Source organism: Venturia canescens, chromosome 10 (assembly GCF_019457755.1).
Source record: "Venturia canescens isolate UGA chromosome 10, ASM1945775v1, whole genome shotgun sequence".
In the NCBI taxonomy this organism is placed as follows: Eukaryota; Metazoa; Arthropoda; class Insecta; order Hymenoptera; family Ichneumonidae; genus Venturia; species Venturia canescens.
The window spans coordinates 1,741,878-2,861,764 of NC_057430.1; the positions used below are offsets into that span (position 1 = coordinate 1,741,878).

The 1,119,887-nt window shown below is 37.6% G+C and overlaps 16 protein-coding genes and 1 long non-coding RNA gene across 27 annotated transcripts; 12 read left to right on the top strand and 5 right to left on the bottom strand.

The window, feature by feature from the left end:
- The first annotated feature begins 25,630 nt into the window (after window positions 1-25,630).
- On the top strand, window positions 25,631-26,748 carry LOC122416935 (uncharacterized). The gene is made up of 2 exons (XM_043430090.1): window positions 25,631-26,030; window positions 26,104-26,748. Exons 1-2 carry the CDS (start codon window positions 25,784-25,786, stop codon window positions 26,724-26,726), a joined length of 870 nt encoding a protein of 289 aa, XP_043286025.1. The 5' UTR covers window positions 25,631-25,783; the 3' UTR covers window positions 26,727-26,748.
- A 26,306-nt stretch (window positions 26,749-53,054) lies between these two features.
- On the top strand, window positions 53,055-55,337 carry LOC122417451 (uncharacterized). The gene has a single exon (XM_043430967.1). It carries the CDS (start codon window positions 53,055-53,057, stop codon window positions 55,335-55,337), a length of 2,283 nt encoding a protein of 760 aa, XP_043286902.1.
- A 113,512-nt stretch (window positions 55,338-168,849) lies between these two features.
- LOC122416707 (dynein axonemal intermediate chain 7 homolog) lies at window positions 168,850-714,859 on the bottom strand. The gene is made up of 16 exons (XM_043429738.1): window positions 714,568-714,859; window positions 660,840-660,864; window positions 514,831-515,174; window positions 514,650-514,753; window positions 513,969-514,155; window positions 509,974-510,114; window positions 509,222-509,296; window positions 508,922-509,121; window positions 497,535-497,707; window positions 497,171-497,449; window positions 496,933-497,094; window positions 496,693-496,846; window positions 313,689-313,980; window positions 313,490-313,585; window positions 313,159-313,380; window positions 168,850-169,164 (listed from the first exon to the last, which is right to left on the bottom strand). The coding sequence occupies exons 4-16, from the start codon at window positions 514,721-514,723 to the stop codon at window positions 168,916-168,918; spliced, it is 2,304 nt and encodes a 767-aa protein (XP_043285673.1). The 5' UTR covers window positions 514,724-514,753; window positions 514,831-515,174; window positions 660,840-660,864; window positions 714,568-714,859; the 3' UTR covers window positions 168,850-168,915.
- On the top strand, window positions 562,546-563,829 carry LOC122417457 (uncharacterized). Its single transcript, XM_043430972.1, has 5 exons — window positions 562,546-562,580; window positions 562,821-562,960; window positions 563,048-563,230; window positions 563,445-563,605; window positions 563,698-563,829. Exons 1-4 carry the CDS (start codon window positions 562,546-562,548, stop codon window positions 563,537-563,539), a joined length of 453 nt encoding a protein of 150 aa, XP_043286907.1. The 3' UTR covers window positions 563,540-563,605; window positions 563,698-563,829.
- LOC122416708 (putative fatty acyl-CoA reductase CG5065) lies at window positions 621,048-768,428 on the top strand. Of its 3 annotated transcripts, none has more exons than XM_043429739.1 (10): window positions 621,048-621,150; window positions 699,659-699,871; window positions 700,128-700,376; window positions 706,030-706,175; window positions 706,287-706,396; window positions 712,385-712,577; window positions 712,743-712,991; window positions 713,072-713,248; window positions 713,331-713,411; window positions 768,151-768,428. In XM_043429739.1, the coding sequence occupies exons 2-10, from the start codon at window positions 699,659-699,661 to the stop codon at window positions 768,236-768,238; spliced, it is 1,506 nt and encodes a 501-aa protein (XP_043285674.1). In that variant the 5' UTR covers window positions 621,048-621,150; the 3' UTR covers window positions 768,239-768,428. The 3 variants fall into 3 exon arrangements, with proteins under 3 accessions (XP_043285674.1, XP_043285677.1, XP_043285676.1); XM_043429742.1 differs by having other exon boundaries at window positions 621,093-621,118; XM_043429741.1 differs by lacking the exon at window positions 621,048-621,150 and adding an exon at window positions 621,171-621,304.
- LOC122416706 (uncharacterized) lies at window positions 676,717-682,973 on the top strand. 2 transcript variants are annotated; one of them, XM_043429737.1, is made up of 7 exons: window positions 676,717-676,754; window positions 677,268-677,513; window positions 678,740-679,088; window positions 679,174-679,282; window positions 679,456-679,681; window positions 679,820-680,819; window positions 681,222-682,973. In XM_043429737.1, exons 2-7 carry the CDS (start codon window positions 677,510-677,512, stop codon window positions 682,603-682,605), a joined length of 3,072 nt encoding a protein of 1,023 aa, XP_043285672.1. In that variant the 5' UTR covers window positions 676,717-676,754; window positions 677,268-677,509; the 3' UTR covers window positions 682,606-682,973. The 2 variants fall into 2 exon arrangements, with proteins under 2 accessions (XP_043285672.1, XP_043285671.1); XM_043429736.1 differs by lacking the exon at window positions 676,717-676,754 and having other exon boundaries at window positions 676,968-677,513.
- Window positions 696,143-697,467, bottom strand: LOC122416709 (uncharacterized). 2 transcript variants are annotated; one of them, XM_043429744.1, is made up of 3 exons: window positions 697,438-697,467; window positions 696,583-696,733; window positions 696,143-696,483 (listed from the first exon to the last, which is right to left on the bottom strand). In XM_043429744.1, exons 2-3 carry the CDS (start codon window positions 696,728-696,730, stop codon window positions 696,272-696,274), a joined length of 360 nt encoding a protein of 119 aa, XP_043285679.1. In that variant the 5' UTR covers window positions 696,731-696,733; window positions 697,438-697,467; the 3' UTR covers window positions 696,143-696,271. The 2 variants fall into 2 exon arrangements, with proteins under 2 accessions (XP_043285679.1, XP_043285678.1); XM_043429743.1 differs by lacking the exon at window positions 697,438-697,467 and having other exon boundaries at window positions 696,583-696,888.
- Window positions 768,429-779,326: 10,898 nt separating the features above from the next.
- LOC122417458 (uncharacterized) lies at window positions 779,327-808,970 on the top strand. Its single transcript, XM_043430973.1, has 7 exons — window positions 779,327-779,721; window positions 779,807-780,001; window positions 780,088-780,243; window positions 780,322-780,458; window positions 780,528-780,615; window positions 780,871-783,319; window positions 808,967-808,970. The coding sequence occupies exons 3-7, from the start codon at window positions 780,216-780,218 to the stop codon at window positions 808,968-808,970; spliced, it is 2,706 nt and encodes a 901-aa protein (XP_043286908.1). The 5' UTR covers window positions 779,327-779,721; window positions 779,807-780,001; window positions 780,088-780,215.
- A 58,804-nt stretch (window positions 808,971-867,774) lies between these two features.
- Window positions 867,775-925,163, top strand: LOC122417036 (uncharacterized). 3 transcript variants are annotated; one of them, XM_043430267.1, is made up of 9 exons: window positions 867,775-868,802; window positions 868,896-868,967; window positions 914,327-915,281; window positions 915,487-916,733; window positions 916,829-916,996; window positions 917,100-917,334; window positions 917,450-917,576; window positions 923,565-923,746; window positions 924,315-925,163. In XM_043430267.1, the coding sequence occupies exons 3-9, from the start codon at window positions 914,334-914,336 to the stop codon at window positions 924,585-924,587; spliced, it is 3,180 nt and encodes a 1,059-aa protein (XP_043286202.1). In that variant the 5' UTR covers window positions 867,775-868,802; window positions 868,896-868,967; window positions 914,327-914,333; the 3' UTR covers window positions 924,588-925,163. The 3 variants fall into 3 exon arrangements, with proteins under 3 accessions (XP_043286202.1, XP_043286203.1, XP_043286204.1); XM_043430268.1 differs by having other exon boundaries at window positions 867,775-868,343; XM_043430269.1 differs by lacking the exon at window positions 868,896-868,967 and having other exon boundaries at window positions 867,775-868,343.
- Window positions 918,937-919,643, bottom strand: LOC122417038 (uncharacterized). The gene is made up of 2 exons (XR_006262217.1): window positions 919,571-919,643; window positions 918,937-919,248 (listed from the first exon to the last, which is right to left on the bottom strand). It is a non-coding gene; the product is annotated as an uncharacterized lncRNA (long non-coding RNA).
- An 18,512-nt stretch (window positions 925,164-943,675) lies between the features above and the next one.
- LOC122417459 (uncharacterized) lies at window positions 943,676-946,122 on the top strand. Its single transcript, XM_043430974.1, has 2 exons — window positions 943,676-943,685; window positions 944,947-946,122. The coding sequence occupies exons 1-2, from the start codon at window positions 943,676-943,678 to the stop codon at window positions 945,837-945,839; spliced, it is 903 nt and encodes a 300-aa protein (XP_043286909.1). The 3' UTR covers window positions 945,840-946,122.
- A 6,194-nt stretch (window positions 946,123-952,316) lies between these two features.
- Window positions 952,317-954,997, bottom strand: LOC122417292 (afadin- and alpha-actinin-binding protein-like). 4 transcript variants are annotated; one of them, XM_043430688.1, is made up of 6 exons: window positions 954,625-954,997; window positions 954,391-954,533; window positions 953,518-953,715; window positions 953,192-953,323; window positions 952,998-953,109; window positions 952,317-952,704 (listed from the first exon to the last, which is right to left on the bottom strand). In XM_043430688.1, the coding sequence occupies exons 2-6, from the start codon at window positions 954,526-954,528 to the stop codon at window positions 952,490-952,492; spliced, it is 795 nt and encodes a 264-aa protein (XP_043286623.1). In that variant the 5' UTR covers window positions 954,529-954,533; window positions 954,625-954,997; the 3' UTR covers window positions 952,317-952,489. The 4 variants fall into 4 exon arrangements, with proteins under 4 accessions (XP_043286623.1, XP_043286622.1, XP_043286624.1 ...); XM_043430687.1 differs by having other exon boundaries at window positions 954,391-954,529; window positions 954,625-954,996; XM_043430689.1 differs by lacking the exon at window positions 953,518-953,715 and having other exon boundaries at window positions 954,391-954,529.
- Window positions 954,998-973,485: 18,488 nt separating this feature from the next.
- Window positions 973,486-976,234, bottom strand: LOC122417460 (jerky protein homolog-like). Its single transcript, XM_043430976.1, has 3 exons — window positions 975,715-976,234; window positions 973,914-974,864; window positions 973,486-973,758 (listed from the first exon to the last, which is right to left on the bottom strand). Exons 1-3 carry the CDS (start codon window positions 976,232-976,234, stop codon window positions 973,577-973,579), a joined length of 1,653 nt encoding a protein of 550 aa, XP_043286911.1. The 3' UTR covers window positions 973,486-973,576.
- Window positions 976,235-984,387: 8,153 nt separating this feature from the next.
- LOC122417461 (uncharacterized) lies at window positions 984,388-987,737 on the top strand. Its single transcript, XM_043430977.1, has 4 exons — window positions 984,388-984,493; window positions 984,833-985,038; window positions 985,815-986,034; window positions 986,243-987,737. The coding sequence occupies exons 1-4, from the start codon at window positions 984,442-984,444 to the stop codon at window positions 987,394-987,396; spliced, it is 1,632 nt and encodes a 543-aa protein (XP_043286912.1). The 5' UTR covers window positions 984,388-984,441; the 3' UTR covers window positions 987,397-987,737.
- Window positions 987,738-992,181: 4,444 nt separating this feature from the next.
- On the top strand, window positions 992,182-996,070 carry LOC122417462 (uncharacterized). The gene is made up of 2 exons (XM_043430978.1): window positions 992,182-993,281; window positions 993,359-996,070. The coding sequence occupies exons 1-2, from the start codon at window positions 992,182-992,184 to the stop codon at window positions 995,949-995,951; spliced, it is 3,693 nt and encodes a 1,230-aa protein (XP_043286913.1). The 3' UTR covers window positions 995,952-996,070.
- A 49,696-nt stretch (window positions 996,071-1,045,766) lies between these two features.
- On the top strand, window positions 1,045,767-1,049,839 carry LOC122417463 (uncharacterized). Its single transcript, XM_043430979.1, has 7 exons — window positions 1,045,767-1,045,962; window positions 1,047,868-1,048,065; window positions 1,048,245-1,048,385; window positions 1,048,463-1,048,540; window positions 1,048,640-1,048,878; window positions 1,049,419-1,049,587; window positions 1,049,670-1,049,839. Exons 1-7 carry the CDS (start codon window positions 1,045,767-1,045,769, stop codon window positions 1,049,837-1,049,839), a joined length of 1,191 nt encoding a protein of 396 aa, XP_043286914.1.
- A 20,860-nt stretch (window positions 1,049,840-1,070,699) lies between these two features.
- LOC122416995 (uncharacterized) lies at window positions 1,070,700-1,072,870 on the top strand. Of its 2 annotated transcripts, XR_006262204.1 has the most exons (3): window positions 1,070,700-1,070,971; window positions 1,071,221-1,071,371; window positions 1,072,517-1,072,870. XR_006262204.1 is itself a non-coding variant. In XM_043430184.1 (2 exons), exons 1-2 carry the CDS (start codon window positions 1,071,173-1,071,175, stop codon window positions 1,072,801-1,072,803), a joined length of 486 nt encoding a protein of 161 aa, XP_043286119.1. In that variant the 5' UTR covers window positions 1,070,982-1,071,172; the 3' UTR covers window positions 1,072,804-1,072,870. The 2 variants fall into 2 exon arrangements, 1 of the variants encoding a protein (XP_043286119.1); XM_043430184.1 differs by lacking the exon at window positions 1,070,700-1,070,971 and having other exon boundaries at window positions 1,070,982-1,071,371.
- The last annotated feature ends 47,017 nt before the right edge of the window (window positions 1,072,871-1,119,887 follow it).

The window sequence follows — 1,119,887 nt, forward strand, 5'->3', positions numbered from 1 at the left end:
AGGTATCTGCTGCGGTTCAATGTATCTGCGCAATGAGCTTCGAAGACAGCAATTTCAAATCTATCCATAAATGAGCAACTGAAGACTTTTATAATCAATTTTTTACTTCATATAGATGTTACAGTTCCAGTCAAAATGTAAAATGAATGGCACAGTATTTAAATTGTATAGTTTGCAGATTTTTGCAGTATTTTAATGATCCGAATCTACAGCATTATAATGAAAAGTTGTCAAAAGTCATGATGTTACATTAAAATGACATAGCGCACATTGCATTCAGCAATTCTGTAAGTTTCTGGGGATGTTGGTAGGCATCATATTTGATCGCATCCAAAACTGAGCAACAGTAGACTTATCGGAATGAATTTTTTTTATAATAATTCCATATTTGTAGTTTGCAAAGTGGAAATACTCAACATACATGTCATTCTATAAGTTTTGTTATCAAAATTTGTGTTTGCATACCGCATTCCTAAGATACGACTTTTCATATCATCAGCAAAAAAAGCATCCATAGGCTTTCTGGAAAAGTTTCCAAATTTATCACTCGTCAGGCCTAATGGGAAAAGAATAACTACACACTATACCAAGACCAGATGTTTTTTTGAAAATCTGTTTTACAAAATGTGTAAGTAGAGAAGCTAGGAGAGAGCTGGACCAGGGATCTCAGGGGGGTGCGGGGACGGGGGAGCGCGGGGTCTGTTGCGGGGCAGGGTGAGCTGTGTGGAGGGGGAATTCGGAGGTGCGTGAAGGAGATGGGAATCTCAGGGGGGTGCGGGGACGGAGGAGCGCGGGGTCTGTTGCAGGGTATGGAGGGGGAACTCGGAGGTATGTGGAGGGAATGGTCAGAGAGAGGATGAGGGTAGTGGCGACGCGGAGTGAGAGGATGGGTAATGGTCAAGTGGAGGGTGCGAGAGACGGAGTGAGACAATAAAATTTATAACTTTTAGCAAGAGTTTTTGAACAATGGTTTTTTTTCACATGAACTTTCACACAGGGTTTTTTTTTCAAAGGAGAAGTCAATCATGGCTTCATCCCTAAGAAACAGCAGCAACCTGTGCGGTAGTAATAAAGTATAGGATTTATGACCTCCGAAACGAGAGATTTGTCTCGAGCATTGCAAGATGGCCATGACGTTTCCTAATTAAATTTAAGTCATGAAAAAAAGGGGGAACCGACTTGTACGTTTCCAAGATTCAGAATTACTAGCACCTGCATTCCCACGACTGGTCCATTGTTCCCGAAAAATATGTCCTCTGGGTTTTTCGTGAAACTCTGGAAAGAAATTCGATCGTCATCCATGACGTCTTTAATTAAGTCTTTCGGCAGAAAGGCTTTTTCACGGTATGGTAAAGTCAGGAGCACCTGCATTTACACGACATTGTTTCCGAAAAAGATGTCTCCTAGGTTTTTTCTCCGAATAGCCGCCCACCCACAATTTTTCCCGAGCTTGGTTACTGATATTATCATTTCGAAGAAATACCTACTAATAGATTGTCATCTTCGTATATTCGATTCTTACATCATACTTGGTAAAAGGATAGTTTAAAAGAAAGATGTCGATCCGAGGGGGTGTAACGAAACGTTAAAGTAATAAAGATGTCTTTGAGTTAGGGACCGACTTTTCACGCTATAATCGACAGGAGTGCATGCACCTGCTTGTTCATGATTGACCCATTGTTTCCGCAAAAGATGTCCTTAAGTTTTTCCTCTTAAAAAATCTTCGCCCACCCGCATTTTTTTCCTAACATCGATCTAGAGTAATCATGGGAATATGTAAAAGAAATGCCGACAGGTTTCAACCCTCACATATACACTTCTCATATACACCCCCTCTCCTAGAAAAAAGTTAACTATCGGGAAAAAGTTTGGAGGGATGATGTTAATTTTGTCGAGATGATTTCAAAAATCGAGACATTCGGGATCGAGTTTTCTTCGAGTCCACATCGAAGTTTAGTTTCATATTCTCCTCATCACCATGGCAGACGTCAATGATGTTGATGATATGGAAAAGTTTTTAAGTGATCGTGCGGCTTCGTTACAATCGGTGGAAGAATATATTGCGTGGGAAGAACAGTGTGATGCGTTTATCGCATCGTTGAGTGGCGACAATTCTTCCAAACGTGCTCGATTGAATATAGCATCACAACGGTCATTAATTGCGCGAATTATACGTTTAGAAACTTTGAAAACAACAACCCGTTCCCAATTCATTCACACGGGTGATGGGCTAAATGATCGAAACTTGGTGTGGTGTGAAGTCGACACAGCGTTTGGAAATCGTGTGCTAACCGGTGCTATAATTAATAAAAATTACATCGATCCACGAAAATTCCTTCAAGACTCATACGACTTGGTGGCATTGCAAGTGGTGGACAATATTTCCAAACATAGCAGCATAAAAGTTAATACCGAATTTAATGGCGAGTTCACGGTGAATGGCAGGTATGCAAATAAAAGTATAATTACAAAGACAGTTGCACTGCTCGAAACATGTGATATAAGCGAATGGTATCGAAATCATGTTGTTGAGCCAACGCTAAAATCCCTCGATGAATTTCAAGAAAGTGATAGTGGTTGGACATTAAGTTCAATTTTGAATTTAACTGTGAACATTAATAAATATAATTCTATGCGTGCGGGTTGTCATATAACATTATCAAAACACATTAGATTGAAAAAAGCAGTGATCAATGTGAAATCTAATGATAACGCGTGTTTCGGCTGGGCGATCGTTGCGGCCCTCCACCCCGCCGCCAATCATAGTGATCGCTCATCATCATATCCACACTACTCAACGATCTTAAATCTTGCGGGTATCAACTTCCCCATGACTTTAGATCAAATAAATAAATTTGAGAGCCTCAACAATCTCTCGATAAATATATATAGTGCACCGAATGATGTTGTTCAACCTATTCGATTGAGTAAACAAAAAAGGGAGCGACACATCAATTTGCTGTACATAGAAGATGTGATGGATACAAATGTGGGACACTTCGCATGGATTAAAAATCTTTCCCATTTAGTGAGCAAGCAACTGAATACTCATAATGGTCGAAAATACATCTGTGATCGGTAAGTGATATCAGTATACTACTATATATAAAGATTTTAAAAATATAATAAAGATTTGTGGGTAATCAAAAAAAAATGTTTCTTTTTTCTGCTCATTCATAGATGCCTGCATTATTTTTCATCTCATGAGAAGCTCCAATCACATGAGGTGGATTGTGGCGAGATGAATAATTGCGCGATTCTGCTGCCGAACGCACATGACAAATGGTTGGAATTCAAGAACGTGAATCGAAAGGAGCTTCTACCGTTTATCGTGTATGCCGACCTCGAGTGCATTTTGAAAAAAACCACGGCTGAAGATATGGACCGCAATAAATATCAACATCACCAAGTCTTCAGCGTGGGATACTACGTCAACTGCTCGTATGACGAATCATTGTCAGGGTATCACACACATCGGGGCGAGGACTGCGTTCAATGGTTCGTACGTAGATTAGAACAATTGGCGAAACAAGTAGCAACCATTTTATATACCATCATTCCGATGAAAGAATTGACTCCACAAGAGTGGCGAAAATTCCGAGAAAATACGGAATGTCATATCTGTGAGAAACCATTCGTACTGGGTGATATTCGAGTACGCGATCATTGCCATTTAACAGGCAAATTCAGAGGTCCAGCGCACCAGGACTGTAATTTAAAATATCAAGAATCATTCTTCATCCCCATAGTTTTCCATAATTTGTCGGGCTATGATGCTCATTTTATTATAAAAGAAGTAGCTACAGCGTTTGAGGGAAAAACCGATTTACTACCCATAACGAAAGAAAAGTATATTTCTTTTTCGAAAACCGTTATAACTTCGAAGGATTATAGGAAAAATATTAAGTTGCGCTTCATTGATTCATATAGATTTCTGAACACAAGTCTTGATAAATTGGCATCTTTCTTGACTCATGATCAACTCACGGTTTTAAAATCTGAATTCCGAGATACCGATAACTTCAATCTGCTAACGCGAAAAGGTGTATTCCCATACGAGTACATCGATAGTTTTGACAGACTGGAGGAAACGGCACTTCCACCGCGAGAATCATTCTATAGTTCTTTAACCGATTCAACGGTATCGGAAAGTGAGTATGCTCATGCTTTAACCGTTTGGGAGCGGTTTTCCACTCAAACGCTTGGCGAATACAGTGATTTGTATTTGAAAACCGATGTTTTATTACTAGCTGACATTTTTGAAAACTTTCGTAACACCTGTTTGAAAAGTTACGGTCTTGATCCCGCATATTATTATACACTTCCTGGATACACCTGGGATGCAATGATGCGATACACAAAGATCAGATTCGAATTGCTCACAGATATTGACATGGTCTTATTTGTAGAAAGGGGCATTCGGGGGGTCTAAGCCAATGCAGTGGTAGATATGCCCGCGCCAATAATAAATACATGCCATCGTATGATCCATCAGAACCGTCCACGTTTTTAATGTATTATGATGTTAATAATTTATATGGATGGGCAATGAGCCAAGCATTGCCCTACGATCAGTTTGAGTTTATTGAAAATGTTGAGAATTTCGATGTAGAATCGATTCCATTGAATGGTACACATGGTTATCTGCTTGAGGTCGATTTAGAATATCCAGAAGACCTACATGATATCCATAGTGATTTACCATTCTGTCCGAGCCACGAAAAACCTCCGGGTAAACAGCACGAGAAGCTCATTGCTTCACTGCAGGCGAAAAAGCGGTACATCATTCACTATCGCGCATTACAGCAATGCTTAAAACACGGTGTAAAACTCACGAAAATACATCGGATTTTGAAATTTAGGCAATCATCATGGCTTCAGAAATATATCGACCTGAATACCCAGTTTCGAACAAATGCCAAGAATGAGTTTGAAAAAAATCTGTTTAAACTAATGAACAATGCGGTTTTTGGGAAAACGATGGAAGATGTTCGAAGTCATGTTCAAGTGAAACTTTTGACGGAATGGGCAGGAAGATTTGGTGCCGAAGCCATGATTGCGAAACCCAACTTTCATAGCCGTAGTATTTTCGCTGAAAATTTAATTGCTGTGGAGCTACGGAACTTGCAGGTCAAGTTTAATAAGCCGATATACGTTGGAATGTCAATTCTAGATATATCGAAAACATGTTTGTATGAGTTTCATCACGAATTCATGTCTCCGATATATCAGAATAAATGTAAAATATTGTACACTGACACCGATAGTTTAATATATCACATTGAATGTGATGATGTATATAATGATATGAAGAACAATCTTAATAAGTATGATACAAGCGATTATCCCATCGATAATAAATATAATATACCGCTAGTTAATAAAAAAGTACCCGGTCTCATGAAAGATGAGAATAACGGGGCTATTATGACCGAATTCGTGGGACTTAGATCAAAAATGTACGCAACACGAGTTTTAGGTAAGAATGATGTAAAAAAAGCCAAGGGTGTTAATAGTAATGTTGTAGCGCGAACTATAACTTTTGATGATTATACTAAATGTTTAAATGAGGAAATTGAGATGAAGCGCACTCAATCATCGATTAGATCTACTTTACACAATGTATATACTATTAAGGAAACAAAAATAGGGCTAAGTCCGCACGACGACAAGCGGTACATTATTCCTGGCACAGTAAATACTTTGCCATGGGGTCACCGTGACATACCGTAATGTCTTTGAAAGGGATGTAAATAAGTATGAGTGGGTGAGAGCAAGAGAGAGTTTGTACATTGGAAGTGAAATAAAGAAAAAAAAAATCTCCGACCAAGCTCAATGTGTCCTTTTTTTTCTTATACCTGCTATGTTTCGAGCTCCGCTATATGTATAAGGAGTGGTCATAAAAAAAAAAACAGAGTTGAAATTTTTTCCATCTTCTTTATTCATAGGTCATCCTTGCTTATCCAACTATTGTGTGTATTGTCGAAACCTAGCCATTTTACAAGCAACTGACTGCCGCGCTTCTTCAACACTTTTTCAATGAGATATATGTCGGGGTATTTAACATGTAGTAGCTCTTGCTCGTAGAAACCACCTGCGATGGGCTCATCTTGATGATCTTTTATATTATAAGTAACTGGATTAGTTTTTCTCACTCGATATATTGTAAATATTTCTGTTGTCCAGTTTGGGGTATAACCTTTTTCGAAAACATTCTTAAATTTACTTATGCGCACTTTATCGCCGATTTTAAATTTTGCTGGTTTTTCCCGATTCACAGTTCTATTAAATACGTTACGCCATAGTTGTTTCTCATTCGCAGCACTAACATCTTTCGGTTTCATTTTTATCGTACGATGTAATGTATCATTATATTTTATAATTAATGTATCGAGAATATCGATCCATTTCCAGCTTCCGCGAAAACTGAATTGAATCCACATTTTATTCTTAAGTGTACGATTGAAGCGTTCACAAATTGAAGCTTTCAAATTACTAAATGTAGAATACAAGTGTATATTATACTTTTTCATCAAAGCCTTAAAGTCCGTATTATAAAATTCTTTCCCTCGATCCACATGGAGATTTTTCGGTATGCGTCCTTTGCTGAGAATCGACTCCATTGCAGCACTCACATCTTTTCCACTTTTACTCTTCAACGGTGCGGCCCAGGCGAATTTGGAGAATATATCGATGACGGTGAGGAGAAATTTATGGTTGGAGTTGTGTTGTGCATATGCAGACATATCTACAAGATCAGCTTGCCAAGTCTCATCCAGGCCGCGTATATCCACATGTCGACGTGGATAATTCCGCCGAGCTGACTTATGCAGTTCTTCAACCACCGCAAGCTTCTTTTCACTCATTTTTTCTTCTCACCCCCCACGGTCCTCATCAATTGCAGAAGATAAGAGTCTGGAGGATTTTTCACTGACTTATCATTAGATGATCTCGTAAAAACTTCATATCATCATGAAGTTCTGAGATTTCTCTCTTTATATTATCAATTTCTTCACGGAGATGGGCGAGCTCAGTTCTCACACGCTTTTCTGCAGCCGCCACATTCGATTCACACTTTTGATTCGTTGTATGAGTCACACTATGAGTTATAGAATGAATGTGTTTGCTGAATGCACCGAGTGTTACAACATCTCGAGCATTTACTGGCTCGCCAACGTTGCTCAGTCGTTTTCGTTCCAAGTCGTAATGACCGTCCGATGTAATTTTGAATCCAGCACCTGGTTTACCCGGAGGACCTGCACCACGTCTACTCAACTTTCGTCCAAACACATCGACGCTCATGTTGGGAATGTGGATGAAAGCAAGCCATCACATGTTAATAAATGATTTCAGCTTCACGCAACTCCTCGATAATCGATATAATTTCATTCGAATGTGATGAATTTCCAGCAGCTTGCGATGCGAGCAACAAACGAAGACGATCTACCAGCTCATTTGGATCATCCCAATGAACATAGTCGACAGAGGTATGCTTTCGTGCTACCTTATACTGAGGCAGAGTACCACCTTTCTTATCGTTGCTACCGAGCATTTGGGATATATAATTTTTAAATTTACTATTTTTATCCTGACGTACCGCACCCGTGCGTTTATAAAATTTTTTATGAGCATTCGTTGTGATGATAATTTTCTGATATTTCTCCAAGTCATTTGGTGTTAGATATTTGAGTTCGGGCTCTTTTTTAAACAACAGTTCCACCAAGCCAATACTTTTGGGATACTTTTCATCTCCAACCACTATATGATCGAGTTCGAAATGAATTGGTGAATCACCAATCATTAATCTGTTTTGAGCGAGATTTCGTACTCCATACACGCCATCTAATCTTGTTTTGTTATTACTACGCAGTAAACCCAAATATTCACGTATCAAATTATCAACATCTCCAGATGATTCCAAATTATCATCGTCCTCATCATCATTATTATCTTCATGAATATCATTATCACTATTTTTAGTTAAGGGTACACCGACATTCTCATCAGTAATTGCATCATGCCAAATATCATCTTTGAAAGAAATATCTTGCTTCATGCTATTTTCTCCAAAATTTGGAGACTCTTCCTCCTTCTCCTCCTCCTCCTCTTCCTCCTTTTTAACATTTACACGTTCATTCTTAATTTTAGGTTTTTTCGTATATGAAACTAGTTCTTCTAATGGTTCAACAATCGGTTTAAACACATCTTGCATTTTCTGCTGAGCACTATCACGTCCACTTTTCAACATTCGATGTTTTCGTCTGATTGCATCACTCGCCTTGGCAAGTTCACTCAATACAGCCGTCTCCTTTAAAAGTTCTTTGCGCTTCATGTTGACACGAGTAAGTCAGACTTTAGACTGTCTTGTAAAATCCAGGGGAACAATTATTTATCATCATCATCATCATCATCGACAGTGAGGAAAGAATCAAATCCCCTTCTATATCTTCCAGCATTCAACTCACTGTCCTTGTCAATCGTGATGAATCCATACTTGTCCGATTTCCAACACTTGACACACATTTTTTGAAACTTGCATAAGTCATATCCGTATTGACATGATCATTATATACATGCTTGAGGTTCATATCATCTTGTTTGAATAGCACTATAAAATTTGCATTGTCTCTCACGAGATGTTTCGGAATACGAGTATACGTCTGACAGAGATAAAAACTATCCACAATCTCGTGTCTTCCCATGGAAAAAAATGCTCTCACGTTGTCCTGTTTCTCACACGCTATATCGTCAAAGATGAATATGGAGTTTGGGCGAGCTTCACTAGGTGCCACAACTTGTTCATGCTCGTTAAATTGAAAAAATTCCACTCCTTCCACAGGTTTAAGCATTTGCTCGAGCAATCGGTATTTAGGCTGCTTCAAAGATTTCGAGTATAGATATATATTCTCAAATCTCAAACCATTTGGATGTATTAGGAGCGTGAGTAAGGCATTCGTTTTTCCACAATTCGAGGGGCCACAAAATACGGCTCGAATGCTGTTAGGTAGTAAGTTTCCATGACGCTTCTTCACACTACCCGCTCCAACAATAAATTCATCGAAATTTATTATGGGGAGTTGACCGCTCGAAACTTGTTTCTTCGACTTCATCTCGCATGCGACTGATTGAAAAAATCATATAAATGCAACTTTATAATGTTGGAATAGTCAGTCGAGTTGTAACCACTGCAGAGTGATGATTGTACATGATAATCCTGGTAAAGGTTTGGTAAACAGTATAATCAACAATCTCCCCGTGGAACTACATCTACCGGGCTATCAATATTGTGGACCTGGTACGAAATTGATCAAACGTCTTACTCGTGGTGATCCTGGTATAAACGCGCTGGACGCTGCTTGTAAAGAACACGATATCGCATATTCGAAAAATCGTGAAAACTTGGAAGCACGACATCTGGCGGATAAAATTTTGGCTGAACAAGCCTGGCAACGTGTAACCTCGAAAGACGCAAGTCTTGGTGAAAGAGCAAGTGCTTGGGCCGTGACAAACATTATGAAGGCGAAAAAGAAATTTGGTCTAGGTATGAAAGGAGTGACGAAAAAGACCAAAAAAAGTGTTTGCCTGAAAAAGATCATCAGTGCTGCAAAGAAAGCCATGGTTCGTAGTGGTGACCCCCGTGAAATCGTCATGTCAGCATTGAAAGGTGCGCGTGCCAGTGTTAAAGGTGTTAAAGTACGCACGCCTCGGGTTCTACCTGTACCTCGCAAAATCGGGGGTTTATTGCCCTTCCTCGTACCCATCTTTGCCGGCCTTAGCGCCGTTGGTGCACTGTCTGGTGGAAGTGCTGCAATAGTCAAAGCTGTAAATGCTGCTCAAGCGGCTAAAAAGGAATTGGAGGAAAGTAAACGTCACAACCGAACACTCGAGGCTATCGCTTTGGGTAAAGGTTTACATCTGAAACCATACAAACAGGGTTTGGGTCTTTACCTCGGGACAAAAAACGTATAATCACGCTACCACATCAACCACTCACCGACATCGATCTGCTAAAGTATGCGAGAGCCATGAACATTCGTAACTTTCGTGGGGTTTTCATGCGTGACACTTTGCCTGAAAATGGACCACTCAAACAAGAATCGGCAATCGTGAATTTGGATGAAAATGTGGGCCCTGGGACACACTGGGTTGCATATAAAAAGAATGGTCAACGAGTCACATACTTTGACAGCTTCGGTAATCTCCCACCTCCACCCGAACTCATGAGATACTTCAATGTTGGTAGCGTGAAATACAATTATAAAAAGTATCAGGAATACGATACAATAATATGCGGGCATTTATGCTTGAAATTTTTGTGTGGACAACTAAATCGACGAGACAATTATGCACTATATAAATGAGGACTATGGAGCTGCGTGTTTAGTTCTAAATCTGCGAGCATCATGGATGATAGTTTGACGATCACCATTACTGGATCATCCTCCATACTCGAGGCACAATTTTTTCCACCCATCGAACTATCGCCCGACAAAAATTATACTCTTGGACTCGTCGAGCTGCTCACATTCAATTCGATTCCAAATATCGACATTGGTTGCAATGAATTTCACGTTGGAAATCATGTGGTGACCATTCCAACGGGCAGCTATGAAATTGAAGATATTGAAAAATATTTGAAAACTGAGTTGGCATCTAAAAACATACAAATTCAGCTTAAGCCGAATAATTATACGCTACGCAGTGAAATTGAGTGCAATCAATCGATTGATTTTACATCCAAAAATTCGATTGGACCTTTGCTGGGTTTTACGTCGCGTCGATTGGAGCCCAATAAAAGACATGTGTCCGATCTACCCGTATCCATTCTCAAAGTGAACGCCATTCGAGTCGAGTGTAACATAACCACTGGTGCATACATCAACGGGCGAAAAGTTCATACAATTCACGAATTTTTCCCATCTGTACCGGCCGGCTATAAAATCATCGAAGTACCGTCGAGCGTCATTTATCTACCAATCACAACTCGTCGCATTGACAATATACAGCTTCGTATTGTCGATCAAGACGGAGATTTGATCAATTTCCGCGGTGAAGTCATCACCATAAGACTTCATATAAAATCTCAATGGGCATAATTTACAATCATCATATTGGCAATATTAATAAGCCAACATGGGATCGCGAAAGCAGTCGTCGATCAACGCTCAAAGAGCTAACACCTCAAAACCTTCTGCTATTGAAGAGTTTGGGTCTCAAAATTCGTGGAGTTCGCGTGTGAGAAATTATCTGCTTTGCTCGTTGTGCATCTGTTGCCTGCAATGGAGGAAGAAATCGTAAACATCCAGACACCCGTCATGTTTGACGAATCCATCATACATTATGAGGTTCATGCTCATCAACCATACGCATCGTCAACATACAACAATAGTGATGAAATACGTATTTCAATCCAGCATCAAGATTTATCAATTCTACCGAGTAAAAGTTCAATTCACATTTGCGGCAAACTGACAAAGGCAGATGGTGCAGCGTTAGCTGCAACGAGCCTCGTCAACAATGCCATTTGTCATTTATTCGAGGAGGTGCGTTATGAACTTAACGCAGTTGAAATCGATCGTAATAAAAATGTGGGAATCACATCTCTCATCAAAGGATATACATCTCATTCGTCGGCGAGAAGTGCAATGCTTGAGAACACCGGTTGGCTCGATGTTGAGGAGACTAAACAAATTGTAGACGTAGCAGGCAACTTTGACGTATGCATACCACTGAGCATGCTGCTGGGATTTGCTGAAGATTATCGAAAAATGGTGGTGAATGCAAAGCACGAATTGATTTTGACTAGATCACGTTCCGATGATAATGCCATAGTTCAACCAGCCGCTGAAGATTATAAAATTACACTACGGAAAATTGAATGGCTCGTTCCATACGTCACCGTGGCGGATAAACGGAAAATTCAATTGCTGAAATTCATCGCCAAAGATACCCCAATTCCAATGAGTTTTCGTACGTGGGAATTGTATGAATATCCAATGTTACCGGCGACATCGAAACACGTGTGGTCAGTCAAGACATCAACGCAGCTGGAAAAACCTCGATATGTGATCCTGGCATTCCAAACAGGACGAAAGAATAATAAGAGGCAAAATGCGAGTAATTTTGATCATTGCAACGTTACTGATGTAAAATTATACTTGAATTCACAATGCTATCCTTATGGTAATATGAATTTGAATATAGAACAAAATCAGTATGCAGTACTCTACGATATGTATACAAACTTTCAACCGATGTACTACAATAAGGAGGCCGAACCATGGCTTACAAAAGCTGATCTTCTCAAATTTGCACCTCTCATTGTGATTGACTGCTCGAAGCAGAACGATTCTCTCAAGTCTGGACCTGTTGATGTGCGCCTCGAATTTGAAACAAGCACAAATATTCCAGCACAAACATGCGCATACTGCCTCATTCTACACGATCGCATCGTTGAATACAATCCTGTGAGTGGTGGGGTGAGAAAATTGGTATAAAACCGTACCATCAACTTCTTCAGCCAACAGTCATCATGGATTTTGTCATCGATCTACAAGGCTTCAAAGGACCCATCAATGAGTTTATACTCAAAGAAATTTCAATCATTCGTGCGGACGTGAAGAATGCTGAACCTCTCACACTTTTCTTCGCACCACCGTATGCATGGGATTCTCTACCGGCAAAGTATAAAACGACAAACAAATGGCTGGAACGTAATTTTCATGGATTATCATGGGATTTTGGTGTAATACCATACGATGCGGCAAGAGGAATAATTCAAACTATCTTACGCGGCGCTCATACCATCTTCGTAAAAGGCTGCGAAAAATCTTCATGGCTGACGAACTTTTTGGATCTGTCAACGGAGATTGTCGATTTGGAGACTTTGGACTGCCCATCGTTGAAAAAACTGCCGAAAAGTCCATCGAAATGCGACCACCACCACACCAACGAATCGAAATTTAATTGTGCAACGATGAATGTAAAATCTTTGAAAAGCTGGTTATATGTATATCATGCATTGTGCAAACGAGGGATTTTTGAATAAACAAAACATTTTTTCCATATATGAGTGTGTGTGTTTTTTTTTTTTATTTTATATAATACTCTTCCTCCTCCTCCTCCTCTTTCAACATTACTCACACTTCATCGAAGATTTACATATACTATTTACATTTTTTCTATTTGTTGAGAAACATTAAACTTCTCTTTGACAAAATTTGATGGCCTTCAAATCGCCACCAAGATACTTCATATAAAGTTCCCCGTTATGAGCTGTTTCCAGGAGTTTCTTGAATGTAGCAGGATGCTGATCGAATGCCGTTACGACTCGTGGCGGCAGGAATATGTTGAATTCATTCTTGATTTCGGCAACGTATCTTTTGCCCCACTTGGTGTTTGCGATCCTGACATCCGAGACGAGATATTCCCCATCGACTTCGAGCTCGTTCAACTTCTTAGTAGGAAGATATTCGGACTTTGCGATGATGTCGTTTATTGCAACAAACTCCATTTTACGATGAATATAGTTTTTGAGATTTTTCCACAAAGAGCAAGTCTTGACTCAACTTTATGAAAATGTGAAGTGATGCTTTTTTCTTCTGGACTCTGCTATTTGTAGTTTTTCCATCTATCCCTACCCCAAAACTGAATCATCCCCTTCCACACGTTTTCAAACAGGTTCAAACGTGATCTATAGGGACCGTGCGCAGCGTTTACAGTGTCACTATGCGGCCAATTTCATAACTTTTTAGATGCAATTTGAAGCAGGCGCATATAGGAATTATTACTTTTCGCATTATTTAACAAAATAAAATTATTATTTTTTATCATGTCTCGATCGAGAAAATATTGTTGCATTCGAGAGTGCTCTAATGCACAATTTCGACGCCGAGACGTTGAAGTATCAGTAAAATTTTATTATTTCCCAGAGGGCACAGTCCATTCTCCATGGAAAAGTGAGAAACGGACCAAGTGGATCAAAAGGTTAAACACTGTCAACTCATCCACTAAACTTTCTGTTTCGACGACATTTAAAACGTCATTCGATTCAAACAGTTTTTTTTCCTTTTACGTCATTTTGATTTTGAATGCGATCATTGTTGATCGGACAAAAACCGTATTTGATTACTTTAATCATTATTTTTTTCCGAAAAATTAATTATTTTCAATGATATACAGTCAAAATATCATCAGAAAAATTGCCCATTAAAACACAAGAGAGCGCGCTCATCGACTGTAGTGCTGCTCTCTATAGCTCACGCACGGTCCCTATATTGTGATCGATACAGTCTCCTCCGGTGGTTCTTTTTTCTGTACAGGCTCAGACGGGTCATCTCTTTGATTCCGCCGACGTTATGAACACGTGCATTCTAAACTTGATCGAACACGTTTTGAACACCTGCATTCTAAACTTGTTCAAACACGTTCGGGCCTTCGCAACATTTCCAACAATGTCGTCGTTGAGGAGCAGGACCGTCAATATGATTATCCATCGACGATACGTTCCAATGTTCAACGCAACGACGTAAAAATGCAATCTCTCTATCACATTTGTAATATTCTGGTAAACGATCCCACAGGATATCTGTATATTCACTAAAACATTGTTTAAAGACGGTAGGAGATATAATTTGGAGCTCCTCCGATGTCATTTCACAGGGATTTTTTATGTGTAGAGTCGTATAGATATTCACAAGTCGTTCCATTATGTGACACTTTTCACAATCTCGACGTTTAGGTCTACAAGAATCAATATGCGTATGTAGCCAGGGTTGATTAAAATGATCGTAGCACAATTGATATGATTGCACTTCACTATCACACTGCAAATACTTGGGTAAACGATTCCATAAAGCAGGAATGAATGCACTATAATACTTCAAAAGCAAAGCCTTCGGTAATGATTCAAGTTCATTTGCTGTTAATGCCAATGGATGTTTCGCCGGGTGGATAGCATACATACTTGCACACCTCTCCATCTCGACCTCGACTTCAGAAATGATCCCATTTTTTTTATTCCAATGTCTTTTAAATATTTCCCTCCCCACTTTCATCACTAGAATTTCCGTTCTACTACCCCAAATCATTTCATGATATATTTTTTTTTAATACTCCGTCCCCCTAAAAAACTCATTAAGTGATCAAGATAAATCTGGTTTGAGAAAAGTTGCGTGGGTGGGCATTTCCGTAGAAAGTTTTCGAAACACTTTTTTTTTCAGTGTCAGTAAATCTTAGTTAGTTACACCATGGTGGATATTCGACATACTTCGAATGTCATAAATTTGATTATGAATTTCATGGGTACTTTGAAATGGTTGAAAAAAACTTCCGCTCCTTTTCGTTCCTCACTCGCAGGTCATTGCGGGTCCTTAGATTTTTGTCCCCGCAGTAGAAGTTTTTTTTTGCTGGAAAAGTTCAGTTGTACATTTTCTAATTTTTGGTGGAAAGTCGTTGGAGGGGATTCAATGCTCGCCATTAGTTGAAGTGTTAGAGTATGCGGAATCCTCCCTCTTGTTCTGTTTTTCTACGAAGAGTTAAAAGGGTATTTTTCTCATGAGGAAGATCATTCTGCTCTCTACGTCTCTTCTGACTCATTGAAGTTTTGTTTCGAAGTTCGCGAAACCTTATCACGAAAAATAATACATCATGTCTCATATTGAAATTATCGACCTCACAATTGAGGATGTTGTTGAAAATGAGTGTGGTGGTAGTGGTGAAGTTGATTCAAATATTGAAATCATTGAAATTGCAAGTGTTCAAAGTGCAAGTGAAGAATCTTTGAGTATCGAAAACTACGATACCGAGGATGATTTAGGCCTCTATGAAGAGTTCCAATTATATCGGAATAGATCTGAATTACCCGATTATGGAACTGACATAGACTGCTCAGAATATGAAAATGATTCGCGTGCGTCGCCCAATTATGAGCTGGATGCCGATCACTCTGGAGTGCGTGAAATCGTCGACCTCACTCATGGAGACGAAAATGATGATGATGATGATGATGTAGAAGAACTTTCATGTGATCGTGCTGTGTCGCCGTATGAATACTCGAGTGATTCCTGGCTGGACATGATGCGGCGTCCGGAATCGGCGGTAAACTTGACCCCGATGACGGAGATTTGCCGCATCCAATCGTTCTACGCGGATGATCGCGAATTCTGGGTCTGCACAGGCTGCTTTGTAAAGGACCCGGAAGTCTATGGGCGAGTCACCGCCCACTTCACCCACCTGAGGGGAAGGTATGACATCTTGGACGATCGGTGATGTAGCAACTGCGGCAGATCGCTATCGGTGTTCATCGCCCACGCAATGTGCAGAATATGCATGAAGTGATGGTGAGTTATCTTTCATTTACACACGATTTTAGCTATACTAAATGAAAAAATTAAGAATTTTTGGGGGGTTTTTTTCTGTTGCAGGGGGACGTTTGAAAATAGTTTTGAAATTAATAATAAAAAAATTGTATAAGTATATAGATTTAGAATAAAATTGGTTTTGTATAGATTCATGAAGAAAAAAAAAAAATGTACTTAGATATAGGAATAAAATAAGAAATGTTCACTTAATCGTGAATAATAATAATCCCCCCAACCCCTTGCCAGCAGCCTCTTTCTCTGACCATCCCCTCCACTCACCTCCACAACGGTTCCCCCTCCACACCCTGCCCCGCAACAGACCCCGCGCTCCCCCCTGAGATTCCCATCTCCTTCACGCACCTCCGAATTCCCCCTCCACACAGCTCACCCTGCCCCGCAACAGACCCCGCGCTCCCCCGTCCCCGCACCCCCCTGAGATCCCTGGTCCAGCTCTCTCCTAGCTTCTCTACTTGTGTAATTCAAGATCATGGTTAGAAACCTCTCGAATCATGTTACCACAATCATCATGAAGGAGTAGAAAATCATAGGACACATATTAGGGAACGAATTAATAATATGAATCGATCCGCTGCAAACTGATGGGGTGGAAACAAGGATCGGAAAGGGCAGAGCCAAACTGAATATCAAGCAAAATATGGGGATGTTTAAAAATAATGACGACACAAGAAATAAATTAGAAAACATTTATTCAATTAAAGTTTCTAATATCATTCTAACAGTTGCGTGTATTTTTGTTCTATTTATTCGTATATATAACCTATGTACACATGATATATAATCACGCCACTGACAATATATTCGCACTGGACAATATTTCTCGTATTCTGGTTTAATTGAAGGATTATTTCAGTTAACACTTATTTCCAATCGAACGAAATGATGAAATCTTGAAAAGTTTCGTTGACATATGCATCGCACATTTTTTATATTCTTTTTCACACACACATCACAGATTACATTTACGCGGCCGCTTTGATACCGGTTTAATATATCACAAATAACAAAATAAATAGTAATATGCACTTCTTTAGATGACGAAAATTATTTTTTTATTGATCCCGCACGCACTTCGTAATGTCGAAACTCTGTTCATACGATCAAAAACTGACACATGGTTTGTACATTATTATATGTATATCGATCGAATTTATGACTGCTGTTACCATCTGTGCTGCGCCGTGTGCTACGTTCTGAAGTTGACGTCAGATTTCCAACCATCAACAACTAATTTCAAAAACCAATCACAACGTTTAAAAATGGATGTCGTCAGATCCAACCAATCAGAAACTCGAGAGCATCAAAGTGTCTTTGATTGTGTTGTAAATACAGACGCATAAATTCTAGACTGTGTTGGTAACTTTTGCATAATCTTGAGCCTGTGCAAAGTTTTTTCTCAGCAATTACGCCACCGATCATGCTGATTGTGGGTGGAATCGAAAGAGAATTTATTAATTAATCTCCAGTTCAATTTTCAAAGCCTCAGATGACTCAGGAGTTTCGTAATTGAACAAAATGACATGCCAATTTTACCCCCACCACCGCGAATCGTTTTATTCAGAGAAAAGATAGTCTCGGCGAGCTCGGGCCAGCAGACGACAGGGCTGTCAATGTACTTGTCCCGAGACTCTACCGAGTCTCTTGATGAAAAAAAGTTATGACGGAAGTTACGTGCAGTACTAAAATGTATTATATCAATTCGAGGTCAAGTATTTATCAGTTATTCGAAATATAATCTCCGGCGACAAATGAGCGTTGAGAATCCTTGTCGGGCTCACAACGTTTTATCAAAATTACTAAAAAATTAATGGAAATAAAATCATTAAAAATTCACATGAAAGTCATTCGTTACTTCAACAAGGTACACACTTTAAAGAATCGAATCCCCTCCGATTTTCAGCATCCCCTGGTATTATTCACAACATTCAACTTCGATTGGATCGGTACAAATTATGTTCAAATACGTCTTAAACGTACTTGTCCGGCCCATCACTTTTTATTCAAATTGCTCATTCGAAAACAAATAAAAAACGAAGTTAATGCATGTGTTAATATTAAGGAACAGTAATTCCCGAGAAAATAATTTTCCTTCGAATCGCTCTGGTCAAAATGAAACTCATTCTCATTTTCTTTGGTTCTTACCGAATGGTATGTGTTCACTGAAGAAAATGAGAAGTGGATTTTGCTATACGAACTTGCGAACAATCAAGTTCAAATTACTTGGACGTATTATTTTTATTTCTATCCATTTTATTATATTTGTCATTATAGCCCTGATTTATTTTCGAATGAGCAATTTGAATAAAAAGTGATGGGCCGGACAAGTACGTTTAAGACGTATTTGAACATAATTTGTACCGATCCAATCGAAGTTGAATGTTGTGAATAATACCAGAGGATCCTGAAAGTCGGAGGGGAATCGATTCTTTAAAGTCTGTACCTTGTTGAAGTAACGAATGACTTTCATGTGAATTTTTAACGATTTTTATAAGGTCTGATTAAAAAGAAATGGTTTGACATCGTTCTTATTATTAGAAAGAAAGATTTTGCGATTTTTTATTTCCATTAATTTTTTAGTAATTTTGATAAAATGTTCTGAGCCCGACGAAGATTCTCAACGCTCATTTGTCGCCGGAGATAATATTTCGAATAACTGATAAATACTTGGCCTCGAATTGATATAATACATTTTAGTACTGCACTTAACTTCCGTTATGCCTTTTTTTTCAAGAACTTTTTTCTTGAAAATAATTATCATGAATGATTAGTGGTTCCTATGCATAAAACGTCAATTTTTCAATTAAAGTTTCCGATTTGTTCGATAAATATTCCAAATTATCCATAAAAACTTGTCCTCCAATTGATATCATACATTTTTATACTGCATGTAACTTGGATAGTACATTTTTCAATTTGTTCAATATTTATGAATTTTTTTGAAAATTTTTATTTTTCTTTACAGAATTTTTTTCGATTGTTTTTTATTGTTGAATTTTTTTGAACTTTTCAATTTTTCGTTTATTATTTCCATTGAATTTTTTTCCTGGTTCTGAATCTTTTTTCTATATCATCAAACAAGGGATCATCAATGGACTTGTCCCAACCTTTTTTTCCCTAGGGTCTAAGTGTTTTGTGTTTGTTTTATTGCGTGTCGTGCCAGTGATTGTTTTGTTTCGGGAGGTGATGTATGTGGTTTTGTTTATCGTTCGTTTTTCAATCTCTCCGTTTCGTTTTGTCGTTTCTTATTTTCCCTTCACCTTTTTAAAGTCCCGTTTCTGTACAATTGTTCCTTTTTATTCGCTTCCTTTTGTTTAGTCGCTTATCACTACTTCCTCGTTCTCAAGATTGATCCGTGTTTCCTTTCTTCCTCCCCTTGATTCTGAATTTGCTTTTAAGTGGTTTCTGGGTTTGACGTCCAGCCTTAAATTTTTTTATCCCCTTAACCCCACGTTACTCTCAATAGCAATCTCTTTCCCCTTTGGTACTCCCGATTATTATTTCTTTCCCGATGGGTTATTCCGTTGCCCCACTTTCTTGTATTAATTGTTCTGAAATCCCCTGGCAGGTTTGTCCCGAAGGAGCTGCGGTTCGGAGGCTGGAGGCGAGGATCAGTCTTTTTGAATGACAAATTTCTACACCTGTTCTGATCTCTCTGCAGCGGAGCGCTTGGTAAGTTTGTCTGAATATTTATCGTCTCTTACATATCCCTATTGCTTCTGCTGCTCTCGGGCCTCTCCTGTTCCGTCATTGATCTTGTAAGAAGTTATCTTACCAATTGGTCTTCCCGAATCGCGGTTAGCGTAGGGATCCTTTTGGTAGTCAATTTCACAAGGCTGTGACAGAAAAGGGTACGGCCTGTCGGAGACAGGAGAAGGAAGAGTTTCTTTTCCTTCTTCTACTTATTTGTTTCCTGCCTTCTATTGGTTTCCGAGAACAAATTCCCTCTGTTACCCAAATAATGAACCCGGTACTCGAAATTTCTTTTAGTTTTTCTTTATTTTCTAAATTTTCTTTTCTCATTACAGGTTTCTCTGGGAGATGGCGACACTGTTGCGGGAGGGGTGGTGGCGGGGGGTGTTTGAAACGGGTCTCCCGTTACATTTGTCCCCCAAGATTTTCCGATCGGAGCCCCTTCGATGAGGAAAATCTTCACACCGATGCGTTCGAAAGGTACCCATCAGATTCCTCTTCTTCTTCTTGGATCCAATCTTCTGCTTCGTTCATCTCCTCTTGTTCCTCCTCACTTTGACCGAAACTCAGTTCGTCATATTCTCTCTCAAATTCATCTAGTGCTATCTCAAATTCTGTATCTTCTTGTTTTTTTGTATTTTTGTTTGTGAAGGTCCTGAATTTGGCTTCGTAATTTACTGGACTACTGAGGATTGGGCCTTGTCTTTGAAATTCGAAAGGCTTATCTGTGCGTGACTTACTTGCCGCTCCTAATGTGACGATCATATCCTTGTAGCTTGTGTGTTCTTCGGAATTTTCTCCTTCCCAATATAGATTACCCCAGATGGCTTCTGTTCCCGTCGACGCATCGTCTATCTCCAGAATCCACGTCTTATTTGCGACTGATTCTGCCACCGTCTCCATATTTTTTGATCCGTACCTTTTCCTTCTGGGTTCGATTCCTTTTATACCACAAATTACTCCTTGGTATGGGATTGTGAAGGTCCAGCTCGGTGGTGTGAAGAGGGCCTCTTGACGGGTTATGACCTGCATCCCGTAATCTCCTAGCCAGACTGTGATGTCCTCTTGTTCGCTTTTGGTGATCGTACCTCTAAAAAGAGTTGGTTTCTTTTCTTTGCTCTGTTCTCGGAACAAAATCGCCTTTCCTGGATACACTTCCTCCTCCAGCATTGGGTGTACTTCCTTATCGTTTATTTTAATGTTCATGATCAGTTCTAATGCCCGTTCTAATACACCCGTTCCTTGCTGTACATGGAGGCACAATTGTTCTGGGTTAATTATTCCACACACTTCCGCTGAGAAGTATTTTCCGTTTAATTTTGTAATGTCGAATTTTTTGTAATATGTGTCCATCTTGTCTCTTTGACCAGGGAATTTCAACTATCTCCAAACTTTTCTCAGACCACGTTTCTTGCGATTAATTTGATTATTATTTTTGTCACGATTACAAACCCAACGACTTTCCCGGATACCAATCCTTGATCTCCTCGTCTCTTAGACTGCGAATTTCGTATTCTTCTTCTCTTTCAGATTTCTTGTTTAATTTTGCTTTCTCTTCTCTTTTCAATCTTCTTTTAATTTTTCGATTTTCTCGAATTTTTTCTCTTTTTGTTAACTTTTGGACTCCTGCTTCCTTTGGTTTTTCGAAATTCTTGAATTCTGTTGGGTTGGTACTCGCCATTCCGTCGACGTTTCGAGAACACTAAGGACCGTTAATCCACGATTATCCTTTATATAGATCGTACTGATTACATAAGCTTATCAGGATAATCGATCGATATTACAGGACATTACTATTTATCTCCCGGGCCGGCGTGAGGCGTGTTTGTCACTCTCTTTGCTTCCGCCCCTTTTTCTCCCCCTCCCGAAATTTCTGTTGTTTTTATTCTGTCGATATACCTTTTCAGCAGGCAACCGTGAAATTTACCCCGATCCTTTTTTGTTTTTGGATCGTACAGCAGGTATGTGGCGATTCCCACACATTTTTTTATTGTGTATGGTCCTTCGTATAATAGCATAAATTTGGCCGTAACGTCTTTACTCGGGTCCGAGACGTTTAGTGCCCGCACAAGCACGCGCTCTCCTTCCTCAAAGCATGTAGTCTTGTGTGTCGTATTAAATCGTTCCGCGCGCTGCAATCCTTTTCGCGTGATCCGTTCCTTTACCGCTGCTACTTTTTCCTCATACGTTAATTTTTCTACCCTTTCTTCGTCTAATGCGGTTATCCACTCTCTCCATATTCTATAAGGCCTTTTTTTTGTCAGTAGTTCCGTGGGAGTTACTTCCGTGGTTTCATGGTGTGTGTCGTTTATGCATGTTTCGATAATTGGTATCCATTTTGCCCATGCAGTATGTTTCTCATCCAGGAAGGTTCTAAAAAATCGGGCCAGTTCTCTATTTACCCGTTCTACTATATTTCCTTGCGGGTGTCGGATTGAGGAGAAAATGCCTTTCACTCCCTCTTTCTCCAAATGATTCAACCATAATTTTGAGGTAAATTGTGTCCCGTGGTCAAATTGGATTCTTTTTGGCTTCCCATAATTGGGAATGTACTGTTCGAAAATTTTCTTTATTGTTGTCGCTGCGTTTACCTTTCGAATCGCATATAGTTTCACGAATTTCGTGAACGCATCGATCGTGACGAGGATGTGTTTTACTTCTCTTGCTGCGGTCGGCAGTGGTCCGAAGAAATCTATGGACAATAAGTCCCCCGGGCCCTCAGGAATAATTGTTTGCATTTTTGCGTAACTCGTTTGCGTTGGGACTTTATTTCTTTGGCATTTTTCGCATTGTGCCACTATTTGTCGTATTCTTTTGGCGAGATGGGGAAAAGTAAAGTCCTCATCGAATATCCGAAATAGTTTTCTTGCGCCTACATGACCGTACATTTTATGAAAATCCTCGACCATGCAATCCACCGATTTACTTGGGAGCATGATTTTTAGACCTCCATTCTTTGTTTTCTTTACTAGGCAGTTTTCTTGTATGCGGTATTTTGGGTATTCTTCCGGCTTTTCCTCTACTGCTCTCCATAGTGCCTGTAGGATTTCCTCTTCTTTCTGTACTTCCCCAATATTTTTCAATCCGAATTCAACTTCGGGATCGATCTCTTTAGCCAAGATTAAGGCAATAATGATCTGTTTCTGTTTTTCGTTTCTTTCCAGGTTATATGGCCGGCTCAACGTATCGGCTACGGCATTCTTCTTGCCTTCACAGTGCTCGATTTCCAGATCGTAGTCTTGGAGGAGTAGTGCCCATCGGAGGAGTCGATCGCCGACAAATCGACACGTCTTCATGAACGTCAGTGCCTTATGACCTGTGATGATCTTTATTCTCGCTCCCAGGAGATAGGTGCGGAATTTTTGGAGAGCCCACACAATTGCTAGAAGTTCTTTCTCCGTCGTTGTATATCCGATTTCTGCGCCTTTCAAGGTTCGGCTGGCAAAAGCGACAACTCCCGTTTCTTGGTTGTCACCTTTTTGGCCTAAAACCGCTCCGATGGCGTAGTCGCTTGCATCCGTCGTGAGAATGAACGGTTTGCTAACTTCTACGTGTCGTAGCATCACACTCTTAGTGAACAGCTGTTTCACGTTTTGAAAAGCTTTTTCTCGTCGTTCATCCCAACTCCATAGTTCGTTTTTCTTTAGGAGTTCTAGGAGAGGAACGGTTGCTTCCGCATGTTTGTTTGTGAACTTGCAAGGAAAGTCTTTCCGCTGTCCCCCTCCGATTTTAATGAAACTTGAATACGTTATTCTACATCAAAATCTAAGAGACATGTATTTTTTTTTATCGGCGGAAAAACGTTTCTAGGGGGTGAAATCATCGCTTGAAGTTGAGACCTCCGAGGGGTACTTTTCAGGTTTCACCCATTTCCACTTGAGATAATCGAATGCACCCAAATGGATAATTACCTTAATGATAAACGATGAAAAATGCAACAGGTTTCACACCGGGGGGTTGCATAAGAAAAAAGTTATAGGGGTTGAAATTCACAAAATCGTTATAACAAAAAAACTATTGCACCTATCTCGATGAATTCAATTGCATTTTGAAGAGGGTAAAAAAATAGTAGATACGGGTTTTTGCGTTTTCCTCACAAATCAAGTTAAGGGGGTGAACTACCCCTATGTATGTTTACGCTTAATCTCAATCAAACGGCAGTAATTCTTTTTTTTCTTGTTTCCTCTCCTCGTAATACGTTTTTTCTTCAAATTTACAACATCTACATATCAACAGATGGATGGATTTTTCCTGCAATTACATTTTCCTAACTGGTGACAGTGATAGAACCCAAAGTATGCGTCCAATCTTAATGGTTTGTTTTTTATTTGAAGGCATTTTGAGACTCTTCTAGTTATACTTAAAAGATTCTATTCAAAATTTATTTAAACAATGGATTTGATCTACTTGAGCAAGGAAAATTGGAAAAAATCGAATTTTTCCGTTGAAAATTCTACCATTTTATGAATTCTTTATTTTTTGTAACTTTTTACGGTATTTATACGAATTACATCCATAGTTTAAAAGAACTCACTTATTTATTTTTTCCGCGAAAAACTATAGATTGGATAACTTTTACGAATAATAATTTTTTTTATTAGTTAATAATGAATAAACCACAAGATAAATTAAAAAATATGCATTTCTTATACTTTTCACAAAAATTTCGTAAATACTGACGTATTTTCATAGTTATCATATCTCCCCCTCTACTTGACGGTGTTATTTCGGAGTCACCTCTGTCCGGTCTGTGACTCGCTCCCAAAATTAGATTTGAAATACGACGCAGAAGCAGTGATAAAACTGCGATCGCGGAATGTATTCACCAAAGTCGGTTATTTTTATTTTACACAATAGAAGTGCCTTACAATTCGAGACTATTTAAAACAAAGTTGCAAGTATTAATCAAAATGAAGATAAATCCTTTGAACGTTATTAGAATGCTCCTCGCAACTTTTGAAGTTATGCGTTTACCGGATTCGCCAGTGAATAACGATGAAATACAGTTGAAAGAAAACATTGAAAATATTTTGTTGACTGCAATGAACGAATATAGTGGTTTCGACATGGTAGAAGAAAATTCTTTGCATTTTGAAGAACCATTTAAGGATCGGGAAATGGAAATTGTTGAAGATCAAGAATGGGCAGACGCCCTGCATGAACCAGAACTTCCGCCTGATACATGCACTCGTGATGACGAAGACTTATCTTACGAGTACAAATTAAGGGCCGTTGAGTATTGGCGCAGCGGGAAGACAGGAAATTTAGGTTTGGGAAGTGTTAAACAAAAGTTCAAGAAAGTGCAATCTATACGACAGTTGCGGCGGTGGGCCCACAATTTGAACAAGGGGGGGACATACAAAGAAAAATTAGCACGAATTTGTGGATACACTTTGGAAAATTTCAAAGCTGCTGTGGATGCTGGTTTAATAGTGCACGATTCTGATTTTAAAAAATGGGCCTTGCATGCTCAAAAAGAAGTAGGGCATACTGATTTTCGTTTCAAAGCATCTCGTACGTGGATAAACTTATTCAAAGCAGCTCATCGTATCGTATCGAGAAAAATTAATAAATTCATTACATCCAAAATAATTGAAGATGGAAAAGTCTTGGAACAACAAAGTCAAAAATTTGTCTATGACGTAAAGCAAAATATTAGAACGTACGAATTGTCAAATACATTTAACGCAGATCAGAGTGGCTTCCAACTAGAAATGCATTCAGGAAGAACTTTAGCGATCGAAGGAGAAAAGCAAGTACAATGTCTTGTACAATCAGTCTCTTCTACGACTCACAGTTACACTATTCAGCCGACTATATCAGCTGACGGAAAGCTGCTATCTCCTCTATTTTTAGTTTTAAAAGAACCAACTGGCAAGATTGGTCCATTAGTGGAGAAAACGCTTTTCAGACCCGATAATGTGTACATAGAAGTATCCAAGTCTGGGAAGCTTACTTCAGGTATAAATTACATCCACTGTTTTTGTGTAAACATTTTTTCGATTGAAAAAATAATACGTTTTTCTATTTTCAGATCATTTTAAAATTTGGTTGGAGCATGTATTTTTCCCGAAAGTTGGCCCAAAATCATTATTACTGATTGATTCTTGGACTGGACACTGTCCCCAAGCTGTACTTGATGTGAAACATTCAAATAGAGATGTGAAAGTAATGATTATACCTAAAGGAACTACCGGAAAAATCCAACCCCTCGATGTTTTTAGATTCCGAATATGGAAAAATTTTGTTAGACATTTTTCTGATAATTGTCTTTTGATAAATTATGATATTAATTTGCATTTGAGAAACAATATCATAAAGCTGCAATCACTCGTTCATAACCAACTGTCGTCACCACGTTATATCGATCTTTTCAAATATTCTTGGTACAAAAGTGGTTACATAGAAGAAAAACCTGCGAATTTTGAGAATCCTGTAGATTTTGCGTTTGGAGATTCCTGCAACTCACATTGTGAAGTTCCAGGATGCGAAAATGTTGCTATTGTTCCTGGTGCAAAAAGTCGCTATGTTTTAAACACTTTTTCGATGATTATCATTACTGCAGTACTTACAACGGTTAATAGAGCACACCATTATATGTTCGCTTCTATTTATCGCTATGGTGATTATTTTGTTAGACTGTTGACATATTATTAATAAAAGATATAAGCATATTGTACACTTTTTTTTACTCGACTATGTAGTTTTTCTATACGTCATCTCAAAACTTGGTCTTATCAACCGGAACGAATATGAGTATATGTGTAAGCGCTTATCGTATGCCTATGTTATTATCTCATTGCCAAATATAAATCTGTCAGAATTATCGATAAGTCAGATATAAATACTTTTCCATCTGAAGATTCACCTATAAATAAGTTGGCATTTAGATAAAATCGTTCATTGAATGTTATATCCGCAACATTGTTGTTGTAAATTTGAAGAAAAAACGTATTACGAGGAGAGGAAACAAGAAAAAAAAGAATTACTGCCGTTTGATTGAGATTAAACGTAAACATACATAGGGGTAGTTCACCCCCTTAACTTGATTTGCGAGGAAAATGCAAAAACCCGTATCTACTATTTTTTCACCCCCTTCAAAATGCAATTGAATTCATCGAGATAGGTGCAATAGTTTTTTTGTTATAACGATTTTGTGAATTTCAACCCCTATAACTTTTTTCTTATGCAACCCCCCAATGTGAAACCAGTTGCATTTTTCATCGTTTATCATTAAGGTAATTATCCATTTGGGTGCATTCGATTATCTCAAGTGGAAATGGGTGAAACCTGAAAAGTACCCCTCGGAGGTCTCAACTTCAAGCGATGATTTCACCCCCTAGAAACATTTTTCCGCCGATAAAAAAAAATATGTGTCTCTTAGATTTTGATGTAGAATAACATATTCAAGTTTCATTAAAATCGGAGGGGGACAGCGGAAAGACTTTCCGGTATAGAAATTTACAAGTCCCAAAAATCCTCTTAATTGTTTCAGATTTTTCGGTGTTGGAAAATCATAAATAGCGCTGATTTTTTCCGGTTGTGGTTTTATTCCGTTCGTAGTGAGGATGTGTCCCAGAAAGACTACCGCTTTTTTAAAAAATTGTGATTTTTTGAAATTTAGTGTCATCCCATGTTCATGAATTCGTTGGAATAGTTCTTCCAAGTGGCCCAAATGCTCGTCCACGCTTTTGGAGACACAGAGTAAGTCATCCACGAAGTTGATGACCGAGTCTCCTAGGTTTTGTAATACAATATCTAGTCCTTTGATGAGACTTGCCGTGCTTGTTTTTAGTCTCAAAGGTGTTACTGTAAATTGGTAGCATGTCCAAACTTCACATGACTTTTATTCCTCCGCACCTTTGGAAGATTTAATCGGTGGGTGGTGCTGAGTCGTGATCTTCAATAAGATGTTTGTTTAACTGTCTTGCATCCAGACACAGCCGAACTGTTCCATCCTTTTTTTATTACGGTGACCATGGGATTTATGAAACGGCTGGTCGCTCTTTCGATAACACCATGCCCCAGCATTCGTTGTATCTCCTGATTCACCTGCTCCCGGATTGTATTGGAATCGGGTACGAGCGGTGCATATATGGCTCCGGATTTTTCATTATAAGCTTGTGTACATATGCTGACATTTTCCCCGGTCTCTTTGTGAAGATATATCGATATCGGGCGATTAAATTTTTAAATTCTCGTTTAATCTGTGTCGGCATATCCTCAGATTCCTTTATTTTTAAATCGACTTGTTCTTCTGTCAATTCTTGATCCTCCACTCTTTGTTTCGGTACTTCTATTTCCATTATGTGGCTTTCTTCTTTAGCGCTTTGTTTTGTTGGCTTCTCCCATAATCCCTATTTCAGGATTAATACTACTTGACCATGGACATAGATTTTACCGAATTCAGTGTCGATGTGCAGCTTCAAAAATTTCATCCCGTCAATTCCCAGTAAGGCCTCCCTTCGAAGTTTTGGGATAATCATGAGTTGTAAGTACTCCTTCACGCCCACCATTTCCACTTCTATCAAGATCTGTCGCTTGATTCGACTCAGGTTTCCGCTGAATGCTCCTCTTACTTCTCCCCCCACCACTGGTAGTTCAGGACACTTCTTAAAGGTTTCGGAGAATGTTTGAAAAAATTCTTCAGAGATGCCCGAAATTTCGCTTCCACTGTCCACTAGCATTCCGACCTCGATTCCTTCCATTTTCATGTGAATCACGAGGCATTTTGCATATGCTCCGTTGTTGTTGATCTTTGTTAATCCATCTTCCGTCAAATAATCTCTAGGACTTTCAAAAGTATCAATATTGTTTGTTTCCTTGAAATTATTTTTCCTTTTTCCCGATTCGTCGTCTCCGTCTTGCTTTTCCAGGCAGATGATATTGAGGTTTTCCACCGAATCGCGCTTGGATGGTTTTTCATCAGCCCTTAATTTCTTACCTCTTTTTCTTATTCTTTTTGCCTCATTCCTCTTTTGTCTTCTCCAGTTCTTCCAGTTCTTCGTGCTTCTTCCAGTTCTTCTTGTATTAAATTTTCTTCTTCCGTTGCGCCTCGAGAAGGTCCTTTATTTTGAATTTCCATTAGTTCGGGCGCAACGTTTACTCGTTTCCCTGGTTCTGTGTTTGGTTCGTAAACGGGTTCGGTTGTCCCACAAAAGGGCCCTCCCTCGCTTTTGTTTCGCTCTGGTACGTGGTTGGTGGTATGTTAGCTGGCTGCTATGGGTGCTGATTGCTTTGTTTTGGGAGTTCCTGGTGGTTTTGCGTCCCCCAGTGCTGGTTGGGCATATTTCCCCATCTTGCGTGCATTTGGGGCCCTGTTTTTCTTTCCCAGTTGGGGTTTTGTTGTCCTCGCCACTGTTGAGACTGAAAATTCTGTCCTTGGTTGAATTTTCCTTGAGTTTGAACTGGATTTCCGAAGTTTCCCTTTCCTCTTTGAATGTTTAGTGGTCCAGCGCTCTCCAAACTTTCTAGGAGTTCGAGAAACCCTTCAATCGTTTTTACCGTTCCAATTTGAATGGCCGACCGGACGGTCTCGTTGAAATGATTTCCAAGATATCGAATGATCTCTTCGTTGGTTAGATTTTTGTTTAAATCCTTTGCGTTGCCGAATATCCGTGTTGCATATTCTGCTCTTGTGGATTTGTGTCCGTCTATCTCGTATGCTCCAAATTCAAGATTCCGACTTATTTTATCTTGAATTTCACGGCTCCAGTATCTCGATTTAAATTTGTTCGAGAAATCTTCGATGGTGTTTACCTCATCCTCCACGACTCTCCACCAGTCCTTTGCGGCGTCTTTGAGTGATTGGCTGATTAAATAGTGTGGATCAGCATTCCCCGTGATATGCCAGAATTGTCGGAATTCCTTGAGGTATCGCATCGGTCGTTCTTTTCCATCCCCGTTGAATATTGGCGGTCGTTGTTTGGCCACGAATATTTGGCTCATATTCATGCCTCCTTGTGTGATATTCATCGTTTGTGACAGTCGGCTTCTCAGCTCCTCTTCACAGGCAGCGATTCTTTCCTGATTTTTCTTTGTCAGGTTATAAGTCGTCTTTGATACGTCCCCAAATTGACTGATGCTGTTCATTGCACGTTGTAGTTTCTTTTCCAGATCTTCAAAATCGGCTCTTCTCTCTCGATCCACCGCGTCGACTGTTTCTCGCATTAAATCTTGGGCTATGGTAATTTTTCGATCAGTTTGTGCCACCACCCTGTCGATTTCCTCTATAAATTCTTTGTGGGTGTCTTCCCGTATTTTTAGACAGCGTAATGCGCATTTTTCATCCAATTCCTTCACGTTCTCTAATGTTCTTAATCTTTCGATATTTTGTTCATTTTTCAAGTCTTTCATTTCTCTTATCATGACTTTAAGAGTCTCTTCTATTTCTGATTGTAACTTATTCGTTATATCCCCCGCTTCTACTTCGAATGTATCATTAATTTCTCTTTCGCTTTCAGTTTCTCTTGGCCCCGGGATATTAGAAATTCTATCGGGTATAGGTCTGTCTCGAGCTGCATCTAACAAATGGTCAGCCGTAGTTGACTCCCATTTTATAGTTTCTCGGTCGTTTTCCGCCATTTTTAATGTGTCCCACTATAGTGTTTGTAATATCCCGAAGGTTGTATGCGACTTTTCTAAACTTGAATTTTCTTTGTCACCTTTGTGTTATTACTTTATCGCACCGCCGTCTCCCTTCACTCACTTCGAGACCCTGTTCGGGCGCCAAATGAAGCGTATTTACTTCTTTTCAATAATTAATAGGATCGAGGACACGAGAGTGGTGTGAAGAAATGTAGACGTTGAGTGCTGATAAAATAATGACAGTACTTTTATTCCTAAATCTAGTTGTATACAATCAGTTGGTCTAAAGTTCCCTCTGTAATCTTAATCGAGCGGGATATGAGTGATTTGCGTGTGGTTTCGTGTAATGTGCGCCCGATGGCGTTGGTGTTAATTCTATCGATAAATCTCGGTCGGGTCGATACCCGTAGTGTCGCTTCTCGGGCGCTCTGATCGCGAGACGACACCCTGTCCACAATGTCAGTTTTTCACAATGGCCGCGCCCGTGCTGTTCGACACCCGGCTCGACGATCGAAATGTTTATTGAGTTCCCCTTTGTCCGCGCAGTTTCACAATGTTTTTAGTGTCTCAATTATTTCGTGCCGGCTTTAGTGCAGCGATATATCTAAGTGTTTTGTGTTTGTTTTATTGTGTGTCGTGCCAGTGATTGTTTTGTTTCGGGAGGTGATGTATGTGGTTTTGTTTATCGTTCGTTTTTCAATCTCTCTGTTTCGTTTTGTCGTTTCTTATTTTCCCTTCACCTTTTTAAAGTCCCGTTTCTGTACAATTGTTCCTTTTTATTCGCTTCCTTTTGTTTAGTCGCTTATCACTACTTCCTCGTTCTCAAGATTGATCCTTGTTTCCTTTCTTCCTCCCCTTGATTCTGAATTTGCTTTTAAGTGGTTTCTGGGTTTGACGTCCAGCCTTAAATTTTTTTATCCCCTTAACCCCACGTTACTCTCAATAGCAATCTCTTTCCCCTTTGGTACTCCCGATTATTATTTCTTTCCCGATGGGTTATTCCGTTGCCCCACTTTCTTGTATTAATTGTTCTGAAATCCCCTGGCAGGTTTGTCCCGAAGGAGCTGCGGTTCGGAGTCTGGAGGCGAGGATCAGTCTTTTTGAATGACAAATTTCTACACCTGTTCTGATCTCTCTGCAGCGGAGCGCTTGGTAAGTTTGTCTGAATATTTATCGTCTCTTACATATCCCTATTGCTTCTGCTGCTCTCGGGCCTCTCCTGTTCCGTCATTGATCTTGTAAGAAGTTATCTTACCAATTGGTCTTCCCGAATCGCGGTTAGCGTAGGGATCCTTTTGGTAGTCAATTTCACAAGGCTGTGACAGAAAAGGGTACGGCCTGTCGGAGACAGGAGAAGGAAGAGTTTCTTTTCCTTCTTCTACTTATTTGTTTCCTGCCTTCTATTGGTTTCCGAGAACAAATTCCCTCTGTTACCCAAATAATGAACCCGGTACTCGAAATTTCTTTTAGTTTTTCTTTATTTTCTAAATTTTCTTTTCTCATTACAGGTTTCTCTGGGAGATGGCGACACTGTTGCGGGAGGGGTGGTGGCGGGGGGTGTTTGAAACGGGTCTATCGTTACAATATATTTAATAACTAGTGGCCTTTTTGATAACTTGCATCACATATTTTGATCATTTATCGAAACGACCAAAATGTGATGCGAGTTATCAAAATTTGGTCATTTATCGAAATGAACAAAATGTGCTACGAGTTATCAAAAATATATGATGCGAGTATTTTTACGTATATTTTTTCTAGTATATAGTGGTCATTATGATGATTCTTATCACGAGCATTGATCATTTAGATGACACTGTTTATACAATTCAATTGAATCTTTAATAGACAAATTGTAATTTTTTGAGAAGAATTCCTGGTTTGTGAGAAGGAATCGTGGATGAAATTGTATGGCCGGGTGAAGGAGAAATAAATCACTTGAAGCCGAAAGAATTTGGTGTAAAAAATGGGAAAAAATATCACAGTTTTATTAGTCGAAGAGTTCACAATGGTTTCGAAGAGTCTACAGGTGGCCAAGATGGCGGCGAAATGATCGAAGAGAGCCGTTAGAGAATTAATTCCGATGTTATAGAACCGAAAACCACGTTAGGAAAACCGACAATTGCTCAAAGTGAACGCTTCAATTACGCGGGCGTAAATCGCGAAATCAAACCGGGCACTTCAAGAAATTTAAGAAAGAACACTAGTAGAACGGTTGAAAAATTAGAAGATTTGGAAGAGAATCCGTTAAAAGCCCGAAGCACGAGGATCACAATCGATCCGTCGCGTACCGAAATCCGTGGAAGAAGGGCGTAGAAGGCGCCGGTGAGCTACCGGCAAGTATAGCACGAGGGAGGGGAGCGCGCGCAGAGAGCACGGCACCGCCGAGCTCAAGCGAGAGACCAACCGTGCACTGAGGGCCCCACGCGAGAGAACGGCGAACCATGCCCTTTTCTGAACATACTCCCCGCCTTCGGCAACCGATGTTGACGAAGAAGTAACCGGAAGGATGCATAGTTTCGAAATGGGCCGCTTGAATGTTGAGGCCGTGCGAAGTGTGACGACTCGGGTGAGTTCGTCTTTTCCAGGGTGAAATACGACCGGCTGGCCGGAAGTTGACCCATGAACTGTTGAGCTTGAAGTGCTCGAAACCGTAAACCTTTCTTGCAACGAAGAATGAAGGATCGAATTGGTGCTCTACCTCCAACGATCCAGTAGTTGGGACGAAGGAGTGTCAGAGTCGATTAAGTTCCGCCGTGAAGAGTCTTGAAGTGCGCGTCAGTGATGACGAGCGTCGTAAACGTCGAATGACGAGGAAGAATCACCGGATGTTTTACTTCCGAATTTAGACTGGAATGCTGCAGGCGTCCCCCGACGCGAAGAGTTCCATGCGAATCGATAAAGGGAGTCAAGGCCGACAGGAAATGACCCCGTGTCAAAAAATTTCCGTTTGAGATTGACCGAAGTTCCGCAGCGAAATGAGCCGATTGTATATGTAGTACCCAGAAGAGTCTTGCTTGTTCAAGATCGTCTGGAGTAAGCTGTATGTCCGTCCGAACCGGTGAGGAGCGCTTGAAGCGATGAAGCGCCCGTTGACACATTGCCGTGATTCGAAGAAGTCGTGTCAATGAAGAATACCGATGAACAAGATCCCAAATCTTGCCTATTGGCTCGAGATTTGAAGTGAAGCTGAAGCCGGGCCGATGCTCAAGTGGAGCGTCCGTGGGAAGATTTAGTGGCTGTGCCGGCCAGTTTTTCGAAGTGTTCATTTGCCAAGTGGGGCCGGACCACCAGAGAGAATGCTTGGACAACTGAAGAGGAGTCAGTCCTCGCGAAGTACAGTCCGCTGGATTCTCCTTTCCTGAAATGAAGCGCCATTTTGCCGTTGAAGTCAATTCTTGAATGAGTGAAACTCGATTCCGGACGAAGTCTTTCCAGCGAGCTGGTTGTGAAGAGACCCAGGTGAGAGTAACCGACGAGTCCGTCCAGAGATAGACAGGCGCGCCGTTTAGCGGAAGCATTTTCTGGACGTATGAAATGAGCCGAGACAGAAGAAGAGCAGCCGAAATCTCGAGGCGAGGAATACTCAGCCGTTTCAGAGGGGCTACTCTTGTTTTCGAAGAGATGAGCTTGACAAACGTCGAGCCGTCCGGAGAAGATGATCGAAGATAAACCACAGCAGCCATGGCGAGCTGCGAAGCGTCAGAAAATCCGTGAAGGTCGACCGAGTCCGTTGGAGAAGAATGTAGCCACCGAGGACGCGAAATAAGGGTTCAATCGCTTAGACTTTCGCGAAATTGCCACCACCGAGGTTGAAGTCGTTCCGGAAGAAGATCATCCCACTGCAGTTTTGCGAGCCAGAGCTCCTGCATGAAGATTTTGGCCGTAATAATTACTGGAGAAATGAAATCAAGCGGATCGAATAAGAAAGCAGTTTCCGAGAGTGCGATCCGCTTAGTTATTGTTGAAGAGAAGTTTGCCTCAAGATTGAACCGGAACACATCCTTGATTGGATCCCAGACTAGGCCCAAAAGCTTCGTCGTCGAATCCTCCGATTTAATCGAAACTGCTTCAGGTTGTAAGGCTGAAGAGTCAAGATGTTGAAGAGACTCTGGATCGGCTAGCTGTAAGCCGTTGAAGTGATGCCAGGATTTTCGTCCCGTTGAAGTGAAAGAAGGAAGCGAAGCGGGTAGAATCCGGAGAGTGAAGGCCGTGACCGAGAAAGAAGCCGAAGAGACGTGAAGAGACGAGAGATAAACGGTGATTGCTCCCCGCGTGCGTCGTCAGCGGAACCGCTGATGCACTGGAAGGTGCTGTAGAGACCAGGAATGCGACGTTCGAGTTTGCTTGGACCGTAGTCATGATTGGTTAACCCGCGCGAAAATGTCCAGAACCCATGATACATGACTAGCGCGTGGCAAAAGAAGACAAACGAAGGACACCGCGAAAAATCGTAGAAAACGAACGAAGGCTGGATCATTCCGTAGAGCACCGTCGAAGCGATGAGGGATCACTGTACGTGATGAAGCGCACGTAGAGACCGGAAGATAACCAATAAACTTGTTTGAATTGTTCGAAAGAGAACCGCGAATATTTCAATTGCGAAGCAGCAGCGGGCTGCTCTCACATAGCCGAGAATTTCTTTAACCGAAAGGCGAAAGTCGAAGTATTGCCGAACTTATTCGAAGGAATACACTGTATTAATCCTACAATTTGCCCGGAAGTGCCACGGTTGTAAGTCGTGAACACTCCCGATTGCAAACCAGAATGAAGACGAATCGTTCGAAGGAAACCCAAATAGTTAGCGGTACAATAATCATAATTGTTCCGTCGCAACACTAATGGAATAGCCCGAACAAATATAATGAAGTATCCCCCATGTATTTCCGCAGTGCTGCGATTGTAAGTCGCAATGCTCCCGATACACTTGAAAAGTCGTAGAAACGAAAAAAAAGGATGTCTGGAAAAACCCGTAGGGTACCGTAGAAGCGCAGCAAAATCACTTTCCGCGATGATGTGCACGGGGAGACCGGAAGAGAGCCAGTGAATACTTTTGCAATGTCCGAAAAAGCAACGAAGTCGGTAGAAAAATATCGCGACGAATCACTCGCGAGAATGTTTGAAGAGGCGACGCAGTCGACCGAAGAATATCGCAGCGTATCACTCGCGAAAACGTTCAAAAATGTTGCGGCGAAATCACTTGAAAAAGCGTCCAAATTGGCGCGGCGAAGCACTCGCGAACAAATTCGAAGAAGGGCCGACAAAAGTTTTGAAAAACGCGGTGAAAACACTCGAGAAAATGTCCGAGGAAGAGTCAAAAAAAAGTTTCAAAAATCGCGGCGAATCACTCGCGGAATAGTCTAAAAAAATCGCGGCGAGACACTCGCGAAAATGCCTGAAGAAGATCACGAAGAATGTTGAAGATCGACGAAGTCGAACGTAGGTACCGCGGATAAGCACTCACGAAAATGTCTGAAAATCGACAACGTCGACTGAAAATATCGCGGTGAAAACTCGCGAAAGAATGTTTGAAAATCGACGAAGTCGACCGAAGGTACCGCGGAGAAGCACTCCCGAAAAATGACTGAAGAAAGGCGAAGACAATGTCTGAATTATCGCGGCGAAGACACTCGCGAAAATGTTCTAAAGAATACGAAGAAACTGCCTGAGATATTCGCGGCGAGTCACTCGCGAGAATGTTCGAAAGAATACGAAGAAAATGCTGGGTTATTCGCGGCGAAAGCACACGCGAAAATCTCCAAGGAAGAGTCACAGAATGTTTTGAAAAATCGCGGCGAATCACTCGCGAAAGAGTCCGAAAGATCACGGCAAAACACTCGCGAAAATGTCTGAAAGAATACGAAGAAAACACTCGCGAAAATCTCCAAGGAGGAGTCAAAGAATGTTTTGAAAAATCGCGGCGAATCACTCGCGGAAGAGTCTGAAATATCGCGGCGAAAACACTCGCGAAAATCTCCGAAGATGAATCACAAAAAGTTTTGTAAATTCGCGGCGAATCACTCGCGGAAGAGTCTGAAATCGCGGCGAAAACACACGCGAAAATGTTCGAAGGAATGCGTTGAATATCGCGGCGAATCACTCGCGAAAGAGTCCGAGAGATCGCGGCGAAACACTCGCGAAAATGTCTGAAAAGCGCGAAGAAAATTGTTCAAGAATATCGCGGTGAACCACTCGCAAAAGATTGTTCGAAGAAGTACGAAAGAAGCAAAAATCGCGGAATGCAGCGGCGGTTCAGTCGCGAATATTCTCAAAAATGATCTGCAGGAGGAATTTAATGAGAACTCCTGAGAACATTGAACTTGAGCGAAGGAGGCCGTTGAAGTTAGCACGCTTCTTTGTTAAGAATTGTGCGGTACTTACTCCTTGAAGCGATCTCGCGAAGTGAGAAACCGGAGCGATGACGTCACTGAGCCTCGTCGCCTTACCCGGTGAAGGATTGAAGTGATCCGGCGAGAGACTCGTTGCCAAGTGACTAGAGAGAGCGAAGCACGTTCTGGAGGCTTTGTGTGAGAGACGGAGACAGCACTACGAAGATCCGCACAAAGAGGAGATCGATACCGAGCTCGCGCGCGCGCGACCACGTGTCCCGCAGCCACGAGATTTTTCACTGCACTGAATCCCTTGAAGGCACCGAATTTTTTATGCACTGAAGTCCGACTCACCGTGAAAATTATGCCGGAAAAAATACAAAAACCTCCACGAAATCCAACTCACTATCCGGCTCGAAGGACCATGTAATTTTTTGAGAAGAATTCCTGGTTTGTGAGAAGGAATCGTGGATGAAATTGTATGGCCGGGTGAAGGAGAAATAAATCACTTGAAGCCGAAAGAATTTGGTGTAAAAAATGGGAAAAAATATCACAGTTTTATTAGTCGAAGAGTTCACAATGGTTTCGAAGAGTCTACAGGTGGCCAAGATGGCGGCGAAATGATCGAAGAGAGCCGTTAGAGAATTAATTCCGATGTTATAGAACCGAAAACCACGTTAGGAAAACCGACAATTGCTCAAAGTGAACGCTTCAATTACGCGGGCGTAAATCGCGAAATCAAACCGGGCACTTCAAGAAATTTAAGAAAGAACACTAGTAGAACGGTTGAAAAATTAGAAGATTTGGAAGAGAATCCGTTAAAAGCCCGAAGCACGAGGATCACAATCGATCCGTCGCGTACCGAAATCCGTGGAAGAAGGGCGTAGAAGGCGCCGGTGAGCTACCGGCAAGTATAGCACGAGGGAGGGGAGCGCGCGCAGAGAGCACGGCACCGCCGAGCTCAAGCGAGAGACCAACCGTGCACTGAGGGCCCCACGCGAGAGAACGGCGAACCATGCCCTTTTCTGAACACAAATAAATTTCCAAAGAATTTGATGGCATGAAGTTTCTTCATTATGTTTTACTCACTAATAATTTTATTATTATTTTCTCATTTCCTCCAGATAAATACAAAAATAATAACAAAAAAATGCCTAGACAGAAGGTAAAAAATGCAACAGCCAAGAAATCATCCGAGAAAAAAACAGCTGGTGAGAATTTGACGCATATTTTTTCATCATTTTTGGTAACAAGTTCATAAAAAAAAAAATTATAGTGTAATTTCGACTGTTGCGAATTAATATGTAGGTAACTACTCTGATGCACCAGATCGAAGAGTCACTCGAGCTTCAGCCAATTCCACATCAAGAGTAACTCGATCCCATAAATTCTTCCCTGAAGAAACATCCAAAAAATTGAAACGCGAACAAAATGTAAAACCGGCTACTAAATCAAACACACGAAACAAACACACGCCACAATCGTTGGACGTCGAAACTTCTGTAAAATCGAGCGATGGTCAACAGAATAACTGTGTTGTAAAAATTAACATATTGAAAAAGCACGAAAAAAATCCTGTGAAAGAACTCGTGATAGCTTCAGGAGAGGAAATGAATAAAAAATGCAACAGCCAAGAAATCATCCGAGAAAAAAACAGCTGGTGAGAATTTGACGCATATTTTTTCATCATTTTTGGTAACAAGTTCATAAAAAAAAAAATTATAGTGTAATTTCGACTGTTGCGAATTAATATGTAGGTAACTACTCTGATGCACCAGATCGAAGAGTCACTCGAGCTTCAGCCAATTCCACATCAAGAGTAACTCGATCCCATAAATTCTTCCCTGAAGAAACATCCAAAAAATTGAAACGCGAACAAAATGTAAAACCGGCTACTAAATCAAACACACGAAACAAACACACGCCACAATCGTTGGACGTCGAAACTTCTGTAAAATCGAGCGATGGTCAACAGAATAACTGTGTTGTAAAAATTAACATATTGAAAAAGCACGAAAAAAATCCTGTGAAAGAACTCGTGATAGCTTCAGGAGAGGAAATGAATAACAATGAAAACGTTCACATATCGGAAGAAGGTAAGTTACAAAAATACATTCAGATTGAATCAAACAATGACTACTAAATCAAACACACGAAATTTTATTTATAATATCTTATATTCTATGGAAAAAAAGAAACCCCGCCACAATCGTTGGATGTCGGAACTCCTGTAAAATCGAGCAATAGTCAACAGAACGATTACGTTGGAGGAATTGACGTATTGAAGAAGCACGAAGAAATCCTGCCACAATCGTTGGACGTGGAAACTCTTGTGAAATCGACCGATAGTCAACAGAATGACCATATTAAACAAATTGAGGTATTGGAGAAGCACGAAGAAAACCCTGTGAAAGAGCTCATGGTAGCTTTAGGAGAGGAAATGAACAACAATGAAAATGCTCACATATCGGAAGAAAGTAAGTTACAAAAATACATTCAGATTGAATTAACAATCATGATGTCACTAGAAATTATCTCTTGCAACTTTAGTTCGGTACATATTGAAAAAAAAATGTTTTTTTTTCTGCTCTAGAAAATCTCGATAGTAATAGTCTCGTGATTCAAAGAGAACCCGAAAACAACACATCCAAACGGCTCTCTGAATGAAATCGCGATCAGTTTCGATGATTCAGAATTTGAGACTGGAAACATCATTCCAATTGAGTTGCAAAAAATAAGTGACGTCATGAATAATCTTGATGACCCAGAATTGAACATGAGTAATGAGGTAGACGAGATGGTACAGAAAAAATGGGATGATTGTGAGAACTCGGAAAATTTTGAAGGCATTGATCCCTTTCGTATTCATCAGATGGATCCCTCATGTTTTTATGAGTCGAACATTGATGTAATTGGAAATTACGAAACGGTGGATTCTTCACACCTTGCTAATGAAAACGACGAAGAAAATCATCCTGGTATAAATTTCATCCAAATGAAACATATGTTTTAAAACACCAACAGGATTTTCCATCTCCTAGCGAGCTCGAAGCATCTGCACCTGCCACAGCTGAAAATATTCAAAAGGAAGATAATTCACAACTTGATGAGGACGATGATGAAAGTCACAATAAGACTGCTAACTTTACCAACGAGGACCCAAATGATGATCCAGTGAAGGAGAAAGGAGAAACACGCAAGCGGAGCAACTCATTGGGATTTTTACGGCGGGCTGCTTTCCTCTGGCCAAATGGCAGCGCAATCATCCGGAGCTTCTCACTGCGGTCGGGGCGACCTCATCAGCGGAAAACGCTCGGGTATTTGAGGAATGTGAGACAAAAGTCCTCGGTATCGCATGGCTTCCTCACACGGACGTATTCAAATTCACCGTTCACAAGTACACAGCCGGGGACGGGATCACGAAACGCATCATTCTCTCGGAAATCGCACAATTATACGATCCTCTGGGTTTTCTCTCACCGGTAACGATTCGAGCCAAAGTTCTCTTACAAAGGCTTTGGTTAGAAAAGTTAAATGGGGACGACCTCGTGTCAACGGAAGTTCGCAACTCCTGGGTCGCGTTTCGGCAGAAACTATCGCATCTCGGGACGGTTTCGGTACCGCGGTGGCTCAACATCGCGCCGGGTACATCGGTCGAACTACACGGGTTTTCGGACGCATCTCAACTAGCAATGGGCGCAGCTGTGTACGTTCGGGTTTCGGGCACGGGTAATCAAACAACGGTCTCACTAGTCTGCGCTAAGACTAAGGTCGCACCGATCAAACGGCTCACGATTCCTCGGTTGGAGCTCGCAGCAGCGGTGCTGCTTGCTAAACTCACACACCACGTACAAAACGTACTGGGCCTTGATGACTCACGGGTATACCTATGGACGGACTCAATGGTAACGCTCACTTGGGTCACTTCTCATCCTTCACGGTGAAAAGATTTTGTTCGGAATCGGGTATCACGGGCACAGGAGCTCGTGCCACGGACCCAATGGAGATTCACACCGGGTCGGGACAATCCAGCGGATTGCGCATCACGGGGGCTAACCATCTTACAACTCGCGCGACATTCATCATGGTAGGACGGGCCTCACTGGTGAGCAAGAGACTCATTCCATTGGCCAACTCAACGCATCGGGACGGGGGACGCAGCGGCGCTCGAAGAGCGGCCAGGTCTTACACTCTCACTCGCCACAGCACCCTCACCGGTTTACGATCTGATCTGGAAATACTCATCTCTCACACGGTTGTTGCGAATCACCTCATGGCTCTTCAAGGTGATTACAAACCTGAAAAGAGCGGGCGACGGTACAGTACTATGCATTAAGGCCTGGTCAGATGAAATATGTTGTGATTTTACCGACTGCGAATCGTAATTTGTCGAAGTTTTTTGAAGTACGGTGGAGTTTCAGACACATGTGTCACGCGTAATTTCTAGTCTCGAATTAAGAGTAGCCACACATGTACCAATGACCAAAATCTAACCCTAACCAAAGATCGTTGTTGAATGATCTTCATTATAGCACTGTAACAAATAGTGAATGAATAAATATGCTAAGTTTACAGTTTTCGAGTTATTTATTTAAATATTAAGAATTTTCAGGGAGCTCAAAATAATTTGATGAGAATTTCAAAACGTCGAACACAGTGGCGACTGAAAGTCAATCTAACGGTCAATGATTTGTCTGCTTCCTCACGAGCGAAGCGCTCGGAGGGAACAGTAATTTCCCCGGTGGGTCTATGCTGGTGAATCCGACGTAAAGATTCGTTTTTTTGGAAACTAGATAAAGGAAATACTCGCCTGGGTGCATTTTTGCCACAGGTTTCACCTGTCTAGAATTTTTTTCCTGTAGCGGTGTCCTTCCTCACGAGCGAAGCGCACGGAGGGAACAGTTATTTCCCCGGTGGGGCTATGCTGGTGAATCCGACGTAGAGATTCGTTTTTTTGGAAACTAGAAATAGGAAAAAAATTCTAGACAGGTGAAACCTTCGCTCGTGAGGAAGGACACCGCTACAGGAAAAAAGTTCTAGACAAGTGAAACCTGTGGCAAAAATGCACCCACGCGAGTATTTCCTGTATCTAGTTTCCAAAAAAACGAATCTCTCCGTCGGATTCACCAGCATAGACCCACCGGGGAAATAACTGTTCCCTCCGAGCGCTTCGCTCGTGAGGAAGGACACCGCTACAGGAAAAAAATTCTAGACAGGTGAGGAAGGACACCGCGACAGGAAAAAATTCTAGACAGGTGAAACCTGTGGCAAATATTCACCCACGCGAGTATTTCCTGTATCTAGTTTCCAAAAAAACGAATCTCTACGTCCGATTCACCAGCATAAACCCACCGGGGAAATAACTGTTCCCTCCGAGCGCTTCGCTCGTGAGGAAGGACACCGCTACAGGAAAAAAATTCTAGACAGGTGAAACCTGTGGCAAAAATGCACCCACGCGAGTATTTCCTTTATCTAGTTTCTAAAAAAATGAATCTTCACGTCGGATTCACCAGCATAGACCCACCGGGGAAATTACTGTTCCCTCCGAGGGCTTCGCTTGTGAGGAAGGACACCGCTACAGGAAAAAAATTCTAGACAGGTGAAACCTGTGGCAAAAATGCACCCACGCGAGTATTTCCTTTATCTAGTTTCTAAAAAAACGAATCTTCACGTCGGATTCACCAGCCTAGACCCACCGGGGAAATTACTGTTCCCTCCGAGGGCTTCGCTTGTGAGAAAGCAGACAAATCATTGACCGTTAGATTGACTTCCAGTCGCCACTGTGTTCGAAGTTTTGAAATTCTCATCAAATTATTTTGATTTCTCTGAAAATTCTTAATATTAAAATAAATAACTCGAAAACTGTAAACTTAGCATATTTATTCATTTTTCACTATTTGTTACAGTGTTATAATGAAGATCATTCAACAACGATCTTTGGTTAGGGTTAGGTTTTGGTTATTGGTGCATGTGTGGCTACTCTTAATTCGAGGCTAGAAATTACGCATGACACATGTGTGTGAAACTCCGCCGTACTTCAAAAAACTTCGACAAATGATGATTCGCAGTCTGTAAAATCACAACATATTTCATCTGACCAGGCATTAATGCATAGTACTGTACTTGTCCCGAGACTCTACCGAGTCTCTTGATACAAAAAGGTTTACATCACACGAATGGGAACAATTCTCCCATTCCGCTTCGCACACAATAACTGCGCCTTCGTTTGACGCGCGGTTCGCACACACGCACAGAATTAACTTGGTTTTATGAAGAATAGTAAATTGAGAAATAAACTTAACAAAAGGGTGCACGCAAAAGTCTGCAAGACTCGGCAAAAGAACGTCCGTGAGGCAAGGGGCAGTGTGTTGCTCACTTCGCGTTTGTTATCGAAGGTTAGGCTTACGGTCTCTATGCAGTTTCACCGATCTTTCAGGATTTACTAAACCGCCGCGAGTTGCTAACCTACGGAGTTATCCCGAGGGACGACCGAGTGTCGGTTAAGAATCAAACGGAACTAATGTACAAAAATCCTCGCCACGGCGACGAGAGCTCGAAAGCGATCGTCGTGACGGGGTTTTCAGCATCTCAGCACTTTAGTCGTTCCCATGGATAGGTCCCTCGAACTCGCGATCAGGCGATGCTGATCGGGCGGATTCCGAGGGCTTCCGGCCAGCGGCGACACGAGGCAACGCACATAGGTCGCACTCAAGGACGCTCCGTTGTCAAGTCGCGCAGTTGTCGGAGGAGGCCATCGTCACGAACCGCGTATATTGAAATCACACGCGGGACGTGACACGGTAACGGCATATTGCTTGTTGAGTTGCAAAGGTAATGCAAATATTCTGTAAAGATGAATGAAATGTTATAAAATTAGTAATGATAATATTGGTAACTGGGATCGCGGGGACACAAATCGTAAATAGTTGAATACCAGAAAAATGAAATGAAAATAAAAGATATGTTGAGGCGTAAAATTGAAAAAAAAGAGGCCGACAAAAATGTTACACGAAAGGCAAAGTTTCAAGAAAAGCAGGTCATTAGTGATAGTAGTAGGTGGTGCACTATGGCGACCCCGCTCTGCAAAATCCAACCCTACGTCCGAGATTTCTCACGTGCAGGGCGGGCAACGTGTGCTTTTGCACACGGCTAACAGGGCTCTGGTCACACACACACACACCCACACTCACACACTACACAAACATTCACACGTACACGCCTTTCGACAAACCGGGGACGTGAATGCTCGGGGACCCTATAAACGGGTCCTACCGAAAAGCGAATGTCCGGGGACTCCTATAAACGGAGTCGCCCGAAAGCGAATGAAGGGGATCCCTATAAACGGGCTCTCCCCGTGAATGGAGCCCGGTTTGTCATCACGGGCACTCACACCCACGCACACTCGACAGGGGGGAACACAGAACCCACAGGGAGAGGGGGGGGGACCTCAGGGGCCGTGCCTTGTCCCAGCGCGGTTCGTGGAGTCGCGACCACGAGGGACCCGTAGCACGATGGGACAAACAAATATGGAAATGCACAACAAAAACATTGACTTACCTCAGGTGGTAACCCCTTCTCAGGGGGAATCCACCCCTGGTTCCGATCGGGTGAAAGCCCCGGTGGCCATGGGCAGCGGCACGGATTCTGAGGGCCGCACCTTGTGCACGGTGAAGAGGAGGACGACCCGGACCAACAACACGGACAGGACATTACTGAATCTACCGAGACGAAACAGGACGGACAGTGTCTCCAGCGGAAGCAGCGCAGCAAGCTATGCTTCCGCCGTGGACAACCAGACAGCAACGACGAGACAAACAGCGACAAAGACAAACGACGAACAAGACTTGACCCAGCTGCTCCGGCTCATCCACGAGACCGCGACGAAAATGGCCGAAGCAGCGGGCGTACAGAAAAACATGAACATGACGGTGAAGACAGGAATCAAGACGATTCTAGAGACTGTGGACATCGCGCTGCACAAGCAGATGGACGCGGCCTTGGGAAGAAGCCTTGCAGACGGTGACAAGACGTCGACTGGTACCACCACGAACGACAAAGAAACGCCTCGGACGAAACGAAAACGGTCGGCGACCGGAACCACGCCGGAGTCCTCTCAAAAGAGACCACCGACGATGGTGCCGGCCGCGGACTGGCAAACGGTCACACGGAACGAGACGAAGAAAAAGAAAAAGAAAACGGACGCGACAACCCGAGCTGGCCAGAGCGGTCCGGCCCCCCGGCAAAGGGGAACGGTCGTTCTCGTCAAACCGGGAACGGACATGACGTACTCGGACATAGTACGCAAGATACGGACGACGGTCGATCCGAAGAAGAGTCACGTGCAGGTGACGACTCTAAGGAAGACCAAAAACGGTTTGTGTTTGCTGAAGCTTCAGGCGGACGCAAGCAAACCGGACGGACGCGACGAATTCGAGCGATGCGTGCAGGACGCCATAGGGGAAGCGGGCAGCGTCAGGGCTCTGAACTCCAACGTGCAATTGGAGATCATGGACCTGGACTGCGTTGCGACCCCGGCAGACGTAACGGACGCTCTTCGACGGGAGACGGGACGAGACGTGGACTTTCGAGTTCACATTTTCGGTCCGAACCGTGCCGAGCAGTACATGGCGGTCTGCGAACTTGATTCGCGGGAAGCCGATGCGCTGCTTCGGCGCGGACGGATCGGGATTGGGTGGGTGCATTGCCGCGTTCGAAAAAGACTGACGGTGACGAAATGCTACAGGTGCCTTGGCTTCGGCCACGTAAAGGCCGACTGTAAAGACGTGGACAGGACGAAATGCTGCCGCAAATGCGGCGCGTCCGGACACCACGCGACGGACTGCAAAAACAAACCGGTCTGTCCACTGTGCTCCGCAGCTGGGCACAAGGACGTGGCGCACCTCGCCGGCACCGGAAGGTGCGCCATGTTTCGGGCCGCGCTGGAGGAGTGCAGGAAGCAGGCCGGAAGACGGACAGAATAGTCCAGGGTAACCTGAACCGAAGTAGGACCGCGGACATGCTCCTACCACAGATAGCCGACGAACACGACGCGGACATCCTGATCCTGTGTGAGCCATACAGGAGAAGGACGACCCAGACGTACATTACGAACGAAACTGAGACCACAGCTATCTGGGTAAGGGGTGCCGCCCAATCGCGAGTCTCCGACCGCGGGGCAGGGGACGATTTCGTCTGGGCCAGGGTGGGCGCTGTCACTTATGTCAGTGTCTACCTGACGCCCAACTGCACCGCGGCGGAGTTCGAGAGGAAGGTGGCACTCCTAGAAGACGGAATCAGGGACCTGCCCGGGGACGTCATCGTTGCGGGGGACCTCAACGCGAGGGCGACCGAGTGGGGAATGACGGAAACGAACAGACGCGGACGACTGCTACTGGAGATGGCCGCAAGGCTGGACCTGGTAGTGGTAAACACGGGAAACACGCCGACGTACAGACGACCAGGGTTCGGAGACTCCATCCCTGACGTGACGATGACGTCGGACAGAATCCTGCCGCAACTGAGGCGGTGGCGGGTGGTTGAGGACTATACAGCCAGCGACCACCAGTACATCGTCTTCGAAGTGGCGGGATCGACAGAGATAAGACGAGCGAGACCACACCGACCCCCGCGGTGGAATCTCGACAAACTCGACGGACGAAAATTTTCTGAGGAGTTGATGGCAGCATCAGCTCCGATGACGAAAATTCCCCCGGAGCTGACTGGCCGGCAAAGGGCGGAGAGACTGACAGACGAGACGGCCAAACTGGTAGACGGCTTGTGCAATAGCACAATGCCGAGACGACGACAGAACGGACACAGACGACCACAATACTGGTGGACGGACGAGATAGCCGAGCTGCGCAGGACATGCCTAGCAAATCGGCGTCGAGTCACAAGGGCTGGGGGCAGACCCGAAAGGGAAAACCTCCAGGCCATTTACAAGACGTCACGGAAGACGCTGACGAAAGCGATCCGAGACAGCAAGACGCGATGCTGGAGGAAGCTCTGCGAGGAGGTGGACGAGGATCCCTGGGGAACCGGTTACAAGATTGTGACCGGCAAACTAGGGGCCCGAATTCCACCGGAACTCAAAGATGCTGAAACAGCAGGACGGATTGTTGACGGATTGTTTCCGACGCACCCGACTAGGACAAACGCGACGAACGCAACGGACGTGCCGGCGCCCCCGGTCTTTACCGCGGAGGAGCTCACCAGAGCGACCAACGCGATGAAGGCTGGCAAGGCGCCGGGACCAGACGGTGTACCGGCCGAGATCCTCCGGCTCGTGGCTCGCCTGCGGCCGGAGATACTTCTCGACCTGTACAACACGTGCTTGACGACGGGGACGTTCAGCGACCGGTGGAAGGAGGCGAGGTTAGTCCTTATCCCAAAAGGTAGGGGCGACCCTAATACGCCTTCGGCCTACCGACCGCTGAGTTTACTGGACACGACAGGTAAACTCTATGAACAACTACTGAGACCGAGACTGACGGACGCGATGCAGGCCGGAGGGGGTCTCTCCGACCTGCAGTTCGGTTTCAGGAGGGGTCGATCGACTATTGGAGCAATCCAAAAGGTGGTCGACTCTTTCCTGGAGCTGGGCAGACATTGCCATGCAGCTCGACCTATCGTGCTGCTGGCGACACTGGACATCAGGAATGCTTTCAACTCGGCTAGGTGGGTGGATATCTTGGAGGCGCTTAACGGCAATTTCGGGATTCCACCATATCTGGTCCGGGTTGTGGAGGATTACCTGAACAACAGACGGATAACGTACGAGACGATCGAAGGACAGGTAACGAGACAGATCACCGCTGGGGTTGCCCAGGGGTCGATACTGGGACCTGACTTCTGGAACGGTTTATACGACAGCTTGCTTAGGCTGGAGATGCCGCTCGGAGTGATCCTCGTCGCTTACGCTGATGACGTAGCGGCGGTGATTACAGAGCGATCTCCGGAACTGGCACAGTTGAAGTTGAACCAGACCATGAGACGAGTTGGACGTTGGATGACAGACCACGGACTGCAACTCGCAACGGAAAAGACGGAACTGACGCTCCTTACGAGAAGACGCATACAGACGATACTGCCCATGAGAGTGGGGGCACACGAGACGGAGACCAAGGGGGAAGTCAAGTACCTTGGGGTAACCCTTGATACGAAGATGACCTTCTGGCCTCACATACAGAAGACGGCCCAGAGGGCGGCAGAGAGGATAGCATCCTTGAGCCGCCTGATGGCCAACACGACGGGACCGAGACCGGGGAAACGGCGACTGTTAATGGCGACAGCTCACTCGATCCTCCTGTACGGTGCGGAGATCTGGGCAGACTCCCTGCAGACAAAGAAGTACTGCAAGACGATGACGATGGTACAGCGACAAGGAGCGCTGCGAATCGCTTGCTCCTACCGGACAGTCTCTGCACAAGCTGTTCTGGTGGTGGCGGGCGTAATTCCCGTGGATCTCCTTGCGTTTGAACGTAAGAGGGTCTACGGGAGCAGCGCGGACATAGGACGGAAGAACGCGGCAATTGCCGAGCGCGAAAGGACGATAGACACTTGGCAAGGACGGTGGACAAACGGAAACGATGGCAACTGGACGAGACGACTTATACGGGACCTGAGGCCGTGGCTCGGAAGGAAGTTCGGGGACGTGAATTTTTACGTTACCCAGCTCTTGACGGGGCACGGTTACTTCCGACGGTACCTCCACAGAATGAACAGAGTACGGACACCAGACTGTAAGTACTGTGGACATGAACGAGACGACGCGGAACACACGTTTTTCGTGTGTGACCGCTGGACGAGACAGAAACAAGAACTGGAAATAACAGTTGGCAGTATTACCCCGGAGAACATCGTCGGGGTGATGCTGCAGAGACCGGAATGGTGGCGCTTAGTCGCCACCTACACGGAAACGATATTGCGACGTAAGAACGCGGACGGCTGCTTGACGGATGACTGAGTAGACGGAGTGACGCGACGTTACGATAACGGTGGGACAGAACGGACGAACGAACACAGACAGAACCCCCAGTCAGAAGTAATATCAACATAGTCCCTGGCTGGGGGGAAGGACAACAAGGAGGTGGCGGTTTTAGTGGGTAGGCCTATTTTTTTTGGGAGTCCCACATACCCATGTAGTCCGTAAGACTACATGGAATCCGTAAAAAGGATTTCCGCAACTCCTTGGTAAAAAAAAAAAAAAAAAAAAAAAAAAAAAAAAAAAAAAAAACTATGGCGACCCCCACTCCTATCCCCACTCCTATCCCCACTCCTTTCCCCCACTAGGCCGAGCGGCCGGCGTTGGGGGTGAGAGGTTTGCGGGTGTGCGGAGCGGGGATGAGCGTGTCGTCATAGTGCACCATCGCTTTTTTTTATTTTATATTTGTAAAAATATAAAATAAAAAATCTCTCTCTTTCTCTATACATATTAATTTTTAAAATGGATAAAAAAAATAAAAAGAAAAAATAAAAAATAAAAATAAAATAAAAAATATATATTGAAAAAACTCACCAGGACGACGCGTGTGGTTCTCTCTCTCTCTCTCTCCCTCGATCCAGTCTCTGCTCCACGACGTTGTCTCGCGTCCGATAGTTTTTCACACGCACACACGCACACGCACACACACACACGCACACACACGCGCACACACACACACGCACGCAGCCTACTCCTCAGGACCGTCCGGGGTGTCGACAACGTCGACGAAGCCGTCGTCTTCGACTCCTTCGTCGTAACCACGATAGCCGTCGGGCACCAACAACTCGTTCACGAGTATACCCCCGAGATCCCGGCCATCCTCAACAAACAGCCGGACGCTCAGGGGGTGTTGCGTGGGAGGGCTCATGACGATGGCCGCAAGAGTTCCCTCGCACAGCGCTTCCATCTCATTGATGGGATAGCAAAAATCCTTCAAGTAGGCGAGGCTGTGGAGGGAACACTCTATTACGAGTGCCGGTATTGCCTCTATTACCGATGAGGGGTGGTGGAGGCAGTCTAGGTTGTAAAACGCCGTGTCACAGTGATCCACCAGGTACACCTCAACATAATCATCGCTATCGCAGTATACGATTTCGCCGCGGTACACAATGCGTGAGCCCCGCAACACCACCACACAACTCACGCCCGGCGCTGCCTCCTCACTTTGGATAGGCCTGTCCAGCCTCCTGTCTATAAATTCACTATACAATAATTCTAACACATGTAAATGTAGCTGCTCTATAGCGGCGGTGCGTACGTAGAGACACGCAACACTCAACAACCGTATGACGCGGCACATAAACGATTGATGCAAAAGTTCATAGCGGTAACGCGGATACATTTTGAGGGAAAACTTGTAGAGAGAAAAAAATATAAATTTGACAGGGACGAGATACTCGCGCACGGTTCGGTTGAAGACTGACGGCTAAGACGTTCATGCAAATACGTGCTTATGGTGAGCACATCATTGCAGGGGTAAAAGAAGGACAGGAGGGGTGTAAAACAGCTGACGTCTCGGCCCGATGCAGTCATCCTCGTATACGGGGCAAAGGAATCACACATGCCCTCTCGCTCGCTCTCGCGCTTAGATAAGACCGTTCGCGAGGCGCGATGCCTCGCGAGAGCTTGAGGTATTCAGTGCTTCATCAAAACTGCACGTGGCTGCAATCTCGACGGCGTACACCCTCTTACTTGCTCTCGTGCTAGCATACGCGTCAGCGTATACGCTCTCTCTCTCGAGATACGGTACCTCGCGCTCACCGTGCACAGCCTCTAAGCAGGCGGGGGAGTACGTCATCGTAGCATTGACCTTAAGTCATAGCATCGCACTGGTTCTTTAAGCAACAGCCAGCAGCGATGGTGTATACCGTCTCCCTCGCTCCAACGTCATGCTACATCCTCTTTCTCTCTCGCGAGGCACAATACTCGAACATTTGAGAGTCGTGGCAATGATAGCGCATGCTATCTCGCTCGCACCCGTGTTGTGGTAAAGCCTCTCGCTCGCTCTCACATGAGATGCGAGCCCCTGCGCTCTCGCGACGCCGTCGTGCTGTGTCATCAGAATTGCACGTGCATCGGCCGAGCGCTCCAGAGCTGTAACGTGGATAGAGCACAGCCTCTCGCCCACGCCCGGAGACATGATACATTTTCTCGCTCACTCTCTCTCTTGTGAAGCGCGCGAGAACAGCAGCAACCGCATATACCCTCTCGCTCACACTCGCGACACCGCTCATTCTCTCACCCGCTCTTTCGCTAGCCGTAGAGGCACAACGCTTCAAAGCTGTAGCAGTGATGACGTATGCCGTCTCGCTCACTCTCATCATACCGATCCTTTAGTGAGCAGTCCTCTCTCTCGCTCTACCGTAAGACGCGATGCTTTATACAGAACTGTCGGAATTACACATACGGATGCAGCCTCTTGATACCTCTAAACAAATCCCCATCAATATATATTCTTTATTATATGCTATTTTGCGACTTCAGCCGATTCACTTATGAAGAGCGTATCTCCGAGGGCTAAAGACACAGCTCGGTCTTCGGGAGAAGATGCTATACAGAAGATGGAGCAATATGCTCGGAAATATGCTTGCATAGGCATAAACAAAGCTGTCTCACTCGTGCGCGTGCTTTTTCACGCAAACACCGGGGACCATGCAGAGTACTGTTAAACTTCAGCGACTGCTCCTTTGCTGTCTTGAAAAAAAGTATCGCTAGCATTTTAATTATGATTCACACCTATCTTCTCGCTCGAGATATGACAGTAGCGATTCAACCGTCATATAGAACGGTATTTAACGATCACCCCTTACAATGTCGGATGAATCAGTGCGTTCTTGTATTTTGGGTCTTTTACGTCTAACAAAACAGCATAGCGCTCAGCTGAGACGCCGGTGTAACGACCTATGGTGTTACGAGTTGCTGCGTTTATCGGGTGCTCGACTCGTGAACAGACTTAAATACGTGATCTGGTGGGCCCCTTTACGTGCTCTAGTGGTGGCCTATAACAGAGGCATATTAAGTGGTCAACGAGTGCTGGATGCTGTGTATGACGAGTTACAGCGCCGCGGTGTTTTAGAAGCCCCCCGCGTAAGAGGCCTTGTCGGTGAAATCAGATGTAAGTACCATTATCACGATAAATCACTGTTGTTGGCGATTAGCAATACAACAGCTATTTTTTTTTTACCATAGGCTATCGGCAGTTTTACGATGCGGGGAGTGACGAAGAAGAGGCTCTCGCTGAGGCAACGAGAGCTGTGGAGGAAACGGATCTAGAGCGTCAAACAGCCCTCTACCGTACGTATTCAACTCTGCTTTGGCATTATCATCCGCGATTTTCGTTTTTAGACGTAAAAACCACGGGGGCGGTATTTTTCCAGAACCGTTGCACGAGGAGGGGGTAGGGGAAGAACCTAGAGCGAGCACCTCGGCAGCCCCGGCCGAGACGATACCGCAGCATTTTACCATATATCGGTCGTTTTACGACGCTGTGAGTGACGAAGAAGAAGAGGCTCTCGCTGAGACGACGAGAGCTGCGGAGGAAGCGGATCTAGAGCATCAAACCGCCCTCTACCGTGTGTATTCAACTCTGTTTTGGCATTATTATCAGCGATTCTCGTTTTTAGATATAAAAGCTACTGGCGCGGTTTTTTTTCAGAACCGCAGCATCAGGAGAGGGCCGAGGAAGAGCCTAGAGCGAGCACCTCGGCAACCTCGGCCGAGCCGGAGAACATATTCATATTCTATGATTTTGAAACGCAGCAGTGTACCCCTGTAAAAGGTGATCCTACAACGCGCGTTCACGAACCGAATCTTTGCGTAGCTCAACGTGTCTGCACCAAGTGCTGCGATAATGTTTCTATAGACGAGCCGTGCGAGCATTGCGGGGATCACGAGTTTATATTTAGGACGAACCCTGTGTGTCAACTTGTGGAGTTAGCCATACAGAGTATGCCGAACTTCTCTCACGTATTTTTAATAGCCCATAACGCCGGTGGTTTCGACGCCCAGTTTATCCTGCGCTACCTCATCGAGAAGAAAAAAACGCAGCTCCCATCTTTAATAATGAACGGTACTAAAATCATCACAATGCGCGTTAGCAAACTCGTGTTTCTCGACAGCTTGAACTACTTTCACATGCCTCTGAGTGCACTGCCTAAATCTTTCGGTCTAAAAACTGCTCTCGCCAAAGGATCTTTTCCCCATCTGTTCAATAGGCCCGAGAATCAAAATTATATTGGGCCGATGCCGCCTGCAGCCGATTACTCTCCCGACACTATGCGCCTGGAGGAATGCGAGCGTTTTTTTGCATGGTATAACGAGTTAAAGAATGCCTCTTATGTATTTAACTTTTCAAACGAGCTCATAACCTATTGTAAAAACGACGTTACGATATTGAGACAGGCCTGTGTGGTTTTCCGGAAAATGTTCAAGGACAGCGGACGCGTTTGCCCGTTTAGCGAAAACACAACAATCGCGTCCGCCTGCTTTCAAATCTTTCGAAAAAATTTTTTAAAACCTAACACGATCGGTATTATACCTACGGGCGGTTACAGATGGGCTCACAATCAGTCAAAAAAAGCGGTCTCTTGGCTCGTGTGGATGGAGCATTCTTTAAATCGTCGTATCATTCACGCAGGACGCTCGCGCGAGTTTAAATTGCCTCAAAATTTATTAGTAGACGGTTACTACGAAACACCTGATTCAGCCCACGTGTTACAGTTTCACGGTTGCTATTGGCACGGGTGTTTGAGCTGTTTCACTGTAAACAGAGACCGTGTACAAGGCGACGGTGATACACTGAACGAGCGTCTCGAGAGAACAAACGCTATATCGCAGAGAATCCGCTCAAGCGGCTACACGTTAACCGAGATTTGGGAGTGCGCGTATGACCGGATGATAAAAACAGATTTAGAGATGAGCGCTTTTGTGAGTGATCACCCTCTGGTTCGAGCGGAGCCTCTCAATCCGCGCGATGCTTTTTTCGGTGGTCGCACGGAAAACATGGTCACTCTGTACGACGTGAAAGACGGGGAGCAGATACGATATGTTGACGTTTGTTCTTTGTACCCATACATCTGCAAGTACGGCAAATATCCGGTGGGCCATCCAACGGTATACGTCGGCGACGAGTGCAGGGCGCTGACAGGTCCCGAAAATAATATCAGTCTTTCCCGCGTCGAGGGCCTTGTTAAATGTACAGTGCTTCCACCGCAAAATCTTTATCATCCGGTGCTGCCGGTGCGAATGCATCAGCGCCTGTTATTCGGGTTATGTCGTAGCTGTTGCGAAACAATGAACCAGGACGCGTGTCCTCATGAAGACCCCGCGGAGCGTGTGTTTAGCGGTACTTGGGTAGTGGATGAATTGCGAAAAGCTATTGCGTGCGGGTATAAAATATTAACCGTGAGCGAGATTTGGCAGTATAATATAACGCAGTACAACCGCGATACACAAAAGGGGGGCCTTTTCACCGGGTACATAAACACTTTTCTTAAAATCAAACAAGAGGCTAGCGGTTGGCCCGAGGGTTATGCAGATGACGAGGCTGCCCAAGAGCGTTATATAACTGCTTTTAAGACAGCCGAAGGGGTTCAGCTGGAGCGGGGTGCGGTAGCGAAAAACCCGGGGCTGCGCTCGGTAGCCAAACTTTGTCTTAACTCCTTTTGGGGTAAATTTGGACAACGCGAAAATTTACCGCAAACAGAAATAGTATCGACACGCGAAAAACTTATGGAGCTGCTAAATAGCCCCGAGCACGAGATCACTGGTATGCTACCTGTTAACAACCAGGTGCTGTATGTTAATTATACGAAAACCAGTGATGCTGTAATACCGTCTAATATAGCAAATACTGTCATAGCTGCATACACCACAGCCCAAGCCCGTTTAAAACTTTACACCTATCTCGAACCGCTGGGTAAGCGTGCTCTGTACTGCGACACCGATTCCGTTATTTATGTCACGAGAAAAGAGCCTGGAGAGTATGAACCGCCAACGGGTCAATTGCTAGGGGATTTAACCGACGAGCTAAGCTCCTACGGCGAGGGCAGTTACATTAAGTCTTTCATCTCAGGCGGCCCTAAATTTTATTCTTTCATAGTTAATACGCCGAGCGGCGCGGAAAGCGAGGTTTGCAAGGTTAAAGGCATAACGCTGAATTACGCAAACAGCTCGCTGATAAATTACGAATCAATACGGTCATTTATAATAGGTGAGAGAGAAAATCCTGTTGTACTACAGTTTGATTCAATACGTCGTACGCCGTTCCACCAGGTTGTCACACGACCCGAAAAGAAATCGTGCATGCCTCTGAGCGTCAAGCGAAGACGTGATGGCGAATACGGCTCGCTCCCTTACGGCTACAAATAACCGTTTATAAAAACTCTCGCTTTAAACATTGTTAAGCAGCGTTGTAAAATATCTATGTTATTACTGTAAAATATTTATACTGTTACCGGAAAATAAAAGCTCTATACATGTTTCAACTGCTCGAATTCTTTATATTATACTGCCCCGCAGGAAACGTGGTCATTCGCGCAGATGGATGTACGGTGGAAGCATCCCTGGACCTCAATGATCTGTGGTCCCACAGGCTGCGGTAAAACGTACTTTGTAAAAAAGTTTTTAAAGTTTATTTCACGGATGAACAGTGAGCCGTTTGAGAGAGTCATTTTCTATTACTCCGAGTGGCAGTCAGCGTACACGGAGTATGGTGAATCAATAGAGTTCCACGAGGGTCTACCTCAGAGTGCCGATTATGCTAACGACCCTCGCGCAAAACTTCTCATAATCGATGATTTGATGCGCGAGGCGTCTAACAACAATGTTGTGGATCTTTTCACCAAAGGCAGCCATCATAAAAATCTGAGCGTTATTTTTATTACCCAGAACTTATTCCATCAAGGACACGGCCAGCGAGATATCTCGCTGAATGCCAACTATATAGTGATTTTCAAAAATCCCCGTGATCGTGCTCAAATTCAGCATCTCGCGCGACAGGTGTATCCTGAAAACCCGCGTTTCCTACAGGAGGCGTACCACGACGCAACAGCCAAGCCGCACGGTTATTTGCTACTCGACCTGAAACAATCGACACCTGACAACTGTAGATTCCGTACCTGTATTTTTCCCGACGACCCCCATCATTTTGTCTACGTACCGCGGAAAAAGTTTAAAAGCGGATGCAATGCTGGTGAATTACCAGTTCAGCGCATGTAATGGCGCCCAAAGGACTATCGCACTGTGATAAATGCATGATCGTTTTGAGCGCACTTCAGCGAGCTAACAAGATAACGCAAGGACCCAACACCTGTGGAAACACCTCCCACCCTTATTATTGTATTGGTCTATGCGTGTGGTATATTCTTAAAGGCACCGCTACCCCCCATCCCTATAGGTCGAAAAAATCGGCTAAAAGGGGCGATACGTCGAGAGGTTAGACAGTTTGACACACGTAATGGAGCGAAACGGTGCACCGCTCTGTAAAAAGCACGTGACGATACTACGGGCTCTTCAGTATCTCAATAAAGAGCAGCGCGAGGCTGTCCTGCGTAAAGCGGACCCAAGCATCATCCGCTGTATCTGCGAGTGTGCCTTGAACGTTCTTTGCGGTAACGTTCCTTTGAAGGCTGATCAGTGAAAAAAGCTACGACGACACGCTCCCGCTCTCCGTCGTTTAGCCGCGAAAAAAGGCTGCTGGAAAAGTAAAAAACGTTTTGTTATCCAGAGCGGCGGGTTTCTACCGCTCCTACTAGCACCGATACTAGGCACTGTTCTATCGAGCCTGATTGGCGGACGGGGATGATGGAGCACGCGAGAAAAATGGTTCTTATCCCTGAGGAGCATGTGGCACAGCTGGGCATGCAAAACCAGAGACAGCCAACGGCCGGCTGGAACGCCTCGGCACAACCGCCACAACCTACTGATACCGTATTATCCAGACTGGACGCGGAGATGAATGAAATTTTGAACTCTAATACCTACAAGAATGAGAGGGAAAAATGGACAGCGTACCTGGTTGTGCTACAGCGTTATCTCCATTTTTCTGATGACGAGAGAGCTCGACAACACAGCGATCTTATGAAGAACGACCATGCAACGACGCCTAATTATGATAAAAGTGAAAAAGGAGAAACTCGTAACGGGATGAACGACTCCGTCATAATTGAAAGCATACCAGCCAAATATCGCACTAAAGCGAAGTTGCTGCTCCGCCGTTTACATGACGCGCCACGCAGCAATTTTTCTTGGGATTCCGGAGGAGTCGTATCGATTGAGGGTAGCCCGATTCAGGGCTCGAATATTGTTGATCTTGTGAACGACGCCATGAGAGCTAGAAAAATATCTAAACCGGCGGGGCGTGGTGCTTTCGCTAAATTTCTGAGAGCAATACAGACACCGCGGGAGTTCATCGGCAATGACGCGCTGTGGCAGGAAACAAGGGCCAATTCAACGCTACGACCGTCGCAGCTCGAGGAGAGCAGCAACAGCAGTACAAACAGCGACAGTATAGGTGCGACGAGTCAGTCGCCGTTCTTCAGCGGCCGCGATAGCAAATCAGATAACGCAGGGCAGAGCGGCAACGGTTATCCTAATAAATATCATAAGAAAAGACATGTAACCTGGGCTAACCTCAAATTATAAATATGAAAACGCTGGAAAAAGTGTATTTTAATCCATCCCATGAAGCATCGTTTTCAGGCGCTGCTAAACTGCTATGTCTGGCACGTCAGAAAAAAGTATCCAGAACGAAGACGCTGCAGTGGCTTGAGGGACAGGATGCTTACACGAAGCACAAACCCGTGCGACAGCACTTTCCGCGACGTTTTTATAACGTACGGAACATTGATGATTTTTGGGAAGCTGATCTGGTAGATCTTCGCTCAATTAAAGATTATAACGACGGCTATGTTTATCTACTCGTTGTGATAGACACTCTCAGTAAATTCGCATGGGTTCAACCTCTACGCGACAAATCTGCCGCATCTGTGGCTAAAGCGTTTAATCTCATCTTGTCTAAGAAAAATAGCAACGGTCGATCACCCGTTTATCTGCAGACGGATAGAGGTAAAGAATTCGTAGGTGCTGCATTTCAGGATCTCCTAAAGAAAAAAGACATACGGTTTCGCATTGCGAGAAACCCCGATATCAAAGCGGCTATTGTCGAGAGATTCAATAGAACGCTGAAGGAGAGAATGTGGCGCTATTTCACGTATTCCCGGCAAAAACGCTACCTCGACGTTCTACAGAGCATTGTTTCAGCATACAACAACTCTACGCATAGCGCTATAAAAATGAAGCCCGTCTCAGTGACGTTTGCTACAGCCGCTAAGGCTCGGAATAACCTGATACAGCGATACAGAAGACCAGGGCATTGTCTCCCTAAATATAAGGTGGGTGACATTGTGCGTATCAGTAGCGCGAAGGCGGCCTTTGCAAAAGGTTACGAAGGTGGCTGGAGTAGCGAGCTGTTCAAGATTCACCGTGTGTCGTCCGGCGTTTGACCTGCGGTATACTTCCTGCGCGATCTCCACGACGAGGATATTGATGGTATATTTTATGAGCCCGAGCTATCGAGAGTGCAAACAAAGCAGGTTAAACAGCGGGCATTAAAATGAAAGACGAGTTTTACATGGTTTTGCCTAGTAATAGTAGTATGGATTATTATCCCGATAATGTAACAACACGGTATACCACACATCTACCGCAGCGTATGTCTCTTCACGGTAGTTGGGCTGTTTCATTAGCTGAGATCCATATACCCGCAACCATTTTACACGTGCCTACCGATGGCAAGCGAAACTTTCTGAATATGACAATGGAGCAGGCGGCTGGTATCTCAACGAAGTACGTACCTGTCGAGGGCGCGCGAAACCTCCTGAGTGTGACAACGAGGCAGCCGGCTGGTACCCCGGTGAAGTACGTGCCTATCGAGCGCGAGTTGGTGACCGGTGTTTCAACGGCTTTTGCTTTTAAGGAAGATAACGCCTGTGTGCCACCCGGTGTATACCACAGCATAGGGACATTGCTCGAGGCTATTAACGAAATACCTTATGTCACGGGCCATTTGAAATTCAAGTACGCCCGCAACGGGTATGTGACGGTGAAGCACGTCTGCGAATACTGTAAGAACCTGGAGCATACCTTTTTTTTCTCCGACGTACTCAGCAAGGTTTTAGGGTTCACCGAAACAGGAGGCGTAGTAGTACCCCGTGGAGGATACACTGCTCAGAGGCCTGCCAATTTAGCCAACGGGACCCCCAGCATGATGTACGTTTATACCGATATCTGCGAGCCCTATATTACCGGCGATGTTCGCAAACCATTGCTACGTGTTGTGCCTGTTGCTATCGCCGATGCCCATAATTACGGCTCTGTGAGGATAAAAAGCTTCTCGCCACCGCGTTATATTCCCTTACTACATACTAGTTTTCAAACAATAACCATTGATATAAGGGATGAGTTTGGCGAGCCAATACCATTCGAGCACGGGACGCTGACGGTGACGCTACAGTTCAAACGTATAGACTGACCTGGGTGTATCTACAATGGATTACTATGACGAGTACTTCGAGATGCAAACGGGGAGCGGGGCTCGAACAGGCTATGGCGGTATCAGCCATGTGTATATCGGCTCACCAAACCAGCGAGGTCATGGTATTGGAAGTTTTTTAGGGGGTCTCTTTCGACGTATCATACCTCTCTTGAAGCAGGGGGCTCGGACTGTTGGTAGAGAGGCGTTTCGCTCGGGGATTAACATGGCCTCTGATGTCGTTAACTCCGGTGTACAACCGAGAGAAGCGTTTCAAACGCGCCTGCGCGAATCAGGGCAAAACCTGAGGCGTAAAGCTGAGGAAAAAATTACATCGCTCATGAAGGGCTCCGGCTATAAAGACAGCAAAATTAATAAACTGGTGCATTCTGCTGCGGGGAGCGTATCACGGCGCAACTCTGTGAAAAGAAAGGCGGTGAAATCGCGAAAACGTTCAAGCGGCGGTGGTGCAAGAACGAAGTGTGTTAAGAAGAGGAAGAAGGGTGTGAGAGGTAGAAGATCATCGGCTAAACCACGCGTCACGAGACGTAACAAGAAACCAAGAACAGTGACGGATATTTTTGCTTAAACTGCACTCTGAAAAATGGCGTTCCTACACGCGCACTCGTGCGAGTGTCTTAAGTCGGAGCTTGAATTATTTTCATTACCGCCAACCCAGACAACGATCGAGGGGACACACTCTGTATACTACAAACCAATCTCATCGCTGACGGATGATTCACCGATAGAATTTGTCGTCCCAGGCCAGGGGGATGAGTACATTGATCTCGCGCATACAATGCTAAGTATACGCGTTAAGATAGATGCCCCAGATTATAAAAAGACAGGGGGGTTAGAGGGCGTATCACCCGATGTAGGACCTGTCAATAATCTCCTACACTCAATGTTCAGCCAGATCGATGTATTTTTGAATCAAAAACTTGTGTCTCCTCCTAACAATGCTTATGCTTATAGAGCTTATATTGAAACTCTGTTGAACTACGCGTACGCCGCGAAGACCTCGCATCTTACGAGCGCTTTATGGTATAGCGATACAGAGGGAGCAATGGATGATAAGGGCGATGGTAACAAAGGCCTTGTAGAGAGACGGGATGCGTTAGGCAAGGATAGAACGATCGATCTTCTTGGACATCTGTATTGCGATATCTTCAATCAGGAAAGGTTTTTGCTGAACGGTGTTGAGATGCGTTTGCGCCTCGTGCAGAACAATAGCGCTTTCTGTCTCATGACTGATTTGAAAAACTGTAAAATCCGCATTACAGAAGCATCGCTAATCGTGCGACGCGTTAAGATAGCGCCCGGTATACTCCTGTCTCATGCGAGAGCTCTGTCTAAATCCACAGCAAAATATCCGCTGACGCGTGTCGAGGTTAAAGCTATATCAATGCACGCCGGAATACACGGCGATACTCTTGATAACGTCATACTGGGCCAACTACCAAAACGTATAATAATTGGTTTTGTCGATAATAAGGCTTTCAACGGTGATTATGGCAAAAATCCGTTCAATTTTCACCACTACTCGATCAATTATCTTTCTTTATATGTAGACGGCCAACAGATACCGTCAAAACCCCTGCAGACAGACTTCACAGATAGTAATATGTATGTGGATGCATATCACACGTTATTTTCTGGCTCGGGTATTCATTTTCTCAACGACGGTAATTGTATCTCGCGTTTGAACTACCCATACGGCCATTGCCTTTTCGCGTTTGATCTGACACCCGATCTCTCTGCTAATAGCAGCACCCACTGGAATCTGGTGAGGCATGGCAGCGTGAGGATAGAAGTACGCTTCGCGGGGTCTTTACCTACAACGATTAACTGTATTGTGTACGCTGAATATGATAATGTGCTTGAGATTGACTCGTCCAGACAGGTCATCGTAGATTTCAGCGGTTGATGAGCGAGAGAGGGAAGCACCCTCAGTTTTCACTGAGCATTCAAAGAGTGACGGTCAAATAAAAAAGACGGCATCATGTATATTGTTATTGATGTGCAGGGCGTGAGAGGTAGAGATAACCAGTTTATACCTAAAGAAGTAGCCGTCGTGTCGGTAAAAACTGAAGACTACGGTCACTGGATTGTAAAGCCACCCTATACGGACGATAACTTGCCAGTCTTTGTGAGACGTCAAAATATGTGGCTACGCGATAATGTCCATGGTATAGAATGGTCTAAAGGCGATACATCGCTACAAGCGTTGGAGACAAATCTGAAAAGGATTGCGGGTCAGGCGACACGAATTTTCACGCGCGGCTCTGACAAATCATCGTATCTGGCGCAACTCACGGGCTATTTTATTATCAATTTGGAAGATGATGAAGAGGCTCCTTCATTACGTCAGCTACCTCGAAGCGACGCATGCTGTATGCACCACCGCGTCGCAAACCACAGACAGGCCTACAGATGCGCCCTGAACAACGCTATGAGAATCAAAGCCTGGCTCTGTCAAAGCGAACGGATTACCTCCTTATCGGAGTATAGGACTACCACGTCGTGGAGCATTGGTATGTCCGAGGCCAGGACCGTGGAGGAAGAAGAACCCCCGAATCATGAACAGTCTTCAGATTTTACAATCTCTCAAAAACATAAAGGAGCAGGCTATAGGCGTCTACCCGGCCGATCGTATCCCGAAGGCGTGGACGAAACCGACGGCATTCGTGGTTAACACCGATGGATACAAACGCCCAGGGGCCCACTGGGTCGCCATGTACGTCGATCGAAATGGACACGGATGGTTCTTCGACAGTTACGGCCTACCTCCAATCATCCCACAGCATCTCGCGCGTCTCCGAAGAAACTGTCGACTCTTCCGTTGCAACACGGTTCAACTCCAAGATCCTAATTCGCAGTGTTGTGGACAGTATTGTGTTATGTTTCTTCATTATATGGCTACTGGTCTCGGTATTCAGCGATTTAGAGATGTTTTTTCGCATGATTTGCAGCGAAACGATAAAATAGTTCATGAGTATTATAATGCGTATAGCGGCAAGGGTGGTAAATCTAAGGGCGTGGTTTCCGATACAGATGACTGTATCGGCAGGGGTTATAGGATTAAGCATTTACATTGTATACAGCACTGTTGCTCTCGTTCTCGGTAATCACATGCTAATAAAGTTTTAAATGCTACTTCTAACGACTGTCTCACTGCTTTCAACAAGAATCACACGTGCCGTTTTAAAATCCTGTGTCTGTCTCCTATCCCGTTTCTTTCGGTGAAAATTGTACGAGTGGTGACGGGGGGCCCCCGGATATCAGATTTCGCTGACGATCAGCGCTGTTGTCTCTATGCAGCTGCAGAGCGTTCAACGTTCATCGTCAGTCGGCGCTCAAGGCTTGAGACTTTACGTCGGTCGGGGGGCATCATGAACATCGTCGTTGATATACAAGGCCTGAAGGATAAATCAAGAGACTCGGTAGAGTCTCGGGACAAGTACATTGACAGCCCTGTCGTCTGCTGGCCCGAGGCTCTCGCCGAGACTATATTATCTCTGAATAAAGTAAATTTCGGTGGTGGGGGTAAAATTGACATGTCATTTTCTTGAATTCCGAAGCTCAGGAGTTATGTCGCAATTTGAAAATTGAACTATCAGCTAATTAAGAAATTCTCTTTCGATTGCGCCCAAAATCAATACGATCGGTGGTGTAATTGCTGAGAAAAAACTTTACACGGGCTCAAGATTATGCAAAAGTTACTAACACATCTATGGATTTACTGTGTCTGTACAGAACACCATCAAAGGCCTCTTGATGCCAGCTATAACCCATTTCTATGGAAGCTCGGGTCCCGGGATCCCGGCTACAGAAATAATGAGTTGTGATTGGTCAGGACACTTGCTGTACCGTTCCAGCGGAATACAGTTTATGAATATATATACAAGGCCATCAGTCAGCCGTCAGTTATTGATGTTATAACAAACGGATTTTCGACATTACGAAGTGCGGGGTGACAAAAAAATATTTTTCATCTAATAAAGTGTTAAATATGTATTTATTTTATTAAAAATAGTGGTATGTGGTGTCATACAGTATTACGAAAACCAGACATATAGTGACTTTGACGTGATATATAATACATCCATCTGTCATTTTTTGATGGCATGAGCAAATTAATAGCAACAGCGATCTGAATGATAAAATTTCGGAGAAATAGTGCGAGCTGTATGAATTCGATTCAAAATTCTTATATGACTATAAAAAAAAAATGTTATGTAAGTTTTGTGAAAACCATGTGGGTTAGTTTACGCTCATCGCAATCGGTTCGCGAGTGTTTGTTATATAGAACATATATTAGTATTGGGAAATTTCTCCTTGTACAAATTCTTTGATTTTACGTTTATTTATGACATAATTTTGTTGCAATCCTGGTTCTGGGTTCTTCAAAAATTTTCAACGGGAGTTATGTGAGAAAAAAAAACTTTCGCTCATTATAACCTCTCAAACGTTCTTTCCAAACAGAAATTTTATGTTGTGTAATTACATTATAGAAAAAATATGCGTGATTGTATGTAAATGAATGCAAATAAATGTTGAAAAACTTCGGTCAAGTAAAAGTGTCTAATTCAATGTATTGTTGTCATATTTTCTTTCATTACATTTGGCTGTGTTCACCGGGCCCTTTTTCCTACCTCCTTAGCTCACAGTGTATCCATACCAATTTCTATTCATTCTCTAGACAATTCGAGTGACATTCGTATTTCTATTTCCTCATATTGATGTCAATAAATTGGAAAATTCATATCAAAAAGTTTTCATGATTGCTTGTTCACAAACACGAGTTTTAAAAAATCTTTGGGCCATGTAAATACATAGATATTCACTTGAATTGTTGCATGATGAATTTGGAAATTCATTTCAATAAGTCATTGGTTGCTTATTTTTCGTGATATCAAAATTTGTATCTTCCAAATGCAATGAACACATCTTAAGTTTGACAACATGATGAAGCGACACGTATATTGAGTATTTCCAGACCAAGTTTACGATTGGCATTATGGATTAAAAAATTCATGTGTGTGAGTCTACGCCTGATCATTTCTGAATGTGATCAAATATTTTGTCTGTATATAACCATGGAGACATTCTAAATTACACTATTTGATTTACTTCAACATGCAGCGTATCTGTCACTTTATTTATTGAATATGCCATAATGAGTTTCAAAAATGTGGTTCGGGTAATTTTAAAGTTTTTTGCCCCATAGCACCAAAGTCTGTATTACTGGTACGCAGCGAGTACCTATGAACTATATTCCTGCGAAGCAGTAGGTGTGCCAATCTTTTCACTTTTTGGTTCCAACTGTAATATATGAATGAGATACATGAAACAATTATGCATTCTGTTCACTTTCAAGTGCGCTGTCTTTTTTCCTTTTAGTTTTGGCATAATAAATTTTATGAATCGGTGGTAATTTTTTCTGTCTGTACCAAAATTTAGATGAATAAATCGCAGCGAATACTTGCAAATTTGGAAAATTCTGTGTATTGACATGCATGCCAGGTATTAGTACTTCCTTTTTTTGATTATGGAATATGGATATCTACAAATAATAAAAATTATACATGAATTATAGGATTTGGAAATGGATTATAAATAATAATCAATAATAAAAAATAATGATGAATGATACAAAAAGTCAGCGATGGCTTGTTTATGAATGGCATAAGAAGTTATGTTTTCAAAATGCATTGCTCATATTAAAAAGTAAGCAATTCTGTTGGTCTCGACGCACTTCATATTTTTTCTTTTGTCCGGTTGAACCTTGGTGGCTACATGCAGAGTTTGAAAATTTTATGCATCGACGTGGGTGCGTCAACTTTCTATCTCTGGGAATGATAATACGAATGGAAAAGATTGCTTCAAAAAGTCCTTGGAAGCACGTTTTTTAATGAAATAAAAATAACTAGCATTAGAATTCAATAAACATATGTGAAAATTGCGAATTCTGGTGGACTTGGTGAACATTATATATATATTTTTCTTTCTCCTTCTGTCAAATTTTAAGGAAAATCAATCCAAAAATTCGTTTCATTGAAAAATCTTCATGTTTTCTTTATTCACAATGATTTCATCAAAACAGATGAAAACAAAATTTATAAATGAAGAGGCAAAATTCCACAATGATACAAAATATTGAAAAACCTTACGGAATATGATTTTAATCCCACAAAATTATAGACATGTTCGAAATGGTTGAAAAATTGAGGATATCACTTCAAACATTCGAAGAATATCAAACTGTTATCAAGAGACTCGGTAGAGTCTCGGGACAAGTACATTGACAGCCCTGTCGTCTGCTGGCCTGAGGCTCTCGCCGAGACTATATTTCCTCTGAATAAAACGATTCGCGGTGGTGGGGGTAAAATTGGCATGTGATTTTCGTTAATTGCAAAGCTCATGAGTTATGTACGGCTTTGAAAATTGAACTTTTAGCTAATTAAGAAGTTCTCTGTCGAATGAGTCCAAAATCAGCATGCTCGGTGTCGTAATTTCTGAGAAAAAACTTTGCACGGGCTTAAGATTATGCAAAAGTTACTAACACATTCAGGATTTTACGTATCTGTATACGCGTACTCCAACCGCTACAAACATAGGCCTCTTGGCCCCCATGATCACCAATCCCTGGTGAGAGAAATTTTGTTGCAACCAATGAAGAGTGAGAGAATTTTTGGGCCAATGATATTCAAGAAAAAGAGCAAGGAAGTTTGGCGGAAAGCTAAGGAGCTCGAGAGCTCGAAAGTACTCGAAAGTCACCAGGAGTTGCGCACTAGACACGCTTGAGGTTGCACGCTTTCTGAGAATCGAAGTTGAATCCTCTTTTTCTAAAGTGTTTATCTCATTCAGTTGGTGTTTCTTTAACAGTTCACAGTTCACGGGCATCGTCACATGAACAAATTTTTAAATTTAAGATCTTTTTTCTCACTACTTATCATCATTTTTCACTTTTCCCGCTTTGTTTCATTCCTAACCTAACTTTTCCTGTCTTCTCTTAAGGCAGGCCTGCCTCTCCTGAGGGCGAGGTATGGCGGACTCTTTACAAGCTCGGGGCCAGACCCGAACTGGTAATCTCGACGACAACGACATCAATCTCGATTCAGATTCCAATGACACTCTCAACAATAACATGGAAGAGGATCTTCAGACTCTGGTGGATGATCTTCGCGGAGAGTCTTACCCTGAGGACTCTCGAAAACGCTCGCACGAGCAGGTCGATGATACAACATCTACAAGAATGTCAAAACCAAAGCATAACAACCACGACGACTATGTCAATGAGTCCACAACGACAAACATTTTACCACAAGGTTCATCCCAAGGAACGATCTCTGAAACGGCTGGCTCTAACTCCATTCCCACGCGTCTCCTATCCAACAGTTATAACCTAAAAAGTCCGGGCCCCTTTGTAGTCCTGATTCAACCCAAATCCATCGACTCCAAATCTCCTCGTTTAAACGCAACTAGAGTAGGGAAAACTCTCTTCAAAATCTTCCCCAATAACAAAATCTCAGACATTTTTAGCTCTGGAAAATATCAATGTTCAGTATCCTTTGCTAGCGCCCGAGCCGCAAACAGTGTTATCTCACATCCCTCGCTCTTGTCCGCAAATCTTATTGCGTTTATACCGGATTCCTTCACGACCTGCGAAGGTCTTATCAGAGGCGTTCCCCTTGACATCTCGAAAGAAGAATTAGTCGCCAACATCTCTTCAAATGTCGCGATTTTAGACGCTCGTCGCCAAAATCGGAAAATCACCATGGACGGTGAATCTAAACTTCTGCCAACTCAATCGTTTTACCTCAAATTCGAGGGTCGCCTTCGCCCTGATCATGTGTCACTTTACCACGTCCGCCATCCAGTGAGTCCTTGGCTCTCTCCCGTAAAAATTTGCTTTTCTTGCTACATCTTTAACCACGTTTCCAAGCAATGCAAGAGCCGCCCCAAATGCATCCGTTGCGGCGGTAGGAAACACGGGGAGGGAGAGGATTGCCCGAACAAAAACGGACCTCCTGTTACATCATGATCAGTAACCCCTGACCTAACGAAAAACCTATTAGATACAAAGTAAGAAAAATGTAGTACGCAGAAAAATAAGTCTCCCATTTAAAAAAAAAAAAAAAACAAATATCATATCAGCGCATAAAAATTATCAAGGCAAGGCAAAAGTGGCCGCCTAACTTGACTCACCCAGCGCAACACGGATAGGCTCACACAGCTTCACTGAGAAACGCGCAACACGCATAGACTCACACAGCTTCACTGAGAAACGCGCAACACGCATAGACTCACACAGCTTCACTGAGAAACGCGCAACACGCATAGACTCACACAGCTTCACTGAGAAACGCGCAACACGCATAGACTCACACAGCTTCACTGAAAAACGCGCAACACGCATAGACTCACACAGCTTCACTGAGAAACGCGCAACACGCATAGACTCACACAGCTTCACTGAAAAACGCGCAACACGGATAGGCTCACACAACTTCACTGAGAAACGCGCAACACTCATAGACTCACACAGCTTCACTGAAAAACGCGCAACACGGATAGACTCACACAACTTCACTGAGAAACACGCGCCAGAAAAGACATAAAACTGTTGTTCAGTTCATGTGCAAGAAAGCCACGAGTACCCCTTCCTTTCATTATCTGCAAATCATTGGCTATGGGAAAATAGGTCACATGCGCGACCCAGGACTTCCAAAGCTCATCCCTCAAGACGCAAAACTCACGTCATATTTTTGCGCTACCAATCAGAAGAAAAGAAGTAGATGGGGGAAACCCTATAAAAACGGGGGGCAAGTGCCCAGAAGGCAGTGAAGCAGCGCAGCAAGGAAGCGCAGATAAAAAGAAAGATCCAATTAGTTGTCTCAAGAAGTCTTTGTTACCACGCCCGCGAATAAATTAAAGAAAAGGACTTAGTCAGAATTTCTCATCGGCTCTTATCCAAAGTTGAACTTAGAAAATTTTCGAAAAGTAAGCTCACTCAATATCTCAGACTCAACCAAAGCGGAAATTCCAATCATAATTACAACAAATATAATTATAAATATTGTAACCTATCTCGGAGCGAGCATTTGTAACTGCTCGAAACCTACGACGACGCTTCGACCCGGACCTTTGTAAAGCAAATATAAGAGGGAACAACCAGTACCTTCCAATAAAGAGTAACATCAATTAACCCACCAAGGAAAAACCCTGTGAGTACACTTTTATTCAAACAAACCACATCGTCACCCCTCAGAGGGTTCATCATCTGCATGCCATCGGGGTCTAAATCAACCTAACTCGCAAAAAGGGAAATATCATTCTTGCTCTCCCATATTCAATCGACGTGGCTCTCGTCCCTGGGTAAAGGACTTGAGTGTCTTGACCCGAAAGAAGAGTCAATACCGTGTTGCATGTACCCCCTGCCAATTCAAAATCTTCTACGGGGACGTAACACAATATAAAAATTTGGTGTCAGAAGTGGGATTTTAACGCAGTTGATATGGGAAAAATAGAATGACTCAAAGAACTCCTCTAAAAAAATCACTGGAAACTAATGTAATAGAGTCCGACATAGGAGCTGGAAGTGATAACGAAGAGAATAGTAACAAAAAAGAGATTGAACAAACAGGAAACACTCCTGATAAGGCATCAGAATCTTTCGGTGCAGCAAATTTACCAAGCTCAAGTGCTAGTAATCTCCTAAATTATTTTGACAACGACCAAAATCCTCTTGATGACGAACAAAATCTTCTAGACGCACTAAAAATCGCTCGCAGCACTATCCGTTCCTTCGAAGAACGAGTGGAACAATTAAATTTACAACTGACAAGGAACATCACTTTGGTGTCCCCCTCCGATTTTCTTGAAACTGCTGTATGTGAAAGAGCATTCGAAAGTAAGAGACACGTATTTTTTTTTATCGGCGGAAAAACGGTTTTAAGGGGTGAAACCACCCTTGAAAGTAAGGCATGTCAGGGGGTGATTTTGCAGTTTCACCAGCAAGCACTCAACAGATTTTGATAAAACCAAAACCAAAATGTTTCTTATCTGAAGTGATGAAAAGTTCACCCTGTGCACGAAAAAAAAAAAAAAAAACAGGGGGTTAACCACCCTTACATTCTTATATTTCTCACGCCACAATGAAAAGGAACGAATATGATGGAATGAAACGGGTTCTATTTCCATGAAAACATGAAAATAAAGTTCACATGTTTTTGCATTTTTGCAAAATAGCAGTCTTAAGGGGGTAAACTACCCCTTTTTTGAATTTTCGTACTGTATGTGGCTTATTTCTGTTTTACATGTTTTTGCTGATTCGAAATATTATAATAATTTCGAATCAAGATTTTCTGAGGTATCAAAGTCAATACAAGACTCTGAAAGTGTGAATCTCCCCCACTCGATTTTCCTCTTTATTCGCTATTTCAAAATTTCTCCCTGCATTTCGTTCAATTTGGTTGCTCTGCATCGAAATTACGAATTCAATAATTTTAGGAACGTATAATGATCGTATTGACCTCAATCTTGGCGGGCAAGGGAAGGAGGAGGGGAGCCATTTGATATTTACTACGATTCAACTTTGAAGTCTGAATAAGTCTATGCTGTTGATCTTGTTTACTAACGAACATTTTTTAAATGAAACTTCAATACACATTAACAATTCATTAACCGTCTCATAGTATAGAATCGGATTTTATTAGATAAGTACATATATCGAAATAAAATATAATAAAACCTATCATTTCCAGCAATTATGGCTCATACGTTGTACAATAATGATATTCATCAAAAAAATGTTTCAAACACAAAGATTTTTTGCACCATGCACATTTTATAATCGCTATATTATTGCAACCAGGTATTTCACAGTGTGTTTTTGATTGACCGAACCCAAAATCAACAGGATTTTCGAAATATTCCGGTTTTTCCGTAATATAATTACTTTTAAACCATGAATATTTGAAAAGATTGATATAGCGTGGAGATGACAATTGATTGTGGGCCAAAGATTGCAGTTTGATTATATTATTCCTCAAATGTAAATTTATATCAGCATCCACTAATAGAACACTATCTGAAAAATGTCGTACAAAATTTTTCCATATCCTGAATCCAAATACATCAAGCGGTTGAATTTTTCCAGTTGTACCTTTTGGGATAATCATTGTGATGATTTTTTTATCATGAGGGGTGGCTTCACGTACAACTTTGGGGCAGTGTCCACTCCAGGAATCAATCAGTAATACATTGTCACTTCCAACATTCGGAAAAAAAACTTTTTCCATCCAAATTTTAAAATGATCTGTAAACATATAACAAATTATATATTTATAACTATATTTTGGAAAAAGTTGATGCACCCTTAACGATAATACGCACCGGAAGTAAGTTTCCCAGATTTCGATGCTGTTACTATGACGTTATCTGGCTTAAACAATTCGTTCGTTACTCTCGGTCCAAATTCACCTTTTGCCTCCTTTAATACTATGAAAAGTGGAGAAAGTAGTTTCCCGTTGGCATTTATTGTTGGCTGAATCGTGTAGCTATGGGTCGTTGAAGACACTGATTGTACAACGCATTCAACTTTTTTCGATCCTTCCATCGCTAAAGTTCGTGCTGAATGGATTTCCAGTTGAAAACCGCTTTGGTCCGAATTATATACATTACTTGACCCATACTTTTCTATTAGTAATTTAACATCTTGAACAAATTTGTCCGCATTTGTTTGCAGAAGCGCTTCTTCCTCCACAGTTTTTCTCGTTATAAATTTATTAATTTTTCTGGAAACAATGCGATGCGATTTCTTAAATTTCCATAGCCAGTTATGAGAAGCTTTGAATCGTATATCTTCATGGCCTATTTCTTTCTGTGCCTGTAGAGCCCACTTTCGAAGGTCAATATCATGAACAATGACACCCGCGTCTACAGCAGTTTTCATATTCCGTAATGTGTATTCAGAAATTCGAGCAAGTTTTTCTTTATATGTACCACCCTTGTTCAGTTGTTGTGCCCAGCGTCGTAACTGCCGTATGGATTTTACAGATTTGTATTTTTGTTTGACGGTTTCAACACTGTAATTCTTTTTTTTACCAGATCTCCAATATTCAACAGCTTTTTTTTTATAATCATAGCTCAGCTCATCGTCACCAGAACAAGCGTCGGAATCGACATCATCATCCTTTTGCCATATCATATCTTCAACAGCAATTGCTTCGAACTCTTTAAATGGTTCTTGAAAATCAAGAGTTTCTTCCTGTATCATCTCAATCCCGTTGTAATCTTGCATAGAATCGATTAAAATTTTTTCGAAATTCTCCTTCATCTCTATTTCTGCATTATTAACAGGAGTTTGTGCAATGTTCATAGCTTCAAATGTAGCCAGTAACAATTTGATAACGTTGATTGGGTTGACTTTCATGCTGGTAAAAGTAGTAGGCACAATACACCAAAAGCACAGAAAAAGCACGCACGATTTGGAGCTCACTCAAAAATGCACTAGTACAATGCTAATGGTTACCGCCTTCGAAAATAAGTATCGAAAGAAAAAAATATTTATTAATCTCACGATGCCTGATAACGTTTTTATCTGATGCATGACTCAAGAATATTCGGAATGACTAATGTTATTCGGTGTGTGAGAATGCCAAAAATATCAGGTGATCATAACTACTTGATAACATTTTTATCTAGCACAAACACCGGGATCATATGTCTACGCCTCTATTTTTCCGCCAAAGTTATGAAAGTGTTTTATAGAGGCATTTTTATCTGTAGCATGGTACCTATTCATTTACGTGCAGTTTACAAGCTTTCTATGATCACCGAAAAAGTAGTTGTGAGAACTTCCCCCCCCCCCCCCCCCCCCCCCCGCCAAACCGACACCATCCAGGTCAATACGAGTTTTATATGTTCCTAAAATTATTAAATTTGTAATTTCGATGCAGAGCAACCAAATTGAACGAAATGCAGGGAGAAATTTTGAAATAGCGAATAAAGAGGAAAATCGAGTGGGGGAGATTCACCCATTCAGAGTCTTGTATTGACTTCGATACGTCAGAAAATCTTGATTCGAAACTATTATAATATTTCGAATCAGCAAAAACATGTAAAACAGAAATAAACCACCTACGGTACGAAAATTCAAAAAAGGGGTAGTTCACCCCCTTAAGACTGCTATTTTGCAAAAATGCAAAAACACGTGAACTTTATTTTCATGTTTTCATGGAAATAGAACCCGTTTCATTCCTTCATATTCGTTCCTTTTTATTGTGGCGTGAGATATATAAGAATGTAAGGGTGGTTAACCCCCTGTTTTTTTTTTTTTTTTTCGTGCACAGGGTGAACTTTTCATCACTTCAGATAAGAAACATTTTGGTTTTGGTTTTATCAAAATCAGTTGAGTGCTTGCTGGTGAAACTGCAAAATCACCCCCTGACATGCCTTACTTTCAAGGGTGGTTTCACCCCTTAAAACCGTTTTTTCCGCCGATAAAAAAAAATACGTGTCTCTTACTTTCGAATGCTCTTTCACATACAGCAGTTTCAAGAAAATCGGAGGGGGACACCAAAGTGATGTTCCTTGTGAGACAAGCAATTCAAGATTTAAACTCTAACATGGCTAATATTCCTGTTTCAATCAAATATGCTCTCGAAGCCGTTCCAATTTTTGACGGGCACAATATTCCATTGGCTCATTTTATCGAAGGATGTGAAGAGGCACAGCAAATGATAACCGAAGATGCACGACCCAATCTTGCACGCGTTCTTCGTAATAAATTAAGAGGTGAAGCTAGACGCGCAGTTCACGGAGTAGAACTCGATACAATGGCTAAATTCACCACCTTTTTGAAAACCCTATATGCTCCAGCAAAAACGGTTAATCAACTCCTTGGAGAACTCGGTCGAATTTTTCAAAACGAAAACGAAACCGCCTTGTCGTACGCAAATCGCACTAAAGAACTAGGAAATAAAATTCATGAAGCATATAAAACAAAATTGGGATTAGAATTAAATGCAGAGATGATAGCGAATCTAAACGAAGATTTAACGGAATGTTTCATTCGTGGTTTAAAAAGTGAACTGGAAACGAGAATTAAAAAGGGACAAAATTTTGAAAATACCATGAAAGAAGCAGTTGAACTCGAACGACAGTTACAAGCAAAAGATGCATTACGGAATTTTAGGATGACAAGATCCTCTAACTATTCGAAACCACAGTACCAATCAAGAGAGCGTATTCATCATATTCAGTCAAATATACCCATATGCCAATTGTGCTCACAAAAGGGACACGTCGCTAATCAATGTGCGGTATTCAAAAATCGAGAGCAATCCAACTTTACCAACGACTATCAAAAACGTTTTTCATCACAAAACAGAAATTTTAATAATGACCAGAGCCGTAATCCTTATCAAAGAAATTTCATGCAACCTAATACAAATTACAAGTCGAACGATAAACCACCAGATAATTCTAAAATTGAACCAATTAATCCACTCAGGACATTTGATAATAAACAAATAAATAATTCGGGATACAGTCCGTCAATTTTCTGCCGATATTGTAAAACTCCGGGACATCTAATTGAACAATGTCGAAAAAGAGAATACGTGAACGCCCATAAAAATCAAACACCGTTCCTTCAAAATACAAATGAAAGAAGCTTTTATCCGACGCAAAATGCTCAAAAACCCAATCTACGCAGTGAAAACGAACCGTTAAGAACTTCATTTGTTCGAAGCATAAAACACGTAGAAACAAGTGAAGACCCAGCATGACTACAACGAGTAGCCGTCGTACTCCTAAATCGCACAAGTAACGTGCCAGTGATATCCGTTGAATCTCAAGATCTTGTGGGACCAACTTTATTAATGATAGACACGGGATCCGCATTAAATTTGATCAAAAAACGTCAAATAGCACCAGAAGTTGAAATCGACAAAAGTGATATCATTAAAATCAGTGGAATTACGAAAAATTACGTTAATACGTTGGGAAGAGTAGAAATCCGAATTTTAAATTCAATAATCACTTTTCACTTGGTAGCGGATGATTTCCCTATCGAGGACAATGGTTTAATCGGGACTGAATTTTTTAACACTCAACACGCTGATGTTTCTTACTCCGAGAAATGTCTGAAATGGAAAAAACATAAAATCCCATTTGTTAAACTCGAAACCATAATTATTCCCGCACGAAGTAGAAAAATGTTCTACGTACGCGTGGCTAATTCAGAAGTAAAGGAGGGATACTTGCCTAAACTAAATATATCAGACGGTATATATTTAGGAAATGCGTTGGTAACTAATAACGAGGGGAAAGCACATTTATACCTAATCAACACCACGGAAGAAGAAATCGAAGTCGCAATACCCGTCTTAAAACTACAGCCGTATGAGCTCTTATTTCCCCCTTTGGAACGACAAATGAGGGGAAAAATTGATTCGTATCCGTCGGGAGATGAATCAATGCGCAACGCTAATAAACTTCAACAGCTACTACATCATGATAAGCACAAATCTGAACCTCAAGAAGGGTTATCAAATTCAACACGAATTCTTTCAATCAACACACGAATTCTCGACGAGAATCGTTCTACTATTTCAAATAAATCTACTACCTCATGTGAAGGTCGAGCACAGCAAATACTAAACCTATTACGTCTAAATGATCTGAATACGGAAGAACGGGAAAGTATTATCAGTCATATAGAAGAATATCAAGATCGCTATTACCTGCCAGGGGAAAAACTAATGGCTACAAATGCCATTCAACATCGCATTCCGACGGTAAATGATGTACCAATAACGACTCGACAATATCGTTATCCACCCGTCTTAAAAGAAGAAATTAATCGCCAAGTCAAGGAATTATTAGATGGAGGAATAATAGAACCATCTCAATCCCCGTACAATTCACCTGTATGGATTGTACCCAAGAAAGCAGATTCAAAAGGAAATAAACGATGGCGCATGGTTTTGGATTATCGCGCCCTGAACGAAAAAACAATCACAGATGCATATCCATTACCACTCATTAACGAAATACTAGATCAATTGGGAGGAGCAATGTATTTCTCAACCTTTGATCTCGCTTCTGGATTCCATCAAATTCAGATGCATTCAGAAGATCAACATAAAACCGCTTTTTCAACACCCTATGGTCACTATGAATTCGCCAGAATGCCATTTGGACTCAAAAATGCACCCGCAACATTTCAACGTCTCATGAATCAAGTTTTGACGGGAATACAGGGGTCTGATGCATTCGTATATCTAGATGATATAGTAATATACGCTTCAACACTAGAAGAACACGAGTTAAAAATTGAACGATTAATGAAACGATTGCGAGCTGCGCAACTAAAACTCCAACCGGATAAGTGTGAATTTCTACGACCCGAAGTAGTGTACTTGGGACATATAATCAGTAAAGATGGAGTACGACCTGACCCATCAAAATTAATTGCGGTCAAAGCATTTCCACAACCTAAAAATGTGAAAAACGTACGACAATTTCTTGGACTTGCTGGATATTACAGAAGGTTTATAAAAAACTTTGCTCAAATTGCGAAACCACTTACCACATTATTGAAAAAGGATGGCTCCTTCGGATGGGATGAGCCCCATCAAACAGCTTTTGAGACTTTGCGAGAATTACTCATTAAAGAACCAGTTTTGCAATATCCTGACTTTACTCAACAATTCATCGTAACTACAGATGCTTCAGGATATGCAGTAGGAGGAATACTTAGTCAAGGAAAATTGGGAAAGGATCGACCTATAGCATACACCTCACGCATGCTCAATGATGCTGAGCAAAAATACAGCACTTATGAGAAAGAAGCTGTCGCTATCCTACATGCGGTCACCCAATTTCGACCCTATCTATACGGTAGACTCTTTAAACTCGTAACGGATCATAAACCATTGGTTTGGTTACACACTTCAAAAGACCCTACATCGCGTTTGACCCGTTGGCGCTTACGATTAGAAGAGTATGATTATGAAGTCGTATATAAGGCCGGAAAAACAAATATCAATGCTGACGCTTTATCACGAAACCCATACGTCGCTAAAGATCAAGTGCAACGAATTCATCCCATACATCGAGAGAAAGGTCAAGTTTCCGATACGGAAAAATCTCAGGGAGACACTGACGATTCTCCAATAGCTACAAGATTAAGAAGTAGAAGAGCTGAAAAGGGAAACAAAGTAGAAGAAACTATTGCTCAACCAGGAAAAAGCGATGAACAACCAATAGCCAGAAGACTAAGAAGTGCAAAAGACAGCATCGGATCAAAAATCGCGGAACCAGTTAAGAGAGCTGCAAAACGAGTATTTAAACAATTAAAAAGTAAACCGACCAAAGGACAAGAAAACGAGCAAGAAGAAATAGTAAATGACGAGCAAGCTGAAACAGAAGAACCATCGAAAAATGTAATATACGAAGAAGACATGATTTTGTCAGGTGACGAATCCAATGAATACTATTTTGATCAAATCAACGAACCTATGGAATCAAGCTCCGACAACGATACAGAAGATGAAGATATTCAAGAAGAGGTATTACCTGTTCCCGCGGAAGGAAAAGGATTACCGGTAGAAATAGGAGAACAATTATTCATGAGAAAGGACAATTACTTATATTTTATCTCGGAATCAGGGGAGCCTCGCGACGATGGATCGACAGGACTCTTCGAGCGACGAGCATTACCAAAATTTCCAAAAGCGAAATTAGGTAAAATCAAAATACAAAAAAGTAATTCAAAATTTCATGTAGCAATCATAATTGAAGGTAAAAATGGAGAAACATTAGATCAACGTTCAATGTTAGAAGTCTGTGGAAAAATTGGGAAAGATTTGAAGAAATTACGACTTTCTACAATCAGTATGGCTAAAACAAAAGAAATTAATGGCACTAGCTGGGAAAAAGTGATTAAATTTATCCATAAAGGTATGGAACATCTTTCAACTAAACTGACAATTTGTCGAGGAGACGTAAAATATCCGAACAAAGATATTCGTGAAGAAATAATGGAAGAAGCTCATAATTCTGCAATAGGAGGACACAAAGGAGTAACTAAAACATATAACCGAATTCGCCAACGATATTATTGGGAAAATATGAAAGAAGACGTGCAACAATTTATAAATCGATGTTTAAAATGTCATTTAAAGAAATTAGTGCGCATAAAAACCAAACAACCAATGATAATTACAGATACACCTGACTCCGCATTCGACAAAATAGCTATGGATATAGTGGGACCTTTACCTACAACAAGAAAAGGACGTGAATACATATTAACTATCCAAGATTTACTCACGAAATTTTGTCTTGCAATACCTTTGAGAAAAGCTACAGCTATCAATATCGCTGATGCATTAATCAAAAATTTCATTTGCATTTTCGGATCACCCAAGGTAATACTAACAGATCAAGGAGCAAACTTTTTGAGTAACCTAATGAAAGAAGTGGCAAAGAAATTTAAAATAAAACAATGTCGAACAACCGCATATCATCCTCAATCTAATGGGTCCTTGGAAAGATCGCATCACTCATTGGTGGAATATTTAAAACAATTCATTAATAAAGACAATGAATGGGACGAATGGCTTGAATTAGCAACATTTTCATATAACACTAGCGTTCATGAAGGAACAAAACACACTCCATACGAGTTAGTATTCGGAAAATTTGCCCGACAACCATCATTTAACCAAGAACCTGGAGAAGAACAACGAACTTACGGAGATTATTTAACTGAACTTGCTACCAGACTACATAACGTTCAAAGAATCGCAAAAGAAAATTTAATTATAGCTAAGGAACGATCAAAAAAATATTACGACCAAAAATCAAAACCGCAAGAATTTAATCTAGGAGATGCGGTATTTCTACAAAAAGGGCAGAAACAAGGAAAATTTGGAGATCATTACACTGGACCACACGAGGTTATCGAAGTTAAAAGAGATGGAAATATAAAAATTAAAGTGGGAAAAGAAACTCGAATTATACACCCGAACAGACTACGCTTATCTCCTATAGACTTAAGTGATAGCAGCAGTGATGAATAGAATCACTTCCTACTAAAGCACAACGTTTACTTCTCTGTTTTGTGCAGAAAAGGCTATGGGACCGTTATATGCAGTTGACGTAGGATTCTACATAATCAAGACGAGACATGTTATTTTGAAGGAAATAGCGATAATATCACTAACAGGAAATTATATGGAATGTTGGACGTTACAACCACCTGAAGAGTATTCGCGAGTACCAGACGATTTAAGGGAAACTAACCAACCCCATGGGCTGGGATGGCAAGAAGGAAGAATCCCCTACCGACAAGGAATCAGTCAATTTAAGGCTCTAAGCAAGAATGCTGCTCGGATCTACATCTTTGGAAGAGAGCAATGCATACTCTTACAAGCACTAGTGGAGTGCCCATTGGTGGATCTCAGTACGAGATTCCCCATGATCACTCCCAGCGTTACACCTAAGTGTTTCTGCATCCCCCACGGGGTTCACTTGGGTGAAAGATTCTCTTGCGCCTTGAATAACGCCATGAAAATAAAGAGATTCCTATGTGAACAATGGCAATCAATCATGGAGCAAAAACAGATAGAAGAGCGAATAATATTCGACATACTGAATTCTCCGTCTACGACCAATCAATTAAGCTTGACGGAAGCAGACTATCTGGACTTGTCAGGCCTATTCGGAAATCAGATAAAAGAAATTGAGACGACAACATCCACGTTAGCTCCGGTATCCGAGCGACCACCTCCATTACTCCCAGTACGCGCTACACCTCCGCTACCACTAGAGATGGGGGTAGATACTGTAGATCTTACTCAAGCCTGTAAGAGCGAACCTCGCTGTTATGCGAATGAGTCTCCGCGATCCTCGAATCTCAAGGTTAGAGAGTTTTCTACATTTTGTATAACCACAATTGTAATAGCATTGATATTGGACATTCTCCTCGGTTCGGTAACCGCGTTAGTCGGATACGATTGTAGATCTACCCGATTAAATATCACTACGATGTCTTTGTTAGATGTAGAGGAGTGCGATATCCCACCAACCAAGCTCAAGATCCAAGATACCCAGATACAACTACTTCAACTGAAAGAATTCACGCGAACGCAAGTTTTCCAATGTAAAATCGCGATAGAACGAACCGTACAGCGGTGTGGGATGTTCTCACACATCTCAGCAGTAGCCCATGGAGAAATGGAATTCCTGGACGACATAGGGCCCGAAGCCTGCAGGAACATGCACAAAACCAATATTTACAAATATTCAATGAACCTCGTAATAGTAGGCGTCAAATCAAACACGACTACCTATCGGAGCGTGATCTTAGCCGGGGAAGTAACAATGGATGGCAGTTGCCAAGGTACCCAATACTCTGACCCATACGGAACATGGAACGAAGTCATAGTTCAGGGAATAATACGGATCACCCTCGTCGACTATTCAGCAATAGTAAATATAGATGAAAATAAAATAACTTTGAACTCAGGAATTTCATGCGATTTAGCCGCGGGAAGTTGCCTTGATATAAATGGCGAAAATACTTATTGGAGCCCCCTACCACCGATGGACGATTGTAGTTTCAACCATTACGACGTGTTATATAACGGACCATCTAAAAAACTAAGAGACGAAACACAGAAATATGAGGTAATCTACACCGTCAGTACGGCCGAAGCAACGTTCGCTTTAACTCAAAAAGGAATACAAACGAGATGTGGCCACCCACTCCGTCAAACCGAACACCCCAAGCTGTTCATATTAGAAGCCGCAGAAGACTTAAAATTAACAAGACATACCACCATAGAAAACATGGATATTTTTACCTATATAAACACAAAATTTGTGTTTGTAGAAAAGCACATTCGCGACCAAATGAACGTACTCTATCGAAAAGTTTTACAACAAAGCTGCGACTTAGAAAGACAAGTATTAATGAATGCACTCTCAATGGCCACACAGGCACCCGACGAATTTGCTTTTCAATTCATGAAAGGACCAGGATACATGGCAGTAATAGCTGGAGAAGTAATTCATATCATCAAATGCGTTCCTGTTAACGTGGTAGTCAAACGAACCGACGAATGCTACCAAGAATTACCGGTTACCCGAGGCAACCAGACCTTTTTCTTGTCTCCACGAATACATTTATTACGCCAGTCAGGTACACAAATAGATTGTAACGTTCTGATACCCACAATGTACCGATTGGAAGATGCATGGTACAAATTTTTACCAGGTCCGGTAGAAGGAATACCCCCACCCAAGATAAAACCTCAAACCAAACCAACATGGCGTTACATTAGCCCTGAATATCTGGCAACAAGCGGAATATACTCTTAGTCTGAGATCAATAGACTCAAAAACTACATTATGTTCCCTGTTGAAAAACCTGCGATACTCAATGTCATTGCACGTAGCCTTTCTGGAGAACCTACCGAACGACAAGGTCTGTCACTCATCCGACTAATGGACGATCATTAAAAAATCATTAAAAAAATTGACAAACGACACATGGGACAGGATCTGGAAATCATTCATGACATTTAGCAATGCTAGTGCAGGAATACTCGGAATACTGATAATCTTCAAGTTAATTAAACTTATCGCAGATACCATAATCCACGGATATGCATTACATGATGTATACGGATGGTCTATACATTTACTAGGAGCTTTATGGAGCTCTGTCGCACACCTATTGTTACACCTGAGAACTAAAAATGATGTTCAAAACGAAAAAGCATCAATACCATCAAATGAGCCCGTACCACAACAAAAAAATGTGCCCCTTTATCCCAACTGTCAACTTGAACAAATGCATCTTGATGAAAAGGAACCTAAACCATTATCCGTCGCGTATACTTTAGCCGGACCAAAATAAGTCAATTTAGGCGTACCTCACTCTCTCGTTGCAGACCACAGAAGAATCAACAATAATGGAACAAAGCAGTTGCCGAGTACCATCTGGAGGTGTTACCTCCCAATATTTAAAAGAAAATGAAAAAGAAATCTTGGCATTCCTCAGGGGATTATGGGCAACTCAAAGAATTATAAATGAAAAACCAGAAGGATTTTTTATCGTGCTCCCGTGGTCTCTACCATTACCTAACCCTAACTCAGCCACCAGCTCAGAGGCGATATATGACGTACCTCAAACCCATCCTCCAAACATGGATATGACCATCGCAGCAGTCATGAGAACATGGCCTGATACAGTGATACCCGGAGTAATAAGTTGGTCAAGTTCAGAGGAAGAGATCGTACAATTCAACATAACGCAGGGAAGAGCGTCGAACACCAGATTCAATAGAGTGGTTAGAATGTTGGGTAGATATTTATGCTTGTCCACGTGCAAGGAAAGTTCAGAGGAAAACATAGTTTCGATACAAATGCCACCAAGGGAGACGGCAACGCTTAGCCCATCATGGGTACACGAAGCATCAACCCTACCCAGAGCAGTACGAGAAGGATTAGCACCCATAGATACAGAAGCCTAAAACCTCACGATATCACATTAATAACTATGCAAGCACTCGCATTCAAATAAAAGACCCACTACCCATACGATTACGGAAAGTATATCAATTCAAAAGGCATGACCTAAATCGTATGTACATTACAGACTAACGGTTACACATGAGCGAACACATTCCAACCTCATCGAGGCCTAACCGTTGGCCAGAGCGAGGATTATCGATACCTAGCCCACTGGACATAATATATAAATGTTGGTGCGTAAGCGGGAAGGTGTGGTTTGATCCAGTCGAGCACACATTTGTTTGTCAACTATGTCACAGCGCACGATACCAGGGTTGCAACCACGTCGAGTTACTCGGGGGACACACGCTGCTATATCCCGAAATCAATTGCACTATGGCCTGCAAGGATTGTTCCGAAATGGTAGTTGCTATAACGGCCGCGGATCGATGTAAAAACTGCATCAAACAATACCTAGAATCATGGTATATACTGGATCGACTCCGTTATGTCTCCGTCCAAGGAGAACCCGAACCCTACGGGTTGTTAGTGGCCTTCGAACCACTTCCACCACCCATGGTGGAAGAAATGTCAACCCCAGAAGTAGAGCTTTGAAGTCTAATCGCGGAATTACACGACAACCCAAAAATCATAGCAGGGGACCAAAACCTGAACAACTAATTTTTCTTAAAAGCGAACACGAGGTAATTAACGCACCAAAACATCCTTATACGGAACAATGGGTATATCAAAATATCAAGATTGTTACCAAATTCTTAAACGAAGCACTGGGAGGAAAACTTCAGTTGTGCGGAGAAGATTGGTGGAAGGACCTTAGAAAAGTTACCGAGAATGAAACAGCTTCACCAAAGCCCAACCTAACCATTGGTACCACCATCACCACGATCACTACTACCACCACTAATATACTATAAAAAAAAGAAAAAAAAATATATAAAAAAAAAATATATATATATATATAATAATAATAATAATAATAATAATAAATAATAATAACCACATATAAGGCTTTAATTGCACGGTTATGATACACAGAAAAAGAATAAAATAATACACATGACACTAACTGATATATATTTCCTATTATATCTATTACAGAAAAAAATGGAAGCCATGTGTACCGGGAAAAATCATGTAAGCAAGAATAAGAAACTTGTAATAATGATTATATCGAACTTTTTGGCTCGACTTGAACGTGGAAGAACCGAAATACCAAGAATCGAAGTAGAAGAGTTTATCGATACTTTAGCCCTTGCCTTGGATTGCCTAGGAATCCTCGTATATAATCCATTTACTTGCAAAAACAGAGGCACCTCGGCAATGTGTATCATTAACGCATCGCCTGTCATATGTCACACTGAAACTATACACAAAAATCTGAACGCAGATGAAACACGGTTAAACGTATTAGTCAGAGCAGCATACGATTTATTGATTAGATACGAAAGGGAGGAAAGCACTGTATACCGAAAGTTCAAGGGAGTCTACAAGAAAGAGCCATAATAACAATGGAAATTCTATCTATACACATATACAAAATATCCCAATATACAATATATGCCAGGTCTACAATAAGTACAGCCAATGAGCAAGCATAAGGAATATGATCATAAAATACCATATATATATAATTTTCACAGCCACATGTGGAAGGCGGAAACGAATGTTTGACGTCACAAACTACGACTTGTGAAGATATTTATCCATGCCCGTTAATGGCTTCGGAACCAGATGCAATTGATGAAGACCTCAATAGGGCTTTAGAATGGTTAGATGCCGAAGAATTAAATCTTAAAGAAACTAACCCTACAAAACCACATAATCAACCACCAACAGAAAGTTCAGTTCAACCTAGTGCAACGGACGTTCCTCCAGAGAAAAAAAATGATGAAGACATGGCACAAAAAGGAAAAGAAGATCTCACCCTCCGAGCCTTGATGACCAGAGAAATTCGTAGACAATGGTACGATGAAATGAAGTACTGGAATCAAGGGGGGGCTCAAACCCGACCATACAAATGCGCAAACTGTTGGAAAAGATATACCTGCAGACGTGATGTTAAGAGACATATCGCTTGTCAAATCACAAAGGAACGACTTGAGGGTAAACAGGTGCATGTAAAAGGATCCAGAAAGAAAAGATTGAACCTTATACGAAATTACAAGAATTTAGAAGCTGCAATAGACGCTTTATCTGAAGATGCGACGACCAAATAAGACACCGCGCTACGCTGAAATGAAAAAAAGAACCACGAAAATTATTGCGCTCAATCTACTCATTCCACACCGACGAGTAACAATGCAAATCATCAATGGCGCAACATGTTTACGATTCCACATTTACCATACAGGGACCAACTGAGCGCACAACCAATCCCGCGAGAGATTCTTAACGAATACAGGAAGAAAAAAAATTGAATCTTGCACAAAAATACAAAGGAAAAACTGCGATATGCGCTTTAATACGACGCCTTAATAACTCGCAACAATATACATAATTAGAAAGAATATATTATCTTCTTTCTCTTCCAAGTTTTGTTTTTTTTCTTATCTTACATTTGCCACGTCGTCATACCACTGAGGCCCAAGTTGAGCCCATAGGTGATCCCAGGACACATCTTCAACCAACCCTGGAAATGGACTCATAGAACATAACCGCCGCAGCCCTAGAAGGTCACCAGCTTCAACACTGCCCGAGGACAGATGACTCATCGTCTCCATACTTCGTGTAGCCGCTTCATAAAAGGAACGGCCCATACATTTTCAACCGGACCAGCATAATCATCACGATTTATTCTCTGGAACAATAGAATAGTGGATAAGTTACGCAAAAATAACTAAAAGAATAACATATATATACATAATATTTAAGGTTAAAGAAACTATAATACCATATAGATGAAATCCGCATCTTCACAATACGTAATATTGGCATCAGGATTCGCCATAGTCCAGATACGTTTATTTGGCATATTTGTTAGTAATCTAAAAAGGGGAAAATACGTTTAGAAAGGAAAAGAGTACAGAGACAAGGTAGAAATGAGGAGAGACACGAAGTAAGCCTTCGAAGAAAAGGAATCACGAAAATTCAAACGATACTAACATTCGAATAATTATTCATGATACACACCTACATAAATATACTTATTATAAAATATTCATAAGGAAAGTATAAGAGAGAAATCACAAACACTTACCGAAAGGAAGAATTCACCAAATCACACTAAAACACAGTCTGAGAGATCATATGTTTAACCAAGTGCTTATATACTAAACGAAACGAGCCAGATAAATCAAGAAACGGAGAAATTTATACAAAAACAAAAACAGAGTCAAAAACACATGCGGACATGTGTGGGCATTGCTACGCATATGCCCTATCTTAAGGGGGGAGGTGTTACATCATGATCAGTAACCCCTGACCTAACGAAAAACCTATTAGATACAAAGTAAGAAAAATGTAGTACGCAGAAAAATAAGTCTCCCATTTAAAAAAAAAAAAAAAACAAATATCATATCAGCGCATAAAAATTATCAAGGCAAGGCAAAAGTGGCCGCCTAACTTGACTCACCCAGCACAACACGGATAGGCTCACACAGCTTCACTGAGAAACGCGCAACACGCATAGACTCACACAGCTTCACTGAGAAACGCGCAACACGCATAGACTCACACAGCTTCACTGAGAAACGCGCAACACGCATAGACTCACACAGCTTCACTGAAAAACGCGCAACACGCATAGACTCACACAGCTTCACTGAGAAACGCGCAACACGCATAGACTCACACAGCTTCACTGAAAAACGCGCAACACGGATAGGCTCACACAACTTCACTGAGAAACGCGCAACACTCATAGACTCACACAGCTTCACTGAAAAACGCGCAACACGGATAGACTCACACAACTTCACTGAGAAACACGCGCCAGAAAAGACATAAAACTGTTGTTCAGTTCATGTGCAAGAAAGCCACGAGTACCCCTTCCTTTCATTATCTGCAAATCATTGGCTATGGGAAAATAGGTCACATGCGCGACCCAGGACTTCCAAAGCTCATCCCTCAAGACGCAAAACTCACGTCATATTTTTGCGCTACCAATCAGAAGAAAAGAAGTAGATGGGGGAAACCCTATAAAAACGGGGGGCAAGTGCCCAGAAGGCAGTGAAGCAGCGCAGCAAGGAAGCGCAGATAAAAAGAAAGATCCAATTAGTTGTCTCAAGAAGTCTTTGTTACCACGCCCGCGAATAAATTAAAGAAAAGGACTTAGTCAGAATTTCTCATCGGCTCTTATCCAAAGTTGAACTTAGAAAATTTTCGAAAAGTAAGCTCACTCAATATCTCAGACTCAACCAAAGCGGAAATTCCAATCATAATTACAACAAATATAATTATAAATATTGTAACCTATCTCGGAGCGAGCATTTGTAACTGCTCGAAACCTACGACGACGCTTCGACCCGGACCTTTGTAAAGCAAATATAAGAGGGAACAACCAGTACCTTCCAATAAAGAGTAACATCAATTAACCCACCAAGGAAAAACCCTGTGAGTACACTTTTATTCAAACAAACCACATCGTCACCCCTCAGAGGGTTCATCATCTGCATGCCATCGGGGTCTAAATCAACCTAACTCGCAAAAAGGGAAATATCATTCTTGCTCTCCCATATTCAATCGACGTGGCTCTCGTCCCTGGGTAAAGGACTTGAGTGTCTTGACCCGAAAGAAGAGTCAATACCGTGTTGCATGTACCCCCTGCCAATTCAAAATCTTCTACGGGGACGTAACACTCCGTGTTGCGCTAACTGTAAGGGGGATCATCTTCCTATTAGTAGAACCTGCCCCGCTTTTCTCCACGAAAAGAACATCAAAAGAATCTCCGCGGAAAGAAACATATCCTTACTCGAGGCTAGACATATTCTTGGCGACCAACCAACAACTCCCCGTGAACCAATTTACCACACAAATTCTCACTTCCCGCTCCTCACAACAACCCAATCTTTCCCAGATTCGTCTACAAAATCGCTTCACCAACCTCCTAAATCTTACAGCCACGCTGTTTCCTCGGCTACAGGCCCGTCACACTCACAACTTTGCTCCCCCTCATTCTCCGCAACCCAACCGCCTCTGCATTCAAACGGCGCCATTCCTCGAACACAAACTGAGCGACCAACACGAAAAAACCTAAACACCAATTCCTTCAAAAATCCGCCGCTTGCGACCCAAAATGCTCACACAAACCTGCTCATTGCCCCGAATGGACGAACAGCTTCCAACTTACAAAACGGCTTCGCCCTCACGCGACACACCAGCCCCCCCTACCAAACCTTCTCCACGGAGCCTTCCCACCCCCCTTCCATTGCAAAATCGTCCTCAAAACCAGTCGATGAAAACTTAATTTTAACTCTCATCAATATAATTACGCAGCAACTTATCCCGGCCTTATCCTCTCTCGGTTTATCTGAATCAGCATCTCCTCTCTTTGCAACCTTATTAAACTCCCTGTCCTCGCTTTCATCAGGTCCCTCTTATGGCTCACAATAGGAAACTAAAAATTCTCCAGTGGAACTGCCATAGTCTCCGCAATAAAACGGGTCTCTTACTTGACTTCGCTCACTCATACGACTTAATTATCCTATGTGAAACCTGGCTCACCAATTCTCTCACTCCCAAGCTGAATGGCTTTCATCTCCTTACTCATAACAGAGTCAACCAAAGGGGTGGTGGTCTAGCCATCTGCATTAAGAAAGATATCCTTTTCCAGCAAATTCATAATATTTACAATATCCCGAACCACTTAGAAACGCTCGCTATATCTATATCAACCTCCTTGGGTCCCCTAACGGTGGTTGCCCTATATCGCTCACCGTCTACTCCAACGCGCGCTTCCGATTGGCAACAATTTTTTGACTCTCTTCCAATAAACGCAAATATTTTCGTCGGGGGCGACTTCAACTGCCACCACACCTCTTGGGGTTGCACTGCGGACAGCCCCTCAGGCACATCTCTGTCTGACTCCCTTATCGATTATAATATCTCCCTTCTCAACGACGGATCGTTTACCACTAATCCTTCCAATCTCAACCAGAATCCATCCGCTATCGACCTCTCTCTCGTCTCGCCGAACCTTCTTCCATTCTGTGAATGGCATGTCGAAGAGGACTCCCATCTCAGTGACCATTTCCCTATTTCCATATCTATCGGCATTTCATATTCAACGTTATCTTTTTCCTCAAATCGATACCCTTTGAAAAAAATTGATTGGCAACGCTTTAGAGAATCCCTTAATTCGATGGCCTCAGATATAACAGACCCTTCTCCCTTAGCTCAATACGAAAAAATTAAGAATGCTATAAAAGACTCTATCCTCAATTCTTCCCCCACCTTACCAACAGCTAACAATACCCGCACCTTCAAATCACGCCCAGCCGTATGGTGGAATTCAGACTGCAATGCTGCCAACACAGCACGCAAACAAGCCTGGGCATCCTTCCGACGCACAGCCAGCATGGAGAATTTTATTAACGCAAAAAAACTAGATGCTCTCGCTAAAAAAACCTTTAAAACAATTAAGAAGGCCTCTTGGACTGAATTCACCAAAACTATCGACTTTCGATGTCCCGTGAACAAAGTCTGGGCTAAAGTCAAGAGCCTCCGGAACAGAAACCTCTTCAACCCTGAATCTGCCACATCTAACGCGACTAACCAAGAAAAAATGCTCTCCCTCATCCCTTCCATTTGCCCACCTTCTTGTCTCCAACCTAGCTTCCCGCCAGATGAATCCCCCTTTGCAACAAACCTATCTTTAGACCGTCCTTTCACACTTAACGAACTCAAATCGGCCATTGCAAGATGCAACACGAAATCTGCGCCCGGCATGGACAAAATTGACTTCCTTATTATTTCCAATCTACCCGTCTCTATCCTCGAATTGCTCTTAGATACTTTCAATAAAATTTTTCACTCTCACGTGTTCCCAGAATCATGGCATGACTTCCTTGTCTTCTTCATCCCCAAGTCAACCACCGGCAAGTTCCGCCCCATCTCGCTGGCCTCTTGCTTTCTCAAACTTATTGAAAGGCTCATCCATTCTCGCCTCATCCAATGGCTCGAAAGCAATCTTTTACTCTCTTCCTCTCAATTCGGATTTCGCAAATCCAAATCTTGCCTCGACAATCTTTCCATTCTCACCACGGAAATCTATAAAAGTTTCTCGTCCCGTCAATACACAGCTGCTATTTTCCTGGATGTGTCCAGTGCTTTCGACAACGTAGTTCCGGGTATTCTTATCGAATACCTCAGAAACATCGGTCTCCCCCGTTCCTATTGCAAATTCATTTATAACCTTACCTCCTCCCGTTCCCTTCACTTCAAAATTGCCGGTATTACCCACGGTCCCTTCAAAGCCTATAAGGGCGTTCCTCAAGGCTGCATTCTTAGTCCCCTCCTATATATTCTCTACACTAATCACCTAGACCAAAATCTCCACCCCCAAAGCTCGTGCCTTCAATTTGCTGACGACGTCGTCCTTTTTTCTTCATCTCACCAACTCACTAATTGCATTTCCTCAATCCAATCCTCTCTCGACCAATTCTCAGTCTATCTTAATCGCAAAGGCCTTTCCATAGAACCATCAAAATCAAAATTAGTCGTCTTCTCGCGTAATAAATTTGACCCCTTACAACCATCCGTTCGCATTGACTCATCGAGAGTATTCGGGTGCCTCCAAGCCAAATTTCTAGGGCTCACGCTCGACCACCGCCTATCGTGGAAACCCCACTTAATGCATCTTATCTCGAAAAGTAAAAACCTCTTAAACATTATAAAATGCCTCCGCTCCACTTGGTGGGGCGCCGACCCTTCATCGCTTATCGCAATTTATAGAGCGTTAATTCGCAGCTCCATTGAATATGGTTCTCCGGTCATTCCAATCAAACACCAGTCCTCATTCGCGAAACTAGAAATTATCCAGCGAAAAGCTCTAAGACTCGCTCTGGGCCTCCGCAATTCCACACCAAACAACATCGTTCTGGCTGAATCAAACGAACCTCCATTACCGCTCCGTATCCAATTTCTCTGTGACAAATACATTCTTAAAACCTTTTCGGCTTCAGACCATCCCCTGCTTAATTCCATACCCTCCTTGATTCACTCTTTAAGATCTAACAACATCTATCACTCTATTTTTGAAGTCCCTCTGCTTAAAGCGTACAACAAACTATCTCATCTTAAACCAATGATTGTAACCCACCCCTTCCCTCTGTTTTACGATACCGTCCTTTCCATAGATCCTGCAGATTTTTCCATAGACCTCAACACAGGCAGGGCTCTACAGTCCTCTGTGAACCCCAAGCTCGACTTTCTTTCACGCTTCAACAAATTCAATGACGCGCACTTTTTTTTCACCGATGGCTCTAAATCTGACCCTGGCTCTTACGTTGGCTTAGCCATCCACTGTCCTTCTCTCTCATTATCTCTCAAATACCGCATTTCATCCTATGCCTCAATTTTCACAGCTGAAGCCTTAGCTATCCTCCATACCATTAAACTAATAAATGATAATAATATTCCCTACTCCTTCATATTTACTGACTCACTCAGCTGCCTCCAATCCCTTCGCTCTCTGTCAACCTCGGGGTCTTGCTGCCCCTTTATCATCGCAATATTCAAAGCCATCGTGAAGTCTATCGATCAAGGCTTAAACATTAATTTAGTGTGGATCCCAGGCCATTGTGGCATTTCCGGCAACGAAATCGCCGATTCACTTGCAAAAGCAGCAATCTCGGATGGCGAGCATTATACCACCTCTTTGCCACCGTCCGATTTATTCCCTCTAACTCGCAAAATGTGCTTCGACTCCTCAGATCGTCAACTACGTCACGAGGGCACCTTTAAAGGCACCTCGTATTTCCGAAATTTCTACAATTTCTCTAAGCCATGGTACTCCAAAAAGGGGTCTTTAGACCGCAAATCCATAGTCTCCTTCTCTAGAATGCGCTCGAACCACCACAGCCTCCAAGCCAGTCTTTTCAGAAAGCAACTTTCTCGATCGTCGGCCTGCTCCTGCGGATTCGGATCGCAGGATCTCAACCACATTTTTTGGGCCTGCCCCGAGCACTATCCTCATCGTCTAACTCTTACCCGCTCCCTTTACACTAACAAAATCTTTCCCCCTTACAACATTGAATCCTTACTTGCCTCACCTAGCTTACGTATCATCAACTCTATCATGCAATTCATTAACGCCTCTAAACTCTCGATTTAACCCGTTCTATCCAACAATCACACTAAACCTAACACTAAACCTCTCCTATTGCATCCTTCTAATTTGCACTTTACGAATAGCACCATTCGCGTTACTTTAGACGAGTTTAACGCCGTGAAATAAGGCGTGTGCTTCGGGCTTAAAGCCCTATTTCAAACAAAATAACGAGCCTTACCAACTCAACAGAGTTTACATGGCCGTATGGTCAGTACGCTATAGAGCGTAGACCGGAGCCAGCTCCAATCAAAAAGAAGAAGAAGAAGAAAGTCACCAGCTGAAGTTTCACGTCATGTTGACATTTGGGGTTATGATGTTATGAAGTGCGTGCGGGAAAATAAAATTTCACGTCATCTAACGAAGTGCATATTGATATTTATTTTGTTAAAACTTGTGGAATACTAAACCCGTATAAATGCGGCCGCGTAAATGTAGACTGTGATCTGTGTGTGAAAATAAAAAATATAAAAAAATGCGCGATGCATATGTCAACGAAACTTTTCAAGATTTCATTATTTCGTTCGATTGGAAATAAGTGTCAACTGAGATAATCTTTCAATTAAACCAAAGCGCGCGGAATATTGTGCAGCGTAAATATATCATCAGTTGCGTGATTATATATCATGTGTAATAATGTAGGTTATATATACGAGTGCCCTTTGATAGCTGTGTGGTAATAACGAACCGGCCGGGGTTTGATGTTACGAAGTGCGGGACAAATGTAACAAACGTTCGCATAGTTAGTGAATAATATAAATAAGGCAAATCAGATTATCAAAAATAGGTCTGGAAGTTGTAAGGAAAAATGTTCGTTAACCTAAAACGTCAAATTTTCTTTTTGCGATATGAAATATTATGGTTGATAATTAATAAATCAAGAACACACGGAACTGTTAGTGTATAATGTGAGAAACTCCAATCGAATAAATGTTTTCTAATTTATTTCTTGTGTCAACATTATTTTTGAATATTCCCATATTTTGTTTCCTATTGAGTTTGGCTCTGCTCTTTCCGATCCTTGTTTTGACTCCATCGGTTTGCAGCGGATCGATACATATTATTAATGGGTTGCCTAATATGTGTCCTATGATTTTCTACTATTTCTTCATGCTGATTGTGGTAACGTGATTCAAGAGGTTTCCAATTATGATCATCAATCGCACATTTTGTACAACAGATTCTCAAAACAGTTTCTGGTCTTGATATAAGTGTAGTTATTCTTTTTCCACCTGGTCTGTCGAGTAATAAATTTTGAAACTTGTTCCAAAAAGTCTTTGGATGCTTTTTTGCTGATAATATGGATAGTTGAATCTTCGGAATACGGTAGGCAAACACAAATTTTGACAATTCTTATGAAATGACGTGTATGTTGGGTATTCCTATTCTGCAAACTGCAAATGTGGAATTATTGGTGAAAACATTCATTACGATAAGTCTACAGTTGCTCAGTTTTTGATGCGATTAAGTATAATACCTGCCAACATCATGGAAACCTACAGAATTTCTGAATGTTATGTGCGCTATGTCATTTTAACGTAACATCATGACTTCTAACAACTTTTCACTCTAATACTATAGATTTGGATCATTGAAATACAGCAAAAATCTGCAAACCATAAAATTTATATACTGTGCCATTCATTTTATTTTTTGACTCGCACCGTAACATATATATGAAGTGAAAAATTCATTACAAAAGTCTTCAGTTGCTCATTTATGGATAGATTTGAAATTGCTGTCTTCGAAGCTCATTGCGCAGATACATTGAACCACAGCAGATGCCTGCGAACTCTGAAATTTCTGTGGATAAATATATATGCAACGGATCACCCCTTATCTTTGATTATGGTAATATGTAATGGAACTTGGTTCGGCAAGTTTATAAGTGTTCCTTTTCAAATAGTATTGAAGTTTGTATGACTGATATACAGCGAATACTTCCAAACTTTGATATTTCTGTGTTGCAGCATGTGTGCCAATTATTTAAATTTTTTACTCCAACCGTAACATGTAATTTCAAAAATTCATCACAAAAGTTTTCAGCTTTACTAATTATCTTAATTTTCCTTTTTCTAAATTCTATGCTAAATTTCTGAATTTCCTAATTTATTTCTAAATTATCCTGAAATGAAATTGTTTTTCTCCAAAACCAATGCAGATACCTCAAACGTCTTTGAATTCCGTTGCTCTGTTGAATTAAGTACGCTCAGTTTTTTTTTGCTTCTTTGAGTTCTGACATAATAAATGTTTCCGGGTGCCTTTTTTCAGCAACTATCAAACTGTAGATAATTGGATCTCCGCGGCCACTTGCAAACTTTGGAAATATATTTCATCGGGGGCATGTTTTGGATGACACGAAAATGTCTAGATTCAGAATGAAAAAACGACATTTAAAAATGGCCAATTCAGTTGGATTCGTTGTGTCTTGAATTTGATCTATCTTTTTTCTTTTCCTGTCTTTTCACTAACGTTATAAGCCGGAAATCATATCTCAGCTCGCAACACGCATTGCTACATGCTCTTGAGTTACCAATGGATAAAACATATTAGAAGACAAGGAGAAAAATCACCAAAGTCCAAGAACAAACCTCTATCGAAATATTTCCAGTACAATTTTGACGAAATTTAGGTCTTTTTTCGTGGAAACCAACGTTATAAGCCGAAAATCATATCACGACCTACAACCTGCTTTTCACCGTGCTCTTTGGTTCCTAATTGACAAAACATATTAGGGTACAAGGAAAAAAAACGCCAAAGTCCAAGAACAGACCTGTGACGAAATATTTCCAGTAAAATTTTGACGCAAAATAGGTCCTTTTTCGTGGAAACCAGCGTTATAAGCCGAAAATCATATCCCGGTCTCCAACCCGCTTGCGACCGTGCGCTTGGGTTTCTAATTGACAAAACATATCAGAGTACAAAGAAAAAAATTGACAAAGTCCAAGGACAGACCCTTGACGAAATATTTTCAGTACTATTTTGACGAAAAATAGGTCTTTTTTTCGTGAAAACCAACGTTATAAGACGAAAATAAATAATCCATAGAAATTCAAACTAAAATCCTATAGGGACCGTGCGTGAGCTATAGAGAGCAGCACTACAGTCGATGAGCGCGCTCTCTCGTGTCTGAATATGCAATTTTTCTGATGATATTTTGACTGTATATCATTGAAAATAATTAATTTTTCGGAAAAAAATAATGATTAAAGTAATCAAATACGGTTTTTGTCCGATCAACAATGATCGCATTCAAAATCAAAATGACGTAAAAGGAAAAAAACTGTTTGAATCGAATGACGTTTTAAATGTCGTCGAAACAGAAAGTTTAGTGGATGAGTTGACAGTGTTTAACCTTTTGATCCACTTGGTTCGTTTCTCACTTTTCCATGGAGAATGGACTGTGCCCTCTGGGAAATAATAAAATTTTACTGATAATTCAACGTCTCGGCGTCGAAATTGTGCATTAGAGCACTCTCTCGAATGCAACAATATTTTCTCGATCGAGACGTGATAAAAAATAATAATTTTATTTTGTTAAATAATGCGAAAAGTAATAATTCCCATATGCGCCTGTTTCAAATTTCATCTAAAAAGTTATGAAATTGGCCGCATAGTGACACTGTAGACGCTGCGCACGGTCCCTATAGTCAACTGAACATAAATAAGGAACTTTTGAGAAAAAAGACGTGATATCAAACCATAAACTTCCCCTAGGAAAAAAAAGGTTGGGACAAGTACATTGATGGTCCCTCGTTTGCTGATAATTCCATCCATGAAAAAAACTTTAAAAATATTTTCTTTTTAAATTGTCAAAAAAAGGATTTTATAAAAAAAAATACAGAACAATTCGAAAAAATTTTCACAAATCTTGAAAAAACATTATCTGTTAAAAAAACTAATCTGTATCTATTTTTTAAAGTGTCAAAAGAATCAAATAACAAGTAAAAAATAAAAAACCGAAAAATCGCGCTTGAAATCATTTTGGAAACCGATGCCTCATTCTTCTTATTTGATTCGAACAGCTAAATCAATTGAAAAAAATTCCATCTAATTTACGTGCAGCATTAAAATTTATTATATCAATTCGAGGCCAAGTATTTTCTAATGAATTGAAAAAAGTTACCACTTGAGTTACGTGCAGCACTAAAATTTATGATATCAATCGAAGGACAAGTAATTTATGAGTAACTCCAAATTTCAACATTATGGAATTGTTCTAAGAAGCTTTTAAATCCAAAAAAATCACATGCAAGCTAGTCATTTCTTACTCTATGGTGGCAAAGACTTATAAGATAATCGATTCTTTTCAGACTTTCAGGAGCTTCTGATATTATTCACAATATTCGACGTCGATTGGATCGATACAAATTATGTTTAAATATGAGTTAAAAGTACTTGTCCGGCCCATCACTTTCCATTAAAATTGTTTATTCAAATAAAAATCAGGGCTTCTCTAGAACTGATCGAGCACAAATATTCATGCAGAGCGAATTTAGAGAGTTATCTTCAAGTAATATTCCCTTAATTGCACTAAATGAATAAGAATGGAAACGAATTGTCCTGTACTATACAAGGGATGTTATTGTGCATCGATAAATAAAAACCATTTTGCACATTAAATATGTTCAAGCTTCCAAAAATAACTCCCCAGTTGGTATTGGAATGACGGCAATTTTTACTTCTCACTTTTTCCAGCGAACGAATTTCATTCGGTATAACTAACCTATACTATTATTAAGAATATTAAACTAATAATAAATCGCATGTCAATAAATTTTTAACTGGATTCTGCCGTACAATTTCGTTTTTTTATGATTGATTTTTATTTGAATGAATAGTGATGGGCCGGACAAGTACTTTTAACTCATATTTAAACATAATTTGTATCGATCCAATCGACGTCGAATATTGTGAATAATATCAGAAGCTCCTGAAAGTCTGAAAAGAATCGATTATCTTATAAGTCTTTGCCACCATAGAGTAAGAAATGACTAGCTTGCATGTGATTTTTTTGGATTTAAAAGCTTCTTAGAACAATTCCATAATGTTGAAATTTGGAGTTACTCATAAATTACTTGTCCTTCGATTGATATCATAAATTTTAGTGCTGCACGTAACTCAAGTGGTAACTTTTTTCAATTCATTAGAAAATACTTGGCCTCGAATTGATATAATAAATTTTAATGCTGCACGTAAATTAGATGGAATTTTTTTCAATTGATTTAGCTGTTCGAATCAAATAAGAAGAATGAGGCATCGGTTTCCAAAATGATTTCAAGCGCGATTTTTCGGTTTTTTATTTTTTACTTGTTATTTGATTCTTTTGACACTTTAAAAAATAGATACAGATTAGTTTTTTTAACAGATAATGTTTTTTCAAGATTTGTGAAAATTTTTTCGAATTGTTCTGTATTTTTTTTTATAAAATCCTTTTTTTGACAATTTAAAAAGAAAATATTTTTAAAGTTTTTTTCATGGTATAATAACTTCGTACCTAAAGAAATTGCCGTGGTCTCTGTGAAAACATCTTACTTAGCACACTGGGTCGTATCACCGCCTCACGCTTATAGCGTACTGCCTCCTAGTGTGAAACGACAAAACACGTGGCTAAAGTGCAATCATCACGGTATAGACTGGTCCGAGGGTGAAACACCTTTACGTGCGGTCGAAGCTGCTTTAAAGCAAATCGCAGTACAATCCGATCGTCTGTTTACAAGAGGATCTGATGCAGCCGCATATTTGACACAGCTAACAGACTGCTTCGTTATAAATCTAGAGGAGGACAAAGAACCACCGTCTCGTAACCTCCCCGAGAGCAGTACTTTTTGCATATTTCACGGCTTACTACATAAAAACACCTCGTTCAAGTGTGCTCTCAACGGCGCTGTGAGGTTAAAAAAAGGGCTTTCTCATAACGATCGCTCCATCGCCTTGTGGGAGTACAGAACCACCACGTCCTGGACAGCTGGCTTATTAACGGTGGCACAGCGGGAGGAGGGAGAAGCAACCGGTATCAAAAAATCATCCTCGTGAAGAAGCGCATTGCCGCTGATCTCATCCTCACATTTCATTATCTTATAAATGCTGACTTATACTAGCGACGGTCGGGACCCTGGTAAACCAATACCTCCGCCAAGGTATTGTCGGAATTCTCCCACCACCGCCATCCTGTGGCGGGAGATGCTGCATCAAAAGTTTGTTGTCAGCTCTTTTCTGCATTCGAGGTAGGGATATGAATCTCTCAAACAGGAGGTTTAAATCATTTGAGCTCTCTGATGGTCAGACAGTGCTCCCAAGTCGCCGCATGAGTAAACGACGCGAATTGAAAGTACGCTTAGATCTCTTTTTGCACGATATCGCAACGTTTAAAGCCAGAATACGCAACATATCAGAACTCCGCGCTTTAACAGTGGCCATAAAAAAACTCGATCTGAACAATGGATTTCACGCTCGTCAATCAAACAGGCCTTTTGGAGTCCTTCCTCCCCGTCAAAAAACTGACCGAGCTTGAACTCGCCACGGAATACCGCCTCACCTGTATCCGTGTCGTCGAATCGAAATGGGGCAAGCGAATTGCCATGGACGTGGACAGCACATTTACATGCTTCCTGCCGGCAAGATTCGTCAAAGTTTTCGAAGATAAGAGCAGTTTATTCCAGCAGATGTGCGAAGCGGCCTCAAACAAAAACTTAATCATGCTGTACCACGGCACGAAGCTCAACAGACTGGAGTTCAAACCTGCTGAAGAATGATCATAAACAGGTATGAGGCAAAGCTTATTTACCAGCCATCTGAACACTCCCAAACGCACACGAACCTCTCTCACATTATGGTGTCTCTATCGGCCCTGTTACAGCATCGTCTGACCATCTAAGCACCGCACCCCGTAAACCACCGCTCCATGGTCATCGACGCCGTCGTGAAAACGATCGAAAACCCAAAAATATCCACAAAAAAAAATACCCCCCCCCCCCCCCCCCCCTACTACTATATGTATTGTGAATTATATGCCATATTATAACCAAATTTGTAAAATTAATAAGAGCTGAAATATATATATACGGAGAAAAATAAAAAAAAAAGTGGTGCGCTATGGTGACACGCTCATCCCCCTCCGCACACCCGCAAACCTCTCGCCCACAACGCCGGCCGCTCGGCCTAGCGGGGGAAAGGAGTGGGGATAGGAGTGGGAATAGGGGTGGGGGTCGCCATAGTGCACCACCTACTACTAGTGATACTTGAACAATGAGTATTCGACTGATTTGTAACGAGGCATTGAGATATTAATAAAGTAATGTTTTCAGAAATGTTTAATGTAATTTATTTTGATATTTGGGTTGGGATGTTTGTCAGTGCACGATAATATTTGCTGGGCACCTTTGGAATATGAAAAAACATCGGAATTTCGGATATTTCAGATTTTTTAACTCGCTATAAAGTACGTCAAAACAAATACGAGTTCCAACTTGAAATTTACACAGTGACTTCTCAGATATGCATAAAAAAATAAAAAAATTGTTCGGCTGAATTAAATTGATATCTTTTTTTGTAATCGTCATTTTTCGCGTTTTTTGGCCAAAACTAATAAAAATTTTACTTTTAGAAATTTTGAATATTTTTTTTCGTGAAGACCGGAAAATTTCCCATCGAAATACCTTTAGCGTATATTTTTAAAAAATTATTTCGTAACGTGACTAAGCTCTAAAGAACTGAAAACGCAAAAATTGCAAAATATTACTTTTGGGGTATTTCAGTAAATATTATACTTAGCGATCTAAAAATTGGTGTACAATTCACTTTCAGGTATCACTAAAACATACTCAAATATCAAGAAAATCGAAGGGGGGTCGTCCGAAAAGTGCTGACCATTCATCACTTGGAATACCTCATATATATCTGTGTACACGTTTTTGTTTCGCTACGTTCATATATACTGTGACGAAACACTCGCGCGACGGCCCGAGCCCGTCGAAACTAACGAAACTTCGCGATCTCTAAGTCGCGGACAAAAACATCGCGACGACCACTCTCGTCGTTGTTGACAGGTGGCGGCCATCTTGGGCCGGTAGGCATGAGCCCGAGCGGGGCTACCGGCGCCGCTCTGAACTTCGCCGCGCTATATTTTCGGAAATTAATTCTTTTTGATTTTTATTATTTTAAGTCGCCCGAGCACGTAATTACGATCAAAATTCTCAGAAAAATAACACGAGTTTAAGAAAAAGGATCTGAAGTCAAATCAATGTAACAAAATTAAGGTAATCATGAAAAATATAAAAAGCGACTACGACGTATGCGCGGGCAGAGCGTTGATGGGCTATAGGACGCGTACGTGACTTTTAGCGATTATAATTTTACGAATCATATTAAAACAACTAACAATGTTAAAAAATGAAGAAAATTAAATAATAACGGATCAAATTGAGGGTTTTGTTGTTGAACACGTAATAAGCTGTAAATCAAGAAAAGCGGTAGTCCGCGCATCGTATGTTAGCCCGCTCGACCAACGGGCGAGCGTGAATCATGGCAACGGGCCAATCAGAGTAGGCGTTACAGAAAGGTGCGCAGAACCGAGCGGAAATGGAGATTCTCGGCGCTCGAGAATTTTGTAGTGGGGACACGGGTATAAGAAGAGCTGCGCGACTCATTCGAGAGATAGTTCTCCCTGGCTAAAGAATCAACTCGGACCTCTCTTAATACACTTCGACATCAGCCTCAGCAATACTAAACCTATCCTCAAAATTTTTGGGGTTCCCGTAGCGCGGACTCTCGGATCGACTCGGTGACGTCTTCTATCCCATAGCCCGTGGGCGGTGAATTGCCTATTTCCTTGGATGCCTGGATTCTCAGAGCGACTCGGCGACGTCTCGATCCCATAATCCAGGGTCCGCACCTAACCTCTAAAAAATTTCCGGTTTTCCGTTGCACGGAGTTCTCGGATCGATTCGGTGACGTCTCGATCCCATAACACGTGGACGGGAGGTTACCTCTACCCTGTAAATGCACAGACTCTCGGAGGGATTCGGTGACGTTTCTATCCCATAGCCCGTGGTTTACATCCTACCTTTTCATTTTTTTATACCTTTCTTATTGTTGAGAAGGATTAAAAATTTATTCTGTTATCAAAAATTTAATTCTCGTTTGAAAAACATTGTCCGAGGTGGTCCAGGTAGGGAGATCTAGACCCATTTTAGAAAATAATAATTCAAGAGACAATAGTTTAAAATTGATTTTATATCGAGTAAAAAGAAAATTATAAAAGTGAGAAATACTCTTAGTTGATTTAAAAAGAAAGCGTAACAGGACATCGGAAAAAAAGTGTCAAACGAATTATAGCTCAAAGCATTGAATCGAGAGATTTTTAAGCTCGAGGCGTGTCGAAGAATTAGAACGAACGCGACCATTTAATATAAAATTGTTTTATTTCTAATTATTATTTTTGTACAATTAAATTCCGAAAATTGAGAAATTAAAAATTATCTCAGACAGAGAATTTGCAACGTTTTCGGGTCTTTCGAGTCTTTTTCTCGCCAGATCCGATTAAACAAAGCAAGACCGTTTAAAAACAAAAAACACAAAATTGTTTTAGAATTAGCGAGCCAAGGCGCAAAATTTCTTTTATTTTTGTCAAAATTCGGCCTAATAATTGAATACAATTGATTATTTTTATATTTTACCAAAATTAACAGTGTCCGCGTTTCCTTCATACCTGCTCCTTATTATTAAGGTTGCTCGAACCGACGCGTGGCGGCGTTCAGGCCAGGTCGGCTAGAGCGTTTCGTTACAATACATATCTATATATCTCTGCATACTGGCATTCATAGACCACATCGATAATAAAAATCAAGACAGATCACAAAGAATCTGTCTGATCTTCGCTGTTGGTGTTTTAAAAACCAAATTGCGTACATGAAGAGTGACCGCATCGAAAAAGAATATTACGATCGCACCACTCCTGGAATTCGTCCTCGATCGTATTATCGCTACAAGGGGTATCATATCGCAACTTCGTTAACGTTACATACCATATCGGCCAGTAAAGTTATTTTCATCACCTTTGGTCGAGAAACGAAGATCAACGGGTTTGGACACAATAAGAAACGTCGCCTCGAGGATTGGAGATGACGAACTCACCCGCCGCACACATCTTTAGAGCGTAATTAGATAAGTGAAATCGTTCCGTAATTTTTTCTTTGTTGTTTGTTTCTTATGTATCGGTCTGATTCAACTCTGAGAGTCACAAAATATTTTTTCACAAGTAATTTCTGTACTAAAATTGTGCAAGCGATGGAATGATTTTCGAGCAAATAGGAAGCTGATCGTGGAAGTTCAGCGAGAATGTCAGAGTTTTTTTTGAATAGATGATTTGCCTCGCGTAACATCGAACCATTATACGCCTATATGTTCATCTTTGGTTTTTATTTTCATTATGATATTTTCCGTGTACAAAAAAAAATATATATGCACTTATTGACTTGTTGTTTGCCTATATCAAAAATGTATACGGAGGTTTGGAAATTCGCCTTCGAATTATCGCGCACTGCCGCCCTTGTATGAAATTGAGAGTTTCGCCTGTGAATCAGAGCTTTGTCATTTATATCGACATTAAATCAATATGTGTGAATCCTTCTTATACGCTTTTGTTCTCAATCGAATCCGAAACTAAATATATCTCTACAACGACTATTCTGAACCTCACACTAAGAGAATAAATGTTGTTACAGGTGTTTGTGCTAGATAAGAATGCTATCAAGTAGTTATGATCACCTGATATTTTTGGCATTCTCACACACCGAATAACATTAGTCATTCCGAATATTCTTGAGTCATGCATCAGATAAAAACGTTATAAAGCATCGTGAGATTAATAAATATATTTTTCTTTCGATACTTATTTTCGAAGGCGCTAACCATTAGCATTGTACTAGTGCATATTTGAGTGAGCTTCAAATCGTGCATGCTTTTTCTGTGCTTTTGGTGTATTGTGCCTACTACTTTTACCAGCATGAAAGTCAACCCAATCAACGTTATCAAATTGTTAATGGCTACATTTGAGGCTATGAACATTGCACAAACTCCTGTTAATAATGCAGAAATAGAGATGAAGGAGAATTTCGAAAAAATTTTAATCGATTCTATGCAAGATTACAACGGGATTGAGATGATACAGGAAGAAACTCTTGATTTTCAAGAACCATTTAAAGAGTTCGAAGCAATTGCTGTTGAAGATATCATATGGCAAAAGGATGATGATGTCGATTCCGACGCTTGTTCTGGTGACGATGAGCTGAGCTATGATTATAAAAAAAAAGCTGTTGAATATTGGAGATCTGGTAAAAAAAAGAATTACAGTGTTGAAACCGTCAAACAAAAATACAAATCTGTAAAATCCATACGGCAGTTACGACGCTGGGCACAACAACGGAACAAGGGTGGTACATATAAAGAAAAACTAGCTCGAATTTTTGAATACACATTACGGAATATGAAAACTGCTGTAGACGCTGGTGTCATTGTTCATGATATTGACCTTCGAAAGTGGGCTCTACAGGCACAGAAAAAAATAGGCCATGAAGATATACGATTCAAAGCCTCTCATAACTGGCTATGGAAATTTAAGAAATCGCATTGCATTGTTTCCAGAAAAATTAATAAATTTATAACGAGAAAAATTGTGGAGGAAGAAGCGCTTCTGCAAACAAATGCGGACAAATTTGTTCAAGATGTTAAATTACTAATAGAAAAGTATGGGTCAAGCAATGTATATAATTCGGACCAAAGCGGTTTTCAACTGGAAATCCATTCAGCACGAACTTTAGCGATGGAAGGATCGAAAAAAGTTGAATGTGTTGTACAATCAGTGTCTTCAACGACCCATAGCTACACGATTCAGCCAACAATAAATGCCAACGGGAAACTACTTTCTCCACTTTTCATAGTATTAAAGGAGGCAAAAGGTGAATTTGGACCAAGAGTAACGAACGAATTGTTTAAGCCAGATAACGTCATAGTAACAGCATCAAAATCTGGGAAACTTCCTTCCGGTGCGTATTATCGTTAAGGGTGCATCAATTTTTTCCAAAATATAGTTATAAATATATAATTTGTTATATGTTTACCGATCATTTTAAAATTTGGATGGAAAAAGTTTTTTTTTTCGAATGTTGTAAGTGACAATGTATTACTGATTGATTCCTGGAGTGAACACTGCCCCAAAGTTGTACGTGAAGCCACCCCTCATGATAAAAAAATCATCACAATGATTATCCCAAAAGGTACAATTGGAAAAATTCAACCGCTTGATGTATTTGGATTCAGGATATGGAAAAATTTTGTACGACATTTTTCAGATAGTGTTCTATTAGTGGATGCTGATATAAATTTACATTTGAGGAATAATATAATCAAACTGCAATCTTTGGCCCACAATCAATTATCATCTCCACGCTATATCAATCTTTTCAAATATTCATGATTTAAAAGTAATTATATTACGGAAAAACCGGAATATTTCGAAAATCCTGTTGATTTTGGGTTCGGTCAATCAAAAACACACTGTGAAATACCTGGTTGCAATAATATAGCGATTATAAAATGTGCATGGTGCAAAAAAAAATTTTTTGATGAATATCATTATTGTACAAGGTATGAGCCATAATTGCTGGAAATGATAAGTTTTATTATATTTTATTTCGATATATATATTTATCTAATAAAATCCAATTGTATACTATGCGACGGTTAATGAATTGTTAATCGTAGTAAATATCAAATGGCTCCCCTCCTCCTTCCCTTACCCCGCCAAGATTGAGGTCAATACGATTATTATACGTTCCTAAAATTATTAAATTCGTAATTTCGATGCAGAGCAACCAAATTGCACGAAATACAGGGAGAAATTTTGAAATAGCGAATAAAGAGGAAAATCGAGTGGGGGAGATTCACCCTTTCACAGTCTTGTATTGACTTCGATACCTCAGAAAATCTTGATTCGAAATTATTATAATATTTCGAATCAGCAAAAACATGTAAAACAGAAATAAGCCACATACAGTACGAAAATTCAAAAAAGGGGTAGTTTACCCCCTTATGACTGCTATTCTGCAAAAATGCAAAAACACGTGAACTTTATTTTCATGTTTTCATGGAAATAGAACCCGTTTCATTCCATCATATTCGTTCCTTTTCATTGTGGCGTGAGAAATATAAGAATGTAAGGGTGGTTAACCCCCTGTTTTTTTTTTTTCGTGCACAGGGTGAACTTTTCATCACTTCAGATAAGAAACATTTTGGTTTTGGTTTTATCAAAATCAGTTGAGTGCTTGTTGGTGAAACTGCAAAATCACCCCCTGACATGCCTTACTTTCAAGGGTGGTTTCACCCCTTAAAACCGTTTTTCCGCCGATAAAAAAAAATACGTGTCTCTTACTTTCGAATGCTCTTTCACATACAGCAGTTTCAAGAAAATCGGAGGGGGACACCAAAGTGATGTTCCTTGTTAGTCAGAATTTCGATTAATTCTTTACTGAAATCGGGACATAGAAAGTTTTAAGAAATAAATTCAAATCAATCACACTGTACTAGACCTAAACCAAAGCGGATTTCCAAATATATCAAGCAATTAACCGAATAAAATAATAATTATTTTAATCTAACTCGGCGCGAGAATTTGTAATTGCTCTAATCCTACGACGACGCTTCGAACTCGGACCATTGTATCGGAACTCAAGAGGGAACAACCAGTACCTTCTAATAAATAATCACAGCACGTAGCCTAGAAAGAGGAATCTAGTGAGTACTCCTTTATTCAAACCAAACCTCATCACATTACCTCAAAAGGGTCTATCTGCATGCCTTCGGGGTATAAATCAACCTAACTCACAAAAAGAAAGATCATTCTTGCGCTCCCATACTCAACAGACGTGGCTCTCGTCCCTGGGTAAAGGACTTGAGTGTCTTGACCCGAAAGAAGAGTCAACTAGGGAAAAAGAGGTTGGGACAAGTACATTGATGGTACCTCGTTTGCTGATAATTCCACCCATAAAAAAAAACTTCAAACAAAATTTTTTTTAATTATAAAAAAAATTATTTCATAAAAAAAATACAGAACAATTCGAAAAAATTTCACAAATCTTAAAAAAACATTATATTAAAACAAAAAACTAATGTGTATCTATTTTTTAAAGTGTCAAAAGAATCAAATAACAAGTAAAAAAAAAAACCGAAAAATCGCGCTTGAAATCATTTTGGAAACCGATGCCTCATTCTTCTTATTTGATTCGAACAGCTAAATCAATTGAAAAAAATTCCATCTAATTTACGTGCAACATTAAAATTTATTATATCAATTCTTCTCAGACTTTCAGGATCCTCTGGTATTATTCACAAAATTCGACGTCGATTGGATCGATACAAATTATGTTTAAATATGTGTTAAAAGTACTTGTCCGGCCCATGACTTTCCGTTTAAATTGTTTATCCAAATAAAAATCAGGGCTTGTCTAGAACTGGTGGATCACAAGTATTCATGCAGAGGGAATTGAGAGAATTATCTTCAAGTAATTTTTACTTAATTGCACTAATTTAATAAAAAACGGAAACAAATTATTCCGCAATATAGAAGGGATATTATTGTGCATCGATGAATGAAAAAAATTGTACATAATGTATATGTTCAAGCTTCCAAAATATCTCTGCAGTTTATATTCGATGACGGCAATTTTTACTTCCCACTTATTCTTCCAGCGAACGAGTTCCATTCGGAATAAGAACTAACCTATACTATTATTAAGAACATTAAATTAATAATGAATCGCATTTCAACAAACTTTTAACGAGATTCTGCCGTACCATTTCGTTTTTTTATGATTGATTCTTTATTGAATGAATAGTGATGGGCCGGACGAGTACTTTTAACACATATTTAAACATAATTTGTATCGATCCAATCGACGTCGAATTTTGTGAATAATACAGAAAGCATCGGTGGAGGACAACGACAGATATGAGACAAGGAGGAAGAAGTGATTGGAGAGAAAAGTGAGACGATTGAAAGAGAGAAGGATGAGAAGAAAGGAGAAGTGAGGAGATAGGACACAGAAGCGGACTCTGAAGAGGAAGAAAGAAAGGTGAGAGAGGGGAAAAGTGGAAGCAGAATTAGAACATGATTCAGGAAAAAAAAATCTACAAAAGGAAAAGAACAAAAGGAAAAGGAAGATATGACTGGATGGGGAGGATGAAATAAGGGCGAGGGGAGAGAGAGAGTGAGAGAGAAAAGAGGTATTGATTGATGTTTATTAGCTTTTTCGTGTATTTGTAGTACATTCTTTTACAGATTTCTTACCATCTAGACGTTATTTTACTGTATATGTGGGTCATTCCACCAATTATGGAATTAATTTGTGCCAAAAGGTATGAGTTATGAGTAATAATTCATACATAATAATTCATCAATTATTATTAGTAATAATTCAATTCGGAAAATCGACGTCGAATTTTGTGAATAATACCAGCGGATCCTGAAAGTCTGAGAAGAATCGATTTTCTTATAAATCTCTGCCACCATAGAGGAACATATGACTAACTTTTATGTGATTTTTTTGGATTTGAAAGCTTCTTAAAAGAATTTAATAATGTCAAAATTTGGAGTTACTAATAAAATATTTGTCCACTGATTGATATCATAAATTTTAGTGCTGCACGTAATTCAAATGGTAACTTTTTTCAATTCATTAGAAAATACTTGGCCTCGAATTGATATAATAAATTTTAATGCCACACGTAAATTAGATGAAATTTTTTTCAGTTGATTTAGCTGTCCGAATCTAATAAGAAGAATGAGGCATCGGTTTCCAAAATGATTTCAAGACCGATTTTTCGGTTTTTTATTTTTTACTTGTTATTTGATTCTTTTGACACTTTAAAAAATAGATACAGATTAGTTTTTTGTTTTAATATAACGTTTTTTTAAGATTTGTGAAATTTTTTTCGAATTGTTCTGTATTTTTTTATGTAATAATTTTTCATAATTAAAAAAAATTTTGTTTGAAGTTTTTTTTTATGGGTGGAATTATCAGCAAACGAGGGACCATCAATGTACTTGTCCCAACCTTTTTTTCCCTAGGGAAAGTTCATGGTTTGATATCACGTCTTTTTTCTCAAAAGATCCTTATTTATGTTCAGATGACTATAAGATTTTAGTTTAAATTTCTATGAATTGTTTATAATTTTCGGTGTATAACGTTGGTTTTCACGAAAAAAGACCTATTTTTCGGCGAAATTGTACTGAAACTATTTCGATAGAGGTTTGTTCTTGGACTTTGGTGATTTTTCCCCTTGCCTTCTAATGTGTTTTGTCCATTGGGAACTCAAGAGCATGGAGCAATGCGTGTTGCGGGCCGAGATATGATTTTCGGCTGATAACGTTAGAAAAAAGAAAGGAAAAGAGGAAAGATAGATCAAATTCAAGACACAACAAATCCAACAGAATTGGCCCTTTTTAAATGTTGCTTTTGCATTCTGAATCTAGACGTTTTCGTGTCATCCAAAACTTGCCCCTGATGAAATATATTTCCAAAGTTTGCAAGTGGCCGCTGAGATCCAATTATTTACAGTTTGATAGTTGCTGAAAAAAGGCACCCGGAAACATTTATTGTGTCAGAACTCAAAGAAGCAAAAAAAACTGAGCGTACTTAATTCAACAGAGCAACGGAATTCAAAGACGTTTAAGGTATCTGCATTGGTTTTGGAGAAAAACAATTTCAGGAGAATTCAGGAATGAATTTAAAAGTTTAAAAACTCAGAATAAAATAGAAAACGGAAAATTTAGGAATTTAGAAAAGCTGAAGACGTTTGTGATGAGTTTTTGAGATTACATGTTACGGTTAAAGTAAAAAATTTAAATGATTGGCACACATGCTGCGACACAAAAATATCAAAGTTTGAAGGTATTCGCTTCATACCGCAGTAATACAAACTTCAATAGTATATGAAAAGGAATACTTTAAAACTTGCTGAACGAAGTTCCACTACATATTACCATAATCAAAGATAAGGTGTGATACTTAGCACATATACTTATCCACAGAAATTTAAAAGTTCGCAGGTATCTGCTGCGATACAATGTATCTGCGCAATGAGTTTGGAAGACAGCAATTTCAAATTCATCCATAAATGAGCAATTGAAGACTTTTGCAATGAATTTTTCACTTCATATTTATACTATAGTGAGAGTCAAAAAGTAAAATGAATGGCAAAGTATATAAATTTTATAGTTTGCGGATTTTTGCTGTATTTCAATGTTCCAAATCTATAGTATTATAGTGAAAAGTTGTTGAAAGTCATGATGTTACATTAAAATGACATTCAGAAATTCTGTAGGTTTCCATGATGTTAGCAGGCATTATACTTAATCGCATCCAAAACTGAGCAACTGTAGACTTATCGTAATGAATCTTTTCACTAATAATTCCACATTTGCAATTTGCAGAATAGAAATACTCAACATACGCATCATTTCATAAGTATTGTTGTCAAAATTTGTGTTTGCCTACCGCATTCCAAAGATTCGACTTTTCATGTGATCAGCAAACAAAGAATCCAAAGACTTTTTGGAATAAGTTTTAAAATTTGTTACCCGACAGACCAGGTGGAAAATGAATAACTACACTTATATCAAGACCAGAAACTGTTTTTTGAATCTGATGTACAAAATGTACGAATAATGATCATAGTCGGAAACCTCTTGAATCACGTTACCACAATCAGCATGAAGAAATAGTAGAAAATCATAGGACACATATTAGGCAATTAATTAATGATATGTATCGATCCGCTGCAAACTGATGGAGTGAAAACAAGGATCGGAGAGGGCAGAGCCAAACTGAATATGAAGCAAAATATGGGAAACATGAGAAATAAATTAGAAAACATTTATTCAATTAAAGTTTACAACATCATTCTAACAGTTCTGTGTGTTTTTGTTGTATTTATTCATATATACAGGATGATTCAGGATAACCTATAAACCCGTTACTGGCGTGTTCGGGACGCATTTTTAAGCAAAACTGCAAAGGCATTTTTCTGTGAGTGCAATAGTTTTTAAATGAGAAGCAATAGAATTTTGCATTTCTCAACGAATCAGAAGGTCTCTTGGCACCATGACAGGCGACGCTTCAGTGGCGTAGAAGTCGGGTGCGAAAGTGGCTGGGGCCAGCAACGATCAGCCGACAGCGATATCGTTTGTTTGAGAGTCAACTTCGCGCGAAGGCTATGTTCACGCGAAAGACTGTTTGATTCCAAGTGACACTTGACATTCGGCTGTCAGCTGTGTTACCGATAGGATGAGGCACCTGACGTCATACCACTCGGACGAAAATGCTCCGTACTTTCAGGTGACGGTTTGCGAAAGTGACGTCATACGAAATTCTGATTGAATTTAATAACAACAACAACAACAACAACAACGATAATGATGATGATGATGATGATGATGATGATGATGATGATGATGATGATGATGATGATAATAATAATAATAATAATAATAATAATAATCACAGCTGAAGTTGAACCAGACCATGAGACGAGTTGGACGTTGGATGACAGACCACGGACTGCAACTCGCAACGGAGAAGACGGAACTGACGCTCCTTACGAGAAAACGCATACAGACGATACTGCCCATGAGAGTGGGGGCACACGAGACGGAGACCAAGGGGGAAGTCAAGTACCTTGGGGTAACCCTTGATACGAAGATGACCTTCTGGCCTCACATACGGAAGACGGCCCAGAGGGCGGCAGAGAGGATAGCATCCTTGAGCCGCCTGATGGCCAACACGACGGGACCGAGACCGGGGAAACGGCGACTGTTAATGGCGACAGCTCACTCGATCCTCCTGTACGGTGCGGAGATCTGGGCAGACTCCCTGCAGACAAAGAAGTACTGCAAGACGATGACGATGGTACAGCGACAAGGAGCGCTGCGAATCGCTTGCTCCTACCGAACAGTCTCTGCACAAGCTGTTCTGGTGGTGGCGGGCGTAATTCCCGTGGATCTCCTTGCGTTTGAGCGTAAGAGGATCTACGGGAGCAGCGCAGACATAGGACGGAAGAACGCGGCAATTGCCGAGCGCGAAAGGACGATAGACACATGGCAAGGACGGTGGACAAACGGAAACGATGGTAACTGGACGAGACGACTTATACGGGACCTGAGGCCGTGGCTCGGAAGGAAGTTCGGGGACGTGAATTTTTACGTTACCCAGCTCTTGACGGGGCACGGTTACTTCCGACGGTACCTCCACAGAATGAACAGAGTACGGACACCAGACTGTAAGTACTGTGGACATGAACGAGACGACGCGGAACACACGTTTTTCGTGTGTGACCGCTGGACGAGACAGAGACAAGAACTGGAAATAACAGTTGGCAGTATTACCCCGGAGAATATCGTCGGGGTAATGCTGCACGAACCCGACTGGTGGTGCTTAGTCGCCACCTACGCGGAAACGATACTGCGACGCAAGAACGCGGACGGCTGCTTGACGGATGACTGAGCAGACGGAGTGACGCGACGTGACGATAACGGTGGGACAGAACGGACGAACGAACACAGACAGAACCCCCAGTCAGAAGTAATATCAACATAGTCCCTGGCTGGGGGGAAGGACAACAAGGAGGTGGCGGTTTTAGTGGGTAGGCCTATTTTTTTGGGAGTCCCACATACCCATGTAGTCCGTAAGACTACATGGAATCCGTAAAAAGGATTTCCGCAACTCCTTGGTAAAAAAAAATAATAATAATAATAATAATAATAATAATAATAATAATGCTCTGCAAAATCCAACCCTACGTCCGAGATTTCTCACGTGCAGGGCGGGCAACGTGTGCTTTTGCACACGGCTAACAGGGCTCTGGTCACACACACACACCCACACTCACACACTACACAAACATTCACACGTACACGCCTTTCGACAAACCGGGGACGTGAATGCTCGGGGACCCTATAAACGGGTCCTACCGAAAAGCGAATGTCCGGGGACTCCTATAAACGGAGTCGCCCGAAAGCGAATGAAGGGGATCCCTATAAACGGGCTCTCCCCGTGAATGGAGCCCGGTTTGTCATCACGGGCACTCACACCCACGCACACTCGACAGGGGGGAACACAGAACCCACAGGGAGAGGGGGGGGACCTCAGGGGCCGTGCCTTGTCCCAGCGCGGTTCGTGGAGTCGCGACCACGAGGGACCCGTAGCACGATGGGACAAACAAATATGGACATGCACAACAAAAACATTGATTTACCTCAGGTGGTAACCCCTTCTCAGGGGGAATCCACCCCTGGTTCCGATCGGGTGAAAGCCCCGGTGGCCATGGGCAGCGGCACGGATTCTGAGGGCCGCACCTTGTGCACGGTGAAGAGGAGGACGACCCGGACCAACAACACGGACAGAACGTTACTGAATCTACCGAGACGAAACAGGACGGACAGTGTCTCCAGCGGAAGCAGCGCAGCAAGCTATGCTTCCGCCGTGGACAACCAGACAGCAACGACGAGACAAACGGCGACAAAGACAAACGACGAACAAGACTTGACCCAGCTGCTCCGGCTCATCCACGAGACCGCGACGAAAATGGCCGAAGCAGCGGGCGTACAGAAAAACATGAACATGACGGTGAAGACAGGAATCAAGACGATTCTAGAGACTGTGGACATCGCGCTGCACAAGCAGATGGACGCGGCCTTGGGAAGAAACCTTGCAGACGGTGACAAGACGTCGACTGGTACCACCACGAACGACAAAGAAACGCCTCGGACGAAACGAAAACGGTCGGCGACCGGAACCACGCCGGAGTCCTCTCAAAAGAGACCACCGACGATGGTGCCGGCCGCGGACTGGCAAACGGTCACACGGAACCAGACGAAGAAAAAGAAAAAGAAAACGGACGCGACAACCCGAGCTGGCCAGAGCGGTCCGGCCCCCCGGCAAAGGGGAACGGTCGTTCTCGTCAAACCGGGAACGGACATGACGTACTCGGACATAGTACGCAAGATACGGACGACGGTCGATCCGAAGAAGAGTCACGTGCAGGTGACGACTCTAAGGAAGACCAAAAACGGTTTGTGTTTGCTGAAGCTTCAGGCGGACTCAAGCAAACCGGACGGACGCGACGAATTCGAACGATGCGTTCAGGACGCCATAGGGGAAGCGGGCAGCGTCAGGGCTCTGAACTCCAACGTGCAATTGGAGATCATGGACCTGGACTGCGTTGCGACCCCGGCAGACGTAACGGACGCTCTTCGACGGGAGACGGGACGAGACGTGGACTTTCGAGTTCACATTTTCGGTCCGAACCGTGCCGAGCAGTACATGGCGGTCTGCGAACTTGATTCGCGGGAAGCCGATGCGCTGCTTCGGCGCGGACGGATCGGGATTGGGTGGGTGCATTGCCGCGTTCGAAAAAGACTGACGGTGACGAAATGCTACAGGTGCCTTGGCTTCGGCCACGTAAAGGCCGACTGTAAAGACGTGGACAGGACGAAATGCTGCCGCAAATGCGGCGCGTCCGGACACCATGCGACGGACTGCAAAAACAAACCGGTCTGTCCACTGTGCTCCGCAGCTGGGCACAAGGACGTGGCGCACCTCGCCGGCACCGGAAGGTGCGCCATGTTTCGGGCCGCGCTGGAGGAGTGCAGGAAGCAGGCCGGAAGACGGACAGAATAGTCCAGGGTAACCTGAACCGAAGTAGGACCGCGGACATGCTCCTACCACAGATAGCCGACGAACACGACGCGGACATCCTGATCCTGTGTGAGCCATACAGGAGAAGGACGATCCAGACGTACATTACGAACGAAACTGAGACCACAGCTATCTGGGTAAGGGGTGCCGCCCAATCGCGAGTCTCCGACCGCGGGGCAGGGGACGATTTCGTCTGGGCCAGGGTGGGCGCTGTCACTTATGTCAGTGTCTACCTGACGCCCAACTGCACCGCGGCGGAGTTCGAGAGGAAGGTGGCACTCCTAGAAGACGGAATCAGGGACCTGCCCGGGGACGTCATCGTTGCGGGGGACCTCAACGCGAGGGCGACCGAGTGGGGAATGACGGAAACGAACAGACGCGGACGACTGCTACTGGAGATGGCCGCAAGGCTGGACCTGGTAGTGGTAAACACGGGAAACACGCCGACGTACAGACGACCAGGGTTCGGAGACTCTATCCCTGACGTGACGATGACGTCGGACAGAATCCTGCCGCAACTGAGGCGGTGGCGGGTGGTTGAGGACTATACAGCCAGCGACCACCAGTACATCGTCTTCGAAGTGGCGGGATCGACAGAGATAAGACGAGCGAGACCACACCGACCCCCGCGGTGGAATCTCGACAAACTCGACGGACGAAAATTTTCTGAGGAGTTGATGGCAACATCAGCTCCGATGACGAAAATTCCCCCGGAGCTGACTGGCCGGCAAAGGGCGGAGAGACTGACAGACGAGACGGCCAAACTGGTAGACGGCTTGTGCAATAGCACAATGCCAAGACGACGACAGAACGGACACAGACGACCACAATACTGGTGGACGGACGAGATAGCCGAGCTGCGCAGGACATGCCTAGCAAATCGGCGTCGAGTCACAAGGGCTGGGGGGCGACCCGAAAGGGAAAACCTCCAGGCCATTTACAAGACGTCACGGAAGACGCTGACGAAAGCGATCCGAGACAGCAAGACGCGATGCTGGAGGAAGCTCTGCGAGGAGGTGGAAGAGGATCCCTGGGGAACCGGTTACAAGATTGTGACCGGCAAACTAGGGGCCCGAATTCCACCGGAACTCAAAGATGCTGAAACAGCAGGACGGATTGTTGACGGATTGTTTCCGACGCACCCGACTAGGACAAACGCGACGAACGCAACGGACGTGCCGGCGCCCCCGGTCTTTACCGCGGAGGAGCTCACCAGAGCGACCAACGCGATGAAGGCTGGCAAGGCGCCGGGGCCAGACGGTGTACCGGCCGAGATCCTCCGGCTCGTGGCTCGCCTGCGGCCGGAGATACTTCTCGACCTGTACAACACGTGCTTGACGACGGGGACGTTCAGCGACCGGTGGAAGGAGGCGAGGTTAGTCCTTATCCCAAAAGGTAGGGGCGACCCTAATACGCCTTCGGCCTACCGACCGCTGAGTTTACTGGACACGACAGGTAAACTCTATGAACAACTACTGAGACCGAGACTGATGGACGCGATGCAGGCCGGAGGGGGTCTCTCCGACCTGCAGTTCGGTTTCAGGAGGGGTCGATCGACTATTGGAGCAATCCAAAAGGTGGTCGACTCTTTCCTGGAGCTGGGCAGACACTGCCATGCAGCTCGACCTATCGTGCTGCTGGCGACACTGGACATCAGGAATGCTTTCAACTCGGCTAGGTGGGTGGATATCTTGGAGGCGCTTAACGGCAATTTCGGGATTCCACCATATCTGGTCCGGGTTGTGGAGGATTACCTGAACAACAGACGGATAACGTACGAGACGATCGAAGGACAGGTAACGAGACAGATCACCGCTGGGGTCGCCCAGGGGTCGATACTGGGACCTGACTTCTGGAACGGTTTATACGACAGCTTGCTTAGGCTGGAGATGCCGCTCGGAGTGATCCTCGTCGCTTACGCTGATGACGTAGCGGCGGTGATTACAGAGCGATCTCCGGAACTGGCACAGTTGAAATTGAACCAGACCATGAGACGAGTAGGACGGTGGATGACGGAACACGGACTCCAACTGGCAACGGAAAAGACGGAACTGACGTTTCTTACGAGAAAACGCATACAGACGATACAGCCCATGACAGTGGGGACACACGTGACTGAGACCAAGGGGGAAGTCAAGTACCTAGGGGTGACCCTCGATACGAAGATGACCTTCTGGCCTCACATACAGAAGACAGCCCGGAGGGCGGCAGAGAGGATAGCATCCTTGAGCCGCCTGATGGCAAACACGACGGGACCGAGACCGGGGAAACGACGACTGTTAATGGCGACAGCTCACTCGATCCTCCTGTACGGTGCAGAGATCTGGGCAGACTCCCTGAAGACAAAAAAGTATTGTAAGACGATGACGATGGTACAGAGACAGGGCGCGCTGAGAATCGCCTGCTCCTACCGGACAGTCTCTGCACAAGCAGTTCTGGTGGTGGCGGGCGTGATACCCGTGGATCTACTTGCCTTTGAGCGCAAGAGGATCTACGGGAGCAGCGCGGACATAGGACGGAAGAACGCGGCAATCGCCGAGCGCGAAAGGACGATCGACGACTGGCAAGGACGGTGGACAAACGAAGACGCCGGTAACTGGACGAAACGACTTATACGGGACCTGAGGCCGTGGCTCGGGAGGAAGTTCGGGGACGTAAATTTTTACGTAACCCAGCTCTTGACGGGACACGGTTACTTCCGACGGTACCTGCACAGGATGAACAGAGTACGGACACCCGACTGTAAGTACTGTGGACACGAACGAGACGACGCGGAACACACGTTTTTCGTGTGCGACCGCTGGACGAGACAGAGACGGGAACTGGAAATGACAGTTGGCAGTATTACCCCGGAGAACATCGTCGGGGTGATGCTGCAGAGACCGGAATGGTGGCGCTTAGTCGCCACCTACACAGAAAACGTACTGAGACGCAAGAACGCGGACGGCTGCTTGACGGACAACTGAGCAGACGGAGTGACGCGACGTAACGACAACGGTGGGACAGAACGAACGAACGAACACAGACAGAACCCCCAGTCAGAAGTAATATCAACATAGTCCCTGGCTGGGGGGAAGGACAACAAGGAGGTGGCGGTTTTAGTGGGTAGGCCTATTTTTTTTGGGAGTCCCACATACCCATGTAGTCCGTAAGACTACATGGAATCCGTAAAAAGGATTTCCGCAACTCCTTGGTAAAAAAAAATAATAATAATAATAATAATAATAATAATAATAATAATAATAATAATAATAATAATAATAATAATAATAATAATAATAATAATAATAATAATATTTTTTTTTTTTTTTTTTTTTATTTATATACCGGGGCTGGGGAAAATGCATTTACGCACTGGGGGGGCCTCTAAGGCCCCCTGTGTGCCGGACTCTCCATTAGCGGAACTACCGGCTAAAAACCCCATCCCCGGTCTCCTAGCAAACCACCCCGGAACCGCTTTCGCATTACTTCGGGGTGGCGCTCTATCTCCCTGGACGCCCCTCAGGGCGTCCCATCCTCCACGAAGGCCCGCTTGCGGCGGAGGACGACCTCAACAAAGAGGTCGACCTCCGCCCAAGGCTCTTCGCCCAGGAGCATAACCCGGACAATATTATCCGGAGTTATGCTCCCGTACCTTTCCTCCAGTGGGGCCCTCCACACTCTCCATTCCTCGCATTCGAAGAACGTGTGGAGGGCATCGTCCCGCGGAGATCCGCAGCATCGGCAGGACGGATCCGGAACCTTCCCCATTTTGTGGAGATAGGCCCGAAACCGTCCGTGCCCCGTCAGCATCTGGGTGAGGTAATAATTTACTTCCCCGTGCCGACGGTTGACCCAGGCGTCCAGCTGAGGTATGAGCCTCGCTGTCCACCTGGCCCGCGGATCCCCCTCCCATCTTTCTTGCCAGGTCCGCATACTCACGGCCCTGGCAAGCTCTCTCCCCCGAGCCCGGTCCTCCGGGTTGCCCTGGTGGACGGACTTCCGCTCTTGGGCGAGGAGGTCAATTGGGATGACCCCGGCTATGACGAGCACGGCTGGCTCCGAGACCGTACGGTAGGAGCACGCGATGCGGAGGGCCCCTCTCCGCTGTACTCCGGCCATGCGCTTGCGGTATATGTCGTACCGAAGCGCATCGGCCCAGACTTCGGCGCCGTAGAGCATTATTGACTCGGCGGTGCGTAAGAGGAGACGCCTCTTGCAAGGTCGGGGACCGCCAATATTGGCCATGACCCTGCTAAGAGACGTCGTTATCGCAGCCGCCTTGTCTGCTCTCCTCCTTATTTCTTCCCCGAAGGTGAGTCTCGAATCGAGACTCACCCCCAGGTACTTAACCGACGCCGTCGTCTGTACCGTCGCCTCTCCCACCTGCATATCCCGCTGTAGCGGAATATGCTTCTTGGTGAGGAGGACGATCTCGGTTTTAGCCAGCGCTAGCTCCAAGCCGTGGTCATCCATCCAAGAGCGGACCCGACGCATTACCTGGTTGAGCAGCATCTGTGCCGCCTCAACGCTTCTCGCGATGATGACGGCGGCAATGTCGTCCGCATACCCAACCAGAAAAGTGCCCTCAGGCATCTCCATACGGAGGATCCCGTCATACGTTACGTTCCATATGTCGGGACCCAGTATGGAGCCCTGGGCTGCCCCAGCCGTTACCTCCCGGCTCACCGGACCATCCGCGGTGGTGTACTCCAAGGAGCGGTCCTTCAGGTAATCCTCGAGCATCCTGAGAAGGTACCCGGGGACCCTGAAATCCCGCTCCAGCGCGCTCAAGGCGTCGCTCCACCGCACCGAGTTGAACGCGTTCTTCACATCCAGCGTAACCAGTAAACAGACGGGGCGGGAGAAGTGATTCCCCCGCTCCGTGCCCCTGGCTGCCTCGACAACCTCCTGGATAGCGTTGATCGTCGACCTCCCTTTCCGAAAGCCGTATTGCCTTGCGGAAAGGTCTCCAGCGGCTTGGAGGGCCGCGTGGAGGCGAGGTCGAAGAAGCTTTTCCAGGAGCTTGCCGGCTGTGTCTAGCATGCACAGGGGTCTGTAGGACGATGGACTGTCCACTGGTCCGCCTTTGCCCTTCCCGATTAGTACCAATCTTGCCCGTTTCCAGCGGCGAGGGAAAACCCCCGCAGCCAGGCAAGCGTTGTACATCGTCAGGAAGAGCCTCGGATGTCCTTCAACTGCGGCTTTCAGCACCTCTGCTGGCAGGCCATCTGGGCCTGGTGCCTTCTTGTTTTTGAAGGTCCGCGCCGCGCACTTTAACTCCTCTTCTGTAAAGAAGGGGAGTGGTGCGTCCTCCGGTGTTCGAGGGCGGCGCGGCAGCTTGGGATGATCGGGGAAAAGGATGTCGACGATATTGCCGATGATCCTCGCGTCCATGGGAGCGCTTTCGGAAAAGGCTCCCAGTTTTCGGAGGACCAATTTGTACCCTAATCCCCAAGGATCGTTGTTGAGATCCTCTCCAAGCTGTTTCCAGCAGCGGTGCTTACTCTGCGCGATGGTCCGGCGGAGCACTTTTCTCGCCGCCTTGTAGGCGGCAGTGCTCGAGGCTGCGTCGGGATCGCGGCGCCGTGCTCGCTGGGCGAGTCTCCTCGTTCGGAGACACTCCCGCCTCAGCTCCGCGATTTCGTCCGTCCACCAATATACGGGACGTCGTCCACCCCGGGCTTTCACCCGCGGCACGGCGTCCCTACAGGCCCGGTGAAGGTGGCTCATAACCACCTCCACCGTCTCCTCGGCCTGCATGGGCGGGATTCCTCCTTGTCGGGTCCCGGATAGAGCTCGCTGGCCACGTATGAGGGCCGGAGACAACTTTCCGGGGTTCATCTTTGCGACGTTCCACCTGACAGGGCCCTGATGTTGTCGGGCCCGGACTGGAGCTACATCACGTATACGAAACGTGATGTACTGGTGATCGCTGGCTGTATAGTCCTCGATCACCCTCCAGTCCTCGACTCGTGATGTCAGGTTTTCCGTCGCTAGGGAGACGTCAGGGATCGTCTCCCTGAACCCTGGCCTTCGGAAGGTGGACGTCGAGCCGGTGTTAAGGACCACCAGCCCGAGCCTGGACGTCGTGTCCAGGATTCGACCACCCCGAGAGTCTTGCCAGGGTTCCCCCCACTCCAACGCCTTGGCGTTGAAGTCTCCGGCCACTACCAGCTCGCCCTCCATGGTCCGGGCTGCGTCCTCCAGGCCATCGAGTTTGGCCTGGAAATCCGCGATCGGCTCGTTCGGAGTGAAGTAGCAGCTGACGTAAGTAACATCGCCGCCTCTCACCCAAACGAAGCCGGAGCCCGAACCATGGTCGACGACTTGGAGACGTCGTCGATCCGGGACCCATATAGCCGCCGTGCCGAGGGTGTCCGAGTACCATCCTGGGCCTTCCCTGTCCCGATACTGCTCGCTGATGAGTATAATATCAGCAGCTTTCTCGAGACAGATCTGCACCAGGAGGTCATCGGCCACCCTGCTCCGGTGGAGGTTCCCCTGGAGGACTACCGCCATCACTGCTTGGCCTTTGCAAGGGCCTTACGGAATACTCCGCATCGGCCCGACCCCGCAATGTGACGACAGATCTCAGGGTCGTTCTCAACCTCAGCGCAGAGGAAGCACTTCGGGCTTTCCTTACAGCCCGATGCTGTGTGATCCCCTGCGCCGCACCGGTAGCAGGCCTTGCTGCGGTCCACACCGGTACACCGATGGCCGTGGTGGCCATAGCCGAGACACTTAAAGCACCTCGGTACGTCCACCCGCCGCCGAATCCTGCAGCTGACCCACCCGATCTTTACGCGGGCGGACTGCAAAAGTACCTTGGCGCTTTCTTCGTCAACGGTCACAATTGCAGCCACTTGCTCGCGCGAATTGGGCCGGGTCAGTTTAATCTGCAGGACCCCAGCGTATTCCGGCAGGACCCTTCGCACCGCCTCTTCGACCTCCTCCCTCGTGGTGCAGCAGTCCAGGTCGTCGATCTCCAGTTTTGTCCTGGGGACCAGTTCCCTGGCATAGCTTGCACCTACCACCGTTTTTCTGACGGTTTCGAAGAAGGAGGCCCTAGCCTCCGCCGTGGTTTTCTGCAGCTCAACCAGGACGTCACCTGCAACCGTTCGCCGAATCTCCCTTATGTCGACCCCGCATGTCTCGGGCTCAATCGATTTACGAATTGAGCCCAAGACGTCTTTATAAGACTTCCCCGGGGCTGGCCTAAGCAGGATAGCGTCCGGTTTTGGTCGAGCCGCTTTCTTTCGCCGCGTTGTGCCTTCTGGGGGTACTGTAGTGTGCAGTTCTTTTGCTACTACTGCAGTCCCTTCCTTTGGGCTTCCTTCTTTCTTCTTCTTCTTCTTCTTTTTCTTTTTCTTTTTCCCCGCGACCTCGGTCCAGCCTTCCCCCTCGTTGTTTTTTGGGGAGCCACCCTCCCGCTTTTTCTTCACGGCCAGTGGTGTTGGGGCCACGGGAGAGCTCGTTGCCGAGCGTTTTTGCCCTCCCCGTGATGTTGATGGGGTGGGCTCTGTCGTGGTTAAACCGGGGCTTGCTTCGGGGCTTGTTTCATCCCGCTCTGGAGGGTCCGGGCTGTCCAGCAAGCTTTTCAGCCGCTGTAATGGACGCCTGGATTCTTCCAACTGCTCTAGTTGCTCCACCAGAGCAGGGATGCCGTCCTTCACGGTCCGGTTGACGTTAGGCTGTTTTTTAATCGCATCCAACATCTTCCGGACCAGGTTCCTCATTTCAGCGAGACCGGCTTGCGTTCGCTCTTCGCTAACGATAAGAAGCTCTCTTAACTCGACGAGCTCCTCTTTCGTGCGCTGCAAACGCTGCCGCTTCTTCCTCGCGCCATTCGGCTTCTGAGCCGCTGCCTTCGTGTCTAGGAGGTTCCCTCGGCGTTGTTCTGCCGAGCGGCCTTCGTTATTGGCTACCATGCTGTAGCTGGAGCCCTCTTTCCCCTTACGCCTTTCTGTGTCTCGCCCGTTCTCGGGGGACGTCAAATCGAGTGCGCCCGAGTCCGTATTCGACTTCGCAGCCGACGCGTAGCTCCGCAACGCCTCTTTGCCTCCCATCCTCCCCTCGCCTGCAATGGATAATTGGTCCCCCCCAAAATCCGTGGGACCATTTACGCCGACCACCGGGGCTTGCACCCGATCGGAATCGACGGCGAGATTCACCTCTTTGAGGCTGCTCGCTTGAGGTAAAGAATTTAAGTTCTTACTCATTGCATCGTTCTTCAAAATGTTTTTGTTTAAGGGTTGTCTCCCCGAGTGCTACTTTTAAGTCTCTGGCTCCTCGCCTCCGACCTGTCCGGCATGGTAGGACCTATGGGTACCCGAAGGCCCCGCCGGCATAGCTCAGGGGTTCATCGGAGCTCGGCCCCTCCCACCTGTAGCAGGCAGCTGGAAGGTATCGGTTTGCTTTGGTCCACGAGAGTTATTTCACTCCTACCCTCTATATCTAGAGGGCGTTCCCGTTTCGGGGACATACCCACCGGAGAGCCAAAACTCGGTCGTCCGATGCGTAAGGGAGCTATTTCCTCTTACCCTTAAACTCTACTGAGTAAAAGGGCATCCCCTGTTGACCAGCCAGGGGACGTGCCGCAGTGAAGTCCGATTCTTCACCCGGGTCCTGCCATTTAGTTGTGCCCCTCTCTGGGCTGAGCTCAGAATAGTGAGGGACACGTAAGCCCCCCCACCACGTCAAGGCGGCAGAAATTAGGGGAGAATAATAATAATAATAATAATAATAATAATAATAATAATAATAATAATAATAATAATAATAATAATAATAATAATAATAATAATAATAATAATAATAATAATAATAATAATAATAATAATAATAATAATAATAATAATAATAATAATAATAATAATAATAATAATAATAATAATAATAATGCTCTGCAAAATCCAACCCTACGTCCGAGATTTCTCACGTGCAGGGCGGGCAACGAGTGCTTTGCACACGGCTAACAGGGCTCTGGTCACACACACACACACACACACCCACACACTACGCAAACACTCATACGCACATGTCCTTTGACAAACCGGGGAGGTGAATGCTCGGTGACCCTATAAACGGGTCTTACCGAAAAGCGAATGTCCGGGGACTTCTATAAACGGAGTCGCCCGTAAGCGAGTGAAGGGGATCCCTATAAACGGGCTCTCCCCATGAATGAAGCCCGGTTTGTCACTACGGGAACCCACACGCACGCACACTTTACAGGGGGGAAAACAGAACCCACAGGGAGAGGGGGGGGACCTCAGGGGCCGCGCGTTGTCCCAGCGCGGTTCGTGGAGTCGCGACCACGAGGGACCTGTAGCACAATGGGACAGACATGAAATGGACATGCACAATAAAAACAATGACTTACCTCAGGTGGTAACCCCTTCTCAGGGGGAATCCACCCCGGGTTCCTATCGGGTGAAAGCCCCGGTGGCCACGGGCAGCGGCATGGATTCTGAGGGCCGCAACTTGTGCACGGAGACGAGGAGGACGAGACGAAACAACGACACGAACAAGACGTTACTTAACTTACCGAGACGAAACAGGACGGACAGCGTATCTAGCGGGAGCAGCGCGGCAAGCTATGCTTCCGCCGTAGAGAACGCGCTACTGACGACGAAACAAGCAGCCATAACGACAAGCAACAAACGAGACTTGACAGAACTGCTTCGGCTCATCCACGAGACGGCGACGAAAATGGCCGAAGCAGCAAACGTTCAGAAAAACATGAACATGACTGTCAAGACGGGAATCAAGACGATCCTCGAGACCGCGGACATTGCACTGCACATGCAGTCCGAAACGGCCTCCAAGGGACGTCTTGTGGACACTAACAAGACAGTGACGGGTACAAACAACAGCGAAGAGACGCCACGCACGAAACGGAAACGTTCGTCGAACGGATCCACGCCGGAGTCCTCCCAAAAGAGGCCTCCGACGATGGGACCGCCCACAGACTGGCAGACCGTTACGAAGAAAAACAAGGACAAAACAAAAAAGAAAACGGACGCAAAGACCCGAGCTGACCGGAGCGGACCGGCCCCCCGGAAAAGGGGACTGGCTGTTCTGGTCAAACCGGGCACGAACACGACGTACTCCGACATAGTACGCAAGATACGGACGACGATCGACCCGAAGGAGAGTCACGTGCAGGTGACGACCCTGAGGAAGACGAAGAATGGACTGTGCCTGCTGAAACTCCAAGTTGACGCAGACAAACCAGACGGACGCGAACAGTTTGGACGACAGATCCAAGACGTGATCGGGGAAGCGGGCAGTGTCAGGGCTATGACCTCCAAGGTTCAACTGGAGATCATGGACCTGGACTGTGTGGCGACCCCGGACGACGTGACGGACGCGCTCAGGCGAGAGACCGGACGAGACGCGGACTTTCGGGTCCACATTTTCGGTCCGAACCGCGCTGAGCAGTACATGGCGGTCTGCGAACTCGATTCGCGGGAAGCCGATGCGCTGCTTCGGCGCGGCCGGATCGGAATTGGCTGGGTACATTGCCGCGTTCGGAAACGACTGACGGTGACGAAATGTTACAGGTGCCTGGGCTTCGGCCACGTTAAGGCCGAATGCAAAGGCAAAGACAGGACGAAATGCTGCCGCAAGTGTGGTGCATCCGGACACCTCGCGACGGACTGCAAGAACAAACCGGTCTGTCCACTGTGCTCCGAGGCCGGGCACAAGGACGTGGCGCACCTCGCCGGAACCGGCAGGTGTGCCGTGTTTCGGGCCGCGCTGGAGGAGTGCAGGAAGCAGGCCGGAAGACGGACAGAGTGATTCAGGGAAACCTGAACCGAAGTAGGACCGCAGACATGCTCCTACCACAGATAGCAGACGAACACGACGCGGACATCCTGATCCTGTGTGAACCATACAGGAGAAGGACGACTCAGACGTACATTACAAACGAGACAGAGACCACAGCTATCTGGGTAAGGGGTGCCACCCAATCCCGAGTCTCTAACCGCGGTGTCGGGGACGATTACGTCTGGGCTAAAGTCGGCGCTGTCACTTACGTCAGCGTCTACTTGACACCCAACTGCACCGCGGCCGAGTTTGAGAGGAAGGTGGCACTACTAGAAGACGGTATCAGGGACCTGCCCGGGGACGTCGTCGTTGCGGGAGACCTCAACGCGAGGGCGATCGAGTGGGGAATGACGGGAACGAACAGACGCGGACGACTGCTGCTGGAGATGGCCGCAAGGCTGGACCTAGCAGTGGTCAATACGGGACATACGCCGACGTACAGACGACCAGGATTCGGAGACTCCATCCCGGACGTGACGCTGACGTCGGACGGTATCCTGTCACGGCTGAGGGGGTGGCGGGTGATCGAGGACTATACAGCCAGCGATCACCAGTACATCACCTTCGAAGTGGCAGGACGGACAGAAACGAGACGAACGAGAGCCCACCAACCCCCGCGGTGGAACCTTGACAGACTGGACGGACGAAAATTTTCTGAGGAGTTGATGGCAGCACCAGCTCCGATGACGAAAATTCCCCCCGAGCTAACTGGCCGGCAAAGGGCGGAGAGACTGACAGACGAGACGGCCAAACTAATAGGCGGCTTGTGCAACAGCACAATGCCGAAACGACGACAGACACAGAAAAGACGACCACAATACTGGTGGACGGACGAGATCGCCGAATTGCGCAGGATTTGCCTGGCAAATCGGCGACGAGTGACGAGGGCTGGGGGCGGACCCGAAAGGGAAAACCTCCAGGCCATATACAAAACAGCACGGAAGACGCTGACGAAGGCAATACGGGACAGCAAGACGCGATGCTGGAGGAAGCTTTGCGAGGAGGTGAACGAGGATCCCTGGGGAACCGGTTACAAGATTGTGACCGGCAAACTAGGGGCCCGAGTTCCACCAGAACTCAAAGACGCCGAAACAGCAGGACGGATTGTTGACGGATTGTTTCCGACGCACCCGATACGGACGAACGCGACGGACGACGCTGACGTGCCGGCGCCCCCCGTCTTTGTCGCTGAGGAGCTCACCAGAGCAACGAAGGCGATGAAGAGTGGTAAGGCGCCGGGACCAGACGGAGTACCGGCTGAGATCCTCCGGCTCGTGGCTCGCCTACGGCCGGAGATACTTCTCGACCTGTACAACACGTGCTTGACGACAGGAACGTTCAGCGGTCGGTGGAAAGAGGCGAGGCTCGTCCTTATCCCGAAAGGTAGGGGCGACCCTAACACGCCCTCGGCCTACCGACCGTTGAGTTTACTTGACACGACAGGTAAACTCTACGAACAACTACTGAGACCGAGACTGACGGACGCGATGCAGGCCGGAGGGGGTCTCTCCGACCTGCAGTTCGGTTTCAGGAGGGGTCGATCGACGATTGGAGCAATCCAAAAGGTGGTTGACTCTTTCCTGGAACTGGACAGACACTGCCACGCAGCCCGACCTATCGTGCTGCTAGCGACACTGGACATCAGGAATGCTTTCAACTCGGCCAGGTGGGTGGATGTCTTGGAGGCGCTGAAAAGCAACTTCGGGATCCCACCTTACTTGGCTCGGGTTGTGGAGGATTACCTGAAAAACAGACGTATAACGTACGAGACGATAGAAGGACAGGTAACGAGACAGGTCACCGCTGGGGTTGCCCAGGGGTCGATACTGGGACCTGACTTCTGGAATGGCTTATACGACAGCTTGCTTCGGCTGGAGATGCCGCTCGGAGTGATCCTCGTCGCCTACGCTGATGACGTAGCGGCGGTGATTACAGAGCGATCTCCGGAACTAGCACAGTTGAAGTTGAACCAGACCATGAGACGAGTTGGACGTTGGATGACAGACCACGGACTGCAACTCGCAACGGAAAAGACGGAACTGACGCTCCTTACGAGAAGACGCATACAGACGATACTGCCCATGAGAGTGGGAGCACACGAGACGGAGACCAAGGGGGAAGTCAAGTACCTTGGGGTAACCCTTGATACGAAGATGACCTTCTGGCCTCACATACAGAAGACGGCCCAAAGGGCGGCAGAGAGGATAGCATCCTTGAGCCGCCTGATGGCCAACACGACGGGACCGAGACCGGGGAAACGGCGACTGTTAATGGCGACAGCTCACTCGATCCTCCTGTACGGTGCGGAGATCTGGGCAGACTCCCTGCAGACAAAGAAGTACTGCAAGACGATGACGATGGTACAGCGACAAGGAGCGCTGCGAATCGCTTGCTCCTACCGGACAGTCTCTGCACAAGCTGTTCTGGTGGTGGCGGGCGTAATTCCCGTGGATCTCCTTGCGTTTGAACGTAAGAGGGTCTACGGGAGCAGCGCGGACATAGGACGGAAGAACGCGGCAATTGCCGAGCGCGAAAGGACGATAGACACTTGGCAAGGACGGTGGACAAACGGGAACGATGGCAACTGGACGAGACGACTTATACGGGACCTGAGGCCGTGGCTCGGAAGGAAGTTCGGGGACGTGAATTTTTACGTTACCCAGCTCTTGACGGGGCACGGTTACTTCCGACGGTACCTCCACAGAATGAACAGAGTACGGACACCTGACTGTAAGTACTGTGGACATGAACGAGACGACGCGGAACACACGTTTTTCGTGTGTGACCGCTGGACGAGACAGAGACAAGAACTGGAAATAACAGTTGGCAGTATTACCCCGGAGAATATCGTCGGGGTAATGCTGCACAAACCTGAGTGGTGGTGCTTAGTCGCCACCTACACGGAAACGATACTGCGACGTAAGAACGCGGACGGCTGCTTGACGGATGACTGAGCAGACGGAGTGACGCGACGTGACGATAACGGTGGGACAGAACGGACGAACGAACACAGACAGAACCCCCAGTCAGAAGTAATATCAACATAGTCCCTGGCTGGGGGGAAGGACAACAAGGAGGTGGCGGTTTTAGTGGGTAGGCCTATTTTTTTGGGAGTCCCACATACCCATGTAGTCCGTAAGACTACATGGAATCCGTAAAAAGGATTTCCGCAACTCCTTGGTAAAAAAAAAAAAAAATAATAATAATAATAATAATAATAATAATAATAATAATAATAATAATAATAATAATAATCAGCGTCTACTTGACACCCAACTGCACCGCGGCCGAGTTCGAGAGGAAGGTGGCACTACTAGAAGACGGTATCAGGGACCTGCCCGGGGACGTCGTCGTTGCGGGGGACCTCAACGCGAGGGCGATCGAGTGGGGAATGACGGAAACGAACAGACGTGGACGACTGCTGCTGGAGATGGCCGCAAGGCTGGACCTAGCAGTGGTCAATACGGGACATACGCCGACGTACAGACGACCAGGATTTGGAGACTCCATCCCGGACGTGACGCTGACGTCGGACGGTATCCTGTCACGGCTGAGGGGGTGGCGGGTGATCGAGGACTATACAGCCGGCGATCACCAGTACATCACCTTCGAAGTGGCAGGACGGACAGAAACGAGACGAACGAGAGCCCACCAGCCCCCGCGGTGGAACCTTGACAGACTGGACGGACGAAAATTTTCTGAGGAGTTGATGGCAGCACCAGCTCCGATGACGAAAATTCCCCCCGAGCTAACTGGCCGGCAAAGGGCGGAGAGACTGACAGACGAGACGGCCAAACTAATAGGCGGCTTGTGCAACAGCACAATGCCGAAACGACGACAGACACAGAAAAGACGACCACAATACTGGTGGACGGACGAGATCGCCGAATTGCGCAGGATTTGCCTGGCAAATCGGCGACGAGTGACGAGGGCTGGGGGCGGACCCGAAAGGGAAAACCTCCAGGCCATATACAAAACAGCACGGAAGACGCTGACGAAGGCAATACGGGACAGCAAGACGCGATGCTGGAGGAAGCTCTGCGAGGAGGTGAACGAGGACCCCTGGGGAACCGGTTACAAGATTGTGACCGGCAAACTAGGGGCCCGAGTTCCACCAGAACTCAAAGACGCCGAAACAGCAGGACGGATTGTTGACGGATTGTTTCCGACGCACCCGATACGGACGAACGTGACGGACGACGCTGACGTGCCGGCGGCCCCCGTCTTTGTCGCTGAGGAGCTCACCAGAGCAACGAAGGCGATGAAGAGTGGTAAGGCGCCGGGACCAGACGGAGTACCGGCTGAGATCCTCCGGCTCGCAGCTCGCCTACGGCCGGAGATACTTCTCGACCTGTACAATACGTGCTTGACGACAGGAACGTTCAGCGGTCGGTGGAAAGAGGCGAGGCTCGTTCTTATCCCGAAAGGTAAGGGCGACCCTAACACGCCCTCGGCCTACCGACCGTTGAGTTTACTTGACACGACAGGTAAACTCTACGAACAATTACTGAGACCGAGACTGACGGACGCGATGCAGGCCGGAGGGGGTCTCTCCGAACTGCAGTTCGGTTTCAGGAGGGGTCGATCGACGATTGGAGCAATCCAAAAGGTGGTTGACTCTTTCCTGGAACTGGACAGACACTGCCACGCAGCCCGACCTATCGTGCTGCTGGCGACACTGGACATCAGGAATGCTTTCAACTCGGCCAGGTGGGTGGATATCTTGGAGGCGCTGAAAAGCAACTTCGGGATCCCACCTTACTTGGCTCGGGTTGTGGAGGATTACCTGAAAAACAGACGTATAACGTACGAGACGATAGAAGGACAGGTAACGAGACAGGTCACCGCTGGGGTTGCCCAGGGGTCGATACTGGGACCTGACTTCTGGAATGGCTTATACGACAGCTTGCTTCGGCTTGAGATGCCGCTCGGAGTGATCCTCGTCGCTTACGCTGATGACGTAGCGGCGGTGATTACAGAGCGATCTCCGGAACTAGCACAGTTGAAGTTGAACCAGACCATGAGACGAGTTGGACGTTGGATGACAGACCACGGACTGCAACTCGCAACGGAAAAGACGGAACTGACGCTCCTTACGAGAAGACGCATACAGACGATACTGCCCATGAGAGTGGGGGCACACGAGACGGAGACCAAGGGGGAAGTCAAGTACCTTGGGGTAACCCTTGATACGAAGATGACCTTCTGGCCTCACATACAGAAGACGGCCCAGAGGGCGGCAGAGAGGATAGCATCCTTGAGCCGCCTGATGGCCAACACGACGGGACCGAGACCGGGGAAACCGCGACTGTTAATGGCGACAGCTCACTCGATCCTCCTGCACGGTGCGGAGATCTGGGCAGACTCCCTGCAGACAAAAAAGTATTGTAAGACGATGACGATGGTACAGAGACAGGGCGCGCTGAGAATCGCCTGCTCCTACCGGACAGTCTCTGCACAAGCAGTTCTGGTGGTGGCGGGCGTGATACCCGTGGATCTACTTGCCTTTGAGCGCAAGAGGATCTACGGGAGCAGCGCGGACATAGGACGGAAGAACGCGGCAATTGCCGAGCGCGAAAGGACGATAGACACTTGGCAAGGACGGTGGACAAACGGAAACGATGGCAACTGGACGAGACGACTTATACGGGACCTGAGGCCGTGGCTCGGAAGGAAGTTCGGGGACGTGAATTTTTACGTTACCCAGCTCTTGACGGGGCATGGTTAATTCCGACGGTACCTCCACAGAATGAACAGAGTACGAACACCTGACTGTAAGTACTGTGGACATGAACGAGACGACGCGGAACACACATTTTTCGTGTGTAACCGCTGGACGAGACAGAGACAAGAACTGGAAATAACGGTTGGCAGTATTACTCCGGAGAATATCGTCGGGGTAATGCTGCACGAACCTGAGTGGTGGTGCTTAGTCGCCACCTACACGGAAACGATACTGCGACGTAAGAACGCGGACGGCTGCTTGACGGATGACTGAGCAGACGGAGTGACGCGACGTGACGATAACGGTGGGACAGAACGGACGAACGAACACAGACAGAACCCCCAGTCAGAAGTAATATCAACATAGTCCCTGGCTGGGGGGAAGGACAACAAGGAGGTGGCGGTTTTAGTGGGTAGGCCTATTTTTTTGGGAGTCCCACATACCCATGTAGTCCGTAAGACTACATGGAATCCGTAAAAAGGATTTCCGCAACTCCTTGGTAAAAAAATAATAATAATAATAATAATAATAATAATAATAATAATAATAATAATAATAATAATAATAATAATAATAATAATAATAATAATAATAATAATAATAATGCTCTGCAAAATCCAACCCTACGTCCGAGATTTCTCACGTGCAGGGCGGGCAACGTGTGCTTTTGCACACGGCTAACAGGGCTCTGGTCACACACACACACACCCACACTCACACACTACACAAACATTCACACGTACACGCCTTTCGACAAACCGGGGACGTGAATGCTCGGGGACCCTATAAACGGGTCCTACCGAAAAGCGAATGTCCGGGGACTCCTATAAACGGAGTCGCCCGAAAGCGAATGAAGGGGATCCCTATAAACGGGCTCTCCCCGTGAATGGAGCCCGGTTTGTCATCACGGGCACTCACAACCACGCACACTCGACAGGGGGGAACACAGAACCCACAGGGAGAGGGGGGGGGACCTCAGGGGCCGTGCCTTGTCCCAGCGCGGTTCGTGGAGTCGCGACCACGAGGGACCCGTAGCACGATGGGACAAACAAATATGGAAATGCACAACAAAAACATTGACTTACCTCAGGTGGTAACCCCTTCTCAGGGGGAATCCACCCCTGGTTCCGATCGGGTGAAAGCTCCGGTGGCCATGGGCAGCGGCACGGATTCTGAGGGCCGCACCTTGTGCACGGTGAAGAGGAGGACGACCCGGACCAACAACACGGACAGGACGTTACTGAATCTACCGAGACGAAACAGGACGGACAGTGTCTCCAGCGGAAGCAGCGCGGCAAGCTATGCTTCCGCCGTGGACAACCAGACAGCAACGACGAGACAAACAGCGACAAAGACAAACGACGAACAAGACTTGACCCAGCTGCTCCGGCTCATCCACGAGACCGCGACGAAAATGGCCGAAGCAGCGGGCGTACAGAAAAACATGAACATGACGGTGAAGACAGGAATCAAGACGATTCTAGAGACTGTGGACATCGCGCTGCACAAGCAGATGGACGCGGCCTTGGGAAGAAGCCTTGCAGACGGTGACAAGACGTCGACTGGTACCACCACGAACGACAAAGAAACGCCTCGGACGAAACGAAAACGGTCGGCGACCGGAACCACGCCGGAGTCCTCTCGAAAGAGACCACCGACGATGGTGCCGGCCGCGGACTGGCAAACGGTCACACGGAACGAGACGAAGAAAAAGAAAAAGAAAACGGACGCGACAACCCGAGCTGGCCAGAGCGGTCCGGCCCCCCGGCAAAGGGGAACGGTCGTTCTCGTCAAACCGGGAACGGACATGACGTACTCGGACATAGTACGCAAGATACGGACGACGGTCGATCCGAAGAAGAGTCACGTGCAGGTGACGACTCTAAGGAAGACCAAAAACGGTTTGTGTTTGCTGAAGCTTCAGGCGGACGCAAGCAAACCGGACGGACGCGACGAATTCGAGCGATGCGTGCAGGACGCCATAGGGGAAGCGGGCAGCGTCAGGGCTCTGAACTCCAACGTGCAATTGGAGATCATGGACCTGGACTGCGTTGCGACCCCGGCAGACGTAACGGACGCTCTTCGACGGGAGACGGGACGAGACGTGGACTTTCGAGTTCACATTTTCGGTCCGAACCGTGCCGAGCAGTACATGGCGGTCTGCGAACTTGATTCGCGGGAAGCCGATGCGCTGCTTCGGCGCGGACGGATCGGGATTGGGTGGGTGCATTGCCGCGTTCGAAAAAGACTGACGGTGACGAAATGCTACAGGTGCCTTGGCTTCGGCCACGTAAAGGCCGACTGTAAAGACGTGGACAGGACGAAATGCTGCCGCAAATGCGGCGCGTCCGGACACCACGCGACGGACTGCAAAAACAAACCGGTCTGTCCACTGTGCTCCGCAGCTGGGCACAAGGACGTGGCGCACCTCGCCGGCACCGGAAGGTGCGCCATGTTTCGGGCCGCGCTGGAGGAGTGCAGGAAGCAGGCCGGAAGACGGACAGAATAGTCCAGGGTAACCTGAACCGAAGTAGGACCGCGGACATGCTCCTACCACAGATAGCCGACGAACACGACGCGGACATCCTGATCCTGTGTGAGCCATACAGGAGAAGGACGACCCAGACGTACATTACGAACGAAACTGAGACCACAGCTATCTGGGTAAGGGGTGCCGCCCAATCGCGAGTCTCCGACCGCGGGGCAGGGGACGATTTCGTCTGGGCCAGGGTGGGCGCTGTCACTTATGTCAGTGTCTACCTGACGCCCAACTGCACCGCGGCGGAGTTCGAGAGGAAGGTGGCACTCCTAGAAGACGGAATCAGGGACCTGCCCGGGGACGTCATCGTTGCGGGGGACCTCAACGCGAGGGCGACCGAGTGGGGAATGACGGAAACGAACAGACGCGGACGACTGCTACTGGAGATGGCCGCAAGGCTGGACCTGGTAGTGGTAAACACGGGAAACACGCCGACGTACAGACGACCAGGGTTCGGAGACTCCATCCCTGACGTGACGATGACGTCGGACAGAATCCTCCCGCAACTGAGGCGGTGGCGGGTGGTTGAGGACTATACAGCCAGCGACCACCAGTACATCGTCTTCGAAGTGGCGGGATCGACAGAGATAAGACGAGCGAGACCACACCGACCCCCGCGGTGGAATCTCGACAAACTCGACGGACGAAAATTTTCTGAGGAGTTGATGGCAGCACCAGCTCCGATGACGAAAATTCCCCCGGAGCTGACTGGCCGGCAAAGGGCGGAGAGACTGACAGACGAGACGGCCAAACTGGTAGACGGCTTGTGCAATAGCACAATGCCGAGACGACGACAGAACGGACACAGACGACCACAATACTGGTGGACGGACGAGATAGCCGAGCTGCGCAGGACATGCCTAGCAAATCGGCGTCGAGTCACAAGGGCTGGGGGCAGACCCGAAAGGGAAAACCTCCAGGCCATTTACAAGACGTCACGGAAGACGCTGACGAAAGCGATCCGAGACAGCAAGACGCGATGCTGGAGGAAGCTCTGCGAGGAGGTGGACGAGGATCCCTGGGGAACCGGTTACAAGATTGTGACCGGCAAACTAGGGGCCCGAATTCCACCGGAACTCAAAGATGCTGAAACAGCAGGACGGATTGTTGACGGATTGTTTCCGACGCACCCGACTAGGACAAACGCGACGAACGCAACGGACGTGCCGGCGCCCCCGGTCTTTACCGCGGAGGAGCTCACCAGAGCGACCAACGCGATGAAGGCTGGCAAGGCGCCGGGACCAGACGGTGTACCGGCCGAGATCCACCGGCTCGTGGCTCGCCTGCGGCCGGAGATACTTCTCGACCTGTACAACACGTGCTTGACGACGGGGACGTTCAGCGACCGGTGGAAGGAGGCGAGGTTAGTCCTTATCCCAAAAGGTAGGGGCGACCCTAATACGCCTTCGGCCTACCGACCGCTGAGTTTACTGGACACGACAGGTAAACTCTATGAACAACTACTGAGACCGAGACTGACGGACGCGATGCAGGCCGGAGGGGGTCTCTCCGACCTGCAGTTCGGTTTCAGGAGGGGTCGATCGACTATTGGAGCAATCCAAAAGGTGGTCGACTCTTTCCTGGAGCTGGGCAGACACTGCCATGCAGCTCGACCTATCGTGCTGCTGGCGACACTGGACATCAGGAATGCTTTCAACTCGGCTAGGTGGGTGGATATCTTGGAGGCGCTTAACGGCAATTTCGGGATTCCACCATATCTGGTCCGGGTTGTGGAGGATTACCTGAACAACAGACGGATAACGTACGAGACGATCGAAGGACAGGTAACGAGACAGATCACCGCTGGGGTTGCCCAGGGGTCGATACTGGGACCTGACTTCTGGAACGGTTTATACGACAGCTTGCTTAGGCTGGAGATGCCGCTCGGAGTGATCCTCGTCGCTTACGCTGATGACGTAGCGGCGGTGATTACAGAGCGATCTCCGGAACTGGCACAGTTGAAGTTGAACCAGACCATGAGACGAGTTGGACGTTGGATGACAGACCACGGACTGCAACTCGCAACGGAAAAGACGGAACTGACGCTCCTTACGAGAAGACGCATACAGACGATACTGCCCATGAGAGTGGGGGCACACGAGACGGAGACCAAGGGGGAAGTCAAGTACCTTGGGGTAACCCTTGATACGAAGATGACCTTCTGGCCTCACATACAGAAGACGGTCCAGAGGGCGGCAGAGAGGATAGCATCCTTGAGCCGCCTGATGGCCAACACGACGGGACCGAGACCGGGGAAACGGCGACTGTTAATGGCGACAGCTCACTCGATCCTCCTGTACGGTGCGGAGATCTGGGCAGACTCCCTGCAGACAAAGAAGTACTGCAAGACGATGACGATGGTACAACGACAAGGAGCGCTGCGAATCGCTTGCTCCTACCGGACAGTCTCTGCACAAGCTGTTCTGGTGGTGGCGGGCGTAATTCCCGTGGATCTCCTTGCGTTTGAGCGTAAGAGGGTCTACGGGAGCAGCGCGGACATAGGACGGAAGAACGCGGCAATTGCCGAGCGCGAAAGGACGATAGACACTTGGCAAGGACGGTGGACAAACGGAAACGATGGCAACTGGACGAGACGACTTATACGGGACCTGAGGCCGTGGCTCGGAAGGAAGTTCGGGGACGTGAATTTTTACGTTACCCAGCTCTTGACGGGGCATGGTTACTTCCGACGGTACCTCCACAGAATGAACAGAGTACGAACACCTGACTGCAAGTACTGTGGACATGAACGAGACGACGCGGAACACACATTTTTCGTGTGTGACCGCTGGACGAGACAGAGACAAGAACTGGAAATAACGGTTGGCAGTATTACTCCGGAGAATATCGTCGGGGTAATGCTGCACGAACCTGAGTGGTGGTGCTTAGTTGCCACCTACACGGAAACGATACTGCGACGTAAGAACGCGGACGGCTGCTTGACGGATGACTGAGCAGACGGAGTGACGCGACGTGACGATAACGGTGGGACAGAACGGACGAACGAACACAGACAGAACCCCCAGTCAGAAGTAATATCAACATAGTCCCTGGCTGGGGGGAAGGACAACAAGGAGGTGGCGGTTTTAGTGGGTAGGCCTGTTTTTTTGGGAGTCCCACATACCCATGTAGTCCGTAAGACTACATGGAATCCGTAAAAAGGATTTCCGCAACTCCTTGGTAAAAATAATAATAATAATAATAATAATAATAATAATAATAATAATAATAATAATAATAATAATAATAATAATAATAATAATAATAATAATAATAATAATAATAATAATAATAATGCTCTGCAAAATCCAACCCTACGTCCGAGATTTCTCACGTGCAGGGCGGGCAACGTGTGCTTTTGCACACGGCTAACAGGGCTCTGGTCACACACACACACACCCACACTCACACACTACACAAACATTCACACGTACACGCCTTTCGACAAACCGGGGACGTGAATGCTCGGGGACCCTATAAACGGGTCCTACCGAAAAGCGAATGTCCGGGGACTCCTATAAACGGAGTCGCCCGAAAGCGAATGAAGGGGATCCCTATAAACGGGCTCTCCCCGTGAATGGAGCCCGGTTTGTCATCACGGGCACTCACAACCACGCACACTCGACAGGGGGGAACACAGAACCCACAGGGAGAGGGGGGGGGACCTCAGGGGCCGTGCCTTGTCCCAGCGCGGTTCGTGGAGTCGCGACCACGAGGGACCCGTAGCACGATGGGACAAACAAATATGGAAATGCACAACAAAAACATTGACTTACCTCAGGTGGTAACCCCTTCTCAGGGGGAATCCACCCCTGGTTCCGATCGGGTGAAAGCTCCGGTGGCCATGGGCAGCGGCACGGATTCTGAGGGCCGCACCTTGTGCACGGTGAAGAGGAGGACGACCCGGACCAACAACACGGACAGGACGTTACTGAATCTACCGAGACGAAACAGGACGGACAGTGTCTCCAGCGGAAGCAGCGCGGCAAGCTATGCTTCCGCCGTGGACAACCAGACAGCAACGACGAGACAAACAGCGACAAAGACAAACGACGAACAAGACTTGACCCAGCTGCTCCGGCTCATCCACGAGACCGCGACGAAAATGGCCGAAGCAGCGGGCGTACAGAAAAACATGAACATGACGGTGAAGACAGGAATCAAGACGATTCTAGAGACTGTGGACATCGCGCTGCACAAGCAGATGGACGCGGCCTTGGGAAGAAGCCTTGCAGACGGTGACAAGACGTCGACTGGTACCACCACGAACGACAAAGAAACGCCTCGGACGAAACGAAAACGGTCGGCGACCGGAACCACGCCGGAGTCCTCTCGAAAGAGACCACCGACGATGGTGCCGGCCGCGGACTGGCAAACGGTCACACGGAACGAGACGAAGAAAAAGAAAAAGAAAACGGACGCGACAACCCGAGCTGGCCAGAGCGGTCCGGCCCCCCGGCAAAGGGGAACGGTCGTTCTCGTCAAACCGGGAACGGACATGACGTACTCGGACATAGTACGCAAGATACGGACGACGGTCGATCCGAAGAAGAGTCACGTGCAGGTGACGACTCTAAGGAAGACCAAAAACGGTTTGTGTTTGCTGAAGCTTCAGGCGGACGCAAGCAAACCGGACGGACGCGACGAATTCGAGCGATGCGTGCAGGACGCCATAGGGGAAGCGGGCAGCGTCAGGGCTCTGAACTCCAACGTGCAATTGGAGATCATGGACCTGGACTGCGTTGCGACCCCGGCAGACGTAACGGACGCTCTTCGACGGGAGACGGGACGAGACGTGGACTTTCGAGTTCACATTTTCGGTCCGAACCGTGCCGAGCAGTACATGGCGGTCTGCGAACTTGATTCGCGGGAAGCCGATGCGCTGCTTCGGCGCGGACGGATCGGGATTGGGTGGGTGCATTGCCGCGTTCGAAAAAGACTGACGGTGACGAAATGCTACAGGTGCCTTGGCTTCGGCCACGTAAAGGCCGACTGTAAAGACGTGGACAGGACGAAATGCTGCCGCAAATGCGGCGCGTCCGGACACCACGCGACGGACTGCAAAAACAAACCGGTCTGTCCACTGTGCTCCGCAGCTGGGCACAAGGACGTGGCGCACCTCGCCGGCACCGGAAGGTGCGCCATGTTTCGGGCCGCGCTGGAGGAGTGCAGGAAGCAGGCCGGAAGACGGACAGAATAGTCCAGGGTAACCTGAACCGAAGTAGGACCGCGGACATGCTCCTACCACAGATAGCCGACGAACACGACGCGGACATCCTGATCCTGTGTGAGCCATACAGGAGAAGGACGACCCAGACGTACATTACGAACGAAACTGAGACCACAGCTATCTGGGTAAGGGGTGCCGCCCAATCGCGAGTCTCCGACCGCGGGGCAGGGGACGATTTCGTCTGGGCCAGGGTGGGCGCTGTCACTTATGTCAGTGTCTACCTGACGCCCAACTGCACCGCGGCGGAGTTCGAGAGGAAGGTGGCACTCCTAGAAGACGGAATCAGGGACCTGCCCGGGGACGTCATCGTTGCGGGGGACCTCAACGCGAGGGCGACCGAGTGGGGAATGACGGAAACGAACAGACGCGGACGACTGCTACTGGAGATGGCCGCAAGGCTGGACCTGGTAGTGGTAAACACGGGAAACACGCCGACGTACAGACGACCAGGGTTCGGAGACTCCATCCCTGACGTGACGATGACGTCGGACAGAATCCTCCCGCAACTGAGGCGGTGGCGGGTGGTTGAGGACTATACAGCCAGCGACCACCAGTACATCGTCTTCGAAGTGGCGGGATCGACAGAGATAAGACGAGCGAGACCACACCGACCCCCGCGGTGGAATCTCGACAAACTCGACGGACGAAAATTTTCTGAGGAGTTGATGGCAGCACCAGCTCCGATGACGAAAATTCCCCCGGAGCTGACTGGCCGGCAAAGGGCGGAGAGACTGACAGACGAGACGGCCAAACTGGTAGACGGCTTGTGCAATAGCACAATGCCGAGACGACGACAGAACGGACACAGACGACCACAATACTGGTGGACGGACGAGATAGCCGAGCTGCGCAGGACATGCCTAGCAAATCGGCGTCGAGTCACAAGGGCTGGGGGCAGACCCGAAAGGGAAAACCTCCAGGCCATTTACAAGACGTCACGGAAGACGCTGACGAAAGCGATCCGAGACAGCAAGACGCGATGCTGGAGGAAGCTCTGCGAGGAGGTGGACGAGGATCCCTGGGGAACCGGTTACAAGATTGTGACCGGCAAACTAGGGGCCCGAATTCCACCGGAACTCAAAGATGCTGAAACAGCAGGACGGATTGTTGACGGATTGTTTCCGACGCACCCGACTAGGACAAACGCGACGAACGCAACGGACGTGCCGGCGCCCCCGGTCTTTACCGCGGAGGAGCTCACCAGAGCGACCAACGCGATGAAGGCTGGCAAGGCGCCGGGACCAGACGGTGTACCGGCCGAGATCCACCGGCTCGTGGCTCGCCTGCGGCCGGAGATACTTCTCGACCTGTACAACACGTGCTTGACGACGGGGACGTTCAGCGACCGGTGGAAGGAGGCGAGGTTAGTCCTTATCCCAAAAGGTAGGGGCGACCCTAATACGCCTTCGGCCTACCGACCGCTGAGTTTACTGGACACGACAGGTAAACTCTATGAACAACTACTGAGACCGAGACTGACGGACGCGATGCAGGCCGGAGGGGGTCTCTCCGACCTGCAGTTCGGTTTCAGGAGGGGTCGATCGACTATTGGAGCAATCCAAAAGGTGGTCGACTCTTTCCTGGAGCTGGGCAGACACTGCCATGCAGCTCGACCTATCGTGCTGCTGGCGACACTGGACATCAGGAATGCTTTCAACTCGGCTAGGTGGGTGGATATCTTGGAGGCGCTTAACGGCAATTTCGGGATTCCACCATATCTGGTCCGGGTTGTGGAGGATTACCTGAACAACAGACGGATAACGTACGAGACGATCGAAGGACAGGTAACGAGACAGATCACCGCTGGGGTTGCCCAGGGGTCGATACTGGGACCTGACTTCTGGAACGGTTTATACGACAGCTTGCTTAGGCTGGAGATGCCGCTCGGAGTGATCCTCGTCGCTTACGCTGATGACGTAGCGGCGGTGATTACAGAGCGATCTCCGGAACTGGCACAGTTGAAGTTGAACCAGACCATGAGACGAGTTGGACGTTGGATGACAGACCACGGACTGCAACTCGCAACGGAAAAGACGGAACTGACGCTCCTTACGAGAAGACGCATACAGACGATACTGCCCATGAGAGTGGGGGCACACGAGACGGAGACCAAGGGGGAAGTCAAGTACCTTGGGGTAACCCTTGATACGAAGATGACCTTCTGGCCTCACATACAGAAGACGGTCCAGAGGGCGGCAGAGAGGATAGCATCCTTGAGCCGCCTGATGGCCAACACGACGGGACCGAGACCGGGGAAACGGCGACTGTTAATGGCGACAGCTCACTCGATCCTCCTGTACGGTGCGGAGATCTGGGCAGACTCCCTGCAGACAAAGAAGTACTGCAAGACGATGACGATGGTACAACGACAAGGAGCGCTGCGAATCGCTTGCTCCTACCGGACAGTCTCTGCACAAGCTGTTCTGGTGGTGGCGGGCGTAATTCCCGTGGATCTCCTTGCGTTTGAGCGTAAGAGGGTCTACGGGAGCAGCGCGGACATAGGACGGAAGAACGCGGCAATTGCCGAGCGCGAAAGGACGATAGACACTTGGCAAGGACGGTGGACAAACGGAAACGATGGCAACTGGACGAGACGACTTATACGGGACCTGAGGCCGTGGCTCGGAAGGAAGTTCGGGGACGTGAATTTTTACGTTACCCAGCTCTTGACGGGGCATGGTTACTTCCGACGGTACCTCCACAGAATGAACAGAGTACGAACACCTGACTGCAAGTACTGTGGACATGAACGAGACGACGCGGAACACACATTTTTCGTGTGTGACCGCTGGACGAGACAGAGACAAGAACTGGAAATAACGGTTGGCAGTATTACTCCGGAGAATATCGTCGGGGTAATGCTGCACGAACCTGAGTGGTGGTGCTTAGTTGCCACCTACACGGAAACGATACTGCGACGTAAGAACGCGGACGGCTGCTTGACGGATGACTGAGCAGACGGAGTGACGCGACGTGACGATAACGGTGGGACAGAACGGACGAACGAACACAGACAGAACCCCCAGTCAGAAGTAATATCAACATAGTCCCTGGCTGGGGGGAAGGACAACAAGGAGGTGGCGGTTTTAGTGGGTAGGCCTGTTTTTTTGGGAGTCCCACATACCCATGTAGTCCGTAAGACTACATGGAATCCGTAAAAAGGATTTCCGCAACTCCTTGGTAAAAAAAAAAAAAAAAAAAAAAAATAATAATAATAATAATAATGCTCTGCAAAATCCAACCCTACGTCCGAGATTTCTCACGTGCAGGGCGGGCAACGTGTGCTTTTGCACACGGCTAACAGGGCTCTGGTCACACACACACACCCACACTCACACACTACACAAACATTCACACGTACACGCCTTTCGACAAACCGGGGACGTGAATGCTCGGGGACCCTATAAACGGGTCCTACCGAAAAGCGAATGTCCGGGGACTCCTATAAACGGAGTCGCCCGAAAGCGAATGAAGGGGATCCCTATAAACGGGCTCTCCCCGCGAATGGAGCCCGGTTTGTCATCACGGGCACTCACACCCACGCACACTCGACAGGGGTGAACACAGAACCCACAGGGAGAGGGGGGGGGGACCTCAGGGGCCGTGCCTTGTCCCAGCGCGGTTCGTGGAGTCGCGACCACGAGGGACCCGTAGCACGATGGGACAAACAAACATGGACATGCACAATAAAAACAATGACTTACCTCAGGTGGTAACCCCTTCTCAGGGGGAATCCACCCCGGGTTCCGATCGGGTGAAAGCCCCGGTGGCCACGGGCAGCGGCATGGATTCTGAGGGCCGCAACTTGTGCACGGAGACGAGGAGGACGAGACGAAACAACGACACGAACAAGACGTTACTTAACTTACCGAGACGAAACAGGACGGACAGCGTATCTAGCGGGAGCAGCGCGGCAAGCTATGCTTCCGCCGTAGAGAACGCGCTACTGACGACGAAACAAACAGCCACAACGACAAGCAACAAACGAGACTTGACAGAACTGCTTCGGCTTATCCACGAGACGGCGACGAAAATGGCCGAAGCAGCAAACGTTCAGAAAAACATGAACATGACTGTCAAGACGGGAATCAAGACGATCCTCGAGACCGCGGACATTGCACTGCACATGCAGTCCGAAACGGCCTCCAAGGGACGTCTTGTAGACACTAACAAGACAGTGACGGGTACAAACAACAGCGAAGAGACGCCACGCACGAAACGGAAACGTTCGTCGAACGGATCCACGCCGGAGTCCTCCCAAAAGAGGCCTCCGACGATGGGACCGCCCACAGACTGGCAGACCGTTACGAAGAAAAACAAGGACAAAACAAAAAAGAAAACGGACGCAAAGACCCGAGCTGACCGGAGCGGACCGGCCCCCCGGAAAAGGGGACTGGCTGTTCTGGTCAAACCGGGCACGAACACGACGTACTCCGACATAGTACGCAAGATACGGACGACGATCGACCCGAAGGAGAGTCACGTGCAGGTGACGACCCTGAGGAAGACGAAGAATGGATTGTGCCTGCTGAAACTTCAAGTTGACGGACGCGACGAATTTGGACGACAAATTCAAGACGCGATCGGGGAAGCGGGCAATGTCAGGGCTATGACCTCCAAGGTTCAACTGGAGATCATGGACCTGGACTGTGTGGCGACCCCGGACGACGTGACGGACGCGCTCAGGCGAGAGACCGGACGAGACGCGGACTTTCGGGTCCACATTTTCGGTCCGAACCGCGCTGAGCAGTACATGGCGGTCTGCGAACTCGATTCGCGGGAAGCCGATGCGCTGCTTCGGCGCGGCCGGATCGGAATTGGCTGGGTACATTGCCGCGTTCGGAAACGACTGACGGTGACGAAATGTTACAGGTGCCTGGGCTTCGGCCACGTTAAGGCCGAATGCAAAGGCAAAGACAGGACGAAATGCTGCCGCAAGTGTGGTGCATCCGGACACCTCGCGACGGACTGCAAGAACAAACCGGTCTGTCCACTGTGCTCCGAGGCCGGGCACAAGGACGTGGCGCACCTCGCCGGAACCGGCAGGTGTGCCGTGTTTCGGGCCGCGCTGGAGGAGTGCAGGAAGCAGGCCGGAAGACGGACAGAGTGATTCAGGGAAACCTGAACCGAAGTAGGACCGCAGACATGCTCCTACCACAGATAGCAGACGATCACGACGCGGACATCCTGATCCTGTGTGAACCATACAGGAGAAGGACGACTCAAACGTACATTACGAACGAGACAGAGACCACAGCTATCTGGGTAAGGGGTGCCACCCAATCCCGAGTCTCTAACCGCGGTGTCGGGGACGATTACGTCTGGGCTAAAGTCGGCGCTGTCACTTACGTCAGCGTCTACTTGACACCCAACTGCACCGCGGCCGAGTTTGAGAGGAAGGTGGCACTACTAGAAGACGGTATCAGGGACCTGCCCGGGGACGTCGTCGTTGCGGGAGACCTCAACGCGAGGGCGATCGAGTGGGGAATGACGGGAACGAACAGACGCGGACGACTGCTGCTGGAGATGGCCGCAAGGCTGGACCTAGCAGTGGTCAATACGGGACATACGCCGACGTACAGACGACCAGGATTCGGAGACTCCATCCCGGACGTGACGCTGACGTCGGACGGTATCCTGTCACGGCTGAGGGGGTGGCGGGTGATCGAGGACTATACAGCCAGCGATCACCAGTACATCACCTTCGAAGTGGCAGGACGGACAGAAACGAGACGAACGAGAGCCCACCAACCCCCGCGGTGGAACCTTGACAGACTGGACGGACGAAAATTTTCTGAGGAGTTGATGGCAGCACCAGCTCCGATGACGAAAATTCCCCCCGAGCTAACTGGCCGGCAAAGGGCGGAGAGACTGACAGACGAGACGGCCAAACTAATAGGCGGCTTGTGCAACAGCACAATGCCGAAACGACGACAGACACAGAAAAGACGACCACAATACTGGTGGACGGACGAGATCGCCGAATTGCGCAGGATTTTCCTGGCAAATCGGCGACGAGTGGCGAGGGCTGGGGGCAGACCCGAAAGGGAAAACCTCCAGGCCATATACAAAACAGCACGGAAGACGCTGACGAAGGCAATACGGGACAGCAAGACGCGATGCTGGAGGAAGCTCTGCGAGGAGGTGAACGAGGACCCCTGGGAAACCGGTTACAAGATTGTGACCGGCAAACTAGGGGCCCGAGTTCCACCAGAACTCAAAGACGCCGAAACGGCAGGACGGATTGTTGACGGATTGTTTCCGACGCACCCGATATGGACGAACGTGACGGACGACGCTGACGTGCCGGCGGCCCCCGTCTTTGTCGCTAAGGAGCTCACCAGAGCAACGAAGGCGATGAAGAGTGGTAAGGCGCCGGGACCAGACGGAGTACCGGCTGAGATCCTCCGGCTCGTGGCTCGCCTACGGCCGGAGATACTTCTCGACCTGTACAACACGTGCTTGACGACAGGAACGTTCAGCGGTCGGTGGAAAGAGGCGAGGCTCGTCCTTATCCCGAAAGGTAAGGGCGACCCTAACACGCCCTCGGCCTACCGACCGTTGAGTTTACTTGACACGACAGGTAAACTCTACGAACAATTACTGAGACCGAGACTGACGGACGCGATGCAGGCCGGAGGGGGTCTCTCCGACCTGCAGTTCGGTTTCAGGAGGGGTCGATCGACGATTGGAGCAATCCAAAAGGTGGTTGACTCTTTCCTGGAACTGGACAGACACTGCCACGCAGCCCGACCTATCGTGCTGCTGGCGACACTGGACATCAGGAATGCTTTCAACTCGTCCAGGTGGGTGGATATCTTGGAGGCGCTGAAAAGCGCCTTCGGGATCCCACCTTACTTGGCTCGGGTTGTGGAGGATTACCTGAAAAACAGACGTATAACGTACGAGACGATAGAAGGACAGGTAACGAGACAGGTCACCGCTGGGGTTGCCCAGGGGTCGATACTGGGACCTGACTTCTGGAATGGCTTATACGACAGCTTGCTTCGGCTGGACATGCCGCTCGGAGTGATCCTCGTCGCCTACGCTGATGACGTAGCGGCGGTGATTACAGAGCGCTCTCCGGAATTAGCACAGCTGAAGTTGAACCAGACCATGAGACGAGTTGGACGTTGGATGACAGACCACGGACTGCAACTCGCAACGGAAAAGACGGAACTGACGCTCCTTACGAGAAGACGCATACAGACGATACTGCCCATGAGAGTGGGGGCACACGAGACGGAGACCAAGGGGGAAGTCAAGTACCTTGGGGTAACCCTTGATACGAAGATGACCTTCTGGCCTCACATACAGAAAACGGCCCAGAGGGCGGCAGAGAGGATAGCATCCTTGAGCCGCCTGATGGCCAACACGACGGGACCGAGACCGGGGAAACGGCGACTGTTAATGGCGACAGCTCACTCGATCCTCCTGTACGGTGCGGAGATCTGGGCAGACTCCCTGCAGACAAAGAAGTACTGCAAGACGATGACGATGGTACAGAGACAGGGCGAGCTGAGAATCGCCTGCTCCTACCGGACAGTCTCTGCACAAGCAGTTCTGGTGGTGGCGGGCGTGATACCCGTGGATCTACTTGCCTTTGAGCGCAAGAGGATCTACGGGAGCAGCGCGGACATAGGACGGAAGAACGCGGCAATCGCCGAGCGCGAAAGGACGATCGACGACTGGCAAGGACGGTGGACAAACGAAGACGCCGGTAACTGGACGAAACGACTTATACGGGACCTGAGGCCGTGGCTCGGGAGGACGTTCGGGGACGTAAATTTTTACGTAACCCAGCTCTTGACGGGACACGGTTACTTCCGACGGTACCTGCACAGGATGAACAGAGTACGGACACCCGACTGTAAGTACTGTGGACACGAACGAGACGACGCGGAACACACGTTTTTCGTGTGCGACCGCTGGACGAGACAGAGACGGGAACTGGAAATGACAGTTGGCAGTATTACCCCGGAGAACATCGTCGGGGTGATGCTGCAGAGACCGGAATGGTGGCGCTTAGTCGCCATTCCGGTCGGACACGGTCGCAACGGTGGGACAGAACGAACGAACGAACACAGACAGAACCCCCAGTCAGAAGTAATATCAACATAGTCCCTGGCTGGGGGGAAGGACAACAAGGAGGTGGCGGTTTTAGTGGGTAGGCCTATTTTTTTGGGAGTCCCACATACCCATGTAGTCCGTAAGACTATATGGAATCCGTAAAAACGATTTCCGCAACTCCTTGGTAAAAAAAAAAAAACAATGCCGATGGCAGTATTAATAACTGTTGTAAGTGTTATTTTTTTTTTTTTTTTTTTTTTTTTTTACCAAGGAGTTGCGGAAATCCTTTTTACGGATTCCATGTAGTCTTACGGACTACATGGGTATGTGGGACTCCCAAAAAAATAGGCCTACCCACTAAAACCGCCACCTCCTTGTTGTCCTTCCCCCCAGCCAGGGACTATGTTGATATTACTTCTGACTGGGGGTTCTGTCTGTGTTCGTTCGTCCGTTCTGTCCCACCGTTATCGTCACGTCGCGTCACTCCGTCTGCTCAGTCATCCGTCAAGCAGCCGTCCGCGTTCTTACGTCGCAGTATCGTTTCCGTGTAGGTGGCGACTAAGCACCACCACTCAGGTTTGTGCAGCATTACCCCGACGATATTCTCCGGGGTAATACTGCCAACTGTTATTTCCAGTTCTTGTCTCTGTCTCGTCCAGCGGTCACACACGAAAAACGTGTGTTCCGCGTCGTCTCGTTCATGTCCACAGTACTTACAGTCTGGTGTCCGTACTCTGTTCATTCTGTGCAGGTACCGTCGGAAGTAACCGTGCCCCGTCAAGAGCTGGGTAACGTAAAAATTCACGTCCCCGAACTTCCTTCCGAGCCACGGCCTCAGGTCCCGTATAAGTCGTCTCGTCCAGTTACCATCGTTTCCGTTTGTCCACCGTCCTTGCCATGTGTCTATCGTCCTTTCGCGCTCGGCAATTGCCGCGTTCTTCCGTCCTATGTCTGCGCTGCTCCCGTAGATCCTCTTACGCTCAAACGCAAGGAGATCCACGGGAATTACGCCCGCCACCACCAGAACAGCTTGTGCAGAGACTGTTCGGTAGGAGCAAGCGATTCGCAGCGCTCCTTGTCGCTGTACCATCGTCATCGTCTTGCAGTACTTCTTTGTCTGCAGGGAGTCTGCCCAGATCTCCGCACCGTACAGGAGGATCGAGTGAGCTGTCGCCATTAACAGTCGCCGTTTCCCCGGTCTCGGTCCCGTCGTGTTGGCCATCAGGCGGCTCAAGGATGCTATCCTCTCTGCCGCCCTCTGGGCCGTCTTCCGTATGTGAGGCCAGAAGGTCATCTTCGTATCAAGGGTTACCCCAAGGTACTTGACTTCCCCCTTGGTCTCCGTCTCGTGTGCCCCCACTCTCATGGGCAGTATCGTCTGTATGCGTTTTCTCGTAAGGAGCGTCAGTTCCGTCTTCTCCGTTGCGAGTTGCAGTCCGTGGTCTGTCATCCAACGTCCAACTCGTCTCATGGTCTGGTTCAACTTCAGCTGTGCTAGTTCCGGAGAGCGCTCTGTAATCACCGCCACTACGTCATCAGCGTACGCGACGAGGATCACTCCGAGCGGCATCTCCAGCCGAAGCAAGCTGTCGTATAAGCCATTCCAGAAGTCAGGTCCCAGTATCGACCCCTGGGCAACCCCAGCGGTGACCTGTCTCGTTACCTGTCCTTCGATCGTTTCGTACGTTATACGTCTGTTTTTCAGGTAATCCTCCACAACCCGAGCCAAGTAAGATGGGATCCCGAAGTTGCTTTTCAGCGCCTCCAAGATATCCACCCACCTGGCCGAGTTGAAAGCATTCCTGATGTCCAGTGTCGCCAGCAGCACGATAGGTCGGGCTGCGTGGCAGTGTCTGTCCAGTTCCAGGAAAGAGTCGACCACCTTTTGGATTGCTCCAATCGTCGATCGACCCCTCCTGAAACCGAACTGCAGGTCGGAGAGACCCCCTCCGTCCTGCATCGCGTCCGTCAGTCTCGGTCTCAGTAATTGTTCGTAGAGTTTACCTGTCGTGTCAAGTAAACTCAACGGTCGGTAGGCCGAGGGCGTGTTAGGGTCGCCCTTACCTTTCGGGATAAGGACGAGCCTCGCCTCTTTCCACCGATCGCTGAACGTTCCTGTCGTCAAGCACGTATTGTACAGGTCGAGAAGTATCTCCGGCCGTAGGCGAGCCACGAGCCGGAGGATCTCAGCCGGTACTCCGTCTGGTCCCGGCGCCTTACCAGTCTTCATCGCCTTCGTTGCTCTGGTGAGCTCCTCAGCGACAAAGACGGGGGGCGCCGGCACGTCAGCGTCGTCCGTCACGTTCGTCCGTATCGGGTGCGTCGGAAACAATCCGTCAACAATCCGTCCTGCTGTTTCGGCGTCTTTGAGTTCTGGTGGAACTCGGGCCCCTAGTTTGCCGGTCACAATCTTGTAACCGGTTCCCCAGGGATCCTCGTTCACCTCCTCGCAGAGCTTCCTCCAGCATCGCGTCTTGCTGTCCCGTATTGCCTTCGTCAGCGTCTTCCGTGCTGTTTTGTATATGGCCTGGAGGTTTTCCCTTTCGGGTCCGCTCCCAGCCCTCGTCACTCGTCGCCGATTTGCCAGGCAAATCCTGCGCAATTCGGCGATCTCGTCCGTCCACCAGTATTGTGGTCGTCTTTTCTGTGTCTGTCGTCGTTTCGGCATTGTGCTGTTGCACAAGCCGCCTATTAGTTTGGCCGTCTCGTCTGTCAGTCTCTCCGCCCTTTGCCGGCCAGTTAGCTCGGGGGGAATTTTCGTCATCGGAGCTGGTGCTGCCATCAACTCCTCAGAAAATTTTCGTCCGTCCAGTCTGTCAAGGTTCCACCGCGGGGGTTGGTGGGCTCTCGTTCGTCTCGTTTCTGTCAGTCCTGCCACTTCGAAGGTGATGTACTGGTGATCGCTGGCTGTATAGTCCTCGATCACCCGCCACCCCCTCAGCCGTGACAGGATACCGTCCGACGTCAGCGTCACGTCCGGGATGGAGTCTCCGAATCCTGGTCGTCTGTACGTCGGCGTATGTCCCGTATTGACCACTGCTAGGTCCAGCCTTGCGGCCATCTCCAGCAGCAGTCGTCCGCGTCTGTTCATTCCCGTCATTCCCCACTCGATCGCCCTCGCGTTGAGGTCTCCCGCAACGACGACGTCCCCGGGCAGGTCCCTGATACCGTCTTCTAGTAGTGCCACGTTCCTCTCAAACTCGGCCGCGGTGCAGTTGGGTGTCAAGTAGACGCTGACGTAAGTGACAGCGCCGACTTTAGCCCAGACGTAATCGTCCCCGACACCGCGGTTAGAGACTCGGGATTGGGTGGCACCCCTTACCCAGATAGCTGTGGTCTCTGTCTCGTTCGTAATGTACGTCTGAGTCGTCCTTCTCCTGTATGGTTCACACAGGATCAGGATGTCCGCGTCGTGTTCGTCTGCTATCTGTGGTAGGAGCATGTCTGCGGTCCTACTTCGGTTCAGGTTTCCCTGAATCACTCTGTCCGTCTTCCGGCCTGCTTCCTGCACTCCTCCAGCGCGGTCCGAAACACGGCACACCTGCCGGTTCCGGCGAGGTGCGCCACGTCCTTGTGCCCGGCCTCGGAGCACAGTGGACAGACCGGTTTGTTCTTGCAGTCCGTCGCGAGGTGTCCGGATGCACCACACTTGCGGCAGCATTTCGTCCTGTCTTTGCCTTTGCATTCGGCCTTAACGTGGCCGAAGCCCAGGCACCTGTAACATTTCGTCACCGTCAGTCGTTTCCGAACGCGGCAATGTACCCAGCCAATTCCGATCCGGCCGCGCCGAAGCAGCGCATCGGCTTCCCGCGAATCGAGTTCGCAGACCGCCATGTACTGCTCAGCGCGGTTCGGGCCGAAAATGTGGACCCGAAAGTCCGCGTCTCGTCCGGTCTCTCGCCTGAGCGCGTTCGTCACGTCGTCCGGGGTCGCCACACAGTCCAGGTCCATGATCTCCAGTTGAACCTTGGAGGTCATAGCCCTGACATTGCCCGCTTCCCCGATCACGTCTTGGATCTGTCGTCCAAACTGTTCGCGTCCGTCTGGTTTGTCTGCTTCTACTTGTAATTTCAGCAGACACAGTCCGTTCTTCGTCTTCCTCATGGTCGTCACCTGCACGTGACTCTCCTTTGGATCGATCGTCGTCCGTATTTTTCGTACTATGTCCGAGTACGTTGTGCCTGTGCCCGGTTTGACCAGGACAGCCAGTCCCCGTTTCCGGGGGGCCGGGCCGCTCTGGTCAGCTCGAGTCTTTGCGTCCGTTTTCTTTTTTGTTTTGTCCTTGTTCGTCTTGGTGACGGTCTGCCAGTCTGTGGGCGGTCCCATCGTCGGAGGCCTCTTTTGGGAGGACTCCGGCGTGGATCCGTTCGACGAACGTTTCCGTTTCGTGCGTGGCGTCTCTTCGCTGTTGTTTGTACCCGTCACTGTCTTGTTAGTGTCTACAAGACGTCCCCTGGAGGCCGTTTCGGACTGCATGTGCAGTGCAATGTCCGCGGTCTCGAGGATCGTCTTGATTCCCGTCTTGACAGTCATGTTCATGTTTTTCTGAACGTTTGCTGCTTCGGCCATTTTCGTCGCCGTCTCGTGGATGAGCCGAAGCAGTTCTGTCAAGTCTCGTTTGTTGCTTGTCGTTGTGGTTGTTTGTTTCGTCGTCAGTAGCGTGTTCTCTACGGCGGAAGCATAGCTTGCCGCGCTACTCCCACTAGATACGCTGTCCGTCCTGTTTCGTCTCGGTAAGTTAAGTAACGTCTTGTTCGTGTCGTTGTTTCGTCTCGTCCTCCTCGTCTCCGTGCACAAGTTGCGGCCCTCAGAATCCATGCCGCTGCCCGTGGCCACCGCGGCTTTCACCCGATCGGAACCCGGGGTGGATTCCCCCTGAGAAGGGGTTACCACCTGAGGTAAGTCATTGTTTTTATTGTGCATGTCCATGTTTGTTTGTCCCATCGTGCTACGGGTCCCTCGTGGTCGCGACTCCACGAACCGCGCTGGGACAAGGCACGGCCCCTGAGGTCCCCCCCCTCTCCCTGTGGGTTCTGTGTTCCCCCCTGTCGAGTGTGCGTGGGTGTGAGTGCCCGTGATGACAAACCGGGCTCCATTCACGGGGAGAGCCCGTTTATAGGGATCCCCTTCATTCGCTTTTGGGCGACTCCGTTTATAGGAGTCCCCGGACATTCGCTTTTCGGTAGGACCCGTTTATAGGGTCCCCGAGCATTCACGTCCCCGGTTTGTCGAAAGGCGTGTACGTGTGAATGTATGTGTAGTGTGTGAGTGTGGGTGTGTGTGTGTGACCAGAGCCCTGTTAGCCGTGTGCAAAAGCACACGTTGCCCGCCCTGCACGTGAGAAATCTCGGACGTAGGGTTGGATTTTGCAGAGCATTATTATTATTATTATTATTATTATTATTATTATTATTATTATTATTATTATTATTCCCCCCTAATTCCTGCCGCCTTGAAGTGGTGGGGGGGCTTACGTGTCCCTCAATATTCTGAGCTTAGCCCAGAGAGGGGCACAACTAAATAGCAGGACCCGGGTGAAGAATCGGACTTCACCGCGGCACGTCCCCTGGCTGGTCAACAGGGGGATGCCCTTTTACTCAGTAGATTTTAAGGGTAAGAGGAAATAACTCCCTTACGCATCGGATGACCGAGTTTTGGCTCTCCGGTGGGTATGTCCCCGAAAGGGGAACGTCCTCTAGATATAGAGGGTAGGAGTGAAATAACTCTCGTGGACCAAACCAACCGATACCTTCCATGTGCTGCCTGCTATAGGTGGGAGGGGCCGAGCTCCGATGAACCTCTGAGCTATGCCGGCGGGGCCTCCGGGCACCCACAGGTACTACCATGCCGGACAGGTCAGAGGCGAGGAGCCAGACTTAAAGCAGCACTCGGGGAGACAACCCTCAAATAAAAACAACCTCCAAGAATGATGCAATGAGTAAAAACGTTAACTGTTTACCTCAAGCGAGCAGCCTCGAAGAGGTGAATCTCGCCGTCGATTCCGATCGGGTGCAAGCCCCGGTGGTCGGCGTAAATGGTCCCACGGATTTTGGGGGGGACCAATTATCCATTGCAAGCGAGGTGAGGAAGGGAGGCAAAGAGGCGTTGCGAAGCTACGCGTCGGCTGCGAAGTCGAGCACAGATTCGGACGCACTCGTTTTGACCGCCCCTGAGAACGGGCGTGACGTGGAAAGGCGGAAGAAGGAGGAGGGCTCCAGCTACAGCTTGGAAGCCAACACCGCGGGTGGCTCGGCAGAACAACGCCGAGGGGTTACTCCACACCCGAAAGTAGCGGCTCAGGAGCCGAATAGAAGGAGGAAGAAGTGGCAGCGTTTGCAGCGTACGAAAGAGGAGCTCGTCGAGCTGAGGGAGCTCCTTATCGTTAGCGAAGAGCGAACGCAAGCTGGTCTCGCTGAAATGAGGAGTCTGGTCCGGAAGATGTTGGATGCGATCAAAAAGCAGCCCAACGTCAACCGGACCGTGAAGGACGGCATCCCTGCTCTGGTGGAGCAACTCGAGCAGCTGGAAGAATCCAGGCGTCCGCTGCAGCGGCTGAAAAGCCTGCTGGACAGCCCGGATCCTCCAGAGCGGGATGAGACAAGCCCAGAGACAAGCCCCGGTTCAGCCTTGCCAGAGCCCACCCCATCAACATCACGAGGAGGGCAAAAACGCTCGGCAACAAGCCCTCCCGTGGCTCCAACACCGCCGGCCGTCAAGAAAAAGCGGGAGGGCGGTTCCCCTAAAAACGCCGAGGCGGAAGGCTGGACCGAGGTAGCGGGGAAAAAGAAGAAAAAAAAGAAGAAGAAAAATAAAAAGGAAGGAAGCCCAAAGGGGGCTGCGGTAGTGGCAAAAGAACTGCAGACTGCAGCACCCCCAGAAGGCTTAATGCGGAGGAGGAAAGCGGCTCGACCAAAACCGGACGCTATCTTGCTTAGGCCGGCCCCGGGGAAGTCCTACAAGGACGTCTTGGGCTCAATTCGTAAATCGATTGCGCCCGAGACATGTGGGGTTGGCATAAGAGAGATTCGGCGTACGGTTGCAGGCGACGTCCTGGTCGAGCTGCAAAAAACGACGGCGGAGGCGAGGGCCTCCTTCTTCGAAGCCGTCAGGAATTCGGCGGTCGGTGCAAGCAGTGCCAGGGAGCTAGTCCCCAGAACGAGACTGGAGATCTGTGACCTGGACTGCTGCACCACGAAGGAGGAGGTCGAAGAAGCCGTGCGAAAGGTTCTGCCGGAATACACTGGAGTCCTGCAAATCAACCTGACCCGGCCCAATACGCGCGAGCAAGTGATCGCAATAGTGACCGTTGACGAAGAAAGCGCCAAGGTACTGTTGCGTTCCGCTCGCGTTAAGATTGGGTGGGTCAGTTGCAGGATTCGACGCCGGGTGGACGTGCCGAGATGCTACAAGTGTCTCGGCTACGGCCACCACGGCCGCTGGTGTTCCGGCCCGGACCGCAGCAAGACCTGCTACCGTTGCGGCGCAGGGGAGCACACAGCATCGGGCTGTAAGGAGAGCCCAAAGTGCTTCCTCTGCGCTGAGGTTGAGGACGACCCTGAGGTCTGTCGCCACATCGCGGGGTCGGGCCGATGCGGAGTGTTCCGTAAGGCCCTCGCAAAGGCCAAGCGATGATGGCGGTAGTCCTCCAGGGAAACCTCCATCGGAGCAGGGTAGCCGATGACCTCCTGGCCCAGATCTGTCTCGAGAAAGCCGCTGATATCATACTCATCAGCGAGCAATATCGGGACAGGGAAGGTCCAGGATGGTACAGGGACACCCTCGGCACGGCGGCAATATGGGTCCCGGATCGACGACGTTTCCAAGTCGTCGACCATGGTTCGGGCTCCGGCTTCGTTTGGGTGAGGAGCGGCGACGTAACCTACGTCAGCTGCTACTTCACCCCGAACGAGCCGATCGCGGATTTCCAGGCCAAACTCGATGGCCTGGAGGACGCAGCCCGGACCATGGAGGGCGAGCTGGTAGTGGCCGGAGACTTCAACGCCAAGGCGCTGGAGTGGGGGGAACCCTGGCAAGACTCTCGGGGTGGAAGAATCCTGGACATGGCGTCCAGGATCGGGCTGGTGGTCCTTAACACCGGCTCGACGTCCACCTTCCGAAGGCCAGGTTTCAGGGAGACGATTCCTGACGTCTCCCTAGCGACGGAACACCTGACATCGCGAGTCAAGGACTGGAGGGTGATCGAAGACTACACAGCCAGCGATCACCAATATATCACGTTTCGTATACGTGATGTAGCTCCAGTTCGGGCCCGGAATCGCCAGGGCCCTGTCAGGTGGAACGTCGCGAAGATGAACCCCGAAAAGTTGTCTCCGGCACGCATACGGGGCCAGCGAGCTCTATCCGGGACCCGACGTAGACGAACCCCGCCCGTGCAGGCCGAAGTAACGGTGGAGGTGGTCATGAGCAACCTCCACCAGGCCTGTAGGGACGCCGTGCCGCGGGTGAAACCCCGTGGCGGGCGGCGTCCCGTGTACTGGTGGACGGACGAAATCGCGGAGCTGAGGCGGGAGTGTCTCCGAACAAGGAGACTCGCCCAGAGAGCCCGGCGCCGCGATACCGACGCAGCCCCGAGCACTGCCGCCTACAAGGCGGCGAGAAAAGTGCTCCGCCGGACCATCGCGCAGAGTAAGCGCCGCTGCTGGAAACAGCTTGGAGAGGATCTCAACAACGATCCTTGGGGATTAGGGTACAAATTGGTCCTCCGGAAACTGGGAGCCTTTTCCGAAAGCGCTCCCATGGACGGGAGGATCATCGGCAATATCGTCGATACCCTTTTCCCCGATCATCCCAAGCTGCCGCGCCGCCCTCGAACACCGGAGGACGCACCACTCCCCTTCTTCACGGAAGAGGAGTTAAAGTGCGCGGCGCGGACCTTCAAAAACAAGAAGGCACCAGGCCCAGATGGCCTGCCAGCAGAGGTGCTGAAAGCCGCAGTTGAAGGACATCCGAGGCTCTTCCTGACGATGTACAACGCTTGCCTGGCTGCGGGGGTTTTCCCTCGCCGCTGGAAACGGGCAAGATTGGTACTAATCGGGAAGGGCAAAGGCGGACCAGTGGACAGTCCATCGTCCTACAGACCCCTGTGCATGTTAGACACAGCCGGCAAGCTCCTGGAAAAGCTTCTTCGACCTCGCCTCCACGCGGCCCTCCAAGCCGCTGGAGACCTTTCCGCAAGGCAATACGGCTTTTGGAAAGGGAGGTCGACGATCAACGCTATCCAGGAGGTTGTCGAGGCAGCCAGGGGCACGGAGCGGGGGAATCACTTCTCCCGCCCCGTCTGTTTACTGGTCACGCTGGATGTGAAGAACGCTTTCAACTCGGTGCGGTGGAGCGACGCCTTGAGCGCGCTGGAGCGGGATTTCAGGGTCCCCGGGTACCTTCTCAGGATGCTCGAGGATTACCTGAAGGACCGCTCCTTGGAGTACACCACCGCGGATGGTCCGGTGAGCCGGGAGGTAACGGCTGGGGCAGCCCAGGGCTCCATACTGGGTCCCGACATATGGAACGTAACGTATGATGGGATCCTCCGTATGGAGATGCCTGAGGGCACTTTTCTGGTTGGGTATGCGGACGACATTGCCGCCGTCATCATCGCGAGAAGCGTTGAGGCGGCACAGATGCTGCTCAACCAGGTAATGCGTCGGGTCCGCTCTTGGATGGATGACCACGGCTTGGAGCTAGCGCTGGCTAAAACCGAGATCGTCCTCCTCACCAAGAAGCATATTCCGCTACAGCGGGATATGCGGGTGGGAGAGGCGACGGTACAGACGACGGCGTCGGTTAAGTACCTGGATGTGAGTCTCGATTCGAGACTCACCTTCGGGGAAGAAATAAGGAGGAGAGCAGACAAGGCGGCTGCGATAACGACGTCTCTTAGCAGGGTCATGGCCAATATTGGCGGTCCCCGACCTTGCAAGAGGCATCTCCTCTTACGCACCGCCGAGTCAATAATGCTCTACGGCGCCGAAGTCTGGGCCGATGCGCTTCGGTACGACATATACCGCAAGCGCATGGCCGGAGTACAGCGGAGAGGGGCCCTCCGCATCGCGTGCTCCTACCGTACGGTCTCGGAGCCAGCTGTGCTCGTTATAGCCGGGGTCATCCCAATTGACCTCCTCGCCCAAGAGCGGAAGTCCGTCCACCAGGGCAACCCGGAGGACCGGGCTCGGGGGAGAGAGCTTGCCAGGGCCGTGAGTATGCGGACCTGGCAAGAAAGATGGGAGGGGGATCCGCGGGCCAGGTGGACAGCGAGGCTCATACCTCAGCTGGACGCCTGGGTCAACCGTCGGCACGGGGAAGTAAATTATTACCTCACCCAGATGCTGACGGGGCACGGACGGTTTCGGGCCTATCTCCACAAAATGGGGAAGGTTCCGGATCCGTCCTGCCGATGATGCGGATCTCCGCGGGACGATGCCCTCCACACGTTCTTCGAATGCGAGGAATGGAGAGTGTGGAGGGCCCCACTGGAGGAAAGGTACGGGAGCATAACTCCGGATAATATTGTCCGGGTTATGCTCCTGGGCGAAGAGCCTTGGGCGGAGGTCGACCTCTTTGTTGAGGTCGTCCTCCGCCGCAAGCGGGCCTTCGTGGAGGATGGGACGCCCTGAGGGGCGTCCAGGGAGATAGAGCGCCACCCCGAAGTAATGCGAAAGCGGTTCCGGGGTGGTTGCTAGGAGACCGGGGATGGGGTTTTTAGCCGGTAGTTCCGCTAATGGAGAGTCCGGCACACAGGGGGCCTTAGAGGCCCCCCCAGTGCGTAAATGCATTTTCCCCAGCCCCGGTATATAAAAAAAAAAAAAAAAAAAAATATTATTATTATCATCATCATCATCATCATCATCATCCTCGTTGGTGTTGTTGTTGTTGTTGTTATTAAATTCAATCAGAATTTCGTATGACGTCACTTTCGCAAACCGTCACCTGAAAGTACGGAGCATTTTCGTCCGAGTGGTATGACGTCAGGTACCTCATCCTATCGGTAACACAGCTGACAGCCGAATGTCAAGTGTCACTTGGAATCAAACAGTCTTTCGCGTGAACATAGCCTTCGCGCGAAGTTGACTCTCAAACAAACGATATCGCTGTCGGCTGATCGTTGCTGGCCCCAGCCACTTTCGCACCCGACTTCTACGCCACTGAAGCGTCGCCTGTCATGGTGCCAAGAGACCTTCTGATTCGTTGAGAAATGCAAAATTCTATTGCTTCTCATTTAAAAACTATTGCACTCACAGAAAAATGCCTTTGCAGTTTTGCTTAAAAATGCGTCCCGAACACGCCAGTAACGGGTTTATAGGTTATCCTGAATCACCCTGTATAATCTGACGCCTTCATAGATTGTGACGTGGCAATTCTGCTCGTCACTTAAAAATGTATAATTCCTCAAACATGGCTCAGGGGAAGGCGTCTTTCGACGTTGTCAGAATTCCTCTCGAACGAATACTCCTCAAAAGTCTCAAGCGATAAAGAAACCAAAAATTATGAATTTTAGTTTATATTCTTTTTGTTTCACATTTAAACATTTTATGGACGAGCGACGAGTTTCGTAAAATCAACGAAGAAGCGAGAGCAGAAAATTGGGCAGTTCGAATATAGAAGATTGTCCGTCATTTCATCGTAGATCTCGTTGGTCATCGAGTACGAGATTCAAAACATCGAGCGGTGGGACGCTAACTCAAAGCTTATACGACAGCTTGCTTCGGCTGGAGATGCCGCTCGGAGTGATCCTCGTCGCCTACGCTGATGACGTAGCGGCGGTGATTACAGAGCGATCTCCGGAACTAGTACAGTTGAAGTTGAACCAGACCATGAGACGAGTTGGACGTTGGATGACAGACCACGGACTGCAACTCGCAACGGAAAAGACGGAACTGACGCTCCTTACGAGAAGACGCATACAGACGATACTGCCCATGAGAGTGGGAGCACACGAGACGGAGACCAAGGGGGAAGTCAAGTACCTTGGGGTAACCCTTGATACGAAGATGACCTTCTGGCCTCACATACAGAAGACGGCCCAAAGGGCGGCAGAGAGGATAGCATCCTTGAGCCGCCTGATGGCCAACACGACGGGACCGAGACCGGGGAAACGGCGACTGTTAATGGCGACAGCTCACTCGATCCTCCTGTACGGTGCGGAGATCTGGGCAGACTCCCTGCAGACAAAGAAGTACTGCAAGACGATGACGATGGTACAGCGACAAGGAGCGCTGCGAATCGCTTGCTCCTACCGGACAGTCTCTGCACAAGCTGTTCTGGTGGTGGCGGGCGTAATTCCCGTGGATCTCCTTGCGTTGGAACGTAAGAGGGTCTACGGGAGCAGCGCGGACATAGGACGGAAGAACGCGGCAAATGCCGAGCGCGAAAGGACGATAGACACTTGGCAAGGACGGTGGACAAACGGGAACGATGGCAACTGGACGAGACGACTTATACGGGACCTGAGGCCGTGGCTCGGAAGGAAGTTCGGGGACGTGAATTTTTACGTTACCCAGCTCTTGACGGGGCACGGTTACTTCCGACGGTACCTCCACAGAATGAACAGAGTACGGACACCAGACTGTAAGTACTGTGGACATGAACGAGACGACGCGGAACACACGTTTTTCGTGTGTGACCGCTGGACGAGACAGAGACAAGAACTGGAAATAACAGTTGGCAGTATTACCCCGGAGAATATCGTCGGGGTAATGCTGCACAAACCTGAGTGGTGGTGCTTAGTCGCCACCTACACGGAAACGATACTGCGACGTAAGAACGCGGACGGCTGCTTGACGGATGACTGAGCAGACGGAGTGACGCGACGTGACGATAACGGTGGGACAGAACGGACGAACGAACACAGACAGAACCCCCAGTCAGAAGTAATATCAACATAGTCCCTGGCTGGGGGGAAGGACAACAAGGAGGTGGCGGTTTTAGTGGGTAGGCCTATTTTTTTGGGAGTCCCACATACCCATGTAGTCCGTAAGACTACATGGAATCCGTAAAAAGGATTTCCGCAACTCCTTGGTAAAAAAAAAAAAAAAACTCAAAGCCCTCACCCCGAACCGTCGAACTCGCGGTGCGTCTACCAGCACCGAGATCCAAAGTCGATATTGTCAACAACGAATTCTCGAACGTCGACAATTTGAAATAATGAGGGCGAAATTATTCGCGAAGATTCTCGAAGAACCCGTTAACAGCTCGATCAAACGAGGAGGCTAAGGGTGGGGGGTTAGGTCCCATACTACCGCGTCATAGAAATTTCGAATCGATCTCGTTACTCGAAATCCGGACCACAACGAGGAAGGACGCATTCTCTTGAGCCTCATCTTTTACCTTCGAGAAGCCAACGCCCCGAAATCGAATCGTAATTCCGAAGATAATTGCCGGAGTTACAATTTCTGAAACCATTGCGGTGAGCCGTTGTCTCGTTCATAATTTTGTCTCGTTTTTGTATTATTTTGCGCGCAAATTAAAATCGGTGAAATATCGGAAAACTGAACGATATCGAATGGTTACTTTGTCGCACGAGTGAATTGAATTCTAACGTCCTTTTTGATTTATTTGGTCATCAATAGCAAATTTCTTATCGTTGCAGAATTAATAGAATTGCCGAGAGGAATTCGTTAAATTAAAGATTTACATCCGGATCAGAGTCCTAGGTTAAGAATTATCGTAATTTCGTGTTCTATCACCGAGAACCTGTGTATCGTCATTTCGTAGGCTACGCCTTAATTTCGTATTGTAAATTGTGAGATATTATCGTTTGAATTATATTCGAGAACAGATATTCACCAGAAGTGACAGTTGTTAATCAAATATTATATGACGGAATTATCAACCGAAAAATTTGGGAAATTTATAATATTATCTTTGTTTCTTATTTTGTTTTCTAATAAATTGTATTTGTAATCCCAGCTCTGCATTCCCGTAATTATTTTCCTCTAGAAGGCTCACGCCCCTCTACCGAGAATATCTAAAGCCAGTCCGGTCAATTCTCGAGCCTATTTCTTTTGTTTAAGATCTATAAAAATTTGTCGAGGAGAATACCTCGGCTGGCGCCCAATAGCAAAGGAATTGGGATAATTTGTCGCTTACCTGGGAAAAAGCGTTACAATATATAACCTAGCCTACTGACGATATATTTACACTGGACAATATTTCTCGCACTCTGATTTAATTGAAAGATTATTTTAGTTAACGCTTATTTCCAGTCGAACAAAATAATGAAATCTTGAAAAGTTTTCGTTGACATATGCATCGCGCATTTTTTATATCCTTTTTCGCACACATATCACAGACTACATTTACGCGGCCGCTTTGATACTGGTTTAGTATATCACAAAATTTAACGAAATAAATAGTAATATGCACTTCGTTAGATGACGAAAATTATCCCGCACGCACTTCATAAGATCATAACCCCAAACGTCAACATGACGTGAAACTTCGGCTGGTGACTTTCGAGCTCTCGGCATGTGACGTCAGTCCGCGACACCGCCGCGAAGTTAGACCGAGGGACATGAGGCCTTTGATGGTATTATATACAGACATGTCAAATTTCTAAATGTGTTAGTAACTTTTGCATAATCTTGAGCCTGTGCAAAGTTTTTTCTCAGCAGTTACGCTACTGATCGTGTTGGTTTCGGGCTCATTCGAAAGAGATTTTGAAATTTAGTCTCCAAACTAATTTTCGCTTAACAAAACATCTCTTGAGCTCCGCAATTGTAGAAAATGACATGCCAGTTTTACCCCCACCACCGCGAATCGTTTTATTCAGAGAAAAGATAGTCTCGGCAAGAGCCTCATGCCAGCAGACGACAGGGCTGTCAATGTACTTGTCCCGAGACTCTACCGAGTCTCTTGACATGCAACTGACGATATATTTACACTGGACAATATTCTGCGCACTCTGTTTTAATTGAAAAAGTATCTCAGTTGACATTTATTTCCAATCGAACGAAATAATGAAATCTTGAAAAGTTTCGTTGACATATGCATCGTGCATTTTTTATATTCTTTTTCACACTCAGATCACAGACTACATTTACGCGGCCGCTTTGATACCGGTTTAGTATTGTAATATGTGGAATTTGTGTATTTAAAGATACCGCGTTGCGAGCATCCCTTCCCGGACTGCGAGGGGGGATCATCGGCTTTCCGAGCGAGGGATCTCATCGATCAACGAATTTATAATTAAGCTACTGGTAGTGAACCGAGAAAGACGTGTGACGGCGATCAGCTTTCTGGATATCAGTCTCCGTCTACAGCCATCGATAGCCCAGGCCTGGCATCAGGAGAACACAGATAAGCGATCACCATTTTTCTATACGCGCACATCGATATTATTCTCGCGAAATCAAGTATACATATATATAAGAAATAAACAAATAAAAAAAAAAAGAGAAAGAAGAAAACAAAAATAAAATTTATTCTCGATATATTCGAAATCACATTCTCAATATATTATATTTGGCGCCCAACTCGCTGGCACGACACACGTAGCCGTTGATTATATCTATATAACTTCACAAATAAAGACAGTACGAATTTTTTTTTTTTTTTTTTTTTTTTTTTTTTTTTTTTAATTCGTATTGTCCCCCCGCGTAGAGGCTTTCGCCTATTGCAGGGTCGGCCCGGGTCAGTAGCCAGTCCCCCCTGGGGGTCTGGTCCGGATCAGTAACCAGTCCCCCATGCGGCCGCACCCGACTTCCCCCTCTGTAGCGCATTTGCCATGGCACTCGATTCCATGGGCACAGGGAAATTGCGGAAAACCTGTGCCACTACAGCCCGGCCCTGAGCTCGCCTCACGGTATCGGAGCTACGTCGCGCCTTTTCACGGGAATGTAAACATGAACTACAGTCATATGCATGTGTCGCACAGGTACAAGTACCTGAGTGTGACCCATACATACGCCTGGAGCTACGTCACGCTCATATTTCAATTTCCGCGAAAAGGCTACGAGACCGGGAATCGAACCCAGGACCTTCCCGGCGCTCTAGTTTAGAGGCAAGCACGCTAACCACTAGACCAGAGCGCCAGTGACAGTACGAATAATGTTCACAAATAAAAATAAAATTGAGTAAAAAAAAAAAAAAAAAAGATCATATGCCTAAGTCACATGCATTACCATCGTCGCGCATAACCCGATCAAATTCATCGATAATTAGTGAACCACACCCAAATACGATCTCAATTTTGCAAAGAAAGCGCAAAGGTATATTATCATCGCCTAAAATTGTTAACAAGAAAAGAAATATTGAAATCGTTACCAATATTAGCAAACAAAAGAAAACCAGACAAATGGCGGAAGGCGGAGAGGTACAGCGAAATATCGAAGAGGAATGGCAAAAAATAAGAGAGGAGCGGCAACGGCTTCTCGAAGACCGTATCGAGTTTGAAAGACTCCGAACCGAACATCGAACAAATCATCCGCCACAACAACAACAAATCGATCGAAACCAACCGCTAATCCAGCCTGCGAACGGAAATAACGACACAAACGGGGAATTGGTAACTGGACTCGTGTCACATCTTCAAAATCTGCACATAAATATAGGTATGCCGAAATTTAATGAAGACAATAATCCGCTAGAATATTTGGAGGAGGTCGAGCGATACTTTAGAGTAAAGAATGTTCGTAACGAGCAGAGACTGTTCCTAATCGAAAACATAATAGAAGGGAGAGTAAGAACATGGTATGAAGCCACCAAAGACTCGATAAAAACGTTCGAAGCCTTCAAGCAGTCATTTAGAGAGGAATTTCATTCGATTCCCGAGAGAGTCCGTTTCAAAAATAACTGGTCGTTTAGAAAATATAAATCCGCGGACGGAAGTATGCACACATATTTTTACAAACAAATCAAGGAATCGCGTTATTTCGAGCCCCCATTGACTCCATATGAAATAAATTTCACAATTGTTCAGCAGTTTCCACCTCGCGTACGTTCAAGTTTAGCTACAATAAATTATAATGATAGCAGTCTCATAGCTCAGGCGCTCTCACAGTTAGATCTCGCCCAAGAAGATTTTATCCGTCAGAAGGAATCTCGAACACAATTCAAATCACAGCCACACGGCATAAATAGTGTACAGTGTTTACAATCAAATCAAAGAAAACGTAATAACACAAATAATTCGTACCGTTATTCCAACGATCACGACGAACGAAATATGAGAAAAAATTATTATCAGAGATCAAGTAGCGAACAACACCCACAAAGTCATCAATACAGTTATCCACGATACGATAATCCGCAGACACTAAACACAAATAATTACAATCACCAAGATCGAAATAATGTCCCCGCGGTACCATGTTTACCTGACTTTCGTTTCCCCCCACCCAACGTTCAACCAATTCAACATCAAAACAATTAGAGCGATGAGATGAGAAATTTAAACTGAGCAAAGGCACGTTAGATAATGGTCCATCCACGTGCCGTAAGGTTTTCGATTTTGTAAAGGACCTACAAGAAGAAATTGAAGGAAATAGTTCACCAACAGCTCAAGTAAATGTAACGGTTCAACATTGTCCGCACATAAGACTGACGCTGGGGGATAGTTTAGAAAAAGTATTAGTTGATACCGGCAGTCAGATTACATGTGTATCGGAAGAATTGTATAAGAAGTTAAAACGATGGGAAAATTTTCATGAATTACCAGTAACTAATGTATCTGTATCAACAGCCGTGGGAAAGAAATCGAGTACGGTCAAACGGCAAATCTTATGTCAAATAATAATTGGTGAGCAGACGCTCCAATACATATTTTTAGTGATTCCATTTCTTACATCGCCATGTATATTAGGCAGTGATTGGCTTTATGAGAATAGAGGAATTATAAATTATAGAGACAAAACGATCAGTATACAGGGAAGAGTTTTAGATCATGACTCGGTGACGTTCGACGGAAATTTTGCACAGAGGCTACAAGTGAGTAAAATCGAAGGAAAGACTCACATTGATATAATTGAAATGGAAGATATTAAAAACGACGATAATAAAAAAAATAGACAATTGAGGGACAATGCGAAGAATATTGGGAGTGATATGGATCGTAACGTGATCGTGGTTAACCGTCAAAAGGAAGGGCGATCGTGTCAAATGTATAAAATTAACAATGATATTGAAAGTAGATTAACCAAAAGAACGATAAAAGATTACGAGATTGAAGATATTAAACGGGCAACAAATAACACAAATAATTTGAATGTTGCATATGCGCGCGGTGAGATACAAAGAGAAACATCCGCGAAATCGGAAGCGGGTACAATCTCGAGCAGTAGTGTCAAGATTAACGAAATTAAGAACACAGAATTGTATAAGAAAGACGCGAATGGGGTAGCACGCGATCATTTACACTACCAAAACGTTGCAACGGGCGAGGGGGGAACGATACTGAATGAGAACGAGCGGGAATGGGCCAAATCCGTGGAAATTCAGTCTCACTCGTTGACCTCGCTAGGAAAAACTCGCGCTGATGCAATTATGAAGTTGATTCACAAACATAAATCTGTTTTCTCCGAAAAAGCCGGATTGACGTAGGTGTATGAGCATGAGATAAAGTTGTTGGAAAATAAACCGGTATCCTATCACTCTTATCCAGTGCCCATTCACCTGCGAGAGGCGGTCAAAAAGGAAATCAGATGTATGTGTGAATCGGGAATAATTGAAAAGGCGATTAGTCCATATTGCAATCCGTTGCGTGTCGTTAAAAAGAAAGATGGGCGGGTCAGAGTCTGCCTCGACGCACGATATCTTAACGCGATAATCGAAAGGGATAGTGAATCTCCTCCAATTATTAGTGAGCTAATGCAAAAACATAACGGCAAGTACTGTCTCTCCACTCTCGATTTGACGCAGGGTTATTGGCAAATACCCCTTGCGAGCTCCTCCCGGAAGTATACAGCGTTTTTGTTCGAAGGAAATGTGTATCAGTTCAAGGTCGTTCCATTCGGATTAAAAACTGCAGGGAGCGGATTTATTCGCGCATTAGATCGGGTATTTGGGGACGAGTTTTCCTCCTTTTTAACGTATTATATAGACGATTTGTTAATTGCGTCGGAGAATTTTGCTCAGCATCTGGTCCACCTCGAGAAAGTTTTTGCAAAACTCGCACAATACAATTTCACCTTGCGTCTGAATAAAGCTTCTTTCTGTAAAGGATCGGTTCCGTTCCTAGGGTTTATCCTGTCGTCTCATGGAATTGTACCAGATCCGGCAAAAATCGATGTCATAACAAATTTTGAAGAGCCCCAAAATAAACAACAACTGCAGAAATTTCTCGGGATATGTAATTATTACCGACAATTTAGTGTAAACCATGCACAATATGTAGAGCCTTTGAGATCATTGCTGAAAAAGGATGCGCGATGGGCGTGGTCGGCTGCACATGCAGAAGCATATAAAAATTTGAAAAATCATTTCAAGCGTACTGTCGAGCTCGCGCATTATAGAGCCGATCAAACGTTTTATTTACAGACGGACGCATCAGATAAAGGAATTTGCGGGATTCTCTTTCAATTAGACGATAACGGAGATAAAAGGGTCATTTCTATTATAAGTCGAGGCCTTACGCAACCCGAATTGAATTATACAACAACAGAGAAGGAGCTTCTCGCTATTGTATATTCGATTTTGAAGTTTCGTATATACTTGCTCGAATGCCCATTTATAATTGTCACAGATCATCAAGCCCTTACATTCATTAACAAAACGCAATTTCAAACCGCGCGAATTAGTCGGTGGCTCTTGCTGATACAAGAATACACGTTTACAGTACGATATTGTAAAGGGCGAGATAATTTAGTGGCTGACTTCTTTAGTCGCAATCCGCGTGGAAGATTTGAGGTTGAGGAGCCTGAGAGACTGATCATATCGAACCTCGTGTTGTGTGCAATTGATGATTCCCCCGGGATTATAAATGATGGTTTGATTATGATTAGTCAGCTCGAACTTGATCCTTATTTTAAAGAAGAACTAAAACATCTGGGTAAATTACAGAGCGAAGATGATACTCTGATGCAATACATTCGTAATTATGAAAGACAACGTTCCGATGAAATTCAGCAGTATAATGGTATATGGTTTTGTAGAGTTGCGAAATCCCTGCATTGGAGTATTCTCATACCCTTAAGATTGAGAGACCTCGTGATTAGATCGGAGCACGAACGAATGGGACACCCAGGAGTGTGTAAAACGTTGTCTCATCTGAAAAGGTTTTTCCATTGGAGGGGTATGCAAAGCGATGTCAAACGGCTCGTATTGAGCTGCGATTTATGCCAGCGCGTGAAGTACTTACAGCGAACCATGGAAGGGGAATATTGCCACGTGAGCTCCGATCGTCCGGGCGATCTCGTGACGGTAGATTTCTATGGGCCGTTGCCAAAGTCGGTAGGCGGAGTACAGTATATTTTTGTAGTAATGGATGCGTTCTCTAAGCTCGTCAAACTCTACGCGGTAAAAAGAGCCACCGCGAATATCGTTGTTAAAAAAATTTTAGAGGACTATTGCGAGAAAGTTGGCACTCCGCGTAAAATTCTATCGGACAATGGGTCCCAGTTTACCGCAAAAATTTGGAAAGAAGCATTGAACAAGGCGAACATTAAGGTCGTGTTTTCCTCAATTAGACACCCCCAGTCGAATCCGACTGAACGCGTCATGAGAGAATTGGGAAAACTCTTCCGAATATTCTGCTCCGAACAACATACGCGATGGGCAAAGGACCTACCCGAGATGGAAACCTTGCTGAATAATACAGTTCATAGTAGTACGGGTTTTGTTCCCGTGGAGTTGCATTGGGGATCGAAACCACCGGACGAAATTTCGAAGGTTGTTAGATTTCCGGATGAGGACGAGCAAACGCATGAACGAAAAATTTTCTTGGCTAAAGAGAGACTGTGTGAAGGTTTCGAACGTCGGAAACGGATGCAGAAAACATTTTCTAAAGTAGTGTTAAATATCGGCGATAAAGTGTTGCTCAAAGTCCCCCACATCTCTAGCAATAGTGATCGAGTTGTCAGTAAATTTTTTCATATATATGAGGGCCCGTTTAAGATAATCGGTATGAAAGGGCCGAATGCTTTTGTTCTGACAGAATTGAACGATAAACAGAGGGTGAAAGGCACCTATAACCGTGCTAGCTTGCGAAAATATCACGAGTCCAGTAAACAATAAACCGTCGGTAGTAAATGACAAGAATGTACCTTTCATAAGAATGTTAGTGACAAATTTGCTTATTTGGAATGTAACTATGTAAAATTCAAATTTTGCGCTTGATGACGACCCCGTGTGGATGAATGAATGATTTAAAGGAGAATATTGTTAGGACGAGACCCTTCGAGGGGTGGAGTCAAGTATGAGTGTTCTGTAGTATGGGATATGAGTGGCGCGATCGAGGAGTGGTAATTTTGTGTTTCGGCGTTGCTGGCAACACAAAATTAGGGGGATAATGTAATATGTGGAATTTGTGTATTTAAATATACCGCGTTGCGAGCATCCCTTCCCGGACTGCGAGGGGGGATCATCGGCTTTCCGAGCGAGGGATCTCATCGATCAACGAATTTATAATTAAGCTACTGGTAGTGAACCGAGAAAGACGTGTGACGGCGATCAGCTTTCTGGATATCAGTCTCCGTCTACAGCCATCGATAGCCCAGGCCTGGCATCAGGAGAACACAGATAAGCGATCACCATTTTTCTATACGCGCACATCGATATTATTCTCGCGAAATCAAGTATACATATATATAAGAAATAAACAAATAAAAAAAAAAGAGAAAGAAGAAAACAAAAATAAAATTTATTCTCGATATATTCGAAATCACATTCTCAATATATTATAGTATATCAAAAATTTTAACAAAATAAATACTAATATGCACTCCGTTAGATGACGAAAATTATTTTTAGTTATCCCACACGCACTTCATAACATCATAACCCCAAACGTCAACATGACGTGAAACTTCGGCTGGTGACTTTCGAGCTCTCGGCATGTGACGTCAGTCCGCGACACCGCCGCGAAGTTAGACCGAGGGACATGAGGCCTTTGATGGTATCATATATAGACATGTCAAATTTCTAAATGTGTTAGTAACTTTTGCATAATCTTGAGCCTGTGCAAAGTTTTTTCTCAGCAGTTACGCTACTGATCGTGTTGGTTTCGGGCTCATTCGAAAGAGATTTTGAAAGTTAGTCTCCAAACTAATTTTCGCTCATCAAAACATCTCTTGAGCTCCGCAATTTAAGAAAATGACATGCCAGTTTTACCCCCACCACCGCGAATCGTTTTATTCAGAGAAAAGATAGTCTCGGCGAGAGCCTCAGGCCAGCAGACGACAGGGCTGTCAATGTACTTGTCCCGAGACTCTACCGAGTCTCTTGATACCGTGTCGCGTACCCCCCTTACTAATCCAAAATCTTCTACGGGGACGTAACAGCATTAGATGATGGGCGGTAACAGCACCCATTAGGCTCAGCGCTGCAGCGTTCGACGCCACAGAGCGTACACACCGTGCCGGCACGGTGCAATCTCGGCAACATCTATGCTTGCATCATGTGACGCTTGTGTGCTGTTGCCGTGCCGCTTCTGAAGTGTATGCGAATGCAGCATGTTACGGCACGGTATAAGCATGCCGTGCCGTTACGCCGTGGCGTTAGAAATCAGTCATGTTCGGACAGACATAATACGTATGTAACGGCACGCGTGCAGTGCCGCGTAGACACCGTGCCGTCACCGTGCAGATACTCTTTTTTAGACTGCACAAATTTCTTTCTAGGTTAATGGACACATATAATACACTATCAGAATGGGCCCGATTTTTCTTTATACACACTAGCTGTACAATACTAGTCAACCGATTACATATGGACGGTGAAACCGGTCCACGACTCATGTTGACACGATTCGTGCGAGTGGCGGGGTTAAATATCACGTCACATTACGTATACATCGAACCGATTGATGTGTTAGTGTTTTCCGTATAATCTAGGACCCGTGCCGAGTTTTTTTTTTCAGAAATCACACCACCGATGATGCAGGTTCTGGACCCAATGAAAAGAAATCTCAATTTTCTGACACATCAATTTTCAAAATGCAAAATGATTCCTGAATTTCGGAATTAAACATAATGACTTACCAATTTTATCCCCACTTTTGCGGATCGTTTCAATCTGAGAAAATATAGTCTCGGTGACAGCCTCGGTCCAGTGACGATAGGGCTGTTCATGTGTTTGTTCAGAGACTATCGTGAAAAAGATTATGCATTACTTACGTTGTTTGAATCAAACCATAGCAGTAAAAGTAAATTAATTCGCAAGGAAACATGCCAGTGGTTTCAAAAACTCCAAAATTACAAAATAAATAAATATTTTATTAACGTGTGAGCGTTTTCGTAAGATGCACAATTTTGAAAACCATACAATTTCATAAACTATTTCAAGCATCACCAACGATGTTTATGAGGACATAGAAATTACGTTCGTGGCTTCCAATAAACTTGATACTGTAGAAGCTAGTTTAAAAGACACAGTTTTCATGAGTAAGCGACTTTTGATCCCTGCGCTATGGAGTGCCAGATGATAAACGTCCGCAAAGAACTTGGATTCGTGTTCTTCAATCGGTTGGTCAGAAAACTCCGGGCTCACTTCCGTGCATCGAACTGCACTTGTTTGTAGAGGTGTCACCAAAAGCATCATGTTTGTTCGCTATCAAAAAGAAATGGTTTACAAATAACTTCTGCTATTCGGTAAGACACTAAGTACTGCAATATAAGATGAATCACGGATGAAGATATTAACAATAGACAATTGTCACGAGCAGATACTACTATTTCTCAAAAATTGTTTAACAATATTATTAGCGGATCCTCGAAAATTACTCATTTCAAGTGATATTTTTCAGATTTTAAATCGGAAAATTCAGTTAACCCTTTGTGCCATGGTTTTAGAACCATATTTTAAGCAATTTCAGATGGACTAAAATTTTTTTTTCGTGTTTCCGCATCAGTCATATATTCATAAATGAGAATTGATGTGAAATAATTTGGAAGCATGAATAATTTTGTTCATGCACATGAACAAACCTTAACAAATCGCAATGGTTCTAGATAAAATTCATTATCTCCGGGTGTTTTTGAAGTACAACGTTTTTCCTTATGTGGGAATAGCTCAAAATCTTGTACTCGGGGGTTTTGGGGGTCACTGATTACGATTCTGCCCTCAAAATTTCGAAATTCAAGATGGCGGATCCAATATGGTGGAATAAAAATGCAAAAATTGTTGATGAAAGCGAAATTTGGTACCGGGGTGTTTTCAGGGTCGCTGATTAGAAATCTTCAATAAAAATTCGAAAATTCAAGATGGCTGATCTAATATGGCGGACCCAAAATGCAAAAACCGTTCGATGAAAACAAAAGTTGGTACTCAGGGGTTTTTGGAGTAGCTCATTACAAATCTATACTCATAACATTGGAATTTAACATGCAAAAATCGTTTTATCTCTTTGTGACCTCTTTTTCTGTGAACTTTGTGTTTTGTAACCATTTTTTCATTTGATTCCACCATAATGTGGATTTGTTTTATTTTAGAGGCTTATTAAATACTATTTTGTAAACTATAGGTTCTACTTAAATATTATTATATTAAAACAAAAACTAATCTGTATCTATTTTTCAAAGTGTCAAAAGAATCAAATAACAAGTAAAAAATAAAAAACCGAAAAATCGGTCTTGAAATCATTTTGGAAACCGATGCCTCATTCTTCTTATTAGATTCGAACAGCTAAATCAACTGAAAAAAATTCCATCTAATTTACGTGCGGCATTAAAATTTATTATATTAAATCGAGGCCAAGTATTTTCTAATGAATTGAAAAAAGTTACCACTTGAATTACGTGCAGCATTAAAATTTATGATATCAATCGGTGGACAAGTATTTTATTAGTAACTCCAAATTTTGACATTATTAAATTCTTTTAAGAAGCTTTCAAATAAAAAAAAATCACATAAAAGTTAGTCATATGTTACTCTATGGTGGCAGAGACTTATAAGGAAATCAATTCTTCTCAGACTTTCAGGATCCTCTGGTATTATTCACAAAATTCGACGTCGATTGGATCGATACAAATTATGTTTACATATGTGTTAAAAGTACTTGTCCGGCCCATCACTATTCATTTGAATAAAAATCAAACATGAAAAAATGGAATTGTATGGCAGAATCCGGTTAAACATTTATTGAAATGCGATTCATTATTAGTTTAATGTTCTTAATAATAGTATAGGTTAGTTCTTATTCCGAATGGAATTCGTTCGCTGGAAGAATAAGTGAGAAGCAAAAATTGCCGTCATTGAATACAAACTGGAGAGTTATTTTTTAAACTTGAACATATATATTATGTACAATTATTTTCATTTATCAATGGACAATAATATCCCTTGTATATTGCGGAACAATTTCTTTGCTTTTTTTTATTAAATTAGTACAATTACGTAAAAATTACTTGAAGATAATTCTCTCAATTCCCTCTGCATGGATACTTGTGATCCATCAGTTCTAGACAAGCACTGATTATTATTGGGATGAACAATTTAAACGGAAAGTGATGGGCCGGACAAGTACTTTTAACACATATGTAAACATAATTTGTATCGATCCAATCGACGTCGAATTTTGTGAATAATACCAGAGGATCCTGAAAGTCTGAGAAGAATTGATTTTCTTATAAGTCTCTGCCACCATAGAGTAACATATGACTAGCTTTCATGTGATTTTTTTGGATTTGAAAGCTTCTTAAAAGAATTTAATAATGTCAAAATTTGGAGTTACTAATACAATACTTGTCCACCGATTGATATCATAAATTTTAATGCTGCACGTAATTCAAGTGGTAACTTTTTTCAATTCATTAGAAAATACTTGGCCTCGAATTAATATAATAAATTTTAATGCCGCACGTAAATTAGATGGAATTTTTTTTAGTTGATTTAGCTGTTCGAATCTAATAAGAAGAATGAGGCATCGGTTTCCAAAATGATTTCAAGACCGATTTTTCGGTTTTTTATTTTTTACTTGTTATTTGATTATTTTGACACTTTGAAAAATAGATACAGATTAGTTTTTATTTTAATATAATGTTTTTTCAAGATTTGTGAAATTTTTTTCGAATTGTTCTGTATTTTTTTTTATAAAATAATTTTTTTTACAATTAAAAAAAAAAATTTTTTTAAGTTTTTTTTATGGATGGAATTATCAGCAAACGAGGGACCATCAATGTACTTGTCCCAACTTTTTTTTTCCAAGGCGAAGTTTATGGTTTGATATCACGTCTTTTTTCTCAAAAATTCCTTATTTATTTTCAGTTGACTATAGGATTTTAGTTTGAATTTCTATGGATTATTTATGATTTTCGTCTTATAACGTTGGTTTCCACGGAAAAAGACCTATTTTTCGTTAAAATAGTACTGAAAATATTTCGTCACAGGTCTGTCCTTGGACTTTGTCAATTTTTTTCTTTGTACTCTGATATGTTTTGTCAATTAGAAACCCAAACGCACGGTCGCAAGCGGGTTGGAGGCCGGGATATGATTTTCGGCTTATAACGCTGGTTTCCACGAAAAAGGACCTATTTTGCGTCAAAATTTTACTGGAAATATTTCGTCACAGGTTTGTTCTTGGACTTTGGCGATTTTTCCCCTTGTCTTTTAATATGCTTTGTCCATTGGGAACTCAAGAGCATGTAGTAATGCGTGTTGCGGGCTGAGATGTGATTTCCGGCTTATAACGTTAGAAAAAAGAAAGGAAAAGAGGAAAGACAGATCAAATTCAAGACACAACAAATCCAACAGAATTGGCCATTTTTAAATATCGCTTTTGCATTCTGAATCTAGACGTTTTCGTGTCATCCAAAACATGCCCCCGATGAAATATATTTCCAAAGTTTGCAAGTGGCCGCTGAGATCCAATTATCTATAGTTTGATAGTTGCAGAAAAAAGGCACCCGAAAACATCTATTGTGTCAGAACTCAAAGAAGCAAAAAAAACTGAGCGTACTTAATTCTACAGAGCAACGGAAATCGAAGACGTTTAAGGTACCTGCATTGATTGTGGAGGAATACAATTTCATTTCAGGATAATTTAGAAAGAAATTTAGAAATTAAGAAATTTAGCATGGAATTTAGAAAAAGGAAAATTAAGTTAAATAGTAAAGCTGAAAACTTTTGTGATGAATTTTTGAAATTACATGTTACGGTTGGAGTAAAAAATTAAAATGATTGGCACACATGCTGCGGCACAAAAATATCAAAGTTTGAAGGTATTCGCTCCATACCGCAGTAATACAAACTTCAATACTATTTGAAAAGAAACACTTTAAAACTTGCTGAACAAAGTTCCATTCCATATTACTATAATCAACGATAGGGGATGATACTAGCACATATACTTATCCACAGAAATTTCAAAGTTCGCAGGTATCTGCTGCGATTCAATGTATCTGCGCAATGAGCTTCGAAGACAGCAATTTTAAATCTACCCATAAATGAGCAACTGAAGACTTTTATAATCAATTTTTTACTTCATATTTATGTTACGGTGAGAGTCAAAAAGTAAAATGAATGGCACAGTATATAAATTTTATAGTTTGCAGATTTTTGCTGTATTTCAGTGATCCAAATATATCAAGAGACTCGGTAGAGTCTCGGGACAAGTACATTGACAGCCCTGTCGTCCGCTGGCCCGAGGCTCTCGCCGAGACTATACTTTCTCTGAATAAAACAATTCGCGGTGGTGGGGGTAAAATTGTCATGTGATTTTCTTTAATTGCGAAGCCTATGAGTTATGTACGACTTTGAAAATTGAACTTTCAGCTAATTAAGAAATTCTCTTTCGATTGCGCCCAAAATCAATACGATCGGTGGCGTAATTGCTGAGAAAAAACTTTGCACGGGCTCAAGATTATGCAAAAGTTACTAACACATCTATGGATTTACTGTGTCTGTACAGAACACCATCAAAGGCCTCTTGATGCCAGCTATAACCCATTTCTATGGAAGCTCGGGTCCCGGGATCCCGGCTACAGAAATAATGAGTTGTGATTGGTCAGGACACTTGCTGTACCGTTCCAGCGGAATACAGTTTATGAATTAGACTGGGCCAAAAAAATTGAACAATTTTTTTTCTTGACGGTACTCTGAAAATATTGTTCATGACGATAAAAAAAAAGTTTCCAGAAAGTTTAAGCTTTTAATAATAATATTAAGAGGTGCATCATTGCAGTTATTGATTTTTCAATAGTTGCCGTGTTTTTTGCATAAAATTCGGACTTAGTCAATTTTAAAAAATTTTTTCATCTCTTATCCTTGTAGGAAATTAAATTCCCCACAAAAAAGCTCTCTTAGTAAACTTTCGTAAGACGAGCCCATTCCTTGTAATCGAGCCTTAAACATTGGTATATTTTTTCAATTTTTTACTTTGTATTCGGGATTTCCAAAATGACCTTAAATATCAATATTTTTTCAAGACCATGGATTTTTCTTAAGGGAAATTTAGTGCTCTACAAAAAAGGTCTCTTCACATTTTTCGATAAACTCACTCCTTTCAAAGTTATTTGATGTTAAAGTTAATTTTTAAAGTATTTAACCGTTTATTTTGCGTCAAACATAATTGTCTCCACTTGTATCATAAATTTATAACTCAAATATTACAAATATTTTTTTTCTGGCATGCCACTAAAGTTTTTTTCAAAAAATCAAAATTTATTAGGGTATTACTTCAATCAAAAAATTGTTTATCAACAAAATCAATTTTTATTATATTTAAATTATTCTAATAGTAAAAAAAAATTGATTCATTTATCTCAATTCATTTATTTGCATACGTATACACTTTTACATCCATAAAAAAACTTGGAAAAATTTTTTTTTTTTAATTGTAAAAAAAATTATTTCACAAAAAAAAATACAGAACAATTCGAAAAAAATTTTACAAATCTTGGAAAAACGTTATATTAAAAAAAAAATAATCTGCATCTATTTTTTAAAGTGTCAAAAGAATCAAATAACAAGTAAAAAATAATAAACCGAAAAATCGCCCTTGAAATCATTTTGGAAACCGATGCCTCATTCTTCTTATTTGATTCGAAGGGCTAAATCAATTTAAAAAAATTCCATCTAATTTACGTACAGCATTAAAAACTATTATATCAATTCGAGGCCAAGTATTTTCTAATAAATTGAAAAAAGTTACCATTTGAGTTACGTGCAGCACTAAAATTTATGATATCAATCGAAGGACAAGTAATTTATGAGTAACTCCAAATTTCAACATTATGGAACTTTTTTAAGAAGCTTTTAAATCCAAAAAAATCACATGCAAGCTAGTCATTTCTTACTCTATGGTGGCAGAGACAATCGATTTTTTTCAGACTTTCAGGAGCTACTGAGATTATTCACAATATTCGACGTCGATTGGATCGATAGAAATTATGTTTAAATATGAGTTAAAAGTACTTGTCCGGCCCATCACTTTTCATTTAAATCAAATAAAAATCAATCATAAAAAAACGAAACTGTACGGGAGAATCCGGTTAAGAATTTATTGAAATGCGATTTAGGTTAGTTATGCCGAATGAAATTCGTTCGCTGGAAGAAGTGACAAGTAAAAACTGCCGTCATAGCAATACAAACTGGGGAGTTATTTTGGAAGCTTCAACATATAAAATGTGCAAAATGTTTTTTATTTGTCGATGCACAATAACATCTTTTGTATATTACAGGACAATTTGTTTCCATTCTTATGAAATTAGTGCAATTAAGAGAAAATTACTTGAAGATAACTCTCTAAATTCCCTCTGCATGAATATTTGTGCTCCAACAATTCTGAAAAGCCTTGATTTTTATTTAAATATAATAAGTTTAATGGAAAGTGATGGGCCGGACAAGTACTTTTAACTCATATTTAAACATAATTTCTATCGATCCAATCGACGTCGAATATTGTGAATAATATCAGTAGCTCCTGAAAGTCAGAAAAAAATCGATTGTCTCTGCCACCATAGAGTAAGAAATGACTAGCTTGCATGTGATTTTTTTGGATTTAAAAGCTTCTTAAAAAAGTTCCATAATGTTGAAATTTGGAGTTACTCATAAATTACTTGTCCTTCGATTGATATCATAAATTTTAGTGCTGCACGTAACTCAAATGGTAACTTTTTTCAATTTATTAGAAAATACTTGGCCTCGAATTGATATAATAGTTTTTAATGCTGTACGTAAATTAGATGGAATTTTTTTAAATTGATTTAGCCCTTCGAATCAAATAAGAAGAATGAGGCATCGGTTTCCAAAATGATTTCAAGGGCGATTTTTCGGTTTATTATTTTTTACTTGTTATTTGATTCTTTTAACACTGTAAAAAATAGATACAGTTTAGTTTTTTTTAAAGATAATGCTTTTTCAAGATTTGTGAAATTTTTTTCGAATTGTTCTGTATTTTTTTTATAAAATAATTTTTTTGCCCATTTTTTATAAAAATTTTGTTTCAAAGTTTTTTTCATGGATGGAATTATCAGCAAACGAGGGACCATCAATGTACTTGTCCCAACCTTTTTTTTCCTAGGGGAAGTTTATGGTTTTGAAGTAATACCCTAATAAATTTTGATTTTTTGAAAAAAAACTTTGGTGGCATGCCAGAAAAAAAATATTTGTAATATTTGAGTTATAAATTTATGATACAATTGGAGACAATTATGTTTGACGCAAAATAAACGGTTAAATACTTTAAAAATTAACTTTAACATCAAATAACTTTGAAAGGAGTGAGTTTATCGAAAAATGTGCAGAGACCTTTTTTGTAGAGCACTAAATTTCCCTTAAGAAAAATCCATGGTCTTGAAAAAATATTGATATTTAAGGTCATTTTGGAAATCCCGAATACAAAGTAAAAAATTGAAAAAATTTACCAATGTTTAAGGCTCGATTACAAGGAATGGGCTCATCTTACGAAAGTTTACTAAGAGAGCTTTTATGTGGGGAATTCAATTTCCTACAAGGGTAAGAGATGAAAAAATTTTTTAAAATTGACTAAGTCCGAATTTTATGCAAAAAACGCGGCAACTATTGAAAAATCAATAACTGCAATGATGCACCTCTTAATATTATTATTAAAAGCTTAAACTTTCTGGAAACTTTTTTTTTATCGTCATGAACAATATTTTCAGAGTACCGTCAAGAAAAAAAATTGTTCAATTTTTTTGGCCCAGTCTATTATGAATATATATACAAGACCATCAGTCAGCCGTCAGTTATTGATGTTATAACAAACGGATTTTCGACATTACGAAGTGCGGGGTGACAAAAAAATATTTTTCATCTAATAAAGTGTTAAATATGTATTTATTTTATTAAAAATAGTGGTATGTGGTGTCATACAGTATTACGAAAACCAGACATATAGTGACTTTGACGTGATATATAATACATCCATCTGTCAGTTTTTGATGGCATGAGCAAATTAATAGCAACAGCGATCTGAATGATAAAATTTCGGAGAAATAGTGCGAGATGTATGAATTTGATTCAAAATTCTTATATGACTATAAAAAAAAAATGTTATGTAAGTTTTGTGAAAACCATGTGGGTTAGTTTACGCTCATCGCAATCGGTTCGCGAGTGTTTGTTATATAGAACATATATTAGTATTGGGAAATTTCTCCTTGTACAAATTCTTTGATATTTTACGTTTATTTATGACATAATTTTGTTGCAATCCTGGTTCTGGTTCTTCAAAAATTTTCAACGGGAGTTATGTGAAAAAAATAAACTTTCGCTCATTATATAACCTCTCAAACGTTCTTTCCAAACAGAAATTTTATGTTGTGTAATTACATTATAGAAAAAATATGCGTGATTGTATGTAAATGAAAGCAAATAAATGTTGAAAAACTTCGGTCAAGTAAAAGTGTCTAATTCAATGTATTATTGTCATATTTTCTTTCATTTCGTTTGGCCGTGTTCACCGGGCCCTTTTTCGCCTCCTTAGCTTACAGTGTATCCATACCAATTTCTATTCATTCTCTAGACAATTCGAGTGACATTCGTATTTCTATTTCCTCATATTGATGTCAATAAATTGGAAAATTCATATAAAAAAATAAGTCATTGGTTGGGTATTTTTCGTGATATCAAAATTTGTATCTTCCAAATGCAATGAACACATCTTAAGTTTGACAACATGATGAAGCGACACGTATATTGAGTATTTCCAGACCATGTTTACGATTGACATTATGGATTAAAAAATTCATGTGTGTGAGTCTACGCCTGATCATTTCTGGATGTGATCAAATATTTTGTCTGTGTATAACCATGGAGACATACTAAATTACACTATTTGATTTACTTCAACATGCAGCGTATCTGTCTGTCACTTTTTACACTATTTGATTTACTTCAACATGCAGCGTATCTGTCACTTTATTTATTGAATATACCATAATAAGTTTCAAAAATGTGGTTCGGGTAATTTTAAAGTTTTTTGCCCCATAGCACCAAAGTTTGTATTACTGGTACGCAGCGAATACCTATGAACTTTGATATTCCTGCGAAGCGGTAGGTGTGCCAATCTTTTCACTTTTTGGTTCCAACTGTAATATATGAATGAGATACATGAAACAATTATGCGTTCTGTTCACTTTCAAGTGCGCTGTCTTTTTTCCTTTTAGTTTTGGCATAATAAATTTTATGAATCGGTGGTAATTTTTTCTGTCTGTACCAAAATTTAGATGAATAAATCGCAGCGAATACTTGAAAATTTGGAAAATTCTGTGTATTGACATGCATGCCAGGTATTAGTACTTCCTTTTTTTGATTATGGAATATGGATATCTACAAATAATAAAAATTATACATGAATTATAGGATTTGGAAATGGATTATAAATAATAATCAATAATAAAAAATAATGATGAATGATACAAAAAGTCAGCGATGGCCTGTTTATGAATGGCATAAGAAGTTATGTTTTCAAAATGCAATGCTCATATTAAAAAGTAAGTAATTCTGTTGGTCTTGACGCACTTCATACTTTTTCTTTTGTCCGGTTGAACCTTGGTGGCTACATGCAGAGTTTGAAAATTTTGTGCATCGACGTGGGTGCGTCAACTTTCTATCTCTGGGAATGATAATACGAATGGAAAAGATTGCTTCAAAAAGTCCTTGGAAGCACGTTTTTTAATGAAATAAAAATAACTAGCATTAGAATTCATTAAACATATGTGAAAATTGCGAATTCTGGTGGACTTGGTGAACATTATATATATTTTTTTCTTTCTCCTTCTGTCAAATTTTAAGGAAAATCAATCGAAAAATTCGTTTCATTGAAAAATCTTCATGTTTTCTTTATTCACAATGATTTCATCAAAACAGATGAAAACAAAATTTATAAATGAAGGGGGAAAATTCCACAATGATACAAAATATTGAAAAACCTTACGGAATATGATTTTAATCCCAAAAAATTATAGACACGTTCGAAATGGTTGAAAAATTGAGGATATCACTTCAAACATTCGAAGAATATCAAACTGTTATAAATTGTACAAAACTTAAAGAAAATCATTGGAGAAAGGAGAATTATTTTTAAATATCACAATAGAAACATTGGAGAACTTGAGAAAATCTTATTTAAGAATATTTTTTGTGGTTTAGAACTACCACAGAAAAAAGATTTGATATCAAGCCGTAAAAATCCTTTCTCGGAGAAAAAAAATTTGGACAATTACATTGATGATCGCTCGTTTTCGCATTATACCAAAAAAAATGTAAACAAAACTTCTTAAATCACACAACAAAAATGATTTCGAACCGTAAGAAAATATCAAATATATTACAATCCTACAGCATTAGTGTATAATGTTCTTCACTAGTATACTGATTGTGCGGTATCAGTCTTTTTTCAACGAATCAGATGTTACAAGCCAAAATCATATCTCGGCCTCCAACCCGCTTTCCACCGTGCTTTTGGGTTCCTAATTGACAAAACATATTAGAGTACAAGGAAAAAAATCGCTGAAGTCCAACAACAGACCTGTGACGAAATATTTCCAGTACAATTTTGACGAAAAATAGGTCTTTTTTCGTGAAAACCAACGTTATAAGCCGAAAATTATATCTCGGCCTCCAACCCGCTTTCCACCATGCTCTTTGGTTCTTAATTGACAAAACATATTAGAATACAAGGAAAAAAATCGCCAAAGTCCAAGGACAGACTTGTGACGAAATATTTCTAGCACAATTTTGACGAAAAATAGGTCGTTTTTCGTGGAAACCAACGTTATAAGCAGTAAATCGTAAATAATTCATAGCAATTTAAATTAAAATTATATATTCATCAAAACATAAATAAGGAACTTTCGCGAAAAAAGACGTGATATCAAACCATAAACTTCCCCTAGGGAAAAAAAGGTTGGGACAAGTACATTGATGGTCTCTTGTTTCTGGATGGCATAGAAAAAAGATTTAAAACCAGGAAAAAAATTCTATAAAAATAATAAACGAAAAATTGAAAAGTTCAAAAAAATTCAACAATAAAAAACAATCGAAAAAAATTCTGTAAAGAAAAATGAAAATTTTCAAAAAAATTCATAAATATTGAACAAATTGAAAAATGTACTATCCAAGTTACATGCAGTATAAAAATGTATGATATCAATTGGAGGCCAAGTTTTTATTGATAATTTGGAATATTTATCCAACCAATTGGAAACTTTAATGAAATTCATAATAATTATTTTCCCGAAAAAAGTTAATGAAAAAAAAGTCATAACGGAAGTTACGTGCAGTACTAAAATGTATTATATCAATTCGAGGTCAAGTATTTATCAGTTATTCGAAATATAATCTCCGGCGACAAATGAGCGTTGAGAATCCTTGTCGGGCTCACAACGTTTTATCAAAATTACTAAAAAATTAATGGAAACAAAATCATTAAAAATTCACATGAAAGTCATTGTTTACTTGAACAAGGTACACACTTTACAGAATCGATTCCCCTCCGACTTTCAGGATCCCCTGGTATTATGCTCAACATTCAACTTCGATTGGATCGGTACAAATTATGTTCAAATACGTCTTAAACGTACTTGTCCGGCCCATCACTTTTTATTCAAATTGCTCATTCGAAAACAAATCAAAAACGAAGTTAATGCATGTGTTAATATTAAGAAACAGTAATTCCCGAGAAAATAATTTTCCTTCGAATCGCTCTTGTCAAAATGAAACGAAAATGAAAGATGAAGTTGATTAATCTATTTATATAATATGGAGTCATAATTCACAACAAAATCATTTTTCTCCAAATTCCAGGAATCCACGTGTCGTACTCGACTAGTGATATTTATCAAAATGTGTACGTGACTATAGAAAAAAAAACATTGCATGGCTGAGTAGATTCGAAAATTTCTAGTAATGGGCCTGATTATTTCTCATTTTCATTGGTTCTTACCGAATGGTATGTGTTCACTGAAGAAAATGAGAAGTGTATATTGCTATACGAACTTGCGAACAATCAAGTTCAAATTACTTGGAGATATTATTTTTATTTCTATCCATTTTATTATATTAGTCATTATAGAACAGCCCTGATTTGTTTTCGAATGAGCAATTTGAATAAAAAGTGATGGGCCGGACAAGTACGTTTAAGACGTATTTGAACATAATTTGTACCGATCCAATCGAAGTTGAATGTTGAGCATAATACCAGGGGATCCTGAAAGTCGGAGGGGAATCGATTCTGTAAAGTGTGTACCTTGTTCAAGTAAACAATGACTTTCATGTGAATTTTTAATGATTTTGTTTCCATTAATTTTTTAGTAATTTTGATAAAACGTTGTGAGCCCGACAAGGATTCTCAACGCTCATTTGTCGCCGGAGATTATATTTCGAATAACTGATAAATACTTGACCTCGAATTGATATAATACATTTTAGTACTGCACGTAACTTCCGTTATGACTTTTTTTTCATTAACTTTTTTCGGGAAAATAATTATTATGAATTTCATTAAAGTTTCCAATTGGTTGGATAAATATTCCAAATTATCAATAAAAACTTGGCCTCCAATTGATATCATACATTTTTATACTGCATGTAACTTGGATAGTACATTTTTCAATTTGTTCAATATTTATGAATTTTTTTGAAAATTTTCATTTTTCTTTACAGAATTTTTTTCGATTGTTTTTTATTGTTGAATTTTTTTGAACTTTTCAATTTTTCGTTTATTATTTTTATAGAATTTTTTTCCTGGTTTTAAATCTTTTTTCTATGCCATCCAGAAACAAGAGACCATCAATGTACTTGTCCCAACCTTTTTTTCCCTAGGGTAGTATTATAGTGAAAGGGTGTTAGAAGTCATGATGTTACAATAAAATGACATAGCGCACATAACATTCAGAAATTCTGTAGGTTTCCATGATGTTGGCAGGCATTATACTCAATCGCATCCAAAACTGAGCAACTGTAGACTTACCGTAATTAATGTTTTCACCAATAATTCCACATTTGCAGTTTGCAGAATAGGAATACTCAACATACGAGTTATTTCATAAGTATTGTTGTCAAAATTTGTATTTGCCTACCGCATTCCGAAGATTTAACTTTTCATATTATCAGCAAAAAAAGCATCCAAAGACTTTTTGGAACAAGTTTCAAAATTTATTACTCGACAGGCCAGGTGGAAAAAGTATAACTACACTTATATCAACACCAGAAACTGTTTTGAGAATCTGATATACAAAATGTGCGAATAATGATCATAGTCGGAAACCACTTGAATCAGGTTACCACAATCTGCATGAAGAAATGGTAGAAAATTAAAGGACGCATATTAGACAACCAATTAATAATATGTATCGATCCGCTGCAAACCGATGGAGTCAAAACAAGGATCGGAAAGAGCAGAACCAGACTCAATAGGAAGCAAAATATGGGAATATTCAAAAATAATGATGACACAAAAAATAAATTAGAAAACATTTATTCGATTGGAGTTTCTCACATTATATATACTAACAGTTCCGTGTGTTCTCGTTTTATTAATTATCAACCATAATATTTCAGATCGCAAAAAGAAAATTTGACGTTATAAGTTGACGAACATTTTTTCTTACAATTTCCAGACCGATTTTTGATAAAGTGATTTGCCTTATTTATATTATTCCCTATATAACTATGCGAACGTTTGTTACATATGTCCCGCACTTCGTAACGTCAAACCCCTGCCGGTTCGTTACCACACAGCTATCAAAGGGAACTCGTATATATAATCTACATAATTACACATGATATATAATCACGCGACTGACGATATATTTACACTGAACAATATTCCACGCACTCTGGTTTAATTGAAAGATTATCTCAGTTGACACTTATTTCCAATCGAATGAAATAATGAAAACTTGAAAAGTTTCGTTGACATATGCATCGCGCATTTTTTTATCAAGAGACTCGGTAGAGTCTCGGGACAAGTACATTGACAGCCCTGTCGTTTGCTGGCCTGAGGCTCTCGCCGAGACTATACTTTCTCTGAATAAAACGATTCGCGGTGGTGGGGGTAAAATTCGCTTGTGATTTTCTTAAATTACGAAACTCATGAGTTATGTACGGCTTTGAAAATTGAACTTTTAGCTAATTAAGAAGTTCTGTGTCGAATGAACCCAAAATCAGCATGATCAGTGTCGTAATTTCTGAGAAAAAACTTTGCACGGCCTTAAGATTATGCAAAAGTTACTAACACATTCAGGATTTGACGTATGTGTATACGCGTACTCCAACCGCTACAAACATAGGCCCCTTAGCCCCCATGATCACCAATCCCTGGTGAGAGAAATTTTGCTGCAACCAATGAAGGGTGAGAGAATTTTTGAGCCAATGACATTCAATAAAAAGAGCAAGGAAGTTTGGCGGAAAGCTGAGGAGCTCGAAATCACTAATCACTCGAAAGTCACCAGCCGAAGTTCCACGTCGTGTTGACGTTTGGGGTTATGATGTTAGGAAGTGCGTGCAGGAAAATAAAAATAGTTTTCGCGTCATCTAACAAAGTGTATACTAATATTTATTTTGTCAAAATTTACGGTATACTAAACCGGTATAAAAGCGGCCGCGTAAATGTAGACTGTGATCTGTGTGTGAAAATGAAAAATATAAAAAAATGCGCGATGCTTATGTCAACGAAACTTTTAAATATTTCATTATTTCGTTCGATTGGAAATAAGTGTCAACTGAGATAATCTTTCAATTAAACCAGAGTGCGCGGAATATTTTCAAGTGTAAATATATCGTCGGTTGCGTGATCATGTGTAATAATGTAGGTTATATATGCGAGTTCCCTTTGATAGCTGTGTCGTAACGAACCGGCCGGAGTCTGACGTTACGAATAGTGCGGGACAAATGTAACAAACGTTCGCACAGTTAGTGAATAATAATATAAATAAGGCAAATCAGTTTATCAAAAATAGGTCTGGAAGTTGTAAGGACAAATATTCGTTAATCTATAATGTGTCAAGATTTCTTTTTGCGATCTGAAATATTATGGTTGATAATTAATAAAACAAGAACACACGGAACTGTTAGTATATAATGTGAGAAACTCCAATTGAATAAATGTTTTCTAATTTATTTCTCGTGTCATCATTATTTTTGAATATTCCCATATTTTGCTTCCTATTGAGTTTGGCTCTGTTCTTTCCGATCCTTGTTTTTTACTCCATTGTTTGCAGCGGCTCGATACATATTATTAATTCGTTGCTTGAGATGTGTCCTCTGATTTTCTACTACTTCTTCATGCTGATTGTGGTAACGTGATTCAGGAGGTTTCCAACTATGATCATCAATCGCACATTTTTTACATCAGATTCTCAAAACAGTTTCTGGTGTTGATATAAGTGTAGTTATTCTTTTTCCACCTGGTCTGTCGAGTAATAAAGTTTGAAACTTGTTACAAAAAGTCTTTGGATGCTTTTTTTGCTGATGATATGAAAAGTCGTATCTTAGGAATGTGGTATGCAAACACAAATTTTGATAACAAAACTTATAGAATGACATGTATGTTGAGTATTTCCACTTTGCAAACTACAAATATGGAATTATTATAATAAAAATTCAATCTCATAAGTCTACTGTTGCTCAGTTTTGGATGCGATCAAATATAATGCCTACCAACATGCCCAGAAACTTACAGAATTGCTGAATGCAATGTGCGCTATGTCATTTTAATGTAACATCATGACTTTCGACAACTTTTCATTATAATGCTGTAGATTCGAATCATTGAAATACTGCAAAAATCTGCAAACTATACAATTTAAATACTGTGCCATTCATTTTACATTTTGAGTCTAACTGTAACATCTATATTATGAAGTAAAAAATTGATTATAAAAGTCTTCAGTTGCTCATTTATGGGTAGATTTAAAATTGCTGTCTTCGAAGCTAATTGCGCAGATACATTGAACCGCAGCCGATACCTGCGAACTCTGAAATTTCTGTGGATAAATATATATGCAACGGATCACCCCTTATCTTTGATTATGGTAATATGTAAATGGAACTTGGTTCGACAAGTTTTTAAGTGTTCCTTTTCAAATAGTATTGAAGTTTGTATGACTGATATACAGCGAATACTTCCAAACTTTGATATTTCTGTGTTGCAGCGTGTATGCCAATCATTCAAATCATTTACTCCAACCGTATCATGTAATCTAGAAAATTCATCACAAAAGTCTTCCGCTTTTCTAAATACTTCAATTTTCCTTTTTCTACTCCATTATGAGTTTTCGAATTTCTAAATTCATTTCTGAATTGTCCTGAAATGGTTTTCCTCCAAAACCAATGCAGGTACCTTAAACGTCTTTGAATTCTGTTGCTCTGTTGAATTAAGTTCGCTTAGTTTTTTTTGCTGCTTTGAGTTCTGGCATAATAAATGTTAGAAGTTTTCGGGTACTTTTTTTCAGCAACTATCAAGCTGTGGATAATTGGACCTCAGCGGCCACTTGCAAAATTTGGAAATATATTTCATTGGGGGCACGTTTTGGATGAAATGAAATCTTTAGATTCAGAATGCAAAATCGACATTTAAAGTAGGCAAATCTGTTCGATTTTTCGTGTCTTGATTTTGATCTATCTTTCATTTGAATTTTGAATAAAAGGGATAAATAAAATCTGTTCTATTAAGGAAATATTTACGTCAGTTCTTTCTTGGTATGAAGATTTGGAAAAAATCGCCAAAGGCCAAGGACTGACAGGTGGCGAAATATTTCCAGTACAATTTTGACGAAAAATAGATCTTTTGTCGCGGAAACCAACGTTATAAGCCGAAAATTATATTACAGCCCACGAGACGTATTTCTTCACTCTCTTGGGTTCACAGATCTTTCCTCGCACTCTTGTTTTTCTTTCATGCCTGGTCCTTTATTTTATAAGAAGCTCGAATCTATGCGTAACGGGGTGTTCTGATACACAATAGTATCGTTACAACTTTGGCGCCCAACGCGGGGCAGGCATTGCTAAAGGAAAGCAAGGGTAGTAACACTTAGATTTCGTTTTCATGAAAATTATTCGAGGTTTAAAAATGGCAGAAAATAAAACTCAAGCGGATGACGCGACTGCGGATTCCGGATTTCAAAATCCAGATCCTGAACTACAAACCAATGATTTCACGATTCCTCCTCCAGGTGCGGGAAATATTTTTAATGAAAGTAGAGCAAATTTTGGGGATGATTAAGCAATCAATCAAAAAGAGGAAAATAGATTAGAAGAGTTCGGCACTCCTAAATCAGATCGCGATAGAATCGAATTCGGAGAGGTGAACAATCAATTGTTAGTCAGCTTAGTCGAATCAATGCAAGAAATGAAAGGGCAAGTTCAATGCATGGCGAACGAAATAGCAAGGAACAACCGAGCCACTCACGAATTAAGAGCAGAATTCGCGGAACGACTCACAACCATGCAAGCAAAGATCGCATCTGACGTACACAAAATATACGACCCTATCAAAAAACAATTAAACGGTCTCTCCAGAATAGTAGAAGAAAACGAATCAAAGAGCGCGGTCGTGGAAGTCAATGTAGTCAGGATTATTCCAAGGCCCAGTGAAGAAACAGAGAATGAAGAATTTGATAATTACGACCAAGAAAGGCAAACGTGTCGAAATGAAACCTCCTCACATTTAAAAAAAATTAAAATAAAACCTCCCACTTTTGACGGATCGAGCAACAAACGTCCAATTAAATTCATGAAAGAATTTAGGCAATATTGCGAGGTGACAGACCCGACGCTCGGAGAAATGAAGTATTTGCTCGGTCAAAGTCTAGAAAAATCAGCTAAAGAATGGTGGGTTTTGGTAGAAGATCAGGTCGATAATTTCGAAGAGCTCGAAAGAAAATTCATAAATAGATTTTGGAGCCATGAGGTCCAACGTCGTGTTCGGAAAGATCTTGAATTCGGGAAATATCCCGAGAAAGACAAAAAACTAACTAGAGTCGAGTATGCGATCCGAACTTTCGGAGCGGCTCGAGATTTGATACCACCTCCGAGTGATAGAGACATCGTGGCTTCATTATCACAACATTTTACCGAGGAGATTAGGGCCACGATCATAAGTCGCGGATTCGAAACCCTCGAAAAATTAATCGAATTTTTAGAAAAGTTGGATCAAAGTGGACCGGTAAATACCGTGGTGAAAGAGGAAACGCATCAAAATCAAAAGAATCAAAGTAGCGAGCAGCGGCCTTTCCGCATGCCACCTCAAAATAATTGGAATGGGGGCTATCAAAACAGTTCGAATAGGTGAAATCCCAATTGGCAACATGGTAATAACGGAGGTTATAACAATTGGAATAACCAGCAAAACCGTTACCATCAGCAAAATTCCAATCAAAGGCCGTATAATGGTGGTTTTGGTCATCAGAATGGGGGGCAGTACGGGCAGAACCGCTCAAATGCCAACCCAAACTGGAGTCCTTCGAGTCAAAATCGGGGACCACCACAAAATAATGGCGGTCACAGACCTTTGCCGAGAAATAATTCGAGTCAACCACCCATTCAGGTGATTGAAGCTACACCAGAGCCTCAGCCTTCGACCTCAAAGACGGGAAACGTGTAGGCGTTGTACCTGCGCCCAACGATGAACAAAAAAACAATAAAAATATCAAAGCGCGAGGTACAACGGAAAAGAAAAAAATCAATGAAATAGGAAAGGATATAAAATTTAAATCCATAAATGAAATTGCGATAAACACTATCTTTAGCGACACTAGGGAGTTTCTAATGGGAGAAGAGATCAATGAGGAAGAAGTCCCAATAGTCGAATGTCCTGAGATATATGCTGAAATCAAAGGAATTCAGGTGACGGCTCTCGTTGATTCGGGTTCCAAAGTGACTACGATTTCGGAAGAATTCTATCTTGAGAATAAAGAAAATTTAAAAAACTGTCCACTTTTGCCTGTGACGGGAGTCACGGTGAAAGGAGCGATCAAAGGAAAAATGACGAAAATTAGACATCAAATAATGGCTGCCACACAAATCGGCGAAATTAAAACTTTTATAAACTATTTGATCATACCTGGCTTAATAAGAGATGTGTTCTTGGGAGTAGACTCGCTCCAACCTTTAAAGAGTTTAATAGATTTGGGAGAAATGAATCTCCAGGTGAAATACAATGAAATCACTCAAACGATACCCACGGTGGGGGCATTGAAAAAGAAAAATTTAATTAAAGATGAGAGTATGGGAGAAAGGAAAATCAAAAAAGGAATTGAAACAGTTTTGATAGGAGAAAAAGGGAGTAAATTTGTGGGTGACAATAATAAAGGGAAGATAGAAGACGAATTTGATAAAGGAGTTAATGTTGTGGAGAAAGTTAAGGGAGTCATTGAGGGAGAAATTAAAACAGAAGAAGAAAAGGGAGTAGATAACGTTAGTGAAGTGGGTGATAAAAATGTTGTAGAAAAAGGAGAAATTAAAACTGTGCAAACTGGAAACTTAAAAAAGGAGTCAAATAAAAGAATCGAGAGTAACGAGAGAATTATTAAGCCAGAGGATTTAGAGATAAAAGAAAAGAATGTTCAGTCAATTCAAAATTTAACTTTTAACCATGAAGATAATAGAATTACTATTGAAGAAATAAACGAAATCGTAGATCAAACCGGACTCTCCCAAAATGAAAAAGAAAATCATAAGCAGGTACTTTGGAACAGGCGAGACGTCTTTCGCAAAGAAACTGGTCGAATCTCTGTTTACGAGCACAAATTAAACATCACGACGGACAACCCGATTGTTGCCCATTCATACGAGGTGCCCTTAATACACCGTGAAAAAGTTGACAGGGAAATAGAAAAGCTATTGAGGTACGGTATAATAAGAAGATCCAATAGTCCTTGGATTAATCCAATAATTCCCGTGATAAAAAAGGACGAATCAGTCAGGTTGTGTCTAGACGCCAGAAAATTGAATCAAGTTATGGAGGGAGACCATGAGTCAGTCCCTAATATTGAAGAAGTCTTCCAAAAATGTCACTCGGCAAAAGTCATGACCACCTTAGATCTAACTAATAGTTTTTGGCAAATACCACTACATCCAGATTCTATGAAGTCGGTCTCGCGGTAAAGTCTATGAGTTTACGGTAACTCCCTTCGGTTTGAAAACTAGTACAGCTGCTCTATTAAGGGGTTTAGACATCGTGCTTCGTGGTTTGGGTGATCACGTGATCAACTTTGTAGACGATTTACTTTGTATTTCATCCAGTTTTGAGGAGCACATGGAACATCTTGATGAACTTTTGGAACGTCTGGAAAGTTACGGGATGACGATCAAATTAAAGAAAGCAAAATTTTTTCGAAAAGAGGTCGAATTTTTGGGGCATATTTTAACAACCGAGGGAATCAGGCCTCAGCCTGAGAAGATCCAAGCAATACACAATTTTCCGGCTCCCAGAAACGTGAAACAATTAAGGAGTTTTCTTGGGTTAATTAACTATTACACTAAATTCACGAGAAATCATGCTGACGAAACCATCCCTCTACTCAAGCTCTTAAAGAAAGAAACAAAATGGAACTGGGGAGATGAAAAAGAAATAGCTCTCCAAAGAATCAAAGACTTGTTCGTGAATGACGTGTTGCTCAGACATGCAGATCCACACAGGGAGTATATCCTACAAACAGACGCGAGTAACTATGCTTTGGGTGGCACTCTGGCCCAATACGATGACGACAAAGAATTAGGGGTAGTGATGTTTGCGAGTCGAACGTTGGAAGGACCGGAATTGGCTTATACCACAACGGAAAAAGAATTGCTAGCTATTGTTTGGTCATTAAAGAAACTGAGAACCTACCTTTTTGGTGCAAAAATTCGAGTCATTACGGACCATCAAGCTATAACTTTCTTAAAGAACAGTCAGCTACTGAACGAGAGATTGACGCGATGGATTTTGGCCATACAAGATTATGATATAAAATTTGAACCTAGGGAAAAAAAAGGTTGGGACAAGTACATTGATGGTCCCTCGTTTGCTGATAATTCCACCCATAAAAAAAACTTTAAAAAAAAAATTTTTTTAATTCTAAAAAAAATTATTTCATAAAAAAAAATACAGAACAATTCGAAAAAAATTTTACAAATCTTGAAAAAACATTATATTAAAGCAAAAACTAATCTGTATCTATTTTTCTAAGTGTCAAAAGAATCAAATAACAAGTAAAAAATAAAAAACCGAAAAATCGGTCTTGAAATCATTTTGGAAACCGATGCCTCATTCTTTTTATTAGATTCGGACAGCTAAATCAACTGAAAAAAATTTCATCTAATTTACGTGCGGCATTAAAATTTATTATATTAATTCGAGGCCAAGTATTTTCTAATGAATTGAAGAAAGTTACCACTTGAATTACGTGCAGCATTAAAATTTATGATATCAATCGGTGGACAAGTATTTTATTAGTAACTCCAAATTTTGACATTATTAAATTCTTCTAAGAAGCTTTTAAATCCAAAAAAATCACATTAAAGCTAGTCATTTCTTACTCTATGGTGGCAGAGACTTATAAGAAAATCGACTCTTCTCAGACTTTCAGGATCCTCTGGTATTATTCACAAAATTCGACGTCGATTGGATCGATACAAATTATGTTTAAATATGTGTTAAAAGTACTTGTCCGGCCCATCACTTTCCGTTTAAATTGTTTATCCAAATAAAAGTCAGGGCTTGTCTAGAACTGATGGATCACAAGTATTCATGCAGAGGGAATTGAGAGAATTATCTTCAAGTAATTTTTACTTAATTGCACTAATTTAATAAAAAACGGAAACAAATTATTCCGCAATATAGAAGGGATATTATTGTGCATCGATAAATGAAAAAAATTGTACATAATGTATATGTTGAAGCTTCCAAAATAACTCTGCAGTTTACATTCGATGACGGCAATTTTTAATTCCCACTTATTCTTCCAGCGAACGAGTTCCATTCGGAATAAGAACTAACCTATAATATTATTAAGAACATTAAATTTTTCATTTCGTTTTTTTATGATTGATTCTTTATTGAATGAATAGTGATGGGCCGGACAAGTACTTTTAACACATATTTAAACATAATTTGTATCGATCCAATCGACGTCGAATTTTGTGAATAATACCAGAGGATCCTGAAAGTCTGAGAAGAGTCGATTTTCTTATAAGTCTCTGCCACCATAGAGTAAGAAATGACTAGCTTTAATGTGATTTTTTTGGATTTAAAAGCTTCTTAGAAGAATTTAATAATGTCAAAATTTGGAGTTACTAATAAAATACTTGTCCACCGATTGATATCATAAATTTTAATGCTGCACGTAATTCAAGCGGTAACTTTCTTCAATTCATTAGAAAATACTTGGCCTCGAATTAATATAATAAATTTTAATGCCGCACGTAAATTAGATGAAATTTTTTTCAGTTGATTTAGCTGTCCGAATCTAATAAAAAGAATGAGGCATCGGTTTCCAAAATGATTTCAAGACCGATTTTTCGGTTTTTTATTTTTTACTTGTTATTTGATTCTTTTGACACTTAGAAAAATAGATACAGATTAGTTTTTGCTTTAATATAATGTTTTTTCAAGATTTGTAAAATTTTTTTCGAATTGTTCTGTATTTTTTTTTATGAAATAATTTTTTTTACAATTAAAAAAAATTTTTTTTTAAAGTTTTTTTTATGGGTGGAATTATCAGCAAACGAGGGACCATCAATGTACTTGTCCCAACCTTTTTTTTCCCTAGGGGAAGTTTATGGTTTGATATCACGTCTTTTTTCTCAAAAGATCCTTATTTATGTTCAGATGACTGTAAGATTTTAGTTTAAATTTCTATGAATTGTTTATAATTTTCGGCGTATAACGTTGGTTTTCACGAAAAAAGACCTATTTTTCGTCGAAATTGTACTGAAAATATTTCGATAGAGGTTTAGTCTTGGACTTTTGTGATTTTTCTCCTTGTCTTCTAATATGTTTCGTCCATTGGGAACTCAAGAGCATGGAGCAATGCGTGTTGCGGGCCGAGATATGATTTTCGGCTGATAACGTTAGGAAAAAGAAAGGAAAAGAGGAAAGATAGATCAAATTCAAGACACAACAAATCCAACAGAATTGGCCCTTTTTAAATGTTGCTTTTGCATTCTGAATCTAGACATTTTCGTGTCATTCAAAACGTGTCCCCGATGAAATATATTTCCAAAGTTTGCAAGTGGCCGCTGAGATCCAATTATCCAGTTTGATAGTTGCTGAAAAAAGGCACCCGGAAACATTTATTATGTCAGAACTCAAAGAAGCAAAAAAAACTGAGCGTACTTAATTCAACAGAGCAACCGAATTCAAAGACGTTTAAGGTATCTGCATTTGTTTTGGCGAAAAACAATTTCAGGAGAATTCATTAATGAATTTAAAAGTTTAAAAACTCAGAATAAAATAGAAAACGGAAAATTTAGGAATTTAGAGAAGCTGAAGACGTTTGTGATGAATTTTTGAGATTACATGTTACGGTTGGAGTAAAGAATTTAAATGATTGGCACACATGCTGCGACACAAAAATATGAAAGTTTGGAGGTATTCGCTTCATACCGCAGTAATACAAACTTCAATAGTATTTAAAAAGAAATACTTTAAAACTTACTAAACCAAGTTCTATTACTCATTCTCATAATCAAAGATAGGGGGTGATACTTAACACACATATTTCTGCACAGAAATTTCAGAGTTCGCAGGTATCTGCTGCGATTCAATGTATCTGCGCAATAAATTTTGAAGACAGCAATTTAAAATCTATCCATAAATGAGCAACTGAAGACTTCTGTGATGAGTGTTTACTTCATATATATGTTACAGTTAGTTTTAAAAAGTAAAATGCGTGACACAGTATATCAATTTTAGAATTCGCAGATTTTTGCTGTATTTCAATAATCCAAATCTATAGTATTATAGAGAAAAGTTGGTAAAAGTCATGATGTTATGTTGAAATTACATAGCGAACATTGTATTCAGAAATTCTGTATGTTCCCATGGATGTTAGCAGGCATTATATTTGATCGCATCCAAAACTGAGCAACTGTAGACTTAGCGTAATGAATCTTTTCACTAATAATTCCACATTTGTAGTTTGCAAAGTGAGAATACTCAATATTACCATAATTAAAGATAGGAGGTGATACTTAGCACATATATTTATCCACAGAAATTTTAAAGTTCGCAGCTATCTGCTGCAATTCAATGTATCTGCGCAATGAGTTTGGAAAACAGCAATTTCAAATCAAATTTCAAAGCATAAATGAGCAACTGAAGACTTTTCTAATGAATTTTTCACTTCATATTTATGTTGCAGTGAGAGTCAAAAAGTAAAATGAATGGCAAAGTATATAAATTTTATAGTTTGCAGATTTTTGCTGTATTTCAATGATCCAAATCTATATAGTATTATAGTGAAAAGTTGTTCAAAGTCATGATGTTCCATTAAAATGACATAGCGCATATAACATTTAGAAATTCTGTAGGTTTCCATGATGTTGGCAGGCATTATACTCAATCGCATCCAAAACTGAGCAACTGTAGACATATCGTAATGAATGTTTTCACCAATAATTCCACATTTGCAGTTTGCGAAGTAGGAATACTCAACATACACGTTATTTCATAAGTATTGTTGTCAAAATTTGTGTTTGCCTACCGCATTCCGAAGATTCAACTTTTCATACTATCAGCAAAAAAAACATCCAAAGACTTTTTGGAACAAGTTTCAAAATTTATTACTCGACAGACCAGGTGGAAAAAGTATAACTACACTTATATCAACACCAGAAACTGTTTTGAGAATCAGATATACAAAATGTGCGATTGATGATCATAGTCGGAAACCACTTGAATTACGTTACCACAATCAGCATGAAGAAATATTAGACAATCATAGGACACATATTAGGAAACCAATTAATAATATGTATCCATCCGCTGCAAACCGATGGAGTCAAAACAAGGATCGGATAGAGCAGAGCCAAACTCAATAGGAAGCAAAATATGGGAATATTCAAAAATAATGATGACACAAGAAATAAATTAGAAAACATTTATTCAATTGAAGTTTCTAACATCATACTAACAGTTCCGTGTGTTTTTGTTTTATTAATTATTTATCAACCATGTCATTTCAGATCAAAAAGAAAATTTGAGGTTATAGGTTGACGCACGTTTTTCCTCACAACTTTGAACTTTTAGAACTCTTTTCGATTAACTGATTTGACTTAGAAAGTTTATATTATTTACCAACTATACGGACGTTCGTTACATTTGTCGCGCCTTCGTAACGTCAAACGCCGGCTGATTCGTTAACACACAACTATCAAAGCGAACTCGTATACATAATCTAATTACACACATGACATATAACCATGCTTTAACTGACGATATATTTACACTGGACAATATCCCTCGCACACTGGTTCAATTGAAGGAATTAATACTTATTTCCAATCGAACGAAATAATAAAATCTGCATCACCCAAAAACACGCGGATCACAGACTACATTTACGCGGCCGCTTTTATACCGGTTTAATTCACTAAAAGACCGGTTTTCTTAATATTATGACACCACATCACTATTTTTACTAAAATAATAAATATTATGCACTCTACTAAACAACAAACATTTTTTAAAATTGAATTTAGACCGCACTTTATTATGTCGAAACTACGTTTGTTCATGATGCTATCAAAAACTGACAGATGGTTGTACATATATACGTTGACGAAGTCTGAGCGTGGTTACGTTCATGGAGTGTGACCGTGGATACGTTTATGGAGTTTAAACGTGGTCTGTCAGATGCAGTGAGCCAATCAGAATGCGTTGAGATACAACTCTACTACCACTAACTCACGTCAAAACGCGTATACGTATACGTCGAACTCGTAATGTGTCAGTAACTTTTGCATAATCTTGAGCCCGTGCAAAGTTTTTTCTCAACAATTACGCCACCGATCATGCTCATTTTGGGCTTAATCGAAAGAGAATTTATTAATTAATCTCCAGTTCAATTTTCAAAGTCTCAGATGACTTATGAGTTTCGTATTTGAACAATATGACATGCCAATTTTACCCCCACCACGGCGAATCGTTTTATTCAGAGAAAGTATACTCGGCGAGAGCCTCGGGCCAGCAGACGACAGGGCTGTCAATGTACTTGTCCCGAGACTCTACCGAGTCTCTTGATATTGTCCTGGAGCGAGAAACGTTGTCGCGGATGTTCTAAGCCGTTTGAATCCACCTGATACGGGTGGCAAAAAGGGAAAAGATTTCATTATCAACACTGTGCTCGCGATAAAGCCATCTAGAGAACTAGAAAACATGATAAAAAGCATCGGAGACTGGCAAACGAGGGATGACAAAATCCGTAAATTAAAAGAAAAACTCGAGAATCAATAAAATGAAGAAAACAGTAAATTTGAGATAAAAAATGATATCCTATTAAAAACAAGTAATAGAAACTCAGGTAAAGTCGTGTTACCAAAGGAAATTTTTCAACGGTTAGTCTCAAAAACGCATCTAATGTATGGCCATATTGGCGCAAGAAAGGTTTGGAAAATGTTAAATGAAGATTTCACGTATCCAAAAATGTATCATTCAGTAAGAAAGATCCTTGCTCACTGTGATTCGTGTCAGCGGAATAAAGTCCCGAATCAGCACTCGTTTGCCGTACAGCAAAATATCGTTCCCGAAGGACCAGGAGATATCGTATCAATCGATTATTTTGGTCCTTTGCCAGCCTCTAAAGGGGGAATGAAACACATTCTCGTCACTATAGATGCTTTTTCTAAATTTGTTCAACTATATCCGTTAAAAGCCGCCACTGCTCCAGCGACAATAAACAATATATTCAATTATTTCATCCCGGAATTTGGAAAACCTCGAAAATTACAGTTCGACCACGGAACTCAGTTCACCTCTCGTCTATGGCTAAACAAACTAGCAAGTGAGGGAATTCAACCCATCTTTTCTTCCATAAGGCATCCCCAGGGCAATATTGTTGAGAGGGTCAATCGAGAAATAGGCAGGTTCTTTAGAACATTTTTAATCGATAAACACACCGATTGGATAAAATGGGTCAAAGTAATCGAAAATTGCATGAACGAAACGTATCATGAAACAACCGAAATGACCCCCTTAAAAATTCAAAAGAACGAAAAACCTCAGAGAATCTGGAACAATTGGTTAAAAATACAAAAGAATGACAATCTCATAGATGAATATAACGATCCGGTGGAGAGAAGACTCATGCTAGCAAGAGACAGAATCGAAAGAAAAGGGCGGCGAAGAGCCGAAAAATTCGATCAAAGCCATAAGTTGATTCAGTTTCAAGTTGGCGATTTAGTCTTAGCGAAAGCTTGTAACGTGAGCGACCCTGTCAACAAAAAGATGGCAAAATTTTTCTCAATATACGAGGGCCCATATAAGATTAAAAAGCAAGTCGCCACAGCGACATTTATAATTGAAAACCCTGAAAATGGCGTGGAAAGGGGCATGTACTATACCGCGAATTTAAAAAAGTACAAAATTCAAATGGAAAATGAAAATGACAAATAGTGTCGCTACATTGAAACGTTGACATGAGAAAAATCCAAAATTTTCACGGGTTGGAAAGATTCTCGGGAAAGAACGGTCATGTTACCCTATATTCTCTACGGACTACTCTTGCAGTGACCGACTTCACACCTCAGAAAAAATTTTCGAGCAATTTGTCCCTTTAAACCAGAGCCGCGTGTATAGCAGACGTTCACGAGCAGAAATTGAAGAAAAGTTAAGGAAATAAGGTAAATTCTCCACTTAAATCGTAATAAAACAATGAATTAAGTAGACGGAAAGGGTTTAAACGTAAAAATATAATCATTCATAGTGAGACATGGACGTATCGACGCAAACAATCGACCCGGTCGAAAAGAAAAACTTTTCGATGCAGACAGGTGGTTGCGGAGAGTGGGAGGTGAGAGAAAAGGAAGAGGGATCGAAGGAGGTAGAGAGATTTCCGGCGGGATATAAGAAGATCGGGAAGGGATGGTCAGTAAAACAGGCCACGGCGAGTCAGACCGCAGCGCCCAAAAATAAAGGGACGCAGGTATTTCTGTGGCGGCTCGTGCCTATCGAAATCGGCGAGGGAAAAAGATCTGACCCTAACAGGCTCAATAACTTTATCACGGAGTCCCGATTCCGCCAAATTGTCGAGGAGTTTCGACTCCCCACTCTTCTCTCTCCGATTCGTGACGAACCCGGGGAGGAAAACTTCAAAGTTCCTCTCACAACCGGGGAGTGGGCTTCCACTAGGAAAAAGAAGGCCATGGAAGAAAGGGAAATAGAACTAAGAAAAAGGAGAAGGGAAGCGGAGAAGAGAGAAAGACAAAAATATAGAGAGGAAATGGCTAAGATCAACGAATGGAGGGAATGGAAGCCGGAAGAGTTCTATTGGAAAGAAAGGGAAGGGAGTGAAGAATAGGGTGTGCTCCGGCGTTATTATGAACAATTTAATTTTTTTTTAGAAATCCAGCGTGTTTCCTTACGTGACTTAGAGTGAGGTGTGCTCCGGCGTTATTATGAACAATTTAATTTTTTTTTAAGGAATCCAGCGTGTTTCCTTACGTGACTTAGAGTGAGGTGTGCTCCGGCGTTTTTATAAACAAACTGTTTTTTTTAAGGAAACCAGCGTGTTCATCAGCTCTTACCCAGCCAACAAAAATGATTCACCAAGTCGTTCCTGGCGTCCAGATGCCATCACCATGGCCAACCAGCTGGGAAGGCACCTTCGATATACAAATTCTGGAGTTTCTCAACCCCACGAATTTCACTTACACTAAACCAATCAAGCTGGAAGAGCTGGGCAAATTTGAGGAGGAAATGCTTTTCGACATCGTCGACGGATACCAATATACGGGGCAAACATCGAACAGCTACTATGCAGTCATGGAAGGGGATAGTATGTGTCGAGGTGAACTATTAAGCGTGGAAGATGACGAGGCAACTCTGAAGTTAATAGACTGGGGCATAACCTCTCTACATCCGCTCCACGATCTACACAAACTACCTTTGCAATATGCCGCAGTACCACCATTCTGTACAAAGGCTTACATCGGCAATATCCAGCCCTTTCACGGAGATCGGTGGGAGATGACCTGCAGTATGCATTACAAACAAAAATTGGTCAACAAACGGGCAAAAATCACCATCATCAGAGATCACCCGACCCGAGAGGGACACGAGGTGGAACTTTTCATCACTCCATATCAAATCAACCTAGGAGAGAGACTTATAAAAAATCAATTTGCTCAATACGGTGAATACGACTACTGCCTTCTCGATGATATCCAATGTGCATCACCTGCGGAGATCCATTATCTTCTGGATGGGGAGCTTCCAGCTTCATTCGATCCAGTGGCCACAGAAATTAGCCAACTCGAACATCTAGAGTTTCTGGACCTGGAGTTTGAACAAGAAAAAGAGGTCGAGCTTATGACCTAACAACTTCACCCATGAGCCCCTCAACATCTGCAAGGATCTCATCATCATCACCATCCAAGGTCAACGCCATCATCACCACCATCGATCATCGCCCTGTCCTCCCATTGCCCCGATTAGCATTGCGTTATTTACGATTTATTATATTATTTTGAGAACAAAAACAAAATTTTCGAGTCTCAAATTTCCTTTTTTGTTCTGGGGGGCGTTGAGACGAACGATACCGCTCGACAACAAAGCATGCGCCCGTACCGACACGGCAATTAGCGATACGCGTATCACTCAGAGAGAGGCGCCAGCGTACGGACTCGCTTATCGACCCGTGCCACGAAGATCACAAGAAGACTCTATTTTCATTAATTTCATTGAATAAATCATTTCTCTTCAACAACAAAAGATTGAATTGTATAAGAAATTTTTGTGGGAAAACGTAACAAAAAATTATCAAATCATTTCGAAGCAATTATTTCAAATTTAAATAGGTTTCGCGCGTCACTGCGACCAGGCTCGTAAAAGCCAATCAAAAAATTCAGCCAATAGGCAAATTTCTCAAATAACCAATGGGAAAATCGTGAAGTTTCCATTGGCGATTGTGAATTGTCGCACAAGCGCAGTTCAGTAAAATAAAATTTTACCATTGGTCGAAATTAAGCGACCAATAACAAAGCACACCGAGAATAAAATTAGCCAACCAGGAATTTTAGAGCAAACAAAGAAGTCGAGATTAAATTCAATAGCGAATCAGGAAAATTGGCGCATTCCGCCAAAAATTATTATCATTATTCTCCCTTCTTATTTCGCATATAAAAAGGCGTCGAGAGCTAGTCTCGATAGCCAGTCTTGCCCTCATCACGCTTGACTTGCTTACGCACGCCGATCTGAGACTGAGCAACTCAGATCCGCACACGCAATTCACCAGCCGATTCTGACTTCGCAACTCAGAATCCGCTTTGCAAAACGTAGATCACCACCGACTCAGTTTGGAAGGGCAGGCCCCATTCGGCTCCGTTTGGGTTCAAGATTTCCACTCTGGGGCACCGATCTGACCAGAAGGGCGGGGACAGTTCGATTTCGTTCTGGACCAAGATTTCTGCCAGATTACTCTTCCTTTTCCTGCTAAGAGGGCGTTGACCGTTCGGCTCCGTTCAGTCACAAGATTCTTGGGGGAATCCTTCCCTTCATGCCAGGAGGGCGGGGGCAGTTCGGGTTCGTTCTGCCTTAAGATTCCTGGGTGGATTGAATTCCGGTTGATAGGTGCCAACGTTAAAGGCAAACAATTCAGATCTACTTGACTTTTGTATGAAATCATAAAATTCTAAACGGCGTGCGAAATTCAAATTTAATTGCGAAAGTCAATTCTTTAATTTAATTGCGAAATTCAATTCTTCATTTGCGAAATTTAATTATTTGGGAAAGTTAATTCTTTATTTGGGAAAGTTAATTGCGTAGCCAAAATTCGTTAGTTGCGAAAAACTTAGTTTGCGAAATTTATTTGCGAAAGTCATGTCTTTAATTGCGAGCTGTATTTGCGAAAGATGATTCTTTAATTTGTGAAATTAATTCTTTAATTTGCGAAATTAATTTGTGAAGTTAATTCTTTAATTTGTGAAATTCTTTAATTTGTGAAATTAATTCTTTAATTTACGTAATATAATTCAGTATCTGCGAAATTTCAATTGCGAAATTTAATTCTTTAATTGAGAAATTTGCCTTATTTTGCGAAAATTGCTCTTACTATTTTTTAAATGCGAGATTAAGTCGTTTGCGTGTGATCATATTTTTTTGTGACTAAAAGAAAAATACCAAAAACAATTTTGCTTTACAAATAACATTCTCTTTTGTAAGCAGCTCACAGAGAACAACCAAATTTGTCTTTTTTGAATAAAACTTCTGATTTATCACAGATCTTTCCTCGCACTCTTGTTTTTCTTTCATGCCTGCTCCTTTATTTTATAAGAAGCTCGAATCTACGCGTAACGGGGTGTTCTGATACACAATAGTATCGTTACAATATATAACCCTAGGAAAAAAAAGGTTGGGACAAGTACATTGATGGTCCCTCGTTTGCTGATAATTCCATCCATGAAAAAAACTTTAAAAATATTTTCTTTTTAAATTGTCAAAAAAATGATTTTATAAAAAAAAATACAGAACAATTCGAAAAAATTTTCACAAATCTTGAAAAAACATTATCTGTAAAAAAAACTAATCTGTATCTATTTTTTAAAGTGTCAAAAGAATCAAATAACAAGTAAAAAATAAAAAACCGAAAAATCGCGCTTGAAATCATTTTGGAAACCGATGCCTCATTCTTCTTATTTGATTCGAACAGCTAAATCAATTGAAAAAAATTCCATCTAATTTACGTGCAGCATTAAAATTTATTATATCAATTCGAGGCCAAGTATTTTCTAATGAATTGAAAAAAGTTACCACTTGAGTTACGTGCAGCACTAAAATTTATGATATCAATCGAAGGACAAGTAATTTATGAGTAACTCCAAATTTCAACATTATGGAATTGTTCTAAGAAGCTTTTAAATCCAAAAAAATCACATGCAAGCTAGTCATTTCTTACTCTATGGTGGCAAAGACTTATAAGATAATCGATTCTTTTCAGACTTTCAGGAGCTTCTGATATTATTCACAATATTCGACGTCGATTGGATCGATACAAATTATGTTTAAATATGAGTTAAAAGTACTTGTCCGGCCCATCACTATTCATTCAAATAAAAATCAATCATAAAAAAACGAAATTGTATGGCGGAATCCAGTTAAAAATTTATTGACATGCGATTTATTATTAGTTTAATATTCTTAATAATAGTATAGGTTAGTTATACCGAATGAAATTCGTTCGCTGGAAAAAGTGAGAAGTAAAAATTGCCGTCATTCCAATACCAACTGGGGAGTTATTTTTGGAAGCTTGAACATATTTAATGTGCAAAATGGTTTTTATTTATCGATGCACAATAACATCCCTTGTATAGTACAGGACAATTCGTTTCCATTCTTATTCATTTAGTGCAATTAAGGGAATATTACTTGAAGATAACTCTCTAAATTCGCTCTGCATGAATATTTGTGCTCGATCAGTTCTAGAGAAGCCCTGATTTTTATTTGAATAAACAATTTTAATGGAAAGTGATGGGCCGGACAAGTACTTTTAACTCATATTTAAACATAATTTGTATCGATCCAATCGACGTCGAATATTGTGAATAATATCAGAAGCTCCTGAAAGTCTGAAAAGAATCGATTATCTTATAAGTCTTTGCCACCATAGAGTAAGAAATGACTAGCTTGCATGTGATTTTTTTGGATTTAAAAGCTTCTTAGAACCATTCCATAATGTTGAAATTTGGAGTTACTCATAAATTACTTGTCCTTCGATTGATATCATAAATTTTAGTGCTGCACGTAACTCAAGTGGTAACTTTTTTCAATTCATTAGAAAATACTTGGCCTCGAATTGATATAATAAATTTTAATGCTGCACGTAAATTAGATGGAATTTTTTTCAATTGATTTAGCTGTTCGAATCAAATAAGAAGAATGAGGCATCGGTTTCCAAAATGATTTCAAGCGCGATTTTTCGGTTTTTTATTTTTTACTTGTTATTTGATTCTTTTGACACTTTAAAAAATAGATACAGATTAGTTTTTTTTACAGATAATGTTTTTTCAAGATTTGTGAAAATTTTTTCGAATTGTTCTGTATTTTTTTTTATAAAATCATTTTTTTGACAATTTAAAAAGAAAATATTTTTAAAGTTTTTTTCATGGATGGAATTATCAGCAAACGAGGGACCATCAATGTACTTGTCCCAACCTTTTTTTTCCTAGGGGAAGTTTATGGTTTGATATCACGTCTTTTTTCTCAAAAGTTCCTTATTTATGATCAGTTGACTATAGGATTTTAGTTTGAATTTCTATGGATTATTTATTTTCGTCTTATAACGTTGGTTTTCACGAAAAAAAGACCTATTTTTCGTCAAAATAGTACTGAAAATATTTCGTCAAGGGTCTGTCCTTGGACTTTGTCAATTTTTTTCTTTGTACTCTGATATGTTTTGTAAATTAGAAACCCAAGCGCACGGTCGCAAGCGGGTTGGAGACCGGGATATGATTTTCGGCTTATAACGCTGGTTTCCACGAAAAAGGACCTATTTTGCGTCAAAATTTTACTGGAAATATTTCGTCACAGGTCTGTTCTTGGACTTTGGCGTTTTTTTTCCTTGTACCCTAATATGTTTTGTCAATTAGGAACCAAAGAGCACGGTGAAAAGCAGGTTGTAGGTCGTGATATGATTTTCGGCTTATAACGTTGGTTTCCACGAAAAAAGACCTAAATTTCGTCAAAATTGTACTGGAAATATTTCGATAGAGGTTTGTTCTTGGACTTTGGTGATTTTTCTCCTTGTCTTCTAATATGTTTTATCCATTGGTAACTCAAGAGCATGTAGCAATGCGTGTTGCGAGCTGAGATATGATTTCCAGCGTATAACGTTAGTGAAAAGACAGGAAAAGAAAAAAGATAGATCAAATTCAAGACACAACGAATCCAACTGAATTGGCCATTTTTAAATGTCGTTTTTTCATTCTGAATCTAGACATTTTCGTGTCATCCAAAACATGCCCCCGATGAAATATATTTCCAAAGTTTGCAAGTGGCCGCGGAGATCCAATTATCTACAGTTTGATAGTTGCTGAAAAAAGGCACCCGGAAACATTTATTATGTCAGAACTCAAAGAAGCAAAAAAAAACTGAGCGTACTTAATTCAACAGAGCAACGGAATTCAAAGACGTTTGAGGTATCTGCATTGGTTTTGGAGAAAAACAATTTCATTTCAGGATAATTTAGAAATAAATTAGGAAATTCAGAAATTTAGCATAGAATTTAGAAAAAGGAAAATTAAGATAATTAGTAAAGCTGAAAACTTTTGTGATGAATTTTTGAAATTACATGTTACGGTTGGAGTAAAAAATTTAAATAATTGGCACACATGCTGCGACACAAAAATATCAAAGTTTGAAGGTATTCGCTCCATACCGCAGTAATACAAACTTTAATACTATTTGAAAAGAAATACTTTACAACTTGCTGAACAAAGTTCCATTACATATTACCATAATCAAAGATAGGGAGTGATACTTAGCACATATACTTATCCACAGAAATTTCCAAGTTCGCAGGTATCTGCTGCGATTCAATGTATCTGCGCAATGAGTTTGGAAGACAGCAATTTCAAATCCATCCATAAATGAGCAACTGAAGACTTTTGTAATGAATTTTTCACTTCATATATATGTTACGGTGCGAGTCAAAAAATAAAATGAATGGCACAGTATATAAATTTCATGGTTTGCAGATTTTTGCTGTATTTCAATGATCCAAATCTATAGTATTAAAGTGAAAAGTTGTTAGAAGTCATGATGTTACGTTAAAATGACATAGCGCACATAACATTCAGAAATTCTGTAGGTTTCCATGATGTTGGCAGGTATTATACTTAATCGCATCAAAAACTGAGCAACCGTAGACTTATCGTAATGAATGTTTTCACCAATAATTCCACATTTGCAGTTTGCAGAATAGGAATACTCAACATACACGTCATTTCATAAGTATTGTTGTCAATGTTTGTGTTTGCCTACCGCATAACGAAGATTCAACTTTTCATATTATCAGCAAAAAAAGCATCCAAAGACTTTTTGGAACAAGTTTCAAAATTTATTACTCGACAGACCAGGTGGAAAAAGAATAACTACACTTATATCAAGACCAGAAACTGTTTTGAGAATCTGTTGTACAAAATGTGCGATTGATGATCATAATTGGAAACCTCTTGAATCACGTTACCACAATCAGCATGAAGAAATAGTAGAAAATCATAGGACACATATTAGGCAACCCATTAATAATATGTATCGATCCGCTGCAAACCGATGGAGTCAAAACAAGGATCGGAAAGAGCAGAGCCAAACTCAATAGGAAACAAAATATGGGAATATTCAAAAATAATGTTGACACAAGAAATAAATTAGAAAACATTTATTCGATTGGAGTTTCTCACATTATACACTAACAGTTCCGTGTGTTCTTGATTTATTAATTATCAACCATAATATTTCATATCGCAAAAAGAAAATTTGACGTTTTAGGTTAACGAACATTTTTCCTCACAACTTCCAGACCTATTTTTGATAATCTGATTTGCCTTATTTATATTATTCACTAACTATGCGAACGTTTGTTACATTTGTCCCGCACTTCGTAACATCAAACCCCGGCCGGTTCGTTATTACCACACAGCTATCAAAGGGCACTCGTATATATAACCTACATTATTACACATGATGTATAATCACGCAACTGATGATATATTTACGCTGCACAATATTCCGCGCGCTCTGGTTTAATTGAAAGATTATCTCAGTTGACACTTATTTAGAATCGAACGAAATAATGAAATCTTGAAAAGTTTCGTTGACATATGCATCGCGCATTTTTTTATATTTTTTATTTTCACACACAGATCACAGTCTACATTTACGCGGCCGCATTTATACGGGTTTAGTATTCCACAAGTTTTAACAAAATAAATATCAATATGCACTTCGTTAGATGACGTGAAAATTATTTTTATTTTCCCGCACGCACTTCATAACATCATAACCCCAAATGTCAACATGACGTGAAACTTCAGCTGGTGACTTTCGAGTACTTTCGAGCTCTCGAGCTCCTTAGCTTTCCGCCAAACTTCCTTGCTCTTTTTCTTGAATATCATTGGCCCAAAAATTCTCTCACTCTTCATTGGTTGCAACAAAATTTCTCTCACCAGGGATTGGTGATCATGGGGGCCAAGAGGCCTATGTTTGTAGCGGTTGGAGTACGCGTATACAGATACGTAAAATCCTGAATGTGTTAGTAACTTTTGCATAATCTTAAGCCCGTGCAAAGTTTTTTCTCAGAAATTACGACACCGAGCATGCTGATTTTGGACTCATTCGACAGAGAACTTCTTAATTAGCTGAAAGTTCAATTTTCAAAGCCGTACATAACTCATGAGCTTTGCAATTAACGAAAATCACATGCCAATTTTACCCCCACCACCGCGAATCGTTTTATTCAGAGAAAATATAGTTGTTACGTCCCAGGAGGGAGGATTAGTTGGGGGCGCACAGTCGCCGATTTAGAGAAGCAGAGTGTACGTTGAGTACCTCTGCCAGTGAGTCTTCTTTGGGACTTGTGCGAGGCCCGAGAACATATACTATATTTTCAGGTATACGTGACCTTTTTATTGAGGTTGTGCCCGCGAATTGGAAGGATTTTCCAATTGTTGAGCGGTGTCGAAGGCTTCGCGAAATAAGTGTATGCGATGATATTTTGTTCACTACAAAATATATTGATGAATTTATTGGTTGACTATTACACTTATTTACACTTTGAAATTGAAATGTTTTTCTATGTACTTTTGAGTTAGCGATTATGACAGAGTTCTCCCAAGTGATTTTGGATTAGAGAGGGAGAGTTCTCCGATCTTAATTGTTTCGAGGTTCGCTGCTAACTGACTAACAACTAAGATTCTTAGCCTAGTTAGAGTTCGAGAGGAGGATGTGTTTTTTGGAGGTAGGATGCTGTAGAGGGGGTTTGTTCTCTGTGGTTTTTTAGTTTGGATTGGGTAAAAAGTATCGTCTGATTTGATGATTGGATTTGAATATGGGGGAGACTTTTCCGGAGATATGATTGGAGGAAAAGTCGCTCGAGATTTCTTAGAATTAGGGAAAGTGTGTTGAGCGGAGTTCTGAAATGTGCACGTGTTGCACTTGAGATAAGAGCATCTGTTTTCGGGACTCGTGGGAAACGCGAGTTTCGGAACGCGTCTCTGGAATTTTGTGTGGATTTAGGAAATGCTGCATTGATAATAAATTCAAGGATAGGAAATCGGTCTTGGACTGTTTATTTCTGGTTTTCCGTGCTCGTCTTGTAGGATTATTTATGGCGCCGGAACGTCGGGGAGAGTCTAGGGCACGCGTTGTGAGTGTTTAAAGAATGGACAGTTGAGGAAAAAAATATGTGCGAGCGCCGAGTGTCTCGCAGGATGTATTTGTTATGGATGGTCTGGATACGCTCTGTGTTTATATATATTCTTAGATACGAACTATGTATCGACAAATGATGATAAAGGTTAGGAATATACTCGTGATAGCGTTTGAGTTGAAGAGAAAAAGTGAGGGGCGTTTAGCGTAATGCTAGGACGTAACACCTCCCTCCTTTAGATTGAGCGTCTCGCTCAATTAGATTAATCAAAATTTAATCGTGAGAGTTTATGAAGGATTGGTAATCATCGTTTGTCGATTTACACTGGAGTTAGATTTATTGAGCTAAATTCTTAAATCTTAAGATTACAATGTTGTTGTGACATTTATTTTATTGTCGTTTTACGTTCTTACTAATAGGCGTTTGAAGAATATTTGTTCGTTATTATTTATTTCCTATATGTAGTGATTAAGATATTCGTTGAGTTTCGACCAGTTGTTCTGGCTAATTTTCATTTGATGTGTTGTAAAATGGCGAATTAAGGTATGTATTGTGTTACAATATATGTTACAATATCTTAATCAATAATTTTGAGGTATTGTTTATTATTACATAGATTTTGTGTCTTCAAGATTATTGTTAATTATTTTTATTGTTCTTATATGAAATGTATATATATATATATATATATTCTAATTTAACATTGGTATAATTTTCCTGAGTTTCAGAGTTCGATGGGGGTATTCGAGGTGGGGTTGCTTTTCGCTTCATTTCAGCGTAGGAGTGGGATGTGGGACTAAGGGTTTGTCTTTAGTGATGGTGGGGACTAGGGGTACGACTACGTTTTTGGTGTCTTGACCAATAAGCGATGGCGATAGTTTGAGTCTAAGGGTGGGTGTTACTTATTGTGCTTATTTAAAGCGTGGTTCGAGTAATTTTCCACACAATTCTTCGAACTCTGACCGAGAGCTCTATTCTCAAAACTTCGACAAGGTTCCGAGTCTAAGGACTTCTCGAAACAAGACGAGAAAAAAAAAACGAGAGAAAAAGAAAAAAAAAACATGGCTTGCAAGAGGAAATTTTTTGAGATGGTTAAGGTACGTAAATTTAGTTTGAACCTTTTTTATTTTTGTTTATTTTTTTATTTTTTGTTTCTTTATTATTTATACTAATTCTCGTTGTTTGTTCTTTGTTATTTTTTTCCTAGGAGTCTGGCATCCTCTTCGTCGAGGACATTAAGAGGCGACGAATGGAAAAAATGGAGGTTCGGAGGATGAACCGTCTATTCGAGGAATCCGGGGGCTTCGACGTTTTCGGCATAAGGTGGTTAATGGAGGGACGTCTGGGGTCAGTCCATCCCGAGGAGGATTGGGACCACCCTGCGTGGTCATCACCTCGTGGCATTTACGCCGCTTATGACGATGATTGAGGAGGGGAATTTATATTGTTTTTATGTTTATTTTGATATTTATATTTGAGTTAATGTAATGAGGAGCTTGGTGTCTTTTCTTCTCTTAATGGGAAGGGAGGAATAAATTTTGAAAGATAACTTTGTTTTTTTTCCTTTAAAAAAAAAGAATTTCCTGTTCCCATTATTTTAAGTTCTTGTCGTTTACTCGTCGTCTGGTTTTTGTCGTTTGTCATCGTTGGGTTTTCGTTGATATTTTCGTTCGTTTTTGGTTATTTGTCGTGTATCGTCGTTGGATCTCGTCGATATAGTCTTCGTTTTTCGCTCATCGTTGGGTTTGTCCGCTGACGAGGGAGGACGAGCGAGAGAGAAAGAGAAGAAAAAGAGAGAAAAAGAGAGAAAAAGAAGAGAGAGTATGTTTCTGTTAACTGATTCATCCTACTTTGGAATAAAATTAAAAAAGGTAATTTCTCCTTGTAAAATATAGTAATAGAGGACAAAAGAAATTTGGGGATAGAGAATCAAAAGTTAGAATTTATTTGAAATGTTTAGTTTAGCTAAAGTATTTGATTATTATTATTATTATTATTATTATTTTTTAAATGTTTTAACTGGGTTATTTTCATAATAATTAAAAAAAAATGTTAAATTAGTATATTCGCGTTTCTGTTTGCTCGCGTTATACTTGTTCGTTACCCTGCTTTATGCTGGGGTGGGTGCGCGGCTGCCAGATTGGCGTTGCCGTGTTTTCCGCATGGGGTGGGGGACAGGTAGGGTATACCTGCGGCTTTTGGGCTTTCGCTGGTTCGTTTGGTGCTGCGGCGCTGATACTCTCTAAGGGTACCTCTCCATTTCCATCCTCTTCTAGCTCGCTGTTTTCTTTTTTTATGTTTTCAGGTTTCCTGGCTAGGTGGAGGAGGAGGTTAGTAACCGAGTCCCAAATCGAGCCTATGAGCCATACGCTCCAACCGTATATGGAATGGAGTGCGTAACCGTGCACTAGTGTATCGATTACAAATTTTATGATTTTCAGAGTGACCCACATTCCAAGCAGTGTTGCACTGAATGTGCCCACCGTATTAAAAAACGAATAGACTTTTCCCCAAGCTCGTTCAACTGACTCCTGGATGAATTTGTCGTTTATCCAGTGGGTTATTGTAATGCCTTGGTCGGCTGCGGCTCGACCTGTCGCACCACGAGCTAATGTGTTCAATACGGCATTGCGTTCGACTGGAAACATTATGCTGGTTCGCAGGTTGTCGAGGTCGCGGGGTGAGTAGATTCCGCTCTCTGCGAGGTGTGCGGGGGTAATGAAGGTCCATGACGGTTGCGTCATAGCCGTGATTTCTTCCGGCGCTGCGGCCGGTGCCAATTGGGGTAGGGATTGGTACCAATTATTATTAATGCGGTACATAGGTGAAAGAAAAGAATTACATTCGATTTGATGTCCCGTTTTTGTGATAATTCGAGTTCTGGGCATCATAAACAGAGATTCATTTCCTCTTTTGATAGGGAGTTCTTGATAACACTCTTCTGTTTTTCTGGTAGCTACATTGACCGGTACGCATTTCGCTATTCGGATTACCTCTCCCGCGACGTGCGCTATATAACCCGGTTCATTCATGTAGTGATATGCAAATTCGGCTGGTGCGAGAGATGCGAAGCCTAACGTATTACGCAAGACTCGTTTTTCTATTTCGCACTCCTGCCTGATGACATTATTATAAAGGCTAGTTATTTGGCTACCGAAGTGCTTTACGACGTATACGAATTTTGAGTTCATGTAAGCGAAAATGTCCATGTTCATTACCGATATATGTTTGGTTGTGAAAACGTCGCCGTTTACTTGTTCGAGTATGAAAAGTTTGGGGTGTTCGGTTCTGATGAGTTTATAGCCACAGACGGAAGTTTGCCCTTTTATTGCCAATGCGAATGTTATATCGGTAGAAGTGATCGAAAAGATTTCTTCTCCACTCGGGGAGCCTTTGGTATCTTTTATTCTTTCGGCTTTACCTTCGTATATTATTTCGTAGTTTTTAAATCCGCAATGTTCGTTTGGTAAGGGGTCCCAATGGGTATAACCGCCTTCCCAGTCGAGGCATCTTCCCGACGTGTGTTTACAGCGATTACCCGATCGTAAAATAATTTCGTTCAGATCGAGGCTCACTTCGGCTGTATATTCGTGAATACCTATATATATCTGGCCTGTGACGACTACGTTTTCCCAGGTACCGTAAGGGTCTGAGTATGACGTTCCTTGGCAAGACCCGTGTCTGTCGACGCTACCTGCCATTGTAACTGACCTAGGGTTGGTGGAGTTCATTGCCAAGTTGCCAAACACGACATTGTACGCTTGATACGTGTTCGATCTGTAAATGCTAAGGCATTCTTCCGATGAAGTTTCTTTTATGAACTCTACTATTCCGTATTCTACGTCTGAGCTATGTGAAAATGCACCACAATGCCTTACTGTTCTATGAATTTCTATTTTGCATTGTCGAACTTTAATTTGCGAGAACTGAACTCTCTGTAGAAGCTGAATTTTTGATGTAGTGATTATCGGTTTATGAATCGGAATATCGCATTCCTTGATGTCCAAGAGAGACAGTGTTGTTATGTTCATGGCCGGTGCTCCGCAATCGTATGCGATTAGGGCGTGACCCGCTTGCCATGAGGTTGTTAGAAGAGCGATGGTCAAAAACATCCTGAACGCGGTGTCCATGATCCTGAAAAGGTTCCGATTTTATGAGTCCTGAGCAGTTTCGAATGATTCTTAATGTGCTATTTTTGCTCTATCGCAATGAATGATTTTCCTCTTTTTATTTTCGAGTTCGATTTCGATATCATTCTGTTCTGGGAAGGTGCGTGTTATTAGATAAGGACCTTTATAGTTGTCATCGAATTTTCCGATCTTTGGGTTCTTTACTAAATAAATTTTTTCGCCGACATTAAATTTTACTTGATGGATATTTCTATCGTAATAGGTTTTCGATTTTTGTTTTGCGGCTTCTAAATTGTTTCGCGCTAATTTTCGTACTTCCTGTAATTGAGTCGCGAGGTTTTTCACGTGATCATCGAACGTGATGAAATCGTCCATTTGTGTGAATTGAGATGGAAGACGAGGTTCTTTGCCAAAGACTAGACGATATGGCGAGAATTTTGTGCCTTCGTGTATGGTCGCGTTGTATGAAAGTGTTGCTGGCTTAAGCCATTTATGCCAGTCTTTTTTGTTGGTATAGTGCTTCAGGTAATCTGTGAGTACCTGATGGCTTCGTTCAAGGGACCCGTTTGACTGTGGGTGAAAGGCTGTAGTTTTGATTTGTTTAATTTTGAAGATTTTTGTTAACTGTTTCATGACGCGGCCAATAAACGCTGCTCCTTGATCTGTCAAAATTATTTTTGGACAAGTGAAAACACATATGAATTCTGTTACCAGTGCGTCTGCGATTTCGTTTGCTGTCGCGCTCATGAGCGGAATTGCGAAGGAGAATTTCGAGAGATTATCTTGAATGGTGAGGATAAAACGATGACCTAGGGTTGATACCGGTGTTATCGGTCCGACTATGTCCATTGCGATCTTATCGAATACGTCGATCGGGGTATCGGTAATGACCATAGGTTGTTTCGTTTTTATTCGAACCAATTTTCTCCTTTGACAACTTTCGCATTGCCTGACGTAGTCTTCTACTTGTTTTTTTAGATTGTCCCAAAAATATCTTTGACGGATTCTATTATATGTCTTGGTGACGCCTTTGTGGCCTGCTACCGGGGAGTTGTGGCACTCTCTTATTATTTCTAATCTGTGCTCTTGAGGTGGAGTTGTAATCTCGTCTTTACATATTTTTATCTGGATTTTTGAATGTGCGAAAATTTCGCGTATGAGATTTTTTATTTTGATCCAAATTGAAGGGTCGAAATTATTTCTTTTTTGAGAAATTGCTGCTGAATTCAACTTTAATTCTTCCATCTTGATTCTGAGATTTTTTAATGATTTTGTGAAATTTTCTAGAGTGATGGGTGATGAATCGTTTTCTTGAATGACTAAGCCAAATGTCTTTTTATTTTTAGAGCCTGAAACTAGTACTTGACCTACTTCCAGTTTGTTGGAGGGGGATAAGGTGAGGAAGCCTAGTTCGATTAGTCTCTTGCCAATCTCGCTTGACACCGTACCGTCTGCTGAGATGAAACATATATAGTTGTCTTTGACCATTTCTAAATTGTCATTTGTTTCGATAATATTGACGGTGTCGATTTCTGTGCCGCTAACGTTCACGATATTTGGGGTGCCTCCCGCTGGAGGGGGAGTTTCACTCGGAGGTTGTGTGACGATATTTACGGTCGGTGTAAGGGGTTCGTGCCTCTGGGGGTTTGACGGTACTTCGTCCTCGTGCAATAATTCAAAATTGTTTTCGTTGTGGAGGCTTAGCGGCCTTTCGTTTTCGGACGACGCTTCTTTGTCGTTTTCGTTTTCCGGGGATATGCAAATTTCGTCTTCGATGACTGTGTCATTTCGTTTAAGAATTTTATGAATTTTGTCCGTACGTTTTTGTTTTTTGTTTTTAGGAGGGTTTGCTGGAATGCTCGTCGTTGATACGACTGTAGGCATTATTCTTTGGGGTGGGCTAAGTCCGGTTTTGTTTAAATCTTGGATTTGTTTGGTGTAGTTTTTATATTCATGCGTGTGTTGTCCCGCTTGTGAACAATATGTGCATTGCTTTGGTTTTCTTTCTCTTGACGATCTACGAGTCGGTAACAATGGTGGTTTTTTCATTCTTTGCTTCTTGAGGGGCTTGGGAATTTTCCACTGATCGTTGTGAACCGTATTTGCCATTACTACGGGGTCTTTACTGTCTTTTGGGGATTTAATGTGTGTTAAAATGGTATTTTCTTTATTTTCTACGGCGTTAGGCTTTTCGTTCGAGAGCGTTGTGCATATTAAATTTGTGTCAGGTACCGTTTTTTCGTTAGGGGCTTTTTCTTTCCCGTTTAGATCACTTGGTGTTTCCTGGCTGTTTTCGGGGTTCTGTGTATCGCATGTTTGAGACTGAGTTTCGCTCTTTTGGGTTTCCCCATCTGGATTACTCCCTGATTCGAGAGAGCTTGTGGTGCTGTGCGATTTCCTTTTCGTACGTTTACTAGGGGGCGGTGTGAATTCTGCCGCTTTTTGTGTACGTTTTTCTAAAGGTTTTTGTGGGATCTCAGTTATTCTTGGTGACATATGGTCACTGAGAATTGGAGGGGTTTGAGGAGTAAAGTACAGGGATTTTTCGTCGGATTCTGTGCTGGATTCGGCCGAAGGTGTGTTTGGACAATGTGGTGATGTGACCTCCATTGATTCAGCAGGGTTAGAGTTTTCGGAGTGTATATTTTCGAGGGTTGTGAAGGATTTGTCCTGTTCCTCAGAAATTTTCTGATCCGAGGATGGGCAAATCTCTTGATCTGTTGCAATTGAAGAGACCGCGTCGACTGTATTGTCTTCGCATTCTTCTGAAGAAGAGGGAGATCGATTTTTATGAGTGCTGTAGGATTTGTGTCGTTTATCGCGATCTTTCTTCTTCATTAGGATTTTCCTTTTGCATCTATCGTATTCCGAATAGAGTTCTTGGTTTTCTGAATTGCTACTTTGAGATTTTTGTTTTTTGATTGAATTAAGAGACAAATTCGCGTCGCGTTTTGAGTTGGTTGATTTGGACGAATTTGTTTTTAGATTTTTTGATAAATTCGTGTGATGCTCTGAGTTTGAAGATTTAGACGAATTTATTTTTAAATTTTTTGATGAATTCGTATGATGCTCGGAATTTGAAGATTTAGACGAATTCTTTTTTCTTTGCAAACTTGTATGAGGGTTAGGGTTAATTGATTTAGACAAGTTTGCTTTTTGATTTTGCAACGAGTTCGTATGATGCTCTGTGCTACTAGATTTAGACGAACTTGTTTTTTCTTTTTGCTCTCGTAAATTCGTATGATGCTCGGAATTAAAAGATTTAGACGAATTTATTTCTTCGAGCTCTGGATTTAGGATGCTCCCATTATTGAGGCATATATCAGACGATTGATCAGATCGCTGATGATTTAGGATTTCGTTTGTTTCTTCACCAACTTGATTAGCGTACGTTTCTCTAGGAACTTCCGTATCCGTGTAATCAGTTAGTTCTGAAACAGGGTTTGGTGTGGGGGGATCTTTTTGATCACCCTCCGAATTAGAGAAAGAAACTTTGGGTCTCTTTAAGTTTTTGTCTGAATTTGAAACAGACGAGTATGTTCTGGCGATACCTGGGTTCAAGCTTAATAGCTTTCCACCTGTAGGTGTCTGACTGATTCGCCATTTGAGTTTTATCGGGAGAGTTATTGGATTACGCGATAGTGCGTCAGCGTTTGTGTTTATTTTTCCCGGTTTGTATTCGATTTTATATTCGAACTCTTTTAATCTTTCTCTCCATCTCAGTACACGCGACGTCGGGTCACTCATTGAGTCGATCCAAGCAAGTGGTCGGTGATCCGTTAGAAGTAAGAATTCCCTGCCATAAAGGTAGGGTCTGAAGGTTTTTATTGCGAAGAGCACTGCGACCATCTCTTTTTCGGTGGTGGAGTAGTTCCGTTCGGCTTTATTTAGGACCCTTGAGGCAGCAGCCACCATAGGGTCTTGACCGACTTTGCCTTGTGAAAGAATTGCACCGACCGCATAATTAGATGCGTCGGTTGTCACGATGAAAGGTTCGGAGAAATTCGGGTATTGAAGGATTGGAGCAGAGCAGAGTTTATCACGCAGCGTTTCGAATGCTAATTGATGTTCTGAATTCCAGTGGAATTCGACATTTTTGCTCGTTAGATCTGATAATGGTTTAGCTACTGCTGCGAAATTTTTTATGAAACGCCGGTAGTAACCTGCAAGTCCTAAAAACTCTTTAACGTTTTTTGGGGTTTTTGGTACGTTAAATTTTTGAACCGCTTCGATGTTTTTAGGGTCGGGTTTTACGCCATCAGCTGATATAAGGTGACCTAGATATCGTACTTCCGTTCTTAAAAATTCGCATTTATCGGTTTGGAGAGTAAGATTAGCATTTCGTAGACGTTCGGCCAATTTTTTGAATTTACTATTGTGTTCGTCTAAGGAACGAGCGTAGATGACTATGTCATCCAGGTATACGAACAGTTCATTGCCCTGAAGACCTTTAAGTACGAGGTCCATTAGGCGCTGAAAGGTTGCTGGTGCATTCTTTAGACCGAATGGCATTCTGTTAAACTCGTAGTGACCGTGGGGGGTTGTAAAAGCTGTTTTATGTTTATCTGCTGGATCCATCTGTATTTGGTGGAATCCAGATGCTAAATCGAAAATTGAAAAGTATTTTGCTCCGCCGAGTTGATCAAGGATATCGGTTATTAAGGGTAAAGGATAAGCGTCTCCTATCGTGACTTCGTTGAGTTTTCTAAAATCGATCACAAGTCTCCATCTTTTATTTCCTTTTGAGTCTGCTTTTTTCGGAACTATCCACACCGGTGAATTGTACGGAGATTTAGATGGTTCGATTATATTGAGTTCTAATAAATCGTTAATTTGTTTTTCGATCTCTGGTCTTTGAAAGGGTGGATGTCGGTATTGTCTCGTGTTGACAGGTCTGTCGTTCACTGTTAAGATTCGATGCTTGCATTCGCTAGTTGATTTCAGAGGGTCGCCCGGTAAATGAAAGAGGTCTGCGTTTTCTGCAACGAGTGCATTTACCGCGTCTCGCTCTTCGACATTAAGGTGGTCGAGGCGCAAAAGGTTTATCACGTTTTCTACACGATTTTCTCGCGTCCGAGAAGGGATACTATGTATTTTAGCTTTGCCAATTGCGGAATCTTCGTTCTGTTCCTCGTTTTCGTCCGTACTCATATCAAAAGGATAGAGGGATATAACGGGAACGTCCACTTTAACGTCTTTGTCAAGGGTATTGATAGCGTAAAGGTAAGCTTTGCCGTCGGTGTTTTTCACCAATGCTTCGCCTGCGTAAACGCCTTCTGGAAATCTTATGCGGGGTACGTAGCCTGTCTCTAGAGTATTTCCCACTCGAACAAACATGACCAATTTCTGTCTGGCCCGCAGAAGAAATGATTCGGTGTTTGTAAATGGTACTTTTACATCATTGATTTGCACGCACCTCTCCATCCAGTCAATTTTACCGTTGCTATTACCGAGGGTCTCATGACCAAGTATTGCATCAAATTCTACAGGAAAATCGTCGCCTACAACATGAAACATTTCCGGTTTTCCATGAATAGCGATGTTAATTTGACCGAGAGTTTTAGGTCTATCGGAACTTGAGATTCCGTATAGTTCGTAAATGATCGATTCGTTTATTGTATTTTTATCTGCGATATTTTGAATTTTGATTAGATTTAATTGCGATCCCGAGTCAGCGAGGAATAGGGTTTGTTCTTTGATTAAGTCCCGTGACTCTAATACGATGGTTGGCGCGTTATAGTTATGAGAAGACGCGCTGAGATTGCAATTAGCCCGAAGGATATTTCGTTTTATTTCTTCGGGTCTTTCGGGTTTTGGTGCCTCTACTGATTTTGTCCCGTCGAGGCACCTGGCCGAGGGGTCGTTGACTCGTTTCCCGGCTGGTTACCTGCATTCGCCGCAGCCTTTTTGCCGTTATTGTACGCTCTCCTACGACAGTCGTTTATTACGTGTCCCGGTTTTTTGCAATAGTTGCAAGATACGCTACTTTTGTTTTCAGTCGTTTGTTGTTGCTGTAATTGTTGAGGTTTTTGTTGTTGTTCTTGTTGTTTGTTTTGTTTTGCAAGAGCGTAACAGTCGTCCGTAACGTGATTTGTTTTCTTGCAAAATTTACAAAGTTTACCGGTCGTGTTTGCGTTTTGCATTGATTTATTATTTGAGTTTTTGTTATCTTGCGAACTAATAGGGAGGCAGGTTGATTGATTTTTGTTATTTCTTTCTATTGGTCCTACTAGTTTTTCGATTTCGATTGTCTGTTGATAAATACTTTCGAGGGTAGCGAAGACTGTGATAGGTATGTGAGCGCTGTAAGCTGGGTTTACGCCTCTACGGAATTGATTTATTGCCATGTCTCGAGCGTAATTTTTTGCTCCTTCCGGGTCTTGCAATTTTGACAAGCCGATGGCCTGTTGAGTTTGAGTAAGATGCAAGTTGATTCGACTATAGAAAGCGAGCAATGTTTCTTTATCTTTTTGTTCGAAAGTGTTTAATTCCTCGAGCCACGCGAACAAGGGTTTCGATGTAATGAATCTACTTCTCAAAATGTTGATGAGGTCATCGATTGTTGAAATTGTAAAACTTTCTAGACTTTCGCATGCAACGCCTTTGCATTTACTTCTCAGTAATGCGACTACTGGTCTTTCGCCAATCGCTTGAGTGTATTCTCTTGCGGATTCACAATAATTAATAAAAGTATTGAGGGAACATGTTTTTGTTGTACCATCGAACTCTGGTACATACCTAGTGAAATCTTTATAATTCGCGTGTATGGGGTATGGTGTGTTTTCTGGTGCTCGATTAGCATTGACATGTTGGGGAGCTTGACGTTGAATATTATCTGCAATATATCTACTGAGTACGTCTATATCTACATTAACTTGTAGAGGGTTGGGATTTGGTCCAAATTCGTTCTGTGGATTCGGCTGACCTGCGTTATCTTGATTTGGCGGTCCGCCCTGTCCGTAGACGTTCATGGGGTTTTGGTCTTCGTTGGACATTGTGAGTTTTATGACTTACGTTACGAAGATCTTGTAGTCGGGTGACGCGTGCCGATGAACCTGTTGTTGAGTTGTGGTGATGATCCTGCTAGTGGTCTACCGCTGCTGGTGTTTTTGACCTGCTCTTCGATGATGCCGATGGTTTATGGCTCTGTCCCTCCGATGGCTTGGAGTACTCGTACGTGTTGGAGGAGATTTCTGGAGTTCGTTGATACTTGTTGATGTTTATTTTCGATGTTGTCCTTCGGTGTGAATTCCGTTGACACCAATTTTTAATATAAAATTAAAAGTGGTGGGTTTTTGTTGATGTTTTCCGATGCCACCAATTTGGAGATAAAATTGAAGAATTGGTGTTTGCTGATTTTTGTTGTTTTCCGTTGCCACCAGTTTTGAAGATAAAATTAAAAATGGTGTGTGTTGATTTCCTTGGTTTCCGCTGCCACCAGTTTTTAATATAAAATTAAAAAATGGTGTTTTTTGTTTTTTCTTTGGTTTCCGCTGCCACCAGTTTTTAATATAAAATTAAAAAATGGTGTTTTTTGTTTTTTTTCTTTTTGGTTTCCGCTGCCACCAGTTTTTAATATAAAATTAAAAAATGGTGTTTTTTGTTTTTTTTCTTTTTGGTTTCCGCTGCCACCAGTTTTTTAATATAGTAATATGTTACGTCCCAGGAGGGAGGATTAGTTGGGGGCGCACAGTCGCCGATTTAGAGAAGCAGAGTGTACGTTGAGTACCTCTGCCAGTGAGTCTTCTTTGGGACTTGTGCGAGGCCCGAGAACATATACTATATTTTCAGGTATACGTGACCTTTTTATTGAGGTTGTGCCCGCGAATTGGAAGGATTTTCCAATTGTTGAGCGGTGTCGAAGGCTTCGCGAAATAAGTGTATGCGATGATATTTTGTTCACTACAAAATATATTGATGAATTTATTGGTTGACTATTACACTTATTTACACTTTGAAATTGAAATGTTTTTCTATGTACTTTTGAGTTAGCGATTATGACAGAGTTCTCCCAAGTGATTTTGGATTAGAGAGGGAGAGTTCTCCGATCTTAATTGTTTCGAGGTTCGCTGCTAACTGACTAACAACTAAGATTCTTAGCCTAGTTAGAGTTCGAGAGGAGGATGTGTTTTTTGGGGGTAGGATGCTGTAGAGGGGGTTTGTTCTCTGTGGTTTTTTAGTTTGGATTGGGTAAAAAGTATCGTCTGATTTGATGATTGGATTTGAATATGGGGGAGACTTTTCCGGAGATATGATTGGAGGAAAAGTCGCTCGAGATTTCTTAGAATTAGGGAAAGTGTGTTGAGCGGAGTTCTGAAATGTGCACGTGTTGCACTTGAGATAAGAGCATCTGTTTTCGGGACTCGTGGGAAACGCGAGTTTCGGAACGCGTCTCTGGAATTTTGTGTGGATTTAGGAAATGCTGCATTGATAATAAATTCAAGGATAGGAAATCGGTCTTGGACTGTTTATTTCTGGTTTTCCGTGCTCGTCTTGTAGGATTATTTATGGCGCCGGAACGTCGGGGAGAGTCTAGGGCACGCGTTGTGAGTGTTTAAAGAATGGACAGTTGAGGAAAAAAATATGTGCGAGCGCCGAGTGTCTCGCAGGATGTATTTGTTATGGATGGTCTGGATACGCTCTGTGTTTATATATATTCTTAGATACGAACTATGTATCGACAAATGATGATAAAGGTTAGGAATATACTCGTGATAGCGTTTGAGTTGAAGAGAAAAAGTGAGGGGCGTTTAGCGTAATGCTAGGACGTAACATAGTCTCGGCGAGAGCCTCAGGCCAGCAGACGACAGGGCTGTCAATGTACTTGTCCCGAGACTCTACCGAGTCTCTTGATATTCACGGAGTCTGTGCGCGGTCGGGGTAAGACTCAAAAGTTAGAAGGCCTAAAATGGCGAACAAGCATTCTGTATAACGCATATATAGATATACAGAATGCCTGTTCGCTATTTTAGGCCTTCTAACTCTTGAGCCCCACCCGCGGTCGGCCTAGCAGCTGGAGGAGCCGACATCGTTGAGCCAATCAGAATGCGTAGAGGCACAACTCTACTACCACTAACTACGTCAAAACGCGTATACGTATACGTCGAACTCGTGATGTGTCAGTAACTTTTGCATAATCTTGAGCCCGTGCAAAGTTTTTTCTCAGCAAATACGCCACCGAGAATGCTGATTTTGGGCTCATTCGACAGAGAACTTCTTAATTAGGTTAAAGTTCAATTTTCAAAGCCGTACATAACTCATGAGCTTCGCTATTAAAGAAAATCACATGCCAATTTTACCCCCACCGCCGCGAATCGTTTTATTCAGAGAAAGTATGTACTCGGCGAGAGCCTCGGGCCAGTAGACGTCAGGGCTGTCAATGTACTTGTCCCGAGACTCTACCGAGTCTCTTGATCTCTACTTTTGACTACTTGAGTTCGCTTTGAAGCGTAAAAGGAGTAACACGTGCGACGTGTAGGAAGGAAAAAAGGAGTGGAAAAGAAGGAAAATGAAGAGAAATAAAAGGCGGTGGAGTGAGGTAGGGGAAGGAAAAGACTGAAAGTTTGAAAAGGAAAAAGTAGATAGAGGTGCAAAGAAGTTGAAGAAACACGAGGCAGCCTGAGTCGATGCAGAACGCAGACAGCATACAAGATGAATCAAGAGAGAGGAAAAAATAGCCGAGGAGAGAGAGAAAGACCCGAGTCCGATAGAAGATAGCCGGCGTTGAGGATAAAGAGAGGGGACAAAGAAAGAAGATGAAGAGCAAGGAGACACTAAGAGACAGCGGGAGCAAGGAATGGAGTGACAGGTGGGAGAGAGGAGAGCAGGAATATAAAGATAGAAGGCAGTAATCGCCGAATCGGTAAATCGAAGAATTTGAAAGGAAGAGGGAATCAAAGTGGACATAATAATTGAACAGAAAATGTACGTGTTTGGGGATGACATGGTGGATGTGTAAAGAGAATTGGTGAAGGAAGTGACAAAGGATTTTGGTCGCGGAAAGTGGAAGAAAGCATCGGTGGAGGACAACGACAGATATGAGACAAGGAGAAAGAAGTGATTGGAGAGAAAAGTGAGACGATTGAAAGAGAGAAGGATGAGAAGAAAGGAGAAGTGAGGAGATAGGACACAGAAGCGGACTCTGAAGAGGAAGAAAGAAAGGTGAGAGAGGGGAAAAGTGGAAGCAGCATCAGAACAAGATTCAGGAGAAAAAATCTACAAAAGGAAAGGAACAAAAGGAAAAGGAAGATATGACTGGATGGGAGGATGAAATAAGGGCGAGGGGAGAGAGAGAGTGAGAGAGAAAAGAGATATTGATTGATGTTTATTAGCTTTTTCATGTATTTGTAGTACATTCTTTTACAGATTTCTTACCATCTAGACGTTATTTTACTGTATATGTGGGTCATTCCACCAATTATGGAATTAATTTGTGCCAAAGTGTATGAGTTATGAGTAATAATTCATACATAATAATTCATCAATTATTATTAGGGGGCCGGGTAAAAATTCCGAACTTTCAATGTTTCGATGGCTCAAAATTCCGAATTTATTAGTTAGGACTCATTAATATTGGGAAATTAGAATATCAGATTTTTTTTTCATAGAACCATCATTTAACCGAAAAAAAAGTGCCTCCAAGAATCAAATGATAATAATCATAGGATCGGCTGATGAAGTGTCCACATGAAAATGCAGCACATGAAACAACTATCGACTTTGCGTGATTGGAAAGTCGACTATTCCGAAAAATTGTAAAGTTAGAAATTCGAGTTTCTGAATGTCCAAAGTATCTACCGGGAAAAGTTCCGAAAATAAATATACCGATACGAATAATCCAAAATTAAATTTCCTAGAATCATATGTCCACGATAGAACGTACAGAAAGATCAAAACTAAGAAAACACTTTCAACAAAAAATTAAAACTCCGAAAGTTTTAATCCCGAAAGATCATACGGCCGAAAAAATTTTACCCGAAAATCAAAACTCCGAAAGTGAAAACTGTCGAAAAAACCATTTTTGGGAGTTCCGGATATTTCAAGATTTTGACCGGAAAGGTAATGTAATCGTAAATTTTCATCTTCCTCCTTAATCGACGACAGATTATGTCAATAATTTTATTTTCCTAAAGCATACTACATTCACTCGAAATTTGACTTGACATCAATTCCTACAACCTGACTTTCATTTTAATTTTATTTTACGTTCAACGACTTGCTTAACCCTCCGTGGTCACACGTTCCAGCTGTAAAACGCTGGTCACACGGGGTTGGCATGTCCCCAGCCATTTTTGAACACTTGCCACGCTGCCAATATTGTTCCGAACAACTCAGAACGATTCACGACATTAGTTTGAACCTTTCTGAGTAAAAATGTGATAGAAAAAAATTATCATCTGATCTTTAAAATGGCGAAAAAAAATCAGCAACGAAGCAATGCGTGAAAAAAATTATTTTTTAATGAAAAAATCATAACTTTGTCAATTTTAAATATTTTTTCATAAAATTTTAGGGTGATACTCTCGAGATATCATACTTCCCGGAAAAAAATAGCACGATAGTAAGCGTTTCAAAAAAGGTATTTATTTTGATGTGTGAAGAGGGCCTTTTTCGGAGTAAAATAAAACACGATAATGATGAATGATTACTTTGAAAAATGATATATTATTGTTAAAAATACACTACCCTAGGGAAAAAAAGGTTGGGACAAGTACATTGATGGTCTCTTGTTTCTGGATGACATAAAAAAAAGATTCAGAACCAGGAAAAAAATTCTATAGAAATAATAAACGAAAAATTGAAAACTTCAAAAAAATTCAACAAAAATAAAAAACAATCGAAAAAATTCTGTAAAGAAAAATAAAAAATTTTCAAAAAAATTCATAAATATTGGACAAATTGAAAAATAAACTATCCAAGTTACATGCAGTATAAAAATGTATGATATCAATTGGAGGCCAAGTTTTTATTGATAATTTTAAATATTTATCGAACAAATCGCAAACTTTAATTGAAATTCTTGATAATTATTTTCAAGAAAAAAGTTAATGAAAAAAAAGTCATAACGGAAGTTACGTGCAGTACTAAAATGAATTATATCAATTCGAGGTCAAGTATTTATCAGTTATTCGAAATATAATCTCCGGCGACAAATGAGCGTTGAGAATCCTTGTCGGGCTCACAACGTTTTATCAAAATTACTAAAAAATTAATGGAAATAAAATCATTAAAAATTCACATGAAAGTCATTCGTTACTTCAACAAGATACACACTGTAAAGAATCGATTCCCCTCCGACTTTCAGGATCCCCTGGTATTATTCACAACATTCAACTTCGATTGGATCGGTACAAATTATGTTCAAATACGTCTTAAACGTACTTGTCCGGCCCATCACTTTTTATTCAAATTGCTCATTCGAAAACAAATCAAAAACGAAGTTAATGCATGTGTTAATATTAAGGAACAGTAATTCCCGAGAAAATAATTTTCCTTCGAATCGCTCTTGTCAAAATGAAACGAAAATGAAAGATGAAGTTGATTAATCTATTTATATTATATGGAATCATAATTCACAACAAAATCATTTTTCTTCAAATTCCAGGAATCCACGTGTCGTACTCGACTAGTGATATTTATCAAAATGTGTACGTGACTATAGAAAAAAAAAACATTGCATGGCTGAGTAGGTTCGAAAATTTCTAGTAATGCGCCTGATTATTTCTCATTTTCATTGGTTCTTACCGAATGGTATGTGTTCACTGAAGAAAATGAGAAGTGGATATTGCTATACGAACTTGCGAACAATCAAGTTCAAATTACTTGGAGATATTATTTTTATTTCTATCCATTTTATTATATTAGTCATTATAGAACAGCCCTAATTTGTTTTCGAATGAGCAATTTGAATAAAAAGTGATGGGCCGGACAAGTACGTTTAAGACGTATTTGAACATAATTTGTACCGATCCAATCGAAGTTGAATGTTGTGAATAATACCAGGGGATCCTGAAAGTCGGAGGGGAATCGATTCTTTACAGTGTGTATCTTGTTGAAGTAACGAATGACTTTCATGTGAATTTTTAATGATTTTATTTCCATTAATTTTTTAGTAATTTTGATAAAACGTTGTGAGCCCGACAAGGATTCTCAACGCTCATTTGTCGCCGGAGATTATATTTCGAATAACTGATAAATACTTGACCTCGAATTGATATAATTCATTTTAGTACTGCACGTAACTTCCGTTATGACTTTTTTTTCATTAACTTTTTTCTTGAAAATAATTATCAAGAATTTCAATTAAAGTTTGCGATTTGTTCGATAAATATTTAAAATTATCAATAAAAACTTGGCCTCCAATTGATATCATACATTTTTATACTGCATGTAACTTGGATAGTTTATTTTTCAATTTGTCCAATATTTATGAATTTTTTTGAAAATTTTTTATTTTTCTTTACAGAATTTTTTCGATTGTTTTTTATTTTTGTTGAATTTTTTTGAAGTTTTCAATTTTTCGTTTATTATTTCTATAGAATTTTTTTCCTGGTTCTGAATCTTTTTTCTATGTCATCCAGAAACAAGAGACCATCAATGTACTTGTCCCAACCTTTTTTTCCCTAGGGGAAGTTTATGGTTTGATATCACGCCTTTTTTCTCAAAAGTTCCTCATTTATGTTATGACGGTTATAGGATTTTAGTCAAGAGACTCGGTAGAGTCTCGGGACAAGTACATTGACATCTCTGTCGTCTGCTGGCCTGAGGCTCTCGCCGAGACTATATTTTCTCTGAATAAAACGATTCGCCGTGGTGGGGGTAAAATTGGAATGCGATTTTCTTTAATTACGAAACTCATGAATTCTGTACGGCTTTGTAAATTGAACTTTCAGCTAATTAAGAAGTTCTCTATCGAATGAGCTTAAAATCAGCACGATCGGTGTCGTAATTGCTGAGAAAAAACTTTGCACGGGCTTAAGATTATGCAAAAGTTACTAACACATTCGGGACTCGACGTATCTGTGTACGCGTACTCTGACCGCTACAAGCATAGGCTCCTTGGCCCCCATGATCACCAATCCCCGGTGAGAATATTCTTGTTCCAACCAATGAGCAATGAAAAAAATCCTTAACGATTGGTTCTGAATATTTGGGCTAAAATAAGAAGGTTTTCAAGAATAAAAAATTTGCCGTTTCGGCCTCTTTAAGGAGTTATGAGCACTTCTAGTTATAATAAGTAATACACTTTCAACTTAACGATAAATTTTTTTCCTCACGTGGATTTTTTTTTTATCACGAAAAATGAAAACTGAGTGATGAGCGTTCCAAGTGGGGAACGTGACATTCCGGGGATACGAGATGATTTTTGTAAATTTCTGCTTGATAGGTTGGGGTTAAGAAATTCTTTCGCGGAATACACCGGACGCGATTTGGGCAGTATCACGATATCTGTGGCCCTAAGTTTTGACCCTGTAGTCTTTATATTTCCCCCAAAATAAGACTTCTTTCAAGAGTGATATAAGTAAAAATTCGGCTTTTAAGTGGGTGAAACGGGGGTTTAGAAGAAATAAAGCATTTTATAATATTCGCGATCTCCTATTCTAACTATGCAGTCATGATATTTGACTAAAAATATAATAATTATGCAAAAGTGGGGCTCCTCCCATAAACGAGCTAATTTTTTTTTAATATTTCTTATGAATTGGAAACATGTTAACAAGCAATGTTAAGGTAACGGCGGTTGAAATTTAATAATGAAAAATTATTTATCAATCAAAACTGAATATTTCAAAATTCGATATTTCAACATATTTTTTTTGTGATTTTTTCCTATATAATAATGTGAGCCATGACAAATTTGTGCCATGTGCTAAACGAGAGGCGCTAAAGCATTACTTTCAACATATACAACTCGAAAAAAAAAGACATAGCACAAACGAGGACAAAAGAACGTTGAATTTTCGCGTGTTTTTTTACAGCACTAAAAGTAGCCATACTTTCTCGGAAAAACATAAACAGCAACATATGTATTCATGCTATTTTCAAATTATTCAAATTTAACGGTTAAATTTAAGTTTTCTGCAAACCGTAGGATCTTTCTAAAAACCCTTGCATTAAAAATTAACCGCCTAAACACTATTTCCAATTTTTTTATCCATCATATTGGAACGACTGTTTTCGATATCTGAAATTTGATACCGAATTTTTTATCAGTGACCCGAAAACTCGCTTATCTTCCAGTTGTTCGAAAACCTAAAACAATTGGTCCACGAATGGATTAAATGAGTTCAATAATAGGAGAGCAATATTAATCCGAGAGATTGATAGATAATACGAGAGCAATGGGTCTCTCGTAACTACGCTATCTTACTACATTTCATTAGTATCTTTCTCGCGGCTACGATCGAGAAAATGTAAAAAAAGTGTAATTCATTCTGTGCATATTCTCGTTCACACTTTTCATTTAGTGTATGTCGAATATTCTTGTGAGACCAGAAAAATGAACAAGCATCCTTCGTATCTTGGCGTCATAACCGCGGTGATTCTGAGCTTAGTTGGAGTACCGTTGTTGATTATTATAGTTACCGTCGAGAGATAGCTGAAGTAATAATATCACATTCTGATTTGATACTCGGCGGGGAAGGTAAAACGGTACAAATTGACGAAACTTTTCTAACTAAGCGAAAATACAATCGCGGCTGAATCACCGAACAAATGACTGTAACCGTCCTTGGTTTATATTGCAAGGAAGACAAAACGCACACGCGCACGCGCACGCGCACGCGATGTTTTGACCGAGCGCGTACAACGACCGGTGAGACGCGTCACTGTAGGCCAGGTCGGCAAGAGCGTTACGTTACAACTGGCGCCCAACACGGGGCAGGTATTGCAAAAGAGCGTGAGAATAATTATTGTTAAATTCGGTAAAATAATTAATCAGAACAAAATGGCGGAATTTCATTCATCAAAAAACGAGGATGACAAATTATCTAAAATTCTTGACACCGTCGAATCAATTCAATTATTTATGAAACGAATGGAGAAGCGTACCTCCGAAAATTTTGAAAAAATTCAAAATTTGTAAGAGAAAATTGATCAGCGATTCCAACATCAAGAAGAATCAGTCATCAATGAGTTAAGGGACGTTCGAGCTTCGATTGGGGATCAAATCAACGAGATCGCCGGTTATTTTCAAAACGAAGTCGACATCACGGGTCATCCTGTTCGGGAAATTAAGGAGGCCACCTTTCAACGGTCAAAAAAAGAAGAGAAAAACAGAGTCATCAAACAGCCTATCCAGACAACGAAGCACAACAAAATTAAATTAAAGCCACCAACATTTGACGGCTCAAACAAAACGAGACCGATCAAATTTATTAAGGAGTTCAAACATTATTGTGAGGTTACAAAACCAACTCTCACAGAAATTAAATATTTATTGGGACAATGCCTCGAGAATTCAGCAAAGGAATGGTGGGTCCTGGTTGACGATCAAATCAGTGGATTCGAGGACGTGGAGAAGAAATTTATCGAACGATTTTGGAGTTTAGATGCCCAAAGGCAAATTCGAAAAAATCTAGAGTATGGGTTTTTCAACAACAATGGAAAACTCGGGATGGTAGACTACGCTATCCGAATTTTTGGAACCGCCCGAGAACTAATTCCCCCACCAAGCGACGAGGACATTTTACAATCTTTGGCTCAACATTTTTCGGAGGAGATTCAAGCAACTGTCATCAACAGAGGATTTAAAACTTTTGAAGAATTCATCAAATTTTTGGAGAACGACCAGGGAGGCCCTCAAAATTTAAGAAGGTCCAAAAAGAATGGTAAAAATATGGTAAAAATTGGAACAACGGAGGTCCAAACAATCAAAATTCTTGGTATGCAGCAGAAGATGACATAGAAGTGAATCAACAGTTTGAAAATCTAACAATGAACGATGAATACAACAACGAAGACGGCCAATTCAATTACAACAATACTCAATTTTGAACGCAATCGAATTGAAGATGTGAATAAAAATTTGTTTAAATAAAATTTTGATAAAAACTACGAAGTGACAGTGCAAAAAGAAGAATTTAATTGACATTATTGAATAATTTGGATTAACGAGTTGTCTCCTGTAACGGAATTGACAAGATGTCTTCCGGGTGTGAAACGAAGTTATTGAAGTTGAAGAATTTGAAGGAGAATTTTTTTTTTTTTTTGAGCACTGATTAAACAAACAATTTAAAAAAAAACATTCGTCGAAATTAACAAAATTTTAAAATCGTCAAAACTTTTTAAATTGGCCATCAAAATAAACTTAATAAAAGGAGCTGTCCAAGGCATTACAAGCTGTCATCAAATAAATTGAATAACATCGAAAAAGAAGAAGCTGAAAAACAAAAATCATCGATAACATCGGAAAAAGGAGGCTGAAAAATAAAAATCATCGAGAACTTCGAGATCATCGGAAACATCGAGATCATCGAGATCATCAAGAACTCCGAGAACATCGAAATGGCTAAAAATCATCGTCAGAAGAGGGTCATCTTCAAAAGCATCATGGGCATCATTATCAACATCCCAAAATATTTTTTTTTATCTTTCGGAAATTTGAATTTTTGAGAACAAAAAAGATCTAGTTCCTAGATTTTTTTGTAACGTAACCTCCTCCTGAACGACCGAATCGACTCGAACCCGAACCTAACCTCGAAAAACATCGCGACGCGGCGCGATGTTTTGACCGAGCGCGTACAATGACCGGTGAGACGCGTCACTGTTGGCCGGCGGCGGCCGTACTGGAGGGCAATACAAAGGCCCATTACAAGCGGCGGAGCGCGACACTAGCGGCACCGCGTATTAAAAACTCGAACTATTATATTTTTTTGTTTTGTTAATTAAAATTCAACGCAATTTCGTAAAATATTGTAACTAGGCTCAAATGAAGCGGAAAATAATAACGAATCGAAGAAAAATAAGGAAAAGATTATTTCTTTTAGAAAATTGGTGTAAATTCAAATAAAACAAGACGCGTGTTTATGACGCATGCGCGGATAGAGCGTTAATGGGCTATAGGACGCGTACGTGACTTTTAGCGATTTTAATTATTCGAATTATATTAAACGAAGTAACAATGTTAAAAAATGAAGGAAATTAAATAATAACTAATCAAATCGAAGTTTTTATTATTGAAAAAAAGAATAAGCTGAAAATCATAAAAAGCGGTAGTCCGCGCATCGTATGTTAGCCCGCGCAACCAACGGGCGAGCGTGTATCATGGCAACGGGCCAATCAGAGAAGGCGTTACGAAAAAATGCGCAGAACCGATCCGAAAATCGAAAATTCGGCGTTTGATAATTTTATGGTGGGGACACGGGTATAAGAAGCGCTGCGCGACTCATTCGGCAGGCAGTCCTTCCTCAAAATTCTGACTCGGAACAAAAAAGGCTGACCTCAAACATGCTTCCTGATTTTAGCAAGCAATCTAACCTATCCTAATTTTCCTGGATGCCTGGATTCTCGGAGCGATTCGGCGACGTCTCGATCCCATAATCCAGGGTCCACACCTAACCTCTAAATTTTCCAAGCTTTCCGTTGCACGGAGTTCTCGGAGCGATTCGGTGACGTCTCGATCGCATAACACGTGGACGGCAGGTTACCTTAACCTTCCAAATGCTCAGACTCTCGGAGGGATTCGGCGACGTTTCTATCCCATAGCCTGGGGTTTGTTCCTTAACTGAACCTATTTTTTTTTATTATTCTTTTGCCTGCTATAATCAGGAATGATTTTTCTTGTAAATTGATTTGTAAATTTGTAAATTCTCTTTTTAAATTCAAAGTTGAAACTAATCGAGTCCGAGTCAAACAAAACCAAGATTTCTGTAAATTTTGTAAATTTTAAATAATTCAAAAGGCCGCGGTACGAATTTAAGGTTATATTGCGTCAAACCTATAATAATTTCTTTTATTGTATAAAATCACTATTGATTTATCGAAACTATTATTTTGAAAAGCGAGCGGAAAAACGTGTAAATTAAAAATTTGATCAATTCGAAAACGGCGAGCGCAATCGAAATTTCCCCAATTGTCGAACGCAATCAAAATAATAAATAAAAAAATCAATGATCCTGTAAAATCGATAAAAGTTGAATAAATCCGAATTTTTAAAATTGTCAAAATCGAAATTCCGCGTTCTCACGTTTCTTTCATTCCTGCTCCTTTTAAAATTAGGATAGCTCGAACCGACGCGTGGCGGCGTTCAGGCCAGGTCGGCAAGAGCGTTACGTTACAATAATCTCAGACAATCTCCTAATAAATCTGAAAAAAATTGACATTATTCAGCAAGTCTTGCTTATGTTGCCCAAAAAATTTTATATTTTTAGTATCATTTTTAACGGAGATATTACTGAATGTTTCTTAACTTCTATAAGATTACATTTTATTTGGCCCAAATTGTTATTGATTTTTCTCAGCAACGACGCTTCTAACATGTCTGAAAATTTAACTGATTTTTTTTTACACTTCCCTTTATAAGATTCAATCGGTTTGAAAGCAACGACATCATTTTCATTCTAATGCCTCAACTTCCTTAAGAGCCGAAAATCATATTCCTACCACCAACATGAATTTCCCCATGTACTTGGGTTCCTAATGGACATAAAGTGACGTAAAAAGAACGCGCCTGGAACTCTATCCCTGCGGTGGTGCGGGAAATAGTTCACAGTATCATATTATTATCGTGAGTGTTCAAAATCTTTGAAAATGCTCAAACAAAATAATAATCTTAAAAAACATACTAACAAAATAACACATGAAAATTGGAACTTAAATTCTATAGCCGTCAAAACGAAATCGAGGAAGTCGAGAAAAAAAACGTGATATCAAACCCCAAAATTCCCCTAGGGAAAAAAAAGGTTGGGACAAGTACATTGATGGTCCCTTGTTTGTGGATGACATAGAAAAAAGATTCAGAACCAGGAAAAAAATCCTATAGAAATAATAAACGAAAAATTGAAAAGTTCAAAAAATTCAACAAAAATTAAAAACAATCGAAAAAAATTCTATAAAGAAAAACTAAAAAATTTTCAAACAAAATCATAAATATTAAACAAATTGAAAAATGTACTATCCAAGTTACATGCAATATAAAAATGTATGATATCAATTGAAGGCCAAGTTTTTATTGATCATTTGGAATATTTACCCAACAAATCGGAAACTTTGATTGAAAAAATGACGTTTTATGCATAGGAGTCACTAATCACTCATAATAATTATTTTCGAGGAAAAACAAGCTCATGAAGCAAAAGTTATAAAGAAAGTTACGTGCAGTACTAAGATTGATTATATCCATTCGAGGCCAAGTATTTATCAGTAATTCGAAATATAATCTCCAGCAACAAATAAGTGTTGAGAATCCTCATCGGGCTCAGAACGTTTCATTGAAATTACTAAAAAATTAATAGAAATAAAAAATTGCAGAATCTTCCTTTTAAATAATAAGAACGATGGCAACCTTTTTTTTAAACCAGTGAAAACCAATGAAAATCGGTAAAAACTCACATGAAAGTCATTCGTTACTTCAAGAAGGTACACATTTTAAAGAATCGATTCCCCTCCGATTTCTAGGATCGCCTGGTGTTATTCACAACATTCAACTTCGATTGGATCGGTACAAATTATGTTCAAATACGTCTTAAACGTACTTGTCCAGCCCATCACTTTTTATTCGAATAGTTTATTCCAAAAAAAAATCAAAAACGAAGTTAATCCATATGTTAATATTAAGGAACAGTAATTGCCGAAAAAATAATTTTCCTTCGAATTACAGGAATCGCTCTTGTTGGAATGAAACGAAAATCAAAGACGAAATTGATTAATCTATTTATATTATATGGACTTATCATTCAGAACAGAATCATTTTTCTCCAGGAATTGCAGGAATCGCGCGTGTCATACTTGACTCGTGATATTTATCAAAATGTGTGCGTGACTATCGAAAAAAAAACATTACAATGCTGAGTAGATTCAAAAATTTCTTGTAATGAGACCTATTATTTATCTTTTTCATTGGTTCCTACCGAATGGTATGTGTTCACTGAAGGGAATGTGAAGTGGAAATTGCTATTATTGCAATACGAACTTGAGAACAGTCAAGTTCAAATTACGTGGAGATGTTCTTTTTATTTCTATAAATTTTATTATATTTGTGATCATAGAAGAGCCCTGATTTTTTTTTTGAATGAGCAATTCGAATAAAAAGTGATGGGCTGGACAAGTACGTTTAAGACGTATTTGAACATAATTTGTACCGATCCAATCGAAGTTGAATGTTGTGAATAACACCAGGCGATCCTGGAAATCGGAGGGGAATCGATTCTTTAAAATGTGTACCTTCTTGAAGTAACGAATGACTTTCATGTGAGTTTTTACCGATTTTCATTGGTTTTCACTGGTTTAAAAAAAAGGTTGCCATCGTTCTTATTATTCAAAAGGAAGATTCTGCAATTTTTTATTTCTATTAATTTTTTAGTAATTTCAATGAAACGTTCTGAGCCCGATGAGGATTCTCAACACTTATTTGTTGCTGGAGATTATATTTCGAATTACTGATAAATACTTGGCCTCGAATGGATATAATCAATCTTAGTACTGCACGTAACTTTCTTTATAACTTTTGCTTCATGAGCTTGTTTTTCCTCGAAAATAATTATTATGAATGATTAGTGACTCCTATGCATAAAACGTCATTTTTTCAATCAAAGTTTCCGATTTGTTGGGTAAATATTCCAAATGATCAATAAAAACTTGGCCTTCAATTGATATCATACATTTTTATATTGCATGTAACTTGGATAGTACATTTTTCAATTTGTTTAATATTTATGATTTTGTTTGAAAATTTTTTAGTTTTTCTTTATAGAATTTTTTTCGATTGTTTTTAATTTTTGTTGAATTTTTTGAACTTTTCAATTTTTCGTTTATTATTTCTATAGGATTTTTTTCCTGGTTCTGAATCTTTTTTCTATGTCATCCACAAACAAGGGACCATCAATGTACTTGTCCCAACCTTTTTTTTCCCTAGGTATAAATTTCTATGAATTAATTGCTTAGTACATTTTTATAGATTCCATTCTCATACGAACATTTTTTATGGGATAATCTTTTTCATGAAATTATCAGCAAATAAGGGACCATCAATGTACTTTTCCCAATCTTATTTTCCCTGTGTATGATGTTCGGCTTATAAAGTTGGTTTCCACCATAAAAAACCAATTTTTCGTAAAAATTGTAGTGAAAATATTTCGTCACAAGTCTGCCCTTGAACTTTGGCGATTTTTTTCCCCATACTCTAATATGTTATGCCTATTAGGAACTCAACAGCATGGAGGAATCCGAGATGAGGCCCGAGAAATGAATTTCGGTTTATAATGTTGGTTTCCACGTAAAAGACCAATTTTTCTTCAAAATTGTACTGAAAATATTTCGGCACTGGTTTGGTCTTGGACTTTGGTGATTTTTCTCCTTGTCTTCTAATATGTTTTGTCTATTGGGAATCCAAGAGCATGAAGAAATACGTGTTGTGGGCCATAATATGATTTTCGGCTTATAACGTTGGTTTCCACGAAATAAGATCTATTTTTCGTCAAAATTGTACTGGAAATATTTCGTCACAGGTCTGTCTTTGCACTTTGGCTTTTTTTTTCTTCTACTCTAATATGCTATGCTTATTGGGAACCCAAGAGAATGGTAGAAAGCGGGATGGGGGCCGAGATATGATTTTCAGCTTATAACGTTGGTTTCCGCGACAAAAGATCTATTTTTCGTCAAAATTGTACTGGAAATATTTCGTCTCCTGTCTGTCCTTGGCCTTTCGCGATTTTTTCCAAGTCTTCATACCAAGAAAGAACTGATGTAAAGATTTCCTTAATAGAACAGATTTTATTTATCCCTGTTCTTTAAAATTCAAATGAAAGATAGATCAAATTCATAACACGAAAAATCCAACGGATTTGCCCACTTTAAATGTCGCTTTTGCATTCTGAATCTAGAGATTTCATTTCATCCAAAACGTGCCCTCAATGAAATATATTTCCAAAGTTTGCAAGTGGCCGCTGAGGTCCAATTATCCACAATTTGATAGTTGCTGAAAAAAAGTACCCGAAAACTTCTAACATTTATTATGCCAGAACTCAAAGCAGCAAAAAAAACTAAGCGAACTTAATTCAACAGAGCAACAGAATTCAAAGACGTTTAAGGTACCTGCATTGGTTTTGGAGGAAAACCATTTCAGGACAATTCAGAAATGAATTTAGAAATTCGAAAACTCACAATGGAGTAGAAAAAGGAAAATTGAAGTATTTAGAAAAGCGGAAGACTTTTGTGATGAATTTTCTAGATTACATGATACGGTTGGAGTAAATGATTTGAATGATTGGCACACATGCTGCAACACAGAAATTTAAAATTTTGGAAGTATTCGCTGTATATCAGTCATACAAACTTCAATACTATTTGAAAAGGAACACTTAAAAACTTGCATTTACCTTACATATTACCATAATCAAAGATAAGGGGTGATCCGTCGCATATATATTTATCCACAGAAATTTCAGAGTTCGCAGGTATCTGCTGCGGTTCAATGTATCTGCGCAATGAGCTTCGAAGACAGCAATTTCAAATCTATCCATAAATGAGCAACTGAAGACTTTTATAATCAATTTTTTACTTCATATAGATGTTACAGTTAGAGTCAAAATGTAAAATGAATGGCACAGTATTTAAATTGTATAGTTTGCAGATTTTTGCAGTATTTTAATGATCCGAATCTACAGCATTATAATGAATAGTTGTCAAAAGTCATGATGTTACATTAAAATGACATAGCGCACATTGCATTCAGCAATTCTGTAAGTTTCTGGGGATGTTGGTAGGCATCATATTTGATCGCATCCAAAACTGAGCAACAGTAGACTTATCGGAATGAATTTTTTTTATAATAATTCCATATTTGTAGTTTGCAAAGTGGAAATACTCAACATACATGTCATTTTATAAGTTTTGTTATCAAAATTTGTGTTTGCATACCGCATTCCTAAGATATGACTTTTCATATCATCAGCAAAAAAAGCATCCATAGGCTTTCTGGAAAAGTTTCCAAATTTATCACTCGTCAGACCTAATGGGAAAAGAATAACTACACACTATACCAAGACCAGATGTTTTTTTGAAAATCTGATTTACAAAATGTGTAATTCAAGATCATGGTTAGAAACCTCTCGAATCATGTTACCACAATCATCATGAAGGAGTAGAAAATCATAGGACACATATTGGGGAACGAATTAATAATATGAATCGATCCGCTGCAAACTGATGGGGTGGAAACAAGGATCGGAGAGGGCAGAGCCAAACTGAATATCAAGCAAAATATGGGGATGTTTAAAAATAATGACGACACAAGAAATAAATTAGAAAACATTTATTCAATTAAAGTTTCTAATATCATTCTAACAGTTGCGTGTATTTTTGTTCTATTTATTCGTATATATAACCTATGTACACATGATATATAATCACGCCACTGACAATATATTCGCACTGGACAATATTTCTCGTATTCTGGTTTAATTGAAGGATTATTTCAGTTAACACTTATTTCCAATCGAACGAAATGATGAAATCTTGAAAAGTTTCGTTGACATATATGCATCGCGCATTTTTTATATTCTTTTTCACACACACATCACAGACTACATTTACGCGGCCGCTTTGATACCGGTTTTATATATCACAAATAACAAAATAAATAGTAATATGCACTTCTTTAGATGACGAAAATTATTTTTTTATTGATCCCGCACGCACTTCGTAATGTCGAAACTCTGTTCATACGATCAAAAACTGACACATGGTTTGTACATTATTATATGTATATCGATCGAATTTATGACTGCTGTTACCAGCTGTGCTGCGCTGTGTGCTACGTTCTGAAGTTGACGTCAGATTTCCAATCATCAACAACTAATTTTTCAACAACCAATGACAACGTTTAAAAATGGATGTCGTCAGATCCAACCAATCAGAAACTCGAGAGCATCAAAGTGCCTTTGATTGTGTTGTAAATATAGACGCATAAATTCTAGAATGTGTTGGTAACTTTTGCATAATCTTGAGCCTGTGCAAAGTTTTTTCTCAGCAATTACGCCACCGATCATGCTGATTGTGGGTGGAATCGAAAGAGAATTTATTAATTAATCTCCAGTTCAATTTTCAAAGCCTCAGATGACTCAGGAGTTTCGTAATTAAACAAAATGACATGCCAATTTTACCCCCACCACCGCGAATCGTTTTATTCAGAGAAAAGATAGTCTCGGCGAGCTCGGGCCAGCAGACGACAGGGCTGTCAATGTACTTGTCCCGAGACTCTACCGAGTCTCTTGATATTTAGTTTTCCCCACCACAGTCGACACATATAAACATTCTGTGCTTGTCGCACATGGAGCGACAGCATGAGGAGCACAGCTGTTGAGTTTTTCGGTCTTCGTGACGTGTGCACAATCTGCACCGGAGCCTTTTCATTGAATATTGCCGCTCTTGCGATTGTTGTAAAGGCTCCACAGAGCCAAGAATTCCGGCGATTCCTCGTTTGAGGTCAATTCGGAGGTCCTCTACGTTGCTTCGGTTTTTCAGGTGAGGCTCGACCAGGTGAAACACGATTTGTTTCAGGCACTGTTTCGCAGTGAGGGCGTTTTTTTCGTCGTTGGTATTGACGCATCGACAATTATACAAAATCCGACTGTTCTCGATCGCTTAGTCTAGTATACCAAAGAAAAACCTCATTGGCCATCTCTTAGTTGCCCTGGAGGTTGTGTAGGAATGGCACAGCTTATCGAAACAATCCGTTCCTCCCTTCGTTTTGTTATAAAATTCGATTGTTTCCGGCTTTCCATTGGTTATCGTCGTTGTTTGAATATACGACGAAGAAAACAACACGATTTTATTTTTTTTTGGCGTGTGTGATAGCAATGAAATGTTTCCTGAGAAGGCGAAAACTGTAGCCGGCGGTGTTTTGGCAGCAACCTTCATTTCCAACGGAATCTCACGCTTGTTTTTCCGGATCGTACCAGTGATTTTCATTTTGAACGGAGGTTCCAGCATACGTTGCAGCATAGGAATGAAAGTAAACCAATTATCACAGGTTACGGTCCGATTTGTTCTGTGAATGGGGGTCGTAACTTTACGGAAATAGTATTCCGATACTGGCTCGTTTCTCACCACGGTTCCAGTTTTCCCCAAATATGGAATACCATATATCTGAAATGAGAACAGAAAGTGAATGGGCAATTCAGTTTATAAAAAAATCATGCTTCTAAATCACTAAAAGAAAACGCACCAAGTAAGATGTGCAAGCGTGATGATTTCAGTGTGATGATTTTGAGTCTATATTTGTCCGGTTTCGATTTTATGTACATCCGGAATATACATCGTCCCCGAAAACTCAGTAACTGCTCGTCTACTGTGCAATGCTGATGAGGCGTATAATTTTTCGTACAATTGCCAATGAAGATATTCCATACTTTTCGAATAGGGGATAATCGATCTTCAGCTTTTCGGGTACGTTTTTCGTCAAATCGTAGACACGAAGCAAGAAACATAAATCTTGCTCTCGACATGACACAACGGTAAAATGTTAAACTGTTTTCTTTGCTCCATAGTTCATGTGTATTAACGTGTTTCGATTTCCATAATCCTGCATAATACAGAATTCCGACGAATGCCCTCATCTCATCGACGTTGGTGTGATGATGATACGTCTGCAACTCTTTGTTTTTAGCGATTATCTCAAGACAAGTCTCTTCGATTTTCAAGTTCGTGCATTCAACGATGATTTCGAATAGTTCGCTTGTAAACAAAACGTTCCAGAATTCGCTCAAGGTTCGGCAATTCTTTGCTTTGCCTGCCGGGCCAGGTATGTGCGTTACAACAGGCGTATTCGTTCGGCCTATATAATAGCAGACCAATACACATAAACAAAATGAAAGACGAAGGGTCATTTCTATAGAAGGAATACATTGGGAGTCGTTTGTATACTTGAGCGTCTGTTGTCATGTTGCTTGTGCCACACAAATCCATTAGCCCCCCTGATAACAGACGGCGGTCGGCCTTGAACGCGAGACTGCTTTGCACGTTTCGATTGAGATGCGTTTTCGATGTCTGAATCATCCATTTCATCTGTGAATTCAATTCCTTCGGATTCTTCAGAAACATGATCCATTTCGTTTTCCGAAACAGGACCACCAAAATCGTTTGAGCTCTCATCATGTTCGAAAAGTGCATCGCGGAACAGGCGACTCCGTAAATTATACGCCATCTAAAAATTGGAGTATTTTCCAACTTGGAGTATATAATAATGATTAAAAAAATTTTTAACGATTCATATAGTCATACTTACATTACGAGAAGTAATCCCACGCAGAAAAAGTAGAGAAAAAAATGACACTTTTTGCAAAATAATTTCGCAGTGGTCACAGGGAGGGTCACATCGACCCCAGCTCGCGTACGGTCTTTTTGGGATGACTGATACGAAGTAACTGTTATCGGGATTTAACTGGCCCTAGTACCTTCTTACAGAGGGAACCCCAAAGTACCGTTAGAGGGCAGGCCAGCCTCCTCGGGCGCTAATAACTTATACTAAATCTAGTTTGGGGTCGGCCTTGGGGTCGTCCTGACCCCTGGTAACCGCGGAGGGTTAATTTTTAGATATATGATTTATAAAATCTCGAGAACAATCCACTGACGGGATCCATATCGTTATCAGTATGTCTAATAATGAAACTTCTCTCTCACAATCAGTTAATGATGAAATACTTTTAGGTTTTCTTCAATATAATATTTTGTAACGCATATTTTGAATATTCATTAAAACAGAGATGAATAATAAAATTTAAAAAGTATGAATTTTTTTCAGTTTCACATTAAAAACCAACGACAATGAATTTCACGGGAAACAAGATTACGGGTACGATTTTTTTCGAGGACAATTCAATGTCCATCGAACGAACAGAGATTATATTCAGGATTGAAGAGGATATAGGATATCATTTACACATATATTAATACATAGCATGAAATGGAAATGCGGTACACATATAAGAATTTTGAATCAAGTGAATTATATTTCCAATGAAATTTTTATGTATACAGTTAACGAAAATCAATTCGATAGAAATTGTCCTGTACTTGTACAGACGCTCCAACAAAGTCTACATAAATATCATACAAAAGTGAGGGAAAGATTTTGAATAATCAGAACCACAGATTTCGTGAAACTTAGTTTATTATAAAAAAAAGATGATTTTTAGTTTTCATGGCGGTTCATTAAAAATAGCAATGATTTGTGTGAATATTGATCTACATTTGGGGCATTTTTTTGTCACTGCTTCTCCGAAGACGGTTGCGCATCTCAAGCAACTGCAAGCGTGACCACATGGCACAAATGCATGGGTCACGACGTTTTCTAAGCACACGACACATTTTGGAGCTGCTGAAAAATAAAAAATCATTAGCGCATGTTATAAATATTTTTTATGAATATTACGTTACTACATAACATAACTGGGATGTACTTGAATACAAGGACATTAGCAAGACTAAGATTTTACACTTTGCCCCAAAAATCGTATTTGTGTCAAATTGTCTTTCAGCTGAAAAATGGAGGTTTGGCAACGGCCAGAAAATTATACATTTTTTTTTAATTGATAATTCACAAGGTGGAAAGTGACACGTTGCTCATTTTAAACACGGACAACGCAGCATTCGCCGTTTCCTCAAAATGGAAAAAATTCTTTTTTTTTAAATCGTTGAAAATATTATTTTCCGGTAACGTGAACGAAGTTGATTTCTACGTTCTTCTTTTATTGACTCTTGAATAGACGAATATACTAGCCCTTCGGTCACCACCTTTTAGTTAGACAGTGCCTTACACTACTAGTAAACTTTTCGGGACCGTTGTCCCATTCCTAGATTGATTAAACTGACTTCTGCTTACTAAACGATCATGACATTACTATATTACCGAGTTGCAGGCACCTTGATGCTTAAACTATTTCCGCGGTTCAAATCATAGTGATAATTCATCGGATAAAAACGTCCAAGGCCCTTGAAACGAGCAGCATGACTCCCTTTTCCCGCCTATATGGAATATGACGATCCGCTGTCGCGCTATTTTTGCTAACTTCTGGCCCTACTCCTTCCGAACGATAGTTTGAAGTATAGAGCAACGAATATCGCGGAACTTTACGCTTCCCTCCCCCCACACTGCTCCAGTGGTTTAATTTGTGAATCAAGAATGCCCAATGGTTTTTTATTAAAGTCTCTTATATTATCTGAATCTCCAGTTCTATTCCTTCCGTTGATATTGAAGCGTTGCAAACGATAATGAAAACTCTTGGAGCTACACTGCTAGTCACGAATTTGGAATTGTCAAAATAGTGTTCATCGGTTGAACGATTCTTTCTCTAATTTTTTTACAACTCCCTTGTAGAATCAATCCATCGAAGCATGAAGCTCACGAGATGCCATGATCCGTAAAGCGGGAGATATAATTTTCTGTGATGGTTCAAAAAAGGTTTTCCGGTACCGTGAACGTTGTTAATTCTAGACTCTGTTTTTGTTGCCCCTCGAATATAATTTGTGATATGAAAAAGCAGCAGAGCCCCGTAAAAATTCATTTTGTGACGCAGGGTCACCCCCTCGTTTGCCCCCTCTCGTGCTATCGCTCTCCAATTTTTCGTCAGCCGCGCCTTGTACTGCTAGTAAACCTTTCGGGACCGTTGTTCGATTTCTGTATTAATTCAACTGACTTCTGCTTACTAAACGAACATGACAGTACTATATTGCCGAGTTGCAGGCACCTTGATACTTAAACTATTTTCGCGGTTCAAATCTTCGTGATAATTCTTCGGATAAATACACCCGAGGTCCTTGAAACGAGCAGCATGACTCCCTTTTTCCGCCTATATCGAAGATGGCGATCTGCTGTCGCGCTATATTAGCTACCTTCTGACCCTGTTCCTTCCGAACGATAGTTTGAAGTATAGATCAACGAATATTGCGGAACTTATACGCTCCCCTCCCCCCACACTGCCCCAGTGATTTAATTTGTGAATCAAGAATGTTCAATGGTGGTTTTAAAAGTCTCTTGTATTATCTTAATCTCAAGCTCTATTTCTTCTGTTGGTATTGACGCGTTGCAAACGATAATGGAAACTCTTGGAGCTACACTGCTAGTCGCGAATTTGGAATTGTCGAAATAGTGTTCATCGGTTGAATGATTCTCTCTCTAATTTTTTCTCAACTCCCCTGTAGATTCAATCCGTCGAGCATGAAGCTCACGAGATGCCACGATACGTACAGCGGGCGATACAATTTTCTGTGATGATTCAAAAAGGGTTTTCTGGCACCGCGAACGTTGTTAATTATAGACTTTATTTTTTGCTGCCCCTCGAATAGAATTTGTAATATGAAAAAGCAGCAGAGCCCCGTAAAAATACATTTTGTGACGCAGGGTCGCCCCCTCTTTTGCCCCCTCCCGTGCCTTCGCTTTTCGATTTTTCGTCAGCTGCGCCTTATACTGCTAGTAAACTTTTCGGGATCGTTGTCCGATTTCTGTATTGATTCAACTAACGATCATGACATTACTATATTGCCGAGTCGCAGGCACCTTGATACTTAAACTATTTCCGCGGTTCAAATCTTAGTGACAATTTATCGGATAAAAACGCCCAAGGCCCTTGAAACAAGCAGCGAGACTCCCTTTTCCCGCCTATATCGAAGATGGCCATCCGCTGTCGCGCTATTTTTGCTAACTTCTGGCCCTACTCCTTCCGAACGATAGTTTGAAGTATAGAGCAACGAATATCGCGGAACTTTACGCTTCCCTCCCCCCACACTGCTCCAGTGGTTTAATTTGTGAATCAAGAATGCCCAATGGTTTTTTATTAAAGTCTCTTATATTATCTGAATCTCCAGTTCTATTCCTTCCGTTGATATTGAAGCGTTGCAAACGATAATGAAAACTCTTGGAGCTACACTGCTAGTCACGAATTTGGAATTGTCAAAATAGTGTTCATCGGTTGAACGATTCTTTCTCTAATTTTTTTACAACTCCCTTGTAGAATCAATCCATCGAAGCATTAAGCTCACGAGATGCCATGATCCGTAAAGCGGGAGATATAATTTTCTGTGATGGTTCAAAAAGGGTTTTCCGGTACCGTGAACGTTGTTAATTCTAGACTTTGTTTTTGTTGCCCCTCGAATATAATTTGTGATATGAAAAAGCAGCAGAGCCCCGTAAAAATTCATTTTGTGACTCAGGGTCACCCCCTCGTTTGCCCCCTCTCGTGCTATCGCTCTCCAATTTTTCGTCAGCCGCGCCTTGTACTGCTAGTAAACCTTTCGGGACCGTTGTTCGATTTCTGTATTAATTCAACTGACTTCTGCTTACTAAACGAACATGACAGTACTATATTGCCGAGTTGCAGGCACCTTGATACTTAAACTATTTTCGCGGTTCAAATCTTCGTGATAATTCTTCGGATAAATACACCCGAGGTCCTTGAAACGAGCAGCATGACTCCCTTTTTCCGCCTATATCGAAGATGGCGATCCGCTGTCGCGGTATATTGGCTACCTTCTGACCCTGTTCCTTCCGAACGATAGTTTGAAGTATAGATCAACGAATATTGCGGAACTTATACGCTCCCCTCCCCCCACACTGCCCCAGTGATTTAATTTGTGAATCAAGAATGTTCAATGGTGGTTTTAAAAGTCTCTTGTATTATCTTAATCTCAAGCTCTATTTCTTCTGTTGGTATTGACGCGTTGCAAACGATAATGGAAACTCTTGGAGCTACACTGCTAGTCGCGAATTTGGAATTGTCGAAATAGTGTTCATCGGTTGAATGATTCTCTCTCTAATTTTTTCTCAACTCCCCTGTAGATTTAATTTGTTCGAAGCATGAAGCTCACGAGATGCCATGATCCGTACAGCGGGAGATACAATTTTCTGTGATGGTTCAAAAAGGGTTTCCCGGTACCGCGAACGTTGTTAATTCTAGACTTTGTTTTTATTGCCCCTCGAATATAATTTGCGATATGAAAAAGCACCAGAGCTCCGTAAAAATACGTTTTGTGATGCAGGGGCTGCTCCCTCCCGTGCCTTCGCTCTCCGATTTTTCGTCACCCGCGCCCTATACTCCTAGTAAACTTTTCGGGATCGTTGTCCGGTTTCTGCATTAATTCAACTGACTCCTGCTTACTAAGCGATCATGACATTACTATATTACCGTGTCGCAGGCACCTTGACACTTAAACTATTTCCGCGGTTCAAATCTTTGATGACTTCATTTTGGTGATACTTCTTTTTAGTCTCAGTCTTACTATTCCGTTTATATTCACCCCTTATAAATGACGAAAAAGAGGTATCAACCATTGGATACTTGATTGTACTAATTTGATCGAAGAAAAATTGCGTTGTGAGTCCTATTAGTTGGCTTATCTTTCTAAATCACGGTCACGTGATTTATTAAACAATGTTTGTTGCTTTTTTGAGCTTTTTGTTTTATAATCCTGCAGTAAAAGTAACTATTACTTCATTAACACTTAAAACGATACTGGCAGATACGAATTTAACAATTGATTGTTTGTCAACCTTAATTTAAAAAATGTTGTCCGCATCCACACCTTGAAAAGCATGGGCAAAAGCACACAATACATTACGCTGAAAGTTTCGTGGACACGTGCTCTCGGCTGCATAATGCATGCATACGAGAAATTCAAATTTAGGCTTGCTAATCAAAATTATTCTTCTCAAGTATCGTTCCTTCGCATTAACATCTATTTATGTTTGAAATCTAAGTTCATTATTGCGACATGAAAAAAAAAATTCAGACTTAGAATGGGACCCATTTATTGAACCTGTCGTCCGCATCCACACCTTGGAAGGCATGGGCAAAAGCACACAATCCACTAGGCTAAAAGCTTCGTGAACACGTGCTCTCGGCTGCATAATGCATGCATACGACAATTTCAAATTTGGGCTGTCTTATCAAAAGTCGCTGATCGGTTTTTTTATATTAAAAGCAAATATATGTCTCGTTGGTATCTCGCACACTAATGGTAAAACATTTGTCCTTCTATGTTCGATGCCGCTTTCATTTGATAGTGGAATAAGTGTTTAAATATTTTATCCATTTATGTGCCCTTTTAGTCCTGCTGTCAAGTCAAGGAATTTCGCAGCCGTTATTTCTCTAGAAATAAGCTTGTTCCAACCTAATTCAAAAATTAAATTGATATTGAAAGTATCTTCAGAATAATTACATCCTATTTTTTAGAATGCAAAAGGTAAATTGAGTACTTCAATATATTCTATACTGGATACGTACATTTTGTCAATTCTCTCCGTCTGAAAATCGTTGAATATCGCGGATATCGGCTTATTCGTTTATTTTGTCTCAAGCTCTCCACATCGTCTCTAGCCTTGGCCGTCATCTTGATCAATTGACCTGTTTTTGTATAAATAGTTATTACTAGGAGCTCATGAATCGAATGAAAAACAGAGTTTTGTCCGTTCCAACCCAAGATTTTTAGAGTTCCAAAATTTTTAGTACAGATAAAATACAAAACTCGCCTATAAACACCCAGGCCGACGGATGTTGTCCCATTTTGTCCTTGAGAATACTATTATAGGACTCGATCACATTGTTTGTTCTGCGAGATAAACGAAAGACACTAAACCCGGTCGGCTTTATTTTGCTCAGCCACTGGCTCTCGTAATACCGAAAAAACGATGTGAAGGCCCTATGTAACAGCGCTGGCAAGGCGTTTTTTAGATTTACATATTCTTCGGGGATCATTGATGCTGGCAAGTAAGCGAGGGCCATGATTTTTTTTACAAATAATTTTGCCAACTCGTCTTGCCTGATCAAAGGCGCTAAGCGTAAGGCCTTTATTTTTTTCAGTACAGCCTGAAAAATGAAAATATATATACAATAAAAACTCTGTCAAACATGGAATGGAATTATGTTTGTTTTAACGATTAATCACCTACTCGATCATAATGTACACTACAACCGGCAATAGTTGCATCTGGAAATGTTCGTCTTGCCTTCCTGGGAAATTCCTTGGAAAATTCCTCAATGCCTGTTCAAAATCAGTCATCGCCACAACTATCGACTGGGTGTTGATCACGGTGGTGGTGACTTTGTTTAGAATAGCTGTATAGCTATTTTCATTTTTCCGCGACATTAAGATGTGAGCGATCGGGATAGCCTGTAAAAATTTACAGAAATGAGAAAGTTCCAGAAAAATACGTTTTTATTATTACCATAAATTCTTACATGATCGTATATGATGCCCAGAATCGTCACTAATTGGTACACGCCTCGTACCCGGGGTGTTGTTTGAAACGTTCCGTCTATAAAAATATGAGTCACGTCCGCAAATTTGGTTGTGAACTCGGAATCGTACATCAACAAATGAAGATTCCCTTCACAATCGGTGATGGTCATAGTGGAGATTTTTCCCACGTCGTACTCCAAGAGCCGTTGGTTTTCAGGCTGCTGACACTGATTAGCCATCGATTGTAAAGTTTCCGGTGATGGCGGACAGAATTGCTTCCTCCAGCGTTTTAATGATGTCAAAATTTCGTTGAAGGGTACTTCCACTCTAACCCATCTGGGAAACCTGGCATGAAGGAGATCGAGATATACAGATTGTTTTATTATGATTCCAACAGTAGACACCATTTTTTATCATGTTCTTTGAAAGAAATAGTGTGAGTATGATGCTCAAAATGTTCATATTTTGTCCACATTTTGTTACGGTAAAAGTCTCATTTTCATTATACTCACAATGCGGCTACTGTTTCATAGACCTGTCGAAGCTTCCAAAAATTTCGCGCTAGTGCACTTTTCACCTCGTCTTTGAATTGGCTCGTAAGTTCGATGCTGTTATCGGCAAAACAATTTTCGGAGTGGTTCCGTATAATTGTTATATCGCCGTTGCGCAACTTTTTTGCTGTACCACAACAAAATTTTGTGCTACAACGCAAATAACTGTGGACAAACAAAAAAATTAATAAATCAATTTTTAGACACATAAAATACGGAAAAAAATGGTGGCTCAAACTTTGGCATTTTCTCATTATAAGTGGGAACTACGTCCGGCTCGACCGCTTAAGATTAAGGGTGATACAAGCAAAAAATTGTTCTCGGAAAACATAAAGAAATTTCTGGACCGGAATAAACGGTTATTTTGTTCAGTTTGATGCTATGAGAAAAAATCAATTTTTTCTCACGCGATTGCGAATAAATGGTATAAATTCGGAAAAATGTCAATTAATTTTAAGAATATTGGAATTACTTGATAAAAAAAAACACGATTTGTTGGAAAAATTGAAAGGACTGGTAATGAAATTTCGAAATTTTTTCAAGAATCGAAATCTACGCGAAAAAATACATCAACCACATATTGTTATAATTTATTTCACCAAATCATGCCCAAGAATATAAATTTTCTAATTCTATTAGCTTCGAAGAAAATAAGAGATTCAAAATGTGTCTCATAAAATTCGTGAAGGTTGAGAAAACGATTTGCTTCTGAAGAAAAAAATCGAAAATCAAGCCAGCATATTACAGAAGCTGATTCACAATAAAAATATTCTGTAGGACATGAAAACAAAAAGAGAATTAACCGGTGAAATCCGAAAAAACCTGAATTTTACTGACGTTAGAAGAGAATTTTCTATCGTGTTCTACGACTCATGCTATATTAGCCCTAGAACGCATGACTGAGGTGTGAGCACACCCCACGCGAACTTCAAACTACGCCTCCCGTCCTAACAATAACTAACTGATAAAATTTGAATATGTCCAATTGCGATTTTGATAACACATTGAAATCGTTTAAAAATTTTGATCACTGTAGAAAAAATGTTTTCATAATGTTTCTGCTACGCAAAAAATATAATCATGACTTCCACCGCTGCTAGAGAATTTTTTATAAATAACATACTGAAATTTTATTCAAAATTTTGATCGGTGTAGAGAAAATATTTTTGAAACTTCCTTGCTACACAAAAAATTTGAACAGAAGTTTCACCGATACACAATAGGAACCTTTATGAATACTATTGCAACAAACAAATTTGACCAAAACTTTCATCCCAACAATACCCACAATACCCTATTCCAATTCAAAATATCTTTTATCTATTTTTTTGATCATTTTTTTCTCGCCAAAAAGAGAACGCGGTCTACCGGGGCTTTTTTACTATTTGGCAATGCAATGGATATAAGAGGGTGAGATTGAAATTTTTTCTTTGCTTCGTGGAAAGATACTTACAATTCGCCGGATTTTGTTTTTTTGCTGATTTCAAAGATCCTCCCGTCTTTGATCCTCCGACTGCGTGGAACGATCACTCGTCTAGAAGCCATCACGTAGCACCACAAAATTTTAAAGTTCCCTTGTGCGAGACTTTTACCAAAAAATCCGAAAAAACCTGAATTTTACTGACGTTAGAAGAAAATTTTCTATCGTGTTCTACGACTCATGCTATATTAGCCCTAGAACGCATGACTGGGGTGTGAGCATACCCCACGCGAACTTCAAACTACGCCTCCCGTCCTAACAATAACTAACTGATAAAATTTGAATATGTCCAATTGCGATTTTGATAACACATTGAAATCGTTTAAAAATTTTGATCACCGTAGAAAAAATGTTTTCATAATGTTTCTGCTACGCAAAAAATATAATCATGACTTCCACCGCTGCTAGAGAATTTTTTATAAATAACATACTGAAATTTTATTCAAAATTTTGATCGGTGTAGAGAAAATATTTTCGAAACTTCCTTGCTACACAAAAAATTTGAACAGAAGTTTCACCGATACACAATAGGAACCTTTATGAATACTATTGCAACAAACAAATTTGACCAAAACTTTCATCCCAACAATACCCACTATACCCTATTCCAATTCAAAATATCTTTTATCTATTTATTTGATCATTTTTTTCTCGCCAAAAAGAGAACGCGGTCTACTGGGGCTTTTTTACTATTTGGCAATGCAATGGATATAAGAGGGTGAGATTGAAATTTTTTCTTTGCTTCGTGGAAAGATACTTACAATTCGCCGGATTTTGTTTTTTTGCTGATTTCAAAGATCCTCCCGTCTTTGATCCTCCGACTGCGTGGAACGATCACTCGTCTAGAAGCCATCACGTAGCACCACAAAATTTTAAAGTTCCCTTGTGCGAGACTTTTACCAAAAAAGTAGTGAAAACCCGCACAATTTTCACCAAGTTTAATATGAACTAGTTTATACCACTTATCAAGAGACTCAGTAGAGTCTCGGGACAAGTACATTGACAGCTCTGTCGTCTGCTGGCCTGAGGCTCTCGCCGAGACTATCTTTTCTCTGAATAAAACGATTCTCGGTGGTGGGGGTAAAATTGGCATGTCATTTTGTTCAAATACGAAACTCATAAGTCATCTGAGGCTTCGAAAATTGAACTGGAGATTAATTAATAAATTCTCTTTCGATTCCGCCGCAAATCAGCATGATAGGTGGCGTAATTGCTGAGAAAAAACTTTGCACGAGCTCAAGATTATGCAAAAGTTACTGACACATTACGAGTTCGACGTATGCGTATACGCGTTTTGACGTGAGTTAGTGATAGTAGAGTTGTATCTCAACGTATTCTGATTGGCTCACTCCATCTGACAGACCACGTTAAGACTCCATAAGCGTATCCACGGTCATACTCCATGAACGTAACCACGCTCAGACTTCGTCAACGTATATATGTACAACCATCTGTCAGTTTTTGATAGCATCATGAACAAACGTAGTTTCGACATAACAAAGTGCGGTCTAAATTTAATTTTAAAAAATGTTCGTTGTTTAGTAGAGTGCATAATATCAAGAGACTCGGTAGAGTCTCGGGACAAGTACATTGACAGCCCTGTCGTCTGCTGGCCCGAGACTCTCGCCGAGACTATACTTTCTCTGAATAAAACGATTCGCCGTGGTGGGGGTAAAATTGGTATGTGCTTTTATTGAATTACGAAGCTCAGGAGCCATTTAACAACTTGAAAATTGAAGTTTAAGCCAATTGAGTAATTCTCTTTCGATTCCGCCCTAAATCAGCTTGATCGGTAGCGTATTTGCTGAGAAAAAACTTTGCACGGGCTCAAGATTATGCAAAAGTTACCAACACATTCAAGAATTTATGCGTCTGTATTTATAAACACCATCAAAGGCACTTTGATGCTCTCGAGTTTCTGATTCGTTGGATCTGACGACATCCATTTTTAGACGTTGTGATTGGTTGTTGAAATTAGTTGTTGATGATTGGAAATCTGACGTCAACTTCAGAACGTAGCACACGGCGCAGCACAGCTGGTAACAGCAGTCATAAATTCGACCGATCAAGAGACTCGGTAGAGTCTCGGGACAAGTACATTGACAGCCCTGTCGTCTGCTGGCCTGAGGTTCTCGCCGAGACTATCTTTTCTCTGAATAAAACGATTCGCGGTGGTGGGGGTAAAACTGGCATGTCATTTTCTGGCATTGCGGAGCTCAAGAAATGTTTTGTTAAGCGAAAATTAGTTTGGAGACTAAATTTCAAAATCTCTTTCGAATGAGCCCGAAACCAACACGATCAGTAGCGTAATTGCTGAGAAAAAACTTTGCACAGGCTCAAGATTATGCAAAAGTTACTAACACATTTAGAAATTTGACATGTCTGTATATAATACCATCAAAGGCCTCATGTCCCTCGGTCTAACTTCGCGGCGGTGTCGCGGACTGACGTCACATGCCGAGAGCTTGAAAGTCACCAGCCGAAGTTTCACGTCATGTTGACGTTTGGGGTTATGATGTTACGAAGTGCGTGCAGGATAACTAAAAATAATTTTCGTCATCTAACGAAGTGCATATTACTATTTATTTCGTTAAATTTTGTGATATACTAAACCAGTATCAAAGCGGCCGCGTAAATGTAGTCTGTGATATGTGTGCGAAAAAGGATATAAAAAATGCGCGATGCATATGTCAACGAAAACTTCAAGATTTCATGATTTTGTTCGACTGGAAATAAGCGTTAACTAAAATAATCTTTTAATTAAAACAGAGTGCGAGAAATATTGTCCAGTGTAAATATATCGTCAGTAGGCTAGGTTATATATATGAAGGCGTCAGATTATATATATGAATAAATACAACAAAAACACACAGAACTGTTAGAATGATGTTGTAAACTTTAATTGAATAAATGTTTTCTAATTTATTTCTCATGTTTCCCATATTTTGCTTCATATTCAGTTTGGCTCTGCCCTCTCCGATCCTTGTTTTCACTCCATCGGTTTGCAGCGGATCGATACGTATAATTAATTAATTGCTTAATATGTGTCCTATGATTTTCTACTATTTCTTCATGCTGATTGTAGTAACGTGATTCAAGAGGTTTCCAGCTATGATCATCAATCTCACATTTTGTACATCAGATTCTCAAAACAGTTTCTGGTCTTGATATAAGTGTAGTTATTCTTTTTCCACCTGGTCTGTCGAGTAACAAATTTTGAAACTTATTCCAAAAAGTCTTTGGATGCTTTGTTTGCTGATCATATGAAAAGTCGAATCTTTGGAATGCAGTAGGCAAACACAAATTTTGACAACAATACTTATGAAATGACATGTATGTTGAGTATTCCCACTTTGCAAACTACAAATGTGGAATTATTAGTGAAAAGATTCATTACACTAAGTCTACAGTTGCTCCGTTTTGGATGCGATCAAATATAATGCCTGCTAACATCCATGGGAACATACAGAATTTCTGAATACAATGTTCGCTATGTCATTTCAACGTAACATGATGACTTTTGCCAACTTTTCTCTATAATACTATAGATTTGGATTATTGAAATACAGCAAAAATCTGCGAATTATAAAATTGATATACTGTGTCACTCATTTTACTTTTTAAAACTAACTGTAACATATATATGAAGTAAAAAACTCATCACAGAAGTCTTTAGTTGCTCATTTATCGATAGATTTTAAATTGCTGTCTTCAAAATTTATTGCGCAGATACATTGAATCGCAGCGGAACCTGCGAACTCTAAAATTTCTGTGCATAAATATGTGTGTTAAGTATCACCCCCTATCTTTGATTATGAGAATGAGTAATAGAACTTGGTTTAGCAAGTTTTAAAGTATTTCTTTTTGAATAGTACTGAAGTTTGTATTACTGCGGTATGAAGCGAATACCTCCAAACTTTCATATTTTTGTGTCGCAGCATGTGTGCCAATCATTTAAATTTTTTACTCCAACCATAACATGTAATCTCAAAAATTCATCACAAACGTCTTCAGCTTTTCTAAATTCCTAAATTTTCCGTTTTCTATTTTATTCTGAGTTTTTAAACTTTTAAATTCATTCCTGAATTCTCCTGAAATTGTTTTTCTCCACAACCAATGCAGATACTTTAAACGTCTTTGAATTCCGTTGCTCCTGTTGAATTAAGTACGCTCAGTTTTTTTTGCTTCTTTGAGTTCTGACATAATAAATGTTTCCGGGTGCCTTTTTTCAGCAACTATCAAACTGTAGATAATTGGATCTCAGCGGTCACTTGCAAACTTTGGAAATATATTTCATCGGGGACACGTTTTGAATGACACGAAAATGTCTAGATTCAGAATGCAAAAGCAACATTTAAAAAGGGCCAATTCCGTTGGATTTGTTGTGTCTTGAATTTGATCTATCTTTCCTCTTTTCCTTTATTTTTCCTAACGTTATCAGCCGAAAATCATATCTCGGCCCGCAACACGCATTGCTCCATGCTCTTGAGTTCCCAATGGACGAAACATATTAGAAGACAAAGAGAAAAATCACCAAAGTCCAAGAATAAACCTCTATCGAAATATTTTCAGTATAATGTCGACGAAAAATAGGTCTTTTTCGTGAAAACCAACGTTATACGCCGAAAATTATAAACAATTCATAGATATTTAAACTAAAATCTTATAGTCATCTGAACATAAATCAAGAGACTCGGTAGAGTCTCGGGACAAGTACATTGACAGCCCTGTCGTCTGCTGGCCCGAGGCTCTTGCCGAGTATACTTTCTCTGAATAAAACGATTCGCCGTGGTGGGGGTAAAATTGGCAAGTGATTTTTTTGAATTACCGAAGTTATGAGTCATCTGAGGCTTTGAAAATTGAACTTTCAGCTAATTAAGAAATTCTCTTTCGATTGCGCCCAAAATCAACACGATCGGTGGCGTAATTGCTGAGAAAAAACTTTGCACGGGCTCAAGATTATGCAAAAGTTACTGACACATCACGAGTTCGACGTATACGTATACGCGTTTTGACGTAGTTAGTGGTAGTAGAGTTGTTGCCTCTACGCATTCTGATTGGCTCAACGATGTCGGCTCCTCCAGCTGCTAGGCCGACCGCGGGTGAGGCTCAAGTGTTAGAAGGCCTAAAATAGCGAACAGGCATTCTGTATATCTATATATGCGTTATACAGAATGCCTGTTCGCCATTTTAGGCCTTCTAACTTTTGAGTCTTACCCCGACCGCGCTCAGACTCCGTAAATATTATATATATATATAAACCATGTGTCAGTTTTCGATCATCGTATAAACAAACGGAGTTTTGTCATTATGGAATGCGTGTGGAATATATAAAAAAAACTTTCGTCATCTAACCAAGTGCATAGTACTAAAACCTGTGGAATGCTAAACTAAACCGGTATAAAAGCAGTCGCGTAAATGTAGTCTGGTGTGTGAAAAAGAATAAAATAAAAAAATACGCGGTGCATGTCGACGAAACTTTTTAAGATTTCATTAATTCGTTTGACTGAAAATAAGTTTATCATTTATATCATTTGTGAATATAGGTTATAAGATATCAATACATCGATACGCACATCCGAAACCACCCGAGACTTGTTTTCATACTGAACGTCATTTTGACAGGTGAGGTTATGATCCCCAATGTGCTGTTGTGTGCGGACTCTAATTAATAAATGAAAATGGTTAGTGAAAATTGGTTAATGTATATTTTGTTAAAACTTGTGGTATACTAAACCGGTATAAAAGCGGCCGCGTAAATGTAGACTGTGATCTGTGTGTGCAAATAAAACATATAAAAAAATGCGCGATTCATATATATGTCAACGAAACTTTTCAAGATTTCATTATTTCGTTCGATTGGAAATAAGTGTCAACTGAGATAATCTTTCAATTAAACCAGAGTTCGCGGAATATTATCCAGTGTAAATATATCATCAGTTGCGTGATTACATATCATGTGTAATAATGTAGGTCATATATACGAGTTCCCTTTGATAGCTGTGTGGTAACGAACCGGCCGGGGTTTGACGTTACGAAGTGTGGGACAAATGTAGCAAACGTTCGCATAGTTAGTGAATAATATAAATAAGGCAAATCAGTTTATCAAAATAGGTCTGGAAGTTGTAAGAAAAAATGTTCGTCAACCTATAACGTCAAATTTTCTTTTTGCGATCTGAAATATTATGGTTGATAATTAATAAAACAAGAACACACAGAACTGTTAGTATATATATAATGTAAGAAACTCCAATCGAATAAATGTTTTCTAATTTATTTCTTGTGTCATCGGTATTTTTGAATATTCCCACATTTTGCTTCCTATTGAGTTTGGCTCTGCTCTTTCCGATCCTTGTTTTGACTCCATCGGTTTGCAGCGGATCGATACATAGTATTAAATGGTTGCCTAATATGTGTCCTATACTTTTCTACTATTTCTTCATGCTGATTGTGGTAACATGATTCAAGTGGTTTCCGACTATGATCATCAATCGCACATTTTATATATCAGATTCTTAAAACAGTTTCTGGTGTTGATATAAGTGTTGTTATACTTTTTCCACCTGGTCTGTCGAGTAATAAATTTTGAAACTTCTTCCAAAAAGTCTTTGGATGCTTATTTTGCTGATGATATGAAAAGTCGTATCTTGGGAATGCTGTATGCAAACACAAATTTTGATAACAAAACTTATGGAATGACATGTATGTTGAGTATTTCCACTTTGCAAACTACAAATATGGAATTATTATAAAAAAAATTCATTCGAATAAGTCTACTGTTGCTCAGTTTTGGATGCGATCAAATATAATGCCAACCAACATCCCCAGAAACTTACAGAATTGCTGAATGCAATGTGCGCTATGTCATTTTAATGTAACATCATGACTTTTGACAACTTTTCATTATAATGCTGTAAATTCGGATCATTGACATACTGCAAAAATCTGCAAACTATACAATTTAAATACTGTGCCATTCATTTTACATTTTGACTCTAACTGTAACATATATATGAAGTAAAAAATTGATTATAAAAGTCTTCAGTTGCTCATTTATGGATAGATTTGAAATTGCTGTCTTCGAAGCTCATCGCGCAGATACATTGACTCTGAAATTTCTGTGGATAAATATATATGCGACGGATCACCCCTTATCTTTGATTATGGTAATATGTAATGGAACTTGGTTCGGCAAGGTTTTAAGTGTTCCTTTTCAAATAGTATTGAAGTTTGTATGACTGATACACAGCGAATACTTCCAAACTTTGATATTTCTGTGTTGCAGCATGTGTGCCAATCATTCAAATCATTTACTCCAACCGTATCATGTAATCTAGAAAATTTATCACAAAAGTCTTCCGCTTTTCTAAATACTTCAATTTTCCTTTTTCTACTCCATTGTGAGTTTTCGAATTTCTAAATTCATTTCTGAATTGTCCTGAAATGGTTTTCCTCCAAAACCAATGCAGGTACCTTAAACGTCTTTGAATTCTGTTGCTCTGTTGAATTAAGTTCGCTTAGTTTTTTTTGCTGCTTTGAGTTCTGGCATAATAAATGTTAGAAGTTTTCAGGTACTTTTTTTCAGCAACTATCAAACTGTGGATAATTGGATCTCAGCGGCCACTTGCAAACTTTGGAAATATATTTCATTGGGGGCACGTTTTGGATGAAATGAAATCTCTAGATTCAGAATGCAAAAGCGACATTCAAAGTGGGCAAATCTGTTGGATTTTTCGTGTTTTGAATGTGATCTATCTTTCATTTGAATTTTGAAGAAAAGTTATAAATAAAGTCTGTTCTATTAAGGAAATCTTTACGTCAGTTGTTTCTTGGTATGAAGACTTGGAAAAAATCGGCAAAGGCCAAGGACAGACCGGTGACGAAATATTTCCAGTACAATTTTGACGAAAAATAGATCTTATTTCGTGGAAACCAACGTTATAAGCCGAAAATCATATTACGGCCCACAACACGCATTTCTTCATGCTCTTGGGTTCCCAATAGACAAAACATATTAGAAGACAAGGAGAAAAATCACCAAAGTCCAAGACCAAACCAGTGCCGAAATATTTTCAGTACAATTTTGAAGAAAAATTGGTCTTTTACGTGGAAACCAACATTATAAACCGAAATTCATTTCTCGGGCCTATCATCCCGGATTCCTCTATGCTGTTGAGTTCCTAATAGGCATAACATATTAGAGTATAAGGAAAAAAATCGCCAAAGTTCAAGGGCAGTCTTGTGACGAAATATCTTCACTACAATTTTTACGAAAAATTGGTCTTTTATGGTGGAAACCAACTTTATAAGCCAAACATCATACCGAGGGAAAATAAGATTGGGAAAAGTACATTTATGGTCCCTTATTTGCTGATAATTTCATGAAAAAGATTATCCCATAAAAATTGTTCGTATGAGAATGGAATCTATAAAAATATACTAAGCAAATAATTCATAGAAATTTATACTAAAATCCTATAACCGTCATAACATAAATGAGGAACTTTTGAGAAAAAAGGCGTGATATCAAACCGTAAACTTCCCCTAGGGAAAAAAAGGTTGGGACAAGTACATTGATGGTCTCTTGTTTCTGGATGACATAGAAAAAAGACTCAGAACCAGGAAAAAAATTCTATAGAAATAATAAACGAAAAATTGAAAAGTTCAAAAAAATTCAACAAAAATAAAAAATAATCGAAAAAAATTCTGTAAAGAAAAATAAAAAATTTTCAAAAAATTCATAAATATTGGACAAATGGAAAAATGTACTATCCAAGTTACATGCAGTATAAAAATGTATGATATCAATTGGAGGCCAAGTTTTTATTGATAATTTGGAATATTTATCCAACAAATCGGAAACTTTAATTGAAATTTATGATAATTATTTTCAAGAAAAAAGTTAATGAAAAAAAGTCATAACGGAAGTTACGTGCAGTACTAAAATGTATTATATCAATTCGAGGTCAAGTATTTATCAGTTATTCGAAATATAATCTCCGGCAACAAATGAGCGTTGAGAATCCTTGTCGGGCTCACAACGTTTTATCAAAATTACTAAAAAATGAATGAAAATAAAATCATTAAAAATTCACATGAAAATCATTCGTTACTTCAATAAGGTACACACTTTAAAGAATCGATTCCCCTCCGACTTTCAGGATCTCCTGGTATTATTCACAACATTCAACTTCGATTGGATCGGTACAAATTATGTTCAAATACGTCTTAAACGTACTTGTCCGGCCCATCACTTTTTATTCAAATTGCTCATTCGAAAACAAATCAAAAACGAAGTTAATGCATGTGTTAATATTAAGGAACAGTAATTCCCGAGAAAATAATTTTCCTTCGAATCACTCTTGTCAAAATGAAACGAAAATGAAAGATGAAGTTGATTAATCTATTTATATTGTATGGAGTCATAATTCACAACAAAATCATTTTTCTCCAAATTCCAGGAATCCACGTGTCGTACTCGACTAGTGATATTTATCAAAATGTGTACGTGACTATAGAAAAAAAAAACATTTCATGGCTGAGTAGGTTCGAAAATTTCTAGTAATGTGCCTGATTATTTCTCATTTTCATTGGTTCTTACCGAATGGTATGTGTTCACTGAAGAAAATGAGAAGTGGATATTGCTATACGAACTTGCGAACAATCAAGTTCAAATTACTTGGAGATATTATTTTTATTTCTATCGATTTTATTATATTTGTCATTATAGAACAGTCCTGATTTGTTTTCGAATGAGCAATTTGAATAAAAAGTGATGGGCCGGACAAGTACGTTTAAGACGTATTTGAACATAATTTGTACCGATCCAATCGAAGTTGAATGTTGTGAATAATACCAGGAGATCCTGAAAGTCGGAGGGGAATCGATTCTTTAAAGTGTGTACCTTATTGAAGTAACGAATGATTTTCATGTGAATTTTTAATGATTTTATTTTCATTCATTTTTTAGTAATTTTGATAAAACGTTGTGAGCCCGACAAGGATTCTCAACGCTCATTTGTTGCCGGAGATTATATTTCGAATAACTGATAAATACTTGACCTCGAATTGATATAATACATTTTAGTACTGCACGTAACTTCCGTTATGACTTTTTTTCATTAACTTTTTTCTTGAAAATAATTATCATAAATTTCAATTAAAGTTTCCGATTTGTTGGATAAATATTCCAAATTATCAATAAAAACTTGGCCTCCAATTGATATCATACATTTTTATACTGCATGTAACTTGGATAGTACATTTTTCCATTTGTCCAATATTTATGAATTTTTTGAAAATTTTTTATTTTTCTTTACAGAATTTTTTTCGATTATTTTTTATTTTTGTTGAATTTTTTTGAACTTTTCAATTTTTCGTTTATTATTTCTATAGAATTTTTTTCCTGGTTTAAGGATCTTTTGAGAAAAAAGACGTGATATCAAACCATAAACTTCCCCTAGGGAAAAAAAAGGTTGGGACAAGTACATTGATGGTCCATCGTTTGCTGATAATTCCACCCATAAAAAAAACTTTAAACAAAATTTTTTTTTAATTGTAAAAAAAAATTATTTCATAAAAAAAAATACAGAACAATTCGAAAAAAATTTTACAAATCTTGAAAAAACGTTATGTTAAAAAAAAACTAATCTGCATCTATTTTTTAAAGTGTCAAAAGTATCAAATAACAAGTAAAAAATAATAAACCGAAAAATCGCGCGTGAAATCATTTTGGAAAGCGATGCCTCATTCTTCTTATGAGATTCGAACAGCTAAATCAACTGAAAAAAATTCCATCTAATTTACGTGCGGCATTAAAATTTATTATATTAATTCGAGGCCAAGTATTTTCTAATGAATTGAAAAAAGTTACCATTTGAATTACGTGCAGCACTAAAATTTATGATATCAATCGGTGGACAAGTATTTTATTAGTAACTCCAAATTTTGACATTATTGAATTGTTCTAAGAAGCTTTCAAGTCCAAAAGAATCACATGCAAGCTAGTCATTTCTTACTCTATGGTGGCAGAGACTTATAAGAAAATCGATTCTTCTCAGACTTTCAGGATCCTCTGGTATTATTCACAAAATTCGACGTCGATTGGATCGATACAAATTATGTTTAAATATGTGTTAAAAGTACTTGTCCGGCCCATCACTATTCATTCAATAAAGAATCAATCATAAAAAAACGAAATGGCACGGCAGAATCTCGTTAAAAGTTTGTTGAAATGCGATTCATTATTAATTTTATGTTTTTAATAATAGTATAGGTTAGTTCTTATTCCGAATGGAACTCGTTCGCTGGAAGAATAAGTGGGAAGTAAAAATTTCCCGCATCGAATGTAAACTGCAGAGTTATTTTGGAAGCTTGAACATATACATTATGTACAATTTTTTTCATTTATCGATGCACAATAATATCCCTTCTATATTGCGGAATAATTTGTTTCCGTTTTTTATTAAATTAGTGCAATTAAGTAAAAATTACTTGAAGATAATTCTCTCAATTCCCTCTGCATGAATGCTTGTGATCCATCAATTCTAGACAAGCTCTGACTTTTCTTTGGATAAACAATTTAAACGGAAAGTGATGGGCCGGACAAGTACTTTTAACACATATTTAAACATAATTTGTATCGATCCAATCGACGTCGAATTTTGTGAATAATACCAGAGGATCCTGAAAGTCTGAGAAGAATCGATTTTCTTATAAGTCTCTGCCACCATAGAGTAAGAAATGACTAGCTTGCATGTGATTCTTTTGGACTTGAAAGCTTCTTAGAACAATTCAATAATGTCAAAATTTGGAGTTACTAATAAAATACTTGTCCACCGATTGATATCATAAATTTTAGTGCTGCACGTAATTCAAATGGTAACTTTTTTCAATTCATTAGAAAATACTTGGCCTCGAATTAATATAATAAATTTTAATGCCGCACGTAAATTAGATGGAATTTTTTTCAGTTGATTTAGCTGTTCGAATCTCATAAGAAGAGTGAGGCATCGCTTTCCAAAATGATTTCACGCGCGATTTTTCGGTTTATTATTTTTTACTTGTTATTTGATACTTTTGACACTTTAAAAAATAGATGCAGATTAGTTTTTTTTTAACATAACGTTTTTTCAAGATTTGTAAAATTTTTTTCGAATTGTTCTGTATTTTTTTTTATGAAATAATTTTTTTTTACAATTAAAAAAAAATTTTGTTTAAAGTTTTTTTTATGGGTTATACATATAATATGTACAAACCATGTGTCAGTTTTTGATCGTATGAACAAAGTTTCGACATTACGAAGTGTGTGCGGGATCAATAAAAAAATAATTTTCGTTATCCAAAGAAGTGCATATTACTATTTATTTTGTTATTTGTGATATATTAAACCGGTATTAAAGCGACCGCGTAAATGTAGTCTGTGATGTGTGTATGAAAAAGAATATAAAAAATGCGTGATGCATATATGTCAACGAAACTTTTCAAGATTTCATTATTTCGTTCAATTGGAAATAAGTGTTGACTGAAATAATCCTTCAATTAAACCAGAGTACGAGAAATATTGTCCAGTGCGAATATATTGTCAGTGGCGTGGTTATATATCATGTGTACATAGGTTATATATACGAATAAATAGAACAAAAATACACGCAACTGTTAGAATGATATTAGAAACTTTAATTGAATAAATGTTTTCTAATTTATTTCTTGTGTCGTCATTATTTTTAAACATCCCCATATTTTGCTTGATATTCAGTTTGGCTCTGCCCTCTCCGATCCTTGTTTTCACCCGCTCAGTTTGCAGCGGATCGATTCATATTATTAATTCGTTCCCTAATATGTGTTCTATGATTTTCTACTCTTTCATGATGATTGTGGTAACATGATTCGAGAGGTTTCTAACCATGATCTTGAATTGCACATTTTGTAAATCAGATTTTCAAAAAAAAATCTGGTCTTTGTATAGTGTGTAGTTATTCTTTTCCCATTAGGTCTGTCGAGTGATAAATTTGGAAACTTTGCCAGAAAGCCTTTGGATGCTTTTTTTGCTAATGATATGAAAAGTCGTATCTTAGGAATGAGGTATGCAAACACAAATTTTGATAACAAAACTTATAGAATGACATGTATGTTGAGTATTTCCACTTTGCAAACTACAAATATGGAATTATTATAAAAAAAATTCATTCCGATAAGTCTACTGTTGCTCAGTTTTGGATGCGATCAAATATGATGCCTACCAACATCCCCAGAAACTTACAGAATTGCTGAATGCAATGTGCGCTATGTCATTTTAATGTAACATCATGACTTTTGACAACTTTTCATTATAATGCTGTAGATTCGGATCATTAAAATACTGCAAAAATCTGCAAACTATACAATTTAAATACTGTGCCATTCATTTTACATTTTGACTCTAACTGTAACATCTGTATGAAGTAAAAAATTGATTATAAAAGTCTTCAGTTGCTCAATTATGGATAGATTTGAAATTGCTGTCTTCGAAGCTCATTGCGCAGATACATTGAACCGCAGCAGATACCTGCGAACTCTGAAATTTCTGTGGATAAATATATATGCGACGGATCACCCCTTATCTTTGATTATGGTAATATGTAAGGGAACTTGGTTCGGCAAGTTTTTAAGTGTTCCTTTTCAAATAGTATTGAAGTTTGTATGACTGATATACAGCGAATACTTCCAAACTTTGATATTTCTGTGTTGCAGCATGTGTGCCAATCATTCAAATCATTTACTCCAACCGTATCATGTAATCTATAAAATTCATCACAAAAGTCTTCCGCTTTTCTAGATACTTCAATTTTCCTTTTTCTACTCCATTGTGAGTTTTGGAATTTCTAAATTCATTTTTGAATTGTCCTGAAATGGTTTTCCTCCAAACCCAATGCAGGTACCTTAAACGTCTTTGAATTCTGTTGCTTTGTTGAATTAAGTTCGCTTAGTTTTTTTTGCTGCTTTGAGTTCTGGCATAATAAATGTTAGAAGTTTTCGGGTACTGTTTTTCAGCAACTATCAAACTGTGGATAATTGGACCTCAGCGGCCACTTGCAAACTTTGGAAATATATTTCATTGAGGGCGCGTTTTGGATGAAATGAAATCTCTAGATTCAGAATACAAAAGCGACATTTAAAGTGGGCAAATCTTTTGGATTTTTCGTGTCTTGAATTTGATCTATCTTTCATTTGAATTTTGAAGAAAAGGGATAAATAAAATCTGTTCTATTAAGGAAATCTTTACATCAGTTCTTTCTTGGTATGAAGACTTGGAAAAAATCGCCAAAGGCCAAGGACAGACAGGTGACGAAATATTTTCAGTACAATTTTGACGAAAAATAGATCTTTTGTCGCGGAAACCAACGTGCCGAAATATTTCCAGTACAATTTTGCCGAAAAATAGGTCCTTTTTCGTGGAAACCAACGTTATAAGCCGAAAATGATATCTCGGCCCCCAACCCGCTTTCTACCATTCTCTTGGGTTCCCAATAAGCATAGCAAATTAGAGTAGAAGAAAAAAAATAGCCCAACTCCATGGACAGACCTGTGACGGAATATTTTCTGTACAATGTTGACGAGAAATTTGTTGTTGTTCGTGGAAACCAACGTTATAGGCCGAAAATCATATCTCGGCCCGCAACACACTTTTCTCCATGCTCTTGGATTCCAAATAGACGAAACATATTAGAGTACAAGGAAAAAAATCGCCAAAGTCCAAAGACAGACCTGTGACGAAATATTTCCAGTAGAATTTTAACGAAAAATAGATCTTATTTCGTGGAAACCAACGTTATAAGCCGAAAACCATATTATGGCCCATAACACGCATTTCTTCATGCTCTTGGATTCCCAATAGACAAAACATATTAGAAGACAAGGAGAAAAATCACCAAAGTCCAAGACCAAACCAGTGCCGAAATATTTTCAGTACAATTTTGAAGAAAAATTGGTCTTTTACGTGGAAACCAACATTATAAACCGAAATTCATTTCTCGGGCCTCATCCCGGATTCCTCCATGCTGTTGAGTTTCTAATAGGCATAACATATTAGAGTATAAGGAAAAAAATCGTCAAAGTTCAAGGGCAGACTTGTGACGGAATATTATCACTACAATTTTTACGAAAAATTGGTCTTTTATGGTGGAAACCAACTTTATAAGCCGAACATCATACCTAGGGAAAATAAGATTGGGAAAAGTACATTGATGGTCCCTTATTTGCTGATAATTTCATGAAAAAGATTATCCCATAAAAAATGTTCGTATGAGAATGGAATCTATAAAAATGTACTAAGCAAATAATTCATAGAAATTTATACTAAAATCCTATAACCATCATAACATAAAGGAGGAACTTTTGAGAAAAAAGGCGTGATATCAAACCATAAACTTCCCCTAGGGAAAAAAAGGTTGGGACAAGTACATTGATGGTCTCTTGTTTCTGGATGGCATAGAAAAAAAATTTAGAACCAGGAAAAAAATTCTATAAAAATAATAAACGAAAAATTGAAAAGTTCAAAAAAATTCAACAAAAATAAAAAACAATCGAAAAAATTCTGTAAAGAAAAATAAAATAATTTCAAAAAAATTCATAAATATTGAAGACATTGAAAAATGTACTATCCAAGTTACATGTAGTATAAAAATGTATGATATCAATTGGAGGCCAAGTTTTTATTGATAATTTGGAATATTTATCCAACAAATTGAAAACTTTAATGAAATTCATGATAATTATTTTCACGAAAAGAGTTAATGAAAAAAAATTTATAACGGAAGTTACGTGCAGTACTAAAATGTATTATATCAATTCGAGGTCAAGTATTTATCAGTTATTCGAAATATAATCTCCGGCGACAAATGAGCGTTGAGAATCCTTGTCGGGCTCACAACGTTTTATCAAAATTACTAAAAAATTAATGGAAATAAAATCATTAAAAATTCACATGAATGTCATTCGTTACTTCAACAAGGTACACACTTTAAAGAATCGATTCCCCTCCGACTTTCAGGATCCCCTGGTATTATTCACAACATTCAACTTCGATTGGATCGGTACAAATTATGTTCAAATACGTCTTAAACGTACTTGTCCGGCCCATCACTTTTTATTCAAATTGCTCATTCGAAAAAAAATCAGGGCTGTTCTATAATGACAAATATAATAAAATGGATAGAAATAAAAATAATATCTCCAAGTAATTTGAACTTGATTGTTCGCAAGTTCGTATAGCAATATCCACTTCTCATTTTCTTCAGTGATCACATACCATTCGGTAAGAACCAATGAAAATGATTAAATATCCAGGCACATTACTAGAAATTTTCGAACCTACTCAGCCATGAAATGTTTTTTTTTCTATAGTCACGTACACATTTTGAAAAATATCACTAGTCGAGTACGACACGTGGATTCTTGGAATTTGGAGAAAAATGATTTTGTTGTGAATTATGACACCATATAATATAAATAGATTAATCAACTTTATCTTTCATTTTCGTTTCATTTTGACAAGAGCGATTCGAAGGAAAATTATTTTCTCGGGAATTACTATTTCTTAATATTAACACATGCATTAACTTCGTTTTTGATTTGTTTTCGAATGAGCAATTTGAATAAAAAGTGATGGGCCGGACAAGTACGTTTAAGACATATTTGAACATAATTTGTACCGATCCAATCGAAGTTGAATGTTGTGAATAATACCAGGGGATCCTGAAAGTCGGAGGGGAATCGATTCTTTAAAGTGTGTACCTTGTTGAAGTAACGAATGACATTCATGTGAATTTTTAATGATTTTATTTCCATTAATTTTTTAGTAATTTTGATAAAACGTTGTGAGCCCGACAAGGATTCTCAACGCTCATTTGTCGCCGGAGATTATATTTCGAATAACTGATAAATACTTGACCTCGAATTGATATAATACATTTTAGTACTGCACGTAACTTCCGTTATAACTTTTTTTTCATTAACTCTTTTCGTGAAAATAATTATCATGAATTTCATTAAAGTTTTCAATTTGTTGGATAAATATTCCAAATTATCAATAAAAACTTGGCCTCCAATTGATATCATACATTTTTATACTACATGTAACTTGGATAGTACATTTTTCAATGTCTTCAATATTTATGAATTTTTTTGAAATTTTTTTATTTTTCTTTACAGAATTTTTTCGATTGTTTTTTATTTTTGTTGAATTTTTTTGAACTTTTCAATTTTTCGTTTATTATTTTTATAGAATTTTTTTCCTGGTTCTAAATTTTTTTTCTATGCCATCCAGAAACAAGAGACCATCAATGTACTCGTCCCAACCTTTTTTTCCCTAGGGGAAGTTTATGGTTTTTATTATTTTAGTAAAAATAGTGATGTCGTGTCATAATATTAAGAAAACCGGTCTTTTAGTGAATTAAACCGGTATAAAAGCGGCCGCGTAAATGTGGTCTGTGATCCGTGTTTGTTTTAAAAAAGTGCGTGATGCAGATTTTATTATTTCTTTCGATTGGAAATAAGTATTAATTCCTTCAATTGAACCAGTGTGCGAGGGATATTGTCCAACGTAAATATATCGTCAGTTATAGCGTGGTTATATGTCATGTGTGTATTTAGATTATGTATACGAGTTCCCTTTGATAGTTGTGTGGTAACGAATCAGCCGGCATTTGACGTTACGATGGCGCGACAAATGTAACGAACGTTCGCATAGTTGGTAAATAATATAAACTTGATAAGTCAAATCAGTTTATCGAAAACAGTTCTAAAAGTTTAAAGTTGTGAGGAAAAACGTGCGACAACCTATAACCTCAAAGTTTCTTTTCGATCTGAAATGATATAGTTGATATATAATTATAATTAATAAAACAAAAACACACGGAACTGTTCGTATGATGTTAGAAACTTCAAATTGAATAAATGTTTTCTAATTTATTTCTTGTGTCATATCATTATTTTTGAATATTCCCATATTTTGCTTCCTATTCAGTTTGGCTCTGCTCTTTCCGATCCTTGTTTTGACTCTATTGGTTTGCAGCGGATCGATACATATTATTAATTGATTGCCTAATATGTGTCCTATGATTTTCTACTATTTCTTCATGCTGATTGTGGTAACGTGATTCAAGAGGTTTCCAGCTATGATCATCAAACACACATTTTATACATCAGATTCTCAAAACAGTTTCTGGTCTTGATATAAGTGTAGTTATTCTTTTTCCACCTGGTCTGACGAGTAATAAATTTTGAAACTTGTTCCAAAAAGTCTTTGGATGCTTTTTTTGCTGATAATATGAAAAGTTGAATCTTCAGAATGCGGTAGGCAAACACAAATGTAGACAACAATACTTATGAAATGACGTGTATGTTGAGAATTCATATTCTACAAACTGCGAATGTGGAATTATTGGTGAAGAGATTGATTATGATAAGTCCACTGTTGCTCAGTTTTGGATGCGATTAAGTATAATACCTGCCAACATCATGGAAACCTACAGAATTTCTGAATGTTATGTGCGCTATGTCATTTTAATGTAACATCATGACTTTTAACAACTTTTCACTATAATACTATAGATTTGGATCATTGAAGTACATCGAAAATCTGCAAATTATAAAATATATATACTGTGCCATTCATTTTACTTTTTGACTCTCACTGTAACATAAACATAAAGTGAAGAATTCACTACAAAAGTCTTCAGTTGCTCATATATGGATGGATTTGAAATTGCTGTCTTCCAAACTCATTGCGCAGATACATTGAATCGCAGCAGATACCTGTGAACTTTGAAATTTCTGTGGATATATGTGCTACGTATCACCTCCTATCTTTGATTATGGTAATATGTAATGGAACTTGAGTCAGCAAGTTTGAAAGTGTTTCTTTTCAAATAGTATTGAAGTTTGTATTACTGCGGTATGGGCGGTATGGAGCGAATACCTTCAAAATTTCATATTTTTGTGTCGCAGCATTTGTGTCAATCATTCAAATTATTTACTCCAATCGTAGCATGTAATCTGGAAAATTCATCACAAAAGTCTTCAGTTTTTCTAAATTCCTAAATTTTCTTTTTTCTATTCTATTCTGAATTTTTACATTTCTGAATTCATTTCTAAATTCTCCTGAAATTGTTTTTCTCCAAAACCAAGGAAGTTACCTTAAACGTTTTTGAATTCTGTTGGTCTGTTGAATTAAGTACGCTCAGTTTTTTTTGCTTCTTGAGTTCTGACATAATAAATGTTTCCGGGTGCCTTTTTTCGGTCACTTGCAAACTTTGGAAATATATTTCATCGGCGGCACGTTTTGGATGACTCGAAAACGTCTAGATTCAGAATCCAAAAGCGACATTCAAAAATGGCCAATTCTGTTGGATTTGTTGTGTCTTTAATTTGATAAATCTTTCCTCTTTTCCTTTCTTTTTTCTAACTTTCTAACGTTATAAGCTGAAAATCATATCTCGGCCCGCAACACGTATTTCGGCATGCTCTTGAGTTGCCAATAGCATAACATATTAAAGTACAACGAAAAAAATTGCCAAAGTCCAAGGACGAAATATTTCCAGTACAATTTTGACGAAAAATAGGTCTTTAGTAGTAAGGCTACGCCGGTTCTGGCTCAAATGGTGGCGAGGGGGGAGCGGTGTGCGGGGAAGCGCAATGGCCAGAGGGGGGGGGGGGGGCAGCGAAGGCGGAAGCCGCGCGCCGTAGGGCCGTGTGGGTGTGTCGCACACATTCTCGCGGCCCTTGAAAAAGAAGGAGAGATAGAGCCGATGGTGAGTGTGAGAGAGATGGAATGAGAAAAATCGTGTGTGACATTTAATTAATTTATGACCAGTGCGTTACGGATTTGTCTTCGCCTCGGATGCCGATAAGGGAGGGGAGGGGGGGTATAACGAAGGGTCTGCCGTTGGAGAGAGAGGTGTGAGAGAGATAGAATGACCGTAGAGAGCAAAAGCATGAGAGAGACGGAGTGAACGAGAAAAAAATATTCTCTAAGAGTTTTGAACTCTGGGTGTATGTCGAGATGTAAACATTCAGTTTGAAATGCCACTGATTCGTCATCGCTCATGTGCGGGCCGGATAGGGAAGGGTCTGCAGCAAAATTATTCTATAATGATTCTATAAGAGGTCTAAAGATTTTTTTTCGACATTTTGTTGTTTTTTTTTTTCAAGACTTCAGTATGAAAAGTATTCTTAAGATGGATAGATGTGCGAGTATGTATGCGATCCATCCGTTGAAAGAACATTGGATGCTGACTAAAAATGAACTCGAATCAATTCCTAAGATTCTGCTCATAAAATATTATGGTAAATTCATTCCATCGCTATGGGATCGATTACCTGAACATTTGAAGAGTGATAGTGAAGTTCAGTCTTATCAATATTGTCACGATCATTTTAATCCACCGTGGATGTCGACTCATATTGATGCTCTAGGACCAATACGTCGAGAGTGTGAAAAATGTTGGATCATGGAACAGCTAGTGAATATTTATGCAATTTATTGTATACGGAGCCCTCGTGAAATGACGGCGGAAGAACTCCTCATTACATCACCATCAACGTTCAAGAAATATTTCAGTGACTTTACGGATGTTTTGTGGGAGCGTTTTCCATATTACTACAAATCCGACGTTCAAATTCAATCGTTGCGTCGATGCCATGATCATTGGAATACGTCTTCGATGGAAGATCACATTGATGCTCCGGCCCCTCTACGGAAAAATTGTAGAAAATGTCGGGAGAGGGAGGACATGCATGAGGTAGAGGGGGAATAACCCTAAAAATTCAAGAGAAATCGAGAGCAACGTCGTCGTCAGTCAGCTGCTGCATTAGTTCGAGAGCAGACGAGAAAAAAAAAATCACTCTTCAAAAATGGAGTTTACATCTTTGAACAAAGTTGCCACGCTGGAAAACAACATACCAACGAAGAAGCTGATTGAACTTGAGGTCGGGACTGATCATCCAATTCATCATATTCGATCGGTGAAAACGAAATTTGGAAAACGATACATCGCCAACATCGGAGGTCAATTCATGGTTTTTCTACCGGGGAGACTTTCCGAGGGTTTCGACCAAGACGAGGATGAATTCAAAAAGCTGTTGGAGGCGGCTCAAGCGAGAGAACTCTACATGGAAACGTTTGCTGACAAGTGGAGTAAAATTTTGTTCAAACATATTCCAAAATCTTCGTGAAGAGAAAAAATGTATAATTGTGATCATTATTGAAAAATCATACTAATAATAGTAATAATAATATGAAATATTGTAGACTAATTGGAGGAGGAGGAGGAGGAGGAGGAGGAGGAGGAGGAGGAGGAGGAGGAGGAGGAGGAGGAGGAGGGCTTGCAATAAAAATATGGAAAAAGTCTCATCGTAGAAATGTTTTGTTTATTTGAAAATCCCTCGTTCACACAATGCTAGATATACATATAACCAACTTCTGAGCGATTTCACATTCGCATTCGCATAATTGTATTTAGGATTGTTATGGTGATGGTGAGGACAATCGAGGCGACTTTTCGACAACTTCTGCAACGATGGGCAGTCCAGAGTCTCCATATCGATAATTTCCGATGACAGACCCAAGAAATTCTTCAGCCACAAAGACTTTTCGCTCCCTTTCACGTATATAGCACGAGCTCGTTGTAAGATTGTTTGAATGATTATTTTCGCTGTTTGGTATGGTAGACCCTCATAGTCCCATGAAATCCCGTGAACATTTCGTTCCAACCATTTGTTTGTTATTTTATATCGACTGGGTAGCGCGTCCCAAGTACATGGTGATTTGAAGAACAGCGTTAGAGGTTTATAAATTTTGTCGTTGGCTCGAATAATTGATATTTCTTTCGGGATAAATTCATTGCGTGAGCCCTTAAAACCCTGGAGATCAACGATAAAGTCCATCTCGACTGACGATTAGTAAAATCATCACCATGACTTTATACCAATTTTTTCACCCCACCACTCACAGGATTGTATTCAACGATGCGATCGTGTAGAATGAGACAGTATGCGCATGTTTGAGCAGGAATATTTGTGCTTGTTTCAAATTCAAAGCCTACATCAACAGGCCCAGACTTGAGAGAATCGTTCTGCTTCGAGCAGTCAACCACAATGAGAGGAGCATATTTGAGAAAATCCGTTTTTGTAAGCCACGGTTCGGCCTCCTTATTGTAGTACATCGGTTGAAAGTTTGTATACATATCGTATAGTACTGCATACTGATTTTGCGGTATATTCAAATTCATGTTACCATAGGGATAACATTGTGAATTTAAGTATAATTTTACATCGGTAACATTGCAATGATCAAAATTGCTCGCATTTTGCCTTTTAACGCTCTTTCGTCCTGTTTGGAACGCCAGGATCACATATCGAGGTTTTTCCAGCTGTGTGGATGTCTTGACAGACCACACGTGTTTCGATGTCGCTGGTAACATTGGATATTCATACAATTCCCACGTACGAAAACTCATTGGAATTGGAGTATCTTTGGCGATGAATTTCAACAGTTGAATTTTCCGTTTATCTGCCACAGTGACGTATGGAACGAGCCATTCAATTTTTCGTAGTGTAATTTTATAATCTTCAGCGGCTGCTTGAACTATTGCATTATCATCGGAACGTGATCTAGTCAAGATCAATTCGTGTTTTGCATTCACCACCACTTTTCGATAATCTTCAGCAAATCCCAGCAGCATGCTCAGTGGTATGCATACGTCAAAGTTGCCTGCTACGTCTACAATTTGTTGAGTCTCCTCAACATCGAGCCAACCGGTGTTCTCAAGCATTGCACTTCTCGCCGACGAATGAGATGTATATCCTTTGATGAGAGATGTGATTCCCACATTTTTATTACGATCGATTTCAACTGCGTTAAGTTCATAACGCACCTCCTCGAATAAATGACAAATGGCATTGTTGACGAGGCTCGTTGCAGCTAACGCTGTACCATCCGCCTTTGTTAGTTTACCGCAAATGTGAATTGAACTTTTGCTCGGTAAAATTGATAAATCTTGATGTTGGATTGAAATACGTATTTCATCACTATTGTTGTATGTTGACGATGCGTATGGTTGATGAGCATGAACCTCATAATGTATGATGGATTCGTCAAACATGACGGGTGTCTGGATGTTTATGATTTCTTCCTCCATCGCAAGCAGCAAATGCACAACATATAATTTCTCACACGGCAACTCCACGAATTTTGAGACCCAAACTCTTTAATAGTAGAAGGTTTTGAGGTGTTAACGCTTTCAGCGTCGTTCGACGACTGGTGGTTTCGTAATCCCATGTTGGCTTATTAATATTGCCAATACGGTGATTGTAAATTATCCCTATCGAGATTTTATATGAAGTCGTATGGTAATTACTTCGCCGCGAAAATTAATTAAATCTCCGTCCTGATCAACAATACGAAGTTGTATATTGTCAATTCGCCGATTTGTGATTGGTAGATAAATGACACTCGATGGTACTTCGATGATTTTATAGCCAGCCGGTACAGATGGAAAAAATTCATGAATTGTGTGAACTTTTCGTCCGTTGATGTATGCACCAGTTGTTATGTTACACTCGACTCGGATGGCGTTCACTTTGACAATGGATACCGGCAAATCAGACACGTGTCTTTTATTGGGTTCCAATCGACGCGATGTAAAACCCAAAAGAGGTCCAATAGAATTGTTCGATGTAAAATCAATCGATTGATTACACTCAATTTCACTACGTAGCGTATAATTATTCGGCTTAAGCTGAATTTGTATGTTTGTCAACTGAGCTTTCAAATATTTTTCAATATCTTCAATTTCATAGCTGCCCGTTGGAATGGTCAACACTTGCGTTCCAACATGAAATTCATTGCAACCAATGTCAATATTTGGAATTGAATTGAACGTGAGCAGCTCGACGAGTCCAAGAGTATAAATTTTGTCGGGCGATAGTTCCATGGATGGAAAAAATTGTGCTTCGAGTATGGAGGATGTGCCAGTGATGGTAATAGTTAAACTGTCATCCATGATGCTCGCAACTTTAGAACTAAACACATAGCTCCATAATCTTTATTTATATACTTTATAATTGTCTCGCCGATTCAGTTGATTACACAAAAATTTTAAACATAAATGTCCACATATTATCGTGTCATATTCTTGATATTTTTTATAATTATATTTCACGCTACCAACATTAAAGTATTTCATGAGTTCGGGTGGAGGTGGAAGATTGCCAAAGCTGTCAAAGTATGTGATTCCTCGGCCAGATTTTTTATAAGCAACCCAGTGTGTACCAGGTCCCACATTATCATCCAAATTAACGATTGCTGATTCTTGCTCGAGTGGTCCGTCCGCAGGTAAAGTGTCACGCATGAAAACACCGCGAAAGTTACGAATTTTCATGGCTCCCGCATATTTTAGCAGATCGATGTCGGTGAGTGGTTGATGTGGTAGCGTGATTATACGTTTTTTGACCCGAGGTAAAGACCCAAACCCTGTTTGTATGGTTTCAAGTGTAAACCTTTACCCAAAGCGATGGCCTCGAGTGTTCGATTATGACGCTTACGTTCGTCCAATTCCTTTTTAGCCGCTTGAGCAGCATTTACAGCTTTGACTATTGCAGCACTGCCACCCGACAATGCTCCAACAGCGCTAAGACCGGCAAAGATGGGTACGAGGAAGGGTAATAAACCGCCGGTTTTTTGAGGAACAGGTAGAATCCTAGGCGTGCGTACTTTAACGCCCTTTACACCAGCTCGCGCACCTTTCAGTGCAGACATTACGACTTTACGACAATCATCACTACGTATCATTGCTTTCTTCGCAGCACCGATAATCTTTTTCAGGCAAACACTTTTCGGGCGTTACATACCCAATCCAAATTTCCTCTTAGTCTTCATAATGTTCGTCACAGCCCAAGCACTTGCTCTTTCACCGAGACTCGCGTCTTTCGAGGTTACACGCTTCCAAGCTTGTTCAGCCAAAACTTTATCCGCCAAATGTCTTGCTTCCAAATTGTCGCGATTTTTCGAATATGCGATATCGTGCTGTTTGCAAGCTGCGTCCAGCGGATTTATACCTGGATCACCACGAACAAGACGTTTGGCCAATTTTGTGCCAGGTCCACAATATTGATAGCCTGGTAGATGCAATTCCACCGGGAGATTGTTAATTAGACTGTTGACAAAACCTTTGCCATGCACAATCATTACCACGCGGTGGTCGCAACACGACTGATCAGTATTATATTATAAAGTCGCATTTATATGATTGTTTCAATCAGTAGCATGCGCGATGAAGATGAAGAAACAAGGTGGTCAACTTCACGTAATAAATTTCGATGAACTCGTAGGTGATGCAAAGAAAGTGAAGCGTCATGGGAACATACTACCTAGTAGCATTCGTGCCGTGTTTTGTGGACCATCGAATTGTGGAAAAACGAATGCTCTACTTACGCTCCTGATACATCCAAACGGTTTGAGATTCGAGAACATTTATCTCTACTCGAAATCGTTGAAACAGCCGAAATATCGACTTCTCGAGCAAATGCTCAAACCCGTGAAAGGAGTGGAATTCTTCCCATTTAACGAGCATGAACAAGTTGTGGCCCCCAGTGAAGCTCGACCAAACTCAATATTTATCTTTGATGATATAGCATGCGAAAAGCAGGATAATGTGAGAGCATTTTTTTCCATGGGGAGACATGAGATTGTGGACAGTTTTTATCTATGTCAAACGTATACCCGTATCCCGAAACATCTTGTGAGAGATAATGCAAATTTTGTTGTACTATTCAAGCAAGACGATATGAATCTAAAACACGTGTATAATGACCATGTGAATACTGATATGACTTATGCGTGCTTCAAAAACATGTGTATAAAGTGTTGGAAGTCGGACAAGTATGGATTCATCACGATTGACAAGGAGAGTGAATTGAATGCTGGAAGATATAGAAGAGGATTTGATTCCTTCTTCACCGTCGATGATAAATGATTGTTCTTTCAGTTTTAAAGACAGTCTAGAGTCTGACTTGCATACGTCAACATGAAGAGCAAAGAACTTTTAAGGGAGAAGGCTGTATTGAATGAACTTGCCAAGGCAAGTGATGCAATCAGACGGAAACATCGAATGTTGAAAAGTGGACGTGATAGTGCTCAGCAGAGAATGCAAGATGTGTTTAAACCGATTGTCGAACCATTAGAGAAGCTAGTTTCGTATACGAAAAAACCGAAAATTAAGAGTGAACGTATGAATGTTAAGAAGGAGGAGGAGGAGGAGAAGGAGGAGTCTCCAAATTTCGGAGAAAATAGCATGCAGCAAGATATTTCTTTCAAAGACGATATTTGGCATGATGCAATTACTGATGAGAATGTCAATGTACCCGTAACTAAAAATAATGATAATCATGATGATGATGACGATAATTTGGAATCATCTGAAGATGTTGATAATTTGATACGTGAATATTTGGGTCTACTGCGTAGTAATAACAAAACAAGATTAGATGGCTTGTATGGAGTACGAAATCTCGCTCAAAACAGATTAATGATTGGTGATTCACCGATTCATTTCGAACTTGATCATATAGTGGTTGGAGATGAAAAGTATCCCAAAAGTATTGGCTTGGTGGAACTGTTGTGTAAAAAAGAGCCTGAACTCAAATATATAACTCCAAATGACTTGGAGAAATATCAGAAAATTGTCATTACAACGAATGCTCATAAAAAATTTTATAAACGCACGGGTGCAGTACGTCAGGATAAAAATAGTAAATTCAAAAATTATATATCCCACATGCTGCGTAGCAACGATAAGAAGGGTGGTGCTCTGCCCCAGTACAAGGTAGCACAAAAGCATACTTCTATCGACTATGTTTATTGGGATGATCCGAATGAACTAGTGGATCGTCTTCGTTTATTGCTCGCATCGCAAGCTGCTGGAAACTTATCACATTCGAATGAAGTCATATCGATTATCGAGGAATTGCGTGAAGCTGAAATCATTTATTAACATGTGAGGGCTTGCTTTCATCCACATTCCCAACATGAGCGTCGATGTGATTGGACGAAAGTTGAGTAGACGTGGTGGTACAGGTCCTCCGGGTAAACCAGGTGCTGGATTCAAAATTACATCAGACGGTCATTACGATTTGGAACGAAAACGATTGGAAAACGTTGGCGACCCAATAAATGCCAGAGATGTTGTAACACTCGGTGCATTAAGTAAACACATTCATTCTATAACTCATAGTGTAACTCATATAACGAATGAAAGGTGCGAATCGAATGTGGCTGCTCTAGAGAAGCGTGTAAAAGATGATCTCGCCACTCTACGCAAGGAGATGAAAAATTTGGAAAGTACAATCGCGGAGCAAATAAAAGATGATCTTACCATCCTGTTGAAGGAGATGAAAGATTTGGAAAATGCAATCGCGGAGCTTAAAAAGTGAAAAGTTGCGAGAGAATGAGCGTGCCGCGGTGGTAGAGGAGCTACACAAGCAAGCTCGACGAAATTACCCACGTCGACGAGTGGATATACGCGGTCTGGATGAGACTTGGCAAGCTGATCTTGTCGATATGTCTGCATATGCACAACACAACTCCAAGTATAAATTTCTCCTCACCGTCATCGATATATTCTCCAAATTCGCCTGGGCCGCACCATTGAAGAGTAAGAGTGGAAAAGATGTCACCGCTGCAATGGAATCAATTCTCAGCAAAAAACGCATACCCAAAAATCTTCACGTCGATCGAGGAAACGAATTTTACAATACGGACTTTAAGGCCCTGATGAAAAAGTATAATATACATTTGTATTCAACATTTAGCAACTTGAAAGCATCAATTTGTGAGCGCTTCAATCGTACACTCAAGAATAAAATGTGGATTCAATTTAGTTTTCGCGGAAGCTGGAAATGGATTGATATTCTCGAAACCTCAATTGAGAAATATAATGCTACACAGCATCATACGATAAAGATGAAACCGAAAGATGTGAACGCTGCGAATGAGGCGCAACTATTGCATAACGTATATAATAGAACTGTGGATGGGGAGAAACCAGCAAAATTCAAAATTGGCGATAAAGTACGCATAAGTAAATTTAAGAATGTATTTGAGAAAGGTTATACGCCAAATTGGACAACGGAAATTTTTACAATATATCGAGTGAGAAAAACTAATCCAGTTACTTATAATATAAAAGATTATCAAGAGGAGCCCATCGCAGGTGGTTTCTACGAGCATGAGCTGCTTCGAACAAAAAATCCCGACACGTATCTAATTGAAAAAGTGTTGAAGAAGCGTGGCAGTCAGTTGTTTGTGAAATGGCTAGGTTTCGACAATACACACAATAGTTGGATAAGTAAGGATGATTTGTGAACAATAAAGATGAAAAATTCAAAGTCTGGTTTATTTTAACGACCTTTCCCCCACGAACAGCAGATTCGAAGGAAAAAGAATGACAGAGATTCACAAAAAATTTTATTTTACATCAATTACAAATGTACAAGTTTTTGAGGAAAATTCCTCTCTTACAGAATTTTCTTATTTCGTATAAATGTCCTCACTCTCACAATTTTTTTTTTCGCCTTCAATATACTCTTAATCTCCAACACTCGTAAGCACACATTCACAATGCCTCCATAGCTTCTGAAAATTCGGGAATACTGTAATGGCCCCATGGCAACGTGTCTACCGTTTCAGGTATAATGTATCGCTTGTCATCGTGTGGACTTAGAGCAATTTTCGTCTCCGTGATCGTATAGACATTATGTAATGTTGAGCGAATTGAAGATTGACAACGCTTCATTTCAATCTGCTCACCGAGGCATTTCACATAATCGTCGAATGTTATGGTTCTCGCAACAACATTACTCTTGACTCCTTTAGCTTTTTTAACATCGTTCTTGCCCTCAACTCGCGTCGCGTACATTTTCGATCTCAATCCAACGAATTCAGTCATTATGGCTCCATTGTTCTCATCCTTCATGAGACCCGGGACCTTTTTGTTCACAAGCGGTATGCCATAGACGTTGTCTGGGGGATAGTCACTGGTATCATATTTGTCGAGATTACATTTCATGTCCTCATATGCATCTTCACACTCAATATGGTAAATTAAACTATCAGTATCTGTATACATGACTTTACATTTATTCTGATACGTCGGCATCATGAACTCGTGATGGAATTCATATAAACAAGTTTTTGAAATATCTAAAATGGACATGCCAAGTTATATCGGTTTGTTAAACATGACTTGGAGATTTCGCAACTCTACAGCGATTAAATTTTCCGCAAAAATACTTCGACTGTGAAAGTTAGGTTTAGCAATCATAGCTTCTGCTCCGTATCGACCTGCCCATTTCGTTAAAAGTTTAACTTGAACGTGACTACGAACATCCTCCATGGTTTTTCCAAACACAGCATTATTCATTAATTTGAACAGATTTTTTTCAAAATCATTTTTCGCACGTGTACGAAACTGTGTATTCAAATCAATGTATGTTTTGAGCCAGGAAGATTGCTTAAACTTCAAGACTCTGTGTATTTTTGTGATTTTCAAACCATGTTTCAAACACTGCTGCAATGCACGATAGTGTATGACATATCGTTTTTTCGCATTGACCGTTCCAAGAAGCTTCTCTTGCTTCGTGCCCGGAGGTTTATCATGCGTTGGACAAAATGGCAAATCACTATGTGCATCGTGCAAGTGTTTTGGATATTCCAAATCAACCTCCAGTATATAACCAATTTCAGAGTCAAGTGGATGAGACTCGATGTTGAAGTTTGCAATGTCTTCAATCCATTCGAAATCTGCATAAGGCAGTGGTTGACTCATTGCCCATCCATACAAATTGTTCACATCCAAATACATCAAGTATGACGATGGAATAGATGGGTCATACGAGTTCATGTACTTGTTATTGGCACGGGCATGTCTTTTGGAGCATTGACTAAGACCACCTCGAATACCTCTCTCCATGAACAATACCATATCAATGTCTGTGAGCAATTCAAACTTTACTTTGGTATATTTCATCATGGCATCCCAGGTATATCCGGGGAGAGTGTAGTAAAACGCAGGGTCAAGACCATAACTTTTTAGACAAGTATCGCGGAAATTCTCAAAGATATCGGCTAATAGTAATACGTCAGTCTTCAGGTATAAATCGCTGTATTCACCGAGCGTTCGCGTTGAAAATCGTTCCCATACATTTTTCGCATGTGCATACTCCTTTTCGGAGACTGTTGAATCAGTTAAAGAGCTGTGAAATGCTTCCCGCGGTGGAAGCTCCGTTTCATTCAACTTTTCAAAGCTATCAATGTACTCGTATGGAAAGACACCTTTTCGTGTTAATAAATGAAAATGGTCTAAATCTTGAAATTGTGATTTTAAAGTTAAGAGTTTGTCCGCAGTTAAAAATGAAGCTAGTTTATCGAGACTTGTATTGAGAAATCTGAAAGAGTCGATGAAACGTAATTTTATATTTTTCCGCGTGTTTTTGGATGTTTGAACCGTTTTCGAGAAAGAGATGTACTTTTCTTTTGTTATTGGGAGCAAATCGATTTTCCCCGCGAACGCAGTTGCTACTTCTTTAATTATAAAATGTGCATCATAACCGGATAAATTGTGGAAAACTATTGGCATGAAAAACGAATTCTGATAGTTTAAATTACAATTTGAATGAGCCGGACCTCTGAATTGTCCTGTCAGGTGGCAATGATCGCGGACACGCTCATCACCCTCGACGAAAGGCTTCTCACAAATATGACATTCTTTTTCTTCCCGAAATTTCCTCCACTCTTGCGGAGACAATTCTTTCATTGGAACGTTCGTAAGAAGAATTTTTTCTACCCGCAAAGCTAATTGCTTAAGTTCTTCTACGAACCATTCCACACAATCCTCACCTCTTCGTTCGTGGTATCCCGACAGCGAATCATCGTAGGAGCACTTGACATAATATCCAACGCTGAAGACACGATGATGTTGGCTCTTATTTTTCTCCCTCTCATCAGCGTTGGTCTTCTCCAGGATACATTCGAGGTCGGCATATACCACGAACGGGAGACGCTCCTTCCGATTCGCGTTGGTAAACTCCAACCATTTGTCGTTTTCGCCCGGTAGTCGAACAGCACAATCGTTGAGTACGCCGCAATCAACCTCATGAGACTGTAGCTTTTCGATGGTTGAAAAGTAATGCAGGCATCTGTAACAATAAAATAAATTTCAAATTTTTAAAAACGTTTCATCATTATCGCAACGAATGAAATTTTTTACAGTTGTATATTAATTTACTTACCGATCACAGATATATTTCTTGTGCCTATCAGTATTAAGTTGAGAGTTGACTAGTCGGGATAAATTCTTGATCCACGCAAAGTGTCCAATTCCACATCCCGACACGTCTTCAATGTACAGCAAGTTGATGTGGCGCTCTTTTTTCTCCTTGCTCACGCGGACTGGTAAAACGACTTCCTTGTTCTCGCTATAGACGTTGATTGAGAGATTATTCATCTTTTCAAATCTCCCAATCTGGTCCAACGTCATAGGGAAGTTGATTCCTCGGAAGTCAAATATCGTCGAATAATGCGGGTAAGAAGATGTGCGATTGCTGTATCGGTCTACCGGATGAAGAGCAGCAGTCATTGCCCATACAAAACACACATTATCCGTCGATTTCACATTCACCACCGCTCTTTTCAACTGTATCCATTTTACCAATGAAACGTGACATCCTGCACGTAAGGCATTATACTTGTTGATGTTCACTGTTAGATTGGTTATGGATGTCAAGGTCCAGCCGCTGTCACTCTCTTGGAACTCCTCGAGCGATTTTAGAGTCGGCTCCACGACTCGCTTCTGATACCACTCACTCAGGTCCGATGTTGTGAAAAGTTCAACATTTGCCGTGTTGACACTTTTATTCGCCCGCTTATCACCCACGGTAAACTCTCCGTTAAACGAAGTGTTCACTTTGATGCTATTGTGTTTACGAATATGAGCCTGCACTTGTTCTTCAACAAGCTCATACGCATCCAATAGAAACTTTCGTGGGTCGATATGATCACGATTAATCACAGCGCCAGTTGACAAGCGATTCTCAAATGCGCTGTCAATTTTGCGCCATGTTAATCCGTGATCATTTAATCCTCCGCCCCAATGTATGAAGCGTTGGCGTGTTGCCTGCTTCAAACATTCGAGACGCAATATTTGCGAAGTGACCGAGTGGTGATATCCCAGTCGTGGTCGTTTCGATCGAACTTGCTCCTCCAACGATTCGATGAGGGTATCACATTGGTGTTCCCACACCAAAAATTGCTCCAACGTCCGCAGGAGAGTTGCTTGCATACGCAGCAATTGCTCGGTAGCAATGTCGACGGTGAGAGACATGATGCGCTGAACGGAATTCGACTCGTAACTGTTACGTCGTCTCAACAGAGTCTGGACCTTCCTCAAAATTGTTTCATTTTATATACGCGTTTTTTTCGGTTCTGAGGTGGGGATGAGTAGGAGGGAGGAAAAATCTTGACTTTTCTGGGTTTTTCTCGGAAAACATTCTTCTTGACAACTTTCAAGCTAAAAATGGGTGGGAAGGCAGGCGCATTTCCCAAAGAAATCTCATTGCCATCTCAGGAATGTAGCACAGGACACATAAATCTCGCATTAGGGGTCTCCTTCGTCACGGATACCAATAATTGAGAACACTTTTCGTCTCCACTGACTTTTCTATGCAGGAAACATAAATCTGTTATTGGGCATCAGCGAATTCTTTTTTCCTCGAATATACTTTTGTCTATCCAATACCGCAAGCAGGACCACTGCATCCCCCCTCCACTTCCTCACTACCCTGAGGACCTCCACTCAGCCCCCGCAACGCACTCCCCCTGAAATCTCTGAGTTAAAACTAGTTTTTGAAAAAAGAAATCTCGTCGAAACTTGTACCACCTCAGGAATACAAAAGATGCAACACAGGACACATAAATTTGTCGAGGGAGGGGCAGGTGCATTTTGAAAAAAGAAATCGCCATCTCAGGAATGTAACACAGGACACATAAATCTGTCATTGCGAGCAAATACTTCCAGTCTGATGCAAACTTTCATTTTTTCTCAGAAAAAAACAAAATATATTCCTCTAAGCAAAAATTGGGGGAGGGGCATTTTGAAAAAGAAATCTTGTCGGAACTTGCGCCACAATACAAAATACGTAACACCGGACACATAAATTTGTCATTAGTGTGACATGTAAACATCTTTCGTCACGGAGTCCGATAATTAAGATCATCTTCGGCAAGAGCACTTTAAAAAGAAAATTCCGTTCAATCTGATATACCAGAAACATAAATCAGTCATTGGAGGGTGTAAAAAAATCTTTTGTCTCTTCAAAGTGCCGCCGCACCCCCGCTGTGCGAGAACCTTCCCCTCAACATGCCGTGCAGCCCCGCAAGGGTCCCCGCTCCCCCCTGAGAGCCCCGTGGGTTAAAACTGGTATAGCCTTACTACTCACACGCAACAACTACGTTGCACTTTTGGCCACCGCACGACACCTCGCGATTAATAATGAGTACGTATCATGACAATACGTATCACCGATAGAAATCACGAAGAATAAAATCGATTTTATACTCATAAAATCAAGATGTTTTTAAAAAATTGGTACTATTATGACTCCCTCTCACAAAATACTACTTTTGAGCTATTTTTCAGAAATTTCACATTGATTTTACCCATGAAAAATTGGTTTTTCTACGGAGCGACTTTGAACACGTCAGCACTTCCGCGAAGAGGGAGAGATTGAGAGAATGATTGATTGATTGATTGATTGATTGTTGTTTATTATGCCTCTGGAAAACCATGGAGGCAATTTAGAACAATAGTTAGATACAATATGGATTACTAATTGCTAATACTTAAAAATAATAATCTCTCAATATAATTCGAATATGACAATATGACAATAATGCGATTACATGAATAAGATAACGCAAGATTGCATAATACAGAATACATAATACGGTGAACTACTAATATTATAACAATTATTGTTGGCTGAAAAATATCATAACATTGACAAAAGTCCAAATCAATTTGTATTTCGAATTTCAATTACATCGTGATCGTGATCGTGATCGCGATCGTGATTGAGGTTGCATTAGTCAATTCAACTATAATACATCCTCATGCTCGTAATTCAGACCTCTTTCACATGCAAGGAGATAATCTAATAATTTGTTTTTAAAACTACTAATAGACAAGATCGATGTAATCTCCCTAGGTAGAGAATCCCATAGGTAACAACCCGAGACACAAAAAGAATTCAAGAACGTAGTGGTTCGTAGTGGTTCTGTACGCAGGAATGCAAAAAGTGGCACCAGGGTGTCGATCAGATCGCCTAATGTCGGTTTGAATACTACAGAATTGCTCAGATATATAGCTCGGTGCTCGCCCATAGACAACACCATGTATCGCAATCGCTTGGAAGTACTGGCGCAGATTTTTTACGGAGATCCAGCCTAGTTCAAGCCGGGAAGAAGTTATACGTGAATCCTTCCTCAAGGCGAAAATAAATCTGACACATGTTTTTACTAAACGTTGCAATTTACGATTCAATTCTTCAGTTAGGGGGTGATAGACTACACAGCAATAATCGACAAGAGGAAAGATAAGCGACATGATAAGTTTCTTGCGCAGCGCACGTGATAGAAGATGCTTGTTAAACTTTAATTTATGAAGCGCTGCATAGACCTTCTTCGAAATTTCCGCAACATGGCTGGTGCAGTCGAGATTTTCATTGAGAATGACTCCTAAATTACGAGCTTCGCGTACATAGGGTATAGGTGCATTGTTAACTAATACTAGAGGTAATCGCTCAATAGAAATTAGCCGAGTGCGGGCGTTGCTCCCGAACACCATAATCTCGGATTTTCCAGCATTTAACTTTAACCCGTTAGTTTAAGCAGAGTCATAAAAAACATTTATATCATAACTAATCTTACTGAGAGCATTATTTAACATATTGATATCGCAGAACAAATAAATTTGTGTGTCATCTGCAAATACCATATGATCGGTGTATCGAATATTTTGAGAAATAGAATTTATAAAAATCATAAAAAGTAACGGCCCTAAGACACATTGAGGGACACATTGAGATGTTCGACACCAATTTGAGCGATTATTGAAATCATCAACTACTGCCTGACTTCTACCTGACAAATATGAGTAAGCCCAATGCAACTCGTGGCCATCAAAACCAATTTCTTTTAGTCGAACTAATAGGCCGAGGTGCGAAACTGTATCGAAGGCTTTCGAGAAGTCGAACATAACCAAAATCGTAATGAGACCATTATCTATCGCCCTCCTGACGTCATTACATATACGAATCAGAGCAGTTTGTGCACTATACCCGTGTCTATACGCAGATTGTCGATTGTCAAAGATATTATTTTGTTCACAGTGAATGTAGATCATATCTTTAACACCACGCTCGTAGATTTTCGTAAACGTAGACAGGTTTGTAATTGGTCGTATGTCGGAAGGAGACGAGGAAATTTTTACATTTAATAATGGCTTAATGAAAGCCTTCTTCCAAGAATCTGGAAAAACACCCAGCTTCAAGGATGCGTTAAAAATGGCAACTAAATATTCTACCAAAACAGGAGCAGCATTGCAGACAGAGAGGTTAGATACTCTATCAGGACCCTCAGATAAAGATCTTGTTTTTAATTTCTCAATCTTACTCTGAACTATTGAAGGTGTAAAACTCGAAAATTTAAACACATGATTACCACGCTGATGACGTTCAAGTTCATAGAAAATTTCATCCATACATTTTTCATTAGGACACAGTAAGATCGACGCATATTGCGTATTAAACGTATCGCCTGAGAAAAAATTTAAAGGAGAATTAGTTTTTCGTTTGACTAACTCAATATGACCAAGTTCTCGCCACAGCATAGCTGGATCGGTTATATTAGAGAGCTTCTCAGTGTAATAGTTTATTTTAGCCTTTTTAATATCTTCAGATAGACAATTCCGAAATTGTCGAAATTCAGCGATTCCAAGCAGACTGTTAGCCCGCTTAGCGCGTTTATAAAGACGGTTTCTCTGAGCAATTCTCTCTCTTAACATAGTTGTAAGCCATGGTGTCGGTTTGCCCTTAGCAGTAAACATACTCAGGGGCGCATGAACATTCATGGCATTGGTAAGTGCACATGAAATTACATTCACACTCGCATCCAAGGCTTCAGGTGACATTGAACATTCAGGCGTAAGGTTCTCAATAGCAGGGAGATGCTCTTGAATACTGACTAAGAAGTGCTGAGAACTTAAATTTTTGACATTCCTGCGGTACAAGCTCATAGATGTGACTATTTCGCCATTAAATCGAAATTTAAGCGAAAGGAGATCATGTTCATTTATAAATGGTATATCTGATTTATGAAATTCATCAACTTTATCACAAGAGTCAACGATCATAACATCCAAGCATGAATCACTAATCTCCGTGTGATATGTGGCGGACGATGGAATGATGTAAAGTGCATGCGAGTTGGCTAAATTGAACAAATAGTTCGATTTAACATTTTTCCGCATTAAATTGCAATTGAGATCACCAGCAATGACAAGATTTTTATAAGCATGAGAAACTCGATTCCACGCGTTCATAAAATAGTCAAACATTCGGCCTTTAGGTCGTCTGTATACTGAGGCAAATAAAAGAGCAGTACCATCAGAAGATCTAATATCTAGTAGAAGAAACTCAGGTGAATTAGTAAACTGTCCAGGGGATCGGCCAATTACTCGTAAGCGTAAGGATAGATGAACGTAACACGCAACACCTCCTCCGATCTTATCTACACGGTCGTTTCTTATGAGGTAATAGTTCTGAAGAAACACCAAATCATCAAGTATCCGAGCTGTCAGCCATGTTTCAAAAATCGAAATTATGTGGAAAAAATGGCAAAAGAAATAGTCTCTTACTACATCTATATGAACGAGCAACGAGTAAGCGTCAAAGTGAGCAATCATTAACGAATCATTAATCGACGGCGCACTATTCAATTAATTTGTGGACTTGATTAGTAGCTCACGTTCTGTGTTCCGATTGACTCCGAAATAAAGTATCAAAGTCTTCAACGGAATCTAATTTGTGTCTCGGGTCACCTTCTCTCTTCCGAGCATAAACATTCCCACCGTTCTCCCAAACAAACTTAACATTAGAATTTTTTGCTCGAGTTCTGCACTGCATGAGAAGTTGGTGGACGTGCTGAGGAAGCATTCTACTGAGATAGGTCTTACGATTTTTATCAACCTCAAAACAATTCTCAAATATTTCAGATCTGTAAATATCTCTTTTTATTTTCTTTCTTTCGATTACCTCATCGGCTATAGAGTCATTCGAGAGTACGACTACATATGATATTTGTACTTTCTTAACCAATGAGCCGGGCGTCGTGTCAATTTTCCGAGGTAAAGCTTTGACGGATACAATAAGCGATACTAAATGTTACAGATCGATTGCTTTAAAAATCTTTACCGCAATATCGTAAGGCGTCAGTGAAGAGAGAGAGATGATGATGATGATGATGATGATGATGATATTTATTATGCCTTAGTAACACTTTTAGGCAATAAACATTACAATTACAAGCCTTAAACTAAACTTAACTATGAGTATACAACTCAGAATAGGCGTAGATTCAACGAAAATTGAAAGAAAAAAAAAAGAAAGAAAAAATACTGAATAATGTAATATTACGAATACAGATAGAAATTCGAAGATACGAAAAGTGAGAGAGGTGAATAAAATAAAAATAATGATAACAACATCAGATCAAACCATTTGGCTGCTGCTTAATCAATTAATGACTTACAGACTAGTTATGAGAGATCATAATTTAATCATAATTGCATCAGAGAAAAAGAAATAGAGTAAAAAGAAACAATACTCAAGATCGCCAAAATTTACATAAGGGAATGAAATTTACCAAGTACTAGACCTCATTGGACAATGAAGAATCAAGAGATACAATACGCAAGATCAGACAATTGAAATACTAATGGAATGTAAGAGAGGTGGTAATTAAAGCTAATGTGATAAAGCAAGATTAAGAATACACCTTCAAAATACAAGTAGACGTAAGCCAAAATGCTTTACAGATATTTTTCACGCTCTGAGTCCAAAAGAAATTTATGGAGTCTCAGTTTGAACACGACAATGCTCGTGGACGCAGTGACCTCCGGAGGTAAGGAATGCCAGAGATAACACCCTGCAACTCTGAAAGAGTCTCTAAAAATCTCCGTACGAAAAGCAGGTAGTAAGAATGTCGTACCTCGAGGTCTCAGAGATCGAACGCCACCATCGTCAATATCAATACGACGAAATAATTCTTGAATATACGTGGGAGCTTCATAGTGAAACACTTGATACATCGCAATGCCCAGAAAATACGAACGGCGACTTTCAACACTCAACCATCCAAGTTGAAGACGATACGGAGTAATGTGTACATCCCTCCGCAGGCCATAAATGAATCGGATACATGCACTTATTAATCGTTGTAGTTTAAGATCAAGTTCAGCAGTGAGGTTATGATAAACTAAGCAACAATAATCAATTAAAGGAAAAACGAGAGATTGAATAAGCTTAATGCGGAGTTGAAAGGACAGAGAACCGCGAGAGAATTTGAGCTTATGGAGGGCGCCCCATACTTTCTTGCATATATTATCAACATGACTCCGCCACGAGAGATTAGAGGTGAGAAAAATGCCTAAATTTCGTACTTCATTAACATAAGTACATATCTTGACTCTCAAGGTCAAGATCGTGTACTCGCGCACTGCTCCCCATGATTAGCACTTTAGACTTTCTACCATTTAGAGCAAGTCCATTTCGCTCGGCAAAGTCGACAATGGAATCAACATCTTGTTGCAGTTGCACTAGGGAGCTGTGTAGGTCGCACGGTCTACAAGAGATGTAAATTTGAGTATCGTCGGCGAAGATCATATACTTTGAAAACAATAGATCATTCGAGATATCATTTATAAAAATCGAGAATAATAAAGGCCCTAAAACAGAGCCTTGTGGAACACCTTTAGAAACACCAAGCCAACGTGAACGATGCCCAGAGTTGCTCAGAACTGCTTGTGAGCGACCAGACAAATAGCTTTGCATCCACGACAATGCAATATCATCAAACCCTATCTTTTTTAACTTAACTAATAACAAGTCGTGAGGGACCGTTTCAAACGCCTTAGAAAAGTCAAATAAGACTAAAATGGTCAACATTCCTTTGTCAATAGCAAATTTGATATCATCACAAATTCGAATAAGTGCAGTTTGAGTACTCATGCCTCGGCGATACGCTGACTGAAATGGATTCAAGATGTGATGAGACTCAAGAAAATTCAAAATTTGCTCTTTGATAATACGCTCAAAGATTTTCGAGAGAACAGATAAGTTGGCGATGGGCCGTGTATCAGAAGGAGTAGAAGGAGTCCGGATTTTAGATAGTGGTTTAATGAAAGCTCTCTTCCATTCAGAGGGGAAATGACCACTTTCAAAAGAGGAGTTAAATATGATAACCAAATAACTATAAAGAACAGGAGCAGATTTAAGGATTGCCAAATTTGAGATACCATCGGGTCCTTCGGAAAGCGAAGAGCAGGATAGAGTATTAAATTGCTTGATAACATTTTCAAGGGTAATTCGCGCAAAAGAAAATTTGAGATGAGAGCATGGGAGGGAGTCAAATGTGAGTAGAATGTCGTTATTATTGAGATCAAGATCGGAATGGGAAATAGATGCATAGAAATCATTAAGAGAGTTGATATCAAAGTGGTTCAAGGGAGAGTTGAGTTTAGGTCGTACAAGACCTAAACGCGCAAGTTCGCGCCATAAGGTCCGAGGATCAGAGATAGATGAAAGCTTAGCTAAGTAAAAATTTTGCTTTGCTATACGTATATCATGAATAAGCGTATCTCGCATGAGCCTATATTCGACGAAAGTCGAGACACAATTAGATCTTTTGGCTTGCTTAAAAAGTACATTTTTGCGTCGGATTCTTAGTTTGAACTCATCTGTAAACCAGGGCATCGGTGGCCGTGAAACAACGAAGACACGATAAGGTGCGTGGGTGTCCATGGCAGACTTTAGGCACTGGGAGATGAGACCAACACCATTGTTGACATCTAGATTCGCGCAGTGAGTCTCAAAATCAGATAGTGATGGTAGTGCCGATAAGACGGAATCGATGAAATTCTCAGGATTGAAATTAGACAGAGTACGCCGACGAATTGTCCGCTCAGTACTCTGCTGCCGACCACACATTACTGAGAGCTCCAGCAAGTCATGACCGTTAATAAAAGGTGTATCAGATTTCGAATACGTAATGACATGATCTTGACTGTCGACAATAATAACATCGAGCAATGAGTCGACACCAATGGTATGAAAAGTAGAGTCAGTATTAACAAGATGAAAGTTAAGCGAGAAAATCAAGTTCTTTAGATAATTTGATTCAAAATTATTTGCGAGTAAATTACAATTTAGATCTCCGGAGATTATAACACACGAAAAAGAATGAGAGAACCGGCTCAGATCATATAAGAAATTTTCAAACATGCGACCCTTAGGTCTACGATAAACAAAAGCAAATAAAACCGGGATGGAGCATGGCTGATAAATGCCGAGTATCAAATATTCCGGAGAGTTAGAAAATTTATGGGGAGAACGCGCAAGCACCTGAGCCCGAAGTGAGTAATGAATGTAGCATGCTACGCCCCCACCCTCGCGACCCTCGCGGTCATTCCGAACTAAGAAATAATCATTCATATTGATCAATTCATCATCAATATGCGAATGTAACCAAGTCTCAGAAATAGATATTATATGGTGTGATGAGAGTCGAAAGTGTAACCGAACGTAGTCAATATGCGCAGGCAAGGAACAAGCATTAAACTGTGCAATGTTCAAGACTCCATTGTGCGATGACCTAACAGGGGATATATGACGATTGTGACATGTAGAATCAGAGAGACCCCGAGGTGGAGAACTGGTTCATGCTACAAAATTGAGGTCATTTAAAGTGGTGATAGTGTGACGTTCAGACCCATCAGATTTCCGGGCATAAACTACGTCGTTCATCACCCATACGTATTGAACGCCTAGATTTTTAGCTTTGGCACGAGCAGCCATCAACAATTTATGTGTGTTTTGAGAATGCATCTCATTAATGAAAATCTTGGCCTTAGCGAATTTAGGTTCGACATTATCTAAAATGTCGGAAAGAATGATATTCTTATTATTCCTACGCTTACAACCTATTACAGTCTTGCGTACGGATCCAGACGTCAGCTCTACCACAAATGAAGCGCTCGTGCGATCAGCTTGCGAATCGGTCGGTGAATTTCTTGGGCGAGCAGGCAAGGGTCGAACAGACAGTATGTGACTTGATAGATGTCCGATGCTCAAAATATCGAAGATGCGTGATACAATGTCGCGTGGAGATGCAGCAAAATCAGTAGGTAATCCAGAAATTTTGAGCTCAGTGTCGTGGCGAGGGATAGAGTGTGGCGCAGAATTGGCAGACTTAAGTTCATCCAGTTCATTTTTTAGAACACGAAGATCATCTTGAAGTTGATTAATATAGCTTGCATGATCGATGACAACTTTTTCAATTTTCGGGATCTTTCCAAGCAATTCTCGAAATTCAGAATTCGTAGCCTCCTGACGATCGCAAAAGCTGTCGATTTTGGCCACAGATGCTTGAAGATTGTCCAATTTGGTTAAGACTCTCGACCAATTCATACTAGAGCTATCAGACAAGCCGTCAGGTAGAGTGTTTTGAGTAGATAGCGAAGATTGTACACTATTGGAGGCAATAGTAGAATTGAGAAGATCGTCGATCGAAGTATTGGCCGAGGGATCAGGACCAGAAGCACGAGATCGAGAAGCCATGTTAATACTCTAACCTACTCTAATATTCGGACACAATGCCAGGTCAATCTTTCTCACTGAAGAGAGAGAGAGAAACGAAAGAAGTTTAGTTTTGAAGGTGGGCAAAGATGACGCATTAGTGATATCGTGAGGTAAAGAGTGCCAAAAATAGGCTGCAGATAGTCTAAACCCATTATGATATCTGGTGGTTCTATGTATAGGAATACTGAAAATTTCGGATCCCCTAAGACGCGAAGATCTTCTTTGCGATTGCGTAGCAACAGGGAGTAGATCTTTAATATAGTCCGGAACGTTTAAGAATAGCCTACGATATACAATGATCCCAAGAAAATAAAGCCTTCTGTTTTCAACAGATAACCAATTTAATTGCTTTCTATACGGAGTAATATGCTCGTCTCGTTTAAGATTGAATATGAACCGAATACAAGAATTAACAAGCCTTTGCAATCGAGTGTTAAGCTCATCTGTAAGACCATGGTATACCAAGCAGCAGTAATCAATATGTGGCAGAATCAGAGTCGTAATCAATTTTGTTCTAAGGAGCACCGAAAGAGAATTTTTATGATATTTAAGCTTATGTAAAATGCCATTTACCTTTTGACAAATAAACAGAACATGTTTCTTCCAGGACAAATCAGATCGAAGATGCACCCCAAGATTTTTGGCTTCGGAGGTGAAATTTAGCAGTGATCCATCCACATGTATTAGAGGGAGAGTTGATAGATCAATTTTACGAATATATGAGTTACTACCAATAATTAAAGCCGCAGATTTACGTACATTTAAAGACAGACCATTGATATGAGCAAACTCAGCTATGATATTAGAATCGTATGTGATTTTTGCTATGGCTTGATTTAAATCAGAGGGTTTGCAATGTATATAAATTTGAGTATCGTCAGCAAAAAGCATTCTTTTACAGTATCGTAAGTTTACTCCAATATCATGGATGTGTAGCGTAAAAAGGAGGGGCCCGAGAACAGAACCTTGTGGCACTCCAGCCGTAACGCTTAGCCAATTCGAACTTCTACCGTTTCTATCAACAACTGCTTGCTGTCTTTCAGAGAGATATGACCAAAACAACTTTAAAGCTCTAGAATGAAAGCCCATTCGAGCTAATTTGAGTAATAGGTTTAAATGCGGTACTGTATCGAAAGCCTTGCTAAAATCAAATAAGACCAAAACAGTTAAGTTGCCCATATCAGAAGCGGCACGCGTGTCTTCGATTACTTTCAAGAGAGCCGTTTGAGTACTGAACGAGCGCCTATAGCCGGATTGAAAAGGGTCCAATATGTTATTAAGAGTAGCATATTCATATATTCTAGAAAAAATGAGTTTCTCAAATAATTTTGACAAGTCAGGCAGATTAGCAATAGGACGAGTATCAGCTGGTGATACAGGCAACTTAACCTTTGACAATGGTTTGATGAAAGCTCGTTTCCATGACGATGGAAAAATAGAAAGTGAGATCAAATCATTGAATAACTTGGTAAGATAGCCAATAAGAGAAGAGTGTGCATTTTTGATTGCAAAGGCTGAAATACCATCTGATCCTGCTGTGAGTGAAGAGGATTTTAGAGAAAATAGTTGCTTGGAAACCTCATCAGCTGTTATCAACGAAAAATCAAAAGGAGGTAGAGTAATAGTGAGATTTTTGAGTTCTCTGTCTAGATCTGCAAAGTACACCGGTTGATGTGTGTTAGAAATAGACGCATAAAATGAATTCAGCTGATCAGGCGAGAAAAAGTGTAAAGGTGATGGGTTAGTCGGCTTTACTAATCCAAGATTACTCAATTCTCTCCATAAACGAGACGAGTCACTTATGTTGTATAATTTATTGTATAGATAATTATTTTTGGTGATTCTTATGATTTTGGTGACCTGATCTCGAAAGTTTCTAAATATCTCAAAAGCCAAGAGGTCTTGAGAGCGTCGTGCTTGTTTATATAATTTATTTCGTTCACGAATCAGATTTTTAAGTTCAGTGGTAACCCAAGGCAGTGATTTTCTAGAACCCTCAAAGGTTTTTAGAGGCGCATATAGATCGAGTGCATTGCGTAAAATGTTGGTAATGGTATTCACTTCGAGATCAATTAATTCAGTATTATTACAATTTAACGCAGTGAAGTCAAAATCATGCAGGCGAGTCGAGATATAATGCTTATAACTTTCATGATCAAAGTGTTTTACAGATCTTCTGGTGATTTGACGAGTAGCAATAGGTAGAGTGTCAAGTTTGTAATCAAGATGAAGGATATCATGCCCGGCAATAAATGGAGTAGAAGATTTGTTATAGGACAATAGTTTGCCATCAGAATCAAGAATGAATACATCGAGCCAAGAATTAGAGTATTGTGTGTGGTGAGTTGCATCAGACGGTACAAGAAAGAGCGAATGCGATTCGACAAATTCCATCAGATACTGTGATTCAAAGTTCTTAGTTAATAAATTACAGTTTAGATCACCTGCTATAATAATATTTTTATAGGCATGCGAGAATCTTGTTAAAATAGCTATATAATCATCAAAAAGTTGCCCTTTAGGTCTTCTATACATTGATGTAAAAAGTATTTTTTCGCCGTCCGATAGAAGTATATCAATTAACAAAAATTCAGGAGAATTTGAGTAGTGGCATGGAGAAGAATGTAAAATATTTGCTTTAAGTGAATCATGAATGTAACATGCTACGCCACCTCCTTCTTTACCTTCACGATCATTCCTTAGAATAAAATAATTATCGATATTGATTAATTCATCATGAATATGACTGTGGAGCCAGTTTTCCGAAATAGATATAACGTGGAAAAAATTTGTTTGAAAGTAGATACGAAGCTGATCAATATGGGCTAAAAGAGAGTTGGCATTCAGTTGTGCAATCTTTAAACAAGAGGAATTAATACTTTTCTTGCAATTCGTAGACAATATTGCGTGATTTGACACATCATTTGAAAATCCAAGTCATGTGGTTAAATCGCTAAGATCTTGGATGGATTTGATTTGTATTCGATCAGTCGTATCCGTTCTTCGAATGAAAATGTTAAGATTATCGTCGTGCCAGCAGTACTTGAAGGATGCCTCCCGAGATTTAATACGAGTTTCACGTAAGAGTTTGTAGGTTGGTTGCGGTAACATTCGCTTAATATAGATGTTGCCCATGAACTCTTTGCCAAATAGTTGGGAGGCATTAAGAAATTTGCGATTTTTATTTGCTTTTATAACTGCCTTGATAACTGACAGAGAAGTTAGCGTCGTGATAAGTGAGAACGTGACACGGGTGGGCATGTTAGTTGCCGAGCTTACAGAGTTAACGCCAGTTGCACTAGTAGTCTTCTTGTTAACAGTTCAAACAGCAATAATATGATTAATTAAATGGTCGAGACCAAGTGAAGAGAATAAATGTTTCACAATATCATACGGAGCAATGGATAAACCCTCAGGAAGACCCGCAATGATAAGTTCATTGGAATTTTCAAGCTTGCAACTTTCGATGTTTTCAATCTTATCGATTTTAGCATTGATCTCGGCTAATGCAGTGGATACAGTATTCGTTACAGATTCTAATTTGTTTTCGAGCACTGTAATATTCGCAGTATTTTGATGAACAGCTTGAAAAAATTTTGGTAATTCAGATAATGTTGTATTGATATTGCTTACAGCCTGTCGTTGCTCGTTGACAAAAGACGCAAAATTTGATTCGGAATTTTTTAATTGGGCCATAATGGCCTCGAGAGTGACCGGTTGCATCATAATTTCTGATGTAAAATTAGTACTACTCTGTATTTCAGAAATTGCAGATTCGTTCGAGAAGTTTATAACGCAACACTCGTTAGCCGATTTATTTTTAATGTGACTCAGTCCACAACCTGGGTGAAACACCCGAGAACAATCATTACAGGTTAAAATTCTTGTCGCAATATTGCTTTTGCATTTGAAGCAGCGAGGCATGAAAATATAATTTCTACTGATGATAAAATATAAGACAATTTTAGTACTATAATTACAAGAAATAGATGTAGTTGTTGTGGTTGCGAAGAGATGTCAGTAGAAGTTGAAACAGCTGTGAGCAGGACGATGAAACAGAAGAAAATGAGAGACGACAGGATAGGTGTCTTCATAAAAGCGCAAAGATATGCGTAGTGATCGACAGAGGTGGTCAGATGGATATCGTGCCACACTAAATTTGGTAGACAGAGATGGAGTGAGCTTGTAAACAGTGCCTCAGCGTTAGATGTGTTGGATAAGTACAGCGATGACAAGATGTAGAGATAACGGGTTGGTGGTAATAGTGGAAAAATCAGAAGCACACAAGTAATAACACGGCCAATATTTCTTGCTCGAGTAATAGAAAATGCTCAATGCTTGAAAGACATATGAACCACTGAGTTTCAACCTTTAAAAACTTTGTTAAATAATGATTTCAGTTTAATCACTAATCACTGATGATGAAAAATTTTCGATGAGGCTTGAATTTAGTGAATTAATATCATTAGCCAGATAATATCCGACGGAAAAACGAGGGCGAAAACACACAGTGATATCGGAAATTCACAAGTCCGTTGACACGAGTACAAGCGTATAATGGCCGCTCACTTTTAGCACGTTGGAATGAATCAGAAACAAATTCACAATATTCACCACTTAAAATGTCACGGTTTAGCTCTTTTCTCACTTAGAAACGATTCACTGCGTATTTGACTATTCTTCGTCGTGATATGATTAAAAACAGGAAAACACCTCTCTCAATAATTTGATGATTTGAGAGAGAGAGAGAGAGAGAGAGAGAGAGAGAGAGAGAGAGAGAGAGAGAGATATTTGATATTTGATATTTGATATTTGATATCAAGAGAGAGAGAGATATTTGATATTTGATATTTGATATTTGATATTTTATTATTCTTTGCCTCAGTTTTACTTTTAGGCAATGCGCAGATTACAATAGAAATTTTAAACTAATATATAGAGTAGCGATATCTAAATACAATTTTTTGAACAGAATATACAATGGTGATGTCTTATAATATACGAATTCGGATTAACTGAAGAACATTGTTTTCTCATTTCTTATGACTACAGATCTCCGAGAGAGTGAGCGCAACAATATACAGATTATCCCGTCAAAAATCTCGAACGCTCAGCTTCTAATAAAGACGCGTGCAATTTGAGTTTGAAAACTTCCAAGCTCGAGGCAGAGGTGATTTCATGTGATAGAGAATGCCAGTAATAACATCCAGATATTCTAAACGAATTTCGAAAAGTCTCTGTGCGAAAAGCAGGAATAGAGAAAACTTCCCTCCGAGGTCGCAGTGAGCGCACATCAGCGTGTTCGACCCGGCTAAACAATTCTGCGATATAGTGTGGAGCATCATCATGAAAAACACGGTACATTGCGATGCCCAGGTGATACAACCGTCGATCACTAACGTTCAGCCAACCCAGACGAAGCCGATACGGTGTGATGTGTTCGTCCCTCCGCAGACCAAAAATGAATCTTATGCAAGCATTGAGCATGCGCTGAAGCCTAGTATTAAGATCGCTAGCAAGATTATTATAGACCAGGCAACAATAGTCAATTTGCGGAAATATGAGTGTTGTCACAAGCTTAATCCGAAGCTCCTCGGTTAAGGAACCGCGGGAAAACTTGAGTCTGTAGAGGGCCGCCCACACACGTCTGCAAATTTCCTGAACCTGGCTTTGCCATGAAAGATTGATAGAGAGGATTACTCCCAGGTCTCGGGCCTCGCGGACGTAAGGCACAGGGATACCAGCAATGCATATGTGAGGTAGATTCTCAAGATCAATATCAGAGACTCGCGCATTACTCCCCAGTACTAACACCTTCGATTTACTTCCGTTCAGAGAGAGCTCATTCCGATTCGAAAACTCAAAAATCTCATCCACATCTCGTTGAATTAAGCTTATTGTATGAATTAAGTCTCGTGGTTTGCATGACAAATAGATTTGTGTGTCATCAGCGAAAATCATATGGCGACAATGACGTAGGTTATCAGCAATGTCATTAATAAAAATCGAAAATAACAGAGGCCCCAGGACTGAGCCCTGAGGCACACCCTTCGATACTTTGAGCCACGACGAAAACTCCCCTAGATTATCAACAACGGCCTGTGATCTACTAGATAAATAGCTATGCATCCACGCTAAAGCATTGTCATCAAGCCCAACTTTCTTTAATTTAATAAGCAGTTTATTATGAGGAACGGTATCAAAGGCTTTGGAAAAATCGAACAAAACAAGAACGGTCAACATCCCTCTATCAATTGCGAACTTGATATCATCGCAAATACGAATGAGTGCAGATTGGGTACTCATACCCTTCCGATACGCTGACTGAAACGGATCTAAAATATTATGAGATTCAAGAAATCCAACAATTTGTTCTTTTATAATGCGTTCGAAGATCTTGGAGAGAACAGGCAAATTCGCTATAGGCCGAGTATCGGAAGGAGAAGAGGGTATGTTTTTCTTTAACAAAGGCTTTATTAAAGCCCGTTTCCAAGCCATTGGGAAGTGACTCCACTCGAGTGAGGAGTTGAATACAATAACTAGATAATTGAAGATTTCAGGAGCCGCATTAAGAACCGCGAAACTAGAGGTGCGATCCGAATCCTCAGATAAAGAGGTACGTGGTAATACTTTGAATTGTTTAATTACTTCGTTTATTGTAATTTTGTCTAAGGAAAATACATGTACTCCCTGAGGAGTATCAGAAAGTAAATGCCATATATCGTCTAGAGTTGAAACTAACTCGGATTTAGAGATAGAAGCATAGAATGAATTTAGAGAATGTTTATCGAAAAAATGCAATGGAGAATTCGACTTAGGTTTTGTAAGCCCAAGCCTCACTAATTCGCGCCATAAGGAAGCAGGCTCGTGAAATGTAGAGAGTCTATCGAGGTTGTATTTTTGCTTTGCATTCCTGATATCGCGGATCAGTAAATCTCGAGTAAGTCTATATTCGGCGAAGCCACGTAAGCTGTTTGAGCGTTTGGCACGTTTGTATTGCAAGTTTTTGAGGCGAATTCTTCGCCTGAATTCTTCAGTGAACCATGGTGCAGGGGGTCGAGAAACTGAGAACTTTCGATAAGGCGCATGGAGATCCATCGCACGGTTCAGGGAATTTGAAATTAAGCTAACCCCATCATCAATTCCAGAGGAAGAATATGCATACTGTGACTCGAATTCGGCAGTAGGTGGAAGTAACGCAATAACAGATTCTAAATAACACTGTGAATTAAAATTTACCAGAGAACGCCTACGAATAGTACGTTTTTCAAACCGAAAAGGGTTAGTATTGAGCGAAAGTTCAAGCAGATCATGTCCATTAATGAACGGCTCGTCAGATTTGGAGATCAGAGAGAGAGAGAGAGAGAGAGAGAGAGAAAGAGAGAGAGAGAGATTGATTGATTGATTGATTGATTGATTGATTGATTGATAGAGATTTTATTTTGCCCTGGAAAATATCCATGGGGCAATCATTACAAAAATCTTAAAATTATCAGTGACAAGGAGTATGGAAGAGAAAAAAAACAGAGTAAGACAAAAATAAAATAAAATAACAATAAAATAAAATAGTAAAATAATAGATAGTAACCCAATAATAACACCAAGCAATATATAAATAAATACAATATACAATATAGTGCGGTAACATAAGATTTAAATCAGCTAAAGAGTAATGTGGTGATAAAAGCGATTTTTAACGCATATCAAGAGACTCGGTAGAGTCTCGGGACAAGTATATTGACAGCCCTGTCGTCTGCTGGCCTGAGGCTCTCGCCGAGACTATACTTTCACTGAATAAAACGATTCGTGGCGGTGGGGGTAAAATTGGCATGTGATTTTCTTTAATTGCGAAGTTCATGAGTTATGTACGGCTTTGAAAATTGAACTTTTAGCTAATTAAGAAGTTCTCTGTTGAATGAGCCCAAAATCAGCATGCTAGGTGTCGCAATTTCTGAGAAAAAACTTTGCACGGGCTTAAGATTATGCAAAAGTTACTAACACATTCAGCATTTGACGTATCTGTATACGCATACTCCAACCGCTACAAACATAGGCACCTTGGCCCCCATGATCACCAATCCATGGTGAGAGAAATTTTGTTGCAACCAATGAAGGGTGAGAGAATTTTTGGGCCAATGACATTCAAGAAAAAGAGCACGGAAGTTTGGCGGAAAGCTAAGGAGCCGAGAGCTCGAAAGTACTTGAAAGTAACCAGCTGAAGTTTCACGTCATGTTGACATTTGGGGTTATGATGTTATGAAGTGCGTGCGGGAAAATAAAAATAATTTTCGCGTCATCTAACGAAGTGTATACTAATATTTATTATGTTAAAACTTGTGGTATACTAAACCGGTATAAAAGCGGCCATGTAAATGTAGACTGTGATCTGTGTGTGAAAATAAAAAATATAAAAAAATGCGCATGCATATGTCAACGAACCTTTTCAAGATTTCATTATTTCGTTCGATTGGAAATAAGTGTCAACTGAGATAATCTTTCAATTAAACCAGAGTGCGCGGAAGATTGTCCAGCGTAAATATATCATCAGTTGCGTGATTATATATCATATGTAATAATGTAGGTTATATATACGAGTGCCCTTTGATAGCTGTGTAGTAATAACGAACCGGCCGGGGTTTGATGTTACGAAGTGCGGGACAAATGTAACAAACATTCGCATAGTTAGTGAATAATATAAATAAGGCAAATCAATTTATCAAAAATAGGTCTGGAAGTTGTAAGGAAAAATGTTCGTCAACCTAAAACGTCAAATTTTCTTTTTGCAATATGAAGAATTATGGTTGATAATTAATAAATCAAGAACACACGGAACTGTTAATGTATAATGTGAGAAACTCCAATCGAATAAATGTTTTCTAATTTATTTCTTGTGTCAACATTATTTTTGAATATTCCCATATTTTGTTTCCTATTGAGTTTGGCTCTGCTCTTTCGGATCCTTGTTTTGACTCCATCGGTTTGCAGCGGATCGATACATATTATTAATTGGTTGCCTAATATGTGTCCTATGATTTTCTACTATTTCTTCATGCTGATTGTGGTAACGTGATTCAAGAGGTTTCCAATTATGATCATCAATCGCACATTTTGTACAACAGATTCTCAAAACAGTCTTGATATAAGTGTAGTTATTCTTTTTCCACCTGGTCTGTCGAGTAATAAATTTTGAAACTTGTTCCAAAAAATCTTTGGATGTTTTCTTTGCTGATAATATGAAAAGTTGAATCTTGGCAATGCGGTAGGCAAACACAAATTTTGATAACAATACTTATGAAATGACGTGTATGTTGAGTATGATTCCTATTCTGCAAACTGCAAATGTGGAATTATTGGTGAAAACATTCATAGGGAAAAAAAAGATTGGGACAAGTACATTGATGGTCCCTCGTTTGCTGATAATTCCACCCATAAAAAAAACGTTAAAAAAAATTCTTTTTTAATTGTAAAAAAAATTATTTCATAAAAAAAATTACAGAACAATTCGAAAAAATCTTTACAAATCTTGAAAAAACGTTATATTAAAAAAAAAACTAATCTGCATCTATTTTTTAAAGTGTCAGAAGAATCAAATAACAAGTAAAAAATAATAAACCGAAAAATCGCCCTTGAAATCATTTTGGAAACCGATGCCTCATTCTTCTTATTTGATTCGAACAGCTAAATCAACTGAAAAAAATTCCATCTAATTTACGTGCGGCATTAAAATTTTTTATATCAATTCGAGGCCAAGTATTTTCTAATGAATTGAAAAAAGTTACCATTTGAATTACGTGCAGCACTAAAATTTATGATATCAATCGGTGGACAAGTTTTTCTAGAGTCGCGGCAGCGACTCTGAGACAAGTACATTTATAACAACAACATGACATGACGAGTTGCTGCCAGAGACTCTTTACCGGAGCGATAGCGTTTCCAATTGTTTTCGAAAATTTTCAAAATTTGTTTCTTTAATAATTAATTAACTATAGTATTCCAGAGAATATTATAAGTTAACGTATTTTTTATTTTTTTTTTCTTTCGATCGCGACCTCTTCGAACTCTGTAGCTTAACGCGTTGAAGAGATATTAATTATTTATTTTTTAATAGCATCAAAAAATGGGTCGGATTTTCGCACACATTTTTGATGTTTATTTGTTTTTTTTTAGTGACAAATCTGGTGCCATAATACATTTTATATACCTATATATTTTTTTTCTGGTGCCATAATACAAGTATATACTTATAAACCAGGAAAAAAATTCTATAGAAATAATAAACGAAAAATTGAAAAGTTCAAAAAAATTCAACAAAAATAAAAAATAATCGAAAAAAATTCTGTAAAGAAAAATAAAAAATTTTCAAAAAATTCATAAATATTGGACAAATGGAAAAATGTACTATCCAAGTTACATGCAGTATAAAAATGTATGATATCAATTGGAGGCCAAGTTTTTATTGATAATTTGGAATATTTATCCAACAAATCGGAAACTTTAATTGAAATTTATGATAATTATTTTCAAGAAAAAAGTTAATGAAAAAAAGTCATAACGGAAGTTACGTGCAGTACTAAAATGTATTATATCAATTCGAGGTCAAGTATTTATCAGTTATTCGAAATATAATCTCCGGCAACAAATGAGCGTTGAGAATCCTTGTCGGGCTCACAACGTTTTATCAAAATTACTAAAAAATGAATGAAAATAAAATCATTAAAAATTCACATGAAAATCATTCGTTACTTCAATAAGGTACACACTTTAAAGAATCGATTCCCCTCCGACTTTCAGGATCTCCTGGTATTATTCACAACATTCAACTTCGATTGGATCGGTACAAATTATGTTCAAATACGTCTTAAACGTACTTGTCCGGCCCATCACTTTTTATTCAAATTGCTCATTCGAAAACAAATCAGGACTGTTCTATAATGACAAATATAATAAAATCGATAGAAATAAAAATAATATCTCCAAGTAATTTGAACTTGATTGTTCGCAAGTTCGTATAGCAATATCCACTTCTCATTTTCTTCAGTGAACACATACCATTCGGTAAGAACCAATGAAAATGAGAAATAATCAGGCACATTACTAGAAATTTTCGAACCTACTCAGCCATGAAATGTTTTTTTTTTCTATAGTCACGTACACATTTTGATAAATATCACTAGTCGAGTACGACACGTGGATTCCTGGAATTTGGAGAAAAATGATTTTGTTGTGAATTATGACTCCATACAATATAAATAGATTAATCAACTTCATCTTTCATTTTCGTTTCATTTTGACAAGAGTGATTCGAAGGAAAATTATTTTCTCGGGAATTACTGTTCCTTAATATTAACACATGCATTAACTTCGTTTTTGATTTGTTTTCGAATGAGCAATTTGAATAAAAAGTGATGGGCCGGACAAGTACGTTTAAGACGTATTTGAACATAATTTGTACCGATCCAATCGAAGTTGAATGTTGTGAATAATACCAGGAGATCCTGAAAGTCGGAGGGGAATCGATTCTTTAAAGTGTGTACCTTATTGAAGTAACGAATGATTTTCATGTGAATTTTTAATGATTTTATTTTCATTCATTTTTTAGTAATTTTGATAAAACGTTGTGAGCCCGACAAGGATTCTCAACGCTCATTTGTTGCCGGAGATTATATTTCGAATAACTGATAAATACTTGACCTCGAATTGATATAATACATTTTAGTACTGCACGTAACTTCCGTTATGACTTTTTTTCATTAACTTTTTTCTTGAAAATAATTATCATAAATTTCAATTAAAGTTTCCGATTTGTTGGATAAATATTCCAAATTATCAATAAAAACTTGGCCTCCAATTGATATCATACATTTTTATACTGCATGTAACTTGGATAGTACATTTTTCCATTTGTCCAATATTTATGAATTTTTTGAAAATTTTTTATTTTTCTTTACAGAATTTTTTTCGATTATTTTTTATTTTTGTTGAATTTTTTTGAACTTTTCAATTTTTCGTTTATTATTTCTATAGAATTTTTTTCCTGGTTCTGAGTCTTTTTTCTATGTCATCCAGAAACAAGAGACCATCAATGTACTTGTCCCAACCTTTTTTTCCCTAGGGGAAGTTTACGGTTTGATATCACGCCTTTTTTCTCAAAAGTTCCTCATTTATGTTATGACGGTTATAGGATTTTAGTATAAATTTCTATGAATTATTTGCTTAGTATATTTTTATAGATTCCATTCTCATACGAACAATTTTTATGGGATAATCTTTTTCATGAAATTATCAGCAAATAAGGGACCATAAATGTACTTTTCCCAATCTTATTTTCCCTCGGTATGATGTTTGGCTTATAAAGTTGGTTTCCACCATAAAAGACCAATTTTTCGTAAAAATTGTAGTGAAGATATTTCGTCACAAGACTGCCCTTGAACTTTGGCGATTTTTTTCCTTATACTCTAATATGTTATGCCTATTAGGAACTCAACAGCATAGAGGAATCCGGGATGATAGGCCCGAGAAATGAATTTCGGTTTATAATGTTGGTTTCCACGTAAAAGACCAATTTTTCTTCAAAATTGTACTGAAAATATTTCGGCACTGGTTTGGTCTTGGACTTTGGTGATTTTTCTCCTTGTCTTCTAATATGTTTTGTCTATTGGGAACCCAAGAGCATGAAGAAATGCGTGTTGTGGGCCGTAATATGATTTTCGGCTTATAACGTTGGTTTCCACGAAATAAGATCTATTTTTCGTCAAAATTGTACTGGAAATATTTCGTCACCGGTCTGTCCTTGGCCTTTGCCGATTTTTTCCAAGTCTTCATACCAAGAAACAACTGACGTAAAGATTTCCTTAATAGAACAGACTTTATTTATAACTTTTCTTCAAAATTCAAATGAAAGATAGATCACATTCAAAACACGAAAAATCCAACAGATTTGCCCACTTTGAATGTCGCTTTTGCATTCTGAATCTAGAGATTTCATTTCATCCAAAACGTGCCCCCAATGAAATATATTTCCAAAGTTTGCAAGTGGCCGCTGAGATCCAATTATCCACAGTTTGATAGTTGCTGAAAAAAAGTACCTGAAAACTTCTAACATTTATTATGCCAGAACTCAAAGCAGCAAAAAAAACTAAGCGAACTTAATTCAACAGAGCAACAGAATTCAAAGACGTTTAAGGTACCTGCATTGGTTTTGGAGGAAAACCATTTCAGGACAATTCAGAAATGAATTTAGAAATTCGAAAACTCACAATGGAGTAGAAAAAGGAAAATTGAAGTATTTAGAAAAGCGGAAGACTTTTGTGATAAATTTTCTAGATTACATGATACGGTTGGAGTAAATGATTTGAATGATTGGCACACATGCTGCAACACAGAAATATCAAAGTTTGGAAGTATTCGCTGTGTATCAGTCATACAAACTTCAATACTATTTGAAAAGGAACACTTAAAACCTTGCCGAACCAAGTTCCATTACATATTACCATAATCAAAGATAAGGGGTGATCCGTCGCATATATATTTATCCACAGAAATTTCAGAGTCAATGTATCTGCGCGATGAGCTTCGAAGACAGCAATTTCAAATCTATCCATAAATGAGCAACTGAAGACTTTTATAATCAATTTTTTACTTCATATATATGTTACAGTTAGAGTCAAAATGTAAAATGAATGGCACAGTATTTAAATTGTATAGTTTGCAGATTTTTGCAGTATGTCAATGATCCGAATTTACAGCATTATAATGAAAAGTTGTCAAAAGTCATGATGTTACATTAAAATGACATAGCGCACATTGCATTCAGCAATTCTGTAAGTTTCTGGGGATGTTGGTTGGCATTATATTTGATCGCATCCAAAACTGAGCAACAGTAGACTTATTCGAATGAATTTTTTTTATAATAATTCCATATTTGTAGTTTGCAAAGTGGAAATACTCAACATACATGTCATTCCATAAGTTTTGTTATCAAAATTTGTGTTTGCATACAGCATTCCCAAGATACGACTTTTCATATCATCAGCAAAATAAGCATCCAAAGACTTTTTGGAAGAAGTTTCAAAATTTATTACTCGACAGACCAGGTGGAAAAAGTATAACAACACTTATATCAACACCAGAAACTGTTTTAAGAATCTGATATATAAAATGTGCGATTGATGATCATAGTCGGAAACCACTTGAATCATGTTACCACAATCAGCATGAAGAAATAGTAGAAAAGTATAGGACACATATTAGGCAACCATTTAATACTATGTATCGATCCGCTGCAAACCGATGGAGTCAAAACAAGGATCGGAAAGAGCAGAGCCAAACTCAATAGGAAGCAAAATGTGGGAATATTCAAAAATACCGATGACACAAGAAATAAATTAGAAAACATTTATTCGATTGGAGTTTCTTACATTATATATATACTAACAGTTCTGTGTGTTCTTGTTTTATTAATTATCAACCATAATATTTCAGATCGCAAAAAGAAAATTTGACGTTATAGGTTGACGAACATTTTTTCTTACAACTTCCAGACCTATTTTGATAAACTGATTTGCCTTATTTATATTATTCACTAACTATGCGAACGTTTGCTACATTTGTCCCACACTTCGTAACGTCAAACCCCGGCCGGTTCGTTACCACACAGCTATCAAAGGGAACTCGTATATATGACCTACATTATTACACATGATATGTAATCACGCAACTGATGATATATTTACACTGGATAATATTCCGCGAACTCTGGTTTAATTGAAAGATTATCTCAGTTGACACTTATTTCCAATCGAACGAAATAATGAAATCTTGAAAAGTTTCGTTGACATATATATGAATCGCGCATTTTTTTATATGTTTTATTTGCACACACAGATCACAGTCTACATTTACGCGGCCGCTTTTATACCGGTTTAGTATACCACAAGTTTTAACAAAATATACATTAACCAATTTTCACTAACCATTTTCATTTATTAATTAGAGTCCGCACACAACAGCACATTGGGGATCATAACCTCACCTGTCAAAATGACGTTCAGTATGAAAACAAGTCTCGGGTGGTTTCGGATGTGCGTATCGATGTATTGATATCTTATAACCTATATTCACAAATGATATAAATGATAAACTTATTTTCAGTCAAACGAATTAATGAAATCTTAAAAAGTTTCGTCGACATGCACCGCGTATTTTTTTATTTTATTCTTTTTCACACACCAGACTACATTTACGCGACTGCTTTTATACCGGTTTAGTTTAGCATTCCACAGGTTTTAGTACTATGCACTTGGTTAGATGACGAAAGTTTTTTTTATATATTCCACACGCATTCCATAATGACAAAACTCCGTTTGTTTATACGATGATCGAAAACTGACACATGGTTTATATATATATATAATATTTACGGAGTCTGAGCGCGGTCGGGGTAAGACTCAAAAGTTAGAAGGCCTAAAATGGCGAACAGGCATTCTGTATAACGCATATATAGATATACAGAATGCCTGTTCGCTATTTTAGGCCTTCTAACACTTGAGCCTCACCCGCGGTCGGCCTAGCAGCTGGAGGAGCCGACATCGTTGAGCCAATCAGAATGCGTAGAGGCAACAACTCTACTACCACTAACTACGTCAAAACGCGTATACGTATACGTCGAACTCGTGATGTGTCAGTAACTTTTGCATAATCTTGAGCCCGTGCAAAGTTTTTTCTCAGCAATTACGCCACCGATCGTGTTGATTTTGGGCGCAATCGAAAGAGAATTTCTTAATTAGCTGAAAGTTCAATTTTCAAAGCCTCAGATGACTCATAACTTCGGTAATTCAAAAAAATCACTTGCCAATTTTACCCCCACCACGGCGAATCGTTTTATTCAGAGAAAGTATACTCGGCAAGAGCCTCGGGCCAGCAGACGACAGGGCTGTCAATGTACTTGTCCCGAGACTCTACCGAGTCTCTTGATTACAATAAGTGTACGGTTGCTCAGTTTTCGGTGCGATTAAGTATAATACCTGCCAACATCATGGAAACCTACAGAATTTCTGAATGTTATGTGCGCTATGTCATTTTAATGTAACATCATGACTTCTAACAACTTTTCACTCTAATACTATAGATTTGGATCATTGAAATACAGCAAAAATCTGCAAACTATAAAATTTATATACTGTGCCATTCATTTTATTTTTTGACTCTCACCGTAACATAAATATGAAGTGAAAAATTCATTAGAAAAGTCTTCAGTTGCTCATTTATGGATGGATTTGAAATTGCTGTCTTCCAAACTCATTGCGCAGATACATTGAATCGCAGCAGATACCTGCGAACTTGGAAATTTCTGTGGATAAGTATATGTGCTAAGTATCACCCCCTATCTTTATGGTAATATGTAATGGAACTTTGTTCAGCAAGTTTTAAAGTATTTCTTTTCAAATAGTATTAAAGTTTGTATTACTGCGGTATGGAGCGAATACCTTCAAACTTTGATATTTTTGTGTCGCAGCATGTGTGCCAATTATTTAAATTTTTTACTCCAACCGTAACATGTAATTTCAAAAATTCATCACAAAAGTTTTCAGCTTTACTAATTATCTTAATTTTCCTTTTTCTAAATTCTATGCTAAATTTCTGAATTTCCTAATTTATTTCTAAATTATCCTGAAATGAAATTGTTTTCCTCCACAAGCAATGCAGGTACCTTAAACGTCTTTGCATTCCATTGCTCTGTTGAATCAAGTACGCTCAGTTTTTTTTACTTCTTTGAATTCTGACATAATAAATGTTTCTGGGTGCCTTTTTTCTGCAACTATCAAACTGTAGATAATTGGATCTCCGCGGCAACTTGCAAACTTTGGAAATATATTTCATCGGGGGCATATTTTGGATGACACGAAAATGTCTAGATTCAGAATGCAAAAACGACATTTAAAAATTGCCAATTCTGTTGGATTCGATGTGTCTTGAATTTGATCTATCTTTCCTCTTTTCCTTTCTTTTCTCTAACGTTATAAGCCGGAAATCATATCTCAGCCCGCAACAAGCATTGCTACATGCTCTTGAGTTTTCAATGGACAAAACATATTAGAAGACAAGGAGAAAAATCACCAAAGTCCAAGAACAAACCTCTATCGAAATATTTCCAGTACAATTTTGACGAAATTTAGGTCTTTTTTCGTGGAAACCAACGTTATAAGCCGAAAATCATATCACGACCTACAACCTGCTGTTCACCGTGCTCTTTGGTTCCTAATTGACAAAACATATTAGAGTACAAGGAAAAAAATCGCCAAAGTCCAAGAACAAACCTGTGACGAAATATTTCCAGTTCAATTTTTACGAAAAATAAGTCTTTTTTAGTGGAACCCAACGTTATAAGCCGAAAATCATATCCCGGCCTCCAACCCGCTTTCGACCGTGCTCTTGTGTTCCTGATTGACAAAACATATTAGAGTACAAGGAAAAAAATCGCCAAAGTCCGAGAACAGACCTGTGACGAAATATTTCCAGTTCAATTTTTACGAAAAATCAAGAGACTCGGTAGAGTCTCGGGACAAGTACATTGACAGCCCTGTCGTCTGCTGGCCCGAGGCTCTCGCCGAGACTATACTTTCTCTGAATAAAACGATTCGCCGTAGTGGGGGTAAAATTGGCATGTGATTTTATTGAATAACGAAGCGTAGGAGCCATTTAGCAACTTGAAAATTGAAGTTTAAGCCAATTGAGTAATTCTCTTTCGATTCCGCCCGAAATCAGCATGATCGGTGTTGTAATTGCTGAGAAAAAACTTTGCACGGGCTCAAGATTATGCAAAAGTTACCAACATTATAGTATAACACCATAAAAGGCACTTCCATGCTATCGAGTTTCTGATTGGTTGGATCTGACGACATCCATTTTTAGACGTTGTGATTGGTTGTTGAAATTAGTTGTTGATGATTGGAAATCTGACGTCAACTTCATAACGTAGCACACGACGCAGCACAGCTGGTAACAGCAGTCATAAAAATTCGATCGATATACATATATATATACAAACCGTGTGTCAGTTTTTGATCGCATGAACAGAGTTTCGACATTACGAAGTGCGTGCGGGATAAATAAAAAAATAATTTTCGTCATCTAAAGAAGTGCATATAACTATTTATTTTGTTAAAATTTATGATATATTAAACCGGTATCAAAGCGGCCGCGTAAATGTAGTCTGTGATGTGTGTGTGAAAAAGAATATAAAAAATGCGCGATGCATATGTCAACGAAACTTTTCAAGATTTCATTATTTCGTTCGATTGGAAATAAGTGTTGACTGAAATAATCCTTCAATTAAACCAGATTACAAAATATTGTCCAGTGCGAATATATCGTCACTGGCGTGGTTATATATCATGTGTAAATAGGTTATACATACGAATAAATGGAACAAAAACACACGGAACTGTTAGAATGATATTAGAAACTTTACTTGAATAAATGTTTTCTAATTTATTTCTTGTGTCAACATTATATATAAACATTCCCATATTTTGCTTGATATTCAGTTTGGCTCTGCCCTCTCCGATCCTTGTTTTCACCCCATCAGTTTGCAGAGGATCGATACATATTATTAATTCGTTCCCTAATATGTGTCCTATGATTTTCTACTCCTTCTTCATGATGATTGTGGTAACATGATTCGAGAGGTTTCTAACCATAATCTTGAATTGCACATTTTGTAAATCAGATTTTCAAAAAAATTTCTGGTCTTGGTATACTGGGTAGTTATTCTTTTCCCATTAGGTCTGTCGAGTGATAAATTTGGAAACTAACTACAAATATGGAATTATTATAAAAAAAATTCATTCCGATAAGTCTACAATTGCTCAGTTTTGGATGTGATCAAATATAATGCCTACCAACATCCCCAGAAACTTACAGAATTTCTGAATGCAATGTGCGCTATGTCATTTTAATGGGACATCATGACTTTTGATAACTTTTCATTATAATGCTGTAGATTCGGATCATTGAAATACAGCGAAAATCTACAAACTATACAATTTATATACCGTGCCATTCATTTTACATTTTGACTTTAACCGTAACATATATATGAAGTAAAAAATTGATTATAAAAGTCTTCAGTTGCTCATTTATGGATAGATTTGAAATTGCTGTCTTCGAAGCTCATTGTGCAGATACATTGAACCGCAGCAGATACCTGCGAACTTTGAAATTTCTGTGGATAGATATATATGCTACGGATCACCCCTTATCTTTGATTATGGTAATATGTAATGGAACTTGATTCAGCCAGTTTTAAGGTGTTTCTTTTCAAATAGTATGGAAAATGTATTACTGTGGTATGGAGCGAAAACCTTCAAACTTTCATATTTTTGTGGCGCAGCATGTGTGCCAATACTGCGGTATGGAGCGAATACCTGCAAACTTTCATATGTTTGTGTCGCAGCATGTATGCCCATCATTTAAATTTTTTACTCCAACCGTAACATATAATCTCAAAAATTCATCCCAAAAGTCTTCAGCTTTACTAATTAACTTAATTTTCCTTTTTCTAAATTCTATGCTGAATTTCTGAATTTCTAAATTTATTTCTAAATTATCCTGAAATTAAATTGTTTACCTCCACAACCAATGCAGGTACCTTAAACGTCTTTGAATTCCGTTGCTCTGTTGAATTAAGTACGCTCAGTTTTTTTTGCTTCTTTGAGTTCTAACATAATAAATGTTTCCAGGTGCCTTTTTTCGGCAACTATCAAATTGTAGATAATTGGATCGCAGCGGCCACTTGCAAACTTTGGAAATATATTTCGTCGGGGGCACGTTTTGGATGACACGAAAATGTCTAGATTCAGAATGCAAACGCGACGTTTAAAAATGGCCAATTCTGTTGGATTTGTTGTGTCTTGAATTTGATCTGTCTTTCCTCTTTTCCTTTCTTTTTTCTAACGTTATAAGCTGAAAATCACATCTCGGGCCGCAACACGCATTGCTCCATGCTCTTGAGTTCCCAATGGACGAAACATATTAGAGGACAAGGAGAAAAATCACCAAAGTCCAAGAATAACATCTATCGAAATAGTTCCAATACAATTTTTACGAAAAATAGGTCTATTTTCGTGGAATCCAAAGTTACAAGCCGAAAAACATATCTCGGCCTCCAACCTGCTTTCCACCGTGCTCTTGGGTTCCTAATTGACAAAATATATTAGAGTTAAAGGAAAAAAATTGCCAAAGTCCAAGAACAGACCTGTGACGAAATATTTGCAGTACATTTTTGACGAAAAATCGGTCTTTTTTTTGTGGAAACTAACGATATAAGCCGAAAATCATATCGCAGCCTCCAACCCGCTTTCGACCGTGCTCTTTCATTCCTAATTGATAAAACACATTAGAGTACATGGAAAAAAATCCTCAAAGTCCAAGGACAGACCTGTGACGAAATATTTTCAGTACTATTTTGACGAAAAATAGGTCTTTTTTCGTGAAAACCAACGTTATAAGCCGAAAATCATAAATAATTCGTAGAAATTTAAACTAAAATCCTATAGTCAACTGAACATAAATAAGGAACTTTAGAGAAAAAATACGTGATATCAAACCATAAACTTCCCCTAGGAAAAAAAAGGTTGGGACAAGTACATTGATGGTCCCTCGTTTGCTAATAAATCCATCCATAAAAAAACTTTAAAAGAAATTTTCTTTAAAAATTGTCAAAAAAATTATTTTATAAAAAAAAAATACAGTACAATTCGAAAAAAATTTCACAAATCTAGAAAAAACATTATGTTTAAAAAAAAAATATTCTGTATCTATTTTTTAAAGTTCAAAAAAATCAAATAACAAGTAAAAAATAAAAAACCGAAAAATCGCGTTTGAAATCATTATGCAAACCGATGCCTCATCCTTCTTATTTGATTCGAACAGCTAAATCAATTGAAAAAAATTCCATCTAATTTACGTGCAGCATTAAAATTTATTATATCAATTCGAGGCCAAGTATTTTCTAATGAATTGAAAAAGTTACCATTTGAGTTACGTACAGCACTAAAATTTATGATATCAATCAGTGGACAAGTATTTTATTAGTAACTCCAAATTTTGACATTATTAAAATGTTCTAAGAAGCTTTTAAATCCAAAAAAAATCACATGAAAGCTAGTCATTCGTTACTCTATGGTGGCAAAGACTTATAAGAAAATCGATTTTTCTCAGACTGTCAGGATCCTTTGGTATTATTCACAAAATTCAACGTCGATTGGATCGATACAAATTATGTTTAAATATGTCTTAAATGTACTTGTCCGGCCCATCACTATTCATTCAATAAAAAATCAATCATAAAAAAATGAAATTGTACGGCAGAATCTGGTTAAAAATTTGTTGAATTGCGATTCATTATTAGTTTAATGCTATTAATAATAGTAGAGGTTAGTTCTTAGTCCGTATGGAATTCGTTCGCTGGAAGAATAAGTAGGAAGTAAAAATTGATATCATTGAATATAAACTGGAGAGTTATTTTGGAAGCTTGAACATATATATTATGTACAATTTGTTTCATTTATCGATGGAGAATTAAATCCCTTGTATATTGCGGAATAATTTGTTTCCGTTTTTTATTAAATTAGTGCAACTAAGTAAAAATTACGTGAAGATAATTCTCTCAATTCCCTCTGCATGAATACTTGTGACTTGTGAACCATCAGTTCTAGACAAGCCCTGATTTTTATTTGGATAAACAATTTAAACGGAAAGTGATGGGCCGGACAAGTACTTTTAACACATATTTAAACATAATTTTTATCGATCCAATCGACGTTGAATTTTGTGAATAATACCAAAGGATCCTGACAGTCTGAGAAAAATCGATTTTCTTATAAGTCTTTGCCACCATAGAGTAACGAATGACTAGCTTTCATGTGATTTTTTTTGGATTTAAAAGCTTCTTAGAACATTTTAATAATGTCAAAATTTGGAGTTACTAATAAAATACTTGTCCACTGATTGATATCATAAATTTTAGTGCTGTACGTAACTCAAGTGGTAACTTTTTCCAATTCATTAGAAATTACTTGGCCTCGAAATGATATAATAAACTTTAATGCTGCACGTAAATTAGATGGAATTTTTTTCAATTGATTTAGCTGTTCGAATCAAATAAGAAGAATGAGGCATCGGTTTCCAAAATGATTTCAAGCGCGATTTTTCGGTTTTTTATTTTTTACTTGTTATTTGATTCTTTTGACACTTTAAAAAATAGGTACAGATTAGTTTTTTTTTACAGATAGTGTTTTTTCAAGTTTTGTGAAAATTTTTTCGAATTGTTCTGTATTTTTTTTTTTTTAAATACTTTTTTTGACAATTTAAAAAGAAATTTTTTTTAAAGTTTTTTTTATGGATGGAATTATCAGCAAACGAGGGACCATCAATGTACTTGTCCCAACCTTTTTTTTCCTAGGGGAAGTTTTTGGTTTAGTAATACTAAGTATCTATAATAAAATGTGATACATCTTTAATCAGGATAAAACATTTATCAGGATTATAAAGACCACTAAAATATTCGCAGATTATCAACAAAACTAGTTTTACAAATCATGCACACTCGTTATCACTTTTATACTGAATACTGTTTTTTCACTAATGGAATAGATTTGAATCGAATGAAGCTTCTCGAAAAGCCAAGAGCAGAAAGGATCCGAGTGTGTTGCAGCACGTCTGAACATTGTGTGATGTGGTTGTTAATACACAATGTTGCAATTCGCTGAGGCTTTTGACTCTTGGAAAATCTTGATTCAGCTTAATCCGATTCTGTAAGTGAAAAGTCAGTATTCAACGCGAAAATAATAACAGAAGTATGTGATTTGCTAAAAAAATTGTGTTAATTCCTTGATCTGCTCGCATTTTGATGGTGCAATAAATTTTATTCTGATCAAATGGATATTACGGTTTAAAAAGTGTTGTTAGTTGTTATGCATTTATTATTGCAAAGTGAGTGTTAGGAGAAAAAAGTTAAGCGGAGCGGCGTACGAGAAGCAAGCATAACAGATCTAGAAACAAATTGATATGGTTAAAAAATTAACAAATTAAAGGCGCTTTCTAGAAGGCTTGCGGGCCGGAAGAGGTGGTAATATTTTGGATCCCGGGAACGTGGGGGTCCCCCCCCACGACCCTCACCGTGTACGAAAACTAATACTGGTGGCACGAAAAAATCAAATAATCCAGTACTAAATTCTGTGTTATACAACAAAATGAGAGTGATATTCTTGAATTTGGAGTAAACTAGTAAGCGAAGATTTAGTTCGATGATGCAAACTTTCATAACAGTAATCTTCAAAACATTAAAGTATCCACTCGAGTTCGAACTCTCCTTACAAACACGAGGAAGGGACCGCGTGAGGCTCACGCGAAAACATGAAACTTTTCAATAGATATGAGAGCCAAATATAAGGAGAGTTGATGTAAGAAAGGGAGCGCCTAAAACCATAAGGTAAAGAGGCACAGAAATAAATACATACATGCCCCCCCCCCCCCCCCCCCCCTCCACATACACGTGGGCGCACTTTTGACTACTCAAGTTGAATAATAAAATAAATATCATTTATGGTGTTAGATTAACATGAACTTGACGAGAGAACTCATTATTTTTAATCTTTTGATTATGAAGAAATCTATAAATAGCTTAAAATTTCTAGATGATAATAATCGTGCTACGTGTGTCTCCAAAAACCTTCGAACCGTTTCGGCGAAATATATGTTATTTGCTTTTCACGTAATTTTTTTCCTGAGAGTCGTATCTCTTTCAAAGTATATAATTACTTCTTAGCTATTTCTTTTACATCAGTGAAAATAGTAAGCAGTTTGAAAGAGTAAATCTAATTTGACCCTTGTCCGAAATGTCTACATTAGATCTTATTCAATTATGGGCTTTTGCAGCTTCTCATTGAAATATAAAACCTAAGAATCAACTGATTCTAGAAGTTTTAAATTAGGAATATGGTACGCTGTGTATGGATTGTTTATACTTGCCTCTTTAGCAACGCAGCCGTGTAATTCTTTTGATTGGATGACAATATTACGTGGTGTCACAGTACAATTCCATCGTGACCATGAAAAACTGTAAGCAGCTGACAAAAGCCCCATACAAGCCTGTAAGTGTTTTTCTGTAATGGTATGTTTGACTGGGAGCCCCTTGATGTAACTGAAGGCATCTCGTTCTGGAAAGAGATCGCATCCCCCAGCTCTCATTTTCTGCATAAATGTAGAAATAATAAAAGCTGAGAAATCAAATAGAATTTGATGACGATCATGCATCGATTTAGTATCTTGAATGTGTTTAAATTGTAATTAGTACGAATACCCGTATGAGGGAATGTAATTTCATGAACTGGCCGACAAGTTCTTGAAGGGCTGTACTCGCTCCTCCAATCAATGTATGCAAACAGACTAGATCTTCCTGTCGAATGTCAATATGCAAATTAATACACATGTTGATAAATTACGGTTGGTTGGAAGAGATCAAATAAAGTCAAACAAATATGGAATATATTTAGACTTACCCTAACAATGAATTCTACTTGGATAATAGCGGCAGTGATGCTTAGAATAATACCGCGGGAAGGTTGAATATTCCTAGATGTCTCAGGTTTCATTTCCCAGCTTTGATAAGGGAAGTTAATAAAACGGTAGGCAGCTAATCCATGAATTCCGAGTCTGCCAGTACGAAAAGTTATTGATTGCTTTTCCTCATTGTATTTAATATCATGTACGTCCTCCGTAGACCAATTTTTTTTTTCCGGTATCCAATGAGCTACAAGAGGTGGCTCGAACCAGAGCACTGTATCCGGTAATCTACGAAAATCATACAAGGGTATTTAAGTATATCATTGCCTTCATTATCTGATCAAAGCACTTTGTAATGGAATAAAATCTTACAATGCATATCATAAATTTTTAAGCACACGGAATTTGAATTCATGACGGCGATGTGAAACAAGTAGATTCATCAAGAGACTCGGTGGAGTTTCGGGACAAGTACAACATAGAAAAAAGATTTAGAACCAGGAAAAAAATTCTATAAAAATAATAAACGAAAAATTGAAAAGTTCAAAAAAATTCAACAAAAATAAAAAACAATCGAAAAAATTCTGTAAAGAAAAATAAAAAAATTTCAAAAAAATTCATAAATATTGAAGACATTGAAAAATGTACTATCCAAGTTACATGTAGTATAAAAATGTATGATATCAATTGGAGGCCAAGTTTTTATTGATAATTTGGAATATTTATCCAACAAATTGAAAACTTTAATGAAAATCATGATAATTATTTTCACGAAAAAAGTTAATGAAAAAAAAGTCATAACGGAAGTTACGTGCAGTACTAAAATGTATTATATCAATTCGAGGTCAAGTATTTATCAGTTATTCGAAATATAATCTCCGGCGACAAATGAGCGTTGAGAATCCTTGTCGGGCTCACAACGTATTATCAAAATTACTAAAAAATTAATGGAAATAAAATCATTAAAAATTCACATGAAAGTCATTCGTTACTTCATCAAGGTATACACTTTAAAGAATCGATTCCCCTCCGACTTTCAGGATCCCCTGGTATTATTCACAACATTCAACTTCGATTGGATCGGTACAAATTAGGTTCAAATACGTCTTAAACGTACTTGTCCGGCCCATCACTTTTTATTCAAATTGCTCATTCGAAAACAAATCAAAAACGAAGTTAATGCATGTGTTAATATTAAGGAACAGTAATTCCCGAGAAAATAATTTTCCTTCGAATCGCTCTTGTCAAAATGAAACGAAAATGAAAGATGAAGTTGATTAATCTATTTATATTATATGGAGTCATAATTCACAACAAAATCATTTTTCTACAAATTCCAGGAATCCACGTGTCGTACTCGACTAGTGATATTTATCAAAATGTGTACGTGACTATAGAAAAAAAAACATTGCATGGCTGAGTAGGTTCGAAAATTTCTAGTAATGCGCCTGATTATTTCTCATTTTCATTGGTTCTTACCGAATGGTATGTGTTCACTGAAGAAAATGAGAAGTGGATATTGCTATACGAACTTGCGAACAATCAAGTTCAAATTACTTGGAGATATTATTTTTATTTTTATCCATTTTATTATATTTGTCATTATAGAAGAGCCCTGATTTGTTGTCGAATGAGTAATTTGAATAAAAAGTGATGGGCCGGACAAGTACGTTTAAGACGTATTTGAACATAATTTGTACCGATCCAATCGAAGTTGAATGTTGTGAATAATACCAGGGGATTCTGAAAGTCGGAGGGGAATCGATTCTTTAAAGTGTATACCTTGATGAAGTAACGAATGACTTTCATGTGAATTTTTAATGATTTTATTTCCATTAATTTTTTAGTAATTTTGATAAAACGTTGTGAGCCCGACAAGGATTCTCAACGCTCATTTGTCGCCGGAGATTATATTTCGAATAACTGATAAATACTTGACCTCGAATTGATATAATACATTTTAGTACTGCACGTAACTTCCGTTATGACTTTTTTTTCATTAACTTTTTTCGTGAAAATAATTATCATGATTTTCATTAAAGTTTTCAATTTGTTGGATAAATATTCCAAATTATCAATAAAAACTTGGCCTCCAATTGATATCATACATTTTTATACTACATGTAACTTGGATAGTACATTTTTCAATGTCTTCAATATTTATGAATTTTTTTGAAATTTTTTTATTTTTCTTTACAGAATTTTTTCGATTGTTTTTTATTTTTGTTGAATTTTTTTGAACTTTTCAATTTTTCGTTTATTATTTTTATAGAATTTTTTTCCTGGTTCTAAATCTTTTTTCTATGTCATCCAGAAACAAGAGACCATCAATGTACTTGTCCCAACCTTTTTTTCCCTAGGGGAAGTTTATGGTTTGATATCTTGCCTTTTTTCTCAAAAGTTCCTCATTTATGTTATGACGGTTATAGGATTAAAGTATAAATTTCTATGAATTATTTGCCTAGTACATTTTTATAGATTCCATTCTCATACGAACATTTTTTATGAGATAATCTTTTTCATGAAATTATCAGCAAATAAGGGACCATCAATGTACTTTTCCCAATCTTATTTTCCCTAGGTATGATGTTCGGCTTATAAAGTTGGTTTCCACCATAAAAGACCAATTTTTCGTAAAAATTGTAGTGAAAATATTTCGTCACAAGTCTGCCCTTGAACTTTAGCGATTTTTTTCCTTATACTCTAATATGTTATGCCTATTAGGAACTAAACAGCATGGAGGAATCTGGGATGAGGCGAGCGAAATGAATTTCGGTTTATAATGTTTGTTTCCACGTAAAAGATCAATTTTTCTTCAAAATTGTACTGAAAATATTTCGGCACTGGTTTGGTCTTGGACTTTGGTGATTTTTCTCCTTGTCTTCTAATATGTTTTGTCTATTGGGAATCCAAGAGCATGAAGAAATGCGTGTTGTGGGCCATAATATGATTTTCGGCTTATAACGTTGGTTTCCACGAAATAAGATCTATTTTTCGTTAAAATTGTACTGGAAATATTTCGTCACAGGTCTGTCTTTGGACTTTGGCGATTTTTTTCCTTGTACTCTAATATGTTTCGTCTATTTGGAACCCAAGAGCATGGGGAAAAGTGTGTTGCGGGCCGAGATATGATTTTCGGCCTATAACGTTGGTTTCCACGAAAAACAACAAATTTCTCGTCAACATTGTACAGAAAACATTCCGTCACAGGTCTGTCCATGGACTTGGGCTATTTTTTTTCTTCTACTCTAATTTGCTATGCTTATTGGGAACCCAAAAGAATGGTAGAAAGCGGGTTGGGGGCCGAGATATGATTTTCGGCTTATAACGTTGGTTTCCACGAAAAAGGACCTATTTTTCGTCAAAATTGTACTGAAAATATTTCGGCACTGGTTTCTTCTTCCACGTTGGTGATTTTCCTCCTTATCTTCTAATATGTTTTGTGTAATAGGAACCCAAGAGAGTGAAGAAATGCGTCTCGTGGGCTGTAATATGATTTTCGGCTTATAACGTTGGTTTCCGCGACAAAAGATCTATTTTTCGTCAAAATTGTACTGAAAATATTTCGTCACCTGTCTGTCATTGGCCTTTGGCGATTTTTTCCAAGTCTTCATACCAAGAAAGAACTGATGTAAAGATTTCCTTAATAGAACAGATTTTATTTATCCCTTTTCTTCAAAATTCAAATGAAAGATAGATCAAATTCAAGACACGAAAAATCCAACAGATTTGCCCACTTTAAATGTCGCTTTTGCATTCTGAATATAGAGATTTCATTTCATCCAAAACGTGCCCTCAATCAAATATATTTCCAAAGTTTGCAAGCGGCCGCTGAGGTTCAATTATCCACAGTTTGATAGTTGCTGAAAAAAAGTACCCGTAAACTTCTACCATTTATTATGCCAGAACTCAAAGCAGCAAAAAAAACTAAGCGAACTTAATTCAACAAAGCAACAGAATTCAAAGACGTTTAAGGTGCCTGCATTGGTTTTGGAGGAAAACCATTTCAGGACAATTCAGAAATTTATTTAGAAATTCGAAAACTCACAATAGAGTAGAAAAAGGAAAATTGAAGTATCTAGAAATGCGGAAGACTTTTGTGATGAATTTTCTAGATTACATGATACGGTTGGAGGAAATGATTTGAATGATTGGCACACATGCTGCAACACAGAAATATCAAAGTTTGGAAGTATTCGCTGTATATCAGTCATACAAACTTCAATACTATTTGAAAAGGAACACTTAAAAACTTGCCGAACCAAGTTCCATTACATATTACCATAATCAAAGATAAGGGGTGATCCGTCGCATATATATTTATCATGGTTAGAAACCTCTCGAATCATGTTACCACAATCATCATGAAGGAGTAGAAAATCATAGAACACATATTATGGAACGATCTAATAATATGAATCGATCCGCTGCAAACTGAGCGGGTGAAAACAAGGATCGGAGAGGGCAGAGCCAAACTGAATATCAAGCAAAATATGGGGATGTTTAAAAATAATGACCACACAAGAAATAAATTAGAAAATATTTATTCAATTAAAATTTCTAATATCATTCTAACAGTTGCGTGTATTTTTGTTCTATTTATTCGTATATATAACCTATGTACACATGATATATATCCACGCCGCTGACAATTTATTCGCACTGGACAATATTTCTCGTACTCTGGTTTAATTGAAGGATTATTTCAGTCAACACTTATTTCCAATCGAACGAAATAATGAAATCTTGAAAAGTTTCGTTAACATATATGCATCGCGCATTTTTTATATTCTTTTTCACACACACATCACAGACTACATTTACGCGGCCGCTTTGATACCGGTTTAATATATCACAAATAACAAAATAAATAGCAATATGTACTTCTTTAGATGACGAAATAGTATATTACACACCTAGGGAGGAAAAATAGACTACTTCAAACCGCGGGCAGAATTGTCACCCGAGCCGAAGGCGAGGGTGATAAGCACGCGGTTTGAGGTGGTCTAATTTCTACCGAGTCTCTTGAAGTTTATCAATCGTTTCACATACTAAAACTGTTTTATTTGACAATTATTTTCTTACTATATCTAATTTCTATCGTTTTTTGGTGTAAGTGGGAAATCCATTTTATTGCTACTCATTTTTATGATATTGAATATTGATTGCTATTGAATATATCCATTGATTTGTAAAAATTTTTATCACCTTCTATGAAATTTTAAATTCGCCTCACATACTAATAAAACTTTTTTTTATAAAGTTAATACATAACTGATCAGTTTTGAGTGTAATAGTGTAATAGATAGTGTAATCTGGCAATTCAATTGATTTTAGTATGGAACTGCAATTATAAATGTTTGTTTTAACAGCAATGGGGTTTTTAAGGAGGTTGAAGCGTATCTTATGTTAAAACTATTTTCTAACTTTGCACATTAAATTTTTTTAAACAGAAAGCTTGAGACAGTATTAAACTTCTGGCGGGATATGCCGATGATTCACCGTCGTGAAATTGAGATATTTATTGTTGAAGTTTGCAATTTTTTACCGAAACAACGCACGATGGGAAATGTAAAAATGACTCGATGTCTATACGTAATGGCAACGCATTGTCGTTATACGGGAGATCCACGAACCTGATGAAATTTTCCACAAACAGTCCGAAATACTATGGCCATATGTTGGGCATAAAAACCAACGAGCAATCTTAGACGAATTTTTCGCGACGTCTCGTGCTGAGCTGATACTTCAGAGGTCTTTTCGAGAGTATTCAAGAGAGAGAAAAACTTTTGTTACTTGTTGTTAAGTCTTAGCTGGGGTCTATGAAATATAGCAATGACGATAACGAGAGCGAGGCCGAGAGAATTATGAACGCATGGCAAAATGTCCAAACCAATGATTTTTAAATGTTCGTATCCATGTTTTGACACAACCGCACCGCTCTCAGGACGAAGCCTCGTTGAGTTCTCCAGATTACGATAGTTGGTTGGACGTTGATTCTACTCAGAAGCAATGGTGGAATAACACTGAAATATAGGAGACAAAAAATTCGAACCTAATCAATCTGTCACTCGCAGGGAAAAAATTCAAGTTTTTTTGAACCAATCGAACGATGTCGAGGACGTATGCTTTCTTGGGTATGGAAAAAAATTGTGCCCTCTCATTCATTCGCGAAAGGTCATAAAAAATCTCTTCCAGACACCATTTGTGGGTAGTCGCTACGTGCTGACCGTAAATACGAAGTAAAAAATCGAACTACACACGAATACTTTTCGTGTATCGTAGCGAATTAAAAAAAATATATATTTGTGGTAAAATAAAAGAGTTTCAGACCAACAAAAAAACAATTTTTGAACCAATTGTTTGATTTTCTGCCATAAAGAAATAAAACCACAATTCTTAATCAGACAAACAAAATGTAAAGCAAGTAAATCGTTTGGTTTTCGATTTTTTTTCTGGTACCACTTTTCGAAATGGTAGTTGTACGTTCAGTCTTCATGAAATCGTATTGCGGTCATGTATATACTTTTTTAAATAATTTATGGAAAATCTTCCAACTAACACGAATTGCATTCTGAATAGGTTTATAATGGCAGAACTTTTGCAAATGGAGAGAACATGTGATGGATTTGGAATCTTGTATACAATGTTTTCTGGAGGAGTGGCATTTTTTATTCATGATATTAATAAAAGACCATAAAAGTTGCGTTTTTAATTATTCAAGTCAAATTCTTTTTCAAGGAAAAAATCATGTATTTTTTATCATATATAATTCATAGTAGATATACAACACGGGTTTTGGATACTTTTTTGCTGAGTCATTGTCACGATGACGTCATCATTTCGAACGTTCTAGAACGATGACGTCGTCATTTCGAATGTTCTGGAACGATGACGTCATCATTTCGAATGTTCTGGATCTTGCGGGGTAATGCGAGTCACCTAACGAAGCGAGTCAGAACCTTCGAGAACGTTCTAGAACGATGACGTCATCATTTCGAACGCTGTGGAACGATGACTTTCGAACCTTCTAGAACGATGACGTCATTTCGAAAGTTCTAGAACGTCATTTCAAAATATTCTATGAGACACCATTTCCTGTTTTACCGACTGAAAATTTCGGAAAAATGTTGGAATCATAGATGTCACAGCTAATAGTCGCTCCTGATACATCCCAAGAATTTTTAAATCTGATTGATGACGTCATCCCGATTTTAAAATTCTGGAAAAATGTGTGTCATAGTGGGGGTGTGTCCTATAAAAGGAGATTTTACCCCTCATCGTCACTTTATGCTGAACCCTTGAGCATTACGATACTGTAAAAAATAAGCTGAGCAATGGAAGCCATTTTAGATTTGCAAGGTTTCAAGATGCCTATCAATAATTTCGTATTGAAAGAGCTAGCCGTCATTAAAATTTATCCCAGTGCGGAAGCTTACGAGGAGTTTGGATGCTTTCTAGTTAAGCCTCCATGTGAATGGGATAGTTTGCCAGCCAAATATAAGAGTCAGAATAAGTGGTGTGAACGTAACCATGAATTAAAGAACGTATTTGACATTATTTAAAAAAATGTGAATTTAGTTTATGTGAAAGGGTTGGAAAAACAGCAATGGATCACAGATATTATAGGAGATTCAAAGTTGATCATTAATATGGAGGATTTGGGTTGCCCCGCATTGCGAAAATTACCCACGCCAATATATCAGCATTACAAGTATCACAATGGGGTACGCGAATACAATTGTGCCTTTGAAAATGTTCAACGTTTGAAAGAATGGTATTTGAAGCATGGTGTTGAAAATTCATCATTTCCACGACCCTTAAGAATCTTCGCTACATTGGGAAGTCTGAGAGCAATGAAGACGGAGGATATCGCTCGTCTTCCTCAAGAATTTATTCTAACTTATGCATGGAAGGACATTGACGACGTATGGGACAGACTTCCTAAAGAATGGCGCATCGATGAGCATTTCATGAGTTATCGCCGATGTCGAAAACACTATCAAAAAACGGATACCGACGAATTCGATGGACCTATACCGTTAATCATAAATTGTCTCAAATGTCAATTTTTTTCTGAAAATCTGTATGATGAATATACATAAATGTTTTCAAGTTTTTGAAATCTAACAATAGTGCTGATAAAAAGAGAGAAATATCAATTACTGATTAAGAAAGAAAATAACTCATCTTTCAAATATGACATCAGTTATGAGCCGCACTACAGAACAACAAATCCGTGATAGTTCGAGCATGCTTGTAACATGATGCTCTGCGGAGCCAGCCACGTAATAATTATTTATTTTTTTCTGGGTCACCGAGTGACGCGAATAAGTTTGCTCTATGATCCAAGAAAAAATTTGAAATTATTACCTGCGAACGTTTATAACACATATGTTTCCGTAGTGGAGCCCTGTAACCCGATCTTTGGATAAATTCGTCTATGAATTTTACGAAGTATTTTCTCTCGTTTATTGTAGGGAATTGCGCGTTTCAGCGGACAGAAGCTTCTCTTCTGCATTCTCTGTAACAACGCTTTATTTCTCGAATAAACGGACGATCTATAATTTCTTATGTGTACTTTATTTCGCACTGACCTGCCTCACTCTCTTTCTGCATGTTCGATTGACGATACGTTTCACATTCTGACTCAGGAAATAATCATAACTAAAATATATCTAATTTCGTATCCGTGTGAGAAGAAGAAATCAAGTTGTACTCGTGTGCTCCACGCACACCAGCATGGGATATTCGGCACGTCGATCGAGAGTTCAACATTCTCTTATTCTTTTTACTCGATCTCATATTTTCAGAGCCCAGTTTTCTATTAAACAATTCAATAAATATATTTTTCTCACAGTATGCCAACCAATTAACTCAAATCGTAAATATTTTTACACATAAAGTTTAAAAAAAAGTTAATACGAAAATATGTTTTTTACATTTTTATTCGTTGATCGCTGTTATACATTTTTTAACAATTTTTGCATGGAAATAAAAATGTTCACATTGAAAATAAATGTTTTTACATATAAATAAATTCACACTGGTTATATTTTCCACCCAAAGGGCGCACATGAAGATGATTTTCCACAGATGCTTGAGTCATTTTTTGAAATTCCTCAGGATGTTCTTGGAATGCTTTGGTGATTCTGGCTGGTAGAAATACTTGAAATTCGCTCTCAAGTTCCATTGTGACTTGTCCTCCGAATGTTGTATTGATTTGCTTTAACCCGGTGATTTTGTAAATTTTTCCAGGCTCCAAATCTACGAACTTCTTCGTTGGTAGGAAATTATCCATGCGACTGACTTTGTTGATTACCGACAAATCCATTATGCTGAGATCACTGTTCTTGATATAAATATAATTGTGACAACTTTCTTGTGAGATTATTTGTATCACTTTTCAATTGAATGAGCTTTCGAAGTTCTTGAATATTTTTCAAAAATAATTCGATTCTCGTTTTTAATTCTCGACGATCCTTATTTCGATCTCGCATTTGACTGATGGACATCATGAAAAATTCAGCCTTTTATACTCATCTACCCCTTCTCCCTGAATTTTTTCTGAATGACATCATCTATCCCGAATGATCCAGAATACTCTATTGATATTATTTATCATGAGTTATATTTTCCATCGTGAATGCTGCCATCTACTCGCACATTCTGGAATATACTAATCAGATAAGGATTATTGCTTGAATTTTTTTTCGGTGAATCATTTTTCCATTGAAATCTCTGCTCATGCTCGAGTATAAATAGAGCGGTACTCGTGTGATTCTTCATTGATTTCCTAACCTGTGCACAATTACGATCTATACACAATGGAATCAAAAAAGTGTTTGCAACTAATAAGCTTGATGAAAAAAGCCTATAAATTATTAAAAAATGCATCCGGTGATCAAGAAGATAAATGGATGAAATATGGAACTCGTAATATCAAATTATTAAATAAAATATTGAAAAATTGTGATCTATCGAGTGGTGAAAAAACGAAAATTCAAACAACTATATCATTGCTCATATCATTGCGTGAAAAATTCAAGAATGATCAGAGACGTGGTGGAAATATTGGCGCGCGTGAAAAAACGACTGATCGTATTCGCTGGATAGATCTCGAAACAGCTTTTAACAGTCGTATCCGAACCGGTGCAGTGGTGAATCTCCTTCACAAGGATCTGAGATCATTCCTGTATGATGCAAAAGTATCCACAGTTAAAAGATTAGCAAATTTAATACAAAAAGTGGGAAATCTGAAAGTGAACGTTGTATTGGCGTGTGAATCTTCTACAATGAAAAATGGTGAAATAATCGAAGAGAAGAAATTTTTCAATACGAGAAATCAAGCAATCCTCGCCGCTACAGACATTAAAAGATGGTTGGATGAAAATGTAACGGATCAGCTGTTGACGAAAATTGAGGAATTTCAAGAACGTGATTCCGGTTGGTCGTTGCGTGAAATCATAAACCTCGTAGTCAATATCAATCAGTACTCACCGTTGCGTGGAGCTTTGTCAACATTTGTTACGTTGCCTCACGACATACAGAAGAAGAAGGCTGTCGTAAATATAAAAAACGATGATGAATTTTGTTTTCTGTGGGCTGTGACAGCAGCCCTTCATCCAATGCATAAGAATGTAGATAAACTTAGTTCATACTCCCAATATTTATCAGAGCTCAAGCATGACGGTATAAACTTTCCAATTACTTTAAACAGTATTCCTAAATTTGAAAAAATGAATAATTTGACAATCAACGTATATGGTATTGAAAAATGCAAAGAAAAAAGTGAAATTGTACCGTTATACTTGAGCAAAAATAAATCGGAAAAACCAACGATTCACCTTCTCATGGTGGCGAGTAATATTGGTATGGAAGTGGATGATGAGAACAATTTCCAACCAATTTATCACTTTGCTTGGATTCGTAATTTGTCGCGTCTACTGAGTTCACAGGTAACAAATTATAATCAACACACATGGTTCTGTGATAACTGTTTAAACCATTTTTATCTTCAACAGTCTTTTGAAAATCATGAACGCGATTGCTTGAGTCTAAATAAGGCGAAAATGGTGTTACCGGACGAAGAAAACAAAATATTGAAATTCAAAAATTATCGGTACAAAGAATCAGTACCATTCGTTGTGTATGCCGATCTCGAGAGTATTCTCGAACCAACTGGAAATGATATACAGTGTCAAAAGCATGTCCCACACAGTGTAGCGTATTATTTACAATGTGCCTTTGACGAGACGCTCTCAAATTTTGCAATAAAACGTGGATCTGATTGTATCGAGTGGTTCATCGATCAATTATTGTTAATAGCGCAAATGGTTGATTCTCGCGTGAATAATATCTTGCCTATGAAACCGCTCACAACCAACGAAAAAATAGCGTATAAAAATGCTGAAATGTGTCATATCTGTGAGCAGCCATTCACTCACACTGATGTGAAGCACCGTGATCATTGTCATTTTACTGGTAAGCATCGCGGTGCTGCGCATCAAGGGTGTAATTTGAACTATACCAAGTCCCACACCATTCCAATAGTTTTTCACAATCTCTCCGGCTACGACTCACATTTTCTCATTAAATCTCTGGCTACACGATTCGATGGTACGGTTAAACTTCTTCCAATTAATAAAGATAGATATATTTCTTTCACAAAATACGTCTCAGGCAAAAATGTAAATTTACGCTTCATCGATTCATTCAGGTTCATGCCAAGCAGTCTTGACAAATTGTCATCTTACCTGAATGACCATGATAAATCGATTACCCGAAAACACTGTAATAGTGTGGAGGAGTTCAAAATGTTCTCAAGAAAGGGAGTATTTCCTTATGAATACATTGATTCTTGGGAAAAACTCGATGAAAAACAGTTGCCATCAAAAGAGCATTTTTATTCAAAACTCAACAACGAGGAAATCTCCGACCAAGACTACGATCATGCAATGAAAGTTTGGAATGCGTTCAAAATCACCTCATTAGCTGAATATTCGGATTTATATTTGAAAACTGATGTACTGCTTTTGGCTGAAATATTTGAAAATTTTCGACGCAACTGCTTTTCTACTTACAAATTGGACCCTCTGCATTATTTCACGGCTCCGGGACTTGCTTTTGATGCGATGCTCAAGTGTACCGGGGTGGAGCTTGAGCTTCTCACTGATGTTGAGAAAACAATAGATACATGAATGAAAAATTCGATCCAAGCAAAGAGGAAACATATCTCATGTACTTTGACGTGAATAATCTGTACGGTGGAGCTATGAGTCTGTTTTTACCCTATGATGGTTTCGAATGGATATCACATATAGATATATTCAACGTTCCAGATGATTCGCCTATTGGTTACATACTCGAAGTAGACTTGGAATACCCTGAAGAACTTTTCGAGCTACATAAAGATCTCCCACTTTGTTCGGAACATTACACACCACCCAATAGTAAACAATCAAAATTGATAACGACACTTCATTCCAAACATAGATATATACTACATTATCGAAATTTAAAACAATATTTAAACCTGGGAATGAAACTAACCAAAATTCACAGAATTCTAAAATTTAACCAAGCTCCATGGCTGAAAAAATACATAGATTTAAATACAGAATTGCGAAAAAAATCCAATAATGAATTTGAAAAAAACTTTTATAAATTAATGAACAACGCAGTTTTTGGAAAAACAATGGAAAATGTGAGAAAACATAAAGATGTAAGAATCGTGACAAAGTGGGAGGGAAGGTATGGAGCAAAAGCTCTCATTGCAAAACCAAATTTCCATAGTTGTACAGTATTTGACAATGATATGGTTATAATTGAGATGGATCGCACCAAAGTACTTTTCAATAAACCCATTTACGTTGGATTTTCGGTTCTCGATCTATCGAAAACATACATTTACGATTTCCACTACAAGTATATCAAGAAAACATTCGGAAATCAAGCAAAGCTCATGTATACCGATACAGATAGTCTTCTATATCATTTCACTGTTCCTAACATTTATGATTATATCAAACGAGATTTGCAAAAATTTGACACTTCCGATTACCCCAGCAATAACGTTTATGGAATTCCTCTAGTGAATAAAAAAGTTCTTGGTTTGATGAAAGATGAAATGAATGGCAAAATAATCGAGGAATTTATTGGATTACGAGCGAAATTATACGCATTAAAGGTTTTCAGTGAGAATCGGGATAGAGAGAAGGCTAAAGGAATTAAAGGATCAACATTGAAAACAATAACATTTGAAGATTATAAAAAATGTTTATTTGATCACCACGATTCGATAAAACATCAATATTTAATTCAGAGTCAGAAACATGAAGTTTATACGATAAAACAGAAAAAAATAGCTTTGAGCTGGCAAGATGATAAAAGAATTCTGTTACCTCACACAACGGATACTGTGCCATATGGTTATAAGAAAAAATAAAAAAACTCATTTTTGTATGTGTGTGTGTATTTATTCAAAAAACCTTTACAAATCTGATTCATTTATCCATGTATTGTGTGAATTGTCGAATCCTGGCCATTTGACGAGCAGTTTATTTCCACGTTTTCGCACTATTTTTTCCACAAGGTAAATATCCGGATATTTGACTTTTGTGAGCTCTTCTTGATAGAAACCACCTTCAATTGGTTGATTCTGGTAGTCCACAAGTTTATATGTAACAGGATCGGTATTTTGTATCATACTTATGGTAAATATTTCGGTTGTCCAGTTGGGTGTATAACCTTTTTCGAAAACATGCTTGTACTTGCTGATTCGGACTCTATCACCAACTTTAAACTTTACTTTTTGCGTACCACTCACGCGATAAACTCCATAAATATTGCGTAGAATTTTTTTCTCATTTTGAACGTTTACATCTTTAGGTTTCATCTTTATTGTTCGATATTTGCTGTCATTGTAACTTGAAATCAGATCATCCAAAATGTCTATCCATTTGTACGTACCTCGCAAACTAAATTGTTTCCACATTTTACTTTTCACGGTGCGATTGAAACATTCGCATATTGATGCTTTCATATTGCTAAATGTAGAGTGTAATTTAATATTATAACGTTGTAGGAGGGCTTTGAATTCATTATTATAAAATTCTTTACCACGACCGACATGTAATTTTTTTGGTACGCGACCCTCGGCAAGTATAGTTGCTAGAGCATTCGATACATCTCACTCTTGATCGCTATTCTTACTCTTGATCGGCATCCCCCAAGCATACTTTGAAAATATATCAATGATCGTAAGTAAATATTTGTAACCGTTGTTGTATCGCGCATACGCAGTCATATCCACGAGATCTGCCTGCCAAGTTTCATCTAATCCTCGAATATCCACACGACGACGAGGATAGTTTCTTCTGGCAGGTCTGTGAAGCTCTTCCACCACCACTCTTTTCTTCTCACTCATTCTAGTGCGTTGGTCCAAAATTACTTGAAAATTGCGAAATGTTCGGATTCACGATTCGTTTCTCGTTTATTTTTGTCTGAAAGTTCGCTATCATCAACTCGATGTTTTTGGCTTATATTATGGATTTTTTCCAATGCTATCAGTCTGTCTTCCAATTGTGCAATGATTTCAGAATTACGCATCGTCAATTCTGCTAGTGTATCCTGATTAATACGTTGGGTGTTTAAGTTGTCATTAAAATTGTTTTCGAGAGCTCGAATCATGGTTTCATGATCATCCAGCTGGTTTCGCATGGAAGATGTAATTGTATATACGAGACGTACTTCTTGTTTAACAAAATTTTGCATTAATCGTACAGTAACAGCATCATTCTCGAGTTTAGGCTCAGCAAGATTACACAATCTCTTATTATCTATATCATATTGACCATCGAGCGTAATTTTAAATCCATTACCAGGAGGACCACGGCTCCCTGGAGAAACACTCTTATTCGACAATTGTCGTCCAAACACGTCGACACTCATGATTTAACTGAACTCGAGTAGTGTGTGTACTACCTAATAAATAATTTGAGCTTCACGCAATTCCTCGATGATGGAAATTATTTCATTGACGTGACTTGCATTGCCTGCAACTTGTGAAGCATAAAGAAGACGCAGTCTATCAACCAGCTCATTAGGGTCATCCCAATAAACGTAATCCAGGGTACTATTTCTTTTGAAAATTTTATACCGCGGTAAGCTTTTACCCAATCGTTCCGAGTGTCGCGTTGGTGAGGATTTTCTCATCGGTGAATCAATCATTTGAGCAATTATATTTTTGAATTTTCTACTATTATCATTGCGAATTGCGTGATCATGAATATAATGTTTTCTATAAGCGTTTGTCGAATTGAGAATTTTGCGATAATTTTCTCTATCGTTTGTCGTTATTCGAGATTCATCGGGGGATTTTTTAAACAGCAATTCCAATAAACCCTCACTTTGATCAAAAGTCTTATCACCGATACGAATAATATTTCGCTCAAACGTAATTGGTGAATTTCCGATCATTAAACGATTTCCCTGTAATTTTCGTACTCCATACGATGTATCCAGCTCTTTCTTTTCCACCGTGTCAAACATATTTAAGTAATTTTGAGACAAATCATCACGTTTAATACTATCATCATCCTCAAAACTAATATCCTCTTCCGAGATATCCCCGTAAGCCGTTTGAAACGAACGTTCGAATTCATCATCTTCGTTATCGATAAATTCATCTTCTTTTTTCACGGAAGACTCCTCATTCGGTTCTTTCTTGATAGCTGATTCCTGTTTTACTGACTGATCAACCAACTTCTCCAAAGGATTCATTACGGGTTTGAAAATTTCACTCATGGCTTTCTCAGCCGTCATTTTCCCCAATTTCAACATTTTGTGTTTTCGTCGAATCGCATCGCTCGCGCTGGCGATTCGGCGTAAAATGTTTTTTTCCTTATTCAGCTCGGCTCTGTGCATATTCACACTTTTAAGGTTGCATTTTAACTGTGCGATAAAGTTTGAAATTACAAATATATAAAGCAATCGAATCCTCTCCTGTAACGACCCTTGTTCTATTACTATCCTTGTCTATTACCACGAACCCATATTTATTATCATTCCAGCACTTTGAACATAAACTTTTAAATTGTTTGTAAGACATGTCGGTATTTACGTGATCATCGTATATATGTTTCAAATTCATTTCATCTTGCTTAAAAATAACCAGTAAATTGATATTATCACGAACGAGATGTTTTGGGATACGTGCATACGTTTGGCAGAGGTAAAAGCAGTCTACGTTTTTGTGTCGTCCCATGCAGAAAAATGCTCTCACATTGTCCTGTTTTTCACAAGCTATATCATCGAAAATCATGAGGGAATTTGGTTGAGCTTCTTCCGGTTTGATTACTAGCTCGTGATCGGTGAAGGGAAAATATTTCACTCCTTGCACAGATTCGAGTAAGCGTTTGAGAAATATGTACTTTGGCTGATTCAAAGACTTTGAATACACATACACATTCTCAAATCTCAAACCGTTGGGATGTGTAATGAGGGTGAGAAGCGCGTTGGTCTTGCCACAATTCGATGGACCACAAAATACTGCACGTATACTACTTGGTAACAGCTCCCCATGACGTTTATTCTTAGCATCGTGTTGCACGAACTCATCAAAATTCTTTATAGATAATTTGATTGGTTGATTATTAAACCTCATCATGATCATGACTGAGAGAAATAGGTATGAGTACGTCGCTTATAAAGACATTTCTCAGTTGTCATCGAACTTTCGATACGTACACACGAAAATGGATAATCGAGATAAAAATCCCATAACTCAGAGCATGAAGGAATACTTGAAAGATCAATTTTATCATGGAACTAAGAAATCTGACTGGGAAGCTAAAACAATAACAGGCAGTGAGCCATTTTCAGGAAGCGTTCAGCCCGGAAAATATGGTGCAGTAGGTGATGAGAAAAAAAAGTATAAATAGGATGTCTAAAAACGGTATCTCCTCAATAATGATCGAGCGTCGGAAGAAACGTGGAAAAGGACTTATCAACGATCTTATCAATAAACTTCCGGTTGAACTACATTTACCTGGCTATCAATATTGTGGTCCTGGTACTAAACTGAAACAGAGACTCGAACGAGGTGATCCGGGAATTAATGCGCTCGACGCGGCTTGCAAAGAGCACGACATTGCGTATTCGAAAAATCGAGAAAACATTGACGCTCGACACGCAGCGGACAGAGTACTCCACGACAAAGCTTGGCAGCGTGTTTTTGCAAAAGACGCAAATTTCGGTGAAAAAGCTGCAGCTTTGGGCGTTGCGAATATCATGAAGGCTAAAACCAAACTCGGTATGGGTGTGAAGGGGCGGACATTCAGTCCAGGTGCAAAGAGGATGCAAGTGAAACCTAATAAGAAAAAGATAGCGTTCAAACGGATCGTTGATGCAGCTAAAATGTCAATACGTCCTGGAACGGTTGATCCTATCAGAACGGCACTAAAAAGTGCTCGTGATGTTGTGAAAAAAGCGGGTGGAAAGAACAAATTTCAATCACCTCGGATCCTACGAATACCCGAGAAAATTGGGGGTTTGCTACCATTTCTCATACCACTGTTTGCTGGGCTAAGTGCAACAGGGGCTCTTGCGGGGGGTGCAGCGGGTATAACAAAATCCATAAATGATGCGCGAGCTGCGAAACGTCAATTGGAAGAAAGTAGACGACACAATGAGACTATGGAATCTATTGCTTTGGGTAAAGGCCTCTACCTGAAACCCTACAAAAAAGGTCTGGGATTGCATCTGAAACCCTACCCAACAAAAAACCTATAAGGCTACCACACCGAGCACTCACCGATACAGATATCACAAAATATGCCAAAGCTATGAAAATTCCACATTTCCGTGGAGTTTATATGAGAAACGCGTTACCACGGAATGGACCACGAAAGTACGAATCTGCCGTTGTCAATTTGGATGATAAGTATGGTCCTGGCACACACTGGGTTGCATACAAAAAAATCAATCATAACGTCGTTTACTTTGATAGCTTTGGAAATCTTCAACCACCGCAAGATCTCATGAAATATCTCGGTGTTGGTAGCATTGTCAAATACAATTATAAAAATTATCAAGATTATGATACAGTGGTGTGTGGTCACCTGTGTCTTAAATTTCTTAATAATGAACTATAAAAAGTATCTCACAATACGTGAAGTACCAGTTAAACGTCAACTATCATGAGTGATTCTTTCACATTGACTCTCTCGGGAACGAGCTCTATTCTAGAGGCTCACTATTTCCCACCTATTGAACTATCACCATTCAAAAACTACACTCTCGGGCTCGTAGAACTGCTCACATTTAACTCAATTCCCAATATCGATGTGGGGAATAACAAATTTTATGTAGGGCAGGAAGTCATCACAATACCCACTGGGAGCTATGAAATTGAGGACATCGAGCGTTACTTACAAAGTACACTTTCAGATAAGAATATCTCCATTAGTCTAAGACCGAACAAGAATACTCTGTGCAGCGAGATCAAGTGCAATCAACAAATCAATTTTATACCCAATGATTCGATTGGGCGTCTGCTAGGCTTCACCCCACGCAGACTAGAAGCCAATAAAATACACAAATCAGAGTTACAGGTAACGATTCTCAAAATTAATTCGCTACGAGTCGAGTGCAACATTAGCACGGGTGCATATATCAATGCACAACGAGTACATACGATCCATGAATTTTTCCCAGTCGTTCGACCGGGATATAAGATCGTTGAAGTACCGTCACACGTCATTTATCTTCCAATAGCCGTACAGTCAATAGATCATCTACAACTTAAACTTGTGGATCAAGACGGTCAATTGGTAAATTTTCGAGGAGAAATTATAACAATACGATTACATGTAAAATCAGCATAATGGGAATAGTTTTTGATACAAGAGTTGTACGAAACTATAAGAGTGAATCAAGATGTCGAGAACCAATCAGTCATCGAACATCTCTCAAGACGGTTACACATCCGAGAGAACCAATCCCAAGATCTCTCAAAAATCTAACACGTCCAAACATTCAGTTTCTGAAAAAATTGGGTCTGATAATTCGAGCAGTTGGAAGAAGAGAAAAGTAAAAATTCATATCTGCGGTGTTATTGTAGTTTGCTTTGTACCATGGAGAAAATTCTAGAAATACAGAAACCTATTATCTTTGATGAATCTATCGCGCACTATGAACTTCACTCACATCAACCATTCGCATCGGCAACTTTTAATAACAACGATGAAATTCGAATCGCCGTTCAACATCACGACTTGTGTCTCCTACCAAGTAGAAGCTTTCTACATGTATATGGTAGACTAACGAAAGTTGATGGAAATGCTGTTCAAAATACAAAATTAGTTAACAACGCCATCTGCCATATGTTCGAAGAAATACGTTATGAACTCAATGCTATTGAAATTGATCGTAACAAAAATATCGGTCTCACAACACTTATGAAGAATTACGTGTCTCAGAGTCCTGAACAAATGTCTGTGATGGAAAATGCTGGCTGGTTGAGTAACGATGAGAGTACATTAATCGATAATGATGGTTACTTTGACCTATGTATTCCATTGTCATTGATACTGGGATTTGCTGAGGATTATAATCAAATCATCATTAATGCTAAACATGAACTGATTCTCACGAGATCAAATAACGATACCAATGCCGTTGTGCAGACTCCTCCAGCTGAGCAATTCAAAATCTCATTGCTGAAAATCGAATGGGTGGTACCATACATAAAAATTTCAGACCAACGAAAAATTTCATTACTCAACTTCATTGCAAAGGATCCACCAATAGCACTGAGTTTTCGAACATGGGAATTGTATGAGTATCCACTACTACCCATGACGTCAAAAAACGTGTGGGTCGTTAAAACATCGACCCAGCTTGAAAAACCTCGATATGTCATAGTAGGATTTCAAACAGCGAGAAAAAGCACTGCTAATGCAAACGCGAGTCATTTTGATCATTGTAACCTTCGAGACGTTAAACTATTTCTAAATTCTCAATGTTATCCTTACGGAAATTTGAATCTTGACATTGCTCATAATCAATTCGTTCTATTGTACGATATGTATACGAGCTTTCAGGCCTCCTATTATGGTAAAGAGCCTGAACCGATGTTGAACAAAGCTGATTTTATTAAATACGCTCCACTCATTGTGATTAATTGTTCGAAACAAAACGAGTTTCTGAAATCAGGACCAGTGGATATACGTTTGGAATTTGAATCAGCAGGTGCTTTTCCAACTCAAACCGCAGCATATTGCTTGATTCTACATGATCGAATTATTGAATATAATCCAATAAGTGGCAATGTTAAGAAACTGGTATAATTTGTGTATTATCGAATCTAATAAAATGTAAAATTTTTTTATGAAAAAAAATCAAGGAATTCTTGGAATTGATTATTTTCCGTCCCAAACACCCGCATTTACATGATCAAATTATAAAATTTAATTAGAAACGTTCGAAAATGTTTAAGGATAAATAAAAAACAATGAGTTTTCATGTGTTTTTTTTTATTCTTGTTACATTATTACTTCATTAGCAATTATCTCTACAAATTCTTTCAAATTCTCCATATCACGGCGTAAGCTGCGAACATGTTTGTATATAATCTCAATTGATCCACGTATGTCATCACATCGTGCACAAAGTACTTTTTCTTATTTCACTTTTTCCAAATTTCGTTGAAACTCCAGTATGTCATGGATAAAATCATATATTCCGTCAGGCGAATCACTTCCGAAATGCTTTGATATAACATCATCATAGCTACAGAAGTATGGTGGAAGACGACACAGAAGCTTTATCTCGTCTGGTGTTGAAGTGTTCATCATGATGACTCTATTAACTGCGCTTAGAACTTGCAACCTCTTTATACCATTACCCCTTCTCTCAAAAACATTCTGGAACATTCGAAATGACGTCATCGGATTGGTCATTTCGGTTGGATTCAAATTGCGCCATCTACAGATCCAACCTTTTTCTGAAATTTTCAGTCGGTAAAACAGGAAATGGTGTCTCATAGAATATTTTGAAATGACGTTCTAGAACTTTCGAAATGACGTCATCGTTCTAGAAGGTTCGAAAGTCATCGTTCCACAGCATTCTAAATGATGACGTCATCGTTCTAGAACGTTCGAAATTATGACGTCATCGTTCTGGAACGTTCTCGAAGGTTCTGACTCGCTTCGTTAGGTGACTCGCATTACCCCGCAAGATCCAGAACATTCGAAATGATGACGTCAACGTTCCAGAACATTCTAAATGATGACGTCATCGTGACAATGACTCAGCAAAAAAGTATCCAGAATTTTCGAAATGATGACGTCATCGTTCCAGAACATTCGAAATGATGACGTCATCGTTCTAGAACGTTCGAAATGATGACGACATCGTTCTAGAGCGTTCGAAATGATGACGTCATCGTGACAATGACTCAGCAAAAAAGTATCCAGAACCTGTGTTGTATATCTACTATTCATTATTTTGTATGTTCTTCAAAATTAGTAAGCGATCGAACAAAAATTGAATTGTAGGGTTAAATGCTGTAAAATAATAACATTTGTATTGCTATAATTGATTTGTTGATAAATTTCATTTGTTTTTGCAGATGAAATGCAGAGCAGTTGCTCTTGTGGCAAATCATTACGATCCAAAAATTATTGGCGAGAGGCACAAACTCGTGGCGGCTAGTACAAATTTTTACAAAAACGGCAAGTGCTCTTAGTTTTCGATGATTTAAAACGCGAATACAGAAGAGACAAGGATTGGTGTTTTTCAGATAAAAAAGGAACTTGAGTATCAACACTCTTTAGCAAACATTAGGAACAGGAAGAAGCTGTTTTCAAAGCTGGTATCCTCATTCAATGCACTGCTAAAACATTTTTGAACTATACTAATCTAAGTCTACAGCTTTATAATTACCAGGTGAGCAATGCTGGATCGGAGAACAAAGTTAAAAGCAAGTTGAATTAATATCACTAGTTTTTCGTTTATTAAAATCATTTTTTCAATCGTTTCGTTATTTTTGGACCCAGGAATGTTATGGAATCGTTTTAGGCCAAGTGATAACTTTAATTTTCCATTCAATAAATCTTTTTCAATTCAACTTTCACTGTATCAAGAGACGCGGTAGCGGCTCGACGCCAAGTATTAAAAGGAAAAACTGCAGCGCAAAAGAAAAGCCAGCGCGAGCCCTGCCGCTACTCTTATATACGCGAATATGCCGGTTTTATGACGTCACAGAATTTTCAAATGGTTCTCACAAATAAACCATTTCATAAAAGAACTTGAAAATTTGTGACGATTTTTTTTCGATTTTTCTCTTTCCATTGGTCTTTGTTGCAAGTAAATCCGTCCAGTAGATCCTGAGATATGTAACGTTAGTGATTTAAAATCCATCATTTCGGGATTTTCATTTTCTTAGAGACAGAGGGGCGTAAGTTACGCTTGTTTACATTTGGACTTACGTCCTTTGCACGATTTCTTACTTTTGTCACACTCTACGTCACGCACTACGCTGAACGCGGCTACCCCCTCTCCTTCTGCGTCGCCGAGCGAGAGAGACAGAGAATGGGCGCACAGCGGGGGCAATACCAGCTCCTGGTTTGCGCATAAAATATGTATATAATTATATAATATATATTTTATTTATTAATATTAATTAATAATAAAATATTATTATAATAAATATTTTATTATAATTAATATATAATATAATATAATATATATATTATATTATACAATATATAATATAAAATGATAATAATATAAGAAAACAAAAAAATTGAATAATACGAATAACATTAAATAATAAATAATAAAAATAAAAAAATATAAAATTCTGGTCGACGCCGCTGGATTTTTCGAGGATGTCTAGGGCGATAGATCATGGGTTTTGGAGGACTAGGTTTAGGTACATTCTATCGCGAATTTCGATTTCTAGGTAGACGACCCCATAGTTTTTTATGTCCAGATATATTCCTCCATGGTTTTCGCGATCGAGGTTGACGGCTCCACAGGTTTCGATGTCCAGGTATGTTTCTCCATGGTTTTCGTGGTCTCGGATAATTCCTCCATGGTTTTCAATGTCTAGGCATGTTTCTTCATGGTTTTCGTGGTTCAGGTATATTCCTCCATGGTTTTCGATGGCTGGATTTGTTTCTCCATGGTTTTCGTGGTCTGGGTATGTTTCTTCATGATTTTCGCAGTCGAGGTCGACGGCTCCACAGTTTTCGATGTTCAGGTATGTTTCTCTCGGGTTTTCGTGGTCGAGGATAATTCCTCCATGGGTTTTGATGTCTAGGTATATTCCTCCATGGTTTTCAATGTCTAGGCATGTTTTATCATGGTTTTCGGGGTCGAGGTCGACGGCTCCACAGTTTTCGATGCCCAAGTATGCTTCTCCATGGTTTTCGTGGTCTAGGATAATTCCTCCATGGGTTTTGATGTCTAGGTATATTCCTTCATGGTTTTCGATGTCTGGATATGTTCCTACATGGTTTTCGTGGTCCAGGTAAATTTCTCCATGGTTTTCAATGTATGGATATGTTTCTCCATGGTTTTCGATGTATGGATATGTTTTTCTATGGTTTTCGTGGTCTACGTAGATTCTTCCATGGTTTTCGTGGTCCAGGTATATTCCTCCATGTTTTTCGTCGTCCAGGTATATTCCTCCATGGTTTTCAATGTCTAGGCATGTTTCATCATGGTTTTCGTGGTTCAGGTATATTCCTCCATGTTTTTCGATGTCTGGGTATGTTTCTCCATGGTTTTCGTGGTCTAAATTGATGGTTCCACAGTTTTCGATGGCTAGGTCTGAGTTTCCATAGTTTTTGTTCTCTAGGTATATTTCTTCATCATTTCCGTGATCTAGGTCGATGACTCCATACTTTTCGATGTCTAGGTATGTGTCTATATATTTTTCAATGTCTAGGTATATTTCTCCATGGTTTTGGATGTCCAGGTATATTTCTTCATAGTTTTAAATGTCTACGTATGTTCCTTCATGGTTTTCGTGGTCCAGGTATATTCCGTCATGGCTTCTGATGGTAGGTCAACAATTCCATAGTTTTCGATGTTTGGTTATGGTTCTCCATGGTTTTCATGGTCTAGGTCGACGGTTCCATTGTTTTCGATGTCTACATCGACAACTCCATGGTTTTCGATGGCTAGGTATATTTCTCCATGGCTTTCGTCGCCTTGGTATGTTTCTTCATGCTTTTCGAGGTCTAGATCAACGGCTCCGTAGTTTTCAATGTCCAGGTATGTTTTCCCATTGTTTTCGTGGACTAGGTTGACGACTTCATAGTTTTCACTATCCCGGTCGATAGCTCCATAGTTTCCGATGTTAAGGTGAATTTGTCAATGGTTCCCGATATGAAAGTCAATGGCTCCATAGTTTCCGATAGTGTGGTGAGTTTTTCTAAGCTTTTCGATATCTAGGTCGTTGGCTCTATAGTTTTCGATGTCTAGTTTGGCGACTATAGGGTTTTCGATGTCTAGGTGGATGCCTTCGTATTGTTCAATATATATTCGACAATTTTATATTTCCCGATATTTAGGTAAACGGTGCAATGGTTTACGATATATTTCGTCATAGTTATCGATAACTAGATCTGCGATTTAATAGTTTACATTGACGAGGCAGGTTCAGACGTTACAGAAGACCATGAAAAAATGTCACTGGACACCAATAACCATAAAGCTGTGGTCTTAGACATTGAATACCATGGAAACATCTCCTTGGACATTGCAAACCATTGACAGTATCCATGTCAACATGGAATCCATGAATGAGAAGAAGATAGTTTCAAAAATCATTTTTCCAAGTAAACAAGTGGAACTTTTCAAAAAAAGGAATAGGAAATGAAAATATCATCCCATTGCATAGGAATTTCCCAATCTTTCATTAGAAAATTTGATATGCTGAATGGATAATCAAAATCGTCACCATTATTGCTTGTAAAAGGTTTCAACTCACATGAACATAACCGCACAGTTTTCGTCCGTCTATATAGAAAAATTGGCTGTGTCGATTGCTTTTGGCACATAGAGAAAAGCACTCAACTTGAAACAAATCGTTTTAAAAATTTTCGTCGAAGACGATGAATGTATTTTTTTTCTTAAGTAAATATTGTCACGCCTCTAAAAAATAAGCTAAATTAGAAAAAAAAATAATTGACAAAGTAAAAAAAGAACGCCAATTATTAAAAGGTCGCGACCGTAGTTTCCAATAATTTTCTATATTTGTATTATCAATAAAAAACTTCAAAATAGAAAAAAAAATGAGATCGTTTTCTGAAGTTGACAAATATAGTGAATGAAAGACGATTCCTATATAGTTGTCACGTCTCGCAAAAAGAAGTGAAATCAGTAAATATTAAAACTTCAAAAAGTAAAAAAGGCACGCCAAGTATTAAAAGGTCGTGACCGTCGTTTTAAATGATTTTCTATATTCGCATTGTCAATAAATAAATTTTAAAAAATGTTCAACTGTGAAAAAATATGAGATCTATTGTAACATATACAGTGAATGAATTACGTTTCCTGTAGGAATTCTGAATTTTGGAAATAAAAAAAAATGAGATCATTTTCTAACGTAGCCAAGTACAGTGAATGAATTAAGGTTCTTGTGGAATTTATTCGTGTACACTTTTAGCCCTAATCCCTCACTTATTCATAAAAATTTTCCAGCAAACGTCACAGAGCAACAAAGGTTTCTCGAATGATTCTGCAATTATTAAGAGATTATCATCTGTTTTTATGCTAGCACGGGTTATAAACTTAAAACAGTTTACGCGTACAAGTGCATGCATTGTATCTATACGATGAACTGCACAAATTCATTTTCAACATTACACACAAGCTTGGCGTGCATGGTTTTCAATCGGAAGCTCGGCGAAGGAATGCCTCATCCGTCCATATATTTGAAGAAAACTTGATGATCCTCTCATGTAATTGTTTTTTAATTTGCCATCCCTTTTCCATCCAACTATTTTATTGAGTAGTTCGACGTAAGATCCCGCGCTGTGTACACAAAGAAAAATATCTATTCTTGACCAGTTTGACTGATAAATTCATTACTCCAAAAGTTTCGTATTCAACGCGTTTTCTTTTCTCAAATCAATGTTTACACAGCTTACTTCTTTGTTCATCCATTTCAATACTTGTGTAATTCATCCAATCATCTGCCCATTTGGTAAAAAAAAGAGTGTACGGACAAACGAATGAAAGTGACGCGTCGATAAATTAAAATGCGTATGGGCATGAAAGAATGGCCGTATCTATCCGTACAAGATAAAGGCATATAAAGGGATTGATTGATTTCATTTCTTTATCCGTTCGTTTAATTGTTCAATTTTATCCACAAATTTCACCCATCTGTATTGTTTACCAAATCATTATATAACAGGGCCCCTCTTATTTTATTGGGGGATCGGTTTTTTTCACACTCGTTCATACAATTCTAATTAATTATTGTTTTCATAGTAAATTTAAACAATTGTCTCTTCGCCGAGCTTCCGATTGAAAACCATGCACGCCAAGCTTGTGTGTAATGTTGAAAATGAATTTGTGCAGTTCATCGTATAGATACAATGCATGCACTTGTACGCGTAAACTGTTTTAAGTTTATAACCCGTGCTAGCATAAAAACAGATGATAATCTCTTAATAATTGCAGAATCATTCGAGAAACCTTTGTTGCTCTGTGACGTTTGCTGGAAAATTTTTATGAATAAGTGAGGGATTAGGGCTAAAAGTGTACACGAATGAATTCCACAAGAACCTTAATTCATTCACTGTACTTGGCTACGTTAGAAAATATAATGAAGCGAAACACTGACTCGAGAACTTTATTTTATTTTTATTTGACGCCATGGTACGCACGAGTGTTTACACCGGCGGCCATGTTGAAAAACTGTCACTTCGCGAAGCGGCGCTCGGGAAGCGAGGCGCTCAGCGCTGCCAACTCAATTTCGATTCCACAAAATTCCCTAGATTCGTGAAATTCTTTATCAAGAGACTCGGTAGAGTCTCGGGACAAGTACATTGACAGCCCTGTCGTCTGCTGGCCCGAGGCTCTCGCCGAGTATACTTTCTCTGAATAAAACGATTCGCCGTGGTGGGGGTAAAATTGGCAAGTGATTTTTTTGAATTACCGAAGTTATGAGTCATCTGAGGCTTTGAAAATTGAACTTTCAGCTAATTAAGAAATTCTCTTTCGATTGCGCCCAAAATCAACACGATCGGTGGCGTAATGGCTGAGAAAAAACTTTGCACGGGCTCAAGATTATGCAAAAGTTACTGACACATCACGAGTTCGACGTATACGTATACGCGTTTTGACGTAGTTAGTGGTAGTAGAGTTGTTGCCTCTACGCATTCTGATTGGCTCAACGATGTCGGCTCCTCCAGCTGCTAGGCCGACCGCGGGTGAGGCTCAAGTGTTAGAAGGCCTAAAATAGCGAACAGGCACTCTGTATATCTATATATGCGTTATACAGAATGCCTGTTCACCATTTTAGGCCTTCTAACTTTTGAGTCGTACCCCGACCGCGCTCAGATGGATATTATATTATATATATATATATAAACCACGCGTCAGTTTTCGATCATCGTATAAAAAAACGGAGTTTTGACATTATGAAATGCGTGTGGGATAAATAAAAAAAACTTTCGTCATCTAACGAAGTGCATAGTACTAAAACCTGTGGAATGCTAAACTAAACCGGTATAAAAGCAGTCGCGTAAATGTAGTCTGTGGTCTGTGTGTGAAAAAGAATAAAATAAAAAAATACGCGGTGCATGTCGACGAAACTTTTTAAGATTTCATTAATTCGTTTGACTGAAAATAAGTTTATCATATATCATTTGTAAATAGGTTATATGATATCAATACATCGATACGCACATCCGAAACCACCCGAGACTTGTTTTCGTACTGAACGTCATTTTGACAGGTGAGGTTATGATCCCCAAAGTGCTGTTGTGTGCGGACTCTAATTAATAAATGAAAATGGTTAGTGAAAATTGGTTAATGTATATTTTGTTAAAACTTGTGGTATACTAAACCGGTATAAAAGCGGCCGCGTAAATGTAGACTGTGATCTGTGTGTGCAAATAAAACATATAAAAAAATGCGCGATTCATATATGTCAACGAAACTTTTCAAGATTTCATTATTTCGTTCGATTGGAAATAAGTGTCAACTGAGATAATCTTTCAATTAAACCAGAGTTCGCGGAATATTGTCCAGTGTAAATATATCATCAGTTGCGTGATTACATATCATGTGTAATAATGTAGGTCATATATACGAGTTTCCTTTGATAGCTGTGTGGTAACGAACCGGCCGGGGTTTGACGTTACGAAGTGTGGGACAAATGTAGCAAACGTTCGCATAGTTAGTGAATAATATAAATAAGGCAAATCAGTTTATCAAAAATAGGTCTGGAAGTTGTAAGAAAAAATGTTCGTCAACCTATAACGTCAAATTTTCTTTTTGCGATCTGAAATATTATGGTTGATAATTAATAAAACAAGAACACACGGAACTGTTAGTATATATAATGTAAGAAACTCCAATCGAATAAATGTTTTCTAATTTATTTCTTGTGTCATCGGTATTTTTGAATATTCCCACATTTTGCTTCCTATTGAGTTTGGCTCTGCTCTTTCCGATCCTTGTTTTGACTCCATCGGTTTGCAGCGGATCGATACATAGTATTAATTGGTTGCCTAATATGTGTCCTATAATTTTCTACTATTTCTTCATGCTGATTCAAGTGGTTTCCGACTATGATCATCAATCGCACATTTTGTATATCAGATTCTTAAAACAGTTTCTGGTGTTGATATAAGTGTTGTTATACTTTTTCCACCTGGTCTGTCGAGTAATAAATTTTGAAACTTCTTCCAAAAAGTCTTTGGATGCTTATTTTGCTGATGATATGAAAAGTCGTATCTTGGGAATGCTGTATGCAAACACAAATTTTGATAACAAAACTTATGGAATGACATGTATGTTGAGTATTTCCACTTTTCAAACTACAAATATGGAATTATTATAAAAAAAATTCATTCGAATAAGTCTACTGTTGCTCAGTTTTGGATGCGATCAAATATAATGCCTACCAACATCCCCAGAAACTTACAGAATTGCTGAATGCAATGTGCGCTATGTCATTTTAATGTAACATCATGACTTTTGACAACTTTTCATTATAATGCTGTAAATTCGGATCATTGAAATACTGCAAAAATCTGCAAACTATACAATTTAAATACTGTGCCATTCATTTTACATTTTGACTCTAACTCTAACATATATATGAAGTAAAAAATTGATTATAAAAGTCTTCAGTTGCTCATTTATGGATAGATTTGAAATTGCTGTCTTCGAAGCTCATTGCGCTTTGCGCATTGCGAATACATTGACTCTGAAATTTCTGTGGATAAATATATATGCGACGGATCACCCCTTATCTTTGATTATGGTAATATGTAATGGAACTTGGTTCGGCAAGGTTTTAAGTGTTCCTTTTCAAATAGTATTGAAGTTTGTATGACTGATATACAGCGAATACTTCCAAACTTTGATATTTCTGTGTTGCAGCATGTGTGCCAATCATTCAAATCATTTCCTCCAACCGTATCATGTAATCTAGAAAATTTATCACAAAAGTCTTCCGCTTTTCTAAATACTTCAATTTTCCTTTTTCTACTCCATTGGGAGTTTTCGAATTTCTAAATTCATTTCTGAATTGTCCTGAAATGGTTTTCCTCCAAAACCAATGCAGGTACCTTAAACGTCTTTGAATTCTGTTGCTCTGTTGAATTAAGTTCGCTTAGTTTTTTTTGCTGCTTTGAGTTCTGGCATAATAAATGTTAGAAGTTTTCGGGTACTTTTTTTCAGCAACTATCAAACTGTGGATAATTGGATCTCAGCGGCCACTTGCAAACTTTGGAAATATATTTCATTGGGGGCACATTTTGGATGAAATGAAATCTCTAGATTCAGAATGCAAAAGCGACATTCAAAGAGGGCAAATCTGTTGGATTTTTTGTGTCTTGAATTTGATCTATCTTTCATTTGAATTTTGAAGAAAAGGCATAAATGAAATCTGTTCTATTAAGGAAATCTTTACGTCAGTTGTTTCTTGGTATGAAGACTTGGAAAAAATCGCCAAAGGCCAAGGACAGACCGGTGACGAAATATTTCCAGTACAATTTTTACGAAAAATAGATCTTATTTCGTGGAAACCAACGTTATAAGCCGAAAATCATATTACGGCCCACAACACGCATTTCTTCATGCTCTTGGGTTCCCAATAGACAAAACATATTAGAAGACAAGGAGAAAAATCACCAAAGTCCAAGACCAAACCAGTGCCGAAATATTTTCAGTCCAATTTTGAAGAAAAATTGGTCTTTTACGTGGAAACTAACATTATAAACCGAAATTCATTTCCCGGGCCTATCATCCCGGATTCCTCCATGCTGTTGAGTTCCTAATAGGCATAACATATTAGAGTATAAGGAAAAAAATCGCCAAAGTTCAAGGGCAGTCTTGTGACGAAATATTTTCACTACAATTTTTACGAAAAATTAGTCTTTTATGGTGGAAACCAACTTTATAAGCCGAACATCATACCGAGGGAAAATAAGATTGGGAAAAGTACATTTATGGTCCCTTACTTGCTGATAATTTCATGAAAAAGATTATCCCATAAAAATTGTTCGTATGAGAATGAAATCTATAAAAATATACTAAGCAAATAATTCATAGAAATTTATACTAAAATCCTATAACCGTCATAACATAAATGAGGAACTTTTGAGAAAAAAGGCGTGATATCAAACCATAAACTTCCCCTAGGGAAAAAAAGGTTGGGACAAGTACATTGATGGTCTCTTGTTTCTGGATGACATAGAAAAAAGACTCAGAACCAGGAAAAAAATTCTATAGAAATAATAAACGAAAAATTGAAAAGTTCAAAAAAATTCAACAAAAATAAAAAATAATCGAAAAAAATTCTGTAAAGAAAAATAAAAAATTTTCAAAAAAATTCATAAATATTGGACAAATTGAAAAATGTACTATCCAAGTTACATGCAGTATAAAAATGTATGATATCAATTGGAGGCCAAGTTTTTATTGATAATTTGGAATATTTATCGAACAAATCGGAAACTTTAATTGAAATTCATGATAATTATTTTCAAGAAAAAAGTTAATGAAAAAAAGTCATAACGGAAGTTACGTGCAGTTCTAAAATGTATTATATCAATTCGAGGTCAAGTATTTATCAGTTATTCGAAATATAATCTCCGGCGACCAATGAGCGTTGAGAATCCTTGTCGGACTCACAACGTTTTATCAAAATTACTAAAAAAATAATGAAAATAAAATCATTAAAAATTCACATGAAAGTCATTCGTTACTTCAACAAGGTACACACTTTAAAGAATCGATTCCCCTCCGACTTTCACGATCTCCTGGTATTATTCACAACATTCAACTTCGATTGGATCGGTACAAATTATGTTCAAATACGTCTTAAACGTACTTGTCCGGCCCATCACTTTTTATTCAAATTGCTCATTCGAAAACAAATCAAAGACGAAGTTAATGCATGTGTTAATATTAACGAACAGTAATTCCCGAGAAAATAATTTTTCTTCGAATCACTCTAGTCAAAATGAAACGAAAATGAAAGATGAAGTTGATTAATCTATTTATATTATATGGAGTCATAATTCACAACAAAATCATTTTTCTCCAAATTCCAGGAATCCACGTGTCGTACTCGACTAGTGATATTTATCAAAATGTGTACGTGACTATAGAAAAAAAAACATTTCATGGCTGAGTAGGTTCGAAAATTTCTAGTAATGTGCCTGATTATTTCTCATTTTCATTGGTTCTTACCGAATGGTATGTGTTCACTGAAGAAAATCAGAAGTGGATATTGCTATACGAACTTGCGAACAATCAAGTTCAAATTACTTGGAGATATTATTTTTATTTCTATCCATTTTATTATATTTGTCATTATAGAACAGCCCTAATTTGTTTTCGAATGAGCAATTTGAATAAAAAGTGATGGGCCGGACAAGTACGTTTAAGACGTATTTGAACATAATTTGTACCGATCCAATCGAAGTTGAATGTTGTGAATAATACCAGGAGATCGTGAAAGTCGGAGGGGAATCGATTCTTTAAAGTGTGTACCTTGTTGAAGTAACGAATGACTTTCATGTGAATTTTTAATGATTTTATTTTCATTATTTTTTTAGTAATTTTGATAAAACGTTGTGAGTCCGACAAGGATTCTCAACGCTCATTGGTCGCCGGAGATTATATTTCGAATAACTGATAAATACTTGACCTCGAATTGATATAATACATTCTAGAACTGCACGTAACTTCCGTTATGACTTTTTTTCATTAACTTTTTTCTTGAAAATAATTATCATGAATTTCAATTAAAGTTTCCGATTTGTTCGATAAATATTCCAAATTATCAATAAAAACTTGGCCTCCAATTGATATCATACATTTTTATACTGCATGTAACTTGGATAGTACATTTTTCAATTTGTCCAATATTTATGAATTTTTTTGAAAATTTTTTATTTTTCTTTACAGAATTTTTTTCGATTATTTTTTATTTTTGTTGAATTTTTTTGAACTTTTCAATTTTTCGTTTATTATTTCTATAGAATTTTTTTCCTGGTTCTGAGTCTTTTTTCTATGTCATCCAGAAACAAGAGACCATCAATGTACTTGTCCCAACCTTTTTTTCCCTAGGGTTTTATTCAATTTTAATTAAATAAACCTTTTCTTGTTTAGAAAATTAATGCTGATCATTAAAGAAACGTCTTTTGAACAAATGGGTGAAAATTTCAGGACAAAATTATTTAAATTTTTAAGTAAATTTCTCTTTGCGAGATCGAGTGCACAGTGCGCATGCGCGATGACCTACTTTCCATAAGCACGTGCAATAGGTGCAGTCACGAGCAAATAATTAATTAAAATGAAATAAAAATGTTATTGTTTAGAAATTTGTTAGAAATCATAGCAAAATAATTGAAAAAGATACGAATTGTGCATAAAAACAATAAAAATTGAGTTTATTAAATTTCATTAAATTCTCGCACATGCGCAGTGTGACTGCAGCTCGACTCGGCCAATTGGGACCCACGCGGGGGAGTTAGCGCACCAATCAGAGAATTTAGAGTGGGAGTCCCTGGTTTGAGATTAAGTCGCGCAGCGAATTGGAGTAAGGGACAAAGTCCAAAAGTATTATGATCATTATTTCCTTTGTTTCAACGGGTATAAAAACCCGAGCGCAGAAGCTCCAGTGGCTTGTCTCATATCGAATCTCGCCACGCTAGGAGCTTGTCTCATATCGAATCTCGCCACGCTAGGAGCCAGTCACGTCTCGAATCCCTGAGAGCTCGACTCGCATGCCATAACCAAAAGCCAGTCTTGCCTCCGGATCTCGCCGCGTGAACTCGCCATAAAATCGAGAATAAAGAAACATAGAATTTTCACTAATTTCAAAAATAGCTCTAAAAACAAGGAGCAAAATAACATCGCTATTATCCCACTCAGAATTCAAACAGAATAACACCTTTCCTCTCTCACGCTAAGAGGGCCGGGTTCATTCGATTTCGTTTGAACTCAAGATTCTTAGGTGAGAGTTTCCGATCTATCCAGGAGGGCCGGGACAGTTCGATTCCGTTCTGTCTCAAGATTCCTGGTAGATTTCCAATCCTTTTTCCATCCAAGAGGGCCGTGGCCGTTCGATTTCGTTCGGTCACAAGATTCTTGGGTAGGACTCCTACCTTTCCACGCCAGAGGGGCCGGGACAGTTCGGGTTCGTTCTGTCTCAAGATCTCTGGGTGGATTCTTTTCCATCAATGAGTTATTGTTTTCTGAGTGGTGATCTAATTCAGTAGAAATCATTAAAATCAAACAAATTTTCTTTATTCTCATAACGAGACAATTGCGAGTCATTTATTATTTTGAGCCAATTAAATTATTTCAAAAAGCGAAATATCTCACTAAAGAAAATCATAATTTGAATTATATCGAGTCAAAAGAGTGAGATCAACCACAAAAATCCACTCGAACAATCAATTTGTATTGTATAGAGTCAAAAAGTGAGTTTCTAAGAATTATAGCTCAATTATCAAATTATCAAACAGAATTAATTAAAAATTTATCAAAACCAGCGTTGGCGAGAATTATTGAAAAATTATTATTGCAAGCGAAACTATCATTATTCAAATAAAAGCGAGCTTAAATTCATTGCGAAATTCATCATAATTAATTCTGCGAAAATTATTTTCTTTTTGTGTGGAGAAAAATACCGGAAATAAAATTTTACATGCGATTAAAATAAAGCGGAAAAACTCGATTTCAAATAAAAAGCCTTTATTTTTGTAATTTGGTTTAAAACAATTAAAAATTGAATAAAACATTTGTCATTTCAATCTAATTTCATTTTACTTTTGTTTTTCCTTCATGCCCGCTCTTCTTTATTATAGAATTGCTCGAATCTTGGCGTGACGGTGTGCACAAGCACAAACGTACCGTTACAATAATTATCTTCATTATCGAGTATCATCGAATATTGAGTATTCATATTTCGTCAATTTATTAATCTGATGACAAGTTTGAGGAATATTCTTGAATAACAATTGTTGTAAAGTGCTTGCAAATTTAAAGAAAACGTTTGTAAACGATGTTCTAAATAAGTCCTTTAGAAACGATCAATTTTTGGTAGAATATAATTTGGTAACAGAAAATGTAATTAAAGACTAAGAAAAATGTTTTTCGGTGATCTTTGTCAATAAAAACATTTTTTGTACTTGTTTTCCAGTCTTCAATCGGAAATATTATTGTAGTTATAAAAAGATCTGAGGATTAAAAGTTCCACCGAAGTCGAAAAAAACTTGTTTATGTTTATTTTGTATGGAATATGATAAACCTGAACCCATTGAATGAACAGAATTTTTATCAATTAGATCAGTTGAACTGAATTCTAAATCTTGATTTTGACTGAATTTAAAAATTGATTATGATTCGGAAATTCTAGATTGATCAATGGTGCCGCGCATACACTACGCTTTGTTGAAGTATTTAATAACTGATATAGAAAATGTTTGAAAATTTCAAATTATTTGAATGATTCGCTTGGCTTAATCACATTTATACTTGAAATCATTATTATTATTGATTTATTAAAATAATACAATAATATTTGTATCAGTCAAAAAATTGATAAAATAATTAATATTTTCGTTATCAATAATCGTTCAATCAAATATGGCTGAATCTATCAAATTTCAAACTTTAAAAAAATTATTGACAATTCCGTTTTTTGATCTTTTTTGCAATATTTCAATTGTATTCTTGAAATCAATTCAAATTTCAAGTGCATTTTGATTGATTTTTTTTTATTTGTCGAAATTATTTGAAATAAAATATGAATTCGTTATAACATTATAATTATTATTAAAGTTAAATTTAAACTCAAAATAAAACTAAATTTTCAAAATTGATTTGGAATTTGGTAATCAATCAAAAAGAAACATCAATATAATAATTTTTCAACGACGAATGAAAATGAATGAAAAATAAATCATGCTTGAAATGAATTAAAATTGAATTTTGCTCGACATTTCGAAGTTTGTTATTTTTTATAAATAATCTATTTTTATTCTCAGGTTGGCTGGACGCAGTGCGCTTTCTTACGATTCGGGTCTTTTCGTCGCGGGTGACACGATTAAAAGAAGTGGAGCAATGTCTTTTTCAATTCCATCGATACCAAAAAGATTAGAGAGAAATGTTAAACGAAAAAAACTGAACGTAAATTTGCAACAGATTTAAATTTGCCCGGTTGAATTAGTGATAACATTTGATAAATCATTTCTAGCATTCGCATTATTTATAAGCAATGTAATATTTTCATTGTATTTCATTATAATTCGTATGCTACAAACGATCACATTGATTTACGTACAATCAAAAATGAATAAAGCTTAAATTAATAAAGATTTTCATTGTTGATTTTTTAGCAATAAACTCATTCCAGAAACTTTTATTGGTTTCTTACTATATTTTATAAACGAACCACGAATGAATATAATTACAAAAAATTTGAAAAATTTATTTCAGGGTGCCAAGTTTACACCTATCTTTCATTGAAATATGCTATTTTTATCTTTGCAAAAATAAAAATGCAGATGGTTTTTCCAATTTTTGATTTCTGTTATCTGAATGATGAAATCTCAGTAGATTAATTTGACGCTAAAGACAATTCAATCCATTTTTGCAATCACCCTGCGTAGGCTGACAGAGCCTTTTTTAAATCGGTCAACGGTGTCAAAGAATTTCGATTTCGAAATTTCCAAGTGCGGTTAGGTGACTAATCCATATGTTCTTAAAACAGAGTGTGTATGAAGCAGATTTTAGAAGAAAAAGAAATCTGAGATAGCACCAGTCTTAAACAGTTTATTAGTTTTATATTCTTTGCAAAAATAAAAACTTAGATGGTTTTTCCAATTTTTGATTTTTCTGTTATCTGAATGATGAAATCATAGTGGATCAATTTGACGCTAAAGACAATTCAACCCATTTTTGCAATCGCCCTGCATAGGCTGACAGAGCCTTTTTTAAATCAGTCAACGGTGTCAAAGAATTTCGATTTCGAAAATTCCAAGTACGATTAGGTGGCTGATCCATGCTCTTAAAACAGTGTAAGAAGGAGATTGTAGGGAAAAAAGAAATCAGAGATAGCACCGGTCTTGAACAGTTTATTAATGGAGTTGCACTTCAGCAAGAAATAAAAATATTCTATTTTTATATTTATTCTTTTTCTTTGAAAAAATAAAAAAATTAGATGGTAAAATTCAATATTGAAGTCCTCAACTATTGAAAATTTATATAATGGAAGCGCTATGAAAATTTCCTTATTGTTTCTAACCAGTGCAAGCATGTCTACGGATAAACTTTCAATGAATCAAGTTGATGCTAAAGAGAATTCAATTCTGATTGTAGCAGCGGCTTCCATGGTGAAAGCGAAAAGTGGTGAATGAACATTTTTTTCCATGCAGCGGGAAAACCATTTCTGAGTGCTGCAATATTGGACACTCAGGTGAATCAAGCCACCATTGGAATGTCAAAAAGATATTTTGGAAAAAGCCAAAGTTATTAAAACAGATAGAGTGCGTATGAAGCAGATTGTAGAAAAAAAAGAAATCAAAGATAGCACTGGTCTCGAACAGTTTATTGGTGGAGTTGTTGAAAATAAAAACAAAAATATCTTTATCAATTTTGATTATTTTATTTCTCAATTTTTTAATTATTAATTTGAGACAGTTTTATGATCATTGACCGCCTTGACCACCACGGCCACCCCGGTTAGTTCCACGACCCTGCCATGCTCTACGGGCTCTCCTGGCCCGCAGCGATTGACTGGCCAAAGCCTGTGAGGCGAGCAATTGGAGGCGTTGGAGATACTGCAGCTGTAAATTTTCTCGAACTCTCCACCCAGCTCGCGTACCTCGCCTTGGAATAAAACACGATTTTTTTAAATTTAAGTTGATAAGAAAAGGAAGTAAATTCCAATTTCATTTTACTTACAATTCATGGATCTGTCATTGTCGTCCTGCGGGCCAGGTAGCTGTCTCTCAGCAGGTCTTGGCACTGGTGCTGGTGGCCCTGGTGGCTCTTGAGGCAGGGCTTCCACTGGTCGTGCCTCCTGGCCCTCCTGCTCCATAGCATCGTTGCCGTCAACGACATTGAACTGCCGAACTTCGCCGTTATGTAAATTTTCCATTTCCTGAAATGGAAAAAAAGAAACAAATTATTTCAAATTTCAAATTGGCAGTTATTTATTATGATTATGGTATATTATGATTACGGTAATAGCATCGAACATTTTTATTTATTAAACTTTAGTATATAAAAACGATGTTAGCAATCTACAAAAGTGAAAAAATACTTACGTCTTTTCACGGCAGCAGATGTTCGTCGAATGATAATTCCCTCGTCAACGGTTGTATGTTTATTATCTGTTTAAACAGGACTAATTCTTCCACCGCGAGATGACACTTGATGATTGTCTCTGACGCCGCTAGATGGCAGCGGTAAAAAATTAGGCCATAATATTCAGTGGTGTTTTATTATTCACATTTGCATGACATATGAAACAAAGACGATTGTTTAGGAACAGTCAGTACTTTGCAAGTTGTATGGGACACATTCCCTGTTGTCATGTGTTTAAAAGAAGCAGTAGTGGCTTCGCTCATGAGTTCGACGTCAGGCACCTGGGGGCGTTTGGGGTTCACTACAATTCTGACACCAAGCACAGAGAGTGCTTTAACTTTTTCATATTAAACAAAACAAGTATGCAAACGGAAACTAACCTCTCCCTCCAGATTATTACATTATAAGTGCTTCCTAATTAGAGCGGAGATAGTTTTTATATATATTTCGTGAAATAACTCAGAAAATTACCGTCGGTCGGTAACAAGTAGTTAGTAAAGTCGGCCCACAGCGGGAATTCCCCGTTTTCACTCAGTCACGTATGTCCTCTATTATTTATGTTTATTAATTTCTTGTTTAATTATTAACGTTATTTTTTATTTATACGTACTGCCCCTTTTTTGCTCCGCCTTTACCATACTGTACGTCAGTTACTTACGTAAATTCCGTTTATATTACGTTTCATGTTTATCCTGTTTCTTTTTTTTTAATAATTCTATAAGAAAAAACCACGGTCAGCATTAGTTTGTTCGTGGTTAAGAAGCTGAATTAGGTTTTAGTAACAAACAAGTTCCCGCATATTCCTTAATATAATCATAATCATCAATTCCTTAATGAACATATTCTTGGAATTTGAATACCGATATTCTATTAATTCTGTGAAATCACAAGTCCTCATAAACTATTATTTTTTATCCATGGGAAATTTTGTTAAAAAAGTTATAATAATTCATATCTTGCCGAATATGAATCCGGAACCAGCCACAGGGGCGCTCTGTTCACAACGATTTTCTTGATTTTCGCTTATTCATATTCATAAATTAAATTGGAAAATAATTATTATTTATCCATTGGTTCAATCTTTCGATCAATTGAAAAACTTTTCAATATGGGTTGAAAATATTCAAACCAATTGGAGATCCACACTACCGATGGCGGCGCTCGTGTCCCTCGGAAAAATGGCGCTATTGGAGTGCAATTTCGACAGTTGTGCATGATTTAGCATTGGAAACATGGACCAGGCGCACTTAAAACTTCGAAAAATTTACGAATGTTTACATTTTTTCTGATAACTACTCCAAAAACCACTTAAGGAAGTTGAGGCCGTACAGTCATTTATTTTACCCAAAAGTTGTGACCTGTACCTTTCAAAAGTTAGACCAGTTTACAGTTTGGCAGTGTTGCATACACTTTAAAGAAGAGTTGGGAAAAAAAAGACGAAAAACTGGTGAAAACTCAATCGAAAACACGGACGGTGAAGACCGTCGCGAAGGGACGAGTTATCAAGGACGAGTATTTAAGGGATTTAGGCCAAAAGAGCTGAACTCCAACTCGATACTTTTACAACAAGTTAACAATAAGTTTATTTAAGAAGTTACAAATTCGAGGTTTTATTGCCTCGAGACCGATCGTTACAATTCTCGTCAAAGACTGTCGAATTTTGGTTAGTTGGTAAATTTATAGACTTGGGGGTTTTTCCCCCTCTCGCGACAATATGGCGTGATATTCTTTCTCGAAGTTTCGGTGATGACATCGAGGGTCGATGCGCTCGTTCGGGAACGTCGATATTTCGCCGTCGATGCATTTATGCTGAGAACGCTTAATTTATATACTCTTTATTTTAGGAGTGCGATGTACGGGCATAACACTAGCCCCGAAAAACTGCACAGGAAATAGATTATTATTAATATAATCTCAGTAAATCTCCTAATAAATCTGAAAAAAATTGACATTATTCGGCAAACCTTGCTCATATTGCCCAAAAAATTTCATATTTTTAGCATCATTTTTAACGGAGATATCAATGATTGTGGTTTGACTTCCATAAGGTTTCATGTTATTTGGTCCAAATTGTTATTGATTTTTCTCAGCAACGACGCTCCTAAACTGTCTGAAAATTTAACTGATTTTTTTTTACACTTTACTTTATAAGATGCAATCGGTTTAAAAGCGATGACATCATTTTCATTCTAATGCCTCTACTTCCTTAACGACATTAATATTACGTGACAGGTCACCTGCTTTGCACTCCAACAGCAGTTCAAGAAAAATCCGCGAGGCGTCGCATGCTTAGTGTCGATCGCCAATAAGCAGTTGTCGTAACCTCATCTATTATTTCGTCACGAGTCACCAGAGGGCGGTGAGGTTGATTCGATGGCTACTCACACTTGACCCTTTTATTGCGACTTTTTCAATTTTTTAACATGAGCTATAATCGAAAATACGTTTCAATAAAAGTATTCTTTATCGTTAAATATTTGGGCGACTCTATTGGACTTGAATTTGGGGCTAATTTCCATAAATATTTCCGCGACTATTGGACTTAAATTTGGAGGTATTTATTATGAATTTTCCAATTTCAATTTTAATTTTTTTATCAATCAAATTAAAAACAAATTTTTATCGGCTTAGCGTTGAAAAAAAAATAAGTCGGAATAGGGCGCTGAAGTTTAACTGCCTGGCTACCCAACTATAGCGCAGAGGGCGCTTAAACTCAATCGTAATTCGACCGGGATCACAGCATGAAAACTACAAAATATATTTTCTTTCAGATTGTTCATGAGTATCAGAAAATTGATTGGTTGACGTGCGTTAAAATGAATGGAAATTTATTTGTCACTAAATTATTTAAAAAAAATTTTGAAAAGCTGTCTTATCTCGAGTCAGTTTTTTAACACGATGTTATTGTTGTACATTTTTGATAGGTAGCGGCCTATCGGTAAAAGTCTGAACTAAAATATATGAAGAGTAACTCAGCAGAAATTTTATGCCACGGTTAATTTGTTATATACCAGTGTTAACAACTCGTGTAAGTACTTTGCTCATTTTCGTCAATAATCCCTTATTTTCATAAAAAACAATTTCCATTAAAAATAATTTCCAATTGTTTCCTATGTGGAACTCATCGATTCATACGTAGACGCCAGTCATACGTGATATGTAAGTGTTTTTATTTCTATTAGTTTCCATTCGATGTGAGGTTGTGAATATTTGACCGTGTGCACGGTTTTGGATGGATAATTCGTGAGTAGTATTCATGGGATCATCATTTTTCTTTTTCTGTCTCCGAATTCATAATTTGGTACGAAAAAATAAGTCATTTTTATCAATCAAATGATTGAAGAAATTTCATAAACAATCACGTAGAATTGAACTCAAATACACGAGGGATCCTTTTTTTATACATTACTGTCGTTAAATAGTACACTTTCTGTGGTTCCAAAAGTTTCTCTGCCTATCAATTACATTTTACATTTGGTTGCGTAAAAGCTTTCGGTGATTCGGACATTTTCTTTGATTTTCATGAGGTAGAATAAAAAAAATACATGGACACGGTTTGTTTATTTATGGAATACTATGATTAAGGACAGAGTATGTTGATTAATTAATTATAAAAAGTTAATAGCATGATAAAATATAAAAAGTGTTCCGTTATATTGAAAATGTAAATAAGATAAAGAATTTTGCATGCACTGTACAAGCTGACAGCAGAATTGATTTGTACAAATGAATTTTATAGGGTTTCTCTATCTATTCGAAGGTGTTCGTTTATCTCTTAATATGTGGAAAAGTAACAATTACTCATTCGCAGGTAATCGGACTTCATTTATACCCCGGCGGTAAGAAATCAAGGAAGGGAAATATTAGAGGTGTTCAAACATTCGTCATCTTTCAATATAATTTTTAATTTATTCCTTCATCAATCGAAGGTAATAAAAAAATTCCTTATATATACGTTTTTTTAGACCCGATTCTAAAAATGGAACATTCAATCAAAGATAATGTTTATAGTACTTATTATAGAAAACTTTTGCTGATTTAATGAACAGAATATCAAAACTTTTACTAGTTTAATGGACGGAATATCAAAACTTTTACTGGTTTAATAGACAGAATATTACAACCCCCCTGTCTTCAATCGGTTAACAGCCATGTGATTTACATTGAAATGCTTCATCGCTCCCATTTAATACATTTGTTTTTTCAGTCTTTATTAATGCACAGGGTTAATCATTCGCAGGTAATCGGATTTCATTTATATGCTGGCAGTAAGAAAGCAAGGAAGGGAAATATTCGAGGTGTTCAAATCATCCGTCAACTTTCAATATAATTTATTTCTTCATCGATCAAAGGTAATAACAAAATTCTCATATATACTTTTTTTTAGACCCGATTCTAAAAATGGATTATTCAACCAAAGATAATTTATATAGTACTTATGATAGAAAACTTTTGCTGGCTTAATAGACAGAATATTACAAACACCTCTGTCTTCAATGGGTTGACAGTCATGCGATTAACATTGAAATGCCTCATTGCTCCCATTCAAAACATTTGTTTTTCAGTCTTCATTCATGCGCAGGGTGATAATATAAATCAAATTCATTTTTCATTTCTATATGTACAATTTTCATAGCAGAAGTAGTATAGAAACCCCGTTCAGCACCGATGGGTCAATGATCAAAAAAAGATTGCAGCGAAATGTTTCATAGATGCTGTCTCATAGACTAAGTGCTCGTTCACTTTTTTTCATTTTTTTTTTAATGGCAGGTGATAAAACTTATTGATAAATGTACTATGCAGGTGACAAAAATCGATAAATGAACTAAGATTTACATTGCAAAATATTAGATTCATGGAATACGGATTTCAATCTCAATAAAACGAATTTGGAATAAATTCAAATCTCCAAAATTTTTCTTAACATATTTTATCGCCTGTGTTGAATATTTTTGTACAAAAGTCTGAATGGAATATGGTCAAAATGGAAAATCTTCATTATCGCCTCAAATTTCACTTTCAGCGCATAGGTAGATCAGAACAAATTTGTAGGTAATTTAAATTTCTACAATTCTAATCTTCATGCTGGATTGTTAGCGTTAAATATCCTTCAAGATGGATCTGGACGAAAAATGAATCTTTGAGTTAATTGAAAAATGAATTTTTTTCACTCTCCGGGCGGAAATTCAGGGGAACAAATGTTTCAGAAATTCAAGTCTTCACAATTTTGCATCGTATACTTCGATGTCTATACGATCGTTATTTTTTGGTATATATTCGAGAAAGATAGTTGGAATAAAAAAACTACATGATCTATTTAAATTCCATTTTCAGCGTATAAGTTGATGAGAACGAACGTTTAGTATTGAATTCCTCACAATTCTGCTTTTCGTGCTGAATCGTCGGAGTCAAATATTTTTCAAGATGGATCTGAACGATGACGCTGATGTTGGCAATGTTGGAGTCCAACGAAAAAAAACCCTCTAAAAAAACCCTCTAATAATTCCAGTAATTCTTCAGTTACGTTCTATGTCGAATTCAAAATTCATTTGTTTATTTCATTGGACTCCAACGTTGCAAACTTCAGCGTCGTTCTGAACGAAAATGATCGGAATTGAAAAACCGCATAATCTCCCTAAATTTTATAAGTTCAATTTTGCAGATAGAATTTATAGTACAAATTGTTACGTAACATTTAGGTCGTAAGGTTTTGAGAAAACCTCTAAAGAGTCCATGAAGCTCTTGTTTTTGATCATTACTCTTGTTCATTGCATTTTTTAAAAATTGTTTCTGTAAAACTCTGCATGGTTTATTCACGTATCTCTGGAATTAGGTAACGTGATTTCATCAAACGAAGAAATATCATTTTCAATTTCTTAAGGGAAAAAAGTTAAAAATCAACATCACTGTTACATAAATTTTATGGAAGTTAAAATAAATCGAAATGAAACAAAAAGTTGAAGCATGATAAAAAATCATAATAAATGAGACAATAAATAAATCTGAGCAGAATTCCTTCCTTTTAATGACGTGATGAAGTCGTTTATTCGTTCAAGTATGAGAGGATTCAGGTTACTTTGGCCAGTTAAAAAAAAATCCCACAAATAATTTTAAAAAATCGAGTTAGTTTATTGAAGAATATTCACCAAGTGTCAAAATTAAGAAAAAAAATTTTGACGTTTTTTCTCGTTCATTCTGTTTTCGTTAATTACACCGGCACACAAAAAAAAATGGTCAGTACTTTTGACTAGACCCATGTAATTCTATACTATAAAAAAACTACAAGCTCGTCATAGCAGCTCAAGAAAACATGATTGAACCCTCAAAAAATAAAATCATACATTGTTTCTTGAAATTGAAAAAGGAAATTGAAAATTGTCCGAGTAAAAGTCTGCTTCTAAAAAAACTATCCAAAAACCAAACTCATCATACACTTTATGAAAAACCTTCTTCGTTATCATTCAAAAGAATATCGAACCTCGTAAAAACACGCTTCCTTCCAAATAATTATTACAAAATAATTCACAAAAATGACGTCTCAAATGACCATCTCAAATGCATTAATGAATAACCTCGAACCTGTGATATGGAAATACGTAATCTCAAGACGTTCCGCTCAAAGGAACTGAATGTTGTCAAATAAGTGCAAAAGTGAAAAGTACATTGCATAGAGAACCGAAAAAATACAAATGTAGTATATTTAAAGAAGATTAAAAAATACAAATAATCAAATGATAAACAAAAGAAAAACAAAAACACAAAAAAATCGCAAACACAAAAAGTTATAATAACAAAAAATTACGAAGATTTTAACTTACTGAATAGTCAACTAAATTATTGAATTTTAGCCGTTGTGAAATCATGTTCTAATGGGCTTTGAGAATACTCGTCTGCCTCAGAACGTTTTAGCTAAATTACTAAAAGATCGACAACCATAAAAGTTACAAAATCTTGCTTTTAAGCAATTATATAGAAGAACAATGCCACCCATTTTTTTTATAACCAGCACATATAAAACTGTGGTTAATTTCGAGTTGAGAATACTCTTCCAGCCCAAGGAGTCCTGACTGAGTTACTATTCGACAGTAGAAACTTATAAAGAAACCGAAATCTTCCTGCCCATGACTTTTTGAGAAAATGGCTAATCCAAAATATCATATCAAAGGTGAAGTCATTTTTTACTTTATGATAGTAGAGATTTATAAGAAAATCGATTCTTCTCTGACTTTCAGGATGCCCTGGTATGATTCACTACATATTCGACGTCGATTGGATCGGTACAAGTTATTTTTAAATACGTGTTAAAAGTACTTGTCCGGCCCATCACTTTCTATTCAAATTGCTCATTCATAAAAAAATCAAAAACGAAGCTAATCCATATGTTAATATCATGGAACAAAAAATCATATTTCTTTGAATTCCTCGAAACGCTCGTGTTTACTTAACGGTTGATATTTATTGATTTTAACCTGATAAAATTGTATACGTGGACATAAAAAATAAACATACAATCGTATGGCTGAGTCCGATCGAAATTTTTCGAAAAATGCGACATATTATCATTTTAATATTCTCAGCATTAGTATAGGATGGTTCCTATACTGACTATGGAATTTCTTCGCTAAAAGATATGAGAGGTAAGAATTGCTTTCATTTTGCAATGTAAGCTGAGAAGTTATCTTGAATGCTTGAAAATTTGTAACATAGAAAAAAGATTGAGAACCAGGAAAAAAATTCTATAGAAATAATAAACAAAAAATTGAAAAGTTCAAAAAAATTCAACAACAATAAAAAACAATCGAAAAAATTCTGTAAAAAAAAATAAAAAAATTTCAAAAAAATTCATAAATATTGAAGACATTGAAAAATGTACTATCCAAGTTACATGTAGTATAAAAATGTATGATATCAATTGGAGGCCAAGTTTTTATTGATAATTTGGAATATTTATCCAACAAATTGGAAACTTTAGTGAAATTCATGATAATTATTTTCACGAAAAAAGTTAATGAAAAAAAAGTCATAACGGAAGTTACGTGCAGTACTAAAATGTATTATATCAATTCGAGGTCAAGTATTTATCAGTTATTCGAAATATAATCTCCGGCGACAAATGAGCGTTAAGAATCCTTGTCGGGCTCACAACGTTTTATCAAAATTACTAAAAAATTAATGGAAATGAAATCATTAAAAATTCACATGAAAGTCATTCGTTACTTCAACACTTTAAAGAATCGATTCCCCTCCGACTTTCAGGATCCCCTGGTATTATTCACAACATTCAACTTCGATTGGATCGGTACAAATTATGTTCAAATACGTCTTAAACGTACTTGTCCGGCCCATCACTTTTTGGAAGTACTGCACGTAACTTCCGTTATGACTTTTTTTTCATTAACTTTTTTCGTGAAAATAATTATCATGAATTTCACTAAAGTTTCCAATTTGTTGGATAAATATTCCAAATTATCAATAAAAACTTGGCCTCCAATTGATATCATACATTTTTATACTACATGTAACTTGGATAGTACATTTTTCAATGTCTTCAATATTTATGAATTTTTTTGAAATTTTTTTATTTTTCTTTACAGAATTTTTTCGATTGTTTTTTATTGTTGTTGAATTTTTTTGAACTTTTCAATTTTTTGTTTATTATTTCTATAGAATTTTTTTCCTGGTTCTCAATCTTTTTTCTATGTCATCCAGAAACAAGAGACCATCAACGTACTTGTCCCAACCTTTTTTTCCCTAGGGGAAGTTTATGGTTTGATATCACGCCTTTTTTCTCAAAAGTTCCTCATTTATGTTATGACGGTTATAGGATTTTAGTATAAATTTCTATGAATTATTTGCTTAGTACATTTTTATAGATTCCATTCTCATACGAACATTTTTTATGGGATAATCTTTTTCATGAAATTATCAGCAAATAAGGGACCATCAATGTACTTTTCCCAATCTTATTTTCCCTAGGTATGATGTTCGGCTTATAAAGTTGGTTTCCACCATAAAAGACCAAATTTTCCTAAAAATTATAGTGGAAATATTTCGTCACAAGTCTGCCCTTGAACTTTGGCGATTTTTTTCCTTATACTCTAATATGTTATGCCTATTAAGAACTCAACAGCATGGAGGAATCCGGGATGAGGCCCGAGAAATGAATTTCGGTTTATAATGTTGGTTTCCACGTAAAAGACCAATTTTTCTTCAAAATTGTACTGAAAATATTTTGGCACTGGTTTGGTCATGGACTTTGGTGATTTTTCTCCTTGTCTTCTAATATGTTTTGTCTATTGGGAATCCAAGAGCATGAAGAAATACGTGCTGTGGGCCATAATATGATTTTCGGCTTATAACGTTGGTTTCCACGAAATAAGATCTATTTTTCGTCAAAATTGTACTGGAAATATTTCGTCACAGGTCTGTCTTTGCACTTTGGCTTTTTTTTTTCTTCTACTCTAATATGCTATGCTTATTGGGAACCCAAGAGAATGGTAGAAAGCGGGTTGGGGGCCGAGATATGATTTTCAGCTTATAACGTTGGTTTCCGCGACAAAAGATCTATTTTTCGTCAAAATTGTACTGGAAATATTTCGTCTCCTGTCTGTCCTTGGCCTTTCGCGATTTTTTCCAAGTCTTCATACCAAGAAAGAACTGATGTAAAGATTTCCTTAATAGAACAGATTTTATTTATCCCTGTTCTTTAAAATTCAAATGAAAGATAGATCAAATTCATAACACGAAAAATCCAACGGATTTGCCCACTTTAAATGTCGCTTTTGCATTCTGAATCTAGAGATTTCATTTCATCCAAAACGTGCCCTCAATGAAATATATTTCCAAAGTTTGCAAGTGGCCGCTGAGGTCCAATTATCCACAATTTGATAGTTGCTGAAAAAAAGTACCCGAAAACTTCTAACATTTATTATGCCAGAACTCAAAGCAGCAAAAAAAACTAAGCGAACTTAATTCAACAGAGCAACAGAATTCAAAGACGTTTAAGGTACCTGCATTGGTTTTGGAGGAAAACCATTTCAGGACAATTCAGAAATGAATTTAGAAATTCGAAAACTCACAATGGAGTAGAAAAAGGAAAATTGAAGTATTTAGAAAAGCGGAAGACTTTTGTGATGAATTTTCTAGATTACATGATACGGTTGGAGTAAATGATTTGAATGATTGGCACACATGCTGCAACACAGAAATTTAAAATTTTGGAAGTATTCGCTGTATATCAGTCATACAAACTTCAATACTATTTGAAAAGGAACACTTAAAAACTTGCATTTACCTTACATATTACCATAATCAAAGATAAGGGGTGATCCGTCGCATATATATTTATCCACAGAAATTTCAGAGTTCGCAGGTATCTGCTGCGGTTCAATGTATCTGCGCAATGAGCTTCGAAGACAGCAATTTCAAATCTATCCAGAAATGAGCAACTGAAGACTTTTATAATCAATTTTTTACTTCATATAGATGTTACAGTTAGAGTCAAAATGTAAAATGAATGGCACAGTATTTAAATTGTATAGTTTGCAGATTTTTGCAGTATTTTAATGATCCGAATCTACAGCATTATAATGAAAAGTTGTCAAAAGTCATGATGTTACATTAAAATGACATAGCGCACATTGCATTCAGCAATTCTGTAAGTTTCTGGGGATGTTGGTAGGCATCATATTTGATCGCATCCAAAACTGAGCAACAGTAGACTTATCGGAATGAATTTTTTTTATAATAATTCCATATTTGTAGTTTGCAAAGTGGAAATACTCAACATACATGTCATTTTATAAGTTTTGTTATCAAAATTTGTGTTTGCATACCGCATTCCTAAGATATGACTTTTCATATCATCAGCAAAAAAAGCATCCATAGGCTTTCTGGAAAAGTTTCCAAATTTATCACTCGTCAGACCTAATGGGAAAAGAATAACTACACACTATACCAAGACCAGATGTTTTTTTGAAAATCTGATTTACAAAATGTGTAATTCAAGATCATGGTTAGAAACCTCTCGAATCATGTTACCACAATCATCATGAAGGAGTAGAAAATCATAGGACACATATTAGGGAACGAATTAATAATATGAATCGATCCGCTGCAAACTGATGGGGTGGAAACAAGGATCGGAGAGGGCAGAGCCAAACTGAATATCAAGCAAAATATGGGGATGTTTAAAAATAATGACGACACAAGAAATAAATTAGAAAACATTTATTCAATTAAAGTTTCTAATATCATTCTAAGAGTTGCGTGTATTTTTGTTCTATTTATTCGTATATATAACCTATGTACACATGATATATAACCACGCCACTGACAATATATTCGCACTGGACAATATTTCTCGTACTCTGGTTTTATTGAAGGGTTATTTCAGTTAACACTTATTTCCAATCGAACGAAATAATGAAATCTTGAAAAGTTTCGTTGACATATATGCATCGCGCATTTTTTATATTCTTTTTCAAACACACATCACAGACTACATTTACGCGGCCGCTTTGATACCGGTTTAATATATCACAAATAACAAAATAAATAGTAATATGCACTTCTTTTGATGACGAAAATTATTTTTTTATTGATCCCGCACGCACTTCGTAATGTCGAAACTCTGTTCATACGATCAAAAACTTACACATGGTTTGTACATATATCTATGTATATCGGTCGAATTTATGACTGCTGTTACCAGCTGTGCTGCGCCGTGTGCTACGTTCTGAAGTTGACGTCAGATTTCCAATCATCAACAACTAATTTCAACAACCAATCACAACGTCTAAAAATGGATGTCGTCAGATCCAACGAATCAGAAACTCGAGAGCATCAAAGTGCCTTTGATGGTGTTTATAAATACAGACGCATAAATTCTTGAATGCGTTGGAAACTTTTGCATAATCTTGAGCCTGTGCAAAGTTTTTTCTCAGCAATTACGCCACCGATCATGCTGATTGTGGGTGGAATCGAAAGAGAATTTATTAATTAATCTCCAGTTCAATTTTCAAAGCCTCAGATGACTCAGGAGTTTCGTAATTGAACAAAATGACATGCCAATTTTACCCCCACCACCGCGAATCGTTTTATTCAGAGAAAAGATAGTCTCGGTGAGCTCGGGCCAGCAGAGGACAGGGCTGTCAATGTACTTGTCCCGAGACTCTACCGAGTCTCTTGATATGAATCGATCCGCTGCAAACTGAGCGGGTGAAAATAAGGATGGGAGAGGGCAGAGCCAAACTGAATATCAAGCAAAATATGGGGATGTTTAAAAATAATGACGACACAAGAAATAAATTAGAAAACATTTATTCAATTAAAGTTTCTAATATCATTCTAAGAGTTGCGTGTATTTTTGTTCTATTTATTCGTATATATAACCTATGTACACTGTGACGTGACATTTTGAGCCACGCCACTCGTACGGTTCCGTGTCGACCAGTGGACCGGATTTACGGTCCTACTTGACCGACGCACGCCGACTCACGGGGCTGGACCGGTCGGAGACTCAACTGGCGTAAAAGCGAAGTATTTTCGTTTGTTTTATTTCACCGTTTGTGATTTAGTTTTCGCGGCGAAAAGTATCTAATATCACCGCGGAATCCGCGAAAACGTGTGAACGTGGTCGAGAAGCCGTCGAGAGAAGAGACTGAGAGAGTTAGAACCTAATAATTGAATTATACCATTGCCGTTTTATTGCATTTTGGCCCATTTCACCCCACGTAGTTGCCCTCGCGCGGGAAAGCGCGCAAGCGTCTCAGCACGGTTAATAAAAATAGCTTTTTTTGGTTAAATCGCGTGCTCGAGTGCGGATCCGTATTCCAGGTTTAGTCATCGAAATCTGAGAGTGGGTGTCAAGGACTAGCGCCGGAAAAAGGCCCAATGTCGGTGGCCGCCCGCTAGTCCTCCTACCGTAGCAATCAAGAGTTGCAACCCCACCATCGTATCCTTGGGAACCGCGGTCCGAGTCAAATCGGCGCCTCGTCTAATGGGGTTCGGGTTCGTTTCCGAGTTGGAGGTGCTGAATTTCCTGGTGGTTTAAGAGTGGGCCCACCGTGGATTCAGGGACGCTTGGATTCATGAGGGAGGCCTCCCCTCTTTCCGGAGACGAACGCCGGATGGCCCTAGAGGAAGGCGACCAAGGAACGATCATTTGGAAGGACCTGTACTCGAGCGCGGGATTTGAGAACCGTATCAGCCGCATCGATCCTCGTTCGCTGGATCGGAGTGGGGATAACATTCCAACGTAATACGCGAAAAACTCCGAAATACCACGTGAGGCGTGAGGATAGGAGAGACAGAGAATAATCCAGTGCTGGGACGCGGGCGCGTGGCCCTTCGTGGGGGGTAATGAGTGGTGGGGATAGAGCGAATTCGGGAGCTCTTGCCTACGAACGAGGCGAGGGATCATCAGTCTACGATCGATATCCTGTGCTGTGAGTCGTGCGTAAGTGCCCTTTGGATTACCTGGTTGTTCTTGGCTGATTCGGAGGAACTCTCGGTGAGCTCGTTCCTCTTTCTCTCCATTAATGCGTTCGATCCCGTGATTCTTTAATCATTTATTTGGCGTTCCCTTTGTAGTACTAGTCATTTTGTTTGGCGAACCACGATGCCGTGTTCTTTTGCGACAGTCTCGCGTTCACGCCACGTGGGTATTAATTTTTAGAGTTTGAGGAATCACGGGAGGAGGACAATTGCGACCCAAATCGGCTTTGTTTTTCTTATTGTGCGCTATTTTTCGAGTCATTAATTCCTATTAGTTGTTTTATTATGAGAATTTTAGTGGAACATTACGGCCAATATTACGTCGTAATATTTCAAAGTTTCGTAACTGCGTAACTGCGAACTATCGGGTTCGCCTCAGTCTCTCTCTCAGCGCGCGCTCAAGGCCAGCGTCGTCCTCGCGTGTTTACCTTTTTTTCCTTGCGCTCCGCGCTCGCCGCGCGGGCTCTCCAAGCCGATGTCGTTATCTTATGCTCCGGCGTATTATTTTCTATATTGTTCGTAGTCGAGAATCCCGGGCGAAACATTATTCCCTCGTCGGGATTTATTATTTTGCGTACGATTATTGCGTTATTATATCTTACTTTGTGAATGGAATTCGTCAAGCTGCCTACACGCCACGACGCACCGCTGCTTACCTATCCATTCTGGACTACCTCGCAGCGGTGATTCCATATTTTTCTTTATCGAGTTTGATTCTTTCGTGTACGATTATTGCGTTATTATATCTTACTTTGTAAATGGAATTCGTCAAGTTGCCTACAAGCCACGACGTACCGCTGCTTACCTATCCGTTTCGGACTACCTCGCAGCGGTGATTCCATATTTTTCGTTATCGGGTTTGATTATTTCGTGTGCGATTATTACGTTGTTATATTTTCTGTTGTAAATGGAATTCGTCAAGTTGCCTACACGCCACGACGCACCGCTGCTTACCTATCCATTCTGGACTACCTCGCAGCGGTGATTCCATATTTTTCTTTATCGAGTTTGATTCTTTCGTGTACGATTATTGCATTATTATATCTTACTTTGTAAATGGAATTCGTCAAGTTGCCTACAAGCCACGACGTACCGCTGCTTACCTATCCGTTTCGGACTACCTCGCAGCGGTGATTCCATATTTTTCGTTATCGGATTTGATTATTTCGTGTGCGATTATTACGTTGTTATATTTTCTGTTGTAAATGGAATTCGTCAAGTTGCCTACAAGCCACGACGTACCGCTGCTTACCTATCCGTTTCGGACTACCTCGCAGCGGTGATTCCATATTTTTCTTTATCGGGTTTAACTATTTCGTGTGCGATTATTGCGTTATTATATTTTGCTTTGTAAATGGAATTCGTCAAGTTGCCTACAAGCCACGACGTACCGCTGCTTACCTATCCGTTTCGGACTACCTCGCAGCGGTGATTCCATATTTTTCTTTATCGGGTTTGATTATTTCGGGTGCGATTATTGCGTTATTATATTTTGCCTTGTAAATGGAATTCGTCAAGCTGCCTACACGCCACGACGTACCGCTGCTTACCTATCCGTTTCGGACTACCTCGCAGCGGTGCTTCCATATTTTTCTTTATCGGGTTTGATTATTTCGGGTGCGATTATTGCGTTATTATATTTTGCCTTGTAAATGGAATTCGTCAGGCTGCCTACACGCCACGACGCACCGCCGCTTACCTATCCGTTTCGGACTACCTCGCAGCGGTGATTCCATACTTTCGCTATCGTGTTTATTTCTTTCGCGTGCGATTCCTACAGCATTACATCATAATTTTGTTTGTAAATGGGGACGTCAAGTTGCCTGCAAGCCACGACGCGCCGCTGCTTACCTATCCTATCTGGACTACCTCGCAGCGGCGACTCCGAATTTTCTTTAGTGGAACTTCTTTCCTCGCGCACAACTGATTCGGTGGTCGATTTCGTTACTTTATTCTTTTGTTTATCAGTTCGATCGGACCCAATTTTGCTATTACTTCCTGTATTATTGTGGGCGAGCCACGACTACCTCCGACTAATAAACTGCATTTTAAGTCGAAATAACTACGCGTTGAGTATCACTTTTGACCTTTTATGTTACCTCGTGTTGTTACTCTCACCTTGGGCCCGCCCCTCTACCACTTCGTACCTCAGTTGGAGCTGAGTAGCCGGACCGTCCTCGGTCACCTGTGTCGGGTGGCTCGGAAGGTCGTATTCGGCGAGGTAGGGCGAAAAATAAGTCGGTATTCCGACGGTACCTCGGTACCTGGCGCCCAGCCCGACCTCGCCGGTACGCCTCCACCCGTTAGCGGGTCAGGTGAGTCGAGAAGGGACAGGTTGGACCCTTTGCGGGGAAAAATCTCGTTACAAATGGCGCCCAACGTGGGGCCAGAGAGTAACAACTTGCGTAAACATTTTATTGCGTTCGTACCGTTTCAAATGCGATATTGACGACTTAAGCTGCCGCTGAGAGAGCGATATTTGCGCGTTTTAGTTAAGTTTAGGATATCGTAATTGGACTTGATGGCTGGTCGTAGCGGCTTGAGACCCTGTGAATTTAGTTTAGTATTAAGGATTTCGTACGATACGGTAATTTTGTGAACAGGCGTAAAGGCCTCAAATCAAACGTAGTTTTAAGTGAAAAATTCTAGTCACCCGCGAATTCATCGCGTTGGACTCGGTTGTCGAGAGAGAGATATTTTTTTTTGGCCTTCTCATTGTTTCGTACCCCATTCCCCGGAGTCTTATCTTACGCCTTACAATTTTTTTTGGTAAATGGAGATTGGGAGAGGCTGCTTGTCAACAAGCGCGGCTCTACTCATTGTACCCGTTAATCCGGTCGTAAAATTTTATAGCGGCTTGTTTTCGGCCACTTCGAAATTCGAACTATCTTTAGGCTACCTCCCCTTGTTTCAAGTGTTCGCTTAATCCTTTGTTATGGTGAGGATTATGTCCGACGACGGCGAGAAAGAAACTGTTTTCTTCGCCCCAACTGCTGGTCACCGCTATTCCCTAATCCGTTGTTGTCAACTCACGCGATAATCTGTTGTTATTCCGGGAATCTCACGAGAACACCGAAAAATAAGTTTTTCCGCCAGACGTAAGAAATTGTTGACGAGCCATTAAGAGCCCTGTCCCCGTACCTGTGGCTACCGAAATAAATCTAGTTGGAACCCATTGTTCGGCGAATACACGCGTACCGTTGGCCGACAACAAAGACGGAGATTAAGAGGTTTGGCACGAGATAATCCCTTGTTGTTGGGGATTAACGTGTTCCGCACGAGATAATCCCTTATTATGGGGAATTAACTTGTTTTGCACGAGGTAATCCCTTGTTGTTGGGGATTAACTTGTTTCTAGTGAGGGATTAACCGTTGTGCCTCGTGCCCAAAACAAGTCCTCGCGCGTTTACGACCCAGCTAACCCATTGCGGATTGGTCAGCCCCTCTCCGAAATCGGAACCTTTCCAGTGGAGGGGAGTAAACCGAGGGAGTAACTGAACGGATCCGGACCCTCATTGACTAGTGACCCTCAGCCGCGAACGCGAACCTGGTACAGCCTCTCAGTCTTAACTCATCCAAGTAACGATACCATTTCCGACGTCAACGCGTTTCCTGTGCGACTACCTCACGCATCGCACCGCTACCTCGCGTTAGCTTCTCGGGACTACAACACCGCCGTGTTATCGCGCTACAGCATTTCGTATAGTGCGTTTACTGTGCGACTACCTCACGCATCGCACCGCTACCTCGCGTTAGCTTCTCGGGACTACAACACCGCAGTGTTATCGCGCTACAGCATTTCGTATAGTGCATTTACTGTGCGACTACCTCACGCATCGCACCGCTACCTCGCGTTAGCTTCTCGGGACTACAACACCGCAGTGTTATCGCGCTACAGCATTTCGTATAGTGCATTTACTGTGCGACTACCTCACGCATCGCACCGCTACCTCGCGTTAGCTCCTCGGGACTTCAACACCTCAGCTTTATCGCGCTACGGCATTTCGTATAGCGCGTTTATTGTGCGACTATCTGACACCTCGCACCGCTATCTCGCGTGCGGGCTTCTCCCCGTTTCTCCACAAGACACTCCGGATAACGCGTCTCCCGTGCGACTACCTCACGCATCGCACGAATATCTCGCGCGACACGCGGGTATACCGAACGGGTTGCACGTTCGGCGGTCGACCATCCGCAAACCGACGGGAATATGGCCGCGATTTCTACCTCGAATGCCCGGGTAGAGCGCGACTACCGTACGCGTTGCTTTCCGACCGCGTGCCCAGCGCCGAACGACACGTTCCGTCCGTATAAATATGAACAAAACCGTCCCTGCTTGACCGCATTTATCGCATCGAAGTGAACCGACACGTGTGTGAACCTCGTGACCTGCCCGTTGGCAGAGACTTCGGCCGCCACTACACCATTGTGCTAGGCTCGGTCATTCATTGGAGCGGAGCATGGCGGAGCAGGACCCAAACCCGCTCCTAAGGTCGAGCACGGGCCCGAATGGGGAGCCATCCACACCACCGGGAGCGGGCGACCCTGTGGCCTCTGGGGTAAGCGTGGACCGCTTATTGGGACCACCCGGTAAGTCCACGCAAGATTCCGGTATGGGGGATTCCCTCTACCCCGGGAATGCACCGTACCCGGTCTACGTTGGACCGAACCACGAGGTAAGATCCACCCAAGCCACGCAAACGCCCCGGGTCTCGGCTTGGTCGAATGCGAGCGTCCCCTCGAACCGACCACGCTGGTCAGAACCCTGGAACCATACCGCGGGTTTGCCTTATTACCCGCATTCGACCCTCGACCCTAACGTGCCACCGTTCGGACCGCAATCGTGGGCAGAGCTACCAGGGCCACTCGAGCCGACACACGCGAGTACCTACGCTTGGCCCCCGCCAATGTCGGTCGCAGTGACGAATCCCAACCCCGGAGCGGTCTCCGAACCTCACTTTTGGTCGGAGCGACCGGGGCAGTCACGGAGTCAGCCGACTCGCCCGGTTCCCTCAACTGTTGATGAACCCCGGGCGACAGGCAACCATACCTCGGGACCAAGTACCGAAGCTCCGATCCCGCGGTACCCGGTCACGGCTTCCTCAGTACTCCACCTCATGCGGAAGTGGAATATCTCGTTCTCGGGTAAGCGCGGAGACGATGTAGAGACCTTCCTTACGCGAATTTCCGAGGGGCGGGCCCTAGTTCCGGTTTCCGACGTAGATTTGATCCGATGCATACCATTTTTTCTCACCGGGGTAGCTTTGCAATGGTACCGCAATGACAAAGATCGCTGGGAAAATTGGAGTCAATTCGCGTCGGCCTGTCGATTACGTTTCGGGGACCCGGATTATCAATATGCCCTCCGGGAAGAAATTATGCGTCGCACTCAGGGCCTCGAAGAACCCGTGGCCGACTACTTGACGTGCCTGCGAGGCCTATTCAGCCGACTGCAACCCCCTTGGGATGAAGCTCAGCAAATACAACACGCTCACCGCAATTTGATACCGCGACTCCACGTAGCGATACAACGCGATGACGTTTTCGACTTCGATTCCTTTGAGCACGTCGCGGTACGGGTTGAGAAAAGCTTCCAGACGTCGCGTTCGTATCGGGCCCCGCCAGCCCCGAACCAGTCCCTCTGTCCCGAGCTAGCGTACAGCCCAGTTCGGAGCCACAGTAACGCCCCAGCACGAAAGGTCTTCGCCGCCGTAGAATCCTGGCCGGATCCGTACGCGAGCGAAACCAGCGGAGCTGAAGACCTTGGCCCCGCGCAAGTACCTAATCCGCCTAGCTGCCAGGACGTGGCGAACGCGATTATGAAAAAGGAGACCCCCGGCCGACGTAAACCGCGCCCACCTAAACCGACGGCTGCAAGCCCGCCGTCGACGAGGCCTCCGACATCTACCGACCCACTACACGCCCTCAATCCGTTCAGTAATCCGACTCCCGAGGCGAACGCTCAGGACCCACCCAATCGGCCAACCGGACGGCCGACTACCTGTTGGAATTGCGGCAAGGCCGGTCACCGTTTCAATGCCTGCACGGAGCCGAGGGGTACCTTTTGTTACCGTTGCGGACGCACGGGCTTCAAGTCCACGGAGTGCATGTGCGCGGGAAACCGCTAAGGGCGGGTCCGTCGCGAGTAACTACGGGGCCCGCCGAGCACTCACCCCCTTCGCCCCCGACTAATAACACCCCACTCGAACCAGAGCCCTTGAGCTGCGGCACCCTGCAAACGAAGGAGAGTCCCACCGCGTTTTTTGTCACGTTTACGATTCAGGACCAGCCGGTCCGAGCACTAGTAGACTCCGGCTCGAGTCGTACCTTCCTAGGGCCGTCCGCGATACAGTGGGTCACCGACCTGCGAATACCGCGAGAACGTTGCAAACCCAGAGGAATAGAAATGGCGGGTGGACAAAAGGCAGTGACCAACGAGGTCGTTAACTTGATCATCCGGCTACACGGTACTACCTTCCGCCTAACGGCCTACCTCCTGCCCGTGTTAGTGTTGCCGTGCATCCTGGGCCTAGATTTCATGAGTTCCGCTTACTGGGTGATCGATTTTGCCAGTCACCGCTGGTTTAGTTGGTTCGAGCCCCAGCGCATTCATTCCTTCGAAGTGCGTAGTGGACCCGGCAGCGTACACCACCTGTGTTGCGGGTTGCGAGAACTAACGACCGACCAGGCAAGTATCCTGGATAAGTTGGTAACCGAAGAAATACCCCCTGCCCCAGAGAAACCAGGATGCACCCGCTTGACCGAACATCACATAGACGTTGGCGGCCACGCGGCAATTAAGCAGCGTTATTACGCAGTATCGCCCGCGATAGAAAAAGCGATCCACGAGGCCGTGACGCAAATGCTCAATGACGAGATCATCGAGCCTTCCAGTAGCGATTGGTCGAGCCCCATTGTAATGGTAAAGAAAGCGAACGGGAAGCTGCGTTTCTGCCTAGACTTCCGCAAAGTCAACAGCGTGACAAAGAAAGACGCGTACCCCATACCTTTAATGAACAGTATCCTAGACCGCCTGCGGCAAGCCAATTACATCACTACGCTCGACCTTAGCCAGGCGTATTTCCAGATCCCGTTGGCCGAAGACAGTCGCGAGATCACGGCCTTCACCGTGCCAGGGATGGGACTATTCCAGTTCCGCCGCATGCCTTTCGGGCTCACGAACGCCCCCGCTACCTTTCAGCGGTTGCTCGACCGACTACTCGGCCCGGAAATGCAGCCGCACGTTTACGTTTACCTAGACGACATAATCATCGTCACCCCCACCTTTGACGAGCACCTCATATGGCTGCGTCGTGTATTGGCAAAAATTAGGGCGGCTGGCCTAACAATCAACCCTGAAAAGAGCGAATTCTGCTGCGCGGAGGTCAAGTACCTCGGCTTCCTGGTGAACCGCGACGGATTGCAGATAGACGCGGAAAAGGTGGCACCTGTAGTTAACTACCCCGCGCCGCGCAACGTCAAACAGCTGAGGCGTTTTCTCGGCATGGCATCTTGGTACCGCCGATTCATCCCGGCCTTTGCCACCCACGCCAACCCGCTTACCTCCCTGCTCAAGAAGACCGCTACCTGGAAATGGGGCGAGGCCGAACAGCGGGCGTTTAACGAACTGCGCGATCGGCTAACCACGGCCCCGACCTTAAGCTGCCCAAACTTCGAGCTACCCTTCTTCCTGCAGACTGACGCCAGTGGCGTTGGCCTCGGTGCCGTGTTAACACAAAATGTAGACGATATCGAACATGTCATAGCCTACGCGAGTCGAGCCCTTAACGCCGCCGAACGTAATTATACCACAACGGAACAGGAATGTCTCGCGGTCATCTGGTCCGTGCGTAAGTTCCGTTGCTACCTCGAAGGCTACACGTTCACTGTGATAACCGACCACTCCAGTCTGCGCTGGTTGCATAACTTAAAGAACCCGACCGGCAGACTTGGTCGTTGGGCACTGGAAATGCAAGAGTATAACTACGAAGTGGTACACCGCAAGGGCGCGCTACACCACGTACCCGATGCCTTATCCCGAATCCCGGAGGAAACCTGCGCCCTCCTATTGCCGACCGCGCCTAGTAGGGACCGCTGGTACAACAATAAAAGGCGATCCGTACGCCGCAACCCCGACCACCACCCAAATTGGCGAGTCGAGGGTGGGCAACTGTACTACCACCGCCCCCCTCAATTCCCAGCCCTGGAAATGGAGGATCTGGACGCTTGGAAGTTGGTTCTGCCAGTTGAGTCCCGGCAACAGGCCCTATACGAGTGCCACGACATACCTCAGTCGGGCCACTTGGGCATGGAGAAGACCTTCCGCCGTTTAAGTCAGCGCTACCACTGGCCGAACATGTTTCGGGAAGTGGCGAAATACATCCGCAAATGCGAGGTTTGTCAACGGTGCAAGGTCGATCAGGCGTTACCTGTTGGCTTAATGGGCCAAAGGGTCCTAGAACAACCCTGGGACATCGTTGCCGCGGATATCATGGGTCCCCTACCCGCGAGTAAGAACGGGTTCTCGTACATCTTGGTGCTCCAAGACTTGTTCACCAAGTGGGTCGAATGTCTACCTCTCCGTAAGGCGACCGGCAAAAAGATCGCCGAATTAATTGAAGACTTCGTGGTTTACCGCTGGGGAAACCCACGCATTTTACTGACCGATAACGGCACGGAGTTCAACAACCGTGACATCCGCGCCCTAACCGACCATTTGGGTATCAAGCACCATACTACACCCCCGTACCACCCTCAGTCCAACCCCGTCGAACGGGTGAATCGGGTTCTCAAGACAATGATCACGGCCTACCTAGGTGACGACCACCGCGATTGGGACGTATACCTCCGCGAAATCCGCCACGCGTACAACACCGCCCATCATAGCTCGCTGCAATGTAGCCCCGCCTACCTCAATTATGGCCGCGACCCCGTGCCCTCGTATCAACTCCAGCTCGCGACAAACCCGGAAGTAATCCCTACAACGCCACAACAATGGAAGGAGCGCATGCAGCGCCTCGAGAAATTGAGGGGAATAGCCCGCATAGCGATCGAGGAAGCCCAACAACGCCAAGCCTCCCAATATAACCGGCGCCGACGCAACCGTGAGTTCCACGTGGGAGACGACGTCTTAAAAAGACAGCACGTCCTCTCGTCGGCCACCCAACATGTAGCCGCGAAATTAGCCACCAAGTTCCATGGTCCCTTCCGGATTACTAAAAAACTCTCACCTGTGGTAGTTGAGCTCGCAAACCTTGAAGGAACGTGGACAGGCAAAGCCCACGTCCAAGACCTGAAACCTTACGTAATTTAGCTTTATAACCAACCGATCCTGTAACGTGTTCTAACCATCCTTTGCACTGCTTGTTGTTTTCAGACATTTTGTATAACGTTTTTTTTTTGGCGTCTCTGTGACCTCGCACGCACGGCATCCTGCGCGAACACCTGAGCTTAGGCAACCGGTCGCTACTCCTAACGGTATCACGCTTTACTTTTAATCTTGTAAACATGCCTCAGAGCCCTACCAGCACCTAACGCCGGTAGGATCTGTAATCGCAACCTGTGTTCATGGGGAATACCTCGAGGTGTTGGGGCCACCCTATCCTTGCCACCGGCCTAGTAGCTCCGCCGGAGCACTCCTAAGGCCTTCCTTCAGATCCCGCACGCTCCCGCCACCTCTTTACCTCCATGTTTGACTCACCCAGCTTCGTCCGCTTCACCAGATCCTTACCACGGATTACGGTCTGCGAATCGCTATGAGTGCTCCGAACGAACCAACGAACCCCGGGTGGGAGTTCATCTCGCCGCCAGCCTCACCCGTACGAGGGGCCTCAGCCGAAGCCGAGGACCCCCTCGCCGACCAGCCTCCAGCACGCCTGAAAACCAGCGCCCCGTCCTCACCATCGGCGTCGGTCATTACTTTGAGCGATGACGCAGAGGAGGAGTTGCTGCGGGACGACCCCATGTCGTTAGACCAGAGCGGCACCACCGAATCACGAACCCCTACCGAGCGTGAGGTCGAGGAGTGCCTTCTCACCGTGGAGGAAGTCTCCAAGCAGCTCCAGGCCGCCGACAGGGTCGTTGAAGGGGAAGACGAAGGGTCGACAGACGTCGAAGCACCAGAGCGCGCCACGTCACCACTGGACCTTCCCCCACCGCTTGATTTCCTAGCGGAACTCAAGCAGGCCATTGAAGACCTGGAGGCACCGGTAGTGACCGACCCGAACCCCGTCTGGGATCCTATCCGCCCATATATCAAGGAGCTGTCCGTAGTGGCATACCTGCGCCCAGGATTCCAGCAAGCCTTAGGGGAATTAGCCCGAGGCCTTACCCACCAGAAATCGGGGTATTGCCCCATCTACGAAGGCGTCCGGCATCCACTCGCAACGGCCATATCCTCGGACGTACGCGACTACCCCTTCCCCACGGGAGCGGTAGCCACTCAAACAACCAGCGTAGAGACGACCGACAAGGCGACCTCCACCAAGCCGCAAACGCAGGAGATGGGCACGCAAGTCGACGCTGACCTAGCGCCTAACCCCGGACCTTCCACAGTCGCAGCGGCGACGACCCCGTCCGAGGCCCCAAAGGATCCCAGACCCGCCACACCAGCCGTCCCACCGGCTACGAACTCTGCAGCCGAGCCGTCCACCCGGCCTCCAGTCGAGCCGTCGCCGACCGCAGTACCCCTGGGGTGGCCATTCGCGCCGGAGAACGTCGGCCCAAGGATCGGGCTGTGCTTTAATTGTGGCGATTGGCGGCACAGTCGCCAGGCCTGCCCGCACCCCCCGATCGCCCGGCAGTATTGCCTCCGTTGCGGCCGCCTGGACGTAACCGTCCGTACCTGCCCGACGCATGGTCCCATGTACCTGTTCGAACGACAGAGGAAACGGCAGCGGCACGATTCCGGCACCGTGTCGTCCACGTAACCGACCACGGGCCCCCGACCCGAGCATTTTGGGTCAAGCCCGTATGGCTTGACGCCGTCCCTTCGGGGTAAAGCGGCTTTATTTCATTTTTTTGTTTTGGGTTAAGCCCGTTTGGCTTGGCGCCGTCCCTTCGGGGTAAAGTTCTTTTGTTTCGTTTTTCTTCTGTTTCGGGGTTAAGCCCCTCTTATTTCATTTTTTTTTTATCTGGGGTCACGCCCGTTTGGCTTGGCGCCGTCCCTTCGGGGTAAAGTTATTTTGTTTCGTTTTTTTTCTTCCTGGGTCAAGCCCGTATGGCTTGACGCCGTCCCTTCGGGGTAAAGTCCGTTTATTTCATTTTTTGTTTGTTTTCTTGCTGGGTCAAGCCCGTTTGGCTTGGCGCCGTCCCTTCGGGGTAAAGCTTCTTTTATTTCATTTTCTTTTGTTCTGGGTCAAGCCCGTATGGCTTGACGCCGTCCCTTCGGGGTAAAGTGTACTTGGTTTCATTTTTTTTTGGGTCAAACCCTTTTGGTTTGGCGCCGTCTCCTCGGAGTAAAAATCTTTTGTTTGGGAGCCAGTCGTTTGGTGGAATCTCACCCACGACCTCACATTGTGAGCTGGAGACTCGCGGGCGTGGTTCCCCGTCAAATTCCTCCTTTTTTTTTGCCTTGTCCCTCCTCAAAGAGTTTTGTTTGTTCCCGTCTTCTCCTTTCTCTCTTCAACCCTGGTCTTACCAGTCATTCATTTTAACGATCGACGATCGAAAAGTATTACCAGTGTTATAACCAAAAAAAAAAAATTAGTTGTATGCTACTTGTCGTTATTAAACGAGGTATATAAACCTTATTAACAGAACCATATCGTACGAATCATTTCACGAGCCCATTACCTAATAAAGCAGTCGAAGTTGGCTGCAGTTTTCTTTTTTCTTTCCTGTGTTCCATTCGGTCTCAAGTAGCTCAAAAGCCAGTCTCGAGTCACCGATAATTGCCACCTCCGATTGGAGCATCCTTTTGTAGAGTTTAAATTTGCTGATTTGGATCGTGGAGTATGGAGAAGGAGCACGCTAAAGCGTGGCAGGAGGAAGAGAACTGGGCTCCGAGGCGAGAGCCGAGGGTTTTTCTGTTTCAGCCACGATTTGTGGGCCTCCTGGGAAACTGGTCGGGACGGCCGTACGAGGGGCTCCTTCAACATCGCCCCAGCGAAGACGGTCACCACCGGAAGCGTCAGCTACCATCATCGTCGAGCGTCGGCACCACTGAGGCGAATTCCGGGGTGGAGGTTTGTGACGTGACATTTTGAGCCACGCCACTCGTACGGTTCCGTGTCGACCAGTGGACCGGATTTACGGTCCTACTTGACCGACGCACGCCGACTCACGGGGCTGGACCGGTCGGAGACTCAACTGGCGTAAAAGCGAAGTATTTTCGTTTGTTTTATTTCACCGTTTGTGATTTAGTTTTCGCGGCGAAAAGTATCTAATATCACCGCGGAATCCGCGAAAACGTGTGAACGTGGTCGAGAAGCCGTCGAGAGAAGAGACTGAGAGAGTTAGAACCTAATAATTGAATTATACCATTGCCGTTTTATTGCATTTTGGCCCATTTCACCCCACGTAGTTGCCCTCGCGCGGGAAAGCGCGCAAGCGTCTCAGCACGGTTAATAAAAATAGCTTTTTTTGGTTAAATCGCGTGCTCGAGTGCGGATCCGTATTCCAGGTTTAGTCATCGAAATCTGAGAGTGGGTGTCAAGGACTAGCGCCGGAAAAAGGCCCAATGTCGGTGGCCGCCCGCTAGTCCTCCTACCGTAGCAATCAAGAGTTGCAACCCCACCATCGTATCCTTGGGAACCGCGGTCCGAGTCAAATCGGCGCCTCGTCTAATGGGGTTCGGGTTCGTTTCCGAGTTGGAGGTGCTGAATTTCCTGGTGGTTTAAGAGTGGGCCCACCGTGGATTCAGGGACGCTTGGATTCATGAGGGAGGCCTCCCCTCTTTCCGGAGACGAACGCCGGATGGCCCTAGAGGAAGGCGACCAAGGAACGATCATTTGGAAGGACCTGTACTCGAGCGCGGGATTTGAGAACCGTATCAGCCGCATCGATCCTCGTTCGCTGGATCGGAGTGGGGATAACATTCCAACGTAATACGCGAAAAACTCCGAAATACCACGTGAGGCGTGAGGATAGGAGAGACAGAGAATAATCCAGTGCTGGGACGCGGGCGCGTGGCCCTTCGTGGGGGGTAATGAGTGGTGGGGATAGAGCGAATTCGGGAGCTCTTGCCTACGAACGAGGCGAGGGATCATCAGTCTACGATCGATATCCTGTGCTGTGAGTCGTGCGTAAGTGCCCTTTGGATTACCTGGTTGTTCTTGGCTGATTCGGAGGAACTCTCGGTGAGCTCGTTCCTCTTTCTCTCCATTAATGCGTTCGATCCCGTGATTCTTTAATCATTTATTTGGCGTTCCCTTTGTAGTACTAGTCATTTTGTTTGGCGAACCACGATGCCGTGTTCTTTTGCGACAGTCTCGCGTTCACGCCACGTGGGTATTAATTTTTAGAGTTTGAGGAATCACGGGAGGAGGACAATTGCGACCCAAATCGGCTTTGTTTTTCTTATTGTGCGCTATTTTTCGAGTCATTAATTCCTATTAGTTGTTTTATTATGAGAATTTTAGTGGAACATTACGGCCAATATTACGTCGTAATATTTCAAAGTTTCGTAACTGCGTAACTGCGAACTATCGGGTTCGCCTCAGTCTCTCTCTCAGCGCGCGCTCAAGGCCAGCGTCGTCCTCGCGTGTTTACCTTTTTTTCCTTGCGCTCCGCGCTCGCCGCGCGGGCTCTCCAAGCCGATGTCGTTATCTTATGCTCCGGCGTATTATTTTCTATATTGTTCGTAGTCGAGAATCCCGGGCGAAACATTATTCCCTCGTCGGGATTTATTATTTTGCGTACGATTATTGCGTTATTATATCTTACTTTGTGAATGGAATTCGTCAAGCTGCCTACACGCCACGACGCACCGCTGCTTACCTATCCATTCTGGACTACCTCGCAGCGGTGATTCCATATTTTTCTTTATCGAGTTTGATTCTTTCGTGTACGATTATTGCGTTATTATATCTTACTTTGTAAATGGAATTCGTCAAGTTGCCTACAAGCCACGACGTACCGCTGCTTACCTATCCGTTTCGGACTACCTCGCAGCGGTGATTCCATATTTTTCGTTATCGGGTTTGATTATTTCGTGTGCGATTATTACGTTGTTATATTTTCTGTTGTAAATGGAATTCGTCAAGTTGCCTACACGCCACGACGCACCGCTGCTTACCTATCCATTCTGGACTACCTCGCAGCGGTGATTCCATATTTTTCTTTATCGAGTTTGATTCTTTCGTGTACGATTATTGCGTTATTATATCTTACTTTGTAAATGGAATTCGTCAAGTTGCCTACAAGCCACGACGTACCGCTGCTTACCTATCCGTTTCGGACTACCTCGCAGCGGTGATTCCATATTTTTCGTTATCGGATTTGATTATTTCGTGTGCGATTATTACGTTGTTATATTTTCTGTTGTAAATGGAATTCGTCAAGTTGCCTACAAGCCACGACGTACCGCTGCTTACCTATCCGTTTCGGACTACCTCGCAGCGGTGATTCCATATTTTTCTTTATCGGGTTTAACTATTTCGTGTGCGATTATTGCGTTATTATATTTTGCTTTGTAAATGGAATTCGTCAAGTTGCCTACAAGCCACGACGTACCGCTGCTTACCTATCCGTTTCGGACTACCTCGCAGCGGTGATTCCATATTTTTCTTTATCGGGTTTGATTATTTCGGGTGCGATTATTGCGTTATTATATTTTGCCTTGTAAATGGAATTCGTCAAGCTGCCTACACGCCACGACGTACCGCTGCTTACCTATCCGTTTCGGACTACCTCGCAGCGGTGCTTCCATATTTTTCTTTATCGGGTTTGATTATTTCGGGTGCGATTATTGCGTTATTATATTTTGCCTTGTAAATGGAATTCGTCAGGCTGCCTACACGCCACGACGCACCGCTGCTTACCTATCCGTTTCGGACTACCTCGCAGCGGTGATTCCATACTTTCGCTATCGTGTTTATTTCTTTCGCGTGCGATTCCTACAGCATTACATCATAATTTTGTTTGTAAATGGAGACGTCAAGTTGCCTGCAAGCCACGACGCGCCGCTGCTTACCTATCCTATCTGGACTACCTCGCAGCGGCGACTCCGAATTTTCTTTAGTGGAACTTCTTTCCTCGCGCACAACTGATTCGGTGGTCGATTTCGTTACTTTATTCTTTTGTTTATCAGTTCGATCGGACCCAATTTTGCTATTACTTCCTGTATTATTGTGGGCGAGCCACGACTACCTCCGACTAATAAACTGCATTTTAAGTCGAAATAACTACGCGTTGAGTATCACTTTTGACCTTTTATGTTACCTCGTGTTGTTACTCTCACCTTGGGCCCGCCCCTCTACCACTTCGTACCTCAGTTGGAGCTGAGTAGCCGGACCGTCCTCGGTCACCTGTGTCGGGTGGCTCGGAAGGTCGTATTCGGCGAGGTAGGGCGAAAAATAAGTCGGTATTCCGACGGTACCTCGGTACCTGGCGCCCAGCCCGACCTCGCCGGTACGCCTCCACCCGTTAGCGGGTCAGGTGAGTCGAGAAGGGACAGGTTGGACCCTTTGCGGGGAAAAATCTCGTTACAACACATGATATATAACCACGCCACTGACAATATATTCGCACTGGACAATATTTCTCGTACTCTGGTTTTATTGAAGGATTATTTCAGTTAACACTTATTTCCAATCGAACGAAATAATGAAATCTTGAAAAGTTTCGTTGACATATATGCATCGCGCATTTTTTATATTCTTTTTCAAACACACATCACAGACTACATTTACGCGGCCGCTTTGATACCGGTTTAATATATCACAAATAACAAAATAAATAGTAATATGCACTTCTTTTGATGACGAAAATTATTTTTTTATTGATCCCGCACGCACTTCGTAATGTCGAAACTCTGTTCATACGATCAAAAACTTACACATGGTTTGTACATATATCTATGTATATCGGTCGAATTTATGACTGCTGTTACCAGCTGTGCTGCGCCGTGTGCTACGTTCTGAAGTTGACGTCAGATTTCCAATCATCAACAACTAATTTCAACAACCAATCACAACGTCTAAAAATGGATGTCGTCAGATCCAACGAATCAGAAACTCGAGAGCATCAAAGTCCCTTTGATGGTGTTTATAAATACAGACGCATAAATTCTTGAATGTGTTGGAAACTTTTGCATAGTCTTGAGGCCGTGCAAAGTTTTTTCTCAACAATTACAACACCGATCATGCTGATTTAGGGCGGAATCGAAAGAGAATTACTCAATTGGCTTAAACTTCAATTTTCAAGTTGCTAAATGGCTCCTGAGCTTCGTAATTCAATAAAATCACATGCCAATTTTACCCCCACCACGGCGAATCGTTTTATTCAGAGAAAGTATAGTCTCGGCGAGAGTCTCGGGCCAGCAGACGACAGGGCTGTCAATGTATTTGTCCCGAGACTCTACCGAGTCTCTTGATCGTGCAAAGTATATTTTTTTTATTTTATGGATGCACAATGAAATCCCTCGTAAAATACGGGGAAATTCGATTAGATTTTTTTCACAATTTATTCAATTACCTAAAGATATTTTTGTCAACTCTCTCCGAATTCGTACTTGTGGTCCATCAATTTTAGGAGAGCCCTGATTTTTTTATGAATGAGCAATTTGAATAGAAAGTGATGGGCCGGACAAGTACTTTTAACACGTATTTAAAAATAACTTGTACCGATCCAATCGACGTCGAATATGTTGTGAATCATACCAGGGGATCCTGAAAGTCGGAGAAGAATCGATTTTCTTATAAATCTCTACTATCATAAAGTAAAAAATGACTTCACCTTTGATATGATATTTTGGATTAGCCATTTTTTCAAAAAGTCATGGGCAGGAAGATTTCGGTTTCTTTATAAGTTTCTACTGTCGAATAGTAACTTGGGCTGGAAGAGTATTCTCAACTCGAAATTAACCACAGTTTTATATGTGCTGGTTATAAAAAAAAATGGGTGGCATTGTTCTTCTATATAATTGCTTAAAAGCAAGATTTTGTAACTTTTATGGTTGTTGATCTTTTAGTAATTTAGCTAAAACGTTCTGAGGCAGATGAGTATTCTCAAAGCCCATTAGAACATGATTTCACAACGGCTAAAATTCAATAATTTAGTTGACTATTCAGTAAGTTAAAATCTTCGTAATTTTTTGTTATTATAACTTTTTGTGTTTGCGATTTTTTTGTGTTTTTGTTTTTCTTTTGTTTATCATTTGATTATTTGTATTTTTTAATCTTCTTTAAATATACTACATTTGTATTTTTTCGGTTCTCAATGCAATGTACTTTTCACTTTTGCACTTATTTGACAACATTCAGTTCCTTTGAGCGGAACGTCTTGAGATTACGTATTTCCATATCACAGGTTCGAGGTTATTCATTAATGCATTTGAGATGGTCATTTGAGACGTCATTTTTGTGAATTATTTTGTAATAATTATTTGGAAGGAAGCGTGTTTTTACGAGGTTCGATATTCTTTTGAATGATAACGAAGAAGGTTTTTCATAAAGTGTATGATGAGTTTGGTTTTTGGATAGTTTTTTTAGAAGCAGACTTTTACTCGGACAATTTTCAATTTCCTTTTTCAATTTCAAGAAACAATGTATGATTTTATTTTTTGAGGGTTCAATTATGTTTTCTTGAGCTGCTATGACGAGCTCGTAGTTTTTTATAGGTGTTGAATTTTTTTTGATCATAGTTTTTCATACGTTGTAATGAATTAATATTTGACGAGGGCTGTCCAGGGGACATAAATGTACTTGTCTTCAGTTTTTCACAGCATTCATGCTGTATTTCATGTTTATTTGCCGACTTTTTGTGCACCGTGAACTTGAAATTTAACAAGATATTAAAAAATCGAAATCATAATAGTGAAGACCGGTTCATCTCTTCTTTATATTACGACAATATATAGATGTGATCTGTTATCGTTGATTTATTTCTCAATTTGTTCTAAGAAAAACACATAACTATTTTTGGCGTTTCTCGGCCAACTTCTTTTCTCGACCTTAGTATCATCCAGAGATCGTCAAAAAAAAATTTTTTCATTTTTAATTTTTACATTGATCAAAAATGCACATTGGGAAAATAATTATTATCAGTTGATTAAAAATTAAAATCAGTCATTATTTCAAATTACATTGTCAATTGAAAAACCAATTTCTAATTGATGAAGGAGATATTACCAATTGACAAAAAATTTCCAATTGATGGAGAAGATATTGTCAATTGACCAACCAATTTCCAATTGATGGAGGAGATATTACCAATTGCCAACCAATTTCTAATTAATAAAGGTGATATTGCCAATTGACGATAATTTTTCAATTGATCCAAAATATTCTGTCAATTGATCATATAAAATTCAATTCTAGAGACATTTTTAACCAATTGGTAGATCATACATTGTCTGGTTTACGCATACATAGTATGCGATACGTCCGTGAAGATCTTCGACGCTTAGGTGTACCGGCTCCATGATTTTCGATGTCTAGTTATTTTTCTCCATGGTTTCCGATGTCTAGGTCGACGGTTCCATGGTTTTCGATGTCCAGGCATATTGCTCCATGGTTTTCGGTGTCTAGGTATACTTCTCCATGGTTTTCGATGTCAAGGCATATTCCTCTATGGTTTTCGATGTCTAGGTATATTACTCCATGGTTTTGGATGTCCAGGCATATTGCAACATGGTTTTCGATATCTAGGTATACTTCTTCATGGTTTTCTATGTCGAGGAATATTTATCCATGGTTTTTGATGTCAAGGCATATTCCTCCATGGTTTTCGATGTCTAGGTCGACGGGTCCATGGTTTCCGATGTCTAGGTCGACGGATCCATGGTTTCCGATGTCTAGTTCGACGGATCCATGGTTTTCGATATTGACAGGTCGACAGCTCTATAGCTTTCGATGGCTAGGTCGACTCTTCTGATTTTCGAAATTATGAAAATCTGACATCGGAATTGTGCTCAGCAGTCACAAAAACTCTCGAGAAATAATTTCAGGTTAATGGGATTGATTTTAAGAAAGTCCTTCAAGATATTATATTTGACACTTTAAATTTTTGAAATTTTAAACATTCGACATCAGATTTCTGCTCAGCGATCCCGGAAACCTTTCAGTAACAAGTTTCGGGCCAATTGCATTGTTGTTCAAGAAATCATTCGAAATATCAGATTCATCACTTCGAATTTTTGAAATTTTGAAAAGTCGGCGGCAGATTCATGTTCAGCGACACCTCTGAATAACCAGTTTCAGGCCAGTTGGATCAATTTTTCAAAAAGTGGTTTGGAATATAAGATCCGCCATTTTGAATTTTCGAAATCTAGGAAATCTGATACTGGAATTGCGCTCAGCAGCCCCCAAAACCCCCGATCTCCATCAATCTATCGTATTCCATGTCTAAATTCTATCGCTCATTATCGATAAATATATAATCATTTAACAACATTGTGGGCGAATTGACGAAGAACGATCTGGTCTTCATCGATTGACCAAGAACTTTTTATTTAATGGACAAATTTACGGCATTTGGCAAAACATTCTCCATCAATTGGAAAATTTCCGTCAATTGGCAATACATTTTTCATTAGTTGCCAATAATTTCCATAATTGATCATTTCATTTCTACAAATTTAAACTGTTCAATCAATTGAGAATCGACTAACGGTAACTTCCAAATTCTCAAGCATTTTGCAATACCCCCTATCCAATTACTACTTTTTCAAGAAAATAACAATAGTGTTCTTCGTGATTCTAATTTTCGGAGAATGAATAATAACTATCAAAATTCGTGGCAAAAAAATTATTGGGGCTGATATCTGCTTTGACATCGAAAACAATGGAGCCACGGACCTAGACCTGGAAAACCATGAATCCGTCGACCTAGACATCGGAAACCATGGACTCGTCGACCTAGACATTGAAAACCATGGAGAAATATACCTAGACATCGAAAACCATGGAGAAATATACCTAGACATCAAAAACCATGGAGAAATATACTTAGACGTCGAAAACCATGGAGAAATATACCTAGACATCGAAAACCATGGAGAAATATACCGAGACATCAAAAACCATGGAGAAATATACCGAGACATCGAAAACCATGAAGCCGTCGACATAGACATCGGAAACCATGGACCTGTCGACCTAGACATCGGAAACCATTTAGAAATATGCCTAGATATCGAAAACCATGGAGAAATATACCTAGACATCGAAAACCATGAAGCCGTCTACCTAGACATCGGAAACCATGGACCCGTCGACCTAGACATGGAAAACCATGGAGAAATATACCGAGACATCAAAAACCATGGAGAAATATACCTAGACATCGAAAACCATGAAGCCGTCGACCTAGACATCGGAAACCATGGAGAAATATGCCTAGATATCGAAGACCATGGAGAAATATACCTAGACATCGAAAACCATGAAGCCGTCTACCTAGACATCGGAAACAATGAACCCGTCGACCTAGACATGGAGAACCATGGAGAAATATACCGAGACATCAAAAACCATGGAGAAATATACCTAGACATCGAAAACCATGAAGCCGTCGACATAGACATCGGAAACCATGGACCCGTCGACCTAGACATCGGGAACCATGGACCCGTCGACCTAGACATCGGAAACCATGGAGAAATATGCCTAGATATCGAAAACCATGGAGAAATATACCTAGACATCGAAAACTATGGAACAATATGCCTGGACTTCGAAAACCATGGAGAAGTATACCTAGACATCGAAAACCATGGAGCAATATGCTTGGACATCGAAAACTATGGAGAAATATACCTAGACATCGAAAACCATGAAGCCGTCGACCTAGACATCGAAAACCATGGATCCGTCGTCCTAGACATCGAAAACCATGGAGCCGTCGACCTAAGTACAATTTCACATCCGCATTCTCACCAGCACTTCTCAAAAAAATAGAATTCGAATTTGAGTTCAAAACACCACTAACACAATATCATGCTCATGATATCTTTAGTATATAAAAAATGTATGATTACTAAATGATTATTGAATTAAAATACCACTAACACAGTAACTGCGCACTAAAATCAGTGAGCTTTCACATCACGATCACGATCACAATATATATATAGGTGTCATCCATGGTCACGATGTTAGGTCAACTTGGACACTGACGGCGTTCCAACCTCATTATTTCATGCACATAATAGAAATGTCAGACACGGAAATATATAGGTATACAAAATATGTTTGGAACCAGATATCCCTAGTTCTTGAAACAAATAAACATCAAAAATGTGTGCGAAAAAATGCACATTTTTCTGATGAAATTAAAAAAATAATAATTAATATCTTTCGAATGCGTTAAGCTACAGAGTTGCAAGAGGTCGCAATCGATAGAAAAAAATAAATAAAAAATACGTCAAGTTGAAATATCCTATGAAATTCTTTGATTATTATCTTATTGAAGAAAGAAATTTTCGAAACAAGTAGAAAAGCGATGGCTCCTGTAAAGAGTCTCTGGCAGCGACGTCATAAATGTACTTGTCTTTGAGTCACTACCGCGACTCTAGATATTTTGACGCGCTGAATCAGAATTCAGGGCCAGTTCAGCGACTACACTCACCAATTTTGAGTAAACTGCAAAAAACTGCTAAAATTGTAAAATAATCGCATTTTTGAGATTAAGGTTGATCCTCTGCGACAGCCCCAACCAAAAGTTATGTACCGTCAGCATATTAAAAGGGTTGATAATTCGTTCGGATCGTAATCAATAACTTTGTAAAGACCCTACATACGTACTCGGTGCTAGCAGATATAGTACAAATATCATTTGCTTTCGTAAAATTTATTCTAAAAGTATTTTTGATCCGACATCGGGAGTAAATTTTTTGACGGAACTATCCGGGTTACGCTTCAACACACAGAAAAGGTTGCCTATACAGACGACATTCGCTTGTTCGCTTGCAAAATTTATCGTATGCAACCTAAACCTTCGTACTTCTCGAGACTATATCTGGCAAACTAGATGGTCAATCACCTTGATTTTTTTTCACAATATCTGTGATATCCTGTTCTAGCTCCTCCTCATTTTTTATAAACTTCCTAATTTTAGTACTAGCGGTAGAATTAATAATGTGCTCTTTGCCTATGCATGGTCCATATGTTACGTGTTAATTGAGTCAACTTCAATTACATATATCTCGGGTTGGGGATGGTGAAACTTGTTAAAATTTTGTAGAGGTGTTGTTCATATGTTAAACAATGCGTATGCCAAATTTAGATAATTTCCTAATTTAACTCTCTCGTGGAGGAACCACCTTAAAAAATTTTTTTTGACCTATATCATGCATAACTTTTATGTAATTTGATGCAGTGAATTTAAATGCAGAGTTATTTTAGCTTATACACCTTCAAAATATTGAGTAAGTAAAAAAATCACATTTTTGAGCATTAAAATTTTTTTTTGACCTTTATCATGCATGATTTTGATGTGATTTGATGTGCTCAATTCGTATATATTTTTATTATTTTTTGTCGATGCTGGAAGAGATGCAAGAGTGATGCAGAAAATATGAAAAAAGAACTTTATAGGCATTACACCGTTCTTCTTGGATAACGAACTCTTTTTTTCCTCAAATGCTCGGTACAGTGGATTTCTCTTTCTCTTCATATTTTCTTTCTTTATATTTTTCTTCAGCGTCCAGCAAAAATCTGCCATCATGTTAACGTTGCACCTCCCTTGATACCGACTCTCCATTTCGCTGATATCTTGATGGAATCGTTCTCCTTGTTCTTCACTATAATATCCGAGGTTTTGAGGGAAATAGTCGAGGTGAGAGTGTAGGAAGTGCAGTTTAAAATTCATCAAGCAACCTAAATTTTTATAACTTTCCAACAACTCGTCAACTAAGATCTGGTAATTCTCACTTTTCGTATTTCCTAAGAAGGCCTGATATACATTTTTAAAACTTAGCCAAGCAGCTCTTTCAATATGACTCATTTCATCAAGAAAATTTTCGTCTGAAAATAAATTCCGAATTTGAGGTTCATCGAAAATCCCTTCTATTAATTTAGCTTCACTTATCACGGGAAACTTTTCTCTCAAATACTGAAAACAGTTGACATCTTTATTCACAGCTTTGACATACTGCTTCATAAGACCCAGCTTAATATGTAACGGTGGTAGCAGATATTTTGGAGGATCAAGTAATGGTATCCGTATGTTGTTTTTACTAGCGGGATCGAAGTTCGTTCTCGTTAGCCACTCTTTCTGAACATAGTGTTGTTTCCTGTCCCTACTGTTCCATAAATATAAGAAGCAGGAATTTTTTGTGAAACCCGATTGTTGTCCTAAAAGTATTGTTGCAGTTTTCAGATTACCACAAACTTGCCAAAGATGTTCCGAATATTTTATTTTTTCCAATGCAATCTGTAAATTTTCATAAGTCTCTTTCAGCTTGATCGAGTGTGCTATTGGAATGGGTGCGTATGCGTTCCCGTTATGGAGTAGAACAGCTTTGAGACTTCTTCTCGACGAATCAATAAATAGTCTCCACTCATCGTCTTTGTGTGTATTAGGTTTTAATGTATCAATCGAGCCTTTTACATTCAAACAATATACTAACGAATTCTTTTCATCATATCATCACGATAAAAGTAAGCTAACGCTCCTTTAGCCAGCAGATTTTTCTTTTCCAATGCTGCTGCGAAAAATCCACTGCACCAAACATTTGAGAAAAAAAAGAGTTCGTGATCCAAGAAGAACGGTGTGATGCTTATAAAGTTATTTTCTCATATTTTCTGCATCACTCTTGCATCTCTTCCAGCATCGACAAAAAATAATAAAAATATATACGAATTGAGCACATCAAATCACATAAAAATCATGCATGGTAAAGGCAAAAATAAAAAAATTTTAATGTTCAAAAATGCGATATTTTTACTTACTTAATATTTTGAACGTGTATAAACTAACATAACTCTGTTTTTAAATTCACTGCATCAAATTACATAAAAGTTATGCATGATATAGGTCAAGAAAAAATTTAATTTCAAAAATGCGATTATTTTACAATTTTAGCAGTTTTTCGCAATTTACTCAAAATTGGTGGATGTAGGTGCTAAACTGGCCCCGAATTCTGATTCAGCGGATCAAATTACATGAAAATCATGCATTATATAGGTCAAGAAAGATGTTCGAATACCCAAAAATGCGATTATTTGACATTTTCAGCAGTTTTTTGCAGTTTACACAAAATTGGTGGGTGTAGGCGCTGAACCGGCCTCAAATTCTGATTCAGCACGTCAAAATACATAGAATTACATGGGTCTACTCAAAAGTACTGACCACTTTTTTTTGTGTGCCGGTGTTATGAATATTTCTCCATCCAAATGGCTGTATCTTTGAAAAGATTCCACGTATATACTTGTAAAAAACGAAAATATGCGTTTTATTAAAAGATTTATTTTTAGATTTATTGAGCAAATCGAACGTTTGTTTCAGGACAAAATATGCAAAAATATTTTTTTCCTCGAGGAAAGACACTTGTTATTTTATTTTTTAAAATTTCTCCAAACTGTGAATGTAAAAAACGAATTTGTGGTATTTTTGATATTATGCAATTCTTAACCCTCTCGGACCGTATGTTGCTTCTACGCAACACGCGCTTCCAGGCCCAATGAAACTGCATCGGTCAGTAAGGTCGGGGTTCTAACTGCCTATTTCAATCAAGCAAGGTTAGATTGCACCTTAGATACTCCTAAACCAAGAGATAAACTGCTTTAACTCATCGAAATATCAATATATAGTCGGCGTTTCATGTTGAGTTGGCGTTGGGTGAAAAGGTGCTTTAGTTATCGCAAAAAAAAAGTGGGTATAAATTTTTTTTTCGTACTCCAAACGTTATTTCCTTTCAAAGGGAAGCTAATATGATGTATTTAAGGTATTCGGTACTAGATTCATTCGTAAATTTTCCTGATTTTGCTCCCCGAGGACCTGGTGCTGCGCGCAGCGAACATTCAAAAATTCATATTTCCCAACAAAAAAACCGAAATGTCACAATGGATTCGGAAACTAGAAAGTATTTTGAGATAAAATTATGAAGGAAATCATTTTCCGTCAACGCGAAATAGGTCTCGGTCTGAGAGGGTTAAATACCGTGGTGTAACAGCTATTTTTTTTTGCTCGTCTCGTATATAACGCCAAGAAATCTACTCCGAGACAAGTTTGCGGATTCCCCTGGCTATTTCTCACAAGTAGTGGTAGCGTATACATGGAGATATCGGTTCAACAAAAGAAAGAATACAAAAATGTTGTATTCTACATTTTGTTATACTCATCTCTAACAGCTTTAATTTTTTTCTTTGCAGGTTTTCCCCACGCCTGGAGACATTTCTTAAAGCTATTTTTCCTTTTCCTTTCCCTTCTCTTTTTCCTCCTTTCTCTTTCCTGTTTCTTTATTTTTGTTTGATAGTGCTACGAGTGCTATAGCAAAAGCTGCTATAAGCGCTATATTGAAAGCAGCTCCAAGCGCTATATTGAAAGCTGCTATTAGTGCTATATTGAAAGCTGCTCCAAGCGCTATATTGAAAGTTGCTACGTCCACTATAACAAAAGTTTATTGGAGCATTGAAAGCATTGTATTGGAATTTTCTATTGGCTGTTAATAACGATTATTTATTCCAATTATGAATATGACCAAATTGAAAATTGAGGATCGAATGATCATATCTAGAGGCGAGTGGCTCACTGGAGATCATATCGACACCTTTAGCCGGCTTTTAGCGGAACACTCTGCATCTGAATTTGTGATGCAAGAAACATGGAAGGTGCAGTTACCTCATAATATTACGGAAGAAAGAGCTGATCGCAAATTTATTCAAATTTTGCATAGTTCAGAATGAATCAACAATAAAGGGGGTCATTGGGTGTGCGCTCATTACGATACCCACAACATTTTCATATTTGATTCTATGAACCAAAAAAAGTTACATCCACATCATAAGGTGTACCTCCAGCGTCTGTTTCCGAAATATCCATTTGATCAACGTCCCGTTAGATTTCCAGTCGTGACAAATCAACCCAATTTTGTTGACTGTGGAGTATTTGCTATTGCTTTTGCAACATCGCTCTTCTTCGGTTTGAAATCAGAAAAAATTGAGTACAATGTGAGAAATATGCGTCAACATTTATTAGACATATTTGACACAGGCTTGATTAGTCATTTTCCGCGCATAGTTAAGAAAGGCGATTCAATCAAAATATGCACATTGGAGCAGTTGAAAAAACAGAGGCAAAACAGATTGGGAAAACGAAATCGGCGACAAATGTATAAGCATTCTCAAGAAATAACGACAACCGAAGTTCATGTTTGTGTCAACAAGGATGCAATGAAACATAAACCGACTATTTTAGGCCGTATAAACCACGTTCCTCGCGAATTTAATCCTGTGCAAGTAGCGAAAAATTGCGATGTTTCCAGTTGGCATTATGAAGCAGTAGAAATAGTTCCGCCTAATTACAGTTCTCCGGATTATGCTATACCACAGTGCAATAGCTCAGCAAAGTTACCGAATCGTAAACTTCCAGTCCTGACAGAAACTGCAGAACCATACTCAACCATGGAAAATCTCGTACCTCCCCAAGTCGGGTCTACTCTTGAGACTAATAACATGGCATCTCACGATAAGACAAAGAAAAATATCATAAACGATCCGAAAGATGTTGAAAACGATGAAAACTTTGATGACATGAATTGCAAAAGAAAAAAAAATACTAATGTTCCAGTGGTGAATTATTCTGAAGAGAGGAATGAACGTAAGGACTCGATTGCAACAGATTATGTGGTTGAAAATCGTCCAAAACGTACGAAATGTTCTGACCCCAATAGCACTTTGTTCGCAATGAACCAAAATTACTCAAATGATAGTAGCGAAGGGTGTAGGAATCCAACTTCCATTGATGAAAAATTTAAAAAAAATCATCAGCAAGAATTGATAGTCTTGCCTATAGTTTCTTCTTTGCACATTATCAAAAAAAATATATTAACGGATCAACGTAAAAAGCGGAAATTATCAATGGTCGATGATGCGGCGCGTCGACACTCTCCAAAACGACCAAAACCTGTAGTTCAAAATTCCATCACATCTTGTAAAAATAAGAAAGATCACAGGGAAATGAAACATTGCATCGATATTAAAATTAAGTTACAGAAAGCCAAAGAATTATCCCGCAAATTTTACCGAATTCGTGAAACTAATGATACCATAAAAATGTCGAATAATAGAAGAGAGTACGTAAATAGATTAATGAAAAAATTACGTCCGCATTCGGTCCATGAATGTCTTTTTGAAGCCAAGCGTATTATTAAATGGAATTTAAGATTCAGATGTAAACAAATTTTCGCCCTCAGGCTAGCGCTGCAAAAACTGAAACGTAGAGCTGAAATTTGTTTAACGCTTCAATCAGCCGTATCGAACTCTGATATTAATAGTCGAATAGTTGCTTTATGCGGCTCGATTAGGAAGCATACAGCACGGTCTGAACCTTACTACAAGGAAACCGCTTACGTTTATCCCCGAAAATTCACCGACCCTATTGCTTTGAATATTGAATCTAAAGCAATAAATGTTCTCCCGTTGATCGTTACAAAAAAGACCCGCCGTAGGGATCGAGCATGGGATTGTTCCGAGCATTGCAGAGTTCCAGACGAGATTGTTTTGAATAAGTTTGAAAAGTTCCTCACTATCATGCGTGATATACCTGTGCGTAGATTGAAAACAGTTTTATCTAAAGTCCGCAAATGTACAGTGAAACACACTGATAACATGTTGGGTCATAGTCAAGCATGCTATATACAGCCTTCTCTCTGTGAATCATTGTTGTTGTCTTTAGAATTCTTAGCACCACATTTTCCACAAGTGAGGCTGATGAAGCGATTATTTTATACCGTATCGGCATTGCTCCAAAGAGTGGTGGAAATTGATATTGCTTTGAATGTGACGGATGTCGGAAAATTGCATAAATTCGCAGAAGAAGCAAAAGAAAATGCAACACATTTCCAATATACCGATGAAATACTATTAGACGAAGATGCCATACTTTACAAGTACGCAGATGCATTCAAATCTTTTCGGAAAAAAGCTTTTAAACTGCCACGTTTTCCTTGCCTTTCGTGTCAAAAGCTTTTTTGCTTGACCGATGTCAGGAAACTTGACAACTTACGCGTCGTTCCAGTTGGAAAGATTTGGGAAGAATTGAAGCACTTTATTGCCAGTCATAAAGACTGTGAATCTGATTATATTTGTCAGTATTGTTTAACCAAGTTCCGCGCTGGTGTTGTACCTCCCACATGCGTTCTCAATAATTTATACGTTCGACCTACACCTGCACCACTTAAAGATTTAAATGAATTTGAAAAAATTTTGATACAGAGGGCAAAAGTATTTCAAACAGTACTGAAGATGGGTACTGTACATAAAAAAAAATATACCACACCGAAAAATGTTAGTTAAAGCTCAGGGGCGAGCTTTCCACTTGCCTTTACCGTTAGAAAGAACATTGGAAAAGATTTGTCCTCCGACCAAAGCAATTAATTCAGATCATGAACTATACATATTAGTACGTGGCGTTCCAACTAAAAGTAAAAAAGTTTGGGAATCGATTGTGAACAAGCAAAAAGTATTTCGTTCCCTTTTGACTCTGAAAGAACGCAATATCCTATACAGTGAAATAAAGTTACCAGAGCGATATTCGGATTTGCTGGACACGGATTTACATGAAATTGAATTCCAAATATCTCAAGAATGTGATAGTGAGGAAGACGTTGATGACCCAGATATCAAGTTTGCTGGACGAGAAAAACCCAAAACGAGACCCAAACAAAACAAACAAGGGGATGGCGTTCAAAAAGTAGGTGTAAACAAGCAGATTGATGGCCGCGCAGTGGCTTTGTTGACGCAAATGACACCATCTGATTGCTATTATGAGCAGTACACTATTCAGAGAATGCACGCTCCGAAAGAGAATAAAACTGCCACAGAACTTTATCAGATGTTGAAAGTTCACGCTGAACCATTAGATAACCGATATAAGTTGTTGGATTTATTATGTTTTCCGTGTGAATATCCTGATGGTGTTAATGGGGAATATGAAGAAAGGCCTGTCGATCTTTCCTCATTTGAATATGCTAAAGTCCGAATTTTGTCACGAAACAATCAATTTCGGTTGAATCAACAATACTTGTTTTTCCTTTTGAATGCTCAAACTATTCGACAATTATCGAGTGGTATATATCATAAACTTAACGTTAGCGATGGACACGTGCGATATACTACTGCTTCTTACTTGGATCAATTAAAAAAAGGAGAGTTAGAAGGAAATTTGTCAACAATATTTTCTAAACTTCCGAATACCGAACAGTATTGGAAAAAACCGCGTAGTGATTTGTATTGCATGCTATTTCATTATGGACCTCCAACACGGTTTTTCACATTGAGCCCGAGTGAATGGCAATGGGATAGACTTTCCGAATTTTTACGCGAAAGAAACCCCTCAGTCGGAAGCGGATAATCAGTGAGCGAACTCATACCTGCCGATCCCATAACAGCTGCAATATTCATAAATAACGAATTCGAGGCAATGATAGAATTCCTGATGTCAGACGACCATCCCATCGGAGAAATGGAAAATTTTGTTATAAGAAGACAATATCAGGGAAGAGGTATTCCACATTTACATGGATTTGGGTGGATAAAGGGTGCCCCTGTTCTCGGAATAAACTCGAAAGAAGAAGTCATTGACTTCATCAGAAAGTATGTAACTAGCAAAATACCGAATCCTAAGGTTTCACCCACGTTGTATCGTAGAGTTACTACCCATCAACATCATCATCACAATTCTTACTGTATGCGTAGCAAACAAATAGGAGAGAAAGGTAAGGGTGGTACTTGTAAGGTTTGCCGTTTTACATTTCCAAAACCGGTTACTAACGAATGGATCATCAGAGATGTTCAAACCTCTATCGCCGGCAGACGAAAATTAAAATCAAATTGCCAATTATATGATAATCCTCGTAGTCTTGACGAAGTGAACATAAATAATTACAATCCTGCTGTATTGACAGCGTGGGAGGGTAATATGGACATCTCGTTCGTTGGAGAAAAGTCGTCGTCTTTGGCTGCGTACCTTACCAAGTATGTATTGTAACGGTACGTTTGTGCTTATGCACACCGTCACGCCAAGATTCGAGCAATTCTATAATAAAGAAGAGCGGGCATGAAGGAAAAACAAAAGTAAAATCAAATTAGATTGAAATGACAAATGTTTTATTCAATTTTTAATTGTTTTAAACCAAATTACAAAAATAAAGGCTTTTTATTTGAAATTCAGTTTTTCCGCTTTATTTTAATCGCATGTAAAATTTTATTTCCGGTATTTTTCTTTGTAAAAAGAATAAAACCCTAGGGGAAAAAAAGGTTGGGACAAGTACATTGATGGTCCCTCGTTTGCTGATAATTCCACCCATAAAAAAAACTTTAAACAAATTTTTTTTTTAATTGTAAAAAAAATTATTTCATAAAAAAAAATACAGAACAATTCGAAAAAAATTTTACAGATCTTGAAAAAACGTTATATTAAAGAAAAACTAATCTGCATCTATTTTTTAAAGTGTCAAAAGAATCGAATAACAAGTAAAAAATAATAAACCGAAAAATCGCCCTTGAAATCATTTTGGAAACCGATGCCTCATTCTTCTTATTTGATTCGAACAGCTAAATCAATTGAAAAAAATCCCATCTAATTTACGTGTAACATTAAAATTTATTATATCAATTCGAGGCCAAGTATTTTCTAATGAATTGAAAAAAATTACCCCTTGAATTACGTGCAGCACTAAAATTTATGATATCAATCGGTGGACAAGTATTTTATTAGTAACTCCAAATTTTTACATTATTGAATTGTTCTAAGAAGCTTTCAAATCCAAAAGCTAGTCATTTCTTACTCTATGGTGGCAGAGACTTATAAGAAAATCGATTCTTCTCAGACTTTTAGGATCCTCTGGTATTATTCACAAAATTCGACGTCGATTGGATCCATACAAATTATGTTTAAATATGTGTTAAAAGTACTTGTCCGGCCCATGACTTTCCGTTTAAATTGTTTATCCAAATAAAAATCAGGGCTTGTCTAGAACTGGTGGATCACAAGTATTCATGCAGAGGGAATTGAGAGAATTATCTTCAAGTAATTTTTACTTAATTGCACTAATTTAATAAAAAACGGAAACAAATTATTCCGCAATATAGAAGGGATATTATTGTGCATTGATAAATGAAAAAAATTGTACATAATGTATATGTTCAAGCTTCCAAAATAACTCGGCAGTTTACATTCGATGACGGCAATTTTTATTTCCTTCTTATTCTTCCAGCGAACGAGTTCCATTCGGAATAAGAACTAACCTATACTATTATTAAGAACATTAAATTAATAATGAATCGCATTTCAACAAACTTTTAACGAGATTCTGCCGTGCCATTTCGTTTTTTTATGATTGATTCTTTATTGAATGAATAGTGCTGGGCCGGACAAGTACTTTTAACACATATTTAAACATAATTTGTATGGATCCAATCGACGTCGAATTTCGTGAATAATACCAGAGGATCCTGAAAGTCTGAGAAGAATCGATTTTCTTATAAGTCTCTGCCACCATAGAGTAAGAAATGACTAGCTTTTGGATTTGAAAGCTTCTTAGAACAATTCATTAATGTAAAAATTTGGAGTTACTAATAAAATACTTGTCCACCGATTGATATCATAAATTTTAGTGCTGCACGTAATTCAAGGGGTAATTTTTTTCAATTCATTAGAAAATACTTGGCCTCGAATTGATATAATAAATTTTAATGTTACACGTAAATTAGATGGGATTTTTTTCAATTGATTTAGCTGTTCGAATCAAATAAGAAGAATGAGGCATCGGTTTCCAAAATGATTTCAAGGGCGATTTTTCGGTTTATTATTTTTTACTTGTTATTCGATTCTTTTGAAACTTTAAAAAATAGATGCAGATTAGTTTTTCTTTAATATAACGTTTTTTCAAGATCTGTAAAATTTTTTTCGAATTGTTCTGTATTTTTTTTTATGAAATAATTTTTTTTACAATTAAAAAAAAAATTTGTTTAAAGTTTTTTTTATGGGTGGAATTATCAGCAAACGAGGGACCATCAATGTACTTGTCCCAACCTTTTTTTTCCCTAGGGGAAGTTTATGGTTTGATATCACGTCTTTTTTCTCAAAAGATCCTTATTTATGTTCAGATGACTATGAGATTGTAGTTTAAATTTCTATGAATTGTTTAAAATTTCCGGCGTATAACGTTGGTTTTCACGAAAAAAGACCTATTTTTCGTCGAAATTGTACTGAAAATATTTCGATAGAGGTTTATTCTTGGACTTCGGTGATTTTTCCCCTTGTCTTCTAATATGTTTCGTCCATTGGGAACTCAAGAGCATGGAGCAATGCGTGTTGCGAGCCGAGATATGATTTTCGGCTGATAACGTTAGGAAAAAGAAAGGAAACGAGGAAAGATAGATCAAATTCAAGACACAACAAATCCAACAGAATTGGCCCTTTTTAAATGTTGCTTTTGCATTCTGAATCTAGACATTTTCGTGTCATTCAAAACGTGTCCCCGATGAAATATATTTCCAATGTTTGCAAGTGGCCGCTGAAATCCAATTATCTACAGTTTGATAGTTGCTGAAAAAAGGCACCCGGAAACATTTATTATGTCAGAACTCAAAGAAGCAAAAAAAAACTGAGCGGACTTAATTCAACAGAGCAACGGAATTCAAAGACGTTTAAGGTATCTGCATTAGTTTTGGAGAAAAACAATTTCAGGAGAATTCAGGAATGAATTTAAAAGTTTAAAAACTCAGAATAAAATAGAAAACGGAAAATTTAGGAATTTAGAAAAGCTGAAGACGTTTGTGACGAATTTTTGAGATTACATGTTACGGTTGGAGTAAAAAATTTAAATGATTGGCACACATGCTGCGACACAAAAATTTGAAAGTTTGGAGGTATTCGCTTCATACCGCAGTAATACAAACTTCAATAGTATTTAAAAAGAAATACTTTAAGACTTGCTAAATCAAGTTCTATTACTCATTCTCATAATCAAAGATAGGGGGTGATGCTTAACACACAAATTTATGCACAGAAATTTCAGAGGTCGCAGGTATCTGCTGCGATTCAATGTATCTGCGCAATAAATTTTGAAGACGGCAATTTAAAATCTATCCATAAATGAGCAACTGAAGACTTCTGTGATGAGTGTTTACTTCATATATATGTTACAGTTAGTTTTAAAAAATAAAATGCGTGGCACAGTATATCAATTTTATAATTCGCAGATTTTTGCTGTATTTCAATAATCCAAATCTATAGTATTATAGAAAAAAGTTAGCAAAAGTCATGATGTTACGTTGAAATAACATAGCGAATATTGAATTCAGAAATTCTGTATGTTCCCATGGATGTTAGCAGGCATTATATTTGATCGCATCCAAAACTGAGCAACTGTAGACCTAGCGTAATGAATTTTTTCACTAATAATTCCACATTTGTAGTTTGCAAAGTGAGAATACTCAACATACATGTCATTTCATAAGTATTGTTGTCAAAATTTGTGTTTGCCTACTGCATTCCAAAGATTCGACTTTTCATATGATCAGCAAACAAAGCATCCAAAGACTTTTTGGAATAAGTTTCAAAAGTTGTTACTCGACAGACCAGGTGGAAAAAGAATAACTACACTTATATCAAGACCAGAAACTGTTTTGAGAATCTGATGTTCAAAATGTGAGATTGATGATCATAGCCGGAAACCTCTTGAATCACGTTACCATACAATCAGCATGAAGAAATAGTAGAAAATCATAGGACACATATTAGGCAATTAATTAATGATATGTATCGATCCGCTGCAAACCGATGGAGTGAAAACAAGGATCGGAGAGGGCAGAGCCAAACTGAATATGAAGCAAAATATGGAAAACATGAGAAATAAATTAGAAAAAAATTATTCAATGAAAGTTTACAACATCATTCTAACAGTTTTGTTTGTTTTTGTTGTATTTATTCATATATATAATCTGACGCCTTCATATATATAACTTAGCCTATACTGACGATATATTTACACCGGACAATATTTCTCGCACTCTGATTTAATTGAAAGATTATTTTAGTTAACGCTTATTTCCAGTCGAACAAAATCATGAAATCTTGAAAAGTTTTCGTTGACATATGCATTGCGCATTTTTTATATCCTTTTTCGCACACATATCACAGACTACATTTACGCGGCCGCTTTGATACTGGTTTAGTATATCACAAAATTTAACGAAATAAATAGTAATATGCACTTCGTTAGATGACGAAAATTATTTTTAGTTATCCCGCACGCACTTCATAACATCATAACCCGAAACGTCAACATGACGTGAAACTTCGGCTGGTGACTTTCGAGCTCTCGGCATGTGACGTCAGTCCGCGACCGACACCGCCGCGAAGTTAGACCGAGGGACATGAGGCCTTTGATGGTATTATATACAGACATGTCAAATTTCTAAATGTGTTAGTAACTTTTGCATAATCTTGAGCCTGTGCAAAGTTTTTTCTCAGCAATTACGCTACTGATCGTGTTGGTTTCGGGCTCATTCGAAAGAGATTTTGAAATTTAGTCTCCAAACTAATTTTCGCTTAACAAAACATCTCTTGAGCTCCGCAATTCTAGAAAATGACATGCCAGTTTTACCCCCACCACCGCGAATCGTTTTATTCAGAGAAAAGATAGTCTCGGCGAGAGCCTCAGGCCAGCAGACGACAGGGCTGTCAATGTACTTGTCCCGAGACTCTACCGAGTCTCTTGATTTTCGCAGAATTAATTATCATAAACTTCGCATGAATTTACGCTCGCTTTTATTAGAATAATAACAATTAATAGTTTCGCTTGCCATAATAATTTTTCAATATAACAATCATTCTCTCGCCAACGCTGGTCTTGATAAATTTTTAATTAATTTTGTTTGATAATTCGATCATTTGATAATTTGATAATTGAGCTATAATTCTTAGAAACTCACTTTTTGACTCTATACAATCCAAATTAATTGTTCGAGTGGATTTTTCTGATCGATCTCACTCTTTTGACTCGATATAATTCAAATAAATTGTTTTCAGTGAGTTAAATTTGTTTTGAATAATTTATTTAGCTCAAAATGATAAATGACTCGAAATTGTCTCGTTTTGAGAATAAAGAAAATTTGTTTGATTTTATGATTTCTACTGAATTTGATCACCACTCAGAAAACAATAACTGATTGATGGAAAAGAATCCACCCAGAGATCTTGAGACAGAACGAACCCGAACTGTCCCGGCCCCTCTGGCGTGGAAAGGTAGGAGTCCTACCCAAGAATCTTGTGACCGAACGAAATCGAACGGCCACGGCCCTCTTGGATAGAAAAAGGATAGGAAATCTACCAGGAATCTTGAGATAGAACGGAATCGAACTGTCCCGGCCCTCCTGGATAGATCGGAAACTCTCACCTAAGAATCTTGAGTTCAAACGAAATCGAATGAACCCGGCTCTCCTAGCGTGAGAGAGGAAAGGTGTTATTCTATTTGAATTCTGAGTGGGATAATAGCGATGTTATTTTGCTCTTTGTTTTTATGAGCGATTTTGAAAATAAGCGAGAATTTTATGTTTCTTTATTCTTTAAATGTGGGCGAGTTCACGCGGCGAGATCCGGAGGCAAGACTGGCTTTTGGTTACGGCATGCGAGTCGAGCTCTCAGGGATTCGAGACGAGACTGGCTCCTAGCGTGGCGAGATTCGAGACGAGACTAGCTCCTAGCGTGGCGAGATTCGATATGAGACAAGCTACCGGAGCTTCTGCGCTCGGGTTTTTATACTCTCCCGAACAAAGGAAATAATAATAATAACGCGCTTGGACTTTGTCCCTTACTCCAATTCGCTGCGCGACTTAATCTTGAACCAGGGACTCCCACTCTAAATTCTCTGATTGGTGCGCTAACTCCCCCGCGTGGGTCCCAATTGGCCGAGTCGAGCTGCAGTCACACTGCGCATGTGCGAGAATTTAATGAAATTTAATAAACTCAATTTTTATTGTTTTTATGCACAATTCGTATCTTTTTCAATTATTTTGCTATGATTTCTAACAAATTTCTAAACAATAACATTTTTATTTCATTTTAATTAATTATTTGCTCGTGACTGCGTCTATTGCACGTGCCTGTGAAAGTAGGTCATCGCGCATGCGCACTGTGCACTCGATCTCGCACAGAGAAGTTTACTTAAAAATTTTAATAATTTTATCCTGAAATTTTCACCCATTTGTTCAAAAGACGTTTCTTTAATGATCAGCATTAATTTTCTAAACAAGAAAAGGTTTATTTAATTAAAATTGAATAAAATAAAGAATTTCACGAATCTAGGGAATTTTGTGGAATGGAAATTGAGTTGGCAGCATTGAGCGTCTCGCTTCCCGAGCGCCGCTTCGCGAAGTGACAGTTTTTCAACATGGCCGCCGGTGTAAACACTCGTGCGTGCCATGTCGTCAAATAAAAATAAAATAAAGTTCTCGAGTCAGTGTTTCGCTTCAGTATCGAAATCAGAAAAAACGCATGTCGGGGAAACCTTTGAACAAATTAATAGTACGAAATCTGTGGCCAGTAGGCTATGGAATATTGGACTACGTGCATTGAATCACCGAGAATGTGGTGCACTCGAAGCAGCTGATAGATTGTTGGGGTATCCATTGTTCATGACAGATCGAAAAACCGTAATCAGGTGGGTTGACATTAACATTGTTAGAAGTAGGCGGGTGAAACCCCGCAAAGTAATAGAAACCATGGACGCAGAATCTACGGATATTTTCTACGACGGCTTGATCGAAAGTTATCCAAAGAGACCAGCTGAATTGAATGATGTATGTCTTTACGATTATGCAAAGTGGTATGACGTTGTAAAAGCCATGCCTCAACGGAAAGACGTTGTATTTTATAAACTTAAACCAGGCTCGTATTTGCGAAAACGCGAAAACGGATATTTAATTAATCATTATCGCTATGATCCCTTAACAAAGCCTGAAAATTACTTTTACTCGTTGTTGGTATTATTCCAGCCATGGCGATGTATGACCGAGCTTAAGAATGGTGAAGAAACATATACTGCGTCGTATTGTTCGGTACATGGTTCATTGCCAATGACCGCAGAATATCATAAACGTTTAACGGAAATTGCCAAAGACACGAAAGAAATGAAAGAATTAATTGATCAAAAAATGGATGAAATGGAAAAAGACCAAGAAAATCATCCCATTTCGGATAATATTCCACGAGGGTGTGATCCCATCGAAGCGGATCAAGCGATGAAAGATTTCGTCGATTTAGGCGCAAATAAAGCTCATAAAAATCTCAATATTACAGATATGATTGCAGAATTGAATGAAGACTAGAAACGTGTGTTTGATTTGGTTACCAGCACGATGGATTCCGATGAAATATTACGTTTGAACGTGAGCGGAGAGGGCGGAAAGGGCAAAAGTTTCTTAATAAAAACCATAACCTGTTGGCTCAAGCAAATAAAAGGTAAGGATTCGGCTGTTACCGCTCCCACTGGGATTTCTGCTTTTAACATAGAAGGGATGACTTTTCATAAGCTGTTGCAATTGCCCGTTGAACATAATAAAACACCAAAATATAAAGAGCTGTCTGATGCTGCTTTAAAGGTCATTAGAGACAATTTAAAAAACGTTGATCTTATAATCATTGATGAAATATCCATGGTCTCAAATATCACATTGATGTACCTTCATCTTAGACTAACAAACATTTTTGACACCTCTGACGATGAAGATGGTTATTTTGGAAAAAAACACATTATAGATTTTGGTGATCTTTTACAATTACCACCCGTTCGAGAAGAACCAGTGTTCATGAAACTTTCGAGAGATAACATTGAAACATTGATTGGTTCATTGTGCAGCACAGATTTGTGGGGCAATTTATTTAAGTATGATGAACTAACTATCAACATGCGTCAGAAAAATGATTCATCGTATCGAGAAATGCTTTCGAAAATACGATTGGGTTGCATAGATACCGAAAGTGTTCAAATGTTGGAGTCTAGGAAAATTGAATTGATATCTTCGAATATTCCTGACAGAGTTAGGAAATTGTGCGATTATATAAATACATTATCAACGGACGTAGTTTGCTTGATGCCTACAAGTCGAATGTGTGATATATTAAATGAGGCAATGTTACATCGGATCTCGTCAACAGAAATTCACTTAGTAGCTGAAGATTTAATCGATAAACCATCAGTCAGGACTAGAGTGACAAAGATTTTACAACGGTGGGAGGATGATATAAGTCAAACTGCAGGACTTGGCTAGGGTCATTCCCGTAAAAATCGGTGCCAAAGTTATGCTTCGAAGGAATATCGATGTCACAGCAGGACAACGATCGGCGAGGTAGTTTCAGTCTCTGAATCTTTGGATAAGAGTTCAATTGAAAGAGTCACAATAAAACTCGCGAATGGTGCGCAATACGATATAGAGCGTGTGAGCGTTAAATTCGAAGTGATCGATAGTGTTTACGTAACTAGGAGACAATTTCCTTTATGTCTCAGTTACGCTATTTCGTTCCACAAAAGTGAAGGGTTGAGTTTAAAATGTGTTGCCATGGATTGCGGGAACACCATATTCAGCTGTGGCCAAATTTATGTTGGTTTGTCGCGAGTTACGTCTCTCGATGGCTTACATTTAATCAATTTCTACCCATATTCGGTTAATGCTAATCGTTTATGCATTGATGAGTACAATAGGTTAAGAAATTTGTATCGATCCGATCTTGGCGACCTAAAAATTCCAGACATTCGGGGACCTAAAACACGCGATGTCATTTGGGCCGTGCTTAAAGGAATGACCGATGTGCAAATACAAGACAACGAAACATGTCATCGGCAGGAAAATTCTTTTATTACCGGATTTTTGAACTCTGATGGCATATCTTGTTATGATAATACAGTCTGTTCAGGATTGAGCGAGGCCTCGACGGTAGCGCGAGAGAATTCGGGCCGGGCTCTCGCGCTCCGCCGCTGGCGTCGCCAGTTCGCGGGTTCGGATATTTGGGCGCGTGCAATTAGAGCAGCCGGGTGCTCGTTTCACGCGCTCACGGGGGGGCGTCGCCACCTCCTGGGCAGTAATTAGCACGGGACCGGGGAAGCACACCGCGCATGTGCGCGGGGCTTCATCATCGATCTCCGTGATTGATGCCTCAGTCTTGATCCGGTCGCTGAAGCGTGCAATACGGCTAATCACTGCATCTCACCTTCTCACAGTTTCGGTATCAAATTCGGGTTCTCTTATTCATTTTCGGTTCAAATCATTACACGGACTCTGCGCATTTAACGGAACATTCTCTCGGCCTCATTTTAACGGTATATCTCTAAAAATCATCGGGTTCTTTCTCACGAGCACGCTTCGGTCGTCCATCTTGTTCGTTTCGCACGTGCTCGACGAACACCGGGTCAACTCGCATTTTCATCATCGGGCTTAATCGCACTAATTGTCGGGCAAATACTGTACTTACGATAGAACAGCGGAACAATAAATTCCTCACTATTTTTCTCGCACCACCGGCGTACTTATTATTCGTTTACCACCTACACCAGACTCCTTGCAAAAACACTGTCATTCAATGTATTTTTAGCTGTGACCCCATTGTGAAATTGATTCAGAAAGCGAATGATTGTCGACCTCTGTCGATTGCATTGGAGATCAATAAAAGGAAGGATAGTCCCCCATTTGCTTTAAATGAAGTTCGAAGATTCATTAGCGACAAATTCGTTCAACCCATTCAACAAGATGCATCAGATTTCTTTGATGCTGTATGTCAAGTTGTGCCATCGATCAATAAACTTGTACAATGTAAACTTTTAAAAAAAATTCTTTGTAAAGCCTGCGGATATACGACAACTCTGACGGAGGAATTAATCAATTTTTTAACCATAGATGTGTTTAACTCGAAAACAACTTTAACTCTCCAGGAAGTAATTGATCGAAATTTAGCAGAATGGAAATCAGCTGATATTCCTTGCGATAATTGTTCGGCAATGACAAGGAATGTACGATACTCTTTGAGATTAGTCTCAAAGATATTGGTAATCGTATTAGCATTACCTGTAGTTAATGAAAAAACGGGTAAAATAACAAAAAAACTGTACAAAATCAAGGCTGTGCCTAGCTCTAAGAAAAAATTTTTTTTTCGGATGAGCAATTTGAATATAAAGTGATGGGCCGGACAAGTACGTTTAAGACGTATTTGAACATAATTTGTACCGATCCAATCGAAGTTGAATGTTGTGAATAATACCAGAGGATCCTGAAAGTCGGAGGGGAATCGATTCTTTAAAGTCTGTACCTTGTTGAAGTAACGAATGACTTTCATGTGAATTTTTAACGATTTTTATAAGGTCTGGTTAAAAAGAAATGGTTTGACATCGTTCTTATTATTCGAAAGAAAGATTCTGCGATTTTTTATTTCCATTAATTTTTTAGTAATTTTGATAAAATGTTCTGAGCCCGACGAGGATTCTCAACGCTCATTTGTCGCCGGAGATAATATTTCGAATAACTGATGAATACTTGGCCTCGAATTGATATAATACATTTTAGTACTGCACTTAACTTCCGTTATGACTTTTTTTCAAGAACTTTTTTCTTGAAAATAATTATCATGAATTTCATTAAAGTTTCCAATTTGTTGGATAAATATTCCAAATTATCAATAAAAACTTGGCCTCCAATTGATATCATACATTTTTATACTACATGTAACTTGGATAGTACATTTTTCAATGTCTTCAATATTTATGAATTTTTTTGAAATTTTTTTATCTATTATTTTGTCTATTAGGAACCTAAGAGCATGAAGAAATGCGTGTTGTGGGCCGTAATATGATTTTCGGCTTATAACGTTGGTTTCCACGAAATAAGATCTATTTTTCGTCAAAATTGTACTGGAAATATTTCGTCACAGGTCTGTCCTTGGACGATGGTGATTTTTTCCCTTGTACTCTAATATGTTTCGTCTATTTGGAGCACAAAAGCATGGAGAAAAGCGTGTTGCGGGTCGGGATATGATTTTCGGTTAATAACGTTGGTTACCACGAAAAACAACAAATTTCTCGTCAACATTGTACAGAAAATATTCCGTCACAGGTCTGTCCATGGATTTGGGCGATTTTTTTTCTTCTACTCTAATATGCTATGCTTATTGGGAACCCAAGAGAACGGTAGAAAGCGGGTTGAGGGCCGAGATATGATTTTCGGCTTATAACGTTGGTTTCCACGAAAAAGGACCTATTTTTCGTCAAAATTTTACTGAAAATATTTCGGCACAGATTTGTTCTTGGACTTCGGTGATTTTTTCCCTTGTCTCCTAATATGTTTTGTCTATTAGGAACCCAAGAGCACGGTGGAAAGTGGGTTGGAGGCCGAGATATGATTTTCGGCTTATAACGTTGGTTTCCCCGAAAAAAGACCGATTTTTCGTCAAAATTATACTGGAAATGTTTCGGCACTGGTTTGTTCTTGCACGTCGGTAATATTCCCCCTTATGTTCTAATATGTTTTGTGTATTAGGAACCCAAAAGTGTGAAGAAATGCGTTTCGTGGGCTGTAATATGATTTTCGGCTTATAACGTTGGTTTCCGTGAAAAAAGATCTATTATTCGTCAAAATTGTACTGGAAATATTTCGTCACCGGTCTGTTCATGGCCTTTGGCGATTTTTTCCAAGTCTTCATACCGAGAAAGAACTGACGTAAAGATTTCCTTAATAGAACAGATTTTATTTATCCCTTTTCTTCAAAATTCAAATGAAAGATAGATCAAATTCAAAACACGAAAAATCCAACAGATTTGCCTACTTTAAATGTCGCTTTTGCATTCTGAATCTAGAGATTTCGTCTCATGCAAAACGTGCCCCCAATGAAATATATTTCCAAAGTTTGTAAGCGGCCGCTGAGGTTCAATTATCCACAGTTTGATAGTTGCTGAAAAAAAGTACCCGTAAACTTCTAACATTTATTATGCCAGAACTCAAAGCAGCAAAAAAAACTAAGCGAACTTTATTCAACAGAGCAACAGAATTCAAAGACGTTTAACGTACCTGCATTGGTTTTGAAGGAAAACCATTTCAAGACAATTTAGAAATGAATTTAGAAATTCGAAAACTCAGAAAGGAATAGAAAAAGGAACATTGAAGTATTTACAAAAGCTGAAGACTTTTGTAATGAATTTTCTAGATTACATGATACGGTTCGAGTAAACGATTTGAATGATTGGCACACATGCTGCAACACAGAAATATCGAAGTTTAGAAGTATTCGCTGTATATCAGTCATACAAACTTCAATACTATTTGAAAAGAAACACTTAAAAACTTGCTGAACCAAGTTCCATTACATATTACCATAATCAAAGATAAGGCGTGATCCGTAGCATATATATTTATCCACAGAAATTTCAGAGTTCGGAGGTATCTGCTGCGGTTCAATGTATCTGCGCAATGAGCTTCGAAGACAGCAATTTCAAATCTATCCATAAATGAGCAACTGAAGACTTTTATAATCAATTTTTTACTTCATATATTGAAGCGAAACACACTCTTAAACACTTATTTCGACGACATGGCACGCACGAGTGTTTACACCGGCGGCCATGTTGAAAAACTGTCACTTCGCGAAGCGGCGCTCGGGAAGTGAGGCGCTCAGCGCTGCCAACTCAATTTCATTTTACCAAAACTCCCTAGATTCTCAAAGTTCTTGATTTTATTCAATTTCAATTAAATAAACTCTTTCTTATTGAAAATAATGATGCGGATTGTTAAAGAAACGTATTGTGGACAATTTGGTGAAAATTTCAGATTAAAATTATTTAAAAACTTAAGAAAACTTTTCTTTGAAAGATCGAGCGTGCACAATGCGCATGCGCAATGACCTACTTTCACAGGCACGTGCAATAGACGCAGTCACGAGCAAATAATTAATTAAAATGAAATAAAAATGTTATTGTTTAGAAATTTCTTAGAAATCATAGCAAAATAATTGAAAAAGATACGAATTGTGCATAAAAACAATAAAAATTGAGTTTATTAAATTTCATTAAATTCTCGCACATGCGCAGTGTGACTGCAGCTCGACTCGGCCAATTGGGACCCACGCGGGGGAGTTAGCGCACCAATCAGAGAATTTAGAGTGGGAGTCCTTGGTTCAAGATTAAGTCGCGCAGCGAATTGGAGTAACGGACAAAGTCCAAGCGTATTATTATTATTATTTCCTTTGTTCGGGAGAGTATAAAAACCCGAGCGCAGAAGCTCCGGTAGCTTGTCTCATATCGAATCTCGCCACGCTAGGAGCTAGGAGCCAGTCACGTCTCGAATCCCCGAGAGCTCGACTCGCATGCCATAACCAAAAGCCAGTCTTGCCTCCGGATCTCGCCGCGTGAACTCGCCATAAAATCGAGAATAAAGAAACATAGAATTTTCACTCATTTCAAAAATAGCTCTAAAAACAAAGAGCAAAATAACATCGCTATTATCCCACTCAGAATTCAAACAGAATAACACCTTTCCTCTCTCACGCTAAGAGGGCCGGGTTCATTCGATTTCGTTTGAACTCAAGATTCTTAGGTGAGAGTTTCCGATCTATCCAGGAGGGCCGGGACAGTTCGATTCCGTTCTGTCTCAAGATTCCTGGTAGATTTCCAATCCTTTATCTATCCAAGAGGGCCGTGGCCGTTCGATTTCGTTCGGTCACAAGATTCTTGGGTAGGACTCCTACCTTTCCACGCCAGAGGGGCCGGGACAGTTCGGGTTCGTTCTGTCTCAAGATCTCTGGGTGGATTCTTTTCCATCAATGAGTTATTGTTTTCTGAGTGGTGATCAAATTCAGTAGAAATCATAAAATCAAACAAATTTTCTTTATTCTCAAAACGAGACAATTTCGTGTCATTTATCATTTTGAGCTAAATAAATTATTCAAAACAAATTTAACTCACTGAAAACAATTTATTTGAATTATATCGAGTCAAAAGAGTGAGATCGGTCAGAAAAATCCACTCGAACAATTAATTTGGATTGTATAGAGTCAAAAAGTGAGTTTCTAAGAATTATAGCTCAATTATCAAATTATCAAATGATCAAATTATCAAACAAAATTAATTAAAAATTTATCAAGACCAGCGTTGGCGAGAATGATTGAATTATTATTATTGCAAGCGAAACTATCATTATTCAAATAAAAGCGAGCTTAAATTCATTGCGAAATTCATCATAATTAATTCTGCGAAAATTATTTTCTTTTTGTGTGGAGAAAAATACCGGAAATAAAATTTTTCATGCAATTAAAATAAAGCGGAAAAACTCGATTTCAAATAAAAAGCCTTTATTTTTGTAATTTGGTTTAAAACAATTAAAAATTGAATAAAACATTTGTCATTTCAATCTAATTTCATTTTACTTTTGTTTTTCCTTCATGCCCGCTCTTCTTTATTATAGAATTGCTCGAATCTTGGCGTGACGGTGTGCATCACAAACGTACCGTTACAATATATGTTACGGTTAGAGTCAAAATGTAAAATGAATGGCATATAAATTGTGTAGTTTGCAGATTTTCACTGTATTTCAATGATCTGAATCTACAGCATTATAATGAAAAGTTGTCAAAAGTCATGATGTTGCATTAAAATGACATAGCGCACAATGCATTCAGAAATTCTGTAAGTTTCTGGGGATGTTGGTAGGCATTATATTTGATCGCATCCAAAACTGAGGCTTTCTGGAACAAGTTTTCAAATTTATCACTCGACAGACCTTATGGGAAAAAAATAACTACCCAGTATACCAAGACCACAAATTTGTTCGAAAATCTGATTTACAAAATGTGCAATTCAAGATTATGGTTAGAAACCTCTCGAGTCATGTTACCACAATCATCATGAAGAAGGAGTAAAAAATCATAGGACACATATTAGGGAACGAATTAATAATATGTATCGATCCGCTGCAAACTGATGGGGTGAAAACAAGGATCGGAGAGGGCAGAGCCAAACTGAATATCAAGCAAAATATGGGGATGTTTAAAAATAATGATGACACAAGAAAAAAATTAGAAAACATTTATTCAAGTAAAGTTTCTAATATCGTTCTAACAGTTCCGTGTGTTTTTGTTCTATTTATTCGTATGTATAACCTATTTACACATGATATATAACCACGCCAGTGACGATATATTCGCACTGGACAATATTTTGTAATCTGGTTTAATTCAAGGATTATTTCAGTCAACACTTATTTCCAATCGAACGAAATAATGAAATCTTGAAAAGTTTCGTTGACATATGCATCGCGCATTTTTTATATCACACACACATCACAGACTACATTTACGCGGCCGCTTTGATACCGGTTTAATATATCACAAGTTTTAACAAAATAAATAGTAATATGCACTTCTGTAGATGACGAAAATTATTTTTTTATTTATCCCGCACGCACTTCTTAATGGAGAAACTCTGTTCATGGGATCAAAAACTGACACGAGGTTTGTACATATATATATATATATATATCGATCGAATTTATGACTGCTGTTACCAGCTGTGCTGCGCCGTGTGCTACGTTATGAAGTTGACGTCAGATTTCCAATCATCAACAACTAATTTCAACAACCAATCACAACGTCTAAAAATGGATGTCGTCAGATCCAACCAATCAGAAACTCGATAGCATCAAAGTGCCTTTGATGGTGTTATACTATAATATACAGACACATAAATTTTTGAATGTGTTGGTAACTTTTGCATAATCTTGAGCCCGTGCAAAGTTTTTTCTCAGCAATTACGCCACCAATGATGCTGATTTTGGGCTCATTCGATAGAGAATTTCTCAATTAGCTGAAAGTTCAATTTTCAAAGTCGTACATAACTCATAGGCTTCGCAATTAAAGAAAATCACATTCCAATTTTACCCCCACCACCGCGAATCGTTTTATTCAGAGAAAGTATAGTCTCGGCGAGAGCCTCGGGCCAGCAGACGACAGGGCTGTCAATGTACTTGTCCCGAGACTCTACCGAGTCTCTTGATTATGCGGACATACATTTAAAGTTATAAGCGCGATATTTCATCATGGTGAACATGTCACCACAGGCCATTATACCTGCATGGTCCGACATGGCCGTTCATCTTGGATGAACATTGATGATGCAATCATTGAAAAGAGAACATGGCCCGTTAATGCCAAAGATTCTTATATATTTTTATTGTTGAGAGAGTAAATTGAACATATTGTTCGGAAAATACTAGTACGTTTTATATTTTATTTTTATGCTACGTACAAATATAAGTTCTATATCTTCATTGTACATCGCATAACCACATCGAACTGTGCAGGTTCTCGTTTTTTTACATTTTCAGTTCACTATAGTAGTACATAGAAAAAAGATTCAGAACCAGGAAAAAAATTCTATACAAATAATAAACGAAAAATTGAAAACTTCAAAAAAATTCAACAAAAATAAAAAACAATCGAATAAATTCTGTAAAGAAAAATAAAAAATTTTCAAAAAAATTCATAAATATTGGACAAATTGAAAAATAAACTATCCAAGTTACATGCAGTATAAAAATGTATGATATCAATTGTTGGCCAAGTTTTTATTGATAATTTGAAATATTTATCGAACAAATCGGAAACTTTAATTGAAATTCATGATAATTATTTTCAAGAAAAAAGTTAATGAAAAAAAGTCATAACGGAAGTTACGTGCAGTACTAAAATGAATTATATCAATTCGAGGTCAAGTATTTATCAGTTATTCGAAATATAATCTCCGGCGACAAATGAGCGTTGAGAATCTTTGTCAGGCTCACAACGTTTTATCAAAATTACTAAAAAATTAATGGAAATAAAATCATTCAAAATTCACATGAAAGTCATTCGTTACTTCAACAAGGTACACACTTTAAAGAATCGATTCCCCTCCGACTTTCAGGATCCCCTGGTATTATTCACAACATTCAACTTCGATTGGATCGGTGCAAATTATGTTCAAATACGTCTTAAACGTACTTGTCCGGCCCATCACTTTTTATTCAAATTGCTCATTCGAAAAAAAATCAGGGCTGTTTTTTAATGACAAATATAATAAAATGGATAGAAATAAAAATAATATCTCCAAGTAATTTGAACTTGATTGTTCGCAAGTTCGTATAGCAATATCCACTTCTGATTTTCTTCAGTGAACACATACCATTCGCAAGAACCAATGAAAATGAGAAATAATCAGGCGCATTACTAGAAATTTTTGAACCTACTCAGCCATGCAATGTTTTTTTTTTCTATAGTCACGTACACATTTTGATAAATATCACTAGTCGAGTACGACACGTGGATTCCTGGAATTTGAAGAAAAATGATTTTGTTGTGAATTATGACTCCATATAATATAAATAGATTAATCAACTTTATCTTTCATTTTCGTTACATTTTGACAAGAGCGATTCGAAGGAAAATTATTTTCTCGGGAATTACTGTTCCTTAATATTAACACATGCATTAACTTCGTTTTTGATTTGTATTCGAATGAGCAATTTGAATAAAAAGTGATGGGCCGGACAAGTACGTTTAAGACGTATTTGAACATAATTTGTACCGATCCAATCGAAGTTGAATGTTGTGAATAATACCAGGGGATCCTGAAAGTCGGAGGGGAATCGATTCTTTAAAGTGTGTACCTTGTTGAAGTAACGAATGACTTTCATGTGAATTTTGAATGATTTTATTTCCATTAATTTTTTAGTAATTTTGATAAAACGTTGTGAGCCCGACAAAGATTCTCAACGCTCATTTGTCGCCGGAGATTATATTTCGAATAACTGATAAATACTTGACCTCGAATTGATATAATTCATTTTAGTACTGCACGTAACTTCCGTTATGACTTTTTTTCATTAACTTTTTTCTTGAAAATAATTATCATGAATTTCAATTAAAGTTTCCGATTTGTTCGATAAATATTTCAAATTATCAATAAAAACTTGGCCAACAATTGATATCATACATTTTTATACTGCATGTAACTTGGATAGTTTATTTTTCAATTTGTCCAATATTTATGAATTTTTTTGAAAATTTTTTATTTTTCTTTACAGAATTTGTTCGATTGTTTTTTATTTTTGTTGAATTTTTTTGAAGTTTTCAATTTTTCGTTTATTATTTGTATAGAATTTTTTTCCTGGTTCTGAATCTTTTTTCTATGTCATCCAGAAACAAGAGACCATCAATGTACTTGTCCCAACCTTTTTTTCCCTAGGGGAAGTTTATGGTTTCATATCACGCCTTTTTTCTCAAAAGTTCCTCATTTATGTTATGACGGTTATAGGATTTTAGTATAAATTTCTATGAATTAATTGCTTAGTACATTTTTATAGATTCCATTCTCATACGAACATTTTTTATGGGATAATCTTTTTCATGAAATTATCAGCAAATAAGGGACCATCAATGTACTTTTCCTAATCTTATTTTCCCTGTGTATGATGTTCGGCTTATAAAGTTGGTTTCCACTATAAAAAACCAATTTTTCGTAAAAATTGTAGTGAAAATATTTCGTCACAAGTCTGCCCTTGAACTTTGGCGATTTTTTTCCTCATACTCTAATATGTTATGCCTATTAGGAACTCAACAGCATGGAGGAATCCGGGATGAGGCCCGAGAAATGAATTTCGGTTTATAATGTTGGTTTCCACGTAAAAGACCAATTTTTCTTCAAAATTGTACTGAAAATATTTCGGCACTGGTTTGGTCTTGGAGTTTGGTGATTCTTCTCCTTGTCTTCTAACATGTTTTGTCTATTGGGAATCCAAGAGCATGAAGAAATGCGTGTTGTGGGCCATAATATGATTTTCGGCTTATAACGTTGGTTTCCACGAAATAAGATCTATTTTTCGTTAAAATTGTACTGGAAATATTTCGTCACAGGTCTGTCATTGGACTTTGGCGATTTTTTTCCTTGTACTCTAATATGTTTCATCTATTTGGAACCCAAGAGCATGGAGAAAAGTGTGTTGCGGGCCGAGATATGATTTTCGGCCTATAACGTTGGTTTCCACGAAAAACAACAAATTTCTCGTCAACATTGTACAGAAAATATTCCGTCACAGGTCTGTCCATGGAGTTGGGCTATTTTTTTTCTTCTACTCTAATATGCTATGCTTATTGGGAACCCAAGAGAATGGTAGAAAGCGGGTTGGGGGCCGAGATATGATTTTCAGCTTATAACGTTGGTTTCCACGAAAAAGGACCTATTTTTCGTCAAAATTGTACTGGAAATATTTCGGCACTGGTTTGTTTTTCCACGTTGGTGATTTTCCCCCTTATCTTCTAATATGTTTTGAATAATAGGAACCCAAGAGAGTGAAGAAATGCGTCTCGTGGGCTGTAATATGATTTTCGGCTTATAACGTTGGTTTCCGCGACAAAAGATCTATTTTTCGTCAAAATTGTACTGGACATATTTCGTCACCTGTCTGTCCTTGGCCTTTGGCGATTTTTTCCAAGTCTTCATACCAAGAAAGAACTGATGTAAAGATTTCCTTAATAGAACAGATTTTATTTATCCCTGTTCTTCAAAATTCAAATGAAAATCCACGATCAAATTCATAACACGAAAAATCCAACAGATTTGCCCACTTTAAATGTCGCTTTTGCATTCTGAATCTAGAGATTTCATTTCATCCAAAACGTGCCCTCAATGAAATATATTTCCAAAGTTTGCAAGTGGCCGCTGAGGTCCAATTATCCACAGTTTGATAGTTGCTGAAAAAAAGTACCCGAAAACTTCTGACATTTATTATGCCAGAACTCAAAGCAAAGCAGCAGAATTTAGAAATTCGAAAACTCACAATGGAGTAGAAAAAGGAAAATTGAAGTATTTAGAAAAGCGGAAGACTTTTGTGATGAATTTTCTAGATTACATGATAGGGTTGGAGTAAATGATTTGAATGATTGGCACACATGCTGCAACACAGAAATATCAAAGTTTGGAAGTACTCGCTGTATATCAGTCATACAAACTTCAATACTATTTGAAAAGAAACACTTAAAAACTTGCATTTACCTTACATATTACCATAATCAAAGATAAGGGGTGATCCGTCGCATATATATTTATCCACAGAAATTTCAGAGTTCGCAGGTATCTGCTGCGGTTCAATGTATCTGCGTAATGAGCTTCGAAGACAGCAATTTCAAATCTATCCATAAATGAGCAACTGAAGACTTTTATAATCAATTTTTTACTTCATATAGATGTTACAGTTAGAGTCAAAATGTAAAATGAATGGCACAGTATTTAAATTGTATAGTTTGCAGATTTTTGCAGTATTTTAATGATCCGAATCTACAGCATTGTAATGAAAAGTTGTCAAAAGTCATGATGTTACATTAAAATGACATAGCGTACATTGCATTCAGCAATTCTGTAAGTTTCTGGGGATGTTGGTAGGCATCATATTTGATCGCATCCAAAACTGAGCAACAGTAGACTTATCGGAATGAATTTTTTTTATAATAATTCCATATTTGTAGTTTGCAAAGTGGAAATATTCAACATACATGTCATTCTATAAGTTTTGTTATCAAAATTTGTGTTTGCATACCGCATTCCTATGATACGACTTTTCATATCATCAGCAAAAAAAGCATCCATAGGCTTTCTGTAAAAGTTTCCAAATTTATCACTCGTCAGACCTAATGGGAACAGAATAACTACACACTATACCAATACCAGATGTTTTTTTGAAAATCTGATTTACAAAATGTGTAATTCAAGATCATGGTTAGAAACCTCTCGAATCATGTTACCACAATCATCATGAAGGAGTAGAAAATCATAGGACACATATTAGGGAACGAATTAATAATATGAATCGATCCGCTGCAAACTGATGGGGTGAAAACAAGGATCGGAGAGGGCAGAGCCAAACTGAATATCAAGCAAAATATGGGGATGTTTAAAAATAATGACGACACAAGAAATAAATTAGAAAATATTTATTCAATTAAAGTTTCTAATATCATTCTAACAGTTGCGTGTATTTTTGTTCTATTTATTCGTATATATAACCTATGTACACATGATATATAATCACGCCACTGACAATATATTCGCACTGGACAATATTTCTCGTATTCTGGTTTAATTGAAGGATTATTTCAGTTAACACTTATTTCCAATCGAACGATATGATGAAATCTTGAAAAGTTTCGTTGACATATGCATCGCGCATTTTTTATATTCTTTTTCACACACACATCACAGACTACATTTACGCGGCCGCTTTGATACCGGTTTAATATATCACAAATAACAAAATAAATAGTATTATGCACTTCTTTTGATGACGAAAATTATTTTTTTATTGATCCCGCACGCACTTCGTAATGTCGAAACTCTGTTCATACGATCAAAAACTGACACATGGTTTGTACATATTATATGTATATCGATCGAATTTATGACTGCTGTTACCAGCTGTGCTGCGCCGTGTGCTACGTTCTGAAGTTGACGTCAGATTTCCAATCATCAACAACTAATTTCAACAACCAATCACAACGTTGAAAAATGGATGTCGTCAGATCCAACCAATCAGAAACTCGAGAGCATCAAAGTGCCTTTGATTGTGTTGTAAATACAGACGCATAAATTCTAGAATGTGTTGGTAACTTTTGCATAATCTTGAGCCTGTGCAAAGTTTTTTCTCAGCAATTACGCCACCGATCATGCTGATTGTGGGTGGAATCGAAAGAGAATTTATTAATTAATCTCCAGTTCAATTTTCAAAGCCTCAGATGACTCAGGAGTTTCGTAATTGAACAAAATGACATGCCAATTTTACCCCCACCACCGCGAATCGTTTTATTCAGAGAAAAGATAGTCTCGGCGAGCTCGGGCCAGCAGACGACAGGGCTGTCAATGTACTTGTCCCGAGACTCTACCGAGTCTCTTGATATGTATCGATCCGCTGCAAACCGATGGAGTCAAAACAAGGATCGGAAAGAGCAGAGCCGAACTCAATACGAAGCAAAATATGGGAATATTCAAAATTAATGATGACACAAGAAATAAATTAGAAAACATTTATTCGATTGGAGTTTCTCACATTATACACTAACAGTTGAGTGTGTTCTTGTTTTATTAATTATCAACCATGATATTTCAGATCGGAAAAAGTAAATTTGACGTTATAGAGGTTGATGAACATTTTTCCTTACAACTTCCAGACCTGTTTTTGATTAATGACTAATTTAATAACTAATTTGCCTTATAATTATAATAAATAATTTGCCTTAGATATATCATTCACTAACTATGCGAACGTTTGTTACATTTGTCCCGCACTTCGTAACGTCAAACCCCGGCCGGTTCGTTACCACACAGCTGTCAAAGGGAACTCGCATATATAACCTACATTATTAGGCCTGTCCTTCTCATGTCACAAAAACTACATTTTTGAATTTGTTATAATTTTCCTAGAAGCATGTATCGCAATGTTGCTTGGCTAACTTCATTCGTGTTGACGTCATTGTTTCGATTTGATATCACTGTACCGTGTTTTAATGATATCGAAGTAGAACAGATAATTCTTAATTAAATCCAAAAAAAATCACATGAAAGCTAGTCATTCGTTACTCTATGGTGGCAAAGACTTATAAGAAAATCGATTTTTCTCAGACTGTCAGGATCCTTTGGTATTATTCACAAAATTCAACGTCGATTGGATCGATACAAATTATGTTTAAATATGTGTTAAAAGTACTTGTCCGGCCCATCACTTTCCGTTTAAACTGTTTATCCAAATAAAAATCAGGGCTTGTGTAGAACTGATGGTTCACAAGTCACAAGTATTCATGCAGAGGGAATTGAGAGAATTATCTTCACGTAATTTTTACTTAGTTGCACTAATTTAATAAAAAACGGAAACAAATTATTCCGCAATATACAAGGGATTTAATTCTGCATCGATAAATGAAACAAATTGTACATAATATATATGTTCAAGCTTCCAAAATAACTCTCCAGTTTATATTCAATGATATCAATTTTTACTTCCTACTTATTCTTCCAGTGAACGAATTCCATACGGACTAAGAACTAACCTCTACTATTATTAATAGCATTAAACTAATAATGAATCGCAATTCAACAAATTTTTAACCAGATTCTGCCGTACAATTTCATTTTTTTATGATTGATTTTTTATTGAATGAATAGTGATGGGCCGGACAAGTACTTTTAACACATATTTAAACATAATTTGTATCGATCCAATCGACGTTGAATTTTGTGAATAATACCAAAGGATCCTGACAGTCTGAGAAAAATCGATTTTCTTATAAGTCTTTGCCACCATAGAGTAACGAATGACTAGCTTTCATGTGATTTTTTTTGGATTTAAAAGCTTCTTAGAACATTTTAATAATGTCAAAATTTGGAGTTACTAATAAAATACTTGTCCACTGATTGATATCATAAATTTTAGTGCTGTACGTAACTCAAGTGGTAACTTTTTCAATTCATTAGAAAATACTTGGCCTCGAATTGATATAATAAATTTTAATGCTGTACGTAAATTAGATGGAATTTTTTTCAATTGATTTCGCTGTTCGAATCAAATAAGAAGGATGAGGCATCGGTTTGCATAATGATTTCAAACGCGATTTTTCGGTTTTTTATTTTTTACTTGTTATTTGATTTTTTTGAACTTTAAAAAATAGATACAGAATATTTTTTTTTTAAACATAATGTTTTTTCTAGATTTGTGAAATTTTTTTCGAATTGTAATGTATTTTTTTTTTATAAAATAATTTTTTTGACAATTTTTAAAGAAAATTTTTTTTAAAGTTTTTTTATGGATGGATTTATTAGCAAACGAGGGACCATCAATGTACTTGTCCCAACCTTTTTTTTCCTAGGGGAAGTTTATGGTTTGATATCACGTATTTTTTCTCTAAAGTTCCTTATTTATGTTCAGTTGACTATAGGATTTTAGTTTAAATTTCTACGAATTATTTATGATTTTCGGCTTATAACGTTGGTTTTCACGAAAAAAGACCTATTTTTCGTCAAAATAGTACTGAAAATATTTCGTCACAGGTCTGTCCTTGGACTTTGAGGATTTTTTTCCATGTACTCTAATGTGTTTTATCAATTAGGAATGAAAGAGCACGGTCGAAAGCGGGTTGGAGGCTGCGATATGATTTTCGGCTTATATCGTTAGTTTCCACAAAAAAAAGACCTATTTTTCGTCAAAAATGTACTGCAAATATTTCGTCACAGGTCTGTTCTTGGACTTTGGCAATTTTTTTCCTTTAACTCTAATATGTTTTGTCAATTAGGAACCCAAGAGCACGGTGGAAAGCAGGTTGGAGACCGAGATATGTTTTTCGGCTTGTAACTTTGGTTTCCACGAAAATAGACCTATTTTTCGTAAAAATTGTATTGGAACTATTTCGATAGAGGTTTGTTCTTGGACTTTGGTGATTTTTCTCCTTGTCTTCTAATATGTTTCGTCCATTGGGAACTCAAGAGCATGGAGCAATGCGTGTTGCGGCCCGAGATGTGATTTTCAGCTTATAACGTTAGAAAAAAGAAAAGAAAAGAGGAAAGACAGATCAAATTCAAGACACAACAAATCCAACAGAATTGGCCATTTTTAAACGTCACGTTTGCATTCTGAATCTAGACATTTTCGTGTCATCCAAAACGTGCCCCCGACGAAATATATTTCCAAAGTTTGCAAGTGGCCGCTGCGATCCAATTATCTACAGTTTGATAGTTGCCGAAAAAAGGCACCTGGAAACATTTATTATGTTAGAACTCAAAGAAGCAAAAAAAACTGAGCGTACTTAATTCAACAGAGCAACGGAATTCAAAGACGTTTAAGGTACCTGCATTGGTTGTGGAGGTAAACAATTTAATTTCAGGATAATTTAGAAATAAATTTAGAAATTCAGAAATTCAGCATAGAATTTAGAAAAAGGAAAATTAAGTTAATTAGTAAAGCTGAAGACTTTTGGGATGAATTTTTGAGATTATATGTTACGGTTGGAGTAAAAAATTTAAATGATGGGCATACATGCTGCGACACAAACATATGAAAGTTTGCAGGTATTCGCTCCATACCGCAGTATTGGCACACATGCTGCGCCACAAAAATATGAAAGTTTGAAGGTTTTCGCTCCATACCACAGTAATACATTTTCAATACTATTTGAAAAGAAACACCTTAAAACTGGCTGAACCAAGTTCCATTACATATTACCATAATCAAAGATAAGGGGTGATCCGTAGCATATATATCTATCCACAGAAATTTCAGAGTTCGCAGGTATCTGCTGCGGTTCAATGTATCTGCACAATGAGCTTCGAAGACAGCAATTTCAAATCTATCCATAAATGAGCAACTGAAGACTTTTATAATCAATTTTTTACTTCATATATATGTTACGGTTAGAGTCAAAATGTAAAATGAATGGCACAGTATATAAATTGTATAGTTTGCAGATTTTCGCTGTATTTCAATGATCCGAATCTACAGCATTATAATGAAAAGTTGTCAAAAGTCATGATGTCCCATTAAAATGACATAGCGCACATTGCATTCAGAAATTCTGTAAGTTTCTGGGGATGTTGGTAGGCATTATATTTGATCACATCCAAAACTGAGCAACTGTAGACTTATCGGAATGAATTTTTTTTATAATAATTCCATATTTGTAGTTAGTTTCCAAATTTATCACTCGACAGACAGGGAAAAGAATAACTACCCAGTATACCAAGACCAGAAATTTTTTTGAAAATCTGATTTACAAAATGTGCAATTCAAGATTATGGTTAGAAACCTCTCGAGTCATGTTACCACAATCATCATGAAGAAGGAGTAGAAAATCATAGGACACATATTAGGGAACGAATTAATAATATGTATCGATCCTCTGCAAACTGATGGGGTGAAAACAAGGATCGGAGAGGGCAGAGCCAAACTGAATATCAAGCAAAATATGGGAATGTTTATATATAATGTTGACACAAGAAATAAATTAGAAAACATTTATTCAAGTAAAGTTTCTAATATCATTCTAACAGTTCCGTGTGTTTTTGTTCCATTTATTCGTATGTATAACCTATTTACACATGATATATAACCACGCCAGTGACGATATATTCGCACTGGACAATATTTTGTAATCTGGTTTAATTGAAGGATTATTTCAGTCAACACTTATTTCCAATCGAACGAAATAATGAAATCTTGAAAAGTTTCGTTGACATATGCATCGCGCATTTTTTATATTCTTTTTCACACACACATCACAGACTACATTTAAGCGGCCGCTTTGATACCGGTTTAATATATCATAAATTTTAACAAAATAAATAGTTATATGCACTTCTTTAGATGACGAAAATTATTTTTTTATTTATCCCGCACGCACTTCGTAATGTCGAAACTCTGTTCATGCGATCAAAAACTGACACACGGTTTGTATATATATATGTATATCGATCGAATTTTTATGACTGCTGTTACCAGCTGTACTGCGTCGTGTGCTACGTTATGAAGTTGACGTCAGATTTCCAATCATCAACAACTAATTTCAACAACCAATCACAACGTCTAAAAATGGATGTCGTCAGATCCAACCAATCAGAAACTCGATAGCATCAAAGTGCCTTTGATGGTGTTGTAAATACAGACGCATAAATTCTAGAATGTGTTGGTAACTTTTGCATAATCTTGAGCCTGTGCAAAGTTTTTTCTCAGCAATTACGCCACCGATCATGCTGATTGTGGGTGGAATCGAAAGAGAATTTATTAATTAATCTCCAGTTCAATTTTCAAAGCCTCAGATGACTCAGGAGTTTCGTAATTGAACAAAATGACATGCCAATTTTACCCCCACCACCGCGAATCGTTTTATTCAGAGAAAAGATAGTCTCGGCGAGCTCGGGCCAGCAGACGACAGGGCTGTCAATGTACTTGTCCCGAGACTCTACCGAGTCTCTTGATGTGGGCCACTATGGCGACCCCCACTCCCATCCCCACTCCTACCCCCACTCCTCGGCCTCCCCTGCCAACTCGATTTTTTCGAGTGGTGGGCCGAGGTGATGGAGGTGGGGGTGGGTGTGGAGGTGGGGTGTGTGGAGCCGTCATAGCAGCCCGCATGATTTTTTTATCATTTTATTGCTTTTACATACAATTTGAAGATACATGAAACGTTTATAAATTTTAAGTATGATTATGAATATGTATTAAGAATATTGGTAACAATATGATTAAAATGGTTGGTCATGAGATCGTCAATTAAAGACGCTTTAGATGTAGCAGACAGACCGCAATTAGCATCTGACCTTGCTAATTTCTGGCTGATTTTTTCCCGTATTGTTAAACGCCTTCTCTTAATTTTCCGTCGTAAACGCTGCTTAGAGATTTTTGGGATTTCCATCGCAATAGTTTTAATCAATGTGTCCCGACATGTTTTAACATCATTTCCGATGCCCATAAGCCATGATCTGTGCGTGTTAATACTATGACTTACTGCTCGTAAACTAGAGAACTCGACCTCCGTAAGCTGGACTTGAAACAGGTTGTTACGCCATACAGTTTCTACGTCATGATTTGTTTCGTTTTGAATAATAATTACGGGTTGGTTAGCATGTTCCTCAAACTTCAATAAATAACGAACACCTTTCATGACGGTGTGCTGTGACGGTGTAGATGATCTTTTTTCTAATTGAAAACCTGCATGGTCCTCTTCGTCCTCAGACCATTCTTCTTTTTTTCCGTTATGTAGCGACGATAGAACGCAGCTACTGTAGGCCGGTAATACTGTTTTTCTATTTTTTCTAAAAAACCGAGAAATAATCATAAAGTGCTCTTCAAAATCAACCCACGCAGCAGGACCCAGCACAATCCCGCCACTGTTGTCACAAGTAATATGTATTACTATTTTCGGATCACTATTGTTATGAGCGTCCAAGCCTACCCATACACATTTCGACGCCTCCGTATTTAAGGGGTATAATGCTGATAATAATGACAGCCTCGGTTTCAAACCTAATGACCGTAATCTCTTCTTCTTCTTTTCATTTATCTTCTCGTTCAGATCCATGATATTTTTCGTAATAACAACGGTCAAAGTCAATTCTGGGCCGGCTTGAACTCGATACTATGGCATGGACCACCGTGATAGCGTATAAGCAAAGCACCGTCACGCGCACATTTCACCATTTGTTTGAAAAACTCTTCGTCTTCATCAAATGCTTTTGTAAAACGAGCTGGTAAATAACATGTGAATTCGTTTTTCACATCGATCATATAATTTACACCATGCGCTGTATTAACTCGTCGAATATCCGAAAGGCGGTAGTCTTGATCGGTAGACAGTGCAGATAATTTTTTCACGTCCAAGGAGGCACGAATGAGACTGATTTTGTTGATGCGTGAAAAGTCCATCGCTGATTTTTAAGCTTGTTAGTTCACGTGATAAAAAATTTAATTCCGCTCTGTGCCGTATGATATTTTTGATATGGGCAATATCTTTTATGAGGCGATTCACACGTAATTTCAGCTCGCGTCGTTTTTTATGCATACGATCTGAATAGACTATTTTTCCGGTTTTTTGGTCCCGTGTCTTCGTATTGTACTACGGTACAAGATAGATGCGCTCCTTGCTGCGAATCATTTATATACGGACAGCCCCCCTCTTAAGAGCGAATATTCCTCCACCAACCCACCACAGATAGATCATATTTTTTGCAAAGCGTGCAAAATTATGAAATACGAGACGCCCACAAAAAGCGCGAGCGTGAACAACAGTTTTGAATGCAGTATACCTTTTTTTCTTCAAACTGATCACGGTTATTAAAACTTCTAATCTTATTAGAAACAGAATCAACCATCGCGCTTTTATCACAGCGGCCAATAAAGTCTTTGTAATAATTATCCACTATTCGGTCATTGCGCGACAAGTCGCTTGAAAATATGCTTCTGAACTTATCAATACCGAACCCAGAACACATATAATGAAGAAACATAATGCAATACTGTCCGCAACATTGTGAATCCGCACTCTGAAGTTGAGAAGTGTTGCATCTGAAGATTCTACAGTTCCTTCGGAGGCTGCTGAGATGCTGCGGGATGATCGGGGGCAATCCGTAGCTATCGAAGAACCAACCGACTCCATCTCGATTGACGTAGAAACCGACCCAGTAGGTACCTGGTTGTTTGTGTCCATCAGTATTAGCCACAAAGGCTGTTGGTTTACCCCACACCTTAGGGATACGGTCAGCCGGGTATACGCCTACTGTATGATCCTTGATGCCTTGAAGAGCGTGTAGAATTTGAAGACTGTTCATAATAATCGACCGTTAATCAAGACCGCTATTTCTCTTCACAGATCACCGCGATGGGCCGCATCGTTCTTTGGTAGTTCTATATTTCCGTAAAGAACCAATACGATCGTTGTGAGATAGCCATGCTTTAATTCTTAAAGCATTGTCGAGAGAGCATGCGTACACGGTATTTTTTTTTCACGTAGCATCCCATGATGAATACACGTTGTTATAGATTCAGAAAGATTGTGAAATGACGGCTCCTCAAAGTCATTTTCCAGATTTATAATGAAGCACCCTGTGAGCTGTTCTAGATATTTTGATTTGGTTGAGCCTCTAGTGAAGACTCGATCAGCACTCAGCACAGCCTCTTTCAAAATATTGTTTATGTCTTGTAGGCTTGTAGAGCCTTCAGACCACTTAACCCCGTGGTAATACCGTTGTAACCACGAATTTTCTCTTTTCAAATTATTCGGTAGTTCATTATAGTTATGAGGAGGTTTTATTAGCCAGTGGCCCGTGTACGAGCACTGCACAGACGCTATTGCAACTTCTTTTGGTACGAAAGAGCGCTCTTTATCTTTTAAGCCCTGTATATCTACAATGATGTTCATGGTAGCTCTCTTCAGCAGCAACTAACCATTTCACTGTTTAGAGAAGCTCTTTTTTATTCAACCGCTGAAGTCCACAATTACTTGCCGTGACGCATCAATCTCCAACACATTATCATACTCAGCATACACAACGCAGTTAACAGTTGTACTTAACGCTTCCTCAAAACGGACCTCAATTCTGACACTACCATGGCGTACCAGATTCCAGTGGGTGTTACTATTTGCCGAAAAATCGGGTGTAAGATCAAAAGCAAAGAGACAATATCCTAGAGGGTAATTACTACGCGAGACCGTGTTCCCTTGATTTAAAAAATGAATACCTGTACCTGAAAATAAAGTATGATAAGCATCTACGTATAGCCCCGAGGTACCAAAGCGCGGCTGTAGAGGTTTTGACGGTATTTGATTACCGTCCAGATACAGAGAAAGATAATTAATTTTATAATCATCGAAATTGAAGGGGTTCAGCGCTCTATTACCGTTGAAAGCCTTATTATCGACAAATCCTATAATGATTCGCTTAGGTAACTGCCCTAATATGACGTTGTCTAAGGTATCACCATGTACCCCTGCATGCATTGATATAGCTTTAACCTCTACGCGTGTCAGCGGGTACTTTGCGGTTGTTTTGGTCAGAGCCCGGGCGTGAGCTAAAAGAACACCTGGAGCTATTTTTGCCCTTCTTACAAGAAGAGACGCCTCACTAACATGAATATTATAATCAGGTGAGTTTGTCATAAGACAAAAAGCCTCATTTGTGCGTACAAGACGTAAGCGCATTTCGACGCCGTTTATCAAGTACCTTTCTTGATTGAAGATATCGCAGTGCAGATGGCCAAGAAGGTCAATCTCACCACTACCTGTTAGGATATCTCTACGAGCAGCAAAACCTGTTTTAGAAGACCCTAAAGTATCCATTTTACCAGCTGTATCACTATACCATAGAACAGTCGTAAGGTGTGACGATTTTGCACCAACACCATAATTCAATAATGTTTCAATGTATGCTCTGTACGCGTACGCGTTATTTGGAGGCGATACGAGTTTTTGGTTCAAGAAAATATCGACTTGATTAAACAACGAATGCAGTAAATTATTAACAGGGGCTACTTCCGATATTAATTCGGGCTTCGCATTTGTTGAAGTAATTTTAACCTTTAAGCTCAACATAGTATGCGCTAGATCAATGTACTCATCCCCCTGCCCTGGCACTACGAATTCAATAGGTGCATCATCAGTGAGAGATGATATAGGCTTATAGTACACCCACTGTGTTCCTTCTATAGTTGTTTGCGTTGGTGGTAACGTAAACAATTCAAGCTCTGATTTCATACACTCGCATGAATGTGTGTGTAAAAAAGCCATTTTTTCAATGAATAGATCTAAGAGAAAATATCAGATACTGTTCTTGATTTAGTTTTTACCTTCCTCTTTTTTCTTCTTATTGTTTTAAGACTGCCAGAAGATCTTGTCCTTCTAGCCGCTTTTTTTTCTTTATACAACCGCTTCGCTTTCGTTGGGTAGAACGTGTGTTTCGCTTCTTCTTCTTTTTGCGAGCGATACGTCGCTGTGTACTGTCGTTGAAGGAATGCATCAGTTTACGAATTTTCGAGTCTTTATAACCTGAGCCACGCATCAGTTTATTAATTTTTTCTTCAGCTTTATGTTTTAAATTTTCACCCGATTCACGCAGCCTCGTTTTGAAGGCCTCTCGCGGCCGTACGCCAGTCTCTATATCGTTTATGACGTTGATACCGGACCTTAAAGCTTCTTTACCTACCGTTTGTGCTCCTTGTCTTAAGAGAGGTATGATACGTCGAAAAAGACCCCCTAAGAAACTACCGATCCCATGGCCCCGTTGGTTCGGGGAGCCAATGTATACATGGCTAATCCCGCCATAACCTGTTCTGGAACCGGCACCCGTCTGTGTATCAAAATATAAATCGTAATGATTCATTTTATTAGGTGTTAACCTACACGTTTGAACTGTAGCGGCACCGTCAGCGTTCCTCCCTCGAATGGTATAGGTTCCCCAAACTCGTCTCTTATATCAATATCTATTGTTTGAAAATTCGTACGTAACAAGGGTATGTAACGAGGTGGTGAGAAACTATGGATTTTCATAGAACCGTAGCTATAATTGTTAGAGGCGTCAGATGAAACGACACGTAATAAGGGTGTGTGTACATCTCCTGTAATATATGGTTCACAAATATCTGTATACACAAAGAACATATCAGGAATTCTGTTAGTCAAACTTGCAAGCCTTGGTGCTGTGTATGGTGATTTATGTTGTACCACAAGACCTATTGAATGCGTAAAACCTAAAATTTTGTTTAATATAGGAGAGAAGCGGAAAGAATGCTCTATATTTGTACAATTACGGCAGATGCGTGTTACAGTAATATAACCATTGCGCTCATATCGAAATTGAAGATGACCGGATACACAAGCCATTTCGTTAATCGTATCTAGTAGCGCATCTATGCTACGGTACACACCTGGTGGTACGCATACGTAATCGTCTATGAAATCAACATCAGCTTTCGTACCAGGAGTCACAAGGTTTGTTACGATATTGATAAAATTTTCTTCGCCTTCTTTCGGTATATGTAAAATAGTCATGGGTATATGTATTTCTGCTAAAGACACAGCCCATTTACCGTGCAAAGACATGCTTTGTGGTAAATTTGTAGTGTAGCGTGTTGTTGTATTTTCAGGGTAGTATTTCATACTGCTATTGCTAGGTAAAACGATATGGAATTCATCCTTCATTATGCCACCTTTTATTATACTTTCGACCTGATTGATGCAGTTACGCGAACTCTTGATAATTCCGGTTCATAAAAAATACCATCAATCTCTTCACCATGAAGATCGTGTAAAATATATACGAAAGGCTGCCGCGTTGTTGATACACGGTGTACTTTGAACAGCTCTTCACTCCAATTACCCTTGTAGCCTTTTGCAAAGGCTGCCTTCGCGCTACTGATACGTACAGTATCACCTACGCTGTATTTAGGAGCCCCTTGACTGCAGTGCTTTTTATACCGATGCATGAGATTCGCACGAGCTCTAGCAGCTGTGTGAAACGTTACAGAAACTGGTGCCATTTTTATACCACTATGTAACGCATGATTATACGCGTGGATAATATTTTGTAAAACATCAATGTATCGTTTTTCCCTGCTAAAAGTAAAATAGCGCCACATTCTTTCTTTAAGTGTGCGGTTGAAGCGCTCAACGATCGAGGCTTTAATATCAGGGTTCCTCACCGTACGAAACCGAATGTTTTTACGCTTCAAAAGAGTTTGAAATGCATTACCCATAAATTCTTTACCTCTATCCGATTGTAAACAAATTGGTGATCTGCATGTATTACGCTTGTGAAGTACACGGGCAAAAGCTTTTGCTACAGATTCGGTTTTCTTATCGAATAGCGGTTCTACCCAGACGTATTTACTTAAAACATCTATAACCACAAGAAGATACACAGCCATCGTTGTAATTTTTAATTGAGCGAAGATCTACGAGATCCACCTCCCACACATCGTCTACGTTTCGCACATTATAACACCTACGCGGGAAACGATGCCTCACCACTTTATGCTTCGTGTAAGCATCCTGGGCTTCAAGCCAGTGCAACACTTTTTCACGAGGAATTTTTTTCTTCTTTCCTTCCTGTAATAATCTTCTTGCACTTGAAAAGGATGCTTCATGGCTAGTGTTATAGTAAACGCGTTTCAGCATCTTTCAGCTTATAATTTAATTTTTACCCAGTTTATGCGTTTTCTTTTACACTGATAACCAGAACCGTTTTGCGTACTTTGAACTGACCTATTGCTCTCGTTACCGCTGTAAAATTCAGAATGATCTTCTTCCTCTTCAACATCTTCTCTACTACTATCGCGACTCGGTCCTGCTTGTAATGTAGGGCTTCTGAGTGTTGAATTAGCTGTTGACGCTGCCCACAGCTCCTCATTACCAATGAACTCACGCGGCGTTTTTACAGATCTTAAAAACTGCGCAAATGTTTTACGGCCGACAGGTTTAGAGGTTTTTCGTGCTCGCATTGCGTCGTTGATCAGATCAACTATGTTTGAATCCTTCAGAGGTTTACCACGTATAGAAACAACACCCTCAGTATCCCAGGATAAAAGGGACAAAGGTGTATTGTGCAAGCGACGTAATAAAAGTTTTGTTTTGTTACGAAATTTTCGTGGGACACTTTCGATTATAAGGGAGTCGTTCAAGCTTTCCCGGTTCATTTTTTTCTCCATGTTCTCCATGTTCTTGTCATTCTTCTTATCGTTCTGACCCGTTTTTTCTTTCTCTTTTAAATCTGTGATACCCTGCAGAGCTCTCTCACTGGTTGCAAAATGCAGGTAACGTTGTAGCACAGCCAGATAAGCACGCCATTTCTCCCGTGGGTCTTCGTACGATTCGTCTTGTAAAATTTTACTCATCTCAGCATCTAATCTAGCTAATGTTGCTTCAATAGTTTTGCCGATTAGCGAACCATGATGAAACTCCTTAGAATCATTTTCATTATTATTAGGAATGAAACGATGCTTGTTATCTTTTTGTAGGGCTAAATGCGATAAGCTCTCTTCGGGAACGAGAATCATTTTTCGAGCATGTTCCATTATCAGCGGTTACCTATGATATTAGACAAAAAACTACCCAATATCGGGGCTAATAAAAGGGGTAAAAAGCCGCCACTTTGAACGACAATTTTTTTTTTACTTTTCCAACAACCTTTCCGTACAGCTAATTTACGTATTAAAGGTGCGTATCTTCTGAGTTTTTTTCTCTGACTGTTTTTGAGCGGTACATTACCTTTTAGTATATTCAAAGCACACTCACATATACAACGTGTTATACGTGTGTCGGCCTTACGCAAAAGAGCCCGGCGTTGCTCTGTGTTCAAATGCGGCAAAGCATGCAAAATAGTAAAATACTTTTTGCAAAAAGGTGATCCGCGACCCTCCATCACAATCGTATAACTGGTAGCTCGCCTGTTGTGTTACAGGTTTTAATCTTTTTCCATGGTACGTAAACGTAATGGTATTGATCATCAGGAAAAATATTTGTACGGAACCTGCAGTTTTCAGGTGTTGATTGCTTCAAGTCCAGCAACAGATAACCGTGCGGCTTAGCTGTAGCATCGTAATATACCTCTTGCAAAAAGCGAGGTTTTTCAGGACAAACCTGACGAGCCAAATGTTGTATTTGGGCACGATCACGAGGGTTTTTAAATATAACTATGTAATTAGCGTTAAAAGATATATCACGCTGCCCGCGACCCTGATGGAATAAGTTTTGTGTTAAAAAAACAACACTTAAATTTTTATGGTGGCTCCCCTTTGTGAATAGATCAACTACACTGTTATTCGACGCCTCGCGCATTAAATCGTCAATAATTATGAGCTTCGCACGCACATCATTAGCGTAATCTGAAGACTGCGGTAACCCCTCACGAAATTCAATCGTATCATATTCTGTATAAGCCATCTGCCACTCAGAATAATAGAAAATAATTCTTTCGAATGGCACGCTACTCATACGCGTTATAAATTTAAGAAATTTTTTAACGAAATCAAGAGACGCGGTAGCGGCTCGACGCCAAGTATTAAAAGAAAAAACTGCAGCGCAAAAGAAAAGCTAGCGCGAGCCCTGCCGCTACTCTTATATACGCGAATATGCCGGTTTTATGACGTCACAGAATTTTCAAATGGCTCTCACAAATAAAGCATTTCATAAAAGAACTTGAAAATTTGTGTCGATTTTTTGTCGATTTTTCTCTTTCCATTGGTCTTTGTTGCAAGTAAATCCGTCCAGTAGATCCTGAGATATGTAACGTTAGTGATTTAAAATCCATCTTTTCGGGATTTTCATTTTCTTAGAGAAAGAGGGGCGTAAGTTACGCTTGTTTACATTTGGACTTACGTCCTTTGCACGATTTCTTACTTTTGTCACACTCTACGTCACGCACTACGCTGAACGCGGCTACCCCCTCTCCTTCTGCGTCGTCGAGCGAGAGAGACAGAGAATGGGCGCACAGCGGGGGCAATACCAGCTCCTGGTTTGCGCATAAAATATGTATATAATAATATAATATATATTTTATTTATTAATATTAATTAATAATAAAATATTATTATAATAAATATTTTATTATAATTAATATATAATATAATATGTATATTATATTATACAATATATAATATAAAATGATAATAATATAATAAAATAAAAAAATTGAATAATACGAATAACATTAAATAATAAATAATAAAAATAAAAAAAATATAAAATTCTGGTCGACGCCGCTGGATTTTTCGAGGATGTCTAGGGCGATAGCTCATGGGTTTTGGAGGACTAGGTTTAAGTACATTCTATCGCGATTTTCGATTTCTAGGTGGACGACCCCATAGTTTTTTATGTCCAGATATATTCCTCCATGGCTTTCGTCGTCTAGGAATGTTTTTTCATGGTTTTCGAGGTTTGGGTCGACGGCTCCTTAGTTTTCGATGTCCAGGTATGTTTCTCCATGGTTTTCATGGTTTCGGATAATTTCTCCATGGATTTCGATGTCTAGGTATATTCCTCCATGGTTTCTGATGTGCGAGTGTATTTCTCCATAGTATTTCTCTATAGTTCTTGATGTCTAGGTATATTCCTCCATGGTTTTCGCGATCGAGGTTGACGGCTCCACAGGTTTCGATGTCCAGGTATGTTTCTCCATGGTTTTCGTGGTCTCGAATAATTCCTCTATGGGTTTCGATGTCTAGGTATATTCCTCTATGGTTTCTGATGTGCAGGTGTATTTCTCCATAGTTTTTAATGTCCAGGTGTATTTCTCCATAGTTCTTGATGTCTAAGGTATATTTCTCCATGGTTTTCGTGGTCTAAGTATGTCTCTTCATGGTTTTCGTGGTCGAGGTCGACGGTTCCACAGTTTTCGATGTCTAGGTATGTTTCTCCACGATTTTCGTGGTCTAGGATAATTTCTCCATGGGTTTTGATGTCTAGGTATATTCCTTCATGGTTTTCAATGTCTAGACGTGTTCCTTCATGGTTTTCGTGGTCCAGATATATTCCTCCATGGTTTTCGATGTATGGATATGTTTCTCCATGGTTTTCGTGGTCTAGGTACATTCCTCCATAGTTTTCATGGTCTAGGTATATTCCTTCATGTTTTTCATCGTCCAGGTATATTCCTCCATGGTTTTCAATGTCTAGGCATGTTTCATCATGCTTTTCGTGGTTCAGGTATATTCCTCCATGGTTTTCGATGGCTGGATATGTTTCTCCATGGTTTTCGTGGTCTGGGTATGTTTCTTCATGGTTTTCGCAGTCGAGGTCGACGGCTCCACAGTTTTCGATTTCCAGGAATGTTTCTCTCGGGTTTTCGTGGTCGAGGATAATTCCTCCATGGGTTTCGATGTCTAGGTATATTCCTCCATAGTTTTCAATGTCTAGGCATGTTTTTTCATGGTTTTCGCGGTCGAGGTCGACGGCTCCACAGTTTTCGATGTCCAAGTATGCTTCTCCATGGTTTTCGTGGTTTAGGATAATTCCTCTATGGGTTTTGATGTCTAGGTATATTCTTTTATGGTTTTAAATGTCTGGACATGTTCCTTCATGGTTTTCGTGGTCCAGGTATATTCCTCCATGGTTTTCGATGTATGGATATGTTTCTCCATGGTTTTCGTGGTCTAGGTACATTGCTCCATGGTTTTCGTGGTCTAGGTAGATTCCTCCATGGTTTTCGTGGTTCAGGTATATTCCTCCAAAGTTTTCGATGTCTGGATATGTTTCTCCATGGTTTTCGTGGACTAGGTAGATTACTCCATGGTTTTCGTGGTCTAGGTAGATTCCTCCATGGTTTTCGTGGTCTAGGTATGTTTTTTCATGGCTTTCGCAGTCGAGGTCGACGGCTCCACAGTTTTCGATGTCCAGGTATGTTTCTCTCGGGTTTTCGTGGTCTAGGATAATTCCTCCATGGGTTTCGATGTCTAGGTATATTCCTCCATGGTTTTCAATGTCTAGGCATGTTTCTTCATGGTTTTCGTGGTCTAGGATAATTCCTCCATGGTTTTCAATGTCTAGGCATGTTTCTTCATGGTTTTCGTGGTCTAGGATAATTCCTCCATGGTTTTCAATGTCTAGGCATGTTTCTTCATGGTTTTCGTGGTCTAGGATAATTCCTCCATGGGATTTGATGTCTAGGTATATTCCTTCATAGTTTTCGATGTCTGGATATGTTCCTACATGGTTTTCGTGGTCCAGGTATATTCCTCCATGGTTTTCGATATATAGATATGTTTCTCTATGGTTTTCGTGGTCTACGTAGATTCTTCCATGGTTTTCGTGGTCTAGGTATGTTTTTTCATGATTTTCGCAGTCGAGGTCGACGGCTCCACAGTTTTCAATAACGAAGTATGAAGGACCACGAAAACCATGCTCCTTCATGGTTTTCGTGGTCCAGGTATATTCCTCCATGTTTTTCGTCGTCCAGGTATATTCCTCCATGGTTTTCAATGTCTAGGCATGTTTCATCATGGTTTTCGTGGTTCAGGTATATTCCTCCATGGTTTTCGATGTCTGGGTATGTTTCTCCATGGTTTTCGTGGTCTAAATTGATGGTTCTACAGTTTTCGATTGCTAGGTCTGAGTTTCCATAGTTTTTGTTCTCTAGGTATATTTCTTCATCATTTCCGTGATCTAGGTCGATGACTCCATACTTTTCGATGTCTAGGTATGTGTCTACATATTTTTCAATGTCTAGGTATATTCCTCCATGGTTTTGGATGTCCAGGTATATTTCTTCATAGTTTTAAATGTCTACGTATGTTCCTTCATGGTTTTCGTGGTCCAGGTATATTCCGTCATGGCTTTTGATGCTAGGTCAACAATTCCATAGTTTTCGATGTTTGGTTATGGTTCTCCATTTTTTTCGATGTCTACGTCGACAGCTCCATGGTTTTCGATGGCTAGGTATATTTCTCCATGGCTTTCGTCGTCCTGGTATGTTTTTTCATGCTTTTCGAGGTCTAGATCAACGGCTCCGTAGTTTTTAATGTCCAGGTATGTTTTCCCATGGTTTTCGTGGACTAGGTTGACGACTTCATAGTTTTCACTATCCCGGTCGATAGCTCCATAGTTTCCGACATTAAGGTGAATTTGTCTATGGTTCCCGATATGAAAGTCAACGGCTCCATAGTTTCCGATAGTGTGGTGAGTTTTTCTAAGGTTTTCGATATCTAGGTCGTTGGCTCTATAGTTTTCGATGTCTAGTTTGGCGACTATAGGGTTTTCGATGTCTAGGTGGATGCCTTCGTATTGTTCAATATATATTCGACAATTTTATATTTCCCGATATTTAGGTAAACGGTGCAATGGTTTACGATATATTTCGTCATAGTTATCGATAACTAGATCTGCGATTTAATAGTTTACATTGACGAGGCAGGTTCAGACGTTACAGAAGACCATGAAAAAATGTCACTGGACACCAATAACCATAAAGCTGTGGTCTTAGACATTGAATACCATGGAAACATCTCCTTGGACATTGCAAACCATTGACAGTATCCATGTCAACATGGAATCCATGAATGAGAAGAAGATAGTTTCAAAAATCATTTTTCCAAGTAAACAAGTGGAGGTTTCAAAATAAGGAATAGAAAATGAAAATATCATCCCATTGCATAGGTATTTCCCAATCTTTCATTGGAAAATTCGAGTTGCTGAATGGATAATCAAAATCGTCACCATTATTGCTTGTAAAAGGTTTCAACTCACATGAACATAACCGCACAGTTTTCGTCCGTCTACATAGAAAAATTGGCTGTGTCGATCGCTTTTGGCACATAGAGAAAAGCACTCAACTTGAAACAAATCGTTTTAAAAATTTTCGTCCAAGACGAGGAATGTATTTTTTTTCTTAAGTAAATATTGTCACGCCTCTAAAAAATAAGCTAAATCAGAAAAAAAAATAATTGACAAAGTAAGAAAAGAACACCAATTATTAAAAGGTCGCGACCGTAGTTTCTAATAATTTACTATATTTGCATTTTCAATAAAAAACTTCAAAATATAAAAAAAAAATGAGATCGTTTTCTGAAGTTGACAAATATATTGAATGAAATACGATTCCTATATAGTTGTCACGTCTCGCAAAAAGAAGTGAAATCAGTAAATATTAAAACTTCAAAAAGTAAAAAAGGCACGCCAAGTATTAAAAGGTCGTGACCGTCGTTTTAAATGATTTTCTATATTCGCATTGTCAATAAATAAATTTAAAAAAATGTTTAACTGTGAAAAAATATGAGATCTATTGTAACATATACAGTGAATGAATTACGTTTCCTGTAGGAATTCTGAATTTTGGAAATAAAAAAAAATGAGATCATTTTCCAACGTAGTCAAGTACAGTGAATGAATTAAGGTTCTTGTGGAATTCATTCGTGTACACTTTTAGCCCTAATCCCTCACTTATTCAGAAAAATTTTCCAGCAAACGTCACAGAGCAACAAAGGTTTCTCGAATAATTCTGCAATTATTAAGAGATTATCATCTGTTTTTATGCTAGCTCGGGTTATAAACTTAAAACAGTTACGCGTACAAGTGCATGCATTGTATCTATACGATGAACTGCACAAATTCATTTTCAACATTACACACAAGCTTGGCGTGCATGGTTTTCAATCGGAAGCTCGGCGAAGGAATGCCTCATCCGTCCATATATTTGAAGAAAACTTGATGATCCTCTCATGTAATTGTTTTTTAATTTGCCATCCCTTTTCCATCCAACTATTTTATTGAGTAGTTCGACGTGCGATCCCGCGCTGTGTACACAAAGAAAAATATCTATTCTTGACTAGTTTGACTGATAAATTCATTACTCCAAATGTTTCGTATTCAACGCGTTTTCTTTTCTCAAATCAATGTTTACACAGCTTACTTCTTTGTTCATCCATTTCAATACTTGTGTAATTCATCCAATCATCTGCCCATTTGGTAAAAAAAAGAGTGTACGGACAAACGAGTGAAAGTGACGCGTGGATAAATTAAAATGCGTATGGGCATGAAAGAATGGCCGTATCTATCCGTACAAGATAAAGGCATATAAAGGGATTGATTGATTTCATTTCTTTATCCGTTCGTTTAATTATTCAATTTTATCCACAAATTTCACCCATCTGTATTGTTTACCAAATCATTATATAACAGGGCCCCTCTTATTTTATTGGGGGATCGTTTTTTTTCACACTCGTTCATACAATTCTAATTAATTATTGTTTTTATAGTAAATTTGAACAATTGTCTCTTCCTGAGCTTCCGATTGAAAACCATGCACGCCAAGCTTGTGTGTAATGTTGAAAATGAATTTGTGCAGTTCATCGTATAGATACAATGCATGCACTTGTACGCGTAAACTGTTTTAAGTTTATAACCCGAGCTAGCATAAAAACAGATGATAATCTCTTAATAATTGCAGAATTATTCGAGAAACCTTTGTTGCTCTGTGACGTTTGCTGGAAAATTTTTCTGAATAAGTGAGGGATTAGGGCTAAAAGTGTACACGAATGAATTCCACAAGAACCTTAATTCATTCACTGTACTTGACTACGTTGGAAAATGATCTCATTTTTTTTTATTTCCAAAATTCAGAATTCCTACAGGAAACGTAATTCATTCACTGTATATGTTACAATAGATCTCATATTTTTTCACAGTTTATGTTTTACCGCAGCCTGTAGGTCCAGAGATTACCGATGTCCAGGGGGGTGACCACCGTGTGTCCAACATTATGAATGAGTAAAATGCTGTACGCTTACTTATAAATAAGCGAGGGGGGTTTTTTTATCAGGTGGTAATGCAGACGCCTCACAAAGGAATGAATCAAAAACAGAAAAGTAATTATTTTATTTTCTCATTCAGTTTTATTATTTCATAGGCCCCTACGTATACAAACAATAGCCATAAGGAAGCGACCCGTATTCACCATCACGCCGGCGTTTCACGCTCGCTGGTTTACATTTTTTAGTTTCCGTACGCGTTATCACGTGGTGAAAAGCTGTGCGTCTTATAGCATCATATTGTAATAAAACAGGCTCTTCTCTTTCCCCCACAATAAAAGAACGTATTGATTTATAGTTAATTAGTGCGCTATTACTAAAATTAAGTGTTATAACTTTGACCTTACAAACTTCTGTTTCTGACCCGTTAGGATTGTGAACAACGAAAGCATAAAATTTAGGACCGCCAGAAACGAAACTCTTTATGTAACACCCCTTGCCATAGCAAGTCAACTCATCGGTCAAATCCCCTAACATTTGACCCGTTGGTGGTTCGAATTCGTCAGGACAGTTTTTCGTCACATATATAACCGAATCAGTATCACAGTACAGTGCTCTTTTATCAAGCAACTCAAGATAGCTGTAGAGCTTCAAGCGAGCTTGAGCGGTAGTATAAGCAGCTATCACGCTACTCGCTATACCCGATGGTTCGATCGTATCATTAGTTTTAACGTGATTAACGTATAATATATCATTATTTACAGGCAGAATACCTGTAATTATGGTTTCAGGGCTTGTCAACATTTCCATTAATTTTTTTCTCGTTGAAACAATGGTCGTTTGGGGTAGATTTTCACGCTGACCGAACTTACCCCAAAATGAATTTAAACACAGCTTAGCAACGGATCTTAAACCAGGGTTTTTTTCAATTGAATCATGATTCATTTTAATTCCTTCCGATTTTTCAAATTCTTCAATATAAGCTTTACGTGCAGCATCACTCGTTAAGCAGTTTTCAGGCCAACCGCTCGCCTCCTGTTTGATTTTCAAAAAGGTATTAATATAGTCCGTAAAATGGCCGCCTTCCTGTGTATCACGGTTCAATTGCGTTACCTCATACTGCCATATCTCGCTCACGCTCATTATGATGTAGCCTACGGAGATAGCTTTCTGTAATTCATCAACTACCCAGGTACCTTCAAACACCCTATCATCTGTATCATCATGCATACAATCGTTTTGGTTCATAATTTCACAGCAAGTGCGACACAATGCGAATAGTAGACGGTTATGCATGCGTACTGGTAAAACAGGGTGATAAAGATTCCTCGGTGGTAGTACAGTGCATTTCACGATACCCTCAACTCTAGAGAGATCTGTATTATGCGGTCCCGTCAGAACCTTACACTCATCGCCGACATATACTTTTGGATGCCCTACAGGGTACTTTCCAAATTTACAAATATACGGGTAAAGGGAGCAGACATCAACATAACGTATTTGCTCCATATCGTTTGCGTCATATAGTGTTACCATATTCTCTGTACGGCCACCAAAAAAAGCATCGCGGGGGTCTAGGGGGTCTGTTCTAACCAAAGGGTGGTTACATAGAAAAGAGCTCATTCGCGTGTTTTCTTTTATCATTTGATCATACTCGCATTCCCAAATTTCTTTCAAGTTATGATTACCCGAAAGGATTCGATTACGTATGATGACTGTTTTCTCAAAGCGTTCATGCATAGACAAACCATCGCTTTGTTTCAGATCTCTGTTTGTGGGGTAACAGCGCAAACAACCGTGCTAATAACATCCATGAAACTGTAACACATGTGATATACCGTTAGTTTCGTAGTACCCATCAACTAATAAGTTTTGAGGTAGTTTAAATTCACGACCTCTACACGCGTGTACTATAGGGTGTCCGAGAACATGCTCCATCCAAACTAGCCATGCAATTGCTTTTTTTGACTGATTATGAGCCCATCTATAACCGCCTGTTGGTATAATACCTATCGTGTTATCTTTCAAAAAGTTTTTACGATAAATACGAAAACAAGCTGATGCTATCGTTGTACTTTCATCAAAAGGGCACACACGGCCGCTCGTCATAAACATATCACGAAAAACCATACAAGCGCGTCTCAGTATCGTTACATCGTCCCGACAATAGTTAACTATTTCCTTTGCAAAGTCAAAAATATAGCCGTTTTCTTTTGATTGCCGATACCACGTCATAAGCTTTTCGCGGTCGTTCTTACTCATCGTTTCAGGCGAATAGTAATCTATAGTTGGTAATTCACCAACATAATTCTGATTTTCGGGTTTGTTAAATAAATGAGGGAATATACCTTTTGCTATTGGTCCTGTAAGGCCGAAAGCTTTCGGTAAAGCACTCAGCGGCATGTGAAAGTAGTTTAAGCTGTCGAGAAATACAAGTTTTTCAAGGCGCATAGAAATTATTTTGGTGCCATTCATTATTAAAGAGGGCAGTTGTGTTTTTTTTTCTTCAATTAGATATCGCAAAATAAACTGTGCGTCAAAACCACCGGCGTTGTGTGCTATACAAATAGTGCGCGAAAAACCTTTGACTTTTTGCATTGCTAGGTTGACTAACGAGCCTACAGGGTTATACCGAAAGATAAATTCGCGTTGCCCGCAATATACACAGGGCTCCGAAATATTGTTGTTACTACTGCAAAATGCACAGACACGCTGTGCTACACATAAATTAGGAACATGCAAACGTGTAGATTCAGCACCACGTACAGGCGTGCATTGCTGTGTTTCGAAATCGTAAAAAATGAAAAGTACTTTTCCTTGTTTTTCAAATAAGTGTACAGGTCTCATGAAACAAAGATGATTGTCTACCTGCACGCTTCTACATGTCTTGCAAAAAGCTGTTCCACATAAATGCTTCTTTTTTTCCGCCGGTCTTACAGTTTTGAAGCACACGGTACAACGCTTGACCGTAGCGCAAACACTGGTTTTAGCTTTTTTTTCCCGGGCAAGATAACTGAAACGTGATTATTAAAGCAGGCTATACCATAAAATTCTCGTTCACAATCATTGCATTCTATAATGTTATTTGAAGCAGTATCACACGGAGGCGTAGTGAAGCAACGAGGGCATTTTTTTTTTTTACATCGGTGATCAAGACGTCTGCACTGAGCGTTACAAGATGAGCAGAAATCTCTGCACCCCACAGCCCCTCTAAGATTCAGGATCGGTTGAAAATGATTCGATCTTTCATAATACAAAATATTCAATGTGTGCCGAATGGTACCCCGCAACTCTAAAACCTGATGTGTACCATCGAATAAAGGTTCTGCGCGCCGACCCAGGGTCAAAAATTCGTAAACAATGATTGCAACACTGTCTTGAGCCAGATAATTTTGATAACGAGTGATTTCATATACGCCGGCGCCACGTAACGGAATAGTAATACCTGCTGCGTTAGTCAGTTCCGTTGCCTCTAACAGCTGCATAGAGCCATTAAGCTGTCTTATTTTTTGCCATTTAGTGTGTAAAGCACCGGTGCGTATTTCACCCCGTTCAGCATACGCAAGAGCCGTTACTAATGATCGTGGTAAACACAGGTTATCATTATTTCTAATTGTCAGAATGGATTTTTTAGCAACATCCTCATGGGTTAGCCCTTTTCTACCCGACCCTTCAACACCTTTGACAATACATGTTTTAATTTCAAATTTTTCAATAATATCGAGTGATGCCGCGCTTTGAGCTATACTAGTTATCAGGTCCCATATATCAGCGAACGTACAATCCCGCACAGGTCTGAAGGATAACCACGCAGATCCCTGCGGTAAACTATCTGATGAAAACGACATCCCCACGAAATCTTCACCGTTGCAGGAGCCTGTTATGAACGTTAAAAGATCGCAAAACGCTCCTTCTAACCAGTGTAACGCGTTACACCCTGGTGGTGGCGGTACAATCCGTGCTATTATTTCCTTGCCTCGTACTTTGAATCGCTTAAAATAACGTCTTGAATCAGCCAGAAGTTCAATACGTATACCGGGTGGGCGTACATCACCAAAAGCATCGTCTTGATGCGCACCACCGCCTGTTTGTATTTCTGAAAAAAGAACATATATTAAAAACTGTAACAGGCCAATACTCTTAACGGTTTCTCTTGTCAGTCTTTGTTATTATATTACAAATACCTACGGTCAATAGCATGATTAGTAATATTAGATCCAGAAGGCATCAAATTAAAGTCTCGCTTGTGTCACAACCTGTTATGTAAAAAAGGCAACCTTATTTCTCTGTTGAATCTGTTCATAAAAATTAATATTTACCAGTATTGTTAGAAGAGGACGCATTGCTGTGCAAATTATTATCAACTGCAAGCTGTTCAAGCAACGCTTCAGCACACAAACGGGTTTCTCGTTCTTCTTCTTCGGTTTGTTGTGTGAGATCAACTTCTATAGGATACACCCAAGCCTGATTTTCACGGTGATCAAAATACACATCTCTTATATTGTTTTCGAACTGCGTTGTTTGGGCCTGTTCGTCATCAGCAGCATTAAGAGTGTGCAAACCCTCACCTCCACAGTCAGCTGTTATTTTGATCATGTATTAGTTATTATTAAAGCAGTGATTAAAATATTGGTGTTATCGGTACTTACAAGCAACATCGTCGTTGGCTGTTCTAGGAAGCGCAGCTGAAAAGTCCGATAAGTAATCAATAATACGATTCACAATTGCCGTCTTTTCCTCAATATGTCCGCTAGGCATACGTATTACAGAGTTATTGCTCTCATCAGAAATCTCCGAATAATCAAGGTCAATGATAGGCCGTCTTGTTTCTTTTTCTATGTTGCTCGATGTACTGGTGCTCGGTTCTACTACTTCCGGTTGTGCCCGTAAAACCTCTTCTTCCGCAATCAGGGCGCTTTGAATAAGAGCCTCTTCTTCGTCACGTGAGGCGTTGAAGAAACACCTATAATCTTTAACGATTCAAATTACTCATTGAGCTTCACCGTGATACACAACACAGTGTGCTTTAAGCACTTACTTCTGTACTCCTGAACGAGGTCTTTGACGGCCGGTAAACTTTCGTGATTTCGGCGCACAAGCTCATTGTACACGCACTCTAGTACACAATACCCCTTAAAAAAACCTCTGTTGTAAGCCGTTATTATACCGCGTAGAGGCATCCACCATATAACATATTTTAAGCGTGTAATTAAGCACTTTTTCCGAAGATGATATAAATCGTTACGCCATCTTTCATCAACACGGCGCCTAAGTTGACTACTACAGCATATAGCCAAACGCAAGAGCTTCAAAATGCATGTACGAATAAGGACTGCATCTGTCATCGTGGTTTAGCAGTGAAATTATTTATCGCGACACGGTTGAACGAAGACTGGCTCTCCGCCCGTTTTTACCGCTCGCTCATTTTTTACCTATCTCTCTGCTTATGTGTGTATGTGCTCTTATATGCTTATTCAAGGGTACATACTTAATAGCAAAAATGTTTTCTTTTCCGTGAGAGGATTCATTTCTGCAGACACAACGAATACATCTCTTTTTCATTAAACTAAGGTTGCGTTTACATTTTGCGCGGATCTCTTTTTCAGTAAGCTAGGCCTGCCTTATATTATCAGCAGCTAATCGCGCAAAGCGGTCCTCTATTGAATTAATTGCAGAGCAAAAACGCTGCCTCTTTTACACTTTCTTTTCTAAAATACATAGAGGTGGGCTTGCAGAATCTGCAGAATCTACTATATGAAAGAGAGGCGCTGCATGCACCGTACCGATAGTTCTTCTGTATTTCTTTCTCCCTCCCGCTTATCGGTATGTAAGGGTGCAGCCTTTGTTATAACTCTGCCTTTATCACCATCGCTGGCTCCGCTGTATTTCTTGCTCGCTCCCTCTCACAGGTATATGCGTATGCAGAATTTACTATAGGAAAGAGAGACTCTGTATGTATCGCACCGATGACTCTTCTGTATTTCTTTCTCCCTCCCACTCATCGGTATATAAGAGCACAACCTCTCTGTCTTTATCATATGCACCAACGTGTAAGAGTGGAAAAGAGATACGACGGCATCGTTGGCGTGATAGAGACAGGGTTATTTTCCTCTCAAACAACAAAACGTCATGCTGGGGGCGTATATCTCGCGAGACGCTGGCGGCTGTAACTTGAGCATTAAGAGCTGAGCGCAGGAAAGAGACGGTGGGAGAAAGAAAGAGAAAGGAGTATTGATAATCGTATAGATGTGCTTCCTTTTTATTCCTGTTTTTTCAAATATCTCGAGAACGGTGCGAGATACGCGAAAACCGAGAAAATTTTGGGGGTTTTCTAAAGGGGGAACCAAAGAGGCCCAGTGGTTCGAATGGCGTAACAGTTTTCCAAAATTCTCTTTTTTTTTTAAAATATCTCGAAAACGGTGCGGGGTATGGAAAACACAGACGGGCCTTCTGAAACGCAGCGTTTTGAAAAATCATTTGAGCCGACAATTTATTCCAGCAGAGTCTTTAAGATGTTCGACATTTTTGTTGTTTTATACATATATTGAGCCAATCTCAAAACACCCGAAAAGAGAGAATTTTGAAAAAGTTGTTAGGCTATTCGAACCACCGGGCCTCTTTGGTTCCTCTTTAGAAAGCACCACAAAATTTTCTCAATTTTCGCGTATCTTGCACTGTTCTCGAGATATTTGAAAAACAGGAATAAGAAGGAAGCACATCTATATGGTTATCAATACTCCTTTCTCTTTCTTTCTCTCACTGTCTCTTTCCACGTGAGTTCTTCTTCCAATGCCCCGTGCCGGTGCTAGGGTTACACGAGCCAGCATCTCACGAGATATACTTCTCCTGGAGCCTTATTGCCGGCGCATAACCAAAACACTGAGTTTTCGCTACCGCGTGGTATATATTACTCGAAGCTCGTGGCTTGGATCAGCTGCTTTTGTAATGAAGCTCTTTTGATCAGAGCTCCTCGACAAAAATGTCGAACGCCCTAAAGAGAGCGTTTTGAAAAATTTTTATACCATTCTCTTAAATTTTCTCAATTTTCACGTATCTTGCACCGTTCTCGAGATATTTGAAAAACAAGAATAAGAAGGAAGTACATCTATACGGTTATCAATACTCCTTTCTCTTTCTTTCTCTCACTGTCTCTTTCCGCGTGCGTTCTTCCTATGGTCCGTGCTGGTGCTAGGGTTACACTCGCGAGATATACTTCTCCTGACGCCTTATTGCCGGCGCATAACCAAAACATTGAGTTTGCTACTGCAGGGTATATATTACTCGAAGCTCGCGGCTTGGATCAGCTGTTTTTGTAATGAAGCTCTTTTGTCCAGGGCTCCTCATCGAGGAGCGAGAGCCTACTATAAAGAGTATATTACATACCGCTCGTGATAGATCTTCTACATACAATACACTCTCAATGTGAAGAAAGGTGTGAAATTATCACCCTCCACTTAACCTCTGAGCTCATCATCAAGGAAGACCTCCGTATTCCCCTCCCCCTCGCTTTGCCCGTGGCTTATTCGAGACAATCTTTTAATCACTCATCAAGTCAGTCTCAAAAGAACGCTCGTACTAATTACACCTCCCCGAGTTTTTCGCTATTATTATTATTATTTACAAATCTCTGTGCCATGTACCCGCGTTATTCAGATTTTTTGTTCATCTAGAATTTTTTCCGCTGCCGTGTCGTGTTAGTAAATAACACCCGAAGTGTATTTATCCGCACACGAGCTTTGGAGAAAACGCTGAAGCATTACACGCTCCTCACGCAGCAGTACTATGGGGACCTCAAAGCTGGGACGCATCTGAGTGCTCGCGAAATCAAAGCGGGTGTGAACTGTGTTGTGTCGACGCCCTGGAGCCCTGCAGTATACCGTGGCGAAGTCATAAATATTGACAGCTACGGATGCGTCGAGGTCTATCTCGTGGATTTCGCCGAGAGCGCCTTTTACGATATGAACAGTTTGTATGAACCCGTAACGCTTTTGACCGTCATACCGGCGCTTCTTATAGAGTGCGCTATTGAAGGTCTGTTCAATTATTCTGAGCATGAATACGTGACGCGCGCTCTTTCCGCGATGTGCGAGGGACATTTTTTTAGAACCCAGGTGGTCACGCATACAGATGGTGAACATCTTAGTGTTTTGCTCTCCGACACCGTCGAAGAACGCGATATAACAACCGAGATTATTCAGAATGTCGTGCACCCCGATGACGTTTTGTTTGGCGATGAGGGATACGACGACACCGAAGAGTGAGCGCGCGCGCGCGCGCGCGCGTGTGTGTGTGTGTGTGTGTACATGCGTGTAAAAATAAAACGGACTCTGGCTAAATCATGAACAAGGCGCAGAAAAAAGCGGTTGCATCGAAATGGTGAGTTTTTGATTTTTTCGGTTTGAAAATTAATAAAATGACAAAACATATGGGTTACTATGACGGTTCCACGCACCCCACCTCCACACCCACCCCCACCTCCATCACCTCCCCCCACCACTCGAAAAAATCGAGTTGGCAGGGGAGGCCGAGGAGTGGGGGTAGGAGTGGGGATGGGAGTGGGGGTCGCCATAGTGGCCCACATACTACTCACTATAACACTTATCAGATATAGTGTCTGGTACAGAGATAAGGAAAAAAGACACCGACCAATTTAGCCTTGAATTGCAGAGTCACGTTTCTCGTTGGATGATAAATTGTGCTTAAAGATCACCATCTCACTCATATGATGAAAAAAAATCTACAGCTGTGGTAGCTAGGTAAATACGACTTTTAAAAACCGCTAATACTCTAGCCACTATCAAGATTCATTTTTGGTTTTCATTGTTTTTTGTAGCATGTCGATTCGAATCTTTTCAATAATTCTAGTCGTTACTAGTATCAACTTGCAGAGATGTTCCAACTACGGTAGAACAAGCAATGAGTTTACACGCGATGAGATGTGGATTAGGCCTCTTGGGGAAACCACGTTAAAAAAAACGCGCCTGGAACTCTACCCCTGTGGTGGTGCGGAAAAGAGTTCGCAGAATAAAATTTTAACGCTGTTCATGTTTGTATGAGCATGGAATCTCTAAAAATGTACTAAGAAAATAATTCATAGAAATTTGAACTAAAATTCTATAGCCATCAGAACATAAATGAGGAACATTTGAGAAAAAAGACGTGATATCAAACCATAAACTTCCCCTAGGGAAAAAAGGTTGGGACAAGTACATTGATGGTTCCTTGTTTGCGAATGATTCCACCATAAAAAAAATTATCTTACAAAAAAAATATTTAAAAGATTATAAAAATACTTATTATTCCACAAATTAAATTATCAACCTTTCGGGAAATTATTTCAACACAATAATTGAGGAAAAAATTCACAAATCAGGAAAAAACATTTATTAAAATAAAAATCCAATCATTAAAAGGTAAAAATAATGCTATAATGCGAACCCGGCCAAGACACCAATGAAAAATTGAAAATGTTTTTCAAGTGTTTTCTGCTGTTACCGCGGGTGGTTCGACTCCACCTTTATAAATCCATGGCCTAACATCTCTATGTGATACGTGTGCGGTCGCGGTGTACGGCTTTGGGGGCCTCCGTGGACGGTTCTCATCGTGCGGATGGCCCTCTAGCCGTGTACTGGCTGGCGCAACGTATCACAGTAGAGGGGTGCATGATTGAGCACCTCTGATGGAGGCGCTTGAGCGTGCTCGCACTGCCACAAGAGGGGATCAACCAAGTACCGGCTGTATCGCAAGGTTTTCTGCAGTTTCCCTTCGCCCTCGGCAAATGCGATACAGTGGGGAGTAAGTCGGCTGAAGTCGCAATAGAAGGGGAAAAAATGGAATAAGGGAATCGAAAGGGATTGTAAAAAGGCAGAATGCCGTACACTGGTAACAAAATTTAAAAAAATAAATAAATAAATAAAAAGAAATTCAAACTAAAATCCTATAGTCAACTGAAGATAAATAAGGAACTTTTGAGAAAAAAGACGTGATATCAAACCATAAACTTCCCCTAGGAAAAAAAGGTTGGGACAAGTACATTGATGGTCCCTCGTTTGCTGATAATTCGATGCATAAAAAAACTTTAAAAAAAATACAGAACAATCCGAAAAAAATTTCACAAATCTTGAAAAAACATTATGTTTAAAAAAAACTATTCTGTATCTATTTTTTTAAGTATCAAAAGTATCAAATAACAAGTAAAAAAGAAAAAACCGAAAAATCGCGCTTGAAATCATTTTGGAAACCGATGCCTCATTTTTCTTATTTGATTCGAACAGCTAAATCAATTTAAACACATTCAATCTAATTTACGTGCAGCATTTAAATTTATTATATCAATTCGATGCCAAGTATTTTCTAATAAATTGAAAAAAGTTACAATTTGAGTTACGTGCAGCACTAAAATTTATGATATCAATCGAAGGACAAGTAATTTATGAGTAACTCCAAATTTTGACATTATTAAATTGGTCTAAGAAGCTTTTAAATCCAAAAAAATCACATGCAAGCTAGTCATTTCTTACTCTACGGTGGCAGAGGCTTATAAGAAAATCGATTCTTTTCAGACTTTCAGGAGCTGCTGATATTATTCACAATATTCGACGTCGATTGGATCGATACAAATTATGTTTAAATATGAGTTAAAAGTACTTGTCCGGCCCATCACTTTCTATTAAAATTATTTATTCAAATAAAAATCAGGGCTTTTTTAGAACTGATGGAGCACAAATATTCATGCAGAGGGAATTTAGAGAGTTAGCTTCAAGTAATTTTCCCTTAATTGTACTAATTTAATAAGAATGGAAACGAATTGTCCTGTAATATACAAGGAATGTTATTGTGCATCGATAAATAAAAAAAATTTTGCACATCAAATATGTTCAAACTTCCAAAATAACTTCCCAGTTTGTATTGCAATGACGGCAATTTTTACTTCTCACTTTTTCCAGCGAACGAATTTCGTTCGGCATAACGAACCTATACTATTATTAAGAACATTAAACTAATAATAAATCCCATTTCAATAAATTTTTAATCGGATGCTTCCGTCCAATTTCGTTTGTTTATGATTGATTTTTATATGAATGAATAGTGATGGGCCGGACAAGTACTTTTAACTCATATTTAAACATAATTTGTATCGATCCAATCGACGTCGAATATTGTGAATAATATCAGCAGCTCCTGAAAGTCTGAAAAGAATCGATTTTCTTATAAGCCTCTACCACCGTAGAGTAAGAAATGACTAGCTTGCATGTGATTTTTTTGGATTTAAAAGCTTCTTAGACCAATTTAATAATGTCAAAATTTGGAGTTACTCATAAATTACTCGTCCTTCGATTGATATCATAAATTTTAGTGCTGCACGTAACTCAAATGGTAACTTTTTTCAATTTATTAGAAAATACTTGGCATCGAATTGATATAATAAATTTAAATGCTGCACGTAAATTAGATTGAATGTTTTTAAATTGATTTAGCTGTTCGAATCAAATAAGAAGAATGAGGCATCGGTTTCCAAAATGATTTCAAGCGCGATTTTTCGGTTTTTTATTTTTTCCTTGTTATTTGATACTTTTGATACTTAAAAAAATAGACACAGAATAGTTTTTTTTAAACATAATGTTTTTTCAAGATTTGTGAAATTTTTTTCGGATTGTTCTGTATTTTTTTTAAAGTTTTTTTATGGATGTAAATACATATATCGAAATAAAATATAATAAAACCTATCATTTCCAGCAATGATGGCTCATACGTTGTACAATAATGATATTCATCAAAAAAATGTTTCAAACACAAAGATTTTTTGCACCATGCACATTTTATAATCGCTATATTATTGCAACCAGGTATTTCACAGTGTGTTTTTGATTGACCGAACCCAAAATCAACAGGATTTTCGAAATATTCCGGGTTTTCCGTAATATAATTACTTTTAAATCATGAATATTTGAAAAGATTGATATAGCGTGGAGATGACAATTGATTATGGGCCAAAGATTGCAGTTTGATTATATTATTCCTCAAATGTAAATTTATATCAGCATCCACTAATAGAACACTACCTGAAAAATGTCGTAAAAAATTTTTCCATATCCTGAATCCAAATACATCAAGCGGTTGAATTTTTCCAGTTCTACCTTTTGGGATAATCATTGTGATGATTTTTTTATCATGAGGGGTGGCTTCACGTACAACTTTGGGGCAGTGTCCACTCCAGGAATCAATCAGTAATACTTTGTCACTTCCAACATTCGGAAAAAAAACTTTTTCCATCCAAATTTTAAAATGATCTGTAAACATATAACAAATTATATATTTATAACTTCATTTTGGAAAAAGTTCATGCACCCTTAACGATAATACGCATCGGAAGTAAGTTTCCCAGATTTTGATGCTGTTACTATGACGTTATCTGGCTCAAACAATTCGTTCGTTACTCTTGGTCCAAATTCACCTTTTGCCTCCTTCAATACTATGAAAAGTGGAGAAAGTAGTTTCCCGTTGGCATTTATTGTTGACTGAATCGTGTAGCTATGGGTCGTTGAAGACACTGATTGTACAACACATTCAACTTTTTTCGATCCTTCCATCGCTAAAGTTCGTGCTGAATGGATTTCCAGTTGAAAACCGCTTTGGTCCGAATTATATACATTGCTTGACCCATACTTTTCTATTAGTAATTTAACATCTTGAACAAATTTGTCCGCATTTGTTTGCAGAAGCGCTTCTTCCTCCACAGTTTTTCTCGTTATAAATTTATTAATTTTTCTGGAAACAATGCGATGCGATTTCTTAAATTTCCATAGCCAGTTATGAGAGGCTTTGAATCGTATATCTTCATGGCCTATTTCTTTCTGTGCCTGTAGAGCCCACTTTCGAAGGTCAATATCATGAACAATGACACCAGCGTCTACAGCAGTTTTCATATTCCGTAATGTGTATTCAAAAATTCGAGCTAGTTTTTCTTTATATTCTTCAGATTTGTATTTTTGTTTGACGGTTTCAACACTGTAATTCTTTTTTTTACCAGATCTCCAATATTCAACAGCTTTTTTTTTATAATCATAGCTCAGCTCGTCGTCACCAGAACAAGCGTCGGAATCGACATCATCATCCTTTTGCTATATGATATCTTCAACAGCAATTGCTTCGAACTCTTTAAATGATTCTTGAAAATCAAGAGTTTCTTCCTGTATCATCTCAATCCCGTTGTAATCTTGCATAGAATCTATTAAATTTTTTTCGAAATTCTCCTTCATCTCTATTTCTGCATTATTAACAGGAGTTTGTGCAATGTTCATAGCCTCAAATGTAGCCAGTAACAATTTGATAACGTTGATTGGGTTGACTTTCATGCTGGTAAAAGTAGTAGGCACAATACACCAAAAGCACAGAAAAAGCACGCACGATTTGGAGCTCACTCAAATATGCACTAGTACAATGCTAATGGTTAGCGCCTTCGAAAATAAGTATCGAAAGAAAAATATATTTATTAATCTCGCGATGCCTGATAACGTTTTTATCTGATGCATGACTCAAGAATATTCGTAATGACTAATGTTATTCGGTGTGTGAGAATGCCAAAAATATCAGGTGATCATAACTACTTGATAACATTCTTATCTAGCACAAACACCGGGGTTATATGTCTACGCCTCTATTTTTCCGCCAAAGTTAAGAAAGTGTTTTATAGAGACATTTTTATCTGCAGCATGGTACCTATTCATTTACGTGCAGTTTACAAGCTATCTATGATCACCGAAAAAATAGTTGTGGGAATTCCCCCCCCCCCCTGCCCCCCCGCCAAACCGCCGCCATCCAGGTCAAAACGAGTTTTATATGTTCCTAAAATTATTAAATTTGTAATTTCGATGCAGAGCAACCAAATTGAACGAAATGCAGGGAGAAATTTTGAAATAGCGAATAAAGAGGAAAATCGAGTGGGGGAGATTCACCCTTTCAGAGTCTTGTATTGACTTCGATACGTCAGAATATCTTGATTCGAAACTATTATAATATTTCGAATCAGCAAAAACATGTAAAACAAAAATAATCCACCTACAGTATGAAAATTCAAAAAAGGGGTAGTTCACCCCCTTAAGACTGCTATTTTGCAAAAATGCAAAAATACGTGAACTTTATTTTCATGTTTTCATGGAAATAGAACCCGTTTCATTCCATCATATTCGTTCCTTTTTATTGTGGCGTGAGATATATAAAAATGTAAGGGTGGTTAACCCCTGTTTTTTTTTTTTCGTGCACATGGTGAACTTTTCATCACTTCAGATAAGAAACATTTTGGTTTTGGTTTTATCAAAATCAGTTGAGTGCTTGTTGGTGAAACTGCAAAATCACCCCCTGACATGCCTTTCTTTCAAGGGTGGTTTCACCCCTTAAAACCGTTTTTCCGCCGATAAAAAAAAAATACGTGTCTCTTACTTTCGAATGCTCTTTCACATACAGTAGTTTCAAGAAAATCGGAGGGGAACACCAAAGTGATGTTCCTTGTTAGTAGGAAGATATTCGGACTTTGCGATGATGTCGTTTATTGCGGCGAACTCCATTTTACGATGAATATAGTTTTTTGAGATTTTTCCACAAAGAGCAAGTCTTGACTCAACTTTATGAAAATGTGAAGTGATGCTTTTTTCTTCTGGACTCTGCTATTTGTAGTTTTTCCATCTATCCCTACCCCAAAACTGAATCATCCCCTTTCACACGTTTTCGAACAGGTTCAAACGTGATTTATATTGTGATCGATGCAGTCTCCTCCGGTGGTTCTTTTTTCTGTACAGGCTCAGACGGGTCATCTCTTTGATTCCGCCGACGTTATGAACACGTGCATTCTAAACTTGATCGAACACGTTTTGAACACCTGCATTCTAAACTTGTTCAAACACGTTCGGGCCTTCGCAACATTTCCAACAATGTCGTCGTTGAGGAGCAGGACCGTCAATATGATCATCCATCGACGATACGTTCCAATGTTCAATGCAACGACGTAACAATGCAATCTCTCTATCACATTTGTAATATTCTGGTAAACGATCCCACAGGATATCTGTATATTCACTAAAACATTGTTTAAAGACGGTAGGAGATAAAATTTAGAGCTCCTCCGATGTCATTTCACAGGGATTTTTTATGCGTAGAGTCGTATAGATATTCACAAGTCGTTCCATTATGTGACACTTTTCACAATCTCGACGTTTAGGTCTACAAGAATCAATATGCGTATGTAGCCAGGGTTGATTAAAATGATCGTAACACAATTGATATGATTGCACTTCACTATCACACTGCAAATACTTGGGTAAACGATTCCATAAAACAGGAATGAATGCACTATAATACTTCAAAAGCAAAGCCTTCGGTAATGATTCAAGTTCATTTGCTGTTAATGCCAATGGATGTTTCGCTGGGTGGATAGCATACATACTTGCACACCTCTCCATCTCGACCTCGACTTTAGAAATGATCCAATTTTTTTTATTGCAATGTCTTTTAAATATTTCCCTCCCCACTTTCACCATTAGAATTTCCGATCTACTACCCCAAATCATTTCATGATATATTTTTTAATATTCCGTCCCCCTAAAAACCCATTAAGTGATCAAGATAAATCTGGTTTGAGAAAAGTTGCGTGGGTGGGCATTTCCGTAGAAAATTTTCGAAACACTTTTTTTTTCAGTGCCAGTAAATCTTAGTTAGTTACACCATGGCGGATATTCGAGATACTTCGAATGTCACAAATTTGATTATGAATTTCATGGGTAGTTTGAAATGGTTGAAAAAAACTTCCGCTCCTTTTCGTTCCTCACTCGCAGGTCATTGCGGGTCCTTAGATTTTTTTCCCAGCAGTAGAAGTTTTTTTTTGCTGGAAAAGTTCAGTTGTACATTTTCTAATTTTGGTGGAAAGTCGTTGGAGGGGATTCAATGCTTGCCATTAGTGAAAGTGTTGAGGAGTATGCAGAATCCTCCCTCTTTTTTCTTTCTTTCTACGAAGAGTTAAAAGGACATTATTCTCACGAGGAAAATCACTCTGCTCTCTACGTCTCTACTGACTCATCAAAGTTTTGTTTCGTTACGTCAAAAATCACTCCTCGAAAAAGTATCGGTGACATTGCCAGTCGCGTTCGCGTCAAATTTATCTTTTCGCCAAAAACGTAAAAATGTCTCAAAGTTTCAACTTATGTAAAAGTGAAGTGGAGATCTTCGATCTCGTGAACGACAATGATAGTTATTGTAGTGATAAAGAAAGTGAAATAATGGTTGTCGACATATCCGATGACGATGTCGAAATTATTGATCTCAGGAACAATGGTTATCGTGATGAAAGTAACATTTCCGACGATGAGGTCGAAGTGATTGATCTCGTGAATGATTACGAATGTGATTCTAGTGTTCAAAGAAATAATCTTATAATTGTCGACATCTCGGACGATGATGACAACAATCCAAACATGGAGAATGTGAGTGATGATGAACACGATAATGACAGTGATGATGGAAATGATGATGTTGATGTTAATGATGAGGAAATGAACGACATCCGCGATGACATCGAGCGTGATTTCGCTTACTATGGGAGGGACGTCGAGTTCGATGAAATCGAGCCAGCAGAGGCCATCACATCGGACGAGGGATTTGAGTCCAACTCTTCCGTGGATGATGGGGAGTCGATACATCGCCGGCCACTCTCACGACCTACGGCACTGGCCATAACGCCTGCAACGCGGACCTGTCGAATAAGTTCATATTATTTGGATCGAATAAACAATCGGATCTGCACCGATTGTTTCACTCGGAACCCTGAGATCTATGGTCACGTGGTGCCCTTCTGCGATCATAACGTGGGGCCGTATGAGACACTGGAAGATATATGGTGCTACAACTGTAATCGAACGCTCTGTGTATTCCCAGTATACAACACTTGTATATATTGTAAAAATTAATGGTGAGTAATTCTATTCCTAATTTATCACTGAATTCCACATAAAAAAAGAAAAATCATGAATAGGGGGATTTTATCTGTTGCAGAAGACGGAATCTTCGAAATTCAAATTAAAAAATTTTTGAATTTAATTAAATGACGATTGTAATTTTTAAATTCATATTATTTTTATAATTTTTTATATCTCAATTTTGTATTGAATCAATAAATATGCGAGATAATTTTGCGTACATCAAATTTGCAAAAAAAATTTAAGATGTTAAGAAAATATTCTTTCACCCCCGTTTTTCCATCTCTCTCTTCTCATCTCCTCTCTGTCTCGCACTATTCTTTCAGACGGTTCCCCCTCCACACAGCCGACCCTGCCCCGCAACAGACCCCGCGCCGGACCCTTCCTCACGCTCCCCCGTCCCCGCACCCCCCTGAGATCCCATCTCCTTCACGCACCTCCGAATTCCCCCTCCACACAGCTCACCCTGCCCCGCAACAGACCCCCGCACCCCCCCCTGAGATTCCTGGTCCAGCTCTCTCATAGCTTCTCTACTCGATTTTCCTGGAAATAGGAAAAAACAGAAAAATCGTTTGAGGGACCGCTAAATATTTTTTTTTTAATCTCAAATTTTGGGAAAGTCACTTTTTTTACATGTACTGACATCCCTCTTCGGCCCACGAAAAAAAAAAAATCGATTTTTTTTGAAGCACCCTAAAAAGGTTCCATGACTGTAAATCACACGACAAAAAAACACCGACAAAATATTACCGACAAAAAATCACACGACAAAATATCACGCGGTCAAACTATTACACCGATAAGAAATCACACTGCAAAATATCACATCGACAAAATATCAGACGGACAGTATATCACCATTAAATTATTAAAGGTTTCAATTAAATTATTTTGGGTTTCAAACAAACCCAAACGGACAAACTCATACATCCCTACACAAACAATCCCAAACAGACAAGCACATATATCTCTACATAGACTAACTGAAACAGATAAACACATACATCCCTACATAAACAAACCCAAACAGACAAACACATACATCCCTACACAAACAAACCAAAGCAGAGAAACACATACATCTTTTCTCAAACAAACCCAAACAGACAAACACATACAACCCTATACACAACAAACCTAAACAGACAATCATATACATCACCACACAAACAAACATTAAGCTTCGACTAATTCGTGATTTGCCTCCATATATTATATTGATGGAATATTTTGTCACAGTTATTTTTGGTCTTGTGAGATTTTGTGTGCGTGATCTTTTGACACACATCCCCGCACAAACAATCCCAAACAGACAAACACATAAATCTCTACACAAACAAATCCAAACAGACAAACACATACATCTCTACACAAACAATCCCAAACAGACAAACACATGCAACCCTACACAAACAAACGCATACATCCATACACAAACAATCTCAAACAGACAAACACATATATCCCTACATAATCTAACTGAAACAGATAAACATATACATCTCTACACAAACAAACGGAAACAGAAAAATACATACATCCCTACAAAAACAAACCCGAACAGACAAATACATACATCCTTACACAAACAAACCAAAGCAGACAAACACATGCATCTCTACCCAAACAAACCCAAACAATACCTATACATAAACAAACCTAAACAGACAATCTTATACATCACCACGCAAACAAACATTAAGATTCGACTAATCCGTGATATATTCGAGATTTGCCTCTATATACTATATCGATGCGATATTTTGTCACAGTTATTTGTAGTCTTGTGACATTTTGTATGCGTGATCTTTTGACGTGTGATATTTTGTCGTGGTGATGTATTGTCCGTGATATTTTTTCGTGTAATATTTTGACTGTGATATTTAGACGTGCTACCCCCTAAAAAACATATAACATAATTTTGCAATGAAATTGTGTAGTAAACTGATGTTCAGCGCATTATTTCAATGTATTTTATGTTGACAATATTTCACTTATTCAACAAAAAAAGTGCATTTTATGTTTACATAATGTTTCATGACTTTTTAAGACTTTTTCCATGATGATTTTCTTTAAAATAGGAATAGAAAAGTCGTTTGAGGGACCGCTAAATATTTTTTTTTTTAATCTCAAATTTTGGAAAGTCACTTTTTTTACATGTACTAACATCCCTCTTCGGCCCACGAAAAAAAAAATCGATTTTTTTTGAAGCACCCTAATATGTATATCGATTGATTTATGACTGCTGTTACCAGCTGTGCTGCGCCGTGTGCTACGTTCTGAAGTTGACGTCATATATATTGTACATTCATAGTCAGAACTGAAATGCACATGCTATATGTTTGCGCATGCCATTTCAAACTTTGATGTAATTGGCCCAGGATTTTTTTCATTGCTCATTGGTTGGAACAAGAATATTCTCACCGGAGATTGGTGATCATGGGGGCCAAGGAGCCTATGCTTGTAGCGGTCAGAGTACGCGTATACAGATACGTCGAATCCCGAATGTGTTAGTAACTTTTGCATAATCTTAAGCCCGTGCAAAATTTTTTCTCAGAAATTACGACACTGATCATGCTGATTTTGGGCTCATTCGACAGAGAACTTCTTAATTAGCTAAAAGTTCAATTTTCAAAGCCGTACATAACTCATGAGTTTCGTAATTTAAGAAAATCACAAGCGAATTTTACCCCCACCACCGCGAATCGTTTTATTCAGAGAAAGTATAGTCTCGGCGAGAGCCTCAGGCCAGCAGACGACAGGGCTGTCAATGTACTTGTCCCGAGACTCTACCGAGTCCCTTGATATGGGCTGTTCGGTGAACCGGAATACGAAATCTACCCCAGATACGATTTAGTTCGTTTGCAGCAAATTTGGCACTTTGGTATATCGTATTATGTTGCGTAATGTGTTTGAACATAAATACGCTTAGAACCTCCCGATAACTTGGTAGCCTCTCTTCACTGAATTTCTTAGATTTAAACCCGATTAAGAAAAAGAACTTTCTCTTCGATTTTTTTTTTTTCCATTTTATCTTCACGCGCTTTGATATTTTTTTGAACTCCAGTACAAAATACGTACAAAATAGAAGAAATCAATACACAAAGAAGAAAAGACGCCAAGCGTGTAAGAGTTAATTGTTTTGGTACATTTGTTTTCTTCGTTGCGCCCTCATGTGACGCATCTCTGATAGAAGACGTGGTGCAACAGCGCCGTCTGGTGATAATCAGTAGATAAATCGTCCGTTGACTGCAACGCCTATTGTTGAGCGACTGCAACGCCAATTCACGAGGGTCTAACGGACAATTTCTCTACTGACAACCTCTAAACGACACATCATTCTTCACAGATGCGTCGCATGAGGGAACAACGGCGAAAACAGTTGTACCAAAACAAGTAATTTTTACATACTTGTTTGGGTTTGTTTTTTCTTCTTCATGCATTGATCCCTTTGACTGTGTATGATTCCTTTCAATGAATGTTCTGAGCGAATTTTTCGCAAAAAAAATCGTCGTGAATTGAATTTCCTCCATATTCGTTATATAAGCCTATTTTATACCAAATTTGGTTTAATAATTAATTACTCGAAAACGGTTGGTTTTAAAAGGTTCGATCGACAGACTTTTTTTGTAGAGGAATCAATTCTCTTCAAAATACTATGAAGAAAAAGCCGTAAAATGGAATCAGGCTGAAGAGGACTTAAAACAATAAAACTGAACGAATTTTCAATGTTAATCGATGCGTGTATACTTCAAAGTCGATGAGGGACCTCTAAATATTTTCTGACAACAGTCTCCTTGCGCGAGGCTTTATTTTTGATTATAATCTAAACACTTTTGAAGTGACAATTGAAAAAAAAAATGTTGCCCTAAAACGACACACCCTAATATACATCAAGAGACTCGGCAGAGTCTCGGGACAAGTACATTGACAGCCCTGTCGTCTGCTGGCCCGAGGCTCTCGCCGAGACTATATTATCTCTGAATTAAACCATTCGCGGTGGTGGGGGTAAAATCGACATGTCATTTTCTTGAATTGCGAAGCTCAGGAGTTATGTCGCAATTTGAAAATTGAACTTTCAGCTAATTAAGAAATTCTCTTTCGATTGCGCCCAAAATCAGCATGATCGGTGGCGTCATTGCTGAGAAAAAACTTTGCATGGGCTCAAGATTATGCAAAAAGTACCAACACATTTACGCAGCTGACGTATCCGTATATGGGTCCAGACCGATACATACAAGGGCTTCTTGATGCCCATCATAACCAATCACCGGTGAGAATCTATCCGTCTCGACCAATCGCCGATGAGAAAGTTTCTGATAGTCCTCAATGTTTTCTTGTATACCGTCTGTTATCGTCTGTTATGTTATTATAAAGTGATTGCGATCGTAGCCCCGTGGATCAACGGTGCAAGATTTGCAAATTTCGTTTCAATAAATAAAACATTATTGGAAATAGCAGTGGATATAATCAATTTTATTTTTTTCATAAAAGAAGTTTCAATAAGTTTCGAGCCCAATTCACGACAATAATATCTATAATAAATAAAACCTCAAAAGTGGATTAATTGATCTCATACAGTGTACTGAGAGTGAGTAAAATGTTGAGAAGTGAAAACGTGAATAATGTGTGTCGTGAAAATTAAGAATTATCTGTTCTACTTCGATATCGTAATATATACATAGATAGCAAATTTGCGAGATTTCGCGTCATGTTGACGTTTAAGGTTATGACCGCCGGAGTGCTGTTGCGTGCAGAGTGTAGAAAAATAAAAGTGGTTATTGAAAAGTGGAAGGAATCGATATTATTATTGACGTGACTAATTAGTGTTGAATAATAATAATAATAACAATGAGAAAAAAACGTTCGTTCATTATAACCTCTAAAACGTTCTTTCCAAACAGAAATTCTATGTTGTGTAATTACATTAAAGGAAGAGGTGGATGGTTGTGTGTAAACGAATTCAAATAGAAACTGTAGATAATTGGATCTCCGCGGCCGCTTGCAAACTTTGGAAATATATTTCATCGGGGGCATGTTTTGGATGACACGAAAATGTCTAAATTCAGAATGCAAAAACGACATTTAAAAAAAGCCAATTCTGTTGTATTCGTTGTGTCTTGAATTTGATCTATCTTTTCTCTTTTCCTTTCTTTTCACTAACGTTATAAGCCGGAAATCATATCTCAGCCCGCAACACGCATTGCTACATGCTCTTGAGTTTCCAATAGACAAAACATATTAAGGTACAAGGAAAAAAATCGCCAAAGTCCAAGAACAAACCTGTGACGAAATATTTCCAGTTCAATTTTTGCGAAAAATAAGTCTTTTTTAGTGGAACCCAACGTTATAAGCCGAAAATCATATCCCGGCCTCCAACCCGCTTTCGACCGTGCTCTTGTGTTCCTGATTGACAAAACATATTAGAGTACAAGGAAAAAAATCGCCAAAGTCCGAGGACAGACCTGTGACGAAATATGTCCAGTACAATTTTGACGAAAAATAGGTCTTTTTTCGTGAAAACCAACGTTATAAGACGAAAATCATAAATAATTCATAGAAATTTAAACTAAAATCCTATAGTCAATTGAACATAAATAAGGAACTTTTGAGAAAAAAGACGTGATATCAAACCATAAACTTCCCCTAGGAAAACAAAGGTTGGGACAAGTACATTGATGGTCCCTCTTTTGCTGATAATTCCATCCATGAAAAAAACTTTAAAAATATTTTCTTTTTAAATTGTCAAAAAATGATTTTATAAAAAAAAATACAGAACAATTCGAAAAAATTTTCACAAATCTTGAAAAAACATTATCTGTAAAAAAACTAATCTGTATCTATTTTTTAAAGTGTCGAAAGAATCAAGTAACAAGTAAAAAATAAAAAACCGAAAAATCGCGCTTGAAATCATTTTGGAAACCGATGCTTCATTCTTCTTATTTGATTCGAACAGCTAAATCAATTGAAAAAAATTCCATCTAATTTACGTGCAGCATTAAAATTTATTATATCAATTCGAGGCCAAGTATTTTCTAATGAATTGAAAAAGTTACCACTTGAGTTACGTGCAGCACTAAAATTTATAATATCAATCGAAGGACAAGCAATTTATGAGTAACTCCAAATTTCAACATTATGGAATTGTTCTAAGAAGCTTTTAAATCCAAAAAAATCACATGCAAGCTAGTCATTTCTTACTCTATGGTGGCAAAGACTTATAAGAAAATCGATTCTTTTCAGTCTTTCAGGAGCTTCTGATATTATTCACAATATTCGACGTCGATTGGATCCATACAAATTATGTTTAAATATGAGTTAAAAGTACTTGTCCGGCCCATCACTTTCCATTAAAATTGTTTATTCAAATAAAAATCAGGGCTTCTCTAGAACTGATCGAGCACAAATATTCATGCAGAGCGTATTTAGAGAGTTATCTTCAAGTAATATTCCCTTAATAGCACTAATTGAATAAGAATGGAAACGAATTGTCCTGTACTATACAAGGGATGTTATTGTGCATCGATAAATAAAAAACATTTTGCACATTAAATATGTTCATGCTTCCAAAAATAACTCCCCAGTTGGTATTGGAATGACGGCAATTTTTACTTCTCACTTTTTCCAGCGAACGAATTTCATTCGGTATAACTAACCTATACTATTATTAAGAACATTAAACTAATAATAAATGGCATATCAATACATTTTTAACCGGATTCTGCCGTACAATTTCGTTTTTTTATGATTGATTTTTATTTGAATGAATAGTGATGGGCCGGACAAGTACTTTTAACTCATATTTAAACATAATTTGTATCGATCCAATCGACGTCGAATATTGTGAATAATATCAGAAGCTCCTGAAAGACTGAAAAGAATCGATTTTCTTATAAGTCTTTGCCACCATAGAGTAAGAAATGACTAGCTTGCATGTGATTTTTTTGAATTTAAAAGCTTCTTAGAACAATTCCATAATGTTGAAATTTGGAGTTACTCATAAATTCCTTCGATTGATATCATAAATTTTAGTGCTGCACGTAACTCAAGTCGTAACTTTTTCAATTCATTAGAAAATACTTGGCCTCGAATTGATATAATAAATTTTAATGCTGCACGTAAATTAGATGGAATTTTTTCCAATTGATTTAGCTGTTCGAATCAAATAAGAAGAATGAGGCATCGGTTTCCAAAATTATTTCAAGCGCGATTTTTCGGTTTTTTATTTTTTACTTGTTATTTGATTCTTTTGACACTTTAAAAAATAGATACAGATTAGTTTTTTTACAGATAATGTTTTTTCAAGATTTGTGAAATTTTTTTCCAATTGTTCTGTATTTTTTTTATAAAATCATTTTTTGACAATTTAAAAAGAAAATATTTTTAAAGTTTTTTTCATGGATGGAATTATCAGCAAACGAGGGACCATCAATGTACTTGTCCCAACCTTTTTTTTCCTAGGGTATATATATACAGGGTGATTTTGAATAGCATATAAACCCGTGACCAGCGTGTTCGGGACGCGATTTTGAACGAAACTGCAAATGGATTTTTTTTTCAGAGCCATAGTTTTTAAATGGCAAGCATTAGAATTTGCGCTTTTTGAACCAATAGGAAGACCGCTTTCATCGATAATGCGCGATACCTCAGTTAGACTATACTCACACATCAAAGACGAAGAGTATTGTCTTTTGTTTGAAAGGCAACGTCTCGCGGTACACCTTCCACGCGCAAAGCTTTTGTCCTTCGTGTAGAGTCAGCATGGAAATTAATTGACGATACTGACGTAACTCATGATCAGCTGATGTTTTATTTACTGTAACGCTTTTTCCCAGGTAAGCGACAAATTATCCCAATTCCTTTGCTATTGGGCTTTAGATATTCTCGGTAGAGGGGCGTGAGCCTTCCAGAGGAAAATAGTTACGGGAATGCAGAGCTGGGATTACAAATATAATTTATTAGAAAACAGAATAAGAAACAAAGATAATATTAAAAATTTCCCAAATTTTCCAGTTAGTAATTTCGTCAATATAATATTTGATTAACAACTGTCACTTCTGTTGAACATCTGTTCTCGGATATAATGCAAACGATACAATTTACGATACGAAAGTAAGGCGTAGCCTACGAAATTACGATACACGGGTTCTCGGTGACAGAACACGAAATTACGATAATTCTTGACCTAGGACTCTGATCCGGATGTAAATCTTTAATTTAACGAATTCCTCTCGGCAATTCTATTAATTCCGCAACGATAAAAAATTTACTATTGATGACCAAATAAATCAAAAAGGACCTTAGAATTCAATTCACTCGTGCGACAAAGTAACCATTCGATATCGTTCAATTTTTCGATATTTCACCGATTTTAACTTGCGCGCAAAATAATGCAAAAACGAGACAAAATTATGAACGAGGCAACGGCTCACCGCAATGGTTTCAGAAATTGTAACTCCGGCAATTATCTTCGGAATTACGATTCGATTTCGGGGCGTTGGCTTCTCGAAGGCAAAAGATGAGGCTCAAGAGAATGCGTTCTTCCTCGTTGTGGTCCGGATTTCGAGTAACGAGATCGATTCGAAATTTCTATAACGCGGTAGTATGGGACCTAACCCCCCACCCTTAGCCTCCTCGTTTGATCGAGCTGTTAACGGGTTCTTCGAGAATCTTCGCTAATAATTTCGCCCTCATTATTTCAAATTGTCGACGTTCGAGAATTCGTTGTTGACAATATCGATGTTGGATCTCGGTGCTGATAAACGCACCGCGAGTTCGACGGTTCGGGGTGAGGGCTTTGAGTTAGCGTCCCACCGCTCGATGTTTTGAATCTCGTACTCGATAACCAACGAGATCTACGATGAAATGACGGACGATCTTCTATATTTGAACTGCCCAATTTCTCTGCTCTCGCTTCTTCCTTGATTTTACGAAACTCGTCGCTCGCCCATAAAATGTTTAAATGTGAAACAAAAAAAAAAGAATATAAAATAAAATTCATAATTTTGGTTTCTTTATCGCTTGAGACTTTTGAGGAGTATTCGTTCGAGAGGAATTCTGACAACGTCGAAAAACGCCTTCCCCTGAGCCATGTTTGAGGAATTATACATTTTTAAGTGACGAGCAGAATTGCCACGTCACATTACGTAGGACAGCTTGCTACTATCGGTTAAAAGTTTTACCGTTGGCCGATAACTACTGCATTATTATCGTTCAAGACCATAACGTAGGTGTTAGAGTATGCGTGAGAGAGAGAGAGAGAGAGAATAGATGGCGCAACCGCGCAGTCACGTGTGAGCGCGACAGAGTGGGGCCGTGACGTGGGTTCCGTTAGAGTCGTCGACGAAAAGTAGTCGATGTACGTACGCGAGTGAGAGAGCAAGTGGACGCACGAGCCCTCTCTGTAGTAATTATATCTATATTCATTCCAGCAGATGCATCGCGTCGTGCAATTGGACAAAGAACCGTGCTGTGTGGTCTGTGTGGCAAATACGTAGCCGACGGAGTCATGACCGTTGGGCATCGTCGTGAAAGTATAAGTACTGTGTGAAAGAGTAAACCTGTAGCGAGCATACGTAGGCAAAGATGGCCGCCTGAAAACGTGGCGACAAGAACGCCGGTGTACCTTCACTATAATAATAATCTATCATCGCTATCGTTATCACTCCCGTCTGGAGTGCACTATATATATATTTATAAAGAATACATTCTATTATCTGTGTGCCATCTTATCAACGTTATTCAATTATTTCCATCCTTCCTGACATCCTTATCATCGGGAGCGAGAACTCTATAGTTAAAATAAAATAAAACGAAAAAGAAAAACTAAAGCTATTATCATTCAGAAGTGGGATCCATATGGGCCATCAACGTGCGACGATTTCGTGGTGGATGGCTGTGTGGTTTCTGAGATATCGTCGGATTTCGTGTAGCTCAGGACAGTGGGACTGTGTGACCGTTAGTGAAAGACACGTGTGTCGGTGAGCCAGTGCTGTGTGATACATTGGGTGACGGAGTAGGTGAACTGTGTGGTCGAGGATCGGTAAATGATCCGAGAAAGTGATTTCGACGCATTCGTCGCAGCACATATAACGATGCCAGTAAATCGATCTTGTGCACGCGGGCGAGGATCGCCGCGAGGACGACAAGAAGATCAGATTCGACGAGTTGGGGCAATGGCAAGAGATAGAGCGGGGGAGACTGAGCACGTGGGCGCGCAGGGATCTGTGCCGGAAAATGGCGGCCCTTCAGTACCGCGAGAGAGTGCGAATATATCCGGACAAGGACATGTCAGTAATACAGCAGCCCAATCGTTAGAATGCAGTGACCGATCGGAGATACGAACGGTGCCTACCTCCGCACCAGATGGGCAGTCGTCGTTGCAAGAGGGCGCAAACCACGCGCAAGTGGTAAATGCTCTGCAGGCATTGTTATCGACGAGCGATACAGACGCATTGGCGCAGCTGTTGGCTAATGTGCTCGTCAGTCGGCAAAACCCTACACCACCAGTGGTTCCGACGGCAATTCCGTCGTACCATGTGATTCCGGATTTATCTAAGGATATCGAGAATTTTACGGGAGACGCTGAGAGTATCCGTGCACGTGAGTGGTTGGAGAATTTAGAGGCGCTTCGCGCGTTACACAAGTGGCCGGATGATTATTTGCTAGCGGCCGCTCGTATGCACCTCTCCGGTGGTGCACGCGACTGGTTCCGAGCTAGACTACGTGAGTTGCAAAGCTGGGAAGATTTTCGAGCAGCTTTTCGGGCAACGTTTGTGGTGCAAAAGGAAACCGCATCTAAGTGGGACAGAATGAGAGCTCGAAGACAAGGGAAAGAAGAATCCTTACCACAGTACTTCCACGCGAAAGTTCGACTGTGTAGAGCGTTAGGCTTGTCGTTCGATGACGAGAAAAGTGAAGTACTACAGGGATTGTGGTCGCGGGAGCTTGCTAAAACCTTGTTGGCAGCGAGACATTTTCACTACGACGATTTGTTACATGACCTAATCAAGTTCGATAGATGTTTACAGTTGAGTAGAGAATCAAATCGCGAGGTGGGAAAAGCGCGCCATAAATATTCAAAACCGGACAAAAATAATAATGCGTCAAAAGAGTCACAAACCGCGAAAACGGCAGGTACCAGTGCAGGTGCGGGTCCGGGAAGTACTCCGGAAAGAGTGTGTTATGTGTGTCGGAAACCAGGACATTTAGCGCGAGACTGTCCGAACAAACACCAAGAGATCACTTGTTACGTTTGCAATCATCGATCATAAAATATCTAAAATTCGCTGAGAGAAACGGGCGTCGAATAGCCGCGTTTATAGATACGGGTAGTGCTGAGTGTCTGATCCGTAAGTCATGTGTCGATCGAGAAAACTTTGTAACAAAGTCATCATCGCAACAATTGAAACCGTGGGGACCACCGACCAATCTAGTGCAAAGTTTGGGAACGATGAGTGCAGATGTGACGATTGACGACGTGGACGTGTTGGTGACCGGTGTCACATTTCACATATGCCCAGATGATTACCAATCGGTAGACGCGATAATAGGTCGCACGTTTACAGACGCCGATAAAGTAGGATTCATCAAGAGCGGCGATCGATTCACATTTGTAGTATCGAACGATATAGTAGACGAAATGGCGGCAACCGTACCGACGGTCAGGACGGCAGAACAAGTTACCGTGCCAGCAAAGTCTGTGTGTATGGTCAAAGTGAACAACGAAGAAGGATCAGTGTTACCGTTCGCGAATACGGGAACAACTGCGCGCGACGTACCTTGTGGGACCCCGACGATACGTGGTGAAGTAATGAATGTGACTGTAGTAGAATGACAACGACGCGATCCGAGTGATATTAAATTGCAAGACATTATAATCGGGGATGATCAACCCGACGAAGTGAGACAGGAACAGTGTGATATGCTACGTGAATTTAGAGACTGTGTGGCGACCGGTCTACATGACCTAGGGTGCGCAAAGCATATGGAAATGGACATTAGAATCAAGCCGGGAGCCGGGCCAGTGAGTAACAAACCGTACAAAGCTACCGAACGCGAACGCGAAGAATATCGGACTATACTTAGTGAATGGAAAGATGCGGGCATCGTCACCGAAACGCAGTCGCCGTATGCGAGTCCAGTATTGTTAGTGCGAAAGAAGACGGGGGAATCGCGGATGTGCGTGGATTTTCGTAAATTAAATGCAGTGACTGAGAGGGTACACTTCCCTTTACCCAATATCGACGATCATTTAGCCCAGATACGTGATAGCAGAATGTTTATCGTGCTAGATCTGGCGCACGGATATCTCCAGTTACCTCTAGCTGCAGACGCACGCGAAAAGACGGCTATAATTACGCCGGAGGAGACCGTCGAGTTCACAAGAATGATATTCGGGCTGATGAATGGCCCTGCATACTTTTCCAAGGCGATGCAAATGGCATTGGGTCCATTGAGAGACGACGTCGCGTTATTTTACTTGGACGACGTATTGATTCCCGGAAAAGACTGGCTGGATCTCGGGCCGAAGTTGCGAGCTGTGTTAGTCGCATTCCGAGATGCCGGATTAACTATAAAATTATCTAAGTGTCGCTTTCTCATGCCAAAAGTGTCGTACTTAGGCCATGAGATTTCGGAAAAAGGAATCGAACCGGGTCAAGTGAAAGTTCAGGCCATACAGGATTTTCCGCAACCGAAAAACGTACACGAGGTGCGTAGATTTCTCGGTCTCACCAGCTATTTCAGGAAGTTCGTTCCTCGATTCGCGCAATTGTCAGCACCGCTGACCGTATTGTTGAAATCGAATACTACATTTGAGTGGGGCGAGAAGCAGCAACACGCGTTCGACGAACTGAAAGAGAAACTAACGAGGCAGCCTGTGTTACAAACATTCGATCCAAAGGCCGAAACTGAACTCCACACCGACGCGAGTGCGGTCGGCTTGGCCGGAATGCTTCTGCAGAAAGATCCCGCAGGGGTTTTCAAGTTGGTGTATGTGATTAGTAGGAGAACCACCGAACCGGAGCAACGCTATCACAGTAGCAAGCTGGAGCTAATGGCGATCGTTTGGGCTGTGTGCCGACTACGATCCTTACTCGCAAACATTCCGTTTACCATCGTAACTGACTGTAAGGCGCTGTGTTACCTGAACACGCAGAAATCCCTTAATCCGCAAGTGATTCGGTGGCATGATCTGCTTAGTGAATACGAGTATAATATCGTGCATCGGGAGGGGAAGCAGATGGCTCACGTGGATGCGTTGAATCGTGCCCCAGGTGAGAGCGCAGTCACGACGGACGAAGCTCAAGCGGAACGTGAGGTGTTTACAGTGTGTAGCGAAAGGGATATAGTGCATATACATCAAATCACCGACGAAAGTATTCGTCGAAAAATAGAAATATTAGCCAAACCAGACAGTGAACGAACACCTTATGAAAAGAGTTGTGTGAATGAGTACGAACTGTGTGATAAACTTTTGATCAAACGCCGCGACGGTAGGCAATTATTCGTAGTACCCGATAGTATGCGGAAGAGTCTCGCAATTCGATTTCACGACTTCGGCAGTCATCCGAGAGCCGAACGCACGGCAGCGAGGATTCTCGAGCAGTACTATTTCCCGGGAGTGAAAGCCTACGTTAAACGACACGTGCGTGCGTGTGTGCAGTGCGCGTTGGCGAAAACAAAGCCGGGACGACAAGCGGGTGAATTGCATCCGATACCGCCGGGTGAGCGTCCCTTCGCGCTGATTCACACTGATCATCTCGGACCTTTTATTACTAGTAAGCGTGGAAATAAATTTGTGCTGGTTATTGTAGACAATTTAACGAAGTTCGCCGTGTTACGGGCGGTTAAAGATACGCGAACCGCGTCAGTGTTGCGTGTATTGTCAGAATTTGTGTTAGAGCGCGGACCACCCATTCGAATAGTGTCCGATCGTGGGACATGCTTTACCGCGAAAGCGTTCGAAAGGTTTTGTGATGAACAAGGTATTAAACATACGCTGAACTCGCCGCGACATCCTCAAGCCAATGGACAAGTAGAGAGACTTAACACGACGATTGTATCCGCAATTAGTGCAAATTTAGATGAAGGAGACGGACAATCGTGGGACAAGAGATTGGCGAAAATACAGAGTGATCTAAACGAGTTACAAAACGCAGTGACGGGAAGCAGTCCGTTTGAATTAGTGTATGGCTATGTGCCGCATCGGGGAGGTGGATTGTTACGGAAAGTCATGTCGACGTTGGAGAAGGGTTATACACACCCGCCGCTAATACAGGAGAAGGCACGACAGAATATCGTGGAGGCTCAGCAGAAAATGAAGAGGAGGTTCGATACCAACCGAGTTCGAGATGTCAATATCGCCGAAGGTAGTGTGGTACTTATGAAGACAGTGGCCCCTGTGACAGGAGAGCCGACGAAGTTACATCCGAAATACCGTGGACCGTTGGTAGTAATACAAAAACTCCCAGGCGATACGTATCGAGTCGCAGAGCTGAACTATGGTCCGGGTGCACGACGATACTCGGCTACTGCTCATGCATCGCAGTTAAAAATTTGGGAGCCACATGTGAACCACGGCGACGTACCAACGAACGCCGAAGACAACGAACGATCGAGTGACGACGAAGGGGAAGTACCCACCTACGAAAATTCTATAGATGCCAGCGAAAATACCGAGAAGAAATCGAGTGATACTGTGGTCAAAAATCTGTGTGCTAGTGCCGTAGTAGGTAGCGAGGACGAGCCTGAGTGTAGTGAAACCATAGTAACGCGTAAATCAACACGAGTGCGCCGTAGACCCAATAAGTACGAGGACTATATAGACTGAGCGAAAATGGTACGAATGTGTGTGTGTGATGATCGAGACCCGATACCCATGTTCCTAAAATTACTTGTGACACCAATGTTAATAAAGGAATGTATATTTATTCGTAATGTTAACTTAAATTTGTATCGCGAGGCCCGACGCACGAGGACGAGCGTCTTGTAGCGGGGCCGAATGTTAGAGTATGCGTGAGAGAGAGAGAGAGAGAGAGAATAGATGGCGCAACCGCGCAGTCACGTGTGAGCGCGACAGAGTGGGGCCGTGACGTGGGTTCCGTTAGAGTCGTCGACGAAAAGTAGTCGATGTACGTACGCGAGTGAGAGAGCAAGTGGACGCACGAGCCCTCTCTGTAGTAATTATATCTATATTCATTCCAGCAGATGCATCGCGTCGTGCAATTGGACAAAGAACCGTGCTGTGTGGTCTGTGTGACTGTGTGGTCTGTGTGGCAAATACGTAGCCGACGGAGTCATGACCGTTGGGCATCGTCGTGAAAGTATAAGTACTGTGTGAAAGAGTAAACCTGTAGCGAGCATACGTAGGCAAAGATGGCCGCCTGAAAACGTGGCGACAAGAACGCCGGTGTACCTTCACTATAATAATAATCTATCATCGCTATCGTTATCACTCCCGTCTGGAGTGCACTATATATATTTATAAAGAATACATTCTATTATCTGTGTGCCATCAACGTTATTCAATTATTTCCATCCTTCCTGACATCCTTATCACCGGGAGCGAGAACTCTATAGTTAAAATAAAATAAAAAGAAAAAGAAAAACTAAAGCTATTATCATAGGGTTGATTGAAATAAATCATGACAGCAAAATTAGAACGATATAAGATTTCGTTCAGTATGAGAGGGGCCCTAAAACCAGGACGAAGGACGAAGACGAGAGCGAATACGTGAACGAGTACGCGAACGAAAACGAAGACGAGAACAACGACGAGGACGAGAATATGGACGAGGATGAAAACGAACGACGAATATGATGACGAGGATGGGGACGAAAACGAGAACGAGTACGAAGACGAAAACGAGAACGAGTACTCGTCCTCGTCCTGTCTCGTTTTCGTTTTCGTCCTCATACTTCCTCTACGTACTCGTCCTCGTCTTTGTACTCGTTCTCGTTTTCGTCCTCGTCTTCGTACTCGTCCTAAGACGAAAACGAGAACGAGAACGAAAACGATTACGAGAACGAGTACGAAGACGAAAACGAGCAACGAAAATGCGGACGAAAACCAGCGACGAGTACGAGAACGAGAACGAAAACGGATACGAGGACGAGTACGAAGATGAAGACGAAAACGAGAACGAGAACGAAAACGATTACGAGGATGAGTACGAAGACGAAAACGAGCAACGAAAATGCGGATGAAAACCCACGACGAGGACGAGGACGGAATCAAAAACAGAGGCGAGAACGAAGACGAGAATGACGACGAGGACGAAAACGAGAACGAGTACGAAGACGAGTATGAGGACGAAAACGGGAACGAAAACAGAGACGAGTACGAGAACGAAAACGGGAACGAAAACGGAGATGAGGACGATGACAAGAATGACGACGAGGACGAGAATTAACAACGAGAACGAACGAGGACGAAAACGAGACCAAAGACGAGGACGAGTACGAAGACGAAGACGAGGATGAGAACGAACGACGAGGACGGGGACGAAAACGAGTTTTTTTTTCATAAAATTTCATGTCACAGGTCGAAAATCATATCTCAGCGAAAAATCGAGATTCTCCCATGAATTTTGTCTCATTACAGAGTAGTAGAACTCAAGTAACAAGAAAAAAATCCTTATTCGGTTGCACGAAAGCCAAGGCAACGTTTCCTCCCGTTAAATATCCTAGAAAAACTAGTTTTTTTGATAAAATTAAATATCACAGGTCGAAATTCATAGCTCAGCGAAAAACCGAGGTTCTCCCATGCTTTTTCTCTTTTCTCTCATAATTTTACGAGGGAGAGCGGTTGGTCTGATGGACAAGGACTCGGGCCCGCAATCTGCGGGTCCCGGGTTCGAATCCCGGCCAAACACCAATGAAAATTGAAAATATTTTCAAGTGTTTTCTACTGTGATCCCGGGTGGTTCGGACTCCACCTTGATAAATCCACGGCCAAACACCTCTCTGTGATGCATGTGCGGTCAGTGTACGGCTTCGGGGGCCTCCCGTGGACGGTTCTCATCGTGCGGTGATGGCCCTCTAGCCGTGCACTGGCTGGCGCAATGTACCACAGTACAGGAGGTGCATGTTTGAGCACCTCTGGTGGGAGCGCTTGAGCGTACTCGCACTGCCATCCGAGGGGATCAACCAAGTACCGGCTGTATCGGCAAGGTTTTCTGCAGTTTCCCTTCGCTCACGGCAAATGCGATACAGTGGAGAGTAAGTCGGCTGCAGCCGCAACGGGCGGGGGAAAAAATGTGGAATGGGGACAAAGGGGGAGAACGTAAAAACCGAGAAGGTATACGAGTGGAAAAAATTAATAAAAAAAAAAAAAAATAATAATTTTACGATATTCTTTCTACAAATAAAAAGTATTTCTAGTTTATTACGAATTCAATTGAAATGTTTTTTTTTTATACTAATATGGTTAATATATAGGTTAAATATACTCTGATTGTACTTCCAATATATTTTGAATGTAATAAAACACATTCTCATCCATCGGTCCAATGCGTTGAAATATTCTCAGTGGGCATGGCCAGTCAAGAATATGGAACTATTATTATGAATTCTTTACCCACAAAATAGGTTTTGTCAAGAGTAAATGACACTCTCATTCTACGGTAACAATCTCTTCGCTATATTTCTTCTTTATGGTGATCCCATATTCTGGACCAGCGGTGCCCACTGAAAAAATGTCAATGCACAGGACCGATGGATGAGAATCAGTTTTATTATATTGAAAATATATTTAAAATACAATCAGAGTGTATTTTACCTATATCAATTATATCTTTTTAGTATAAAATAAATACATTTCAATTGAATTTCCAATGAACTAGAAAGATATTTTAACTGTAGGAAGAATATAGTGAAGTTATGAGGGAAATACATCTGAAGACGCCGGGGCGTCGAATAATGTATTCCTCTAATAAATAATTTAACTCCCTACATATAAAAAGTATTCCTTTCGAAATACTAAAATTATACGAAAATGTAAAAAATTGAAGAACTTTCGGGCTTTAAAACTTAAAATTTCGATTTAAAAATTGAAACTTTGTATTTCTAAGCGCGAAACTTCTTCAACTTTTTTTTATATTGATTTCAAATCATTTTGATTTGTTGATTCTTAATAATAGTTTATCCGTCTAGAGCCGCATAAATATGAGTGAAGAAATGTTCGCGTTAGTGAAATGGATCGGAGGAACTAGCGCTGGGACTTATACGTCCAGTGTGCCTGTCGAATGGATTAAAGGAGTTGGAGAAATTTTTGATCGACGAAGATTCAAGATATTTGTCATACGTAATCGAATGGCGCACAAACAAGAAGGCAAAAAAACCCAAACGAGGTTGAAAACTTTACGAAGCCCAAGTGGTCGCCGTATCGAGTGAGTACCTTACATCAAACGTGAATAATGTTTGTATAGTATCATGTTTGTATTGTATTGTATAGTGTAATATTTTTTTAGAGCTCCCACGAGCTTCAGAAAATCGAGGATTGATTTGAGCTAGCCCTTGAATTGTTAAAATTTCATTATCGTTCTCATTGATTTAATTATCACAGGTCAAATCACCGAATTAGAAGAAAAAATGAATCAAATTCAATGGTCTAATGAAAATATCGTGGACAACGGTGATAGTGAGGAAAGCGACGAAACCCTTCAGAAAAACAACCGTGGAATGGATAAAATTGTAGAAGAGACGATATCTGGAAGTTCTCTTCCACAGATATTGCTCGGTAAGTAATATGATCACTCAACTTAGTTGCGAAAAACGTAAAAATAAAACACGTAATCTCTTTTCATTCTCTGAATATCAACTTCGTTGCAAAAAACTTCATGAAGTATCTAAAGTTTTTCGCAACCAAGTTGATATCCAGCGAATGCAGAGAAATGACGTGTTTTTTCATTCATTTTCAAGCGACTATTCACTTAATGTTAAATTAAAAAATTTTATGACGATTAAAATGAAATAAATGAAAATTATAATTTTCAATTCATCATGACGTTGAAGTTTGCAACGTTGGACTCCAACGGAATGGTTAAAAAAAACTGAATTCTTATTTTTTTTATTTCATGAACTGGCCAGAAATATCCAATAATTAAGATAAAAAAATGTCATGAAAAAAAAGCGGCGGAAGTTACCCTTTGGGGGGACGTAAATTTTTACAAATTTTTTTACCCAGGTTCATTGGAAATTCTCATATTTTTTTTCATAGATCGTTCAGGGAAGTCCAGGAGTAATAACAACCAAATTGCAAACAATAAAAAATCCGAGGAAATCATCCTTACCGGGTGTGAACATCTCCTTACCAGGGTTGTTTAGGGATTGTTATACTTTTTACGGCATAGATCGTTCAGGGAAATGAAGAAATTATCTTAAAAATATTGAGAACCCCAAAAAGCTGGCGGAAGTCTTCTTTACCGGGGGTGAACATTTTTTACGAATTTTTTTATCCGGGTTGCTTGACGATTCTCATCTTTTTTATTTCGCAGATCGGCCAGGGGAGTCTAGGAGTATTACCAAAAGGTATTAAACTTCGGCCGATTTTTTTTTTTCTTAATTTTATGGGTATCGCTTTTGGACTGGCCTGAACAATTTATGGAATAAAAAAGATTTGAATCTCCAAACAATTAGACTGAAATAATTCGTACAAACGTTCGCTCTCGGTATGGGTGATTTCCGGAAGTTTTTTGGGGGTCTCCAATTTTTTAGGAACGTTTTTGGACTCCCCTGGCCGATCTATGAAATAAGAAAGATGAATCCCGAAACAACTCAGGTAAAAAATTTCATAAAAAATGTCACCTCCGGTAAGGGTTACTTCCAACGTTTTTTTTGAGTTCACAATTTTTTTTGGGAACGCTTTTGAGCTCCTCCGAACGATTTATGGAATTACAAAGATGAAAATCCTACAAACAACCCAGGTGAAAAAATTCGTGAAAATTTTCACCCCGGCTAAGGGTGACTTCCGGCGATGTTTTTGAGTATTCTCAATTTTTTTATTATTACTCCTGGACTCCCCTGACCGATAAAAAAGATAAGAATTCCCAGACAACCCTGGTAAGGAAATTCATAGAAATTTTTACACTTGATAAGGGTTACTTCCGCTGATTTTTTTTTATTCGTAATTTTTTTGATATTCCTCCTGGACTTCCCTGAACGATCTATGACATGAAAAAAATGAGAATTTCCACAGAACCTGAGTAAAAAAATTTGTAGATTTTTTCGTCTCCTGTAAGGATGACTTCCGCCGGTTTTTTTTCCATGAAATTTTTTTTATCTCAGTTTTTGGACATCTCTGGCTGGTTCATAAAAGAAAAAAAATGAGAATCAAGTTCTTTTTTCAATTATTCCATTGAAGTCCAACGTTGCAAACTTCAATGTCATAATTTTTCGTCAATGTATTTTCATTGGCATCGAATCGATTCATTGGAATTCATTATCCAAACCTAACCCCAAAACCGTCAAACCTCGCGCACGCTTTTTTCTCTTTTTGCTCCTCTTCTGCTACCACGTTCGTTGATGCCCCGTCACGTTATAATCTCATATAATATCGTTGGGTCTAAGATTTATGGTTAATTCTATAATTATTTTTTACTTATAGCAATAAAAAATGGAAATGAAGAAATCAAAAAAACTGAAATAAAGATAAATGAAGAAATAGAAGGCATTTCGAAAAGACTGGAAAAATTAGAAGAAAGCTCAGGAACTGAAAGTAGAATATGCCGGGAAATAAGAAATCCGTCACCTTCTAGTTCTGGGAAACAGGAGTGTGCCTTTGCAAGACCAGTTGCCGCTAATAAAGTAATAATAGTCTATTTTTAACCGTTATCATATTATAATTCAAATTCATCCGTTGAATAGATTGAAATCGGATGGATTGGGAGCAATGTTTTCGTTACACAAGATGCGTGGTATACTGCAAAGAGTAAGAAATCTTTTACTGCAGCTGGGGTAGTATTGCTGACAGCGGTTTTCCCTGAAAGTGAACTACTGCATTGCAATTTAAAAGGTGGAAGAAGTAAACTGGAAACATCAATAGAACGACACTCTGCTCTCGATGAGCATTCCGTTCGTGCATTGAAATGTATACTTAATTCATGGTCGGATATTCAAGTACAGAATAAAGCTTGTAGTCATTTAAACTCGAAACCCTAACGTTTTTCTAATAAATTTTTCAGACACTGTTCACGAGATGTTCAAGGAGCAATATTGCAACAGCAAAATGAACATCGCGATTAATAACAAATTAAGTAGTTTGCGGAGGAATTGGCGAAATCGTAGTAGGGAGTAATTTTTCTCAGAAGATCTGCCATTTTCTACGAATGATTAATTGTTTCCTGATTGCCAAAATTGTTTTGCCTGTGGATTTGTTAAAAAATAAAAATAAATTATTGAACGAAACATTAATTGGTTCTTCTACATAAATTAGAAGAGAAAGATCTTACGATTTTTTTATTGAACAATAACAATTGTACAGATAAAGAGAAAAATTTTACGGCAAGAGGTTTCGAAAATGTCCGCCGTTTGCATTTTCAAATTCCTGTCGTGTCATTCCGGAATAAAGGCATAACCTTGGCAGGTGAGTGATAGAGAACACGGTATAACTCTGTGCAGTTAAATTTTCACTCAATTAGAAGGACCCCAAGCCAGAGAGATTGTTACCGTAGAATGAGAGTGTCCTCTTGACAAAACCTATTTTGCCGGTAAAGAATTCATAATAATGGTCTCATATTCTTGACCGGCCATGGCCACTGAAAATATTCCAATGCACAGGACCGATGGTTGAGAATCTGTTTTATTACATTGAAAATATATTTAAAATACAATCAGAGTGTATTTTATCTATATAAATTATATATTTTTAGTATAAAAAAAATACATTTTAATTGAATTTCGAATAAACTAGAAATACTCTTTATTTGTAGAAAGAATATCGTGAAATTATGAGAGAAATACATTATTCGACGCCCCGGCGTCTTCAGATGTATTTCCCTCATAACTTCACTATATTCTTCTTACAAATAAAATATCTTTCTAGTTCATTGGAAATTCAATTGAAATGTATTTCTTTTATACTAAAAATAGATAATTGATATAGGTAGAATACACTCTGATTGGATTTTAAATATATTTTCAATTTAACAAAACAGATTTTTATCCATCGGCCCTGTGCATTGGAATATTTTCAGTGGCCATGGCCGGTCAAGAATATGAGACCATTATTATGAATTCTTTACCAGCAAAATAGGTTTTGTCAAGAGGACACTCTCATTCTACGGTAACAATCTCTTCGGCATATTTCTTATTTATAGCAATATAAAAAATATTGCTAGTTTATTGGAAATTCAATTGAAATGTATTTCTTTTATACTAAAAATAGATAATTTATATAGATAAAATACACTCTCATTGAATTTTAAATATATTTTCAATGTAATAAAACAGATTCTCAACCATCGGTCCTGTGCATTGGAATATTTTCAGTCGCCATGGCCGGTCAAGAATATGAGACCATTATTATGAATTCTTTATCAGCAAAATAGATTCTGTCAAGAGGACACTCTCATTCTACGGTAACAATCTCTTCGGCATATTTCTTATTTATGGTGATCCCATATCCTTGACCAACGGTGCCCACTGAAAATATTCCAATGCACAGGACCGATGGATATATTTAAAATACATTCAGAGTGTATCAATTATATATTTCCAATTTAATAAAACAGATTCTTATCCATCATCCATAAAAATGTTGGTTCTTCATCAATTATATTTCTAAAATAATAAAATTATTGTTTTCAAGTAAGTTTCATCTTATGAAATTTTCAAAAAATATATGTAGGAAGCGAGTATATCGGTTCAATTTTCGCGCCATGCTAGTAGCTCCGCCAGAGAGAGGGGGAAAAGAAAACAAGGCGAAGCACGCGGAATAGAAGAGCAGTCTCTGTAATAAGCTCAAAGGAGAAAGATCGTTGTTACATTTCATTTTCAAATACATTATTAAATCATCGATACATTTTGAATCAGTTGTTGTCTCAGTTTACTGAACCACTCCCGTAACGTTAAGTTTCCTACATAAAGTTGCTGCAAAAATCACGTAGCCGTCACCCATCAACCTTAAAATACAATCAAAGTGTATTTTACCCATATAATTATATATTTTTAGTATAAAAGAAATACATTTCAATTGAATTTCCAATAAACTAGCAATATTTTGTATTTGTAGAAAGAATATCGTGAAATTATGTGAGAAATACATTATTCGACGCCCTGGCGTTTCCAGATGTATTTCCCTCATAACTTCACTATATTCTTTCTAGAAATAAAATATGTTTCTAGTTCATTGGAAATTCAATTGAAATGTATTTCTTTTATACTAACAATATATAATTTATATAGGTAAAATACACTCCGATTGTATTTTATTTTCAATGGAACGTTCTAGGGAAATGAACTCCAATAAAGATACAAATCGTAACAATTTACGGACAAAAAATTTACAAAAAAATCCGACATAAAATATTGTCGGATTTTTTTGTAAATTTTCGAATTCGAATTCGACTTGTTTTTCATTGTTTTTTTTTCTTACCTAGCACGAGTATTGGATCGATATAAATATTTTTCGTTTCTTTTTGTTAGACAAATTAAGAAAAAAAAGCAGCCTCTACATTTGGGAGAATAAAGATGTGCAAGACGAAAAATTGGGATGAGAAAAATGGTCGACGAAAAGCGGAGGTTTTAAAGTCCTCGGGAAATTTGGGAAATCGAGTTTTTTTCTCGGACTCATTCATCGTGCCCCTCCACTCCCCCAAGTTAAAATTGCTTGAGTACTTTAAGGAAGATCATGCGTTACTTGTGATTCAAAAAAGCTACTGAACTTTTTTGCTCTTTTGATTATCAAAGAAACGTTTAAAATTTATCATCGCAATTATTAAAATGATGTGTAACTTTTTTATTGAGATTGATACATTTTTAATATAATGATAGCGGTTAAAATACTTTCGTAATAAAATTTTCTAGCAAAATGTAATAACACCCATTTTCTATTTCTATGCGTATGCATATCTATATTTTAAACCGGCTGACTCAATAACAAGGGTTTCTCAGGTCATCATTGATATCTGAAAACATTTTATTTTCTTATTCTCGTTTTTGGCTCTTTAAAGTGGGGAGCATCCCATTCCATTAAATGCAAATCGTCGTACAGGAAGTCTGCCTGCCATAAGAGCCTTAACCTTTCAAAAAATGTGATTTTCGTAAATTGTTTTCTCGACAACTGGACGGTAGGTCTTATAATAATTCCAGGAATACATACGCGGTGTATATTTCTAGCATATTTCCAAATTTCAACTCTCAAAGTTTGAATTTTTTATTTCCATTAGATTCGCGTGAACTTCCGTAACGAAAGCAAAAAAGACATTGTTCGGACAAAGCATCGGATGTTCTGTCCTCCGAAAGCGCGCATCGATAGTTACGCGAAAACAGTTACGATAAAAGCTGACGAACGAAGGGGTAAGATGGAAAACACTCTGTAATGGAAGATATTTAGAATGAAACGACACGAGTTGGTTGCACAGAGTCTATTTATTGACTTCATGTTACAGTGAGGTCGGGAGCTAAAGAGTTCCTACTTTATGAGAGCAACAAAAAAAATCATTTTTTTGTTATTTTTATTCTCTCAGGGGAAGAGAAATAATTTAAAACACACACACACACACACACATACAAACATAGAAATTAACATATTTAACATATTAATTAATTCATGAGGTGTTCCACGTAACCGCCACCTGTTTCGATGCAGCAACGGTATCGAGCTAAAGTTTTTTTTTTTTTTTTTTTTTTTTTTTAATTCGTATTGTCCCCCCGCGTAGAGGCTTTCGCCTATTGCAGGGTCGGCCCGGGTCAGTAGCCAGTCCCCCCTGGGGGTCTGGTCCGGATCAGTAACCAGTCCCCCATGCGGCCGCACCCGACTTCCCCCTCTGTAGCGCATTTGCCATGGCACTCGATTCCATGGGCACAGGGAAATTGCGGAAAACCTGTGCCACTACAGCCCGGCCCTGAGCTCGCCTCACGGTATCGGAGCTACGTCGCGCCTTTTCACGGGAATGTAAACATGAACTACAGTCATATGCATGTGTCGCACAGGTACAAGTACCTGAGTGTGACCCATACATACGCCTGGAGCTACGTCACGCTCATATTTCAATTTCCGCGAAAAGGCTACGAGACCGGGAATCGAACCCAGGACCTTCCCGGCGCTCTAGTTTAGAGGCAAGCACGCTAACCACTAGACCAGAGCGCCAGTTGTATCGAGCTAAAGTATTAGCACGGCACCGCTGCAGCATCTCAGGGGTGACGGTACGTAACGCTTCCTCAATCCTCTCTTCGAGATGGGCGCGGTCTCGGATTTCTCGACGATATGTGTGGGTTTTAATATGACCCCACAGGAAAAAATCCAAAGGGTTGAGATCGGGCGAACGTGGGGGCCAATCTTGGTGACCGCCACGTCCAATCACCCTCTCTCCACAAAGGCGAGCCAGTTTCCCTCGCGCTGCAGCGCTTGTATGCACCGGAGCACCATCCTGCTGAAACCAGGCATTGTCGAATTCCTCCGGAGCCATTCCTGAGCGGAGACAAAGTCTCCTCAGTTTGGTCCGGAGGAATCTGGTATATGTGACCGCCGTTAGTGTCTGCGGGAGTTGGTATGGCCCAATCTAAACAAATAAGAAAAATTTTAAGTAGAAAAATTATTTTCCTCAAGAACTCTTGCAGTTTTATTAACCGGTTGACTGGTAAGCTTTTTTCAGTTTTCGTGCCAATATTGGTACGGGTCAATAAGTCACCGAAATATACGAAAATTTATTTCTGGGGGCTTACGAGGTAGCTGATTCTATTCCCAAATTTAGTTTTTACTTAGGTATCCACGACATTAGGGGTAAGAATAAGGGTTTGAAGTGTCGTATTGCATGAAAATTCAAAGCTTTTTAGTATACTAGACTTTTTTATCTAAACTAGGGTCATCGCGCGCACAAGTGAAAATTTCAAACGTTATTTTAATGTGTACACTACACGATACATTACTAGAATGGGCCCAATTTTTTTTTATAAAATACAATACCAGTCAACCGGTTAAAATTTATATTTACCAAAATATTGCCGTATATTCCAGCCCACAAATTGATTCGCTCAATTCGCCGCTGCGTATGACCGACGGAAACGACGCGGGGGTTTTCTGTGCTCCAGTGGTGGGCGTTGTGGCAATTCCACGGCCCATCGATACCAAACGATGATTCATCGGAGAAGATTATCCGGGTCAGAAATCCCGGTTCTGCTGCTTCGGTATTTACCATAAATCGGCAGAACTCGAGTCTGGCCGGATAATCATACTCCTGAAGATTTTGGACACGCGTATAATGGTACGCGTGCCACCCTTCACGCTTCATAACCGTTTGGACGGTGCTGTAGGATGTGTCGAGCATCCTCGCGGCTTGTCGTAGGCTCGTCTCCGGCTGACGTCGAAATAATTCGAGGATCCGCTGCTCCATTCTCGGTGTTCGCACCGTTGCCGGTGCCCCGCCGTTCCGATGATTGGGGAGTACGTTACTGGACTTCTGCATCCGAGAATGATGCCAAAACAAAACAAAAACGTTGCTGCATCGATTTTATTTACAAAACAGAAGAAAAACGCTTTTCGATGTATCGATAGGTACCGCAACGAAAAAAAATGAAATCGATACAGTTATATTTTTTTTCGTTTTTGCACGATTCTTAGTCGAGTGTTGGGTGATAGTTATTTTTTTGAAGAGGATTATAGTTTCGTAACAATGGTTGAATATTCAGCTCAGGAGTATACCGAAATGGTAGAATGCTACAGAAAATCGAATTATAATGCGCTTGCGGTATCCCAAACGTACCGCGAAAAATATTCTCGAAGGAAAAGACATCCGAGCGACGATGTAAAATATGACGCTTACAGAAGGCTAACGAGTCCGGATCTACTCACGAATTACGGGAACGATGGGGCACCTACAACGGTTAGAACACCACGATTAGAGTAACAGACAATCTCCGAATTTCAACATTCTTACGGATAACTTTAGATACTTTCCGGAGTTTTTTGCAACGAAGTTGAAATTCGGAAATTGGAGAGAAATGAGGTTTTTTTCTATTTATTTATTTTCAAGCCACTACACAATCAACGATAGATTGAAAAATTCAATCGTTATTAAAATGAAAAGATAAAAACCAGAGTATTCAGTTTCTCGTTTCCAAAAACTTTGAGGAGATCATTTCGAGTTGCAGCCGAATTTTCGCAGTTTTTTCTCGTCAAAATTATACCCTTAAATTTTTTAAGAAAAAAAAATGGCAATTAAATTTTTTTTGATATTTTGGAAAATCAGGGAATTTTCATGTAATCATTGAACCACTCTTTTTTACAATATGGCAGCAAGAACGTGAGTATTCTACAAAAATATAAGCTAATTTGGTTTTCGGAAACTATTAGGTTTAGCACAAATTATGTAATGTGACGGTTTTTTATTTTTGACCGTCACTAAAGCATAGAGTATCGGAAGGAGAGCGCTCCCATAGCTCCTGCTCGATACTTCGGCCACACGATTATCTCACAGGGCTTGCTTAGGGCGATAGTTTTGTTAATATTTTATTAATTTGCGTCTTGGAATACATTTTTTTCATGTGAGTGATCCCGGGAAAGATGGAGAGAGAGAGAGAAAGGACTTCACATTCTATTGTTGATACAAGGACGAGGCAACGGAAATCTCACGGAAGGCTCGAGAATATTCGAGTTGGAAAATATTCGTTTGGCATCGAGGACTTGATTGTTTTTCCATCGTTACGCCAAGGCCGTCGTACCCGCCGGATTCTCCCGTCGACAATCATCGAACGGCGATCATCGCATCATTCTCGCGAGGTCCCGTAAATTATGCGAACTCCACGGTCCGTTTTCTTGCGTAAAAATATAATGGTCGAGCCAGGGGTAAAATGCATTGACATCGTGTGTAGCATTTCCCGATTTTCAAACTCATTCTGGGGCCCTGTCTAACGCTCGGACCAATTTTGTAATTGCGCCGGACCTGTCAATAATTTTCGGGAGTATTCGAAATTAGGAGAGGGGCGGGAGACAAAATCCTCGTTACGCGTAACGTTCTGGTTCTCGGAGAGATTCTCGTGAAGTATCGAGCAGAGAGGACGTGTCGCGAAAATGGGAAGAAACACCGTGAGTTCCTTCCTTTTCACTTTCTGGTTTGGTTGGTGGGCCCTCGAACATCTTTCCCGGGTCATATTTTTCGTGATCTTGTATAATTAAAGGAATTACCGTCCTTCTCTTGTGTTGAGAGAAGTTTGGTCTCGGTGACGACTCTGTCACGCGTTCCTTTGTCGGCGCTTTCGATTTTTGTTCCCGCGATCACCCGTTTAGCGTTTCGCGTTAGTTAAAGTTAAATTTTGTGTCGAAGAGTAATCGTGGCCGTACTCGAGATCTCCAATTTTGGTTTCGTGTTTGGTAAATAATTGTTTCCGGTTGGCGTAAGTTGTTTCCCGGGCTGAAGGGTCGCGAAATTGTGTAATTGCGTGCGTGTGTGAGTGACTGGGTCGGGATGATCTGACGCGAACAACATTCGATAGCTCGACCGAGTAACCGAATATCGGGGGCTCGGTATTGCGAATAAAACATCGACAATTTCGTTTTCATCTTAAAATTTATTTTCTCGACCGTGAGTAGATCCACGGAGAGAATAAATTCGAGCTCGGTTTAGATTGTAGAGAATGTAGGATCCCGACCAATTTTGTGTGTGAGCGTGCGAGAATTTTGAGTGTGTGAGTTCGCGATTCTTCCCCCGTGGTTCAGTAGAGACGCGTGATCGTTATATTTTCGTTATCCCGCATTAATTCTTTCCATAAATTAAATTTGGGTAAATTCTTTTCTTGAGCGAAATAATGTAAATTTGTTTGCGACTGGAACTTATGCCGAGCGTGTGTATTTCCTTTATCATTTTCCTTATATTTTTCGACTTTAAGATTAAATTTGTTATTATTATTTCCAAACGTAATTTTGTGTTCTAATTATTCTCGAGGTCACCCCGCCCATCCCGCTGATCGCAAGCTGGTCAACTTTACGTCTCTCTCTCTCTTTGCCGTCGAGTCGCTTTGCGACTGGCGCCCAACCTTAAAATTTCCATCTTAGATTTTGTTTAAAATCGACGGGAAAGAGAGCCAGACTTTTGTGGCATTTTTCGGGGCTTGGAAAAATCCGTCACAGTAAGTACAAAAATATCTTAGAATTGGTAAAAGAATGGTGACGAAAACGAACGACGAGAACGGGGACGGAAATGAGCAAAGAAAATGCGGACGAAAACCAGCAACGAGGACGAGTATGAAAACGAAAACGAGCAACGAAAATGCGGACGAAAACCAGCGACGAGTACGAGAACGAGAACGAAAACGATTACGAGGACGAGTACGAAAACGAAAACGAACAACGAAAACACGGACGAAAACTAGCGACGAGTACGAGAACGAGAACGAAAACGATTACGAGGACGAGTACGAAGACGAAAACGAGCAACGAAAATGCGGAGGAAAACCAACGACGAGGACGAGGACGGAAACAAAAGCAGAGGCAAGAACGAAGACGCGAATGACGACGACGACGAATACGAGGACGAAAATGAACGACGAATATAACGACGAGAACGGGGACGAAAACGAGCAAAGAAAATGCGGACGAAAACCAGCGACGAGTACGAGAATGAGAACGAAAACGAGTACGAGGACGAGTACGAAGACGAAGACGAAGACGAGAACGAGAACGAAATCGATTATGAGAACGAGTACGAAGACGAAAACGAGCAACGAAATAGCGGACGAAAACCAACGACGAGGACGAGGACGGAAACAAAAACAGAGGCGAGAACGAAGACGAGAAAGACTACGAGGACGGGGACGAAAATGAACAACGAGGACGAAGACGAGAACGAGGACCACGACGACGATGGGAACGGGGGAGACGACGAGGACGAGAACGAACGACGAGAACGAGGATGAAAACGAACGACGAATATGACGACAAGAACGGGGACGAAAACGTGAACGAGAACGATGACGAGGACGAGGACGAGAATGACGACGAGGACGATAACGAACAACGAGAACGAGGACTAAAACGAATGACGAATATGACGACAAGGTTGGGGACGAAAATGAATAACGAGGACAAGTACGAAGATGAGAACGAGTACGAGGAGAAAAACGAGAACGAGAACGAAGACGACACCGAGAACGAGGACGAAAATGAGAACAAAGACGAGGACGAGAACGAACGACGAATATTATGACGACAACGAGTACGAAGATGAGAACGAGTACGGAGACGAGAACGAGTACGTAGACGAGTACGAGGACGAAAATGAGAACGAAAACGAGAACGAGTACGAAGACGAGTACGTATACGAGTACGAGGACGAAAACGAGAACGAGTACGAGGACGAGAACGAGTACGAAGACGAGTACTCGTTCCCGTTTTCGTCCTCGTACTCGTCCTCGTATTCGTCTTCGTACTCGTTCTCCTCTTCGTACTCGTTCGCGTTCTCGTACTCGTTCTCGTCTTCGTACTCGTTCACGTCCTCGTAATCGTCTTCGTACTCGTTCTCGTTTTCGTACTCGTTCTCGTTCTCGTTGTTTATTTTCGTTGTTCGTTCTCGTCCTCGTCGTCATTCTTGTCATCGTACTCGTTCTCGTTCTCGTTTTCGTCCTCGTACTCGTCTTCGTATTCGTTCCCGTTTTCGTCTTCGTACTCGTTCCCGTTTTCGTCTTCGTAATCGTTCTCGTTTTCGTCCCCATCCTCGTCGTCATATTCTTCGTTCGTTTTCATCCTCGTCCACATTTTCGTCCTCGTCGTTGTTCTCGTCTTCGTTTTCGTTTTCGTACTCGTTCACGTATTCGCTCTCGTCTTCGTCCTTCATCCTGGTTTTAGGGCCCCCCTCATACTGAACAAAATCTTATATCGTTCTAATTTTTCTGTCACGATTTATTTCAATCAACCCTACGTTATCATCTTGAACGATAATAAAGCAGTAGTTATCGGCCAACGGCAAAAAAAAACATCAGCCGATCATGAGATACGTCAGTATCGTCAATTAATTTCCATGCTGACTCTACACGAAGGACAAAAGCTTTGCGCGTGGAAAGTGTACCGCGAGACGTTGCCTTTCAAACAAAAGACAATACTCTTCGTCTTTGATGTGTGAGTATAGTCTAACTGAGGTATCGCGCATTATCGATGAAAGCGGTCTTCCTATTGGTTCAAAAAGCGCAAATTCTAATGCTTGCCATTTAAAAACTATGGCTCTGAAAAAAAAATCCCTTTGCAGTTTCGTTCAAAATCGCGTCCTGAACACGCTGGTCACGGGTTTATATGCTATTCAAAATCACCCTGTATATTGAAGCTAAACACACTCTATCACTTTATTTAGACAACATGGCACGCACGAGCGTTTACATCGGCGGCCATGTTGAAAACCTGTCACTTTACGAAGCGGCGCTCGGCGAGCGAGGCGCTCAGTGCCGCCAACCCAAATACGATTCATCAAAATTCCCTAGATTCTCTTAAATTTTGTTTTTATGAAATATTAATTAAACAATCTTTTTCTGATCAGAAATTTGATACGGACTGTTAGTAAAACATATTCTGAACAAACGGGTGAAAATTTCAGATTAAAATCATTTAAATTTTTTAGAAAACTTTTCTTTGCAAGATCGAGTGGACAGTGCGCATGCGCGATGACCTACTTTTCACAGCCACCTGCAAGAACGTAACTTTGAACGAATAATGAAGTAAAATTAAATAAAAAGGTTCCTGTGGATAAAATCAATTGAAAATAAAATAAGACAATAGAGAAAGTCATAAAATGAATTAAAATTGATCAAAAAACTGTTTTATTGAATTATATTGAATTCTTGCACATGCGCAGTGTGACTACAGCTCGACTCATCAGCCAATTGGGACCCACGCGGGGGAGTTCGCGCACCAATCAGAGAATTTAGAGTGGGAGTCCCTGTTTCGAGATTAAGTCCAAAAGTGTTATGATTATTATATCCTTTGTTTCAACGGGTATAAAAACCCGAGCGCAAGAGCTCTGGTAGCCAGTCTCGTCTCGAATCTCGCCACGCTAGACTCGCTAAAGAAATAACGCTCTCTGAGCTAAGAAAGAGCCAGTTTCGTCTCGAATCTTGGAGAGCTTGACTCGCACTCACAAATATCAAACGCCAGTCTTGCCTCAGGATCTCGCCACGTAAACTGGCCATAATAACGTGAATAAAGAAACATAAATTTTTTGGCTCATCTCAAAATAGCTCTAAAATCAAAGAGCAAAACAACATCGATATTATACCACTCAAAACTCAATAAAATAACACCTTCCTCTCTCACGCTAAGAGGGCCGGGTCAGTTCGATTCCGTTCTGTCTCAAGATTCCTGGTAGATTTCCAATCCTTTTTCTATCCAAGAGGGCCGTGGCTGTTCTATTTCGTTCGGTCACAAGATTCTTGGGTAGGACTCCTGCCTTTTCACGCCAGAGGACAGTTCAGCTTCGATCTGTCTCAAGTTCTCTGGGTGGATTCATTTCCATCAACGAATCATTGCTTTCTGAGTGGCGATTAAATTCATTAAAAATTATTAAAACCAAGCAAGTTTTCTTTATTCTCAAACCGAGACAATTTGGAGTTATTTATCATTTAGAGCTAATTTAATTATGCAAAATCAATTTAACTCACTTGTTGTGCCCGTACATCGCACTCCTAAAATAAAGAGTATATAAATTAAGCGTTCTCAGCATAAATGCATCGACGGCAAAATATCGACGTTCCCGAACGAGCGCATCGACCCTCGATGTCATCACCGAAACTTCGAGATAGAATATCACGCCATATTGTCGCGAGAGGGGGAAAAACCCCCAAGTCCAACTTACCAACTAACCAAAATTCGACAGTCTTTGACGAGAATTGTAACGATCGGTCTCGAGGCAATAAAACCTCGAATTTGTAACTTCTTAAATAAACTTATTGTTAACTTGTTGTAAAAGTATCGAGTTGGAGTTCAGCTCTTTTGGCCTAAATCCCTTAAATACTCGTCCTTGATAACTCGTCCCTTCGCGACGGTCTTCGCGGACACAACATTGGTGGCAGCGGTGGGATAGCCACTACTCGAGAAACCCGACACGTCTACGATAGTCAAACGGAAGGAATTCAAATTGCTGAGGAGGACCGATAATTCTAGAAAAGTCGATATATCGAACGGACGTTCGATCACCGATCATCGCATCCAAGGCAGACCGATCTACGTCAAGATTCAACCCAAAATACGACTGGAGCAGGAGCGGAAGAAATTCAACACTACAACAAATCTGGACATCATGTTAGCGATCATCTTACTGTAAGTGACGGAACATTTCTAAATAACATTGTAATCCGCTAAAGCCAGATCGTATATAAACATTTATATGTCAGACGACGAGTACGCTGAACGTCTCAAATTACCGGGCGTAAGCACTATTTCGCGTTCGCTCAATTCATTTTTCGACGATAAACTCGACTACAATCGCGAAAGAAAAAACGAAATCACCTCACAAAGTAGAAGGCGACGAAGTAGCGCCCAATCTTTAAATCGATCTCCGACATCGGAAGACGATTATTTAGACGCGGAAAATACGCCGGAAAATTCGGTAATAGAAACCACAAATCCCTTAGTATCAACAATGGTTGAAACGGTAAATTTAGACACAACGGGAGATAATCAGAATTCCGGAAATCCCGGAAACAGTCGAAATAATAATCCCGGAAATCCTGGAAATAATGGCGAAAATAATAGAGGAAATAATTCTCAAAATTCCTCTCCAAATCACTCGCGAACTAACAGACTTCGAGGCTCAATATCTCTTAAAGAAGCGCGTAGTTTAATTCCTCGATTCGACGGTTCAAAACCGGAAGAAGCGCGAGAACTTGTAGATTCTTTTGCTCACGTCAATAAACATATTTTAGAAGAGGACCAAGAGATTCTCCTGGAATCAGTGTTAACAACGAAACTAACCGGTAGAGCCCGAGCAGAAGTAAGATATAAAAATATTCCAAATTTCGAAACATTTAAATCCGTTATGTTAGAAATATTCTGCGGTACGAGAACCGTAAGAGCCCTTCAAACAGAGCTGTATTCTTGTCGATAGAAATTTAACGAATCAGTAAAGGAATACGGAAGAAGAGTAGAAGACACAATGATGGGATTAATTGATGCAAGTATAAAAAAGCACTCGACAATGATCGAACAAATGGCGGTAGAAAAGCACATACGCGAAGTAGCCCTTTCGAGTTTCGCGCAAGGTCTCAAACGCGAATACCAAACCATTATTAAAGCTAGGGCATATCCAACACTTAATGAAGCAATCACAGCCGCGATTGACGAAGAAAAGATACAACAGGGAACTCGTAGAGAACCTGGAAATACGACTATCTGCAGTAAGTGTAATAAGAAGGGTCACATTGCGCGCGACTGTAGAAGCTCAGGGAATAAAAACGGTTATAACGGTAATAATGGTAACTACAATCAGTATAACCAAAATAAAAGCATAAATTCAGTCTTATGCAATTATTGCAAAAAACCAGGTCATGTCTATGATGACTGCTGGAATAGGAAAAATAAAAATGGCGATCAAAGAGGAAATAATCGGAATAACCAAAATAGAAGTCAAGGAAACAGAGGAAATAATAATAATTAAAATAATCGCGAAAATCAAGGAAACAGAGGTAAAAACAGAGGTTATCAAAATAATAGACCGAATAACGGTCAAAATAATAATCAAAATAATCAAAATCAAAATCAGTCAGGTAACGCGGAAGAAAAGAAAACGATAGGGTCGCTGACTAGCGATTTTTATATCACGTCACCGCACGCTATAAATTCAGCTCTCCTTTTGAAAGCTGATACGGGAGCCCAATGCAGCATAATTAAAAGGGGCGCCCTAAAAGAAGATACCGAAATAATCGACGAAACCGTCGAACTGACTGGCGTCGGAGGACAAGCCTTCAACGCCCTGTGTAAAGTCATACTCGAGATCGAAACGCCCGCCGTCAACATTCTTCACGGATTTTTCGTCGTCGACAACGACGTTCCAATCAAAACAGACGGAATCCTGGGACTCGATTTCATGAAAAAACACAAGGTCGACATATTGGGTGGCCGTATAATCAAAATATATGGTCACGTCGAGCCTTTGGTGAACGGTTCGGAGAAATTAAAATTACCCCCCCGTTCTGAGAGTATTCACTACGTGAAAGCAAAAAAAAATGGCAATCGGATGCGTAGCAGCCAGAGAAATTGTAAAAGGAATAAAAATAGGACAAGGGACGGTTTACGAAAAAAGTATGATTTTCCCCATCTCTTTTCTAAACACGTTAGACCAGGAAGTCTCGATCGAAAGACCGACGGTCGAAATTGAAGAAATAGGAAACGTCCAAAAACAAAATCAAACGAAAACAGGCGAAACGGCGAACGGCTCAGCCAAGGAAGGAATCTACGTCACCAACGCTGAAGAAAAAAGTAACAGAGTAAGTCAAATAATGATGCAAATTGGTGAACATTCGCACCTCAACTAAGAAGAAGAAAAATTTCTACAAGAATTTTGCCAGGAATTCGGAGACGTATTCCACGTAGAAGGAGAAACTCTGGGAAATACAAGCCTCATGGAACATCGTATCTATACAAAAAAGGACGCCGTACCAGTCAATATCCGACCGTACAGATTGCCCGAGAATCACAAGCAAGAAGTGACGACTCAGACGCAGGAAATGCTGAAAGCTGGAATTATTAGGCCAAGTCGAAGCCCGTGGAACGCACCACTACTGGTCGTTCCTAAAAAAGCGGACGCTCAAGGTAACGTCAAGAAGAGAGTCGTCGTCGACTTCAGAAAATTGAACGAGGTCACCGAGGGAGATTCTTACCCTCTGCCCAATATCACAGAGATCTTGGATCAATTGGGAAAAGCAAAGTACTTCACCACACTTGATCTTGCCTCTGGATTTCATCAAATTCCGATGGCGGAAGAAGACAAACAAAAAACTGCCTTTTCAACTCCGTTGGGCCACTACGAATACAATCGAATGCCTTTCGGATTAAAAAACGCACCACCGACTTTCCAAAGATTGATGGATGCTGTTTTAGCAGGTCTTCAAGGTCTCAAATGTTACGTTTACCTGGACGATATCGTAATACATGGATCAAGTTTCAAGGAATACAACGAACGACTACGAGATGTCTTCAAACGGTTGAGAGAAGCTCAATTAAAAGTGCAACCGAAGAAATGCCAATTTCTGAGAAAAGAAACGCAATATTTGGGTCACATCATCACAGAAGTGGGAGTGAAACCCGATCCGGAGAAAATCAAAGCTGTAAAAAATTTTCCTTCACCAAAAAATGTTAAAGAAGTCCAATCATTCCTGGGACTCGCAGGATACTACAGGAAATTCATTCAAGATTTTTCAAAACTCGCAAAACCATTAACAGAGCTAATAAAAAAGGACAGAAAATTCGAGTGGAACGAGCATACGCAGGCAGCGTTCGAGACATTAAAAGAAACACTCAGCACCGCACCGATACTTCAATATCCCGACTTCACGCAACCGTTCGTCGTCACCACCGACGCATCGGACAAGGCAATCGGAGCTATCTTATCACAGGGAAAAGTAGGGGAAGATCTACCAATTTGTTATGCGAGCAGAATGCTAAACAAAGCGGAAAGAAACTACTCAGCAACGGAAAAGGAAATGCTGGCAATAGATTGGGCTGTACATCAGTTTCGCCCGTACATTTATGGAACGAAATTCACTATCATTACCGATCATCAACCCCTCACCTGGTTATTCAACGTAAAAGATCCAGGCTCCAGACTAATGCGGTGGAGAATAAAATTAGAAGAATACACATACAAAATTGAATATAAAGAAGGCAAAAAGAACACTAATGCTGACGCACTGAGCCGCATATACGCAATCACGCGCAGTCAAAACAAAAACACAGATCAGCTGCAAAAAGAAGGAAGAGGAAGGCCGCGAAAAATCAGAGCCGACGCGACTCCATCTTCTTCAACAACACCAGCCTCCTCGGACAATCGGTCCAGCCCTAATCATAATGGCCGACTTGATAATCAGCCGAGTGTGGCTGAAGATAAAAATGAGACGCATATAGTGGACAGCGACGAAGGAGATAGCGAGAGTGAAACCGAACACCTCGACTCCGACGCGACGGACCTGTCAGAGAAAGACAGAAAAACAATACTACGAGAGTATCACGACACGCCTCTTGGAGGACACCCCAGAGTAAAAAGAATGACTCAACGAATTCAAGAAAAGTATCGTTGGCCGGGAATGAAAAAGGAAATAAAAGAATACGTAGCGAAATGAGACAAATGCCAAAAGAATAAAGTAACGAAACTAAATCGAGCACCGATGATTATTATATACTCCAGAAAGAGCATTTGAAAAATGCGCGGTCGATATAGTAGGACCTCTACCCGAAACCGACCGGAGAAATAAATATATTCTAACAGCACAATGCTTATTAACAAAATTTTCCGAAGCAATTCCATTGGAAAGTCGAGGCACAAGAAGTAGCAAGGGCATTGACCACTCGGATCATTTGCCAACATGGACCTCCTCAAACCATTCTCTCCGATCAGGGAACGAATTTTCTGAGCGACGTTTTTAAGGAAACGTGCAAATTATTACGCAACTAGAAAATTCAAACAACCGCATATCATCCACAATCAAACGGAGCATTGGAAAGATCCCATCGCACTCTGGCAGAATATTTAAAACATTTCGTTCAAGAGGATCAAAGGGATTGGGACCTATGGCTACCATACGCCATGTATACCTACAACACAACACCCCATTCATCTACAGGATTCACCCCGTATGAATTGAGGTATGGTCAAAAACCTGTGTTACCGACTGCACTCAAAGAGCCGCCGAGAACCACATACTCGTACGACGACTATGCAGCCGAACTTCGAGAACGACTCAGGGCAACTTGGCAAGTCGCGAGAGAAAAATTAGTGGAAAAAGGAGAAAATAGCGGAAAAACAATGGGAAACTGCAAAAAACATCGAATATCGCGTTGGCGATAAAGTACTGCTGCTCGACCCAACAGTTCGTCGAGGCAGGTCAGCGAAATTAACGCCAAAATGGACAGGACCGTTTGAAATCAAAAGTAAAGATTCACCGGTAAACTACAGCATCGGCAAGGGACGCAAAACTGTTCGAGTTCACGTAGAGCGGATCAAGCCCTACGTTACCCTTTAGCCGATCACAGTGAGCCTTGCCGGTATTACAGCAAATAAACAAAAGAGAATGTACAAAAACGATAGAAGAACAAATATATAAAATTGAAATATGAAGAAAGAAATTAAATATACAAAAAAATACGAAAATAAATACAAAAATAATAAACAGAACGAAACGAATAATACGGAACGTGTATAATAACACGAAATAAATAAATAAATTATAATCCGAACGAAAAAATTAATAATAATAATTATTATTTAAAAATATTGAAAGTCAACAAAGTCTATCCACTAACAACAAAAATTAATGAAAAACAATTCCAATTTATAGTAACCACTTCCAAAATAATAATTGTGGATAATTACAAAAGAACGTATTTAATAATGACTGAAGAAGATTTAAACAATGCGAAAAAAGTTGACAACATCTATTATTACAAACCTAAGCAATCACTGCAAACAATAAGCGATAATACATCATGCAAAATAGCGATTTATTTAGGAAATAATCCCGAAAAATTGTCACGTAATCAATGAATTGTAAAAATCGAAAAAACATTAATAATCGCACTAGAAAAGAAGGTAGATGGCTATTCGTAGCCCCAAAACCCGAAAATATTAGAATTGATTGTAAAAATAAGTCTACGACACACGAAATAATCCACAATACAGGATTACTGGCTTTGGACGGAAAATGTTCCGCCACATCAATTAATTTTCAATTGTTTTCTTTAAATGAACTGCGACAAAATGAATTTATAACATATGTACCATTATATAACTTAACGAACGCAATTGGAATGGTAAACGCTAATCACCCTATTTTCAATTACAGCGTACCATCAAAAATAATTATCAATCCACTAGAAACGAACGCATTAGGAGAAAGAATCGCAATCCTTAAGAAAAAACTAGACGAAGAACCGAATATTTGGGCACATCCCTATCACATAATCGGAAATTATTCTATAAGTGCCATTAGCATGACTATGATCATTTTAATAATCATCATATTAACAATTTTCAAAGCTAAACATTGTCAACGAATTCGATTAATACAACAAACTAATGATATCGAACTAGCCCCGACTTTCGTGGCAAGACCAAAAATTGTAGAAGAACTCGCATCTGAATCTACTAACGACAAAATTGTCATCAGAAAAGCAAAATCGAAAAACGCAAACAAAAATGACTCATTGTAACCTCAAAAAAAAAAAAAACTTACATTAAACAGGGAACTAGAAAACAAACATAACTACGAAATGATTCAAATTTAATTATTTTATTCCGTGCGAAAAAGTAGCCGAAATGAATTTCGTCTCCCGAAGGGGGGAGGGATGTTGTGCCCGTACATCGCACTCCTAAAATAAAGAGTATATAAATTAAGCGTTCTCAGCATAAATGCATCGACGGCGAAATATCGACGTTCCCGAACGAGCGCATCGACCCTCGATGTCATCACCGAAACTTCGAGAAAGAATATCACGCCATATTGTCGCGAGAGGGGGAAAAACCCCCAAGTCCAACTTACCAACTAACCAAAATTCGACAGGCTTTGACGAGAATTGTAACGATCGGTCTCGAGGCAATAAAACCTCGAATTTGTAACTTCTTAAATAAACTTATTGTTAACTTGTTGTAAAAGTATCGAGTTGGAGTTCAGCTCTTTTGGCCTAAATCCCTTAAATACTCGTCCTTGATAACTCGTCCCTTCGCGACGGTCTTCGCGGACACAACACCCTGAAAACAATTTACTTGAATTATATCGAGTCAAAAGAGTGAGATCAACCAGAAAAATCCACTCGAACAATCAATTTGTATTGTATAGAGTCAAAAAGTGAGTCTCTAAGAATTATAGCTCAATTATCAAATTATCAAATAAAATTAATTGAAAATTTATCAAGACCAGCGTTGGCGAGATTAATTGAAAAATTATTATTGCAGGTGAAACTATTAATTATTATTATTCAAATAAAAGCGAGCGTAAACTCATTGCGAAATTTATTATAATTAATTCTGCGAAAACTTTTTTGTTTGTGAAGAAAAATACCGGAAACAAAAATTTTCAAGCAAAACAAAATTCATTTATTTTTGTAATTTGATCCGTGAACATTCAAGGTTCAATAAATTATGTGTTATTTTCAATCTAATTTCATTTTACTTTTGTTTTTCTTTCATGCCCGCTCTTCTTTAACATAGAATTGCTCGAATCCACGCGTGACGGTGTACACAAGCACAAACGTACCGTTACAATATATATATATATCGATCGAATTTATGACTGCTGTTACCCTGCTTCGTTTTTTTAATGTCTGCTGTGCTGCCGTATGCTACGTTCTGACGTTGACGTCAGATTTCCAATCATCAACAACCAATTTCAACAACCAATCACAACGTCTGAAAATGGATGTCGTCAGATCCAACCAATCAGAAACTCGAGAGCATCAACGTGCCTTTGATGGTGTTTATAAATACAGACGCATGAATTCTTGAATGTGTTGGTAACTTTTGCATAATCTTGAGCCCGTTCAATGTTTTTCCTCAACAATTACACCACTGATCATGCTGATTTCGGCCGAAATCGAAAGAGAATTACTCAATTGGCTTAAACTTCAATTTTCAAGTTGCTAAATGGCTCCTGAGCTTCGTAATTCAATAAAATGACATGCCAATTTTACCCCCACCACGGCGAATCGTTTTATTCAGAGAAAGTATAGTCTCGGCGAGAGCCTCGGGCCAGCAGACGACAGGGCTGTCAATGTACTTGTCCCGAGACTCTACCGAGTGTCTTGATTTGGAGTTACTCATAAATTACTTGTCGTTCAATTGATATCATAAATTTTAGTGCTGCACGTAACTCAACTGGTAACTTTTTTCAATTTATTAGAAAATACTTGGCCTCGAATTGATGTAATAAATTTTAATGCTGAACGTAAATTAGATGGATTTTTTTAAATTGATTTAGCTGTTCGAATCAAATAAGAAGAATGAGGCATCAGTTTCCAAAATGATTTCAAGCGCAATTGTTCGGTTTTTTATTTTTTACTTGTTATTTGATTCTTTTGACACTTTAAAAAATCGATACAAATTTTCTTATAGATAATGTTTTTTCAAGATTTGAGAAATTTTTCTCGAATTGTTCATTATTTTTTTTTTTAAATAATTTTTTCGACAATTAAAAAAAATATATTTAAAAAATTTTTTTTATGGATGGAATTATCGGCAAACGAGGGACCATCAATGTACTTGTCCCAACCTTTTTTTTCCTAGGGTTATATTTTTCCAAAGAAACAGAATAAATAATTAGAGGGAAAATATAATAAATATTATTATAAACAAAGTTGCACTTCTTAATACTTGGCGTAATTTTTTTACTTTTAAAAAGTTTTTTATGGGGATAAATTTTAATGCTGCACGTAAATTCGATGGAATTTTTTTAAATTGATTTAGCTGTTCGAATCAAATAAGAAGAATGAGGCATCGGTTTCTAAAATGATTTCAAGCGCGATTGTTCGGTTTTTTATTTTTTACTTGTTATTTGATTCTTTTGACACTTTAAAAAATAGATACAGATCAGTTTTTTTTAAAGATAAAGTTTTTTTAAGTTTCCTGAAATTTTTTTCGAATTGTTCTGTATTTTTTTTTATAAAATAATTTTTTTGACAATTAAAAAAAAAAATTTTAGAAAGTTTTCTTTCTTGATTTCACGCAAAAAATTGTTACTACATAAATTGGAGAAAATTATTTCTTGTTTAATTTGTTACATAACTAATTTCACCGTGAAATGAGTTGGATAGGAGATATTGCCAAAAATAAAACTGTTTGTCAGTGCCGTTTTTCCGAAATGGCGGTGTGAGCGGAAAATATACGAAGTGGCAAAAGGAAAATTTGAAAAGAGCACGTCGAAATTTATAGACACTAATTTTTAAAATTCTTGAAAAACACTGCAGGTAAGCCCCTGTTTGAGCACCAAATAACTGGACTATTAATGATTGGACGTACTTGAGAGTAATCAATGCCAGAGCTTCCATCGCTGCTTCCAGAGCCTTCATTTCAGCCTCGATGACTTCAGGTGTTCTTTCAGAGTCGGGAGCCGGTGGTGGTGCTTTGTACGGTTTCGAGAACGGTACGAACTTAAGCGCTTTCGGGAGCTGTACTGTAAATAACTCTACTGTATAATTCGCCAAATAAACAAGTTATACTCGTATCCACGCTTGTTGCATAGATCACGTGTTTCCTTACAAGTAGTGAGAAAAATATTTCTTCTCATATCCTTTGGTTGGGGTGGCTGATGAACCAAATCGATATGATAAACACCGCCGAGAATAGCGTACTTCCGTAAATTCACCTCAGTCTTTTCGCACCGTGTGAATAAAAGTTTTCGCATTTCTTTTCTCGTTTCATCTGAAAGCATATATTTACCTCTAACTGTATTAATCACTACATTTCTTCATTTACTCGATATTAGAGCTGATTATACCTTCCCTCAATAATATAACTTCTTCAGGTGTCGGTAAATACGGGAGGGGTTCTGACTCCAACTCTGATTCCGGTTTTCTTATCCGTGGGATAACTGGAGGTGGTGTTTTTTTTGAAGTTTTCATTTTTTTCTCTGGTTTTAAAGGTACAACCAGAGGTGGATTCATCAATTTTTCCAACTCGATTTTTTTCTCTTCCAACCTCAATCTGCGATCTCCAGCTTGATCCTCGCGAATTCGAAGCTTTTCTTCATACTCTTTTTGGCAGTATGATAAAAGATCTGAAGCAAATTTAAACAATGATATTTAAGATAACTTATTGAATTGTTATAATGCTGTTTGATATAGAAAACGAACTTCATTTACCAATGTTCGTTTGATATCCTTCAGGTAGGTCTGGCATTTTGAAAGACGTTCCCTGATCAGAATAATGATCATATTGAAGCCACAAAGCTCTTATAGCCATACAATAGCAGTCCACGTCAATCGGCATCTTTACTGTTAGATCAAGTTCTTGAAAAAATATTTCTATATTTTTCCTGCAACGTCGTTGTCCGTTAGAAACCATATGGAATAATATTGAGCACATAGAAATACTATTGATGACAACAATTAAAGTCTTGCTAAATTTATTAACCCCTTAGGCAGTAAGACCCATTTCGCCCATAGTGCCCAAAATGCGGCCAGAAAAAAATATTTAGATTTTCACGAAGTTCTGTACTTGAGGGATTTAGGATCGCCGATTACGATTTTGCTTTTCGAATTCCAAAATAAAAAGTGGCATATCGAATATGACGGCCAAATAATGTAAAAATTAATTCAAGTCGTATGAACGATAGTGCTCAGTTATTTTCGGAGTTGTTAATTACGATTTTGCACTCAAAATTCATAATAGTAAATCCGATAGGGCAGTCAAACAATACAAAAATTCATTCGAATCTCATAACCCCGGGTACCAACCCGGGGACCAACCCGGGGTTATGAGAGGTCGCTAATTACGATTACGCCCTCAAAATTTCAAAATTCGTAATGACAGATTCAATACGACGGCTAAAAAATGCAAAATTCATTTGAATTCTGAGTGAATCATGAATCGTTCTTCAAATTCATAAATTTGGGAGATGATCCCGTCCTTCAAACTTATGCAGGATGCTTATGAATTTATGACCGTAGAAAAAAAAAGGTTGGGACAAGTACATTGATGGTCTCTTGTTTCCTGACCATATCACGAAAAATGTAAAAAAAATTCCATAAAAAAAATTATGAAACCAACTGTGAATAATTTCAACAAAACAACTCAAAAAAAAATTCACAAATCATGAAAAAACATTATATTTAAAAAAACACATATCTGTAATTATTTTGTAAAGTGAAAATAAAATCAAATAAAACGTAAGGAATAAAAAACCGAAAAATCGAGCTTGAAATCATTTTGGAAACTGATGGCCCATTCTTTTTATCTTATTCTAAGACCTGAATCAATTGAAAAAAAAAAATCCATCCATGTTACGTGCAGCATTAAAATTTATGATATCAGTTCGAGGATAAGTATTTAATGGCAATTCGGAATATCAAGATCAAGAGACACGGTAGCGGTTCAACGCCAAGTATTAAAAGGAAAAACTGCAGTGCAAAAGAAAAGCCAGCGCGAGCCCTGCCGCTACTCTTATATATACGCGAATATGCCGGTTTTATGACGTCCCAGAATTTTTAAACGGCTCTCATAAACAAACCATTTTATGAAAGACCCTGAAAATTGGTGATGATTTTTTTTCGATTTTTCACTTTTCAATGGTCTTTGTTGCAAGTAAATCCGTCCAGTCGATCCTGAGATAAGTAACGTTAGTGATTTAAATACCATCATTTCGGGAACTTTAAATTCTTAGAGACAGACGGGCTTAAGTTAAGCATGCTTACGTTTGGACTTACGTCCTTTGCACGATTTCTTACGTTTTGTCACACGCTACGTCACGCACTACGCTGAACGCGGCTACCTCCTCTCCTTCTGCGTCGCCGAGCGAGATAGACAGAGGATGTGCGCACAGCGGGAGCAATACCAGCTTCTGGTTTGCGCATAAAATATGTATAAAAATTTTCCAACCTACTCGGCCATGCAATGTTTTTTATTTCTATAGTCACGTACACATTTTGATAAAAATCACTAATCGAGTACGACACGTGGATTCCTGGAAATTGGAGAAAAATGATTTTGTTGTGAATTATGACTCCATATAATAGAAATAGATTAAGCAACTTCATCTTTCATTTTCGTTTCATTTTGACAAGAGCGATTCGAAGGAAAATTATTTTCTCGGAAATTACTGTTCCTTAATATTAACACATGCATTAACTTCGTTTTTGATTGTTTTCGAATGAGCAATTTGAATAAAAAGTGATGGGCCGGACAAGTACGTTTAAGACGCATTTGAACATAATTTGTACCGATCCAATCGAAGTTGAATGTTGTGAATAATACCAGGGGATCCTAAAAGTCGGAGGGGAATCGATTCTTTAAAGTGTGTACCTTGTTGAAGTAACGAATGACTTTCATGTGAATTTTTAATGATTTTATTTCCATTAATTTTTTAGTAATTTTGATAAAACGTTGTGAGCCCGACAAGGATTCTCAATGCTCATTTGTCGCCGGAGATTATATTTCGAATAACTGATAAATACTTGACCTCGAATTGATATAATACATTTTAGTACTGCACGTAACTTCCGTTATGACTTTTTTTCATTAACTTTTTTCGTGAAAATAATTATCATGAATTTCATTACAGTTTCTAATTTGTTCAATAAATATTCCAAATTATCAATAAAAACTTGGCCTCCAATTGATATCATACATTTTTATACTGCATGTAACTTGGATAGTACATTTTTCAATTTGTTCAATATTTATGAATTTTTTTGAAAATTTTTTATTTTTCTTTACAGAATTTTTTTCGATTGTTTTTTATTTTTGTTGAATTTTTTTGAACTTTCCAATTTTTTGTTTATTATTTCTATAGAATTTTTTTCCTGGTTCTGAATCTTTTTTCTATGTCATCCAGAAACAAGAGACCATCAATGTACTTGTCCCAACCTTTTTTCCCTGAAGAAAGTTTATGGTTTGATATCACGCCTTTTTTCTCAAAAGTCCCTCATTTATGTTATGACGGTTATAGGATTTTAGTATAAATTTCTATGAATTATTTGCTTAGTACATTTTTATAGATTCCATTCTCATACGAACATTTTTTATGGGATAATCTTTTTCATGAAATTATCAGCAAATAAGGGACCATCAATGAACTTTTCCCAATCTTATTTTCCCTGGGTATGATGTTCGGCTTATAAAGTTGGTTTCCACCATAAAAGACCAATTTTTCGTCACAAGTCTGCCCTTGAACTTTGGTGATTTTTTTCCTTATACTCTAAAAACCATAAACTTCCCCTAGGGAAAAAAAGGTTGGGACAAGTACATTGATGGTCTCTTGTTTCTGGATGACATAGAAAAAAGATTTAGAACCAGGAAAAAAATTCTATAGAAATAATAAACGAAAAATTGAAAAGTTCAAAAAAATTCAACAAAAATAAAAAATAATCGAAAAAAATTCTGTAAAGAAAAATAAAAAATTTTCAAAAAATTCATAAATATTGGACAAATGGAAAAATGTACTATCCAAGTTACATGCAGTATAAAAATGTATGATATCAATTGGAGGCCAAGTTTTTATTGATAATTTGGAATATTTATCCAACAAATCGGAAACTTTAATTGAAATTTATGATAATTATTTTCAAGAAAAAAGTTAATGAAAAAAAAGTCATAACGGAAGTTACGTGCAGTACTAAAATGTATTATATCAATTCGAGGTCAAGTATTTATCAGTTATTCGAAATATAATCTCCGGCGACAAATGAGCGTTGAGAATCCTTGTCGGGCTCACAACGTTTTATCAAAATTACTAAAAAATTAATGAAAATAAAATCATTAAACAATCACATGAAAGTCATTCGTTACTTCAACAAGGTACACACTTTAAAGAATCGATTCCCCTCCGACTTTCAGGATCCCCTGGTATTATTCACAACATTCAACTTCGATTGGATCGGTACAAATTATGTTCAAATACGTCTTAAACGTACTTGTCCGGCCCATCACTTTTTATTCAAATTGCTCATTCGAAAACAAATCAAAAATGAAGTTAATGCATGTGTTAATATTAAGGAACAGTAATTCCCGAGAAAATAATTTTCCTTCGAAACACTCTTGTCAAAATGAAACGAAAATGAAAGATGAAGTTGATTAATCTATTTATATTATATGGAGTCATAATTCACAACAAAATCATTTTTCTACAAATTCCAGGAATCCACGTGTCGTACTCGACTAGTGATATTTATCAAAATGTGTACGTGACTATAGAAAAAAAAACATTGCATGGCTGAGTAGGTTTGAAAATTTCTAGTAATGCGCCTGTTTATTTCTCATTTTCATTGGTTCTTACCGAATGGTATGTGTTCACTGAAGAAAATGAGAAGTGGATATTGCTATACGAACTTGCGAACAATCAAGTTCAAATTACTTGGTGATATTATTTTTATTTTTATCCATTTTATTATATTTGTCATTATAGAACAGCCCTGATTTGTTTTCGAATGAGCAATTTGAATAAAAAGTGATGGGCCGGACAAGTACGTTTAAGACGTATTTGAACATAATTTGTACCGATCCAATCGAAGTTGAATGTTGTGAATAATACCAGGGGATCCTGAAAGTCGGAGGGGAATCGATTCTTTAAAGTGTGTACCTTGTTGAAGTAACGAATGACTTTCATGTGATTGTTTAATGATTTTATTTTCATTAATTTTTTAGTAATTTTGATAAAACGTTGTGAGCCCGACAAGGATTCTCAACGCTCATTTGTCGCCGGAGATTATATTTCGAATAACTGATAAATACTTGACCTCGAATTGATATAATACATTTTAGTACTGCACGTAACTTCCGTTATGACTTTTTTTTCATTAACTTTTTTCTTGAAAATAATTATCATAAATTTCAATTAAAGTTTCCGATTTGTTGGATAAATATTCCAAATTATCAATAAAAACTTGGCCTCCAATTGATATCATACATTTTTATACTGCATGTAACTTGGATAGTACATTTTTCCATTTGTCCAATATTTATGAATTTTTTGAAAATTTTTTATTTTTCTTTACAGAATTTTTTTCGATTATTTTTTATTTTTGTTGAATTTTTTTGAACTTTTCAATTTTTCGTTTATTATTTCTATAGAATTTTTTTCCTGGTTCTAAATCTTTTTTCTATGTCATCCAGAAACAAGAGACCATCAATGTACTTGTCCCAACCTTTTTTTCCCTAGGGGAAGTTTATGGTTTGATATCACGCCTTTTTTCTCAAAAGTTCCTCATTTATGTTATGACGGTTATAGGATTTTAGTATACATTTCTATGAATTATTTGCTTACAAGGAAAGGTACTTTAGTGTCCGCCTCTGATTTTGATAATTTTTTTCTATGTTATAGTCCATCCAAAAATAAGAGACACGTATTTTTTTTTATCGGCCGAAAGTTATTTTTAAGGGGTGAAATCAACCCTCAAAGTTCAGCATGTTTTGCGTCTGGTAGAGTGTTTCAAATAGAAGCACTCAACCGATTGAAACGAAACCAATTGCAAAATGTTCGGCTTGTCAAATAACCCATATGACATGTCCAACTTCTTATGCACCCTTACGGCAAAGGGGTGAACCACCCCTGAATATTCAGAATTTTTTCGTTTAACAAAAATTTACTATCCGATTTTAATAAAACAAACGCCATTTTGCAGAGCAAAAAAAAATAAAATCGACGTGTTTTCGGGTTTTCCTCAGATTAAAAAAATTAAGGGGGTAAAACACCCTTAAAATGTCAAATTTTGTTTTGAGCGCTGGCCCCTTCCAATTTGAGTATTCTTTTCATAGAATGTAGCTTATCAAAAAATAAGAAATACGTTTTTTTTTTATCGGCCGAAAGTTATTTTTAAGGGGTGAAATCAATCCCCAAAGTTGGGCATGTTTTGCATCTGGTAGAGTGTTTCATATGGAAGCACTCAACCGATCGAAACAAAACCCATTGCAAAATGTTCTACATGTCAAATAACCTATATGACATGTCCAACTTCTTATGCACCCTTACTGCAAAGGGGTGAACCACCCCCGAATATTCAGAATTTTTTCGTATAATAAAAACTTACAATCCGATTTTAATAAAAGAAATGCCATTTTGCAGAGCAAAAAAAATAAAATGGACGTGTTTTTTGGTTGTCCTCGGATCAAAAAGATTAAGGGGGTAAACCAGTCCTAAAATCTTGAATTTCACTTTGCGCATCGAAATGTTGACATTCAATTCATAGGTTCCTTTATCATTGCGTATCGACTTATATGTTGAATAATATTTATTTCACATATTCATTGGCTGACATCATAATCGTATAGAGATTCGAATACTTTGACATGCTTTACGTGAGAAGTGTTAGTTTTCGTTCTACAGGTTCTACTATGACATCTTTAAACGGTTCTTGAAAATCTAATGTCGTATCTTCCACGATTTCTAACCGATTGAACTCTGCCATAGAAGCCTTCAGAATTCTCTCGAAACTTTCTTTCAATTCCACTTAATTATTGTTAACAGGACTGTCAGGAATGTTTATTACTTCAAATGTAAGAAGCAACAGTCTTATTACGTTCATTGGGTTGATAGACATGTTCATAACAATACGTTATTCACAATAACGGACACGATAGTGACAGATAAACAATCAAACAGCAACTAAACTTCTGGAGTAATATAAAGTCAATCTTAGCTTCTTCATCTTGAGTGGGTGGCTTAATCTGACATCATCACAAAAACAGATTTTTTTATTTTTTCGGATATCTCTCAAGCATTGGGCTGAGCGAGCTGGCTTTTTTAGGAATACATGGCTACCAGCCGCTATAGCGATTCTTGATATGAATAAGAATATGGCAAGGCTTGAGTCAGCTTTGTTTGCCTTCTGAGCGGGGAATTGTCGATGCGACTCTCGATATTTGAGTTTTATTTTGTTTTCGTAAATCATACAAAATAGAAACTTATATAAATAGAACGAAAGCTAACACTTCTCACGTAAAGCATGTCAAAGTATTCAATTCTCTATACGATTATGATGTCAGCCAATAAATATGTGAAACAAATATTATTCAACATATAAGTCGATACGCAATGATAAAGGAACCATATGAATTGAATGTAAACATTTCGATGCGCAAAGTGAAATTCAAGATTTTAGGACTGGTTTACCCCCTTAAGTTTTTTGATCCGCGGAAAATCAAAAAACACGTCCATTTTATTTTTTTTTACTCTGCAAAATGACATTTCTTTTATTAAAATCGGATTGTAAGTTTTTATTATACGAAAAAATTCTGAATATTCGGGGGTGGTTCACCCCTTTGCAGTAAGGGTGCATAAGAAGTTGGACATGTCATATAGGTTATTTGACAATCAGAACATTTTGCAATGGGTTTTGTTTCGATCGGTTGAGTGCTTCCATATGAAACACTCTACCAGATGCAAAACATGCCGAACTTTGGGGGTTGATTTCACCCCTTAAAAATAACTTTCGGCCGATAAAAAAAAATACGTGTCTCTTATTTTTTGATAAGCTACATTCTATGAAAAGAATACTAAAATTGGGCAAGAGTACGATTTCCGAGGCGCCAAGTTTTGACCATGCAGTCTTCATAATTAGCCCAAAATAAGATGTTTTTCAAGAGTAAAAAAAATCGAAATTTTGCCTTTAAGGGGGTGAAACGGGGGGTTGAAAGTTGAAGTATCATTATGATGTGTATGCTCCCTAATTTGGATCATGTAGCGCCCTTTTTTTATCGGAAATGATACTATTTTGCAGTAAAATGAAAATCAAGATTAAAAAAAATAAAAAAATTTAAGGGGGTGGAACGGTGATTTGGGGAAAATTCGTCGAAAACAATTCGTCGAATCACAATTCGTCAAATCACAATTCATCGAATCACAATCATTTGAAAATTTGTCGAAAACTCGTTAGAAATACTGTTTTTGATTTTTGGGTGGGTCCGGAACATCACTCAATAGGGTTTGTAACGTTGAGGCGCGTTTTTTTTTTTAATTTATAAAAATGTTGAAATTCATTTCTCCATTCGACACATCTTACATGTGTGTGCGGAATCGTTGGGTGGGTTTAAAGCACCTTCGGTGTGTGTACGGAATAGTTGGGCGGGCTTAGAACACCTATGATGTGTGTGCGGAATCGTTGGGTAGGTTTGAAGCACCTTCGATGTGTGTGCGGAATCGTTGAGCGGGTTTGGAGCACCTGCGATGTGTGCGCGGAATCGTTGGGTGGGTTTGAAGCACTTTCGATGTGTGTGCGGAATCAATCGTTAAATCTTGACGCATCCGAAATCGTACTTTCCCCAATGAATTGAAGTTATATTTTGTAACAATGTTCGCTTATACTGCCAAATAAACAAATGAACGCAAATTGAAACAGGAGATGGTAAACAACACAACACAACACAACACAACAACACAACAAGACAACCTCCACGTGGTGTTTTCCGGGTTACGCTAATAGTCTGCAATTTAGCGCACACATTTTGAAAATCAAGGCGCAATGTTTTAATACGGCATTGAAACACTATTAAAAATACTATTTTATACTTCGAAAAATCATTTCAACGCAAGATATTAATACCCTCACGTATTCGCGTGCGTTAGAAATTTATCATCAATAGCCAAAAAAACACTTTTTTTCAACTTCAAATGGTCATAACTCCTTAAGGAAGCCGAATACGCAAAAATTTTATTCTTGTAATTCGTTTTAGAATGGTCGAAATATAAAGAATCAATCGTCAAATCTTGGCGCCTCGGAAATCGTACTCTCCCCTGAAAAATCATGCACGCCAAGTTTTTGTTCAAAAGCTTGAGTTTTTTTTCTAAATTTGTAATCCAAATAATAAAAAACAAACATCACTAGTACTCGGCTTGATTAAATTGATATGATTATTAGGGTGGTTCAAAAAAATCGACTGTTTTTATTTTTTCAAAGCCCGGGTTTCAATTATTGCAGTGAGGTGAAAAAAGATGCCTGACAAAATTTGAGCCCTTAAAAAAATTTTTTAGAGGTCGCTCATCGCGATTTTCTATTGTCCATTTAAATAACACAGGGAAGACGTTACTAGCTGCTTTTGAATTCTATTCTTCGGCAACGGATGAGGGTACGACAACGCCCAAGGTGGTTTTTTGTAGGGATTTAAACGCTCTATAAAAAAAGTCTGTTGGCGTTCTACGTTAAACTTACACTTACAAAAGTTATTGAATGTCAAAATTGGCTTTGAAGAAAATTTCGACATTTTTTCACTTTTCCGGCGAAACTATCAACCTTGTCACAAAACGCTGTGGAAACTTTTTCGGAAATCATGTGATTTAGTATAATATCGTGATCTTAGATTATTATAAAATTGAATAATTTATAATAATACTACATTACGAGGTTATTTTTAGAGAAAAACTGCAATTTCCGTCGAGTGAATCGTTATATTAACAAAAAAAATTTCTTTTGGGGCATTAATTTTTTTTTTTTGGGGGAATGCAATGTAAATACAGATTCAAAGTTATTCGAAATAAGTATAAATTGAAACGTCTAATGTAATTGAGTTGCAAAAATTGAGTAGAAATGCTGTTTGGAATAATGGATCATAGCCCTACAGTAAGGGTAACCTCCTTTTCCGTTCTGCCGGTGTCATAAGATGTTACCCTTAACGTAGATCCATTATTCCAAACATCATTGCCACTCAATTATATTAGACATTTCAATTTATACTTAATTCAAATAACATTAAATCTGAATTTATATTGCATTCCTCAGGAAAAAAAAAATTAATACCCCAAAAGAAATTATAAATGGAAGGTGGAGAAATGCGATGCATTTTGGAATTTTCACCAACAATTTCTTTCTGAGGCATTATCTAATGACACGATGAAACTTGGAACTTTTTTTGTTAATATAACGATTCACTCGACGGAAATTGCAGTTTCCTCTAAGAATAACCTCGCAATGTAGTATTATTATAAATTATTCAATTTTTTTAAGTACTTTTAACACATATTTAAACATAATTTGTATCGATCCAATCGACGTCGAATTTTGTGAATAATACCAGAGGATCCTGAAAGTCTGAGAAGAATCGATTTTCTTATAAGTCTCTGCTACCATAGAGTAACATATGACTAGCTTTCATGTGATTTTTTTGGATTTAAAAGCTTCTTAGAACAATTCCATAATGTTGAAATTTGGAGTTACTCATAAATTACTTGTCCTTCGATTGATAGCATAAATTTTAGTGCTGCACGTAATTCACATGGTAACTTTTTTCAATTCATTAGAAAATACTTGGCCTCGTATTGATGTAATAAATTTTAATGCTGAACGTAAATTAGATGGATTTTTGTTTAAATTGATTTAGCTGTTCGAATCAAATAAGAAGAATGAGACATCGGTTTCCAAAATAATTTCAAGCGCGATTGTTCGGTTTTCTATTTTTTACTTGTTATTTGATTTTTTTGACACTTTAAAAAATAGATACAGATTAGTTTTTTTTTAAAGATAATGTTTTTTCAAGATTTGTGAAATTTTTTTCGAATTTTTCTGTATTTTTTTTATAAAATAATTTTTTTAACAATTAAAAAAAAAATTTTTTTCAAGTTTTTTTTATGCTTGGAATTATCAGCAAACGAGGGACCATCAATATACTTGTCCCAACCTTTTTTTTCCTAGGGGTCAATAACTTTATAAAGACCCTATATACGTACTCGGTGCCAGCAGATAGAGTACAAATATCATTTGCTTTCGTAAAATTTATTCTAAAAGTATTTTTGATCTGACATCGTGAGTAAATTTTTTGACGGAACTATCCGGGTTACGTTTCAACACACAGAAAAGGTTGCCTATACAGACGATATTCGCTTGTACGCTCGTAAAATATGCAGCGTAAACCTTCGTACTCCTCGAGACTATATCTGTCAAACTAGATGGTCAATCACCTTGATTTCTTTTCATAATATCTGTGATATCCTTCGCTAGCTCCTCCTCGTTTTTTATAAACTTCCTAATTTTAGTACTAGCGGTAGAATTAATAATATGCTATACGCATGTACATGGCCCATATGTTACGTGTTAATTGAGTCAACTTCAATTACATATATCTCGGGTTCGGGATGGTGAAACTTGTTAAAATTTTATAGAGGTGTTGTTCATATGTTAAACAATACGTATGCCAAATTTAAATAATTTCCTAATTTAACTGTCTCATGGAGGAACCACCTTAATTTTCGAGAACAAATAGTTTTGTTCGGTATGGGAACACCCAGCGCTCACTATTGCTTTACCGTGACGCAATCGAGCATAGTCTTGCTAAAGCATACTGCGATAAGCAATCGTCTCATACGACGAGGAAAAATAGGCTCGGTTGTTTCTTTGATGCAATTTTGTTAGAAATAAATAGAAGAAGAATGAAAACGTTAAGAGCCTTATTGGGGTACGGGTGATACTCCGCCGACGCGAGAGCGCTCCATCCATAGCCCTCTGACAGATTTCTGTGAAACCAGAAATCGTGTCGGAGCTGTCCCGTTACAAAATATTATAGAAAACAAAAAAGTAATTGGAACGCCATTTTCATAATTTCACTTTACCTGTCTCTTTCGCTGATTTGTTTCATAGTTACAGGTAACCTTATTAATGCCCATATGCAACAAATCATTTCGTTAGCTTCGTTGACGTAACGAGCATTCCTCAAGTCTTCTCTATTCATTTCTTTCTCGATCTGTCGCAGTAGACGATAGCTCGCTAAATCCAACCAATTCTGCAGTTTTTCTCTGAAGAGCTGTCTTATCTACGTAACAAAATTAACACTACGCTTAAGTCCAAAGACACCATCAAAAAATAGTAAGTTGTCATATCTTGTTTCTAGTGGAGATTAAAGCTGTACAAACCGTCTTGTACTCTGGGATATATTTTGATTCATTTCCAATCGAAAAATTAATTATATCGTCCAATCTAGCCAGTAACTGAAAAAACACGTAGAAAAAAGTATAAAACTATTCCTAAAATACGAAATGATCTATGGGTAGCATTTGTTAAGGATCAGCAGCTTGGACGACGCAAATTCTAGGTCGGGTGACCACTTATTGAGAGGCATGGAAACTACGACAAATATTAAGAACATTATAGCGAATCGAATAAACAGGCAAACTTTCTGTCAAAAAAAAACAAATTCGGCCCTACATTCGTATATTTTTTGTAATGTTTCTATCTAGACTATTTCCAAAGGGTTCGAACGATATTCATCACTCAGAAAACTGACTCCGAACGACATAAAATTTTCCATATTTGCCATTTTTTACCATTATACAGTTCTCAGATTCTGGATTTTACATAAACTTGTTACACTTTTTCCAAACGCGAAAATTACAAAAACTTATGAATTTCTTTGTAATTTTCGTTTAAACGATATTAAGAGGTTTTTACAAAGAAGGGTTAAACAGAAACCCATTTTGGCAATTCTGATTACCAATTCAATTTCAATACGTTTAATTACACAGAAGTAAAAGGGTCTAGCACCAAATCCAGGTATTTTTTAGCGGCGCGGTGTAAGCGATCATGCGATTAATTATTCATAGAAATTAATAGAACTAATATTTGATAAAAATAATTAGAATCAGTAACGTTAATCAAAAGAACTCACATAAGTAACGACTTCACACTTCCTTGCAACTGTAGTCATATTAGCCTTGTCATCTTCCAAATTCCAAAGAAACATGTAAGTGTTTAAATCACGCAGATCCCTCGGATCGGGTAGACCATCACAAGTCAGGTATTGGAACCACTAAAAACAGGATTGAACTCAGATAGTGTAACGTAATGCTCTTGCCGACCTGGCCTGAGGGTCGTCACGCGTCGGTTTGAACTACCTTAAAGTTAAGACGCAGGTACGAAAGAATTGCGAAAGCGCAGAATTTTTTTCTTTGTTAATTTTGCAAACAAAATTATCCGAATTACAATGATTTTAAACACGGCAATTCGTTTTTCCTGTCATTTTTGTTAAAAGTTCGCGATGATATTCGCCGATTATCGAAGATTATGTTTCGCACGCAGTTATGAGTAAAATCGAGTTTCAATCACGCGTTTTACATTCGATTCGAAATTTTGATAACGAAAATTCAAGAATATTCGATAATTTAAAAGTGTTTTTGATTTTATACAAAAAGATTTTTTTATTGAAATTCAATTCGTGCTGCGACCCTTTGGAGTATTGAGAAATTAAAAAAAATTACAATTAAATCTAACTCGGGCTTATTTGTTACAACTGAAGATAAAAAATTATAATAAAAATTATGTACACGAAAAATCTGAAAAATTTACGAAAAAAAAATTTATCTACAAAAAAAAATTTCCCTTATTCTGGCAAACATGAAAAAGAAAAAAGAGGATACGAACCCCACCCTATTTGCGACGAGCTGGGCTAGCGCGTTGAAAGTGCTTTTTCAGGTCGCTAGCTAACGTGTTTACTAGGGTGATGCAAAAAAATCTCTATTTTTTTCTTGGAGCTCCAACGGAAATTGTTAGTACATCAAAAAAAAGGAATTTTTCCAAAATTTCAGATTTTTAGAAAAATTTTTTGATAGTGCTCAAGCCACTTTTCGATATTTTCCTGTTTTTTTCACAAAAATCGCGAAGCAACATTTTTTTTTGCTCTCATATCAGAAAATGTTGGTCCTTTATGGACTCATAAATCTAATGAAATTTTGATATTCTCAAAAAAATTTTAGGGCTACCTCGCATAATTTATTTATTTTTTTTCTGTATATTTAGCTATAAATTATGAGATTAAGAAACGCGTGCTTACAAATGGCAGTTTTTGTCATCCTTTCAAAAGAAAAGGTGAATGTACTTCTAAAAATTACATGTTATAACAATGATTTTTATCGATTTTCCTTTATTTTACATAGGGATAAATATTTTTATGCACAAAAATTTGCTAGGACATCGTACAAGAATGACAGCGTGCCAAATAAAGCTTTGTTTTGTCAAATTCAAATTTTTTATTTCAAAGTGTCATATTTCACCGCAGAAAACGATAAAATTGGGGAATTTTCAAGTTTTGTCGTGCGTTATAGAAATTAGTGAAATTCGAAATAAGTCTATTGTACAAAGTTGCCTTCCATACAAAATTCAGTCAAAATATTTTATTAATTTTTATAATAAATGGGAAAACTAGAAAATTTCAAAATTGTGACGTCTTCTGTGGTGAAATACCGGACTTTGAAGTAGAGAATTTCAATTCGACAAAATTTTGAAAAATTGTTTTTGCAGAATACTTTCACCCCTTCACTTGGAAGGACGACAAGAATAGTTATTTGTAGCTACACGTTTTTTCATCTCATAATGTATAGCTAAATATACAGAAAAAAAGAAATAAATTATACGAGGTAATCTTAAAATTTTTTCTGAGAGTGAAAAAATTTTGTTAGATTTATAATTCCATAGAGCACTAACACTTTCTACTATGAAAACTAACAGAAAATTTTTGCTCCCCGTTTTTTGAGAAAAAAAAACAGAAAAATATCGAAAAATGGCTTGAGCACCCTCTAAAAAATTTTTTTTTTAATCTGAAATTTTGGGAAAATTACTTTTTTTTATGTACTAACGATTTCTGTTGGAGCTTCGAGAAAAAAACATATCGATTTTTTTGTATTACCTTAGTGTTTACGCGCTACCACATGCTCGAGGCGCGTTAACATGCTGCGATAGCGTGTTGACACGCTGATTCAAGCAAATGCTCCAAATTTGTTAACGCACTGCAATACCGCGTTAAAGAGGGTGGCTACACTCGTCAAAATGATAAGAAATTGATCAAATTTGGTGACAATGTTCTTCAACGTCAAGTGCGAAGACACCATTTTTTTCAAAATTTTCTTCTGCTTAGTTATCGAGTAATTACGCATTAAAGCAGATTTCTTATCCCCGAAATGTATACCTATATATATGGAAACGCTGTGCTTATACACTTGAACTTTAGTGATCAATTACTCGATAACTGTACAGAAGAAAAATCTTTAAAAATTTGTATTGCCAAATTTGGCCCTAAAGAATATGTTCACCAAATTTTGTTAAATTCTTATCATTTTGAAATTTTTAATGTATTTAACATGGTTTAGCATGGCAACATTGTATCGTCGGTAGCCACCATCCTTAACACCGTGATTTTACCGATGAGTTTTCGAGCAAGTGACACGCTCGAATGGCGCATCGATGCCGTGATTGGACGATACGTTTTCTAACGCAATTCTCGCTATACGCGAGGAAGAGCCGTGGGTCCGATGGATTGGAGCTTGGGGTCGCATTCTACGAGTCCGGGGCTCAAATTCCGGTCAGGACATCAATGAAAAATGGATTTTTTCAAGTCTTGCTACCGCGATCTCGGATGGTTCGAACTCTACCTTCATAAATCCATCGCTCCGAATAAAAAAACTAGAATAAAAAACTAGGTATAGAATAGGTAGGTACTACAATTACTGCGTTGACGCGCTTCCACATCGTGTTGCACGCTACCAACAACGGTAGAATCATCGCGTTGACGTGTTACATAAACGAGTAGAAAAACTCTTTCAACGCGCTATATTATCATGTCGCTAATAATAGTCAGGGCAGATTACGGTATCGAAGCGTCGCCAAATCTCTCGAATATCCTGAGCATCCACGAGGTTAGGTAATCTGTTGCCCACGCGCTTTAGGATTGTAACGTCGTCGAATCGTTCCGATAACCCGTACACTAATAAATCGGGAAATAGGAAAAAATAATAGACTATGGACTCCGGGATGTGAACGTCGTCGAACCCCTTCAATATCCCAGACATCCAGGAAAATTTCAAGATATTTTATAATGTTTGCTAGGATCAGGGACAATGTTTGAGGTCAGTCTTATTTTGCTCCGAGTCAGGGAACTGAGGAAGAACTACCTGCTGAATCACTGAATCGGTCGCGTATTGACTTTTATTGCTCACTCGATTGTGACTTTCAGCGTCCGAATCTCGAGCACCGAATTTTAAACTCGAACATCATTCTGCGCAAATTTTACTTTTTGTCACTCTGCGCTCGCGTTCTCGCAATTTGATTCGTTCACCGCTTTTCGTAATCTCGGCCCTGTTGTGCGCGAAAGTGCGTTTTTACCATTTTTAATTTTATCTTACCACAATAAGATCAAAATTTAACGGTATCAGTTATTTAACAATCTTTAGACAAGTTTTATTTAACAACAAAAATTGAATATTAAGATTTAAAAAAAAAATGTACCCGCGTATGTTATTTTCTTCCGGAACGTTCGATTAGCGCATGCGCTGGAAATGGGATTTTGAATAAATCAATTTATTGAATTTTTTGAATAAAATTTTGCTCGCGATAATTTCCTTCGAATTTCGCGTAATTTTACCATTAATTTGAGCATTATTACGTTAATAAAAAATATCGCGATGATTTTAAATTATCAAAACATAAAGAATAAAATCTAAGCGTTTAACTAGATTTTTTGACAGTTGGTGTCACAAGTGTCGCTCGTTACAGTAGTTTCGGGCCTTTGTATCGCTGATCAAGATTGCTACCACCTGTCAACAATGACGCGTTCGTATCAAAGTGTATTGTCACAATATTCATGCAGAAATTGTGACAAGAACTCGTGCTTACTTCCTCCTCCTCTTTATCCTCCAGTACATAGTCCATGAAAGATTTTTTTTTGTCGTATATTAAATACCAAGAGTTTTCCAACTGCACTCGACGCAACGAAGCTTTCTCCGAGTCGTCTCGATATTGTCTCTCAGCATTATACATTTCCAATTTTATCTCTTCCTGCATCTTCTGTATGAGGAGATTTCTAAACAGAAATATGAAACTGGATTAAAAATTGAAGTGCAAATAGTGCATTTGGTAAGAGCGAGATGAAATTTTTTTTTATTCTAGAAAATGTTGTTCCGTTGTTTTCAAACCAACCGTTCTTCCTGCCGTTTCGATTTTCCTTTGTCACTTTCCGCATAACTACTGAAGAATTTAATAATGGCCAATGAATCATTGTACATTTTATTTATTCTTATAAAACTGTTTTTAAAATCTAAATTCCCACTGCAACTATTTTTTTTTTTTACGGGAGCAAATACTTTAATATTTTCACACCCTATTAGACATTGAACTGTTCGTTTCTCAACTGGCATCAACCCCCAAATTAACAGCCAGACGAGGTACAAATGAAATCAGTCTAGTGGGGATAAAGTAGGCAACGCCAAAAGCGGCTCGAAACATGCGAACCACAGCAGAATTCATTTCATAACGGTTCATTCTCAATTGGATTGTTATAATTAAATAGGAACTCACTTGATCTTATCAGCTTCCGCGGAAATCGCAGCTGCTTGCATTTTTTCCTGTTCCTTCATGGCTTTTTTGGTCATCCGTTTACCTTTTTTTTTCTCAGGGATCAGCTAGAAATAATCGTAATCCGATAAGCTCCAGCGAAAAACAATTAGTATTTTGCAGAAATAATTGTATCCAAACTCACCTGGTTCGCCGTCGATTCTCTCAGCTGAAACGAATTTTTTTTCGTTCGTGTAACGAATTATATTAAATACTGTTATTCAGTCTTGTGTAAGCCTGAATTTGGATAGATGTAACGAAGCAAAAATAGGATTTACAAGGTGGGAGGCTCGTGGTTGGCGTTTGATCTCCGATGGTGTCCAACGCATTGGAATGTCTTCTTCATACTCGTCATAACGGACTTCTGAGTGAATAGATTGTCGAGCCTTCTCTTCGTCATCATTTGCGACAATAGCTATTTTTCTTTTATTCTTTCGGCCTTTTGAATGTTTCGACTGGATCTGTTCCGAAGTCCAAGCTGAGACCGGACTTTGGGAAAAGATAAATTCACATTAGACAACCCGACGTATAAAACTAGCCGAGTCGACTTGCTAAAAGCTAGCTAGCCTTAGAATTGTCCGTCTCGTGCTCGGTATCGAAATGGTCGATGCTCCAGTTTCAAGAATATTTTCGGCATTATTATCAGGAGATGCAAGATTCAAAACGTTTAAGCCAGGTCTCGAAGTGCTCTCAGGATTTTCTTCTAATTGATCCATCTGATTTCACGATGTTAAAGTTCAGTACCTTTACGTGCGGGTGCAAGTGTTTAAATGTGGAAAAAAGAAAAAGATTTGAATATACTTCGCAAAAACTAGGTAGATCCCACGTCTCGGTGCGTACTATTGATCAAACAGCTTGAACCTACAGAAGTCCAAAAAGTGTTAGGAACTTTCAAGCACACCGATAATACAATGAAAAATATCTTACAGATAATTGTAATGCTGATAATTCCATCCATAAAACAAACTTCAAAGAAAATTCTTATAAAAAATTGCCAAAAAAATTATTTTATAAAAAAAAATACAGAATATTTCGAAAAAAATTCACAAATCATGAAAAAACATTATCTTTAAAAAAAAACGAACCTGTATCTATTTTTTAAAGTGTCAAAAGAATCAAATAACAAGTAAAAAATAAAAAACCGAAAAATCGCGCTTGAAATTATTTTGGAAACCGATGCCTCATTCTTCCTATTTGATTCGAAGGGCTAAATCAATTAAAAAAAAATCCATCGAATTTACGTGCAGAATTAAAATTTATTATATCAATTCGAAGGCAAGTATTTTCTAGTAAATCGAAAAAGTTACCATTTGAGTTACGTGGAGCACTAAAATTTATGCTATCCATCGAAGGACAAGTAATTTATGAGTAATTCCAAATTTCAACATTATGGGATTGTTCTTAGAAGCTTTTAAATCCAAAAAAATCACATGCAAGCTAGCCATTTCTTACTTTATAGTGGCAGAGACTTGGAAGAAAATCGATTCTCTTCAGGCTTTCAGGATCCTCTGGTATTATTCACAATTTTCGACGTCGATTGGATCGATACAAATTATGTTTAAATATGTGTTAAAAGTACTTGTGCGGCCCATCACTATTCATTCAATAAAAAATCAATCATAAAAAACGAAATTGTACGGCAGAATCTGGTCAATAATTTGTTGAAATGCGATTCATTATTAGTTTAATGTTCTTAATAATAGTATAGGTTAGTTCTTATTTCGAATGGAATTTGTTCGCTGGAAGAATAAGTGGGAAGTAAAATTTGCCATCATTGAATATAAATTGGAGAATTATTTTGGAATTTTGAACATATAATGTCCAATTTTTTTTCATTTATCGATGCACAATAATATCCCTTGTATATTGCGGAACATATTGTTTCCGGTTTTTATTAAATTAGTGCAATAAAGTAAAAATTAATTGAAGATAATTCTCTCAATTCCCTCTGTATGAATACTTGTGATCCATAAGTTCTAGACAAGCCCTGATTTTTATTTGGATAAAAAATTTAAACGGAAAGTGATGGGCCGGACAAGTACTTTAAACACATATTTAAACATATATTTGTATCGATCCAATCGACGTTGAATTTTGTGAAAAATACCAAAGGATCCTGAAAGTCTCAGAAAAATCGATTTTCTTATAAGTTTCTGCCACCATAGAGTAACAAATGATTAGCTTTGATGTGATTTTTTTTTGGATTGAAAAGCTTCTTAAAACAATTTAATAATGTCATAATTTGGAGTTACTAATAAAATACTTGTCCACCGATTGATATCGTAAATTTAAGTGCTGCACGTAATTCAAGTGGTAACTTTTTTCAATTTCTTATAAAATACTTGGCCTCGAATTGATATAATAAATTTTAATGCTGCACGTAAATGAGATGGAATTTTTTTCAATTGATTTAGCTGTTCGAATCAAATAAGAAGAATGAGGCATCGGTTTCCAAGTTCTTTTTTAAGGATGGAATTATCAGCAAACACGACACCATCTTTATCCCAACCTTTTTTTCCCTAGGGGAAGTTTATGGTTTGATATCGCGTCTTTTTTCTCGAAAGTTCCTTATTTGTGTTTCGATGACTATATAATTTTAATTTAAATTTCTATGAATTATTTACGATTTACTGCTTATAATGTTGGTTTTCACGAAAAGAGACCTATTTTTCGTCAAAATTGTGCTGGAAATATTTCGTAACAGGTCTGTCCTGGGACTTTGGCGATTTTGTTCCTTGTACTCTAATATGTTTTGTCAATTAGGAACTCAAGAGCACGGTGGAAAGCGGGTTGGAGGCCAAGATCAAGAGACTCGGTAGAGTCTCGGGACAAGTACATTGCCAGCCCTGTCGTCTGCTGGCCTGAGGCTCTCGTCGAGACTATACTTTCTCTGAATAAAACGATTCGCGGTGGTGGGAGCAAAATTGGCATGTGATTTTCTTTAATTGCAAAGCTCATGAGTTATGTACGGCTTTGAAAATTGAACTTTTAGCTAATTAAGAAGTTCTCTGTCGAATGAACCCAAAATCAGCATGATCAGCGTCGTAATTTCTGAGAAAAAACTTTGCACGGGCTTAAGATTATGCAAAAGTTACTAAATCTTGAAAAAACATTATCTGTAAAAAAAACTAATCTATATCTATTTTTTAAAGTGTCAAAAGAATCAAACAACAAGTAAAAAATAAAAAAACGAAAAATCGCGCTTGAAATCATTTTGGAAACCGATGCCTCATTCTTCCTATTTGATTCGAAGGGCTAAATCAATTAAAAAAAAATCCATCGAATTTACGTGCAGAATTAAAATTTATTATATCAATTCGAAGGCAAGTATTTTCTAGTAAATCGAAAAAGTTACCATTTGAGTTACGTGGAGCACTAAAATTTATGCTATCCATCGAAGGACAAGTAATTTATGAGTAATTCCAAATTTCAACATTATGGAATTGTTCTAAGAAGCTTTTAAATCCAAAAAAATCACATGCAAGCTAGTCATTTCTTACTCTACGGTGGCAAAGACTTATAAGAAAATCGATTCTTTTCAGACTTTCAGGCGCTTCTAATATTATTCACAATATTCGACGTCGATTGGATCGATACAAATTATGTTTAAATATGAGTTAAAAGTTCTTGTCCGGCCCATCACTATTCATTCAAATAAAAATCAATCATAAAAAAACGAAATTGTACGGCAGAGTCCGGTTGAAAATCGATTGACATGCGATTTATTATTAGTTTAATGTTCTTAATAATAGTATAGGTTAGTTATACCGAATGAAATTCGTTCGCTGGAAAAAGTGAGAAGTGAAAATTGCCGTCATTCCAATGCCAACTGGGGAGTTATTTTTGGAAGCTTGAACATATTTAATGAGCAAAATGTTTTTTATTTATCGATGCACAATAACATCCCTTGTATAGTACAGGACAGTTCGTTTCCATTCTTAATCAATTAGTGCAATTAAGGGAATATTACTTGAAGATAACTCTCTAAATACGCTCTGCATGAATATTTGTGCTCGATCAGATCTAGAGAAGCCCTGATTTTTATTTGAATAAACAATTTTGATGGAAAGTGATGGGCCGGACAAGTACTTTTAACTCATATTTAAACATAATTTGTATCGATCCAATCGACGTCGAATATTGTGAATAATATCAGAAGCTCCTGAAAGTCTGAAAAGAATCGATTTTCTTATAAGTCTTTGCCACCGTAGAGTAAGAAATGACTAGCTTGCATGTGATTTTTTTGGATTTAAAAGCTTCTTAGAACAATTCCATAATGTTGAAATTTGGAGTTACTCATAAATTACTTGTCCTTCGATTGATAGCATAAATTTTAGTGCTGCACGTAACTCAAGTGGTAACTTTTTCAATTCATTAGAAAATACTTGGCCTCGAATTGATATAATAAATTTTAATGCTGCACGTAAATTAGATGGAATTTTTTTCAATTGATTTAGCTGTTCGAATCAAATAAGAAGAATGAGGCATCGGTTTCCAAAATGATTTCAAGCGCGATTTTTCGGTTTTTTATTTTTTACTTGTTATTTGATTCTTTTGACACTTTAAAAAATAGATACAGATTAGTTTTTTTTACAGATAATGTTTTTTCAAGATTTGTGAAAATTTTTTCGAATTGTTCTGTATTTTTTTTTATAAAATCATTTTTGTGACAATTTAAAAAGAAAATATTTTTAAAGTTTTTTTCATGGATGGAATTATCAGCAAACGAGGGACCATCAATGTACTTGTCCCAACCTTTTTTTTCCTAGGGGAAGTTTATGGTTTGATATCACGTCTTTTTTCTCAAAAGTTCCTTATTTATGTTCAGTTGACTATAGGATTTTAGTTTAAATTTCTATAAATTATTTATGATTTTCGTCTTATAACGTTGGTTTTCACGAAAAAAGACCTATTTTTCGTAAAAATTGAACTGGAAATATTTCGTCACAGGTCTGTTCTTGGACTTTGGCGATTTTTTTCCTTGTACTCTAATATGTTTTGTCAATCAGGAACACAAGAGCACGGTCGAAAGCGGGTTGGAGGCCGGGATATGATTTTCGGCTTATAACGTTGGGTTTCACTAAAAAAGACTTATTTTTCGTAAAAATTGAACTGGAAATATTTCGTCACAGGTTTGTTCTTGGACTTTGGCAACTTTTTTCCTTGTACCTTAATATGTTGTGTCAATTAGGAACCAAAGAGCACGATGGAAAGCGGGTTGGAGGCTGAAATATGATTTTCGGCTTATAACGTTGGTTTCTACGAAAAAAGACCTATTTTTCATCCAAATTGTACTGAAAATATTTCGTCACAGGTCTCTCCTTGGACTTTGGCGATTTTTTTCCTTGTACTCTAATATGTTTTGTCAATTAGGAACCCAAGAGCACGGCCGCAAGCGAGTTGGAGGCCGGGATATGATTTTCGGCTTATAACGTTGGGTTCCACTAAAAAAGACTTATTTTTCGTCAAAATTGTACTGGAAATATTTCGATAGAGGTTTGTTCTTGGACTTCGGTGATTTTTCTCCTTGTCTTCTAATATGTTTTGTCCATTGGAAACTCAAGAGCTTGTAGCAATGCGTGTTGCGGGCTGAGATATGATTTCCGGCTTATAACGTTAGTGAAAAGAAAGGAAAAGAGAAAAGATAGATCAAATTCAAGACACAACGAATACAACAGAATTGGCCATTTTTAAATGTCGTTTTTGCATTCTGAATCTAGACATTTTTGTGTCATCCAAAACATGCCCCCGATGAAATATATTTCCAAAGTTTGCAAGTGGCCGCGGAGATCCACTTATCTACAGTTTGATAGTTGCAGAAAAAAGGCACCAGTAAACATTTATTATGTCAGAATTCAAAGAAGTAAAAAAAACTGAGCGTACTTGATTCAATAGAGCAACGGAATTCAAAGACGTTTAAGGTACTTGTATTGCTTGTGGAGGAAAACAATTTCATTTCAGGATAATTTAGAAATAAATTAGGAAATTCAAAAATTTAGCATAGAATTTAGAAAAAGGAAAATTAAGATAATTAGTAAAGCTGAAAACTTTTGTGATGAATTTTTGAAATTACATGTTACGGTTGGAGTAAAAAATTTAAATAATTGGCACACATGCTGCGACACAAAAATATCAAAGTTTGAAGGTATTCGCTCCATACCGCAAGTAATACAAACTTTAATACTATTTGAAAAGAAATACTTTAAAACTTGCTGAACAAAGTTCCATTACATATTACCATAAAGATAGGGGGTGATACTTAGCACATATACTTATCCACAGAAATTTCCAAGTTCGCAGGTATCTGCTGCAATTCAATGTATCTGCGCAATGAGTTTGGAAGACAGCAATTTCAAATCCATCCATAAATGAGCAACTGAAGACTTTTGTAATGAATTTTTCACTTCATATTTAAGTTACGGTGCGAGTCAAAAAATAAAATGAATGGCACAGTATATAAATTTTATAGTTTGCAGATTTTTGCTGTATTTCAATGATCCAAATCTATAGTATTAGAGTGGAAAGTTGTTAGAAGTCATGATGTTACATTAAAATGACATAGCGCACATAACATTCAGAAATTCTGTAGGTTTCCATGATGTTGGCAGGTATTATACTTAATCGCATCGAAAACTGAGCAACTGTAGACTTATCGTAATGAATGTTTTCACCAATAATTCCACATTTGCAGTTTGCAGAATAGGAATACTCAACATACACGTCATTTCATAAGTATTGTTGTCAATATTTGTGTTTGCCTACCGCATTCCGAAGATTCAACTTTTCATATTATCAGGAAAAAAAGCATGCAAAGACTTTTTGGAACAAGTTTCAAAATTTATTACGCGACAGACCAGGTGGAAAAAGAATAACTACACTTATATCAAGACCAGAAACGGTTTTAAGAATCTGTTGCACAAAATGTGCGGTTGATGATCATAATTGGAAACCTCTTGAATCACGTTACCACAATCAGCATGAAGAAATAGTAGAAAATCATAGGACACATATTAGGCAACCAATTAATAATATGCATCGATCCACTGCAAACCGATGGAGTCAAAACAAGGATCGGAAAGAGCAGAGCCATAGTTAAAAAGAAAAAAGACAGCGCAATTGAAAGAGAACAGAAATCAAAATTGTTTCATGTATCTGTGCATTAGTTTCTGAAGACAGTAATTTCAGATCTATTCAGAAATAAGTAGGTGAAGACTTGCACGAACGACTTGCAGAAATAAGTAGGTGAAGACTGCAAGAACGACTGATTTAATGTCATTGGAAAGTGGGTGACCTGAACAGATATATAGATGAATAATAATTATCTTTTATTAACAATTAATTAATTTTAATCGTAGAAACATAAAAATAACTACCATAACTTGGACCACGTTTCGATAAAATTCCATCCCTTGCAAGAAGTTTTTTTGCCGTTCGAACCATATAGTCTGTCGCATCCATAACTCTCACAATTTTATTATTGTCCCACGTGGAAGGCATAAGGGTTAAAATTTGAATTTTTTCAGCCCAAGTTGTATTTTTGTCATGGAATTTCACATATAATCTTTCAATTATATCGCAAGCGTCATCCATACTTGAGACAGTGGCAAAATCAGAATTCATAGGAACGCCAAATTTTCTTTTCAATTTAAACCCTGTATCATTAGCTTTTTTACTCAAATAAGAAATGTCTTCGGCTTTCTTAGTTGGAATCGGAGATTCATCAAGTAACATTAAGGCTTTGTTCACTACTGGTAGTTTAGTCTGAAGACTTAAAGAACTTGTTTGCTGTGATAAACATTGTTCACGATCTGATGAAAATTCTAAAAAAAAAAAAAAAATTAAAAATGTAATCAAGCGCCTTCGTCAATAAGAATTGAAAATAAATTGAATCAATAAAAAAAACTACAGTTTATACGTGTAAGATATGAAAAAATATTATACCTGTTGGAGTACAAATATTAGTGTCATCTGAAACATTACTTTGACTACCTAAATCAGCAATGTTATCAGAAACGATATCAGGAATAAAAGAATCATAAACAAGAAGTTCTCGATTATTGTTGAGAGAAACTTTGGAAACAACAGGTTGAGTATTTAACTGATTAACGATTTCATCGTTTGATGTATCCATCCTTAATTCATGATCGTCAACTTCAATTTCGGTAGAATGACGTTCACCAATAGACTCAGTATCTTCAGTAGTTTGACTAGCGATCAAATTTTTTTGTCGGTTGTTTCTATCAGTACAATCAATAGCCTCAACACTGATTTCACTGCACTTATTAACACTTGGGGCATTCATGTTTCGTACTTTTTTCAAACAGGATGAACATAATCGACTTTGGTGATGTAAATTCCACTTATATCGTAAGTGGGCAGTTACATGAAGTAAATTATTTCTTTTTACGTGATTTTTAAGCTTCAGAGGGTTACAACACCGATCGAAAAATGTCAATGAAGACATAGTGTTGGAAATAAATCAAATTTGACACAAAAGAGAATCTCCTATTGTACGAGTTCGGCAATAAGAGGTTATGCAAATAAGACGACACCTATCAAAGTCCGAAACAAACATGCTAGAAGTTGCCACCGAGCCGTAACGACAGCTAAAGCGCCACCGCTGAAGCGGTGCTGACCAGTCAAACATAGTGAAGATCGCTTCAGCGGTAGCGACCTCTAGAGACGCGTCGGAGGAAACGGCCATAAACTCTGCAAATATCAAATCAGAGAAAGTAATTTCGGCCAGCCTCGGACCAGCCGACGACAGGGCCGTCAATGTACTTGTCCCGAAACTGTACCGAGTCTATCGATAATATCGTAGGGGATCTTAAAGTACGAATTATACGTTTGATATATTTGAATTTTATTTTTAAAAAATACGATAATTTGCAAAAAATTACTTAACTTATACATTTTCGTCCAAAATATTATATTTACACTGAGAATGCTTGAAGAAGACTAATGTTGTGTATTTTGAGACTAGTTGGAGAAATTATATGATCCTAGAAAGAAAATAAATCGAAATTACAGAAAAAAAAAATGTTTTTAATTTTTTTCTACTAGAAGTTATTTGAAGCCCATGTTGCAATAAGGCTCAAAAATTTTGTATTTTAACATAGAATTTCGTGAATTTTTTTGAAAAAAATCGAAAGTGTCGCATTGAACGAAAAATCAATTTTTTGACTAAAAATAGCTCAAAATAGCCGAAAAAGCATGAAAAAAAATTATTTTTCCATTTTATAATTTTTATTTAGAAAGAGGGTTGAAAATTAAAAAAAATGACCCGCATTAAGTGCCATTATAATAATTATAGTCAGAGATATACATTTTTTTAAGCAAAAGTTGATAACTTCGGAATGGGTGGAGATAACGAGCTAAAAATTTAGCTGAAGACTTCTTTGAACATGTATAAAAACATATTAAAAAATAAAAAAAATCGAAGAGGGTCACCATCACAACGTCGTTGAATTGACATGGAATAACCCGTATATGGCCTTTATTTTTCCCTTTCGGGTTACAGCTCGACCTCCTTAACATTCCATTTTTACACCCTTTTTACATCTTAACATTTTACATTTCTTATACATACTCTATACATAATTTACACTTTTTTATACATTTCCTTATTCTACCCCCTTCTTCTCCTTAGCCTATTTACCTTCTCGCCCCTAACCTATACACACACACTCCAGTTCGAGAGAGAGAGAGAGAGATCATTCACACCCACACACATTCCTCACTCCTCTTACACCCTTGCACGCGACGCCCGACCTCCGTTTCCGCTGCACCTTTTTACTCCCTCCCTTCTACCCTCTCCACTCCTCAATCTTCTTCATCCACCCCTCCCCTTGACCCGCCTCGCCCAACACCTCGTCCCTCATAATTTGCCAACCCTCCGCCCCCCAACCCGTACATTCCTCCATCACGTGCTCCCATGTCTCCCTGCTACTCGTGCACATCCTACACTCCCTCCCTTCCCTCTGCTCCCAGTACCACCCCCCTCTCATCTCGTCCCCTAGCCTGAACCTGGCTACCCTTCCCCATCTCTCCTCCTTCCACCCCTTTTTTAAATATCCCGGGATCCCTCTTTCCTTCACAAACTTGTCCGGCTCATCACTTTTTATTCAAATTGCTCATTCGAAAACAAAATAAAAACGAAGTTAATGCATGTGTTAATATTAAGGAACAGTAATTCCCGAGAAAATAAATTTCCTTCGAATCGCTCTTGTCAAAATGAAACGAAAATGAAAGATGAAGTTGATTAATCTATTTATATTATATGGAGTCATAATTCACAACAAAATCATTTTTCTCCAAATTCAAGGAATCCACGTGTCGTACTCGACTAGTGATATTTATCAAAATGTGTACGTGACTATAGAAAAAAAAACATTGCATGGCTAAGTAGGTTCGAAAATTTCTAGTAATGTGCCTGATTATTTCTCATTTTCATTGGTTCTTACCGAATGGTATGTGTTCACTGAAGAAAATGAGAAGTGGATATTGCTATACGGACTTGCGAACAATCAAGTCCAAATTACTTGGAGATATTATTTTTATTTCTATCCATTTTATTATATTTGTCATTATAGAACTTCCCTGATTTGTTTTCGAATGAGCAATTTGAATAAAAAGTGATGGGCCGGACCAGAACGTTTAAGACGTATTTGAACATGATTTGTACCGATCCAATCGAAGTTAAATGTTGAGAATAATACCAGGGGATCCTGAAAGTCGGAGGGGAATCGATTCTTTAATGTGTGTACCTTGTTGAAGCAACGAATGACTTTGATGTGAATTTTTAATGATTTTATTTCCATTAATTTTTTAGTAATTTCGATAAAACGTTGTGAGACCGACAAGGATTCTCAACGCTCATTTGTCGCCGGAGATTATATTTCGAATAACTGATAAATACTTGACGTCGAATTGATATAATACATTTTAGTACTGCACGTAACTTCCGTTATGACTTTTTTTTCATTAACTTTTTTCGTGAAAATAATTATCATGAATTTCATCACAGTTTCCAATTTATTGGATAAATATTCCAAATTATCAATAAAAACTTGGCCTCCAATTGATATCATACATTATTATACTACATGTAACTTGGATAGTACATTTTTCAATGTCTTCAATATTTATGAATTTTTTTGAAATTTTTTTATTTTTCTTTACAGAATTTTTTCGATTGTTTTTTATTTTTGTTGAATTTTTTTGAACTTTTCAATTTTTCGTTTATTATTTTTATAGCATTTTTTTCCTGGTTTTTTTATTCTGGACTGAAAATGAAAAAAAAATGTTGGGAGATGAAGGCGTCGTCGTTGAAATTGATGAAGCTAAAATTGGAAAACGAAAATACAATCGGGGACGTGTTCTCAAAGGTAAATGGATTTTTGGCGGATTCGAACGAGGAACGAAAAATATTTTTATAGTCCCTGTCGAGAACCGATCAACGGAAACATTATTGAAGATCATAAAAGAATACATTTTGCCAAAAACAACTGTAATGTTGGATTTGTGGAAAGCATATGATTGTTTACAATCAGAAGGTTTCGTTAATCTGAGGGTGAATCATTCAATGAATTTTGTTGATCCGGATACAGGTACAAAAATGTAGAATCTTCGTATTTTCGTTGATTATGTTCAGATTATTATATTAAATACAATAATTTAAAGGAGCTCACACTCAAAACATTGAAAGAACATGGCGAGAAGTTCGAGTCAACATTCCACGTTATGGAACAACAGAACATCATACAGCTGGTTATTTGGCCGAATATTTATTTAAACGCGTCCATTCTTACAATGAACGAATCGTTCCATTTTTCGACGCCATCGGCAAGTTTTTTCCACCCGACAAGAAACAAGATGAAATGCAAATTGACGAAACAAATGATGATTGAACTTGGAATTCATTTTGAATTTCATTACTATTTACGTTAACCCTACACCTCATGTGCCTTTTTCCATACCCTCAACCTCATGACCGGGGTTTGAACGCACCCCACTCTTTTTTTGTTTATAAATCCGGTCCTACGATGCTAAACTGACTTTATCCTACACCATTTTCTTCGTTTTTTTATAACGAAAAGAATGATGTACGATGAAACTAATTTCAATTGAATTTATATATAAAAAAATCCTTCGATAATCAGTCGTTAATGTGACTTGTTAGGACGGGAGCGTAGTTTGAAGTTCGCGTGGGGTGTGCTCACACCCCAGTCATGCGTTCTAGGGTTAACGAGTAAGTGATACATGTGTATGTAAAACTCTGATATATACGATCTCCTACACAAAAACCCTTATATCTCCGAAACTATTAGAGACCGCCATATACAATTATATATCAAATTACTCGGAATGATGTCCACAACAACATATTTCAAGATGAATAAAATCGGAGGTGGAGACCTTATTCTGAATATTTACCATGAATTTTTTTGAAAATTTTTTATTTTTCTTTACAGAATTTTTTTCGATTGTTTTTTATTTTTGTTGAATTTTTTTGAACTTTTCAATTTTTCGTTTAGTTTTTTATTTTCACACACAGATCACAGTCTACATTTACGCGGCCGCTTTTATACCGGTTTAGTATTCCACAAGTTTTAACAAAATAAATATCAAAAATGAAAGAAATTATGACAACAATACATTGAATTACTTGACCAAAGTTTTTTAAAATTTATTTGAATTCGTTTACACACAATAATCCACCGCTTTCTTTAATGTAATTATACAACATGAAATTTCTGTTTGGAAAGAACGTTTTAGAGGTTATAATGAACGAACGTTTTTCTTCTCATTGTTATTATTATTATTATTCAACACTAATTAGTCACGTCATTAATAATATCGATTCCTTCCACTTTTCAATAACCACTTTTATTTTTCTACACTCTGCACGTAACAGCACTCCGGCGGTCATAACCTCAAACGTCAACATGACGCGAAATCTCGCAAATTTGCTATCTATGTATATATTACGATATCGAAGTAAAACAGATAATTCTTAATTTTCACGACACACATTATTCACGTTTTCACTTCTCAACAGTTTACTCACTCTCAGTACACTGTATGAGATCAATTAATCCACTTTTGAGGTTTTATTTATTAAAGATATTATTGTCGTGAATGGGGCTCGAAACTTATTGAAACTTCTTTTATGAAAGAAATAAAATTGATTATATCCACTGCTATTTCCAATAATGTTTTATTTATTGAAACGAAATTTGCAAATCTTGCACCGTTGATCCACGGGGCTACGATCGCAATCACTTTATAATAACATAACAGACGATAACAGACGGTATACAAGAAAACATTGAGGACTATCAGAAACTTTCTCATCGGCGATTGGTCGAGACGGATAGATTCTCACCGGTGATTGGTTATGATGAGCATCAAGAAGCCCTTGTATGTATCGGTCTGAACCCATATACGGATACGTCAGCTGCGTAAATGTGTTGGTACTTTTTGCATAATCTTGAGCCCGTGCAAAGTTTTTTCTCAGCAATTACGCCACCGATCATGCTGATTTTGGGCGCAATCGAAAGAGAATTTCTTAATTAGCTGAAAGTTCAATTTTCAAATTGCGACATAACTCCTGAGCTTCGCAATTCAAGAAAATGACATGTCGATTTTACCCCCACCACCGCGAATCGTTTTATTCAGAGATAATATAGTCTCGGCGAGAGCCTCGGGCCAGCAGACGACAGGGCTGTCAATGTACTTGTCCCGAGAGTCTGCCGAGTCTCTTGATATGCACTTCGTTAGATGACGTGAAAATTATTTTTATTTTCCCGCACGCACTTCATAACATCATAACCCCAAATGTCAACATGACGTGAAACTTCAGCTGGTGACTTTCGAGTACTTTCGAGCTCTCGAGCTCCTTAGCTTTCCGCCAAACTTCCTTGCTCTTTTTCTTGAATGTCATTGGCCCAAAAATTCTCTCACTCTTCATTGGTTGCAACAAAATTTCTCTAACCAGGGATTGGTGATCATGGGGGCCAAGAGGCCTATGTTTGTAACGGTTGGAGTACGCGTATACAGATCCAGCAAACGTCACAGAGCAACAAAGGTTTCTCGAATGATTCTGCAATTATTAAGAGATTATCATCTGTTTTTATGCTAGCACGGGTTATAAACTTAAAACAGTTTACGCGTACAAGTGCATGCATTGTATCTATACGATGAACTGCACAAATTCATTTTCAACATTACACACAAGCTTGGCGTGCATGGTTTTCAATCGGAAGCTCGGGAAGAGACAATTGTTTAAATTTACTATGAAAACAATAATTAATTAGAATTGTATGAACGAGTGTGAAAAAAACCGATCCCCCAATAAAATAAGAGGGGCCCTGTTATATAATGATTTGGTAAACAATACAGATGGGTGAAATTTGTGGATAAAATTGAACAATTAAACGAACGGATAAAGAAATGAAATCAATCAATCCCTTTATATGCCTTTATCTTGTACGGATAGATACGGCCATTCTTTCATGCCCATACGCATTTTAATTTATCCACGCGTCACTTTCACTCGTTTGTCCGTACACTCTTTTTTTTACCAAATGGGCAGATGATTGGATGAATTACACAAGTATTGAAATGGATGAACAAAGAAGTAAGCTGTGTAAACATTGATTTGAGAAAAGAAAACGCGTTGAATACGAAACTTTTGGAGTAATGAATTTATCAGTCAAACTGGTCAAGAATAGATATTTTTCTTTGTGTACACAGCGCGGGATCTTACGTCGAACTACTCAATAAAATAGTTGGATGGAAAAGGGATGGCAAATTAAAAAACAATTACATGAGAGGATCATCAAGTTTTCTTCAAATATATGGACGGATGAGGCATTCCTTCGCCGAGCTTCCGATTGAAAACCATGCACGCCAAGCTTGTGTGTAATGTTGAAAATGAATTTGTGCAGTTCATCGTATAGATACAATGCATGCACTTGTACGCGTAAACTGTTTTAAGTTTATAACCCGTGCTAGCATAAAAACAGATGATAATCTCTTAATAATTGCAGAATCATTCGAGAAACCTTTGTTGCTCTGTGACGTTTGCTGGAAAATTTTTATGAATAAGTGAGGGATTAGGGCTAAAAGTGTACACAAATGAATTCCACAAGAACCTTAATTCATTCACTGTACTTGGCTACGTTAGAAAATGATCTCATTTTTTTTTTATTTCCAAAATTCAGAATTCCTACAGGAAACGTAATTCATTCACTGTATATGTTACAATAGATCTCATATTTTTTCACAGTTAAACATTTTTTAAAATTTATTTATTGACAATGCGAATATAGAAAATCATTTAAAACGACGGTCACGACCTTTTAATACTTGGCGTGCCTTTTTTACTTTTTGAAGTTTTAATATTTACTGATTTCACTTCTTTTTGCGAGACGTGACAACTATATAGGAATCGTCTTTCATTCACTATATTTGTCAACTTCAGAAAACGATCTCATTTTTTTTTCTATTTTGAAGTTTTTTATTGATAATACAAATATAGAAAATTATTGGAAACTACGGTCGCGACCTTTTAATAATTGGCGTTCTTTTTTTACTTTGTCAATTATTTTTTTTTCTAATTTAGCTTATTTTTTAGAGGCGTGACAATATTTACTTAAGAAAAAAAATACATTCATCGTCTTCGACGAAAATTTTTAAAACGATTTGTTTCAAGTTGAGTGCTTTTCTCTATGTGCCAAAAGCAATCGACACAGCCAATTTTTCTATATAGACGGACGAAAACTGTGCGGTTATGTTCATGTGAGTTGAAACCTTTTACAAGCAATAATGGTGACGATTTTGATTATCCATTCAGCAAATCGAATTTTCCAATGAAAGATTGGGAAATTCCTATGCAATGGGATGATATTTTCATTTCCTATTCCTTTTTTTGAAAAGTTCCACTTGTTTACTTGGAAAAATGATTTTTGAAACTATCTTCTTTTCATTCATGGATTCCATGTTGACATGGATACTGTCAATGGTTTGCAATGTCCAAGGAGATGTTTCCATGGTATTCAATGTCTAAGACCACAGCTTTATGGTTATTGGTGTCCAGTGATATTTTTTTAATGGTCTTCTGTAACGTCTGAACCTGCCTCGTCAATGCAAACTATTAAATCGCAGATCTAGATATCGATAACTATGAGGAAATATATCGTAAACCATTGCACCGTTTACCTAAATATCGGGAAATATAAAATTGGCGAATATATATTGAAAAATACGAAGGCATCCACCTAGACATCGAAAACCCTATAGTCGCCAAACTAGACATCGTAAACTATAGAGCCGACGACCTAGATATCGAAAAGCTTAGAAAAACTCACCACACTATCGGAAACTATGGAGCCATTGACTTTCATATCGGGAACCATTGACAAATTCACCTTAACATCGGAAACTATGGAGCTATCGACCGGGATAGTGAAAACTATGAAGTCGTCAACCTAGTCCACGAAAACAATGGGAAAACATACCTGGACATTGAAAACTACGGAGCCGTTGATCTAGACCTCGAAAAGCATGAAGAAACATACCAAGGCGACGAAAGCCATGGAGAAATATACCTAGCCATCGAAAACCATGGAGCTGTCGATGTAGACATCGAAAACAATGGAACCGTCGACCTAGACCATGAAAACCATGGAGAACCATAACCAAACATCGAAAACTATGGAATTGTTGACCTAGCATCAAAAGCCATGACGGAATATACCTGGACCACGAAAACCATGAAGGAACATACGTAGACATTTAAAACTATGAAGAAATATACCTGGACATCCAAAACCATGGAGGAATATACCTAGACATTGAAAAATATATAGACACATACCTAGACATCGAAAAGTATGGAGTCATCGACCTAGATCACGGAAATGATGAAGAAATATACCTAGAGAACAAAAACTATGGAAACTCAGACCTAGCCATCGAAAACTGTGGAACCATCAATTTAGACCACGAAAACCATGGAGAAACATACCCAGACATCGAAAAACATGGAGGAATATACCTGAACCACGAAAACCATGATGAAACATGCCTAGACATTGAAAACCATGGAGGAATATACCTGGACGACGAAAAACATGGAGGAATATACCTGGACCACGAAAACCATGGAAGAATCTACGTAGACCACGAAAACCATAGAAAAACATATCCATACATCGAAAACCATGGAGGAATATACCTGGACCACGAAAACCACGTAGGAACATATCCAGACATCGAAAACCATAAAGGCATATACTTAGACATCAAAACCCATGGAAGAATTATCCTAGACCACGAAAATCATGAAGAAACATGCCTAGACATTGAAAACCATGGAGGAATATACCTAGACATCGAAACCCATGGAGGAATTATCCTCGACCACGAAAACCCGAGAGAAACATACCTGAACATCGAAAACTGTGGAGCCGTCGACCTCAACTGCGAAAACCATGAAGAAACATACCCAGACCACGAAAACCATGAAGAAACATATCCATACATTGAAAACCATAGAGAAATATACCTGGACCACGAAAACCATGTAGGAACATATCCAGACATCGAAAACCATGAAGGAATATACCTAGACATCAAAACCCATGGAGGAATTATCCTAGACCACGAAAACCATGGAGAAGCATACTTGGGCATCGAAAACTGTGGAGCCGTCGACCTCGACCCCGAAAACCATGATAAAACATGCCTAGACATTGAAAACCATGGAGGAATATACCTAGACATCAAAACCCATGGAGGAATTATCCTCGACCACGAAAACCCGAGAGAAACATACCTGAACATCGAAAACTGTGGAGCCGTCGACCTCGACTGCGAAAATCATGAAGAAACATACCCAGACCACGAAAACCATGGAGAAACAAATCCAGCCATCGAAAACCATGGAGGAATATACCTGAACCACGAAAACCATGATGAAACATGCCTAAACATTGAAAACCATGGAGGAATATACCTGGACGACGAAAAACATGGAGGAATATGCCTGGACCACGAAAACCATGTAGGAACATATCCAGACATCGAAAACCATGAAGGAATATACCTAGACATCAAAACCCATGGAGGAATTATCCTAGACCACGAAAACCATGAAGAAACATGCCTAGACATTGAAAACCATGGAGGAATTATCCGAGACCACGAAAACCATGAAGAAACATACCTGGACATCGAAACCTGTGGAGCCGTCAACCTCGATCGCGAAAACCATGGAGGAATATATCTGGACATAAAAAACTATGGGGTCGTCCACCTAGAAATCGAAATTCGCGATAGAATGTACCTAAACCTAGTCCTCCAAAACCCATGATCTATCGCCCTAGACATCCTCGAAAAATTCAGCGGCGTCGACCAGAATTTTATATTTTTTTATTTTTATTATTTATTATTTAATGTTATTCGTATTATTCAATTTTTTTGTTTTCTTATATTATTATCATTTTATATTATATATTGTATAATATAATATATATATTATATTATATTATATATTAATTATAATAAAATATTTATTATAATAATATTTTATTATTAATTAATATTAATAAATAAAATATATATTATATAATTATATACATATTTTATGCGCAAACCAGGAGCTGGTATTGCCCCCGCTGTGCGCCCATTCTCTGTCTCTCTCGCTCGGCGACGCAGAAGGAGAGGGGGTAGCCGCGTTCAGCGTAGTGCGTGACGTAGAGTGTGACAAAAGTAAGAAATCGTGCAAAGGACGTAAGTCCAAATGTAAACAAGCGTAACTTACGCCCCTCTGTCTCTAAGAAAATGAAAATCCCGAAATGATGGATTTTAAATCACTAACGTTACATATCTCAGGATCTACTGGACGGATTTACTTGCAACAAAGACCAATGGAAAGAGAAAAATCGAAAAAAAATCGTCACAAATTTTCAAGTTCTTTTATGAAATGGTTTATTTGTGAGAACCATTTGAAAATTCTGTGACGTCATAAAACCGGCATATTCGCGTATATAAGAGTAGCGGCAGGGCTCGCGCTGGCTTTTCTTTTGCGCTGCAGTTTTTCCTTTTAATACTTGGCGTCGAGCCGCTACCGCGTCTCTTGATACTTAAAATCCTGAATGCGTTAGTAACTTTTGCATAATCTTAAGCCCGTGCAAAGTTTTTTCTCAGAAATTACGACACCGAGCATGCTGATTTTGGACTCATTCGACAGAGAACTTCTTAATTAGCTAAAAGTTCAATTTTCAAAGCCGTACATAACTCATGAGCTTTGCAATTAAAGAAAGTCACATGCCAATTTTACCCCCACCACCGCGAATCGTTTTATTCAGAGAAAATATAGTCTCGGCGAGAGCCTCAGGCCAGCAGACGACAGGGCTGTCAATGTACTTGTCCCGAGACTCTACCGAATCAAAGATAGGGGGTGATACTTAGCACATATACTTACCCACAGAAATTTCCAAGTTTGCAGGTATCTGCTGCAATTCAATGTATCTGCGCAATGAGTTTGGAAGACAGCAATTTCAAATCCATCCATAAATGAGCTACTGAAGACTTTTCTAATGAATTTTTCACTTCATATTTATGTTACAGTGAGAGTCAAAAAGTAAAATGAATGGCACAGTATATAAATCTTATAGTTTGCAGATTTTTCCTGTTTTTCAATGATTCAAATCTATAGTATTAGAGTGAAAAGTTGTTAGAAGTCATGATGTTACATTAAAATGACATAGCGCACATAACATTCAGAAATCCTGTAGGTTTCCATGATGTTGGCAGGTATTATATTTAATCGCATCCAAAACTGAACAACTGTAGACTTATCGTAATGAATGTTTTCACCAATAATTCCACATTTATAGTTTGCAGAATAGGAATACTCAACATACACGTCATTTCATAAGTATTGTTGTCAAAATTTGTGTTTGCCTACCGCATTGCAAAGATTCAACTTTTCTTATTATCAGCAAAAAAAGCATCCAAAGACTTTTTGGAACAAGTTTCAAAATTTATTACTCGACAGACCAGGTGGAAAAAGAATAACTACACTTATATCAAGACCAGAAACTGTTTTGAGAATCTGTTGTAGAAAATGTGCGATTGATGATCATAGTTGGAAACCTCTTGAATCACGTTACCACAATCGGCATGAAGAAATAGTAGAAAATCATAGGAGACATATTAGGCAACCAATTAATAATATGTAACGATCCCCTGCAAACTGATGGAGTCAAAACAAGAATCGCAAAGAGCAGAGCCAAACTCAATAGGAAGCAAAATATGGGAATATTCAAAAATAATGATGACACAAGAAATAAATTAGAAAACATTTATTCGATTGGAGTTTCTCACATTATACACTAACAGTTCCGTGTGTTCTTGATTTATTAATTATCAACCATAATATTTCAGATCGCAAAAAGAAAATTTGACGTTATAGGTTGACGAACATTATTCCTTACAACTTCCAGACCTATTTTTGATAAACTGATTTGGCTTATTTATATTATTCACTAACTATGCGAACGTTTGTTACATTTGTCCCGCACTTCGTAACATCAAACCCCGGCCGGTTCGTTATAATTACCACACATTTTTTATCAAAGGGCACTTGTCATAGCCTCTGCACAACCTTTATGACGTACCTTTTCCCTGTCTATCCTAACCGAACGACAGTTACCCTGCGCCTAAATTATTCCTCGTCTTAAATAAGTTTACTAACGCGTAGTTCGCGTCCTCCAACGCAAACTACGCATACCTATCTTTATGACACCATAATTCCTAAAACTAACAATACCCATTTCACTATCCACATTCCGCATCTCTTTCCCGAGACTATTTATACCTTAACTCACCGCAGCCCTGCATCCCAACCTTGAAGCAACTCACTTACCCATTCTGGTCCTCTACCCTACAAACTCTCTAATGCAAGGACGCTACTCTCACCAAGACCGTGTGACGTCAGAGAACCCTTATTATTTTTAGGATATAAGCATGCTGACGGGGCGAGGATAGTTAGTATTAAGACAACTCTCGAGTTCGCAAGATGCGAAAACCTTGTCCAAAACAACTTTGAATAAAAGTTACTTTTTCTTTAACTTCGACTCATTTTATTTAACATCCAAGCATTTTACGAGTTGTGCCTACTCTCCTAGGCACTGGCGATCCTGTTCAGACCAACAAGTCCAAATAGTCGCATGACACACTCGTATATATATATATAACCTACATTATTACACATGATATATAATCACGCAACTGATGATATATTTACATATCAAGAGACTCGGCAGAGTCTCGGGACAAGTACATTGACAGCCCTGTCGTCTGCTGGCCCGAGGCTCTCGCCGAGACTATATTATCTCTGAATAAAACGATTCGCGGTGGTGGGGGTAAAATCGACATGTCATTTTCTTGAATTGCGAAGCTCAGGAGTTATGTCGCAATTTGAAAATTGAACTTTCAGCTAATTAAGAAATTCTCTTTCGATTGCGCCCAAAATCAGCATGATCGGTGGCGTAATTGCTGAGAAAAAACTTTGCACGGGCTCAAGATTATGCAAAAAGTACCAACACATTTACGCAGCTGACGTATCCGTATATGGGTTCAGACCGATACATACAAGGGCTTCTTGATGCCCATCATAACCAATCACCGGTGAGAATCTATCCGTCTCGACCAATCGCCGATGAGAAAGTTTCTGATAGTCCTCAATGTTTTCTTGTATACCGTCTGTTATCGTCTGTTATGTTATTATAAAGTGATTGCGATCGTAGCCCCGTGGATCAACGGTGCAAGATTTGCAAATTTCGTTTAAATAAATAAAACATTATTGGAAATAGCAGTGGATATAATCAATTTTATTTTTTTCATAAAAGAAGTTTCAATAAGTTTCGAGCTCAATTCACGACAATAATATCTATAATAAATAAAACCTCAAAAGTGGATTAATTGATCTCATACAGTGTACTCAGAGTGAGTAAAATATTGAGAAGTGAAAACGTGAATAATGTGTGTCGTGAAAATTAAGAATTATCTGTTCTACTTCGATATCGTAATATATACATAGATAGCAAATTTGCGAGATTTCGCGTCATGTTGACGTTTGAGGTTATGACCGCCGGAGTGCTGTTACGTGCAGAGTGTAGAAAAATAAAAGTGGTTATTGAAAAGTGGAAGGAATCGATATTATTAATGACGTGACTAATTAGTGTTGAATAATAATAATAATAACAATGAGAAGAAAAACGTTCGTTCATTATAACCTCTAAAACGTTCTTTCCAAACAGAAATTCTATGTTGTGTAATTACATTAAAGAAAGAGGTGGATGGTTGTGTGTAAACGAATTCAAATAAATTTTAAAAAACTTTGGTCAAGTAATTCAATGTATTGTTGTCATAATTTCTTTCATTTAGTTTGGCTGTGTTCACCGGTCCCTTTTTTCCACCTCCTTATTAGCTTACAGTATATTGTCATACCAATTTCTATTTGTTCTCCAGACAATATGAGAGATATTTGTATTTCTATTTTTTTATATTAATTTCAACAAGATAATTTGAAATATTTATAACAAAAAGCCTTCATGATTGCTTGTTCATACACCCAAGTTTTGAAAAATCTTTGGGCCATGTAAATGCATAGATATATTCACTTGAGTTGTTACATGATAAATCAAGAGACTCGGTAGAGTCTCGGGACAAGTACATTGACAGCCCTGTCGTCTGCTGGCCCGAGGCTCTTGCCGAGTATACTTTCTCTGAATAAAACGATTCGCCGTGGTGGGGGTAAAATTGGCAAGTGATTTTTTTGAATTACCGAAGTTATGAGTCATCTGAGGCTTTGAAAATTGAACTTTCAGCTAATTAAGAAATTCTCTTTCGATTGCGCCCAAAATCAACACGATCGGTGGCGTAATTGCTGAGAAAAAACTTTGCACGGGCTCAAGATTATGCAAAAGTTACTGACACATCACGAGTTCGACGTATACGTATACGCGTTTTGACGTAGTTAGTGGTAGTAGAGTTGTTGCCTCTACGCATTCTGATTGGCTCAACGATGTCGGCTCCTCCAGCTGCTAGGCCGACCGCGGGTGAGGCTCAAGTGTTAGAAGGCCTAAAATAGCGAACAGGCATTCTGTATATCTATATATGCGTTATACAGAATGCCTGTTCGCCATTTTAGGCCTTCTAACTTTTGAGTCTTACCCCGACCGCGCTCAGACTCCGTAAATATTATATATATATATAAACCATGTGTCAGTTTTCGATCATCGTATAAACAAACGGAGTTTTGTCATTATGGAATGCGTGTGGAATATATAAAAAAAACTTTCGTCATCTAACCAAGTGCATAGTACTAAAACCTGTGGAATGCTAAACTAAACCGGTATAAAAGCAGTCGCGTAAATGTAGTCTGGTGTGTGAAAAAGAATAAAATAAAAAAATACGCGGTGCATGTCGACGAAACTTTTTAAGATTTCATTAATTCGTTTGACTGAAAATAAGTTTATCATTTATATCATTTGTGAATATAGGTTATAAGATATCAATACATCGATACGCACATCCGAAACCACCCGAGACTTGTTTTCATACTGAACGTCATTTTGACAGGTGAGGTTATGATCCCCAATGTGCTGTTGTGTGCGGACTCTAATTAATAAATGAAAATGGTTAGTGAAAATTGGTTAATGTATATTTTGTTAAAACTTGTGGTATACTAAACCGGTATAAAAGCGGCCGCGTAAATGTAGACTGTGATCTGTGTGTGCAAATAAAACATATAAAAAAATGCGCGATTCATATATATGTCAACGAAACTTTTCAAGATTTCATTATTTCGTTCGATTGGAAATAAGTGTCAACTGAGATAATCTTTCAATTAAACCAGAGTTCGCGGAATATTGTCCAGTGTAAATATATCATCAGTTGCGTGATTACATATCATGTGTAATAATGTAGGTCATATATACGAGTTCCCTTTGATAGCTGTGTGGTAACGAACCGGCCGGGGTTTGACGTTACGAAGTGTGGGACAAATGTAGCAAACGTTCGCATAGTTAGTGAATAATATAAATAAGGCAAATCAGTTTATCAAAATAGGTCTGGAAGTTGTAAGAAAAAATGTTCGTCAACCTATAACGTCAAATTTTCTTTTTGCGATCTGAAATATTATGGTTGATAATTAATAAAACAAGAACACACAGAACTGTTAGTATATATATAATGTAAGAAACTCCAATCGAATAAATGTTTTCTAATTTATTTCTTGTGTCATCGGTATTTTTGAATATTCCCACATTTTGCTTCCTATTGAGTTTGGCTCTGCTCTTTCCGATCCTTGTTTTGACTCCATCGGTTTGCAGCGGATCGATACATAGTATTAAATGGTTGCCTAATATGTGTCCTATACTTTTCTACTATTTCTTCATGCTGATTGTGGTAACATGATTCAAGTGGTTTCCGACTATGATCATCAATCGCACATTTTATATATCAGATTCTTAAAACAGTTTCTGGTGTTGATATAAGTGTTGTTATACTTTTTCCACCTGGTCTGTCGAGTAATAAATTTTGAAACTTCTTCCAAAAAGTCTTTGGATGCTTATTTTGCTGATGATATGAAAAGTCGTATCTTGGGAATGCTGTATGCAAACACAAATTTTGATAACAAAACTTATGGAATGACATGTATGTTGAGTATTTCCACTTTGCAAACTACAAATATGGAATTATTATAAAAAAAATTCATTCGAATAAGTCTACTGTTGCTCAGTTTTGGATGCGATCAAATATAATGCCAACCAACATCCCCAGAAACTTACAGAATTGCTGAATGCAATGTGCGCTATGTCATTTTAATGTAACATCATGACTTTTGACAACTTTTCATTATAATGCTGTAAATTCGGATCATTGACATACTGCAAAAATCTGCAAACTATACAATTTAAATACTGTGCCATTCATTTTACATTTTGACTCTAACTGTAACATATATATGAAGTAAAAAATTGATTATAAAAGTCTTCAGTTGCTCATTTATGGATAGTTTTGAAATTGCTGTCTTCGAAGCTCATCGCGCAGATACATTGACTCTGAAATTTCTGTGGATAAATATATATGCGACGGATCACCCCTTATCTTTGATTATGGTAATATGTAATGGAACTTGGTTCGGCAAGGTTTTAAGTGTTCCTTTTCAAATAGTATTGAAGTTTGTATGACTGATACACAGCGAATACTTCCAAACTTTGATATTTCTGTGTTGCAGCATGTGTGCCAATCATTCAAATCATTTACTCCAACCGTATCATGTAATCTAGAAAATTTATCACAAAAGTCTTCCGCTTTTCTAAATACTTCAATTTTCCTTTTTCTACTCCATTGTGAGTTTTCGAATTTCTAAATTCATTTCTGAATTGTCCTGAAATGGTTTTCCTCCAAAACCAATGCAGGTACCTTAAACGTCTTTGAATTCTGTTGCTCTGTTGAATTAAGTTCGCTTAGTTTTTTTTGCTGCTTTGAGTTCTGGCATAATAAATGTTAGAAGTTTTCAGGTACTTTTTTTCAGCAACTATCAAACTGTGGATAATTGGATCTCAGCGGCCACTTGCAAACTTTGGAAATATATTTCATTGGGGGCACGTTTTGGATGAAATGAAATCTCTAGATTCAGAATGCAAAAGCGACATTCAAAGTGGGCAAATCTGTTGGATTTTTCGTGTCTTGAATTTGATCTATCTTTCATTTGAATTTTGAAGAAAAGGGATAAATGAAATCTGTTCTATTAAGGAAATCTTTACGTCAGTTGTTTCTTGGTATGAAGACTTGGAAAAAATCGGCAAAGGCCAAGGACAGACCGGTGACGAAATATTTCCAGTACAATTTTGACGAAAAATAGATCTTATTTCGTGGAAACCAACGTTATAAGCCGAAAATCATATTACGGCCCACAACACGCATTTCTTCATGCTCTTGGGTTCCCAATAGACAAAACATATTAGAAGACAAGGAGAAAAATCACCAAAGTCCAAGACCAAACCAGTGCCGAAATATTTTCAGTACAATTTTGAAGAAAAATTGGTCTTTTACGTGGAAACCAACATTATAAACCGAAATTCATTTCTCGGGCCTATCATCCCGGATTCCTCTATGCTGTTGAGTTCCTAATAGGCATAACATATTAGAGTATAAGGAAAAAAATCGCCAAACTTCAAGGGCAGTCTTGTGACGAAATATCTTCACTACAATTTTTACGAAAAATTGGTCTTTTATGGTGGAAACCAACTTTATAAGCCAAACATCATACCGAGGGAAAATAAGATTGGGAAAAGTACATTTATGGTCCCTTATTTGCTGATAATTTCATGAAAAAGATTATCCCATAAAAATTGTTCGTATGAGAATGGAATCTACAGGGTGTCCCATTTTAATCTTACACCTGACTTTTTTCGGAAAATATTGCTCGGATCAAATATTGTGTGGAACAAAACTTTTAGGGGTTGAAGGGGGACGTTTGATAAAAATTGGTTTGTGGATCCAAAATTCAAAATGGCGGCGTTAGAATGGCCGACATGTTTTTTTCGAATGGAAACATAACTTTTTTTCATCACCGAAAAATTTTTCAGCACAAAACCAACAACTTTTGTTGGAAAAATTTTTTGATTAAGTTCATATTTTTTAAGTGAGAACATCATTTTCAACTATTTTAGAGGTATCCAGGATGTACCGCGAAGAGACCTTTAACGTACCAAGTGCAAGTGCGTTTGCGTGTAAGGAGCATATCAACGATTTCGTCGGGACTGAAATCAGCCATTGTTGCTAATTTTCAGAATTTTCCTCTAATAGAAGAACTTTTAAACATTTCGAGAATCAAGAATTTTTCTCTGATTTCAGAACCTTTACAAATTTTCGATTTCGTCTCTTTGCTAATGGCTGCGGAGTCAGAAGATAAACGTTTCAATCAATTTTTCATCCGTGGGCGATCACAATGACTTCTAAAATGAAAAATTCTTCTTATTGACACTAAAAAATTCAAATTGTTGACGTTTCCCAAACGTCAATAATTTTGGTGGATTGCATGAAGCCCGAAACATGGCTATTTTAGCCATGATAGCAATTGATGCTCATTTGAGTGCCAAAGTGATCTCAGAACGACTGGGGTTTCCCAAATCGACAGTGCACCGTATATTGAGAGGTGCGAAACTTCACCCGCACCGACTACAATTCCACCAAGACACCCCTAATCCAAATCCGTTGCGAAGGGTGGCGTTTTGTCGGTGGGCGTTGAGACAAATCGAGCGATCCAGGGACTTTTTTCGATACGTTATGTTCAGTGATGAATCCACTTTCAACAACCGTGGTCAAGTGAACCGATGGAACTTTCGGTATTGGTCTGATCAGAATCCACATTGGTTGAGACAGATCGATCACCAGCATCGATGGAGTTTGAACGTATGGTATGGTATTGTGAACGGGCAATTACCAGGTCCCCATTTTTTCGAGGGAAATGTGAACTCTGTCCGTTACCTTGATTTTCTACAAAATGAACTGCCTCTTTTGCTAGAAGATCTGGATTTGGAAACACGTCAACAGATGTGGTTTCAGCAAGACGGTGCACCCGCTCACTGGGCTCATGTTGTTCGAAATCATCTGGATACAACATTTGGTCAACGGTGGATTGGTCGAGACGGTCCTGTAAATTGGCCTCCAAGGTCACCAGATCTTACGTCTCCTCATTTCTTTTTGTGGGGGTACTTAAAAGACGTTGTCTACCGTCAAGCTCCAACAACACGAGAGAACATGAAGGAGCGGATAAGAGCTGCCTGCCGTGCGATCCCGAGAGATGTTCTCCTACGCACAGTTGATGGTTTTGAGAGAAGAGTTCAGGCATGTTTAAACATGAATGGAGGGATCTTTGAAGATCTCTAGGGAGGGATCAGAGTACACTCACAAGGAGGGTTTGGAGTCCGAAAATACTGCGGTAGTGACGAACCGCAGAGACCTAATCCTTGTGAGCTCGTACCTATGGGCATAAAGGCATTGCATGCCCCTCTTTTTAAAAAAGTTGAAAAATAAAATGAAAATAAAAAACACACACACATGCACCTCCACGTACGCACGCATATGCAGACGAACACGCAAACGGACTTGCACTTGGTACGTTAAAGATCTCCTCGCGGTGCATCCTGGATACCTCTAAAATAGTTGAAAAAATGATGTTCTCACTTAAAAAATATGAACTTAATCAAAAAATTTTTCCAAGAAAAGTTGTTGGTTTTGCGCTGAAAAATTTTTTGGTGATGAAGAAAAGTTATGTTTCCATTCGAAAAAAACATGTCGGCCATTCTAACGCCGCCATTTTGAATTTTGGATCCATAAACCAATTTTTATCAAACGTCCCCCTTCAATCCCGAAAAGTTTTGTTGCACACAATATTTGATCCGAGCAATATTTTCCGAGAAAAGTCAGGTGTAAGATTAAAATGGGACACCCTGTATAAAAATATACTAAGCAAATAATTCATAGAAATTTATACTAAAATCCTATAACCGTCATAACATAAATGAGGAACTTTTGAGAAAAAAGGCGTGATATCAAACCGTAAACTTCCCCTAGGGAAAAAAAGGTTGGGACAAGTACATTGATGGTCTCTTGTTTCTGGATGACATAGAAAAAAGACTCAGAACCAGGAAAAAAATTCTATAGAAATAATAAACGAAAAATTGAAAAGTTCAAAAAAATTCAACAAAAATAAAAAATAATCGAAAAAAATTCTGTAAAGAAAAATAAAAAATTTTCAAAAAATTCATAAATATTGGACAAATGGAAAAATGTACTATCCAAGTTACATGCAGTATAAAAATGTATGATATCAATTGGAGGCCAAGTTTTTATTGATAATTTGGAATATTTATCCAACAAATCGGAAACTTTAATTGAAATTTATGATAATTATTTTCAAGAAAAAAGTTAATGAAAAAAAGTCATAACGGAAGTTACGTGCAGTACTAAAATGTATTATATCAATTCGAGGTCAAGTATTTATCAGTTATTCGAAATATAATCTCCGGCAACAAATGAGCGTTGAGAATCCTTGTCGGGCTCACAACGTTTTATCAAAATTACTAAAAAATGAATGAAAATAAAATCATTAAAAATTCACATGAAAATCATTCGTTACTTCAATAAGGTACACACTTTAAAGAATCGATTCCCCTCCGACTTTCAGGATCTCCTGGTATTATTCACAACATTCAACTTCGATTGGATCGGTACAAATTATGTTCAAATACGTCTTAAACGTACTTGTCCGGCCCATCACTTTTTATTCAAATTGCTCATTCGAAAACAAATCAAAAACGAAGTTAATGCATGTGTTAATATTAAGGAACAGTAATTCCCGAGAAAATAATTTTCCTTCGAATCACTCTTGTCAAAATGAAACGAAAATGAAAGATGAAGTTGATTAATCTATTTATATTGTATGGAGTCATAATTCACAACAAAATCATTTTTCTCCAAATTCCAGGAATCCACGTGTCGTACTCGACTAGTGATATTTATCAAAATGTGTACGTGACTATAGAAAAAAAAAACATTTCATGGCTGAGTAGGTTCGAAAATTTCTAGTAATGTGCCTGATTATTTCTCATTTTCATTGGTTCTTACCGAATGGTATGTGTTCACTGAAGAAAATGAGAAGTGGATATTGCTATACGAACTTGCGAACAATCAAGTTCAAATTACTTGGAGATATTATTTTTATTTCTATCGATTTTATTATATTTGTCATTATAGAACAGTCCTGATTTGTTTTCGAATGAGCAATTTGAATAAAAAGTGATGGGCCGGACAAGTACGTTTAAGACGTATTTGAACATAATTTGTACCGATCCAATCGAAGTTGAATGTTGTGAATAATACCAGGAGATCCTGAAAGTCGGAGGGGAATCGATTCTTTAAAGTGTGTACCTTATTGAAGTAACGAATGATTTTCATGTGAATTTTTAATGATTTTATTTTCATTCATTTTTTAGTAATTTTGATAAAACGTTGTGAGCCCGACAAGGATTCTCAACGCTCATTTGTTGCCGGAGATTATATTTCGAATAACTGATAAATACTTGACCTCGAATTGATATAATACATTTTAGTACTGCACGTAACTTCCGTTATGACTTTTTTTCATTAACTTTTTTCTTGAAAATAATTATCATAAATTTCAATTAAAGTTTCCGATTTGTTGGATAAATATTCCAAATTATCAATAAAAACTTGGCCTCCAATTGATATCATACATTTTTATACTGCATGTAACTTGGATAGTACATTTTTCCATTTGTCCAATATTTATGAATTTTTTGAAAATTTTTTATTTTTCTTTACAGAATTTTTTTCGATTATTTTTTATTTTTGTTGAATTTTTTTGAACTTTTCAATTTTTCGTTTATTATTTCTATAGAATTTTTTTCCTGGTTCTGAGTCTTTTTTCTATGTTTTGGAAATTTATTTCAATAAGTCATTGGGTGCTTAATTTTCATGATATCAAAATTTGTATCTTCGAAATGCAATGAACACCTCTAAAGTTCGACAAAGTGATGAAGTGACATGTATATTGAATATTTCCAGACCATGTTTGCGATTGGCATTGTGGGTTGAAAAATTCATGTCTGTAAGTCTACACCTGATCATTTTTGGGTGTGATCAAATATTTTGTTTGCGGATAACCATGGAGACATACAAAATTACAGCATTTTGCTTGCTTCAACATGCATCGTATCTGTCACTTTTTTTTTGAATGTGTCATAATAAGTTTCAAAAATGTGGTTCATGTAATTTTGAAGTGTTTTTCCCTATAGCACCAAAGTCTGTATAACTGGTACGTAGCAAGTACCTATGAACTTTGATATTTCTGTGAAATAGCAGGTATGCCAATCTTTTAACTTTTTGGTTCCAACTGGAATATATTAACGAAGATATTCATTACTAAAGTTTTCACCTACTTATTTCTGAATAGATCTGAAATTACTGTCTTCAGAAACTAATGCACAGATACATGAAACAATTTTGATTTCTGTTCTCTTTCAATTGCGCTGTCTTTTTTCTTTTTAACTATGGCTCTGCTCTTTCCGATCCTTGTTTTGACTCCATCGGTTTGCAGCGGATCGATGCATATTATTAATTGGTTGCCTAATATGTGTCCTATGATTTTCTACTATTTCTTCATGCTGATTGTGGTAACGTGATTCAAGAGGTTTCCAATTATGATCATCAATCGCACATTTTGGACAACAGATTCTCAAAACAGTTTCTGGTCTTGATATAAGTGTAGTTATTCTTTTTCCACCTGGTCTGTCGAGTAATAAATTTTGAAACTTGTTCCAAAAAGTCTTTGGATGCTTTTTTTGCTGATAATATGAAAAGTTGAATCTTCGGAATGCGGTAGGCAAACACAAATATTGACAACAATACTTATGAAATGACGTGTATGTTGAGTATTCCTATTCTGCAAACTGCAAATGTGGAATTATTGGTGAAAACATTCATTACGATAAGTGTACAGTTGCTCAGTTTTCAATGCGATTAAGTATAATACCTGCCAACATCATGGAAACCTACAGAATTACTGAATGTTATATGCGCTATGTCATTTTAAAGTAACATCAAGACTTCTAACAACTTTTCACTCTAATACTATAGATTTGGATCATTGAAATACAGCAAAAATCTGCAAACTATAAAATTTATATACTGTGCCATTCATTTTATTTTTTGACTCGCACCGTAACATAAAAATGAAGTGAAAAATTCATTACAAAAGTCTTCAGTTGCTCATTTATGGATGGATTTGAAATTGCTGTCTTCCAAACTCATTGCGCAGATACATTGAATTGCAGCAGATACCGGCGAACTTGGAAATTTCTGTGGATAAGTATATGTGCTAAGTATCACCCCCTATCTTTATGGTAATATGTAATGGAACTTTGTTCAGCAAGTTTTAAAGTATTTCTTTTCAAATAGTATTAAAGTTTGTATTACTGCGGTATGAAGCGAATACCTTCAAACTTTGATATTTTTGTGTCGCAGCATGTGTGCCAATTATTTAAATTTTTTACTCCAACCGTAACATGTAATTTCAAAAATTCATCACAAAAGTTTTCAGCTTTACTAATTATCTTAATTTTCCTTTTTCTAAATTCTATGCTAAATTTCTGAATTTCCTAATTTATTTCTAAATTATCCTGAAATGAAATTGTTTTCCTCCACAAGCAATGCAGGTACCTTAAACGTCTTTGAATTCCGTTGCTCTGTTGAATCAAGTACGCTCAGTTTTTTTTACTTCTTTGAATTCTGACATAATAAATGTTTCCGGGTGCCTTTTTTTTGCAACTATCAAACTGTAGATAATTGGATCTCCGCGGCCACTTGCAAACTTTGGAAATATATTTCATCGGGGGCATGTTTTGGATGACACGAAAATGTCTAGATTCAGAATGCAAAAACGACATTTAAAAATGGCCAATTCTGTTGTATTCGTTGTGTCTTGAATTTGATCTATCTTTTCTCTTTTCCTTTCTTTTCACTAACGTTATAAGCCTTAAATCATATCTCAGCCCGCAACACGCATTGCTACATGCTCTTGAGTTTCCAATAGACAAAACATATTAGAAGACAAGGAGAAAAATCACCAAAGTCCAAGAACAAACCTCTATCGAAATATTTCCAGTACAATTTTTACGAAATTTAGGTCTTTTTTCGTGGAAACCAACGTTATAAGCCGAAAATCATATCACGACCTACAACCTGGTTTTCACAGTGCTCTTTAGTTCCTAATTGACAAAACATATTAGAGTACAAGGAAAAAATCGCCAAAGTCCAAGGAGAGACATGTGACGAAATATTTTCAGTACAATTTGGATGAAAAATAGGTCTTTTTTCGTAGAAACCACCGTTATAAGCCGAAAATCATATCTCGGCCTCCAACCCGCTTTCCATCGTACTCTTTGGTTCCTAATTGACAAAACATATTAAGGTACAAGGAAAAAAATCGCCAAAGTCCAAGAACAAACCTGTGACGAAATATTTTCAGTTCAATTTTTGCGAAAAATAAGTGTTTTTTAGTGGAACCCAACGTTATAAGCCGAAAATCATATCCCGGCCTCCAACCCGCTTTCGACCGTGCTCTTGTGTTCCTGATTGACAAAACATATTAGAGTACAAGGAAAAAAATCGCCAAAGTCCGAGGACAGACCTGTGACGAAATATGTCCAGTACAATTTTGACGAAAAATAGGTCTTTTTTCGTGAAAACCAACGTTATAAGACATAAATCATAAATAATTCATAGAAATTTAAACTAAAATCCTATAGTCAACTGAACATAAATAAGGAACTTTTGAGAAAAAAGACGTGATATCAAACCATAAACTTCCCCTAGGAAAAAAAGGTTGGAACAAGTACATTGATGGTCCCTCGTTTGCTGATAATTCCATCCATGAAAAAAACTTTAAAAATATTTTCTTTTTAAATTGTCAAAAAAATTATTTTATACAAAAAAAAACAGAACAATTCGAAAAAATTTTCACAAATCTTGAAAAAACATTATCTGTAAAAAAAACTAATCTGTATCTATTTTTTAAAGTGTCAAAAGAATCAAATAACAAGTAAAAAATAAAAAACCGAAAAATCGCGCTTGAAATCATTTTGGAAACCGATGCCTCATTCCTCTTATTTTATTCGAACAGCTAAATCAATTGAAAAAAATTCCATCTAATTTACGTGCAGCATTAAAATTTATTATATCAATTCGAGGCCAAGTATTTTTTAATGAAATGAAAAAGTTACCACTTGAGTTACGTGCAGCACTAAAATTTATGATATCAATCGAAGGACAAGTAATTTATGAGTAACTCCAAATTTCAACATTATGGAATTGTTCTAAGAAGCTTTTAAATCCAAAAAAATCACATGCAAGCTAGTCATTTCTTACTCTATGGTGGCAAAGACTTATAAGATAATCGATTCTTTTCAGTCTTTCAGGAGCTTCTGATATTATTCACAATATTCGACATCGATTGGATCGATACAAATTATGTTTAATTATGAGTTAAAAGTACTTGTCCGGCCCATCACTTTCCATTAAAATTGTTTATTCAAATAAAAATCAGGGCTTCTCTAGAACTGATCCAGCACAAATATTCATGCAGAGCGTATTTAGAGAGTTATCTTCAAGTAATATTCCCTTAATAGCACTAATTGAATAAGAATGGAAACGAATTGTCCTGTACTATACAAAGGATGTTATTGTGCATCGATAAATAAAAAACATTTTGCACATTAAATATGTTCAAGCTTCCAAAAATAACTCCCCAGTTGGTATTGGAATGACGGCAATTTTTACTTCTCACTTTTTCCAGCGAACGAATTTCATTCGGTATAACTAACCTATACTATTATTAAGAACATTAAACTAATAATAAATCGCATATCAATACATTTTTAACCGGATTCTGCCGTACAATTTCGTTTTTTTATGATTGATTTTTATTTGAATGAATAGTAATGGGCCGGACAAGTACTTTTAACTCATAATTAAACATAATTTGTATCGATCCAATCGATGTCGAATATTGTGAATAATATCAGAAGCTCCTGAAAGACTGAAAAGAATCGATTTTCTTATAAGTCTTTGCCACCATAGAGTAAGAAATGACTAGCTTGCATGTGATTTTTTTGGATTTATCATAAATTTTAGTGCTGCACGTAACTCAAGTGGTAACTTTTTCATTTCATTAGAAAATACTTGGCCTCGAATTGATATAATAAATTTTAATGCTGCACGTAAATTAGATGGAATTTTTTTCAATTGATTTAGCTGTTCGAATAAAATAAGAGGAATGAGGCATCGGTTTCCAAAATGATTTCAAGCGCGATTTTTCGGTTTTTTATTTTTTACTTGTTATTTGATTCTTTTGACACTTTAAAAAATAGATACAGATTAGTTTTTTTTACAGATAATGTTTTTTCAAGATTTGTGAAAATTTTTTCGAATTGTTCTGTTTTTTTTTGTATAAAATAATTTTTTTGACAATTTAAAAAGAAAATATTTTTAAAGTTTTTTTCATGGATGGAATTATCAGCAAACGAGGGACCATCAATGTACTTGTTCCAACCTTTTTTTCCTAGGGGTATAATTTTGTGGGATTAAAATCATATTCCGTAAGGTTTTTCAATATTTCGTATCATTCTGAAATTTTTCCCCGTCTTTTATAAATTTTGTTTTCAATTGTTTTGATGAAATCATTGTGAATAAAGAAAATATGAAGATTTTTCAATGAAACAAATTTTTTGATTGATTCTCCTTAAAATTTGACAGAAGGAGAAAGAAAAAAATATATATATTATTTACCAACTTCACCAGAATTTGCAATTTTCACATATATTTATTGAATTCTAATGCTAGCAATTTTTATTTCATTAATAAACGTGCCTCCAAGGACTTTTTGCAGCAATCTTTTCCATTCATATTATCATACCCAGAGATACAAAGTTGACGCACCCACGTTGATGCACAAAATTTTCAAACTCTGCATGTAGCCACCAAGATTCAACCGGACAAAAGAAAAAGTATGAAGTGCATCAAGACCAACAGAATTGCTTACTTTGTAATATGAGCATTGCATTTTGAAAACATGACTTCTTGTGCCATTCATAAACAGGCCATCGCTGAATTTTTGTAACATTCATCATTATTTTTTATTATTAATTATTATTTATAATCCATATCCAAATTCCATAATTCATGTATAATTTTTATGTTTAACTGTGAAAAAATATGAGATCTATTGTAACATATACAGTGAATGAATTACGTTTCCTGTAGGAATTCTGAATTTTGGAAATAAAAAAAAATGAGATCATTTTCTAACGTAGGCAAGTACAGTGAATGAATTAAGGTTCTTGTGGAATTCATTCGTGTACACTTTTAGCCCTAATCCCTCACTTATTCATAAAAATTTTCCAGCAAACGTCACAGAGCAACAAAGGTTTCTCGAATGATTCTGCAATTATTAAGAGATTATCATCTGTTTTTATGCTAGCACGGGTTATAAACTTAAAACAGTTTACGCGTACAAGTGCATGCATTGTATCTATACGATGAACTGCACAAATTCATTTTCAACATTACACACAAGCTTGGCGTGCATGGTTTTCAATCGGAAGCTCGGGAAGAGACAATTGTTTAAATTTACTATGAAAACAATAATTAATTAGAATTGTATGAACGAGTGTGAAAAAACCGATCCCCGAATAAAATAAGAGGGGCCCTGTTATATAATGATTTGGTAAACAATACAGATGGGTGAAATTTGTGGATAAAATTGAACAATTAAACGAACGGATAAAGAAATGAAATCAATCAATCCCTTTATATGCCTTTATCTTGTACGGATAGATACGGCCATTCTTTCATGTCCATACGCATTTTAATTTATCGACGCGTCACTTTCACTCGTTTGTCCGTACACTCTTTTTTTTACCAAATGGGCAGATGATTGGATGAATTACACAAGTATTGAAATGGATGAACAAAGAAGTAAGCTGTGTAAACATTGATTTGAGAAAAGAAAACGCGTTGAATACGAAACTTTTGGAGTAATGAATTTATCAGTCAAACTGGTCAAGAATAGATATTTTTCTTTGTGTACACAGCGCGAGATCTTACGTCGAACTACTCAATAAAATAGTTGGATGGAAAAGGGATGGCAAATTAAAAAACAATTACATGAGAGGATCATCAAGTTTTCTTCAAATATATGGACGGATGAGGCATTCCTTCGCCGAGCTTCCGATTGAAAACCATGCACGCCAAGCTTGTGTGTAATGTTGAAAATGAATTTGTGCAGTTCATCGTATAGATACAATGCATGCACTTGTACGCGTAAACTGTTTTAAGTTTATAACCCGTGCTAGCATAAAAACAGATGATAATCTCTTAATAATTGCAGAATCATTCGAGAAACCTTTGTTGCTCTGTGACGTTTGCTGGAAAATTTTTATGAATAAGTGAGGGATTAGGGCTAAAAGTGTACACGAATGAATTCCACAAGAACCTTAATTCATTCACTGTACTTGCCTACGTTAGAAAATGATCTCATTTTTTTTTATTTCCAAAATTCAGAATTCCTACAGGAAACGTAATTCATTCACTGTATATGTTACAATAGATCTCATATTTTTTCACAGTTAAACATTTTTTAAAATTTATTTATTGACAATGCGAATATAGAAAATCATTTAAAACGACGGTCACGACCTTTTAATACTTGGCGTGCCTTTTTTACTTTTTGAAGTTTTAATATTTACTGATTTCACTTCTTTTTGCGAGACGTGACAACTATATAGGAATCGTCTTTCATTCACTATATTTGTCAACTTCAGAAAACGATCTCATTTTTTTTTCTATTTTGAAGTTTTTTATTGATAATACAAATATAGAAAATTATTGGAAACTACGGTCGCGACCTTTTAATAATTGGCGTTCTTTTTTTACTTTGTCAATTATTTTTTTTTCTAATTTAGCTTATTTTTTAGAGGCGTGACAATATTTACTTAAGAAAAAAAATACATTCATCGTCTTCGACGAAAATTTTTAAAACGATTTGTTTCAAGTTGAGTGCTTTTCTCTATGTGCTGTAACAAGATTTTCCCGGGAAGGTACGATCTGTCCCTTCTCGGCTCACTCACCTCGCCTCGCGCTGCTCTCCGGCTACGAGAATGAACTGGGCGCCAGGTACCAAGTACCGTCGAATTAATCGACTTGATTTTCGTCAATTCTCGTGATGGTAACGCAACGCAAAATTAAAGTCTAGAGTGCACGAGGGGAGCGAGTGACCGAGGACGGTCCGACTACTCAGCTCATCTGAGATACAAAAGGTAGAGGGGGGGATCCTTGGGGCCAAAGTAGCGGTCACGAAACACAAAAGAAATAGTCCACAACAAAATATAACATTCGAAACAGTATGCGTCATTTATTCACAATTTTTAGCGGAAAACAAATTATACAGGAGAGAAATACGAGGTCGCCAATTAATGTTCAACAAAATAATATTTTAGGAAACGATAGTTTAGGTTCGCCAGTTAGACGGAACAAGATAATAATTTGGAGAAATAGTAATTTTAATTCGCCGTCGCGTTGGCCCTGTTTACAAGTAGGTAACTAAACGTCGCCAACGACCTACCCGAGTTCGCAAGGTAACTACAGGCAATAGGTAATAGGTAATAGGTAACTGCTATGGCGGACATTGTAACGCATTGGTCACTAAGGCAGGGTAGGCAGCAAAGTGACCACGGCGAGACAATTCCAGGTAGATTACGCGGGTGTCGTAAGTAGCGCAAAGGCAAAAGGTAATCGACACCTGGTAATTTACTACCCAACAACTCATCCGCGAGCTAACCTACCATACGGCGACAGAAATCACAAAAGATAGAAGTCCGCGATTTTGGACAATGCACGGACGCAACGCGAAAGACAACAGAGAGGCGAACTTATGATCGACGACGGAAAATAACGCAATTTTACAATAGAATACTTCAAAAGAGGTAACAGAGAATACGTCGATCGTGAGACACGAAATAATACAATAGCAGGTACGAAAGAATGCGCCATATAAAAGAAACGAGAGAAAAATACTGAAAAATAATGCCTTGAATAACCGCCGTACATCCCGAACGCGACAATGAGAAAGAGAGAGACACAACGAAAACATCGCGCGGCTAGCGCGCTCGCTAGGGCTCTCGACATGTGCAGGGAGAGAGAGACAAAAGAGAACTCAAACTGTACTGCGCGTAATATTCAGCGCTTTATCAAAACTCGAACGAATAATCGTTCAGACTATCTTCGAAATCAGATAATAATGCATTGAACCAGATTAAGAGTGAATCCTCTGATAGAGTTGAGCGTCTCAATAAACTACACGAAAAATAATGGAGATTGGGAAGTAGCGGCCGCAATCTCGCTCGCCACTTCGCCACACAGATCTCCCTCAAAGAAAAGGCCACCAGGCAACAAAACTCAAAGAAAACCGGAACTAAATTCCGAAACAATACGCTCAATTCTACCAAAGAACCCGGGGAGAAAGAGTAGTGGTCTTACCGAGGAGATCACTCGTCGCACCCGAAGAAAAGACAAAAAAAGAGGCCTAGATGACTGCAGACTCGGACTTCTGACTCGCCGGTGAGGTGATCGGAACAAGACTAATTGTGCGAACGAGTGGTCCTCAATATTCGGCGCCATCCCCACCACTAGGCCCGCGAACCGCAGCGCTCACACGCTAGGCGCGAGCCAGAGCATAGGCTCGTAGTTCACGCTTTCGCGGGACTTCAAATTAAGAAGCGCCACGTCGGTAATTTGCCTCCCTGTTGCTCTTACCTCTCCCGTCCGTTTGAAACATTCCTCCCGACTTAATTGCCGTGATTCGAGTGCCTTTCCTCTTGGGGATCCGGCGGGCAGCTCTGAAGGACCGAGGGGAGGCCTCCCTCATGACTTCGGACGTCTAGAAGTCATGGTGGGCCCACGACAAAAACCACCAGGCAAAACAGCACCTTGGCTCCAGAAAACTCCCCCGAATCCCACCTGACGAGGCGCCGTATCGCACGGACCGTGGCACCCGAATTTACGGTGTAGCGGACGGTGTAACTCTCGGTTACTGCAGCGGGAGAGGCACGGGCGGCGTTCAACGAATGGCCTATGCCAGCGTGTCCTTTCAGCCGTCCACTGGTCGAGAATGATGCTCGTAACTCGAAGACGGTGTGGGAGGGTGTTTCTCGCGAACGAGATCGGGTCGAACAACAGCAAAGCATCGTCACAATAAAAGACGGTTCGCAAACCCAGTCGCGGAGGCGACACCAAATATCCCAAAACGACAATGAAATTTTACTTTAAATAAACGTCAGATTAAATCCAAAAATAGACAACGAAATTCTCTGTAAATAAACGTCAGATTAAACTCAAAAATAGACAACGAAATTCTCTCTCTTCCTGCCACGTAGGTAACAGGTAGCTAAAACTAACTAAAATCTCTCAAATCGGTGATGTAGGCGGTTTTTCGAACTTAATACAATAATTACGCAATAATGAGTCCGGCTCCGACCAACACCCGACGAGTCGAAAGGTCGTGGAAAATGGGCCGTAAACCCGGTCCACTGGTCGACACAATTCGTACGAGTGGCGGGGCAAAATGTCACGTCACAGTGCCAAAAGCAATCGACACAGCCAATTTTTCTATATAGACGGACGAAAACTGTGCGGTTATGTTCATGTGAGTTGAAACCTTTTACAAGCAATAATGGTGACGATTTTGATTATCCATTCAGCAAATCGAATTTTCCAATGAAAGATTGGGAAATTCCTATGCAATGGGATGATATTTTCATTTCCTATTCCTTTTTTTGAAAAGTTCCACTTGTTTACTTGGAAAAATGATTTTTGAAACTATCTTCTTCTCATTCATGGATTCCATGTTGACATGGATACTGTCAATGGTTTGCAATGTCCAAGGAGATGTTTCCATGGTATTCAATGTCTAAGACCACAGCTTTATGGTTATTGGTGTCCAGTGATATTTTTTTAATGGTCTTCTGTAACGTCTGAACCTGCCTCGTCAATGCAAACTATTAAATCGCAGATCTAGATATCGATAACTATGAGGAAATGTATCGTAAACCATTGCACCGTTTACCTAAATATAGGGAAATATAAAATTGGCGAATATATATTGAAAAATACGAAGGCATCCACCTAGACATCGAAAACCCTATAGTCGCCAAACTAGACATCGTAAACTATAGAGCCGACGACCTAGATATCGAAAAGCTTAGAAAAACTCACCACACTATCGGAAACTATGGAGCCATTGACTTTCATATCGGGAACCATTGACAAATTCACCTTAACATCGGAAACTATGGAGCTATCGACCGGGATAGTGAAAACTATGAAGTCGTCAACCTAGTCCACGAAAACAATGGGAAAACATACCTGGACATTGAAAACTACGGAGCCGTTGATCTAGACCTCGAAAAGCATGAAGAAACATACCAAGGCGACGAAAGCCATGGAGAAATATACCTAGCCATCGAAAACCATGGAGCTGTCGATGTAGACATCGAAAACAATGGAACCGTCGACCTAGACCATGAAAACCATGGAGAACCATAACCAAACATCGAAAACTATGGAATTGTTGACCTAGCATCAAAAGCCATGACGGAATATACCTGGACCACGAAAACCATGAAGGAACATACGTAGACATTTAAAACTATGAAGAAATATACCTGGACATCCAAAACCATGGAGGAATATACCTAGACATTGAAAAATATATAGACACATACCTAGACATCGAAAAGTATGGAGTCATCGACCTAGATCGCGGAAATGATGAAGAAATATACCTAGAGAATAAAAACTATGGAAACTCAGACCTAGCCATCGAAAACTGTGGAACCATCAACTTAGACCACGAAAACCATGGAGAAACATACCCAGACATCGAAAACCATGGAGGAATATACCTGAACCACGAAAACCATGATGAAACATGCCTAGACATTGAAAACCATGGAGGAATATACCTGGACCACGAAAACCATGGAGAAGCATACTTGGACATCGAAAACTGAGGAGCCGTCGACCTCGACCGCGAAAACCATGATTAAACATGCCTAGACATTGAAAATCATGGAGGAATATACCTAGACATCGAAACCCATGGAGGAATTATCCTCGACCACGAAAACCCGAGAGAAACATACCTGGACATCGAAAACTGTGGAGCCGTCGACCTCGACTACGAACACCATGAAGAAACATACCTAGACCACGAAAACCATAGAGGAATCTACCTATACCGAGATAACCATGGAGGAATATACCTGGATGACGAAAACCATGAAGGAACATGCCTAGACATTGAAACCATGAACAAACGTACCTAGACCACGAAAACCATGGAGGAATATCCCCGGACCACGAAAACCATGAAGGAAAACGTCTAGACATTGAAAACCATGAAGGAAAATACCTAGACATCAAAACCCATGGAGAAATTATCCTAGACCACGAAAATCATGGAGAAACATACCTAGACATCGAAAACTGTGGAACCGTCGACCTCGACCGCGAAAACCATCAAGAGACATACTTAGACCACGAAAACCATGGAGGAATATACCTTAGACATCAAGAACTATGGAGAAATACACCTGCACATCAGAAACCATAGAGGAATATACCTAGACATCGAAACCCATAGAGGAATTATCCGAGACCACGAAAACCATGGAGAAACATACCTGGACATCGAAACCTGTGGAGCCGTCAACCTCGATCGCGAAAACCATGGAGGAATATACCTAGACATCAAGAACTATAGAGAAATACACGTGGACATGAAAAACTATGGAGAAATACACTCGCACATCAGAAACCATGGAGGAATATACCTAGACATCGAAATCCATGGAGGAATTATCCGAAACCATGAAAACCATGAAGAAACATACCTGGACATCGAAAACTAAGGAGCCGTCGACCCAGACCTCGGTAACCATGAAAAAACATACCTAGACGACGAAAGCCATGGAGGAATATATCTGGACATAAAAAACTATGGAGTCGTCCACCTAGAAATCGAAAATCGCGATAGAATGTACCTAAACCTAGTCCTCCAAAACCCATGAGCTATCGCCCTAGACATCCTCGAAAAATCCAGCGGCGTCGACCAGAATTTTATATTTTTTTATTTTTATTATTTATTATTTAATGTTATTCGTATTATTCAATTTTTTTATTTTATTATAATATTATCATTTTATATTATATATTGTATAATATAATATATATATTATATTATATATTAATTATAATAAAATATTTATTATAATAATATTTTATTATTAATTAATATTAATAAATAAAATATATATTATATAATTATATACATATTTTATGCGCAAACCAGGAGCTGGTATTGCCCCCGCTGTGCGCCCATTCTCTGTCTCTCTCGCTCGGCGACGCAGAAGGAGAGGGGGTAGCCGCGTTCAGCGTAGTGCGTGACGTAGAGTGTGACAAAAGTAAGAGATCGTGCAAAGGACGTAAGTCCAAATGTAAACAAGCGTAACTTATGCCTCTCTGTCTCTAAGAAAATGAAAATCCCGAAATGATGGATTTTAAATCCCTAACGTTACATATCTCAGGATTTACTGGACGGATTTACTTGCAACAAAGACCAATGGAAAGAGAAAAATCGAAAAAAAATCGTCACAAATTTTCAAGTTCTTTTATGAAATGGTTTATTTGTGAGAGCCATTTGAAAATTCTGTGACGTCATAAAACCGGCATATTCGCGTATATAAGAGTAGCGGCAGGGCTCGCGCTGGCTTTTCTTTTGCGCTGCAGTTTTTCCTTTTAATACTTGGCGTCGAGCCGCTACCGCGTCTCTTGATATATATATTATATTATATATTAATTATAATAAAATATTTATTATAATAATATTTTATTATTAATTAATATTAATAAATAAAATATATATTATATAATTATATACATATTTTATGCGCAAACCAGGAGCTGGTATTGCCCCCGCTGTGCGCCCATTCTCTGTCTCTCTCGCTCGGCGACCCCGAAGGAGAGGGGGTAGCCGCGTTCAGCGCAGTGCGTGACGTAGAGTGTGACAAAAGTAAGAAATCGTGCAAAGGACGTAAGTCCAAATGTAAACAAGCGTAACTTACGCCCCTCTGTCTCTAAGAAAATGAAAATCCCGAAATGATGGATTTTAAATCACTAACGTTACATATCTCAGGATCTACTGGACGGATTTACTTGCAACAAAGACCAATGGAAAGAGAAAAATCGAAAAAAAATCGTCACAAATTTTCAAGTTCTTTTATGAAATGGTTTATTTGTGAGAACCATTTGAAAATTCTGTGACGTCATAAAACCGGCATATTCGCGTATATAAGAGTAGCGGCAGGGCTCGCGCTGGCTTTTCTTTTGCGCTGCAGTTTTTCCTTTTAATACTTGGCGTCGAGCCGCTACCGCGTCTCTTGATTATTTGTAGATATCCATATTCCATAATCAAAAATAGGAAGTACTAAGTACCTAGCATGCATGTCAATACACAGAATTTTCCAAGTTTGCAAATATCCGCTGCGATTTATTCATCTAAATTTTGATACAGACAGAAAAAATTACCACCGACTCATAAAATTTATTATGCCAAAACTAAAAGGATAAATGACAGCGCACTTGTGAAAGTGAACAGAACTTATCATTGTTTCATGTATCTTCATTCATATATTTCAGTTGGAACCAAAAAGTGAAAAGATTGGCACACCTACCGCTTCGCAGGAATATCAAAGTTCATAGGTACTCGCTGCGTACCAGTAATAAAAACTTTGGTGCTATGGGGCAAAAAACTTTAAAATTACCCGAACCACATTTTTGAAACTTATTATGGCATATTCAAGAAATAAAGTGACAGATACGCTGCATGTTGAAGTAAATCAAATAGTGTAATTTAGTATGTCTCCATGGTTATACATAGACAAAATATTTAATCACATCCAAAAATGACTCACACACACATGAATTTTTTAATCTATAATGCCAATCGTAAACATGGTCTGGAAATACTCAATATACATGTCGCTTCATCATGTTGTTAAACTTAAGAGGTGTTCATTGCATTTAAAAGATACAAATTTTGATATTACGAAATAAAATAAGCAACCAGTGACTTATTGAAATAAATTTCCAAATTCATCATGCAACAATTCAAGTCAATATCTATGTATGTACATTTCCCAAAGATTTTTTCAAACCTGAGTTTATAAACAAGCAATCATGAAAACTTTTTGTTATGAGATTTCCAATTTATTGAAATCAATATAAGGAAATAGAAATACGAATGTCACTCGAATTGTCTAGACAATGAATATAAATTGATATGGATACACTGTAAAAGCTAAGGAGATGGGAAAAAGGGCCCGGTGAATACAGCCAAACTAAATGAAAGAAAATATGACAACAATACATTGGATTAGATACGTTTCCGTGACCAAAGATTTCCAAAATTTATGTAAATTCATTTACATACAACCACGCATATTTTTTCTTTAATGTAATTACACAACATTAAAATTCCTGTTTGGCGAAATAACGTTTGAGAAGTTATAATGAGCGAACGTTTTTTTTCTCATTAATCCTTTCTTAAAAAAGACATTTCGATATATCGAAATCTGAAGCCTCTATTCGTTGCCATGGTTTTGTTTATTCGTTGCCATGCAGGCTTGCGACGTATCGTCGGTCGTTACCATGGTCGTTGCCATGGTCATGGTTTTGTTTATTCGTTGCCATGAACATCGTCAGTTGCCGCCAAGCACGCGAAGAAAGTGGTGGAATCAAGAAAAGACAAAATGACGACATCAACGACTAAAGAATTTACGGCGACGACAGAAGAATTCACAAGCAATGAAGAAATGGATGAATTCATCGCGGGAGACGAAACCATGTAAGTACCACTACAAATATTTTTAAAAAATAACAGACGACGAGGACGAAGACGACGATGAGGACAATGACGACGAGGACGACGAAGATGACGAAGACGACGAAGACGACGACGATGACGATAACGACGAAGACGACGATGAGGATGAAGATGACGAAGACGATGAGGACGAAGACGACGATGAGGACAATGACGACGAGGACGACGAAGATGACGACGAAGACGAAGACGACGACGATGACGATAAAGACGAAGACGACGACGATGACGATAACGACGAAGACGATGACGAGGACGAGGATGACGAAGACGACGATGAGGATGAAGATGACGAAGACGATGAGGACGAAGACGACGATGAGGACAATGACGACGAGGACGACGAAGATGACGACGAAGACGAAGACGACGACGATGACGATAAAGTCGAAGACGACGACGATGACGATAAAGACGAAGACGACGACGATGACGATAACGACGAAGACGATGACGAGGACGAGGATGACGAAGACGACGAGGACGATGACGATGACGATGACGACGATGACGAGGACGAGGATGACGAAGACGACGAGAACGATGACGATGACGATGACGACGAAGACGACGACGAGGACGAGGATGACGAAGACGACGACGAGGACGAGGATGACGAAGACGACGACGAGGACGAGGATGATGATGATGACGAAGACGACGACGAGGACGAGGATGACGAAGATGACGATGAGGACGACGAGGACGACGAAGACGACGAAGACGACGAAGACGACGATGACGATGACGACGAAGACAACGACGAGGACAAGGATGACGAAGACGACGAAGACGACGTGGACGACTAGGACGACGAAGATGACGAAGACGACGAAGACGACGACGATGACGATGACGACGAAGACGACGAAGACGACGACGATGACGATGACGACGAAGACGACGAAGATGACGACGAAGACGACGACGATGACGACGAAGACGACGAAGATGACGACGAAGACGAAGACGACGACGATGACGATAAAGACGAAGACGACGACGATGACGATAAAGACGAAGACGACGACGATGACGATAACGACGAAGACGATGACGAGGACGAGGATGACGAAGACGACGAGAACGATGACGATGACGATGACGACGAAGACGACGACGAGGACGAGGATGACGAAGACGACGACGAGGACGAGGATGATGAAGACGACGAAGACGACGAAGACGACGAGGACGACGAGGACGACGACGATGATGATGACGAAGACGACGACGAGGACGAGGATGACGAAGATGACGATGAGGACGACGAGGACGACGAAGACGACGAAGACGACGATGACGATGACGACGAAGACAACGACGAGGACAAGGATGACGAAGACGACGAAGACGACGTGGACGACTAGGACGACGAAGACGACGACGAGGACGAGGATGACGAAGACGACGAGGACGAAGACGACGATGAGGACAATGACGACGAGGACGACGAAGATGACGAAGACGACGACGATGACGAAGATGACGAAGACGACGACGATGACGATAACGACGAGGACGAAGACGACGATGAGGACAATGACGACGAGGACGACGAAGATGACGAAGACGACGACGATGACGATAACGACGATGACGATAACGACGATGACGATAACGACGATGACGATAACGACGATGACGATAACGACGAAGACGACGACGAGGACGAGGACGACGAAGATGACGAAGACGACGACGACGAAGACAACGACGAGGACAAGGATGACGAAGACGACGAAGACGACGAGGACGACTAGGACGACGAAGATGACGAAGACGACGAAGACGACGACGATGACGAAGACGACGAGGACGACCAGGACGACGAGGACGACGACGAGGACACGTGGACGTGGACGAGAGTGACGGAAATGATGACGCAGACGAGGACAACGATGACGAGGATAATGACGATGACAACGAGGACACATGGACGTGGACGAGAGTGACGGGGATAACGATGACGACGAGGACAACTAGAATGACAATGACGATGAGAACGTATAAATATTTATTATAATTCCGAATTATAATTAGAAATAATATTAATAATTAATTACTCTTCCGTTAAATTTTTTCAGCTACTTCACTGGATATATTGATAGTATTGAAGGCTCTAAACTGGTTGGCAAAGGTGTTAAGAAAGTTTTATACAAGTTCGTGGTGAACAACGGCAAAGGGAGGAAAATGCGGGTATTAATGTGGGAAGAGGTAACGAAAAAGTACGAAGCTTCATTGCGTTGCAGAGATGTAAGTGTTTAGTATACCATTATAAAATATTACTAAAAAATTAAATAAACTATATATGATAATCAAATAGTGGTATTTTGAATAATCATGAATGTGCATAGTAAAGAAAATAGATTCTCAATGGATAATAACAATTCATATAATAATTTTCAGATAATAAGAATTTGGAACGGATAAGCTTTAGCGGTGAATCCGAATTTCGCCAACGCAAGCGACGACGTTATTGCCGTAGAACTGTCGGTGCAACGTAGTACACGAGTAGATATCATGGGCCAATTCAAAACGGAAGAACAGCAATGTTACACAAGAGTTTTATTAAGGAATTCCACTGCCGACTCCAATCAACTTATTGGTAAGAATTCAAAATGATTGTTATTTTGATAATAATACAATAATAAAATTTGTTTTGTAAAATGATTGTTGAATATTTATGTTTCAGTTGTCGAGGGTTTCATTAAAGTTCCATTTTTCACGTCAACCACTGGAAATTCCATCTACGGAATGGGGGCGATTACAGATGGACAGTATAAATTGCGTGTTCATATTGCCCAATACAGCGATATCGAAAGCCTCGGCATAGGAGCGCACATAGAAGTGAGAGGCGAAATAAGAAAGGATAAATGTAAATATAAATATTTTTCATATAGTTTTGAATAACCATAACGTTCAATAGAAATATTCATACTTCATGGTTTTTTCTCATTTGGAAGTCTTTTTTTTTTATCTTTTTATCAATCAAAATGATTATGATAGACATTGTACAGTCCAAATTGCTATAAAAATATTGTTTTATTTTAGATAAAATAGTAATCACATAATTATTTTTGCTTTTTCAGTCGGTTCACCGTATCTGCAAGCGAAAGACATGGGTCAAATTATCATCGTTGATTCGGAAATAATGAGCGATGCTGAATTACGAAATGGTTTTTGATCGATACCACAAAAAAGATCCCATAATGTACCGGAAGAGGACGATGGAAACCAGAAAAACGAAAAGGTTTGCAAAAATGTTTATAAAATCATAATTTGATATCAACTACAACACTTGATAGACTTTTTTTATTATATATGAATTTTTATTTTTTTCAGAAAATCAAGAGTCATTGATGGAGCATATCCTTTTGTCGTTATCACGAACTGAAGAAGTGGAATCAAGTGGCCAGCCGTTCAGTCAATGATCATAAATATATAACGATAGATATTAATAATTTTAAATGCCATATGCACGTGACCATTTTCATGTATATATAATTTATAAATAAAAATGAATTTTCGAATCCTTAATATTATTGAAATAAATTAAGAATTGGTCTTTTAATTATTTCCGTCGGATTGTGTTTCATTAATTTTTTAAAAATGTTATTTATAGACATTTGTCTAAATAAAATATGATTTAACAAAGTGTGAATTTTTTTAATGAAAAATAAAATATATTAATTTTGACGACAATAACGAAGACGGGGACAATAAGTTTAACGAGAATGACAAGATCAATGACAAGTACGAAAACATCGACGACAACGACGACGATGACGATAAGGACGACGACGATTAGGATGATGACAACGAGAGTGACAACTACGACGAAGAAAATGATTTCGACGACGATGACTACTACAACGAGGCTCGGACGACGATTGTGAGCTATTCTCGATATTCATCTTCCAGTAACATGTCAGTTCAACTTCAGATTATTTGTCATAACCAATGCACTGAGTGAATAGTGTGATCGTTTATTCGACGTTATTTCGAAGTGAATATTCTGTGATAAGGAAGTGAGAACACAAGAAGCGGTTTATCGAATTAATATAAAAACCAAAATCATCGAAATATAAAATGTCTAATCGAAGCTGGGCCAAACCGGTTAAGCAGTAATGAAAATACGTAAGTTTTTCGTGAAACGATAGGTTACTCTTCGTCAAACTTCTTCGTCTAACAAATCAATGACCTAGATGAATGATAAATGACATAGATAAAAGACAATTACAAACGAAAAATAAAGATTTCCTACCCGATTGAAACCGAGATTCTATAGAAAGAGAAAAGTTAAGAAAGATCACAAGACCCAGACCGTAATAACATCGAAATTAAATGATATAAGTTTTAAATTATTGTAGAACATTAATCAATATTGTAGAACATAACATTTTAATTGTGATATTGCAATATTGCAAGTCATTGATATACCGAATATTTTATTTATTTGAATTCAAAAAATGCCAAAACGTCGAATCCAAAGAACAGTTGCAGAAGAAGAAGAATTCCAACAATTAAGAAAGGAAAAAAGAAATGATAACCAGCGACGTCGACGTGCAGAAGCACGTAATGTGGTACATCGAAGCAACACCACAGCTTTAGATGGAAATACGTCACATGCATCCACAAGTGCCACTACTAGAGAACCTAGATTGAGACCTCGCATAATCGAATTGCCATCCACATACACGATTAATATTGATTGTGATATAAGATGTCAACGATCTACTCACCAAAATCAAGGATCTGAACTACAATATGATCCTGCAGAAGGGAGGAATATCAGTGAGCATTATATTGGAGTAATGAACGTACTATGCTCAAATTGCAAAGCTAAACATTTCGCACAAGAAAGAGTTGCTAATAAACTCTCTTTCAATGATTGTTGTAGTCATGGAGAAGTGTCAACTGAAACTCTCCCAAATCCTCCGACATTTTTAAAAAAATTATTTAATGGTACTCATGAAGAAAGTAAACACTTTTTCCAACGTATTCGATGTTACAATAATTCGTTTTCATTCGCATCATTTAATGCTAATTTAGTAAATTTTAATAACAGACGATCAGGACCTTATTGTTTCAAGATCCATGGGCAAATTTATTATCAAATAAATACCTCATTATATCCTAATGCAAACGAGAACCCGACTTACGGTCAACTCTTCATTGTAGATCAAAACGAAGCTATTCAATTTCGTAGTGAAGAGAATTCAGAATTGAAACCAGAAATAATGAAAGCTCTCGATACATTTTTCCGTGAAAATAATGTATTTGCTCAATCGTATCAAATGATGAATGAAGAACTTCAAAATCAACAGCGATCGTTGAATAGTGACAATGAACCTGAAATAAGTCTATTATTCACGTTGAAACCAGGATTAGATCGAAATCGATATAATTTCCAACGAACAAATGAAGTAGCTGCAGTGTTCTCCACAACTGCAGATGGAGAGATTCCAGAGTCTTACGTCACAATACGTAATATCAATACGAAAACTTTGCAATTTGTTAGCACAATGGATCCCAATGTCGAACCATGGATTTATCCATTATTTTATCCATATGGTACCAGAGGTTGGCATAGCGAGATCCCTTGCATTAAAAGAAAGCGTCGAGTGACACGTGCAGCGTATATTAAATTCAGAATGGCTATCAGAGATGATTTCAATATATTTTTATTGGGACGTCGGTTATTTCAACAATGGATTGTTGACAGTTATGTTAAAATAGAAAAGGATAGAATTCAATATTGCAAAAATAACCAAACACGCTTACGTGCTGAATCATACCAAGGACTAATTGATCATTTACAGAAAAAAGCTGACACAATGGGCAATCAAGTTGGTAAAATCGTGATTCTTCCATCTACATTTACAGGATCACCCCGAAATATGTTACAGTTATATCAAGATGCTATGGCAATTGTTCGCAAATATGGTAAGCCTGATCTTTTCATAACCATGACGTGTAATCCGAAATGGCGTGAAATTCAAGAAAATCTTTTAGCTGGACAATGTCCCTCAGATAGACCAGATATTGTTGCGCGTGTTTTTAATATAAAAAAAGATTATTTGGTTGACTTGATAGTGAAAAAAAATTTTTTTGGAGTTCCTGCAGCTTATGTATACGTTATTGAATTTCAAAAACGTGGATTGCCACACATGCATTTATTAGTTACGTTAAAGCATAATTTTAAAATAACGACTGCAGAAGTTGTCAATAAGTATATATCAGCTGAAATCCCAGATCAAACAGAAAATATTAGTTTGCATAACATAGTAATGAAACATATGATTCACGGTCCATGTGGTAGTTGGTGTTTAGTTAACGATAAGTGTTCAAAAAATTACCCCAAACATTTTAAAGAAGAAACAACATTGGATGAAAATGGTTATCCTTATTACCGTCGTAGAGAAACTGGCACAAAATATTCACGTCATGATGGGTACGTCGTTGATAATTCTAATGTCGTACCTCACAATCCAGTTTTATTAGAATTACTAAATTGTCACATAAATGTTGAGATTGTGTCGAGCATAAAATCTGTGAAATATTTATATAAATACATATATAAAGGACATGATGCAGCCGCAATTATTGTTAGTGAATCTGCAGACGATCAAACTATTGAACACGATGAAATTCGTGATTACATCGAAACACGATATGTTGGCCCTGTGGAAGCTTGCTGGAGAATCTTAAGTAAACCACTGCATGATAAAAGTCATTCAATAATGCGTTTACCAATTCATTTACAAAATCAACAGAATGTTACAATCCATGATGAACTTGATAATGACGATGCGATTAGAATCGCGTTAGAAAAACAGACTATGTTGATGGACTATTTTTCATTAAATGCCCGAGATGAACAAGCAAAACAATACATGTACAGTGAAATTCCATCTCATTATGTCTTTAAAAAAGACAAAGATACTAATATTTACCATTGGGTATCACGTCAAGCTCAATTCAACGTTATTGGGCGAATATATTCAGTTAGTCCAACGCAAACGGAGTTATTTCATCTTCGATTATTGTTACTAAATATTAAAGGCGCAACAAGTTTTGATAAACTCAAAACAGTTAATGGAGTAGTTCATGACACTTATGTAGCTACATGTTTAGCACTAGGTCTCATCGATGATGATGATGAATGGAAAAGAGCAATGCATGAAGCAGAGATATGGATGATGCCAATACAGTTGCGTAGATTATTTGTACGCATTCTGATCCATTGCCAACCAGCTCATCCAGAAGATCTCTGGGAAGAATTTAAAGATGGATTGTCTCAGGATTTTGCAAGGAACTTTGGAGTACTTGAAGCCAACAAAAAAGCATACATACAGATAAATACAATGCTCATGACTGAAGGTTCAAGCCTTGATATGTTTCCGAGCATGCAACAAATTTCAGAAATAGAAACTGATGACGATGATATACTTCCGCAACAGCATCAAGAAATAGGTGAACAGCAATATGCGAGTTTAAATAATAAACAAAAAGAAATTGTAGATATTATTATTAACGCTGTAATGAATGATAATAGATCAAAAAATTGCCACAATTGTTTTTACATCGATGGTCCGGGTGGGTCAGGCAAAACATTTATTTACACAACGATTTGTCATTTGCTGAAAAGTAAAGGCAAACGCGTGTGCACTATGGCGTTTACTGGCATAGCCGCAACCTTACTGCCACAGGGGAAAACTGTACATAAAACCTTTGGAATGCCTGTACCACTTTTTGATAATTCTACATCAAACATTAAAGCTCAATCAAAGGAAAGTGAATACATTAAGAAAATTGATATTTTCATTTGGGATGAGGCACCCATGGCTCCAAAGTATGCATTAGAATTAATTGATCGAACTCTTCGCGATATAATGAATACCAATGTATTATTTGGAGGAAAAATAATTATTCTTGGTGGGGATTTCAGACAATTACTCCCGATCAAAATACAAGCGACTAGAAGTGAAATGGTAAATTTATCTATTAAATTCAGTACATTATGGAAATTTTTTTACAAATTTACATTGACACAGAATATGCGGACCTTAGCAGAAGAAACAGAATTCGCAAAATTTGTACTTGACATTGGTGATGGAAAATTGAATGATGAAAATAATAACGTGATGATTCCAGAAATATGCATGGCACCTGCAGACTCTGATATCGTTGAAGATATCTATGGAAACTTGGTTAGAGAGAAGCAATATGAACAAATAGCAAAAACTGCAATACTGTCGGCGAGAAATATTGATGTCGAAGAAATAAATAAACGTATTGTTCAGCTTTTTGATTGTACATTAGAACGAATATACACAAGTGTAGACAGTATTGAAAACTGTGATAATGGTGACATTAACGAAGCTTTATCGCCAGAGTATTTAAACACCTTAAATCCAACAAATTTACCACCACATCAACTACGCTTGAGATCGAATTGTATCGTAATGTTGATCCGAAATCTAAGTATTAATGAAGGATTATGTAATGGTACAAGGCTTCAGATTTTAGAATTAGGTAATCATTTATTGCATTGTCAAATTTTAACCGGTGATAAAGCAGGTCAAATCGTATTTCTGAATCGTGTAACACTCTACTGTGAAGATGTTTACCCATTTGCATTTAAAAGAAGACAATTTCCAATCAAATTAGCATTTGCAATGACAATAAACAAATCGCAGGGTCAAACATTTGATAGAATTGGGATTGATTTAAGAAAAAATGTTTTTAACCATGGTCAATTATACGTCGCGTTTTCACGAGTACGTTCTTGGAGTTCACTTAAAATATACTTAGGTAATCAGAGACATGATAGGAATGTAAAAAATTTTGTATACACAGAATTATACGATACTGTAAATAATTAAATAATATATTTAATGACAACCTATTCAATGTTGCAAATCATCATTTTAATAATATTTTTTTACAGTACTGGAAACGGAAATTGTTGCCATATTAAAATATTTTGTTGTTTTAATCAAAAACCTGAAACGAAACTCTGTTCAAATGACAAAACAATTTGTTACGTCCATAAAATATTTTAATATTTCAAAAATTTTTTTAATATTTATAGTTTAATATATTTTTAATAAAATAAATAATTTTCTTTCAGATATCAACAGTAATAATTAAAGCGGGCGCGTAGCGCCCGCGTTGTTGCTAGTATTATTATTATTCAACACTATATAATTAGTCACGTCATTAATAATATCGATTCCTTCCACTTAACAATAACCATTATTATTTTTTTACACTCTGCACGCAACAGCACTCTGGGGATCATAACCTTAAACGTCAACATGAAGTGAAATCTCGCAAATGTGCTATTTTTGTATATTTTACGATTCTTGCACAAAACAACTGTAATTTCTGAGAAACGTCTGTTTTTTTCTTTTATTCACTCAGTTATTAACTGTACTTTTTTTTACAATCACAGCTAGTTGTACACTGACACTCGCCTTTCGATCGAAATTATGTCTGCTGTTAGGCCCGCTACACACGGTCAATAATATTGCACAGTAATATTGCATAATAAGTTTATATGGTGTGTAGTGCGCTATAAATTTAAGATAGCTCAAACTTCTGTTCAATGATTGCGCAATGTTTTGTTGTGCCCGTACATCGCACTCCTAAAATAAAGAGTATATAAATTGCATCGACGGCGAAATATCGACGTTCCCGAACGAGCGTATCGACCCTCGATGTCATCACCGAAACTTCGAGAAAGAATATCACGCCATATTGTCGCGAGAGGGGAAAAAACCCCCAAATCTATAAATTTACCAACTAACCAAAATTCGACAGTCTTTGACGAGAATCGTAGCGATTGGTCTCGAGGCAATAAAACCTCGAATTTGTAACTTCTTAAATAAACTTATTGTTAACTTGTTGTAAAAGTATCGAGTTGGAGTTCAGCTCTTTTGGCCTAAATCCCTTAAATACTCGTCCTTGATAACTCGTCCCTTCGCGACGGTCTTCGCGGACACAACAGTTTCAATACTACATCTACACATTCAATAATATTGTACAATCACCTATATTGCGCAATATTATTGACCGTATGTAGCAGGCCTTACCGTGCTACGTCTTTTTATTTAAAAGTCTGCTGTACTGCCGTGCTACGTTCTGAAGTTGTTGTCAGATTTCCAATCATCAACAACCAATTTCAACAACCAATCATAACATCTGTAAATGGATGTCGTCAGATTCAACCAATCAGAAACTCGAGAGCATCAAAGTGCCTTTGTTGGTGTTGTAAATACAGACACATAAATTCTAGAATGTGTTGGTAACTTTTGCATAATCTTGAGCCCGTGCAAAGTTTTTTCTCAGCAATTACGCCACCGATCATGCTGATTGTGGGTGGAATCGAAAGAGAATTTATTAATTAATCTTCAGTTCAATTTTCAAAGCCTCAGATGACTCAGTAGTTTCGTAATTGAACAAAATGGCATGCCAATTTTACCCCCACCACCGCGAATATTTTTATTCACCGAAAAGATAATCTCGGCGAGCTCGGGCCAGCAGACGACAGGGCTGTCAATGTACTTGTCCCAAGACTCTACCGAGTCTCTTGATATGGCAAATTAATTCCATCGCTATGGAATCGATTACCTGAAGATTTGAAGAGTGATAGTGTAGTTCAGTCTTATAAATATTGTCACGATCATTTTAATCCACCGTGGATGTCGACTCATATTGATGCTCTAGGACCAATACGTCGAGAGTGTGAAAAATGTTGGATCATGGAACAACTAGTGAATATTTATGCAGTTTATTGTATACAAAATCCGCGTGAAATGACAGCGGAAGAACTCCTCATTATATCACCATCAACGTTCAAGAAATATTTCAGTGACTTTACGGATGTTTTGTGGGAGCGTTTTCCATATTACTACAAATCTGACGTTGAAATTCAATCGTTGCGTCGATGCCATGATCATTGGAATACGGCTTCGATGGAAGATCACATTGATGCTCCGGCCCCTCTACGAAAAAATTGTAGAAAATGTCGGGAGAGTGATACGCATGAGGTGGAGAGGGAATAATCGTCAAAGTTCTAGAGAAATCGAGAGCAACGTCGTCAGTCAGCTGCTGCATTAGTTCGAGAGCAGACGAGAAAAAAAAGCACTCTTCAAAAATGGAGTTTACATCTCTGAACAAAGTTGTCACGCTGGAAAACAACATACCAACGAAGAAGCTGATTGAACTTGACGTCGGGACTGATCATCCAATTCATCATATTCGATCGGTGAAAACGAAATTTGGAAAACGATACATCGCTAATATCGGAGACCAATTCATGGTGTTTCTACCGGGGAGACTTGCCGAGGCTTTCGACCAAGACGAGGGCGAATTCGAAAAGCTGTTGGAGGCGGCTAAGGCGAGAGAACTCTACATGGAAACGTTTGCCGACAAGTGGAGTAAAATTTTGTTCAAACATATTCCAAAATCTTTGTAAAAAAAAAAGCATCGATGTGAAATATCAGAGTGGAGGAGCAGGAGGAGAGTTTATAATCAAAATATGGGAAAAAGTATCATCGTAACAAAAATGTTTTGTTTATTTGAAAATCCCTCGTTCATACAATGCTAGATATACATACTTCTGAGCAATTTCACATTCGTATTCGCACAATTGTATTTCGAATTCTGATTGTTGTGATGATGGTGAGGACAATCGAGGCGACTTTTCGACAACTTCTGCAACGATGGACAGTCCAGAGTCTACATATCGATAATTTCCGATGACAGATCCAAGAAATTCTTCAGCCACAAAGACTTTTCGCTCCCTTTCACGTATATAGCACGAGCTCGTTGTAAGATTGTTTGAATGATTATTTTCGCTGTTGTGTATGGTAGACCCTTATAGTCCCATGAAGTCCTGTGGACATTTCGTTCCAACCATTTGTTTGTTATTTTATATCGACCGGATAGCGCGTCCCAAGTACATGGTGATTTGAAGAACAGCGTTAGAGGTTTATAAATTTTGTCGTTGGCTCGAATAATTGATATTTCTTTCGGGATAAATTCATTGCGTGAGCCCTTAAAACCCTGGAGATCAACGATAAAGTCCATCTCGACTGACGATTAGTAAAATCATCACCATGACTTTATACCAATTTTTTCACGCCACCACTCACAGGATTGTATTCAACGATGCGATCGTATAGAATGAGACAGTATGCGCATGTTTGAGCAGGAATATTTGTGCTTGTTTCAAATTCAAGACGCACATCAACAGGTCCCGACTTGAGAGAATCGTTCTGCTTCGAGCAGTCAACCACAATGAGAGGAGCATATTTGAGAAAATCCGTTTTGGTAAGCCATGGTTCGGCCTCATTATTATAGTATATCGGTTGAAAATTTGTATACATATCGTATAGTACTGAATAATGATTTTGCTGTATATTCAAATTCATGTTACCATAGGAATAACATTGTGAATTTAAGTATAATTTTACATCGGTAACATTGCAATGATCAAAATTGCTCGCATTTTGCCTTTTAACACTCTTTCGTCCTGTTTGGAATGCCAGGATCACATATCGAGGTTTTTCCAGCTGCGTGGATGTCTTGACAGACCACACGTGTTTCGATGTCGCTGGTAACATTATATATTCATACAATTCCCACGTACGAAAACTCATTAGAGTTGGAGTATCTTTGGCGATGAATTTCAACAGTTGAATTTTCCGTTTATCTGCCACGGTGACGTATGGAACGAGCCATTCAATTTTTCATAGTGTCATTTTATAATCTTCAGCGGCTGCTTGAACTATTGCATTATCATCGGAAAGTGATGTAGTCAAGATCAATTCGTGTTTTGCATTCACCACCACTTTTCGATAATCTTCAGCAAATCCCAGCAGCATGCTCAGTGGTATGCATACGTCTAAGTTGCCTGCTGCGTCCACAATCGGTTTCGTCTCATCGGCATCGACCCAACCAGTGTTCTCAAGCATTGTACTTCTCGCCGACGAATGAGATGTATATCCTTTGATGAGAGATGTGATTCCCACATTTTTATTACGATCGATTTCAACTGCGTTAAGTTCCTAACGCACCTCCTCGAATAAATGACAAATGGCATTGTTGACGAGGCTCGTTGCAGCTAACGCTGTACCATCCGCCTTTGTCAGTTTACCGCAAATGTGAATTGAACTTTTGCTCGGTAAAATTGATGAATCTTGATGTTGGATTGAAATACGTTTTTCATCACCATTGTTGTATGTTGACGATGCGTATGGTTGATGAGCATGAACCTCATAATGTATGATGGATTCGTCAAACATGACGGGTGTCTGGATGTTTATGATTTCTTCCTCCATCGCAAGCAGCAAATGCACAACATATAATTTCTCACACGGCAACTCCACGAATTTTGAGACCCAAACTCTTTATTAGTAGAAGGTTTTAAGGTGTTAACGCTTTCAGCGTCGTTCGACGACTGGTTTCGTGATCCCATGTTGGCTTATTAATATTGCTAATACGGTGATTGTAAATTATCCCCATCGAGATTTTATCAAGAGACTCGGCAGAGTCTCGGGACAAGTACATTGACAGCCCTGTCGTCTGCTGGCCTGAGGCTCTCGCCGAGATCAAGAGACTCGGTAGAGTCTCGGGACAAGTACATTGACAGCCCTGTCGTCTGCTGGCCTGAGGCTCTCGCCGAGACTATACTTTCTCTGAATAAAACGATTCGCGGTGGTGGGGGTAAAATTCGCTTGTGATTTTCTTAAATTACAAAACTCATGAGTTATGTACGGCTTTGAAAATTGAACTTATAGCTAATTAAGAAGTTCTCTGTCGAATGAACCCAAAATCAGCATGATCAGTGTCGTAATTTCTGAGAAAAAACTTTGCACGGGCTTAAGATTATGCAAAAGTTACTAACACATTCAGGATTTGACGTATCTGTATACGCGTACTCCAACCGCTACAAACATAGGCCCCTTGGCCCCCATGATCACCAATCCCTGGTGAGAGAAATTTTGCTGCAACCAATGAAGGGTGAGAGAATTTTTGGGCCAATGACATTCAATAAAAAGAGCAAGGAAGTTTGGCGGAAAGCTGAGGAGCTCGAGAGCTCGAAATCACTAATCACTCGAAAGTCACCAGCCGAAGTTTCACGTCGTGTTGACGTTTGGGGTTATGATGTTAGGAAGTGCGTGCGGGAAAATAAAAATAATTTTCGCGTCATCTAACAAAGTGTATACTAATATTTATTTTGTTAAAACTTATGGTATACTAAACCGGTATAAAAGCGGCCGCGTAAATGTAGACTGTGATCTGTGTGTGAAAATGAAAAATATAAAAAAATGCGCGATGCTTATGTCAACGAAACTTATCAATATTTCATCATCTCGTTCGACTGGAAATAAGTGTCAACTGAGATAATCTTTCAATTAAACCAGAGTGCGCGGAATATTTTCAAGTGTAAATATATCGTCGGTTGCGTGATTATATATCATGTGTAATAATGTAGGTTATATATGCGAGTTCCCTTTGATAGCTGTGTCGTAACGAACCGGCCGGGGTTTGGCGTTACGTAGTGCGGGACAAATGTAACAAACGTTCGCACAGTTAGTGAATAATAATATAAATAAGGCAAATCAGTTTATCAAAAATAGGTCTGGAAGTTGTAAGGACAAATGTTCGTCAATCTATAATGTGTCAAGATTTCTTTTTGCGATCTGAAATATTATGGTTGATAATTAATAAAACAAGAACACACGGAACTGTTAGTATATAATGTGAGAAACTCCAATCGAATAAATGTTTTCTAATTTATTTCTTGTGTCATCATTATTTTTGAATATTCCCATATTTTGCTTCCTATTGAGTTTGGCTCTGCTCTTTCCGATCCTTGTTTTGACTCCATCGGTTTGCAGCGGATGGATACATATTATAATTCGTTGCCTGAGATGTGTCCTCTGATTTTCTACTACTTCTTCATGCTGATTGTGGTAACGTGATTCAGGAGGTTTCCAACTATGATCATCAATCGCACATTTTTTACATCAGATTCTCAAAACAGTTTCTGGTCTTGATATAAGTGTAGTTATTCTTTTTCCACCTGGTCTGTCGAGTAATAAAGTTTGAAACTTGTTCCAAAAAGTCTTTGGATGCTTTTTTTTGCTGATGATATGAAAAGTCGTATCTTTTAGGAATGCGGAATTATTATAATAAAAATTCATTCCGATAAGTCTACTGTTGCTCAGTTTTGGATGCGATCAAATATAATGCCTACCAACATCCCCAGAAACTTACAGAATTGCTGAATGCAATGTGCGCTGTTGTGCCCGTACATCGCACTCATTAAAACAAATTAAGCACTCTCAGTGCAAACGCAGCAATGAGGAAATATCGATGCTCCCGAACGAGCGCATCGACCCTCGATGTCATCACCGAAACTTCGAGAAAGAATATCACGCCATATTGTCGCGAGAGGGGGAGAAACCCCCAAGTCTATAAATTTACCAACTAACCAAAATTCGATAGTCTTTGACGAGAATTGTAACGATTGGTCTCGAGGTAATAAAACCTCGAATTTGTAACTTCTTAAATCAACTTATTGTTAACTTGTTGTAAATCTATCGAGTTGGAGCTCTTTTGGCTCAAATCCCTTAAATACTCGTCCTTGTGATAACTCGTCCCTTCGCGACGGTCTTCGCGGACACAATATTGGTGGCAGCGGTGGGATAGCCACTACTCGAGAAACCCGACACGTCTACGATAGTCAAACGGAAGGAATTCAAATTGCTGAGTAGGACCGATAATTCTAGAAAAGTCGATAAATCGAACGGACGTTTGATCACCGATCATCGCATCCAAGGCAGACCGATCTACGTCAAGATTCAACCCAAAATATGACTGGAGCTGGAGCAGAAGAAATTCAACACGACAACAAATCCGAACATCATGTTAGCGATCATCTTACTGTAAGTGACGGAACATTATTAAATAACATTGTAATCCGCCAAAGCCAGTCCGTATATAAAAATTTATATGTCAGACGACGAGTAACCTGAACGTCTAAAATTACCGGGCGTAAGCACTATTTCGCGTTCGCTCAATTCATTTTTCGACGATAAACTCGACTACAATCGCGAAAGAAAAAACGAAATCACCTCGCAAAGTAGAAGGCGACGAAGTAGCGCCCAATCTTTAAATCGATCTCCGACATCGGAAGACGATTATTTAGACGCGGAAAATACGCCGGAAAATTCGGTAATAGAAACCACAAATCCCTTAGTATCAACAATGGTTGAAACGGTAAATTTAGACACAACGGGAGATAATCAGAATTCCGGAAATCCCGGAAACAGTCGAAATAATAATCCCGGAAATCCTGGAAATAATGGCGAAAATAATAGAGGAAATAATTCTCAAAATTCCTCTCCAAATCACTCGCGAACTAACAGACTTCGAGGCTCAATGTCTCTTAAAGAAGCGCGTAGTTTAATTCCTCGATTCAACGGTTCAAAACCGGAAGAAGCGCGAGAACTTGTAGATTCTTTTGCTCACGTCAATAAACATATTTTAGAAGAGGACCAAGAGATTCTCCTGGAATCAGTGTTAACTACTAAATTAACTGGTAAAGCTCGAGCAGAAGTACGATATAAAAATATTCCAGATTTTGAAACATTCAAATCCGTTATGTTAGAAATATTTTGCGGTACGAGAACCGTAGGAGCTCTTCAAACAGAGTTGTATTCTTGCCGACAAAGATTTAATGAATCAGTAAAAGATTTTGGAAGAAGAGTAGAAGACACAATGATGGAACTAATTGATGCGAGTATAAAATAGCACTCGACAATGATCGAACAAATGGCGGTAGAAAAACACGTACGCGAAGTAGCCCTTTCGAGTTTCGCGCAAGGCCTCAAACGCGAATATCAAACAATTATTAAAGCTAGGGCATATCCAACCCTCAACGAAGCTATCACAGCCGCGATAGACGAAGAAAAAATTTAGCAGGGAACTCGAAGAGAACCCGGAAGTAATACGGTTACTTGCAATAGGTGTAATAAAAAGGGTCACATTGCTCGCGACTGTAGAAGCTCAGGAAATAGGAATGAAAATCATGGTAACGGAAACAATAGTTTACCGACACCGAGTCGAAACATACATTCTGTCTTCTGCAATTCTTGCAATAAACCAGGTCATGTCTATGATGACTGCTGGAATAGGAAAAATAAAAATGGCGATCAAAGAGGAAATAATCGGAATAACCAAAATAGCAGTCAAGGAAACAGAGGAAATAATAATAATCAAAATAATCGCGAAAATCAAGGAAACAGGGGTAAAAACAGAGGTTATCAAAATAATAGACCGAATAACGGTCAAAATAATAATCAAAATAATCAAAATCAAAATCAGTCAGGTAACGCGGAAGAAAAGAAAACAATTGGGTCACTGAACCTAAGTCCCCTCGAGCGGACGGCTTCGCGAAACAATACACGCGTCAGCTGTTTGGAGGCCGAGCGAGCTACAGGCTCACCCACACCTCAGGCAAACCAAACGCGAATAAAACTCGAAATAAATTCTTTCGGTTCCTGGGGAATGGCTAGCGATTTTTACATCACGTCACTGCGCGCTATAAATTCAGCTCTCCTCTTGAAAGCTGATACGGGAGCCCAATGCAGCATAATTAAAAGGGGCGCTCTAAAAGAAGATACCGAAATAATTGACGAAACCGTCGAACTGACTGGCGTCGGAGGACAAGCCTTCAACGCCCTGTGCAAGGTAATCATCAAAATCGAAACACCTGCCGTCAACATCCTTCATGGATTTTTCGTCGTTGACAACGACGTTCCAATTAAAACGGACGGAATACTGGGACTCGATTTTATCAAAAAACACAAAGTCGACATACTGGGTGACCGAATAATAAAAATTTACGGTCACGTCGAACCTTTGATCAACGGTTCGGGAAAATTAAAATTACCTCCCCGTTCCGAAAGCGTCCACTACGTAAAAGCGAAAAATTTAGCAGTAGGATGCATATCAGCCCGCGAAATCAAAAAAGGAGTAAAAATAGGGCAAGGAATAGTCGCTGAAAGAAGAATGACTTTTCCGATCACTTTTCTAAACACTCTAGATCAGGAAGTCAGCATAGATAGACCCACTCTAGAAATAGAAGAAATTGATGGCGTTATTGACCAAGAAAATTCCCCAAAACTCAACGTGGAAAATTCTCCCATTGAGGAAATCTACGTTGCCAACGCTGAAGAAAAAGGTAACAGAGTAAGACAAATAATGATGCAAATTGGTGAACATTCGCACCTCAACAAAGAAGAAGAAAAATTTCTACAAAAATTTTGCCAGGAATTCGGAGATGTATTCCACCTGGATGGAGAATCATTAGGAAATACGAGCTTAGTAGAACATCGCATCTACACGAAAAAGGACACCGTACCAGTCAATATTCGACCGTACCGACTGCCCGAGAATCATAAACAAGAAGTGATGACTCAGACGCAGGAAATGCTTAAAGCCGGAATAATCAGGCCAAGCAGGAGTCCGTGGAACGCGCCATTACTGGTTGTTCCTAAAAAAGCAGACGCTCAAGGTAACACTAAAAAGAGAGTCGTCGTCGACTTCAGAAAATTGAACGAGGTCACCGAGGGAGATTCTTACCCTCTGCCCAATATCACAGAAATCCTGGATCAATTGGGAAAAGCAAAATACTTCACCACGATCGATCTCGCGTCTGGATTTCATCAAATCCCGATGGCAGAAGAGGATAAACAAAAGACTGTTTTTCAACACCGTTGGGCCACTACGAATATAATCGAATGCCTTTCGGATTAAAAAACGCACCACCGACCTTCCAAAGATTGATGGATGCCGTTTTAGCAGGTCTTCAAGGTCTCAAATGTTATGTATATCTGGACGACATCGTAATTCATGGATCAAGCTTCAACGAACACAACGAACGACTACGAGATGTCTTCAAACGGTTGAGAGAAGCTCGATTAAAAGTACAACCGAACAAATGCCAATTTCTGAGAAAAGAAACGCAATATTTGGGTCACATCATCACAGAAGTAGGAGTGAAACCCGATCCGGAGAAAATCAAGGCTGTAAAAAATTTTCCCTCGCCAAAAAATGTTAAAGAAGTCCAATCATTCCTGGGACTCGCAGGATACTATAGGAAATTCATTCAAGATTTTTCAAAACTCGCAAAACCATTAACATAGCTGATAAAAAAGGACAGAAAATTGGAGTGGAACGAGCATACGCAGGCAGCGTTCGAGACATTAAAAGAAACACTCAGCACCGCACCAATACTTCAATATCCCGACTTCACGAAGCCGTTCGTCGTCACCACCGACGCATCGGACAAGGCAATCGGAGCTATCTTATCACAGGGAAAAGTAGGGGAAGATTTACCAATTTGTTATGCGAGCAGAACGCTAAACAAAGCGGAAAAAAACTACTCAGCAACGGAAAAGGTAATGCTGGCAATAGTTTGGGCCGTACATCAGTTTCGCCCATATATTTCCGGTACGAAATTCACTATCGTTACCGACCATCAACCCCTCACCTGGTTATTCAACGTAAAAGATCCAGGCTCCAGATTAATGCGGTGGAGAATAAAATTGGAAGAATATACATACAAAATTGAATATAAAGAAGGAAAAAAGAATACAAATGCTGACGCACTGAGTCGCATATACGCAATCACGCGCAGTCAAAACAAAAACGCAGATCAGCTGCAAAAAGGAGGGAGCGAAAGGCCGCGAAAAATCAGAGCCGACGCGACTCCATCTTCATCAACTACTCCAGCCTCTTCCGACAATCAGTCCAGCCCTAATCATAATGGCCGACTTGATAATCAGCCGAGTGTGGCTGAAGATAAAAATGAGACGCCCATAGTGGACAGCGACGAAGAAGATAGCGAGAGTGACACAGAACACCTCGACTCCGACGCGACGAACCTGTCAGAGAGAGACAGAAAAACAATACTACGAGAGTATCACGACACGCCTTTCGGAGGACACCCCGGAATAAAAAGAATGACGCAACGAATTCAAGAAAAGTATCGTTGGCCGGGAATGAAAAAGGAAATAAAAGAATACGTAGCGAAATGCGACAAATGTCAAAAGAATAAAGTAACGAAGCTAAATCGAGCACCGATGATTATCACCGACACTCCAGAAAGAGCATTTGAAAAATGCGCGGTCGATATAGTAGGACCTCTACCTGAAACGGACCGGAGAAATAAATATATTCTAACAGCACAATGTTTATTAACAAAATTTTCCGAAGCAATTCCATTGGAAAATCAGGAGGCACAAGAAGTAGCAAGGGCATTGACCACTCGGATCATTTGCCTCCTCAAACCTCCTCAATGGACCTCCTCAAACCATTCTCTCCGATCAGGGAACGAATTTTCTGAGCAACGTTTTTAAGGAAACGTGCAAATTATTACGCATCAGGAAAATTCAAACAACTGCATATCATCCACAATCAAACGGAGCATTGGAAAGATCCCATCGCACTCTAGCAGAATATTTAAAACATTTCGTCCAAGAGGATCAAAGAGATTGGGACTTATGGCTACCATACGCCATGTATACATACAACACAACACCCCATTCATCTACAGGATTCACCCCGTATGAATTGAGGTATGGCCAAAAACCTGTGTTACCGACTGCACTCAAAGAGCCGCCGAGAACCACATACTCGTACGACGACTATGCAGCCGAACTTCGAGAACGACTCAGGGCGACTTGGCAAGTCGCGAGAGAAAAATTAGTGGAAAAAAAGGAGAAAATAGCAAAAAACATCGATTATTGCACTGGCGATAAAGTACTGCTGCTCGACCCAACAGTTCGTCGAGGCAGATCAGCGAAATTAACACCAAAATGGACAGGACCGTTTGAAATCAAAAGTAAAGATTTACCGGTAAACTACAGCATCGGCAAGGGACGCAAAACTGTTCGAGTTCACGTAGAGCGGATCAAGCCCTACGTTACCCTTTAGCCGATCGCAGTGAGCCTTGCCGGTATTACAGCAAATAAACAAAAGAGAATGTACAAAAAACGATAGAAGAACAAATATATAAAATTGAAATATGAAGAAAGAAATTAAATATACAAAAAATTACGAAAATAAATACAAAAATAATAAACAGAACGAAACGAATAATACGGAACGTGTATAATAACACGAAATAAATAAATAAATTATAATCCGAACGAAAAAATTAATAATAATAATTATTATTTAAAAATATTGAAAGTCAACAAAGTCTATCCACTAACAACAAAAATTAATGAAAAACAATTCCAATTTATAATAACCACTTCCAAAATAATAATTGTGGATAATTACAAAAGAACGTATTAATAATGACTGAAGAAGATTTAAAAAATGCGAAAAAAGTTGACAACGTCTATTATTACAAACCTAAGCAATCACTGCAAACAATAAGCGATAATACATCATGCAAAATAGCGATTTATTTAGGAAATAATCCCGAAAAATTGTCACGTAATCAATGAATTGTAAAAATCGAAAAAACATTAATAATCGCACTAGAAAAGAAGGTAGATGGCTATTCGTAGTCCCAAAACCCGAAAATATTAGAATCGATTGTAAAAATAAGTCTACGACACACGAAATAATCCACAATACAGGATTACTGGCTTTGGACGGAGAATGTTCCGCCACATCAATAAATTTTCAATTGTTATCTTTAAACGAACTACGACAACACGAATTTATAACATTTATACCACTATATAATCTAACAAATGCGATTGGAATGGTAAACGCTAATCACCCAATTTTCAATTACAGCGTACCATCAAAAATAATTACTAATCCACGGGAAACGAATAAATTAGGCGAACGAATCAAAATTCTTAAGCAAAAACTAGAGGAAGAACCGAATATTTGGGCACATTCTTATCACATAATTGGAAATTACTCTCTAAGTGCCATTAGCATGACTCTGATCATTACAATAATTATCATTTCAACAATTTTTAAGCCAAAACATTGGCAAAGAATTCAATTAATACAACAAACTAGTGATATCGAACTAGCCCCGACTTTCGTGGCAAGACCAAAAATCATAGAAGAACTTGCATCTAGATCTACTGATGATAAAATCTACATAACTAAGGCACGCCCAAAAAACAAAAATAATGCCACACAAAACGCTTCACTATACCCTAAACATAATCCTACTAAAACTGGAAAAGGAATTAAAAAAGGAAAACATTTAAGTTTCATACAAATTTGTTTATTTTAATTCCGTGCGAAAAATAGCCGAAATAAATTTCGTCTCCTAAAAGGGGGAGGGATGTTGTGCCCGTACATCGCACTCATTAAAACAAATTAAGCACTCTCGGTGCAAACGTAGCAATGACGAAATATCAATGCTCCCGAACGAGCGCATCGACCCTCGATGTCATCACCGAAACTTCGAGAAAGAATATCACGCCATATTGTCGCAAGAGGGGGAGAAACCCCCAAGTCTATAAATTTACCAACTGACCAAAATTCGACAGTCTTTGACGAGAATTGTAACGATTGGTCTCGAGGTAATAAAACCTCGAATTTGTAACTTCTTAAATAAATTGATTGTTAACTTGGTGTAAAAGTATCGAGTTGGAGTTCAGCTCTTTTGGCTTAAATCCCTTAAATACTCGTCCTTGATAACTCGTCCCTTCGCGACGGTCTTCGCGGACACAACAGCGCTATGTCATTTTAATGTAACATCATGACTTTTGACAATTTTTCATTATAATGCTGTAGATTCGGATCATTGAAATACTGCAAAAATCTGCAAACTATACAATTTAAATACTGTGCCATTCTTTTTACATTTTGACTCTAACTGTAACATCTATATTATGAAGTAAAAAATTGATTATAAAAGTCTTCAGTTGCTCATTTATGGATAGATTTGAAATTGCTGTCTTCGAAGCTCATTGCGCAGATACAGTGATCCCCAGCAGATACCTGTGAACTCTGAAATTTCTGTGGATAAATATATATGCGACGGATCACCCCTTATCTTTGATTATGGTAATATGTAAATGGAACTTGGTTCGGCAAGTTTTTAAGTGTTCCTTTTCAAATAGTATTGAAGTTTGTATGACTGATATACAGCGAATACTTCCAAACTTTGATATTTTTGTGTTGCATCGTATGTGCCAATCATTCAAATCATTAACTCCAACCGTATCATGTAATCTAGAAAATTCATGACAAAAGTCTTCCGCTTTTCTAAATACTTCAATTTTCCTTTTTCTACTCCATTGTGAGTTTTCGAAATTCTAAATTAATTTCTGAATTGTCCTGAAATTGTTTTTCCTCCAAAACCAATGCAGGTACCTTAAGTTCTTTCAATTCTGTTGCTCTGTTGAATTAAGTTCGCTTAGTTTTTTTTGCTGCTTTGAGTTCTGGCATAATAAATGTTAGAAGTTTTCGGGTACTTTTTTCAGCAACTATCAAGCTGTGGATAATTGGACCTCAGCGGCCACTTGCAAACTTTGGAAATATATTTCATTGGGGGCACGTTTTGGATGAAATGAAATCTCTAGATTCAGAATGCAAAAGCGACATTTAAAGTTGGCAAATCTGTTGGATTTTTCGTGTCTTGATTTTGATCTATCTTTCATTTGAATTTTGAATAAAAGGGATAAATAAAATCTGTTCTATTAAGGAAATCTTTACGTCAGTTCTTTCTTGGTATGAAGATTTGGAAAAAATCGCCAAAGGCCAAGGACAGACAGGTGACGAAATATGTCCAGTACAATTTTGACGAAAAATAGATCTTTTGTCGCGGAAACCAACGGTATAAGCCGAAAATCATATTGCAGCCCACGAGACGCATTTCTTCACTCTCTTGGGTTCCTATTACACAAAACATATTAGAAGACAAGGAGAAAAATCACCAAAGTCCAAGACCAAACCAGTGCCGAAATATTTTCAGTACAATTTTGAAGAAAAATTGGTCTTTTACGTGGAAACCAACATAATAAACCGAAATTCATTTCTCGGGCCTCATCCCAGATTCCTTCATGCTGTTGAGTTCCTAATAGGCATAACATATTAGAGTATAAGGAAAAAAATCGCCAAAGTTCAAAGGCAGACTTGTGACGAAATATTTTCACTACGAAAATATTTTTTTTACGAAAAATTGGTCTTTTATGGTGGAAACCAACTTTATAAGCCGAACATCATACCCAGGAAAAATAAGATTGGGAACAGTACATTGATGGTCCCTTATTTGCTGATAATTTCATGAAAAAGATTATCCCATAAAAAATGTTCGTATGAGAATGGAATCTATAAAAATGTACTAAGCAAATAATTCATAGAAATTTATACTAAAATCCTATAACCGTCATAACATAAATGAGGAACTTTTGAGAAAAAAGGCGTGATATCAAACCATAAACTTCTCCTAGGGAAAAAAAGGTTGGGACAAGTACATTGATGGTCTCTTGTTTCTGGATGACATAGAAAAAAGATTCAGAACCAGGAAAAAAATTCTATAGAAATAATAAACGAAAAATTGAAAAGTTCAAAAAAATTCAACAAAAATATAAAACAATCGAAAAAAATTCTGTAAAGAAAAATAAAAAATTTTCAAAAAAAATCATAAATATTGAACAAATTGAAAAATGTACTATCCAAGTTACATGCAGTATAAAAATGTATGATATCAATTGGAGGCCAAGTTTTTATTGATAATTTGGAATATTTATCGAACAAATTGGAAACTTTAATGAAATTCATGATAATTATTTTCACGAAAAAAGTTAATGAAAAATAAGTCATAACGGAAGTTACGTGCAGTACTAAAATGTATTATATCAATTCGAGGTCAAGTATTTATCAGTTATTCGAAATATAATCTCCGGCGACAAATGAGCGTTGAGAATCCTTGTCGGGCTCACAACGTTTTATCAAAATTACTAAAAAATTAATGGAAATGAAATCATTAAAAATTCACATGAAAGTCATTCGTTACTTCAACAAGGTACACACTTTAAAGAATCGATTGCCCTCAAACTTCCAGGATCCCCTGGTATTATTCACAACATTCAACATTGATTGGATCGGTACAAATTATGTTCAAATACGTCTTAAACGTACTTGTCCGGCCCATCACTTTTTATTCAAATTGCTCATTCGAAAACAATCAAAAACGAAGTTAATGCATGTGTTAATATTAAGGAACAGTAATTCCCGAGAAAATAATTTTTCTTCGAATCGCTCTTGTCAAAATGAAACGAAAATGAAAGATGAAGTTGATTAATCTATTTATATTATATGGAGTCATAATTCACAATAAAATCATTTTTCTCCAAATTCCAGGAATCCACGTGTCGTACTCGACTAGTGATATTTATCTAAATGTGTACGTGACTATAGAAAAAAACATTGCGAAGCTAAGTAGGTTCGAAAATTTCTAGTAATGTGCCTGATAATGTCTCAGTTTCATTGGTTCTTACCGAATGGTATGTGTTCACTGAAGAAAATGAGAAGTGGATATTGCTATATGGACTTGCGAACAATCAAGTTCAAATTACTTGGACATATTATTTTTATTTCTTTCCATTTAATTATATTTGTCCTTATAACCCTGATTTGTTTTCGAATGAGAAATTTGAATAAAAAGTGATGAGCCGGACAAGTACGTTTAAGACGTATTTGAACATAATTTGTACCGATCCAATCGAAGTTGAATGTTGTGAATAATAGCAGGGGATCCTGAAAGTCGGAGGGCAATCGATTCTTTAAAGTGTGTACTGTAACGGTACGCTTTTATGACGTCACCCGCCACGCGTGTTTTCGAGCTACTAAAAATTTAGGAGCAGGCATAAAATGAACGAGAGATTAAGAATTTGTGTTTGAAAATATAACAATCGTGTTTATTCAAAATAATTTGGTTGAACAAATGTTAATACGGTGCAAATCGTTGGTGTTTTGCGGTATGAACGAGAGTATATCCCTAATTTCAATAAATTAGTCCAATTTTACAGAATTGCTCTTTTATTTCAATTAACTTGTCCAAATTACAGTTTCTTTCCCTAATGTCAAGAAACTTGTCCACTTTAATTATTTCTGCTCTCTTTTGCTAATTCTTATAAATTCAGATTGGTGAGCTCAGAAATTAATTCCTATTTTTGTCAACTCTCAAATGTAATCAACCCGATTACTTTTCTGCTTCTATACAATTTTATATGATATTTGCGGACAAGCTCGATACAAATCAACTGAGATTGATTAATTTTTGGACAAATAAATTTTCTTTTTCTATCAAAGTTTTGTCTCTGTAAATAATTGAAATAATTTTGGAGAATTGAATCGGTTCTCGCCTCTAAGAGGATCATGAAGCTTTTATTTTCAAATTAAACTAATCTTTTGCTTCCAACAAAAAAATCAAAAATGGGTTGAGGAAAAGGGGCCTATGCCAAGAATCTTCAGACCCCACGGAATCGCAGGGTCCCCTCCCTCTTTAACATAGGACAGATGGATCAAGTTAGAGAATCTTCAGACCCCACGGAATCGCAAGGTCCCCTCCCTCTCTAACTGAATGAATGGAAAATCACCCTCGAATCTTTGGCCTGAACGGAATCGCTCAGTCCCCTCCCTCTCGGCGTGATTGGAAAGGAATTTCACCCTCGAATCTGCAGATCGTACGGAATCGCACAATCCCCTCCCTCTCGGCGTGAAATTTGGAATTTTATAGGGTGTTGGTTTGTTGGAGCTTGTCTTCCAGAGTCACTACCTCTGTATTCGAAGCGAGAGCTGATTCAAGAATGAGCTGCCGTGGTTGCTCCGCACGGCCTTTTATACTCGTTTGAACAAAGGAATAATGATAATAATTCCGTTTAAAAATAACTTGGACTTTGATTCGCTTAGAAAATAATCTCGAACCAGAGTTTCGATTGCTAAATTCTGGGATTGGTTCTCCAATTCCCGCTCGAACTGTAATTGGACAAACTAGAGGCTGTTTTCCCTCGCTTTTGTAAAATAAATGATTTTGTGTAAAATTAACTGCTTTTAGCGAACAAAAATTGTATTTTGCATTTTAAAGCTTAAATAAAGCAAGTTTTCCTTTAATCGACGTTAAATGAATAAATTATGATCACTTCCGATCATTATTTCCCCTGGAACCAAATGCTCGCTCGTGACTGGTCATTTCTGTTGGAGCCAGCACGCAATTGGAGTTTTCTGGACAAGTTTTACCTGAACTCTCTTAATTGTCTTTTCGACTGAATTTTTAATTTGTTTTAATCAATTAATTATTGCCTCTTGTAATTTTTGTATTAATTGAGGTGTTGGAACACAAAAGAAATATAATTATGAAAGAAAAGAGTCGATTTCTATGAGGCGATAGCCTTCACGCCTGGCCACGGAGAGTCGCGTCGAGCGGCTGAGTACAAGCTCGCGTGGCGCGTGATTCAAATGTCATTTTGTGTGTAGTGAAAAAGGGAGTGCCGTTTCAGTACCTTGTTGAAGTAACGAATGACTTTCATGTGAATTTTTTATGATTTTATTTCCATTAAATTTTTAGTAATTTTGATAAAACGTTGTGAGCCCGACACGGATTGTCAACGCTCATTTGTCGCCGGAGATTATATTTCAAATATCTGATAATTACTTGACCTCGAATTGATATAATACATTTTAGGACTGCACGTAACTTCCGTTATGACTTATTTTTCATTAACATGAATTTCATTAAAGTTTCCAATTTGTTCGATAAATATTCCAAATTATCAATAAAAACTTGGCCTCCAATTGATATCATACATTTTTATACTGCATGTAACTTGGATAGTACATTTTTCAATTTGTTCAATATTTACGATTTTTTTTGAAAATTTTTTACGATTGTTTTATATTTTTGTTGAATTTTTTTGAACTTTTCAATTTTTCGTTTATTATTTCTATAGAATTTTTTTCCTGGTTCTGAATCTTTTTTCTATATCATCCAGAAACAAGAAACCATCAATGTAGTTGTCCCAACCTTTTTTTCCCTAGGGGAAGTTTATGGTTTTTATCAAATCTCCGTCCTGATCAACAATACGAAGTTGTATATTGTCAATTCGACGATTTGTGATTGGTAGATAAATGACACTCGATGGTACTGCAATGATTTTATAGCCAGCCGGTACAGATGGAAAAATTCATGAATTGTGTGAACTTTTCGTCCGTTGATGTATGCACCAGTTGTTATGTTACACTCGACTCGGATGGCGTTCACTTTGATAATGGATACCGGCAAATCAGACACGTGTCTTTTATTGGGTTCCAATCGACGCGATGTAAAACCCAGAAGAGGTCCAATAGAATTGTTCGATGTAAAATCAATCGATTGATTACACTCAATTTCACTACGTAGCGTATAATTATTCGGCTTAAGCTGAATTTGTATGTTAGTCAACTCAGCTTTCAAATATTTTTGAATATCTTCATTTTCATAGCTGCCCGTTGGAATGGTCAACACTTGCGTTTCAACATGAAATTCATTGCAACCAATGTCGATATTTGCAATTGAATTGAACGTGAGCCGCTCGACGAGTCCAAGAGTATAATTTTTGTCAGACGATAGTTCGATGGGTGAAAAAAAATTATGCTTCGAGTATGGAGGATGTGCCAGTGATGGTAATGGGTAAACTATCATCCATGATGCTCGCAACTTTAGAACTAAACACATAGCTCCATAGTCTTTATTTATATAGTTTATAATTGTCTCGCCGATTCAGCTGATTACACAAAAATTTTAAACATAAATGTCCACATCAAGAGACTCGGTAGAGTCCCGGGACAAGTACATTGACAGCCCTGTCGTCTGCTGGCTCGAGGCTCTCGCCGAGACTATCTTTTCTCTGAATAAAACGATTCGCCGTAGTGGGGGTAAAATTGGCATGTCATTTTCTAGAATTGCAGAGCTCAGGAGATTTTTTATAAAGCGAAAATTGGTTTGGAGACTGATTTTCAAAATCCCTTTTGAATGAGCCCGAAACCAACACGATCAGTAGCGTAATTGCTGAGAAAAAACTTTGCACAGGCTCAAGATTATGCAAAAGTTACTAACACATTTAGAAAATTGACGTGTCTGTATATCTAGAGTCGCGGCAGCGACTCTGAGACAAGTACATTTATAAGATATGACGAGTTGCTGCCAGAGACTCTTTACCGGAGCGATAGCGTTTCCAATTGTTTTCGAAAATTTTCAAAATTTGTTTCTTCAATAATTAATTAACTATATCATTTCGGAGAATATTATACGTTGACATATTTTTTATTATTTTTTTTCTTTCGATTGCGACCTCATCGAACTCTGTAGGTTGACGCATTGAAGAGATATTAATTATTTATTTTTTAATTGCATCAAAAAATGGGTCGGATTTTCGCACACATTTTTGATGTTTATTTGTTTTATATCTAGTGACAAATCTGGTGCCATAATACATTTTATATACCGATATATTTTTTTTCTGGTGCCATAATACCAATATATACCTATATATTTTCGTGTCGTATGACGTATGGTGTGTTGTTTATGCTGATAGATGATGAGGTTATAAAGATCGCGATTTGACAGTTCACCGATATCCCGGTCGGTAGTACAAGTATATACCTATATATTTCCGTTATGATATGACGTATGGTGTGTTATTTCAATGCTAACTAAATGAGGTTATAAAGATCGCGAATGTTACAATTCACCGAAACTGTTCCAATTTTTTCCGGTTCTGTAGAAAATAAATAAAAGCAGTACAATGTTTTAGTGAAAGTGGTGAGAAAAAAGTGAAGAAGAAAGAGATAAAGACCGAGGAATCCAAGAGTGTTGTGTAACGGAAAAAAAAACCGAAAATTGTCAACAACGTTCGGATTGATGGTAAAAATATTTAGAAAGGTTAGATTTTTTCTATATATATCTTGAGATGTAGTCCGGATTCTGAAACATTAGAAATAAAAATCCATGCCTTCGCTCTTTCTCATCAGCTCTCTCTCTGATTGTATCATCAGACTTGTCGATGTTTGTTATTGCAGAATATCTAAAGACGCGGCATCGTCTTGTAATAAAATAACCCAAAACAGGAATGACGAAAAAGAGCCAGGGACTACAAAAATATAGAAAGGCAGTATAATCGCATTGTCTGTAAACGTATAACAGACTATTCGAAAGTGCTTGATTACAAAATTTCTATTGGCAAATCGAAACTGAGGCAATCAGTATTTTTTTGCATTGGTGGAAATTTTTTCATCAAAAGGACTAAATTGATAATCACGGAGAGTTTTCACTTCAATTCCAACAAAGTAAAATTTAAGTTCGAAATAAAATATGTCCGCGTGTGTGTATATGTGTGTATTAGGGTGGTAAAATAGCTAGAAAATTTTTGAAAAAAATCACACGTATTCTTTAGAAGATTCTCAATACTTTTTGTTCTGGAACATTTCTTTGTTATGTCAAGACTTTCGAGAAAAAAAATCATACAGATTTTCATCATGCTGTTTTGCATAAGCCGCCATTATGCAAAAACTGAGTTTGAAAAAAGTGTTTATAACCAGTGTTCTGGACTCGTCAGACCTTAAGAACATCATTGCTGGCGATAATATGGTTATTTGAGAGCAGCAACAGTAAGGGAAATCGCTTTGAAAAAAAAAAATGTTAGAAAATCTTGACTTTTCAATTAAAAACGAATAAATAATGAAGATTTTGATTTAATTTTACAAAATAAATGCAAGATTCTGAAAGAGCACTCTCAAAAACCCCCTATATCAGATTTTGTTCTTTAGTTAAAACTGCGTACTTGAAATTGTGTGTCCAAAATTGTCGTTTTGCGCATTAATGGGTTCTTATAGTGATGCTATATAACATTTTAAGGGTAGGAGTTTTGCAAATTTTTTTCGTGTAGCAACATGCTTGTAAAACAATTTATGGAAATTTCAAGATTTTCCAAATGTATTGAGGCCCACAGTATAATCGTGACCACAAACGCAGAAAAATTCCATGTATTATGAACAGAAAACTTCAACCCCCATGGTCGAGGGTTGAGCATTGTTCTACAAATCTGACAAAATTACAGCATTACTTTTTATGTATTTCGAACCAATTTAGGGGGCGAAAAGGGTAAAATAAATTTGATCCCAAATAACTACCACCCTAGTGGGTATTAAAATACCTAAAACAACTTGCATGCATAATAAAACGATTTTTATTTTCAAAAAAACTGATTCGGCTTGTGGAGGTCACCCCCCATGGCAGCCGCATTTTTTGGGGTTTCCTCGATTTTTTGCGACGAGAAAAAAACACAGACTTAAAATTTAAAGAGTTTATTCATTGGTATTTCAACTTTATGATAGAATTTTTTAACTCTGATGTCTCGAGTTAATTCCGTGTAAAATTAATCCACAGGATCCCATATGCTTCTCCATGGTGTCCACGATTCCCGGGGGTTCCGTTTATCTGCGATCAAAAAACCGAGGAGCGTTTTGATTTGTAAAGCAGTGGGCTATTGCCTGAACTAAAATCATACAGAAATATCGAAATTGAAGGATTATTGAGCTATGCAACATTTTGAAAAATTGAAATAAGGTTTTTCTAAACGGAAAAATCCTTCAATGTTTAATATTTCTGTATAATTTTAATTCAGGTGATAACCACTGCTTTACTAATCCAAACGCTCCTTGGTTTTTTGATCTCAGATAAACCGATCCCCTAGAATCGTGGAGACTATGAAGAAACATATGGGTTCCTGTGGAGTAGCTTTACACCGAATCTACCAGAGATATCAGAGTTAAAAAATTCTACCATCGAGTTGAAATACCATTGAATAAACCCTTTAAATTTCAAAAGTCTATGTTTTTTTTCTTTGCCGCAAGAAAATTGCGAAAAAACCCTACAAAATTCGGCCGCCATGCGGGGTGACCCCCTATGTTGGATTTAATTATTCCAATCGATCAATATCACGTTATCTTGAAAAAAGATTCGAGTGCCTTAGTCATTGAAATCCTGTCGTTATTTAACGACATGGAAATTTATTATTCATTGTAATTTTTTGAGTTTTTAAATAAATTAGCCGTAATTTGATTAAAAAATTTTTGTTTCCTTTTTTTTGATATCTCTTTCAATGAGACAGGGAATAATTTTAATTAAAAAATTTTTCAATAAATGTCTTTTCGCAAGTACACTCTGATGGGTGATAATATGATCATTACATCTGAACGGTAGTCTCAGTGAATAAACCCTACATATGTTACTCATACATGTAGTGTGCATTTCTTGGTACGAACAAAAAATGAATTAATAATAACAGAATGTCATCTATATTGTGCCCTAATATGAAGAATTTGATTTTCCAATATCCTGTAAAATTTTTTCAAGTTCACAGTGCACAAAAAGTAGTCAAATCAAACCATAAGTAACAGCACGAGTGCTGTTAAAAAATTGGAGACAAGTACATTTATGTTTGATGTCACCTGGACAGTAGTCTCAGTGAAACCCTATGAGACACTCATGTAGTTCAAAACACAAATGCACGATGATTTATAAGAAGAAGTTGTTCGATCTGTTCTCTCGAAACTTGCTTTAAATGAGCAATTCATTACTAAAGGATATAAAAAAAAAACCATTTCAAACGCAATGAATAAAAAAATGAATCTGTTAAATCATGGTAATGCGTGAAAAACGTTTGGTTCAAAGGAACAAAACGTGGTCAAATAAATGCAAAAGTGACGAGTACATCGGATGACGAGTGAAAAAAATTCAAAAGATAATAGTATGTAAAAAAAATTACGAAACCAATTGTAAATAATTTCAACAAAACAATTAAGAAAAGCTTTTACAAATCATGAAAAAATATTATATTAAAAAAAAATACAAATCTGTAATTATATTGTAAAGGGAAAAAAAAATTTAAATAGGACGTGAGAAATTCAATCTTACGGGAAGCACCCGGAACTTGAGAAAGTTCAAGTGAATCAAAAAAGTTACCATCTGAGTTATGTGCAGCACTACAATTTATGGCATCAATCGGAGGATAAGTATTTTATTAGTATATAATACATAATTTTTCACAATATGAAATTATTCTGAGAAACGTTCAAATCCAAAAAAAAATCGCATGGAAGGTAAAAGTCATTTGTTACTCTATGGTGGCAGAGACTTACTTAGAAGAAAATCGATTCTTCTCAGACTTTCAGTATCCCCTGGTATTCACAATATTCGACGTCGATTTCGTATCGGTACAAATTATGTTTAAATATGTGCTAAAAGTACTTGTCCGGCCCATCACTTTTCATTCAAATTGCTCATTCAAATAAAAATCAAACTAGACGTTAATTTCTGCGTTATTTTTATGGAACTAGCATTAACGCTGGCGTTACACGCCCACTTCAATTTGGACATCATTCCATATATGCTCGGCGGCAACTATCTCTTCACAACAATTCATGGCATCGAGTAAACAAAACCATTGCAACGGATAGAGGCTTTACATTCCGATATATCGAAAATTTTTTTTTAAGAAAGTGTATATAGTAATACACTAGGGAATCACTTTTCATCGAATTTCAAGAAATGCCCGTGTCGCACTCATTTTTTAATGTTGATTTCAACAAAGTGCAATTGTGTACGTGACCATAAAAAAATGAAATCGTACAGACGAATCTGCTCGAAAATTTATTGAATTGCGATTTATTATCAGCTGAATATCTTCAGTAATAGAATAGATTAGTTGCTATAACGAATAAAATTCGTTTGAAGAAGAAAACGTGCAGTAAAAATTGCCGTCATTTCAATATAAACTGGGGAGTTAATTTGGAGGCTGGACAATGCTTATCGTGCGAAGGATACTTTTTCATAAATACACAATAATATCTCTTGGATATTACAGAAAAATTTGTTTGCATTTTTTTATAATGAATGCAATTAAGTTAAAATCTCTTGGAGGTAATTTTTTAAATTCCCTCTGTTTCCCTCTGTACGCATAGATGTGATCCATCAGATCTAGAAGAGCCCTGATTTTTATTTGAATGAGCAATTTGAATGAAAAGTGATGGGCCGGACAAGTACTTTTAGCACATATTTAAACATAATTTGTACCGATACGAAATCGACATCGAATATTGTGAATACCAGGGGATCCTGAAAGTCTGAGAAGAATCGATTTTCTTCTAAGTAAGTCTCTGCCACCATAGAGTAACAAATGACTTTTACCTTCGATGCGATTTTTTTTTGGATTTGAACGTTTCTCAGAATAATTTCATATTGTGAAAAATTATGTATTATATACTAATAAAATACTTATCCTCCGATTGATGCCATAAATTGTAGTGCTGCACATAACTCAGATGGTAACTTTTTTGATTCACTTGAACTTTTTCAAGTTCCGGGTGCTTCCCGTAAGATTGAATTTCTCACGTCCTATTTAAATTTTTTTTTCCCTTTACAATATAATTACAGATTTGTATTTTTTTTTAATATAATATTTTTTCATGATTTGTAAAAGCTTTTCTTAATTGTTTTGTTGAAATTATTTACAATTGGTTTCGTAATTTTTTTTACATACTATTATCTTTTGAATTTTTTTCACTCGTCATCCGATGTACTCGTCACTTTTGCATTTATTATTATATCCTATATTTATATCGTATATCCTTTAGTAATGAATTGCTCATTTAAAGCAAGTTTCGAGAGAACAGATCGAACAACTTCTTCTTATAAATCATCGTGCATTTGTGTTTTGAACTACATGAGTGTCTCATAGGGTTTCACTGAGACTACTGTCCAGGTGACATCAAACATAAATGTACTTGTCTCCAATTTTTTAACAGCACTCGTGCTGTTACTTATGGTTTAATACCATCAAAGGCCTCATGTCCCTGGGGCTAACTTCGCGGCGGTTTCGTGGACTGACGTCACATGCCAGCACCTCCACCTCGTCGCTATATAGATAACCGAGATATTATGAAAAAGGGTTATGTTGTTTTGACAATGATAAGTTCGGGATGTATGTATCGTGTGCTGGATAAATTCGTGGTGATCGGTTTATTGTGTCATCCTTTCCTATCGTGAATTGTTTCTAAACATAGATTTATTTGAATGAATAATTGGTTGAATGTAAAAATTTTTTAAAACTTTTATTAAATAAAAATGTCGTCTAATATAATCCAATGTATTTTTGTCATATTCTCTTACATTTAGTTTGGCCGTGCCCTCCAGTCCCTTATTTACACCTATTTAGCTTACAGTTTATCCATACCAATTTCTGTTCATTCTCTGGACTGTATATATGTTGTGTATATTTCTATTTCCTCCCATTGAGTTCATCAACATAGTTTGAAGATTTATGACAATAACTCTTGTTCGATCTGATCGCTTGTTTATACACCCGAGTTTGAAAAAAATCTTTGTGCCAAGTAAATGCATAGATATTTACTTGAGTTGTTACATGATGAATTTTGAAGTTTATTTCAATAAGCCATTGGGTGATTTGTTCCTCGTGATATAAAAATTTGTATCTTGGAAATGCAATGGACACCTCAAGTTTAACAACATGATGAAGCCACACATATATTTTAGACACTATGTTTGCGATTGGCATTATGGGTTGAAAAATTCATGTTCGCAAGTCTACACTTTGTCATTTTTGGATGCGATCAAATATTTTATCTGCGTATAACCATGGAGACATGCAAAATTACTCCATTTTGCTTACTGCTTCAATATGCACCATGTCTTTCACTTTTTTTCTTAAATATGTAATAATAACTTTCAAAAATGTGGCTCAGGAAATTCTGAAATGTTTTTTCCTATAGTATCGAAGTTTGTATTACTGGTATGCAGCGAGTACCTGTAAACTTTGATATTTCTGTAAAGCGGCCGGTGTGCAAATCATTTCATTTTTTGGTTTCACCTGTAGTATATAAACAAAGAAATGCATTACTAAAGTCTTCAGCCGCTTACTACTTCAGCGAATAGGGCTGTAATTGTTGTTGTCGAAAGCCAATGCAGATATACATCAAGTAATTTGAAGTTCTGTTCGCTTTTCAGTACGCTGTCTTTTTACTTTCAGTTTTGGCATGATTAATTTAATGAATTTGTGGTAAGAAAATTTAGCTGAATAAACCACAGCGGATACTTGCAAACTATGAAAATTCTGTGTATTGACATGTGCAGCAAGTATAATCACTTTCTATTATTTGATTTGGAATGTGAATAGAAAAAATAAATAATAAAAATAATTCAAAATGCTACAAAAAGTCATCGATGGCTCATTTATGAATGGCATAAAAATTTATGGTTTCAGAATGCAATGCATATATAGAAAAATAAGCAACTCTGTTGGTTTTGACACGTTTTATACTTTTTCTTTCTCCGGTTGAACCTTGGTGTCTACATGGAGACTCAAAATTTTATGCATCGACATGTGTGCATCAACTTTCTATCTTTGGGTATTCTAATGTGAATAGAAAAGAATTCTTCAAAAAATTATTGAAAGCACATTTTTTAATGAAATAAAAATTTATAGCTTCGGAATGCAATATATTTTTCTTAAAATGGCCAATTCTGGTGGACCTGGTAGGTATTATATGTTTTTTTTCTCTCTCTCTCTTTCCGGCAAATTTTGGGGAAAATCAACGAATACATTTGTTTCATTAAAAATCCTTCATATCTTTTTTATTCAAAATGATTTCATCAAAAAAATTGAAAGCAATATTTATAAATGAGGCGAAAGAACTTCACGAAGATGGAAAAAATTCATAAACATTACGAAAAATGATTTAAAACTCACAAAATGGTGGAAACATTCAAAATCGTTGAAAAATTACGGAGATCACTACGAACATTTGAATAATATAAAAATTGTTATGAAATGGATAGAACTTGACTAAAATCATTGGAGAAATTAATTTTAAACATCACAATAAAAACATTTAAAAACTATAAAATACCTTATTAAAAATTTTTTAAATCGTTTAGAACTATCACAGAAAAATGATTCGATATAAAACCGAAAAAATTCTCTCTTGGGGAAAAAAATTTGGAATAGTACATCGATGATCGCCCGTTTTCGCATTATACCACAAAAAATGTAAACAAAAATTCTCAAACTTCACAATGAAAATGATTTCAAACCGTGAAAAAATATTCGAATCCACTACAATTCTACAGCATTAGTGAATAATATTATCCACTAATATACCGATTATGTGGTATTTTCAACGTTAATGAGAGTATTTTGAATCGAATTGTAAACATTGGACACATAAAACAAACGTCCATGGTTTGAATTATTGACTATAATTATTGTGGTTATACGGCGTTCAGATTTATTGGTTTAGAAAAATGAGAAAATCATTATTTACGAAAATTTTATTTATTTCAGCATATATGGCAGAGTATTCCTAGATAGATCAACCAATGTTTCAATTTCGCATTCCACACTCTATTGATTTTTGTTCTTGTGCTCATTAATTGCAAGTTACATGAGATTTCAAAGAGAATTTTTTAGTATCAAGAGACTCGGTAGAGTCTCGGGACAAGTACATTGACAGCCCTGTCGTCTGCTGGCCTGAGGCTCTCGCCGAGACTATCTTTTCTCTGAATAAAACGATTCGCGGCGGTGGGGGTAAAACTGGCATGTCATTTTCTAGATCAAGAGACTCGGTAGAGTCTCGGGACAAGTACATTGACAGCCCTGTCGTCTGCTGGCCTGAGGCTCTCGCCGAGACTATCTTTTCTCTGAATAAAACGATTCGCGGCGGTGGGGGTAAAACTGGCATGTCATTTTCTAGAATTGCGGAGCTCAAGAGATGTTTTGTTAAGCGAAAATTAGTTTGGAGACTAAATTTCAAAATCTCTTTCGAATGAGCCCGAAACCAACACGATCAGTAGCGTAATTGCTGAGAAAAAACTTTGCACAGGCTCAAGATTATGCAAAAGTTACTAACACATTTAGAAATTTGACATGTCTGTATATAATACCATCAAAGGCCTCATGTCCCTCGGTCTAACTTCGCGGCGGTGTCGCGGACTGACGTCACATGCCGAGAGCTCGAAAGTCACCAGCCGAAGTTTCACGTCATGTTGACGTTTGGGGTTATGATGTTACGAAGTGCGTGCGGGATAACTAAAAATAATTTTCGTCATCTAACGAAGTGCATATTACTATTTATTTCGTTAAATTTTGTGATATACTAAACCAGTATCCAAGCGAAAAAGGATATAAAAAATGCGCGATGCATATGTCAACGAAAACTTCAAGATTTCATGATTATGTTCGACTGGAAATAAGCGTTAACTAAAATAATCTTTCAATTAAAACAGAGTGCGAGAAATATTGTCCAGTGTAAATATATCGTCAGTAGGCTAGGTTATATATATGAAGGCGTCAGATTATATATATGAATAAATACAACAAAAACACACAGAACTGTTAGAATGATGTTGTAAACTTTAATTGAATAAATGTTTTCTAATTTATTTCTCATGTTTCCCATATTTTGGTTCATATTCAGTTTGGCTCTGCCCTCTCCGATCCTTGTTTTCACTCCATCGGTTTGCAGCGGATCGATACATATCATTAATTAATTGCCTAATACGTGTCCTATGATTTTCTACTATTTCTTCATGCTGATTGTGGTAACGTGATTCAAGAGGTTTCCAGCTATGATCATCAATCTCACATTTTGTACATCAGATTCTCAAAACAGTTTCTGGTCTTGATATAAGTGTAGTTATTCTTTTTCCACCTGGTCTGTCGAGTAACAAATTTTGAAACTTATTCCAAAAAGTCTTTGGATGCTTTGTTTGCTGATCATATGAAAAGTCGAATCTTTGGAATGCAGTAGGCAAACACAAATTTTGACAACAATACTTATGAAATGACATGTATGTTGAGTATTCCCACTTTGCAAACTACAAATGTGGAATTATTAGTGAAAAGATTCATTACGCTAAGTCTACAGTTGCTCAGTTTTGAATGCGATCAAATATAATGCCTGCTAACATCCATGGGAATCAAGAGACTCGGTAGAGTCTCGGGACAAGTACATTGACAGCCCTGTCGTCTGCTGGCCCGAGGCTCTCGCCGAGACTATATTATCTCTGAATAAAATGATTCGCGGTGGTGGGGGTAAAATCGACATGTCATTTTCTTGAATTGCGAAGCTCAGGAGTTATGTCGCAATTTGAAAATTGAACTTTCAGCTAATTAAGAAATTCTCTTTCGATTGCGCCCAAAATCAGCATGATCGGTGGCGTAATTGCTGAGAAAAAACTTTGCACGGGTTCAAGATTATGCAAAAGTACCAACACATTTACGCAGCTGACGTATCCGTATATGGGTTCAGACCCATACATACAAGGGCTTCTTGATGCCCATCATAACCAATCAGCGGTGAGAATCTATCCGTCTCGACCAATCGCAGATGAGAAAGTTTCTGATAGTCCTCAATGTTTTCTTGTATACCGTCTGTTATCGTCTGTTATGTTATTATAAAGTGACAGCGATCGTAGCCCCGTGGATCAACGGTGCAAGATTTGCAAATTTCGTTGAAATAAATAAAACATTATTGGAAATAGCAGTGGATATAATCAATTTTATTTTTTTCATAAAAGAAGTTTCAATAAGTTTCGAGCCCAATTCACGACAATAATATCTATAATAAATAAAACCTCAAAAGTGGATTAATTGATCTCATACAGTGTACTGAGAGTGAGTAAAATGTTGAGAAGTGAAAACGTGAATAATGTGTCGTGAAAATTAAGAATTATCTGTTCTACTTCGATATCGTAATATATACATAGATAGCAAATTTGCGAGATTTCGCGTCATGTTCACGTTTGAGGTTATGACCGCCGGAGTGCTGTTGCGTGCAGAGTGTAGAAAAATAAAAGTGGTTATTGAAAAGTGGAAGGAATCGATATTATTAATGACGTGACTAATTAGTGTTGAATAATAATAATAATAACAATGAGAAAAAAAACGTTCGTTCATTATAACCTCTAAAACGTTCTTTCCAAACAGAAATTCTATGTTATGTAATTACATTTAATAAAGAGGTGGATGGTTGTATGTAAACGAATTCAAATAAATTTTAAAAAACTTTGGTCAAGTAATTCAATGTATTGTTGTCATAATTTCTTTCATTTAGTTTGGCTGTGTTCACCGGTCCCTTTTTTCCACCTCCTTATAGCTTACAGTGTATATTGTCATACCAATTTCTATTTGTTCTCCAGACAATACGAGAGATATTCGTATTTCTATTTTTTTATATTAATTTCAACAAGATAATTTGAAATATTTATAACAAAAAGCCTTCATGATTGCTTGTTCATACACCCAAGTTTTGAAAAATCTTTGGGCCATGTAAGTGCATAGATATATTCACTTGAGTTGTTACATGATAAATTTGGAAATTTATTTCAATAAGTCATTGGGTGCTTAATTTTCAAGATATCAATATTTGTATCTTCGAAATGCAATGAACACCTCTAAAGTTCGACAAAGTGATGAAGTGACATGTATATTGAATATTTCCAGACCATGTTTGCGATTGGCATTGTGGGTTGAAAAATTCATGTCTGTAAGTCTACACCTGATCATTTTTGGATGTGATCAAATATTTTGTCTGCGGATAACCATGGAGACATACAAAATTACAGCATTTTGCTTGCTTCAACATGCATCGTATCTGTCACTTTTTTTTTGAATGTGTCATAATAAATTTCAAAAATGTGGTTCATGTAATTTTGAAGTGTTTTTCCCTATAGCACCAAAGTCTGTATAACTGGTACGTAGCAAGTACCTATGAACTTTGATATTTCTGTGAAATAGCAGGTATGCCAATCTTTTAACTTTTTGGTTCCGACTGGAATATATTAACGAAGATATTCATTACTAAAGTCTTCACCTACTTATTTCTGAATAGATCTGAAATTACTGTCTTCAGAAACTAATGCACAGATACATGAAACAATTTTGATTTCTGTTCTCTTTCAATTGCGCTGTCTTTTTTCTTTTTAACTATGGCTCTGCTCTTTCCGATCCTTGTTTTGACTCCATCGGTTTACAGCGGATCGATGCATATTATTAATTGGTTGCCTAATATGTGTCCTATGATTTTCTACTATTTCTTCATGCTGATTGTGGTAACGTGATTCAAGAGGTTTCCAATTATGATCATCAATCGCACATTTTGTACAACAGATTCTCAAAACAGTTTCTGGTCTTGATATAAGTGTAGTTATTCTTTTTCCACCTGGTCTGTCGAGTAATAAATTTTGAAACTTGTTCCAAAAAGTCTTTGGATGCTTTTTTTGCTGATAATATGAAAAGTTGAATCTTCGGAATGCGGTAGGCAAACACAAATATTGACAACAATACTTATGAAATGACGTGTATGTTGAGTATTCCTATTCTGCAAACTGCAAATGTGGAATTATTGGTGATAAACATTCATTACGATAAGTGTACAGTTGCTCAGTTTTCGATGCGATTAAGTATAATACCTGCCAACATCATGGAAACCTACAGAATTTCTGAATCTTATGTGCGCTATGTCATTTTAATGTAACATCATGACTTCTAACAACTTTCCACTCTAATACTATAGTTTTGGATCATTGAAATACAGCAAAAATCTGCAAACTATAAAATTTATATACTGTGCCATTCATTTTATTTTTTGACTCGCACCGTAACATAAATATGAAGTGAAAAATTCATTACAAAAGTCTTCAGTTGCTCATTTATGGATGGATTTGAAATTGCTGTCTTCCAAACTCATTGCGCAGATACATTGAATTGCAGCAGATACCTGCGAATTTGGAAATTTCTGTGGATAGGTATATGTGCTAATAAGTATCACCCCCTATCTTTATGGTAATATGTAATGGAACTTTGTTCAGCAAGTTTTAAAGTATTTCTTTTCAAATAGTATTAAAGTTTGTATTACTGCGGTATGGAGCAAATACCTTCAAACTTTGATATTTTTGTGTCGCAGCATGTGTGCCAATTATTTAAATTTTTTACTCCAACCGTAACATGTAATTTCACAAATTCATCACAAAAGTTTTCAGCTTTACTAATTATCTTAATTTTCCTTTTTCTAAATTCTATGCTAAATTTCTGAATTTCCTAATTTATTTCTAAATTATCCTGAAACGAAATTGTTTTCCTGCACAAGCAATGCAGGTACCTTAAACGTCTTTGAATTCCGTTGCTCTGTTGAATCAAGTACGCTGAGTTTTTTTTACTTCTTTGAATTCTGACATAATAAATGTTTCCGGGTGCCTTTTTTCTGCAACTATCAAACTGTAGATAATTGAATCTCCGCGGCCACTTGCAAACTTTGGAAATATATTTCATCGGGGGCATGTTTTGGATGACACGAAAATGTCTAGATTCAGAATGCAAAAACGACATTTAAAAATGGCCAATTCTGTTGTATTCGTTGTGTCTTGAATTTGATCTATCTTTTCTCTTTTCCTTTCTTTTCACTAACGTTATAAGCCGGAAATCATATCTCAGCCCGCAACACGCATTGCTACATGCTCTTGAGTTTCCAATGGACAAAACATATTAGAAGACAAGGAGAAAAATCACCAAAGTCCAAGAACAAACCTCTATCGAAATATTTCCAGTACAATTTTGACGAAATTTAGGTCTTTTTTCGTGGAAACCAACGTTATAAGCCGAAAATCATATCACGACCTACAACCTGCTTTTCACCGTGCTCTTTGGTTCCTAATTGACAAAACATATTAGAGTACAAGGAAAAAAATCGCCAAAGTCCAAGGAGAGACCTGTGACGAAATATTTTCAGTACAATTTGGATGAAAAATATGTCTTTTTTCGTAGAAACCAACGTTATAAGCCGAAAATCATATCTCGGCCTCCAACCCGCTTTCCATCGTGCTCTTTGGTTCCTATTTGACAAAACATATTAAGGTACAAGGAAAAAAATCGCCAAAGTCCAAGAACAAACCTGTGACGAAATATTTCCAGTTCAATTTTTACGAAAAATAAGTTTTTTTTAGTGGAACCCAACGTTATAAGCCGAAAATCATATCCCGGCCTCCAACCCGCTTTCGACCGTGCTCTTGTGTTCCTGATTGACAAAACATATTAGAGTACAAGGAAAAAAATCGCCAAAGTCCAAGAACAGACCTGTGACGAAATATTTCCAGTTCAATTTTTACGAAAAATAGGTCTTTTTTCGTGGAAACCTACGCTATAAGCCGAAAATCATATCCCGGCCTCCAACCCGCTTGCGGCCGTGCTCTTGGGTTCCTAATTGACAAAACATATTAGAGTACAAGGGAAAAAATCGCCGAAGTCCGAGGACAGACCTGTGACGAAATATGTCCAGTACAATTTTGACGAAAAATAGGTCTTTTTTCGTGAAAACCAACGTTATAAGACGAAAATCATAAATAATTCATAGAAATTTAAACTAAAATCCTATAGTCAACTGAACATAAATAAGGCAATTTTGAGAAAAAAGACGTGATATCAAACCATAAACTTCCCCTAGGAAAAAAAAGGTTGGGACAAGTACATTGATGATCCCTCGTTTGCTGATAATTCCATCCATGAAAAAAACTTTAAAACAAAATTTTTATAAAAAATGGGCAAAAAAATTATTTTATAAAAAAAAAACAGAACAATTCGAAAAAAATTTCACAAATCTTGAAAAAGCATTATCTTTAAAAAAAACTGAACTGTATCTATTTTTTAAAGTGTTAAAGAATCAAATAACAAGTAAAAAATAAAAACCGAAAAATCGCGCTTGAAATCATTTTGGAAACCGATGCCTCATTCTTCTTATTTGATTCGAAGGGCTAAATCAATTAAAAAAAAAACCATCTAATTTACGTGCAGCATTAAAATTTATTATATCAATTCGAGGCCAAGTATTTTCTAATAAATTGAAAAAAGTTACCATTTGAGTTACGTGCAGCACTAAAATTTATGATATCAATCGAAGGACAAGTAATTTATGAGTAACTCCAAATTTCAACATTATGGAACTGTTTTAAGAAGCTTTTAAATCCAAAAAAATCACATGCAAGCTAGTCATTTCTTACTCTATGGTGGCAGAGACAATCGATTTTTTTCAGACTTTCAGGAGCTACTGATATTATTCACAATATTCGACGTCGATTGGATCGATAGAAATTATGTTTAAATATGAGTTAAAAGTACTTGTCCGGCCCATCACTTTTCATTTAAATCAAATAAAAATCAATCATAAAAAAACGAAACTGTACGGGAGAATGCGGTTAAAAATTTATTGAAATGCGATTTAGGTTAGTTATGCCGAAGGAAATTCGTTCGCTGGAAGAAGTGAGAAGTAAAAACTGCCGTCATAGCAATACAAACTGGGGAGTTATTTTGGAAGCTTCAACATATTTAATGTGCAAAATGTTTTTTATTTATCGATGCACAATAACATCTTTTGTATATTACAGGACAATTTGTTTCCATTCTTATTAAATTAGTGCAATTTAGAGAAAATTACTTGAAGATAATTCTCTAAATTCCCTCTGCATGAATATTTGTGCTCCAACAGTTCTAAAAAAGCCCTGATTTTTATTTAAATATAATAAGTTTAATGGAAAGTGATGGGCCGGACAAGTACTTTTAACTCATATTTAAACATAATTTCTATCGATCCAATCGACGTCGAATATTGTGAATAATATCAGTAGCTCCTGAAAGTCTGAAAAAAATCGATTGTCTCTGCCACCATAGAGTAAGAAATGACTAGCTTGCATGTGATTTTTTTGGATTTAAAAGCTTCTTAAAACAGTTCCATAATGTTGAAATTTGGAGTTACTCATAAATTACTTGTCCTTCGATTGATATCATAAATTTTAGTGCTGCACGTAACTCAAATGGTAACTTTTTTCAATTTATTAGAAAATACTTGGCCTCGAATTGATATAATAAATTTTAATGCTGCACGTAAATTAGATGGTTTTTTTTTTAATTGATTTAGCCCTTCGAATCAAATAAGAAGAATGAGGCATCGGTTTCCAAAATGATTTCAAGCGCGATTTTTCGGTTTTTATTTTTTACTTGTTATTTGATTCTTTTAACACTTTAAAAAATAGATACAGTTCAGTTTTTTTTAAAGATAATGCTTTTTCAAGATTTGTGAAATTTTTTTCGAATTGTTCTGTTTTTTTTTTATAAAATAATTTTTTTGCCCATTTTTTATAAAAATTTTGTTTTAAAGTTTTACAGAATTTCTGAATATAATGTTCGCTATGTCATTTCAACGTAACATCATGACTTTTGCCAACTTTTCTCTATAATACTATAGATTTGGATTATTGAAATACAGCAAAAATCTGAGAATTATAAAATTGATATACTGTGCCACTCATTTTACTTTTTAAAACTAACTGTAACATATATATGAAGTGAACACTCATCACAGAAGTCTTCAGTTGCTCATTTATGGATAGATTTTAAATTGCTGTCTTCAAAATTTATTGTGCAGATACATTGAATCGCAGCAGATACCTGCGAACTCTGAAATTTCTGTGCATAAATATGTGTGTTAAGTATCACCCCCTATCTTTGATTATGAGAATGAGTAATAGAACTTGGTTTAGTAAGTTTTAAAGTATTTCTTTTTAAATACTATTGAAGTTTGTATTACTGCGGTATGAAGCGAATACCTCCAAACTTTCATATTTTTGTGTCGCAGCATGTGTGCCAATCATTTAAATTTTTTACTCCAACCGTAACATGTAATCTCAAAAATTCATCACAAACGTCTTCAGCTTTTCTAAATTCCTAAATTTTCCGTTTTCTATTTTATTCTGAGTTTTTAAACTTTTAAATTCATTCGTGAATTCTCCTGAAATTGTTTTTCTCCAAAACCAATGCAGATACCTTAAACGTCTTTGAATTCCGTTGCTCTGTTGAATTAAGTACGCTCAGTTTTTTTTGCTTTTTTGAGTTCTAACATAATAAATGTTTCCGGGTGCCTTTTTTCAGCAACTATCAAACTGTAGATAATTGGATCTCAGCGGCCACTTGCAAACTTTGGAAATATATTTCATCGGAGACACGTTTTGAATGATACGAAAATGTCTAGATTCAGAATGCAAAAGCAACATTTAAAAAGGGCCAATTCTGTTGGATTTGTTGTGTCTAGAATTTGATCTATCTTTCCTCTTTTCCTTTCTTTTTCCTAACGTTATCAGCCGAAAATCATATCTCGGCCCGTAACACGCATTGCTCCATGCTCTTGAGTTCCCAATGGACGAAACATATTAGAAGACAAGGAGAAAAATCACCAAAGTCCAAGAATAAACCTCTATCGAAATATTTTCAGTACAATTTCGACGAAAAATAGGTCTTTTTTCGTGAAAACCAACGTTATACGCCGAAAATTATAAACAATTCATAGAAATTTAAACTAAAATCTTATGGTCATCTGAACATAAATAAGGATCTTTTGAGAAAAAAGACGTGATATCAAACCATAAACTTCCCCTAGGGAAAAAAAAGGTTGGGACAAGTACATTGATGGTCCCTCGTTTGCTGATAATTCCACCCATAAAAAAAACTTTAAACAAAATTTTTTTTTAATTGTAAAAAAAATTAATTCATAAAAAAAAATACAGAACAATTCGAAAAAAATTTTACAAATCTTGAAAAAATGTTATATTAAAAAAAAAACTAATCTGCATCTATTTTTTAAAGTGTCAAAAGAATTAAATAACAAGTAAAAAATAATAAACCGAAAAATCGCCCTTGAAATCATTTTGGAAACCGATGCCTCATTCTTCTTATTTGAATCGAACAGCTAAATCAATTGAAAAAAATTCCATCTAATTTACGTGCAACATTAAAACAAGTATTGTATTAGTAACTCCAAATTTTGACATTATTGAATTGTTCTAAGAAGCTTTCAAATCCAAAAGAATCACATGCAAGCTAGTCATTTCTTACTCTATGGTGGCAGAGACTTATAAGAAAATCGATTCTTCTCAGACTTTCAGGATCCTCTGGTATTATTCACAAAATTCGACGTCGATTGGATCGATACAAATTATGTTTAAATATGTGTTAAAAGTACTTGTCCGGCCCATCTAATATTCATTCAATAAAGAATCAATCATAAAAAAACGAAATGGCACGGCAGAATCTCGTTAAAAGTTTGTTGAAATGCGATTCATTATTAATTTAATGTTCTTAATAATATTATAGGTTTGTTCTTATTCCGAATGGAACTCGTTCGCTGGAAGAATAAGTGGGAAGTAAAAATTGCCGTCATCGAATGTAAACTGCAGAGTTATTTTGGAAGCTTCAACATATACATTGAGTACAATTTTTTTCATTTATCGATGCACAATAATATCCCTTCTATATTGTGGAATAATTTGTTTCCGTTTTTTATTAAATTAGTGCAATTAAGTAAAAATGACTTGAAGATTATTCTCTCAATTCCCTCTGCATGAATACTTGTGATCCATCAGTTCTAGACAAGCCCTGACTTTTATTTGGAAAAACAATTTAAACGGAAAGTGATGGGCCGGACAAGTACTTTTAACACATATTTAAACATAATTTGTATCGATCCAATCGACGTCGAATTTTGTGAATAATACCAGAGGATCCTGAAAGTCTGAGAAGAATCGATTTTCTTATAAGTCTCTGCCACCATAGAGTAAGAAATGACTAGCTTGCATGTGATTCTTTTGGATTTGAAAGCTTCGTAGAACAATTCAATAAAGGATATAAAAAAAACCATTTCAAACGCAATGAATAAAAAAATGAATCTGTTAAATCATGGTAATGCGTGAAAAACGTTTGGTTCAAAGGAACAAAACGTGGTCAAATAAATGCAAAAGTGACGAGTACATCGGATGAGGAGTGAAAAAAATTCAAAACATAATAGTATGTAGAAAAAATTACGAAACCAATTGTAAATAATTTCAACAAAACAATTAAGAAAAGCTTTTACAAATCATGAAAAAATATTATATTAAAAAAAAATACAAATCTGTAATTATATTGTAAAGGGAAAAAAAAAATTTAAATAGGACGTGAGAAATCTAGAGTCGCGGCAGCGACTCTGAGACAAGTACATTTATAAGATATGACGAGTTGCTGCCAGAGACTCTTTACCGGAGCGATAGCGTTTCCAATTGTTTTCGAAAATTTTCAAAATTTGTTTCTTCAATAATTAATTAACTATATCATTTCGGAGAATATTATACGTTGACATATTTTTTATTATTTTTTTTCTTCCGATTGCGACCTCATCGAACTCTGTAGGTTGACGCGTTGAAGAGATATTAATTATTTATTTTTTAATTGCATCAAAAAATGGGTCGGATTTTCGCACACATTTTTGATATTTATTTGTTTTATATCTAGTGACAAATCTGGTGCCATAATACATTTTATATACCGATATATTTTTTTTCTGGTGCCATAATACCAATATATACCTATATATTTTCGTGTCGTATGACGTATGGTGTGTTGTTTATGCTGATAGATGATGAGGTTATAAAGATCGCGATTTGACAGTTCACCGATATCCCGGTCGGTAGTACAAGTATATACCTATATATTTCCGTTATGATATGACGTATGGTGTGTTATTTCAATGCTAACTAAATGAGGTTATAAAGATCGCGAATGTTACAATTCACCGAAACTGTTCCAATTTTTTCCGGTTCTGTAGAAAATAAATAAAAGCAGTACAATGTTTTAGTGAAAGTGGTGAGAAAAAAGTGAAGAAGAAAGAGATAAAGACCGAGGAATCCAAGAGTGTTGTGTAACGGAAAAAAAAACCGAAAATTGTCAACAACGTTCGGATTGATGGTAAAAATATTTAGAAAGGTTAGATTTTTTCTATATATATCTTGAGATGTAGTCCGGATTCTGAAACATTAGAAATAAAAATCCATGCCTTCGCTCTTTCTCATCAGCTCTCTCTCTGATTGTATCATCAGACTTGTCGATGTTTGTTATTGCAGAATATCTAAAGACGCGGCATCGTCTTGTAATAAAATAACCCAAAACAGGAATGACGAAAAAGAGCCAGGGACTACAAAAATATAGAAAGGCAGTATAATCGCATTGTCTGTAAACGTATAACAGACTATTCGAAAGTGCTTGATTACAAAATTTCTATTGGCAAATCGAAACTGAGGCAATCAGTATTTTTTTGCATTGGTGGAAATTTTTTCATCAAAAGGACTAAATTGATAATCACGGAGAGTTTTCACTTCAATTCCAACAAAGTAAAATTTAAGTTCGAAATAAAATATGTCCGCGTGTGTGTATATGTGTGTATTAGGGTGGTAAAATAGCTAGAAAATTTTTGAAAAAAATCACACGTATTCTTTAGAAGATTCTCAATACTTTTTGTTCTGGAACATTTCTTTGTTATGTCAAGACTTTCGAGAAAAAAAATCATACAGATTTTCATCATGCTGTTTTGCATAAGCCGCCATTATGCAAAAACTGAGTTTGAAAAAAGTGTTTATAACCAGTGTTCTGGACTCGTCAGACCTTAAGAACATCATTGCTGGCGATAATATGGTTATTTGAGAGCAGCAACAGTAAGGGAAATCGCTTTGAAAAAAAAAAATGTTAGAAAATCTTGACTTTTCAATTAAAAACGAATAAATAATGAAGATTTTGATTTAATTTTACAAAATAAATGCAAGATTCTGAAAGAGCACTCTCAAAAACCCCCTATATCAGATTTTGTTCTTTAGTTAAAACTGCGTACTTGAAATTGTGTGTCCAAAATTGTCGTTTTGCGCATTAATGGGTTCTTATAGTGATGCTATATAACATTTTAAGGGTAGGAGTTTTGCAAATTTTTTTCGTGTAGCAACATGCTTGTAAAACAATTTATGGAAATTTCAAGATTTTCCAAATGTATTGAGGCCCACAGTATAATCGTGACCACAAACGCAGAAAAATTCCATGTATTATGAACAGAAAACTTCAACCCCCATGGTCGAGGGTTGAGCATTGTTCTACAAATCTGACAAAATTACAGCATTACTTTTTATGTATTTCGAACCAATTTAGGGGGCGAAAAGGGTAAAATAAATTTGATCCCAAATAACTACCACCCTAGTGGGTATTAAAATACCTAAAACAACTTGCATGCATAATAAAACGATTTTTATTTTCAAAAAAACTGATTCGGCTTGAGGAGGTCACCCCCCATGGCAGCCGCATTTTTTGGGGTTTCCTCGATTTTTTGCGACGAGAAAAAAACACAGACTTAAAATTTAAAGAGTTTATTCATTGATATTTCAACTTTATGATAGAATTTTTTAACTCTGATGTCTCGAGTTAATTCCGTGTAAAATTAATCCACAGGATCCCATATGCTTCTCCATGGTGTCCACGATTCCCGGGGGTTCCGTTAATCTGCGATCAAAAAACCGAGGAGCGTTTTGATTTGTAAAGCAGTGGGCTATTGCCTGAACTAAAATCATACAGAAATATCGAAATTGAAGGATTATTGAGCTATGCAACATTTTGAAAAATTGAAATAAGGTTTTTCTAAACGGAAAAATCCTTCAATGTTAAATATTTCTGTATAATTTTAATTTAGGTGATAACCACTGCTTTACTAATCCAAACGCTCCTTGGTTTTTTGATCTCAGATAAACCGATCACCTAGAATCGTGGAGACTATGAAGAAACATATGGGTTCCTGTGGAGTAGCTTTACACCGAATCTACCAGAGATATCAGAGTTAAAAAATTCTACCATCGAGTTGAAATAACATTGAATAAACCCTTTAAATTTCAAAAGTCTATGTTTTTTTTTCTTTGCCGCAAGAAAATTGCGAAAAAACCCTACAAAATTCGGCCGCCATGCGGGGTGACCCCCTATGTTGGATTTAATTATTCCAATCGATCAATATCACGTTATCTTGAAAAAAGATTCGAGTGCCTTAGTCATTGAAATCCTGTCGTTATTTAACGACATCGAAATTTATTATTCATTGTAATTTTTTGAGTTTTTAAATAAATTAGCCGTAATTTGATTAAAAAATTTTTGTTTCCTTTTTTTTGATATCTCTTTCAATGAGACAGAAAATAATTTTAATTAAAAAATTTTTCAATAAATGTCTTTTCGCAAGTACACTCTGATGGGTGATAATATGATCATTACATCTGAACGGTAGTCTCAGTGAATAAACCCTACATATGTTACTCATACATGTAGTATGCATTTCTTGGTACGAACAAAAAATGAATTAATAATAACAGAATGTCATCTATATTGTGCCCTAATATGAAGAATTTGATTTTCCAATATCCTGTAAAATTTTTTCAAGTTCACAGTGCACAAAAAGTAGTCAAATAAAACCATAAGTAACAGCACGAGTGCTGTTAAAAAATTGGAGACAAGTACATTTATGTTTGATGTCACCTGGACAGTAGTCTCAGTGAAACCCTATGAGACACTCATGTAGTTCAAAACACAAATGCACGATGATTTATAAGAAGAAGTTGTTCGATCTGTTCTCTCGAAACTTGCTTTAAATGAGCAATTCATTACTAAAGGATATAAAAAAAAACCATTTCAAACGCAATGAATAAAAAAATGAATCTGTTAAATCATGGTAATGCGTGAAAAACGTTTGGTTCAAAGGAACAAAACGTGGTCAAATAAATGCAAAAGTGACGAGTACATCGGATGACGAGTGAAAAAAATTCAAAACATAATAGTATGTAAAAAAAATTACGAAACCAATTGTAAATAATTTCAACAAAACAATTAAGAAAAGCTTTTACAAATTATGAAAAAATATTATATTAAAAAAAAATACAAATCTGTAATTATATTGTAAAGGGAAAAAAAAATTTAAATAGGACGTGAGAAATTTAATCTTACGGGACGCACCCGGAACTTTAGAAAGTTCAAGTGAATCAAAAAAGTTACCATCTGAGTTATGTGCAGCACTACAATTTATGGCATCAATCGGAGGATAAGTATTTTATTAGTATATAATACATAATTTTTCACAATATGAAATTATTCTGAGAAACGTTCAAATCCAAAAAAAAATCGCATCGAAGGTAAAAGTCATTTGTTACTCTATGGTGGCAGAGACTTACTTAGAAGAAAATCGATTCTTCTCAGACTTTCAGGATCCCCTGGTATTCACAATATTCGACGTCGATTTCGTATCGGTACAAATTATGTTTAAATATGTGCTAAAAGTACTTGTCCGGCCCATCACTTTTCATTCAAATTGCTCATTCAAATAAAAATCAGGGCTCTTCTAGATCTGATGGATCACATCTATGCGTACAGAGGGAAACAGAGGGAATTTAAAAAATTACCTCCAAGAGATTTTAACTTAATTGCATTCATTATAAAAACATGCAAACAAATTTTTCTGTAATATCCAAGAGATATTATTGTGTATTTATGAAAAAGTATCCTTCGCACGATAAGCATTGTCCAGCCTCCAAATTAACTCCCCAGTTTATATTGAAATGACGGCAATTTTTACTACACATTTTATTCTTCAAACGAATTTTATTCGTTATAGCAACTAATCTATTCTATTACTGAAGATATTCAGCTGATAATAAATCGCAATTCAATAAATTTTCGAGCAGATTCGTCTGCACAATTTCATTTTTTTATGGTCACGTACACAATTGCACTTTGTTGAAATCAACATTAAAAAATGAGTGCGACACGGGCATTTTTTGAAATTCGATGAAAAGTGATTCCCTAGTGTATTACTATATACACTTTCTTAAAAAAAAATTTTCGATATATCAGAATGTAAAGCCTCTATCCGTTGCAATGGTTTTGTTTACTCGATGCCATGAATTGTTGCGAAGAGATAGTTGCCGCCGAGCATATGTGGAATGATGTCCAAATTCAAGTGGGCGTGTAACGCCAGCGTTAATGCTAGTTCCATAAAAATAACGCAGAAATTAACGTCTAGTTTGATTTTTATTTGAATGAGCAATTTGAATGAAAAGTGATGGGCCGGACAAGTACTTTTAGCACATATTTAAACATAATTTGTACCGATACGAAATCGACGTCGAATATTGTGAATACCAGGGGATATTGAAAGTCTGAGAAGAATCGATTTTCTTCTAAGTAAGTCTCTGCCACCATAGAGTAACAAATGACTTTTACCTTGGATGCGATTTTTTTTTGGATTTGAACGTTTCTCAGAATAATTTCATATTGTGAAAAATTATGTATTATATACTAATAAAATACTTATCCTCCGATTGATGCCATAAATTGTAGTGCTGCACATAACTCAGATGGTAACTTTTTTGATTCACTTGAACTTTCTCAAGTTCCGGGTGCTTCCCGTAAGATTGAATTTCTCACGTCCTATTAAAATTTTTTTTTCCCTTTACAATATAATTACAGATTTGTATTTTTTTTTAATATAATATTTTTTCATGATTTGTAAAAGCTTTTCTTAATTGTTTTGTTGAAATTATTTACAATTGGTTTCGTAATTTTTTTTACATACTATTATGTTTTGAATTTTTTTCACTCATCATCCGATGTACTCGTCACTTTTGCATTTATTTGACCACGTTTTGTTCCTTTGAACCAAACGTTTTTCACGCATTACCATAATTTAACAGATTCATTTTTTTATTCATTGCGTTTGAAATGGTTTTTTTTATATCCTTTAGTAATGAATTGCTCATTTAAAGCAAGTTTCGAGAGAACAGATCGAACAACTTCTTCTTATAAATCATCGTGCATTTGTGTTTTGAACTACATGAGTGTCTCATAGGGTTTCACTGAGACTACTGTCCAGGTGACATCAAACATAAATGTACTTGTCTCCAATTTTTTAACAGCACTCGTGCTGTTACTTATGGTTTGATTTGACTACTTTTTGTGCACTGTGAACTTGAAAAAATTTTACAGGATATTGGAAAATCAAATTTTTCATATTAGGGCACAATATAGATGACATTCTGTTATTATTAATTCATTTTTTGTTCGTACCAAGAAATGCACACTACATGTATGAGTAACATATGTAGGGTTTATTCACTGAGACTACCGTTCAGATGTAATGATCATATTATCACCCATCAGAGTGTACTTGCGAAAAGACATTTATTGAAAAATTTTTTAATTAAAATTATTCCCTGTCTCATTGAAAGAGATATCAAAAAAAAGGAAACAAAAATTTTTTAATCAAATTACGGCTAATTTATTCAAAAAATTACAAGGAATAATAAATTTCGGTGTCGTTAAATAACGACAGGATTTCAATGACTAAGGCACTCGAATCTTTTTTCAAGATAACGCGATATTGATCGATTGGAATAATTAAATCCAACATAGGGGGTCACCCCGCATGGCGGCCGAATTTTGTAGGGTTTCTTCGCAATTTTCTTGCGGCAAAGAAAAAAAAACATAGACTTTTGAAATTTAAAGGGTTTATTCAATGGTATTTCAACTCGATGGTAGAATTTTTTAACTCTGATATCTCTGGTAGATTCGGTGTAAAGCTACTCCACAGGAACCCATATGTTTCTTCATAGTCTCCACGATTCTAGGGGATCGGTTTATCTGAGATCAAAAAACCAAGGAGCGTTTGGATTAGTAAAGCAGTGGTTATCACCTGAATTAAAATTATACAGAAATATTAAACATTGAAGGATTTTTCCGTTTAGAAAAACCTTATTTCAAATTTTCAAAATGTTGCATAGCACAATAATCCTTCAATTTCGATATTTCTGTATGATTTTAGTTCAGGCAATAGCCCACTGCTTTACAAATCAAAACGCTCCTCGGTTTTTTGACCGCAGATAAACGGAACCCCCGGGAATCGTGGACACCATGGAGAAGCATATGGGATCCTGTGGATTAATTTTACACGGAATTAACTCGAGACATCAGAGTTAAAAAATTCTATCATAAAGTTGAAATACCAATGAATAAACTCTTTAAATTTTAATTCTGTGTTTTTTTCTCGTCGCAAAAAATCGAGGAAACCCCAAAAAATGCGGCTGCCATGGGGGGTGACCTCCTCAAGCCGAATCAGTTTTTTTGAAAATAAAAATCGTTTTATTATGCATGCAAGTTGTTTTTGGTATTTTAATACCCACTAGGGTGGTAGTTATTTGGGATCAAATTTATTTTACCCTTTTCGCCCCCTAAATTGGTTCGAAATACATAAAAAGTAATGCTGTAATTTTGTCAGATTTGTAGAACAATGCTCAACCCTCGACCATGGGGGTTGAAGTTTTCTGTTCATAATACATGGAATTTTTCTGCGTTTGTGATCACGATTATACTGTGGGCCTCAATACATTTGGAAAATCTTGAAATTTCCATAAATTGTTTTACAAGCATGTTGCTACACGAAAAAAATTTTCAAAACTCCTACCCTTAAAATGTTGTATAGCATCACTATAAGAACCCATTAATGCGGAAAAAGACAATTTTGGACACACAATTTCAAGTACGCAGTTTTAATTAAAGAACAAAATCTGATATAGGGGGTTTTTGAGAGTGCTCTTTCAGAATCTTGCATTTATTTTGTAAAATTAAATCAAAATCTTCATTATTTATTCGTTTTTAATTGAAAAGTCAAGATTTTCTAACATTTTTTTTTTCAAAGCGATTTCCCTTACTGTTGCTGCTCTCAAATAACCATATTATCGCCAGCAAAGATGTTCTTAAGGTCTGACGAGTCCAGAACACTGGTTATAAACACTTTTTTCTTACTCAGTTTTTGCATAATGGCGGCTTTTGCAAAACAGCATGATGAAAATCTGTATGATTTTTTTTCTCGAAAGTCTTGACATAACAAAGAAATGTTCCAGAACAAAAAGTATTGAGAATCTTCTAAAGAATACGTGTGATTTTTTTCAAAAATTTTCTAGCTATTTTACCACCCTAATACACACATATACACACACGCGGACATATTTTATTTCGAACTTAAATTTTACTTTGTTGGAATTGAAGTGAAAACTCTCCGTGATTATCAATTTAGTCTTTTTGATGAAAAAATTTCCACCAATGCAAAAAAATACTGATTGCCTCAGTTTCGATTTGCCAATAGAAATTTTGTAATCAAGCACTTTCGAATAGTCTGTTATACGTTTACAGACAATGCGATTATACTGCCTTTCTATATTTTTGTAGTCCCTGGCTCTTTTTCGTCATTCCTGTTTTGGGTTATTTTATTACAAGACGATGCCGCATCTTTAGATATTCTGCAATAACAAACATCGACAAGTCTGATGATACAATCAGAGAGAGAGCTGATGAGAAAGAGCGAAGGCATGGATTTTTATTTCTAATGTTTCAGAATCCGGACTACATCTCAAGATATATATAGAAAAAATCTAACCTTTTTAAATATTTTTACCATCAATCCGAACGTTGTTGACAATTTTCGGTTTTTTTTCCGTTACACAACACTCTTGGATTCCTCGGTCTTTATCTCTTTCTTCTTCACTTTTTTCTCACCACTTTCACTAAAACATTGTACTGCTTTTATTTATTTTCTACAGAACCGGAAAAAATTGGAACAGTTTCGATGAATTGTAACATTCGCGATCTTTATAACCTCATTTAGTTAGCATTGAAATAACACACCATACGTCATATCATAACGAAAATATATAGGTATATACTTGTACTACCGACCGGGATATCGGTGAACTGTCAAATCGCGATCTTTATAACCTCATCATCTATCAGCATAAACAACACACCATACGTCATACGACACGAAAATATACAGGTATATATTGGTATTATGGCACCAGAAAAAAAATATATCGGTATATAAAATGTATTATGGCACCAGATTTGTCACTAGATATAAAACAAATAAACATCAAAAATGTGTGCGAAAATCCGACCCATTTTTTGATGCAATTAAAAAATAAATAATTAATATCTCTTCAACGCGTCAACCTACAGAGTTCGATGAGGTCGCAATCGAAAGAAAAAAAATAATAAAAAATATGTCAACGTATAATATTCTCCGAAATGATATAGTTAATTAATTATTGAAGAAACAAATGTTGAAAATTTTCGAAAACAATTGGAAACGCTATCGCTCCGGTAAAGAGTCTCTGGCAGCAACTCGTCATATCTTATAAATGTACTTGTCTCAGAGTCGCTGCCGCGACTCTAGATAATGTGAAAATTTGGAGTTACTAATACAATACTTGTCCACCGATTGATATCATAAATTTTAGTGCTGCACGTAATTCAAATGGTAACTTTTTTTAATTCATTAGAAAATACTTGGCCTCGAATTGATATAATAAATTTTAATGTTGCACGTAAATTAGATGGAATTTTTTTCAGTTGATTTAGCTGTTCGAATTAAATAAGAAGAATGAGGCATCGGTTTCCAAAATGATTTCAAGGGCGATTTTTCGGTTTATTATTTTTTACTTGTTATTTAATTCTTTTGACACTTTAAAAAATAGATGCAGATTAGTTTTTTTTTAATATAACATTTTTTCAAGATTTGTAAAATTTTTTTCGAATTGTTCTGTATTTTTTTTTATGAAATAATTTTTTTTACAATTATTACGACTATACTGAAAATATTGAAATTCTTGCCTACTAATAGTCAATTAATTTTTTTGATTTTACAAAATAAATGAGCAGGGAGGAACAAGAATATATCGATGTGACGAGCACTTTTTATTGTTTATTTGTAGAATATTTAAAAAAAAATAGTTTTAATTGAATTTTCAATTTTCTGATTGCAGGATATATAGTTCTTATTTATATTTTTCGAACTTAGCGTGATTGTGGTTAGTTTAGTTTAATTTGATTCGCAAAACAAGATTGCAGAACTTTCGAGAAAAAAGACGTGATATAAAACCTCCAAAATTCCCCTAGGGAAAAAAAAGTTGGGACAAGTACATTGATGGTTCCTTGTTTCCTGACCATATCACGAAAAATGTAAAAAAAATCCTTAAAAAAATTATGAAACCAACTGTAAATAATTTCAACAGAACAATTCAAAAAAAATTTCACAAACCCTGAAAAAACATCACATTGAAAAAAAAATACGAATCTATAATTATTTTGTAAAGTGAAAAAAATTCAAATAAAATATGAAAAATAAAAAACCGAAATATCGCACTTGAAAACATTTTGAAAAACAATGCTCCATTCTTCTTATCTTATTCTAACAAGGAAATCAATCGAATAAAAAATTCGATCTAAATTACTTGCAGCCTTAGAATTTATGATATCAATTCGAGGCCAAGTATTTTCTAATAAATTGAAAAAATTTAGCACTTGAGTTACGTGCAGCACTAAAATTTATGATATCAATCGGAGGACAAGTGATTTATAAGTAACTCCAAATTTCCAGATTATGGAATTGTTTAAAGAAGCTTTTAAATCCAAAAAAATCACATGAATGCTAATCATTTCTTACTCTATGGTGGGAGAGACTTATACGAAAATCGATTCTTTTCAGACTTTCAGGAGCTGCTGATATTATTCACAATATTCGACGTCGATTGGATCGATACAAATTATGTTTAAATATGAGTTAAAAGTACTTGTCCGGCCCATCACTATTCATTCAAATAAAAATCAATCATAAAAAAACGAAATTGTACGGCAGAACCCGGTTAAAAATTTATTGAAATGCGTTTCATTTTTAGTTCAGTGTTCTTAATAATAGTATAGGTTAATACTTATACCGAATGGTTCGCTGGAAGAAATGAGAAGTAAAAATTGCCGTCATCGAATATAAAATGAAGAGTTATTTTGAAAGCTTGAACATGTTTATTGTGTCAAATTTTTTCCATTTATCGATGCACAATAATATCCCTTGTATATTACAGAACAACTCGTTTCCATTCTCATTAAATTGGTGCAATTAAGTGAAAATTATTTGAAGATAACTTCCTAAATATCCTCTGCATGAATGTAAGTGCTCCCTCAATTCTCGAAAAGCCCTGATTTTTATTTGAATGAATAGTGATGGACCGTACAAGTACTTTTAACTCATATTTAAACATAATTTGTATCGATCCAATCGACGTCGAATATTGTGAATAATATCAGCAGCTCCTGAAAGTCTGAAAAGAATCGATTTTCGTATAAGTCTCTCCCACCATAGAGTAAGAAATGATTAGCATTCATGTGATTTTTTTGGATTTAAAAACTTCTTTAAACAATTCCATAATCTGGAAATTTGGAGTTACTTATAAATCACTTGTCCTCCGATTGATATCATAAATTTTAGTGCTGCACGTAACTCAAATGGTAACTTTTTTCAATTTACTAGAATATACTTGGCCTCGAATTGATATAATAAATTTTAATGCTGCACGTAAATTAGATGGATTATTTTTAAATTGATTTAGCTGTTCGAATCAAATAAGAAGAATGAGGCATCGGTTTCCAAAATGATTTCAAACGCGATTTTTCGGTTTTTTATTTTTTACTTGTTATTTGATACTTTTGACACTTAAAAAAATAGATACAGAATAGTTTTGTTTTAAACATAATGTTTTTTCAAGATTTGTGAAATTTTTTTTGAAATGTTCTGTATTTTTTTTATAAAATAATTTATTTACAATTTTTAAAAATAATTTTTTTCAAATTTTTTTTATGGATGGAATTATCAGCAAACGAGGGACCAACAATGTACTTGTCCCGACCTTTTTTTTCTAGGTGTAATATTTCCTTACTTAAAAAAAATAGTTGGAAACTTCACTTTTTTCATAATTTTTTTGAACAAAATGTTTAAACAAATCGAACAATTTGTTTATACAAATAGTGGCAACATATTACTGCTGGTTTATTGATCATGAAAAACGATTTTGAAAAAATCCGACGTTTCGTCATTATTTGTTTAAAATTTTTTCAAACAAATTGTTTTAACAAATTATGAAGGTGTCGGTCTTAAGTATTTTTCCGCGTAAACCACGATTCTGAAAAGAAATTTGCAAATTTTCTTTTTTTGATTACGATTTGTTTGAACAAATTGATTAAACAAATTAATTTTGCAAACCTAATTGCAAATTCGTGATCAGCGACCCGAAAAACCTACGTTTATTTGCTATGGTAAGCTTAGTGAGGAAAAAACCAAGTACATACTTCGAAAGTACAAACATCGAGGATACGATTTATGCCCTTTATTATTGGAAAATATTATGCTAAGGCTTCCGAAGCGTGGATTGAAAAAAACGGACCTCAAAAATTGCGACTTTTTTGCTTTATTTTGCAAAAATATAATAAAAAAAGGGGTTTTAACCAAATTTAAATGGCACCATTGAAAAGAGCGCCCTCTAAAATAGTCGACAAGGAAGCTTACGAATTTTTTCAACGACGTTTTCATAGTGAATAATCCCGTAGAAAATGGTACATGCGAAAGGTGTCTTTTGGACGTTAAAGGATTAATGAATTTGATAAAAATACGATTTTGTAATACGTATATTTAATTATACACCTTAGTAGTTGAAGAGATAGGATGCTACGTTAAAGGCCTACGAATCAAAATGCAAATAGTTATAGCCCAAGAGCATATTTAAGAGCTTGGTACTTTGACCCGAGAACGGTGGCGAAATATGTAAATGAAGTAAAATCAAGCGTCACTTCCTGTTCTTGCCGATGAGAAGAACTGCAACTTATCTTCAAGTTCATTCTCGTTCTGTAAGTTTTCGGTGCTACATGTACATCACAAACGTGGCAGTTTTCTGTGTGTAAGAGTGTTTTTAGTGCAAAATTTCTGAATGTAAGCTTTTATCTTCCACATTTTTTTCAATTAAATATTTTTTTATTGATATTTTGAATCAATTTAAGTATTGAGATAAAACGAGGGAATTTTTCATTGCGCCGGAATTAATGAGCATAAAAATATTATACCCTTGTGTGCCGTTTGTGAGTAGGTAAATATTTGTCATGGTTTTTACACTCTAAGTTATTCATTTGGTTATTACAAATCCGAGAAAAATCGTGCGTTATCATGTAAAATCAAATCACAATTTGAAAATATTGAAGCTCGGAAAGTTTGTTGTTGATGCAGGTAATTGCAGAAATGAATGATCAATTGAAACTTCCACTCGAGAAAAAAAAAAATCCAAAAAAGTTTCCAAATTATTTCACAAAAATTGAAAGAAAAACTTTTTAACATTACTCAAACGTATTTTAAAACGTGAAAAAATAATTCAAATACACTACTCAAAAACATTACAAACCTGAATTATTCGAATATCTCGTTTGAAAATATTTTCGAAACCGGTGCCCAATTTGTCTTATTTTACTTTGAAGAAGGTACAAATTAGTCAAAAAATTTACCATCCAAGTTACGCATCATAAAATGTATGATATCAATTTCTAACCACGTATTCATTGGTAATTCAGAATATCAATTCATATGTGGTAACTCAGGGACTTGAACAAAAAAATAAACGTCGTCCGTAAAAGCGAATGCCACTTGGTGGAATTATTCTATTGTCCAAAGACTTAATAAGAACGTAACTTTAATGCAGCACTAAGATCTTTAACAACATTTAAAAGACAAGTATTTATTAGTAATCCAGAAAAACACACATTTATTGAGAATTTGAATGATATTAGAATTCACTTACTAAAACTCGTTAACTATATTATTCAATTGTAACGTAATGAAATTATATTTAAATAGGGAAATGCGAATTGAAATAGACAATCATGGAAAGACCCCAAAATTTTGATTTCCAACATTTAAACAATGTTTATCCATTCCTTCATAACCGGAAAATATCATTCACGCACTTAAAATTGTTTTCTACATTATTTCATTTTTAAAGTATGAAATTTTGTTCGAATACGTGTTAAAAATAGGGGAAAGTAGAGCAAAGTGGATCAAGCGGGTAAAGCGGAACACTTCCCCGAAAATTCAGAACATTTTTTTCTTTATTGGAACCTACTTATTCTCGTTATTCTACTGAAAACATGTTTCAAAAACTCAAAATTGAAGAAAAAAAAAATTATTTTTTGGAAATTCATTATTTTTTAAATGAATAAATTGACGTATCAGATAAAGATAAACCGTGGAATAGTTATTATGATTGGAAATATGGATATATATGTGTTTTCTCTCTCTCTCTCTCTCTCTCTCTCTCTCTCTCTCTCTCTCTCTCTCTCTCTCTCTCTCTCTCTCTCTCTCTCTCTCATAATTTGTATCGATCCAATCGACGTCGAATATTGTGAATAATATCAGCAGCTCCTGAAAGTCTGAAAAGAATCGATTTTCTTATAAGCCTCTGCCACCATAGAGTAAGAAATGATTAGCATTCATGTGATTTTTTTGGATTTAAAAGCTTCTTAGACCAATTTAATAATGTCAAAATTTGGAGTTACTCATAAATTACTTGTCCTTCGATTGATATCATAAATTTTAGTGCTGCACGCAACTCAAATGGTAACTTTTTTCAATTTATTAGAAAATACTGGGCCTCGAATTGATATAATAAATTTTAATGCTGCACGTAAATTAGATGGATTTTTTTTCAATTGATTTAGCTGTTCGAATCAAATAAGAAGAATGAGGCATCGGTTTCCAAGATGATTTCAAGGGCGATTTTTCGGTTTTTTATTTTTTACTTGTTATTTGTTTTTTTTGATACTTTAAAAAATAGATACAGAATAGTTTTTTTTAAACATAATGTTTTTTCAAGGTTTGTGAAGTTTTTTGCGAATTCAACTGTATTTTTTTTATAAAATAATTTTTTTGAGAATTTTTATAGAAAATTTTTTTTAAAGTTTTTTTATGGATGGAATTATCGGCAAACGAGGGACCATCAATGTACTCTTCCCAACCTTTTTTTTCCTAGGGGAAGTTTATGGTTTGATATCAAGTCTTTTTTCGCAAAAATTCCTTATTTATGTTCAGTTGACTATAGGATTTTAGTTAAAATTACTATGAATTATTTATGATTTTCGGCTTATAACGTTGGTTTTCACGAAAAAAGACCTATTTTTCGTCAAAATAGTACTGAAAATATTTCGATAGAGGTTCGTTCTTGGATTTTGGTGATTTTTTCCCTTGTCTTCTATTATGTTTTGTCCATTGGGAATTCAAGAGCATGGACTAATGCGTGTTGCGGGCTGCGATATGATTTTCGGCTTATAACGTTAGAAAAAAGAAAGGAAAAGAAGAAAGACAGATCAAATTCAAGACACAACAAATCCAACAGAATTGGCCATTTTTAAACGTCGCATTTGCATTCTGAATCTAGACATTTTCGTGTCATCCAAAACGTGCCCCCGACGAAATATATTTCCAAAGTTTGCAAGTGGCTGCTGAGATTCAATTATCTACAGTTTGATAGTTGCCGAAAAAAGGCACCTGGAAGCATTTATTATGTTAGAACTCAAAGAAGCAAATAAAAACTGAGCGTACTTAATTCAACAGAGCAACGGAATTCAAAGACGTTCAAGGTACCTGCATTGGTTGTGGAGGTAAACAATTTAATTTCAGGATAATTGAGAAATAAATTTAGAAATTCAGAAATTTAGCATAGAATTTAGAAAAAGGAAAATTAAGTTAATTAGTAAAGCTGAAGACTTTTGGGATGAATTTTTGAGATTATATGTTACGGTTCGAGTAAAAAATTTAAATGATTGGCACACATGCTGCGACACAAAAATATGAAAGTTTGCAGGTATTCGCTCCATACCGCAGTATTGGCACACATGCTGCGCCACAAAAATATGAAAGTTCGAAGGTTTTCGCTCCATACCACAGTAATACAAACTTCAATACTATTTGAAAAGAAACATATTAAAACTTGCTGAATCAAGTTCCATTACATATTACCATCATCAAAGATAGGGGGTGATACTTAGCACATATATTTATACAAAGAAATTTCAAAGTTCGCAGGTATCTGCTGAGATTCAATGTATTTGCGCAATGAGTTTGGAAGACAGCAATTTCAAATCCATCCATAAATGAGCAACTGAAGACTTTTGTAATGAATTTTTCACTTCATATTTATGTTACCGTGAGAGTCAAAAAGTAAAACAAATGATACGGTATATAAATTTCATAGTTTGCAGATTTTCGCTGTATTTCAATGATCCAAATCTATAGTATTACAGTGAAAAGTTGTTAGAAGGCATGATGTTACATTAAAATGACATAGCGCACATAACATATTCAGAAATTCTGTAGGTTTCTATGATGTTGGCAGGTATTATACTTAATCGCATCGAAAACTGAGCAACTGTAGACTTATCGTGATGAATGTTTTCACCAATAATTCCACATTTGCAGTTTGCAGAATAGGAATACTCAACATACACGTCATTTCATAAGTATTGTTGTCAATATTTGTGTTTGCCTACCGCATTCCGAAGATTCAACTTTTCATATTATCAGCAAAAAAAGCATTCAAAGACTTTTTGGAACAAGTTTCAAAGTTTATTACTCGACAGACCAGGTGGAAAAAGAATAACTACACTTATATCAAGACCAGAAACTGTTTTCAGAATCTGATGTACAAAATGTGCGATTGATGATCATATAGTTGGAAACCTCTTGTTGTGCCCGTACATCGCACTCCCTAAAATAAAGAGTATATAAATTAAGCGTTCTCAGCATAAATGCATCGACGGCGAAATATCGACGTTCCCGAACGAGCACATCGACCCTCGATGTCATCCCCGAAACTTCGAGAAAGAATATCACGCTATATTCGCACGAGAAGGGGAAAACCCCCAAATCTATAAAATTATCGACTAACCCAAAATTCGACAGTCTTTGACGGGAATTGTAACGATTGATCTCGAGGCAATAAAACCTCGAAATTGTAACTTCTTAAATAAACTTATTGTTAACTTGTTGTAAAAGCATCGAGTTGGAGTTCAGCTCTTTTGGACTAAATCCCTTAAATACTCGTCCTTGATAACTCGTCCCTTCGCGACGGTCTTCGCGGACACAACACTCATGAATCACGTTACCACAATCAGCATGAAGAAATAGTAGAAAATCATAGGACACATATTAGGCAACCAATTAATAATATGTATCGATCCGCTGCAAACCGATGGAGTCAAAATAAGGATCGGAAATAGCAGAGCCAGACTCAATAGGACGCAAAATATGGAAATATTCAAAAATAATGATGACACAAGAAATAAATTAGAAAACATTTATTCGATTGGAGTTTCTCACATTATATACTAACAGTTCCGTGTGTTCTTGTTTTATTAATTATCAACCATAATATTTCAGATCGCAAAAAGAAAATTTGACATTATAGGTTGACGAACATTTTTTCTTACCACTTCCAGACCTATTTTTGAAAAACTGATTTGCCTTATTTATATTATTATTCACTAACTGTGTGAACGTTTGTTACATTTGTCCCTCACTTCGGAACGTCAAACCCCGGCCGGTTCGTTTCGACACAGCTATCAAAGGGAACTCGCATATATAACCTATACATTATTACACATGATATATAATCACGCAACTGACGATATATTTACACTTGACAATATTCCGCGTATTCTGGTTTAATTGAAACATTATCTCAGATGACACTTATTTCCAATCGAACGAAATAATGATATCTTGAAAAGTTTCGTTGACATATGCATCTCGCATTTTTTAATATTTTTTATTTTCACACTCGGATCAGTCTATATTTACGCGGTCGCTTTTATACCGGTTTAGTATACCACAAGTTTTAACAAAATAAATATTAACATGGACTTCGTTAGATTACGCAAAAATTATTTTTATTTTCCGCACGCACTTCATAACATTATGTTCAGAAAAGGGCATAGTTCGCCGTTCTCTCGTGGGAGGCCCTCAGTCGACGGTCGGTCTCTCGCTTGAGCTCGGCGGTGCTGTGCACCTCTGCGCGCGCTCCCCTCCCTCGTGCTTCGCGTGCCGGTAGTTGCCGGCGCTTTCTTCTCGCTCTTCTACTCGGGACGTTGCGCAAGACACCACGTGCTTCGGTATATTTTCCTAAATTCTAAATTCTCTTCGTGGTGTTCTGTTCATCAAAATTTCTTGAAGTGTCCGACTTAATTTCGCGATTTACGCCCGCGTTGTTGAAACGTTCCCTTCAAGTTATTTTCGGTTGTTTCTGAGTGGTTTTCTTTGGTTCTAACTTCGGAATTTTTTCGCCAACCGGCTTTCTTCGAACACTTCGCCGCTATCTTGGCCACCTGCGGAATCTTCGAGAAAACATTGTGAACTCTTCAAGGAATAAAATCTGTGATATTTTTGTTAACTTTTTTACACGAAATTCCTTCGCTTTCAAGTTATTTATTTTTCTTCACCCGGCAATACAATTCCATCCACGATCCCAACTCACACACCAGGAGATATTCCTTCAAAAAATTACACATCATAACCATAAACGTCAACACGACGTAAAACTTCGGCTGGTGACTTTCGAGTGCTTTCGAGCTCTCGAGCTCCTTAGCTTTCCGCCAAACTTCCTTGCTCTTTTTATTGAATGTCATTGGCCTAAAAATTCTCTCACCCTTCATTGGTTGCAACAAAATTTCTCTCACCAGGGATTGGTGATCATGGGGGCCAAGAGGCCTATGTTTGTAGCGGTTGGAGTACGCGTATACAGATACGTCAAATCCTGAATGCTTTAGTAACTTTTGCATAATCTTAAGCCCGTGCAAAGTTTTTTCTCAGTCAGAAATTACGACACCGATCATGCTGATTTTGGGCTCATTCGACAGAGAACTTCATAATTAGCTAAAAGTTCAATTTTCAAAGCCATACATAACTCTTGACCTTCGCAATTAAAGAAAATGACATGCCAATTTTACCACCACCTCCGCGAATCGTTTTATTCAGAGAAAGTATAGTCTCGCGGCGAGAGCCTCAGGCCAGCAGACGACAGGGCTATCAATCAAGAGACTCGGTAGAGTCTCGGGACAAGTACATTGACAGCTCTGTCGTCTGCTGGCCTGAGGCTCTCGCCGAGACTTATATTTTCTCTGAATAAAACGATTCGCCGTGGTGGGGGTAAAATTGGCATGCGATTTTCTTTAATTACGAAACTCATGAGTTCTGTACGGCTTTGATTGATTGAACTTTCAGCTAATTAAGAAGTTCTCTGTCGAATGAGCCCAAAATCAACATGATCGGTGTCGTAATTGCTGAGAAAAAACTTTGCACGGGCTTAAGATTATGCAAAAGTTACTAACACATTCGGGATTCGACGTATCTGTATACGCGTACTCTGACCGCTACAAGCATAGGCTCCTTGGCCCCCATGATCACCAATCCCCGGTGAGAATATTCTTGTTCCAACCAATGAGCAATGAAAAAAATCCTGGGCCAATTACATCAAAGTTTGAAATGGCATGCGCAAGCATATAGCATGTGCATTTCAGTTCTGACTATGAATGTACAATATATATGACGTCAACTTCAGAACGTAGCACAGCTGGTAACAGCAGTCATAAATCAATCGATATACATATATATATATGGGTACAAACCACGTGTCAGTTTTTGATCGTAAGAATAGAGTTTCGACATTACGAAGTGCGTGCGCTATAAATAAAAAAATAATTTTCATCGTCTAAAGAAGTGCAGATTACTATTTATGTTGTTATTTGTGATATATTAAACCGGTATCAAAGCGGCCGCGTAAATGTAGTCTGTGATGTGTGTGTGAAAAAGAATATAAAAAATGCGCGATGCATATGTCAACGTAACTTTTCAAGATTTCATTATTTCATTCGATTGGAAATAAGTGTTAACTGATGTAATCCTTTAATTAAACCAGAGTACGAGAAATATTGTCCAGTGCGAATATATCGTCAGTGGCGTGGCTATATGTCAAGGTTATATATACGAATAAATAGAACTAAAATACACGCAACTGTTAGAATGATATTAGTAACTTTAATTGAATAAATGTTTTCTAATTTATATCTTGTGTTGTCATTATTTTTAAACATCCCCTTATTTTGCTTGATATTCAGTTTGGCTCTGCCCTCTCCGATCCTTGTTTTCACCCCATCAGTTTGCAGCGGATCGATTCATATTATTAATTCGTTCCCTAATATGTGTACTATGATTTTATGACGCTGAAGTTTCCAAGGTTGGAGTCCAACGAAATAATCGAAAAAAACTCTCCAATAATTCCAGTAATTCTCCTATTTTGTTCCCTGCCAAATTTGCGATTCGTAGTTTTTCAAGCTACGCGAACGATTCGTGAAATAAAAAATTGGTGAATTACAAACGTTTTCTTCCTTCATTTCGTTAGACTCCAACGTTGGAAACTTCAGTGTCGTATGATTTTCTACTCCTTCATGATGATTGTGGTAACATGATTCGAGAGGTTTCTAACCATGATCTTGAATTGCACATTTTATAAATCAGATTTTCAAAAAAAAATCTGGTCTTGGTATAGTGTGTAGTTATTCTAATTAAAAAATTGATTATAAAAGTCTCCAGTTGCTCATTTATGGATAGATTTGAAATTGCTGTCTTCCAAACTCATTGCGCAGATACATTGAATCGCAGCAGGTACCTGCGAACTTTGAAATTTCTTTGCATAAATATATGTGCTAAGTATCACCCCCTATCTTTGATGATGGTAATATGTAATGGAACTTGATTCAGCAAGTTTTAATGTGTTTCGTTTCAAATAGTATTAAAGTTTGTATTACTGTGGTATAGAGCGAAAACCTTCAAACTTTCATATTTTTGTGGTGCAGCATGTGTGCCAATACTGCGGTATGGAGCGAATACCTGTAAACTTTCATATTTTTGTGTCGCAGCATGTGTGCCAATCATTTACATTTTTTACTCCGACCGTAACATATAATCTCAAAAATTCATCCCAAAAGTCTTCAGCTTTACTAATTAACTTAATTTTCCTTTTTCTAAATTCTATGCTAAATTTCTAAATTTCTAAATTTATTTCTCAATTATCCTGAATCTAAATTGTTTACTTCCACAACCAATGCAGGTACCTTGAACGTCTTTGAGTTCCGTTGCTCTGTTGAATTAAGTACGCTCAGTTTTTTTTGCTTCTTTGAGTTCTAACATAATAAATGTTTCCAGGTGCCTTTTTTCGGCAACTATCATACTGTAGATAATTGGATCTCAGCGGCCACTTGCAAACTTTGGAAATATATTTCGTCGGGGGCACGTTTTAGATGACACGAAAATGTCTAGATTCAGAATGCAAAAGCGACGTTTAAAAATGGCCAATTCTGTTGAATTTGTTGTGTCTTGAATTTGATCTGTCTTTCTTCTTTTCCTTTCTTTTTTCTAACGTTATAAGCCGAAAATCATATCTCAGCCCGCAACACGCATTGCTCCATGCTCTCGAGTTCCCAATGGACAAAACATAATAGAAGACAAGGGAAAAAATCACCAAAACCCAAGAACGAACCTCTATCGAAATATTTACAGTACAATTTTTACGAAAAATAGGTCTTTTTTTCGTGGAAACCAACGTTATAAGCCGAAAATCATATCCCGGCCTCCAACCCGCTTTCGACCGTGCTCTTGGGTTCCTAATTGACAAAACATATTAGAGTTGAAGGAAAAAATTGCCAAAGTCCAAGAACAGACCTGTGACGAAATATTTGCAGTACATTTTTGACGAAAAATAGGTCTTTTTTCGTGGAAACTAACGATATAAGCCGAAAATCATATCGCAGCCTCCAACCCGCTTTCGACCGTACTCTTTGATTCCTAATTGATAAAATATATTAGAGTACATGGAAAAAAATCCCCAAAGTCCAAGGACAGACCTGTGACGAAATATTTTCAGTACTATTTTGACGAAAAATAGGTCTTTTTTCGTGAAAACCAACGTTATTATCATAAATAATTCATAGAAATTTTAACTAAAATCCTATAGTCGACTGAACATAAATAAGGAACTTTTGAGAAAAAAGACGTAATATCAAACCATAAACTTCCCCTAGGAAAAAAAAGGTTGGGACAAGTACATTGATGGTCCTTCGATTGCTGATAATTCCATCCATAAAAAAACTTTAAAAAAAATTTTCTTTAAAAATTCTCAAAAAAATTATTTTATAAAAAAAATACAGTACAATTCGAAAAAAATTTCACAAATCTTGAAAAAACATTATGTTTAAAAAAAACTATTCTGTATCTATTTTTTAAAGTATAAAAAAAATCAAATAACAAGTATAAAATAAAAAACCGAAAAATCGCGCTTGAAATCATTTTGGAAACCGATGCCTCATTCTTCTTATTTGATTCGAACAGCTAAATCAATTTTAAAAAATTCCATCTAATTTACGTGCAGCATTAAAATTTATTATATCAATTCGAGGCCAAGTATTTTCTAATAATTTGAAAAAGCTACCATTTGAGTTACGTGCAGCACTAAAATTTATGATATCAATCGAAGGACAAGTAATTTATGAGTAACTCCGAATTTTGATATTATTAAATTAGTCTAAGAAGCTTTTAAATCCAAAAATCCAGACTTTCAGGAGCTGCTGATATTATTCACAATATTCGACGTCGATTGGATCGATACAAATTGGTTAAATATGAGTTAAAAGTACTTGTCCGACTAATCACTTTCCATTAAAATTGTTTATTCAAATAAAAATCAGGGCTTTTTTAGAACTGATGGAGCCCAAATATTCATGCAGACGGAATTTAGAGAGTTATCTTCAAGTCATTTTCCCTTAATTGCACTTATTTAATAAGAATGGAAACGAATTGTCCTGCCTAATATAAGGGATGTTTATGTGTATCGATAAATAAAAAACATTTTGCCCATTAAATATGTTCAAGCTTCCAAAATAACTCCCCAGTTTGTATTCCATTGACGGCAATTTTTATTTCTCACTTCTACCAGCGAACGAATTTCATTCGGCATAACTAACCTATACTATTATTAAGAACGATAAACTAATACTAAATTGCATTTCAATAAATTTTTAATCGGATGCTGCCGTACAATTTCATTTGTTTATGATTGATTTTTATTTGAATGAATAGTGATGAGCCGGACAAGTACTTTTAACTCTTATTTAAACATAATTTGTATCGATCCAATCGACGTCGAATATTGTGAATAATATCAGCAGCTCCTGAAAGTTTGAAAAGAATCGATTTTCGTATAAGCCTCTGCCACCATAGAGTAAGAAATGACTAGCTTGCATGTGATTTTTTTGAATTTAAAAGCTTCTTAGACTAATTTAATAATGTAAAAATTTGGAATTACTCATAAATTACTTGTCCTTCGATTGATATCATAAATTTTAGTGCTGCACGTAACTCAAATGGTAACTTTTTTCAATTTATTAGAAAATACTTGGCCTCGAATTGATATAATAAATTTTAATGCTGCATGTAAATTAGATGGAATTTTTTAAAATTGATTTAGCTGTTCGAATCAAATAAGAAGAATGAGGCATCGGTTTCCAAAATGATTTCAAGCGCGATTTTTCGGTTTTTTATTTTTTACTTGTTATTTGATTTTTTTTATACTTTAAAAAATAGATACAGAATAGTTTTTTTTAAACATAATGTTTTTTCAAGATTTGTGAAATTTTTTTCGAATTGTACTGTATTTTTTTTATAAAATAATTTTTTTGAGAATTTTTAAAGAAAATTTTTTTTAAAGTTTTTTATGGATGGAATTATCAGCAAACGAGGGACCATCACTGTACTCTTCCCAACCTTTTTTTTCCTAGTGTACTTGTCCCGAGACTCTACCGAGTCTCTTGATATATTACCATTCTATAGCACCCGAAGACCTTACTTGTTAAAACGGTGAAATATATTACCATTCTATAGCACCCGAAGACCTTACTTGTAAACATTTTAAAAAATGATGCCCCATCCTCCTTATTTCATTCTGACAGAGAAATACCGAGTCTCTTGATAATGACTAAAAAATGAATTGGAACAGTTTCCATCTACGTTACATGCAGCACTAAAATTTATGATATCGCTTTGAGGCCAAGTATTTATGGGTAATTGGAAAATTACAATCAAAATCCTATAGCCAACGAAAAAAGATGGAGGAACTTAGAGAAAAAAGTCGTGATATAAAACCGCCAAAAATTCCCTCAGGGAAAAAAAGGTTTGGACAAGTACATTGATGTTTCCGTGTTTCCCGATCATATCACGAAAAATGTGATAAAAATTTCATAAAAAAAATAATGAAGCTAACTGTAAATAATTTCAACAGAACAATTGGAAAAAATTTCACAAATTTTGAAATAAAAAAAAAACATTACATTAAATAAAATACAAATGTGTAATTATTTTGTAAAGTGAAAAAAATTCACATAAAATATGAGAAATAAAAAACTTAAATATCACGCTTGACAATATTTTGAGAAACGGTGCCCCATTTTTCTTATCTTATTCTAATAATAAAATCGATTCAAAAAAAATCCATCTAAGTTACTTAAAGCAATAAAATTAATGATATCAATTCGAGGCCAAGTATTTTTTAATAAATTGAAAAAGTTACCACTTGAGTTACGTGCGGCACTAAAATTTATGATATAAATCGGTGGACAAATGATTTTTAAGTAACGCCAAATTTCCAGATTATAGAATTGTTTAAAGAAGCTTTTAAATCCAAAAAAATCACATGAATGCTAATCATTTCTTACTCTATGGTAGGAGAGACTTATACGAAAATCGATTCTTTTTAGACTTTCAGGAACTTCTGGTATTATTCACAATATTCGACGTCGATTGGATCGATACAAATTATGTTTAAATATGAGTTAAAAGTACTTGTCCGGCCCATCACTATTCATTCATAAAAATCAATCATAAAAAAACAAAATTGAACGGCAGAAACCGGTTAAAAATTTATTGAAATGATTTTTATTTTTATTTCAGTGTTCTTAATAATAGTATAGGTTAACATCATCAATTTTCAGATTTTTAACTGCAATGGTTTATCCGTGAGAACAGTTTGAAAAACGTTATGACGTCATAAATCGACATATTCGCGTATATAAGAGTGCGGCAGGGCTCGCGCTTATTTTTCTTTTACACTCTCGTTTTTTTTTTAATACTTGGCGTCGAGCCGCTACCGCGTCTCTTGATACTTCTACCGAATGGTTCGCTGGAAGAAATGAGAAGTAAAAACTGCCGTCATCGAATATAAAATGAAGAGTTATTTTGAAAGCTTGAACATGTTTATTGTGTCAAATTTTTTCCATTTATCGATGCACAATAATATCCCTTGTATCTAGAGTCGCGGCAGCGACTCTGAGACAAGTACATTTATATATATGACGAGTTGCTGCCAGAGACTCTTTACCGGAGCGATAGCGTTTCCAATTGTTTTCGAAAGTTTTCAAAATTTGTTTCTTCAATAACACAGCCACACAAAAAAAAATAAGTTGATTGTGCGGCGGATGCGGCTATGCTTTTCCTACGTATTTTGAGCTGCTGAATCGATATTCGAGGTTAGAATTCAGATCCTGTGTACCATTTTTTTGATAACTCGAAATGATGATGTAAATAGGCCATTATTCTCGTTTAGCATTAACTAGATCGCTTTGGGAGGGTCCGTAGGCTTAATATACTCACATATTCACATCAGGCCATAAATATCAATGCTGTAGGAACCAAAGAGCACGGATCCAGGACCTGCAGAAACTGATTATTGGGTTAAATCTACGGAAAAAACGCATTCTTCAACGCCAACGGGTTAAAAATACCTTTAAGACTCATATATCTATAAATTTTTCCCCCGTCCTATGATATACTTTCAAAGTCCGATATTACTCCACCAATAACATTCTAAAGTATCTGGAATTGCTTAAATGTCTATGACTTTTTGCTATAACGCACCTTTGTTTTCTTCAAACGACCTATGTAATAGATTTCTTTTACATCTTTAGAAAAAATGGATATGGATTCGCATCATCTAAATATAGATTTAGATGCACAAGATATGAAAAAGGAGAATGAAAGTGAGGACATCGAATCTGAAGAAGACGATGAAGAGTATATGTTATGCCTGGGGACAAAAAATAAAAAATCCCTGAACCTTACTCGCAGCAGGAATTGAACGATTTAATCAGAGATCTTGGCGAAAGTTGCCGAAAGATGGCGCAGAATATCTAGCTTCTTCGCTGAGAAAAAAAATCTGTTGGCCAAAGGCACTAATGTTACAGTATATCGGAATAGAGAAAAGAAGTTTCGAGAATATTACTCTTAGGAGAAAGAACCGGTATACTGCAACGATGTAGAAGGATTGATGAATGAACTGAAACCTCAATGTTATAAGGCAGACGAATGGAGATTGTTCCTTGATTCATTGAAGCGGAGTCTCAAAGGAGTATTGTTTCATATAGGCAACTTTTATGCCCCGATACCGCTAGCCCATTCAGTGGTGCTAAAAGAAAATGACTTTCATGTGAATTTTTAATGATTTGATTTCCATTAATTTTTTAGTAATTTTGATAAAACGTTGTGAGCCCGACAAGGATTCTCAACGCTCATTTGTCGCCGGAGATTATATTTCGAATAACTGATAAATACTTGACCTCGAATTGATATAATACATTTTAGAACTGCACGTAACTTCCGTTATGACTTTTTTTTCATTAACTTTTTTCGTGAAAATAATTATCATGAATTTCATTAAAGATTCCAATTTGTTGGATAAATATTCCAAATTATCAATAAAAACTTGGCCTCCAATTGATATCATATATTTTTATACTACATGTAACTTGGATAGTACATTTTTCAATGTCTTCAATATTTATGAATTTTTTTGAAATTTTTTTATTTTCCTTTACAAAATTTTTTCGATTGTTTTTTATTTTTGTTGAATTTTTTTGAACTTTTCAATTTTTCGTTTATTATTTTTATAGAATTTTTTTCCTGGTTCTAAATCTTTTTTCTATGTCATCCAGAAACAAGAGACCATCAATGTACTTGTCCCAACCTTTTTTTCCCTAGGGGAAGGTTATGGTTTGATATCACGCCTTTTTTCTCAAAAGTTCCTCATTTATGTTATGACGGTTATAGGATTTTAGTTTAAATTTCTATGAATTATTTGCTTAGTACATTTTTGAAGATTCCATTCTCATACGAACATTTTTTATGGGATAATCTTTTTCATGAAATTATCAGCAAATAAGAGACCATCAATGTACTTTTCCCAATCTTATTTTCCCTAGGTATGATGTTCGGATTATAAAGTTGGTTTCCACCATAAAAGACCAATTTTTCGTAAAAATTGTAGTGAAAATATTTCGTCACAAGTCTGCTCTTGAACTTTGGCGATTTCTTTCCTTATACTCTAATATGTTATGCCTATTAGGAACTCAACAGCATGGAGGAATCTGGGATGAGGCCCGCGAAATGAATTTCGGTTTATAATGTTTGTTTCCACGTAAAAGATCAATTTTTCTTCAAAATTGTACTGAAAATATTTCGTCACTGGTTTGGTCTTGGACTTTGGTGATTTTTCTCCTTGTCTTCTAATATGTTTTGTCTATTGGGAATCCAAGAGCATGAAGAAATGCGTGTTGTGGGCCATAATATGATTTTCGGCTTATAACGTTGGTTTCCACGTAATAAGATCTATTTTTCGTTAAAGTTGTACTGGAAATATTTCGTCACAGGTCTGTCTTTGGACTTTGGCGATTTTTTTCCTTGTACTCTAATATGTTTCGTCTATTTGGAACCCAAGAGCATGGGGAAAAGTGTGTTGCGGGCCGAGATATGATTTTCGGCCTATAATGTTGGTTTCCACGAAAAACAACAAATTTCTCGTCAACATTGTACAGAAAATATTCCGTCACAGGTCTGTCCATGGAGCTGGGCTATTTTTTTTCTTCTACTCTAATTTGCTATACTTATTGGGAACCCAAGAGAATGGTAGAAAGCGGGTTGGGGGCCGAGATATGATTTTCGGCTTATAACTTTGGTTTCCACGAAAAAGGACCTATTTTTCGTCAAAATTGTACTGGAAATATTTCGGCACTAGTTTCTTCTTCCACGTTGCTGATTTTCCCCCTTATCTTCTAATATGTTTTGTGTAATAGGAACCCAAGAGAGTGAAGAAATGAGTCTCGTGGGTTGTAATATGATTTTCGGCTTATAACGTTGGTTTCTGCGACAAAAGATCTATTTTTCGTCAAAATTGTACTGAAAATATTTCGTCACCTGTCTGTCCTTGGCCTTTGGCGATTTTTTCCAAGTCTTTATACCAAGAAAGAACTGATGTAAAGATTTCCTTAATAGAACACATTTTATTTATCCCTTTTCTTCAAAATTCAAATGAAAGAACACGAAAAATCCAACAGATTTGCCCACTTTAAATGTCGCTTTTGCATTCTGAATCTAGAGATTTCATTTCATCCAAAACGTGCCCTCAATCAAATATATTTCCAAAGTTTGTAAGAGGCCGCTGAGGTCCAATTATCCACAGCTTGATAGTTGCTGAAAAAAAGTACCCGAAAATTTCTAACATTTATTATGCCAGAACTCAAAGCAGCAAAAAAAACTAAGCGAACTTAATTCAACAAAGCCACAGAATTCAAAGACGTTTAAGGTACCTGCATTGGTTTTGGAGAAAAACCATTTCAGGACAATTCAGAAATTAATTTAGAAATTCGAAAACTCACAATGGAGTAGAAAAAGGAAAATTGAAGTATCTAGAAATGTGGAAGACTTTTGTGATGAATTTTCTAGATTACATGATACGGTTGGAGGAAATGATTTGAATGATTGGCACACATGCTGCAACACAGAAATTTAAAATTTTGGAAGTATTCGCTGTATATCAGTCATACAAACTTCAATACTATTTGAAAAGGAACACTTAAAAACTTGCATTTACCTTACATATTACCATAATCAAAGATAAGGGGTGATCCGTCGCATATATATTTATCCACAGAAATTTCAGAGTTCGCAGGTATCTGCTGCGGTTCAATGTATCTGCGCAATGAGCTTCGAAGACAGCAATTTCAAATCTATCCATAAATGAGCAACTGAAGACTTTTATAATTAATTTTTTACTTCATATAGATGTTACAGTTAGAGTCAAAATGTAAAATGAATGGCACAGTATTTAAATTGTATAGTTTGCATATTTTTGCAGTATTTTAATGATCCGAATCTACAGCATTATAATGAAAAGTTGTCAAAAGTCATGATGTTACATTAAAATGACATAGCGCACATTGCATTCAGCAATTCTGTAAGTTTCTGGGGATGTTGGTAGGCATCATATTTGATCGCATCCAAAACTGAGCAACAGTAGACTTATCGGAATGAATTTATTTTATAATAATTCCATATTTGTAGTTTGCAAAGTGGAAATACTCAACATACATGTCATTCTATAAGTTTTGTTATCAAAATTTGTGTTTGCATACCGCATTCCTAAGATACGACTTTTCATATCATTAGCAAAAAAAGCATCCAAACGCTTTCTGGAAAAGTTTCCAAATTTATCACTCGACAGACCTAATGGGAAAAGAATAACTACACATTATACCAAGACCAGATTTTTTTTTGAAAATCTGATTTACAAAATGTGCAATTCAAGATCATGGTTAGAAACCTCTCGAATCATATTACCACAATCATCATGAAGGAGTAGAAAATCATAGAACACATATTAGGGAACAGATTAATAATATGTATCGATCCGCTGCAAACTGAGCGGGTGAAAACAAGGATCAGAGAGGGCAGAGCCAAACTGAATATCAAGCAAAATATGGGGATGTTTAAAAATAATGACGACACAACAAATAAATTAGAAAACATTTATTCATTTAAAGTTTCTAATATCATTCTAACAGTTGCGTGTATTTTTGTACTATTTATTCGTATATATAACCTATGTACACATGATGTATAACCACGCCACTGACAATATATTCGCACTGGACAATATTTCTCGTACTCTGGTTTAATTGAAGGATTATTTCAGTTAACACTTATTTCCAATCGAACGAAATAATGAAATCTTGAAAAGTTTCGTTGACATATATGCATCACGTATTTTTTATATTCTTTTTCACACACACATCACAGACTACATTTACGCGGCCGCTTTGATACCGGTTTAATATATCACAAATAACAAAATAAATAGTAATATGCACTTCTTTAGATGACGAAAATTATTTTTTTATTGATCCCGCACGCACTTCGTAATGTCGAAACTCTGTTCATACGATCAAAAACTGACACATGGTTGTACATATATATATGTATATTCCCCTAGGGAAAAAAAAGGTTGGGACAAGTACATTGATGGTCCCTTGTTTGCTGATAATTCCACCCATAAAAAAACTTTAAACAAAATTTTTCTTTAATTGTAAAAAAAATTATTTCATAAAAAAAATTACAGAACAATTCGAAAAAAATTTTACAAATCTTGAAAAAACGTTATATTAAAAAAAAACTAATCTGCATCTATTTTTTAAAGTGTCAAAAGAACCAAATAACAAGTAAAAAATAATAAACCGAAAAATCGCCCTTGAAATCATTTTGGAAACCGATGCCTCATTCTTCTTATGAGATTCGAACAGCTAAATCAACTGAAAAAAATTCCATCTAATTTACGTGCGGCATTAAAATTTATTATATTAATTCGAGGCCAAGTATTTTCTAATGAATTGAAAAAAGTTACCATTTGAATTACGTGCAGCACTAAAATTTATGATATCAATCGGTGGACAAGTATTTTATTAGTAACTCCAAATTTTGACATTATTGAATTGTTCTAAGAAGCTTTCAAATCCAAAAGAATCACATGCAAGCTAGTCATTTCTTACTCTATGGTGGCAGAGACTTATAAGAAAATCGATTCTTCTCAGACTTTCAGGATCCTCTGGTATTATTCACAAAATTCGACGTCGATTGGATCGATACAAATTATGTTTAAATATGTGTTAAAAGTACTTGTCCAGCCCATCACTTTCCGTTTAAATTGTTTATTCAAATAAAAGTCAGAGCTTGTCTAGAACTGATGGATCACAAGCATTCATGCAGAGGGAATTGAGAGAATTAACTTCAAGTAATTTTTACTTAATTGCACTGATTTAATAAAAAACGGAAACAAATTATTCCGCAATATAGAAGGGATATTATTGTGCATCGATAAATGAAAAAAATTGAACATAATGTATATGTTCAAGCTTCCAAAATAACTCTGCAGTTTACATTCGATGACGGCAATTTTTACTTCCCACTTATTCTTCCAGCGAACGAGTTCCATTAGGAATAAGAACTAACCTATACTATTATTAAAAACATAAAATTAATAATGAATCGCATTAGAACAAACTTTTAACGAGATTCTGCTGTGCCATTTCGTTTTTTTATGATTGATTCTTTATTGAATGAATAGTGATGGGCCGGACAAGTACTTTTCACACATATTTAAACATAATTTGTATCGATCCAATCGACGTCGAATTTTGTGAATAATACCAGAGGATCCTGAAAGTCTGAGAAGAATCGATTTTCTTATAAGTCTCTGCCACCATAGAGTAAGAAATGACTAGCTTGCATGTGATTCTTTTGGATTTGAAAGCTTCTTAGAACAATTCAATAATGTCAAAATTTGGAGTTACGAATAAAATACTTGTCCACCGATTGATATCATAAATTTTAGTGCTGCACGTAATTCAAATGGTAACTTTTTTCAATTCATTAGAAAATACTTGGCCTCGAATTAATATAATAAATTTTAATGCCGCACGTAAATTAGATGGAATTTTTTTCAGTTGATTTAGCTGTCCGAATCTAATAAGAAGAATGAGGCATCGGTTTCCAAAATGATTTCAAGCGCGATTTTTCGGTTTATTATTTTTTACTTGTTATTTGATTCTTTTGACACTTTAAAAAATAGATGCAGATTAGTTTTTTTTTAATATAACGTTTTTTCAAGATTTGTAAAATTTTTTTCGAATTGTTCTGTATTTTTTTTATGAAATAATTTTTTTTACAATTAAAAAAAAATTTTGTTTAAAGTTTTTTTATGGGTGGAATTATCAGCAAAAAAGGGACCATCAATGTACTTGTCCCAACCTTTTTTTTCCCTAGGGGAATTTTATGGTTTGATATCACGTCTTTTTTCTCAAAAGATCCTTATTTATGTTCAGATGACTATAAGATTTTAGTTTAAATATCTATGAATTGTTTATAATTTTCGGCGTATAACGTTGGTTTTCACGAAAAAAGACCTATTTTTCGTCGACATTATACTGAAAATATTTCGATAGAGGTTTATTCTTGGACTTTGGTGATTTTTCTCCTTATCTTCTAATATGTTTCGTCCATGGGGAACTCAAGAGCATGGAGTAATGCGTGTTGCGGGCCGAGATATGATTTTCGGCTGATAACGTTAGGAAAAATAAAGGAAAAGAGGAAAGATAGATCAAATTCAAGACACAACAAATCCAACGGAATTGGCCCTTTTTAAATGTTGCTTTTGCATTCTGAATCTAGACATTTTCGTGTCATTCAAAACGTGTCCCCGATGAAATATATTTCCAAAGTTTGCAAGTGACCGCTGAGATCCAATTATCTACAGTTTGATAGTTGCTGAAAAAAGGCACCCGGAAACATTTATTATGTCAGAACTCAAAGAAGCAAAAAAAACTGAGCGTACTTAATTCAACAGAAGCAACGGAAATCAAAGACGATTAAGGTACCTGCATTGGTTGTGGAGGAAAACATTTCATTTCAGGATAATTTAGAAATAAATTTAGAAATTAAGAAATTTAGCATGGAATTTAGAAAAAGGAAAATTAAGTTAAATAGTAAAGCTGAAAACTATTGTGATGAATTTTTGAAATTACATGTTACGGTTGGAGTAAAAAATTAAAATGATTGGCACACATGTTGCGACACAAAAATATCAAAGTTTGAAGTTATTCGCTCCATACCGCAGTAATACAAACTTCAATACTATTTGAAAAGAAACACTTTAAAACTTGCTGAACAAAGTTCCATTCCATATTACTATAATCAAAGATAGGGGATGATACTAGCACATATACTTATCCACAGAAATTTCAAAGTTCGCCGGTATCTGCTGCGATTCAATGTATCTGCGCAATTAGTTTGGAATACAGCAATTTCAAATCCATCCATAAATGAGCAACTGAAGACTTTTCTAATGAATTTTTCACTTCATATTTATTTTACGGTGAGAGTCAAAAAGTAATATGAATGGCACAGTATATAAATTTTATAGTTTGCAGATTTTTGCTGTATTTCAGTGATCCAAATATATAGTATTATAGTGAAAGGGTGTTAGAAGTCATGATGTTACATTAAAATGACATAGCGCACATAATATTCAGAAATTCTGTAGGTTTCCATGATGGTGGCAGGCATTATACTCAATCGAATCCAAAACTGAGCAACTGTAGACTTATCGTAATGAATGTTTTCACCAATAATTCCACATTTGCAGTTTGCAGAATAGGAATACTCAACATACACGTTATTTCATAAGTATTGTTGTCAAAATTTGTGTTTCCCTACCGCATTCCGAAGATTTAACTTTTCATATTATCAGCAAAAAAAGCATCCAAAGACTTTTTGGAACAAGTTTCAAAATTTATTACTCGACAGGCCAGGTGGAAAATGTATAACTACACTTATATCAACACCAGAAACCGTTTTGAGAATCTGATATACAAAATGTGCGAATAATGATCATAGTCGGAAACCACTTGAATCAGGTTACCACAACCAGCATGAAGAAATGGTAGAAAATTAAAGGACACACATTGGGCAACCAATTAATAATATGTATCGATCCGCTGCAAACCGATAGAGTCAAAACAAGGATCGGAAAGGGCAGAGCCAGACTCAATAGGAAGCAAAATATGGGAATATTCAAAAAGAATGATGACACAAAAAATAAATTAGAAAACATTTATTTGATTGGAGTTTCTCACATTATATATACTAACAGTTCCGTGTGTTCTTGTTTTATTAATTATCAACCATAATATTTCAGATCGCAAAAAGAAAATTTGACGTTATAAGTTGACAAACATTTTTTCTTGCAACTTCCAGATCTATTTTTGATAAACTGATTTGCCTTATTTATATTATTCACTAACTATGCGAACGTATGTTACATATGTCCCGCACTCCGTAACTTCAAACCCCGGCCGGTTCGTTACCACACAGCATCAAAGGGAACTCGTATATATAACCTACATAATTACACATGATATATAATCACGCAACTGACGATATATTTACACTGAACAATATTCCGCGCACTCTGGTTTAATTGAAAGATTATCTCAGTTGACACTTATTTCCAATCGAATGAAATAATGAAATCTTGAAAAGTTTCGTTGACATATGCATCGCGCATTTTTTATATTTTTTATTTGCACACACAGATCACAGTCTACATTTACGCGGCCGCTTTTATACCGGTTTAGTATACCACAAGTTTTAACAAAATAAATATTAACCACTTTTCACTAACCATTTTCATTTATTAATTAGAGTCCGCACACAACAGCACTTTGGGATCATAACCTCACCTGTCAAAATGACGTTCAGTATGAAAACAAGTCTCGGGTGGTTTCGGATGTGCGTATTGATGTATTGATATCATATAACCTATTTACGAATGATATAAATGATAAACTTATTTTCAGTCAAACGAATTAATGAAATCTTAAAAAGTTTCGTCGACATGCACCGCGTATTTTTTTATTTTATTCTTTTTTACACACGTCGGATCACAGACTACATTTACGCGACTGCTTTTATACCGGTTTAGTTTAGCATTCCACAGGTTTTCGACAGGCAACCTATGGAATGCTAAACTATCTCATCTAACGAAGTGGTACTAAGCACTCCGTTAGATGACCAAAATTTTCTTTATTTATCCCACACGCATTCCATAATGTCAAAACTCCGTTTGTTTGTACGATGATCGAAAACTGACACATGGTTTATATATATATATATATAATATTCACGGCGTCTGAGCGCGGTCGGGGTAAGACTCAAAAGTTAGAAGGCCTAAAATGGCGAACAGGCATTCTGTATAACGCATATATAGATATACAGAATGCCTGTTCGCTATTTTAGGCCTTCTAACTCTTGAGCCCCACTCGCGGTCGGCCTAGCAGCTGGAGGAGCCGACATCGTTGAGCCAATCAAAATGCGTAGAGGCACAACTCTACTACCACTAACTACGTCAAAACGCGTATACGTATACGTCGAACTCGTGATGTGTCGGTAACTTTTGCATAATCTTGAGCCCGTGCAAAGTTTTTTCTCAGCAAATACGCCACCGAGAATGCTGATTTTGGGCTCATTCGACAGAGAACTTCTTAATTAGCTTAAAGTTCAATTTTCAAAGGCGTACATAACTCATGAGCTTCGCTATTAAAGAAAATCACATGCCAATTTTACCCCCACCACCGCGAATCGTTTTATTCAGAGAAAGTACAGTCTCGGCGAGAGCCTCGGGCCAGCAGACGACAGGGCTGTCAATGTACTTGTCCCGAGACTCTACCGAGTCTCTTGATAAAGTTTTGCAAAATATAACAGAAATATAACATAGTATGGTTTTACAAAGAGTACAAATATGTTTGATTTAACAATGATAAAAAAAAAAAGAAAAAAAAGATGCCTATGGGTAGGAATAACATTACAAATAGTATAGGTTCTTAGTGCCTAGAAATTAGAGAAACTAGCGATTATTTAAAGATGTTTTTGGTCATGCAGCAAGAAAACAAAAAACACACTTATACTTTAATACAACATAGTAGTGAAAAATATTGAATATAACAAAATACCAAATATATAACATAATATAAAACATGTAAGGCAAAATATAAGTGGTATAGATATGATCAGTGCAAAAAATAAATTATAAAGATCCATACACATCAATCTATTACAAATTAGGATCTTCTAATTGAAATAGATACGAAAATAGGCGTGTTTTAAAGATTTCAATAGAAGAAGACACACGCATCTCATTCGGTAACGAATGCTATAGATATATAGCCGTCAATACAAAAGAATGTCTAAAAGTTGCAGTTCTGTGAGTCGGAATGCGAAAAATATCCGGCGATCGCCTACTATTGATCCTCTGAGATGAAATTGCAGGATGAAACAATGCAGTCAGATAAGACGGAGCTTGGTTGTTTGCAATACGATAGGTCATAATACCAATAAAATATAATCTCCGGGATCTAACAGTAAGCCATCCGAGCCGCCTTCGATGTGGAGTAATATGTTCATCTCTTTTAAGGTTAAAAATATATCGAATGCCACTGTTTAGCAATATTTCAAGCTTATTATTAAGTTCCTGCGTGAGATCATTATAAACCGCACAGCAATAATCTAAAGCGGGAAACAATAGCGCAGCAACCAATAGAGATTTCGTTTGTATGGAAAGCACCCTTCTATGATAACGCAGTCGGTACAGCACCAGGTTAGCCTTGCTAGAAATACTGTTTACATGTTTGTTCCAAGATAAATTCGATGACATAAGTATTCCTAAATTTTTTACTTCAGTTACATAGGGAAAGATAACACCATTTATAGCAAAGAGTGGCAACGCCCCTATCTCGAGACGACTAATAAATTTGTTACTACCAAGTATGATCACCTTTGATTTTCCGAGATTCAGCTTAAGACCGTTCTCAGCAGCATAGCTGGAAATTGCCTGTGCATCACGAGCAATAAGTTTTAATTCCTCAGTGATGTCAGATGGAAAACAAGAGCGATAAATTTGGGTGTCATCAGCAAAAGTTAAGTGATGACAATGCATTGAAGCATCCTCAATATCATTGACATACAAAGAGAAAAGTAAGGGACCAAGTACTGAGCCCTGCGGTACTCCTGAAGTCGTTGAAGCCCAGCTTGAGCAATTTCCAGCTGAGTCGATGCATGCTTGAACTCGTCCCGTAAGATAACTATGAAAAAATCGTAAGACAGACTCAGAAAATCCAAAGCGTCGAAGTTTCTTTAACAAATTTAGATGAGGTACAGTGTCAAAAGCTTTGCTAAAGTCAAACAAGACGAGCAACGTTACCATCCTTTTATCCACTGCTTCTCTGACGTCATGATTCAGACGTAGAAGAGCAGTTTGAGTGCTGTACCGAGCGCGACATGCTGATTGACGTGGATCAAGTAGATTGTGTATATTACAAAATGAAACGATTTGATCAAAAATTAGGCGTTCCAGTAACTTCGCTAGTTCACATAAATTAGCAATCGAACGCGTATCTGAGGGTGAAGACGGTGGAATACATTTACAGAGTGGTCGTATGTACGCTCTTTTCCACAACGCAGGGAAATGAGAACATTGAAGACAGTTATTAAAGAGCGTAACCAACACTGGTAAAATCGTAGGCAAGCCTTTCTTCAGCGCAAACGGAGAGAGATTATCAGGACCCATAGTAAGAGACAAGGATGTTTTATCCATAATTATTTTAGCAAGAGTTTCAATAGAGATTTCCGAAAATTTAAAGACAGGCGCGTTTTCCTGTAGCGGATCTAGTACTTCAAGTACTGTATTAAAGACAGTTACCGGAGCAGCACAAGAGACTTGTACAAAGTACGCATTTAAAACGTCAGACGAAAAAAAAATTAAAAGGAGATGAATAATTCACTCTAACCAGACCAAGGTTAGTCAATTCTTTCCAGATTGCTGCCGGATTTGATATACTAGCGAATCTCGCAAGATAATATTGATTCTTCACAAATTTAATATGAGCAGACAATTCATCTCTGTATTTTTTGTATTCCGCCATCGCAAGTATATTACCAGATCTCTTAGCTTGCTTATAAATAGTGTTTTTAAATTTAATACGAGATCGGAGATCATCTGATAGCCAAGGCGCTAGAGGTCGACTAATATTAAAAGTGCGTAGAGGAGCATGAATATCTAGTGATGCAGATATTTGAGAGCACAAGGTATCAACGACATTATCTATTTCGTCAGGAACAGAGCAAGTGAAAGAGGAATTCAGATTATTGCATTCAAGAAGAGAGCTTAAAGTCACGTTGTAAGCTGCATCACAGAAATTTTTCAATATTCTCCTCGTGACAACACGCTGACTAGTAGCATCAACAGGAAACCTGTAAGAGATACTTACCAGGCCATGACCAGCAATAAAAGGAGTTTCAGTTTTGATAACAGAGCTAATTTTGGCGCTATCATCAACAATAAATACATCCAGCAGTGAATGGGAATTATCAGTATGATGAGTAGCATCTGTATTAATAATGTGTAAAGCTTGACAATGAGCAAGTTCTCTCAGGTACATAGATTCAAAACTACTACTCAGTAAGTTGCAATTTAAATCGCCACAAATAATAATATTTTCATAAAACGGAGAAAAGCGTGCATAATCATTAAGAAAGACATTGAACAAGAGCCCTTTCGGCCTTCTGTACATTGAGTCAAAAAGCAGTGACGTATTGGGAGTAGAGCGTATATCCAGAATTAAGTATTCAGGTGCATTAGAAAATAGCGACGGTGAGCTTGCAAGAATTTTTACTTTCAATGATTCATGAACATAACATGCGACTCCGCCACCTTGCTTTCCTTCTCGATCATTACGAACTAATACATAGTTGTTTAGTTTAATTAAATCATCAGATATATAAGAATGCAACCATGTTTCTGAGATAGAAATAATATGGGAAAATTCATTCGAAAAGTGAGCTCTTATTATGGCATGGCGTGATGAGTGAGCTATGGCATCTATGTGGCCAAATAAGGAGTTCGCATTCAGTTGAGAAACTCGTAAAGTACTGACAGTGGAGTCTATCCTATGGGTACGCTGTATGGAAGCAAGATCAGAAGACGATGTTTTAATTTCAAGAACCGGAGCAAGTCAGAAAATCTTGTCAAAATCTTCTTCAGAATTAATTGACAGAATTTCGGATCCGTCAGTCTTTCGAACAAATACTCCACGTGAAGTTGCCCATGAGTACTTCCATCCCCTCTGCTTTGCGGTGGTGCGAACATTGCCAAGTGGTTTATGAATATGCGGTGGCAGAAAATCCTTTATTGTGATGTTGTCATCGTTGTTTACAGCGAAAACATCACGAACAGATAAAAGTCTCTTATCACGTTTAGCTATAACCACATGGTCCCGTACCGCAGTCGACTTGAAAAATACTAGCAGGGAAAGTGCTCGATTTTGAACCTGAGCACTCTAACTACCCTGTTGTTTTCCGACAGGGATGAGGATTTTTTTTGTTTAGGCTGAGAACCAGTAGAATGTCCGATACCAGTTCTGGAATTCCCAAGGCAACCAGGACCTTTTCGACAAGAGTTTTGTGCGAGTCTTGTAGATTGGCCGGTAAATTGCGTATTACTATCCCAGGTGAATGTATCTGGGAGTTCAAACTGGCGACCGAAGAGTTAATTACATCAACCATTGATTTGAGCTGAGTATTTTCAGATGAGATGTTATTCGTGCGTGTATCCAAGTTAGCACCATCAGTTTGTAGAGTGGCGATATTTGATGCTATATCCACATGAGCAGCAGTCAAATTCGATACTTCAGAACGAAGTTCCGAGATGTCATTTACAACCCCATTTAAAGTATCAGAAAGTGATTCAAATCTAGTCATCATTAGGTTTTGAAATGAGGCCAAATTTGAATTTATCTGGTCAGAGTTGACTTGAATCACTTTCAGAATTTGGTCCAAAGTAACAGATGACGTGTGGGGATCTTGTACCTGAGACTCTTGATGCAGAGCTTCTGCCGCCAGCCGACATGGACCACACAAAAAATTATTAAAAGTTTCGCTGTTTTGAAGATCAAGCTCAAACTCAGTGGATGCACAATTGATGTGAAATGTGCCTTTACAGGCACCCGTGCATATGATGATCTCATTTTTAGCCACTTTACGGCAAACACCACACTTTTTAGTTATATTTGAATATGCAAGCACAGATTAAAAATTCAAATTCGGCAATGAAAAACCGCGATGATAAAGCTCAAAGATCAATTTGATCGATAAAGAGGAGGCAAAGCCAGTAATACACCAGAACAAATTTGACTACAGTCGGTAAAGCAGAGTATAAATTAGTCCACAATAGCAGCCAACTTCAGTGAGGATAGAAACCAAGCAGATACACAAAGCGACATCAATCGATGATAGCAATCAATCGTGATAAAAACATTGATCAACTGACACTGACATTTATAGGTTATGGCCAGCTATCATAGGCTTGATCATGTATATAGAAATGCCATGCATAAAGAACGAATAAACGTATTAAATAACAGTTAATGTCCAATCACAAACATGTAAAAACACTTCAGTAAAATCGAGCACTCAATAAAATAGCAGATCAATAGTATGATCATTGAGAAATTAGCAGTTATGTAATCACTATTAGGTGAACAGTCAATCACTCGAAAAAGGCGGGACCACGTTTCCTAGATCAGCTAGCTTCACAACTATTTTATTAAATAATTTACACTTCTGTATTAATTTCGATGTAATTTATTGTGTCACAATGCACAGAACACTTCGTACTAAACTGTTAAACCAAACACAATAGTAATAGACTAATGAATATTGTAACAACTTTTAATTTCTTAGTGTGAGGTTTTCAATAATCGTTGTAGAGATATTCATATTTTCTGATTCGATTGAGAACAAAAAGTGCATAAGAAGGATTCACACATTGATTTAATGTCGATATAAATGACAAAGCTCGGATTCACAAACGAAACTCTCAATTTCATATAAGGGCGGCAACGCGCGATAATTCGATTGCGAATTTCTAAACCTACACATATATTTTTGATAGAGGCAACAATAAGTCAATAAGTGCATAGATTTTTCTTGTACCCGGAAAATATCATAACACACACAAAAACCAAAGATGAACATGTAGGCGTATAATGGTTCGGTGTTACGCGAGGCAAATTATTCATTCAACAACAAACTCTGACATTCGCGCTGAATTTCCACAACCAGCGTCCGATTTGCTCGAAAATCATTCTATCGCTTGCACAATTTTAGGGCAGAAATTGCTTATAAAAAAAAACAATTTTGCGACTCTCGGAGTGGAATCAGACCGATCATAAGAAACAAATAAACGAAGAAACAATTATGGAACGATTTCACTTATATAATTACGCTCGAAGATGTATGCGGCGGGTGAGTTCGTCCTCTCCGATTCTCGATGCAACGTTCCTTATTGCATCCGACCCCGTGGATCGTCGTTTCTCGACCGAACGTGATGAAAATAACTTTACAGGCCGAGATGGTATGTAAAGTTAACGAAGTGGCGAGATGATGCCCCTTGCGGCGATAACACGATCGAAGACGAATTCCAGGAGTGGTGCGATCGGAATCTTCTTTTTTGAGGCGGTCACTCTTCATGAACGCAATTTGGTTTGTAAAACACAAACAGCGAAAAACAGACAGATTCGTCGTGATCTGTTTTGATTTTGATTATCGATGTGGTCGATGAATGCCAGTATGCAGAGATATAGATATTGTAACGGTACGTTCGTGCTTGTGCACACCGTCACGCCAGGATTCGAGCAATTCGATAAAGAAGAGCGGGCATGAAGGAAAAACAAAAGTAAAATGAAATGAGATTAAAATGACAAATGTTTTATTCAATTTTTAATTGTTTTAAACCAAATTACAAACATAAAGGCTTTTTATTTGAAATCGAGTTTTTCCGCTTTATTTTAATTGCATGTAAAATTTTATTTCCGGTATTTTTCTCCACACAAAAAGAAAATAATTTTCGCAGAATTAATTATGATGAATCTCGCAATGAATTTAAGCTCGCTTTTATTTGAATAATGATAGTTTCGCTTGCAATAATAATTTTTCAATAATTCTCGCCAACGCTGGTCTTGATAAATTTTTAATTGATTTTGTTTGATAATTCGATCATTTAATAATTTGATAATTGAGCTATAATTCTTAGAAACTCACTTTTTGACTCTATACAATACAAATTGATTGTTCGAGTGGATTTTTGTGGTTGATCTCACTCTTTTGACTCGATATAATTCAAATTATGATTTTTTTAGTGAGATATTTCGCTTTTTGAAATAATTTAATTGGCTCAAAATAATAAATGACTCGCAATTGTCTCGTTATGAGAATAAAGAAACTTGGTCGGTTTTAATAATTTTTAATGAATTTAATTAATTGAATTGCCATTCAGAAAACAATGATTCGTTGGAAAAGAATCCACCCAGAGATCTTGAGACAGAACGAAGCCGAACTGTCCCGGCCCCTCTGGCGTGGAAAGGTAGGAGTCCTACCCAAGAATCTTGTGACCGAACGAAATCGAACGGCCACGGCCCTCTTGGATAGAAAAAGGATTGGAAATCTACCAGGAATCTTGAGACAGAACGGAATCGAACTGTCCCGGCCCTCCTGGATAGATCGGAAACTCTCACCTAAGAATCTTGAGTTCAAACGAAATCGAATGAACCCGGTCCTCTTAGTGTGAGAGAGGAAAGGTGTTATTCTATTTGAATTCTGAGTGGGATAATAGCGATGTTATTTTGCTCATTGTTTTTATGAGCGATTTTGAAAATAAGCGAGAATTTTATGTTTCTTTATTCTTTAAATTTGGGCGAGTTCACGCGGCGAGATCCGGAGGCAAGACTGGCTTTTGGTTATGGCATGCGAGTCGAGCTCTCAGGGATTCGAGACGTGACTGGCTCCTAGCGTGGCGAGATTCGAGACGAGACTAGCTACCGGAGCTTCTGCGCTCGGGTTTTTATACTCTCCCGAACACAGGAAATAATAATAATAACGCGCTTGGACTTTGTCCCTTACTCCAATTCGCTGCGCGACTTAATCTCGAACCAGGGACTCCCACTCTAAATTCTCTGATTGGTGCGCTAACTCCCCCGCGTGGGTCCCAATTGGCCGAGTCGAGCTGCAGTCACACTGCGCATGTGCGAGAATTTAATGAAATTTAATAAACTCAGTTTTTATTATTTTTATGCACAATTCGTATCTTTTTTAATTATTTTGCTATGATTTCTAACAAATTTCTAAACAATAACATTTTTATTTCATTTTAATTAATTATTTGCTCGTGACTGCGCCTATTGCACGTGCTTATGGAAAGTAGGTCATCGCGCATGCGCACTGTACACTCGATCTCGCAAAGAGAAGTTTACTTAAAAATTTAAATAATTTTATCCTGAAATTTTCACCCATTTGTTCAAAAGACGTTTCTTTAATGATCCGCATTAATTTTCTGAACAAGAAAAGGTTTATTTAATTAAAATTGAATAAAATAAAGAACTTTGAGAATCTAGGGAGTTTTGGTAAAATTAAATTGAGTTGGCAGCGCTGAGCGCCTCACTTCCCGAGCGCCGCTTCGCGAAGTGACAGTTTTTCAACATGGCCGCCGGTGTAAACACGCGTGCGTGCCATGACGTCGAATAAAATAAAATAAAGTTCTAGAGTCGGTGTTTTTCGCTTTAATATATATATATATATATAAACGTGGCGAAACAAAAAACGTGTACACAGATACATATATCAAGGTATAGACTGATCTAGGCAGGTGATTATAGGTAGAACCGTTATGTTCGATTGTTCAAGATTAAGTATATTCAAAATATCCTCGATCGCTCGATCGAGCGAAAATTCGGAGACGTTTGGTCCGACCGTGGAGAGGGAATCTCCCCACTACTTCTCCAAAGCCCTCTTTTCTTATTTCACACTCACATCGCACACCTCAGCACACACGAATATAACGCACCTCTACGAAATCCTTACAATATTTTGCAATTAGAACTTTATAGGAGACGGAAAAACATCGACACTTTCTCAATCCCAGAGAGAGAGAGAGAGAGAGAGAGAGAGAGAGATTGATTGATTGATTGATTGATTGAGTATATATTTGGCCCTGGAAGTATCCATAGGGCAGTATTAACATTCATAAAATCATACATTTTCAGTGGAAAAATAATAAGTGTTTTACAACCAATAGAAGTAGAATAAATATAAAATAGTATAAAACAGAAAGTTGATGAAAGATAACATCGAAAAGCAACAAATAAGATTAAATAAAAACGATGAGAGATAATCAATACACTACTGAAAACATTAATCACTTAAATTAGGGTCTTCACGCTCAAACAGATACGTAAGAGAGAGAGAGAGAGAGAGAGAGAGAGAGAAGAGAGAGAGAAAACAGTTCAATTTATTTTCCGTGCTTACAATTGAATTGATTGAATTATTATAACTACATGTTGACGTAATACCGAACCGTTTGAGCACTGTAAGCGCACACCTTGGCGTAATGCCAAGCCGTTTCAGTCTAAAATTGCTACTTTGTTGCTTAGTTTTTAAAAAATATAAAAAAACATAGGCTTCAGCCCAATTTAAACAGCACCATTAAAAGAAGCGACCTCGAAAATAGAAAATGATACATGCGATATCTGGCTAGGTGACGTTAGAAACTTCAAACTGCTATAGCCGTTAAATGGTTGGTTCTAGGCCAATGACTCTAAGGACTTTTTTTGTAGGGAATTCGATTCTCTACAAAAATACGTAAGTAGAATATCTGTACCATTTTTTTTACAGATGATATGGAACAATGTACACCAACATTTTTTTTTCACGTGTTATTCTTATGAAAAATTGAAGTATCCCGTGGGCCGGCCGAAATAATTTTATTTCGGGCTGTCCTTTCGGCTAGCTTCATCGTTTGGCATAATAAGAAGAAAAATGCTTGTGGAGCCCGAAAAAAAAATATCGAATTTTTTCGACACACCCTAATGTGCACCAAGTATAATCATTATTTGATTTGGAATGTGAATAGAAAAAATAGATAATAAAAATAATTCAAAATGCTACAAAAAGTCATTGATGGCTCATTTATAAATGGCATAAAAATTTATGGTTTCAGAATGCAAAACATACCCTGAACAAGAGCTATTGCTCTTGACATGTTTTATACTTTTTCTGTCCTCCGGGCCGAAGTTGCCGAATTCCGCCTGCGTCGGACAGAAAAATCGTATACACACCTCGGGCAGGAAAAAGTGAAGCCTCAGACCACATGTTTGTCAGCCTCGGCCGACAATTACATGTGATCTGAGACTTTCCTTATTTTCGGGTGTGTAATATACTATTTCTTTCTCCGGTTGAACCTTGGTGTCTACATGCCGACTGAAAATTTTATGCATCGACATGTGTGTATCAACTTTCTATCTTTGGGTATGGTAATATGAATAAAAAAGAATGCTTCAAATATTTATTGAAAGCACATTTTTAAAGGAAATAAAAATTTCTAGCTTCGGAATGCAATATATTTTTTTTTTAAAAAGGCCAATTCTGGTGGACTTGGTGGGCATTATATGTTTTTTCGCTCTCTCTCTCTGTTTTCATCAAATTTTAGGGAAAATCAACGAATACATGTGTTTCATTAAAAATCCTTCGTATCTTTTTTATTCAAAATGATTTCATCAAAAAAATTGAAAGCAATATTTATAAATAAGGCGAAAAAACTTGACGAAAATGGAAAAAATATGTAAACATTACGAAAAATGATTTAAATCTCACAAAATGGTGGAAACATTCAAAATCGTTGAAAAATTACGGAGATCACTACGAACATTTGAATAATATAAAAATTATTATGAAATGGACAGAACTTGACTAAAATCATTGAAGAAATTATTTTTAAATATCACAACAAAAACATTTAAAAACTTATTGAAAATTAACACCTTATTGAAAAACTTTTTATATCATTTAGAACTATCACAGAAAAACAATTTGATATAAAACCGAAAAAATTCTCTCTCAAGGAAAAAAATTTAGACTAGTACATCGATGATCGCCCGTTTTCGCATTATACCACAAAAATGTAAACAAAAATTCTTAAACCTCACAATGAAAATGATTTCAAACCGTGAAAAAATATTCGAATCCATTACAATCCTACAGCATTAGTGAATAATATTATCCACTGATATACCGATTATGCAGTATTTTCAACGTTAATGAGAGTTTTTAATCGAATTTCAAACATTGAACACATAAAACAAACGTCCATGGTTCAAATTGATGACTATAATTATTTGTCATTACACGACGTTCGAATTTATTGGTTTAAAAAAATTAGAAAAACATTATTTACAAAAATTTTATTTATTTCAGCATATATGGCAGAGTATTCCTCGATAGATCAACCAATTTTTCAATTTCGCATTGCACACTCTATTGATTTTTGTTCTTGAGCTCATTAATTGCAAGTTAGATGAAATTTAAAAGAGAATTTTTTACTATTACGACTATACTGAAAATATTGAAATTCTTGCCTACTAATAGTCAATTAATTTTCTTGATTTTTCACAACAAATGAGTAAGGAGGTACAAGAATATATAGATGTGACGAGCACTTTTGTCTCGCATATGTGAATATTTTTTAAAAGATTGCTTTAATCAAATTTTCAATTTTTTGATCGCAGAATATACCTAGGGAAAACAAAAATTGGGACAAGCACATTGATGGTTCGTTGTTTCCTGACCATATCACGAAAATTGTAAAAAAAATTCCATAAAAAAAATTATGAAACCAAGTGGCAATCATTTTAACAGAACAATTCGAAAATAATGTCACAAATCCTGAAAAAACGTCACGTTGAAAAGAAATACGAATCTGTAATTATTTTGTAAAGTGAAAAAAATTTAAATACAACATGAGAAATAAAAAACCAAAATATCGCGCTTGAAAACCATTATGAAAAACGATGCTTCATTCTTCTTATCTTTTTCTAATAACTAAATCAAATTTAAAAAAAAATCCCATCTAAATTTCTTACAGCATTAAAATTAATGGTATCAATTCGAGGCCAAGTATTTTCTAATAAATTGAAAAATGTTACCACTTGAGTTACGTGCATTTTTTTTTTTACCAAGGAGGTGCGGAAATCCTTTTTACGGATTCCGTGTAGTCTTACGGACTATATGGGTATGTGGGACTCCCAAAAAAACAGGCCTACCCACCAAAACCGCCACCTCCTTATTGTCCTTCCCCCCAGCCAGGGACTATGTTGATATTACTTCTGACTGGGGGTTCTGTCTGTGTTCGTTCGTCCGTTCTGTCCCACCGTTCACGTAACGTCGCGTCACTCCGCCTGCTCAGTCATCTGTCAAGCAGCCGTCCGCGTTCTTCCGTCTCAGTATCGTTTCCGTGAAGGTAGCGACTAAGCGCCACCATTCCGGTTCGTGCAGCATCACCTCGACGATGTTATCGGGGGAGATGCTGCCAACCGTTGTCTCCAGTTCTCGTCTGAGTCCTGTCCAGCGGACACACGCGAAAAACGTGTGTTCCGCGTCGTCTCGTTCGTGTCCACAGTACTTACAGTCCGGTGTCCGTACTCTGTTCATTCTGTAGAGGTACCGTCGGAAGTAACCGTGACCCGTCAGGAGCTGGGTAACGTAAAAATGTACGTCACCAAACTTCCTTCTGAGCCACAGCCTCAGGTCCCGTATAAGTCGTCTCGTCCAGTTACCATCGTGTCCGTTTGTCCACCGTCCTTGCCATTCGTCAATCGTCCTTTCGCGCTCGGCAATTGCCGCATTCTTCCGTCCTATGTCTGCACTGATCCTGTAGGTCCTCTTGCGTTCAAAGGCAAGGAGATCCACGGGAATTACGCCCGCCACCCCCAGAACAGCTTGTGCAGAGACTGTTTGGTAGGAGCAAGCGATTCGCAGCGCGCCCTGTCTCTGTACCATAGTTATCGTCTTACAGTACTTCTTCGTCTTCAGGGAGTCTGCCCATATTTCCGCGCCGTATAGGAGGATCGAGTGGGCTGTTGCCATAAGCAGTCGCCGTTTCCCCGGTCTTGGTCCCGTCGTGTTTGCCATCAGGCGGCTCAAGGATGCTATCCTCTCTGCCGCCCTCTGGGCCGTCTTGAAACCAGAAGGTCATCTTCGTATCAAGGGTTACCCCAAGGTACTTAACTTCCCCCTTGGTCTCCGTCTCGTAGGTCCCTACCCTCATGGGAAGTATGGTCTGTATGCGTCTTCTCGTAAGAAACGTCAGTTCCGTCTTTTCTGTTGCGAGTTGCAGTCCGTGGTCTGTCATCCAACGTCCAACTCGTTTCATGGTCTGGTTCAACGTTAGCTGCGCCAGCTCGGGAGATCGCTTTGTGATCACCGCCGCTACCTCATCAGCGTAGGCGACGAGGATCACTCCGAGCGGCATCCCAAGCCGAAGCAGGCTGTCGTATAAACCATTCCAGAAGTCAGGTCCCAGTATCCACCCCTGAGCAACCCCAGCGGTGACCTGTCTTGTTACCTGTCCTTCGATCGTCTCGTACATTATTCGTCTGTTTTTCAGGTAATCCTTCACAACCCGAGCCAAGTATGATGGGATCCCGAAGTTGCTTTTCAGCGCCTCCAAGATATCCACCCACCTGGCCGAGTTGAAAGCATTCCTGATGTCCAGCGTCGCCAGCAGCACGACAGGTCGGGCTGCGTGGCAGTGTCTGTCCAGTTCCAGGAAAGAGTCAACCACCTTTTGGATTGCTCCAATCGTCGATCGACCCCTCCTGAAACCGAACTGCAGGTCGGAGAGACCCCCCTCCGGCCTGCATCGCGTCCGTCAGTCTCGGTTTCAGTAATTGTTCGTAGAGTTTCCCTGTCGTGTCAAGTAAACTCAACGGTCGGTAGGCCGAGGGCGTGTTAGGGTCGCCCTTACCTTTCAGGATAAGGACGAGCCTCGCCTCTTTCCACCGATCACTGAACGTTCCTGTCGTCAAGCACGTGTTGTACAGGTCGAGAAGTATCTCCAGCCGGAGATACTTCTCGACGGAGGATCTCGGCCGGTACTCCGTCTGGTACCGGCGCCTTACCAGCCTTCATCGTCTTCGTTGCTCTGGCGAGCTCCTCAGCGACAAAGACGGGGGGCGCCGGTACGTCAACGTCGTCCGTCACGTTCGTTCGTATCGGGTGCATCGGAACCAATCCGTCAACAATCCGTCCTGCTGTTTCGGCGTCTTTGAGTTCTGGTGGAACTCGGGCCCCTAGTTTGCCGGTCACAATCTTGTAACTAGTTCCTCACGGGTCCTTGTTCACCTCCTCGCAGAGCTTCCTCCAGCATCGCGTCTTGCCTTCCCGTATTGCTTTCGTCAGCGTCTTTCGTGCCGTTTTGTATATGGCCTGGAAGTTTTCCCTTTCGGGTCTGCCCCCAGCCCTCGTCACTCGTCGCCGATTTGCCAGGCAAACCCTGCGCAATTCAGCGATCTCGTCCGTCCACCAGTATTGTGGTCGTCATTTCTGTGTTTGTCGTCGCTTCAGCATTGTGCTGTTGCACAAGCCGTCTATTAGTTTGGCCGTCTCATCTGTCAGTCTCTCCGCTCTTTGCCGGCCAGTCAGCTCGGGGGGAATTTTCGTCATCGGAGTTGGTGCTGCGATCAACTCCTCAGAAAATTTTCGTCCGTCGAGTTTGTCGAGGTTCCACCGCGGGGGTCAGTGGGAGCTAGTTCGTCTCGTTTCTGTCCGTCCTGCCACTTCGAAGGTGATGTACTGGTGATTGCTGGCTGTATAGTCCTCGATCACCCGCCACCCCCTCAGCCGTGACAGGATTCCGTCCGACGTCAGCGTCACGTCCGGGATGGAGTCTCCGAACCCTGGTCGTCTGTACGTCGGCGTGTTTCCCGTGTTTACCGATACCAGGTCCAGCCTTGCGGTCATCTCCAGCAGTAGTCGTCCGCGTTTGTTCGTTTCCATCATTCCCCACTTTATCGCCCTCGCGTTGAAGTCCCCCGCAACGACGACATCCCCAGGCAGGTCCCTGATTCCGTCTTCTAGTAGTGCCATCTTCCTCTCGAATTCCGCCGCAGTGCAGTTGGGCGTCAGACGCTGACGTAAGTGACAGCGCCCACCCTGGCCCAGCCAAAATCGTCCCCTACTCCACGGTCGGAGACTCGCGATTGGGTGGCCCCCCTTACCCAGATACCCGTGGTCTCTGTCTCGTTCGTGATGTACGTCTGGGTCGTCCTTCTCCTGTATGGTTCACACAGGATCAGGATGTCCACGTCATGTTCGTCGGCTATCTGTGGTAGGAGCATGTCTGCGGTCCTACTACGGTTCAGGTTTCTCTGAACTATTCCGTACGTCTCCAGCGCGGCTCGGAACATGGCACACCTGCCCGTTCCGACGAGGTGCACTACGTCCTTGTCCCCGGCCTTGGAGCACAGTGGACAGACCGGCTTGTTTTTACATTCCGTCGCGTGGTGTCTGGGTACGCCACATTTGCGGCAGCATTTCGTCCTGTCCTTACCCGTGCATTCGACCTTCACATGGCCGAAGCCCAGGCATCTGTAGCATTTCGTCACCGTCAGTCGTTTCCGAACGCGGCAATGCACCCATCCAATTCCGATCCGGCCGCGCCGAAGCAGCGCATCGGCTTCCCGCGATTCTAGTTGGCAGACCGCCATGTACTGCTCAGCGCAGTTCGGGCCGAAAATGTGGACCTGAAAGTCCTCGTCTCGTCCCGTCTCTCGTCTGAGCGCGTCCGTCAAGTCGTCCGGGATCGCCACACAGTCTAGGTCCATGGTCCATGATCTCCAATTGAACCCTGGAGGTCATAGCCCTGACATTGCCCGCTTCCTCGACCACGTCTTGGATCTGTCGTCCAATTTGGTCGCGTACGTCTGGTTTGTCTGCGTCCACTTATAGTTTCAGCAGACACAGTCCGTTCTTCGTCTTCCTCATGGTTGTCACCTGCACGTGACTCTCCTTTGGATCGATCGTCGTCCGTATTTTTCGTACTATGTCCGAGTACGTCGTGTCTGTGCCCGGTTTGACTACGACAGCCAGTCCCCGTTTCCGGGGGGCCGGGCTGTTCCAGTCAGCTCGAGTCTTTGGGTCTGTTTTCTTTTTTGTTTTGTCCTTGTTTTTCTTTTTAACGGTTTGCCAGTCTGTGGACGGTCCCATCGTCGGAGGCCTCTTTTGGGAGGACTCCGGCGTGGATCCGTTCGACAAACGTTTCCGTTTCGTGCGTGGCGTCTCGTCGTTGTTGTTCGTTCCTGTCGTTGTCTTGTTACTGTCTACAAGACGTCCCTATGAGGCCGCTTCCATGTGCGTGTGCAGCGCAACGTCTGCAATCTCAAGGATCGTCTTGATTCCTGTCTTCACCGTCTGAGTTACGTGTATTACTACAATTTATGATAAAACCATAAAAATTCCCCCTCCGGAAAATATTCGGATAAGTAAATTGGTGATCGCCCGTTTTCGCATTAAACCTCAAAAAATGTAAACTAAAATTCTCAAACCTCGCAATAAAAATGAAAAATTTAAATTAAAAGTGATGGGCCGAACAAGTACTTTTAACACATATTTAAACATAAACTGTACCGATCCAACATGGACGTCGAATATTGCCAATAATACCAGGGGATCCTAAAAGTCTGAGGGGAATCGATTTTCTTCTACATCTCTGCCACCATTGAGTAACAAATTATAATACCTTTGATGTGATTTTTTTTGGATTCAAACGCTCCATAGAGCAATTGCATAATATTTAATCTCGGATTTACTAATAAAACGCTTGTCCTTCGATTGATATCATAAATTTTAGTGCTGCACGTAACTCAAATGGTAACTTTTTTGATTCATTAAAACTTTCTCAAGTTTCTGATGGTTCCCCCATCAGAATGAATATTCCGAATTACCGTTAAATACTTGGCCTCGAATTGATATCATAAATTTGAATGCTGCGTGTAACTTAGTTAGATGGAATATTTTCTGAATCGATTTAGCTATTAGAATAAGATAAAAAGAATGGGGCTGCGGTGTGAAATTTTTTTCGAATTTTTCTGTTGAAATTATTTACACTTGGTTTGATAATTTTTTTTATGGAATTTTTTTTTACACTTTTCGTGATATGATAAAAATGTTTCTATAAAACACTTTTTTTAACTTTGGTAGAAAAATAGAGGCGTAGGCATATGATCCTAATGTTTGTGCTAGATAAAAATCTTCTTGGACTGCAAACTCTTGGACTTTTGAGTTTCGTCGAAAAATAGTACTATTGTACAGTTTTGGCAAAGTTGTACACTCTTTACTAAAAGTATGTGTACAGTGGAAATAATCGTTAAAATAATTGGTTGGCGTACCTCGAATTCCATTAATTTAGAGTGAAAAAAAATTCTTCAAAAAAATTGCAATATGATCAAAAAAAGTATGCAGAAAAAATTGGAAACAATACCAGTGTTATCGAAACGTGCAAGTTTTCGAGGTGAAAGCCGAAATATGCTATAGTTTTCACCGTGAATATCGAAATCTGTTACTTTTTGTAGTGAAAACCGAAACGTGTCAGTTTTCTCAGTGAATCCCGAAATGTGTTAGTTTTCGCAGTTAACACCGAAATATGGTAGTTTTCGTGGTGAAAATCAAAACATGCTAGTAATATGGAGCACGCTTGTTTTCGTTAGAAATCTAAAACATGCTACCTTTCGTAAGCAGCATCGATATATTCTGAAACAGATTAATAAATCACATTTCCATAAATTTTCGAGCGGATACGGCCGTACAATTTTATTTTTCTATTTCCACGTACACAATTGCACCCGGTTAAAAGCAACGTCAAAAAATGAGTATGACACAAGCATTTCCCAAAATTCGAATAAAAGTCATTCCCAAGTGAATTGCTGTCCTTTTAAAAAAAAAAAAAAAATTCCATTTAACGAAACGTGAAGCCTCTATCCGTTGCAATGATTTTGTTTATTTGATACCATGATTCGCCAAGAGATAGTTGCCGCCGAGCATAATTGGATGTCCTATTTAAAGCAGGCGTGTAGCGCTCGCGTTAATCTTAGTTCCACAAAAGTAACACATGGAACAATGCCTTGCTTGATTTTTATTTGAATGAGCAATTTGAATGAAAAGTGATGGGCCGGACAAGTACTTTTAACACATATTTAAACATAATTTGTACCGATTCAATCGACGTCGAATGTTGTAAATAATACCACGGGATCCTGAACGTCTGAGAAGAATCGATTTTCTTATAAGTCTCTATCACCATAGAGTAACAAATGATTTTATCTTTGATGTAATTTTTTTCGATTTGAACGCTTTTTAGAACAATTTTATAATGTCGAAATTGGCAATTACTAATAAAATACTTGTCCTCCAATTGATATCATTAATTTCAGTGCTTCACGTAACTCAGATAGTAACATTTTTGATTTATCAGATCTTTCTCAAGTTCTTGATGGTTCCCATAGGAATGAATATTCCGAATTACCATTAAATATTTGTCCTCGAATTGATATCATAAATTTTAATACTGCACCTCACTTGAATGAAAATTTATTTCAATTGATATAGATGTTAAGACAAGATGAGGCTTCGGTTCACAAAATGTTTTCAAGCGCGATTTTTCCTTTCTCACGTTTTATTTGAATTTTTTTTCACTTCACAAAATAATTACACATTTCCAAGTTTTTTTAATTTAATGTTTTTTCATGATATGAAATTTTTTTCTGAATTATAGTGTTGAAATTTTTTTTGTATGAATTTTTTTTTTACATTTTTTGTGATATCATAAGGAAACAAGGGACCATCAATGTACTTGTCCCAATCTTTTTTTCCCCAGGGGAATTTTTGAGATTTTATATGACATCTTTTTTATCTAAAGTACTGCACTCTTATTTGGCGGGTTAAATTAAGCTGAGTTAACCATAATCACGCTAATTTCAATAAACAAAAATAATAACTATATACTCTGCGATCAGATAATTGAAAATTCGATTAAAGCAATTTTTGAAAAAATTTTCACATATTAGACAAAAGTACTCATCGCATCGATATATTCTTGTACCGCCTTACTTATTTGTTTTACAAAAATAAAAAAAAAATTGTTCATTAGAAGATAGGAATTTCGACATTTTCAATAAAGTCGTAATAATAAAAAATTCTCTTCTATCTCATGTAACTTGATATGGATGAGCTCAAGAACAAAAATCAACAGAGTGTGGAATGCGAAATTGAAACATTGGTTGATCTATCGAGGAATACTCTGTCATATATGCTGGAATAAAAAAAAATTTTGTAAATAATGTTTTTCTCATTTTTTAAAAATAATAAATCGGAAGCCGTATAATGATAAATAATTATAGTCAACAATTTGAAACATGAAAGTTTGTTTTGTGTGTGCAATGTTTGGAATTCGATTCAAAACTCTTATTAACGTTGAAGATACCGAATGATCAGTATAACAGTGGATAACATTATCCACTAATGCTGTAAGATTGTAATGATTTGATATCAAGAGACTCAGTAGAGTCTCGGGACAAGTACATTGACTGCTCTGTCGTCTGCTGGCCTGAGGCTCTCGCCGAGACTATCTTTTCTCTGAATAAAACTCTGAATAAAACGATTCTCGGTGGTGGGGGTAAAATTGGCATGTCATTTTGTTCAAATACGAAACTCATAAGTCATCTGAGGCTTCGAAAATTGAACTGGAGATTAATTAATAAATTCTCTTTCGATTCCGCCCAAAATCAGCATGATAGGTGGCGTAATTGCTGAGAAAAAACTTTGCACGGGCTCAAGATTATGCAAAAGTTACTGACACATTACGAGTTCGACGTATGCGTATCCGCGTTTTGAAGTGAGTTAGTGGTAGTAGAGTTGTATCCCAACGTATTCTGATTGGCTCACTCCATCTGACAGACCACGTTTAGACTCCATAAGCGTATCCACGGTCATACTCCATGAACGTAACCACGCTCAGACTTCGTCAACGTATATATGTACAACCATCTGTCAGTTTTTGATAGCATCATGAACAAACGTAGTTTCGACATAACAAAGTGCGGTCTAAATTTAATTTTAAAAAATGTTCGTTGTTTAGTAGAGTGCATAATATTTATTATTTTAGTAAAAATAGTGATGTCGTGTCATAATATTAAGAAAACCGGTCTTTTAGTGAATTAAACCGGTATAAAAGCGGCCGCGTAAATGGAGTCTGTGATCCGTGTTTGTTTTAAAAAAGTGCGTGATGCAGATTTTATTATTTCGTTCGATTGGAAATAAGTATTAATTCCTTCAATTGAACGAGTGTGCGAGGGATATTGTCCAGCGTAAATATATCGTCAGTTATAGCGTGGTTATATGTCATGTGTGTATTTAGATTATGTATACGAGTCCCCTTTGATAGTTGTGTGGTAAGGAATCAGCCGGCATTTGACGTTACGAAGGCGCGACAAATGTAACGAACGTTCGCATAGTTGGTAAATAATATAAACTTGATAAGTCAAATCAGTTTATCGAAAACAGTTCTAAAAGTTCAAAGTTGTGAGGAAAAACGTGCGACAACCTATAACCTCAAAGTTTCTTTTCGATCTGAAATGACATAGTTGATATATAATTATAATTAATAAAACAAAAACACACGGAACTGTTCGTATGATGTTAGAAACTTCAAATTGAATAAATGTTTTCTAATTTATTTCTTGAGTCATATCATTATTTTTGAATATTCCCATATTTTGCTTCCTATTCAGTTTGGCTCTGCTCTTTCCGATCCTTGTTTTGACTCCATTGGTTTGCAGCAGATCGATACATAATATTAATTGGTTGCCTAAAATGTGTCCTAGGATTTTCTACTATTTCTTCATGCTGATTGTGGTAACGTGATTCAAGAGGTTTCCAGATATGATCATCAAACACACATTTTGTACATCAGATTCTCAAAACAGTTTCTGGTCTTGATATAAGTGTAGTTATTCTTTTTCCACCTGGTCTGTCGAGTAATAATTTTGAAACTTGTTCCAAAAAGTCTTTGGATGCTTTTTTTGCTGATAATATGAAAAGTCGAATCTTCGGAATGCGGTAGGCAAACACAAATTTTGACAACAATACTTATGAAATGACGTGTATGTTGAGAATTCCTATTCTACAAACTGCAAATGTGGAATTATTGGTGAAAAGATTCATTATGATAAGTCTACTGTTGCTCAGTTTCGGATGCAATTAAGTATAACACCTGCCAACATCATGGAAACCTACAGAATTTCTGAATGTTATGTGCGCTATGTCATTTTAATGTAACATCATGACTGTTAACAACTTTTCACTATAATACTATAGATTTGGATCATTGAAGTACATCGAAAATCTGCAAATTATAAAATATATATACTGTGCCAATCATTTTACTTTTTGACTCTCACTGTAACATAAACATAAAGTGAAGAATTCACTACAAAAGTCTTCAGTTGCTCATATATGGATGGATTTGAAATTGCTGTCTTCCAAACTCATTGCGCAGATACATTGAATCGCAGCAGATACCTGTGAACTTTGAAATTTCTGTGGATATATGTGCTAAGTATCACCTCCTATCTTTGATTATGGTAATATGTAATGGAACTTGAGTCAGCAAGTTTGAAAGTGTTTCTTTTCAAATAGTATTGAAGTTTGTATTACTGCGGTATGGGCGGTATGGAGCGAATACCTTCAAAATTTCATTTTTTTGTGTCGCAGCATTTGTGTCAATCATTCAAATTATTTACTCCAATCGTAGCATGTAATCTGGAAAATTCATCACAAAAGTCTTCAGTTTTTCTAAATTCCTAAATTTTCTTTTTTCTATTATATTCTGAATTTTTACATTTCTGAATTCATTTCTAAATTCTCCGGAAATTGTTTTTCTCCAAAACCAATGAAGTTACCTTAAACATTTTTGAATTCTGTTGGTCTGTTGAATTAAGTACGCTCAGTTTTTTTTGCTTCTTGAGTTCTGACATAATATATGTTTCCGGGTGCCTTTTTTCGGTCACTTGCAAACTTTGGAAATATATTTCATCGGCGGCACGTTTTGGATGACTCGAAAACGTCTAGATTCAAAATGCAAAAGCGACATTCAAAAATGGCCAATTCTGTTGGATTTGTTGTGTCTTTAATTTGATAAATCTTTCCTCTTTTCCTTTCTTTTTTCTAACTTTCTAACGTTATAAGCTGAAAATCATATCTCGGCCCTCAACACGTATTTCGGCATACTCTTGGGTTGCCAATAGCATAACATATTAAAGTACAACGAAAAAAATTGCCAAAGTCCAAGGACGAAATATTTCCAGTACAATTTTGACGAAAAATAGGTCTTTTTTCGTGGAAACCGACGTTATAAGCCGAAAATCATATCTCGGACCGCTACCCGCTTTCCACGGTGCTCTTGGCTTCCCAATAAGCATAACATATCAAGAGACTCGGTAGAGTCTCGGGACAAGTACATTGACAGCCCTGTCGTCTGCTGGCCCGAGGCTCGCCGAGTATACTTTCTCTGAATAAAACGATTCGCGGTGGTGGGGGTAAAACTGGCATGTAATTTTCTAAAATTGCAGAGCTCAGGAGATTTTTTATAAATCAAAAATTGGTTTGGAGACTAATTTTCAAAATCCCTTTCGAATGAGCACGAAACCAACACGATCACTAGCGTGAATGCTGAGAAAAAACTTTACACAGGCTCAAGATTATGCAAAAGTTACTAACACATTTATGGATTTGCCGTGTCTGTACAGAACACCATCAAAGGCCTCTTGATGCCAGCTATAACCCATTTCTATGGAAGCTCGAGTCCAGGGATCCCGGCTACAGAAATAATGAGTTGTGACTGGTCAGGATACTCGCTGTACCGTTCCAGCGGAATAAAGTTTATGAATATATACCTATATATACAACCCTAGGAAAAAAAAGGTTGGGACAAGTACATTGATGGTCCCTCGTTTGCTAATAAATCCATCCATGAAAAAACTTTAAAAAAAATTTTCTTTAAAAATTGTCAAAAAAATTATTTAAAAAAAAAAAATACAGTACAATTCGAAAAAAAATTCACAAATCTAGAAAAAACATTATGTTTAAAAAAAAAATATTCTGTATCTATTTTTTAAAGTATCAAAAAAATCAAATAACAAGTAAAAAATAAAAAACCGAAAAATCGCGCTTGAAATCATTTTGGAAACCGATGCCTCATCCTTCTTATTTGATTCGAACAGCTAAATCAATTGAAAAAAATTCCATCTAATTTACGTGCAGCATTAAAATTTATTATATCAATTCGAGGCCAAGTACTTTCTAATGAATTGAAAAAAGTTACCACTTGAGTTACGTACAGCACTAAAATTTATGATATCAATCAGTGGACAAGTATTTTATTAGTAACTCCAAATTTTGACATTATTAAAATGTTCTAAGAAGCTTTTAAATCCAAAAAAAATCACATGAAAGCTAGTCATTCGTTACTCTATGGTGGCAAAGACTTATAAGAAAATCGATTTTTCTCAGATTTTCAGGATCCTTTGGTATTATTCACAAAATTCAACGTCGATTGGATCGATACAAATTATGTTTAAATATGTGTTAAAAGTACTTGTCCGGCCCATCACTTTCCGTTTAAATTGTTTATCCAAATAAAAATCAGGGCTTGTCTAGAACTGATGGTTCACAAGTCACAAGTATTCATGCAGAGGGAATTGAGAGAATTATCTTTACGTAATTTTTACTTAGTTGCACTAATTTAATAAAAAACGGAAACAAATTATTCCGCAATATACAAGGGATTTTATTCTGCATTGATAAATGAAACAAATTGTACATAATATATATGTTCATGCTTCCAAAATAACTCTCCAGTTTATATTGAATGATGTCAATTCTTACTTCCTACTTATTCTTCCAGCGAACGAATTCCATACGCACTAAGAACTAACCTCTACTATTATTAAAAGCATTAAACTAATAATGAATCGCATTTCAACAAATTTTTAACCAGATTCTGCCGTACAATTTCATTTTTTTATGATTGATTTTTTATTGAATGAATAGTGATGGGCCGGACAAGTACTTTTAACACATATTTAAACATAATTTGTATCGATCCAATCGACGTTGAATTTTGTGAATAATACCAAAGGATCCTGAAAATCTGAGAAAAATCGATTTTCTTATAAGTCTTTGCCACCATAGAGTAACGAATGACTAGCTTTCATGTGATTTTTTTTGGATTTAAAAGCTTCTTAGAACATTTTAATAATGTCAAAATTTGGAGTTACTAATAAAATACTTGTCCACTGATTGATATCATAAATTTTAGTGCTGTACGTAACTCAAGTGGTAACTTTTTTCAATTCATTAGAAAATACTTGGCCTCGAATTGATATAATAAATTTTAATGCTGCACGTAAATTAGATGGAATTTTTTTCAATTGATTTAGCTGTTCGAATCAAATAAGAAGGATGAGGCATCGGTTTGCATAATGATTTCAAACGCGATTTTTCGGTTTTTTATTTTTTACTTGTTATTTGATTTTTTTGAACTTTAAAAAATAGATACAGAATATTTTTTTTTTAAACATAATGTTTTTTCTAGATTTGTGAATTTTTTTTCGAATTGTACTGTATTTTTTTTTTATAAAATAATTTTTTTGACAATTTTTAAAGAAAATTTTATTTAAAGTTTTTTTATGGATGGATTTATTAGCAAACGAGGGACCATCAATGTACTTGTCCCAACCTTTTTTTTCCTAGGGGAAGTTTATGGTTTGATATCACGTATTTTTTCTCTAAAGTTCCTTATTTATGTTCAGTTGACTATAGGATTTTAGTTTAAATTTCTACGAATTATTTATGATTGGTTTGAACGTTGGTTTTCACGAAAAAAGACCTATTTTTCGTCAAAATAGTACTGAAAATATTTCGTCACAGGTCTGTCCCTGGACTTTGCGAATTTTTTTCCATGTACTCTAATGTGTTTTATCAATTAGGAATCAAAGAGCACGGTCGAAAGCGGGTTGGAGGCTGCGATATGATTTTCGGCTTATATCGTTAGTTTCCACAAAAAAAAGACCTATTTTTCGTCAAAAATGTACTGCAAATATTTCTTCACAGGTCTGTTCTTGGACTTTGGCAATCTTTTTCCTTTAACTCTAATATGTTTTGTCAATTAGGAACCCAAGAGCACGGTGGAAAGCAGGTTGGAGGCCGAGATATGTTTTTCGGCTTGTAACTTTGGTTTCCACGAAAATAGACCTATTTTTCGTCAAAATTGTATTGGAACTATTTCGATAGAGGTTTGTTCTTGGACTTTGGTGATTTTTCTCCTTGTCTTCTAATATGTTTTGTCCATTGGGAACTCAAGAGCATGGAGCAATGCGTGTTGCGGCCCGAGATGTGATTTTCAGCTTATAACGTTAGAAAAAAGAAAGGAAAAGAGGAAAGATAGATCAAATTCAAGACTCAACAAATCCAATAGAATTGGTCATTTTTAAATGTCGCTTTTGCATTCTGAATCTAGACATTTTCGTGTCTTCCAAAACGTACCCCCGACGAAATATATTTCCAAAGTTTGCAAGTGGCCGCTGCGATCCAATTATCTACAGTTTGATAGTTGCCGAAAAAAGGCACCTGGCAACATTTATTATGTTAGAACTCAAAGAAGCAAAAAAAACTGAGCGTACTTAATTCAACAGAGCAACGGAATTCAAAGACGTTTAAGGTACCTGCATTGGTTGTGGAGGTAAACAATTTAATTTCAGGATAATTTAGAAATAAATTTAGAAATTCAGAAATTCAGCATAGAATTTAGAAAAAGGAAAATTAAGTTAATTAGTAAAGCTGAAGACTTTTGGGATGAATTTTTGAGATTATATGTTACGGTTGGAGTAAAAAATTTAAATGATGGGCACACATGCTGCGACACAAACATATGAAAGTTTGCAGGTATTCGCTCCATACCACAGTAATACATTTTCAACACTATTTGAAAAGAAACACCTTAAAACTTGCTGAACTAAGTTCCATTACATATTACCATAATCAAAGATAAGGGATGATCCGTAGCATATATATCTATCCACAGAAATTTCAGAGTTTGCAGGTATCTGCTGCGGTTCAATGTATCTGCGCAATGAGCTTCGAAGACAGCAATTTCAAATCTATCCATAAATGAGCAACTGAAGACTTTTATAATCAATTTTTTACTTCATATATATGTTACGGTTAGAGTCAAAATGTAAAATGAATGGCACAGTATATAAATTGTATAGTTTGCAGATTTTCGCTGTATTTCAATGATCCGAATCTACAGCATTATAATGAAAAGTTGTCAAAAGTCATGATGTCCCATTAAAATGACATAGCGCACATTGCATTCAGAAATTCTGTAAGTTTCTGGGGATGTTGGTAGGCATTATATTTGATCACATCCAAAACTGAGCAACTGTAGACTTATCGGAATGAATTTTTTTTATAATAATTCCATATTTGTAGTTAGTTTCCAAATTTATCACTCGACAGACCTAATGGGAAAAGAATAACTACCCAGTATTCCAAGACCAGATTTTTTTTTGAAAATCTGATTTACAAAATGTGCAATTCAAGATTATGGTTAAAAACCTCTCGAATCATGTTACCACTATCATCATGAAGAAAGAGTAGAAAATCATAGGACACATATTAGGGAACGAATTAATAATATGTATCGATCCTCTGCAAACTGATGGGGTGAAAACAAGGATCGGAGAGGGCAGAGCCAAACTGAATATCAAGCAAAATATGGGAATGTTTATATATAATGTTGACACAAGAAATAAATTAGAAAACATTTATTCAAGTAAAGTTTCTAATATCATTCTAACAGTTCCGTGTGTTTTTGTTCTATTTATTCGTATGTATAACCTATTTACACATGATATATAACCACGCCAGTGACGATATATTCGCACTGGACAATATTTTGTAATCTGGTTTAATTGAAGGATTATTTCAGTCAACACTTATTTCCAATCGAACGAAATAATGAAATCTTGAAAAGTTTCATTGACATATGCATCGCGCATTTTTTATATTCTTTTTCACACACACATCACAGACTACATTTACGCGGCCGCTTTGATACCGATTTAATATATCATAAATTTTAACAAAATAAATAGTTATATGCACTTCTTTAGATGACGAAAATTATTTTTTTATTTATCCCGCACGCACTTCGTAATGTCGAAACTCTGTTCATGCGATCAAAAACTGACACACGGTTTGTATATATATATGGGGCATTCCACGCCAAATCGGACAGTTTGAAAAATTTCGATTTTTCAGTTTTTCAATTTTTTGATATGTTTTAGTACTCCTTGCAAGAGCCTTCGTGACAAATTGTAAGATTCTTCCGATGACTTGTTCAAAAAATAGCGAGATTTCAAAAAAATCACTCTTTTTTCGGTTTTTTGTTCATAACCTTCTCAAAAATGGTCCGAATTGAACCTTTTTTTTTCAAAATTTTTATTTTTTAATGGCCTGAAAGGAAAAAAATACAAAAAAAATATTCGAAGCGTTTTTCATGAAAATTTTTGAGTTTGAAATTTTAAATGATGTTTTTGAAAGTGAGTGTATCTATCGATTTTTTTGAAAATTTTATATTTCAAACTACTATTCTTTCAAAAACTTTTAAGACCAGTTCGGTCGTGGGCCCTCCATAACAACTTATTTTTTTCAATTTTTTTCAATTTGAAAAAAAAAGTTTTTCTTTATAAATCGTTCTGAGTATCCACTTTTGTTAATGTAAACGCTTTGTCACTCATTTCAAATCGACTTTCATGCTCTTTATATTTTCATAGGTCTTTCAAATTAATAAGTACTCTTTAAGTCTATTGTAACGGTACGCTTTTATGACGTCACCCGCTACGCGTGTTTTCGAGCTACTAAAAATTTAGGAGCAGGCATGAAATGAACGAAAGAGTGAAAATTTGTAGTCAAAATTATAATGATCATGTTTATTCACATCGGTTTTAGTATACAAAAGAAGTTGTGATGCAAATCGTTGGTGTTTTTGTGGTAAATTTGAATTCTTTCTCTAATTTCATTAAATTTGTCCAGTTTATCGCTCTCTTACGTAAAGAAACTTGTCCAATTTTAATTATTTCTGTTCTCATTGCTAAATTCTTATAAGTTCTGATCTGTGAGATCAGAAATTAATTCCTATTTCTCTCAATTCTCAAATTTAATCAATCCGACTAATTCTCTGCTTCTATACAATTTTAAAGGCTATTGTTGGACTGGCTCGATACAAATCAACTGAGATTGATTAAATTTTTCTTGACGATTAAATTAATTTTTATTTTAATCAGCCCTCGCTTCTAAGAGAATAGTGGAGGCTTATGCTCTCAAAATAAATGATTAATGCTTCCAACAAAATAAAAAGGGCAATTTTGAAAATGGTCCTATGCCAAGAATCTTCAGACCCCACGGAATCGCAGGGTCCCCTCCCTCTTTAGCATAGGAAAGATGGATCAAGTATGAGAATCTTCAGACCCCACGGAATCGCAAGGTCCCCTCCCTCTCAAACTGAATGGATAGAAAATCACCCTCGAATCTTTGGCCTGAACGGAATCGCTCAGTCCCCTCCCTCTTGGCGTGATCGGAAAGGAATTTCACCCTCAAATCTTTGGCCTGCACGGAATCGCACAGTCCCCTCCCTCTCGGCGTGAAATTTGGAATTCTTAAGGTCTTGGGTTTGCTGGAGCTTGTTTCCAGAGTCACTACCTCTGTACTAGAGCGAGAGCTGATTCAAGAATGAGCTGCCGTGGTTGCTCCGCACGGCCTTTTATACTCGTTTGAACAAAGGAATAATGATGATAATTCACTCTAAAAATAACTTGGACTTTGATTCGCTTAGAAAATAATCTCGAACCAGAGTTTCGATTGCTAAATTCTGGGATTGGTTCTCCAATTCCCGCTCGAACTGTAATTGGACAAACTAGAGGCTGTTTTCCCTCGCTTTTGTAAAATAAATGATTTTCGTATAAAATCAACTGCTTTTAGCGAACAAAAATGGTATTTTGCATTTTAAAGCTTAAATAAAGCAAGTTTTCCTTTAATCGACGTTAAATGAATAAATTATGATCACTTCCGATCATTATTTCCCCTGGAACCAAATGCTCGCTCGTGACTGGTCATTTCTGTTGGAGCCAGCACGCAATTGGAGTTTTCTGGACAAGTTTTACCTGAACTCTCTTTATTGTCTTTTCGACTGACTTTTTGATTTGTTTTAATTAATTAATTATTGCCTCTTGTAATTTTTGTATTAATTGAGGTGTTGGAATACAAAAGAAATATAATTATGAAAGAAAAGAGTCGATTTCTATGAGGCGATAGCCTTTACGCCGAGCCACGGAGAGTCGCGTCGAGCGGCTAAGTACGAGCTCGCGTGGCGCGAGGTTCAAATGTCATTTTGTGTGTAGTGAAAAAGGGAGTGCCGTTTCACTATTTATAAACAATCATAAAAAACGTTTTTATTTATATTCGTGTTCTTTAAAAAATCGAATAAAAATTATATTATTCATGCTATTTTCTATTGCGAAGTCCTTTTATTTTATTTTAATAACAGTATCTTTGTAAATTTCTATTCAATTCAAAAATGTAAAAAGCACATCTTAGTGAATGATTTTCTCACGTGGTGGCGCTGCCCACTGTTTCTTTTTACCGACAGGTCCGTAGTTTGTTTATCTGAATCATAACCTCTCTAACATCATTACTATTGAAAAGTCAGTTCAGTCATTCCTGAGTATTTTCATCTGAAAGTCGATAATAAATTGTTGAAAATGGAGTCCAAATCGCGGCTTCATAGATGTTGCAATCCCTTGAAATTGGAAAACCATGTTGCAAGAAAAGGATTAAGACTTGCCTCCAGAAGATTTCAAAATTCATGGGAATTGAACCGTTTTGATTATTTGTGCTCGTCATGTAGAAAAAAAATGGGATCCTTAAAATTATTACCATCTACATCAAAATGCGTTAACAGTGAAAGTGATGTGAGTGAGAATGAGCATGATCCTGAAGATAATAATGCTTATGTTCCCGAGAGTGATGATATTGTTGACGATGACAATGTTGTAGCTAGTGGTTCTGATAATAGGACCGATAACTGCTTGACATCTGCACCACCAATATCCACCAATAATTCGTTTTCTCCAGGTTTGTTTTTTTTTCTCAATTCATAGTTTCGAACTATTAACCTTAAAAAAATTTCTCATTAATTTTTTTTTTGAAGGATTAAAATCGCTGTCAGGTGAAGAAGTCACTCGTTCATTATCACAGTTGAGTCTTGGTACTCAAGTTTCTGTAATTAATGAAGCTTTGCCTTTATTAAATATAATGCCATTAGATAAATCTGCAATAGACAATCCATCTTATTTAAGAAGCAAATACGATGAAATTTGCTCTACATTCGGGACATTATTCGGTTTAGATAATGTATCTAACCTTTACGAAAATTCGCTCAATTGCCTGGAGATTCTAGAAAATCTTAAAACAAAATTTAATGATGCGGGTATTACTCGAAGTGAAAAACTACAAATTTTGACACTGTTGCCTTCTGATTGGAGTATTCGAAGAATTTGCGACTTTATGGGCACCACAAAACATATGGCAATATCATCAAAACGTTTAAAAGAAAGGAAAGGAATTTTATCAATAGCAGAAAGAAAAAAAGGTAAATTTTCTAAATATTGCATGTTGTTAATGTGATCACAAGTGAATGTTATGCTGTCATATCATATTTATGTCTATTTTTATCATAAAATTCATTGTATCTCTTTTAGGACGACCCTTGACTAACGAAATAAAATCCAAGGTCATAAAATTTTATCAAAGTGATGATGTTAGTGTAAATTTACCCGGCAAGAAAGATTTCGTTTCTGTAAGAAGTGATGGAGTTCGAAGAGAACACATCCAAAAAAAACTTATTTTATGCAATTTGAAAGAGTTGTATAAAATGTTCAAGGAACAATGTCCAAATGAACGAATAGGATTTTCTAGCTTCGCTTCATTGAGGCCTGTGCATTGTGTACTTGCCGGATCTAGTGGCACCCATACCATTTGTGTATGTGCTATCCATCAAAATATAAAACTCATGATGTTAGGTGAATATGACGAAAGTTTTATTTTTCAATTGCAAGACAGAATTTGTTTTCAATTCATTTTTTTCTTTACAGGTGCTAATTTAGCAACTCTAACTGGTCATATGACGGTTCCTTTGACTCAATATAGTGATTGCTTCAATATAATATTATGTAGCAATCCATCACCCGAATGTTACCTATTAAAATGCAAGGACTGCCCCAGAATCAATGAACTTCGAAATTTATTGGAAGCCTTGTTCGATGAAAGTGAAATGGATGATATCTCTCATAAATATTGGGTATCTAAACCTCGTTGTAGCCTTGAAACACATGTGAAAAGCTCTGTAGAATTCATCGACTTGTTTTGTGAACACATTGTAAATCTATTGCCCCATGATTTTATTGCCAAAGAACAATCGGCTTTTTTGAACTTTACAAAGGAATCGTTGCACCATAACGAGGTTCTAGCCATTTGTGATTTTGCTGAAAATTACGCATTTGTAATACAGAACGCAGCACCGGGATTTCATTGGAACAATAATCAAGCAACGATTTTTCCTGTAGTAGTTTATTTCAATCAGAACAATGAACTTACCCATCGAAGTTTAGTCATCATTTCTGACAACAATAATCATGACTCTGTCGCTGTATATGTGTATCTTAAAATCGTTACCGATTTTGTAAAAGAATTAGTGCCCAATGTAGCTAAAGTTTTTTACTTTTCCGATGGTGCGCCGCAGCAATTTAAAAACTTTAAAAATTTCGTCAATATTTATTACCATAAAGAGGACTTTAACTTGGATAGTGAGTGGCACTATTTCGCTACAGCACACGGTAAAGGGCCATGTGACGGTATTGGAGGAACAGTAAAGAGAATGGCAGCGAGAGCAAGCCTTCAACGGCCAGTTGATGAGCAGATAACAACAGCTCAAGAGTTGTATGAATGGGCATCGAAACCAGCTAGACTGCCAAATATTGCTGTAAAATTTTCAGCTGAGAAAGATTATGCCGATGCGAAGGAAAAATTAGAACTGCGATACAGTACAGCCAAATCAATCACGGGGACCCAAAAATTCCATTCAATTATTCCAACTAGCAACGGGAATATGTTAGCTAAGGAGTATTCCAGGTCCCGAAATAACCGTTTATGTAATATTTTTAAAAGCAGAACACGAATATAAATAAAACCGTTTGTTATGATTGTTTATAAATAGACTTAAAGAGTACTTATTGATTTGAAAGACCTATGAAAATATAAAGAGCATGAAAGTCGATTTGAAATGAGTGACAAAGCGTTTACATTAACAAAAGTGGATACTCAGAACGATTTATAAAGAAAAACTTTTTTTTTCAAATTGAAAAAAATTGAAAAAAATAAGTTGTTATGGAGGGCCCACGACCGAACTGGTCTTAAAAGTTTTTGAAAGAATAGTAGTTTGAAATATAAAATTTTCAAAAAAATCGATAGATACACTCACTTTCAAAAACATCATTTAAAATTTCAAACTCAAAAATTTTCACGAAAAACGCTTCGAATATTTTTTTTGTATTTTTTTCCTTTCAGGCCATTAAAAAATAAAAATTTTGAAAAAAAAAAGGTTCAATTCGGACCATTTTTGAGAAGGTTATGAACAAAAAACCGAAAAAAGAGCGATTTTTTTGAAATCTCGCTATTTTTTGAACAAGTCATCGGAAGAATCTTACAATTTGTCACGAAGGCTCTTGCAAGGAGTACTAAAACATATCAAAAAATTGAAAAACTGAAAAATCGAAATTTTTCAAACTGTCCGATTTGGCGTGGAATTCCCCATATGTATATCGATCGAATTTATGACTGCTGTTACCAGCTGTGCTGCGTCGTGTGCTACGTTATATGAAGTTGACGTTAGATTTCCAATCATCAACAACTAATTTCAACAACCAATCACAACGTCTAAAAATGGATGTCGTCAGATCCAAACCATCAGAAACTCGATAGCATCAAAGTGCCTTTGATGGTGTTATACTATAATATACAGACACATAAATTTTTGAATGTGTTCGTAACTTTTGCATAATCTTGAGCCCGTGCAAAGTTTTTTCTCAGCAATTACGCCACCAATAATGCTGATTTTGGGCTCATTCGATAGAGAATTTCTCAATTAGCTGAAAGATCAATTTACAAAGTCGTACATAACTCATAGGCTTCGCAATTAAAGAAAATCACATGCCAATTTTACCCCCACCACCGCGAATCGTTTTATTCAGAGAAAGTATAGTCTCGGCGAGAGCCTCGGGCCAGCAGACGTCAGGGCTGTCAATGTACTTGTCCCGAGACTCTACCGAGTCTCTTGATCCCATCAGTCAGCTGTCAGCTTTTGATGTTATAATAATCGGATTTCCGACATTACGAAGTGCGGGGTGAAAAAAAAATATTTTTCATCTAATCAAGTGTTTCAATATGTATTTATTTTATTCAAAATAGTGGTATGTGGTGTCATACATGCAGTGTATATTACGAAAACCAGATATATAGTGACTTTGGCGTGATATATTGTTCAACCATCTGTCAGTTTTTGATGGCATGATCAAATTAATAGCAACAGCGATCAAAATGATAAAATTTTGGAGAAACAGTGCGGGCTGTATGAATTCGATTCAAAATTCTTATATGACTATAAAAAAAAATGTTATGTAAGTTTTGTGAAAACCATGGGGTTAGTTTACCCTCATCGCAATCGGTTCGCGAGTATTTGTTATATCACAGTGTCTACCCGTCCGGGTACCGTACGTTTAAAATAAGGTTATTCGTACGGAATGTGTATTTTCCAGAATATGTTGGCGCATGCGCTATAAGTCCGAAGTGCGTTCGTGCTGCGACGTTTGCTCGCTCGCGTCTGGTGGCTTTCGGCGGCCATTGTTTTTTCATTGTTGCATCAGCCTTTGTCGTTTTAACGTGCGTCAAGAAAAAAGTGTTTCTAACGATTGTTAGTTTTACAGTTTTGTACTATTAGAGTTTATTCCATTCAACAATTTTATATTGGTTTTGTGTGGTATCGTTGTTTTTTGCGGTTTGATTTTGCAAAGAATTTTCGAGGTTACTGTGTACTGTGAACGACGCGGCACGTGTATGACACGTGCGTTTACTGTTCCTGAATAATCATTTCATTTCTTTGAAGCGAACTTTTTTTGAGCCTGTATAACGCTAAACTAAAACTCCATCGGGGTGAAATTTCGTAGAAATGGGTAAGTATTTGAAATACTTTTCTTGTTGAAATTTTTTGTTTGAAATTTGGGTTCATTTTTCATATGGGTGAAAAATTCATTACGGGTTAAGAAAATGTTTTTTGTTTCGTTTTAATTTTCCGCTGTAAAAAAGAATAGTTAGAAAACAATTTCTGTGAAGAACTAACAAAAATAACTAAAAATGAAAAGTGCAATGGTACGGGTTAGAAATTCTGAAAAAAGTTTTTCGCAAGAAAAAAGTGCTTCTTGAATCATTGGAATGAAGGAAAAATATTGTTTGATTCATAATTTATTTTCTTTTCAAATAGTACCTAATTTAAAGGACAGACATAAATTATGGGTCCGGCTTGTTGCGTTCAATTAAAATTATATAATTGTTTTCTAAATTAGCAATGATTGAAAAATAAAAAAACTCACAAGTTGGTATACAATATCTTAAATTGTTTTTCAATGAATTTTGAAATTTTTTTTGGATGCCAAATACTGTATTGAGGATTATCAATTGTGCCGCTGTTGATTTTATTTTGCTTTGACGTTACACCATTCCTCTTTTCAAATAGTACCTAATTTAAAGGACAGACATAAATTATGGGTTCGGCTTGTTGCGTTCAATTAAAATTATATAATTGTTTTCTAAATTAGCAATGATTGAAAAATAAAAAAACTCACAAGTTGGTATACAATATCTTAAATTGTTTTTCAATGAATTTTGAAATTTTTTTTGGATGCCAAATACTATATTGAGAATTATCAATATGTGCCGCTGTTGATTTTATTTTGCTTTGACGTTACACCATTCCTTTGATTTCCTTATATTTTTTGTTCACAGCGAAATGGTATTTAAATGAGCATTGTTGTTGGAATGCAATGTGATTTTTTTCAATTAGCAAAACATTCTATAAATGTAAATTTGTTTCATCATTGCTGTTTTTCCCAGTTACCTTTACAGAGCATTTTATTTTTTTGTAGCGAAATGATGTTGACGTTAACTTTGTTGGGATGTAGTATTTTTTCCCGTTCTCTTCGATATTTTCAAACCTTTCCGAGCAGTATTTGACTATTAAATATTAATCATTGTGTTTGAGACCTCTAAAAATCAAATGGGCCAATATTCAAGGAAGCAAATTTAAGAATAACGAATAGAATTTTTTTTTAGCTATATTGTATTATGTATGCGTATATGTGGATTTGCTTTGTACAGAAAATATTCATTTGTTTTATTATAGATCGTGAAGATGAATCAGATGCGAATGATCTAAATCCATCAGATGACAGTGATTTTGAGCCCATTTCTGAATCCAGTAGATTTGTGAACAATACTGCAAAAACCCAAGACAAATTTTGCGTTGGCAAAAAGTTTAATTCGTTTGAAGATTTGGAACAAAGTATCGAGCAGTATCAAAAGGAGATCAACACCTTTTTTTACGTCCGCGATTCGATAACCATTCCGCAAGCCCGGAAGAAACGCATTAAAAGATGTATCAACGAAAAGTTGAAATATTATTTCATTAAATACTGCTGCATTCACGGCGGTAAGAATTTCGTTTCGCAAGCGACAGGTGTCCGTTCATCTTCGTAAGTGTTATCTGTGTACTAAATGGCAATAGATGATCGTTTTATAATTCTTCTTTATAATTTTTCATATTGTATGTCTTTTTAGAACATTCCAGAAGAAGTGTACGTCGTATATCCGGGTTGGATTGAGTGCCTGTGGCAACAACTTGATTGTTACTGCAATGAATAATGTACACACCCACAAATGTTCGAAGGTAAAAAATTGTTTATTTATGTATGCTATGTATGAAAAATATAGTAAATATTTTGAAAAAAACTCGTCCTGCGATCTAGTAATTTTTTGATGTTATCAGAGATTTCTCGAGTAATTTAATTTACAAAATTGTGCTACATTTCTCATGAATATTTAATGTTTTCCGTTTTTAAGGAGTTGTTCGTGCATTTGCCGCGAGCCCGATCATTGTCGAAAGAAGAGAGAAAACAAGTTGCCAAATTGTTGGACGTGGATGCCAACAAGAAAAAAGTCTCCGAACTTATCCAGGTTCAAACGGGGAAGAAAGTTCTTCTCAAAGATTTGCACAACGTGAACTCGGCATCTCGAGAAGACGATAACAACCTGCAGGAAACGATTGCCATGTTACAAGAAAAGTATCGTGAGTGTTTCTGGATTCTTATTTATATAGATTAGCACTTTCTTATTGTTTCATTTTGATTGAAAATTCGCTTTTTTCATGTATTAAATTCCGATTTTTCAATTAAATGAATCTTATAGTGGATAATAACTTTTTCAGATGCTCAATGTTACGTTTACGAAGAAGCGAACACATTCAAAGGTTTATTTTTTGTGACTCCGAATATGAAAAGATCGATGGAAGCATTTCCAGAATTTGTCGGAATTGATGGAACTTTCAAATTGCTCAACATTCGAGCACCCATTTATTTAATGGTAGTTGAGGATTCGGAAGGTTCAACAGAAATTGTTGGCGTTTGCATTTTGATGTCTGAAGATGCCGATAGTATCAGATGGATGATTCAATCCTTCAAAAAAGCTCATCCCTCATGGTCGAAAATCAAGTGTGTCATGGCTGACAAAGATCTTCTCGAACGAAAAATTATCAAAGAGGAGATACCGTTCGCAAATGTGCTGATTTGTGTGTTCCACGCCTTAAGAACGTTTCATCGCGAGATAACGTGTGACAAACTCGGAATAACGTCTGGACAGAGGGACACGGCTAAAGAGATTATCCAAAAAATGGTCTACGCTCGTAGCGAAGAACAATATCAACAGCTTTATCAGGAGTTGAACAAGTTGCCGAATTCTATTGTGGACTATTTCAACTCGAACTGGCATGAAATTCGACATGAATGGTCGATGTCCAACAATTTCATGCAGAGCAATTTCCTTAATATCACGAACAACAGACTTGAATCCCTCAACGCCAAAGTGAAGAGCGTTGTAAAGCGGTACACCACGCTTGAAGATTTCGTCAGAAGCTTTTTCATACTGGTCATGTGTTTGAACGATGAGCGTGATCATAAGGCAGCTTACACGTACCAAAAAATTGCTGTTCAGGCATTCGATGCAGAAAGTCCTGAATATTTCTTTTCACATTTGCTAACGAAATATGCATTCCGATTTGTTGAAAAAGAACTCCACCCGGAAAACCGTACGGATTTTACTATGGTTGAAGGAAATGACGGTTTCTTAACTCGAATTGATGGAACAACGATCCATACCAATTCAGAGTTGTGCGACTGTTTATTCTTCGTCTCAATGAAGCTTCCATGCCGGTTATTGATTACTTTTTCCTATATTTGAAGTTTTTTCATTTGATTTATTTTCGTTAAAGATGTATCATGTTCAATTTTTTTTACAATGAAACCGACTTTCAATTAATTCCATAGATTTGTGAAGATATCAATTCGTGAGACAATAGAAAAATTTCTCACGTCAACAAACAGATTCTATTTTAATAGTCAACTATTTTGTAATTCATTTTCATCAAATTTGATCAATTAATTTTTGTTGTTCAACATATTAATTTTTCTTTGGTCATCGATTTTTCTTCAATTGATACAACTTTACTCAAGTATTGATCGAAAACAATGATTTTTTATTCTGTATTTTTTATTCATTCTTCCTCTGGTCAGCTTCCTTTTGTCTTCCGCTAATTATATTCTCTCTTCCATTAGGCACATTTTCGAAGCAAGAAAGAATTTGGGCTTGTCACTTTGTGTCGTTGAGCTTTGTGACGAGCGATGGACGCGTAAATATTTTTTCGAAAAGCAGCGTGTTTTTAACCCGAGCGATGGAAATATTGACGTTCCGTCTCCTAAAGTCACTCAAAATATACTAAGACGTCGCGTTCTTTCACAAAGTGATCGGTATCGAAAAGCTTTTCTTCTCGCGAAGGAATCTGCAAGTCTTATTTCCGAATCAACAGGTGACGAGTATATCCGTCGGATGCAACAAATGACTGACATGAATGCGGCCTGGAGTCAAAATACGAATTATGAGATTCCATCTAGTGATTCGGTGGAATACGTGGTTACAAGTACACCCCTTGTTTCCGAAAGTCAGCATTATTCGGAGCCTGATTCTGAATCTGCGATGTCGCATTCAATTAATGTTGAGTCAGAGAAACACGAGATTACCAAAAACAATTACTTCGAGGAGCTGGATTTATTTTCGCCGGTCAACAATTTCATTTCAAATCTGGACGATTCTGATAATTTATCAAGCAGTTCATTGCACTATTCTTCGGATGATGATGCTGCTCTAGATATCGTCCTCTCATCACCAGCTGATAATGTCAACGAACTCATTGGGGATTTCAACAATAATGCCGTGGCGAATTTGAGTGCGGTTGTTTGTGCTCCAAATGAGCGAGAAGCGATGAATAATGAAAACTTATGCTCCAATCAACGAACAACTGAAGGATCAAGAAATTTGGTACAGCAAAAGTCGGCTGGGGGAATAATTCCCATCACTTCAAACTCGAAAAAAACAGTATCGGAATTTAGCTCGATCATTATGCCTCCGGTAATTAAACGACGCGGTCGCCCAAAAGGTTCTGAGAAGACTGTTATCGGTCTTACGAGGAAAAGGAAGTCACAGAAAGGTAACTCGAACTTACCGTTCAAAAAAAAAAGAGAATCTGAAAAAATGAAAACCATTTTGTATTGGCTGGCTGACGCGAGTTTGGCGAAATCTGCTTTGTATGAAGGTAGGATGATCGAAAAAGAAGAAGTTGAAACACGACCGGAAAAATTGTCTCATGCTTTGATTGATGACGAAGTCAATGTTGCAATTGTTGAAAAATATTTCACAAACGAGGCTTGGCAACTGATTAAAAAAGCGATAGACTCGAAAAAAAAACAAAATGTATATCATTGTGGCAAATGTTCTGTTAATTTAGATGACACTGTTGATTCCGTCGATAGCAGCGTCGATGGTAGTATAATTGATAAAAAAACATCGATTGGGTGTGATTACTGTTTGATCTGGTATCATTTGTCGTGCGTTTCCTTAAAAAAAAAACCAAAGACGAAATTTTGGAAATGTCCAAAATGTTAACTTTTACTCCTAATTAATTAACGTTAAAGATTGATTCATGATCTCAATTTAAAATTGATATGTTATACGATCATTTTATGACAAAATTCTATCGATTTAGTAATTGTTTCGGAATTCTTCCTGATACAGTACTAAAACCATGATTTCTCAAAATGTATTATTTTGATGATACTTTGACTTATGACTTCATTTAAATGAATCTGTGATACAAGAATAAGATTTCTTCGTCAAATGAAAATGGTTTTTTATTTAAATGTTATTATTTTTTTGAAATGTATCTGAGATTCGATGTGAACTCTACTGCGTCACTCCAAATGTATCTTCAATTTTTCATGCTATGATTATAATATATCGTTGTTGAAAATTAATTATGCGTGTGCTGATTTTGATTATCTTTATATCAATGATTATCCTCAGATCAATGTTTATTCATCATTTTAGGGTGTAGTTCTGAAAAGTTCATATCTCCAATTGATCTTAAATGTGGTATATTTATTTATGATGAAGTGCTGATAACGAATGTGATAGAAAAACTGTCCGCATATTTTATTTCCAAGGTCAAATCTAGAAAGAAATGATTTTTTGAGTTTTGTAGGTCATGATAAAATAGACATATTTTGGTCAGTAGATTATCTGTGTAGAGCCAGTATTTTATGAGAAAAAATGTCAAAAATTGTAAACAATACGTTTGAGAGTGGTCATCCGGGCACGAGGATAATAATATATCTTTTGAGTGATTTTGGGTTAATACTGTAGAAGGCCATAAATTTTATATAACTATCCCGGGTGCGCTGAAGGTTAGGAATACTTTGAATACGATCCTCACTCGCTGTCACCTACATAATATTTTTCGATGCTACATACCCATGTAGTATTGAAACGCGGGCAACGGGGGTCGCAGGGGGCGAAGCCCCCCGCGGGGGTCTGAGGGGCGGAGCCCCCCGAGAATGACTAATAAAATTTTTAATTTATCTATATACGCAGCAAATCTCATTCATCCTGGGAAAATGGAAAACCGCGAAAAGTGAAGAAGAGCGTAACAATTTAGAAAGCATATCTGGACGAATTACGTATCGTTATTGACCCGGATATAGCCCGGTAACCATTTGAAATGCATGTCCGGACGAATTACGTATCGTTATTCATTCGGATAGAGTCCGGTAACCATTTGAAAAGCGTGTCAGGACGAATTATGTGTTGTTATTCATCCGGATCATCCCTATTTGTTAATGTATCATTTTTCAATGTTAAATAACCGCATAGTATTGGAATGCAGGCAGTGTGGGTCGCAAGGGGTGAAGTTCCTTGAGAGTGATGATTACAATTTTAATATTATCGTGCCAAGAACTTTACAAATTGTTTACGGAGTGGCTACTCGTCCGGAGTACGGACGAATACGCGACGGTTATTCGTCCGGAAAGCGTATAGGTTAGTATATTCTGTATCTGGTTATACCTACGTTACAGATACTTTCTTATATCCCTTATATATCCGGATTAATTAACCGTGCGTATTCATCCGGATACATGACGATGCCAGTGTGCAGTACATATCCGGACGAATAATTGTACGGTATTTGTCCGGATATGTACAAACAATTTCATTGGAAGCAGTACGTTTTGGCGCGATGATTCATTGTCGTGGGAACGATTGAGCTCGAAGATGTTTTATTGAAATCTGCCTGGAGCCATGCCCACCTCCATACTACGATTGATGCTAAATATCCATAAGCGATTTGAACGTGGGCGACGGGGGTCGCAGGGGGCGTAGCCCCCCTTAGAACGACTATTAAAATTTTAAATGAATCATCACGTCATCAAATTTTAGATTATTTCGCTATAATTTTTTAACACAATTATTTCGCTCCACGATTAAAAGACACAAAGTTTACTTCAAAGAAAACACGTTTCGAACTCGCCCAACGATTCCGCACAGAAAGACACAATACCATTATGTATCATTCAATATCCGGACGATTTACATATGATTATTCGTCCGGATATGTACGAAAACGAGCATAATCGAGATATCCGGATGAATACCGTACGATTATTCGTCCGGATATAATGTAGCATTATGTATTCCATATCCGGACGAATCACTTGTAATTATTCGTCCGGATATGTACGAAAACGAGTATAATCGAGATATCCGGATGAATACCGTACGATTATTCGTCCGGATATATTGTACCATTATGTATTCCATATTCGGACGAATCACTTGTAATTATTCGTCCGGATATGTACGAAAACGAGCATAATCGAGATATCCGGATGAATACCGTACGATTATTCGTTCGGATATAATGCACCATTATGTATTCCATATCCGGACGAATCACTTGTAATTATTCGTCCGGATATGTACGAAAACGAGCATAATCGAGATATCCGGATGAATACCGTACGATTATTCGTCCGGATATATTGTACCATTATGTATTCCATATCCGGACGAATCACTTGTAATTATTCGTCCGGATATGTACGAAAACGAGCATAATCGAGATATCCGGATGAATACCGTACGATTATTCGTTCGGATATATTGTACCGCATTATGTATTTCATATCCGGACGAATCATTTGTAATTATTCGTCCGGATATATACGAAAACGACCATAATCGAGATATCCGGAAGAATACCGTACGATTATTCGTCCGGATATATTGTACCATTATGTATTCCATATCCGGACGAATCACTTGTAATTATTCGTCCGGATATGTACGAAAACGAGCATAATCGAGATATCCGGATGAATACCGTACGATTATTCGTCCGGATATATTGTACCATTATGTATTCCATATCCGGACGAACCACTTGTAATTATTCGTCCGGATATGTACGAAAACGAGCATAATCGAGATATCCGGATGAATACCGTACGATTATTCGTCCGGATATATTGTACCATTATGTATTCCATATCCGGACGAACCACTTGTAATTATTCGTCCGGATATGTATATTTTATACCGATATATTCAAAGAAAGTATAAACAGAAAATATATGGCCTCATTTTCGATAAACATCCGGACGAATAGCGGTCGCTTATTCGTCCGGCCTCTGGACGAGTAGACAGCCAATTGTTTAACCGGACTAATTATGTGACATTATTCGTCCGGTCATTTAAGCCTCCGCGTTGTAATATTTGGAGGGAGTTCCACTATACCAGCATACTGATGAAAAGTCAGTTGGAGAAAATATAACCTCTGTTTCGATAAATTTCCGGACGAATAGCAGTTGTGTATTCGTCCGGTATCCGGACGGCTAGTCACAGCCTTGTTATATAGGACATATATTAGTATTGGGAAATTTCTCCTTGTACAAATTCTTTGATTTTACGTTTATTCATGACATAATTTTGTTGCAATCGTGGTTCTGGTTCATTACAAATTTTCAACAGCAGTTATGTGAGAAAAAAAAACTTTCGCTCATTATAACCTCTCAAATGTTCTTTCCAAACATAAATTTTATGTTGTGTTATTACATTATAGAAAAAATATGCGTGGTTGTATGTAAATGAATGCTAATAAATTTTGAAAAACTTTGGTCAAGTAAAAGTGTCTAATTCAATGTATTGTTGTCATATTTTCTTTCATTTCGTTTGGCTGTGTTCACCGGGCCCTTTTTCCCACCTCCTTAGCTTACAGTATATCCATACCAATTTCTATTCATTCTCTAGACAATTCGAGTGACTTCCGTATCTATTTCCTCATATTGATTTCGATAAATTGGAAAATTCATAACAAAAAGTTTTCATGATTCCTTGTTTATACACCCGAGTTTTAGAAAAATCTTTGGGCCATGTAAGTGCATAGATATATTCACTTGACTTATTGCATAATGAATTTGGAAATTTATTTCAATAAGTCATTGGGTGTCTGATTTTCATGATATCAAAATTCATATCTTCGAAATGCAATGAACACCTCTAAAGTGCGACAAAGTCATGAAGCGACATGTATGTTGAGTATTTCCAGACCATGTTTGCGATTGGCATCATGGGTTGAAAAATTCATGTGTGTAAGTCTACGTCTGATAATTTTTGGATGTGATCAAATATTTTGTTTGCGTATAACCATGGAGACATACAAAAATACAGCATTTCGCTTGCTTCAACATGCAGCGTATCTGTCACTTTTTTTCTTGAATGTGACATAATAAGTTTCAAGAATGTGGTTCATGGAATTTTGAAGTGATTTGCCCCATAGCACCAAAGTTTGTATTACTGGCATGCAGCGAATACCTATGAACTTTGATATTTCTGTGAAGCGTAAGTGTGCCAATCTTTTCACTTTTTGGTTCCGACTGCAATATATAAACGAAGATACATGAAACAATTTTGAGTTCTGTTCACTTTGAAGTGCGCTGTCTGTTTTTCTTTTAGTTTTGGCATAATGAATTTTATGAATCGGTGGTAATTTTTTCTTTCTGTATCAAAATGTAGATGAATAAATCGCAGCGGATACTTGCAGACTTTGAAAATTCTGTGTATTGACATGCACGCTAGGTATAAGCACTTCCTATTTTTGATTATGAAATATGGATACTTACAATTAATAAAAATTGTAGAAGAATTATAGAATTACGATATGGATTACTAGTAATAAATAACTCAAAATAATGATAAATGATACAAGAAGTCAGCGATGGCCTATTTATGAATTACATAAGAAGTTATGTTTTCAAAATGCAATGGACATATTAAAAAATAAGCAATTCTGTTGGTCTTGACGCACTTCATAGTTTATCTTTTGTCCGGTTGAACCTTGGTGGCTACATGCAGAGTTTAAAAATTTTGTGCATCGACGTGGGTGTGTCAACTTTTACCTCTGGGTATGATAATACAAATGAGAAAGATTGCTTCAAAAAGTCCTTGGAAGCACGTTTTTTAATGAAATGAAAATTGCTAGGATTAGAATTCAATAAACATATGTGAAAATTGCGAATTCTGGTGGACTTGGTGAACATTGTATATATTTTTTTCTTTCTCCTTCTGTCAAATTTTAAGGAAAATCAATCAAAAAATTCGGTTCATTGAAAAATATTCATATTTTCTTTATTCACAATGATTTCATCAAAACTATTGGAAATAAAAGTTATAAATGACGAGGGAAAATTCCACAATGATACAAAATATTGAAAAACCTTACGGAATATGATTTTAATCCGACAAAATTATGGACACGTTCGAAATGGTTGCAAAATTGAGGGTATCACTTCAAACATTCGAAGAATATCAAACTATTATAAATTGTACAAAACTTAAAGAAAATCATTGGAGAACTTATTTTTAAATATCACAATAGAAACATTGGAGAACTTTAGAAAATCTTATTTAAGAATATTTTTCGTCGTTTAGAACTGCTATAGAAAAAAGATTTGATATCGAGCCGTAAAAATCCTCACTCGGAGAAAAAAAATTTGGACAATTACATTGATGATCGCCCGTTTTCTTATTACACCACAAAAAATGTAAACAAAACTTCTTAAGTCACACAACGAAAATAATTTCGAACCGTAAGAAAATATCAAATATATTACAATTCTACAGCATGCGTGTATAATACTCTTCACTAGTATACTGATTGTGCGGTATCAGTCTTTTTTCGACGAATCAGATGTTACAAGCCAAAATCATATTTCGGCCTCCAATCTGCTTTCCACTATGCTCTTGGGTTCCTAATTGACAAAACATATTAGAGTACAAGGAAAAAAATCGCCAAAGTCCAAGGATAGACCTGTGACGAAATATTTCCAGTACAATTTTGACGAAAAATAGGTCTTTTTTCGGGGAAACCAATGTTATAAGCATTGAATCGTAAATAATTCATAGAAATTAAAATTAAAATTATATAGTCGTCAAAACATAAATAAGGAACTTTCGAGAAAAAAGACGTGATATCAAACCATAAACTTCCCCTAGGGAAAAAAAGGTTGGGACAAGTACATTGATGGTGTCGTGTTTGCTAATAATTCCATCCATAAAAAAAACTTAGAAACCGATGCCTCTTTCTTCTTATTTGATTCGAACAGCTAAATTAATTGAAAAAAATTCCATCTAATTTACGTGCAGCATTAAAATTTATCATATCAATTCGAGGGCAAGTATTTTCTAATGAATTGAATAAAGTTTCCACTTGAATTACATGCAGCACTAAAATTTGTGATATCAATCGGTGGACAAGTATTTTATTAGTAACTCCAAAGTTCAACATTATGGAATTGTTCTAAGAAGCTTTTAAATCCAAAAATATCACATGCAAGCTAATCATTTCTTGCTCTATGGTGGCAGAGACTTATAAGAAAATCGATTCTTTTCAGACTTTCAGGAGCTTCTGATATTATTCACAATATTCGACGTCGATTGGATCGTTACAAATTATGTTTAAATATGAGTTAAAAGTACTTGTCCGGCCCATCACTTTCCATTAAAATTGTTTATTCAAATAAAAATCAGGGCTTTTCTAGAACTGATGGAGCACAAATATTCATGCAGAGGGAATTTAGAGAGTTATCTTCAAGTAAATTTCCCTCAAGTGCACTAATTTAATAAGATCGGAAACGAATTGTCCTGTACTATACAAGGGATGTTTTTGTGCATCGATAAATAAAAAACATTTTGCACATTAAATATGTTCAAGTTTCCAAAAATAAGTTCCCAGTTTGTATTGGAATGACGGCAATTTTTACTTCTCACTTCTTCCAGCGAACGAATTTCATTCGGTATAACTAACATATACTATTATTAAGAACATTAAACTAATAATAAATCGCATTTCAATACATTTTTAACCGGATTCTTCCGTACAATTTCGTTTTTTTATGATTGATTTTTATTTCAATAAATAGTGTTGGGCCGGACAAGTACTTTTAACTCATATTTAAACATAATTTGTAACGATCCAATCGACGTCGAATATTGTGAATAATATCAGAAGCTCCTGAAAGTCTGAAAAGAATCGATTTTCTTATAAGTCTCTGCCACCATAGAGCAAGAAATGATTAGCTTGCATGTGATATTTTTGGATTTAAAAGCTTCTTAGAACAATTCCATAATGTTGAACTTTGGAGTTACTAATAAAATACTTGTCCACCGATTGATATCACAAATTTTAGTGCTGCATGTAATTCAAGTGGAAACTTTATTCAATTCATTAGAAAATACTTGCCCTCGAATTGATATGATAAATTTTAATGCTGCACGTAAATTAGATGGAATTTTTTTCAATTGATTTAGCTGTTCGAATCAAATAAGAAGAAAGAGGCATCGGTTTCTAAGTTTTTTTTATGGATGGAATTATTAGCAAACACGACACCATCAATGTACTTGTCCCAACCTTTTTTTCCCTAGGGGTTAAAGTACGAGGAAAGAAATCGCCAAAGTCCGAGGATAGACCTGTGACGAAATATTTCCAGTACAATTTTGACGAAAAATAGGTCTTTTTTCGTGAAAACCAACGTTATAAGCTGAAAATCATAAATAATTCATAGAAATTTAAACTAAAATCCTACAGTCATCTGAACATAAATAAGGAACTGTTGAGAAAAAAGACGTGATATCAAACCATAAACTTCCCCTAGGAAAAAAAAGGTTGGGACAAGTACATTGAAGGTCCCTCGTTTGCTGATAATTCCATCCATAAAAAAAACTTGAAAAAAAATTTTTTTTTAATTGTAAAAAAAATTATTTTACAAAGAAAATACAGAACAATTCGAAAAAAATTTCTCAAATCTTGAAAAAACATTATCTTTAAAAATAACTATCTATACCTATTTTTTAAAGTGTCAAAAGAATCAAATAACAAGTAAAAAATAAAAAACCGAAAAATCGTGCTTGAAATCATTTTGGAAACCGATGCCTTATTCTTCTTATTTGATTCGAACAGCTAAATCAATTGAAAAAAATTGCATCTAATTTACGTGCAGCACTAAAATTTATGATATCAATCGGTGGACAAGTATTTTATTAGTAACTCCTAATTTTAACATTATTAAATTGTTCTAAGAAGCTTTTAAATAAAATAAAATCACATGAAAGCTAGTCATTTGTTACTCTATGGTAGCAGAGACTTATAAGAAAATCGATTTTTCTCAGACTTTTAGGATCCTTTGGTATTATTCACAAATTTCAACGTCGATTGGTTCGATACAAATTATGTTTAAATATGTGTTAAAAGTACTTATCCGGCCCATCACTATTCATTTAATAAAAAATTAATCATAAAAAACGAAATTGTACAGCAGAAACTGGTTAAAAATTTGTTGAAATGCGATTCATTATTAATTTAATGTTCTTAATATTAATATAGGTTAGTTCTTATTTCGAATGGAATTCGTTCGCTGGAAGAATAAGTGGGAAGCAAAAATTGCCGTCATTGAATATAAACTGGAGAGTTATTTTGGAAGCTTGCACATATATATTATGTACAATTTTTTTCATTTATCGATGCAGAATAATATCCCTTGTATATTGCGGAACAATTTGCTTCCTTTTCTTATTAAATTAGTGCAGCTAAGTAAAAATTACTTGAAGATAATTCTCTCAATTCCCTCTGCATGAATACCTGTGATCCATCAGTTCTAGACAAGCCCGGATTTTTGTTTGGATAAACAATTTAAACGGAAAGTGATGGGCCGGACAAGTACTGTTAACACATATTTAAACATAATTTGTATCGATCTAATCAATGTCGAATTTTATGAATAATACCAGAGGATCCTGAAAGTCTGAGGAGAATCGATTTTTTTATAAGTCTCTGCCACCATAGAGTAACAAATGACTAGCTTTCATGTGAATTTTTTTTTTGGATTTAAAAGCTTTTCAGAACAATTTAATAATGTCAAAATTTGGAGTTACTAATAAAATACTTGTCTACCGATTGATATCATAAATTTTAGTGCTGCACGTAATTTAAGTGGTAACTTTTTAAATTCATTAGAAAATACTTGGCCTCGAATTGATATAATAAATTTTAATGCTGCACGTAAATTAGATGGAATTTTTTCCAATTGATTTAGCTGTTCGAATCAAATAAGAAAAATGAGGCATCGGTTTCCAAAATGATTTCAAGCGCGATTTTTCGGTTTTTTATTTTTTACTTGTTATTTGATTTTTTTGATACTTTAAAAAATAGATACAGAATATTTTTTTTTTAAACATAATGTTTTTTCTAGATTTGTGAAATTTTTTTCGAATTGTACTGTATTTTTTTTTATAAAATAATTTTTTTGACAATTTTTAAAGAAAATTTTTTTTAAAGGTTTTTTATGGATGGAATTATTAGCAAACGAGGGACCATCAATGTACTTGTCCCAACCTTTTTTTTCCTAGGGGAAGTTTATGGTTGATATCACGTCTTATTCCTCAAAAGTTCCTTATTTATGTTCAGTTGACTATAGGATTTTAGTTTGAATTTCTACGAATTATTTATGATTTTCGGCTTATAACGTTGGTTTTCACGAAAAAAGACCTATTTTTCGTCAAAATTGTACTGAAAATATTTCATTACAGGTTCTTGGACTTTGGCGATTTTTTCCCTTGTACTCTAATATGTTTTGTCAATGAGGAACCCAAGAGCACGGTCGCAAGCGGTTTGGAGGTCGTGATATGTTTTTCGGCTTGTAACTTTGGTTTCCACGAAAATAGACCGATTTCTCGTAAAAATTGTATTGGAACTATTCCGATAGAGGTTTGTCCTTGGACTTTGGTGATTTTTCTCCTTGTCTTCTAATATGTTTCGTCCATTGGGAACTCAAGAGCATGGAGCAATGCGTGTTGCGGCCCGAGATATGATTTTCAGCTTATAACGTTAGAAAAAAGAAAGGAAAAGAGGAAAGATAGATCAAATTCAAGACTCAACAAATCCAACAGAATTGGCCATTTTTAAATCTCGCTTTTGCATTCTGAATCTAGACATTTTCGTGTCTTCCAAAACGTGCCCCCGACGAAATATATTTCCAAAGTTTGCAAGTGGCTGCTGAGATCCAATTATCTACAATTTGATAGTTGCCGAAAAAAGGCACCTGGAAACATTTATTATGTTAGAACTCAAAGAAGCAAAAAAACTGAGCGTACTTAATTCAACAGAGCAACGGAATTCAAAGACGTTTAAGGTACCTGCATTGGTTGTGGAGGTAAACAATTTAATTTCAGGATAATTTAGAAATAAATTTAGAAATTCAGAAATTCAGCATAGAATTCAGAAAAAGGAACATTAAGTTAATTAGTAAAGTTGAAGACTTTTGGGATGAATTTTTGAGATTATATGTTACGGTTGGAGTAAAAAATTTAAATGATTGGCACACATGCTGCGACACAAAAATATGAAAGTTTGAAGGTATTCGCTCCATACCGCAGTATTGGCACACATGCTGCGCCACAAAAATATGAAAGTTTGAAGGTTTTCGCTCCATACCACAGTAATACAAACTTCAATACTATTTGAAAAGAAACACATTAAAACTTGCTGAATCAAGTTCCATTACATATTACCATCATCAAAGATAGGGGTGATACTTAGCACAAATATTTATGCACAGAAATTTCAAAGTTCGCAGGTATCTGCTGCGATTCAATGTATCTGCGCAATGACTTTGGGAGATAGCAATTTCAAATCCATCCATAAATGAGCAACTGAAGACTTTTGCAATGAATTTTTCACTTCATATTTATGTTACGGTGAGAGTCAAAAAGTAAAATAAATGGCACAGTATATAAATTTCATAGTTTGCAGATTTTTGCTGTATTTCAATGATCCAAATCTATAGTATTAGAGGGAAAAGTTGTTAGAAGTCATGATGTTACATTAAAATGACATAGCGCACATAACATTCAGAAATTCTGTAGGTTTCCAAGATGTTGGCAGGTATTATACTTAATCGCATCGAAAACTGAGCAACTGTATACTTATCGTGATGAATGTTTTCACCAATAATTCCACATTTGCAGTTTGCAGAATAGGAATACTCAACATACACGTCATTTCATAAGTATTGTTGTCTACATTTGTGTTTGCCTACCGCATTCTGAAGATTCAACTTTTCATATTATCAGCAAAAAAAGCATCCAAAGACTTTTTGGAACAAGTTTCAAAATTATTACTCGACAGACCAGGTGGAAAAAGAATAACTACACTTATATCAAGACCAGAAACTGTTTTGAGAATCTGATGTATAAAATGTGTGTTTGATGATCATAGCTGGAAACCACTTGAATCACGTTACCACAATCAGCATGAAGAAATAGTAGAAAATCATAGGACACATATTAGGCAATCAATTAATAATATGTATCGATCCGCTGCAAACCGATGGAGTCAAAACAAGGATCGGAACGAGCAGGGACAAACTCAATAGGAAGCAAAATATGGGAATATTCAAAAATAATGATGACACAAGAAATAAATTAGAAAACATTTATTCGATTGGAGTTTCTCACATTATATACTAACAGTTCCGTGTGTTCTTGTTTTATTAACTATCAACCATAATATTTCAGATCGCAAAAATTTGACATTATTGGTTAACGAAAATTTTTCGTTACAACTTCCAGACCTATTTTTGATAAACTGATTTGCCTTATTTATATTATTATTCATTAACTGTCCGAACATTTGTTACATTTGTCCCGCACTTCGTAACGTCAAACCCCGGCCGGTTCGTTACGACACAGCTATCAAAGGGAACTCGCATATATAACCTATACATTATTACACATGATATATAATCACGCAACTGACGATATATTTACACTTGACAATATTCCGCGCATTCTGGTTTAATTGAAAGATTATCATCTCAAATGACACTTATTTCCAATCGAACGAAATAATGATATCTTGAAAAGTTTCGTTGACATATGCATCGCGCATTTTTTTATATTTTTTATTTTCACACACGGATCACAGTCTATGCTTACGCGGCTGCTTTTATACCGGTTTAGTATACCACAAGTTTTAACAAAATAACTATTAGTATGCACTTCGTTAGATGACGCGAAAATTATTTTTATTTTCCCGCACGCACTTCATAACATTATAACCCCAAACGTCAACATGACGTGAAACTTCGGCCGGTGACTTTCGAGTGCTTTCGAGCGCTCGAGAGCTCCTTAGCTTCCCGCCAAACTTCCTTGCTCTTTTTATTGAATGCCATTGGCCCCCAAATTCTCTCACCCGTCATTGGTTACAACAAAATTTCTCTCACCAGGGATTGGTGATCATGGGGGCCAAGAGGCCTATGTTTGCCGTGGCTGGAGTACGCGTATACAGATGCGTCAAATCCTGAATGTGTTAGTAACTTTTGCATAATCTTAAGCCTGTGCAGTATTTTCTCAGAAATTACAACACCTATCATGCTGATTTTGGGCTCATTCGATAGAGAATTTCTCAATTAGCTGAAAGTTCAATTTTCAAAGTCGTACATAACTCATAGGCTTCGCAATGAAAAAAAATCACTTGCCAATTTTATCCCCACCACCGCGAATCGTTATCTTCAGAGAAAGTATAGTCTCGGCGAGAGCCTCGGGCCAGCAGACGACAGGGCTGACAATGTACTTGTCCCGAGACTCTACCGAGTCTCTTGATTATGCGGTTTTTGGAATGTTCATAAGACTATTGAAAAGAACTTCAAACATTCGACACACAAAACAAACATCCATGGCTTAAACTGTTGATTATTATTTGTTTCCATGCAGCTTCTCATTTAATATTTAATAAGAAATGAGAAAAACATTATTTATGAAAACTCCATTTATTCTAGAATGCATGACGGAGCATTCCTTGATAAATTAACCAAATTCTGCATTTGACACTTTGTTGATTTTGGTTATTGAGCTAACCAGATTCTGCCGTACAATTTCGTTATTTTATTATAGATTTTTATTTGAATGAAAAATTTAAATGAAAAGTGATGGGCCAGACAAGTACTTTTATCACATATTTCAACATAATTTGTACCGATCCAAAATTGATTGTCAATAATACCAGGGGATCCTGAAAGTCTGAGGGTAATCGATTTTCTTCTAAATCTCTGCCACCATAATGTAACAAATTACAATACCTTTGATGTGATTTTTTTTTTTAAATTTAAACGCTCCATAGAACAATTTCATAATATTAAAACTCGGAATTACTAATAAAACGCTTATCCTTTGATTGATATCCTAAATTTTAGTGCTGCACGTAATTCAAATGGTAACTTTTTTGATTCATCAGAACTTTCTCAAGTTCCTAATGGTTCTCCCATAAGAATGAATATTCCGAATTACCCTTAAATACTTGGCCTCGAATCAATATCATAAATTTTAATGCTGCACGTAACTTACAGTTAGATGGAATTTTTTTTCAATTGATTTAGCTTTTGGAATAAGATAAAAAGAATGGGGCATCGGTGTGAAACTGTTTTCGAATTGTTCTGTTGAAATTATTTACACTTGGTTTAATAATTTTTTTTATGGAATTTTTTTTATGGAATTTTTTTTACACTTTTCGTGATATGATCAGGAAACAAGGGACCATCAATGTACTTGTCTCAACCTTTTTTCCCTAGGGTCACTCATTCTGCGAAGAATGTCTTCTCAATATTTTTTACTGATCGTAGCCACTGCTTTTGTTACAAAGCTTTACTACGCTGAGAAAAAAATATGAAACTCACATCTCCTGACATAACTTGTCGACATTAGCTATCACTAATTGTTTTTTTTCCTCCGCAGCTTTCCGACATGAGTCCTTTGCAGCAGCTTTTATAGCTGGCCCGATTTTCCGCTCGTATCTCTTGTACAGGTTTGCTGATATCGGAGGAACATTCAAACAGGCCAATAGCTTGTTCAAAGCGGTTTCCCCAATGCCGGAGTGAACAGCACCTAAAAAAATATTTGAGATACTTAGGTTCTACCGGTTTTACTTAACTCATTTTGGATTATCAAATAGCATCCTATAATTTATAAGAATAATTTACTTACCCAACACAGCTTTCGTATTGACGTCGGCTCGATTTTTATTTTCTCGTTTTCCATGCATTTTTCCGGTGTGCACTTGTGTCATCGTTGAACACTCTTTGCAGGGAATATTTAATATACAGTGCAAACCCATTCGCGATATCTCTACCATATTCTTCAAGAAGATATATTTTTTGCATTTGATGCATTTCAAATGGTCCGAAAGATATTGCAAGTCAACAATATGTCTACCGTCAAACGTAAATTTGAGGTTAGGCGAGGAACCTGGTGCGATTTTAGACAGATGCGCTTGACGCATAGCCGCCACGGCTTTCACTTGTTTATCACGCACTTTTCTCTTAATGAAACGACCCTTTAGCCGTACTCTATCTGACATTTCTTTTAAATTTTATAAAACTGTTAAACTGTTTATAAAAGTTGGGAATTGTGCTGTTGCCACGTTCAGTCTCGCTATGCGTCTATGCGTGAGAGGCCATTTGTATATGACAGTTCTCTGTATAGGCGTACAGTCTCTGTTAAAAATTTTTGCCCTACAGCTGATTCTAGAAATAGGATGTAACTATACGGAACGGACAAAAGTTTTAGCTCATATGTATACCGATAGAACTACCTTAAATAGCGGTGAGCAAATGAGAATCCGAGAACACGAGCACAGCGCCAATCAGAAAACAGAAAATAGCAAAACATGCGCAAGGTTTGTGATTATTTTTCGGCGCTCGATTTGGACACCGAAAGTCACGACTGAGCATGGTGTAACAGTCGGTGAGCAAATGATTTGCGAGGCAATTCTTCCTCACCTGACTCGGAACAAATAAGACTGACTTCAAACTATTTCTCTAATATTAGCAAATATTATACCCTATCCTAAATTTTCCTTGAAGTCTGAAATATCACAGGGTTTCAGCGAAGTTCTCATCCGACAGTCCAGAATCCACTCATCTAACCTCACTTTCCGATCTGTCGTTGAACGGGGTATTAGAGTGATTCAACGGCATTTCAAACCTGTAACTCAAGGACAACAAATTACTTAATCTTGCAGATGCTCAGGGTATCCGAGAAATTCGACGACGCTTTGATCCCATAGCCTGGCGTTTGCATCCCTAACCTAACCTAATTTTTTAAAATTCTTTTTATGTCTTCCTAGAATCAGAAAAGATTTTTTTTGTAGGTAAATTGTATTTTTGTTATTTTTGTAGATTTCTTTTCTTGTACATAGCTTCCGCGTTTGATTATTGCGAACAAGAAAGCCCGAGTCAGGCTTCTTTTTTTTTTTTGTAAAATTTGTAAATTTTTTGATAATTCGAACGGTTACGACAATGAATCGAATAATAATTTTTTTCGTATCATATCAAGAACACTTTCGAAGTATCAATTATACCGGCACATAAAAAAAAGTGGTTAGTACCTTTGTGGCGTTCCAGTAACTCACTCAACAACCGCTACGACGCTACAGTTTCTCGTCAACGCTTCGATAGGCTCTCGTCCAATATATAAAGCGTCCATCCCAGAACTATTCATCCACAAAGCGTCTGGGACAGGGTACAGGGGGCACACCCCCACTGATGAATCTGCCACTGTACCCGAGACGAAAGGCATATTCAAACCAATTCTTTTCACACCTAAGCTGTGGTAGATCCTTCTTTACCAACATCTGTAGAATTTCTACCACGAAGATAGCAGCAAACGAGAAGCTCTATACCTTGAACCAAACCCATCAATCTCTACGTATTTTGGCCTGCTAAATCCGAATCCGGGGTTATATTGGCCAATATATCTTCAAAATTTTGAGTAAATCTCTAAAAAACCGCAAAATTGGCGAAAAATCGGTATTAAAAGCATGATAAAAGTTGTCTGTTTAAAAAATTAGGCTAGGTTAGGGATGCAAACTCTCCGAATCTCTTGAAATTGTTAGAACAATTAATTAAACGGAAGAGACCTTTTTTGTAGAGCACAGTTAATTTTCTACAGAAATATGCTATACCTATTGATTTGATAATTATTTTTCAGTAAGTTACAAAATTAAGGAAAAAATTTTTTTTTTCGTAAAATCTTCAACCTTTGAAAATGAAAACTATAATGAGGAGGATCTTCCCATTGATATTAAGAGCTCATATTTGGTGAGTACTTTCTAAAGGTGCCTAGCAGCGAATTTTTCTGTTTCGGCCACAAAAAAAATCGAATGTTTTACCCACTCTAAAACAGTAAATATCTTATCCATAATCTCAAGCGAATGCAACTATTACGCCACAAATCATGTCGATTACGGATTCATTCAAAAGATAATTTGTTAATCAGTCTCCAATGCAATTTTAAAGGCATCGAATGGCTCCTGAGTTTGGTAATTAAACGGAATGACATGTCATTTTACCCACACTACTGCGAATCGGTTTATCCAGTTGATCCAGTTGATTGGATATCCAATTGATAACATTAAGGAATTTAATACTTTAAGATAACGATAGCATGAGAAAATAAAAGAGTGAGATACTAAGAGCCAGAGAATGAGAATCAACGAATCATAGAATAAAAGAAGAGGAATGTGATATTAAGAATGGGAGAATGACAGTAAGAGACTATGAAAATGAGAGTATAATAGAATTAGAGAGTGATAGAAATACAGAATTAGGAAACTTACGAAATCATAATAAGAAAATCATGTGATGACGGTGGGAAAATATAATTAATCTTTCAAAAAATAACATGAAAAAAAAACAAAATAGTGCGAGAAATGTATTAATGTTTGGCTGTAGTAACGAAAATGAAAATAAAAAAAAAATTTTTTTCAGCTCAATTTAAATTCTTCTATCGAAATGAACGATCTCAAAAATAGCAGACAAGGCAGTTTATTTTCAGCGACGTTCACATTGTAAATAATCCTCTAATAGGGTATATGCGAAACTTAATATTGGTACGATAAAAAATTAATTAATCAAAAAAATAATTTGTTTGTGGTCATTGGTTCATGTTCTTTTGCGCTGGTTTATCTTTTGATACTTGGCGTCGAGGCGCTACCACGTCTGTTGATTAAAGTAACTAATATGTTAAAAATTTTCTTTTCTGTGCGTTTTACGATTTCCAGATGGGTTCGAAGAACGATGATTCTCCGATCGGCATTCCTGCTTTTTACGCAGGCAGGAGTGTTCTTGTGACTGGTGCAACGGGATTCATGGGCAAAGTATTGATCGAAAAATTGTTAAGATCGTGTCCGGATGTTCGAGAAATTTTTTTGCTTCTACGACCAAAAAAAAATATGCCGATTGATGACCGACTTCGAAAAATGCTTTCACTACCAGTAAGTCTGAACTGAAGAATAGTTATTTAAATTGCAATCAAATAACTGATACCAAGACCAAAATAATATCATCGCTGTTTATAAGCAGCAGTAGTATTTCCGATCATTCCTTGTCTTAATATGATAAATGACGTATTGTGATTAAACAATTCATACAAAACAAACCTTACTATTGATTTTTTAAATGGATTCGAGGATTTCAATATTATTCGGAAACAATGTGTAATGAATATTGATAACCGATGTGTTTTTGAAGCTTTTCGACAAAATCAGAGACGAGCGACCAGGATCTTTCGAAAAACTCATACCAGTAATTGGTGACGTCACCAAGGAAAGTCTTGGCCTGCCAATGGTAGAAAGAAACGTCTTAATCAACCGAGTGTCTATAGTATTCCACGTCGCTGCCAGTGTTAGATTCGACGACAGTCTCAAAGCAGCAGTCTTTCTCAACACAAGATCCACCAGAGACATTTGCAATCTTGCCACACAAATGACGCAACTAGTGGTATGGTGTTATTGAGTGCTCCTGTAAAGACTCTCTGGCAGCGACTCGTCATTACATAAATGTACTTGTCTCAAAGTCGCTGCCACGACTCTAGATCTATTGCACGCTCGATTAGCTCTACACAAGACTAATGGCCCAACTAATGACATTGAGGTAAAAATTGGGGATCCCCTTCAGTCATTGCACGAGATGCACCAAGAATAAAACATGCTTTTTTCCAACTCTCCAATAGCATCGTGGTGATTCCCCACATATCGTAATATATGAGGTATTCTATGCCGGACCGATCGTAACAGAACTATTCAGATTTCACTTTAGCTTCGATTTTTGTGTGCTGTAACATCGTAAGAAAAATATCCTTTCGATCTATCAAATATTAATTTTCCTATTTATACACCATCGGCAAAAAGTTTCAGCAACGTTTTTATGCCATTGGACGTGTGATCAATATGAACTAATTGCTCTTTACATTTTTAAATATTTTCATCATTGTTCCTACAATTAGTACTCTATTACGACGAAACGACTATTTACCTTTGAGATTAGATTTCATATTTTTTCTTTGGTCTCTTGGTTTCCCGAGCTTCACTATCAACTAAAGCCTTAATCGTGTCATGTAAACACTAGGGTGGTCCAAAAAAAAAATTTTTTCCCTATCATCGCAAAAGTTTTCAGAACATATAACAAAAATTCTCCTACAAGGGTAGCCCCATATTTTGATTCTACGAGACGCTCAACGGATTTCCGTTTTTCCATATAAATAACACGCATAAATTTTTTTTCCGTTTTCTTTAAATAAAACTATTGAAATATTTTTCTCCACAATTTCAATGGACACGTTTTTGTAGTAAATTAAATGCTCTACAAAAAAGCTCTGATACGATTTTCTCATAAACCTAATGGGTAAACCGTTATTAGATTTTGAATACGAGCAACTCATTGTAAGTTAAATACAATCTAACTGTTATAAATAGTTTTCGATTTCGCGTTAATAAATAAAAAAATTTGTAAGTAAATGTTTCCTAACTATATCCTCCAATATACGATGCTGCTAAAAAAATTGCGTTCACATGTCAAAATTTCTGGCCGTAGTAAAAGTTTGATAGCTCAATCAAAAAACAACGGAATTAAAAATTTAATAAACGTCATTTTGAAGTGGACAAACTGAGCTACTTTTTTTGCCATTTCATTATATTTTTTACGAGTTTTTTTTTCTGACAAGTGCTTTCGAACAGAGCCAGTTTTCGAAAAGATTTTAGCCTTCGTAAAACTGGATCTTGTGGGAATCTTTTCCTCCTGTTTTTCTTCTCACCAGCTTTCAAGGGGTTAGCAAAAGCTTCATCTTTAATTTTTAGAAAGTATTGTATGATTTTTTTTAGCAAAGTTATTATGAGTTTAGCAAAAATCCGAGTTTCAGAAATTGTGACTTATCTCAAAAAATGGGGGTTCATAGGAAATGCCATGAGGACCAAAAAGTTTTTCGGTTCATAATTGTTATTATTTTAGAATTTGCCTTTGAAATTTTTTGATTCAATATTTTTCGTAGGGTCTTGTCTGAGAGAAGCGAAGTAACTCCAGAACTATGGGATTTGGGATAAAATTTCAAGATGAAAAAAGTCATAATTCATAATTTTTAACTCACTGACATTGAAAACAAAAAATAATTATAACGCAACTATCTTCGCCTCGTACTGACAACATCGCGCATAGAGTTAAAAAGTTCTACCTCTAGAGAAAAAAAGATTGGAACAAGTACATTGATGACTTGGAAGAAAATCGATTCTTCTCAGACTTTCAGGATCCCCTGGTATTATTCACAATATTCGACGTCGATTTTAGATCGGTACAAATTATGTTTAAATATATGTTAAAAGTACTTTCCAGCCCATCACTTTCCGTTTAAATTGTTTATCCAAATAAAAATCAAGGCTTGTCTAGAACTGATGGAACAAGTATTCATGCAGAGGGAATTAGGAGAATTATCTTCAAGTAATTTTTACTTAATTGCACTAATTTAATAAAAAACGGAAGCAAATTGTTCCGCAATATACAAGGGACATTGTTCTGCATCGATAAATAAAAAAAATAGTACATAATATATATGTGCAAGCTGGAGAGGCAGTGGCTCAGTGGTAACGGGCCCGGCTCCCACCCAGCGAGTCCGGGTTCGATTCCCGCCGCCGACACCAATGGATTTTTCTAAGTGTCCCAAGCTGTACTCTCTGTGGTTCGGAACCCACGTAAAAAAGTAGGTCCACAGTGTGTGTAGTGGAAAAAACAAAAAACAGTGGGAAAAGAAACGAATAGTGGAAATATATAAATAGAGGAAATACAAGAGACGCCACACCATGTAAAAACCCGACAAGGGTATGCATGTTAAGGAAGCTCGGTCGCGTAGGGCCGGGTTCTGTGGGTGCATGAACGGGGCACCCCGTTTTTTTTCTAAATGCGCATATTTGCATTACCGCAATGCATTATAAAACGATTATTAATTATTTAAAACAGAAATAATCAGTCACACATCAATAAAAAAAGAACAGAAAAAAGGTACAGTTTGACGTTACGATCCTATGCTCATAAAAAAGTGGCAACGTCGAAATATAGAGAAAATAATTCAACAGCTGAAAATGACTTGATTTCATACAGCGAAATACTCAACGATCTATTACGATTTTTTTTTCGGTCTCATTACCTGTGATATATAACATTATTTATTATTGTTGGAAAATAAGTATATAAATTGCGTTAATCGTTAAAACTTGTCGTTTTTATACAATTAATTCGTTTTTTTAAGCTCTATGTACGCGTATACACACGCCCGGACGTGTGTGTGTTTTTCACAAATTCCAGGTTAGACAGTCGATGCTTCAAATATCGCGCATGCGCTTCAACGCTGTGCTGAACATCTGATTTCTGCGACGTTGCGGAATCGTCTCACCGTCACGAAACGTCCCAGAACATCGAGTTTGTAGACATTTTAATAGTCAATATCTTTTTGGATAGGTCGATGACTCTAAACTTTTTTGATATATTCTGAATCCTTACGATTTGGAGAACAATACTCTACTTTTTTGTTTATTTCTGTTGCGTAAGTGCATATATATATCCCTTAGGACACGCGTTTTGAGAGTGACTCTTCCATAAGACCCGTGTTAAAAATCCTAACTTTTACGATTTTTTTCATTCTTAAATGGTCGACGACCCCATCTGAAATTTTACACATGTCATTATTGATAATCTAACTATGAGATATTAAAAAATTATTTTTTTCTGTTGCGCAGGCATTCGCGACCGAGCCTCCTTAAAACTCCACTACTACTACTACTACTACTATATATGTGCAAGCTTCCATAATAACTTTCCAATTTATATTCAATGATGGCAATTTTTACTTCCCACTTATTTTTCCAGTGAACGAATTTCATTCGGAATAAGAACTAACCTATACTAATATTAAGAACATTAAACTAATAATGAATCGCATTTCAACAAATTTTTAACCAGATTCTGCCGTACAATTTCGTTTTTTTATGATTGATTTTTGTATTAATAAAATAAATAGTGATGGGCCGGACAAGTACTTTTAACACATATTTAAACATAATTTGTATCGATCCAATCGACGTTGAATTTTGTGAATAATACCAAAGGATTCTGAAAGTCTGAGGAAAATCGATTTTCTTATAAGTTTCTGCGACCATAGAGTAACAAATGACTAGCTTTCATATGATTTTTTTTGGATTTAAAAGCTTCTTAGAACAATTTAATAATGTCAAAATTTGGAGTTACTAATAAAATACTTGTCTACCGATTGATATCATAAATTTTAGTGCTGCACGTAATTTAAGTGGTAACTTTTTTTAATTCATTAGAAAATACTTGGCCTCGAATTGATATAATACATTTTAATGCTGCACCTAAATCAGATGGAATTTTTCTCAATTGATTTAGCTGTTCGAATCAAATAAGAAGAATGAGGCATCGGTTTCCAAAATGATTTTAAGCGCGATTTTTCGGTTTTTTATTTTTTACTTGTTATTGATTCTTTTGACACTTTAAACAATAGATACAGATTAGATTTTTTTAAACATAATGTTTTTTCAAGATTTTTGAAATTTTTTTCCAATTGTTCTGTATTTTTTTTATAAAATAATTCTTTTTATAATTAAAAAAAAAATTTTATAAAGTTTTTTTTATGGATGGAATTATCAGCAAACGAGGGACCAATAATGTACTTGTCCCGACCTTTTTTTCCTCGGTAAATTATCTTAAACTAATTATATCATTCATCTAAAGTAATCCTTTAGATCGTATTGAATTGTAAAAATGAAAAAACCTATTCGTCCATTGATTCGCGTAGTATTCCTAAGTTTACGTCTTTGCAACACCAGCTCTCTCCATATTTTTCTATTTGACCACTCGTAAGTGTTTAACTTTTATTCCGTTGATCTGTCAAATTGAGGTTAGGGCTACACTCAGCTGTTGCCTTGTTGTCAAGTGTTAAGTATATGAATTTCGCTGGTTTCCAATATTACATGGATTTCTATGCAAATATACCCTTTCATAGCAACCGGAAATTGGGCTTTTGAACGTCATTTTGAAATTCCTTCACAAATATCATCCGGTTTTAATAATTAATTTCTCTGAAATCTCTAAATAAATTCTCTGAATCAGCCCTTTATTAAAAATTTTATACAGCCCTTTATTAAAAATTAAAGTATATCATACAGAAATTTATTTTAAATCTTAAGAACTGACGTGTGGTGATAAAGTTACCTTAAAACTAATTAGGATCGCGGTCTTTCAATACTTGGCATGCTGTTTTTACTTTTTTAAAGTATAATATCATACTTTAGTATTAATATAAAGTATTTCGTGACACGTCAATATATAACATAACGTCAAAATAACTCGAAACAAAATAACATAGAAAAATAACACACAATAGAAATGACATAGTACAAAACACAACAGAAATAACTTAGAACAAAAACAAAATGCAACAAAAATAACAGAAAACAAAAATAACAACGAGCAATAAAAACACGTAATAAAATTTATAATTAAAGTGTTACGAACCCACCTAATGATTTCGCGCACACATCGAAAGTGTTACGAACTCACCCAACAATCTCGCACACACATCAAAAGATGTTCCGAACACACAGGGGTAATCGAGTGTGTGTATTGATTCTATTTTCATCGATTATTGAACACGAAAATCGACCTATAATATTGATTATGATGATATCAATAATGGTGATAAAATTAATGTTATTTTGACATCACGTTATTTTTAACATATTTTATATTATATTGGTGCTTGGTTATTTTTTCTTGTGTGGTTTTGACAATATGTTATTTTTACTAGTGTTATTTTGACTTTATGCTATATTGACATAGTATTAAAGTATTTAATATATAGTATTATATTATCGTTATAAACTATTATATTATTTATATTTTTTAAGCATTAAAACTCAATATAAAACTTATAATTTTTTATTTGATTTCATATTTCTCCAGTTTGCAATTTTTTTGCGAATCAACAATCATCTAAGCACTTATCGGATATCTGATATCAATAAGCGTTATCGATAAAATCATTTAATTCGTACAAGATTTGTTTTGTAACGAACTGTGGTATCCCCAGGCTTTGGTTCACGTGAGCACAACCTATAGTCAGGCAGACAAGTCCCACGTCGAAGAGAAGATATATACGAGTGATGTGGATTGGAAGAGGACGATCAAAATTGCTGAGAATGTGGATGAACATGTTTTGGAAACTTTAACGCCCAAGTATGCTACTTCATTTCGATAAATTTACTATTCACTCCGTTTGTGATAATCATAACATAAGTTTTGCCTTGGAAATTCCAGAATAATGATTTTTTGTGAATGACATCATAGGTTTTTAGGACCTTTTCCGAACACATACACATTCACCAAAAGATTGGCCGAACAAGTCATCAGCGATTACTCTGCAGTCATTCCGACCGTTGTGTTCAGACCATCAATAGGTAAATTAATGCTTTTGATTTATTCTCAAGAATGAAAAACCCTAGGGAAAAAAAAGGTTGGGACAAGTACATTGATGGTCCCTCGTTTGCTGATAATTCCACCCATAAAAAAAACTTTAAACAAAATTATTTTTTAATTGTAAAAGAAAATTATTTCATAAAAAAAAATACAGAACAATTCGAAAAAAATTTTACAAATCTTGAAAAAACGTTATGTTAAAAAAAACTAATCTGCATCTATTTTTTAAAGTGTCAAAAGAATCAATTAACAAGTAAAAAATAATAAACCGAAAAATCGCGCGTGAAATCATTTTGGAAAGCGATGCCTCATTCTTCTTATGAGATTCGAACAGCTAAATCAACTGAAAAAAATTCCATCTAATTTACGTGCGGCATTAAAATTTATTATATTAATTCGAGGCCAAGTATTTTCTAATGAATTGAAAAAAGTTACCATTTGAATTACGTGCAGCACTAAAATTTATGATATCAATCGGTGGACAAGTATTTTATTAGTAACTCCAAATTTTGACATTATTGAATTGTTCTAAGAAGCTTTCAAATCCAAAAGAATCACATGCAAGCTAGTCATTTCTTACTCTATGGTGGCAGAGACTTATAAGAAAATCGATTCTTCTCAGACTTTCAGGATCCTCTGGTATTATTCACAAAATTCGACGTCGATTGGATCGATACAAATTATGTTTAAATATGTGTTAAAAGTACTTGTCCGGCCCATCACTATTCATTCAATAAAGAATCAATCATAAAAAAACGAAATGGCACGGCAGAATCTCGTTAAAAGTTTGTTGAAATGCGATTCATTATTAATTTTATGTTTTTAATAATAGTATAGGTTAGTTCTTATTCCGAATGGAACTCGTTCGCTGGAAGAATAAGTGGGAAGTAAAAATTGCCCGCATCGAATGTAAACTGCAGAGTTATTTTGGAAGCTTGAACATATACATTATGTACAATTTTTTTCATTTATCGATGCACAATAATATCCCTTCTATATTGCGGAATAATTTGTTTCCGTTTTTTATTAAATTAGTGCAATTAAGTAAAAATTACTTGAAGATAATTCTCTCAATTCCCTCTGCATGAATGCTTGTGATCCATCAGTTCTAGACAAGCTCTGACTTTTATTTGGATAAACAATTTAAATGGAAAGTGATGGGCCGGACAAGTACTTTTAACACATATTTAAACATAATTTGTATCGATCCAATCGACGTCGAATTTTGTGAATAATACCAGAGGATCCTGAAAGTCTGAGAAGAATCGATTTTCTTATAAGTCTCTGCCACCATAGAGTAAGAAATGACTAGCTTGCATGTGAATCTTTTGGATTTGAAAGCTTCTTAGAACAATTCAATAATGTCAAAATTTGGAGTTACTAATAAAATACTTGTCCACCGATTGATATCATAAATTTTAGTGCTGCACGTAATTCAAATGGTAACTTTTTTCAATTCATTAGAAAATACTTGGCCTCGAATTAATATAATAAATTTTAATGCCGCACGTAAATTAGATGGAATTTTTTTCAGTTGATTTAGCTGTTCGAATCTCATAAGAAGAATGAGGCATCGCTTTCCAAAATGATTTCACGCGCGATTTTTCGGTTTATTATTTTTTACTTGTTAATTGATTCTTTTGACACTTTAAAAAATAGATGCAGATTAGTTTTTTTTAACATAACGTTTTTTCAAGATTTGTAAAATTTTTTTCGAATTGTTCTGTATTTTTTTTTATGAAATAATTTTCTTTTACAATTAAAAAATAATTTTGTTTAAAGTTTTTTTTATGGGTGGAATTATCAGCAAACGAGGGACCATCAATGTACTTGTCCCAACCTTTTTTTTCCCTAGGGGAAGTTTATGGTTTGATATCACGTCTTTTTTCTCAAAAGATCCTTATTTATGTTCAGATGACTATAAGATTTTAGTTTAAATATCTATGAATTGTTTATAATTTTCGGCGTATAACGTTGGTTTTCACGAAAAAAGACCTATTTTTCGTCGACATTATACTGAAAATATTTCGATAGAGGTTTATTCTTGGACTTTGGTGATTTTTCTCTTTGTCTTCTAATATGTTTCGTCCATTGGGAACTCAAGAGCATGGAGCAATGCGTGTTGCGGGCCGAGATATGATTTTCGGCTGATAACGTTAGGAAAAATAAAGGAAAAGAGGAAAGATAGATCAAATTCAAGACACAACAAATCCAACGGAATTGGCCCTTTTTAAATGTTGCTTTTGCATTCTAAATCTAGACATTTTCGTGTCATTCAAAACGTGTCCCCGATGAAATATATTTCCAAAGTTTGCAAGTGACCGCTGAGATCCAATTATCTACAGTTTGATAGTTGCTGAAAAAAGGCACCCGGAAACATTTATTATGTCAGAACTCAAAGAAGCAAAAAAAACTGAGCGTACTTAATTCAACAGGAGCAACGGAATTCAAAGACGTTTAAAGTATCTGCATTGGTTTTGGAGAAAAACAATTTCAGGAGAATTCAGGAATGAATTTAAAAGTTGAAAAACTCAGAATAAAATAGAAAACGGAAAATTTAGGAATTTAGAAAAGCTGAAGACGTTTGTGATGAATTTTTGAGATTACATGTTACGGTTGGAGTAAAAAATTTAAATGATTGGCACACATGCTGCGACACAAAAATATGAAAGTTTGGAGGTATTCGCTTCATACCGCAGTAATACAAACTTCAATAGTATTTAAAAAGAAATACTTTAAAACTTGCTAAACCAAGTTCTATTACTCATTCTCATAATCAAAGATAGAGGGTGATACTTAACACACATATTTATGCACAGAAATTTCAGAGTTCGCAGGTATCTGCTGCGATTCAATGTATCTGCGCAATAAATTTTGAAGACAGCAATTTAAAATCTATCGATAAATGAGCAACTGAAGACTTCTGTGATGAGTTTTTTACTTCATATATATGTTACAGTTAGTTTTGAAAAGTAAAATGAGTGGCACAGTATATCAATTTTATAATTCGCAGATTTTTGCTGTATTTCAATAATCCAAATCTATTGTATTATAGAGAAAAGTTGGCAAAAGTCATGATGTTACGTTGAAATGACATACCGAACATTGTATTCAGAAATTCTGTATGTTCCCATGGATGTTAGCAGGCATTATATTTGATCGCATCCAAAACGGAGCAACTGTAGACTTAGTGTAATGAATCTTTTCACTAATAATTCCACATTTGTAGTTCGCAAAGTGGGAATACTCAACATACATGTCATTTCATAAGTATTGTTGTCAAAATTTGTGTTTGCCTACTGCATTCCAAAGATTCGACTTTTCATATGATCAGCAAACAAAGCATCCAAAGACTTTTTGGAATAAGTTTCAAAATTTGTTACTCGACAGACCAGGTGGAAAAAGAATAACTACACTTATATCAAGACCAGAAACTGTTTTGAGAATCTGATGTACAAAATGTGAGATTGATGATCATAGCTGGAAACCTCTTGAATCACGTTACTACAATCAGCATGAAGAAATAGTAGAAAATCATAGGACACATATTAAGCAATTAATTAATGATATGTATCGATCCGCTGCAAACCGATGGAGTGAAAATAAGGATCGGAGAGGGCAGAGCCAAACTGAATATGAAGCAAAATATGGGAAACATGAGAAATAAATTAGAAAACATTTATTCAATTAAAGTTTACAACATCATTCTAACAGTTCTGTGTGTTTTTGTTGTATTTATTCATATATATAATCTGACGCCTTCATATATATAACCTAGCCTACTGACGATATATTTACACTGGACAATATTTCTCGCACTCTGTTTTAATTGAAAGATTATTTTAGTTAACGCTTATTTCTAGTCGAACAAAATCATGAAATCTTGAAGTTTTCGTTGACATATGCATCGCGCTTTTTTTATATCCTTTTTCGCACACATATCACAGACTACATTTACGCGGCCGCTTTGATACTGGTTTAGTATATCACAAAATTTAACGAAATAAATAGTAATATGCACTTCGTTAGATGACGAAAATTATTTTTAGTTATCCCGCACGCACTTCGTAACATCATAACCCCAAACGTCAATATGACGTGAAACTTCGGCTGGTGACTTTCGAGCTCTCGGCATGTGACGTCAGTCCGCGACACCGCCGCGAAGTTAGACCGAGGGACATGAGGCCTTTGATGGTATTATATACAGACATGTCAAATTTCTAAATGTGTTAGTAACTTTTGCATAATCTTGAGCCTGTGCAAAGTTTTTTCTCAGCAATTACGCTACTGATCGTGTTGGTTTCGGGCTCATTCGAAAGAGATTTTGAAATTTAGTCTCCAAACTAATTTTCGCTTAACAAAACATCTCTTGAGCTCCGCAATGCCAAAAAATGACATGCCAGTTTTACCCCCACCACCGCGAATCGTTTTATTCAGAGAAAAGATAGTCTCGGCGAGAGCCTCAGGCCAGCAGACGACAGGGCTGTCAATGTACTTGTCCCGAGACTCTACCGAGTCTCTTGATATTTGAAATAGTATTATGACGACCAAAGCTCAAACCATAGCGATCAATTTGATACAGGAGTTACTTGTAATGAATGATAACTGAATAAAGAAGGCGTTTCAAAAATTTCGATAAAATCCAGATCGCTGCAGTCGCTCAACAGATATCCTTTATATCTGAAAAAAGTGTGGAACTCTCCCACCTCATTCGACTGCCTTTCTTTACAATTATTCATGACAGCTTTGAGATCTCTTAAAATTAATTTGATTCCACGAGGATGGTCATGAGCAATCTCTGGAATTTGTAGTTGAAAAACTGGAAACACATAAACATTCAATCACATCCTAACACATTCAACGGTAGGATGTGGAAGTGCATGTTTCATTACCTAATTTTTTGAGTCACTGCGCAATTCATGAAAGCTCAACATTGTTTTGGATGATACTGAGCATTGAAAATATTTGAATCCACTTAATTTGTAAAATATATATCTAATGAAAATCAAATAATTAAATCGATAATAATGAAACGAGCAAACCGGTTCTGGTTATTTCAAATTTGGGTGTCACAATGGTGACTTGAAACAAGTACATAGCTACTTTACTCGTTGAATGATGACCATACGGTCGCCATTAGCTACTTTTTTTTGTGTGCACAACAATTCCATTTTTTTTTTCGATTCATTCAAAAGATTGTGAGTTCACTACCTTTTCAATGGTGACTCAATGTTACTCGATAGGTACGAATAAAACATTTCCAGAAAGTATACAACAGACATGATGATTTCGTCGTTTTGAAAAATTTATCATTTTATCGACCCTTTTTCGAAAATATTTTATTAGCAATTGATTGTAGGCCAAGCGTCGAGAGTTTTGACCCTGCTTTAAATCGGGGGAAAAATTACAACGGGAGTCAGTTTATTTTATGCCTCTTTTGAATATACTAATGAGTCGCTGTTGTTGTCACATTCAATGGTAGCATCGTCGTCTTTTCCATCGACCAAGTATTCCAATTTATCACTATCAACTTCTTCAGTTTAGTTTGATGAGTCATTTATGAAGGTGACAATGTTTCCACAAGACTGTCCTTAGCACTTGGAACAAATTATGGAACATTGTAATTCGGCTTTTTTACGCCTACATGCCTTCTTGCAGCTCATTGTTTTACAACTTATTGTTTTTAAGAGTTTTTATAGAGCAGATTCGTTTTTGGTGGGTATTGGGTATTGTGACAGTGGAGATAATTGACTGGTCCTATGTGAAAGTTTCCCTTTTTTAATTTTGATTTTATAGTTTTTTTTCTGTCATTTTGCTTATATGGGATTGTAATGACAAAAATCTTCGATCAATACTTTGGTTTCTTTTAATATTCAATATTCTTAACTTCAATAGAATATAAAAAGGATTCTCCACGAATGAGTCACATCAAAATTAGTGTCAGTTAATAGAGTTTTTTGTTAATTTAGTGATATCTACCCTCGCTGAACCCATGAAAGGATGGCTGGACAATTTCAATGGACCCGTAGGGATGATGGTAGGAGGTGGAAAAGGTGTACTTCGTGTGCTGTATTGCGATGCTAAAACCAAAGCAGATTTCATACCCGTCGACATAGCTATAAAAGCGATGATAACTGCTTGTTGGAAAAGAGGGATCACCACGTACGTTATTATTATAACTCGAACTCGAACTATTAATCTCGAAGTATTGAAATGATCATACATTGGCATATTGTTGAATCTTATTTCGAACTACGACACATGATCAGCACAACTCAGAGGATGTAAAATTAGTATTAATCTATTTTCATGATTATTACTTACTAGGATTACAAAAGACCCTTCCGTTCACGTTTATAACTGTTCATCCGCGGATACAAAGAATATTACTTTGCAAGAACTCATCAATATGGGTCTCAAGTACAACGAACAAATCCCCCTCGAGGGATGTCTTTGGAAACCATCCACGATCAGAACGAACGAGAAAATTGTCTATTATATTCTCATGTTATTTCTCCATTTGCTTCCGGCCATATTCATCGATGGATTATTGAAAATGAGTGGTCGAAAGCCTACGTAAAGTCACTTTTTTCCCTATTAACTCTCATCACCCGAATCTCTCTACTCTCAATAAATATGTTGTCTGTCTGCTTCAGGCTAGTGAAACTACAGCGCAAAGTCTACATAGCCAACAGTGCCTTAAAATATTTCTTGATGCACGAATGGTACTTTGAGAACAAAGGATTGCAGAACCTTCTTACAAAAGTTTTGCCAACTGATTATGAAACTTTCGGTTATGATTACGCTACTTTCGATATATATACCTACTTCAAGTGAGTCATGCGAAAAACAGAAATTACAAGGTGTTTTTAAAACAGATGGGCTATACTTATACACATTATTTTTATGTTCCAGACACTGTTTAATTGGAGCAAAAACTTATCTCCTTCAGGAAGATATGAAAAACCTCCCACAGGCCAAGCAGCATTTCAGAAGGTGAATAAATATTTTATTTTTCAACATTCTTAAGATATACTTTGGGATAGAATCTGCTAGGTTAGCTGAGTTCTCGTATCTTGTCAGCCAACTAGGATGAAACATTTAATTAATAGAAGTATACAAGGGACCACTTGTCTCCATGATCAAAGGAGAAGTATTAATGAACGAGTTGTGTAGTATACAAAGTGAGGATGCCTCGATATCTCGAACATGAAAACTCTCATTTGAAGAGTGGTATGTAAGTAAAAATTAAGGCGAAGGTCAGACTGGAGATTGAGGTAGAGTTTGAGATGAGAATGTTGATATCAACGCCAAGGATGAAAAAAAGAGAAAAAAGTAGAGAAGGGGGAGAGTTGACATTTAATGTTTGGAATTTCCTCGAAAAGATATTTTTTCTTTAGCTCTTGATCTGTAATAAGAATGGTGTTCCATCCAACTGCTTCAACCAGTTTGGATGATTGATTTGGAATTGCTGCGTTGAATTAAATAAATTTCACAGACCGATTCATGTTGATCCACCCCGAAATAGATAAGTTAAACGGCAGATGAGTTTTGATAGATGTATAACTAATTTCAGAGTTATTGAGGAGACATTTTTTTGTATTTTAGATCGATTCTGTAATAAAAGTATTCTCATGTGAATTATGAAAAGAAAATATCAATAACGAAAACACCAGACAAATTTAAAATTGAGGAAACTGAAAACGAATCATTGCACCTGTAACCTTCAAAAAATGCTCGTTTTCGGCAATATAATTAACAAACTGTCCATTTTCGCAAACTTATACTTTAAAATATCTACGCCAAAATTTTGAACTGTTTTTGCAGTAAACCTATGTACATGAATGGACACTGTATATATCAAAACTATAGATAAAGGCATAAATATCCTGGAAAAAGTAGATAAACGTGTACCAATTTGGTAAACTATATATTGAATATGATGCGTAAACCGATATATGACTGAATGGTCGAAGCTTCCCTAGAAGATTGTACGACTAGGATTTCGGTCGTACAATACGCTGGGGTTCTTCTGAAGTTTATTCATTTGGATGATCACCACACGCCGGTCGTGTATCCCTCGCTATGAGCTTCACCAACACGAAATATTGGAATTGATACAAAAATCATAACAAACACGATCGTTACTCACTTGTTCGTTTGTAATGAGTTCGAAATTATTTCTTGAGATGCTAGAATGATTATAAACGTTTTGAATGATTATCCTAATTAGGAGTTAAAGTATGAGGATCCACTGAAAAAGTTCGAAAGATACTGTGCGACTACGAAGTCTCTTGTAACTTAAGCTTCAAGAAAGCGTGGCTAATGTGACAATGGTTTTCGGTGTCTAAGGAATTATCCTGTTTCCGTGTTTGATCGATCGTCGCGTTGTGTCGTTAACATAAAACTGGGTCGCGAAATGTCTGTACACGATAATCAGAATAAGAGAGTGCTGCTCAAGTTTGTGGTTTTCGTACGTACGATCTATAATTCTTCAGGAGTGAAGTCTACATGTATTACAAGATTTACATCGGTCAACAAGGGCAAAAAGTGTTCGAAAGTTCAGTGAACGTGCTTTTCATTTACTTTATCTACATATTATCGACGGCTGAGAAGAACAAAATCGTATCCCAAAATTTGGTACAACAACATCCTATCTCAAAATTAAGTTCAACAACATCGTATATCAGAATTTCGCTCAAAAACATCGTATCTCAGGATGTGATCCAAAAACATCGTACTTCAAAATTTGCTTGAAGAACATCCTTACTCAAAATTTGATTCAACAACATCATAGCTCAGATAAAAAATCTGTTCCGAGTATTTTCTGAGTCTACGGCCCTGATGAGCGCATGGTTTTTGAATATTCTTATTAATCATCGTCAATCTGATTGGTAATATTTCTATTCGATATGACATACGATCTTCGATGTCAAGTATAATACAAATACCTCACTATTTATTTGATTGTTTTCAATCATACACCTTTTTTAGGAGCAGCTTATATCTCAAATAAATTATTCGTTAATCTAAAATAATTTTGTTTGCAGATTTTTCAATAAAAAATTGTTCGAAGTTATTGAATTGAAACACTTAATGTCTTCAATTCAAACAATTTTTTTTGTAGGAGATAAAATAAACTTTACACATTAGATATTATGGAAATACTATATATAAATTGAAGTAAAAAATGCGTAGCTTCATATTAATGTTGGCGGTAATCAAAGAAAACTTTTTGGTCACTGCTGAGTGACCCGATTTATCGAGATGATTGCTTCATAATTTGATGGTAGTTACGCAGTATTGCAGTATAGCACCGATGATAATATATAAGTCAATTGAACTACAAAAAAAGAAAGAGCAATAAAGAGTCAAAAGCTTTTTTTTCTAAATTCACCACATTATTTAACGTTAGGACAGCGGGGGAGGGGGAGGGGCAAAGTGGGACATTTCCCGCCAAAATGAGAAAATAAAACTTGTCGGCAAACGCATTAGTGATATCGATAAAGACCCATCCTGATTTTATGGGAGTCTTGTCTCCTTCCCCTACATTATATGATTGGAATTAAATTTTGAAGAGCGCGCAGTCCACGCCTTCTATAATTCAATTTATGATCAAATTTAAAAAAAAAATGAAAGTTGAGATCGCCCAGAAAATTTTTAATCCTCTGTCCCAAAAACCAAACCTCATCATCGAAGTTTATAATTATGGTTAGAGATTGTAAGTATATTTGAGAACTTTATTTTTTAAACATATTTGGTTTCACCATTCAAAAATTATCTTTGTCATACTTCGTGTCAAAACACTGCCCGCGTCTCTGAATGGCTCTCATTACTTCGTATCGACTAAAAATCTGAGCATGTCTGATTTTTTTCTCCGAAGATTTTGACTACTGGCAAGAAGACTATCGCACCTCACTAGTACAGCATGTTGGAAATGGCCTAATAAATGTCGTTGATGGAAGTTTTTTTGAATCTCCTTCAGGTATATAAGTTTCGGTGTTGTAGTTATGATACTATTTTTTGAAGGGAAACTTCTATATAGACGGGAGGTCTTAGGATTTTTCTGTCACGAAAAAGCGTTACGGCCGCGTGGAGGGGGTAGACGAGATATCGTGTGGTGAGAAGTGGCAGCGGCAGTGAGAGAGAAAGGCTGGCGGTGGGAGAGAGAGAGGGCAACGGCTGTGTTAGATGCTTATATTGCGTAGCCGCGCGAAGAACAGGGATACGAGGGACAGACTGAGCGGATGCTTTACATGGAATATGTCTCCGCTAATGTTCCGCCGGCGTATGCTTAGCTGCTGTCTTCTTACCTCTGCTCTCCACGTGGCTGGGTATAATTGCCTCCATTTGCGGTCTCTGTAGAAAACGTATTAATGAATAAATACACTACCGGCCAAAAGTTTGGGGACACTCGTTAAAATTTCTTGACACACCAAACGTTAAATTGTTTACTCGAAAAAAGAGATATCGAAATTTTGCGAGCGGCATTTTAAAGGGGATACATGTAGCTTCAATTTGCGTCTTAATAAAACCATTTTCTATTTATTTTTTTCAGTTCAGCACATACTTTTCAATTTGGCCGTTTTTCAAGCTTTTTTCAGCCCTTAAAAATCGCGCGCACATTTTTACACTGATATTCACCATGGTAAACATAAAGGGGGGAGTACTAGCTTTGATTTTGTGTTTAAAAAGTTGCTTGAGATTTTTTTTCACCGCGTTTCCCATTTTTTATGAGAAAATAACGTTTTCAAAAATTACGGCGTCATGAGAAAACTATGAGGTTTTGGAAAAATTGTCAAGAGGGTAAAAACATGTATTTGACGATCCGGTACTCGCTAGAATTTTTTTTAGAATTTTTGGATCAGATTTTTTGAAAATCAATTTTCGTCGAAATGCTGATTTTTCAAATCGCTTTAACTCGGGAATTATTGGGTGCGTGATAGAATGTTAATAAGAAAATTTTTCTTGCTTTTCTCGATAATAATCATTAGAATTTTTGAAGAAATTTTTTTCAACATTTTTTCGAAATTCTTTGCCAAATTTTTTTCCAAACCTTCGTTGTCAGAATTGTACGCATCGTCTTTTTTACATATAATACTTCCTTACTTAAAAAAAACAGTTGATATGAGATGTTATGCCTCTTGTCTTTTTTTACAAGTTTTTCATCGAAAAAACCGCCTCTGGTTTTGAGTACGGCCTTCACAATTCGCGGCATTCGATAAACGAGCTAAGAGGCTTAACATCTGATATCAACTTTTTTTTTTAAGGGAGAAAATATTATTCCCCTAGGAAAAAAAGGTTGGGACAAGTACATTGATGGTCCCTCGTTTGCTGATAATTCCATACATAAAAAAAAATGAAAAAACTGTAAAAAAAATTATTTTATACAAAAAAAATACAGAACAATTCGAAAAAAATTTCACAAATCTTAAAAAAACATTATATTTAAAAAAAATTAATCTATATCTATTTTTTAAAGTGTCAAAAGAATCAAATAACAAGTAAAAAATAAAAAACCGAAAAATCGCGCTTAAAATAATTTTGGAAACCGATGCCTCATTCTTCTTATTTGATTCGAACAGCTAAATCAATTGAAAAAAATTCCATCTAATTTATGTGCAGCATTAAAATTTATTATATCAATTCGACGCCAAGTATTTTCTAATGAATTGAAAAAAGTTACCACTTGAATTACGTGCAGCACTAAAATTTATGAAATCAATCGGTGGACAAGTCACTCCAAATTTTGACATTATTAAATTGTTCTAAGAAGCTTTTAAATCCAAAAAAATCACATGCGAGCTAGTCATTTCTTACTCTATGGTGGCAGAGGCTTCTAAGCAAATCGATTCTTCTCAGATTTTCAGGATCGTCTGGTATTATTCACAACATTCGACGTCGATTGGATCGATACAAATTATGTTTAAATATGTGTTAAAAGTACTTGTCCGGCCCAGCGATAGAGTAACAGTCTCTTGCTCTCACAAGTTGCAGACACATTTCTACACCATTCAAAAGGAAACGTTCTTGATTGAAAATATCACAATGTAAATGTCCAATTAAATCGACTGTTTTTCCAGCTGGTGGTAGTTTTGCTCTTTCTTGCAAGCCAATGTTATTTTTAAAACTCGTATCATCCATTTTCCCTAGAGTATCATCACTGCATAAAACGGAAGTCAAGTGAGATTTTTTGGCCGCAGGCCCATAATTTAACAATGTTTCTATATAAGCACGGTATGCATAAGCGTTATTCGGCGGTGAAACGAATTTTTGATTTAAATACACATCCACTTGATTAAACACGGAGTGTAGTAAATTGTCTACGGGAGCAATTTCTGGTAATTCCTTGGTCGCATCTTTCGATCCTTCAGCTTGCAATGAGGTAGATGCTCTGAATAACCAAGTTGCCATTCAGAGTAATAAAAAAGTATTCGATCGAAACGAACGTCAGTGAATATGTTTGAAAAATTTTCTTACGAAAAAAGTTTTGCCCCAACCAGTAGGTCCGCAAATCATGGAGGGCCATGAATGTTTCCACCGCGGATCCATAATGAGAAGTGATGATCAAACACGAATGCTCTATATTTATATTCGTTCACGTTCATAAAAACGAGAATAATAAATGTTAATCTGAATGACTTTCTTGAAAAGTAATTTGATTTTTTTTTTAATTAACTTTTGGAATTATAATCAGAATTATGTTAATAACCAATGATGATTACTTTTCTTTCATTATTATTTATACTCGCTACTTTTTTTTTTTGAAAAATCTCATAGTCTATATTACCTTTTTTTGGAGTGCCAGAGACCGCCTCTTACCTTTTTTGACTATGAGATTTAAAAAAAAAAAAAATAGCTAGTATAAATAATAATGAACGAAGAGTAATAATTATTGTTTATTAATATAATTCTGATTGTTATTCCAAAAGTTAATTGAAAAAAAATCAGGTTACTTTTTAAGAAAGTCATTCAGATTAACATTTTTTATTTTTGTTTATATGAACGTGAACGAATATAAATATAGAGTATTCGATTTTGACAATCATTTCTCATTATGGATCCGCGGTGGAAACATCCATGGACATCCATAATTTGCGGACCTACTGGTTGTGGCAAAACTTTTTTCGTAAAAAAATTTTTCAAATACATTGACGAAATGGCTGACGTTCGTTTCGATCGAACACTTTTTTATTACTCTGAATGGCAACCTGGTTATTCAGAGTATAGTAATAAAATCGAATTTCGCGAGGGATTACCGTAATCCGGTGACTATTCAGCAGATCAGCGTAGTAAACTTATTATGATCGATGATTTAATGCGCGAGGCCTCAAATAATAGCATTGTATATTTATTCACAAAGGGGAATCATCATAAAAATCTGAGCGTCATTTTCATAACTCAAAACATATTTCATCAAGGACGCGGACAGAGAGATATTTCTTTAAACACGAATTATATCATTATTTTTAAAAATCCTCGAGACCGTGCCCAAATACAGCATCTTGCCAGGCAGGTTTATCCAGAAAATTCTCGTTTTTTGCAAGAAGTGTATTTCGATACTACGTCTGCCCCTTACGGCTATTTATTACTCGATCTCAAACAATCAACACCCGATAATTGCTGATTTCGCGCATGCGTATTTCCTGATGATCAATATAATTACGTTTATTTACCAAAAAAAGAAATAAAAACGCGCGACATGTCTCGCGATGTTCCAGTAATGCGTTTGTAATGGCAGTGCGAGGAAGTTTCGGTAAAAAACATGTTATAATTTTTCGAGCAGTTTGCTACTTTACACAAAATCAACTACGACAGATTTTACGAATAATCGAACCAGCATTAATCCGGATAATCTGTGAATATGCGCTCAATGTATTGCTCGGTAATGTGAACCTCAAAACTAGTGAAAGACGTCGGCTGCGAAAATATGCAGTACTGATTCGCCGCTTAGCTGAAAAACGAGTAAATTGGAAAACTAAAAGACGTTTCATCATCAATCGCTGTGCTGCTTTTTTCAAGCTTCTCCTTGTTCCGGTATTGAAATATTTTGAGCATGAAACACGCGAGGAAAATGGTTCTCATTCCACATGATAATCTACATCGTCTTGGAGAAAAACAATAGAAATCCACTGACGAAACGCTTTCTTCTCCTCTAACAACATCTCTGAGCAGTGTTCAAACGAGGGGAACTCCTCTTTCTCGTTTGGACTCCGAAATGGCTGAAATTTTGAATTCTACATCGTATGCTAGTAATAGAGATACATTTATGTCTTATGTCACCTGGACAGTAGTCTCAATGAAACCCCATGTGACACTCATGTACTTCAAAACACAAATGTACGATGATTTATAAGAAGTTGTTCGATCTATTCTCTCGAAACTTGCTTCAAATGAGCAATTCATTACTAAAGGTCATAAAAAAACCATTTCAAACGTAATGAATAAAAAAAATGGAATCTGCTAAATCTTGGTAACGTATGAAAAACGTTTGGTGTTCAAATGAACAAAACCTTGTCAAATAAATGCAAAAGTGACGAGTACATCGGATCACGAATGAAAAAAATTAAAAACATAATGATATGTATTAAAAAAAATTACGAAACCAACTGTAAATAATTTTAACAACACAATTAAGGGCAAGAGTACGATTTCCGAGGCGCCAAGTTTTGACCATGCAGTCTTCATAATTAGCCCAAAACAAGAGTAAAAAAAATCGAAATTTTGCCTTTAAGGGGGTGAAACGGGGGGTTGAAAGTTGAAGTATCATTATGATGTGTATGCTCCCTAATTTGGACCATGTAGCGCCCTTTTTTTTATCGGAAATGATACTACTTTGCAGTAAAATGAATATCAAAATTGAAAAAAATAAAAAAATTTAAGGGGGTGGAACGGTGATTTGGGGAAAATTCGTCGAAAACAATTCGTCGAATCACAATTCGTCAAATCACAATTCATCGAATCACAATCCTTTGAAAATTTGTCGAAAACTCGTTAGAAATACTGTTTTTGATTTTTGGGTGGGTCCGGAACATCACTCAATAGGGTTTGTAACGTTGAGGCGCGTTTTTTTTTTAATTTATAAAAATGTTGAAATTCATTTCTCCATTCGACACATCTTTCATGTGTGTGCGGAATCGTTGGGTGGGTTTAAAGCACCTTCGGTGTGTGTACGGAATAGTTGGGCGGGCTTGGAACACCTATGATGTGTGTGCGGAATCGTTGGGTAGGTTTGAAGCACCTTCGATGTGTGTGCGGAATCGTTGAGCGGGTTTGAAGCACCTGCGATGTGTGCGCGGAATCGTTGGGTGGGTTTGAAGCACTTTCGATGTGTGTGCGGAATCAATCGTAAAATCTTGGCGCATCCGAAATCGCACTTTCCCCAATGAATTGAAGTTATTTTTTGTAACAATGTTCGCTTATACTGCCAAATAAACAAATGAACGCAAATTGAAACAGGAGATGGTAAACAACACAACACAACACAACAAGACAACCTCCACGTAGTGTTTTCCGGGTTACGCTAATAGTCCGCAATTTAGCGCACACATTTTGAAAATCAAGGCGCAATGTTTTAATACGGCATTGAAACACTATTAAAAATACTATTTTATACTTCGAAAAATCATTTCAACGCAAGATATTAATACCCTCACGTATTCGCGTGCGTTAGGAATTTATCATCAATAGCCAAAAAAACACTTTTTTTCAACTTCAAATGGTCATAACTCCTTAAGGAAGCCGAATTCGCAAAAATTTTATTCTTGTAATTCGTTTTAGAATGGTCGAAATATGAAGAATCAATCGTCAAATCTTGGCGCCTCGGAAATCGTACTCTCCCCCAATTAAGAGAAGCTTTCACAAATCGTGAAAAAAACATTATATTTAGAAGAAATACAAATCCGTAATTATATTGTAAAGGAAAAAAAAAATTCAAATAGAACGTGAGAAATTCATTCCTACGGGAAGCATCCGGAACTTGAAAAAGTTCTAGTGAATCAAAAAGTTACCAAAAAATCGCATCAAAGGTAAAAGTCATTTGTTACTCTATGGTGGCAGAGACTTAGAAGAAAACCGATTCTTCTCAGACTTTCAGGATCCCTTGGTATTCACAATATTCGATGTCGATTTCGTGTCGGTACAAATTATGTTTAAATATGTGCTAAAAGTACTTGTCCGGCCCATCACTTTTCATTCAAATTGCTCATTCAAATAAAAATCAAACTAGACCTTAATTAATGTATTATTTTTATGGAACTAGTATTAACGCTGCCGTTTCACGCCCACTTGAATTCGAACATCATCCCATATATGCTCGGCGGCAACTATCTCTTCGCAACAATTCACTCATGTTTTTATGTTGATTTTAACAAAGTGCTATTGTGTACGTGATGATAAAAAAAACGAGATTGTACAGACGAATCCTCTCGAAAATTTATTAAAATGCGATTTATTATCAGTTGAATATCTTCAGTAATAGAATAGGTTAGTTGCTATAACAAATAAAATTCGTTTGAAGAAGGAAATAAGTAGTAAAAATTGCCGTCATTTCAATATAAACTGGGGAGTTAATTTGGAAGTTTGACAATTTTTATCGTCCGAAGGGTATTTTTTCATCAATACAGAATAATATCTCTTGTATATTACAGAAAAATTTGTTTGGATTTTTTATAATGAATGCAATCAAGTTAAAATCTCTTGGAGATAATTTTCTCAATTCTCTCTGTAGGCATACATGTGATCCATCAGATCTAGAAGAGCCCTGATTTTTATTTGAATGAGCAATTTGAATGAAAAGTCATGGGCCGGACAAGTACTTTTAGCACATATTTAAACATAATTTGTACCGACACGAAATCGCCATCGAATATTGTGAATACCAAGGGATCCTGAAAGTCTGAGAAGAATCGATCTTATTCTAAGTCTCTGCCACCATAGAGTAACAAATGACTTTTACCTTTGATGCGATTTTTTGGTAACTTTTTGATTCACTAGAACTTTTTCAAGTTCCGGATGTTTCCCGTAGGAATAAATTTCTCACATTCTATTTGAATTTTTTTTTCCTTTACAATATAATTACGGATTTGTATTTCTTCTAAATATAATGTTTTTTTCACGATTTGTGAAAGCTTTTCTTAATTGTTTTGTTGAAATTATTTACAGTTGGTTTCGTAATTTTTTTTTCATATCATTATGTTTTTATTTTTTTCATTCGTCATCCGATGTACTCGTCACTTTTGCATTTATTTGACAACGTTTTGTTCATTTTTACACCAAACGTTTTTCATACATTACCAAGATTTAGCAGATTCCATTTTTTTTATTCATTACGTTTGAAATGGTTTTTTTATGACCTTTAGTAATGAATTGCTCATTTGAAGCAAGTTTCGAGAGAATAGATCTAACAACTTCTTATAAATCATCGTACATTTGTGTTTTGAAGTACATGAGTGTCACATGGGGTTTCACTGAGACTACTGTCCAGGTGACATAAAACATAAAAGGACTTGTCTCCAATTTTTCAACAGCATTCGTGCTGTGACTTATGATTTGATTTGACTACTTTTTGTGCACTATGAACTTGACAAATTTTTACAGGATATGGGAAAAATCTTCATGTTAGGTAATGATTTTCTCCCATCAGAGTGTACTTGCGAAACGACATTTATTGAAAAAATTTATAATTAAAATTATTTTCTGCCTCGTCGAAAGAGATATCGAAAAAAGGGACCAAAAAATTTTTAATCAAATTACGGCTAATATATTCAAAAATTCAAAAAATTGTAACGAATTATAAATTTCAATGTTGAGATTAAGTCGTTAAATAACGACAGGATTTCAACGACTAAGGCGCTCGAATCTTTTTTTCAGATAACGCAATATTGATCGATTGGAATAATGAAATACAACATAAGAGGGTCACCTCGTGTGGTAGCCGGTTTTGGTGGGGTTTTTTCGCGATTTTTTTGCGGTAAGGAAAAAAAATATAGACTTTTGAAATTTGAAGGGCTTATTCAATGGTATTTCAACTCTATGGTAGAAATTGTAACTCTGATATCTCTAGTAGATTCGGTGTAATGCTATTCCACAGGAACCCATATGTTTCTTCATAGTCTCCACGATTCCGGGGGATCGGTTTATCTGAGATCAAAAAAGCAGGAGTGTTTTGATTTGTAAAGCTGCGGTTATCACCTGAATCAAAATCATATAGAAATATGAAAAATTGAAGGATTTGTCCGTTTTGAAAAACCTGATTTAAATTTTCCAAAATATTGCATAGCTCAATAATCCTTTAATTTTTAATATTTCTGTATGATTCCGTATGTTCAGGCGATAGCCACTGCTTTACAAATCAAAACGCTCCTTGGTTTTTTGATCGCAGATAAACGGAACCTCCGGAATCGTGGAGACCATGCAGATGGTTTCCTTTAAAGTAGTTTTACACGGAATAAACCCGAAATATCAGAGTTAAAAAATTCTACCATAGAGTTGAATACCATTGAATGAAACCTTCAAATTTCAAAAGTCTATATTTTTTATCCTTGCCCCAAAAACATCGGGGAAAAACCCCAAAAAATGCGGCTCCCACCGGGGGTGACCCCCTTAAGCCAAATCAGTTTTTTTGAAAATAAAAATCGTTTTATTGAACAAGAAAGTTGGTTTAGGTATATTCACACACACTAGGGTGGTCGTTATTTGGGATCAAACAAATTTTACCGTTTCCGCCCTCTAAATCGGTTCGAAATACATTAAAAAATAATGCTGTAATTTTTTCATATTTTTAAAACAATGCTTAACCCTCGTCCACGGGGGTTGAAGTTTTTCGTTTATAATACATGGAATTTTTCCGCGTGTGTGGTCACGATTTTACTGTGGATCTCAATATGTTTGGAAAATCTTAAAATTTTCAGAAATTACTTCACAAGCATGTTGCTACATGGAAAAAATGTCCAATACTCCTACCCTCAGAATGTTGTATAGCATCACCATACTAACCCATTAATGCGCAAAATAACAATTTTGGACACTCAATTTCGAGTACACATCAGTTTTAACTGAGGAACAAAACATAAAATTTTTAAAATCTGGCATAGCAAGTTTCTGAGGGTGCTCTTTCAGAATATGGCATTTATTTTGTAGAATTAAATTAAATCTTCATTATTTTTTCGTTTTTAATTGAAAACTCAAGAATTTTTGACGCCTTATTTCCTTTAAATCGATTTCCGTTACTGTTGCTGTACTCAAATAATCATACTATCGCCAGCAAAAGTGTTCTCAATAACTGACCTTTCCAGAACACTGGTGATGAACACTTTTTTCTTACTTGATTTTCGCCAAATGGCGGTTTTCGCAAAACAGCATGATGAAAATTTGCATGATTTTTTTTCTCGAAAGTCTCAACATAACAAAGAAATATTCCGGAACAAAAAGTATAGAGAATCATCTAAAGGATACGTGTGATTTTTTTCAAAATTTTTCTAGCTATTTTTGTATTTTTCAATTTCGATGTTTTGTAAAATTTCAAAAGCTCTGAAAATATTCACACGCATTCTTAGGATGATTCTCAAACAATTTTTGTTATGTAACATTTTTTTTAAAACTGAAACTTTTTGAGAACAAAATTATGAACCTATTTATTATGCGATGGAAAATAATTTTTTTTTCAAAAAGTTTCAACTTTACAAAAAAATTTGATATAACAAAAGATGTTGAGAATCATCCAAAAAATACGTGTGACTGTTTTTAGAATTTTAAAAATTTTTCCAAAAATTGTCAAAATTGAAAAATACAAAAATAGCTAGAATATTTTTGATAAAAATCAGACTTATTCTTCAGATGATGCTGAATACTTTTTAATCTGTAACATTTCTTTGTTACGTTGAGACTTTCGGGGAAAAAAATTACGCAAATTTACATCATGCTGTTTTGAAAAAACCGCCATTTTGGAAAGACTGAGTGAGGAAAGAGTATTTATACATACTTTTATAATACTGGTTACAACCAGTGTTCTGGAAAGGTGAGACAATGAGAACACTTTTGCTGGCGATGATATGGTTATTTGAGTGCAGCAACAGTAACGAAAATCGATTTGAAGGAAAAAAAAACGTCAAAAATTGTTGACTTTCCAATTCAAAATGCAAGTACTGAAGATTTTGATTTAATTTTACAAAATAAATGCCAGATTCTGAAAGAGCACCCTCAAAAACCCCCTATATCAGATTTTGGAGAATTTTTCTTTTCTTCCTTGGTTAGGTTAAAACTGCTTACTTGAAATTGTGTGTCCAAAATTATCGTTTTGCGCTTTAATAGGTTAGTATGGTGATGCTATACAACATTTTGAGGGTAGGAGTATTGGAATTTTTTTCCGTGTAGCAACATGCTTGTGAGATAATTTTTAAAAATTTCAAGATTTTCCAAACGGATTGAGGCCCACAGTAAAATCGTGACCACAAACGCAGAAAAATTCCATGTATTATATAAACTAAAAACTTCAACCCCCGTGGTCGAGGGTTGTAAGCGAGCCTTTATATTTTAAACTTGGCGGGTTGGTCAAGCTACCGGGATCTGCTCGTTATCAGCCGAAATCGTCGAGAGTTCGAGATTATTCCTTATGAGAGGAGTGGGGAGGCCGGCACCTCATTTCTGGCGTTAAGGAGAGAGCCGAGTCCCGAGAGCAGATCAGTAGGACCTCAACCTGGGTCTCGAGAAATCCCGAAAGAAGATCAAATATAACAAGAACGAAAGTTACATCGCAAAAGAAAAATTATCGCCTCGCTACGCCACGGCGGTCATCGATCTCACTCTCTACTCCGATTCCAATTTGTCTCGTCTGGATGTTCGACAGGATCAACGCATTCTCTACCGGCGTATTTATATATCTATATTTATATTTTTCTGCGTATTCGATTTAATTACTTGTATGGGTGTGCGGGAGAGTTTCGAATAGAGTGTAAGCGCGAGAGAGTTAGAATGTTCGAATGCTATTTTGCGTAAATTAATAATAACGAAAAATTTTCAATATATCAAGAATAAATTTTTTTTTTCATCTTCTTTTTGTGTACTTATATTATCTTCTGTCTCTGTGACTCTTGAAATATCACAGGGTTAAGCACTGATTCAAAAATCTGAAAAAATTATAGCATTACTTTTTATGTATTTCGAACCGGTTTAGGGGGCAGAAAGGTCAAAATAAATTTTAACCCCAAATATAATGACCACCCTAATATACACACACATACACACACACGGACATATTTTATTTCGAACTTAAATTTTACTTTGTTGGAATTGAAGTGAAAATTTTCCGTTATGATCAATTTAATCTTTTTAATGGAAAAAAAATTCACCAATGCAAAACGAAAAAAAATATTGATTGCCTCAGTTTCGAATTGCCAATAGAAATTTTGTAATCAAGCACTTTCGAATAATCTGTCATGCGTTTACAGATTATGCGTTTATACTGCCTTTCTATACTTTTGTAGTCCCTTGCTCTCCTTCGACATTCCTGTTTTGGGTTATTTTATTATATTTTCCAATAATAAACATCGACAAGTCTGATGATACAATCAGAGAAAGAGAGAGAGAGAGAGAGAGAGAGAGAGAGAGAGAGCTGATGAGAAAGAACGGAGGCATGGATTTTTTTTCTAATGTTTCAGAATCCTGACTGATCTCTAGTCCTGTCTCTAAATATATATATAGAAAAAAACTCTAACCTTTTTAAATATTTTATACCATCAATCCGAATGTTGTTGACAATTTTCAATTTGTCTCCATTACATATAACACTGTTGGATTCCTCGGCCTTTATTTCTCTTTTTTTCTTCTTCACTTTTTTTTCACCACTTTTACCAAAACATTGTCCTGCATTTATCTATTTTCTACAGAACCGGAAAAATTGGAACAGTGTCGGTGAACTATCAGATTCGCGATCTTTATAACTTTATCTAGTTAGCATTTCTAACATACCATACGTCATATCATAACGAAAATATATAGGTATATACTTGTGCTACAGACCGGGATATCGGTGAACTGTCGAATCCTATATAATTGGACTCAATATTATAAAGCCTTCGCAACCCGTCGGATAAATAACAGTGTTCATAAAAATGATATGATGAGTGGTGGTGTGTGTGTGTATTTTTTTATATCCACGTATACAATTTTATCCGGTTAAAATTAATAAATATCAACAGTTAAGTAAAACACGAGCGTTTCGAGGAATTCAAAGAAATATGATTTTTTTGTTCCATGATATTAACATATGGATTAGCTTCGTTTTTGATTTTTTTATGAATGAGCAATTTGAATAGAAAGTGATGGGCCGGACAAGTACTTTTAACACGTATTTAAAAATAACTTGTACCGATCCAATCGACGTCGAATATGTAGTGAATCATACCAGGGGATCCTGAAAGTCGGAGAAGAATCGATTTTCTTATAAATCTCTACTATCATAAAGTGAAAAATGACTTCACCTTTGATGTGATATTTTGGATTAGCCATTTTCTCAAAAAGTCATGGGCAGGAAGATTTCGGTTTCTTTATAAATTTCTACTGTCGAATAGTAACTCAGTCAGGACTCCTTGGGCCGGAAGAGTATTCTCAACTCGAAATTAACCACAGTTTTATATGTGCTGGTTATTAAAAAAATGGGAGGCATTGTTCTTCTATATAATTGCTTAAAAGCAAGATTTTGTAACTTCTATGGTTGTCGATCTTTTAGAAATTTAGCTAAAACGTTCTGAGGCAGACGAGTATTCTCAAAGCCCATTATAACATGATTTCACAACGGCTAAAATTCAATAATTTAGTTGACTATTCAGTAAGTTAAAATCTTCGTAATTTTTTTCTTTGTAATTTTTTGTTATTATAACTTTTTGTGTTTGCGATTTTTTGTGTTTTTGTTTTTGTTTTGTTTATCATTTGATTATTTGTATTTTTTAATCTTCTTTAAATATACTACATTTGTATTTTTTCGATTCTCAATGCAATGTACTTCTCACTTTTGCACATATTTGACAACGTTCAGTTCCTTTGAGCGGAACGTCTTGAGATTACGTATTTCCATATCACAGGTTCGAGGTTATTCATTAATCCATTTGAGATGGTCATTTGAGACGTAATTTTTGTGAATTATTTTGTAATAATTATTTGGAAGGAAGCGTGTTTTTACGAGGTTCGATATTCTTTTGAATGATAATGAAGAATGTTTTTCATAAAATGTATGATAAGTTTGGTTTTTGGATAGTTTTTTTAGAAGCAGACTTTTACTCGGACAATACCTTTTTCAATTTCAAGAAACAATGTATGATTTTATTTTTTGAGTGTTCAATCATTTTTTCTTGAGCTCCTAGGACGAGCTTGTAGTTTTTTATAGGTCTTCCATTTTTTTTATATATATGTTACAGTTAGAGTCAAAAACGTAAATGAATGGCACAGTATATAAATTGTATAGTTTGTAGATCTTTGCTGTATTTCAATGATCCAAATCCACAGCATTATAATGAAAAGTTGTCAAAATTCATGATGTCACATTGAAATGACATAGCGCACAATGCATTCAGAACTTCTGTATATTTCCATGGATGTAGGCAGGCATTATATTTGATCGTATCCAAAACTGAGCAACTGTAGACTTATCATAATGAATCTTTTCACTAATAATTCCACATTTGCAGTTTGCAAAGTGGGAATACTCAACATATATGTCACTTCATAAGTTCTATTATCAAAATTTGTGTTTGCCCACTGCATTCCGAAGATACGACTTTTCATATCATCAGAAAAAAAAGCATCCAACGGCCTTCTGGAACAAGTTTCCAAATTTATCACTCGACAGACCAAGTAGAAAAAGAATAGCTATACCTATACCAAGACCAGAAATTTTTTTAAAAATTTGATTTACAAAATGTGCAATTTAATATCATAGCTAGAAATTTCTCGAATCATGCATCTCAATCAGCATGAAGAAATAGTAGAAAATCAGAGGACACATCTCTCGATCCTCTGTATCGATCCGCTGCAAACCGATGGGGTGAAAACAAGGATCAGAGAGGGCAGAGCCAAACTTAATATCAAGAAAAATATAGGAATGTTTAAAAATAATGATGACACAAGAAATAAATTAGAAAACATTTATTCAATTGAAGTTTCTAACATCATTCTAACAGTTCCGTGTGTTTTTCTTTTATTCATTCGTATATATAACCTATTTACACATGATATATAACCAGTGAACTGACGATATATTTACAATGGACAATATTACCCGCACTCTGGTTTGATTGAAGGATCATTTCAGTTAACACTTATTTCCAATCAAATGAAATAATGAAATCTTGAAAAGTTTCGTTGACATATGCATCGCGCATTTTTTTATATTATTTTTTACACACACAGAACAAAATAAATAGTAATATGCACTTCGTTAAATGACGAAAATTATTTTTATTTATCCCGCACGCACTTCGTAATGTCGAAACTCTGTTTATCCGATCAAAAACTGACACATGGTTTGTACATATATATATATATATCGATCGAATTTGTGACTGCTGTTACCTGCTACGCTTTTTTAATGTCTGCTGAGCTGCCGTGTTGCGTTCTGAAGTTGACGTCAGATTTCCAATTATCAACAACCAATTTCAACAACCGATCACAACATCTAAAAATGGATGTCATCAGATCCAACCAATCAGAAACTTGAGAGCATCCAAGTGCCTTTGATAGTGTTTTATATAAATACAGACGCATAAATTCTTAAATGTGTTGGTAACTTTTGCATAATCTTGAGCCCGGGCAAAGTTTTTTCTCAGCAATTACACCACCGATCATGCTGATTTAGGGCGGAATCGAAAGAGAATTATTCAATTGGCTTAAATTTCAATTTTCAAGTTGCTAAATGGCTCCTGAGCTTCGTAATTCAATAAAATAACATGCCAATTTTATCCCCGCCACGGCAAATCGTTTTATTTAGAGAAAGTATAGTCTCGGCGAGGGCCTTGGGCCAGCAGACGACAGGGCTGTCAATGTACTTGTCCCGAGACTCTACCAAGTCTCTTGATACGTAAAAAAGACGATGCGTACAATTCTGACAACGAAGGTTTGGAAAAAAATTTTGCAAAAAATTTCGAAAAAAATTTCTTAAAAAATTCTAATGATTATTATCGAAAAAAGCAAGAACGTTTTTCCTATTAACATTTTATCACGCACTCGATAATTTTTCAGTTAAAGCGATTTGAAAAATCAGCATTTTGACGAAAATTGATTTTCAAAAAATCTGATCCAAAAATTCTAAAAAAAATTCTAGCGAGTACAGAATCGTCAAATACATGCTTTTACCCTCTTGACAATTTTTCCAAAACCTCATAGTTTTCTCGTGACGCCGTACTTCTTGAAAACATTATTTTTTCTCAAAAAATGGGATAACGCGGTGAAAAAAATCGCACGCAAATTTTAAAACAACAAAATCAAAGCTAGTACTGCCCCCTTCACGTTTACCATGGTAAATATCACTGAAAAAATTTTCTACGAAATGTGCGCGCGATTTTTAAGGGCTGAAAAAAGCTTGAAAAATGGCCAAATTCAAAAGTATATACCGAACTGAAAAAAAATTGAAAAAGGTTTCATTCAAACGCAAATTAAAGCTACCTGTGCCTCCTTTAAAATGCCGTTCGCAAAATTTCGATATCTTTTTTTTCGATTAAATAATTCAACTTTTGGTGCGTCAAGAAATTTCAACGAGCGTCCCCAAACTTTTGGCTGGTAATGTATATAGAGAGTTTGTTTGGGTTTGAATTTTCTTTGTATGGTTAAATACAATATGTTTAAATAAAAAATGCATTCAATAAAATTTACCTAACCTAAGCAAAAAATAATTTGCAGCAAACCTGCGAAAAAAAATGTGTGCTGGGAGACATTATAGAAGTGAAACTTCAACGGACATGTGGAAAAACAAATTGCAGCGGACAAGTGGCAAAACGAATCGCAACAAAATTTTAACTTGAAGTTTTACGGAGTTAATGTACGAGTCCAATTTGAAAACCTGTCCGTAAACCTTCAAGTTAAAATTTTGTTGCGATTCGTTTTGCCACTTATCCGTTGCAATTCGTTTTTCCACTTATCCGTTGCCATTCGTTTTTCCACTTGTCCGTTGAAGTTTCACTTCTACTATGTGTATTTTATTTTTTTTTTAATTCAGCGAATCGTGGTGAACAAAATGAAATTCATTAACCAGAAAAAAAAATTCGGTTCATTCAAATACTCAATTCATTGGCTCGACTAAATATTTCTCGATGGGATGAAGAGATCATTAACTAACAAAGATTTTGTCCAGTAATTTCAACATGTTCACCGCGACATGTTGGTTTAACAATAAACCATTATTTATTTAACGAATTGTTTTCCCACAAAGTGCACACAAACTGTTGGTTGCATTCGTAAAATACAGTTAGTCGCAATTATCTCTCAAAATTTTTTTGTAATGCATAAGATGACTTCGATAGTTGCAAAATGGGTACATCACGGACTTTTTCAAAATTACACCATTTATACCCATTCTAAAATCTAGAAATACGTTTGATTCGATTGAATGAGACTTTCGCGTATTCTTCAGGAATCTGTTTTATTTCCTAAAATTTCATAAATTTCTAATTCAAATTACCAAAGTCAGAGTAATGATGGAAATATTTTATTGTTTCCGCATGACTCAATCATTTGCATACGAAATTATCATGTGCGTGCTGAAGTTCAGTAAGTCCAGTGCATGCCGTCAAATGCCCACAATGATTCATCTTTCGATAGTCATTGACTAGCGGGATTTCCAGGGCCAGCCGAAGTACAGTCATTAGTTGCGGCTCTCTAAACGACTGAGTCAATCATATCAGAAAAGTATGGAAAGCACGAGCGGAAAGGGCAGTGGTTTAACGGGTGGTTTTTATTGCGCTTATATCCTGTTGATTCTCTTGACGTCAGTCAAGCTTTTTTTCAATACTAGTGAATTTTATTGTTGTTCATTTGATAGCAGCGTTTGTTTAGACAAAACATTTATCATAAAATAAGAGCCCGAGATGGAGTTCTTACCCAGTGTGTCATGAGACAATGATTAAAATATTGTTATTATAAAATGTATACCCACAATTAGGTATCGAGTTTATAATATAACTATGATCATTTCTCTTTCAAGCTTCCAAGTTCAAGAGATTTTGGGAAAGACCAGTAGTTAAATGGGCCATATACATTCATTTTTGAAAAAATTCTGATATTTATATTTAATTTTTATTCTTTAATACTGTACCGATATCAAAAGAATTCTCTATTAATATCCATGCATTTTCGGATAATAATGGGTAATTTGCAATATATTTAATAATGATTAGACTCTCGATTGTCAATGTCTGTAGAGCTCAAAGGACAAGTGCTACATATAATAAGATGCCATTCGGTGGTCGCGCCATAGAGGGTACGACCACTCAATGCATAAGCATAGGAGCTCCGTCCCTTACCCCCATCCTCTCAAAAGATTTAGCAACAACCTTAACGATTGACAAGTAAGTTCATGGGAACAATACTAACTCCTCTAGCTAATATTGGCTATCTAAATTTAATGAATTCGTGTGATTTTAAACCATTGAAGGATAAGATAGAATATCGATAAAAACCGTACTAATACTATCGAAAATGGATACAACTGAAAGTATTTTATACCCTTGCATGGATCTATTTTTGCTAACAATGAATCTCGAAACAACCTACAATTATGTTTTGCGCGTCAAGTGACTTTAAATAATTAATACAGTTTCTCTGATCAATTGCTACTGATCGATCTCGAATGCTAAAGAGTACGAAAATGCAAAAGTGACGAGTACATCGGATGACGAATGAAAAAAATTAAAAACATAATGATATGTATTAAAAAAAATTACGAAACCAACTGTAAATAATTTTAACAACACAATTAAGAAAAGCTTTCACAAATCGTGAAAAAAACATTATATTTAGAAGAAATACAAATCCGTAATTATATTGTAAAGGAAAAAAAAATTCAAATAGAACGTGAGAAATTCATTCCTACGGGAAGCATCCGGAACTTGAAAAAGTTCTAGTAAATCAAAACAGTTACCATCTGAGTTATGTGCAGCACTAAAATTTATAACATCAATCGGAGAATGAGTATTTTATTAGTATATAATCCACAATTTTTCACAATATGAAATTGTTCTGAGAAGCGTTCAAATCCAAAAAAAATCAGGATCCCCTGGTATTCACAATATTTGACGTCGATTTCGTATCGGTACAAATGATGTTTAAATATGTGCTAAAAGTACTTGTCCGGCCCATCACTTTTCATTCAAATTGCTCATTCAAATAAAAATCAAACTAGACGTAAATAAATGCGTTATTTTTATGAAACTAGCATTAACGCTGGCGTTACACGCCCACTTGAATTTGGACATCATTCCACATATGCTCGGCGGCAACTATTTCTTCGCAAAAATTCGGAACAACGAATAAACAAAACCATTGCAACGGATAGAAGCTTTACATTTCGATATTTCAAAACTTTTTTCTTTAAGAAAGGGGGAATAGTAATTCATTAGGGAATCACTTTTCATCGAATTTCAAGACACTTTTTCATTAATTTACAATAATATCTCTTGTATATTACAGAAAAATTTGTTTGCATTTTTTCTATAATGAATGCAATTAAGTTAAAATCTCTAGGAGGTCATTTTCTCAATGCCCTCTGTATGCATTAGGGCGGTTCAAAAAAATCGACTATTTTTATTTCTTCAAAGCCCGGGTTTCAATTATTGTAGTGAGGTGAAAAAAGATGCCCGACAAAATTTGAGCCCTTAAAAAAATTTTTTAGAAGTTGCTCATCGCGATTTTCTATTTTTTATTTAAATAACACGGGGAAGACGTTACTAGCTGCTTTTGAATTTTATTCCTCGGCAACAGGTAAGGGTATGATAACGCCCAAGGTCGTTTTTTGTAGTGATTTGAACGCTCTCTAAAAAAAGTCTCTTGGCGTTTTACGCTAAATTTACACCTACAAAAGTTATTCAATGTCAAAATTGGCTTTGAAGAAAATTTCGACATTTTTTCACTTTTCCGACGAAACTATCGACCCTGTCACAAAACGCTGTGGAAACTTTTTCGGAAATCATGTGATTTAGTATAATATCGTGTTCCTAGAATATTAAAAAATTGAATAATTTATAATAATACTACATCACGAGGTTATTCTTAGAGGAAACTGCAATTTCCGTCGAGTAAATCGTTATATTAATAAAAAAGTTCCAATTTTCATTGAGTCATTAGGTAACGCCTCAGAAAGAAATTTTTCGTGAAAATTCCAAAATGCATCGAGATTCTCCACCTTCCATTTATAATTTCTTTTGGGGCATTAATTTTTTTTTCTGGGGAATAAATTCAGATTTAATGTTATTTGAATTCAGTATAAATTGAAACGTCTAATATAATTGAGTGGAAATGATGTTTGGAATAATGGATAGCTCTACAGTAAGGGTAACATCCTATGATACCGGCAGAACGGAAAAGGAGGTTACCCTTATTGTAGGGCTATAATTTATTGTTCCAAACATCATTGTCACTCAATTGTTCCATCTCAATTACATTAGACGTTTCAATTTATACTGGATTCAAATTCAGATGTCCTTTTCCGTTCTGCCGATATTATAGGATGTTGCCTTTACTGTAGAGCTATGAACCATTATTCCAAACATCATTTCCACTCAATTTTTCCAACTCAATTACATTAGACGTTTTAATTTATACTCAATTCGAATAACTTTGAATCTGTATTTATATTGCATTCCCCAAAAAAAAAAAAATTAATGCCCCAAAAGAAATTATAAATGGAAGGTGGAGAAACTCGATGCATTTTGGAATTTTCACGAAAAATTTCTTTCTGAGGCGTTACCTAATGACTCAATGAAAATTGGAACTTTTTTATTAATATAACGATTTACTCGACGGAAATTGCAGTTTCCTCTAAGAATAACCTCGTGATGTAGTATTATTATAAATTATTCAATTTTTTAATATTCTAGGAACACGATATTATACTAAATCACATGATTTCCGAAAAAGTTTCCACAGCGTTTTGTGACAGGGTCGATAGTTTCGTCGGAAAAGTGAAAAAATGTCGAAATTTTCTTCAAAGCCAATTTTGACATTGAATAACTTTTGTAGGTGTAAATTTAGCGTAAAACGCCAAGAGACTTTTTTTATAGAGCGTTCAAATCCCTACAAAAAACCACCTTGGGCTTTGTCGTACCCTCATCCGTTGCCCAGGAATAAAATTCAAAAGCAGCTAGTAACGTTTTCCCCGTGTTATTTAAATGGATAATAGAAAATCGCGATGAGCGACCTCTAAAAATTTTTTTTAAGGGCTCAAATTTTGTCAGGCATCTTTTTTCACCTCACGGCAACAATTGAATCGCGGGCTTTGAGGAAATAAAAATAGTCGATTTTTTTTAACCACCCTAGTATGTATACATGTGATTCATCAGATCTAGATGAATCCTGATTTTTATTTGAATGAGCAATTTGAATGAAAAGTGATGGGCCGGACAAGTACTTTTAGCACATATTTAAACATCATTTGTACCGAACGAAATCGACGTCGAATATTGTGAATACCGGAGGATCCTGATTTTTCTGGGATTTGAACGCTTCTCAGAACAATTTCATGTTGCGAAAAATTGTGAATTATATACTAATAAAATACCCATTCTCCGATTGATGTTATAAATTTTAGTGCTGCAAATAACTCAGATGGTAACTTTTTTGATTAACTAGAACTTTCTCACGTTCCGGATGCTTCCCGTAGGATGAATTTTTCACGTTCTATTTGAAAATTTTTTCCTTTACAATATATTTACGGATTTGTATTTTTTTTTAATAGTAGAGAAGCTAGGAGAGAGCTGAACCAGGGATCTCAGGGGGTTGCGGGGACGGGGGAGCGCGGGGTCTGTTGTGGGGCAGGGTGAGCTTTGTGGAGGGGGAATTCGGAGGTGCGTGAAGGAGATGGGATCTCAGGGGAGTACGGGGACGGGGGAGCGCGGGGTCTGTTGCGAGGCAGGGTATGGAGGGGAAACGGAGGTATGTGGAGGGAATGGTCAGAGAGAGGATGAGGGTAGAGGCGACGCGGAGAGATAGGATGGGTAATGTTCAAGTGGAGGGTGCGAGAGAGGGAGTGAGACAATAAAATTTATAACTTTTAGCAAGAGTTTTTGAACAATGATTTTTTTTTCACATGAACTTTCACACAGGTTTTTTTTCAAAGGAGAAGTCAATCATGGCTTCATCCCTAAGAAACAGCAGCAACCTGTGCGGTAGTAATAAAGTATAGGATTTACGACCTCCGAAACGAGAGATTTGTTTCGAGCATTGCAAGATGACCATGACGTTTCCTAATTGAATTTAAGTCATGAAAAAAAGGGGAACCGACTTGTACGTTTCCAAGATTTAGAATTACTAGCACCTGCATTCCCACGACTGGTCCATTGTTCCCGAAAAATATGTCCTCTGGGTTTTTCGTGAAACTCTGGAAAGAAATTCGATCGTCATCCATGACCTCTTTAATCAAGTCTTTCAGCAAAAAGGCTTTTTCACGGTATGGTAAAACCAGGAGCACCTGCATTTACACGACATTGTTTCCGAAAAAGATGTCTCCTAGATTTTTTCTCCGAATAGCCGCCCACGCACAATTTTTCCCGAGCTTGGTTACTGATATTATCATGTCGAAGAAATACCTACTAATAGATTGTCATCTTCGTATATTCGAAAAACTTCAAAAAGTAAAAAAGGCACGCCAAGTATTAAAAGGTCGTGACCGTCGTTTTAAATGATTTTCTATATTCGCATTGTCAATAAATAATTTTAAAAAAATGTTCAACTGTGAAAAAATATGAGATCTATTTTAACATATACAGTGAATGAATTACGTTTCCTGTAGGAATTCTGAATTTTGGAAATAAAAAAAAATGAGATCATTTTCTAACGTAGCCAAGTACAGTGAATGAATTAAGGTTATTGTGGAATTCATTCGTGTACACTTTTAGCCCTAATCCCTCACTTATTCAGAAAAATTTTCCAGCAAACGTCACAGAGCAACAAAGGTTTCTCGAATGATTCTGCAATTATTAAGAGATTATCATCTGTTTTTATGCTAGCTCGGATTATAAACTTAAAACAGTTTACGCGTACAAGTGCATGCATTGTATCTATACGATGAACTGCACAAATTCATTTTCAACATTACACACAAGCTTGGCGTGCATGGTTTTCAATCGGAAGCTCGGGAAGATACAATTGTTCAAATTTACTATGAAAACAAAAATTAATTAGAATTGTATGAACGAGTGTGAAAAAAACCGATCCCCCAATAAAATAAGAGGGGCCCTGTTATATAATGATTTGGTAAACAATACAGATGGGTGAAATTTGTGGATAAAATTGAACAATTAAACGAACGGATAAAGAAATGAAATCAATCAATCCCTTTATATGCCTTTATCTTGTACGGATAGATACGGCCATTCTTTCATGCCCATACGCATTTTAATTTATCCACGCGTCACTTTCACTCGTTTGTCCGTACACTCTTTTTTTACCAAATGGGCAGATGATTGGATGAATTACACAAGTATTGAAATGGATGAACAAAGAAGTAAGCTGTGTAAACATTGATTTGAGAAAAAAAAACGCGTTGAATACGAAACATTTGGAGTAATGAATTTATCAGTCAAACTAGTCAAGAATAGATATTTTTCTTTGTGTACACAGCGCGGGATTTCACGTCGAACTACTCAATAAAATGGTTGGATGGAAAAGGGATGGCAAATTAAAAAACAATTACATGAGAGGATCATCAAGTTTTCTTCAAATATATGGACGGATGAGGCATTCCTTCGCCGAGCTTCCGATTGAAAACCATGCACGCCAAGCTTGTGTGTAATGTTGAAAATGAATTTGTGCAGTTCATCGTATAGATACAATGCATGCACTTGTACGCGTAAACTGTTTTAAGTTTATAATCCGAGCTAGCATAAAAACAGATGATAATCTCTTAATAATTGCAGAATCATTCGAGAAACCTTTGTTGCTCTGTGACGTTTGCTGGAAAATTTTTCTGAATAAGTGAGGGATTAGGGCTAAAAGTGTACACGAATGAATTCCACAATAACCTTAATTCATTCACTGTACTTGGCTACGTTAGAAAATGATCTCATTTTTTTTTATTTCTAAAATTCAGAATTCCTACAGGAAACGTAATTCATTCACTGTATATGTTAAAATAGATCTCATATTTTTTCACAGTTGAACATTTTTTTAAATTTATTTATTGACAATGCGAATATAGAAAATCATTTAAAACGACGGTCACGACCTTTTAATACTTGGCGTGCCTTTTTTACTTTTTGAAGTTTTAATATTTACTGATTTCACTTCTTTTTGCGAGACGTGACAACTATATAGGAATCGTATTTCATTCACTATATTTGTCAACTTCAGAAAACGATCTCATTTTTTTTTTATATTTTGAAGTTTTTTATTGATAATGCAAATATAGAAAATTATTGGAAACTACGGTCGCGACCTTTTAATAATTGGCGTTCTTTTTTTACTTTGTCAATTATTTTTTTTCTAACTTAGCTGATTTTTTAGAGGCGTGACAATATTTACTTAAGAGAAAAAATACATTCCTCGTCTTCGACGAAAATTTTTAAAACGATTTGTTTCAAGTTGAGTGCTTTTCTCTATGTGCCAAAAGCAATCGACACAGCCAATTTTTCTATGTAGACGGACGAAAACTGTGCGGTTATGTTCATGTGAGTTGAAACCTTTTACAAGCAATAATGGTGACGATTTTGATAATCCATTCAGCAAATCGAATTTTCCAATGAAAGATTGGGAAATTCCTATGCAATGGGATGATATTTTCATTTTCTATTCCTTTTTTTGAAAAGCTCCACTTGTTTACTTGGAAAAATGATTTTTGAAACTATCTTCATCTCATTCATGGATTCCATGTTGACATGGATACTGTCAATGGTTTGCAATGTCCAAGGAGATGTTTCCATGGTATTCAATGTCTAAGACCACAGCTTTATGGTTATTGGTGTCCAGTGATATTTTTTCATGGTCTTCTGTAACGTCTGAACCTGCCTCGTCAATGTAAACTATTAAATCGCAGATCTAGATATCGATAACTATGAGGAAATATATCGTAAACCATTGCACCGTTTACCTAAATATCGGGAAATATAAAATTGTCGAATATATATTGAAAAATACGAAGGCATCCACCTAGACATCGAAAACTCTATAGTCGCCAAACTAGACTTCGAAAACTATAGAGCCGACGACCTAGATATCGAAAACCTTAGAAAAACTCACCACACTATCGGAAACTATGGAGCCATTGACTTTCATATCGGGAACCATGGACAAATTCACCTTAACATCGGAAACTATGGAGCTATGGACCGGAATAGTGAAAACTATGAAGTCGTCAACCTAGTCCACGAAAACAATGGGAAAACATACCTGGACATTGAAAACTACGGAGCCGTTGATCTAGACCTCGAAAAGCATGAAAAAACATACCAGCACGACGAAAGCCATGGAGAAATATACCTAGCCATCGAAAACCATGGAGCTGTCGACGTAGACATCGAAAACAATGGAACCGTCGACCTAGACCATGAAAACCATGGAGAACCATAACCAAACGTCGAAAACTATGGAAATGTTGACCTAGCATCAAAAGCCATGACGGAATATACCTGGACCACGAAAACCATGAAGGAACATACGTAGACATTTAAAACTATGAAGAAATATACCTGGACATCCAAAACCATGGAGGAATATACCTAGACATTGAAAAATATGTAGACACATACCTAGACATCGAAAGATATGGAGTCATCGACCTAGATCGCGGAAATGATGAAGAAATATACCTAGAGAACAAAAAAAACTCAGACCTAGCCATCGAAAACTGTGGAACCATCAACTTAGACCACGAAAACCATGGAGAAACATACCCAGACATCGAAAACCATGGAGGAATATACCTGAACCACGAAAACCATGATGAAACATGCCTAGACATTGAAAACCATGGAGGAATATACCTGGACCACGAAAACCATGAAGGAACATGGTTTTCGTGGTCCTTCATACTTGGTCATTGAAAACTGTAGAGCCGTCGACCTCGACTGCGAAAACCATGAATAAACATACCTAGACCACGAAAACCATGGAAGAATCTACGTAGACCACGAAAACCATAGAAAAACATATCCAGACATCGAAAACCCTGGAGGAATATACCTGAACCACGAAAACCATGGAGGAATCTACCTAGACCACGAAAACTATGGAGGAATCTACCTAAACCACGAAAACCATGGAGCAATGTACCTAGACCACGAAAACCATGGACAAACATATCCATACATCGAAAACCATGGAGGAGTATACCTGGACCACGAAAACCATGAAGGAATATGTCCAGACATTCGAAACCATGAAAGAATATACCTAGACATCAAAACCCATGGAGGAATTATCCTAGACCACGAAAACCATGGAGAAGCATACTTGGACATCGAAAACTGAGGAGCCGTCGACCTCGACCGCGAAAACCATGATTAAACATGCCTAGACATTGAAAATCATGGAGGAATATACCTAGACATCGAAACCCATGGAGGAATTATCCTCGACCACGAAAACCCGAGAGAAACATACCTGGACATCGAAAACTGTGGAGCCGTCGACCTCGACTACGAACACCATGAAGAAACATACCTAGACCACGAAAACCATGGAGGAATCTACCTATACCGAGATAACCATGGAGGAATATACCTGGATGACGAAAACCATGAAGGAACATGCCTAGACATTGAAACCATGAACAAACGTACCTAGACCACGAAAACCATGGAGGATTGTACCTAGACCACGAAAACCATGGAGGAATATACCTGGACCACGAAAACCATGAAGGAAAACGTCTAGACATTGAAAACCATGAAGGAAAATACCTAGACATCAAAACCCCTGGAGAAATTATCCTAGACCACGAAAATCATGGAGAAACATACCTAGACATCGAAAACTGTGGAACCGTCGACCTCGACCGCGAAAACCATCAAGAGACATACTTAGACCACGAAAACCATGGAGGAATATACCTTAGACATCAAGAACAATGGAGAAATACACCTGCACATCAGAAACCATAGAGGAATATACCTAGACATCGAAACCCATAGAGGAATTATCCGAGACCACGAAAACCATGGAGAAACATACCTGGACATCGAAACCTGTGGAGCCGTCAACCTCGATCGCGAAAACCATGGAGGAATATACCTAGACATCAAGAACTATAGAGAAATACACGTGGACATGAAAAACTATGGAGAAATACACTCGCACATCAGAAACCATGGAGGAATATACCTAGACATCGAAATCCATGGAGGAATTATCCGAAACCATGAAAACCATGAAGAAACATACCTGGACATCGAAAACTATGGAGTCGTCCACCTAGAAATCGAAAATCGCGATAGAATGTACCTAAACCTAGTCCTCCAAAACCCATGAGCTATCGCCCTAGACATCCTCGAAAAATCCAGCGGCGTCGATCAGAATTTTATATTTTTTTATTTTTATTATTTATTATTTAATGTTATTCGTATTATTCAATTTTTTTATTTTATTATAATATTATCATTTTATATTATATATTGTATAATATAATATATATATTATATTATATATTAATTATAATAAAATATTTATTATAATAATATTTTATTATTAATTAATATTAATAAATAAAATATATATTATATAATTATATACATATTTTATGCGCAAACCAGGAGCTGGTATTGCCCCCGCTGTGCGCCCATTCTCTGTCTCTCTCGCTCGGCGACGCAGAAGGAGAGGGGGTAGCCGCGTTCAGCGTAGTGCGTGACGTAGAGTGTGACAAAAGTAAGAAATCGTGCAAAGGACGTAAGTCCAAATGTAAACAAGCGTAACTTACGCCTCTCTGTCTCTAAGAAAATGAAAATCCCGAAATGATGGATTTTAAATCCCTAACGTTACATATCTCAGGATCTACTGGACGGATTTACTTGCAACAAAGACCAATGGAAAGAGAAAAATCGAAAAAAAATCGTCACAAATTTTCAAGTTCTTTTATGAAATGGTTTATTTGTGAGAGCCATTTGAAAATTCTGTGACGTCATAAAACCGGCATATTCGCGTATATAAGAGTAGCGGCAGGGCTCGCGCTGGCTTTTCTTTTGCGCTGCAGTTTTTCCTTTTAATACTTGGCGTCGAGCCGCTACCGCGTCTCTTGATTCTTACATCATACTTGGTAAAAGGATAGTTTAAAAGAAAGATGTCGATCCGTGGGGGTGTAACGAAACGTTAAAGTAATGAAGATGTCTTTGAGTTAGGGACCGACTTTCACGCTATAATCGACAGGAGTGCATGCACCTGCTTGTTCATGATTGACCCATTGTTTCCGCAAAAGATGTCCTTAAGTTTTTCTTCTTAAAAAATCTTCGCCCACCCACATTTTTTTCCTAACATCGATCTAGAGTAATCATGGGGAATATGTAAAAGAAATGCCGACAGGTTTCAACCCTCACATATACAGTTCTCATATACACCCCCTCTCCTAGAAAAAAGTTAACTATTGGGAAAAAGTTTAGAGGGATGATGTTAATTTTGTCGAGATGATTTCAAAAATCGAGACATTCGGGATCGAGTTTTCTTCGAATCCACATCGAAGTTTAGTTTCATATTCTCCTCATCACCATGGCAGACGTCAATGATGTTGATGATATGGAAAATTTTTGAAGTGATCGTGCGGCTTTGTTACAATCGGTGGAAGAATATATTGCGTGGGAAGAACAGTGTGATGCGTTTATCGCATCGTTGAGTGGCGAAAATTCTTCCAAACGTGCTCGATTGAATATAGCATCACAACGGTCATTAATTGCGCGAATTATACGTTTAGAAACTTTGAAAACAACAACCCGTTCCCAATTCATTCACACGGGTGATGGGTTAAATGATCGAAACTTGGTGTGGTGTGAAGTCGACACAGCGTTTGGAAATCGTGTGCTAACCGGTGCTGTGATTAATAAAAATTACATCGATCCACGAAAATTCCTTCAAGACTCATACGACTTAGTGGCATTGCAAGTGGTGGACAATATTTCCAAACATAACAGCATAAAAGTTAATACCGAATTTAATGGCGAGTTCACGGTGAATGGCAGGTATGCAAATAAAAGTATAATTACAAAGACAGTTGCACTGCTCGAAACATGTGTTATAAGCGAATGGTATCGAAATTATGTTGTTGAGCCAACGCTAAAATCCCTCGATGAATTTCAAGAAAGTGATAGTGGTTGGACATTAAGTTCAATTTTGAATTTAACTGTGAACATTAATAAGTATAATTCTATGCGTGCGGGTTGTCATATAACATTATCAAAACACATTAGATTGAAAAAAGCAGTAATTAATGTGAAATCTAATGATAACGCGTGTTTCGGCTGGGCGATCGTTGTGGCCCTCCATCCCGCCGCCAATCATAGTGATCGCTCATCATCATATCCACACTACTAAACGATCTTAATTCTTGCGGGTATCAACTTCCCCATGACTTTAGATCAAATGAAAAAATTTGAGAGCCTCAACAACCTCTCGATAAATATATATAGTGCACCGAATGATGTTGTTCAACCTATTCGATTGAGTAAACAAAAAAGGGAGCGACACATCAATTTGCTGTACATAGAAGATGTGATGGGTACAAATGTGGGACACTTCGCATGGATTAAAAATCTTTCCCATTTAGTGAGCAAGCAACTGAATACTCACAATGGTCGAAAATACATCTGTGATCGGTAAGTGATATCAGTATACTACTATATATAAAGATTTTTAAAATATAATAAAGATTTATGAGTAATCAAAAAATGTTTTTTTTTTCTGCTCATTCATAGATGCCTTCATTATTTTTCATCTCATGAGAAGCTCCAATCACATGAGGTGGATTGTGGCGAGATGAATAATTGCACGATTCTGCTGCCGAACGCACATGACAAATGGTTGGAATTCAAGAACGTGAATCGAAAGGAACTTCTACCGTTCATCGTGTATGCCGACCTCGAGTGCATTTTGAAAAAAACCACGGCTGAAGATATGGACCGCAATAAATATCAACATCACCAAGTCTTCAGCGTGGGATACTACGTCAACTGCTCGTATGACGAATCATTGTCAGGGTATCACACACATCGGGGCGAGGACTGCGTTCAATGGTTCGTACGTAGATTCGAACAATTGGCGAAACAAGTAGCAACCATTTTATATACCATTATTCCGATGAATGAATTGACTCCTCAAGAATGGCGAAAATTCCGTAAAAATAAGGGATGTCATATCTGTGAGAAATCATTCGTACAGTGTGATGTTCGAGTACGCGATCATTGCCATTTAACAGGCAAATTCAGAGGTCCAGCGCACCAGGACTGTAATTTAAAATATCAAGAATCATTCTTCATCCCCATAGTTTTCCATAATTTGTCGAACTATCTAACGTTGATAACGTTAGAAAAAAGAAAGGAAAAGAGGAAAGATAGATCAAATTCATGACACAACAAATCCAACAGAATTGGCCCTTTTTAAATGTTGCCTTTGCATTCTGAATCTAGATATTTTCGTGTCATTCAAAATGTGTCCCTGATGAAATATATTTCCAAAGTTTGCAAGTGGCCGCTGAGATCGCAGTTTGATAGTTGCTGAAAAAAGGCACCCGGAAACATTTATTATGTCAGAACTCAAAGAAGCAAAAAAAAACTGAGCGTACTTAATTCATCAGAGCAACGGAATTCAAAGACGTTTAAGGTATCTGCATTGGTTTTGGAGAAAAACAATTTCAGGAGAATTCAGGAAAGAATTTAAAAGTTTAAAAACTCAGAATAAAATAGAAAACGGAAAATTTAGGCATTTAGAAATGCTGAAGACGTTTGTGATGAATTTTTGAGATTACATTTTACGGTTGGAGTAAAAAATTTAAATGATTGGCACACATGCTGCGACACAAAAATATCAAAGTTTGAAGGTATTCGCTTTATACCGCAGTAATACAAACTTCAATAGTATTTGAAAAGGAATACTTTAAAACTTGCTGAACAAAGTTCCATTACATATTACCATAATCAAAGATAGGGTGTGATACTTAGCACATATACTTATCCACAGAAATGTCAAAGTTTGCAGGTATCTGCTGCGATTCAATGTATCTGCGCAATGAGTTTGGAAGACAGCATATTCAAATCCATCCATAAATGAGCAATTGAAGACTTTTGCAATGAATTTTTCACTTCATATTTATATTACAGTGAGAGTCAAAAAGTAAAATGAATGGCAAAGTATATAAATTTTATAGTTTGCAGATTTTTGCTGTATTTCAATGATCCAAATCTATAGTATTATTGTGAAAAGTTGTTGGAAGTCATGATGTTACATTAAAATGACATAGCGCACATAACATTCAGAAATTCTGTAGGTTTCCATGTTGTTAGCAGGCATTATACTTAATCGCATCCAAAACTGAGCAACTGTAGACTTATTGTAATGAATCTTTTCACTAATAATTCCACATTTGCAATTTGCAGAATAGGAATACTCTACATACACGTCATTTCATAAGTATTGTTGTCAAAATTTGTGTTTGCCTACCGCATTCCAAAGATTCGACTTTTCATATGATCAGTAAACAAAGCATCCAAAGACTTTTTGGAATAAGTTTCAAAATTTGTTACTCGACAGACCAGGTGGAAAATGAATAACTACACTTATATCAAGACCAGAAACTGTTTTGAGAATCTGATGTACAAAATGTGCGATTGATGATCATAGCTGGAAACCTCTTGAATCACGTTATCACAATTAGCATGAAGAAATAGCAGAAAATCATAGGATACATATTAGGCAACGAATTAATAATATGTATCGATCCGCTGCAAACTGATGGGGTGAAAACAAGGATCGGAGAGGGCAGAGCCGAACTCAATAAGAAGCAAAATATGGGAATATTCAAAAATAATGATGATATACGAAATAAATTAGAAAACATTTATTCAATTGGAATTTCTAACATTATAGTAACAGTTTCGTGTGTTCTTGTTTTATTAATTATCAACCATAATATTTCAGATCGCAAAAAGAAAATTTGATGTTACAGGTTGATGAACGTCTTTCCTCACAACTTCCAGACCTATTTTTGATAAACTGTTTTATGTATTTATTCACCTTATTTTTATTATTCACTAACTATGCGAATGTTTGTTACATTTGTCCCGCACTTCGTAACGTCAAAAACCCCGGCGGGTTTGTTACCACAGAGCTATAAAAGGGAACTCGTATATATAAACTACATTATTACACATGATATATAATCATGCAATTGACGATATATTTACACTGGACAATATTCCGCGCACTCTATTTTAATTGAAAGATTATCTCAGTTGACACTTATTTCCAATCGAACGAAATAATGAAATCTTTAAAAGTTTCGTTGACATATGCATCGTGCATTTTTTATATTTTTTTTCACACTCAGATCACAGACTACATTTACGCGGCCGCTTTGATACCGGTTTAGTATATCACAAATTTTAACAAAATAAATACTAATATGCACTCCGTTAGATGACGAAAATTATTTTTAGTTATCCCGCACGCACTTCATAACATCATAACCCCAAACATCAACATGACGTGAAACTTCGGCTGGTGACTTTCGAGCTCTCGGCATGTGACGTCAGTCCGCGACACCGCCGCGAAGTTAGACCGAGAGACATGAGGCCTTTGATGGTATTATATACAGACATGTTAAATTTCTAAAAGTGTTAGTAACTTTGCTTAATCTTGAGCCTGCGCAAAGTTTTTTCTCAGCAATTACGCTACTCATCGTGTTGGTTTCGGGCTCATTCGAAAGAGATTTTGAAAGTTAGTCTCCAAACTAATTTTCGCTTAACAAAACATCTCTTGAGCTCCGCAATGCCAAAAAATGACATGCCAGTTTTACCCCCACCACCGCGAATCGTTTTATTCAGAGAAAAGATAGTCTCGGCGAGAGCCTCAGGCCAGCAGACGACAGGGCTGTCAATGTACTTGTCCCGAGACTCTACCGAGTCTCTTGATTAAGGAAACAAATATAGCTCTAAGTCCGCATGACGACAAGCGCTACATTATTCCTGGCACAGTGAATACTTTGCCATGGGGTCATCGTGACATTCCATAATGTCTTTGAAAGCGATGTAAATAAGTATGAGTGGGCGAGAGCAAGAGAGAGAGAGAGTTTTTACATTGGAAGTGGAATAAAGAAAAAAAAACCAGAGTTGAAATTTTTTCCATCTTCTTTATTCATAGGTCATTCTTGCTTATCCAACTATTGTGTGTATTGTCGAAACCTAGCCATTTTACAAACAACTGACTGCCGCGCTTCTTCAACACTTTTTCAATGAGATATATGTCGGGGTATTTAATATGTAGTAGCTCTTGTTCGTAGAAACCACCTGCGATGGGCTCATCTTGATGATCTTTTATATTATAAGTAACTGGATTAGTTTTTTTCACTCGATATATTGTAAAAATTTCAGTTGTCCAGTTCGGTGTATAACCTTTTTCGAATACATTCTTAAATTTACTTATGCGCACTTTATCACCAATTTTGAATTTTGCTGGTTTCTCGTACTATGTAATGTATCATTATATTTTATAATTAATGTATCGAGAATATCGATCCATTTCCAGTTTCCGCGAAAACTAAATTGAATCCGCATTTTATTCTTGAGTGTACGATTGAAGCGCTCACAAATTGATGCTTTCGTATTACTAAATGTAGAATACAAGTGTATATTATACTTTTTCATCAAAGCCTTAAAGTTCATATTATAAAATTCTTTTCCTCGATCGACGTGAAGATTTTTCGGTATGCGTCCTTTGCTGAGAATCGACTCCATTGCAGCACTCACATCTTTTCCACTTTTACTCTTCAACGGTGCGGCCCAGGCGAATTTGGAGAATATATCGATGACAGTGAGGAGAAATTTATGGTTAGAGTTGTGTTGTGCATATGCAGACAAGATCAGCTTGCCAAGTCTCATCCAGGCCACGTATATCCACATGTCGACGTGGATAATTCCGCCGAGCTGGCTTATGCAGTTCTTCAACCACCGCAAGCTTCTTTTCACTCATTTTTTCTTCTCCCCCACGGTCCTCATCAATTGCAGAAGATAAGAGTCTGGAGGACTTTTCACTGACTTATCATTAGATGATCTCGTAAAAGCTTCATATCATCATGAAGTTCTGAGATTTCTCTCTTTATATTATCAATTTTTTCACGGAGATGGGCGAGCTTGGTTCTCACACGCTTTTCTGCAGCCGCCACATTCGATTCGCACTTTTGATTCGTTGTATGAGTCACACTATGAGTTATAGAATGAATGTGTTTGCTGAATGCATCGAGTGTTACAGCATCTCGAGCATTTACTGGCTCGCCAACGTTGCTCACAAGGAAAGTCTTTCCGCTGTCCCCCTCCGATTTTAATGAAACTTGAATATGTTATTCTACATCAAAATCTAAGAGACACGTATTTTTTTTATCGGCGGAAAAACGTTTCTAGGGGGTGAAATCATCCCTTGAAGTTGAGACCTCCGAGGGGTACTTTTCAGGTTTCACCTATTTCCACTTGAGATAATCGAATGCACCCAAATGGATAATTACCTTAATGATAAACGATGAAAAATGCAACTGGTTTCACATCGGGGGGTTGCATAAGAAAAAAGTTATAGGGGTTGAAATTCACAAAATCGTTATATCAAAAAAACTATTGCACCTATCTCGATAAATTCAATTGCATTTTGAAGAGGGTAAAAAAATAGTAGATACGGGTTTTTGCGTTTTCCTCGCAAATCAAGTTAAGGGGGTGAACTACCCCTATGTATGTTTACGCTTAATCTCAATCAAACGGCAGTAATTCTTTTTTTTCTTGTTTCCTCTCCTCGTAATACGTTTTTTCTTCAAATTTACAACATCCACATATCAACAGATGGATGGATTTTTCCTGCAATTACATTTTCCTAACTGGTGAAAGTGATAGAACCCAAAGTATGCGTCCAATCTTAATGGTTTGTTTTTTATTTGAAGGCATTTTGAGACTCTTCTAGTTATACTTAAAAGATTCTATTCAAAATTTATTTAAACAATGGATTTGATCTACTTGAGCAAGGAAAATTGGAAAAAATCGAATTTTTCCTTTGAAAATTCTACCATTTTATGAATTCTTTATTTTTTGTAACTTTTTACGGTATTCATACGAATTACATCCATAGTTTAAAAGAATTCACTTATTTATTTTTTCCGCGAAAAATTATAGATTGGATAACTTTTACGAATAACAATTTTTTTATTAGTTAATAATGAATAAACCACAAGATAAATTAAAAAATATGTATTTCTTATACTTTTCACAAAAATTTCGTAAATACTGACGTATTTTCATAGTTATCATATCTCCCCCCTCTACTTGACGGTGTTATTTCGGAGTCACCTCGGTCCGGTCTGTGACTCGCTCCCAAAATTAGATTTGAAATACAACGCAGAAGCAGTGATAAAACTGCGATCGCGGAATGTATTCACCACAGTCGGTTATTTTTATTTTACACAAAAGAAGTGCCTTACAATTCGAGACTATTTAAAACAAAGTTGCAAGTATTAATCAAAATGAAGATAAATCCTTTGAACGTTGTTAGAATGCTTCTCACAACTTTTGAAGTTATGCGTTTACCGGATTCGCCAGTGAATAACGATGAAATACAGTTGAAAGAAAACATTGAAAATATTTTGTTGACTGCAATGAACGAATACAGTGGTTTCGACATGGTAGAAGAAAATTCTTTGCATTTTGAAGAACCATTTAAGGATCGGGAAATGGAAATTGTTGAAGATCAAGAATGGGCAGACGCCCTGCATGAACCAGAACTTCCGCCTGATACATGCACTCGTGATGACGAAGACTTATCTTACGAGTACAAATTAAGGGCCGTTGAGTATTGGCGCAGCGGGAAGACAGGAAATTTAGGTTTAGGAAGTGTTAAATAAAAGTTCAAGATAGTGCAATCTATACGACAGTTGCGGCGGTGGGCCCACAATTTGAACAAGGGGGGGACATACAAAGAAAAATTAGCACGAATTTGTGGATACACTTTGGAAAATTTCAAAGCTGCTGTGGATGCTGATTTAATAGTGCACGATTCCGATTTAAAAAAATGGGCCTTGCATGCTCAAAAAGAAGTAGGGCATACTGATTTTCGTTTCAAAGCATCTCGTACGTGGATAAACTCATTCAAAGCAGCTCATCGTATCGTATCGAGAAAAATTAATAAATTCATTATATCCAAAACAATTGAAGATGGAAAAGTCTTGGAACAACAAAGTCAAAAATTTGTCTATGACGTAAAGCAAAATATTAGCACGTACGAATTGTCAAATACATTTAACGCAGATCAGAGTGGCTTCCAACTAGAAATGCATTCAGGAAGAACTTTAGCGATCGAAGGAGAAAAGCAAGTACAATGTCTTGTACAATCAGTCTCTTCTACGACTCACAGTTACACTATTCAGCCGACTATATCAGCTGACGGCAAGCTGCTATCTCCTCTATTTTTAGTTTTAAAAGAACGCTTTTCAGACCCGATAATGTGTACATAGAAGTATCCAAGTCTGGGAAGCTTACTTCAGGTATAAATTACATCCACTGTTTTTGTGTAAACATTTTTTCGATAGAAAAAATAATACGTTTTTCTATTTTCAGATCATTTTAAAATTTGGTTGGAGCATGTATTTTTCCCGAAAGTTGGCCCAAAATCATTATTACTGATTGATTCTTGGACTGGACACTGTCCCCAAGCTGTACTTGATGTGAAACCTTCAAATAGAGATGTGAAAGTAATGATTATACCTAAAGGAACTACCGGAAAAATCCAACCCCTCGATGTTTTTGGATTCCGAATATGGAAAAATTTTGTTAGACATTTTTCTGATAATTGTCTTTTGATGAATTATGATATTAATTTGCATTTGAGAAACAATATCATAAAGCTGCAATCACTCGTTCATAACCAACTGTCGTCACCACGTTATATCGATCTTTTCAAATATTCTTGGTGCAAAAGTGGTTACATAGAAGAAAAACCTGCGAATTTTGAGAATCTTGTAGATTTTGCGTTTGGAGATTCCTGCAACTCACATTGTGAAGTTCCAGGATGCGAAAATGTTGCTATTGTTCCTGGTGCAAAAAGTCGCTATGTTTTAAACACTTTTTCGATGATTATCATTACTGCAGTACTTACAACGGTTAATAGAGCACACCATTATATGTTCGCTTCTATTTATCGCTATGGTGATTATTTTGTTAGACTGTTGACATATTATTAATAAAAGATATAAGCATATTGTACACTTTTTTTTACTCGACTATGTAGTTTTTCTATACGTCATCCCAAAACTTGGTCTTATCAACCAGAACGAATATGAGTATATGTGTAAGCGCTTATCGTATGCCTATGTTATTATCTCATTGCCAAATATAAATCGGTCAGAATTATCGATAAGTCAGATATAAATACTTTTCCATCTGAAGATTCACCTATAAATAAGTTGGCATTTAGATAAAATCGTTCATTGAATGTTATATCCGCAACATTGTTGTTGTAAATTTGAAGAAAAAACGTATTACGAGGAAAGGAAACAAGAAAAAAAAGAATTACTGCCGTTTGATTGAGATTAAACGTAAACATACATAGGGGTAGTTCACCCCCTTAACTTGATTTGCGAGGAAAACGCAAAAACCCGTATCTACTATTTTTTTACCACCTTCAAAATGCAATTGAATTCATCGAGATAGGTGCAATAGTTTTTTTGTTATAACGATTTTGTGAATTTCAACCCCTATAACTTTTTTCTTATGCAACCCCCCGATGTGAAACCAGTTGCATTTTTCATCGTTTATCATTAAGGTAATTATCCATTTGGGTGCATTCGATTATCTCAAGTGGAAATGGGTGAAACCTGAAAAGTACTCCTCGGAGGTCTCAACTTCAAGCGATGATTTCACCCCCTAGAAACATTTTTCCGCCGATAAAAAAAATACGTGTCTCTTAGATTTCGATGTAGAATAATATATTCAAGTTTCATTAAAATCGGAGGGGGACCGCGGAAAGACTTTCCTTGTCAGTCGTTTTCGTTCCAAGTCGTAATGACCGTTCGATGTAATTTTGAATCCAGCACCTGGTTTACCCGGAGGACCTGCACCACGTCTACTCAACTTTCGTCCAAACACATCGACGCTCATGTTGGGAATGTGGATGAAAGCAAGCCATCACATGTTAATAAATGATATCAGCTTCACGCAACACCTCGATAATCGATATAATTTCATTCGAATGTGATGAATTTCCAGCAGCTTGCGATGCGAGCAATAAGCGAAGACTATCTACCAGCTCATTTGGATCATCCCAATGAACATAGTCGACAGAGGTATGCTTTCGTGCTACCTTATACTGAGGCAGAGCACCACCTTTCTTATCGTTGCTACCGAGCATTTGGGATATATAATTTTTAAATTTACTATTTTTATCCTGACGTACCGCACCCGTGCGTTTATAAAATTTTTTATGAGCATTCGTTGTGATGACAATTTTCTGATATTTCTCCAAGTCATTTGGTGTTACATATTTGAGTTCGGGCTCTTTTTTAAACAACAGTTCCACCAAGCCAATACTTTTGGGATACTTTTCATCTCCAACCACTATATGATCGAGTTCGAAATGAATTGGTGAATCACCAATCATTAATCTGTTTTGAGCGAGATTTCGTACTCCATACACGCCATCTAATCTTGTTTTGTTATTACTACGCAGTAAGCCCAAATACTCACGTATCAAATTATCAACATCTCCAGATGATTCCAAGTTATCATCGTCCTCATAATCATCATTATTATCTTCCTGAATATCATTATCACTATTTTTAGTCAAGGGTACACCGACATTCCCATCAGTAATTGCATCATGCCAAATATCATCTTTGAAAGAAATATCTTGTTGCATGCTATTTTCTCTAAAATTTGGAGACTCTTTCTCCTCCTTCTTAACATTTACACGATCATTCTCAATTTTAGGTTTTTTCGTATATGAAACTAACTCCTCTAACGGTTCAACAATAGGTTTAAACACATCTTGTATTTTCTGCTGAGCACTATCACGTCCACTTTTCAACATTCGATGTTTTCATCTGATTGCATCACTCGCCTTGGCAAGTTCACTCAATACAGCCGTCTCCTTTAAAAGTTCTTTGCGCTTCATGTTGACACGAGTAAGTCAGACTTTAGACTGTCTTATAAAATCCAGGGGAACAATTATTTATCATCATCATCATCATCATCATCATCATCATCATCATCATCATCGACAGTGAGGAAAGAATCAAATCCCCTTCTATATCTTCCAGCATTCAACTTACTGTCCTTGTCAATCGTGATGAATCCATACTTGTCCGATTTCCAACACTTGACACACATTTTTTTGACACTTGCATAAGTCATATCCGTATTGACATGATCATTATATACATGCTTGAGGTTCATATCATCTTGCTTGAATAGCACTATAAAATTTGCATTGTCTCTCACGAGATGTTTCGGAATACGAGTATACGTCTGACGGAGATAAAAACTATCCACAATCTCGTGTCTTCCGATGGAAAAAAATGCTCTCACGTTGTCCTGTTTGTCACACGCTATATCGTCAAAGATGAATATGGAGTTTGGGCGAGCTTCACTAGGTGCCACAACTTGTTCATGCTTGTTAAATTGAAAAAATTCCACTCCTTCCACAGGTTTAAGCATTTGCTCGAGCAATCGGTATTTTGGCTGCTTCAACGATTTCGAATATAGATATCTATACTCGATCTCGAGAATATAGATATCTATAATCTCAAATCTCAAACCATTTGGATGTATTAGGAGCGTGAGTAAGGCATTCGTTTTTCCACAATTCGAGGGGCCACAAAATACGGCTCGAATGCTGTTAGGTAGTAAGTTTCCATGACGCTTCTTCACACTACCCGCTCCAACAATAAATTAATCGAAATTTATTATGGGGAGTTGACCGCTCGAAACTTGTTTCTTCGACTTCATCTCGTATGCGACTGATTGAAAAAATCATATAAATGCAACTTTATAATGTTGGAAAAGTCAGTCGAGTTGTAACCACTGCAGAGTGATGATTGTACATGATAAACCTGGTAAAGGTTTGGTAAACAGTATAATCAACAATCTCCCCGTGGAACTACATCTACCGGGCTATCAATATTGTGGACCTGGTACGAAATTGATCAAACGTCTTGCTCGTGGTGATCCTGGTATAAACGCGCTGAATGCTGCGTGTAAAGAATACGATATCGCATATTCGAAAAATCGTGAAAACTTGGAAGCACGACATCTGGCGGATAAAATTTTGGCTGAACAAGCCTGGCAACGTGTAACTTCGAAAGACGCAAGTCTTGGTGAAAGAGCAAGTGCTTGGACCGTGACAAACATTATGAAGGCGAAGAAGAAATTTGGTCTAGGTATGAAAGGAGTGACGAAAAAGACCAAAAAAAGTGTTTGCCTGAAAAAGATCATTAGTGCCGCAAAGAAAGCCATGATTCGTAGTGGTGACCCCCGTGAAATTGTCATGTCAGCATTGAAAGGTGCGCGTGCCAGTGTTAAAGGTGTTAAAGTACGCACACCTCGGGTTCTACCTGTACCTCACAAAATCGGCGGTTTATTGCCCTTCCTCGTACCCATCTTTGCCGGCCTTAGCGCCGTTGGTGCACTGTCTGGTGGAAGTGCTGCAATAGTCAAAGCTATAAATGCTGCTCAAGCGGCTAAAAAGGAATTGGAGGAAAGTAAACGTCACAACCGAACACTCGAGGCTATCGCTTTGGGTAAAGGTTTACATCTGAAACCATACAAACAGGGTTTGGGTCTTTACCTCGGGGCAAAAAACGTATAATCACGCTACCACATCAACCACTCACCGACATCGATCTGCTAAAGTATGCGAGAGCCATGAAAATTCGTAACTTTCGCAGCATGTTCATGCGTGATACTTTACCTGAAAATGGACCACTCAAGCAAGAATCAGCAATCGTGAATTTGGATGAAAATGTGGGCTCTGGGACACACTGGGTTGCATATAAAAAGACTGGTCAACGAATCACATACTTTGATAGATTCGGCAATCTCCCACCTCCACCCGAACTCATGAGATTCTTCAATGTAGGTAGCGTGAAATACAATTATAAAAAGTATCAGGAATATGATACAATAATATGTGGGCATTTATGCTTGAAATTTTTGTGTGGACAACTAAATCGACGAGACAATTATGCACTATATAAATGTGGACTATGGAGCTGCGTGTTTAGTTCTAAATCTGCGAGCATCATGGATGATAGTTTGACGATCACCATTACTGGATCATCCTCCATACTCGAGGCACAATTTTTTCATTCGAGGCACAATCGCCCGACAAAAATTATACTCATGGACTTGTCGAACTGCTCACATTCAATTCGATTCCAAATATCGACATTGGTTGCAATAAATTTCACGTTGGAAATCATGTGGTGACCATTCCAACGGGCAGCTATGAAATTAAAGATATTGAAAAATATTTGAAAACTGAGTTGACATCTAAAAACATACAAATTCAGCTTAAGCCAAATAATTATACGCTACGCAGTGAAATTGAGTGCAATCAATCGATTGATTTTATATCCAAAAATTCAATTGGACCTTTGCTGGATTTTACGTCGCGTCGATTGGAGCTCAATAAAAGACATGTGTCTGATCTACCCGTGTCCATTTTCAAAGTGAACGCCATTCCAGTCGAGTGTAACATAACCACTGGTGCATACATCAACGGGCGAAAAGTTCATATAATTCACGAATTTTTCCCATCTGTACCGGCCGGCTATAAAATCATCGAAGTACCGTCGAGCGTCATTTATCTACCAATCACAACTCGTCGCATTGACAATATACAGCTTCGTATTGTCGATCAAGACGGAGATTTGATCAATTTCCGCGGTGAAGTCATCACCATAAGACTTCATATAAAATCTCAATGGGCATAATTTACAATCATCGTATTGGCAATATTAATAAGCTAACATGGGATCGCGAAAGCAGTCGTCGATCAACGCTCAAAGAGCTAACACCTCAAAACCTTCTACTATTGAAGAGTTTGGGTCTCAAAATTCGTGGAGTTCGCGTGTGAGAAATTATCTGCTTTGCTCGTTGTGCATCTGCTGCCTGCAATGGAGGAAGAAATCGTAAACATCCAGACACCCGTCATGTTTGATGAATCCATCATACATTATGAGGTTCATGTTCATCAACCATACGCGTCGTCAACATACAACAACAGTGATGAAATACGTATTTCAATCCAGCATCAAGATTTATCAATTCTACCGAATAAAAGTTCAATTCACATTTCCGGCAAACTGACAATGCCGGATGGTACAGTGTTAGCTGCAACGAATTTCGTTAACAATGCCATTTGCCATTTATTCGAGGAAGTGCATTATGAACTTAACGCCGTTGAAATCGATCGTAATAAGAATGTGGGAATCACATCTCTTATGAAAGGATATACATCTCATTCGTCGGCGAGAAGTACAATGCTTGAGAACACTGGTTGGGTCGATGTCGATGAGACGAAACCGATTGTGGACGCAGCAGGCAACTTTGACGTATGCATACCACTGAGCATGCTGCCGGGATTTGCTGAAGATTATCGAAAAATGGTGGTGAATGCAAAGCGCGAATTGATTTTGACTAGATCACGTTCCGATGATAATGCAATAGTTCAACCAGCCGCTGAAGATTATAAAATTACACTACGAAAAATTGAATGACTCGTTCCATACGTCACCGTGGCGGATAAACGGAAAATTCAACTGTTGAAATTCATCGCCAAAGATACCCCAATTCCAATGAGTTTTCGTACGTGGGAATTGTATGAATATCCAATGTTACCGGCGACATCGAAACACGTGTGATCAGTCAAGACATCAACGCAGCTGGAAAAACCTCGATATGTGGTCCTGGCATTCCAAACAGGACGAAAGAATAATAAGAGTCAAAATGCGAGTAATTTTAATCATTGCAACGTTACTGATGTAAAATTATACTTGAATTCACAATGTTATCCTTATGGTAATATGAATTTGAATATAGAACAAAATCAGTATGCAGTACTGTACGATATGCATACAAACTTTCAACCGATGTACTACAATAAGGAGGCCGAACCATGGCTTACAAAAGCGAATTTTCTCAAATTTGCACCTCTCATTGTGATTGACTGCTCGAAGCAGAACGATTCTCTCAAGTCTGGACCTGTTGATGTGCGCCTCGAATTTGAAACAAGCACAAATATTCCAGCACAAACTTGCGCATACTGCCTCATTCTACACGAGCGCATCGTTGAATACAATCCAGTGAGTGGTGGGGTGAGAAAATTGGTATAAAACCGTACCATCAACTTCTTCAGCCAACAGTCATCATGGATTTTGTCATCGATCTACAAGGCTTCAAAGGACCCATCAATGAGTTTATACTCAAAGAAATTTCAATCATTCGTGCGGACGTGAAGAATGCTGAACCTCTCACACTTTTCTTCCCATGCATACCACCGTATGCATGGGATTCTCTGCCGACAAAGTATAAAACGACAAACAAATGGCTGGAAGGTAATTTCTATAGATTATCATGGGATTTTGGTGTAATACCATACGATGCGGCAAGAGGAATAATTCAAACTATCTTACGCGGCGCTCATACCATCTTCGTAAAAGGCTGCAAAAAGTCTTTATGGCTGACGAACTTTTGGGATCTGTCAACGGAGATTGTCGATTTGGAGACTTTGGACTGCCCATCGTTGAAAAACCTACCGAGAAATCCATCGAAATGCGACCATCATACCGACCAATCGAAATTCAATTGTGCAACGATGAATGTAAAATCTTTGAAAAGCTGGTTATATGTATATCATGCATTGTGCAAACGAGGGATTTTTGAATAAACAAAACATTTTTTTTTCCATATATGAGTGTGTGTTTTTTTTAATTATTTTATATAATACTCTTCCTCATCCTCCTCCTCCTCCTCTTTTAACATTACTCACACTTCATCGAAGATTTACATATACTATTTACATTTTTATTCTATTTGTTGAGAAACATTAAACTTCTCTTTGACAAAATTTGATGGCCTTCAAATTGCCACCGAGATACTTCATATAAAGTTCCCCGTTATGAGCTGTTTCCAGGAGTTTCTTGAATGTAACAGGATGCTGATCGAATGCCGTTACGACTCGTGGCGGCAGGAATATGTTGAATTCATTCCTGATTTCGGCAACGTATCTTCTGCCCCACTTGGTGTTTGCGATCCTCACATCCGAGACGAGATATTCCCCATCGACTTCGAGCTCGTTCAGCTTCTTAGTAGAAAGATATTCGGACTTTGCGGCGAACTCCAATTTACGATGAATATAGTTTTTTTTTTGAGATTTTTCCACAAAGAGCAAGTCTTGACTCAACTTTATGAAGATGTGAAGTGATGCTTTTTTCTTCTGGACTCTGCTATTTGTTGTTTTTCCATCTATCCCTACCCCAAAACTGAATCATCCCCTTCCACACGCTTTCAAACAGGTTCAAACGTGATCTATATTGTGATCGATGCAGTCTCCTCCGGTGGTTCTTTTTTTGTACAGGCTCAGACGGGTCATCTCTTTGATTCCGCCGACGTTATGAACACATGCATTCTAAACTTGTTCAAACACGTTCAGAGCATTTCCTACAATTTCGATGTTGCGGAGCCGGACCGTCAATATGATCGTCTATCGATGATGCACTCCAATGTTTAACGCAACGACGTAATAATGCAATCTCACTATCGGATTTGTAATATTCGGGTAAACGATCCCACAGAATATCTGTATATTCACCAAAGTATTCCTTGAAGATGGTTGGAGATATAATTTGGAGCTCCTCCGACGTCATTTCACAGGGATTTTTTATCCGTAAAGTTCCATAGATGTTTGCAAGTCGTTCCATAATCGCGCACTTTTCACAATTTCTACGTCTGGGTCTAACTGAATCAATATGAGTTCGCACCCAGGGTTGATTAAAATGATCGAAACACAATTGATATGATTGCACATCCGCATCACACTGCACATACTTGGGTAAACGATCCCACAATGAAGGAATGGAATTACTATAATGCTTTAAAAGCAAAGCCTTCGGCAACGATTCAAGTTCATTTTCCGTTAATGTCGATGGATCTTTCGCCGGATGGATAGCATACATACTTGCACACCTCTCCATCTCGACCTCGACTTCAGAAATGATCCAATTTTTTTAATTCCAATGTCTTTTAAATATTTCCCTCCCCACTTTCATCATTAGAATTTCCGATCTACTACCCCAAATCATTTCATGATATATTTTTTAATACTCCGTCCCCCTAAAAACCCATTAAGTGATCAAGATAAATCTGGTTTGAGAAAAGTTGCGTGGGTGGGCATTTCCGTAGAAAGTTTTCGAAACACATTTTTTTTTTCAGTGTCAGTAAATCTTAGTTAGTTACACCATGGTGGATATTCGACATACTTCGAATGTCATAAATTTAATTATGAATTTCATGGGTAGTTTGAAATGGTTAAAAAAACTTCCGCTCCTTTTCGTTCCTCACTCGCAGGTCATTGCGGGTCCTTAGATTCTTTTCCCCGCAGTAGAAGTTTTTTTTTTGCTGGAAAAGTTCAGTTGTACATTTTCTAATTTTGGTGGAAAGTCGTTGGAGGGGATTCAATGCTTGCCATTAGTTAAAGTGTTGAGAGTATGCGAAATCCTCCCTCTTTTTTCTTTCTTTCTACGAAGAGTTAAAAGGACATTTTTCTCACGAGGAAAATCACTCTGCTCTCTACGTCTCTACTGACTCATCAAAGTTTTTTTTCGTTACGTCAAAAATCACTCCTCGAAAAAGTATCGGTGACATTGCCAGTCGCGTTCGCGTCAAATTTATCTTTTCGCCAAAAAACGTAAAAATGTCTCAAAGTTTCAACTTATGTAAAAGTGAAGTGGAGATCTTCGATCTCGTGAACGACAATGATAGTTATTGTAGTAATAAAGAAAGTGAAATAATGGTTGTCGACATATCCGATGACGATGTCGAAATTATTGATCTCAGGAACAATGGTTATCGTGATGAAAGTAACATTTCCGACGATGAGGTCGAAGTGACTGATCTCGCGAATGATTATGAATGTGATCCTAGTGTTCAAAGAAATAATCTTATAATTGTCGATATCTCGGACGATGATGACAACAATCCAGACATGGAGAATGTGAGTGATGATGAACACAATAATGACAGTGATGATAGAAATGATGATGTCGATGTTAATGATGAGGGAATGAACGACATCCTCGATGACATCGAGCGTGATTTCGCTTACTATGGGAGGGACGTCGAGTTCGATGAAACCGAGGATGATTTAGGCCTCTATGAAGAGTTTCAATTATATCGGAATAGATCTGCATTGCCCGATTATGAGACTGACATAGACTGCTCGGAATATGAAAATAATTCGCGTGCGTCGCCCGATTATGAGCTGGATGCCGATCGCTCTGGAGTGCGCGAAATCGTCGACCTCACTCATGGAGACGAAAATGATGATGATGTAGAAGAGTTTTTATGTGATCGTGCTGTATCACCGGATGAATGCTCGAGTGATTCCTGGCTGGACATGATGCGGCGTCCGGAATCGGCGGTAATCTTAACCCCGATGACGGAGATTTGTCGCATCCAATCCTTTTACGCGGATGATCGTGAATTCTGGGTCTGCATAGGCTGCTTTGTACAGGACCCAGAAGTCTATGGGCGAGTCACCGCCCACTTCACCCACCTGAGGGGAAGGTATGACCTCTTGGACGATCGGTGGTGTAGCAACTGCGGCAGATCGCTATCGTTGTTCATCGCCCACGCAATGTGTAGAATATGCATGAAGTGTTGGTGAGTTATCTTTCGTTTACATCAGATTTTAGCTATACTAAATGAAAAAATTAAGAATTTTTGGGGGTTTTTTTCTGTTGCAGGGGACGTTTGAAAATAGTTTTGAAATTAATAATAAAAAAATTTGTATAAGTATATAGATTTAGAATAAGATTTGTTTTGTATAGATTCATGAAGAAAAAAATGTACTTAGATATAGGAATAAAATAAGAAATGTTCACTTAATCGTGAATAATAATAATCCCCCCAACCCCTTGCCAGCAGTCTCTTTCTCTCTCTGACCATCCCCTCCACTCACCTCCACAACGGTTTCCCCTCCACACCCTGCCCCGCAACAGACCCCGCGCCGGTCCCTTCCCCGGGCTCCCCCGTCCCCGCACCCCCCTGAGATCCCTGGTCCAACTCTCTCCTAGCATGTCTACTTTTAATATAATCTTTTTTCATGATTTGTGAAAGCTTTTCTTAATTGTTTTGTTGAAATTATTTACAGTTGGTTTCGTAATTTTTTTTCATACCATTATGTTTTGAATGTTTTTCATTTGTCATCCGATGTACTCGTCACTTTTGCATTTATTTGACAACGTTTTGTTCCTTTGAATCAAACGTTTTTCATACATTACCAAGATTTAGAAGATTCATTTTTTTTTATTCATTACGTTTGGAATGGTTTTTTTATAACCTTCAGTAATGAATTGGCCATTTGAAGCAAGTTTCGAGAGAATAGATCGAACAACTTTTTATAAATCATCGTGCATTTGTGTTTTGAATTACACGAGTGTCACATGGGGTTTCACTGAGACTACTGTCCAGGTGGCATAAAATATAAATGTACTTGTCTCCAATTTTTCCACAGCATTCGTGCTGTTACTTATGATTTGATTTGACTACTTTTTGTGCACTGTGAACTTGAAACTTAAAAAAATTTTACAGATATTGGAAAATCAAATTCTTCATGTTAGGGCACAATATAGATAATATTTTGTTATTGTTAATTCATGTTTTGTTCGTTCCAAGGAATGCACACTACATGAGTAACATATGTAGGGTTTATTCACTGAGACTACTGTAATGATTATCACCCATCAGAATGTACCTGCGAAAAGACATTTATTGAATAAATCTTTAATTAAAATTATTCCCCGTCTCGTTGAAAGAGATATCGAAAAAAAGGAAACAAAATTTTTTTAATCAAATTACGGCTAATTTATTTAAAAACTCAAAAAACGCAACGAATTATAAATTTCAATGTCGTTAAAAAAAGACAGGATTTCAACGACTAAGGCATTCGAATCTTCTTTTCAGACAGCGCGATATTGATAGATTGGAATAATTAAATCCAACATAACATGGTCACTTCGTGTGGCAGCCGGATTTTGTGGTTTCGCGATTTTATAGCGGCAAGGAAAAATATACATAGCCTTTTGAAATTTGAAGGGTTTATTCAATGGTATTTCAACTCTATGGTAGGATTTTTTAACTCTGATATCTCTGGTAGATTCGGTGTAAAGCTACTTCACAGGAACATGTTTCTTCATAGTCTCCACGATTCTGGGGGATCGGTTTATCTGAGATCAAAAAACCAAGGAGCGTATTGATTAGGAAAGCAGTGGTTATCACCTGAATTTAAATCATACAAAAATATTAAAAATTGAAGGATTTTTCTGTTTTGAAACACCTAATTTCAATTTTTCAAAATGTTGCATAGCTCGATAATCCTTCAATTTTTAATATTTCTGTATGATTTCAGTTCAGGCGATAGCCACTGCTTTACAAATCAAAACGTTCCTTGGTTTTTTGAAAGCAGATAAACGGAATCCCCGGGAATCGTGGAGATCATGGAGAAACATATGCGATCCTGTGGACTAATTTTACACCGAATAGAGACATCAGAATTAAAAAATTCCGTCATAAACTTTAATTACCAATGAACAATTTCTTTAAATTTCAAGTCTATGTTTTTTCTCGCCGCGAAAAAATCACGAAAAAACCCCAAAAATGCGCTTGCCACACGGGGTGACTCTCAAGCCGAATCAGTTTTTTTGAAAATAAAAATCGTTTCATTATACATCCAAGTTGTTTCAGGTATTTACATACACACATATACACACACGCAGACATATTTTATTTCGAGCTCAAATTTTACTTTGTTGGAACTGAAATGAAAACTCTTCGTGATTATCAATTTAGTCTTTTTTATGAATAAAAAAAAAATCCACCAAAAAACGAAAAAAAATCGGAATTCCTCAGTTTCGATTTGCTAACAGAAATTTTGGAATCAGGCACTTTCGAATAGTCTGTCACGCGTTTACAGGCAATGCGATTATACTTCTTTTCTATATTATTGTAGTCCCTCGCTCTCCTTCGTCATTGCTGTTTTGGGTTATTTTATTATACATTCTCCAATAACAAACATCGACAAGTTTGATGATACAATCAGAGAGAGAGAGAGAGAGAGAGAGAGAGAGAGAGAGAGAGAGAGAGAGAGAGAGAGAGAGAGAGAGAGAGAGAGCTGATGAGAAAGAGCGGAGGCATGGATTTTTTTTCTAATGTTTCAGAATCCGGATTACATCTCAAGATATATATAGAAAAAATCTCTAACCTTTCTAAATATTTTATACCATCAATCCGTATGTTGTTGACAATTTTCGGTTTATTTTCCATCATATAACACTGTTGGAATCCTCTACCTTTATTTCTCTTTTATTCTTCTTCACTTTTTTCTCACCACTTTCACTAAAATGTTGTCCTATTTTTATCGATTTTCTACAGAACCGGAAAAAATTGGAACAGTGTCGATGAATTTTCACTTTCGCCATCTTTATAACCTCATCTAGTTAGCATTTAAACAACACGCCATACGTCATATCATAACGAAAATATATAGGTATATACTGAGACGATCCAGACGGGTCGATAAATTAGTTATCGGACGTACCGATAAAGTAGAGCGCAGTGCGATAATCAATCAATCGAGGCGCCAGCGCCTGGGCTCGCGTATCGACCCACCTCGCATCGATCACACACATTAACTAGCTCGTCAAAATTCACTTAAATAAATTCAATCGTCTGACATAAAAATATTTGAAACTTAAGAAAGAATTAGGGAAAATTAGGAGGGTGGAAATCTCACAGTAAAAGCACTTACAAATTGAAGAAATTTTATAATATCAAACAAATTGGGTAAATTCAAATTCAAATGTATTTCGCGCGCTTCAGACAACAAGCGCACATTCACCAATCAAGAGATCCGACCAATGCGAAACTTTCAAGAACAACGAATCAAGAAATCATTCACTGATAATTGGCATAACGAAGTGTCGCGTTTGCGCGTCGCTGAAACTTCGAAAAAAGGCATTGGTCAGAGACAACCAACCAATAGAAAAGAACATACGACACAAAATTTAACCAATCGGGAAATTTAAGAAGGTTTGAGATGAACTTGATTGGTGAATGGGCGTAATTGTCGCAATGCGACAAAATTATTATGATAGTTGGTCGTTGTTTCGCGTGAGTATAAAGAACCCATGGAAACTGGTCTCAGGAGCCAGTCTAGCCCTCATCACGCTAGGCCCGCTTTCACTAAGCCGATCCCGAGACTCGCAACTCGGATCCGCATTACGCAAATTCGCCGACTCTGGCCTAGGAAACCAGAGTCCGCATTACGCAAATTAATTCAAAAAACGAGCTCAGGAAGCATTTTTATAAACCACCGACGCATACTGACAGGGCGGGCCCCTTTCGATTTCGTTTGGGTTCAGGATTGTCAGTGTGAGGCACCGATCTAGTCAGGAGGGCGGGGAGGGTTCGATTTCATTCCCTCTGAAGATTTCTGGCTAGATTACCTGTTCCTTGTCTGCCAAGAGGGCGGTGATCGTTCGGCTTCGTTCGATCATAAGATTCTTGGTGGATTCCTCTCACTCATGCCAGGAGGGCGGGGACAGTTCGATTTCGTTCTGTCTTAAGATTCCTGGGTGGGTTCTAGTCCATCTTTCTCAAAATCTTGGCTTCCTGAGTTTAGAATCATTTTCTATCAAAAACCTCTAAAATATCGCGGAGCGTTATCAAAAATTTCTAAACATTGTGAAAGATTTATCAAAAATTTCTAAAAACATTGCGAGCGTTATTAAATTGAAACTTTCTAAATTTTGCGAAACATGATTAAATTGCGAAAATTATTGTTTACGAATTTGCGAGCTATATCATTTACGAACTTCATTTTCCGAAATTTTATTCCGTGCGCACTGAATCATTTGCGAAACACTAAATCTCATTTGCGAAACACCAAATCAATAGCGAAACTCTAAACTTAATTTCACGACACACTAAATTATTTTGCGAAACACTAAAATTCATTTGCGATACACTAAATCATTTTGCGAAAGACCACATTTTATTTGCGAACATTAAATCATTCCACGAAACACTATGAATTCATTTGCGAGAGACTGATCGATTATATTGTGAAACGTAATTTATCAAGAAGCGATTGATGACGACTAAATTAAACTTATGGCGAACTTTTTCTTGCGAATGAGTGCGATATTTGAACTAAAATTAATCGCGAACCAGAAATCAATTCTTTCATTTTGTCAAATTATTGTACGAGACAGACCCATTTGCGAACTATCACTTTCGAGAGACTCTAAAAGGAAAGGTGCTGAGATTTTGTACTTGAACCACACATCGAAACAACAAACAAACATTGAATAAAAGCTTTTTTTTTGTTTATTTTGCCATTACTTTGAATTGACTCCTGCTTTTCTTTCATACCTGCTCCTTTTATTTATAAGAAGCTCGAATTCACGCGTAACGGGGTGTTCTGTCACCATCGTATCGTTACAATACTTGTATTATGACACCAGAAAAACAATATATAGGTATATAAAATGTATTAAAGCACCAGATTTGTCACTAAATAAAAACAAATAAACATCAAAAATGTGTGCGAAAATCCGACCCATTTTTTGATGCTATTAAAAAATAAATAATTAATATCTCTTCAATGCGTTGAGCTACAGAGCTCGAAAAGATCGCAAACCAAAGACAAAAAAAATAAAAAATACGTCAACTTACAGTATTCTCTGAAGTACTGTAATTATTTAATTATTAAAGAAACAAATTTTGAAAATTTTCGAAAACAATTGGAAACGCTGTTGCTCCTGTAAAGACTCTCTGGCAGCGACTCGTCATAACATAAATGTACTTGTCTCAGAGTCGCTGCCGCAACTCTAGATAAATGCAAAGAAGCAAAAACCCTCGTTATTTCTTAGTATCAATGAGGAAGCAATTTAGTATCAGTTCAATGAAATTATAAATGTAAGACGTAAGCGTGAACTATAAATGGATAACGACAAATTTTAACGTGAACGATAACGAAGAATATTATTATAAATTATTACAGTCTTTCTATTTTTGTAGTTTAGTAACGTAACGACTTTCATTTACAGAATGTGGTGGATTGACGCTGGATTCAAAGTCTGGATTGGAAGTATTGCCGTTTGGTTTTTCATCAAAGCCTTAATGAGGACCATTTAGCCATCGAGTGATATCCATGGTTTTTATCCTATTCGAAATTAAGTAACTTTCATAGCCCCCAAATAATTTGCATTTGAAAAGTATGTTACTTAAATGAGTGTGGAACTATTGAGTTTCAAAACCAAATGTTTTTAACTAAATGAGTGTGAATTGTCATAACCAATAAAAGTACTTGATTAGCTTCAGAGTATCGTCGATTTTTCAAATTTGTAAAACAACAAAGTGTTCATCAATCATCGACTTCACCGTGATTGAAGAATTGATCAAGAGACTCGGTAGAGTCTCGGGACAAGTACATTAACAGGTCTGACGTCTGCGGGCCTGAGGCTCACACCGAGATTTATACTTTCTCTGAATAAAACGATTTGCGGTTGTGGGGATAAAATTGGCATGTGATTTTGTTGAATTACGAAGCTCATGAGTTAAGTACGGTTTTGAAAATTGAACTTTCAACTAATTAATGAGATCATGGCCATTTTTAAAAAATCTGCAGAAAAATCTGATTTTTTTACACAGCATAGAAAAATGTTCGACGGTAAAAAAAATTGAGGGGAGGTTACCGAACATTTAAGCAAGAAAATAAGTATTAAAAATTGGACATCGTAGTGGCAGTAAATGGATCGTGATTTTTCAATCAAATTTAAGGGATCGTAAATGCTGGAAAAAAACATTAAATCATATACGTATTCATTGAACATTTATCTTGTTAATGGCGTTATAAAAATGTCAGGTCACCGAAACGTTAAGAATGAAATCATAAATTAACTACGATTATCGCTCACGATGAGTCGTTGAATACTAGGTTCGGTACGACATCGGCAACACCGCTCTGTCAGCTGTTTATATATATGTATTGTAACAAGATTTTCCCGGGAAGGTACGATCTGTCCCTTCTCGGCTCACTCACCTTGCCTCGCGCTGCTCTCCGGCTACGAGAATGAACTGGGCGCCAGGTACCAAGTACCGTCGAATTAATCGACTTGATTTTCGTCAATTCTCGTGATGGTAACGCAACGCAAAATTAAAGTCTAGAGTGCACGAGGGGAGCGAGTGACCGAGGACGGTCCGACTACTCAGCTCATCTGAGATACAAAAGGTAGAGGGGGGGATCCTTGGGGCCAAAGTAGCGGTCACGAAACACAAAAGAAATAGCCCACAACAAAATATAACATTCGAAACAGTATGCGTCATTTATTCACAATTTTTAGCGGAAAACAAATTATACAGGAGAGAAATACGAGATCGCCAATTAATGTTCAACAAAATAATATTTTAGGAAACGATAGTTTAGGTTCGCCAGTTAAACGGAACAAGATAATAATTTGGAGAAATAGTAATTTTAATTCGCCGTCGCGTTGGCCCTGTTCACAAGTAGGTAACTAAACGTCGCCAACGACCTACCCGAGTTCGCAAGGTAACTACAGGCAATAGGTAATAGGTAATAGGTAACTGCTATGGCGGAAATTGTAACGCATTGGTCACTAAGGCAGGGTAGGCAACAAAGTGACCACGGCGAGACAATTCCAGGTAGATTACGCGGGTGTCGTAAGTAGCGCAAAGGCAAAAGGTAATCGACACCTGGTAATTTACTACCCAATAGTTCATCCGCGAGCTAACCTACCATACGGCGACAGAAATCACAAAAGATAGAAGTCCGCAATTTTGGACAATACACGGACGCAGCGCGAAAGACAAAAGATAGGCGAAATTATGATCGACGACGGAAAATAACGCAATTTTACAATAAAATACTTCAAAAGAGGTAACAGAAAATACGTCGATCGTGAGACACGAAATAATACAATAGCAGATACGAAAGAATGCGCAATATAAAAGAAACGAGAGAAAAATACTGAAAAATAATGCCTTGACTAACCGCCGTACATCCCGAACGCGACAATGAGAAAGAGAGAGACACAACGAAAACATCGCGCGGCTAGCGCGCTCGCTAGGGCTCTCGACATGTGCAGGGAGAGAGAGACAAAAGAGAACTCAAACTGTACTGCGCGTAATATTCAGCGCTTTATCAAAACTCGAACGAATAATCGTTCAGACTATCTTCGAAATCAGATAATAATGCATTGAACCAGATTAAGAGTGAATCCCCTGATAGAGTTGAGCGTCTCAATAAACTACACGAAAAATAATGGAGATTGGGAAGTAGCGGCCGCAATCTCGCTCGCCACTTCGCCACACAGATCTCCCTCAAAGAAAAGGCCACCAGGCAACAAAACTCAAAGAAAACCGGAACTAAATTCCGAAACAATACGCTCAATTCTACCAAAGAACCCGGGGAGAAAGAGTAGTGGGCTTACCGAGGAGATCACTCGTCGCACCCGAAGAAAAGACAAAAGAGACCTAGATGACCGCAGACTCGGACTTCTGACTCGCCGGTGAGGTGATCGGAACAAGACTAATTGTGCGAACGAGTGGTCCTCAATATTCGGCGCCATCCCCACCACTAGGCCCGCGAACCGCAGCGCTCACACGCTAGGCGCGAGCCAGAGCATAGGCTCGTAGTTCACGCTTTCGCGGGACTTCAAATTAAGAAGCGTCACGTCGGTAATTTGCCTCCCTGTTGCTCTTACCTCTCCCGTCCGTTTGAAACATTCCTCCCGACTTAATTGCCGTGATTCGAGTGCCTTTCCTCTTGGGGATCCGGCGGGCAGCTCTGAAGGACCGAGGGGAGGCCTCCCTCATGACTTCGGACGTCTAGAAGCCATGGTGGGCCCACGACAAAAACCACCAGGCAAAACAGCACCTTGGCTCCAGAAAACTCCCCCGAATCCCACCTGACGAGGCGCCGTATCGCACGGACCGTGGCACCCGAATTTACGGTGTAGCGGACGGTGTAACTCTCGGTTACTGCAGCGGGAGAGGCACGGGCGGCGTTCAACGAATGGCCTATGCCAGCGTGTCCTTTCAGCCGTCCACTGGTCGAGAATGATGCTCGTAACTCGAAGACGGTGTGGGAGGGTGTTTCTCGCGAACGAGATCGGGTCGAACAACAGCAAAGCATCGTCACAATAAAAGACGGTTCGCAAACCCAGTCGCGGAGGCGACACCAAATATCCCAAAACGACAATGAAATTTTTCTTTAAATAAACGTCAGATTAAATCCAAAAATAGACAACGAAATTCTCTGTAAATAAACGTCAGATTAAACTCAAAAATAGACAACGAAATTCTCTCTCTTCCTGCCACGTAAGTAACAGGTAGCTAAACTAACTAAAATCTCTCAAATCGGTAATGTAGGCGGTTTTTCGAACTTAATACAATAATTACGCAATAATGAGTCCGGCTCCGACCAACACCCGACGAGTCGAAAAGTCGTGGAAAATGGGCCGTAAACCCGGTCCACTGGTCGACACAATTCGTACGAGTGGCGGGGCAAAATGTCACGTCACAGTATATAGATGTATATCGTGTTTAGTTGTGACGTGCTTACATTAGTGTATCGGTACTGTACAGGCGTGTATACTTTCTCGGTATAATTAATAGAAAGATGTTTTTTATTCATATTTATACAAATATTGTGATAACAAAATATTTGTAATCACAAATAATGACGTAACCTCAAATTCAAATAAATTGTTGGTTATATGTATCAAGTCATATGTGAGTGACAAGCCATCAATTTACCGTTGGCAAGGTAGATATATCTCTCCACCAACAACAAAGTTGCCAAATCAAAAAGTTAACTAGTCAAATTTTTACTAATAATGATATTTTTTTTTATATAATTGATAATTACAACGGACTAATTGATTAGTTATGTTAATTTTTAAATCCATAAATTTTGAGAGAATATAATAGCACCAATCTCTTATCATGACAAAAAATTCAGTCATTCAACGCTCGTGTGGTGGGCATGATCTCATTAAGAAGTTCTCTGTCGAATGAGCCGAAAATCAGCATGATCGATGTCGTAATTACGGAGAAAAAACTTTCCACGGGCTTAAGAGTATGGATTAGTTGACTAACCTCACTTGGAATTTTTGAAATTGAAATTCTCTAACACGGTTTGACCGATTAAAAAAAGGCTTTGTCAGCCTATGCAGAACGATGGCAAAAATCGACTGACAGAGCCTTTTTTTAATCTATCAAACTGTGTTAAAAAATTTCGATTTCGAAATTTGCAGCTATCTCTCTCGCACTCACGGTTGCGATATACCGACTGATCCATTCTCTTAAGATTATGCAAAAGTTAATAACACATTCAGGATTTTACGTATCTGTATACGCATACTCCAACCGCTACGAACATAGGCTCCTTGGCCCCCATAATCACCAATCCCCGGTAAGAGAAATTCCGTTGCAACCAATGAAGGATGAGAAAATTTTTGGGCCAATGACATTCAATAAAAAGAGCAAGGAAGATTGGGGAAAGCTAAGGAGCTCGAGAGCTCGAAAGTCACCAGCCGAAGGTTCACGTCATGTTGAAGTTTGGGGTTATGACGTTATGAAGTGCGTGCGGGATAACTAAAAATAATTTTCGTCAACCTCGCTGACTAACCTCAGTGACAGCTGATTAACCGCAACTATCCTAACCTCAACTATCCTAACCTCAACCATTGTGACTATCCTAACTTCAACTACCCTGATAGTTGTCCATCCTGATAGCTGGTTATCTTGAGGCGCGTAATTAGGATCTCGGATAGAGAGAGACTAGTTCAGAACAGTCTGATGTCCCAGCGTCCGCCCCTAGCGTCTCCGAGATATCCCGTAGGGATTCGGGGTTTCCCCTAGAGGCAGTCGGTAATGCAGGACGCTGGCTAGAGACGCGCACGGGTTGGTGATAGCTGCGTATTCCGATATTTAATCTCGACTTGTTTGTATCCGCACATCCTCCAACAGTCTGGGGTTATAGTTACTAATAGTTCGGACCCCCGTCAAAACATTTGAAACTCCCGCCGAAACAAGACAGTAAAAAATTTTAGTGACTGATAGTTCGGGTTCCTGCCGAAACATTTGAATTGGAATTTCCCGCCAAAACTACAGAGTTTAAATATCCCGCCAAAAATACAGCGTTCGAATCTCCCGCCAAAACTACACAGTTCAAATTTCCCGCCAAAAATACAGGGTTTGAATCTCCCGCCAAAAACATATCGAACGAATCTCCCCCACCAAAATAACAGAGTTCAAAAGTCCCGCCAAAAATACAGCGTTCGGATCTCCCCCGCCAAAACTTACACAGTTCAAATTTCCCGCCAAAACTACACAGTTCAAATCTCTCGCCAAAACTATAGAGGTCAAATGCCCCGCCAAAAACGTAGCGTACGAATCTCCCCACCAAAATAACAGAGTTCAACGTCCCGCCAAAAATACAGAGTTTGAATTTCCCGCCAAAACTACAGAGTTTAAATGTCCCGCCAAAAAGATAGCGAACGAATCTCCCCCACCAAAATAACAGAGTTCAAAAGTCCCGCCAAAAATACAGCGTTCGAATCTCTCCACCAAAATAACAGAGTTCAACGTCCCGCCAAAAATACAGCGTTCGAATCTCCCGCCAAAACTACACAGTTCAAATTTCCCGCCAAAACTACACAGTTCAAATCTCCCACCGAGGAATCTGTTTTACCGACGGGTGGAACAGAGTATCCAGTCGGCCGCAAGCGAGCGGACCACCGATTCGTAGAGCGGCCATCTTTATTACTGACCTCGGCCAAGCGAGGGGCCCACTCGTGGCCACCACACAGGCACACGTTATTATACACCTGGAAAAGAACAAAAAGGTACATGAGAGCATTATTATGGGATATACTTACCATAGTCGCTCCACGAAATCCAAGCGCTACTCGCTGCCTTATATGCTCGGTCAGCCGTGACTCCGCACACGAGATCTCCACTAGCCAGATCGCCATCTATCGGCGCGCGGGACTTTGAATGTTTGAGCTCAGTTTGGGTTTGAGCTCAGTTCGATGTTTGGGTTTGAGTAGACGTCCTTTTTTACCCACGTTTGGGTTGTAAACAATGAACCAGTCAACCGCGTTGACTATTCCGATTTGTTAACTATCCTAACTTTTTCGCTAGTTAACTATTCCGATAGTCGACTCGAAGTATTTCAATAGTTTACCGAATTCCATCGGGTTGCCGGTAATGCAGAACCGCCGACAGGCGCACGTTCGAGAATCTGCAGCTCTTTGAAAATCTGCATTACTGACTGTTTAGGTTTGAGCACTCGGTTTGAATCGCCATAGCGGCTGCAAATCCCGGCAGTTGGCCATCCTGATAGTTGCCAGCGGCTATCCTGACGCCCGTCGAAGAGGTCTCACGGCAAGTAGGAACTCCCGACTGTTGGCCATCCTGATAGCTTCCAGCGGCTATCCCCAGGCACACTTCGAAGCGGTCTCTCGAGTGTGTTTGGGAAAACTGCCTTAATGACTGTTTGGGAACCTTAATGACTGTTTGGGAAAACTGCCTTAATGAATGTTTGGGTTTGGGAAACTGCCTTAACGACTGTCTGGATTTGTTTGGGGTTGTTTGGGTTTGAGCTCAATTCGATTACATGTTTGGGTTTGTTTGGGTTATAACGGCCGTTTTTATTACCGACCGTTTGGGTCCATCTATCGGCATTGACGCGAACTATACGGCGCGCGGACTTTGAATGTTTGAGCTCAGTTCGATGTTTGGGGTTGTTTGGGTTTGAGCTCAGTTCGATCACATGGTTGGGTTTGTTTGGGTTTGTTTGGGTTTGGGAGGCCATCTCTATTACCGGCCGTTTGGGTTTGTTTGGGCTAGAGAGGTCATCCTTTTTACCGTTTGAGTTTGTTTGGATTTGAGCTCAGTTCGATCACATGTTTGGGTTTGTTTGGGTGTGTTTGGGGGAGAGTGGCCATCTTCATTACCGACCGTTTGGGTTTGGGAGGCCATCTTCATTACCGGCCGTTTGTGTTTCGGCGGCCATCTCTATTACCGACTTTTGGGTTTGTTTGGGTTAGAGCGGGGAATCTGCTTTACCGACGGTCGGTAAGGTAGATTCCTACACGCGGCGGAGTCAGCATAGGTCTACTACTGTTAGTATAATGTGAGAAACTCCAATTCAATAAATGTTCTCTAATTGATTTCTTGTGTCATCATTATTTTTTAATATTCCTATATTTTGCTTCCTATTGAGTTTGGCTCTGCTCTGTCCGATCCTTGTTTTCACTCCATCGGTTTGCAGCGAATTGATACATATTATTAATTCGTTCCCTAATATGTGTCCCATGATTTTCTACTATTTCTTCATGCTGATTGTGTTAACGTGATTCAAGAGGTTTCCAACTATGATCATCAATCGCACATTTTGTACATCAGATTCTCAAAACAGTTTCTGGTCTTGATATGAGTGTAGTTATTCTTATTCCACCTGGTCTGTCGAGTAATTAATTTTGAAACTTGTTCCAAAAAGTTTTTGGATGCTTTTTTTGCTGATAATTGGAAATAGCAGTGGATATAATCAATTTTTCTTCATACCTCGGTCGAAAGTACGCACTTTCGGCCCGATTTCAGGGCCGAAAGTTCAACATTCTTGCATTGGTAAAAAAGACACGCTCGCTGTGACAGCGGGCGCAAAAATTTTTTTCTGCACACCTCAGTCGAAAGATAACATTTCTGCGCTGTCAAAACTGCACGCGCTTCATTTGTCTCGGCGGGAGCAAAAACTTTTTTCTACATTCGGAAATGTTTGACGTAATTATTTTTTTTACTTTTGACGTTTCACGTTTGAACCGATATTGCTTACGTGTTTTTTGAAAGGTTGTGTCTAGTCATCCGCAAACCGTACGAATAAGAGTAGTAGGTGGTGCACTATGGCGACCCCCACTCCTATCCCCACTCCTTTCCCCCACTAGGCCAAGCGGCCGGCGTTGTGGGCGAGAGGTTTGCGGGTGTGGGAGGGGGTTTGAGCGTGTCGTCATAGTGCACCATCGTTTTTTCCGGTGTATATTTTTTTATTTTATATTTGTAAAAAAAATATAAAATAAAAAATCTCTCTTTCTCTATACATATTAATTTTATTTTTAAAATGGATAAAAAAAAATTAAAAAAAAAATTAAAAAGAAAAAATAAAAAATAAAAATAAAATAAAAAATATATATTGAAAAAACTCACCGGGGTGACGCGTCTCTCCCTCTCCCCGATCCAGGCTCCACGACGCCGTCTCGCGCACCATTGTTTCACACACACACACACACACACACACACACACACACACACACACACACACACACACACGCGCGCGCGCGCGCGCGCGCGCGCGCGCGCACAAAATCTATTCTTCGGCACCGGCCGGGGTGTCGACAACGTCGACGAAGCCGTCGTCGTCGCCCCCCTCGTCGCACCCGTGATAGCCGTCGGGTACCAGCAGCTCGTTCACGAGTACACCCCCGAGATCCCGGCCGTCCTCAGCGAACAGAAGGACGCTCAGGGGGTGCCGTGTAGGAGGGCTCATGACGATAGCCGTAAGAGGCCCCTCGCACAACGCCTCCACCTCGTGGATCGAGTAATATTATTAATAATACTCATCCAGGTAGGCGAGACCGTGGAGGGAGCACTCTATCATGAGCGCTGGTATCACCTCTAATGCTGGTGAGGGGTGGTAAAGGTAGCCTAGATCGTAAAAGGCACTCTCGCCGCGATCTACCAGATACACCTCAACATAATCATAGCTATCACGGTAAACAACCTCCCCACGGTACGCGATATACGAGTCCCGCGGCACCACCACACAACTCGCGCCCGGCGTCGCCTCCTCTCTTTGGACGGGTCGGCCTAATCTCCTGTCTATAAAATCGTTGTGCAGCAACGACACCACGTGCAAATAAAGCTGCTCTAGTGCGTCGGTACGCACGTAGTGCGACGCAACACTCAGCAGCCGTATCACCCGACACGTGAACGCCGCGCCGAGAAACCCGTAATCCCGGTAACGAGGATACATTTTGAGGGAAAACAAAAAAAAAAGAAAAAACTTGTAGACGGACAGAATATGAGAGTGACCGGGACGAGATACTCGCGCGCGATTCGATTGAAGACTGATGGGCGAAGAAGGCTAAGACGTTTATGCAAATACGTGCTTATGATGAGCACATCATTGCAGGGGTAAAAGAAGGACAGGAGGGGCCGTAAAAACAGCCGACACCTCGGCCCGATGCAGTCATCCTCGTATACGGGGCAAAGGATAAGACGGCGTACACCCTCTTACTCGCTCTCGTGCTAGCATACGCGTCAACGTATACGCTCTCGCTCGCTCTCTCTTGAGATGCGGTACCTCGCGCTCACCGGGCACAGCCTCTAAGCAGGCGGGGGAGTACGTCATCGTAGTATTGACCTTAAGTCATAGCATCGTGCTGGTTCTTTAAGCAACAGCCAGCAACGATGGCATATACCAACGTCATGATACATCCTCTTTCTCTCTCGTGAGGCACAATACTCGAGCATTTGAGAGTCGTGGCAATGATAGCGCATGCTATCTCGCTCGCACCCGTGTCGTGATAAAGCCTCTCGCTCGCTCTCTCATGAGATGCGAGGCCCTGCGCTCTCGCGACGCCGTCGTGCAGCGTCATCAGAATTGCACGTGCATCGGCCGAGAGCTCCAGAGCTGTAACGAGGATAGAGCACAGCCTCTCGCCCACACCTGGAGACGTGATACATTTTCTCGCTCACTCTCTCTCTTGTGAAGCGCACGAGCGCGAGAGCAGCAGCAGCTACAGCATATGCCCTCTCACTCAAGCTCGTGACACCGTGCATTCTCTCACGCGCTCTTTCGCTAGATGTAGAGGTACAGTGCTTCAGAGTTGTAGCAGTGATACCATATACCGTCTCGCTCGCTCTCATCACACCGATCCTTTAGCGAGCAATCCTCTCTCTCGCTCTCCCGTGAGACGCGATGCTTTATACAGAGCTGTCAAAACGACGCATACTGCTGCAGCCTCTTGATACCTCTAAACAAACCCCACCGATATATATTCTTTATTATATGCTATTTTTGCGGATTCAACCGATTCACTTATGAAGGGCGTATCTCCGAGGGCTAAAGACACAGCTCGGTCTTCGGGAGAAGATGCTATACAGGAGATGGAGCAATATGCTCGGAAATATGCTTGCACAGACATAAACAAAACTGTCTCACTCGTGCGCGTGCTTTTTCACGCAAACACCGGGGACCATGCAGAGTACTGTAAAACTTCAGCGACTGCTCCTTTGCTGTCTTGAAAAAAATATCGCTAGCATTTTAATTATGATTCACACCTATCTTCTCGCTCGAGATATGTCAGTAGCGATTCAACCGTCATATAGAGCGGTATTTAACGATTACCCCTTACAATGTCGGATGAATCAGTGCGTTCTTGTATTTTGGGTCTTTTACGTCTAACAAAACCGCATAGCGCTCAGCTGAGACGTCGGTGTAATGATCTATGGTGTTACGAGCTGCTGCGTTTATCGGGTGATCGACTCGTGAACAGACTTAAGGTAGGAGTCGCGCGACAATCTATATTAGACGAACTCGTGATTTTTAAATTATATCATTTTTACGTGATAAACTTTCATATGGCTAAAGGATTTAATAGGTTACCGAAGATTATATAAAGAAATTTACGATCAAAAATAGAAATATAACACGGCATCGTATGAGAAACCCATCCCGCCAACACTATGATTGCAGAATTCATTTCCTTATCGATTAGATATAGTTTATGTTAAAATTGCTCCTCATAGATTATATTATAAAGATTCTAATGTGACCATAAAAATATAGGGCCATCGACTGATTCGAAGAGAATTTTTAAAATAATCTCGATGAAAACTCAGAAAATGGCAGGAGATCGACTGCCATGAAGTGGCTCGATATACTTGGCAACGTTAAGAATGTATACATATATATATACTTTTCGTGATAGCCGGCGAGTTTGGAGGCTATGATATCTTTCGACTGTCAGGTGAGAAGAGAACCGATATATATATGTATATATTGAAAAACCGGGTCAAATAAGCAATCATAAGATATTTCTAATCATAAATTATTAAACATGATCTTGTATAAATTTATACGAATACAGTTAAAATTGCCCCAAGATTTATTCAATACAGAAAACCTTTCTTATAACCTATTTTATTTCGACGATTAATAAATAGTCATTTGACCATAGAGTCGCGCGACTCTTACCTTAAATACATGATCTGGTGGGCCCCTTTACGCGCTCTAGTGGTGGCCTATAACAGAGGCATATTAAGTGGTCAACGAGTGCTGGGTGTTGTGTATGAGGAGTTACAGCGCCGCGGTGTTTTAGAAGCTCCCCGCGTAAGAGGCCTTGTCGATGAAATCACATGTAAGTACCATTAGCTCGATAAATCACTGTTGTTGGCGGTTAGCAATACAGCAGTTATTTTTACCATAGGCTATCGGCAGTTTTACGATGCGGGGAGTGACGAAGAAGAGGCTCTCGCTGAGGCGACGAGAGCTGCGGAGGAAACGGATCTAGAGCGTCAAACCGTCCTCTACCGTGCGTATTCAACTCTGTTTTGGCGTTATTATCCCCGATTTTCGTTTTTAGATATAAAAACTACTGGGGGGTGGTATTTTTTCAGAACCGCTGCATGAGGAGGGGGTAGGGGAAGAGCCTAGAGCGAGCACCTCGGCAGCCCCGGCCGAGCCGATACCGCAGGATTTCACCATAGGCCATCGGCAGTTTTACGACTCGGTGAGCGACGAAGAAGAAGAAGAGGCTCTCGCTGAGGCGACGAGAGCTGTGGAGGAAGCAAAGCATCAAACCGCCCTCTACCGTGCGTATTCAGCTCTGTTTTGGCGTTATTATCCTCGATTTTCGTTTTTAGACATAAAAACTACTGGGGCGGTATTTTTTTTTCAGAACCGCAGTATGAGGAGAGGGCTGAGGAAGAGCCTAGGGCGAGCACCTCGGCAGCATCAGCCGAACCGATACCGCTGCAACCCGAGTCTGATGACGACGAGGCGTCGACTATTCTCAACCCCTCCTTGATGTTTAGCGATCGGTCTGATATACTGGGTAAGCATAGTCGTACAATGATAATAAAATAAAAATAAACCGCGTTAATAAACAGAAATTATGAAATAACCCAAACAGCTGTGTACCGGCAAGCCAGAGCAAACGATGACGACGGAGCGATAGCGGGTCCATCGTATCACCACCATCGTCAGCAGGAAGATGACCTCGTACAGCCCGAGAATCAGCTGGGGGTGTATCCGATGGATGCTCGACAGGAGGAGGAGGAGGAGGAGGAGGAGGAGGAGGAGGAGGAGGAGGAGGAGGAGGAGGAGGAGGAGGAGGAGGAGGAGGAGGGGGAGCGTCTAAACGAGGAGCGATTAGAAGCTAGACGCTTCGGCCTATGGTTTCAAGAGCTGATGGAGTGTGATTCAGGTAAAGAAATAATAACGTCTTCTCTCTCTTTCTCCCTCACTCGCGCGCTTTCTCTCTCTTTATCTCTAGCCCTTGCGGTATATACAGGATATGTTTAAAAAGGCTTTATTATATTTACCACAGGGTACTCGTCAGCTGATTCGTCAGCTACCTCGTTATAGGCGTACCGCGATTAGTACGAGGTACACTAAAGTTACAATATGCCTTTTTATCGGCGATCTCTACTCTATAACTCACGCCTTTGTTTGATTACAGATATACAAGCGGGCGGGGGAAGAATACGCAATACACAGGGGAACGAGGCTTTCGGGGATGTGCAACCCCCGGGAGGGCGGATCATCATCACGGACGATACAGCCCGTTATTTCAAACGTTTTCAACTACGTGGTCGGGAGATAACATTGCGTATCCGCCAACCTCACGCTGGCGCAAACGTGACAACATGGCTTGAAGGAGCATTCCGCGATCTTCTGACGCATCTCACGAGTCACTGTGAGGGTGGTGACTACGCGGGGATCTCGTTCTCCGCGAGCTGCTTAGCGCACGGCCCCGTCTGGCTTTCATTCCGTCCTGTCCGCGCCTATACATTTGTAGATATCTGGCAATTAATAACAAACATAGCTCAAAGTGCAGCGTCTCTGGATATTGATGATTCTTTCCATATAAAAGTATGTATCGTTAAAGGTTTGGAGGGTAGGGGGCGAAAAGGTTTGACACACGAGGGCGTTGCTAAAAAATCAACTTTAACGATTCGAAATACCGACAATCTGTGTCTACCGCGCTCGTTAGTAACAGCACGCGCGTACGCGGAAAGGGGTGAGATACGCTCGGGGGCTCTGCATTCTAGATGGCAGCGTATACGACAGATTAACGGGTCGCTTCAAAAAGAGGCGGCGCTTGAGCTCACGAAAAGCGCAAATGTTGTTATACAGCCCGCTGGCTGTGGTATGCGCGAAATTGCTATATACCAGAATTATTTGGCTCGCGAGGGGTTAGCTATCGTGGTTTTCGAGTTTTTGACTTTGGGGCGACGCGAAAGACCGGTGTTTGACGGTACACAGACGGTTATGGATACAGTAGGCTCGGTCCGGCACACGTTATACATTCTGTATTATGAGCGGTCGCATCATTTCCAGCCTATCTTGAATCTGCGTGGTGCTGTAGGCAGCTTAAACTTCTGCGCAATCTGTAACGCCCGTTCTCGTCGGGATCATAGATGTTTAAAAAAGAAATGCCCTCGCTGCCTTCAAGCACCGCCCTGCGCTCTGGGAGCAGCTGCCGCGATCAGATGCGAGACATGTAACCGCGATTTTTCTGGGGAACAATGTTCAGAAAATCACAGGGCTATTACCATCCGTCGTAAACACAGGGTAAACACTGTTTGCGAGTCTCTTCAGCGGTGCCGTAACTGCTTTCGCGCGATAAGACCTTTAGAGAAAAAGACGCATGTGTGCGGGGAGGGTTTCTGTAAAACGTGTAAATCGCGGCACCCCTATAATCGCCTGTGCTATACGAGGCCTATTCGCGTCGATGAGAGGCCAAAAGAGAACATATTCATATTCTATGATTTTGAAACGCAGCAGTGTACCCCTGTAAAAGGTGATCCTACAGCGCGCGTTCACGAACCGAATCTTTGCGTAGCTCAACGTGTCTGCACCAAGTGCTGCGATAATGCTTCTATAGACGAGCCGTGCGAGCATTGCGGGGATCACGAGTTTATATTTAGGACGAACCCTGTGTGTCAACTTGTGGAGTTAGCCATACAGAGTATGCCGGGCTTCTCTCACATATTTTTAATAGCCCATAACGCCGGTGGTTTCGACGCCCAGTTTATCCTGCGCTACTTCATCGAGGAGAAAAAAACGCAGCTCCCGTCTTTAATAATGAACGGCACTAAAATCATCACAATGCGCGTTGGCAAACTCGTGTTTCTCGACAGTTTGAACTACTTTCACATGCCTCTGAGTGCACTGCCTAAATCTTTCGGTCTAAAAACTGCTCTCGCCAAAGGATCTTTTCCGCATCTGTTCAATAGACCCGAGAATCAAAATTATATTGGGCCGATGCCGCCCGCAGCCGATTACTCTCCCGACACTATGCGCCCGGAGGAACGCGAGTGTTTTTTTGCATGGTATAACGAGTTAAAGAATGCCTCTTATGTATTTAACTTTTCAAACGAGCTCATAACCTATTGTAAAAACGACGTTACGATATTGAGACAGGCCTGTGTGGTTTTCCGGAAAATGTTCAAGGACAGCGGACGCGTTTGCCCGTTTAGCGAAAACACAACAATCGCGTCCGCCTGCTTTCAAATCTTTCGAAAATTTTTTTTAAAACCTAACACGATCTGTATTATACCTACGGGTGGTTACAGATGGGCTCACAATCAGTCAAAAAAAGCGATCTCTTGGCTCGTGTGGATGGAGCATTCTTTAAATCGTCGTATCATTCACGCAGGACGCTCGCGCGAGTTTAAATTGCCTCAAAATTTATTAGTAGACGGTTACTACGAAACACCTGATTCAGCCCACGTGTTACAGTTACACGGTTGCTATTGGCACGGGTGTTTGAACTGTTTCACTGTAAACAGAGACCGTGTACAAAGCGACGGTGATACATTGAACGAGCATCTCGAGAGAACAAACGCTATATCGCAGAGAATCCGCTCAAGCGGCTACACGTTAACCGAGATTTGGGAGTGCGCGTATGACCGGATGATAAAAACAGATTTAGAGATGAGCGCTTTTTTTCCTTGTACTCTAATATGTTTTGGAAATTAGGAACCCAAGAGCACGGTGGAAAGCGGGTTGGAGGCCGAGATATGATTTTGGCTTGTAACATCTGATTCGTCGAAAAAAGACTGATACCGCACAATCAGTATACTAGTGAAGAACATTATACACTAATGCTGTAGGATTGTAATATATTTGATATTTTCTTACGGTTCGGAATCATTTTTGTTGTGTGATTTAAGAAGTTTTGTTTACATTTTTTGTGGTATAATGCGAAAACGGGCGATCATCAATGTAATTGTCCAAATTTTTTTTCTCCGAGAGAGGATTTTTACGGCTTGATATCAAATCTTTTTTCTGTGGTAGTTCTAAACCACAAAAAATATTCTTAAATAAGATTTTCTCAAGTTCTCCAATGTTTCTAATGTGATATTTAAAAATAATTCTCCTTTCTCCAATGATTTTCTTTAAGTTTTGTACAATTTATAACAGTTTGATATTCTTCGAATGTTTGAAGTGATATCCTCAATTTTTCAACCATTTCGAACATGTCTATAATTTTGTGGGATTAAAATCATATTCCGTAAGGTTTTTCAATATTTTGTATCATTGTGGAATTTTGCCTCTTCATTTATAAATTTTGTTTTCATCTGTTTTGATGAAATCATTGTGAATAAAGAAAACATGAAGATTTTTCAATGAAACGAATTTTTGGATTGATTTTCCTTAAAATTTGACAGAAGGAGAAAGAAAAATATATATATAATGTTCACCAAGTCCACCAGAATTCGCAATTTTCACATATGTTTATTGAATTCTAATGCTAGTTATTTTTATTTCATTAAAAAACGTGCTTCCAAGGACTTTTTGAAGCAATCTTTTCCATTCGTATTATCATTCCCAGAGATAGAAAGTTGACGCACCCACGTCGATGCATAAAATTTTCAAACTCTGCATGTAGCCACCAAGGTTCAACCGGACAAAAGAAAAAGTATGAAGTGCGTCGAGACCAACAGAATTGCTTACTTTTTAATATGAGCAATGCATTTTGAAAACATAACTTCTTATGCCATTCATAAACAAGCCATCGCTGACTTTTTGTATCATTCATCATTATTTTTTATTATTGATTATTATTTATAATCCATTTCCAAATCCTATAATTCATGTATAATTTTTATTATTTGTAGATCAAGAGACTCGGTAGAGTCTCGGGACAAGTACACCCCTAGGGAAAAAAAGGTTGGGACAAGTACATTGATGGTCTCTTGTTTCTGGATGACATAGAAAAAAAACTCAGAACCAGGAAAAAAATTCTATAGAAATAATAAACGAAAAATTGAAAAGTTCAAAAAAATTCAACAAAAATAAAAAATAATCGAAAAAAATTCTGTAAAGAAAAATAAAAAATTTTCAAAAAAATTCATAAATATTGGACAAATTGAAAAATGTACTATCCAAGTTACATGCAGTATAAAAATGTATGATATCAATTGGAGGCCAAGTTTTTATTGATAATTTGGAATATTTATCGAACAAATCGGAATCTTTAATTGAAATTCATGATAATTATTTTCAAGAAAAAAGTTAATGAAAAAAAGTCATAACGGAAGTTACGTGCAGTTCTAAAATGTATTATATCAATTCGAGGTCAAGTATTTATCAGTTATTCGAAATATAATCTCCGGCGACCAATGAGCGTTGAGAATCCTTGTCGGGCTCACAACGTTTTATCAAAATTACTAAAAAAATAATGAAAATAAAATCATTAAAAATTCACATGAAAGTCATTCGTTACTTCAACAAGGTACACACTTTAAAGAATCGATTCCCCTCCGACTTTCACGATCTCCTGGTATTATTCACAACATTCAACTTCGATTGGATCGGTACAAATTATGTTCAAATACGTCTTAAACGTACTTGTCCGGCCCATCACTTTTTATTCAAATTGCTCATTCGAAAACAAATCAGGACTGTTCTATAATGACAAATATAATAAAATGGATAGAAATAAAAATAATATCTCCAAGTAATTTGAACTTGATTGTTCGCAAGTTCGTATAGCAATATCCACTTCTCATTTTCTTCAGTGAACACATACCATTCGGTAAGAACCAATGAAAATGAGAAATAATCAGGCACATTACTAGAAATTTTCGAACCTACTCAGCCATGAAATGTTTTTTTTTCTATAGTCACGTACACATTTTGATAAATATCACTAGTCGAGTACGACACGTAGATTCCTGGAATTTGGAGAAAAATGATTTTGTTGTGAATTATGACTCCATATAATATAAATAGATTAATCAACTTCATCTTTCATTTTCGTTTCATTTTGACAAGAGTGATTCGAAGGAAAATTATTTTCTCGGGAATTACTGTTCGTTAATATTAACACATGCATTAACTTCGTTTTTGATTTGTTTTCGAATGAGCAATTTGAATAAAAAGTGATGGGCCGGACAAGTACGTTTAAGACGTATTTGAACATAATTTGTACCGATCCAATCGAAGTTGAATGTTGTGAATAATACCAGGAGATCGTGAAAGTCGGAGGGGAATCGATTCTTTAAAGTCTGTACCTTGTTGAAGTAACGAATGACTTTCATGTGAATTTTTAATGATTTTATTTTCATTATTTTTTTAGTAATTTTGATAAAACGTTGTGAGCCCGACAAGGATTCTCAACGCTCATTGGTCGCCGGAGATTATATTTCGAATAACTGATAAATACTTGACCTCGAATTGATATAATACATTTTAGAACTGCACGTAACTTCCGTTATGACTTTTTTTCATTAACTTTTTTCTTGAAAATAATTATCATGAATTTCAATTAAAGATTCCGATTTGTTCGATAAATATTCCAAATTATCAATAAAAACTTGGCCTCCAATTGATATCATACATTTTTATACTGCATGTAACTTGGATAGTACATTTTTCAATTTGTCCAATATTTATGAATTTTTTTGAAAATTTTTTATTTTTCTTTACAGAATTTTTTTCGATTATTTTTTATTTTTGTTGAATTTTTTTGAACTTTTCAATTTTTCGTTTATTATTTCTATAGAATTTTTTTCCTGGTTCTGAGTTTTTTTTCTATGTCATCCAGAAACAAGAGACCATCAATGTACTTGTCCCAACCTTTTTTTCCCTAGGGGAAGTTTATGGTTTGATATCACGCCTTTTTTCTCAAAAGTTCCTCATTTATGTTATGACGGTTATAGGATTTTAGTATAAATTTCTATGAATTATTTGCTTAGTATATTTTTATAGATTCCATTCTCATACGAACAATTTTTATGGGATAATCTTTTTCATGAAATTATCAGCAAATAAGGGACCATAAATGTACTTTTCCCAATCTTATTTTCCCTCGGTATGATGTTCGGCTTATAAAGTTGGTTTCCACCATAGAAGACCAATTTTTCGTAAAAATTGTAGTGAAAATATTTCGTCACAAGACTGCCCTTGAACTTTGGCGATTTTTTTCCTTATACTCTAATATGTTATGCCTATTAGGAACTCAACAGCATGGAGGAATCCGGGATGATAGGCCCGGGAAATGAATTTCGGTTTATAATGTTAGTTTCCACGTAAAATACCAATTTTTCTTCAAAATTGTACTGAAAATATTTCGGCACTGGTTTGGTCTTGGACTTTGGTGATTTTTCTCCTTGTCTTCTAATATGTTTTGTCTATTGGGAACCCAAGAGCATGAAGAAATGCGTGTTGTGGGCCGTAATATGATTTTCGGCTTATAACGTTGGTTTCCACGAAATAAGATCTATTTTTCGTCAAAATTGTACTGGAAATATTTCGTCACCGGTCTGTCCTTGGCCTTTGGCGATTTTTTCCAAGTCTTCATACCAAGAAACAACTGACGTAAAGATTTCCTTAATAGAACAGATTTCATTTATCCCTTTTCTTCAAAATTCAAATGAAAGATAGATCAAATTCAAGACACGAAAAATCCAACAGATTTGCCCACTTTGAATGTCGCTTTTGCATTCTGAATCTAGAGATTGCATTTCATCCAAAACGTGCCCCCAATGAAATATATTTCCAAAGTTTGCAAGTGGCCGCTGAGATCCAATTATCCACAGTTTGATAGTTGCTGAAAAAAAGTACCCGAAAACTTCTAACATTTATTATGCCAGAACTCAAAGCAGCAAAAAAAACTAAGCGAACTTAATTCAACAGAGCAACAGAATTCAAAGACGTTTAAGGTACCTGCATTGGTTTTGGAGGAAAACCATTTCAGGACAATTCAGAAATGAATTTAGAAATTCGAAAACTCCCAATGGAGTAGAAAAAGGAAAATTGAAGTATTTAGAAAAGCGGAAGACTTTTGTGATAAATTTTCTAGATTACATGATACGGTTGGAGGAAATGATTTGAATGATTGGCACACATGCTGCAACACAGAAATATCAAAGTTTGGAAATATTCGCTGTATATCAGTCATACAAACTTCAATACTATTTGAAAAGGAACACTTAAAACCTTGCCGAACCAAGTTCCATTACATATTACCATAATCAAAGATAAGGGGTGATCCGTCGCATATATATTTATCCACAGAAATTTCAGAGTCAATGTATTCGCAATGCGCAAAGCACAATGAGCTTCGAAGACAGCAATTTCTAATCTATCCATAAATGAGCAACTGAAGACTTTTATAATCAATTTTTTACTTCATATATATGTTACAGTTAGAGTCAAAATGTAAAATGAATGGCACAGTATTTAAATTGTATAGTTTGCAGATTTTTGCAGTATTTCAATGATCCGAATTTACAGCATTATAATGAAAAGTTGTCAAAAGTCATGATGTTACATTAAAATGACATAGCGCACATTGCATTCAGCAATTCTGTAAGTTTCTGGGGATGTTGGTAGGCATTATATTTGATCGCATCCAAAACTGAGCAACAGTAGACTTATTCGAATGAATTTTTTTTATAATAATTCCATATTTGTAGTTTGCAAAGTGGAAATACTCAACATACATGTCATTCCATAAGTTTTGTTATCAAAATTTGTGTTCGCATACAGCATTCCCAAGATACGACTTTTCATATCATCAGCAAAATAAGCATCCAAAGACTTTTTGGAAGAAGTTTCAAAATTTATTACTCGACAGAACAGGTGGAAAAAGTATAACAACACTTATATCAACACCAGAAACTGTTTTAAGAATCTGATATACAAAATGTGCGATTGATGATCATAGTCGGAAACCACTTGAATCATGTTACCACAATCAGCATGAAGAAATAGTAGAAAATTATAGGACACATATTAGGCAACCAATTAATACTATGTATCGATCCGCTGCAAACCGATGGAGTCAAAACAAGGATCGGAAAGACTCAATAGGAAGCAAAATGTGGGAATATTCAAAAATACCGATGACACAAGAAAGAAATTAAAAAACATTTATTCGATTGGAGTTTCTTACATTATATATACTAACAGTTCCGTGTGTTCTTGTTTTATTAATTATCAACCATAATATTTCAGATCGCAAAAAGAAAATTTGACGTTATAGGTTGACGAACATTTTTTCTTACAACTTCCAGACCTATTTTTGATAAACTGATTTGCCTTATTTATATTATTCACTAACTATGCGAACGTTTGTTACATTTGTCCCACACTTCGTAACGTCAAACCCCGGCCGGTTCGTTACCACACAGCTATCAAAGGGAACTCGTATATATGACCTACATTATTACACATGATATGTAATCACACAACTGATGATATATTTACACTGGACAATATTCCGCGAACTCTGGTTTAATTGAAAGATTATCTCAGTTGACACTTATTTCCAATCGAAGGAAATAATGAAATCTTGAAAAGTTTCGTTGACATATATGAATCGCGCATTTTTTTATATGTTTTATTTGCACACACAGATCACAGTCTACATTTACGCGGCCGCTTTTATACCGGTTTAGTATACCACAAGTTTTAACAAAATATACATTAACCAATTTTCACTAACCATTTTCATTTATTAATTAGAGTCCGCACACAACAGCACTTTGGGGATCATAACCTCACCTGTCAAAATGACGTTCAGTACGAAAACAAGTCTCGGGTGGTTTCGGATGTGCGTATCGATGTATTGATATCATATAACCTATTTACAAATGATATATGATAAACTTATTTTCAGTCAAACGAATTAATGAAATCTTAAAAAGTTTCGTCGACATGCACCGCGTATTTTTTTATTTTATTCTTTTTCACACACAGATCACAGACTACATTTACGCGACTGCTTTTATACCGGTTTAGTTTAGCATTCCACAGGTTTTAGTACTATGCACTTCGTTAGATGACGAAAGTTTTTTTTATTTATCCCACACGCATTTCATAATGTCAAAACTCCGTTTGTTTATACGATGATCGAAAACTGACGCGTGGTTTATATATATATATATATAATATAATATCCATGGAGTCTGAGCGTGGTCGGGGTACGACTCAAAAGTTAGAAGGCCTAAAATGGTGAACAGGCATTCTGTATAACGCATATATAGATATACAGAATGCCTGTTCGCTATTTTAGGCCTTCTAACACTTGAGCCTCACCCGCGGTCGGCCTAGCAGCTGGAGGAGCCGACATCGTTGAGCCAATCAGAATGCGTAGAGGCAACAACTCTACTACCACTGACTACGTCAAAACGCGTATACGTATACGTCGAACTCGTGATGTGTCAGTAACTTTTGCATAAACTTGAGCCCGTGCAAAGTTTTTTCTCAGCAATTACGCCACCGATCGTGTTGATTTTGGGCGCAATCGAAAGAGAATTTCTTAATTAGCTGAAAGTTCAATTTTCAAAGGCTCAGATGACTCATAACTTCGGTAATTCAAAAAAATCACTTGCCAATTTTACCCCCACCACGGCGAATCGTTTTATTCAGAGAAAGTATACTCGGCGAGAGCCTCGGGCCAGCAGACGACAGGGCTGTCAATGTACTTGTCCCGAGACTCTACCGAGTCTCTTGATTGACAGCTCTGTCGTCTGCTGGCCCGAGACTCTCGCCGAGACTATACTTTCTCTGAATAAAACGATTCGCCGTGGTGGGGGTAAAATTGGCATGTGATTTTATTGAATTACGAAGCTCAGGAGCCATTTAACAACTTGAAAATTGAAGTTTAAGCCAGTTGAGTAATTCTCTTTCGATTCCGCCCTAAATCAGCATGATCGGTGGCGTATTTGCTGAGAAAAAACTTTGCACGGGCTCAAGATTATGCAAAAGTTACCAACACATTCAAGAATTTATGCGTCTGTATTTATAAACACCATCAAAGGCACTTTGATGCTCTCGAGTTTCTGATTCGTTGGATCTGACGACATCCATTTTTAGACGTTGTGATTGGTTGTTGAAATTAGTTGTTGATGATTGGAAATCTGACGTCGACTTCAGAACGTAGCACACGGCGCAGCACAGCTCGTAACAGCAGTCATAAATTCGACCGATATACATATATATATGTACAAACCATGTGTCAATTTTTGATCGTGTGAACAGAGTTTCGACATTACGAAGTGCGTGCGGGATCAATAAAAAAATAATTTTCGTCATCTAAAGAAGTGCATATTATTATTTATTTTGTTATTTGTGATATATTAAACCGGTATCAAAGCGGCCGCGTAAATGTAGTCTGTGATGTGTGTGTGAAAAAGAATATAAAAAATGCGTGATGCATATATGTCAACGAAACTTTTCAAGATTTCATTATTTCGTTCGATTGGAAATAAGTGTTGACTGAAATAATCCTTCAATTAAACCAGAGTACGAGAAATATTGTCCAGTGCGAATATATTGTCAGTGGCGTGGTTATATATCATGTGTACATAGGTTATATATAAGAATAAATAGAACAAAAATACACGCAACTGTTAGAATGATATTAGAAACTTTAATTGAATAAATGTTTTCTAATTTATTTCTTGTTAATGTCGTGATTATTTTTAAACATCCCCATATTTTGCTTGATATTCAGTTTGGCTCTGCCCTCTCCGATCCTTGTTTTCACCCGCTCAGTTTGCAGCGGATCGATTCATATTATTAATTCGTTCCCTAATATGTGTTCTATGATTTTCTACTCCTTCATGATGATTGTAGTAACATGATTCGAGAGGTTTCTAACCATGATCTTGAATTGCACATGTTGTGAAGCAGATTTTCAAAAAAAAATCTGGTCTTGGTATATTGTGTAGTTATTCTTTTCCCATTAGGTCTGTCGAGTGATAAATTTGGAAACTTTTTCAGAAAGCCTTTGGATACTTTTTTTGCTAATGATATGAAAAGTCGTATATTAGGAATGCGGTATGCAAACACAAATTTTGATAACAAAACTTATAGAATGACATGTATGTTGAGTATTTCCACTTTGCAAACTACAAATATGGAATTATTATAAAAAAAATTCATTCCAATAAGTCTACTGCAGCTCAGTTTTGGATGCGATCAAATATGATGCCTACCAACATCCCCAGAAACTTACAGAATTGCTGAATGCAATGTGCGCTATGTCATTTTAATGTAACATCATGACTTTTGACAACTTTTCATTATAATGCTGTAGATTCGGATCATTAAAATACTGCAAAAATCTGCAAACTATACAATTTAAATACCTTGCCATTCATTTTACATTTTGACTCTAACTGTAACATCTATATGAAGTAAAAAATTGATTATAAAAGTCTTCAGTTGCTCATTTATGGATAGATTTGAAATTGCTGTCTTCGAAGCTCATTGCGCAGATACATTGAACCGCAGCAGATACCTGCGAACTCTGAAATTTCTGTGGATAAATATATTTGCAACGGATCACCCCTTATCTTTGATTATGGTAATATGTAATGAAACTTGGTTCGGCAAGTTTTTAAGTGTTCCTTTTCAAATAGTATTGAAGTTTGTATGACTGATATACAGCGTATACTTCCAAACTTTGATATTTCTGTGTTGCAGCGTGTGTGCCAATCATTCAAATCATTTACTCCAACCGTATCATGTAATCTAGAAAATTCATCACAAAAGTCTTCCGCTTTTCTAGATACTTCAATTTTCCTTTTTTTACTCCATTGTGAGTTTTTGAATTTCTAAATTCATTTTTGAATTGTCCTGAAATGGTTTTGCTCCAAAACCAATGCAGGTACCTTAAACGTCTTTGAATTCTGTTGCTTTGTTGAATTAAGTTCGCTTAATTTTTTTTGCTGCTTTGAGTTATGGCATAATAAATGTTAGAAGTTTTCGGGTACTTTTTTTCAGCAACTATCAAACTGTGGATAATTGGACCTCAGCGGCCACTTGCAAACTTTGGAAATATATTTCATTGAGGGCACGTTTTGGATGAAATGAAATCTCTAGATTCAGAATACAAAAGCGACATTTAAAGTGGGCAAATCTGTTGGATTTTTCGTGTCTTGAATTTGATCTATCTTTCATTTGAATTTTGAAGAAAAGGGATAAATAAAATCTGTTCTATTAAGGAAATCTTTACATCAGATCTTTCTTGGTATTAAGACTTGGAAAAAATCGCCAAAGGCCAAGGACAGACAGGAGACGAAATATTTCCAGTAAAATTTTGACGAAAAATAGATCTTTTGTCGCGGAAACCAACGTTATAAGCCGAAAATCATATTACAGCCCACGAGACGCATTTCTTCACTCTCTTGGGTTCCTATTACACAAAACATATTAGAAGATAAGGGGGAAAATCACCAACGTGGAAGAACAAACCAGTGCCGAAATATTTCCAGTACAATTTTGACGAAAAATAGGTCCTTTTTCGTGGAAACCAACGTTATAAGCCGAAAATCATATCTCGGCCCCCAACCCGCTTTCTACCATTCTCTTGGGTTCCCAATAAGCATAGCAAATTAGAGTAGAAGAAAAAAAATAGCCCAACTCCATGGACAGACCTGTGACGGAATATTTTCTGTACAATGTTAACGAGAAATTTGTTGTTTTTCGTGGAAACCAACGTTATAGGCCGAAAATCATATCTCGGCCCGCAACACACTTTTCTCCATGCTCTTGGATTCCAAATAGACGAAACATATTAGAGTACAAGGAAAAAAATCGCCAAAGTCCAAAGACAGACCTGTGACGAAATATTTCCAGTAGAATTTTAACGAAAAATAGATCTTATTTCGTGGAAACCAACGTTATACGCCGAAAACCATATTGAGGCCCACAACACGCATTTCTTCATGCTCTTGGATTCCCAATAGACAAAACATATTAGAAGACAAGGAGAAAAATCACCAAAGTCCAAGACCAAACCAGTGCCGAAATATTTTCAGTACAATTTTGAAGAAAAATTGGTATTTTACGTGGAAACCAACATTATAAACCGAAATTCATTTCTCGGGCCTCATCCCGGATTCCTCCATGCTGTTGAGTTCTTAATAGGCATAACATATTAGAGTATAAGAAAAAAAATCGCCAAAGTTCAAGGGCAGACTTGTGACGGAATATTTTCACTACAATTTTTACGAAAAATTGGTCTTTTATGGTGGAAACCAACTTTATAAGCCGAACATCATACATAGGGAAAATAAGATTGGGAAAAGTACATTGATGGTCCCTTATTTGCTAATAATTTCATGAAAAAGATTATCCCATAAAAAATGTTCGTATGAGAATGGAATCTATAAAAATGTACTAAGCAAATAATTCATAGAAATTTATACTAAAATCCTATAACCGTCATAACATAAATGAGGAACTTTTGAGAAAAAAGGCGTGATATCAAACCATAAACTTCCCCTAGGGAAAAAACGGTTGGGACAAGTACATTGATGGTCTCTTGTTTCTGAATGACATAGAAAAAAGATTCAGAACCAGGAAAAAAATTCTATAGAAATAATAAACGAAAAATTGAAAAGTTCAAAAAAATTCAACAAAAATATAAAACAATCGAAAAAAATTCTGTAAAGAAAAATAAAAAATTAAAAAAAAAAAATCATAACAATTGAACAAATTGAAAAATGTACTATCCACGTTACATGCAGTATAAAAATGTATGATATCAATTGGAGGCCAAGTTTTTATTGATAATTTGGAATATTTATCGGACAAATTGGAAACTTTAATGAAATTCATGATAATTATTTTCACGAAAAAAGTTAATGAAAAATAAGTCATAACGGAAGTACGTGCAATACTAAAATGTATTATATCAATTCGAGGTCAAGTATTTATCAGTTATTCGTAATATAATCTCCGGCGACAAATGAGCGTTGAGAATCCTTGTCGGGCTCACAACGTTTTATCAAAATTACTGAAAAATTAATGGAAATAAAATCATTAAAAATTCACATGAAAGTCATTCGTTATACTTCAACAAGGTACACACTTTACAGAATCGATTCCCCTCCGACTTTCAGGATCCCCTGGTATTATTCACAATATTCAACTTCGATTGGATCGGTACAAATTATGTTCAAATACGTCTTAAACGTACTTGTCCGGCCCATCACTTTTTATTCAAATTGCTCATTCGAAAACAAATCAGGGCTGTTCTATAATGACAAATATAATAAAATGGATAGAAATAAAAATAATATCTCCAAGTAATTTGAACTTGATTGTTCGTAAGTTCGTATAGCAATATCCACTTCTCATTTTCTTCAGTGAACACATACCATTCGGTAAGAACCAATGAAAATGAGAAATAATCAGGCACATTACAAGAAATTTTCGAACCTACTCAGCCATGCAATGTTTTTTTTTCTATAGTCACGTACACATTTTTATAAATACCACTAGTCGAGTACGACACGTGGATTCCTGGAATTTGGAGAAAAATTATTTTGTTGTGAATTCTGACTTCATATGATATAAATAGACGCTAGGGAAAAAAGGTTGGGACAAGTACATTGATGGTCCCTTGTTTCTGGATAACATAGAAAAAATATTCAAAACCAGGAAAAAAATTTTATAGATGTAAAAAAATCTCTATAAAGGAAAATAAAAAGCTTTCAAAAAAATTCATAAATATTGAGCAAATTGAAAAATGTACTATCCAAGTTTCATGCAGTATAAAAATGTATGATATCAATTGGAGGCCAAGTTTTTATTGATAATTTGGAATATTTATCGAACAAATTGGAAACTTTCATTGAAAAATTGACGTTTTATGCATAGGAGCCACTAATCATTCATAATAATTATTTTCGAGAAAAAAGAAGTTCGTGAAAAAAAAGTCATAACGGAAGTTACGTGCAGTACTAAAATTGATTATATCTATTCGAGGCCAAGTATTTATCAGTTATTCGAAATATAATCTCCGGCGACAAAAGAGCGTTGAGAATCCTCGTCGGGCTCAGAACGTTTTATCAAAATTACTAAAAAATTAATGGAAATAAAAAATCGCAGAATCTTTCTTTCGAATAATAAGAACGATGTCAACCCATTTCTTTTTAACCAGACCATATAAAAATCGTTAAAAATTCACATGAAAGTCATTCGTTACTTCAACAAGGTACAGACTTTAAAGAATCGATTCCCCTCCGACTTTCAGGATCCCCTGGTATTATTCACAACATTCAACTTCGATTGGATCGGTACAAATTATGTTCAAATACGTCTTAAACGTACTTGTCCGGCCCATCACTTTTTATTCAAATTGCTCATTCGAAAACAAATCGGGGCTGTTCTATAATCACAAATATAATAAAATGGATAGAAATAAAAATAATATCTCCAAGTAATTTGAACTTGATTGTTCTCAAGTTCGTATTGCAATAATAGCAATATCCACTTCTCATTTACTTCAGTGAACACATATGAACTATTCGGTAAGAACCAATGAAAATGAGAAATAATCAGGCGCATTACAAGAAATTTTCGAACCTACTCAGCCATGCAAAGTTTTTTTTTCGATAGTCACGTACACATTTTGATAAATATCACTAGTCGAGTACGACACGCGCGATTCCTGGAATTTGGAGAAAAGTGATTTTGTTGTGAATTATGACTCCATATAATATAAATAGATTAATCAAATTCATCTTTCATTTTCGTTTCATTTTGACAAGAGCGATTCGAAGGAAAATTATTTTCTCGGGAATTACTGTTCCTTAATATTAACACATGGATTAAATTCGTTTTTTATTTGTTTTCGAATGAGCAATTTGAATAAAAAGTGATGGGCCGGACAAGTACGTTTAAGACGTATTTGAACATAATTTGTACCGATCCAATCGAAGTTGAATGTTGTGAATAATACCAGGGGATCCTGAAAGTCGGAGGGGAATCGATTCTTTAAAGTCTGTACCTTGTTGAAGTAACGAATGACTTTCATGTGAATTTTTAACGATTTTTATATGGTCTGGTTAAAAAGAAATGGGTTGACATCGTTCTTATTATTCGAAAGAAAGATTCTGCGATTTTTTATTTCCATTAATTTTTCAGTAATTTTGATAAAACGTTCTGAGCCCGACGAGGATTCTCAACGCTCTTTTGTCGCCGGAGATTATATTTCGAATAACTGATAAATACTTGGCCTCGAATAGATATAATCAATTTTAGTACTGCACGTAACTTCCGTTATGACTTTTTTTTCACGAACTTCTTTTTTCTCGAAAATAATTATTATGAATGATTAGTGGCTCCTATGCATAAAACGTCAATTTTTCAATGAAAGTTTCCAATTTGTTCGATAAATATTCCAAATTATCAATAAAAACTTGGCCTCCAATTGATATCATACATTTTTATACTGCATGAAACTTGGATAGTACATTTTTCAATTTGCTCAATATTTATGAATTTTTTTGAAAGCTTTTTATTTTCCTTTATAGAGATTTTTTTACATCTATAAAATTTTTTTCCTGGTTTTGAATATTTTTTCTATGTTATCCAGAAACAAGGGACCATCAATGTACTTGTCCCAACCTTTTTTCCCTAGGGGAATTTTGGGGTTTGATATCACGTTTTTTTTCTCGACTTCCTCGATTTCATTTTGATGGCTATAGAATTTAAATTTCAATTTTCATGTGTTATTTTGTTAGTATGTTTTTTAAGAATATTATTTTGTTAGTGCATTTTCAAAGATTTTAAACACGCACGATGATGATGATATGATACTGTGATCTCTTTTCCGCACCACCGCAGGGGTAGAGTTCCAGGCGCGTTTTTTTTTACGTCACGTTATGTCCATCAGGAACCCAAGAACATGAGGAAGTTCATGTTGGTGTCAGGAATATGATTTTCGGCTCTTAACGTCGGATTCCGAGAAAAGAAGACCGATTTTTCGTCAAAATTATACTGAAAACATTTCGTCACAGGTCTGTCCTTGGCCTTTAGCGATTTTTTTCCCTTTACTCTAATATATTATGACCATTAGAAACCCAAGAGCATGGAGAAATCCGGGATGGGTGCCGAGGTATGATTTTCGGTTAAAAATTTTGGTTTCCACGAAAAAAGACCAAATTTTCGTCAAAATTGTACAGAACAAATATCGTCATAAGTCTGTCCTTGGACTTAGGCGATTTTTTTCCTTGTACTATAATATGTTATGCCCACTGTGAACCCAAGAGCACGGAGGAACGCGCGTTGGAGGCCGAGATATGATTTTCGTCTTGTAACTTTGGTTTCCGCGAAAAAAGACAAACTTTTCGTCACAAATAAACTAAAAATATTTTATCACGGTCTGTTCTTGGACTTTGTCGATTTTTCCCTTCTACTCTAATATGTTATGCTTATTAGGAGCCCAAGAGCACGGAGGAATGCGCGTTGGAGGCCGAGATATGATTTTCAGCTTGTAACTTTGGTTTCCACGAACAAAGACCAACTTTTTGTCAAAGATGTACTGAAAATATTTTGTTAGATATTTGTCCTTGGACTTTGGTGATTTTTTCCCTTGTACTCTAATATGTTATGCTCATTGGGAACCCAAGAGCACCGAGGAATGCACATTGGAGGCCGAGATATTATTTTCGGTTTGTCACTTTGGTTTCCACGAAAAAGGACTTATTTTTCGTAAAATTTGATGTAAAAAATTATCGGCACAGATCTATCCCTAGACTTTGGCGATTTTTCCCAAGTCTTCATACCAGGAATGAAGGAATGTGAAGACTTCTTTCATAGAACAGATTTTTTCGATCCTTTTTCTCCAAAATTCAAGTGAGAGATAGATAAAATTCAAAAAAAAATCCAACAGAATTGGCAGTTTTAAGATATTATATATATTGCATTCTGAAGATAGAAATTTTTATTGCATTTGAAATGAGCTTTCCAATGACTTTTCGATGAATTCACTTTTATTCATATCACTATATCCAGAGATGCAAAGTGAATGCACACATGTCGATGCACAAAATTTTCAAATTCTGCATGTACCCACCGAGTTTCAATAGGAGCAAGAAACAATATAGTGTGTCTAGACCAACAGAATCGCTTATTTTTTTATGTATGCATGGCATTCTGAAACCATAAAATGTTATGCCATTCTTAAATGAGCCACCGCTGACTTTTTGTAACATTTATGATTATTTTTTTATTATGTTATTTACTTATTATTTATATATATCCATATTTTATATTTCTTCTGTAATTTTTATTATTTATTTATGTCCATATTCCATAATCAAAAATGCAAAGCGATAATATCTGGCGCATATGTTAATACACAGAATTTTCAAAGTTTGCAAGTATCCGCGGCGGTTCATTCATCTTCATTTTCCTACAGACCACAGATTCATTAACTTAATTATGCCAATACTGAAAGTAATAAAGACAGTACGCTTAACAGCCAACAGAGCTCAAAATTGTTTCATGTATCTGTGCATTGGCTTTCGAGGACAGTAATTTCAGACCTATTCAGTAATAAGCGACTGCATGAAGACTTTAGTAATGACTTTCTCTGTTTATATACTACAGTCGATACCAAAAAGTGAAATGATTTCCACACCGGCTGCTTTACAGAAATATCAAAGTTTACAGGTACTCGCTGTATACTGGTAATACAAACTTTCATACTATGGGGAAAAACATTTCAGAATTTCCTGAACCACATTCTCGAATGTTATTATGTCACATTTGAGAGAAAAAGTGAAAGACATGGTGCATGTTGAGGCAAGCAAAATATGGTGTACTTTTGTATGTCTCCATGGCTATTCGCAGACTAAATATCTGATCATATCCAAACATTATCAGGTGTAGACTTACAGACATAAATTTTTCAACCCATAATGCCAATTGCAAATATGAAGTAGAAATACTCTCTATATATGTCCTTTCATAACGTTCTTCAACTTTAGAGGTGTCCATCGCATTTCAACAATACAAATTTTGATATCACGAGAAATAAAGCACCCAATAACTTTTTGATATAAATTTCCAAATTCATCATGCAACTCAAGGGAATATCTATGCATTTACTCGGCCCAAATTGTATAAACTAGACTCTTCGTTCTATATTTTTCATATTATGTTGTTGAAATCATTACGAGGAAATAGAAATACCCACAACACACATATTATCTAGAGAATAATGAATTGAAATTGGTAGGGATATTCTGTAAGCTAAGAAGGTAGAAAAAAGGGAGTGGAGAGCACAGCCAAACTCAATGAAAGAAAATATTAGAATGCACTAGATTAGACACTTTTATTTAATCAACATTTTTTTTAGTTTAAATGATTTCATTTAAATACAACCAATTTTGCGAGTTTTTTTTTCAATATAATTGCATGACATACAATTTAGGAAGGCACACAGTTTAGAAAGAGCGTTTGAGGTTATAATGAACGAACGTTTTTTTTTCTCGCAACTCTCCTGTTGAAAATTTAACCAAATAAGAACAAATGATTGCAAGAAAATTATGTCACAAAATAAACGTAAAAGTCAAAGTGTTTATACAAGGAGACCTTTCCCAACATTAATGTTTATATATTAACAAACACTTGCGAACACATAGCCATGAGATTGATCTAAACCGCACTGTTTTCACGAAATTCGCATAACACATTTTACAGTTATATAAGAACTGTGAATCGAATTTACACATCTCGCACTGTTTCCCCGAAATTTTATTATATGGACGATGAACGAATTTACGCAGACGGTGACCGAAAGAAATTATTTTGACAGTAGATATAAATTATGTGACACGAAGGGTGCGTTCGACTTGGGCGCTTACACGCTTTCAGCGTCCGAACGTAGAGTGTCGTAAAACAAACATAGGAACGATGATGTTACAAGAAGACCGACGGTGTGAAGATAGACGACAGGACCACTGAGAAGTTTTCTAATCGGCGATTGGTTGGAACCGTTATTTTCTCGGTGCGGATTGGCTATGAAGGGCATCAAAACGCTCTTATATGTGTCGGTCAGAACGCGTATACAGATACCTCCAGTTCATAAGTGTGTTAGTAACTTTTGCATAATCTTAGGCCTGTGCAAAGTTTTTTCTCAGCAATTACGGCACCGATCACATTGACTTTGAGCTCATTCGAAAGGGATTTTGAAAATTAGTCTCCAAACTGATTTTCGCTTTACAGCAAATCTCCTGGGCTCCGCAATTCTAGAAAATCACATGTCAGTTTTACCCCCACCACCGCGAATCGGTTTATTCAGAGATAATATAGTCTCGGCGAGCTCGGGCCAGCAGACGACAGGGCTGTCAATGTACTTGTCCCGAGACTCTACCGAGTCTCTTGATTAATCAACTTTATCTTTCATTTTCGTTTCATTTTGACAAGAGCGATTCGAAGGAAAATTATTTTCTCGGGAATTACTGTTTCTTAATATTAACACATGCATTAACTTCGTTTTTGATTTGTTTTCGAATGAGCAATTTGAATAAAAAGTGATGGGCCGGACAAGTACGTTTAAGACGTATTTGAACATAATTTGTACCGATCCAATCGAAGTTGAATGTTGTGAATAATACCAGGGGATCCTGAAAGTCGGAGGGGAATCGATTCTGTAAAGTGTGTACCTTGTTGAAGTATAACGAATGACTTTCATGTGAATTTTTAATGATTTTATTTCCATTAATTTTTCAGTAATTTTGATAAAACGTTGTGAGCCCGACAAGGATTCTCAACGCTCATTTGTCGCCGGAGATTATATTACGAATAACTGATAAATACTTGACCTCGAATTGATATAATACATTTTAGTATTGCACGTACTTCCGTTATGACTTATTTTTCATTAACTTTTTTCGTGAAAATAATTATCATGAATTTCATTAAAGTTTCCAATTTGTCCGATAAATATTCCAAATTATCAATAAAAACTTGGCCTCCAATTGATATCATACATTTTTATACTGCATGTAACGTGGATAGTACATTTTTCAATTTGTTCAATTGTTATGATTTTTTTTTTTTAATTTTTTATTTTTCTTTACAGAATTTTTTTCGATTGTTTTATATTTTTGTTGAATTTTTTTGAACTTTTCAATTTTTCGTTTATTATTTCTATAGAATTTTTTTCCTGGTTCTGAATCTTTTTTCTATGTCATTCAGAAACAAGAGACCATCAATGTACTTGTCCCAACCGTTTTTTCCCTAGGGTATCCATATTCCATAATCAAAAAAAGGAAGTACTAATACCTGGCATGCATGTCAATACACAGAATTTTCCAAATTTGCAAGTATTCGCTGCGATTTATTCATCTAAATTTTGGTACAGACAGAAAAAATTACTACCGATTCATAAAATTTATTATGCCAAAACTAAAAGGAAAAAAGACAGCGCACTTGAAAGTGAACAGAACGCATAATTGTTTCATGTATCTCATTCATATATTACAGTTGGAACCAAAAAGTGAAAAGATTGGCACACCTACCGCTTCGCAGGAATATAGTTCATAGGTACTCGCTGCGTACCAGTAATACAGACTTTGGTGCTATGGGGCAAAAAACTTTAAAATTACCCGAACCACATTTTTGAAACTCATTATGGCATATTCAATAAATAAAGTGACAGATACGCTGCATGTTGAAGTAAATCAAATAGTGTAATTTAGAATGTCTCCATGGTTATATACAGACAAAATATTTGATCACATCCAGAAATGATCAGGCGTAGACTCACACACATGAATTTTTTAATCCATAATGCCAATCGTAAACTTGGTCTGGAAATACTCAATATACGTGTCGCTTCATCATGTTGTCAAACTTAAGATGTGTTCATTGCATTTGGAAGATACAAATTTTGATATCACGAAAAATACCCAACCAATGACTTATTGAAATGAATTTCCAAATTCATCATGCAACAATTCAAGTGAATATCTATGTATTTACATGGCCCAAAGATTTTTTAAAACTCGTGTTTGTAAACAAGCAATCATGAAAACTTTTTGATATGAATTTTCCAATTTATTGACATCAATATGAGGAAATAGAAATACGAATGTCACTCGAATTGTCTAGAGAATGAATAGAAATTGGTATGGATACACTGTGAGCTAAGGAGGTGGGAAAAAGGGCCCGGTGAACACAGCCAAATGTAATGAAAGAAAATATGACAACAATACATTGAATTAGACACTTTTACTTGACCGAAGTTTTTCAACATTTATTTGCATTCATTTACATACAATCACGCATATTTTTTCTATAATGTAATTACACAACATAAAATTTCTGTTTGGAAAGAACGTTTGAGAGGTTATAATGAGCGAAAGTTTTTTTTTCTCACATAACTCCCGTTGAAAATTTTTGAAGAACCCAGAACCAGGATTGCAACAAAATTATGTCATAAATAAACGTAAAATCAAAGAATTTGTACAAGGAGAAATTTCCCAATACTAATATATGTTCTATATAACAAACACTCGCGAACCGATTGCGATGAGCGTAAACTAACCCACATGGTTTTCACAAAACTTACATAACATTTTTTTTTTATAGTCATATAAGAATTTTGAATCGAATTCATACAGCTCGCACTATTTCTCCGAAATTTTATCATTCAGATCGCTGTTGCTATTAATTTGCTCATGCCATCAAAAAATGACAGATGGATGTATTATATATCACGTCAAAGTCACTATATGTCTGGTTTTCGTAATACTGTATGACACCACATACCACTATTTTTAATAAAATAAATACATATTTAACACTTTATTAGATGAAAAATATTTTTTTGTCACCCCGCACTTCGTAATGTCGAAAATCCGTTTGTTATAACATCAATAACTGACGGCTGACTGATGGCCTTGTATATATATTCATAAACTGTATTCCGCTGGAACGGTACAGCAAGTGTCCTGACCAATCACAACTCATTATTTCTGTAGCCGGGATCCCGGGACCCGAGCTTCCATAGAAATGGGTTATAGCTGGCATCAAGAGGCCTTTGATGGTGTTCTGTACAGACACAGTAAATCCATAGATGTGTAACTTTTGCATAATCTTGAGCCCGAGCAAAGTTTTTTCTCAGCAATTACACCACCGATCGTATTGATTTTGGGCGCAATCGAAAGAGAATTTCTTAATTAGCTGAAAGTTCAATTTTCAAATTGCGACATAACTCCTGAGCTTCGGAATTCAAGAAAATGACATGTCAATTTTACCCCCACTACCGAAATTTACTTTATTCAGAGATAATATAGTCTCGGCGAGAGCCACGGGCCAGCAGACGACAGGGCTATCAATGTACTTGTCCCGAGACTCTACCGAGTCTCTTGATATGCAACGGATCACCCCTTATCTTTGATTAAGGTAATATGTAATGAAACTTGGTTCGGCAGGTTTTTAAGTGTTCCTTTTCAAATAGTATTGAAGTTTGTATGACTGATATACAGCGAATACTTCCAAACTTTGATATTTCTGTGTTGCAGCGTGTGTGCCAATCATTCAAATCATTTACTCCAACCGTATCATGTAATCTAGAAAATTCATCACAAAAGTCTTCCGCTTTTCTAGATACTTCAATTTTGCTTTTTCTACTCCATTGTGAGTTTTCGAATTTCTAAATTCATTTCTGAATTGTCCTGAATAGGTTTTCCTCCAAAACCAATGCAGGTACCTTAAACGTCTTTGAATTCTGTTGCTTTGTTGAATTAAGTTCGCTTAGTTTTTTTTTGCTGCTTTGAGTTCTGGCATAATAAATGTTAGAAGTTTTCGGGTACTTTTTTTCAGCAACTATCAAACTGTGGATAATTGGACCTCAGCGGCCACTTGCAAACTTTGGAAATATATTACATTGAGGGCACGTTTTGGATGAAATGAAATCTCTAGATTCAGAATGCAAAAGCGACATTTAAAGTGGGTAAATCTGTTGGATTTTTCGTGTCTTGAATTTGATCTATTTTTCATTTGAATTTTGAAGAAAAGGGATAAATAAAATCTGTTCTATTAAGGAAATCTTTACATCAGTTTTTTCTTGGTATGAAGACTTGGAAAAAATCGCCAAAGGCCAAGGACAGACAGGTGACAAAATATTTTCAGTACAATTTTGACGAAAAATAGATCTTTTGTCGCGGAAACCAACGTTATAAGCCGAAAATCATATTACATCCCACGAGACGCATTTCTTCACTCTCTTGGGTTCCTTTTACACAAAACATATTAGAAGATAAGGGGGAAAATCACCAACGTGGAAGAACAAACCAATGCCGAAATATTTCCAGTACAATGTTGACGAGAAATTTGTTGTTTTTCGTGGAAACCAACGTTATAAGCCGAAAATCATATCTCGGCCCCCAAACCGCTTTCTACCATTCTCTTGGGTTCCCAATAAGCATAGCAAATTAGAGTAGAAGAAAAAAAATAGCCCAACTCCATGGACAGACCTGTGACGGAATATTTTCTGTACAATGTTGACGAGAAATTTGTTGTTATTCGTGGAAACCAACTTTATAGGCCGAAAATCATATCTCGGCCCGCAACACACTTTTCTCCATGCTCTTGTGTTCTAAATAGATGAAACATATTAGACTACAAGGAAAAAAATCGCCAAAGTCTAAAGACAGACCTGTGACGAAATATTTCCAGTACAATTTTAACGAAAAATAGATCTTATTTCGTGGAAACCAACGTTATAAGCCGAAAATCATATTATGGCCCACAACACGCATTTCTTCATGCTCTTGGATTCCCAATAGACAAAACATATTAGAAGACAAGGAGAAGAATCACCAAAGTCCAAGACCAAACCAGTGCCGAAATATTTTCAGTACAATTTTGAAGACAAATTGGTCTTTTACGTGGAAACCAACATTATAAACCGAAATTCATTTCACGTGCCTCATCCCGGATTCCTTCATGCTGTTGAGTTCCTAATAGGCATAACATATTAGAGTATAAGGAAAAAAATCGCTAAAGTTGAAGGGCAGACTTGTGACGAAATATTTTCACTACAATTTTTACGAAAAATTGGTCTTTTATGGTGGAAACCAACTTTATAAGCCGAACATCATACCTAGGGAAAATAAGATTGGGAAAAGTACATTGATGGTCCCTTATTTGCTGATAATTTCATGAAAAAGATTATCCCATAAAAAATGTTCGTATGAGAATGGAATCTTCAAAAATGTACTAAGCAAATAATTCATAGAAATTTAAACTAAAATCCTATAACCGTCATAACATAAATGAGGAACTTTTGAGAAAAAAGGCGTGATATCAAACCATAACCTTCCCCTAGGGAAAAAAAGGTTGGGACAAGTACATTGATGGTCTCTTGTTTCTGGATGACATAGAAAAAAGATTTAGAACCAGGAAAAAAATTCTATAAAAATAATAAACGAAAAATTGAAAAGTTCAAAAAAATTCAACAAAAATAAAAAACAATCGAAAAAATTCTGTAAAGAAAAATAAAAAAATTTCAAAAAAATTCATAAATATTGAAGACATTGAAAAATGTACTATCCAAGTTACATGTAGTATAAAAATGTATGATATCAATTGGAGGCCAAGTTTTTATTGATAATTTGGAATATTTATCGAACAAATTGGAAACTTTAATGAAATTCATGATAATTATTTTCAAGAAAAAAGTTAATGAAACAAAAGTCATAACGGAAGTTACGTGCAGTACTAAAATGTATTATATCAATTCGAGGTCAAGTATTTATCAGTTATTCGAAATATAATCTCCGGCGACAAATGAGCGTTGAGAATCCTTGTCGGGCTCACAACGTTTTATCAAAATTACTAAAAAATTAATGGAAATAAAATCATTAAAAATTCACATGAAAGTTGAGACAGGTATTTATTTCCTCGACTAAATCTGTCGAAATTACCTCCACCTGACGCGGTCTGGGTCAGTGACTGCCAGGGCTCTGTTTTATATAATTATGTTAAATAGATTTATTGGGCGCCAGCTAATACTCTTAGGGATTAGCAATAATATTTCAATTTCGTGTATTGACTCTTTTCTCAAAAGGGGGGAAGTTGACGACCCGTAACGAGAAAAATGAGAGGAAAGGAAAGATCTCGTGAGAAAGAAAGAAAGAAACTTAGACAAGTACTTACTTTGAAACCTTCGTATAATGTCCAACCTCTCGATAATTTCGTTGACAAATAATATTCTTTTACTGAGCTTATTGACAAAATCTCGGGCCGGTAAATTCTCCGTTTGAACTATAAGTAGTTCCCAATATTTGACAAATAAATTCTCTTCAATATTTCAGGAATCTTGTCTATAAGAACCTGTTACAATAGTTATATTATTTCGCTACTTTCGCTATGACCGCCGATCGTACAGTGCTCTCCTAACGCTTTTCGGGATCCGGGAGTCCTCTATCCCCTCCAATTACTGCTTAGTTCGACCACTGATCGACGCGCAGGCGTCGACGAATTTGACGACACTTGTTCAGTCCTAGGGCGACATCTCTCAGACCCTAATCCAAAATCGATATAACATACCTACACGATCCAGGGCGCCTACGCATTACGCAATGGTCGAACAACTGAGGACGGAAAATGTTCGAGACTAGCTTCCTGTCACAAAGTCATTCGTTACTTCAACAAGATACACACTGTAAAGAATCGATTCCCCTCCGACTTTCAGGATCCCCTGGTATTATTCACAACATTCAACTTCGATTGGATCGGTACAAATTATGTTCAAATACGTCTTAAACGTACTTGTCCGGCCCATCACTTTTTATTCAAATTGCTCATTCGAAAACAAATCAAAAACGAAGTTAATGCATGTGTTAATATTAAGGAACAGTAATTCCCCAGAAAATAATTTTCCTTCGAATCGCTCTTGTTAAAATGAAACGAAAATGAAAGATGAAGTTGATTAATCTATTTATATTATATGGAGTCATAATTCACAACAAAATCATTTTTCTTCAAATTCCAGGAATCCACGAGAATATTCAAAAATAATGATGACACAAGAAATAAATTAGAAAACATTTATTCGATTGGAGTTTCTCACATTATATATACTAACAGTTCTGTGTGTTCTTGTTTTATTAAACCATAATAATTCAGATCGCAAAAAGAAAATTTGACGTTATAAGTTGACGAACATTTTTTCTTACAACTTCCAGATCTATTTTTGATAAACTGATTTGCCTTATCAAGAGACTCGGTAGAGTCTCGGGACAAGTACATTGACAGCCCTGTCGTCTGCTGGCCCGAGGCTCTCGCCGAGACTATATTATCTCTGAATAAAACGATTCGCGGTGGTGAGGGTAAAATCGACATGTCATTTTCTTGAATTCCGAAGCTCAGGAGTTATGTCACAATTTGAAAATTGAACTTTCAGCTAATTAAGAAATTCTCTTTCGATTGCGCCCAAAATCAGCATGATCGGTGGCGTAATTGCTGAGAAAAAACTTTGCACGGGATTATGCAAAAAGTACCAACACATTTACGCAGCTGACGTATCCGTATATGGGTTCAGACCGATACATACAAGGGCTTCTTGATGCCCATCATAACCAATCACCGGTGAGAATCTATTCCTCTCGACCAATCGCCGATGAGAAAGTTTCTGATAGTCCTCAATGTTTTCTTGTATACCGTCTGTTATCGTCCGTTATGTTATTATAAAGTGATTGCGATCGTAGCCCCGTGGATTAACGGTGCAAGATTTGCAAATTTCGTTTAAATAAATAAAATATTATTGGAAATAGCAGTGGATATAATCAATTTTATTTTTTTCATAAAAGAAGTTTCAATAAGTTTCGAGCCCAATTCACGACAATAATATCTATAATAAATAAAACCTCAAAAGTGGATGAATTGATCTCATATAGCTGCAGTGTACTGAGAGTGAGTAAAATGTTGAGAAGTGAAAACGCGAATAATGTGTGTCGTGAAAATTAAGAATTATCTGTTCTACTTCGAAATCGTAATATATACTGTAACGCTTTTTCCCAGGTAAGCGACAAATTATCCCAATTCCTTTGCTATTGGGCGCCAGCCGAGGTATTCTCCTCGACAAATTTTTATAGATCTTATACAAAAGAAATAGGCTCGAGAATTGACCGGACTAGCTTTAGATATTCTCGGTAGAGGGGTGTGAGCCTTCCAGAGGAAAATAATTACGGGAATGCAGAGCTGGGATTACAAATATAATTTATTAGAAAACAGAATAAGAAACAAAGATAATATTAAAAATTTCCCAAATTTTCCAGTTAGTAATTTCGTCAATATAATATTTGATTAACAATTTTCCCTTCTGTTGAACATCTGTTCTCGGATATAATGCAAACGATACAATTTACGATACGAAAGTAAGGCGTAGCCTACGAAATTACGATACACGGGTTCTCGGTGACAGAACACGAAATTACGATAATTCTTAACCTAGGACTCTGATCCGCATGTAAATCTTTAATTTAACGAATTCCTCTCGGCAATTCTATTAATTCCGAAACGATAAAAAATTTACTATTGATGACCAAATAAATCAAAAAGGACGTTAGAATTCAATTCACGCGTGCGATAAAGTAACCATTCGATATCGTTCAATTTTCCGATATTTCACCGATTTTAACTTGCGCGCAAAATAATGCAAAAACGAGACAAAATTATGAACGAGGCAACGGCTCACCGCAATGGTTTCAGAAATTGTAACTCCGGCAATTATCTTCGGAATTACGATTCGATTTCGGGGCGTTGGCTTCTCGAAGACAAAAGATGAGGCTCAAGAGAATGCGTCCTTCCTCATTGTGGTCCGGATTTCGAGTAACGAGATCGATTCGAAATTTCTATAACGCGGTAGTATGGGACCTAACCCCCCACCCTTAGCCTCCTCGTTTGATCGAGCTGTTAACGGGTTCTTCGAGAATCTTCGCGAATAATTTCGCCCTCATTATTTCAAATTGTCGACGTTCGAGAATTCGTTGTTGACAATATCGACGTTGGATCTCGGTGCTGGTAGATGCACCGCGAGTTCGACGGTTCGGGGTGAGGGCTTTGAGTTAGCGTCCCACCGCTCGATGTTTTGGATCTCGTACTCGATGACCAACGAGATCTACGATGAAATGACGGACGATCTTCTATATTTGAACTGCCCAATTTCTCTGCTCTCGCTTCTTCGTTGATTTTACGAAACTCGTCGCTCGCCCATAAAATGTTTAAATGTTAAACAAAAAAAAATATAAAATAAAACTCATAATTTTGGTTTCTTTATCGCTTTAGACTTTTGAGGAGTATTCGTTCGAGAGGAATTCTGACAACGTCGAAAAACGCCTTCCCCTGAGCCATGTTTGAGGAATTATACATTTTTAAGTGACGAGCAGAATTGCCACGTCACAACACCCCCCTCCTTACGAAAAGAACGACCCGGCCGAATAAGCCGAAGTCTCGTTCTTTTTCTCGTTACGGGATGTCAATTTACGAAATTTATATGGCACTTTTTCGAACGAACAAACCAATTCAAGTCTCAGCGATTTTTGTGCGATAACCAATTCAAAATTTAAATCATAAAATACAATTTTCCAGAGTTCTAGATCAGTTCCACTACCAGGACTAAGTACGCTCAACAACGTTCAACAGAAAGGATTGAAATAAATTAAGACACAAACAATTTTAGGGGTTTTCAGGCTTATAATGAACAAAGACTCAACGACTATCACTCTACCTATAGTGGTTCGAGATACGATTTTAGATCTTCTATTGATACTTTCACTATTCGTCCCCCCCTCTCATCACGCACCTCATATACAACAGGGGACAATACTTTAACTATTCGGAAAGGTCCGGAGTATTTGGTCGCTAATTTTGCAGCAATGTTTTGAGCAGCTGACGATAAAATTCTTTGCCTCCTCAAGACTAAATCTCCTACCTGAAATGTACGTTCTCGTCGATGTTTATTGTATTGTATCGCTTGACGTTGATACGCTTCCTCGAGATCGTGAGTGACTCGAGCTCGTAATTCTTTCAGACGGCGCATTCTCTCAGTCCAACTCTCATACGGTAACACTTCGATTGCATTCGTGTTTTCTAATCGACGGCGGAAAAAATTATGCGGTTTTAATTCACGTCCGAAATTCAAATATACCGGCGTACTGCGAATCGAAGTGTGGTATGCGGTATTAAACGGGAATCGAAATTCCGAAAGATGTAAATCCCAATCTCGATGATCATTTTCCAGGAAAGATACGATCATAGTTTTCGCTACACGATTAACTCGCTCGACCGGGTTTGCCTGCGGATGATAAGGCGGAGTTGTCGTATGATAGATTCCGCGATCTGAGAGTACAAGTTTCAAATGATTGTTGTTAAATTCGGTACCATTATCGGTTAAAACGATCTCGGGTGTACCCCAACGCGAAAACACAAGTTCCTCGAGAGCTTCACCTATCTTCTTTCCTGTAGCTTTCTTGAGTGGACAGATCTCGATCCATTTCGTAAATAAATCTTGTATGACTAAAACGTAAACGTTACCGACTCGACTCGGAGGAAATGGACCCATAATATCGGTAGCTACAACTGACCACGGTTCTTCAACAATACGACGACCCATCAGTCCCATTAGAGGCAGATGTTCTACTTTAGCTCTTTGGCAGACTTGACAATGTCTCACGAATCGCACTACGTCTCGATATAAACGCGGCCAAAAATATGAATGAAATACGCGTTCATACGTTTTCTGTATTCCAAGATGACCGGCTTGAAACTCATCATGACATTCGTGTAAAACCTCGCGACGTGCGTAACGTGGAACTACTAATTTCCATTCCGAATCTTCATCGTCATCGACAGTTCGGTGCGAAACTCTACGGAAAATATATAATCTCCCATCAACAATTTTATAGGTCGGATAACGATTCGGTTTCGCGAGAACTTCACGCAATCTCCGAACGTACCACGGATCATCATCTTCAGTGATTATTCGTCTAACATCTGTAGGAGGGTTATCGTTTACGGGAAGCAGAAAGTTACATTCGGGTGTATCTATCATAATTTTCACGGTCTCGCTAGACTCTTTTTCGAACATTCGCGAAAGCGCGTCAGGAACATAGTTAAGTGCTCCTTTACGATACCGAATTTCAAAATTATATTGAGCTAGCTGTAGAGCCCACCGAGCTAAACGACCCGTTGGTTCTTTGAGATTTCTTAACCAGGTTAAACTATGATGGTCAGTTATTACGACAAACGAATACCCCTCTAAACAAGCTCTGAACTTTTTAATTGCCCAAATAATCGCTAGACATTCTTGTTCGGTAGTGGTGTAATTTCGTTCGGCTGTCGAGAGCGTGCGACTCGCGTACGCGATTGGATGTTCAGAACCGTTAATTTCTTGAGTCAATACTGCTCCTACTCCGGCAATACTCGCGTCCGTTTGTAAAACAAACGTCGCAGAAAAATCGGGACATGACAACCTAGGAGGTTTCGTCAACGCATCTTTTAATTTTTCAAACGCCGTCTGTTGTTCTTTACCCCATTTCCAAGGCTGACTTTTCTTCGTTAATCGGGTGAGCGGTTCGGCAATTTCAGCGAAACGCGGTATAAATCTACGGTACCATGAACTCATCCCAAGAAAGCGACGAATCGGTTTAATGCTCGTAGGAATCGGAAATTCTCTAATCGGAAGCGTTTTCTCAGGATCGACTTGGAGTCCCTTACTGTTCACGATAAAGCCTAGATATTTTACCTCGTGGCAACAAAATTCACATTTTTCGGGATTGATTTTTAACCCTGCGCTTACTATTTTGTCAAAGACATGTTTCAGCCATTTTAAATGCTCATCAAAGGTTTCGGTAACAATGATAATATCATCTAGGTACGCGAACGCGTGAGGTTCCATTTCGGGACCGATAATTCGATCTAATAATCGCTGAAATGTAGCTGGAGCTCCCGTTAAACCGAAAGGCATACGTTTGAATTGGAATAATCCCCTATTCGGTACCGTGAACGCAGTAATTTCTTTCGAATTCTCATCCATTGGTATTTGATGGAAAGCAGCGCTAAAATCTATAGTGGAAATATATTTCGCAGCCCGTAATCGATCTAAAATTTGTGTCATGAAGGGAAGCGGATACGCATCCTTTTTCGAAACATCATTAACCTTCCTAAAATCTAAACAAAATCGATATTTATTATTCGGCTTTTTAATCATGACTATCGGACTTGACCATTCGCTATTCGACGGTTCAATAATATCTTCTTCTAATAAACGATCAATTTCCGCGTAGATTGCTTCACGAATTATAGGTGTGACTGGATAATACCGTTGTTTAATTGGCCTTGCGTTACCGACCTCAATTTTATGCGAAATCAAATTAGTTTTTCCTGGAACAGTATTTAAAATTTTTATTTCTCGTTCTAAAAATGTAGCGAGTCGAGAACTTTCACTCTTGGCTAGTTCGGATATGCCAAGTAACACGTTATTAAATTCCGGGCTTTCGGTTGATAAATAATTAAATTCACGCGACGGTTCTCCACTAAAATACCAAACATTTTTCCGATGATCGGTAACTACTCCTAGAGTATCGAGTGCGTCTAAACCAAGTAATAATGGAACAGGCAAATCAGGATGTACGCGACCTGTCAAAATGCTTTCTCGATTTTCCAACTTACACGGAAATTCTATTTCTTCGTTACAAACAATTTGTTGGTTGTTTGCGATAGTTCTCATTCGCGGTGTTGTTGCACGACGCTCTAATCCCACTCGAGCTGCCACTAACAAGGCTTCTTCACCCAGAAAAGTATTTGTGGAACCGTTATCGAAAATTGCCGGAATAATATGACCTCTAATTAAAACTTTAACTAATAAAATCGGTCGCGATTTACTACCATTTAACGGACTACAAAAATATTCTTTCGCGCGTTCCGATATTTTTACAAAATTGAGGGTCTCGATATTTTCATTATTTACCGGGGTCCCCCTTCCCTCATTGGCTTTCCCCGGTCGAGTTTTCCTTACACGGATGAGGATCTTTGGTAGTAACGTCTTTAGTGCCGCAACGATAACAATATTTCGTACGCGGGGCGAGACAACCCGAAGCTCGATGGTTCTCCCCTCCACAATTCCAGCAACGAAAGTCGGATTTCGCCGGACGATCGCTCGGTTTGTTCGAAGGTTTCGGAGGAGGTTTATTTCCCGATCTATTTTTCGTCGAAACTTTCGGTTTCCCGCGAGAGCTCGAATTCGCTGGGTTTGATGACGATGCGGCTTGATCTAATGTAGCTATCGTAGCTAACGTTGTGTCGTGATTCCCGGACGACTTAGGAGGCGAGCGGTACGCAAAATCGGGATGTAAAGCCCTTTCTGGCGGCGGAGGTGGCTGACGATATTTGTCGTCCTCCACACTCTGCTCAATTCCTCGCGCTCGAGTCTCGAGATCATTAAAATCACGCACCGTCCCGAACTGAATAAAATATTTCAAATTCGAATGCATGTTTTTCCAAACATACATCATCTGTTCTTCTAACGAAAACATCGGCCTAACACGCTCGAACATCGCACGCATGCAGGTCAAATAAACTGGGAACGGCTCATGAGCCCCTTGCGTACGTTTCGCGATTTCATCTCTTAGCGCCATCTGATAATTTGGGCTACCGAAACGATTTCTCATCGCGAATTCTAAATCTTGTAACGAACAAAAGCTTGAGCGGTTAGTACGATACCACCACAAAGCTGTATCACGTAAGAAAAACTCTAAACAATCTAACAAATCATTATCGCTCGCCGGAAGCATTCGGCGGCCTCTCTCTACCAATAACAAAAAATTTTCGACGTCTTCGCCAATTTTTCCTGAAAAACTAATTCCCCATTTTCGAAGCATTTCGTAAGTTGAACGCATCGCGGTAGCTCCGGAAGTAGAACGATAATTATTTCTCGGTGACGAATGATTTGGGACCTGTAATTCTTGCGATTCGTACACCACCGGTAACATTGCACGAGCTTGAGTCTCGATACCTGTCAAATTTTCATTTCGCGATCGTATTTCATCTCTCAAATTCTCCGTAATTCGTGATTGTCGCGTTATCGTTCCTTCTAAGTGATCGACTACGTGGTTGTAAACAGGGTTAGAAAAATCTAAAGCTTGAGTTTGATTTACGAAATTTTCTCGCGTACCATTCCTCGTATCCACTCCACTATCCGGTAGCCCACGCGACGGATTTGAGTCGCTCAGCTGACCGCGCGAAGTCGAAGCTATCGGATCAGCTGTCACCGGCACGCTTCGTCTCGGTGGCGTACGAAGAAACGGGAACATTTTGGCGGAATTTTCTTGTCTATTCGATTTACTTCACGATTTACGACGATGATTTTTACGAGGGGATTGAAAGGAACATTTTTCGAGAGTCTTTAAAACAGCCGATGGACACGTGATGGCCAAATGACAGGGCTCTTCATTTTTTTCCTGTCTCGCGGAGTACGCGGGTTTCAAGGGTTTTTCTTGGGAAAAACCCTTGGAAAAGACCGAAGGGGTGATCTCATAAAAAAAACGAGGCCCTCGAGTGGACTCGGGCCTCTGGGGTCACAGGGCACGAGCGAGGACGGGAAACGGGCAGTCTTGCTTCACCGGACGAACCCTCGGGACCTTCCAACTTATTTTACTGATCAGAGTCTACTATCGTTTTGCTTCAAGTCATATCTATTTTTGTATTTTCTCATTTACGAATAGAAGAGTGTACTGTTCGTTGACTACATACATTTTCTTTTACTACTGAATAAATATTCTTCCTACAGATCAGAAGTGGGATACACTTCAAGCGCACAAAAGTGGACAGTGAAAAGTGAAAAGAGAACAGTGAAAAGTGAGCAAAAGGAAGGAAAGAATTCAGTGCTGTTTACGGATAATAATATTGAGGAATAATTATTATCAAGCCCATTAATTGGTGTTATAACTGACGCATTGTTGCTGAATCATCAATCGATGAACAACCCATGGTCAAAGCTGTTAAACTGGGCACAGTGGACTGCAACGCTTGCATAGCGATGATGACGATCTGCGTGGTAGGGATCGCTGTTGAGGCCCTCAATTTGGTTATCGATAGAGATAACGTGCGGCGCGGACACAAGGCAAGAAACACAAGGGAAGAAAGCAAGGCGCAAGAAAAAGATCAAGCGACGGAACAGGGCACATTGAAAAGAAATTTTGACTGGAATTAAACACTGGTACGCTGAGGGTCGCAAGGATGATGACTCGCTCGAACTCGAGTAACCTCAATGTCATTTAGCTTCCGGATAATACTGGCGAGTATTGTATAGAAATAAGCTCTAATGGTCAAACATTTTGACTCTTTTTGTCTTGAAACTGGTCTGTTGACTAGAATCTAGTGCTTGGTCGGTTAGTTGAAAAGACATACATATGTTAATACCTATTTGCCTGCGTCTATTGAGAACACCAAAAATGGTCAAGAGTATGCCAACTCAGTGGTAATAACGAAAAATGGCGAAGCTAAGCGCATGAGATAGGTTTATTCCAAGAGCTAGTTTGAGCTTCAGATTCCAGGGACAGTTTAGAGCGAAGTACGCCGCCTGTTCAAATCGTTTTAAATAAATTTTGCTCAAAGAGAAAAGGAAAGAGTACCAAGTCATTAAGAAACGATGACGTGGAGAATAAAAACGAGGGAAAAAACGGGAAATTTCATGGGCTGATTTCTTGTAAGTAATATCTCTATTTGGGACGACGCTATGGATTCACTGAGTATCGAAATCAAAACTGTACCTTTCACAACGCGTTCTGTAGCCGTGTTTCGATTGTTTGAAAAAAAAAAATCCAAAGAGATAGAGGAGGACGAATTAAAATCGATCGCGGCACTCAATAACAAATATTGTGTCCAGAAAACGAGAAAACATTAAAGGGGACTTTGGAAATAAAAATGTTCTGCCGATAGAAAAGGCTATAAACGACCCATAGGTCCGTCTACGCGAAGGAATGACCTGGAAAACAGTAATTAGCAGTTTTGCGTTCGAACCAGTGTCAAACATGAACTACATCAAGGAGGAAGGAGTTGAATTATTTAGATATACAAAAGGAATTAGGCTCGAAAAGTAAAAGCTATAATCGATCATGCATTATATTCTATCGCTTGTTGTGGAGTGCCAAGATTCTCCAGACTGCGCCTCGACGGGAAAATAAAAAGGGATTCGAGCGTCGGTTGACTCGGAAAAAACGGACAAGATCGCAATTGTAAATGTAACAAGCGGAAAGCGAGTCAAGTCGTTCAAATGAATTGTGCAAGGATAGAAACGGTCGTAAGTTTTCGGCCGGTGAAGTTTACTGGGGGTGGAGAAAACGTATTCGGAGGCGATGGGAAAAAAAGCAGACTATGGCTAGGCGCTTAGGAACACGTGTGTCAGTGTCACTCTTCGAGGGTTCTTTTTTTTGGAGAGATGTAGTATGACGAAAATCAGTATTCGACTCTGGCATAGATATTTAAGGTGATGGAGCAATCGCTATCTCGCCACCGTGAGTGCGAGAGAGATAGCTGCAATTTTCGAAATTGAATATGTTCAAGACGGTTTGATCAATAGAAGAAAGCCCCTGTCAGCGTATTTTTGCCGTCTTTCCGCGTCCGCTGACAGAGCCCTTTTTGATTGGTCAGACGACAGCGGTGAATTTTCATTTCGAAAAATTCGAGGTGAGGTTAGTCGACTGATTCATGCTCCTAAGGTAGATCAGGAGCATCTTGATTTCAATGGAAAGACCAGAGCCATAAGAACGGAAGGGGGAGAAGGGAAACTTTAAGGCATTTTCAAGTCAAAAGAAAAATAGTGAGGACTACACTATACAGTTCAACTATGAGGGCTTATGCAAAAAGGAAAGGGGGTCGAAAAAGCGGTAGCTCGAAGAATTTCAAATCGTTTATAACCCCGGTAACAACACTGAAAGGAAAAAGCACTAAACACAAAAATTTTGTAACGAGTGTTCACAGAGTAACGTGTGTCGGCTAAAGCCGTCGGTGCCAGAAATGCACAAAATACCAATGATGAAGAGGGGACTTATCAAAACGCAACCCTTCAAGGCAACTATATGGGGTGTTGTTCCACATTGGCTACAAAGAGAGTTTTTTTTTCCTGTGGAAACCGTGAGAGGTTGTGGGTCAAAAGGGCCTCGCCCCGATAGATAGCTTCCAGATGCAAATTACGTCCAATGCATCTTGGCGGCACATGAGGTTTGTTTGAAACATTCGAATTTCCACAATTTGTGGGGGGTACCGTTGTCTGTTGTTTTTTCTTTTATTGTTATCCAGATTTACTCTCGAACGAGGCTGTGGTCGAGCTATTAATGAGCTCGAAAAACGATTTTTCGAATGAGATCGTGAGCAGACATGTACGTGAGAACGAGCCGTTGCCGAAATACCGGTTATGAGATAAACGATGTTCTCGAGATTGTTCCATTTGAGAACCGATCTGCATAAAGGCGGTGTGGCAGCCCCGAAACTATGATCTGTGATGTTCAAGACAGGATACCGGTGGTGCTAATTTTGTTCGATATGAAGAACAAACCTCGACCTGATGCAATAGTCTAGGACCTAAATGTGCACTCGTGTGATTTTGGACAATCGTCATGAGAGCGAAGGCAGACCGAGGAAACGAATGGCATATATGCTGTCGTGGACGTTTTAAGGATGAATCCTTAAGACTAAACAATATGGACGGTATCGTTTCCTGCATGCTGCTACTTATCCGCATGTTCTATATTGTTATGGAAATGGCCAAGGTCTTTTATCGTCTTTCTGTCTATCTCTTCGTGTCTCTGTCTAAACTTCTTACTGTCAGCACCTATGTCGCGAGAACACCTCTGAGGCATCACGCACACGTTAGAGTTGCGGCTCCGAAACCTCTGAGGCGTGATGCACACGTGGTAAACGACCTCTGGGGATATGTTCTGATTGGTCAGGACGGGCTACCTCTGTGGCATCAGCGCACACGTTGGAGTTGCGGCTCGGAAACCTCTGAGGCGCTGGTGCACATGTAGAATGCTACCTCTGAGGCATCAACGGACACGTTAGAGTTGCGGCTCGGGAACCTCTGAGTCGTTGGTGCACACGTAGTGGGGAACTTCTGGGACGTGTCCCGTTGTTCGGATTTGAGCTACCTCTGAGGTATCAATGCACACGTTAGAGCTGCGGCTCCGAAACCTCTGAGGCATTGATACACACGTAGAGTACTACCTCTGAGGCATCAACGGACACGTTAGAGTTGCGGCTCGGGAACCTCTGAGTCGTTGGTGCACACGTAGTGGGGAACTTCTGGGACGTGTCCCGTTGTTCAGATTTGAGCTACCTCTGAGGTATCAATGCACACGTTAGAGCTGCGGCTCCGAAACCTCTGAGGCATTGATACACACGTAGAAACCTACCTCTGAGGCATCGCGCACACGTTAGAGCTGCGGCTCAAGAACCTCTGAGGCGCGATGCACACGGGGATAAAGGACCTCCGGGATGATTGCGTCCCGGTGATCCAAAATAAACTCCAGTTACCTAGAGAAGCTCGAGCGCCTATCTGGTGGTCCAGATGGACTCGAGGTGTCCTTACCGAAGTACCCATCCTAAAGGCTAACTATTGTGATGCAGCGAGCCGTCACGAGCGAACTTGATCACTTGGTTCGGGATGGCCGAAGCGGCAGTTCAGTAGTTGTCTCTCTCTCTCCGAAATGGAATCTTTTGAATCTATCTAATTTGAGGAAACGTGGTGTCCGACGGGTCTTTTTTTTTAGAGTTCACCTCCAGCCTTTTTGGGATGAATCGAAGGAGAGTCGAGGACGACTCATGGTCAGGGAGGCCGAATGAAAGGAACATTTTTCGAGAGTCTTTAAAACAGCCGATGGACACGTGATGGCCAAATGACAGGGCTCTTCATTTTTTTCCTGTCTCGCGGAGTACGCGGGTTTCAAGGGTTTTTCTTGGGAAAAACCCTTGGAAAAGACCGAAGGGGTGATCTCATAAAAAAAACGAGGCCCTCGAGTGGACTCGGGCCTCTGGGGTCACAGGGCACGAGCGAGGACGGGAAACGGGCAGTCTTGCTTCACCGGACGAACCCTCGGGACCTTCCAACTTATTTTACTGATCAGAGTCTACTATCGTTTTGCTTCAAGTCATATCTATTTTTGTATTTTCTCATTTACGAATAGAAGAGTGTACTGTTCGTTGACTACATACATTTTCTTTTACTACTGAATAAATATTCTTCCTACAGGATTTAACGAAATTTATTCTTTCTGATTATGACACGCGGAATAAACTCGAACCGAGGCTACGCGTCGGGTTTACATACACCGGTTCACGTACTTTTCAAAATTTCGCGACACACAGACACTTGCACTTCACTTTCACGATCTCGTCGAGAACACACAAATATAAGCAAGGCCCGTTGGTGAGGGCGAGACGAGAGAGAGCACGATATAGTGACGGGTTGGCCCGTTGGTGAGGGCAAGTATCAAAACAAAGTCGGCCCGTTGGTGAGGGCAAGAAATCAAACAAAGACGGCCCGTTGGTGAGGGCAAAAAACGAAATATATTATCGAGATTATTCTGCCGAGTTTCTTTGTAACTGAATAAAATTTATTTCGTAACGATAGATATTTTAATTGAGATTATTCAAAGTCAGAATTAATGCAATGACGTGACTAATAAATATCGCACCAAAAGTCCAGAAATTGTCCCACAGAAATAAAATAGAATTGTAAAACAAGTCGAGCAGTAAAATTATTATGACGAAAGTCAACATTGAACAAGGATTTGTAATTTAATAAATAATTCAATAAATAAGAATGGACAGTTAAATAAATTTAAATTTCAGTGGAATCAAATTGATAAAATTGACAATAATATTCAGCGGAATCTCGACAAAATTCTCATACGATTCTCAAGTTTACTCTGCAATAGACAATAGCTCAATACAAGGTCAAATAAACAGAAAAATTTACGAATTTCGATCCAAACAATATTTCAAATTAATCAAGAAAAACTTACGTCGTAATCCTCTCTTCCACTAGCCATAATATCTCAGTACAATCCACGGGAACACTCGTTTTCGAAAGTTATCGAAAAATAATAATCCTCGCTACGATAGCTCAAAGAGTACTGAGGGACTGTTCGAACGCTCTCGCTAACGGCGTCGTGGAAGGGGTAGTAGGAGAGGTGCCCGAAATCTTCGTGGCGCGACGACAAAGGACAACACAACACTCCAGTAAAAACACAACACAATAATACGACAAATCTCGAAATTTCCTAAATATGTTCGAGAAGTATACGAGTGAATATTCAACAGGAGCGACAGAGACGAAAGACAGACTAATATAATCCTCAATTTGACGGTTATCATATGATCGGTACTAATTTGAATTTACGCAATAATGCTAGAATAGATTTCGAAATAATTTCTCACTAATTTTTAGATAGAGTGAACCATGAATTTTAATATCGGAAAATTTCCTCAGAAAGGGCCCCACGTCGGGCGCCAAAAATTTGTAACGCTTTTTCCCAGGTAAGCGACAAATTATCCCAATTCCTTTGCTACTGGGCGCCAGCCGAGGTATTCTCCTCGACAAATTTTTATAGATCTTATACAAAAGAAATAGGCTCGAGAATTGACCGGACTAGCTTTAGATATTCTCGGTAGAGGGGTGTGAGCCTTCCAGAGGAAAATAATTACGGGAATGCAGAGCTGGGATTACAAATATAATTTATTAGAAAACAGAATAAGAAACAAAGATAATATTAAAAATTTCCCAAATTTTCCAGTTAGTAATTTCGTCAATATAATATTTGATTAACAATTTTCCCCTCTGTTGAACATCTGTTCTCGGATATAATGCAAACGATACAATTTACGATACGAAAGTAAGGCGTAGCCTACGAAATTACGATACACGGGTTCTCGGTGACAGAACACGAAATTACGATAATTCTTAACCTAGGACTCTGATCCGGATGTAAATCTTTAATTTAACGAATTCCTCTCGGCAATTCTATTGATTCCGAAACGATAAAAAATTTACTATTGATGACCAAATAAATCAAAAAGGACGTTAGAATTCAATTCACGCGTGCGACAAAGTAACCATTCGATATCGTTCAATTTTCCGATATTTCACCGATTTTAACTTGCGCGCAAAATAATGCAAAAACGAGACAAAATTATGAACGAGGCAACGGCTCACCGCAATGGTTTCAGAAATTGTAACTCCGGCAATTATCTTCGGAATTACGATTCGATTTCGGGGCGTTGGCTTCTCGAAGGCAAAAGATGAGGCTCAAGAGAATGCGTCCTTCCTCGTTGTGGTCCGGATTTCGAGTAACGAGATCGATTCGAAATTTCTATAACGCGGTAGTATGGGACCTAACCCCCCACCCTTAGCCTCCTCGTTTGATCGAGCTGTTAACGGGTTCTTCGAGAATCTTCGCGAATAATTTCGCCCTCATTATTTCAAATTGTCGACGTTCGAGAATTCGTTGTTGACAATATCGACGTTGGATCTCGGTGCTGGTAGATGCACCGCGAGTTCGACGGTTCGGGGTGAGGGCTTTGAGTTAGCGTCCCACCGCTCGATGTTTTGGATCTCGTACTCGATGACCAACGAGATCTACGATGAAATGACGGACGATCTTCTATATTTGAACTGCCCAATTTCTCTGCTCTCGCTTCTTCGTTGATTTTACGAAACTCGTCGCTCGCCCATAAAATGTTTAAATGTTAAACAAAAAAAAAATATAAAATAAAACTCATAATTTTGGTTTCTTTATCGCTTGAGACTTTTGAGGAGTATTCGTTCGAGAGGAATTCTGACAACGTCGAAAAACGCCTTCCCCTGAGCCATGTTTGAGGAATTATACATTTTTAAGTGACGAGCAGAATTGCCACGTCACAATACATAGATAGCAAATTTGCGAGATTTCGCGTCATGTTGACGTTTGAGGTTATGACCGCCGGAGTACTGTAGAAAAATAAAAGTGGTTATTGAAAAGTGGAAGGAATCGATATTATTAATGACGTGACTAATTAGTGTTGAATAATAATAATAATAACAATGAGAAAAAAAACGTTCGTTCATTATAACCTCTAAAACGTTCTTTCCAAACAGAAATTCTGTGTTGTGTAATTACATTAAAGAGGTGGATGGTTGTGTGTAAACGAATTCAAATAAATTTCAAAAAACTTTGGTCAAGTAATTCAATGTATTGTTGTCATCATTTCTTTCATTTAGTTTGGCTGTGTTCACCGGTCCCTTTTTTCCACATCCTGAGCTTACAGTGTATATTGTCATACCAATTTCTATTTGTTCTCCAGACAATACGAGAGATATTCGTATTTCTATTTTTTTATATTAATTTCAACAAGATAATTTGAAATATTTATAACAAAAAGCCTTCATGATTGCTTGTTCATACACCCAAGTTTAGAAAAATCTTTGGGCCATGTAAATGCATAGATATATTCACTTGAGTTGTTACATGATAAATTTGGAAATTTATTTCAATAAGTCATTGGGTGCTTAATTTTCATGATATCAAAATTTGTATCTTCGAAATGCAATGAACACCTCTAAAGTTCGACAAAGTGATGAAGCGACATGTATATTGAATATTTCCAGACCATGTGTGCGATTGGCATTGTGGGTTGAAAAATTCATGTCTGTAAGTCTACACCTGATCATTTTTGGATGTGATCAAATATTTTGTCTGCGGATAACCATGGAGACATACAAAATTACAACATTTTGCTTGCTTTAACATGCATCGTGTCTGTCACTTTTTTTTTGAATGTGTCATAATAAGTTTCAAAAGTGTGGTTCACGTAATTTTGAAGTGTTTTTCCCTATAGCACCAAAGTCTGTATAACTGGTACGTAGCAAGTACCTATGAACTTTGATCTTTCTGTGAAATAGCAGGTATGCCAATCTTTTAACTTTTTGGTTCCGACTGGAATATATTAACGAAGATATTCATTACTAAAGTCTTCACCTACTTATTTCTGAATAGATCTGAAATTACTGTCTTCAGAAACTAATGCACAGATACATGAAACAATTTTGATTTCTGTTCTCTTTCAATTGCGCTGTCTTTTTTCTTTTTAACTATGGCTCTGCTCTTTCCGATCCTTGTTTTGACTCCATCGGTTTGCAGCGGATCGATGCATATTATTAATTGGTTGCCTAATATGTGTGTCCTAGGATTTTCTACTATTTCTTCATGCTAATTGTGGTAACGTGATTCAAGAGGTTTCCAATTATGATCATCAATCGCACATTTTGTACAACAGATTGTCAAAACAGTTTCTGGTCTTGATATAAGTGTAGTTATTCTTTTTCCACCTGGTCTGTCGAGTAATCAATTTTGAAACTTGTTCCAAAAAGTCTTTGGATGCTTTTTTTGCTGATAATATGAAAAGTTGAATCTTCAGAATGCGGTAGGCAAACAAGTACTTTTAACTCATAATTAAACATAATTTGTATCGATCCAATCGACGTCGAATATTGTGTATAATATCAGAAGCTCCTGAAAGACTGAAAAGAATCGATTTTCTTATAAGTCTTTGCCACCATAGAGTAAGAAATGACTAGCTTGCATGTGATTTTTTTGGATTTAAAAGCTTCTTAGAACAATTCCATAATGTTGAAATTTGGAGTTACTCATAAATTACTTGTCCTTCGATTGATATCATAAATTTTAGTGCTGCACGTAACTCAAGTGGTAACTTTTTCAATTCATTAGAAAATACTTGGCCTCGAATTGATATAATAAATTTTAATGCTACACGTAAATTAGATGGAATTTTTTTCAATTGATTTAGCTGTTCGAATCAAATAAGAAGAATGAGGCATCGGTTTCCAAAATGATTTCAAGCGCGATTTTTCGGTTTTTTATTTTTTACTTGTTATTTGATTCTTTTGACACTTTAAAAAATAGATACAGATTAGTTTTTTTTACAGATAATGTTTTTTCAAGATGGTAAATATTTACTTTATTCACTTTTCCTAAAAAGCGTGGGAAATTATTTTTCGAACATTATTAACAATAAAAAATAATATCGCGATCAATTTTAGGGAGGGAGAAGGTACAATAACCAAAAAAAAAATATTTTGAAAAAGTCCGAAAGAAACTTCAGTTTCTTCGCTATATTCAAAGATGCGTTTCGGAGTAACCCAACAACAATTGTTTGTTGCTACAAATACAATAGAATAATATGAACGATAGTAAAGTTTACGTAGTATCATTCAATGGAATGAAAAAATGTAAACAAAGGCATAATGTTCACGTGTCTGGCCACAAAGTATGAATGTCAACGATTTCAATTTGAACAGTATATACGGAATAATCATGTGTGACGGGTGTTCCTTGTCGCTTACAGAAGCAATCGTTAAATTTCAAACGGAATCTGAAAGTATAACTTTTTTGGAAAATCACGGGGTGTTTGAACGGGAAGTGATCCTACCGTGCTCGATAAAAATAACAGATTTTGGCGTTGCCAAAAACAGTTTACAAACTAAGGAATAAAAAAATCATATGTTGTTTTTTCCCTCCTTAAAATTAATCGCGATAATATTTTTTATTGAGAATAATGCTCGGATGTGTGTGCGGAATCGTTGGATGGGTTTGAATATAGGGAAGAAACTGAAATTTCTTTCGGACTTTTTCAAAATTTTTTTCTTTTTTTTTTGGTTTTTGTACCTTTCCCCTCCCTAAAATTGATCGCGGTATTATTCGTTATCAAGAGACTCGGTAGAGTCTCGGGACAAGTACATTGACAGCCCTGTCGTCTGCTGGCCCGAGGCTCTCGGCGAGTCTATACTTTCTCTGAATAAAACGATTCGCGGTGGTGGGGGTAAAATTGGCATGTGATTTTATTGAATTACGAAGCTCAGGAGTCATTTAGCAACTTGAAAATTGAAGTTTAAGCCAATTGAGTAATTCTCTTTCGATTCCGCCCTAAATCAGCATGATCGGTGTTGTAATTGCTGAGAAAAAACTTTGCACGGGCTCAAGATTATGCAAAAGTTACCAACACATTCAAGAATTTATGCGTCTGTATTTATAAACACCATCAAAGGCACTTTGATGCTCTCGAGTTTCTGATTCGTTGGATCTGACGACATCCATTTTTAGACGTTGTGATTGGTTGTTGAAATTAGTTGTTGATGATTGGAAATCTGACGTCAACTTCAGAACGTAGCACACGGCGCAGCACAGCTGGTAACAGCAGTAGGGTGCTTTTTTTTTCAGCGACATTTTTTTTTTTTCACTCCCATCTCGCCTTTTTGTAGGGAATACCTTAAAAAAAAATCCCTGAAAATTTGAGCCCTTAATATTAATTTTAAGTACTCGACCAAGGCGTACAAAGATTTCCCCTTTAAAATACACGTAAAGTTCGATTTTTCTTCTTAAAAGTTCTACAGCTCAGAGGCATTTAATGGTACAACCTTGGTCGATGAGCGGATTTATTCAGAATTAAATGCTCCACAAAAGTGTCCATTGTGGCGTAAGTGTAACTCGAACTGGCGAGGTCGTAGAGGTCACTCAACCCAATTTTTTCATGAAATTCTCGTTTTTTTGCCTCTATCTCGTAAATGACAAGAGCTACAGAAAAAATGGGAATGACAAACTTGGAGGAAATTCAATTTCCTACAAAAAAGTATTCAAGCACCAAATCGCTAACATCGATATTTCTTAAGATATTGGGCTTTTAAGTTGAGGTAGTATGGAATTTTCATGAATTATTGAGCTGGATTGTATAAGTTGTTAATTTATTATTCTTAATTGTCACTTAAATCATTAAATATTTATTTGTTAAGTTGCAAATGATTGAAAAGTTGAATAACTGAACGTTTTGAAACTGAAATTCGGAAAAAAAAAACATTTTCAAAGTGCTTAAAAATTTTTTTTTCACTTTTCACGAATTTTTCAATTGATTTTCCCCTGATTCTTCTAATTTATTTACCAGTAATTGAATACCTATAAAGTTCTAGTTGAAAATATGTTGTATATACGCAAAATATTTCAATATTATTTTATATCTATATATTTTGTCTTGCTTATTTTGTACAACACATTTTGTACAACAGATTCTCAAAACAGTTTCTGGTCTTGATATAAGTGTAGTTATTCTTTTTCCACCTGGTTTGTCGAGTAATAAATTTTGAAACTTGTTCCAAAAAGTCTTTGGATGCTTTTTTTGCTGATAATATGAAAAGTTGAATCTTCGGAATGCGGTAGGCAAACACAAATATTGACAACAATACTTATGAAATGACGTGTATGTTGAGTATTCCTATTCTGCAAACTGCAAATGTGGAATTATTGGTGATAAACATTCATTACGATAAGTGTACAGTTGCTCAGTTTTCGATGTGATTAAGTATAATACCTGCCAACATCATGGAAACCTACAGAATTTCTGAATGTTATGTGCGCTATGTCATTTTAATGTAACAGCATGACTTCTAACAACTTTCCACTCTAATACTATAGATTTGGATCATTGAAATACAGCAAAAATTTGCAAACTATAAAATTTATATACTGTGCCATTCATTTCATTTTTTGACTCGCACTGTAACATAAATATGAAGTGAAAAATTCATTACAAAAGTCTTCAGTTGCTCACTTATGGATGGATTTGAAATTGCTGTCTTCCAAACTCATTGCGCAGATACATTGAACTGCAGCAGATACCTGCGAATTTGGAAATTTCTGTGGATAGGTATATGTGCTAATAAGTATCACCCCCTATCTTTGTGGTAATATGTAATGGAACTTTGTTCAGCAAGTTTTAAAGTATTTCTTTTCAAATAGTATTAAAGTTTGTATTACTGCGGTATGGAGCGAATACCTTCAAACTTTGATATTTTTGTGTCGCAGCATGTGCGCCAATTATTTTAATTTTTTACTCCAACCGTAACATGTAATTTCAAAAATGCATCACAAAAGTTTTCAGCTTTACTAATTATCTTAATTTTCCTTTTTCTAAATTCTATGCTAAATTTCTGAATTTCCTAATTTATTTCTAAATTATCCTGAAATGAAATTGTTTTCCTGCACAAGCAATGCAGGTACCTTAAACGTCTTTGAATTCCGTTGCTCTGTTGAATCAAGTACGCTCAGTTTTTTTTACTTCTTTGAATTCTGACATAATAAATGTTTCCGGGTGCCTTTTTTCTGCAACTATCAAACTGTAGATAATTGGATCTCCGCGGCCACTTGCAAACTTTGGAAATATATTTCATCGGGGGCATGTTTTGGATGACACGAAAATGTCTAGATTCAGAATGCAAAAACGACATTTAAAAATGGCCAATTCTGTTGTATTCGTTGTGTCCTGAATTTGATCTATCTTTTCTCTTTTCCTTTCTTTTCACTAACATTATAAGCCGGAAATCATATCTCAGCCCGCAACACGCTACATGCTCTTGAGTTTCCAATGGACAAAACATATTAGAAGACAAGGAGAAAAATCACCAAAGTCCAATTACAAACCTCTATCGAAATATTTCCAGTACAATTTTGACGAAATTTAGGTCTTTTTTCGTGGAAACCAACGTTATAAGCCGAAAATCATATCACGACCTACAACCTGCTTTTCACCGTGCTCTTTGGTTCCTAATCTAGAGTCGGGGCAGCGACTCTGAGACAAGTACATTTATAAGATATGACGAGTTGCTGCCAGAGACTCTTTACCGGAGCGATAGCGTTTCCAATTGTTTTCGAAAATTTTCAAAATTTGTTTCTTCAATAATTAAATAACTATATCATTTCGGAGAATATTATACGTTGACATATTTTTTATTATTTTTTTTCTTTCGATTGTGACCTCTTCGAACTCTGTAGCTTGACGCGTTGAAGAGATATTAATTATTTATTTTTTAATTGCATCAAAAAATGGGTCGGATTTTCGCACACATTTTTGATGTTTATTTGTTTTATATCTAGTGACAAATCTGGTGCCATAATACATTTTATATACCGATATATTTTTTTTCTGGTGCCATAATACCAATGTATACCTATATATTTTCGTGTCGTATGACGTATGGTGTGTTGTTTATGCTGATAGATGATGAGGTTATAAAGATCGCGAATTTGACAGTTCACCGATATCCCGGTCGGTAGTACAAGTATATACCTATATATTTCCGTTATGATATGACGTATGGTGTGTTATTTCAATGCTAACTAAATGAGGTTATAAAGATCGCGAATGTTACAATTCACCCAAACTGTTCCAATTTTTTCCGGTTCTGTAGAAAATAAATAAAAGCAGTACAATGTTTTAGTGAAAGTGGTGAGAAAAAAGTGAAGAAGAAAGAGATAAAGACCGAGGAATCCAAGAGTGTTGTGTAATGGAAAAAAAAACGAAAATTGTCAACAACGTTCGGAATGATGGTAAAAATATTTAGAAAGGTTAGAGATTTTTTCTATATATATCTTGAGATGTAGTCCGGATTCTGAAACATTAGAAATAAAAATCCATGCCTCCGCTCTTTCTCATCAGCTCTCTCTGATTGTATCATCAAACTTGTCGATGTTTGTTATTGCAGAATATCTAAAGACGCGGCATCGTCTTGTAATAAAATAACCCAAAACAGGAATGACGGAAAAGAGTCAGGGACTACAAAAATATAGAAAGGCAGTATAATCGCATTGTCTGTAAACGTATAACAGACTATTCGAAAGTGCTTGATTACAAAATTTCTATTGGCAAATCGAAACTGAGGCAATCAGTATTTTTTTCATTTTGCATTGGTGGAAATTTTTTCATCAAAAAGACTAAATTGATAATCACGGAGAGTTTTCACTTCAATTCCAACAAAGTAAAATTTAAGTTCGAAATAAAATATGTCCGCGTGTGTGTATATGTGTGTATTAGGGTGGTCGTTATTTGGGGTCTTTTAAAACAATGCTTAAACCTCGACCATGCGGGTTGAAGTTTTCCGTTTAAAATACATGGAATTTTTCTGCGTCTGTGGTCACGATTTTACTGTGGGCCTCAATACGTTTGGAAAATCTTGAAATTTTCAGAAATTATTTTACAAGCATGTTGCTACACGGAAAAAATTTTCAAAGCTCCTATCCTTAAAATGTTGTATAGCATCATCATACCATTAATGCGCAAAACGATATTTTTGGACACACAATTTCAAGTACGCAGTTTTGACTGAAAAACAAAAAAAAATTCTCCAAAATCTGATATAGGGGGTTTTTGAGGGTGCTCTTTCAGAACCTGGCGTTTATTTTTTTAAATTAAATCAAAATCTTCATTATTTTTGCGTTTTGAATTGGAAAGTCAAAAATTTTGAACGTTTTTTTCCCTCAAATCGATTTCCGTTACTGTTGCTGCACTCAAATAACCATATTAAGGCCAGCAAAAGTGTTTTCAATGTCTGACCTTTCCGGAACATTGGTTATAACCAGTATTTTTCTCGAAAGACTCAACAAAGAAATGTAACAGAACAAAAAGTGTTGAGAATCATCTAAAGAATACGCCTGATTTTTTTCAAAAATTTTCTAGCTAGTTTTGTATTTTTCAATTTCGATTAATTTTGTAAAATTTTTGAAGTTCTGAAAAGATTCACACGCATTCTTCGGATGATTCTAAACAATTTTTGTTATATAATTTTTTTGTAAAGTTGAAACTTTTTGAAAAAAAAATTATTTTCCATCGAATAATAAATAGGTTCATAATTTTCTTCTTAAAAAGTTTCAACTTAAAAAAAAAAATTATATAACAAAAATTGTTCAGAATCATCCAAAGAATGTGAATCTTTTCAAAGATTTTAAATATTTTAAAAATTTATCGAAATTGAAAAATACAAAAAAAGCTAGAAAATTTTTGAAAAATATCACACGTATTCTTTAGAAGATTCTCAATACTTTTTGTTCTGGAATATTTCTTTGTTATGTCAAGACTTTCGAGAAAAAAAATCATACAGATTTTCATCATGCTGTTTTGCAAAAGCCGCCATTATACAAAAACTGAGTAAGAAAAAAGTGTTTATAACCAGTGTTCTGGACTCGTCAGACCTTAAGAACATCTTTGCTGGCGATAATATGGTTATTTGAGAGCAGCAACAGTAAGGGAAATCGCTTTGAAAAAAAAATGTTAGAAAATCTTGACTTTTCAATTAAAAACGAATAAATAATGAAGATTTTGATTTAATTTTACAAAATAAATGCAAGATTCTGAAAGAGCACTCTCAAAAACCCCCTATATCAGATTTTGTTCTTTAGTTAAAACTGCGTACTTGAAATTGTGTGTCCAAAATTGTCGTTTTGCGCATTAATGGGTTCTTATAGTGATGCTATACAACATTTTAAGGGTAGGAGTTTTGAAAATTTTTTTCGTGTAGCAACATGCTTGTAAAACAATTTATGGAAATTTCAAGATTTTCCAAATGTATTGAGGCCCACAGTATAATCGTGACCACAAACGCAGAAAAATTCCATGTATTATGAACAGAAAACTTCAACCCCCATGGTCGAGGGTTGAGCATTGTTCTACAAATCTGACAAAATTACAGCATTACTTTTTATGTATTTCGAACCAATTTAGGGGGCGAAAAGGGTAAAATAAATTTGATCCCAAATAACTACCACCCTAGTGGGTATTAAAATACCTAAAACAACTTGCATGCATAATAAAACGATTTTTATTTTCAAAAAAACTGATTCGGCTTGAGGAGGTCACCCCCCATGGCAGCCGCATTTTTTGGGGTTTCCTCGATTTTTTGCGACGAGAAAAAAACACAGACTTAAAATTTAAGGAGGGTGGCTACCGACGATACAATGTTGCCATGCTAAACCATGTTAAATACATTAAAAATTTCAAAATGATAAGAATTTAATAAAATTTGGTGAACATATTCTTTAGGACCAAATTTGACAGTACAAATTTTTTAAGATTTTTCTTCTGTACAGTTATCGAGTAATTGATCACTAAAGTTCAAGTGTATAAGCATAGCGTTTCCATATATATAGGTATACATTCCGGGCATAAGAAATCTGCTTTAATCCGTAATTACTCGACAACTAAGCAGAAGAAAATTTTGAAAAAAATTGTGTCTTCGCACTTGATGTTGAAGAACATTATCACCAAATTTGATCAATTTCTTATCAATTTGACGAACGTAGCCACCCTCCTTAAAGAGTTTATTCATTGGTATTTCAACTTTATGATAGAATTTTTTAACTCTGATGTCTCGAGTTAATTCCGTGTAAAATTAATCCACAGGATTCCATATGCTTCTCCATGGTGTCCACGATTCCCGGGGGTCCCGTTTATCTGCGATCAAAAAACCGAGGAGCGTTTTGATTTGTAAAGCAGTGGGCTATTGCCTGAACTAAAATCATACAGAAATATCGAAATTGAAGGATTATTGAGCTATGCAACATTTTGAAAAATTGAAATAAGGTTTTTCTAAACGGAAAAATCCTTCAATGTTTAATATTTCTGTATAATTTTAATTCAGGTGATAACCACTGCTTTACTAATCCAAACGCTCCTTGGTTTTTTGATTTCAGATAAACCGATCCCCTGGAATCGTGGAGACTATGAAGAAACATATAGGTTCCTGTGGAGTAGCTTTACACCGAATCTACCAGAGATATCAGAGTTAAAAAATTCTACCATCGAGTTGAAATACCATTGAATAAACCCTTCAAATTTCAAAAGTCTATGTTTTTTTTCTTTGCCGCAAGAAAATTGCGAAAAAACCCTACAAAATTCGGCCGCCATGCGGGGTGACCCCCTATGTTGGATTTAATTATTCCAATCGATCAAGATCGCGTTATCTTGAAAAAAGATTCGAGTGCCTTAGTCATTGAAATCCTGTCGTTATTTAACGACATTGAAATTTATTATTCGTTTTAATTTTTTGAGTTTTTAAATAAAATAGCCGTAATTTGATTAAAAAATTTTTGTTTCCTTTTTTTTGATATCTCTTTCAATGAGACAGGGAATAATTTTAATTAAAAAATTTTTCAATAAATGTCTTTTCGCAAGTACACTCTGATGGGTGATAATATGATCATTACATCTGAACGGTAGTCTCAGTGAATAAACCCTACATATATGTTACTCATATATGTAGTGTGCATTTCTTGGTACGAACAAAAATGAAATAACAATAACAGAATGTCATCTATATTGTGCCCTAACATGAAGAATTTGATTTTCCAATATCCTGTAAAACTTTTTCAAGTTCACAGTGCACAAAAAGTAGTCAAATCAAACCATAAGTAACAGCACGAATGCTGTTAAAAAATTGGAGACAAGTACATTTATGTATGATGTCACCTGGACAGTAGTCTCAGTGAAACCCTATGTGACACTCATGTAGTTCAAAACACGAATGCACGATGATTTATAAGAAGTTGTTCGACCTGTTCTCTCGAAACTTGCTTCAAATGAGCAATTCATTACTAAAGGTTATAAAAAAAAACCATTTCAAACGCAATGAATAAAAAAATGAATCTGTTAAATCATGGTAATGCGTGAAAAACGTTTGGTTCAAAGGAACAAAACGTGGTCAAATAAATGCAAAAGTGACGACTACATCGGATGACAAGTGAAAAAAATTCAAAACATAATGGTATGTAAAAAAAACCAACTGTAAATAATTTCAACAAAACAATTAAGAAAAGCTTTCACAAATCATGAAAAAATATTATATTAAAAAAAATACAAATCTGTAATTATATTGTAAAGGAAAAAAAAAATTGAAATAGGACGTGAGAAATTCATTCTTACGGGAAGCACCCGGAACTTGAGAAAGTTCCAGTGAATCAAAAAAGTTACCATCTGACTGAGTTATGTGCAGCACTACAATTTATGGCATCAATCGGAGGATAAGTATTTTATTAGTATATAATACATAATTTTTCACAATATGAAATTGTTCTGAGAAACGTTCAAATCCAAAAAAAAATCGCATCGAAGGTAAAAGTCATTTGTTACTCTATGGTGGCAGAGACTTACTTAGAAGAAAATCGATTCTTCTCAGACTTTCAGGATCCCCTGGTATTCACAATATTCGACGTCGATTTCGTATCGGTACAAATTATGTTTAAATATGTGCTAAAAGTACTTGTCCGGCCCATCACTTTTCATTCAAATTGCTCATTCAAATAAAAATCAGGGCTCTTCTAGATCTGATGGATCACATCTATGCGTACAGAGGGAAACAGAGGGAATTTAAAAAATTACCTCCAAGAGATTTTAACTTAATTGCATTCATTATAAAAAAATGCAAACAAATTTTTCTGTAATATCCAAGAGATATTATTGCGTATTTATGAAAAAGTATCCTTCGCACGATAAGCATTGTCCAGCTTCCAAATTAACTCCCCAGTTTATATTGAAATGACGGCAATTTTTACTACACGTTTTCTTCTTCAAACGAATTTTATTCGTTATAGCAACTAATCTATTCTATTACTGAAGATATTCAGCTGATAATAAATCGCAATTCGATAAATTTTCGAGCAGATTCGTCTGTACAATTTCGTTTTTTTATGGTCACGTACACAATTGCACTTTGTTGAAATCAACATTAAAAAATGAGTGCGACACGGGCATTTCTTGAAATTCGATGAAAAGTGATTCCCTAGTGTATTACTATATACCCTTTCTTAAAAAAAAAATTTTCGATATATCGGAATGTAAAGCCTCTATCCGTTGCAATGGTTTTGTTTACTCGATGCCATGAATTGTTGCGAAGAGATAGTTGCCGCCGAGCATATGTGGAATGATGTCCAAATTCAAGTGGGCGTGTAACGCCAGCGTTAATGCTAGTTCCATAAAAATAACGCAGAAATTAACGTCTAGTTTGATTTTTATTTGAATGAGCAATTTGAATGAAAAGTGATGGGCCGGACAAGTACTTTTAGCACATATTTAAACATAATTTGTACCGATACGAAATCGACGTCGAATATTGTGAATACCAGGGGATCCTGAAAGTCTGAGAAGAATCGATTTTCTTCTAAGTAAGTCTCTGCCACCATAGAGTAACAAATGACTTTTACCTTCGATGCGATTTTTTTTTGGATTTGAACGTTTCTCAGAACAATTTCATATTGTGAAAAATTATGTATTTACGTATTTATTATTGTATTATTATATTATTATTTATATACTAATTTATATTATATTATAATTATATAAATACTAATACTAATTATGTATTATTTATATACTAATAAAATACTTATCCTCCGATTGATGCCATAAATTGTAGTGCTGCACATAACTCAGTCAGATGGTAACTTTTTTGATTCACTGGAACTTTCTCAAGTTCCGGGTGCTTCCCGTAAGAATGAATTTCTCACGTCCTATTTCAATTTTTTTTTTCCTTTACAATATAATTACAGATTTGTATTTTTTTTAATATAATATTTTTTCATGATTTGTGAAAGCTTTTCTTAATTGTTTTGTTGAAATTATTGTAGAGCATTGAGAATATTGAGAAAAAAAAACAAAAAAAAGAGTTACTTTGAGTCACCGCGTGGGGACTGGCGCTTCAATCGCGGGAAGCGTACGGGAGTCAGTCCGCTGCCGGCCTTATGTTCAGCCACACCTCTTTGTCTTTATTTAACACTTATTTTAATATATAATAAACGTTATTCATCCATCCTATACGTGCGTACGTTTTATTGACCGCTCAGCCTCTGGAACTCTTACAAATTCAGAAGTGGGATTCGGGAGACCGATTAGAGAAACGGATTAGTGAAACGCGTGCATCGCGGAAAATAAAATTACGAACAGAAAAAGTCACGTGGAAACGGCAGTGTGAGCTCATTTACGACTTAGGATACAAGTTACGCTACGAGACACAGCATCAAGTTTATGTGACCGAACTTGTGTTTAGTCGGGTTGTGTTGATGCTGTGGTTGGAGAAACGTTGTGTGAAGCATCGTGGACGGTGCCGTGACGAGGCGGCTCGTTCGCGTGCGGAGAGTTCGATTTCCGCCATTTTGGTTGGGTAGTGAGAACGTTCGAGAATTTTCGCCGCGCGGAACGTCGGGAAACAAGGCGAATTAGAGACGGTCGAGTTATGTAGTATCGACACCTACCGGACGTAGCGCGCAAACACTTCGCAATCGCAGGTCGGACGAACAAGTGAACAGCTGATACGAGGTTACGTTGTTTGCATCAGAGAGGAGATATTTTATACGGGAAGTATCGCTTACGTTATGAACAATAAATAGTGCGACTCGGTTGGCTACTATTACGGTCGTGCTTAGTTACGTTATAAATATTGAACAATGGATGCCGCGAATAAGTTTACGGTGACGCAGCTGAAAGAAAAATTAAGTGAGCGCGATTTATTGACAACGGGGACAAAAACTCAGCTAATCGCCAGACTAATGGAAGCTGATCCGGAGGGAAGCTGGACGAAGGAACCAGAGCTCCTCGGCGTTGGTGCGAGTGGTGAAGACGCACAACTTCAGTTGGAACGCGAACGAAACGAATGGTTACGGCAAGAACTCGAAGTCACACGTCGAGAGCGAGACGTAGCGCAGAGAGAAGCGCTTGTAGCTCAACGAGAATTGAATGCGGTAAATGCGCAGAATCCTGTAAGTATGCCAGGAAACCAAAATCTCAACGACGATTTACGGAGACATCGAGAACAGCAAGACGTTGCGACGCCGTCACAATTACAAGCAGACGTGAAGGGTATCGGAGAATTACTAGGCGAGTTCGACGGTACAAATCGGTATTTTGAAGAATGGGAAAAGCAGGTTCGACTAGTCAAGAGACTTTTTACGGTTGACGATGCGATTATGAAAATAATCATCAGCTCGAAGCTTAAGGCAAAAGCGGATAGATGGTTCCGTTCGAAAGCAGAATACACAGAAATGACACTGGACGAATTGCTTGAGGCAATGAAAGACGCGTTCGATCAACGACCGAGTAAAGTTGACCGGCTCAGGAAGTTCGAGGTAAGAACGTGGCAATCGAACGAATCATTTAATAATTATTACCACGAGAAACTTATCCTGGGTAATTTGGTACCGATCGACAATGCTGATTTATTAGATTATTTGGTGGATGGAATTCCTGACCAAACGTTAAGAAATCAGGCCCGTATGCAAAACTTTAATTCAATTAAAGACTTGCTTGATGGTTTCCGAAAAATCGGCCTTACGTCTCGTGTCGGTAAGAAGGACGCACCGCAGGGAGATAAAACTACGGTGGAAAAATTAACGGACAAAACGAAGTCGGAAGAGAAAACGCCGAAGACGACGAAGGGAAGAACCAACGACAGGAGTATTAAGTGTTACAATTGTAACAAATTGGGGCACATTGCAAGCGATTGCCCTAAGCCTAAAAGAGAACGAGGATCCTGTTTCGACTGTGGCGAGATGGGACATACGGCAAAGAATTGCCCGACTAAGGAAACGAAGGACGGGCCACAACAGGTATCCAACGTCTACGAAGATCCAGCAGAGGAAGATAACGTCGAACATCGGAAAGTCGTTACGTACGAAATTAAGGACAGTAGTGCTCAGCGAATATTATGTTTAGATACGCTTTTCGATACCGGTAGTCCCATTAGTTTCGTTAAGGAACGTTTCATCGAGAAACAAGGACTTCTTCCGTTGGATGTGACAGATCGTGAGTATTGCGGATGTAAGAGAGTGCAAATTGAGTTTGTGGGGAAAGTTTATGCGAACATTTCAATTGGAAATGTGTCGAAGGAAAATCTCCGTCTCTATGTTGTTCCGGAGGAAACTGCGTTGACACCAGCTTTACTGGGGCGCGATGTATTAAAAAAATTCGGAATTCGGTTAACGTCGCCCGACGACGAAAGCGCGTGGCAAGAAATCTTGCACATTAATGTAACGAACGGTAAAGAACGTTCAATTGACGATTTACGAGTGAATGTAGAAGCGCCGTACGAGGCGAGAGTTGAGCTGGAGAAAATCTTTCGAGAATGTTACGCCGATCGCTCGAGGCCTACGGAGCCAAAAACAAAAGCAGAATTAAGATTACGTCTAGACAATCCGCGACCGTTTCACTGTACTCCACGTAAGCTTGCGTACAATGAAAAACAAAAATTACAGATACTTTTAGACGAGTTGTTAGAGAAAAAATACATACAAGATAGCGACTCTGAGTTCGCGTCGCCGATTGTCTTGACGAAAAAGAAAAATGGAAAATTACGTATGTGTGTTGATTTCAGAGTTCTCAACAAAGCGACGGCGAGAGACAATTATCCCATACCTCTCATTGAGGATCAGTTGACAATTGCAGAAGGCAAGAAATACTTTACGCTATTAGATCTAAAGGATGGGTTCCATCATGTTCGAGTGGCGCCAGAGTCTGTTAAATACACGTCGTTCGTAACTCCACTGGGCCAATTCGAATGGTTAAGGATGCCGTTTGGGCTTCGCACTGCGCCAGCGACGTTCCAACGTTACGTTAATAGTATTTTTTCGGACTTTACGAGAGCCGGTGATATGGCAATTTATATGGACGACATCTTGGTAGCTACTCAGACGATCGAGCACCACCTAGAGACACTGGAACGTGTGTTTAATACGATTTCGGATAACCTTCTGGAGTTACGACTCGACAAATGTTTCTTTCTCCAAACGGAGGTAGAATATTTGGGATATGTGGTTTCGGAGCAAGGCGTGAAACCGACCAAAAGCGGAATTGAAGCGGTAGAAAGATTTCCGACTCCCGGAAGCGTTCGGGACGTACGTAGTTTTCTAGGACTTTGTTCTTACTTTAGAAAATTTATCGGAAACTTTGCAGCGATTGCAAAACCCCTTTACGATCTGACGAAAGCGAACACGACGTTTTGTTTCGGAGAAACAGAACACAACTCTTTTAATACGTTGAAAGCAAAGCTCACGAACGCTCCGATTTTAGCAGTTTTCAATCCTAACGATTACACCGAATTACATTGCGATGCAAGTTCGTCAGGATTTGGAGCGGTGCTTATGCAAAAGAAAGCCGACTGTAAAATGCATCCGGTATTCTATTACTCGAGACGAACAACCGAGAGCGAGTCGCGATTACACAGTTTCGAACTTGAAACCCTCGCGATAGTTTACGCTCTGGAAAGATTCCGTATATATCTTCAGGGTTTGAAGTTTAAGATTATGACCGATTGTAATGCTGTTACCATGACACTCAAAAAGAAGGATGTCAATAGAAGAGTAGAGAGATGGGCACTCGCATTGCTTAATTATGATTATGAATTGGAATACCGAGCGGGTACACGTATGCGACACGTAGATGCCCTTAGTCGAACTATCGGGATAATAGAAGAAAATCCTTTTGAGTGGAACGTGACCGTATGTCAAGCGCAAGACCCAAAAATAGTCGAGATTCGAACTGAACTTGGAAAATCGGAAAGTAAGCTTTATGAGATGAAGAACGGTCTCGTATATCGTAAATGCGGAGGAAAATTGTTGTTTTATGTACCTGAACAAATGGAGAGAAACGTTTTGTATAAGTATCACGACGAGTTCGGACATCTTGGGGTTGAAAAGTCATCCCAAGCAATTTTAGACAACTATTGGTTTCCAAAGCTTCGCGAGAAAGTTGACTGTCACATTAAGAACTGCCTCAAGTGCATTACCTTTTCGCCGGTTAGTGGGAAAGTCGAAGGGTTAATTCATTCGATTCCCAAAGGCAATGTGCCTTGGGACACCGTACACGTCGATCATTTGGGACCGATAGATAAGAGGCACTTGATAAAGCAGCATTTATTGGTGGTGATCGACTCGTTCACCAAATTTGTGAAACTTTACCCGACTAAGACAACGTCAAGCAAGGAAGCAATTAATTATCTGCAACAATATTTCGAACATTATTCTTTACCGAAAATATTAATTACCGATAGAGGCAGTTGCTTCACGAGCACGGAATTCGAAGAGTTTATGAAATATAACGGAATTCAACATATTAAGATCGCGACTGGCTCACCGCAAGCCAACGGACAAGTTGAAAGAGTTAACCGAACCTTAACTCCAATGTTGGCAAAGCTTTCCGAAAATTCCACGGGGAAGTATTGGTATAAGGTCATTAGGGACGTCGAGTATGCGTTAAATAACTCGGTTAGTAAGGCTACGAATGAGACGCCAAGTCGATTACTGTTTGGGATAAAACAACGCGAAAGGAATGTAGATAAATTGCACGATTATGTGTGTGACGAGAGAGAGTACGAAAGAGCGGACTTCGAGGAGATTAGAGAGCGTGCCGCGGATAGGATTCTCCGTTCACAAACGTACAATAAAACATACGCCGATAAGAGGCGCAAGGAAGCGCGTGAATATGCAGTAGGAGACTTAGTTTCCATAAAGAATTTTGACAGTACTACCGGGACAGGACATAAGCTCAAGCCTGCATTTAAGGGTCCGTACAAAATCGACGGAAAACTCGGGAACGACAGGTATAAGGTCACGGATGTAGACGGATTTCAGAATACTCAACGACCTTATAGCGGTATTTGGCAAGCGGCAAATATGCGGCCGTGGCAACGAGAGTAATGGAAAAAAAAAAAAAAAAACAGAAACGAAAAGATAACACAGGTTAAGTGAGGAAATCAAACAAAACTATATGCCTCATTAACTCTCATAGAATAAGTTGATAAATATATCTTGGTAATCTCCTATAGTTCTAAGTAAGGAAAATTGTTACTGAATGGATCTCTTTAGTTTAAGTTTACATTTGACTCTGCCGAGGACGTCAGAAAGCCAGGAGTGGCCGAATGTAGAGCATTGAGAATATTGAGAAAAAAAAACAAAAAAAAGAGTTACTTTGAGTCACCGCGTGGGGACTGGCGCTTCAATCGCGGGAAGCGTACGGGAGTCAGTCCGCTGCCGGCCTTATGTTCAGCCACACCTCTTTGTCTTTATTTAACACTTATTTTAATATATAATAAACGTTATTCATCCATCCTATACGTGCGTACGTTTTATTGACCGCTCAGCCTCTGGAACTCTTACATTATTTACAGTTGGTTTTTTTTACATACCATTATGTTTTGAATTTTTTTCACTTGTCATCCGATGTAGTCGTCACTTTTGCATTTATTTGACCACGTTTTGTTCCTTTGAACCAAACGTTTTTCACGCATTACCATGATTTAACAGATTCATTTTTTTATTCATTGCGTTTGAAATGGTTTTTTTTTATAACCTTTAGTAATGAATTGCTCATTTGAAGCAAGTTTCGAGAGAACAGGTCGAACAACTTCTTATAAATCATCGTGCATTCGTGTTTTGAACTACATGAGTGTCACATAGGGTTTCACTGAGACTACTGTCCAGGTGACATCATACATAAATGTACTTGTCTCCAATTTTTTAACAGCATTCGTGCTGTTACTTTTGACAAAACATATTAAAGTACAAGGAAAAAAATCGCCAAAGTCCAAGGAGAGACCTGTGACGAAATATTTTCAGTACAATTTGGATGAAAAATATGTCTTTTTTCGTAGAAACCAACGTTATAAGCCGAAAATCATATCTCGGCCTCCAACCCGCTTTCCATCGTGCTCTTTGGTTCCTAATTGACAAAACATATTAAGGTACAAGGAAAAAAATCACCAAAGTCCAAGAACAAACCTGTGACGAAATATTTCCAGTTCAATTTTTACGAAAAATAGGTCTTTTTTCGTGGAAACCTACGCTATAAGCCGAAAATCATATCCCGGCCTCCAACCCGCTTGCGGCCGTGCTCTTGGGTTCCTAATTGACAAAACATATTAGAGTACAAGGGAAAAAATCGCCGAAGTCCGAGGACAGACCTGTGACGAAATATGTCCAGTTCAATTTTGACGAAAAATAGGTCTTTTTTCGTGAAAACCAACGTTATAAGTCGAAAATCATAAATAATTCATAGAAATTTAAACTAAAATCCTATAGTCAACTGAACATAAATAAGGAAATTTTGAGAAAAAAGACGTGATATCAAACCATAAACTTCCCCTAGGGGAAAAAATGTTGCGACAAGTACATTGATGATCCCTCGTTTGCTGATAATTCCATCCATGAAAAAAACTTTAAAACAAAATTTTTATAAAAAATGGGCAAAAAAATTATTTTATAAAAAAAAAACAGAACAATTCGAAAAAAATTTCACAAATCTTGAAAAAGCATTATCTTTAAAAAAAACTGAACTGTATCTATTTTTTAAAGTGTTAAAAGAATCAAATAACAAGTAAAAAATAGAAACCGAAAAATCGCGCTTGAAATCATTTTGGAAACCGATGCCTCATTCTTCTTATTTGATTCGAAAGGCTAAATCAATTAAAAAAAAATCCATCTAATTTACCTGCAGCATTAAAATTTATTATATTAATTCGAGGCCAAGTATTTTCTAATAAATTGAAAAAAGTTACCATTTGAGTTACGTGCAGCACTAAAATTTATGATATCAATCGAAGGACAAGTAATTTATGAGTAACTCCAAATTTCAACATTATGGAACTGTTTTAAGAAGCTTTTAAATCCAAAAAAATCACATGCAAGCTAGTCATTTCTTACTCTATGGTGGCAGAGACAATCGATTTTTTTCAGACTTTCAGGAGCTACTGATATTATTCACAATATTCGACGTCGATTGGATCGATAGAAATTATGTTTAAATATGAGTTAAAAGTACTTGTCCGGCCCATCACTTTTCATTTAAATCAAATAAAAATCAATCATAAAAAAACGAAACTGTACGGGAGAATCCGGTTAAAAATTTATTGAAATGCGACTTAGGTTAGTTATGCCGAATGAAATTCGTTCGCTGGAAGAAGTAAGAAGTAAAAACTGCCGTCATAGCAATACAAACTGGGGAGTTATTTTGGAAGCTTCAACATATTTAATGTGCAAAATGTTTTTTATTTATCGATGCACAATAACATCTTTTGTATATTACAGGACAATTTGTTTCCATTCTTATTAAATCAGTGCAATTAAGAGAAAATTACTTGAAGACAATTCTCTAAATTCCCTCTGCATGAATATTTGTGCTCCAACAGTTCTAAAAAAGCCCTGATTTTTATTTAAATATAATAAGTTTAATGGAAAGTGATGGGCCGGTCAAGTACTTTTAACTCATATTTAAACATAATTCTATCGATCCAATCGACGTCGAATATTGTGAATAATATCAGTAGCTCCTGAAAGTCTGAAAAAAATCGATTGTCTCTGCCACCATAGAGTAAGAAATGACTAGCTTGCATGTGATTTTTTTGGATTTAAAAGCTTCTTAAAACAGTTCCATAATGTTGAAATTTGGAGTTACTCATAAATTACTTGTCCTTCGATTGATATCATAAATTTTAGTGCTGCACGTAACTCAAATGGTAACTTTTTTCAATTTATTAGAAAATACTTGGCCTCGAATTGATATAATAAATTTTAATGCTGCACGTAAATTAGATGGATTGTTTTTTAATTGATTTAGCCTTTCGAATCAAATAAGAAGAATGAGGCATCGGTTTCCAAAATGATTTCAAGCGCGATTTTTCGGTTTTTATTTTTTACTTGTTATTTGATTCTTTTAACACTTTAAAAAATAGATACAGTTCAGTTTTTTTTAAAGATAATGCTTTTTCAAGATTTGTGAAATTTTTTTCGAATTGTTCTGTTTTTTTTTTATAAAATAATTTTTTTGCCCATTTTTTATAAAAATTTTGTTTTAAAGTTTTTTTCATGGATGGAATTATCAGCAAACGAGGGATCATCAATGTACTTGTCGCAACATTTTTTCCCCTAGGGGTAACCTATTTACAAATGAAATAAATGATAAACTTATTTTCAGTCAAACGAATTAATGAAATCTTAAAAAGTTTCGTCGAAATGCACCGCGTATTTTTTTATTTTATTCTTTTTTACACACGACAGATCACAGACTACTTTTACACGACTGCTTTTATACCGGTTTAGTTTAGCATTCCACAGGTTTTAGTACTATGCACTTCGTCAGATAACGAAAGTTTTCTTTATTTATCCCACACGCATTCCATAATGTCAAAACTCCGTTTGTTTATACGATGATCGAAAACTGACACATGGTTTATATATATATATAATATTCACGGAGTCTGTGCGCGGTCGGAGTAAGACTCAAATGTTAGAAGGCCTAAAATGGCGAACAGGCATCACACAGGCATTCTGTATAACGCATATATAGATATACAGAATGCCTGTTCGCTATTTTAGGCCTTCTAACTCTTGACCCCACCCGCGGTCGGCCTAGCAGCTGGAGGAGCCGACATCGTTGAGCCAATCAGAATGCGTAGAGGCACAACCCTACTACCACTAACTACGTCAAAACGCGTATACGTATACGTCGACTCGTGATGTGTCAGTAACTTTTGCATAATCTTGAGCCCGTGCAAAGTTTTTTCTCAGCAAATACGCCCTCGAGAATGCTGATTTTGAGCTCATTCGACAGAGAACTTCTTAATTAGCTTAAAGTTCAATTTTCAAAGCCGTACATAACTCATGAGCTTCGTAATTAAAGAAAATCACATGCCAATTTTACCCCCACCACCGCGAATCGTTTTATTCAGAGAAAGTATAGTCTCGGCGAGAGCCTCGGGCCAGCAGACGACAGGGCTGTCAATGTATTGTCCCGAGACTCTACCGAGTCTCTTGATATTGGATGCAGAAATGAGAGAAACACGAAGTTTTTTTTGTTCGAATACATCGAATGTAAAATCTCAGCGGTGTAACAATTTTCTTTCAACCTACTTATTTCAAAGTGTGTTTTTAAGCTAAGCCATTGGTCCAAAATTCTTTTCACCGTGGATTCAATTGACAGCCATCTCGTTTCAGCAACTTGCAGTATTTTCAACGGTTCTTCACCATCATTGATGGTATTGTACAATAGCGAATAATTCAATTGTCTCATTGATGAATGAGCGAACCAATTGTACGTTTCTTTTATTACAAATTCAACATTGCGCGGTATAGTTTTCTCGGATGCCTTTGAGATTGCAAGTTGTAACGAATGGCAAACACAACGGATAAGTGTCAAATGTGGAATTTCTGCTTTTAATCTCGCGTATACGCCTGAATTAGTGCCGACCATAGTTGAAGCGTTGTCGGTGCCTATACCTTGCAATTTCATTAAATCCAATTTTGCATCGCTCAACATTTTTTTTATTGCATGTACTATGCATTCAGCTGTTCCGTCCTCAATTTCAATTAAGCCCAAAAATGTAGAGACAATTCTCATATTTTTTATACTGTAGTATCGAATTACAATACCAAGCATTTTATTTGCGGTAATATCCGTGGATTCGTCAATTAACAGACTGTAATAGCTGTTATCAACATCTTCGATCAACGATTCAAAAAAGTGGGGCCCAATCAAATTTTTTATCAGATTCGTGCATTTGGTCCTATGAATGTTGATTTTCAAAGGCGTATCCTTATGCAGATCACTCAGATGATCGACACTAGCAATCGACGCATGCATTGCAACATACAGAACAAGTTGTCCCTCCTTCCGTTGCTCTTTCATTACCTCGTTCCACGGTTGAAATTTGATCAGTTGTTGCCGTCTGCAGGAAAAGGGTCTCGCTGCTGCCACATGTTTCCTTGTTCCAGCGTGTTTTAGCAAATCGCTCAACTTGGCGTTCAAGAGGACCTTGCAATATTTGCAATATGCCCTCTTGGGATCTGTGGTCGACGGTTTGACCCACCCCGCTAAAGTTGGCTGCTACTCCCATTCCTTGCGAAATTTTTGTGCGTACTGTGGAGGCACTATAAACAAAATTAAAAGTTAACATATACAGCATATGAGACAGTAGTATGATCAAAAGATAGTAGATCGGTACAAGATCGGTACAATGCACAACTCGTTAAGAAGTTATCAAGAGACTCGGTAGAGTCTCGGGACAAGTACATTGACAGCCCTGTCGTCTGCTGGCCCGAGGCTCTCGCCGAGACTATACTTTCTCAGAATAAAACGATTCGCGGTGGTGGGGGTAAAATTGGCATGTGATTTTCTTTAATTGCAAAGCTCATGAGTTATGTACGGCTTTGAAAATTGAACTTTAAGCTAATTAAGAAGTTCTCTGTGGAATGAGCCCAAAATCAGCATTCTCGGTGGCGTATTTGCTGAGAAAAAACTTTGCACGGGCTCAAGATTATGCAAAAGTTACTGACACATCACGAGTTCGACGTATACGTATACGCGTTTTGACGTAGTTAGTGGTAGTAGAGTTGTGCCTCTACGCATTCTGATTGGCTCAACGATGTCGGCTCCTTCAGCTGCTAGGCCGACCGCCGCACTCAGCCTCCGTGAATATTATATATATATATATAAACCATGTGTCAGTTTTCGATCATTGTATAAAGAAACGGAGTTTTGACATTATGGAATGTGTGTGGGATAAATAAAGAAAACTTTCGTCATCTTACGAAGGGCATAGTACTAAAACCTGTGGAATGCTAAACTAAACCGGAATAAAAGCAGTCGCGTAAATGTAGTCTGTGATCTGTCGTGTGTAAAAAAGAATAAAATAAAAAAATACGCGGTGCATGTCGACGAAACTTTTTAAGAATTTATTAATTCGTTTGACTGAAAATAAGTTTATCATTTTTATCATTTGTAAATAGGTTATATGATATCAATACATCGATACGCACATCCGAGACTTGTTTTCATACTGAACGTCATTTTGACAGGTGAGGTTATGATCCCCAAAGTGCTGTTGTGTGCGGACTCTAATTAATAAATGAAAATGGTTAGTGAAAAGTGGTTAATATTTATTTTGTTAAAACTTGTGGTATACTAAACCGGTATAAAAGCGGCCGCATAAATGTAGACTGTGTTCTGTGTGTGCAAATAAAAAATATAAAAAATGCGCGATGCATATGTCAACGAAACTTTTCAAGATTTCATTATTTCATTCGATTGGAAATAAGTGTCAACTGAGATAATCTTTCAATTAAACCAGAGTGCGCGAAATATTGTTCAGTGTAAATATATCGTCAGTTGCGTGATTATATATCATGTGTAATTATGTAGGTTATATATACGAGTTCCCTTTGATAGCTGTGTGGTAACAACGAACCGGCCGGGGTTTGACGTTACGGAGTGCGGGACATATGTAACAAACGTTCGCATAGTTATATAGTGAATAATATAAATAAGGCAAATCAGTTTATCAAAAATAGGTCTGGAAGTTGTAAGAAAAAATGTTCGTCAACTTATAACGTCAAATTTTCTTTTTGCGATCTGAAATATTATGGTTGATAATTAATAAAACAAGAACACACGGAACTGTTAGTATATATAATGTAAGAAACTCCAATCGAATAAATGTTTTCTAATTTATTTCTTGTGTCGTCGGTATTTTTGAATATTCCCACATTTTGCTTCCTATTGAGTTTGGCTCTGCTCTTTCCGATCCTTGTTTTGACTCCATCGGTTTGCAGCGGATCGATACATATTATTAATTGGTTGCCTAATATGTGTCCTTTAATTTTCTACCATTTCTTCATGCTGATTGTGGTAACCTGATTCAAGTGGTTTCCGACTATGATCATTATTCGCACATTTTGTATATCAGATTCTCAAAACAGTTTCTGGTGTTGATATAAGTGTAGTTATACTTTTTCCACCTGGCCTGTCGAGTAATAAATTTTGAAACTTGTTCCAAAAAGTCTTTGGATGCTTTTTTTGCTGATAATATGAAAAGTCGAATCATTGGAATGCGGTAGGCAAACACAAATTTTGACAACAATACTTATGAAATAACGTGTATGTTGAGTATTCCTATTCTGCAAACTGCAAATGTGGAATTATTGGTGAAAACATTCATTACGATAAGTCTACAGTTGCTCAGTTTTGGATGCGATTGAGTATAATGCCTGCCAACATCATGGAAACCTACAGAATTTCTGAATGTTATGTGCGCTATGTCATTTTAATGTAACATCATGACTTCTAACACCCTTTCACTATAATACTATATATTTGGATCACTGAAATACAGCAAAAATCTGCAAACTATAAAATTTATATACTGTGCTATTCATTTTACTTTTTGACTCTCACCGTAACATAAATATGAAGTGAAAAATTCATTAGAAAAGTCTTCAGTTGCTCATTTATGGATGGATTTGAAATTGCTGTCTTCCAAACTAATTGCGCAGGTACATTGAATCGCAGGAGATACCTGCAAACTTTGAAATTTCTGTGGATAAGTATATGTGCTAGTATCATCCCCTATCTTTGATTATAGTAATATGGAATGGAACTTTGTTCAGCAAGTTTTAAAGTGTTTCTTTTCAAATAGTATTGAAGTTTGTATTACTGCGGTATGGAGCGAATACCTTCAAACTTTGATATTTTTGTGTCGCAGCATGTGTGCCAATCATTTTAATTTTTTACTCCAACCGTAACATGTAATTTCAAAAATTCATCACAATAGTTTTCAGCTTTACTATTTAACTTAATTTTCTTTTTTCTAAATTCCATGCTAAATTTCTTAATTTCTAAATTTATTTCTAAATTATCCTGAAATGAAATTGTTTTCCTCCACAACCAATGCAGGTACCTTAATCGTCTTTGATTTCCGTTGCTCTGTAGAATTAAGTACGCTCAGTTTTTTTTGCTTCTTTGAGTTCTGGCACAATAAATTTTTTTGGGTGCCTTTTTTCTGCAACTATCAAACTGTAGATAATTGGATCTCAGCGGCCACTTGCAAACTTTGGAAATATATTTCTTTGGGGGCATATTTTGGATGACACGAAAACGTCTAGATTCAGAATGCAAAAGCGACATTTAAAAATGGCCAATACTGTTGGATTTGTTGTGTCTTGAATTTGATCTGTCTTTCCTCTTCTCCTTTCTTTTTTCTAACGTTATAAGCCGGAAATCACATCTCAGCCCGCAACACGCATTGCTACATGCTCTTGAGTTCCCAATGGACAAAACATATTAGGGTACAAGGAAAAAAAGCGCCAAAGTCCAAGAACAGACATGTGACGAAATATTTCCAGTTAAATTTTGACGCAAAATAGGTCCTTTTTCGTGGAAACCAGCGTTATAAGCTGAAAATCATATCCCGGCCTCTAACCCGCTTGCGACCGCGCCCTTGGGTTTCTAATTGACAAAACATATCAAAGTACAAAGAAAAAAATTGCCAAAGTCCAAGGACAGACCTGTGACGAAATATTTTCAGTACTATTTTGACGAAAAATAGGTCTTTTTTCGTGAAAACCAACGTTATAAGACGAAAATCATAAATAATCCATAGAAATTGAAACTAAAATCCTATAGTGAACTGAAAATAAATAAGGAACTTTTGAGAAAAAAGACGTGATATCAAACAATAAACTTCCCCTAGGAAAAAAAAGGTTGGGACAAAAACATTGATGGTCTCTCGTTTGCTGATAATTCCATCCATAAAAAAAACTTAAAAAATTTTTTTTTTTAAATTGTAAAAAAAATTATTTTATAAAAAAAAATACAGAATAATTCGAAAAAAGTTTCACAAATCTTGAAAAAACATTATATTAAAACAAAAACTAACCTGTATCTATTTTTTAAAGTGTCAAAAGAATCAAATAACAAGTAAAAAATAAAAAACCGAAAAATCGGTCTTGAAATCATTTTGGAAACCGATGCCTCATTCTTCTTATTAGATTCGAACAGCTAAATCAACTGAAAAAAATTCCATCTAATTTACGTGCCGCATTAAAATTTATTATATTAATTCGAGGCCAAGTATTTTCTAATGAATTGAAAAAAGTTACCACTTCAATTACGTGCAGCATTAAAATTTGTGATATCAATCGGTGGACAAGCATTTTATTAGTAACTTCAAATTTTGACATTATTAAATTCTTCTAAGAAGCTTTCAAATCTAAAAAAATCACATGAAAGCTAGTCATATGTTACTCTATGGTGGCAGAGACTTATAAGAAAATCAATTCTTCTCAGACTTTCAGGATCCTTTGGTATCATTCACAAAATTCGACGTCGATTGGATCGATACAAATTATGTTTAAATATGTGTTAAAAGTACTTGTCCGGCCCATCACTTTCTGTTTAAATTGTTCATCCCAATAATAATCAGTGCTTGTCTAGAACTGATGGATCACAAGTATCCATGCAGAGGGAATTGAGAGAATTATCTTCAAGTAATTTTTACGTAATTGCACTAATTTAATAAAAAAGCAAAGAAATTGTTCCGCAATATACAAGGGATATTATTATCCATTGATAAATGAAAATAATTGCACATAATATATATGTTCAAGTTTAAAAAAAATAACTCTCCAGTTTGTATTCAATGACGGCAATTTTTGCTTCTCACTTATTCTTCCAGCAAACGAATTCCATTCGGAATAAGAACTAACCTATACTATTATTAAGAACATTAAACTAATAATGAATCGCATTTCAATAAATGTTTAACCGGATTCTGCCATACAATTCCATTTTTGCATGATTGATTTTTATTTAAATGAATAGTGATGGGCCGGACAAGTACTTTTAACACATATTTAAACATAATTTGTATCGATCCAATCGACGTCGAATTTTGTGAATGATACCAAAGGATCCTGAAAGTCTGAGAAGAATTGATTTTCTTATAAGTCTCTGCCACCATAGAGTAAAAAATGACTAGCTTTCATGTGATTTTTTTGGATTTAAAAGCTTCTTAGAAGAATTTAATAATGTCAAAATTTGGAGTTACTAATAAAATACTTGTCCACCGATTGATATCACAAATTTTAATGCTGCACGTAATTCAAGTGGTGACTTTTTTCAATTCATTAGAAAATACTTGGCCTCGAATTAATATAATAAATTTTAATGCCGCACGTAAATTAGATGGAATTTTTTTCAGTTGATTTAGTTGTTCGAATCTAATAAGAAGATTGAGGCATCGGTTTCCAAAATGATTTCAAGACCGATTTTTCGGTTTTTTATTTTTTACTTGTTATTTGATTCTTTTGACACTTTAAAAAATAGATACAGATTAGTTTTTGTTTTAATATAATGTTTTTTCAAGATTTGTGAAATTTTTTTCGAATTGTTCTGTATTTTTTTTTGTAAAATAATTTTTTTTACAATTTAAAAAAAAATTTTTTTTAAGTTTTTTTTATGGATGGAATTATCAGCAAACGAGGGACCATCAATGTTCTTGTCCCAACCTTTTTTTTCCTAGGGGAAGTTTATGGTTTTCAAGTGTTTTTTTTTAGCTTTCATTCAATACACAAAATTATCTAAACACGATGACCTACGAATACAGTATCTAGTTTTACTACTTACTGATGCTGTAGAGCACGGTTTCGCAGCATAGGTTATGTGACCGTTGTCCAGTTCCGACCTAAAATACGTATTAATAAAGAACAACGCAATTAGGCAAATGTTATTCTTTCGAACCTTGGATTCATTCAAAATTTTTTTCATTCAAAACATTATCCCTTACCTTTATTATATTTTATTTTCAATGAACAGAACTCCAGCATAAAATGAGAAAACAGTAATGTTCTGTGTTGATAATTTTTTTTTTCAGGTGCGCGCGACGAAATTTCCAGAATTCGCTAAACTCGAACAGTATAATCGCCACGGTTGAGACATGTCGCAAACTAAGCAAAAAAGTCGTCACACCGTATCAAAATTCTCCAGATATAGCTCCAAAATCGCTGAGTTGGCAACCCTGCCCGTGAGCCTCGCTCCCTCCCTCCTTTCTACTGTCGAGCGTCGAACGAGGCATCAATACAAAAAAAAAACAGCAAATATAATTAGAATGAAAAAACAACAATAATGAGTTCTAACTTATGTCATTTTTTTTATTTTAGGTTATAAATAACGGAAAAGTATAAATAATCGAACGATAAAATTATTATAGTTTAAAGAAGGCTATGTCTAGTTGTCTGGAAACCGTTATGTTTATAAGCCTCGAAATCAAAGGTTTATTAATGAATTTGGGGAAGGTGAAGAAATCCCGACAAATGCAGTTGCAGTCAATAACTGTAATTTAAAATTTACACAGAGTTACAATTAAATGTTCCTTAACTAATCTTACATTCTAGTTTGACATTCTTTTGGTATCGCACCTGAATCAATACAATTGACGGTACCTCTATGCCGTATGACGGTTTATGAGCGACTCTCTCGGCTGTCGCTCGTGAGCTGTGTCTCTCGTCGCGTACGTACCACAACCGTGGTATGCACGAGTGGGAGACTAAGTTTAAGTCGGTGTCAAACTTACATGTTATCAAAACACTGCTAAACTGCTACAAGTCCGGATGGTCCGGACTACGGATTACGAAAGTACACACGACAAAAGTTCTCAGCAGCAATATACAATCCGGACGAATAGGCTAATGCTAAATATACGGTAACCGGACGATCAGACAATGCGTTTAAAGAAAAGTGTATTTTCGTAATGTGTCACTGCTTTGGTTAAATTTATTCCACGCATTTTTATTTTCCGCTACATGCAGTTAACAATTTCTCTATGAATATTTCCCGCTACTATACTTGATAATTTATATATATGAATATTTGCTTTACTATGCACCTGAAAATAGACCATTGTTTCGGAAATTTCATCCATTTGATTACATTATTTTTTGTCGTCGCATCGATTTCATCTGGAAGAATAAGTGCATGTTATTCGTCTGGACATGTAGCAGTTTAGCGCTGTTTTAGTAACATAACCTTATTCATACGGTTTCCAAACGACTAGACACAGTCTTTTTCAAAAACTGTGTAGGTAATATCGATTTAAACGTCAAACGTCAAAAAAATCACGTCAATAAAACTTTGTCAAACCTTTCGTAATGCAGACAAAATTGTTTGTTCCAGCTGAGACAAATGACGCGCGTGCAGAAATGTTGTACTTTGGGTACTAAAATTGGTGCAAAAACTGCGTACTTTCGACCGAGGTGTAAAGAAAAAAAATTTGAAAAAATTTGTATTTGTATAAGAGACCGGGGCAAAACGGGATACCCGAAAAATGAAAGAAATTTTTTTGTCTTTTTTGTTTCAATTTTTATACTTGTCCGAAAAGAACCTAAAACATATATTTTCTCCAAAATATCTTGTTTTTTTTTGGATTTTGATTTTTTTTTCAAAAAATTCGTTTTTTTACGTCATTCCAAAGTGAAAACGTTTTTGCACAGACATACAAAAAGTATTTTTATATCTGCAATTACTGCCTCGTAGATTACTGTCTACGACAGTAATCGCAGATATATGTTTGCAGACCATCATGTGTGGTTACACCTGCACATAAATCATCTGCCCACTCCGCACAATTTTGGCACTGAATCCATGATTCAGTGGATAAAGAATACAAATTTTTACAAAATAAACATTGGCAATCTTCTTTATTATTCATATCATTAATTTTGAATTGAGTTAATAAATTGAGCGCACAGCATGCGCTCAACTTATGTTTGAGCGCTGTATGCGCTTACTTAGATCGCTTTCAACGCTTACAACGGTAAGTCGGAAGCTCTCGGTTACGGATGCAAAATGCACCCAAAGTGCATTGAATTAAAATCATAGTAAAAAAAAAATTCATGAGTTTTTGAGAGGTACCCCTTTTTGTTTCGGATTTTTTTTTTGAAAATTGAAAAGAATTCTAGTACATTTACTAGTTTTTGGGGATGGGGCTCAAAAGTTAGAAGGCCTAAAATAGCGAACAGGTATTCTGTATATCAGGCATATGTATATTAGGGTGTGCGGAAAAAAACGATATTTTTTTTCCTTTGCATCCAGTCGAAAAAGGTGATTCAAGGTGAAAAAAAAAGAATTCGAGAAGGAGAGCTCACCAAAAAATTTTTTCGAATGGCGCTTTGCATTTGAAGATTTTCCATAAGAATAACCCAGGAAATGATTGAGACCTCTGATTATTGTATCATAACTCTTCAGGAAAAAATCGCACAAAAACGGCAATGATATGTTTTTACAGAAAATTGATTCCTTTACAAAAAAAGTCCTTATGAATATTCAGCTTGGAGCAACGATTCTGGTACTATCACCTTTTGAATTTGGATCGATAGAAAAAAATTTTTCATAATACTGTCGAAATCAAATTTTTCATTTCACAAACAAACTTCTCGGAACACTTTCGTAGAAAATTACTTGCTCTATCAGAAAATCGTTATTATTATTCGAATTTTATAATTTGAATAAAATTACTTATTTTTATGATTTTCATCAAAATATTGTAAACATGTTTCGTGCTTGGTTTCCCTCGGATAATAAAAAAAACTCTTAAATATAAACTTTCCATCTCGTTTTCATTACAATTGGGTATGAAAAGGGAATGGTAAAAGAAACGACATTTATCAATAATCGGGTTTGAAAAGCCTTTACGTTTTGCCATGAATTTTTTTTCACCCGGTATCATACATAAAATTACAAACGAGGGTTATTAACCCTTTTGCTTACACGGAGAAAGATTTAATAATACCCATTGCTATTTTTAAGTGTGCCTTCATTGCAATTGGGGTATTTTTGACGATGAACTTGCACTCTTTTCAATAAATATTATAACTGCTCTTCGTTTTTGGTCAATGAGCTGTTGTAGGCTTCTATCAAAGCGATGCCACGTTCAGCCACGTCGTTGACTACTTTAAAACTTTTGAAAGGGATGAAGCGCTTCAAACAAAGTCCCTCTGCCAACGTTTGGATACGTTTTTTAAAAATTTCCGACTATTTGCTTCATGATTAAGGAAGTTGAGGCATTAGAATGAAAATGATGTCATCGCTTTTAAACCAATTGCATCTTATAAAGTGAAGTGTAAAAAAAAAAATCAGTTAAATTTTCAGACAGTTTAGGAGCGTTGTTGCTGAGAAAAATCAATAACAATTTGGGCCAGATAACATGTAATCTTATGGAAGTCAAGACACATTCAGTGATATCTCCGTTAAAAATGATGCTAAAAATATGAAATTTTTTGGGCAACATGAGCAAGGCTTGCTGAATAATGTCAATTTTTTCAGATTTATTAGGAGATTTGCTGAGATTATATTAATAATAATCTGTTTCCCGTGCAGTTTTTTGAGGCTAGGATCGTCACCGTTCGTGTTTTCGACTGAGCTTTCACCAGTTTTTCGTTTTTTTTTCCCCAACTTTTCTTTAAAGTGTATGCAATATTGCCAAACTATAAACTAGCCTAACTTTTGAAAGGTACAGGTCATAATTTTGGGTAAAAAAAATGACTGTACAGCCTCAACTTCCTTAAATTTCGTTTCTCATCATTAGTGAGTCTTTTATTCCCACTTTTGAAGAACCTGTGAAGTTACATGGAAAACAATTTTTTTTTCAAATCAATGGGTATAATTATTTTTTTACTTTTTGAAAAATATTAAAGTAAACTTAAGAGGATGGATCAGTCGGTATATCGTTACCGTGAGTGCGAGAGAGATAGCTGCAAATTTTGAAATCAAACTGTGTCAAAGAATTTCGATTTCGAAAATTTCAAGTGAGGTTAGTCGACTGATCCATACTCTTAACGTGATATAAATGTAGTGGACATGAAGTATCATTTTATGGATCATGTTGTGCGATTATTGTCATTTTTTTCTATAAATTGTGCATAGTGATGGCACTTACTAGTGTCGAGCCTTGTTCATTTTTTAATGCAGGATGGGATAAAATTTGTTGGCCTTCTTCGTTCGTTTGTAATTATAGTTATGACTTTAATTGTGCCATTCAAGAATAAGGGCACGAGGGCATGTAGTATACAAAAAAGAAGTAAATTTTGGTTTTTTTCGGGTAGCTCTCTACGAATTGGAAGATATTCTTCTTATCAATCTGACGTTATGTCTTTGCTTGATAAGTACATTGATTTTTTTTATAACCCCAGAATCAATGGCTTTCTTTGAACGGTTCCATATTGACACCAGCTTCCTCAATCGCGATATCTCCCAATGGTGTTTGAGTACGAGCTGTCAATTTGGTGCCCAAATCGTGAAAAATATTACTGTTGTAGACGACGTTGCCGAAAGAGGAATCAAACTCATTACAGAGTACAACAGCGGACTCACTAATGATAAGGAACAAAAACAATTTCTTTTGTAAGTCGTCGGAGATTATCATAAAATGCATCCAGATGCGAACAAGAAGACTTTGCTTCGACCGCTTCGCCAACGAAATCTCATGTAAATTCGAATTTGTATGAGTTATTGTTAAGTGTACACTGTTGATTACGGCTCAGACTTTATCTAAATGCATCAAAGTAACGTTTAAAAGTGCTTCGATAGACCGTGATCAAAGTACTAAAAAAATCCAAAATATGGTTATCTTTGTAACGGTAAAAATCACAGAAATAATCTTTGGAAAAATCTGAAAAAATTTCGTTTCGTACCCTTTAATATGAGCAACTAGTGTGCCAAATTTCAGATTTCTATCGTCATTATTATGGGAGGCAGATAATATTTAAGTAACAAGTTTGATAAATATACGTGTTTTGCATTTAAAATTTCAACTCTTCGGTGGCACCTGTTTAAACTTTCCTAGCGCATTCAAATTTGGTGCACATTTTTTTTTTTTTTATGTTGATGATATTTCCGCGAAGGAATTTGCAAAAAAAAATGATCCGAAATGTGGCCACCCTAATAGATATACAGAATGCCTGTTCGCTATTTTAGGCCTTCTAACTTTTGAGTCCCACCCGTTTTTGGAAGTAAAAAATGGACAGAGCTTCCCAAACTTCTGAAAAGTTCAATATTTCCTTAGCTATCCCGTTTTTCCCCAGTCTCCCCTACTTGATACCAAAAAATGTTATCACCAAATTTGATCAAATTCTGATTATTTTTATTTCGTGATCCACCTTTCTTAATACAAGGTACTGTGCATCATATTTTCCATGGTCGTAAGCTCGACTATTTTTCATTCAGAAATTTTTCATCCGCAAATTTCTAATAAAATTGTACGTGACAAAAATGATATCGAAACCAATTTTTAGAATTTGATCTCACGTCGTTAAAAAGTTACAATCCTCCAAAAAAACCCCGATTTTGCGAGATTTGGAAACTTCGAACGCCCGCATCTTCCATTATCATCGTCGAATCACAAAATGTCACTAAATCGATATTTTTTTTTTTTCATTTTAGCTCATACTTCGATGAAATAAGAAGAAACCTAACGAATAAGTATTGTTAATGTCTTTTCCGATCTTAAATTCGACTATGTAACTGGACGGCACGAATACGAAATAAACTTGCATACGGTCTGTTGCACTTCCGCGATCTTTACAACTTTTGTCTACCTCCTTAACCATCATTATTAATGAAGAAATCAAAAAAATCATCCATAACCCAAATTAAAAGTGGAATTGAAAAAATATACCTCTTCAACTTTCATAATTGCAGTCTTTTAATGGCTGTCACTGTAATGTAAAAAAAGTTGGTTGTAACAGCAATGAAACTCAATCTCATGTAAATCAGCAGAATGTTTCTGGTTACAGCTATTGATACTAAATAGCGAAACATCAAAAAATGTGTGCAAAAAGAAATCACCTCTTGTTAATACCTCAAACAAAACAATATATATTGATAGTTGCAAGATGCATTTAACCACAGCGTTGTAAATAAGTACGATCCCAATAGACAGAAAAACAAAAATTACATGTGCCCTCATTTGTTCAAATTCTGTGCTTAATTTAATATTGTCAAAACAATTTCGATGAGTGGTCCATGATCGTGATCTCATGACATTTATAAGTACATTCGGTCACTCTCGCTCTCCTTAATTCAACATAGCTAATGAAAAAACACCGGTGTGCTCATTTATTTGATGGATGAGAATCCAAGAACCATATAGACAATTCAATCTTCCAATAACGGCTGAGAGCTGTCGAAAAATTTCCTTTGATAACTGAGAAACCATTTTCTAAGTGATTTCATTCTGCCGTCGATTAATGCGAAGCAACATAAGAATTTAAGAACAGACTCCGAAAGTTTGAAAACTTTTTAAGTATATATGAGAGAAAAAACAATAATTCAACATAGAGAAGATTCAAGTGTTCGGCCCGCAGTTCGTTAAGTACAAGGTGAACGAGTATTTCTTTCACCGATGATAAAATGCTAATTCCTGAAATACGTCATTTCTTTCAATGTATATTTTAGACTCGCTGGTCGTTTGGATTCTTACTCCATTGGTATCGTATTGAAATCCCTTGAAATATCGCATGACAAAAAATATAGTGATTATTCGATATCAGGCCAAGCAGCAGAGTTTTAAAATCACCAGATTTGGACAAAAATAGCAACGGATAGCCACCGGTGCCATTACACGTGAAATAGCCCCCAGATCCTAAATACACAATTTTCTACTCGAGTTTCCCATTCTTTTTTTTTTTAAATGAACGATTTAGTGTAAAAAATCGCATTTTTTTGTTTTTTTTTCTTGAAGGAAAAAACTGATGGAGCAATGTGAATGGTCCCAATGGACGAATTATAGAGGACAACAATACGAAGAAAATGAAACCTGAAAAAAGTCGATCGTTTCATTATTAAGCGAAAATACCCAAAAAAACCGAAGAAATAGCGTTTTTTAAAAAATTCGTAACGGAATCTCTTGAATAGTAACGCAGGCTCTTCGCGGGATAGTCGGTATTGGTAGGTACTTCCTCTTATGTGTAAAACCCAGACGCTGTATAATTAGTTTTTGCGTAATTGCGATCAGAAGTTTTTTATGCCACACACTTGGCAGCAAGGCTGGAGGTAGTCTGATAATGTAAATGTATCAAACGGATTTGGAAAGTACAAGAGCCCAGATATAAAACTTCGATATTCATTTTTCATTCAAATTCTGAAAAATAAGCACCAAATTGTGCGCAAACATGAGCGAGAACGACCGAGCACGCGAGAGTAGTCAAGAAGTGGGGATCGGAAAAAAACAGTTGGAAGGCGAATATATATATAGGGATACAAGCGTGCTCTGCGGGCTTTCCCCGCGTCTGCTGAGGCGTAGTATCAACTAACTGAGAATATGCCCACACTTTTACCGCGATATTCCCCCCCCCCCCCCTCACCGTTATTCAATCTGACGCTGAAAACTTTATTGAATGCTGATTAATTATACCATTTGTTTTCTGAATTTTTTTGAATAAGACGCTGCACTGAGATCTTCTGATTAAGAACGACACAAGCAATAGGTAGGGTTTTAAAAATACAATGCTCCGTGGTAGCCTAGATAATACTCATTTGAGGTGTACAAAGAATTCAGTAGGAAAAGGAAAAAAGAATACTAAATATTCTTTTTATTACGAAGCGGTATATATTAGGGTGGTTCAAAAAAATCGACTATTTTTATTTCTTCAAAGCCCGGGTTCCAATTATTGCAGTGAGGTGAAAAATGATGCCTGACAAAATTTGAGCCCTTAAAAAAAATTTTTAGAGGTCGCTCATCGCGATTTTCTATTTTTCATTTAAATAACACGGGGAAGACGTTACTAGCTGCTTTTGAATTTTATTCCTCGGCAACGGGTGAGGATACGACAACGCCCAAGGTGGTATTTTGTAGAGATTTGAACGCTCTATAAAAAAAGTCACTTGGCGTTTTACGCTAAACTTACTCCTACGAAAGTTATTCAACGTCAAAATTGGCTTTGAAGAAAATTTCGACATTTTTTCACTTTTCCGGCGAAACTATCGCCCTTGTCACAAAACGCTGTGGAAACTTTTTCGGAAATCATGTGATTTAGTATAATATCGTGTTCTTAAATTATTACAAAATTGAATAATTTATAATAATACTACATTACGAGGTTATTCTTAGAGGAAAACTGCAATTTCCGTTGAGTGAATCGTTATATTAACAAAAAAAGTTCCAAGTTCCATTGAGTCATTAGGTAATGCTTATTTTTAGTGAAAATTCTAAAATGCATCGGATTTTTCCACCGTCCATTTATAATTTATTTGGGGCATTAATTTCTTTTTTCTGAAGAATGCAATATAAATACAGATTCAAAATTATTCGAATTAAGTATAAATTGAAACGTCTAATGTAATTGAGTTGGAAAAATTTATAAATTGGCGGCTCGCTGTTGGAAGCAGGAATAGTCTGTAATCGACGTGACATCAATATTTACGACATTAGTGAAGAAAAAACAGGAAAAATCTTTTTACAATTTGTCGTAATAACAGCCGAGTATAAATTTACAATAAAGGGAAACGAAACGAGCTCAACTGCAAATCAGGCAGTCAGGCTATCAAATTGTTAAACACATTCACTGCAATGTTATATAGTATAATCTACCCATTTACCATCGTGCCACGGAGCTGGTCGGAAAATGTGAAGATGTAATTATATGTCTATTTGTGATAGAATCAGCAACAATTGATAGAGGTATATAAAACGAGTAAGTTATGTATTTTATTCATGAAGAACCGATTACGAAAAGAAACTACATACTCAAGTTTCGCGCATACATTTCTAGTAATAGCAATCTAGAAATCATAAGACATGAAGAATGATGTTGTTAAATTACGGTCAGTTGTGTAATATATGCTTTGAAAATAGTTTTCGAAACCGATTAATGAAAATGAGTCAGAACGATAAATTCATCGACTATTTTGCCAAAATCTGTTATGTTTTTTCTTACCGCCACTTTCATTTAGTTAATATAGTATATTTAGAGTTGTTTTTCTGACAAAAAAACTATGCAAAACCCGATGCTTCATTATTTCGCCTGATTATTATTATCGAAAATGACAATCGCTTATTCAAGACAAACGATATCGCGAATAGCTGAAACGGATTTTTCAAAAAAACTGTTTGTTGAAGCAATAAGAAAAATTGGTAATTTATTTCATAGAAATGTTTTGAATTCCTTTACCAATTGAAAAAATTTTTAAATAACGGTCTGATAAGTTTGGGAAAATAGAATTGAAGCTTTTGCCTCAGTCAATGTAGAACATTGAAAACCTGTGATCGCATGAAAATCAATTCAAAAGTAACAACACAATATCAGTTAATGTACGACCGGATGACTTCTATAAATCACTAGAACTCGCAACAGACGTCTCATCACCACTTTTGCATTCATCTCGTCTCTTTTGCCCTACGATTGAATACAGCGACGTGTCTTTTTATTCCAGTGTAGTCTTATTTCTAATTCAAAATTCCTGAGTATATAAATACATCGACTTCTTTTAAATAATGTAACAATTTCGCAGCGACAGTAGTAAAAATATTCATTCTGGTGCCATTATTTTGCGCTACAACGAAAATATGAGGCTGAGAACCGAGACTCATGGTTATCGGCTTGACTCTGAGTGTTGAAAAAAATGTCATCGTGAGCCTGCTACCGCACTCTTGTAAATACTTAAGAATGACGGTTCTTTGCCAATATAACTTTTTCAAATGAATCTCACTGAAAAACTAACTGATCTTAGATTTCAATAAATTTCTAATATGCTGTAGTTCACCGAAAAATAAGAGCCCAGAATTTTTTATATCGGTCGAAAAGTGGTTTGAAGGTTGATACAAAGCCTCGATGTTGGGCATTATTTGTAACTGGTATATCAAGAGTCGAGGCAGTGATTTGGATACAAGTATATTTGAGAAAGTGCGTTTGCTGCCGCAGGGACTCTCTACCGGAGCCATTGCATTTTCAATTGTTTTTTGAAATTTCTTTCTTCAATAAAAAAAAATAATTACAGAAATTCAGATATTGTAAGTTTACATTTTTTGTTTTATTTTCTTTTTCTATCAATTGCAACCTCTTGTAACTCAGCAGCTTAACGTATTGAAAATATATTAATTATTTAATTTTTCATTTCATCAAAAACCTGTGTATTTTTTCACATAATTTTTTTATTTTTATTTGTTTTATTTTATCTCGCAACACTGATGATATTCTGGTTCCGTACGGATCATATATATATATATTAGGGTGGCCCTTAATATGGGTAAAAAAAAAAAATTGATCGCGCCGCCCCCCAAAACGGTTCCAAATAATAAAAAAAAAAAATCTACGCAAAGCCGTAGCTATGTCCGGTAAGAGGAAGACGTGCCTGTAAGCATGAACTGGGATTTAAATATCAATTTTTCTGCATGATTTAGTAATTTTTTAAAATGTTGTATTTCATTGAAAAATGGTCGTATAGAGGTCTAAAAAAACGCATATTGAAGCTTCAGGTTTCTAATTTCAAGATCTTATGACGGAAAAAATGCAGAGCTACATGTTGTGCGCAATTTTGAGAAAAAGTGCGAGAAAAAAACAGCAAATTTTTATGCTTTTTTATCAATTCCATAAGCGTAGATTTATTTTTTTCAACTAAGCCATGGTATGGACCGGATAGCTGGTTTATTAGGCTTCAATTTGCTTTTTTTAAAACTTGGGTAGGACCATTTTTTGGTGAGATGTTGAACTTTGAATGAAAAACTCTTTTGTCTTTGATCGACGATATCTCAGCAACCAATGGTCGCACAGGAAATTCAAGGGCAGTTCTGAAAATTGGAATAATGTCCTACAAGGGTCCGTTGCAATCTTGAAGATCCATTTTTTATTCCATCCTTGTCGTGAATTTAAAAAAATAGGAAAAAAAAGGTAATTTATTGTTTTTCAGAAGCTCTCAATGTTGGAAGCCTTAAGAAAAACAATCAATTTTCATCAAAAACTTTCGGAATTTTTTTTTTGTATATTTCAACCTTATTTATGGGAAAAATGTAGAAAAAACTTGGAAATTTTTCATTTTTCATTTTTGTCATGATCATGACTCGTTTAACGTAAAAAACGTGACCCTCAAATTTGATTAATGTTTGATCGGTTGCAACGAAGAAACGATTGGTTAGATCGAAATGTAACTTCGGCAGGGTTTTTGGGGGTATATTCAGCTGTAAATGGCATACTCAACATTAGTCATTTCATGATTATTTGAAATTTGGCTATTGACTTTCTGAAAAACCATAAAATACATTTTTTCCTATTTTTTTAAATTCAGGACAAGGATGAAAGGAAAATTTCACCTTCAAAATCGCAACGGAATCTTGTAGGACATTCATTCCAGTTTTCAGAACTGCCCTTGAATTTCCTGTGCGACCATTGGTTGCTGAGATATCGTCGATCAAAGACAAAAGAGTTCTTCTTAATTCAAAGTTCAACATCTCAGCAAAAAATGGTCCTACCGAAGTTTTTAAAAAAGTAAATTGAAGCTTAATAAACTAGCTATCCGGTCCATACCATGGCTTAGTTGAAAAAAATAAATCTACGCTTGTGGGATTGATAAAAAAGCATAAAAATTTGCTGTTTATTTCTCGCACTTTTTCTCAAAATTGCGCACAACATGTAGCTCTGCATTTTTTTCGTCATAAGATCTTGAAAATAGGAACCTGAAGTTTCAAAATGCATTTTTTTAGACCTCTATACGACCATTTTTCACTGAAATACAACATTTAAAAAAATTACTAAGTCATGCAGAAAAATTGATATTTAAATCCAAGTTCATCTTTACAGGTACGTCTTCCTCTTACCGGACATAGCTACGGCTTTGCGTAGATTTTTTTTTTTATCATTTGGAACCGTTTTGGGGGGCGGCGCGATCAATTTTTTTTTTCACCCATATTAAGGGCCACCCTAATATATATATATAGGAGCGTGGCACACGACTGTATACCTACACATTTTTCTTCCATCCTACATTTCTATATGTCACATAATGACAGATAATGATGAGGTTTTTATCATGGCGTGTCTGTAAATGATATACGTCTTTACTAATATATTTCTTTCAGACTGATGAAGTTGTTACTAGTGCATAGATATCGTGATCGTGATATGAGAGCTGGCGTCGATGCGATTTTTCCATTCCCATTGTGCGCTCATGGTAGTGTTAGTGGTATTTCGTATTCGAATTTCGAATTTTATTTTTTCATTAGTAAAACAACACATTTTTTTTTCGTTTTACGGAAAGAATGATCTAGAGTCGCGGTAACGATGGTGGTTAATATTATCGATTATGTCCGTGGATTCTCATAGTAAGTTTATAACTGTGTTAGTGGTGTTACGAACTAAAATTTCGAATTTTAATTCTTTGGTTAGTGAAAAAAAACGCATACCTTTCCGTTTCATAGAGAGAATTAGCGCTGAAACATCACGATTGACAAATTATGAATGAAAGAAAAACGCAAAACAAAATCGAATTGTCAGACAATTCGTTTTTCCGTCAAAAGTTTCGAATGCTTTATTTTGCAGCGAGGCATGCTCTATAAAGGTCTGCTTTGACACATCATGTATACGGGTAGCATTTTAACCTTTGACTCTATTATCATTCTAAAGATTCTCAGTACATTTTCATTCGAATTTATACAGCACTATATTCCCGATTTCTAATTCATTGCGTTCAAAATTTATAGATATTCGTGTATTACTCAGAATGAATGATACATGTTCTACTCATTTACAAAACTATTTTTTGATATTTTTTTACGATTTTTTTGCCAAATTCATGCATGAACGAGATTATTAGAAGACAGATTCGAATGCAGTGCATCGAACTACGAGAAGAATTTACTTGATCTAGGACGTATTTGATCAATGAAACTTTTCTCATATGGTCATAACAGCGATTATACGTAATTTTCTTCCATTTCTAGCGGTTTTTTACAATTTACTGTAAACTTTGAAGGTTGCATCAGCTAAACTGACCCCAGATTTAGATTCAACGCATCGGAATATATAAAGAACATAATTAATTTACGTAAATAAAATCTTTCTCGTGTTCATAATCACGATTTTTCACCATTTTTGTTTTTTTTTCCTGTTTAGAATTTACTGAAAATTGTGTGCTAATGTTATAGAAGTAAAAATACGCGTAATTATTTTTTTGTTTATGAATTAGAGTGCTAGTTATCTGTACGGCATTCAAAAACTAGACAAAGTGAATACATCAACGGCTCCAAATTTATGATTTGAAAAGCACATTCACTTAAACATATGTGAAAAATTAATAAAAAAATATTTTTGAATAATTAAAAAAAAAATTTTGCAAATATTGGTGCAAATTTTTTTTCGGTTTTGAACAAATAAATCGTCTTTCAACTTGCTAGCTTTGATTTCGTTTAGAATTTTTCGCACATCTATAACCTCTATCATTATATGTAATTTTTATTTTTTGATTTTTTTTTACTTAATTTTTTTTATTTTATTTTTCTTTTTAATACTTGGCCTCAAGACGCTGCCGCGTCTCTAGATGAGGCATTTCGCGCTATGTCACTTTGGCCGTGACCCCGACCATTTTTTACTTTCCTGTTTTTTTAAATAAAATAGAATTTGTGATAGAAGTATTCACACCAATTTTTAGATCTTTCTATCTTTTCTGTCGAGCGTTATAATTTTCGAAAAAATGTGGGTTTCGGAAGTTTTGAAAACCTCCAAATTCCTGAACTATTTGAGATATCGACAAATATCATTATATCATTTTTTTGTTTTGAAGAGCATTTTCACTTAAAAACATGAAAAAAAATTATATTAACAATATCAACGTTTTTTGCTTCTAAAGTACAAAACATTTTTTTTAAAGGTGAATGCTTTTTTTTTGTTTTTTCCAAAAAAATATCTAAAATAGAGTGATCCATTTTACAATTTTTAAGACTAGTCTCATCGTGGGCTTATTTTTCCTTGTATTTTTTGTCGAATTAACTTTAACGATATTAATATTTTGAATTCTGCTCGAATAGGTCCAAAATATAATAGTAAATATGTATTCTGGGGGGTCACCCCATGTGGCAGCCAGATTTTTTGGGATTTTTTCGCGATTTTTAAGGCAAGAAAATAGAACATAGATTATTGAAATATGAAGGATTTATTTATTCATATTTCAACTCTATAATAGAATTTTTCAACTTTGCTATTTCGGGTAGATTCGGTGTAAAATTGCTCCACAGAAATCCATGTTTCTCCATCGTCTTCACGATTCTAGGGGATTGGTTTATCTGAGATTGAAAAACCGAAGAGCGTTTTGATGAGTAAAGCAGTGGCTATCGCCTGAACTAAAATCATACAGAAATATTTAAAAATGTTTTTTTTTATGTTCTAGTTTTTCTTCCTTTCGCAGAGTATTCCAATAAAATAATTCTTGTTTAGAAAATATCTATTGAAATAATCTTCCTATTACTTTTTGAATATTTTTAAATTCCTTTCAAATAACAGATTTCGTGTGATTCCAGCCGGAGATGGCGCGTTAAAGGTGAAACCATATTCACGATCAAACGCATTTCGTTCAAATATGATTTATAACACGAGGGTAAATAAATATCGATTCCGCAATTCACATGGGTCTGGTTAATATTTTCCACGACTAAATGTTCTTCATTTCAGCTTGTTCAGGATGAAGTTGAATATTAGAATATAATGACAGATATTATACATGTAAAAGTTATTCGAAACGAAAATAAAGCTGATTGATGTGGCAAAAATTTTTTTTGTTCAAAACAGAAAAAAATGGTTGAAATATATTACTAGAGATTTCTTTTTATTATTAAAAAATAATCTTTTTATAATGGTTTACGGATGTTTAAATGAAAGTGCTTTTCAAACTATAACCTATAGCACTCATGGTCACGAATTTGCCAAACACTCTTCGTTTTTTTCTTAATCAACCATATTTCTCTATAGAAATTCCTTTTTATACCTATTTTCCATTATTGTTTCTCACTTCGTTGAAAAATTCTTTAGTAGTGATTAATAGATTTGAAAGTACTGGTTAATAAATTTGAATAAACGTGTATATATGATTTCATATTTGTGTCATTTGAAAAAAAAATTTTGAACAAACAAAATGTCAAAAATGTTAAAAAGGGAAAAAAACTCATAAAAACGGAGAAATTTCAGCAGAAAACATAATATAACTTTTTCTTTTTTTTCTGTTAAAATCACAACTGGTGATGGTAAAGCTGAGGAGCACCGTTGGTATCAATTTCATCTGATTATAAATCTATTCTTCGAACAGCCTGCCTTGCAACCGGCCCACCTGTGAAAAGTTAAGCCGACAAAATATTCTTGAATTTAATGAAATTGTTATTTTTATTACTCATATTCTCTAGTTCATCTTTTTTATTCTATAAATTCTGTGCTAAACGCTAGAGTTCAATTTTCACGCTGTCGTTACACAATACATTCGTGTTGAACACGTTTGAAAACGATAAGGGGCTTCAAGTTTATTGTTCTTATAAAAGCTTATAATATTGAACTGAAAAAGAAGCTTCTATGCTATAACGCAATCTAAATATATAATAAGGATAATATATATAATATGAATATATAATAGGATAATCTCTTTGTATTAGAAATATCTATCGATTGATTATTTAATACGAGATGTTTGAATATCAGTGGCTATGGTTTTTCAAAGCAGTGTGTTGAACTAGTTCAAACTGGTGTTGAAGAGGTCAAAGTGGTAAGCTCGTGATTGAAGCCATTTTGTAAATTAAAAATGAAATCGCCATGAATAATGGCAGATTTACAGGTAAAGTCATAATCTGAAAACTATAAATCGTTACGTGAATTATTTTTCAATACTTACCAAGAAATTCGTTTGCTGAAATAGAAATTACCATCAAATCAAATGAGCAGTCGTATGAAAAATATTCACTTGAGTGAATTTGCGTTCTGAATTTTTTTAATAATTGTTTTCAGCCATATGTAATGAGAAAATATATCATTCGTGTAATATTATTTTAACAAATTCATTGTTTATTTATGATGGAGGACGTAATTGCGCTGAGACGATATTTTTTTCAATTCAATAGCTTTTTTATTTTAGAGAAAAAAAACCATATTGAGCAAATTTCCATCGACGAGAACTTATGATTAGAATCTTCAATAATGTATAAATACATTGGTAAAAAGTCTGTACGGATTAAGTGTACTGTTATAAAATGATTAAAATTGTGGAATCGGAAAACGTGGAGTCGTCGATGTCTGTTCATAACGTTATTATGATGGTTATGCGAGTCAGTTAATGGTCGTCGCTACTAAATATGTATGTATATACGATTGCTTTTGACGTCATCGAATAAGATATGAAAAAACGCATGCGCAAACATCGAGGATGTCTCGCTTATACGCTCTGTCGTCGAATCAGAGTGTAATTCGACAGTGTAGCTACTGGCTTAGTTTATCTGATCGGCACCGCGCAAGACAGTTTCTTTATTTCAGAGCGCTCCTTCTCTGCGATTATTTGTTGGTTTCCGATAACAATCGTATTATCTTATTGGAATTTTAAATTGTAATGCATCGAAATTAATATAAATCATTTATGAAAAAAAAATTCTGTTCTTATTCCCGGAATTTGTTGTTTTATTGTTTCGTTCGACCGCTACTCGTTGCCAAGATCGATTTGCGTTTTACCATACTTTCAACAAAGTGTAATAAAAAATGGGGAGAACGAAAGTGATTAAGTAGAATTTCATATATGACATAAAAGACATTTTGTGATTGACAAAAAAAATATTGATGAAGCTGCGCGCGTACGTCCTGTCACGAATGATCAATTTGCAACTGGAATTGGATCAGTTCGGACCAAGACAAAATGTGATACGGAGTAATTAATTAAACGTTGTACATTTTTTGTTGTCTCCTTGTGAATAACCACCTCTAATTAATCGAGAAATTTCGAGAGACGACTGCAAAATCTGGACTATGATCGGACAAGGTGAGACCTTGAATCCTTGTTGAAATGGAGTTTCGTCACACCAAACACGTGCATTCATGAACTTTGTTGAACAGACTTTTACATTCCCAATTGAACATACGAATTTTCTAAACGAATGATTTTATCTCACGTAATCAGTGAATAAGACTACAAATCCCCATTTGTGATCTATTACAATTTTAAAACGAGTCAACATCGACGATAACCAAGAAAACAATTTTTGCGTTGCAAAAAATCGGCGAACATACAATTTCTGTGGTTCTGTTTAAAAGTGCACAAACAACAATTGGAAATACTGTCAGTGACAAACCATGATCGCCATCACCAAGGTTTTCTGTCGTGACTGCAAAGTTTAGTTTTGTACCTTTGGTGACAAAACAGATAATTTTTTTCTTGGACTTCAAGTCATTTTTAATCTACAAAGTTTATGAATTTTTTACAAGACATATATGCATATAGGTATGCACCAAAAAATGTTCTTCACGCGCAAACATTTTGATGTATCATTGATACGAATAACATCATAAGACGACTCATAAACTATTTCAACAGAGTCCAGGACATCGGATGATCATTTGTAAATGCTACCATATTTCCAAGACTATATAAATACTATTTTCAAAAGTAAGTACCCAGTTATTCTAGACTCTACGCACCCGTGTTTGTCGTATATTCATCCAAGTGGCGATATTAATCAGTTTCTTGACCAAGATTATTATCCAATTAACCCATTAATTGCAATTGTTGATAATGTAAATAGTAGTGATAAAGGATCAAATTTTCGACTGTTATATCCAGCTATTGAAACTATTAACGATAGAACGATGAGCAAATATATTATTTTGAAGATCGTTGTCGAACTTGTTTTTTGAAAATTATGAAATATTTTACTAATGATAATTTATAAACAAGTTGTACGTGAAGACCAAATATCGGTCCCCTGAATTTTTGTCATGACACATTCTTTATCTTGTGTCAATATTGTTTTAACCTCCGATGCAAAAATTAGTAAACACTTGTTTGTCATAAGCGTACTAATAAGTAAGTTATTTCACTCTAGAAGCGAAGAAAAAAGAAGAACGTTTACTGGATTAAAGCAATCGCATCTCCTAAGAGAAACTTGGTTAATGTAACAATCGAAAAACGTATTTTGAGGAGATTAAGTAAATAACCGTAGAATCGTAAAGAACCGTAAAAACTGTAGATGATTTTAGTTGTCAACATACGAGCTCAAGGATAAATATATCACAGATCGAAGGGCTTACGAAGATACGACTAAAAGTCTGACAAATAACTATTACTGGAATTGTATATTCCAGTCCTAGGAAGATTGAGATCTATTCGAAATAATGGATAAGTTTTCTTGAGATCCCTTCTGCATTCTCTTCAACTGTACTTCTTGAAAATTCGATCTGAGAGCCATCAAACTTGATTTCGTATGCTAAAAATTCTATGAAGCATTCGTCTAACTTGAAAGAAGTCAATTTTCATTTCCATAACGATTTTGGGTTAAAGATATGGTTATTAGTTGAATGAAACTTGACGGTTATAGCATCTAGAGGATTAAACTTTTAATGAGAAACAAGTTATCGCAATGATGATCCCAACTTTGAACGTATTGCTCAATACTGATCTTAGATGCCATATTTGATAAAAATTATAAAAACATTATACACGAGTACACGGAGTACCTCGTACAGACAAATTTTGATCTTTCGATTATAAATGATTTTTTTTCCAAATTTGACCATTTGTATTGTAATATGCAAGGAGAGACACCATTTTTTTTACAATTTAGAACAAAAATTGGGGCTAATTAGAGTAAAAATCACCGATACTATTTTTAGACCATCATCTATTGGTGATCTTGGATTTCATTACAATCGGATATCAATCCATAAGTCTTGAAGGCATCGAAATAAAATACTTGAAGATCGTATTTGTAACTCTTAAATATAGCACATGCATGCACTAGAAAAAAATTGCGTCTACCCAGTTATGAAAATAAATATGGAAGAATTTTGTGGCTCTTTACAGCTAGGATACCATTTTCGCATTATTAATTAGCAAGAAATCGACAGTAATAGATTAACTGGTTTTCTTGGAAAAAACTATTGGAGTACAACGTAACTAAAAATGTTCTAAGTAAATCTTTTTCAATGTTGCGAAAATCTCAATAACTTAAATAACCATATTCACAAGATTTTTTTTTTCAAGAAGATAAGCTAACTATTCATAAGTTTGGTTTCGGAAACACAAGTTTTCCTACTGGATATCAGAGAGAAGTCAATCTGCTTATTCTTTCAATTTTTTTTTTACAGCATTCATGTTGCAATAGAGGCAGCCTAGGAATACGGATTTTCATAGCACACATATTGTCTATAACATAAAAAGAAGAGTTATTGAAAGATTAAGCTACACGAAAACACAGCTGTAGCTAAATTTATTGGAAATCTGAAAATACTAACATTTTTTGTTGCACCATCGGATTATCGACAAGGCATTTTGACTGCATTCGTCATGCAGTCAAAAACACAATCGTGTCAACTGAAATGTTTTTCAGAGATAATATTTTTCAATGCGTTGTCAAAATGTCAGAATCACTGTTTCGCAAAATAAAACCAGATTGAATATATATTTTTTACTATATTTTAGGGAAACGTTTTGGCTCATTATCTATTATAATTCAATATGTACTAATCGTTGTGAAAATTATGGAAATGTAGTTTTACCTCAACCATTGCGCATGCATTAAACTTGCTAATTTCGAGCTTTCCGCAAATATCATCGTCCGATCAGCTAAGAGTCTATTATCGGGTAGTCGAATGACTTCCTGGCTTTACAATTAGCTAAGATCTTATCAAGAAACTCGGTAGAGTCTCGGGACAAGTACATTGACAGCCCTGTCGTCTGCTGACCCGAGGCTCTCGCCGAGACTATACTTTCTCTGAATAAACCGATTCGCCGTGGTGGGGGTAAAATTGGCATGTGATTTTATTGAATTACGATGCTCAGGAGCCATTTAGCAACTTGAAAATTGACGTTTAAGCCAATTGATAAATTCTCTTTCGATTACGCCCAAAATCAGCATGATCGGTGGTGTAATTGCTGAGAAAAAACTTTGCACGGGCTCAAGATTATGCAAAAGTTACCAACACATTCAAGAATTTATACGTCTGCATTTATAAAACACTATCAAAGGCACTTTGATGCTCTCCAGTTGTTGAAATTGGTTGTTGATGACTGGAAATCTGACGTCAACTTCAGAACGTAGCACACGGCAGCACAGCAGACATTAAGAGGATGGATCAGTCGGTATATCGCAACCGTGAGTGCGAGAGAGATAGCTGCAAATTTCGAAATCAAAATTCTTTGACACAGTTTGACCGATTAAAAAAAGGCTCTGTCAGTCGATTTTTGCCATCGTTCTGCGTAGGCTGACAGAGCCTTTTTTTAATCGGTCAAACCGTGTCAGAGAATTTCAATTTCGAAAATTCCAAGTGAGGTTAGTCGACTGATCCACACTCTTAAAAAAACGTAGCACGAACAGCAGTCATAAATTCGACCGTATGTATATGTACAAACTATGTGTCAGTTTTTGATCATATAACAGAGTTTCGACATTACGAAGTGCGTGCGGGATAACAAAAAACGGTTTTCGTCATCTAACGAAGTGCATATTACTATTTATTTTGTTAAAATTTTTGATATACTAAACCGGTATCAAAGCGGCCGCGTAAATGTAGTCTGTGTTCTGTGTGTGAAAAAGTATAAAAAAATGCGCGATGCATATATCAACGAAACTCTTCATGATTTCATTATTTCGTTCGATTGGAAAAAAGTGTTAACTGAAATAATCCTTCAATTAAACCAAAGTGCAAGAAATATTGTCCAATGTAAATATATCGTCAGTTGCGTGGTTATATATCATGTGTAAATAGGTTATATATATGAATTAATAGAAGAAAAACACACGGAACTGTTAGAATGATGCTAGAAACTTTAATTGAATAAATGTTTTCTAATTTATTTCTTGTGTCATCATTATTTTTAAACATTCCTATATTTTGCTTGACATTAAGTTTAGCTCTGCCCTCTTCGATCCTTGTTTTCACCCCATCGGTTTGCAGTGGATCGATACATATTACTAATTCGTTGCCTGAGATGTGTCCTCTGATTTTCTACTACTTCTTCATGTTGATTGAGGTAACATGATTCGAGAGATTTCTAGCCATGATCTTTAATTGCACATTTGGTAAATCAGATTTTTTTTTAAATTTCTGGTCTTGGTATAAAGTATAGTTATTCTTTTTCTACTTGGTCTGTCGAGTGACAAATTTGGAAATTTGTTCCAGAAAGCCTTTGGATGCTTTTTTTTCTGATGATATGAAAAGTCGTATCTTCGGAATGCAGTGGGTAAACACAAATTTTGACAATAGAACTTATGAAATGACATGTGTGTTGAGTATTCCCACTTTGCAAACTGCAAATGTGGAATTATTAGTGAAAAGATTCATTATGATAAGTCTACAGTTGCTCAGTTTTGGAAACGATCAAATATAATGCCTGCCAATATCCATGGAAATATACAGAATTTCTGAATGCAATGTGTGCTATGTCATTTTAATGTGACATCATGAATTTTGACAACTTTTCATTATAATGCTGTAGATTCGGATCATTGAAATACAGCAACGATCTACAAACTATACAATTTATATACTGTGCCATTCATTTTACTTTTTGACTCTAACTGTAACATATATATAAAATGAAAAATTCATTACAAAAGTTTTCAGTTGGTCATTTATGGATAGATTTGAAATTGCTGTCTTCAAAACTCATTCCGTGAATTGCAGCAGATCCCTGCGAACTCTGAAATTTCTGTGCATAAATATGTGTGCTAAGTATCACCCCCTATCTTTGATTATGGTAATATGTAATGGATCTAGGTTCAGCAAGATTTAAAGTGTTGCTTTTCAAATAGTATCGAAGTTTGTATTACTGCTATGAAGCGAATACCTCTAAACTTTCATATTTCTGTGTCGCAGCATGTGTGCCAATCATTCAAATTATTTACTCCAACTGTAACATATAATCTGGAAAATTCACCACAAAAGCGACATTTAAAAATGGTCAATCCTATTGGATTTGTTGTGCATTGAATTTCATCTATCTTTCACTTGAATTTTGGAGAAAAGAGATAAAAAAAATCTATTCTATTGAAGAAGTCTCTACTTCTCTTCTTTCTTGGTATGAAGATTTGGGAAAAATCGCCAAAGTCTAAGGATAGATCCATGGCGATAATTTTTCACATCAAATTTACGAAAAATCGGTCTTTATTCGACGAATCAAATGTTACAAGCCAAAAATCATATCTGGGCCCGCTACACGCATTGCTCTATGTTCTCGGGTTCCTAATGGACAAAACATATTAGAGTACAAGGAGAAAAATCACCAAAGTCCAAGGATAGACCTGTGACGAAATATTCCCAGTACAATTTTGACGAAAAATAGGTCTTTTTTCGTGAAAACCAACGTTAAAAGCCGAAAATCATAAATAATTCATAGAAATTTAATCTAAAATCCTATAGTCATCTGAACACAAATAAGGAACATTTGAGAAAAAAGACGTGATATCAAACCATAAACTTCCCCTAGGAAAAAAAAGGTTGGGACAAGTACATTGATGGTCCCTCGTTTGCTGATAATTGTATCCATAAAAAAAACTTTGAAAAAAATAAAAAAAAATAATTTAATAAAAAAATTACAGAACAATTAGAAAAAAATTTCATAAATCTTGAAAAAACAGTTTTTAAAAAAAACAGTTTTTAAAAAAAACTAATCTGTATCTATTTTTTAAAGTGTCAAAAGAATCAAATAACAAGTAAAAAATAAAAAACCAAAAAATCGCACTTAAAATCATTTTGGAAACCGATGCCTCATTCTTCTTATTTGATCCGAACAGCTAAATCAATTGAAAAAAATTCCATCTAATTTACGTGCAGCATTAAAATTTATGATATCAATCGGTGGACAAGTATTTTATTAGTAACTCCAAATTTTGACATTATTAATTTGTTCTAAGAAGCTTTTAAATCGAAAAAAATGACATGACAGTTAGTCATTCGTTACTCTATGGTGGCAGAGACTTATAAGAAAATCGATTCTTCTCAGACTTTCAGGGTCCTCTGGTATTATTCACAAAATTCGACGTCGATTGGATCGATACAAATTATGTTTAAATATGTGTTAAAAGTACTTGTCCGGCCCATCACTATTCATTCAATAAAAAGTCAATCATAAAAAAACGAAATTGTATGGCAGAGTCTGGTTAAAAATTTACTGAAATGCGATTCATTATTAATTAAATGTTCTTAATAATAGGATAGGTTAGTTCTTATTCCGAATGGAATTCATTCGCTGGAGAATAAGTGGGAAATTGCCTTCATTGCATGAATACAAACTGGTGAGTTATTTTGGAAGCTTGAACTTATATATTATGTACAATTTTTTTCATTCATCGATGCATATTCCTTGTATATTGCGGAACAATTTGTTTCCGTTTTTTATTAAATTAGTGCAATTAAGTAAAAATTAATTGAAGATAATTCTCTCAATTCTCTCTGCATGAATACTTGTGATCCATCAGTTCTAGACAAGCCCTCATTTTTATTTGGATAAACAATTTAAACGGAAAGTGATGGGCCTGACAAGTACTTTTAAGACATATTTAAACATAATTTGTATCGATCCAATCGATGTCGAATTTTGTGAATAATACCAGAGGACCCTGAAAGTCTGAGAAGAATCGATTTTCTTATAAGTCTCTGCCACCATAGAGTAAAAAATGACTAACTTTTATGTCATTTTTTTCGATTTAAAAGCTTCTTAGAGCAATTTAATAATGTCAAAATTAGGAGTGATTAATAAAATACTTGTCCACCGATTGATGTCATAAATTTTAGTGCTGCGCGTAATTCAAGTGCTAACTTTTTTCAATTCATTAGAAAATACTTGGCCTCGAATTGATATAATGAATTTTAATGCTGCACGTAAATTAGATGGAATTTTTTAAATTGATTTAGCTGTTCGAATCAAATAAGAAGAATGAGGCATCGGTTTCCAAAATGATTTTAAGTGCGATTTTTCGGTTTTTTATTTTTTACTTGTTATTCGATTCTTTTGACACTTTAAAAAATAGATACAGATTAGTTTTTTTTAAATGTTTTTTCAAGATTTGTGAAATTTTTTTCGAATTGTTCTGTATTTTTTTTATAAAATAATTTTTTTTTTATTGCTTTCATAGTTTTTTTATGGATGGAATTATCCGCAAACGAGGGACCATCAATGTACTTGTCCCAAACTTTTTTTTCCTAGGTCAAGTTTATGGTTTTCAAGTATTTTGATCTGAAAGTCCGCATGAAGGGGACATAATCAATGTAAAATTATAGAAAACCCATGCGGACACGGTGGTGTAACACAACTGTGTGAACTGAATGGATATGTCGGGCTATTTTTTTTTGTTGGATGTTGTATCGACCGGGCTTGTAATATTTTCCATAAATCTAATCCAATGATTCAACAATCATATCTCACGTCAAAGGCGACGTATAACACGCGTGTGGCCTTGACGCTCTCTTATCCCGCTCTGATAAATTTGAGAACTATTATCAAACCGCTTTCCGGAGTGAGAAGGCATTGGAGTGCGTGACGCAAGAATGTGTTTTTGAACTGTCAGTGTTTACTTTCAGATAGAACGAATGAAATTCGGGAAATTAAATTTTTATTCTAATAAACCTTTTTAGATATGTAAAATGGCTCTATTCTCTTGTTATACATCAAAATATTTCTTAAGGCTAAAGTATCCTTTAGATGATTCTCTATACTTTTTGTTCTGAAACATTTCTTTGTTATGTTGAGACTTTCGAGAAAAAAAATCATGCAGATTTTCATCATGCTGTTTTGCGAAAACCGCCATTTTGCGAAAATCGAATGAGAAAAAAGTGTTCATCACCAATGTTCTGGAAATGTCAGTTATTGAGAACACTTTTGCTGGCGATAGTATGATTATTTGAGTACAGCATCAATAACAGAAATCGATTTAAAGGAAATAAAACGTCAAAAATTCTTGAGTTTTCAATTACAAACGAAAAAATATAGAAGATTTTGATTTAATTCTACAAAATAAATGCCATATTCTGAAAGAGCACCCTCAGAAACTTGCTATGCCAGATTTTGAAAATTTTTTTGTTCCTCAGTTAAAACTGATGTGTACTCGAAATTGAGTGTCCAAAATTGTTATTTTGCACATTAATGGGTTAGTATGGTGATGCTATACAACATTTTGAGGGTAGGAGTATTGGACATTTTTTCCGTGTAGCAACATGCTTGTGAAGTAATTTCTGAAAATTTCAAGATTTTCCAAACGTATTGAGATCCACAGTAAAATCGTGACCACACACGCGGAATAATTCCATGTATTATAAACGAAAAACTTCAACCCCCGTGGTCGAGGGTTAAGCATTGTTTTAAAAATATTAAAAAATTAAAGCATTATTTTTTAATGTATTTCGAACCGATTTAGAGGGCGGAAACGGTAAAATTTTTTTGATCCCAAATAACGACCACCCTAGTGTGTGTGAATAAACCTAAATCAACTTTCATACTCAATAAAACGATTTTTATTTTTAAAAAAACTGATTTGGCTTAAGCGGATCACCCCCGGTGGGAGCCGCATTTTTTGGGGTTTTTCCCCGATTTTTTTGCGGCAAGGATAAAAAATATAGACTTTAGAAATTTGAAGGTTTCATTCAATGGTATTCAACTCTATGGTAGAATTTTTTAACTCTGATATTTCGGGTTTATTCGGTGTAAAACTACTTCAAAGGAAACCATCTGCATGGTCTCCACGATTCCGGAGGTTCCGTTTATCTGCGATCAAAAAACCAAGGAGCGTTTTGATTTGTAAAGCAGTTGCTATCGCCTGAACATACAGAATCATACAGCAATATTAAAAATTAAAGAATTATTGAGCTATGCAATATTTTGGAAAATTTAAATCAGGTGTTTCAAAACGGACAAATCCTTCAATTTTTCATATTTCTGTATGATTTTGATTCAGGTGATAACCACAGCTTTACAAATCAAAACACTCCTGCTTTTTTGATCTCAGATAAACCGATCCCCCGGAATCGTGGAGACTATGAAGAAACATATGGGTTCCTGTGGAATAGCATTACGCCGAATCTACTAGAGATATCAGAGTTACAATTTCTACCATAGAGTTGATATACCATTGAATAAACGATTCAAATTTCAAAAGTCTATTTTTTTTCCTTGCCGCAAAAAAATCGCGAAAAAACCCCACCAAAGCCGGCTACCACACGAGGTGACCCTCTATGTTGTATTTCATTATTCCAATCAATCAATATTGCGTTATCTGAAAAAAAGATTCGAGCGCCTTAGTCGTTGAAATCCTGTCGTTATTTAACGACTTAATCTCAACATTGAAATTGATAATTCGTTACAATTTTTTGAATTTTTAAATATATTAGCTGTAATTTGATTAAAATTTTTTTGGTCCCTTTTTTTCGATATCTCTTTCGACGAGGCAGAAAATAATTTTAATTATAAATTTTTTCAATAAATGTCGTTTCGCAAGTACACCCTGATGGGAGATAATCATTACCTAACATGAAGATTTTTCCCATATCCTGTAAAAATTTGTCAAGTTCATAGTGCACAAAAAGTAGTCAAATCAAATCATAAGTCACAGCACGAATGCTGTTGAAAAATTGGAGACAAGTACATTTATGTTTTATGTCACCTGGACAGTAGTCTTCAGTGAAACCCCATGTGACACTCATGTACTTCAAAACACAAATGTACGATGATTTATAAGAAGTTATTAGATCTATTCTCTCAAAACTTGCTTCAAATGAGCAATTCATTACTAAAGGTCATAAAAAAACCATTTCAAACGTAATGAATAAAAAAAATGGAATCTGCTAAATCTTGGTAATGTATGAAAAACGTTTGGTGTTCAAATGAACAAAACGTTATCAAATAAATGCAAAAGTGACGAGTACATCGGATGACGAATGAAAAAAATCAAAAACGTAATGATATGTATTAAAAAAAATGACGAAACCAACTCTAAATAATTTCAACAACACAATTAAGAAAAGCTTTCACAAGACGTGAAAAAAACATTAAATTTAGAAGAAATACAAATCCGTAATTATATTGTAAAGGAAAAAAAAATTCAAATAGAACGTGAGAAATTCATTCCTACGGTAAGCATCCGGAACTTGAAAAAGTTCTAGTGAATCATAAAGTTACCAAAAAATCGCATCAAAGGTAAAAGTCATTTGTTACTCGATGGTGAAAGGACAACCCGAAATAAAATTATTTCGGCCGGCCCACCGCATACTTCAATTCTCCTTAAGAATAACACGTGAAAAAAAAACTTCGGTGAACATTGTTCCATATCATCTTTAAAAAAAAATGCACAGATATTCTACTTACGTATTTTTGTAGAGAATTGAATTCCCTACAAAAAAAAAGTCCGTATAGTCATTGGCCTAGAACCAACCGTTCAATGGCTACAGCAGTTTGAAGTTTCTGACGTCACCTAACCAGATTTCGCATGTATCATTTTTCCTATTTTTGAGGTCGCTCCCTTTAACGGTGCTGTTTAAATTGGGCTAAAGCCTATGTTTTTTTATATTTAAAAAAAATTAAGACTGACGCAGTTCGGCATTACGCCAACGTGTGCGCTTACAGCGCTCAAACGGTTCGGTATTACGCCAACATGTAATTATAATAAGTTAATCAATTCAATAGTAAGCACGGGAATAAATTGAACTGTTAGCTCTCTCTCTCTCTCTCTCTCTCTCTCTGAGCGGGAAAGTGACGTTAATTTCTGTTCCGTATAAAGTTTATGTTTTACCTGTGAAATAATAATCAGTATATATTTTCATAGTGTATTAGTTGTGATAGTTGTGCTCACGATCATTGTGTTGGATTTTACTTATCCGTATAACATCGAAATTTCTCAATTATCGAAATTTTTCAACTCAACGTGTGACTCCGTGAGGATCTGACAGTTGTAGCTACACAGTTCACTCTTGTTCAAAAGTGTTTTTGTGTGTTTGTATTAGTGCAATTGATTCTTCACCTTAATTTTTCTTCTGTGTGTATTTGAGCACTCAAAATACTGTGTATGCTTGCTATAGTGGCGTTATTTTGCTATTATGAGAATTTTCTCATTTATTTTTTTCTTAATTTCTGTGACTTTTTCGGCATCGAATATCACGTACTAGCTGCTTACATAACCCTATTCTGTCAGTGATTATAACGCACACGTATATACCAGTGTTATCAACTATCGATCTTAATCGCTTAATCTAGGAGGGCACTGGTTGCAGCTTCTATGAACACTCTCTGAAGTTAGCGGGCGTGTATGATCTGATTATCTCCAGTCTCTACCTTATCGATCAACGTCTACCTACTCTTTTTATCTTAGCCATCTCTGTTTTATCGATCAACAACTCCTCATTAGCGCGAACTATTTCAAATTTCAAATTTGTGAAACTTTTGTCTGTGCGCTTTTGTGAGTTAATCATGACGAAACGCTGTGTTCTGTGCAAGCGTATGGCTAAGGAGAACTTTGTCATTTGTTCGGGTCCGTGTAAGGACACTTATCATATTGAATGTGCATCGACTAAATTCGAACTTGATCTTCAAGATAATGAGCAATTTAAAACCTTTTGCTGTGGCCCTTGTCTTTTACATAATCCTCCGATACCACACAACGTGCAAACTTCTGAACCATCAGTGCCCATCACTTTAGAAGAAGTTATACGTCAGATGCAAGCCAATACTGCTACAATAAATGAAAACTTGGCCTCTATACAGAATCAGATAACATCTAGATTCGAGTCTCTTTCTGAGACTATAAACGGAGTTGTTCAAGACATTTCACACCTCCGGTCGGAAGTCACTAATCTCGCCACGACTCAAGCTAACATGGGAGAGACAATTTCGGTGGTTCGGACTGAAGTCTCTACTCTTAGTGATCAGACTACCATTATTGCAGCTGAGAACGTTGAATTACGAACTCAAATGGAAGGCATATTGACTAACGTTGCCAATCTGAATATGCAGGTCTCCTCTCCTGGAATCTTGATCCGTAATATTCCAACATCTCTAACTGATTCACCGAGAACATTAGTGGACAAGATTTTCACTTCCCTTGGTGTAGCGGAATTCAAGTCGGATATCATTGACGTTCGTGATCTTGATAAAAAGCAACATAGTGCTATAGGTGATCAACTAGCAGCCACTTCTCAGGCTCGTGCTCGATCTTTTCTTGTTCGCTTGAAAACATCATCGGTGCGCGATGAAGTCCTACTCAAAAAGCGTAGGAAAAAAGTGCTCACTATTAATGAAGTATTCTCTATCAACACGAGTGGAAATATCATCATAAAAGAGTTTCTCCCTCCTCAAATTCATAAATTTCTTGGGCGAGTTCGCTCCATCACAAAGGAGAGGGGGTGGAAATATGCCTGGGCTACATCGCATGGAGTTCTGGTTCGGAAGACTGATGGTTCTGAAATACTTTCTATCAATTCCGAAACCGACTTCTCCAAGATCACCTGACTACTGCAAAATTCAACCTCCTGTTCAACATTGGCCGCCAAGTCATCATCGACTCAAAATAAGAAGATTGTACCCTGTGATAATTCATTAATTGTAGCCTCATTTAATGCTAATTCTATACTTGGCCATATTGATCAAATACGAGCTTATTTTTCTCTTAACTTTGCGCACATTATTTCAGTCTCTGAGACTTGGCTCCACTCTAAAATATCTGATGATTTAGTAACGATAAATAATTATGCACTCATTCGTAATGACAGAGAGGGTAAATTTGGAGGTGGCGTGGCATGTTATGTCCATGATTCTCTAAGAGTTAAGATTCTTGCTTGTTCTCCTAGCCAATTTTCTAACGCGCCTGAATACATTATTCTTGAGATTCGTACCACTGCTAACTCTACACTTTTACTTGTATCGATGTATAGAAGGCCTAAAGGTTTACTCTTTCACACTTTTATTAACGACTTTTTACGGTTTTATCAATTTTACGAAAATATTATTATTTCAGGAGACCTGAATTGTGATCTATCATGCTGTAATTATGAAGGAAATTACTTGAGAGACCTGGTCTTCTCACAAGCTCTCCATATTATTGAATCTGATACTACACATCATACAAAAAGTTCCGACTCATGGCTCGATGTATTTATCATTGACAATCCCAACAAAATAACTTCGTTTAATAAATCTGAGGTGCCTTTTATCGCTGGCCACGATCTCCTCACTTTATGTTATACTTTTCCAGTGAATCGTGATATTCATCGTTCAGTTATGAGGCGAACTTTAAAGAATTTTAGTGAATCTGATTTTACCAAAACACTTTCCTCTTTGATAATGGAAAATAATCTTTTATCATTTGATCTATGTCAATCTACCTATAATCTTGACCTTTTGTTGGACTCTCTTTGTAAATTAATACTTACTTCCCTCGATATTCATGCGCCTCTCAGTACATTCAAAATAAATAAGCCACTAGCACCGTGGCTAACTGATGAATTGAAAGCTCTTATAAAGCAGAAGAATGTAATGTATAAGCAAGCTAAAAGAACTGGAAATATTCTGAACATGGCTATTTACAAACAATTAAGAAATGATGTATCTCTTAGGTTGAGAAATGCTAGAAATAAGTATTACCTCGATAGAGTGACCTCTACTAGAGACCCTGCGACCCTCTGGCGTGTGCTCTCTAATATTGGTTTGATTCGTACGAATTCTTCTTCTCCATTTACATTTTTCTCGCGTGAAGAACTTAATGCGTTTTATGTTCAGGTTTCTTGTGCCACTCCGCTATGCTCTTTTGATTTACTATTAAGCACACTTACTCCATTAGATGTAAATAAGCCGATTTTTGAATTTTCTGATATTACTACTGACTCTTTACTGAATATATTCATGGCTAAATCCTCTACTTCTTTGTCTGCTGGACCTGATGGTCTCTCGCCATTTGCTCTGCGTAAGGGTTTAACGTCTATTTTACCTGCACTTGTATCTGTGTTTAATAATTGTCTTCGGCTTGCTTATTTTCCATCTCTATGGAAAAAAGCATATATTCGACCACTGATTAAAGCTAACCCTCCAGCTACACCCTCTGACACTAGACCGATTGCTAACCTCAGCGAATCGGCTAAACTTTTTGAAAGATGTCTGTATAATCAAATTACTGTTTTTCTTGAGAGATACAAGTTGCTGGACCCTTATCAGTCAGCATATCGGGAACGATTCAGCACTCAAACTGCCCTGCTTCGCCTTTGTCACGATATAAAAGAAGCTGTCGATAAAAGGATGGTGACCATCTTAATTTTATTTGACTTTAGTAAAGCTTTTGATACAGTACCACATTCTAACTTACTTATCAAGCTACGTGGCTTTGGATTCTCCGATCATGTTTTGAAATTCTTTCACTCTTATCTTACGGGTAGATCGCAGGCCTGCATTGATAGTTCTGGAATCTGTTCTAACTGGGCTTTTACTACTTCGGGTGTACCTCAAGGTTCAGTTCTCGGCCCACTTTTGTTCTCTCTTTTCATCAACGATGTTGGTAGTGTTCTTTCTCATAGCAAACATCTCATCTTTGCAGATGATACGCAAATTTATTGTAGTTGTCATCCTGCCGACATTGTTGATGAATTGAATAAGATGGCAAAAGATGTACAAGCAATTTCTAACTACGCTTCTAGAAATGGTTTAAAGCTAAATTTGAGTAAATCCAAAGCTATCATACTTGGTAGCAGCCGATATGTCAATAATCTAAATTACAATTCCCTTCCTGTCATAAATATCGACGGCGTCACTCTTCCTTACGCACATGACGTCCGAAATCTTGGAGTCATCTTGTCGTCAAACTTGTCGTGGGCTAAACACATAAATAATATCTCGAGCAGGGTAAATGGAGTGTTGTATCGTCTTCGATATCATAGAAATGTTCTCTCGACAGAAGTTAAAACCTCGGTGGTAGTTACTCTGGTTTTTCCAGTGCTCGACTACTGCTGTATGGTCTATAATGACCTCACGGTGGATCTAAATACTAAGCTGGAGGTTTTGCTTAACTCAGGTATTCGATATATTTTCAACTTAAAACGAGATGAACATATAACTCCTTATCGAAGACAATTACGTTGGCTATCTGTAAAGTCTCGTCGTCTCTACTTTATTGGTACCATGGTTTACCGTATTCTAAACAATCGTGCACCTAGTTACTTGACTGAACTCTTTCCGCGAGTAAGTGAATCTCTAAGGTCTAGCAGTCGAAGAGAAGCGTATACTTTCCATATTCCAGCACATCGTACTAGCTCTTTCAAAAATTCATTTGTTTTAACGGCTATTTACTTCTGGCACTCTCTACCGAATGTAATTCGCACCTCACCATCACTCAATGTTTTAAAGACTCGCCTGTTTTCATATTTGTTCGAAGTTATTGATGTTCAACAAGCAAATATGTGACTTATATTAGTGAACCACAGTTCCAATATTCTTGTATTATTCATCATTCTTTCTCTTCATCTATTCTTATACTGTTTGCTTCATCAAAACCCATCTTATGGTTTTATTGCGTTAATGATTACTACTTGTTAACTTGATACTTATGGATTTATTTCGTTAAATATTATTACTTGTAAACTTTATACTTTTGTTACTCTTAGCCTCAAGGATTTGTCCAAGGCTTAATAAATTTATCAATCAATCAATCAATCTCTCTCTCTCTCTCTCTCTCTCTCTCTCTCTCTCTCTCTCTCTCTCTCTTTTCCTATGTATATTTATATCTGTGCATTTGGTTTGGTTAATTGAATTTCATAATTTATTCAAACAAATAGTGGAAAGACAAACAATTTATGTCGTTCGTTCAAAAAAATGAGAACAGTATGTACCCGATATTTTTGCCTAGATAACGATCCTAGAAGCTATTTTTGAAAAACTATACTTAAAAATAGTTTTCAGTCCAATTTAAACAGTACCATTAAAAGGAGCGACCTCGAAAATAGGGAATGATACATGCGAAATCTGGCTAGGTGACGTTAGAAACTTCAAACTGCTGTAATCGTTGAACGATTGGTTCTAGGCCAATGATTCTAACGACTTTTTTTTTGTAGGGAATTCAATTTTCTACAAAAATACGTCAGTAGAATATCTGTGCAATTTTTTTTACAGATGATATGGAACAATGTTCACCGAAGTTTTTTTTTCACGTGTTATTCTTATGGAAAATTGAAGTATGCGGTGGGCCGGCCGGAACAATTTTATTTTGAGCTGTCCTTTTGGCTAGCGTCATCTTTTGGCATATCAAGAAGAAAAATACTTGTGGAGCCCGAAAAAAAAAATATCGATTTTTTTCGACACACCCTATTGCAGAGTATAGAGTTTTCATTTTTATTCCTTGAACTTACCGTGATTGTAGTTAGCTCAGCTTAATTAAACCCGAAAAACAAGATTGCTGAACTTTTGAGAAAAAAGACGTGATATAAAATCTCAAAAGTTCCCCTAGGGAAAAAAAGGTTGGGACAAGTACATTGATGGTCCCTTGTTTCCTGATCATATCACGAAAAGTGTAAAAAAAATTCCAGAGGTTGGCAATACTGGTAATTTTGGTACTGTTATTCATGAATATTATCAAATACTCTGATAACCGGTAATTGGCAAACTGAAATTGTCAAGTACTCCATTATTCGAGACCCAATCGAACAAAAGTCTCAAGTACTGAGGAAATTGGTAATTGGACGAGGAAAAGTCCCAAATATTCGATTATTCGATACTTGATGAAACGAAAGTCTCAAGTACTGAGGGAATTGGTAATTGGATGAGGAAAAGTCCCAAATATTCGATTATTCGGTACTTGATGAATCGAAAGTCTCAAATACTGAGGGAATTGGTAATTGGATGAGGAAAAGTCCCAAATATTCGATTATTCGGTACTTGATGAAACAAAAGTCTCAAGTACTGAAGAAGGAATTGGTGATTGGTAAGGGAAAAGTCCCGAATATTTGATTATGCGGCACTTATTATATATATATATATTGATTATGCGGATATGTAGCACAGTGGCTGCTGCTACACATCCACTTTTCAAACTGAAGTGGATGAAGTGTTTGGACACTACTGCTCAAGGTAACGTTAACTCTACATTACGAGAAGCGTTTTTGAATACCAATCAGGAAAATAATGAAGACGTTTCAATGAGTACGGATGATAATGATTTTTTTGACTTTTCATGTGGGCTCGATCCGGACAATGAGACCGTTCATGCTTTCGGGGCCGATGGCGAAGAAACGGTATTTTCTCAATTTTCATCGGAGAAGAGAACCGATTTAGCGCTCTTGAATATGTATCCATCCGTAAAAAAACAGTTCCTCAAATTCAATACGCCTTTGCCATCGTCTGCTGCTGTTGAAAGATTATTCAGCTATGCAACGATGTTCAATTTACCAAAATACAATAAATTAAGCGATGAAAACTTCGAATTGAGGGTTTTAATGAAATGTAATTCCAAAGCGAAATAATAAATGATAAAAGTAAAAAAAGGGTCGCCACCCAAAAAAAGTTTATTGCGACACAATTCTGTTGTACAACTTATACGAATAATGAAATAACTGAGCGACACGATCTGTCGGACATAAATTTAATGTACTCAATGGAAGCAAAATAAAATTATCGATTCATTCAGCTATGAAAAAATTGAGGTATGTAAAGGCGAATTGAACTTAAAGAGAAGTACAGGAATACTATAAAAAAGTAAAGCAATGCAAAATATCTGAAACAATGTGATAATAAAAAATAAAGAGATAACGACGAAAGCAATGATGATAATGTAAATGATAACAAGAAAGAGAATTGTTGAATGTATAGAGATAGACTTTAACAATGATAAATGAAATAATATTTCAACATGATTATAATGTCAATATGTAAAAATATAAAATATGACTATTAATGAATCAATATAAGAAAGGATTTCAAAAAATGTATTGAAATTGTTCTTTCCTTGAATGAATGTCGGAACAAGAACATGGAATGAACACAACTATCTCTCTCTCCATCTCCATCTCCCTCCCTCCCTCCCATCCTCTCCCCCCCCCCCCCCTTTCTCTCGTATCATCCATGTTGGTTAACATTTTCTCGTTCATACTTTCATACCCTGAAATTTCATAATTCTCTCATAGCATATTTTCTTCTGCTCCTTTGGATATTATCAAGTGCTGAATAATCAAATATTCGGGACTTTTCCCTTACCAATCGCCAATTCCTTTTTCAGTACTTGAGACTTTTGTTTCATATCAAGTACCGAATAATCGAATATTTGGGACTTTTCCTCATCCAATTACCAATTCCCTGAGTACTTGAGACTTTCGATTCATCAAGTACCGAATAATCGAATATTTGGGACTTTTCCTCATCCAATTACCAATTCCCTGAGTACTTGAGACTTTCGATTCATCAAGTACCGAATAATCGAATATTTGGGATTTTTCCTCGTCCAATTACCAATTCCCTCAGTACTTGAGACTTTCGTTTCATCAAGTATCGAATAATCGAATATTCGAGATTTTTTCCTGACGAATTACCAATTCTTTCAGTACTTGGGACTTTTGTTTCATCAAGTACCGAATAATCGAATATTCGGGACTTTTCTTTGATCAATTACTCATTCTCTAGTACTTGAATACTCGAGATTCATAAATACTTTTTTGCCGATCTCTGAAAAATTCCATTCGAAAAATTATAAAGCCAAGTGTAAATAATTTCAACAGAACAATTCGAAAAAAATTCCACATCCATGCCTCATTCTTTTTATCTTGTTCTAAAAGATAAATCAATTGACAAAAAATGTCATTTAAGTTACGTGCAGCATTAAAATTTATGATATTAATTCGCGGCCAAGTATTTCATGGTAATTCGGAATGTTCATTCTTATGGGGGAACCATGAGGAACTGAAGAGAGTTCTAATGAATCAAAAAAGCTACTATTTCGGTCACGTACAGCCCTAAAATTTATGATATCAATCAGAGGACAAGTGTTTTATTAGTAATTCCAAGTTTTAATATTATGAATTTGTTCTATGGAGCGTAGTAGTAAGGCTATACCAGTTCTGGCTCAAATGGCGGCGAGGGGGGAGCGGTGTGCGGGGAAGCGCCAGAGCCAGAGGGGGGCAGCGAAGGGGGAAGCCGAGCGCCGTAGGGCCGTGTGTGTGTGTCGCACACATTCTCGCGGCCCTTGAAAAAGAAGGAGAGATAGAGCCGATAGTGAGTGTGAGAGAGATGGAATGAGAAAAATCGTGTGTGACATTTAATTAATTTATGACCAGTGCGTTACGGATTTGTCTTCGCCTCGGATGCAGATAAGGGAGGGGGGGCATAACGAAGGGTCTGCAGTTGGAGAGAGAGGTGTGAGAGAGATATAATGACCGTAGAGAGCAAAAGCATGAGAGAGACGGAGTGAACGAGAAAAAATATTCTCTAAGAGTTTTGAACTCTGGGTGTATGTCGAGATGAAAACATTCAGAAGGGTCTGCAGCTCAAGAGCAAAATTATTCTACAATAATTCTATAAGAGGTCTGAAGATTTTTTCGGCATTTTTCTATAAGAGGTCTGTCTGCTCAAGATTTTCAAAATTTAGTTATTTTTTGATATCCGATAGTTGCCGAGTGTAGGAGAGAGATGGGTGGTTTCAATAGGTTGAAATAGACTTTACTCATTTAGATTGAATTTATTGTATATTTTACAGAAAACAAATTCTATAAAAAAGTTTATGCGTTTTATTCATAATGTCTGCTTTCCGATCGATGCTGGTACTGAAACAGATCAAAGTAAAAGTTTGAATAAGAATTTTCAAATCTATGCAAAAAATTTTGCTCATCAATGAGGTACTTACCCCTTATTCAATCTAGATCACAGTCTGGACAGATATTCTGCGTCACCACCTGGTAGAGACGAGTCCTACAGTCCTGACAACTCGATGCAGATGCAATATTCCAATACTTTGTTCTATGCTTTCGCACCGCTGTGAGCTTCTCGAACATTTCACCTCCAGCCCCGAGAACACAACACAGACACCACACAATTTTTCGCCACGTTCGGTGCGGTAATATACCGAGACAATGCACACTCTCGATTTTTCACTCAAATTCAGTTTTTCTTCTTCAGTGAATGTACATCACACTTTTTCATATACATCATGTGTTGAATCACATTCACTGACTGTAGTAACCACCGATTGGTTTTGCGACATTGTTTTCTTCAAATAACCGAAGGGAGCGGAGTCTCGAACAGACATGAAAATGATTTGAAAAACCTCTCGTTCCAAATTCGGTGTTGCATCCCCTCTCTTCAAGTTTTTCCCCAAAAACGCACTTTTCTCAGAGATGACCCCCGCGCAGAAATAGTAAAAAAATTATCTTTACAAGCAACGTTAAAATCTACTCTCACGCTTTCTTGCAGACGAAAAAAAAGATGGCCGCGAGTCGAAACAATTTATGATCTGAGATGCTGTAGTGAACTCGAAAATTCTGAGAAATTCTTTTTCCTTCCATCATATCTCGAGGAAAAAGTCTCTCTCTCTCTCTCTCTCTCTTCCATATTTAAATCTAGATGAGCAAAAACGACGACTTTCGTCGACGCTCCCGAATAGGGCTCAATCTTCGGTTTGAATATTAACCCCGAAAGAGTAAACACGAGAGGGACTGTGTCGTAAAACTCGACCGCATCATGTCTCTCGTCACCGACGTTACTACGCGGAGCAATGGCTGCGTATGCAAGCGACTCTTCTTCGGACGTTGGAGCGATATTTGGTGTCACGAAAAAAGATGGCCGCGAGTCGAAACAATTTATGATCTGAGATGCTGGATTGAACTCGAAAACTTTTTTTCTTTCCATCATATCTCTCCCTCCCTTCCATATTTAATTCTAAATGACCAAAAACGACTTCCATCGATGCTTCCGAAAAGGGCTGAATCTTTGGCTTGACTAGTTAGTAAGTATCGAACCCCGAAAGAGTCAACACGACGAGATAACTTGAGAGAGACTCTATCGTAAAACTCGACATTAACGCATCATGTCTCTAGTCACCGACGTTGCTACGGAGCAACTGGTGCGTATGCAAGCAACGCTTCTTCGGACGTTGGAGCAATATTTGGTGTGGGAACACCAGTGTGATACACTTATCGAATCGTTGGAGGCGCAAGTTCGATTGAAGCAATCACGACTGGGATGGTACCACGCAGTCACTTCGCAAATCTTACGTCTCGAATGTTTGAAGCAGGTAACACGTCAACGCTTCATACATTGGGGCGGCGGAGTATCGAATGATTGTGGATTAATATGGCGAGAAATCGAGAGCGCATTCGGAAATCGCTTGTCAACCGGGGCTGTAATTAATCGTGATCACATCGACCCACGGAAGTTCTTACTGGATGCATTTGAACTTGTTGAAAAACAAGTGAGTGCTCATATACGCAAGTATAACAGCATCAAAGTGAACACTTCGTTCAATGGAGAGTTCAGCGTGGGTGATAAGCGGGCGAATGAAAGTATCAACACGGGAAATGTTGAACTTTTTACAACATCGGATCTGAGAGAGTGGTATCAGAAGCGAGTCGTGGAGCCAACTCTGAAATCGCTCGAGGAGTTCCAGGAGAGTGACAGTGGCTGGACCCTAACATCAATAACCAATCTAACAGTGAACATTAACAAGTACAATGCTTTGCGTGCGGGATGTCACATTCCATTGGGGAAACGCATACTCTTGAAGAAAGCAGTCGTGAATGTGAAATCACGAGATAATGCGTGTTTCGGATGGGCAATGACTGCTGCACTTCATCCAGCAGAAAAAAACAGTGATCGCATATCTTCATATCCGCATTATTCGACGATATTTAATCTCCAAGGCATCAACTTTCCTATGACGTTGGATCAAATTGGGAGATTTGAAAAATTAAACAATCTCTCAATCAATGTGTATAGCGAGAAGAAGGATGTAATTCTGCCAGTGCGGGTGAGTAAGGAGAAGAAAGAGCGACATGTCAACTTGCTTTACGTCGAAGACGTGTCAGAATGTGGAATTGGACACTTTGCTTACATCAAGAATTTATCTCGGCTCGTCAACTCACAACTCAATGCTGATGGACACAAGAAATTCATCTGTGATCGGTAAGTAAATTAATACGACTGTAGTCATTTCTTCTTCACCATTATGATGTACTCAACGATTGTGCTGTTCGACTACCGGGTGAAAACGACAAATGGCTGGAATTCACGAACGCCAATCGGAAGGAGCGTCTCCCGTTCGTGGTATACGCCGATCTCGAGTGTATCTTGGAGAAGACCAGCGCTGAAGAGAGAGAGAAAAACAATATCCAACATCATCGCGTCTTTAGCGTTGGATATTATGTAAAGTGCTCTTACGATGATTCACTATCGGGATATCACGAGCGCCGAGGTGAGGACTGTGTGGAATGGTTCGTCGAAGAACTAAAACAATTAGCTTTGCGCGTTGAAAAAATTCTCCTAACGAACGTTCCGATGAAACAATTGACTCCGCAAGAGTGGAAGAAATTTTGGGAAGACAAAGAGTGTCATATTTGCGAGAAACCTTTTATCGAGGGTGATGAGCGTGTTCGCGATCATTGCCATCTGACAGGCCAATTCAGAGGTCCGGCTCATTCAAATTGTAATTTAAACTATCAAAATTCGTTTTTCATGCCAATAATTTTTCATAATTTATCCGGTTATGAAGCGCATTTCATCATAAAAGAAGTTGCGACTGCGTTCGCGGGGAAAATCGATTTGCTTCCGATAACAAAAGAAAAGTACATCTCCTTCTCGAAAACGGTTCAAACAGGCAAAGACACGCGGAAAAATATAAAATTACGTTTCATCGACTCTTTCAGATTTCTCAATCAATTGAAAAAAATTCCATCTAATTTTAAAAGCAGCATTAAAATTTATTATATCAATTCGAGGCCAAGTATTTTCTAATGAATTGAAAAAAGTTACCATTTGAGTTACGTGCAGCACTAAAATTTATGATATCAATCGAAGGACAAGTAATTTATGAGTAACTCCAAATTTTGACATTATTAAATTGGTCTAAGAAGCTTTTAAATCCAAAAAAATCACATGCAAGCTAGTCATTTCTTACTCTACGGTGGCAGAGGCTTATAAGAAAATCGATTCTTTTCAGACTTTCAGGAGCTTCTGATATTATTCACAATATTCGACGTCGATTGGATCGATACAAATTATGTTTAAATATGAGTTAAAAGTACTTGTCCGGCCGGTACATTTACGCGGCCGCTTTGATACCGGTTTAATATATCACAAATAACAAAATAAATAGTAATATGCACTTCTTTAGATGACGAAAATTATTTTTTTATTGATCCCGCACGCACTTCGTAATGTCGAAACTCTGTTCATACGATCAAAAACTGACACATGGTTTGTACATATATATATGTATATCGGTCGAATTTATGACTGCTGTTACCAGCTGTGCTGCGCCGTGTGCTACGTTCTGAAGTTGACGTCAGATTTCCAATCATCAACAACTAATTTCAACAACCAATCACAACGTCTAAAAATGGATGTCGTCAGATCCAACGAATCAGAAACTCGAGAGCATCAAAGTGCCTTTGATGGTGTTTATAAATACAGACGCATAAATTCTTGAATGTGTTGGTAACTTTTGCATAATCTTGAGCCCGTGCAAAGTTTTTTCTCAGCAATTACAACACCGATCATGCTGATTTAGGGCGGAATTGAAAGAGAATTACTCAATTGGCTTAAACTTCAATTTTCAAGTTGCTAAATGGCTCCTGAGCTTCGTAATTCAATAAAATCACATGCCAATTTTACCCCCACCACGGCGAATCGTTTTATTCAGAGAAAGTATAGTCTCGGCGAGAGTCTCGGGCCAGCAGACGACAGGGTTGTCAATGTACTTGTCCCGAGACTCTACCGAGTCTCTTGATACGAGTCTCGATAAATTAGCATCATTTTTAACTGCCGACAAACTGGCAACGTTAAAATCACAATTTCAAGATGTAGACCATTTTCATTTATTAACGCGGAAAGGTGTCTTCCCGTACGAGTATATTGATAGTTTTAAAAAGTTGAATGAAACGGAGCTTCCACCGCGGGAAGCATTTCACAGCTCTTTAACTGATTCAACAGTCTCCGAAAAGGAGTATGCACATGCGAAAAATGTATGGGAACGATTTTCAACGCGAACGCTCGGTGAATACAGCGATTTATACTTGAAGACTGACGTATTACTATTAGCCGATATCTTTGAGAATTTCCGCGATACTTGTCTAAAAAGTTATGGTCTTGACCCTGCGTTTTACTACACTCTCCCCGGATATACCTGGGATGCCATGATGAAATATACCAAAGTAAAGTTTGAATTGCTCACAGACATTGATATGGTATTGTTCGTGGAGAGAGGTATTCGAGGTGGTCTTAGTCAATGCTCCAAAAGACACGCCCGTGCCAATAACAAGTACATGAACTCGTATGACCCATCTATTCCATCGTCATACTTGATGTACTTCGATGTTAACAATTTGTATGGATGGGCAATGAGTCAACCACTGCCTTATGCAGATTTCGAATGGATTGAAGACATTGCAAACTTCAACATCGAGTTTCATCCACTTGACTCTGAAATTGGTTATATACTGGAGGTTGATTTGGAATATCCAAAACACTTGCACGATGCACATAGTGATTTGCCATTTTGTCCAACGCATGACAAACCTCCGGGCACGAAGCAAGAGAAGCTTCTTGCAACGGTGAATGCGAAAAAACGATATGTCATACACTATCGTGCATTGCAGCAGTGTTTGAAACATGGTTTGAAAATCACAAAAATACACAGAGTCTTGAAGTTTAAGCAATCTTCCTGGCTCAAAACATACATTGATTTGAATACACAGTTTCGTACACGTGCGAAAAATGATTTTGAAAAAAATCTGTTCAAATTAATGAATAATGCTGTGTTTGGAAAAACCATGGAGGATGTTTGTAGTCACGTTCAAGTTAAACTTTTGACGAAATGGGCGGGTCGATACGGAGCGAAGCTATGATTGCTAAACCTAACTTTCACAGTCGAAGTATTTTTGCGGAAAATTTAATCGCTGTAGAGTTGCGAAATCTCCAAGTCATGTTTAACAAACCGATATATGTTGGCATGTCCATTTTAGATATTTCAAAAACTTGTTTATATGAATTCCATTACGAGTTCATGATGCCGACGTATCAGAATAAATGTAAAGTCATGTATACAGATACTGATAGTTTAATTTACCATATTGAGTGTGAAGATGCATATGAGGACATGAAATGTTATCTCGACAAATATGATACCAGTGACTATCCCCCAGACAACGTCTATGGCATACCGCTTGTCAACAAAAAGGTCCCGGGTCTCATGAAAGATGAGAATAATGGGGCCATAATGACTGAATTCGTTGGACTGAGATCGAAGATGTATGCAACGTGAGTTGAGGGCAAGAACGATGTTAAAAAAGCTAAAGGAGTCAAGAGTAATGTTGTTGCGAGAACCATAACATTCGACGATTATGTGAAATGCCTCGGTGAGCAGATTGAAATGAAGCGTTGTCAATCTTCAATTCGTGCAACATTACATAATGTCTATACCATTACGGAGACAAAAATCGCTCTAAGACCACACGATGACAAGCGCTATGTTATACCTGGAACGGTAGACACGTTGCCATGGGGCCATTACAGTATTCCCGAATTTTCAGAAGCTATGGAGGCATTGTGAATGTGTGCTTACGAGTGTTGGAGATTGAGAGTATATTGAAGGCGAAAAAAAATTGTGAGGGTGAGGACATTTATACGAAATAAGAAAATTCTGTAAGAGAGGAATTTTCCTCAAAAACTTGTACATTTGTAATTGATGTAAAATAAAATTTTTTGTGAATCTCTGTCATTCTTTTTCCTTCGAATCTTCTGTTCGTGGGGGAAAGGTCGTTAAAATAAATCAGACTTTGAATTTTTCATCTTTATTGTTTACAAATCATCCTTACTTATACAACTATTGTGTGTATTGTCGAAACCTAGCCATTTCACAAACAACTGACTGCCACGCTTCTTCAACACTTTTTCAATGAGATACGTGTCGGGATTTTTTGTTCGAAGCAGCTCATGCTCGTAGAAACCACCTGCGATGGGCTCCTCTTGATAATCTTTTATATTATAAGTAACTGGATTAGTTTTTCTCACTCGATATATTGTAAAAATTTCCGTTGTCCAGTTTGGCGTATCAAGAGACTCGGTAGAGTCTCGGGACAAGTACATTGACAGCCCTGTCGTCTGCTGGCCCGAGGCTCTCGCCGAGACTATATTATCTCTGAATAAAACGATTCGCGGTGGTGAGGGTAAAATCGACATGTCATTTTCTTGAATTGCGAAGCTCAGGAGTTATGTCACAATTTGAAAATTGAACTTTAAGCTAATTAAGAAGTTCTCTGTGGAATGAGCCCAAAATCAGCATTCTCGGTGGCGTATTTGCTGAGAAAAAACTTTGCACGGGCTCAAGATTATGCAAAAGTTACTGACACATCACGAGTTCGACGTATACGTATACGCGTTTTGACGTAGTTAGTGGTAGTAGAGTTGTGCCTCTACGCATTCTGATTGGCTCAACGATGTCGGCTCCTCCAGCTGCTAGGCCGACCGCCGCATTCAGACTCCGTGAATATTATATATATATATATAAACCATGTGTCAGTTTTCGATCATCGTATAAAGAAACGGAGTTTTGACATTATGGAATGTGTGTGGGATAAATAAAGAAAACTTTCGTCATCTTACGAAGGGCATAGTACTAAAACCTGTGGAATGCTAAACTAAACCGGAATAAAAGCAGTCGCGTAAATGTAGTCTGTGATCTGTCGTGTGTAAAAAAGAATAAAATAAAAAAATACGCGGTGCATGTCGACGAAACTTTTTAAGAATTTATTAATTCGTTTGACTGAAAATAAGTTTATCATTTATATCGTTTGTAAATAGGTTATATGATATCAATACACCGATACGCACATCCGAAACCACCCGAGACTTGTTTTCATACTGAACGTCATTTTGACAGGTGAGGTTATGATCCCCAAAGTGCTGTTGTGTGCGGACTCTAATTAATAAATGAAAATGGTTAGTGAAAAGTGGTTAATATTTATTTTGTTAAAACTTGTGGTATACTAAACCGGTATAAAAGCGGCCGCGTAAATATAGACTGTGTTCTGTGTGTGCAAATAAAAAATATAAAAAATGCGCGATGCATATGTCAACGAAACTTTTCAAGATTTCATTATTTCATTCGATTGGAAATAAGTGTCAACTGAGATAATCTTTCAATTAAACCAGAGTGCGCGGAATATTGTTCAGTGTAAATATATCGTCAGTTGCGTGATTATATATCATGTGTAATTATGTAGGTTATATATACGAGTTCCCTTTGATAGCTGTGTGGTAACAACGAACCGGCCGGGGTTTGACGTTACGAAGTGCGGGACATATGTAACAAACGTTCGCATAGTTATATAGTGAATAATATAAATAAGGCAAATCAGTTTATCAAAAATAGGTCTGGAAGTTGTAAGAAAAAATGTTCGTCAACTTATAACGTCAAATTTTCTTTTTGCGATCTGAAATATTATGGTTGATAATTAATAAAACAAGAACACACGGAACTGTTAGTATATATAATGTAAGAAACTCCAATCGAATAAATGTTTTCTAATTTATTTCTTGTGTCGTCGGTATTTTTGAATATTCCCACATTTTGCTTCCTATTGAGTTTGGCTCTGCTCTTTCCGATCCTTGTTTTGACTCCATCGGTTTGCAGCGGATCGATACATATTATTAATTGGTTGCCTAATATGTGTCCTTTAATTTTCTACCATTTCTTCATGCTGATTGTGGTAACCTGATTCAAGTGGTTTCCGACTATGATCATTATTCGCACATTTTGTATATCAGATTCTCAAAACAGTTTCTGGTGTTGATATAAGTGTAGTTATACTTTTTCCACCTGGCCTGTCGAGTAATAAATTTTGAAACTTGTTCCAAAAAGTCTTTGGATGCTTTTTTTGCTGATAATATGAAAAGTCGAATCATTGGAATGCGGTAGGCAAACACAAATTTTGACAACAATACTTATGAAATTACGTGTATGTTGAGTATTCCTATTCTGCAAACTGCAAATATGGAATTATTGGTGAAAACATTCATTACGATAAGTCTACAGTTGCTCAGTTTTGGATGCGATTGAGTATAATGCCTGCCAACATCATGGAAACCTACAGAATTTCTGAATGTTATGAGCGCTATGTCATTTTAATGTAACATCATGACTTCTAACACCCTTTCACTATAATACTATATATTTGGATCACTGAAATACAGCAAAAATCTGCAAACTATAAAATTTATATACTGTGCTATTCATTTTACTTTTTGACTCTCACTGTAACATAAACATAAAGTGAAAAATTCAATACAAAAGTCTTCAGTTGCTCATTTATGGATGGATTTGAAATTACTGTTTTCCAAACTCATTGCGCAGATACATTGAATCGCAGCAGATACCTGCGAACTTCGAAATTTCTGTGGATAAATATATGTGCTAGTATCACCCCCTATCTTTGATTATAGTAATATGGAAGGGAACTTTGTTCAGCAAGTTTTAAAGTGTTTCTTTTCAAATAGTATTGAAGTTTGTATTACTGCGGTATGGAGCGAATACCTTCAAACTTTGATATTTTTGTGTCGCAGCATGTGTGCCAATCATTTTAATTTTTTACTCCAACCGTAACATGTAATTTCAAAAATTCATCACAATAGTTTTCAGCTTTACTATTTAACTTAATTTTCTTTTTTCTAAATTCCATGCTAAATTTCTTAATTTCTAAATTTATTTCTAAATTATCCTGAAATGAAATTGTTTTCCTCCACAACCAATGCAGGTACCTTAATCGTCTTTGATTTCCGTTGCTCTGTAGAATTAAGTACGCTCAGTTTTTTTTGCTTCTTTGAGTTCTGGCACAATAAATTTTTTTGGGTGCCTTTTTTCTGCAACTATCAAACTGTAGATAATTGGATCTCAGCGACCACTTGCAAACTTTGGAAATATATTTCTTTGGGGGCATATTTTGGATGACACGAAAACGTCTAGATTCAGAATGCAAAAGCGACATTTAAAAATGGCCAATACTGTTGGATTTGTTGTGTCTTGAATTTGATCTGTCTTTCCTCTTCTCCTTTCTTTTTTCTAACGTTATAAGCCGGAAATCACATCTCAGCCCGCAACACGCATTGCTACATGCTCTTGAGTTCCCAATGGACAAAACATATTAGGGTACAAGGAAAAAAAGCGCCAAAGTCCAAGAACAGACCTGTGACGAAATATTTCCAGTTAAATTTTGACGCAAAATAGGTCCTTTTTCGTGGAAACCAGCGTTATAAGCTGAAAATCATATCCCGGCCTCTAACCCGCTTGCGACCGCGCCCTTGGGTTTCTAATTGACAAAACATATCAAAGTACAAATAAAAAAATTGCCAAAGTCCAAGAACAGACCTGTGACGAAATATTTCCAGTTAAATTTTGACGCAAAATAGGTCCTTTTTCGTGGAAACCAGCGTTATAAGCTGAAAATCATATCCCGGCCTCTAACCCGCTTGCGACCGCGCCCTTGGGTTTCTAATTGACAAAACATATCAAAGTACAAATAAAAAAATTGCCAAAGTCCAAGGACAGACCTGTGACGAAATATTTTCAGTACTATTTTGACGAAAAATAGGTCTTTTTTCGTGAAAACCAACGTTATAAGACGAAAATCATAAATAATCCATAGAAATTGAAACTAAAATCCTATAGTAAACTGAAAATAAATAAGGAACTTTTGAGAAAAAAGACGTGATATCAAACCATAAACTTCCCCTAGGAAAAAAAAGGTTGGGACAAGTACATTGATGGTCCCTCGTTTGCTGATAATTCCATCCATAAAAAAAACTTAAAAAAATTTTTTTTTTAAATTGTAAAAAAAATTATTTTATAAAAAAAAATACAGAACAATTCGAAAAAAATTTCACAAATCTTGAAAAAACATTATATTAAAACAAAAACTAATCTGTATCTATTTTTTAAAGTGTCAAAAGAATCAAATAACAAGTAAAAAATAAAAAACCGAAAAATCGGTCTTGAAATCATTTTGGAAACCGATGCCTCATTCTTCTTATTAGATTCGAACAGCTAAATCAACTGAAAAAAATTCCATCTAATTTACGTGCCGCATTAAAATTTATTATATTAATTCGAGGCCAAGTATTTTCTAATGAATTGAAAAAAGTTACCACTTGAATTACGTGCAGCATTAAAATTTGTGATATCAATCGGTGGACAAATATTTTATTAGTAACTCCAAATTTTGACATTATTATGTTTAAATATGTGTTAAAAGTACTTGTCCGGCCCATCACTTTCCGTTTAAATTGTTCATCCCAATAATAATCAGTGCTTGTCTAGAACTGATGGATCACAAGTATCCATGCAGAGGGAATTGAGAGAATTATCTTCAAGTAATTTTTACGTAATTGCACGAATTTAATAAAAAAAGCAAAGAAATTGTTCCGCAATATACAAGGGATATTATTATCCATTGATAAATGAAAATAATTGTACATAATATATACGTTCAAGTTTAAAAAAAATAATTCTCCAGTTTGTATTCAATGACGGCAATTTTTGCTTCTCACTTATTCTTCAAGCAAACGAATTCCATTCGGAATAAGAACTAACCTATACTATTATTAGGAACATTAAACTAATAATGAATCGCATTTCAATAAATGTTTAACCGGATTCTGCCATACAATTCCATTTTTGCATGATTGATTTTTATTTAAATGAATAGTGATGGGCCGGACAAGTACTTTTAACACATATTTGAACATAATTTGTATCGATCCAATCGACGTCGAATTTTGTGAATGATACCAAAGGATCCTGAAAGTCTGAGAATTGATTTTCTTATAAGTCTCTGCCACCATAGAGTAACATATGACTAGCTTTCATGTGATTTTTTTGGATTTAACAGCTTAGAAGAATTTAATAATGTCAAAATTTGGAGTTACTAATAAAATACTTGTCCACCGATTGATATCACAAATTTTAATGCTGCACGTAATTCAAGTGGTAACTTTTTTCAATTCATTAGAAAATACTTGGCCTCGAATTAATATAATAAATTTTAATGCGGCACGTAAATTAGATGGAATTTTTTTCAGTTGATTTAGCTGTTCGAATCTAATAAGAAGAATGAGGCATCGGTTTCCAAAATGATTTCAAGACCGATTTTTCGGTTTTTTATTTTTTACTTGTTATTTGATTCTTTTGACACTTTAAAAAATAGATACAGATTAGTTTTTGTTTTAATATAATGTTTTTTCAAGATTTGTGAAATTTTTTTCGAATTGTTCTGTATTTTTTTTTATAAAATAATTTTTTTTACAATTTAAAAAAAAATTTTTTCAAGTTTTTTTTATGGATGGAATTATCAGCAAACGAGGGACCATCAATGTTCTTGTCCCAACCTTTTTTTTCCTAGGTAACCTTTCTCAAATACATTCTTAAATTTACTTATGCGCACTTTATCGCCAATTTTGAATTTTGCTGGTTTCTCCCCATCCACAGTTCTATTATATACGTTATGCAATAGTTGCGCCTCATTCGCAGCGTTCACATCTTTCGGTTTCATCTTTATCGTATGATGCTGTGTAGTATTATATTTCTCAATTAAGGTTTCGAGAATATCAATCCATTTCCAGCTTCCGCGAAAACTAAATTGAATCCACATTTTATTCTTGAGTGTACGATTGAAGCGCTCACAAATTGATGCTTTCAAGTTACTAAATGTTGAATACAAATGTATATTATACTTTTTCATCACGGCCATAAAGTCCGTATTGTAAAATTCTTTTCCTCGATCGACGTGAAGATTTTTGGGTATGCGTCCTTTGCTGAGAATTGATTCCATTGCAGCGGTGACATCTTCTCCACTCTTACTCTTCAATGGTGCGGCCCAGGCGAATTTGGAGAATATATCGATGATGGTGAGGAGAAATTTATACTTGGAGTTGTGGTGTGCATATGCAGACATATCGACAAGATCAGCTTGCCAAGTCTCATCCAGGCCGCGTATATCCACTCGTCGACGTGGGTAATTTCGTCGAGCTGGCTTGTGTAGCTCCTCTACCACCGCGGCACGCTCATTGTCTCGCAACTTTTCACTTTTTAAGCTCCGCGATTGCATTTTCCAAATCTTTCATCTCCTTCAACAGGACGGTGAGATCATCTTTTATTTGCTCCGCGATTGTACTTTCCAAATTTTTCATCTCCTTGCGTAGAGTGGCGAGATCATCTTTTACACGCTTCTCTAGAGCAGCCACATTCGATTCGCACCTTTGATTCGTTATATGAGTCACACTATGAGTTATAGAATGAATGTGTTTACTTAATGCACCGAGTGTTACAACATCTCTGGCATTTATTGGGTCGCCAACGTTTTCCAATCGTTTTCGTTCCAAATTAAAATGACCGTCTGTGGTTTTATTGAACCCAACACCTGGTTTACCCGGAGGACCTGCACCACGTCTACTCAATTTTCGTCCAAACACATCGACGCTCATGTTGGGAATGCGGATGAAAGCTAGTCCTCACATGTTAATAAATGATATCAGCTTCACGCAACACCTCGATAATCGATATAATTTCATTCGAATGTGATGAATTTCCAGCAGCTTGCGATGCGAGCAATAAGCGAAGACTATCTACCAGCTCATTTGGATCATCCCAATGAACATAGTCGACAGAGGTATGCTTTCGTGCTACCTTATACTGAGGCAGAGCAGCACCTTTCTTATCGTTGCTACCGAGCATTTGGGATATATAATTTTTAAATTTACTATTTTTATCCTGACGTACCGCACCCGTGCGTTTATAAAATTTTTTATGAGCATTCGTTGTGATGACAATTTTCTGATATTTCTCCAAGTCATTTGGTGTTACATATTTGAGTTCGGGCTCTTTTTTAAACAACAGTTCCACCAAGCCAATACTTTTGGAATACTTTTCATCTCCAACCACTATATGATCGAGTTCGAAATGAATTGGTGAATCACCATTCATTAATCTGTTTTGAGCGAGATTTCGTACTCCATACAAGACATCTAATCTTGTTTTGTTATTACTACGCAGTAGACCCAAATATTCACGTATCAAATTATCAACATCCTCAGATGATTCCAAATTATCGTCATCATCATCATGATTATCATTATTTTTAGTTACGGGTACATCGAAATTCTCATCAGTAATTGCATCATGCCAAATATCGTCTTTGAAAGAAATATCTTGCTGCATGCTATTTTCTTCGAAATTTGGAGACTCCTCCTTCTCCTCCTTCTTAACATTCACACGTTCACTCTTAATTTTCGGTTTTTTCGTATACCAAACTAGCTCCTCTAATGGTTCGACAATCGGTTTAAACACATCTTGCATTCTCTGCTGAGCACTATCACGTGCACTTTTCAACATTCGATGTTTCCGTCTGATTGTATCACTTGCCTTGGCAAGTTCACTCAATACAGCCTTCTCCCTTAAAAGTTCTTTGCTCTTCATGTTGACGTATGCAAGTCAGACTCTAGACTGTCTTCATAACTGAAAGAACAACCATTTATCATCGACGGTGAGGAAGGAATCAAATCCTCTTCTATATCTTCCAGCATTCAATTCACTCTCCTTGTCAATCGTGATGAATCCATACTTGTCCGACTTCCAACACTTTATACACATGTTTTTGAAGCACGCATAAGTCATATCAGTATTCACATGGTCATTATACACATGTTTTAGATTCATATCGTCTTGCTTGAATAGTACAACAAAATTTGCATTATCTCTCACAAGATGTTTCGGGATACGGGTATACGTTTGACATAGATAAAAACTGTCCACAATCTCATGTCTCCCCATGGAAAAAAATGCTCTCACATTATCCTCCTTTTCGCATGCTATATCATCAAAGATAAATATTGAGTTTGGTCGAGCTTCACTGGGGGCCACAACTTGTTCATGCTCGTTAAATGGGAAGAATTCCACTCCTTTCACGGGTTTGAGCATTTGCTCGGGAAGTCGATATTTCCGCTGTTTCAATGATTTCGAGTAGCAATAGATGTTCTCGAATCTCAAACCGTTTGGATGTATCAGGAGCGTAAGTAGAGCATTCGTTTTTCCACAATTCGATGGACCACAAAACACGGCACGAATGCTACTAGGTAGTATGTTCCCATGACGCTTCACTTTCTTTGCATCACCTACGAGTTCATCGAAATTTATTATGGGAAGTTGACCACCTTGTTTCTTCATCTTCATCGCGCATGCTACTGATTGAAAAAATCATATAAATGCGACTTTATAATATAATACTGATCAGTCGTGTTGCGACCACCGCGTGGTAATGATTGTGCATGGCAAAGGTCTTGTCAACAGTCTAATTAACCATCTCCCGGTGGAATTGCATTTACCAGGTTATCAATATTGTGGACCTGGCATAAAATTGGTCAAACGTTTTATTCGTGGTGATCCAGGTATAAATCCGCTGGACGCAGCTTGCAAACAGCACGATATCGCATATTCGAAAAATCGCGACAATTTGGAAGCAAGACATTTGGCGGATAAAGTTTTGGCTGAACAAGCGTGGAAGCGTGTAACCTCGAAAGACGCGAGTCTCGGTGAAAGAGCAAGTGCTTGGACTGTGATGAACATTATGAAGACTAAGAGGAAATTTGGATTGGGTATGAAACGCCCGAAAAGTGTTTGCCTGAAAAAGATTATCGGTGCTGCGAAGAAAGCAATGATACGTAGTGATGATTCTCGTAAAGTCGTAATGTCTGCGCTGAAAGGTGCGCGACCTGGTGTAAAGGGCGTTAAAGTACGCACGCCTAGGATTCTACCTGTTCCTCAAAAAACCGGCGGTTTATTACCCTTCCTCGTACCCATCTTTGCCAGTCTTAGCGCTGTTGGAGCATTGTCGGGTGGCAGTGCTGCAGTAGTCAAAGCTGTAAATGCTGCTCAAGCGGCTAAAAAGGAATTGGATGAACGTAAGCGTCACAATCGAACACTCGAGGCCATCGCTTTGGGTAAAGGTTTACACTTAAAACCATACAAACAGGGTTTGGGTCTTTACCTCGGGTCAAAAAACGTATAATCACGCTACCACATCAACCACTCACCGACATCGATCTGCTAAAATATGCGGGAGTCATGAAAATTCGTAACTTTCGCGGTGTTTTCATGCGTGACACTTTACCTGCGGACGGACCACTCGAGCAAGAATCAGCAATCGTTAATTTAGATGATAATGTGGGACCTGGTACACACTGGGTTGCTTATAAAAAATCTGGCCGAGGAATCACATACTTTCACAGCTTTGGCAATCTTCCACCTTCACCCGAACTCATGAAATACTTTAATGTTGGTAGTGTGAAATATAATTATAAAAAATATCTGGAATACGATAATATGTGGACATTTATGTTTAAAATTTTTGTGTAATCAACTGAATCGGCGAGACAATTATAAACTATATAAATAAAGACTATGGAGCTATGTGTTTAGTTCTAAAGTTGCGAGCATCATGGATGATAGTTTAACCATTACCATCACTGGCACATCCTCCATACTCGAAGAACAATTTTTTCCACCCATCGAACTATCGCCCGACAAAAATTATACTCTTGGACTCGTCGAGCTGCTCACGTTCAATTCAATTCCAAATATTGACATTGGTTGCAATGAATTTCATGTTGGAACGCAAGTGTTGACCATTCCAACGGGCAGCTATGAAATTGAAGATATTGAAAAATATTTGAAAGCTGAGTTGACAAATATACAAATTCAGCTTAAGCCGAATAATTATACGCTACGTAGTGAAATTGAGTGTAATCAATCGATTGATTTTACATCGAACAATTCTATTGGACCTCTTTTGGGTTTTACATCGCGTCGATTGGTACCCAATAAAAGACACGTGTCTGATTTGCCGGTATTCATTATCAAAGTGAACGCCATCCGAGTCGAGTGTAATATAACAACTCGTGCATACATCAACGGACGAAAAGTTCACACAATTCATGAATTTTTTCCATCTGTACCGGCTGGCTATAAAATCATCGAAGTACCATCGAGTGTCATTTATCTACCAATCACAAATCGGCGAATTGACAATATAAACTTCGTATTGTTGATCAGGACGGAGATTTAATAAATTTTCGCGGCGAAGTAATTACCATACGACTTCATATAAAATCTCGATGGGGATAATTTACAATCACCGTATTGGCAATATTAATAAGCCAACATGGGATTACTTAACCACCAGTCGTCGAACGACGCTGAAAGCGTTAACACCTCAAAACCTTCTACTATTAAAGAGTTTGGGTCTCAAAATTCGTAGAGTTGCCGTGTGAGAAATTATATGTTGTGCATTTGCTGCTTGCGATGGAGGAAGAAATCATAAACATCCAGACACCCGTCATGTTTGACGAATCCATCATACATTATGAGGTTCATGCTCATCAACCATACGCATCGTCAACATACAACAACAGTGATGAAATACGTATTTCAATCCAACATCAAGATTTATCAATTTTACCGAGCAAAAGTTCAATTCACATTTGCGGTAAACTGCCAAAGGCGGATGGTACAGCGTTAGCTGCAACGAGCCTCGTCAACAATGCCATTTGTCATTTATTCGAGGAGGTGCGTTATGAACTTAACGCAGTTGAAATCGATCGTAATAAAAATGTGGGAATCACATCCCTCATTAAAGGATATACCTCTCATTCGTCGGCGAGAAGTGCAATGCTTGAGAACACCGGTTGGCTCGATGTTGAGGAGACTCAACAAATTGTAGGCGTAGCAGGCAACTTTGACGTATGCATACCACTGAGCATGCTGAAGATTATCGAAAAGTGGTGGTGAATGCAAAACACGAATTGATCTTGACTAGATCACGTTCCGATGATAATGCAATAGTTCAAGCAGCCGCTGAACATTATAAAATTACACTACGAAAAATTGAATGGCTCGTTCCATACGTCACCGTGGCAGATAAACGGAAAATTCAACTGTTGAAATTCATCGCCAAAGATACTCCAATTCCAATGAGTTTTCGTACGTGGGAATTGTATGAATATCCAATGTTACCAGCGACATCGAAACACGTGTGGTCTGTCAAGACATCAACGCAGCTGGAAAAACCTCGATATGTGATCCTGGCATTCCAAACAGGACGAAAGAGTGTTAAAAGACAAAATGCGAGCAATTTTGATCATTGCAATGTTACCGATGTAAAATTATACTTAAATTCACAATGTTATCCCTATGGTAACATGAATTTGAATATACTGCAAAATCAGTATGCAGTACTATACGATATGTATGCAAATTTTCAACCGATGTACTACAATAAGGAGGCCGAACCATGGCTTACAAAAACGGATTTTCTCAAATATGCTCCTCTCATTGTGGTTGACTGCTCGAAGCAGAATGATTCTCTAAAGTCTGGGCCTGTTGATGTACGCCTTGAATTTGAAACAAGCACAAATATTCCTGCTCAAACATGCGCATACTGTCTCATTCTACACGATCGCATCGTTGAATACAATCCTGTGAGTGGTGGGGTGAAAAAATTGGTATAAAATCATGGTGATGATTTTACTAATCGTCAGTGGAGATGAACTTTATCGTTGATCTCCAGGGTTTCAAGGGCTCATACAATGAATTTATCCCGAAAGAAATATCAATTATTCGAGCCAACGACAAAATTTATAAACCTCTAGCGCTGTTCTTCAAATCACCATATACTTGGGACGCGCTACCCGGTCGATATAAAATAACAAACAAATGGTTGGAACGAAATGTTCACGAGATTTCATGGGACTATGAGGGTCTACCATACACAACAGCGAAAATGATCATTCAAACAATCTTACAACGAGCTCGTGCTATATACGTGAAAGGATGTGAAAAGTCTATGTGGCTGAAGACTTTCTTGGATCTGTCATCGGAAATTATCAATATGGAGACTCTGGACTGCCCATCGTTGCAGAAGTTGCCGAAAAGTCGCCTCGATTGTCCTCACCATCATCACAACAATCCGAAATACAATTGTGCGAATGCGAATGTGAAATCGCTCAGAAGTTGGTTATACAGGGTGTCCCATTTTAATCTTACACCTGACTTTTCTCGGAAAATATTGCTCGGATCAAATATTGTGTGCAACAAAACTTTTAGGGGTTGAAGGGGGACGTTTGATAAAAATTGGTTTGTGGATCCAAAATTCAAAATGGCGGCGTTAGAATGGCCGACATGTTTTTTTCGAATGGAAACATAACTTTTTTTCATCACCAAAAAATTTTTCAGCGCAAAACCAACAACTTTTGTTGGAAAAATTTTTTGATTAAGTTCATATTTTTTAAGTGAGAACATCATTTTCAACTATTTTAGAGGTATCCAGGATGTACCGCGAAGAGATCTTCAACGTACCAAGTGCAAGTGCGTTTGCGTGTAAGGAGCATATCAACGATTTCGTTGGGACTGAAATTAGACATTGTTGCTAATTTTCAGAATTTTCCTCTAATTTAAGAACTTTTAAAAATTTCGAGAATCAAGAATTTTTCTCTGATTTCAGAACCTTTACAAATTTTCGATTTCGTCTCTTGCTAATGGCTGCGAAGTCAGAAGATAAACGTTTCAATCAATTTTTCATCCGTGGGCGATCACAATGACTTCTAAAATAAAAAATTCTTCCCTGATGTAAAACTCTAAAGTAAGAGAACTACGCAAAGTCAGACTACGTCAGTACTACCAATGATGTTTTCTTTAATCTCTTACAAAGTGAACTTACCTTTAATCGTAAGCGAGGCTTACGCTTAAAAATAAGTACACGCAAGCGAGGCTTACGCTTAAAGATAAGTTCACGTAAGCGAGACTTTTGAGTTGTAAATCAGAGAAGAATTTTTTATTTTAGAAGTCATTGTGATCACCCATGGATGAAAAATTGATTGAAATGTTCATCTTCTGACTCCGCAGCCATTAGCAAGAGACGAAATCGAAAATTTGTAAAGGTTCTTAAATCAGAGAAAAATTCTTGATTTTCGGAATTTTTAAAAGTTCTTAAATTAGAGGAAAATTCTGAAATTTAACAACAATGGCTAATTTCAGTCCCAACGAAATCGTTGATATGCTCCTTACACGCAAACGCACTTGCACTTGGTACGTTGAAAATCTCTTCGCGGTGCATCCTGGATACCTCTAAAATAGTTGAAAATGATGTTCTCACTTTAAAAATATGAACTTAATCAAAAAATTTTTCCAACAAAAGTTGTTGGTTTTGCGCTGAAAAATTTTTTGGTGATGAAAAAAAGTTATGTTTCCATTTGAAAAAAACATGTCGGCCATTCTAACGCCGCCATTTTGAATTTTGGATCCACAAACCAATTTTTATCAAACGTCCCCCTTCAACCCCTAAAAGTTTTGTTGCACACAATATTTGATCCGAGCAATATTTTCCGCGAAAAGTCAGGTGTAAGATTAAAATGGGACACCCTGTATGTATATCTAGCATTGTGTGAACGAGGGATTTTCAAATAAATAAAACATTTCTATGATGAGTCTTTTTCCATATTTTTATTGCAAGCCCTCCTCCTTCTCCTCCTCCTCCAATCAGTCTACAATATTTCATTTTATTATTACTATTATTAGTATGATTTTTCAATAATGATCACAATTATACATTTTTTTTCTCTTCACGAAGATTTTGGAATATGTTTGAACAAAATTTTACTCCACTTGTCGGCAAACGTTTCCATGTAGAGTTCTCTCGCTTGAGCCGCCTCCAACAGCTTTTTGAATTCATCCTCGTCTTGGTCGAAAGCCTCGGAAAGTCTCCCCGGTAGAAAAACCATGAATTGACCTCCGATGTTAGCGATGTATCGTTTTCCAAATTTCGTTTTCACCGATCGAATATGATGAATTGGATGATCAGTCCCGACCTCAAGTTCAATCAGCTTCTTCGTTGGTATGTTGTTTTTCAGCGTGGTAACTTCGTTGAAAGATGTAAACTCCATTTTTGAAGAGTGATTTTTTTTCTCGTCTGCTCTCGAACTAATGCAGCAGCTGACTGACGACGACGTTGCTCTCGATTTCTCTTGAATTTTTAGGGTTATTCCCCCTCTACCTCATGCATGTCCTCCCTCTCCCGACATTTTCTACAATTTTTCCGTAGAGGGGCCGGAGCATCAATGTGATCTTCCATCGAAGACGTATTCTAATGATCATGGCATCGACGCAACGATTGAATTTCAACGTTGGATTTGTAGTAATATGGAAAACGCTCCCACAAAACATCCGTAAAGTCACTGAAATATTTCTTGAACGTTGATGGTGATATAATGAGGAGTTCTTCCGCCGTCATTTCACAAGGGCTCCGTATATAATAAATTGCATAAATATTCACTAGTTGTTCCATGATCCAACATTTTTCACACTCTCGACATATTGGTCCTAGAGCATCAATATGAGTCGACATCCACGGTGGATTAAAATGATCGTGACAATATTGATAAGACTGAACTTTACTATCACTCTTCAAATGTTCAGGTAATCGATCCCATAGCGATGGATTGAATTTGCCATAATTTTTTATGAGCAGAACCTTAGGAATTGATTCGAGTTCATTTTTAGTCAGCATCCAATGTTCTTTCAACGGATGGATCGCATACATACTCGCACATCTATCCATCTTGAGATTACTTTTCAAACTGAAGTCAGGAAAAACAATTTCACCAATGTTGAAAAAGCGGACAGTCTTCTTATAGAATTATTGTAGAATATTTGGTAAAGTTTATTTTGCTCTCCAACTGCAGACCCTTCCCCCTTCCTTATCTACATCCGGCCGTGCATTCTTCAGGCGATGATGAACCAATGTTTTCATCTCGACACACACCCAGAGTTCAAAATCTAGAGCGAACAGACCACTTATATTTTTTCTTGTAGAATATATGGTAAAGTTCATCCCGTCTTTCTCATGCTCTCTCCTAGACTTATGATTTTTTCTTACGTTCATTCCATCTCTCTCACCTCTCTCTCGAGCTGCAGACCCTTTCCCCTTCTTTATCGACATCCGGCCGTGCACGATGACAAATCCGAGAATCACTGGTATTTGAAATAAACTAAATGTCACACACATTTTCTTACGTTCATTCCATCTCTCTCATACTCACCATCGGCTCTATCTCTCCTTCTTTTTTCAAAGGGCTGCGTGAAGGCGTTAGACACACACACAATGATTTTTTACAGAAGTAATTCGATCTCTCCCATACTCGTCAATTGCTGTTCATTCCGTCTCTCTCACCTCTCTCTCGACCCTTCATTGTGCGCCTCTTCCTTATCTACATACGACATTCCTCAGTGCGTGGGACACACAAAATTTTGAAAGAAGTAATTCTCTCATACTCATCAACTCATTCCATCTCTCTCACCATCGGCTCTATCACTCCTTCTTTTTTCAAAGGACACAATAATTCCATCACTCTCATCAATTGCTCTCTCTCCCTCTCCTGACCCTTAGCTCCCCCCCCCCCTTCCGCACACCCGGCCATTCCCCGCTCCCCCCTCGCCGCGGTAGTAGTCCCGCGCACACCGCTCCCCCCTGAGAGCCCCGTGGGTTAGAACTGGTATAGTATTACTACTGAGCGTTTGAATAAAAAAAAATCACATCAAAGGTATTGTAATTTGTTACTCTATGGTGGCAGAGATTTAGAAGAAAATCGATTCCCCTCAGACTTTCAGGATCCCCTGGTATTATTGACAATATTCCACGTTAATTTTGGATTGGTACAAATTATGTTAAAATATGTGTTAAAAGTACTTGTCCGGCCCATCACTTTTGATTTAAATTTTTCATTCAAATAAAAGCAGAGGGCCCTTTTAGGTCTGATGAATCATAAGTATGCATACAGAGGGGATTGAGAAAGTTATTTCCTAATATTTTTAACTTATTTGCGTCATATTAATAATAATTGCAAATGAATTTACATAAAATAATCAGGGGATATTACTGTACATCGACAAATAATCGAAAAACATTTTGCAACAATAAACATGTTTAAGCATCTAGAATGACCCCCCAGGTTGTATTACAATGACGGCAATTTTTACTTCTCCTTTCTTCCAGCGAAATAATTCCACCCTACGAAAAAAAAGGTTGGGACAAGTACATTGAAGGTCCCTCGTTTGCTGATAAATCCATCCATAAAAAAAACTTGAAAAAAATTTTTTTTTTTAATTGTAAAAAAATTATTTTACAAAAAAAATACAGAACAATTTGAAAAAAATTTTTCAAATCTTGAAAAAACATTATCTTTAAAAATAACTAATCTATATCTATTATTTAAAGTGTCAAAAGAATCAAATAACAAGTAAAAAATAAAAAACCGAAAAATCATGCTTGAAATCTATTTGGAAACCGATGCCTCATTCTTCTTATTTGATTCGAACAGCTAAATCAATTGAAAAAAATTCCATCTAATTTACGTGCAGCATTAAAATTTATAATATCAATCGGTGGACAAGTATTTTATGAGTAACTCCAAATTTTGACATTATTAATTTCTTCTAAGAAGCTTTTAAATCGAAAAAAATGACATGAAAGCTAGTCATTTGTTACTCTATGGTGGCAGAGACTTATAAGAAAATCGATTCTTCTCCGACTTTCAGGATCCTCTGGTATTATTCACAAAATTCGACGTCGATTGGATCGATACAAATTATGTTTAAATATTTGTTAAAAGTACTTGTCCGGCCCAGCACTTTCCGTTTTAATTGTTTATCCAAATAAAAATCAGGGCTTGTCTAGAACTATTGGATCACAAGTATTCATGCAGAGGGAATTGAGAGAATTATTTTCAATTAATTTTTACTTATTTGCACTAATTTAATAAAAAACGGAAACAAATTGACCCGTAATATACAAGGGATATTATTGTGCATTGATAAATGAAAAAAATGGTACATAATATATATGTTCGGTAATTATGTAGTTTGATTACTTTTCCGAAAATCAACGAAAGAAATTTTTTTTTAGCATGGACGGCTTCGATTAGTTACCATTGATGATATTTCGTCGGGGGAGGCTAACATTTTCCATAAAAACCATGTGTTTGAGGTTTTGAAGTAATTGGAAAAATATGATGAAATATGGTATATTTGAATATTTTTGAGTTCACAACACGACAGAGCGCGGGGCACACACACACACACACACACACACACACACACACACACACACACACACACACACACACACACACGCGCGCGCGCGCGCACACATCAAAGGTATTCTAAACCCGCCCAGCAATACCACACAAGCATCAAAAATGCTCAGAATACACCTACCGATTTCGCATAAACATCGCATATGTGTATCCGGAACAACTTTTGATGTGTGTGCGAAATCGTCGTATTGGTTCAGAAAACTTTGGTGTGTGTGTGTGTGTGTGTGTGTGTGTGTGTGTGTGTGTGTGTGTGTGTGTGTGTGTGTGTGTGTGTGTGTGTGTGTGTGTGTGTGTGTGTGTGTGTGTGTGTGTGTGTGTGTGTGTGTGTGTGTGTGTGTGTGTGCGTGTGCGCGCGTGTGTGTGTGTGTGTCCACCTGTCCTAATGTGAACTCCTAAATAGCCTGATATACGCCAAATCCCCGCATTTTTCCAACAACTTCAAAACTCCATAACTCATGGTTTTTATGGAAAATGTTAACTTCCCCCGACGAAATATCACTTACTACAGTCCAATCGATAACTTCGAGAAGAAGAAAAAAAAATTCCATTGATTTTCGGAAAAGTAATCAAACTACATAATTACCATATGTTCAAGCTTACAAAATAACTCTTCAGTTTATATTCAATGAAGCCAATTTTTACATCTCACTTATTCTTCCATTCAGAGTAAGAACTAACCTATCCTATTATTAAGAACATTAAATTAATAATGAATCGTATTTCAATAAATTTTTAACCACATTCTGCCGTACAATTTCGTTTTTTTATGATTCATTTTTTATTGAATGAATAGTGATGGGTCGGACAAGTACTGTTAACACATATTTAAACATAATTTGTATCGATCCAATCAATGTCGAATTTTGTGAATAATACCAGAGGATCCTGAAAGTCTGAGAAGAATCGATTTTCTTATAAGTCTCTGCCACCATCGAGTAAGAAATGGCTAGCTTTCATATGATTTTTTTGTATTTAAAAGCTTCTTAGAACAATTTAATAATGTCAAAATTTGGAGTGACTAATAAAATACTTGTCCACCGATTGATATCATAAATTTTAGTGCTGCACGTAATTCAAATGGTAACTTTTTTCAATTCATTAGAAAATACTTGGCCTCGAATTGATGTAATAAATTTTAATCCTGCACGTAAATTAGATGGAATTTTTTCAATTGATTTAGTTGTTCGAATCAAATAAGAAGAATGAGGGATCGGTTTCCAAAATGATTTCAAGCACGTTTTTTCGGTTTTTTATTTTTTGCTTGTTCTTTGATACTTTTGACACTTTAAAAAATAGATACAGATTAGTTTTTTTTTAAAGATAATGTTTTTTAAAGATTTGTGAATTTTTTTCGAATTGTTCTGTATTTATTTTTATAAAATAATTTTATTGACAATTTGTTAAAAAAATTTTTTTCAAAGTTTTTTTTATAGATGTCTTTTTTTACCGAGAAAAAATTAGAACTGAATCGAGCGAGCTACAATTTTTTTTTCTAGGTTTGATGGAATTTTTTTCACGCAAAATATTTGGCGTTCCGTTGGAAAAAACAATTTTCAGAAAATGCAGCGTAGCTGGGCGACCGCTATACGAATCTGACATAGTCTGTTGGAATTGGTGTTTACACACAATCAGTCGGTAGTGTACTTCAATGATTTTTTTTTTAACAAATGACAATATTTTGAGCATTCTTTGATGGACTAGCGTACTTGGCTTCCATTAAGGCTACGTTCTCATTGAATTTATAATTGGTAATGCGTTTGATTCATGCGGATTGAATGCACTAATCTCGTCAAAAATTGATTCAACATAAGATATGAAAAACCGGCTAAAAAAAAAATAATTTCTAGAAAAACTAAACGAAAAGCCAACTCATCATACACTTTAAGAAAGAAATTGCTCACATTATCATTACAAAGATAAATCAAACCCTATAATAAAACCCGTCTTTCTAAATAACTGAAACCCCACAATAATACATTGCTATGAAAATTTCTCAATTAACACACACCATTTAAAAAATCAGTCCACGCCAGAAATCACAAGGATGAATAAGAAGTAGTTTGGTCCTTCCCCTCGAAAATTCCCTGAAATAAACAATTCCACTTGCCTGTTGATCGACTCCATGAAAAATTGGAAAGCGGATAACCCTCCAGGCCATTCTTCGAACTTCTTGAGACGAATTTTCGAAAATACGCCAAACCATACAAGAAAATTGTAGATACACTAACGGATTGTACGACCAGGATTTCGGTCGAAACGACTACAAAAACGACCGAAACCGGTTATTTTCCGTCCTTTTTGTATTCGTTTTGACCGAAATCCTGGTCGTACAATCCACTAGAGTATAGATAACTATGATAAGTAATATTTGAGTGACCATGAAAAAGATATTTCATTCATTGTTCCAGCTTAGCAATGGAGTCATGCGCAGTGAAAAGAAACAGCCCGTTAGAGACGCAATATTCTATAACGAACTCCGAATCTAGCGAGTCAGATTATGCATCAACGCCTTCGTCGGATTTAAATGATGAATCACAGGAACGAAACCTGAAAATAGATGGGTCAGCATCAAATTCGATGGCTTTCCATCGTGAAAGTTCGTTTGCAAGACGAAAAGTTTCAACATGTTCAAATACATCCTCGACAAATTCCACATGTCACAGCCTCGATGAGGGTGATTCTGAATCTGAAATAAATTCAACTTGCCACTACTCCGATTTCAATGATACCTTAATCGGGAACAATAGATATGACGACATTATCGACAGAATCGTCAGTCTTGGCTTCTCTCGAGATAGGTCCAACGTCGATGCAAAGATAACGGACGCTAATGTAAAAGTTGTAAAGAGAGTTACAGAATCGACGGAAAATTTTTCAAACAGCAATGACAAAGATAATTTTAAATTGGATGATATCAACGGAAATTATGAGGCTAAAAGGGATAAAATAAGCCCAGATAACTCCCTCGATAATAAGAGTATCAATGAAAGTGAGGAAAGCGATAACGATAATGATCTTGTGGAACGTGGGCCCGTGAGACCTCATAATATCAGCCAATCTCATCACGAAAAACCTTATTACACTCTCAATTGGGTAACTTCAACTGGACAAAATGTAGACCACAACCAATTTTACATGCCTCATTATGATTGTGTCAGCGAAATGATTCAAGACAAATCTTTATACGAAAAACTTGATCCCTCCATTGATAAACTTTCAAAAGATAATCACTTCGACCAAAGTTATTCCAATAATGGCGAACAAACGATCTACAATGACTTTAATGCTATCAGTGGATGGTCCACTCCAGAATTCAATTACGGAGATGCGGGTACACCTAACAGCAATATCTCAGGGGAAGATGTAAGTAAAAATGTATGAATTATTATAAATATCCTGTAATGAAGTCTTAATGGGTACGCAGTTTTTCTGATAAAAAAAAATATTGTGACCGTTACTTGAAACCGAGTACCATTCATTATTTATTATCGGTTCTATTCGTGAATTCATGTTCATAAAAATAACGAATCCCAGTGAATCAATACTTGAATTTTTTTCGCAATCATAGGTGAGCAATGCTCAAATACCATCAATAGTCCTCAGCGACGGAGACTCGATCCTTGAAAAGTTGACGAGCGGTGCTTATCAACCGGCTCAATCAATATGCGACACAGCTAGCTCACATCATCCGTCACCAGGAGCAGTGAGTTCAGAACATTGGCCAGATTCGCCTGCAAGCAGTCAGCACCGCGTTCGACCATCACGATCTCACAGTCGAGCGTCAAGTCGTGCTCAATCACCTGGTTCAAGTGTCAACATTGGCTCACCCCTGTTACATCAAAATGATATTGGAAGTCCCCCGCAATTACATCCTACCATGGGAAATTTCAGGGTTTATCAGGCATTGTCATCATCCGAATCATCCAATCATTCCTTCGGTGACACGTCGAGTCCACCGAGCTATGATAACGGTATCGATCAGAAAGCGGAAGAACAGTTGGGTGTAGACTTTGATAGCTTTTCCACGTGTTATCCGAACTACGTGTCGTCAGACACCCTCGTCAATACCACAGAGATAATTGATGCGATCGTCAATAATGAGATTCAACGTGTCGAAGAAGCTCGAAGCAGATGCGAGGAAGAAAACGAACTGACACAAAATGTACTAACTCTCCGCGAAACAAAACCGCCCTGCAATGACTACGAATTTGCAGATTATAGCTTTGAACAACAATTCGACAATAATCTTGTATCGAACGATACGAGCCTCCGTACACAAGGCAAACAAGGCCAAACGATTGATAATATATTCAACGATGTTATCGCTTCGGGATCACACAACAAATCAAAGATCTTTAACACGAGATTCAATCTATCAGCATTAAGTAATATAAAAAATCAGGTTTATCCTGCAATTGAAATTACTCAGTCTGAGAATCCAAACATGTTGATGAATACAACGACAAATGATCTCGTTGGACCTGATTTCTACGGTGGTGACGCCGATCAATTCTCGCCTGCTCAAAATCTGCTAGATTTTGATAGTAGTATCGAGAGTCTTTTTGGACCGGGTGATGCTGATTCCTCGCCAGCAATCAATAATTTTCGCACGATCAACGATTCATTAACACCAATAGCTACTGTCAACAATTTAAGCAGGACTAAAACCACAGAGACTTCACCAAGTAATGGAAGTCATGACAAATACCTCCATAATACAACAAAACAATTTGAGGAAAAAATATCAGGGTCTCCATTCAATGAATTTCAAATACCAGAGACGGTGTCTGCCTTTCGCCAAAATCATCTTCGAAAGTACGTTGTAATTATTACGAGTACGCACTTATTGTTAGTACGTTTGAGTTGTTGACAAATTTACATGAAGTATTTGGTGTTTTTAAATATTTCAGAAATTTAGAACATCACGTCGCACCCTGGCCATGTTTAAATCTGCCTGAAACAGCGGCAAGTAAAAGATTGAAAGCTAAATTGGACCCTCGCGAGGTTGAAAAGGCGATGAAAGATTTGCTGAAAAGATCACCAGAAGAATTAGCCACTCAGGACGAAGACGGTGACACGTGAGGATTTTTTATATTATTATTAGTAGAAGAAATATTCAATTTATAGAGAATATGAAATAAGCAGAATTATAATCGATATAACTTGTGCTTTTTTTAACAGAATGTTGATGTGTTTGGTTGGTAATCCTCGAGAGCTCGAAAAGAAAAAAGCCTACCTCGTTCCACTTGTCGAGAGGCTCAGTAACGTTAGCGATGCTCTGGTCAAAACGAATAGTCGCAATCAAGATGCATTGTATTTGGCTGCAATGTACTGTCCGCAAATGGCGTATGTTACTGGTTACCTGGCTGCGATAATGCTTCAGAAAAGGATCGACATTAGCCAGAGACTTTACCATGTAAGTAGTAGATTTGAATGAAAATCGAAAAGAAGAACCTGTGAATATTTTTCATTGACACTTTATAACGTTGAATTCAAGAAAACATTTTAATATTGCACATTCTTTGTCAAAGGGTCAAAACTTAGTCCATTTGTTGGCGGCGAAGGGCGATACTCATGCATCAGTCTTGGCTGAGCTATTGGCGCTCAAAACAAGTCAAGGAAATCGGGTGTTCGATTTATCTCAGCGTAATTACAGTGGTGAGAACCAATTCCAATTAAATTCCAAAAATTTCAAAAAATTTGGGCTATTTTGCATGCTGTATAAGATTTGAAAATGAAGAAAAATACAGAATTCAAATTTAGGATACTTACAGTTCAGAACAATAAAAATGTTCATAATTTCGATTCTTGGAAATCATTATTTAAATTAAAGTAATTATTGAAAGTAAATATCAACTGTAAAGAATTAATGTCTCAGCGCAAGTGGACAATAAAACATAAAAAAATATTACCAAGAATTCAGTTCCTATTCTGAAGTTCGTAAATAATTTCAATCAAAACTATTCTCCACTATTAAATTTCAGGATTGGTAAATATTCGATATCGCGGCACCAGCGATAATCGGGATGAATTTTTTTTCATGTTACCTAATAACTTGGTTAAACCATAGCCAGTCATATTAAGCAGGCGCATGGTCTTAAAACAAAATAAACCTATTTTTTCAGTTGTTTTACAAATTTGACAAAATTTACAAATTTGACAAAATTTACAAATTTGACAAAATTTACAAATTTGACAAAATTTACAAATTTTGTTCGACAAAATCTGCTAAATGAATTCGCGTGCGTGTGCGTGTGTGTGTGCGTGTGAGTAGCTACAGAACTCATGAACACCATGATGATCAACATGATGATGTTCGAATCAAAACAAACGAGATAAAACAAAACACAAAATGTGTGTGTGCGCGTGCATGCGTGCGTGTGTGTAGCTACAGAACTCATGAACACATGATGATCAACATGATGATGTTCGAATCAAAACAAACGAGACAAAACAGAACACAAAATGCGCGCGCGTCAGAAACTGACGGATTTGTTTGCCCTTCATTGACGACGACGAGACTATCATATGAGTGGCTTAATGTGGCCCTTAATATGGGTAAAAAAAAAATTTTATCGCGCCGCCCCCCAAAACGGTTCCAAATGATAAAAAAAAAATCTACGCAAAGCCGTAGCTATGTCCGGTAAAAGGAAGACGTGCCTGTAAGCATAAACTTGGATTTAAATATCAATTTTTCTGCATGATTTAGTAATTTTTTAAAATGTTGTATTTCAGTGAAAAATGGTCGTATCGAGGTCTAAAAAAACGCATTTTGAAACTTCAAATTTCTATTTTCAAGATCTTATGACGAAAAAAATGCAGAGCTACATATTCTGCGCAATTTTGAGAAAAAGTGCGAGAAAAAAATTTGCAAATTTTTATGCTTTTTTATCAATTTCACAAGCATAGATTGATTTTTTTCAACTAATGTAAGCCATGGTATGGACCGGGTAGCTGGTTTATTAAGCTTCAATTTGCTTTTTTAAAAACTTGGGTAGGACGATTTTTTGCTGAGATGTTGAACTTTGAATTAAGGAGGCTCGGTCGCGAATGTCTGCGCAACAGAAAAAAATAATTTTTTAATATCTCATAGTTAGATTATCAATAATGACATGTGCGAAATTTCAGATGGGGTCATCGACCATTTAAGAACGAAAAAAATAGTGAAAGTTAGGATTTTTAACACGGGTCTTATGGAAGAGTCACTCTCAAAACGCGTGTTCTAAGGGATATATATGCACTTACGCAACAGAAATAAACAAAAAAATAGAGTATTGTTCTCCAAATCGTAAGGATTCAGAATATATCAAAAAAGTTTGGAGTTATCGACCTAACTAAAAAGATATTGACTGTTAAGGAGGCTCGGTCGCGAATGTCTGCGCAACAGAAAAAAATAATTTTTTAATATCTCATAGTTAGATTATCAATAATGACATATGCGAAATTTCAGATGGGGTCATCGACCATTTAAGAACGAAAAAAATAGTGAAAGTTAGGATTTTTAACACGGGTCTTATGGAAGAGTCACTCTCAAAACGCGTGTTCTAAGGGATATATATGCACTTACGCAACAGAAATAAACAAAAAAATAGAGTATTGTTCTCCAAATCGTAAGGATTCAGAATATATCAAAAAAGTTTGGAGTTATCGACCTAACTAAAAAGATATTGACTGTTAAAATGTCTACAAACTCGATGTTCTGGGACGTTTCGTGACGGTGAGACGATTCTGCAACGTCGCAGAAATCAAATGTTCAGCACAGCGCTGAAGCGCATGCGCGATATTTGAAGTATCGACTGTCTAACCTGAAATTTGTAAAAAAATACACGCACGTCCGGGCGTGTGTATACGCGTACATAGAGGTTAAAAAAACGAATTAATTGTATAAAAACGACAAGTTTTAACGATTACCACAATTTATATACTTATTTTCCAACAATAATAGATAATGTTATATATCACAGGTAATGAGACCGAAAAAAAATCGTAATAGATCGTTGAGTATTTCTGTATGAAATCAAGTCATTTTTAGCTGTTGAATTATTTTCTCTATATTTCGACGTTGCCACTTTTTTGTGAGCAGGATCGTAACGTCAAACTGTACCTTTTTTTTTATCTTTTTTTATTGATGTGTGACTGATTATTTTTGTTTTAAATGATTAATAATCGTTTTATAATGCATTCTGGTAATGCAAATATGCGCATTTAAAAAAAAAACGGGGTGCCCCGTTCATGCACCCAGAGAACCCGGCCCTACGCGACCGAGCTTCCTTAAGAAGAACTCTTTTGTCTTTGATCGACGATATCTCGGCAACCAATGGTCGCACAGGAAATTCAAGGGCAGTTCTGGAAACTAGAATGAATGTCCTACAAGATTCCGTTGCGATCTTGAAGATGAAATTTTTCTTTCATCCTTGTCGTGAATAAAAAAAATAGGATAAAAAAGTAATTTATGGTTTTTCAGAAAGTCAATAGCTAAATTTCAAATAATCATGAAATGACTGATGTTGAGTATGCCATTTACAGCTGAACATACCCCCAAAAACCCTGCGAAGTTACATTTCGATGTAATCAATCGTTTCTTCGTTGCAACCGATAAAACATTAATCAAATTTAAGGGTCACGTTTTTTACGTTAAACGAGTCATGATCATGACAAAAAATTTGCAAATTGCTTCTTCAAGATTATCAAGATGCACGGTGCTCAAGATGCACGATGCTCAAAGTTTCCTCTATGAGGTGCTATATTTATCATTTTGGCTTCCTCACAGAGGAAGCTTTGAGCATCGTGCATCTTGAGCACCATGCATCTTGATCATCTTGAGGAAGCAATTTACAAATTTCAATTTGCAGCATTTTTTTTGTATACAAGGAAATAATGTAAATACATTATTTTCTCTGCCTTCTTTTACGAACTTTAATTTATCTCTTTGTTTAAATCCATAAAAAACAACTGAATGACGAGCCATCAGAAAAAACAGTTTGCAACTTTCAATTTTCATTGTTTTTCTATTTACACTGAAATTAAATAATTCTGACAACTTTGCTGAAAAGTATAGAGGAAGTACAGACTTATACATAATGTCTTACAAGATTTCCAAAAATTGAAGCGGTTGGACGATTTTTTGAAAAATTCATATTTTCGAAAAATTCAAAATGTCATAAAATTTGAACCACTCAACCGATATTCCCCAAATTCAATACCAACCTTCCTATTATGATAGCCTATTTATAAAAAAAAAATTATTAATAAATCTCTAAATTTTCGAAAGTTAGAGCGTCGACAACCTTTTTATGAAAATTCAAACGTCGTCAGATTCGTAATTTTTTACAAATTCTGACAAAATTACCAGAGAGTGAAGAGCTTGTATAGAACCCATTAACGCCTGACTTGACCAAAATTCTTCGCTAGTTTTGGCTTAATATTTTGCATCGAAAAAAAATTCTAAAAATTATTGCATCCATCTTTCGTAATGTTTTCAGATCCGCTCTAACCGAATCCGCGATCAGATTGACATAAAAAACAGTTTAAACAATAGTTTTTTAATGTTTTTCAACAAAAAACGTGAATTTTGCTGGTCTATTTTTTTTCGAAACGTCAATTTCACTCCGATAAAACTGTAAAATAATGCTTTGAACTATCCTATCGTGGTCATCGATAGTTGCTCTTGAGACATACGTGGTTGAAAATTTTTTTCCGGTCTCAAAAAATAAATATGGCGGTTGTTTATATGCGACGTCATTCGCGTAACGCGTTACATGTATTTACTCGTCAAGAATGCATCACAGGAAAAAAATCAAAAGTACAAAAGTTGTTTTATTTGTTGAGATCTTTTCAATGTAAATAAATTGATAAAATTTTGGGTCCGGTGAGGCCCAAATCACGATTTTTCATAAAAAATACTCAGATTTCATGAAAAGTAAGTTTCACATTACCCGCAGCTCCCCTGTTGGTGGTCCCAAAATTGGGCCTGATATGAATATTTGGGCCTGTAGGGCCCAAATAATGTTTTATATGCAAATTTTATTCCTATTATTGTAGAACTTGACTTTTCGCATGATTTTTTGTTCTACAACTATGAAATACGAAAAGGTAGTCCATACTTCTCCTAATTCAGAATTTTTGAATGCTCTTAGCCGTTGCTGAATATAAAGTTGCCCGGTTTTCACCACGTGGAGGTGAGCATTCGTTGAAAACCTTCGTTTTTTTATTCACGACAAGGATGAAAGAAAAATTTCATCTTCAAGATCGCAACGGAACCATGAAGGACATTCATTCCAGTTTTCAGAACTGCCCTTGAATTTTCTGTGCGACCATTGGTTGCCGAGATATCGTCGATCAAAGACAAAAGAGTTCTTCATTCAAAGTTCAACGTTTCAGCAAAAAATGGTCCTACCCAAGTTTTAAAAAAAGCAAATTGAAGCTTAATAAATCAGTTATCCGGTCCATACCATCGCTTAGTTGAAAAAAATAAACCTACGCTCATGGAATTGATAAAAAAGCATAAAAATATGCTGTTTTTTTCTCGCACTTTTTCTCAAAATTGCGCAGAACATGTAGCTCTACATTTTTTTCGTCATAAGATCTTGAAATTAGAAATTTGAAGCTCCAATATGCGTTTTTTTAGACCTCGATACGACCAATTTTCACTGAAATACAACATTTTTTAAAATTACTCAATCATGCAGAAAAATTGATATTTAAATCCAAGTTCATGCTTACAGGCACGTCTTCCTTTTACCGGACATAGCTACGGCTTTGCGTAGATTTTTTTTTTATCATTTGGAACCGTTTTGGGGTGCGGCGCGATCAACTTTTTTTTTACCCATATTAAGGGCCACCTTAGAGTGGCTACATCGCCGATTTCCTTTTCCGTCGTGCACATCCATCTCACTGCAACCGCTTTTTTGTTTCGGTTTGTTGGGGTTTGTTCGGGTTGTTGGAGTCACGACTGCAGAGTTGGAGGACGAGTGAAAGTGAGACTGAGAGTCAAATGTATGTTAAACATAATAATAATAAGGATAATAATGTTTTCTACCTAAAAAACGTCATGCGCCTACATAAAAAACCTTTTTATATTGTTCACAGGTCATACAAAAGACGTAAAAAAATTTAAGCCCGATTATCGCTGGTGCCGCGATATCGAATATTTACCATTTATCGAAATTTTTTTCAAAAATTAAAAAAAAAAATCGGAATAGGTAATCAGTTTGAGGACAGATATTTTTTCTAGTTGACACTAAAAAAAGTGCACGACAATTGTCATGCTTTTTTTCGAAAGTGCTTTCAACGATAAAAAAATAATAAAAAAAAATATCACATTAGGTGCATTTTTTAAAGACTTATGAGCCTTTGAATAATTTTAAAGAAACAAAATCACGGGAAAGCGGGCGAACAAAATAAATTGTAAAAATTTGAGAAAGTTTTTCGCATAATGTAAAAATATAAGAAAAAAATTTATTGAAATTGAAACGGCTCGGGTCAAAAAGTGGTCGATTTAGGGTGAAATGCCCCGAATACATAAAAGTGATCTACATTAGTAAAGTTCCCCACAATAAAAAAATTCAAAATTAATTGATTCTAAACCCAACTTTGTGAATAAATCCTAATCCGAAAAAAATAAAATAAAATCATTGAAAATTTCAGGTAAAACGCCTCTTCACGTGGCAGTAGAATCTCACGATCCAACCGGATCAGGTGTAAACAGCATTGGCGTAACACGATTGTTGTTACACAATGGAGCTGATCAAAAAGTCCAACAGACTGAATACAGAAATACGGCTTTACACATAGCAGTATCTTTGTGTCGTGATCCCGCTCTTATTGAGGTATGTCCTCGCATATATTTATCAAAAAAAAAAATTTTCTGGACCCTACATGTATGGGAGTGCCACAATGGTATAAACTTCCGAAAAGCCCATACCCTCGATCGATCTGAAATTTGGTATACTTATGTATTTCAATGTGCTCAAATGTGCAAATAATTTCAGTCTCGTACTTCTCGTAGTTGGTATATTTTTATCTTAATTATTCATGGAAATGTGTTTCCTGACTCTTTAAGCACAAAAGGTGCCTGTCCACGTGAGAGCGAATTCTAAAAGTGACTTTCAAGAGTACACTTACGACTGAGAGTGACACGTCTGCAGTTACTCTCGGCAGCATGTCTACTAACAAGTATTACTCTCGAGAGCGGCTTTACTCTCACGTGAAGAGGCACCTAAAGAGGAAATCAAGTTATAATGAATATAATGACTAATAACGTGATTGTTACGAATCGTACAAATGCTCCTTCCATTCTTAAATGGAAATTATCGTTTTTAACGTTCTTAGACAACGAAATAGTATTTATGCAGGGACAATGAAATAAATTTTCACATTTGGTGTGTTCCGTTATAGGTTTTGCTGAACAACAACGGTCACGAAGTCGTCAACATGCCGAATAACCTGAACAATACACCAGTCCATTTGGCGTTCGCGTTACCAAATGGTGTACCAATAGACAAGCAAATTCAAGTTTGCATAAATCTGATACAAGCTGGTGGGCGAATGGACTTACAGAATAGTCGAGGAAATACTCCGTTCGCCCTAGTACTACCGGAAAGAAAAGACACAATAACAAACATATTTTTCAAGAATAAAAATCTTAACTATGATTTCTCTCATCGTTAATTAAAGATAAATCACGCGTTTTCTGTTACATTTTATCTCATGACTCGCATAAATACCTTTTGTAACAACTTATAAACATCGGTCAGAGATACTCAAATAGAAAAACTGGAAAAAGTGATGAATGACGTTCATTTGCTTAGATCATCAATTATATCATTTGACAGGAGTAGAAGAAACAAATGTTCGTCAAGAAAATAGAAAAAATATCGATTTCATATTTTGGATTGAAAATATTATTTGTTATCGGGAGCACTTCATGTGAAATGTGTATATTTACTGATGATAGTATACTAACAATAAGTAATAAAATACGAATGAGAATTATATTTAATGAATCTTCAACGAATTAATGGTTTTATGGATGTGTCTTGCTGGAACTGCGGTAGATATCATGTCATCAAATATATAGGAAAAACAACAGATATGTCGAGTGAAAGGTGAAATTTTATTTTTAAAAATCGTATAAATAAAGCCCAGTACATAAATATTTGCGGCAGGATTTTACTTTAGATGCCCGAAAAAAGCTATTTTAAAGAATTTTTAATAAAATTATGTATGAAGAACACATTTAAAAAATATGTATTATATCATTTATGAACCTGTAACATATATGAAAACACCATTTGAATACAACGTCTCGATTGTAGGTGGGTGTGCACTGGTGTTGAAATTTCAAAAAATGATAATCTGTGACAGAAAAATTTTGAATTTTCAGATTCGACATATCATTAGAAATCGGATGAATTGGGATTTTTAATGAAAATGAAAAAATAACAAAATGGAGGCCGAAAAAAACAGAAAGAAAAACAATTGTATGTTTTTTTCACTGCATTTTGCCAAAAACATAGTAAAATGTTGTTGAGTAATCCTAGTTTAGTGGGTTGCTATAGGTGTCCAAAATATGTGATTGAAATTTTATAATAATCGGTACAGAAATTTCGGAAATTTTAGCACCAAACGATGTAAAAAATTAGTTTCGAAATGAACGACTTCAAAGTTTTTGTGTAAATGAATTCATACGCTCATATTTGAGGGACCGAAAAGTACATTTAGACTGCTTAGATCGATTTACAATTTTAAGAGAAAATATTTTTTAATATATTTACTTTTGAAAAATGTTTCAAAAAAATTCGATTTTCTCCAAAATTTCAAAGTACGATCGTACCTTAGGTATATTAGGTAAATCCTAACAGTTCCCGTAGGGATAAAAAGGTTGGAACAAGTACATTGATGGTCCCTTGTTTCCTAATTATAATCACGAAAAATGTAAAAAAAAATCCATTAAAAAATTATAAACCCAAGTGTACATAATTTCAACAGAACAATTCGAAAAAAATTTCACACCGATGCTCTATTCTTTTTATTTTATTCTAAAAGCTAAATCAATTGACAAAAAAAATTCCATCTAAGTTACGTGTAGCATTAAAATTTATTAAGAGACTCGGTAGAGTCTCGGGACAAGTACATTGACAGCCCTGTCGTCTGCTGGCCCGAGGCTCTCACCGAATATACTTTCTCTGAATAAAACGATTCGCGGTGGTAGGGGTAAAACTGGCATGTCATTTTCTAAAATTGCAGAGCTCAGGAAATGTTTTATAAAACAAAAATTGGTTTGGAGACTAATTTTCAAAATCCCTTTCGAATGAGCACGAAACTAACACGACCAGTAGCGTAAATGCTGAGAAAAAACTTTGCACAGGCTCAAGATTATGCAAAAGTTACTAACACATTAATGGATTTACCGTGTCTGTACAGAACGCCATCAAAGGCCTCTTGATGCCAGCTATAACCCATTTCTATGGAAGCTTGGGTCCCGGGATCCCGGCTACAGAAATAATAGTTTAGAAGAATAAAATTAAGTTCTATTCTGGAATGACGTAGGTTAGCCAATTTTTTTCTAGGTTCATTAGATATGGACGAACATATTTTCACTTATGCCCCAAAAAGTTAGGTCCGGATTTGTCCGTAACCGTTGTTTTAACTTTTGGAACCCCACGTTTTGTTAAATAACGTCTTTGTTATGGGTTGTACATGGAAACTGTTCAAACAAAAGTTGCTCGTCTCATCATTCTTGAAAAAAATGAGCCGTCATGAGATCGATTATCATTATTTGTTTAGTTGCAAAACCCAAAGTGCATTTTAAAAAAAATGTACCCCAGTACATTTTTCGTTATAAATTGATAAATAGACAACGTGTGGCTTTGAAACTCATGATACAAGTAATATAAGGTGTGTTCAAAATTATCGTACAAATTTTTTTTGCTTATGTTGTATAGTTTAGCAACAATTCGCAACAAACCAAAATCCGTAAATCGTCTGCCCAGTCTGATCGCATTGGCCTACAGGTAGCTAAAAAATCATGGAGTCAGATCGTTACTAGTACTTTCCATAAATGGAAAAAAAAATTTTTTTTATACACCAAAATCACAATTTTTGGGCGACTTGAAATTTTATGCTTTTAAACAATTACAGATATCTCGAAGAATTTTCATATTATTGTAAATATTATGATGGATTGTACTTGCCCTTCATTTGCCGAGTAATTTAAAAAAAAAACATGAATATCTTGATTAGAACCGGAGATAATGATGTTTAAGTGTTATTTTGTTTATTGTTGTTGTTATCGACATTGGGGGGTGGAAAAAAATATCACCTACCTCTCAACACCCCAGGGAATCACCGTGAATTTTTTCAGATCCTTAGGTGCGTTTTATCTAATTAAAAAAAATTGATTAAAGTTCGTCGAGCGTTGTCAGTCGGAGAAATGAGACCGAGTGGCGTGGTGGGGAGTCCGAGGCCTCGCGCCTCGGATTATTATTATTCTAATAATAAAATCAATTCAAAAAAAATCCATCCAAGTTACTTAAAGCAATAAAATTAATGATATCAATTCGAGGCCAAGTATTTTTTAATAAATTGAAAAAGTTACCACTTGAGTTACGTGCGGCACTAAAATTTATGATATCAATCGGAGGACAAGTGATTTATAAGTAACTCCAAATTTCCAGATTATGGAATTGTTTAAAGAAGCTTTTAAATCCCAAAAAATCACATGACTGCTTATCATTTCTTACTCTATGGTGGGAGAGACTTATACAAAAATCGATTCTTTTCAGACTTTCAGGAACTTCTGGTATTATTCACAATATTCGACGTCGATTGGATCGATACAAATTATGTTTAAATATGAGTTAAAAGTACTTGTCCGGCCCATCACTATTCATTCAAATAAAAATCAGGGCTTTTCGAGAACTGAGGGAGCACTTACATTCATGCAGAGAATATTTAGGAAGTTATCTTCAAATAATTTTCACTTAATTGCACCAATTTAATAAGAATGGAAACGAGTTGTCCTGTAATATACAAGGGATATTATTGTGCATCGATAAATGAAAAAAATTTGACACAATAAACATGTTCAAGCTTTCAAAATAACTCTTCAGTTTATATTCAATGACGGCAATTTTTACTTCTCACTTCTTCCAGCTAACCAATTCCATTCGGTATAAGTATTAACCTATACTATTATTAAGAAAACTGAACTAAAAATTTCGTTTTTTTTATGATTGATTTTTATGAATAAATAGTGATGGGCCGGACAAGTACTTTTAACTTATATTTGAACATAATTTGTATCGATCCAATCGACGTCGAATATTGTGAATACCAGAAGTTCCTGAAAGTCTGAAAAGAATCGATTTTCGTATAAGTCTCTCCCACCATAGAGTAAGAATTCTGTGATTTTTTTGGATTTAAAACCTTCTTTAAACAGTTCCATAATCTGGAAATTTGGAGTTACTTATAAATCACTTGTCCTCCGATTGATATCATAAATTTTAGTGCCGCACGTAACTCAAGTGGTAACTTTTTCAATTTATTAAAAAATACTTGGCCTCGAATTGATATCATTAATTTTATTGCTTTAAGTAACTTGGATGGATTTTTTTTGAATTGATTTTATTATTAGAATAAGATAAGAAAAATGGGGCACCGTTTCTCAAAATGTTTTCAAGCGTGATATTTCGGTTTTTTATTTCTCATGTTTTATTTGAATTTTTTTCACTTTACAAAATAATTACACATTTGTATTTTTTTTAATGTAATGTTTTTATTTATTTCAAAATTTGTGAAATTTTTTCCAATTGTTCTGTTGAAATTATTTACAGTTGGCTTCATTATTTTTTTTATGAAATATTTATCACATTTTTCGTGATATGATCAGGAAACACGGAAACATCAATGTACTTGTCCAAACCTTTTTTTCCCTATGGTTTCTGAATAAGTCTGAAACTGCTATCTTCGAAAACCAATGCATAGATACATGAAACAATTTTGATTTCTGTTCACTTTCCAGTGCGCTGTCTTTTTTCTTTTTAGTTTTAGCATAATTAATTTTATGAATCTGTGGTACTTTTTTCTGTCTGTCATAACGTAGATGACGAATTCGCAGCAGATACTGGAAAACTTTGAAAATTCTGTGTTTAGACATGAGCACCAAGTATTAGCACTTCGTATTTTTCATTATGGAATATAGGTATATTAGGGTGGTCCTTAAAAGGGGTGTTTTCGAATTTCTTTGCTCCCAGGGGCTCAAATGCTTCCAAATTAATAAAACATAATTCCCTGAACATTTGAGCTCTTAATATTAACTCTAAGATAGTCCGCATTCCAACCTAAGATTCTTATGGAAATAACATGAGAAAAATTCCTTTCGTTCTTTAGTATTTCATAACTCTGGGACAAATAAATTAAAAATTTCGAGACACACATATTTTCATAGAGAATTTGACGCTCTACAAAAAAGGTCTTTTATGATTTCTAGCTAAGTCTATTGGTTTAAGAGTTATTTGAGCTCAAAGTTTAATTTTTTTTCTCATTATCAATATTATCAAGGATATTCATCAAACCCATAGGGAAAAAACGGGTGGGACAAGTATATTGATGCTTCCGTGTTTCCTGATCATATCACGAAAAATGTCATAAAAATTCCTTAAAAAAATTATGTGGCCAACCGTAAATAATTTCAACAGAACAATTGGAAAAAAATTTCACAAATTTTGAAAAAACATTACATTAAAAAAAATACAAATCTGTAATTCGTTTGTAAAGTGAAAAAAATTCAAATAAAACATGAGAAATAAAAAATCGAAATATCGCGCTTGAAAACATTTTGAAAAACGATGCCCCATTTTTCTAATCTTATTCTAACAACTAAATCAATTTTTAAAAAAATGGCATCTAAGTTACTTACAGCATTAAAATTAATAATATCAATTCGAGGCCAAGTATTTTCTAATAAATTGAAAAAAGTTACCACTTGAGTTACGTGCAGCACTAAAATTTATGATATCCAATCGCAGGACAAGTAATTTAAGCACGGTCTTGTATACAGGTCTTGCAACAACGGTAGTGGGGGATGTCAGCTTAATGGTTGCGCTTCTCCTTTTCAATTTACGGCCGCGAGAGGCATGACGATCGAGGAGTGTGCTTATGTAACGCATGCGCCTAGCTCGTATTGTTTTATTCACACGTGGACTTGTGTTTATTATATACAAGTAGGACACAAGTTTTTTATAATGGAAATTTATGATTTGTCTTTTATGTTTAAGAATGTAGGTAATTATCATAAAACAAATGAGATAATAGACTAGCCGAACAAACCGGCAAGTCTAATATTTGACCTCAAGCGTGGCAAAATTACTTAAATATTAAAAGACTACTTATACTTTGTAAAGATATTGTGGTTAGGTTGGTATAAAGCTTTTCTATTAATCGAAGGTCTTGAGTTCGATCCTCAGTACGTGTAATTTTTTTTTGCAATGATTTAAACTCAAGAAAAGCTTCGTAAATAATATTTGACTTTTCTCTCGGAATAGAACAAAAGTATCTTGATTTCTACATTTTTTTCAGTACTCACAATCAAGGAAAGGAAACTAGAGTTGGATTCATAGGGTTTTCAGATAATCAATGTTAAAATAAACGAAGGAAGCAGTAAGAATATTTAATAGTTGCATAAATAAAATTTCATCAACATTAATTTTCCAAAAATATCAAATAGCACATTTTTTTTACTCATTCCTATTACTCAACAAAACGACATTAAAATGATTAAATAAAACCAAAACGGCAATGTACGCGACAGTTGCTAGACGCTTGTGGAAACCTTGTGGAGCACTGGCATGCGCGATGTACACTGCGCACCACACTCATCGATAGCAACGACATATAGCGGCGTTGACGCGAAAGAAAACTTATGACATTAACGTGACAATCGCTCACCATTGAAATTGGGCTTCGTTGCAAGACCTGTATACAAGACCGTGAATTTAAGTAATCCAAAAAAATCACATGCAAGCTAGTCATTTCTTACTCTATGGTGGCAGAAACTTATAAGAAAATTGATTCAGACTTTCAGGATCTTCTGGTATTATTCATTATTCACAATATTCGACGTCGATTGGACCCATACAAATTATGTTTAAATATGAGTTAAAAGTACTTGTCCGGCTATAAGAAATTACTAGCTTGCATGTGATTTTTTTGGATTTAAAAGCTTCTTAGAACAATTTCATAATGGTGATATTTGGAGTTACTCATAAATTACTTGTCCTTCGATTGATATCATAAATTTTAGTGCTGCACGTAACTCAAGTGATAACTTTTTTCAATTTATTAGAAAATACTTGGCCTCGAATTGATATTATTAATTTTAATGCTGTAAGTAACTTAGATGGAATTTTTTTTTAATTGATTTAGTTGTTAGAATAAGATTAGAAAAATGGGGCATCGTTTTTCAAAATGTTTTCAAGCGCGATATTTCGGTTTTTTATTTCTCATGTTTTATTTGAATTTTTTTCACTTTACAAACGAATTACAGATTTGTATTTTTTTTAATGTAATGTTTTTTTCAAAATTTGTGAAATTTTTTTCCAATTGTTCTGCTGAAATTATTTACAGTTGGCTACATAATTTTTTTAAGGAATTTTTATTACATTTTTCGTGATATGATCAGGAAACACGGAAGCATCAATGTACTTGTCCTAACCGTTTTTTCCCTAAGGGTTTGATGAATATCCTTGATAATATTGATAATGAGAAAAAAAATTAAACTTTGAACTCAAATAACTCTTAAACCAATAGACTTAGCTAGAAATCATAAAAGACCTTTTTTGTAAAGCGTCAAATTCTCTATGAAAATATGTGTGTCTCGAAATTTTTAATTTATTTGTCCCAGAGTTATGAAATACTAAAGAACGAAAGGAATTTTTCTCATGTTATTCCCATAAGAATCTTAGGTTGGAATGCGGACTATCTTAGAGTTAATATCAAGAGCTCAAATTTTCAGGGAATTATTTTTAATTAATTTGGAAGCATCTAAGCCCCTGGGAGCAAAGAAATTCGAAAACACATCTTTTAAGGACCACCCTAAGGTATATATAAATTATAAAAATTATAAAAAGATGATAGAATATGGATATACATAAATAATAAATAATTTAAAATGGTACAAAAAGTCAGCGGTGGCCCATTTATGATTGGCATAAGAATTTATGTTTTCAAAATGCAATGCATACATATTAAAAAACGAGCAAATCTGTTGGTCCAGACAAACTTCATACTTTTTCTTTCTCTGATTGGAACTCAGCGGCTACATGCAGAGTTCAAAAATTTTGTACATCGACATGTGTACATTAATTTGATATATCTGGGTATGGTAATATGAATTAAAAAGAATGCTTCAAAAAGTCATTGGAAGCACATTTATTAATGAAATAAAAATTTCTGACATTAGAATTCAATACACGTATCCGAAAATTGCGAATTCTGGTGGGCTTGGTGAGCATTATTATATTTTTTTCTCTCTCCTTCTGTCAAATTTTAAAGAAAATCAATCAAAAAATTCGTTTCATTGAAAAATCTTCGTATCTTTTTTATTCACAACGATTTTATCAACAAAATTGAAAATAAAATTTATAAATGACCGGGGAAAATTCTACAATAATACAAAATATTCATAAACGTCACGGAAAATGATTTTAATCCCACGAAATTGTGGACACATTCGGAATCGTTGAAAAATTGGGAGGATCACGTCAATTATTCGAAGAATATCAAACTGTTATAAATTGCACAAAACTTTACGAAAATTATTGGATAAATTATTTTTAAACATCATAAAAGAAACATTGGAAAACTTTCGAAAACCTTATTTAAAAATTTAGAACTACCGCACAAAAAAGATTTGATATCAAGCCGCAAAAATCTTCTCTCGGAGAAAAAAAATTTGGACAAGTACATTGATGATCGCCCGTTTTCGAATTATATCTCGAAAAATGTAAACAAAAATTCTCAAATCTCGCAATGAAAATTATTTTAAACTGTGAAAAACATTCAAATACATTACAGCCTTGCCGTATTAGTGAATGATATTATCCACTAATATACCGATTATGGCGGTATTTTCAACGTTAATGAGAGTTTTGAATTGAATTTCAAGCATTGGACACACAAAACAAACATCTAGGGTTTAAATTATTGACTATAATTATTTGTCATAATACGGCGTTCGATTTATAATTGGAAAAAATTGTGAAAAAGATTATTTACGAAAATTTAATTTATTTCCGCATATAGGACAGAGTCAGTACTCGATAGATCGACCAATATTTGAATTTCGCATTCAACACTCTGTTGATTTTTGTTCTTGAGTTCATCAACAGCAAGTTACTTGAGATAAAAGAGAAATTTTAATATTACGACTTTCTCTTGCCTACTAATAGCCAATTTTTTTCTCAATTTTGCAAAACAAATAGGTGAGAAGGTACATGAATATATCGATGTGACGAGTACTTTTGTCTCGTATGTAAACATTTAAAAGCTAAGTGAAAAGTTGAAAGATTGCTTCAATCAAATTTTAAATTTTCTGATTATAGAGTATATAGTTTTCATTTCTTCTTGAACTCAGCGTGATTGTGCATGGTTAGCTCAGCTTGATGTAACCCGAAAAACAAGATTGCAGAACTTTTGAGAAAAAAGACGTGATATAAAATCTCAAAAATTCCCCTAGGGAAAAAAAGGTTGGGACAAGTACATTGATGGTCCCTTGTTTCCTGATCATATCACGAAAAATGTGAAAAAAAATTCCATAAAAAAAATTATCCAACCAACTGTACAGAATTTCAAAAGAACAATTTAAAAAATTGACAAATCCTGAAAGGACATTACATTTAAAAAAATACAAATCTGTAATTATTTTTTTAAGTGTCAAAAAAATCAAATGAAACGTAAGAAATAAAAAAAACGAAAAATCAAAATAAAAAAGTTTTAAAAAATCAATTGAAAAAAATTTCCATCTAAGTTACGTCCAGCATTTAAACTTATGATATCAATTCGAGGCCAAGTATTTAATGATAATTCAGAATATTCATTCCTTTGGGTACCATGATGAACTTGAGAAAGTTCTTATGAATGAAAGAAGTTACCATTTGAATTACGTACAGACTTAAATGTATGATATCAATCGGAGGACAAGTGTTTTATCAAAAGACTCGGTAGAGTCTCGGGACAAGTACATTGACAGCCCTGTCGTCTGCTGGCCCGAGGCTCTCGCCGAGACTATCTTTTCTCTGAATAAAACGATTCGCGGTGGTGAGGGTACAACTGGCATGTCATTTTCTAGAATTGCGGAGCTCAAGAGATGTTTTGTTAAACGAAAATTAGTTTGGAGACTAATTTTCAAAATCCCTTTCGAATGAGCCCGAAACCAACACGATCAATAGCGTAATTGCTGTGAAAAAACTTTGCACAGGCTCAAGATTATACAAAAGCTAATAACATATTTATAAATTCGACGTGTCTGTATATAATACCATCAAAGGCCTCATGTCCCTGGGTCTAACTTCGCGGCGGTGTCGCGAACTGACGTCACATGCCAGCACCTCCGCCTCGTCGCTATATAGATAACCGATATATTATGTAAAAGGGTTATGTTGTTTTGACAATGCGAAGTTCGGGATGTGTGTATCGTGTGCTGGATAAATTCGTGATGATCGGTTAATTGTGTCCTCCTTTCCTATCATGAATTGTTTTTAAACATAGATTAATTTGAATGAACAATTGGTTGAATGTAAATGAATTCCAATAAATTTGTAAAAACTTTTATCGAATAAAAATATCTGATCCCATGTATATTTGTCATATTCTCTTACATTTAGTTTGGCCGTGCCCTCCAGTCCCTTTTTTCCACCGATTTAGCTTACAGTGTATCCATACCAATTTCTGTTCATTTTCAGGACTATATGTATGTTGTGTATTTCTATTTTCTCTCATTGAGTTCATCAACATAGTTTGCAGATTTATGACAGTATCTCTTGTTCAATCTGATCGCTTGTTTATACACCCCAGTTTGAAAAAAATCTTTGTGCCAAGTAAATGCATAGATATTTACTTGAGTTGTTACATGATCAATTTTGAAGTATATTTCAATAAGCCATTGGGTGATATGTTCCTCGTGATATCAAAATTTGTATCTTGGAAATGCAATGGGCACCTCAAGTTCCCCGAGCTCCCCGAGCTCGCCGAGACTATCTTTTCTCTGAATAAAACGATTCGCGGCGGTGGGGGTAAAATTCGCACGTCATTTTGTTCAATTACGTACTTGTCCGGCCCAGCACTTTCCGTTTAAATTGTTTATCCAAATAAAAATCAGGGCTTGTCTAGAACTGATGGATCACATACGTATTCATGCAGAGGGAATTGAGAGAATTATGTTCAATTAATTTTTACTTAATTGCACTAATTTAATAAAAAACGGAAACAAAATGTTCCGCAATATACAAGGGATATTATTGTGCATCGATAAATGTAAAAAATTGGACATAATATACAGGGTGTCCCATTTTAATCTTACACCTGACTTTTCTCGGAAAATATTGCTCGGATCAAATATTGTGTGCAACAAAACTTTTAGGGGTTGAAGGGGGACGTTTGATAAAAATTGTTTTGTGGATCCAAAATTCAAAATGGCGGCGTTAGAATGGCCGACATGTTTTTTTCGAATGGAAACATAACTTTTTTTCATCACCAACAAATTTTTCAGCTCAAAACCAACAACTTTTGTTGGAAAAATTTTTTGATTAAGTTCATATTTTTTAAGTGAGAACATCATTTTCAACTATTTTAGAGGTATCCAGGATGTACAGCGAAGAGATCTTTAACATACCAAGTGCAAGTGCGTTTGCGAGTAAGGAGTATATCAACGATTTCGTTGGGACTGAAATTAGACATTGTTGCTAATTTTCAGAATTTTCCTCTAATTTAAGAACTTTTAAAAATTTCGAGAATCAAGAATTTTTCTCTGATTTCAGAACCTTTACAAATTTTCGATTTCGTCTCTTGCTAATGGCTGCGGAGTCAGAAGATAAACGTTTCAATCAATTTTTCATTCGTGGGCGATCACAATGACTTCTAAAATAAAAAATTCTTCTCTGATTTAAAACTCTAAAGTAAGAGAACTACGCAAAGTCCGACTACGTTAGTACTACCAATGATGTTTTCTTTAATCTCTTACAAAGTGAACTTACCTTTAATCGTACGCGAGGCTTACGCTTAAAGATAAGTACACGCAAGCGAGGCTTACGCTTAAAGATAAGTTCACGTAAGCGAGACTTACGCCTACTTTTGAGTTGTAAATCAGAGAAGAATTTTTTATTTTAGAAGTCATTGTGATCGCTCACGGATGAAAAATTAATTGAAACGTTTATCTTCTGACTCCGCAGCCATTAGAAAGAGACGAAATCGAAAATTTGTAAAGGTTCTGAAATCAGAGAAAAATTCTTGATTCTCGAAATTTTTAAAAGTTCTTAAATTAGAGGAAAATTCTGAAAATTAGCAACAATGGCTGATTTCAGTCCCAACGAAATCGTTGATATGCTCCTTATTTTAGGGCGGTGTCGGGGCAATTACTTCCGAGCTGAAAATTTGTATCGACGTGAATATCCTGATCGTCGTCACCCATCACGGCAGACAATCCGAACCCTTGAGCAGCGAGCGAGGGCAGGTCGGATGATCCGCCACCGTCGACATTTCCCAAACGTCAATAATTTTGGTTGATTGCATGAAGCCCGAAACATGGTTATTTTAGCCATGATAGCAATTGATCCTCATTTGAGTGCCAAAGTGATCTCGGAACGACTGGGGTTTCCCAAATCGACAGTGCACCGTGTATTAAGAGGTGCGAAACTTCACCCGTACCGACTACAATTCCACCAAGACACTCCTAATCCAGATCCGTTGCGAAGGGTGGCGTTCTGTCGGTGGGCGTTGAGACAAATCGAGCGATCCAGGGACTTTTTTCGACACGTTATGTTCAGTGATGAATCCACTTTCAACAACCGTGGTCAAGTGAACCGATGGAACTTTCGGTATTGGTCTGATCAGAATCCACATTGGTTGAGACAGATCGATCACCAGCATCGATGGAGTTTGAACGTATGGTGTCGTATTGTGAACGGGCAATTAATAGGTCCCCATTTTTTCGAGGGAAATGTGAACTCTGTCCGTTACCTTGATTTTCTACAAAATGAAGCCTCTTTTGCTAGAACATCTGGATTTGGAAACACGTCAACAGATGTGGTTTCAGCAAGATGATACACCCGTTCACTGGGCTCATGTTGTTCGAAATCATCTGGATACAACATTTGGTCAACGGTGGATTGGTCGAGACGGTCCTGTAAATTGGCCTCCAAGGTCACCAGATCTTACGTCTCCTGATTTCTTTTTGTGGGGGTACTTAAAAGACGCTGTCTACCGTCAAGCTCCAACAACACGAGAGAACATGAAGGAGCGGATACGAGCTGCCTGCCGTGGGATCACGAGAGATGTTCTCCTACACACAGTTGATGGTTTTGAGAGAAGAGTTCAGGCATGTTTAAACATGAATGGAGGGATCTTTGCACATCTCTAGGGAGGGATCAGAGTACACTCACTAGGAGGGTTTGGAGTCCGAAAATACTGCGGTAGTGACGAACCGCAGAGACCTAATCTTTGTGAGCTCGTACCTATGGACATAAAGGCATTGCATGCCCCTCTTTTTAAAAAAAGTTGAAAAATAAAATGAAAATAAAAAACACACACACATGCACCTCCACGTATGCACGCATATGCAGACGCACACGCAAACGCACTTGCACTTGGTACGTTAAAGATCTCTTCGCGGTGCATCCTGGATACCTCTAAAATAGTTGAAAATGATGTTCTCACTTAAAAAATATGAACTTAATCAAAAAATTTTTCCAACAAAAGTTGTTGGTTTTGCGCTGAAAAATTTGTTGGTGATGAAAAAAAGTTATGTTTCCATTCGAAAAAAACATGTCGGCCATTCTAACGCCGCCATTTTGAATTTTGGATCCACAAACCAATTTTTATCAAACGTCCCCCTTCAACCCCTAAAAGTTTTGATGCACACAATATTTGATCCGAGCAATATTTTCCGAGAAAAGTCAGGTGTAAGATTAAAATGGGACACCCTGTATATGTTCAAGCTTTCAAAATAACTTTCCAGTTTATATTCAATGAAGGCAATTTTTACTTCCCACTTATTCTTCAGCGAACGAATTCCATTCGGAATAAGAACTAACCTATCCTATTATTAAGAACATTAAATTAATAATTATTAATTTAATATTAATAATAATTATACTATTAATCATAATAATAAAATTAAATTAATAATTATTATAATTCATTATAATGAATCGCATTTCAATAAATTTTTAACCAGATTCTGCCGTACATTTTCGTTTTTTTATGATTGATTTTTTATTGAATGAATAGTGATGGGCCGGACAAGTACTGTTAACACATATTTAAACATAATTTGTATCGATCCAATCAAGGTCGAATTTTGTGAATAATACCAGAGGATCCTGAAAGTCTGAGAAGAATCGATTTTCTTATAAGTCTCTGCCACCATAGAGTAAGAAATGACTAGATTGCATGTGATTCTTTTGGATTTGAAAGCTTCTTAGAACAATTCAATAATGTCAAAATTTGGAGTTACTAATAAAATACTTGTCCACCGATTGATATCATAAATTTTAGTGCTGCACGTAATTCAAATGGTAACTTTTTTCAATTCATTAGAAAATACTTGGCCTCGAATTGACATAATAAATTTTAATGTTGCACGTAAATTAGATGGAATTTTTTTCAATTGATTTAGCTGTTCGAATCAAATAAGAAGAATGAGGCATCGGTTTCCAAAATGATTTCAAGGGCGATTTTTCGGTTTATTATTTTTTACTTGTTATTTGATTCTTTTGACACTTTAAAAAATAGATGCAGATTAGTTTTTTTTTAATATAACGTTTTTTCAAGATTTGTAAAATTTTTTTAGAATTGTTCTGTATTTTTTTTTTTGACATGTCTGTATATAATACCATCAAAGGCCTCATGTCCCTCGGTCTAACTTCGCGGCGGTGTCGCGGACTGACGTTACATGCCGAGAGCTTGAAAGTCACCAGGCGAAGTTTCACGTCATGTTGACGTTTGGGGTTATGATCTTATGAAGTGCGTGCGGGATAACTAAAAATAATTTTCGTCATCTAACGAAGTGCATATTACTATTTATTTCGTTAAATTTTGTGATATACTAAACCAGTATCAAAGCGGCCGCGTAAATGTAGCCTGTGATATGTGTGCGAAAAAGGATATAAAAAATGCGCGATGCATATGTCAACGAAAACTTTTCAAGATTTCATTATTTTGTTCGACTGGAAATAAGCGTTATCTAAAATAATCTTTCAATTAAATCAGAGTTCGAGAAATATTGTCCAGTGTAAATATATCGTCAGTAGGCTAGGTTATATGTATGAAGGCGTCAGATTATATATATGAATAAATACAACAAAAACACACAGAACTGTTAGAATGATGTTGTAAACTTTAATTGAATAAATGTTTTCTAATTTATTTCTCATGTTTCCCATATTTTGCTTCATATTCAGTTTGGCTCTGCCCTCTCCGATCCTTATTTTCACTCCATCGGTTTGCAGCGGATCAATACATATTGTTAATTAATTGCCTAATATGTGTCCTATGATTTTCTACTATTTCTTCATGCTGATTGTGGTAACGTGATTCAAGAGGTTTCCAGCTATGATCATCAATCTCACATTTTGTACATCAGATTCTCAAAACAGTTTCTGGTCTTGATATACGTGTAGTTATTCTTTTTCCACCTGGTCTGTCGAGTAACAAATTTTGAAACTTATCCCAAAAAGTCTTTGGATGCTTTGTTTGCTGATCATATGAAAAGTCGAATCTTTGGAATGCAGTAGGCAAACACAAATTTTGACAACAATACTTATGAAATGACATGTATGTTGAGTATTCTCACTTTGCAAACTACAAATGTGGAATTATTGGTGAAAAAATTCATTACGCTAAGTCTACAGTTGCTCAGTTTTGGATGCGATCAAATATAATGCCTGCTAACATCCATGGAAACATACAGAATTTCTGAATACAATGTTCGCTATGTCATTTCAACGTAACATCATGATTTTTGCCAACTTTTCTCTATAATACTATAGATTTGGATTATTGAAATACAGCAAAAATCTGCGAATTATAAAATTGATATACTGTGCCACTCATTTTACTTTTTAAAACTAACTGTACCATATATATGAAGTAAACACTCATCACAGAAGTCTTCAGTTGCTCATTTATGGATAGATTTTAAATTGCTGTCTTCAAAATTTATTGCGCAGATACATTGAATCGCAGCAGATACCTGCGAACTCTGAAATTTCTGGGCATAAATATGTGTGTTATGTATCACCCCCTATCTTTGATTATGAGAATGAGTAATAGAACTTGGTTTAATAAGTTTTAAAGTATTTCTTTTTAAATACTATTGAAGTTTGTATTACTGCGGTATGAAGCGAATACCTCCAAACTTTCATATTTTTGTGTCGCAGCATGTGTGCCAATCATTTAAATTTTTTACTCCAACCGTAACATGTAATCTCAAAAATTCATCACAAACGTCTTCAGCTTTTCTAAATTCCTAAATTTTCCGTTTTCTATTTTATTCTGAGTTTTTAAACTTTTAAATTAATTCCTGAATTCTCCTGAAATTGTTTTTCTCCAAAACCAAAATGCAGATACCTTAAACGTCGTTGAATTCGGTTGCTCTGTTGAATTAAGTACGCTCAGTTTTTTTTGCTTCTTTGAGTTCTGACATAATAAATGTTTCCGGGTGCATTTTTTCAGCAACTATCAAACTGTAGATAATTGGATCTCAGCGGCCACTTGCAAACTTTGGAAATATATTTCATCGGGGACACATTTTGAATGACACGAAAATGTCTAGATTCAGAATGCAAAAGCAACATTTAAAAAGGGCCAATTCTGTTGGATTTGTTGTGTCTTGAATTTGATCTATCTGTCCTCTTTTCCTTTCTTTTTCCTAACGTTATCAGCCGAAAATCATATCTCGGCCCGCAACACGTATTGCTCCATGCTCTTGAGTTCCCAATGGACGAAACATATTAGAAGACAAGGAGAAAAATCACTAAAGTCCAAGAATAAACCTCTATCGAAATATTTTCAGTACAATTTCGATGAAAAATAGGTCTTTTTTCGTGAAAACCAACGTTATACGCCGAAAATTATAAACAGTTCATAGAAATTTAAACTAAAATCTTATAGTCATCTGAACATAAATAAGGATCTTTTGAGAAAAAAGACGTGATATCAAACCATAAACTTCCCCTAGGGAAAAAAAAGGTTGGGACAAGTACATTGATGGTCCCTCGTTTGCTGATAATTCCACCCATAAAAAAAACTTTAAACAATTTTTTTTTTAATTGTAAAAAAAATTATTTCATAAAAAAAAATACAGAACAATTCGAAAAAATTTTTACAAATCTTGAAAAAACGTTATATTAAAAAAAAACTAATCTGCATCTATTTTTTAAAGTGTCAAAAGAAACAAATAACAAGTAAAAAATAATAAACCGAAAAATCGCCCTTGAAATCATTTTGGAAACCGATGCCTCATTCTTCTTATTTGATTCGAACAGCTAAATCAACTGAAAAAAACTCCATCTAATTTACGTGCGGCATTAAAATTTATTATATTAATTCGAGGCCAAGGGTTTTTTTGATGAATTGCTAAAAGTTACCATTTGAATTACGTGCAGCATTAAAATTTATGATATCAATCGGTGGACAAGTATTTTATTAGTAACTCCAAATTTTGACATTATTAAATTCTTCTAAGAAGCTTTTAAATCCAAAAAAATCACATGAAAGCTAGTCATAAGTTACTCTATGGTGGCAGAGACTTATAAGAAAATCGATTCTTCTCAGACTTTCAGGATCCTCTGGTATTATTCACAAAATTCGACGTCGATTAGATCGATACAAATTATGTTTAAATATGTGTTAAAAGTACTTGTCCGGCCCATCACTTTCCGTTTAAATTGTTTATCCAAATAAAAGTCAGGGCTTGTCTAGAACTGATGGATCACAAGTATTCATGCAGAGGGAATTGGGAAAATTATCTTCAAGTAATTTTTACTTAATTGCACTAATTTAATAAAAAACGGAAACAAATTATTCCGCAATATAGAAGGGATATTATTGTGCATCGATAAATGAAAAAAATTGTACATAATGTATATGTTCAGGCTTCCAAAATAACTCTGCAGTTTACATTCAATGACGGCACGAATTTTACCTCCCACTTACTCTTCCAGCGAACGAGTTCCATTCGGAATAAGAACTAATCTATACTATTATTAAGAACATTAAATTAATAATGAATCGCATTTCAACAATCTTTTAACGAGATTCTGCCGTGCCATTTCGTTTTTTTATGATTGATTCTTTATTGAATGAATAGTGATGGGCCGGACAAGTACTTTTAACACATATTTAAACATAATTTGTATCGATCCAATCGACGTCGAATTTTGTGAATAATACCAGAGGATCCTGAAAGTCTGAGAAGAATCGATTTTCTTATAAGTCTCTGCCACCATAGAGTAACATATGACTAGCTTTCATGTGATTTTTTTGGATTTAAAAGATTCTTAGAAGAATTTAATAATGTCAAAATTTGGAGTTACTAATAAAATACTTGTCCACCGATTGATATCATAAATTTTAATGCTGCACGTAATTCAAATGGTAACTTTTTTCAATTCATTAAAAAATACTTGGCCTCGAATTAATATAATAAATTTTAATGCCGCACGTAAATTAGATGGAGTTTTTTTCAGTTGATTTAGCTGTTCGAATCAAATAAGAAGAATGAGGCATCGGTTTCCAAAATGATTTCAAGGGCGATTTTTCGGTTTATTATTTTTTACTTGTTATTTGTTTCTTTTGACACTTTAAAAAATAGATGCAGATTAGTTTTTTTTTAATATAACGTTTTTTCAAGATTTGTAAAATTTTTTTCGAATTGTTCTGTATTTTTTTTTATGAAATAATTTTTTTTACAATTAAAAAAAAAATTGTTTAAAGTTTTTTTTATGGGTTGTCATAATATCTCGGGCTTAAGCAAACGCATTGATTTCCAAAACGGACCAATGGAGAAGCAAAGAAAAATGATAAATGTTTCTTCGAATTGACATTCTCTATTTAATCAATTCTTTCGTCTGATTGACTTGAAAAAATCGAGACATCAAAAACTCACATGATCGAGTTCATAAGAATGAGGTAGGACTGGCTCGCACTGACTTTTCTTTCAATACTCAATGCTGAGATGCTGCCGAAAATGAAATCAATATAAAGAGAGCCAACCGATCGAGGTATACAGAGATTGGTTTTGTAATGTTCAACTGCCGATCGAAAGGAAATGTTTGGAATTCCGGTCAGTCTTCGATACCTCGTTACTCGGTGCGGGATATTCCAATCCAAAATGAACCTCGAGTTTTTGTGTGTGATTATGAATGGAGCCAGTTCCGTTCCATCAATTCGGAGTTGTACCGTGGAGGACAATTTGATAACAACCACAGGGCTTTCACGATAGGGAATCACAGTAAAAAGATTCTCTGTGGACGTCACTCAAAATGAAGAGCGGTACGTAAGAACTGTCAATCATAATCTTGAACGTTGCGCCGGTTGTGACAAACTTGACAATTTCGAGGATCGACCGTAATGAATCACGAAACATTTGTACCTCGTAACGCGTTCAAGCTGCATCACCCGAGAATTCTCTGTTCTATTTTTTTTCCATGATGAAATCTCATCGAGGAATATACGTATATGTCATACAATAATTAACGTGACTTGTGATAGATCGGAAGTAGTTTAATTACCCGTATCTTGAAAGGTGAAAAAGTTGGAACCAACCAAATTTAAGCGGAGTTTACAAACTAAAACAATACGATACTGAATTGAATGTCACCGAAGTGAGAAAAAGGGGAACGTGAATTACGACAATCATTGCGGAACACTTTCCAGGATTCGCTTCAGAGATACTTATACCAGATATTCGCTCAAAAATATAGAAAACTTCGCACGCTTTACGTACACGATTTAATTGGAAATTTCCTCTCTTTCATCTTTGATTGTGTGAATCAGACACAATGAAAAACAATATTTTAGTGTTAATTTCTATTTTCCTGGTTTTTTACGCTACGAGGAACACTCGAGGACAATGCGTTGTTAAAAACGCAACGAAGATGGAGTGCAGCTGCACTGCCAATGAGGTACGAAACTAATTTACAAGATTTCCAATCCCGCAATTCCAAGGTTATTTCGTGGGCGATTTTGATCCCATCAAATCATTGCTGTTATATACGATATTCCTTCCATTTTCTATCAATAATTCAGTAGTGAATTTCGCTTGAGGCTGGTAAAAACTCAATAAATTATTTCGATCGTTATGATGAACTCGCAGCCAGATATATCATTCGATTATTCGTCTGTAACAGCTGCTTGTCTATTTTGTGTTAGCTTGCACAATTTTAAGTTACCAGATCCAAGCCCAGCCAATTTTCAAAACGTTTTGAAATGATAAATACCATCGAGAATTTTCTGAATATATACACTTGTTGTCGGATGGCAATTATTGCACACATATTGTTCATTTGTTTCTCTAATCGCGAAAAACAAGTGGTTATCTTATGACTCAAGCAATTTCAATTATAATCTTAATTCATAGTTTGAAAAAGGAAGAATCACTCAAAGGAAAAATGATTAATTAATTCAATAATATATGAATCCGAGTATCATATTTATTGAGTTGGTTCACATTAATCTCCAAGAATAAAGAATTATTAGTAACTCTGTATTTTCATAGTATTTTAAAAAACTATTCATTTTTTAAGTTAATTAGTGAAATGTATTTCTTCTTTCATTGTGCAGGAATTCTCATTACCGGAAACTTTCGATTACTCGAACGTCACAAGTATTTTGGTGACGGGATGCGTTGACGCCAGCTTGAATTTTTCGAGTTTTTCCGGTTCGAAAAAAATCAGTAACATCGTCGTTCAGAATATAAGTGGACGTTTGGCATTCCAGCCATTTGCGAAATTACAAAAATTCCGAATATTCAAACTCGTAAGAATACGTAAAATATTATTGATTGCACCCGACACGTTTCCAAGTTTCTCTAATATAGAAAACTTTCACATCGAGGACACGTGGATTGAAAATTTCGAGGACCAATTTACGAACATAAACGTGACGTACTTGAAAATGAAAAATGTTACGATCGATCGAATGATCGGTATGAATTTATCGGAGAGGGGCAAGTGTTTGACGATCCACGATTCTGTGATAAAAAGTGTTCAAACGACTTTGAACTTCGCTTTTTTTTCAAAAATCGACATTAGGAATTCGGGATTCGAGCTACAAAAGCCAGGACACCTGTCGATCGAGGGAAATTCCGCTATTGTATTGAACAGCGTTTTCACCAACGTTAGCATGAATCTCGTTGCGAGTGACATTACGATCAACGGTAGCTGTGCCGATGGGAAAAGTTCGCTGAGGTTATCCGCCAACAGAATTGAGAGTTCTCACAATAGATTACCCACTGAAATCATTTATACTAGAAACTTAGTTCCACGAGATAACGATACTGATTTCCCGTTGATAGTCAACAATACTGTATGTATCGCCGGGAACTGTAAGTGTCCCAAGAGCAACGGTCACAATTCCTACGAACGTTTTCATGCTAATATTTATCTTGGCATGTTGCTTTTTTTTCTTGTACCCGGATTATTATGATCGATTCAATTCATGGCATGAAAAACTACAGGTGAAAACACAGAGGCATATTATTCTCGGTTTTTCCAGTGAAATTTTGATAATGCACTTAAATATTTTTCTTTCCAGTCACGATACTCTGGCTTCAAAAATTTTTTTTATTAGTCACTTCAATGAAGAGAATTCACATGCTGAAAACTTTGAACTATTTTGTCAGATTGATTAAATTAATTCATTGCAAGCTGTCAATTTTTCTTTCCATATTTTGTTTTTTTCAGTTAATCGTTCACTCCAGGCATAATCAAAACTTTTCCGATATAGGCCTCGAGTACTATGTACATTAGGGCGATTCAAAAAAAAATAATTTTTTTGTTTTTTATTGCAAACAGGCTTAAAAGTTTCTTTTTGGTGTAAAAAGACTCCAGTTAAAATTTGAGCCCTTAATGTTAATATTTAGATAGTCCGCATAGCACTTTTCTATTTTCCATAAGAATAACATTGGAAATTTCTTTCTTGCAGATTCTGATATTTACTGCAAGTCCATCGTGCGTCATATAAAAAATATCTTTACTTATTCTTGTAGAAAATCGCACGCTCTACAAAACAGGTCTCTTATGATTTTTCATTAAACTTAATAGTTTAAAATTCATTAGAGGTCAAAATTCAATCTATCGCAAATTTGATCGATTTCAGTACGTTATAGCGGATTTTATGGTTTTATTGGAAAAGATTGGCGAAAAATTTGTGTTTATCGTAAATGAAGTCTGTTAGAGAATATTTGTTTATAATTTTTTATAATACTAAGGCCAGCGAAACTCTGAGAAAAAAAATAAAAAATAACTTTCAGTATTTGATGAAAATCATATTTCAAAAAAACAATACACACTGAAGAACACCAATATCTATTTTTACAAGAATCAACAAACTGAACTACTTCATCCACAACTCCACCGAGTAGAAAAACAGTTATATTACCGATATAGGGTCTAAAAGTTTTTTTTTATCGGCACATTGATATGTATGAGACAACTCGATTGCTCAACTATAATTTTGAAAATTGATTTTAACCATAAAAGTTTTTAAAACATGTACGGAGACTATAAGAAAACAAAAACAATTAAATACAGTACTTAACGACATTTTTTTTACATAAAAAATTTTATAAATTTCTACTAATAAATTTTTCTAAACTATTTTATTTTTTTTTGGATTACTGTAAAAAATTCTTCATGAATGTTTTCTAAGAGACCGAGTTCAAGGACCATAAAGTTTTTGCTGTACTGTACTAGAAACGGTTAAATTTGCGATAAATTAAACTTTGAACTCTAATAACTTTTAAACTATTAGGTTTAACGAAAAATCATAAGAGATCTTTTTTGTAGAGTATGCGATTTTCTACAAGAACAAAGTAGAGACATTTTTTATATAACACACGATGGGCCTGCAGTAAAGATCAGAATGTGCAAAACAGAAATTTCCAATGTTATTCTTATGGAAAATAGAAAAGTGCGATGCGGAATATCTAAATATTAATATTAATGGCTCAAATTTTAACTGGAGTCTTTTTACACCAACGAGAAACTTTTAAGCCTGTTTGCAATCGAAAACAAAAAAAAATTTTTTTTGAGTCGCCCTAATGTACATTACGAAAATTTTTCAAAATTGTAAGTATCGTAGGCTATAGTGAAAAACTAATTTTTCTGTCTATACATCCCACGTTTATCTTACCTTCAAAACGAAAATACCATAATTTATCAAATACTATTGAAAGACACACTAAACAAAAACTTTTTATTTGTGCTTGTGGTTGATTTTTGTCGAATATGATAATCTTCCATTGTTGAATGCTACGCTAAAGGCGAATTCAGTGTCAGTGTTTACGCCGATCGAAATAATTAAACAATATTTTCTGTAATAAATGTACAACCTCCTCGAAAGCTTAAATTGCCATGGAAGAAGAGGCGTCTAATCAACAATAAAAATCTATTCCAGAAAATTCAAAGTGCACAAATACTAAAAACCGTATAGAACAAAGGGAATATTCGAATTAATGATAAGGATTCCTAATTAATATATATTGGTGGAAAAGTATAATAATATTGCATTAATGAAAATAGTTTGACAGTAAAAAATTCGTCTTGATAATTTTGCACGGCGAAAAAATATTTAAAAATATGCGCTATGGAATCAGAGTGTATGAAATGAATTCTATACGCGATGGGTTTATAGTGAAATTAGACATCAACCTTAGAATCCACTAAAAGTTCCATATTAATTCGAACACTTTTGAACCTGACCCCCTTCGATTTGGCTGAAACTTCGTAATTTTCTTTTTCCCAACTAGAGGAATTTTCATTAATTTTTTTGAAATTTTTTTACCGAAGCCATAAAAAAGTTATGAATTTCTCAAAAAAATTGACCTATTTTGACTTTTTTTCAAGTATGGATTTCAAATTTACTTTAATGAAAAAAATACGCAAATAATTTTGGAAATCAAGTTTTATGGATAATTTCAGTTTTTTGGGAAAAAACCATGCATTTTTCGAATTTCGATACTCTCAATTTTTGTTTTATTCTCCCAAAAAACAACTTTGATTTAGTTTGAAGTTAAACGAAAAAAAAAATTTTCAATTAAAAAAAAAATTTATTCGTTATCAATTTCCAATTTCTTTATATTAAAAATTTTCATTTCACATCGAAATTAATCTCAGCAAACAATTATGAAATATTTGGCGCCTTACACATAATTCAATGACATATGATAAGCATTTGACGAGTAGAGCGATTATCAATATTTTTTCTTGTTTCAGAATTAGTTTTTATTTTATTATCATGTATTTTGTATTTATCATGTATTTATCATGTAAAAAAAAGACGGGAGTTATGCGTTTCACTGCAATCAGCTGATAGGGGGGATTCCTCTGAAGCAACTTTTTTCTCTAGAACGGTCCCAGGTATCTTGATCAATTTTTGTTTGTGCTTTTTGCATCACTAGTCGTATTTGCGTAAATTTGCCACGTTCGTTGTCAGTTTTTTGTATTTTTCCTGATTTTTCCGTTTTTTTATCATTTAATTTAGTGTGCAACATTTCAATCAACGACCGAAAATTGTCACCGTCATCATTAAATTTCGACTTGTCGAGAAAAAAGTAACTTTTGCAAATAATTGGAAATCTAATGAATTTTATGATTTTAAAATTTATTATTATTCAATTTTTTTGATTAAATTGTTCATTGATTCAATTGGTGAAAGAATAGGTTATATGCCCCTAGACTAACTGAATTGACGGTAGGTAAGTCCATAATCTAGCTTATAGATCTAACAAACGTGGCAAATTTAAATACGATCAGTGATACATTAGAATACATGATAATAGAATAAGAACGAATTTCAATATGTTGAACACAATTACTTGGACGCCAAAGAACAATAAAACATTCATTTAAAAATAGTATTATGAGAAAAATTATTGATAATCGCTTTACTTGTGAAATGCTATTATCATATATCATTAAGTTAGATTATGTGTAAGGTATAAAACATCTCGAAATTATATACTACGGTTAATTTTGATGTGAAAAAAATTTTTGAATGTAAAGAAGTTGAAAAAAAAATTACGGTCCACTAGACAATTAGCGGGGTTAACTCCAGAATAAATCGAAGTTATTTTTTAGGGGAATAAAATTAATGGTTTTTTACTAAAAAACTGAAATTATTCATAAACCTTGATTTCCAAAATTATTTGCGTATTTTTTTCAGAAAAGTAAATTCGAAAACAAAACTTAAAAAAAATGTCCTGATAGGTCAATTTTTGAAAAAGTTATAGCTATTTGATAAAGAAAAGCAATTTTTTTTTTAATTCATAACTTTTTTTGGTTTTGGTAAAAAATTTATAAAAGCTTTTCTAGATTGGGAAAAGAAATTTGCGAAGTCTCAGCTAAATCAAGAGGGGTCGGGTCCAAAAGTGGTCGAATTGATATGTAATAAGCCACATAATAAACCGAGGAAAACGTTGTTTTGTCGAAAGGACATGCCCAATTGTTGAAAAGAATATTATTCAGTAAGAACGACGATGATGTCGACGTATTAAATGAATTATGATTCAGTGTATGATGCGATAATGGTTTAGAAAATGAATATTGATTTTTTCCAATGTAAAATATTGAACAAATTATTTTGAATAATTCCCATTATTGAGTAATGCACTCAAGTGTATAAAAAGAGGATACTTTATTATACCTCGAGTATCAATTCTTATTCAAAAGTCGAAATATAAAAGAGGATTTGGTTGATGTTTCCAATTTTTGGAGTTCTCTAAAATAGTAGAACACTCTTTACGAAAATATTGTGCTGGCACCGAAGAAGATTTTCTTGTTAAAAGAAATAAACAAAAGTTAAAAGAAGAATTAAAAAAGAGATTCTAGAATTTGGTAGGAGGTTCAGCGTTGTTGTGGAAATAAAAAATAGTGTTAAAGTCAATGTGAAAAATAGTGTAAGTTAATGCGAAAGAGACCTTACAAATGAAAATATTGAACATTCTTGATGGCAAAATATATTATGTAATGTCTGCTCATAATAAAGCGAGAATTTAGTTATTGTGAGAGGAGATGGGCTGATATTACAGCACTATTTTCTTCGCCACATTGATTAGCAGAAACCATCCATAAGAAGGAGAGGACAATAACTGCCCCTGTAAATCGTCAAATAAAATTTGAAGTTATCATTTGTGAATGCGGAAAACTAATCCTCCAAACAAAAAAAAAATTGGTTGATGAAATACATTCAAATGCGTTCTTACCTTTCAGAACTAAAAAATCCCTTCTGCAGAACGGTCGAATCGATTGAATAAGGATTTTTACCAGTTTTACTATCTCAATAAAATAAAATATCCGGATTTTTCTGCTCGAACAAGGCTATTTCGGAAAAATGCAGAAACAAATTATCATTCCAAAAGAATATTCAATAAGAAAATTGATGAAATACAGTCACCATCAAACCGTTTTCCGAATGAATATAAAAATTTCTCTTGCAATCCACCGACATGTAATTTCAGCATTGTTCTTTTAAAATTTCAGTTTTATGTACTGTCTAGTTTGATTAAGCCGATTGTGTATGATAAAAAATACTTTATTGTTCGAAAATCATGACGTTATGAATCTTGTTTAGGGGAGACCGCGGGGCTAGTTGACAAACTTTTTTAACTATTGCTTGTAAATAAGAAACTAAAGACGATCAAAAACCAAATGATTATTTCGAATAGAAACAATTTTCCACTATCTCAGATAATAATTTGAATTTTTTAATGTGAAACGAAGTGAGTTATTGAATCGTTTTCTTGACGAACCGTTTTTGTGTCAATCGTTTCCACGTTCGGGACAAGTTGACTATGGTACTATTTTTACCTAATAATCAACTACGTACGTATTAGTAAAATTAATAAAAATGAATCGTTATCAATATTATTTATTTGATGATTCAAACAATGAATACAAAATATTGACATAAGTGAATGTAAAGATCATTTTTATCCATAAGTGTGAAGAAAAATGTGAAAAAAATGGCATTCTCGTCCTTGTCATCAAAATCAGAATTGGAGTTTCTACACACATGGAATATTATGTTTTTACTGATACATCTTGAGTGGGCTTATCTAGAGTCGACACATGTGTGTTAACATGTGTTAACATGTTAACGCGATAAAGTAGAATAAAATAAATTTGTCCATACATAAAACAGAATATTTTTTGGTTTGAGAAACGTGAACAGCCCGAAAACTCATATTTTCCTATATGAGAGCGAGGTGCACCAGGTTTGCGTAAGTTAACTTCATGAAAATGTCGCGTCAAGCCTTAACAAGGGTGAATCACGAAATCAAAATAATCAGAATTTGATAAAATTTGGTGATAACATTCTTTGGCATCAAGTATACAAATATGATTTTTTTCAAATTTTTTTACCACATGGTTATCGAATAATTGAGCGTTCAATAAAAGTTGTTATGCACGAGATGTACAACTGTATATATGTAATGTAAACTCTATGCTTATACACGTGAACTTTAGCGTTCAATTACTCGAGAGCTACGTGGTAGAAAAATCTATAAAAATTTATATTGTCTTATATATTTTTAAAGAATACATTTACCAAATTTTATGAAATTCTTATCATTTTGAAATTCTTAATATTTTGAACATGGTTTATCATGGCAACATTGTATCGTCGCGATCCACTCTTCTTAATCACGTCTTTTGATTTTCAAAATTATTAATCTAGAAGATTATTGGTTATGATTTGTAGAAGACACAAATTTTATTGAGAAATATAATAACGTGCAACGAATGGTAAATACCTTCTCGTTATTATCGATGTATGATATAGGCTTCGAAATTTAAACTGATTTATAAATTTTCTCGTTCGATTTATGAGGAGTTGAGTCAAATTCTGTCTCAGGGGTTCAGTAAAATAGTGCCGGGTCATTATGATTCATACCCTACTTGATTATGAAGATTCGTTTTCATTTATTGGAATAAATACATTTGTCATTCGGTGGTAAAAACGGCATCGGTAAAATATTTTAAAAAAATATATCATTTGTATAATTTATAAATGGGAACGAGCAGTTCGAAATCGTAATTCAAGAAAAAAAGTATTTATCCACAAACAGGGTTGTTTTAAGTTTTTGTATCATCCCAGACACCCGAAGCCTCGACCTGCAGCTCAATCCCATTGGTGTGAAGTGCAAGAGTTTCTCTTAATTCGTTAATTTCTTCGAGCATCAAACCATTGTTATCTTCTAAACGTTGAATTGTTTGTTCATAAACTCGAAGCTTTTTATCGGTTTCAGTCTGTAGCTTTTGCGACGCTTTGTCCTTCGGCATATATGATCCTAATCGATTGGACAAAGATTAGAATAAAATAAACTGAGTTGTTATATCGATTATACCTTTACTGGAAAAACGTCAACTTTGAAGAATTTTTGAACGATAAGAAGAATTATGTAATGAATGAATAAAGTTAAACGAAGTAATCTGTAAAAATCACTTTTTTGAAGAAATATTATGACAGTAATAATAACCTGAATGCACAAAGTACATAACTGACATGAACAAGATACACAGAATAAATGCACATTCGAGGGAATTTAATGAAATGCAATTAATAATTAGTTAATTTACTAACCAGCCGTTTTTTCTAATTGTACCCGAAGTTTCTGTCCACTTTGTTGAATTCTGCGCAGTTCGTGAGTGTGCTGGATATCTTTGGATTGTAATTGTTTTCTTAATTTCACCGTCTGTACGAAGAACGAAAAAGAAAAATTACGAGGTAAGTTGGCAATAGCGTATTTTATTATTCTAACGGATGTCGTTGCGAACCTCGTCTTTTTCTCGTTTGAGGTCACGTGATAATCTTTCAGTTTGCACTTTCAGTCGTCTCTCCCGCTCTTGAACTTCACAGAGAGCATGATCTTTCTTATCCAAATTTTCCTTCAGCCTTTTTACATGATTCTAAAATTACATCAAAAGTGAATGGAACAGGTTTTTAATATTCATTTCATTTCATTTTCATCCGGGAACATTGCTAAAGAAATAAACATTAATGTATATCTCACCCTTAGTGAACCTCAGCAGCAGTAAGAAAAGAGTTTTATAATATTTTGCGTTAGTTCATGAAAAATTTTATTTTATTACGATCAACTTACTGTTAAATTGGTGTTGTCGTTTGACAATTTGTGATGTGAATTCTTCAGGTCTTCATGAATTTTCATGAGATTTCTGTGCTTGTGAATAAGAATCCACGAGGCGTTTATTAAATTAACAAATATAGTTTGGAGTGAATGTAATGATCTCGAATACAGCCCACCGTCAGATGATATACAAATTCCGAGAGATTCTAATTCCTATTACACAATTAATTTTGATTTTATCATGGATTCAACCATTGCAAAAATTAAAAAAATTGTAATCGTGAGAATTATTAATAATAAATGAATAATTTACCGACACGCTCTTTTTCTCGTTTAATTGTGCTGTTTTCTCAGTAGAATAAAAGAATAATATTCATAAATATTCTTATGGATTTATTAAATGAAAATAATTGATTTTCCAAATTAATTACAAACATATTGCAATTAATTCGATACTGATATCAATATTTTATGGTTCTGTTCTATAACTGCTGACAATATAATATGAAAATTAACAATGAGCCAATAATTTGAACATTTTCTTCATCACACATGTAACAATTTTGATTTTTCGTGAAAGACTTCTATATTTATCAATTGAAAATTCAATGTGATTTCAAATTAGACTGCGGGACTCAAACTCCGAAAATTATCATTAGATAAAAAAATCATTCTTTCTCGTTCGTATCATTTTTATACTCTGTTTTGTTTGGAAAACCTCTCATTGAAATTTTTCGTTGACTGATAAACAAGAAAATAATATTTACATTTCGGAAAATATTCAAAAAAACATTATCGTAAAATTGAGTTTTTTGAAATAGAAGCAGTATGGCGCATGGCACGTACAGAAAGAATAATGTTTATACGAAAAAACAGAACGAATTTCACCTCAGACAAAGTCGATACGGCATCTTCAATATTTTCATTATTACAAAAATCCGTATCATCGGGTGTCGTTTTATTCTGAATTTCCAGGACTGATCTGAGACTCTTCATGGCTGTAACGCTGTCAGTTCTCGTAGTCATTCTTTCTTTCATGAAATAATATTGATTGAAAAATTCATCAATTAATTTGAGAATAATACACATTGTTATAATAAACATGTGATTCAAAAGACTTACATGTATGAGACGATCCACGAGTCCACGATGTACCTCGATCGCACACACTGAACGTACTGATTTTATGTAATGTCGTTGAAGCAGTCAACGATGATAAAATAATGCACCAATTATCGATCAATTTTACAAGCCTATTTGGATAATTAGCATAACTCATAGAAGGCACAGATGCGTAACCTTCGGATTTACAACGTGAACCTTATCTCTCTCCGTTCTGAGTTTGACAGTATAAGACAACGAAAGAAAACTGATTGAATTCCGGATACTTTGGGATTATTTCTGAACTACATACACATCAATTGCGTAGAATGTTTCGTAGCGTATTCGAAATAATCCCGACTTCAAATGTTCGAAGACCAAAGGCATTGTTCTCGAGACGAAAATAAACAGAATCTCATGCGGCTCCCCACATCGATGATCGCTATTTCGTATCGATTCCTGGTCTTGCAAACAGATGGCAGCATCGTTATGATTTCTCAAGTATCTCTGTTAATAATCTCTCTAAGCTACCGCGGCTCTATCAAGAATCGCGGTATTCCGGAGGAGATTATACGTTGACATATTTTTTATTTTTTTTTTCTTTCGATTGCGACCTCTTCGAACTCTGTAGCTTAATGCGTTGAAGAGATATTAATTATTTATTTTTTAATTGTATCATCAAAAAATGGTGTTGGATTTTCGCACACATTTTCGATGTTTATTTGTTTTATTTAGTGACAAATCTGGTGCCATAATACATTTTATATACCTATATATTGTTTTTCTGGTGCCATAATACAAGTATATACCTATATATATACTATATACAAACAATGTGTCAGTTTTTGATCGGATAAACAGAGTTTCGACATTATGAAGTGCGTGCGGGATAAATAAAAACAATTTTCGTCATCTAACGAAGTGCATATTACTATTTATTTTGTACAAATTTGTGATATACTAAACCGGTATCAAAACGGCCGCGTAAATGTAGTCTGTGATCTGCGTGTGAAAAAGAATATAAAAAAATGCACGATGCATATATCAACGAAACTTTTCAAGATTTCATTATTTCGTTCGATTGGAAATAAGTGTTAACTGAAATAATCCTTCAATTAAACCATAGTGCGAGAAATATTGTCCAGTGTAAATATATCGTCAGTTGCGTGGTTATATATCATGTGTAAATAGGTTACATATACGAATGAATAAAAGAAAAACACACGGAACTGTTAGAATGATGTTAGAAACTTTAATTGAATAAATATTTTCTAATTTATTTCTTGTGTCATCATTATTTTTAAACATTCCTATATTTTGCTTGATATTAAGTTTGGCTCTGCCCTTTCCGATCCTTGTTTTCACCCTATCGGTTTGCAGCATATCGATACATATTATTAATTCGTTGCCTGAGATGTGTCCTCTGAAATTCTACTACTTCTTCATGCTGATTGTAGTAACGTGATTCAAGAGATTTCTAGTCATGATCTTTAATTGCACATTTTGTAAATTAGATGTTTTAAAAAATTTCTGGTCTTGGTATAAGTATAGTTATTCTTTTTCTACTTGGTCTGTCGAGTGATAAATTTGGAAACTTGTTCCAGAAAGCCTTTGGATGCTTTCTTTTCTGATGATATGAAAACTCGTATCTTCGGAATGCAGTGGGTAAACACAAATTCTGACAATAGAACTTATGAAATGATATGTGTGTTGAGTATTCCCACTTTGCAAACTGCAAATGTGGAATTATTAGTGAAAAGATTCATTATGATAAGTCTACAGTTGCTCAGTAATCAGCGTAATTACTAAGAAAAAACTTTGCGCGGGCTCAAGATTATGCGAAAGTACCAACCATTTACGGAGTTGACGCATCTGTATATGGGTTTATACCAATACCATACATACATACTCTTGATGCCCATCACAACAAATCACCGGTGAGAATCTATCCGTCTCGACCAATCGCCGATGAAAGAATTTCTGATAGTCCTCAATATTTTCTTGTATACCGTCTGTTATCGTCTGTTAGGCCCGCTACACACGGTCAATAATATTGCACAGTAATATTGCACAATAAGTTTGTATGGTGTGTAGTGCGCCATAAATTTAAGATAGCTCAAACTTCGGTACAATGATTGCGCAATGTTTCAATACTATATCTACACGTTAAATAATATTATGCAATCACCTATATTGCGCAATATTATTGACCGTGTGTAGCAGGCCTAATAATGTAGGTTATATATACGAGTTCCATTTGATAGCTGTGTGGTAACGAACCGGCCGGGGTTTGACGTTACGAAATGCGGGACAAATGTAACAAACGTTCGCATAGTTAGTGAATAATATAAATAAACATCCCCTAGGGAAAAAAAGGTTGGGACAAGTACATTGATGGTCTCTTGTTTCTGGATGACATAGAAAAAGAATTCAGAACCAGGAAAAAAAATTCTATAGAAATAATAAACGAAAAATTGAAAAGTTCAATAAAATTCAACCAAAATAAAGACCAATCGAAAAAATTCTGCAAAGAAAAAAAAAATTTCAAAAAATTTCATAAATATTGAAGACATTAAAAAATGTACTATCCAAGTTACACGCAGTATAATAAAAATGTATGATATCAATTGGAGGCCAAGTTTTTATTGATAATTTGGAATATTTATCCAACAAATTGGAAACTTTAATGAAATTCATGATAATTATTTTCACGAAAAAAGTTAATGAAAAAAAGTCATAACGAAAGTTACGTGCAGTACTAAAATGTATTATATCAATTCGAGGTCAAGTATTTATCAGTTATTCGAAATATAATCTCCGGCGACAAATGAGCGTTGAGAATCCTTGTCGGGCTCACAACGTTTTATCAAAATTACTAAAAAATTAATGGAAATAAAATCATTAAAAATTCACATGAAAGTCATTCGTTACTTCAACAAGGTACACACTTTAAAGAATCGATTCCCTTCCGACTTTCAGGATCCCCTGGTATTATTCACAACATTCAACTTCGATTGTATCGGTACAAATTATGTTCAAATACGTCTTAAACGTACTTGTCCGGCCCATCAATTTTTATTCAAATTGCTTATTCGAAAATAAATCAAAAACGAAGTTCATGCATGTGTAAATATTAAGGAACAGTAATTCCCGAGAAAATAATTTTCCTTCGAATCGCTCTTGTCAAAATGAAACGAAAATGAAAGATGATGTTGATTAATCTATTTATATTATATGGAGTCATCATTCACAACAAAATCATTTTTCTCCAAATTCCAGGAATCCACGTGTCGTACTCGACTATATCGATATTTATCAAAATGTGTACATGACTAAAGAAAAAAAACATTGCATGGCTGAGTAGGTTCGAAAATTTCTAGTAATGCGCCTGATTATTTCTCATTTTCATTGGTTCTTACCGAATGGTATGTGTTCACTGAAGAAAATGAGAAGTGGATTTTGCTATACGAACTTGCGAACAATCAAGTTCAAATTACTTGGAGGTATTATTTTTATTTCTATCCATTTTATTATATTTGTCATTATAGCAATGATTTATTTTCGAATGAGCAATTTGAATAAAAAGTGATGTGCCGGACAAGTACGTTTAAGACGTATTTGAACACAATTTGTACCGATCCAATCGAAGTTGAATGTTGTGAATAATACCAGGGGATCCTGAAAGTCGGAGGGGAATCGATTCTTTAAAGTGTGTACCTTGTTGAAGTAACGAATGACTTTCATGTGAATTTTTAATGATTTTATTTCCATTAATTTTTTAGTAATTTTGATAAAACGTTGTAAGCCCGACAAGGATTCTCAACGCTCATTTGTCGCCGGAGATTATATTTCGAATAACTGATAAATACTTGACCTCGAATTGATATAATACATTTTAGTACTGCACGTAACTTTCGTTATGACTTTTTTTCATTAACTTTTTTCGTGAAAATAATTATCATGAATTTCATTAAAGTTTCCAATTTGTTGGATAAATATTCCAAATTATCGATAAAAACTTGGCCTCCAATTGATATCATACATTTTTATACTGCGTGTAACTTGGATAGTACATTTTTTAATGTCTTCAATATTTATGAATTTTTTTGAAATTTTTTTTTTCTTTGCAGAATTTTTTCGATTGTTCTTTATTTTGGTTGAATTTTATTGAACTTTTCAATTTTTCGTTTATTATTTCTATAGAATTTTTTTTCCTGGTTCTGAATTCTTTTTCTATGTCATCCAGAAACAAGAGACCATCAATGTACTTGTCCCAACCTTTTTTTCCCTAGGGGATGTTTATGGTTTGATATCACGCCTTTTTTCTCAAAAGTTCCTCATTTATGTTATGACGGTTATAGGATTTTAGTATAAATTTCTTTGAATTATTTGCTTAGTACATTTTTATAGATTCCATTCTCATACGAACATTTTTTATGGGATAATCTTTTTCATGAAATTATCAGCAAATAAGGGACCTTCAATGTACTTTTCCCAATCTTATTTTCCCTAGGTATGATGTTCGGCTTATAAAGTTGGTTTCCACCATAAAAGACCAATTTTTCGTAAAAATTGTAGTGAAAATATTTCGTCACAAGTCTGCCCTAGAACTTTGGCGTTTTTTTTCCTTATACTCTAATATGTTATGCCTATTAGGAACTCAACAGCATGGAGGAATCCGGGATGAGGCCCGAGAAATTAATTTCGGTTTATAATGTTGGTTTCCACGTAAAAGTCCAATTTTTCTTCAAAATTGTACTGAAAATATTTCGGCACTGGTTTGGTCTTGGACTTTGGTGATTTTTCTCCTTGTCTTCTAATATGTTTTGTCTATTGGGAATCCAAGAGCATGAAGAAATGCGTGTTGTGGGCCATAATATGATTTTCGGTTTATAACATTGGTTTCCACGAAATAAGATCTATTTTTCGTTAAAATTGTACTGGAAATATTTCGTCACAGGTCTGTCTTTGGACTTTGGCGATTTTTTTCCTTATACTCTAATATGTTTCGTCTATTTGGAACCCAAGAGCATGGAAAAAAGTGTGTTGCGGGCCGAGATATGATTTTCGGCTTATAACGTTGGTTTCCACGAAAAACAACAAATTTCTCGTCAACATTGTACAGAAAATATTCCGTCACAGGTCTGTCCATGGAGTTGGGCTATTTTTTTTCTTCTACTCTAATTTGCTATGCTTATTGGGAACCTAAGAGAATGGTAGAAAGCGGGTTGGGGGCCGAGATATGATTTTCGGCTTATAACGTTGGTTTCCACGAAAAAGGGCCTATTTTTCGTCAAAATTGTACTGGAAATATTTCGGCACTGGTTTGTTCTTCCACGTTGGTGATTTTCCCCCTTATCTTCTAATATGTTTTGTGTAATAGGAACCCAAACGAGTGAAGAAATGCGTCTCGTGGGCTGTAATATGATTTTCGGCTTATAACGTTGGTTTCCGCGACAAAAGATCTATTTTTCGTCAAAATTGTACTGAAAATATTTCGTCACCTGTCTGTCCTTGGCCTTTGGCGATTTTTTCCAAGTCTGCATACCAAGAAAGAACTGATGTAAAGATTTCCTTAATAGAACAGATTTTATTTATCCCTTTTCTTCAAAATTCAAATGAAAGATAGATCAAATTCAAGACACGAAAAATCCAACAGATTGCCCACTTTAAATGTCGCTTTTGCATTCTGAATCTAGAGATTTCATTTCATCCAAAACGTGCCCCCAATGAAATATATTTCCAAAGTTTGCAAGCGGCCGCTGAGGTTCAATTATCCACAGTTTGATAGTTGCTGAAAAAAAGTATCCGAAAACTTCTAACATTTATTATGCCAGAACTCAACGCAGCAAAAAAAACTAAGCAAACTTAATTCAACAGAGCAACAGAATTCAAAGACGTTTAAAGTACCTGCATTGGTTTTGGAGGAAAACCATTTCAGGACAATTCAGAAATGAATTTAGAAATTCGAAAACTCACAATGGAGTAGAAAAAGGAAAATTGAAGTATCTAGAAAAGCGGAAGACTTTTGTGATGAATTTTATAGATTACATGATACGGTTGGAGTAAATGATTTGAATGATTGGAACACATGCTGCAACACAGAAATATCAAAGTTTGGAAGTATTCGCTGTGTATCAGTCATACAAACTTCAATACTATTTGAAAAGGAACACTTAAAAACGTGCCGAACCAAGTTCCATTACATATTACCATAATCAAAGATAAGGGGTGATCCGTAGCATATATATTTATGCACAGAAATTTCAGAGTTCGCAGGGATCTGCTGCAATTCACGGAATGAGTTTTGAAGACAGCAATTTCAAATCTATCCATAAATGACCAACTGAAAACTTTTGTAATGAATTTTTCATTTTATATATATGTTACAGTTAGAGTCAAAAAGTAAAATGAATGGCACAGTATATAAATTGTATAGTTTGTAGATCTTTGCTGTATTTCAATGATCCGAATCTACAGCATTATAATGAAAAGTTGTCAAAATTCATGATGTCACATTAAAATGACATAGCACACATTGCATTCAGAAATTCTGTATATTTCCATGGATATTGGCAGGCATTATATTTGATCGTTTCCAAAACTGAGCAACTGTAGACTTATCATAATGAATCTTTTCACTAATAATTCCACATTTGTAGTTTGCAAAGTGAGAATACTCAATATTACCATAATTAAAGATAGGAGGTGATACTTAGCACATATATTTATCCACAGAAATTTCAGAGTTCGCAGCTATTTGCTGCGGTTCAATGTATCTGCGCAATGAGCTTCGAAGACAGCAATTTCAAATCTATCCATAAATGAGCAACTGAAGACTTTTATAATCAATTTTTTACTTCATGTAGATGTTACAGTTCGAGTCAAAATGTAAAATGAATGGCACAGTATTTAAATTGTATAGTTTGCAGATTTTTGCAGTATTTTAATGATCCGAATCTACAGCGCTATAATGAAAAGTTGTCAAAAGTAATGATGTTTCATTAAAATGACATAGCGCACATTGCATTCAGCAATTCTGTAAGTTTCTGGGGATGTTGGTAGGCATCATATTTGATCACATCCAAAACTGAGCAACTGTAGACTTATCGGAATGAATTTTTTTTATAATAATTCCATATTTGTAGTTTGCAAAGTGGAAATACTCAACATACATGTCATTCTATAAGTTTTATTATCAAAATTTGTGTTTGCATACCGCATTCCTAAGATACGACTTTTCATATCATTAGCAAAAAAAGCATCCAAAGACTTTCTGGAAAAGTTTCCAAATTTATCACTCGACAGACCTAATGGGAAAAGAATAACTACACACTATAACAAGACCAGATTTTTTTTTGAAAATCTGATTTACAAAATGTGCAATTCAAGATCATGGTTAGAAACCTCTCGAATCATGTTACCACAATCATCATGAAGGAGTAGAAAATCATAGAACACATATTAGGGAACGAATTAATAATATGAATCGATCCGCTGCAAACTGAGCAGGTGAAAACGAGGATCGGAGAGGGCAGAGCCAAACTGAATATCAAGCAAAATATGGGGATGTTTAAAAATAATGACGACACAAGAAATAAATTAGAAAACATTTATTCAATTAAAGTTTTTAATATCATTCCAACAGTTGCGTGTATTTTTGTTCTATTTATTCGTATATATAACCTATTGTTATAAGCCATCGTTCTGATGAGGTGCGTGTGCGTGTGTGTGTGTGTGAGAGAGAGTGCGAACGAGGGACGCAGAGCGGGCGAGGATGCGAAGGGTGTGCGTGACGATGGATGATTGGCGAGAAGGAGGTCTCCCGTAAGCGTGAAGGAAAGAAGAGCGAGGGCAGAGAGAGATGAGGCAGTGCGAATTGAGAGTGCGAATCGAGCGAATGTGAGTGATTGCGTGAGAAACGAGGAGAATTTATCGAGACTCCGGGTATACTCCAAAAGAAAACGGGCTCCCGCAGTTCTAGGTCTAAGTTTTGCCATTATAATAAATAAACTTTCTGCCAGCATAAGCAAGCGGTAATCATTTGTGTAAATCCCCGAACCCCAGCCTATAATAATTCAGAAGTGGGATTCGAATAACGTGTCGGGGAATGTACGACAATGGCGAGCGCACAAGAGTTTGAAGATTTCTTTCGAAAGTCATTACAAACTGTGGCCGAAAATGCGAAAGATAACGTAAGTGACCAGACCGAGCTTGTTGAACGAGAAATCGCGCGGATGCGGCGGGAACTGTCGTCGGAACAGCATAACGCGAACGGATCGCGATTTCAAGAATCTCTGGAACGAGCCGGCGGCCAACATGGCGTCATCCAGCCGCCGACACGTGGGATAAATGAGTCGAGCTACGCTGATAAGCGCGAGCACGCGGGCCATGAAAGACAGCCGCCATTGATTGACGACGAAACTGAAGGTAGGAATTCCGAGGTAGCAGCCGATACGCGCGCGAATAATACAACCACGGAGCACCTAGACGAAACGTTCCGTGAGGCGCTACACGACGCGCAAGCTACAGAAGACACGTTACGGCGACTGATGGCGCGTATGGCCTTGAATGCACAACCAAGTGCAAATGTGCCGCTATACCACATAATTCCGGATCTCAGTAAAAATATTGAAGAATTTCGGGGCGATGGGAAGGGCTTAACAGCTCAAGAGTGGATCGACAACGTGACGTCGATGCGACACATCCACCAATGGCCGGACAACTACGCCTTGGAAACGGCGCGGATGCATTTAACAGGAGGAGCCAAGGACTGGTACAAAGTGCATGCCCCACAACTACAATCATGGCAGGCTTTCGATACCGCGTTTCGCCGAACCTTTTGCGTGGCTACCAGCACGGGTGAGAAATACAAAAGAATGGTAAACCGCGTACAAATTAAAGGAGAAGCCTTGAGTGAATACTTCCATTCCAAAGTACGTTTGTGTCGCGAACTAGGATTAGACCTGCGAGACACCAAGGAGCAGATAATGGACGGCCTCTGGTCTCACGAAGTGTGTGTCGCACTAATGGCTAAACCGCATTACTCGCTAGACGAATTGCTACACGACCTCATTACGAGCGAACGGACACTCGAGCAGCGCGCTGCTCGACCCCGCGCAAACCGGGACTCGACGCGACCGAGTACGAAACGCGAAGGTACGAACGATACGAGTGATAACCGTGAATCGAAAAGTGCGAGCGGGACCGAACCACGAGCGGGTTATCGCCCCCCCGTACGGAATAGTGACGGCGAGTTAAAATGTTATAACTGCGGGCGTTTCGGGCACATCGCGCGGGACTGTCCGGAGCCCCGCAAGGCATTGAAATGTTTAAAGTGCGGGAAAACGGGCCATACGGCCTCGCATTGCGCCCCTGAAGGAAACCCCCGAGAAGCGAGTATACGCGTTATAAACGAGCACGATGACGGAAGTGCGGTAGCGAAATATATAAAAACGATAAAAGTGGGAGATGTGGAAATGGAAGCCCAAATTGACCCAGGCAGCTCCGACTGCACTATCAAGTCAACGTGCGTGCTCCTCAACGGATTCGAAATCATCCCCAAGGTGAATTGGCTCAAGCCGTTTGGTCCACCCGAGTATCGTGTCGCGTCACCGGGAGTAATTAAGGTGGATGTGAGCGTAGACGGTGTACTAGTGCCCGAAGTAACGGTTCGTGTCGTTCCGGATGATACGCAAGCGTGCAACGTCCTCATTGGGCGCTCGTATACTGAAAGGCCATGGGTGAAGTATACGAAATGTGGTGACGAACTCGTGTTTGAAGTACGTGACGAAGCGCAACACATGGCCGTTAACGCGAGCGAGCACCGATCGAGCATCGATTTCTGCGCGAACGACAACGAAACGATACCGGTCGCGGAAATAAAGTTACTAAACGTGTCAAACGGTGACACGACTCACGGTCTAGCGGTTATGAATATCGGACGCGATAAGTGCGGGGTGGGAGAGGGCCAGTGCCTTGTGCGCGGCGAAATAGTGGAATTACCAAAACAAGAGCAAACGGGAAACCGGCGCGATATCGTTAAAAGTGATCTAGTCGTAGGCAATGATCAGCCAGACGAGGTGGTAACCGAATTGGTAAATATTCTCAATGAATTCCGGGATTGCGTAGCACTCAGCGTAGATGAAATCGGAAGGGCAACTTCGATGGAAATGGACATCGTAGAGAAACCTGGCAGCAGGCCGGTCAGCGCCAAACCATACCGCGCCAGTCTGAGCGAGCGGGAGGAGATGCGGAGGATCATGAAGGAATGGCGGGACGCGGGGATAATTCAGGACACCGAATCGCCGTATGCGAGCCCCGTGCTACTGGTCAAAAAGAAGGACGGAAGCTCGCGAATGGTCGTCGATTTCCGTCGCTTAAACAAACAAACGGAACGTGTACACTTCCCACTGCCGAGCCTGGACGATCACCTAGCCTTAATTCGGAACAGCCGCGTGTTTATCACACTGGACTTGGCCCACGGCTATCTGCAGATCCCCTTAAAACAAAGTGCGCGTGCGAAAACAGCTATAATCACGCCCGACGAAACCGCGGAATTTACGCGAATGATTTTTGGACTAATGAACGGCCCAGCGTACTTCTCAAAAGTGATGCATCAGGCGCTGGGTCCGTTACGGGATAGCGTAGTATTATACTACTTGGACGACATCTTCATGCCCGGCAAGGACTGGACGGACTTACGAAAACGACTCATCAAAACATTAGGAGCGTTACGGAGTGCCGGTCTAACCATTAAGCTGAGTAAGTGCCGGTTCTTACAAACGCGCGTCAGCTACTTAGGATTCGAGATCGGACCCAACGGTATTGAGCCCGGAGAATCAAAGGTACGAGCGATTGCGGAGTTTCCTGCGCCTCGAAACGCCACGGAGGTACGTCGATTCCTCGGAATGGCAAGCTTCTTCCGGCGCTTTGTGCCGCGTTTCGCACAACTCGCGGCGCCGCTACATGCATTATTGAAACAGCGTGAAACGTTTAGATGGGGAAAACTTGAGAAAAGGGCATTCGACGACGTCAAAAACGCGTTGGTGAGTCAACCGGTATTACAGCCTTTCGATCCCGAACGAGAGACTCAGTTACACACTGACGCGAGCGCGGAAGGATTGGGAGCACTACTATTGCAGAAGAGCGACGAAGGTGCGTGGCAGCTGATCTATGCGATTAGCCGCAGAACGAGCGAACCGGAGCGAAATTACCACTCCAGCAAGCTGGAGCTCCTCGCTATAGTATGGGCAGTAACGCGGCTCAGACCATTGATTCTTAACATACCGTTTACGATCCTAACAGATTGTCAGGCCCTGGTGCACATTAGTACAGTACGTACGACCAACCCGCAAATGGTACGTTGGATCAGTGCGTTGTCGGAATTCGACTTCAGCATCGACCACAAACCCGGTGATAAAATGGTGCACGCTGATGCTCTCAGCCGGGCACCAGTGGGGACGGACGTGGCAAACGAGAAATGGATCCTATCAATATCGAATGAAACAGAAGAGACCTCCCTATACCAATACGCAGACGAAGCGACTCAAGAAAAACGACGGATTCTCAGAAAGAACGAAAGTGTTCGTACCGCGAGTGAGCGGGAAAAAGTGCGAGGATACACACTTGTGGACGATTTAGTGTTTAAGATTCAAGAAAAACGCAACACCCTCCTAGTACCGAAGGCTATGAGGAAGAGTATTGTAGTGCGGTATCATGACGGTAAGAGTCACCCCGGGGTGGATCGAACGTGCGCGATGTTATCGGAAGATTTTTATTTTCCCGGGCTGAAACGCTACGTCCGTAAACACGTGCAGGCGTGCCTAGAGTGCGCGCTCGCGAAAAATCGAAAGGGACGACCGAAAGGGGAGCTCCACCCGATTCCCCCAGGAGAGCGACCATTCGCCTTAGTTCACGCGGATCATACTGGCCCCTTTGTCACATCGAAGTCTGGAAATAAATACATCTTAGTCATCATAGATAACCTCACCAAATATGTGGTATTACATGCCACAAGGGATACGAAATCTCGAGGCGTAATTAAGGCATTCCAACAGTTAGTGCTAAACTTCGGTGCACCGCATCGAATCGTGAGCGATCGAGGCACGTGCTTCACCGCGAAACAGTTCGAAGATTTTTGCGAACTTCACGGTATTCGGCACACACTTAACTCCCCGAGGCACCCCCGCGCCAACGGACTCGTTGAACGCATGAACAGTACGCTCACGGCAGCGTTGCAAACTAGCCTCCGCGATAGTGAAGGACGAGACTGGGACTTACGGCTCGCCAAGGTCCAATGCGACCTCAATGACGCGCCAAACGCGACAACGGGAAGAAGCCCTTTTGAGCTAGTATACGGATACGTGGCCAAGCGTGAAACAGGCGTCCTACGGAACCTAATCGACCCGGTAGAAAACTACGCACCGCCCCAGGAGCTGCAACAGCAGGCCCGCGAGAAAATCGTGGAACGCCAGAGAGCGATGAAGGAGCGTTACGGGGCGACCAGAACCCGAAACATGGAATTCGCACCGGGAGACATAGTCTATATGTGTGCCGCCCGTGTGGGCACAGGAGAGAGCACGAAACTACAGCCTCGTTACCGAGGTCCGCTGTCCATCCTAACGAAACTACCGGGAGATACCTACCGGGTCATCGATCTACGAGACGGCCAGAGGCGCCGGTACGCGAGCACCGCTCACGCGAGTCAGTTAAAGCAGTGGCAACCACACGACGAGGAACCTGGCAGCGGCGAGGACGAAGACGGCAACGATTCGGAAACCTTAAGCGGCGCAGAAGCGGACGAACCAGAATTGGCACGCGGACGGGAGCCCGAACAAATCGAAGTCGACTGCACCGTCGAGAACGAGCGACGACCACAGCGTGATAGACAGCGACCGAAATACCTTAAAGACTTTGTGTAACGGTCCTGTTCGAGGGCGAACAGAAAGCAGGATGGCCGAGTGTTATAAGCCATCGTTCTGATGAGGTGCGTGTGCGTGTGTGTGTGTGTGAGAGAGAGTGCGAACGAGGGACGCAGAGCGGGCGAGGATGCGAAGGGTGTGCGTGACGATGGATGATTGGCGAGAAGGAGGTCTCCCGTAAGCGTGAAGGAAAGAAGAGCGAGGGCAGAGAGAGATGAGGCAGTGCGAATTGAGAGTGCGAATCGAGCGAATGTGAGTGATTGCGTGAGAAACGAGGAGAATTTATCGAGACTCCGGGTATACTCCAAAAGAAAACGGGCTCCCGCAGTTCTAGGTCTAAGTTTTGCCATTATAATAAATAAACTTTCTGCCAGCATAAGCAAGCGGTAATCATTTGTGTAAATCCCCGAACCCCAGCCTATAATACTATGTACACATGATTTATAACCACGCCACTGACAATATATTCGCACTGGACAATATTTCTCGTACTCTGGTTTAATTGAAGGATTATTTCAGTCAACACTTATTTCCAATCGAACGAAATAATGAAATCTTGAAAAGTTTCGTTGACATATATGCATCGCGCATTTTTTATTAGTATATTACACACCTAGGGAGGGAAAATAGACTACTTCAAACCGCGGGCAGAATTGTCACCCGAGCCGAAGGCGAGGGTGATAAGCACGCGGTTTGAGGTGGTCTAATTTCACTCCCGTGGAGTGTATACGATTTTTCTGTCCGACGCAGGCGGAATGCGGCAACTTCGGCCCGCGCAGCGGGCCGAAAGTTGCCACTTTCCGCCCGGAGGGCTGAAAATTCTTTTTCACACACACATCACAGACTACATTTACGCGGCCGCTTTGATACCGGTTTAATATATCACAAATTTTAACAAAATAAATAGTAATATGCACTTCTGTAGATGACGAAAATTATTTTTTTATTGATCCCGCACGCACTTCGTAATGTCGATACTCTGTTCATACGATCAAAAACTGACACGAGGTTTGTACATATATATATGTATATCGATCGAATTTATGACTGCTGTTACCAGCTGTGCTGCGCCGTGTGCTATACGTTATGAAGTTGACGTCAGATTTCCAATCATCAACAACTAATTTCAACAACCAATCACGTCTAAAAATCGATGTCGTCAGATCCAACCAATCAGAAACTCGATAGCATCAAAGTGCCTTTGATGGTGTTATAATTTAATATACAGACACATAAATTTTTGAATGTGTTGGTAACTTTTACATAATCTTGAGCCCGTGCAAAGTTTTTTCTCAGCAATTACGCCACCAATGATGCTGATTTTGGGCTCATTCGATAGAGAATTTCTCAATTAGCTGAAAGTTCAATTTTCAAAATCGTACATAACTCATAGGCTTCGCAATTAAAGAAAATCACATGCCAATTTTACCCCCACCACCGCGAATCATTTTATTCAGAGAAAGTATAGTCTCGGCGAGAGCCTCGGGCCAGCAGACGACAGGGTTGTCAATGTACTTGTCCCGAGACTCTACCGAGTCTCTTGAAGTCTCGGCGAGAGCCTCGGGCCAGCAGACGACAGAGCTGTCAATGTACTTGTCCCGAGACTCTACCGAGTCTCTTGATAAGGCAAATCTAGGTCTGGAAGTTGTAAGGAAAAATGTTCGTCAACCTATAACGTCAAATTTTCTTTTTCTGATCTGAAATATTATGGTTGATATTTAATAAAACAAGAACACACTCAACTGTTCGTGTATAATGTGAGACACTCCAATCGAATAAATGTTTTCTAATTTATTTCTTGCGTCATCATTACTTTTGAATATTCCCATATTTTGCTTCCTTATTGAGTTTGGCTCTGCTCTTTCCGATCCTTGTTTTGACTCTATCGGTTTGCAGCGGATGAATACATATTATTAATTGGTTGCCTAATATATGTGTCCTATGATTTTCTACTATTTCTTCATGCTGATTGTGGTAACGTGATTCAACTATGATCATCAATCGCACATTAGTACATCAGATTCTCAAAACAGTTTCTGGTCTTGATATAAGTGTAGTTATTCTTTTTCCACCTGGTCTGTCGAGTAATAAATTTATAACTTGTTCCAAAAAGTCTTTGGAAGCTTTTTTTGCTGTTAATATGAAAAGTTGAATCTTCAGAATGCGGTAGGCAAACACAAATTTTGACAACAATACTTGTATTGAATGAAATAACGTGTATGTTGAGTATTCCTATTCTGCAAACTGCAAATGTGGAATTATTGGTGAAAACATTCATTACGATAAGTCTACAGTTGATCAGTTTTGGATACGATTAAGTATAATGCCTACCAACATCATGAGAACCTACAGAATTTCTGAATGTTATGTGCGCTATGTCATTTTAATGTAACATCATAACTTCTAACAACTTTCCACTATAATATACTATAAATTTAAATCATTGAAATACAGCAAAAATCTGCAAACTATAAAATTTATATTCTGTGCCATTCATTTTACTTTTTGACTCTCACCGTAACATAAATATGAAGTGAAAAATTCATAACAAATGTCTACAGTTGATAATTTATGGATGGGTTTGAAATTGCTGTCTTCCAAACTAATTGCGCAGATACATTGAATCACAGCAGATACCTGCGAACTTTGAAATTTCTGTCGATAAGTTGTAACGAGACGTTCTACCGGCACTACTCCTGGAGCATGACGTCCCTCCTTACACCGCAGCGCTCTACGCTCTTGCGGGTATACCTCCCTATGTCTTTGCGACACTCACAAGAGACTTAGCATAGGGACGACGCCTCGCAGGAAGCTCCGCCTCTTAGTACCATCGGTAGTCTCTCCTACCCAATTATATCGATAATCGATACCCATCGACGCTCCTGAGCCACCCCTCTAAGACCCGAACGTCGATCGGCACGTCTTACAATCTGATAGCCACCTTATAGCCCGGCTGCTCGCTCGGCTGGCTGGTTCGCACCACAAATAATTGTTTAAATGAGCACTCTGATAAATACAGTGGTGGGGAATTTGCAAAATCTTCCCTACCCGGGCTACTCAAACCCCACATCGAAATCCCACCGGTCACCCATCGGCCTACCGAAGAAGGGAGGCTTCTCCTCTCTTCCCTGAGGCTATTTAAGCTCGTGCACGACGACCTCCGGGATTATTCTGCAAACAGTTCAATTGTTCAATTTCAACGAGGACAATCTTCTTCGGGTAATGACTCAATACTTATAGTTGAGACTAGCTCTCTCAACCTAATTTCACCCTGAGTTCGTGACTAGGACTCTAACTCCTTAGAAAGCCCCAGCATTGCGCCTGGAAGTCTGACTCTGGAGTTAGAGGATTATATTGGTGACCTTAGGAAGGAAGAATCAAGCGAGCCGTTCGGTTAAAGTTATCGCTAGTGAAAACGTGAACTATCCTTGATTAAGGAAGGAATTAACGTGAAACAGTCCGATTTCACTGCTCATATCACTCCCTGCCGTAAGTTGTGAAAAGAAATCGTTTAATTCTGCCCATATAATTTTCTATCAGCCAAATATCCACGACTCTTCCGAAGTTAGTGGAAAGTCCTCGATTTTATCACAGCTTCCCTGGTTTCGAATATGAGCACCCGTCTCGCTCGTGTTCTATGAGACAAAGCCTCCATAAGCAAACTTTTCTGTGGGTCAAAAGTCAGCACCGACGAAATTTTTTCTTATGTGACGCCAGCCTCTCTAGCCTGAATGAGAATTGCTTTTAGGCTCCCTCTTCTTTAGCGACCGGATTCGCGAGATTCTCCGAGCGCGCATATCTTACAGAATGGGAATAATATAGTAGAATCAGAACCAAGGGAATCTCGTCTATTTCGTATTATCGTACGAGCTCTGCTTTGTTGTGTGCGTTGTGTGAGTACTTTTAACTCATATTTAAACATAATTTGTATCGATCCAATCGACGTTGAATTTTGTGAATAATACCAAAGGATCCTGAAAGTCTGAGAAAAATCGATTTTCTTATAAGTCACTGCCACCATAGAGTAAGAAATGACTAGCTTGTATGTGATTTTTTTGGATTTAAAAGCTTCTTCGAACAATTCCATAATGTTGAAATTTGGAGTTACTCATAAATTACTTGTCCTTCGATTCATATAATAAATTTTAATGCTGCACGTAACTCAAATGATAACTTTTTCCAATTTATTAAAAAATACTTGGCCTCGAATTGATATAACCCCTAGGAAAAAAAAGGTTGGGACAAGTACATTGATGATCCCTCGTTTGCTGATAATTCCATCCATAAAACGAACTTGGAAAAAAAAAAAATTGTGAAAAAAATTATTTTATAAAAAAAAATACAGAACAATTCGAAAAACAATTTACAAATCTTGAAAAAACATTATATTAAAAAAAAAACTAATCTCTATCTATTTTTAAAAGTGTCCAAAGAATCAAATAACAAGTAAAAAATAAAAAACCGAAAAATCGCGCTTAAAATCATTTTGGAAACCTATGCCTCATTCTTCTTATTTGATTCGAACAGCTAAATTAATTGAAAAAAATTCCATCTAGTTTATGTGCAGCATTAAAATTTATTATATCAATTCGAGGCCAAGTATTTTCTAATGAATTGAAAAAAGTTACTACTTGAATTACGTGCAGCACTAAAATTTATGATATCAATCGGTGGACAAGTATTTTATTAGTCACTACAAATTTTGACATTATTAAATTGTTCTAAGAAGCTTTTAAATACAAAAAATTCATATGAAAGCTAGTCATTTGTTACTCTATGGTGGCAGAGACTTCTAAGAAAATCGATTCTTCTCAGACTTTCAGGATCCTCTGATATTATTCACAAAATTCGACTTCGATTGAATCGATACAAATTATGTTTAAATATGTGCTAGAAGTACTTGTCCGGCCCATCACTTTTCATTCAAATTGCTCATTCAAATAAAAATCAAACTAGACCTTAATTAATGTATTATTTTTATGGAACTAATATTAACGCTGCCATTACACGCCCACTTGAATTCGAACATCATCCCATATATGCTCGGCGGCAACTATCTCTTCGCAACAATTCACTCATGTTTTTGTGTTGATTTTAATAAAGTGCAATCGTGTACGTGATGATAAAAAAAACGAGATTGTGCAGACGAATCCTCTCGAAAATTTATTAAAATGCGATTTATTATCAGTTGAAAATCTTTAGTAATAGAATAGGTTAGTTGCTATAACAAATAAAATTCGTTTGAAGAAGGAAATGTGACTTCATCTTAATTGTTGTTAGGAGTATTGGAAATTTTTTCCGTGTAACAACATGCTTGTGAAATAATTTCTGAAAATTTCAAGATTTTCCAAACGGCTTGAGGCCCACAGTGAAATCGTGACCACAAACGCAGAAAAATTCCATGTATTATAAACGAAAAACTTCAACCCCCGTGGTCGCAAAACGAAAAAAAATATCGATTGCCTCAGTTTCGAATTGTCAATAAAAATTTTGTAATCAAGCACTTTCGAATAATCTGTCATGCGTTTACAGATTATGCGTTTATACTGCCTTTCTATACTTTTGTAGTCCCTTGCTCTCTTTCGACATTCCTGTTTTGGGTTATTTTATACCATCAATCCGAATGTTGTTGACAGTTTTCGATTTGTCTCCATTACATATAACACTGTCGGATTCCTCGGCCTTTATTTCTCTTTTTTTCTTCTTCACTTTTTTTCACCACTTTTACCAAAACATTGTCCTGCATTTATCTATTTTCTACAGAACCGGAAAAATTGGAGCAGTGTCGGTGAACTATCAGATTCGCGATCTTTATAACCTTATCTAGTTAGCATTTCTAAAATACAGTCCAACCTCCCAATAAGCACGCCCGCAATAAGCACGCTTCCCCAGTTTTTCGCTCGAGCACTTCCCCCACTCCGACTCAAATTCCGAGCTCGAGTCGCGCTCTAGTGAATTCGCACGTGGACCTCTCAATAAGCACGCCTAGCTAAAGACTAAAATGAGATGAATACACAATGTGTATGATCGTTTTTAATGCTTCTTATTATTTAAAAACTTTCGTACAAAATTTCCAAAGATTCTGACAAATAATTAAAATTAGTATTTTCGTTCATTTGACAGTCATTTTGATTCATGACGTGATCAACTGGAGGTGAATAGTTTTCAATAGAGCCGAATTCTCCCATTGAAGATGGAACCTCAGACGAATGGAATTCTGCGATGTCGTCTTCTAAATACATAAAACAAAGAATGTGCAATCAATATTTAAAAAAAACTTATTCAATTCTATATGTATAAAAATGCATCATTAAACGCCGAGTAATAGCATAACGAGCACAGCTCATGGCCAGCATGAAAAAAAATTAAATGAAGAACAAAACATACTTTTTTCAGTTTTCCGAACCCACTCCAATATTGTTGCTGCATCGGCCTCTTCATATCCTCTGACTTTTTTCAAGCAATTGAGTAAATCATTCACATCACGGTCGTCTGCAGACAATGGAGTGAAAGTCACTTCAGTACCCACGGAAATATCAAGATTATCCAAAGTCAGTGAGCTCTGATCGGTTTGAGTTGACGCATCTTTCAATTCTTTCGGCCATATATTATTCCAGCATCTATCAATTGTACTGGATTTAACTTTTTCCCAAGAATCAGCAACCCAGATAATGACTTTGTACAAGTCGACTTTCTTCAAAAACTCGATCAACCGAACATTTTCATCCTGAGCTTCGATGACTGCATTCACGAGGTTGATTTCGTAATGTAGTTTTACTGTTTGTATGATGCCCTGATCCATAGGTTGGATAAGAGAGGTGACGTTTGGAGGAAAAAAGTGGATTTCGATGTCGTTGACCTTGATATATCGATGTGATCGACAATTGTCCACCAGAAGTATCGCTGTCTTTGGCAAGTTTTTTGAACTAAGGAAAATTTCAACTTTAGGGACAAAAATGTCCTTAAACCATTCCTCGAAAATTTCCAGGTTCATCCATGCGTTTGTCTGATTACGGTACCATACAGGCAATTTGTTTTTGTCAATGTTTCTCAGACAATGTGGGTTTTTAGATTTTCCGATGAAGATCAGTGGCAGTTTGAAGGAACCATCAGCATTGCAACATGTTGCTATGGTGATTCGCTCTAATTGCTTTTTGCCACCTGAAGCTTGTGTCTCATCTGCTGGGACAAAGGTTCTTTTCGGTGTACTTTTGTACATTAATCCAGTCTCATCCATGTTGAAAACTTGAGCTCTTTTAAGTTCTTTTTCAGCTACTAATTCGGAAAATTTTTGTTTGTACCGATTAGCTGTTTCCTCATCGGCTGATAGTTTCTCCCCTTCAAAACGCATAATAATATGGGAAAGTTTCGAATTAGCGTGCGCTGATTTTATGGAGTTGGGAAGAAAAAAATTTAAATTGTTTTTTGTTTTCTGCGCATGTGTGTATTAGGGTGCTTCATTTAAAAAAAATTGATTTTTTTTCTCGCTCTTACCCCCTCTTTATTCACGCTCTTACGATTTTAGTATTCGATGAAAAAAGAATCGTGTGAAAAAATGAGCCCTCCAACTTATTTCTTAGAGGTCGCTAATCTCACTTGAATTACCCGTTTAAATAACTTGGGGAAATCTTACTTTTCGGCAAAAGTGAAAACACTCGTGAGCTACTCTTATATAAGTTTTGGTACGTATCGATATCTTTTCAATACAAAATGAAAAAAAAAACGTCGAGAATTCAATTGAGTAGAAAAAACAAAGAAAAATACATAATTCATTATTAGTCAAAAAAATTTTACTTTTCCAGTGGCTGTAATGCCTATTGTATAGTAGTTGATAATTATGTTCTATCGTAAGGTTTTGGAAAGCTTAAAGAATAAGTTTCAATGTATTATGCATAAATCGCAAAAATTTTAAGTAGCTTACGAGTATTTTCACTTTTGCCTAAAAGTAAAATTTCCCCATGTTAATTAAACGGGAAATTCAAGTGAGATTAGCTATCTCTAAGAAATTAGTTAGAGGGCTCATTTTTTGATACGATTTTTTTGTATCGAATACTAAAATCTGAGGGGGTAAGAGTGAGAAAAAAAATCAAATATTTTTGTCAAGCACTCTAGTGTGTATGTGTGTAGCACACTTCATGCTGCATTTGAACCTTTCATTAATGTTTTTCAGATCATCGATTTTACTTACCTGTGATTTTTAAATTTTTCACGGGGTTTCGTTTCTTCCATTTTGCCAACCATCCATGACTAGCTTTGAAGCTGTTTGATCCGCCAACCCTGGAGTTAATGACCAGTGCTTGTTGACACAACATTGGCCCAGAAACGGGAATGCCTTTGCGGCGACAATCGGCAAGCCACGTAAACAATTCCGCATCAAGATCGTTTGATTTATTTATTTTTTTCAATATTTTGGTGTTGCTCGATTTGGCGGCATTCTCGATAACATTCTGGTTCGATTTCCATCTACGGAGAATGCTATCATTCAATGCGTACTTGGCACATATTTCTTGCGACGTTGATTTTTTGGACTCCTCCAAGATTTTCTTCTTTTCCTCAAACGTGTATCGATTACGTTTCATTACGGTCGGTTCTTTTGTAGAATAAAGTACAGGTACGGATACGCTTTGAGATACAGATTGTACCCTAGTACTTTCTTCGACTTGTATGCCACAGTCGGAGCTCTTACGTCTTTTCACTGTTTCTGCCATACTGTAATATTTGTCACTTCATTCGATTGCTATTGTGAAGACATATGTCATATGTATACCCTATCAATACAATGTAATACTATGTGCATCATACAAAACAATTTTGTGGTATGTATTGCACACAACGGTTTCTATACATCCAATCGATAGATATTTTACATATTTACTTACCGTGAAAAAATTCTTATTTGTTCAAGCGTGCTTATTAGGAAGTTCGCATGCTAAAAAGAGCGAGAGAGACAGAGAGTGTCAGTGAGCGTTGAGCGCGCGCCTGGTGGGGGTACCCGAATTCTCGGAAATACTCTTCCCCTTGGGGGCTCTACCGTGCTTATTAGGAGGTCGGACTGTATATAGGTATATACTTGTGCTACAGACCGGGATATCGGTGAACTGTCAAATTCGCGATCTTTATAACCTCTTCATCTATCAGCATAAACAACACACCATACGTTATACGTCATGAAAATATATAGGTATATACTTGCATTATGACACCAGAAAAACAATATATAGATATATAAAATGTATTATAGCACGAGATTTGTCACTAAATAAAACAAATAAATATCAAAAATGTGTGCGAAAATCCGAGACCATTTTTTGATGCAATAAAAAAATAAATAATTAATATCTCTTCAACGCATTAAGCTACAGAGTTCGAAGAGGTCACAATCGAAAGAAAAAATAAAATAAAAAATATGTCAACTTATAATCTTCTCCGGAATGCTATAATTAATTAATTATTGAAGAAACAAATTTTAAAAATTTTCGAAAACAATTGGAAACGCGATAGCTGGAAATTTAGAAGAAGAATGTTAAAAGAATTTATATCGATAGATGCATATTTCGGAAGAAACATACTTTCGACCGGCTGTGAAGAAAAATAGTATACACCACACGCGCAGTTCAGGGCTATCAAACTTTCTGCCCTTGTAGTGTAATATACTACCAAGTGTAAATAATTTCAACAGAACAATTCGAAAAAAGTTCCACATCGATGCCTCCCTCTTTTTATCTTGATCTAAAAGCTAAATCAATTGACAAAAAATTTCATCTAAGTTACGTGCAGCATTAAAATTTATGATATCAATTCGAAGCCAAGTATTTAATGGTAATTCGGAATTTTCATTCTGATTTGGGAAGCATCAGGAACTTGAGAGAGTTCTAATGAATCAAAAAAGTTACCATTTGAGTTTCGTGCAGCACTGAAATTTATGATATCAATCGAAAAACAAGCGTTTTATTAGTAATTCCGAGTTTTAATATTATGAAATTGTTCTATGGGACGTTTGAATCTAAAAAAAATCACATTAACGGTATTGTAATTTATTACTCTATGGTGGCAGAGATTTAGAAGAAAATCGATTTCCCTCAGACTTTCAGGATCCCCTGGTATTATTGACAATATTCGACGTCAATTTTGGATCTGTACAAATTATGTTTAGATATGTGTTAAAAGTACTTGTCCGGCCTATCACTTTTCATTTAAAATTTTCATTCAAATAAAAATCTATAATAAAATAAGAAAATTGTACGGCAGAATCCGGTTGCAAATTTACTGAAATGCGATTTATTATCCGTTTAATGTTTCCAATAAAAGTATGTGTTAGTTCTTATACCAAATAGAATTATTTCGCTGGAAGAAAGGAGAAGTAAAAATTGCCGTCATTGTAATATAAACTGGGGGGTCATTCTAGAAGCTTAAACATATTTATTGTGCAAAATTTTTTTCGTTTATTTAACGATGTACAATAATATCCCCTATATATAATAGGAGAATTCATTTGCTATTTGTTATTAATTAAACGCAATCTTTTAAAAAATATTCACATATGTGACAAAAGTGCTCGTCACATCTAAATATTCTTGTACCACCTTACTCATTTATTTTGCAAAATCAAGAAAATGAATTGACTATTAGTAGGCAAGAATTTCAAAATTTTCAGTATAGTCGTAATAGTAAAAAATTCTTTTTTAAATCTTATGTAACTTGCAATTAATGAGCTCAAGAACAAAAATCAATTGAGTGTGAAATGCGAAATTGAAATATTGGTTGATCTATCGAGGAATGCTCTGCCATACAAGCTGAAATAAATAAAATTTACGTATATAATGTTTTTCTTATGTTTTTAAACCAATAAATCCGAACGCCGTATAATGACAAATAATTATAGTCAACAATTTAAACCATGGACGTTTGTTTTATGTGTTTAATGTTTGAAATTCGATTCAAAACTCTCATTAACGTTGAAAATACCTCATAATAGGTATATTAGTGGATAATATTATTCAGTAATGCTGTATTATTGTAGTGGATTGGAATATTTTTTCCCGGTTTCAAATCATTTTCATTGTGAGATTTAAGAATTTTTGTTTACATTTTTTGTGGTATAATTCGAAAACGGGCGATCATCGATGTTCTCGTCCAAATTTTTTTCCCCGAGAGAGAATTTTTTCGATTTTATATCAAATCGTTTGTCTGTGCTAGTTCTAAACGATATAAAAAGTTTTTCAATAAGGTGTTTTAAAGTTTTTCAATGTTTTTGTTGTGATATTTAAAAATAATTTTTTCAATGATTTTAGTCAAGTTCTGTCCATTTCATAATAATTTGTATATTATTCAAATGTTATTCGTAATGATCTTCGTAATGTTTACGAATTTTTTCCATTTTCGCGAAGTTTTTTCGCCTTATTTATAAATATTGCTTTCTATTTTTTTGATGAAATCATTTTGAATAAAAAAGATATGATGGATTTCTAATGAAACAAATGTATTCGTTGATTTTTCTCAAATCTTTATAGAAAGAGAGAAAGAGACAAAAAAAACATATAATGCTCACCAAGTCGACCAAAATTGGCAATTTTTAGAAAAATATATTTCATTCAGAAGCTAGAAATTTTTATTTTATTCAAAAATGGCCTTATGATGACTTTTTGAAGTATTCTTTTTCATTTATATCAGTATACGCAGAGATGCAAAGTGAATGTACACAGAATTGTTTATTTTTTAATATATGCATTGCATTCTGAAACCATGAATTCTTATGCTATTCATAAATGAGCCATCGATGACTTTTTGTAGCATTTTGAATTATTTTTATTATCTATTTTTTCTATCCACATTCCATAATCAAATAATAGGAAGTGATTATACTTGGTGCACATGCCAATACACAAAATTTTCATAGTTTGCAAGTATCCGCTGTGGTTTACTCATCTACATTTTCTTACCACAAATTCATTAAAGTAGTCATGCCAAAACTAAAAGTAAAAAGACAGCGTACTGAAAAACGAACAGAACTTCAAATTGTTTAATGTATATGTGCATTGGCTTTCGACGACAACAATTTCAGCCCTATTCGCAGAAGTAGTAAGCGGCTGAAGACTTTAGTAATGAATTTCTTTGTTTATATACTACAGTTGAAACCAAAAAATGAAATGTTTCGAACGCCAGCAGCATTACAGAAACATCAAAGTTTACAGGTACTCGCTGCATACCAGTAATACAAACTTTGATACTATGGAAAAAAAACATTTCAGAATTTCCTGAGTCACATTTTTGAAAGTTATTATGATACATTTTAAAAAAAAGTGGAAGACATGGTGCATATTGATGCAGCAAGCAAAATGGAGTAATTTGACATGTCTCTATGTTTATACGCAGATTAAATATTTGAACGCATCCAAAAATGATCAAGTATAGACTTGCAAACATAAATTTTTCAACCCATAATGCCAATCGCAAACATGACGTGGCAATACTCAATATATACATGTCGCTTAATCATGTAGTCAAACTTGAGGTGTCCATTGCATTTCCAAGATCAGGGTTGCGAAAATTTTATTTCGAAAGTAATGCATTAATCATTACTTTTTAAGTTTTTAATGGAAATTTTTTTCATTAATTAGCAAATTAAGTGGTTAATGAAAAATATTTCCATTCACCATTTAATTCAAATGGTTAATGGAAAATATTTCCATTCACCATTTAATTCAAATGGTTAATGGAAAATATTTCTATTAACCATTGAATTCAAATAATGAATAAAAAAATCTATTATCTAGCGTAGTAAACGAGGTTTCTGATTACAAGGAGCGAGAGCAGTTTGGTCCTAGATCAATTTTATGACTATAATCGAGAGTTACTCGGCTCCCCGTGTCCCCGTGTATAGTCCCCATGACGGTTTTGAACAATAATGACCGTTTTCTCCGACGTGATTTAAACTCTGTTTAATTTTTCGTTATTGGAGATAACAGGCATGAGAACTATAACTCCTAAGCAACCATCCGAATTGTACGAGCAGGACTCAAGTGCTCAGATATACATATAATATTTAGTATACATATAATAAAATAATATACATTTAATAGATATACATATAATATTTATTTATATTATCTATTAAATTTATATGTGATATTCACAAATATCATACATATAAAACATATAAAAGTATTCCCTTTTCGAAATTCTGCTACCTGTGTTGTAAGTATTAGCAGTATGTTTTTTGTGTTAGAACGCTTCTAGCAGCGTACTTCGAAGACAGCTCCTCACCACAGCGTTGACGACGGGTTTTGGTAGGGATAGCCTGTACTCTACTATAAAGTGAAATGTACGGGTACATTTAATTTGTAACGACGTAAGCGCGGCGCCCCAAAAACGTGCGAAAAACGAAACTCGCGCTCTTAACGCCACTTGCGTCAAGAAGAGCAAATTCCAGACGTTTATTCCGTATTGTGAAAAGTTTCCATTGACCGACACATGACATTTGGCGCTCAGTCTGCTGTATTGCCTTATAAATAGGTGGCTTGCGAATTGATAGCATATCGCAAATTCTACACAGACACCTTTTGATCGCCGTGTTATTGATTCGCTAAGTGGAAACGTTATTTGCCTGAGTAAATATGTAAGTACAGCTAAAATATTCATTATTATTAGTAGCTTGGGAATAATTCGCAACGAATATTTCCAGTGAATAAAACTTGAAAGAAGTATACATTTGAATCTTGAGTGGGCGAAAAAAATCTCGATTAACCCTTTACAGCTCAGCGATTTTGATCGACACTATTTTTGCATTCAAATATGAATTCATAACTTTGTTAAAACTCGACATATTTTTTATTTCTAAACGCCAATGACCCACAAATTTATACTACTTTGTAAAGAAAATGTATATAGAGCAATAAATTAATAACAATTTTGTAATTATAACAAAATAAATAAATGAATGTTTATGATAAGAATTGCAAAAAAATTGCAAATTTTTAAATTACGTTAATAAGCTTAGCTCTTAAAAATGGTCACTCGGAGATTTACGAGGTCGCTAATGACGAATACGATGTCAGATTTTCAAAATTTTCAAAATTCAAAATGGCGGCCCTAATAGAGCGGACGACTTTTTTAAAAAGAGATCCAATCTGCCTGAAACTTGATACTCAGGGGTTTGTGGGGTCGCTGAAGACGAATCCGCTGTCAGATTTCCAAAATTTTCCAAATTCAAAATGGCGGACCTAATAGAGCGGACGACTTTTTTAAAAAGAGATCCAATCTGCCTGAAATTTGATACTCGGGGGTTTGCGGGGTCGCTGGTGACGAATCTGATGTCAGATTTCCAAAATTTTCCAAATTCAAAATGGCGGACCTAATAGAGCGGACGACTTTTTTAAAAAGAGATCCAATCTGCCTGAAACTTGGTACTCGGGGGTTTGCGGGGTTGCTGGTGACGAATCCGATGTCAGATTTCCAAAATTTTCAAAATTCAAAATGGCGGACCTAATAGAGCGGACGACTTTTTTAAAAAGAGATCCAATCTGCCTGAAACTTGATACTCGGGGGTTTGCGGGGTTGCTGGTGACGAATCCGATGTCAGATTTCCAAAATTTCAAAATTCAAGATAGCGGATTCGGTGTGGCAGACGACTTTTTAAAAATCGATTCATTTGGTCTGAAACTTGTTACTCGAGGGTTTTCGAAATCGCTGGTGATAAATCCGATGTCAGATTTTCAAAATTTTCAAAATTTAAAATGGCGGTTCTAATAGAGCGGATGACTTTTTTAAAAAGAGATCCAATCTGCCTGAAACTTGATACTCGAGGGTTTCTGGGGTCGCTGAAGACAAATCCGATGTCAGATTTCCAAAATTTTCAAAATTCAAAATGGCGGATTCAGTGTGGCAGACGACTTTTTAAAAATCGATTCATTTATTCTGAAACTTGTTACTCGAGGGTTTTCGGGATCACTGATGACGAATCCAATGTCAGATTTTCAAAATTTTCAAAATTCAAAATGGCAGATCTAATAGAGCGGGCAACTTTTCTGAAAAGAGATCCAGTCGACCTGAAACTTGATACTCGGGGGTTTTCGGGGTTGCTAAGTACGAATCCGATATCACATTTCCAAAATTCACGAAATGGCGCACAACTTTTCGAAAATCGATTCATTATGTCTGAAACTTGTTTCTCGGAGGCTTTTGGGATCGCAGATTTTGAATTTCGAAAAACTATCATTAGATTTGTAATCAGCGATCCCGAGAACCCTCATATACAGAATGTGACGAAAATTGCTTTACTTTAAAAAAGTCGGGCCTTAAAGAGTTAATACTCGCATACATTTTTAAAATTTCAATTATGCTTGAAGAGAAGATTAAATTTTGTGCAAGCTTCGACTGTGCAAAAATAATTTTGTGATCTGGAAAACCATGCCGATAATATCATTCTATTTCCTTAAACCTGGGAATTTAGGGCTACTTATTTTTACATTGAAATCGTACAAGTCAAAACCTCATTCATTTATCGATAATAAAAATTTCTAAAACAATATACATTGAATCATCAAGGAGTTGATGCGTATTTTATTCAAATTTTCTTCCATGGGAATATGGCTTGGCTGTGTTCACTCGTATGTATTTGATTGTAGTTTCCAGACCTATTTTATTTATTAACAATACTTCCGTATAGGGGTGATACACATGAGCGGCCAATAAAAAGATCGAAAATCACAATTGATGATGATGATGATGTTGTTTTGAGTGGAATTGGAAAATCATTGAGTCAAGTGTCAATAACTACATCAATCAACGTCAACAGCGTAGTTGGTATGCAATTGTGAAAAACTATTCAATCTTTTTTAATCAGCAAGGACAAATTTTTCGGATTTGAAGATGATGGAAAGCAAACTTACAGATTCCGTGACTGCGACAACCAGCGGACACACGAATAATAACGATGAGGTTGATAATAACAATCCGGAGGACGATACAAATGTCCCCATTGAAATCGACGACGATGACCCGCTCAGGATCAAAGTCAGCAAAATGCCTCTACTTGATGGTACATTTTTTTCAGTCGACTTTGAAAAATCGAGTCTGGAAAGACCTGTTTATGCACAGTGTATGACGTGTAAAAAATTGATGTCGGCGACTTTTCGAACAACGTCAAATTTCACGTCACATTTAAAGGTAAATATAATTATACTTATTAATTTATATTCAATATTTTCGGTAATGATATTTATGCAGAAATGAAAATTTAGAAAATTCTTCGAACTTCCAACATTTATGAATCGAATCGTGTAAAATTTTCAGCAATCTTATGGAGGAAAATAATTTTGTATTATCCGAGGTATTTTTATTTTATCTATACCCAGGTTTCAGTATTAAAAGAACAAATTTATGCCTAAATAGTTTTTTGAAACAGAATGCTAACTTTTTTGTATATAAATCTCATGCCGATTTTCGAAATCACTGCATGATTGTATTATATATGCTAAGAATCTGTAGTGTTTGAAAGAAATGTGACAATCTTGTTGAATGAATGTTATACATCCTCGAATCACCTTTAACCATTTTGTGAATGTTTTTCATTTTCAACGATGTTTCGAATTAGTTTGAGAATTTTGAATATTTTTGAGTTTCCCACCGTATTTAGGCTTTCCAAAGAATTGCAATCTCCGTAAGGACAATTTGAATTGTAATGACTTTTTTGAATTCCGATTTCCATAAATAATTTGATAATAATGGAATTTTATTATTTATATCGAAAATTTCATGTATTTAGAGAATGCATTCAGCGGTTCACGAGAGATATGTAGAACATGCGCATTTAAATCGTCAAAAACGGAGTGAGTTGGTCATCAACAAGAAACGGTGGTCGTGCACATTCAACCAGGACGAATTTGAGGAGAATATTGCTAATCTCGTTTTAAAATTTATGTTGCCATTTGGAATAGTGGAGGATCCACTTTTTCAAAAAATTTTTAATGGTATGTCATTAAGCATATTCATTTCAGGAAAAACCATATTCATACTTAGAATATAAAATCTCATCGATCAACAAATATTATATGATAGTCTCCACTATTCATAGTTTTTTTTTATTCAACTCGTTTTCTGTCTCAGACAATTCGTTTAGCTTCCCGTTCGAAATATACAATTTTATATGCTCCTAAATAGGTCAGAATCAAGTGCAAAACGAATTTTGTTTTTTCTGCTAGTTCAATCGAAAAAAATTTACCTTGACTTGTTTTTAGAACTAGTAGGCAATGCGGTCCCTCAAATTAAAAGCATAGTGTATAAATGAACATTTATTTTCTGCTTCACAGACTTTAAAATCGAAAAAGGTGATACCAAAATCAAACATTTGTCTCGATACTCTCTAGGAAAAAGAGTCGAAATGAATTTAACAAAAACAATGAACGAAGTTCGCGAACACATAAAACTTAGAACTGAAGAAGGAGGCGTGGTTTGTACCACGGCTGATATGTGGACAGGAGGAGCGCGTCGATTTTTGGGTGTTACAGTGAGCAGGGTAAATGAATTTGTATTTGTTATATCTCGACTTCCTTTTGCATTATTTTTATAACCAATCTAGAAAAATAACTTGAGAAGCTTTCCTTAAAAATTACTGTTTAGTTCTCGTAGAAACCCTGCACTGTCACGATAAGTGGTTGTTCCATGAGTATAAGACTCATGATTATACCGGATTTTTTTTACCTTGCAATCGAAGAAGTTGAAAATAGTTTTTCGTATGCTCGGTTTTTTTTCATTTCTCTATTCTTTAATGTACTCGAATATTACTCAGCTACTCATGAGTAGTTTTAATATTTTTTCCATTTCCATTTTTATATCTTTGGTGATATATTTGATGAGCTTGATGTTGTTAACCATACATTTACCTTACATTTACGGTTTGAAGAATTTCTGTTTTAGGATTTCGAAATTGTTTGATTTGTAGTGAGTTCGAAGTGACCCTTTAGAATCACAGTCTCGAACACCTAGATCCATGAATTCATATTTTTAATATCCGTGAAAATTTTATTTTGTAACAATGATAAATCAGGTCATTGTATGACGAATTCGTATTCAACCTTTTCCCGCAGCTTATGTAAATTTGCAAAAACCCTTATTGTTAGATTGCAATCATTCTATTCAAAATGTTGAATGCAAATACTTCATATCATAATGGCGTCCATTCTCATGGCTTAGAAATCGATACATCATCTTGATATCCGTCCTGGAATTTATAGTAGACGTGAAAATTCAATTGCATCGTTGAAACGTGTATACTTTTCGGTACTTCTACAGATTGATTCGAAAACGTTGACAAGAAAATCGGCAGCTCTTGCGTGCAGAAGGTTCTCTGGAACGCATTCTTTCGATGCCATTGCGAAACTTCTCTACGATATTCATACATCGCTTGGATTGACGCCGGAAACAATACGAGCGACAGTTACAGATAACGCAAGCAATTTTGGAAAGGCCTTTCGAGAACTAGGAATTGAGGAGTCGGATATGATTCCAACACGTAAGGATTGTGACAAAACTCTTTCAAAATATTCTCCGTCAGTAAACCTAGCGTTTTCCTGGCATACTCCAAATTTGAAGTTATATTGTTGCTAAGAGTTGTATCAAGAAATAATGCAGGGACATTTTAAGTACCAATCCTCCTACTTCTTTAGATCAGAAAAATGCTGTAATCTTACACAGTCTGTATTTCATTTTGTATATCATAGGTGAAACGGACGACCAGGATCGGAGCATCGCTGAAAGCTTGGACCTCAGTGTATTTGAAGAAAATTTGGCTGAAGAAGATTTGGTTACTGTGGAAAAAGAATTTGGTGAAGAATGCAAAAGATATCTACCCAAGCATTGTAAATGTGCTAGCCATACACTAAATTTGATTGCGTCAATAGACACAGCAAAAGCGATTGCCCAGAATGATCAATTAAAGCGAAAACATAGCTCTGTTTCGACAAAATGTACATCGCTGTTGAAATCAATGCGCTCTCCAAAAAAACGAGAGGTGCTGAAATTGAAATTAGGAATCGCTATTCAACGACCAGTTGTGACACGGTGGAACTCTCTTTATGACTTTTTCAAACAATTGATAAGCATCCAGACAAAGCTTATCGACAAAGACATTGTCGACTTACCAAAATCTTTTACAATCTCTGACTTTAATTACCTGGTGGAGTATGTACGATGCTCGGCGCCTATCGCAAACGCCATCGATTTGTTGCAGGGAGATTCGTGCTTCTATGGCATTCTATTACCAACGTTAATGTCTGTGCAGTACAAACTCAAAGAACTCTTAACGAACGATGACATAATTTTTTGCAACCCTCTGCTAAAAGTTATGATTGACGGGATAAACATCCGATTAAAAAAATTATTGGACTTCTCAGAAACCAATATTGACGCAGCAATTGCTGCAATTTCGCACCCGCGTTTCAAAGGCCGATGGTTAACGCAATACAATGAAGTCGAACAAAGAACGGTTCACCAGCGTTTTATAGAAGCAGTAACTCTCCAAGCATCAATTCTAGCATCTAGTCCGATCAATGAATATCAAGATGATGATTTTCAATTCGGGACCTCCACACTAACCATCGAAGAATTTACTCCCTCATTATCTCAAGGAGAGATAAAATCCGAAGTAACTAGGTACTTAAAAAGCAAGGAATCTGATCTTGCTATGTTAGAAAAGTTTCCGAACATTCGGAAAACTTTTTTAAAATACAATACGCCTTTACCGTCTTCTGCTCCGGTAGAAAGGCTGTTTAGCTATGCCACGATGCTAAATTTGCCGAAATTTAATAGACTCACTGACCATCATTTCGAGCAAAGGATATTGGCTAAAGCCAATTCCATTAAGAAATATATTTGAAATCTCCTCTGCGCTGGATGTACTGCGGTGCGGGAAATATCTGGTTCATTACGACACTGTGAGAATGAGTTTTAGTTTCATAACATCTAATTTTTCGAATATTTACCATTTAATTATTTTAATATTTGGAATTTTTCTTATTTCTAAAGAAATTTTCATAGTATTTGCGCACTAAGGAATTGCAATTCAATTGGCATTTAGGAGACGACGAAACATATCAATTCATGTAATATACGAAGTTTGGCTCTTGAGATATTTTTTTTCATTACTTCTTTTTCAAACATTTGGATGATTCGTCATTGGGTCGCTGGGTCAGGGCCATTTTTTCTCGAAACAAAACCATCGGCGCAAATATCAATGTACTCCTTTTTAAATTCACAATAGTAAATAAAAAATTTTATTTATAATAGTAAGTTGTAAATTCACAATGTAAATTTACAAATAAATTCACATTTTCAATAAACATTTGAGTCAATGGTTAATAAAGAATATTCTAAATGAACATTGAATGGTTAATGTGATGGAAAATTTGATAAATGGTAGGTCAATGAATGGTAGATGGAAAATAGTTCTATTGATCATTTAATTTAAATGGTTAATAACAATGATAATGCATTAAAAAAAATAATGCATTTTTTGCAACCCTGTCCAAGATACAAATTTTAATATCACGAGGAACAAATCACCCAATGGCTTATTAAAATAAACTTCAAAATTGATCATGTAATATAACAACTCAAGTAAATATCTATGCATTTACTTGGTACAAAGATTTTTTTCAAACTGGGGTGTATAAATAAGCGATCAGATCGAACAAGAGTTATTGTCATAAATCTTCAAACTATGTTGATGAACTCAATGAGGAGGAAATAGAAATACACAACACACATATAGTCCACAGAATGAATAGAAATTGGTGTGGATAAACTGTAAGCTGAAGAGGTGAAAAAAAGGGACTCCGGAGGGCACGGCCAAACTAAATTTAAGGAAATATGACAAAAATACATTGAATTAGACATTTTTATTTGATAAAAGTTTTAAAAAATTTATTGGAATTTATTTACATTCAACCAATTATTCATTTAAATAAATCTATGTTTAGAAAGAATTCACGGTAGAAAAGAATGACACGATTAACTGATTACCACGAATTTATCAAGCACATGATACCCACATCCCGAACTTCGCATTGTCAAAACAACATAACCCTTTTTCATAATATCTCGGGTTGTCTATGTAGCGACGAGGTGGAGGTGCTGGCATGTGACGTCAGTCCGCGACACCGCCGCGAAGTTAGACCCCAGGGACATGAGGCCTTTGATGGGATTATATACAGATACGTCGAATTTATAAATGTGTTAGTAGCTTTTTGCATAATCTTGAGCCGGTGCCAAGTTTTTTCTCAGCAATTACGCTACTGATCGTATTGGTTTCGGGCTCATTCGAAAGGGATTTTGAAAATTAGTCTCCAAACTAATTTTCGCTTAACAAAATATCTCTTGAGCTCCGCAATTCTAGAAAATGACATGCCAGTTTTACCCCTACCACCGATATAATCGTTTGATTCAGAGAAAAGATAGTCTCGGCGGCGAGAGCCTCAGGCCAGCAGACGACAGGGCTGTCAATGTACTTGTCCCGAGACTCTACCGAGTCTCTTGATTTAAAATAATTTTTGTCATGTAATACAGAAACGGTGGATCATCGACTCGTCCGATTTTTTCCCTCAAGAAGGGATTTTTGTGATTTTAGATAATATTTGATTATGTAATTCGAGATTTACCGGGATATGGTGACATTGAGGAGCCACTGCAACCAAAAATTGTAACAAATAAAAATCAATGTCATCTAAAGGATTTTCTTCAAATAATGTAATAATCGAAAACATTGTTTAAAGCATGGGAACATTCACTTGTCATGGATAGAGTGAACAAGACATAGGAGAAATGAAAATTGGATGAAAAGATGGAAAAAAAACTTCTGTCTGGAGAAAAAAAGTAGAATAATTCGTCGGAAAAATATGAACCGGTTTCAAAAAAAAAATAAAATGGATTCAATGTGTAATTGAACTATCGACCCCTGTTACGGTTCATCTAGAGTCGCGGCAGCGACTCTGAGACAAGTACATTTATAAGATATGACGAGTTGCTGCCAGAGACTCTTTACCGGAGCGATAGCATTTCCAATTGTTTTCGAAAATTTTCAAAATTTGTTTCTTCAATAATTAATAGTATAGAGGCTAGGCCGGTTCTAAGCCAGGGATCTCAGGGGGGTGCGGGAACGGGGGAGCGCGGGGTCTGCAGCGGGCGAGGGGTCTGTAGAGGGGGGACCGTCAGGAGAGAGATGGAAGATGAATGTGAGAGAGATGGGAAAAATGATCCGCAGTGGTGGTGGCAGGGTCTGTAGTGGGGGAGTTTGTAGAGGGATCGCGGGGGTGAAGAAGAGAGATGAATGAATGGGTGTAAAAGAGAAGGAAAATGGGAGTTGGGGAAATATTGTTTTTAATATTGCATACGCTTGACAAAATTTATTAAAAATTAGAATTATATTACAATACATTTCCATGGAATGAACGAATTATATTACAATACATTTCCCATGGAATGAACGTATGCTTTAGTAAATTAATTAAATATATAGATTGAAAATACTATTTACTCTATTTTAACATTATAATACAATTTACAGATAAACATATATTGTTTTTTAACTCTATGTCGCTCCATTTCCTGGAACACAAAGAAAAACCCAAATTCTTAATTTTCTGTTTTTTTTTTCATTACGAAAAAAAAAAGGGTAATGATCAAAACTACTCACCATTATTTTTTACACACTCCGCATGTATTATACGCGATGAAGAGTGTGAGCGGCCGATCACAGTTGTAACACCAGAGGTCTCCCAAGACCTCATAGGGCCCGACGTGGTGCTCAAAATGGGCCACAGCACGCCCATAGGTTTCCGGGTCCCGTATGAAACAATCGACACAAATGCGATTCTGCATACGGTCTGCATAATAAGATTTTATTCTGCAGACCCGGTCTGACGGTACCATGGCCAACGCCGTCGGTCGTGACAGCAGCCGTTGAGTCGATTCCCCTTCATCGACGGAGGAATCTGACTCGAAACCGTCGTCAGGTGGATTACCCTCCGCCGGCTCGATCTCGTGGAACTCCACGTCCTGACCATAATATTGAAAGTCGCGCTCCATTTCATCGAGCATGTCGAGGACTTCATCGTCCTCAACATTGTTCTCGAGTTCAATATCACCACCACCACCACCACCACCATGATATGCGAAATCGTCATCCTCATCCGGCATATCGTTTATGTCGTTATTAGCAATTCCAACATCGTCGTCATCATCGTTGGAGATGTCAATAACCATCACATCGTGTCCTTCATCACGCACATGATAATTTACAGGATCCTCACAAACTTCGACACTGTCTTCCGAAATGTCAATAACCATCACATCATCTACTTCACGCACTGCACTATCGTTATCCATGAGATCAACGATCTCCACAGCACTTTCAAATGATTTTGCGCTCTGAGACATTTTTTTTTTTCTCGTGGAAAAAAATGAAAATTTGTAGCAATGAGACGGGTGAAGTCTTCGAAGGTTTTTCGCGGAGTGATTATTTTGCCATAAGGGAAATGCCCTTTTAAAACGTTTACAGGAGAAAAAGGTGGGGGGGGAATATTGACACAATAGGGTGAAATTTTCAAGCCTTGCCACTTCCTTGCCATCTTCTAGGAGACGTGGAGCGACTTTTCCCATTGTAAAATCGTATTCGATTACGATTGAAAAAGCATTTGAAAAAAAAAATGTCCAACTAGAAATTTTTACTCAATGAGAGGGTGCTCACCCACATCCTTTCCCTTGACCTATTATTCACGTAGACTGATGTGGCAAAAGTAAAGGCAAACTAATTTCCATTTTCACGAAATTTTCATTCTTATGCTACCATAATATGAGAACAGGCGACTACGTGAAAAGAGCGGCCACAACATTTCTTCGCAGTAACATGAAAGAAAAAAATTTGAATCAGATAATCTCAATGTCTTCTAGGAGACGTGGAGCGACTTTTCACATTGTAAAATCGTATTCGAACACAATTTGAAACATAGTGTTTGGGAAAAAAGTCCAGCTAGAAATTTTTACTCAACGGGAGGGTGCTCACCCACATCCTTCCCATTTGACTTATTGTTCATGTAGACTGATGTAACGAAAGTATAAACCTGCTAATTTCCATTAAATTTTCTATCTTACACTCCCACAATGCTGACTATATGAATAAAAAAAGCTGTCACATTTTTTTTCAAAACATTTTTTTTTTCACAGTAACATAAAAGAAAAAAATTCAACAGACTTGCATTTCTAGCACCACATTTTTCTCCCCTCCGCCTTGTTAACAAAAAAAAGAAAAAATTGTTGACTTCACGGGGAAAAAAAGCAGCAACATTTCTTCGTGATAGCAAAGGAAGAAAAAAAATTTGAAACTAATAGATTTACATCGCTATGTCTGCATCTTCCCATTCATATTTTAAACTCTCACCTTATTAAGAAAAATGGCTTTGTGGAAAAAAAATAAAGTAGCAACATTTTCAATGTTTTTCATGCTAACATAGAAAGAAAATATTCAAATAAGTTTACATCAATACTCTCACATTTTTTTTTTTTTTTTTTTTTAATCGTAAATATATAAGAGAGATGATCATGATTTTGTTAGCAACATTTTCAAAGTTTTCACACTTTGCGACGGATCGTCTTCGAGTCAACAACCATGGCTCAAACCAACGGTATCGATATTGAAAGACTGTTACGTGAACAAGTAGCTTCCATAAAGTCGGTGGAAGAATATAATTATTGGGAAAAACAATGTCTCGAATTTATTGAATCGTTGGAAGAGCAAGTTGCACCGAATAAACGCCCTCGATTGAGCACGGGATATCAGCACTCTGTAACTGCGAGAATAATACGCTTGCAAGGGTTACTGGAAGTCACACGTTCACAGTTTCAACATACCGGCGCAGGACTAAACGATCGAGGATTAGTCTGGAAAGAAATTGATTCGGCGTTCGCAAATCGCGTAGTGACTGGCGCCGTAATCAATCGAAATTACATTGTACCACGCCAGTTCTTGAAGGATGCATACGAATTGGTTGAAAAGCGAGTGAAAGACTGTATAGTAAAATTTAATAGCATTAAAGTTAATACGGAGTTCAATGCCGAGTTTGCTACGGGTGATCGGCGTGCTCATAAAAGTATCAATACGGCTAATGTGGAACTTTTTCAAACGTCGAATGTAAAAGAGTGGTATGAAGAGCGAGTGATGGAGCCCACTTTGGCATCACTCGATGAGTTTCAAGAATGTGATAGTGGATGGACATTGGTTTCAATCACCAATCTCACTGTAAATATTAATAAATATAATCCAATGCGTGCGGGATGTCACATTCGATTGCCGCGAAAAATAATGTTGAAGAGAGCCGTTGTCAACGTTAAATCAAATGACAACGCATGTTTTGCATGGGCTGTGGTTGCCGCTCTCCACCCAGCTGAACAGCATGCTGATCGTCAAAGTTCGTATCCCCACTACTCGACGATTCTGAATCTTCAGGACATTGACTTTCCGATGACACTGAATCAAATTAAAAGATTTGAACAATTGAACGATGTCTCGATAAATGTGTATGGTATAACGAAAAGTGGTATTGCACCTCTTTACATTACCAAGTGGAAAAGAGGGAGACACGTCAATTTGTTGTACATTGAAAACGAGGAAGGGGACAGAATTGGCCACTTTACACTGATTAAAGATCTATCCCGCTTAGTGAGCAGCCAACTGAGCAGCAAGAATCATAAAAAATATATTTGTGATCGGTAAGTAAATTTCTATACTCATATGTGCGACATTTTTTTTTTTTCCCCTCAAAAATATATTCATGATCATTTTACAGGTGTTTGCAGTATTTTTCAATGGAGAGCAAGCTACGAGCTCATGAGGTGGATTGTGGCAAGATGAATGATTGTGCTATACGATTACCGGCGGAAAACGATAAATGGTTGGAATTCACAAACCATAATCGGAAGGAGCGCCTACCATTCATCGTTTATGCTGACCTGGAGTGCGTATTAGAGAAGACTGGTGAGAGAGAAAGAGAGATGAATAGGCAGCACCATCATAAAGTTTTTAGTATAGGCTTTTACGTTAGCTGTTCATACGACTCATCATTATCGGGATATTATTCACGTCGTAGTGAGGATTGTATTGGGTGGTTCGTTGAACAGTTGAAAGAATTGGCACTCCGCGTGGAAAAAATTTTACTAACGAATGTCCCGATGAAGGAATTATCGCCAGCGGAATGGAAAAAATTTCGAGAGGACGTAAATTGTCATATTTGTGAAAAACCCTTTGTTGAGAAAGAACAACGTGTACGCGATCATTGCCATCTAACGGGGCAGTTTCGAGGTCCGGCTCATGGCAATTGCAATTTAAATTACAAAAATTCATTTTTCATTCCAATTGTTTTTCACAATCTATCGGGCTATGACGCGCATTTCATAATAAAGGAGGTGGCCACAGCGTTTGAGGGGAAAATCGATTTACTCCCTTTAACAAAAGAAAAATACATTTCTTTTTCAAAAACAGTTAAATCATCGTCACATGACTATAGGAAACAGATAAGACTCCGTTTCATTGATTCATTCAAATTTATGAGTTCGAGTCTTGATAAATTAGCATCGCTCCTATTGATTGACCAACTTAAAGTTTTAAAATCACAATTTTCAAATATTTCACACGATGATTTCACTCTTTTGACGAGAAAAGGAGTCTTCCCGTATGAATACATAGACTGTTTTGAAAAATTAAATGATACAGAGCTTCCACCTCGGGATGCTTTTTACAGTTCTTTAGCAGACACAACAATTTCTGAAAGTGAATATCAACATGCACAAACAGTTTGGGAGCGATTTTCAATTCAAACGCTGGGGGAATATAGCGATCTTTATTTGAAAACGGATGTCCTTTTACTGGCAGACATTTTTGAAAATTTCCGAGTTAGTTCTCAACAAAGTTATGGACTTGACCCAGCATATTATTTCACTCTCCCGGGGTACACCTGGGATGCTATGCTTAAATTTACTGGAATAAAATTTGAACTACTCACCGACATTGATATGGTATTGTTTATTGAGAGAGGTATACGCGGGGGTTTAAGTCAATGTTCGAGGAGATATGCACGTGCAAATAACAAGTACATGGAATCTTTCGATCCATCACAAGCTTCCACATACCTTATGTACTATGATGTAAATAATCTGTATGGAAGTGCAATGAAAACGTCATTACCATATCGAGATTTTGAGTTTCTCGAAGACATCTCGAACTTTGATATAAACTCTCCAGATCCGACAAAAGGTTATATACTGGAAGTTGATTTGGAGTATCCAGCGCACTTGCATGACAAACACAAAGACTTGCCTTTTTGTCCTGAACATGGAAAACCACCGGGTAAGAAACAAGAAAAGTTACTTGCAACCGTTTTCGATAAAGAGCGCTATGTTATCCATTACCGAACTCTACAACACTGTCTAAGTCATGGGCTCATACTCAAAAAAATACATAGGATATTGCAATTTGCTGAAGCTCCATGGCTGGCAGGCTACATTGATCTGAACACACAATTGCGAACGCGTGCAACGAATGATTTTGACAAAAATATGTATAAACTAATGAATAATGCAGTTTTCGGTAAAACGATGGAAGATGTGCGCGAACGTAAAAATGTTTCATTGTTAACAGAGTGGGATGGTAGATATGGAGCGGAAGCGATGATTGCAAAACCGAATTTCCACAGTCGCAGTATCTTTGCTGAAGACTTGATAGCCGTTGAATTGCGTAAGCTTGAGGTGAAATTTGACAAACCAATATACGTAGGCATGTCAATTCTCGATATATCGAAAACATGGCTGTATACGTTTCATCATGAGTTTATGACTCCAAAGTATGGGGATAAATGTTCAGTAATGTATACAGATACAGATAGTTTGATATATGAAATTGAGTGTGATGACGTTTATCGAGATATGCGCGAAAATATCTCCAAATTTGATACGAGTGACTATCCCATTGACAATGCTTACCATATTCCGCTTGTCAATAAAAAGGTTCCGGGTCTCATGAAGGACGAGAATAATGGATCCATTATGACGGAGTTTGTGGGGCTCAGGTCAAAAATGTATGCCACGCGTGTCGAGGGTAAAAAAGATGTAAAGAAGGTCAAGGGTGTGAAGAGCAATGTTGTTGCGAAAACAATAAACTTTGACGATTTTGTAAAATGTTTAAACGAAGAGACTGAAGTGACACGTTGCCAATCAGCAATTCGTTCAACATTACATCAGGTATATACCATCTCAGAAACAAAAATTGCCCTGAGCCCACATGATGACAAGCGTTATATTATACCGGGGACGGTGGAGACATTGCCGTGGGGTCACTACAAGATCCCCATGTACTCAAACATTTCCGAAGAAGAGATGCAGATTTAATATCTGTCAAAAATTTGATATAGTTGAAATGTAAATATGTATGTAAGCGTGAGAGAGAGAGAATATTTTTGTTCAATATTGTACATTTTTGTGTCGAATAAAAAGAACCAGGTCTACAAGCCCCTTTTTTTTTCATTCTACCTGCTTTTCTAAACTCAGACCTCTACAATATAAGGCTTGAGCATACGAGTCTCGAGAATTGGAGGGGTATGCTATAGAAAGAAAAAAAAATCAGCAAGTCCTTTTTTTCACATTTTTTTTTTATTTTTTTCATTTTTACACATCATCCTTATTTATCCAACTATTGTGAGCGTCATCAAAACCTAACCATTTAACAAGCAACTGACTACCACGTTTTTTCAATACTTTTTCTACAAGATATATATCAGGATATTTAACAGGAAGTAGCTCTTGTTCGTAGAAACTGCCTGCAATAGGCTCCTCTTGATAATCTTTTATATTATATGTGACTGGATTGGTTTTTCTCACTTGATATATTGTGAAAATTTCCGTTGTCCAGTTTGGAGTATAACCTTTCTCAAATACATTCTTAAATTTACTTATACGCACTTTATCTCCAATTTTTAATTTAGCTCGCTTCTTTCCCACGGCAGTTTGATTGAAAACATTACGCAATAGTTGTTTCTCATTCGTTGCGTCAACATCTTTCGGTTTCATTCTAATCGTATGATGTATAGTATTATTATATTTTGTAATTAACATATCAAGAATATCGATCCATTTCCAGTTTCCGCGAGAACTAAATTGAATCCACATTTTATTCTTAAGTGTACGATTGAAGCGCTCACAAATTGATGCTTTCAAGTTGCTAAATGTAGAATACAAGTGTATATTATACTTTTTCATCAGAGCCTTAAAGTTCGTATTATAAAATTCTTTTCCTCGATCGACGTGAAGATTTTTCGGTATGCGTCCTTTGCTGAGAATCGTCTCCATTGCAGCACTCACATCTTTTCCACTTTTACTCTTCAACGGTGCAGCCCAGGCGAATTTGGAGAATATATCGATGACGGTGAGGAGAAATTTATACTTGGAGTTGTGTTGTTCATATGCAGACATATCTACAAGATCAGCTTGCCAAGTCTCATCCAGGCCACGTATATCCACATGTCGACGTGGATAATTCCGCCGAGCTGGCTTATGCAGTTCTTCAACCACCGCAAGCTTCTTTTCACTCATTTTTTTTTCTTCTCCCCCCCACGGTCCTCATCAATTGCTGAAGATAAGAGTCTGGAGGACTTTTCACTGACTTATCATTAGATGATCTCGTAAAAGCTTCATATCATCATGAAGTTCTGAGATTTCTCTCTTTATATTATCAATTTTTTCACGGAGATAGGCGAGCTCGGTTCTCACACGCTTTTCTGCAGCCGCCACATTCGATTCACACTTTTGATTCGTTGTATGAGTCACACTATGAGTTATAGAATGAATGTGTTTACTGAATGCTTCGAGTGTTACAACATCTCGAGCATTTACTGGCTCGCCAACGTTGCTCAGTCGTTTTCGGTCCAAGTCGTAATGACCGTCTGATGTAATTTTGAATCCAGCACCTGGTTTACCCGGAGGCCCTGCACCACGTCTACTCAACTTTCGTCCAAACACATCGACGCTCATGTTGGGAATGTCGATGAAAGCAAGCTGTCACGCGTTAATAAATGATTTCAGCTTCACGCAACTCCTCGATAATCGATATAATTTCATTAGAATGTGATGAATTTCCAGCAGCTTGCGATGCGAGCAATAAGCGAAGACGATCCACTAGTTCATTCGGATCATCCCAATGAACATAGTCGACAGCGGTATGCTTTCGTGCTACCTTATACTGAGGCAGAGCACCACCCTTCTTATCGTTGCTACCGAGCATTTGGGATATATAATTTTTAAATTTACTACTTTTATCCTGACGTACTGCACCCGTGCGTTTATAAAATTTTTTATGAGCATTCGTTGTGATGACAATTTTCTGATATTTCTCCAAGTCATTTGGTGTTACATATTTGAGTTCAGGCTCTTTTTTAAACAACAGTTCCACCAAGCCAATACTTTTGGGATACTTTTCATCTCCAACCACTATATGCTCGAGTTCGAAATGAATTGGTGAATCACCAATCATTAATCTGTTTTGAGCGAGATTTCGTACTCCATACACGCCATCCAATCTTGTTTTGTTATTACTACGCAGTAAGCCCAGATATTCACGTATCAAATTATCAACATCTCCAGATGATTCTAAATTATCATCATCATCATCATCATCATCATCATCATCATTATTATCTTCATGAATATCATTATCACTATTTTTAGTTAAGGGTATACCAACATTCTCATCAGTAATTGCATCATGCCAAATATCATCTTTGAAAGAAATATCTTGCTGCATGCTATTTTCTCCAAAATTTGGAGCCTCCTCCTCCTCCTCCCTTTTAACATTTACACGTTCATTCTTAATTTTAGGTTTTTTCGTATATGAAACTAGTTCTTCTAACGGTTCAACAATCGGTTTAAACACATCTTGCATTTTCTGCTGAGCACTATCACGTCCACTTTTCAACATTCGATGTTTTCGTCTGATTGCATCACTCGCCTTGGCAAGTTCACTCAATACAGCCGTCTCCTTTAAAAGTTCTTTGCTCTTCATGTTGACACGAGTAAGTCAGACTTTAGACTGTCTCGTAAAATCCAGGGGAACAATTATTTATCATCATCATCATCGACAGTGAGGAAAGAATCAAATCCCCTTCTATATCTTCCAGCATTCAATTCACTGTCCTTGTCAATCGTGATGAATCCATACTTGTCCGATTTCCAACACTTGACACACATTTTTTTGAAACTTGCATAAGTCATATCCGTATTGACATGATCATTATATACATGTTTGAGGTTCATATCATCTTGCTTGAATAGCACTATAAAATTTGCATTGTCTCTCACGAGATGTTTCGGAATACGAGTATACGTCTGACAGAGATAAAAACTATCCACAATCTCGTGTCTTCCCATGGAAAAAAATGCTCTCACATTGTCCTGTTTCTCACACGCTATATCGTCAAAGATGAATATGGAGTTTGGACGAGCTTCACTAGGTGCCACAACTTGTTCATGCTCGTTAAATTGAAAAAATTCCACTCCTTCCACAGGTTTAAGCATTTTCTCGAGCAATCGGTATTTTGGCTGCTTCAACGATTTCGAGTATAGATATATATTCTCAAATCTCAAACCATTTGGATGTATTAGGAGCGTGAGTAAGGCATTCGTTTTTCCACAATTCGAGGGGCCACAAAATACGGCTCGAATGCTGTTAGGTAGTAAGTTTCCATGACGCTTTTTCACACTACCTGCTCCAACAATAAATTCATCGAAATTTATTATGGGGAGTTGACCGCTCGAAACTTGTTTCTTCGACTTCATCTCGCATGCGACTGATTGAAAAAAATCATATAAATGCAACTTTATAATGTTGGAATAGTCAGTCGAGTTGTGACCACTGCAGAGTGATGATTGTACATGATAAACCTGGTAAAGGTTTGGTAAACAGTATAATTAACAATCTCCCCGTGGAACTACATCTACCGGGCTATCAATATTGTGGACCTGGTACGAAATTGATCAAACGTCTTGCTCGTGGTGATCCTGGTATAAACCCGCTGGACGCTGCTTGTAAAGAACACGATATCGCATATTCGAAAAATCGTGAAAACTTGGAAGCACGACATCTGGCGGATAAAATTTTGGCTGAACAAGCCTGGCAACGTGTAACCTCGAAAGACGCAAGTCTTGGTGAAAGAGCAAGTGCTTGGGCCGTGACAAACATTATGAAGGCGAAAAAGAAATTTGGTCTAGGTATGAAACGAGTGATGAAAAAGACCAAAAAAAGTGTTTGTCTGAAAAAGATCATCAGTGCTGCAAAGAAAGCCATGATTCGTAGTGGTGACCCCCGTGAAATCGTCATGTCAGCATTGAAAGGTGCGCGTGCCAGTGTTAAAGGTGTTAAAGTACGCACGCCTCGGGTTCTACCTGTACCTCGCAAAATCGGCGGTTTATTGCCCTTCCTCGTACCCATCTTTGCCGGCCTTAGCGCAGTTGGTGCACTGTCTGGTGGAAGTGCTGCAATAGTCAAAGCTGTAAATGCTGCTCAAGCGGCTAAAAAGGAATTGGAGGAAAGTAAACGTCACAATAGAACACTCGAGGCCATCGCTTTGGGTAAAGGTTTACATCTGAAACCATACAAACAGGGTTTGGGTCTTTACCTCGGGTCAAAAAACGTATAATCACGCTACCACATCAACCGCTCACCGACATCGATCTGTTAAAGTATGCGAGAGCCATGAAAATTCGTAACTTTCGCGGCATTTTCATGCGTGACACTTTACCTGAAAATGGACCACTCAAGCAAGAATCAGCAATCGTGAATTTGGATGAAAATGTGGGCCCTGGGACACACTGGGTTGCATATAAAAAGACTGGTCAACGAGTCATATACTTTGACAGCTTTGGCAATCTCCCACCTCCACCCGAACTCATGAGATACTTCAATATTGGTAGCGTGAAATACAATTATAAAAAGTATCAGGAATATGATACAATAATATGTGGGCATTTGTGTTTGAAATTTTTGTGTGGGCAACTAAATCGGCGAGGCAATTATGCACTATATAAATGAGGACTATGGAGCTGCGTGTTTAGTTCTAAATCTGCGAGCATCATGGATGATAGTTTGACGATCACCATTACTGGATCATCCTCCATACTCGAGGCACAATTTTTTCCACCCATCGAACTATCGCCCGACAAAAATTATACTCTTGGACTCGTCGAGCTGCTCACATTCAATTCGATTCCAAATATCGACATTGGTTGCAATGAATTTCATGTTGGAAATCATGTAGTGACCATTCCCACGGGTAGCTATGAAATTGAAGATATTGAAAAATATTTGAAAACTGAGTTGGCATCTAAAAACATACAAATTCAGCTTAAGCCGAATAATTATACGCTACGCAGTGAAATTGAGTGCAATCAATCGATTGATTTTACATCCAAAAATTCGATTGGACCTTTGCTGGGTTTTACGTCGCGTCGATTGGAGCTCAATAAAAGACATGTGTCTGATCTACCCGTGTCCATTCTCAAAGTGAACGCCATTCGAGTCGAGTGTAACATAACAACTGGTGCATACATCAACGGGCGAAAAGTTCATACAATTCACGAATTTTTCCCATCTGTACCGGCCGGCTATAAAATCATTGAAGTACCGTCGAGCGTCATTTATCTACCAATCACAACTCGTCGCATTGACAATATACAACTTCGTATTGTCGATCAAGACGGAGATTTGATCAATTTTCGCGGTGAAGTAATCACCATAAGACTTCATATAAAATCTCAATGGGCATAATTTACAATCATCGTATTGGCAATATTAATAAGCCAACATGGGATCGCGAAACCAGTCGTCGATCAACGCTCAAAGAGCTAACACCTCAAAACCTTCTACTATTGAAGAGTTTGGGTCTCAAAATTCGTGGAGTTCGCGTGTGAGAAATTATCTGCTTTGCTCGTTGTGCATCTGCTGCCTGCAATGGAGGAAGAAATCGTAAACATCCAGACACCCATCATGTTTGATGAATCCATCATACATTATGAGGTTCATGCACATCAACCATACGCGTCGTCAACATACAACAATAGTGATGAAATACGTATTTCAATCCAGCATCAAGATTTATCAATTCTACCGAGTAAAAGTTCAATTCACATTTGCGGCAAACTGACAATGCCGGATGGTGCAGCGTTAGTTGCAACGAATTTCGTTAACAATGCCATTTGTCATTTATTCGAGGAAGTGCGATATGAACTGAACGCCGTTGAAATCGATCGTAATAAGAATGTGGGAATCACATCTCTTATGAAAGGATATACATCTCATTCGTCGGCGAGAAGTACAATGCTTGAGAACACCGGTTGGGTCGATGTCGATGAGACGAAACCGATTGTGGACGCAGCAGGCAACTTTGACGTATGCATACCACTGAGCATGCTGCTGGGATTTGCTGAAGATTATCGAAAAATGGTGGTGATTGCAAAGCACGAATTGATTTTGACTAGATCACGTTCCGATGATAATGCAATAGTTCAACCAGCCGCTGAAGATTATAAAATTACACTACGAAAAATTGAATGGCTCGTTCCATACGTCACCGTGGCGGATAAACGGAAAATTCAACTGTTGAAATTCATCGCCAAAGATACTCCAATTCCAATGAGTTTTCGTACGTGGGAATTGTATGAATATCCAATGTTACCAGCGACATCGAAACACGTGTGGTCAGTCAAGACATCAACGCAGCTGGAAAAACCTCGATATGTGATCCTGGCATTCCAAACAGGACGAAAGAATAATAGGAGGCAAAATGCGAGTAATTTTGATCATTGCAACGTTACTGATGTAAAATTATACTTGAATTCACAATGTTATCCTTATGGTAATATGAATTTGAATATAGAACAAAATCAGTATGCAGTACTATACGATATGTATACAAACTTTCAACCGATGTACTACAATAAGGAGGCCGAACCATGGCTTACAAAAGCGGATTTTCTCAAATTTGCACCTCTCATTGTGATTGACTGCTCGAAACAGAACGATTCTCTCAAGTCTGGACCTGTTGATGTGCGCCTCGAATTTGAAACAAGCACAAATATTCCAGCACAAACATGCGCATACTGCCTCATTCTACACGATCGCATCGTTGAATACAATCCTGTGAGTGGTGGGGTGAGAAAATTGGTATAAAACCGCACCATCAACTTTTTCGGCCAACAGTCATCATGGATTTTGTCATCGATCTACAAGGCTTCAAAGGACCCATAAATGAGTTTATACTCAAAGAAATTTCAATCATTCGTGCGGACGTAAAGAATGCTGAACCTCTCACACTTTTCTTCGCACCACCGTATGCATGGGATTCTCTGCCGACAAAGTATAAAACGACAAACAAATGGCTGGAACGTAATTTTCATGGATTATCGTGGGATTTTGGGGTAATACCATACGATGCGGCAAGAGGAATAATTCAAACTATCTTAAGCGGCGCTCATACCATCTTCGTAAAAGGCTGCGAAAAGTCTTTATGGCTAACGAACTTTTTGGATCTGCCATCGGAGATTGTCGATTTGGAGACTTTGGACTGCCCATCGTTGAAAAAACTGCCGAAAAGTCCATCGAAATGCGATCACCACCGCCACACCAACGAATTGAAATTCAATTGTGCAACGAAGAATGTAAAATCTTTGCAAAGCTGGTTATACGTATATCATGCATTATGTAATAGAGGGATCTTTGAATAAACAAAAAAAAAACATTTTTTTTTCCATATACGTGTTATTTTATTTATACAATATTCCTCCTCCTACTCCTTCAACATAATATACATTTCATTGACGATTCAAATTTTTGTTGAGAAATATTAACAATCTCTTTGAGAAAACTCAATTGCGTTCCAATCACCACCGAGGTATTTCATGTAGAGTTGTCCACAATGAGCTGTTTCCAGAAGTTTCTCGAATACCGTTGGATTCTGGTCGAATGCCTTGACAACTCGAGGCGGCAGGAATATGGTGAATTGATTCGCGATTTCGGCAACGTATCGTTTTCCCCATTTGGTATTTGCTGTCCTCACGTCCGAGACGAGATATTCCTCGTTGACTTGCAGCTCTTTCAGCTTCTTGGAAGGAAGATACTCTGACTTGGTGATGATTTTGTTGATTGCGGCGAACTCCATTATGGATGTAGTTTTTTGAGATTTTTCTTCAAAGAGCAAGTCTTGACTCAACTTTACGAAGATGTGGAATGACGATTTTTTCTTCTGGACTCTGCTATTTGTAGTTTTTCCATCTATCCCTACCCCAAAACTGAATCATCCGCTACTACACATTTTTTTCCACGTTGAAAAAACAGGTTCAAACTTGATCAACGCTCGCATCGATGCAGTCTCCCCCGACTATCCCTCGGCTCATCCGTTTTTGACTTCACCAAGGTTGTAAACACCTGCATACTTGTTCAAACACGTTCAGAGCATTTCTTACAATTTCGACGGAGAGGTGCTGGACCGTCAATATGGTCATCCATTGATGATGCATTCCAATGTTTAATGCAATAACGTAACGATACAATTTCACTATCAGATTTATAATGTTCTGGCAAACGATCCCACAGAACATCCGTAAAGTCACTGAAATATTTCTTGAACGTTGATGGTGATATAATTAGAAGTTCTTCTGTCGTAATTTCACGAGGATTTCTTAAATGATAAATTGCATAAATATTCACTAGTTGCTCCATGATCAAACATTTTTCGCACTCTCGACGTAGTGGTCCTAGATTATCAATATGAGTCCGTTCCCATGGTGGATTAAAATGATCGTGACAATATTGATAAGACTGAACCTCACTATCACTTTGCAAATGTTCAGGTAATCGCTCCCATAATGACGGAATGAATTTACTATAATATTTTATGAGCAGAACCTTAGGAATCGATTCGAGTTCGTTCTTAGTCAGCATCCAATGTTCTTTCAACGGATGGATTGCATACATACTCGCGCATCTATCCATCTTGAGATTAACTTGTGAAATGATTTTTATTTTTTCCTTCCAAGTCTTTTTAAAAATTTACACACACCCACTTCCATTTTAACAACTAGTTTATATATACTTGTCAAAAAAAAAAAATGTTTATCTGTAAATTGTATTATAATGTTCAAATAGAGTAAATTGCATTTTCAATCTATATATTAAATCAATTTTCTAATGTATACGTTCACTCCATGGAAATTTATTGTAATAAAATTCTAGTTTTTGATAAATTTTGTCAAGCGTATGCGATATTTAAAAACAATATTTCCCCAACTCCCATTTTCCTTCTCTTTTACACCCATTCATTCATCTCTCTTCTTCACCCCCGCGATCCCTCTACAAACTCCCCCACTACAGACCCTGCCACCACCACTGCGGATCATTTTTCCCATCTCTCTCACATTCATCTTCCATCTCTCTCCTGACGGTCCCCCCCCCCCCCTCTACAGACCCCTCGCCCGCTGCAGACCCCGCGCTCCCCCGTTCCCGCACCCCCCTGAGATCCCTGGCTTAGAACCGGCCTAGCCTCTATACTATTAATTAACTATATCATTTCGGAGAATATTATACGTTGACATATTTTTTATTATTTTTTTTCTTTCGATTGCGACCTTTTCGAACTCTGTAGCTTGACGCGTTGAAGAGATATTAATTATTTATTTTTTAATTGCATCAAAAAATGGGTCGGATTTTCACACACATTTTTGATGTTTATTTGTTTTATATCTAGTGACAAATCTGGTGCCATCAAGAGACTCGGTAGAGTCTCGGGACAAGTACATTGACAGCCCTGTCGTCTGCTGGCCCGAGGCTCTCGCCGAGTATACTTTCTCTGAATAAAACGATTCGCCGTGGTGGGGGTAAAATTGGCAAGTGATTTTTTTGAATTACCGAAGTTATGAGTCATCTAAGGCTTTGAAAATTGAACTTTCAGCTAATTAAGAAATTCTCTTTAGATTGCGCCCAAAATCAACACGATCGGTGGCGTAATTGCTGAGAAAAAACTTTGCACGGGCTCAAGATTATGCAAAAGGTACTGACACATCACGAGTTCGACGTATACGTATACGCGTTTTGACGTAGTTAGTAGTAGTAGAGTTGTTGCCTCTACGCATTCTGATTGGCTCAACGATGTCGGCTCCTTCAGCTGCTATAGGAGGCCGACCGCGGGTGAGGCTCAAGTGTTAGAAGGCCTAAAATAGCGAACAGGCATTCTGTATATCTATATATGCGTTATACAAAATGCCTGTTCGCCATTTTAGGCCTTCTAACTATTGAGTCTTACCCCGACCGCGCTCAGACTCCGTGAATCAAGAGACTCGGTAGAGTCTCGGGACAAGTACATTGACAGCCCTGTCGTCTGCTGGCCCGAGGCTCTCGCCGAGACTATACTTTCTCTGAATAAAACGATTCGCGGTGGTGGGGGTAAAATTGGCATGTGATTTTCTTTAATAGCGAAGCTCATGAGTTATGTACGGCTTTGAAAATTGAACTTTAAGCTAATTAAGAAGTTCTCTGTCGAACGAGCCCAAAATCAGCATTCTCGGTGGCGTATTTGCTGAGAAAAAGCTTTGCACGGGCTCAAGATTATGCAAAAAGTACCAACACATTTACGCAGCTGACGTATCCGTATATGGGTTCAGACCGATACATACAAGGGCTTCTTGATGCCCATCATAACCAATCACCGGTGAGAATCTATCCGTCTCGACCAATCGCAGATGAGAAAGTTTCTGATAGTCCTCAATGTTTTCTTGTATACCGTCTGTTATCATCTGTTATGTTATTATAAAGTGATTGCGATCGTAGCCCCGTGGATCAACGGTGCAAGATTTGCAAATTTCGTTTAAATAAATAAAACATTATTGGAAATAGCAGTGGATATAATCAATTTTATTTTTTTCATAAAAGAAGTTTCAATAAGTTTCGAGCCCAATTCACGACAATAATATCTATAATAAATAAAACCTCAAAAGTGGATTAATTGATCCCATACAGTGTACTGAGAGTGAGTAAAATATTGAGAAGTGAAAACGTGAATAATGTGTGTCGTGAAAATTAAGAATTATCTGTTCTACTACGATATCGTAATATATACATAGATAGCAAATTTGCGAGATTTCGCGTCATGTTGACGTTTGAGGTTATGACCGCCGGAGTGCTGTAGCGTGCAGAGTGTAGAAAAATAAAAGTGTTTATTGAAAAGTGGAAGGAATCGATATTATTAATGACGTGACTAATTAGTGTTGAATAATAATAATAATAACAATGAGAAAAAAAACGTTCGTTCATTATAACCTCTAAAGCGTTCTTTCCAAACAGAAATTCTATGTTGTGTAATTACATTAAAGAAAGAGGTGGATGGTTGTGTGTAAACGAATTCAAATAAATTTTAAAAAACTTTGGTCAAGTAATTCAATGTATTGTTGTCATAATTTCTTTCACTTAGTTTGGCTGTGTTCACCGGTCCCTTTTTTCCACCTCCTTAGCTTACAGTGTATTGTCATACCAATTTCTATTTGTTCTCCAGACAATACGAGAGATATTCATATTTCTATTTTTTTTATATTAATTTCAACAAGATAATTTGAAATATTTATAACAAAAAGCCTTCATAATTGCTTGTTCATACACCCAAGTTTTGAAAAATCTTTGAGCCATGTAATAATGTATAGATATATTCACTTGAGTTGTTACATGATAAATTTGGAAATTTATTTCAATAAGTCATTGGGTGCTTAATTTTCATGTTATCAAAATTTGTATCTTCGAAATGCAATGAACACCTCTAAAGTTCGACAAAGTGATGAAGCGACATGTATATTGAATATTTCCAGACCATGTTTGCGATTGGCATTGTGGGTTGAAAAATTCATGTCTGTAAGTCTACACCTGATCATTTTTGGATGTGATCAAATATTTTGTCTGCGGATAACCATGGAGACATACAAAATTACAGCATTTTGCTTGCTTCAACATGCATCGTATCTGTCACTTTTTTTTTGAATGTGTCATAATAAGTTTCAAAAATGTGGTTCATGTAATTTTGAAGTGTTTTTCCCTATAGCACCAAAGTCTGTATAACTGGTACGTAGCAAGTACCTATGAACTTTGATATTTCTGTAAAATAGCAGGTATGCCAATCTTTTAGCTTTTTGGTTCCGACTGGAATATATTAACGAAGATATTCATTACTAAAGTCTTCACCTACTTATTTCTGAATAGATCTGAAATTACTGTCTTCAGAAACTAATGCACAGATACATGAAACAATTTTGATTTCTGTTCTCTTTCAATTGCGCTGTCTTTTTTCTTTTTAACTATGGCTCTGCTCTTTCCGATCCTTGTTTTGACTCCATCGGTTTGCAGCGGATCGATGCATATTATTAATTGGTTGCCTAATATGTGTTCTATGATTTTCTACTATTTCTTCATGCTGATTGTGGTAACGTGATTCAAAAGGTTTCCAATTATGATCATCAATCGCACATTTTGTACAACAGATTCTCAAAACAGTTTCTGGTGTCGATATAAGTGTAGTTATACTTTTTCCACCTGGTCTGTCGAGTAATAAATTTTGAAACTTGTTCCAAAAAGTCTTTGGATGTTTTTTTTGCTGATAGTATGAAAAGTTGAATCTTCGGAATGTGGTAGGCAAACTCAAATTTTGACAACAATACTTATGAAATAACGTGTATGTTGAGTATTCCTACTCCGCAAACTGCAAATGTGGAATTATTGGTGAAAACATTCATTACGATATGTCTACAGTTGCTCAGTTTTGGATGTGATTGAGTATAATGCCTGCCAACATCATGGAAACCTACAGAATTTCTAAATGTTATGTGCGCTATGTCATTTTAATGTAACATCATGACTTTGAACAACTTTTCACTATAATACTATATAGATTTGGATCATTGAAATACAGCAAAAATCTGCAAACTATAAAATTTATATACTTTGCCATTCAATTTACTTTTTGACTCTCACTGCAACATAAATATGAAGTGAAAAATTCATTAGAAAAGTCTTCAGTTGCTCATTTATGCTTTGAAATTTGATTTGAAATTGCTGTTTTCCAAACTCATTGCGCAGATACATTGAATTGCAGCAGATAGCTGCGAACTTTAAAATTTCTGTGGATAAATATATGTGCTAAGTATCACCTCCTATCTTTAATTATGGTAATATTGAGTATTCTCATTTTGCAAACTACAAATGTGGAATTATTAGTGAAAAGATTCATTACGCTAAGTCTACAGTTGCTCAGTTTTGGATGCGATCAAATATAATGCCTGCTAACATCCATGGGAACATACAGAATTTCTGAATACAATGTTCGCTATGTAATTTCAACGTAACATCATGACTTTTGCCAACTTTTCTCTATAATACTATAGATTTGGATTATTGAAATACAGCAAAAATCTGCGAATTATAAAATTGATATACTGTGTCACTCATTTTACTTTTTAAAACTAACTGTAACATATATATGAAGTAAACACTCATCACAGAAGTCTTCAGTTGCTCATTTATGGATAGATTTTAAATTGCTGTCTTCAAAATTTATTGCGCAGATACATTGAATCGCAGCAGATACCTGCGAACTCTGAAATTTCTGTGCATAAATATGTGTGTTAAGTATCTCCCCCTATCTTTGATTATGAGAATGAGTAATAGAACTTGGTTTAGTAAGTTTTAAAGTATTTCTTTTTAAATACTATTGAAGTTTGTATTACTGCGGTATGAAGCGAATACCTCCAAACTTTCATATTTTTGTGTCGCAGCATGTGTGCCAATCATTTAAATTCTTTACTCCAACCGTAACATGTAATCTCAAAAATTCATCACAAACGTCTTCAGCTTCTCTAAATTCCTAAATTTTCCGTTTTCTATTTTATTCTGAGTTTTTATATTTCTAAATTCATTTTTAAATTCTCCTGAAATTGTTTTTCTCCAAAACCAATGCGCAGGTACCTTAAACGTCTTTGAATTCGGTTGCTCTGTTGAATTCAGTTTTTTTTTGCTTCTTTGAGTTCTGACATAATAAATGTTTCCGGGTGCCTTTTTTCTGCAACTATCAAACTGGATAATTGGATCTCAGCGGCCACTTGCAAACTTTGGAAATATATTTCATCGGGAACACGTTTCGAATGACACGAAAATGTCTAGATTCAGAATGCAAAAGCAACATTTAAAAAGGGCCAATTCTGTTGGATATGTTGTGTCTTGAATTTGATGTATCTTTCCTCTATTCCGTTCTTTTTCCTAACGTTATCAGCCGAAAATCATATCTCGGCCCGCAACACGCATTGCTCCATGCTCTTGAGTTCCCAATGGACGAAACATATTAGAAGACAAGGAGAAAAATCACAAAAGTCCAAGACTAAACCTCTATCGAAATATTTTCAGTACAATTTCGACGAAAAATAGGTCTTTTTTCGTGAAAACCAACGTTATACGCCGAAAATTATAAACAATTCATAGAAATTTAAACTAAAATCTTACAGTCATCTGAACATAAATAAGGATCTTTTGAGAAAAAAGACGTGATATCAAACCATAAACTTCCCCTAGGGAAAAAAAAGGTTGGGACAAGTACATTGATGGTCCCTCGTTTGCTGATAATTCCACCCATAAAAAAAACTTTAAAAAAAATTTTTTTTTAATTGTAAAAAAAATTATTTCATAAAAAAAAATACAGAACAATTCGAAAAAAATTTTACAAATCTTGAAAAAACGTTATATTAAAAAAAAAACTAATCTGCATCTATTTTTTAAAGTGTCAAAAGAATCAAATAACAAGTAAAAAATAATAAACCGAAAAATCGCCCTTGAAATCATTTTGGAAACCGATGCCTCATTCTTCTTATTTGATTCGAACAGCTAAATCAACTGAAAAAAACTCCATCTAATTTACGTGCGGCATTAAAATTTATTATATTAATTCGAGGCCCAGTATTTTCTAATGAATTGAAAAAAGTTACCATTTGAATTACGTGCAGCTTTAAAATTTATGATATGAATCGGTGGACAAGTATTTTATTAGTAAATCCAAATTTTCACATTATTAAATTCTTCTAAGAAGCTTTTAAATCCAAAAAAATCACATGAAAGCTAGTCATTTCTTACTCTATGGTGGCAGAGACTTATAAGAAAATCGACTCTTCTCAGACTTTCAGGATCCTCTGGTATTATTCACAAAATTCGACGTCGATTGGATCGATACAAATTATGTTTAAATATGTGTTAAAAGTACTTGTCCGGCCCATCACTTTCCGTTTAAATTGTTTATCCAAATAAAAGTCAGGGCTTGTCTAGAACTGATGGATCACAAGTATTCATGCAGAGGGAATTGAGAGAATTATCTTCAAGTAATTTTTACTTAATTGCACTAATTTAATAAAAAACGGAAACAAATTATTCCGCAATATAGAAGGGATATTATTGTGCATCGATAAATGAAAAAAAATTGTACATAATGTATATGTTCAAGCTTCCAAAATAACTCTGCAGTTTACATTCTCTGACGGCAATTTTTACTTCCCACTTATTCTTCCAGCGAACGAGATCCATTCGGAATAAGAACTAACCTATAATATTATTAAGAACATTAAATTAATAATGAATCGCATTTCAACAAACTTTTAACGAGATTCTGCCGTGCCATTTCGTTTTTTTATGATTGATTTTTTATTGAATGAATAGTGATGGGCCGGACAAGTACTTTTAACACATATTTAAACATAATTTGTATCGATCCAATCGACGTCGAATTTTGTGAATAATACCAGAGGATCCTGAAAGTCTGAGAAGAGTCGATTTTCTTATAAGTCTCTGCCACCATAGAGTAAGAAATGACTAGCTTTCATGTGATTTTTTTGGATTTAAAAGCTTCTTAGAAGAATTTAATAATGTGAAAATTTGGATTTACTAATAAAATACTTGTCCACCAATTGATATCATAAATTTTAATGCTGCACGTAATTCAAATGGTAACTTTTTTCAATTCATTAGAAAATACTTGGCCTCGAATTAATATAACTCGTCAAATATTAATTCATTACATGGTATGAAAACCTATGCTCAAAAAAAATTGAACACCTATAAAAAACTACAAGCTCGTCATAGCAGCTCAAGAAAAAATGATTGAACCCTCAAAAAATAAAATCATACATTGTTTGTTGAAATTGAAAAAGGTTTTGTCCGAGTAAAAGTCTGCTTCTAAAAAAACTATCCAAAAACCAAACTCATCATACACTTTATGAAAAACCTTCTTCATTATCATTCAAAAGAATATCGAACCTCGTAAAAACACGCTTCCTTCCAAATAATTATTACAAAATAATTCACAAAAATTACGTCTCAAATGACCATCTCAAATGCATTAATGAATAACCTCGAACCTCCGATATGGAAATACATAATCTCGAGACGCTCCGCTCAAAGGAACTGAACGTTGTCAAATAAGTGCAAAAGTGAAAAGTACATTGCATTGAGAACCGGAAAAATACAAATGTAGTATATTTAAAGAAGATTAAAAAATACAAATAATCAAATGATAAGCAAAAGAAAAACAAAAACACAAAAAATCGCAAACACAAAAAGTTATAATAACAAAAAATTACAAAGAAAAAAATTACGAAGATTTTAACTTACTGAATAGTCAACTAAATTATTGAATTTTAGCCGGTGTGAAATCATGTTCTAATGGGCTTTGAGAATACTCGTCTGCCTCAGAACGTTTTAGCTAAATTCCTAAAAGGTCGACAACCATAAAAGTTACAAAATCTTGCTTTTAAGCAATTATATAGAAGTACAATGCCACCCATTTTTTTTTATAACCAGCACATATAAAACTGTGGTTAATTTCGGGTTGAGAATACTCTTCCGGCCCAAGGAGTCCTGACTGAGTTACTATTCGACAGTAGAAACTTATAAGGAAACCGAAATCTTCCTGCCCATGACTTTTTGAGAAAATAGCTAATCCAAAATATCACATCAAAGGTGAAGTCATTTTTCACTTTATGATAATAGAGATTTATAAGAAAATGGATTCTTCTCCGACTTTCAGGATCCCCTGGTATGATTCACTACATATTCGACGTCGATTGGATCGGTACATGTTATTTTTAAATACGTGTTAAAAGTACTTGTCCGGCCCATCACTTTCTATTCAAATTGCTCATTCATAAAAAAATCAAAGACGAAGCTAATCCATATGTTAATATCATGGAACAAAAAAATCATATTTCTTTGAATTCCTCGAAACGCTCGTGTTTTACTTAACTGTTGATATTTATTGATTTTAACCGGATAAAATTGTATACGTGGATATAAAAAAATACTCACACAATCGTATGGCTGAGTCCGATCGAAATTTTTCGAAAAATGCGACATATTATCATTTCAATATTCTCAGCATTAGTATAGGATGGTTCCTATACTGAATATGGAATTTCTTCGCTGAAAGAAATGAGAGGTAAGAATTGCTTTCATTTTGCAATGTAAGCTGAGAAGTTATCTTGAATGCTTGAAAATTTGTATCCGGCAAAGTATATTTTTTTATTTTATGGTTGCACAATGAAATCCCTTGTAAAATACGGGGAAATTCGATTAGATTTTTTTCACAATTTATTTAATTACCTAAAGATATTTTTGTCAACTCTCTCCGAATTCATACTTGTGGTTCATCAGTTTTAGAAGAGCCCTGATTGTTTTATGAATGAGCAATTTGAATAGAAAGTGATGGGCCGGACAAGTACTTTTAACACGTATTTAAAAATAACTTGTACCGATCCAATCGACGTCGAATATGTAGTGAATCATACCAGGGGATCCTGAAAGTCGGAGAAGAATCCATTTTCTTATAAATCTCTATTATCATAAAGTGAAAAATGACTTCACCTTTGATGTGATATTTTGGATTAGCTATTTTCTCAAAAAGTCATGGGCAGGAAGATTTCGGTTTCCTTATAAGTTTCTACTGTCGAATAGTAACTCAGTCAGGACTCCTTGGGCCGGAAGAGTATTCTCAACCCGAAATTAACCACAGTTTTATATGTGCTGGTTATAAAAAAAATGGGTGGCATTGTACTTCTATATAATTGCTTAAAAGCAAGATTTTGTAACTTTTATGGTTGTCGACCTTTTAGTAATTTAGCTAAAACGTTCTGAGGCAGACGAGTATTCTCAAAGCCCATTAGAACATGATTTCACACCGGCTAAAATTCAATAATTTAGTTGACTATTCAGTAAGTTAAAATCTTCGTAATTTTTTTCTTTGTAATTTTTTGTTATTATAACTTTTTGTGTTTGCGATTTTTTGTGTTTTTGTTTTTCTTTTGCTTATCATTTGATTATTTGTATTTTTTAATCTTCTTTAAATATACTACATTTGTATTTTTCCGGTTCTCAATGCAATGTACTTTTCACTTTTGCACTTATTTGACAACGTTCAGTTCCTTTGAGCGGAGCGTCTCGAGATTATGTATTTCCATATCGGAGGTTCGAGGTTATTCATTAATGCATTTGAGATGGTCATTTGAGACGTAATTTTTGTGAATTATTTTGTAATAATTATTTGGAAGGAAGCGTGTTTTTACGAGGTTCGATATTCTTTTGAATGATAATGAAGAAGGTTTTTCATAAAGTGTATGATGAGTTTGGTTTTTGGATAGTTTTTTTAGAAGCAGACTTTTACTCGGACAAAACCTTTTTCAATTTCAACAAACAATGTATGATTTTATTTTTTGAGGGTTCAATCATTTTTTCTTGAGCTGCTATGACGAGCTTGTAGTTTTTTATAGGTGTTCAATTTTTTTGAGCATAGGTTTTCATACCATGTAATGAATTAATATTTGACGAGGGCTGTCCAGGGGACATAAATGTACTTGTCTTCAGTTTTTCACAGCATTCATGCTGTATTTCATGTTTATTTGCCGACTTTTTGTGCATCGTGAACTTGAAATTTAACAAGATATTAAAAAATCGAAATCATGATAGTGAAGACCGGTTCATCTCTTCTTTATATTACGACAATATATAGATGTGATCTGTTAACGTTGATTTATTTCTCAATTTGTTCTAAGAAAAACACATAACTATTTTTGGCGTTTCTCGGCCAACTTCTTTTCTCGACCTTAGTATCATCCAGAGATCGTCAAAAAAAAATTTTTTCATTTTTAATTTTTACATTGATCAAAAATGGACATTGGGAAAATAATTATTATCAGTTGATTAAAAATTTAAATCAGTAATTATTTCAAATTACATTGTCAATTGAAAAACCAATTTCTAATTGATGAAGGAGATATTACCAATTGACAAAAAATTTCCAATTGATGGAGAAGATATTGTCAATTGACCAACCAATTTCCAATTGATGGAGGAGATATTACCAATTGACCAATCAATTTCTAATTAATAAAGGTGATATTCGCAATTGACGAAAATTTTTCAATTGATGCAAAATATTCTCTCAATTGATCATATAAAATTCAATTCTAGAGACATTTTAGACCAATTGGTAGATCATACATTGTCTGGTTTACGCATACATAGTATGCGATACGTCCGTGAAGATCTTAGACGCTTAGGTCTACGGCTCCACGATTTTCGATGTCTAGTTATTTTTCTCCATGGTTTCCGATGTCTAGGTCGACGGTTCCATGTGTTTCGATGTCTAGGTCGACGGGTCCATGGTTTCCGATGTCTAGGTCGACGGATCCATGGTTTTCGGTGTCCAGGCATATTGCTCCATGGTTTTCGGTGTCTAGGTATACTTCTCCATGGTTTTCGATGTCAAGGCATATTCTTCCATGGTTTTCGATGTCTAGGTCGACGGGTCCATGGTTTCCGATGTCTAGGTCGACGGATCCATGGTTTCCGATGTTTAGTTCGACGGATCCATGGTTTTCGATGTTGACAGGTCGACAGCTCTATGGCTTACGATGGCTAGGTCGACGCTTCTGATTTTCGAAATTATGAAAATCTGACATCGGAATTGTACTCAGCAGTCACAAAAACTCTCGAGAAATGATTTCAGGTTAATGGGATTGATTTTAAGAAAGTCCTTCAAGATATTATATTTGACACTTTAAATTTTTGAAATTTTAAACATTGGACATCAGATTTCTGCTCAGCGACCCCGGAAACCTTTCAGTAACAAGTTTCAGGCCAGTTGGATCAAATTTTCAAAAAGTCGTTTGGAATATTAGATCCGCCATTTTGAATTTTCGAAATCTAGGAAATCTGATACTAGAATTGCACTCAGCAGTCCCAAAAACCCCCGATCTCCATCAATCTATCGTATTCCAAATCTAAATTGTATCGCTCATTATCTATAAATATATAATCATTTACCAACATTGTGGGCGAATTGACGAAGAACGATCCGGTCTTCATCGATTGACCAAAAACTTTTTATTTAATGGACAAATTTACGTCATTTGGCAAAACATTCTCCATCAATTGGAAAATTTCCGTCAATTGGCAATACATTTTTCATTAGTTGCTAATAATTTCCATAATTGATCATTTCATTTCCACAAATTTAAACTGTTCAATCAATTGAGAATCGACTAACGGTAACTTCCAAATTCTCAAGCATTTTGCAATACCCCCTGTCCAATTACTACTTCTTCAAGAAAATAACAATAGTGTTCTTCGTGATTCTAATTTTTGGACAATTAATAATAACTATCAAAATTCGTGGCAAAAAAATTATTGGGGCTGATATCTGCTTTGACATCGAAAACAATGGAGCCACGGACCTAGACCTGGAAAACCATGAATCCGTCGACCTAGACATCGGAAACCATGGACTCGTCGACCTAGACATTGAAAACCATGGAGAAATATACCTAGACATCGAAAACTATGAAGAAATATACCTAGACATCAAAAACCATGGAGAAATATACCTAGACGTCGAAAACCATGGAGAAATATACCTAGACATCGAAAACCATGGAGAAATATACCGAGACATCAAAAACCATGGAGAAATATACCGAGACATCGAAAACCATGAATCCGTCGACCTAGACATCGGAAACCATGGACTCGTCGTCCTAGACATTGAAAACCATGGAGAAATATACCTAGACATCGAAAACTATGGAGAAATATACCTAGACATCAAAAACCATGGAGAAATATACCTAGACGTCGAAAACCATGGAGAAATATACCTAGACATCGAAAACCATGGAGAAATGTACCGAGACATCAAACACCATGGAGAAATATACCGAGACATTAAAAACCATGAATCCGTCGACCTAGACATCGGAAACCATGGACTCGTCGACCTAGACATTGAAAACCATGGAGAAATATACCTAGACATCGAAAACTATGGAGAAATATACCTAGACATCAAAAACCATGGAGAAATATACCTAGACGTCGAAAACCATGGAGAAATATACCGAGACATCAAAAACCATGGAGAAATATACCGAGACATCGAAAACCATGAATCCGTCGACCTAGACATCGGAAACCATGGACTCGTCGACCTAGACATTGAAAACCATGGAGAAATATAGCTAGACATCGAAAACCATGGAGAAATATACCTAGACATCGAAAACCATGGAGAAATATACCAAGATATCAAAAACCATGGAGAATTATACCGAGACATCGAAAATCATGAAGCCGTCGACATAGACATCGGAAACCATGGACCCGTCGACCTAGACATGGAGAACCATGGAGAAATATACCGAGCCATCAAAAACCATGGAGAAATATACCTAGACATCGAAAACCATGAAGCCGTTGACATAGACATTGGAAACCATGGATCCGTCGACCTAGACATCGGAAACCATGGAGAAATATGTCTAGATATCGAAAACCATGGACCCGTCGACCTAGACATGGAGAACCATGGAGAAATATACCTAGACATCGAAAACCAAGGAAAAATATACCTAGACATCGAAAACCATGGAGCCGTCGACCTAAGTACAATTTCACATCCGCATTCTCACCAGCACTTCTCAAAAAAATAGAATTCGAATTTGAGTTTAAAACACCACTAACACAACATCATGCTCACGATATCTTTAGTATATAAAAAATGTATAATTACTAAATGATTAATGAATTAAAATACCACTAACACAGTAACTGCGCACTAAAATCAGTGAGCTTTGACATGACGATCACGATCACAATATATATAGGTGTCATCCATGGTCACCATGTTAGGTCAACTTGGACACTGACAGCCTTCCAACCTCATTATTTCATGCACATAATAGAAATGTCAGACACGGAAATATATAGGTATACAAAATATGTTTGGAACCAGATATCCCTAGTTCTTGAAACAAATAAACATCAAAAATGTGTGCGAAAAAATGCACGATTTTCTGATGAAATTATAAAAATAATAATTAATATCTTTCGAATGCGTTAAGCTACAGAGTTGCAAGAGGTCGCAATCGATAGAAAAAAATAAATAAAAAATACGTCAAGTTGAAATATCCTATGAAATTCTGTGATTATTTTTTTATTGAAGAAAGAAATTTTCGAAACAAGTTGAAAAGCGATGGCTCCTGTAAAGAGTCTCTGGCAGCGACGTCATAAATGTACTTGTCTTTGAGTCACTACCGCGACTCTAGATGAATTTTAATGCCGCACGTAAATTAGATGGAGTTTTTTTCAGTTGATTTAGCTGTTCGAATCAAATAAGAAGAATGAGGCATCGGTTTCCAAAATGATTTCAAGGGCGATTTTTCGGTTTATTATTTTTTACTTGTTATTTGATTCTTTTGACACTTTAAAAAATAGATGCAGATTAGTTTTTTTTTAATATAACGTTTTTTCAAGATTTGTAAAATTTTTTTCGAATTGTTCTGTATTTTTTTTATGAAATAATTTTTTTTACAATTAAAAAAAAATTTTTTTTACAGTTTTTTTTTATGGGTGGAATTATCAGCAAACGAGGGACCATCAATGTACTTGTCCCAACCTTTTTTTTAATACATTTTATATACCGATACCAATATATACCTATATATATTCGTGTCGTATGACGTATGGTGTGTTGTTTATGCTGATAGATGATGATGTTATGAAGATCGCGAATTCGACAGTTCACCGATATCCCGGTCGGTCGGTAGTACAAGTAGGGGAACATGGGGCAAAGTGGCCACATGGGGCAAAGTGGCCACCCACTTTTTTGGGGCATTTTTGAATTCTGGGGCAAAGTGGCCACTCACGCAATTCCGATTTCTGGCGGGGCACAGAATCAGTGAGAATTCTATGTTTTTTGAAAAATTGATAGCTATTTGAGGCAGAGGGTGAGAATCATTTTGCGAATTACTGATAAATGTCTATTTTATTTTAATTGACAAAAATCGTACTTATAATGGACTTCATCTTCATCAACACCTGCGCACAAGGTGTGCGCCCATTTTAGGCATGTTTCGCAGCGAATTCAATCTTTGGAGGAATGCGAATGAAGTTGATCGCAGAAAATACACGCAACGTCCGCCGCAGACAAGAATTTTTCTTTTTTCATGATCTCTTTTTTCTTACTCACTAGATTTGCGCGATACGACAGACTCGTGACAATGGCGGTTTTCCCACGATTTGCCCCCGATAAGAACGGGCTTTTGCCACTGGTAATGGCAAAATTTATCCAAGTATTCCGACTAATTCTTTTTTCATCCCATCGAAGGAGGGTACCTACTGTGCCTCGTTTCTTTTCGGTTTATCGCGGCCTTCAATGTTCCATGCGGGAACAGTCTATTACAACGTCTATTTAACCAGAAGTGACAATTATCGATTTTCACCGCATTTGAGAGGGTGGCCACTTTGCTCCAAAAAATTTTCTCGACCAAATGAGGAAAAAGAGGATGAACAAAGAGTTTTAAGACTCAACAATAGTCGAAAGATCATTTATTATCTGATAAAGTGGGCTGGATATTCGTTTTCGGCATGAAAAAAAATTTGGCAAAATTTATCGAAGTATTCTGACTAATTTTTTTTTCATCCTGTCGAAGGAGGGTTCGTACTATGCCTCGTTTCTTTTCGTTTTATCGCATCCTTCAATGTTCCATGCGAGAACAGTCAATTCCAACGTCTATTTAACCAGAAGTGACAATTATCGATTTTCATCGCATTTGAGGGGGTGGCCACTTTGCCCCAAAATTTTTTTTTTTCAAAATTCGAGCAATAATGAGGTGGAATCAGTTTGGGGATATAAAAATAAGTAAATGACCATGTGCTACCCGACAAAACTCGTTAAATTCCTTAAGTGGGCCACTTTGCCCCATACTCCCCTATATACCTATATATTTCCGTTATGATATGACGTATGGTGTGTTATTTCAATGCTAACTAAATGAGGTTATAAAGATCGCAAATGTTACAATTCACCGAAACTGTTCCAATTTTTTCCGGTTCTGTAGAAAATAAATAAAAGCAGTACAATGTTTTAGTGAAAGTGGAGAGAAAAAAGTGAAGAAGAAAGAGATAAAGACCGAGGAATCCAAGAGTGTTGTGTAACGGAAAAAAAACCGAAAATTGTCAACAACGTTCGGATTGATGGTAAAAATATTTAGAAAGGTTAGAGATTTTTTCTATATATATCTTGAGATGTAGTCCGGATTCTGAAACATTAGAAATAAAAATCCATGCCTCCGCTCTTTCTCATCAGCTCTCTCTGATTGTATCATCAAACTTGACGATGTTTGTTATTGCAGAATATCTAAAGACGAGGCATCATCTTGTAATAAAATAACCCAAAACAGGAATGACGGAAAAGAGCCAGGGACTACAAAAATATAGAAAGGCAGTATAATCGCATTGTCTGTAAACGTATAACAGACTATTCGAAAGTGCTTGATTACAAAATTTCTATTGGCAAATCGAAACTGAGGCAATCAGTATTTTTTTCATTTTGCATTGGTGGAAATTTTTTCATCAAAAAGACTAAATTGATAATCACGGAGAGTTTTCACTTCAATTCCAACAAAGTAAAATTTAAGTTCGAAATAAAATATGTCCGCGTGTGTGTATATGTGTGTATTAGGGTGGTCGTTATTTGGGGTCTTTTAAAACAATGCTTAACCCTCGACGCATGCGGGTTGAAGTTTTCCGTTTAAAATACATGGAATTTTTCTGCGTCTGTGGTCACGATTTTACTGTGGGCCTCAATACGTTTGGAAAATCTTGAAATTTTCAGAAATTATTTTACAAGCATGTTGCTACACGGAAAAAATTTTCAAAGCTCCTATCCTTAAAATGTTGTATAACATCATCATACTAACCCATTAATGCGCAAAACGATATTTTTGGACACACAATTTCAAGTACGCAGTTTTGACTGAAAAACAAAAGAAAAATTCTCCAAAATCTGGTATAGGGGGTTTTTGAGGGTGCTCTTTCAGAGCCTGGCGTTTATTTTTTAAAATTAAATCAAAATCTTCATTATTTTTGCGTTTTGAATTGGAAAGTCAAAAATTTTGAACGTTTTTTTCCTTCAAATCGATTTCCGTTACTGTTGCTGCACTCAAATAACCATATTTAGGCCAGCAAAAGTGTTTTCAATGTCTGACCTTTCCGGAACATTGGTTATAACCAGTATTTTTCTCGAAAGACTCAACAAAGAAATGTAACAGAACAAAAAGTGTTGAGAATCATCTAAAGAATACGCCTGATTTTTTTCAAAAATTTTCTAGCTAGTTTTGTATTTTTCAATTTCGACTAATTTTGTAAAATTTTTGAAGTTCTGAAAAGATTCACACGCATTCTTCGGATGATTCTAAACAATTTTTGTTATATAATTTTTTTGTAAAGTTGAAACTTTTTGAAAAAAAAATTATTTTCCATCGAATAATAAATAGGTTCATAATTTTCTTCTTAAAAAGTTTCAACTTAAAAAAAAATATTATATAACAAAAATTGTTTAGAATCATCCAAAGAATGTGAATCTTTTCAAAGATTTTAAATATTTAAAAAATTTATCGAAATTGAAAAATACAAAAATAGCTAGAAAATTTTTGAAAAAAATCACACGTATTCTTTAGAAGATTCTCAATACTTTTTGTTCTGGAACATTTCTTTGTTATGTTAAGACTTTCGAGAAAAAAAATCATACAGATTTTCATCATGCTGTTTTGCAAAAGCCGCCATTATGCAAAAACTGAGTAAGAAAAAAGTGTTTATAACCAGTGTTCTGGACTCGTCAGACCTTAAGAACATCTTTGCTGGCGATAATATGGTTATTTGAGAGCAGTAACAGTAAGGGAAATCGCTTTGAAAAAAAAAATGTTAGACAATCTTGACTTTTCAATTAAAAACGAATAAATAATGAAGATTTTGATTTAATTTTACAAAATAAATGCAAGATTCTGAAAGAGCACTCTCAAAAACCTCCTATATCAGATTTTGTTATTTAGTTAAAACTGCGTACTTGAAATTGTGTGTCCAAAATTGTCGTTTTGCGCATTAATGGGTTCTTATAGTGATGCTATACAACATTTTAAGGGTAGGAATTTTGAAAATTTTTTTCGTGTAGCAACATGCTTGTAAAACAATTTATGGAAATTTCAAGATTTTCCAAATGTATTGAGGCCCACAGTATAATCGTGACCACAAACGCAGAAAAATTCCATGTATTATGAACAGAAAACTTCAACCCCCATGGTCGAGGGTTGAGCATTGTTCTACAAATCTGACAAAATTACAGCATTACTTTTTATGTATTTCGAACCAATTTAGGGGGCGAAAAGGGTAAAATAAATTTGATCCCAAATAACTACCACACTAGTGGGTATTAAAATACCTAAAACAACTTGCATGCATAATAAAACGATTTTTATTTTCAAAAAAACTGATTCGGCTTGAGGGGGTCACCCCCCATGGCAACCGCATTTTTTGAGGGTTCCTCTATTTTTTGCGACGAGAAAAAAACACAGACTTAAAATTTAAAGAGTTTATTCATTGGTATTTCAACTTTAGGATAGAATTTTTTAACTCTGATGTCTCGAGTTAATTCCGTGTAAAATTAATCCACAGGATCCCATATGCTTCTCCATGGTGTCCACGATTCCCGGGGGTCCCGTTTATCTGCGATCAAAAAACCGAGGAGCGTTTTGATTTGTAAAGCAGTGGGCTATTGCCTGAACTAAAATCATACAGAAATATCGAAATTGAAGGATTATTGAGCTATGCACCATTTTGAAAAATTGAAATAAGGTTTTTCTAAACGAAAAAATTCTTCAATGTTTAATATTTCTGTATAATTTTAACATCAGTAACAGCACGAATGCTGTTAAAAAATTGGAGACAAGTACATTTATGTTTGATGTCACCTGGACAGTAGTCTCAGTGAAACCCTATGTGACACTCATGTAGTTCAAAACACGAATGCACGATGATTTATAAGAAGTTGTTCGATCTGTTCTCTCGAAACTTGCTTCAAATGAGCAATTCATTACTAAAGGTTATAAAAAAAAACCATTTCAAACGCAATGAATAAAAAAATGAATCTGTTAAATCATGGTAATGCGTGAAAAACGTTTGGTTCAAAGGAACAAAACGTGGTCAAATAAATGCAAAAGTGACGAGTACATCGGATGACGAGTGAAAAAAATTCAAAACATAATGGTATGTAAAAAAAATTACGAAACCAACTGTAAATAATTTCAACAAAACAATTAAGAAAAGCTTTCACAAATCATGAAAAAATATTATATTAAAAAAAATACAAATCTGTAATTATATTGTAAAGGAAAAAAAAATTCAAATAGGACGTGAGAAATTCATTCTTACGGGAAGCACCCGGAACTTGAGAAAGTTCCAGTGAATCAAAAAAGTTACCATCTGAGTTATGTGCAGCACTACAATTTATGGCATCAATCGGAGGGTAAGTATTTTATTAGTATATAATACATAATTTTTCACAATATTTCGTATCGGTACAAATTATGTTTAAATATGTGCTAAAAGTACTTGTCCGGCCCATCAATTTTCATTCAAATTGCTCATTCAAATAAAAATCAAACTCTGCGTTAATTTTGCGTTATTTTTATGAAACTAGCATTAACGCTGGCGTTACACGCCCACTTGAATTTGGACATCATTCCACATATGCTCGGCGGCAACTATCTCTTCGCAACAATTCATGGCATCGAGTAAACAAAACCACTGCAACGGATAGAGGCTTTACATTCCGATATATCGAAAATTTTTTTTTTAAGAAAGGGTATATAGTAATACACTAGGGAATCACTTTTCATCAAATTTCAAGAAATGCCCGTATCGCACTCATTTTTTAATGTTGATTTCAACAAAGTGCAATTGTGTACGTGACCATAAAAAAACGAAATTGTACAGACGAATTTGCTCGAAAATTTATTGAATTGCGATTTATTATCAGCTGAATATCTTCAGTAATAGAATAGAAAATGCAAAAGTGACGAGTACATCGGATGACGAGTGAAAAAAATTCAAAACATAATGGTATGTAAAAAAAATTACGAAACCAACTGTAAATAATTTCAACAAAACAATTAAGAAAAGCTTTCACAAATCATGAAAAAATATTATATTAAATAAAATACAAATCTGTAATTATATTGTAAAGGAAAAAAAAATTCAAATAGGACGTGAGAAATTCATTCTTACGGGAAGCACCCGGAACTTGAGAAAGTTCCAGTGAATCAAAAAAGTTACCATCTGAGTTATGTGCAGCACTACAATTTATGGCATCAATCGGAGGATAAGTATTTTATTAGTATATAATACATAATTTTTCATAATATGAAATTGTTCTGAGAAACGTTCAAATCCAAAAAAAAATCGCATCGAAGGTAAAAGTCATTTGTTACTCTATGGTGGCAGAGACTTACTTAGAAGAAAATCGATTCTTCTCAGACTTTCAGGATCCCCTGGTATTCACAATATTCGACGTCGATTTCGTATCGGTACAAATTATGTTTAAATATGTCTCAGTGAAACCCTATGTGAAACATGAGTGTCACATAGGGTTTCACTGAGACTACTGTCCAGGTGACATCAAACATAAATGTACTTGTCTCCAATTTTTTAACAGCATTCGTGCTGTTACTTATGGTTCGATTTGACTACTTTTCGTGCACTGTGAACTTGAAAAAATTTTACAGGATATTGGAAAATCAAATTCTTCATATTAGGGCACAATATAGATGACATTCTGTTATTATTAATTCATTTTTTGTTCGTACCAAGAAATGCACACTACATGTATGAGTAACATATGTAGGGTTTATTCACTGAGACTACCGTTCAGATGTAATGATCATATTATCACCCATCAAAGTGTACTTGCGAAAAGACATTTATTGAAAAATTTTTTAATTAAAATTATTCCCTGTCTCATTGAAAGAGATATCAAAAAAAAGGAAACAAAATTTTTTTAATCAAATTACGGCTAATTTATTTAAAAACTAAATAAATTAAAACGAATAATAAATTTCAATGTCGTTAAATAACGACAGGATTTCAATGACTAAGGCACTCGAATCTTTTTTCAAGATAACGCGATATTGATCGATTGGAATAATTAAATCCAACATAGAGGGTCACCCCGCATGGCGGCCGAATTTTGTAGGGTTTTTTCGCAATTTTCTTGCAGCAAAGAAAAAAACATAGACTTTTGAAATTTAAAGGGTCTATTCAATGCTATTTCAACTCGATGGTAGAATTTTTTAACTCTGATATCTCTGGTAGATTCGGTGTAAAGCTACTCCACAGGAACGTATATGTTTCTTCATAGTCTCCACGATTCCAGGGGATCGGTTTATCTGAAATCAAAAAACCAAGGAGCGTTTGGATTAGTAAAGCAGTGGTTATCACCTGAATTAAAATTATACAGAAATATTAAACATTGAAGGATTTTTTCGTTTAGAAAAACCTTATTTCAATTTTTCAAAATGGTGCATAGCTCAATAATCCTTCAATTTCGATATTTCTGTATGATTTTAGTTCAGGCAATAGCCCACTGCTTTACAAATCAAAACGCTCCTCGGTTTTTTGATCGCAGATAAACGGGACCCCCGGGAATCGTGGACACCATGGAGAAGCATATGGGATCCTGTGGATTAATTTTACACGGAATTAACTCGAGACATCAGAGTTAAAAAATTCTATCCTAAAGTTGAAATACCAATGAATAAACTCTTTAAATTTTAAGTCTGTGTTTTTTTCTCGTCGCAAAAAATAGAGGAACCCTCAAAAAATGCGGTTGCCATGGGGGGTGACCCCCTCAAGCCGAATCAGTTTTTTTGAAAATAAAAATCGTTTTATTATGCATGCAAGTTGTTTTAGGTATTTTAATACCCACTAGGGTGGTAGTTATTTGGGATCAAATTTATTTTACCCTTTTCGCCCCCTAAATTGGTTCGAAATACATAAAAAGTAATGCTGTAATTTTGTCAGATTTGTAGAACAATGCTCAACCCTCGACCATGGGGGTTGAAGTTTTCTGTTCATAATACATGGAATTTTTCTGCGTTTGTGGTCACGATTATACTGTGGGCCTCAATACATTTGGAAAATCTTGAAATTTCCATAAATTGTTTTACAAGCATGTTGCTACACGAAAAAAATTTTCAAAATTCCTACCCTTAAAATGTTGTATAGCATCACTATAAGAACCCATTAATGCGCAAAACGACAATTTTGGACACACAATTTCAAGTACGCAGTTTTAACTAAATAACAAAATCTGATATAGGAGGTTTTTGAGAGTGCTCTTTCAGAATCTTGCATTTATTTTGTAAAATTAAATCAAAATCTTCATTATTTATTCGTTTTTAATTGAAAAGTCAAGATTGTCTAACATTTTTTTTTTCAAAGCGATTTCCCTTACTGTTACTGCTCTCAAATAACCATATTATCGCCAGCAAAGATGTTCTTAAGGTCTGACGAGTCCAGAACACTGGTTATAAACACTTTTTTCTTACTCAGTTTTTGCATAATGGCGGCTTTTGCAAAACAGCATGATGAAAATCTGTATGATTTTTTTTCTCGAAAGTCTTAACATAACAAAGAAATGTTCCAGAACAAAAAGTATTGAGAATCTTCTAAAGAATACGTGTGATTTTTTTCAAAAATTTTCTAGCTATTTTTGTATTTTTCAATTACGATAAATTTTTAAAATATTTAAAAGCTTTGAAAAGATTCACATTCTTTGGATGATTCTAAACAATTTTTGTTATATAATTTTTTTGTTAAGTTGAAACTTTTTAAGAAGAAAATTATGAACCTATTTATTATTCGATGGAAAATAATTTTTTTTTCAAAAAGTTTCAACTTTACAAAAAAATTATATAACAAAAATTGTTTAGAATCATCCGAAGAATGCGTGTGAATCTTTTCAGAACTTTAAAAATTTTACAAAACTAATCGAAATTGAAAAATACAAAACTAGCTAGAAAATTTTTGAAAAAAATCAGGCGTATTCTTTAGATGATTCTCAACACTTTTTGTTCTGTTACATTTCTTTGTTAAGTTGAGTCTTTCGAGAAAAAAAATCACGCATGCTGTTTTGCAAAAACCGCCATCTTGGAAAAACTGAATGAGAAAAAAGTATTTATACATACTTTTATAATACTGGTTATAACCAATGTTCCGGAAAGGTCAGACATTGAAAACACTTTTGCTGGCCTTAATATGGTTATTTGAGTGCAGCAACAGTAACGGAAATCGATTTGAGGGAAAAAAACGTTCAAAATTTTTGACTTTCCAATTCAAAACGCAAAAATAATGAAGATTTTGATTTAATTTTAAAAAATAAACGCCAGGTTCTGAAAGAGCACCCTCAAAAACCCCCTATATCAGATTTTGGAGAATTTTTCTTTTGTTTTTCAGTCAAAACTGCGTACTTGAAATTATGTGTCCAAAAATATCGTTTTGCGCATTAATGGGTTAGTATGATGATGCTATACAACATTTTAAGGATAGGAGCTTTGAAAATTTTTTCCGTGTAGCAACATGCTTGTAAAATCATTTCTGAAAATTTCAAGATTTTCCAAACGTATTGAGGCCCACAGTAAAATCGTTACCACAGACGCAGAAAAATTCCATGTATTTTAAACGGAAAACTTCAACCCGCATGGTCGAGGGTTAAGCATTGTTTTAAAAGACCCCAAATAACGACCACCCTAATACACACATATACACACACGCGAACATATTTTATTTCGAACTTAAATTTCACTTTGTTGGAATTGAAGTGAAAACTCTCCGTGATTATCAATTTAGTCTTTTTGATGAAAAAATTTCCACCAATGCAAAATGAAAAAAATACTGATTGCCTCAGTTTCGATTTGCCAATAGAAATTTTGTAATCAAGCACTTTCGAATAGTCTGTTATACGTTTACAGACAATGCGATTATACTGCCTTTCTATATCTTTGTAGTCCCTGGCTCTTTTCTGTCATTCCTATTTTGGGTTATTTTATTACAAGATGATGCCGCGTCTTTAGATATTCTGCAACAACAAACATCGACAAGTTTGATGATACAATCAGAGAGAGCTGATGAGAAAGAGCGGAGGCATGGATTTTTATTTCTAATGTTTCAGAATCCGGACTACATCTCAAGATATATATAGAAAAAATCTCTAACCTTTCTAAATATTTTTACCATCAATCCGAACGTTGTTGACAATTTTCGGTTTTTTTTCCGTTACACAACACTCTTGGATTCCTCGGTCTTTATCTCTTTCTTCTTCACTTTTTTCTCTCCACTTTCACTAAAACATTGTACTGCTTTTATTTATTTTCTACAGAACCGGAAAAAATTGGAACAGTTTCGGTGAATTGTAACATTTGCGATCTTTATAACCTCATTTAGTTAGCATTGAAATAACACACCATACGTCATATCATAACGGAAATATATAGGTATATACTTGTACTACCGACCGGGATATCGGTGAACTGTCAAATTCGCGATCTTTATAACCTCATCATCTATCAGCATAAACAACACACCATACGTCATACGACACGAAAATATATAGGTATATATTGGTATTGTGGCACCAAGAAAAAAATATATCGGTATATAAAATGTATTATGGCACCAGATTTGTCACTAGATATAAAACAAATAAACATCAAAAATGTGTGCGAAAATCCGACCCATTTTTTGATGCAATTAAAAAATAAATAATTAATATCTCTTCAACGCGTCAAGCTACAGAGTTCGATGAGGTCCCAATCGAAAGAAAAAAAATAATAAAAAATATGTCAACGTATAATATTCTCCGAAATGATATAGTTTTGAAGATTATTGAAGAACAATTTTGAAGAAGAATTATTGAAGAAACAAATTTTGAAAATTTTCGAAAACAATTGGAAACGCTATCGCTCCGGTAAAGAGTCTCTGGCAGCAACTCGTCATATCTTATAAATGTACTTGTCTCAGAGTCGCTGTCGCGACTCTAGATTAGTTGCTATAACGAATAAAATTCGTTTGAAGAAGAAAACGTGTAGTAAAAATTGCCGTCATTTCAATATAAACTGGGGAGTTAATTTGGAAGCCGGACAATGCTTATCGTGCGAAGGATACTTTTTCATAAATACGCAATAATATCTCTTGGATATTACAGAAAAATTTGTTTGCATTTTTTTATAATGAATGCAATTAAGTTAAAATCTCTTGGAGGTAATTTTTTAAATTCCCTCTGTTTCCGTCTGTACGCATAGATGTGATCCATCAGATCTAGAAGAGCCCTGATTTTTATTTGAATGAGCAATTTGAATGAAAAGTGATGGGCCGGACCAGTACTTTTAGCACATATTTAAACATAATTTGTACCGATACGAAATCGACGTCGAATATTGTGAATACCAGGGGATCCTGAAAGTCTGAGAAGAATCGATTTTCTTCTAAGTAAGTCTCTGCCACCATAGAGTAACAAATGACTTTTACCTTCGATGCGATTGTTTTTTGAATTTGAAAGTTTCTCAGAACAATTTCATATTGTGAAAAATTATGTATTATATACTAATAAAATACTTATCCTCCGATTGATGCCATAAATTGTAGTGCTGCACATAACTCAGATGGTAACTTTTTTGATTCACTAGAACTTTCTCAAGTTCCGGGTGCTTCCCGTAAGAATGAATTTCTCACGTCCTATTTGAATTTTTTTTTTCCTTTACAATATAATTACAGATTTGTATTTTTTTTAATATAATATTTTTTCATGATTTGTGAAAGCTTTTCTTAATTGTTTTGTTGAAATTATTTACAGTTGGTTTCGTAATTTTTTTTACATACCATTATGTTTTGAATTTTTTTCACTCGTCATCCGATGTACTCGTCACTTTTGCATTTATTTGACCCCGTTTTGTTCCTTTGAACCAAACGTTTTTCACGCATTACCATGATTTAACAGATTCATTTTTTTATTCATTGCGTTTGAAATGGTTTTTTTTTTATAACCTTTAGTAATGAATTGCTCATTTGAAGCAACTTTCGAGAGAACAGATCGAACAACTTCTTATAAATCATCGTGCATTCGTGTTTTGAACTACATGAGTGTCACATAGGGTTTCACTGAGACTACTGTCCAGGTTTATCAGTACCGTTTCTGTTAACTATCGTAAATCAATCTTGCGTTTGTCATGATTGTTGTTGTCTGTAAAAATTGATCGTGGCATGCGCATGAAAAAAAAAAAAAAAATATCGCTTCACGCCGTAAAAAATTCCAGGAATATAGTTTTCGATTGACGATATAAGTGAAAGAAAAAATGCACATGAAGTCATTGTAGTGTGTCCGAGAAAAGAAGCGAACATTGGGGATGTTGTTCTCAAATAACTAACCACCATGTTGATGAAAGCACAGCTCGAAAATGCGATATTACATGATTCTGCAGATTACTTGATGTCCTTGCAAAACTTTTAGTATTAATATTTTTACTTTTTGGACGTGCAACCATTTTAGTTCATAAGAAAAAGGAAACTAGCAAATTCCAGGTCAACTCTCGAGAAATCTCCAGAGAAACTTCATAGGAACTACATAAATGGATAGAATAATCTTATTGCGCAAGAAAACATCTAATCGAGAACGTTGGTGAATTCTGGTGAAACCTGAGAATTTTTTGAAATCTATACTTTGGATTCTTATCCGTTGAAAATAAGACTCTGCATTAGTTTCTTTGAGTGTGAGAATAAATGAAATGTCGAGGCACTACGATGAAAATTACATCAAAGATGGAGACGACTCCCTATTTATGTGTCTCGAATTGAGCCGCCTGGATTTCTCAAGGGACCAAGAAAAATTTTCTATAAATTGCCGATACCCCGAGAGTCTCCTTCTCCGCGCTTCTTTCGCTCACTGACAAAACAAAAACAGATGCAGGGGCGTTAGGAGTTACGTGTCCCTAAGAGGCCAACGGTGTTTATGAAACGTGCCGAAAATGCGCTAAAGATAAAACATGAGAGTTTTCTGTAAAAACTGTTCGATCCATAAAAGCTGCTACATTTATTTCCATGTCAGGGAAAGAAAGTGGATCTGTTTATAGCCACTCTTCGTTTGGATGAGATGAGAAAAAATATCTCATGATCTTTGCCGCACATAGAAAACTGAGAAACGTGAAACCAGATTAAGTATTTCGATGTTTCTTTACGAGATGGTCTTTCGTGTTTTAGAGAGTCATTGAGAAATTTTCCCCTGCAAGCCCAGCTGCTCGGTCCTATTAATCATGAGCTATGTACTATGAATGGTTTTCTCGCTCAGTTCAGTATTTATCGTTTATCCATTGTAACCAATTTTTAATTTGCCTTGAAGCCACAAAAGTTTGCTATCTTTTTCTCGTCTCGATTTATTATTTTATTGGGCGCCAGTCGCTCATGCGACTCGAGGGAGAAAAATAGAAAACGGTGACCAGCTATTCTAGCGGGAAAGGGCGAGGTAATTCTCAAAAGAAAAGAATTCGAGCACGAAAGAAACTTGTAACTATAAAATGCCAGCCTTTATTTAACAATTATTTATTAACAATTATTTGATTAACAACTATTTATTTTCTCGATACGGGATAATATTGTTCGTTATCAAATTTAACGTAACAATATGGGTTTTACGCGGGAAAATTCACGAAAGTTTACTGCGAGAACAAGAAAACCGTGGAACCTGTACGCACGCGACGCTCATACATTTTCGGTCAAGACCTACACGCTGTACACTCTAAAATGAGCCTGTTTCTTTTATATCGTCCCGGGGCTACTTGTGGACGAGATATCTAAGATAACGATGATGCTCCTCGCTTCGAAATTACCGGGAACCCGCTGATCGGTGTCCCGGCCGGACTAATATTGAAATACGCGAATTTGATTTTCTTGACCGCACACAACCGTTCACTCACTCTTTTACAACCCGTTCCACGACCTTCCCGCACTCGAGTATTCCCGAAAATTCTCATTAATTACTTTCACGACACGAGGGAGATTTCCGCTAACGGCCACGATGCGAAATTCTGTTCGGAATATTTTCACGACCTGCAATAACCCGAGAGCCGAGAACACACGTGACAAAATTCAAGATTTCAATAAAAGAAAGCACACTTCGAGGCAATCGGTGATCGCGACCGAATATATTATTTCGGGATCCAATATTCAATTTATCTTTATTCCATTAACCGAATGATAGCGACGATAATAAATAATCAGGAAATTCCGAGCTCACTAACCGAGTTCGAAAAGCGAAAGAAAAGGAACTTACAGCTTCCTTAATTTTTGTCGTTCGTCCAGTCGAATACCCAGCGAAAATCTAACGACAATCCACAGGGCAGCGTAACTGCTTCTCCCTTCCCCCCTCCGCTCTCAACACTTCTGAAAATGATCGACAGGTTCGTCGTAATACGAAGTAAGCGTGCAAGCGTGAGACAGGGTCTCGAGTTGTTACCGATTTAAAATCTTCTTACGGCGAGAATTTCTCTCTTCGTATCCCTAGCTTACAACTTAATATTTCCGATGATAATTAACCTTTCCCTTTTTATGATCCAAAATCCTACGATGTATCGGGATTATAAAAGAACGATGTTGTTTTTTGACTGCGGGAGAATAGAAGTTTTCGATGTTTTTCCCCCAATTTGAACTTCGCTTGGCGACGAAGAGACGAAACCAATGATGGAAAACGAAGATATCGTAGCTCTCCTAAATCCTTGCTCCGCTCTCGTGGTCTTCCCGACTTGCAAATCTCACTAGGCAAGAATCGATGAGTGTACGAGCTCTGCTCGAAGTATGTAGACGTGAGATTGCTAACTTCCCTTTTCCAATTTTTACTCCCGAATCTCAAAAGACTCTGACAATCGTTCTCGCTCCTCCCGATTCTCGAAGGACTCTAATCATCGCTCTCGCTCGTTGCACGGAACAAAATAATATTCCCGGTCGTTTGTATTATAAATGCGGAAAAATTTTAACCTAACCGATTCTACGAGATCGCTGTGTGGCCGGGGTGTTGGACGGGAGGGAGTCCAGCGTACTTTCGCCTTTTTCTCGTCCCTTTGTGACGATATAAAAAAAACCATCGTCACACCATTTATTTATTTTTTAGATTTAATAACTGAGGGAACCTCAAATGAAAAATTCAATAACACAGCACGTCCTGCTATATTTTTTGATCATCATTTCACTACTCAGGATCAATCAATCAAGGTCAGGAAAAACAAACGAAGTGATACAACGGAGTACGAGGTGGAGAGCAAAGAGGATATGGGGAAAAAAATATAGGACTTTTATCGATGAAGGAACGGACAAGGAAGTTGAACGCACTTAGCAAGATACTCGAGTCTCTTTAGCTCGAATACATACCGGAAGCTGTACTTCCCATGAGAGCTCCAGCCGTCTCTGCCCAGCGGTAATCGTGACAGGGGGGCTATTCTCGACGTTTGAGAATAGTATTCATGAACGAAAATAATGTTTTTCCCAAAGAGCACTGCGTCCACGAAATTGTTTCTCATACGAAACTTTTTCGTTAATGAATCGACAACGCTACAAATAGAGACTCTTCGAGGGAACTTTCAATCCGTCAACGGAAGTGATACATGGAACTTTACGTCCGTTCACGGATTGTATTCCGTTCACAGAAAATGTTTCCCGTGAGTCGAGAATAAACCCCCAGCTGGACACGAGAGTCATGAAAATTCATTATATTATAAATTATATACTTTTTTAATTGTCGAGTTCGTTTCAAATAACAAACAACTAACTGGCAATTTCATAAGAGTAACAATTTTTTTTGTGATTAATACCTTTTTGGCATAGATTTTTCAGAAGATTTTCAATTCCGTTATTTTTTTACATGTTTATGGCACAATCAATAATTTAAATGTGAGGAAATTACAACTTATGATGTTCATCCCAATAATTAAAATTTTAATGAACATGATAATTCCTTTTTTTGCATGTGATAATGCCGTCAATAAGTAGATGAACTAGAAAAACGTAATCATTCAAGAAAAAAAATCACGGCTCTTTAATCGGTTAGGACCCATTTTTGTAATTCCCCGTGGGGTTTGGGGTAAGGACGAAGTATATTTTCTAAAACTTTTATTCAATTTCGTTTCAACAGAGAAAAATTGCAATCATCTGGAAGTAACAATTTTTGTCTGCAGCCTTTGCGCTTGGGTCAGCGAATTGGTTGTCAATTTTTTTCCGATATAGGTGAATCGGAAGATTTGGTCAAAACATTTTTTCTTTCCGAAAAGGAGGTTATAAAAAGAACCGATCCCCTAAATTTGAAGTCAATTTGTGAAATTTTGAAAAGCGTCGGATTACTTGAAATTTTTAAAAAGTCAATTTTTTAGCCATCTTTACAATTTTTTCGTGAGAACTCCATGAGACTTAAAAACTCGTATGAAGCTACATTTTTCTTTTTCAATCTAGTACTTTTGAGTAAAAATTTTATTTCCCTCCAAATCAAAATCCGGTTGAACTATAGTACCCTATTCTTAAATTAATATTTTTACGAAATTTCTCGTATTTTTGAAACACTGTTACAGCAATAATTTTGCAAGTAGACGGTTTAAGACGGCTCAAATTTTTCATCTATTCTATCACTGCATATACGATTATTTATATATTACCAAGTTCCTTTTATACACGGTCTTTCAAAGCTAATTTGTTTCTGAAAAATCGCTGTTTTCAAACAGCAGGAAATTTTCTCTATCTCAATGAAATGACTTGAAATTTTCAGGGAATGTACCTTATTCTATATCAAAGCAATTCTGAACATTTTGAGAATGGGCAGGTGAAAATTAATGGATCTACTCATTTAAATGAAAAATCAAGCGGTCTTGGAACTGTCGAGTTTGAAAATTGTTCTTTCAACAGTATTTCAGAAATAGGCGGAATTTTGTAATAAAAATAGTAATTCAAGACTAGGATCTGTTGAAGTAATTTTATTCTGATTAAAATTGAGAAATTTTGTCTTTTCTTGAAAATATAAGACTGAAGAAGAAAATGCAACTCCATTTGAATTTTCATGTTCCGTCTGTAACATTTTTATTTATTTTTCGATATCTCTTTAACATAAAATTTGAAAAGAAAAGGAGGATGGCGAATAACAATTTTTATTCAATTATATTTTCTTATCATCCTCGATTAAATATTCACAAGCGATATCACATAAATTAACCGTCGAATTCACACTCTCACTCCTCATACACACATATACCCACACCTCATAATGCTCGTGTTCGGGAGACAATTTTACCTAGGGAAAAAAAGGTTGGGACAAGTACATTGATGGTACCGTGTTTGCTGATAATTCCATCCATAAAAAAAAAACTTGGAAATCGATGCCTCATTCTTCTTACTTGATTCAAACAGCTAAATCAATTGAAAAAAATTCCATCTAATTTACGTGCAGCATTAAAATTTATTATATCAATTCGAGGCCAAGTATTTTCTAATGAATTGAAAAAAGTTACCACTTGAGTTACGTGCAGCACTAAAATTTATGATATCAATCAGTGGACAAGTATTTTATTAGTAACTCCAAATTTTGACATTATTAAATTGTTCTAAGAAGCTTTTAAATCCAAAAAAAATCACATGAAAGCTAGTCATTCGTTACTCTATGGTGGCAAAGACTTATAAGAAAATCGATTTTTCTCAGACTTTCAGGATCCTTTGGTATTATTCACAAAATTCAACGTCGATTGGATCGATACAAATTATGTTTAAATAAGTGTTAAAAGTACTTGTCCGGCTCATCACTATTCATTCAATAAAAAATCAATCATAAAAAAACGAAATTGTACGGCAGAATCTGGTTAAAAATTTGTTGAAATGCGATTCATTATTAGTTTAATGCTTTTAATAATAGTATAGGTTAGTTCTTTTTCCGTATGGAATTCGTTCGCTGGAAGAATAAGTAGGAAGTAAAAATTGACCTCATTGAATATAAACTGGAGAGTTATTTTGGAAGCTTGAACATATATATTATGTATACATATAGCATATACATTATGTATACATTATGTATATACATTATGTATAAACATATACATTATGTATACATAATATATATGTTCAAGCTTCCAAAATAACTCTCCAGTTTATATTCAATGAGGTCAATTTTTACTTCCTACTTATTCTTCCAGCGAACGAATTCCATACGGAAAAAGAACTAACCTATACTATTATTAAAAGCATTAAACTAATAATGAATCGCATTTCAACAAATTTTTAACCAGATTCTGCCGTACAATTTCGTTTTTTATGATTGATTTTTTATTGAATGAATAGTGATGAGCCGGACAAGTACTTTTAACACTTATTTAAACATAATTTGTATCGATCCAATCGACGTTGAATTTTGTGAATAATACCAAAGGATCCTGAAAGTCTGAGAAAAATCGATTTTCTTATAAGTCTTTGCCACCATAGAGTAACGAATGACTAGCTTTCATGTGATTTTTTTTGGATTTAAAAGCTTCTTAGAACAATTTAATAATGTCAAAATTTGGAGTTACTAATAAAATACTTGTCCACTGATTGATATCATAAATTTTAGTGCTGCACGTAACTCAAGTGGTAACTTTTTTCAATTCATTAGAAAATACTTGGCCTCGAATTGATATAATAAATTTTAATGCTGCACGTAAATTAGATGGAATTTTTTTCAATTGATTTAGCTGTTCGAATCAAATAAGAAGAATGAGGCATCGATTTCCAAGTTTTCTTTTTTATGGTAATAAAATTTATAAAAATAAAAAGAACATCTCCAAGTAATTTGAACTTGACTGTTCTCAAGTTCGTATTGCAATAATAGCAATTTCCACTTCACATTCCCTTCAGTGAACACATACCATTCGGTAGGAACCAATGAAAATGATAAATAATAAGTCTCATTATAAGAAATTTTTGAATCTACTCAGCATTGTAATGTTTTTTTTTCGATAGTCACGCACACATTTTGATAAATATCACGAGTCAAGTATGACACGCGCGATTCCTGGAATTCCTGGAGAAAAATGATTCTGTTGTGAATGATAAGTCCATATAATATAAATAGATTGATCAATTTCGTCTTTGATTTTAGTTTCATTTCAACAAGAGCGATTCCTGTAATTCGAAGGAAAATTATTTTTTCGGCAATTACTGTTCCTTAATATTAACATATGGATTAACTTCGTTTTTGATTTTTTTTTGGAATGAGCAATTCGAATAAAAAGTGATGGGCTGGACAAGTACGTTTAAGACGTATTTGAACATAATTTGTACCGATCCAATCGAAGTTGAATGTTGTGAATAACACCAGGCGATCCTGAGAGTTGGAGGGGAATCGATTTTTCAAAGTTTTTGTACCTTCTTGAAGTAACGAATGACTTTCATGTAAGTTTTTACCGATTTTCATATGTTCTGGTTAAAAAAAAGGTTGCCATCGTTCTTATTATTCAAAAGGAAGATTCTGCAATTTTTTATTTCTATTAATTTTTTAGTAATTTCAATGAAACGTTCTGAGCCCGATGAGGATTCTCAACACTTATTTGTTGCTGGAGATTATATTTCGAATTACTGACAAATACTTGACCTCGAATGGATATAATCAATTTTAGTACTGCACGTAGCTTCATGAGCTTGTTTTTCCTCGAAAATAATTATTATGAATGATTAGTGACTCCTATGCATAAAACGTCTTTTTTTCAATCAAAGTTTCCGATTTGTTGGGTAAATATTCCAAATGATCAATAAAAACTTGGCCTTCAATTGATATCATACATTTTTATATTGCATGTAACTTGGATAGTACATTTTTTAATTTGTTTAATATTTATGATTTTGTTTGAAAATTTTTTAGTTTTTCTTTATAGAATTTTTTTCGATTGTTTTTAATTTTTGTTGAATTTTTTGAACTTTTCAATTTTTCGTTTTTTGTTTCCATAGAATTGTTTTCCTGGATTTGAAGATTTTTTCTATGTCATCCAGAAACAAGGGACCATCAATGTATTTGTCCCAACCTTTTTTTTCCCTAGGGGAATTTTGGGGCTTGATATCACGTTTTTTTTCGACTTCCTCGATTTCGTTTTGACGGCTATAGAATTTAAGTTCCAATTTTCATGTGTTATTTTGTTAGTATGTTTTATTATTTTGTTTGAGCATTTTCAAAGATTTTAAACACTCACGATAATGATATGATACTGTGAACTATTTCCCGCACCACCGCAGGGGTAGAGTTCCAGGCGCGTTTTTTTTACGTCACTTTATGTCCATTAGGAACCCAAGTACATGGGGAAATTCATGTTGGTGGTAGGAATATGATTTTCGGCTCTTAAGGAAGTTGAGGTATTACAATGAAAATGATGTCGTTGCTTTCAAACCGATTGAATCTTATAAAGGGAAGTGTAAAAAAAAATCAGTTAAATTTTCAGACATGTTAGAAGCGTCGTTGCTGAGAAAAATCAATAACAATTTGGGCCAAATAAAATGTAATCTTATGGAAGTTAAGAAACATTCAGTAATATCTCCGTTAAAAATGATACTAAAAATATAAAATTTTTCGGGCAACATAAGCAAGACTTGCTGAATAATATCAATTTTTTCAGATTTATTAGGAGATTTTCTGAGATTATATTAATAATAATAATCTGTTTCCCGTGCAGTTTTTGGAGGCTAGGATCATTACCGTTCGTGTTTTCGACTGAGCTTTCACCAGTTTTTCGTCTTTTTTCCCCCAACTTTTCTTTAAAGTAATATTGCCGAACTGTAAACTGGCCTAACTTTTGAAAGGTACAGATCATAACTTTTGGGTAAAAAGAATGACTGTACAGCCTCAACTTCCTTAACATCGGATTCCGAGAAAATACCCTATTTTTCGTCAAAATTGTACTGAAAATATTTCGTAACAAGTCTGTACTTAGACATGAGCGATATTTTCCCTTGTACTCTAATATGTTATGCTCGTTGAGGATCCAAGAGCACGGAGGAATGCGCGTTGGAGGCCGAGATATGATTTTCGGTTTATCACTGTGGTTTCGACGAAAAAATACTTATTTTTCGTAAAATTTGATGTAAAAAATTATCGGCACAGATCTATCCCTAGACTTAAGCGATTTTTGACGAAAAATCAATAAAATTCAAAACAAATCCAACAGAATTGGCAATTTTAAGGTATTATATCGTAGGAATGAATATGCTGAATTATCTTTAAATACCTGGCCTCGAATTGATATCATAAGTTTAAGGAGGGTGGCTACGTTCGTCAAATTGATAAGAAATTGATCAAATTTGGTGATAATGTTCTTCAACAGCAAGTGCGAAGACACAATTTTTTTCAAAATTTTCTTCTGCTTAGTTATCGAGTAATTACGGATTAAAGCAGATTTCTTATGCCCGGAATGTATACCTATATACATGGAAACGCTATGCTTATACACTTGAAATTTAGTGATCAATTACTCGATAACTGTACAGAAGAAAAATCTTAAAAAATTTGTATTGTCAAATTTGGCCCTAAAGAATATGTTCACCAAATTTTATTAAATTCTTATCATTTTGAAATTTTTAATGTATTTAACATGGTTTAGCATGGCAACATTGTATCGTCGGTAGCCACCATCATTAAATGCTGGATGTAACTTAGATGGAAATGGTTACGTGACAAAAGGTCCCAGGACAAAATATCCGGGTCAAAATATCCCGGTCAAAATATCCTGAGACACAATATCCCCGGGACGAAATATCCCAAGACACAATATCCGGGAGTCAAAATATCCCCGGGACGAAATATCTCGAGACACAATATTCGGGAGTCAAAATATCCCCGGAACATCAAGGTATTGTATCATGAGACACAATACCCTCCATAATTTGCGGGCACGCAGGGAAGTAGAACACACACACACACACACACACACACACACACACACACACACACACACACACACACACACGCACGCACGCACGCACGCACGCACGCACGCACGCACGCACGCACGCACGCACGGAGGGTTCAATATCCAAGACATTCGGTGTGTAGGATATTTCCAAATCGAGAATATTACGTCATTAGGATATTTTGACTCCTGGATATTTTGTCCCAGTATATTTTATACCAATTTATTTTGACCGGAGGATTATTTGGCTCAGGATATTTTATACCAGGATATTTTGACCCGAGGATATTTTGATCCGAGGATATTTTGTCCGAGGATATTTTTCCTTAGGATATTTTGGCACGGGATATTTTGTCTCAGGGTTTTTTGACCTGTCACCGATGGAAATTTCTTTCAATTGATTTGAAAAAAACTTTTTTTTATTTGTCGTTTTTTTATTGCTTATGTTTTATTTGATTTTTTTGACACTTTAAAAAATAATTACAGATTTGTATTTTTTCGATGTAATGTTTTTTCAGGATTTGTGAATTTTTTTTTATACGTTTTGTTGAAATTGTTTACAGTTGGTTTAATAATTTTTTTATGGAATTGTTTTTCCACATTTTTCGTGATATGATCAGGAAACAAGGGACCATCAATGTACTTGTCCCAACCTTTTTTCCCTAGGGGAATTTTTGATATTCTGTATCAGATCTTTTTTCTCAAAAGTTCGCTAATCTTGTTTTTCGGATTACATTAAGCTGAGCTAACTATGCACAATCACGCTGGGTTAAAAAAGAAATAAAAACTATATACTCTACGTTCAAAAAATTGAAAATTTTATAGAACCAATGTTTTAATTATTCATTTTGCTTTTAAATATTCACATACGATACAAAAGTACTCGTCACATCCACATATTCTTGTATGTCCTTACTTATTTGTTTTGCAAAATTAAGAAAATCAATTGACTATTAGTAGGCAAGAAAGAGTTGTAATAGTAAAAAATTCTCTTTTATCTCATGTAACTAGCTGTTTATGAACTCAAGAACAAATATCAACAGAGTGTGGAATGCGAAATTGAAACATCGGTCGATTTATCGAGGAATACTATGTCATGTATGCTAGAATAAATTGAATTTTTGCAAATAATCTCTTTCTTATTGTTTTCAAATAATAAACCGAAAGCCGTATTTTGACAAATAATTATAGTCAACAATTTTAACCCTAGATATTTGTTTCGTGTGTCCAATGCTTGAAATTCAATTGAAAACTCTTATTAACGTTGAAAATACCGCGATAATCAGTATATTAGTGGATAAATCATTCACTAATACTGCCGGGTTTTAATGTATTTGAATATTTTTCACGGTTTAAAATAATTTTCATTGCGAAATTTGATAATTTTTGTTTACATTTTTCGTGGTATAATGCGAAAACGGGCGATCATCAATGTACTCCCTAACGGATGTAACGATTGGTCAAAAAAAGTACAATCCGCTAGGGCTTGTCCAAATTTTTTTTCTCTGAGGGAGGATTTTTGCGGCTTGATATCCAATCTTTTTTCTGTGGTAGTTCTAAATTTTCAAATAAGGTTTTCGAAAGTTTTCCACTGTTTCTATTATGATAATCGAAAATAATTTATCCAATGATTTTCGTTAAGTATTCTGCAACTTATAACAGTTTGATATTCTTCGAATGTTTGATGTTTCCTCATGTTTCCCTCATGATGATGGTGATAATGATGATGATGAAACACGATGATCCCCTCATGTTTCATCGATTCCGAATGTGTCCACAATTTTGTGGGATTAAAACTGTTTTCCGTAACGTTTATGAATATTTTGTATTATTGAGGAATTTCCCCCCCTCATTTATGAATTTTATTTTCAATTTTTTAAATCAAATCGTTGTGAATAAAAACGATATGAAAATTTTTCAATGAAACGAATTTTTTGATTGATTATCCGTAAAATTTTACAGAAAGAGAGAGAGAAAGAATATATATAATGCTCACCAAGTCCACCAGGAAACTTCCAATGACTTTTCGAAGCATTCTTTTCTATTCACAGTATCATACCCAGAGATATCAAGTTGATGTACACATGTCGATGTATAAAATTTTTAAACTCTGCATGTAGCGACTGAGTTCCAATCAGAGAAATGAAAAGTATTGAGTGTGTGAGGACCAACAGATTTGCTTATTTTTTAATATATATCTATTTTGAAAACATAAATTCTTATGCCAATCATAAATGGGCCAACGCTGACTTTTTGTACCATTTTGAATTATTTATTATTTATGTATTATCATATTCTATAATTTTTTAATAATTTTCATAATTTATGTATACCCATATTCCATAATCAAAAATAGGAAGTGCTAATACTTGGCGCACAAGTGTACACACAGAATTTTCAAAGTTTCCCAGTATCTGCTGCAATTTCTTCATCTACGTTATGATACAGACAGACAAAAGTACCACAGATTCATGAAATCAATTATGAATCAAAATGTGGTTCGGGTAATTTTAAAGTTTTTTGCCCCATAGCACCAAAGTTTTTATTATTGGTACACAGCGAGTACCTATGAACTTTGATATTCCTGCGAAGCGGTAGGTGTGCCAATCTTTTCTCTTTTTGGTTCCTACTGTAATATATGAACGAATGAAGATACATGAAACAATTATGAGTTCTGTTCACTTTCAAGTGCGCTGTCTTTTATCCTTTTAGTTTTGGCATAATAAATTTTATGAGTCGGTGGTAATTTATTCTGTCTGTATCAAAATTTAGATGAATAAATCACAGGGGATTCTTGCAAACTTGGAAAATTCTGTGTATTGACATGCATGCCAAGTAATAGTACTTCCTATTTTTGATTATGGAATATGGATATCTACAAATAATAAAAATTATACATGAATTATAGGATTTGGATATGGATTATAAATACCAATAATAAAAAATAATGATGAATGTTACAAAAATTCAGCGATGGCCTGTTTATGAATGGTATAAAAAGTTATGTTTTCAAAATGCAATGCTCATATTAAAAAGTAAGCAATTCTGTTGGTCTTGACGCACTTCATACTTTTTCTTTAGTCCGGTTGAACCTTGGTGGCTACATGCAGAGTTTGAAAATTTTGTGCATTGACGTGGGTGCGTCAACTTTCTATCTCTGGGCATGATAATACGAATGGAAAAGATTGCTTCAAAAAGTCCTTGGAAGCACGTTTTTAAATGAAATAAACATTGCTAGCATTAGAATTCAAAACCTCAAACGTCAACATGATGCGAAATCTCGCAAATGTGCTATCTATGTATATATTACGATATCGAAGTAGAACAGATAATTCTTAATTTTCACGACACACATTATTCACGTTTTCACTTCTCAATATTTTACTCACTCTCAGTACACTGTATGAGATCAATTAATCCACTTTTGAGGTTTTATTTATTATAGATATTATTGTCGTGAATTGAGCTCGAAACTTATTGAAACTTCTTTATGAAAACAATAAAATTGATTATATCCACTGCTATTTCCAATAATGTTTTATTTATTTAAACGAAATTTGCAAATCTTGCACCGTTGATCCACAGGGCTACGATCGCAATCACTTTATAATAACATAACAGACGATAACAGACGGTATACAAGAAAACATTGAGGACTATCAGAAACTTTCTCATCGGCGATTGGTCGAGACGGATAGATTCTCACCGGTGATTGGTTATGATGGGCATCAAGAAGCCCTTGTATGTATCGGTCTGAACCTATATACGGATACGTCAGCTGCGTAAATGTGTTGGTACTTTTTGCATAATCTTGAGCCCGTGCAAAGTTTTTTCTCAGCAATTACGCCACCGATCATGCTGATTTTGGGCGCAATCGAAAGAGAATTTCTTAATTAGCTGAAAGTTCAATTTTCAAATTGCGACATAACTCCTGAGCTTCGCAATTCAAGAAAATGACATGTCGATTTTACCCCCACCACCGCGAATCGTTTTATTCAGAGATAATATAGTCTCGGCGAGAGCCTCGGGCCAGCAGACGACAGGACTGTCAATGTACTTGTCCCGAGACTCTGCCGAGTCTCTTGAAAACATATGTGAAAATTGCGAATTTTGGTGGATTTGGTGAACATTATATAAACCATAAACTTCCCCTAGGAAAAAAAAAGTTGGGACAAGTACATTGATGGTCCCTCGTTTGCTGATAATTCCATCCATAAAAAAAACTTAAAAAAAATTTTTTTTAAAATTGTAAAAAAAATTCTTTGATAAAAAAAAATACAGAACAATTCGAAAAAAATTTCACAAATCTTGAAAAAACATTATATTAAAACAAAAACTAATCTGTATCTATTTTTTAAATAAGTGTCAAATGAATCAAATAACAAGTAAAAAATAAAAAACCGAAAAATCGCTCTTGAAATCATTTTGGAAACCGATGCCTCATTCTTCTTATTAGATTCGAACAGCTAAATCAACTGAAAAAAATTCCATCTAATTTACGTGCAGCATTAAAATTTATTAGATTAATTCGAGGCCAAGTATTTTCTAATTAATTGAAAAAAGTTACCACTTGAATTACGTGCAGCATTAAAATTTATGATATCAATCGGTGGACAAGTATTTTATTAGTAATTCCAAATTTTGACATTATTAAATTCTTCTAAGAAGCTTTTAAATCCAAAAAAATCACATGAAAGCTAGTCATATGTTACTCTATGGTGGCAGAGACTTATAAGAAAATCAATTCTTCTCAGACTTTCAGGATCCGCTGGTATTATTCACAAAATTCGACGTCGATTGGATCGATACAAATTATGTTTAAATATGTGTTAAAAGTACTTGTCCGGCCCATCACTATTCATTCAATAAAAAATCAATCATACCAAAAACGAAATTGTACGGCAGAATCTCGTTAAAAATTTGTTGAAATGCAATTCATTATTAATTTAATGTTTTTAATAATAGTATAGGTTAGTTCTTATTCCGAATGGAATTCGTTCGCTGGAGAATAAGTGGGAAGTAAAAATTGCCTTCATTGAATATAAACTGGATATTTAAACATAATTTGTATCGATCCAATCGACGTTGAATTTTGTGAATAATACCAAAGGATCCTGAAAGTCTGAGAAAAATCGATTTTCGTATAAGTCTCTGTCACCATAGAGTAACAAATGATTAGCTTTCATGTGATTTTTTTTGGATTTAAAAGCTTTTATAGAACAATTTAATAATGTCAAAATTTGGAGTTACTAATAAAATACTTGTCAAACGATTGATATCATAAATTTTAGTGCTGCACGTAAATTAGGTGGAATTTTTTTCAATTGATTTAGCTGTTCGAATCAAATAAGAAGAATGAAGCATCGGTTTTCAAGTTTTTTTTTTATGGATGGAATTGTCAGCAAACACGACACCATCAATGTACTTGTCCCAACCTTTTTTTCCCTAGGGGTGAATAGTGTCCAGAAACAAATCTTGTGGTAATAAGGTATTGTAAGTGTACTTGCAACACAATCTTTTACGAAATTTATTATTAAGTTATTTCAGTTATGACTGTTTTTTCAAAGAAAAATAAATGTCAAGTTTCGTTTCCTCATTGCAGCATTAAAAAAATGAAGAAAACAAGTGTGACCTCTGGTAAGTCCGACACGTATTGTCGGACTTAACGGTGTCTTTTGATCGCGATTTAGTAAATGTTTTTTTTTCTTGTTTCTACGATCGACAGATTTGATGAGTGAATACCATCTATAGTCCAATTTTGCGAAAGTCAACATAATGACGTGTTTGATATCGACGTCGTACCGTCTTCTTGGGTGGTGTGGGATTGTAAAAAAAAACACATATTTGGCGAAGTATCCACCGCCTCCTTACGATAAAAAAAATATCAAACATCTCCAACATCTCGTCCGAAAAGGAGAATCTCCATCGGACGATTGGCCATCATGGGAAGTTCTCATAAAAGGTGGTGCAGGTGAAAACAAAACATTATTTTGTAATGAGATCGTTTTTCTAGAGACACTTTTGAAACTTCACACAAAAATTTGCAAAATTCCTTCTTAAAATGGAAGCTCTGAAAATTTTTTTCAAGAATCATGTTGCTAGATATTTTTGTAATAATTGATTCAAAAACAAAAAATTAGTTCCGAAGAAAAATTTTGTTCCTCTGCGTAGAGTCTAAAAATTGAAAATCATTTTCAAGAAAAATGGAAAAAATTCTCAGAGCTTCTGCTTTGAAAAGGAATTTTGCAAATGTTTGTGTGAAATTTTAAATTTCAAGGTAAGAGTGAGATATGTTGACAGTAGTCGAACATCGAGATGACACTTAAGCGAATTGGAAAATCCAAACAATGGCTCGAGCCTCTACACAAGCATTTGCAGAATTCCTTTTCAAAGCGGAAGTTCGGAGAACTTTTTCAAAAAAATATATTGTTAGAGATTTTTGTAATAATTGATGTACTTTCAACTTTCAAAAACAAAAAAGTAGCTGAGAAATAACATTTTTTCCCTCTGCGTAGAGTTGAAAGATGGAAAACATGTTTAATTTTTAGACTCTACGCAGAGGAAAAAAATTTCCCTCAAAGCTTCCGCTTTGAGAAGGAATTTTGCATATGTTTGTGTGAAGTTTTAAATTTCAAGGTAAAAGTGTAATATATTGACAGTAGTTGAACATCGAGATGGCACTTGAGCGAATTGAAAAAATCCAAACAATGGCTTGAACCCTTACACAAGCATTGGCAGAATTCCTTTTCAAAGCGGAAGCTCTAAGAATTTTTTCAAAAAAATATATTGTCAAAGATTCTTATAATTGATGTACTTCCAACTTTCAAAAACAAAAAAGTAGCTGAGAAATAAAATTTTTTCCCTCTGCGTAGAGTTAAAAGATGGAAAACATGTTTAATTTTTAGACTCTACGCAGAGGAAAAAAATTTCCCTCAAAGCTTCCGCTTTGAGAAGGAATCTTGCATATGTTTGTGTGAAGTTTTAAATTTCAAGTTAAGAGTATTTGATAGTATTTGAACATTGATATGACACTTGAGCGAATTGGAAAAATCCTAACAGCGGCTTGAAACTTCACACAAACATTTGCGAAATTCCTTTTCAAAGCAGAAGCTCTGAGAATTTTTGCAAAGAATTATATTGGGAGAGACTTATAATAATTCATGTACTTTCAAAAGCAAAAAAATAGCTGAGAAATAAAATTTTTTTCCACTGCGTAGAATCTAAAGATTGAAAATGATCTTAATGAACTGAAAAGATTTTATTTCTCAACTACTTTTTTTGTTTTTGAAAGTTGGAAATACATCAATTACTATAAATATCTCTAACAATATATTTCTTTGAAAAAATTCTCAGAGCTTCCGCTTTGAAAAGGAATTCTGCAAATGCTTGTGTAAAGGTTCAAGCCGTTGTTTGGATTTTTACAATTCGCTTAAGTGCCATCTCGATGTTGAACGACTGACAATATATTACACTCTTACCTTGAAATTTAAAATTTCACACAAACATTTACAAAATTCCTTTTCGAAATAGAAGGTTTGAAGAAAATTTTTTCCTCCATGTAAAGTCTAAAAATTGAAAATCATTTTCCATCTTTAGATTCTACACAGAGGGGAAAAAAATTTTCTTCCCAAATACGTTTTTGTTTGTTAGAGTTGGAAGTTCATCAATTGTTATAAAAATCTCCAGCAATAGAAATTTTTGAAAAAATACTCTGAGCTTCCGCTTTGAAAAGGAATTCTGCAAATGTTTGTGTGAATTTTTGAATTTCAAATTATAAGAGCGTAAGACTTTATAAGTAGTTGAACAACTGCTTTCTCTCTCATCACACAAATACGAAGAATTTCTTATTCTATCTGTCATATTAATTATGTTTTAGATACCTATGAGGTGGCACTTAAGCGACTCGAAAAATTGAGAACGGAGGCTTGGGCATTCACGACTGATGCAGAGCTTGATGGTCCAACGAAAGCATCAAAAATTTCAGATGTGATGAAAAAAAAAACAACTAAAGAACTTTTCAGCGTAGGGGATATCGAAGATTCTCTCATCGACGACTGGTTTCCTCGCACAAAAAGTATGTTCAAAACGTTTACCTAGCACACTTAACAAAAAAAGAGATGGTATGACTTTTAATATTACCGATTTACCTCATACATTTCCTTTGATGGCATTGATGACCCCTAATATTGCTGATTTTCAATAAGTTGCGTTCGTGTGGTACATTTAAAAACGTTTGTGCTAATACTATTTCAGAGAATGATAAACCGCCGCTGGGCAGCGGCATCAACAACAACAACAACAATAATAACAATAACAACAACAATAGTGAGTCTTCACTTGAGGAATACACTCCGCAATACAAAAAGTCGACATCTCGACAGCACCGAAAAAAGAGTATGTTCAATCTTATTGTTTTCATGCAATTCGCTATATCTTTGAAACTTTTAAAATGCTGTTTTGCTTCTTAATAGAATCACCACCAGCTTCAGACAGCCAGAAAAAAAAATTAGCGAGCCAAGAGAAATCAAGTGAAAGAAGTTTATCGTCAGGTTTGTTCCAACACGAAGATACTCATACTTATAATGGATAAACGTATAAATAAATGTATCTATTGTATGTTGTAATTTGAAAAATATACGCATTTTCAGATACTGTGTTCCTCGCCAAGATTCTCGCAGGAATCAAAATCGACATACAGACAAACACAGATGCAATCAATGCAATACGTGATATGCAAATCGTCGGCAGAAATTTTGCTGTTTCTGAAACCTGTACTGTTAATTATGTGGAGAAAAAATATGATCTTCATTTGCCGTTAGACAATCAACAGTCGTTTCAAACATTTGACGATAAACTTCGTGCGGATGAGGAAATGAACCGAACTCTGGTAATGAGAACTATTTTTAATTATATTCTATATTCTATAATAAGTAAAAGATGAATCATTGTGTCTAGTGTCTAATAGTCCTCTGAAATCCTTGAAAAGTCCTTTAATTTCACTTGCCTTTGAAAAGTTCTAAAAATGGCCTTAATTTCAGGATAATTCTTGATTTTTTCAATTTTTTTTCTCATTCTCTTTCAAATACGATAGCATCTAAGATTTTTGATATAACGTCAATTTTTTTATCTTCTTTTTTCAATGAGATTTAATTGAATCAATCGAAATCATAGAGACTCGTATAACGTACATTGAAAATTGATTTTGTTGAGCGTATAGTACATGAAATATATTTTTGTTTTTTTATGAATTGTGAATTTATTCTCCGAGAAAGCGTGTAAAACTTTTTGAAAAGTCTTCGATTTTTCTTTTTCATTTGGCTAGACACCATGATGATCCATATGGATGAATTATAAAAGAGTTAGTTTTTTATTATTGGTCCCAACAATCAGTTCAAGGTTTTATTTATATAAATTCAATGTTTTACAGAAAAATTCGTTGAGACAACTCTTGGACCGCAACAATAATATAACAAAGAGTGCCACTACCGTTTTACGAAAGTTTTTTACTCGCGACCTCATAACAACTTTTGCAGCGAAGAAACAAGTGGATGGAAAAACGCTTCTCAAAACAACTACTTTTGGTAGCTGTTTGATAGGTACTATGATGCTGAATGATTCAAAAATAGATTATGTTTATGTTTTGTCATTATTTTAATCATCTTTTTTGTTCTTCTGCAGCTGTCCTCACAGAATGTCATACACTTCCGGATGGAACACCGGTCAACGAGGATGGTGTTCTGAAATCTGTTGGATCGGCTATTTCGAATGCAAAAGATTGGGATGGACGAAAAGGCCGGGCGCAAAAAAATAACGTATTTTGTGAACATTTTTTGATCGGAGCAAAATAAATAAAGAGTGTCTAAATATTATACGAAGTACGAAATTTATTCAGATTCCTGCACGAGTCCAAATCGTCATTCATTTAGATTCCTTAACGGTTTCGGATGAGGATCCCAACGGATGCTGATCGGGTTCCCTACTAGAATCCTGTCCGGAATCCTGGTCCGGATCCAGTTTACCAGCGTCACATTTAGTATTAGAATCGAATCAGGTTACCCTATTAAATCCTGCAACGGGAGATTGGGATCTTGAGCGGAATCCAGACCGATCCCGAAAAAATTTCTGCACGGGGATCTCTGTGGGATTCGATTGTGGGTGACGAATCGAACTGTACAAAACTTTAATTCCTGCCTGTTCAAGATCCCTCATCCAAATTCCGGAAGTAAATTGGGTACCGTGATCCGAGAGAATTCGATCCGAAGCCCCGACTTTCGGGACGAAATCCTTCAAAATTTTGTTTACGCACGTTTTTGCCGTTGCTTTTCGAATCGGATAAAGTTTGACATATTTAGAAAAGACATCCAACGCAACAAAAACGTATTGCAACCCTCCTCGTCCAGTGGGAAGGGGACCATAAATATCTACGCTGATTAACTCCAGCACACCTTTGGAAACAACGCATTTATGCTCTCCTTCCATGGAAAACGTCAAATATTTGACGCGTTGACATAGGTCACATTCCATAACAAATTTTTTTATTTGAACTCGCATTTTTCCAATAAAAGAATTGCTTTATATAAGACAACGTTTTAAAGACTCCCGGATGTCCGAGCTTTACATGAATCTCCTCGAGGAGCATTTGCTGAACCTCCTTCGGGATCACGATCCTCCAAGACGTCATTTCATTCTCACGGTGAAACAATATATTATGGTACATAAGAAAATTGGATAAAGGAGCTCCAGAACGACATTTCTCAATAATTTCCGCCAGAGATCTTTGACCTGCCATTCCCTCATTTTTTTGAAAATACCAACGAGACCCGAATCGTAGTCCAGCATGGCAACTGTGACTAGCGATGTCGCTTCGTCGTTTTTCTCAGGCAACAAATATTGAGATAAACTCGCAACAGTGAGCTTTCACTCCTCCTCTTCATGAAAAGATTCATCCGGATTTCTACTGAAAAAATCCGCGACTACGTTATCCACCCCGCTACAGTGAGATATTGTAAATGAAAATTGCTGTAGAAATAAACACCATCGAGCGATACGTGAATTGCTAAAAGATATGGAATTTAGAAATGTCAGACACTGATGGTCTGTTATAATTTTAAAACTAGTTCCAATAAGATAAACACGAAATTTGTTTACAGCGTAGACGATAGCAAGGAGCTCCTTCTCTGTCGTGGTGTAGTTCACTTCATATTTTGTAAGGCAACGCGAAACTACACTCACAACATTATAATTTCCTGCATCGTCAAGCTGATAAAGAATTCCGCTAATACCACGATCACTTGCATCTGTCTGAATTCAAAAAGACGAGTTCGGAAGAACATGTTTAAGCGCAATACATTTTCGTAAAATCCGCTTTTAGATTCTCAAATGCTTTCGCATGAAAAGGGGTCCAATTCCATTCGACATTCTTCTTTAGCAATTTTCGCAACGAAGCGAGGGATTCACTGTGGCGAGTATAATTTTCAACGTAAAATTATACTTCAGCAACCGCGTGAAAATCTCTTTTAGTACTTCGAGATGTTTTTGTATCGTTTTAGTTCCTATCAGAACGTCGTTGATATAACACGAAATATTTTGATCCAAGTCTTTACCCAACGCGAAACTTAACGATCGAATAAATTCACTTCCCGCCGTCTTAAGACCGAATGGAATTCTACAAAATTGATACAGGTTTAATTCAAATAAAAACGCGGTATAGGGCCGAGATTCCACATGCAACAGCACCTGCCAATAGCCATGTGTGAGATTAATTTTTGAAAAATACTTTGACCCATGGAATTTTTGTAACAATTCTGAAACTAGCGGCGGAGACTCTTGATCGTCGTTTCTCTGTTTAAATGTCGTGCATCAAGACAAATCCTCACTGACGCGTTGTCTTTTTTGACAATTCTAAGCGGGTTACAAAATTGACTCGCCGTCCTTTCAATAACGTTATTTTTCAGCATTTCGTCGATTTCTTTTGCGACCGCAGGACGTAATTGATGAGGGATCGGATATGTAAATCGAATCTTTGGTGACGCACAATTGAGTTGAATTCTGTGCTCATATCCCCAAGCGCAGCCCGGTTTGTCCGAAAACAAAGGTCTATATTTTTCCAATAAGTTAACGAAACATCTCCTATCCTCATCTTCTAGTGATACAAGTTTACACGCGAACGAAACGGGGGCCTCGGAAGCGTCGTTTGCACTCACGGAACTTACTCCAAAATCACCTGTCGGTTCTAATACATTACTATCATTTTTCGGCTTGATTTCGTTCAAATTCCTGACTATGTAATTCTCATCATTACCGAGATCCTCGACGTTTATAACATATATGTGAGTTTTTTCGTTCGCCCGTGATCACACCAACGCCTCCGGTGCTCCCCTCTCGAATATCACCGTCGATGGAGACAAGAGATTCCCGCCAACTTCTATTTGCACAATTTTATAATCTATAATTACGTCATTACGTGACATCCAATCATGCCCGAGTATTATGTCAGAAGTCAAGAACGAGATTACCAGAAACAAAGATCCAATTATTTTATTTTATAGCACCGTATGACCTAAACCCGCATTTTAGCCACGCTTTTGCGTGGCTAAAATGGGGTTTTATGTCATACGGGCTATAAAATAGTATACGATACTCGTGAATTAAGCTGCTCTATTATAGCACGGCGTTTAGCACCCTCGCTATACGCTCGGGCGCCAACTTCACGCCGTGCAATAATAGGCAGCTTAAGGAAGTTGAGGCTGTACAGTCATTTTTTTTACCCAAAAGTTATGACCTGTACCTCTCAAAAGATAGGCCAGTTTACAGTTGTTGGGCAATGTTGCATACAGTTTAAAGAAAAGTTGGGAAAATAAAGACGAAAAACTGGTGAATGCTCAGTCGAAAACACGAACGGTGACGATCCTAGCCTCAAAAAACTGCACGGGAAACAGATTATTATTAATATAATCTCAACAAATCTCCTAATAAATCTGAAAAAAATTACATTATTCGGTAAGCCTTGCTCATGTTGCCCAAAAAATTTCATATTTTTAGCATCATTTTTAACGGAGATATCACTGAATGTGTCTTGACTTACATAAGATTACATGTTATTTGGCTCAAATTGTTATTGATTTTTCTCAGCAATGACGCTCCTAAACTGTCTGGAAATTTAACTCATTTTTTTTTATACTTCACTTTATAAGATGCAATCGGTTTAAAAGTGATGACATCATTTTCATTCTAATGTCTCAACTTCCTTAAGTCACACGTATCGTAATGTACTATCCCATGCGCAATGGTACATAAATTTGTTTTTTAATAACCGTCGCTTTTTTCTAATCGCTGTAGAGACAATTATATTTGAGACCGGTAGTTCTTCAATTTTATGATGTTCCGTTAATCGTTGATATAGATTTTCTGAAATAGCGGTGACTTGACTACCCGTATCAAACATTGCCACAACGTCGGTATTCAATATTCTCTTTTTTGCATGTGGGCTTTTCGCTATTGCCGTTCCCCCCTTGACTTGTACTTTCGCTCCTTTTTCAATACCCTCCTCCAGATCATCGACGAAATCGAAATGTTTATGGCACGGTGCCGGACCGGAATACAACGCACCATTTCTCAGTTTAAAGGATTCGTGATATTTGTGTTATTATTCTGGTTATATAAATTTGGAAAATTATTTAGCGGTGGTGGGAATCGAGTGTCCGGTAGCGCGAAACCGTGTGGAGGTCTGGTCTCTGGACTGCCTGTATTTGTTGTCAAATAAGGATTATCGCGTCGCCAACTACGTCGCCTGTATCTTTCCTCTCTTGTTTTTCTGTCTGGTAATCCATTCGAATATTCGTTTGTATTGATGCTGTTTACTTTAATTTCACCGTTTGGCCTGTGATAATAATTATTTCCCGATCTTTTATTCTCGCGATCTGTATCCCTACGTAAGACGTCGAGATTTCCTAGAGTTTGTACAATCATATTAGTATCTGTAAAGTTTAGCGTTGCCAACGTTTCTTTTACCTACGGAGGATACTGTTGGACGACGTTATAATTAATCTCAAATTCTGAAAGTTTCGGGATGAAAAAGCGAGTTTCGGCCAGCTGTTCGTAAAAATAGGCTTGCAAAGATCAAGAGACTCGGTAGAGTCTCGGGTCAAGTACATTGATAGCCCTGTCGTCTGCTGGCCCGAGGCTCTCACCGAGACTATACTTTCTCTGAATAAAACGATTCGCAGTGGTGGGGGTAAAATAAGCATGTGATTTTCTTTAATTACGAAGCTCATGAGCTATGTACGGCTTTGAAAATTGAACTTTCAGCTAATTAAGAAGTTCTCTGTCGAATGAGCCCAAAATCAGCATGATCGGTGTCGTAATTGTGGAGAAAAAACTTTGCACGGGCTTAAGGTTATGCAAAAGTTACTAACACATTCGGGATTTGACGTATCTGTATACGCATACTCTAACCGCTACAAACATAGGCACCTTGGCCCCCATGATCACTAATTCCCGGTGAGAATATTCTTGTTCCAACCAATGAGCGATGAAAAAAATCCTGAGCCAATTACATCAAAGTTTCGGAATAGCATGCGCAATCATACCATGTGCAGTTCAGTTCTGACTCTATGAATGTACAATATATATATATTGTAACAGAACAACCAGACACACGCACGAGCGCCGCGACCGCCGAGCACGCACACACCCTCCCGTACGCGCTATGCTCAGCGCGTCAGCTCATCGTTGCCCAGCAACGAGAGAGACGAACGATCCGAAAATCCAGATCGATCTGGACATCCCCGCCAAGAAGACACTCGATGTTGTTCGTCACGGATATAAAAGGCAAGCAAACTGGACATACAGGCAGTCAAAATTCCATAATCCCAAACTACATAGTCTCTTAACGATCATTACGTATCAGCATTGCGCCTGACGCCTAGTGAGAGATTCCTCGAGTTCCGAGTGCCGAGTGATTGTATCGCACGATTGCCTCTGCCTCGCACCGTCCCGTCCTGTAGCATCACCGAGTATTGTACTAGCATCGCGTCTAGCGCACATTCAGTGATCCTAAGAAAAAGGAGCAACGTGATCGTATTGCACGATTGCCGCGCTCTGTCCTATCCCTTTAGCATCACCCGCCGGTGCAAGCAGTGCGTCGAGCACATACCGGGTGTCCCGAAAGTGATAGGGTGCACGTAAACGTGTAAACGATTACGAACACCGACACTTTTTCCCAGGATACGGATTTTATCATCTTGTAAGGTGATAAAGGATCCGAGGGCCCACCTGTGTTGTCCCCTGAGCACGCCCGGCTCATCAAATCGAAAGAACTCACGTCCGTGTACTGGCATAGCGCCCAGCGCAGAAGTACTTGTCCGGCCCATCACTATTCATTCAATAAAGAATCAATCATAAAAAAACGAAATGGCACGACATAATCTCGTTAAAAATTTGTTGAAATGCGATTCATTATTAATTTAATGTTCTTAATAATAGTATAGGTTAGTTCTTATTCCGAATGGGACTCGTTCGCTGGAAGAATAAGTGGGAAGTAAAAATTGCCGTCATCGAATGTAAACTGCAGAGTTATTTTGGAAGCTTGAACATATACATTATATACAATTTTTTTCATTTATCGATGCACAATAATATCCCTTCTATATTGCGGAATAATTTGTTTCCGTTTTTTATTAAATTAGTGCAATTAAGTAAAAATTACTTGAAGTTAATTCTCTCAATTCCCTCTGCATGAATACTTGTGATCCATCAGTTCTAGACAAGCCCTGACTTTTATTTGGATAAACAATTTAAACGGAAAGTGATGGGCCGGACAAGTACTTTTTCAGTCCTCCGGGCGGAAACTGGCAACTTTCGGCCAGCTGCCGCATTCCACCTGCGTCGGACAGAAAAATCGTATACACTCCACGGGAGTGAAATTAGACCACCTCAAACCGCGTGCTTATCACCCTCGCCTTCGGCTCGGGTGACAATTCTGCCCGCGGTTTGAAGTAGTCTACTTTCCCTCCCTAGGTGTGTAATATACTATTAACACATATTTAAACATAATTTGTATCGATCCAATCGACGTCGAATTTTGTGAATAATACCAGAGGATCCTGAAAGTCTGAGAAGAATCGATTTTCTTATAAGTCTCTGCCACCATAGAGTAAGAAATGACTAGCTTGCATGTGATTCTTTTGGATTTGAAAGCTTCTTAGAACAATTCAATAATGTCAAAATTTGGAGTTACTAATAAAATACTTGTCCACCGATTGATATCATAAATTTTAGTGCTGCACGTAATTCAAATGGTAATTTTTTTCAATGCATTAGAAAATACTTGGCCTCGAATTGATATAATAAATTTTAATGTTGCACGTAAATTAGATGGAATTTTTTTCAATTGATTTAGCTGTTCGAATCAAATAAGAAGAATGAGGCATCGGTTTCTAAAATGATTTCAAGGGCGATTTTTCGGTTTATTATTTTTTACTTGTTATTTGATTCTTTTGACACTTTAAAAAATAGATGCAGATTAGTTTTTTTTTAATATAACGTTTTTTCAAGATGTGTAAAATTTTTTTCGAATTTTTCTGTATTTTTTTTTATGAAATAATTTCTTTTACAATTTAAAAAAAAATTTGTTTAAATTTTTTTTATGGGTGGAATTATCAGCAAACGAGGGACCATCAATGTACTTGTCCCAACCTTTTTTTTCCCTAGGGGAAGTTTATGGTTTTGTATTATATACTAATAAAATACTTATCCTCCGATTGATGCCATAAATTGTAGTGCTGCACATAACTCAGATGGTAACTTTTTTGATTCAGTTGAACTTTCTCAAGTTCCGGGTGCTTCCCGTAAGAATGAATTTCTCACGTCCTATTTGAATTTTTTTTTTCCTTTACAATATAATTACAGATTTGTATTTTTTTTAATATAATATTTTTTCATGATTTGTGAAAGCTTTTCTTAATTGTTTTGTTGAAATTATTTACAGTTGATTTCGTAATTTTTTTTACATACCAATATGTTTTGAATTTTTTTCACTCGTCATCCGATGTACTCGTCACATTTGCATTTATTTGACCACGGTTTGTTCCTTTGAACCAAACGTTTTTCACGCATTACCATGGTTTAACAGATTCATTTTTTTATTCATTGCGTTTGAAATGGTTTTTTTTTATAACCTTTAGTAATGAATTGCTCATTTGAAGCAAGGTTCGAGAGAACAGATCGAATAATTGAATGAAAGCAAAAATAGCGCAGGCTCAAACACGGTTTGCTACGACGGTAAAAAAAATTCCGTGTTTCTGGCCTATTACCTACATTGTTATATACGATTTTTCCTCCGTTTCGTAGTGCATTTTCATCGAGTATCTTACTAATTGGAACTCAAAATTTAAATAGATAATCAATATGAATATTTAATGGTCCCTCGAAACAAGTTCAAGTACATTTAAGTATATAAAAATTAAAATAAATTTTGAGCAACCTTTTAAAATGAATATTTTGAGTTGAAAATTTCAGAAACTCATTGGTTTTTTCGGTACAAAATTTCGCTGTATCGAGCAAAAAAATTTTTTAAATAAAAAAATTCAAATTTCGACCATTTTTGGAATTTTTAAAAATCTTGAGCGACCTTTAAAAATTTTTTTGTTGACTTGATTTTTGGAGGGGGCTCTTGAAACATGATAAATTAACATATTTTCATAGGAGACGCTGAAAAAAAAATAGTCGATTTTTTTGCGCCACCCTAATATACAGGGTGTCCCATTTTAATCTTACACCTGACTTTTCTCGGAAAATATTGCTCGGATCAAATATTGTGTGGGACAAAACTTTTAGGGGTTGAAGGGGGACGTTTGATAAAAATTGGTTTGTGGATCCAAAATTCAAAATGGCGGCGTTAGAATGGCCGACATGTTTTTTTCGAATGGAAACATAACTTTTTTTCATCACCAAAAAATTTTTCAGCGCAAAACCAACAACTTTTGTTGGAAAAATTTTTTGATTAAGTTTTTTTAAGTGAGAACATCATTTTCAACTATTTTAGAGGTATCCAGGATGGACCGCGAAGAGATCTTTAACGTACCAAGTGCAAGTGCGTTTGCGTGTGCGTCTGCACATGCATGCATACGTGGAGGTGCATGTGTGTGTTTTTTATTTTTATTTTATTTTTCAACTTTTTTTTAAAAAGAGGGGCATGCAATGCCTTTATGCCCATAGGTACGAGCTCACAAGGATTAGGTCTCTGCGGTTTGTCACTACCGCAGTATTTTCGGACTCCAAACCCTCCTTGTGAGTGTACTCTGATCCCTCCCTAGAGATGTTCAAAGATCCCTCCATTCATGTTTAAACATGCCTGAACTCTTCTCTCAAAACCATCAACTGTGCGTAGGAGAACATCTCTCGGGATCGCACGGCAGGCAGCTCTTATCCGCTCCTTTATGTTCTCTCGTGTTGTTGGAGCTTGACGGTAGACAGCGTCTTTTAAGTACCCCCACAAAAAGAAATCAGGAGACGTAAGATCTGGTGACCTTGGAGGCCAATTTACAGGACCGTCTCGACCAATCCACCGTTGACCAAATGTTGTATCCAGATGATTTCGAACAACATGAGCCCAGTGAGCGGGTGCACCGTCTTGCTGAAACCACATCTGTTGACGTGTTTCTAATTCCAGATCTTCTAGCAAAAGAGGCAGTTAATCTTGTAGAAAATCAAAGTAACGGACAGAGTTCACATTTCCCTCGAAAAAATGGGGACCTATTAATTGCCCGTTCACAATACCACACCATACTTTCAAACTCCATCGATGCTGGTGATGGATCTGTCTCAACCAATGTGGATTCTGATCAGACCAATACCGAAAGTTCCATCGGTTCACTTGACCACGGTTGTTGAAAGTGGATTCATCACTGAACATAACGTGTAGAAAACAGTCCCTGGATCGCTCGATTTGTCTCAACACCCACCGACAAAACGCCACCCTTCGCAACGGATCTGGATTAGGAGTGTCTTGGTGGAATTGTAGTCGGTACGGGTGAAGTTTCGCACCTCTCAATACACGGTGCACTGTCGATTTGGGAAACCCCAGTCGTTCCGAGATCACTTTGGCACTCAAATGAGGATCAATTGCTATCATGGCTAAAATAGCCATGTTTCGGGCTTCATGCAATCCACCAAAATTATTGACGTTTCGGAAATGTCGACGGTGGCGGATCATCCGACCTGCCCTCGCTCGCTGCTCAAGGGTTCGGATTGTCTGCCGTGATGGGTGACGACGATCAGGATATTCACGTCGATACAAATTTTCAGCTCGGAAGTAATTGCCCCGAGACCTCCCTAAAATAAGGAGCATATCAACGATTTCGTTGGGACTGAAATCAGCCATTGTTACTAGTTTTCAGAATTTTCCTCTAATTTAAGAACTTTTAAAAATTTCGAGAATCAAGAATTTTTCTCTGATTTCAGAACCTTTACAAATTTTCGATTTCGTCTCTTGCTAATGGCTGCAGAGGCTAATGGCTCATTTTGAATTTTGGATCCACAAACCAATTTTCATCATACGTCCCCCTTCAACCCCTAAAAGTTTTGTCCCACACAATATTTGATCCGAGCAATATTTTCCGAGAAAAGTCAGGTGTAAGATTAAAATGGGACACCCTGTATATATATATTGTTCAGCTGTCATAGTTTTTGATGGTATAAGCAAACGAGTAGTATCAGCCGTCTAAATAATAAAATTTCGGAAAAAACAGTACGAGATGTGTGAATTCGATTTAAATTAAAGTTCTTATATATAACTATAAAATGTATGTTGTGTGAGTTTTGTGAAAACTGTGCGGGTTAGTTTACTCCAATGTCAAACGATTTGCGAGTGTTTATTGATACATAAAATATCAGTGTTAAGAAATTTCTACTCCTATAAACACATTGACTTTACGTTTATTTGTGAGGTAATTTTGTTGCAACCCTTGTTCTTATATTCTTTTAAATTTTCAAAGTGGGTTGCGAGCAAAAAACGTTTTTTCATTATAACCTCAAACGGTCATTTGAGACAGAAATTTTATATTGTGTAATTATATTAAAGAAAAAACATGCGTAATTGGTTGAATGTAAATGAATTCAAATAAATTTTTTAAAACTTTTATGAAATAAAAATGTTTAATCCAATGTATTGTTGTCATATTTTCTGACATTTAGTTTGGCTGTTCCCTCTAGTCTCTTCTTTCCTCCTCTTTAGCTTACAGTGTATCCATACCAATTTCTGTCTATTCTCTAGACAATAATATGCGTGTTATGTATTCCTATTTCCTCACATTGATTTTATCAACATAGTTTAAAAATGTATGGCAAAAACTGTGTATCATCATCGCTTGTTTATACACACGAGTTTTAAAAACATATTTGGGCCAAGTAAATGCATAGATATTAACTTGCATTGTTACATGATGAATTTGAAAATTTATTGCAATAAGTCATTGGGTGCTCAATTTTCGTGATATCGAAATTTGTAACTTCGAAATGCAATGGACATCTCTAAAGTTTGACAACGTGATGAAGCAACATGTATATTGAGTACTTCCCCGCCATGTTTGTGATTGGCATTATGAGTTGAAAAATACATGTTTGCAAGTCTACACTTGATCATTTTTGGATGTGATCAAATATTTTATCTGCTTATAACCATGGAGACATAAAAAATTAATCTATTTTGCTTGCTTTAACATGCACCATATGTCTTTTACTTTTTTTCTTGAATGTGACATAATAACTCTCAAAAATGTAATTCAAGAAATTCTAAAATGTTTTTCCTGATTGAACCAAAGTTTGTATTACCGGTATGCAGCAAGAACCTGTAAACTGTGAAAGTTCTTTAAAGCGGCAGGTCTGCCGATCATTTCACTTTTTGGTTTCGACTGTAGTGTATGAACAGAGAAATTCATTACTAAAGTCTTCAGCTGCTTACTTCTGGATAGGTCTGAAATTGCTGACTTCGAAAGCCCATGCACCTAGACATCAAACAATTTGGAATTCTAAAATTTATTATATCAATTCGAGGCCATGTATTTTCTAATGAATTGAAAAAAGTTACCATTTCATTTAGGTGCAGCACTAAAATTTATGATATCAATCGAAGGACAAGTAATTTATGAGTAACTTCAAATTTCAACATTAGGGAATTGTTCTAAGGAGCTTTTAAATCCAAAAAAATCACATGCAAGCTAGTCATTTGTTACTCTATGGTGGCAGAGACTTATAAGAAAATCGATTCTTCCCAGACTTTCAGGATCCTCTGGTATTATTCACAAAATTCGACGTCGATTGGATCGATACAAATTATGTTTAAATATGTGTTAAAAGTACTTGTCCGGCCCATCACTATTCATTCAATAAAAAATCAATCATACCAAAAACGAAATTGTACGGCAGAATCTCGTTAAAAATTTGTTGAAATGCAATTCATTATTAATTTAATGTTTTTCATAATAGTATAGGTTAGTTCTTATTCCGAATGGAATTCGTTCGCTGGAGAATAAGTGGGAAGTAAAAATTGCCTTCATTGAATTTAAACTGGAGAGTTATTTTGGAAGCTTGAACATATATATTATGTACAATTTTTTTCATTTATCGCTGTACAATAATATCCCTTGTATATTATGGAACAATTTGTTTCCGTTTTTTATTAAATTAGTGCAATTAAGTAAAAATTACTTGAAGATAATTCTCTCAATTCCCTCTGCATGAATACTTGTGATCCATCAGTTCTAGACAAGCCCTGATTTTTATTTGAATAAACAATTTAAACGGAAAGTGCTGGGCCGGACAAATACTTTTAATTCTTATTTAAACATAATTTGTATCGATCCAATCGACGTCGAATATTGTGAATAATACCAGAAGTTCCTGAAAGTCTGAAAACAATCGATTTTCTTATAAGTCAATGCCACCATAGAGTAAGAAATGATTAGTTTTCATGTGATTTTTTTGAATTTAAAAGCTTCCAGAACAATTCCATAATCTTGAAATTTGGAGTTAATCATAAATCACTTGTCCTCCGATTGCTATCATAAATTTTAGTGCTGCACGTAACTCAAGTGGTAACTTTTTTCATTTTATTAGAAATACTTGGCCTCGAATTGATATCATTAATTTTATTGCTGTGAGTAACTTAGATGGAATTTTTTTCAATTGATTTAGCTGTTAGAATAAAATAAGAAACATGGCATCGTTTTTCAAAATTTTTCAAGCGCGATATTTCGGTTTTTTATTTCTTATGTTTTATTTGAATTTTTTCACTTTACAAAATAATTACAGATTTGTATTTTTATAATGTAATGTTTTTTTCAAAATTTGTGAAATTTTTTCCAATTGTTCCGTTGAAATTATTTACAGTTGGCTTCATTTCTTTTTTTATGAAATTTTTATCACATTTTTCGTGATATGATCAGGAAACACGGAAACATCAATGTACTTGTCCAAACCTTTTTTCCCTAAGGGAATTTTGGCGGTTTATTATTAACTAAAAAGAAGTCGCATACTGGAATTAAAGAAGACTCATCTTCTGTTTGGTGACAGAACAGTTTGGTGAGATCTGACCCTACGCTCATTTTTAGCCTTTGAAGAACTGCTTGATGTTTTTTCATTGGTACGCTAAACAAATGACTGTACTAAAATAAATGATTTAGAGTGCAGGAGTAGTATCCGCAAGGACAACTTTCATCCTCCACTAGGTTCTTTTTAAAAAGATGGGCCGGGGTGAGAGTGTGACCGGTTTTTATCCTATTAATCATGCCGATATATCTCTTACTCATAGAGCCATGATGGAACCAAGTTGTGGTCTTAAATGGGCCAGATAGTCTGCAATAGTTTATGCCTAAATGAACTAGCGGACATAATGTGTGTGTGTTAGTAGAGTTTATTAGAGACATCTTAAACGTGGGGGAGAGTTCATACCTCTCGCATTTATCAAGGGGGTGGGAGAACTCAACAGTTCTTGCGTGATTTGCGGCTTTGTCCACAAACTGGTTGCCAAAAATACCTATGTGAGCTGGAATCCAGAAAATTGGAGCTTTTTTCCCTCTGAGTTTTCTCCTCTGATATTATTAGTCCCCGATTAACAAGCCAATCGTTGAGCAAAGTCAATGAAGAAGAAAGCCGGGTTAAGGACTTGTCAATATTGTATTCAGAGTTGTAAATCACTATATCATCCGCGAATGTGAGAATCTTTGAGTTCGGTTTTGATTTTCGGAATCCAAAGAACTGGTTAGGAAAAAATTTGTTCACCTCCGCCCAGTTTTGCAATCTTTCATTGACCACCCGCTCCAGAAGCTTTAGAACGACTGAGGAGATCGATATCGGCCTGAACTTAGAGGAGTTAGCTTTTGGAATAAAGGAGACATAATATTCAGACCAGTCTTTAGGGATGACTCCTTTGGATAAAAAACAATTGAAAAAGGACACTATTAATTCCTTAGATTTTTTAGGAAGATTTATTAAGATTTCATTAGTAATTGTTAGGTTATTTTTCGAATGGAGCGGGAGGATATAATAATTCGTACGCTCGTGTACATGTATGCAGAGTATTTATTTCTTTACGTATCACGTACGTGGCTCTTGCACATCTCGGATTGAACTGCCCGGCTCTCGTTATACTTTTCGGCATTGAGTCTCTCCGCTTACACCGATCACGTGTCTTATAATAATAATACAGAGATCTAGAATATTCGTAACATAATGAGGTCAGTACCTGGGGCCGATTTTTTGTTTACTCTCAGTAAGGCCGCCTCAGTCTCAACAAGCGATACATCTCTTGATAATTCCGGGTATTGTACAGGGCTTTGGACGTTGTGAAAGATCAAAGTTGGGACGGAAGCCTGATTAGAAGCCAACTTATCTATTGCTTATAGAATTTTAGGGTCATTTTTTGAAAAGCCTGTGGAAGACGCTCCAACTGAGAACCTGTGTTTGAAAGATTTTATGATTGTCCAGATTTTTTTTTTATCCATCTGAGGATTCAAAGAAGAGCAAAATTTCCTGAAAATATTTGATTTGACGCGTTTCAATGTTTTTTTGGCTACCTTACAAGCCTCAATATATTGATGGTGAGATAAGTCTGAAGGAGAGGAAAGGTATCTCTTTTGACACGATCTACTATGTTCCACCGCCAGGGTACATTCTTCTGACCACCAAGAAACCGGGGGAGGAGCTTTGAAATTTTTCCTTTCCGAAGGTGGCTTGGCTCCCGCCAATACTAGATTGTTTTTGATCCATGTTATCAGTAGATTATATTATGAAACAACGTTGCCGGCTGTAATGTGTTCGGATAAATGGAAGTCTCCCTCCATCAGGATTCGAAATGATAGCCAATCCACCTTGTTAAGAGAAAACTTAGGACGAGCCGATTCCTAATAAAAGTTTGTTAGAATTGTTATGAGGATAGGAGAATGGTCGCTCCCCATCGCATCTGGGAATATTTCCCATTCGACGGAGGTACTTAAATCTGCTGTAACCAGAGATATATCCGGGCAACTTTTAACTGTGGGATCTAGATGAATCTTAGTCGACGAACCATTCTTTAGTATACATAAACTGGTATATTTGAGAGCTTCCGCTAAAGCACGACCAGAATAATTAAACAAATCACTGCCACATGCTGAGTGCTGAGCATTAAAATCCCCGCAAACAATTAAGTTAGAATATAAATCAGAGAGTTGATTAAATAACTTCGTCCAGCCTTCCACCGATACCAAGTTATTCGGGGGATTGTAAATGTCAATTAAGTGGAATTTCATGTCACCAACAAAAAACTTTATAAAAATATGTTCTATTTTCTTTTCCAAATTAAGATCCTTCAGACGTTGAAAGGGGATATTGTTCTTCAGCAAAATCACCAACCCGCCTCCAGACGAATAGTCTCTATCTTTTCTTAGGATACTAAAGTTTTTCATAACCAAGGAGTTTTTCTCTTGGAGCCAAGTCTCCTGGAGGTATAAAATAGCTAAATTTTGGATGAAGTTTTGGATTTCGTTTAATTTGTGTAGAAGGCTTCTACAATTCCATTGCTCTATATGAAACTGATTTTGATTTTTTCCCGGTAGCATTTCTATTATAGAGTCCTTAGGAATTGCTCCCCCGAAGCAATTATATCTTGAATGATTCCATAGGATTCAGGGAATTTTTTGTTTAAAGATTCGCAGAGGAAACTATTGTACGACTGCATAATCCTTGTGATCTCTGAAAGGACGATCTCTCGAATGTTTATAACGGGAGTAGTAGAATCCATTGTACCGCTCAGAGCCGTGTTTTCGCTCAGGGATTCATCATCATCCCCTCGCTGAGATTCAGTTTCAAGGAGTCCCTCATCGGGAACCTCTTGAGATAACTTTTTTTGACAGTTTTTGTTAGATACACTCAAGAAATTGGAGGGAGCACTGGATAAACTTCTCCGAGACTCAGGGAGGAAATATAAGTTACTGCTGAAACTGCGAGTTAGATTGATGCGTCTGACCTTTTTTGGAGTATCGGAATTCGATTACCTTCGGGATGATCTTAGGCTCCTGGATCGTTAGATTATTGCACCTTGCCAGAGGAGGAAATTCCCGAAAAGAGTACTCCTCCGTCTGGGGCTTACAGTCCATCAATCTTTGTTCCTCTTTGAAAGAAACATTATTAACAAATTTGTATTCATTTATTTTTTTGTAAACAAGATAAGCGGGGCATTAGAACAATTCCATAATGTTGAATTTTGGAGATACTCATAAATTACTTGTCCTTCGATTGATATCATAAATTTTAGTGCTGCACGTAACTCAAGTGGTAACTTTTTTCAATTCATTAGAAAATACTTGGCCTCGAATTGATATAATAAATTTTAATGCTGCACGTAAATTAGATGGAATTTTTTTCAATTGATTTAGCTGTTCGAATCAAATAAGAAGAATGAGGCATCGGTTTCCAAAATGATTTCAAGCGCGATTTTTCGGTTTTTTATTTTTTACTTGTTATTTGATTCTTTTGACACTTTAAATAATAGATACAGATTAGTTTTTTTTACAGATAATGTTTTTTCAAGATTTGTGAGAATTTTTTTGAATTATTCTGTATTTTTTTTTATAAAATCATTTTTTTGACAATTTAAAAAGAAAATATTTTTAAAGTTTTTTTTGTGGATGGAATTATCAGGAAATGAGGGACCATCAATGTACTTGTCCCAACCTTTTTTTTCCTAGGGGAAGTTTATGGTTTGATATCACGTCTTTTTTCTCAAAAGTTCCTTATTTATGTTCAGTTGACTATAGGATTTTAGTTTGAATTTCTATGAATTATTTATGATTTTCGTCATATAACGTTGGTTTTCACGAAAAAATACCTATTTTTCGTCAAAATTGTACTGGACATATTTCGTCACAGGTCTGTCCTCGGACTTTGGTGATTTTTTCCCTTGTACTCTAATATGTTTTGTCAATTACAAACCCAAGAGCACGGCCGCAAGCGGGTTGGAGGCCGGGATATGATTTTCGGCTTATAGCGTAGGTTTCCACGAAAAAAGACCTATTTTTCGTAAAAATTGAACTGGAAATATTTCGTCACAGGTCTGTTCTTGGACTTTGGAATTTTTTTTCCTTGTACTCTAATATGTTTTGTCAATCAGGAACACAAGAGCACGGTCGAAAGCGGGTTGGAGGCCGGGATCAAGAGACTCGGTAGAGTCTCGGGACAAGTACATTGACAGCCCTGTCGTCTGCTGGCCCGAGGCTCTCGCCGAGACTATACTTTCTCTGAATATAACGATTCGCGGTGGTGGGGATACAATTGGCATGTGATTTTCTTTAATTGCGAAGCTCATGAGTTATGTACGGCTTTGAAAATTGAACTTTAAGCTAATTAAGAAGTTCTTTGTCGAATGAGCCCAAAATCAGCATTCTCGGTGGCGTATTTGCTGAGAAAAATCTTTGCACGGGCTCAAGATTATGCAAAAGTTACTGACACATCACGAGTTCGACGTATACGTATACGCGTTTTGACGTAGTTAGTGGTAGTAGAGTTGTGCCTCTACGCATTCTGATTGGCTCAACGATGTCGGCTCCTCCAGCTGCTAGGCCGACCGCGGGTGGGGCTCAAGAGTTAGAAGGCCTAAAATAGCGAACAGGCATTCTGTATATCTATATATGCGTTATACAGAATGCCTGTTCGCCATTTTAGGCCTTCTAACTTTTGAGTCTTGACCGCGCTCAGACTCCGTTTATATTATATATTGTAACGAATTTTTCCCGGGGAGGTACGATTCGTCCCTTCCCGGCTCACTCACCTCGCCTCGCGCTACTCTCCGGCTGCGAGAACGGACTCGGCGCCAGGCACAAAGTACCGCCGAATGAATCGACTTGAATTTCGTCGGATCTCGCGATGGTAATGTCATGCAAAATTAGAGTGTAGAGAGCACGAGGGAAACAAGTGACCGAGGACGGTCCGGCTACTCAGCTGAGCTGAGGTACAAAAGGTAGAGGGGGGGATCCTTGGGAAAGAGTAACAATTCATAACGCAACAAAAAAAAGGTAGCCGACACAAAACAAATAATTCAGAAAAAGTTTCACAATTTATTCGAAAGCTCGATGAATAAACCAGAATACAGCGAGAGATACATTAGAAAGAGAGTGGATGCGATATAAAACAAAACCGGGGGGGAAAGTAATTTGCTAACGAGTCCGAGCGTACAACGGTTATGTCTTGCGCCGCGACGATGGAAATTCGCGGACGGCGGGCGCGAATCCGCCGGGTGAGAACGATTAGCGATTCGCCTCGCGATCTCACAGTTGCCGTAGATAGACGACAAACGATGCTCTGACATGGCAGGTAACAGGTAGCCAGCAACCCGACAAGCGGGGCTGGAGGCAATAGGCAAAAGATAACCCACGTCAGAACGAACGGTGTCGCAGGTAATGCAAGGCAAAAGGTAGCGGCACCCGCTCGACCGGGGGGGGTTAGAGAATAAAATAATAGAAAAATTAACATCGAGATAGTATGAGAACGGATTGAAATTTAGGGGGTAATGCCGCTCGCAAAAATGTATCGGAAAGTGACTAAAGTACGACACGCAGTAGACATTGTAGCGTGAAGGCTCAGGCAAAAGAAAGAATCGAGAAATATTCAATGCAAAAGATAAAAGGTACTGCCGTATAAACGACGCGCGACCACGTGAGCAAGAGAGATGGAACGAAAACAAAGGCGCGAGCGAACAGGCCGGCGAGAGTCTCAGCGCGTGCAGGGAGAGAGAGAGAGAGAACAACGTTACTGCGTGGAAGGTTCCAGCGCTTAATACTACATTACATCAGACTTGAACTCGAGATTTTCGAAATATTTGAGCGGAAAATAACTTAATCAATTAACGCGAAGACCAAATGAAAGGGGAGTTCGGTAGTCAAGTCGAGCCACACAAAACTGCCATACGAAAGAATAGGCGCAGGAAGTATCGGCCACAATCTCGCTCGATACTCTGGCCCCGAGCCATGCAGACTACAACGGCCAAAAAGAAAGCTCTACAAAAACCGGGACTGTATCCCGAAACTCAAAATGACTCGATCTAACTAGCGAACTCGATGGAGAAAGAGAAGTGGACTTACCGAGGAACACGCTCGCCGCACCAGAACCAAGAACTCGACTTCGGGAGGGCTCGATTGCAGACTCGCCGGAACGGTGTTCGGAAAAAGACTAATGGGGCGTGCGAGCGGTCCTCGCGATTCGGCGTTGTCCCCACCACGAGGCCCAGGTACTGCAGCGCTCCCGCGCTAGGCGCGAACCCGAGCGCGAACTCTGGGCTCGCGCTTTCGCGCGGGATTTTCAAACGAGGAGTGCGTCAGAGCCATAATTGCTGCTACGCTTGTTGCACGATCGGATCAAATACTTACTCCTCCACTGCTCTCATCTTTCCCGCTCACTCGAAACACTCCTCCCTACAAGATGACCGTGATCCGGGTGTCTTTCCTCTTGGGGATCCGGCGGGCAGCTCCGGAAGGCTGAGGGGAGGCCTCCCTCACGATTCCTGACGTCTAGGATGCGTGGTGGGCCCACAAGACAACCACCAGGCACCTCACCTCCGGAAAACTCCCCCAGATCCCACCTGACGAGGCGCCGGTTCACGCGGACTTTGACACCCGAATCTACGGTAGTGCGGGTGGTGCAACTCGGGGTTGCTACGGCGGGAAATACACAGGCGGCGTTCATAAAATGGCCAATACCAGCGTGTTCTTTCAACCGCCCGCAGGTCGAAATTGGTTTTCGGTGCTCGTAGACGGTGTGGGAGGAAGGGTTCTTGCGAGCGAGATCGGCTCGAACAGCCGGGAAGCAAGCCGACTAGTATTCATTGCTAGGCCCCGGTGGCAGCGACAACACCAACTCGTTCCAATATCGAACTCCACTGTCAAAACGCAACGTCATTATTACTCAAAATAGGCAAACTAAAATTCTCTCTCCACCCTGCACTCGGAGGTAAAAGGTAGTCACAGAAGGTAAGTATCGCTCGGTCGGTAATATAGGCGTATTCTAAGCTAAACTTAAGAGCTACGTGGTGCTGAGTCTCACTCCGAATATCGCCCGACGAGTCGAGGGGTGTCAAAAGGGGCCGTAAACCCGGTCCACTGGTCGACAACGTCCGTACGAGTAGCGGGGCAGAAATGTCACGTCACAATATATATTGTGACGTGACAATTCGACCCGCCACTCGTACGAATCGTGTCGACCAGTGGACCGGGTTTACGGCCCTGTGGACGCCGCTGCGACTCGTCGGGTGGTGCTCGGAAGGAAAACTCCTCATTTCGTAGTTTTAAGTTTGTATTAAGAATTGTCTACCTTACCTGCCGAGCGCTATTTACCGTGCGAGACTCATTACCTACTGCGGGCTTGGACAGAGAGAGAGAGAGAGAGAGAGTAAAATTTGAATTATCCCGAATAGTTTTCGTAATACCCTAACCTGATTAGCATTTCAGCTGCCTCCTTTAGCGTGAAAGTTCGGTGTTGCCTCCATCACGTCGGACTCACACATCACGCGATACGTCGTGAGGTGGCTCTTCATCCTACCCGATCTCGCTTGGGGGGATGGGCCCTCCCAAAACTTCGAGCATAAAACATCGCTCTCGGCACGCAGACGAGTGAAGGGACACGCTGGCATAGGCCACTTGTGAACGCCGCCCGTGCCCTTCCCGCGGAGCAACCGAGAGTTACACCGACTATTAGATCGTGAATTCGGGTATCGCAGCCCGTGAGACACGGCGCCTCGTCCAGTGGGGTCCGGGGGAGTTTCCTGGGGGAGAGGTGCTGTATTGCCTGGTGGTTATGTCGTGGGCCCACCGTGATCCTGCGGGACGCCCAGGGTCGTGAGGGAGGCCTCCCCTTGGCCCTTTCAGAGATGCCCGCCGGATCCCCAAGAGGAAGGATGCCCGAACCACGGTCGTCAAATCGGGTGGCCCTACCCAAACGGACGGGGGAAGGGAGAACGAAGAGGTGTGGTACTAGTTAATCATCCGTTAAGAAGCGCGGCGAAGAATCATTGTCGCGCGCGCTTGGACTTTCAAAATTGCCGCGAAAGCGTGAGCCGGGGCCCACACTTCGGCCGCGCCTAGCAACCGAGCGCTGCGGTGTGACGTCCGAGTGGTGGGGATAGCGCCGGGCGCCGGGAGCAGCTCGCTCGCATAAATTAGTCTACTTGAAAACACACGCGTGCGCGTTACTTAAACCAAAATCTACAATGAAATAGAAAGCTGAAACATAGAAAAGAATCCATTTTAAACTCAACAATCAATTCATTTGAAGAAGCAGCAGTATAGAAAAGTGAATATTTAAAACGGAGCAAAAAGCATCGCTTTCGTATTTTTGACACCTGGCTCGATCTGGAGCGAGAAATCAAGAGCGTAGAGCGTAAAGCGACGATATAAAGAGCGCACAAAGGATCCGAGTTACCACGTGCTATCCACGCGGACTGGGCGTTGGACACGGACGTATCAGATAATTTAAAATAATTTAATTAATTAAAGACATAAATCTAATAGTTTAAAGAATAAATAGGAAAAATAGGAAAGATTAAATAGAATTTCATACAAATACAACAACGTAAATTCAAGACCATTTGAAACCTACAGACGAAGCCAACATGGCAGATTTAAGCTCGAATTTTGACATATCAGACACAAATTCCATAAATGAAATTATTTTTGGTTCCCAAAATAATGAAACAAGGAAAATTGCAGGAAAGAAAAAAAGGAAAAACGTACCAATGGAAATGGGTCTTCCCAGCCCACAAAAGTCAAAAGAAAACTCCAACATCGAGCATTCGGATGCAGAGCCAGATCTCAAGAGGAAAAGAGAGTATCTTCGGAACTTCGAGGAGAGAAAAAACAGGTATACGGCAAAGGCTGCTGAACCATTTATTGTTTTAATATCGCAAATGACAAAAAGTCTCGAAGGTCACGCCCCCGGAGACATGGTTGAAGATCAAACAAATAACAAAGAATCAAATATCAGGGGAACTCGCGAGAGACAAGGGGTCGGTTCCATCCATCCTATGCTAATCGGAAAAAAGCTCAAAAGCTTCAGCGGGGCAATCAAGGAAATAAAGAGAAAGGGCAGAAACCTAGTAGAAATCAGATTAAACACTTATCAAGACGCAAATAAATTGGTAGATACCCAAGAAGCATTACTACCCGCTGCATGGAAGGCATACATTCCGGAAAATAAGATCTCAAGGTTAGGGGTCGCTAGGGACATAGACCCTTCATTATCCGAAAAGGATATCCAGGAAGGGATCGAATGGCCATGCCAACCGATACGGATAGTGAGAGTAGAAAGAATTATGAGAGCGTCTAGAGATAAAAACAACATTTTAACCCTTTCCCCAACAAACTCAATTAAGATTAGTTTTGAAGGGAGTTTGCTTCCGGAAAAAATAGTAATTTATAAAACGAGAGTAACAATAACTCCATTTGAACAACAGGTTAGGAGATGTACAAATTGCCAACGTTTTGGGCATTTGGCAAAACAATGCAGAGGAGCTCAAAGATGTGCATTCTGCAGAGGCAACCACCACCAAACAGAGTGTAGAAGTGCAAAACCAACCTGCGTTAACTGTAGAGAATCCCATATAGCCAGCGACATCAACTGTGCAACATTTATAAAATTGAAAATTATCAGTAAAATCAAAGCACACCTTAACATCGATAGAGAAGAAGCCATAGAAATCATTAAATTAAACAGATTAGACAGCTTCTTTCGAATGGAAACATGGCTACAGAGGCAAGCAGAGACAAAAACCCTCCCCCCGAGAGAAAACGAATGGTTTCTGCCTTCCCAACCAACGGAAGACATAGACAACCACTTTCCCACGATAGAGGAATCTGAAAGAAATAAAATTAAAAGCAAAAGGAACCCCAAATCCCAACAAAGTAACGATTACATAACACGTAGAAAAATCCCAAAGAATGATGACCTTTCAACTAAACGAAAGACTTACAATAAACCCATAATTAACCCAATTCAAACTTTTCCAGGCGAAGAAGAAACAGATACTACAGTCCACTCGAATATTGAAAAAATGAACTGCAAATCCATCCCAGATCTGAGGACTCCTGAGGAAATTTCTCCAAGTGTTACCACGTCCACGTTCACCCCTCAATCCAAAGGGAAACACGAAAACTCCTTAATTGGTATTAACCCCATTGACACGTCAAGCCCCAATCACCGCCGACTTGATCTTAATAATTCCCAGAAAGCTAAAAATATAAACACCCAGTCACAATTAAATCAAAGTAAAGTACCTAATGTAGAAAAAATATAATATGTGTTCGTCTATATGTCTCCTCTGTACATCCTGTAGAAATAAATTCCACCAGTAGATAAATTTACGTGACAAACACCTTAGTCATTACATGGAGCATAACTGCATAGCAATTGCCCAGTGGAACTGCAGAGGCATAAGGGGAAAAACGCACGAATTGCCCGAATTAACAAAGGACAAAGATATCCTGATACTTTCAGAGACATGGCTCCATCCTAACATTCCATTCAGAATCCCGGGGTTCCGACTGGTCAGGAAGGATAGACCGATTGGAGTAATTGGCGGGGGAGTTGCCATAGGCATAAGGAATAATCTAAATTTCGAGTTAATATCATTAGACAAATATAATTGGACAGAAAAAGGACTAGAAACAATAGCGATTAAACTCAAGTTGAGAGACAATGATAATATAATAATAACGAGTAATTATAGCCCCCCCACATCAAACTAACAAGTAAAATTTGGAACGAATATTTCCAAAACATTCTTTCTCTCAACAGAACGAACAAAAATGTCATAATAGGCGGGGATTTCAACGCAAAGTCATATATCTGGGGAAGCCAAAAAAATAACCAAAACGGAAACTCACTAAGCAAAATAATAAACAACTTCGACGTAGTCCCCCTGAATAACAAATCGCCCACCTTTCTACATCAGAACACAAACTGGGACGTTTTGGATGTGACTTTCGCGAGTTCCAATCTTGCTCCTTTTTGCCGATGGAGAGTACTCGATGATAACCTGGGAAGTGACCACCAGGTCATAGAAATTCAAATGTTCGGTCAAAACCCAGCAACTCAAAACCGTAGACCCTCGATAATAACAAAAAAAATAGACTGGGGAAAATTTAAGACTATACTAGAGGAAAAGGTGCCCAAAGGTCCCATTTTGAACTCAAACATACTTGAGAAATATAGATACACGATGCAAGCGATTAATCAAAGTTTAATCGAAGCAGGAGCCACTCGTAGTGAATCCATAAAACAAAACAATCAGCGCAAACATCAACCAAAAATTTGGTGGTCCGATGAATGCGGTAAAGCCGTCGAAAATAGGAGAGAAGCATTTAAGAAATATAAAAAGAACATGAATACAGAAAACTTAAATGCATGGATCCAAGAAGACGAAAGGACAAAACTTTTTCTTAAGAAAAGTAAAAGAGAGTCATTTAAACAATTTGCATCAAGTATAAACACAAGAACCCCCATCAAAAGAGTCTGGGACATCATGAGAATTTTCAGTGGGATTAACAACACCAACTCTGGGAAAATGAATAATGGGTCGAATCAAAATAAAAAAAAGGATATAGAAAATACTATAAACAAATTAGCTCCTCCATCTGTTTTTTTTCCACCTCAAATAAAACTCAGAGAAATAAACACTTCTAAAAATATATGGCACTCTTGCTCTGTCAAAGAACTGGAAAATATAATTAAAAACTTAAAAATCTGTTCTGCGGCCGGGAACGATCGTATCAACAACGAGATGATCAAGGCATTCCCAAAAAATACGATAGAACTTTTAAAAAACATTTTTAACAAAATCATGTATACTGGACTCATTCCAAAAGACTGGACACTATACGACACGTGCTTAATACCGAAACCGAAGGGAGGCTTTAGACCAATTTCATTGGCATCCTGCATACTCAAAACCTTCGAAAGATTCATTAAAAATAGGTTAGAGTACTTTTTGGAAACAGACCTCGCTTTACCAAACACCCAATATGGTTTCAGAAAAGCCCGGTCATGCTTAGACAACATTTTGATCTTAAACACAGATATTCTCAATGCATTCGCCAAGAGAGAAAGCGTAATAGCTGTCTTTCTTGACCTTGAAGGAGCATATGATAATGTGAATCCCAATATACTAATTGCAAATCTCAACGAATTAAAAATCCCAACCCATGTCATGAGATTACTGGCAAACTTAATAGTGTCTCGCAAGGTGGATTTCTATGAAAACGGAGTACTTATAGACCAAAGAAATGTTAATCAAGGCCTCCCTCAAGGGTCAGTCCTAAGCCCGTTATTATTTAATGTATACATTAGGAAAATAAATGAAAATACAGGGACTCAATGTTCCTCTCTACAGTACGCGGATGATATTGTCCTCTACATAAAAGAGAAAGAAATTGACAAGGGTCTAAAAAAATTAGAAAATGGAGTAAAGACGTTGATAAAGTGGCTAAGCAAACTTGGATTAAACGTGAGCGCTCCTAAGAGCAAACTCATTATTTTTAGTAAAAAGAATCTAAACCTTGAAGGGAAATATATTGACATCAATGGACATCAAGTCCGAAACAACAAAACCGCCGTATTCTTGGGAGTAAGAATGGACTCCAAACTTAATTGGAAAGCGTTTATTAAAGAAACTAAAAATAGAGCCCAAAAAGGGGTGAATGTAATTAAATCGCTTGCATCCAAATCACGGGGGGCACACCCAACTACTCTCCTCCCGGTTTATAATGGTCTAATACGGGCTAGACTGGAATGGGCAATTACGTGCTCGAGCTCCGCTACTCCATCAAATTTTCAACTGCTCAACTCCACGCAATTTGCAGCTCTCCGCATCCTACTAGGATGCCTCCGATCCACACCGACTAACATCTTAATGGACCTTGCGAAGGACCAATCCATAGAAAATAGAGCGCAGACACTTACACTAAGATACATCACAAGAACATACGCACATAGTAACCACCCGATAATCCCTAAAATCAAATTCTTAGAAATACTTATTGATCGAAGGGAAAAAACTCCCCCTGAATGTCGCAGATTCATGCTATATAAATTATAGACAAAATATAAGCATCTAATAGCAAATATAAAAAGAACCGAAAATATCCCATGCTTTGAATTCCCTCTATTACCCCAGCTTACTCCGATTCAACCATTATTAGAAATAGGAAAGAAAATCATGTCAGAGAACTCAAAAAAAGCTAACGAGATTTTTGAAAAAGAGATAAAAGCGGACTATCACAGAAGTCAGCGCAGAGACATCCTTATTTTCACAGATGGCTCGAAAATAAATAACGCAGAATTTGTCGGATATGCTTATTATATTCCGGAAATTAATCACAGCGGCAGCTTCAAACTTTCTAACTTGGCGAATATCTTTGAAGCAGAAGCCTGCGCCATTATCGAGGCCCTGAAATTCATAAAAAACAAAATGACACACAGAAACATCAAAATTATAACGGATTCTCTTAGCGTCCTCCTCTCACTGGAAAACACAGGAGTTAATGCAAAACTCCATCCTTTAGGCTTAGAAATAAAATCGTTATACTCCCGATTAACAATGAGTGGCAGGAAATTAGAGTTTATTTGGTGCCCTTCACACAGGGGAATCTTGGGAAACGAAAAAGTTGATAACTTGGCAAAAAAGGCTAGTGCTGTAGGCGAGGCCAAGGAATTTGCGGTAATGCCCGAAACAATAGCTCAAAAAGTACAGCAGGAAACACAAAAAGAAGAACAAAAAAGAAAAACAGACTCTTTCGCAGTAAAAGGAATCATTTACGGCAAACTCTGCAACTTGCATTCGAGACCCAAGAACCCTTGGTGGAAGGGCTCCAAGCTGCAACGGAATGCCATAACGCTGATAAACAGAATCAGATCAGGACACATAGGAACGAAGGAGCACCTTAGCAGAATCGGTTTAGCAGACTCTGACATATGCCCTTGCGGACCCTTTATACAAGATCTCAACCATGTGTTCTGGGCGTGCAAACTTGTCGCAGCAAACTCCGACAGTCTTTGCAACAGCCTAATATCACAGAAACAGTTCCCTCCATATGAAATACGCAGTCTTGCCTTCTCAGGATCCGAAGATACTCTCAACTCAATTGTGCGGTTTGCACACGAAATAAAAGAGATTATTGACTTAATATACTGAAACAATCCAAGCAATTAAATTTTAACAATAGACAAAACTAGAAAGATAAAATAAAATATCTTACATTTATTGCACAAAAACAAGTAGACCAAAATGTAGTTCATTAATGGAATGCATAGCAGAACACAAAGAACCTTTGAAATATAAACTATAATAAAGTCAGCTATCAGAGGAACAAAAATCCCAAACAAATGAAAATAGGAATTAAAAACTAAAAACTAAAAAACGTACACATTTAAAATAAACAATTAAAAAATCAGAATCATATACATGGAATACGAGTCAATACTGCTAAATAAAGAAACAAACGTCATGGAAAATTCAGCACTTAACCTAGAATACAAAACAAATACCAATGGAAACATCACAAACAGCATCTGAATGGAAACAGGAGGACAACATAATAAAGAATGTAAATCGAGCCTCAAAATCGTCGACTCTTGGCCGAAGCGGTTTCTCCAGTGGCCAGGCTAATCTCACGGACCAAAAACGTGGGCCTAGCCAAACAGAAGAAGAAGAAGAAGAAGAATTAGTCTACTTCCGAGCACCCGATTGACGAGCCACGTCCAGATTGCTGCGCCACCCGTCTTTCTTTGTGCCTTTCCTTTTGTTGCGAGCTGTTCCTCGGTAAGTCCGTCTTTCTCTCCATGAGTTCTTTTATCTCGTTGAGCCTTCCGTTCTCGTTTAGTATTTTCGGAATATCGTTCCGGGTTAATTGCGTTTTAGTGGGGACGCGTGGATTGTGGTACCGAGCGAGATTGTGGCCGGTACTTCCCGCTTCCCCAGCCCCTTTTGGTTTTGTGGCTCAATTAGATAAACGAACTCGATATTAGTTTGGTCCGTAAATTTAGAATCATTGTGGGAAACAGACGTTATGCTGTTCTTCCAATTTTGCCGATGGCGCGTTGGAGATTTCCACGCATTATTTTTCGAGTCGCTCTATCTCTCTCTCCCTGCACGTGCTAAGGTCGCTAGCGAGCGCGCTCGGGCGCGCAATGTTTTCGTTGCGTCTCTCTCGCTCCTACGACGCGCTACGGCTAGTACGGTGGCCCACCTCTCGTTCGGTGTTAATTATATTTCGTTCTTTTCTTCGTCCTTTGTCACTGCGTATCGACTCGAACACTGTGTTGTGGATCGCATCGGGACTTTGTTCGCGTGTAGTTTTCTCCGCATTATTTTATAATTCATTGCTTGCTTTTATTTATCGTATTGGTTCGGGATGCGAGGGAATCTCGGCGTAACTTCCGCCTGGCCGAAGTTTCCTTCTCTATTACTTGTGATACTCGCGCAGTACCTCTCGGGTTACCTAGCGTCATTACCTTGCCTATGTTGCCTACGACGCTCTCGCGAATTATTTCAGGGCTACAGAGCGTCATTACCTTGCCTATGTTGCCTACGACGCTCTCGCGAATTATTTTAGGGTTACCTAACGCCATTACCTTGCCTATGTTGCCTACGACGCTCTCGCGAATTATTTTAGGGTTACCTAGCGTCATTACCTTGCCTATGTTGCCTACGACGCTCTCGCGAATTATTTTAGGGTTACCTAGCGTCATTACCTTGCCTATGTTGCCTACGACGCTCTCGGGAATTATTTTAGGGTTACCTAGTGTCGATTACCTTGCCTATGTTGCCTATGACACTCTCGCGATTATCTCTCGTTACCTGCGGAATCCGGCCGAACCGCGTGCGTGATCGGCGATTACCTACTCGGCCTCGGCGACGCCTGTAAACGGGCGAATACTAGTACTCGAACCTGCGCTCTTTATTACTCTTCGTACCTCAACCACACGACAAACTATGTTAATTTAATCACCCCGATTTTGTTCATTATTTGTAATTCGACCTAACGGAATAAATTGTTATTTAATATTTAATTCCCCGCTGTTTCGGCTACATTTTGTTTGTGCTGTAATTCGTGTTGCGACCATCGCTACCTTCTCTCAAGGATCCCCCCTCCTCTACCTTCCGTACCTCAGCTGAGCTGAGTAGCTGGACCATCCTCGGTCACGTGCGTCCCTCAGGAACTCGTTATTCTATCATTTAGTTAAGTTACCACCGCGAGAAGGGGAAAAATCAAGTCGAGTAATTCGGCGGTACTCTGTACCTGGCGCCCATCCCATCTTCGCTGCCGGTGAGCTCCTGAGGAGGCGCAATCCGTGAGCCGAGAAGGGACCGATCGTACCGTTCCGGGAAGATCGTTATATAAACCATGTGTCAGTTTTCGATCATCGTATAAACAAACGGGGTAGATTTATTTGAAGATGGCGTACGATGAACATTAACTCGATTATCAGAAATTCCATATCGACTTTATAAATTAGAATCACATTCGAACAAAGGAAAATCCGGCGATAAAAAGGTTAACGGGCTACCGATTATCAAAAGTGAAGTGATATTTTTGGTCAATAGCTAACAGATTAGCTACAGAAGTTATACTATCAGCCGAGAAAAAGCCACGCCGGCATACAACGCATGGAACGAGCCCGATAGCTCGAAATCGACAAACAGCGATTACGGAAGTGCATCGTGCACACCCCGCAACCAAAGATAAGCTATAAAAATAAAGAAATTATAAAGTAAATAATAAAAAAGAAAGAAAATAATAATATTAAATTAATAATTTGACACGAAGAGCAATAGCTGTCGTTACTTAATACCCTTTGTTACGTAACTCAAGTAACTCGTAAGTTAAGATAATCTAAAATAAAAATTAACGAGGTCATAATGGCCGAAAAAATAGTGAATAAGATCAGATATGAAGAGCCAAAAGTAGAAAATGAATTAATAATAGGAAATATCGGCGACATGGACGTGGAATCCATAAAAGAAGTGATCTGTGGCTCGCAGAATGATTCATGGATACAAGTTGAGAGAAGGGGAAAAAGGAGGAAGGCGAGCCATAATCAGCATCATGATAAGTCTCAGGATATCAACCCGAAGGAACTGGACATCGGAGGCCTTGGGGAACCGGCGCTAAAAAGGAAAAAAGAATTCCCCAGGGAATTCAAAGAGAGAAAGAACAGGTACTCAACGAAGTCAATTGAACCATTTATAGTCTTAATTGCCCAACACTCAGAAAGATCTCTCCCAGAAGGCAAGGAACCGGTAATGGAAATCAAAAACCCCCAGGCTGGAGGAGTAGGCATGATCCACCCAATGATTATTGGAAAAAAGCTGAGGAGCATTAGCGACTCTATTAGAGAAATTAAAAGGAAAGGTAGGAACTTAGTAGAAATAAAGTTAAAAACGTTTTAAGATGCAAACAAATTGGTAGAGAGTCAGGAATCATACCTCCCGAGTTCTTGGAGGGCATGGATACCTGACAGTAAAATATCAAGAAGCGGAATAGCCAAAGATGTAGATGCCTCGCTATCGGAAAAAGAAATCCTGGAAGGCGTGAAGTAGCTTAGCTCCCCGACTCGTATCCTCAGGGTAGAAAGGTTCAGTAGAGTCATTCGCAGCAACAGCAGCGAGCCCTTGAGGTTGATTCCAACAAACACGGTGAAGTTCGTGTTTGATGGAGTGGAGCTTCCAGAATGTATAGCGATATATAAAACTAGGGTAAAAATTGATCCTTTCGAGCGTCAGATAAGAAGATGCGATAATTGTCAAAGATTTGGTCATCCCACCAGGCAGTGCAAGGGGAAGCGGAGGTGTTCAGCTTGTGGCGATGCCCACCACCGAGCGGAATGCCAAAACAAAACCTTAAACTCTGTTAATTGTAACGGTCCACATGCGGCAAATGACAAAACCTGTGAAATGTATATTAGACTCAAGATAGTCAATAAAATCATGGCGCAGAGGAACATCAACCAGTCTGAAGCCCAAGAAATAATTAAAGCTCACCATTTAGATAATCTATACAGAGCAGATATATGGCTCCAGAATAATAAAAGAAAAAACAAGATCTCGTCAACCCAGGGATCAGAGGGTGGAGTCTGGTTGAACCCCCCTGAAAACCTTTCGAGAGATCTATTCGCAGACGCATTCTCAACAGAGGTGGAGAAAAACCACTAAACTGAAGAATATGAGAGGAAAAGTAAAAATCAGCAAATAAAAGATCTCATGACAAAGAGGAAAATGCCTAAAATATCTCATAACATCTGCTTACCAAGTTCAAACTTAAATTTCATAACAGATAACAATAATTTTGCAGGAAATCAAAACAGGGAGCCAATCCACCCAGATCCTCAACAGCTCCCAAAACTGTGCATTGGACAGGAGAAACCGGTGCTGGTCTGTCCCCAAAAGGAATATTCCCGGGAAATTGGAGAAAGTTGCGTCAGTAAACTCTCACAAGAGCCGGATGCATGGGAAAAAGAACGATACTAATCTAACACTTGTCGAGCCCCACACTACTAAAAACGGGGAAAAGTTTCTGGAAGCAACCTCCAAATCAATAAAAGGAACCCTTGTAGCTAAATCATTCCTGTTAAGCGAGCAAGCAAAGAACAAGACATTAATAAAAAATTAAAAAATAAATTATAATAAAATAAAAGATAAAGAAAATAAAAATAAGAAATATATATATATATATATATATATATATATATATTTATTTTATTTGTATATGCATGATTTAGCCGAAGATTCCTTGTTAAAAAAAAAAAAAAAAAAAACTGAGAGGAAAATGTCGGATCACGAATTAAGAATCACACAATGGAATTGTAGAGGGATCAGAGGCAAATCACACGAAATGCCTACATTAACAGAGAAATATGATATACTGTTGCTATCAGAAACTTGGCTACAACCAAAAAACTCTTTCAAAATAAGAGGATATTCCCTTCTGAGAAAAGATAGAAACTCAATAACACCAGGTGGTGGGGTAGCGATAGGAATAAAAAGAGGAATCCCATATAACTTTATCCCGTTAAATGACGAAGAATGGAGAGAACATATTGAAGCCGTCGCAGTAGAAATTAGTCTTCTAGGTGGCAAAAATATGATCTTAGTTAGTGTATACAAACCTCCGAGCATTCGAATAAAAGCAAATACCTGGAACTCCTTTTTTAATGCGATCCTCTCCTTAGACCATAAATGTAAAGATTACGTCATTGGAGGTGACTTCAACGCGAAATCTAGAGCATGGGGAAGTAAAACAGAGAACTCATGCGGGAAAGAGATCAATAAAATAATCAATAGGGTAAATGTGGTAAATATAAATAATAAAGCCCATACGTATCTTCATCCAAACAAATCCTGGGACGTCCTGGACCTGACCTTTGTTAGCGCTAATCTAGCTCCTCACTGTGCGTGGGAAGTTCGGGAAGAAAGCATGGGAAGCGATCACCTCGCCATAGGAATCATAATTCATGGGAAAAATGCAGATAACAGAATTATCAGGCCCTCAATTCACACAAAAAAAACAGATTGGGTGAAGTTCGCAGACCTAATGAGAGAAACGAAGCCCCTGGATCCCATCTCCAATCAAAATGTGTCAAGTAAGTACGTAGATTTTTACGCAACGGTCAAAAGAAACCTTTTAGCATCGGGAGCCGAAAGCAGTAAATCAATACAAAACGCTAGAAAATCCAAACATATTCCAAAACTGTGGTGGAATCATGAATGCACGCTGGCGATCGAAAAAAGAAGACAAGCCTTTAAACGATACAAATCAGATCCAAACAGAACGAACCTAGAAGAGTGGATGCAGAAAATAGATCCACAAAAATAACTTTGAAACGCATTAAGAAAGTCTCATTCAGAGACTTTGCCTCGAGTATAAATCTAGATACGCCAATTAAAAAAGTATGGGCAACGATTAGAAACTTCAGCGGAAGCTCCATACTAAATATGGATAGGCAAAAGATCAGTCGGAAAGAAAAAGAGGTAGAATTAGAATCTATTATAAATAAGCTAGCCCCCCCCCCTACGGCTTTTCTACCTCCAAAAATAAATCTAAATAAAAAACAAATTATAAAAGGCATATGGCATCCTTGCTCATTCGAGGAATTAAGCAGTATAGTTAAAAAGATAAATCCGCATTTAGCGGCTGGTAACGACTTAATTAATAACGAGGCTATTAAGCACATTCCAAATGGATCACTGGAAATGTTGAGAGTGATACTCAACAAGATCATGTTTAGTGGGCTGATTCCGAAAGATTGGTTGAAATATGACATTTGTCTCATAGCGAAACCTAAAGGCGGTTATAGACCTATTGCTTTGGCGTCATGTTTTTTAAAAATCTTCGAAAGGATTATAAAGACCCGTCTAGAATATTACGTAGAAGCTGATTTTGTCATACCGAATGCTCAATTTGGGTTCAGAAGGCAAAGATCGTGTAACGATAATATAAACATCCTAGCAACCGACATTATAAATGCGTTCATTAGAAAGGATAACGTAGTAGCCGCGTTTCTTGACTTGGAAGGAGCGTATGACAACGTAATACCTCAGGTACTCATTTCAAATCTAGAGGAGCTAAAAATCCCACCGTTCATAATTAGACTAATAGCTAATCTCGTAGCGATGCGAGAAGTAGACTTTTATGAAAATGGGAAGAAAATTAATTCCAGTTCGCTTAGCAAAGGACTACCGCAGGGGTCGGTGCTGAGTCCAATATTATTTAATATATACATGAGGAAACTCCAGGAACATATAGGGCCAGTTTGTACATACTTACAATACGCGGACGACATCGTTATCTATTACCGTGACAAGGATGTGGACAGGGGCGTACAAAAACTCGAACAAGGAGTCCACAACGTAGCCATTTGGATGCAGGAATTGGGTCTAAATATCAATCCAGCCAAAAGTAAGCTAACTATCTTCACAAATAACAAAAAACAATCCATTGATAACAAATATATAACTATAAATGGAGCCAGAGTGAAAAACTCTAAGAATACAAATTTCTTAGGCGTGAATATGGATCATAAGTTAAATTGGAAACTCTTTATTAATGATACAAAGAAAAAAGCCACAAAAGCGATAAATATCATAAAGACACTCACTCAGAAATCCTGGGGAGCACACCCCTCGATCTTTCTCACAGTATATAAGGGATTAATAAGGGCTAGGCTGGAATGGGCTGCGGCGTGCACGAGCTCCGCTCCAGCATCATATTTTCGCTCAATGAATTCGGTCCAGTTTGCTGCTCTACACCTGATTTTGGGATGTTTCAAGTCTACTCCCACGAATACACTATTGGACCTGGCAAAAGATCCTCCATTGGATATTAGGGCGCAGTTATTAACTCTGAGATATTTGGCAAGAGCTTATGCCTATCAAAGGCATCCTATTTTCCCCAAACTGACTCTGCTGGAGGAGCTATTAGCCGCCAGAAGATCAATTCCCATAGTTTGCGACAGATTCATGGTATATAAGATATGGCATAAATATAAAGGAAAAATAAAAGAAATAAAAAGAAACGAGCTAGCTCCCTGTTTCGAAATACCTTTAGTGGCACAGATTACTGCCCTTGAAGTCAACACAAAATTAGGGAAGGAAATAATAAGTAAAAATAAGCACCACTCAAATGCAGCTCTAATAGAAGAACTAAAAGAAAACTACTACAGAAACTTACAACACGAATGGGTTACAATATTCACAGATGGGTCCAAAGTGAAAGAGGCTGAGTACGTAGGTTATGCTTTTCTTATTCCAGAATATAAAATTCAAGGGCTGTACAAATTCCCCAAAAGAGCAAATATTTTTGAGGCAGAAGCCGCTGCTATAGTGGAAGCCTTAAAGTATATGAAAAACAGATTTACCCACAAAAATATCTTAATCATCACAGACTCATTGAGCGTCCTCACCACTCTAGAGGAAGTAGGGGTAAATGCAAAATCGCATCCCCTGATATTAGAAATAAAATCTCTCAACTATAGATTAACCCTGATGAATAGAAGAATAGTTTATGTTTGGTGCCCGTCTCACAGAGGAGTAATAGGAAACAAACTAGTAGACGGGCTGGCGAGACAGGCTATTGTATCAGGAGCATCCATGAACCTAAGTCTTTTGCCCGAAAAGGTCGCGGAAGAAATAAAAACAGCGATAAACGCAGAGCAGTACAGAATGTTAGATAATCTTTTGCATCGAAAGGCATAAATTATGGCAGGCTAAGGCTAAAAGATCAAAAAAGGCCATGGTGGCTGGAAAAGGAGCTGGAAAGAAAAAGTATCACAATGATTAATAGACTAAGAACGTTACATATAGGAGTGAACGCGCACCTATACAGAACAGGCCTAGCAGATAGCAAATCATGTCCCTGCGGCGCTCACGAACAGGATGTCAACCATGTTTTCTGGGAGTGTGATCTAAATAAGGACAATACTGAGGAGCTCATTAAAGAGCTAAAGAAATGTAAAATCATGCCGCCATATGAGATTCATAGCCTTTCTTTCTCTCAATCAGCAAACGTCCTCAAGGCCATAATAAAATTTGCTCAAAACATTAAAGACCAAATAAATTTGATATATTAAAGAACTTCCTCCTTTAACCATTCTCTCTGTAACAAGAGGGAGGAAAAAAAATACATATATATCAATAACAATAATAAATAAATAAATAGAGTTAAAAAATAAAATAAAATAAAACAAAACTAAAAGAAAAATATATATATATACATATATAATAAAATAAGTAATTAAATAATTAAATCGGGTGCAAAATTAACTAAACATTCAAATATATACATTTAAACGGGGGAAAAAAAAAAGAAAAAAGGAAATTAAACAGTAACTCAGACGTCTATCAAGAAGCATTACCGGAACACATAACCCTACAACGGTAACGCACTCCGGTATTACAACCTTGGTCGAAGCGGTTAAATAACCAGTGGCCAGGCTAGCCTCACGGACGATACAGAAGTGAGCCTAGCCAAAAAAGGAGAAGAAGAAGAAGTATAAACAAACGGAGTTTTGACATTATGGAATGCGTGTGGGATAAATAAAGAAAACTTTCGTCATCTAACGAAGTGCATAGTACTAAAACCTGTGGAACGCTGAACTAAACCGGTATAAAAGCAGTCGCGTAAATGTAGTCTGTGATCTGTCGTGTGTAAAAAAGAATAAAATAAAAATGAAATGCATGTCGACGAAACTTTTTAAGATTTCATTAATTCGTTTGACTGAAAATAAGTCTATCATTTATATCATTTGTAAATAAGTTATATGATATCAATACATCGATACGCACATCCGAAACCACCCGAGACTTGTTTTCATACTGAACGTCATTTTGACAGGTGAGGTTATGATCCCCAAAGTGCTGTTGTGTGCGGACTCTAATTAATAAATGAAAATGGTTAGTGAAAAGTGGTTAATATTTATTTTGTTAAAACTTGTGGTATACTAAACTGATATAAAAGCGGCCGCGTAAATGTAGACTGTGATCTGTGTGTGCACATAAAAAATATAAAAAATGCGCGATGCATATGTCAACGAAACTTTTCAAGATTTCATTATTTCATTCGATTGGAAATAAATGTCAACTGAGATAATCTTTCAATTAAACCAGAGTGCGCAGAATATTGTTCAGTGTAAATATATCATCAGTTGCGTGATTATATATCATGTGTAATTATGTAGGTTATGTATACGAGTTCCCTTTGATAGCTGTGTGGTAACGAACCGGCCGGGGTTTGACGTTACGAAGTGCGGGACATATGTAACAAACGTTCGCATAGTTAATGAATAATGTAAATAAGGCAAATCAGTTTATCAAAAATAGGTCTGGAAGTTGTAAGGAAAAATGTTCGTCAACTTATAACGTCAAATTTTCTTTTTGCGATCTGAAATATTATGGTTGATATTTAATAAAACAAGAACACACGGAACTGTTAGTATATATAATGTGAGAAATTCCAATCGAATAAATGTTTTCTAATTTATTTCTTGTGTCATCATTATTTTTGAATACCATATTTTGCGTCCCATTGAGTCTGGCTCTGCTATTTCCAATCCTTGTTTTGATTCCATCGGTTTGCAGCGGATCGATACATATTATTAATTGGTTGCCTAATATGTGTCCTTTAATTTTCTACCATTTCTTCATGCTGATTGTGGTAACCTGATTCAAGTGGTTTCCGACTATGATCATTATTCGCACATTTTGTATATCAGATTCTCAAAACAGTTTCTGGTGTTGATATAAGTGTAGTTATACTTTTTCCACCTGGCCTGTCAAGTAATAAATTTTGAAACTTGTTCCAAAAAGTCTTTGGATGCTTTTTTTGCTGATAATATGAAAAGTTAAATCTTCAGAATGCGGTAGAGAAACACAAATTTTGACAACAATACTTGTATTGAATGAAATAACGTGTATGTTGAGTATTCCTATAGTGCAAACTGCAAATGTGGAATTATTGGTGAAAACATTCATTACGATAAGTCTACAATTGCTCAGTTTTGGATGCGATTGAGTATAATGCCTGCCAACATCATGGAAACCTACAGAATTTCTGAATGTTATGTGCGCTATGTCATTTTAATGTAACATCATGACTTCTAACACCCTTTCACTATAATACTATATATTTGGATCACTGAAATACAGCAAAAATGTGCAAGCTATAAAATTTATATACTGTGCCATTCATTTTACTTTTTGACTCTCACCGTAACATAAATATGAAGTGGAAAATTCATTAGAAAAGTCTTCAGTTGCTCATTTATGGATGGATTTGAAATTGCTGTCTTCCAAACTAATTGCGCAGATACATTGAATCGCAGCAGATACCTGCGAACTTGAAATTTCTGTGGATAAGTATATGTGCTAGTATCACCCCCTATCTTTGATTATAGTAATATGGAATGGAACTTTGTTCAGCAAGTTTTAAAGTGTTTCTTTTCAAATAGTATAGGAGTTTGTGTTACTGCGGTATGGAGCGAATACCTTCAAACTTTGATATTTTTGTGTCGCAGCATGTGTGCCAATTATTTAAATTTTTTACTCCAACCGTAACATGTAATTTCAAAAATTCATCACAAAAGTTTTCAGCTTTAGTATTTAACTTCATTTTCCTTTTTCTATATTCCATGCTAAATTTCTTAATTTAGTAATTTATTTCTAAATTATCCTGAAATGAAATTGTTTTCCTCCACAACCAATGCAGGTACCTTAAACGTCTTTGATTTCCGTTTCTCTGTAGAATTAAGTACGCTCAGTTTTTTTTGCTTCTTTGCGTTCTGACACAATAAATGTTTTCGGGTGCCTTTTTTCTGCAACTATCAAACTGTAGATAATTGGATCTCAGCGGCCACGTGCAAACTTTGGAAATATATTTCATCGGGGGCATGTTTTGGATGACCCGAAAACGTCTAGATTCAGAATGCAAAAGCGACATTTAAAAATGGCCAATTCTGTTGGATTTGTTGTGTCGTAAATTTGATCTGTCTTTCCTCTTTTCCATTCTTTTTTCTAACGTTATAAGCCGGAAATCACATCTCAGCCCGCAACACGCATTGCTACATGCTCTTGAGTTCCCAATGGACAAAACATATTAGGGTACAAGGAAAAAAATTGCCAAAGTACAAGGACAGATCTGTGACGAAATATTTTCAGTACTATTTTGACGAAAAATAGGTCTTTTTTCGTGAAAAGCAACGTTATAAGACGAAAATCATAAATAATCCATATAAATTCAAACTAAAATCCTATAGTCAACTGAAAATAAATAAGGAACTTTTGAGAAAAAGACGTGATATCCAACCATAAACTTCCCCTAGGAAAAAAAAGGTTGGGACATGTACATTGATGGTCCCTCGTTTGCTGATAATTCCATCCTTAAAAAAAACTTGAAAAAATTTTTTTTTTAAATTGTAAAAAAAATTATTTTATAAAAAAAATTACAGAACAATTCGAAAAAAATTTCACAAATCTTGAAAAAACATTATATTAAAACAAAAACTAATCTGTATCTATTTTTTAAAGTGTCAAAAAAATTGAATAACAAGTAAAAAATAAAAAACCGAAAAATCGGTCTTGAAATCATTTTGGTAACCGATGCCTCATTCTTCTTATTAGATTCGAACAGCTAAATCAACTGAAAAAAATTCCATCTAATTTACGTGCGGCATTAAAATTTATTATATTAATTCGAGGCCAAGTATTTTCTAATGAATTGAAAAAAGTTACCACTTGAATTACGTGCAGCATTAAAATTTATGATATCAATCGGTGGACAAGTATTTTATTAGTAACTCCAAATTTTGACATTATTAGTTCTAAGAAGCTTTTAAATCCAAAAAAATCACATGAAAGCTAGTCATATGTTACTCTATGGTGGCAGAGACTTATAAGAAAATCAATTCTTCTCAGACTTTCAGGATCCTCTGGTATTATTCACAAAATTCGACGTCAATTGGATCGATACAAATTATGTTTAAATATGTGTTAAAAGTACTTGTCCGGCCCATCACTTTCCGTTTAAATTGTTCATTCCAATAATAATCAGTGCTTGTCTAGAACTGATGGATCACAAGTATCCATGCAGAGGGAATTGAGAGAATTATCTTCAAGTAATTTTTACGTAATTGCACTAATTTAATAAAAAAAGCAAAGAAATTGTTCCGCAATATACAAGGGATATTATTGTCCATTGATAAATGAAAATAATTCTACATAATATTTAGTTCAATAGTTTAGTTCAATAATTTAGTTCAATAAGTTCAAGTTTAAAAAATAACTCTCCAGTTTGTATTCAATGACGGCAATTTTTGCTTCTCACTTATTCTTCCAGCAAACGAATTCCATTTGGAATAAGAACTAACCTATACTATTATTAAGAACATTAAACTAATAATGAATCGCATTTCAATAAATGTTTAACCGGATTCTGACATACAATTCTATTTTTTCATGATTGATTTTTATTTAAATGAATAGGGATGGGCCGGACAAGTACTTTTAACACATATTTAAACATAATTTGTATCGATCCAATCGACGTCGAATTTTGTGAATAATACCAGAGGATCCTGAAAGTCTGAGAAGAATTGATTTTCTTATAAGTCTCTGCCACCATAGAGTAATATATGACTAACTTTCATGTGATTTTTTTGGATTTTTGATTTTCGGCTTATAACGTTGGGTTCCACTAAAAAAGACTTATTTTTCGTCAAAATTGAACTGCAAATATTTCGTCACAGGTTTGTTCTTGGACTTTGGCGATTTTTTTCCTTGTACCTTAATATGTTTTGTCAATTAGGAACCAAAGAGCACGATGGAAAGCGGGTTGGAGGCCGAGATATGATTTTCAGCTTATAACGTTGGTTTCTACGAAAAAAGACCTATTTTTCATCCAAATTGTACTGAAAATATTTCGTCACAGGTCTCTCCTTGGACTTTGGCGATTTTTTTCCTTGTACTCTAATATGTTTTGTCAATTAGGAACCAAAGAGCACGGTGAAAAGCAGGTTGTAGGTCGTGATATGATTTTCGGCTTATAACGTTGGTTTCCACGAAAAAAGACCTAAATTTCGTCAAAATTGTACTGGAAATATTTCGATAGAGGTTTGTAATTGGACTTTGGTGATTTTTCTCCTTGTCTTCTAATATGTTTTGTCCATTGGAAACTCAAGAGCATGTAGCAATGCTTGTTGCGGGCTGAGATATGATTTCCGGCTTATAACGTTACTGAAAAGAAAGGAAAAGAGAAAAGATAGATCAAATTCAAGACACAACGGATCCAACAGAATTGGCCATTTTTAAATGTCGTTTTTGCATTCTGAATCTAGACATTTTCGTGTCATCCAAAACATGCCCCCGATGAAATATATTTCCAAAGTTTGCAAGTGGCCGCGGAGATCCAATTATCTACAGTTTGATAGTTGCAGAAAAAAGGTACCTGGAAACATTTATTATATCAGAATGCAAAGAAGTAAAAAAAACTGAGCGTACTTGATTCAACAGAGCAACGGAATTCAAAGACGTTTAAGGTACCTGCATTGGTTGTGGAGGAAAACAATTTCATTTCAGGATAATTTAGAAATAAATTACTAAATTCAGAAATTTAGCATAGAATTTAGAAAAAGGAAAATTAAGATAATTAGTAAAGCTGAAAACTTTTGTGATGCATTTTTGAAATTACATGTTACGGTTGGAGTAAAAAATTTAAATAATTGGCACACATGCTGCGACACAAAAATATCAAAGTTTGAAGGTATTCGCTCCATACCGCAGTAATACAAACTTTAATACTATTTGAAAAGAAATACTTTAAAACTTGCTGAACAAAGTTCCATTACATATTACCATAATCAAAGATAGGGGGTGATACTTAGCACATATACTTATCCACAGAAATTTCCAAGTTCGCAGGTATCTGCTGCGATTCAATGTTATCTGCGCAATTAGTTTGGAAGACAGAAATTTCAAATCCATCCATAAATGAGCAACTGAAGACTTTAGTAATGAATTTTTCACTTGATATTTATGTTACGGTGCGAGTCAAAAAATAAAATGAATGGCACAGTATATAAATTTTATAGTTTGCAGATTTTTGCTGTATTTCAATGATCCAAATCTATAGTATTAGAGTGGAAAGTTGTTAGAAGTCATGATGTTACATTAAAATGACATAGCGCACATAACATTCAGAAATTCTGTAGGTTTCCATGATGTTGGCAGGTATTATACTTAATCACATCGGAAAACTGAGCAACTGTACACTTATCGTAATGAATGTTTATCACCAATAATTCCACATTTGCAGTTTGCAGAATAGGAATACTCAACATACACGTCATTTCATAAGTATTGTTGTCAATATTTGTGTTTGCCTACCGCATTCCGAAGATTCAACTTTTCATATTATCAGCAAAAAAAGCATCCAAAGACTTTTTGGAACAAGTTTCAAAATTTATTACTGGACAGACCAGGTGGAAAAAGAATAACTACACTTATATCAAGACCAGAAACTGTTTTGAGAATCTGTTGTACAAAATGTGCGATTGATGATCATAATTGGAAACCTCTTGAATCACGTTACCACAATCAGCATGAAGAAATAGTAGAAAATCATAGGACACATATTAGGCAACCAATTAATAATATGCATCGATCCGCTGCAAACCGATGGAGTCAAAACAAGGATCGGAAAGAGCAGAGCCATAGTTAAAAAGAAAAAAGACAGCGCAATTGAAAGAGAACAGAAATCAAAATTGTTCCATGTATCTGTGCATTAGTTTCTGAAGACAGTAATTTCAGATCTATTCAGAAATAAGTAGGTGAAGACTTTAGTAATGAATATCTTCGTTAATATATTCCAGTCGGAACCAAAAAGTTAAAAGATTGGCATACCTGCTATTTCACAGAAATATCAAAGTTCATAGGTACTTGCTACGTACCAGTTATACAGACTTTGGTGCTATAGGGAAAAACACTTCAAAATTACATGAACCACATTTTTGAAACTTATTATGACACATTCAAAAAAAAAGTGACAGATACAATGCATGTTCAAGCAAGCAAAATGCTGTAATTTTGTATGTCTCCATGGTTATCCGCAGACAAAATATTTGATCACATCCAAAAATGATCAGGTGTAGACTTACAGACATGAATTTTTCAACCCACAATGCCAATCGCAAACATGGTTTGGGAATATTCAATATACATGTCACTTCATCACTTTGTCGAACTTTAGAGGTGTTCATTGCATTTCGAAGATACAAATTTTGATATCATGAAAATTAAGCACCCAATGACTTATTGAAATAAATTTCCAAATTTATCATGTAACAACTCAAGTGAATATATCTATGCATTTACATGGCCCAAAGATTTTTCAAAACTTGGGTGTATGAACAAGCAATCATGAAGGCTTTTTGCTATAAATATTTCAAATTATCTTGTTGAAATTAATATAAAAAAATAGAAATACGAATATCTCTCGTATTGTCTGGAGAACAAATAGAAATTGGTATGACAATACACTGTCAGCTAAGGAGGTGGAAAAAAGGGACCGGTGAACACAGCCAAACTAAATGAAAGAAATTATGACAACATCACATTGAATTACTTGACCAAAGTTTTTGAAAATTTATTTGAATTCGTTTACACACAACCATCCAACTCTTTTTTTAATGTAATTACACAACATAGAATTTCTGTTTGGAAAGAACGTTTTAGAGGTTATAATGAACGAACGTTTTTTTTCTCATTGTTATTATTATTATTATTCAACAGTAATTAGTCACGTCATTAATAATATCGATTCCTTCCACGTTTCAATAACCACTTTTATTTTTCTACACTCTGCACACAACAGCACTCCGGCGGTCATAACCTCAAACGTCAACATGACGCGAAATCTCGCAAATTTGCTATCTATGTATATATTACGATATCGAAGTAGAACAGATAATTCTTAATTTTCACGACACACATTATTCACGTTTTCACTTCTCAACATTTTACTCCCTCTCAGTACACTGTATGATATCAATTAATCCACTTTTGAGGTTTTATTTATTATAGATCTTATTGTCGTGAATTGGGCTCGAAACTTATTGAAAGTTCTTTTATGAAAAAAATAAAATTGATTATATCCACTGCTATTTCCAATAATGTTTTATTTATTTAAACGAAATTTGCAAATCTTGCACCGTTGATCCACGGGGCTACGATCGCAATCACTTTATAATAACATAACAGACGATAACAGACGGTATACAAGAAAACATTGAGGACTATCAGAAACTTTCTCATCGGCGATTGGTCGAGACGGATAGATTCTCACCGGTGATTGGTTATGATGGGCATCAAGAAGCCCTTGTATGTATCGGTCTGAACCCATATACGGATACGTCAGCTGCGTAAATGTGTTGGTACTTTTTGCATAATCTTAAGCCCGTGCAAAGTTTTTTCTCAGAAACTACGACACCGAGCATGCTGATTTTGAGCTCATTCGACAGAGAACTTCTTAATTAGCTAAAAGTTCAATTTTCAAAGCCGTACATAACTCATGAGCTTTGCAATTAAAAAAAGTCACATGCCAATTTTACCCCCACCACCGCGAATCAAGAGACTCGGTAGAGTCTCGGGACAAGTACATTGACAGCCCTGTCGTCTGCTGGCCCGAGACTCTCGCCGAGTATACTTTCTCTGAATAAAACGATTCGCCGTGGTGGGGGTAAAATTGGCAAGTGATTTTTTTGAATTACCGAAGTTATGAGTCATCTGAGGTTTTGAAAATCGAACTTTCAGCTAATTAAGAAATTCTCTTTAGATTGCGCCCAAAATCAACACGATCGGTGGCGTAATTGCTGAGAAAAAACTTTGCACGGGCTCAAGATTATGCAAAAGTTACTGACACATCACGAGTTCGACGTATACGTATACGCGTTTTGACGTAGTTAGTGGTAAGAGAGTTGTTGCCTCTACGCATTCTGATTGGCTCAACGATGTCGGCTCCTCCAGTTGCTAGGCCGACCGCGGGTGAGGCTCAAGTGTTAGAAGGCCTAAAATAGCGAACAGGCATTCTGTATATCTATATATGCGTTATACAGAATGCCTGTTCGCCATTTTAGGCCTTCTAACTTTTGAGTCTTACCCCGACCGCGCTCAGACTCCGTGAATATTATATTATATATATATATATAAACCATGTGCCAGTTTTCGATCATCGTATAAACAAACGGAGTTTTGACATTATGGAATGCGTGTGGGATAAATAAAAAAAACTTTCGTCATCTAACGAAGTGCATAGTACTAAAACCTGTGGAATGCTAAACTAAACCGGTATAAAAGCAGTCGCGTAAATGTAGTCTGTGATCTGTCGTGTGTAAAAAAGAATAAAATAAAAATGAAATGCATGTCGACGAAACTTTTTAAGATTTCATTAATTCGTTTGACTGAAAATAAGTTTATCATTTATATCATTTGTAAATAGGTTATATGATATCAATACATCGATACGCACATCCGAAACCACCTGAAACTTGTTTTCATACTGAACGTCATTTTGACAGGTGAGGTTATAATCCCCAAAGTGCTGTTGTGCAGACTCTAATAAATGAAAATGGTTAGTGAAAAGTGGTTAATATTTATTTTGTTAAAACTTGTGGTATACTAAACCAGTATAAAAGCGGCCGCGTAAATGTAGACTATGATCTGTGTGTGCTAAAAAATATAAAAAAATGCGCGATGCATATGTCAACGAAACTTTTCAAGATTTCATTATTTCGTTCGATTGGAAATAAGTGTCAACTGAGATAATCTTTCAATTAAACCAGAGTTCGCGGAATATTGTCCAGTGTAAATGTATCATCAGTTGCGTGATCAAGAGACTCGGTAGAGTCTCGGGACAAGTACATTGACAGCCCTGTCGTCTGCTGGCCCGAGGCTCTTGCCGAGTATACTTTCTCTGAATAAAACGATTCGCCGTGGTGGGGGTAAAATTGGCAAGTGATTCTTTTGAATTACCGAAGTTATGAGTCATCTGAGGCTTTGAAAATTGAACTTTCAGCTAATTAAGAAATTCTCTTTCGATTGCGCCCAAAATCAACACGATCGGTGGCGTAATTGCTGAGAAAAAACTTTGCACGGGCTCAAGATTATGCAAAAGTTACTGACACATCACGAGTTCGACGTATACGTATACGCGTTTTGACGTAGTTAGTGGTAGTAGAGTTGTTGCCTCTACGCATTCTGATTGGCTCAACGATTAGTCCAGTCAAAATGCAGGAATGGAGCAACTTTCGAGGGGAAATCTGCAAACTTGATCTAAGACTAATTTGATGACGCTGAATCGAATGGTGTAAATTATTTTGCGATCAACCCCCGGCAACATTGAGAAAATTAGGGTTAAAAGTTTAAAACGCTTATAACTCGAAAGCTATTAAATTGATTGAAAAAATACTTGTACCATCGTTTTCGGGTGATAAAAATACGTAAGAAAGCACCCTGTTAATTTCCGATAACTAAAAAATTAATGGTTAAATAGTAAAAAACAACAGTGCGCTCGGGGTGAAAACCTCGAAACTTCGAAGGCTTCAAAACATATTAAATTTGTAGATAACTCGGGTTCTTTCTATTCTACGCGTTTCAGGAGGGTTTAATTGAACTTTGCAGAAAAAAATTATTTTTTTATACATTGTTTAAATATGGAAAAAATGCAATTGAATATTGAGAAAATACGCGTTGAGAACCGCTTTTAGAAAGAGACGCACTGTATGCTTTGCCGTTCGCACTTATAGAGAGGTCCTCTCTATCATCCGGCGCATGCGTTAAAATACGGTAGGCTCGGTAACACAAGTACGTAAAGTCTGTGTGAGTATGTGTGCGTTTTGTTTTGGTTTTCTATAGCACTCAAAACTGATGTGCTATAGAAAACAGAGTGCGACAGAGATGTACGCTATCCTCCATCCTTCTTTACGTCCCCAGTGGTGCTCGATATGCCAAATTTTGTCTTAAAAACCATTTTTCTCACTTATTTTTTAATTATCGGAAATTAATAGGGTGCTTTCTTACGTATTTTTGTCGTCCGAAAACGATGGTATAAGTATTTTTTCAATCAATTTAATAGCTTTCGAGTTATAAGCGTTTTAAACTTTTAACCCTAATTTTCTCAATGTTGCCGGGGGTTGATCGCAAAATAATTTACACCATTCGATTCAGCGTCATCAAATTAGTCTTAGATCAAGTTTGCAGATTTCCCCTCGAAAGTTGCTCCATTCCTGCATTTTGACTGGACTAGATGTCGGCTCCTCCAGCTGCTAGGCCGACCGCGGGTGAGGCTCAAGTGTTAGAAGGCCTAAAATAGCGAACAGGCATTCTGTATATCTATATATGCGTTATACAGAATGCCTGTTCGCCATTTTAGGCCTTCTAACTTTTGAGTCTTACCCCGACCGCGCTCAGACTCCGTAAATATTATATATATATATATAAACCATGTGTCAGTTTTCGATCATCGTATAAACAAACGGAGTTTTGTCATTATGGAATGCGTGTGGAATATATAAAAAAAACTTTCGTCATCTAACCAAGTGCATAGTACTAAAACCTGTGGAATGCTAAACTAAACCGGTATAAAAGCAGTCGCGTAAATGTAGTCTGGTGTGTGAAAAAGAATAAAATAAAAAAATACGCGGTGCATGTCGACGAAACTTTTTAAGATTTCATTAATTCGTTTGATTGAAAATAAGTTTATCATTTATATCTTTTGTGAATATAGGTTATAAGATATCAATACATCGATACGCACATCCGAAACCACACCCGAGACTTGTTTTCATACTGAACGTCATTTTGACAGGTGAGGTTATGATCCCCAAAGTGCTGTTGTGTGCGGACTCTAATTAATAAATGAAAATGGTTAGTGAAAATTGGTTAATGTATATTTTGTTAAAACTTGTGGTATACTAAACCGGTATAAAAGCGGCCGCATAAATGTAGACTGTGATCTGTGTGTGCAAATAAAACATATAAAAAAATGCGCGATTCATATATATGTCAACGAAACTTTTCAAGATTTCATTATTTCGTTCGATTGGAAATAAGTGTCAACTGAGATAATCTTTCAATTAAACCAGAGTTCGCGGAATATTGTCCAGTGTAAATATATCATCAGTTGCGTGATTACATATCATGTGTAATAATGTAGGTCATATATACGAGTTCCCTTTGATAGCTGTGTGGTAACGAACCGGCCGGGGTTTGACGTTACGAAGTGTGGGACAAATGTAGCAAACGTTCGCATAGTTAGTGAATAATATGAATAAGGCAAATCAGTTTATCAAAATAGGTCTGGAAGTTGTAAGAAAAAATGTTCGTCAACCTATAACGTCAAATTTTCTTTTTGCGATCTGAAATATTATGGTTGATAATTAATAAAACAAGAACACACGGAACTGTTAGTATATATTGAGACGATCCACACCCATCGATCACACCGCAACCTATTGTACCGACGCGCTAGAGCGCGGTACGACAATTAATCAATAGAGGCGACAGCGCCTGGGCGCGTTATCGACCCATCAGCACAGGGATCCTCGCATAGATTCGAGCGTAAAACAATTTCTTTAAATTTCAATAAAACAAAAGCAAACCCAATACAAATAAGCATCCAAGTTATTGCGAAACTATACCCATTTCAAATGATGGAACCTCCTTACAGAAAATGAGATTAAAATTAAGAAAAATTCTAAAATGAAATTATCACAGATCCTTTCAAATTTAAATGTACTTCGCGCGCCTCAGGCAACAAGCGCACATTCGCCAATCAAGAGGTCCGAGCCAATCAACCAATAGCAAAGAACATACGACACAAAATTTAACCAATCGGGAAATTTAAGAAGGTTTGAGATGAACTTGATTGGTGAATGGGCGTAATTGTCGCAATGCGACAAAATTATTATGATAGTTGGTCGTTGTTTCGCGTGAGTATAAAAAGCCCATGGAAACTGGCCTCAGGAGCCAGTCTTGCCCTCATCACGCTTGACTCGCTTCCGCACGCCGATCTGAGACTGAGCAACTCAGATCCGCACACGCAATTACGCCGACTCTGGCCTGGAAAACCAGAGTCCGCATACGCAAAATATAAAGAAAACACTCAGGAAGCATTCTCATACCACCAACCCACGCTAACACGGCAGGCACCATTCGGGAACGTTTGGGATCAGGACTGTTAGTGTGAGTCTCCGATCTAGTCAGGAGGGCGGGTGTGGCGTGGATACGTGTCACAACCAGATTTCTGGCTAGATTACTCATCCTTGTCTATCAAGAGGGCTGCGATCGAGCGGGTACGTTCGATCAAAAGATTCTTGGTGGACTCCTTACCACTCATCCCAGGAGGGCCCGGGTAGTGCGGATGCGTACTACTCTATGAATCCTGGGTGGGTTCAAATCCATTCGTCAAAAATCTTGGCTTCCTGAGTTTAGAGTTTATCAATTACGAGACTTTATCAATTATGAATTAAAACTGCGAATATCAATTAAAATTGCGAAACCTTATAAATTAAAATTGCGAAACTATATCAATTCAAATTGCGAAACCTTATAAATTAAAATTGCCAATCTTTATCGATTATGAATTAAAATTGCGAATATCAATCAAAATTGCGAAACCTTATAAATTAAAATTGCGAAACTTTATCAATTATAAAATGTCATACAATTGCGAAACTCAATCAATTATGAATTTTCTTCAAAATTCCGAATCCTTATGAATTGTCATAAAAAGTGCGAAAGATTATCAATCCCGAATTCTCTCAATCTGGCGAAACTCTATCATATTTGCGAATCTTTATAATTTTGCGGAATTTTATTATATTTGTGAACTCTCTTATTTTGTTTTTTTTTTTGCGAAACCTATTATAGTTGCGAACTTTCATAATTTTACGAAACTTTATTCATTTGCGAGCGTTTGGGTCATTATAAACTTATCAATTATAGAATCTTTGCGAGCGTTTGAGTCATTATAAACTTATCATTTATAGAATCTTTGCGAGCGTTTGAGTCATCATAAACTTGTCATTTATAGAATCTATGCGAGCGTTTAAGTTATAATTCGAAAATTGCTGGGATTGAACGTGCGGAGTGTCAAATTTGTTTTTATACACCAACACAAAACAAACACGGACTCTGAATAAAAATTTCTTTTGTTATCCTTCAACATCTTCTCACATCACTCTTGTTCTGCTTTCATACCTGCTTCGTAATCTACACTAAGCTCGAATCTACGCGTAACGTGGTGTTCTGTCACCAAAAGGACCGTTACAATATATAATGTAAGAAACTCCAATCGAATAAATGTTTTCTAATTTATTTCTTGTGTCATCGGTATTTTTGAATATTCCCACATTTTGCTTCCTATTGAGTTTGGCTCTGCTCTTTCCGATCCTTGTTTTGACTCCATCGGTTTGCAGCGGATCGATACATAGTATTAAATGGTTGCCTAATATGTGTCCTATAATTTTCTACTATTTCTTCATGCTGATTGTGGTAACATGATTCAAGTGGTTTCCGACTATGATCATCAATCGCACATTTTATATATCAGATTCTTAAAACAGTTTCTGGTGTTGATATAAGTGTTGTTATACTTTTTCCACCTGGTCTGTCGAGTAATAAATTTTGAAACTTCTTCCAAAAAGTCTTTGGATGCTTATTTTGCTGATGATATGAAAAGTCGTATCTTGGGAATGCTGTATGCAAACACAAATTTTGATAACAAAACTTATGGAATGACATTTATGTTGAGTATTTCCACTTTGCAAACTACAAATATGGAATTATTATAAAAAAAATTCATTCGAATAAGTCTACTGTTGCTCAGTTTTGGATGCGATCAAATATAATGCCAACCAACATCCCCAGAAACTTACAGAATTGCTGAATGCAATGTGCGCTATGTCATTTTAATGTAACATCATGACTTTTGACAACTTTTCATTATAATGCTGTAAATTCGGATCATTGACATACTGCAAAAATCTGCAAACTATACAATTTAAATACTGTGCCATTCATTTTACATTTTGACTCTAACTGTAACATATATATGAAGTAAAAAATTGATTATAAAAGTCTTCAGTTGCTCATTTATGGATAGATTTGAAATTGCTGTCTCCGAAGCTCATCGCGCAGATACATTGACTCTGAAATTTCTGTGGATAAATATATATGCGACGGATCACCTCTTATCTTTGATTATGGTAATATGTCATGGAACTTGGTTCGGCAAGGTTTTAAGTGTTCCTTTTCAAATAGTATTGAAGTTTGTATGACTGATACACAGTGAATACTTCCAAACGTTGATATTTCTGTGTTGCAGCATGTGTGCCAATCATTCAAATCATTTACTCCAACCGTATCATGTAATCTAGAAAATTTATCACAAAAGTCTTCCGCTTTTCTAAATACTTCAATTTTCCTTTTTCTACTCCATTGTGAGTTTTCGAATTTCTAAATTCATTTCTGAATTGTCCTGAAATGGTTTTCCTCCAAAACCAATGCAGGTACCTTAAACGTCTTTGAATTCTGTTGCTCTGTTGAATTAAGTTCGCTTAGTTTTTTTTGCTGCTTTGAGTTCTGGCATAATAAATGTTAGAAGTTTTCAGGTACTTTTTTTCAGCAACTATCAAACTGTGGATAATTGGATCTCAGCGGCCACTTGCAAACTTTGGAAATATATTTCATTGGGGGCACGTTTTGGATGAAATGAAATCTCTAGATTCAGAATGCAAAAGCGACATTCAAAGTGGGCAAATCTGTTGGATTTTTCGTGTCTTGAATTTGATCTATCTTTCATTTGAATTTTGAAGAAAAGGGATAAATGAAATCTGTTCTATTAAGGAAATCTTTACGTCAGTTGTTTCTTGGTATGAAGACTTGGAAAAAATCGGCAAAGGCCAAGGACAGACCGGTGACGAAATATTTCCAGTACAATTTTGACGAAAAATAGATCTTATTTCGTGGAAACTAACGTTATAAGCCGAAAATCATATTACGGCCCACAACACGCATTTCTTCATGCTCTTGGGTTCCCAATAGACAAAACATATTAGAAGACAAGGAGAAAAATCACCAAAGTCCAAGACCAAACCAGTGCCGAAATATTTTCAGTACAATTTTGAAGAAAAATTGGTCTTTTACGTGGAAACCAACATTATGAACCGAAATTCATTTCTCGGGCCTATCATCCCGGATTCCTCCATGCTGTTGAGTTCCTAATAGGCATAACATATTAGAGTATAAGGAAAAAAATCGCCAAAGTTCAAGGGCAGTCTTGTGACGAAATATCTTCACTACAATTTTTACGAAAAATTGGTCTTTTATGGTGGAAACCAACTTTATAAGCCAAACATCATACCGAGGGAAAATAAGATTGGGAAAAGTACATTTATGGTCCCTTATTTGCTGATAATTTCATGAAAAAGATTATCCCATAAAAATTGTTCGTATGAGAATGGAATCTATAAAAATATACTAAGCAAATAATTCATAGAAATTTATACTAAAATCCTATAACCGTCATAACATAAATGAGGAACTTTTGAGAAAAAAGGCGTGATATCAAACCTTAAACTTCCCCTAGGGAAAAAAAGGTTGGGACAAGTACATTGATGGTCTCTTGTTTCTAGATGACATAGAAAAAAGACTCAGAACCAGGAAAAAAATTCTATAGAAATAATAAACGAAAAATTGAAAAGTTCAAAAAAATTCAACAAAAATAAAAAATAATCGAAAAAAATTCTGTAAAGAAAAATAAAAAATTTTCAAAAAATTCATAAATATTGGACAAATGGAAAAATGTACTATCCAAGTTACATGCAGTATAAAAATGTATGATATCAATTGGAGGCCAAGTTTTTATTGATAATTTGAAATATTTATCGAACAAATCGCAAACTTTAATTGAAATTCATGATAATTATTTTCAAGAAAAAAGTTAATGAAAAAAAGTCATAACGGAAGTTACGTGCAGTACTAAAATGTATTATATCAATTCGAGGTCAAGTATTTATCAGTTATTCGAAATATAATCTCCGGCGACAAATGAGCGTTGAGAATCCTTGTCGGGCTCACAACGTTTTATCAAAATTACTAAAAAATGAATGAAAATAAAATCATTAAAAATTCACATGAAAATCATTCGTTACTTCAATAAGGTACACACTTTAAAGAATCGATTCCCCTCCGGCTTTCACGATCTCCTGGTATTATTCACAACATTCAACTTCGATTGGATCGGTACAAATTATGTTCAAATACGTCTTAAACGTACTTGTCCGGCCCATCACTTTTTATTCAAATTAATCATTCGAAAACAAATCAAAAACGATGTTAATGCATGTGTTAATATCAAGGAACAGTAATTCCCGAGAAAATAATTTTCCTTCGAATCACTCTTGTCAAAATGAAACGGAAATGAAAGATGAAGTTGATTAATCTATTTATATTGTATGGAGTCATAATTCACAACAAAATCATTTTTCTCCAAATTCCAGGAATCCACGTGTCGTACTCGACTAGTGATATTTATCAAAATGTGTACGTGACTATAGAAAAAAAAACATTTCATGGCTGAGTAGGTTCGAAAATTTCTAGTAATGTGCCTGATTATTTCTCATTTTCATTGGTTCTTACCGAATGGTATGTGTTCACTGAAGAAAATGAGAAGTGGATATTGCTATACGAACTTGCGAACAATCAAGTTCAAATTACTTGGAGATATTATTTTTATTTCTATCGATTTTATTATATTTGTCATTATAGAACAGTCCTGATTTGTTTTCGACTGAGCAATTTGAATAAAAAGTGATGGGCCGGACAAGTACGTTTAAGACGTATTTGAACATAATTTGTACCGATCCAATCGAAGTTGAATGTTGTGAATAATACCAGGAGATCGTGAAAGCCGGAGGGGAATCGATTCTTTAAAGTGTGTACCTTATTGAAGTAACGAATGATTTTCATGTGAATTTTTAATGATTTTATTTTCATTCATTTTTTAGTAATTTTGATAAAACGTTGTGAGCCCGACAAGGATTCTCAACGCTCATTTGTCGCCGGAGATTATATTTCGAATAACTGATAAATACTTGACCTCGAATTGATATAATACATTTTAGTACTGCACGTAACTTCCGTTATGACTTTTTTTCATTAACTTTTTTCTTGAAAATAATTATCATGAATTTCAATTAAAGTTTGCGATTTGTTCGATAAATATTTCAAATTATCAATAAAAACTTGGCCTCCAATTGATATCATACATTTTTATACTGCATGTAACTTGGATAGTACATTTTTCCATTTGTCCAATATTTATGAATTTTTTGAAAATTTTTTATTTTTCTTTACAGAATTTTTTTCGATTATTTTTTATTTTTGTTGAATTTTTTTGAACTTTTCAATTTTTCGTTTATTATTTCTATAGAATTTTTTTCCTGGTTCTGAGTCTTTTTTCTATGTCATCTAGAAACAAGAGACCATCAATGTACTTGTCCCAACCTTTTTTTCCCTAGGGTAACATATCATATGTAATAATGTAGGTCATATATACGAGTTCCCTTTGTATTGATAGCTGTGTGGTAACGAACCGGCCGGGGTTTGACGTTACGAAGTGCGGGACAAATGTAACAAACGTTCGCATAGTTAGTGAATAATATAAATAAGGCAAATCAGTTTATCAAAAATAGGTCTGGAAGTTGTAAGAAAAAATGTTCGTCAACCTATAACGTCAAATTTTCTATTTGCGATCTGAAATATTATGGTTGATATTTAATAAAACAAGAACACACAGAACTGTTAGTATATATAATGTGAGAAACTCCAATCGAATAAATGTTTTCTAATTTATTTCTTGTGTCATCATTATTTTTGAATATTCCCATATTTTGCTTCCTATTGAGTTTGGCTCTGCTCTATCCGATCCTTGTTTTGACTCCATCGGTTTGCAGCGGATGGATACATATTATTAATTGGTTTCCTAATATGTGTGCTATGATTTTCTAATATTTCTTCATGCTGATTGTGGTAACGTAATTCAAGTGGTTTCCGACTATGATCATCAATCGCACATTTTGTATATCAGATTCTCAAAACAGTTTCTGGTCTTGATATAAGTGTAGTTATACTTTTTCCACCTGGTCTGTCGAGTAATAAATTTTGAAACTTGTTCCAAAAAGTCTTTGGATTTTTTTTTTACTGATAGTATGAAAAGTTGAATCTTCGGAATACGGTAGGCAAACACAAATTTTGACAACAATACTTATGAAATAACGTGTATGTTGAGTATTCCTATTCCGCAAACTGCAAATGTGGAATTATTGGTGAAAACATTCATTACGATATGTCTACAGTTGCTCAGTTTTGGATACGATTGAGTATAATACCTGCCAACATCATGGAAACCTACAGAATTTCTGAATGTTATGTGCGCTATGTCATTTTAATGTAACATCATGACTTTGAACAACTTTTCACTATAATACTATATAGATTTGGACCATTGAAATACAGCAAAAATCTGCAAACTATAAAATTTATATACTTTGCCATTCATTTTACTTTTTGACTCTCACTGCAACATAAATATGCAGTGAAAAATTCATTAGAAAAGTCTTCAGTTGCTCATTAATGCTTTAAAATTTGATTTGAAATTGAATGAAAATGATTTGAAATTGCTGTTTTCGAAACTCGTTGCGCAGATACATTGAATTGCAGCAGATAGCTGCGAACTTTAAAATTTCTGTGGATAAATATATGTGCTAATTATCACTTCCTATCTTTAATTATGGTAATATGTAATGGAACTTGATTCAGCAAGTTTTAAAGTGTTTCTTTTCAAATAGTATTGAAGTTTGTATTACTGCGGTATGGAGCGAATACCTTCAAATTTTGATATTTTTGTGTCGCAGCATGTGTGCCAATTATTTTAATTTTTTACTCCAACGTAACATGTAATTTCAAAAATTCATCACAAAAGTTTTCATCTTTATTATTTAACTTAATTTTCCTTTTTCTAAATTCCATGCTAAATTTCTGATTTTCTAAATTCATTTCTAAATTATCCTGAAATGAAATTGTTTTCCTCCACAACCAATGCAGGTACCTTAAACGTCTTTGATTTCCGTTGCTCTGTTGAATTAAGTACGCTCAGTTTTTTTTGCTTCTTTAAGTTCTGACATAATAAATGTTTCCGAGTGCCTTTTATCTGCAACTATCAAACTGTAGATAATTGGATCTCAGCGGCCACTTGCAAACTTTGGAAATATATTTCATCAGGGGCATGTTTTGGATGACACGAAAACGTCTAGATTCCGAATGCAAAAGCGACATTTAAAAATGGCCAATTCTGTTGGATTAGTTGTGTCTTGAATTTGATCTGTTTTCCTCTTTTCCTTTCTTTTTTCTAACGTTATAAGCCGGAAATCATATCTCAGCCCGCAACACGCATTGCTACATGCTCTTGAGTTCCCAATGGACAAAACATATTAGAAGACAAGGGGAAAAATCGCCAAAGTCCAAGAATAGATCTGTGACGAAATATTTCCAGTACAATTTCGACGAAATTTAGGTCTTTTTTCGTGGAAACCAACGTTATAAGCCGAAAATCATATCCCGGCCTCCAACCCGCTTTCGACCGTGCTCTTTGGTTCCTAATTGTCAAAACATATTAGAGTACGAAGAAAAAAATTGCCAAAGTCCAAGGACAGACCTGTGACGAAATATTTTCAGTACAATTTGGACGAAAATTAGGTCTTTTTTCGTAGAAACCAACGTTATAAGACGAAAATCATTAATAATTCATAGAAATTTAAACTATAATCCTATAGTCAACTGAACATAAATAAGGAACGTTTGAGAAAAAAGACGTGATATCAAACCATAAACTTCCCCTAGGAAAAAAAAGGTTGGGACAAGTACATTGATGGTCCCTCGTTTGCTGATAATTCCATCCATAAAAAAAACTTTAAAAATATTTTCTTTTTAAATTGTCTAAAAAATGATTTTATAAAAAAAAAACAGAACAATTCGAAAAAATTTGCACAAATCTTGAAAAAACATTATCTGTAAAAAAAACTAATCTGTATCTATTTTTTAAAGTGTCAAAAGAATCAAATAACAAGTAAAAAATAAAAAACCGAAAAATCGCGCTTGAAATCATTTTGGAAACCGATGCCTCATTCTTCTTATTTGATTCGAACAGCTAAATCAATTGAAAAAAATTCCATGTATTTTACGTGCAGCATTAAAATTTATTATATCAATTCGAGGCCAAGTATTTTCTAATGAATTGAAAAAAGTTACCACTTGAGTTACATGCAGCAGTAAAATTTATGATATCAATCGAAGGACAAGTAATTTATGAGTAACTCCAAATTTCAACATTATGGAATTGCTCTAAGAAGCTTTTAAATCCAAAAAAATCACATGCAAGCTAGTCATTTCTTACTGTATGGTGGCAAAGACTTATAAGAAAATCGATTCTTTTCAGACTTTCAGGAGCTTCTGATATTATTCACAATATTCGACGTCGATTGGATCGATACAAATTATGTTTAAATATGAGTTAAAAGTACTTGTCCGGCCCATCACTTTCCATTAAAATTGTTTATTCAAATAAAAATCAGGGCTTCTCTAGAACTGATCGAGCACAAATATTCATGCAGAGCAAATTTAGAGAGTTATCTTCAAGTAATATTCCCTTAATTGCACTAATTGAATAAGAGTGGAAACGAATTGTCCTGTACTATACAAGGGATGTTATTGTGCATCGATAAATAAAAAACATTTTGCACATTAAATATGTTCAAGCTTCCAAAAATAACTCCGCAGTTGGTATTGGAATGACGGCAATTTTTACTTCTCACTTTATCCAGCGAACGAATTTCATTCGGTATAACTAACCTATACTATTATTAAGAACATTAAACTAATAATAAATCGCATGTCAATAAATTTTTAACCGGATTCTCCCGTACAATTTCGTTTTTTTATGATTGATTTTTATTTGATTGAATAGTGATGGGCCGGACAAGTACTTTTAACTCATATTTAAACATAATTTGTATCGATCCAATCGACGTCGAATATTGTGAATAATATCAGAAGCTCCTGAAAGTCTGAAAAGAATCGATTTTCTTATAAGTCTTTGCCACCATACAGTAAGAAATGACTAGCTTGCATGTGATTTTTTTGGATTTAAAAGCTTCTTAGAGCAATTCCATAATGTTGAAATTTGGAGTTACTCATAAATTACTTGTCCTTCGATTGATATCATAAATTTTACTGCTGCATGTAACTCAAGTGGTAACTTTTTTCAATTCATTAGAAAATACTTGGCCTCGAATTGATATAATAAATTTTAATGCTGCACGTAAAATACATGGAATTTTTTTCAATTGATTTAGCTGTTCGAATCAAATAAGAAGAATGAGGCATCGGTTTCCAAAATGATTTCAAGCGCGATTTTTCGGTTTTTTATTTTTTACTTGTTATTTGATTCTTTTGACACTTTAAAAAATAGATACAGATTAGTTTTTTTTACAGATAATGTTTTTTCAAGATTTGTGCAAATTTTTTCGAATTGTTCTGTTTTTTTTTTTATAAAATCATTTTTTAGACAATTTAAAAAGAAAATATTTTTAAAGTTTTTTTTATGGATGGAATTATCAGCAAACGAGGGACCATCAATGTACTTGTCCCAACCTTTTTTTTCCTAGGTCGTTTTATTCAGAGAAAATATAGTCTCGGCGAGAGCCTCAGGCCAGCAGACGACAGGGCTGTCAATGTACTTGTCCCGAGACTCTACCGAGTCTCTTGATACGATTTTTCTGTCCGACGTAGGCGGAATGCGGCAACTTCGGCCCGGAGGGCAGAAAAATAAATATCCATGGTTTAAATTGTTGACTATAATTATTTGTCTCCATGCGGCTTCTCATTCAATATTTAATAAGAAATGAGAAAAACATTATTTACGAAAACTCCATTTATTCTAGCATGCATGACGGAGCATTCCTTGATAAATCAACCAAATTCTACATTCCACACTCTGTTGATCATGGTTATTGAGTTCATCAATAGCAAATTACACGCGATAAAAAAGACGTTTTTTACTATTACGACTTTATTGAAAATGTTGAAATTCTTTACTACTAATAGCTAATATTTTTCCTTAATGTTGCAGAAAAATAGGTAAGAAGGTTCAAGATTATATCGATGTGACGAGCACTTTTATCTCACGTAATCATTTTTTCAAAGATTGCTTCAATCGAATTTTCAATTTTCTGATTGCAGAGTATAGAGTTTTCATTTTTATTCTTTGAACTTAGCGTTTTATTATTTGATTGTAGTTAGCTCAGCTTAATTTAACCCGAAAAACCAGATTGCTGAACTTTTGAGAAAAAAATCGTGATATAAAATCCTAAAAGTTCCCCTAGGGAAAAAAGGTTGGGACAAGTACATTGATGGTTCCTTGTTTCCTGATCACATCACGAAAAGTGTAAAAAAAATTCCATAAAGAAATTATAAAATCAAGTGTAAATAATTTCAACAGAACAATTCGAAAAAAGTTCCACACCGATGCCCCATTCTTTTTACCTTGTTCTAAAAGCTGATTCAATTGACAAAAAATTCCATCCAAGTTATGTGCAGCATTAAAATGTATGATATCGATTCGAGGCCAAGTATTTAAGGGTAATTCGGAATATTCATTCTTATGGGGGAACCATCAGGAACTTGAGAGAGTTCTAATGAATCAAAAAAGTTACCATTTGAGTTACGTACAGCACTAAAATTTATGATATCAATCGAAGGACAAGCGTTTTATTAGTAATTCCGAGTTTTAATATTATGAAATTGTTCTATGGAGCGTTTGAATCCAAAAAAAAATCACATCACAGGTATTGTAATTTGTTACTCTATGGTGGCAGAGATTTAGAAGAAAATCGATTCCCCTCAGACTTTCAGGATCCCCTGGTATTATTGACAATATTCATCGTCAATTTTGGATCGGTAAAAATTATGTTTAAATATGTGTTAAAAGTACTTGTCCGGCCCATCACTTTTCATTTAAATTTTTCATTCAAATAAAAATCTATAATAAAATAACGAAATTGTACGGCAAAATCCGTTTGAAAATTTACTGAAATGCGATTTATCATTCGTTTAATTTTTCCAATAAAAGTATGTCGTCTGCTGGCCTGAGGCTCTCGGCGAGACTATACTTTCTCTGAATAAAACGATTCGCAGTGGTGGGAGTAAAATTGGCATGTGATTTTCTTTAATTGTGAAGCTCATGAGTTATGTACGGCTTTGAAAATTAAACTTTTAGCTAATTAAGAAGTTCTCTGTCGAATGAGCTCAAAATCAGCATTATCGATGTCGTAATTTCTGAGAAAATACTTTGCATGGGCTCAAGACTATGCAAAAGTTACTAACACATTCATGATTTGACGTATCGATATACGCGTTCTCTGACCGCTACAAACATAGGCCCCTTGGCCCCCATGATCACCAATCCCTGATGAGAGAAATTTTGTTGCAACCAATGAAGGGTGAGAGAATTTTTGGGCCAATGACATTCAATAAAAAGAGCAAGGAAGTTTGGCGGAAAGCTAAGGAGCTCGAGAGCTCGAAAGCACTCGAAAGTCACCAGCCGAAGTTTTATGTCATGTTGACGTTTGGGGATGTAATGTTATGAAGTGCGTGCGGGAAAATAAATAGTATATTACACACCTAGGGCAGGAAAATAAGGAAAGTCTCAGATCACATGTAAATGTCGGCCGAGGCAAAGCCGAGGCTGACAAACATGTGGTCTGATGGTTTACTTTTTCCTGCCCGAGGTGTGTATACGATTTTTCTGTCCGACGCAGGCGGAATGCGGCAACTTCGGCCCGGAGGACAGAAAAATAATTTTCGCGTAATCTAACGAAGTGCATATCAAGAGACTCGGTAGAGTCTCGGGACAAGTACATTGACAGCCCTGTCGTCTGCTGGCCTGAGGCTCTCGCCGAGACTATACTTTCTCTGAATAAAACGATTCGCGGTGGTGGGGGTAAAACTGGCATGTCATTTTCTGGCATTGCGGAGCTCAAGAGATGTTTTGTTAAGCGAAAATTAGTTTGGAGACTAAATTTCAAAATCTCTTTCGAATGAGCCCGAAACCAACACGATCAGTAGCGTAATTGCTGAGAAAAAACTTTGCACAGGCTCAAGATTATGCAAAAGTTACTAACACATTTAGAAATTTGACATGTCTGTATATAATACCATCAAAGGCCTCATGTCCCTCGGTCTAACTTCGCGGCGGTGTCGCGGACTGACGTCACATGCCGAGAGCTCGAAAGTCACCAGCCGAAGTTTCACGTCATGTTGACGTTTGGGGTTATGATGTTACGAAGTGCGTGCGGGATAACTAAAAATAATTTTCGTCATCTAACGAAGTGCATATTACTATTTATTTCGTTAAATTTTGTGATATACTAAACCAGTATCAAAGCGGCCGCGTAAATGTAGTCTGTGATATGTGTGCGAAAAAGGATATAAAAAATGCGCGATGCATATGTCAACGAAAACTTCAAGATTTCATGATTTTGTTCGACTGGAAATAAGCGTTAACTAAAATAATCTTTCAATTAAAACAGAGTGCGAGAAATATTGTCCAGTGTAAATATATCGTCAGTAGGCTAGGTTATATATATGAAGGCGTCAGATTATATATATGAATAAATACAACAAAAACACACAGAACTGTTAGAATGATGTTGTAAACTTTAATTGAATAAATGTTTTCTAATTTATTTCTCATGTTTCCCATATTTTGCTTCATATTCAGTTTGGCTCTGCCCTCTCCGATCCTTGTTTTCACTCCATCGGTTTGCAGCGGATCGATACATATCATTAATTAATTGCTTAATATGTGTCCTATGATTTTCTACTATTTCTTCATGCTGATTGTGGTAACGTGATTCAAGAGGTTTCCAGCTATGATCATCAATCTCACATTTTGTACATCAGATTCTCAAAACAGTTTCTGGTCTTGATATAAGTGTAGTCATTCTTTTTCCACCTGGTCTGTCGAGTAACAAATTTTGAAACTTATTCCAAAAAGTCTTTGGATGCTTTGTTTGCTAATCATATGAAAAGTCGAATCTTTGGAATGCAGTAGGCAAACACAAATTTTGACAACAATACTTATGAAATGACATGTATGTTGAGTATTCCCACTTTGCAAACTACAAATGTGGAATTATTAGTGAAAAGATTCATTACGCTAAGTCTACAGTTGCTCCGTATTGGATGCGATCAAATATAATGCCTGCTAACATCCATGGGAACATACAGAATTTCTGAATACAATGTTCGCTATGTCATTTCAACGTAACATCATGACTTTTGCCAACTTTTCTCTATAATACTATAGATTTGGATTATTGAAATACAGCAAAAATCTGCGAATTATAAAATTGATATACTGTGCCACTCATTTTACTTTTTAAAACTAACTGTAACATATATATGAAGTAAAAAACTCATCACAGAAGTCTTCAGTTGCTCATTTATGGATAGATTTTAAATTGCTGTCTTCAAAATTTATTGCGCAGATACATTGAATCGCAGCAGATACCTGCGAACTCTGAAATTTCTGTGCATAAATATGTGTGTTAAGTATCACCCCCTATCTTTGATTATGCGAATGAGTAATAGAACTTGGTTTAGCAAGTTTTAAAGTATTTTTTTTTAAATACTATTGAAGTTTGTATTACTGCGGTATGAAGCGAATACCTCCAAACTTTCATATTTTTGTGTCGCAGCATGTGTGCCAATCATTTAAATTTTTTACTCCAACCGTAACATGTAATCTCAAAAATTCATCACAAACGTCTTCAGCTTTTCTAAATTCCTAAATTTTCCGTTTTCTATTTTATTCTGAGTTTTTAAACTTTTAAATTCATTCCTGAATTCTCCTGAAATTGTTTTTCTCCAAAACCAATGCAGATACCTTAAACGTCTTTGAATTCCGTTGCTCCTGTTGAATTAAGTACGCTCAGTTTTTTTTGCTTCTTTGAGTTCTGACATAATAAATGTTTCCGGGTGCCTTTTTTCAGCAACTATCAAACTGTAGATAATTGGATCTCAGCGGTCACTTGCAAACTTTGGAAATATATTTCATCGGGGACACGTTTTGAATGACACGAAAATGTCTAGATTCAGAATGCAAAAGCAACATTTAAAAAGGGCCAATTCCGTTGGATTTGTTGTGTCTTGAATTTGATCTATCTTTCCTCTTTTCCTTTATTTTTCCTAACGTTATCAGCCGAAAATCATATCTCGGCCCGCAACACGCATTGCTCCATGCTCTTGAGTTCCCAATGGACGAAACATATTAGAAGACAAGGAGAAAAATCACCAAAGTCCAAGAATAAACCTCTATCGAAATATTTTCAGTATAATGTCGACGAAAAATAGGTCTTTTTTCGTGAAAACCAACGTTATACGCCGAAAATTGTAAACAATTCATAGATATTTAAACTAAAATCTTATAGTCATCTGAACATAAATAAGGATCTTTTGAGAAAAAAGACGTGATATCAAACCATAAACTTCCCCTAGGGAAAAAAAAGGTTGGGACAAGTACATTGATGGTCCCTCGTTTGCTGATAATTCCACCCATAAAAAAAACTTTAAACAAAATTTTTTTTTAATTGTAAAAAAAAATTATTTCATAAAAAAAAATACAGAACAATTCGAAAAAAATTTTACAAATCTTGAAAAAACGTTATGTTAAAAAAAAACTAATCTGCATCTATTTTTTAAAGTGTCAAAAGAATCAAATAACAAGTAAGAAATAATAAACCGAAAAATCGCGCTTGAAATCATTTTGGAAACCGATGCCTCGTTCTTCTTATGAGATTCGAACAGCTAAATCAACTGAAAAAAATTCCATCTAATTTACTTGCGGCATTAAAATTTATTATATTAATTCGAGGCCAAGTATTTTCTAATGAATTGAAAAAAGTTACCATTTGAATTACGTGCAGCACTAAAATTTGTGATATCAATCGGTGGACAAGTATTTTATTAGTAACTCCAAATTTTGACATTATTGAATTGTTCTAAGAAGCTTTCAAATCCAAAAGAATCACATGCAAGCTAGTCATTTCTTACTCTATGGTGGCAGAGACTTATAAGAAAATCGATTCTTCTCAGACTTTCAGGATCCTCTGGTATTATTCACAAAATTCGACGTCGATTGGATCGATACAAATTATGTTTAAATATGTGTTAAAAGTACTTGTCCGGCCCATCACTATTCATTCAATAAAGAATCAATCATAAAAAAACGAAATGGCACGGCAGAATCTCGTTAAAAGTTTGTTGAAATGCGATTCATTATTAATTTTATGTTTTTAATAATAGTATAGGTTAGTTCTTATTCCGAATGGAACTCGTTCGCTGGAAGAATAAGTGGGAAGTAAAAATTGCCCGTAAAAATCGAATGTAAACATATACATTATGTACAATTTTTTTCATTTATCGATGCACAATAATATCCCTTCTATATTGCGGAATAATTTGTTTCCGTTTTTTATTAAATTAGTGCAATTAAGTAAAAATTACTTGAAGATAATTCTCTCAATTCCCTCTGCATGAATGCTTGTGATCCATCAGTTCTAGACAAGCTCTGACTTTTATTTGGATAAACAATTTAAACGGAAAGTGATGGGCCGGACAAGTACTTTTAACACATATTTAAACATAATTTGTATCGATCCAATCGACGTCGAATTTTGTGAATAATACCAGAGGATCCTGAAAGTCTGAGAAGAATCGATTTTCTTATAAGTCTCTGCCACCATGGAGTAAGAAATGACTAGCTTGCATGTGATTCTTTTGGATTTGAAAGCTTCTTAGAACAATTCAATAATGTCAAAATTTGGAGTTACTAATAAAATACTTGTCCACCGATTGATATCACAAATTTTAGTGCTGCACGTAATTCAAATGGTAACTTTTTTCAATTCATTAGAAAATACTTGGCCTCGAATTAATATAATAAATTTTAATGCCGCACGTAAATTAGATGGAATTTTTTTCAGTTGATTTAGCTGTTCGAATCTCATAAGAAGAACGAGGCATCGGTTTCCAAAATGATTTCAAGCGCGATTTTTCGGTTTATTATTTTTTACTTGTTATTTGATTCTTTTGACACTTTAAAAAATAGATGCAGATTAGTTTTTTTTTAACATAACGTTTTTTCAAGATTTGTAAAATTTTTTTCGAATTGTTCTGTATTTTTTTTTATGAAATAATTTTTTTTTACAATTAAAAAAAAATTTTGTTTAAAGTTTTTTTTATGGGTGGAATTATCAGCAAACGAGGGACCATCAATGTACTTGTCCCAACCTTTTTTTTCCCTAGGGGAAGTTTATGGTTTTAACATTTATTTTGTTAAAACTTGTGGTATACTAAACCGGTATAAAAGCGGTCACGTAAATGTAGACTGTGATATGTGTGTGAAATTAAAAAGTATAAAAAAATGCGCGATGCATATATGTCAACGAAACTTTTCAAGATTTCATTATTTCGTTCGATTGGAAATAAGTGTCAACTGAGATAATCTTTCAATTAAACCAGAGTCCGCGGAATATTGTCCAGTGTAAATATATCGTTAGTTGCGTGATTATATATCATATGTAATAATGTAGGTTATATATAGGAGTTCCCTTTGATAGCTGTGTGGTAACGAACCGGCCGGGGTTTGACGTTACGAAGTGCTCGACAAATGTAACAAACGTTCGCATAGTTAGTGAATAATATAAATAAGGCAAATCAGTTTATCAAAAATAGGTCTGGAAGTTATAAGAAAAAATGTTCGTCAACCTATAACGTCAAATTTTCTTTTTGCGATCTGAAATATTATGGTTGATAATTAATAAAACAAGAACACACAGAACTGTTAGTGTATAATGTGAGAAACTCCAATCGAATAAATGTTATTTAATTTATTTCTTGTGTCATCATTATTTTAAAATATTCCCATATTTTTTATGGGAATATTATGGTTTTCGGGGCTGCTGAATTCAAATCTGGAATCGGTTTTTCAAATATCAATATTCCGGATTCAATATGGTGGACGCAATATGAAAAATGGATTGATTTCGATTTTCGGATATTTATGGTCGCGAATATCGAATTTGAATCCTGACTCCAAGTATGTAAAGCTCGGATACAATATAATGATAAAAATTTGGTAAACCATGTACGACAAACAAGTCATAATAACGAATGTAAAAGACCATTTTTTTTGCCTTATATCCCGCTCTCAGCCGAACCCAGAGTCACGAATCCTGGACGTGGCGGTTGTTGAGTCCATTTTGTTTTTTTTGTATTTTTTATTTATTTTTTGGCTTTTCCTTCGACGATGACCATGTGGGAGATGGTGAGTTGATTATTAGAGAACCACGATGGGATCATAGATCACCTTCGCGTCAAAAGAGAGCGATTCGAGTGTATAGTGGATGCCCCTAGCATGGTACTCTCGATCTGCGTGTCACAGGTATAGCGGGAATACTGTAGAAGCACTAAAGTGTAGACATAGGTCCAGAGGACTCACAATCAGATATGAGATGAAGAGTAGCGATAAAATTAATTTACAACAAAAAATCTCGATACATATTTACACTGTTTAGAATACGTTGATATTATGTTGGATTATTTTTCACATTTAGTTTCTCGAGTTTAAATCAACTCAATTAAATCAGAACTCAAAGCCTCTCTTGTTAGAGTGCATCTACTATCGGAAATTATTAGAATCGGATTTTTTCTTCCGATTCAGCGCTTCGGAATTGTACGATATTTGGTTTCGTCGGAAATAAACCATTTTTCGTATGTGCATCCACCATATTGAATCAGCCATATTGAATTTTGAAAAACCAATTCCAGATTCGGATTCAGCGGCCCCGAAAACTATAAGGTACTCACTTTGGTCGAAATCAATCCATTTATCGAATTTGCGTCCGCCATATTGGATCCGCCATTTTTAATTTGATGTTGAATTCGTAATCAGCGACCCCACAAACGTTTATACTGTGACTTTGAGACAAATCTAAGAAATTTTTTTCCAACACAAAAATGGCACGAAACTGTGATTTTCACCTCACTGCAAAGGGGTTAAAAAATTTTTTTTTTTAATTGTAAAAAAAATTATTTTATAAAAAAAAATACAGAACAATTCGAAAAAAATTTCACGAATCTTGAAAAAACATTATATTTAAAAAAAAAAACTAATCTGTATCTATTTTTTAAAGTGTCAAAAGAATCAAATAACAAGTAAAAAATAAAATACCGAACAATCGCGCATTAAACTAATAATAAATTGCATTTCAATAAATTTTTAACCGGATTCTGCCGTACAATTTCGTTTTTTTATCATTGATTTTTATTTAAATGAATAGTGATGGGCCGGACAAGTACTTTTAACTCATATTTAAACATAATTTGTATGGATTCAATTGACATCGAATATTGTGAATAATATCAGAAGCTCCTGAAAGTCTGAAAAGAATTGATTTTCTTATAAGTCTCTGCCACCATAGAGTAACAAATGACTAGCATTCGTGTGATTTTTTTTGGATTTAAAAGCTTCTTAGAACAATTTAATACTTTCAAAATTTGGAGTTACTAATTAAATACTTGTCCACCGATTGATATCATAGATTTTAGTGCTACACGTAATTCAAGTCGTTTCAATTCATTAGAATATACTTGGCCTTGAATCGATATAATAAATTTTAATGCTGCACGTAAATTAGATGGAATTTTTTTTGAATTGATTTAGCCCTTCGAATCAAATAAGAAGAATGAGGCATCGGTTTCCAAAATGATTTCAAGAGCGATTATTCGGTTTTTTATTTTTTACTTGTTATTTGATTCTTTTGACACTAAAATAGATACAGATTAGTTTTTTTTAAAGATAATGTTTTTTCAAGATGTGTGAAATTTTTTTCGAATTGTTCTGTATTTTTTTTATAAAATAATTTTTTTTAAAGTTTTTTTTATGGATGGCATTATCAGCAAACGAGGGACCTTCAATGTACTTGTCCCAACCCTTTTTTCCCTAGGGGAAGTTTATGGTTTTTTGTTTAGTCATCAGCAAATGAAACCTAATCTGATGAAACAATAAACATGTTCAAGCTTCTAAAATAACCTCCCAGTTTATATTGGAAGAACGGCAATTTTCACTTCTCATTTCTTCCAGTGAACAAATTCTATTCGATATAAGAACTAACTTATACTATTATTGACAACATTATACTGATAATCATTCACAATTCAATAAATTTTCAGGCGGATTCAGGCGTAGACAATTTCGTTTTCTTATGATCACGTACATAATTGTACCCGGTTAAAATCAATGTTAAAAGATGAGTACAATACGAGTATTTCCTAAAATTCGATGGAAAGTGATTCTGAGCATCCATCAAATTTTTAAACCTGCGAAAATAAGCTCTATAAGGTTTTTTTATTGATGTGTTTTGAATGTCTGCCAGACTCATTTCCCAAATCCATAGATCAGCCAGACTGCTTTTTTACTTATAAGTTGAATTAATAGGTGAATTAGTACAACGAGTTTTTTTTTATGCAAAAAAAATTCCGAACATACCAAAAAGTTAAATTTTTTTTATTCAGGAAAACCCTACTGGACTTAGTTTTCAACTGTAAAAATCAGCCAGACTTTTTCTTTTTTTAATGAGTTTTCGGATGTTTTTAATTCGTAGAATAAGTTTCATCCTTGAAAAAATAAGTGGCATAAGTTTTTAATTTATCCCCCGTCAGTTCCATCGAAATTTCACAACCAGACTGTCTATTTGTTGAAATACATCACTAATAGAACCAAATCTATGATAAGTAGGGCGTGCAAAATGAAGTTTCGAAATATGTTAACTAGCTCCCCGACTATTTGGTTGAAAACTGACATTATGGTGATTCGCGTTCACCCTTTTTTACAGTTCTTCCATAAACAATTTTTGACAAATGTAAACTTGAGAAGCCTATCGATAAATTTGAAGAGTTTATAATTTTTTTTTGGATTTTAGCGGAAGTATCTTAAATATGTCCTATTAGTTCCATCAAAATGAAAAATTCTTGACAAACACAACAATGGCCGGAGTCATAGATCAACCGCTTTGACATGGGATGTCCTGTACATGAATGCACATACAATCTTACACTCACTTTGCGCCCTTGTAGCTGAATACTAACCCAACTTCTATACTGTAATTCTCATTCACACCCTCTCTTCTTCACCCTGCCTGTTTCTTTCTCGGTCCCCTTACCGTACCTCACATTCCTCTGAAATCTTCAGAGTTGTAACAGGCGGACTCGTGATATTTCTAGCGGAGTAAGTGGCAAACTAGTAAGTGGCAACTTTGATGTTAGGAGTGCTAAGGCATTTATGGATATCATTAATAACTTTTTGTCTCGCAGCCATGCCACGTCGTGGATGAACCATTACTTTCTCTCTCTCTCTCTCTCTCTCTTTCCTCACTCTTCTTCGTTAGCTTTCTACATTCTGCTATAATATGGTATATCTTTTCCCGGATTGGCTAATGTATAAAAGACACAGGTATATATTCAATTTATTTTCTGATTGCGGAATGATACACACACACGCACGTACGTGCACACAAATCCAGTGTCACTTCACCAACTCCATTAATACTTCTAATGCTCGTACAGCTGGTTAATTACCGTTTGAGTAATAGTCTGTGAGTACCCACTAATGGCTTTCAAGACTGGTCCAGACTTGATGATCTCGGATCAAAATGATCCTGCAGCAACTTTCGTTCGAGATGGAGTGACCCTAGAGAGTAACTACCTCAAAAAAATAAAGTATGGGCTTCACATATGTACGTCAAATTCGTGATCTTACAAAATGATTTATCAGGTTTTAATAGCAAGCACTCTACATCATTGATATTACTTTCCAAAGATCATATTTCAATTAACAGCTTCTATCTCTTCTTTCGTCACATGCAAATACACTAAAATTTCGATTCATCGAGACTTGATACATAAAATCTGCGACTCGTATCGATCAGTTTGCGTTTGGGAGAGGGCGCTTGAGTCCAATCCAGTTATTCATTTTGTGCGCAGAAACAGGAAGACGATGTGTGCATAACTGTATACATGCAATGCAATTTTTTTTGTTTTCAATAGAAAGAACATAATCGTAATGATCCTATTGCATCCAAGAATTGTAAGAAATCATGAAATTTCCAAGAGAATGTTCATCGTATTACTCATGGTCCAGTCATTATATACATTTGGAAATGCATGTGAACGCAACGGGTTGGATTTTGGATATGTTGTGGAGGATGCTTAGAAAAGCTCAAGTTCAAATTATCGACCGAGATTTCCTATGTGCTTTCCTGCCATCTTCAAAACAATTCAGTTTTTTTACAATAACTCGATTCTCCGTTAAGACATACAAATTTTGACTGAATACTTTTTATTGCTTTTTTACGCATTCATTTTGTAAAATTACATCAAGATCTTCATTATTTTTACATTTTGATTTAAAAAGTCAATAATCTTTAACATTTTTTTCCCTTCAAATCAATTTTCATTATTGTTGCTGCACTTGAATAACCATATTATCAGCAGCAAAAGTTTCTGTCCTTACCAAAACACTTGTTATAAACTCTTTTTTCCCTCTCAATTTTTCTAAGATGGTGGTTTTTGCAAAATAGCATGATGTAAATTTTCATGAGTTTTGA

Excerpts from the sequence above, each read along its gene's own strand:
- LOC122416935 (XM_043430090.1), top strand. The coding sequence starts at position 25,784 with ATGCATTCAGGAAGAACTTTAGCGATCGAAGGAGAAAAGCAAGTACAA. Across the intron at positions 26,031-26,103 it reads GTCTGGGAAGCTTACTTCAG|ATCATTTTAAAATTTGGTTG; the intron begins GTATAAATTACA and ends TTCTATTTTCAG.
- LOC122417451 (XM_043430967.1), top strand. The coding sequence starts at position 53,055 with ATGCGCGTTAGCAAACTCGTGTTTCTCGACAGCTTGAACTACTTTCAC.
- LOC122416707 (XM_043429738.1), bottom strand. The coding sequence starts at position 514,723 with ATGACCAAAAAAGCCATGAAGGAACAGGAAAAAATGCAAGCAGCTGCG. Across the intron at positions 497,450-497,534 it reads AGGATATCAAACGAACATTG|ATCTTTTATCATACTGCCAA; the intron begins GTAAATGAAGTT and ends AATTTGCTTCAG. Across the intron at positions 313,586-313,688 it reads AAGTAGAATTCATTGTTAGG|GAAGATCTAGTCTGTTTGCA; the intron begins GTAAGTCTAAAT and ends GACATTCGACAG.
- LOC122417457 (XM_043430972.1), top strand. The coding sequence starts at position 562,546 with ATGCGGGTATTAATGTGGGAAGAGGTAACGAAAAA. Across the intron at positions 562,581-562,820 it reads TGGGAAGAGGTAACGAAAAA|CGACGACGTTATTGCCGTAG; the intron begins GTACGAAGCTTC and ends CGCCAACGCAAG. Across the intron at positions 562,961-563,047 it reads CGACTCCAATCAACTTATTG|TTGTCGAGGGTTTCATTAAA; the intron begins GTAAGAATTCAA and ends TTTATGTTTCAG.
- LOC122416706 (XM_043429737.1), top strand. Across the intron at positions 679,089-679,173 it reads ACAGGTGTCCGTTCATCTTC|AACATTCCAGAAGAAGTGTA; the intron begins GTAAGTGTTATC and ends ATGTCTTTTTAG. Across the intron at positions 679,283-679,455 it reads ACACCCACAAATGTTCGAAG|GAGTTGTTCGTGCATTTGCC; the intron begins GTAAAAAATTGT and ends TCCGTTTTTAAG.
- LOC122416709 (XM_043429743.1), bottom strand. The coding sequence starts at position 696,877 with ATGCGTCAAGCGCATCTGTCTAAAATCGCACCAGGTTCCTCGCCTAAC. Across the intron at positions 696,484-696,582 it reads CAATACGAAAGCTGTGTTGG|GTGCTGTTCACTCCGGCATT; the intron begins GTAAGTAAATTA and ends ATATTTTTTTAG.
- LOC122416708 (XM_043429739.1), top strand. The coding sequence starts at position 699,659 with ATGGGTTCGAAGAACGATGATTCTCCGATCGGCATTCCTGCTTTTTAC. Across the intron at positions 706,176-706,286 it reads TTGGAAACTTTAACGCCCAA|GTTTTTAGGACCTTTTCCGA; the intron begins GTATGCTACTTC and ends ATGACATCATAG. Across the intron at positions 712,992-713,071 it reads ATGAGTGGTCGAAAGCCTAC|GCTAGTGAAACTACAGCGCA; the intron begins GTAAAGTCACTT and ends TGTCTGCTTCAG.
- LOC122417458 (XM_043430973.1), top strand. The coding sequence starts at position 780,216 with ATGTTTAGCGATCGGTCTGATATACTGG. Across the intron at positions 780,459-780,527 it reads ATCCGATGGATGCTCGACAG|GAGGAGGAGGGGGAGCGTCT; the intron begins GAGGAGGAGGAG and ends GAGGAGGAGGAG. Across the intron at positions 780,616-780,870 it reads GCTGATGGAGTGTGATTCAG|ATATACAAGCGGGCGGGGGA; the intron begins GTAAAGAAATAA and ends GTTTGATTACAG.
- LOC122417036 (XM_043430267.1), top strand. The coding sequence starts at position 914,334 with ATGGAGTCATGCGCAGTGAAAAGAAACAGCCCGTTAGAGACGCAATAT. Across the intron at positions 916,997-917,099 it reads CAGGACGAAGACGGTGACAC|AATGTTGATGTGTTTGGTTG; the intron begins GTGAGGATTTTT and ends TTTTTTTAACAG. Across the intron at positions 923,747-924,314 it reads GTGATCCCGCTCTTATTGAG|GTTTTGCTGAACAACAACGG; the intron begins GTATGTCCTCGC and ends GTTCCGTTATAG.
- LOC122417292 (XM_043430688.1), bottom strand. The coding sequence starts at position 954,528 with ATGACTACGAGAACTGACAGCGTTACAGCCATGAAGAGTCTCAGATCA. Across the intron at positions 953,324-953,517 it reads ACGACAACACCAATTTAACA|AATCATGTAAAAAGGCTGAA; the intron begins GTAAGTTGATCG and ends ATGTAATTTTAG. Across the intron at positions 952,705-952,997 it reads ACAATTAGAAAAAACGGCTG|GATCATATATGCCGAAGGAC; the intron begins GTTAGTAAATTA and ends CCAATCGATTAG.
- LOC122417460 (XM_043430976.1), bottom strand. The coding sequence starts at position 976,234 with ATGGCAGAAACAGTGAAAAGACGTAAGAGCTCCGACTGTGGCATACAA. Across the intron at positions 974,865-975,714 it reads GAAAAATTTAAAAATCACAG|GGGAGAAACTATCAGCCGAT; the intron begins GTAAGTAAAATC and ends TGCGTTTTGAAG. Across the intron at positions 973,759-973,913 it reads GGTTCGGAAAACTGAAAAAA|AAGACGACATCGCAGAATTC; the intron begins GTATGTTTTGTT and ends TTATGTATTTAG.
- LOC122417461 (XM_043430977.1), top strand. The coding sequence starts at position 984,442 with ATGTTGCCATTTGGAATAGTGGAGGATCCACTTTTTCAAAAAATTTTT. Across the intron at positions 984,494-984,832 it reads TTTTCAAAAAATTTTTAATG|ACTTTAAAATCGAAAAAGGT; the intron begins GTATGTCATTAA and ends TCTGCTTCACAG. Across the intron at positions 985,039-985,814 it reads TGGGTGTTACAGTGAGCAGG|ATTGATTCGAAAACGTTGAC; the intron begins GTAAATGAATTT and ends GTACTTCTACAG.
- LOC122417462 (XM_043430978.1), top strand. The coding sequence starts at position 992,182 with ATGGCTCAAACCAACGGTATCGATATTGAAAGACTGTTACGTGAACAA. Across the intron at positions 993,282-993,358 it reads AAAAAATATATTTGTGATCG|GTGTTTGCAGTATTTTTCAA; the intron begins GTAAGTAAATTT and ends ATCATTTTACAG.
- LOC122417463 (XM_043430979.1), top strand. The coding sequence starts at position 1,045,767 with ATGACGTGTTTGATATCGACGTCGTACCGTCTTCTTGGGTGGTGTGGG. Across the intron at positions 1,048,541-1,048,639 it reads TGAAAGAAGTTTATCGTCAG|ATACTGTGTTCCTCGCCAAG; the intron begins GTTTGTTCCAAC and ends ACGCATTTTCAG. Across the intron at positions 1,048,879-1,049,418 it reads AGGAAATGAACCGAACTCTG|AAAAATTCGTTGAGACAACT; the intron begins GTAATGAGAACT and ends AATGTTTTACAG.
- LOC122416995 (XM_043430184.1), top strand. The coding sequence starts at position 1,071,173 with ATGAAATTATTTTTGGTTCCCAAAATAATGAAACAAGGAAAATTGCAG. Across the intron at positions 1,071,372-1,072,516 it reads TTCGAGGAGAGAAAAAACAG|GCGAAGAAGAAACAGATACT; the intron begins GTATACGGCAAA and ends AAACTTTTCCAG.